The sequence below is a fragment of the Gymnogyps californianus genome, chromosome 18, assembly GCF_018139145.2.
Source record: "Gymnogyps californianus isolate 813 chromosome 18, ASM1813914v2, whole genome shotgun sequence".
NCBI classification, from domain to species: domain Eukaryota; kingdom Metazoa; phylum Chordata; class Aves; order Accipitriformes; family Cathartidae; genus Gymnogyps; species Gymnogyps californianus.
The window spans coordinates 5,791,577-6,906,208 of NC_059488.1; the positions used below are offsets into that span (position 1 = coordinate 5,791,577).

A 1,114,632-nucleotide genomic window follows, 5' to 3' on the forward strand; every position below is an offset into this window, starting at 1 on the left:
TGAAGACGCTGGCCAAACACATCACCAAAGTGGACTGCCTGGTACGGCTGGGGCCGGGTGGGAGGGACCGGCACCACTGCCCTCCGATCGCTCCGGGTTGGCAGGGGATCGGAGCACCCCCAAGCATTGGAGCATCCCTGCGGGGCTCTGCCATGCTGTATCAGCTGGGGCAGGCAGAGGCTGGGCTGGGCAAGAGGCTGCCCGAGGACGCTTCAGCTTCTCCTCAATTAACAAAGGTCTAATCAGCTCTCACCTTTCTTGCCAGGTCGCCCGGATATTGGGTGTGACGGTGGAGATGCAGCGGCTCATGGGGGTGAGCTCCGGCATGGAGCTGCTCACCCTGCCCCACGGCCACCAGCTCCGCCTTGACCTGCTGGAACGGTACGGCACACCACGGCAGAGGCGAGCCCGCCGGGCTCCCCTGCACGGCACAGCCCGGCTCCCCTGGGGTGTCCCCAGCTTGGCACGGGGGGGTGGGTCCACTGCACCTCCCGGGGTGGAGGAGCCCCGGGAGCATCCCCAGCCCCCCTCGCTGACCCCGCTTTGCATCTCGCCCCGCGGCAGGTTCCACACCATGTCTATCATGATCGCCGTGGACATCCTGGGCTGCACGGGCAGCACGGAGGAGCGGGCAGCCCTGCTCCACAAAACCATCCAGCTGGCCGCCGAGCTGAAGAGCACCATGGGGAACATGTTCAGTTTTGCGGCTGTGATGAACGCCCTGGAAATGACACAGGTACAGGGACGCTCCCTTTGTCCTCGTGGCCTGGGCTCAGCCCCCTCGCCCAAAACACATCCCTCCCGCTGTGTCCTGCGGGCTCCGACACCCATTGGGGTGGGAGAAGGGGAAAAATGCCCAGGGTAGGAGGCGTGGGGCCACATCCGCTGGGGTGTAAGCAGGGAAGGGGAAGAGCCGTCCCCTCCGCGGAGCAGACAGCCCAGTCCCGCCGGGATCCGATTGTTTTTCAGTGGTTGGGCTTTTTGTTTTGTGCTGGGCTGTGTTCCTGGGAGGAAATGAATCTGCCCTCCAGTACAATACAAATCAGTCTCAAGGCTGTGGCAGCAGCATCTCCGGGCCACACTGCTCCCTTTGGAAGATGAAAGGAGATTAAAATTCAATTTTAAATCGAGCCCAGCTGGGAAGTCTTGCTTCCTGCCTGCACAAAGGAGGTGGAATGGCTGCCTCCTCCCTGCGTCTCATCTTCAAGGCTGCTGCAACGCAGGGAAGCTGCTGTCCTGGGGCACAGGGAGGGGGGAGAAATCCTGAACCCAGCCTGGGTGCCAGGGCTGTGCCATCTCTGGCCGTGAGCGCTGGTGGAGGAGGCTGTTTTGGGGAACAGCAGGCACTGCTGTGTGCAAGGCTGGGGGCCATGGCTCCGGGACCAGGCTGTGCCCCCCTAGGAGCACCCTGCGAGCCCAGAGCTCGGTCCCCCGGGGGCTGTGCTGCCCCCAGCACCCTCCATCTGCCCCATCTACTTTCAGATCGCCCGGCTGGAGCAGACCTGGATGGTGCTGCGGCAGCGGCACACGGAGGGCGCGATCCTCTATGAGAAGAAGCTCAAACCGTTCCTGAAGAGCCTGAACGAAGGGAAAGGTAACGGGAGCAGCTCCCCTTCTCTCGCCTGCCTGCTCCTTCCCGCTTCATCTGGGGACAGCCTTGTTGGAGGGGGACGCATTTGAGAGCTCTGACCCTCTCCCAGCCAGTGCCAGACGGTTCCCCTCTGGCTGCTGAACTGCCGCAGCACCCAAGGAAGCATTTCATAACTAAATAAAACCAGCGTCTGGGCACAAACACAACTCAGCTGAGCCAAACCCTCGCGCTCGCATGGCGGCGCGTGCCAAGCTGAGGGGACAGGGCAGCCAGTCGGCAAAGATGAAAAGCCACGTCTCCCCAACACCCAGCGCTCTGGGCTCTGCAAACCTGCTCCCCATCGCAGCCCTGGGAAATGCAGACGCAGCCCGAGCAGGGACAGCAGCGTTCCCCTCCCGGCACAACCAGAAAGCCTGGCTGGGAGGAGCTGGTGTTGAACAAGGCGATGGCCCCAGGCACAGCGATCACAGAGCCACGGCCACTGCTGTGCTACAGCTGAGCCTAAAAGCCTCTCCCGGGAGTGCGGTGGCAGCCCAGCTTCGCGGGGCTGTGGCCATGCAAGCACTCCATGGGACCGGGGCAGATGGGGAGGGGGACGCAGGGGCACGAGGCCGCGCGGGGTCCTCAGGGTGCCTCTCTCCGCAGAAGGGCCGCCGCTGACCAACACCACCTTTCCCCACATCGTGCCCCTTGTGACGCTCCTGGAGCGGGATGAGGCTCTCACGGACAGCCCCGAGCCCTGGGAGACCACCGACAACGGCGTGGAGGTGGTGATGGCCCACCTGGAGGCGGCGCGCATGGTGGCCCACCACGGCGGGCTCTACCACACCAACGCTGAGGTGAAGCTGCAGGGTAAGCGATGGGGACGGCAGAGCCCCTTTCCTCTGCCGCATTCCCAGCGTGCGGCTCCAGCCCAGCACCAGACGGAGCATCCCACGGGCGCAGGGTCCCCATCCCATCCCATCCCATCCCATCCCATCCCATCCCATCCCATCCCATCCCGGGGAACTGACTCTCCCTCTCTGCAGGTTTCCAGGGCAGAGCAGAGCTGCTGGAGGTCTTCAGCACCGAGTTCCAGCTGCGGCTGCTCTGGGGCAGCCGCGGGGCCGAGAGCAGCCAGGCCGAGCGCTACGAGAAGTTCGACAAGGTCCTCACCGCCCTGTCCCACAAGCTGGAGCCGGCGGTGCGCTTCAGCGAGCTGTAACCCCGCCGGGCGCTGGGAGACCCCCCAGCTCGCCCCCCCAGCGGCTGTGGGGTAAGGGATGGGGCCAGGCACCCAGCACCAGGAGGAGGACAGATGGCCCAGAAAGGCGCTGGGGCACAGATCAGCGATTTTGAGACAAAGAGGAGGAAAAGCAGCCACCTCCCATCTACCATTGCCCCTCCTCGGGACATGACAGGCCAGGGGGTCCGCACCGCTGCCCCGAGAGCAGCGTGTCTGGGCAGGCCAGCACCGGTGTCCACCATCCAGCCCCACTGAGGTCCATGGCTACACAGTGCCCCTCACCTCACCCTTCGGTTTCGTTTCTTTTCCATCTCCGTCTTGCCCACGGCTGTGGGATCCCGCTTGTAAATACATTTTCACCATCACTTCTCGATGTACAGACTTGTGAAGGACGGTTCTTGTTGTAAATAATTAGGCTCATTCGTTTTGTCTTGTAAATACGTGTACAGATCTCATGGGTTTGGTTCGTACATACAATAAACTTTTATGCTGTTCCTCAAGGGGATCCCCTCTCCCGTGGGTGTCATTTAAACGAGGCCCTGGCCCCCCCGGGAGAGCAGAGCCGGGGAAGGGCTGGTGACGGGGACCACTGTGCTGAACCCAGCCCTGCCTGGCCCCCGGACCTCCACGGTGGCCCAGTGACAGCCCTTCGCTGGAAGTGCTGTGTGGTTGCCCTGACCCCCCCTCTTCAAGGGGGGGGGGGCCGGGGGTCCCCAAAGCACCAGCCGTGCCCCAGCCCCGCTGCAGGACCGGCCCGGAGCGGGGCACGCAGCCCCTGCCCACGGCGGGAGGCGGGGCAATATGGGCCCGGCCCCGCCCCCGCGTCCCCTGACCGCGCCCCTTTCCTCGTAGCTCCGCCCTGCGCTCTGGCACCACCTCTCCTCGCCCCGCCTCCGCGCGGGGCACGCCGGGAGCGGTAGTGCGGGCGGTGCCGGAGCGGGCGGCCGCCATGGCCCCCGGAGCGGCGGCGGCGGCGGCGTCGCTGGCCCTGGCGCTGCTGCTGGCGGCCGCCGCCCGCCCGCCGCCGCCTGGGACCTGCGGGCGCTGAGCTGCGGCTTCTCGGCGGACTGCGAGTGCGGCTTCGGGCCCGACCTGCGCGGTCAGCGGGGGCGGCGGGCCGGGGCGGGGCGGGGCGCGGGGGTCAGAGGGGGCGCCCCTGAGGTGAGGGGCCGTGAGGCCGGGGCCTGAGGTCCGGGGGGGGGGGGGGTGTGTCTCTGAGGACGGGGACTCCGAGGCCGGGGAGGCGGCAGGCAAGGGGGTCCCGGCAGCCAGGGCATCCCCAGGAGACCCTTCCCCGGGGGCCGCCCCTGGAGCGGGGCACAGAGGGGGCTGCCGGCCTCCCCACCCCGCCGAGGGGCACGACTGGGCGGCAGGGCCGTTCTGCAGCCTGGGCTGGCTGACCGAGAGGGGCCCGAGGAAGCTGCGCTCGGAGACGGGACAGCCGCAGCGCAGGACAAGAGCTCTTTCAACCTGCATATTCTAAGCCTTGATTTGATTTTGCTTCAGGTCTGGAGTGCGAGTTGGCCATCAGTCTGGTGGGGCAGCCCCTGGTGAGGCAGCAGGTGATGAAGGGAGTGAAGGAGTTCCTGGAGAACCAGAATCCAGTGAAACCCCTCGTGATGTCCTTCCATGGCTCGACTGGAACAGGCAAAACCTACGTGAGCTCCATGCTCATCCGCTACCTCTTCCAGGGTGGCCTCCAGAGCCCCTATGTTCACCAGTTCTCTCCGATAGTGCACTTCCCCCACGCTGAGCAGATAGAGCAGTACAAGGTAAGGGACGCCTCTCAGCACAGTACCGCTTGATTAGGGGTTTGGTTACATCCATCTTGATCATCAGTACTACATATGCATTCAGGCTGTTTCCTGAAGTGCAGTAGGAATAACAGCTCTTTGTTTTACCCTCTCAGACAAACACAGCTGAGTGGCTCCACACACTGACTGAAGGATCCACTAGTAACTGTGATATACTCTGGCACTCAGTTATCACTTTCGTCTTCCCCACAGCAGTCCTTGCTGTGATCATGTTCTCATTCCTTAAATATTTACACAGCCCTTTGAACGCACAAACAAAAGTGCTTTGCTTAGATGAAAGGCACTAAAATTCTCCCATTGCTTTCCAAACAGCTTGATGGCTGTGAAAACCTGCGTATCGCTAGACTTGTAATCCCCTCCTCACAGAGCAAGCAGCTCCTGAACAGCAGCTCTAGACTCTTAACCGTGCCGCTCTGTCTCTTAAAGCTGAGAAAGGGAAGAAATCAAAATGTGAAGGTTAGCTGCCAAATCCTCAGCAGAACCGGGAATCAGTGCACCTGGACGTTTGCTTTCTGGGTGTTTGGAGAAGTTATTTGTTGTATTGCGTCCTTAGAAGAAATACCCTCAGGAAGGTAGAACCCATACTGGGTGAAGTTCTTCAATTAAGAGTTATCCATGCACCCAGGCAATGCGAGTTGTTCTGTGTGGACTGGCATCTACACTGAAGTAACTTCAGCTGTGGTAAAGAGCCAGAGCTGTTCTGGGTCAGTGCAGGCACTTGTTTTTGCACCAGGACAGGAGCTGGCAAAAAGCACTCAGTAGCTGGGAACTGTTTAGATACACAGTGAAAGAAGAACATGGGGAACTGTAGGAGTCTGAATCCCCAGCTTTAGTTTGCTGCCTCCGTCTTTAGATCTGTAATAAAAGATCTACAATGGGCTAATAAAGCCAGTAACAGCCACTGTGCGAAGCCCAGAATAAAGGGGACCTCCCCAGTGCTGGCTGTTCCTGCTCCGAGTAGGTGGTGCTGTGCAGGGACAAGCCGCTTTCAGCACCTTCAGCTCTGCTTGAGCCCAGGCCTCAGCCTCTGCTCTGGGGTAGCTCGAGCCTCCCTCGCCGCCCTCGGTTTCTCACTGCCTTACGGCTCGGTGGGTATTTTTCCTAGGAAAGCCTGAAGCGCTGGATCCAAGGGAACTTGACAAACTGTGGACGGTCGGCCTTTCTCTTTGACGAGATGGACAAGATGCACCCGGGCCTGATCGATGTAATCATACCATTCCTGGGACCCTCGTGGGTTGTGTATGGGACCAACTACCGCAAAGCGATCTTCATCTTCATAAGGTAAGAGAGGCCCCTCGGTGGCATCGCGGGGCCTTCCAGCACACTGCTTCTCGTTTGGGCAGAGGTCATACCTACTTCAGAACACACACTTGTTTTGCTTTTCCTTCTCCAAGCCTTGAGCCTCTACAAATACCGAGACACTATTTTATTGTGAATAGATAGACCTGGAGAGTCTGAAAAAGCTCTCCTGTCCCTGTTATTTGGCTGCCTTTACAGGAGTCATTTTAGGCCAGGCAGCTGGGAGATCCTGGCTTGCACTCGTGCAGGCTGGAGGGTGTCAGGTGCCACCTCTGTCCTGCAACACCATTTTCCCGGATACATGCCCAATAAGCATCTCATTCTTATGCAGCAACGCAGGAGGGGAGCAGATCAACGAGATGACGCTGGATCTCTGGCGTGCCCGCAAGGACCGGGAGGAGATCAGCCTGCAGGACCTGGAGCCAGCCATCTCCAAAGCCGTGTTTGAAAACCCTCAGAGTGAGTCCATGGAGCAGAGCCCTTCCTGCAGGGTCAGAGCCCGGCAGAGGGAGCCAGGCCCATTCCAGGCAGCCACCGACACCGCCTGCCACCTTCCAGGCAGCCAGAAAGGGACGAGGGGGTTTTGAGGGAAGGGAACTGCGATCCCCTCGAGGTTTCCTGGTGAAGAGAAGCAGACCTGTTGCCATGTTTAGCGAAGTTCTTTGGAGACAAGGTGTATTCACAGTTGGGGGATGGCAGACAGCACAGCATGCTCGCTGGAAAGGCACCGAGACGTACCGATCCCCACTGCCTGCCTGGTTCTCCTTGCTTTGCCCTTGTTACAGGGAGCAGAGCTTAAGTTCTGACTAGTCAAGCTAAATCCCCCCATTCCTGGAGAACAAGTCTATTGGGGGGGGAAGGGGGGTGACAACTGATGGGTTCAACTCTCTCCTTGTACAAAACTGGAGCAGATCTGTCTTCAGCTGAGTATTTTGGCTTTGCACAAAGCAGCTCTTTGAATTCCAGGGACCGCAGAGACTCTCTGAAGGTAAAACTGGTCTTTTGCTTTGCTTTTGCAGGTGGATTCTGGAAATCTGGGATCATTAACGAACATCTCATTGATTTTGTTGTGCCCTTCCTCCCATTGAAGCGCCACCACGTAAAGCAGTGCGTCGTCAGCGAACTTGTCCAGCAAGGCCTCGAAGTCCGTCCCAGTGTTGTCCAGGAGGTGGCTGACAGCATCCCCTACTTCCCAGAAGAGGAGAAAATATTCTCATCAACAGGCTGCAAAACAGTAGCCTCTCGGATCAGTTTTTTCTTCTAGTCACTGGCAAGGGCCTTGCTCAGATCCATAGGGGATGTATATGGAGCTGTAAAGCGGCAGAGCCCAGGGCTGGCAGGATGAGCAGTGGGAGCTGTGTGTTCCCTCTCGGCAGCAGAAGCGCTCTCCTGCTGAACTCCTCGCTCCAGCCCCACGGAGGCCGCTGCAGGATGCGGCTGCGGGACCAAGTGCAAGGGATGGGATTTAAAGCACTTTACTGATTTACCCTTGGCCAGGTGAGGGTGGATACGACCAGCCCGGCGTACCACCCAAGACATCTGTGATGACAAGGGGGAGATGCCAAGAGGGCTTGCTGTGTCAGGGAGGTTTCTCACCCTGTCAGCAGCACCCACCTGCAGCTCTCCCCTCGCTTGGCAGCTATTGATAGCCAACATATCAAGATTCTGAGCCCACAGAAGAATATTTCTTTCCTACAACATTTTAACAGTTTTTTAAAACCTTTTTAAGCGTGGCTGTGCCTCAGCTCCTTGGTACAACGTGACAGCGCTGGCGCTGACTCCTGCAGCGCTGGCCTGCGAACACCTTCAACATTGCAGCAAAGTTATCTTTTCAAGGAAGTTTTAGAGCCAACTTCTTTCCAGCTTCCTTTCACTGTGAATAGGTGCTGGTGGGGACCAGCTTCACCGCCAACAAGTGTGGGGGGGTAATGTGGGGGATGGCAACACCTGATCTGCCAAGAGCCAGGTTCTTCCTACCACCTCCTTGTCCATCTTTCCCCTAAAGTCGAAAGGGTTTCCCTGCAGCAAACCAGGAAAACAACAACAAAAAGACTTCTTGCTTGTTTTACCAGCTACGAAAAATGTCAGTCCTACCTCCAGAGGAGCCTGTGGTGCCACTAACAGTTTTGAAAATTCCTTTTATTCAGTGATGATTTCTACAGCAGGCTGAGAGTTGGTGCTATGAGCTGTTGAGCCTCTTGTACATCCTTCTGCTGGTCAGACCTTCCAGGCTGTGGCTGGGCCAGCGTCCGTTCAGCTTCTGGGTGGTGTCACGACAGGGGACCTGGGGACAACTTAGAGAAGATGAGTACTCCACGCTGCCAAGCGTGGGGTGCACAGCACCACTGGCCTTTCCCCAGGTTTTGATTTCCTCTGTGCAGTCAGTTATGGGAGAACAGCTCAGAGGAACCAGAATCATTGACTCTCTAGGAACAGACTGCCCGAGGGATGCGTGCAGGGACGCTTCCCAAAGCTCCCGATGTTCCGCTCGGGCCCTATGCTGAAATGAGCTGCCAGCACTTGGGACCATTCCAGCTCCAGGGCCAGAGCTTTGGGGATAGCTATTTTAGACACCACCCAAATGCTACCCGGGAGCTAGCCCACAGACAGACCCAAAAATTCTGCCTCTTCCAGAAATGTTATGCATTTCTAATTTTAAAATAAATCTTTTATGAAAGAAACGGTTGGGGAACAGTCTTTTACTTGGATGCCTGACTGCAGCTAGTGCGGAAGGACTTAGAAGATTTGCAGTTGCATGGGAACAGCTGCCTGATGCAATGGGACTTCGGGGATTTAGCAGCACAGAGCTGATGCTCTCCAATTAGGTAACTGGAAACAAGACAGCAGCCTTTCCCTGGGGAGGAGGCGAAACGGCAGTCGCTGGGCCAGACGTCCTCCGCCAAGGAGCCAGCGTAGGCCCAGGAAGGTCACTGGGTCTCTCTGCCCCAGTGGCACTTTTCCCCCACCGCAGAGCACATCTCTGGGTCCCAAGGCCACGTTCGCAGGGCTAGTGCCAGCGCAGCAGGAGGTGGGAGCCACGTCACCTCCTTCCCGGGGAGAGTCGCTTTGCGGAAGCCTGCCTGGTGGCCCCGTGCGCGGGGAGCCGAGGGCCGAGGCGAGGTGCTGGGCGGGCGCAGTGGCAGACCAGCAGTTTCTGCACCAGCTATCGCTGCCGCTCCGCGCGCTGGCTGGGGGCGAGATCTGAGCCTGCAGCCCCTGCCGCCGCACCCTGGGCTTGCTCACCCCGGTCGCTGGCCCTCGCACAGCTCCTACTCCTGTGTGCAGCCCTGCGCCCTCAGGCACTGCTTCCATCCGATCATCCTCTAGTGCCATCGGCGGCCTGGGGACAAGTGCCAGTGCAAAGGCAATGCTGCAGGCCTGCAGCAAGCCCCCAAAGCGATCCTTTATCTGGGAGGGCTGAGAAGGAGTGAGACACCTGCTTAGAACAAGGTTCCCAGGCCAAGTGCAGACATCCAGCAACCCGCCGTCACCTTTTAGGAGCAGAAAGGGGCAAAACCTGTCTTTGCCAGCACGAGTACTTCATCGGTGAGCTCTGAAACATGCCACTGCGCTCCAGAGCAAACAAAACCCTCGCACTCAGGATTTGAGCAACGCCTCTTTGGAGTGGGCAGCACTAGTGGACTTAACACCCAAGACAAACTACCCCCCTGCACATACCTGTTGCTGCTGTCACACCAGGTGACGTCAGCCGAAATAGTGAGTTCTGGGGGGGCCCTGAAGCATTTTCTCCAAGGTTTCTTGGGCAATGCATCCAGTCTCGCTCCTCAGGACAGCACAGACAGTCTTAGAGAGAGGTAGCATATGAGGGAAAGGATCTGCAGTGGCGACAAGGTGAGACCTGGATCTCCTCCACGGAAAAACTCCTCCCCGCAGTGAGCTCCGAGCACTGAGCCACAGGGTTTCCACCACCACAGCCAAACACCCACCTCGTGCCACCAGCAAAGGCCCCGCCAGCCCCACCGGGACCTGCCCCAACGGGGAGCCTGGGTTTCACCTCAAACAAAACCCAGATCGATCGAGCCATGCCGCTGCCCTGAGTGGTACCATGCTGGGCAATGGCGTGTGGAGACACGTTCCCCTTATCGCAGCCAGACACAGGAGGGCTTTTGCCCTGAATTAGGGTCAAAGAAACAGGAAAATTAAAATAAGGAGGAAAGAGACCTGCCCAGTGGCTCTGGCACAAGGCTGTTGTTCCTCCTTTTTTTAAATTTTTTAATTAGAGCCAGGCTATAACCCTCGCTGCTTGGCTTGGACCCGCATGCTGGCAGGACCCCTGACCCCAGTCCCTGCTCCTTGATCAGCTGCTGACCCCCCATACAGAGCAGAAAGACCAGGGTTGCCTCAAACTGCATGAGGGGTAGGCACAGAGACTGCAGTCGAGGCAACAGGCTGAGAACATCACCCACGGCCTGAGGAGGGCATCGGGGAGCCGTGCAGGGCTATACACTGCCATCCGTGGGGTCAAGCCACAGACTTAAGGCAGCATCCTCCCTCGCACTCTCCACCCTCCTCAGGCACAGGGGGGCCCTGGCCTGGCACAGGTAGTACAGCGGTTTCTGGGGGTCGTGCTCAATGGTCGCAGAGAAGCAAGCTTCCGCCTGCCGGTACTGCCTGCGAGGGGACAGGAGCGAGCACGTTCAGCAGCCTGGCTCGCCACCGGCCCTGGGGCAGACCGCACCAGCCCACCCGCTCACCTCACCACCAAATCCTGCCAGCCCTGCTCGTGCAGTGCCGCCGCAACCCAGCTCTGCACAACGTGGTCCCCCCGGGCTCAGCTCCAGCGCCTGCTGGTAATCTGCTAGCACATAGGCCAGCTCCCCCAGGCGAAGGAAGCAGTCTGCAGCGATGCAGCGTCAGCATCTGGGTTAAATGAGAGCGGCTGGGGGCTGGCTGCCACCCTCGGGCTTTGTCTGGAGCTCTCTGTGCCAGTGGGAAATACGCACGGCGCGTGTCCAGCCCACCCCAGCCACAAAGATTTCACTGTCATTAGCCAAAAGCTCTGAGCTCCGCCAGGCAGGAGACGCAGCCCGGTCTGGAAGAGAGCAGCCATTCCCAGCCATGCCCCCAGGACAAGCCATGCGGGGAGGGAGCCGAACCACCAGTTGTAAATCCCGGCTCCTGGTACCTCTCCCCGCTGCTGAAATGGTCCAGGCAGGCACAGCTCTGAATCAGGGTCAGGACCAAGGGAGAACCCAGGGGTCCTACCACCCATTTCAGTCACCGCTCCCTAACACAGGACACCAGCACAGGGCCTTCCCCTGCACACGCTCAATGCCCAAGTGCGGACACTGCTGTTTGACACCCCAGCCCTCACCCTGGGGACCCCACTGCGATCCCCAGCCTGGCTGCTTACCTCCTCTGTTGAGATAAAGCCCCTTCTCCCTCCTCTCATCCTGCAGAGCCTCGCCAAGGAGCATCACAGCCTCATCAAATCAGCCAGGGGTGTAGCAGTGCACAGCACAGTCGTCATAGGTGAGCACCAGCTGCCGCCGAGCCTCCTGGGCCTCCAGGGCACCCAGCTCCCTCGCCTTGGCTAAGTCCTTGTGGGCTGCACTGAAGTCCTTGAGCCATCGGAAGGAGGGTTCCCCTGCGACACAGGGACAGAGACAGGAGAGCTCGGAAGCCGATGGGGCCGACCGGCCGCAGTGACACGCTCACTACCTGAGGGTGAAGAATTCGGTGGCCAAGGGGTCACCCCTGATCGCGAAGCTGATCTTGAGCAGGGCCCCACGCAGATCCCCGCACAGGGTGTTGGACACCGCCTCGGCCTTGGCCTCCTGGCCTCGTCTCAGCAGCCTCCACCTCAGGGCCTGGGCAGCTCTGTGCTGTGGCTCCAGCTCCAGGGCCCATCAGATGTCCTGGTGACACAGGGCCAGCTGCCCAGTGAGACCAGACACCCTCAGAGCCTGGCGCTTCCCAGCACATCCCCAGCCTCCAGAAGGGACAGCAGGGCCCCTGAGGGACCAGAGTAGCCATACCTGCCCAAAGCATCTGTAGAAGGAGGCACAGAGCACTGAGAGGTTCCTCGCATCCTCCTCCAGGTCTCTGTTGAGCATCCGGAGACACTCTGGGAACTTGTTGAGAGCCGCAAGACACGCAATGCTGCAAGAGGAGACGGGCAAGGCTGGAGGCAGCCCACAGCAAGGCCAGCCCAGCTGGACAGTCTAGCGCTGCCCTGGCTTTACCTCCTCCGGCAAAACACCCTGTGGTGAGGCTGCAGCTCGGCTACCTGTGTGAAGGCCTCCAGGGCCTAGCAGCAGAGCTCCTGGTTGAGCAGGCATTGGCCCTGCAGGGAAGCCCTGTCAGCCTGGCCACAGGCCGAGGCTGCAAACAGGGGGAGAGGAGCAGTGGCTGACCTGCAGGTCAAGGACAAGGGCCAGGCGAGCCAGGCAGGGCTGCTCCCATGCAGGCACCAGCATGAGCACCTTCCTGAAGTTCAGCATGGCCGACTGGAAGCCACAGAGCTGGAGGAAGGCCTCTGCCCGCTGCTCGTACAGCTCTGCCTGCACCACGGACAACCCTCAGCCCACACTGACCCAGTCCAGCCCTGCTCAAACTACCCAGGATCAGCCTGGCGAGAGGTTAACAGCATCCTGAAGCCAGATACCAGCGTGAGAGCCAGCCTTAACGATGCTGCCTCCCTTCTCTGGCTCCCAGCCTGGTGTATCCCTAGCCCTCTGGGGACCCTTTACCCTCTGTGGATCCAGGTCAATGGCTTTCGAATAGCAGGTGATATCTTCCTCCCACTGGCCACAGGAGAAGAAATCCAGCCCTTTCTGCCAGCTGTGGAAAGGAAAAGAGCCATGAGCGAAGCCCAGTGACATGCTGCTAGACTGGGGGACTGTCACACAGCTTTGGAAGAAAGCTCTGCTCCACTGGCAGGGCCAAGAGCCACCCAGGGCTGGAGGGTGGCTGGGGGAAGGTGAGGGATCATGCATCCCCCCCATCCAGCTGTACCCCAAAGGCTGCTGCTAAGGACGGTATGACTGGGAACGTAACAGGCATGAACACATAAAACATGGGGCACAGCCCTGTGCACCTACTGCTCCTGCACCCTGCCCCACACAACTGCGGGCAGGGACCCCGCTTCCCTCAGGGACCCGATGCTGCGCAGATGCTGACCGGGCCCGAAGACCCTCCGCAGGGGCCTCTCCCGGCCTCTCCAGCAGTGCCGTGGCAAACAGCCCCCCGGCCTCCATCCCCCTCCCGCCTGAGGGACCGTTCCCAGGCCGCGGCCCCCAGTAACCCCACGCTTCACCCCCAGGCCCTACCGCAGCCGCCCCGCCGGGCTGGCCCTCCGTGCAGGGCCCATAGCCGGCCGGCCCGCGGGGCTTTACCACAGCGGCGGGCACGGCCCCTGCGTGGGCGGAGCGCGGCCCGCCCCACGCCACCGCCCCGGGCCCGCCCTGCCGCCCGCAAGCAAGATGGCGGCGCTGCCCGTAAGCAAGATGGCGGCGCGGGGGGGGTGGGGGGATATGTGTGTGTGTGAAGCGGCACCGGGCCATTGGCGGCGCGCGGGCGTGACGTCACGGAGGAAAGGAGGACGCGGCGCGATGCTGGCGGCGGAGCTGGCGGGGCGCGCGCGACCGCTCGTCAGCCGGGCGGGGCCGCGCGTCATGGTGGGGCCGGGCGTCAGGGGAGGAGGGGGGAGCGGGGCTGAGGGGACCGGGGCTGAGGGGACCGGGGCTGTGAGCGGGAGCACCGGGGAGACCGGGGCTGAGGGGAGCGCGAGGGGGGATCGGGTCTGTGAGGAGCGGGGCTGAGGGGTGCTGGGTGGTGGTGGGGGGGATCAGGGGCGTCATGGCGGCCCGGCAGAGCCCTGTTGACACCCAGCGGGCAGGTGACCGGCCTGGGCAACTACGGGCTGCGGGGGACGCGGCACAGCGTGGGTATGGCGGTGCTGGACCGGCTGGCCCGGCAGCTGGCGGTGGCCGAGGGTTGGCGAGTGGACAGGCGGTGCTGCGCCGATGTGGCCCTGGCTGCGGCCCACGGCCTGGAGCTGGTGCTGCTCAAGCCGCGGAGGCTCATGAACCTCAACGGGCTCAGCGTCGCCAGCGCCGGTGAGCGGCTCGGTCATCCCCGAAGCCTGCTGCGGCAGCGGGCCCTGTCACAGCCCTGCTGTCCTCCTGCCCAGCACGGGTCCCTGCGGCCCCGCTCTGCAGGGTCAGGGCCTGGTGAGTCTGTCTCCCCCTCATTCCTTGGGCTGTGTTTCTGTTTCCAAAGCTGAGATCTACAACCTCCATCCAGAAGACATTTACCTGGTTCACGACGACCTGGACAAGGCCCTGGGCAAGGTGGCGATCAAGCTGGGAGGCAGTGCAAGGTATGGGGTGGCCCCAGCTCCCTGGTTGTGTGAGCTGGTTTGAGGCCTTGCCATGCCCTTCCAGGCACATCAGCCGTTCCTCGCCCCGTCCTACCAGCCTGGCGGTGTTTTCAGCCCAGCACCAGCCCTGGGCTCGATCCCAGTTGCAGAGGCAACAGCTGGCTGTTTGGGCAGCCTCCCAGTTCCTGCCCTGGGAGGAAGGGCAGGGAGCCTCCTGGAAGCGGCTGTGGGCTGGATCCAGCCCATCGGCTGTACCACATGGGCTTTTTATAGCACTCTGCCTTCACTCTGCCTGCCCCAGCGCCAGCTCCTGGGTCAGCCTCGAGACATTTAACCTAGGAAATCTTCCACTGTGGGACGGGGCAGGGATGGTACTGGGCCACAGCGCTCAGCCACACATGCACCAGCTGCAGCGAGAGCTGAGACGCGCAGAACGCGCTGTCCCAGCCCTGCTCCCCTTGTGCCCCCCAGCCAGCTGCTCTCAGCCCCAGGGGCTGGATGTTCCTGCAGAGCCAGGGCATGGGGGCTGCAGCCCCTGGCTGGGACCACATCCCCAAGTCCCTGCAGCAAGAGACCCCAAGACGGGTCTGTGGTGGTGGGGGGGGGGATGTCTCTTACAGACTAATGATGGTTTTTCTCCTTCTCTCCCAAGGGGACACAACGGGGTCCGATCCTGCATCAGTGCTTTGCACTCCAACGTGAGTGGGTCTTGGTGGAAGGGGATCAGTCCTGCCCCCACCTCAGTGCATGGCTTGTCGTCCCCCACTCCCATTCTTCTGACTCCCCTCAGACAAGCCCCTGCTCCCTTTCCTCTCCCCTCTTTTCTCCTTCCCCTCCTTCCCTCTGCTTCCCCGAGGGCTGATGTCGGTTTGGCCGCCATAGAGGACATGGAAACAATTAGCTCGAGCGGCTCTGCCAGGCCTGGCAGGAGCCCGGGATCTCAGCACAGCCCAGCAAAAGCCTCTTCCAAAATCATGTTTCTTGGAGCAAGCACTCAAAACCACCTGGAAAACATGAGAGGCTGCTCCCTCGCTGCCCAGCTCCACTCCCAGCACTGTCCCCTTGCCCCAGCTCTGTCTCAGATGGGCCCTTGGGGTGGAGATCCCCCAGCTCTCCTTCTTCCTCCCCAGGAGATGACCCGGCTCAGAGTCGGCATCGGGCGGCCAGAGGGTGAAGTGACAGTGTCCAGCTATGTCCTGGCTCCGTTCAGCGCTGGGGAGCGGGAGAGGCTGGAGCAGGTCCTGGCCCAGGCAGCGACGTTCCTGCTGGAGCACATCCTGCGGAGGAGAGCACCCACGGGGGAGCCGGGGGACAGGGGCTGACGCGAACCCCTGGGGACCTGCGTGGCCGATGGACAGGGCACTGCGGACTCTCCGGGGTGACTGTGGTGCGGAGCAGAGCTGGCCCTGCCGGGCAGCCTGGCCGGGCGCTGGGGTAGCCCCCATCCATCCCCACATGGATGCAGGCAGCTTGTGTCCCACTCAAACCCCCGCAGTGGTTTCATACGGCAGTTTGGCACAGAAATGAAATAAACGCTTGCCCCTGGCTCTGCCCTGCTCCTGCCCCTCTCTCCTGCGCCGCCTGCTGAACTCAGGCAGTCCCTGGCTCTCTGCAGCTCAAGTCTGTGTTCCCATCCCTCTTCCACCAGCCCAGGCTGGAGGGAAGCTTCCAGTGGGAAGTGGAGAGCGATGGGAGCGACTTCCACAGGGTCCAAAACCACTTCAGCTTTGTTGAGAAAGCACGGCAAGCGCAAGTCGCCTGGAATCTCGTAGCTCAGCAGCGCACGAGGGCTGCTCCCACTGCGCTGCAGCAAGTTTTAGGGCTGGCCTCATACTTTTTGAGTTAGGTGGTTTTAAGCCAAAACCCTGGAGCTTCCAACAGCTGGAGGAGTTTCGGCTCCTCCTCGCAGACCCATTACAGGTCTCATGGTGGAGAGGGCAGCTCGAGAAGTGGTGTCTCCCCACCACCACCACCGCAGTTTCCCAAAGCCCTGGGCTCTGCCAGCAGGTCCTGTCCAGCTGCGTACCCTGCGAGTGCGGCTGCACCGAGAGCCCCAGCACGGGCAGCTCCTCGCCCACGTCCCAGCGGGCGCTGGAACAAGCACTGGGACCCTTGCTGGGTCATGTGTACCGCAGCACTGCTGCTGCTTCCTTCCTCCGCTCCGTCCCCAGCTCCTGAGCTCCTCCTGTAGCATTGAGGCTACCTGCGACCAGGGGACAGGCAGGGAAGCAAAGGTGTCCCCAACCTGCCATCACCTCTCCACCCTGCTGTGTCGCCTGCGCCTGTACTGGCTGGGACCTTGCAGTTGCAGACCATGCAGTTGGCCATCTCCTTCTCCCTGTTCTCCGGTAGATCCACTCGGATCTTCAGGTCCCGCGTGATCTCCTGGAGCTGGTTGTTTTCCTTCAGGAAGTCCCTGCTGTAGCTGTTCAACCTGCCCTGAACGATGCGCTCCTGGATCATCTCTTTGGTGGTCTCAGACATCCCGCTGTGGGTCTCAGCTACCAAGGCTTCCACCCGCTGCTCCATCGCCTTCATCAAGCTGTGGGGAGAAGAGGGGTGCAGCCCCCCAAACCCTCGGTGAAGGCAGCAACCCACCGTCCCGGGGCTAACCCCAGCAGCTGCTCCAGGGCCAAAAGGGGCAGCCAGCTGCCAGGCAGGGGTGGAGAGAGGCGGCAGCTCTGGGGGCCGGGCAGGGAGCTCACATCTCCCCACCTCACCCAGACTAGGGCTAGTTGCAGTGTTTTTAAGGAAATTGCTCCTCCGCCCCAGAAAACCCTGACTTTTCAACCGAATGTCGCCCTGCCGAGGAGCTGAGATTTAGCACCAAACAAGCCTGGGCTCTTGGAAAGCGAACGCCCTCCTCCAGAGCTGGCCACAAAGGTGACAGATGCCGGAGCCCAGCAGGACTCGGCTGCACATCTCGGTGCTCAAGCTGGTGTCAGGTTTTCAGTCCCAAGGCCAAACCTAGCGCCAATGAGGCCATCAGCATTCCCAGGGGAGAGCTGAGCTCCACGGAAATGCCACCCACATTTTCACCCCCGGACCCTAAGGGAGAGCTCCAGTCTCCCTCTCCCACCCCACCTTCCTCCTTCCCTCCCTTTCCCCATTACAGATTTCATTCCCAAAGCAATCCCTGGCCGGGGGAACTGCCAGACCCTTGCCACCGCAGCTCCGCAGTGACCCCGGTGGGGTATGCCCTGGGGACATTACGTGGGGCAGTGCTACCCGGCAGAGCCAGCACCCGGCACGTCAGCGCAAACACAGTCTGCTTTAATCCTCCCTGGGCTTCAGCCCAGACACGGCACAGGCGAGGGACAAGCCCCGTCGGTGGCAGGAGGCCACGTGTGCCACCGCGGGAGCCAGCCCCCGGCCTGAAAAACACTCCCCAAAGTCCAAGCCAGTGGGAGACGGCAGAGTTGGCATCGCTCAGGGCGGTCCTGGAGACGTGTCCTCAGCAGAGACGGAGCACAGCGCTCCCCCGGTCCCTCCACCTGGCAGGGAAAGGGCTCTCCGGGAGCCCTGGGCCAAATCCTGCCTTGGGTGGATTCGCCGCATGCAGATTCGAAGGACCCTGCGGGGATCTGTCCAGGGCAGCTGCATCTCTCAAGTGGGAGCGAGCAGGATCAGGCCACTGGCCCGTGGTGCTCCCAGCTGGGTCACAGTCCCTCGTCCCTAGGAGGCAAGGATGCAAACGTTAGCGGTCAAGGCAGGAGCAGCCCCGACGCGTTCACGCCTGCAGTAGAGGCGGTGGGAAGGTTGTTTTCCAGCCTCCCCCGGTCTGGCTGCTCCCGGGGCGGCTCTGCTGCCAGCACAAGCAACCTCAGACAGGGAAAGTCTGACCCGGCGTTAACCGTGGCAGTGCTGCCTTGGGGCCGAGCGAGTGCGGGTGCTCGCCTGCCTGCACGGCTGCCCCGCGGAGACACGGCCCCAGGGAGAACTGCTTTTGGGGGAGAGCAAGCAGTGCCGGGGTGAAACTTTCCCCTGCGAGATGCCCCCAGCTCTCTCCAAACTAGGGTGACTTTGGCAGGAGGTGAAGGAGCATTGTCCCTTCCTCGCTTGAGGGGCTGGGGAGCAGCACGGACTTGGGGAGGAGCAGGACCTGGTCCCCTGGTCCCCTCCAGCCCAGTGCAGCCCCACATGGGATATCTGCATCCCCATCCCTTTCCCCGCCTGGAAGAGAAGGTCTCGTCTCTGTTTCCCAATGCTTTGAGTCTGATGGGGAGAGCTGCTGCCACATGGCAAAAAGAAACGAGGCATTGGGACACATCCAAACACGGTTCTTGCAGGGAGATGCTTCCCAGCCGCTCTGTCCCCCATCCCCGGCACCACGTGCCCGGGTCCCACAGCCTCGCTCACCGTCAGAGCTCGTCACGGGCAGTGGAGCGGAGGTGGCCGGCACTGCCCCGTGAGTCCCTCAGGGTCTTCTGCGAGCCAGCCCATTCGGTCTTCTTGGCATCGTCATCCCAGATGGTGGAGGTCTCCGTGTCGCTCAGCCAGTTGCTGTCCCCAGCGTAGTGGGTTGGATAAACCAGGAGGGGGTGAGCCGAAAACACCAGCAGGTCCCGGGGGGCGAAGTGCCGCTTGTAATCCTCGCTGGGGAAAGCGGAGCGGACCCGAGAGGAGAAATTGGCTTACAGAGCATGACCCGGTGGAGAAAAAAGGGGCTGGGAAAACCGTACCGACCACCCGGGGAAAGAACCGCGCAGGGCAGGTGATGGGGAGGGACACAGGGTACTGGGGAGGGGGTCTGGGGAAGGCAGCCGAGCTGGGGGACTGCCCCATGCCGCTGCTGCCTGCAGAGCCCGGCTGGGGAGGGACCCATCTCTCCCCACCAACCTCGGTGGCACGGGGCCAGCCCTGGCACAGAGGGGGTCTCCAGCACAGCATCCCGCTGGCCTGGCCCCGGGCCAGGGCTGTCTGGTGCCGTTATCCCGGTGAGCATGGGACTCCCGGCTGCTCCTGGTTCACATCCAGAGCACTAATCCGCCCCTCCGTCCACCTCCAGCCTCCCTTTTACATGCCTAATCCCTCTGGTTTGCCATCCTGCTCACTGGCTTTCCCACCCCCTCTCCCCCAGGACACCTGGCCACCGGCACTCGCCCACCCCTTAAATTGCCTCCCCTCCCCAGACACAGCCTTGCCGCTGACCCCCGCCCAGGAAGAGGGGCACGGAGGTGCCCCAAGATGGGGCTGAAACCCACAACCAGGGGTGAGGGACCACACAGCCCCCCAGCGCTGGGGTACAGGGGACTGCTCCCCTCTCGCCATGGGGCCAAGACCCCCGTGTGGGGCCAGCATCGAGCCCCAGCTCCGTCCCCGTCCCCGTCCCCCCACCCTGCACTGGCAGAGGGCCATTTTCCAGCGGCCGGCAGCCAGGCAGCGGCCGGGGGGAATGAGCTCATGCTACAGATGTTTTCCTCCAGCATGAGTAACACCGGGGGGGGGGAACCCAGTGCAACGGTGATGGCAGAGAAGAAACACATGCTCCCTCCCCGGCACAGCCATGCCTCTCCACCAGCGCCCCTCCTGCACCCCCCGCTCCTTACTTGGGGTGCTTGTCATACATGATGGGCAGGAACTCATCCACTGGCAGCATTTTGGAGAGGGGCTCGGCGGCCAGCAGCTTCTGCGCCCCACGGCAGGAGATGGCGTAGGCCAGCGTCCAGTACGAGTACCCGGCCACCACCAGGTTTCGCACACCCTCCACGGGCGCCTCGTCCTCCACATTCACCTGCTTCCTCCCCAGGTAGCTGTAGGGCAGCCGGCGAGCCATGAGAGCCAGCCCAGGGGACCCCCACCCCGTGTCCCCCCGGCCCCAGCACCTACATGAGGTCCCAGTCCCGCTGCGCCCCCTCCAGCTCCTCCATCAGCCGCCGCAGCCGTGCAGGGAAGGCGGCCTCGAAGCGTACGTCATCCTCGAAGACCACCGACCGCTCCAGCCCCCGGGATACGATCTGCAGGGAGTGGGCAGAGGTGCAAACCCATCCCAGCACCGCGCTGGGCCATACTGGGTCCACTCACCCTGCAGGACACCCCTCTCCCCAGGTCCTCCAGAGACCTGGTGATGCTCAGAGTCCCTGCCCCATGCTGGTGGCCCTTAGGGACCCCGTGGCCCCATACCTCCTTCCAGACGTTGTAGTGGCTGAGGAAGCAGCCGACCTCACCCTTGGTGAGCGTGCGGCCGGAGAAGGGGTCGTAGTACCCGGGGAGCAGGTCCACCCCCAGCACCTTGATGTCGCTGCTGTTGAGGGTGCTGCAAGGCGAGGGGCTGCATCAGCGAGGCGTCCCCCCCCAGCCACCCCCCATCCCCTCCCCAGGGTGACGTCGGGGGGCTGGCAGAGTGGGGACGTGTCCCCCTGCGGTCACCTCCCATCCACGGCGTCCACCACCCGCGGGGCAATCTCCAGCTCCCGCAGGGACGCCAGCATCCGCTGGCGCCGGTCTGGCCTCCGCACCAGGTTGATGAGGAAGATCTGGGGAGGAAGGGGAGAGCCCCACCAAGGGGGAACGTTGTCATGGGGGGGGGACACAGCCTGCCCGGCCACCGCAGGATGGGGGACAGGGGGCTTGGCAAAAGCCCATGGCGGGCTTTGCCATGGACGGATACAGCCAGAGGGACGGACAGGGGGACACGGGGGGGATCCATTGGGCACTTACTTCATCAAAGCCCATTTTTGTGAGCGGCTTGGGGAGGAGGGAAATGTGCCTGGAGCGCTGCATGGGGGGGCCATCCACTGTGGAGAGAGGGGACACCCCTTCAGTGGAGCCCAGACCCTCCTGGCTGGGAACCGGGGCCCGACAGCCCTGCCCCGGGGACCAGCACCGGGTTCCTGTCACCCCTGGGGTGGGGGACACCTCCGGGACCCCGCCGCCCATGGGCACTCACCCATGGCCTCCAGCGTGAGATGCACAAAGTTGGCGCGTTCGTCCTCCAGCGTCTGGTGGGCCTTCACGGGGACGTTGATGTAGCCGAAGCGCTGCTGGTTGCACACATAGACCTCTGCGCCTGCCGGGTGGGATGGGTGAGCACCGCAGCCCCCCCAAACCCCCTGCTCTGTGCTCCCCCAGCCCCCCACCACCCTCACCGGCCGCTTGGCAGGAGTAGGCGAAGACGATGATATCATCGAAGGCCCAGGTGTAGTTGGGATGGGGCGGGTAGAAAGCCAACCGCGACGTCTCCTCCTTCCGCAGGTCGATCAGGAAGGTGGCGTAGACCATGGGGACGGAGAAGCAGCCCACCCGCTGCCGGTTCTTGGTGGGGAAGTAGTCGGCCGTCCGGCGGTAGTACCCCTGCGGCACACCGGCATGATGCCTCCATGGTGGGGGGCTCTTCCGCCATGGGGGGGGTCCCCTTCCCCAGGGCTTTCCAGGGACATACCTGGGGCGTGATGCCACACCAGAAGTTGGAGTAGAAGGTCTGCGAGTCCAGCATGGGGGCCACCACCGACTTGTTCTGCGCCATGAGGAACTTGAGCGTCTGGTTGTTGGTCAGGATGCTGTCGGTGTCCATGAACTGGGGGGACGGCACAGGTCCTGGAGGTGCGGGGACGCCCACCTCAGCCCCCACCCCACCGGTGCCCCATGTCCCTTACCAGGATGTAGTCTGCCCGCTGCTCCCGGGCATAGGTGAGAGCCTCCTGCTTCAGCCTCATCAGGTTTTCATAGCGTTTGTCACTCCAGTGCTTGGGCCCGAGCTCGTCAGGGTAGGAGCTGGGCCGGGGGGAGGCAGGGGTTAACCCCGCTCGCTGGGAACGCACAAACTCGGTGCACGCCGCTTCATGCCAACCGGCTGAGTCAGCCCAGCTCTGCCTTGCTGACGGCTCCTCCTGGCAGCGTCCCCAGCCGGGGAGTGGGGTGCTGCTCCGGGAGCCCCTCGCAGCCCACATCCACCCCCCCGGTGCTCCCCCAGCCTCACCTGGGCTCCTCCTGCACCTTCCAGGCCACCGAGTGATAGTCCTTCCCCACCGCCCCCAGCCACTCCTGCAGCATTGCCGTCGTGTTGTCCGAGTTGTGGTCCGTCGCGCACCTGGGGTGAGGGGACGTCAGCCTCTGGGGGTACCCCCCAAGGGACAACCGCAGCCCCCTCTCCACACTAGAAACACTCCTGGGGCCAAGAGGCTGAGCCAGCGACGGACTCGCTTGGGAACGTAACATGTAATTTCAAGGAACCGAGGCTGCGCTGGCAGGAGGGGGAACGCAAACGGGTAATTTCTTCCCCGGTGCCGCCGCTGGCCAGGCTGTTCCGTGGCTCTTACCCCCCATTCCTGCAGCCCGGCGGCAGCCCCGGCTGTGCTCTCCCCATCCTAGCCCTGTGGCTGCCCATCACGAACAGCACCGGAGCACAGCGGCTTCGTCCCCCCGCCCGCGCACCCTGCTGCACCTCCCAGCACCCCTGTGCACCCCACTGCGCCCCGCAGCTCCGACAGCCAGAGGAAAGGCCCCGACAGGCAGCAAAAATCCCCCTCCCCAAACCTTCCCTTGCCACGCACAGCCGCTGTCCCCAGCTCTCCCACCCGACCTCGCGACGATGTTCACGGGGACCCCAGCACAGACGGGGCTGAGCCCCACGTTGCGCTGGGGCAACCCCCAAGTCCCCACACTCCCCAGCACTCTCGACCTGTCAAAGAGCCCCGAGCTGTCCCCTAGGCACTGCTGTCATGGGGACCCCCTGGGACGCAGGGGACAAGGCAGGACCTGTGCCCCCCCAGCTCCGCAGGCAGCTGCTCTTGAAACACCCCGCAGAGCCCTGCAGCCAGGGGCTCCTGGGGGCTGCAGAGGGCAAAGGCGAGGACCCCCCACTCCTCCACTGCCAGCAGCCGCCCCCCGCCCCAGCCTGGCCACCCTTGCCAGGACCCCCCCGCCAGCCCCCGCCTCGGCCCCCTGCAAAAGCAGCTGCAGAAAAGTTTCCGACCAGCTCAGGCAAGAGACGGCGGCGGCGGAGGAGCGAGGAAAAGGAGGGACGGGGGGCACCCTCCCCAGCACAGTAAAAGGGGGTTTGGGGGGGCTGGGGCCGAGCCCTGCAGGGAGGGGGAAGGCAGCATCTATCCCTGATGATGCAGAATCCCCCCGAGCCCAGGGGTCCCCTCCCTCGCCAGCCCCACAGCTTCAGGAGGAGAAAAATGGGGGTCCTGCCCCCTCGCCGTGGGGCAGCGCCCAGCCCCTCCCAGGTCCCTGCTGGGTCCCACACCCGGGGCAGAGCCACCCCTCACCCTTTGGGGCCAGGGCGGCTGTTACCACCAGGGTCCCTGTTCCTCCCGGGGGTCCCTGTCCCCCCAGGGTCCCCATTCCACCCCAGGCCCCCATTTCCCCGGATCTCTGCTCCCTCCACCCAGGCCCCCATTACTCCAAGATCACCCCAAGTCCCCAGTCTGCCCACTCTCCCCAGCTCCCCATTCCCCTCCCCTCATTGTCCCTTGGGTCCCCACTACCCCCAGCTCCCCATTCCCCCCATAGTCCTCCCTATCCCCCAGGACTCCCGTTCCCCCCCTAGCATCCCCATTCCCCCGGGGCTCCCCGTTACCCTCGGGTCCCTGTGACCAAAGCATCCCAGCTCCACCCAGGGTCCCCATTCCCCCACAGCCCCCTCCTCCCCCGGATCCCTGCTACTCCCCGCACCCCGGGGATCCCGGCTCCCCCCAGGGTCCCCTCTCCCCTCGGGGGTCCCCGCTCCCTCACCACAGGGCGATGCTCCCCGCGGGATAATCCATGCTCTCCAGGGCTCCCAGGCAGTGCGGCAGGGAGTGCTGCGCGTTACGGGCCAGGAGGGCGACCACCACCCGCCGGGGGGCCGGCCCGGTGCCGGTGCCGGTGCCGGTGCCCAGCAGCAGCAGGAGCAGGGCGCAGAGCGGCCCCGCGGCGCCCATGGCGGCGGCGGCGGCGGGCGGGGAAGGGGCGGGCTGAGACCCGCCGCGCTCAGCGCACCCCTGCCCCCGCCCCCGGCCCGGCCCCGCCGCCGCTGCGAGCCCCGGGGGCGGGTTTGGGTTGGGTTTCTTTAAATAAAGTCGATATCGGTAAACAGCACCGCACAGCCCACGGCCCGGGGGGCGAGAGGCCGGGGGACATCCCCGGTACCCCCTCCCCGAGGATGCTTCTGGGCATCCCCGTGTGCCCCCTGCCAGCCCGGGGTCGGGTCCCCGCGGTGCCCGGCACGGCGTGGGTGGGTGGTGGGCAAGCAGATGGGTGGGCAAGCGGATGGGGGGGCATCATGGCCAGGGGGGGCTGGTGGCCGGGGTGGGGGTCATGGCCGGGGGGGGTGTTGTGGCTGAGGGAGGCTTGTGTCCAGGGTGAGTCGTGGCTGGGTGGGCTCATGGCTCTCCCCCATCACAGGCCAAGGCAGCCCACCCCACCAAGCCCTGTCCCACCCAGGCTGCCCCCCATGCCTGACCATTTGCAGCCCCCCCAGGCGTGTCTGCAACGTGTCCGAGCTGCAGGCAGACCCCGGGGCCTTTGGGACATTTGGCCAAAACCACTGGTTAACCACCCAATCCCTAAATACAGCCGTCAGCTCCCGGAGCAAGCGCAGGCTGGGAGGAGGCCGCGTCCTGGGGAGCAACAACTCCGGGCACCCCACCAGCGGTGCCGGGCACCCCTTGCTGTGGTGGCACCGAAGCCCTGGCGAGGGGCCATGGCCACACGTGGCCAAACCTGCACCCACCCACAGTGGGGCGAGGGCCCGGCCGGGTGGCTGCTCTCGCTGGCTCCCCACGTCCCCCTGCTCCCAGGGGACCCTCGGGAAGGCTCCGGCAGGGTGCAGCAAGGGGGTCGGGGGGTGAACAATCCAGCAGCACCTGAAAGAAGCAACAGAGAGGGCGGGGGGACACGGGGAGCAGCAGGGAGCCCTGCGGTGGCTGTCAGGAGAGAAAAATTCTGTTCACAGCCCGAGCTCAGACAAATATTTCAGGGAAGGGCTACGTGCCAGCCCGGCTGGGCACTCCCCGGCGATGCAGAAGAGCTGCGGGAGGGGGCAGGACCCCCGGAGCCGAGCACAGCCGGACCCCACCCGTGTCCGGACCCCACCCACGTGTGTGCCCCCCCCCCCGGGAGGGCTGGGAGGGGGGCAGCCCCTCTCCCCTCCGCGGGAGCCTCCGAGCGCGGCCCCGCGGCCCGGGAAGGGATTAAGCCGGAGGAAAGGCCGCAGAGCGGCGGGGATGCCCGCGGAGCCCACGGCTGGCCCCGTCCCGCGGGGACACCCACCCGCCGGCACCGCCCCCCCGCAGCCCGGCCCCGCGATCGGCCGCTGCTGCCACCTCCCGGCACCGCGGCACGGCGCGGCCCGGCCGGGAGCAGCCGGGAGCAGCCGGGTACGGGCGCTCGGTGGGGAGTCGGGGGCTCCGGGGTCCGTCAGAGCCGGGTGTGATCCCCTCGTTGTATGTGCAGCCTGCTCCCTGTGTCCCCACATCCCTGCATCCCTGCCCTTCTTCGTCCCTGCATGCCTGTGCCCCTGCATCCCCACATCCCTTCCTCTCTCCATCCCTGCATCCCTTTGTCCCTGCATCCCTATGTCCCCACATCCCTCCATCCCTGCATCCTCTCCTAAGGCTCTCCGGCAGCCCTGCCCTGCCCTCAGCACCTGGGAAGGGCAGACAGGGATTTCAGTGCTGGATATAAAAGGATTTCGAGCGGCCTGGATCCCACAGAGGCCAAGCAGGGCAGTTCCCAGTCTGCAGACTGGTATGAAACCCCACAGAGCCCTGACACCCCACACCACACTGGGGCTGGGGGGGCCTGAGCCTGGATGTGCCCTGGCCTGGGCTGGGGCCAGCCCTGGGATGCTGCTCTGTGAGCAGGAGCAACGCCTGGCCGCTGCCACCAATTTTTTCCGAGCAAAACCCCCTCCGTGTGCTCAGCCCCCGCTGTCCCCTGCCCCAGGGACGCAGCATCCCTGGCCTGGCACGATTCAGCCACCCATGCACAGCCACGGCCCCGCTGCCCCGGCCACAGCCCACACCGATGCCCCCCGGCCATGGGCTTGGGGACTGGAGAGGGAGAGGGTGCCCCATCCGCAGTTCCACCACCCCTGGAGCAGGCAGAGGGTGCTGTCACTGCGCCCTGACATGGGGAAACTGAGGCACGGACCGATGCAACATGCAGCATGCAGATGGGCCGGGACTGGCAGAGGGACAAAGCATCCTGTGCCCACCCTTGCAAGGTGAGGGCAGAATTATCCCTGGCTTTGCAGCCGGCTTTGCAGCCTGCCTTCCCCCCGCAGCCCGGGTGGCACAGGGCTCACGACGGACCCTCGGAGCCCGCTGTGGGACAGCCGACACCTTGCAAGCAGTTTTGGCCATGCAATGATAAAAAAACCCGCAAGCGAGCTCAGGGAGAAGGGGGAAACGGAGGTTACCTGCCAGGGCACCCACTGCGTGGTCCTCAGGGTGACGACCCACCCAGCTCTGCGCTGCGGCTCAGCACCTTCATCCCCGCCACTCCGCTAGCACAGGGCTATGACAGCCCCTGCGCCCCAGGAGCAGGACTGGCAGGCGGGTGGCAGGTCCCCACGGGGCTCAGGGCATCCCCACGGCTCCACGCACCCATGGTGATACCTGCAGCACAGAGCCGACATCAGGCCGGAAAGCATCCTGCCCGGAAAAGCGCCTTCCCATCCCCGCGCTGGCAGCACTGCGCAATGTTTCCGGCAGTACGTTTTCTTTTTTTACAGGAAAAAGTTGCTTTTGGACCCAGGGCTGAGGTTTTTGGCCACCTCCCGCCTCTCTTTGAAAAGCTCCAGGTTCCTCGAATGTCACATTTTTCTGCTTTAAAAGGCTCAGATCTGGTTGCAGAAAACAAATATATAAAAAGAGAGAGAGAGATGTATATATAAATGCAAAGATTCTGTGTGTATGTGCATGGCCGGGGGGTCGGTACAAGTCCCCCGTCCACCAACAATTTTTATTAAACTTACTTCACAAGAAAAAAAATCCCGGGGGTCCAGCTGGCTGCCCAGGTCCGTGGTGCCCCTGGGTGCCCCTGCGTGCCCCCAAGGGTCCCCGCTCCCATGCCGTGACGCTGCCCGAGTGACGCCGTCCCCTCCAGACCACTGCCCCGGCTCGTCCAGCCTCACAACCCCAGCCCAGTTCCCAGGTGGGGAAACTGAGGCACGGAGCCCACACAACCTCCCAGCGGCTGCCTGGCCAGCGGGGACCCAAGGGAGTACCCATGACCCCGCCATGCTCCCTGCCCTGCCAGCCCCTCATCCCGAGCCGTTCCAGCTGTTCCAGCTGTTTTCGCTGCCCTCCAGCTGTTGGGTAGCTCAGGAGGCCGGCGCTCCCCTCCCAGCCGGGTTTTCCTTCCAGGTTTCTGCTAAACCCATTGCATCCGCGGGCGCCGCTCTGCTTTCCTCCTCAGCAGGCTGCTTCCGCAGCGGGCAAAAACTACGGATCTTCCCAACCGGAAAAATCCAGGGGGATTTTGGCCATCTTGGGGGGATTTTGGCCACCCAGGGGGATTTTGGCCCACCCAAGAGATGCTCTGCCAGAGGAGCTGGAGGCCAGCAGGAGCAGCATCCCCATCCCGGCTGGTAGAGACAGGGAGATCCGTGCCACCGTAAATGGGGCAGAGACGCGTCGCCGGCCCCGGCACCCGCTGGGCTACGTCTCCCCGACACCTCGGCCCGTCGGGAGACAGCCTGGGGTGTTCCTGGTGGGCTGTGAACACCAGGGAGGGAGAAGCCTCCCCAGGGGCCCCTCTTTGTGCCCCGCTGGGAGCAGGGAGCCAGGGGTGTGCGGGATGCTCTGCTCCACCTGCAAGGCACCGCCGCGCTTGGAGTCACGTTCGAGTCATGCAGCGGCCAAATCCTGACCCTCCCGGGTGGTGCAGCCAGCTCGGCCCCAGAATGGTCCCTTTTCTCCCCAGGCTGGACCACCTCTGTCGGCATCAGAGCCAGCGGTGCCCAGAGCTGGTGTCCCCTGGCTCTGGGTGTCAAAGGGGACCCCAGGCATCCGTCAGCCCTGGGAGCGGGCAGAGGGATGCCTGCCTCAGCAAGGGGAAACTGAGGCAGGAGGCTGACCCCAGGCCGCCCAAGCCCCACTGGGCAGGGAGTGGCCGCGCATCCTGGCGGGGCTTCACCCCAGGGACAACGGGGAGCCGCTCTCTGTCGTCCCCCCCCCGCTGCGCCCTCTCAGAGGGACGGCGACGGAGGGGTACCCCGATGGGATGGGTCCCCCCTCTGCGACGCGCTGACCCGTGCGTTCCCGTCCCCTCCGTCCCCTCCCTTCTCTCACCCCCGGCGGGGCTGGCGGTCGGTCCCCGTCCCAACCCGGGGCAGCTGTGACCGAAAACAAAGCTGTCCCCTTCGGCACAATACCCTTCTGTCCCCCCCCCAGATGCTGACCGCTGGGGTGGGCAGCGGCCGGGCTGGAGGCGTCGAGGGGCCGTGCCAGGCCCCCGCTGGCAGGGGACAATGTTGGCAGTGATGGAGAGTAGGTATTTCAAAAGGTTTTGTTTTCAGGTTGACCCGCCGAGCCGGCATGACCCCGCAGCCCCCCACCCAGCCCTGCTCCTCCGTCCCAATAGAAACCGGCCACATTCCTGACCTCGGGAGGGGGGGGAAGTTTCAAACCTCCCCGGGAAGGAGACAATGGGGGTGTCAGGGCCGTGATTTAGGAGGGGGGGCTCTTTCCATCACAAAGGCGAGACAAAGGCGCTTGGCGCTGGGAAAGGGGCTTCGGCGGCAGCTCAAGAGCGGGGCCATGGTATTGTCCCTGGCCAGCCGGCCTCGGCAGCAGGGCAGCCAGGCCCCACCGGGTCCCACCGGGTCCCATTGGGTGCCACCGGATCCCACCAGGTCCCGTGGGGTCCCACCAGACTCTCCATCCCAGCCCCTACCGCAGCCCTCCCTGTGGCCACCCTGGGGACCAGGGACTGGTGGCTTCTTGGGTGTCACCGTCACCCATGGTGGGAGGGAGCGAGTCCCCCAGACCTACATGGGACGTCTGGGGCACCCCAGCTCCCCACAGCACCCCACACCAGCGGGGCTGGCCAGGGACTAGCCCGTCCCGGGGGGCTGTGGACACCCCATGTGTTGGGGCTCAGACTGGGGCCAGGCCCCTCCTGGGCAGCTGTCCCCAACCCGGGGGGACATGCAACCCCAGAGCCCTGACCCCCCCGTCCCCCCATCAGCCCTCCCCGGGTATTCAGGGCCGGGGTCCCAACCTCCTCTCCCAGGGCCAGTCCCAGGGCCGAGGGCCGGGCGAGGGATGAGCAGCTCCTCTGTGAGCTGCTCAAAGGGGCTTTGTGCACCCCGGGGCCGCCGGCGCCCAGCACCACCCGCCACCGCCGGCACGGGCACTGCGCCGGTGCCCACCCTGCCCACACCTCGCAGCCTGCGCCCACCCCAAGCCCCCCTCTTTCCAACTGCCCCCTGCCCCAACACTCCTCCTCCAGCCATGGGGGGGTTCAGCCCCCAACCGTGGCACTCCCCCCCCCAAAAAAAAGCCAGGAAACTGCTTAAGCAGACGCTCCACTTACAGTATCCTCTGCCGCCGAGCTGAGCCCACGTCTCCGGCCAGTGTCCTGGTGCCGAAGGGCTCGGAGCCTGCATGGAGAGGGGATTTTTTTACAGGAGAAATATTTTTCTCCCAGTGCTGGACGGCTGATCCGAAGGAAAAGCTGGAAACAAGTTCATTGGCTTTTCTCTCGCTCCCTCTGCTTGCCCTAATTTTTATTTTCCTGGCAGCTGGTGGGAGGAAGGGAGCTGGCAAGGTGATGCTTTTTTGGGAAGAGGGGAACGGCTGGTGAAAGAGGCATTCACCACGCCGGGAGCCTGGGAAAGCCGAGAGCCGGGGGGCCGGCGGGAGGGCGGGAGCCTGATCACCGACCGCCGTGCCGAGGCTGACCGCCGTGCCGAGGCTGACCACCGTGCCGAGGCTCACGGCCGTGCCGAGGCTGACCGCTGTGCCGAGGCTGACCACCGTGCCGAGGCTCACGGCCGTGCCGAGGCTGACCGCCGTGCTGAGGCTCATGGCCGTGCCGAGGCTGGCCGAGCGGAGGCCGGCGGCAGGTGGAGGGGCGCCGGCGGGATGCACCAGAAAGCCAATGACATCATGTTGTGGGGTTTTTTTTCCAGGATGAAATGTAATTTGCAGACGACTTCCCCGGCCGCCCGCAAGTGCTGGGGCTCCGCGGCAAAGAGCAGGACGGGTCCCCTCAGGACACACAGGCACCCGCCAAGGGAGTGCAGGGCTGGGCCAGGGCTTTATTTTTTCCCCCTTTTGTGTCAGAAAAACTACATTTTAGTTCCTAACCCACCGGTGCCGTGCAAGGGGCTCCCCAGCACACAGAGAGCAGGTCCGGCCGGCGGCTGAGCAGACCACAGCCCGGCACAGCCGGCGCCAGCGCCCCGTCGGGGACCCCCCATCCCCATGGCAGGGCAGGATCCGTCCCCGGCCGCCCAACCCGGGATGGCTCCTTTCGCCTCTTCCCTCTTAATTTTGTTTAGAAACTTGTCAGGTTGGTACATAAAGGAGGTGGAAAGATCAATCCCGGCTTTTCATCAGTGTGGGAAAAAGTATTTCACTAATCCATATTTATTGGTGTAAGGAGCCGGGGGGGGAGGGCGAGAGACCCTAATGGTCAGGAGCAAAGGACAGAAGGGACAGTTTAAGGCTGCCCTTTTCGGAGAGGTCACATGTCACCAAAATCTTTCGGTTGTCTCGGGATTGGTTACATTCTGTTCTCTTTTTTTCTATTGAGGTTGCCAAGCAACTGGCTAAGACCAGCCAAGATATTTTCTTTATTACAAGTGGAGCAGAAAGCAGCAAGGAGGAGAGAGATAAAAAAAAAAAAAAAAAAAAAAGGGAGAGGAGAGAAGAAGTTTAGACAATTAACATTTATAGGATCACATAACTTCATTAACTCGGCCGAGATTTGGGAAAGAGACTTCAAAAAAAAAGGTAGTGGTGGGGGAGCGTTAGGAATTAAAGTGAGTTAAAAGGCTGGCAGGTCTGGGGCTAAAACAATGCCAGAGTGCCCAGGAGCGGCGACGGGGGCTTCCCTCCGATCGTTCCTGCTTCCCAAAGAGCCGGCCGGTCCCGGGCAATGGCTGCAACCCAGCGCAGGGGCCTTCAGCTGCTGCTGCTGCTCTTTTTTTTTTTTTAAATGCCGGCTTTCTTTTGATTTTCACACTCCTAGGAAGTGGGTTTATTGCTAATAGCGCTGGCAGGGAGGTGTGGGGAGGCAGGGGAGCCCTTCAGAGGGAGGCGCGTGGCCATGACAGGAGCTGGGCATCCCCCTGGCCCCAGCCATGGCATGGGGCAGGAGCTGTGGGGACATGGCTGTCCCCAGGCCCTGGGACACCTTCATGCCTCGGCGGGGTGGGCAAAACCTCCCAGGGCCAGGAAGGAGCCTCCGTGGGAGAGCAGCCCCTGGTCACAGATCCCTGCCCAGTTGGTCCCTGCTCAGGGCTCAGGCCTAACCCCAGCCCCCGGGCTGTCCCCTGCCCCAGGCCTGGCCCCGATGCAGGCAGGGGACATTGCTGCGGGCTGGGGACAGGGACTGGGGTCACCCTGCAGCTCTGCGGGGCTGGGCTGCTCCGAGCATCCTTGGGGCCGCGGGAGTTTCTCTCCCAGCACCAACCGATCCCTCTCCCCACGCAGCCAGACCCTGTGCGAGGACATGGGGGGGAGATGAGGAGGGGCAGGGACCCCCACAGCGACCTCCCCCAATCCCCCCCACCACCTCTCAGCCCCCCCTTGGTTCTGCCCAGGGACCCCAACTCCACGGTGACACCCAAGGCGGTGGCAGGCAGCGATGGGGTGAAGGCAGGGGCCAGCCCCATGCTCTTCCCCACGGCTGCGGGGACCCCCGGCAGGTCGGGGCCGGAGGGGGGGGCCCCGGGCACGGAGAGGCAGGCGATGCCCCCGCTCCCCCGGCCGGAGCCCGCAGCTGCGGGCCTGGCGAGTCGGTAATATTCATTAGGGGAAAACAATGAGCATTATTTATCCCCAGCACTTTCCCTGCCGTGGGGGGCCGGGGTGGGGTGCAGGTGACCCCATACCCCACGGGGGACCCGGGTAGTGCCACCCCCGCGGCAGCAGGCCCGAGGGGGTCCCCAAGGGGGATCGGGGGGGGGTGGGAGCCCCCCAGCCCCAGCCCTGCCCGGCGGCTCGGGGGGGAACCCCCACAACCCCGAGTGGGGCCAACCCCGGCCGTCCCCGGGGCCGGGTGCCGAGACCCCGAGCCAGGGCGCACCCCAGGCCCCCGAGCACCGGGCCCGGGAGGGTGCGGGGGCTCCGGGCCGGGCCGGGCCGGGCCGAGCCGGGCCGGGGGCTGGGGTTTGGGAGCTGTGTCTTTAAGAGATGGCTGGCTCCAGGTTGCAGCTGCTGTTTCTGTGCTATAGAGACAGTGGAGATTCATTACTCCTAAAACACAATGGGCATTTATCACCCCGTGGTGTTATTCAAATCCAGTACCAATTGAAGGTCATCCCCATTCTTTTCTCGCCGGCTCTGCAACACATTTATTGTTGTGCCGTTCAACTAAAAGCCCTGCCCGGCCCCGGCGCAGCCCGCAGAGCCCCGGTGTGCGCATCCCTCCCGGGCGGATTTGGGACCCTCCCGGGTGGATACGGCGTGGAGGAAGAGGGGCAGAGCCGGGGCGGCTGGGCTCGGCTCGGGGCCGGCGGCAGGTGCAAGCCCTAGCCCCGCCGTTGTGCCCCGCCGAGCCGCGGGGGCCGCCCGCTCCGCCCCCGCGGGACGCACTTTCCGCGCCCCGTGGAAACTCGGAGCCCCGCGGGCCGCCGGGGCGGAGGGGCGGCTCGGGCAAGCCGGGGGTCCGCCGCTCGCCCGTCCTCGGCCCTCGGCCCTCAGCCCTCCCCCGGGGGGGACCTGCCCGGCCCCGCCGCGGAGCGGCCACGGCCACCGGCACCGGCGCCGGCGCCGGCGGGGGGAAGCGCCGGCAGCGGGCCGGGATTTTCCCTGGCTGGAGAGGGGGGATTTGTTCCCAACTTCGCGGGAGCCGGTCGGTGAGAAGGGGCTGGAGGAGAAGCCTGGATTTTTCCTCTTTTTCTTTCATTTTTATTATTATTATTAATATTTTTTCCCCCCAGTTGGGCATTTATAAATTTCGGCGATTTTTCAAAGTGCCCGAATTTTGAGGGCGATCCGCTTGGAATTGGTTAATTCTCCGAGGCAGGAGCGGCGGCGGCCGCAGCGCGGGGCCGGGGGTCCGTGCCCGCAGCCCCGCGGCATCACCCCCCCGGAGCCCCCGGGGCTGCCGGAGGCACCGATCCCCGCCGGCGGCGGCCAGCCCCGGCGCACCGAGCCCCCGCTCCACCGGGGCTGCTCCGGCGGGGGTGGATCGCTGGTTTTCGTTTTCTGGGTTTTCTTCTTTTTCTTTTTTTTTTTTTTTTTTCCCTTGATGTTGGTTTAATTTTTTTCTTTCTCTCTCTTTTTTTTTTTTTTAATAAGGGCTGATTTTTTTTTTTTTTTTTTTTTTCCGGAGGGGTAAGAAACGAGTTGATAAAATTAAACCCCTCGCGGTGCCATTAAATCGAAACCGGGATGCGAAGCGCGGCGGCTGCGCTAGAAACTTGTTGGGGCCGGAGAAGCGGCTCCGCAGGGCCGGGGAGCGGGGAGCGGGGAGCGGGCGGCGGCGGGCAGCCGGCTCGGTGCCCGTGTCTCCTTGTTTTCCAGGCTCCAGCCAGATTCCCCCTGGAAGATCCCGCGAGCCCGGGACGGGAATCTCCGCTCCTGATTGTCCAAACGCAATTCTTGTGCGATGGAGCCGTACGAACCAAGAATTGTGTCTGGACATCTGTAGCAGAGATTTCAACTCCACCGGCTGGGCTCCAGGAAGGTGCTTTGGGGCGGAGGAAGAAGGACGGACCTTCCCCGGGCTCGGGGCACGGCAAGGTAACCGTTCCCGGCTGCAGCCCGGGGAAGCCTTAGCGAGGATTTCAAGGAAACTACATACACACCGGCGGCGGCTCCGCACCGCTCAGCGCTGCCGAGGGGTTCAGTCCCAATGCGTCAAATATCGGCCGGGTCCCCACCGGGACGGGCAGGGACCGGGCAGGGATGGAGGAGCCGAGCCGGGGGCTCCGGCGCTTCGCCGGGGGCAGCGGGGACGGAGCCGAGCGCGGCGGGCGGGCGCCCCGGCCCTGCGACTCCATCCCGGTTTATCCTTCTCGTATTTTTTTTTTTTAATTGCGTTTTAATTTAATTTAATTTATTTCGGCGTGCTCCCGGCCCTGGGGCGCGGCGGGGACCCCTCTGCACCGGGGGCCGAGGTCCCCGCCGGCCGGGACACCCTCCTCCTCCTCCTCCTCCTCCTGCCGCAGCCCCCCGGCTCGCCCCGGGCACACGGAGGCCGCTTCGGCTGTGCTGGGTCTCCGCCGAGCCGGGAACCGTCCCCGCCGCTCGGGCACCGGGCAGGCTCGGCGGAGAGCGGCCCGGCCTCGGGCTGCCCCCGGCCTCGGGCTGCGGGGACGGGGTCTCCCCGCCGCGGCGGGGCTCGGAGGGACGAGGCGGGAGCGGAGCCGAGGGCTGCGGCGGTCCCGCGTCCTCCCGGAGCAGCTCCCACGAAAGCACGAGCGGGAGGAAGGCTTTTAACAGAGAGGCTTTATGACTCCACAAGCCGAGCGACTCAGCCGGGGCTGCCAAGGAAACCCAGGAGGAAGAGGGAAGCATTACAGGATCCGAGCAAAATTTCACCAAGAGCCTATCTAGGACAAAGCTGGAGGCTGAGAATGTTTTAAAAGGCGTTTATTTCAGAAACTTGTTGTTGTTGTTGTTACAGGATTTTGCTGTACTCCTCTTCTCCCCTCCCCTGGCTTCCCTCATCTTCCCATTTCTAGCTTTTTTTAGCAATGATTGGCAGCTTTTACTACAGCAGGAGCTAAGCCATCTGGGTCTACCTGCGCTAGCGAGGGGAATAACACCTCCCAGGGAAGGAACTCATCCTATCGTGAGCAAACAGCTGGGGGGGATAAGAACAGACAAGCCCAGCCTAAGGCAAAAACGCAGTGTAGAGGCAGGGCCGGCAGCAGCGCTGAAGACGAACCTGCCTTTTCCCACTTCGGTTTAAGTTTGTTTCAAGCTGCACGCCACGCAGGTTCATTGTTTTTCAGCCAGCTCCGTCACCTGGAATCCCCTCTCCGCTCCCCCGGCCCAGCAAAGCTTACGGCTGTGAACTCAGGACAGAGAAGAGCCTTTGGCCCGTCCGTGTCATTTATGAACGGCGCAAGCTGGACTCGAGTCGCGGCGGCTGGATTTGGAAAAGGCTGAATATCGGTTCGTTACCAGCAGTGGGCTTGAAGTCAGGGTTTCTCAGATGCAGCAGCATCGTAGTCCATGGGTGCTTTTAGCTACGCAGGTTGTGGTGGGGTAAACCTGAGAGAGGAGTCACCGGAGAAGTCAGACGGGAGAATTACTCTTTGGCACTCCCTCCGCGTCAGACAGAGTAACTCCTCTGTCAGGCGCCGGATGGGAAAGGCTCCTTGTACGGAGCACTCGGGGTGTCAGGCCAGGCTGCCCGAGCAGGGGCTGGTGCACTGCGCTGCTCACCACCTCCCAGCTCCTCCTCGGCAGCTCCCGGAGATCGAGGACAGGGCGAGCCGTACGTGGTGCAGATCAGCTCTGAGATGTGCACCGATTGAGCTTACGGCACCGGCGAGCCCTCTGCCCCGGGAGAGCCGCTGCTCGGGCAGGAGTGCTGCCGCCGGGGACCACCGCGTGCTGCCAGAGCTCTGCCGAAACGGAGGTGAGCAGGGCAGGGGGGAGCGCAGGAAGGGCAATCCTGGTCGGACGCTCCTAGAAGCTCACGCAGCATGTTTCAGACCTGTTGGCGCCAACGCTATCCTCTCTGACCCCTTCCCTCTGCTCTGGCTGTGGCCTCCCGGCTGGCAGGCCGGCCAGTCCGTCTGTCCGAGGAAACTTCTGGAAAGCGAACGGCATCTGTGCCCTAGCAGAGCCGCGCACACCCACTTCCGCTGCGCTCACAGGACTTCCTCAGGGCACGCAGTAAGAAGCCTCCCCCTCCCACTGACGGAAAGGGTTAAAAGCCACTGACTTTCTTTCCCAGGTCTCTGCGCTTTAACTCCAGCCCCAGCCCTTCCCCGGCCAGGCTGCAGCAACGCAGCTCCCCACCGCTCCCCACCTGCACAGAACGCAACGCAGGCTGATCAATTCTGTCCATCACGGTGACAGAAAGATAATTTGCTGCCCTTATCACTCCGTGCTGTCTCAGGCCGGGCATGGGTCTGTTTCCCCTCCAACCAAATGGTTATAAATTGACATTGTTCGTGGGCCAGTACTTCACCCTGCCTCAGCTCAGGTATGAAAGAGGCATAAGGCATCAGAAAAACAAAACCAAAAAAGCCTATTTCTCTCCTACTTCCCGTAAATAAATATCACAAGTGGAAAGTCACTACAGAGGGCTCTGAAGCTGTAATGTCCGCTACCTCACAGAAAAGCTAGTAAAGTAACCTTTTGTTTCCTTGCACTTCATGTCTCGCCCTTCGCGTAGCTGCGGCACAGACTGTACCAACACTAAGTATTGTGTTAAAAGAATCCCAGTTCCAGCACCAAGGCAGAGGCACCCCAGCCTTGCCCCAAAGCAGGCACATCTCCCCCAGAACGCCTCATTGCCTGCAAAGACACATCATTCTACTTGAGGTTCAGCACCCCTCTTCCTCCCGTCATGGAAAAACAAAGTCCCACATGCTGCAGGTGCTCTCTGCTCATTAGGGTACCTGGAGGTGCAGTCAGGAGAGGTGAAATGAGGACCAAAAGATGGATGCTGTTGTGGTGGACAGCAGGCCGCGTGCTGGCAGGGCTTTATTTGGATGTCTAGTAACAAGTGAACGCGGTGGGAAGATGCAGAGACCGGGCACAGGCAGTTCAAGAGAGGTTTGGGTGGGTTTAGGTTTTTGTTTGGTTTTTTTGCCCAGGGATTTGGATTTACATCCTCTTGTTTTTCCAGGAGTTCACCCGCCGTGCAATGTCGAGATGAAAAGCACATTATCCTGGTCCTGGAGTTTATAATCCAGCTCACCCTGCAGGCCAAGAAAAAAAATGAAAAATGGTTTAAATGTCATTTCCAAATACTAGCTGCAAAGAGAAAACAGCTCATAAAAAAGATGGTGAGTGTTAGGGAGAGCAGAAGGGGATAGGACTGATGTTTTCATCGTAACGGAAGCAAAGGTGAGAGATCAGACAAGGAGCTGACGTTCATTATCCCACACCGCTTTCTGGACCTGGGTTCTGACAGAACAGGTGGGTGCCCGAGGCAGGAAAATAGTTCGGGGCTGCCTGTTGTCTGAGCACAACAGTGGGCTGAAAAGGGAAGATATTTACCAGTTGCCTGTTGGGGTAGAAATCTCCCCAGGGCTGCCTTCACCTGCTACGGCACCACCGTACTCCAGCGAAGGCGGTCTGCTTGGGGCTGTGAAGCTGCCTGGTACCCACTAAGTTGTTACCCCACGCATGGGGGAGACTTGCGAGCAGCCAGAGGCGCGAAGCCCGTTGCCAGAGGCCAGGGAATACGGGTGATCTCTCTTCAGACACTGGCTGACTGATGAGACTCAGCAGGTTAGAGAAAGGCTCCAGGCTTCTGAACAGCCACAGTACAATGCAGGGAGAGAGATCCCAGCCTGCCCCTTCCCCCTCAACTACGAGATGCTTCGCTTGGGGCAGGAATCAGAAATAGCTTCCCTGAGAGCAACCACAGAACAGACAGAGCAATATTTTCAACAAAGAAAGTCAAACTGAAGGAGTACAGACCATTAGTTCCCAGTCTGCATCGTTGATGAGCACCAAAATTCCTGGCCTCCTGCAGAACAGAGATAAATAATTAGGATACAGGGCTGCTGAAAAGCTTCACAAATAGTTAAGAACAAGGGATGTTACAGCACAGATCACAAGCTGACTGCCTATAAAGCCAAAGAGAAAAAGGAATCCTAGCACGGAGGTGGAAACAGGTACAGTCTGTGCCCTTTCTAGATCAAATAAAGGGGAGGCAGGAGCAATCCCAAAGCTCATTTGAATCAAAATGCACCATTCCTGAGGATGCTCCGAGATGACTACATTTCCGTACGATGTACAAAAGCCAGGTAATTAAAACCCATGCACTACAGTCAAGTGCAGAGAGCTCGATGCGAAGGTAGGGAAAGCTATTCCGGTGCCCCTACCAAAGGCACTAAACACCCGGGATCCACTCCGAGCCCCTGATTACAGGCAAAGGGATTCCCCCTCTTTGATCTTCAGTGTCCTGCAATTGTCTCTCCTGTTACCAGGGGACCTGGCACACGCTTCAGCTCACAAAGATCCGTGACGAATGTTAAACACCCCCAGCGCCACCCCACAGTCAGGGATGGCTTGCACAGCTCACTCTGCTCCATTTCTCTTGGCTTTTTTTTTCCCCTCCACGAGGTTGGCCCCATTTTGACAATAAAAATACATTTCCCAGAAGAAATATTTGTTGGCGTTTCTCCAAGTGACTGCTTCAGTCCCAGTGATGTCAGCAGGGAACGGACAGACCTGCTAAAACTCCTGGAATTGAGGATACATGCGCTACGCTGCTCCAGGTGACAACGGAGAGGAAGTATACATGGCCCTGCTTCACATTTCAGGTGTAAAGATTTGAAGTGAGGGCTGCAAAAGACGCTCTCTGTGGAACGGGGTCAGGTGTAGTGTGGGACACCTCCCATTATCACTTTAGCAAATCCCATGTTTTCATGGTCACTAACTTGCTTCTTGCAACCAACAGGAAAAACGTATCCCAAACCATGGGGATCAACAGAGAAACACAAGGAGGATTCATAACAGCTGTACTTACACAGATTCCCCTTGCATAAATAATTCGGGTCGTTCTTTCAACAGATTCTGTTTGATCCACTTTAGCAGGTTTCTGATATCCCCTGAAAGGAGAAAGGACAGCAGTTTACAAACTAGCTGATGGCTCCTAGCTGATGCCAGAACAAAGTGATTGTTTATCCACAAAAGAGTAGATGAGGAACTTGCAAGATGGATGGGGATAGCTGCAAACCTCCAGTCAAAGAAACCACCTAACAGGACTGTCCCTTACCAGCATCTAACAGGCAGTCCTGCCTCAAGAGAGCTCAGGGCTCTGCCCCAAAACCCACGGTTTGGCAGAGGAGGTTTCCCGCAGAAAACGCATCCCACAAAGAATGAATGCAGTTCATGCTGAAGTGCCAATCCAGCAGGAGACTGCCGATGTTAAGTTTTCTTTAACACATCCCATACCCTGCGTGTTCCGTTACCACCTAACAAATTGATGTTTAACTCTCTGTGTGTATAATTAGGTTTAAAAAGTCCAAACAAGCAAGCCTAAGAACCTGAAAGGAGTAAAGGTAGATACTATCGGTACCAAAACCAGCACGAACTCTTGGAGTTCTGGGGCAGAAACGTGTACATAACCATGCATTAAACACACACACACAGGCACTGGCTACAGTAGTTGTATTGTGGACACTTGCAACATCCCTCGGCATCACACCTGCTGCCATGGTGTGTTCCCCACGTCGTGCCTGCTCCCTCCCTCTACACTTTGTGCTTATAGCTTCTTTATTAAAGCTCAGCCTTTATCTTTCCATTTCAGTAGGTGACAGGAAGGATTTGTCTTCATGTAAAAGGAGGAGGAGACACTGCTGGCGGGTTTTTATAGTATCAATTTTACTTTGTGAGGCAAAAACAATTTCTTTAGTGATAGCATCAGTTAATTTCCTATTGGAGAGGTGAGAAGCGACAGAGGGGGGGAATAATCCGTTACAGGGTTTAGAGAAGCTGACAAATTGCAATGTGGAGTTCTCCTGCATTTGCCTCTATATTTCACCGTTCCACAAACCGCTTCATCATTCTGAATCCACAATCAGTTATTCTCCCGGGGCTCCTTTAAACAGCCCTTTGAAAGCCCCGAAAGAGTTTTGTTTGTTTTCGAGGTGCAAGGAAGCTTTTCGAAGGGACAAATCCACCAGTGAGGGCTGGAGCCCTGCTCACAGGACAAGTGGGGACGGCGGGATGGGTCTCCACGTCTGTCTCACGTGTGGTAAGCTCAGTGTAGTCATGGGGAACCTTTCCGCACGCACCTCTCCGAGCTGAAATCAAACTCTGCATACGATTCCCCATGTGTTTGCTTCATGACCAGCAAAAATAAATGCGCGTGTAGCAGCTCGACGCAGTCCTTGCCTTACCCCAGGATTTTATGGGATCGCGGATGCTACCCAGAGCAGAGCTGGGGTTCTTCCGAATAACGTTACCCCCATCACTTCTGTCACACCAAGGATGAACAGCCCTGGCGTAGGCAGGTGCACATCAACTAGGCAATGGGGACATGTCCATCTGTAGCAGATGGGGGCCTCTTTTCCCAGGGAAAGGGGGAGGGGGATGCTCTGAGATTCCCGCTGTTCTCCCCCAGTCTCCAGGGCATCGGTGCCTCCGGATGACAGCCTGACCCCCGGCACACCGGTCCCACTGTGGGGCTGCCCGGAGCACGACAGGTATTGCTGCCTCCGAGCACTGGATCACTCCGATCAGGGCAAAAAGAGCTGCTTTGTGCCTTAAAACTGCCCGGTGAGCTGGACCACCTGCCTGGGGGCCAACCCACGACTCCCTTGTGATGATACGTAGTTAGGAGCACAAAATAGACCATTTCCTGCTGCTTTCCTAGCAACATGCACCGCGGACGGCGAGCGCCGCTCAGAAGGTATCTATATACCATGCCAGTCGGTCAGCTGCCAGAACAAGAGTTAACTATATTTGCCTTCCTCTGAGAAATGCTGCTGCAACTTAAAGCCCTCAGGATCTCACACCCAAACGGCTCCTGCTCTCCATCACCAAGAAATAAAAGCTGGAGAGGAAGAAAGATGGAAAGGAGCCTTCAGGAGAAGGAGGGGGGGGCGCAAAGGGGACACCAGCCCCACCGCAGCAACGCCCGTGAGCTGTTTCATATTTATGCACTTGCAGCAGGGCACACAACAATGAACTGTGCCATATACCATTCTCCTTGCGTGGAATAAGCAGCCCTTTCCTCTGGGACCTTTCAGGAGAGATCATTTAAACAGAAACACGCTGCACCAGCTGGATAAAAGACAGCCACCTAGAAGCAGCCTGGATGAAGGGGCGAGAGGACTGATTTATTCGAGGCTGAGCTGGAAGACTCCCTCACCCCTACTCCTTCCATAATAAATGTTATTTTCAGCCCCACCTGAGCCTACATTCATTTACTCCTCCCCAGAAGTCACGTACACACGTACTGAAGAATTTAGACAGTAGGAAAAAAACCTGATACCCCTGTGCATGCCTGGAGCTTCCCCGCTCCAAACAACAATGAAAATTAAGACCCCCTTCTCTGCAGCCAACCTTGAGACATAATACTTTCAGCTGCTTTCTCAGCATTGAATTTTCTCCCCCACCTTCATGTCTCTACATTCTGTACACCAATATTACTAGAATAAATCAATTATAAAGGATGAAAAATGACCAGAGCCACACCAAAACCATCTCCCACAAGTAAGATATTGAAAAGGAACAAGATTACTTCCATTGCAAGTGGTCTGGGGAGAAGCCATCTTGCAGCTCAGTGCCTCAAATAGCAGTCTTCATCAACAGCTCAGGACTCTGTATGTTATCATGATGGAAATAATAAGAGGTAAATTATAGCACAACCGCTTATCTCTTACAGTTGACATACGTAGCGTTCCTAAGACATTTTCTTTCTAATACTATGCTATGGGTCTAAGAGCTTTCCAGCTCCCTGGGCTGAGGATTTGCTATGCAAACAGCAGGTCCTCTACAAATGACACATAAGGAAGAAAAAAAATCTCAACCTGGTCAGGCACCACATCCGCTGACAAGTTGAAGTGTCACTACGACGCAGCAATTTTACACTCGTGTTGGATCTGAAGCTGGCCCCCATCACAGAACAGAGGCATTTGCTATTTGTAGGAGCACAGTTGTACTACTCATTATGCCATTTGCTGCAAAAGCAACCGTGCATTTTGGCCCAGGAGTGAGGTTCACGTGAGAGCTGAGACGATACAGCATTTCGCTCCCGCATCACCAACTCAAGTCCAGCTCACCCCAGTAATGATATATTTTTATCGTTGCTGCATGGTCGCAATGAAATCCTTTTGGTAGCCTACTCCATTGCATTCACAGTAAACAAATATCCAAACAAAAAAATCCACTCTAATTATCGGTAACTGTCCTCGCCATTGTCCAGCATCAGCAGAGAAGCGAGAGTGAACCAACCAAGGAATCTGAAATATTCTCAAACTGCAAAGGAGGGACTGAAGCACATGGTAGGAAATCCCTGTCTTATTTGTATACAGAGACAGCTTCTGTTGCCTGTGCTAACAGTACATCAAACCTCTCCAAATTCTCAGGAAAAATAATCTAAAGTTAATTAAAAAAAGAAAAACCGGCAAACGTTTGAGAAAACTGCTTAGTTCAAGTGCACAGATGGGAGCTCAAATCCACAATACATGCATAAAACAAATCACCCAGCGAAACACACAGCTCAGGAAAACGAAGTGTGTGCTTGCAGTGACACAAAGTCATTGGCTTGTCACGCAAGCAGACAGGATGCAAAAACTGCAGCGAGCATGCATACAAAAACCCAACAGCGTCGGCTCATTTTCAGCCCAGCTGCATCATAAACACTCCTGGTTGTGGCAGACAGAACTGCAGTCTGCTCCGTCCTCTTGCGTACCCTCCAAGGCCTGATCTTCTGCATTACCCCAACTGTTCCTTGATGAAGAATCTGCTGAGCTTCCTCTGCAAGAGAAATGCATCTAAGACTCCATTTTAGCACTGCCTGGACCAAGAGCCCAGGTTCATTCGCCCTCAAAACCAGGGCTGAAATCCATAGATCTTTCCTAGCTCAATAAAACCTCCTGGGCCTGACAGATTCATCAGTGATAACTGAGCAAAGAGGACACTCGCTGTGCACAGAGAGAAACCAGGTGCCTTGAATAAGAAACACCAAGCTGGGTGTTGCACTAGAAGGATCTCACACTAAACTGATAAACGTGCAGAAACGCAGAAGGATTTTGCGCAACCGTAATACCAGTTGACAGAGACACGCAGCTCTCGGCTCCCAGGGAGCTGCACAGGTCGCTGGCAGATTCACACACACACACACACGCAACAACCAGACACCTCCGTGTCCCCTGCCTTAAAATCCACATACAAACCCGCACAAAGCACACAGTGCCTCGAAGGGTACCCAGAGGGTGTAATTACACCCATACTCTTGCCTTGGCTGCAGAACTGGGAGCTTATTTCAGGGAAATAGGGGAACCCTATAAAGGCCGAACCATGGAAAATTCCCTTCTGGTCCGTAATAAATAAGATATATGCAGCACTGGTCACTAAGGGGTCAGTGCCGCAAGAGCACAGCGCTTTCCCGGGCCGCCTTGCGGATACCTCCCTGTGGGGTACCATTTCTTTGACCCAGAATAAGATCATTTATCATACTGACCATGGCTGAGCTCCAATTTGCTGAGGTCACTAACTCTGGACGAGCGCCGCTCCACCCACATTCTCAGCCACCGGCCTGTAACCATGACAAAGCCCCTTCCCTGCCGCTCCTCTGCCATTATTCCCCCTGCCTGCATGGAAATGTATGGAAAGACAATTTGTATGCCCCTTTCCCTGCTTAAGCAGCTTGTTTTTAAAATAGACGAACCAGCTCCCAATACCTGCTGCCCCTCCAGGTGCATGCCTTCTCTCAGCTTTTGAATCTGACGGCCCTCCAGGAATCTGCACTCTAAAAGAGCTTGTTACAAAACCTGACCTAAGGGATCCTTCAGACTCCTCCAGCCTCCCATCTGATATGCAAATCATGCGCTGAAGCAGATGATGGTGTGCCATAAACCGTAGAAGAAGACCTGGAATAGCTGATATAAATGGAGTCACAGGCAAATGGGTTCGGTACTATGCAGAGTGAGCAGCAAGGCAAAATTTTGCAGCAAGAGCAAAATCCATTTTCTCTGACAAGTGCACAAGCCAATCCTGCCACGCTCTGGAGTGGGCAGTGATTTAAGTACTAGGGAAAAAATTAGGGGGTAACTACAGCCAGACATAAGAGAATCCCAATCGTTGCTCTCATCTGTTCTTGTGTGCTACGAGCGAACACCAAGGTCTTGGTTTCTGTAATTTTTAATTGCGTTATGACATCTTTTTCTCACTTCTCAGCTAGAAGAGCAATCCTCTTCTCCATTTTCTTGTGTCCACAAAATGGGAAGGGATCACAGGGATGTTTCATAGCCCTCCTGTTAGCAGTGAAGACTCAGATCCCAGCCATCACCCAGCAATTCTCAGCCCTGAGATTTTAATCACAACGGTCATGAACTGGAGAGGAGCTGCTTGGGATCTTCCACTCCCCGCAGGCTGCTGGTAGGAGAACACAAGTTCAAGGGATCTCCAATCCCACTCGCTAGCCAGCAGCAAGCCTCCAGATCCATCAGCTCCTGTGACAAAAAAAAGCAGCTCCAAGCTGATTCTTAGGGTAAACCTAATCCCTACTCATTTCCAAAGTCAGAGCATCTAATTCCGTAACACCCAACGCTATTGTCACTTCAGGCTCCCAAATAAATGCCAGTGCACCAAACTGTCTCTTTTAATTAGGATCACAGATCACTAGCGCTGGCCCAGGGTCTTGCCTCTCGTTCAAAATTGTCAAAGGAAGGAACTGAGAGAGCCTCAAAGACTATTGCACCGGCAGCAAAGTGCCAGATTGGGAATGGCAGACATTAAAAATAACATCTCGTTAACAGGTCCTGTGATTTTATCCCTCTGCCAGTGCAGAATTATTATCAACAAAAGACCATCCCAAGCCTTGCCCGGTCTGATTTTAAGATGCTTGAGCAATGTAGACCCGCTACCAAACCACAAGGAGACTGTGCCATGGTCTAATAGTTTTTGCAGTCAGGAATCTTCTGCTAATGCACCAAACTCCCATTTCTTCATTCCTCCCTATCCATCTATGCTAGATGATATTGCGTCACCCTGGCTATAATCTGTCCTTCCCAATGATAAAGGAGATATCCCACCTCATCACTTTTCCATTCATTTATCCTGCTTAACCTTGAATGTTGCTGGTTAATTTTTTTTAAGCTGCTCAGGAAGACAATTCAGAGAATGCATTACTAACCGCAGGCGTAAAGCTTAGCTGAAACCCATCAAACTGAAATTTCCCCTCTCCCCTATTTTCCCGGCTTCTCGGTTTTGTGTGCATGCACGCACACCAAGGGTTAAAAAGGAAAACATTATCACTATTACAAAAGACTACACAGAGCTGATGTGAGACCCCAGACCACAGAGAAAGGTGGCTGCTCCTACCAGCATGCAGAGGGATTCCCCGGCAGCCTGGCACTGCCCTGCACGCAGCCAGCCTGGCCCAGGGAATCCCCTGGGCTGGGCTCTCCCTGGCACTGCCAGCTGGATCAGAAAGAGCCTTGAAGTCAACTCCTTGCCCCCTCCCAGCCTGGCTGGTGGCTGGTGTCCCCTCTGGCTGCTGGATGAGTCAGTGTCTCAGCTCGGCTCAGGAACTGCCATGATTTTATTCCTCTAAATACAGAAATCGCGCAGCGTCCAGCCCTCGCCTCTCACTTTCGGGCTCAGATCTGCTTTGCTATTATTAGACTTTCATATACGGCAAGCACCATTAAACCGATTCCTGTCCACCCAACCCAGCCACCCCCACAGATACTCCAAGCCCCTCAGTCTTACTTGAAAGGGGAAAAGAAAGGGCCAGTGAGATGATCAGGGTGGAGGAGAGGGGGGGTAAGATTTACAAGTGAATGGAGGTAAGAATGGAGCAGTTTGTGGGATAAAGGGGCTGCAGAGGGAGCTTTACAGATGTGCAGAGGGACGGCGGCTCATTGTTTAATTAAGCAGAAAGTGGCTCTTTTGAAAAGCAATTTTGCACAGGAGCTCTGAGCTCAGCAAACAACTCCTGCGAGTGAGGGCAGGAGGAGAAAGGAACAGCTGGCCCGGAGCCGTGTGAACCGCATGCTAAGCGGTTTAAAGGGCCCAGATCCTCCTCCCCAGCCCTGCTCCGCTGCCACCCTCTGAACAGTGCTGTCAGCACAGCAAATCCCACCAAGAGAAAAGAGAGAGCGGAGGGGGGGGGGCTGGCACAGAAAGGTTATCCTTCTAGGTGTCCACACTGCAATACAGCGGCTGGGAAGGAGGGTGGAACAGCCAGGCTTTGTTATCCCAGGGATTTGGTCACACACAAGAGCTGGTTTCTCGGTGCCTGGGAAGCTCCTTCCACAATGAGTTGGGATGAGCTGATCCAGTAACGCAGCTCCGCGGCCTCCCGGGAGAGTGCTGGGACTGCTCCTGCGAGGGCATGCGTTTGTTTCCCCATTCCCTCTGAAGGACTCATTCCTTGCGCAGAAGTGATGCATGGCCTCGCTGGGACGGTGACCCGAAGCTGTGCATGCAACCTCTGAGCCCCGCACCAGGGCTGCAAACACGGCAGGGACCGCTTGCTCGCGGCGGCAGCCCTGCAGCATCACACCAGGCTCCAGGGCTGCTCGCACCAATTGCTGGAAAGAGCAGCCGGGATCCAGGGCTGAGCTAGTCCAGCCTGAGGTCCCATCCTGTGTAACCCGCTGAGCCCCCTTTCCTTGCCAGCAAATATATAATTACCTGCCTAAGAGAGATGCACAAGTAAGGGAATAACCCCAGAGTCCTTTGAGACCTGCGAGTACCATACACTGGGGTTAAAGAGATTCGACTGCACGAAGTTCCATAGAGCTATGGGTTTTTTTCATCGTTCTTCTAATAAGCCTCAGCATTACCAAATATATTTTCATTCTTTCTTTGGAGCTAGTTTTAAAATGTTAGGAATAATAAACAGAGCAATAAAAGCATTCCAGAATATTAACAACTTAACTACAACGTACTAGCTAGCTATAGCACTGGGCATTTGCAGACAACCGACGCCAACTGCCACTCTTGATTTTACACGTTGTTTTGGCATAGCACCCCAGTCAACTCTGAACACATGCCATGCTGTATTTTTTAAGCCACTCTGCCTGTAACACAGGTCTGATCTCTTGAGATCCCCAGGCTCTTCTCCGAGAAGATGAATGCTCCCAACTCCCCAGCAGTCCTCCATGCTGTGCAGAACAAGGCCCCTGGAAAGCAAAGCTCTCGAGGAGCAGATCAGGCTCTTCTCTACGGGGATTTAACATAAGCAGCACTTGGCAGATTATTTTAATTTTCCCTCTAAAAAAAAGTCTGATTAGCAACAGGCTTTTTCCCTGGGGTTTTGGTAAAGGGAAACCACAAACAATTACCAAAATACACTGATTAAAAATTTATCCTTCCAGACTTTTAAGTGCCAAAACACACGGTGAATTCTTGAGTACCCGAGAAGGTCCAAGTGATGACTGCTGAAACTGGTCACTGCTGCTCCAAAAACACAAGTCCCATCACTGGAACTACGGGAGAAGTTGGAATTCGAAGGCCTGGACCTGCAGCTGAGCAGCCTGCAGCACAACTGCCAGAGACTTTACAAACAGCCCCAACCTCCAGATACAACATCCAGTAGACAGCACAGCAGAGAGGTTTTGTAAACACTCTTCACCAGCATGACGCTGCTGAGCTAAACCTGAAATGACTACAAGGGTTAAACAATGCCAGTGACTTCCTACCCTTCCAACAGCGTCCATGCAACTCGCATGGCCATAGACAAATCCACCACTGTGAGTCCCAGCGAGATGGAGGAAGGAGCTCCGGCATCACTTGCAGAGCAGTCATACAATGATCTATTTGATTACTGAAGCACTTGGTTAAATTACTGTGGCTTGTTTCAGGAGGAGGCTGCCAAATACATTTTCAGTTTTTAATTTAGGTTTTCTCTCTTTTATGCTCCATTGTCTCTAATAGCCTCTTAGATGCTTGAAAATAAAGTTGATTTCCCTGCCAATTTAATCCTCTCTCCATGTGACAAATATTGTTATTCCCCCAGCTGCTTTCTCCCCCACACACCGTTTTTATGCAGAATAAGCCAACAGGGCATTAATGCCTTTAGATCCTCTAACAGCATTATCAATGAGATCATCAAAATAGCCAGCAATTTGGGACAAGATTCTTGTTTAACTTGAGGTCTTCTTTCCGCAACAGCTCTAAAAGATTACACAGTCCTGCACAAAGTGTGGCTTATGTAAATCTATCTGTCTATGCAGATAGATCACACCTTTTTAAGTTCCTACTTGGCAGCAACTTCAACACGCAGGCTAAGACAGCTCCGCTTTGGAAATAAAGAACTGCTGTTTTATTGACATTAGGATACAAAAAAACCCTTGGATAACAAAAATAGGCCCCGCCATACGGCTGTACCCCTCGTGGCTTGCTCTTGTCCCATTTGCAGCTTCCTTCCTCCTGCCTTTCCTAATCTCTCCAGGAGCCCATCTCCAGGCGTCAGAAAAGGCCAGAGAATCAAATCTTCTTGAAAAAGTTAACTGGATCTGGAACCCACCTACTTTCCACCTAGTGCCTGTTACCAGGAAAAAGGAAATGACCACAGAAGAATTTGTTCAAACAACATTATTATCATTCAGAGAACATTGCCCTTGTCAACTATGGAGCAGAGGCTGTTTTATTCACCTAAGTATTTGTAGGTATTTCTTCATATAATTTTCCACCTGCCCTCACCTCTGGGATATATATAAAAATGCCTAAACAATTAAAATATAGCTGGGCCCAATGTCCCAGAGAGAAGCAGCTGCTCTGCAAAAAGGAGGACAAAGACAAAAATAACCTAGAAAGAAAGGAAGAGTCAGTAAGAGAGGCCAAAATGGCCAAAAATAAGCTTGATGGCTAATGAAATCAGTTAAAATGGGGTCAGAAGTGCAGGTCTTCAAGCAGTGTTCATACTACAGATCTTTCCCCAGAGTATTAACTGACAGACATGTGGGGTAAGGTAAGCAACAGGATGCACTGAGTAGAACTGAGCTGTTTTATTTCTCTAATCATTGTAATTCTGGCTGCACGAGGGCAGCAGGGAACATACTACATATATCTTTATTTACCCAGAGGTAAGTGAATTAAACTTTCTTAATGTGAATGAGGAAAATACAAAGCATTAGGAATAACGTAAAATTACAAGAATTTACCAAATTTCTTATTCACGTTTCTGATCAGTTTCTTCTGACTCCTCACTTCTACGACATAATTCTCATTCAGAAATATTATGAGGGCTATCTCCAGCGATCCCTTACTGTCAGACATGAACTGCACATCTGCCTACCCCATCCCTGTGCTGGCTGTAAATGTCACTATAGCAGAAGCCTCGCAATTCTGTGTCTGCTCCTCAGCCGCTACAATCCACAACCTGCCCAAAAACTGAAACCTCCCTGTCACTCAATGCACATGAAAATAGCAGGCTGCAAACCAGGGGAGCTGGTAAGTGGGCACACTGTCCATTCTGCCACTCTTGTTACAGGGATAGCAGCATCTGAAAAACAAGGCAGCGTGAAAAGCTGGGAGCAATAATGTCTTAGATGAATCTGGAATTAATCACTGGAGATTGTGAGTTTGAACCCTGAGACTGAGCCAGACCTTCAGGGAAAGATTTATCCTTTAGGATAAATCCAGCTCCTAGTGAAGTCTATAGAAGTCTTCCCAGCAACTTCAAGCGGGAATGGATTAGGCCACATACAACTGCACCGCTGACAACCATCGGGCCAGAAGAATCATTCTTTGATATTAATCCCTCCCTTCCCCTGGCAGAAATAAACACCTCATGTAATAACCCCTTCTTCTTGAGCATCTGATCATGGTTTGAACACCACCAATGCGGTGGATATCAGTGGGTATTTTAAATTTACAGAACACTGAAGAAAATTATGCTCTAGCCCCCAAGTTTATAAACCAACTAAATGAGTGTTTTGGCATTTCTTTACTATCTTCCATTTAAGGATCTTAAGTGCTTTAACAGTGCTGGAATTTAATGCTGAACTCTCTTGTGACACATGAAAGTATCACTACTACTTCACTAGCAACAGGGGAAAGTTAAGCAACACGACTAAACTCACAAAGCAAATCAGCGTCAGGTCATGTTTCTGGATCCCCAGTCCCTGTCCTTAACCACAAGATAACACGCTATTCCAGTGCTCCTATTATATTTGAATTACACGTACTTATGTCCAAGCATCAAAAGCGCTTCTACCAATCTCTAATTACTTCCAGGCACGGCAAGAAGATTTCAGGCCTGAACGTTCACAGCACATAGATTATGGTATTAGCCATTCATGAGATATTAGTTGTTAACATTCCCTGATGCTTTGTATTATTTCGGTTTATAATCCCACTCTCAAATAGCATAAAGCATTGCTATCTAGCTGGAAGAATTCAAAACATACCTGCGGCAAAATTACGTTGCAACTGAAGTATGCACACACATAAGGAGAAACAAGAGAGTTAGTACAGCACTTCTCAGTATTGATATTCCAAATCACAAACCAGAGATTATGACTGTTTATCACTGGGACACTCAAGTCTTTACCTTAACAGCATCTTATTTTTTACTGTAGGGAAGGCTATATGCAGGATGTCCAGCATCACATTTGAGCATTAGCTTTGCCATTTTCAACTGCATAGTTAATATAAAACGATTACATATACTTGAAAATCAAATTCGCAGATAAAATACATTAATGTTACATTGCTATACACACATCCACATATCTATACACTACATATATACACACACATATATACATATATGCCTCTTGGAAACTTCAGAACAGGCAAGGCAAAACAAGGGAGAGAGGAGGTTATCGGTGGTTTCAAGTATCAAGCAAGACAAACGTAGACTTGATGGAAACATTCAGAGGCCGTTGTCTATCCAGGAGGAGGGAGGCAAAAGCCTTAAGGAAGAACTCGATTCACAAGTGCTTAGAGGACAGGAAAGATGCTCAGACTATTTCTGCTTGGTATTTACTTTGAGGACTAACCATTGCCAAGCTATCTGATCCACAGTATGTCTGAAAGTGCTTTTAAAATACATTGATTCTTGTTGCCAACTAATGAAACTGCTGTACAAACCAGCTTTGTTTCATTTGTTGTCATTCCTTCAAGTTATCCAACAAGTTCTGATACTCACAAGGCTCTGGCTGACAGGGCAAAGTCACTTGATGCTTTTTGACACCATCGAACAAGAGTTCTGCACCACCTCTGAAACAAAAACAATGAACCACTGAGATTTTGCTTTATTGTCAAAAGGAAGACAGTACAAAAGAGGCAATTTACATAGATGCCACAACAGAGAAAACAAATGACACAGACTATATTTAGCACAGGATTCTCTTTGTCTTTTTTTCCTCTCGCAAACCACAAGTCCGTAGGGGAAGTTGCCATCTCCCATCGCCAACACATACAGCAGGCTCCGTTGCAGGCCAGAACCCCACGGTGCCAGGCATCGTCCCAACAGAACAGGAAGATGGCTCCCATCCCAACGCGCTTACAAACCGCCGTGCAGCGCCTAGCCTAACGCCTTCCCTCTCCCTTCAACTATGGGCATTGCTTCAATTCAAACAATATTACAGCCACTACGCTACATCCAACATCGCTCGTCCCTAACGCCTTTTAGCCAGAAGTCTCAAGGCGTTTCACAAAACGTGAAAAATCGTAGCATCCTTCTGGAATAAATATTCCCCCAGTTTCCACTTGTGAACAGAGAGAGGAAATGACTCACACGAGGTTACATAGCAAGTCAGCTGCAGAGCCAGCAGTCCTTGAGTCTTGGCAACCCTTTCTTCATCTACTTACTACAAAGCGTTCCCTCTCGGGAGGGACTTGACTGGGAGAAGCAAGCAGAACAAGCAACAAGGATGACAAGATAAAGTAAAAATAAATAAATAAATACACAATCTTTCTCCACTGAACAACCTGATGAACATCCCCCTTCTGCTATTCAGAATGTACTGGGGGACTAGCCTCAGATAACTAAGTGGTGGCCTCTGCAAGCACAAGAGATCGAGCGCGAGCAAAATATGCAGAGGCTGGCAAGTACAGGAGCTGGTCCTCACACCTGAAAAAAATGGGATTTAAATTGGGTCTAGGTACCTAATCTCCTTAGGCTCTTAGAAAAAATAATTAATTTTTGTAACTGCAACTTATAAGCCTCGGCAAGCTCCTCACCTATATTCCTTTTCTGGAAAAAGAACAATTGTGAAAATCTTGAGCTTTACAAACATAAATCAGTTTTCCTGATGTTGTGAGGCCACAGGCCAAACTCAGTCTTAGAAGATTATAAAACTTTATCATGTGAATAGAGACATGGATAATAAACAGGAATGCTACTTTAAGATACGGGACACAGAAGCAGATAGTGTGAGCTCTTGACTCTAGGCTGAACAGGATGACCAAAGTTTTAACAATTAGGAAACTCTTAAAAAACTCAACTCACTTGATACTCAACTGAGGTAGAAAAACGACCAACCCGTTTTCAAAGGGCATATAATTGTGGCAAAATGTTCTTCCAACTTAAACGTAATTACTTTAGAAAAATTGTCTTACAAAGTTACTTTCTGGAAACTTATTGGTGCCTCGCATCCCTTGGAAACCAACACAATAAAGAGAAGTATTTAAAATAAATAATCCCCACCTAAATATCAACAAAGGCACGTCCAGACGTTACTAAGTTCTTTTAAATTCAATATCTAAAAATGCCACACTAGGTTTTCTTGGCTCTGCAATGGAAGAGCACAACAGAACCCTTGTTATGCCCTCGGCAGCATTACTTATATGCAGCAACTCTCCTAAAGAGCACTCTGTTGGTGTTCTTCCACCAGCTCACAAAAAATAGCTATCTGAAAATTGAAGCAGCGATTATTAACATGAGCCGAGATTCATGCGAGAGAACAAGTCCCAGCAATTATATGAAAAACATTTTTTTATGTAATGAAAACAAGGTCACGCTTTGTTACAGCGGGAAATGTAGATTGCAAGATAAGGTCCTTCTGTAATGCGCTAGCTGTGGGGAACTCAGCTGTGATTTGTACATAGAGAGCTCATTTATGCATTTCCAAGGGAAGCAAAAATGCATCTCACTCTTCTGGGAAACTTAGGAGAGTTACTGCAGCTGGAAGTGGGAAAGACTGAGGAAAGGATTCTTAAGGAGAAGAGTATTTCAAGGGTTATGGCATTTCTGTGTTCATGAAAGGGTGGGAAAAAGCAAATAAATAGCGGCCTTTTAGCTTCTGCTAAAAGAAGGCTTTAACAAAATAACACAAGTATTTCCACAAATATGCACAGACTTCCACTGCAACACTTTAACTTCCCAGTGCCAGAGCGCTGGCAATGCAGATACTACAGCAACAAAGACCTGAAAACCTAAATGCTACAAAGCGAGAACCCGGCTATTTTACACTGAACTGAAAGAACTGAAACACAAAGCAAAGCGAGTGCGCATGTACACACACATAAACACACACACACACATATATATATGTACAGAGAAAGAAAGCCGAAAAACGAGTGGAAGGTTTTTATAAATAATTTTAATAATTAAAAAAAAAAAAAGGTTAAAAGGGGAGAAAGGCAAGGACTTGTACAAGGCGCTCACACACAGACGTAAGCGAGGCCACGCCGCCGCCTCGGCGCGGAGGGGCAGGGCAGGGCGGCGGCAGCCCGGCCCCAGCTCCGCGCTACCTGGGCAGCACTGAGGGGCTCAGGGCCGCACCGCAGCGCTGCGGGAAACCGCCCCGGCGGAGCCCGGCCCCTCCCGGCGGTGCCCGACATCCCGGCCTGGTTCCCCGGGGGCGGCTGCACCCGCCACCCCGGGCCGCAGCCCCGAAGCCCCGTGACGGTGGCGGCACCCGGGCCCAGACGAGCTCGTAGCGGCCCCCCAGGCCGCGCGCAACAGCCGCTCCGCCTCAGGGCCGCGGCCGCCTCACCGACGGGCCCAGCCCGGCCCTACCCTCCGCCCGGGTCCCCGGCCCCCGCTGCGGCCCCCAGGCCCCGCCGCCGCCGCCGCCCGCGCTCACCCGAACTCCACCTGCAGCGACACGGGCGCCGCCATCTTGGCGGCGGCGGCGGGCGGGAGGGGAAGGCGCGCCCGGGCCGCGCCGGAAGTGCAGCGCCGGCTTCCGGCCGCGCCGCGTTGCCCGGCGACGGCGGGAAGGAGGGGCGGCCCTGGGCCCGGCGGCCGCGGCCTCGCAGGGCCCCGCTGGGCCCCGCTGGGCTCCCCGGGGCCCGGCCGTAGCCGGCGGCGGCTGCGGGCCGAGCGCGGCCGGGTGGGTTGGCCTGGCCTAGGGAGAGCCCTCAGCAGAGCTTCCTCAGTGCCGGGGCCCAACGGCCGGGCACACGCTCTCCTCAGGGCTGCCGGAAGGGAGGCCCGTTCCTCCGGAGGTGTGCCCTAGGCTCTTACACCAGGCGATGTTATTTTTGAATACCTATTTCTGCATTAAATTTACATGTTGCTATACACAGAGCCCTTTTTCACATGTTGAGAATGCTTCGGCTGCACAAAGGCAAGGAGCTGCAGCAGACATTTCCCAGCGGCGAAGCCAACCTGCAGCCTTGCAGTTCATTTGAATTTTTAGTGGCGAAGCAGAAATAGCCAGGCCGGGTGAGACTAACGACCGCTCCTGTCGCCACCACGGAAGATGTGCTTCTGCGCGTCAGAGAAGGCGGCAGTTCAGCATCCCCTTCTGCTCAGGGCCGCCTCTCCTAGCAAGCACATCCCCGCGGCACCGGGCACCTTCCAGCACGACGTTAAACAACGCGGCTCACATCTGTCGCCTGTTTGTTTTCTCCTCCTGTCCCCAGAGGGAGAAGCGTGTACACAGGCGGGATGCAGCCATGGCAGTGACAGCTGGGCTGTGCAACGGCGCAGGCTCTTCTCCCCCACAGCATGGAGCTGTACTGGGCAGCACTGGTGGAAAAACTGCAGCCCCGTAACCCTCCCTCCACTCAGGGGAGGGTTTGGATTTGAAAAATACATGTATGCGTGCACACATGCACATAGAAATGTAATATATACGCATATACATGGTGCATTATGTGTAAGGGGCATAAATTTACACAGACAGATTGCTCTTCGTTTATGCTAACGGGGGTCAGAGTATGCCTAACCCCGAGAGCAGAAGGTGGTGGTGTTTGTAATGGCCTTTTGTTCTCGGAGGAGATCATTCTTCGGGCTGGGCCCCAGGAAAGGCCGGTCCCCAGCGCAGATGAACGCTGCCGTCGCTGCCGGGGTTACGTGATGGCAGAGGCATGAAGCTGTTGACCGTGGTCTTCATCCAAAAATTCCAGCTGGATTTTAAATATCTCTAAATCCTGAGGCTTTTGAGTATCTCAGAGATATGGCCCAGGATGTTGAACTGATTGTATGGGAAACCAGCTGAGAGAAGAAGCCTTAGTCAAAAATCTTACTTCTATACACTTCAGAAATGACTGAAGCACTCTGTATACAGAGGATCTGGTAATCTGGACTCCAGATCAGTGTTTGCAGTTATGGTTTTATATGAGCTATTCTTCTTGCTTCCAGAAATCATTTATGAGGCCAAATAATAGGAGAACTGGCTCCTAAAAGAATCTTGATTCCCAAGTTATAGAAATACAACAAAATATTACAGATTTAGTGTTAGTACTTCCCTGGAAAAGCAAAAAGAAATTAAAAAGAAAGAGAACAGTAATCATAAATACCAATTTGGCTCATTCAAGCATTCAAAGCTGGTTACTGTTAACAATTGCCCTGGAAATACAGCCAGCGAGCACATGAGATATGGCGGACGTTTTTATGGACATCATGTGCTTGGGAGAGGAGCGAGTCCCGTCTCCATGCTGGGTGCTGAAATCAGAGCATCACAAATTCTCCGGCATATGCTTGGGGATGGGGAAAGCAAGCACGTAATCTCCTCAAGAAAGTGTAATGCTGACATTGTTATTTCTAAAGTGCTGTAAACATTGATGGTATTTGATAAACAGGTACGTAAAGCAAAACTAGATAAAGAGAAGGCTCCTGCCTTGAACGTGTACCCTGGGTTCAGTTCACTGTAACACGCCGTCTTCTCGTTCAAACCCAGGGATGTGTCACTATGCTTTACTTAAGCTAAACTTCTCTTTTTATACCCAATTTTCCATGACAGATCCCTCACTTGGTCCTAAGCGTGGGATGGCACTGGGCAGGACCAGGCGTCCCCAGGTAGCTGTGGTGCTCACCCCAGTTACGCGGGGCAAGAGGCAGCCGACCAGGGTGCTCCGGCTGCACCCGCCTTTCCCCTCCCACAAAGTCAACTGCGCCAAACAAAAGAACAGGTTGGAAATTGAGCCTGGCAATAAAGAGGGTTTAATTTCTTTTGTCTCAGTCCTGGCTTTTTTTTTTTTCCCCTGCCGTTTGCACGCTTTTTCTCTCCCCTTGAGTGCAAAAGGGGCATGCTTCCATCCCTCCGCCGAGGGTTTATTCTGGAGGAAACGGTTTAGGTCACCATCACGTTTTACAGCGAAACGTAGTTTATAAATACAGCGGGGCCCTGCGCTACGAGGAAACATTTTATCAGAGAGCCCCGAACTGACGATTCAATTATTTTTCAATAAAACATCAGGGGAATGCGCAAACAGCTGCTCGCATCCTTCCCCACAGCAAGTCAAACTTCAAGGGGAACAATAGCTGGCGAAAGGGGAGCCATCGCGGAGGCGGCGACAATGGGTTTCCTTACTCGGGGCTTTGTTTGATTTCCCCGTCTCAGTTTTGAACTCCCTCCGCCGGAGAAAGGCGAGGGGGTAGGACGGGGAGAGGGGGAAGCAGGCAGAGGGGAAGGAGGGTCAGTGGGAGTTAAAGCCTTTTGCAGCCTTTCTCTCCCATTCATGTGGTAATTGGGTGTCAAGCAGAGATCAGTAAGATGGAGCCCGGCCTCTGTGCCCGGGTTAAACTGCAGCAGAAAGAAAGCGGGAGCTGAACCGACGGAGGCCTGAATGTCATTAGGGCGGGAGGAAGCGCCTCTCCCCCAGGAGCCCTTCTGCCGGGGTGCTGGGCTGGGGGGGCCGCTTCCCATTCAGGGCATCCCTGAAAGCGGCCAGACAAAGCGGGAGGGCGTCCGAACAATGCCGCACCCCCGGCTCTACCTTCAATAGGGAGCTCTAAACAGGCGTTTAACCTTCAGAATAGCTGAAAGTGATACTCAAAGCTGAGGAGGTGGCTCACCCGCCGCTGTTAGCCTCTTCCTGCGGCCAAGCCGGAGGCCACTTGGATGGCCGGAGGCAAGGAGGGAGGCTCTCGCCGCCCTTGCTTCCTCGGCCCCGTTGGCACAGCGCTGGGGGTGTGCAGGGCCCCGTGCGGGTCCTGGGAGATGTCACCTCCAGGGCAGGATCAGACCCCGACTCCTGCTCAGGCTGGCAGGATGCTGGCATCCCTGGGGAGGGCTGCTCGGCACCCTCAAGGATGGGGCTAGAGGAAGGCAGGGCCATACCGACGAGGGGGATGTAGCATAGTAGGGGTCGTATCCCACTTCACAAGCCTGGGATCATTTGGCAAGGGATCTGGGGAGATCTGGGCAATGACCCCGCTCCCAAGCAGGGGGATGTCCCGGCCTTGGACAGAGTCGCCATCGCCTGCGATTCCTGGGGTTGCCAGCCTGTACTGCATGACCCCAACTGCCCAAAGCTCTCCCAGAGCCTGGCCTGGCATCATTTGTGCCTATGGGTGGGATTTTTAATTAACCAGGAGAAAAGAGGGTCAAACCCTGGGTTATTTTGGAAGGTGGGATTTACCACTGAAACGGTCCAGGCTCGAAAAGAGCAGAGCAGGACCCATCCCCTGCTCCCCGAGCCTCACGCTGCTACACAGCCCAGCCATCCTGTGCTGCTCAAGAGCTAAGCAGCAAACAGCCCTAAAGATATTTGCTTCCCTAGCGAGGCCTTTCTGCTTTAAGGAGGAAAGCTGCCGTCCCTTCCCTCTGCAGGCAGGATGACAAGACGCAGGCGCTTTCCGCAGACCATCATTTTGATGGAATCCCCTGCAACACAGCCCCTTCAAACTGGAGGGGGAAAAGCTGTCCCTGGCCCTGCTCCTGGTTATACTGGAACCACTCAGGGGAATCGCGTATTTCCATTTCTAAAGAGCGCACCAAAGGACAGTCCCTTCTTTAGTCCAGAATATTTCCCTCTCGCCGCTTAAAGGCAAAGCTAGCTCGTCAGTGTGCGGAGGAGCAGGCAACTGTCATTGTTTGGGAAGACTCCAGCATGCCGAGAGTGGCAGGAGGAGGCTGGAGAGATGTGGCGTTAAAGATTGTCACAGACTTTCTCAGCAGCAGAAATTAATTTCACCCAGAAAGGTCCTGAGCAGCTTGCAAAGCCCCCACCAGCATTTAGGCTAAAATATGCTCCAGTTTTGCACACTAAGCATGGCCTGGCTGAGCTGGACCTCGGGCTGGAAAGAGATGGTGATCAGAGAGAAAGTTGCAGCATTATTTTTCTTAATATTATTGTCACTGTCCAGGATGCAGGGTCTGGGAGAAGCAGTCATCTCCATGGTGAAAAGTACATTTGGTTTGTAAAGCTCTTTGGCTTTGCTTAAATTAATAGGCTAATAATAACCCAGGAAAGGATTTTAATGTTTTCTTAACCTCATGCAAACAGCTTTTTAAGTATTTTAATAAAAAAAGAATAATACCTCATACTTTACATATAGTACTTTTATCTATATGCAGCTGTTGAGCCAGACTAGCGTATTGATCAAAGGAGAGAGAGAAGTCTCGCAGGTTGTCTCTAATCATAGAAAGAGGATTCAATTAGCTTCTTCCTTAAAATCGCACAAAAAGAAATTAAAAAAAAAAATCAGACTATGATTAAGCACTGGCTGCTTCTTTCTAAACACCTCTCTGCTGGAAGCGTTTTGTCCCAGCATTGATCCCGGGCTCAGTACCGCACTTGCAGTTGTATTCCTGGACTGAGAGCTTCAGGGACGCTTGCACCTAGGCTTCATTTTTCCAGAGGAGCTGGGACTTTAAAAAGGCCCTGGGATTTCAACCCAAAGCTGACAGCCAACGGAAAAACTCTTAATTGGTGTAGCTGGGTTTTGCAGGGAGCCTCAAAGCATTGCCAAGTGCGACACAACCCTCCTCAGTAAGGACAAACACAGCGCAAATGGTGAATTGTCCCCAGCCACCAGATCTCCAGCGGGGACCAGAGCTGCTACTTTTAACCCCCCCCAATGCCGCAGTGCCGTCAGCATCGCCAGGCAGGGTGGCTCCTTACAGCATAACTCACAGCTATGAACACAGCTTCACAGGGCTCCCCTCTCCCTGGGAGATCCAGCACAGAGGTGTGTGTACGTGCTACATGCACGCCCCAGCCCTCCGGCACAGCACCGCGCTCCATCGGTACTGCCGAGCTCTGCAGGTCTCCTCTATCAAAGGCCTGTGTATCAGACCCCCTGTGCAGTTTGCTGAGCTGTTTCCCAGTCATTCAGCACCCCCCGTCTCCCCAGAACAGGAGCTCTCACCCTGGGGGGGCTGGGGGAGGCCCATCCTGCTCTCTTGCCTGCACTCTGCAACTACAACCTTCCTCCCCCTCGCAGGCGGCCGGGAACGCACGGCTCGGGCTGAGCTCCCCGCTATGCTCCAGTCCCAGGTCCCAGCCCCTCGGTTGTGTCGGCACCAGTAAGGGCTAAATCCTGCTCCTTGCACGGGCCTCGGCTGTGCCTATAATCCCCATCCATCACCAAAACCCAACAATACAAGCTGGTCTCCACTCGGATGGGTTTACTTGCAAATAAATAACAGCCATACTTCCATAAGCTTCCAAAGCTGCTATTTGCATCTGCGTTTTGCAGGCAGTGCCCTGAATGCAGAATTTGCTTGGCTTTTTTAACCTAACCTGCTCTCAGACAGACGGAAACACAGCGCTGAGCCTTGCCCCATGGCCCCTCTTCCTTCAGAGCAGCTTTGTGTGCAGGGCAGCACGGCCATCTCTTCCAGGAAGGGAGAGCAGCGCTCCTGTATCCTCCTGTATCACTTCAAACCATCCATCTCCAGACAACAACCCCCGGGGCCGACTTCAGGGAGGCCAAGTTTTCACCCATTCCCTTTCGCAGAGGGCTGGGTGAGGCCGGGCGGTTCGGGTCACTGCCCGCCGCCCGCCTGGCACAACGAGGTGACCTCGGTGCTGCCCAAGTCTCGGCCAGGCACAGGCTCTGGTCAGGAGCCCGAGCGGAGGGGAACGCCAGTGCCTGGGATTGCCGCTGGCCTCACGCTGGTCTGTACCCGAAACTTTCTCTCCACCTCAGACAAGGTCTGACCTGTCCCCTGCGTGGGTTAACCCCCCTGCTCCCACCGCACTGTGCCCCCCTGCTTCCCAGGGCTCTGAACCCCCTGGGGGGGGGCTGTGAGACCCCAGGGGAGCCCCTAAAGAGGTCCCCCTGGAGGTGAGACATTTGCTGAGCCCAGCCCGCCCTCCACCGGCGGCTCCAAGAGGAAAAGCATCCAAAAGTGGGACTGGAGCATCTGCAGAGGCAGCAGCCATCGCTGCACACCCTGCACCAGTCCCCTGAGGCCAGGGGACACCCCCAGGCCCCTAAATATGACCCCCCCGCAGGCAAAGCCACCTCGTTTGAAGGCTGAACCCCACGGGCACTGCAGGGCTGTGGGGATAAGGCCTGTTTTCCACCGAGCTGGGGGGCTGCTTTGGGACAGAGGCTGTCCCAGGAGCTGCGCGCCCTTCCAGGAGCAGTGTCGGACCACGCTGCTCTGCCACCCCGTGCTCCTCCCGTCCTCCCCCGGCCCCACCGGGAGCTGGCTGCAGAGGCGGCCAGATGCAGCTCCGAGCTGGGTTTTGCCCAGAGTCACTGTGTCCAGAGGATGGAAAAAATAAAATTAAAGCTTTTAGCTTAGAGATGCTGGAGAAGCCATCAATTTGAACATGCCCGAAGGTGCATCTGGTATATAATGGATGCAAATTTCCAGCACTTTTCCCATGGTGTGTCTCACCAGGCAACACACTTCACCGAGGCTCATGCAAGACATTTCTCCCTGGTACCTGTGTACCATGACGGAGCCGGTTTCTCCTGTCCCCAGGGTTGGATGCAGAGGGTCTAAAAGATGGTTCTGGCATCAAGGAAAGGGGAATGGGTACCAAAAAACTTGTCTGCAAGGGCAGAAATCAGCTGGGAGCTTAAGCGTGGCCAAATATGGAGAGAAGCAGCAGGAAGAGGAAAGAGGGAACAGGAGAGGGGCAGAGGAGCCAGACGTGCCAGGGTAAACAGGGAGAACCGGACCAGGACAAACTGAGATGGCAACGCTGAGAACAGGACCAGGAGAAAGGGAGAGTGGGGAGTCGGTGGAGGGGTCTGGGGAGGGTCTCATCAATAAGCCGTTTTCACACAGGCTTCAAACCCAGCAGCAAGGGGCTTGCTTCCCCCTGCTCCAAGATGAACCAAAGTCCGCACAGGGAGGTCGTGCCCTGGAGTGGCAGTTCCCAGTTCCCAAACTGGCACAGTCCCTCGCCTCCCCACACACAGCAGGACTGCGCAAGGAAGAGGTAGGAAACTCCAGCGTAGCCCATACTCGCATTTAATCGTGAGGACAGGACAGACTGGGGCAGGCAGGTACGTTGGTGCGGAAGCACAGCTAGAAGAGCAGACACACCCTGCCCTCAGAAAAGGCAGACGTCATTTTAAGGAGTAACCCTGCTAAAAGCACAAAAACAAATCATTGAAGAAAAAAAAAAAAAAAGAGAATAAACCCCAACCCAGAGTTTTCTCTGGAACAGACGTTTCTGCATGGTCTCTGAGGACTGGAATTGGACATCGCTGCTAAGGCTGTTTCACGTCAGACACAACGCGGGGAATTCACATAGCGCAAGTCAGGTGTTTAACGTGGACATTCCAGTTCTTGGCCCGTCTCCTGCGGTGGAGACAGGGAGGGCTCTTGCAGGAAGGGATGCAGAGCACGTGAAGTCAGGCTCTCACAGAGACCACCCTCTGGAGGACTTTCTCTCCCCTAGGCAAGTTGCCTCCAGCATTCAGGGCACAAACATCACAGCAGAAAAGCCCCGAGAGCTGCTCCGTGGTGCTGAGTACATCTAAGCAAAGGCAAACCAGGCCCTCCATTCCCACTCTCCCACCTGCCTTCTGCAAGGAAGAAGGTGCACGAAACAAGGCTGCATCCACGAAAGGTGGAAGTAAGAGACCCAGAGAAGTGTCCACAAGATAGTGGGGTTCGCTCATGTCCTTCACCATGGAGCAAGGCCACAAGGACATACACAGCTGCACCCACACTGGAAGAGGAGAATCAGTCCCAGATGAGGATCCCGTCTCCTTGCGAGAGAAAAGGGCTCTCCAAGAGAGGACAGGTCTGGGCTATCCCTCCACCTACTGCACAAACCCAGGACACATTCAAAAGTACAGACAATAAATTAAGATTGGGAAAAAAAAAAAAGGTCAGCGTGTATAATATATATATATATATATAATATAATATATAATGTGCGTGTGATTGTGAAAAATAGAAATGTCATCCCCAGGAGAGAGCAAGGCATGGCAGAAACACATCCCTGTCCCTCTCCTGAGCCCAGCACTACCCTGCTCCCCTGATTCACAGCAGAAACACGACACCAGTGGGGCCACGCAGCGGGCAGGGGTTGCGCCTGGCACCCAGCTTCCCTCTGCCAGCGGGGGCCCTGTGCCAAGGAGGAGCTGGCTGCTTGGTGGAGGAGTGGGGAAAGAGCCCAGCACTGGTCCCTTCATGGCCTTCACAAGGAAGGGTTGCTGCAGGCAGAAAAAGGGAGGGAAAGACAGGAAAAGCAAAAGTGGAATGGCAGGGGCTCCCCACCCCTCCGCAACTGGCTAGGGCCCTGCCGCTCTGTGGCACGGGACCTCCACTGCTGTACCAAGTAGAAAATAAAGCCATAATGAGTCTATGCTTTGGTATGTAATCATCCCCCGTCCCTCGGTCCCTCTTCATTCCCCCCAAACCATTATCTGTAAAACTCATCAAATAAAATCTCTAGTGTGCCTTTATATCGCTCCTTGAACCTTTTCCTCCCCAGTGCCTGCCTTGCCCCCCTTTCCCCAGCAGGATTCGGAGAGGTGCCTTGCTTGACCCCCACCAGTTACAGCTTCTGCTGTCCCGATTGGATCCTGCTGAACGCTGCCTGGTCCAGCGGCAGGTAGCAGCCTTGCCTGGAGTCCAGGAAATACAACCTGTCCTTCACCAGCGTGGGGTCGAAGCCCTGCTTCCGCAGCTCCATCTTCTGGAACTTGTAAGTGCCTGGAGCGGGGAGAGAAGGAGGAATGAGGAGTCACCGGCCGCACACACTCCCATCCCCACCGCACCTGTGCTGCCCCAGACCCAGCCTTGCACCCCCACGGCTCCAAACCACCAGGGGAACTGGCTAGGGGCTCTACGGGGCAGAGGGGCTCCAGCCCGACCCTACCACAGATTGGGCTCCATAACCATGTTTCCCTCCCTCAGCTCCCCCCAAGCTCCATGTCCAGCGTGAGTGCGCACGCCACGGCTCACTTGTCTTGGAGACTTCGTCCAGGAACCGCAGGAAGACGGGACGTGCATACAGCGGCAGGGCCTTTTTCAGCTCGCTAGCAAAGCTTTCTAGGTCACAGGAGTTCTCTGGGTCAGCGATGGCTGCCATTCCTGCCTTCCCTTCAATCCCTAAGAAGCAGAGAAGGGAGAGCACTCAGACACACTGTCCCTCTAGCATCATCTCCCTCTGCCCCGCACCAGGAAGGCCTCTGGCACAGACCCTGCTTTGTACCGAAACACTGGCACATCCAGCTGTGTCACCGGCTGTGTCACCACCCTGCAGCTAAGGCTACCAGCGACACCCTGCGGTCACAGTCACCTTCTCCCGGAGGAGGCATTTGCAGCCTGTCCAGAAAGGACACAGGGTCCTTCCAAACCAGCCAGAATCAGACCAAAGCTTGAGAGAGGGAGGGAACCCTCTGGTTCCTGCTAGGCACATCCGCAGTGGCCTCCTCCCAGCTCACTCACAGGGAGCCTCGGTCCAGCCTCTTGCAAAAGGACATTGATCTGGACGTGCAGGACATGCTCACATTCAAGTGCCAGAGGCCTGCCTGCCTCCCCTGATCATCCTCTTCCCTCTCAGCTACCTGGGATCTCCACCCCATAAACCACCACGTCCATCAGGTTGAGGATGCGGCTCAGCGTCCCTTCCACCTCTGTGGTGGAGACATTCTCCCCCTTCCAGCGGAACGTGTCCCCGGTGCGGTCCCGGAAGTACATGTAGCCATATTTGTCCATCACCAGGACATCCCCTACAGGAAAGTGAGAAATAGGCAAAAAATGAGGTCTCAGAAGGGCTAGGAGCAACCCTGGAGCATCTCAGGGCAGTGCCACTAGCCTGGGATAGCCCCCATGCCCATCCAGGTACCCTTCTCCTCTGCTTTCAGCGGATGGAAGGGTCCTGCTTGCCTCACCTGTGAGATAGGCACTGTCCCCTTTTGTAAACACATCCCTGGCGATTTTCTTGTTGGTGGCTGATTGATTCAGGTAGCCGTCAAAGTGCTGCAAGGGGTTGCTCTTGACAATGCGGCCCACCAGCTGCCCTGGCTCCCCTGCAGGGAGAAAAGAGGGGATGAAGGGGGGAAGCAACCACCTGCACCCAAGCAAAAAGGGTGTCTAATGGGGCTGGTGGGTTTAACTGAGCAGAGACTCAAACCTAGGTAAATTATCTTGAAGTATCGGGAAAGACTTGTACAGGGCTGAGGACACTTATCCCTGTGGTTGCCCTCACCTGGTTTGCAGCAGATACAGACACCATCCGGCCCCCGGATCAGCTCCATGGTGTCTTCATCCACCTTCACCAAGCCGATGGGGTACACACCTGGTAGGATCCTGCTGTTGAAGCCGCACGACCCAACCTAGAACAGAAAGAGCTCGGAGCTGTGGGTAGCAGGGGCATCTCTCCCGCCCACGCCCACGCACATCCAGGATACCACAGAGCTGGCACCGCACAACAGCAGCCAAAACCCCTCCGAGTGGGTGGCAACCCACGCCAAGCCTCTTGGAGCAAGAAACCAGGAGCAAACAGCCCAGGGTTTCCAACCCTGCCCAGGCCAGCAGGCACCCTCTGGGACATGGGGAGGGTGGTGGGGCCTTACGTTGTTATCAAAGTTTCCCAGGCTGCAGTTGCACTCGGTGGCCCCGTAGAACTCGGCCACCTGGGCGATGCTGAAGCGGGCCATGAACTCCCGCCAGATGGAGGCACGCAGCCCGTTGCCCAGCGCCATGCGCACCCGGTGCTGCCGCTCCACCTCCTGGTACGGCTGGTTCAGCAAATAGCGGCAGATCTCCCCGATGTACTGCACAATCTGGGAGGGACGGAGAGAAAAGACTCACTAGGACCCCTCTGCCAGGCCCCAGGTTGTTTGGGGTTTCTTCAGGGCAGGTAGGAATGGCACAACACACCCAAAGTCCCCTAAAGACGCTGCAGTAAAGCCCAGGAGTCCTGCTAGCTCATCCAGTGCCTGCCCTTCCCTGGTTAACCCACCCCTCCTGGCCGTGAAACCTATCCAAGACCTCCTGGCTAATGCTGGAGCACAGGAAGGGCTTGGACACGTGGAGTTACCACCCCAGCTGGGAAGGACACAGCCCCACCACCTTGGAAAGCAGCTTGGGATGGACAGGCAGAACCGGTCCAGGCCTCCCCCTCTTCCAGCAGCTAGGCTCTCCCCAGCACAGCACAGATCCCCAGGCTCCGCTCCCCACTCCCAGCTAGCCCCTTGCCTCACGGCCTCACCGTGCAGTTGTATTTCACGCAGTCCTCCCAAAAGTGCGAGGCCGAGAACTTCTTGCGGATGACAATCGTCATGCCCTGCAGCAGGCACTGCCCGACCCCCACGATGTTCCCTGTGGAGAGGCAGCCAGGGCAGCCCTCAGTCCCCAGACCCCTCCAGCCCAGCCTGCTCGGGGAGAGGCCTGGCAGGGCAAGGCGGACGCCATGCGCTGGCTCACAGCAGATGGGTGTTCACCTAGCCAAAGCCCCCAGGACCACAGGCACCGGGGAGGAGACGCGTGGCAGTGAGATCTGGGGCAGCGCTTTGCACCTAGACATCCCAGCACGTCTCAGCCAGCCAGGTGGGCAAAATGTCCCCTTCCCCCCCGACTTTCCATGGGGAGCAGCAATAAGGTGCAGCTATTCCGAAGCCAGGCTAAGAGCTGGGATAACCCCCCCTACACACACTCCCCACTCCAAAGGTCAGCCAGATCGATTCCTGGCTCTCACGGAAAGAGGAAAGGCTCGGTCAGACAACGCTAGCAGCAGCCAGCTCCTCCTCAACACAGAGATCGCTGCTGCACCAGCCTCCGGCCTGAGCCCTGGGCTTGGCTGAGGGAAGAGACAGTCCGGGCACGCAGGGCTCCGTACGGCACACGTTACCTGCAGCATGGTAGAGCGGGAGGCAGTTGTACATCACATCGTCAGGCCTCATGCGAAAACCGTAAAAAACTAAGCTGGACATGCGGAAGTACCTGGGGCGGGAGGGTGAAGAGGCATGTCAGCAGCAGAGCCAGAGGCGCTGTGCTAGGACAGGGCAGAGCTCAGCCCCGTCCTCCCCCGAGCCCCTGCCCACGGCCTTACCGGCAGTTCACCACAATGGCAGCCTTGGGCAGCCCCGTCGTGCCAGAGGTGTAGATGTAGAAGAGTTTATCTGGAGAGCAATGAGAAGACAAGGTCACATACCCAATCTAGGAGCTGGCTGAACCAGGAGAGGGGGACAAGTCAAATTTATACACTCTGCTTGTGCCAGTTGAGCCAAAACTTTGTTATGTGACAGCACCAAGAACATGCTGGGTCCACCCCGGGCAGATCAGGTCTGTTGGACGCATGGAGGGCATGACAGGATACTGCTCCACACAGGGCTGGGCTTCAGACACCGGAGTAACACCCATCCCAAACACCCCAGGCCCTGCTGCAGACATCTGCCATCAGCATCTTGAGCAGATGTTCTTGCCGGTGTTGTAACCGGCTGATCCATAAAAATACCACCGTGAGTTTGGCCCCGAAGAGCTGACCACGTACCAAGAAAGCCCTTATCAGGGGGGGCTGGCTGGTGCCGCTGGGCCATCTGCAGGAGGGGGTCCAGGTGTTTTGCACCAGGAAGCACGGACTCGGGGCTTCCTTCCCCGGACCAGAAGAGATGGATAGATTTCTCCAGGGAGGGCTGCACTTCCTGCATTGCTGAGAAAGTAAAGAGGGGAGATGGAAAAAGATTGCAGGGTGGTTACAGCACAGAGACCCCCCTGCCCTCCCAAACAGTCTCAGGGAGACACTGCCCCACGTAGCAGTACCCTCGCTGTGCTTGGCAGAGTCCCCAAAGGGCTGACAACCATCCCAGGAGGATGTCGTTCCCATGATTAACAGATGCTGGGGCCACAGCCCAGGCCTCTTCAGGGACCAGAAGATCCTGTTCTCCACCTCTCCCCAGCCAAAACCTCTTTGGTGCCAAGAGGTCTGTTGACACCATCAATCTCAGAGGCGTGAGCTGAAACACGAGGAGCCGGAGCCAAGGTGCTGCAGGGATGTGGCTAACAGCCACAGAGAGCAAGGGGAGGCTCGCTATGTAGCGGGGCAGGCCCAGCCCAGCCCAGGGCTCCACGCAGGGGATGGACCCGAGAGGCACACAGAAGGATCCTCACACCCAGGCTGGCCTGCTTGGGAGCCAGACAGCACTGAACTCCAGATCCTGCCCAGCTCCAAATCCTGCCCAGTAGCCAAAGGGACCAACAAGAAGAAAACCAGATCCAATTCCACCTGTCCACTCTCTGCCAGATCCCTGCTCTGTGGTGGGCAGGAAAGGAGCACTAAATCCATTGACACGCCCCACCGAGTTCAGAGCACCCCTGACGCATCTGCCTGCCCCTCACCTTCCATCATCTCCACCCCAAAAACCACAGCCTTGGAGTTGGAGATGGTGATGCAGTGCAGCAAGGCCTCCATGCGCAGGTGGGAATTCACGAGGGCGGTCTCCACCCCAATCTTGGCCAAGCCGAGCCACAGCCCCACGTACTGATTGCGGGACTCCATGAAAAGAGCCACCACGTCACCAGAGCGGAAGCCTTGGCCGTGGAAAAAATTGGCCACCCGGTTGGAGTACTCATCCAGCTGCTGGAAGGTCCAGCTCTCGCCCGTGCCTTGGAAGATCAGCGCTGTCTTCTCTGGATACTTGCTCGCGGTCTTCTGGAAGATCTTGGCGATTGTGTTCTTCTCCCTCACGTGCCTCCATACCTGGCACTTCACCCGCAACAGGACCAGCCCCGTGCTGCCAAAGGAAGGGGAGCAAGAGGGCAGCTGCTCAGTGACCACTGCAAAACCACTTCCTCCAGCAAAGCCACCACAGCACGAGGACTATGCCAGGAGCCGCAATAGCCCAGCACTGCTCCAGGCCCTACTACGTCAGCAGCAGCTCTGGGTGCTCCCCTGAGCCACATGGACATAGGCAGAGCTCATGGGCAAATATGCATATAGTCAGGAGTTGATGGAGGCCAGGGAGAGATGTGTTTCGGAAGGCTGCAGACAGGGATGTCCCCGATCAAAGGGGCATCTTTGAGCCTCAGGTGCTCTCCAAGAGGTGCCACCGCTCCCTCCCCACAAATCCTTGTCAGGAGCTGGCACAGCCTGGTACCAACTCAAACCCGACCCTGCAAAGGCACCTGGTGCCACACCAGCAGCTTTAGGGACAGGGTGAAGTACAAGGACAGTCACTAGATTTCAGAGCTCAGCTGAAATCTATCTTTCCTGTGAAAACTTTGCCCGAGAGTTTGGAGCCGCCTGGGCGCGGCAGAGGGAGATGTCCTTCCAGCCGGGCTGGGTGCCAGCAGAAACCCAGGGCTGTGCAAGGAGCTGGGGGCTGCACTCACACATAAACTGGAGCAGAGCAGTGGGCCAGGGGGAGGGTGGATGGTCGGGCCATCCCAGCCAGGACACCTACGTGACATCCCTTCGTATTGTCTTGATGAATATGAGGAAGAAGTCCCATCCGCCGGATCCCAGGTAGAAGATGAAGAGAGCGGGGATGGCCTGGGCCCAGGACAGCTCCAGACTGACCCTGAAGAACAGCAGCAGCGCTGCAAAAGCAGCCAGACGCAGCATCATGGCCTGCGGAGAGAGAGAAACCACGGCCATCAACTCACGCACACTGGACTTGGCAATAACGAACCCATGGGTGGGGGATGTGTTAGCAGCCCCAATTTCCTGGATGAGGTCCCTGAGTCATCACTCCTCCTGGCAGCGAGGAGGTAACCCAGCAGCCCAGAGCTCCCACAGATGTAACTTTATCAGACTTTGGAGATGGCCTCCAATTAAGCCGCCAGCACGGCACTGCTTAGTGCTAGCCGAGAGCCCGGCCATTCCCATCTGGGGAGCCACATCCTGCACACCAGCCAGGGGCACAGCCGCGCCCCAGCAATGTAAGATGCAGGATAAAGTCACTTCATGAATATGGGAGCAGAGTCATGGCAGGAGACCTTGTACAGATGTTTGGCAGGCACCAGGGTGATGCCAAGCAGGGCTGGCTCAGCCCCTCACTCCCAGCCTGGCAAAGCCCCGCTCCAAATTCCTCCCTACCCCAGGGATCCCTCTGTCCCCACAACCCAGGTGTCCCAGGCCCCCAGCACCAGCTCTCCTGCACGCCTGGCTCCAGGACAGCCAGCACGGCTGGTGGGAGAGCGCAGCTTCACATGCTCCCCGACACAGCTCAGACAGGAACAGGGACAGGAAACTCAGTCCTTTGAGCTCTGCTCGTGTTTGCAAACCCTCGTGTTGGCGGGCGGTTTCCTGGCCTGGCTCTGCTGGAGACATTGCCAGAGCAGATCAGGGACGAGGCCAGGCGCAGGCATGCCCTAGCCAGGCTGGAGCGGGCAGAACAAGGGCCATCGCTGCTGCCAGGAGTGCCCAGACCCCCGCCCCATGCCCTGTGAACAGCGACTCAGTCTCTGGTACTTATCCCCCCAAAACAGCACCTGTGTCCCCATCTCAAACACACCCCAGATGTGGCTCTGAGACTCACAGGAGACCACAATCTAGCAAAGGCTCTTTTTGGGCATCGGGCAGAGGAAAGTGACAGCGATGTGACCCTTACAGCTCGAGGGCTCCTAGATAAAACTGGTCCTTCCTGGCATGGATACAGGCCGAAGAGGAAGGAAACACTCACATCATTTCCCTTTCCCTCTTAAAGGTGGATTCACTGCTCCAAAGCTGGCAGCCCTGAGTGGGCTCTGCCACAACCGGCGGGGACAGGAGCCACGCTTGTGGCTTTCCCTCTGCTCCACGCAGTTCCCCCAGGTCCAGGGAGCCTCTGTGTATTTGGTACAAGATGTTGGCGTGGTGGGAGCCAAGGCAGCACCACATGGTCACTGTGCCCTGCCATGTTACGCAGGCTGTCTCACCTCCGAGCCGTGCCACTGGCAGCAGGCAGGGATGCACCAGAGCGCAAGATGCCACTCTTGGATGGGGGCCTAGGGACATCCTTCTGTCCGCAGCCCCTGCCCAGAGATCTCCCCCTCAAGCCAGCGGACTCTGAACTCTCTCCACCAAACACCTCCCAGGCCCGAGGTCCCACAACACAGTCCCTCAGCCTTTTAGCAGGGCAGGACGCACTGCATTTTTGCCTAGGAGCCTCTCTCTGCAGTTAAACAGGGCAACTCTCAGATCACCATCGAACTACGATGCCTTGGCCAAGACCTGGGCCCTTCGTTACACTCTCATATCAAATAGACAGACGTGGAGAGCCAGCGGTGGGGAAGCCACACTCTGTGTGGGCAGCAAGGTGCTTAATCTCCCACTTGAAGGCGAGACAGGCCCAGACAGGCCCCTGTTATCCTCTGCTCGCATCTCTGCCTCACACCAGCACGCCCGGTGCCTCCCACCGAGAGATAACCGGTGCATTACTGAGAGATAACCGGTGAGAGATTACTGAGAGAGAACCGGTGCATTACTGCCAGAGATCTCCAGCCCTGCCGTTAAGGATTCAGGTCTTGTCTAGCTGCATCAGCACAGAGAAAATTAAAACCTGCCTGTAGCTCCACAGCCAGCGGGCACAAAGGCCAACCACAGGGATCCATCACCCGGGGGCACAGAGACCGGAGGAGAGCCTGGGGAGCAGGTCGCAGGGGGGACAACAGGCAGGCAACCGGGCTTCAAGAAGCCTCAGTGCTGATGGTCAAGCTCCAGGGCCCGGGAGATCCCCAGAGGCACCTCTCCAGCATGAGCAGCTGGGGAGGCACCTGTCCTCCCACTTAGCCCTGGGCAGGGTGATGGGGATGAGCCTGCCGGCCCTGGGGAAGGACAGGGAGGGTGAAACGGGGTCCCCTGTTTCACCCTCCCTGTCCTTCCCCAGGGCCGGTGGGCTCACCCCCAGCAGGGATGGTGAGCAGCGCAGCCCCAGCCCCTTCTGATGGGGGCAGAAGGACCGGGAGGCCCACGAGGGCCTCACACCGGGGCTGCAGCCGGGACCCTCCTCCACCAACCCCGGCCAGGCCTCAGAACCGCCCGGGCAGAGCCGCTATCCGCGGGGAGAGCCCCGCAGCCCGCCGAGGAGAAGGGCCGCGGCGCCTCATGAGGAGACCGGGGGGCTGAGGGGCCCCGGTACCGCCCACAGGGCCCCAGCGCCTCATGAAGAGGCCAGGGGATTGAGGGGCCCCGGTGCCGCCCGCGGTGCCTCATGAGGAGGCCGGGAGGCTGAGGAGCCCCGGTGCCTCATGAGGAGACCGGGGGCTGAGGGACCCCGGTACCGCCCGCAGGGCCGCGGCGCCTCATAAGGAGACCGTGGGCCGCGGCGGCCCCGCCCGGCCGCCCGCGGGAAGGCAGCGTGGCCGCCGCGGCGAAGCAGAGCGACGCCGAGAGGTCACGGAGGGGGAAGAACGGTGCCGCGCTCTTACCGGGCTCCGGGGCGTCCGCTGCGGCCCGGCCACCTGCACCGGGAGCGGGGCCGGGAGCGGGAGCAGGAGCGGGGCCCGCCCGCCGCTGCGGCACGGGGCGGGGCGCGCAGCGCGGCCCGCCGGGAGTTGTAGTCCCGCCCGGCGCGCCACCGGTCCGGCCCCGCGGCGGCGGCGGCGGCGGCGGGTGCGGTCCCGGGTAACGGCGGGGCGCGGGGCGGCGCGGCGGGAAGAGGCGGTGAAGGCGGCGCGGCAGAGCGAGGGCTCTGTGGCGCAATGGATAGCGCATTGGACTTCTAGCGCGTGGTTGACGGGAGTCATTCAAAGGTTGTGGGTTCGAGTCCCACCAGAGTCGCATTTTGCCGCCGGGGCGCGGCGATCGCTCTCGGGGTTCCGCGACCGCCACGGGCCGGGGGGAGCCGCCACCCCCGGCCGCTGCCGCCGCGCAGGAGCCCGCCCGCCCTCGGCAGACCGCGGCCGGGGGTGGGGGGAGCCCCGTTTTCGGAGCGGGGCCAGGTGAGGCCTGGATACCGGGGACGCGGAGACGGGCCAACGCGGGGAGAGGAGCTCCGGGACGCGGCCCTCCGGGGCATTAATAAACGTGCATCGATCCCAGCGGCTCTGCGTGCAGTTCAAGCAGCGGCATCACCTCCTTCAGTAGTTATTGTTATTGCATCCCCAAAACGGCCCCGGTAGCACAAGCACAGACCACTGCTGGTGGCAGTGGTGGAGCTGCCACTTGTCCACAGCGAACACATCCCCCCCCAAAAAATGTATTTTCGCATGGCTTGTGTCTGACCTGCCAAAATCACCCCCCCTCTGTTGCGCCGGCAGCCTGCCTTCCTTCTCGGAGACTCGACAAGCGACAGCCATGGTGAACAGGACCCGCGGTGGCTGTTAAGTGATCCGGCTGAGCAGATGCAGTTTAAAATTACATTACGTGCCATTTCTGTAGTGCTGGCACCAACCCGCCAAGGAACACGTGGCTGCGCGAAGGCGGCACAACCGCCGCCGGCAGCCTGAGCGCTGCATGGCCATGCTAAATAACCCAAAGTGCGGCGAAACCCTCTCTCACGACCATCATTTCCCGTGTTTCCTTGACTGCTGCTCACAGCTTCTGGAAGCAGCAAATCTTTGCTGCCCTTTGATTTAACCACCCCAAAGCTCCAACACATTTCCGATGCAGAAAAGCACATTTCCGGGTCATTTTAGGGCCAGATGCTTCTTTCATCTCGACCAGTGCAATAGGACAACCCCCACTCTGTGCGTTTTACTGGCAGCTGAAGGATGTGTTTATATGATATCCTTTATTATCTGCTTGAAATAACTCCGGAGGCCAAGGGGAGGCACAAGCCCAGTTTTGGAGAAAAACCCAAAGTCTGGCTCCAGGGGGGAATGGAGGGAGAAGTTGAAAATGGGGAGTCAGGGGGTGCAGGGAGCAAGCCAGTCCCTCTGTCCCAGTGCCTGCTCTTAAATGTAGCCCAAAACCCAAGAGTTTTGCCCTGGCTCAGCCTCCTAGGATGGAGCAACTCCGACCCCCAGTTGCACCGTCAGCTGCTGTTCCTGCCAGTCTGCTCCAGCATCCCACGGGAGACTGGGATGGGGCTGGCGAAGCTCACAGCGGGGCAATGCCATGTCCCCCGGCTGCCACCAAAGGACCCCAGTCAGAGCACCCCCTCCCTCCCCTGGGAACCAGGATCACTTTAGGAAGCCCCCAGCCTTGCCCCCCCTCCTACTTCACACCCTGATCTTCCCCTCTCCGGGCCTTTCTGCATTGACCACCGCAAGGAGCCACTCAACAGCCCAGCACCTCCAAATCCCAGCTGGAAAGATGTGGCTCCGCAGCCCATTTTGTGCCCCCGTCCCCAGGGATGTGCGGCCATGCACGTGCCCTGCCATCACCTACCACCGCAGACAAAGAACAGCAGACCCCGCTGGAGCCGAAAAGGGGTGAGGTTTCACATCAGGTCTCCCCCTCAGAGGGGGAGATGGGGTGGAAGGAGACGGGTAACAAACCACAAGCTCCACCATGGATTTTATTAAGCAAGAAGGAATTTCAACAGCAAACCCGTATGTACAAAGAGCCCCCGGCCTCGTGGCTCTCTGCCCTTGCATCTGACAGCTCTGCTCTCTGGCTGCTGGCAGTCTGGAGCCCTGTTTAATTAACCCAGACAGCAATCAGCTCCCAGACACAGCGCAAGCGGACGCCGTTTCTGTGCTCCCAGGATCCAGCCCCTGATTCCCGATCACGTCATTTTGTTGCCCAAGGAGGGGACGATTCTTATGGAAAACCCAGCGCAATCACACGGATTTCAGCAGTTTTGATGGGGAGGGACTACAGGGAGACGCGGCAGCCTGGGATCGGCTCTTCAACAGCCAATCCAGCCAGGATAATATCCAAAGGTATTTCCCTGCCTGCTCCCATGGGCATGCAATCGTGCACCGGCTGGTCTCCAAGGCATGAGACATGTCCCATATGACACATCAGGAGACCAGTTAGGCACCAGTACAAGATGGGATTTCACTCTTGCACACACCAAACCTGGGCTGTTCTGTAAATCACTGGTTTAGCTCCGGTCCAGGGCAGCCCTAAGACTTTAAGCCTCGATCTTCCCTGCGAGGGTAGGAGGAGAGATTTACCTATACAGCCCTAGAGCTGCAGAAGGCCAAGTTTGCTCCGCTGTGTTGTAAACCAGCTCTGCTCCCTCCCCATCCCAGCACTTCGGAGCAACAGCACTGGAGCCAGCAGCCAGACCCAGCTGGCAAAGGCACGGCAGGCCTCGCCATCCCTCCACTGAACCACAAACAGCAAAAAGGGTCAAGTTTTGTCACAGCACAGGGAGGTGCCACTTGGCCTCTACCAACAGGAGGGTGCCAGCTCTTGGCAGGAGAAAACTCAGCCCTCGGGTCCGTGGCGGCTGGTAGCAGAGCCACGCTGCGCTCCCGGGCAGGAGGAGATGGAACGCGGCAGGGGACGGCTGCTGTCTGCCAGCCGGGGATCCCCTGTTCCCTCCCCGTACTTGAGCTCTCACACTCGAACGGCCGGGGGAGGGAAGATGCCGATCTCCTCCCGCAAGGACTCCACTGACTGCTCCCAGCGCTGCTCGTAGTAGACGTTCAGGATACAGCTGGCGTTGCGCCCGCTCCGAATTGCCCAGGGAACCAGCTCGGTGGCCAGGACCTGCAGCTTTCTGGAACAAATGATACAGGAGGTGACAGTTTTGATTTCCATGTTTTGTTTTTCATTTCCTTCTCCAAGTCCCCATTGCAGGCAGATGCCAAACCCATGTGTCCCATGTACCGCTACACCCTTCTAGCATCCTCCTGCTTAACTCACAGGGGAAACTGAGGCACAGAAGACGACGGTGTGCCGGGAAGATTACAGTCAGCAGCAAACCCAAGACCAGAACTCAGGTTCTGCAATCCCCAAACTGTGCTGGGCCACCAAACCAGATGTGCTGGGGCAGGGAACGGCCGTCAGCGAGGGTCCTGCTGGCCCTCAACACATGCCCAGCCGAGGGCAGCCAGGCCTGCACATTGCTCCTCCGGCCTGGCATAGGAGATTCAGTGCTGGAAGTAGATGAAGCATCAGATTCTGCTCCAGTGACCAGGCAAAGCTGTGCCTCCTGCTGTCACCGCTTCCCTGGGCCATGGGGACAGAGCAGCAGGTTCACACGAGGGATCCCTGACTGACTCCTCCCTGCAAACTAGCAGTGTCCCCTCCTTGTCCCCAGGGGACACCGGAAAGCATCACCCAGGCTGGCGGGTCCCCAGGGCAGAGGCTCCCTCCTCATCGGCCGGTGCCGGTGCCTACCGTGCGCTGAGGCGGACGGGGCCGAACGCTGCTCCCAGGACACACATGGGCAGCCCCGTCTGGACGGCTTCGAACCACTTCACCACGACCTCGCCTGGGAGGGAGCAGGGAGGCCATGAGCGGGCAGGGCGCCCGGGTCAAGGGCCAGCCAGGGCCGCACGGTCCCGCAACGCAGGCTGCACGATCTGCCCCTTCCCGAGGATGGCTACGCACCCGTCCCCTCCGCGTCCATGGCAGGACTCAGGAATGCTTCCCAAGTCTGGCCGTGGCCTCATCCTGTGCCAGGACGAGCCTCGTTGTGCACCACCCACCCAACACGGACGGCCCAGGGCCCCCCGGGGAGCAGCACCCTGCAGTCGATGCCCCGCAAGCTTGGGAAACACCTCCTGGGCAGGCCAGCTCCCTGCGGATCTTTAGCAATGCAATTGCCGAAGCCTGATCCCCCGCGCGGCTCTCCTTGTCCCTCGGCATGGGACAGACCTTTTACAAATGCTGCCAGGGCTCAGCCAAAGCCTGCGTAGGAGACCTGACATGCCGGTTCCCCCAGCCTCACCAGCAAGGCTCAACTTGCGACTTGCTATTGAGTCAGATACAAAACGAGGGCAAAGGACACGGAGACGCGCAGATAAGGAGCAACCAGGAACCCCCCCGCTTCTGCCTTCGCTCAGAGCTTGTGAAACATCCCTCCCTCCATGCCACCCTCCCTGCCAGGCAGCAAACACCCACCCACCCACCTGCCCACCCAGCGGCTGCCTGCACCCGGGGCTCAGGCAGAGCATCTCCCAGCAGGGGAAAGATGACATCCCATGGGCTCTCGGTCACCACAGAGCCGGTGATGCAGGACAGTGACGATGCAAATCTGCCCGCACACCAACTTGGGCTGAGGATCGAGGAGTCCGACTGGCCCAGCCTGCCTCATTCCTGGGAGAGGCAGCCGAGCACCATCAGTGGGGTTTGGCAGCGCAGCCCTCTGAGCCCGCTGCTGCTCACCTAGCATGTTGGTTGGCATGCCCAGGAGGGTGTGCATCAGGTCGTGGACTTCCCGGTACCGCTGGATCACATACGCCAGCTCTTCATCATCAACAAACTTGGGCGGCATGCGGGTGTCTGGAGAAACCTTCTGCAAATCCAAAGACGTCCAATTCAGCCCCTTCCAAACCTCAAGTTTCTGGCCTAGTTCTTTAATGCACAGCAATATGTGGTCCCCTCCATCAGCGCATCTCCCAGCCCCCAATGATGGGGGTCAGTGTCATTTACATAGACCAAAACCAAGGACTGTGCAGCACTGGTGACAAATCCAGCATTGTCCAACACCCAGCATCTCATCCCGTCTCCCTGACTCCTTCTCATTCCCAGAGGGTTCCCCACAGGTTCCTCCATGGCTCCGATCTCCCTCTAAAGTGCATCCATGCTCCCGGCACGGGGATCAACTACAGCCATTTGCACCCTACGAAACCCCACACTCACGTTGTCCTCCAAGAACCGGACGTACTCTCGGCCCAGCGAGCCATCTGGCAGCCCCCGCAGCCTGGCCATGTCCAGGGTGGAGAGACGGATGCGAGGCCGTTCCCTGAAAGTAAAACACAGGTCAGTGAGCCTCCCAGTGAAACCCACAGCAGGGGGTCCTGGAGAAAAGGAGCTCCTGGAAACCCCCATCCCCTGCCTCTGCCCTTCCTTGGGCATTTTCCTTGCGTGGATCCTGACTGCTTGCTGCAGGGATTGCACCGTCCTTATTTCTGTTGCTGAGGCTGGGACACAAATTGCTTAAAGGATCTACCTGAAGCCTTGGCAATAAAAGAACTCTCATCTTGCACCCCTGTAGCAACTCTGGTTGGAAAAACACTGGTGTCCTCTGCACTGAAATGCTGCTGCTGTGTGGGCTGCTGGCCAGGCACAGCCCCCAGCAACAGCCACCCCTGGGGGAGCAGAGTTCTTTAGAGTCCCTGCAAAGCACCCAGAGCTTCAAAGGAACAACCCTAAAAAGGGGAGGGAATTTGTTCTAAACACAGGTTTAATTTCTCTCCTGCTCAGGCTTTCACCACCAGCCATGTGGCAGCCATGCATGGAAAGGTCTCCTCTCCAGGCTGTTGGCAAACGAGTGCCCCACAGCCCTGTAACTAAACAGAAGCCCTTTTATTTCCATGCACAGGATAAATTCTTCCCATGATAAAAGCCCTGCAGTGGATCCAGGAGCTCCTCAGCTCGTGGAGCGGAGGTGCCAGGCAGATAAGCAGGACTAGCACCAGCTTCACCCTGGCTGCAGACACTTCCTTGTGTTTTTGGTGTCAAAGGGACCTCAGCAGCTTGGGGGATTAAAAAAAAGACTTGTGTGCACAAATTGGACCACTGCAAATCCCTGCAATACCACGGGGCAAGGAGCAGGTGGGGACGTCTCTCCCCAGCCCTCGGTGCCTTTGCTGTCCCCTCTCCCTGGGCAGTTCCTCTGGGTCTCAGCCCCATCCTGGTGCTCCGTGTGCTTTGCCAGGTCAGTGTCCAGAGCCAGGATCAGGCTGCTCTGCACAAACGTACGGCAAAAGGCAGCTTTTCCCCAGCCCCTACATGGTACAACTCAAACAATACACAAGCGGCAGGTGTGACACACAACGAGGAGCACGGAGAAGGCAAGCAAATAAGCAATAAGAGCTTGGTTAATAAGAGACTCATGAAGTCCCTCCTGGTCCTCAGCCTTGCTGCGCTCGACAAGTCCCTGCAGACATGGAAGCAAAAGTGATCAAGTCTTAACAAGGAAGACAAGAGAAGTGGCCTCATTTCACAGCTTGGGGAGATGCTGCGGGTGCTGGGAAAGAAAATATGGAGGTGCCTAAGGAGGAGGCAGACCAGCGGAGATGAAGTCTCCAACGCAAGGAGATGCATCAGCAGGCACAGGGAGAAATCTATGGACGTGGTGGGGTTTCATCCATTGCTGAGCAGTGATGAAAACCCACTGTGTCCATGGATTTCTCCCCTGCGCCTGCTGATGCATCTCCTTGCGTTGGCACCTGCCAGTTCCAGCAGTGAAGTAGAACAGACAGACAGCAGCGCTTGAAATAGGGCTGGGCCCAGCAGCTACTGCACTCTTGCCCTTAGGCTTGCCACAGGGCTCTTGTGATCGTTAAAAATAAAGTAAAATAAACAACTTGGAGGGTTAGAGCTAAAAAAACGCCTGTGCCATTTTCAAGCTGGGGAGCACAGGGCTCTCCATAGGGCCGAAGGAACATGCTTGGCCTTGTGTCTCCCTCCCCACCATGAACCACGCAGTGAGGGAGGGACGGATGTGGAGGGACGCACTGGAGGATGCGGTAACCTTCAGGGTGGTGTTTCATCTTGTCTCGCAGGTTGGGCAGGGCAAGGCAGCCTGTGGTCTCCCCGAGGACTGCCACCATGTCTGAAAGAGAGACCAGAGAGTGACCCAAGAGTGGTTTTCACAACACCCAGGTGCCCTTGGTTGGCAGGTGAGGAAACGGGGCAACAAACCCCTTGGCCAGGACCGTGCAGGAAGCCTGCAGCAAACCAGGGAGCCCCACAAACCATGGATCTTCAGCCTCAGGGCTGCTCTGCCCTGGTGTCACCCGCAGGAAGGGATGTAGGAGCCGGCGTGAGGCCTGGGAGACCAAGGAGGAATGAGATGGGGCCAGATGGCATCACAGGGGGTCAGGATGAATCACTGGGGGGTGTTTGGGGTTCCTCACCCCCTCTCTTCCACAGCTTCCTGCCCTGGGCCAGGTCTCAGCCCTGCACTTGCCCCATTACTAAATGTCTCACGCAATGGGAGGAGAAATAAAGTCCCCTGAGAAACTCCCAGGAGACACGAGGCAGGATTTGCTGGACGTTAATAAGGACCCTGGGTGGAACGAGCCCCCGCGGCTCGGCTTACCGTGTCTGTAGGGGTCATAGAGAGCCATAAACGCCGAGCCGGCAGCCAGCAGCACCTTCTGCAGCGGGCTGGTGGGGATGTGCCCGGGGTACAGCTGGTAGCACCCTTCCTCCTCCTCCTCCTCCTCCTCCTCCTGCTCCCCGCTGCGTCCATCCCGGGCCCGCGGCTCGCTGTGGCTCAGACAGGCTCTGCCTGCGGGGAGCAGGGGTGAGGAACCCGCCCGGCGAGTCCCCAGCGCCCGCGGGGCACGGAAACGGGGCGGGCACCGCCCGGACGCCCTTGGGGCTGCCCGCGGAGGACGGGGACAGCGGGGGCCGGGACCGGGGCAGGGGAAAAAGGCACTTGCCTGGGGAACCGGGACCCACCCGTAGCAGCGGGACCCTCGCCCGCGCCGCCGCCGCCGCCGCCCGCCGCAGCAGCAGCAGCAGCATCCCCTCGCCGCCGCCGCCGCCGCCTGCCCCGGAAGCGCCCGGCGGGGCGGAGCGGAGCGGGCAGCGCGGCATGGCGGCGGCGGCGGTACCGGGCGGGCTCTTCGCCGTGTACAAGCCGGCGGGGGTGGCGTGGGGCCGCGTCCGTGAGGCGGTGGAGACGCGGCTGCTGCGCGGTGAGCGCGGCGGGGGTTGGTGGCGGGACCCCCCCCCCCCCCGGGGCCTACCGGCCGCCCCTGACCGCCCCCCGCTTCTCTTGCAGAGCTGAACGCGGCGTCGGGGCGCGCCCCGCGGCAGCATGTCCGCTTCCTGCCGGCACCGGCCGGGGGCGACGGCGGGGCGACGGGGCTGGTGGCCGCGAGGGTGCCGGTGCTGGCCGACCACCCCCTCGGTAAGAGCCGCCGCGGGGTCTCGGCCTGGGGCGGGGGGCGCCGGGACGAGGCGGTGGGAGCCCCGGGATGGCGGAGCCCCGGGCGGGCACTGCGGACCGGCCCCGACGCTGTCTCCGTTGCAGTCCGAGGCCCGCGGTTCAGGCGGCTGAAGATCGGAGCGGGTCACCGGCTGGACGTGAAGGCCTCGGGAGTCTTCGGTGGGTCTCGTCCCGCAGTGGCACCGCGTCCCGCTGGCTGCGAGGTGATGGGTTTCCACGTGGGGAAGAAGCGGTGAACGCTCAGCCATTACGCGGCAGTGCCCCTGGGTCTCACAACCCAGCTGGGAGTATAAATGCTAAAACACAGAATAAACAATCCAACGAGACACTGGCGATGCCAGCAGACAGGAGTGACCCCTTACCCCAGCACACAGGGCTTTGCTGTGAGAGACCAAGCTCCTGCCTGTGACACCGTCGGTGATCTGCCACGTAACCCCCCATCTCCGCTCCACCACTTGAATTGGCTTCACTGCGGCTGGCGCTGCTAAGCAGGTTGCCCTGAAGCACCCAGGTGGAAAGTTCTGGGCAAATCCAAGAGCCTTAGTTACAGCCTTCTAGTTTTAATGACAGGCAATAATTTGGGGGTCTAGTTGCACTGCTCAGACATGAATTCTAAGGAGATACGGCCATGTCTAGGGGGGAAGAAAAGTAGCTTGAGCGTGCAGTGCTGTGTAAATGCACGTCAGTAACTTTCTGTGTGGCTGAGTAACGAGTTCCCCATCTTCTGTGTTTCAGTACTTGGCATAGGCCACGGGAACAAGCTGCTCGCTGATCTGTACAGCTGCCACCTGACCAAGGTAGGTGTTGGCTCTGAACGGCCTCAGAATATCCGAGTGCAATCACACACTTGATTCCTGCCCCAGTGTCCCGGACTGGCCTTGTGACGGTGATTCTGCTTTTGAGTCTCAAACCCACCAACGCTTTTGAGAGCTTTTCAGGGTCCAGAATTTCATCCTTCACGTGAGCATCCACACCTGGCCATATGAGCAGAGGACGCTGCTGTCTTTGTGCAACATCGTTATAGCCTGCACTTCCTAGCAGCTACATGGCAGAGTATTGCTACTCAATTGCTTGGAGTATTTCTTTGATAAATTGCACTTTTTGTACTTCTTCAAGGTTTACACTGTTGGTGGGCTGTTTGGTAAAGCCACTGATGACTTCTCAGACACAGGGAAGCTAGTAGAGAAGACAACATTTGGTAAGAAACTGATTTGTTTTTTAAAAAAAAAAACAAAAACAGAACACCAAACAAACAGCATGCTAACTGTAGAGCATTTAACCAGGTAAATTGCACAATGGTAAAAGATACAGGCTAAGATAAAAAGCTTTACAGGCTTTCTAGTCATTATTTTTACATGCAGCCCATGTGCAATCCTGATGTTCTAGGGCACCTGTTTTAAATATAACCACAACATACACAAAGCCAGTATGAGTCCTGATCACAGTGGTTGCTACTGGATTGGGTGGGACCCAGATCTCTCTGTGAATACTTAGAGATAGTGGTTAGAAGCCTTCATTGAATGAAACTCTTCAAACACCCGATAAGGGAAACTAGAAGTAACATCTTGAAATCAATTAAGCAAAATAATTCTTCCCTTTGTAGTCCAGCGCTGTGCTGCTCTGTGCATTACCACGGTACAGCCAGGAGAAGTGACTCTGCCAAAGCCACCTCTCGGCGGTTCTCGTCAGCCCATTTTGATGTGACTGCCTGCCAAAGGGACAGTAATACCCTGATGGCACATTTCAGACTGCTGTCTCTTTCCAGTTTCTGGATGGATAATTGAGGCTTTGTTTCTACCTTAATATTTGCAGATCATATCACAAGGGAGAAGCTGGAACGGATTCTTGCCATCATTCAAGGAACAAATCATAAGGCCCTGCTGATGTACGTATCCAATGGGGAAATGCAGTTGACCTGATCTGACTGCCATTTGCTGGTCTTCAAAACAAATGAGATGATTTTCTTTGCATAATCAAAGTCTTTAAAGGTTGGAGTGCTAGACAGGAACAGAGAGAAGTTACTCTGAGTGCTCTGTGCTCTGGTTAGAGGTTGCAGTTAAGTGTCCTTGTATCCTGAAATCTCCAGCTATTTTAGGACCTACTAGCTACATTAGGACCTACAAAAACATCTTGTAGACATGACCAAGTACCTCCCTCCCAAACTGTGCTATGCTACTGACAGTACACATATGCAAAGACTCAACACATAGGCAGTTTTAAGAATAAAAATTGCAGCTCTGCTTTATTGGGGGTGGAGATATTTTGAATCCCATTGAAGAGAAGTACTAAGTGTCTGCTCCCTTTTTTCGTTTTCCAGGCATTCTAACATTGACATGAAAACACAAAAGGCATACGAGCTGGCTGTCAAAGGGTTGATTCGCCCCATGGGAAAAAGCCCTCCGATAATCACAGCAATTCAATGCCTCCAGTTTGCACTTCCAGAATTCCAGCTAGGTAGGACTGGTACAAAAATACTGGGGAAGTCTGAATCTATATGCACATAAGTTGGTAAACTTCAGTTTCTTATTCATGATTTAATGCAAAATGAGATGGTGGGAACTTTGTATCAACATGTAACTGGTAATCTCTGCAGAAAATTTAATGTTTTGTAGTTTCCAGAGTCACAAAAGCACCTCCTCGTTAGATGAACTCTTTAGCTCGGTGGAAAGATTTTTTTGGTAGGGCAAGATCTGGAACCCTCACAATACCAAAGCTGCTTTATAAATCAAGCTGTGCACTTAGCTCACCGTTTTTTCCCTGCTAGTTCCAGGTCTTAGACTGAAGCAAGAAAAATTGCATAGTGAATACCTACAGGGCAAAATTCTTCCTTATCGCAATGTTTCAGTGTAATGCAGTTCAGTGTGTGTTTTTTTTTTTAAAGCATGCTTTGCTTTCCTGCAGCCAGTCTCCTCACAAATTGTCTTATTAAAAAGGTACCTTTTCTTACCCACTTTGAAATACCTAAATTCCTACATTACTCTCCTGCATCTGTGAGTTTGTTGTCTAAAACATTCACTTTGGGAGAGGCTAAGACACCCTGCAGTATTCCAGAAAATCATAATCCACCCGTGCTGTATCTTAAATAGTCTCGTCTAACAAACCAGTTCTTTCAGCGTAACTGTGAGTGATGTCTGGATTTACAGACAAAGTCTGAGTTTGTGTCAATGCTTTGCTGCTTCTGAACGAATCTCTCTGTCCTTCTAGAAATCCATTGCTTGCATGAGACTCAGCAGTACCTCCGAAAAATAGTTCATGAGATCGGTCTGGAGCTGAAATCATCTGCTGTGTGCACACAAGTGCGAAGAATACGCGATGGTGTTTTCACACTGGATGATGCTCTCCTGAGAACCCAGTGGAACCTGCAGAGTATACAGAATGCAATTTGGGACTGTCAGCTTAAAGTGAAAACAGAGTTAGAGAAAACACTAGGCCATCAGGATAAAAGTGGTCTTCATAAGATGGATGCGGAGACGGCCCACGCTGCAGACAGCTGAGTGTGTGCTACGGAGGGAACGTCCACAAGCAATCTCTGTAGCACAATAACGCAGCTACATGCTGACAGCATGATGGACAGCAGAAGGACAGAGGTTAATTGCAGTTCACTTCCACCCTTTCCTTGAGATGACTTTAATCAGAGAGGCATTTTTTTCAGTGACAGGCTGCATAATTTTTTTTAAAGCATCGCAAACAGTTCATTAACAGGAGTTAGCTGTGCCAAAATTCCTGTTGACTTCGGGAACATTAGGTTGCTAAGGGATATAAAAACCCATCCCCAAATTGTTTAGCCGCAGGAAATAGACAGCGTCTTAGAGAGCTGTATTCCCTTGATTGCACAGATTTGTTTGTTCCTTGCAACTGGCAGCATAACTTATCTCCTATACAGATTTTATTTTCCCTCTGTTGTCCTAGAGTATTTTCTTTCCATTAGCCCTGCTTTCAGACACGTAAGAGCTCAAAAGAGGGATGTGCAGAAGAAAACCCGGCTTAACAAAACAATGCAGGGAAGTGGTTATATCCAGAGTAGGCGTGTGTGAGGAGGAAAGTGGCTTGTAATAGGGATTGGTGCATAAGATACACAAGAAATAAAACTGAAAGTGACCTAAAGGGGAAGAGGCTGGTTCTTGGCTCAGTACTCATCCACGAGTACACTGACTCATAAAAAAAAAAAGCATGCTGCCTTTTTTTTTTTTCTTCCCCCCCCGAGGAACCAAGGGTGTTCGGGGGTCTCTGGTATCGTGCTCTGCAGCAGCTCCATGCAGACAGCACGTGCTGCCCTTCAGTGAGACTCTGTAAGCTCTGTAATACCATTTGTTCCCTGTTAGCTCATTATAGCTGGGTCTGACTTAACAGAAATATACTTTCTAAATTTAAATTAAATGTCTGAAGTTACACTTACCATTATTGCACTCAATATTTTTCCAGCTATACACTTAGCTAGCAAGTTTGGAGAATTATTTATAGAAAGAAGATCTGTTCTATTCCTCTTCTGGATTTGGACAAAGGCCAGCATATCTCATCTTCCACATGACAGCCATTAAGGTACAAGAAGTAACGCTGGGAGGAGCAGTAAGAGGGGCCATGATGAAGTACCTAAGTGGCAGAGTACAGTCCTGTCCTGAAGCACCCCAGGAGTCATTAACTTAGACCCTGGAATCTTTCAGTTCTGGGTTTCCCTGCTCTGCACAGAGCAGCCAGAACAGCAGCAGAGCGTAGCTGCCACCGTGTGGCACGTTACCCTGCCAGCTCCAGAGCCGCAGGGACTCCCCAAGGGCAGTTTGCTCTTACCTCAGCTGGTTGGTTCTGTGTGCGGTCATCCTCCCTGGACGAGGAACTGGGGTCAGGGCACCTTCCACGGACAACTGTCTTGTGCTAACTGAAGTGTAAACCCATCACTGCAAAAGCGTGAGTTCTGGAGCCGGGCAGAACACTTGCACAGCTACAGCTTCAAGTTTTAATCCTAGTGCTCCTATAAGGAGGGGAAGAAAACACAGACTTCTCTGTCCTTAAATAACCTTCAGTAACTTTGGTAATGGAGTATACTTCTTCCCCCATGACTCACACCTAACACAAACTGAAGGAATTTCTGTACATCCCATTGCAAAAACCATTTCCAGTTGTGTGTGCCATTGGCAGACTAACGTTTTGGTTGGAACACTCCAGGCTAAACCAGTTCTTCCACACAGAAAACACCAGCCGAAACAGCAACGTGGGTTTTGAGAACAAAGTTAGCATTTCCCAATTCTAGCCTTCTTGTGACTTTTTTCCTCCCCTTAAAACTACTCCAAACCACAGTTTTCTACACTTGGCTAGAGGTGTTTATGGTGGGGAGGATATACCTGTAACCATACCCATGCGAGTCCACTTATATGGCCGCAGTAAATACCCTCCGGAGAAGCACAGCTGCACGTTAGCAGAGACTTGCTTGAATGAATCACAGAATACACAGGCTTTGTCTGTCCCCTTGCTTTAGACCCCTCCCCACAGCTTTTGTGGCAAAACAAGATACTTACTAGTGATGCTTCTGTGCCAGGTCCAGAACCAAGAGCACAGAAACAATTATCTGTTCTCAGCAGCAGCCTTGTGACCGTTTTCTGGTTTCCAAGCACTATGAAGACAGACTCATTTGATTCAAATTTGGAAATAACGAGCAGACTGCAGCATGGGCCTGACTGGAGACCAGGGGGCAAACTTACTGGCAAGAAGGTCTTAGAAGTAGAAATGGGCAGAAGGACATCAAGCTTGAGCGAAAAAGGGACAATGGATCTGCAGTCAGCAGAGCACTTTATCACTTAGAACTGCCCAAAGCAGCCAAATTTAGTCTGTGCAGTCACCCTCAATCCTGACACCTGACATTGAAACACTCATGCTCTCAACATAATTTTGTGTTTAGGACACGGCTCACTTTCACAGTGACTCTGCATTTAGAGGAGAGTAAAGGTAATTCTGCACTTACCCATTACTGGGTAGTGCTGCCACACTGTCTCCATTAAGAATCCTCAGAAAACATGTGAATAATAGATGTTATAGTTGTCTCAGAATATAGTTTAAAAATTTGTTCCAGGATCATGCAATGTTTTATAGGCTCTTAAAGTGAATTACTGAGAAATGTGATAGCTGCTTTATTCAGACTGGACAGTTCAACACAACTTCACATTTTGCCATTTACTACAGAAATGATACAAAACCTCTAGATACCAGAGCAGTTAAGTACAAAAATGCAGAACACCCAGACTTATCCAGATTTGATCATAAAACAAAACAAACCCCCCAAACCACCACAACTTCAGCCTTCTTCCCTCCCTACTTCTGAGGGCTTTTTCTTTTCTTTCAAAGCAGCTATTACATTGCACATTTGTATGCGCTCACTTCCTCTATCCATTCAGTATCCAAAGAGCCCCTGGATGTTATAGAGAAGCAAAGGCTCCATGGGACGAGTCTTAACATCAACCTGAATAACAACCTTTCCAATAAAAAAAAAAAAACCAAACAAAAAACCTGTTGATCAGGTAGTAGATGAAGTTATCCAAAGTCCTACATCCCTTTCTCACAAGCAGGAAACAGTTGATAGATTCAACAACTTTCATGTTCCAAAGCTTCTTAGAAATAAGGCTGTTAACCCATACTCTGTTGCAATTCTAAATACATACTTCCAAGGCCACTTTATGTCAGTTCTAAACCCATATGACACCAAAACATAATGGCCCAGTAACAGTCATTTTTGCAGGACATGGCAGTCTTCAGGTTCAATGCTAGTCGCTAAGCTCCAGATCGTATTCAGGGTAGAGCTCCTTTGTAGTAACCCCTCGGATAACAGCTAGAAAAGAAAGAAATACCATTGCTTTCATTAAACAAAGATCAGATCAGTCAGAAAAGTTGTGTTTTCCCCCCAGTAGCCCCTAACTATCCCATAGAACCTCCCATAGCTAAGAAACCAGTCTAAGGTTTTGCAGCTATGCTCCCCGCTTGTCTCAACGCTTTTCTTTTTTTAAGCTTATGAAGAACAAGACTGACAAAAATTTGTAAGACTTATCAAATTTTGGTAATCCATAACAGACTAAAATACCGGTAAATGACAATTATTTCACATGTTCTGGTCTAAAAACATCCCAAGAAAATAACGACAGAAGCGTTTGTGCTTGCACAAGTGATTGGGTCACGTAAGCCTAGAATTGAAGAATCTTTAGAACAAGCTCTACCTTCGTGGCGTAGCAGCTTCTCTCTCTCTGTGTCTGTATGAAAACATTGACTAAGTTCTTCAACAGCTTTCCCCTTCCTTACCCAGCTTGCCCAGCAGCATCTGTCCAGCATCTTTAATATCATTATACTCATGGAGCAGAGAGATGTGCTTCTCCAATTCCTCCAGGCTGTAGCCTCTGTAACAACAAAGCCAGAAAAGGTCAAAAATGGCACAGAGGGATTGCTGCTGCTGCATAGCAAGCGCTGCCACTACCGACCACGCACAGCAAGGATATCTGAGATACCCAAGCCTGGCACGTCAAAAGCAGAATCTGAAGGCAGCAAGTACAGTTGCTGCAAGTCATAAACGTGGAAGCTACAAATGAGCAGATCCTCATTTTGAGGTTTTTTGCCACATCAAGACTTATAAAAAAAAAAACCAAAACAATCCACCCGAATTCTCAGAACAAAGTAGAAACAGGAATAGGCTGTGGTGAATTCAATTTATACTCTGATCTGTAGCTAGGGAAAAAAAATTAAGGTGGTCTGTTTATCCTTGAGGATAAAACAAAAAAGCTTTTGGAACAGCCTTTGTTGTTCCACGATTTCCATTCTATGCACTACACATTATCTTAGAAAGTATCACTCCTTCGCAACGAATAACCCACAGAGATTCCCTCTCTTTAAAAATCAAGCAGCAATTTTATCTCAAAACAGTTGCTAATATGCAGCTGCCACAGTGTGTCATAAGAAACCACAATAAAACAGTTGCACTACCCTGTATGTGCCAAAGTGTTCTACAGGCCACTTGCTTGCCTGGAAAAAAACTCTGCTTCTTGAACACAAAGGTTAACTCACTCGCCTCACACACAAAACAAGTGAACGCTTGATCAAGATGGAACAAAAAAGGAAACAGTTTTATCTGGGACTAAATTTGGCAGGTCATACAAGTCATGATCTCAATTTTAATTCTCACATGAACAAGCTCTTGTGGTAGCATGACGTTGTAGTATCACGATGGTTAAAATTATTTGTTCCCAGTTTACACGTAATTACCTCAGCAACATCTGGGGTAAAGTTAAAATCCTCTTATCCAAGCTCCTTGTAAAACTTGTTTTGCTTTACCAAATAAACCGGAAAGAATTCCCTCTTGTCTTTAACAGGTCCCATAACTCAAAACAACACTGTAATCAACATTCTACAGCACCATGATAAAAATGGCATCATAAGAGGTCAGTTTTTACCTCTAATTCCTGGACCATATTTTGTTTTAAAAACAAGAATAATTGAGGCATGACAGTGAACACTGAGCTTGCCAAGGACATACTCAGACAATAATTGTGCAATTTCCTGGTCTAGAGCAAGGTCTTTCTGCTTCAGCTCTTTGATTTCATACCACAGGGCTTCTTTGTTGGCTCCATTAGGTTGGCAGGACCTTGGAGATGGGATCTGTAGAGCACAGAAGACATTTAACAATAACTCAGCCCTGGATAAGATGCTACAGTACTAGAGGGCACTAATCAGAAAATACGCCATGTGTCACTGGATGAAAAAGAAGAAAAAAAGAAAAGGAAAAAAATATCTCCTGGGCAGGGAGGGGGGGAAGTGCAGGTAAAATTTTTATCAGTTCATGTAACGTTTGCCTGCTCCATATCGCGTTCTACAGCATTTTGTAGATTTACAGCGTACAGTGAAAATAAAAAATAAAAATCACAATTTGGCTTTTAAGAGAAGCTCCCAGGACGACGCACTGCTAAACCGCGGGGCCGGCACTTACTCAGGCAACGAGCAACTTGCCGGCCAGGAAAAACACTTCCCTGCTGTGCCGGGCCGAGACATCGCAAACGTGCGAGCGGCTGCCGGGGGGCACCGCCCGCCGCCGGCCCCCTCCGCCGCCGGAGCAGGCCCCGGCCCCGCGCCGGGAGAGGGCAGAGGCCGCTCCCGGGGGTAGCCACCGAGCAGGGCCCACCTCCCTCCGCGGCCCAGGCGGGGACTCACCGGTGACTTGAAGCCGGCAGTGCCGCTCCGCCGGCCGCCACCGGAGGTCCTGGCAAAGCAGAGGGGTGCCACGTCAGAGGCCGGACACCCCCGCGGCGGGGCCGGGCCGCGCCGCCTCAGCGGGGGCACGGCCCGCGGGGAGGGAGGGGAGGGGGCAGCGGGGAACCGGCTCCTACCTCCTCGGCAGAGCCCGCAGCGGTGGGGGCGGGTGGCGGGGCGGGCTGCGGCCCGCGCTCGGCGGGACCCCCTCGGCCAGGGCTGCCGCCTCACCGCCGGACCGGCGCGGACTGCACCGCGGGGCACGCCGGGAGGTGTAGTCGCTCCGCCGCCGCGGGGCACGCCGGGAGGTGTAGTCGCCCCGCCGCCGCGGGGCACGCCGGGAGGTGTAGTTTCCCCCTGACAGGGCCCGGCGGTGGTTGTCCGCGGCGGGCAGCGCCGGCGAGCAAACTTCTCCGTGTGAAGCTGCAGGTGACGTTTAGGTGGGGCAGGACATAATTATCCCAATTACCGCAGCCAAGGTGATTACACTCAGTGCCTTCAAAAAATGCCTCAGAGCCACCTCAGCCCCGGCGCTCCAGCCGGGATGGGGTCTCAGGGAGAGCTCCGGGGGCCCGCCGTGTCTCTCATGCCATTGTTATTTTTGTAGGGGAAAAGCTGCCACCTCCCGAGCCGCCGGCTGCCCCACACGTCCTGCCTGGCTGGAGGAGGTGCTCGCTGACAGACCAGCGCAGCTCCTGGCTGTGCGGCCATACCCTTCGAAGGCCCCAGCCCTGCTACCAAAACCTTGCCACGCAAACCCAATACAGCTGCTTGGACCGGCGCAGAAGGAGCCTCCTTCCCGCAGCTCTCCTGGCGCGGCTGCCAAAGGTAAACGTGTCCCTGTGCAGCGCCAGGTGCTGGCAGCAGCCGTATCCCGTTCCCTGGGCTGACCACGCGAGGCAAACTCTGCTGTTGGCACACTTGGAAGGTCAAAGGACATAATGGGATCGCACACCAGCAAAAACCAACCGCCTGCGCTAGCGGTGACTTCAAAGGCAGAGCTCAGACATCAAAGCGACGCACACAAAATAGCAAGCTATGTAGATTTGTAGGACGTGCCCCACAAAGGATGAGGGAAGCCTTGCCCAGCTCCCCAGGCTGGTTTCTAGCCAGTGTTTACTCTGGGCAATTGAGTCAGTACAGGAACGTGGAGCAGGGCAGCACGGGCTGTCACACAGGAGGAGCGGGGCAGGGTGTCGCACAGGAGGAGCGGGGCAGGGTGGGGTGTCACCCAGGAGGAGCGGGGCAGGGTGGGGTGTCACCCAGGAGGAGCGGGGCAGTACAGGGTGTCACCCAGGAGGAGCGGGGCAGCGCAGGGTGTCGCACAGGAGGAGCGGGGCAGCGCGGGGTGTCACCGCTGGCCGCGCGGCCGGCACCGAAGGAGAGCTGCGGTGAGAGGAGCTGCCGTTGGGCTCGGCGAGGGGCCGGGCCGCCCCGGCGGGAGCGCAGGCCGGGGCGGGGCGGAGCCTGGCGGCCGCCTCCGCCGCTCCCCGCCGCGGCTGACGTGGCCCGGGCGCGGGGCGGACATGGCGGACGGCAGCAGGCAGAGCAGGCTGGCGGCGGCCAAGAAGAAGGTGAGGGGCCGGCGGGGGACGGGATGGGATGGGACGGACAGGCGGCGGCCGGGTTCCACGGGCCCCGCGCGGATCGGAGCCGCCGGGTCGGGCCGAGCTGGGCCGAGCTCGGTCTCCCCCGAGCGGCGCGGGCCAGGCCCGCCCGCCGCCGCCTGGTTCGGGCCGGGCCGGGCCGGGCTGCGGTGGGGGCCGCCGGGAGCCCCCGGGTGTCCGGCGCTGCGGCCGAGCCTTCCCGGCTGGCGGCCGCCCCCAGCCCGGGGGAGGCGGCCGGGGAGAGGCCGGGCCTGGGCTGCTGCGGTGCTGTGCGGTCTGCCTGGTTTGGTTTGGTGGTTGTCCCTTCCCCCGCACCCCCCCCCCCTTTTTTTTTCTTTTTCCTTTTTTTTCCCCCCCCTTAATTTTTCCCCCGGGGCGGCTCGGCTCCGTCCGTCCCGGCGGGACGCGCCTGTGTGTCAAAGTCATACGAATGGGAAAGTGTCCTGGAGCAGTTCAGGCTTCCATTTTGAAATGCTCCGAATAATGGGATCCTTCTTCTTACTTATTTTTTTTCCCCACCTTGACTCCGAAGCGCGGCCGCAGCCATACCCTGCCCGCCCGGTGTCTGGCGCAGCGGGTGGGACGGGGGTGTTTTGTCTGAGATGGCGTGGCGGGGGGCTGATGGAAGCGGATAATTTACATAACTGCCTGGGACTCACTTGGTTTGGGGCTTAGGTGTTCAATAACATACACAAAAATGCCGGAAAACCTAGCAGCATTCAAGTTACAGCTTATCAGACTAGCTTTTCCTGGGCGAAGTGGGTGTGATTTAAAAATCAACTGTAGATTGCTTCTCCCCTTAGTTCACAGTTATTACAGTATCTGTATTAATGTGTTATCTGTGGGGATTGTAATTTTCCTTCTTACAATCTTTCACAGAGTGGAAGATCATACTATCAGGCACTGCTTCTTCACTTTGCATTCAGGATTAATTGCCCTTTATTAATTTTTTCTTATTGCTCTTAGTTGTAACCCTAAAAAAACCCCCAAATTATTCTTTTAATCTCCTTTTAGTTGCAGTATGCAGTATCAAATTGTTTCCCAAGAACATCATTAGCTGTATATAAAAGTTTAATGTTTACAACTCTGAGCCTCTTGTCATAAACCCATCACATTAGTTCTTACTTTAGGCTTTTCTGGACTTGTTTTGATTTTTATTTTTTTCCCCAGAGGGACAGACTCATTGAAGAGCATTTCTCTTGTCGTTACACTTGATCTGTCTTTTTACTCAGTGAAGTTTGGGTATTTTTTTGACATTATACTCACAGAAGGCATATTCTGTTTGGACTTCAGATTATTCTTTTTTCACAGCTGAAGGAATATCAGCAGAAGAATAACCCTGGAGCAACTGCAGGAACTAAGAAAAAACGCAAAACTAAAGAAGGAAGTAGACCCGAGACTCCCACCAACGATGACCAGCAGCCTCCAGAGAACGTGAGTGTCTCATTCTTTCTCCCAGATCCTTCGCCACCTCCTTGTTCCTTGGGTTCCCGGAGAACATGACTAGAGCTGGGAAATGGTTGTGCTGGTGTAACAGATGAATGGCGTAGATGCCTGTATCGCCAGTGTACGAAGCGTGCCGAAGCGGTGTCTGATCATACAATGCTGTCGCGCAACCCTGGGTGTGTCCAGAGCTGCTGTTTTGAGGTGCATGCTCCTAACGAGCTGGAGGATGCCGGTTTCTTTGGCTACCTTTGATTGACATTTTCTCTCTGTCCTTTTCTGAGCCATTTCTCTTTCCCCTTTTCTTTCGCCTCCTTTAGATTCAGAACATTCTGAAGGTGCTGGTGTCAGACCTTAACCGCTCCAATGGGGTAGCCATACCCTCATTGGACAAGAGGAAGGTGAGGCAGTGCTCGTGTCCCTCGCAGTGACTCGCTCTCCCTACTGCATGCTTCGGGTTCTGTTTACACTGACCTCGATTTTTCGGATGGAGCCTTGTCCTGACATATCCACTGTCAGTTGCTTGAGTTTTGTTGCTGTTTTTATTAACATGGAGCTATTTGTTACCATGCGTTTCCGTTGCTCGTAAGTGCTTGTTTCCTTCTGGTTTGTGTCAAACTTAACATGTGAAAAAGTGAACCTTGTCAAAAACTCTTCCTTGAGACAGCTGAGCTTTGAGGAAAACCAGGAATTTGTGGTGAGGCAATAAACTAACTTAACCGCTGAGGAAAACTGCACTAGGAAGAGGTAGTGTTTTCTTAGTCTGTATTTCTCCGGTTCTGCACGTCATTGCTTTATTTCCTAGAACCTTGTTTCTGAAGGGCATGTTTCTGCTCATCTCCAGGCAAGCAGCTGCCCTGAGTAAGCTGTGTAGTTATTCCAGCCAACCTGTTTTATGACAGGCGATGAAACTTGCACAGGTGATGTACAGTTTGGCAAGTACCAAGGTTTAGGCAGGAAGTCAGATACTTGAAGCATTTACAGGCTTCAGCGTCTTCATGTTCCCAAGCTTCTTAAGAGGAAAGGGCAGGAAGTACACCAATAAGCAACAGAAATGTGTTCAGGAGCAAACATAAACAACCTTTTTTAAAAATTTATTTTCAGACAGTTTATTTAAATAAGGCTCAAATTGTGATGGAAACTCGGGAAAGTCAAATTTTGTAGCCTGGAATTTTAATCCGATTTTGTTGTACCAGAGCTCTGCTTTTCATTTTCACTTGCATCATTTTGGTAGCTTATTTCCCTACCATTGTTTCAATTTAGTTGTCATGAAGTAACTCATTATTATATTTACTGCATATCCATGTGTCTCCAGCAATAAATATAACTATAGTAATCACCAGGGGTACCAGTTAGATGCAGTGAAACTTGCAAGATGGAATGGAGTTCACTCTGAATTGCCTTTGTATCCCTTTTCTCCCTTTTTTGTGTAATAGTACAGTAGCTGTTCTGTCCACACACAGAGCGAACAGCAGAAAGTTCCTCCAACTGGACCTTGTATGTGTAGGTTGCGTATCAGTAGAACTTGAGTGACGTGAAGACATAATGCCAGCTTTGAGGGTGCTGGATGTGCCTGTCCAGCATCAGAAAGCATGTATTTTGATTGAAGTTTCACTCTTGTCATGGGGACTATTTTCAGTTAATACTCGTAAGCTCAGTGTAAGTTAGATCTCAGAGAACAAGACTCGTTTCACATTGGAGGGTGAGATGAAGATGGGCGGTCCAGTGCTGTTGCTGAGATGGCATTTGGTCTTGCAGTGAAGGCCTACCTGTGTCTACAGTTTTAGTCCTGTTCTGAAAATGGAGAATTTATTACTTCATTCTTGTTTTCCCAATCTTGTTTTTTCTCGGTTTCCTTAGCATGGAGAGATACATTTTGATCTGATTGGCTGTTATGGAATTTCTGGATTATTGTGTCTGGGGTTTTAGGAATAATTTGAAAACTAATCTTTAATTGCAATATGTAATGAAAGAAAGATTTCTCTTTCCAGTTGCTGTCTTGTAAAAATCCTGAGTCAGGAAAATGCTGTTCAGAAACTCACTTGACGCTAATAGGGCAGAAAAGCTGATCGTTAGCATCTGAGCTACTGCTGCCATTGGTGTCTTAATGTGAGCCAGACCCCTCCCCATCTCACCCACTTCAGCTTTCTTGGCTGTGAAACACAGAAAACCCAGCAAAAGAGGAGCCTTTGTGTGAAAGCAAATGGATCCTACTATATGCTAAGCTGAGCAGAATTACTAACTTTTAATTCTACAAAACCTCACAATGCATAATTTCCAGATAAGTGTCTTGCTCCTAACTCCTCCTGTTTCCAACAAATTCAGCTGTTCAAATAGTTGTTTTGTTTTTTTTTTTAATTTATTTCAAAACTGCTTATTGTGGAGGAAGAAGGAAGGAGTTCTTGTGGTTAAGGCACCTTACTGGTTTTTGCATCTTGAAGCATTAAGCAAAAAGAATGTCCTGATCAGAAGAAATTAAGGAGACATTTTTGAGACGTACTGGGGAAGGTATTCCTCCTGTCCATCTGATGTTCTCTACTGATGAGTGTCTGAACCAACAAAGGTGAAGTAACCTGTAGCTGGAAGAAGTAAGGGAATGCCCGATCTTCCTATAAGCACCTAACATATATTACTCCTTGAGTGCACAAGTATCTGTCCTGCTAAAAAGAAATTGAGAAAATTCTATTTGTTTCCCTCTGTAGTCTTCCAGCTTAATGCTTTCATTAAACCTGTCTTCGCTGTTACAGTATTCTCCTTGCTGCTTGATTCATGAGTGAAGTGCTGAGCAGGTAAACAGGGAATGCCAAGAGAGAGATTTCTTGTTTTCTGTGAAGTGCCAGGAAGGAAGTGACTGAAGTAAGAGGGAGCTCTTTCAGATGGAATAGCAGAGAGCTGCCATATATTGGTGGAGTTGAATGTTGCAGATGATCTCATTTGCTTCGTAGTGTTGTTAAATGATGACTTACTGGAGCTGGATGATGAAATAAAACAAATTCCCATAAAACGCTAGAACACTGCTCTGGACCTTTATGGCGCTCTGATGCTGTACAAGATGAAATTGTCCAGTTCACTGTGGCTTGGTAGAGGTGTCATCAGATGCTATTCATCCTCCCACGAAGGCTGGATGAGAACTTGCATCGCTGTCCAGAAATAGTTTTTTGGCCCTTGTCTTTTCTATTTAGATTCTTCTAGTCATGGGATTCATAGCTCCAGCAGGGCCACAGGCACCTGCTCCCAGCCACGCTGAGTTTAGCCTGTTCATAAATGTCCTGTTTCTAAACTTGTGGTTCATGGCATGCCACAAATTTCACTGAGTTTTAGACGGAGCATTTGAGTTTGACTAACCCAGTTTTCAAGTAGTCACTAACCTGTTCTTTGCCATCTTTATTTGCATACAGTGATCCGTGTTTTCCCCAGACACATCTTGAAGGTAGTGCTTTTCAAAGCAGAGTGACTACCATCTGGCTTTGCCCTCTCTCGCTTTTTGGCAAGTCCTTTGCAGTAAATCTGGCGTGTGAACTTAGAGTTGGGTGACATTATTGCCCTGTGCTAAAGAAGTGAGTTTGATTATGGGACACGGGTTCTTCAGACTGGCTCTGAGAGGGCACAGGCCTGGGACAGTGTTTGTTTGTGTGGGTTGATGCAGTCACCTGTTTGCTCTGGGGAGAACACAGATTCCCTTCCACATGTTTCTAAATGATTGATTGTTTATATCTGTCTAGTGTTCACAGGCAGATCACAAGGTGATGTGTTCATGTGCGTTTTCACTCATTTTGTGTGTTTTCATTCATTTTGCATGAAGGCTGTAATTCCTGTGATGTGTTTTGTGACAGGCATACTTTGACAGTGATGTTGCCACTCGTAATGCTGAACAGCTTGCTACCGATGTCCCTGTGCTATCTAACAGCAACAGTCTACCTAGTTGTGGTTCTGTTCTGCCTGCTCCTGGGAGCATGCAGCTGATGCAGGTTTGTGAATTATGAATATTGCCATTGAACCATTGAATATTGGTTAGCGATGCCACATTTTTTTTTGAGAAAGACGATCTTCATAAATATGTGAAAACTACTACATTCTCCACTCTCCATCTAGTCATCATCTGTCTGTGAGAGCAGGGAGAGTACTAGCATGCACATGCCCCTATGTCTTCCAAAGCTGTTTTCCTTCCCCTTCTCTCCTATTTCATTAGCAGAAAGTACCCTTACTAAGACAGAAGATGTCCAGTCAGATCAATCTGTGTTTCCTTTCACTACTTAAAGATTCAGTTGAAGTTTTTTTTCCAGCAAAGCAAAGTGTTGATGATACTGATAAATAGTAACAGCAAACATAAAGCCTGTAACGCTTAAGTTTCTCCATTCCAAGAAACCCAGGCTCACACCACTCAGAAATTATGTGTAAGCCAGGACTGAGTTGGTGGTTTTAAGTTTATCTTTCTTTGGGAAGCAGTAATTAGAGATACTGTGGAACCTGAGCCCAGATGTAATCAAGTCTTAGTGACACATTCACAAATGTGACTCCCATCTTCTTTTACAGGCTTGTAAGTTTTTGTGTTTCAATCCACAGATTCATGAAGCTGAGGATCATAAAAATGTTTTGGATGAGAACAGGTGAGTGTCTGTGTTTATCAAACAGCTTTGCAACAGGATCCCAACAAATTAGGGTTTTATTTCTCCCCAGTGCTGTTCTGATTTGGGCAGTTCTCTGGGAGAAATTTTCATCGCAAGGTCTTTCTTTGTTCCCAGGTCTTTCTCGTCAACAGAAAGTCTCCGCCAGTTGTCTGAACAACTCAATGGCCTGGTTTCTCAGGTATGGCCTCGTTTTGATCCATTTGTCCTATTAATTCTCTTGATGTTTGATGTGGAGCTTTAAGCAGTCAGCTCAAGAAAACACTCTTCAATCTCAGAGGTGTCTGCAGTCATCCTACTAAACAATACAATATTTAAGCGTTGAGAAGCAAAAAATCCTGTTTTAGGAATGTAAAATTTCAGCAGTAGGAAGGAAAGCAGAGTGGGATGAATGAACAGCATGTATTCATGGAAGGATGTATTCTTGATTTAGTGGAAAAGAATCTGAAGTCAATCTGCATAATTCACATCAGCTTGTCACAGGGGGAGTCTGCATCTATCCTTAGCCAGAAAAGTATGTTTTCTGTGTCTGTGTGTGGTAATTTGAAGTGAAAAGTGCTATAAGAAGTATTATTGTGATAGTCCGTTCTTACTTAATAGTGATTTGTTTCCTTGGGGAATAAAACTGACTTACTTGACTGGTTTACTTCTAGTCTACGTCGTATGTGAATGGGGAAAGTGCCGTTTCTTCCACAAATATTAAGGAAATGGAAGTAAGTTGTTCTCAGTCTATCATTTTTTTTTTTCTTCTTTCTTATTTGCTACTGTTGATCACTTATTGGGACTCTGCGCCTACAGCAGTGTTAATGAGACCTAATTGAATGCACAGTTCACATACAGCGCAGTCTAGTGTCGTCTTGTGCTGTAATCGGATAGTTGTGATCAACAGTAGGAGGCAGGTATCGGAGGTGTTTCCAGTTTGGGGACTGGGGATAATCCGGCTTCCATGCAACTGCAGTTCTTACGTCTGATTCACTTTTATGTCAAAATGAAGCCTCAGCAGAAATGGATAAAATATGTTGACATCCCAGCTGCTTTTGTTGAAACCATAGATTTTGTTCTGTTTGGAGAATCTGATATATCAAACTGTGATAATGATTTATTTTTCTGTCCTTTTTAATTATTGCTTTTTTCCTCCCCTCCTCCTCTTCTGCTCCTTCCTTTTTCTCCTGTCTGCATGTGCCCATCAGACACGTTACCAGGAGCTGGCAGTAGCCCTGGATTCCAGCAATCTAACTAACAAACAGCTCGTTACAAAGATAGAGGAATTGGTAAGAAACAATCCAACCAACCAGTTTGACATTGTCTTTGCTGCTCCTCCATGCTCTCTGGGTGTCTGCAAGGATATGGGTTCTCTCATAGTGCCACAAGGAAGGCTGCTTACACAGCACTTTGTAAGGAACAAAATGGGCTGTATGGAAAACCTGTTAAGAGGATCAAAGTCTAAGGCCATTTGTGAATGTATTGGCTCATCTGAGGAACAAGAAACAGAGTTTTGTTGTTTCCATTAAGTGTGCTCTGTTGATCTCATCATGCTTTCCCTGGATGATAAGCATCCTGATAAAACAGCTATTTCTGGTCCTGGTCTGAATCCTTGAAATACAGAATTCTGGTGCTGGCAGCAGTGTGAAAACCTGTTTCTGCAGGTGGTGATGCTGTTCTAAATATATCAGCAGAGTGGGAGCAATAGGTCTAAGAGAGAGCCTGGGGCTGGTTTCTGATCATATCCTCAGCTTCTCTTGGCACGATGAATGAACTGCTTTGTCCTGTGGCCTGCATGGATTCCCGCTGCTGCTTTTCAGCCTTCAGCTTTAACACTGCAAGAAATGCAGCTAAGTGGACTTGTTTCAGTCTGAAAAGAGCCTTTCTTGTGTGAAATACTTTTCCCCATTTTGTTCCTCTCTAAAACTACACTTTTCGCAAAGTTTAGCATTTCCCAGTGTACCCCATGACCCCTCTTGTTGTTTTATTTTTGGTTTTGGGTTATTTTTGTTCCATTCTGTTTCTTTTTGTCTTTTAGCTGGGCTGCAGAGGTACCTGGTATAGTGCATTGCCCACCCAAGATTCTCCTTGTTTGCCTGCTTCTCTCTTTGCCTGGAACTGTGTAGGGCCTTTGCTGCATTTGTGGTCTTGCCTTTGCTTTTCCTGGTTTTGTTGTGCACTGGCATTGCTAGAATCAAAACCTCCAACTCATCACCCTTCCATCTGTAGTCATGTTTCAAAATGCATTGAAGTAGCAGTAGGAGTCAAGAAACAGCTTGGCCAATGTCCACTCTTTGGGAAGGGAAAAAAGTACTAATTATGTAGTTACTTATGAGGCATCTGTGAGAAAACTGCCAGGGGGACAACAGCAAATGGCAAACACAGCAGCACAGTTTGTGTGGCAGCCTGGATAGACAGCTGCCACTTTTGTCTCCTTCACTTCATATCTAAAGATGCACTATGTACAGTATCTCAAGTTGGAAGGGACACTTCACCCATAAGATTGAAATTGGCTAGGACAGAATTATCCCTTTTCTTTGCATTTGGCTTCAGCGCTCTCTCATACCACCTTCTGCAGAAGCCTGCCCACATGAGTGCGGCTCTGCTTGACTTAAAGGCCAGTTGTTAAGCGGGATAAGGGTCTAAGGTCTCAGTTAAATGAAGAGACTATGGTTTTTGTTTGGTTTTTTGGGGTTTTTTGTGGTTGTTTTTTTTTTTTAAAACCATTTTGGTAATTATCCTAATGCACCAGGATTACTACAATTAATTGCATAGATGTGGGATGCAAGTTTAACTGAAGTTGGTGGATGCTCAGATATAAACATACAGGGGTTTCAGTAGTATTGGGTATTGGGGAAGAACTGTGGTAATGTACTGAGCAATGAAAAACTTATCTGGCATATAAAGTTTATTAGTGAAGGGAGCCCCAAACCTATTATTTTTAATAGCTGAGATGAACTTCCTAGTCTTCTACAGAAGGATAATGGAAATTCTGTTTGAATTAATTGGGCATGTATCCTACTTCATTAAAGTGAAAATGTGTTTCAGCAGTATGAGAGTATTTTCTCTTAATACTGGCACATCAATTTTCTTCCATAGAAACAGCAGAACCAAGAAGCAGTGAATCAGCTGGAGAAGGTAAAGTGTGTCCTATTTTTGGATAGATACAGAAATCGGTGTCTGTTTCTCTGAGGAGTAGAAGACATAGTGGACTGTGGCACAGGCATGTGTGATCTTGTCCTACGTTAGATTCAGTTTCATTTGTAGCATAAGGTTGCATATTGACTTCATGAGTTAGGCCTGGCAGGTAGCGTTCTTATTTTGACAAAAGCTAATATTTAAATGCTCGAGTATTGGAGGAGTGCAGTGGAGGCAGGAGATTACAGTTTAAGTCCTTGCCAGTAGCTTGCATTCCAAACACCGCCACATTTATGCTAGCAGTGATTGCGCTATGCTGTCATTGCCATTCTAGGGTGGACAAATAATGAAGTAGTTCAAATAATGGAAGACTGAAGTATGTCTTTAAAAATACTGATATCATTTAGATGCTGGAAGTACTACCAATGAATCACTGCTTTTTTAGTTTGACATAAATCAACAAGGGTTAACTATTTACATTTTTGTGCTGAATAGGCATCATTTGTTTATACAGGAAAAGAAGGAGTTTGAACAGAAATTTTCTAAAGAGCAAGCAGCACTGAGGGAACAGCTACAGGTAAGGCAGAGCCTCCATTACAGTAATATCACCTGGCTTCTGCTGTTTTCTGGATTACTGACTGCTCATGGTCTTTATCCTGGAAGCCATGAGTCCATTCCTTCAGGAAAACTGGGAGAGTCAGTCAGCCAGACTGTACTTAACTGCAAGAGCTCTTTCCTGAGTTATCCTTTTGTGGCAACAGTGATGTTGCAGTTACAAGCAAAGAAGTTTTGCGCTGAGCTGAGTCTCCTTTCCCAAAGGTTCATATCCAGACTATTGGAATTCTAGTTTCTGAGAAGTCTGAGTTGCAGACAGCCCTTGGACATACTCAGCAAGCTGCACGGCAGAAATCAGGTAATTGACTGTGAGCACTCCAGCTCAAGCTGTTGGTTAAACTGTGGATTTCAAGTCGCAGGCATGATAGTTGCTGGCAGCCAGCTCACAACACTCACTGACTCCTTAATGAGCAGTACTTGGCACCGTCACTGCTTCTGTCATCATAGCTGCCCCGAAATGGGAGCATGTTGATCCCATGGCAGTTGAGGTTCTTTTGTGCATCACTAAAGCCTTGTCAGCCCTGTTTGGGCCTGGTGACTGCCCCAGACTGTTCCTTTCTGACTTTCTTCTGATTCTTTTAAAACTTTGTTCCCTTTTCTCTGCCCTCCCTCCCACACAGCCGTCATGTTAATGTAGGTTCCACCCGAACCTTTCATTCTGAACCAAATTTGAGCAATTTATTCTATTAGGAAAAAAACCCAAACAACATATTGTCTGTTGTTCTGCAAAGGGAGTTTCATCATCTCCCTGTAAAAGTCAGGAAGGTAGTTACAGAGAGCTTTACTGCCCAGAGTTGCTAGTGATTCACCTGTAGAGTCAGGAGTGGAACCAGGTCTACTGATTTACAAAGCTCTGTGCTGCCTGAAGAGCTTGTTGACAAAGTAGAAAGTGCTGTTCAGCCAGTTCCAAAAGGGCCTTTGTGGTCTAGCCTCAACTGACTCTGCTCTGACTTGTTCAGGAGAAGCTGAAAACCTTGCTGCTCGTTTACATTCATCTCGCCAGAGGGTATCAGAGCTAGAACGTACTTTGTCCTCCATCTCTATGCAGCAAAAACAGTCAGAGAAGGTAAGAGTCACCTCTGTTTATGCTTAACCAGCAGCTCTGCCTTTGGCTATTTGCTTGTCACTACACCACTGCAAAGTCTGTAGTCCCTGCTTAGAGAAGAGGCAGAAATTAACCTTGTTAATTGTTAATTAACCTTGTAAAGCCCTGTATTCTCCATGATCAAGGCAAACTTCATTCAGGTTTCTGTGACCACTAATGATATGACCCAGTTGCTGTCTTCAGATCTGGCACCTTACTTCATTAGTCTTGCCAGCTCCACACAACAGAAGCCTCACTGAGACCTTGTCCCAGGAGGGTCTCCATCAAACAGATGCTTTAGTATTGATGTTAATCCAGAAGTTTGCAGAAATAACCTCATGTTCAGTTAGTAGCATCACATTTGAAAAGATTGAGCAGACTTATTCCTGGCAAATTCAGGAGGTTCTAAGCAAACCTGTCCTGAGGATTTTGCCGAAGTTATTACCTTTTCCACTTTACCTGATCTGCTAAAGGTGAAATGAAGTATTTTTTTAAGATCTTACTTGTTTGGCTAAAGTCTGTAGATGAATCAATAATTTCCTTTTTCTCCAGCATAATAAAGAGTTAGTGAAGGAGCGAGACAACCTGAAACTGGAACTGTACAAAAGAAGGTAAGTCCATTCTGCTTGTTACTGCAGAGTAACACTACCCTTCTCAGTAGAACCACAAAACATAACAAGGGGCACGGACCGCAGGTGGTGACTTGGGAGGTTGGATATTCAATTTAAAAAAAAAAAAAAAGTCACTAGATGTGATGTTTCTGTGATTCTAGCTGCTGTGAAGAACTGGACTGTAAATGCATGACACGGACTTCAGCAGACCCATAATACCTGTAGTGATGCCACTTTGGTTGTTTGTTTCAGCAAAAGCAGCGAGGAAATAAAGCAGCAGAATTCGGAGCTGTCAGAGAAAGTTCACTCTCTGGTTGCCAAGAACTCAGCTATGAAGTTGGATATGGAGGATTTGCATAAGAAACTGGAAATGGCTGAACTGATGATTCAACAGGTAACCATAATACTTCTGGGATGTGAGGGTAGATCACACCGATCATTGTAAGACTGTGCTTCTGACAGTGGGGGCAAGACTTAACTCTTGTTTTTAAAGGCACAAAATCTCATCAAGACATCCTCTTAGTAAAGGGCTTCCAGTGAGGCCTCTGAGGAACAGAAAGACTATATTCTAAGGAGTTGGAGCAGTAGACTGAAAGACATTGTGACATTGGTCTGCTAAAAGAATGTTATACAATATGAGAGGGTGACTGAACATACCAAGCGTGAAAATACAGTGACTTTTCCCGCTTGTGTCTGTTCAGCATTTTGGTTACTCAGTTGTTGTGCAGTCTCATTGAGAAACCAGTTGAGTAGGGGTGGTGGTTGTACTCACCCTAGCAGAAGGTGGTCAGCTGGACAATGGCAACTTGAAGGTCAGCTGGGAAAAGCTACGAGAAGCAGCCAGTTAGAAAGGGAATGCGTGAAACCAGCTGTTAGCAGTTCAGAGAGCAAGCTTGGTGTTAGGGTGAGCCTGCAAGGGAAGAAATTGCTCTTTTCCTTTTTTCTTTCTTCTTCTTCCCTTTCTTCCTCTTTTTCTTCTTCTTCTCTTTTTAATTCCCAGACAGTGGCTAAAGTTACCCTTGAAATAAAGCCAACTGCTACTCCTCTGAGAAAAGTACTGTGTGTCAACTGAACCAGCCTTGCTACTTAGGCCACTGACATGTTCCAGAGATTGGCTTTAAATTCCTGACATGTTTGACAACTTTTAAGGTCACAAGCTTTTATACCATCTGATCTGGCTGTATAATACAGACTCTGGAAATGCACAAAGTTTCCGAGCTAAACTGTTTGATCAAAGCCTATTTTCTTAATTAAAAAAATAGTAAATATAAAATTGGTAGGGAGGAGCTGCCCAGTTCAGCCTGTTTTACAGGGCTGAAATCTAAGCTTTTTGATTTTAATCACACACCCCCCCTTTTTTTTTTTTCATTGAACTTCACTGTGAGTTGGAGCACTTTAAAGAACTACAGAAGGTTACAACATGGATCATGTGGCAGGTTACTATCAGGGGAAAGGCTATGCAGAAATTGAGTATTAACATTTTGCCATAACTTTTTGATTTTTGTTGGCAGTTCTCAAATCAGGCAGGGAGTCTGGATGCAAACCAGCAGTTTCAGATGGCGCTGGAGGAGAAGGCGAGCCTGGAAACCCAGGTTGCTCAGGTAAGAGGTGGTATGAAATATGATCCAAATCTTGACATCTGTAAAGAAACTTGTGTGGCAGAAGAATGCAGCCTGAGCTTTGCATTAACACTGGTTTCTTCAGGCTTTATACCTTAAGCAGTCACTGCCAAATTTATTTAGCCAATACGATTTTCTTTGTGTTTTATTTTGTTTTGAACAGCTCTCAGAGTCACTTCACCAGCTCCAGGCAGAAAGAGATCAGTATGTAGAGAAACTGAAGGAGGAACGGAGCATTTGGCAGCAGCGGGTACAGCAGCTCTCTGAGCAGGTAACATAGGGGCAGTATCACAGCTGCTTTTGACAAACACAGGCAGGAGTAAATGCATCGTGAACGTTGTTTTAACTTTCACTTGTGTGGCCTTGCAGGTCCACACAATGGCAGAGGAGAAGGAGAAGCATATGGCCCAAATTCGGGAGCTGGAAGCCAATGTTACAGAGCTGTTGAGCAAATCAGGTAGGGCTTCCAAAGGGGGACTTCACATTGCAGAGTACCAGCTGGTTAACTCTGTCCCCGCTGGGCAGGAACTTCTGTACACGAGGTGCAGTAGGTCTGATGCTCTGAAGGTGCGAAAGCAGCTGAAAGCCTGGTGACCCTAAGAAGCCTTTCATCCTAGCACACAGCAAATGAACTACTTCAAATAATTGACCAGCAGACTCTTTTATGTCTTCAGTATCTGCCTGACTGTACGGTCAGCCTCTCTGGCACAGGAGTTTGGGAAGGCAGGATGCTCTTGCTAGGGCTGTGAGGGAGTTAGCAGCACGTGGCAGGATGCTGTGCTTGGTTTCGGGGTAGTTTTGCTCCTTCGTTCCTCTCAGTGCCCTGCGGCGAGGATTGGATGCTGCAGCTGGTGATACCTTCTGGGTCATAGAGCCCTACGGGTTGGAGTACGCTTTGTGTATGTAATAGTGATGTGTATTACACAGCGATTTAGCCCTTCAACTGAGCTGCTTTTGATTCCATTTCTTCAGCAGTTAAGCCCATGGATATTGAGCCTTCCTCACCAGCAGGGCCCACAGCAGCTGAGCTGAGTCTGCAGGAAGAGATCCAGCGGCTGCAGCAAGAGAAGGAAGAACTGCATGGGCAGTACCGGGCCCAGGTCCGGGACAATGAGCAGCTCAGCCACCTCAACCGGGAGCAGGAGGAGCGGCTGCTGGAGCTCGAGAAGGCTGTGCAGCGCTACAACGAGGAGTCTGTGGACAGACAGCAGATCCTGGAGGACATGCAGAGTGACAAGGCCACAATCAGTAGGGCACTGAGCCAGAATCGGGAGCTGAAGGAGCAGCTGGCTGAGCTGCAGAATGGGTTTGTCAAACTGGTATGTCTCTTTCGTGCATCTTTTCCCACTGCTTCCCTCACTGGCGCAATCCTTTTGTAGCACAGATATAAAAAACTGGCAGAAGCATTATCTATCTCTTGTCCTCTGAGGCTAGGGATGCTCCATCTTCTGTGATACATACTGCCATGCCAGGAGGTTCCCTGTCATTCCTTACTCAGGTGCTCTGGCAGATGAACCAATATCTTTGTACAGAGCAGTTTCCTTTTCCCTCTCATCCCCTGGCAGTCGGGCTGTTTCTTTCCCTGAGTATTCCTCCTGCCCTTTTACCCTTGAAGATACCCGTTTTCTGTTCCCTGTATTTGCCCGTGAGGAAGAAGTTCTCAGCAGTCTTCTCTCCTGCTGCTGTCATTCTTATCCGTCCTGGAGCTGAATCCTTACTCTTGCTTGCTTCTTCCAATGTAACAGCTTCCCCTTTGGGGCCCTGGCAAACTGACACATGGTCTAACCACTGATTTTTCTTTAGTCCTTTCTGAACTCCTCTTCTTGTTTTTGAATGTCTGTGGCTCTGTTTGGGATATCCATACCACCCATCTGCTTTGGAGCTGACAGGCTGTGTGATGTGCCAGGCCTCCTCTTGGCACTGTCCCAGCACTGATTCCCCTGGCTCTTTCCTTGCTCTTCTCCCATCTTCTGAACCTTTTTGTAAGTTATTTAGTGCCCTGAACAGTCACTTTATAGCCCTTGGTTACACCCCGGAGTAACACAAGGGATGGCATCCTGTTGTATCGGGAATTAACATGGTTTATTGAGAGTATACGTTGATGTTGGTTGGGGCAATTTCCTTATACAGTGGTATTTGTCTTGCAGACAAATGAAAACATGGAGGTTACAAGTGCCCTCCAGTCAGAGCAACATGTAAAGAAGGAGCTGGCCAAGAAGCTTGGGCAGCTGCAGGAGAACCTGGGGGAGCTCAAAGAGACGGTAAGCAACAGCCGGTGGGGTGGCAGGGCAGGTATGTGGTAGTTTATGCAGACTGCTGGCAACTGTCCAAACTTTGATGGAAGGATGGAAATGGGTATTGTAATGATCAAGCTGGGAGCCTTCCCCCATCGTCGGCTGTCTGATGTGGGGAACCAGCATGTGGGACCAGATGGTGGCTGCCTGCCTAGCTGGTGGCTGTGGGGCAATGTTGTCAGTTTGGATCATGTCGCACGGATCAGCTTTTCTGGCAGAAATGGTTTGATGTGATGGTTCGATCTTGTTATGTTAGCTGGAACTGAAAACACAGGAGGCTCGGGGTCTGCAGGAGCAGCGGGACCAGTACTACAGCCACTTACAACAGTACACCGTGGCGTACCAGCAGCTGTCTGCCGAGAAGGAGGAACTGCACAAACAGTACTTGCTTCAGACACAGCTTATGGATCGGCTACAGCATGAGGAGGTTCAGGGGAAGGTGACAGTGGAAATGCACCTGAAAGAGCTGCAGCAGACCAAGGTAACAGTAAAAGGGGCAAGTGGAAAGACGGGAGGAAAAGTGCTTAACTACATTTAAGTATTAATTAAGCAAAAGGTTGGACCAGATGATCTTTCGCAGTCCCTTCCAGCCTGGGCTGTTCTGTGATTCTATGAGTACATCCTGTGCAATACAGGTGAATGACACTTGTTTGGAGCAGAAGCACTGCTTTTTTGTGTGTGTGTGTGGTGCTACTGCCTGAAGATGTAGTGAGTGTTTGCAGTCTGGCTTGTGCAAGTTTCAGTGATGATCTGCTGCTCTCTTGCAGGAAAGTCTGGAAGCTGTAGCTAAGGAAAACAAAGAGCTGCAGGCCCAGATCAGTCAGTTAGCAGCAGACCTGGATGGCAGGATTTTGCACCGACTGGAGGGTGAGTAGCTGCAGCTGGTCCCCAGGGAGGCGGTAGACCTGGGCTCTCTGGGGTATTTCCTCCTTGTTCACCTTCCTCCTTTTACAGGAGACGGAGTTGAAAGTGAAGCAATGACTGAAGAAATCCAAAAATCTTCATTTGTGATCCCAGAGAAGTTTGAAAGCCATGAAGAAACGGTGAGTCTTAATGGGTAGAAAAGCCTTTGGGTTTAGTTCTAAACAAACGTCTAGAAAAGGAGACAGGTTAAATTGCAGAGCGGTTCCACTGGGTGCATGGAGTACGCTGTTCATCAGCTGTGATCTCTACCAGCTGAGTCACAGTAACGAGGGAAGTGTAACAGTTCCTTGTGCATAGCAACAAAAAACCAAGACTTCTGCGGCATCCTTGCAAGATAGGCTGGAAGTCTGGCAGCGGCTTTAATTACGAAGACAACTCAGCTGGCAGAGTAGCTCTCTAATTACAGTGATGATGTTCTTCTCTTTAGTTTGGAAGGCAGTTTGGAAATGGTGTCGAGTATGTACTAGATTTTTCTGTAAGTACAGTCATAATTGGAAAATACTGCGATCAAACAGATATCATGGGAGCTAGTATTTAAGCTGCATATTTGCACTACTTGGGAATGAGAAAAGATGCAGTAGTTGCTGCCCGGTTTAGTTCCAGGGCAGTCACTTAGTACTTCGGTTTCATACCCATAAATAAAATGGGGTAAACTGTTACTCTCTTTGTCCTGAGATGCACCATTGATCATGCTTCACACAGGAGAAGCACTAATGTGCATACTCTGGAATTCTTCCTAGGTCGCTTTCTTGACATCCGCCATGTCCCAAGTGGAGAAGGAGCGAGAAGACATGAGGCAGCAGCTGGCTGCTCAGAAACAGCAGTGCAGAAGCCTCCTGCAACAAATAGCAGCTCTTAGGCAGGAGCAGCAACATAACGTCACGCTGGGTGGAGGTAAAAATTCGGTGCAGTTTGAGGACAGTGTGAATATGGAGGCACGCCTCGGCCAGCTGTGCTGGCCTCTGTGAAACAGATCTACAGGTTTTGTGAGTGCATCGTGTCCAAGGAGGAACTGTAAATTACACATGTCCCTTCCAGGTTCCACTATGGATACTGTTCCAGTGGAGGTTCACGAGGCTTTGAAAACTGCCATGGAGAAACTACAGGTAAGCAAAGGATCTCATCTTCTTTCAGCCCCGCTACACTGCTCAGCTAGACTTTGATCCAGTGTCAGACTCTGACAGCACACACAGACAAATTGTAGGGGAATAAGTAGCAGATGTTCCATAACAATAAGCTACTTCCTAAAAAGCTTACCACTGCTTGTCTCAGCACAGGAAAGCTTGCAGCAGTAACTCCCTCCCACCCCCAACAACTGAGAGTGTAAGGGCCTAACACTGACCTGTGGTCTTTTTCTAAAGAAACAGCTGAAAAACTGACTATCTATCTCCACCCTGCTGGGATGAAGCAGGTGGTCTGCCATCCTGGAGCCGAGTATGACCAGAGCTGTGCTGTCCCAGCAATGAGAAGGTTAAAAGGCACTTTGTTTCATCAGCCCTTCTGCTTCCCAAAATGCAGAGGTGCTCTTTTACACCTTCTCTAGCTCTCTCCTCTCTGCTCCTTTTTAGCATCAGATCAGAGACAAGTTGTAAAGGCAGCAAGATTTGTTCCCTAGGCTCAGACCAATGTGAATGGAGGGTGTTGTCTTTAACACAGGTGTTCTCCATACGTGAGCAGTTCAGACGATTGATAACAATTTTTGTGTTCAGTCCCGTTTCACAGACCTGATGCGTGAGAAAGCTGATCTGAAGGAACGGCTAGAAGAGTTAGAACATCGCTGCATACAGCTGTCTGGGGAAACAGACACCATTGGTATGTTTAGGCAACACCAGCACAAGCTGAAGCTTGCTCAATGCGTTGTTTATGTGGGGAATAGAAGGTCCCCAACAGCTCTTGGAGCTGGAGCCCTCCAACTGCCAAGCAGTTCATGTCTCCTACTGCTGCCTAACTAGGCTAGATCTCCAATCCAGGGTTGGATTTGCTGGGTCCTCATGCCACGTAGTTCTATGCTCGCCGTAAGGCTTGTACCCGAGTCTTGCTAACACTTACTCCTTACGCTTCTCTTGTATTCCAGGGGAGTATATTGCATTATACCAGAGTCAAAGGGCTATCCTCAAACAGCGACACCAGGAGAAAGAGGAGTACATCAGCAGATTGGCTCAGGATAAGGAAGAGATGAAGGCAAGGAATCTTTTCTGTAGTACTCCTCCAAGCAGGGCAGGCCTGGGGAGCACTTGCACAGTCTAAACCTTCGCATGTTGTTCTTCAGCTAGCTTTAACTTTGAAGTCGCTAATTTTGTGACAGAGGCAGGACTGCAAACTGTAGTGCAGTGTTTGTGCACACGTTTCATAGGCTTTCCTTTACTTTGGTGCAGATGAAACTACTGGAACTGCAGGATTTAGTGATGCGTCTGGTCAGGGAAAGAAACGAATGGTACAGCAAGTATGTAGCAGCTGCTCAAAACCCAGAGCTGTTAGCAAGCCAGAATGAAAGTGTACTTCCAGTGGAGAGGCGCATGGAACTGAATGCTACTGATGGAGAAGGTAAGCTGCAGCCAGGACAGGTTCTGTAAAGTGGAATAACCCGAGGTCTCAGTGTTGTGCATGGATGGGAAGAGTCACCTGCCTGTCTTGTCTGTGTTCCTTACAGGGTTACGAGAAGTGAATTTATCTGATGAAGCAGAACAAGAGGCTGCTGTTCTTCATCAATCCGGTTTCTCCCCTATTGACAATAAAGCTGCTCAGCCAAGCCAAGAGGACCCCACAGCAAAGCAAATAATGCAGCTTCTCAGAGAAATCCAGAACCCTCAGGAGAGGCTGGGCTCCCTGCTGGAAAACCCTTGCATTCCCTTCTTCTACCGTGCTGATGAGAACGATGAGGTCAAAATCATGGTAGTTTAAGTGGCGCTAAATCTTACTTACAGCAATTTTCTATGAGCCTGAAAGGACTTAACTGACCTGTACGTGCCCATACCTCTGCTCAGTGCCCTTGGTCAGAACAGATTCTTAAAGACATCAGGAAAGAGGGATTGCATCAGATGGAACTTGAGCATCAGACCTCATCTTCCCCTTTCTCTTTCTTCTGTTACTTGGTGTGCTTGGAGTACAGGCAGACTCAAACTAATCCTGGGAGGCAGCTGGGGCTGGCACTTCACCTGGGCCAGGTGCAGGCCGGGGCAAAGGGGATGCCATGACTTCAGGCAAAATGACTTAATCCCTTGTCCGAGACTGCTGCCCGCAGCCAGCTTCACAGCAGCGACTGAGCAGTGGTTCTGATGCATCACTCATGACTCTAATCGGCCTAGTTCCTTCCAGGGCTCCCAAAGTAACTAACTTATTCTGGTAACGAACTCTTTGGACTCTTAAACCGGTTGTTTTTGTTTCATACTATGTATCTTAAACTTCCCACTTTCTTCTGCAGCCTGCCTCTTGCAACTGTATCTGAAACCGGCCTTGTCAGTCTTGAACAGCCAAAAGATAAGGCTCCTGACTAGCCGGGCAGCACTACAGACTCATTTATTCTCATGGCTAGGGGAAGGGACCGAGGGTTGCCTTTTGAGTCTTTTTGGTTACTTGACAAAGCTTTATGTGATTCTTGGGAGTGGGGTGGAAATGTAACTGCACTTTGAAGGATGATGTGTTTCACTTGTATGTGTCTGAAGGTTTTATTTATTTTAAAAAATGGGAGAAATAAGTAAAAGGAAACCACTTAATAAACATGCTTTGTTTTGAATTTCTGGCCTCTAGGGGTTCTAGTTCTCCATCACTTAGCTTTCTTCTTCTCCCAGTTTGGTAAGGAGTGCATTAGATAGGTGGAATCCAAGATCCTGTGCCCCCTGTTTTAAGTTCCTGGGACACATCAGCCACAGAGGTATCACCTGGCACTGCCTTGAAGCTGTAGCCCTCATTCTAAGGAGAAAACAAAACATGGTGGCAGGAGAGAGTCCCCTGAAGCAGCAGCAAAGCAAATCCCTTGGGTGTGCAATTGGTGACGTGAACTGCATGGGATATCCTGCCACTAAATTTGCCTTTCAGGCAAGAACTGCCTGTTCTCAGGATGGTTAGTTTCAGCAATGGAGTTTTAAGGAAAACCGCAGGGGAGGTTTAAGGGACCTGGCCCTCGCAGCTGTGTGATCCAAACACACAAGCCTGGGCTGTGCCTGAAGCAGCATGCACCACCCCCATTAACCTGTCAAGAGAGATGCAAGCACAGGAACACAGTATCAATTTTGGGGTTTGTCAACAACAAAAAGACTCTTCATTTCTTCTGTCAAGCTTTACACCAGCATGGTAGAGAGCGCTTTTCTTCTAATGCCAGAAGCAGATTAAGTGTGGGTTATTTTTTAAATGGTTCATCTTGATGTTTCCATATACAACTGAAAAAAGTGTACACAGAGCAATTAGTGCTTTCCTGCAAACCACCAGGGGAAGATGGAAGCTGTTTTTTTGAACTCCTTTCATTTGAACAGTGCTAGTGTTGTCTGTTACTGGCAGAACACAAGTGACACGGGCTCCCAAGCTCCTGGCTGCATGGGTTTGTGTACATAGTGTATCTCTGTAAAATGCTGTATATTCCTTGAAGAGAGACTAAGCCTTGTCCAGTGTTTATGCCTGCTCAGGCTATTCATAAATCTGTATCATAACTAATGAGGGCAGGGCTGTGATTTAATACAGAGCATTATTATAAATGGAATAAATATTTATTGGGTGTTCCACTCTAGTACTGTGAAGGAGACAAGACCAGTGAAGAAGGTCTGCGGTCTGTTGCAGAGGTGACTTAATCCTGTTACAAATTTGCTTTCTGAATAAACTTATTCAGATGGGTACTGACTAGATGTATTTCTTCTGCCTAGATCACCTTGAAATTTAGCCAGAAAAATGTGAAGAATGAATTCCTTATTAAGAACACCTGCCCTGGCACAGTGCCCTGTTTCTCTTCACTTTCATCAATGTTTTCCTGTAGACAGACTGAGACATTTCTCTTGGCTAGCATTTCACATCCAGAGCTTAGGTTCAGATTAATTTTTTACCCTGTTCCCTTTAGGAGTGTTTCCCTGACCCCACCTTTACTTGGAGTGAACTAAGAGCAGGAACTACTGTTCAGCCGACACACAATAGCTTTAAATTGGAGCAACTGAACCTCCTCTGCACCTCTGATTTGAGGAAAAGTAGAAAAATGCTTCTGAAAGGCCATAAGCACCAAACAACAGGAAACAGCTGTTGCAACTGGAAAGAGGACACTGTGGATCAGTGGATTGGGGTTTACCAGCTACCCTGCCCAGGCAAGATGTTCTCATCAGAATGTACTTAACCTTTGACAACCAGCAGATCAGAGGTTTCTAGTTTTACAAAATAAGGCTCTAATATTTACTTGAATAAATACATAGTTCTGCCTTCAAAAATGTAATATTCTTTAAGAGCAACCCTATATATAACACCAGGGATAGATGGAACAGTTCCAGTGAGGGGGGGAGAAAAAAAAAAAAAGGACAGGGTAGGGGAAGCAATGGTTATTGCCTCAGTTGCATAGAAGCTGAAGTTACAGCCCATAAAAACATGCAAGAGAGAGCTAGAACACTCTAGCTAGGAAGGAATCACTAGAGAGCTCGTCTAGCCACTCAACCCGCACCAGTATCTATTATGAATAAAATCTTCAAGGAGATTTTTAGCTTAGTGAAGTCTTACTAGGGTACCAGGGAGATTCCACAAGTACCACAGCCAGCTGTAGCCAAGAGCACTCAGGGCTAAGTCAGGCATCAATATTACAGTGATTTAAGTCAGCGACCCCAATGCTCCTAGTTTCTTCCTGCAGAAGTAGTGCTGGAGCCCCATTATGCAGGGGCTTAAGGAATCCGTTGCAATCGTTGGGATGACAGTGCTAAATTCAGGAATTATGGAGAAACATGGTTATTGCTGGGAGAAGCGGCGACCATGATCAGAGACCCATAGCGCTCACTGTTTTGGCATGGAGACAGTAGGAACAAGTTTACCCAGTTTGTACCAGGGGAGAAATCCCACTTCAGCCTAAAAGCAACTTCCAAGTAGGAGCTGGCCATGTGTGTGAGATTCTGGTTAGACTGCACTTCAGATATGGGCCCAAAAGACACTGCTTGACAGAGAAACTACAACTCAACACCCACTTGCTGTGTTCCACAAACAGCCTAGGCAAAAATACCTTTTAAAGAACCAAGCAATTTTGTGTGCAAAACTCCCACCTTCTGTCTCTCCAGTCACTGAAGCACCTCCATGCATTTTCCTTTACAACGGAGAAAGGGAGTTAACTTCCGCATCTGACGAGCTGTTTCACTCTACTGCAGCTCCTGGACACCACTGTTGATGCCGATCTGTTCCACCTTCCCTAGCAGTGATAGCACCTGCTTGCATGTATAGCTTTTTAAGCTCTATGGGATGAAAAGATTAGGTTATAATTAAACACAGTTTGAAAATCACCCAGAGAAAGAACAAGAGAAAGAGAGATGGTTTTATTCTAGTCACGGAGACCTTCATTATACAGAAATGATAGTTTATTTCATCCAATAAACAAGAGTGACAGGTAGATCACAAACTGCATCACAGCTACTACCAGCACTGAGACAGTTCACCCACAAGTCTGGGGTAATACAATAACCCAACTGCACACAGCAGAGAATTTAACAATCAGCTCAAAAACTCAACATTGGGATTTGGTTAACTTTTTGGATGTGTGTGTGTATATATATATGTATATAGATATTCTTTCCCTACTTCAGTATTTCCTAAAATCCACATGGAAGCACAAATGGCTTTAAACACCTGGACATATATAGATTTTTCATCTTATATATATATTTATAGATATTTATAACAGTAAAGATATGTTTCTCATTACTACAATATACTTGTTTAACTCCTTTAAGCAGCTGGGAAGAAAAAAAAAAAACCAGTTTCACTACAGTCACATCTGATACATGTGCATCACAAAATACAAACAAAACAAGCCATGTGTGAGATTCGAGTCAGACCATTCCAGGACAGAACAGCTAAGAGGCAGGCAAAGAGTCTCAGAGGGAGCAGGCCTACATGTCAAATGGTGGTTTTGGGCTCTCCGGGCGGGAGGGACTGGCCTTACCCGGCCGGCTGGAGTTTAAAGACAAGAAAAAGAAAGAAAAAAGGGGAAGGGAAGGAAAAGGGGGAAAGTAGTAAAACAATAGTTAAAATACAGAAAGGAACTGGCATCAGAACAATAGAGGATCCACAACAGAAATTAAGAGCAATAGCACTGAAATAAGGTAACTTAAGTCTGAATCGGGCCTGGTTGAAAGCCTGCAACACAGGTGGCTCATTTAGCTCTGGTAGAGACATGACATGAGATGTACAGGGTTGATATATTTTTAATTCTCAAGTCTTTTTTTTTAATAAATGTAGCATGAAAAGTAAAAACCAAACCTTAAGAAGATGAGTTGCGATCAACAACGGTTACAAGTTTCCCCAAACACGTACCATCCACATGCAAGAAGAAAAGGCTACAGAAGAAGTCACCACAGTACCCAAAAAACACTGAAAGATGTGCTTATTCAAAGCAGAAGTATTTTCAACAAAACATTGCACAGCAAACTCCCTGAAAACATTTGGTTGTCCATTTGCAAGGGGGGAGCAGCGTATCTATTCCCCTCTCCCTGCTGGGTTCAGGAAAGTCAGCTAAAAGTGATGATGCCAGACAACTGCTGGCAGGAGCCAGTGAGTCACCAGCAGGATTTCCCCAGCTCTTTTGGGGAGCCGAGCACGAGCAGGTCCATGTGCTCCCTGCATGCTGAGGTGTGTGCGTGCTATCTCAGACTTCACTCTAGCAGGACTATGCCAATCCGTTGAGTTCCCCCCTTTCTTGATCTCCCTGCCTCACTTTGATATAAAGTTGATTGCACTGTTCCCAACATGAATTTTTGCACCTTAGAAGTCAAACTAATACACAGGACATTTAATCTGTTCCTAACGGTGTCACATGTTTTGACAGTATTTTTCTTCTAAGTCACACTTTTGTTGTCTTAACTACAAGGAAAGAAGATAGCTACAGATCAGTCCTAGGTGCTACAGCTAACTGATGCAGGCAGGACACTTATCCAGGCTAGACCAGGCAGATGAAATTACTGGACAGACAGCCACCACTTGGGCTTAAGGATGCCCCTGGGGCTGATCTCTCCAAGGAGCCTGTGTACTTCAGGGATCCATGCCACTGAATGAAGGCTACTCTATGCTCACAAAGCAATACAGGACGCACGAGTGAAGACGAAGAGCTCGATCACTAGGCTAGTGTTTTACGACACACCAGGAAGGGGTGGTGGGAGGCAGAGATGTGGGATGGATGAGAGGAGTGACTGTGGCTGTGGAAGGGAGGGTGGAATGGGGAAGCCGCCAGCACGGCATTCGTCGCCAGCTGTCTACAGCCTCGAGTTATAAATCTAAGAGGGACGGTTCAGCCGGTCGGATTATGGTAGGTCGAGTAGGTGAGGCGGGGCCCCTTCTGCTGTGAAAAAGCAGAAAACAAAAACAAGAGAACACACACTGTGGTTAGCACAGCAATTGCAGTCACAATCACACATGCTTCTCCACCTCGCCTGAGCCAGCAAGAGAGTAAAACTTGAGGCACAAGCTACCAGAGTGCAACGCCACGAAGGAGACTTATAGGTTTCTATCAGGCCTCGCACTGGCCTTTCTGCACAGTATGGGTCACCAGTAAAGCAATCGGCTGGACAACCAGTTTCGCTTTCCCTCTGAAATTTGGAAGTGCAGAGATTTATTGCCAGTGAGTGCACTGGCTCTGGAATGAGAGTTGAGAAGCATGGACAACAGTGAGCTCCTGTATCAAGCACATGACAGTCACACAGCATGGATGGGGTCCTCCGAGACGCACTGCTATCAGAGGTTCTTGGCTGGTTTGGAGGGGCACCTTCTTCCCCTGCCCTGGAGGGTACTGCAAGCCTGAGATTCCCTGTTCCAATACATAATACTGATCTTTGACGTTAGGGGCAAGCTTGCTGCTTTCAGTTCTCTAGTTCTGGTGCTCAGCAAATGCAGCTTCTACTCCAATAAAAGGAACTTTGGCCATTGCTACTCCATTCTGTTCCAGCTCTTCTGCTGGTACTTTAGCTAGGTAAGTGGGCAGCAACTGAAATGTTTGCCCTCTGCATGGATTAAGTGTTCTAGAATCTCCTTCCTGTAAGGGACTGGGGAAAAACAAAACCCCAGAAAATAGAAGACAACACCCCTGCCATGTCTTCAACTCATTACTTGAAAGATCACTTCAGACTCAGACTACAGGCTTTCAGAATTCTACAAATAAAAAAAGTGTTCTGTAAGTCAGTGAGTCCAACCTATGTTTTTCCTTTAAAGGATGCTCCCTGCAGTGTCTGCAACCTAAACAGCATCATGATGGTGTATCATGATGATAATTAAATTGTCAGTACCAAGCCAGCGTAGTTTTACAGTCCAAACTGCCTGAAATGCAAAGAGCAAACCCAACAGGATGTAGACCAAATAGAGGGGAAGTGTTTGCACTGATCATACAGAACCAGGTGTTACAGAATTAATGCCTGAACAATTCCACACTGACAAGCTTTAATTTAGATTACAGAGAATCAACTGACTGCTGGAAAGGAAGGCCCTCCCCTAACACAGGGGCTGAGGGAAGGGAGGGGAGGAAGGGAAGAGGGGCAGGAGGGTATCTGTACCAGTACAGTTTTCTGAGGTAGAGAAGTCTTGTTTTGGACTGATTGCAAGTCTATCATCATGCTGGTACCAGAGGAGCTATACTCCTATAAACTGGGGCAAGCTCCCTCATCTTAACAAGTGAACCAGAGCAACTCTACAGTCCTCTTTATTAGACCTCAGCAGAATTTATTGCTCCGTATCTATTAAGCCCCAGATCTCAAAACAATTACAACCACTTGTTCCTTGCCTTGGGAAATGATACATAAAAATGCTTCAGACAGTAAAACATTTCTAAATGTTATTTCCTTGACTGAAAATGTCAACGGGGACTGCAAGACCCCACTGTCAGCATGCAAACCAAGTTACTGATCCTGTACAGCAGATGATGGGATTGAGCTAACCTGGAAATTACAACGACCTCAGAAAGATGCTGAAATAATACTATCTCCCAGAAGCAAAACTTGCAATGAGATGTTACAGCTGGGGAATCTATGACCCTGAGCTTCATGACATGTGGGATCTGTGCATTATCTCTAAAGGATGCTCATGGTGTAAATGCAGCCATACCAACCATTCGATGGCTACTACCATCATTGGAACAGTAATGGCATTTGAATTAAAACCTTACAAAACTTTAGCTCGGCCTTTAGTGAGATGCTGTTGCGCTGTCACATCTGTTAAAAAGCATTTTTTGGGAAGCTTGAAGGACTTTTTGCATTTCAGGAGTTTGGACAGGTTGTCCTAACAGCCTCTGTGGATTTACATGAAAAGGATGCTTGAAGTCACTGGACTATGTAATGTGTTCTGGCATGAGAGGCCGCTTGACTCTACCAGAATAAATAGGGCTGAAAGGGGCACAAATAATTTGAAGGTAGATGGGCTGCTTTTTTGTAGTGTACTATGATTGATTTTTGCAGACACTTACTTCTCTCAGCACTCAGAGCATTTTAGAGGGAGGGGCTGTCACTTTTTAAAGTTACAGGTTTTGTCTCTGCTCAGGTTTTCTGGAGACACTTGCAGAATCTGCCTGGTAAGGTTACAGAAGGCTGAAAACTGTTTCCCAGCACAAAAAGGGACAGAGAAGTCTCTCAAGCAACACTGACCCCTGAAATGCTGCTTCAGTTTGTCTCACTACATTGCTAGCCAAGCCACTGAAAAGTCACTTTCCTCTATCAGGACAGCAAGGAACAAAGTTTTGCTCACGGGGAAGCCTGTGGCAGTCTCCAGTTCAAGGGAAGTAAGACCTGAATCCTGGCAGGAGCCCAAGGAGACCTGTTACACTGACTTATGTCCCTTGAAGTCAGTCTTTCAAGCCATATCCAGACTAGAACACTGAGCTAATCATATCTAGGAACCAACAGACTAATAGAGAGCTCTGCTGATAAGGCCCTAACAGAGATGATAAAACATTACATTTATTCCCTTGGGCTGCAAAAGGTTTGGGGTGGGGTTTTTTGGGTTGTTTGGTTTTTTGGTGTTGTTTTGGTTTTTAATTTTTATTTCCTTGGTGCTCTTTATGCCAGATTAAGAACAGAACACCCCATAACAGCAAGTCCCAGAACGAGGTACAGACAACAGCAAGCCTCTTTCCTGAGGTTGTTCACCAAGATGCATGTTTCTAGGGCTGCCAGGGATGTCTGCAGCAGGCAGAGTATTGGAGGAAACTGCTGATTGCTCCAACACCTCTGCAGTATGTCATCACTGAGGAGGGCTGATGGATGACATCCTCAAACAACATGTCAATCACTGAACAATCACTGCATTGGTTTGATGTGATGTGGCACCTCTCAGCTCTAAACTGCAGTTACATGCAGCAGTAACAGACACCATCTGCTGCAAGAGGGGGGCTAGCTGTGAACCCCCCTGCCCTGGAACAGCAGCTTGAACTTCTGCTATTCCTATTAAGACAGGACTTCAGCACACACTCCCCACCCCAATAAGCAGCAAGGGAATCTACAGGAGCTGCTGCTGCTGCTCTGCTCCTCTCAGTCAGACCTTTCACTTCAAGAAACAACATCCACAGAGAAAGGGAGAAGGGACCCAAAAAACCCATACCTGCCCTGTTCTGCCCTCTCTGCCCCTTTGTGAATACAGGCTGGAGGTTCCCAGGAAAAAGACCCAGGAGAATTTGCTAGATCTCCCTCTTCACACCCTGCTCTCAGCATTAACAGGACAAGGAAGAGTTGTTGGGCCAGCACAGCACACATGAGCCTGCCCCAATACCCTGCTACATCACTGAACAAGTACAATGCTGCAAAATGCAGGAGGAGATAGGAAAGGGAAACAGGCAGGAGCTCAGGGCAGAGTGTTTGGGGGATACAGATCACTAAACCCTTCCTCTCGCAGGGGCAGAAGGCAGAGGAGAAGGCAGTTTGAATGGAAGCAGAAGAGTAACCTAGAAGGTAAAGGGTCAAGTGGAGAACAAGCAAAGGGAGTTCGCTTCTAACTGTGATGATGGGACACAAGGATAGCAGGGAACATTCAATGTCAGAGTTACCCTGCACTCAGACATGGAAGTCCTGACATTAATGACCCAAACTCCTCCTGCCTTCCACGAGCACTAGGGACACAGTGAGGATGGGAGCACTTCTCCAGCCAGACATTAGAATATAAGAAGAGGAGTCTGAACTAACAGCTCCCCAAGTCTCTATCTTGATCCTAACAGAGCTGACAAACCAAATCAAAACAGAGTTCATTCAGCTCATCTCCCAGTCAGTGTGGATATAAGCCAAATGAAAGACACACACAGTTTAGACCCTGTTGCCAGAGCTCATTCTCCCATCCCCCCTCCTCTATCTAGAAGCAGAGAAAAGGTCCTCTAGTGACCTTAAGTCAGGTACTGAGGCTTTCCCAGCTCCTGCAGCTCAAGCAGCTGCTCTGCCTCTGATCAGCCAGTTTTTCTGTTCAAGACTCCTCCCTTTATAAGATCCTGGCAGAGGTGCTTCATTAGACAAGGGACTCTGTTACTAATACAAGAACTAGGCAGCAGAGGTGAGCTGCAGAGCAAAGTAATGGAGGATGGAGACACAATGACTCATGCATTGCAGGGAGAGTGCAAAACGTACCGTGGCTGCCAGTCCTCAGGGGTCACTGATAGTGATTCTGAAAGACAACATGAAATCAACATGGCAGTTCAGACAGTTCAAGGCAGAGGCCACACAGACTGTCAGGAAAGTGGAACAGAGACACATGCACTTGCACAGACACACATCCGCACGTCCCCCTCCAGAACACGGCATGAGTGTGCACTGCTGCGTAGGACTGCACTCCGCCATGCAGGACTTCACACACACAATCACAGCCTCATCTTTGCACACATCCAGAACCCCGTTGCACACAGGGGTGCGTCGAAAGCCGTCTGTCTGTTCACACACCTACTGGCCATTGCTCACTCACCCACCAAGTCTGCTCACACATCCAGGCTGAGGTTCATACCTGCTGAACCAGTGGTATACCTAGGTCTCAGCACCCACCAGCTGGGCACAGGTAACTTGACTTGTCTCTCACTGAGGATTCCTATCTTCTGACCATATTAAATGCTAGAGTTGAAACAAACAGCTCAGGAAAGAGGGAGATAACAGGCAGTCCTGAGCACTACCCAAAAAGGGAAGAAGCAGGTGAAGGCTTATATTTTGAAGGTCACAAATCATGAGATCAGCTACTCCAACGTCCTGAATAATTCAAGTCAAAAAGCTGTGTTAAGTTATGCTTACAGTGATGCAGATCACTTGCATCTTTTTCCTTAGATGTACCAAATAATGGAGCACCCATTAATGCCTTCAACAGATTTTTCCAATGGTTAAGTCATTCTCACTTAAACTTTCTTATTTCTCCTTCAAGCTTGCCTAAGCTCTTTCACCTATAGTTTCTATCAAACTATTTTAAACTGAAGAGCCTAAATACCTGGAGGAATATCTTCATATTTTTCTTTCCCAGAGCAAATCCTCCTGCATAGCTCCAATAGACATACAGTCCAAATGCAGTCCTTCATTGCACACAGACAGGACCTTATATTGTTTGTAACCTTCAGCTCCCAAAGGTATGTACTTGGCCATGCAGACTTCCATAGTAGACTGAATAAAGAGGCAGGATGGCAAGTCTTGTTTTAAGTGTCCTTAATTATATGCAGGAAAACCTTTCTGTGCAAGAAAATGGACCATGTGGTGTTTATATGTGAAAGCATCTGTCTATACAATTACGTTTATGAGAAAGAAGTACAGTGACACTTGTCTAAGTTCATCATTCATAAAATCAGATGCTCACACAAACTGGAGGCTCAAAAACTGCCAAACTTCTATACAGGCATCAGTGTGCAAACACACGCAAAGCACATCCAGCCACCACCATGCACTTCCAGTTCACTACGTAACACCAACTCCTATAGCAAAGCCCACTCATACCACATACAAGAGCTTTGTTCCTCTCACACACACACTAGTGTAGCCCGGTTAGCAAGGGAAAAGATGGATATTAAAAAAGCAACAATGGAGATGGCATTCGTTCACCCATGGCAGAAGGACCCGAGTCCAAGTGCTAGCAGGGAACATTCTTATTCTATATACAGGAGAGGAAGAGAAAGAGTCCCTTGTCATTGGAAATTCTCCATTCATCAGTGAACTCAAATGACAAGCTGGTATCAGGATCCGGAGGAGTCTATGAACAACTGGAAGAATCAGAGAGGGGGATCAGAGAATGAGCATCACTTCACAGCTTCTGGAATTACATTCTCAACTCCAGATCAGGGCAGTCAGTAGCATGCAATCCAACCTACCATCTCTCCTTCTAAAGCAAGGGATTGCTCGGTCAAGTATGAAACACTTTCTTCCTCTGCTCCAGTGCTGTTCCCGACCTTCCCCTAAACCCTTCTACCTCATGCAAAAAGCAGAAAAGCCATTAAGATAGGGTATGACCTATTTCTTCAAAAAAGTCCAATTCATTTCAGCCCATTTGGGGAATCCTATCATGACAATCAGGTATATAGAATATTTTTCATGAGTGAAGAAATGAAACTGAGTGAAAGATGGAGACAGAAAGAAGCATAAGTATACTAAAAACAAAACCACAAAGTAACAGTATATGGAAAAGCAGGGTCACAAGAAGGAAGAGCCAAAATACACAGTAGAAGCATGCTGACATCCATAGGTGCCACCAGCAGGACTGCAGTCCCTGGGGCAACACAGGCATGTGGGGACAAGTTACTGTAGGAGCTGCATCAAGGTGCACAGGGAGGACTGAGGCAGAGGCACCAAGAAAGTAAAACCATTTGGACACACCAGAGTCAAACTAGTCTATAATCTCTTTGGACTCATCCACCTCTGGGCTGGATACAGCCTGGCAGGGAACACTTCCCCTCCAAACAGGCAGCACCAAGTATGAGCTGGGGCACTATCACAGGAGGAAGGCTGAACCGCCTCTGCCATATACCATCCCCACCCATTGACTATCTGGGTGTTTTCACAAAAAATGACAAAGCTTTAGACATGTGCCACCAGCATCCACTGGAGGGGAGGTATTTTCCACAAGGGAAGTGTTCCCTCTGGCATGTAATTGGGGAGTTTCTGGTTGTGTTCATTCTTTACTCTGTAATTATCTTCTCTTCCTCACAGGGAGACCAAGTGCCCAACATAAAAGCATTCCTGGTTCCAGACTGCCTCCTAAGTTCTGTTCAGGGACACGTGCTTAGCTGCACAGGGGATAATCCCTTATTACTATGTTGAAGTGTGTTTGAAGTGACTGAACAGGAAAGGAATTAAGTCTCCTAATGGAAAAGCAAAGCCATGTGATTCGAACCCCCTAGACTGGAAAATGTTCAAGTTCATTACAGAAGCAACAAAAATAGCTAAAAAATCCATTTCCCTGCCAGTGATATTGCAATATTCTCCTAGCCAAAAAGCATCTGAACAGCTTAGATGAAGGTTTCTCCAACTCACCTTGAAGAACTCTGAGCCAGGAGAAAAGGGGCAACTTCAGACTTTGGGGAGCCCTACACAGAGGGGAACTGCCTTGAAAGGTGTACTGTCACTCTAGTCCTGTGATTTTTCTGGTGACCACCTCCTCCTTGTGAGCAGGAGCATTGGTACGATTGCTTTAATAAAGCCCTCGGGTACACAGTCTTCTTCCCCCAAGCTTTACACAGAGGTTTGTGCAAAGAGGCTGCCCCTCTGTTCCTCAGAGCTGCCTTGGCATTGCCTCATCTGTACAATGAAATCTCAGTGGACAACGATGCTCCTGCCTATGGACCCAATTCAAATAGCCAAAGACTGTACCCACACCATGCACTCCATTCTCCTCCTATGGCCCAGGCAGGCTAAGTACTGTCAAGACTGCTACCCAAAAATCGGACATATCCCACCTGCGTGGAGCAGCATTTCAGGACTTACCTGGGAACACCAGGAGGAGCACGATTAGGCCGAGAAGGAACCTGAGGTGGGGGCCCAAAGGGATCAGGAGAGGCACCTGGCCTGGAGGGCACAGGGGGGGCACCACCCAGCGTGGACCCACCAGCAGGAGGTGGTCCAGGAGCTGGGCCTCGAGACCCAGGTCTGGCGGGTGGAACAGCGGGAGCTCTCCTCTGTGGCGTGGGGCTGGATGTAGGAGACCTGGCAAACAAACGGAGAAATTCAACTGCAACAACAGGCCTGGGATCCCTCTGTGTCACCATCAGGTCCCCATACGCTGCCTTCAGTGCTCCTTCTTTAGTTTCATGTCACTTCACACACCACCCTTTGGCTTTCAAGGGCCATGCCAGGCTTCACGTTGCCTTCAAAGCTACTTCAGGCCCCATCTAACCTAAGGGTTTAGAAGCCTCCACATCCTCTGTACAGATGTAGCAGCCCTACATAGCTTTCAAGGCCTAGGAGCCTTCCAACACAAATACCCAGAACTCTTCATCCACAGGGAGAAGAGAGGAAGAGGAGGACTCCCTGTCTCAGTAGGAGGCCCCAGCTAGCCACTAAAGAGGCATCAGGCAGGTCTGTGGGGCTCTCCCCCTGAGCCTCTGGTACCTGCGTCCAGATGGTACGCTCTGCACCTGCAGCCAAGAGTCGTCCACCGGTGGGGGCATAGGGGTGCTGATAGTGCTGGTGTTGATGTCCCCGATGATGTTGAGGGCCTCTTTCAGGGCATGGTACATGCGCAGCATTTCGTCACGTCGCTGGGCCTGCTCTGCCGATTCCTCCATCAGCGTATTTTGGTCACCACAGGAATACAGGTTTGCCAGCAACTCCGAATGGATAAAGTCCTTGGTCTGTAAATGAGCACAAAGAGGGAATCAATTTCCACTCTCTTCCCCAAAACACTCCATTCTGTCCCCACCTCTTCCTCCCTCCAAGCTGCCTTCAGTTTTTCTTCATTCTTTCTCTCCCTCCCTATTTTTCCCCTTCTCTGTGTCTCCCCATTGACCACAGTGCGATAAGTACATTGTTTATCATGAGGTGCATGATTGTCTTCGGCATGAGGTCTCTGATGGTTTTGTTGACAATTGCCATGTAGGAATCCACCAGGTTCCTGATAGTTTCCACTTGTCTCTCCAGCTGAGGGTCCATGGAGTGCATGAAACTGTCTGATCCATTCTCCTCCGCTTCACTGGCCTGCAGAGAAAAGGAGAAACGGACTGGTTCTTCAAATGTAACAAAATTAGTTTTTCATGACAGAGCTAAGAGAAGAAAGTAAGGGAACATGCAGGAAGCGCATGCAATAAATAAAACTTAAACTTACATTTTGAGCTGTGATTGCCAATGCACAGCTCAGCTTGTATAGACTTCTCCAGCTCAGATCTGAGGAGCTTTAACAATAAAGCTGCTCTCTTAGTAGAAAGTTATTACACAGAGGTGAAAGGCAACAGAGACTCGTGACCAATGTTCACAGGTTATGGCTCTAGTGAATACTCAAAGCTGTAATTTTTACTTTTAATGTTTATAGCTTCCTGAAAGGTTCTTCATCTGAGCTGGGTTTTCCATGCCCAGATTCAGTTTAGATGTGAGAATCACTCACCATAAATTAAGCCTTACAGGCTCTCTAACACACTGCATCTTTATCCTCATTATACAAATGAGAAAACAGATACAGAGAGGTGAAATAACTGCTCAGTCAGACCACAAGTAGATGGAATAAAATAACCTAAAAAACCTTCCTGATGACTTTAACTGCAAATCCTGCATCATAAGTCGTATCACACCAAGCAGATTAATCTCTTCCTGTCTGCCTGACATGCATTGTTTAGCTTTCTGTAAGGTAAAACCTGGGCTGTGCTGTTTGACAGCAAGCAATCACCAAGGCTCATCCATTTCAAAGCAGCAAAGCATGAAAGACTGCTGCCTTTCCCAATGCTTATTTAAAAAAAACTTGATTTTATAAAGAAAAAAAAATCTTTCTTTTAAACCATCCCAGTCTGAAGGATTTGCAGCAGTATAGGAAATTGCTTATCTTTTGTTTTGGGGAACAAAATAAACGAGAAAGGGCAAATTCTTTTGTTCATTTGAGCTTTTCCTGGGAAGATCTTACATAATGAAGGAATGCAACGTCTCAGTGAGAAACGAAGTAAAGGAAGTGGACGTCAAACAGGACAACTTAAAAAAAACCCATGAGAGTCAAAAAAACCCAAAAATAAGTTTGCACCAAGATTCAGAAGTCATACAAAAAGAAAGAAATAAAGAAAAAAGGAAAACTCAAACCAAGAACAGAAACAAACAGCAGCAATCCAACAGAAGGTACAAAGAGGAAGAATAAGCAAATGCCTCTCAGGAAACTGTGACAAAAGGAAAAAACAAAAGAGAACTATCCAGTGAAAGCCCCCGGGGGCAACACAGGCAGAGAGGGTCAGACTTACTTTGTCCTTGTCCTGGCAGGCCAGTTTGAGCATATGTAGAAAAAATTAAAACAAAAAGGGACAAAAAAATAAAAGACTACTTTTAGTTGGTCTCAGAATTTGGAGAAGATCCCATAATAGCACTGAACAAGCAAAAGACCAATCCCACTAAAAATACATAAATACCTAGATTATGCTGGAAGAAAAACAAGCGAATTGTTTAGCTAAACTGAAAATCAAAATGGGATGCTCTGCAAAGGGAATGGTATTGTTAGCAACAAAGGGCAATTTACTTACCTACAATGGCTACTTGTTATTCATTACATAGGGTTTTGAGACGGTCAACCTAGTGATCAGTGTTCCTATGTCAGACCACTCCATTTGCACACCAATAGGTGGCACATGTCCTTCATGAGTATGTGGTTTAAGAGGCCCAGTCAGGTCCAAAGCCAATTTGAAGTCTGTCACTGTTAAGGTCCAAGTCCCTAATCCTTTTTTTTTTTTTTTTTATCATCACATCAGTTTCTCAAGAAATGCTTTAAGGCAAAAAACACAATCTTCAAGTGTAACAGGAAAGATGAATGCAAGAAGTCTATTAGAAGCAACAAATACTAACAGATAAGCAATTATCACTTTTCTAATGGGAAAACTATTTATAGCAGCTTCCTCTCAGAGGAACAGGAAGGCTTTGAATAGGAACATATTCCACAATTCTCTAGAACATACTTTTAAAGCAGAGCATAATGCTGACAGCAAGTGGTGTGGGACAAGGCTAAGGGAAGAGATAAGAGGTCTTGCTAGAGTAGCATATTAAGGTATCTACCAAGCAAAAGAAAAATTCAAAGAACATCCCTTTCTAATTGGGTGGGGGAAGGAATGGGAGAACTAAGCCAGGAAGCTCCTAACAAGGCTGTACAGTAAGTGTTACTGAAAAAGGAATGGTACCTTCACTCAGCGGACACATACCACTTTGTAGTCAGGTAGTGAAACATCCTCCTCATACTGGGAATTTAATGCCCACAAAACAAGAGACCTAGAAGGGTTTACCAAGGCACTCTTTGCCTACTTTATCTCTCCTTTGAAGCTGCCAGTTACTTTATCCCAAGCTTCCTTAAAGGAAGCACCAGGACATACCGGAAACTTAAGTTTTTGTTCCAAAATATCCTCAGCTCAGGAAAGAGACAAAACCTTCAAGGACTTATTTTTAACATAAGAGGATGCAGCTATCCTTAAGATACATGCTGTGTTCCTTCTCATCCCATTATTATGGCTGTAACTTACCCCAACACGCTCTGGGTAGACTCCTGCACGAAGGAAGGAAGCCTTCCAGCTATCCACCTCCTCCTGGGTCTCACAGGCCAGCTCCAGCTGCCGGTAGTCCTTGTAAACATTCCTGAGAAGACAAACATTTTATTCTTTTCTATTGCAAAACAGATTTGCCCATGTTTGACAAAGATGGCAATGACCAGGGAATCTTCCTGTTTTAACAGAGATACATTTAGTCCCTTGCCTCATGATGTCCCTGCACAGGGGAAAAGAAATGAATTTTTCATGAGCAAGTTTGATTGCCCCCAAATCACTTGTGTCCTCCCCACCCTGAGCCTCTAGCCCTGCCCTAAAAGCTCCAATTTCAACAGGGCCTGAAAGAGATTCCCTTTTCAATTCTGCTCACAGGAGACCCAGGTTGGCTGGAGAAGTCCAGAAATCTCCTATGGTTTTCCCTATTCACTCACTGAGAACATTATAAATATATACTCCACCCACAGCCAGGCCCAGGTAACCACACCAAATAGCTGAAGACTAAGGTCACACTGTAGACCATGCACTGGTGAAGAAAGAAAATGGTACACATCTGGAAGACCAGAAGGAATGAAGCCAGACTTCTTTTAAAAAAGTCCCCCATCTCCTCCAAAAATTACTATCCTTAAAGGATATGTACATCTTTCCTGGACAGCTATCCCAACACACTCATCTCTACTCTCTCCTATCTAATATTACATAAAGCCTGTCCCTAGCTTCAACAGCTTGGCATGTTGAGATGTGAGCATACCTCTGTTCAGTGTTGAAGAGAGCAAAGATGTGCTTGCTGGACATGAACCCCTTCTCAACATCTCGCAGTTTCAGGTTATCCACTGGTAACATATACTTCTTCTCCTTCTCCTGAAAAGGGGATCAGTAAGAAGTCACTCACTGCTCCAAAGAAGCCTCTACTCTGCCAGCACAGAGGAGTCGGTCAGCAATACAGCCCCCACATCACCAAGGAGGCAGTCTCAACACAGGTCCTCTGGTCCGTTAAGTCTGTGAGAAAAGGGGATCTCTAGAAACAAGAGTTTGTCCTTCCTGTTTTTGTTGTGTGGCCCAACAACCCTGCCCCATTAACTCCTCCAGGAGCAGGCAGCAGCATGACACTGTCCCAATTCCCCAGGCTGTGATCAACATCAAGGTCCTCACTCTTCCCAGCAAGGGGTCAGTCAGCACCGAGACCCTCACCAGCCGCTTGACACCCACAGCGGGTCTGCCTGGGAAAGGCTCCTCATACCTCCCTCCTCAGGACAGCATTAATGGGGTGAAACACTGCTGCTCGTCAGAGAGGGGACACAGCAGCCCTCACAGCCCCACTGTCACCACCTCAGTGTTTTATTTTTAATCACTACAAGCCTATTATATCCAGGTTCAAGAAAAGCCAGGCATGTGATAGAGAAGCTGGTTTGACACAGAAGTTATGGACTACATCAACTTAAATTCACATCTTCAGAAAAGCTTTCTCACTTCATCCTATCACTGTCCTACACTCTATTGGTGAACCCTTTTAAAGTATTAAGCAAGCAATAATAAATATGCCTCAGAAGATCAAAGAGCAGGTCTGGCTACAATAACATAGGTCACTGTAAGGTTACCTGAAGGCCTCCTATGTTAAAAAAATCAAGTAACTATGCTCATTAATGAAAATCTCATGCTCTGAATGATTAGAAGCTCAAGCAATATGTGCAGTTTACTGCTTAGTGAGTGTTAAAACCAGAGTCTGAAATTTCAGTGACCAGACTCAGAGCTTTAAGGGATCTGTTTCAGAATAACTGTACCCACAACCCTCCGGTCTGGTTCTTATGAGACATCTCCAGCTAAACACAGAACAAGGCATCCAAAAACCAGCCTCAACATTTTTGACCCTAGGTATCATCTTTTAACAAACTTGATCTTAATTTTTACATTTACATTCAGAAACTAAGTCAGAAATCATTCTCCCTGCTTAGTCTCAAATCTGGATCTACAGCAATTAACAGAAGTGAGTTTGGTTTAAGGTCCTCACTTGAAACATCCTGTTCCAACTGGTTATTATACCCCAACATAACAAGAGAGGGAGCCATCACACTGGTCTCCAAAAGGCAAAATGAAGCTATCCAAGAGTGAAATAGAAACAGAGCATACTTTTGTGTGCAAGCATGCATGTGTGACTGTCCCCTTGTGAGCATCTTGTGTGTTTGTAGACCCTTCTTGGCTGGAAACAACAAAACATGATTGCTCTTAGGGGAAACAAGAACGGAAAACAAAGATGGTCAGCGAGTAGAGATCCTGAAGAGCTAGCTAGAAAAGAGGGGCAGGGCAGAGCAGCAGATAAGGATGACAAAGCTGCTGAGCTCAAACACCCAGAGGATGGCAAGTCCAGCCTAACATCCTCTTAAGTTTCAGTTAGGTTGAGCTGAGTTTGCTAAGGATACCAGACACTACACAGTTCAGACATACCCCAAAGATCAAACTATACCAGTCCATTACAAAATTTATGCAACAAGAACATCCCACAAGCCAACATCTAGAAAATAGAAGAGATCACTTGGGTAGCTGCCAAACTCTCCACTCTCTCTTAAAGGTGCCAGGCTATGAAAGCAGGAGAGCTCTTCCAAGCAAATTTCCCCAGATTTTTTAATATTGTTGATCAGTCTAGATTAGAGGTGGGCAAGCATTTTTGTGATGGGACATCTGTCAGCCAGGTACTGGTCTCAGAGGCACACAGACCACTTCAGGTTCTGTAAGCCACAAACAGCTTCCAGCTTTCTATTACTTTGAGTTATTATTATGCGTTTTAGGTTGAACTAGTGACCTAGAAGTGAAGTACGCCAACTGCTAAGTCCCTAGGCAAGACAGACCATCCCCCACTGCATTCTCACTTAACTGGAACTCCCTGCATCCACCCCACAGTGTCTGGGCTAGTAAAAAAATCACATAATTCCATAGAAATTTAGCAATGGAGTCATTCTTCAAGAAAAAAGTCAAAAGGTAAGGGAATCCCATGTCCCAGATATGGAAACATGTGCTCTTTGCCAGAGTTTCAACTTTCACCCCTTCCAAGCTCTTGCATAAATGCTGCCGCATGATCAAGACAGCACTATCTCTGCATGCTGATCTTTCCATACACCAGAGGAAAAAGGCATATATCTGTCTACCAGCATAAAATATCAGTTCTCTGACTCCAAGGTAGCAAGAGCAATCAAATAGAGGACACCGGCGCAAGGCAAGAAACCGCCAACCCACACATGCTGCAGGGCAATACACACTGCAACAAGCCCCTGCTGCTCTCCATCTCCCCACACCTCCTCCCTCCCAGTCCCCCACTTCAGTCTTTCCAGCTTCTCAGTTTTCAACCCAGCCTGTTTTATATCAGCACTCTGACTTCATTTCCTGAATGTAGAGACAGGAAAGCGTGGCACAAGCTGCCAAGGGCTGAGCCTCTCAAAACTTTGGCTGAGCCCTCTGCCCATATGTTAGCAATCTGGCAGTATGTGCTATGGCTGAATAGCATCCTGGCCAAGAGGGGAAAAGGGCTTCTCTCTCTAGCTTTCCAGACTTGGAGGGGGGGAGAAGAGAAGGAAGAGCCAGCACACATCGAAATGAGAAAGTAGTTTGTGAAATACTATATTCAAAGCCCTCAGTCTGATCCCAAGAGGCTTATGTTGCTCATAAGCTATCTCCCCTCGTCTATAAGAAAAAAAAAAAAAAAAAATCAGGCAAAACTCCCTCTCAGCAGAGTATGTTATGTAAAATGTGCACATTGGCTGCGAGTTAATCTTGTAGAGCCATGAGGCCAAGGAGAGGTCGTGAAGTGGCAGAAGCACTCAGACTGGCTGTACAAAAGAGAACATGGATGCTCAGTGTTGGCTAGGGAATGTTGTAGGCACAGGGCTAGCTACCCCTAATCAGGGCTGCTGCTCCCAACAGGAGTCACACTGTTTGCACGGAGAACTGCATAAAGAGATGACTGCAAGCTATGTGCACAGGCAGGATAAGTGCCAGAGGATTACTCCCCCGCCCCCAACATAGTGCAGATACAGCCATCTGGCTCTGTACTTCACATCCACCAAAGAAAGAAAATACACATGGCCAGAAAGGAGACCAGTATCCATTAGCCATCCCAATTGTGGGGTGTGAAGCACAATAGCTGGAGGAAAAAAGGGATGCTGCAGTTGCAGCCTGATGTTGCAACATCCTTATGGTGGCTAAATTCTAGAGATGAGTTTTGGCCAGAGACAGCAATGGTTTGCACTATCATCTGAATTATTTGTTGCTATCCTGTAGGTAATAACCTACAAGAAGTTCACACAATTCAGCAGGCAGCAAGCCAGCCTGACTCAAAGCATTTCCTTCATTCAACTGGACTGCCTCAACAGCAAGTTAAATTTTCCTACTCTTGGATACATGTGAAATGAAGCTGACAGATGCATGTGTGGGCTCCCCTAAGGTTGGAAATTGGCACTCACAGTACAAGAAAGTAATTGGCAGAATTGTTAGGTCTCAGTTTGCATTTGGAGCACAAATAAACTAATTAAAGGTTTCCCTGTAGCTGTTATGACAAACACCTCCTTTTGCACAAGAGACAAGGGTCTGTGGATATGGCAGAAAGAGCATTGCCATTGTTTTAATTGGTGGCTGTGTGAAATTAGGAGAAATTCATCTTGCTTAAACCTCTGAATCTCCTTTCCTTCTTGTAAGACATAAAGCACTATGGGTAAACAAACCTGCCCCAGAGATGACGAGAGCTTCAGTCAAATCATTTGTGTTAAACACATGCTTGGCATTTTGGGAACTCCTGTAATAAAACTCTACTCAAATGGAACAACGTTAACATCATAACTGATAATAAACACACTGCATTAATACATGCACACCACAAGATTATTAGGAAGAAGTCTCTGAAAAAGTCTGGAGTATCTGAAAGCAAGTTAGCTGAGCATTTTAAGTTGAACCACCACCCCACCCCCCAAACAAGACGTTACCAACCACTTTCTGCTTCTTGTCTTTGCAAAGAAAATGCACATTAGAAGAGCTGCATTTCTGAGCTGTGATTCTTCCAGGAAGCCCTAGTCATCCCACAACATACATGCATCTTGAGACCATCTTTCCAAAACACAGCCCACCTGTGTCACTTAACTGTTACCCTCAGAGCATAATTTACCAGACACTGTGATCACTGCTCCAAGCTGCAAAGCAGCTGTAATGGCTGGTTTACCTCAGAAAGCTGCATTGGTTTAACTTAAACAACACATCCTAAGATTTTAAGCTGATTTAGTTCAAAAGCTCTGTAGACACTAGGCCTGGACTCGTGATTAATCACAACCATTACCATTGCTGTGCTTACTAAGCCAATGGTAATCAACTCACCTGCACAAAAGTAAATATTTTTATTTACATCAGCTGAAATAACATGCAGATTTAAATATGCAGCTAAGTGCAACCCTAGGAAGCCATCAGAAGGTATATGAGAAAGCACAGGCAGAAACTGAGTAGCTTAAGTGAGGCTACGGTGCCCAAAACTCCACTGTCGTGACCCCTCTAAGGTCACAGCAACGTCCACCAGCCTTTGCAAAGGACAAGCAGGCTTTTCTTCCTAGACCTGTCCCTGTGCCAGGGCAGGGATGAACCGTCCCCAGATATTTGACTTGCTTTGATAAGGTAAAGTGCAGCACGTGCAAAGTGTTGCACACCTCCAGGAAAAGGAGACCGTTAGTTACCCTTCCGCAGTGCATGGTTAGAGCCAAAGTGGGAGTTCTAGGTGTTCATATTTTTGGCCACAAATCTTAACCATCCACCAGCAGCATGCACACAAGAGAAGGGGATCCTGGAAGGGAGACGTGTGGCATACATAAAGCCCTCTTTATCCCTGCAGCACCAGGGAGAGAGGGAGCAAACCGCACCAGCGAGGGCTAACATCTGGAATCGTTACATGGGAGCCAAGCGCCACAGAAAGCAACAGCATTCCTCAAGTTTCCACGCAGGGTAGGCAACCTTCCTTTCCCCCGCACAACCCCATCCGTCAGCCGGCTCACTTCCTGCCAACCTCCGGCCTTCCCAGCAGCCAGCAAGCTCCTCCCTCGAGTCTAGTTAGCTTTCCACTGCCACGTCAATTGAGGCAGAAGGACAGAAGGGAAGCAAGAAGGGAGGGAGCAAAAACCAGAAGAGGGAGGGAGGGAGGCTCAGCAATGCCAGACATAGTGGGGGGAGAAAAAGAGGGGATGCGGATTGCTCCTGCAGTAGCCGGAGGTGAGCTGCAAAGGCAACTGGCCAAGGTGGGTCAAAGGACCCTTTTGAGGACTTGGAAGCAAAGGCTGGTCCTGTTTGAGCTTTGCTCCGGACCCCAGGCAAAGGGCTGATCTACAGGACAGAACTGGGCAGAAGGAGATGAGGGTGCATGGGGCCTGGGAATCCTCCCACACAGCTCCACAGGGAAGAGAAGGAGTTGAATGAAGCAACAAGTTCTGCGCACCTGAGTGACAGCCAAAACTTCACAGCATCTCCTCCCCAAACAGCAGTAATTGATTTTTTTTTTCCCCCCTCTTTCTAAAAAGGTGCAGCATACCCCAGATGGAAACCAGGTACCAGCCCGATAGCAGCACTGGAAGAGGAAGGAGCTTGGAAGCTTGCTCCAAATTGGAAACATGCAGAGAGCAACATTTCTTCTTCCCAGCTGCCAGAGGAGGATGTTTCTTCAATCAGGACTTGGACTTTCTTTCACCCCTTCTCTGCCCCCAAAACCCCATCCCAAAAGCAGGGAGGGGAAAGGACTAATGAGCTGCTGATAGCCGGAGAGCAGATCACAGAGGCTCCACTCCGTCTGCCCAGTGTTCAGACTACCTGTTCAGGACTACGAGATTGTACAGTAGTCTGCACATTGGTTAGGCTGTGCTGGGATACACCACACACTGCCAGTGCTGCACGGGGACGGCAACACCTGCACGGCAGAGGGATATGCTTGGAGAGGGTGGGCTGCGGGGATAGCTGCATGCAAGGTTCACTCATCCCTCACCCTGGGAGGATATAACCCTTTGGAGCCATGCTTGATGATCGCTTTTATCTGCCTGTTCACCAGCCTACTCACAACCCTCTTTTTCCTCCTCCATCTCTCATCCCCTTCTTATTTCTTTCAGATTCATGCACTTGTCCCAGGGGTAGCTGCATTCAGGATGGCTTGTGTTTTACATGCTAAACTTTGCCATAAAATGCAGAGATAGACACACGGGCCTGGCGGAGTTACAGCTGCACTGTGCTTTGCGACCTGAGGAGGCAGGATCAAGCGCAGAAAGGTGACTGGAGAAAGGGGATTTCACATCGTAAAGAATGCTGGTCATTAATATAAAGACAAAATCCACAAAGGATTGAAAGTTGGAGGTTTGGATGCTCTGAAAGTTGTGTTTGCTTTGATGTTTGTCTGGAAGAGAAAGAAGAGAAACAGTGAGTGAAAGCATAAATGAGGACTGATTAAGACTGAGTAAGATATCCATGAGAAAACATGCACTTGTGAAAAAAGATGAGTGAATGAATGAAAGAGCTCCACAGAAGATGTAAAGAGAAGGAACATGTTCCAGGAGAGCACCTGAGAGCACCGTGAAAGCAGGAGAGGAAGAACCTCAGAGCAGGCCTGCTCCTATGGTCTTAAACAAGCTGGATGCAAAAACCTGGCTGCAGCCGGACCCATCACAGCACATTTCTGATGACTTGTGGGCAGAGCAAAGACAAAAGGATTTTTACTAGCTGAGCTGGGCCTCAAGGACATGGACTGTTGGCAGGAGGGAAACAGGGGAGAGTGCATGTGTGCGCAGTGGGGGAACAATCTCGGTATTGATCAATGTATTTATTTTTAAACTAGAATTGGGTACAAAGCATTGACAGGTACAGAATAAGCAGCTATCTAGTGACTGTCAATAAGGTCATATCTTCCCCAGGACAGGAGAGAATACCTTTGTACTTCAAGCACAAGAGAAGGCATGAAGACAGAGAAAGAGCTCAAGCACAACTGATGCAGCAGGAATCAACATGGTGCACAAAGAATATGAAGCACCCCCCACGCACCTGGAAGTACCTAAAACTCAGCACCTTCCTGTACACACATAGGACTCAAATGCACTGACATTACATGCAACACATGAATACTTTCACACAAGCAAATAAGGCCATATTCTTCTCATGTATTCACCTGTTCTTACAAGCCCCAAATTTCTAGTACATCATTTACCTGAGTAAGGACAGAAGTCCCATCTGTATTGTACATTCACACAAATTCCCAAAGGAAACAGCAGATATATCCATCTACCCAGCTGTGCAAACACTCTGGCACACACTGGCACACAGTCACAGGCACTCCAGCAGAAACAGTCACCCTTGCAGAGCAGAGAGCACAGGGGTCCCCTCCAGCAGGCAGTAAGCTTTACTAATAGGAACCACTGAGCACAGTGCTCATTGCGTCTTGCCTACAAGGTACCCATCACCAGCAGCTCTAGTCCAGCTCAAAGACGCTCTTTTCCAGCAGGCAGCAAAGCCCTGCAGAGAAGTGGGCACTGTGCATATCATAAGGGATTCAGGCAGAAGGACTATTTGAATCAATTTCTTGTGTCATGTCCACTATGGTGCTTGCTGAGCAGCTAGCCAGTGTGCTGAGCAGCTAGCCATTGTGCTGTGCTGCTGCTCCAGCCCTGGGGACACTGTGGCATCCCTGAGCAAGGAAATCTCACTCTATATTTCCAGCAGCCAGAGCAGGCTCCTCCTCACCTCTCCCTCCCACTGCTGGTCTGTGGCATAATCCCACAGGGTTCAGGTGCAGGTACCTCAGGAGGGTCTCCAGGTCTTGGGAGGCCAGCTTTCTGTGGGGCCGCTCTCCATAGGGCCAGTGTTTGACTCATTGAAAGGAGACAGGAAGAAAAATAGAGAGCCCAGGAGCGCACACACACATGCTCTTGGCAGCAAGGCAGAGTGGGGAGCCAACTTTCCACCCCCGCCTGGCCTGCTCTTTCCTTCCCCTCCCATTCCCCAGCACACTCCTTCAGGCCCCTCCAGAGCATCAACAGCCATATATCCCTGCTAACATGTAATGCTGGGCCCTTTAAGACATTTTAAGTTTCAGTTCCTTTCTTCAGAGGCAGAGGAAAAACAAGCCAGTACTGCGGAAAGACCGGTATTTCACTAATGGGGTCCAGATGTCTTCATTCCGCAGCCTCTGGGTCCTGGCTTGCAAAACAGGGCAGGGAGAGGCTGTGCCCCCACTCCTCCCAGCTCCAGAGGTGCTAGCTTCATCCTCACCCCGCTGCACACCTTCTCACCCTGCTCCTTCCCCCATCATCACCCACAGCTCTGCCACCAGCACTTCCATCCACACAAGACAGATTCAGCTCCCTCCTCGTTCCCTCTGGAAAGCTGCCAGAGCACAGGGGAACTGGGACAAGAGAGCCCACAGAAGTGCAGGGTGGGGGAGACAAAGCCTCCCCCTTCCTCCCAGAGCTTAAGTGAAGAAAGATCATGGTGTACAGCCTTTAAAAAACACATGAGAACATTTCAGGAGCTGTAGAGGACACGAGTCCTCCTGAATTGGTGGAGGAGGAGAGCTCTGAGACAGACATGCAAAGATAACCCTGTCTGGCAGAGGACCATGCACTGCAGACAGCTCTTTGGGATGGAGCCAGCTCCATGCAGGACTGAGGTTTGGAATGGGAATCCCCATGCTCAAGGCTCTCCAAGCTGCCCCTCAAATGCAAAAACTTTTAGCCTGATTCAAGCATGGAGTCCAGGTGGACATTGCTTCCTTTCTCTCTCACAACAGCCAGTGATCAAGGAGTTGAACTTGGGGAGGAAGCAAATAAAAACATGCTTCCCTTTCCCCCTTGCTCCCACTCAGTTGAAGACAAAGGCTCCTTTCTCAGAGGCAGCTCAGACCTCATCAGCACTGGTTCTTCTGTGTTTAAGGCACCAAGGCTGGCAGGGAACTCTCTTCATTAGGCAGCTCTACCTCTTGCTATGCAGAAGGGAAACGATGCAGACCTCCAGTTGCTATTGACCCCCAAGGCTGCCCTCCCTCAGGAAAGGAGGGAGGTCCAATCCCCATCCCAGGCAACTGGAATCTATCAACAATTTACACATCCCCACTGCAGCCCTCCCTCCCACTCCCTGGGGAAGAACAGGGAGTTCTGATCATCTCTGTAATACAGATGTAGCAGCTGGCTTTGATTAAACTACATGATGTTTATAACCACTCAACCTGCATGTGCAACCTAGAGGAAAGTGAAGCCTCCCCAAGCAATTCTGAATACAAAGAGCAGGGGTCTTATAGCAGAGACACACTGATTTAAGCGAATGACATTTCAATGCCTGGTTCTTTAATTACGAAATTGCTGCCTGCTCATCCATAGCAGCACAGCAGCAGCCTCTATGCAGAAAGCAATATTTAGAGACTGATTCATCACCATATTTGTCATCATTTCCACCTGCCGAGAATGAAACAGGCCCACTGATATGAACTAGACAAGAAGCCAGGCCTAGCTGCAGCTCCCAGGCACACTACTGTGTGCCTCGGAACACCTGAGGGACACAAACCACAATAAGAGGCAGAGCAGTTTGTTTATTTACAATCAGAAACCCTGATCAACTTAGAATGTATGACTACATCATACCAGGCATTCTTCATCCCCCAGCACACTTAGTGGGGCTAACCCTTTCGATCATGTCCTTACCAAAATCATCCAGCTATTCTTTCTCTTTTCAAAGTAATCAGAAAAGACAATTATCTACCTTTGTCTTGCACAGGAAGCAACACACTGTTGACAATGATAATTTCAGCTGGGACAATTCTGTCCGCTTATATAATTTCCCACTGAAGCAGAAAGACACCACAGCACATTGCCAGAATTCCTAATCTTCAAGATTTTCAAGCAACTCTACAGAGTAGGTCCATGTTCCTATCAGTGATATTCCGCACATCACTGTACTTTTGATCAGCAGTAGTCTAACCATTCATAATTCAAACAATTTTACCAATAGTGTGTTAACTGGCATGTTCAATACAGATACATTAAAAAAGACAGGCATTCCTGCTTTGTAGGTTTAACAACTGAATCCTGGAGAGGTTAAGTAATTTACTCAAAGTCAGAAGGAGCCAGCACCTGAGCTGCAGCTTCAGGTCCACAGCTCCTGTTGCTGTGCTCAGAAAGGAGATAGCTTTTTTTCTTGTGACTAGGAGAGATGCATGAAAAGCTCTGCCATACTCCCTCAGGAAACTCATCATGTCTGCCCCACAAATACCAAAAAGTCCAAATCTTGGAACTAACCCATCACACCCTTGATCACAGCTGCCACAGCAAGACAAATAAAGGTCAAATTCATTCCAAGTGTTCGTCAACTTTCTGCTGAGCCAGGGCTTCAAGCATAGATGTTACTCCTTGTGCGTCAAAAAAAGCCACGTTCACATCAATTCGGAAATGCTCAGCAGTGCTGACACCACAGGGAACCCGGCCCAAGGAGAGCTTCAGCTTGTGTCACAAGCTGCAGACAGTACTCAGAAGATACATCTGTAACACCCAGTGAACTGAAGGCCTTATCCTCATCAGATGCCTGAGACTCAAGTTGCAGAGTTGAGCTACTCACCTCATCATCCTTGTACCAGGAGAGGTTCTCCGCTGTCAGGACAAACCAATACTCCTTGGAGCCACCCTTCATGATCCCAATGTTGTTGATGGTGAGCCAGCCCTTTCGGATGACCTAATGGGGTGGAAGCAGGAAGCATTAACAATGGCCCTAAAAGCCTGGCCTTAGGCGACAGAGGAAAGATCAGAGGGTATCCCTACACACAGAGTAGTATGGAAAGACAAGGAACACCGTGCTCTCTGCTGCTGCAAGAAGAGCCCCCCACTCAACTGGCCAGTGAAAGTCTTTGCCTCGAAAGGGCCAGGAATAGTATAAAAAGGTCACAGGAAGGAACCCGCAGTGCTGTGCATTATACCCTCTGCCAAGAGGAAAGAGATGCAGGAAGAACTGCATCAAGAGTGCCTTGGACACTGGCACAACCTACAAGCACCAGATTACAGCAACACACCCAGAAAAGGCCATGCCTAGAGAAAACCAGCACACCTTTTGGCACACTGCATGTGTGGAGTGCTTCACCCAACTCAGGGGTGGGGGGAACCAGCTCAAGACAGGCAAGCAACCCAGGAAGAATTGAGTTTAGTAAGAAGGAGACACTAAGTATAACAGAACAAAATGGTGCATCTGGAATTAGCACTCTGGACTTCAGCATACCCAGGTATTTGAGTAGTCATATTAATTTAGGGCAAAACAAGTTCTTTTAAGTTTAGTCTGTAAGGAAGCCAGGCTATTACTCTCTAGGGAACTCCAATTCACCAAGTGCTGGTTTAGAGCCTCACACATGCAGTAATCAAATGCAAGTATGCATCAGCTTAAATGCATTCGCTTTTATATGTATTACTGCACTGTTAACACCCAAAAACATCTGCATGCATTATGTGTGTGTACCTTGTTGTATGGATGTGCTTGCTGAAAACGACCTGGCATTGAAAAACCATGTGACTGCACTGCATACTAGCAAGTTGCACTGTGTGAGCAGCCTACCATAGAGGTACACAATCCTTTTAATTGTCAATTTACCCTACAAAGGTAAACACAGGAGCATTGGATCTTCATCTCATGCCTACTGTTAAGCTCGAGATAGTCCTATTCTCTCTGTGGACAGGAGGGGGCAGTGAAACAGAACCACACATCCTTGGATTACTGCTTTTTATCTCCACCCACTCACAAGATGTACCAGCAGTTCTGAATTTTTTCCTCAACATGCTACCTTTTCACCTCATTTCTGCTTCACCTGCGTCTAGTGCCAGCTGCCCTCTCTCCCCATTCAGCAGCAGGGGGAATAATTTGTCTATGCACTGTTCTTGCCTTCCCAGATGCAACATTAATGTTCATTAGCACACCCTGCTGAGTGGCCTTCTACTCACCAGGATCTCATCCTGCAAAGGGGAACCATAGCAACAGCAGCAGAGCAGAGAGCAGGAGAGGAGCAAAGAGAGGAGAGATTGTTACTAGGAAAGCTGGAGCAGGAGAAGAGAGGCTCAAAAATAAAATAAATTGGAAGCTGGTACCAAGTCTTTTACCCCAGGTGTTAACAAAAGCAACTCCCATCCCAAAATAAAGTCTGCTAACGGGAAAGCCAAAGCGCTTTACAGGTAGATCCAAGAGTTTGCCCTTTGCACTCTTTTACACTCAGCTCTTCTGTAAGGTAATACTGCACAGGATGGGATTCCCTACAGCTGCTCTGAGATCCCATGAAATGGATGGCTGGCCAGCCCAAGCTGCTGACCTACCTGGCTGCCAAGTGTACTGAAACAGTCTGCATGTTTATGTGCAGGGAAAGGTGGTCAAACATGTTATAAAGAGGATGGATGTCAGGAGTGAATGTCTCTAAAAAGACTAAGCAAAAGCATTTGCTTCCATTCTCTATGAAGCTGCTTATAAGGCTTTGTTTCTACAAGATCTTCTAGCCTAGATAGCCTTGTCATGTCCCCAGCAAATCTGGGAGAAAGTGTCATTAGCCCCTTTTTAATTGTATGTACACTCCTTACAGTTCCTGAAGGAATAAGGGAACTCCTCCCCTCCACTACTGTCTTCTCCCACGGGTGTGTTCTCATACATACTCAGTGCAACCATGGCTATAATCACCTTTTGTCTCCCTGTACAGAGGTTTAAGTATTTCCAGTGAAGGTTTCCAGAAGAGAGTTCATGAACTCTCTTGAAATCCCTTTCCAGAAAGTAGATACAACTGATGGAAAAGACAATAGAAAAGACAATTCTATACTCTAACAGTTCAGACCTAGTGTTCTGTACCCCTCACCTCAGCAGAAGAGTTAGCACAGCTAGTAAAGGGGCTGAAGAAACAGGGATTTACACAACATTAATAGGGATTTCTACCAGAAAAGCAAGACCAGATCTTGATTATCAAGCATCCATTTCCCTCTACAACACTCTGCCTCCATTGCTGCTACATGCTCAGTTCTTCCTGACTGCAGTGAGCCTAAAACACTATCCTGCAGGTACAGAGTTTGATGAGTTAAAAAAAAACCAACACAAAAACAAAAACCCAAAAAACTAAGAGCACTGCTGCATCCAGCCCAACACTTGTCCACCTGGTAGCTTCCAGGTAGCAAACATGTCCTTCTTGCAGCAGTAAGGGAGATAGAACTTGGCCTACCTGGTTGCCAGCTGCCTTCTTCTTGCTCATCTGGCTGCTCCTCTGCTGAGCACTGCAAACAACAGCAGAGACATTCAAAACCCCCCAGGCTCTTCTTGATCACCTGAATACTGCTCCCATCAGACAGCTGCTACAGTGAGCTCATGCCCCTCACCACTGGCTTCCAAGCCTTGATAACCCAATCTATTTTCATCTGCTCTCTCAGCCTGGTCTACTCATCTTCTCACTCCCACCTGAGCCACTCTTGGGTCACTAACCCTCCACAGCATCTGCTTTTTCCCCCAACACACTCCTCCTACACATCCCTATTCTCCTCCCCAGCCTTGCAATACAGAGCCACTGAAAAACAAACGATACTGAGAGCTGAACCACACTTTGAGACCACAACATCTGCACCAGGGCCTTCGCAACCCATTTACTGGAGCAGCTATAGGACAGAGCCACAGGAAACACATGCAGAGAAGAGGAGGCAATAGGATGTGGGTGCTTACTTGGCAAAGCCAATGAAATCCTCGTGGTTTGTGTTCATGTAAGCCAGCTCGATGTCTATTAGAAGCATGACCTGCCAAACAGAGGCACAGACAGAGCAAGACAGACGTTAGTGATTGACACTGCTAATAGTCAGGGGCAGACAGAGCTCTGTACATTGTTCATCTGATCAGCCCTCTGGAGCCAGACACCCCTTGGCTCAGACCCCTCTAGCCTAGACTGTCCTTTCAAAGGTGTCCCCCACCCAATCTCCCCTCTTACACACTCCTGATCCCCTACCTGATCTTTGGTCCTGCCTTCTCTCTCACGGATGTGAGTAGTAACAATCCTCTCCATCTCCTCACGCAGATGAGGGTACTGGCTGAGCTGCAGGAGAGAGAAAACACGTGCACATGGGAAAGGGAGGTATAAAGGGGGGAGCAGCCCCCCACATGTATGCATGCATTCATACACTCTGCAATCAGATATTTTCAAAGGAAGTTCTAGAAAGCTGGACTTGCAGACAGATTTTTCCAAGTTCCTGGAGGTCTGCTGGGGGCAAAGTTCATTCCCTCTTACTGTGGGCTTCAGAGAAAAGCCCTTTTCACTCTTGCAGCAACCTTTCTGCCTCACCAGAGACTGCTTCAAACCCACCACATTCTTCCTGGGATGAGGCTCTTGACAAACCCCAGATGTAAATGCACTGCTTATTGCTTGTTGGGTTTTTCCCATTAAAGTGAACAATTTCTTTAGATGTTCAGCATCTCATTGTAGTAGGCTAAGTAGGTGACTGGCCTGTTGCTACAGCCTGCTACATCCTATGGGAAGTCTCCCTGGGAAATGAAGTGGATTTCAATCCCCATTTGCTGAGGCACTAAGTGAGAGCATCTGGCCCTCTCCAACATCTGCAGGCAGAGACAGAGGATCTGACCAACTCAAGGGTACATATCTTCAAGAAACACTGTGCTCTGGGCATCCAGTTGCTTCTACCTGCTCTCCATCTGTGCTGGGGCAGGATCACAGAGCTGAGGTCTATATTCACATCGCACCTACACCACACTTTTGCCACATTACTGAGGAGGGAATCCTTTCCTGCCCAGACAGAGAAGTAGGATCTTACTAGCTATGGTTCAAAAGAAGAATATCTACAGAGATCATACATGAGAAACACTTCCAAAATCAGCACCCTTAAAGCCCTCTGGGTTTCACACAGCACCTACCTACTTGCCTAAATTCATAAGCCTCTAGTGATTTCAATGGCAGTAACCGTATGCTTCTCAGGTCAGGCCCAGCACAGTCAAACGAAATTAAACCTCCAGACCCAGGATCTAGCCCTTTCTTCCCCACTTTGCCTATTCCCTGTGAAATAATTTCCCCCATTTTTTTTTTTAGTATTACCTCCAATTTGACTATAATATCAAACAGCATTTCCTAATATCAGTCTTTTATATGCCCTCAAGGGGGTGTATAAAAGACATCTCATGTGCCTATGATCTGTACTGCATTTGTTTTGTTCCTCCAATTTACATGAGAGCTTCTTCTTAAACTGGTTTGGCCTTTTATTCTGTATACATAAGCAATTATAACATGTAGAAGGAATTGGCTCAAAGCGTGCAGCATCACTACTGGAAGCCATATCCCACACTAACCAGCAACAATATTCCTAACATCTGACTACAAATACTCTCAAACCCTTTCAGCATCCTTGCAGTCAACCAAGTTGCAATAGCCTGGAACTGAAATTGGGGACTAGCTTTGACACTGCCTGTTTTCAAATGCATGGTTTGTTTTGAACGCCAATGACCCTACAGAGGCAGGAAAAAACAAGTGGAATTAGTGTTCCCCACCACCACCTTCTTTGAAAGCACAACCTGGGTGTTCTCCATGATCTTTATGGTTCAGGCAGCTGGTTGCTTCAGAGACACACAGGCAAAGCTTCCTGTTTCCTTTGGGGGGTTGGCAAAGGATAGATGGGCAAGTTATGTCAAACAGAAAAGCAGGAAGTTGGAAAACCTCTAAGCAAGTCTCAGCTTCTTTGCTTCAAATTAAAAAAAAAAGTCAAACAAAAAAACCACATCAAACCTCCCCTCACCACCCCACTCCCAACCAGTACAAATGCACACAAAGTGCAAAACAAGTTGTGGTTTATTCAGAACCCAGGTCATCCAGCAACATTCATGTGCAAAAATAAATTGACAGCATCAGTCCCCATGCAGGAGCTTCCAATCCCAAGCATGCACAGGAGAAGCAAAAGTGGGCAAGGAAAGAGGACTTAGACAAGCCATAGGATGTCACACCCACCAGGGAACATGCAGTAGGGCATAGAGGGGCAAGGAGTTATCACCAGCAGTACAAACAGCACCCAGAAATGCCATGACTCTGAAAGACAGGAGAGCAGGCGACCCTTCAAGGGGTTAAGTCTGTCAGCCTGGGATCATGTCCCAGCTCAAGTGGGTTTTCAATCCTGTTTTAGCTGCATTTGCCTGTTTAATCAAAATACAAGCTTACAGCCCTCTTTGAAAACCAATTTGTCCCAATGTTCCTTAGTTCTCCTCTTTGCAGATTCCAGGAGTCCTTGCCAGCACACCAGAGATCAACGTTTAGCTGAAGGGTTGCTGACTTGCAAGACCTTTCTGCACTTGTGAGATGCTGCAGTGCAGCCTGGCACAGGAGGTTCCTGCTTTTGGAAAAACACTGGAAAAACACTAGCTAGAACATTATCCTCCTAAAGGTAAGGGCTTACATGCTTACACCAGCTTTCTGTTGATTTTGGAGCTACTCTCCATTTAACCAACTGGAAGGAGCTCAGAATCAGGACAGTCAGAGAACAGCTGTTAATGGCTACCTTCTCTTCAGCCCTCAACTTTGTCTAATAGTCAAGAGATAGTCAACTGCAAATCTCTTTTCATAGAGGAAAGCTGTACTTCTGTACAGATGGGTTTGCCGCCTTCTGTGTTCTTTATTGATGGTCTCATATTATTCCATCTATGCAGCTTTATCAACTGCACATACAAAGATTTCTTCACCATCTGGGGTGAAATGAAATAATTGTGACAGCACACAAACGACACCACACAATAGTTCAGGACAGCAACAAACCAAGGCTACAGGACTGTTAAGCTAATTCAAGAGGTGTTAGCCCAAGCGGTCTTCCTTTCAAGAAGCCTTGCAGGACTTCTAGTAAGTTTAAGGTTTGTTTTTGTCATCTGAAAGGCAGCATCAGTCCACAACACAGTGGGCTGTTTATTACCTTACAATTAGCATCAGTCCTAAAGTAGCCTTTTCCAGATGCCTCCCCTATTAGCACATGCTCTTGTCCACATCAAGCAGTTAGGGCTATAACATGCAAGATAAATATTACAAATTAACTAATGCCCCTGTGCTGTTACTACCTTATGCCATCAGAAACCATGTCAGGCTGGCTGCTATCCTAAAGTGATCTATGGCAGTTACCTTCTACTCTTTCGGAGGGAGATACAGGCAAGATTAAGCTTCTCACTACATGTAGGCATTTGGCTTTAAGCATTACTAAAACCTTCCTTTTATTTTCCAGTACTATTGCTAGATATCTTCATTCAGGCAGTTATTTCTCATCTCTATTTAACATCTGCCTCCCTGGCCTTCCCAGCTTTTATTACAGCCTTTAGTCTCATACAATGTCACTGCTACTATCACCTTCCTTACAGGATGTATCTTGGTTCCATCACCTTGGAACATCCTCACTGAGTCCTCCACTGTGTCATAGATTAAAATCCACAGAGCAAGTGGGTATCCAGCCACTCTAATGATGTTGTCCAATAGAGAAACTGGAATTCAACACCCTTGAGGTTTTCATGATCCTTCTCCCTCCCCACCCAGAACAGACATCTCCAGCCAGATACAGAAAACAGTGTAAGCAATCAAACCCATCAAAGTAAAAAATCCACAAGAGAAACAGGCTGGAAAGGAGTTACTCTGTCTTGCAACATCAGCCCCCACAATCTGGCAACAGCAGAACTCTACAAGAAATAGATTGAGCAGAGCTCAGGGCATGTCAAAGATGTCTCCTTAACAGAGGCAGTGGTGAGCTCTGTATTCCTAAGTACAACCAGACCTTATTAGCTCAGCTCTCGCCTTCACTCTGAATTCCTATCCGTTCTTATCTTCCCTTCCTTCCCAATTTAGGGGTATACATTGGTGAGTCCAGCTGTAACCCTGGAAGAAGGGAATTGCAATTTTCAAGTCCTAAAATAACTCACAAAACAGCCCTTCCCAACTCAGTTTCCAGAACATATTTCTGTTGTGCCACAGACATGTTTCTGGCCTCTCACTGTAAGTTTAACACTAATTGCCACATCTGCCTTTTTTTTTTTAAGGAGGCATGTGGTGCCCCCTCCTGGAGGAAACCAGCCTGGGAAACCAACCCACTCCTGCCCCAGCCTCTAAGCAGTATTTGACAGCCTCATGTCACTCAGGGCAGTTTCCCTCTCCACCTGCTGCTGCCCTCTGCTAGCCTAAGGCTTCACCTCCTGTGCTTCACAGCACACAAGGAAAAGTATCCACGCTACCTCCCACTGAGTACAGTCCATGGAGCGAGAGATCAGCAGGAGAATGATGCAGAGGGTGTAATGCCTGGAAAAGGTTTTCCCCAAGCCTTTTGGGACAGTAATCTTCTGTTGACTCTGAATCTCTCTTGCAGAACATCTTGCACCTCAAACTTTTAAATCGACTGTTGTTTTGTATATGCTACTGCTCAACATAGTTCTGCAGTTAAGAAGAAACCTGCAGACCACTCATGCTGTGGGAATGCGAGGTCTTTTTCTGGCTTTTTATCTTCTCCTAGGGTATCTGGATTTTTTTTAAGGGGACCCCAGAAAAAAAAAGAAGTCCCAAATGCACAGGAAACAGGGCTTGCAAAGGGTTTGATCCACACTGAGGTGAATGCCATTGAGCCAGACAGAGGAAAAGAGTATGCTAGAATAATCCACTGGATCCCAGCTCACTTCTTGGCTAAAGAGCCCATCAGCTGATGCCCACTTCTCTTGGCCTGCTTTTAAACTGCTCTTACACCTGCAGGTTGCTGCTCTCCTTTAGATGCATCTTTATACCCATTTCCTCTCACTAGGTTTGCTGGAGTTCCTGGGGTCTGTGTGGAGAAATAGCATGGAAGTGTGTGGGAAGGGGGTGGGCATTGACCTTTCTTTGCATTTTTTGTTTCTTTACCTTTTCGCTACACTTTCTGATGGTGGATGTGAGCTCACTCACTACCATATCCACACACTTCAGACTCGGCTCCTTCAACTTCTGCACCTGCTTTTTCACTATGGCTTCAAAAGCGAGGTCAGGCGTGAAGAGACCCGTTCTGCATGGCAGGGGCAGGGTGGGAGGAAGCAACGAGGAAGAAGAAAGCGAAGCAGAGAAAGAGTAGGAAGGAGGAGGAAAGAGAAGGAAGGGAAAAGAGAGAAAACACAAGGCAAAATGAGAAGTGAGATTTTGGTTCATTCCATTAGTTTATTGAACCAGGTGAGCATTGCTATGGGGCCTGTGCACTGCCAAGTATCAGGAGAGTCTACAGGCAAATGGAAGTGGCAAAGGGGAATGAGGTAGGAGCAGCTGGGCCAGTGAAATGGTGAGCTGTCAAGAGCAAGATGAATGGATGGAACCCCCCAGGGATCAAGTGATCTCTTCCTGAAGGAAAGCTTCTTTGGATTTTAAGACAAAGCTGCTTGCCACAGTGAGCCACTGCCTCTCTTCCTAGAGGCTCACCATGTCTCAGGCATTCCCCTTTCCTTCCCACCACAGTTATCTCCCCTTCATGTTTTCCTTATTCCAGCTGCAGGAAGCCTGAACAGGAGCCAAGCTAAGACTTGCAAAGGTCTGTCACTTCATCTTGTTTTGGCAGAACTGAACTGAATTGATGTCTCTCAGTTTCAGGGATTCAGACAAACTGCTCCACTTATGGAGCGTATTTCATCTCACTCGCCTTCCCTGCAACATTAACTTCCTCAGTAAGAACAGATGTACCTAGTATTTAGGAAAATGCAAACATGCTACAGAGCATCCATAGCTATACAAAGCATCCGTTCTGCCCCAGCTAACCTGTAGCACCAGACCCAATACAGGCCTGTTGAGGTTTATAAGGAAGTATTAATTTCCACTGATACTATCTTAGTGGCCTGTATTCTCAGTGGCTCCACCATGAAACAGCAGAAAGTCCACAGAAACTAAAGTTACTGAAATATGGCCAAGATTAATCCAATTCAAGACTACTGCACCCAAAGAAGTTTTTCAGCACATCTTTAACACTTTAGAGCTTCCACCAGGATGCTCTTTCTTACACAGAGTTACTTGTTTTAGCATGGGGCATTACTGCTTTGCAAGTGCTTTCAAGGGGACAACATCCCCTTGACATGGGAAGGACATACTGCCTTTCTAAAGATACAGTTGATAGTCAAACCTGGGGTGCCTACACCTAACAACCAGTCCAAGGCTAGCTATAACCAACCACCACCTCATTGAAATCAGGTATTTCTCCCTTCACATCATCTTTCACATCTCTGTGGATAACACCTGCAAGACCCCAAGCAACACCAGTATTAAAACACTCTTCAGCACATATTACAGGACCTACAAGTAGTCTGCCTTTTAAGTAGCAGAGAGTTGGAATACATTAAAGGATTCAGCTTCACCCAAGGGTCTCTCAAGGTGCCAACAATGCCCCTTTTGAGCAAACCAAGGGCATTTCCAGAGTTAAGTTCACATCCTCTGACTCAGTAGCAGTTTCCTACTAATCCAGTTGCTCTGCTAAGCTCAATATACACTATTTCCCCAACCAGACTTGGGGGGCCCTGCACAAAAATATTTGAAAAAAATCAGTCCTTTCCAGTATCTGAGTATCACCTGAATGACAATATTTTGTTTCTTCTGATACAAAATTGTAACCAAGGCTACTAGAGCATGCACAGAGCAACTAGCACTGAAGTCAAACATCAAATTCTTAGCAGTAGGATCTAAGCTAAAATGGAATGCTTTAATGCTGAATCTGTGACATTTCTCCCCATCCCTGTGGTGTCTTCTCCTCCCTTATTTCCCACTTCGCTGTACCCACCACCTGATCGCTTGAGGAACCTGCCACTGTCAGAACAAATGGTCTATTCTGAAATTGTCAGTAAGAGAGGAAATGAAAAAAAAAAAAAAAACAATGAAGAAAGAAGTGGGTAATGGAGAAAAGGATGCAAAGAGAAAGAATGAATGGGAGATTTTGAATGGTAACTGATGGATGGAAAACAAATCAAGAGAAGCTTCAGAGGGCATGGAAAAAGGAGGGCCCTTCTGATCCAGCTAGCAGGCGACTCTGGATACTTGGCAGCCCGAGGGCCTGTGCTTACCTGTCGCCAGGCTCTAATGGCAATTTTCTGGGTGCTCCCCACAGTCACACACCCCAAGAGAGGACAGCAGGACAGAAAAAGGAAGCTCCTCCAGCACTCTAGAAACCTGAGCAAACTCTCACTGCATCCACTTTGCTTTCCCAGTCTGTTCTGGGGGGCAAAGCATGTGCCTGCATGCCTGAGCCCTTCTATAGAGGCTCTTGGCCCTAAGGACTAGGCATTTCTGCAAGCGATGGCAAGTATCACCACTTGGGCACCTTTCCCCACCCTTGCAGAGACAGGGTGTCAGACTCTCCAGACACCTCCTGCAACGCCCGTTTACCTGCACCTCAATAGCCAGTGGCGATTCCAGTCTCCAGTGCCCACACCACCATCCTAACTGAGGTGCCTTTTCACCAGCACCTAGCCCTGCCTGAAACAGCAAGCCATGGCTGAGAGGAATGGCACAAGTGTTCTTATCTTGCTGCCTTTCAACCCCAACCTCAGAAACAAAGGCTGCCATATCCAGAGGGCAGCATCAAGGCAGGTTCCCTCCCTCAGCCCTAAATACCAGAATGGATCCCAAAGGGCAAAACCTGAAGCCCTCTCTCTCTCAGAGAGAGCAGAAGGACCTCAGAGGTTGATGGACATTTCTAACTTGCTTCTTCTCAGCCATGTGCTGCTCTTCCAGAACAGGATATGGACCAAGCCAACCAGAAACCAAGCCAACACCTCAGGAACGTTTCCCTGCGATACAGCCCACAGCTGTAACTGCTGCAGCCTCTGAAGTTCAGCCCCATACACGCTCCCAGCAGCACTCAAAAGCTAGTTTGGCATGAACCCTTTCACTTCTACAAGAACAGCGGGGACAAAATTTAAATTCCAGTTTCTGGCTTGGAAAATAAACCCAGATACTAAATTTAAAGTCAAATGTGGCCACATAAGAAATACCCTTAGTTTTAGAAGGAATCAGGAGTTATGCTACAGAGGGGTGGCGGGGACACCTCCAGCACCCCTCAGCTCTAAAACATTCAGGGAGCAGGGTTATGTCCCATGTCCCACAGCACTTCTCTTCCTGTTTGGCTTGTTGGCTGGATCACCCCAGGCTGGTACCGCTCAGGTCTAGTCATGCTGAGGAGGTGGTTAGAAACACCGAGTGTGGCTGCAGGCAAGTCCCTGCCCAGGTCACAATGCTGCGCCGCAGCCAGCGAGCGGGTGGAAGGTGCCAGCTCCATGCTGCCTCTGGTTACCTTCTTGGTGCACTGTCTAACAGTATTGATTAACTCCGAAATGACCATGTCCACGCATTTCAGGCAAGGTTCTTTAATCTTCTTCACCTGCTTTTTCACAATGGTCTCAAAGGCCATGTCGGGTGTGAAGAGACCGGTTCTAAACACCCAGGGTGGGAACAAGACAAGGCAGGAGGGGGAGAAGGGGCAAGGAGAATGTCACAGCATTACATACACATCTTGGAGCAGGCACCGCCATCACTGAAACCCGGCACGCGGGGCTGGGGAGTGTCATATCCCCTGGACAAGCCCTGACTGGAGTCCATGGAAAATGGGGGATGCTTGGCACCTCCCAGGAAGGAGGTGCTGATGGCAAAATGGATCCCTGCTGGACAGTCATGGCCAGGCCACCATTTCACCTCAGCCGCCAGGCCTAAGGGTGGCAGGGGCTGACCCCTCTGCAGCATATTTGACCTCAGAGTTGTGCAGCAGATGGGAGGCCTTTTCTGAAAGATTTTTGTTAATGATTAGGACACTAACACGTTTGATACCCTTTATCAAGCTCAGCTAGTGACCGAGCAAAAGAAAGGAATGAAAATAAATTGAGGTCAGTATTTGTTCACACCCCAGCATGCAGGAAGGGCTCTGACAGGCACCCGGCCCTGCTCACCTTCCCAGGAACAGCACAACTCAGGGTCTCATGGCTGTGCTTTCTGACAGCTAACCTCTGCTGAGGGGAACACAAGCGTGTTTGCAAACTATGTCCTGGGGCCATTGCAATGCTCATGATGGGCACCCCAAATGCTCCCTCAGATCTCTAGGGGAGGAGGTGCTCAGTACCAACAACTGTTTTGAACAACTAACTGTTGGTTAGTATGGAGGCAGAAAGTGAAAACCAACATTTTAGTTTTAACTAAATGGAGTAGTATGAGCTTGCATTCCTCTTTCTATCCTTTCTTATGCCAAGACACAAGAAGGAGGGAGAAAATGTCTAGTCACCAAAGCAGTTTTACCTTTTAGGCTTCTGCAACTCTCACACGGGAAGAGAAAGCAAACTGACTTGGATGATTGTCCCTACTCCCAGATTCAAGCCACCAGGGTGGTCCAAGGAGGTTATCCCTCCCCTTTGGCTAACCTACCGTACCTCTGAAGTCTTCAACTCCATTCGGAAGGTCTAGAGGTATTTACAAGGCTACGCAGCCAATGGTCTGCCTAGTGCGTGATACGTGCCTGATACCGTGGATGTTCTTGATGGCATAGCTAATCTCCCGACGCAGCTCCTTCTCATCAAACTCCATCTGCACCAAGAGAGAATTTTATCAGAAACTGTCTGACACTTATTTGCACAACCCCAAGATACACAACAGCATGCTTTACAGAAAAGAGGTCCCATGCCAGGACTATCACACAACAGATGAGATATTAGCCCAAGTGTTGGATATAGACTCCAGCCATGAAGCTTCTATTGCCAATGCAGACATCCTGGACAAATACGAATAGCTGAGGGCCAACATTTACAGACGCCAAGCCCCAGCAGCTCCCAAGGAGCTTCTCTGAGATAAAGCAATAGGACTGAAGTGCTAGGTTGCTTTCTAAAACAAACTGTTTTGTCTCTCAGGATTTAGCATGAGGTCTTGGCAGCTGTTTTTTCAGTGAACACCACAAATATTTACAGTTCACATACAAAAATGTATTATCCAATACAAGGCAGGCTCTTGTATTTCACTAAAAAGGCCTCATCTTATTCAAATGCAAAATAAGGAAGCAAAATGCAGAAAATCTACGAGTGGAATGATCTGGCTCTCAAGTCTGTTCCAACTGACATGGGAAAAAGCTTTTCCTGTACCACTTCTGAGCAGGTTAGTGTACTTCGCCATCTAAGAAAACTATCATTCAATAAAAATCCTCTTCAACTGTTATGACAGTAGAACAGTTTCTACACTGTTCCCACCACTAGGCCATTGGTAGGGGACAGACAGAAGTAATCCCAGGTATATCTACATCCTCTTTCCTGCTTCTTGCATATCTATTAGGGCAGCTTTAGGTCTAGTCTGGTGCTCAGGATCAAGGAAGTACAAGTTTCAGCACCATTCGTACTATGTGAAATTCAGTTAAAGTAGCTTTGACACAACATATCTGCAAGGACATTCAGTCATTGATTTACTATTGTTTCTGTTAAAGGAAGTTTTTTCGCACATTTAATTTAGCATTTAGGAATTAAGCCAAAGAAATATTGTCATTTAACTAAGAGAAAGTTAAGTTCTGTCACAAGGACAGGGACTGAGGGAAAGGTCAGTACTATGGGAAGGCTCCAATAAAGGAGACAAAATAAGTAAAAAAGGTGGTAAAAGGAAAAACATGAAACAAAGTAGTCAAAAGAGACAGACAGATGATGAAAGATACCAAGAGGAGTAAGGAGACAAGACAGAAGAGGTAACAGACAACAGGCAAGAAGACAAAGTGGATCTCAGCAGCACAAGGAAGCGGTACCTTCACCAGTTCAAAGGGGAAACGCTCATGGAAGATGCGGTTAATCCTAGCTCCTCCTGACAGCTCATAGGTATCAATTTGGTCTCCAGAGCCTTCAATGCGTTTCTCAAAGTCCACAGCAAACTGCTGGACCATCCTGAAAGAAAACAAAAAGCATGAAGTAGAAGTCATGGCTGAGCAGTCATCTCTAGGGAGGGACATGCAGCCAAGGCCACTTACTGAAGCAGAGCTTTGGTCTTGCGAGCAGGGTCATCAGGGCGAAAGTTCTTGTACTCCTCCACCTCCTTTTCAATGGAGAGGAGCTGGCTTTGGAGCTTGTTCCGCAGCCCTGGCAGAGTGTCACGGATGTGGTTGGTCAATTGCTGCACAAGAAGGTTTAAAATGATAATAAACCTCTAGGTGGTTACTGGGAAGAGTTTGCTACCTCCACACCACAAAATAGAAGGAAATGCTCCTCTCTTCTGTGTTTAACCCTTCTGAGTGGTCCTAATAAGTCTATCCCAGGACAGTTACCAGTTATGAGCTGGGTGTATATTGCCTCCCCAGCTCCTACCTATTACACCCCTCTATTCTTGACCTTCATTTTACCTTCTAGTCTGGTACAAAACTCCCATTCACACAAGCCTGCTGTCTCCAACCCAAGAATAAGCCTCACATACAAGTATCAGCATTTGCTATTTACACCAGGGTAAAGGCTATTCTGTCTTCAGATTAGCACACCACTGACATCCAAAGTGGTGGTTAAGCCCTTTTTCAATAAGGGTGACAAGGCAAGGTGGAAAGAGCCAAAACCACTGATGAGGCTCTAATAAGAGGGTTTCCACAGAGCACAGCTGTGGAAGACTCCAGTTTAAAGATGACTGTAAATAAGGAAGAAAAAGGACAAATTAATTCTTCACTTAAGGGAGTATTTCAAGGGAGCAGAGAGGGAAGCAACAATAAGTTGCCACTGTATGAGACAGGAGATAAGACAGCCTTAATAGATGGGAAGATGACTACCAGTATCACATTTAAATCAATCTTTGCAGCTTACTGTTAGGTACAGAGCCCACTAGAAATTCAGAAGGTATCTTTTAACTTAACCAGAAAGACCCTGCATTCTGATAGTGTAAATGCCATGAACCAACTATTGATTTTGCACCAGTGTCACTGAGACAATAAAGCAGTGCTCTGCCTGTGGTGTGTAAGCAATAAAGATTGGCCTTAATGTGTTTCACTGTATCAGCATTATACAATTCAGGCACACTTCATAGGACTTGGCACCAAAATGCCTTTTATGATGCAGAGGAGGAAGAGTTAACCAAATCTTCACAAGTCTCACTGCAGCAAAACAATTTAAAAGTATTTATCAGTTTGTTGACCACAAGTTTTAGCTTTTCCTGTATTCTTCCATCTCAGAAGACCCTGATGGCCAGCCTAGCCATTCCTGTGACATAGTGGGCAGCAGTTCTTAACTGTTGACAGTACCTGGTTCAATACTTTCTGCAGGTAGGGGGTTCCCATGCGGTCAGCCATGTGTCTGTAGGCCGGGTGGGAGAGAAAAAATTTTCTCTCTGCAGCCAGAGCTGCCTGAATGTCCTTCTTGCCATCAATGTCCTTCTGACTTCTGTTGACTACACCAATGTACCCTGTAAGAGTGGGGTTAGAGATTAGATGGTTGCAAGGATGAGAATGTAAACGGGACTCAGACTGAAGTCTGAGAAAGAAGTTACCCAGCTGGCAGCACTGCAAAAGGGGAATTCTAGTGGCAACACATTTTTAGGAACCAATTGGAAGAGTTTAAATCTAGAATTTCCTCTGAATGGCCTAGGTTCTGATATTTTGGTATGCAGGACAAAAATGACTATGCAACTGAGAATTAGCTTATTTATTACTGTTCCCCCAATCACAAAACATACCCTAGTCTCATTCATTTGAGACACTTCTGTGAAAGTCCTTAGGATAGATACTTCACTATGGCTATACACAGCACATATCACAGTCCAAAATTATTTCATCTGATATACTATGGCAATTTCATCTAGATAAAGGATAAGGGGAGTCTTCTAGACAGGAGTTCCATTTTTGCAGCTTGCCTTATTAAAAGAAGTAAGGAAAGAGAAAGTAAGATAAGAGCATAAGGCTATGCTTCTGCTAGGACTACATATCAAGGTACAAATACCTAAGAAGTTCCTATTAACAGCATGACTGATCACTGTTCCCCAACTTTTCTCAGTTCCAGCTTGGAACAGAGATGGTTTAATCACAAGTTGTAACAGTTGTTGCAGGAAGGGGATGCACTGGAGGAAAGGGATGCAGGCAGGACACCTCACACAGGGAAAATAGAGGAAGGAGATCATGGACAAAGCATGAGGAAACATACCTCTACGAAGAGGAAGTAATTTATTTTCTAATACATCTCGTGCATCAGTTCCTTCATCCATAAGATCCAGCTTAGTGATGACTCCAATAGTGCGTTGCCCTATGGAAAAAACAAACACACTTGATCAAGCAAACAACTCATGTAATATTTTCCTCTGTTCACAGACCTTACAGATTGCCCAACTTGGCTACTCAAGGGCTCTTGGACTCAAACATTACAGTTCTGATCATGTCCAAGAGGCCATGAGAGCAAACCAGCCAATAATCGAGCTCAGTTCTCAGTTATATCCTGCTAAAACACACACATGCTATGTCACAGCAGAGAGGGATTTTAGTGCAGATATTCCTACTTTTCTCCAGGCAGAATGCAGATGACTAAAGGAAAGGAAATCCTTCACCTCTTCAGAAATGGGGCTTGGACAAAGGAAGAAAAAAGGGGAATATCAAAAATTCTATTACAGTAACTGTTAACACTCACTACCACCTCTCAGAAGAATGTGTGGTGGTGAAGATACAACCCAAGACAACAGACAGGAGCCCACAGCTACTGGGCTAATCACAACCAAGAAGTAAAAGGAAAATCAGGCAACTGTCTAGTAATGTCATGCTAAATTAAGAGATATTTACCTTGAGGATCCACCTCCTTTGCAATCTTCAGGGCATCAGAATTGGCCAAATCGGAGTTGGCTGGGGATACGGCCAGGATGAGGCAATTCTCTTTGGTGACAAACTGCATGAGCATATCTCGGATCTGAAACTCAATGTCAGGGGGCTGGTCCCCTACTGGGACTTTTGTCATACCCGGTAGATCCACCAAGGTCAGGTTCAGGACTAGACATAGGAAACAAGAGATAGCACAAGGGAGTGTTGAGGTAGAAATGTTCTGGTCTATAAGTACCAGCTGTAGCTTTAGTGTCTCCAATATATAATAGGCATAACAGATGCACACACAGAAGCACACAGAGCCTTCTAGTTCCTTTTCGTTACTGCTTAGTAAGAACTAGTTGCTAATCGTTACTAGTCATGATTGTCAATGATCTCATCACCCTTCCCTTTAAATCACTTGTTTTCACATTGATCACGGAAACTGTGCCTTCAAAGTCCTTCCACATATGCTACACTGAAAGGGAAGGGATGACAGTACATTTTTTTCACTTCGTAACAAAGACTGGAGAGTCAGAAGAGTTGGTTCCACTCATTAAGAGTTGTCCCCGGTATTGAAGAGCTCAGTCCTGCCACCCCTATTCAAGGGAGGCTCTGCAAACAGAAGACAAGTGCTCTTCAAGAAAGCCACTCTCCTCATTAATTTTTTTTTTTGTTCCATTTATTTGCCCAATAAAGCAGTATCAGAAAGCAGGGAGAGACAGCAGCTCTTCACTGTAATGCCCATACTAATGGAAAGGAACAGCCTCAGGAACAAGTTTCTGCACAGACATCAGTTGTCTCAAGAAGTTCTGCTAGCAGTCAGATACTTCAGCTGGCAGACAAACCCGTTTTAGCAGTATGGCTAAGGCTGGCAGTTTGAGACAGCATGGCCCAAGCACATGGAGATTAATGTCAAAACCAAGCACGCTCCCCATTTCATCTCTGTTCTTTCTGTCTTTACTTCATGACAAAGCAGCAACTTGCTTCATCTATCTCCTGACTCAGATGCTGCATTAGGACTCACCATGGGGAGAGTAGACTCGAAGATTGATGGGCACAGGGGAAATCCCTTTGTTGGAGCCAGTAACACGATCTGTTTCAGCCTCAATTTCCAAACGGACCTCCTCAAAATCAGTGAATTTCTTTCCTTTGCAGTGTAGGAACTCACCATATTCTATTTAAACAGAAGCAGAGAGTCAGAAGTAGCCACTGAAATCAGAGAAACACTCAAAGTGTAATGAAAACATCATGTCCTGAAGCAAAACAAAACAAAAAACAGTTGAAGGGATGAAGTCTGGCAAGGGCCTTTCCCACTAGGACCTGGCAGGCTGGCATAGAAGTTACTACAGTCACATTATCTGATCAATGTCTGAGAGAATTCAGTTGAGCCCAACATCTTCACAATCCAGCTTTTGTCTCAGCAGAGGTGGCATCCTCACTTGTCTTCATTCAAGTAATAATCCAGGACCTTCTCTGTTGATACTAAGCAAACTTAGCATGCACCTGCCTGCAGCAGCGGTGACTTCTACAGCTACACCAGGATATACCTTTGTACTCAGGACAACTTGGACTAGCTCTTTATTAAAGTGCTGGGGGTAAATAACAGTCTCATTACGTAATGAGAACAGACTCAAGAGAGCAAGAAATGCCCTTCTCTTGACATGGTTTTGAATGGGCTGGTGGTTGGGGTTTTCTGTGTGTCAGTCCTTGACTAGGCTAACCAATCCAAGAACCCTCTGTTTCAATTTTAAAAGCCTCATAGAAGTCAAATTGTCTCCTTACTGTAGACGAGAGGACTGCCGTGGATAGATCAAGTTCACCTGACGAGCGGAAAAGTACCTTGAAACATTCACTTGCCAACTCCTGGATGAGATCTTAACTTATGTTAAGGGGAATGGTAACGAAAATATCCTGCAAGTAGCAAAACCAGTGAATTGCCCAAAAGACCAGCCACAGAACTCTGTAGTCTTTCTTCCCCAGATCTCAGTGTTCTCACACTGGGTTTTCAGTACATTAAATCATCTCGCCCCCTTAGTTCAGTAGATTATCAGCAGGGTCATCTGGCTTTTAGGTCTTACCCACTCATAAGAGTCACAGCTGCATAGGCAAAGGAAAATTTGTGATAAGTGTATGCATGGAGCCTTGCCTAATAAATTAAAACAAAAAACCTAAGAAGCATTTTGCTTCTGAACACTTAATACCTCAGATGTTAAACAGGTAGAACTGACAACCAGCTGCAGGTCATTTTTACTGGGAAAAATTCTTATTTATTTTTTCCACACTGAGCAGTGCCACTGATGAAATAAGACCTTTCTTCACTAAGACAGCGATCCAGCTGGACACACAGGGAAGGTAGCTCACATACCTGTGCTGGAGTTCACCAGCTGCAGGACCAGAGGGCGTCTGGTTACGATGCCAGATCCACGTGGCAGAAAGTCCCTGAAATGAAACAGGAAGTTTCAGATGAGTGAATGATTGTTTCCTTCCCTTTTCACAGCTTTTCTGCTTCTATAAGCATACATGGATTCTAACAGGGAGTCTCAGCCATGGGCACAAAAAAGTTTAAGGCACTAAAAACCAAGTGCTCCTCCTCAAGGAGGATAAGAGCTTGTTGTTCTGAAGAAGCCTATACTCACAGCACATCCCGTCTAATCCTGTCTGTAACAGCTACAGCTCCTTCAGCTGAAGCTCCGAGCTAACTAACAAGCCCATTTCATACAGCTGTCTGTACTGTGGAAAAAATTAATCTTTCATCAGAAAGAAAAGAGAAGTTGAAGCAGAGCCCGAAAACTAGCGTGCCTCCTTTTGACAAAATACAATTACCCGAACTACAACAAAATCACTCACATCCTGCACTTCGGGGCTTGAGAAGACACCACATTGTTCCAGTGTACAAACACCATGTGATACATCTGAAAGAATAAACAGCAGCCAAAGGCTTGCCTCCACCCAGGGTTTCTCCTGGCTAACTACTCAAGACATAAGTAGTGCCAAGGCAAAAGTAGCAGCAGCTTCCTTCTATAGTCACAAGAGTCCTGAATTTTTGTGTACTTCAAATCACTTCAAAGGAAGGAAGCCTTTCACTATCCTTCTCTAAATGCTGACTTGGCAGCCACAGCCCACAAGTTCTCCTTTGCTTTTTCTTTTTCCAAATCCAAGTGCTTTGAGCAAAGCTAGGCATGCTCACTGCATCTGCCGATGACCTTGCTGGTTTGTGGCCTGGTTTTCAAGTACTCAGCTGTTCACGTGGCTCTTCAAGAGCCACTGAGCATTTCCGAAAAATATGATTGATTGCTTCCTTGCCTAGTGGGAGAAGCATCACTTCAAAACATGGCTCCTACAGCATGAATATAGTTTTCTTTGTTAAAAGAAGTCCTACCTACATTGCTTGGATTCTGGCACACAATCCTCCCTCCCTTGATAGCTATGGCAATGAGTAATTTTGCTAATTCAGGAGTGACTAACTACTCTGGTGAATGAGAAACCCAGGGCTCTCCATTTTGAGCATCTCGCTCTTAGTCCTGCATGAGCTTAATACTGACAAAGGAAGTGAAGATGAGGAATGAGCTTTTGTTTTAACACATCAGACAAGGACTTGAGCAGTTTTGTTTCAGCTCCTGGTTTGGCCACTGATTTCCTAAGTAATCCTATGCAACTTCTACTTCTCTGTATTTCCCTTTCCTCAGCTACAAAGGCAATTCCATCTGTGGGGCTGTCAGAATAACCTGATAATATCAAAAACTGCAGAGTAGTTTCAAGTGAAGGGAGGGCAAGGAGGCATCCTACAATCTCTAACACCTCAAATAAAAATATCTCCTGTAAGTTACTAAGTCTGGAGTAATGGGACCTCTGATACAACTCTACCAGTTAAAATAAGACCGTAATGCATTCTCATTACTTCAGACTTTTCAGAAGTATAAAGAGTTAACTGGGGTTTGTCTTTCATTTGTTTTTCAAATACAGCTCTAGTTTTTCCATTCCAGTGGGATTAACCCTGGAATCTTTGAGGCATTGCATCATTCTAGCAGCTTTCTGCTGTCTCAGCTCCATTCCTATAGATGTCTGTGGTCAATATGTGACAAAGTCCTACCCTAGCATCAGTTTTTAGCATAACAAATCCATCTGAGCTGCACTGACTTCTTTTGAAGTTACTGTACCTGAGAAAAAGGTATCCTATTACTATAGATTCCCTTTCTAGCACACTGAGACAATACTCTAGCTATTGATCTCCAACTTGCAGTATCAAATCCTGCTTTACTGTAGGAAAAGCACCACTTGCATTTACAAGAATGAGCCCTCTAGGAATTAAGATTCCACTCATGTTGTGTTCCATGTTTTCCTGAAGCTTTCTACTTTGGCCGAGATCCTGATTTCTCTACTGTCACTATCACAGCTACAAAGGCAAAAACTCGGGACAAAGGTAGATGGAAAACCTATGTGGCATCTGGGTTCCAGCATTACTAAAAAAATGATCCAATGTATTGTGTTAACAGAGTAGCTCCTAGGCTATTCCAAGGACAAAAACACCAAGTCCTCATAGAAGACAAGACAACAAATCCATTAGCCAAATCTAGTCACCTAAATCAAATATCTTAGTGCCGCTTTAATTCTGAGTGAAAATATGTACAATCTGATCCCTAATATCAGAAAATGAATGTGTGTTCTTATCCACAAACTATTGAGGGGTACATGCAGTTCAACTTTTACGTTTTCTCCATGCTTGTTTCCTATCAGGAGTTACAGCCAAAAAGCTTTAAAAAGAATTCATGCAGTATCACCCCATTGTATCTATATTATTTCCTATTCTTTTATTCACCTCCTTTCTTCTCTACAGTCTCTGGGACAAATCCCATCCTCCTCCTATTCCAGCTAAGCCTTTCAAATCATAGACACTAAAAAGTATGGATTAGTAACTTCTGCAGCAAGCTGGGTGCCAAGGAGAAGGCAGCGTACAGGAGTCTTGCCTGCCCTCTTGCAGTAGGCATAATAAATTGCTTCTGTAAATAAGCTACAATAACAGAGCATGCGTGGCATGGACAACATGCCCAGCCCAGGTTTTGAGGTGCCAGAGGAAAGATCTACACACACACACACCTATTGCTCCAGAAAGAGCAGCAAAGTGATGAAATTAAGTCAGAATCAGGTATACAATACATGAGTAAGAATAACCACATGCCAGATAACTTGGGCAGACAAGAGCAGAAGGGTTACATAAACTGGCTTATTCAATTCCAGCACAGGAGATGTACAGTGGCAAGGCTGGAGGGGGGAAAATAGATGGAATAAGTCTTCAGAGATAACATGCTATAAAGGCTCCGAGTGCTGGAACAACAAGGGCAGCAGGGATTCCACTTGTAAGACAAGGCAGCCTCTAGCATGACATCAAAAGCAGCCTCATTACATACATCACTATACAAGACTTTGTGCCTGAAATATGTTATTCAGTTAGGTTGAGGGCACCAACCCTGTTTTCCTCCTTCACTTTGTATCTTAAGAACTGAAAATTACTTTTTTGTTGCTTTGTAACATGCAGAAGTGGCATGACAACATTTTATTTCCTATGCTTTTAAGCAGCAATACCACACTGCCACTTCTTCAGGCTAGGCTTCATCCAGAAAACACAGCAAAGTAGCAGCTAAAACAGAGAAGCTGTATTCAGGGAATATAAATACTTAATTTGCTTGTATCTTTTTTGCCTAGCTATTGACTCAAAATTCCTTACCAAGATATTGAGGTATCAGTTTTAGCAATGCAATTCCAAGCATTTCAGAGTTGGAAAACTAAGCTCAGATCAGCTACATTCCCCAAACTGTCAGTTATTGGAAGACTTATTTATACATGTGTCACACTCATGTTTTCTTAACTACTGTTAGAGAGAGGCTATTGAGCTAGGTAAGTTTTTGGTCTGACCAGTGATAGATCTCCTCTTCTAAACCAAGACAACAAAAAGAACCAAGGATGCAAACCCTGATGGGTCTCAGGCTGAAAAAGTTCAGGCAGGGAAGTGACCTGAAAAGGCATATTATATTTTGTATTGCTTACTTCTGAAATGCTTACACATGTTCTCAACTAGCTTCACAGCTACCTCAGGGCAAACCCAATCACATCATCCCTTCCAGTCTTATATATGCAGAGCTGCATTAAAGTACAGATTTGGGCTGAAAGCTGCATTAGTAACGCAATAGTAAAAAACAACATGAGGGATGGAAAACAATCTAGCAGTTACTGTACAGCAACATTCAAACAAAATCCAAACACATCAGAAACATATTAAGGCAATATTGATGTCATGCAACAATACATTTATAATCAGGGTACTGGAGACTTGGGGTTTCCCTACTAGTTTTAAGTTAAAGCCAGACACTCTATATGAAAAACCTCCATGCATTACGGATCTTGGAATCCTACAGAACAAAAAGGTGCTATTAATGACAGAAAAAGCATGTTTGCTCTATAAACAAGTTTCAGAGTTCATTTAATGACTTGCACAGTGCAGAGGATTAGAAGTTAAAGGTAACATAGACCAAAGACATTTCCCCCAGACTATTTATAAGACATAGGAGATTCACAAACTGGTTGTATAATTCAACATATATTGTATGGAAAGGGAAGAAAACGTTGATAGATGCAATCAAAAAAAAGTAGGACAGATACCCATATGAAAAGTTTGAGACTTCCTGAAGAGGCACACATTGAAACTTTCAGACACATTTCTTGTGCTTATTCATTGCTACTAGATTGAAGAAAATGTGACTGTCTCCACTAAAAGAAGAGACTTGCATGAGCTGGTTTGCTGCAGTAGGGGCACATTTGTTTCTAAAGAACACACACAATTTGCTAGTAAAAAAAATTACTTGTTTACTCCTTTGGTCAAACACTTCAATCTTGATCTCATGTTTTCTTGTTAAACAAAAGATAACCAGATCTTTGGAGGAGGAACTAGTCTTCCAGCATCTCAGTGATCGTTATGGGCATACTGTGCCTGGTTCATCTGCTTTGTTAGAATAAATGCTCTCAAACCTGATAAACACAAGAAAAAAGTGATTGTATGAGCAAGCCTGTCCCTCCATACTTTGCTAGAAGTGGTCAGCTCACTGTTTTAGGTTTGTGCTCTAAGGCTTAGAGATTCCCCGTAACAGTTACAGTGGCATTTAATTCCAGGAATATAGCATTTGCAGGTAACCTGCCTATGATCTTGTAGCCATGACATTCAGTAGTGGCAACCACAACTTCCTAACAGTGGAGGCAGGTAACATACTAATGGCATCCCTACATATCAGCTCAGACTGCAACTGCTTCTCAATAGACACTCTTCCGCTACAACCATGAGCATTGCGCATTCCCTCCTTCCATCAAATTCAAGCGGAAAAGCACCTCTGCTGGCCATCTCCTTTGCATTGCATATAGACACTGTCTACTTTTTTGCAGCTCATCGCTTTAATAAGAGGCCCCCTGAGGCTTGTCAAAAGATCACTACGTAGTACTGACCAAGAAATTTAATTTCAGCTGTAAACACACCCATGAGAGGAGACTGCATTAATGCAGATCTTCAGAGAGACCCAACAGAAACACTTTCTTTTTGCTTGTATGTTCCAGAAACCTTACTATGGCCAGACAAGAAGGCTTACTGCAATCCTTTATGTGGCACTACAAATGCATTTTTACAAGCCCAGCTCTCAACCCAGCAAGAACTCAATTTCAGAACAGAAAGATACATGGAAAATACACACACAGGGAAACCCAAGAACATTTGTCAGTTCACAGGACAGGCAGCTAGGACTCCTGTACTATAACATTAATTTTGCCCCTGGTTTATTGAGCCTCGTGAACAAGTTACTCTTTGTACTGCAGAATTAAAGTGGGTTTGCACCTTCTCCATCCACTGGTAACCTGTATTTCTGAAAGGACTTTGAGTCACAGCTTTTTCATGCATGATTTTAGTCTTCAGTGCAGTTGCAACAGAAGTCATTGGCTGTCAACAACAGAACCAAGTCCATGGTACTGCCTCTTGTTCTAAATGGAAGACAGACCAAATGCTTCTACCACCACTTACTTTCCCTCCCTCCAGGGAAGCTGGAAGGCTTGCAAAGCTGTTTGTAGAGGGCTTTGAAATACAAATCTAGGCCTAGTCTAGATATACCAATACAGCATCCTTGCAGTTTATTGTTTGTCAGTCCTTTGAGATTCTTGGATTAGAATGCACTAGAGAAGGTAAAGCCTCAATTAAAGAGCCAAAACAGCAGCTTATGAAGACATAAAAGTAGTTCCAAAGAACAGAAGAGTGAACATCACCATCTGATCATTTAATTTCAATTTGATTTCTTATTAAACATCTATAGACAAATAGGGTATTAAGGGATGTGATTAATCCCCAGTTTGGATTATATTAGTTTCAGAAAACTAAGATCCACACAGCCTCCAATTTCACATGGCTGTTTCTGTTTTCTAAATCCAGTATTTGTTATTTCCTGTGTTCTGGTGGTGCCCAGGGGCAGCAATTCAATCAGAACTGCACTGCACAAAGCACTATGCCAATACACAACAAGAAATACAGTTCCTGCCCCTATGGGTTTTATTATCTGGTTACACAGTTTGGACCTGCTCCTGCTTAAGCTTAGAACTATCTTCATCTCCTCTGTCAAGTCTTATAGTTGATCATTCATCATTCACACACATCCAGATCAAGAGTTCTTCATTAGCTCATTATAGCACAATGCATTACAAGAATCCCAAGCCAATCTAAGGGTATCAGTGCCTTTGATGTATGACTCTTCCAGTCATTGCCCTGATTGGCAACATTCACATCATCTTCATACAGGCTGCATTCTATGAACAGCTTATAAATCTCTCTGAACAGCACAGCAGCTATGTTTTCAAACATATTCTTACTCCAGCATGTCTCAAATGAATACTTGAAATACAGGCTGACACCTATGCAACACATTAGCCACAGAGTATCTGCAAGGCTAGCTAGAAATATTTACTATTAATCTTATTGACTTCTAAAACAAACACCTCAGAAATGGTAGTAGCTTTCCACTTCTTAGACACTACCTCAAGCCTGGTGCTCCTTCATAACAGACATCGTCTAGTTCTACCAGAAGGTAGAAGCCTGATGCAGGAACTGCCCTTGAGAGCACCTTCCTGGTCTGATCCTTCAAGTGACATGCAAGTACATTCATAAGCAATTCCGTAACTCAGACATGGGGCAAGAACAAGGACAAATTTGTTCTTTCCTCTGCCACCCAGTAGGTTAACAAGTGTGCTGCATTACAGATTTAGACTTTCCTTTCCTGCTGACTTTGTGGCCTCTATGAGCTCTTATCTTCCCTGAACCAAAGTGCTTCTCAAACAAAAAAGCCAGACAGGCCAACATGAACAGCAAGCATTTAAAAATGGTGCATTATGAACAAAAGCACCCATCAACCTGCTATTCTAACTGTTTTTCCCTGCCCTTAGCTTTCATCTTCCTTCATGCTGCATCACGTGAACTTGGACACCAGTCCTACAGACTCATAATCACATGGTAAGTCTCATTCCTAGGTGGCCACATTTTTTTCCATTAAGGTTAGCACTTTTAGACTAGAGAAGTTTAAGCCAGGGGTTGCGTGTTATTTATCTGCCAATCTCCACAGCACAACAGTGTGCCTAGCCTTGACCCACAGTGAAAGAGCAATTCCGTAAGCACTTGGTATACTATCATTTCTTAGGGTGTAATTGGTACTGGTCACACAATGGATACATATAGAAATAAAGATCTATTGTAAGTACACCACATTCCAGCATACTGGCAATATTATTGTGCACAATGATTCATTATTCAAGTATACAATTGTGAAAAATAAAGACAGGCAATAGTTCATGAGTGTCATCATAATATACATGTTAGCAGAAACAAAAAAAATTAAAGAGAAGGCTTCCTGCTGCCTTGTACCTTGAGTTCCTATTTACAGTAGCACAATGGGAGGTTAACACTATTGTGCTGACTTGGAACACTTACAATTGCTTTGTTAAGTAGTTCTGGCACTCAAACAGCATCTCCAACACCTAGCCATTTCTCCCCAATACAGCTCTCCAGATCAGTAACCAAGAAGGGCCAAACAGACCTCTTTTCAAGGTCTGGGAATCTGATGTACATAAGGCGAGTTCCCAGAGACGGTCTTACAAACGTCACAGGTGCTGCCCGAGCAGGGTGAAGCACAAATGCTAGTATAAGCTAGACCCATTTATAGCATACTACTGGATAATTTGCAAACAAGAGTCAGAGAGGATAGATAATGAACTAGAAAGTAACTTCTGAAGTTTGCATCTTCTCCTATTCCCCTGTCTGCCTTGAGTTCTTCTATTCCTTTGCACAGCACTGCAGTTGATACCAGCACAGGTCCCCAGCAAGTGTGAGTGCTATTCTGTCTGAGATGCCTTTACTAAGGTTTTATGCAGAGACTGAGGCACTGTGGTCTTCAAACATGAGAGGACAGCAACTATGCTAATCCACTCTAAGAAAAAAAGTAAGTGTAGAAATAGGTTTATTACATGTTCACACACACATCCTGCTCCAGAATTGACATTATGATTCTCACTGCAAGAATCACCTTTCTGTTTTGTGTCCTCTGCCCCTTTTACAACTGACCAGGATGTGTGGTATTCTGGAGCTCTCCTGCATCTTTTTCCCATGCTGTGCTCTCACTTTATTCAAAGTAAGAAAAAAAGTAGTCTATTCAATAGAGTTAACATATCAAGTAAATAAAGCCACATAAGAAACCTACATTTACTGCAAAAGGTGACATTTCAAAAACCATAATGATCCCACATCACAGGCTTTGCCAAAAAGACAGGAAACCTTTCAGGAGACTGCCACCCTCCAAGAGAATCCACCTCCATAGAAAACTGCATGGCTGGCTGTTTGAAAGCCTACATACAGTATGTTTGGCAAGTCAAATCCAGTTCCTCATGAGCAAGCATAATGGTGGGGTTTGTTTCACTGACATTTGGGACTAAACGATGTGCCATGGAGAGACAGCAGCTGACTGAGCTTCCATCTCAGCCATAGGGCTTGTCTTCTCTTCATGGGACACAGCACAACTACTTGGCCACTGATCTAGATATACAGAGGTGACAGTCTCCAGTCCTGTTCCCTGTGTCACCGTCTTTGTAATTTTTGGTAGATCGTAGGTCTTCTCTCTCCTACAGAAGAAGAGAAAGCCTTTTGTTACTGAAATACTTAGTTATATTTATGTGCTCTTGTGGGTCTCTAGGAGGACCCACATGCCTTGAACATCAAAAGTGCTAATCAAAAGTGTGTTTCCCCCACTCCGAACACATTTGTTGAGTCAGTGTGGGCAGAGGGGGCTCAGACAACTAGAGAGGGGACAGGCCCTCTGCAATGTTCTCTTGCATCCCTGATACTTCAGCTGCAGTGGCCATGTTCAGACTTCAGCCTGCAGCACCTTTATAAACACTGCTAAAGCAAAGAAGAAAGTGCATAGCAATTTTTACATGAATACTTGCTTAGCAACAGCGCTCTCCTCTACCCCTCCCAGAGTGCACTAAATCTCTTCCAGAGTGCACTAAATTCTGCCTTTCTGGCTTATCTCTGACTGCACAGACTGGTTCCCAGGAGTCACTGCAGTCAGTGCCTCTCTCATTCACTCTTTTCATATCTCCCTTCTTTGTATCTCACTCAGCCCCTCTCCTGAACATGCCTCTATGCAGGTCTCTGGAAGCAGTGGGAGAAGAGAAAAAGTTTTCCTGTTGTTATTTTGATTTGAATCCTTTGGGCTGATTTTTCTGTTTCATACTCCACTAGCTTCAGGGTACATCAAAATCTGGAAGACAGCTGTATGCATTATGCCAAGTCACGGCTGCCCTAGAGCCTCTGTGCACAAGTCAATCTGATGCAGAACTACAGAGCTTCATGGCTGTACTGCTTCCACAGGGCAAGAGACATCCAAGGAGGTCAGAAGCATTCCTATACTTTACGTATTACACACTTATTCAATGTCCTGGGGGCCTGCCAGCCCAGAGTAAACTGCCATAGCCAACAGTTTGCCCCAGGGATTTCTGCTGCTGTATGTCTACAGTAATTCCAAGGAGGCCAGCACACCCTAGCTTTATGCTTGGTAGACCTTACAGCAGGATCTGGCCTGACTTTTGAGGTGTACTATATATATATTTTTTAGATGACCTGAAAGTAAGGCAGAGATGTTGCTACATTCTTCTGATGTACCCCTGCAAACCCATAACCAAGGGTTACCACATCCCATCAACTCACTGGCTGCATTACAAAGCATAAAGCAAGAATTTCTGATTGAGCTGCACTCCATCTATAGCTCAGTTTACATAACATGTACTAAAGTCCCTATATACAGTGAGAGGAGACAGAAGCCGAGTAAATGGAATTTCTCTCCATCAGAGAGGGTTACACAGCTCCTGCACTACATTTGTAGGAGGGAAGAAGAGAACAGACAAGGGAATACCTTGGGAAGAGGCTCAAACACACACAGGCATTACCATTTTTGCCAGTTTTCCATGGTCTGCTTTCCTTCTATCTAGAAATCTAAGCTTTCCCTCTCAGAGTCATTGCTGGGGCCTAGATAGACAAGTACCTTTAGGACATGAGTCTGCAATACAGAGGTGCTGGTCAGCCCCTTTTGAAAGATCAGCACTAGGATCTTGCACAAGGGCACAGGGTCCATTCAAACAGACTCAGTACTACAGACCACTAGGAATATATGGGGTTTAGTAAGTACTGTTCTTATTTGAAGATGTTGATCAAGGTTTATATTTATGCTTTGATTCCTTCTCTGGTTTCATGAGATTAACTTTAATTTTAGAAAAAAGGTTTCAAAATCATCCTCCCCAGCCACAGGACTTCAGGTGCTGGGACTTTCTGAAAGCAGTACACCAAATATAACAGGATATACAATAATTTCTTCAGCAACACTTGAAGCCTGTCTGAAAGAGCCCAGCTTCCCCCAGTCCTTGCAGACACCACAAATAGTTCTCAGCTCTTGCCTAGAAGAATGTGTGCTAAAGTATGAGCACAGTCCATCACCTTAGCCATCCTGATTGAAAAGTCTGGGCAGGATACAGTCACAGCTGCCTGTACTGTAATGCAGGCCTCCTTTCTGGCTACGAGTGACAGATTAAATTCTTTGCTTTTAAGTGCCATGGAGGGCTGTGACCCTGGGAATCCTGGCACACAATGACAGTGCCTTGTGTCATCCCTGCTGAGGAAGCCTGCAATGGGAGCAGATTGGATCCACGTACTTCTCTCCCTAGTTGTGATCACTGACTAGATAGATAATCCCTTCATGGGCTGCTGCTCTACAATTGCAGTGCAGCAACCAATCCAATTTGAGAGCCACAGCCAGGCCCAGGGGGATAATTCCCCTCCTACTTCCCTACAACATGGAGAAATCTACTTGTTTCCATAGAAACAAATCAGTTTGATGTCCACACAGCTCCTGCATCCCTCACTGCTGTGCATCAGCCCCAAGCTGCTGAGGCTGAGAGATTTTAAGCAAGTGTCTACAGCTATAGGTCAAGAGTTTGCAAGAGAAACAAGAGGTACTCCTGGCATACAAACCCAACCATCTCACCCGAGATGTCATTTGCTTCAGTTGTTCTCTGCTGCGAGAGAACTAATCAGGAATATCCTTCCCCTCCTCCATTTTGAGGGTTGACTTATCTGCCAGATCCCTCCCTGCTATCTTCCTGCAGATGGGTTCACCCAGAATACATGAGGACATAGAACACAGGTGGGAAAGGAAAACAGAGCACTCCAACACCTCAAATGCACTTGTGAGCCAATTTCCTCTTTGTATTTTTGCAAGTAAAAAACTGTAAAGGGATTTTCTTGTTTGGAACTCTGCATTTTTACTGTGGAGGATTATTTTGAGAGTGGTACAGCCTACAGTGCATTGCCTGATCTCAAAAAGTCACTGCCCATTATAGCAAATGCCGCATTGACTCTAGGCTGCAGCGCTGGGGAAGGAAGGAGTCTTGAGAGAGCAGAAAATTGCAGCACTGCTGCTGTGCAGCTTCCTCTGGGATCTTTTGGGTAATAGAAAATGAAGTCCTGGATCTTACTTGCTGCCTTGGGATATTCAAGGTAAAGAATAATAGAGCACTGATTCTACATGACAATATCAGGAACTCAAGGGAATAAGCAGCCTGGTGTATTCTGAATGGATGTGGCAGTAAGGATTACACATTTGTGGAAAATACAGCTTTGACTTCAAGAATTACAATCCCAGGAGAAAGAAAACAAGGCTGGTTTCACTCATTCAAAAAAAACAAACATAACACCAGATCTGGGTAGAGATACCAGGATTCAGGGGAAAAGCAACTACAGCACTTGCTGGGTCCAGAGGCCTCCAGAGCCACAGGTACAAGAAATATTGCACTAGCGTGATGTATTCTCCACCCCAGAAGCTGTAAACCAGACCCTTCTGTCTGCCTTGCTGACTTTTCACCATCATAGCATGAAAGCAAGTTTTCCTTTTGCTCCCTCCGAAGCATGTATACCCTGGCAAAAAAATGTCATGTAGATTTTATTTCCAGAATCTCCCTGCAACTTCCAGTCTCAAAGAGGACGATATCAGGCATCAACAACACCCTAGAGCATCAAATTAGTCCAGTCCTAATGGCAGTAGTGAAAAAACCACATTTTTTATGACCATAAAGGTAAACCCATGACCCAGCATCTTTGCTTGTCTGTTTCTGAAGCTGCACTGATCTGTCATAATACTGCAGTAACACTGCTCTGCTTTGGCACAAACAAATCTACTCACAAATCCTGGCTTTGCCATAACAGAAGGGTGGCAGCCCTGAAAAACATGACCCGTACAGCACCTGCAACTTGAGCTGGGAGAAAACAAAAGCACAAGCTGTACACTAAAACTCTGGGACAGGAATGACTGATGGGAAAGCATAGCCACAATAACACCCTGGGATTAATGTATGCTAAGACCGATGAGCAGCAGGCTGACCTTGCTATTTCCCACCACCAGTGTCTTAATCTGTCCTAGCTCTCTGGAGTCAGGCTGCAGCTAAGTCTAGACTAAAGGTTGTCCAGCAGTAAAGGCTCTCCTGTATTCAGGGACACCACTAGACTGTGCAGCAGTAACTACTATTCAAGGTACTCGTCACATGGAGACTCTGGATAAAAAGGAGTTTATCCCCCTTTTTGCCCTTCTCTCCTTCAGAGAAGGAAACCAGATACAATGGCAGACTCAAAGATACCAAACACTCATGCTAAGTGTCATCTTAGATTTCCTGTCAAAAACTCCACCACCTCTGGAGTCCTGGTATTTGCTGCAAGACCTAAGAGAAGGACAAACATAGCTCAAGGCACATTTCATCACTGCAGTATGACACTTCCTCCACTCCCAGACAGCACTGTGTGCTAGAAAAGGAGACAATCTCCCTAGAGCCTGAATGCCATAAAGGGTACAGACAACTGAAAGAGTTCATTGGAAAAGGCAAAAATCACTTTGATAAGCCCACTAATACAAAACCCAAACAGAAGCTGTATGAGGAAAGGAGGTGGTACCTCAAGCCATGATGTGCTACTACTGGCCAGACATGGGTGGTGGGTTTATAAAATTGAATGCACATACCCTGATAATTTCTCTTGGGTCAGCGGTAAGAGGCAGTGGGTGTTGTGGACAGGGAGGCAGGCTGCTTCCCTTCCAACAGGCCAGATAGAAAGAACAGTTATGTGGGGTAACAGAGTTACGCTGCACTCGGGCATCCTGACCAAACTGTCCAAGGTGCATGGTCGTCCTGCAGAGGGAATTTAAGATGCCAATTTACATCTCTGCTTTGCCTGGACAAGTATGCAGGAACAGTGCCAAGCTCCTTGCTATGCACTGCACCTCTGCAGTTTCAGATATAATTAGGATCACCCTGGCTGGAAACATGGTGCAGAGGCACTGCTTCTTAAGCCCTTGACGAAAAGCCAGCAGACTGACTGCTAACACCTCTAGTGCAGAGCAAAGTCAGAGGCATTAAACTCTACTTCAAAAACCACACAAAACATCTTCATTCCAGGCTATACCAGAATGAAAGTTGAATCAATAGTCCCAGAAAGATGAGCTTTTGACGTCCTGGCTGATTCCAGTGTGTCTGCCAGAGTCCTTTTGACCAGCCAGTGGGACAGCACATCCACAGAATTTCTGAAGGAGTCCAAGTCTTCATGGAAAACTTAGGGCTTAAATTCAAAAAGCAGAGGAGGGTCAAAATTGGTATTGCCTATTAACAGGCACTCTGAATCTATAGCAAAATTGTGGCATAGTGACCTGGACAAACAGACTAGAGTCTTCCAGTCTTCCATTCCTTTCCCTGTTTTCCACAAGTAAAGGGTTTATCTAAATTCCTTCCCCTGGTATCTTCCCCCCACACACCTTCAAACCAATACACTGATTTCTAGTAACGTTTGCTTTTGCCTTTCCAGGTGTCCAGTTTGAATTCAACTTTGTCCAAACAGAAGATGGCAAAATATCAAGGGTTAATGCAGTGCCTCACTTGTTCTTTTGCAGTAAGTATTCTTTCAACACCATTCTTTCAATAGTCTATACAAATTCATTCAGGAAATGGACCTCTTTCTCCAAGATGAGTTTGGGGTGCCAGGTAGTTTGCAGGCCTAGCATAACAAACACATCTTGTGTGAACAGACATAAGCAGAGAATAATGCCTAGGAACATCAAAATCAAAGTAGCACAGCCCAGAGGGAAGTAGTACATTGCTGGGATCTCTGCTGAGAGCTGCACTGATGTAGAAGAGGTGACCTGAGTTTCAGCACTGGAGCTGCAGCATCAGCTCTGCAGTGTGACAAATGTCATGCACCAATCCGTGAGGGTATTCTGCATTTTGGTATGTACCAATCTCCTCCTTACCTCTAGCTATAACCCCACTGCGACTGATCTCCTCTCAAGGGCCCCACCATGCTCAGGCAATTCCCAGCTATTCATAGAGGAGCTTCTATTAAAAGTAAAAACACAATCAGCTTAAGAAATAGCCAGAGATTACTCAAGAGATCACAGCAGCCAGAAAGAGAGAAAACCTAACGTGTATTAGAATCAAGGGGCCCCATCCTGACCCAGAGCAGTGTAAATTCAGAGTAAATCATAAACAAGTCAATGGAGCTAAACATCAGCATAAAAACTGTGAGGGTTAGAGCTTTGTTTTTTACTGGCTTAATTCTGAACTAACAGGTCATCAGGTGTATTCCCTTGCTGACAGAGAATTGTTCCTGTGCTGGCACGCAGGTGGCAAATGGACAGTTACTTTCATTATAAGCCCCTGTTTGTAGAGGTTTATAATTACTTGGATGAGGAAGAGCTCTCGGAGCTGAAACAGCCTGTTAATTTGTTGTCAGAGCCCTGAGCCAGATCCTACATAACTTACTCTGCCTTTAGATGTGCAAGAGTGGCAGGAAGGCAAAGAGGAGAAACTGAACAAAGACTTCAAGATTTTTGCCTTTAGGTACCACTTTCATTGTTCTAAGAAATTCAGCACAGCCTCCCCTGTCCCCGAATCTCCATTCTCAAAAACAAAAGCAAAAATAATAGTTTTTCCTAGTGCTCTCCAGGGTAAGTTAGCTCTGCTGTGAAAACATTTGCAGATGTTGAGAACCGACTACTCAGCATCTCTGTAGACTTCTGCCTATTGATGCTTTGAGAAAGGGTCTAAAAGCAGCTGAAAAACTACTCTGAAATATGGCTGCAGTTTATGCTCAGCTTTAATACAGCATTACAGCAACACTGCCTGGCTCTTCAGCCAAAATCCACAGCAGTATCCATTTAGTATGAGCTATGTCCTCTCTCAGGCATCCCATATACTACACTGGCCACTCTTACATCAAGACTGTTTCACAGCCACAAAATGACAGTCCTAGCATAGTCAGGCAGGATCCCAGCAATTCTCATGTTTGTTATGGTAGCATTAACTCTTCACCCCTCAACACAGCTGCAACAATGCAACCTAAAGCCATAAGAAACAGGAAAGGGAGTGTTAAAGGGGACTGTTGAGGCAATGCACTATTAAAATAGTATTTTCACCCCCCGAGACTCGAGTTCAATTCCCATTTCAGTCACAAGTGAGGAACTGGGTTTATTCCAAACCTCATTGTGTATAATTTATTGTTCATTGTGACTGCAACACAAGTATTTTAGCAGAGCTTATAGTTTTGGGACTAAGCCCTGATTTTTAGGAAGGGAAGAGTTGACAATGCAGGTCTTAGAAGTTTTGGGATTCTTTATACTTGTCTCCAGGAGCACTTAGGGAAACAGCATCTTTTAAAGAAAAAGTACCTTCCATGTACCTTTCTAACATCCATGTTAGAAATTGCTGTTTTCAATACAAAAGCTACACTGCTCTTCTGTTAGCTTAATTGCTGTGGCCAGGGCTCTAAGAAAAGCCACACAAGTCACAAGACTTGCAGAAAAGTGGCAGAAGTTGGCAAGTTTGCTTCCAGTCAGCAAGACACAGCTTGAGGAGCTTGCATAACGTCTGCTTCCAAGATACTTCCAAAAGCATGTTATGCTGAACTGCAAGAAGCTACTGAGCAGGGATTGAAACACCATCTCACTTCCATTTGGTCATGGCTGGGTCTGCCAAAGCTTTCAGAGCATCTAACGTGGCAGAGAACAATCAGAGACACTGTTAGATTTCAGACTCAGGGCTCATTCTGCCTCTACTGTGTCTTGAAGGAAAGAAGAGCAGTTATCTATTATAGTCAGCACCAGCCTAGGAGTTGTGACAAGCTTGAAGGTCACACAAGAAGCAACCGTCAGCAAATTAATTGTCCTGTCTGCCCATCTATATAAGACCAGTTTAGGTAAATTACTGAGCCGCTTTACATTAAATTGTTATTAAAGTATTCACTAATAGGACTTTGAAAACAAACAGCTGGACATAAGTACAAAGTATCAACAAGTCACCTGGAATAATTGTTTAAACATCTAATAATAAATTGTGCTCTCAGTTGCCCGCCACAATGTTTTGATGCACACTCTTGGCTGCTCCTCAGCAAACACTGAAGTGTTGTCTCAGTCCCCTCTTCATAGCCACCCCAATATTTATAGTAGTTAGTCCTGAGCAAGACATCCAGTTCTCATGACTAAACTCCATCAAGCCACTCAAAATTAAGCACGATGCATGCTTTAGAAGGATCACAGATAAATGTAAATAAAGAGAAATAGCTTTTTGGAGCTTTTCTGAACCTGTCCTGCTTGCAGTCTGACCATACCACCTGAGTGTTTAAAGTCACTAGGGACAAAAACCTGGGCTCTTTCCTCTATAAGGCTGCCCATCCCTACTCTGAAAGGCTATGCTCAAAAATTTAAGTGCTACCAGCTCATTTAGCGCAGCCTCTCATCTCCCAATGCTTTCTAAGAATACTCTGACTCCTTAAATCCAGTATCTGATCTCTGCCAGCAGCCAAAGGTGGCTGCATCAGTCCCAACCTCTCTGCAGAGGAGACCTAAGTAACCAGCAACATTGGGCAAACGAGGCTGCATGAACAGCTAAAGCTCTTGGCACACCACTTCTGGAGAGAAGGCAGGTCTTTCAAAGGGCTCAGGCAGACATTGCTGTACCACCCTTACAGGGTTTTAATTTATTGTTAGGAAAAATAGTTTCCTACTTTATGGTTAACCTTTTCTAGTGTTATTTCAAGTGTCCATTAATGATATACACCTACATGACATGAGAGCAACAGCCTCTCCTTTCTACAGATGGAGAAAAAGGTATAAAAAATTAGTCACACAAGAATTTAGTTTCAGAGCTGAGAACAGAACTCTATCTCAAGGCTGAACATGCCCATCTGCCTGTTGTCAGAGACAATATTCCTTTACCTTGAGCTTTCACTCTATCAGAATGTGCAAAACTCGGTCTGAGATCAGGAAAAGAAAATTTCAAGTAGAATAAGAAACTGTCCCACTAGTGAGCTATTTTCCCACCATGCATGACTAGATTTCTTTTTTTTTTGGACCAGATTTAGTTTTAGCTCTCCTCCCAGCTAGCAGTATTCTGACTCATATGGTTACAGATCTGCGAGTCCGAGAAGGAAAGTATTACACCCAAAGTTTTTTGGGTGTTTTTTTTAGCGGTATATCAAGGAACTAGGTTTACCCTGCATATTACCAGTAAATTTCCTTTCACAGATGCCACCTCAAAACCAATTTTACATTGGGCATATAGGCTGAACACCATATGCTTCTAGGTGACTGCCTGCCACCCCTTCAATAAATCTTCTGGTTTTGCCACTCAAATGCACTGCCTGAAACAAAAATCTGAGTGTTGGCTCACATGGGTGGAGCACACATGGGTTTGCTCTTGTCTACTAAGTTTGCTGCTCAAGGCATCATAAGTTTCACCCAAGCAGCTAGAACACAGCAAGAATTGTTTTCTTGATTAACTTATGCTAAGTTGTCAACTTTTTCCATTTCTCCTCAAAAAGGTTCATCTTAAAGATGCTAAGAAATCCTTACTCAGAAGAACTTTTACTCACACTTGTACAGACAGGCTCAAATTTGAAGTTAAGTACAAAGTAGGGACATTCAGTAATTCACCAGATCAGGAAGGGGATTAGCTTCCTGCCTTAGAATAACATTTTCAGAAGCTGCCTCAGATAGGAGGTGCTGCAGACTCCCACACCTTCTATTTAAGTCTAGCGGAGTTCTGCCTGCTCAGAGCATCTGGAGAAGTCAGGTTCAAGGACTTGACTTGGCATCCCCAGCTAAGTATTGAACTATGGCTTCTGAAAACAATCAGTAGCCTTTAAAAATAGAAGTTTGTCTTTGCTTTGCCTTTTTTTTTTTGACTGTGTGAAAAGTTATAAGCACGTGGAGTTTTGAAAAACAGTAACAGCTGACAGTTTTAGCATAGGGAATGCTTTTGAGAACTTCTGACTTCTTTCCCCCACTGGTTTTGCAGCTCTTTACAGCCCTGTATCACAGCATACTGTTTATAAAGCAAACACAGAAAAAAACCCATAACACTTACCTATCTCAAAGTACAGTAAGGACTAATCGAAGCTCAGGATGCTCTAAGATTCCCAACATGAGGATTATCATGGTAACAAGGAAGAGTCCACACTAGCAAAGAAGGCATCCTCCTGATCTGCCAGCTATCAGGTGATGAATTCCAGCAGTGACAAGGCAACCTGTCATTTTCACACACCAGTACATCCAGGCAAGCCCCAACTTGCACAATACTGAGCATCAGCTTCCAAACTGGAGATACAGCTGGTTTCCTTTCCCTGGGTAAATTCTGATATGATCCGAGACACACCATAAGGATCTCTTTTCCTAGTGGATATAAGGCTAGTGGACAGTTACCAGAAGTATGAGATCATCACTAAAGAGTTAAGCTGAAGAATACAGTCAGACAGTGAGATCTGCAGAGAACATCTAACTGCTGCAGGAAGTAGAAAAGATTAGACTTGTATTTGAGCCAACCCCTATAACATTAAAGCAAGTAGTCAGAGGACAAATACAGGCAGACACTGCTGCTGCATCTACAGACATTGAGATTCATGCTTTTTTCCCCCCCTTGTTATGTTATCCATGTTATGTTATAACTTAATTATGTATCTCCTCCTAGCGTTCCTCCTCCCACAAGTGTTTGCTCAGAGCTGTACAGATTTCTCTTATTTTATCTTGTAGTCTGCTGTAACACATTATCCATTTCCCCCAGTGCTCCATATTTTCTTCCTTCCCCAATTAATCTGAGATGAAAATAGGTATTTTCTTCACTGAAGACCAAAGGCTTGCTGCCATTTGAAGGACTATTATTTGACCACGATTTATTTCTCTAAACAGCAGAATCCTACTCCTGGCTCTTACACCATCCTCTGCAACCCTAAGTCAGCTTCCAAGCAATGCCTATGTCTTTAACCTGCAAATACACAACAGCATTTGATCAGCTCACAGATGTATTTATCATACAACAATTAAGGGTCCATGATTTCCAATTACTCTCTCTGCCAGCACTCTGGGCATATATCTCAAAGCACAACAAAAAAAATAGAAGAATCTTATTTAAGGACCCCTTTTGTGATCAGAGCACAGCAAGTTAGTGAGTGTTATCTTCTTGTTTAAATTTGAATCTGCTGCTGAAGTATTGCATTGATTCTCAGCATTACCCAGTACAACGGACATCCTCAGTCTATACATAACATAGCTATGATTTTTAGAAGATTTAAACCCTCAGTTCTCTTCATAGCACTCAAGCTTACAAAGCATGTACTACAGCAGAAGCTGGAGCAACTTAAAAGCACAAAGATAGTTGACAAAACAGTTTTCCTGCAGTATCACAACAGGCCAAATATCTGCATCTCTGTATGCATCCCTATAGCATCTTTCACTTCTACGTAGTTGCTAAATACTGCTGTTGGCCCCTGAAGGTATTTTGCTGGAGAAGCTTCCCATAACAAACCAAAGTATGTGTTACCAAAGAAGGCATTCCCTCATCATATCTTGAGGGTGTAAGTATTTATCTCTAAATGGCTGAGGAAGGTTGAGATACGAAGATATTAAGTTGCTCCTCAAAGTTATACCTGAAGCCAAACTAAATCCTGTGGCTTCAAGATCTCGCTTTGCATTTTCAGTACGTGACATTGCAAAGCAAAGACACAGTTGCAGCACATGCTGCCTGGCCCTTGCCTGGTTTTGTCAAGGCAATTAATGTAGCACAAGTACCAAGCTTAATAGGTACTTATCCTTTCCACTGCCACAGGCATTGCAATGCTGCATTTTCCCTGCTCTTTTACCCATGCTGAAATTTCAGTTTGCCAGGAGATGCAAGGTTAGCCCAACACAGTTGAGTTAAGGTCCACGCCTGCCTCCAATTTCCTTCCAGGCAACATACAAATATCAACGAATTCACCATGTACCATTGGAGCCTGGTGACAGACTTCTAAGTGCCCCTATTTGGTTTGATCCATAAAAGCTTCCAAGAGAGGATACTTTTGGGGTAATGCTCAGGTCTGGGGTCAAGTAAATCCTGATTCACTTCCCACAACTTTGGCATTGCTTAGCTCCCTCGATCATGAACGAGATGGCTTCACCTCCATTCAAGTCCTTCCACCTACTGTTCCCAGTCCTTAGCCACTGCCTCCTCAGCAGCCCCCTTAAACCATCTGTTCTCCAGAAGTCAGAGGTGCCTTGTTTTCTCTATGAAGAGCAATGCAGCTGTCCTAGCGGGGCTGAGCAGCAGGCTGCCTTGGATCAGACAACAAGAACACAAGGCACAGACCATTTATGCAGCCATCTGAACACAGCCCAGTGCTTTCCGTTTTTCCTGTTTGTAAAGCAGAGATAACAGTAATACTCCCACAAATCCAAAGATTTGTGTAACAGTGCTCTAAGATCTTAGGATTTAAAAAACCACACTTATATTTGGTATTTTCACATGGCAAAATAAGAGCGGCATGAACATGGATGATTTCACAAACAGCTTTGTGGGCCATCTTGTATATCCCCCCTTCTTGGTCCTTTGGGCTCTCTCAAGTCGAATTAGCACATACCACATGCTTTGTTTTTTTTAATTGGACCAATTTTGCTGGTACTGATGCCTGCTCTAAGACCTTCTAATTTAAGAAAGGTGTCAGCAGAGAAGTAACAACACCATAAGAATGGACTAAATGACCCCTGAGGTCCCTTCCAACCGGAGTTATCCTACAAGCCTATAACCACACCAACAGGAAATGCCTGGAGCAGACCCGATTAACCTTCCTTCCAGTTCTGGGGCCCAGGATAAAGCAGTCTACGAAGAGATGTGTCACCTGTCTGGCTTCTACATGGCTTCTCTCATCTCTTCGGTGATTCTAAACACCATCAGCCAGTATCCTAGTCACCATGCTGAGTCTCCGGCAGCAAAAGCACACATAGCAGCCACACTGACATCTGGTATTATAAATACAGGCTCTGCACTGTTGGATAATCTGTTAACAGCAGAGTAAGTGACACTGGAAGAGTAATTAGCAGCAACTAGTAAGCCATTGCATTCAGGAGGAAAAAAAAATATATTTGTTTGGTAAGACATGTAACTAAACATTGATTGCAGTCAGCATCGCTCCTCTGTGCTTTGAGGTTTCCAGCGTGCATGGGATTCGGTGCTACTGCAAGGTGTCAGCAACAGCCCTAGACTGAAGTCCTGCATAGCCACAGGCTAGGTCTGGCAGTGGGGGCACGTGTGCTGCCCCGCTATGTGAACATGCCTTGATGACAATTTGAAAGGAGCCCTGCAAGTACTGAGTGGGGAAACCAGCCCTGGGAGGGCCTCCAGCCCCTCTGCTGGAGTGTCCCCATCAAGCACATCAGTCAGTACCAACTGCATCAGCATTTGTTCTTGCCCCAATTTCCATCCACTCAGAGAAACTCATCAGCACTCACATTCACTCTGCAGTGAGCAGCTGCTGAGCAATAGCTGCACCACCATCCTGGTATCAAGCTAAAGCAGTGACGTATGTCATGTCCACACTACAGCAATAATTGTATTTGTACACAAAAGTCTACACACAATTTCTTCTTACGCCTATTCAGACAAGAAAACAGCCCCATCACGATTACATTGAGGATCCATGCTTATTCTGGATACTATTTCCATAGCTTCTTATCGTGGTTTCCAATACCCACACAAAACGAAAAGAGACTACACATTACAGCAGGGCCCCCAACATTATTTTAACAGGATTGGGTTTTGCAGCATATACACATACATTGTGTGGCAAGATGTCTCATGTTACCAGTCTCTAAACTAGCCAGCACTCAAGGGTATCAAATGGAGAAAGACCTCTTCGCTTTGACATATTTTCCATTTCCACTCCAATTATTTCCTCTAAATGCTTTTCTACAGACAGGTGTCTCAGCTTCTGCTCAGGGGATCCTTCATTATTTCATTTTCTAAAAGCCATGGCACTATAACTTGCTGCTAGAGAGACGACTGATGGGACACAGTGAGGTCACAAGCTCTCCTGGGACAGGGGTCACCAGAAAGAGACATAAAACAATTTAATTCATTTGCTCTCGACCAGGCAGATAAAATCCCCAGTTCTCAACTGGTGCCAGTGGATACACACCAAGGATTAATATATCCTCTTCTGTTTGCTCAGTCTAAAAGAGGGGCAGCATATCCCGATATGCTGACTGTCCTTCGACAAACACTCCTCTGGCCCCACAGCTTTACATTATATATTATGCCACTGCAGCGCTGACTGCATATATCCTCTAAAAAGGATTTACGAGGTTAGGCTGCCGGTACTTAGAAAGCATGAAAACACCAGAGCCAACAGGTGAACCTGTTCTGCTCACATATTTCAGGAGACCTATTTTCCCCTTCTTAGAAAGCTACAGCACAGCAAGTTTTTCACTTTGGTGGTAGGAATCATTATTTTCTTCCCGTGTCTACAGACAAATAAGATCCCAGTCTATGACCTGAGGCTCAGTAAAATGTGTTCCTGCAATGTCCTTCCCTTGGCATGATTCCCAGCATCCCTGGGGGATGCTGCATGGACTGTTGGAAGTTAGCTAGAAAGGACCCCAAACTCTTTGAAGGTGTACCTATAGCAAAGAAAAAAAAAAAATCTTGCTGCAACTGTGCTTTCTTTGTACCAGATACAATCCCTGTGCCTTCTTCCTAGTATACACAGCACACCCTGCACTTGCTGCTCAAGGCTACCCTTTCACAAGTCCAGAATTTGGGGCTACTTGCAGCCAAACAAGCAATTCATACACACCGCAGACCCTTCCAACAGTAGAAAGGGTTTAGAAGCCATCCAGCAGCAAACAGCTTAAGAGAAAAAGTAGGGGTGAGCAAATGGCATTCAGTGGATGTCACAAATGCAGTTTGCTGAAAGAGAAAAACCCACACAAGCATCTGACCAGGTATCACAGTAGTCACTGCTTTTAAGACAAGTCACCAGCAACCTGCATGCCCCTCATAGCATAAAAAAATACCCTGATAACTAAAACCTGTGTATCACTGAATACAATTAATTAACAAGGCCAGAAACAAGCTGAGGAACAACTCCCCTCCCCAGGTGTTGTGTGCCTACGCTGGAGCAGATAACCAGGCAGCGTGTTCTGCAATTTACTCAAGTTGCAGATGATGAATGCGAAGGTCACATGAAGGGAAGGCATCAGTACATTGCCTGTCACAAAATGGTAGCACCCGGGGATTTGAGCATATAGGAGAGAGATAACCCCGTCCTTCCTATAGCCTCCCCGCAGCTCCTGACATGGCATCCGCTATGGAGGACAGCGAGGCAGCGCTGGGGGAGGGGGACGGAGCAGATTAAACTTAAACACCCCCCCGCACCCCTCCTCCCTTCCCAGCGACAACATCCATCTCTCGGAGCCCGGCGGAGGGGGCACCTCGGCCCGGCGGCCCCGCACCGAGCAGGGGAGGGGATGGGGCTGCTCCCCACTGACATTTCAATCCCCCCCCCGTTATCTAACAGCCGGGGCGCACCTCCCGGCGAGGGTGGGGGGGGGACGGGACGGGGACGGACTGCCACCGGCCCCGAAGGTGCGGCAAAGGCGGGCACCCCGCTGCGGAGATCTCCCCCCCCCAGGCGGGGAGACCTCCTCCACCCCTCCCTACCCCTGCACCGCAGCGCCCGGGCGTCCTGCAGCGCTGCCCCGCTACTGCGCTGCCGGCGCACCGCACATGCATCCAGCGGCTCTGCTGGTGAGCTGCACTGCCAGTGCATCCAGCCGCTGTGCCCCTGCACCGGGCTGGCCGTGCACCCCGCTGCCCGTCCGCCCAGCAGCGCTGCCCGTGCACCCCGCAGCCCTGCCTGCGGCGGGGCTCCCCAGGGACCCCCTTACCTCCCGACGAAATTCTCCAACACGGAGCTCTTGCCGGCGCTCTGCCCCCCCACCACGGCGATCTGCGGCAGGTCGAGGTTGGCGTTCTGCCCGATGGCGGCGAAGGCGTCCTGCAGCCGGTTGACCAGCGGGATGAGGTCCTCCATCCCGCGGTTCCCCATGGCTGCGGCGCGGCACCGGCTCCTCACACAGGCGAGCTCACACTACCCCTTCCCGCGCCCTCACCGGCGGGTAGCCCGGCTCTCACCGTCCCGGCCGGTGGGCACCAGCACCGGCACCAGCCCGCGCCCCTCGCCCCGCTCGACACCGCCCGCTCCCGCCCGGGCTCAGCTCGCCTCAGCCCGCCCCGCCGTGCCTGCAGACAGCCGCCTGCCGCCGCCAGGGGGCCTTAAGGGCGCCGGCGCCGCGCTGCATCCTGGGAGATGTAGTCCGGGCGGGCTGTGAGGGGGGCCCGCTGAGGAGAGGTGGCCCGGCGGCAAAGCCCTCTTGCACCCGCTCCTCTGAGGCCTGGGATGGCGCCAGGGTCTGCGCCCAGGGAACGGGCCGGCTCACTCCCCCGAAACCAGAGCAGCACAGGCTGTCCCCAGGCCTCAGGGGCTGTGTGGTGCCATGGCCTGTGTGTGGCAGGTTGACACACCGGTATGGCCCAGCCGGTGTATGTGTGTGGCCCAGTCAGCGTGCCCCATGGTTCAGTCAGTCGGTGTACCTGCCTGGTTCAGTCGCTATACCTGTCCGTGAGCCTGTACAGCTCAGTCGCTATCCCTGTAGGGTTCAGTCACTATCTATGCAGTGCAGTCAACGTACAGGTATGATTTGGTCAACGTACCCGTGTGGTTTGGCTACTATACCCACACAGTTTGGTCTTTACACCCATACAGTTCAGTCGATACGCCTGTGCAGTTTGGTCAGAGTACCCATGAAGCTGGTTGACCCACCCGCATGGGAGGGCTTTGTGCAAGGACAGCACTTGTAGAATTGCCAGAAGACAAGAAATACTTGGTATGATTAAACTGGAGGCTTGCAAAAACACTACTGCGCTTGTGCCGCTTCATCTTCATTCAAACATGGATGAAAAATGCATCAATTTCTGTTTATAGCTGCAAAACAGCAGATGTTGCTACGTTTGTTTTACAGAAACACTAACAAGTGCTTCATTTTATGTATTTAGATTTTGTTTTTAAAAATCACTTGTCTACAATAAAGAGGAAACTGTTCGATTTTAGGTTTTTAAAAGGGTTGGGTTTTTAATAAGAATATAATGTGAGGCCATATTTGATTTGAAAGTATAGCAGTGAAAACAAGTGTTCAGAAAAGAAGCCGATGGCTAGCAGTGACTCAGGATGGAGAATGCTGCATTTCAAACACCTCTCACTTTGTGCTACCCAGTACTCTTTCTTGTTCACAGCTCAGAGAGTGCTGGGGGTGGTGAGGGAAAGGAATAACAAAAAACTGCAACAGATTTTGAGCTGTATGTTTTGTTTCAAACAGCAACTTTTCAGTTATAATGATTCTAAGGAAGATTTCACAGATGTCCATCAAATGTAATCCATGCAAAAATACCTACCTGGGTGTACAGAGAAACTGGAACAACCACGCTGAGGGGTGAATTTGCCTCACTGTGTCAGTGAAGATGCCCAAGGAAAATGCTCTGAAAACATCACCAGAGTGCAGGTAAGAACACTGAAAGAAGGGAAGGGAGCTGCTCCATCTGTATGGGTAACACCATTGCAGGGCATATGTGGGTTGTTTTGGGGGCTGTTGATGCTATTTTTTCCTCTCAGCAAATTGCCCAATAAATCTCAAGAAACAAGCCTAAGAAACTCAATATAGACTGTGGACAAAAGTCTTTGAGCATCTGTGCAGCCATTCTGATCATTTATATTGAAGGAACCTGGAGAAAAAACACTGTTTTTTCCTTCAGAAGTTGATAGCAGCTCCTTGTTAGAGGTCACCACAAAAAGAACAGTGAAGAGTATCAAAGACTTAAAGAATGGTGTCACCTTCCTCCCTGGATCAGAGCTGATGCTCAGGGAACTTCAGACCATGAGGATCTTTGAAGCTTTATTTGAGGAACCATAAGAAGAAAATTGTCCCTTTTCCTAGAGGTTGCTGTAACCTTAAGTTCACACACACAGCTCTAATTTCAATGCAGAGAAAGATTGCCCAGCTACCTCACTGCAATCGTCTCACATAATTTAACAGCTGTACTAATAAGCCTTAATGGCCATGACCAGCCCCACCTGGGGCTTCTCCCCACATCTGTGGGGCCAGGAGCTCTATTTAAGCTCAGCCCAGGGCCATCAATCTGTGATGAATTATGGAGGAATGCTTGTTCTCTGGCTCAGTTGCAGCTCTACATGCCTATGGAACCTTTGATTCTGACTTCTTAGCTCTGTCTTATTGCTATAGATGTGCCTGGAGGTCACTAGACATGATCTTAATCCTGACCTGCAGGTTGGTATCTCTGCTTGACCTTGAACCTGCCTCATTGCCACATTGTTGCCTTATGACTTGGACTTTTTGTTGGACCTAGCCATTATCTTTGGTCTGTCCTGCTTGCCTCCCTTGGGTGCTGTGGGATTTGGCCCTGGTTGGCAATACCCCTGCTAGCTGTGGGATTTACCCCTTGGCTTCTGCCTCTTCTTCCCCTGGGGAGCAGTCCTGCTCTTGCTCTTCCCTGACAACAGCATTAGCTGCTTAGCTAGTACATAAAGTGACTTGACTTTGCTTCCCTTCTTGCCCCCCTACCCCACTCCATGAATCCATACTTGCCTTTAATACTGCCACAAAATCAACTATATTTCATTGTGGCTATTAGTATCTTTCTAACAGTAGAAACATCAACCTGTAAGTATTGTATTCTACTCCCTGCTTAGCAATCTAAGCAGGTATTTTGTTCTGGGTGAGCCCACTCCAGTCCAGAAATAATCACTTGGTTTATACCATTTTCTGGAAAAGCTAAAATTAAACTAATCCATTTGTTTTGGGAAAGGTTTGTGAAAGAATATTGAAAGTACAGTATGTCAACAGCTGATATTGAAGACTATGGGGGGAAAAAACAGGGTTCATGTTGCCAATTAAGGAGCTGGTACAGCAGAAAAGCTCATGCATGACTACTTTGCAGGTATACTTTCATATGCTCTCTGGTTTTATTTTTCTGTGAAACTTGTACTTAGTTCTTGGGAAATGTGGTCATTGGGGGGGTGGGTCTAAGGGGATCCTTGGTCTAACTTACTATGGTCTGAAAGGGCAAAAGTGCACTGGAGGGACAGGGGGAGCTAATCGGGTGCTCTCCAGGTAGACAAGAAAGGAAGAGAAGGAGTGGTGGAAGTGGTAAAAACCTGCAGAAATATTGGCAAACTTTACCTAGATTTCTCAGCAGATCAATGTTAGTGTAAAGCTGTAAGATACACAAAATGTGCTCCTGCTTCCCCTGTCTTGCAGACACTTGTAAGCAAATGAGACCACAGTGTATACCTGCAGCGTTACCCCTACAAGAACCCACTAATATTGCGGAGTATATCTAAACACTTCTGCAGCAATTGTAATCACTCAGCCCAGAGAGACCCAAACTCGCGTATCCTGCACAGGGAGGCTTGGTTTTTAAGAAGCTTTAGAAACTTACACCTCCCACTGATGAAAAAGAGAACTGCAAGCACTCAGAATCACTCCTAAAGCCTTCCATTTTCTCTCCCACAAGAAACTGAGTTGCAAGGATGTTAGCAGCAAACAGGCCTTTTGGTTCTATAATACTTCCCACCTGTGACTTATGCAGCAGCATGTAGCAGTTATAGGAGGAAAAACAACTATGTGATCCTCCTTCATGGGAAATACTGAAAAACTGCAATGTCTGTGAAATAAAAAGGAATCTTATAAACTGGAGTGGACAGGAAAAATCTATTTTTTTCTACCTTGGTAGAAAAACTTAAGACATGAGCAAAGAAAAACAAGGAGGATGAGAGAATCTCTGCCCCCTTCCCCCCCAAGGTGCTATAAATATTCCTGGATGTATTTTAATGTGAATCCCTAAAAATACATGTGGGCATAACTATGTGTGTTTCTATGTATGGCTATCAACATAACGACAGTTTTGTACACTGATTTTGTCACCTCATGCAAATAGAACTCCCAGTTTAGTTAGCATAATTAGAAATAGACACTTGAGTGCTGGATTCTGTCCCTCATTCCTTGCCCTTGCAAAAATAACACATCTAGTCCTCAGAGAAAAAAAGAGGCAAAAACGTGGAATACAATTAGCTTACGATTCTCCTAGTTATCTGCAAACTGTTTCCATTGACTCCAGGTAGAGCCGTGAATGTTCAGAACACTTCGCAGCGGGTCATGAAGTGGACAGTCCTGGTCCTTTGGGTTCCTAAAAAATGTTTATAAACACAGGTAAGAATTTAAATTGATTGTTTACAAGCAGAGGCTAGAATATAAGTTCCACAAAGAATCAGGGCTAGGATTGTAGAATACGTTATAAAATACATTATACAGCTGATAAACAGTTAAAAAAATTAAAATTAGCCTCTTAAATTTACATGATGATGTAAAGCTGCCTGTAGAAATAGAAACAATTTAAGTGTCTATTTTATAGGTACTTAAATGCTACTATAGTAGCAATGATACCATAGTAACATCATTGATCTCTTGTGGTATCAGTTGCTTGGAAAGAAAAAGTTTCTCTCTAATGTTCCTATGGGTTGGAAAAGCTATCTGAAAGAAAAGCAGCCTTTAGTTTTTGGTTTTCGAATATAGAGCTTTTATTTGTAGAATAACATAGTGAAATGCTTCCTCCTCTTCTGTTCTGAAACAGGAAATTTGCTGAACTGGTCTGCAAATCCCTCAAAAAGAGGTAAAAGAAGGTGAATGTAGCGTATGAGACACTGGGTCAGGTTTATCTTTAGTGTGACTCCACAGAAGCAAGAATATACATAAGGAAAGAAATAAACTGAATCTTATAGTCCATTAGGAAAGGGATCTGGACATGGATGTGAGTTTAAATTAATATTTTAAGAGCAACAAAGCTGAGTTCTCTGTGCTTTCCACATCCAGTGAAATGATACAAAATAGCTCCTGGAATATATTTTACCTTGTGAGACTGAAAATCACTGACACAAGCTGACTGGCCATGTGGCAAAATGGATATAAACCTGGTATCTTAGTTTATATCCTGTGGGCCTGTCCTGCCAATCAAGAAATATCGGGAATAGGTTTCTAGAGCAATAGAACAAAGAGTGGGTGCGAATATCCCTTAATGCACGGATCATTTTGCTTTGAAATGTTGTGTGCTACTGCTTTCATGTGTGGGAATACAGTCTTCCTCCAGATAAAACAGACATGGAAAATGGTGTAATTCCAGTAATTAATATCAGCTGTTGAGAGCAGGGCTGGTGAAACTTGACCCATTCTTTCAACAGATAGGCCCCAAAAGCAGGAAGAAAAAGTACTTTAAAGCTCCATACGCCTTTTTCTCCAAGGAGTTTGGGAGGTTTAAAGACATTACGGTGAGAACTAGTTATATCCCAGTGAAATGGATGAGTAATAACACCATCCTTGCAGATTGCAGAGGAAATTGTGGGCACCACAGTATCTTGGTGCTGTCACAGGCAGTGAGAAACATTTGGATTTTCAAAAGCTATGTGGCTTCACCAAGGGTTGCATACCAAGTCTCTTCCAAAGCCAAAATTAAAACATAGAACTGCACAGCCCAGTCATGTGCTGGAAACTAGAAATCTCTGGTTATCTGCACACCTGAACTGGTCCCTGGAACCAATTCATATAGCCCAGCAAAAACTTGGCTATATAATGCAATCCAGCTCCTGAATAAAAAGGATTCATATGGTCTGTCCTCTTATCTGCCAAGAAATTTCATAACCCTGATCTAATCATATAGAGATGTAATGCGGGTTGCCTTACAGTGATGATCCAACAACTCAGCTGACGTTAGTCTCTGTACTGCAGGGTACTTTCTGGCTCACTTTCTTACCTTGAACTTCTAATTCTTATTCTGTTGCACTCACTCCTGTTGTCAATGAGGCACAATCTTTGTGTAACCACTCCCTGAGCCTGGTGGATACCTAGGTTATTGAGTGATAATGTTGTAGTCTGTATTGTAGCACTATGTTTTTAAGGTTCCACGTATTCTCACATTATGACACATATTTACCACAGCATACTGCATAGCAAGTTGCTTAATAATTGTAAGGGAGATGTTCCTTGCAGGAAAAAACAACTGTCAATAGATGGGAGGCCAAGGTCTGTGTACCAATGCTCAGTGGGTACCGACAGTAAGTACCCTTTGGCTGTCAGCTCAAGACATGTTGTTTTATTGCCTGCAATGAAAGAAAGGATCCTAGCCCAATTTTCTGCGCTGTTACCTTACATCTCTATATGACTTTCAAAATGAATGGTGTGATTAGCTGAATCTGGAACCTTCTCTTCTGGATTCAGTTAAACCACCTCTGGTAGGTGTGATGTTTACGTCTGGCACATAAAGGCATCTCTGAAGATCAGCCTTTGGATTGTAGGTTGATAAAGCAGCATGTGTCTTCACTTCCTACAGCCCTAATCATGGCTTGCGTTGTGCATGCACGAGACTAAATCCATGTCCAGATTTGTGTTCAATGCAGTACTATATCTATGCATTGAACTGTAGGCTTATTGTTCATAAACTCAAAAAGGCTGTTTGTTTAATAATTTGCATATACGATCTCGCAAAAGAAAGCCCAGTCTTTGAGGGGAGCCTCTAGACTATGTCAGAATATAATATCTAACGGTAAAAAAACTGTAGACTTAGTTACTTATCTCATTAACATGGTGCTTTGTAGATTTCCAAATGTTAAATACAAAGAATACTTACAAGAACTTTTAGTTGTAGGATTAAGAACAGAAGACATCAATTTCAGATTTACATTTATATGTAGAACCTGAATTCTGTCTTTTGCATATCTGGCTAATATTCAGACTAGCTGGACATTTGTAGGATCATAAGATTAATACTCTCCCCCACCACTGCAAACTAGCCCGGCTGGTAGCTGCTGTAATAGCATGATTACAGGAGCAGAGGATCAATTATGCAAAATGATTTGAAAAAGACTCCACGTGTGTTTTCTGCTCCATGTATGTATTCCCTGGGATGATACTTAAGCTTTCATGCTTAACAGGAGAGCATTTTCTCTGTGTGCAGACAGCTGTGACTGAATAAAGGACTCTGGGCATTAACATGGCCAGTCATTGATTAATATGGATGGTCATCTCGAAATTGATTATTGTAAAATCAGGATGGTATAAAAAGGCCCAAAGGAAAAATCAACATATGCTGCTGCATTGAAAATTATTAATGCTAACTGTATATCACCAGTAACTGTGTTCAGTTTACAATACTTTCAGCTAAAAATCAATTCCGAGGCCTTTAATGAATCAAGTAGTCTTTATTGGCGTGAATAATAGGACTATAAAGTAAATTATTTCAGGATGGATTCTCTGGAATGGCAAAAAGCAGAAATGCATCTTTACCCTTGCCAGATTTAGTGTAAGAAGAAATGATAGTCACAGTGTATTTTCATACAGAAGCTCTGTGTACCGAATACCCTTAAAATTAATTCACTTACAGAAAACAGGTGCTGCGGGAAAGGTTTTGCTGCAAACTCGCCAAAAAAAAAAAAGGATGGACCTGCTAGAAAAGTCATCTCGGTCTACAGCACAGAGTAATATTGCAGAAGTGCCCGTTTTTCTTCCAGGTTCTCATGGCAGGCTTGCCAAGATGTGACCACAGCGAATGGCCAGAGGCTGTGTTGGGTTTTTTCCATCTCCTCGGCGAGATGGTTACCAAAGATTCCCCTGGACTATTTAAAAAAACCCAAAAAAACAAAGAGCGGAAAACCCACGCTGTTGGATGCCATCTGCTCCCCCTCTTCAGCCGTTTATTCCATTCTCCCTGCCCAGCCCCGGACAGATGGTGTCCATCCCCTCCCAGCCCTCTCGAGGGACAGGGGACCTCACTCCTGCTTCTGTGCGGGGGATGAGAAATGGAGGTATTGCAAGCTGGGGCGACCTGAGAGGAGGCTCCGGGGGTGATCCCGAGCCTTGCGGGGGCGGCCAGGTCCTCCAGCCCTGCCGAAGGAGCTACCTCCTGCCTGGGCTCGGCTGGGGAGCGGGGCCGGGCAGGTGGTTATTGTCCCCGGCGGGAAGATGGAGGCGGCTGGCGGCGAGCGGTGAACGCCGCGGGCTGCGCCGTGAGCGCCGGCGGGGCGGGGAAGGAAGGGAAGGGAAGGGGGCCGCGGCGCCCGGCCCGGTCCGGCCCTGCCGCGGGGAGCGGGGCGGGCTGCGGGCTCCGCTGGCAGGGGAGGGTGGGAGCGGGTTTTGGGAGGTGGGGTTTGGAAACCTCCTCCACAGGCTGCTGCTTGCGATGACCCCGGGGGGAAGGAGGAGGAGGAGGCAGGGGGGGATCGGCTCAGTGAATGAATGGGCGGCAGCGGCGGCGGCTCCCCTGCTCAATGGCTGCTGGGCTGATACGCGCCAGCCCCGCAGCCGGTGCCTCCCTCGCCCTCCCGTGTTTTGTCTCAGGCTCGCCCCGCTCGGGGCTCCCCAGACATGTTCAACCAGCAGCAGTTCCAGCAGCAGCTGCTGCAGCTCCAGCACCTCCTCCAGCAACAGCAGCAGCAGCAGCACCACCACCCCCCGGCGCAGCAGGGAGGCCGGTAAGCGCCGCTACGCGAGGCCGGGGATCTCGGGCCTGTCCCGGGGGACCGCTGCCCTCCGCCTCTCTCCCCTCCGTCCCTCCTCGCCCCGCGAAAGCCGCGGCGGGGCTGGCTGCGGGCCTGCCCTCCCCCGGCGGGGAAGGCGACAAAGGGAGGCGGGGGCCGGCGGGCGGGGGCTTGGGGGGCGCAGGCCTCGATCGGGGCAGAGCCGGGGGGGGGCTGGAGGCCTCGAGGGGCGGCTGGGGGGGGGGGGCGGTGGCGGCGGGGAGGCGGTGGTGTGTTGGGGGGGCGCGATGCCTGAGGGAGGGCGGAGGGGTGTGGGGCGGGAGGGGCCGGGCTGTGGGCGGCGGCCTGTGTGGGGCGGCACACCCCGCTGTGGGGACGGCGGGTGGGTCCTACCGTAGCCGTTCAACTCTTCCTCCGGCGCTCCGGGGATGCCTCTCGGCTCGCAGGGTCGCTCCCGCCGCGGAGTCCCCGAGGGCGCGTAGGGTGACCCCGGGCAGAGCGTGTAGGAGGGGATGCTCCGGCGCCGAGCGTCTCCCCTCACCGCGGGCGAGGGCCCCGGCGGCCGCCGGGCTGAGGCAGCGAGGAGGGGGCTCGGGGGAAAACGCCTTCTCCCGCAGAAATACTCGTACGCACCTAGCTGAGCCACCCTCAATAGGCACGCACGCTTTATTGTTTTATTATTGAACTTAAGCTCTTTATTTATTTCCTTTCTCTGGCTGGGTCTCCTGGGCTGGGTGAGATTATTGAACTTACTTCTGCAGTGGCACCAGCGCTGAGGATGTGACTGAGCACTGTGGGGCAGGGAGGGGATGGAGAAAATCATGTTTTGTTTGTTAAAAGACAAATGACAGCTGCCAGAAATAGAAAGGCAAATAACAGGGGTTTTCCTAAAAAATGCAAGAGATAAAACAACTGTCTTAGATAGGAGCAGTTGTCCCTGATGAGCTGAGATTTGTAGAACTAACACAAATTCTCTGAAATTATGCATTTATTTGCAGTTACTGTTATCTGTAAAGCCTTATGTTCTGCAAATTCAAAGCAATGGGATGTGAATTTAAGAAGAAAGTTACTTTGTTATTTAATAAATTATAATAATTACTTTATCCTTATAAGAAGGCACATGTTGCTGAGGTAAATGTGGGAATCTTTCTGTTCTACTAGAAATATGAACCTCTAAATCTTTTTACCATTATTATATGTCTTATACTATTAAAAAAAGCTGCCCTTAAAATGCCAGTATGGGGCTGACTGCTAGATAGCATAGATACATCTTACACCTTTAAAAGTATGATTTTTCTGGTATAAATATCTCAGCTCTGAGACTGGAACAATCTAGAGCAGCAAATGTGAAGATGAGCTGCTGTAAATTCTGTGAAGAGGGTTGGGTTTTTTTGTCAGCGTGGATATTTTGATCCATGTTTGTACCTCTTTACAGCCCTGATAGATTTAGCTGTGTCAGCAGTCGTGCTTAGAGGTGGGCCTGAGCTTGCAATCGCCTGAAGAAGTGCCTGCCAGTTTCTTCAGACTTTTCTCTCATGTCTGCTCCACCCTCCTTAGGACTGGAGAGTCCTTCTCTGCTCGCTTCTTCCTCCTCGTGTTTTAAATATGAAGGCTGTGCTTTATTTTTCCATCTGGTTATTGCAGTTAGGGGGCACCATTTACAGTTATGACCTGTCTGGTCCGTGTGGGAGGCGTCGATTTTGGAAAAATGTGCTTTAAGCTACTGAGAAAACTCCCTGGTTTTTAGAACTACTTTTTTGTTGTTGTGTTAAATGTAGCTGCTGATCTAGACCGCTCATTTCTACTGACGAGCTGCTGCATAATTCTGTAGAACTGCAGTCAGCTCCTGGGCTTTTTTTATGCTGCTTGACAGGCTTTATGTGGGCTCAGTGCTAAGGAGTTCTCTCTGACCTCAAATTCCTTGATAGACAATCTGTCAGCTTTGGAAATTCCAGGAGAGTGGAAAGAGGATACAGTGCCAGTGTATGGTATCTTTTCATGCATATATATCAGCATTTCAGCTGTTCTTTGCTCCTCCGTTTTATACTTGTTTGGTGCCTGGAATTGAAGGGTACAGTTTTTATTGGGTTCTTATGATTAATCCTTCTTTTCCAGGGGTTTGCCACCACCGCAACAGCAACAGATGCTGAGCTTGCGGGCAACAAATCAACCATCACTGCTCAATGCCAATCCTATGCTTCAGCGGGCCTTACTCATGCAGCAGATGCAAGGTACTGTCGTTATGGGAGATGCTTACTTATTGGAGTTATTTAGTCATCCTTCATGGACTGAAACCATAGTATGGCTATTTCTTGCTGAACCATTGCAGTCCTTGTATTTGGCAGTTCTGTTTGTTGTCTTTTTTTTTTTTTTTTTTTCCCCTCTTCAAATTTGTCCGTAGTCCACATCACAGAGGTTCTTCAGTTGTTGAAAATCCCATGTGCCCAACTGTTCACAACCGGGAATAGCACTAGAAGGTATCAGGTTAGATACTAAATATGTGCCTTCCCTCTTAGACTTGGTGGAACGAGTATTTTTTTTCATCAATACATTTAGATAAAATACTTAGATTTTTATTATTTGTTCGTCTTTCTTGGTTGGGAGGTTAAAACAATTATTTCGTTGTCTGTTACATACACGCTAACCTTGTTTGCAGTAAATGCTTGTCTTTGTCCAAACTTAGTGCAGTACAAAGTATATTGTGGTGGAAAATGGTTTGGGTTTCAATTGTCTTGTGAAATTTTGATTCCTTGAAATGACTGTCATTTGTGTAGTGGATAATATCACTGTTCTTCCATCACTGTGTTTCCACAAGTGGATTTTTTTTGCCAGATGTGATGTTTTCAAAATAAATTTATGAAGCTGCCTTAATAATAGCATTGCTAACATAAAGATATTGGGAATAAAGCTATGTTTTAATTTTTGCTCATGTCTTAACCTGACAGCTCTTTTCAACACAGAATATCAGTACCTGGGGTAGTTTTAAAGTGCCTAGTTTAGATTAATGTCTGCAATTTTTATCTTGCCTGTGAATCATGCCCAGATGTGAAGACAATAGATTTATTCTGCATGTCGTTAACTCTCCTTTTGTTCTCTCTTGCCCATTTAACGAGAGGGCTCTCTAGTGACTCCAGTGGCTCTCTACAGATCTCTCTCAGGTTGTAGGGAAGCTGGCAGTGAAAAAGGACAAGCCACGCTCTGAAGATTGGTGTGTTAGGAAAAAAGTCTGACTCCACTTTAGTCAGCCGTACTCCTTTCAGATACATTTGATGTTAGCGTGGGCTGACCTTTTCCCTAAAGCAAAATCTCTTATAGAGAAGTTGTATTTAAATGATATGCCAAGGACCTGAGGCACATTAGAGAGCGGGATAAGGTATGTTAATGAACACTCTACATGCGCTTTGTCTTAGCGTTGTTGCTCTTCTTTTCACCTCTACATGCTGAGTTGAGTTGTGACTTCTGTTTCAATAATCTACACCAGTTAGCCACTGGTAACATGTGATATGGTTGCAACGTCCAGTGTGGCCCTTCTTAGGAATCTGAAATTTTTTGGTCATTCAGGTTTGGGTTACATGTAAGAATATCTGATGCTGTAGTATTTCTGTACCTGGGAAACATCAGCATAAATAATTCATTGACTGTATGTGGCTTCAGCAATGGGAATAGGAAAAAATAAATACTTCAAGTTGAAATGGATGTGTGGTTCTTTAAAAGTACTAAACCAAGAGTAGGAGATGATTTCTTGCTTTATAGACTTTTTTTAATACAGCTATGTCTTTTCACAGTAAGAGATTATTTATGATAAGTAATAAGAGATTAGATTACTTTTGAAGACAAACATGGGGGAGTACTTCCTATTGTGTTGCAGGCTTTAAACAGTGTAGCTTGTTTTTTCAGATTTTGGGTACCTGTCTCCAAACTTCTCTGCCCTGTTTTAACAGCTTCTAAAAAGCCAGAGTATGCACTAATTCAAGTGAGAAATAAAAAATTGTAATATAAGGCCAGGTTCCCAGAATGGTGGACAGCTTCTGAGGGTGTAGCTGAGGCATCTGTGCACTTCCATTCCTTCACCTCTGAAATGGGGATAGTAAGGACTCCCTTCGTAAGAAATTGTTGAGACTTAGTTAATAGTCTGTGGATGCTGAAAAGAACTGTTCAGAAAGCAGAGCATTATAATTGGAAATGGCAGAGTCTCAAGTGTCGGAGTTTAGGTTGACATGTTGAGCTTGCATGATAACCAGGTGGCAGAGAGGACTGTGGAATCTCTTGTTTGAAAAGTCCAGTGTTGTTTTAAATGAAACACTGTTACTGGCTTGTGTTAAACAGCATCCATACTATGGTGTGAGCTGCCAGCTGCACAAATGTGGGATGAATTTTCCTTTTTTACAGAGAATTTTTGTAAAACGAGACCTTGTTTGTTGCAAACACAAGCACTAGTGTGCTCAGATCAAATAATTGCTCTAATGATCTTAGCCTGCAGTGACAAATATAATTAAAGAGCCTAATACATAGTAATAGTTGCTATCACATCAAATTGTTCTGTGGGGCTGAAGAGGGTAGAGCATAGAGCACACATACAGTGCCCAGTAAAGTACAGGGTGTTGCATGGAGGAGCCCTTCCCCTCTCTACCTGCTGCTTGTACAGGTGGAAGATTTTCTCTCTCCTTTGCACACTGCAGGGTGGTGATATGCTGTGCGTTTGCATTTATAGGAAACCTGCGTGGATTTAACATGACAGCTCCAGCACTGCAGCAGTTTTTCCCTCAGGCTACAAGACATTCCCTCCTGGGGCCACCACCGGTTGGGGTCTCCTTAAAGCCGACTCGGCTGGGCTTCCCCAGCCTTCCCTTCCAGCGGCAGAACCGGACCTTTCGCAAGGTGGGCTTGTAGTTTCCAACTGTTTGGGAGCTTTGTGCTCTTTTTGCACTTGCAGCAGTTGACTGTATTGTAGGTGGAGAACAAAAGAGAAGGGAGAGAGCCTTACAATGAAAACTACGTTTTGCACCATGCTGCTGACACAGAAATGCAGAAATAAGTCCATCCCTAAGGCTCTTGTGCTCCAATATTTACATTTATGATGCAAAGGTTTCTTGTCACTTCTTGCCTGAGAGAGAGAATTCCTCATAGCAGAACTGTTTAAACCTAAGATATAAAAGGAGCCTTTAGAAGTAGCAGCTTCAAAGTAATTACAATAGAAGAAGTCCTGGCTGAGTGCTTTGCTTTTCACAGAGGCCAGAGTTCTGCCCCATTAGCCTTCCAAAGCAGTTTGTTGTTCCCAAACGACTTGCTCCTACCATGGACTTGTCACTCTGCCTCTTTGGGCTGTTTTCCCGTTTTCTAAGATCAGGATCATATTTGTTCTTGTAGATTTTGTAAAATCTACTTTTTTTTTTTTTGTAAAAACCTTTCTCACTTTCCACTATTAAGACCTCTTTTGTATCCTGGAAATGGTTCTTGGATTAATTGACCAGTACTTCCCTCCTCTTAGATTAGCTTTTGCATATTTGGTCCCATTCTGTCAAAAAGATGTGGTGGATAAGGTAGACTTCCACTCTTGGACTGTCCTTTCTCCAGAGTCGAAAGGAAGGGGGATTATTTTGGACTATTCTTTTTCCCTGCCCATGCAACTCTTGCCAGAGTCCCTCTAAAGTGACCCTACTCTCTGCAAGCAGCTGGGTCTCCTACAGCTGCTACTTAAAGCAGTGGAGAAATGTCATGGGCTGCCTGTGGAATTAAAGTGCTGTGCTCTGTTTAACCATGTAAACTTGCCTGAAGCAAGGCAGTCCATTGTAAACCATCTACCGTGTGCTGGAATTCCTGTTCCTGCCCCACAGTAAAACTCTGGTGCTTTGGGCAGTGTGTTGGGTTTGAGGAAGGACCAAAAGCTGGCAGTGACTCTCTGCCCATTGCAGGACTTCCAGAGGGTCCCTGACAGGAAGCGGGAACTAGATCCTGGTTCTTCATCTCAGACACAAGGTGATGAGAAAATGGAAATCCCAGAGGGAGTGCAAGCAGGGTCAGAGCAGAACAACTCCTTGCCATCCACAGGTAAGGGGGAGCCTGTAGTGAAACAAATGCTCCTAGACATTACAAAATTCTCTTGGCTATTCCTGCAGCAAAGATGGGAGATTACTTTAGTCTTATTCAGCTACATTTCTTTCTAATTGTAAATACTTAAAGTGCTGTGATAGCCCTCTGCTATGTGCTTCATATATCCTTTTTACCTGGATGTTTTTGGTTTTTATAAGCTAGCTCCATATGTCTTGCATGGAAGCCTCTCAGAAGTCACTTTGCCAGTGAGCCCCATTTAAGATGGGGGAAAAAACAGAAAACTGGTTTGAAATTAAAGCTTCCACATTGCCTTACCTGTGCTGAACTCAACATCTCAGGGAGTCAAACACATGAAGCAGAACCAGTTGCAATCAACATGCTAAGGAACAGATGAGTTGAAAGAGTACTTGTACTCCAGTTGTCAGAACAGAAACTGCTGGCACTGAATCTCTTACAGTGTTGGATACAATACAGATGTGGGAATGTTATTTCTGACTGAAGAGTGCCTAATCTAAAAATGCAGGCATATCATGAGGTTGTGACCAGTGTATATGCAGTGGCGAAAATTACCTGATTAAATGGTTGCTGTCAGATAGATATACCACCTTGGCTTATATTAATGTGCCTATGATCTGGGCTCTTGTCACCTGGGTATAGGACTAAGACCCACTTAGTAGACATAAACACAGATTTCTTTCTGGATGACACCTCATACAGTGACAACTGCAATAAAACCCAAATCTTTTAGGACATTATCTAACCTTGTCACTGCAATTCTCAAATTCAGAATAAGCAAGTGTATAGTATTATTTGCTCTAACAGAGCTTTATTGGCATTGGCCATTCAGTTAGGGAACATGTTCAAGGTGGCATGGTCTGCTTTGCTAAGGATATCGCCTTCTGTGTTCCTGCAGAGCCAAGAACTCCAACAGAATCTGTGTTGAACACTGAGCCTGCAGCAAAAAGACTGAAGAGGTATTTATTGAATGGGGTATTGAAATAGTTACTGGGTTTAGAATTATTGTCTAATTTTATTTTCTGATAATTAGGGCTGTACTGTACTGGCCTGATGTCTAGCATGTAGGAGGTATTTCAGATGCTCGTGGACAATTCAGAAAATCTCATGATACTTGCTGAGATCCAGGGTGTTGTAGGGTCTCTGCTATGGGTGATTCAACTATGGGAATGAAAAATAAGAGATGCAGCTCATGTAAATGCAACAAAGCAGAGTTTGCTCATGTGTTCTTCTGCCAGGATTCTTCTAAGAAGCAGAGAGGTTCTTTTCTATTTTGATACATTTATCTAATTTTCCTCCCAAAATTCAGAAAGGGAAATGAGCAGCCACATATCAGCAGAGAGGAAAAGCCTTGGAATATGTTAGGTTACAGTAAGTGTAGGAGAGGGTAGTTTATTTTGAGGAATGAGAAAGGGAAGGGAATCCATAGTCCCTAGTATCCAAGCCTGTATCCATGAGTGTTGAGTTCTGTATCCCTTCTGCAAAGATTGTCTTGCCAGTACCCTTGTCTGTTGGGTAAAAATAGACAAAGGCAATCCTATTATCCGCAAGGGATGCGCAGCGCACAGGCACGCTGGCCATGGCAGGCCCATCTTGGCACCCCCTGCCTCCCCGACGGGTGCAGGAAGGAACAGGCAAGGCTGTATTGCCATCTAGTGGGAAGGCACGTCACGGAGCTCCTGCTGCCGTCTGCACGGTGCTGTACCTCTCCCAGAACTGTCGCTGTTAGCTGGTGCGGAGGGAGAAGAGGAGGGAGCGAATACAGATTTCTGGAGGCATTGATCTGAGAATTCTCCAACATATGTTAATGACTGTGACTCAGGACTCCTGGGTCTCCTTATCTTCCCTGTTAACAATTCACCGTGTGGTTTCGGACAAGTTTCTTCACCTCTCTGTTTCCCATCTGTAGATTAGAGATTAATGGCTAGCTTTAGGGAGTATATTCCAGGATTACTTTGATGTTCAGATATCACCTTGATCATGTAAAACATTAAAGAGTGATAAATATTATGTGAGTGGGGACCATCGTGAATTATGGACTCTGATTAGCAAGAAAGTGAATAAATTCAATTAAAGCTAAGTTGAATGCATTTGAGCATATGCTTTGTTAATCTGTTTGCCAAAGCTAATTTAATTTTAATTACATTAATATTTAGTAGGGTATTAATCAAAGTCCTGTTACATACACTGAAAAAAGAATCAAGTGTGAGGAATGACAGATCTCACTGCAGCAAGCCTGCTATTAGGAAAATCCTTTCCTAAGCAGTAGTTAGGGACTGCCATATTTGATGCATATATTATGGCTGATATTTACTTAGACTAGATCATTCCTTAGCTTTTTTTTGAAGTGTTTCTGTTTATTTCCAATGAACAGATGATGGATCTCTGAAAAAAATAGTTTACTGTTCTCATATTGCCCTTCACAGATGATAAGGGCATTCCCCCCCATCCACGTCACAAACTTTTGTTTTGTGCTTCATTGTTCCATTTCCCTTTGGCCAGGAATATGAGCGTCCTCCTTCATTTCAGGTTTTTCCCACTTCTGCCTTTTCTCCTATGTACCATCTGTATGCCTGGAACAACATCCTCATTCCAGTGCAGAAAGCACTCATCATCTTCAAATCCTCCTTGAACACCCACTTCTTCTAGCATGGCCTGACAAGTATTCATATAATACCATTTTCTCCTTAGATCATGCTCGTGATGGCTTTTGCTCCCCTAGATTGCTCCTTAGATTTGCAGTTTAGACTGAAAACCCTTGCCCTGGAGTGCTGTCACCATCTGTGTGTGGTATAGTGTTGAGCCTGCTGGCAGCACTTGACAAATAATGTTAATGCCAGCCACTCTTGTTTTCTTTGTGTTTGCACTGCCCAAACCCTGCTGCATATTTATAGCCATGTAACCCAGTTACATTATCACTTATCAATCTGATAAATTATGCAGTGCGTGTGTGTTTGGATCACTGGATGCAGTACCTGCACAGTCTGCATTCTTGCTTGTGTAGAACGCGCTGCTCCCTGTTGGCAGAAGGACACCAGCGGGTGGGATATCGAGCCAGCCTGAGAGAGAAGACATTCAAGCCACGGTGAAAAGTGTTAGCCCTGATGGAAAAATGGGGGATGGAGAAAGATATTGTGAAGTACACTGTGCCCTCTGGAAGTCAACTATTTATTCTCAGCAGTCCCCTCGGGATCTTTTTTTCTCCTTAGCAGATCACCAGTACCAAATAAAACAAAGCAAAGTCCTTTTGATTTGCATCTTGTACAGTTCCACTTCCCCCGCAAGCAGAACTGTAGGGACTCTGGAATGAAACATGACTGATACAAATAGAACAGGCAGTTATGATGAAATCCCTGTAAGACACCATTGAGAACTCGTTCAGTTCTGACACGTCTCTGTTCGCTCGTGCACAGAGCAGCCTGGAGTACTGTCCGGGTATTGCAGTTTCCCTGCAGGTCACCAATCAAGACAGGAGTGAGCTCTCGGAGCTCTTATTAAGAATATTTCCTGTATGAACTTATTTCCCTGCAGGCCTCTTGCAGGAGAGGGCAGTGATCCAAAAAATCAGTTGTAAACCTGTCCAGATTATCTGGCTGCTGTTTCTGAATCTGTTCTAGAATGCCCACTCTTCATTCTTTTTATTTATTTCTGCCGAATCCTTGCCTGAAATACCACTTCCAGTAGCTTATTGATTTGGGAGTTCAGTGAAGAGTGTGATAGCTTAGACCCCAGCCTGTGCCTTGGTGTGTCTTCTTTGGTGTCTCTTTGTCTGTAACATAGCCAATAAGGTTATTTTCTTGATATCCTTGAAGTGTGACTGAGGAGTCTGCATTAGAGGATGCCACAGACAGCAAGGAAGCAGGAGAGTCAAGCACCCATGTCCAAGCTGATGGTGAGTTGCTGAGCACTGTGACTTGCACTTTTAGGGCACTCCTTGCTGGAACTGCACCTGTAGATCAGCATCTGTAGATCCTGTGGGTCTCATCAGAAATGTCCTTTCTCCAGTCATATAGGATGGGGAAAAGAGGAGAAAATCTAGGAACGAAATCCAAACATAGTCCCCTAAAACCTGTTGCCTACCAAACGCAAATGATGGGAAGTTTCCCTCTTTAATAAGGATTTCTTTGGAGAGAGGTTTGTGAACTGGGCTTATGGCCAACAGCACTGTGAGGAAAGCTCCCTGACTTCATTCACCTGCTGCTTTGTTTTTTCTGTCATTGCTATTTTGATTTAAGGCAGCTAAAAGGACTCTCTCTTTCTAGGTACAGACAATGCAAAGAAGTACACAGCTGAAGATCTCTCTAAAGAGAGGAAATTCTCTGAGGAACCAAAGGCTCCTGAGGTGAGTAGACACCACTCCATGCAGGGGTGGTGCAGAACATACAACCTCCCCCTCCATCCCAGAGAAGCCCGTTGCCACTGGGAACCAGATGGCACCCACGTCTGGAGCTCTGTCTCCTGCTGTAAGCTGTTGTCCCTGGCAATAAGGCATAATATGTCTGCAATTAGTGCGCAGTCTGCTCTGACTTGCTGCTTTTGTACCTCTGCTAGCCTGCACCTTACCTACTGCTGGCTGTTTGTGGATGTTGGTGTTCATTAAGATTTCACTATTCATCTGGAAAGACGGAAAGTTGAATTGAAAGAGCCACTGAAAAATATATGTATTGAAGACCATAGCTAAATACATCCTTTATGTTGCTGAAGAGCAGATGTAAAAAAAAAATTCAGGTGATGGTGGTAAAGATGCAGCTGCTGTGGCACTTGCCATCACAGCAGGCATGAGCAGATAGTGGGAGTCTGTGCTTTTGAAAGGCAGCTTGGAAAAATGAGACACAGGTGAAGCCAGCAACCTGAGAGTCTTTTGCCTGAAATACCTTGCCCACGTGCTAGATGTTAAACCAGGACCTGATGCTGTGTAAATCTGTAAGCAGACAAAGATTTAACCCATGGTGTGAATCAGACTTGATAGTCTTCCATAACTGGAGACATTTGTTGATGTGATCAAATGTATCATCCTGCCCTTGTTCGGGTTCCTTAATCTATCATGTGTGGTGCTGAGTTGCCTTTAGTTCTGCAGTGGAGAAACGTGAGCTGATCATGTCCCTTACCAATGCATTGTTTGTTGCTCCAGTCTCCAGAGACTGGATGATACAGTGTCTACAGAGGCTGTAGAAACAACCATCTGTACTAATAGGCCTGGTACTATGACACAGGGATCGCTGATTTAGCAGTGTTGGGAGGAGGAGTGCGTATGAGAGTCTTTCTGATCAGCCTCCTGTGGATTTAAGCTTAAATGCATTTTCTTAAGGGGTAGAGAGCTTAGGTCGCATACAAAAGGCAGGTGTAATTTTTAGTGTCTTCTACTTAGAGATTGGACTTAATCCTGACTCCTTCTTTTGGCAGGTATTGAGCTCTGGAGGTTCACTGAAAGTGACTATCCAGCAGAGCAGTGAGAGCAGAGCTATCAGTACAACAGCTCTGAAACCAGGGCACTGGACCTGTGAGGTGGGCACAGCTGATCCCAACCCTGAGTCGGTCCTTAAATTCTACTGTTACATCTGCAAGACCAACTGCTGCAGTCAGCAGGTAAAAATCCACAGGTCTGACTGGGATATGGGTGGTCAAGAGAAGTGAATTAGATGGCTGGCTGCTGTGGGGAAGTGCAGCAGGAGACTTGTTAGCAAGGGCTCATGCTTCAGGAACAAGGAACATAAAAAATGATTACAAGCATGCAGATAAAATAAACCTCTCCTGAAGAGCTGGCAATCAACCTGCTAGAGAGTGAATGTGGGTGGATCCACAGGCAGCCATGCTCTTAAGCTTTTATACCATTTCATTGTTAAACAGCAGCCAAGAGAATGGAAGGCATAGCTCATACATATTATTTTCTGTATTTTGAATACATTTAAATGGCTTTTTCTCCTAACCTCTCTCTCAGAATTTCCAATCCCACATGGCTGGAATTCAGCACCAGCAGCGACTTGGGGAAATTCAGCACATGAGCAATGTTTGTTTTGTTTCACTACTGCCCATGGTGAAGGAGCAGAAGGTGCTAGCAGAAAAAGATGGGTAAGTGTTGGTCTGCGCTAGAAAACTCAATCTGAATGTGGTCCTACATGGGTTCTAAAATTCCTCAGTGCACCAGGGTACCCCTGTGTTCTAGGTAAGGTACAAAATCCCTCTGGTTTCAGGGGCCTTAATCTCCTTCAGGCAACTTTCTTCCTGCTGAAGGATACCGGTGTTGACTTTGACCTGCTGTGTAGTTTTTAATACAGTAGATCGGGTCGGAGACTTGTTTTAACTGCTGCCTTTCTGTCAGCATGAGCTAAAGCAACCTACATAAATGGCTGGGAAGGGGAGAAGATAAATCCGAGCCTGTAGATAGGAATGCTGGGGAAAACGATGCCGAGAACAGATTGCAAACTGCAGTATTCCATGGAGAATGTAAAAAGGTGTGACTTACAGATATATCCATTGTCACTTCAGAGAGACACAGCAGCGATGGTGTAACACTTGTCAGATACACTTCACAGGGGATCTAATCAAACATCGCAGGACCCAAGAACACAAGGTAACAACCATAGCATGGATTTCATCTTTGCACTGACCTTTTGTGGGGATTGAGTGGAAGTGTCTAGCATCTCCTGCTCCCCAAGCAGCAAAGGAAAGGTAGAGTGGAGAGATGCACATAAAGTTCTGCCAGTAACATCCTCACTGTCTGAGGGCACTGCCATGCTACCTCCTGCCTCTGAACACTGGCATTGTTGGAGCTTCCAGTTGTCATGCCGCATCAGTATGGCCTGAAGCACCTCTAGTTTATAATTCTTGACTTAATAAATATGGCCTATCATACTCACCTAATCAATTGAATGGAGGAATTGGTGGGCAGCCTGTAAATTTTCAAGCTAAAATTTAGGCAGGCCATCATATTTATTGGCTTCTAGGGGAGAAGTGCCAGAACACCTTTTATAAGCCACATTTGTTTTGCTCTGCATGTTTTCCATCTTTTTGACAGATAAGAGCTAGGGAGTCCTTTCTGCTGAAAAGAAGACTCTCTTTGTGGTTTCCCTGTTTTAGATGAAGGGCTGTGACTTTGTTTCACTCAAGATTTATCTGCATTCCTCCAAAGTGGTGCCTCTTGTGACTTTCTGAATTGTCCCTCTTTCCTTAGCTGGCCAAACGCTCACTTCGTCCTTTCTGCACTGTCTGTAGCCGCCACTTCAAGACTCCTCGCAAGTTCGTGGAGCATATGAAGTCCCCTGAGCACAAACAGAAGGCCAAAGAGGTAATACTGCCTGAGCGGAGAGCTGCGCAGGACTGGAGGCAGCTACACTGTGGCGCAGGTTAACTTTCTGCTTCCCTGACTATTGCAGGGATGAAAGGAAGACATGCAGTTCTTCCAACCCTGTTTTAATTTTCATCTTTTGCTGGACTTCAATTGTTAGAGCTTAAAGAAATTGAGTGAAAAAGGGACAAGGAGTTAGATGTGTCTCGAAGCGAGATAGCTTTGTGCCTCTCTTGCAGTCCTTTCTACTTGTCAAATGTAGTCTGTTCAGAGTCTGGGGTCTTCCTTGGTTAAATGGAGAGTGCAAAGTTGATCTGATGTTTCTTTTCTGTACCTGACAGGTGAGGCTAGGAGAGAAGGAGTTGGGCAGCCCAGAAGATTCGGAGGAGTTGATCACAGTGGATGCTGTTGGCTGTTTTGAAGATGATGATGATGAAGAGGAGGAGGAGGAGGGGGGAGCTGGTGAGGAGGAAGACCTTGATGTAGTGCTGATAGAGAATGAGGATTCTGCTGCCAAGCAGGTATGCCATGCAAAAGGAGAAGGAATGACCTATCTGAGAATCTGCTGTGGGATCCTGTGACTTAGTTGGTCTTGGCTGGTTGAGCTCAGGGTTTCAAGACTCCAGTCAACCTTGCACCCTGCAGCAGGATGGTGAGGGCTCTGGGGTTCTTTCAGAGCACAGGACGATGCAAAAGAGAATCAGGCACTATGGGTGGGATGCAGGAGGGTGTTTCTGCTGTGCTGTACAGCTCCTACTGGTGTCTTCAAACATTACCTTGTCGTTGAGGAGCATAAGCAATGTTTTTTCAAGGGAAAGAATTTCTGACAAAGACATTGACATAGTTTCTTTGAATAGCCCAGCAGTAGCTTGGTCTCATAGCAAATGTACGTGTGGAAGTTTATCTTGATAAATATTTTCCCGGAAGAGAGCAGTTACCAAGAAGGAGGTACGTGGCTAAGCTACCTCAGGCTTGGAGTGCAAGGGGTGTTTTAACCCTTGTAATGAAGTGGCCTGCTGATACCGGGTTTTGTATCTGGCCCTAACCAGATGCTGTGCAACTTAGTCTCTGGTATGTGAATCCTCTGTTTTGCTCACAAGCTTACCAGAAAAATGTAAGAGCCCAGGAAGGGAATTGGCATAGATGCTGTAGGCACTAATATTCTTTTGGTTTCCAGACTGGGCTGAAGGAAGTGTCTTTGGAGGATTACGAAGGAAACGAGAAGTATTGTCCAGACACAGCCTATGGTAAGCAAGCAGAGTTAAGCATAAAGGCCCACAGAGCCTTCTCTGGCCACATGCTGTATCTGTAAGAGAGGATGGTCTCTACCTACTGCTGTAACGACCTCTTGGGCCATGGTGCTCCAGCATCTGCATTGGACTGGTGCAGGTCACTGCTGCCTGGAGAAAGAGCCAAATGTTGCTTTATTACTGTGTGATAAAACATAAGGATGTGATTGATGTTTGTCAGCTGCCTCTTGCTTTGAAGAAGAAAGGATGAGAGCCAGATACCTTACTAAGGTAGGAAATGGAACAAGTAGGGCAGGAATCCTGAAGAAAGTAGGTAGCAAATGAGGGATGCTCTGGAAAGATGGAGCCTGAAAGCATATTGATTGGAATGCTTTCCAACAGAAATGCAGCTTGTATAGAGATACTGAGCAGTACTGACAGTATCGAACTCTCTGCCAGAGCCCAAACTGTGCATGTTTCCTCTGCTTTGGAACACCCACGCCCTACCTAGTGGTTATTCAGACGTGTGCTGGACTGGTGGGCAGTGTTGCCTCCAGATGGCTGTCTCTGGTCCCCACCCTGTAAGCGATTCTGACTTCAAACCTCTAATGGCCACTCGTGTTGTGAGGAGGGCAGCTCTGCAGAGGCTGTTTTGTGCCCAAGGAGAGCTCTGTTTACACCAATCTTCCATATCGCTGTAACCTTCCACTATCGTGTGGCAGATGGAATAATGATTCATGCTGTGAATGTTCTCTGCGTGTTCCTCTTGCGCGCCTGCTGTCTTCTGCTTGGTTTGATCCCATTACATTAGATCACATGTTCTCTGTAGTTTTCCATTGTATTCTTTTTTCCTTCTTTTCCCCCTTAATGCTTTGTGTAGTTTCTTTGCTCTGGCAGCCAGATTTCTCTCTGAATATCAACCACACAGCCATTCCATGGTAAGATGAGATATTCAGCAAGTCATCTTGCAAATCCCTGATTAACAGAAGCAAAGCTTTCCACTTTTCTTTTTCTCCCTCCCCTCCCCTCCCCTTTTAACATGCTTTCATTATTTGAGTTCCATTCAATGTGATCTGTGATTTCCCTTCCCCTCCCGTTTCGCAGGCCTGGATTTTCTGGTCCCCGTCGCAGGTTACCTCTGCAGGCTGTGTCACAAATTCTACCATAGCGACTCTGCTGCCCGGCTCGCACACTGCAAGTCCCTGATGCATTTTGAGAACTTTCAGGTTAGACCCTTTGGCGATTGCATGGCCTGGCATTTGTTACCCCCATGCGTGTCTCTTCAGCAAATCCACCACGTTAGCTGTCTTGTCTTCAGTTCATTTCCATCATCCTTGGTGTCCATTGTGCCATAGCTTTCTCCTGGTGTGCTCTGTGTTTGTCTCCCATCACCCCTGTAGATCTAAAACCAGTCCAGTCCTGCTTCCCAGCTACTGCTGCTGTCATCTTGTTGCCCATTTCTGGCTGGAAATCTTCCTCAGAGTGTCTGCTCTGTTTGCTGAACCTGTGGAGTCCGTCGTTCAGTCTAGGCCTCTTCTCTGTTAGATAGATTACAGGTGGGTCAAGATGGGGAAAGAACAAGAGACAGAGGCTGTTCCTTTTAAAGAAAGCTGGTACATACGCATCTTTTCATGCGATATTGCAGGAACAGCTCCGTTAGCCAAAATTGTGGGTGTGATTCATCCATGAAGGGGCCTGGTAAAATCAGATACTCACCTTAGAAATCTGGAAATTTAACATTACAGACTCTTTATGTGATGGAAGCTACAAGCTGGTGAGAGTCCATTTGGTCCCCAGGGTCAGCCTGCAACAGGAAGTCAGTCTGTCTGTCTGTCTGCTACCCTTTCCTAGAAACTCCTTAGCACAAAGCTCTGCCAACTGATGCTGTTCCTTTGCTTTACTGGCTCCACCTAAAGAAGCCCTATTGCCCCTTGCTGCTTTCGTATCTAGAAGCTTTTCCTACTGGGCTGGCCTGGAATCTGCCTCCATCGTTCTGTCCTTGTTGACTTGCCCAGGGGGTGAGGGGCCTGGATTAGTACCTTGTGGTGCATACGCAGGGCTTGCACTGTCTCTGCCCTCTCCCGTGACCACTGCCTGGGCCCTGCCCGTGCAGGAGAGCGGTATTCCCTGACCCTGGTGAGGAGGGAGGCTCCCACACTGACTTTGTCCTCTTGCCTGCACCCAAAACCTGCTCCAACAAAAGCCGCTGTGCTTCCCTACCAGCTTTTGATAGTGTTTAAAAAAAACCCAAACAAATACATCCCCCCCCAAACCCAAAACTTTCTTCTAGTCTTCAGACAGGTTAACTATTCCTAGTCAACTGTCACTGCGTCCAGCAAGGGGTGGGGTGCTGCAGAAGCCAGCACTTAGAGCAGTGGGTTTGGAATGGCAAGTAGCTGGAGAGGACCACAGCTGTTCCTTCATGGTTGCTCATCCTCTCCCACTCCTGCAGCTAGTCATTTCAGGAACGAAGGAATCAGCCTTGCAGTCTTCCTGGCTTATTTTAGATCAGCTTAGAGTGAAACTGCAGCAGCAGTGTGTATGCCTCCCTTTTGGCCCACTTAGAGCTGAAATCAGACGCTCTTCAAATGGATGCCAGAGTGACCTGGGGGGATTATTTATGACAAGAGTCCAACCTTAAATATCTGCGGGCAGATAACTATTATTCTTGGCTGCCTAGGTGCCTTGGGGTTGTGACAGTCTGAGTTAAATCATTGCCAGTTGCTGGGGTACTCTCATCAGAGTAGCTCAGCAGAGGGTTTCAAAGCAGAGAATTGTCTGCTGGTGAGGCAGTTCACAGCATCGCTCTGAAAACAAATTGGCATGCTTGCACCTGGTTTAGTTTGGGTACAACATTATGACTCGACTGATCTAGTTCCAATGCATTATGATATTGTGCATATCCCACTATTTGAGGACAGAGAAAGAACAAGCCTGCAATGATAAACTGAATTACAATGTAAAGCTGCCCGTCTCATGTGCTGTAATTCCACATTGCAGGCTACAGTAGCACTGCTTAAGGCGGTGGTGAAAGCCAGTGCACTCAAAATAGTTTCCTTAAATTGTTGGGTCTAATGCTAGTGCCAGTTCAAGGGACCTTTAGCAGAAAGCTGAAAGTGAGTTGATTGTGGAGGGAACTGCTGCGGAAAAGAGGGAGCTTTGTTTTGTTCCTTTAGCTCATGCTCTGTCTGGGTCTTGAAGACCAGATTCCTACTGCATGTTAGATAGCTATACAGAGTTGCTGTTTTTCTGAAATCCAGTCTTGAAAATGGCTAGTAGCCATTTTAATCTCTTTACAGACCTCTACTGGTTCATCATGATAACAAGTGCAAATGAGTCATTTTATTGACGATACGTTTACCTTTATTCTGTAGAGAACCTCAGTACCTCGTAACAAGAAGATATGCTCGATATCTTAGTGTTCCTGTCAACAGTTTCACTGACTGCAGATTGTATCAACAGAGTGAAAAAAATCTTAAGCTTTCAACTTGAGTCTTGCTTTGGCTGATAAACATTAAATCACACCTCTGTAGCTGAGGGCAGTGCATAGCCTCATGTATCCAGGGTACATGTCCAGAGTTATGTCCTGGCAGTGGCTGAAGCAAGAGCTGTCACTTGCACTGTTACATCTACAAAGTCCTGAGTCTGACTGAGATTAACAGTTGCCAAAACATTATTTTTGTCTCAGGAGCCACAGGTCTGCCATGCACTCGCTCAGCATTAAATAATGCGAGAGGGACTTCAATTTTTAATATCGCCACTTTTCCTCACAGGAGCTGATCCTTCTCTGCTTGAAAGCCTCAGCAGCCAGGCCAGGAGAGCTGCCGAGACAAGTCGTGCCCCTGCAGATTCTAGCTGCCACTCACCACTGTTTTTGTACAGGTTTTCCTGGACCAGCTGCTACTTGCTGCAGTGACAGTAGCTGAGCTGGGCTTGTCTCTCATGTTGGTTTGTTTGTATTTGCAGAGATACAAGGCAGCGAGGCATCGTGCCACAGCTGCCTACCCCGAGGCTCCTTTGCATTCCCAGGGCTCCAGCTCCCAATTGCTGGATGATCAGAAACAGTCTCCTGCTACAACAGCAGATACCAGCAAGAAGATGTATGATGATCATGGGATAGACAAGGAGGGTACAGAGCTGTCAGCCCTGCAAGAAGAAGCTTCGAGGTCTCCGGAGGGTAAGGGTGAGCTGGCCACCTCTGTAGCAGAGGGCAAAAGCCTAGCCAGCGTGACTGATGATGTATGTGGAATCATGGTTGTAGAAGAAGAAAATCTACAGGAGGAGAGCAAGTCTGCTACCACTAGTGCCGATTGCCCACTCCCTGAAGAGAACCGCACCGGAGGGGAGTTGTTGGGACACGCTGTGTATAAGGAGGAGGAAGCCAATGCAGCCAGGCAAAGGGAAGGCACAGACGACCACCAGGATCCAGGGAGTGGAGGGGGTTTAGGACAGAATGAGGCAGCAAACACAGGCCAGGAGGCAGCAGCAGAGCCTTCCTCCCTAGCCAAAGGTGAGACAGCCAGTCTTACCTCTGCTGGGTGCAGACGCTCTACTAGGCGCAAACCCAGATAGAGTGGCCTTAAAGGGAGAGCCCTTTACATATGATATTTGCTGGAAATGTTTATTTTCTGAGTCTTTTAATAGAGCAAAAACCTTCAACTTTACTGCTGTTTTTATTTTAAGAATAAAATAAGCCTGGCTTTAGCGTGTCTAATACAGGATGGTGTTGGTTATTACTTGTACAGTTGGGATACAGGAATTACGTGGAAAGACTGAGGCTTGGATTGTTGAACCTGAAAGATGGTGGTAATGTGATTTCCATAGGGGACAAAGTTCATGAAGTAGATGGATGCAGACTTATTTTTCACTAAGAATTCTTCGTAGTTCCTCTCGTTTCCTTTCCAGGCAGAGGAAAAGTTTATCTCTTGGGAGACTGTGTGCCCAATTCTGCTCCTAAGAACAGTTTCCTTTCAAAGATGCACACTCCTGGACAAGCACTGTGTCCTAAGCTAGGCAAGAATATGCATCTTGGTCCTTTGTTAATACTACAAGGCTTAATACAGTCTGTTCTCATAGTGGAGACTCTCAGGAAGAAATTTTGTTTCAAACTGATTTTAATAAAACAGATTTCTTATAGATAACTTTAACTTTCCAAAAAACTCCTTTAACTCTACAGAAGTAGAACAGTAAGACTTGCTTCACAGTACTGGCCCCAGACCATCCTGACAAGATCACAAAGTTTCAGACCAGAATGCTCATGCGTACTCTTGTCAAAATGTACAGGGAGGACTCTGCTCACAGCCCATGGCAGGCAGGCCCCCGTCTCTTTGCTCTGTATAGCTAATGCTGTGGTGGGGGCTAACCAGGCTGCTCTGCCTCTCTCTAACGCCTGAGTCCTTAATGGCAGCTTAAGGAGTTAGGCAGCTTCCAATTGTAACAGTCAAAAATGTCACCTTGGTAGCTTGTCTTATCTGCTTGGAAGGGGATAGAAGCGTCCAGTGATCTGGGACCATCTGCCAATATTTCGTACATCACAGTTAATGTGAATAATGGGGAAGCTGTAGTTTCAAGGCAGGAGCTGGCCTAGGGCCTCCCTCTCCAAGTCTGTCACCAGAGCTACACTTGGGGACAAGCCTGGAGTCAGGACAGCCCCTGCCTACTGTGCTTTTTGAGGGAAGAGGCTAGAGCTGTAACACTCCTTGCTTGGATTTAACAGTGCAAAAGAGCAGAGATAATTTTTCCTCTTTGTGAAGAGGGCCTGCTGGCAAACAACCTGCATGGCATCAGGTTTCCTACAACCAGCTTTAACCTAGTGTCAGTGCCAGGCTCGTGTCGAGGAGCAAAAAGAACCAGCTTTCTTACATCCACCTGTGTGCTTCTGCACCTATCGGACAGCTAAAGAAAAACAGAACATGGAGGTGAATGGCAGGACACAACCACAGGAAGGAACAAGTAACAGGCACGAGGTACCTCTTCTATTCAAGTCTTACGTTAAATCGGTGACCAGTAAATGCCCCCTTAGCAATAGCAACTGAGAGTTTGTGGCCAGCACACTAGACGGGAGGCTGTGATCCCTGCACATCAGCTTCCATACTCTGCTGCTCGCTCTGCTGCTGGAACTCCAGACGGGTCTGGCGGTTGGACTCCAGCAGTTCTTTCAAGCAGGCGTGTAGATAATCATTCTTCTCCTCCAGGTGGTCCAAGCAGGAGTTGATCTGGTCCAGCATGGAGTTTATTGCTGCATATTCTAAAAGGAAGGGAAACGAGAGACTGAACAATGTAAGTATATTGTCACTGCAGTCAGTGAAGGCGGCGAGAGCTCTTGGAAAACACGCCCACAGCATTTTGGCTGTGTCTTATCTGCCACTGGGTGGGTGAAGTAAAATGCAACTGAATCCTGCATGTGTTGTGTTCCCCAATCAAACGAGACCAATGGGAAGCTGGAGGACTGGTAACAAGATCTAAGGCAAGTTACCTGGGCAGTCCAAACCCATTGTCGGTGTTACCTGACAGCCTTTGATCTCATACATAAATAGCTGACCAGGCTGAGCGCTAGCGCACAGTGATCCGCATTGCAACAGTACCAAATAAATCCCAAGGACAAGTTAGCCTTTTTAGCTGCCCGAGGGATCATCTTTCCTGACGAGGGTGCAGGCATTTTGGCAGCGTGCCGAAGTGTTTACATTCTGTGAATTATTTGTGTAAGGCTCCCAGGCTGGAATGTGCTTCTCAAGGGCTTGGCTGGCGTCAGACTGCCAAGACAGCACAGCCACTGCTGTAGCAAGAGCAGGGTGAGCCCAAAGGTGCTGGTAGTGGCACTGTTATTTCCAAAGGGAGGCGAGTGTGGGGCACCAAGTTCAACCACAGGATTTTCATGCACCATTAAGGCTTTGGGTACTTCAGATTAAAACCAAACTCATTCAGGATGATCCTGGCAGTTGGTTCCCTAGGTACAGTTTCTTATTTACAGCATTTGTTTCAAGTGCAGAAGTGTTAGCCTCAGTACAATGGCATTTCACAGCGATGCGTATTAGCACTGTTAATCAGATGGAGATAGCTGTGCTACTGTGATGAAACACTTGCTTTTGGATTGCTCCAAGCAATATTCACACAATCCTAAAGAATAACAAAAAACAACACTGAAAAACCAGACAAGATAAACCTCTGCTGACAAGTTACTCAGGAACCCTGGGGGTTACAGAAGACCCCAGGCAGAGCCAGTCCCATGTTCCTTTCTGAAGCTGCATGGACTGAGCGAGTACAGGGAGGCAGGCATCCAGCTGTGACCCGAGCTGACATTTGTGAGGATCATGGGCTGCAGGACAGGGAAAGATGCCTGCGTGGGTGAGCCAGGCCCACACCTCACCAGCTGGGGCTGGCTCCTCTCTACCCAGCTCCTCCGAGCAGCTGGGGGAGCATCACAGCCAAGCGTGACACACGCAGTGCCTGGCTGGAGCACTGCTCTGAGCTCATGGAGAATATAGAGAAAGCGAGGAGGATGAGGGTTGAGCTGTGCTGAAATCCCCCAGCCTCACAAGCCTAACTTTGCCCCTCTCGGCTGCCCCCTTGACACTTCCGTAGGCAGGGTGCCCCGTGCCCCAGCACGCCAGGCCCAGGCACTGCCATTACCGGCAGCTTTAAAAGAACTGTGAATATTTAAATATTGCAGCCATTTCATTGCTAATAGCTAAGGAGAAGTTTCATTATAAAAAAAGTTGTCCTCCTTTTCTTATACTACTTTGGAGCTATTCACAGCAGTGTTGCAGCCTTTAATTCTTTGGAGGACTGCGTATGTTGCGTTTTAAGCTTGTTTATAAAAGTTTGGCCTCGCAGGTATATGCAGAGGTAGTGTTATGAGCAGGAGCACTGCTGATGTCCTTGCATTTAAAAATCAATCCCACAGACACGTTATTTTCAAAAAGGTGGCAGTTATCAGTATTTTGCAAATGCTGTTTCAAGGTATGTGATACCTGAAGGTCCATGAGTTAGAGCTCTTTACTTCAACCTCGTACTTGATGCACCACATTCCAATTAAACGGTGAGCAGATCCCAAGCAGATATGGTACCTACTTCTGATAAGTAACATTATTCATCAACTTGGCAAGAAGTCTGTAATCACAGCAGGAGCCTAATTGTTCTCAGTGCCTAGAGCTCAAGCGAAGGCTATATGAGTTGTGCAGCTTTGGGAAGTGAGAAAAAGAATTAACGATTTTAAAATAATCTGTGAAAACATTTTATTTGATTGTCTTCTGTTGGGTGCAAGCTTGGTGTATTTTTGTGGAAACGTAACCACATCCCCTAATGAAAATGTTGACCAGGAGTATGGCAATCACATTTTTTACTCCTCTGCATTCTTACAAAAACAGTTGCCAAAAATAAGGTTTCCTATTTGAGATCAAGGAAGTGATCCGCAGCTTCAGCTCCATGAGACCAGGAAATAGCTACAGACCTTTGTGACCAGCTACTGCACACAAAGTCCCAGCTAATTACAGGTGGAACAACTTAATGCTGTGATCTACTCAATGTAGATCAGATTTAGTGACCTTCTCCGCCACATCCAATGTGTCTCTTAGCTCTTCAAAAAGTTTGAGACACAAATCGCCGTGATGATGCAAAGCAGTGAACATTCTTGGGGTGTTTCAGGGCAGAAATGATCCTCCTGTCACTGCAGGTGGATCACGGCCACAACTACGAGATTCACCTACACGGGTCACATCTGGAAACTGAATGGTGTTTTGGGAAACAGCACAACCCAACTCTTCACCATTTTCAAGAGAAGTGTAGCAAAGTGCTTACTCTTTGAAAGATTTCCAATTTTAAGAGTAACCTGTACATACACATTACAGCTCTGCTGTTGTCTCACTTCCTCCATCAGCTTCTTCTAACTGGACAGGACAGTATCAGAAATTTCATAGGTGCTGTCAAAATGCCCAAAAGCGGAATTTGCCAAGCTAATTGCATTAAATCCACTTTTTCCACTCATGACTGCTACTCCCAGATCTGCCCACATGATCTGTCCTGCGGTTTCAAAATCTGAACGTCCTCTTTCTCCTTGGTCATCTGCACCCCGTACACCAGCAAAAGCACGGAATAATCTTTTCACAAGGGGGAAAAGGAAAAAAAAAAATCCCCCAAGGCAGCATGCAGGAGCTCAGTGCCCCATCGCTGGGCAGGAATCATCCCAGCCCCGCTTGGTTTCAAAACCCACCCGCCCCGCAGCCCCTCACCCTTGGCGTCGGGGGCACCGCTCCCAGCAGAAGCAGCAAAACATCTGGGAACACCTGGGCCTCGCCACCCGCGCCGAGCAGGCCCAGGCCACGCCACCCAGCCCCACCGGGGGCGGCGGCCAGGCAGGCGGCACTGCCCCGGGCCGCCCCCACGCACCTTCCTCCCCGAAGCTGTCTCCGTCCTCCTCCTCCTCCTCCTCGTCGTTGCCGCCGGCGCCGCCCACCGGCACGTGCGGCTCCCCGTTCGGCCCCGACATCCCGCCGCTCCGCGCGACGCCGCGGCCGCGCGTCGGAAGCCCCCGGACGGCGCGTCGGTGCGCCCGCGGGGCCGCTAGCCAATGGGAAAGCTCGGCGCCGCTCGCGTCACGCAGGCCGGCCGGCCGGCCGGCGCTGGGGTAAAGCCTGTGGTTGGCGCGCAGGGCAGGGGGCGGGCGGCGCAGCGGGCGGGAGCGGCGAGCGGCGCTCGGCAGCGGGGCGGCCCCCGAGGGCAGCGCGCAGGGCGGGGGGCAGCTCCGCGCTCCCGGTTTCTTGGGCGTTTTCCCCAAATGCGTTCCCAACGCGAAGCTGTCTCCTTGCCCCGCGGTCTCCTCAGCCCCCCTCCAAGCTTCCTTGTCCCCAGGGCTGTCCCAGCCACGGCACACACCGGCACAAGTGAGTGCATTTGGACACGAAGTGAAGTTGTCCTCAGGGGCCGCCATCGGCGCCCAGTGCTTCTTTCCCAAGACAACTCATGATCTATACGAATAGGGCTGCACCTCTGCCCGTGAGGAGCCCCCCCCCCCGGGCCATCCCGCGGGTGCTGAGGCCGCAGTAGGGAGGGCTTTGCTGCTGAACTCCAAACTGCAGCCGTGTCACCGGCCCCGCTTCGTCCACTGAGCGGCTCGAACCACCCTCAGGTCACCTTCAAACCTCCTCCTCCCCGAAGGAACGAGCGCAATTCACTTTGCCTTTCCTTGTCTTTGGCCCGGTATCGGTCGTACCTCACGCACCCTGAGGAGATCTAATCGCTGCATAGTTTTTTCATCCCTGGGGGAGATGTCACTGGGATGAAAATAACTTGCAATTAGAGCAATAATTCAAGCAGCGCTCCTGAGAGAAACCCGGTTTGAGGGTTATTAAGTGGGTATTTGGGGCAAGGAAGAAAGAAAACGTTATGTCCTCATTTAACATCGCAGCCAGCTCTCCTCCTTTCTGTGGGATAACCCCGCTGCGTGCTGCTGAGTTGGGCCCATGTTGTGCCCCAAGTAGGGCAATTGAACGTTAGTGTAATTAATGGACGTAACCACGGTTTAATGAAAAAGATGACGACTTTAAGTGCGAAGGTTTGCACTCGCACTGTGGGTACGTGCCGGTCAGAAGCAGCAGCCCCTGCCGGGCAGGAGAAAAATAATCTGTTCTCTCAGAGAACAGATTATTTTATTTCCACTTTGGGCTTTGGCGTCTTCTCAGCGAACCCGGATTTTATAGTTACGGCGAGAGAGAGGGGCCGCGCTCGCTGCGGCTCTCTGCAGCCAGACGGCCTCGCCGCGCCCGCCTCGTGTGGTGTTTAACACCGTTGTGGGTTTTTTACCTCAGCGAAGCGCCGGTGCCGCCATTTCGGGGGCGGGGGAGGCGCAGAGGGGCGGGGCGGTCCCTTTAAGCCTCACCCCCCCCCCCCCCCGGGCGCCCGCCCGCCCGCGCTGAGCCGGGAAGATGGCCGCTGCCGGCAGGGCCTGGCGGGCCGCCGCGCTGCTGCCGCCCTGGCGGCTGCGGGCCCGCGCCGAGCCTACGGCGCCGCGGCAGCAGGAGGAGGTGGCGGCAGCGGCAGCGGCGGGGGCCGCCTGCTGCTGGGCGCTGCCTTCGCGCTGGGCGGCGGCGCCGGCCTCTACCTGGCGGCGCGGCACCGCCTGCGGGAGCACTCGGCCGCTGAGGTAACGCGCCGCCGGGCCCCGCTTGTCGCCTGAGGCGGCTCCCCCCGCCTCCGGGCTGCGGTCTCCTTCCGTCCCGGCCGCCCCCCGCGGCTCCGGCCGCTTCCATCCCCGCGTACTTCCCCGGGCACCTGCCCGCCCTTCCCTTGCCCCTGAGCCCTGGCGAGGCCCGGGCCCGGCCGCGGCGGTGAGCCTCTGGAGACAGAGCTTCAGGGAGGGCGCGGAGCGGTTTCTTCCGGCTCTGCGGAGCAAGCGACTGCTTTTGCTCCGGTTTCAGTGAGGAAACCGCGTAAAATTGCGTAAAGGAGGCCCCGGCGGCATTCTCCTTGAGGAGCTGTAAGGAATGCCTGTCAGAAAGCGAGTGCTTGCTGGGGGTGTGAAGCAGCATTGTCTGTTGTTGGTTTTTCCCAGCACCCACGGAGAGTTGTGTAACCCAATAAATTGCAAATGAGAAGCGAAGTGAGATGACTGCATTTGTTTTATAATATATGACTAATGATTGACATGGCCTGTCAGATCGCTGAAGTATAGCAGTGTTGGGAAACATCCCTCACCTGATGCATCACTGTCTGTGCTGCCCTGGGTTCTCCCTGCCTTGTCTCAGTTGTGCACAGGTTGGTTAATCCCAGGAATCTGAACTTCAGTAGATGCATGGCTAAAATCAACAGCAAACTCTGTTTCTGCTCTCCCCACCCTGTGGCCTCAACAGAGGTTATGGGGGTGGGTGGAGGGAATTGGATTTAAAAAGCTGTTTTGGTTTTGATTTAAAGATTATTAAAATACAGTTGTGTTTTTCTTTAGTTTCAGAATTGTGTATAGGGGGGTAAGCTGTCTGGATTTAACTTATTTTTTGTGGCTGTGAGTAGGAGTTTCCAGCAGATTAAATAGATGTTTAGAAAAACAGGTATTTGGCCCCAATGGAAGGTATTTGTGATGCCATTTGAAGAAACCATCTGTTAGCCAGGATATTTTGATGATCAGATGTTGAAAGTGAATGTCAATGGCTATGACTTCATGAGAAAAATAAGGGTGGAAGGAAGGTAATATTTATATTTTTTAGTAGAAAATGGAAGCTTCTGGTCTCTTTCTTCCCCAGCTGCCTGCAGGGAGCCTGCAGCTCACTCTCTACCAGTATAAAACGTGTCCTTTCTGCAGCAAAGTCCGAGCTTTTCTTGATTATCATGGACTGCCCTATGAAATTGTAGAAGTGAACCCGATAATGAGGAAAGAGATCAAATTCTCTTCCTACAGAAAGGTGCCTATCCTGCTAGCCAATGCTGGAAGCCCTCTGGTAAGTCTTACTATGTTGAAAGCTTGATTCCCCACAAGCAGTGGTTTGGAGGCTTTGTCTCTGTCATGTCTCTGTGGTTTATCACATGCAGTGTAATCTTTAGATCATCTTATATTCTCTCAAGAGCCTAAGATTTGTTTCTTGCTTCATGGTTTCCTGTGCCTTAGCCTTATTAGAGTTTTTTGTTGGCCTTACTTACAAGGCATGTTGTTTGTGTAGTGACTCTAATGCAGTCATCATCTAGCTTCTATCAACCCTTATGCAGGACATATCATTTGTACCAGTGGTAACAGGAGCTGCTTATATCTTGTGGGAAAAGAATGAGATCTCAAGAATGCTGAAGATTCAACTTGGCTTTCTTTTTTATGTTAGTGTTGCTTTCCTCCTTTGCTGTCAGAGCCTAAATCCAAAACTTACTAGTATGGTATGTGTACCTGACCCTCAGGTCCGCTGCTGTCAGAATGAAAGACAAATTTGAAGTGATACTCTGAAACAGTCACAGAAGAGATCTGACTGTAGGGCTGTCCTTAGATGTGCAGGGACTCCTGTGGAAATGCGTGGGGGGAAAAGGGACTGCAGTACTAACTTGGAGCCTCAGCATTTCCTTTTCCATTTCACCAACTTCTTTTAAAAGTTTGTTTTAATTCTGTTTTTCAGCAATTGAATGACTCTTCGGTGATCATCAGTGCAATAAAGACCTATCTCATTTCCAAGTAAGAAAACGGGATGATGGGAGAAGAGTTAAATGTGAATGGCCCTAGCAAACTAGAGATTGAGAAGACTTTCAGAGTCAGTCATAAGTATCTTGCTGACCTTGGTCTCTGAAGCTCTGGGTGTTTGGCTCAGCAGACCTGACCGTGGCTGTGATAAAGTGGATGGTACCTGTATATGTTGTGATGTATGTGCAGTAAAGCAAAGCTTTTACCCTTCAGAACTACTTTTTCACCTGTGAGATTCTCTCTGCACAAGACCTACTTAAACATGGACTGGTGTTGGTCCTGGAACTAAACTTATAATTAGCCAGTTATAAAATATAGAATGAAATGAAATTGCTGTGCCTGTGGCCTGTCCTTTAGGTCAACTTGAGCCCTTGAGAATGGTAGGAAGTTTTATGCCTACAAAAATTTCTGTTCTGACACAGACAAAGATATGTACACTAATAATAGTTATTTGCAAGTAGCTGTTCCAGTCTCTTCTCAAAACTTATTTCAAATCAAATTCGGAACCTTGTGCACTTATTTTTAGAATAATGCATTTTAAAGTGTGTATCTTGCAATCTGTCCTTTGCTCTTGCTCATTTTTGTAGTAGCCAGATCAGTGCTAACTGTTTCTGTCCACAGGAGGAATAGCTTAGAAGAGATCGTGTCCTTTTATCCTCCTATGAAAACTGTGACCGAGCAAGGCAAGGAGGTATTTGAGTATGGGAATAAATACTGGCTCATGCTGGATGAGAAGGAGACAAAGCGAGTCTATCCTGTCAAAGAAGTGAGAGTGTAAGTGCTCTTAAGTTTCTGGCTCTCCAAGTAGGGTCACAGCCGCCTCCATATGTACTCAGGGATGATGTAGATATAAAATCCCGCTGGTGCTGACAAATCCTGTCACACCCCCATTAGTGTTTAAAACCTCAGTAGTTAGAGTGGTTTTGCTGTGTTTCTTACATAATTTGAATCAATGCTGTTAGACGGCCTAGTTACCACCATCATGGTCATGCTAGCCTTCAGTTGCCTCCAGTTTCCTTCTTGGCCTTTCCTTTATGTCACAGGGGAATGCTATGGAGTGCTAGTTTCCCCTTCTGCTTTCATTCTCTAATTGGGAGGAGAAGCTAGTGCTCTATCTTAGTCTTAATTTGAGTTTGAGATTGGAGGAGCCTTGCCAAAGATAATGATCCTGAGTGCATTTCAGAGAGGTCACCAGAGCATAAGGCTGGGCAGGAGTTTTTGACACATTTGTCCTTGGCAGAGCCTCTGGCTAATGCCACTGTGATTCTGTCGGCCTTCTGTAGCCCTGCAATCTGTACCTCATTCACTGAAATGTTTTTCTTTCTTTTGAATGCTTGCAGGGAAGAAATGAAATGGAGAAAATGGGCAGACGATTGGCTTGTTCACCTCATCTCCCCCAATGTTTACCGTACCCCGAGAGAAGCCTTGGCATCTTTTGATTACATTGTCCGTGAGGGGAAGTTTGGCACCGTGGAAGGTTTCTTTGCCAAGTACATGGGGGCTGTTGCCATGTTCTTCATTAGCAAGAGGCTGAAGAAAAGGTTGGTACCACCGAGCACCAAGTACACAAGAGGAATAGCTCCTTAACCTCCTTAGCTGTGAACGCCAGATGTCAAAGGGCAGAACCTCAGTGTTTTAAACCAAACCATTTAATGCAATGTGAGTAACAGCTGTACTTCTTTAGCTGGAGGTACTGAACCCCTCTATTATCTATTATTTAATCACGAACTGCCCCCTTCACTCTCAAACACCTTCCTAACTCCCACGCAAAGACCAGCCCATAAGATTAGAGGTGATAAAAGGTTAAAGAAACAAACAAACTAGTGTCTTCAAACTAGTTCTTCTCTTTATCCAGACATCACCTTCAAGATAATGTCCGAGAAGACTTGTATGAAGCAGTTAATGAATGGGTAAAAGCTGTTGGCAAGCATCGACTGTTCATGGGTGGAAACCAGCCGAACCTTGCTGACTTGGTAAGGAGTTAATTCCTGCATTTGTTGTTAGGTGTATTACAAATCATCCAGTTGCTCATCTGTGTGAAATGGTTAATAGAAATACAGGCAGAGAAGGTGAGTTACATGAGGTACATTGTCAGTGGCCTTTGTGCAGTAATACAATTCCCACATGAAGGGGACTTACATTCCATAGGACCCTGTTTGTTGTTTTCCTCCAGGGAAGTGTTTCCTAAGATGGAACCTGCAGTTCCCATCTGCAGGTGGATGTTACTGATCATGTGGAAGCATGATAAAAGCAGGTTACAAGCCAGGACGCTGCTCTGGCTCATGAATGCTGGTGAATAAAGCCTCACACCCACACAGGCTTTATTACATTCAGTGCTGCTGGGATTTCCTTTGCAGGCATCAGTACAGAGTGGAGCAGGATTCATCCCCTGCACCAGCAGTTCTCCTTGGAATGCAAGTGAAGCATTTCATACCAGGGCTTGATGCAAAGATGGGATTAACTTTTGCCCCATAACTGCACGTAGATCCTGATCTTTCCTTACTGTTTCCTTATGGAAAAACATGCGTATTCTTAACTACCTTTCTGCCATTCAGTCTTGCTTGCTAATCAGAGTGGTGGAGTAGATGGCAGGACAGGGAAAGAGCTTACTGGCTAGGCTATTGAGACTCATTGGTACCCTAAGCTGTTCTCCACTGCTGACTCTTTCAGTGCTGTTCTAATCTTTATCCTCTGGCACAGGCAGTGTATGGGGTCCTCCGAGTCATGGAAGGGCTGGAAGCCTTTGACGACATGATGGTTCACACCAAGATTCAGCCTTGGTACAAGCGCATGGAAGAAGTCATTCAAAAAGCTGAAGTTGCAGTCTGATGCCAGTTGCAGCTGCCTTCCTGAAGTACTTGCATGGTAAAAAAACTTCAGAAGGAATGGCATTTATTTTCTAAGAGTTGAATGGACTGGTCACATCTAATGGACTGACATGCAGGCACAGAGACTGTCCCGTATAGAATATCAAGTTGCGGTGAGCAGAAGGGATCCAGCTGGGTGTATGTTTGAACATAGTATTTAGAAGGACGGGGACAGGTAAAAGGAGGGGATCTTGGACGCTGCTGGAAAGGAGAAGCTCTGAACTGAAGAATGCAGCAAATAGGCTTCTTCCAGGCGAGAGCCATTCTTGGAGCAGGTTACTGTAAAAGCAAGGTGCTCCTGGCTAGTGTGTGTTACAGCCATATCGGATATGGTGGGTCTGAGCAGCTTTTGCTTCAGGCTGTCTTCCGCTACTCATCCATGTCATCTGAAGTGTTTTCCTGACTGAGACCTTGGATACTAGTCTTTAAATGACAATTTTTCCTGCAATAGAATCCTGTAAGCCCAGTGCTGAGGGAACTGGAGGAATCCACGGTACTGGGAAAGGCATCCTTCCTATGACAGAAACGATGCTGCACTCGGCAGATTGTATGCTTTTACTCTTCCATGTAAACGGTTCTTTCAGTACACAATTCTGTACGGTCTGCAAGGATAAAGGCTTGCTTCTTTCTGTGCCCTTTGAGAAATGTGAATTCTTACCTTACCTGTTATGCTTGGAAAGCACACCCCACACAGAAATCACTAATGCAGAGCAGTTATTTGAAAGATTTATCTTGCATGAAATCTCTCTGGAATACCCTTGAAAATTAGTTTGGTTTTGTTTTGGAAAAGAAGGATTAAGAGGAATCTGTATGCCTGGGGATCTCTGGGTGTTTCTGCTGTGCAAGAGTAACAAAGGATTTGCTGTTGTAGCAATTGGAGTAGGAGCTGTCTCTGCAGGTAACGTTGTGACATACGAAGTCTGCTGAGCTGTGCTGGCTAGAAATGCCTGATGTTTGTCGTAGTGAGAGACCATGCAGGCGTGAATGGGAGTGATCCTCTGTGCAGCCCAAGGCTTAAGTTTCCTTAATTGTCACCCTGATAAAGTTCTGTTTCCCCAGAAGAAAGGGCAGGTTTCAGGGAAGCTGTTTTGTTGAGATATTTCAGGTGCAGCTGAAGTCGGTCTGCAGTGCAGCTGCTTGCATGGTGTGGGTTTTTTTGGGGGGAGGTGGGTGGGCACCTTTTTTGGGTATAACAACAAAGGTTGTGATAGAGTTTGGGTTTTTTTCTTCCCAAATGTAAGACTAGTTAGAAATTCAGATATGATCTGACATAGAGGGGAGAAAGAAAACGTTTACAGTAAAAACAGCTGGGTTGCTGGTCTGTGACTTGCTGTATTTGTTTGTTAAAGCTGTTCTGTACTGAAACTTGTGTTCCACGGCATCAAAAGAACAAAGTTCAAGCAGGTAATGTTTTAAAAAAAATTATATTGAACATGCATAGACAGGAGCTTGAAGAAACCCTTTATGATCGCTTAAAATATCCATCTATGTAAACCCTAGGTGGAGGGAAGAGCGTTTCACAGCCTCCTGCGCCAGACGGCATTAAATGAGGATCTGAAACGCCAGCAGCTCAGCGGCGCGACGTCTCTCGGCGAATCTCTTCTCTTCTCCTGACGCGAGTGCAGCCCCGACGCGGCACCGCTCGGTCCCCCAGCCCCCGGCGGGGCGGGCGGCGGGCGGAAGGAGCGCGGCCGGGGGCCGCTCGCCGCCGGCGACCGGGCTTCCCGGGGAGCGCGGCGCCGGGCCCGGCCCCTCCGGGCGGCTTCGCGTCACTATGGCGACGGGGCCCGTTGCGGGCGGGGCCTTGTGACGCGAAGGCGGCGGCGGGCCGGATCACGAGGAAGGTTTGAATCGCCCAATGGGGGAGCCGCGGGCGGCGGCGCGGCGGCGGCCCCGGAAGTGCGGCGGCGCCTCCTGCCCCTGGTGCAGCCTCCCGCCGCCCCCCTCGCCCCGGCTGCGGGGTCTCCATAGCAGCGGCAGCGCCTTCCCGCCGCCTCCCCGCCGCCGCCGAAGACCTCCTGAGGCGGCAGTGGCTGCGGACCCCGCGCGGCCCTTCATGGTGAGGGGGCTGGGGCGCGCCGGGGTCGCTGGGCCCTGGGGGGGGGGGCCCGACCGGGGAGGGCGGGGGTCCCCTCGCCGTGTGGCCGCGGGGATGTCCGAACCCCCGGGAATAATTCCTTCGGCGGCTTCCCCGCCGTGTCAGTAATGAGAAGTACCTCCTGCCTTGGGGTGGTTCTTCCCGCTGCGAGGGAAAGCGGGAACTATCGACCGACTTTAAATACATAACGGAACGCGTGCTTGGTACCGGGGCAGGCGTTGGGACGGGCTGCTCGGGGAGTGGTGCCACCCTTGGGGGTTTTCCAGCCCCACCTGGGTAAAGCCCTGCTCTGACCTCAGAGCTGATCCTGTTTTGAGCAGGAGACTGACCCCGGACTAGGTCCCTGCCAGCCTGAGGTAGCCAGAGATTCTTTGGAAAGCCTCCAGAGATGGCAGGAGAAGTTACTGAAACTTCTGAAATAAACCTTGTTGCTAGGGCAAGCTGGGTGACAGCATTTGAGTTTCACTTGTGGTGATTCAAGAGCTGTGTATGTTCTCAGTCGGCGCTGTAGCCGATGTGCACGTTTAGTCCTGAGGAGAGTTTAACCCCTCCTCAGGAAGGAGAGGATTAAAACACCCAGCGGTGTTTGGAGTTGTTCATAGCTAGAAGCTGTGGAATCCTGTTCCTTCAGAAAACAGTCGCTTCCTGTTCTTGATCAAGGGAAGTACGGCTGTGTCTTCCCCTCTGTAATTTTCATAAATCTGACATGATATACAAGTGTGTTTTGTCTTAAAACACATACTGCTTAAAAACAGACACAGTATTATTAGTTTTATTTAGAGTAGGTTATTACATGAACCTTGGCAAGCTGACAAATTAATCAATGAGCTGTAATGAGTGATCTAAATTCTAGTCTAGCAGAAGTATTGTACAAAATCCTGCTTTACTGCATTGCAAGTAACGCTTTACTTGTAACACTTGTTCTTACATAGCAAATTGTGAAGGAGTGTTACCATAAGGTTAGCTAACTAAGCCTGATATACCACCGCTTCATCAGTCCCTGATAGATATTAGTCCTTTGGGGATCCCTCCTTCCCCATTCTCATTTCTTCAAGTCCCGTAAGTACCACCAGGCAAGAAGCTGCTCGTGCTGTAGCTGACTCCCAGTTCTGTGTGCGCTACTGGTTAGCCAACCAGTACACATGTATCTGCCGGGCAGGCAGTGACCACATTGCAACATGTGTCTGCGTGGTGCTGGATTTCCTTCAGCACAAGCACTAATTTGGATGCATCTCTCCAGCCTGCAAAACTGTATAAACCTAGAACCTCAACATTTCTGTCAAGTTCTAAAGAATTTGTTGATGGCAGAATTTAGGGAGGGTGTGGGGTTTGGGAGGGAATGTACGGCTACCCTGGAACTGTTCAAACCTTGTTTCCTTATGAAACTGGTTAAAAATTGCCGTTAGAATTTGAAGGTTTGCAACTGTTTGGGTAAAGCTAATGTGTAATTGTACAAAACTTTTTCCATTGTTTAATCCAACTTTCATCATCAATATGTAAGGAATTATAATGTCGGTCCTTCCCTCATCCCACGCTTGTCAGAGGAAGCCAGGACACACATCAACTTTTGTTGTTTGGGTTCATACCTTTGATGTGTTTGAGCCTGCATGTTGCCTTAAATTGAAAGGAAGAGGATGTTCAGAAATTGGCACCTTTTCCTATTAGTGGTCATTTTATTATTTCTGTATCAGGTGTCCCTCATCTGTCAACAATGAAGTGATATCAGTCTCTGCACAGAGCACACTGTCAAGAAGAGCTAAAAGCTTCAGAATAACTGTGAGTAATTTTACCTAGGCTGACAAAAACCTTTCTGCCAGAATCAGAGTAGTGCTGCTGGTGGATTTTTGTAAGATTTGTGATTGCATTATACCATTACCTCAACCGAAGCATCAAGCTCAAAGGTGATGACTTTAACCTTGTGTCTCTAGGCTTTTCCATGTTGTGTTAGACATTGGTTAAGGTTATGCTTTTTTCTGAAGATTAAAGAAATGCTGTGATCCAAAAGCTTTTAAGCATTTGTTTAACTGCGAAAAGACACTTAGCGTTAAGCACATATGAAAGAGTTTACAGGTTCGGGGTTCTAGGATGGAAGGATCTGATGGTTTCCTGTTGATTTTTCTTAACTAAACTGTTAAATCAATGCTGCTCATCTCCCCCATTCAAATTTCAATTCATAATCAGATTGTGTTGGTTACTGGAACCCTTGATTTGCTCACTTGCTCTAAGACTTTGAACGCCAATGACTCTCACAGACGCCTGCTATCAATCCAACTGTATTTGGTCTTTAATAACCATGTTAAAAGCAGAAAATACCAGAAGCAGAGAAATTATTTGTACTAATCCTACCTTTACAGCAAAATAGTGTGCAATTCAAAATGGCAGACGCTACTGAGAGAAAGCTCAAACTTTAACCAAAGCTGGCCATTGTTGCTCTCTGGCACAGAGGGAAATGTTGTTATTTCCAGTTTCCTTATTCACAGGTTTCCTTTCATTGTATTGCCCTTTCCCGTTTGTGGGAGAAGAGCCATGAAGAACCGTTCCTCATCTCCCCCTTTGCACGTCCATGTGGATGAAAACACCCCTGTTCATGTCCATATTAAAAAGGGTCAGAAAGCCACACCTGCAAAATCCCAGGTAGGAGTGTGTAGCTGGGTCTTTGTAAGGGCTACAAAGAGGAAGGTGGACGGTCCTAGAAGCACCACAAAATCTTCAAGGTCTGTTTTACCGTTGTATTAGAACTGTAAGACTTGAATTCGTATTTGATGGTGAATTTTCAGTAACACACCTTCTGTGTTTAAGACGATTTAAGTATGATATAGAATATATAGTTACTTTTCATGTTCAAGCGTGTGATTGTGAGGAGTGTTGCTTCCAATGTGATGTGGTTTGGGTTTTTTTTTTTTTTTTATTTCCTGGATTTGGGTTGTGATAATGGTTTTTCTTTGGCTTCATCCCTATTTTTGTAGGAAAGGTTTGGGGAAAGGTAATGTCTAGGCATTTCAAATTCCATCTTGATTGTATTAAAATAAATGTGTTTAGAAAAAAAAGAATCTGGATTCAAACCATCTTCTGGCATTAAGCACCTTCTCATTCCGCTTAGCTATGCAGCAAAGAGGATCTCTTCATAGCCTTATCCACAGTAGGCAGAAGGCCATACTCATATCCTCTTTTCTGGTTGGATGTTTATGTAAAGTTGTTCTCAAAAGGTGATGGAATTTGCTAGCTCCTTCTTCCTTATGTGCCGTCATCCTGTTCTAAGTCCTCTATTAATTTTGTGTTTGTTGCTAATGGCAAATATCATAATGGGGTAGGGCCTGACAGTGAAATCAATGACTCCTATTAATTAATTGCCTGTAGGGAATATTTAGAACATCTGATTTTTCTCTGAGGTTAGAATTGTGCAAAAACACTTTAACTTTCCTTCAGTTAGAGCACCTTGAGTTCAATACAAATAAATGTGGATCTATTAGTTGACTGCAAAGCAGGGAAAACACTTCAGGGGCTTTTCATAACCAATCACACTGCGCTGTTCTTTTTTCTGTGGTAGTGCTGTTGTCAAATGATATAGCTGCTCTTTTGTGAGATGAATGTGGAATGGAGAAGGGATCTCCCAGATTGTTCCTTCTTCATGTGCATGGGTTGTATTGCAGTATTTTTTTGTGTGTCTCCATACAGAGGAGACTTCCTTCCCCCCGCCCCAATCTCCCTGGCCTGCTGGGTAAGGCTCTCATCACATCACAAGTGCAGGTATCCCGGTGATATAACAGAGGTGCTATGTGGTAGACAAGAATGTACTACATCTAGCCATACTGTCAACTGAACGTGCAATAACCTTTCCTTCTGGCTGGTGTTAGCCTCCTCTGATGGCTGCTGGCTCATCTTGTCTGATGTATCATGTGAAAAACACAATGTGATATTTTTGTATGAATGAACTTTCATTTGGTTTTGCAGCACTAAAAATTGTAAATGGTTCTTTAAAAGTCTGTGATTTATTTTATTTTCTCTTTCTTTAGCAAAAGCACAAACAGAAAATGAAAGGGATACCATGAACACGTGCCGAGCTGTCCGGGTGAAAACTAAGGCCCCCTGGATGCCCCCAGGCAAAACATCTGTCCGGGAGTCCACCTGCAAATGGGAGGTATGGCTGATTTTGCTCTTTAAAACAAACTTTCAGGTTTATCTGAGGTTGATGAGAGCAGTTGTGTAGTGAGGGAGCTGGGCTGATCTGAAAGAAGGCTACTGTCACCTACCGTCCATTTTAAGTCTCTTCTATAAATCTTTTTCACTTTTTAATACAGAAAAATTGGAAATTAATTAGCAGCCTATGGCCATGTCATGTCTTTCTGCCTCTAGAAGCCAGACAAATTTCTTTGTTTATTGTAGTTTTACTAGTCCCCTTCAAGATCTCATCTGGAGGCACAGCGAGGAGCTTCTGCTCTTAGTCTCTTCCAAAGCATGGAGCGTTTATGTAGTATGGTGTAATATTTTCTTTCTCATGGGTTGATAGTTTTGCCTTTTGTATTCCTGGCTCTTCCTAGAAGAGAATTTGAACTTTCATTATTTTTTTTCTTCTTTTCTGTTCTAGTCTTTCTGCATTCTTGACCTTTCCCTGACGGAAAAGAAAGAGCTGTTTACAAATTTTTTTTTTTTTTTTACTAGCCTTATTGCAGTGATGCAACCTGGTCGCTGGTTTTGGCAGAGTTAGGGTTACAATACTACTCATAACTTCATACTAAAAAAAATGATGCCCTTTATTTTCTACCAGGGACCAACCCACCGCCTAGAAATTACACCTCCAGATTCAGAAAAAATGCTGTCAGTATTGCGCCTGAGTGACCTCTCTACAGATGAGGAGGATGCTGTTTACTGCAAAATGAACGAATATGAAAAGAAGATAGATAGCCTGATGAATGCGGTGGGAACGCTGAAGAATGAGGTGAGGAGACAGTGTAAAGACCTGCTGACTCAGGCTTTGTAGCTGATTGTTTGGCAAGAGGAGGCTGGAGTCAAGTCTTGGTGCAATGGAAGACTACCCAGGCTGTTGGTAGCTTGCTTAAAAAAAAAAAAAAAATGCAATCTGAGTTGTTTAGAAGAGCTGAACTATCCTAGTGAGAAATTCACTAAGCCCTACTATGAAATATTTTAAAACATTATCCATTTAATAAGGTATTGCTGTGCTTCAGTTTCCAAATAATCTCTCTTCTGCCCAAGCCCAAAATCTGAAAACTAGTCATTCCAGAAGGTGAAAAATACAGTATGTTGACATTTTATTGTCAAAGAATCCACTTACTGAACAAGATTGTTTCTTCTGATTCTGTTTCAAAATGTGCAACCCAGTGATGTTGTATTTTCCAGATAAATAGCCTCTTATGTACTTGACACCACTTGAAAAATGGGTAGATGTTCCCGGATTTCATAAGATGCATTATGGTGGGGGCAAACTGCATTTTTAACTTTGAGTTAACACTGAGGGTAGCAAATCTTGTATTATTATTATTTTACTCAAAACTATGTGAAGTTCAAATCAGTGAACAAGAATAGGATTTGAGTCAAGTAGGTTCTTATATTGAGCGTTTTCCATTTTATTTATGCTACAAAATTTAATGGAATTACTTGCATGATTGTAAAACAAAAATCCGTTTTGATACTTTTAATAAGTTAATTGAATCTAAATGTTTGGTGGCGTCACTTAAATAAATCCATGGTTTAAGATCACATTAATTTTGTTAGCTTTGATTGTGTACAAGCCAGGGAATCTCCAGTGACTTTTTTGCTGGAAAAAGAAACAAGTCTGGTACAGTAGTTCAGCCCCCCTCTATGTTCTCTCTTCTTTCACATCTTCAACTGTTTGTAGTGCTCTTAACTGCCAAATGGGATGCACGTGTCAGTCGTAAGGAGCAGTAGTCAACTTCTGAGCCCCATTCAGCTCTTGAGTAGTCTGTGCACAGCTCCAATCGCACTACCAGCAGTGACACTGAGCTGACACAGAACATCCCGGGTAATCCAAAATGGGTAGATGGAAACAAAATGCCAGGGACTATTTAGGTTGATTTCACCCAGTTCCCTGGATCTCACAAAGCGATAGTGGAGTAATAGGAACCATCTCCAGCATGTGAACTGCTACCAGAGCTCCTTTCCTGCCATGTTTGAGGTCTGTCACATCTCTGATGGCTGATGACAATTTTTGGTGTGTGACTTAGAGCCAGGATGCTTGTGTCTTCTTGTGTTTGGGGGATGGGAGGTGTTTCCAGGCAGCAAGTGAATTATGCCCTTTGTGCACAGGAACAGCCTGGAAGTATCTAGGCAAGGGGGGGGGGGGGTGGGGGAAAGCACAGTCCTTTGTTGTTTGGTGCAGTTGAATAGCTGTTTCACTGGTTTGAGATGTGGATTCTGTGTATCACTTTAAAAGCACCTGGTTTGCCTTAAGTTCTATTTAAATATCTTCATCAGGCCAAGCTGCAGAAAAAGGAGGAACAGCAGCAAATGACAAAGCGTCTCCTTGAGGAGCAGAAAGAAGAACTGAATGAGGTCACACAAGAGCTGGTAGAAACAGAACATGAGAATACACTGCTCAGGCGCAATATTGAGCGCATAAAGGAAGAGAAAGATCTGACTGTGTAAGAAAGCTCCAGTTCTCCATTGTTACTGCAAGTAGTGGCGTTTACAGGGCACCTACCTCCTTTATTGCTAACATTATTTGAGGTTGTAGTTTGTACCCTGGGTTGCAGTGGTGCTGAAGAACTGATGTTCTTGAGGTTTTTTTGTCACCTTTTAGAAGGGGGACTTCAGATGGCAATAGCTGCAGAGAAGGGCTCTAGCATGATTCTTGGAATGGAAAAAACTACTCTGAGAGGAACCTGAGAGCAGTTGGCTTGTGTGGCCTACTGGAGGGTCATCCTAGCTCTGCAATTAATATCTTGAAGGTTAAGAGGTGCTGTTTGAATTGGGATGATATTGGTAGAACAATGAATGAATAAACGTGGAGCTGAAAACTAGAGGAGAATTTTTGGCCTTTTTGAAAATCATACTGAGACAAGAGTGACAGCCCTGAGAGGACTGAATCATGATTTTTTTCTTAGTGACCCTGAAGGTCTCCAAGCCTGACATTTTTGCATCTGCTTTGTATCTAAGGAGTTAGGAAAGCTTGTGTCTCCAGGGGGACACTGGTGTTTTAAGAGAGTTAGTTTTATTTTTTCCTTAAGAAAGATCACTTGGAAGTTAATACCGTATATTCCTTTTTCAGAAAACTTTGTGAATACTTCTGAGACTAAAAGCCCTGGCTAAAAACTTTTAGCTGTATATCTTAGTGTGCTTTCCTGTTTCGTGTTCAGCCATTTGAAGTCTTATTTCTGGTGTGGCTTAAGTGTCCAGGAAAAGCACAGCATTGTGTTTTGGATTTAATAGTGTGTGCAGGCTTTGGTATAAGCCCAGTTTGTTCCCTCTAAATTCCTGTTTCATAGCAGTGGTCCTAGCAAGCTCCTGGTGTCTACTTACTGGCTTTCTATCAGAACAACTTCCACACTGAAAGATGGTAAATCTTAAGTAGTGTTTGTTTAGAGCTTTTATCTTCTGATTCAAGGGTTTCTATGAGTTTTAACCCAATTAACTCTATATCAATAGTGGCTGGTACAGCTGTCAAAGCTTCTTTTTTCTCTGATGGCTGAATTCTCATTACAGGCTACAGAAAAAGTACTTGCAGCATGAGAAAGAGTGTTTGATGTCCAAGCTGAGCGAGGCAGAAAGGGATGGAGCAGCAGCAGCCAGGCAGATCCATGCCCTGAAAAATACAATTGGGAGACTCAACATTGTAGGTGTTGTCCTTTTTTGTTCTTGCCTTTACTGTGTTGTCCTAAAATGGCTGTCTTAAAAATATAATGTGACAGTTGCTGATCCAGAAAAATGTAAGGAAAAGTGGAGGGCTTTAACATGCCTAAGGTGTTTGCTTTTTTTTGTTTGGAAGTGGGGTATATACTTGCAGCATCCAGTCACTTCTGCACACATGGTGCTGACTATTGCACTGCTTATGCTTGTATCAGCTTCATATATTAATTCCAGGTGAACAATTTTCTTCTCTTCTTTTTTTTTGGTTTGTTTGTTTTTCCTCTAGGAGAAACACATGAGCAGCTCAGACATTAACACATTGACAAGACAAAAAGAGCTTCTGCTCCAGAAATTGAGCACCTTTGAAGAAACCAACCGGACACTACGAGAACTTCTCAGAGAGCAGCACAACCGGGAGGTGAGCGGTGCCGTGTGCTTGAACTTGGATGATTACAGGAGTCTGTGGTGTCCTGTAGACTGAAATGGAGTTTGAGAGCTTTTAACTCCTCTTTTTCTTTTTTTCCCCAACCCTGCTCTTGACCCTGTGTCATAAAAGATGGATAGGGTTTTTTTTTATCCCTGCCTACGTCATAGAGTAAGACTGATTTACCTGCTGTGAGGATGTTTGAGCATCTAAGTCTTTGACTGTATTAAAAGGTATAGGCGCTACTGTGTTGCCAACTCTTTCTCATCTGGAAACAGCTGTATCTGCTGTTCATGCTAATCTGAAGTGTTAGTGCTACAGTTGCATTGACTAAAGTCAGGACTAGATGTGACCTTAGCTAATGGGAGCCTAAGCATGTTCAGAACTTTATTTTTGTAGACTGTAAGAGCAATAACAGAGAAATTGTAAACAATTTTGTACCACTTGTACAGAACAATTCTATACTGCTTGTAAGAGCAATACAGAAATGAAATTGCTATTCCTCCTGTAGTTTATATTCCGTTTGAGCAAAAGCAGGCTGATGGTAACAGTTCTTTCAGCCACCAGTGAGACTGGATAAAAGGACTGAGTTCTTCCACATGACTTTCACTGAGTAGCAGGAGAATTCAGAAAGATCTTAAATTGCCATCATGCTTTTTATTATAATCTTTGACTGAGAAGTGGAAAAACTTTCCGAGATGGGTGATGATATGTGAAATATTTAGCAAATTTGATGCTTCTGGGTATCTTATGAGAATTGCTGCTGTAGCTGGGAGGAAATGGTAGATTTGCCCAGTTCCATTTAAAGAATCTGTATAAAATTGACTTTTTAGTTAACAATTTTTTTCATGTATTTCTTTTGTAGAAGGATGCTCAGAAGATACTGGAGCGGCAAGGAGTACTGCTGAAAAGGCTGGCTGACTCAGATGCAGAGAAAGTGGTAAGCAAACCACAGTTGCGCTCTCTTTTTTTTCTTCTTTTTTTAATGATAAAGCAGAGAGATCTAAAATGACAAGCTCTTCTTTGTCTTGTATTCAGCCATCAAGTCTTACACTAGTGCCTTTTAGACAAATAAAAAATATTTTGGCTTTTGTGGTAATCGGAGGCACTACATTGCTCCTCTGGTTAACAACCTGCGTTTCAAAGTGGATAGATTTTCATAGCCTTTGAAATATAGGGGCTTAGAATGGGGATAGCACGACTGAGACCTACATGTAAGAGCACCATTAGGATTTACAGGTTTCAGCTATAAAGGAGAACTTAAGCCTGTTCTTATTGTGTTTTAAGCACAAATGATTCTGCTTACCTTTTCCTATGGTACTGAATGTACAAAGCAAGAATTGTACTACATGCTTCTTTAAAAAGAAAACTGAGGGTGGGAGAGAAAAAATATCTACGACCAAAATACCCCTGACGGTCAGGATAGAATTCTTCAGTTTGGAAATAATCTTATTGTTTCTGTATGTTTATCATGTTATCTCTAGAGATAAAAAAGCACAAAGAAGGTAAGCTTTCTGTATCTGCTTCTGTCACTAAATGAGTGAGTGACCTGGTGCCAGTTTTTGTTCATTTCCTTATCAGTAAACTGAGAAAAAGTTCTTACATTGCCAGAAGTTACAAAACTTGCTGTGAGACATGGGTAATGCCCTTTTTTGTCTGTGGAGTATATAGTCCTGTCAGGTCCTTGTTCTTGGCTGGGTATCCTAGGCCCTGTTACACAACTGTATGTGCATCCCTTTTGCTTTCTGCTTGAGGAGAATGCAGCCTGGTTTTCCAGGGCTGAGGATGCTGTTGCTGTGGATACCAGACAGAGAGTGCCATGGATCAGAGGGCCTCGGGAGGGAGGCAGTTACACCTCTTTCCCTCCACCTGCCAACCTAAATGTGTTTATTACTTAACATCTGAGTGGTGTTTGTTTTCCCAGCAACTTCAGATGAGGCTTCAGGAGAAAGAAAAAGAAGTGGATGATCTTACCATTCAGATACAGGCAGAAAAGGTAGTTTCCTTTTTCCCTTTTCCCCTCCCTGCTCCACCTTCCAGTTCTGTAGAACCACAGATAGTCCAAAATATGGGTTTGTATTTGCAGACAATTACTTTTTAAGGGATCAGATGACTGGCTTGCTTATAAGACTAGACAGACAACTACCAATTCCCACACAGTTGTGGATTCCATATTCTGCTAATAAGACATCCGTCACAAGGATGAATAGGTAGTATTCTCTTTGCTTGGGTTTATCACTGAATTGCCTTTCTGCTTAAGGTCCTATTGGTTCCTGATGTCAAATTCCAGTCTGTGCCTCTGTTTAGGAAGTAAAAGGGGAATGTAGTGGAAGAGATCAGATATGAGGGATGTTTTGCCCTAGAACAAATCTTTCAGGCCAGTCATTCACATCTGATGTAAAATAAATGGCTACTCATTTGTTCCCCATTTTGTTGGAGTAGAAGAGCTGTGAGGGTCCATCTGAGGGAAGCGGAGGTCGCTGGAGATCATTCAGTGAAGAAATCTGAGACTGTCACATATTGTAACACATTCCTTCTATTAGCTTGTTGAGGAAAAAGATGTGTGTCTTGTTGCTTCTTATTTAGGACCAGGCAAAGACAGCATGCGAACTCTCCAAATCTATGGAGGCTGTGAGAGGCCACTTACAAGCGCAGCTGCGAAACAAAGAAGCTGAGAACAACCGTCTGACTATACAGATACGGGTATGTTTTCAGTGGTCCCTGGGGATTGTCTCTTCATTTGCTCTCATGAACTGAATTGACTGACAAGGGAAGTGGCACCAACTATTCTTCTCCTGTGTCTGGTAGACTGAAATACTGGCTGGTGATGTTTATGCCACTAACACACAGCATACTTTTCAAATGAAGTAGGAAAAGGAAAATCTTTTTACTTTTGATGCTTGAGGCAAAGTCATAGCCTTAAGGTCTATGTGCATTAATTAGATTTTTTTTTTTTTCTTTTCCTACATTAATTACTACATAATTATTTAAAAGATGGCTTTGGTTTAGTCAAGCATCAAGACAGATTGTAAACTATTTAATTTGCTTTCTGGGAAAAAATGCTGTGCCATGAGTTCCTTTATTTGATCACACTCATGCATGCTTTCTACAGTATTAATGAGGAGGAGAAAGTTCCCCTGGTTTATCTTGTTCAAAGTCTTATGTTTAATGTATCTGATGTTGTGATGATGTTTTGATGAACATATGTGCGTTAGTGGTTTAGAGGAGCTTTAATTCTGTTAAGGTATATAGCTGCATAAAGCAACATTATTCAGTTAATAAAGAGAATGTTCTCGGGTAGATCAAAAGACTTGTAGACCAGTATTTATCTTGGTCAGGAGAGGAAATCAGTGTTCTAGAGAGCAGCTTATAAAAGAAGAAAGGAAGACTCTTGGAAGGAAAGGAAAACATGTCATACTGACATGTCTTTGAGCATTAGGACAGGATTGTGTAGGTGAAACCTGATTGCAAGTACCTCCTCCAGGCTGAAGGTTGGAGATTTATGCCCAGCGCTCTCCACCATTTCTAGGAAATTAGTTGCTGCTTTGGGTATGCAGGTATAAGGGCATTATTCCATATGGTGTGTTTTCTTCCCCCCTGCAGAATTTGGAGCGCAGTGAAGCTCAGCATAAGGCAGAGGTGGAACATGTCATGGAACAGCTGAAAGAACTAAGGCAGAAGTCAGATCGTGATAAAGAGGCCCTGAAGAAAGCCATCCGTGCACAGAAAGAGCGGGCAGAGCGGAGTGAACAGTATGCAGAGCAATTGACTGTCCAGCTAGCAGAAAAGGTACCTGATAATACAGGAGGAGAGACATAATTTCAGATCATGCATCTAAATATTTGATTTCTGGTAGCAGCCCTGGGGAGAGTCTCTGCTTTCAACTAATGAGGTTTATTTCTGTCTTGATGCCTTGGCCCATTTATGCTAAGTTTAGAACAAATCCAGTTTTCTCAGCTGTCGCTATATTTGCTGCATGTCCTTAACTTAGGACATGCACTAACTTAGATCATACTAAACTAGCAGATCTGGTTTTTCGCCTGGTTCTTTAGAACCGTCTGAGGGTTGACAAAAGCCAATAAAATAAAGCTGTGTGATTTTGGCTGAAAACTCTGAATGGAGTTGGTTGCTAATCGAGAAACTAGTCAGAGCAGAAAAGTACAAAGACTTAGAGGCGTACTGGCATTTCCTGTTGAAAAACTGAAGGATATCAAGAAAATGCAGAAAAATTAGGACTAAGGCAAATCAGAAGGGAACATGGATTTTACACTACTTGATTTTTTTTTTTTTTTTTCTCTCTCCCTTGTTTTTAGAATTCCAGGGACCGGAGCCACTAGTAGAATCTTAGCCATGCTTTGTATTTCTGATAGCTCACCTGCCTTCAAAGAGGATTCTTCTTTTGCTGCTGTTATGTCTGTTGGCTGACAGTAGTGTTGGAGAACACCTCTTTCTGAAGGATCAGGAAGAATAAAAATAAATACTTGCCCTCAATATTTTAAAAGTCTTAGTGAAGTCTCTGCACACATCATGCTTACCCATATCAGCATCTCTGCATATTGTCTGCATATCCCATATCCAGTGACATTTTTGTCTCCCTTGCTCTTTTCCTCATGTATTTCTTTTGTTTGATAGGACAGTTATGTTGCTGAGGCACTGTCTACTTTGGAGTCCTGGAGGAGTCGCTACAACAAAGTAGTAAAGGACAAGAGTGACCTCGAACTGGAAATTGTTACGCTGAACAGGTTAAAATAAAATTAGTGTGGGGAAATAAGCATGAGTGGGGATGAGTTCTAAGTTCAAGCATAATTTAATTGAATTTAATTGAGTAATAGCATTAAATGGAATAATTTAATTGGATTGCCTGTAAATATCCAAGCAAAACCAGCACTGCCTAAGGGCTAGAGCAGAGTTTGGAGAGAGAGAGAGAGAGAGATGTGGCTTCTGCTGCTGGCTTGCCATAGCAAAAGCAGACTTTTTAAGGGTTCGCTGACCCTTAAAACTCTGTTCCTTTGCCATTTGGTAATGCTTTGAAAGAATTAAGGTTATTTTTCTTTTGAGATCTGTTTGAGAAACTTCAATGGAAGGGATTAGAAGAGGTAGGCAGCATAGTTCATGCCGATTTTGTTGTGAAGGTAAGTAAGTGTGTTGGTATCACTGCATTACAGTTGTTGCTGCAGGAAAAAATGGGTAGGTATGAGATGAGAGAGGTACCTCTTTATCCTGTGTATCTTGGAGGCAATGCATTTGAGCTCCAGGGGGACAACTCCAGTTAATTTCCAGCAGGCTAAGAAGATTGAGGTAGTAGAACAGTGTAACAGATAGGTGTGCATACATGACTGGAGGAGGAAGATGAAAGGATAGGGAAAAGCCACATTTCTGAAGCTAATTTTCAAGGGTTAGGAGTCTTATTCTTTCTTGTCGCTTGAGGATTAATTTTCTTTCTTTATGGCAGCCGTGTTGCAGACTTGCTGGAACAGCAGACAACCCTGGAGGACAAGATGCGGGAGGACAGAGAAGCTTTGGTGGATAAATTGCATCGACAGACTACAGAGACCACTTCTTTTAAAATGGAGAATGAAAGACTAAAGGTCAGTGATTCTAGGGGTTTGAAGCTGAAATGCTAGGAAAAAAGAGACATTATAAAAAGTTGCTTGGCCTCTGAGGACAAAGCTGAATTGCACCCATTGCTTCCATTTAGTTTCTAACCAGTTTCACCATAACCTGAGTATGATAGGGCAAGGGTGCTGGGAAGAGACATAAAGTAAGTGTACATTCTGGGAGGACTGGGTTTCTTCCACATTTTGGCTAGGAGTATCTCCAATCCAAGTACTGTTTCTTCCAACTGGGATCTTACATCTCGTCCTTACATCTTTGTGCTGCTGGCCAGAGAACAAACAACTGTAGCTCATGCAGAGAGAATGGTAATCTCCAGAATAAAAAAAATGGCTGGCATATTTCTCCTGTAATCTCTTACCACTGGTGATCTTGTAGGTGACCTACATAATTTTCTTCTTGGAAAGCTAGGCATTGATCCAAATCAGGAGTGGCCCTAATCCAAGCAGCACAGCTCATTCAGGCAAATGGAAAGATTGCACATCCATCCCAAACCTCTGTGCTCTGCTGGTGTAAATTTGGCAATCCGCTGAAGTCTGGAAAGTTTTGCCAACTGACACTGACAAAAGCCTTTTTTCTTAGTCTAGACAATGTTAGACAGCTAACGTGGCAGTTACTTCCAAGCCCTCAATGGAAGATGTTTTCTTTTTTCAGGCTAGTGTGGTCCCAATGGAGGAAAAGCTGAACCAAGCGCAGGTGGAAGTACAGCAGCTCAAGAGCTCTGTCAGGAACTACGAAGGGTTGATTGAAACCTACAAGTCACAGGTAGGCATCTCATCAAAACCTTCAGCCCTTGCACAAACACGTTTTCTTCCTTCACTGTTGTGGCTTATTCTGTAATGCCTTAACCCTTTGTTTGCTCTTGGAGGATGTTGCAGTTTCATATGGTTTTGGTCCTTTTGTCTCTGTTAGCCTGACTTTTTCTCAAATGGCAGCATCCAGACTGCCATGTGCTGTATGCCAAAGTGTGGAAGACTTGCCTTCCTCACTGTGTGCTGATAACTTGGTCGTTAGGAAGAGCTGACTCCCACAGCAGAAATCTTGATTGATGGAAAACAAAAGACTGGTTTTAATTATTTCACTTTTTCTTCTGCCTTTTAGTGTGGCAAGTACTGTTCCTTGGCTGCTTTTGGGGGGGGATTTTGGATATTGTGGTAGTAGGAAGATAAGACAAAAGGGGAGAACATTTGGTGGAAAGCCCAAATTATCCAGGTGGCTGAAGCAGAAAGTGAACTTCCAAATATAGTTCTGGGGCGGTGGTTAGTGTGGCAAGAAACTCGTTGCTGATCCTTGAGCAGTTTTAGTTACTCCAAAGCATTGCGCATTTGTTGAAAACTATATATAACAGATAAAGTATGTGGTGTTTTTTTGAATGTTCAGGTGTTGAAGACCCGAATGGAAGCAGATGATGTGGCAGCAAAACTGGAGAAGTGTGATAGAGAGAACAAGACACTAAAGGATGAAATGAACAAGGAGATTGAACTGGTAACTATTCCTCTAAAGACTGATATGTTGTAGACATTCATGGATCTTAATGTTCTGAATGTAGTGAAAAATGGTTGTGAATAGGAAATAAAAGGCTTATCTGAGTTTGCCTTTTCCAATAGTTTTTCTCAGGACTTGTTCACTCTGCAAAATTTATTGAACGTTTAGCAGCTTTTTTTTTTTTTACTATATGGCATTCTTCAGAGGTGTTTAAATTGCTTAGTGTGTCCTTTGCTGCAGAAATAGTGGTTTAGAACAGTGGACTATGCAGGTTACACCATTGTCTGATGTGGAACAGCTGTCCTCAAAAAAGAGCTTGTACTTCTAGTAAAATTGAAGCCCAGGATCCAAAATACTCACTCATTCTCGCTCCATCCATAGGGAATGCCAAATGCTAAGGGAAAGCCTTTTGGAGTAGGAGAAGACCTTGGGCTTTGAACTCCAACACTGGCCAGATATCCACATGGTGTCATCGTGGTTGCAGACTAACAAAGCTTCATTGAAGTTGAGAAATTTTTTAGTCTTGACCTTATGAACATTTGAAAGTTCCTCGTGTTCTCTTCTTTGACTGTAGGCGCGTAAGCAGTTCCAGAGCCAACTTGCTGAACTGGAAAAGCTGCCTGAGATCCTAAAGATCACAGAGACACAGCTAGCAGAATGTCAGGAACAGCTTCAGAGTTATGAGAAGAAGAACGTGGACCTGTCTGTCATGATTGCAGATCTTCGTCAGCGGGTAAGGGACTGGCAGAAAGTACCTGCAGCACTGCAATCCGCAAGTCTGAGACCAAGATGAATTTCTAATCACAGGAAGGTTCAAACTTCGTCTCTGTTCTCATCTCTTTTTGAAAAGATTAAACGTGCACTGCAAAATAAAGGTGTGTGCTATGTCTTTGTGCAAGAAGTTAGCGGCGTAGCTAGTAGCATTCCTTACTGTTTGAAAGGTTTCTCATCCCTTGGTGCAGAACCTTATTGGGACTTGAATAGCAGCAGTGACAACACTTGCTAATGCCAACACTCACTTCTGTTACTTCCATCGTCTTGTCAGCTTTCCCTCCTGTGGACATTCTACTGATAGTGCTGTCCCAACCTTGTTTTCTCACCCTGATTTCAGGTTGTTTTCCCAGTCCCTGTTTTTTGTCCCCAGAAGGACTGCGTAGGTATTGCAGGACAATTATAGACAGGCATGACTTCTACAACCATGCCTCAAGACACAGCAGATGATCTTGCAGTCTGACTGCTTTACTCTGACTGGCTTGGAATTCTAAACCTTCCTGGTATTTCAGGCTCGAATGCCTCTGTGGGCTGCTGTCATGTATATGGCTGCTTTTAATGTGTGTGCTTTGCTGTGCTTACAGGTGGCTGCTCTGCATGCAAGCATTTACGGACCTGGCTTTTCATTTGCAATATGGAAGAATTTTCTCGTACCTTTTCAAACATTAACTGGAAGCACCAGCAAAATAGATGTTTAGTACTTTGCTTTTCTATCCACTGTTCCTTTTCTGGGGCTCTCCAGAAACTATAATTTGAGCATGTTTCCTTCTGGAGAGCTGCATACATTTTAGGTGGTTGGTCATGTGTGTAGTGACTACTCTGTAAAGTAATTACTTACTGTAATTTTTAGATTGAGCTCCAGGGGGACAAAATGGAGATGACAAGAGAGAGGTATCAGTCTGCCCAGGAGGAGAAAAAGCAGCTCACCTTGAAGGTGGAGGAGCTGGAAAGGTTAGAAATATTAGGCTCTCTTGCCCTCTTAACCTTCCATTTCCATCCTCTTCCCATTGTTTTTTCAGGGGATTGAAACAGCTTCAGTCTTGTTCCAGTCCCCCAAGTGCCTCCAGGATTCTGTGCATTTGCTTATCCCATCAGGATCTCTAATCAGTAGCTGTCCACTGGAGAGAGAGTTATGTTTTTGCAGCACCTGTTATGAATGTTGTTAGAAAGGATGACGGCTTACACAGCAGATAAACCAGCTCCTTGTCCAATCTAGCCTGACAATTTTGAGGTTACTACATATTAGAGTATTTTTACTCATGTTTATAAATTCCTTTTAGTGACAAGGTCTGGGAAAATGCAGGTATGTGGGTACTCTGTATGTCCTTCAATCTGTGAAATTTTGATTTGAGAAATGGAGAAGTGTTTCTTGGGGCTCTCACCTTTCAAGGGGGAATAGAATCTATTCCCAGACTAGTCAGGACCTGACAAAAAGGCAGAGTGAAACACACTCCATTTAAAATGAATAGGTTTCCTTCCCTTATTGTCTTAACCTAGAAAACTAGAGACAACGAGCGCCCAGAACATAGAATTCCTTCAGGTCATAGCAAAACGTGAGGAGTCGATCCACCAGTGTCAGCTGCGGTTAGAGGAGAAGACCCGTGAATGTAGCTCCTTGGCACGTCAGCTGGAGATGGCCATTGAGGATGCCAAAAGACAAGTAAGTAATTTCTTGTGCTTGTGAATTTTCCCAAAACTACCCAGACTGTAAAAGCGGAACAGCGAGAATGCTGGAAATACTTCCTCAGCCTATGACCAAATTCATGAAAATCATCATGTTCAGTGAAATACAAATATTAAAATGTGCTGGTACTGTTTGTCAGCACTTAAACCATTGAAAAACTGAACCCCGCGCTCCAGTTTGCAACAGAAGAGAGGAAAGCACAAGACTGAGCTGCTGCTTATGTATGAGAATGTGTCCAGTTAAACTTTATAGGGCTTTTGTGGGCAATGGAGTAGGGAAAAATCGTTCTTCCATAGACAACCCTTTAACAAAGTTGTTGTTCTGTTGTTACATGTAGGTGGAACAAACTCGAGAACGAGCAACGTCTAGAGAGAGGGCAGCCCAGTCCAAGATGTTGGATTTGGAGACCCAGCTGAGCAGGAATAAAACAGAGCTGAACCAATTGCGTCGGAGCAAAGACGATGTGAGTGACTTGCAAGGGATACGCTTGCTGTACTGGTGGCAACTGGAGTCCATAAACCAAGGTCCTATGGATATGCTGCAAAAGTCATGCAGAGCTGTCTGAATGTGACATGCTGTTGTATGTGTCCATGACAGATGTGTGATATCACATGTCTGTTATGTCACTAATTCCGGAATGCGGACTCTCATTTGCTTGTTATTTACAGCAATGATCTGAATTAACTTGCTCTAAACTTATGTGTGTGTAAGAAAAGAATCAGACCTTTCTTATGTTCAAATGAGATTTGCACCAGATATCGTGGACAGATTTCAACTTCATTTACTGTGCTTGGTTATCTGAGAGAGAATGCAATTTCTCTTCTAGAGGAAAGGATTTATTCTAGAAGAAAGAAGGGGAATCTTTCATCATGTCCTATTTACCCTGCTTGTTTACTTGAGTTTTACTTGGAATTGGGTTGGCACATGGATCAGGTCAAGTTGCTTTTTAGAAAAGAGTGTGTTTAATTCCCCATAACTATAGTTAATTAGTTTTAAAAGCCCAACTGATTAGCCGCGTTGTCTCCTGTTTTTATCAGCGTGTTGCTGAATGGAGTTGGAAATGAGCAGAACAAATTATAAATATCATAGCACCATCTATGGTAATGTCATCTGCTGCTGTGCTGATTCTTGCTGTCCTCAGTGCTTTTGGGGAACAGCTTAAGCTTAACGTGAATAGGATGAACGTTGCTGTCTTTCAGCCTGTGTTTTGTGCTTCTTTATGTAGGCAGAGCGCCGGTATGAGAGCCGCCTACAGGATTTAAAGGATCGGTTGGAGCAGTCGGAGAGCACCAACCGCAGCATGCAAAACTATGTCCAGTTCCTCAAGTCTTCCTATGCCAACGTTTTTGGAGAAAGTGCCTTGCTGGGCTCCCCCAGCCGCTCTCGTTCTTCTCCATGAGGACAATGCTCTCCTTGCACCTCTGGTTTTAAGCACAAAAGGAGCCCTATTCAAAGCCATATGTTATTTAGAAAATAGGTTGGCATTTCAGGGTCACTTTCAGGAGACATTTTCCTGTTTTCCTTACAGCATGAGATGATAAAATGATGGTGGCATATGTCCCAAGTGTCAGGTGTCAGCAATACCGGATTGATGTTGGAGGTTGGCGTTACACTATAAACTGTGCCCCAAAACTAGATGGTTTTGCATATGATGGAAAAGGTCCTTTTCATCGTGCAAGGTCCTGATGGTTTCAGCTCCTAAAATCTCTCAGCGGTTGTTTGAGCATGTTAATGTTTATAAGAGCTCTTTTCCTCTTCATGCTTCCTTTTTCATTCTGTTTCTGTGTTGGGGAGGTCGTTGGGGTTTTTTGTTTGTGGGTTTTTTTATATTTTTTTTTAAACTGTTGAACATTGTATTAATACATTGGATGATAGGATGGTGGGAGAGGGTCCACTCACCAGAATTGTGAAGCTGAAAGTAACTTAAGTGCCTGGGCTCTACACTTACAAGAGATGTTTGCAGACCACGGTGTTTGTAAACAGTTTTATACCAGCAATAATGATTTTGGGTTTTTTTTACTTGATTCTTGTATACTCTCTGATCCTCACCTTTTTTCCGAGTGTGATGCTAATGTTGCTTTACTGCTCTCACCCTGATTTCCTGATCCTGAATATCCCCAGGACTGAGCCAAAACCATCTGAATTCAAAGGAAAGATTGCGGTTTAATCTCAGTGGCACTTCAGTTGGGGTCTTGGTGTGAATGCCACGCGAGTTCAGGGTGTGCATGAAATACTGACTTGGTCTTAAGCCAATTAAAGAGCAGCTACAGATACTCAACTTCATCAAACTAGCCTGTACCTTCTCCTGGAAAATCAGGTCTTGAATGTGTTGAGTCCCTAAACCTCATGTGCTCTCTAGTGCCCTATTCTTTCCGGTAAATGGTTCTTATGGGGGCAAAAATAAAAACAATGTTTTTATCTCTTTTGTATCTTATTTATGTGCAATGTGGTCATTGGGCTGTATTTGTCGTAGAGGTTTTCTAAGTTAATCATTTTTGAGAGTTCTGTAATTGTGTGTGTGTGTGTGTGTGTGTGTGTGTAACACTTTAAAAATCCTAAAGGTGCTATGGTAAAACAAACAATAAACTACTTCTTAATTGGTTATGGTGGGGATTTCCTTTTCATTGTGCTGTATCTAGGGTCTTCTGGCCCTTATTTGGGAAAAAACAAACACACACCAGGGGTGTTTGTGCAGGCAACTACGCCCCACACCCTTTCCATGTTTCATGGGTGGTGGCCTCTCCCTGCCCCTGCGAGGCAGGTTAAATGCTGCAGTGCAGGCTGCCCTCCAGCCCTCCCTCCCGCGGCTCCTCCGCGAGAATACACAAAATAAGGGGAAAAGCGGCGAAGCTGCCGCTGTTTCACGGCCCTGCCCCTTTCCTCGCCGCCGCTCCCCGCCCCGGGAGCCTCCCCCGGCGGGACTCGAACCCGCGGTCCTGGCGCTCGGCGGGGAGGGGCAGAGCCCCGCCTGCCCGCCAGGGGGCAGCCGGCAGGAAGGGCAGGAAGCGGCTGGCGGCGCTCCGGAAGCGGAAGGGTGGGGTCAGTCCGTTTGCCGGGCGCGTCGGAGCGGGTCGCCATGCAGCCGCGGCAGCTCCGTTGGGAGACTCTGGCGGCTCTGCGCACCTCCAGCAAGGGCCGGCTGAGCTACTGCCGCCACTGGCTCCAGGATGAGGTGAGGGCTCCCTCCCCGCGGGCGGCTGGGAGCCCCCGGGCTGCCGCGGCTCCCGCTTTGCTCACGGGGGGTCTGTGCGTCCTGTGGGCGGCTGAGGCGGGGGGTCTGTGACTCGTCCCTCCAAGCGCTGGCCCGGCGGTGATACATCGACTCCTTGTCTCGTTAAGAGCCGGGGTTTGAGAGATATAAATCGCCCTTGGGGTATCTCTGCTGCCCTCTCCGCCTCGCGTGTCAGCGGCTGGGCCCCTCTGCTCCCCTTCCAGCAGGTCGGGTCCTGGCTCCTTCGTACTGGCTAAGTAGTGCGGGGTTTAGGGAGGAGGTGTTACAGCAGAAGGTTCAAGCGTGGCAGTCCTCCTGTCCTGCAAAAGTAGGAGAGCCCGGAAAGAGTGTTGAAAGGCACAGAAGTAGGTAAATGGGGTACTGAGCTGCAGTTATAAAGCACCTGCTGACCTGTGCAAATGTTTTCAATGTGTGTTCATTAACGTTTCATTGCTTTCTTGATATGTTTCATGTTTACAGAAAACGTTTTCTTTCTAGGATATCTTGGAAGGATGCATGTCTCCTCTTGTGCTGTCCCCTTATTCTGGCTGGGTCCTAGACAGAGTGATTGGGCAATCAGCCCAAGAAATTGCACCCTCCAGAAGTTCAACACCTAAAGAATCCACTCCCCTCACAAACGAGTCATCTTCTCTGGAGAAGATCACGTCTGCTAGCCACCAGGGCTCTTCACCAGTTTCATCTACAGAGCCAAGTGAAACAAAGGTAGCTCTCTGATTATAATCCATATGTGAGCAGCTGTGAGAAAAAATATACTAACTTGCTGCCATAAATTGTCTGATAAAGGTTGGTTTGTGCTCTGTTAATTTGTGGGGAAAAATGTGCCTAGTTTCAACTTTTTGTAGGATAAACAGGTGATGATAAAAGTGGTATTAACAAGATTTTCATAGAATAATGTTTCATAGTAGGCCAAAAGCAAACTCCCTTTTTCACCATAACTAAGGAAAACTTAGTTGGAGCTTTATAGTTATATGGATTAGCAGCATGGGATTCATCCGTTTGGAGGGATAAGGTCACAGAGTAGGGTCAGGCCTGTTGTAAGAGTCCGTGAGTAACCCCCTTGGGTTCTCTGGAGTCTTTGAATGACTTAGATGTGTTGTGGCTCTCTTTTACAAGGCGAAAGGGTAGGAAGCTAGGCAATGAGCCGTTGAGTTGTGGAGGCAATGAAGTTGATCTTCATCAACTGAAGAGAAAACAAATGTCCATTGCTATACATTAAACGATGACTTCACCACATAACAATGATACCGAACAGCAAAGTTTTGCATCATCTTGGCCCCATTGAGACTTAAGAAATATATTGTGAGGAAAACATCTTAATGAAGCAGCAAGATCTGATAAAAGTTATAAGAGAGAGCCTAAAGACTCCTCCTGAAGAATGATTCAAAGTATAAACCTGTCTTGACTTCTTCACTGAATGTTAAGAGAACATGGGGAGTCTGACAGTTAGCCTTCGCGGATGTCCTATAGGCTCTTGGTATCTCCCAATTGTAGTGACTGGGAAGAGTAATTATCCCAACCTCATATACATGCTGGAGGATACTCAAAATGGTGAGGCTACACTACTGGGGTATATAACTACTCTAAAAAGTTGTACATTGGTTGGCTCCTTTGTCTGTTTCTCTACAAATCATATGCAGTTTAGGAGACTTGATTTACCTGGTTTCCTCCATGAGTTGCTGGTACTATACTCAGTCACTGATTTTGCTTATATGCTGCCCACGCAGGGAAATGATGATCTTAGTCTGCTGGAAATGAATCAAGAAGTCTTTCCAGCAGCTCTGCCATCTAAAGTTACAGAAGTTGAAGGCTGCATTCGGATGTATGAAGAGATGCACAGGTTGAAAGGAAAGGTAAAAAAAAAAACCAAACAAACCCAAAAAACTTGAGGGTGTATGTGAATCACAGGAGAGCTACACAACCAGATGTAACAATGCTCTGGTAAAAGTAGCACGACAGTAAGTTATCCTAAACTTTAGAGAGTAAAGTGTAGGATAACCCCAAGTAGACCATGTTGGCCCACTTTGGGCAATTTAGTTTGTATTGTCTTTTGTCCAAATTCTGATGATTACTACATTGTGGTGCTTCTGGCACCTCTGCAATCTGCAGGAGGGGCTAAGGCAACGGCAGGAGCAGCAAGAGCAGATGGTGAGGGCAGTGTACGACCTGGCAAGTGAACAACTGAAGCGCTTTGATGAACTGAAGGAGCTAAAGCAGCATCAGGAATTCCAAGATTTGCAAGAAGTAATGGAGAAGAGGTGAGATTAGCTCTGGTATCCTTAAAATATTAAAGCATTTAATCAAAGTGAGGATTAATTCTTGTGCCTGACAATTCTATGCTAGTCACTTGTGCTTGAAAATCTCACCTGCTGCTTTTCTTCCATTAACTATCCTGTTATTGTTCATCTTTCAGAGTAAATCTCTGGCTACTGTTGAGGTTTCAATGGTTAGAAAAAGACTATATTTGTGACAGTTACAGTTCCTTTAGCTTGGCTTATTTTAAAAGTAACTTGCTGTGTGTTTGTTTGTATTTTGTCTTGTGCACGTCTTGAATACGGTTCTTCTGTCTTTATGTGTATTATAGCTCAAAGGAGGCTCAGGGACAGCAAGAGAAGTTGAAGGAAGAACACCGACACAGAGCAAAGGTCTGAGACGTGTAAGAGTTGTCTTTCATAAAAGACCGTGACTACTCGGTGGGAACTGGAAAGACCAATTGATATATTTGTATTTACGTGGCACCCCTGGAGGGAGAATGTATTTTCTGGTGCTGTCCTAGACACCTGCTGCGTTGTTGTGGAAATGCAGTAAAGGCACATATGTTGTAGGAGCAGGAAAGACCTGTAAAGCTAGAGTCGTCAGACCAGGAAGGACCTGTAAAGCTGGAGTTATTTAAGTATTTTGTGTCTCTTGTGTCTTTTTCTCCCCAGGTATTAAACCTAAAACTGCGTGAGGCAGAGCAGCAGAGGCAGCGTCAGGAAGAGCTGGAGCGTTTGCGTAAGGAAGAGGGCCAGGAAAGATTGCGTCGCCTTTATTCCATCCAGGAGGAAGTGCTGCAGCTTAACCAGCAGATTGATCCCAATTATAGACACAAGGACTTGCCAAGAATCGATCTGTCTGCGTACAGTAATCGTGGCAACCAGATCTGTGGGCTGGTGTCCGGACTCATCCGCACCACAAGTGAGGTAGGGGCTCTAGAGTTGTTCTTAACTTTGGTTGTCATTCCTTCAGAAAGCTTCCTGTACTTGTCTTCAAAGGCAGCTTGTTATGAGGCCGTTAAATAAGATGTCACAGAAATGTTTTTAGGTAGTCATCCTATAAAGCATCTAATTTAAAAGGAGAATTCTTTTCTATGGCACTTCAGCTGTTCTCTTGAAAATGGCTTCTAAAAATGCATGAGGATTTCTACAGGAGAAATTTTCAATATCAAAATACCGTAAACTCTTGATGCTGTAAAGCTCCTTTTTGAGACAACCATGGAAGCAGAGTGGTTCATAAATTGTTAAATACTGAACACATTATGGTTCTCCTATACTCGTAAGCCTTTTTGCAGTAACTAGGTTTCCTTGAAATTTTTTTTTCTCTATGTAAAGGTGGGATACAAACCTTGAAAAATAAAACACTATAATAAGGCTAATTCTCTGTTTCAGCTTGTCACAGCTGGCTTTTTGCAGAGGAAACTGTCTAGGCTTTGCACTGGGGTGTGTTACTAATTTTTGTTGTCCAAGATCTTGTGAGATCTAGTCATGGACTAACATTATTTACAAATGTTACGACCAATGTTATGTACAAATAAAGGAGAAAAAGATATTTTCACCAGAGAGGATAAAATGCGTAGTTGGCTCCCAGATTATGTGAAGGCTAATGCTTCAAAGGCTCCTTGCTCTTGCCGTTGGTCTACAAGGAGTGGAACAAAAGATTCATGCTATATTACCTCCTTTCTTTCTTGATAGAGAGGTTTCCCTACTCAAGTAGATGTGGCCAATACTGAACGAGCACTGCAGGAGATGCGAGGGTTGATATCCAGCATGCAGCAAGAAATCGCTGCAGCTGTGGAAGAAAAAAGGAGGAGAGATGAAGAGGAAGAGAGACAAAAGCAGAAAGAGTTACTGAAAAAAGAGCAGATGAAGGCTCAGACTCCTGCCCCTGCACAGCAGTCAGGGGGAAAGCAGCGGAAGGAAGGTTGGTTACCACCCGCTGACAGATGCGCGAGCAGCAATCCGCCCCTCCCAGCCAACTCCCCCCAGTTTATATACTGAGCATGACGTTCTATGGTATGGAATAGCCCTTTGGCTAGTTCAGGTCAGCTGTCCTGGCCATGCTCCCTCCCATGTTCTTGTACACCTGCTTGCTAGCAGAGCATGGGAAACTGAAAAATCCTTAAGATAAGCACTACTTAGCAACAACTAAAACATCAGCGTGTTATCAACATTATTCTCACACCAAATCTGAAACACAGCAGTGTACCAGCTACTAAGAAGAAAATTAACTCTATCCCAGCTGAAACCAGGACAGGTTGTTTTTTTTTTCTTTCTTTTTGTTTTTTTTCCTTTCCTTTCCCTCCTTACACACTCTTTTACTGTTAGGCTAAATACTACTTTGGAATCTCATTGTTGTGACAACATACCTTCTCGTAGCCTTTCTTAGTCTTCTGCTATTTTTTTTTTAATATCAGGACTTCAAGTTAAGGCAGAAGAAAGTACCATGCAGTGGTACCAGCAGCTTCAAGATGCTGCTGAGCAGTGCGTTGCTTCTTTCAGTGGAATCAGCAACTGCAAAGACAACAATGAGGTATGAACAAATAATTAACACTGCTGAAGAGTGATTATCTCAATTTCTAGGGGAAATAGGACAGCTTTCATTTAAAAAAAAAAAAAATTCGAACTTAGCAGCCTCTGTTAACAGTCTGCTCGTCCAAACTGTCATAGTAGTTTACTTGTCTGTAAAGGTTTTTAAAGTTGTTTGTTTTTTCTGCAGGTTAAGAAGATAAAAACAGATCTGCAGAAAGCAGCTACGATCCCTGTGAGCCAGATCTCTAGAATAGCAGGTCAGGAAAACGCCAAGAACCCAATGCAACTGAAATGCCTTTTGCTGTAAAGATTTTAGTAGGACACAACATATCCAATGTTTCTGTAATTATCCCTACAGCAGAAAGCTGGTATGCATACAGTCCAAGTCTTTGCAGCACAGTGTGTGCTTATGTTTTGAAGGTCTGTTGCTTCCCTCAGAGGCATCTTGCTTCATCATGGTTAAGTTTCTTTAATCAGATGTAGCAAACATGCAGTTTGAGGTGCCTTGCCCTTCAGGATGTAGGTCTAGTTTTTGTGAAGCTGATGTGGTCTGGTTAAGACTTGTCTGCTGTTTCCTCATCTTCTGTCTCTGTACATTCCTTGTATATTTGCAGGCTCTCAGCTGAGAGAGATATTTGACAAGATCAATAACCTGCTCTCTGGAAAGTCTGTTCAGAGTGGAGGGCGAACTGTATCAGTGACTCAGCATCCACAGGGTCTCGATTTTGTTTATTACAAACTTGCAGAGAAATTTGTGGTGAGGAAATGTTCTCTTTATTGGGGTGGCAAAGGTAGCTAGTGTTTTAAGAAGTTCTTTTGGACATTGTCTTCTGTCTTCAACTACTAAGAACAAAATTACTAGGTGTTTAGCTTGCATGTATTAATGTTCATATTGATTAGAGAAAGTGCTTTTTGGATTAAAAAAAAGTGAACTTAGTTTCTCGTTCCCTCCCATCCCCTATTTTGTCTCTTCTAGGAGGAAGAACTATTTTAAATTCCAGGCTTACATGTTACATATTCTGAACTAGTTAGGTACAGTGTTAGTGGAAAACAGGTTGATAGTTAATTTATGATCTATCACAAAACTGTATATATACTCAAAACCTTACATCTTGGCAGAATTGGGGGGCGGGGAGGAAGCTAAGGCCCAAGAGGCAAACTTCTGTCTCTGCTGTGTAGTTAGCACCTCCCAAGAAATGAAGTGGTGTTGTTTAAGTTGCTTTTTGAAGTTGGCAGTATTTTTGTCTATTCTTTATTTGCTAAACCTGGGCTGTTTGAAACTTTCTTTTGTCCCTGCAGTGACAAATATATGCAAAAATTAGCCCATGGAGTAAAACTGTGACTGATTTGTAAACATTTGGAAATGATTGATTGGAGTGAAAATATCTGTGCAGCCTTGCACTTTGTGTCTGTATTTGCTAACCTCTTTTTTCTGTCCTGAGCCAAAGTTTATTGTCATCCTCTGTGGGAGCTGAGGACATAGGGCTTTATCAGCTTTTCTGTGGTTGGCTACGTAGCCGTGAAAACATTAGGATACTTTAGTAGAGGCTAATTACACAAAAAAGAGGAATTTTTTTGTCTTGAGAAATGGCTTGAAGGGGTGGGGACTGACTTTCCTTTTCCCCCTGCAGAATCAAGGAGAAGAAGAAGTAGCTTCTCACCGTGATGCAGCTTTCCCAATTGCTGTGGTGGCCTCAGGAATCTGGGAAATACACCCTCGAGTTGGAGACCTCTTTTTAGCTCATCTGCACAAAAAGTGCCCCTATTCTGTGCCATTTTACCCTGCGTTGAAAGAGGGGACTTCTATGGAAGAGTATCAGAGGTAAATTTATTACTGGACTTCTTCAGGATGAACCTTGCAAGGGTGAAGACTGTATTCTTCTGAGTGAACTCCACTTTTCCTCAGCTCTGATTACGTAGGCACTGTGACGTGCTGGCATAGACTCTGGAGATTCACTCACAAGTGTGCACCTCCCCTGACCCTGTTTCCCTGGAGAATAATGTGTCCTTCAGCTTTGGAAGTGCTCTTTTGCTTCTTCTTCCTCGTCCTTCTCAAAGAACAGTTGATAGCCGTAGCTTGATTCAAGTTGAAATATCCAGTACAGAACCTAAATATTCTACATGGTATAAAATAGCAGAACATATGATCCAGAGGGTAATGATCAGGCTCTGCAATAACTCTTGTATGGTTTTGGAGTATCCCTATTCTCAGTACAGTTGACTTAAAGTAAGCTGAGAACTGCAGGGACTCAAGTGAATGTGTTTTGCTGTACTAATACTGGAATGGCTTCTCATACTTAGGATGCTTGGATATCAAGTTAAGGATTCTAAGACGGAAGAGCAAGATCATTTTCTTAAACGGATGTCAGGAATGATTCGTCTTTATGCTGCTATCATTCAACTGCGGTGGCCTTATGGAAACAAACAAGGGGTATGCGTGTATGGCATTATAATTAGAACCTTGTTATTATCCCAAGAGTCTATTAAATGTATTGTAAACTTGATTTGTAGTTAAGGTGTCCTGAACTTAAACCAGCTCATAATATATTTGAAGGGAGCTGGTCATAACCTTAATCAACAAAGCAATGCAAAGTGATTTGTAGTGTAGACCTTTACTTCCTTTCTTTATATTTTCATAATGATCAAGTTTTATGTTAGGCTGTTGTAAAATAACTTTACAAAGAAGAAAGTGAATCAGAAAACTGCCTGTTTTTATAATAGCATTTTGGAAGTCATAAAACAAGTGGTGGGTAGCTTTTTTGTTGCTTTATAGACACATCCACATGGGCTGAACTATGGATGGCGCTGGCTTGCTCAGATGTTGAATATGGAGCCTCTGGCAGATGTGACAGCTACACTTCTTTTTGATTTTCTGGAGGTAAGTGATGTGGATTACTGATGATTAAAGAGATCTAAATTGGTGACATTTTAGTTTCTGAAGGGATTGCTGAGGTAAGGTTAATTGTGATTTTTAACAGCAGGGGTTTTTTAACTTGTCCTTATTCCTTCAGAAAGGAACGTGAATATTTCCACGTTCTTGCAAATACAGCTTTGGGGCTGAATGATTTAAAAACAAGTTTTTATACATGCAAGTTCTGTTGTTGTATTTGGTGCCGTTTAAGGTTCCTGGTATTTTAAAGATAGTTGCATGGTCCTATAAGAATAAGGTCTGCTAAGCACTTGGCATCAGTTCGTACAATGCAGGAAGGTCCTGTGGCCTTTCCAGCTGAATTACTTCATAAAACAGGATGGGTTTTTCAGGTTGAGAAGGACAGAGCCTGATGTATATGAATCCTATATGCTTGGATATAGGGCTGTGCTAAATAAGAGCCAGAGTTAAAGGCTGAAGTCAGGGGAGACAAACACTGTTGAACACAAGCAGCTTCTATGCTTATCAAATGCCTTCTAAAAAACTTAAGAAGTAGAAATGAGGAAGTACAAAGTGAAGTACACTGTGAGGATTCTGTTAGTAGTGGTGGAAGTCTGAGGAATGTTTGTCCTGGAAACTGACTGCATGAAGAAAGCTGATGAATCCACGCTGCAGTAGTCAAGGTGGGGAAATGACCACAATATGCCCTTAGCAACTGGTATTAGGGAAGGGTGTTATTTTTGGAGGGAGACTGGAGTGAGAGGAAGAATAACGTAAAATTGGTATCAGTGGCCACCACACAGTCAACAAGAAAAAAAGGTCTTTGTGCTAGCAGTAATGGCATTTAGAGGATTTGCTTGTTCTATTGTAGGTATATTTCTTTAAATGTCTGGATAAAATATTAAGTGGTTGATATTGAACAGGTTCATTGAAGTTGTCATGCTAGTCTGAAACCCAGTTCTGGAACCTCATCTTTGTGGATTTCTGTACCATAGGTGTGTGGCAACGCTCTCATGAAACAGTATCAGGTTCAGTTCTGGAAAATGATGTTGCTTATCCGAGAAGACTATTTCCCAAGGTATGATATCTGTGGTTAGGAATGTAAAATAATCCTTGTTTTTTACTTCGTGAGTGTTTGCTATTAAAAGACTCGTCCATCTTTTCCAGTCTCTGCCATTCACCCGCACACCCACTTGTAAATCAAACCCAACTTTCTAAGTAGATTTTGAAACATGCTGTTATTTCTGCAGAATTGAAGCAATTACCAGCTCTGGACAGATGGGCTCTTTAATGCGTTTCAAGCAATTCTTGGAGGTAAAGCAGGTTTTTTTTAGTTTTCAAGTGTTTTGGTTTTGGGTTTTTTTCCCTTCGTTCGATACAGGCATCATTTTGATACTGAGGCTGGTGCTGCTTGCAGCATACCTGATAGTCCAGACCCGTCACTATGATGTAACCCGTCTTCTGTAACTCCTCAGTTACTGAATTACCTTAATGATAGTTACGATGTCAAACATCTCGCTTGTTTCTTACCTCACATCTACTTTTTCTCAGTGAAAATGTATTTTGATTATAAATGAAGTTCAGTGAGACTAGTTGCAGTGAGAGGAGATGTACAGGTTGAGGAGGATTCTGCTGAGTCATTTCTGTAACAGCTATTTTTTTATCAGTGGTTTGCTTATTTTTATCTGTTGTCCTGATTAGATACATGAGGAAGTAGACACTTTGAACCGCTCTGTAGCATTTGTTTAGCATTGTATTCTGCATTTTTTTTAAGAAAGCTTGTAAAACTGTAAAATACTTGATTATTTAAATTGTTTTGTGAATGTTGACTTAAATTATGATATTAAAATATGATAGCTTCAGAATTTGTACGTTCATTTCAAAATTAATTTTGGTACTTTTTATTAGCAATGCTTTGAATGTGTGCAGTAAGAGCCATCAAAATTCCTGAGAAGAGATGGCAAATTAAGATACACATTTCTTTTTCCTTTGTTCTTTGTCTTTCTCTCTCCACTAGGAATGTCTACAGCAGAAGGAAATTCCATTACCAAAGGGTGCTCTGCAGTCTTCCTTTTGGAGATCATAAATCAGTTTATACTTTTCCCCCTGGATGTCAGTGCTTTCAGACCTGGCTTCCTGTTTACATGTAAAGGCAAAATAAATATATTTTGTATGTAGAGGAATAAGGAGAAAATATTCCATCAACCTGTTAATGTTTAATTCATCAAGATTTATGTTGGGCAGAACAAAGTCATGTTTAATTTGTTGCAAATAATTGGAAGTTATTCCTTGCTTTGGATTTTTATAAGTTTTTTGTATAGTAAATTGTGGAAAATTGAAGACACTTCCTTTGTATGTTTAAACATGCGGAAGATGTTTTAAATATAGTACCCTGATGACCTCTGAGCTTCAGAGATTAAAGGCTCTTGGACTGAAAATTTGCACAGTGCTGTTCTGTTCATGGAAGTGAAAATACCTCACAGCTTTATGAAGTCTTAACAGAGTAATCAATCTCAGAAATTTACCGCTAGAACTTTATTTTTGTATTTATTACATCTGTCTTTTATAATTCAGTTTTAATTATGCTGACGTACTTGCATCCTGTTTGTCTCAACAACATCTTAAAACTACAGTGAGATTGGTAAAGGCATTTGGCCTAGCAGTGTTGATGCTTAACTCTGTTGAATGTAACTTTGCTCCAAGAGGCAGTACTTTCTATTTAAGAGAGGTAGACTCACTGTTGTAAAAGGTTTGCATGGATAATAGTAATGTCATGAGGGAAGAGCAGAGTTCCTCAAACTACAGAAATTCTTTTCCGTTATCCATCAGATAGATGGAAGCTAATAATCCATTTTCTTATGTAAAAAAGAAAAGAAAATGGCCAAGTGGTGCATTCATTCTAGCACTTTTGCTGATGTTCTGCCATCATTTGAGGGGGAAATGGTATGCTTGGATTACCTGAGGTGCATTTCATAAGGGCTCTTGTTATGTGAATGGATTTCTTCCTTATCAATGTTATGGTATTTTGTGTATCAAGTACTGTAATACTTTTTTACCAATGGTGGATTATTCTGAGAATAGTTCATTCTAGAAATCTGTTTAAATTAATATTAAAGTTTGATTTTTTTCTTTTTTAATCTGAAGCTGATGCAGTTTGGTTTTTCTATAGAAGAAGGATGGTCAAGAAAATCTGCAGCTCCTTGGTGAATTCAGGAGATCAGAGTGATGGGAGATTTTTCTGATTTATGGTGCACTGTCCTTGAACTATTTTGGTGGCCTCTAAGACGAGAAAATTTGCTTCTGAGTTCTAGACAGTAGTGCATTATTTTTGCAATACACTGTTGCAAGTTAAAATTATTATTATTTTTACCAGATCAGTTTTTGTTATTTCTAGAGGCACTGCAATTTGAAGCTATAGAAAGCAGAGTTGAGGCCATGTGAGAATCTGAATTTGATTTTTATGTAGCTCTTGAGATTTCTGAGAAAAGGCTGTAACATGTACTTTGGAATTCAGGCCTTTAAAACCTTTAACCTTGGCTTTAAAATTGACTGGTAAATAAGTTAAATTTGTATTTGGTTTATATATTTTGTAAACTGACTCCGGAATTCTTTAGACTAGTGTTACCGGTGATTTTTCTGGGGTCCTGGAAATCTCCTTCTAGTATCCTTTTATCAGATAACATTGAAGCAATACAACTTTCATTAGTATACTTGAAAACGTTTGCATTTTTTTATACTGAGTGAAGATGTTTTGATTACATCTTGCATATCTACAATTATGTTGGAGACTCACTTTGCCAAGATAGTAATTGGTACTGTCTGTTAGAAACAATTGTCTGCCTGTGCCAAAACACAAGGAGTGATTTGATGATGTATATATGAGATACAATAGCTTTCTTCTTTTTTGCTGACAGGTACGAGGGTTTTCTAACATTTGTGGGGGGAATCTAAGTATCTATTTTTATAAATAACAAACATGGTATCCTATTCTGCCTCAGTAAAGGGCATCCAGATACTTACATACTGTTTCAGAAACACTCATAAGAATTTCTAATTGAATAATGAGTGCACTTCAAAAGAATCATAATAAATCAATATTTGTTTTTAGATGTAGCTTAAGGTTGCATCTACTGCTTGAACTGATGGTTGACTTGTATTACACTATTCTGTTTTTTGTCAGTTTAGCAGTTTTGAATGATAGCCATTTGGTGCTGTGAAGATGCAGCGCAAATAAGGTCTTATGCGCGTATTCATGGTATTTTCATGTGCATATTTGTATCAAATATGACAAGAGAGAGCATCTCAGATGTGAGAATACTGTGCATTCAGAACGAGATGCATTAAAATTGCCGTGAGTCATACTCTTCCTTGGAGACAATAGTTCCAGGCAGTCCTACGGGTTGGGGCGATGCAATGTCACTGCAAGTGTGCTTTTTCCATTGAAGTACTTTAATAAAGTGTTATTAACTCAAAAATCACTCAAACCCACTCACCACTTTGATCCCATAAAGTTCTTGCTGCCTTACCAGGCCTCTTAAAAAAAAAAAATTAAAAAAAACCTTAGATATTAGAGTAGAACGCCTTTGCCATGTCTATTTTAAACATCTAGTTTATACTAAAGGCTCATTTTCTTTTGAATTTATGCATCGGCTTTTCAAAAATAGATTTCTCTTGTCAAGTGTTTGCAGCCTTTTGATGCTCTGTCCTTGCCAGGCTTCTTTGTGATTGTGACACTGCATGCTGCTTCAAAAGGACAGCCTTACCCATATATATTTTTAATAATGTAAAACTAATGAGCCTGCTGCTTTGAGTCTGGCCTGTTGATTTAAATTGTAAAACCTGTCACCCATCCTCCGCGCTCTGCAGCCACAGCAGCTCGGGCCTTCAAGAGCCCAAACTGACCCTGGCTGAGGAGAAGGGGGCAGAAAACCCAGCTGCACGGACATTTTAACTGATTCCCAATAGAATCTTGTATTTTTTTCGTGTCCGAGGCTGGTCACCGTAGGGCGGTGAGGCAACGGCCAAAGGCCCAACGCCGCGCCACTACTGAGGGGGAACAAGCGCCCTGCGCCCACCCCGGCTTCACCCCTGCCCCGCCTCTCGGCTCTTTCCGGAATCGCTCGGCATTTTCCGGAACCCCTCGGCTCGCTCCGGCCCTGCTCGCATGCGCCGCTCCCGCAGTTCTGCTGAGCTCGGGTGGGTGGGGTCCTTCCCGCCCCCGGCTCCCGATTCTTTCCGAAGCCCTTCGGCCCTTTCCGCCGGTTGGGAGACCGTTCTGCGGCGCTGACGTCATCTCCGGGCTGCCTTATAAAAAGGCGGGCGCAGGCGGCGCACGGTGTCCGTGGCGAAGGGCGCGGAGCCGGCGGGGGAGATCTGCGCACCGACACCCGGTGAGGCGGCGGGCGGGAGGGCGCTGAGCTCGCTGCGGGGGACGCGCTCGCCTTCATCCGCCCCCACACACACCCGCTCCGCCTTCTGCCGCTGCGGAGACAGGTGTACGGGTGCGCGCTCCCCTCAGCCGCGGGGGAGGCTGAGGCCGGCCCTGCCTCTGGGGGCTCCCCGCGGCGCCTCGGCTACCGCTCGCTCTTGCCCTCCCCGGCGGCCGCGGCTGCTGCTGTGGGTTTTTTTATCGCGGGCAGCCGCGGCCGCAGAGCCGGGCCGCGGCGGCGCCCGGGGTCTCTCCGCGGCCCTCGGGGGAGGGGAGGAGAGGAGAGGGCGGGGGAGCAGCCCCGGGCGCGGCGCGGATTAAAGGGCAGGCGGGCAAGGAGCGGCGGGATCCGCCCTGGGCAGCCTCGACCCGCGGCAGGAATTTCATTCAGAGCTCTGGGGAGGGGATAAACAGGCGGGTAAATAACAGTGACAGCGAATCTCCGTCGCTGCGGGCAGAGCGAGAGGCCCCCGCCTTGCCCGCCCTTCTGTTCGCCCCTGTCCCGTAAGGTTTGCGGTAAAACCGTGCCTCCCGCCCTGAGGAGAAATCCCGGGGGGGAGATGGAGAACCTGGCGCTCTGCGGTAACCCGGCGGAGGGGATTCATTGTGCAGCAATGGCTTCCCTCAGCTCTCACCAGCCCAGCCCTGTCCAAGGTCAGGAGATGCAGCGAAGAGTGTGTGTGAGGGGAGAGAAGAAAAGAGAGCGATCGAGGGGCTGGGTATGCAGTGATGGCTGGAGAACCATTTCCTCAAGGAGCTAGATATCTCTGTGAAATGACGAACGCGTCAATAGCATGCACAACAGAGTTGTCCAGCCAAGCAGGAAGACATTTAAAAGAAATCCTCCCAACCTGTGTTCCTTTCATATATGTGTCATTTTGGTACATAGGTCAAGCACTACGGTTTCCTTTGTAAAAGAATCAGGATTTTTTCCTCCCCGATTAAATTTTTTTTTTTTTTTTAATTTAACATAAAGTAATGACAGTCAAGTTTTTCTCAGTGCGTTGCCTGCATACACCTTATCTGGTCACAGTGATATAAATCTATGTTGCTAGATCATAAATATGTACCGATAGGGTAATCATTTGCCCTGATATTTAAGGAAAAGCATAAGCAATTATCGCTGTATGTTTTTTCAGCAGGTCAGTGTTGACTGCTTAGGATTTTTAGTAGCTATTTTGTCATAAAACAGCTACGTGTTCCAGTCTAAAATGTACGTGACTATTGAGCAGTCTTTCATACATATTTAAACAGATTCTGAAGAGCAGTTGTCTGGAGATGGCAAATGAACACGTTAGGGGGAAAAAAAAAAAACCCAACAAAAAATCCAACTCAGCCTGAAATGGTTCTGTATCTTTCTGGAAAAAAAATAATCCATTTTCTTTTGGCATTTTGTTTTCAGCAAAGTGCCAGAAGATTCCAATGACTGTATTCACTGAAAGGCCTTGGTCAGGGATTCAGATTTGTTCAAAACAAATATTAAATCCCACTGCGGGATTTTTATGCATTTAAATGCAACTAGCAGTGAGTTCTTCCATGAAATCTTCATTTGTCCTTACTTACAAATTGTGCAGAGAAAATAATGAACAAAAGATTGAAAATGGGATGCTTTCTGCTGCATTACGTGCAGGATCTGTAACTGTAGTAATGGAATCGTTAAGCTGTGGAAAATACTTGAACCAAGATAGCAGGTTACATTGTTCACAAGAATTAATTTATTTCCATTCCTGTTGGAAAAAAAAATACATCTGTACTGGTTGCATTGAAATAGACATTTTATTTTAAAATCAGATTTAGATGTTATGCTTCTATGAGATCTGTAGTTGATGAAGTTAGCAAATATATTTGTGGGTTGGTTTTTTTTTTTTTTTTAAATAACAAAAGGTGGCAACAATAACAAAAATGTTGAATGTCAAAGACTGTCTTTTAAGTGTTTTTTACACATTTTTCTCCTGCACGGAAGAAAGGTAGGAGAAGCCTTAAATCTCTTGAGACAGGGTGGTATGTCTTGGTGTGAAATTCCTATTTCTCAACTATTACATTTATAGCTAACCTTAGTAATTTAATGCAAATAACTTAGTATCTTTGCTGCCTTATTTTTGTCTACTTAATGTATTTATGGGGTTGTAATTGTTTTATTCATAAATACATTGCTTTTTGGGGGAAACTAATTGCTTCCCCTGTATTGGAGGAAATAATATGAATTCCTCCTCCCTTTTCTCCGCTGCATGTTAGTATAGTGTGGGAGTTTGTTTTTTCCATTTGTCCCTGGAGTGTAGGCAGCAGAAAAATGGGGTGGAGCAGACTGCAGATGCTGTGGATGGAGATTGCCAAGCGTAGTCCAGTATTGTGCTCCCATAGCTGACCATGGATCGAATGGAGTGGCAAGCTGCCTTCTCGCTGCTGCAACTGATACACATTAAGCTATGCAAATGCCACAAGAGATATGCGCTGGCTTCAGCAGGCACAAAGGCACATAACTGCGGTTGTCCATGAACTGCTTCAGGGATTGCAGCATACTCATGGGGAAAATGTAGGATTAGGGGAGGCAAGGAAATTTTCAGCTAAAAATTCAGTGGGTTAGATACGCTTAACAGCTACATAATTAGCCACCTCAAAAAATACCTTCTGTTGCAACTGCTACTTGTCCATTTTTTTACTGCGGTAATTGAAAGTAAACATCTTTGTAGATATGTATAGTCAAAATGTTCTTATTGAGTTTGTGTCTTTAAATTAAGCCACCACACTTGATTATGCTGTAGCAAGAAGTGTCATTTGCCAAGTCCAGATAACTTACTTTACTTTCCATTTTGACCTTCAGATTATGGTAGGGTGTTTTTCGTTTTTTTTTTTTTAACTAACTGGAAAGGTTGGTACATACCAAATTAAGTTTTCCTGATGATATTTGTAACCTTTTTTGCATGGGGAGGTCTGTCGCTCGCAATAGCTTGCATAACAATAACGCCAAATTGTTGTATGTGGCAAGGAACCAAAAGGAAAGTATGAAACATGTACTGTGACAGAATATGTATGGGGGGGGGGGGGAAGGGAAGAAAAAGAATTAAGCCATGTCCTTATGTTAGTCATTAGATGAATGTTATCTTGATTTCCCCCTCCCTTTTAGACTCTACATTCCTCCATCATGTTGTCATCGTTTCGTAAAGTCAAAGTCCAGGTATTTTTACATAATGCATGAAGTGTCATCGCCATACTTGCCTGCCTTTATTGCAGTGACCTATTTGTAACAAAAAGCCACTCGTTTGAGAGTTTTTTATATATAGCAGGTGCTTTATTTGTACTTCAGTGTTGAGTCTGATCTGCCTTTCATTTAATACTTCGAATTTCCTAATTTCTGTCTGTGATGCATGATGTGTGAACATTTTATAGTTGTTATAGTTCAGTACGATCGAGTTTTGATGTGGATTAATTTTCTAAGAGATTTTTGTTTTAAAAAGTACTTGAGCATTATCTTTTTACTTACAGCGTCTAAAAATCAATCGTGATAAGATTTACACTGTAGAACATTATGCATTTGAAGTTGGCTTTGGTTCCTGTTCCATCCACTTGCACAAATTTATAATCCTTGTATTGTTGTGGTGTAACTGTTTATACATCTGTGTTGCTTTCTGTTCAGTGATGGTAAAATAAATAGAATGTATGGACCAAACTTCAGCTGGGTAAGACAAGCAACTAGATTTTATTTGGAAATGATAGTAATGTAAATGTTTATACTGCAATTAAAATTACAATGAAAAGATAACAAATGGGAATGGAAAATGCTGAGGTTAATTATATAATATCACGTTACCTGTAAACTCTGCATTTCTGCAATGCAGTCAAGGTAATTTGCTTTCTCAGGAGTCTCGGCAGAGTGCGGTCCTTGCCAGCACTGCATAGTTGTATCAAAGGTCTGTGGTGATAATAAAAAAAAACAAAGCCAAAAAACCCCTTGTACATAAAGGCACCGAATTCAGATGGGCAATTCAGCTGCTCTTATTTGAATAGTGGAGTTAAAATTCTAAGACTCAATGCCTAAAAATGAACAGGTCTTTAATTGTAATCCATATTTCAAAAGTGCATAGTTAAGGCTGTGCCCAAAGCCTCTAATCAGCCTAAATCACTGGCTTTGCAGCCTGCTTTAATTCAAACAATTTACCTTTCTTTTTTCTTTTAATGCTACAGTTTCTTGTGTCCCTGTAATACCTACTTAAATTTGGGGGCTTGTTTAATTTTACCTGCGCTGTGGTTAGTCTGCATGAGTCTATGGCATTAAGACATCTATGTCTTAATCTAAGTCTATCATGGCATTCATCACATCTTGGTTTTTTGTACTGCAGCACTTGACTTATTTTTCTGGCTTGGAATTTGTAGAGGTTTGAGGCTGTAGGTGACCTTCCTTAACAGCAACCAGGAGTATTTGGATGCAGGGTTCTGCTGCACATAGTCCACCCTTAAAATTTCTTTATTTTGTAGATTTAAATTCATAACAAACTGAATGACCGGGCATTAATTTTGTGTCAATAGTGTTTTAAATCTCTAGTATAGGGTATATGATATGACATCCTTCAGTTACTTCTTTGTAACACAATATGCTCATGCAGTTCCTTTCACAGGAGCAGGAGCCAGTGCTGTGCATACTTTTCAGGATTCTCTTTTATTTACCTGCAGTACTAATACATACTAACTTAGCACTAAACTAGGCAGTCGTGGTGTTTTTGTGTTTGAGACCTACATAGTGGCTTACTACTTCCCTAGCGTTTTGAGGAAGCTGTGAATGGGAGAAATGAAAGTTGTAAAAAACGTACGGGTTTTTTTTTTTTCCTCTGTCCTTTCCTTTTGAAGGTTATTTTCACATCCAATATTAGAATTCAATTTTTTTTTCTTAAAGAAGAAAGATCAGCAATCCATTCCCGTCCCCCAAGAGGGAGGCAGGAGGGAGTAGCCAATATCAGTTAAATGTTCTTTTGACAAGATTTAGGATGCGTAATATTGATGAATGCAAAAAAATGCATCAAGCTGCTCATGTGTGCATACTTGGGAACCAGGGAGTGTTTTGGTAGGGAAAGTACTCGTATTACAGGCTACTACTAGGGTCATGTATGCTGAATATATGTAACTCACATCAGGACTTGTCTTAAGAGAAAGTAATTATTTTACTACATCTTAAGATAGTGATCTTTATATACTGATATCTGATTGCTTTTCAGGCAAAGGAGCTTAATTCTTTAAGCTTCATGTAATTGTTTTTAAAAACACGCTAAAATCTTCTGTATAGCACTGAATGTATTTTACATTCGAGTTTTTAAATCCCTGAAAACATGTTTTGGTAAGGGAAATGCTGACAGCTCTTATGTGTGTCAGCCCCGGTGGCACCACTGTAATTCCTGTTTAACCCACCTCGTTACCGCTGTTTCCCGAACTTGAATGATGTTGCTGACATTGTTGTTGCACTGCGGTGTCTGTAAATGTCTGCAGCTGTATATTCCCATGCAAATTTTAGTGTACCCTTTGTATAATTTGTATCATCTGGGAAGGCTAATCATTTTAGATTGAAGGATGAGAGTAATAAGTTTGTTTTGGTTTTTTTTTGTCTTAAATTTACTACTTCTTTTTGTTGGCTTTTTTTTTTTTTTAAATACCACCGCAATGGTACTGTGCGAAGAAGCATTTCTGATTACTTTTTTAGTTAGACATAAGCTGACAAGTGACTCTCTAAAATTAGTCTTACAGCGTAACAGTACAGTGGCAAATGCCTTCAGGATGGTTAAGATCCGCTGGTTGGGGACATCTTTGCGATGACGCCTGCCTTGGCTGTCTGGAAGGCTGAGGCTCTAAGCAGGAGCCGGCTGGTGCCATTCCTCCTGCCTGCACCGCCTGGAAGGTTCTCTCTGCCTGACCTTATCAGCCGGCGCAGGCAGTGCCGGGAGGGGCCGAAGGCAGCAGCGATGTGGGGAATGTTGTCTCTGTATACAGTGCCGGGGTCGAGGACGGTTATCGGGGGTCAGGCTGGGCATTTGTGTGCATCCCAATATAAGCTATGTTTTTCACATTAAAAGCATAAAGAGCAACTTCTTGTTGGCGGTTCTCTTGCTAAGGGTGCAGAGGAGTATCCTAGATGCCTTTGAATGATGTAGTTGAACCAAGAAGGTTTAGAAACACCTTGGAGAACTGCTTCGTATTCAAGGGGGGTACTGCAGTTCGAGCGTGAAAACATCGGAGGTAGACTGCATCATTCTGCAGCATCGATGACTTTTGAGTTCAGAGCTCCCCAGTGACTGCTGATCGCGCTCTGGCAGAGCACAGACTTGCTGACGTCAGCTGCAGGAAAGAACAGTCTATTATTGCTAGACCAAAGCACTTCTTTTACAATTGACTAGCTCGACTTACTGTAGTTATAAAAGGAGCCTTTCTTTTAACGAATTCCAGCAAAAAGATGAGCCAGATTGCATGACTTGTGTGGTGAGAGGCAAACCAGCTATGAGGCTAAATTACAGGAGGTCTCATATTTGGTTTTTAAAAATGTAAAAGTAATTTACATAATTTAGTTATTTGCATAATTTAATAATTTAAATAATTTAAAGTGATCTAAAATCACTTGGGCTGTGGAGGTTATTTCTAATACTGAAATACAAGTTGACGGCAAAAGACTGTACAGTGTTCCAAAGATTAACTAGGATTTCATTTTCTCCTGGTAATGCCCGTAACCAGAATCAGCAGAGAGACAGGCTACAGTGGTGCAGTACATTTAGACTAACTGCAACTTTGTTATTCCTGAACACAAGTGAGTTTAAAAGAAGCATTGTCAGAATTGAAACACAGTGTGACAGCACAGGAAAAGAAGTTTTTAGCAATAACTTGCTCTCCTGGAGGGAAAAGGCTGTTTGAAACAGGGCTTGAAAAAACAACTGCTTTCTTGGGAAAACAGGTCTGTAGTTAAGCTCAAGTTATGTTCAGGGTTTTGATCTTTTAATACTCAGATACAATAATCAAGTGGAGCCTTTGGTACCACTGCCAGGTGAAACCTGGACTTCATTTATATAATACAGTCTACACAGACTGGTGGGTTGTGGTTTTTTTTTCCTTGCCCTCTTTTGACAGTAATGAGTGAAATGCCCAGGCCTGGAAGAAAAAGCAAAGCTGAATTTTCTTTCCTTCCTTAAACTGCCGCAATGCAGTTGGGGCTCAGAGTTCACGGGAATAACAACTGCTGCTGAAATGGCTGTCCTCTTGCAGGGTGGGACTGTTGGAAGAGAGCTCGGGAATGTGTGAATTCGCCCCCATATGTTGCTTTCTGTCAGATGGTCCCTTTACAAGTGCTTGGAAACCAAACAGAAAACATGGCCATATAGATCACTTTCCAACCTGTGGAGTTTTTCATACAATTATGCAAGATACTTGTCTAATTAAAGCATGCAGCTAACTAATGACTAAATAACAATTTAATATTTAACAACGTATTTTAAGAGATTGCCTGTGTCTTTTAGTATGCAGTGGTAGATTGGGTTTCTTCCCTATCTTTGATAGGATTGATGAGAAGTACATTTAGCTTGATGCTTACAGAATTTATAATAAAATTAAGTGAGCTATACATGTAAACACTTGTACATCAAGACATTAATTGCATAATTGTTCAAGCACAGAATGTTTGTTGCAACAGCTTCTTGATATGCAGAGTGAGTTGTCAAATAAGTGGGTAAATATCCAAACTCTGATGACAATAATGATACTGCTTTTTTAATATGTGTTACAGTTCTGTTCTAATGCACAGATTTCTTACTGAAAATCAAATTGCTTTTTGAAAGTTTAGGAAATGAGAATTAAAAGTTATCCCAACTTTAATAGAAAGATAAAGCAGAACAGTAGTCAGTTCTTTGCTGTCTGTGGTAACAATAACAGGTTTTAGTATATAAAGTAGTGTACAAGGATTTTCAGTCCAAGCAGTCAGAGCAAGATCACTAGTTATACCAAATGCTCCTTGACTTACTTGTCTACGGTCAGATCTATGAAGCACTGTGAGCCTCTGTATTGGCTTTTGAAAGGTGATATAGGGAGTGGCAGCGTGGGTTTGTAACTTTTTTTAGTTGTCTGAGAGAACAGAGAGGAGATGCATCACACACAGAGATGTGTGTGTATATATATGTATGTATAATAAATATAGATATATGTGGACCAGTTAGCTGTTGTTTAAAGAACAGTAATATTCTTACTTTAGTTTATCTATATTGAGTATTTTAAAGAAAATGTTTCCAGATTTTATATGTTGTACAAGAAACATTTTATGTCTATATATCTACATATATATGTGCACAGAAGCACATTTTTAACATTTGTATTAGACACTTGCATGCTACAGGTCGAGATGACATGGCCTTTATGTGACTGCAGCCATATTTTTCCAAAACAAGTAGATGTTAAATGTCTTTGTAAATATTCCTTTCCCATTATTTTCTGCTAGAAGTATGCTTTTATTTATTTATATGTATAATATTTGTATTTTATATGCATACCTGCACACACAGAGTAAGACTGTAAATAAACCACATGCGAGTTTAAAAAAGCAGGCTTTTCTTTCATGCATCTCTTCCTACCCTACCATTGTTTTACAATACAAACAAAATGTATTTTTTTTGGCTTTCAGAAAATGGATCCAAGTGGTGTAAAAGTGTTGGAAACAGCAGAAGATATCCAAGAAAGGCGTCAACAAGTTTTGGACCGTTACCACAGGTTCAAGGAACTATCTTCTCTAAGGCGCCAAAAACTTGAAGATTCCTATCGATTCCAGTTTTTCCAGCGTGATGCAGATGAGCTTGAAAAATGGATCCAAGAGAAACTGCAGATAGCATCTGATGAAAATTACAAAGACCCAAGCAATTTACAGGCAAGTCCTACTGCCATTTTATGTTTCCTGTACTATTAATTTTAGGGCTTACCAGGTCAACTGGGATAGACAGAACAAATGCATAAATGTAACTTGATCTGAGAGTGGTGAAGAAAGATGGATGCAAATACCCGCGGCCTTGCAAAGTGTTCTTCAAAAGCCTGGTTTCTTTGCTGATATAATTGGAATATTTCTAATAATGGATTAGATGCTAAATCAGCATAGAAAAAGTTACTCAATGTAATGTAGTGTAAACCCAGCTTTGTTTAATCCTAGCATTTGTTGGACGCCTTGGCTCTGTAAATAAACGTGAATTAACTCTTAGTGTTTCCACAAAAAAAGATACTTGTAGAAAATAAACTTCTGTGGGTGGAACTAGCTGATGGGTTCTCAGATATTTGAACACTCGGGTGTACAAGAGCAAACACAGTAATGAAATAACTAAAATTGGGATGTTTGAATCCACCCGTGAAACATATGATACAGCTGTGATTTCAACTGTGCTATTTTATTGTTTGTTTGTCGGTACTGAATATGCATAAAATACACTAAAAATCTTGATGCTGGGAAATGTGGAGGAGGGCTGTGCACCAAATCTTAGTCACGTTCTTTGATGTTTTACTTGTAGGGGAAGCTGCAGAAGCACCAAGCCTTTGAAGCTGAAGTGCAGGCCAATTCAGGGGCTATCATTAAACTGGATGAAACTGGAAATCAGATGATTAATGAAGGCCATTTTGCATCTGAAACCATAAGAGTGAGTTTTAAAACTTTTTTTTTGCCTCTTACAGGCTCTTCCTTAAACACTTTGTACAGATTGCACAGATAACTCTATATTCTAAAACACTTTTTAAAATTCTACAGGTATTTGATTAGTGAAATCACAAGAGAATTTGTATTTGTAAAGTTTATGGATATTTTTCTCTTTCATGAGCACCCAGCTCATATCTTTTCTTGGATCCAGTTCTGAGGTGTGAACTATCTGCCGGTGGAGTCCAGGAGCTTGGACTGGAAAATCATCAGTAATTAAAAGATGTCACAAGGCAAATGATTATTTATACTTGTGGTTCTTCCCAAAATGGCACAATATCAAGAAGCAGCAAATTCACAAGGCCTGGTGTCGGGGATGTTGACCACTCATTTTTTGCTTATATATAACATTTTAATTTTCTGCAATAATAATTATAAGTAACACAAGCAACCATACCAGTAAACTTCAGACATCTGAGTTCTGTGTGCTCTGGCTCAGATCAGGTCTCTAGCGATCTTTACTTTCTGGTTAAGTTGTAGTGGCCGTACGTTCGAATCTCTTTGAATTTGCGTTCCACGGCTTTTTCTGTGAGCCCCAAATACAGTGCTCTGTCTGCTCTGTTTATCTGGCAGCAAACATCTCTTAGGACAGCTGCTTCCTCAATAACAAGCAGTAAGCTTTCTCCAGATCCTTTTCTGAGATCTACTGTTGTTTTTTTTCCTTTCTCTCTACATCTCCCAACCTATGTAATGCAATGACAAATGTATTTTTAAAATCTTTGCTGCTGCACTAGATAGGTTTACATTTGACAGTATTTAAGTGATTATCAATGTTTTTAAAAGTCTGAGCAAACTGTAAATTTTACGTAATGACTTGATAGTTGTCTTTTACTCCTTCTCATATGTATTCTCATTTTTCTCTGATTATGTTAGTGTTTTCTCTCTTACTCCCACACACATGTGCACACACATAATATGCACATAACCCACCAGTAAACACTTATTTTTGTTCTACATACCAGCTTCTTCTCTAGGACTCCTTTTGTTAAATCTGCTGTTTCTGGGCCTCACTTGTTTCAGTGCTGGTTATGGCTGCATTTTTCTTTAATGCAAAGAAGTTGTTTAAAGCTTTTTCCTTTATAAAATTTGGATGTGAGTTGTTACAACTTTTCAAAAGGAGAACTCTTGTGATGTTTTTGTAGTGATTATCAAACTTAACTGGTATGTTCATTATTTCATTGTAACTAAGAAAAGATGATGACTAAGAAAAGCAGAATTTTTTTTATACATTATATAATAACAAAAACCTAAGGTAATGATTATTTTAGAAATCTCGTTGTGATTGTATAATCTTTACCGCACATAGGAAAAAAAAAATGCTTTGCAGTTGGGTGATCTTAAGTAATACTGTGTCTTAGCTGCTCAGTATAAGTTGTTATTTGTGTTCTGTTTGGAGTGGTAATTTGCCTTTTAATGGTTCAGTCTTTCACGCCATACCGGACTGCACAGCGCCCAATAGTAACGGCTACCCAAGTTGGGTTCCACATACGAGTAGGTGAAACTTTTGGCTGTGCACTGCAACTTCTTTTTGCAATGTCTTCTTTCTTCCTTGGTTGACAATTTGCGCTATCCTTTTGGGCAGTGCTGGGAAATAGAGTAGTGTGAGCTCTTTCCTCACTTGAAACCTACCTAACTGAACTGTCTAAATGGATTAAATGGGTATCCACCCATGCTAGATGTTCAAAAGCTTCTCTAGCGTGTCTTTCAAGTTTCAGATCTCCATGAGCAAAGCGTTATAGATGATGGGTGGAGCAGATACTTTCCTGTTTTGCAAGTTGTGTGCCTGTGTGGGAGTGTGGTTTTTCTTTTAGTTGTCTACAAAATTTGTGGTTGCTCCCAACAGTTTTGAAAGGCAGAGTGCAGCCAGAGAGAGACTCAGTATTAAAACTCATAATTGCTCCTAGTATTTCAGTATTATGTTACTTGACTATGTTGGCTAAATATATTAACTGATTAGTGCTAAGAGAAATGGTTAAAATACTGTAAAGTGGCGCAAGTTTAACTTGAAACAAAATGTGTTTGTTGTCTTAAATAAAAATAAATCCCAAAATGAAGACAAGATTCACTTATTGGGAGTTGACTTCCATGTAAAAGACGGAACATTTGAAGAGGACAGCAGCAAATTTTTGGTCTGACTTGACACTAGCATAGAATTTAAATCAAATTTTATATCAAAATGTTTACCTCATAGTTATGTAAACATAACTATTTTATAGCTTCATTAATTAATAACAAGTGTGTAAATACTCACTTCAGTAATTTCTAATTTTGTGTTGTTACATCACTTTACATCATTTGAAAACTAGTAACTGGAGATGAAATTGTTATGAGGTTTGTCCACCCTTTCTCTAAAGTAAGGTTTAGGATGTACAATTTTGGGAAAAAAAAAATCTGTTAAGGTCAGGAAGGGAATAAATCTAATCTTCTCTGATACAGGTTTTTAATAACAACATCCTATTGTTCTAGACTCGGCTGCAGGAGCTGCACCGACTATGGGAATTGCTGTTGGAAAAGATGAGAGAGAAGGGAGTCAAATTGTTGCAAGCACAGAAGCTGGTGCAATACTTACGGGAATGTGAAGATGTCTTGGACTGGATCAATGACAAGGTATGTTATTACCTGCCTTTACTGTGTTCTTGATGGGAAATTTGATGTGTGTGCATGGAAATTTTCCATCAACGTATAGTTGCTGGAGTTCGGGTAGTCACAGAGAGCTTTTAAAGGCACCTATACATTTTATTTAGGTTATTCATATTGTATAAGCAGTAGGTATGCAAACTACTATTCCTTCTTTTGCAGCCACAAAAAAAAGGTACTAGACTAAGGGAGGAAGCCTGCATGTTGGAGAGCATAGTTAAACATAATCAATTCTTTCTTTGCTTTGAGGAGACCTTTGTATTTCTCATACTAATCAAATTCAAGTTTCCTGTAAAGGAAATCTACAACATGTAAAAGCAGATGTTTTTTATAAATGTTCTAAATTATCTGTTTATAGAAAGTAGCCAGCCTAACCAGCAAGCAATGTGTACATAATTACTTAATGATTGGAATATCTTTAGATATACGTTGTAAGGACGTTAGCTGCAGGAGAACTGTTGGCTCTTGATTCTTTGAACTCTGAGGAAACAAACCACAAACCACACTATCAAGAAAAAAAGCCACAAAATGATCATATAGGTTTTCTTAATGATGGCTTGCTATTTTGTGTTGCTGTGGGTTCAAACTGTAAACCCTGCATAACTGTTACTGAATATGACGGTGCACTTTTCATAACGAAATCTTGCATCAGAGGCCTACAGCAAATGCCCATAAACAATCTAAAAATGTAAATGAATTCTAGTCACTGTGTGTACTCCGAAATAGCATGGGCAATTATTTTGTAGTTTTAAAAGTATGGTTTTTCTGTGCATATTTTCTTTCAGTAATTTAGGTTGTTCTAATAGTGATCGTTGTGCACAGAACAGAAAACTTATGATAGAAGAATTGGTTATATTCAATAACTTGAAAAATTAATAAGAGCAAGCAAGATGAAAAAATAATACCCTTAGTGATCTTGCATGTTTTCTGCAATAATGGCGGGGAGTGGAGTTTAATGGAGGAAAATCTGTAGTTTTAAATCTGACTTTAAACACAGTGATTGTAACTGTCTTTGACCTATTCAAAATTAGGACAGTTTGCTTCCTGATTTTTAGTAGTGATTTCCCATAGGGTATACCGAAATTTACTTTTTTTTCTCGATGTGCTAGGAAGCAATAGTGACCTCAGAAGAGCTTGGGCAGGACTTAGAGCATGTTGAGGTTTTGCAGAAGAAGTTTGAAGAGTTCCAGACAGACCTTGCAGCTCATGAGGAAAGAGTAAATGAAGTGAACCAATTTGCTGGCAAACTTATCCAGGTAAACATTCATGTGTGTTGAAAATCTCTCTTTGCAAGTCCAGTATAACACAGCAAGCTTTTGTCTGCAACTCCCTCTTTTTCCCCCCTGGTTTGGTAGCAGATCTTTAAGGTTTACTCTACATGTGCCTAGATACTTGGCTATCTTAATCTTAAATGGTCATCGTTTGAGTCACTTGTTCTGCTGCTGAACAGCTTGAGTAACTGCCCCAGCTGAGAACGTTCCTGAAAATGTGGAGAGTAGTGATTAGTAAGAGAAACTGTCATATTTGGGATTAAATGTATTTCCCTTGGACAAACAGGATTAATATCTCTTCTCTTCTGGTATGTCATCTGGGGCTTGATCAAGGATGGAGGCAGGGCAGGAAGTATTGCATTCCAGGGAAAAAAGATGCTGTTTACAGCCCTGTTCCCATTGACTAATTAGTACATAGGGAAGCTTAAACTACAACAAGAGTATTGAGTGTTTACGCACTGAGGTTTCAGGGAAGCTATTGAATTGAGTGATCATCTGGAAAGTACAGTAATTATAAACTGATCTCTTGGAAAAACAGTGATGTTTCAAGGTTTTGTCAATGGATGTAAAACCACAGAACATATGAAAATAGCGGGGTTTTTTTGCTCGCTAGGAACAACACCCTGAAGAGGAACTGATAAAGTCCAAACAGGATGAAGTAAATGCAAGCTGGCAGCGTCTTAAGGGGCTTGCCCTTCAGAGGCAAGGAAAACTCTTTGGGGCAGCTGAAGTTCAGCGCTTCAACAGGTATGATCTTGGCTGGATCTGCTGAAGTGATGTAATATTTGTGTGGATGTTTAATGATGCATTCAGCTGCATACAGTGGTATGAGAAGAGCTACTGTCATCTGTTATGTTTTTGCTTTACTCTTCCTCATGACTTGTTGAATGAGGACCTTGTTGTTCTAGAATTACCTTAGAATAGTCATTCTGATTTAGCTTTTCAACACTTGGCAGTTTTGTTCATTCCTGCTAGTGGCAGTTTTGCTTCCCTTTCCTCTGAGGGCTTTTTTCCTCAATTCTGTCCTAGATGAGCCCTAAAAGGAGTATTGTTTGGTTCTCAGATGGATGTCAGTCCAATTGTTCTGGGGGTCTTTGGGTAGTGTCTTCCTATCCTCATCTCCATCTACAGCATTTTGAGATCTGCTGTAATTAAGTTGGAGAAGGGTCCAGAGTGGGAAATGGACCTACTAGGTGATGGTGCTCAGTGGTGCTGTAATTCCTTGTTTGCATCTGGTGACACCATCTGAAGAATGGCCTGCCAATACGCTTCAAAGATTTTTGAGATTTAAAAAAATAAGTCTAATTTTTTAGGTTTTGCTGGTTTGGGGTTTTTTTTTGTTGTTTTTTTAAAAGGATGATTGTAGTTGGATGCAGTGTCTATATACATGGGTTTGTATGCCAGTATGTCTGGCATACATACAGGAAAACATCCTGCTTTCTTCCTTTTTCCATACAAGATAGACAGCTTTCAATTTGTGCTTTGTTTTGAAGGGATGTGGATGAAACAATCAGCTGGATTAAGGAGAAAGGGCAGTTGATGGCCTCGGACGATTTTGGCAGAGATTTAGCCAGTGTGCAGGCTTTATTGCGTAAGCATGAAGGCCTGGAAAGAGATCTTGCAGCTCTGGAAGATAAGGTACCCATACGAGATGCATTTTACCTACAATTTAAACGAGGTAACCTGCTTGTAAAAGGCTAGAAGCTTACTGACTGTTTGTGACTGGGTTTAGGTTAAGGCCCTTTGTGCAGAAGCTGACCGTTTGCAGCAGTCTCACCCAATAAATGCTTCTCAAATTCAAGTGAAACGGGAGGAGCTGATTGCCAACTGGGAACAGATCCGAACTCTGGCAGCAGAGAGGCATGCTCGCCTTAATGATTCCTACAGGTAGGAATACTATCATGCTGAAATGACCTTTCTTCCTTATTCAAGTTTGACAGAGGGTTTTTGGGAGAAGAAGAAAGGGATGCTGTTTCCAAAATTTTCTGGTGTTTTCAGAAACAGTCTTGTTCACCAAATTATATTTTACAATAACTTCTTGTAGTAAAAGAAATATTTATATGATTAATAAATACTTACAGCTTTTGGTCATTCTCTGGATGTGGATTAATTATGAAAATAGACACCTTGATGTTTTAGGACATTTGCTTTTTTTCCCATCTGAGTTGATATCTGCATTTTGAAGTACATTATCTGACTATATTTTAGTTTTGGAGGGTTCTTTTAATACACATATTACAAATCTGTTCACTATGGAGTCCTTACGATTCTCTGTGAAGACTGAAGTATGGTATATTGCTTGGTGTCTTGTCCTAGATTAAATGAAGTACCTGTTTCTGTGATAGTTGCTTTGTTGCTGTGGGATTTGTCTTCATCCAATCTTGTTTCTATACTAGCCTGGTTGTCTGTGAAACATAATCTGTTAGATCACTATTGAGAAGCCATACTAAAAAGAAACTTATCCTAATATGGTGGTTAGTTTACATCCTTCCTGGTTTTGTTTTTCTGCTGTTTGTTCCTTCCCATGATGCAAGATTTATGGTGGTGGAGACCCACACAAGTAATCATTTTTCCTTTGCCTTCCCTGTCATAATCTCTTCAGATCAATTAACAGCAAATTTAAAAGGGAAACAGAAACTGATCACTTCTGCTGATAAGCGTTAAGCACATGCCAAAGGCAATAACTGTAAAAGTATGCTGAAAGGAACCTGTGAATTTGCTTGTTGTTTTAAGGCTCAGGCATGTGCAGTTGAAACTTTCTGTCAGTTCCCCCCGCCACACACACTGTGTTACGGTTGTGACAGAAGCAGTCCCGTGGGCTATCTTGAAACACTCTGCTTCAGACCTGTCTTTTGATTTCTGTTGTCTTCAACGTACAGGCTTGTAGTTAGGAATATTCCTTTTACTTTCAATATAAGTTATATGCAAAACATGTCTTTGAAAAATTGATTTTGAACCTAGCATTTCCTAACTTTAAAAGGCTTCTTTTTTTGATTGAGAGCATATTTAGGTATTTAATACCCTGATTGCATTTTGGTATTGTCTTGTTTTGTTTCTGTCTGAGGAACAGCTTTTATGTTTGTAACCCTTTTTTTGGGGTAAGGATGGAGAAACTATGCAAACAAATTATTCCCAACCATTTTTCCCTTTGGCTTTCCGAAGGCTGCAGCGCTTTCTTGCGGACTTCCGAGACCTCACCAGCTGGGTGACTGAGATGAAGGCTCTGATAAATGCTGATGAACTTGCCAATGACGTGGCTGGAGCAGAAGCCCTTCTAGATAGACATCAGGAACATAAGGTATACAGGTTATACAGCCAAGTCCAGTCAGCAACCCTCAACAACTGATTTGTATGTCTAACACAGCCTCTGAGTCAGAACTGCTGATGTTGTATCGCTAGAATCCTTTGGTCATGCAGCTAACACAGTACTAGATTGCTGTCCTGATTTAATATTTTTGCTTTGTTTCTTGATAGTAGATATACGGTAATAAATAAGTATTTAAGAATGCTTGTGATAATATTTCATAAAAAATAATTAGGCCTGACAGCAGTCAGTTGGACTGACTTTTAGTTCTCCGTCATGAGGAGTTGTTATAAGTCAGCAGAAAGAGTGCAGCTTAAAACCAACCTTTAGTTTCACTTTAACATATGAATTTATACTTACCGTATCTGCATTGTAAGGTAATACATTTAATTCTCGTTTTCATGTTAAGTGTAATGTATTTAAAGATAGTTGAATGTTTATCATTCACATGTCCAGACTGTTGTCTCTGTGTTATTTTCAATAGCAGTTTTCATACTCTGACACTCTATTCTAAAATAAATTTTGGTAACGGCTTATTCACGTCCCCTTTCATAGGGAGAAATTGATGCCCATGAAGATAGCTTCAAATCTGCTGACGAGTCTGGCCAGGCTTTGCTTGCTGCTGGGCACTATGCTTCTGATGAAGTTAAAGAAAAGGTAAGTTGAGAGCAAGAGCTGCTAGAAGAATTTTTATCTCTTTCTTCTGTGTCCCTTAATTTTAAAAGTTCATTTCTTGATAAGATCGTAAGCTGCAAAGTATCATCCCTCTAGGTTACAGGGCTTTTTTCATGTATTTAAGTAATGTGTGCTTTTCATTCTCAAATTGACTGCTTCTGCCTATCTATTAGTAGGAACTCTTAGGACTGTAAGTACTATCTGTTAGGAACTATTAGTATGTTTCCTCCAAAAGAAAAATGGGTTATCTGTTTATCTAAGTTTAGGCTTGCTATCAGAAGTGTCAGTAAATATGTAGTATTTCTAAATTTTTGGTTTTCAAACTAATGGGACCTCTCATGAAGTCTGCATGTTGAAACATTGGTCAGACAGTTCAAGTGCCATAAGTGAGAATGGGCCAAAGAGATTTCAGAGGCTGAGAGCGCAGGATGGTTTGCTGAAGAGCTTCTCTTATGAATAGGTCTGCAGTCAAAAAGAGCAGTTGTCCGTTAAATGTCTCTGTGTATATCTGTAAGATATCTTTTAATTTGGAAAAGGGGAGTTTTCTGACTGAAGTCAGAAGGTTGTAGCCACTACTCAAGCTTGATAAGCTGAGAAAAGGCTTGCCCTATATGAGGATGATGATGTCAGTAACAGGAGAATGATTCTTTACACAGGAGGTCATTTTCAGTTCAGTGTTAACCACTTTTTTAGAGTCACAACTTGATTTTACATTGAGATGGAAATGAACCAGACTGTTAAATAAAATTGTTATATATTCCTCTTCCCAATCCATTAGCTGACCATCCTCTCAGGTGAAAGATCTGCCTTGCTAGCGCTATGGGAGCTTCGCAGACAACAGTACGAACAGTGCATGGACCTGCAGCTTTTCTACAGAGATACTGAACAAGTGGACAACTGGATGAGCAAACAAGAAGTGAGTGCATATCTTTGAACTCTCCAGATATGGTTGATTTTCATTTCAGGCTAGTCTTCTGTAGACTTAAGCAATTGGTATTTACTAGTGGCTGCCACTAAGTGTGCACTAGTGAGCAGGGTGCTGTGTAGAGTTATTTATCTGACTGCCCAAGCTGCTACAATGACTGTTTCCATCTAATGCTGAAACGATTAGTTGTGACACGTTGGCTTGAGATTGCTTTTATGTGTGTTAACTCTTGTAAAAATGCTGTTTGAATAAGAAGCTAAAAAGAATTATTCAGAACCTTTGACTGTTAGAGGCATACAGGGAACACCATCCCAGTATATCATGCTTTACTTTTCAATAATATCATACAATAGGAAACATCACTGACCATGCTTGAGTTGACTTAGAGCAGCTGAGCACAGAAACATAAAAATGTGTTTGTTTCCTTACTTTAGGCGTTTCTGCTGAATGAAGACCTTGGTGATTCTCTGGATAGTGTGGAGGCTCTTCTAAAGAAGCATGAAGACTTTGAGAAATCCCTAAGTGCCCAAGAGGAGAAAATCACAGTAAGACATTTACATTAGGTGATCATTAAATGGGCAAGAAATAAAACAAGTGAATTTGACTGGGGAGGAGACGCTGCTGGAGGATGACAGAGAAGGATAGGGTTTGCTCTGCAGAATGATCCACTGTTATGTGGGATGTAGTATCTCTAAATTATATGTATTGTCTCTAAAATGGAAAATAGTAGAAAAGATAGGATAGGGCTTGATTGCTGCCTCAGAGAGCTGAGTAACCCAGTGCTTGCATATCATGCCAGCACACGTGTGGATGAAGATTTGTCAAAAATCTGCACCCTTCCACGTGTAAGATGATGGTACAGATAAAAAAGGGTGTAGCAATAGCTGTCTTAATGGCTTTCTGTTAGTTTTACTGTGATAAACTTTTGAGAATTAATCTACTAAGTAAACTCGCACAAACAATTTCTATTACACCAAGTAAACGGAAACCTGTTTTCTCTTTAGGCATTAGATGAGTTTGCTACTAAATTGATTCAGAATAACCATTATGCCATGGATGATGTTGCTACACGCAGAGATGCTGTAAGTATCTAAAATAGATTTGGACTGTAGACTTTAAATCGTTTTCTGCTTTATTATTTTAAATGGTATGACTGCAATATAGGATAAGTCAGCGGAGCTCTCCCAAAAGTACGGATACACAGTGGTGGTTCTTACAAGCTTGAAGAGTTTAAAAACCTTTACTTTTTTTCAGCTGCTGAGCCGACGAAATGCCCTTCATGAAAGAGCTATGTACCGCCGTGCTCAACTGGCAGATTCTTTCCATCTGCAGCAGTTTTTCCGAGACTCTGATGAGCTAAAGAGTTGGGTTAATGAAAAAATGAAAACTGCAACAGATGAGGCGTACAAGGTAAACACAAAGACGAATGTTAGAGTAATTTTAAGGCAATACCAGACTTAATGTAATCAGTCTAATGATGTGAAGCGGTGTCAGCCAAGATGTTGCTGATAGTAGGCACTATTAATGGCAACAGGAGGAATTGTAACTTCTCCCTCACTGCAAGGGGGATTTTCCCATCATACTGTAATCATGCTTATTCAATAGCTTAAGTGTTCTGATTTAAGGCATATTTTTGGCACCAAATCCTCTGGTGACATCTTGGCATGTATATGAATGTAGTCTAATTTAGAAATTCTTCAGAGACCTATAGATACTAATTTTGGATTGAAAGGTTCTTTTTCTTTCTTCCATCTGTAGGATCCATCAAACTTGCAAGGTAAAGTTCAGAAACATCAGGCTTTTGAAGCAGAGCTTTCTGCTAATCAGAGTCGTATTGATGCACTGGAGAAAGCTGGCCAGAAGTTGATTGATGTCAATCACTATGCATCTGATGAAGTGGCAGCTCGCATGAATGAAGTTATCAGCTTATGGAAAAAACTTCTGGAGGCCACTGAGCTCAAAGGTACGACTTGCTCAGAAGAATATGGGCAATTCTTTTTCTAGAGAGCTTAGCTGGGAGAAGACAGGAAGTGAGTTAAATGAAGTGGAAAACTTAAGTCATCTTTTCCTCTTTTTCTCTTGCCACTCTGTCTCGGTCAGGTATAAAACTGCGTGAAGCCAATCAACAGCAGCAGTTTAATCGCAATGTGGAAGACATTGAGCTGTGGCTGTATGAAGTAGAAGGACACTTGGCTTCTGATGATTATGGAAAAGATCTTACTAATGTTCAGAATCTTCAGAAGAAGCATGCCCTGCTAGAGGCAGATGTTGCTGCCCATCAGGTAAGGGAAATAATTTTTCTTCCTGCCCTTTTAGATTTGCCCACTCAAAAGTATTCACTCCAGAGACCTTAGCAGGTCTGTATTTTCATAATTTTTGTAGCTTTGGGCTTTACAGTTTATTTATCAGAAGTAATTTTGAGCTGAAACATAAATTGCATGTCTCTGAGAACAGTATCTTCATGACTTTGACAGAAGAAAGCTTTTTGAAAAGGTAAAATGATTCCATACTGTGACCTGCTGACAGCACAGCATTGTTTTGTGCTGTGAATACCACCTTAAAAAGATATGCTGGGCTTTGCATAGGAAATTATTCCCCCTTAGACTCTCCATTTGCAAACAGCTTATTCTTGTTCAGTTTGTTTTCATATAGCTCTAAGAAATGAGAGGGGAGGGAGAACAGATCAGTTTTTAAATGTAGAACTTCACAGCAAATGGTTCCTTTGTTTGCAAATGCTCTTTAGGGGAATTAAATCCACAGCAAGAAAATCAACCAAATCTGGATTCCCACAACTGGAATTATCAGTTGTTAACAATTGAAAAATGGTTCGTCTAGAGTAGCACATCTGTAAAGTTAATGTAATTTCAAGAATCTTTTGTTTATTTTATGAAATTGACAGATTAAAAACAATTACATTTACATAATGTGTTGAATATTATCCAGGATATAATTATTACCAAAATTATTGCACTGGCAGTGTGCAGCTGAGGTTCTCTTCTTCTGTCACAATATAACTAGTTAAAACCTGAAAATGTTTTCAGTCACTGCAGCCATCTTACAGAAATTCTGACATAATGCTATTGCTGAATTAATTTTAGGATCGTATAGATGGCATTACCATCCAGGCATGCCAGTTCCAAGATGCTGGGCACTTTGATGCTGACAATATCAAGAAGAAACAAGAAGCTTTAGTAGCTCGTTATGAAGCTCTGAAGGACCCTATGGTAGCTCGCAAGCAGAAACTTGCAGATTCTCTTCGCCTGCAGCAGCTTTTCCGTGACATTGAGGATGAAGAGACCTGGATTAGGGAAAAAGAACCTATTGCAGCTTCAACAAACAGAGGTTGGTCCATCCCGATATCTCCAGGATTTAGATGTCAGAATTACTCTGTTATAACTTGTCTCTTTATGGAACATTCCCTGGAAATTTCTGAAATGTTTGTTGTAATTAACATTGCCTGGAGTTACATATTTGCCATCACCCACGGTTCTTCAACTTTTAATTACTTCTGCGATTCCAATGGGTAACTTAGTTTTCATAGTGCTCTGTCTTCATTGTGATAGTACTTATTCTGCAAGTTTGTCTAGCACTGGTTGCAGCTTCCTTGAAATTTTTGTTTAGTCTGATGACTCTGAATTAGCTGATTAACTATTTTATACCTTTCAGGCAAGGACTTAATTGGTGTCCAAAATCTGCTAAAGAAGCACCAGGCTTTGCAGGCAGAAATTGCAGGCCATGAGCCTCGCATTAAAGCAGTCACACAGAAGGAAATGCTATGGTGGAAGAGGGTATGTCTCAATGTTTTTTAATTATTTCTCTTTCAGAAATCCAAAAGTCTTTGTGCTGGACTTTGTCCTCTGGCCCTGTACAATTAAGAATTACTGCCTGTTTTTATCCAAGCAATAGACAGGTACCTGCTAGCAGGATGAAATTCTGGTCATTCTTTCACCTGAAAATAAAAACAGATTCCTTGATGGGAACCTGTCACGATTTTCGCAGATCACCATCTGGTCTTGACAAACACATAAGAGCCCTGTATTCAGCAGCTTTGTGCCTATGATATTTTGTCTCCATTTTTAAATCTATTAAAGGCTTGTATCTGAGATACACGATCATGATGTGAGAGATGATCCTCCACAAAGACAGTAAGAGTCACTCTTGCTTTTAAATAAGTATGTATCTTTATTTCTGACTGGGTGTTCTTAACACCAGAATACTAAAAAAAAATTTCCCTGATTTCAGGATTCAGAGTGCATGTCTGAAATAAAATTTGTCTGTTGCCAAAACTCTGCCACTGGAAAGAGATGACCTCTTCTGTTTCATCATTGAGAAGAAATGTTATGATGTGGCTTGTTTTGTTCTTAACCATTCAAATATTCCTAGTACAGTTTGATTGACAGGTACAGTGTTTTCCAGTCTGTGGCAAAAGGACAAGCTGAGTTGTACTTTCATTATTCTAGTCAGAATAGGCTACATAGGTTTAAACGGGTCTAATTTCTGTGACTTTCAGGAAGTACAAGTAATCTTTTAGTGTATGTTATTTATGTCTCCTTAAGTCCTTCAGTTCCCTCTCTTTCTGTTACGTAGGACATTTTGCAGCTGAGGATGTGAAAATCAAATTGAATGAGCTAAACCAAAAATGGGACTCTCTGAAAGCTAAAGCATCTCAGCGCCGACAAGACCTAGAGGATTCCCTGCAAGCTCAGCAGTACTTTGCTGATGCTAATGAGGCAGAATCCTGGATGAGGGAAAAGGAGCCCATTGTAGGCAGTACAGACTATGGAAAAGATGAAGACTCCGCTGAGGTATTTGAGATTGTTTGAATCGGTTTTGCATAAACACAGCAAGGATTTGTTCAGTGGTAAAAAAAAAAGGAGCTCTGCTAATTTCAAGATTCTTAAGAAAAAAAGCAGAAGATTCTTGCATCAAGCTGAATTTTGGCTCAGGGTCAAAAGGTGACAGTTTTTCCTGTGTCTTATTGCACATGAAATTTTGCTCTTCAGTATATTAAACCAATTGTGAGGAAACTTTACATTTGTATTCACTTTTTAATAGGGTTTTTGTAAAGTATAATGAGACTAATATCAGCACATTCCTCATTTAATGTTGCATTTCAGTGCGAGTCTGATTTTCAGCAGTTCATTGGTCTGGAAGTAATTTTTTGTCTAGGATTATTTTACTAGTATCATTCTGCGGCCAAACACCATGTCCCAGGCACTGCTGACTGACATTTCATCAAAATGAAGTGCAGTTTATAGGTATACTTTCAAACTTGACACTACTTCCAGAGTGATACATGGTATTCCTGGTCACAACAAAAGAATGTTTCTGAGATAAGGTAGAGGAAAAGCACCAGAAGCATTTGGGCTACTATCTAGCCTGTGAATAAATAGAAGTAGTTATGAGAGTCACAAGACTGGCAGCTCTGAAAAACCCACATTCCCTGTGTATGGAGCCAAAGTATAATATTTTAAGCAGACTAGTATTTGTAAAATGGCTAGGTGTACATGTTGTTTTTTATCTTTCGCTTTCAGGCTCTTCTGAAGAAACATGAAGCTTTGATGTCTGATCTTTCCGCTTACGGCAGTAGCATACAGGCGTTAAGGGAACAGGCCCAGTCATGCAGGGTAAGGAAAGATGCTAATCATGTTGCTAAAATTCTTGGGTCAGCAGAAGGTAAAGACAAAGCTTAATACAGTTGTTGTTTTTGAGAACTTATTGCAGACTGTACTTGATTTTCTCAAAAAAATTTTAGTGGTCTGTTTTTATAATCATAACAGGCAGCTATGTTGCAGTGGAAGAAAGCAGTACAATGTGCTGGTTTTCAAAGTTTGAGCCCAGACAGCACCTAAAATAAGTCTATCTGCCTTACATATATTTCAACAAGAATCGTTTTAAGGCACTACAGTAGCTTTACTAAGGCTGAAGTATTTTTTAGGACAACTACATTGATTGTAATAAACATGGAACAACTCATTTTTCTTGTGCTCCTTCTTTGTTAGCAACAAGTTGCTCCCACGGATGATGAAACTGGAAAAGAGCTTGTTCTGGCACTCTATGATTACCAAGAGAAGAGTCCCCGGGAGGTGACTATGAAAAAGGGAGATATCCTCACCTTACTCAACAGCACCAACAAGGTACGCTCTTGCCTTTTGGTTTGCTGAGCTGCTTGGCTCGCTTGCTTTTATGTCTTCTGCGGAGCTTTGCCTTTTTTTTTTTTTTTTTTTTTTTTTTTAAATAAGAGCATTCAAAGAAGTTAAAGAATTTGCACGTTTAATCCATGTTCCCATTCAGCACTTTAGCATACCTCTTCAGCTCACTCTCATGACTCCTCTATGGCTGCCAACTTTTCTAAGTCAGATAAACAACATACGCTATAGGGCATGTGTCTGTGAGAAAACTATTTCCCTACTGTTGAGGAATTTTTGACCAAACACAAAGGGAGACATGGAAGTAAGACCTAGATGTCTTCAAGAGACAGTTTGTTTGAAATGATCTCCATAAAAAGAGCAAACTGTTGTGAGCATCACTGGTTTTCTTGTGTTACTAGAAGCCTCTAATTTGCAGCTTTCAGTTGCTCAGCATACTTTATGCTTGGTGCTTGCCTCACAGTGGTTGCTTTTTTTTTTTTTTTTTTTTTCCTTTCCAGGACTGGTGGAAGGTTGAAGTTAATGACCGTCAGGGATTTGTACCAGCTGCCTATGTGAAAAAATTAGATCCTGCCCAGTCTGCATCCCGAGAGAATCTCCTGGAAGAGCAAGGCAGCATAGCATTGCGACAGGAGCAAATTGACAACCAGTAAGATCTGACTGATGAGATATGACAGCCATCCAGCATTTGCTGGCTTGGCCTTTGCCTCACATATGCCAGAAGTTTAGGTTGATGTCTCTTACACTAGGGAGTAATTATTTGGAGCAAAACAAGGGGCTCCTTTACCAGGGGCACCATATTCAGTTGTTTTATTCTTATTCTAGATTTTCTTGTTGCTTTTCCCATTTTTAACTGTAAAACTCATGACACTAGAGCTCAACTTGCTGTCTGACTTCAGTATTTTATGTGTTCCTTTTGTTGTTGTACCTAACAACTTAAACTTGTTTGTGAGTTATATCTGTCCTAAGCAGCTCTTGTATTTGTAGTTGTCAGTGCTTAATGTGTGATCTGTTTTGAAAAGCTTTCTTAAAATTTGTTTACATAAAGTACAGTACCCTCCCTATATAGGGCTGCCTCTGGAGGGGACCTCCTTAGGAGCTGTAACTACTTTGGTGCTAGCTCATTACTTTTTTTTCCTGAAATGTGGTGCTATTGTTTGTTGCCATGACATAGGCTAAAATGTGCCCCCCCTCTTTTTTTCTTTTTTCTTTTTTCTTTTCTTTTAAAAGAGGCACATGCCATTGCAAACAGAGAAAACTGCATGGCTGCTTGGTAATGACCTCCTAAAGCACATGGTAGTTGTAGATTAGTTCAGGCAAGGGCTGTGGGTGATAGCTGTGAGCTACTGGCTCATCTTATCAAGCCACTTGGAAGTCAAAGCTGAAAGTTTTATGCATACTCCCATCTGTTTGCACAGCTATGCTGTCATTCTACATGAGAATTTCTTCCCACTCAGTTGTTTTGAGTCACCAGTTATTAGTGACATACAATAATTAGTAGCTTTAGCTCTAGAATTTAAAAAAAAAAAAAACAAACCAACAAGCAACCACCCAGAAAACAAAACAAAATAATAAAAAGCTTGTACCAGTGAGAAGAAAGGATGCTGGAAAATTGTGACGCATTGTTCAGGATTTTAATAATGTGTAACTTTCTCTATGGGTTTGCAAGCTGCTTTTAAGAACTAGAACAGGGGTGCCTTATTTTAGAGCCACAGAAAGGGGACCACCCTTTAGTTTACAATCACATGGCACAACGATCAGGAAATGAGGAGACCTTATAGAGAGAGTTCAACTGTACTGCTGAGGTTTCCTATGTGAATTGTACTCCTGGTCTGATTTGCTTTGTTTGCTTCTGGGTGACATCTAATTTTCTCCATTTAAATGTGAACTCTTAACCATCTCCTACCACAGACGACCCATGGATGGAGCTGCTGCTTTCATTATTTTTGTTAATCTGACTAATTTTTTGCATGCATTTGCTGTGCTCCCTCTGTCTGTGCAGGACTCTCATAACTAAGGAAGTCGGCAGTGTATCTCTGCGTATGAAACAGGTCGAAGAACTGTGAGTAGGATTAGCCCTTTCTAAACCATGCTGTGTCCATACTGTCACTGTTCATTCTCCCTCTGTTTGTTTCTTTCTTTGGGAAAGCTGCTCCAAAGAGACATGAAGGAAGCAATTTCTGCAATGTGAATTATTTCAGTTTAGATGAGTGTCGTAGTGTGTGTTTCGTGTTCTTTATAGCCAGCCAGCCAGCTGCTTATCTTGTTGGCCACCTCTGCGCTGCTAAATTGGTTGATGATGTTATTTTCCATTATGCTGATTTTGCTTACCAAATGAGGCTTTAGTGATATCTAGACTGTTTTTTTTAAAAAGCATCTCTTGCATTTCCTGAGATGCAGATAGAAATATTAGTTTGTTTATATAAATATGTATATCAAGTATTACGTCACATATGAATGTCTTAGAGTTTGGGAAGGGTGGGATTATCATAGTTTATCATATAAAGTAACATTCATGCTGGGTAGTCAAAAAGCATTAGTTTATTTATATAGGATGATTGTTTTTTATTATAACATTAACTTAATTTTCAAACTTGCGTTCATGTCTCCTGGAAAAAATACCAAGTTTGCATTATAGTCTTGGAAGTTGCTGGGAAATCCAAAGCAATAGTGTTCATTGGCTGTGCCTGACTGTCTTTTCGTAGAGAACATATTTCTTGAGAATCAAAAGTGAAAGTATTATGTTAATCTCTGAAGTGTTGCAAAGCCACTTTGAGGTAAGGTCTGCTTCTAAAGGAATTTTGCCCCAGATCCTCTATGAGCTTCACAAGTATTTAATACCTACAATTGTATGCTGAGGCAAACATCTGCAGTTGGGGCAGGCTTCAAAACAGTGTTTTCCTCAAGTCAGGGTAGAATGTTTCTATACAAACCTAATATGAAAGATTCTTAGTTCCTTTCTATCCAGTCTTAAACCAGGATAGACAGGAAACCACAAAGTCTCTGCTTCCATGGAAAGACAGAGTTGATTATCAGTTTGTTGTATAGACATTACAGCCCCGAGTATCGAGGATTTTCTTCAACAGACTTTGTTATCTCTGAGTTATTGGTTAGGAAAATGCTACATCATTGAACTCTTCAAGCTGGGAGGTGTAATTGCTCAGTGTTTGCCTGTGTGCTCCGAGGTGGGAAATGAAAACATTGTAAGGCTGCCCTTTCCCCATTTGAGGCCCCTACAGGTATCTCAGCAGTGTCTTATATTAGTTGATTTAATAACATCAAAATGGATATCTTCATGGCTTAATAATGAGAATCAGTTGCTGCTGTTGATCACTGTAGTAGACCAATGTGCAATCTGATTCAGGATATAAAAAACCCCATCCAGATGCAGCTAGAATAGCTCATCTTCTGGAAGACTTAGAATAGGGTAACAGTAAGAATGGGTGTTAAGAGTGTGGCTTTTCTGAATGCAGGTTATTTAAAAACAGGCATTATGCATTGCTAAAGAGATCTGTAATTCAGTATCGATGACTGTAAAACTTCTGTTGGCTTTTTTCAGCAATATCTTGGGAAAGGTCTTGTAGGATCGTCTGTGTCTAGTTGGGCACCAGGAATCAAATAGGAGACATCAGTTTTCTTGTGGTTTTAAATAAATGGCTGGTCTTTTGAGGTTTATTTGCCTGTTCAAACCAATGTAAACATTTTAGAGGTTTTACTTTGCATTTATTCTAACGTAGATGAGGATTAATTTCACTGATTTTGTTGGGAATTCCACAGATACAAAAACAGTGTATGTGAAATGAGTTTCATGGATTTCCCAGTTGAATATAGTTGTATTATCAAAGAAACAACACCTTTTTTTAAATATTCAGCAGATTTTTGCACTGAATAATGGCTAGGTAAGACATTTATGTCCAAAAGCTGGGAGGCTAGTGGATTTTAAGAATCTGATGGCAAACTTGATGTACTACAGGAAAATACCACTCGGAAAGTAAGACCCTGCGGAGTCATTCCGACACTGCAATGCTGCTGTAGCGTAAGAGCTTACCCTGACCTAAGCTGTGATTTGGGTTTGCTTTTGCCCAGTGAAGTGTTGCATGTGGGAGATCTCATTTTGGTGTGCATATCCATGTAGAGGAGAAACATGTACAGTTTACGTTTACCTAATTATGTACAAGTAGGTCATTCTGTAGAAGAACAGTGTGTAGACTCCAGGGATTTCCCACATCTTTGGTGATACCAGTACTTGGTAAATCACTGTGATGCTGCTCAGTTCAATCTGACTGCCCCCTGCTTTCCTTTTCTGCTTGTTCCAGGTATCACTCTCTTCTTGAGCTGGGGGAAAAACGTAAAGGCATGCTAGAAAAAAGCTGCAAAAAATTTATGCTTTTCCGTGAAGCTAATGAGCTTCAACAGTGGATCAATGAGAAGGAAGCTGCACTCACAAATGAGGAAGTGGGTGCTGATCTGGAGCAGGTGGAGGTGCTACAGAAGAAATTTGATGATTTTCAGAAGGTATGTTGTAATGCTGCATAATGTGTGTCTTAGTCTTCGCCTTTCCCTTCAGGCTTTCTGATCATATATCCGTGATAATTTTTCATAGCTGAGCATAGTTGAGAAGGAACCATAGCTTTGATTGGAAATAAAAAGGTATATAAGCGGTTTTTTTTTTTTTATTCTGTTTTGTGAGGATAGAGAGAACCCCACATTCAAAAGTCTTCAGTTTAGTTAGTCTCCAGGTTGCTACATGCTTCCGAGCCCCCAGAGAACTGAAACTCTCTTTCAACACATCAAATATAGAATCTGCCAAGCTTTGGAGGAATTTCATTTTGTGTAGAGCATAATCTTCAGTTAAGCTCTTCCTCTTCCTTTTTGTTGAAAGGAAAGATGCATTTTAGTTTCCATCTGTAGAGTTTTTCCCAAGATATGAAAAAAATAATTCTCTGCTTCAAAATGCTGGCAGGCTTTCAGTTTTATTTTTTCTCCCAATGTTTGCAGTACTAGTTAATTACTGGGTTTTTTTCTTTGCATGAGATGTGAAAGAATTGCTTGGGCAGATACATTTATTCTGTCCACTTTGGTAAGATACTGAGCACTGAAATGCAAAGATGCCTGACCTTATACATTGGAAAAGACAGTGATTTGACACTTCTGTGGACGTTATCATGTTTACAGCTTGAAAGCTGGCTAACAAACAATTTGAGCCAACCTAGTATTGTAGGTGCGAAGATGATAGCAGTTACTGGATTTAGGTTCTTTTAAAATAAGCTAATGGTTGAAATTAAAATGTGTCGCCTATTAAAATTTAAATGCAGGTTCTCCACTACTTATTTAACCAAGTTCCCTTTCTACTTTATAGAAAGCTCCCTGTCAATCTGTTTGGCTGGAAGCATTTAAGCGTCATAGTAAAATTACTTTTAAGTTGGCCTTTTAGCTAATTCATGCAGTAATATGGATGATAGCTTTTGATCTTCATGTTGGTAATGTTGTATACCTGACCTTTTAAAAATGTATTCCGTTCCTGATTGTTAATTAACTTTGTGTATGGAAAACTCTGATAGTGCATTTCTTTAATCCATTGATGCTTGGCGCTGGCAGCCGTGGTTTCTTGGCACAGTCTCTCATGCATTGTATCTTCACTGGTAACTGTAAAGGTCAAGCGTGCTGAATTCCTGCTGTTTACGAACTGTGTCCTTTTTGGCTCCACCGGTGCACCAACTTGTTCCACATATTTTGCTTGTGTGAATGTTAATGCTGTGATATATTACTGTTCCGTGCAGGATTTAAAAGCTAACGAGTCACGTCTGAAGGACATAAACAAGGTTGCGAATGACCTGGAGTCAGAAGGGTTGATGGCAGATGAAGTGCAAGCAGTACAGCAACAGGTCTGCTTTTTCTCTGACTTAGTCTGATCCTCTTGAGAAGCAAAAGACTTTCTTCCTTTCTTTTGTCTGTTGTCTTCTGCTTTGCTTGTCATTGCAAGATTCTAGCTGTTCATTTTTGCTCTCTGGTCTGATAATACTGGTATTCTAACCAGAGATGCTTAATGCCTGTTCTGTAGTGTGGCCATCACAAGGGTACCCTTTGAATTGTTTCTTTTTAAATAGTGCTATAGTAAATTGCACTATCTAGAGCTTTTTGCTTTTTTTAGGAATGGAAAGTCTTTAAAATAGTATTAAAAGTCATGGAGAATCCATGCATTAACTTTGCTTCATATAAATTTGAAATTTCAGCCTTTATTTCTTTGCAGGAAAAATGGTGAGCAATGCTAGGGGAAAAGAGAAATAAAATAGAGCTCACCTTACAGTGGAGGGGTTTTGTGGGTTTTCTGTTTTGGTTTTTTAGTAACATACTTTTTTTTTTTTTTGCCAGCTTTTCACGTACTTGTGCTATTTCTGTAAATAATTCTATCCAGTGCCAACAGAGTATTGAAGCAGCTTGTTTATTTTCTGAGCTCTAAGATGGTGTGTTGCAGTAGATGGTTGAGTAGTCAGACTCCCATTTCTGCTACACGTTTAGGTTGTGCGAGCACTGTTTGGCTTAATGACATACTGGTAACCAATTTGTAGAAGAAGGATGGAAGCATATCTCCTGCTACCTTCCCTTTCTCAGTGAAAACTTTCTTTCTGTTAGAAAATAACAAGTTGTTTCTGTTTGTCCTTTTTCCTTTGCAGGAAGTCTATGGTATGATGCCCAGGGTAAGTGTTAATTTCTGAGACAGTGTGGCAATTATAACAGGTTTGGGATGTACAAGTAGATGTTCAGCCATAATTGTAGTTCATTTCCATGAAGGAACTCAATAATGACTTTGAATGGACATAAAAAGATTATCTTATCTTTGATCCCTTTATTTCCCGAGTGTCTTACCCCACATCACAAATCCATGCAGAGCAGGATGACCCAAAATGACGCAAATACTTACTTGTAAAAATTGATTTATTCTGTTAAGGATTGAACATGGAGAACTTTCAAAGATTTTTAGTATATTCTGATAGTTTTAGATTTTGCTTCCTATTTAAAGCTGTTTCTTCACATTTTCAAACAGGATGAAACAGATTCTAAGACAGCCTCTCCTTGGAAGGTAGGTGTCATTACTTAATAGCACACAACAGGAAAGTAAAACAAGAACTACAGCACATCATCTTTTTTAGACCATACACCTTCTCATATGTCCTTTTTTTTTTTTTTTTTTAACCCCCACCCCCACCCCCCCTACCCCCGTTTTCTTAAAAAAACTGTTGACAAAGTGATTTTAATGGTGTCCTAGTCTCAGCAAGTGTTTGAATTGGTATTGATTTAGGGTTAGTGACTTTCATTTCACTTTGCTTGTTTACTTCAGCAAGCATGTTACAAAAATCTGTTGAGCATTCAGCAGGAATTTATATACTTGCATGCAGATTCTCTCAATATATAAAGTTGTCATATAGGTACTACTCTTTGTTTTAAAAATAAAAGCCATCTAGGCAAAGTCAAGTGACTATGTCAGCTTTCTATTTGCAGGTATGATTATGAGAATAACGGAGATAGTTTTCCAACGGAATTGCTCTAGGCATAGAAATTGTCAACAGTCCGTTTTTGACCTCTCTGCTGCAAAACTCCATTTTGTTTTGAGCTTGTACTATAAGACTGATTACAGTTTTTATACCGACATTTTTAGGTATTATATGGCCACTAGATGCGAAATAGTCCCTGTTCACTTAGCGTGAGTTCTTTTTTTATGTAGCAAGCAGAAAGAAATGTTTTTATTCCTGCAAGTCAAAGCCATTTATGTCAATATTCCTTTAGTAAGGAATATGTTGTATGTGTATAGCAGCATCTTTGTCTTCCATTATTCATCTCTAGCTCATTTTCTACAATAGTTAGAAGAAGCCCTTCTCCATTCATTAGTGGCTTTCAGTGGAATAGCTGTCACCTGCTGATGCACAAAAATGTCTTAAATGTTTTTGACATTATCCACCACTGTGCTTTTCTCTTACTATTTCATTCCCGTGTTTCATAGTTTACATCCACCCTCTTAGACTTAAAGCTGCTTGTACATCTTTTAAGCTGTGTGAATGTGGGAAAATGAGATCGGTATGCAATATTTTGACAGCGTTGTAGAAAATGCAGCCATGTCAACAAGAATTGGTGGAGTTTTTTAATTTTTTTTTTTTTGCACAGATTATACACATGTACGTTGAATCCTAAGAGTCTGATAGTAACTTAGCAAACCATAAGTTCTTCTCTGTGTATATCTGTGGAGGGATGAATTTTTCAAGTAATCCATCATTGTCAGAAAAGTAGATTGCATGTTGGAGGGAATTGGCCATCATTTTTCTAATTAGCCTTCACCAATTTTGATGATGTTCTAGAAGTATCTGAATTAACTGCTAAGCTGATTTTTGCCAAAAACTCAGCCAAGAGTTAAACCATTTTGGTGATTTCCCCCACACCCCCCACCCTGTCCCTGTGACTATGAGTTTGGGGGGTTTTAATTCACTTATTGAATGTTGCCTCTAAATTTTCTTCTTCTTTGTCCTTGTTAAGACTATTGTTGTTTGTTTCAATTTATGCTAACAAGATAGTACTCACTTGTAAATTTCTAACTATTCTTACTCTGATCTATAATACCTTAGGTATTGCAACTGATTATTCTTAGTTGCTTTTGTAATTTACTTGCATTGATTTTCTTATTGTTTGCTTCTCTCTTTCATCTTAAACAACAGTGTATTCAAAACACTGTTCTAAAGAAGTATATAAAATTAAACTCAAAAGTTTTCATTGAAACCTTTAAAATCTAGGGTGTTTCTTTCTTCCTGCATTTTGTAGAGTTGTATTTTACAAAGTCTGTGTTTTTGACCTAGGCCAAGTCATTATGGATTTTTAAGGAGTTTTCTTTCAGTCTGATTTTGGCTCTGATCAGTTAGAGTTGACTTTAATGCTACATTTTTTTTATTTCTGCCTTTTCACACAGTCTGCACGTTTGATGGTACACACAGTGGCAACCTTTAACTCAATCAAGGTAATAATACAACTTTTTCTGAGCTGATTTAAAAGCTGAGAATGTTGTGTTTTTTTTTTTTTTTTTTACTCTCCCTTTCCATAGTCTTTGTCTTTCATTACTCTTTATAAACCCTTTTGAATCAACTTATTGAACTAAGTATTGACGTATACAGCATTTTCTTCTCAGGTTACATCAATATCTTATTATATACATAAAATCATTTGGTTTTACCTCTCAGGAGAAACCCTTAAAATTATTTTATTTAACTCAGCTACTTGAATTTGTGCATTCTTCCTGAATTAAGCAGAATATCGTAACCTTCACCTGTAGTGAAAGGCCAGTCTTGACTTTTCATTTATTTTACTGACTGCTTGATGAAGTTTATACACTGTAAAAGAAAGAAGAGTAGCTATTTTAGGAAATCTTGCAGCACTGCTATCAGTATTCTCAGTAGACTCCTGAAATAAAGCCTCTAAGAATGGAGGTGAAGAAGGGGTGGTTGGCATGTTTGCAAATGTCATCAGAATGAAGAAGGTGCGGATAAGCATAGCAAATGAAATGTTACTGGTTACTGAAGTTTTCTGTTTGACATCATAAAGCTTAATGAGTCCCGCACAAGAGTTTCTTGTGTAAACAGTAATGCTGTAAAACTGTGGTCTGCAATATCAGTGGGGTTTTTTTGTTTGGTTTGGAGGAACTGAATGAACGCTGGAGAGCTCTGCAGCAGTTAGCAGAGGAGCGAAGCCAGCTGTTGGGCAGTGCGCATGAAGTCCAGAGATTCCACAGGTGAGGTGTTTGTATTATAGTTGGTCTTAATTCAGTAAAATGCTTTGTCTATTAAGAGTTCTAAAACATAGTGGGACCTATTCTGAACAAATCATATTTCCACTCCCAGCTTGGTCAGTGGAAGTTAGACCAGCACTGGTCCAACAAGAATTCTTTATATTCTTCCTAGAAAAAGAAAGACTTGTTAACATGAAAGCGTGGAATCACTGCCAGCTTGGGAGGTCCATCTGGGCTACTGTCCTATTTTGCCAAAGTTCACTTGTGTCATCTTGGGAAGTAATTTAATAGAACCATCAACTACATGAGCTTCTCTGGAAATCGGTGACCTGCTAGGTATCAGAGATCCTAGTATGACCTTCATTTTAATACTCTTTTTGCCTTCCTTTCACTCAAATCAGAGATGCTGATGAAACAAAAGAATGGATAGAGGAGAAGAATCAAGCATTAAATACAGACAACTATGGACATGACTTGGCCAGTGTGCAGGCTCTGCAGCGCAAACATGAAGGCTTTGAGAGAGACTTGGCAGCTCTTGGAGACAAGGTGAGATTGTGAAGAGGACAAAACCGAAAGCTTTCTTTTTATCTAGCAGAAATGATTGAACTATAGAAATTATTCTTTTTGTCTTCGTTGTGTTTATTTCCCTTTCTCTAATTCTAGGTGAATTCTCTTGGTGAAACTGCCCAGCGTCTGATCCAGTCACATCCAGAGTCTGCTGAAGATCTCCAAGAAAAATGTACTGAGTTGAATCAGGCTTGGAATAGTCTGGGAAAACGCGCTGACCAGCGCAAAGAGAAGCTTGGAGATTCTCATGACCTGCAACGTTTCCTCAGTGACTTCAGGTAAAGGTGCTATTCCCCTCCCACCCCAATTTGTCTGTCTGGTATATTATTAGTGAAGTATATATGGCTTATTGTTCCACAGGAATATTTCTGGGGAGGGTTCAAAAAAGGACTGTTTTTACTGTTCTGACTTATTTCAATGGAGGGAGGGAAAAATTCTCTCTTAATGTGTGTTCACAGGGACCTTATGTCTTGGATCAATGGAATCCGGGGCCTGGTCTCCTCAGATGAACTTGCAAAGGATGTGACTGGAGCTGAAGCTTTATTGGAAAGGCACCAGGTATGTGAAAGATGATAAGTGTGTATCATAAACATCAACAAATGTTTCTTTTTCTGACACTTTCCATCTAGAGTTCCAAAAATAGATCAGTTCCAGGTCTGCCGTCTATTTATTTAATAACGTGTTTCTGTACCTTGCAGGAACACCGCACTGAAATAGATGCAAGGGCTGGCACTTTCCAGGCGTTTGAACAGTTTGGACAACAACTTCTGGCTCATGGACACTATGCCAGCCCAGAGATCAAGGAGAAACTGGATATTCTAGATCAAGAACGGACAGACCTAGAGAAGGCTTGGGTCCAGCGCAGAATGATGCTAGACCAGTGCCTAGAACTACAGGTACTCTGCTGCATTTTTTTAAAAGAAAAATAATTCCTCCTTTCATAAGAAAGTTTATTCTTTCATAGTGATGAGCAGTGCTCTTGGTCTGTCTTTCTCATGCTTTGGAGTTTTTTCTCCCTAGCTGTTTCATCGGGACTGTGAACAAGCTGAAAACTGGATGGCTGCCCGAGAGGCTTTCCTAAATACAGAAGATAAAGGAGACTCCTTAGATAGTGTGGAGGCACTCATCAAGAAACATGAAGATTTTGATAAGGCAATCAATGTCCAGGTGAGGAGTGTAGCTGATGTAAGGGGAAGAGAGTTTGATTTTTCTTATGCAGATTATTAGCAAAAGAACTTGCTACCATGTGTGGCTTCTGAAGTTCAGTTCTAAATATTCAGCCATTTAGGATCTGTGGCAGAAGTTTAGAAGTGGCTAATGCAGATAGGGATGTATTTCATTGCCTACAAACAGTGTAGGAATAGTGGCAAGTATTTGTGTAAATCTCTTGCTGATTGGAAATGGATTTTTTTTTTTCTTTTTTTGCAACAGAAAAAGGTATATTTTCAGTTTCTTGTAAAAGAACACTGCCTGCTTTTCTTGAGAGATTGTACTGCTGTAGCTCAAAGTCTGAAAGATACTTTTTTCCCAAATGCCACATGTGAAAGATGTTCTGAAGTTGAAATCTCCAGTCCTGTAGAAGATAGTCTTTCTTCATAGAGTCACATTTACAATAATGTATATTTAAAGAAGAAAAAAAGTCTTGTTCCCTTCCAGACCCTGCTCATCACTTGACTTTAAGGAATCACACTTCTAATTTATAGCTTCTGTTCTTGATAGGAGGAGAAAATTGCTGTCTTACAGTCTTTTGCCGACCAGTTGATCTCTGCTGATCATTATGCAAAAGGAGTCATTGCTAACAGACGCAATGAGGTTTTGGACAGGTCAGTATTGCCCTGTTAGGTGGGATGCAGATACTAACCGAAAGAAAATGCTCTTTGGCAACATTTTGTAGCTGTTAAACGTGATGCCATGTGCAGTCCTAGTTTTTCATTCAACATACATATTTAATTGCATACAGGTGGCTTCGTCTGAAAGCTCAAATGATTGAAAAGAGATCGAAGCTAGGAGAATCTCAGACACTCCAGCAGTTCAGTCGTGATGTGGATGAAATAGAAGCCTGGATCAGCGAAAAGCTCCAAACTGCAAGTGATGAGTCCTATAAGGATCCCACAAATATCCAGGTGAGTATGATTCTCAGCTCAAAAATCAAAATTTAATTTTTAACTTTGCAAAGCATACTCTGGTTTGCAAAAATATGCTCAGGAATTCTTGTTCAGTGGTAACAGAATAATACACCATGTTGGACTTGGTCTCCCTTTAACAAGGAGGAAATGGAAGTTAAATTATGCATGAATGGAGACCCAAAATAGAACTCGCTTGGTAATTATTGATGCATATAATTAATAAGATATGTGGTATCTGCAGCAGCAAGTTTCCTGAAGAAACCCCTGAGTAGCTATTCTGTCTTTCTCCCAGCATCTAGATAATAAAATAAGGAAATGGAGTTCTTGGGTCTCATCTCTGTCTTACGTTCTGAAATGTGAAGTTTCATTTCTTTTCCAGTATTAAGGAATAATTAATTAAAGTTACCTCTTATGTTTTAATACTGGTTTATGGAGTAGTATGAATGCACTGAACTACTTCTCTCAATCTGTTTTATAGCTTTCCAAACTGCTGGTAAGTAGTTTGGACTAGCCCTGGTATGTGAATTTGTTTTCTTTGTATAGCTTATGTGTGAGCACAAGGTCTGGTTGCAGTCTGTTGCTCCATCCATCAGTTCATGCAATCTCTTTGTTTTCTATTAGTTCTTGACCTACATCCAGGTACAGCTATTGATCTTCATGTTATGGGTGTGGCGCTTTTGTTAATGCCTATTCAGCATCATTTATTTATGTATTTGTTTTGCAGGTGTTCTGCATGATCTGTTTAATTTGTGGTGCATTAGTGATGTAGTTTCGTGGGGGTTTTTAGGAGTTAGCCCATAGAAAAATGGGTTTCTATCCTCCTTTTTCAGAAATTTGGCTATTGGGCCTGCACATGACACATAATGCCAACTCTGTTAGCTTGCATTTGTAGAATCAAATGCTGAAGATGGAGGATTCAAGGAAATGATAGACCTAGATGACTTAGTTGTTGCAGCAGTAGTATAGAAGGGAATAATATAGAAGGAAAACTCCAGAAAGATATGTACCAGATGGAAAGCTGACAGGACTTCTAACAGTCCCAGAAGTGGAGTAAAATGAGGATATATGGAAGGAGAAGACAGAACAAAGAAAGGGGAAGCTGACTAGAGTAAGAAAGGAAAGAATCGTTGTTTGTTGCTTTAGGCTGTGGTACATTAACTTTTTTTTTTTTAAAGTTGAAAAAAAATTAGAATTTTATATTAAACAAAAAAGGCTTGTCTTGGATTTGTTGTCATGGTAATTATATGGAGATATGCAATTGGCAGCTTTTTAATTGAATTTCACATGTTGGTAAATCTAGCTTTGAAGGATATGTTTTTATAATCTCAGCATTCAGGATTAACAGTTCCCAAAATGAAGCAGTTCATGCAGAATTTCTCATGCCAGCGCTATAGTATTTTCCATCTTTTATTTTTAATCTAACATTTCCTTTCATTCCATTCTCTCAGGGCATTGTATACCCATGTCCAATGTTACTAGCATTTCCAGTTAATACTTGTAAATTCTGTCTTGTCATTTTTGTGCTATTGTTACCTTCCTGGTGGGTGGATGGATCACGTATATATGAGAGAGAACTGCATACTTCCTCCCACACCAAGGCTCCTATTGTTCTCATGGTGCTCTCAACTCAGCAGAGAATTTTTTTTAACAAATAATTCACAGTTATTTTTATAGAGTTTATGGTTGTTAATTCACGATTTTAGTATATAACGTGGTCACGTATGACTTTGACTATTATCAAAACTGCAGAAAGCAGCTGCAGCAGTGATTTCTCTTAATTACCTATAGATTAGGAAGGGAAATAGAAATTGGTGAAATTACTATAGGATTAGAAAGGATGATCTACTGCGCTTCTGCTTAGGGTATGTGTAATTGCTGCTTTTCAAAGATGATGGCACTGAAAATGAGAAAGCTTTACTTGAGTAACAGCTAAGCTTAATGCAAGGAATGTTGCATGGGCATCTGTAAAATGCAGAAGATGTTGCCTGAGTTGTATGTATCAGCTCGTGGACAGTTTTGCTAGGTCAAAGCTTGATGGTTACTGAGATTAATGAGAGTTACTATTCGAGTAAGCAATAAGTATTCGTACTGAGAGAGAGAACTTCTTTAGATCAGGCTACATACAAACCTCTTTTATGTATGTAGATAACTCTTGTGCTTTCCTCTCAGCCCATGAGAACAATTTAGGAGCCCTTTGTCCAGTCTCTAACAGTTTTGCTTTTGTCTTACTCAGAGCAAACACCAGAAACATCAAGCCTTTGAAGCCGAGCTCCATGCCAATGCAGATCGGATCCGCGGGGTCATTGATATGGGCAACTCGCTGATTGAAAGAGGAGCGTGCGCTGGCAGTGAGGATGCTGTGAAGGTAGATACAACAAGTCTTAGAGGATTTGCTTAGTTTTTGCTTTGAGAAGTGTTTGGATAATTGGGGGAGGAGAGTGTCCCTCAAAAACAAATCTTGTTTTATAGAAGCTTTTCTGTTTCAACTATGCAGTAGAAATTGGGGTAATCATTCTGCTTTGTTCTCAAGGGTGAGAAGCTTTCCGATGTAAAAGTTAAACTGAATTATAGCTAGGCAGCATGAAATAGTGATTGTGTAATTTGCATATGTGGAATCAGCAGCCAAACTTGTGCCTTATTCTGGTTTTGCATTTATCAGAACTTCTGTTTGTAGCATTTATCTTTTCCATTTTATAACAGGCACGCCTAGCTGCCCTGGCTGACCAATGGCAATTCCTGGTACAGAAGTCGGCAGAGAAGAGTCAGAAACTGAAAGAAGCTAATAAGCAACAGAATTTCAATACTGGAATCAAGGACTTTGATTTCTGGCTTTCAGAGGTAACTGAGATTGGGATTATTTACTTGCAAGACATGTTTTTTCTAATTTTTGATTCACTTTGCTGATCCCTTAGATTTTGTGGAGCACAGTCCACCTTTGAGCAAGTCTAGACTTATTTTGAAAAACATCTTTATTACAACTAAAAATCTTGTGGATGTTTTTATGTTATTATTTATAAACAATAAGGTGAGAAGAAGTATATCTGCATAGAATCTGTTAGGAATTAAACAGGTGATGAGGCAAAGGTTTATCCACACTGTAGAAAATTGAGAAGACAATTAATTTGCACAGTTTTAAAGATATTATCATTTCAAGGGTTTTGTGAAAACACAACTTGTTCTCTATCCCCTTTTTCCTTCCCCACCCCCAGGTGGAGGCTTTGTTGGCATCTGAAGACTATGGGAAGGACTTGGCATCAGTTAACAACCTTCTGAAGAAACACCAATTACTGGAAGCTGATATATCTGCTCATGAGGTATTGCTTTCTCTTTTAGTTTTGGAAGATAAATCATAGTAATCAGCAAATTCTACAGATACCACTTCAATACTGCAGTCATATACTTGTTGAAACATGTTTTCTTAATAAAAACTGTGACTCTGCACAGCAGTCAGATTATGATTTTTATAGTGACGTAACAAACACAGAAATGAGATCCAAGCAATTCACATGGTTTTTCACCCACGTTTCCAGGATCGTCTGAAGGACCTGAACAGTCAGGCTGACAGTCTGATGACCAGCAGTGCTTTCGATACATCCCAAGTAAAGGATAAACGTGAGACCATTAATGGACGCTTTCAGAGGATTAAGAGTATGGCAGCTGCCCGCCGTGCAAAGCTGAACGAGTCCCACCGTTTGCATCAGTTTTTCCGTGATATGGATGATGAGGAGTCCTGGATCAAGTGTGTATTTTGGAAGTTCTAGGCTCTGGCATGGGGGCATGTGCTTACTGCCAGCTTGCTAAGAACATTCATAGTCTGTAGTATGGTCTTACAGCTTGCCTTTTCCACAAGTATGTGTCTCTACAAGAAATCACCTTTGCCCCCCAGTCAAGGAAAACTATATTCAAAATGGCTTCAGCCTAGTTTGGGTGTGGCTTCTTATCTACAGTTTCCTTTGGTCAAACCCCAAGAAGGAAAGCTCTGTACTGGAAAAAGAAATGGTCTTTAGACCTGGACCAGATAACTGAAATTTTACTCTATTCTTTTCGGGGAAAGCTCCTAGCAAAAATTTAAACCTTACTTTTTCAGTTTGAAGTACTTTTTTTGTTCTGGCCAGTTGCAATAATTAACACCAATATGGAAAGAGCATTTGATTAGTATCTTGGGAGGAGAGAAAGAAGTGAGCTTGATAGAAATCATTCAAATTCGAGCACTTTTTTTGTCATGCTTGTAAAATAAATAAAATTGGACAACAACAGTTAAACTTCACAAAAGGTATCTATCTTCTTAGAAAGAAAACAGTGCAGAGAAACTCTGTCCTTCAGAGAGAAATGATAGGCCCTCTGTCGCCTTCTTTCTTTCTCCTACACGTTACCCCTGAAGGTGCTGCTACAAGCCAGCTGCTGTTTGCTGATAACTCATGTACGCAGTTTTTTACATCCAAGATTTTTGTGCTATGTGGAGCATTTCCTTACTTGCAGTGGTTTTGATTTTTTTTTTTCTTTTGTCAGGTTTGACCTATAGAAGTAATTTTCAAATTTTATCTTTCTCTCTTCTGTCTTGAATTTAGAGAGAAGAAACTGTTGGTTAGCTCAGAGGACTATGGCAGAGACCTAACCGGTGTGCAGAACCTTAGGAAAAAACACAAGCGCTTAGAAGCAGAATTAGCTGCCCATGAACCTGCTATCCAGGTAAATGCCTCTCTCCTTGACAGATTTCTCTATAAGCAGCGTCTTTCTTGCTTGTGGCAAATACGAAAGCCAGTAATAGGTTTGTTGGAATCCAAATAGAATGCATAAGAAGAGAGCAAGTGATGTTCCATTAACTGTGTGTTCCTCTGCTTTGCAGGGTGTTCTAGACACTGGTAAGAAGCTTTCAGATGATAACACAATCGGAAAGGAGGAGATACAGCAGAGACTGGCTCAGTTTGTGGATCACTGGAAAGAGCTGAAACAGTTGGCAGCTGCTAGGTGTGTGAGACATGTTTTTGTAAAATTCAATATTAATTAAACAGTAACAGGGACTTGTAATGACCAGATTTACTGGGGTTTAGGGTATGGGTCATTAGTCAGTGATATGATGTAATAGCACATATCACTGATGACAGGCTCTAGGAGACTATTGAAAAGAGTTTTAGTGATAGCGTTCCTCAGTAGAAACACGAGTTGTTTTTTTGAGGTATGCTGTTTTAGCCTTTTCTTGCACCAGTTGGAAACCATAGACTTGAAATTAACTGGTCTTAATCCACTACCAGGATGGTTTTCTGAATAGAAGCTGTTGGGAGAAAATGTTTCATTTTAGTCCTTCAGTAGCTGCAGGCTCTGCGGCCTAGTGAATTTCTAGAGCTGCAGACATTGCAGTCTGCTGCTGGAGAAGTGAAGTATGAATGATTGTGTGTTTAGGGTTCAGTCTCTATACATTCGTAGGTTTTCTGCTGCTGTAATTTGTTTTTACATCTTATATCTAAAAGCCATAAAGCAACACTGTGACTAATTTTACCTTTCTTTTCCCATACAGGGGTCAGCGTCTAGAGGAGTCTCTGGAGTACCAGCAGTTTGTAGCAAACGTTGAGGAAGAAGAAGCCTGGATCAATGAGAAAATGACATTGGTAGCCAGCGAGGATTATGGGGACACCCTTGCTGCTATCCAGGTATGGAGAAAGTTGTCAGCTCTTTGTTGTTCTTGTTGCATTATTGTTGGTTAAAGCTTAACGAACCTTTTTAACTGTCTTTCCAATTTAGAGGTTATTGTTGGTTACTTTTGAAGGCCTACATTGTAAAAAAACATGGATTCATTTTATAAAAGCATCCCAAGTATGTTATTTCCTGTAGAAATGACTTGCAATTTGGTGTAGCTTTGCATCTCTTGACCTCTGATGGGCAGTCCTGGTTAAATCAAATGGCTGAAGTTTTATACTGGAAGTCAGTATCAGTCTCCTTTTGTCCACAGAAAAACAGCAAGTTGTGCTAACCAGCTAAGATTAATAGTTTTTGTCAGAAAAAGTTTACGCTAGCTGATTTATAACAATAAATTCTTTTCCTTTTTTTTTAATTTTTAATAAGTGGTGAGAAATTATTTTTAAAAGTGACTGTCTCGTATTTGCAGGGCTTGCTGAAAAAGCATGAAGCGTTCGAGACTGATTTTACTGTCCACAAAGACAGAGTGAACGATGTTTGTGCTAACGGAGAGGATCTCATTAAAAAGGTGAGCATAACCCAAAAACTTCAAAGGCTGCCCAGGACATTTTCATGTCAAAGTATACTTACTCTTCTCCGAGGATTGGTTTGTCATCTCTTTGAAAAGAGCTCTTACTCATTTTTTGCGGCTGAATAAGCTGTTGGTGTTAACTGCTTTCAAAGCTATTTCTTGAACGGTGGTTGTACATTGAGAACAAAATCTCTCAGTTGAAGCCCTTGCTCTGTCACCAACTTATGGGATGCCTTGGAAGACCTTAAGATCATATGGTAAGCTTTTTTTTTTTTTTTTTTTTTTTCCTTTTCCTGTCATGTAGAACAATCACCACGAGGAGAACATTACTGCCAAGATGAAGGGCCTCAGAGGCAAAGTGTCAGATCTGGAGAAAGCAGCAGCTCAGAGGAAAGCCAAATTGGATGAGAACTCTGCCTTCCTCCAGTTCAACTGGAAAGCAGACGTAGTAGAGTCATGGATAGGTATGTTTTATATTGGGGCACAGTACCCTGTCACAAAGAAACTGAAATGCTCCGTCATTTCAGATGATCTCAAATAGCTTCTCGGTGTTGTAACGAGCAGACCTAAGCCCACAGTAATCAGCAGTGCTATACCTGATTTATGCTTTTGGGGTAACCTAATTTGGAATAGAGGGGACGTTTGAGAGAGAGGTTGACGTTTTTACTGAATTTGTTTCATCTTCCAGGTGAGAAGGAAAACAGTCTGAAGACAGATGATTATGGACGCGACCTCTCGTCTGTGCAAACACTACTCACCAAACAGGTTAGTGCTAATGCTGCTTCCACCCCGTAAGTGGTGGAGAGAACAGGTGAATTCTTCTGGAATACACGAGAATCTAGTATTTATGTTTGAAATATATGCAGGATATTGGAATGGTTAAATAAAAATACAGCCTAAAATATTTTGTTCTTCTTTTAATGCTTCAGGAAACTTTTGATGCTGGACTTCAGGCTTTCCAGCAGGAGGGAATTGCAAACATCACTGCTCTGAAAGACCAGCTACTAGCAGCCAAACATATCCAGTCAAAGGCCATTGAGGCTCGGCATGCTTCCTTGATGAAACGCTGGAATCAGCTACTTGCTAATTCTGCTGCCAGGAAAAAGAAACTGTTGGAGGCTCAGGAGCATTTCAGAAAGGTAAGTGGCCAAACCATGAGGCTACAAAAATCTAATTGTGCTCTTTGAAAAAAACATACAATACTTGCAACTTCTGTAGCTTTTTCATTTGCAGCTAATGATTATGGAGATCCTGGACACTTGTCATAAGAATTTTTGAGATGCTTGCAAGAAATAAGTAATGAAGGCAAACTATCACTGATGTGTGTTAAGTCCAGATGAACTCATACAGAATGTTTGCATTACTGCATAACTGAACAACTGGATTGTTTTCTCTTTTCAAGGTTGAGGATCTGTTCCTGACTTTCGCAAAGAAGGCGTCTGCCTTCAACAGCTGGTTTGAGAATGCTGAAGAGGACCTGACAGATCCTGTGCGCTGTAACTCGCTGGAAGAAATCAAAGCACTAAGAGAAGCTCATGATGCTTTCCGTTCTTCACTTAGTTCTGCCCAAGCTGACTTCAACCAGCTGGCAGAGCTTGATCGCCAGATCAAGAGCTTCCGTGTAGCCTCTAACCCGTATACTTGGTTTACTATGGAGGCTCTTGAAGAAACCTGGAGGAATCTGCAGAAAATTATCAAGGCAAGTCAGAGAGAGAAAGACTCTTTTCACAGTTTACGACCTTTTGAGTCTTCCCTGGAAGTTATCCTCCAGCATAATCAGTACAAGAGTTTGTCACTATACTACAGATGGAAATAGCTCACAATCTGTGAGCAAAGAAAAATTTCCATTAGCTATAAACTTGTGCTATTGTCAGTTGTTTTCACGGTCTTCCATTTGTGGTCTTTCAAAAGACAAAGCACATGTGCGTCACTTCCTAACTATAAAGTAAGTTTAATGTCCATGCTATGCAGTAAAGTAACTGCTGGTTCAATTCCAGCTCTCAAGACTTCAGGAGGAATGTTCTGTGTTGTCATCTTAAATGATTTTGTCTGGATATCCAGGACACTCTTTGAGCACTCGGTCTTGTTTTGAGCTTCAGAACTGTGCTGCTATGCAGCTCTTAGTTTTTGGTTTTTATTACAGGATGAGGGCAATCGCATTATTTCTCTGTTTGAAATTATTTTTGTTCGTTTCTCAGGAACGTGAATTGGAGCTGCAGAAGGAACAGCGAAGGCAGGAAGAAAATGACAAATTGCGCCAGGAATTTGCTCAGCATGCTAATGCTTTCCATCAGTGGATTCAGGAGACCAGGTATAGTTTGTCTTCCCAGGAGCTGCCCTTAGAGAATTCCTCAGCTAATATTTGTATCCATCCTGCATCTCTTTGGTCTAAGTTGTAAGTGTCTCCTGCTGAAAAACGGCTATTCAGGACTTGTTCATTTCCTGCAGTTGGGGTTTGAGGGAGGCCCTGTTAGCCACAGGGAAGAGGAAAGCCCTGAAACACCAGACTTTAAAAATGTTTCTGCTTCTGAATTCATTTTCCTGCAGTAATTCCAGTTATCCAGGACTTCACTCTTCTTCAGTTACTCCTGAACTAGTCTGCAGCACAGCTCGGGGGGTGGGGAACAGATAGCTCAAAGCAGACTGTGTGAAGTGCCAGTGGCGTTTCTGTTAATGCTCCTTTTATATTGAATGGTATATTAGAAATCTCACTAAATTTTCAATAGAGAAAGAAGCTGTGAAAAAAGCTTAAGACGACTTTGTAATCACTTACCAGGGGTGCTGTCTAATAATATCCTTGCCTAGGGAGAGGGAGTAAAGATTTAACAACTGTGTTAGAAATAAAAAATCTCAAGGTCGAGAATTGCAGTGAACTGAAGAGCACGTTTCTAGAGAACAGAGGTAACCGTGCTCAGACAGTGCTGTTAGCCAATTCTGACACGCTCTGGTTGTGGTTCAGAGGAGGTGAGTTCTGTTTTCATGTAATCCTGTGATTCTCTGTCTCTCTGTGTTTACAAATAGTTCTGTATGTGTCTTCATGAAATAATGAAATATAAATACGATTTTTAACTTTTTGATGTTTGCTTCCCACCCAAATCTGTGTCCCTCTCTTACTGTCTTGTCTCTGTCCTGCTGCCTGATGTTTGGATCTTCACATTCTACAGGACTTACCTGCTAGATGGGTTAGTATCGAATTTTATATCTTTAAAAATTTGGTGATGTGTTCTGCTCTGTCTGTGTGTTTTCTTCTGTCATTACATTGCTTGTGAAAGCTGCGCTGAAACCCCTTTTATTTGAAAAGAGCGATCTTTGGCTGAGGTACACAGACACAGGAAATGAGATTTTTGGAGTAGATGAAGTATAAACCAGTAGAAACATAACAATTTCCTAGTCCAAAGCAGAAGAAATTACTCATGGGCAGCCACTGGCATACCATGGAAGTCCTAACTTTTGTTCTTGCTTTCTCTGAGGACTTGCACAAGAAAGGGCTCTTAATCTGATGAGATACCTGAGATCATAGAATAGTCTGCCTTTGGAAAACAGCTGACATTCCTAGTTTTCCAGCATTCAGAGACTTGCTTAGTGAAATAGATTTTTATTTTATATATATTATTTATATATAATATATAAACATTTATATATAACATAAACATATATAATGTTTATGTAATATTATAAACATTATAACTGTTCTCAGAACAATTAAAGCTCCGAAGTATTGACTGGTTTTGGTAAGGAGGAGGGAAGGTTCCTATAAAGAGACTTTACAGAAATTACGTATCTTAAAACTCCGTAGTATGCAAATATGAACTGCCCGGTTTTTAATCTGCTGCATAACCATGCCCCGCAAAGATTATATTCTTGATAGGAGAAAACAAAACCTTCCAACATGAACACACGAACTTGCCTGGCTTTGCCGGCAGTTTGATGCCTGCAGCTTTAAGTCCACTTTGTGTCCATGGGAATAGTTCCTGATGAGGATGCATGCCGGTCGTTTGTCAAGAAGTGGAAAGGAAATAATAAAATCTTTTGAATGTCTTCAGACTGCCAAACCCTCTGAGAGTGTGTCTGTCCATTTAAATTTCTTCAGTATTAAAAATCTGCAGCACAATGGAAGCTTTGTAGTAAGACATAATGTAAAATGCTAACAAATAGTGTATGGGGCTGGCGCAGAGGCCTGTGTGTCAGCCCTGTGTAAAGTGCGGGAGAGGAGGCAGGGGCCTTTCTCATAAAGAGAGGCTTTTCATAATAAAAGGGTGGAATCTTCGCAGATAACTGTGCTTCTCATTTGCTCTGTAATGATCACAATGTCTTCTGTTCTGCTGTTTCTGCCAGATAAAAATAATTTGCCCCATTTTTGTTGTACAGTTTAATGGAACCGAGCAGATTTTCCTGGAACGGATGCTGAATTCTCTGCTCCTTTGTAAAGTAGTGTTGTAGATTAGTTCTGGTATCCAAGAACGAGCGAACAGAAAGGAGCCATTTACTAAAAGACGTAGGGTCAGAGTTGGAGATCACCATGCCAAGCTCTTTTGTTGAACAAATTACCAGAAGGCTGCTGATATGCCAGGCAGAGTTTGTCCTTAATTCTGCATGAATAGATTAAAAACGCAGATTTCGCTCAAAGAGGCATTGGCTGCGCTTAGTCTTCCTTGGCAAGAGGGCAGGCAGAGCTTCAGAGAAGTTTCAAGATAAGAGTTGTCACGCGTACACCTTGCTTTTCGGTGTGCCGTAGCTGCTTGTGTGCGCCTGGTGCTGCCTGGAGGAGGTTTTCTTTGGGGAGGGGAGAAAGAACAATTTGGAGTTTAGGAAGAAGAATGCCTTTAAAGAATCTGCAGATGAGTTAACTGCAAGACTTCAATTCATCTCTTAGTGAGACTCACTTTTTTGTGACTTACACGAAAATAAAAAAAAAAAAAAATAATCTGTTATTATTTTCGTGTATGTGCAACCAGCATTTGAATAATTTTCTTTCATTAAGTACTTGCTTGTGTTTGCTGCAAGGTGGTGCTGGCTTGGAGTGTGGCTCCACTGCAGTGGCTGTATTTCGGTGTGTTCTTTCCTCTGTTCTTTCTTTCTTCCTTTTTGGAATTTACTTGGTTTCTTTTCTTTGACTAGCATAGCATATCGTCGTGTCATTCGTGTCTATCAGTATGAAGTTGGGGATGATCTATCTGGAAGGTTTTTTCCTCTTATTTTCTTACCTCACTTTGGTTTTCAAATGCACTTTTTAATTCCAAGGCTCGCTTTCCTTCCAACTAACTTTCACGGCTTAAGAGATGCTTGGAGGTTTGTTTCCCCGTTGACTCTTTCCGTGGTTGGTTCCCAGCTTCCTGCTCAGGGTCCTGGGCGTGCGCTTCATCTCTTTAGACGTGCATTGAATCTGAGCCTTAACCCTGTGGTGAGAAACACCCAGATGTTTGGTGCATTTTCATTGCTACAGAGTGATTCAGCACTTGAAATCCCCTTCTCGAGAAGCTCAAAAGCATGTAGGAGGATAGATTTCAGTGGGGATGAAAACCTGGTTTTAGTGACTTAAATACCAGCGACTTAAGTTTTAGGAACTTAAATACCACAGAGTCAAAGGAGAGGACAGCCCACCTGCACAGCGCCCAGACGGGCTGTCCGTGCACAGGTCCTCCAGTATGAACGCTCACCATACATGTTGGAAGGACAGAGATTCTTAAACGCTGCAGCTTAAAGGCTCCTTAGGATCTTGGGGGGAAGAAGCATCCAGAGACTTTCCATAGCTAGTCCATATGAAGTAGATCTTGGAGACCATGGCCACAGTTGTGATCTTTATATGCTGGCGTGGGGGCTGCAGTGTGCCGAGCAGCTCAGTGTGGAAATCGGACTGAGAGGAGTGGCCGTGCCTCAGTTTTTCTGGGCACAGGATGGGAGAGGTCGGGCGCAGGAGGGAACGGCAACTGTCCACCAACCGCTGCTGTGTAGGAGAAGTCTATAGTTTTCTGCAGAGATTATGCCATATTAAGATTACTTTTAAACCAAACCAGCAGTTTTCAAGGTCTTTCCCCCATTTTATCCCCATGCAACACACCTCTGTAGAGCTCCTGTACCTTACTGGCAAATACAGCCCATCTCCAGTGAATCACCTGTAGTTCGTGTGTGCGTGCGTGTGCTGGGCACGGTGGAGTGGGGTGGGACCGCACTAAGTTTCTAATTTCATTAGGTCCAGTAAAGCGGGCGCTTTGGATCTGGCATGAAGTGTGGCTGCTGATCATGTTGCCTTTCAAATGGGGCTAGAAATTAACTATATAAAGAAATAAGAATCAAACAAGATGTACACGTCAGTCTGAAATAGGATGAGTAAGAACAAACAAAACGCAAAAACAGTGTTTAAATATCTACAGGAGAATAATACTGCTGTAAGCATCTTTAATTTCAAGGAAGGACTGTTAATTTCAAGCCCCACCTGCCATATTTATGGGATAAGTGCGTTCTCTCACTGTGATTCTGTGTTTAGGTCGTGTATGGTGGAGGAATCGGGAACACTGGAATCGCAGTTGGAAGCTACTAAAGTAAGCAATGCTCACCTATTGCTGAAACACCTTTTCCAACTGATGCCTTGGGAACACAGGGTGGGAATGGAAATGTATGTAATTATATGGCAAAATCTTAATTGATTTTACACATTTTGAGTACTGAAGAGACCTTTGGGATTATCTATTTACGTATCTGATGTCTACTTATATCACAAGCTATTAAACAACACTGATGGTTTTCCTTTTTGTTCTTTTTTTCTAAATGAGCGGGGCAGGGCAGAGAGCATACAGTATTTTCAGCACGTTTCCTAATAAGAGGGGGTGTTTTGTCTCAAGAACTGGTTTGCAAGCCCTGTTGGTTTCCAACAGTGTGCATGAAGAGGAACATTGCTTTGAGTACTATTTTACAAATCCCAGTGTATGTATATATAGTCCCACCAGAAAAAGAAGAATATAACCTTTCCTCCCCTGCCAGCCTGTGTTCTAACTTTTTAAGGGTTTTTTCTGCGCTCCTTGATTTTCTCCTCTTTGCTCCCTCCTAACAGCGCAAGCACCAGGAGATCCGAGCAATGAGGAGCCAGCTGAAGAAGATTGAGGACCTTGGAGCAGCCATGGAAGAGGCGCTTATCTTGGACAACAAATACACGGAACACAGCACCGTGGGGCTGGCACAGCAGTGGGACCAGCTTGACCAGCTGGGGATGAGAATGCAGCACAACCTGGAACAGCAGATTCAAGCTCGGTATTGCCTGCCCCAGTGTAAAGCGTGTCTGACTTGGGGGGGGGGGGGAGGTAAAAGAGACGCATCTGCCTGTGTCTGAAAACAAACCTTGCTCGGTCTGTGCTAATGAGTCTCTCCTGTGCTCTGACTAATGGGTGTAGTGAGCTTGTAAATCCCCACCGCCTCCTGGCTCTCTTCAGAGGGATGAAGTTCGCAGTTTTGGAAATAGTTCCTATTGGCTGCTAGCAATGACGACATCTTGGGGGAATTGATTTGTTCTGTTGAGCTGTGGTGATGTAATGTACTGCTTGCTCATTTGTCCTCGCCTTCTGATGCAGGCGCTGGCTTGGGGCAGAGGGACTCCAGCAGAGTGCTGCAGTTTAGGAACTGTTGACAAGCTTTGCTTCTTCCTTTTCAGAAACACGACTGGAGTCACCGAGGAGGCCCTGAAGGAGTTCAGCATGATGTTCAAGTGAGTCGCAGGGAAAGCATGCCAGAGGAATGCTTGTGAGATATTTCTGGCACGGGGATGGCTCCTGTTCACAGGATTCTCTGACCGATCTGTTTGTGGCTCCTTTGTTATCTGCCCAATTTTGTGCCGAGCTGCTCTCATCTCTGCCAGATGGCAAGAGCCTCCAGAGACACCCGCTGCTGGCCGGTGCAGCCACAGCCGCATGAGAGCCTCTTGTGGGCACAGCGGTGTAGGAACTGGGAGTGCCAGTGAATGCCAGCTGGGAATATAGCCTTTTTTTGGATGCTTTTGAAGAAAAGTAAAGAATTTGCGCTTACTTCTTATGTATGTTAGAACTATTTATTGATTCAAGCTTTGTCCAAAATAGCGGGCTAGTTATCATCTGTTCTACTTTTCAGCCCACTTTATAGCTTTCAGTACTCAACAACTGACACTTAAAAATGCGGGCTTTGTTTTGATGTTTTTAGGCACTTTGACAAGGACAAATCTGGACGACTTAATCACCAGGAGTTTAAGTCTTGCTTGCGCTCTCTCGGCTACGACCTGCCTATGGTTGAGGAAGGAGAACCAGACCCAGAGTTTGAGTCTATTCTTGACACTGTAGATCCCAATAGGTACGTGGGTTGGAGCTTTTTATATTGCAAAATATTCTATCAGTATCCCGTGGGGAGTTGGCTGGAAGGTGTCTCACAGGCTGAGAGCTGTGCTTGCTTCTGTTGCGGAGAGGCTATGGTTGTTTTCACAACAATTCATGTGAAAGTCTTTCTGAAGGTAAGACTGACATTCGTGAGGAAGAAATTCACTTTAGAAAATGATCTGGTGTTGACAGCCTCCTGCGTTAAGACTTTCACTCCTCCCAGAAAAGTTAAAGCCCCTGTCAGGAGGGTATGGAAGTGCTGCGCTCGGGTATTAACGGACAGCAGTGTTCACACGCTGTGTTTCACCGGCAGGGATGGACACGTCTCGCTGCAGGAGTATATGGCGTTTATGATCAGCAGGGAAACGGAGAATGTGAAATCCAGCGAGGAGATCGAGAGCGCTTTCCGCGCCCTCAGCTCAGAGGGGAAGCCCTACGTGACCAAGGAGGAGCTCTACCAAGTAAGTACTGGTTGTGGCCCACCGGGGAGGAACAGACGGAGGCTTTTTGTTCATAGATAGTTAACAAAGACCTTGGAGGTTCAGGCCGCTGTGGTTGAGTCAGTTCTGAACCTGCCAGGGTATCCTCTGCAGCAAACGCAGAAGTGATGGTAACAGCCCTACCCAGCTGCTTTCTTGGCTCTGTGGAGGACAAGCTTTAACTGCCAAAGAACTACTCAACCTGAGTAAAACAAGAGCTACTCAAAGGCCTGGGAAGGGGGTGCATTCACTGCGTCTGTCCTCAGAAACTGATGCTTTCCTTGCATCATGTGGGAGACTAGAGGGAGATGTTTCTCCAGACAGAGATTCAAAGGAGAAACTTAAGGCTAAGCTTAGACAGCACGAACATCTCCCTCTCACGGCCCTGCCCAGACAGCAAGTTTTTCCTGTCTGAATCCCACCAGCTGGCAGAGAAAGAAAGAGGTTTCGCTTCTTCTTTGTATCAGTTACCTGTTCTGTCTTCTCTTTGGGGGGAAGACGCAGGTCAGACCTTCCAACCCTTAACCAAATAGCGCGAACAGCCCGGGCATTTCCATGCCGGGCGTAGTTCTGCTGCTCTGGCTTCTGCCCCGCGCTGTGTGCCCCTGGGACGGGGAGGGCTGCTTGTAAACGCCCCATCCGCAGCCTCCAAGTGCCCGTCTCCACCTCCGCGCTGTCTTTGTCTTTCAGAACCTGACCCGGGAACAAGCCGATTACTGCATTTCTCACATGAAGCCCTACATGGACGGCAAGGGCAGAGAACTTCCTTCTGCCTACGACTACATAGAATTTACACGTTCACTCTTTGTGAATTGATCTAAAACACTAGTACCAAAAGATGCAAAGAACATGCTCACGTTTGCTGACTATAGCTCTGCATGTGTGTCTCTCTCTCTCTTTGTGCTCTACAATAATCAGTGTTACTTTATGATGTAACCTTAAACTGCTTAGCTTAAAACTCTTAGGGGAAAAAAACATATTGCAGTGTGCTTCAATAAAAGTTACTGGTCGAACCACATCGTCTTGTGTTTAATGGCTAAATGCAAATTTAACTGTTACGCGGATGAAAGCCCAGCTGTCAGCGCTACGTGTGTTTTTCAGGCCCACGCTGTGGAAGAGGTGAGCGGGCAGCTTTTCCTGGAATCAGAGCAGTAACAAGCTTCACGCAGCTGGTTGTGTTGCTGCCTTAGTCCGTGATCTCGCTTGCCAGCTGCTCCAGGTGATTCATTTCCCTGGGTCCCTGCTCAGTGAGGTCAGAACTCAGCTGCCAGACTTTGACTGTACCGGTAGCATCCCCTGCTGCCAAGAGCCGAGTCTGCTTGATGTTAAATTCTAAACAGTACACGGGGCGTTCACCCGCGGCCTGCTTTATGGAAACGGCAGGCTTCTGCGAGCTCTTCTCAAAGTCAAACAGGTGCACATCTCCTATAAAACAGAAACATTTATTGCAGCTTTGTGGCAACGGACTCTGTGTTTAACAGCAGATGAGTATCTGCTTAGGCTGGAACTTAGAGTTCTTTTTAACCTGTTTCCCCTTCCCTCTGATGGTGTCTAGGCTGTGACTGATAGCTGACATCACCGCAAGACAGCGCGGATGTATTCTGCTGTCAGAGACCTGAAATCAGCTTGCCAAATTCTGTGAAATCTCAATTCCTTAACTCAAAAAACGTTTGGGCAATTTTCTAAGGAAAAAGTTCCTGGTTTAAACCATTAGCTCTAGAAGTAAACATCAAAAGCAAGGAATCTGGAACTCAGTTTTGGCCACAGTAACGTTGCCACGTTACAGCCCTGTGCATGGCCGTGGCAACAGAAGTAAAGGTATCATCAAAAGTGAAAAATAACTGTGACTGAAGTCGTCTTGCTAGAGTTAGAAATTACTCCGTTATACTAATTACACAGCACAAACAACGGTCACTGCTCTCTGCTTGTGGGAGGTGCTAGTCAGTACAATTGACTTGTACGAATTAATACCCAGCACAATCTTAATTTTATGTCTAAGAATAGGCACCTGCCGTTACTTGCCTTCCCCAGAGGCAGCTGCGAAGACCAGCGGCCGAACTGGAGACCAGCGTACGCAGAAGAGGTATTTCTTCGATAACTGAAGAGAAATGAGGGGTTGCGTCTGCAACATGGAGTGCAAGTGAACTTGTCCATCAGTCCCACAGCTCAGAAAGAGGTTCCTGGGGGAGGGAGGAAGCACGAAACAACTTTTTTGGCTTTATTGCTAAAGATACAGAACAAAAATCAGTCAAGGAGCGTGACCTTGGACAACATTACTGCTCTGCAAAGGTCTCAATGCATTTCCTAAAGCAGCAATTTCCAAGCCATGCCCTGGGATGTGGCCTGTAGAGACACGGCTTTGTTACTGCCCTCAATTAAGTTTAATGAGGGCTTGTGTTGTCCACCGAGTATTGCTGGTGGGTTGTGGGCCAGGGATGCCTGAGAACTGCTGATCTAGAGACAGGCTTTGTTAGAGCTGTGGTTGTCTCATGCAAATTAAACGCAAACCTGGGCTGTCAGCATGTTTCGTAGAAACGTGGCTTGGGGCCTCTTCCATGGCTGGTGGGTAAATGCAGGCAGAGATGTGAGCTTCTAATTTAAATTCAGGCAGCTGCAATTTTTGGGCAGATAAATGACTTTTTCAGCTCCTCCCCTTGTCTTTAAATTGATCTTTAACGTTAACATCTAGGATGATGACCTAAGGAAGGTGCTAATGTTCTGTGCTGGCCTGAGTGCAGATGCTATTCTGTGTTACTCATGTTGTGCCCACACACAGCATACTCGAGCGGGCAGCTGCACCCGAGCCAATGGACATTGTTTCTCCCACGACAGGAAGTTACTTGATCAAGTTCCCAAAGGCAGGTGACCCTTTTTTGGAACTTGTGTACACACACCCCACCCACCCCAGGGGCTATTTGAAAAATACCCGTTCAGAGCCAGGCAATCATTGTGTCCAACACGCAGCACGAGTGTTAATTCACAGCACTTGCCTGTGGAAGGGCGAGCAGCTCACGGAGTACACCGGCCCGCCGTGCGGGAGAAGGCGAGCTCCGCTGGTGCCCTGAGGGGAACAGAACTGCCGGTCCGACGGAGAGCCAGCGTCTCTGCCGCAGTGGAGCACTTCAGGGAATAGCCGCCTTCCACACCAACAACGAACACACAGGGATCGAAGTGTGAAAAAGAGAGCGAGGTCACACCCACGGCTGCCTCTCCCCAGGTGAACTGGGAGGAAGAGAGACAAGGCTGTTGGGAGAGCTGGGTGCTCCAGTGAAACGCACGTGCGGTTAGAGCAGCACGAACCAGTCTGCCCTGGACCCGACGAGCCATTCACTGCACAACTTGCCCCAGCTATGAGGTTTGTAGCACTGCTCAGCCTTTAACCTCTGCAACATCCTCCTACAAGGGGATTCATGTGAATTAATATTTTTACAAGCAAGTTCTCTTCTCCATCCCAGCAGCTTCTCTTTAGAGCAGGGCAAAACCTCGGCTGTTGCCAGTCTTCCAAGGAGTGATTTCAGTATGGGAAAGGAGATGGGGATCAAGGGTTAGCGTGTATGTTCCAAAGGGGTTTTTCCTGGCCCTTCTCACCTGGAAGGCGAGCTCTGCCACAGGAGCTCCAGAGTTAAGAGTGTTTTTTGTCAAATCAGCCCTCTTTGAACTGCTGAACTCACCTTCTTCAGCTGAGTGCTGCGAGGGATCTGCTGAGCCACCATAGCAAATCCTTCGGCCAAGGCCAGCCGACCATCTCGCTCCTCCCTCCACACCAGGATCTTTCCGTCCGTCGACACGCTCAACAGCCGGGAGTGGTTTCTGTGCTTGGCGTCAGGTAACCAGTTAACCTGTTCCAAATGCCATGAGCTCATGACGAGGGGGACCGTCACAACTGCCAAGCCCATGCTCGGCAGCCCGCAGTCCCCTGACCCGCCAAGATGGCACGGGAGCAGAGCCGGGCGGCAGCCAGTGATCTCGGTACCAAACCAGCTTCTGCCGGGAGCTGGCACAGACGGAGATGCCAGGAGAGAAAGGCGTTTAGGTGTTCAGGGCTGAATTCTGTCTTGCAGTTTCTGTGGTTCACCTGCCATCGCTTTTGAGACACGGTATTTATAGCACTCTCACCCAGCTACAAACAGCAGCGTTCTCCTGACTTTCAGCTGAGAAAATACGGATTGCCCAGAGTCACAGGACCCCAGAAGGACAAAAAACGTTAAGAAGCCAGACTGTATGACATGCTTAAAGCATGTAGCTTCAAGCTTCCGACTAAGGATCACTGATAGGTTGCTATTTACATGTTTAAACCACTTGTTAGCTGCATCTGCATCAATAAACAGTTACAGCATGGGAACAGGCCTACTCTTCATTTATCCTGAACAACGAGAAGTTATTTTTTACAGGGTGAGTGTCAAGTTCAGCAAATGCCTGTTCAGTAGCTAGATTTGGGGAAAAACAGCCAACCGAAAGAGAACATAACTGCTGAAATGTAGCAGCCTGTCTGTGGATAGGAACTGAAGCGATGAAACAGAGCAATGGCAACTCCCGCCTCCCCCAGCCGTGTCTGCTGTAGATGTTCTGTTACCTGATAGACCGGATCAGTGTGAGTGTCATCTGTCATCCCCGTCCTCCAGATCACAGGGTCTTCTGTTCTGCCGGTATCCCACACCACCAGCTCCCCACTGAAAAGGCCACCTGAAAGGACAAAGATAAAACATCTAAGGTCTGATAGCTCAGAGCAAATGCACAAATGAAGCTACGGTGGAACCGGGCCCGCCAGCTTCAAAGGACTGGCAGCTACATACAGGGCACAGTCAGCTCTGGTGTAAGAGAAGACAGCTCTACCAAAGTAAGTACGCTCTTCCCACTTACACCCAGGGCTGAATTTCCTTCTATCATCTCTCTCTGAGGAGATGATATAAAGGCAGATGTCACTGAAAACGCAGCAAGTCCCAGTTCAGGAGCAACAGTGCACTTGACGATGTCGGTGAGTATTAGTTCCTCAGTTTGAGGAGCTGCAACACCATTACTTCTGCAAGAAATCTCAGGCTGAGCTCAGAGAAAAAAAATGATCCAAGCTGAAGGAAATAAGGGTACGTTTCTGATAGGATCTGAGGTAAGAGCAACCTACCAGCTAGCAGGGAAGGCTGGGAGGGGTGGAAAGCCAGGCACATGACAGAACTGGGAACATCCACCACTAGGTCAGGGCGCTGAGGATTCAACCCTCTTCTGTCCAGATTCCAGGTACAAATGTAGGATTTTTCTGTGCTCCAGTCCCCACCGTCCAACCTGAAGAAGAGAAAGCTATGTCTTGCCTTGTCTGTTCTGCAGAGAATCCCGCAGAGCTCTGGTAGGCCCCATCGGTCATTTAAATGTGCTGCTTTGTGGCTTGAAGGAAAACTGAGGTGAAGGGATCGTGAAGTGATGAAACTTCTCTGCGGGCTAGTATATATACAGTACATGTCAGTACTTACAGAACAAAGTGCCAGCAAGTAAATCTCAGATATGATTCGCTATTCCAAGACCTGCTAATCATTGAAATAATGGGAACAATCTAAAGGGCGCATACAGAAAGTTGCTATGAGTATTTGGGAATGAAAATCCAGAGAGACCAAATTGCTGCTGATTTGCAAACTGGCTGAGTTGCAAACCACGTTTCCTCTAAACAAGCACTCAAAGATCCAGGGTCTGAGAATACACAGCGAGGAAATATCTTACCTGGAGGACTGATAGGGGCTGAAAAGACTTACTGAGTCTTGCTTGGCCTGAGATAAGCAGCATGATTTGAAGTCCAGGTGCCTCCACGGGAACAGAGAACATTCTTCACAACCACCAAATGGTGTTGATGACCCCGCACAAATCACGCCACGCACCCCAGCTCTAGAGATGTCAATCCAGTCCTATGCCCACCATACTTGTTTGCCACAAGTAGATCACGAACTATTACTCTGGGATGCTAACAGACACCTGCCACTCTACTTCCTTTGTTATTTCTACCTGTTCCGTTCATCGCACGCTTACCAAAATGTTACACGGACTCTGCCACTAGCACCACACTGACCAACATGACGTCCTGTCTTGCTACAAGGAGACGATACGGAGGACAGAGATCTACAGAACAGTCAGGGGTCAGGACAGAAAGCAACGATTTTGAGCCTGACTTCTACTGCCTTTATTTGATGCTCTTAATTCTTTTATTGGAAGAGATATGATCAAATAAAATGAGCAATTTTTCATCCAGTGGGTAGTTGATCTGTGAAACTCCTTATTAAAGGATGTTGTAGATGCTAAAAGTTCACACAGATTCACAGAGACTGTGTAAGTTTGTGGAAGGGAATTCTACTGAGGCTAACCACAGACATAGAAACCACATTCTAATCTGAAAACAGCCGTAGACTGGGAGAGCAGAAGGAGCAAGTAACATACAGGTTCGCCCTGTTTTACTCCTCCCTACGCGTTCACTCATGGATACCCTTTTCGCTGGGGCTTTTAATCTAAGGAAAAGGTAGTGGAACGAAAAAGGAATAAGGGCAGCAGTAGGGCACAGAAAGGAGAGGCTGCTATAGACACTCATTGGATTAGATGAATGTTTTGTCCAACCCTCATTTCAGAAATCCTTAAATGTTTGTTAGCACATGTCCGTGGCATCAGGCGCACGCGTGAATGGGTGCCAGGTTCATCTGAGGTGCTAAGAGACCACATTAAAACAACACGATCTTCAGTGAAGATAAGCACATACTTCCGAACCTCACCTACATGTATTTGCAAGTGTATCTGCTCTTTATATTTTCTTTCCAAACAGAATCTATCTAGAAACAAATCAGTAAGAGTACATGTATCCATTTTCGGGGCAGGGGGGAAGGTAGAAGAAATAAAAACCATAATTTAAGACTGCCCTGAGATTTTGTTTCTTTGAATATGAGTTATTTAACTTGCATAAGGTGCTTATATATGTCTAGTTTATTACTGCAGAGAAAGCAAACATATCTAAAACTCAGGTCAGCCTGAGACACCACATCAGCCTCAGTTGTGCCCTCAATCCATTCAGATACTCACCGGCCATACGAACATGCAACAACGGATCCGGTTGCATTCCATGAGACGCTGGTAACCTGTAGGTTTTGATCCTGAGCCTCTGGGTATGACAACGTATGCAAACACAACACCTGGAAGAGATTAAATTGAAGCACTGAAGCAATAATCTCCAAACACAGAGAAATGAGATCTGTGCACGCCCCTGCATATGATCGTACGGTTACAGCGCTGGCTTCCCCTCTGTCCAAGTAGCACATAGATACATGTGAAAAAGTTGTTGAATTCCTACCGGGGAAAAAAAAACCACAACACATGACCCTACCAAACCAACTGCTGCCTCATAATTACCTCTCACAGACCGCACACTTCAGGGGCTGCACGACAACTCTGGGAGGCTGTGCCGTAAGGATTTATGACAGCCCCCCAGGTACGAGTCTAGCACTCGCTAAGCTTCACAAGCAATGGTTTAAAAGCAACTGTACCAACATGTACTGACTGATACAAATTGCTTCCACTCTTGAGCACTGTACACGAAACAAATATAAATAGGAAGAGCTGCCAAATCACTGACTTCAACTGTTCCTAGATAACTGCTAGGCTGGCATGCTCTAAAGGGGCTACTGGAAGCTGAAGATAAGCCTACACCAACTGCAGGTTTCCTTCTCACAAAGCTGCTGCAACACAGTCACTAGCAGGAAGAACAGTTTTACCAAGCAAGGCCAGGCCACAAGCAAGGGAGAAAGCTGGAGAAAAAAATCAACTAGTAACGTCTAATTATTAGAATCTGGCAAGAACAATCACAGCAGTAAGAAATAGAACTAACGAGTCAGAGCCACTGCAACCAGCTCTGCTTGGGTAATGACAAGGATCTGAATTCTGTCAACTTACTGTTTCATTCTGATCTGTCCAGTTCACTGCAAAGCCATCAAAGGCACGGCTTTTCCAGTTTTTATTTAGCTCTTTGATAACAGCATCCTCCACTCTCTGAAGGAATGACAGAAGGCTAGCGTAATCTACTTGGACTTCTCGCTGGAAGTCTTGGACAGCATCTTTACTTTGATCCGTCTGTACACTGGCATCTCGGCTAGTGTAAGATTGTGCTGCAGTTTCTACTGTTGAAATTTTCCCAGTCTGGCAGCTTTTCTAGTAAAAGAAGACAGACAGTCTATAATCCAAACAGAAAAAAAGAGCGCTGCACAAAACATTCAAACCATCTTCCCCTTTTTGGCATTTCATAGAGACATTCAAGCACATTTGCACACCTGTGATTCATGGATGCACCCGTAAGCAGGGTGCCTCCATAACTGTCTGGGTGTCGGTGATGTATTTGTGACCTTCACATAATCTGATACGAGACAGAGATGCCTGAATGCCAGTCAAATTCAGGCCACGTGCTCTGCCGTACGGAATGGGGAGGATGAGAGAAAGCAAAAAGGCAGCGAGCCTCCAGAGGGAATAGCAAACACCAAACACGATGACAAGCGCAGTATTATCAGCTCTCAAACTACTAGCTTTGTGGCAGCTGCACGTGTGTTTCTTTGCCAATTTATATAAAAGGCCTAAATTAGTAAAATGCTGCCAAGGGGCAGAGCCAGCAGGCAGACACTGGCACCACGGGCCCACCCGCCGCTGCCTCTGCCCTGGGCACCGGCAGGGATGCAAACTCCCTGCGGGGAAGGTCTCCGTCCCGGGCCGAGCTGGAGCAGCAGGACCTGCGGGGAGGTTCACCGACGGGCACGGAGGGGACGAGCCGGGGCCCGGCCGCCCCTTCAGCAGGACCAGGCGGGAGGGAAGGAGCAGGCCGCCGCGGCTCTGACAGCCGCCTCCAGCCCAGCCGGCCCGGCCCGGCCCCTCCCGGCGGTATAAGAGCGCGGAGCGAGGCCAAGGCCGCCCCGAGGGCCGCCCGGGGTCTCTCACCGCCTCGCAGCGTGTGCTCCGGGCGCTCCTCCACAGCGACTCCACGTCGGCGCCGGGCGCCGTCCCGTCTGCGAACATGGCGGCGAGCGAGGGTCCCGGCACAAGGAGCTAACACCGCCCGCTCTGCGGGCTCCCATGGCAACCGGCGAGGCGCTGCGGGATGACGTCACCCCGAGCGACGGGGCCGCCGGCCTGCGGGTGGTAAACTGACCCGGGCGGGTGCCATGTTGGGGAAGGGCATGGAGAGTCCGTGCTGGGCGGGCGGCGGCTCCATGTGGGAGAGGGGTACGGGCTGGCCCCGGCACAGGCGGGTGCCTCGGCCGGCACCTTTGTTAATGCCGTAGGTCCGGCGGGGGCTTCTCCTTCCCCTTCGGCCGCCCCGGCTGGTCCCCGCCGCGCCACCGGGGGCACAACTGGCAGCACGGGCGGGAGGGCGCAGGGGCTGCCAGGAGTTAAGATGGCGCCGGGAGGATAGGTGGGGGCGACAAAGCCGAGCGCGGGGGGAGGCTGCGGCGGGGAGGGGAGGGCCGCATTGTGAGAAAAACGATGTTTGAGGAGAAATCCGATATTCGGCGACTGGCGGCGCAAAAATCCCGCGGCGCTCGGCGGGACAACTTGCGTCCTCTGTGGCTGCTCCGGAGCCGCGGGCGTCCGTCGCGGAGTGCCGCTGAGAGATGCCGTAGTGCAGCTGGGAAACAGGCCTGGGGCTCCGCTGCGGAGCCCTCCGCCCTCCGGAGGAGGAATTATTTGTAATGCTGGAAATATGGTTTTAAGTATGCCGCTTTGGTTAGCGTATATGGCGTGCACTTGCCGAGGAAATGGGGTACGGGAGTCAACTTAAACTGCGCGTGTAAAGCCTGGTGTGCCTTTTGACTTCCTCGCTTTTTACGTCCGTTGGTTTTGATGAGGGAATGACGGTAACTTGTACTGTGGGTGAATTACTATTTAACCTCGCTGCGAGCTCGCTGCACGCCAGCTGGGTTGCCGGAGCTGGGCAGCTCTCCTCCTGGGAGCCGTGAGCACCGGAGAGCTGTAGTTGACCTGGTACAACACCTGCGGGTCGGTGCGGGTACAGCTGGGCAACGGTTGTACTGCTGGTGTCTGCAGAAACGTTTACTGGTGTCACAGCTTCCTTAAGTAAGTATTCCTAACAGGAATGACTGTGCTTATAGGGTTTTTTTCCTAAGTGTAACTCCATTGGAACAACTTAATGATGAACGCACAGGCTAAATTTAGCCCTGGCATAAGCAGGCACAGATGCACTAACTTCAGCGGAGTTATTCCTGCTGTTGCTGGGAAGGAGTTTGGCCTGTATGTAAAAATCAAGATTACAGGATACAGAGTAGGCGCTCGTGAGAACGGACGTAGCGCCGCTTTAGCACATGTGAATCCATTTATGTCAGAGCCGAGCGCAATGGTTCTTCTGAGCAATTTAAAGTACTTTACAAATAATAGTGAAATAGGAGTCCCTAAAACTCATGATAAAGACTATTATAGCCATTTTACAGGCAGTGAAACTGAAGCAGAAAAAGGTTAAGTGGCACCTCCTTCAAAAGCAAGGAAAAAAAGTCCCAACGGAACTGAAGCCTCCAGATTTAAATTCCTGTACTGTGTATCTGCTGTGAGTCTTCCCCTGCTTTGCGTGGACCTTCATGATACTCCACAGTACAGCTAAGAACCTGAATGCATTCTTGGGTTGGACTGATGGTCCTTTTATCCCAGTAGTCTCTCTCTGATTAGCACAGGAGTGAATCTGATTTCCAGAGTTCCAGTTCGGCATCTCCTGCAGCGGGAGGTAGCAGGTACGTGTGGAAGCTCTAACAGTGGCAGTAGCAGGCTGCTCTTTAGTGACAGGATGCCAGTCTGACCACTTCCATAGCCCACTTCTCTTGTAGGGAGGCCGCTGGCACCTTGCTTTTGGTCACAGCCATATGGCAGTGAATAACGGACTAGATGGACCGTTGGCTTGACCAAGAAAGGTATTTTGTTGTGTCCTTTTTTGTGGTAGGGCTTATTTTTTATCGGGTCAAATGTCAGGACATGAACTACAATACTTAATGACAAAGTATACTCTGCTGTCCTTTTCTACCAATTTTAACACAAATGAAATATCTCAAAAGCCACAGCTCTAGAACTCTTCTTTAGATTTTCAACCAGGTGTCTGTAGCCATGGGTTTGAGACTACTTTACCATCTTTATTTCTCATTCAGCTTTCTGTTTCCACCTTGTTTTAAACATCCATTTACAAAGCAGCTTTAAAAGACGTAAGAGTATTGGAAACAATGTACTGGTTTTGTCACAGCAGGATTCCAGTCCCTTCTCTGGAGAAAATACTTGATGTTCTGCCTCAGTGTATTCATTCAAGAACTCGACTGCTGTATCATAAAACAGTGCTCTGCTGCTATTATTGGTGAAATCCTAGTACAGCACTTACTGAGAAATGCTTATTTTTTAAGAGATCAGCTTGAAGATGCAAAACAGTGACAAGATAATCTGTCCCTTAACGAGTGAAACAAATGTATTTTCTATTCAAATTCAACAACCCTATTAAAAGTACATAAAGCGAGCATTGTTGGATGAGTTTTTCTACTGCAAATAGTTAAATGCAGGCAGTAGGGGGATTTTTTTCTCTCAGTTTACTTTGTGTTGAATAACTGATACTAAATATTTGAACCCAATAGCAGAGTGGTTTTTTTAAGAGGTTCTTAATGTTTAAGATTTATCATCTCTAAATAGATCATCTTAAGTCATCACTAAATTATCTTTAATTGGTATGATTAGAACTGCCAAGGAATATTACTGTTTGGTAGTAGAGTAAATATTACAAGTGTGAATTTATATACAGTCTGCATCATAAAAAAAAATGCTAAGTGCGCAAACTGCAATTTAAAAACTTGAACTTCTCGGAGGGAATTTAAGGAGAAAAGTTTGTGGTTTTTTGAGATGGCGAAGTGAGATAAGAAAACTGGAATTTGAATATGTGAAACAGACCAAAAATAAATCAACAATTTTTTTCAGCAAGTAACATGCAAAGTTACTGCAAATGTAGTACATGTTCCCCACAACGTGGTGCATGTCTGGACTTTTTCTTCCCTGAGGATGAGAAAGGAGCAAACAGCTCAGAAGATGACTGTTCTAAGTAATTGCAGTTTAATCCTTTATTCCAATATCTCTGATTTGCTGGGGTTTCAATATATCAACAGTATTTCAATAAATCATATCTTGCTTTTTCTTTCTGGCATGGCAGTATCAGATACATAGATATTTTTGTTTTGACATAGTAACACTACATTGGAAATAAGGTAAAATCGGGGATAATTGGGGGAGGGTTGTTACTAGCCTGAGGCTACTAAGGCTCTCTAAAGTGGCTGTTATTACTACAGTGCTGATCTGTGCTTTTTCTTCTTTGTGTTTCATGAGACAAAGTATTAATAAGTTTTCACTTTCACATAATGGAGCAAATCAGCATCAGAAAACGAACATGAGAAGATTGAGGTAAAGAGAAAGCAGTGTGGGAAGAAGCACTGGGAGAGAAGGTATCAGAAAAAAGAATGAGATATAACAATAAGTGTGCACACTGGGGGTATGATTTCTATGACTTGGAGCAAAACAAATATCCTAAGCTACATCTCAGTAAAAATTCACCCACTAGTGGGTGCAGTAGCTGCCCTCTATTTGTGATAAATGAAACAATTGAGTTCTGCTGAGGCTCCTGACAACCAAAACAGCAGTCTCTACCCAAAAATAGAGAGACATAACTGAGCCTTCCCCTCCATTCCCTCCACCCCAAAGAGATGCAAGTAAGGATGAAGAAAACAACATGCATAGTTCAAACAAGAATGGAGTGTCTGGCCATGAGAAAGAGCTCTTGGGGCTTAGATTGGCAGTGAGAGGCTTGAAATGGGATCAAAGGCATTGCCTTCTACTGATTGATGGTTCTGTTCAGAGGAACAGAACTTTTTACATAGTCTCATTTATTAAAAAAAAAAACCAACCAAAACAGCCAAACAACAAAACTCTTCAAACAATAAAAAGGGTTTGTATCAAAGAATCGTCACTCCAGAACCTACTTGTCTCCCCAACTAGTATAACCGGCAAGACGTAATTCTTTTCCCCTGATTGTTCATACTGTATTGCCTAGCATGACAAATTTGGTTTGGCTGAGGTCTGGGTACTTAACTGTATTGCCTTTGAATTAACCGAAGTATGCAATATAGAGCTTGAACTGGCTTTATGCTGACATTTTGTGCTTGTTATTTGGGTAGAGACAATACCTGATCAGTTACTCCCATACTGTTTAGTTTTGAACTACATCTTGAGTGTCATTTGCTTGAGAGTGAGGTTTTTTGCTCTACTGATCTAGAAGTTAGTCTCACTGAGGCTCGGAGGTTGGCGTTAAATGGAAATATGCCTAGAGAAAAATAATCGAGATACTACCCAAAAGGTAAACTACTGGAAAGCCCCTTACATCTGCAGCATTATTTAAAAGGATACCTCTTTAGTTCAATCAATAGTCTGGTGTAGCTCATTCCCAAAAGTTTTTAGCAACAGCAGCATCCTATCGCTCTACTGTAGGTGGTGATTTTGGAGTTCAAATGCAAGCCTGAGAAGTAATGAGTTGACTGAAGTCTGTTTATTTGCAGTGTTACTTGTGATGCTCCTCATCTCATACTCAGAATATACCACAAGCATTTATTTTACCCTTGCCAAAGCTCTGCAAGGTAGAGAACTGCTGGTGCCATTTTTTGACAGGGGAAATTTCAAGTGTAAGGGTTAGATGACTTGCCAAATCATGCTGGGAATTTATGGCAGAAGAAAGAACAGGACCCAAGTTCCTAAATTGCAGAGCGATGCTTCAACCATGTCCGATAGGTATTTTGCAGAAGCGTTGCTAATGTACACATCTTGTTTCTTTTTGTTAGAGATTTTGTGATTTTAAAACATCAGGTATTCACACATTCACTAAACCTGAAGGAAAGAAAGGTCACCACAACTGTTTAGTGTTGAGAACACAGCGCCCATGTAGCCAACCAGATGCTCAGTAGCTTAATGAGAGTTCATGTCCTTGCGTGGACTCGGTGTGTTACCACAAGCTGCGTGAATCCTCCAGCTATTTCTTCTCCAGTGCCATTTGTAAAGGGCTCATGAGTTTTCTCTAATTTCTGACCTCCTTTTCCCTGTTCCCCCTCCCAAACGTCCCTGCAAATGCTGTGCCCTTTTTGCTTTGAAAACTGTACTTTCAATTTAGGCAGAAAACATGTTGCCTCATTTCTGAAGTTCTGTTACACCTAGAGACGTGATACGTTATAAAAAGAATCCATCTCCATTAAAATCATAGCTCTGTTATGCTTTGTAGAATTAGAGTTGGGGGGTCCTTATTAAATATTATGGGTATGATTTCTTGCACTGTACAGGTATTGCCTATCCCATATTCATTCCTTCATTGATAATAATAAGACAAAGATTTTAGTCAAGTGTAACCACAATGGGAAGGAGCACAGGGAGAGCTTGCTTTGTGGCAGGTGTCAGCAAGCCACCACCACAGGGGCGCAAAGACACCATGCCGGCGGGTTTTGAATGGCAAGCGAGAGCTGGCACAGGGCCAAGAGCCATGGCATATCGAAAGAGGCATCTGTGAAAGGCTCAGGATCCCAGTTCCTGGCTGTCATGGTGCTCCAAACTCAGTGGCAGCTGGGAGCCTCTGCCTTGGACAGAGGCTTGATGCTGTCGACAAGGTGATTGGCAGTGTCTCTCTCCTTTTAGACTCAGCAGCCTCTAGTTCCTGCTGAGTTTGTACCAGCATGCTCACCATCTAATCTCAGAAATAAAAGTACAATCTGGCATGCCACTCTTAAAAGATAGCTGACCCTTTGCAGTGCTGACAACATGGAAGAAAACACTGAGATCCCTTAAATTAATTCCATATTCAGTAACCATGCATGACTAAAAATTATTTATCTGTTCTGTACATCACTTCATCAACTCATACTATGCCTATAGTATCTCAAACAGTTGTTGGAATTTTAATTGATATGTATAAAGCAGCTGGCTATCTCAAAAAGCACTGCGGACAGGTATTACTCATCTGAATAGAATTGGCTATCCTTTCAGAAGCGTTGTTTCAAAGAAGGATATTCAGAAATAAGTGGTTACATTCCACTCAGTACCAACAGTTTTGTACTTACGTAAAACAAGCAAGCAGAATTTGCATGATAGTCCTTGATCGCTCTTCAGAAATCTATATATTTATTTAATTTCAAGCATGCTACTTTCATTTCTTATACATGATTTCTATGAACACTGAATGATCAATAAATACATCATAGCTTTGCTGGGGTATGGATATGAAAATTAAGAGTGGAGAATAAAATAATGTTGCTACCATGACGTCAGCTAATACAGTAGGAAAGACAGATTTGCAAGGACTCCTTTTATTGATATAAATTTCACCTCCATTTAGAGAGTTTGCATATTGTCAGTTTAGCTAGACCAGCAAAATCATCTTATACTTAGTGCGAAAGCCACTTCTGAAATGGCAAATAAAAATATCCCATTTTGATTGGTCTGTTATCCCAAGTATAACAAGGATCCCAAAGGATCCTGGAGCATATTATACAAACACACACAGAGATAACTTTACAAAATTATGCACTGCAGAAAGATTATCATCTTCTGAAAAGCACATGGAAGATTAAGGGAAGCAGAATATCTTGTACAGACAAATTGGATATGTCAGTGTGAGTGTTTCGACTGCTGCAGAAAATGCCAGGTGATTTGTAATGATCACTTTCTTTTTATTGCCTCTGTAAGATGGTACCTTTATCTTTTAGGAGAATGACAGGATAGTAGTCTGGTACTCAGAAATAACAGAATGAACCACCAATATAGCCAGTTTGTGTAACTTTTTTCTTTAGTGTGTATGTAGGGTTCCCAACACAAGTACTGATGCCAGTCTAACTTAAAAAAAAAAAAAAGAGTGAAAACATGACAAAACAGGGCTTAAGAAGGCATGAATGTGGCTCTCTGTGGAGAAGCGTAAAAGACAATTGCACCAGTTACATGCTGGTTTTGGAACTCCATGTAGCCTAAGTCTATTGAAATATATATTTGTAAGCGGGAGTGGTGGGGAGGGAGGATGCACTGGAATGAGGCCTGGAGCTGAAATGCTGTCGTAAAGGCAGTAGGAGGAGGGAGAGCTATGAACTGGCTGCGATCCTCAAATTTAAAAAAAGGTCTGGAAACATTTTAATGCCAAATTATGTGGCACCTTTCATTCCTGTTTTTCTTTTGTCCTTAGTTTTCCATTTAATTGATTGAAACTTTTCCTATTTATGCTACCAATTGTGGCAGCTGGGTTGACTAAAGGCATTTTTATTTTGCTCTATTCTAGCCTTACAAAATCCTGCTTATGCAACAGCTTATACCTTTAATAACACCAGTATAACTGCATCAGTACTAAAAAAAACCCCATATTTCTTAGCATCAACAAGGCCTGAGAGAACTTGCTGCAGTGCTGGGATGTGACAGGAGGCAATTTATAAGGAATTAACTCTGACAGTCACTTTATACAGCTGATTTTCAAAGATCTAGGCACTAAAGATGTGTTAATGAGGGTACTGAGGCTTCATAATTAATTATATTAGCATCTCTTTGTTACTCTCCACAACAGTACTGCCTGGTTGACATTTCAATAGGAGTCTGGTAGTATTCTTTGTTATTATTATCCAGGAGTACAGTTATACCTTAGCTCCCAGAGGGCAACGTTGCATGTAAATGCCTCTGTGAATTGCAAGGGCCTTTGGATCTCAGTAAAAGCCCTTGAAGGAGACCCTGCTGGAAACTGAATGGATGTCAGTAAAATTTCTCTAGTCTGGAGTCTCTCTTCAGATATGGACTCTCCTCCCCTTTCATTTCTCCCTTCCCTTCCCTTCCCTCCCCCCTTCCTTTCCACTGTGCTGGTCCTTCTCACAAGGCTTAAGAACAGCAATATCCAGCACTTACTGAATGTTGAGTTCCAAACCTCTAAAGGAAGGAATACTGACCTGACCGAAACAGTGAACAAAGTAACCTGAAAATAGGGAATATTTTCACGTGCTTGAATTTTCAGTGCAATAAAACCAGTGCTGCCAAGGAGTCCCAGAAGTGGTGAGTCAGATAATAGATGTACGACTGTGGTGGGAGGGAAATGGTCTCTACTTTGTTTTACACCACACCCCCCCTTGCAAAGGCAGATGAAATTATTTTCCAGTCATACCACTGCAAAACCAAACATGGAGTTTAAAGGTTATTTCCTTTGTGTGTTTGAGAGATGTTATTTTTGAATCCGAAAGAGGAAGGATGACTTTTTGTCAATGATCTCAAATTCTACTCTGAAAACTTTTACAGTGTCACCTGAGGTGGCAGAGCTGCTATTTTGTTTATTGATATATTCCACTTGCTTGTGTTTAATTTAAACAAAACTTACAAAAAAAATATTGCTGTTTTTTCACACCAGTTACCATTGCAACCTTCTCATGGTTAGGCTAAGTTAAGGGCACAGTTTGACAAACACCTCTTCTAAGTAAGCAAGACTTATGCAACGTGTTCCTTACCCTTCCCTTGTTCATTCCTGCCTTCATGAGACCCTCTTTCTTGTAACATTGTTCATGCATCTGCACCAGGGAACCAGATCAGAGTACTAGTCAGACTTAGAAATAAATGGTTTTTATGGGGACTATTTCTAATTGAAATCAGTTTCCTGATTCAATTTAACATGGGGCTACACAAAAAAACCGGCACTGGCACAATTCCGGGACAGTGTGAAGGGGAAGAGGGGAGGAATGTGTGGTGGGGAATGCGTAAGTAGGAACTTCTACCAAAAAATAGTTTGTCAAACTATGTCCTGAAAGACTTTATATTCTTCCAAGCCACAACCACCTCTTTGCTTTGTGTTCAGATAGCACCTTGCGCAAAGGGATCACAGTCACAGAACTCTCAGGACTCTCAGAGCTATTGTAATACCAAAAAATAATAAGCGTTCCTACAGACTGACACAATTAACCAAATTCCACTTGCAGATCTTCATTGTTGGCAACTCGTGCAGCATTTTATGTAGCCGAAGTTGGAGACTAGTTCTATTCCCGAGTTCTGTCTCCAGCTCTAATGAGGAATAACTCTGAATAACTCTGGCATTCAGTTAACCTACCAATAAAAGAATTACTTTCCTCACAGAGCTTTTTATATTTAACTAGATTTTTTTAATGAGCTTTGACATTCTCAGGTGAAAGGAATAATGTGTACAATGTATTATTATAGCAAAAACTGTATATGACAGATCCCTGCCTATTTTCCTCTTTTTTGTTTCACCTCTTCTGTCACTATACTCCTACACAAGACTCAAGACACACTGCAAATGTTTGAATAATGCCAACTTGAAACCACAGAACTGTAAATACCGTACTTGCTCTTCAGTGAGCAATGTTGCGTGTGTTTATTTTAATCTGATATTTTCTGGATAGAAACAGAGGTTACTCCCCCTGAGAGTTCAAATATCGATATTGCTCTGTATAACAAGGGAAGTTTCTGCTGATTTGCACAAAAACAGCTGCCGCTTGGTAACAAGACAATGCATGGAATACACATAGTGTAAAATTTTAGTCTCTACTGCTATTCCTGAGGGACCAAATCTTAAAGTGTTACTCAACTTTGTTTAGGATTCAGCAAGAGTTTTCCTGCTGTAGGACTGAGGAGATGATAAATAAGAGTTTCAGGAATTGGCCAGAGTTAAAATCCTGAAAAGCAAACGTTTATAAATTGTCTTTGTAGAAATGTTGGCTCCCTCTTAATTTTCCCATGAGTGGAGAAGAGGGAGAGGATCATCTGAAAGTCTCCTTGCAGGAGAACCCACAGAAGCACAAAGTATAGTTTTTCCTAGTCCTCAACAGTGCTCTACCCCTACTGCTTAGTTATCCTAAAACTTCAGCATTCATTTAAATTTACAATACTGTAACTTCCATGAATCTTTATCCATATCTATTGTGTCTCATTAGAAAGACTCTATCTAGCACTAGAGCTTTCTGCCCTAGCTGTGAGGAAATTATAGCCTTTCTTCAAACAGAGCACCACTGAAGGAAATGGAAGACTAGCAGCTACTTCCCCTGTGAATTACTTCAGGGCCTTCTACATAAAAATCTGGTTGGCACAGCTATTCCAGAATAATTCCCAATATAAATACTGCGGTATTCCAGTCTGAAAGTGTCTTTATTTGTGACTGATCATTCTACCTAGGAATACTTCTTGTAAGTGGTGAGTTTTTCCAACAACTTCCTGTTTAGAGCTTTCATTACGCAGGAGTGTATGTAGTAAAATAAAGCCTCAAACATAAACAGAAAGCCAACCACAACATATATCATTTAATCACCAGATGATTTCAAATAAACATTTTTCAGACATTTTCTGTGAAACTGTAGCTGTATTAAGCTTGGCTGAGGTCTTCCATTGCCTCAGTGCAGGATGGCTTGGCTCTAATACTGTCCTGCAAAACTAATAATTTTGTATCCCTACGGATAGCTTTTGAACAGCCACTGGTGTGAATGCACCAATGAAATCGAAGTATCTGCCCTTCTAACACCCTGCAAGTGTTGCAGATAGTGAAGAGACAGGTTTGCATATGCCAATACATCTTTTCAAATAAAACTTTTGTACATTTCAGATCCTATCTTGGACTGTGAACTCCTCCGGCAAGAGGAGATGGATATTCACATCTGGAAGTGGTAGTAGCACATCCGGACAAGTTGATATTTAAACATTTTTGCTTTTAGGAACTGCAATTCAGTAGTTCTGGATTTATAACAGCATCTATATATGTGTCTGTTGGCATAGTCGATCAGTAGTTAACAGCCACAGGGCTCCATCTAAGCCAAGGAACAGGACAACATCAATGTCTGAGATATAAAATCTTAATGAAAGTCAAGAAGGGCAGGAAACTCCTCCAATCAAATGTCTCTTTGGGCAGGGACTCTTAATTTCACAATGCAGAATGTAGCTTCAAGAGAATTTTCCAATAAACAACTTCCCCTGATATTCTAGAAGGCACAGATCACTTCAGTTCGCTACAAAATTCACAACTGTACACCTTACGTGAAAAATATGAGCAAAACATTCTTAAGCACCCACATATCTGAAAAGCTTATGTCTCATGTTCAGAAGTGTCCTAGGTTTCATTGACTTTGAATTTAATTTAAGATTTTCAAGAATATTTTGACTGCCTCTTTGTCTCCAGTATCTGGGAACGAGCACAAGTGTTACATGACCATCCAGCTCTTCACAGATTACAAGCAAGTGCTCTAGTAAGTTAAAAACGTTGGTATAGGAAAAAATAAAAATCAGGTTTAGCAACTATGTCTAATGGGAACTTTACCAAAAATTTAAAAAAAAAAATCCAAATAGAATCACTGGATTTATTCAACTACATACTATTAGTCACTCCCTGTCGTCTGTGTTACTGAACCACCATTCTGCTTCAAAGGCAGTTATCAGCCCAGAAATATTTTCATCCGAGGGTTTAAACTGCAACAACTGTGAGGACACGTGGAAGATTCTTCCGTCATTATCTAACCATTCAGTTCTAATGTGAGTGCTTGACTGGGAAGGTCTGTGACTAGTGGAGATGGATAAACAGTTGGAGGGGAGGTATTTGACTGTTTAATATATGCGCCAAACTGTCTTTCTAGGGTCATGGAGACTCGGCAGTTCCTGGGGGCTGTCAAACTGATTACACGCAGCAAACCAGCCGGTGTGTCTCTGCCTGCTGCTTAGAGTAAGCACTGATACGCCAGTCAGACTTTACTATCAAGTACAAGCTTATGTGTGCTTGAGATGTTGTGCAGCCTCAAACTCAATGGTGTACTCAGTAATTTAAAAGCTTTCATATACTCTAAAAAATTTTGTCTTGCACTCCAAGGGTGAATCTTTGTTCCTAATACAGAGCCCAAGTCTGCAAGTTCTTTGTGGAAGACCAGGCTCACAGAATAGATGTATAATTGTTAGGCAGTTGGTTGCATTTCAGCAGTGGTAAAATGATCCTTGTTTTATATTTCTCTACAATAATTTCTGTAAAGGCTGTGAGATTCTTTGGGATGGAAGGCTATAAAAACGTAAGTTGCTATTAATTATATTGATTTGCATGATTTCATGTATGCCCATTTTGCATTGCAGAAATACTTAGAAGGAAATGTACTCTTCTTTTTCACACATCACTGCATTGTATTCGAGAGGATTTAGCACATTTTCTGATTTCACTTGCCAAATCGGGGGTTCATGTTTAAAATTTACAGCTGACTTGACATTCCAGAAACTAAGCATGATTACTGATTATGTCTCTGTCTTGTAGTAACATACCTAACTAAGGAAAGAAATATTGGGACATCTGAACTTTTACATCAAGGAGCAAATATGAGATTATCTTTACAAAGAAGCTCTGTTTATTCAATTCTTGAGAAAAATGTGCAGTTACTGCTACACTCTCTGTAAATTGTAAGGCCGTTAATCATTATCAGCTGCTGCCAAATCCCCCATATATCCCAAATATACATAAAGGAAAACTAAATTTTCTTCATTTGTCTGACAAAGTCGTTGCCATCCAGCAGGCTGCAAAGATCTAACTCCCTTATTTATCAACACCAGAGTACTCGTGCACTGAGTTTGAAAGATGCCACATACAGTATAGTTTTGCAACTTGAACTGTGCAACCTGAAGTTCAAACAAAAGCATGAATACTAACTGTGTAATACAGAGGGAAAAGAGCTATTTGTGATATAGGCAGCATAGCTACTTGGACAGTATAGTTCAGGAAAAAATGTTACTGTTCTATTATATTTGATGTAATCAGAGCTGAGAACGGTCTTACAAGAAGATGAGAGAAGGAGGACATCATCTTCTCTAAATACATTCACACACCCCCTGTATCATAGGATTATAACTGTACATTTTAACCCCTCAACAGTTATTCAAGGACTAAAACTGCCTTAGAGGTTAGTTACAGATAATGAAAAACATTAGAAAGAAGTGAAGGGAGGTAACTGAATGTTTATCAATTAAACCTCTAAGTATTTATTATTTTTTGTTATAGGACCAGGGATATTAAACACAATTACATATTAGGTCTAAGTATCACATGTCATTTTTTTAAATCTTGTGTAAAGGCAGGTAACTCACGTAACAACAAGGCTTTATACCACCTAGATACCATTTTCCTTCCTTTGTAATGAAACTACACAGGTACCCCAAACCCCACACAGAGGAACAGTTTCAGACTGAGTTCAGAGTTGTGCTACTACTTGCTTCTTCACAAATATTTGAGTCATGTTCCTCCTGAGCGTACATGTTAACAATGCAGCAAGAACAAACAGTAAATCAATTCAGCTGCAAAAGCCGCTGGGTGCTCTCCTCTCATCCTTGCTAGGGCTCAAAAACTACGCTAACTCAGTGGCTTAGTTTTACTTCTTCATTTTTCTATAAAGCAAGGAGGAGAGCGCAGAGAGGACATAATTCTGTGAACTGTTGTAAAATTCTTTGAGCCAAGCCCCAGAAGCATGTAAGCACCTGTTGTTTTGAGACCTTTTATGAAATGTACCCAGAAGTCAGACCGCAGTTGAACTGTATAAGCAAGGTGCTCTTTTGAAAAGCAGAAAATACAGGCTGTTAAAGCAATAGTACCTTGTCAGTTGGAGTGAAAGGATGTATAATTGGAGAAGTAGTATTGATGTTAACATAACTTTTCTAACAGGAAGAGAACTGAGGAAGAGTTAGAACAAAAAGTTTATTAGGAAGCTGGGAACAGCACACCACCAGCACTAAATTGAAGAAATCAAGCAAAAAAGGAAAGTAACTATGTGAAAGAACACTACTTCCTCCCCCCAAAATTGAACTCTCTGCTTTCTCTTTTCGCATGAAAGCATAGATTTGTATTTTGTGTCAAAATTAAATATATTTTAAAAGTGTTTCTTTTAATATTTACTCTTTTCTTGATAATAGCTAGTTTTAGGGTAGGATAAACAGATCATGGAAATGTTTTTAACAGTACAGCAGTTAAAATTAATGATTACTTGACTTTAGATACATCAGTGGATCACCTTAATCATGTACTTCAGGAATACCTAGTAATTTATAGACTAAACAAGGGATTCTAGTAGGAAGCAGGCAGATGCCACTTCGATCATCATGTTCCTGCTTGGAACTAGCTTTCAAACATACGGCCCATATTTTCAAATTATAGACCTTCAAAGGCTAATCTAGAGAAAGACAATATAATAGTAAATTACAGGTGAGAAAAGAGGAAAAAAAAAATCAAGCAGGTACAACTGCATAGTAAAGAGACTCAAGGGAAACAGAAGGAAGAAATCCAAGCCACACACATGAGCTTACCTTGCCTGAATGTGAAGATATCCATATTAATCGATCTTGGGAGATGCAGACAGAGTATGAGAGAAGTTATCTCACTGTGGTGGGCTTCAGGAAGGCCTTGAGACACCCCTCTTGGGAAGGATATGATAATCTTGCATTTTTATAAAGTTGCGATGCTTTGCTTACCTTTTGTGCCCAGCAGTTAAGGGAGCTCATTGCTGTACGTGAAAGTAGAGGACTAACGGATGGCAGCTCCCCTCTCCTGCTGTTTGCACGGGAAAGCACAATACAAATTGTGGACATGCGGCAGCAGTTGTGGGTGGCAATGGAAGCAAGGACATAGCTGGTGGGAAGTGACAGCTGGGAATACAAAAGAAAAAGCAATTGGGATTTGGAAGCAACAGGTGGGAGCAGGAATCAGAAAACTATAGTTAAGACCTCTGAGGAGGCAGGAACTAATCCAGGCCTTGTTGAATAAGTCCATTGGAAGGGCAACTTGAAGAGACAAAAAAGGAAACAAGCAGGGAGAATATGGTAATATTGTGTGACTGGAAAGCAAACACAAAAGGCAAGTTCCTACTTCATCAAAGCTGTACTTGTTCCTTAGCCTGATCTGCATTGTAATATTCATCTGTGAATGATACGCTGCGTATTCTGATAGAGTGGCTCAGCTGTTACTTTAAGAGCAAAACAGAGCTAGCTGTAGCTGTGAAGCTGCAATGAGCTCTTCCATGACAGGTGGACAGGAAAGGGACAAAAAGGGTTATTTAAAGTCTGCTTGCCCTTGGTGCAGTGGCAGGTGTGCTGGCAGACGGCAGGGCTCAATGACCTTCTAGAGTTGTGCTCCCACATTAACCGAGAGCGCTGGATGTGACTGACAGGGCCTCTGTGCCCTTAAAACGTAACGTCTGCAGTTATTGCTTTGGGTCATGTTCCAGCTAAGGGAGGCAGTGCAGTGAGATGGGGGTCACCATGTCCCCAGAGCAAGGCAGGGTGGAAACGCGACCTCACCTCACGCAGCCTCTCCAGGCACAGGAGGCGCTGGGGCTGGTCCAGAGAGGCCACCTCAGGCAGCGGGGCTGTGTGGGACAGCAGCCATTTCGGGGCCATTTGGGGATCGGTGGTCCCCAGTGCCACCCTCCCGCCCATTTCCGCTGGAGGACCCTGGCCACCCCCACGCGAGGAGAGGGACCGACCCTGTCACTGACCGCGTCTCCACGCAGGGCGGGGGCGGCCGTGAGGGGACGCGCGAGCCTCGAGCGCGGCGCCCACAGGCAGGGCGCGCGGCCACGTGCGCCAGGCAAGGGCCGCGGCGCGCGCGCACGCATGCGCGCTCTCCCCCCCCACATGCACACCTGCGCGCGCCGCCGCCCTACTCTTCCCCCCCCCCCCCCCCGCCCTTCTCCCGCCTCTCGCGCCGTCCTCTGTGTCTCCGCGCCGAGGCCCGCCCCCCGCTCCCACCGAGGGCGCAAGGCGCGGCCAATGGGCGCCCAGCGTGGGGTGGTCGGCGGGGGCGGGGCTGGCGAGCGGCCTCTCTGCGGCTGCGCGCGGGCCGCCCGCGGCGAGGAGGCGGTGTCCGCGCCTGCGCAGAGCCGTGCGCTCGTCCTCTCTCGGGGAGGGAAGCGGAGCGCGCCTGCGCGTTCCGCCGCCCGCTGCCCAGAGCCCTGGAGGGGGGCTTGGTGCGCCTGCGCGCTGCGGCCGCCGTCCCCCCCGTGCCCCGGAGGGGGGGTTGCTGCGCATGCGCGCCGCGCTGCCCGCCCCTCGCCAGCAGCAGCAGGAGGAGGCGGCGGTGGTGGTGATTCTGGCTGTGGAGAGCGTGAGGCAGTGCGAGCGCCGCTGCCGCCCCCTGTTATCCGGGAGCCCCAGGTCCGGGCGGAGGAGGCCGGAGCGCCCCGGCGGCGGAGGGAGCCAGAGCGGCGGTGGCAGCAGCAGCAGCAGCAGGAGGAGTCTGTGCCCGGCCCCCCCCTCCGCTCAGTCCCGTTACAGCCCCCCTCCCTCCGCGCTCCGCTCCGCAGCCACCAACATGTCGGCGCCGGCGGCCAAAGTCAGTAAGAAGGAGCTGAACTCCAACCACGATGGGGCCGACGAGACCTCAGGTGAGGCCGCGCCGGGGGCGGGAAGGGAATGGCGGCAGCCGCCGCGGCCTCCGCCTCGCACCGCGCCGCACCGACCGCCATTTTCCCCAGCCACACGGGCCGCGGCCGGGCCGGAGGCGGGAAGAGCGCGGGGTCGGCCGGGCGGATGTGCAGGCCCCAGCAGCAGCAGGAGGAGGCCATGTTAGCGCCCTTTTGTCTCCGCTCCCCGGCCCGGCCTCCTTCCCCACGGGCGCAGGCGGGGCCGGGCGGGGGGCGCTGCGGCCTTGGCGGAGCAGCGGGACCCCCCCCGCCCCCCCTCCCGGAGCAGCATCCGCGGAGCCTCATTGTGCTCCGCCGCCGCCATGATGCTTCGCCGCCTCCTGGTCTCGGCGCCGCCGCGGCCGCGTGGTGCTGCCCCGCCGCGCGGGGATGGAGCGGCGCCGGCTGCGCCGCCGCTGCCGGGGCCTGCCCGCCCGGGGAGCCACGCGGTGCTCGGGCGGCGCGGCGATGGAGCCGCCCGCGCCGTCCCCACGTGCGATCGCGGCAGCTCCGGGATTTTTTAAAGGTCGCCGCGCCGTGGGTTTCCTCCCGGCCGCCGCCGCGGGAAGGGCGCAGCGCTCTTCCTCCTTCCATCAAGTCCGCCGTCGCGCCCCGCGGTGCTGCGCCCGCTGCGAGCTCCGGTCACACACGTGCTTTCCGTACCCGGCCGCCCCTCCGGCGTGGGGAGGGGGGCAGCGCATCCACCCGCGCAGCTGGGGAGCGGGGAGAGCTGTCCCCTAACGCGGGCTGAGCCGTGCGGGAAACTTACCGGGGGAGGAGTGAGCGTGCTGCACTGCTCCAGCGACTTCCCGCTGCCGTTCATTCATCTCCCAGCGCGATAGGTAAACAGTCCTCCTGTAACCCAGACCTTTGCCAGACTTCGTCGAGGGGGAGTTCTGGTTAGAAAATACCTGCCAAACGGCGACTTGGAAGTCTTTTTTGCTTGTAACCGTCCTTTCGAATGTTCTTTTCGGTTTTTAGAAGGTGGCATGTTCCCAGTTATCCTATTTCTATTGATATTTCTGTCCTCTCTAAATTATTTAACGTTCCTTCAAATGTGTTGGTCTTAGCAGATACGGCTTACAATTTCTTAATTAAATTGCTATTGATCTGTCATGATTGACTTATCATTTAAGTTGACTTGTAAAACTGTGTAGGGGAATGTGAGCCCTGACTACTAGGGGTAAACTCGCTTTGAGTGCCGTTCCGTCAAACTTTTCTGCACTTCAGCCATAATACACCCTGGAAGTAGCTGAAGCTTTAAGGCCTAGTAACACTTATGACACTTCGTAGAAATAGCTGTGTACTTCTAAAGTAAATGACTGGAAAAGGTCTTAGGCAAAAACCCCAGGTGATTTGTCAGACTTGAGAATGAAGGGATTTTGATGCATTTTCATTTGTTTTTCAGAAAAAGAGCAACAGGAAGCAATTGAACACATTGATGAAGTACAGAATGAAATAGACAGGTAAACAAACTTTTAAAATGTTTTAGCAGAAATTAAAATGTAACCTGCAGAAATAAAAATATTTAGTAAAGTAAGCACTCAGTAGTAGTTCTCACTCTCTTTAAACTCTGCCAAGATATACTTGTGTTCTGACTTGATTAGATGTAAGAAGTATTTGTGTATGATAAAAAATTTTGAAGTAGCATCCTGGTTTCTTGTTTAAATGTGTATAATTAAAAAGGTAGAACTTGAGTTTAAAATTTTAAATTAATTGTGATAGTTTTGATAATAGAAATTTATTTTGTATTGGTTTTTCAAGTTAATGTGTATGCTGTTTTGCAAAAGTATTTTCATGTTTGTAAGCAGAACCAAAAACTTGGCTGAAAAGTTAGCTTTTATTATACTTTTTTTTTAATTATATATTCATGTGCTTGTAGAATAATATGTAGAAAGTGTCACTGAAACATTAGTTTCATATGCCAAAACTCTCTGTGGGTTCTATGTCAGTATGTGCCTGGATCTTATCTCCATGCACACTGTCCTACAAAGACTGCAGGTGACTATTGAGGCCCTGGCCATGTGAAGCTGTTGCAGTATCAGGGCTCTGCCTTTTTACAAAACCAATTAAATGTTATGTCTTCAGATTTTACTTGTGTGGGGTGCAAAATTGCTTGCTGTAGCTTGCTTGCCTGCCCAAAAGTTATAAAGAGCAGATAGTAGGGTTACCTGTTATCCATCTTGAGGTCTTTTGCAAACAAAATGTTTAAGAGGTAAAATACTACTTTGTTTTGCATAAATAAGGGTCCGTCCGTCGTGTTAATGCTGCAAAACATACAATGTGTTCAGAACGTTTCATTAAGATCAGTGAGATTGCTTCTGGTAGTGTGTTTCTTAATAGTTGTTACAGGCTTGGGCCTCAGTTTTTTGTTTGAGATACCTCATTTGTTGAATGTGGCAGACTATTCTAATCCAACGCATTCAGTTTTTAGCTAACTACTGATGATGTGTCTTTAAATTTCAGTTCTCTCCCCTGCGGTTAACGTGGCTCTTTCTATTACAGACTGAATGAACAAGCCAGTGAGGAAATTTTGAAAGTAGAACAGAAATACAACAAACTCCGCCAACCATTCTTCCAGAAGAGGTCAGAATTGATCGCCAAAATCCCAAATTTCTGGGTAACAACATTTGTCAACCACCCACAAGGTATATTCTTAATAGCCCTCTTTTTTTGTTGTAAATTCAGTGTTTGCTTGCTTGTTGTGTGAGTGTCTTGCAGCTCTGAGGGTTTTCTAGAGTTGTTGCTGGGCATATGTTTAAACAGAAGCCTGTTTCATATGCAAACACTTCCTTTTTGTCCTGGAGTCATTTTATAAGCTTTCTATTTCTTGCACTTGTTGACTAAAGGAACATCTTGTTCACTAAAATCCCATGGTGGTTTTCTTTCTGCATTTTAAATGACAAGTTTCCCACTTTTTTCAGTTATTTGGGCCCTTTAAAGAAAAAAAAAAGGATTCTAGTTTGTTTGGGTTTTTTTTTTAATTGAAGGTGATCTCCTTAGGACTCTCAACAATAAACTGTTCCTACAAAACAAGTTTGTAGGCTGCTTAGATTGGGCAAACTACGTGTGTGAAAATCTGTTTCAGAGAGAAGGGTAGATGCTACATGTAGCTTTTGCTGCTTTTTAATATTGAACTACAACAAGCAAACATAATGTTTTCACCTCAGCAAGTGCAAATCACACAAATGCTAATAGTCTGTTGGCTGGTGACTTGAAAAAAATGCGTCTCAAGAAATTGGCTTGGACAGATGTGTTACTTTTCAAATCTTACTTACCATCAATTTCCTGTATTTTGCCTGCATGATACACGTTTTGTAGCTTTGTTAATGTGGGATTCCTAATTCTGTCTTAGTATCTGCACTGCTGGGAGAAGAAGATGAGGAAGCACTGCATTATTTGACCAGAGTTGAGGTGACAGAATTTGAAGACATCAAATCAGGTTACAGAATAGATTTTGTAAGTACTTTAAATAATTCCTTCATGTGTGATTTTTCTGGGTTTTTTTTCATGTAATCATATATTGGGTTGTAGTTTATAACTTAATCTCTTCAGTTATCCATTTAATCCAGGTTTGACTTGGCATGTGTCTTTACATTATGTGGGTTCTAACTCTTTGCTTTAAACTCTGCAGTATTTTGATGAGAATCCATACTTTGAAAATAAAGTTCTCTCCAAAGAGTTTCACCTCAATGAAAGTGGAGACCCGTCTTCAAAATCAACTGAGATCAAATGGAAATCTGGGAAGGTATGTATCTGTGCATCTGGGAAAGATGATTGCTGCTCTATGAGATACCATCACTTTATGATGTTCCTTTTACTTTTTTTTATTGAAACTGCCTTGTCCTCCCTTCCCCTCTCAACCCTCTTTCCACTTCTCTACATACATAGCTCATGCCTATCTTCCAGGGTTTGGAATAGCCCGTTTACATGGAAATCTGTAGTGAATTCTCTTGCTCAGTTGAGCACCACCACTAAAACAGTGAAAGTACAAGTATGACCAGATGGAGTGATTAACAAGTGCATTAGCTTGTCTGTCTTTATAGTGGATCTAGACTCTGTGTTTTGTTGTTTTCTTAAGATAACTGTTAAATTAGGAATTCCGAGGACAGCAGGGTTTTGGGGTGTGTGTGGTTATTTTATAATTTTTTTTTGTTGGTTGGTTGGTTTTTTCCTCTTTTTTCCTCTCAACTTCATTTCCAAACACCACATTTTTGGAGAAGTTGCAACCACACAATAATGTGGGCATGTCTTTCATCCAGACAGTATTCAAACATAATTAATTTGCTGTACTTAGCTTCTGTAAAAGTTGGGAGCACTTTCACGTTATCCTGAAGATTTTGAAATGAGTATTTAAAAGTAGAACTGAGGGTTGCAGTTAAGTTGCTGCTTGTTTTGTCACCCTCAGGCCAAGAAGAAAACATAATCTTTTTTCATTGAGAAGTAGAACTTTTCCTCTTGTACAAGAAGTTACAGTCCAGTACAAACTAGCTGATCGATCTTTACAACATACCACAAAATCAATGTGAATTCTGGTATTGTACTTCATTAAACAGTCTAAACCTATAAATGTTGTGATTCTATCAAGAAAACAAATACTCGAAGTTTGGAATTACCATATGATCAGAGAAAGAATGGATTTAAATACCAGATAGTAATTTTCTTTTCAGACTTAGCAAACAGATTGTTGCAAACTTACTAAACTTCTGGGGTAAAGTGGTAAATACAGGACTCGTATATGTTCTTGTGACCATATGATTTAGCGGTTTGTGTGGTTTGGTTTTTTTCGCTTACTACAAAGAATGGCCTGGAGACTTCAAAGCAGGAAATCTTAGGATAAGAAGGCTAGGCAGTTCTTTATCTCAAGTTAAATAAAGACAGAGCTTAGAGGTGTGGAGACGAGTGTTTCTTAAATTGTGTGTATGTAGTAGTCGTAGCATTTAGCTACAATTACAGCTACTCTGAGTAGCATTTAGCCATCGTAAGATCTTTTAAGTTCAGTATATCATTAAACACTTGCCATACTTGTGCTTCCCTGTGATAGGGAAGCATAAATCAAATGCAAGATCCTGTGAATTTTCAGTATTTCAGTGGAGGTCATTAAAAGAAACAGGCAGTTTTACTGTTTTCTCATGTTCATGAGAAATGCAGTGTCTTTTCCTGTGAGTGTTTGGGTTCCAAATGTTTCTTAAAGACTTGTCCCTGAAAGAGGGAGCAAGTAGTAAGTGACTTCTTGTGGTTGTTTAGACAAGTACGTTTCTAAATGGTGCTTATTTAAAAAAAAAAAAAAAAAAAAAAAAAAAAAAAGGCCATGTAAAGACCATTTCTTTAAGGAACTTCTTAACTTTCTTTGCAGGATCTGACAAAACGTTCAAGCCAGACACAGAACAAAGCCAGTAGGAAGAGGCAGCATGAAGAGCCAGAAAGTTTCTTTACCTGGTTCACTGACCACTCTGATGCAGGGGCTGATGAACTAGGAGAAGTCATCAAGGATGACATCTGGCCAAATCCGTTACAGTACTACTTGGTAAGTATAGCACTGAGTTGTTGATCCATACCCATAATAGCACTGTGCAAGTGAAAGTGAATTTGATCACTGTAGTTCATGTTGCGTATGTGTCTTTAAGGTTCCTGATATGGATGACGAAGAAGGGGAGGGAGAGGAGGATGATGATGATGATGAAGAGGAAGAAGGATTGGAGGATATTGACGAAGAAGGAGATGAAGATGAGGGGGAGGAAGATGAAGATGATGATGAGGGAGAGGAAGGAGAGGTGAGTAATCTTACCCCTTATGCCTTCCATCTCTGGTGTATGAGAATTGAAAGAAATTTATAAGAGGGATCTGGTAAGAATACTGAGCCATTGTTACAAAGGTAAAATAGTTCTTTTCTGTACAATCACTGACAAGGTGTTTGGAGGGGAGAAGCAGAACTGTTACTACTTTACTTGTGGAGTGGTTTCAAGTGTAGTAATAAGTATGTTTGTACATATGAGAGACACTGCAAATAAGTAGTTTTAGTAAATTTGTAAGGGAGGTGCTCTAGAAGAACTATGATACTAGTGTAACAAAATTCTTATGTAATTAGTGAGCATTCTAGCAAGGCTTTACTTGTAAATAGCTTTTGTTGATGCACCCAGTTCTGTCATCCTCCCACCTGTTGGTTTATTTCTGCTTACAGCCGGCTTAGCCAAGACTCTCTGTTGGGTTCAGGAATTAGAAATTTCCTTTAGTAGCAAGTGGGATTCCAGGGAGAGCATTCAGGGTGTTGGTAACAAAGTTTAGAATGTCTTTCTCGTCACTGGGCGTGGTGTGTCTGAATTTCAGCAGCAAAAACCTACTTGTATTGAGATAGGAGGGCTGTTGTGGGCACCAGAATACTGGGCTCTATTACGTAACCTAGAATTTAGCATCTGAAAGTTGAAGCATTTTGCTCTTCAGAGTTTAAAACGAGGGGAAAAAAGATGACCCCTTCACTTTCTAAATGTTAAACTTATGTCAAGGTTTGTAGTGATTCTAAGTCACAGTAGTTTTTCAAACCTGATGTTTTTTCATTGGGACATCCAGTTATTAACTGATTTCTGTGTAGACAGGTACTCGCAGCAAGCGTTACTACTCCTTAGTGAAGAGGGAAAGAGAGATCATCATACAGTATGCTATGAGTAACACTGTAGGGCTGTAGTCTATAGGGTAGTAAAACAATTCTGGTTATTGCATTTGAAAGTTCGTGCTACTGAAGTTTAGTGATTAGATTTTTTTAATTGTTGCTTATCTTTCAACAGGAGGATGAAGGAGAAGATGACTAATTGAACACTGATGGATTCCAAACCCCCTTTTTACCTTTTTAATTTTTCTCCAGTCCCTGGGAGCAAGTTGCTGTCTTTTTTTTCTTGTGCTCAGTCGCCTTGTTCTCTTGAGGTCTCTTTTTCTCTCCTCTACACCATGGTTCACAATTTATTTTGGGGGAAATACCTTGAGCAGAATACAGTGGAAAAGAATCTACCAGTTTCTGTTTCAAGTTCGTTTTTATCCCTTTCTGTCTCAAAACAAAAACTGTTTATGGAATCAACACACCATGTTCTGTGGGAAAAAAGAAAACCTTCTGCTCCCTTCACTCTGCTGGAAGCTGAAGAGTGCTAGGCCCCTGTGTAGTAGTGCATAGAATCTAGCTTTTTTCCTTCTTTCTCTGTATATTGGGCTCAGAGATTACACTGTGTCTCTATGTGAATATGGACAGTTAGCATTTACCAACATGTATCTGTCTACTTTCTCTTGTTTAAAAAAAAGAAAAAACAAAAAAAAAAATGGGGTTATAGAAGGTCAGCCGGGGTGGGTTTCAGATGTTTGGGTGGGTTAAGTGGGCATTTTGACAACATGGCTTCTTCTCCTTTGGCATGTTTAATTGTGATGTTTAACAAACATCCTTGCAGTTTAAGATGACACTTTTAAAATAAAATCTTCTCCTAATGATGACTTTGAGCCCTGCCACTTGATGGAGAATCAGCAGAACCTGTAGGATCTTATTTGGAATTGACATTCTCTATTGTAATTTTGTTCTTGTTTATTTTTAAATTCTTTTTTTTTTTTTGTTTCACTGGAAAGGAAAGAAAGATGCTCAGTTTTAAACGTTAAAGTGTACAAGTTGCTTTGTTACAATAAAACTAAATGTGTACACAAAGGGACTGGTTGGTCTTCACTGAAAGAAACAGTTTTAATATCCTGTTTTGAACTTGCTTGTAGTTTCTTGGCATTTTTGGGGGCATTTGGTCAGTATTTATGTAGTGCAATGCAACCTTGTGGTTGCGTGGACTGATAATCAGTTCTTTTAGTTTCCACTATTTCAGTACTTGTAAAATGTTTCATTTGGTAGTTACTGCACACTCCATTTCTTGAATTACCTAACTCTGTAAGACAGGGCTGTAGGTGCATATGCCTTGTGTGAAGACAGAGGTTTATATTCATGTTTTGCAAAAAGAAAAATCACTTGATTCTTAGATTTTTTTTTTAAGTAGTAACTTGCAGTACTGTATCTCCAGTAAATCAGTTTGCATGAAAATATCATGCAAGCTCAGAATAAAAAGACCGAGGGGTCTTATAATAAGATTTGAGTGTTTTTGTAAGTCTTTTCAGTTGAAAATAAATCTTAATTGCAAGCTAATTTTTGGGCTATTTCAAAGAGCAAGATTCTTAGCGAAGCTTGTGTATAAAAAGTTGCTACTTCCCTGCTTTCTTTCCTTGGTAGCAGCATGTATATATGCTTTAGATATACTGTACTCTTTTTCATTTTAAGAGACTGCATTTGAGTAGCTTGTAACAATTTCACATAGAGGTTGTTGGTACTGGTACTCCACAAAGTGTAATGAAAGTTGTTTTAACATGCTGTGCTTTTGAAATATTTAAAAAAATGTTGTATCAGCTAATCTAAAATTCAAACAGCTAGTTCTCTTTGGATGTGTAGAAAAGACTGTCTTCTGGGAAGACTTGCTGTTATATTCTCTGATTCCTTTTCCTCACAGAATTTGCTGTAGTCAAATTCAGCTTTTTTTGATGCTTAAGAATACACTTAGCAGAACAAGATTAATCTCTATTTGAGACATGCCCAAATAACGTGTGTGGGGGAAACATTCTGTGTCTGGTCCGGCTTGGATTCAATCCAGTTATCAGAGACAATACAACATCCAGTCTGCATGTGATCAATGCAAAAATAAGGCAACCATTTACTTCATTCCATCTCAACAAAAGCTTCTGCCCTGATCCTGCTTGCAGAGCAAAGTAAAATGTTAATTAGTAATGGTTTCTTACCATCTAGAGAGAGAAGGAACAAAACCTATGAAGTCTATAAATTTTAGATTCTTTTTCATTTGATTCCTTTTTGTTGTAAGATTGAAAATCGCTTCCTGTTGTGGTAGAGGGTTGATGTGCTATTACTTGCCATGATGCCTTGTTACTTAATTTTTATGTAGTCCTAATTGATTGTAGTTCTTCAAGGAAAATAATCTTTTCCTAGTCTTTAATGCTTTAGGAAAAATATTGTGCCATTGTTGTTACACCCCTGTTGGTTACTAGCAGAAAACCTATAAAAACTGTTTTGAAAGTAATCAAAGCTTCAGGTTCTATAAAGTAAAAGACCATGAACAAGAAATGAGAAGTCTGGATAATTAAATGCTACTTCTGAGATTTTTCTTGCACATTCCTTAGGATTTTACAGGGTGCCAAAACACTCTTGCTACTGTACTGATAATACTGAATTTCCTGTGAAACTTAAGGGTTTACTCCTGGCAATGGCTAAAGAGTAAACTAACGTGCTAAAAGAATAAACCATATTTGTTAAGTGTAATCTTAATTTTTTTCTAGCAATGGAAACGAGTAGGGATTAACACATTTCTCTGCAACGCGGAAGAAATACTACAGATGGCCATCATGTGCTCTGACTGTTCACTTAATGTCTAATTTGGCTGAATATATGTAATGGGTGTCCATTTTTACTTGATTTAATTTGTATATGCATATAAAGAGCATTTAAAGGTAGACATCCACCTTGGATAAGAATGGGAGATTCATTCTTACTAAGTATCTGTCTGTATCTCCCATTAATTCCCCACTGCTGCTTGAGTTCCTCACATCCAGTTAATCCTGCTGAGTAAAATTTGTCACAGGTGGAAGCTGAATTCAGGCTTTGTGGCCTGAATTTCCAGGGTTAGACTACAGAGTTGGTGGCAATTTAATGAAGGTGAAGCTACTATGCTGGGGCTGTATGACTTAAATGACTCAAAGGTTATTTTTATTTTAAGTTTGAAGTTTAATTGCTATAAAATGGAATCTTTTGTCTGTAATTTCTAGTGCCAAAGGAAAGCAAAATACATCCGTGTGTGTAAATAGTTAGAAAGGTTTGGTTTTTTTAAACATATTATCTGTGTGCTTATTCATACTTGTCAACATAGTTTTTGTCCCTGTAAACAAGCATTATCTGAATCTATTTCTCAGTCATTTATGCCATTCATTTGAATCTGTAAGCTTCTTTGTACCACACTTAAAACAGGTGCATAACAATAGTACTTTGTTTATTGGATACTGTTCCTGAATTTTGAAGCCATGCTTTTTTTTTTTTTAAAGAGACTGAAATCAATGAAATAATTTCTCTGATGTACCTACAAGATATCCTTCTGTTTGAAGGAATTAAAGTACATTTAACTGTTACTTGATGTTACCATTTCTAAGAGTCTTTTTCAAAAGAATCAGTTATTAGTCCCAAACTAATAACTTTCACGGGTGAGGTTGATAGTGCTCGCTTCTCTTTTTATGGATATCAGGTGCCCAGTGCGATAAGAGTGACAGGAGGAGGTGACTCTGGAACAAGATGCTTGCTTCCTACGGGGCCCAGATTTATGCTTAATCTCTTGCCCTCCCTCTCCTGGATTAAAAATGGAAAATTCTAAGACTTTTCTCTTGATCATCACCTTCTCTAAGTGAATGTGCTCTAGCGGAGGGAGTCCTCTAAGACATAACTCCCGGTGCCTGCTAAGTAGCCTTAGCAGAGCCAGCGGGACTCCTAACGTCCCCAGGCACAGCCGTGCCCGCTGGGGCCGGCTCTTCGAGGCACCGTGCCGCCCGAGAGCTGCGCCAGCCCCGCTGCTACCGGGAGGATTTCTGCAGCACCCGACACGGGCTGTAGCAGCGCTCCCTCCGGGTGCTCCTGCGTGCTGACCCGGGAGGGGTATTCCCTGGCCGGGAAGGAGCGTAAAACGGGAGAGCTGGCCAAGGTGAAAGCCGGAGGGGTCCGGGAAGCGAGGGCATCCTTCCCCTGCGCTTCCCCCCCGCCCCCTTTAGCGCTCGCATAACAGCAGGCAAAACGGCGAGAGGCTTTCCTGGAGCCGTAATTCGTCTACAAGCCGGTGCCGCACACGTCCCTTCTCCTCGGGTTTAGCAGAGGACAGGAGCTGCCGGTTCAGCGGCAGGGCATGCCTTAACCCCCAGCACCTGCTCCGGGAGGCGCCCGAAAGAGACCCCACAGCTCGATCCCGGGACCGCCCCGACCCGCGGTTCGGAAACCGCGGCCCGCCCGCCCCCCGGGCGGGTCACACGCTCCCTCTTCCCGGTTACACGCTCCCCCTTCCCGGCGATGACACTACCTAGGCAGGAGCCGCACCTGGAGGGCTCGCCCGGGCCCGGGAGTGTCGCCAGCACCCGGAGGAGTCGTGCCCTGCGGGATCCTGGAAGGGCTGGACAGGCACGTCGTGCTCCCAGCTGTGACACTCGTCTTCCCGTGGGACAGAGGTTGCCGAGTGGGCAGGAACTGCTGATCCCACGCACCGGCCCCCTCTATCCGCAGGATTTGCAAGGCACAGCTGAACCATGCCCGTGGGATGGGCTGAGGCCCCAGCTGGGATGCTGGGTAGCCAGGGACATCTCTGACCAGGGGGGAGGCGGAGGGCTGCAAAGCCAGAGCACGCATCCTCCTCGCCTCCGGGATCACCCGTGCTCTGAGGGCCAGCCATTGACCAGCCCCATCCCTCCAGGCTGGGGAGCTCGTTCAGCCAGATGGTCCTCAGCCAACTGCTCCAGCTCCCCAGGCTCCCTGAACTGCCCCCCCCCCCCAGCCTTCCCCCTGCCTCACCTGGAGGGTATGAGACCTGAAGGAAAAAGAGGGGAGACCCATGTGAACCCCGAGGGCAGCAGTGGGCAAATTGACCTCCGCCGCCACCGAGGGCTCCCACCAAACCTCACTCCGGCTGACCGAGCCAAACGCAGCCCTGATCCCTGTCTGCTGGGACAGGCTTTGCCCGCTGAAGGTATGGTAGTGTCCCTGCTCCTCTGAAACTCAATCCACACCTACTAGTTTAACTTTCCCCTTTCCAGTATTTCCACTGAATGAACAGTCTAATTAAAATTGCTTAAACGCTAAACAGAGCCTGGACCATGTTACAAATAGCAACAGGTTCCAGAAGGGTTTATATTAATCTAATGCACTTGCTTTATTAACAACAGGAGCATGTTCAAAGGTTTTATAGAAGTTTAAGGCTTTATTAAAATCTAGTTAAGCTAGATTTAAATTTTACATTTTCTGGTGATTTCCTTTTACTAATTATTCAGTTGCAGATCATTTACAAAATGCTTATGCCAGAAAAACTGTTCTAATTAAATAAAAGGAAAAAATTCTGTTTATTAGTATATTTCTAAATTTGTATGTGAGAATACTATCACCTCCGGATGCCTTCTGACTTAAAGTTGTGCATCGCTCCAGGACTGAAAAAGCATATTAGTGCAATAATAATACTATGTAATACTGCTGAGGAGGGACCTTACAAGTGGTGGTCTTTACCACCTGAAAGCACTAAGTATCTTTTTCACTTGTTTTAAACACTGGGCCTATGACATACTGCCTATCAGTTCTGCATGACACGATGGCAGTACAGCAGCATGGTGTTTTTTCACTCATGATAACTGGGGGATTACTGCCAGCTTTGCCGATGCATTTGGGTTATTTTTTCACTCAAATATTCAGCTGAAACCCCAGATGTAGAGGGGCAGTTGGGCAGAGCAAAAGTTAGTCAAAAACCAGCACTGGAGACAGGCATCACCCCCTTCCCAGGGAAGCATCCCGTCTAAAGGAGAGTTGCAGTTTGCTTGTTCCCCTACAAACAAACGCCAGTTACAAGTCAATCTGGAGAACTAAAATTGGAAACCACCTGATCGACTCAGCACAGCAAATTGGGCCCAGGCTGGGGCCAGCCGCAGGGATTGTTCCTCACAGCACCCAGCTCCCAAAGGAGGTTGTCAGGAACCGAGCGGTACCCGAGTTAAGGAGATCTGTCACTGTGTATGTCCCCGCACCGTCCCTTTGGCACAAACCCACAATTTTTGTGCCTACAAAGGACACCGACCCCCTAAAGCCTCTCCTTCCCCAGCAGCCCGACGCGGAGGGCGATGTCCACGCTGGGAAGCGGGAGGTACCTCAGTCTCCTCAGCGTCCGGCCTGTCGCGCCTCTCTCCTTCCCGCCGCCATCCCGGGCGCGCTGAGGGACCTCGCCGCCAGGTCTCGGCTGCGCATTTCCCCTCAGGGCGGGCGAAGGCAGCGGGACGACCTCCTGACAGGGGCGGGAGCCGCGGCTGGCCGAGGACCCCGCGGGGCAGGGCCGGGGGGCGTGTGGGGAAGGGAGGCTCCCCCGCTCCCTGAGGGACTCCCGCCGGCAGCTCTCCCGGGCCCGCACCCCGCGAGAGGGCGCTGGCGGCGGCACGCCGCTTCCCGGGAAGGCTGAAGTTTGAAAAAGTGCCGGTTGCTGGCGGTGCCGTACGGAGCAATGGCGTCGGGGACCCCGCAGGTGAGCGCCGCGCCGAGGGCTCGGAAGGGCGCCAAGCATGGCGGGCGCGGCGCGCCTCGTCTCAGGCGAGCGAGCTCCCCCTTCCTGGGCGGCCCCCTCCTCCCTTTGGGGGCTCCCTCCATCCTCCCTCCGGGAAACCGCAGCTCGCTGCTCCGCCGGAAGCCCCCGGCCCCGGGGAGGTGGCGGCGGTGAGGGGAGCGGGGCTTCCCGCTGTCTCCTCCGCCTCTCGCGGTGGCCGCGCCCCGGGGAGGTGAGAGAGGCTGTGCAAAGCAGGTGGGATCCCCTAAAAATGTCCCTCCTCGCCTCAGGGAAATGGGGTTCGGACCAAGTTGGTGCCCGCTGAGGAAATCCCCTCTCGGCATCCAGGAGGTGTGGGAGGCGAGGCGGCTGCTGGGGCTGGCACACGGGAGCCGGGGGAGGGCAGCCAGCCTCCGTGCTGGGAAAAACATTCGTTTCTGGAATAGGCTCCCCGCAGTCGGGGAGATGCCCTGCCCTCTTTCCTTGAGGCGTTTCAAGCCTAATCTGGGAAAGAAGGGATGGAGAGACCGGCACAAAAGAGCGCTCGCTGCCAGCGCTGCCACCCGACCGGGCTCTCGCCATCTCGGTGCCTCCTGGGCTCGCTGCTTTCCACCCTTACCAGCCCTTGCGCAACTCGGAGTTGGAAAGGGGACTGGCTCCAGACAGGATTGCAATTGCCTTTTTCCAAACCTTGCAGTGGCTTTTTCTCATAAAGAGTGAGTGTGGTTAGTGTGAGCCTGTCTGACGCAGGCCTCATCCCTACAGCGCAAAGTTGCTGTGAAAGATGTGATTTAAAATGTCCTGGTGAACACTTCTGGTCTGCAGGGGGGGATGGCCTCCTCATTGCTAGCTCATTAAATTGAATTGTAAATCAATTTCTGTGTCAGTGGTGAAACTGTAAGGGCCAGGTCTACTCTGGGCTTTGTGCAGGTGAAGCTTATCGCCAGGCTGGGCATAACAACTGAGGGGATGCGATCTCCCTGGGCTGCAATCCAAAGGACTAAGTGCAACTTTGATACTGCTGAAATTTTTGCTAGTTAGGAAGCAGTCTAGACACTTTGGTATGACATGAGTCTAGCGGAAGCCCTGGGTGAGTTCTGGCAGCCCCACTACAAGTACCAAAAGCAAGCTAATTTAAGCTAGCTTGGGTATTTCTTTGCAAGCTGTAAACGCGTTTTGGGATTGCGTTGGAGACAGACCCTGAAAGACTGACCTTCCCTGGGAACACAAGAACAGCTGCAGCACGGGCTGTGGCAGTATCCTGACACCCCACCAAAATTCCTGAGTCAGAACGCAAAATGGATCAACCCAAATGCAAATTCAGCTTTCCCATCCTCCTCAATAACAGGATATTCTATCTTCCTGGGGCAAACAGTGTCAATGTTGTGGCACACTCTGATCCATAGAGGGGAAGAAGGATCCAGTAAAACATACCGTGCTTACATTCTAAATATATTTAGAAAATTAGCACGGTGCATTAACGGGTATTCAGACTAGCTGTTGGCAGAGAGTGATGTGGAGGAAAATTGATCTGAGAGCTGCCCAGACCGTACCTGTTCTCTGAATCAATAGCCAGGTCTCCGTCTTCAGTACCCTGTGTCGGCATTACTCTTGCACCGCTACTCATTCGATTGCTCTGAGCAGATCTACGGGGTGGATTGCTTACACGCATTTGCATAGCTTGGACAGAAAATAAATCTGTATGCTTTTTCTAATTATTTAAATGAGAATTGCAACCAGCGAACTCCTTTTAGTCACTTGCTACATACTGGATAAAGAGCTTTCTGATTTTCCAACTCACAGCTGGTAAAGGTTGCCTGTGACTCAGGAACTCCATGATTCAAGTTCTTCCTCACAAAACTTTGGGCTTTTTCCAAAGCTCTGGCTTAGTTCCTGGCTTCACTAATTGGGCGAGAACTTCCTGGAATCAGGATGTTAATCTGAACCTTTTTGTTTTGTTACCAATCTGAACAACTCCTATTTTGGCTATTGTGTATCTGTTGCAGACCCAACCTGGTTTTAGGCCAACTTTAAAACAGATTTTTTTTCCCTTCTTCTTCTTTAATGATTTTGCTATTAGGCTGAAATTACAGCAAAAACTGATCAAGGATGTTTGCTTGGGTCTTTGAGGTGCATAACAAAATATACTAATATAATTAACTAATTGTTTCTGTGTGAGTGACATAGGCTTTGGACGCGCAGCACACTCTTAAAGTGCAGTAATGTACACAAGTAACACAAAACCAGTGTGGTTTATTGTTGGAAATGTGGTCAGCTGATTAAAGAGTGTGAAAGCAAGTCAGGATTCCTGAGTTCTGTCTTTAGTCACTGATGTGCTGTGTGACGTTAAGTTGATTAGTATAGCGGAACTTGACTGTGCAACCGTTTCTTTTGCATTTAAGCAGGTAGTATGATGAGTCATTAATGTTAGGTTATTAAGATACTAATTGCTCTGAATGCCATAAAGCCACGCTTCCTGTTGAGAAGCATAACCTCTTGCTAGGATCTGTTTGTTATGGTGTTGGGTAGCATCCTCATGGATAAAGCTTTTGCAGCTCCTGTTTGAGTTCAGTCCTTATTTGGTCAGTGAGATATACCTGTGCTGCTAGTGCCTATACTATGTATGTCCAGAGTCTGTAAACAGAGCATCTCTATCCAGAGCTGTTGATGAGGCATGTATCACTAGGACAAGTAGTACTGAAAATGATGTAAATCAAAGCCCAGAACAAGCTTGAATGCTACTAATGCAACTCAAAATAATCAATGTTGTAAAGCGGCCTTACTGCCTGTAAATCCAAGCAGAACAGAGATTGAAACAACAGTCTGGTTCCCTTTTCAGATACAGCAGAAAGTTAAGCTTACTCTTTTGCTTGCTCATTTGTAGAAACAGCTGTAGGTTTTACATTTTTCTTCTTCAGGGGTAACAGCTGAGAGTTAATGCATGCTTGTGACATTCCTAAAAAGCTCTAACAGGTTAGTTGAGATGTGTCTTTGAACAGTCGGCATCAAGACATATTCAGATAAAAATCTGTATCTACTACATCATACTAGTAAAAGTTAATGTTGATCAGAACAAGGGCAAATATTGGCTGGGCTTTGATACTCGGAGAACAAAGATGTGTGTAGACATTAAATAACAAGGAGACAAGTAAGATGAAGGTTTTTCTCCATTATGGTTTAAAACCAAATTAAGGCATGTTAAGATCAAAGTTGTGTTCTGTCCTCTGCAATTTCAATGTAGGTCTGGTGGTCTTGAAAATCTGGTGAAAAGGTTGGCTTCAGAATTTGTGTGAACCGGTTTCTAAATTAAATGAAGGAGTGGAATCTTATGAGGGTATTGCTATATCACAAAAATGGTTGAACTGTGTTATCTCTGAAATCTTCTTGCCCAATGCTGCTTGAATGCAGGGCAGCTGTCTCTTGCAGCTGGGTGATGGTGTGAACTTAATGGATCCAAGCTTCCAGCAAAAACTGGAGGGTGAGAAGGAACTACTTCGCCGCACTATACAGAAAGAACTGAAGATTAAAGAGGGAGCAGAAAACCTGCGCAAAGCAACAACAGACAGAAAGAATCTTGTTCATATAGAGCACGTGCTGAAATCTTCCAACCGAAAACTGGAGCAACTGCATTGGGAACTTCAGGAGCTTAATGCAAGGATTGTAATAACAGACAAAGAGGAGAGTAAGACAGGTAGGTCTTGGGTCATGATTGACTGGAAAATTCTGTTATAGTGCTTCAATATTTATATATATTGAATTGATATATTTTTCTGTTGAGGGCTCACAAGTAGTGGGAGTTTCTTCTGTTGGTATTTAGCTGATAAAATGATCTGTGCAGTAAAAAGTTGAGAATGGGGCAATAAAGGTGAAAGGAGGCAACATGAGAGATCAGTGTAGGGAGAAGACCAGCTGAGAGTGCTGGGTGTGGGCAATATTCAGGAGTAGGCTGTAGGTGGAATTGAAGAGATTTGAATAGAGTTTCTGGGCAGTTGAACATCCAAGTATCTCACACGATGAATGAGTATAAAATTGGAAGAGTGCTTTTTAGGACGGGTTCATTGATAAACTAAGAAATATTAATGGATATGAGCTTGAGCTTCATTTGAAACAGTGTTTTGCAGTCAGTTTTGTAGACAAGACCTTTTTGTACCTTATTTTATAGGCTAACCTTCTTTTATAGGGTCACCCATCTATAACCCACTGAAATGACACAAGAAAAGATGACTAATGGTATTGCTTGTATTGTTTGTGCAGATGGATCTGTATCTCCAGGTCCTTGTCTCTGGGAAAGAAACCCGGACCCCATGGCAAGGAAGGTTGAAGCTCTGAAAAAGCAGCTGCATGTTGAAATGAAAGTGAAACAAGGAGCTGAGAACATGATCCAAATGTATTCAACATCCAAGGTAAGCAGGAATAAGCAACCATTTGAGAACATGGATACCGGGATTAAAATTTGTATTTAAAGTCCATACACAAAAACTCTCTCTGATAATTGGTGTGTGAAAGAAATTCATTTGCGAGGATTGCTTGACTGAATCCTAGCTGTGCGTTTTGGTTCTCAGCATAGTGACAGCATGTCATGTTACTGCACAGGACAACCAATACTGCGATTGTGCATTAGACTTACTACAACGTGTTACAGATTTCAAGAATTTAGCAGGAATCAAAAAGGAATTGGATGGCACATGTTTCATTTGCCAAGAACTTAATCCAATCTATAATTACTGGATGTTAGGAAAAGGCTTTTCTGAAAGTGTAGTTTATTCCACTTTGGCCCATGATGTGGTTGCCTATGTCTTTTTCTGAAGCATCTGGTGGTGATCACTGTGAGAGGGGAGTTATTAGACCGGACAGACGGGCATAGTCTGGCAGTTTTGATCCTTTTGGCAGTTCTTACATGGCAGATGCTGATTGTGCTTCTGCTCTTGAATGTTGCTTAGTGGTATTAATGATAGAGTTGGGAATCATCTTGTTTTAACTTAGCCATGTAAATCCTTCTGTAGTCTCAGTGGAAAGTGCTAGATACCTAGAGAGTAGCTTGTGTTATCATTCTCAAACAGATGAATGGCCCTCTAGAAAGACCTACCTCTCCCTACCAGCTACAGACTCTACATTACTTCTTCGGTCTAGATGCTTAACTTAGCTGGCTGAATGCCAACATAGAGGTGTTACGGCACCTAACCTCAGTCCTCATAGTGACTCTAGGTTAGAGGCAGATTTGAGCCAGAGAAAAGTATCTCATAGGAAGTGGTGTGGTAGAAGTGCTATCTCTAGAAAAACTGTTGCAAGCCTGGGGAGGTGGTAAGGGCGGTATAAGAGGTACATTCAGGTACTGACTTGAGGAAAGAAAGTTAAAAAAGCATTGGTATTGTACACTGAGTTGGTGTGATGTTTTGCTATCACTAGGTTGTTTAGGATAGAGCACAGCATGTGGTATCTCTTTATGTGAGAAAAATTTTCCAAGGTTTACTGGTTTCATATTCATCCCACTTTTTGAGTTTGGCATAATCATATTTAAAAGTCAAAGGATAATTTAAAAAAAAAATTCCAAGCTTATTATGAAGCTTAATTCAGTAAGACCAGCAGTGTAGACGGTTGTGATATTTTTATTTCTTCAAAACCTCTGCTCACAAAACACTGTAAGCACAATTAACCAGTGAACCACAAGTCTTGGTGACTGCAAGGTTTGGTATTAACTGGACATGTCCTTGACCTGTCCTCTCCCTCTACAAATGGAGACAGCGATCTCAAAGTCCTTGATCCTCAGCAGTGTCTCCTTTGCATAACTGCTTATGTATGCCATTTCAGAATCATTTATGACCCTTCTTGCAGGTACCACCTCATCCTCATATGTGAACACATCATCATAATCCATTTTTAATGAGCATGGTTCTCTCTCTGCATATGCTTTCTTTTTGGCAGGAGCGGAAGCTGCTGGCTACAGCTCAGCAGATGCTTCAGGATAGCAAGACAAAGATTGAAATAATCCGCATGCACATTGTGAAAGTATCTCAGTCAGCAGGAGGGATGGAAGATACAGTGGATCCAGCAGGTAAGGTGTTTTAAGTAACTGATACAGCCCTGAACAGATGTGGCCAAAGCCCTGAGATCCACAATACTCAGTCAATTTTCGTCCTCGCCATATTTTATCTCCCAAATGGCCAGTGAGGATGGGGACCACCATCAGTGCTTTGGAGCTGCGTATTGAGGAGCTGAGACATCACCTGCGCATTGAAGCTGCTGTAGCTGAGGGGGCAAAAAATGTGCTGAAGATCCTAGGAGGGAGTCGGGTACAGGATCGCAAGTTTTTGGCTGAGGTAAGCGCTTATTCAGGCCTTCTTGAGAGGGTGGTTTCATGGCTCAACATTAATGATATAGCATGAATGAGTAGAGATAACCAGGAGTTATTAATTTGGGAAGTTCCTGTCTCTCTGCGAGGACAAACTGATTGGGATCACTTTCCCTTCAAGGGATAACGTTCCTTGCTTTGGTGAAATTTCTCAGGAGCATCAGAAGTGACACTGATGGGGTGGTCAGGATCTATGGGAAAATATTTCATCTTGTTCCTTTATTAGTAAGATGTTACCTGGTCTTTTTTTGAAGCTTATTCCAGTAGTTCATAAAGGATTCATAGCACCTGGACTGGGGCTGTACATTGAAAATTTCTGCCTGCTTTCTGTTCTACTTCATATTGGTAGGCTCAGGGTCGTTTGCAAGAGTCCTCTCAGAAGATTGACCTGCTGCGCTTGTCCTTGGAACATCAGCTTAGTGAGCTTTCTCCTGATCACCCCAAAAGAGCACTCATCAAGCAGGAACTAGTAAATACTTCCTCCCTGGGAGCTCAGCATGGCAGCATCCAACACACTTCAGTCATCAAACCTACAGCCCTTACAGGTACATAAATCCTGCATGGCATGTTGTGAGGAGGACAGAGGGAAAAACGAGTTGCATTTCTTCTTATTGTTGTAATGCTTCTTGTTATACGGACATTGGATTTTCTAGGAACTGGACTTATGTCTTCTATGCCAGCCAGAGCTTTCTGATCATGTAGATTTGCAGTCTATTAATCTGGGGTAGATTTGAGCTATTAACCAAGAAATCATGAATCTAAGAAATTCTTGGACCCCTGTGAGGACAGGCTGACTGGAATCACTTTATCTTTTACTTAATAATATTCTTTACTCTCCTAAAATTTCTCAGGAACATTGGAAGTGAGACTGATGGGGTGTCAGGATCTATTGGAAAATGTTCCAGGACGTTCCCGAATGACTAGTTCTTCTCCCATCTGTGGCAGCCCAAGTGATTTGAGGTCCCTTTCCCGAACACGAGTTGGCCTGGGTATCCATGGCCATAGTGTTGCAGGAAAGTACCTGCGGAATGAAGAGCCGTGTAGTGAGTATGGGGTTCCGTGTTGAATTGAGTGGCATATGGGGGCTTCTCATTATGGTACGAGGTTAGCCTGGTATAAGTGTAATTATAAGAAACCTGGTTTCTGCAGAACTAAGAGAGAGAATGAATTGCATTATACCTGGTCCTCCTAGTACTGTCCTGGAAATTACTTTTGATTGGGATAGTCACCTTCAGCATGAGAGATTTTCTTTGGTAAACAATTATAATCCATGTGTTCCCCTCTGTCCAGATGAGGTCCTTGCTGTGCTCAAAGTGGACAATAAAGTGGTTGGCCAAACAAACTGGGGACCAGTTAATAATCAGGCATGGGACCAGAGCTTTGTCATTGAGCTGGACCGGGTAAGTCTGCCCCAGATTCACTGTGTTGTATTTATTTTTCCATTTCACCTTACCTGATTTGCTCGTTTAGCTGCCATTCCACTTCATTCAACTCTGTATTGCTGCTGTCCCCATGTCCTTTTTTGTGCCGGTTATCTTAGTCGTCCCCTGAAGGCAGTGCATCTCTGGCAGAGATTCAGCCTGAACAGCATCTGTTGTCCTTCTCCCCTTATCTGAGCAGTTTTATTTCATCTTACCAGCAAAGTGGCGCTCTCAGGGATTTCTGAAATGGGGAGCTAAGACATCCATCTCCAAGAGGGTCTGTAGCTAAGATGATCTGAAAACATCAGAGAAAGCAGGGAACAGAAGGATTGAAGAAGTTTCTTATGCATACTGTTTAGTTTACTGATTTTTCTACAACAGCATGTGTGTGACTCTTCTGCTTTTTTTTTTTTCCTCCCCTACCACTCACCCATCCTACCAGTCTCGTGAGCTAGAAATTGCAATTTATTGGAGAGACTGGAGAGAACTATGTGCAGTGAAGTTTTTACGTTTGGATGATTTCCTTGATAATGAACGTCATGGGATGTGCCTCTCACTCGAACCCCAAGGAATGCTTTTTGCAGAGGTATAAATGTAAGCTTTGTTTCTTTTTCAGAGAACTCTGTCTGTTTAGGGTGCCTGCCCTGAAAGCAGTTGTTCAACCCAGGATACAAGGAATGGAAGGAGCAATAATCTAGAAGGGTAGAATGACACCTGAAATCCTTTTGCATCAATATCACATATAAGAATAAGGAACAACATGATATAATAGATGTACACATGCCATAGCCTGGAGTGACTCTTCAGCAGCTCCACTGTAATTATATGTGTGTGTGCTGTGAAATCCGTTGTTTTTTATTTGCTTTCATTATGAGTCATCAGTGACACTTTAATTAAACATACAGCTTAATGGTCAGAATTGAATCACAGAGACCGTAGAATCAGAGATCCAAATTCCCTCTGGGTATGCTTATTTTATCATCTTTCTGAGGCTAACAATAGTTTGAAGTACCATCAATGAAGAGATCATCCAGATAATCCCATAAAAGCCACAGTACTTTCTCCTTTGTGTTGTGATGAAAGTTCCTGTGGTTATCTTTCCAAAAGTAGGATCTTGACCTCATGTACCAAAATTTGCCTCCTCTCCCTGCCTTCTTGTTTTTTGTGGTTTTGTTTTTGGTTTTTACTTCTGTGCCACGGACTACTACTTTTTTTACCCTACAAATGGCTGTGTTCTTTATGCATGACTTTACAAATTAGACTAATTTTGTTTGAGATATGAATTGGTCTTAGTTCTGGGGGTTTTCTACGTGTCAGGTAGCAGAAAATTCCAACATCTAAAACCACAGTTGAAGTAACAGACGTTTAGAGGGTGAAGCTAGAATAATGCAGTCTGGAGTCTATGGGAGTGACTGCTAACTTACCAAACAGATATGAATGGAGAATTTGATGAGAGAGCAGGCATGTGTGAAAGTTTGTGTTCACAGTGTAAATGAAGAATCCTGACAAATCCCCTTTGCTTCTCTGACAGGTGATGTTCTGTAATCCTGTCATTGAGAGAAAGCCAAAACTGCAGCGACAGAAACGCATTTTCCCCAAACAGAAAGGTAAGCTGCTAGAGAACAGACTGCTTACTATCTAGGGTGTGTAGGTGAGGGCAGGTCTTTGCACAAGCAGGCTGGCATGCACTCCTATCCCATTAAATTTGTGAGACATTAAAATGCTTGCTAATTACTGTGTGTAAGTAGGTGGGCTTTATTAGAATGTGAAAGTTTGTTCAATCACAAAAAGTGCAGGCAGCCTGGCTGCAGCATAGTGTGTAATGTGATATTGTTGCAGTGTTTCTATTCACAATTAACATTGTTAGGAAGATATAATTGCTAGTTATTTAACAGACTTCTTAGCAAGATCCAGGACTCAAGCTGTACTAATTTAACCAGTAATGCTGTTACTGATGAACACATATTGGAAGGTTTTCTGGAAGACTCTGAATTATAGAAGACTGTAGCATGAACAGGCTACTGATTGTCTGTCAAGTCTTTAAAGCTGGCGTCTTGGATTAATAGTTTAGGGACTGGAATAACTTGCATACTTTCTTTTTTGTCTGCAAATTCTTTCTTGTGAAGCTGAATAAGGTAAGACTTTACATGCTGAGAACTCCTAGCAGTGGGCATAAATGAGATTTTATATTTATATTCTTCAGGAAGTAGTAAAAATAATGAAAACATCCCAAATGTTTTACTCTTTTTAAGACATTTTCAAAAACTTTCTGTTAACAGGCTGCATGCTTAAAATGCAGTGTTGAAACAGAAGAAAACCTGACTTAAAATAAATTTTTAATGTTTTATGCAATTTCTACTTGAGGATTGTTATGATATTATATGGAGCTGAACTTAGGTGAAATGGTAGGTCTGTTTCATCATCATCATTATTAAACTTTCTTCTCTGAAAAAAAGCCCATTCTCCATAGGGTAGCTTTTTGAGTAACCCATGGGTGTTTGGGTGAAAACGATAATTTAACAGTATGTGAGATTGTAATCTGTGTGTTGCAGTCTCACTGGTGTTTTGACTCTGACTCCTCCAGGGAAGGAATTTCTCCGAGCTCCTCAAATGAACATAAATGTTGCTGCCTGGGGTCGCCTGATGATGAGTTTTCTCCCTCCATGTAGTTCCATGAGCACTCTGAGTCCCCCACTTCATGATCCCATTCACACAGACTTCTCTCCAGTTCCCCCGCAAAGTCATGTTGATTCAGTGTCCAAATCGAGTAGGTAAGTCATGGGGTGTTCAGTACGCTGTGGCTAGCTCTGATTTATTGTTAGCAGTTGGACCGATTTCCAGAATTGCTGTCCTAACAAGCAGTGTGTTCCAGAGCCAGGGGAACTTCAGCAGCTTTCTTTTCCTCTGCAGTAAGATCTGTGGGCATAAAAGTGGTGATAAGTAAACACTGTGATACAAAAAAACCCTACAAAAGCAGATTTTTCAAAAGTTATTTTATATACACAAAAAGATGTACTGTTTCTGCGCTGTAAAGGAAAGAAAATTCCACTCGTTAAACATCTTCAGCAGTGTAGTAACTGAACTCTATGGAAGGTCACAATTTGATTGTTGTGGTAAAAATGCACCCTTCTTTCATGAGGTTACATGTACCCCAACCACTAGCATAATGCAGCACTCAGAAGGTACATAGCTAAGCTTTTAAATATGCTGTAGAAGAAAATTCCCCCAAAAATAATTTTTAAAAATTGTTTGAATTAATTTTTAAAGAATTAGTCATTCTCTAAAAGAGACTGTTCCCACTGATTCACAAGACCTAGAAAAGAAAAAAAAAATCAAGTCAACTACTGTGTTGCTATTAAAATCATAGCAATTTTAAATTATTTGAATTCTTGATCATAGTGACTTATTTCTACCTATGTTTCATTAATTTTATAGCATCAGAGAGCTAGTGTTGGAACGCGAGTCTAACCATCACCAATTTAATAGCTCATTTTCTTTTCATTCATTTAGGAGAGCATATGTCTTGTTGATACTTCACAGACTTGTAGTGTGAATCGGGGAGCCCTGTTGTCCAGTGTGTTGGACTGAATGTAGCAAAGGTGATACAAAGGTGTCTGTGTACAGTGTTCTGCCCTAAGGCAATCTCCTTCAATTTTGTCTTACAAATACAGTGACTTTCCTGTGGCTAAGCTTACATTTGCTGATGAAGCCCCACCCAAGCCTCCACGCCTTTTTCTGATGGCCAACTCCAAACAATCAACACCATCTCCTGCAGATTCTCCGGTAATCATCTGGGCTAATAGGGAGACTTTTCTTTGTTGGTTGGTATTCTTTCAAGGCCCGGTTCTTCTTATTTGTTTATTACTGGAGAAATTAACTATACTTTAGGCAGGTGCCTCCTCATTAGCTGGCTAATCTCCAGGGATTCAGAATCCAGTGAGCTATTTTGGCATGGAGTCTTCACGAAAGTGTGGCACCTTTTTTTTTTCTTTTTTTTTCTTGTTTTCTTTTTTTCTTCCCCCCCCCCCCCCCCCCTTTTTCCTTTTTTTTTTTCTTTTCCTTTTTTTAAATTATAAGTTGCTTTTCTTGGAGAAGCAAAATGGGAGGTAGGTCAGCATTGGGAGTTCAGGGCAAGAGTACGGAACAGATGACTGCACAGAGAAAGCAGGGAAGGAGGGTCGGCAGGCTTTCAGGACTAGATGAAGTTCTTTGTCATTAAAGAAACTGGGCAAAACCAAGAAGAGCTCTACTTTTCTGACGGGAAGGAGCAGGAACATCGTTTTGAGTAGTATAATGGTTAATGACCTGTGTTCTACCACATCTTACCCTTTCTCATTTGGCTTTGGTGATAGAGGAAACTGCATTCTTTGAATATTGTGACTCTTTTTGGGACACGAGATGCCTTTTTTATAAAAAGGACATGTTTTATCCTAGACTTTTAAAAGCATTTATTTTAAAGGGTTTGACCCTATCAAAAAAATATTGTACATGAGAATAGTTTTGTGTGACCATAGACAATCTGTTTTCATGCTGCTTCCCTCCAAGCAGAGGCGATGACTGACTGCAAGAACTTGTCTATGGTTATGCTGGATCATGACAGAGGAGAAAATTTGGATGTGGGTGTTCACGTCTGACTTGGTGAATCCAGAGGATGACACATTGTAATTTTCTTTCTGTTCCTAGTGTCTGAAGAGGCTGCATGTTGAGGAAAAGTCTTGCAGCTCTGCTATAACAGAATTTCCAATCCCGGCATCTCCAAGGTAACTATGAACAGCATGGGCTGTCTTGGGTCACAGACTAAAGAGGCACTGGCTGAAATTTTTAAGCTTGCAGTCTAAAATTCTGCTCAAGGTATGCTTTGGTTTCTCAGCAGCAGACTGTTAGTGCTGAGTGTAGACATTACCATGAAAAGTCTGCTCTGAACTTTACTTGTCCAAATGTCTGCTGCGCCTTACCTGCTTATTAACCCCAGTACTTAGCCTACTGATAGACAGTACACTACAATGTAATAGATGACTTTAGTAGAAGGTAAAGTCACTTAACTATCTTCAAGTGCTTCCTTGTGTTTGAAGTTTTATGGTGTAGCATATTTAGACGTGTCTGCATTCTAAGTAATACATTTCAGAAACACTCTTGGCATCCCTCACACTCTTCTGTTTCTGTTGATATGCAAGATACACTGTCTTTCATTACGTAGGGAGGCATAAAACAGTAAGTTGTTTATAGTCTATGGCAGTTATATATACACAATTTGTATGCAACAAGGATACACAGCAGTAAATATACCAAAAACAGGACAAGTAAAAAAAATTTACTATTGTTGAACAAATACTGACCAAAAAAGCACAAATAGCAAAACCTATCTAAGCTGATCTTGCAGTTCAGATCATAGAATTATGTTCATAATTTCATCACCACTTTTGAGGGGTCCCGTCTTCAAAACCATGTAGTCAGGATACAGTCAGGCAGCTACCTACCTTCTCTCTGAGAAGGCTGAGGAGGGAGTTGAGTCCTTCATGGGTAGATACTTAGCCCTTCATTTCACTTACTGGAGGAGTATGGAGTGTCTGCTGCCTTTTAAAGATGATCCTGGACTAAAGCATTTAGGGTGTGGGTTGTTGCTTTTTTTCTTTTTTTTTAATTCTTTCCAAGCAATTCTGCAGCCTGAGTTTCCTTGGTAACATCTTGCGGCTGACATCACATTCTATAGCATCTCTTTATTCAGCTACTTTTTTTCCAGCAACATCTGATGTCTGTTGTCTCACTGTGTTTCGTTTCCAATTCCTCTTTGAGAACTTCTCTTCTCCTTATGCCCTTGTCCTACTAGCACTTGATATACATGTTCATGTCTGATTAACACAATTGCTGTTGAGCCTGCTGAAAGCAGTGTAGGTGAAATTGAATTTTACTACCCCAAGGATGGGGATGGAGGCGAACTAATCCTGTTATGGGAAGTAACAGAGAGAGCAAGCCTTGGAGAGTCAGAATTGTTGTTCCTGTTGCCAGTACATGTGGAAGTCAGACTGCTGCCACTGGGGGCAGTTTCCTCACCTTATGGTTACCTGCTCCTTTCTTCCGTGGCAGAACAGCAGCTGCAAGCCTAAGTTTTCAGGATTTCAGCTTAGGCGAGGAGTGGTTGACACAGCTATTTTGCTTTCCCTTTTGCTATACAGAGCTTCTTCCCCTAACACAAATGCACACTCCTTTGTTATCTGTTTATGCATCTTTTGGATATTGTCTCAGCAATTCTTCTTTTTTTGTCTGCAGGAAAAGGACAGTTCAGCTTGAGGATTTTCACTGCATTGCTATGTTGGGACGTGGCCACTTTGGGAAGGTAGTATAAAAGTGTGCACTTTGTGGAGGAGGGCATTAAGGCTGTGGTTCTGAAGATGGGCCTCTGCCTCAGAGTCTCAGTAGAAACGTTGCAGTACAGAAGAGATTTGTTGCAATGCAGATATACAAAACAAACTCAGCCCAACCACACAAGCAGCTGATAACTGTTGTTAACAGTGAAAACTCCTGAAGATTTGTGGCTTCATAGCGTGGAAAAAAACATCCTGGGAGTGTTAAGTCATTTCATAAAGCGCACCATTACCATTCTTTTCATTATCATGGTGATCACTAGTGGAATAGCTCCATTCCCAAAACCTGTGTGCATAGTTGCTTGCAGTGAGAGCTCTGAGGTGCTCCTAAAGCACTGGGCCAGCTGTGATACTGCTGTTTGTGAAAAGAATACAACTTACGCTGACATCCTTCTGGACTGCTGCAGCACAAGGAGCAGAAAAAAACTGCTCCATTTTTGGAGTTGCTTGAGCTTGGTTTTGAGAATGACTGTCTGGAGTGGATGGATGGAAACAGTTCGTGTCAATGGGAGTCCAAGTAATCCAATAAGAAAATAACAGATTTGTTTGAAGTGCAGCTTTTCTGTTGTCTTTCAGGTACTGCTGGCCCAATACAAGGCAACTGGGAAGCTGTATGCTATCAAAGCCTTGAAGAAAAAAGATATTATTAGGAGAGATGAAATTGATAGGTGAGCTTTGTTTAAAGATGGTACTATTGCCAGAGGCTACATTAACACACCTGTAATCAAATGTTAGTAGGTATGATGCGTACTGGTCATGGTACTATTAAGGTTAAATGTGACCTTAAGGCTTGGGTAACTAAAATCAGAAATAAGGAAACTTGTAACAGTGCTGCTTTCTAGCTTCTGGTGGAATAACACCTGAAGAACACTCTAAAACTCAAGGTTTGGAAGTATGTAAGATAAATATTGTATTAGCCCTCACTTTTTTATTTCTCTAACTTAAAATGTAAAGATTTTCTTGTTCATCCTGTCTTTCTCAAAACAGGCTTTTCTGCCAAGTTTTAACATTGACTTTTTCATTCTTTGAATCCTGGCAGCTTGAACTGTGAGAAGCGAATATTTGAAGTGGTCAATTCTTCTGATCATCCATTCCTTGTGAACATGTTTGCATGTTTCCAGACACCTCATCATGCTTGTTTTGTGATGGAATATACTCCGGGTGGTGATCTTATGATGCGCATACATGAAGATGTCTTTCCGGAGCATATGGCACAGTGAGTTAGAATTAGTCTAGTTTCCAGGCACTACAAATTTTTAACTTGATTCTCATACATATTTCCTGATAACTATTTCTCTCTTTTAGGTTTTATACAGCCTGCGTAGTCTTGGGGCTCCAGTTCTTGCATGAGAAGAAAATTGTTTATAGGTAATGCAGCAAAGAATCAAGTATAAGACAGTTCAGCAACTTGAAAGTTTATTTTTCCTGTAGCTGTATGTCTGGAGTTCGCTATCGTGCTGGGGTTTCTAATCTTTCTGTCTGTCTTTATTTTCCCCATCGCCTGTTGCTATCAGCATGTTCATCATGCTTACAGTAACGAAAGTCATCTAGAAGCTATTCGTCTGACATGTTGCAGGTGATTAATCCTCTGTGACATGTCAATACATTCTGGGGGGCACCTGTAAGTCACTGCTTTCTTTTTTACTGGGATGGTCAAGTAATTTGCCATGCTGTTGCGGGATGCTCTTTTTCAGATGAATAAGCCCCACCCAGCTCCAAGGTGCTTTGTGAGCCTTTCATTAAGAGGAAAATACCAATAAATTAAGGGGAATCTTCCAAATAATACATTATTTAAACCAAATGTAGACTTTACTCAATTTAGATTTTATTCTCTTTATTAACGTCTAGCTTCTCCCTCTTGCAAAAAAAGATGTTGGATGGCAATCCTCAGACTTCATCCACCGTTTTCTTTCCTCTCCTTTGCCTGCAGGGACCTGAAATTGGATAATCTCCTTTTAGATGCTGAAGGATTTGTGAAGATAGCAGATTTTGGATTGTGTAAGGAAGGTGAGTGACTTTGGTGAAGCTGAAATTGAACCATCAGAACCAGTTTAGGATCTGGGCTTTACTAATGTGTTCACAAATACAGGTACTGAGGTGGTTGTGTGTAACTTGTATTCGTCCCCATCTTAAAAATAAAACAAAACCCACCAAAACCAAAAAACCCCAACAAACCAAACAACAAAAAACCCTCACCTGACTGGCCATGATGAACTTGGAAAGAGTACTTTGTCCTTTAATCTTCGGGAAACTTATGAAGGAGTTTACAATGTGCTTGTTTGTTCAAAGGAGCCAGAATACAGGATACTACAAAATGCATACTTGAGTAAATGAGCAATGGAATCTGCAGGAAGTTTCCTTGGTTTTGCTGTTTATTTAAGCATGGTCTGTGTATTTCTTATTTGGAGTTGTTAGGGGCCTCAGGTTTCATACTTCCTTATTGGCATTTACAAGCATTGATGAGAACCCTCGCCCAGTTAACAACATTAGATTATCAAGCGATAAACTATGGCTTTCAGAAGGTGAGGCTGCATGTGATCCATTTAGTAATATGTGCTGGATTTTACAAAAGTGTTCTTTTCCTACAGGAATAGGTTTTGGAGACCGCACAAACACGTTCTGTGGCACCCCTGAATTTCTGGCTCCAGAAGTCCTGACGGACGTCTCATACACTCGGGCAGTAGACTGGTGGGGACTGGGTGTACTCATTTATGAGATGCTTGTTGGTGAGGTAAGGCCACCTTTCTCTAAGAGGATCTTGCTAAGCAGTCTTGGGGACAGTAGTACCCGACCACCTGAGATAAAATTTTGCTGAAGGTAGCCAACTATTTATTAGTACTTAAATTACATTTTTCTCATTCATAGTGCTTGCCAAACACTAATTAATCCATACAGCTCCCTGCTATTCTCATCCCTATTTAATAGTGAGGAATGAGTGCTATGTGGATTAAATAATAAAATGTCACAATTGCAGTCACCATTCCCTGGAGATGATGAGGAAGAAGTCTTTGACAGTATTGTCAACGATGAAGTCCGATATCCACGATTCCTTTCATCTGAGGCACTTTCTATAATCCGTAAGGTAATGGGCTTGGTGGGTCCCTGGGAGCCTGAGGAATTTGCATTTACTGTGTAAGTGGATCCAGAGGGACTCTGTTAGGACCGCATAGCATTTGTGTGTGTAATCTGGAGCTGCCTACACAGACTATGGAAACATTTAAGATTTACACATATTTTTCCCTTCCTTCTTTTTACATAAATGCTATTCTTCTGTGTAAGGATGACTAAGCAGGCTTCTTACTGAGGTCTGTTGCTGCTAGCTCTGAAATGGAGAAGTGTTGATTCAAGGCCTGGAATGTCAGAGTCATTCGGTGGAGATGGCTTGATTCAGTTTTTGAATGTGACCCAGTAGTCACAGGTGCACAATTAAGATGAGATACTTCATGCAGTTTATAGCAGGTATCTTATTGATGTTGGGAAGTTGTTTACAAGGAACTAGGTCTGAGCTATTACTAGCAGATTATGACCTTGCTGCAAAGTGAGAATGAGAAGATACTGAGGGATCAGTCGATCTCCTTTCGTTTATTTTTCTCTCTGGAACATTATTTCTGTCCATCCTTGTTCCAGTTGTTTAATTTTGAACTGTTATTTCCTGCAGCTTCTTCGGAAGTGTCCAGAGCGTAGACTAGGAGCAGGGGAAAGAGATGCAGAAGAGATTAAAATCCAGGCCTTTTTTAAGGTAGGAACTCACTTTATCCCTCCCCCTCATCTCTTGTGTTTGAGCTGGGAGTGATTTGCTTTGTGTTGGTATTGAGGCTTATTTCCATTAGTTATCAGTGAGATCTTAGTGGTAGCTTCTGTTGCACCTCATTGCTGTATTCAGGAATATGTGTTTCAATTCATGTTTGAAATTACATCCCTCAAGTGTGTTTTCTGGGATCTGTAAGCTTCCAGAGCCAGTTTGTTATTTCTGATTGTGCTGCTTCTGTGTACAAATAGACCTACCTTTTGAGCCATCAACAAACCCCCCTTTTTAAATCAAACTGCAGCAGTCAAAGATGCTGTCTAGTGATGACAGTCATTTCCAGTCTATTTGATGGCACCTGCATTTGCAGGATATACATGAATCCTAGGAGAAATTGAGGTTAAAGACACATTTGCTTTGGGTCAAGGGTATACCTCTGTTCCAGGCAAAGGTGTTACCATTCCTCCTCGTCATTACCCGTCTGACAGACGTTATTAGCCTTATAGCCCCTGGCTGGCCTTGCACTGGAGTAAGAAAAGAACTTGGATGTCAGCAGAAATTGCTGGGAAGTCCACAGATCCACCTGGCCACAGCTGCGCTTTAGTTTTGTCCCTCCTAAATATAGTTTGAGCTGTAACTTTGTTTCTCGGTGTTCTGAAGAACAGCCTTAGACTGTATGGAATCTCTGTGCTACCTGGCCTGCACCGACTATGCTGTTTGTTTCGGACCTTTTTTCAGTTCTCTCTCTCTCTCTCTCTCTCTCTCTGTCATGTTGCAAATGATCTGGAAGGGAGGCTGCAATCCTCCCTCTTACTTTCACATTTCATAAATAATCTTAATGTCAATCTGGCCTGTTCACTTCCTTCTCTTACAGGAAATTGATTGGGATGCCTTGTTTGCCAGGACTCTGAAGCCCCCTTTTGTGCCCACTTTAAGAGATCCAACCGACATTAGCAACTTTGATGAAGAGTTTACATCCCAAAAGCCAATCCTTACTCCTCCAGAGGAGGCTGCTCTCCTAACCCGTAAGGAGCAGACTGTCTTCAAGGACTTTGACTTTGTCTCCAGACACCTTTTAGATGTTTGATTCCTGTGCCATAAGAAACATGAACGGATTGTTACCACCTTGAGAGAGTGTAGAGAGGACTTGGCATGGGCAATGGAAAAGTCAACAGAATTCGTAGAACTGGTAGTGCTGATGACCCCAGGATGAGCATGCCCTGCAAGCTGAGTTAACCTACTGTGTTTTTTTCAGCCTTATTTGTTGGAGGGATACTGGATGTCAATTATCTTTAAGGAGTAATTAAAGTTTGACTGGATATATCTTCTGCTGCCATTGAATATAGATGGAAATTTGGAATTTAAGCTGGACTTAATTTAATGAAATCAAATCGTCTCTGCAACCCAGGTTACTCTTTGCAAAAAGCCTAAGTAAGTAGCACAGCTTTTTAAAGTCGCATAGTAGCAGGGGGAATGGCCACTTTTCACCTATTTTCTAGAAAAGATATGCAGCATTCCCTCTTTGTAATGATTTTATGCCTATTCCCACTCATAACTGTGTATGCCAGAGAAGGAATGGATTTTAACACAACCGAGACAATGATCTTTGGGTTTGATAACGATCCAAGTGATCTATCTTAAGGAAAAGGAGTCTCCTTCTACTTCTTTGAGGATGCTAAATCTTAGCTATTGTTTTTAATGATATAAAAAAGCCACAGCTTTGCACATGCTATTTTTTTTTGAAAATAAAGATACCTTTCCTTATAATGAAATTTCAGCTTTTCATCTCCTTTGTGTTAGCTGAATGTTTCAGATCAGGGCTAGCCATATTCTGCTCAACAAGCAGGATTTTATTTTTCTCAGTAAATGTCAATAGTAATATTTTCTTTCTTCCTTCCTTCTCACTCACATTGCCTGTGTACATATTGCATGGTGTCATCAGCTGTCACATACAGATGATTGCAGTCAAGTTGTCTCTCCACAGATTTTATCAATGTGTATATCCTGTATCTTTTTTGAGATAGCTGAATAATGACAGTGTTAATATTGGAAAATCAGTAAGTTAAAGGTGATTTCATTTGCCTGGTAACATACCTTGTAATTATACCTGATAAGATACATTTTCTTCTCTTAAACTCATAATGTTAGCTTGTTGGGCAAAATAAGGAAGGGTATCTAGAAATGAAGCATCACACTGACGACAAATAGGGACGCACAGCTATTACTCTTTCAGTTTGTCTTCAACAGAGGTAGACAGAAGGTGAACTAACGCAATTGTGCTATATCTGGAGATAAGGTTCGGGTGCAGCTAGTGAGTCGTCGTCGTTAAATCAAGGCTGGTCTAAGTGCTTCAGAACTCAGAGGGGTAAGAGCTATGTTTGTGCAAAACAGAAATAATTCGCACTGAACCTAGATTTCCTATTTTCAGAGCCAAGTACAACTGCTTCTGAAAATTCCCACGTACAAATATCCTTTCAGCCTCCTGCTCTGCCTTGCAGTGTAATGGCCCATTTAAAGCAGGATACACTTTTTCATCACTCTTGTTTGAATAGTAATGGTTGGCTTGCTGTTGGCCCCTATAGTGTGTTTTGTGACTTTTCTTAAAGTCAGGGCCTCTGTAAAGTGGTAAGTAGCACAGCGGATTGTTAGCACAGGTGAAACCTAGAACTTGGGTTCAAAGAGAGAGGCATAAAGAACCAAAAGAGGCATATTTAATCTTTTAATTTATAGTTTATAGTAGAGTAAAAAAGACTATAAATTACCATCGCGGTGCATTTTAAAAAGAATTACCAAACAGAGCAAAACTGTGTGTTTTGAGCTGTAGTACCTGCTGACAAATTTTTATTTGACTGATACCTGAAGAACCAGAAATTGCTATGTGGCAGATGAGCCATGCTTTAGCAGGCACCACACTGACACAAACAAACTGCAGAATCCTTTTCTGGATGGTATACCGCTGTTATGAAAACCATTTGTAGTGTTCTGATATCCCTCTGATAAGAGTTTCTACCCTAAACAAACCAGACTGGATACAAATTACAAACTCTGGAGCTGGTCAAAAAAGGGATCCTTCTGCTGTTTTTAAACTGCTTTTGGACTGTTGTGCTGTATTAGTGACTACACTGTCCTTTCATGAGTGCTCATGAACTTTAAACCCTGAGTGCATCCTACCAGCTTGCCAGATGTGCTCTTGAGCTGGTGTTAATTCCTGAGCCAAGGCAATTAAGGCACAAAATAATTTTAGCTAAAGTTTTGTCGTGGTGCTGGTTTTTTTTTTTAAACAGAAAAGGGTAAGGACTAAAATTCGCACCACAGCCTTTTCTGGTTTTAAAGCTAAAATTGGTTATCTCAAACTTCCTTTTAGTTCCTCACAGAAACTTGAAGTATGACCTTTTATTACAATGGACAACAAGTAAGCTTGCTGCTATCCTAGAAAGCTATCAGCACCCCCTCATCTCAATGAAACAAACAAGACCTAGAATCTTTCCTCTTGCATTGAAACTTCGTATTCTTTTAATAAAATGTTACTAGTATTTTGAGGTAGTAGTATTACCAACAGTGTTACTTGAGCTAGGCAAGAAGTACCCACCTCTGCTAATGGTTCTCTCCCCACAAGCTACAGTAAAGGCCGGAGCGGGAAGTTATCTGCAGAAATAATTCAGTAGGCAAGTATTACTTTTCTGTCCAAAGAAAAGTGGATGGTATCATTCTTTGCTGACTTGATGCAAAAGAGTCTGTGAATTGTTAACAGCACCATCAACTTAAAGAAAAAACTGTTAGGAAGCTGGTCAGGGCATCACAAAGTGCAGGCTAATTATCTCATAAGCTGAATTTGGTGCCTTACAACTGTTTCTCATGCACATTAACACTATTAAGCCTCAAATACTTGTGAAAAGCATTGAGGCATGTGGTCAAAATGAAATTTGCTTTTGACTGTCCAAATATTTACTCAAATATTCCTATTACGTGCCCAACACTACTGACAAAAGGCACTGCGGTTCTTACAGTGAGAACTATGTTGAAGGAAAGGCCACAGGAATTATATTGATTCTGGCTGGTTTTGTGTGTAATAGCTGCTGTTCCCTAGCAGCAAAAGAAGAGGGGAAACTTTGGGGAAGAGAAGTGAACGTGGATGCTCCCACTGTTCTTGCATCTCTTCTGGAGAGATGTGGACGCAGTTAACAAAAGGAAGTAAATTTAGAGAGACACCTTTGCTCAGTCCAGAAATCAGCTCTGCTGGCCTTCCCAGAACCAGTGTCTCCCCTTTAACAGTGTTATTCATATATAAAAAATAACCCTGACTATCCTTGAAATGTAATTTGCAGGATGAACAGGTTGCATAGTTCATGATGTACTAAAGTTTCGTGCAAGGAAACGGCGGCAATCGCATTAGCAAAGCTTTACCCAGCAACCTGCAGATGTGTTGGCACTCTACCAGGTAGGTATTGCTGTGACTAGACAGGCTCATTGTTCCTGTGAAAGTAGATTTTCTCCCATGCAGTGAGGTGGCATGAACAGAAGAATCTCCAGAGATTGAGGACTACCCCTTGGTCAAAGGGGTTCTCCAACTCAGAGTGTCGCAGGTAGGAGATGCGGTGATGTGACATGAATTCCCAGGTGGTGGTGTTGCATGAGATCAGATAGAGGTGTGAAATCAGCAGCAGCAGGACAACAATGGTGAATATGACTATCAGGAAGAAGGACATGAGGAGGAAAACGTTGTGCTGCAGCCAGTCCCAGGACTGTTCGAAGTAGAGGCCTGACCTTTCAATTCAAAGAGAAATAAATTCATGGTTAAAGATGTAGAACTAGTTACATAAGCCAAGCAAACTTGATGGCACATTTAAGTTTGATTAGTAACTAGTGAGCTTCTGATAATCATGTACTACAGAAAGTTAATATACTATAAACTCTTAAGAGACTGCACCAGTATTGACTTAGAATCCAAGAAGTTTAGAAGATGCGGGTTCCCCTGACAGCTGAGAGACAATCCTCTTCAGTTAACTCCTCTCCTGAACAGGCGTACAGCTGGAACCTTGTTGGAGTTTCCAGCACTTTGATTTGTAAACAAAGATCGTATTACAGTAACTGAAGCAAAATTAGTTAGCTTTTGTAATGTTGCTAATTCTGTTAATTTAAGCTTAAAACAAAGACGAACAATGAAACCCAAATTATCAGATTCTGCTCAACTATTGATCAGCTATGTTGTCCCTCAGCAGATTAGGGGGCTGAGAAGAGCTGATCTCCAGAATGCAAAAGAGGGTGAAGATACAAAGCCAATCCAAAGCCAGTCCAGTCACTGCTACGTTCTACATAAACCCTTCAGTAGGGCTCTAGGAGCACCAAAACTTTTAGCAATCTCAGAGGTCAAAGTGCTGACTCCAGGGCTTACCAAGCAACGTGACCTCCCCACAGCAGAACTATAAGCTGCACGCTCAAGTAGACTATGAAGAGGGGGTGATTCTTCTCTCCTACGCAGTTCTCAATCCAGGGACAGTGATGGTCGTAACGCCGTACGCAGTGTTGGCACAGCTGGCAGTGCTTGGCTCGCATTGGTTGCTGCAAAACAAAACCAAACACACACACACTAGCAATAGTCCACTGCTTCAACTCCCTGTTTGGTAGAAGAGAACATCATGCAATATCGTCTTCCTCCACAGCAGTACTGTCCCAAAAGCACTCCATTTTGAGATAACAGCACAACATAAACATTGGTAAGACGACTAAAGGGGATCATGATTCCCCTGGTACAGATCCAAATGAGTGAGATTCAAATTAAATGACTCTCCCACACTACTTCAATCTATACATTTTCCTTATTATCTACCTATTTATAGGAAGTCTAGTGTGCAAAGGAGGGAGATAGAGCCAATCAGTCTATTCAGGAAAGCATGAGCAGAGGATTGAGGTGAAAAACTAGGACCACTGCTATTGGATAAAGTGGGCAGGGATGGGATGTTTTTACAGGACTGCGTAGAGGAGGGAAGTGTCTCTACTTCTGTGTGAATACAAGACACTTGCACAGGAAAGCAGCTCAAGTACCAGGAATACAGAAGACTAAAGATCTGGCTGAGAAAAGTAGGGCCTCCTAGGATTTGTTCCCTGAAGCATATGTATGTTTTGCCAGCTTTTCCCCTTGTGATAAGCTCATTTCTCCTGGTAGATATTCTTCAGGAATTTATGGAAGCTTGGATAATGCTTGATTTTATCAAACTGATAAGGATCACTCTGAAAACAGGCCTTTCCTGGCTTTAGGCAAACTGTTTTAAGAGCTAATTTAATTGCTCTAATTTTTCGTTCATGCTATCTTTTACAATTCAGGCTACTGTTTTGTTGGGTTTAGGCCTCCAAACAAGCTCACAGCTACCACCAGTTCTTATATGTCATGCTTGACTGTCTTTCTGACTCTCTGTCAAGATATCTTGAAAATAACCTTTTTGACAATACTGTAAGGTCTGACTGACATAGCAGTAAGAATGTAGAACACAATTTTCCCATGACAAAAGGAGATCCTTGTTTCTATAAGCCAGCAGGGACTTGTTTCAGCCTTGGAAAACTAGCATACATACCAATGTCCCTCACTACTACATCTTTAGCTACACAATTCGTTTGGATCGCTTTTCAATTCAGGACTGTATCGGAATTCAATTTGCTGGTTGTATTTACTTTTTCTGTGAGTTTTTCAGCAGGAGGGTGACCCTGTGACAGAATTAATCAGATCTGCCATGCCTCCAAACCACTGAGCAGTGAGCAGCAACGATAGAGCAGAAAAACATCGGCAACAGCAGCTGAACAAAGATGTTGCCAAAAAATGTAAGCTTGCAAATCGCTCATCCCATTCTCTTCTAGCATGTATGAATGCCTACCTTCACCATGCAGTAACCACAACGCCGCATCTTAATATTACTTGGAACTTGGTCTATCACCATGCTTTGTTCTTCATTCTTGCCTGCCTACAAAAAAAGAGAAAGGGAGTGACTAGGGAGGTTTTGTGTGCTGCTGTCTTGGCATGACTGAGCTGTCAGGATCCTTTTACTTAACAGTTACACAGTACTGGCTAACTCTGTTGTTAGGAAGGTTAAACAAAATAATTCCTTAGAATTCCTACAGAAGCTGCAGACAGTTAAGGTACAGTGAGAGAGAACAGGCTACTGTAACCATCAAAAGAATGTTTGCACAGAGGCAGAAATAATTGTGGACAAGATACCACACCGATCCCAACACTATGCTTTGGGACAAAAATAAACAAGGTTAGATTTCACTTCCAAAGAGAGTAATGATGTCTTTTCAGTATAAGCAGTGCTACTTATTCGTAACACAGACAATGTTTACACTAATGATGGATCATTAAAATTGATAATGCTTTTTTCCTACACAATCTGTAAGGCAGTGAACCTGGAGTAGACTATCTCTCAGTTACTGAAACTTTGCATTTCCATTTACTTCACTGTAACTTGTTTGTGTACATGTCCTCTGAGAGGGCAACAAATCTATAAACAGTTCGATAAATACAGCTGCAGAGAGCACTTTCTTCCAAGCTTGCCATTCAATTTGTGTTTTTTGCACTTGTACCACTTAGCGGTGGTTAGCATAAAATAGGTCATGTATACATTCCATAGGGTACTGCAGCCTCTGATGCAAGAGAGGACTTATGCTCAAATGGCACAGTGCACTTACAATGGGAGTGTGGTGTAAAAGACACGCTTACAGTCTGTGAACCCTATTGCTGTTACAGAATATGAATCCAAGACTGTCTGGCCTAATCTCCAGTGGTCTGTGTATGTTTCCTTTGTGCCAAGTGCAACAGAAACTGTTTCAGATTGTTCTTATCTAGCGGAGTGGGAAAAAGAAAAAAATCCTATAGATTTTATAGCCTCACCACTTTCTTCCATTCATGAAGTGATATACCTTCTCTTCCTCTTCAGACTTAACAAAACCCGGATCCATGAGAGACACCTTAAAGTACAGCAGGACAGAGCACAAAACCAGCAAGACGAAGATCAGTGGCTGCAGCAGCTCTCCACGCTCCTCTTGCTTTTGCAGATCTGAAAGGTACCCCAAAAAAAGGGAGCAGTAGTTCCTTGCGAAGTGTTTAGGATTTTTATCTCTGGCCTTAACAAAGGGCTCTCGCACCTACGGGAAGGGGGACGGGGAGCAAATCAGGCGGCGAGAGGGGCTGGGGTGAGGAGGGGAGAAGCTGGTAACGGAAGGGGTTCCCGAGCGCCCCACAGCCCCCCCTCCGCCCTCAGGGCGCCCCCGGAGGGCCCAGAGGCCGAGGCCGGGCGGAGAACACCTCCGTTTTCCCCCGCCGCCCGGGCGCAAGGAGCCGGCACAGCCCCAGCCGAGGCCGTTGCCGCCTCTCCTCAGGGGCGGGCCCGGCCCTCGGCCGCCCCCTCCCCGGGGCGGGCAGCCCCCCCACGGCTGGGGGTGAGGGAAGGGCGCGGCGGCCCCGCCTCACCTGTGCGGTGCAGGAAGAGCCCCAGCGTTAAGCCCCCGCTGAGGGCTGTGTGCGCCGCCCGTACCCACAGCCCGCCGGCTCCCATGGCGCCGGCCGGCCCGGAAGGGCGGGCAGCACCGGCCCGGCCGCGGGCAGCGCCCGAAGGCGGGGCCTGGCCTGGCCGGCTCGGCCCGGCGGGTGGGGGCTACGCCGGGGAGCGGGACTCGTTTCCCGCCTCAGCGCGGCCCGGGGCTGTCCCCTGAGGTGGCCCGGCCCGCCGAGGGGGGCTGAGGGCCCGCAGCAGGGCCGGGCCGGGCGCTGACACCTCAGGCTCGGCTCCCCCCCGAGTGGGAACCGGGGTCTCCTTCCTTCTCCCCCCCGCGTTTGTAGGGAGAAGCCTAGCTGCAGCCCGCGGGCCTCCTTTCTTCCCCTCGCACCGCCTGCCGGTGTTTTGCCCTGCATGCTGGCCCTCCACCTCGGGGGCCTTTCCCAGGAGAAAGGTGCTTTCCTTCAGCCCCCTTTCCCGCTTGTCCTCCCACCCTGACCCCCGGGCTCTGCACGGCCCCTCGGCTGTCAGCCAGGTTTCATTTCAGCAGGTATTGTGAAGAGCGCAGGGCTGGGGCCCTTGAGGGCAGTGTCGCTGGTAAGACTCCTCTGCGTCTGAGGCAAATAATGCTAAATGTACATGTGAGCAATGGAAGGGGTCTCGCAGAGGTGTGCTGTTCCAGAGGTGTACCATTCCAGAGGTGTGCTGTTCGAAGGCAAGGGCTCAAGGTGCTGTCTGGGTGAGACGCTGCACTGTGCTGCATTAACTCTGGTCTCACCGATTTGATTATTTCATCTGTTGCTTTCCATCCCCTAGGGAGAAATGCAGAGGTTGTGCCTGGCTGAACGCATTTAGACAGCCCTGTTAACGCAAACGGAGCTTGTAAAACGTCTGACATAACTTTGGTAGGAGGCTGCTGGGCTGGGATTTGATCTAACTTCAGATGTCTGCAGTGAAGATATTCGTATCTGAGTGAGGTCGTTAGACTCCCCCGACAGCAGCAGAGGGAAGCAGGCATGTCTAGAGAATGGTCCTTCTCATCTGAAAGCAGACATCTAAAAGCAGTTGAATTGCACCCTAGATGTGTTTTTATCCCTTGCTAACAATAAAAAAAGCCACGACAACTAGCTTATATGTATACATTTACACTTTGAGTGTCTGTCTATTTAGGGGAGATGAATATTACCACAGGCCTGTAAAAGTTCTGACATCAGTGTTTTCTCTTTAAACTCTTTTCAGTTTTAACATAGATGTATCTTGCTGCTTTTGTTACCTTCTTTCCCAGTAAAAATTCAGAAAGAAAAATCATGTTCTTTGCAAATTTATCCTCCAGCACCTGAAAAGTAGCTGATTCCTTGGTATTGTTTAACCACAAATGGTGTGTTCTTGATTATTTTAGTCTCTTCTAAGTAAGTCAGTGGCCACCTGCTGATTCCAGGAAAGCAGCTGGCTGCACAAGTCACTTAAACGGTTCACCCGAGACAGCTGTGTTGAAATGTTAATAAAAATTGTAGTTTAAATTTCCAACAGTCATTCAAATACTTTTGCTTTTTTTTTTTTATTCTAGGTAAATGCAAAACCTACAGAAATCCTCCCTCAGACACCTCATAGACTGCATCAGTGCTTGTCAAACCTCACATACAGTTTGTATGCGAGATGGCCCTGCTATTCTTTGCCTGCTTTAAATATCCTGAAAGTCTTTCTGTTCCTTGAGTTGCAAAGGAAGCCTTTCAGAACAGTAGGAAGCTCAGAACAGTAACATCAGGCTGTCTACAAACAGAAAGAAAAGGTGGGTAGTGTCTTTCCGTTCTTTGCAGAGAGGTGTAAATGTTAAAGCTTAATGAAGGCAATTTGAGTAGTAACAGTATTACCCAGTTGAAAGTAGAAACATGTTGATATTCTAGAATAATCTGTCCTAAGGAATGTATTCTCGCTCTCTTTGTGATTAGAATAATTTGGTGCATGTTACGCTTTTTATCTTTTCTTACAGCTTTGAAACCTGTCTTACAGAGATCAGAGTTTATCTCTGTCTCAAGGGTTTCAACCTAAATCACTGGTTGAAATTAGGCTTAGTTCCAGAAAGCCTCTACTAGCAAGCTTCTGAGCGGAGAATCTAGATTCTTATGGCATTCCAGCTAGGAATTTCATGCTGCTGGAAGCCTAAGGTATCTCTCTGTACTATTACAACATGGTACGTTTTCAGCTTCCTAGAAGCAGTTCAGTTTCACGTGATTCCGCCTCCTACTTCAGCCACCTAGAGTCTGATCCTTTAGAGAGTTTACAGTGACCATTGAATTAACTGGCAGTTGATTGCAGGACCAGGGTCTTAAGAAGAAAGTCACGCTGGCCTTAAAGCAGATTGACTGTTTTAAGCTAGAGTCTTTTCTTAAGTACTCAGCTTCTGCCCACTTACAAAGCTTAGGCTGTGGAATGCAAGCCACAGATCTGTTACAGAGTTCATAGGCAATCTGTACAGTCAAATATTGTTCTGATTTTTTTTTCTCCTCTCATGTAGTTTCATAACAATACTCTCTTCCTCCACGCCTCTTTTCTATTGACAAACAGTATTGTATCCCTTGGAGTGATGAAAGGAAAAGCCACTGAACTGCATCATCAACACATGGCATTTCCTTTCATTTTTAATGAAATATATGACAGCAAATAGACCAGTAACGTACCTAAATAAACCACATTCATAGACCAAAGGAAGAAGACATTGTTAAGCACTAGGTTTAATACACAGCGGGTATCCAATGGATACAACAGAAAAGTTAATTCATTCAGAATTGTAAGGAAGCAACAGTTGTGCATTATTATTTTTTTGCTTGGTTTCACCATGTACAAACATTTGAACCAGGCCTCTCAACATCAGGCAGGTCAACGGACAGAGTAAAAGCAGACGCTTGCTCATTATAACTGAGGTTATGTTCGTTAAGCAAAACAAGGAAATACATGTTTGGTTAGCTTAAAAACTTTTTTTAAACAAGAAAAGAATTACAGAGAGAAGCAGTGACAACTATATGAAATCAAAATATAGTCTGCTAAAGCAGAAGTGCTTCAGTTCAGCAGGAAATCTCCCTCATTCCTTTTTTAAGTGCTGTCTTCTCATCCAGCCCCCATGTTGCTTTTCATCCATTCCTGATGACCATTACCCTCTGTGCTTCATACACATGGTTGTCGTGGAGACCAGCTGTTTCCCTACTTTTAATTCTCTTTTTTTCCAGCACAAGCTACCCTCTAACACCTGAGCTGTGGCAGGCTCCTCCCTAAACAGTCTCAAGAAAATGTCTTTTCTGTGGAGTAGTGCCTGAATGCAGTGCCTCTATAGCTCTTGCTCCACTGGTAATTAATTGCCTTCTTCAAGTGATGAGAGGGGAATAGGCTCACAGCTCCAGGACTTTTCTTCCCACTCATCTTTTGCACAGACCAGAGTGACTGCGGCAAAAGCCCAACCCAGGTGACAAGCTGGGTAGGATTCAGTGCTGAACAGATATCATTTCAGCCAGTAGGTAGGTGCAGAGTAATAACAGCCATGATGCAGATGGGGCAGATGAATTACCTGCAATGTTACTAATTGTCACAAATATCAGTGCTAAACTTTCTTGGCTTGGTCTAGATGAGAAAGTCTGGCACTGCTGGGTGTTAAGCATCATATGATGCCAATCTGTATAAGCAAGTCCTCCCACAGATCTTGTAAAATGGAAGCACTTGTGGAAAGTTGCCCACCAATTTGCTCTCTTATCTATTCCAGAGAAAATGGCAGACACCTGATGCCCTGCATGCTGAGGACTGCTGTGTCATTGACTTGGGCCACTGAATGATGAGGCATCCTCCAGCCAGGAAGGAAACTATATACAGTCAAGGTAGAGGGTTCCTTTGTTTGCACAGTCTCTGCAGAGAACTACTGAGTTGTGTTTGTGCTCTGCCTGCCAAGCTTTTGAATATTAAAGGAAATGTAGTAGTGAAAACACGAATAAGAATCTGAATGGGACAACAACAACAGAGCATGAGGAGCCCCTCTGCCAGATCTTTACACACTATGAACTTCTCTTCAGCTGGATTTTCATTTGACAGATAGAGCAGTTATAGTTTTTTGGGCAGGGTTGGTCATTGGCTCTATAATTCTGTGTGGAGTTGAAGTCTCCTGGTTCATTCCTTTGATCCAGCAAAGCTGGAAGGCCTGAGAGGCTTTTCTGTAACAGTCCAGCATTTCAGGGTATCCAACTTCCCATTTTACATTAGACCTTAAAAAAATCAGCCACTTTGCCCTCCCCTCCTTTGCAGAATATTGGTATGATGGCTGCAGACAACTATCCTGTTCTGTCCTGAGCATTGGATCTACGGCAGCAATTCATTAACTCCTCTTTGCCTCCAAAAAGTGCTTTCAGGTCATGGTACATGCATTATGCCTAAGGTGCAACAACTCCTATTGTTTCAGTTAGGGAAACTGAGGTACAAACTACTTTCAGACTTCCAATTACAGGAATTCCTGGATTATGCTCAGGTGTTCAGAGGATACCTTTCTCTCTTTTGCTCTTTACTGAAAGGAAAATGTTATTTTTTAGCTCACAAAGTCTGTTGGCTTGAAGACATTGAAGCTTGCAGCCACAGCTCATGTTACTCTAACAGGGATGCTATTTCTTTAAAAATGCTGTCTCAGGAATTTACCTTGCTGGTGGCCTGACCCAAAATCTTATGTGTAGCTAGCTGTAACAGACCAGTCATAGTTCCTCCTTCCCCCAGGATCAGTGACAGGAAAGCTAAGCTTTTCTGGCAGACTGGCCTGACTTCATTCATCTCCATGTTGCTGGGAATTTGAAATCTTTTTATCCTGGTTCAGGCTCAGGTACAGCTTGATGAGGGTATGTGAGCAGTGAGGACAGAGGTTATCTTTACAGTGTGAAACAAAGGTTTGATGCAGCTTGGATCTTGTTAGTTTGGGTTACCACGGTCCACCTTGCAGCAGGTGAGACTTCAGTAACAGCTGAACTTACAGGGGCACTGGTTTGAAAAACCCAAACCTTTGGGGTCTTGAGGCAGATGGAACCAAGCCATCGGTTGTTCGTTAACCTTGATGTAGTCGTGCCAAAATCTCAGCATAAAGCCCGATTGTTTGGCTCTGATTACAACGCAAGGCTGAGGTCTGCTCTGGCTGAGATCTGCTCTAGCTGAGATGGGAGTCCCTGAGCTCCAGCTGTCTCCTCAACATGGCAGCTGCATTCTGGGGATGTGGGTTTCTGATACCTCTCACATCTGTGATGTGTCCCCTTCTGCTCCGCTCCCACCTTGCCAACATAGTCAGAATCTTGAGTGCTCTTTGTCATGTGACGCAAGATTTTAGTGGTAGGAGCTTTCACTATATGGGCATTAGAAAGGAAGAAAGCCTAGTGGGTGGCACTGTCACGGGAAACAACTTCAAAAGGACAGTAGCACTAAATGGAGAATTAAATGAGCAAAGCCTGACTCCCCTAATGCACTGAGGCTGGTTGGCAGTATTTGCAGCCTCTCGTAGTTTTGCATCTAGAAGGAAGATTAGCAAATGTTATACAGAAAACAGATCTTGAAATAAGCTTCCCTGTCTCAAAGCTCATAGGGACACAAACTCTTGGGGAACAGGAATAAGAGAGAGAAAAATACATTTCAATCAAACGACTGCAAAAAACTATAATTCGTCAAGTTTTGCAAACCATATGAAAACAATTCAAAAGTGACACAAAAATATATATAAGTTTGAAAAATACTTAAAAGAAAAAAGTACAGATCTCACAATATCAAAACAAATGACGTATGGTTAAAAAGGAAAAAAAAAAGACATTGAGTAACACCATATTGGCAGAAAAAGTAAACCTCTCCAGGGCAGCTGTGTTCTGTCATTTAAAGTGTCAGTTTGTGTATCTAGGATCTGTCTATAATGTGCTCAGCAATGAGAACATTAACTCTGAGCATTAGAAGAACCTCATAGCAGCGAGTCAAATCTGAGAGCAATGTATACAAGGGAAGAGAGCAGCGAGGCTGTGCTCAGAGGCCTGAAATGTCCCAACTCACATGGCCGTGGTCTCCTCTTATGGCTACCAGACATAAAATCTTTTCTAAATCCCTTCGAGGGAAGATTTGTGAATTGTAAAAGAACTATGGCAACCAGAGGGCTCTAAGCATGGACTGCACGCTGTGTTGTTGAGTGCCTGGCTGGGAGGCAAACCTTGGCCTTTGGCTTCTTGAGCCTTTGTAGGTCTGGAGTCTTACAGGTGAAGACCACCTCAGTGGGACTCTCGTCCCACCTACATCATATCAATTGGCGTGATGCTGCTGATGTGAGCAGGACTGCACTGGTTAGTGCTGGTGGGAGTCAGGTAAGAATAGGGCCTTCTGCCTCCCAGGAGAGGGGGAAGATGTTGGGGTGGAACAAGAGGTGCTATTTCCTGGGATCGCCCTCCAAAGGGTGCCTGGAGCCTCCCCAGTCTCAGGAGAGGACTTTAACACCTCCAGTTACAGTATTTGTGCTGCAGTGAGCTTCCTATAAAGGGGGATTACTTTGCCGCTGAGCACAGCTTGCACTGATGCATACTGAAAAAGAGCAGAACAGCTCCAGTCCATTACTGGGACTTGCACAAGTGGTACAGGCCGCTCTGGACTGGGGCCTAGTAGAGCTTATTATGCAGAGGGGAAATACGCTCTCTGGCATTTGTAGCCCTTCCCCATAAAACAGAACACAACTAAAAAGGTGGTGAAGGACTGGAATGAAGATGCGTAGCCCTTTGTGAACAAACCTTGTTCCTTGTTGCAGAGGCTCCCTTAGAGAGAAAAGCTCTGTGTTGCCAAGGATGTGTAACTGGTTTTACTGGTCATCCCTGACCTTACGAGGCTGGGTGGGCTGGCAGATCCTACTGTACCGCCAAAGGGGACAAAACAGATGTCTCGACTTCAATGGGAATGTCTTACTTCCAAATGACCCACATACAGTTAGCAATGCTTCCACTAATGTGAGTCTTCTATAAAAAGCCCTTAAGGGAGTGAATTGACTTGAAAGATCTTTCTTCCCCATCTCCTCCATTTACAAATATCACTAAAAAGGTCAGTCCTTTTGGTCTAACTCTCTGGTATTGTGTCCCCCAACCTCTCTAACCAAATAAATAACTCATCGCTGCCTGTAACCCCATTGAGCAGCCAATACCGATTTAGGACTGGTGTTCTTGCAGATATTACAGGACCTCATGCAATACAGCAAAAGGGAATTTTCTAAAAAGTGGGAAATAAAAATGTCACACTAGCGATCACACAACTAGGTCTTCAAGCTCATGATCATTTGAGGCTCTCTGTGTGGTCTAAAATAAAAAGGTTAAAAGATACATAATGTAGTTGTCTTTGTTTTTTGTTTTCTTTTTATACAGAAATCATACACACAGAACTTCAACCTGAAACTTCATAACAAAAAAAAGTCCACTAATTTAAGGAAAGCATTTTGTTGTGCAAAAAGTCCCTCCCCCCTCCCCTGTTCACCTTCATCTACTGAGGGTCTCACACACACATAAAGTTTCCTTCCAACAGGCGAGTTGGTAAGAAAGAGTCCTCCCTATATACAGTGAATTAGAGAGAAGCTGGATACAGTGCTGGCAAGAGGCATGAGATGATTGCCTCTATCTGGAAGTGTCCATGTTCTCCTCCTTAAAGTTACTGCAGTGCTCTATAACTTTCCTATGGATAAAACAAGGACAAGGAGAGAGGGTTTAGTTTAAAGCTTATTGCATGACAGTTGTGGGACAGTAACATAAGAACTGTCCAACAGCTTGATCTCTAAGCAAATGTATACGATTTGCAGCAGGCAGTCTCTTCTGAGATACGCATCAACCGCTATTTGTGTCAAAACCAGTATACTCCACAAAAGCAGCTCAGAGCTCACAGTTCATCCCCGCTGAATTTCAAGTCATGTTAGTATACATCCAGATCCACATGTAACCGTTCATTCATCACCCCCATATCCAAATCGTCAGATAACTTTGAATCACATCAGGAAACACATGCATACAGATGTTTGTCATTCACCCTGCTGTCATCTGTCCCTGCTTTTCCTGTTCTTTTCATTACCATTCTTGCACTGTCCCATCACCATACACAACCTGCCTAACTGTGAGAGTCTTCCGCAGGCTTCAGTCACCTCCAGCGTTTAGCAGCCCTTCAGCTACGGGGAATGCCTGCTGCCCACCCACCAGCTACGTATTCCCAGCCGATCTCTGCCTCTCTTTTATAGTCATCCTAGAGGTAGGAAATTCTAGCTCTCAGTTTGCCAATGATTAGAAACTGCAGCTGGCTTTTAAAACTCTGAAAGAATGACTCCAAAGGAAGGTCACGTAACAAAGTTGGGGAAGCTCACAAAGGTGATGGACTCTCTCCACCTTTTGAAAAATCCTCTCATTTTAACTGTGCAGTCAGCAATTTTACTGACAGGACAGTATGACTGGAGACACGGAGCCCACACGAGTATGGAGAATAGCGATGACTGGAGACTATCGGCGTAAGAGCTGCAATTAGCCATGTGGCTCCCCTGTCCAACAAGCCACTTCTATAACCAGTTTGCCCAGCATCCATCAACCCTGAATGATCTGTGTGTATTGTCCACCTATAAACACCTCCCTAGTCTTCTGTTTTCTTCCTCTTTTTCCTACTCTTCTCCTGCGTTTGCTTCTTACCCCTCGTACACATCAGTACAGGCCTTTCTTTGATGTAGAAGCCTTACTTGATGTAGAAGAAAAAAAAAACTAAACTAAAGCTAAATTGAATGTTTGATGATAGTGCATTGGTTTCCTACCGGGCCATTTCCTTGGTCTCTTGCCGTGCTGAGGCCATTTTAATCATGTCCTTCAGAAGGGGAATCCCACCTTCTTTGATCAGCAGTGGGCAGTACTTGTCAGCTGCAGAGAAAAGAATAAAACAGGTCCTTGTGAACCTTCACAGGAGTGGTATAAAGGGTGGCAGGAGGGGAAGGAGAAGCCTGTGGCCTGAGAAGCCAAAACCTTTTCTTTTTTATGGAGCCAGCCTGCTAGGGGTGCCCTGGCTGTGAAAACAACAGACACAAAATGGCTGAGAACATAAGAGCATGGCCAGAAGGATCAAAACACTGAAGGAATTTCCTACGCACTCAGTCTCATTGGTTTTTTGTTTGGCTGCGCCGCCTGGACATTCCTGCATCATTCAAAGAAGGTTCTCTCTACCTACAGAGCTAAGCTGGGAAGACTTCTTCAGCTAACGAGCTCAGACCCACACCCTCAGCTTCTACAATGCAGTGGATGTGATTTCGAAAAGGGAACTTACGGTAGACAGAGACCAGGTTATACAGTGCCCAGGTAGCCCAGTGCTGGCTGACTGGGGAGATCCCTTGTGGAAGAAGTCGAAGGATTGGTTCAAATGACCTGCACAGAAATATTGCAGAAGTTGTTAAAAATCCAAGAGCTGCTTCTTTCAGCACCTTTGCCACTCAAAGCAATACAAACTATGTGCTCATAGATACCATAGCAGTAAATCCCTCGGCATGTCAAAGATTCTGGCATCAAAGACTAAGTCCGTGTCACACGGCAATACTGGCAGGCTTACAGGCCCTACCACTTTAGCATAAACATGCTGCCCAGATAAATAGCTGCAACGAACGCAACTGAGTCCAAGAACTGATTTCCATCCTCTGTCAGTTATTTCCTCACAACAGCTGAAACCCAGCAGCACTGATCTTTCTGTAGAGGGGCCAAAGCAAAATTATACCCAGCCAAAGCCGGCTGCTCACGTGCAATGGTTGCTGTGTTTCTTCTGACAACAATAATGTGTCTATACCGTAGCTCAGGCATTGGAATGCCATTCGTTCTGGATGCCTGCCAAGCACTAAGGGAATACAGAGTACCTGATACCCTCTTACAGGAAGGGCTTTGGAGGATTCCACCAGTTGTATTAACCCTTGAAGGGATTTCTTGGAACTGTGTCTAAATATCCCCCAGAGAAGAGTGAAAGCTACAGCAATCCATGTGACTTTCAGAAGCAAACAGACTTAAGGAGGTGCACAGGACAGCAGTCTCAGAGGAAAATGCTTAGGCAGTCCCAGATCATGGGTTTCCTGAACTATGCAATTTCACCAGAAACATGCAGGAGAAATTCCCACACTTCTCCCACCGGAATTGCCAGGCAAGGTGTCTAATTTCAGCAGCCTGTGTGACATGTTTCAAAGGAAGATGTAAAATCCTCACTAAAGAATGTGTCCCTGAGGATGTTTCTCCTTCACTCTAAACAGAGCCTCCATGCTGCTATACCTCTTCCCTTCTCCCTGTTAGTGCTTGCTTCCTGTGACAATCCTGGCTCCTAGGTGAGTGGGCCAAACTTTTCTATTCCTCACCTGTAATTGATATTTCTCCTGGAGTTGATATCCCAGCTCTGGATGGCTGCCCACATCCTCTTTACAACTTCCTCTCGGTGGGGCTCACATATACCCCAAGCCTCTGGACCATCAAACATGATATGGGAGAGCACACCGCAGGCATTATAGGATACCTCAATCCCATCTGCTTTGCTCTCCAGCAGGTTGCTGACAGGAGAGAAGAGATCATTTAGAGGTGCTGAGGCACCAAAGGTTTAAAAGTCTCCAGGTGACTCAGGAGCAGAGCTCCAGAGCATTCACGCTGCCCCAGCCCGGCTGTTCATTAGCCAGGCACTCACCTGAACACACTGATGAACTGGGAGGTCATGAGCTGCGGGCGGAGCTCCTTCACCTCTGCTACATTGCCCAGGAGGCCCAGCATGTTGCGATGCAGCTCCTGTTTCTCTGGGAACTCCTAAGCAAGCAAAGAAAAGGATTATACAAAAGCAGGGCTATGGCGATGCTGAGAACAAGCAACCCTGGACAAAAATTGTACAGCACATCTAGGAAGGCTGAGTATTTTTGGGTAGTCAGCAATGGCTCTTCAGCAGATGCCAAATGGGACTGCCAGTGTTAAAGATATATGTGCAATGAGAGAATCGAGGCCAGGGCCCACTACTCAATGCTGCTCTACTTAAGGGGGACTGTGTACAAGATGGGGAAAGAGGAAGATGTGTTGAGTGTAAGTTTTTCTGTTCTTCTACTGGTTGGGTGGATGGATGTGAGAAAGAAGAAAATCTGCAAGCTTTTTCTTTCCTGTTTGTGCAACATAGGAAGTACTGCTTATAGATTAGCATAGCCAAGGATCCCGCCCAGGCACCTGCATCTCCACTGCTAATGTCAGCATTCCTCTAGAGGAAACCAGACATACTTACTTTCAAGCACTCCAAGAACAGTTTCATGCCGCTGTAGTTAAGGAACATCTCACAGTTATCAGGGGTCTCATCAGTGATGTTCCAGAGGGCACTCCAGGAGAACTCCATCACCTGATCGCACTACAGAGCCGAAGAGAAAGGCACAGAAACAGAGCTTTGCTAATGTGGGAGCCCAGTGCAAACCAACCACTTGTTTTTCCTCTCTGGTATCACCCTAGATGGCTCCAGAGGTAAGAAAACCTTGTTATTCACTTTCAACTTGTCAGCAAGTGGGTTTTTTGTTTAATATTTTTGCCTCTCTCACATTCCCCTGCCCTCACCCTGGGACAGGAAATTCTGCAGCATCAGCTGAGATGTCTTGTGTTTGTTAGAGAAGCTGAGCTGGCACTCTGGACTGATCTCCATGTCTAAGTCAAACTGAAGAGAAAATACTCTATGTATATGTTTTTGGGGGAAACACTCACCGTTTTGTCAGCCAGCTTCTTCTGAATCAACTTTAGCATTGTCTGTGGGCAGAGGAAGGGGAAGAGTGAGAAACAGTTCAGGAATCGGAGAGCTAAAACTAACTGCTGTAGTACTGCAGGGCTGGCTACAGCCAATTTGCAGGCATATGCAATTTTGATCCTTTGTACAGAGCCTACTTGGTATCTCTTTCTCTAAACCAGTGGGACTGGGTTATGTTCAATGTTACAAGTATTCACAGAGCTGAATTACGTCACGGTTCCCGAGCTGTAGAGTTTGCAGTCAAGTCAGTTTTGATCTGTATGACAAAGTCTGGAATGTGGTATAACTGCAGCAAAGCATTGGCCTCTGCAGTTCTTTAAAAAGGTGAGGGATGTGGGTTGACATGAGTTGGAAAGCTGATGCAAACTCAGGGAGATGCAGAAGGAGCTAGTCAGAAGGTGGTACCCGTTCTGGAAATAATACGATGTGGTGAAGAGGTAAGGTATAAGGTTACACTGCTTCCCTGCTCTCACAGACAGCCTGTCTCTGAGATCATGACTTCCAGTGCTGCTAAGCAAGTAAAAGATGGCACACAGAGGGGTAGTTTCCAGGAAAGGTTAGCATTGCTAGGACACTAGTTCCCTCCCGTGATACTGCAAGGTTGGATCACTGGCTGGATGCATTTGGTGGACTGCTGCAAGGGAATTGTGCTAGCCTGGGTTAAGGATAAGTAGACACCTTGGGACCATACCAACCATGACAAACCCCATCTTGCCCACAGCTTCTTTATGATCGTTGTCCACCTGGCAGACCAGAGCGTTACAGAGGTGCACAGCGATGCGCTGGATAGACTCATCCTGCCGGCTCTGGTTGAGGATGTTCAGCAGCAGCTCGTTGACTCGGCGGTACTGGAACTCCAGCTCCTCAGGAATGCTGAAGTTACACAGTGTCAGGCAGCAGTTTCGCTGTACCTGGGTCAAAAGGAAGCAAGTGCTGGGCCAAGTGGCTATGAAAACATGGACCCCATCACCTCATGTTTCCTTGCTGCTTGGTACTGAAACTATCTTCTTGCTTGACTACAAGCACTAAAATTTCTGTTACCTTCCTATCTAGCACTGTGCTTTAGCTGTGCTCTATCGGTACCCTCTTCTCCCTCCCTGTCACTCTAGTCTCACAGGGCCACACAATCACCCAATGCCCATCCCTTTCCAAGCCAGTTCCTCACTGCCTCTAAGCTCTCTATGCAGAAGTCGCCATTCTGCAACCCAGTGGCATCATAATGTCAGCTAGCTTCCAGTACAGTGTATTGGGATAGCGTTTCTTTCTGTTGACTCAACACCCTCAACGCCCACACCCTTTTCACCCCACACTCAGTGCTGGACATCTATGCTGTGTGTCGTATACACCCTTTGACCACTACCATCAGATAAAAAGGAGCCTTGCTATCATCACGTTCTTCCCCTTCTTCTCGAGAACATCACGTGGATAAGGAGCACCCTGCATGTAATCCTCCTTACTGAGTGAAGGCAAGGAGCAGATCTGGGCAATAGCTTCTCTGGTGTCTGCCTCGGCTCACATCCTGGAGGCTTAGAAGACCCAGATGCTAACACCAGGCTAAAGACTTAATGCAGAGAAGGACTATGGGAGCCAAAGGAGACTGGGCTGCTCTTACTGTGACTTCCTGGTAGGACTCCATGCCATTCAGCACCACCTGGATGACCTGGCGCCGCAGCTTTACGCTCTGCTCCATGCGGTACTCGGAGTTGGTCAAGTAGAACAGTGCCGCGCTGCCTGTCACCTGGATGTTTTTGTCGTCCTTGTGGCACTTGAGGGCTGTGATCACCAGCTGCAGAGAAGCAACATGAAGCTTCAGTGCCACTGACTTGCTGTTGAGTCTTAGAGTGACTGTTACAAGCCTGCAAGGAATGCGTGGCCCAGGCATTCCAGGAACATGCTTATGAAATGAAGGTACCCAGTTCCACTGCACTGCTGAAAGTTTCTCCAGAATGGCCTGATCTGGTGTCCCAGGGTGACGAAGAGACTGGGACTGCAAAATTTCCCTTGTCAGAATGAGGTAAATGCTAGCACGGGGCTTACCTGAAGAGCTCGCAGCAGCTGGCTGCAGCGTTCGATACGGGCAATGTCAAAAAGGAGGTTGATGGCCCGGGAAGTGATTTCTGGCCGGTGTTCAGTGTAAGCCTCAATAGCATTCAGGACTTGCTCTTCGTTCTTGTCTCCACTCACCTGGCATGGAGGAACAAAAAGAGTCAAGGAAGAAATGAGGAAGGAGGAAAACCAACATGAGAAGGGAACTCTGAAGGGTCGAAGGGTACAACTTCCCTCTGCCCTGCTAGTAGGATTAGGCCCAGGATGAGAGCAAAGAGGTTAAGTCACTTAGCCCAGAGGGATGAGAAATGGCACCTTCGGGGCAGGAGGATGCTATTCACAGGTAAGACTCCTGTTGTCTTAAATCCTTTTCCTGTAGTCACAGACATCCTGGTCCTTCAGGCAGGATGACTTTTCCATGCCCTTCTCCAAGAGGCATGTTTTTTAACCCTTGTAAAAACCATGTGGGGTACAGGTCTTACCTTCTGGCAGTTTTCCTGCATTATCAAGTAGCTATTGAAAGGTCAGAGCTCGGTTGTCATACCCAAGACCCTAAGAACTCCACTCTACTGGCAGCCAGTAATTTTCATGTTCTTTCAACTTCTACCAAGTACCTACTGGTGATATTCTTGTGGCCTCATTACCTTGTAGGCTGGAATATGCGTCAGGCGGCAGAGAGATGTTTCAAAAAGGCCCAAGAACTGGAGTGGTCGTTTCAGACCCCGGAACGGAGCAATGCTGCTCTTTGCTGGCTCAATGCTGAGGGGGGTGGGGAAAAAAAAAAAAAGAGATCACTCACGTTGGTACTGTTTCTTCAAGTGTCTCCTGCCACAGAGACAGCTACCAGCTCTCCATTCACTCTGACTGTACTGCCTCATAACTAGAGTGATAATAGCTACAATTCAGTTGTACACCAGCCAGCTTCTCCTAAACGTAATGCTAGACATTCATCCCAGGGGATCCTGAGTGAAGGGCTAAATGTGTTGAACAAAAACAGCAGTAAGAATTCACACAGACAGAATGCAGCTTTCCCAGGTGGAATTTATCCTGGGAATTCACTAGGTGGGGTGAACGTTTCCTCTTAGAAAAGGGCTGTGGATTTCACTGATCCAAAGTATTTGCAAACTGGACTGCATGTCATCTGGTAGACATGCTAGTCTGCTGCTGTGATCATGCAAGAACACTAGTTTTGCTGCCATGTTCCTTATTGACGAAGAGCCAGTATTTTTTCACCAGCTCTGGTGGAAAGGAGCCAGTACTGTCCCACTTGTTTGCTTTTGTTCAGTAAGTGCTTGGGGAATAGGAGGGCAGAGTTCTTGGCTGATCTGGAAAACCAGACCTCTAGGTACGCCCCTACTGAGGTGCACCAGGACTTTCAAAAGTTTATCTGCCCAGTGTCCAGGTCAAATCTGAAAATATGCCTTTAGATTCTAAGTTCCTAAAACTCTCAGCCCTTGTATGAACATTGATGTATTGACTCAGTGTAGAAATGTCCTGTGTCGGAAGAGCCTGGATTTCAGTGAGGGTAAGAATGTTTCGTGTAGAAAATGTGTAAAGGGCTTTGGAGTCCTTTCAGAAAAAATATAAACCACTGCAAGAGATCCCTGGAAGAATGTGTGTGGAAAAGAACTGAAATACTTCTTCAGATATGTATGGCAGGCAGATAGGATGAATTCTTTATTACTCTTAAAAGTCCTTACATGTGTCACATACAGGAACCACAGCTGATTTCCATACCAGTCTTTAGTGTCAGGAGAAACTAGCAACAGTTGTATCCTGCTCTTTAGCATTAATTAGACCTACAGAATTTGGAAACTTAGGAGAGGGAACTGTTCTTAATTCATCTTTGACTGATCTATCCATCCAAGCAGACCTCAGTAATTGCTGTTTCCTTACCTTGTCTGGCCCATCTTCTCCTCCATGCTTGAGATAGTGCAGTTCTCCAGCATGGTGTGCCCTGAGATATCGAGCGAAGTGAGGTTTACCAAGTTTTCCACAAACAGGTTTAGAACCCACCGGGTCAGCTTGAATTTGTAATAACTGGACAGATGGTCTCGGGAGATATCCAAGTGCCTGCAAATGACAGAGAGCATCTCAGAGCCTGGAAAGCATTAGCTGGGGCTTCTGCCTCTCTACCAGAGGAAGATGACAAGCCAAGTGTGACTATATTTTTTACTTATTTTTTATTATTATTTCCTTCACAAGATACAGGAATGTGGTTCTGTAAGATCTGGCAGCAGGATCTGGCCCTGTGTCTAACCAAAGCACACAGATATCTGGTAGAGGTCTGCTTAGAATGGAACACAATGAATCACTTGGCCACGTATCACAAGGAAGTTGCTCCAGGCTCAGGAACTGCCTTTGCCAAGCTCCATCACAGCAGCCACCTGAGCATTTCTGCCTGGTGATTAAGATGCACTAGAGGATCTTTGCATCCCCAGAAACATATGTTGCCTCATCCCACAAATTACGTTACACAAATTTTTGTCTGCTTCCCCAATCTAGTATTTTTTCCACCCCAGGCTATTACGCTGCCCTGATTTCATTCAGGTATTTAAATGCTTAAGCTTTGGGGAAACCCTGATGCTAAGGGAGTGGTGAGACAAACGGACCAGCCATCATGTGCAGGTGGGGTCCCTTACAGGACAGGGGCTGCTCTTGCCTGCCAAGCAGTAGCTAAGACCCTTGAGAGAGACTTTTCTCAACTGCCTAAGACAGGAGCCAACATCCCAATCACAAAAATGTCTTCTACCTGTTGTAGACCAAGTTTCATTGCAAGTCATTGGGAGTTAAAGTACTTGGATTTAGAAAATGTTATCCAGGATGTTCCATGAGACTCCTAGGTCATATGTTAACATGGTACCCCCTAGTGTCTGCAGTCAGTAGAGGCGATACTAAAGCCATTGCAAAGCGTCCTCCGTGTGAACAGTAAGGCCCTTTTCTTTGGCTTGGGAAGTCCTGGATCCCTTTCCTGATACCACTGTGCAGTTTGAATAGCGATTGTCTCAACTCTGTTTCAGGAAGTCATTTCACTGTCAACACTGTTAGGTCAGGAGTGCCTATTTATTTACACTGCTTGTTCCCTTGGTTGCACCATCCATGCACAGTGCACTTCCACAGAGCACAGCCAGTAGGCAGTCTGAGGTCAGAGTTTTTCCTAGTTTTCTCTCAGAGCCAGGCTTAAACTTTGGACATTCTTGTTTGACAAGTGGTTTGGAGGATTGAGTTTCACAGTGTGATTATCGCTATATTAGTTTATGTACACATCTGTAGTAATTTTTTTGCCATCTCTCAGGTATTCAGCTGTTCTGTTTTTGTTTGGCTGGGGGGGTGGTTGGTTTGGTTTTGTTTTCTTTTTTTGGGGTGTGTGTGGTGTTTTTTGTTTTTCCAAGAGGGAGTTTCTGCTAAGTGGTGCCCTTTTGCAGGCAAAATGCAGGCTGGCTTTAGACATGTCAGATATGTACAGTGAGTTAATGAGTGAGCCTGTTCCTGGGAAGGTTTATAACTTAAGGCCAGCAGTGGGTGGCGCTCTGTTAGCAGGCAAGTACACCATTCCTAAAAGACCTTTCCCTATCGGTGGGAAAAGGATAAACAAGGAAGAACAGATCTGCTGACCTGAGCTTGCGAAGCTGTGCGATCACTTGGATGTGCTCCTCTGAAAGGTCCATGTTGTAAAGCACTAAGGAAACCAGACTGTCCTTCCACTGGGTCAGAAATCCCACATCATTCAGCTGGATCCCAGAGAGATCAAGAGCTGCAAGGGAGGCCAAAGGCCGAAGCAACGTCTCCACATTTACCCCTTCGATCAAGCGGCCCAGGTTCAGGAAGCGCAAGCGGCTAAAGCCTTCAAAAGTAAAGTCCTTGACCAAGACCTGGCGAGTGGGGTTCACCAAACAGTCATCTTCACAGCCTCCAGGGTTCTCCTCCTCATAGAAGATATTACAGCAGCCAAAGAGGCTAAGGGAGATAAGCGTGTGGCTGAAGCTCACCAAGGTTTGCAGACTCTTGGCTGTCAGCTTCTCACAGTTAGTCAGGTAGAGCTCAACAAGATCCTGGAAGATGGGAAATCAAAGTTAGAAATATCTCACAGGTAGAGTGCCCACCCTGTTTGCTACAACACCTCCCACTGGGAGAACCTGAGACCTTATATCACCAGACTTGACCAGTGTCCCCATCCCTACAGTGGCTCTGGGAGCTGACAAGGAAGAGGCTGAGGTTCTCCCAAAGAAAATTTGGACAGTGAAGGATGGAGTCTTGGGAATCTCTGGGTGCCTGGGATTCTAGCCAGTGCCCGTGCAGCAATGCTGCTATATGAAGTGGCAGCTGGAGGCTGTCAGTGCAATACCACCTGCTTCCTGATGGCCTCCAGGTCCTGGTCCTGCACAATCTGCTCCCGTAAGTGGATCCGAGCTAGCCTGGTGCTCCGGGGATCTGAGAACAGGGTGAAGAAGCTTTCATGGGGTTCAAAGATGCTGTCCGTCTTCACCAACTCCACGTACCTGTATTGGGGCAATGGCGTTAGCACAGCATGACACAAAGGCTCAGCTACAGCTCTAGCACCTTCACTGGTTACAAGAAAATGTGACCAAGTGTGTAAGCACAAGCAGACTCCCTCCTGATCACCCAGAATAGCCTTTGGGGTAACGGGAGCTGGCCTATTACCATTTCTTGCACAGAACTGATGATCCTTAGGAAAATCTCAGGCAAAGATTTGTGCAAGGTCATGTGTGTGTGTGAGCAAACTGGAATCTGGCAAGCACAGACTCCAGGATCTTTTTTCCCTAGCTGTTTAAAGCTAGTAATTTGATTTTTTTTCATTTTTCAGAAAATTAGCTGGCCAAAGTTCTCTGCCAGACTTTGTGGGCAGGCGTTCAGCCAAGAAAGACTGTGATAGCCAAATGATATAAATCCCTGGAAACAGGTTGCTTTGTAAAGCTATGGGAGCAGCAGCCTTAAAATTTAACATCTGTTAGCACTTTGCACTCTTATTTTTCTGGTTTGAGAGTTGTAATGCTTCAGTGGTGGGAAATGGGAAGGCTCCTTTGTGGCTTACTGATGTTCTTGGAAGAACCAGTGACTGTTTCACTCTGGGTTTACCTATGTGGAAATGGTGATTTCCACAGAAACTAGGATGATATAGCAGTACAATAGCCCCTGGGGGCATTTCCTTCTGAAGTTAATGCAAATCCTTATTTCCAATATGAGGACCAATTGGAAAAAAAACAGCCCTATGAATTCTTCCCCATTTTTTTTCCCCTTTCCCATCACTCTTCTTAGAGAACTATACTCCTCCTTCCCTGAGCTCCCGGCTCCTTCCCAAACCAGACAACAGCTTCTCCACAGGCCTGAAACGTACTCATTGACAAGTTCGTCACAAATCTCGCTTGGCAAGAAGATGTCAGGATGGAGCCGGAGAGTTTCGTTGTCCAGTAGGTAGCAGAGAGTCCCCTCCAAGTTGCGAAGGCAGTAATCTGTGCACAAGGTCATTAGTGACTCGGGGCTATCGGATGCCATCTTGAGGGAAGTTATGGGAAGGGGAAGAGCAGAAGGAAGCTTTTGATTCAGTAGATCCTTTCCTCAAATGAAGTTCCAGGATGAATTTACAGGGACATCAGGACAGCTATAAGCAGAGGGGAAAAAAAGATGCATTGAGAAAGGCACATTGGCAAGTGTCCTGCAAAGCTGTTGTACCAGCAGGATGTTGATAGTTGCATTTACAGCCCATCACTTGCTGACCTCAAAAGAACCTGCAGCATTTTTGCCTCTCTGGCAGTATGCCCTTAATTCCTTGGTATCCTCACCCCCAGGGGACACTGCGGGAATGAGTTAACATGAAACATGTCTGGAAATGAGGCTACACAGCAAGAAAAAGTTTCCTCATTGCAGGGGTTATCTGGCTGACAAAGGCCCTCTGAAAGGGAAGTGGCAGAAACCACATTGCATGGTTTCCTTCAGAGTGGGTTGGATAAACCACCAGAAAGTTTACTGTTGGGACTATCCTTTGTATGGCCCCAGTGGGATCTGGTGGCCCCACATCTTGTGCCTGTAATTCTGTTTGCCACCATTCCAAGTGAATTTCATGTTCAAGCTGAATGTTTCCCTGTAGTGCCAAGCCAGAAGCTTCATCAAAGTCCTTGAACTAGACCATGAAGCGGATCAGAAGCCAGAGGGAAACATACGGACTGGTTTGGCTTCCCTTTGAGTGCAGTATAAAGCAAGGTTTATGCATGTGCAGGACTTCTATACATCCAGCTCCCTGGGACACACTCACCCAAACCGTTCCAAATCTGTCACAAAAAGTATGAGTGACTAATCTGGAAAAAGGCAAGATACTTTTGCCCTTCTTCATTTTTAGTACAGGGTAAAGAAGGATGGGCGAGGCAGACAATTGGGGAAAGCTATTCCTGTCTCTCTTCTTATTTGAAAAAATCTCATGGCTTTAGTATTAAGACTTGCTCGCTGGCACTGAAGGAGGGCTTGCTGGAGCCTTGGAGGTGTTTAGCAGAAGACCAACAACACCATTTCACTCTCAAAGAGTCAAATCACATTAGAAGCAACCCTAATGTGAACTCTTCTATATATTTCCATGGACACACAAAAATTGTGTTGAAATGTTTATTTTTGATGTAAACCCTGTGTCTTATCAATAAGTATGTCCCTGCTGGCAGTGAAAACACCAGTGCTATGGAGTCAGTTGTTATTCTCTGCACCACAGCTGAGCAGCCATTGCTGGGGAAGTTGTTGCAAAATGTCCTTAGCTATATTCTGTTTCTGATCTTTATCCTGCAGCTGCGAAGATCAGGACACTTGTCTGTCTCTCCAGCTTTCTGCTTCTCTAAAGCCTCCAGTGCTCTCTCTTTCCTTCACTCCTGCAGTATCAGTACAAGATGGAAGAGTTTAACTCCCTTTCCTCACCTTAATCACTACCCCCAAAGGAAGCCGGGGTGGATCAGGCACCTTCCCTCCTCCCCCTTCAGACGCTCTGTTCAGCCACTGCCTGGGCCATGACACCCATACGAAGGATCAGTTAAGGCTGTGGATGAGGTAACTTCTCAAATTCAGGCACCAAATGGTCTCTGTGGGTGACTGGAGCACAGCTGTGACTGAGCCTGCCCAGCAGCCCGGGCTCCTGGCCTTCTGATCCTTCCCTGTGCTGGAGAATGGATTCCCATGCAAACATGAAGGGAGCACAAGTTGGAAATCAAAGCTCTTTTCTTTCTTCCTTCCTTCTGTGTTTTGCTAATTCTTTTTCTGAGGGCGTGCTTCAGTGCCAGGGACAAAGAGTTGGCCAAGGAATTAACCCAACACAGAAAGGAGCCTCTCAAAAAGCAAGCGGAGATCAGCAGAACTGCTCCTCGCTCAGCAACAGAGGAACGGCCGCGCTGGATCACTCCTGCGGTACGCCCACCCCAGGCCTGGGCCAAATCTTGTTCTAGTGTAAGTGGACAAAACCTTACTGGCAGAAGCAGGCACTGGTGCTGAACTTGACTTGTTTTTTGGCTTTACTTGAATTTGATCGATAGTTTCTCCTTCCTATAAGCATCTTTGGGAACTATATCTGCAGGCAACTGGCAGGATCATGTTGCAATCAAACTCCTTCTGACCCATTGTGTTCTGACCTACAACTTTCAACAGCCTTTCCAGTGGGGATCTCAGGTTCTCTGCTGGTTTTGGTTCAAGAGGCTAAAGGTCTCCAAGCAAAAGCAGATACTGAGGAAAAAAACAAACCCAAAAACTCAGCAATCACAAAAATTGTACTTAACATCCTGATCAGAGATAGTTTAAAAGGTGTAACCTGCTCTTCTGGGTCACTGAGTCCTGAGCTGGGGCCACAATAACATGTGACTTCTCAAGGGTGCCATGATAGCTCAGAGACCTTTGAGATGCATGTGGTACAAACAACGAAAACGAGTAAAATGGTGGGTCTTCAATTTTGAAAAAGAAGGAAATCCATGATCCACAGCCCTCTCCTTTGTAGTTAAGTCAGGAGAGAAGACAAGGATGAAATGGGCCACTGAGCGCAGAGTATCATCTCACTGGCTGTGAGGTCCTGGCTATGGGAGTGCAGGTGGGAGGAAGCTGTCCTGTGCTCTGCACTGTGTCTGCTTTGGAGACGAATCTGCTTCACCTCCAGAACGAGTCCCTCTCGCAGATTTTGCCTGAAGCTTGCTTGAGAGAATCTTTCCAGAAACGCAAGATCAACAGGAAGATCTGAACCAGCCGGGAAACGTGTTCTGCTATCCCTACCAGTTCCCCTGCGCCACCAGACAGTAGGTCCCGGCAGCCAGTGTTCTTCCACTGTTTACTACTGATGGCCAGAGAACTCGAAAACAATTTCCCATTGACAATCTATTATCACGTGCAGCTGGAAACGGCCAGTGCTTGGGACTTGTCCAAGCAGCTTAGAGCGCTAAAGGGCAAGGACTGCCTTCCTGTGGCTCTGACAATCCTCTATTCCCCCTCTGCTGAGACCAGCACAATGTAGCCGGTTGATCCTAACCCTGGAGAAATCAGCTGCCCTTTAACTTCTGAGCTCCCCGTGATCCGCCAACAAAATCCCATGCAGCAGGTTAATATAGAGAAAAGTGGTTAAACTGTCCCACTAAAATAACACCAAAGCAAAGCATTCGTCCTCATGATTTATTAGAGATATCTGAGTAGCACCCAGAGCTGCTGCTGTGACCTTTTGCACAGGACACGGTACAAGCTAGTCTCTCCCTCCTCAGTTAGACTCAAGACATGTGGGCAGGGGGAGATGGAAGTAAGTGTGTCAATAGCTGCACCGATCAATATTTTCTCTAGTTATAAGCTCAGTATGTTGATAAAAATAAATGAACTAGAGATGCTGACAAATCATTAACATTTGCCTAATCATTATCCTCAGGCAGCTTTCAACAGCAAGTTGCCTGCCTAGCAGACTGTCACCAGTGCTTTCCAATGATGGGCAGTGAGCTGTCTAGCGCATGTGTGTTTTTGAAGGGTCAAAGAGAGACATATGAAACACGCCAAAAATTCAAGTGCAAGAATCGAAAAGCGACTAGAACTACAGCTGCCAATATTTTTTCCAATTTATTTCACTAATAGATTTGCCTCCATCTTAATGCACGAAGGAATCAAGTCCCTTGGAGACACAGAAGCAGGCATGTAAAAGCCTGTATACCCAACTACCCCTAGAAGCAGCCCTCTCTGTGGAGTAACAGCACCCTCCCACCCCCCACGGACCCAAGGGAAGCCGCAGTACAGGCAGCTTTGCTCTCCCCCATCGCCAGCCTTCCAGGTCCTGCCAGCCTCTTTGACAAATACTGCTTATTCGTAGGCTACATCCGTATTGTTACGGCACTTCGGGCTGCACTGGCACGCGAGGCTTGGGACCGCTCTTGGCACTCCTGGGGCTGCCCGTGCCAATATTCTCTACCTTGGAGTTCAGATCGATCTTCTCTCCCAGTCTCTCTCTCCAGGCGGCTGCCCAAAGCCAAGCCTGACTCACCGTGGCTCCGCGCCAACAACATAACGTTTACGCTGTTGCTACAAAAATGATTGGCAAAGCTGACTTTTCCAGCATCAGGGACTTGTCCAAGGAGAGGGCAAACAATACGCGCTGACGTGAACTGATTACGACGACTTTAGAATAACAAATTTAATGTAAATGCAGAGTTTGGCACGGGTTACATTTTGAAGGAAAACTGCACTGTCATTTTAGCTGGCATCTTGCAGCTTCAAATCACTGTGTTTTTATTAATTGATGGATCATCGCAGCTTGTGCGGGGAAATACCATCCCTGCCTTACAGCAGGGAGACTGAAGTAGTAAATTGAACTATTCTGTGGCCCAGCAAAGCCTGCCATTTCCAAACTTGTCAGCCTGCCGAGACCGACATCGCAAATGAAACAAATGACTCGTGCTAGCCGGGAAACATGTTGATCTTTGCACCTGCCTGCAGTAAAAATGCTCCTTCGGATCACTGAATTATATCACGGATTTTCTTTCCAAAAGGTCACCTGCCCAAGAGGACACCCGCGGGAGCCCCCGGGTTACCGCTCCCTGGGCACTGGGGATCCGCCACCGCCAGACCGCGATGGTCTCTGACAGCCTTGCGAGCCCTTTCACCAGCCTGCAGGCAGGTCTGGTCCCAAACCCTCCCTCGCTCCCCTGACACGGGGCGCCGGCCCCGCTCCGTGGGGCGAGTTTCCATTCCCGAGGCACTCAGAGGTCACCTCGCCCGGCAGCACCGGGGATCCTCCCGGCCGGGCTGCCGCGGCCCAGGGCCCTGCCTGGCGGGGCCCGGCTGCTCCCGGTAGTCCCGGGGAGGGGACGGGGGCTTCGCCGGGGGGGCACCGGGCGGCGCTGCTGGGGGCGGCGGTTCCGCGTGGGGCGGCGCTGCCTCCCCACCCCTCGGCGGGCAGGCCCGGTGCCGCCGGGCAGGGCGAGCCCCGCGGGTCGGATTGAGGAGGGGGACGCCGGCACTCACCTGGCGCCAGGCCCCCGCCCGGCGCGGCGGAATGGGGGGCGGCGGGAGTCCCGGCTCGTCCCGGCGCCGCTCCCCGGGGCGGGCAGGGGGTCCGCGTCCTCCTCGGGCCCGCTCCCCCCGCCGCGGCCTCCGCTGTCAACAAACCCCGCCGTCACTTCCGCCAGCCGGGCCGCCCGCACCGGAAGCGCCGCCGCTTTCCCCCCCCGGAAACACCGTCCAGCCCGGAACGCTCGGGCCGTGCCCGCCGGTCCCCCCTCCCCGGCACCCGCCGGAGCCGGAAGGCAGCGTGGGGTCGTCGGGGCCCCGCCGGCCCCGGCTCTCCCTCACACACCGTGACCTCACGGTGACGTGACGTCACGAGGTGCGGTGATGGTGACGTCACGGCACTGGCGCTCATCGCTGTGCTGCTGCATGATGTCACGGCGCGGGTCGGAGTGCGAGGCCGTCACTACGCAAGGGCTTGTTTGGCGGCGTCGTCCCGGCAGGGCCTCCCCGGGGCTCCTTGCGCCGCCCGGCCGGGCCGGGCCCCGCCGCCCCCAGTCCCCACAGCCCCGCGTCTCCCTCTCCGAGGGCCGCGGCCGCCGCCACCACCCGGAGGTTTCCACGAGCGCGAACCCCAGGCAAGGCCCCACGTCTGCACACCCCTCAGTGACGGACGCCATTCCCGCAGGCCTCCCTGACGGCTGCCATTTGCACGGGCCGTAGGCACCAGACCTTGCCTGGGAGAGCGCGACCGCCTCTGGGCTTCCCTCAGTGCCGTGAGCGCCAGCGGGGCCTGCCTGCACCGGGCGACTGGGGGAGCCCCGGCGGGGGGCTGGCTCCTGCCTGCGGGGTCTTTTCTAAGGCGGGCAATGCAGGCAGCTGCGAGCGCTGTTGGCCCTTGGTGCCTGCGGAGGGGACCCCAGCCTTGTCCCGCCAGGCCGCGGGTGGGAGTGTGGTGCCGTGACAGGGCACAACCCGCGGCAGAACCACTGCCTGGCGGGGGAAGCCGGGGCCGAGCCCCCCCAGCCGCTCAGCGCACCGGGACGGCGCTCCGAGGCCGCCGCGGCGGCAGAAGGCCGGCGGGCAGGAACGCGCCGGCGGCCTGAGGCGGCCGCGGGGGCGGGGCCACTGCCGCGGGGTGGGCGGGGTTAGGGGGCGTGGTCTATCGAACCCCCCGCCCACCCCCCGCGGGCAGGGTTTCCAGCCGGAGTGCTTATGCGGCGCGCGGGGAAGGGGCGCGGGGGCCGCCATGTCGCGGTTGCACCAGAGCAGGTCGGTGTTGGGGCCCTTCCCCTCCTCTCCCCTGCCGGGGCTGCGGGGGGGGGGGAGGGCTCTGTGGGGTCGGGGGGTGCCAGTAACAAACGGTATAACGGCTGCGGCTCCGCTCCCCTCAGGATCGCGGACTTCCAGGAGGTGCTCGGCGAACCCACGGTGGCTCTGGCCAAGCTCCGCGACCTCTGCTTCAGTGGTGAGCGGCCCGGGGAGGTGGGGGGACCGGTCCCGGCCTCGGGAGGAGGGCGCTGGGCACGGCCCGAGCCCCGGGGGGGCTCCCGCCGGCGGTGGCCCGGGGCTGGTGCTGTCCCCGCGGGGCTCGGGACGCCTGAAGGCGCAGGCACGGGGTGTCAGGCCCAAGGGTGTCCGACAAGGCCGCCTCGGCTACCGCGAAGTAATCCAGTCGTAGAGCTGTTGTGAAGTGGCGAATGTTGGAAACCCGAGGCTGGCGGGTGTGTTTTCAAGCTCAAGCTCCATCAGGCCGCACCCGGCCTTTGAGCACAGCCACAAACTTCCAGGCAAACCCTTCTTTCCCCCTCTCTGAGATGCTTGTGGGTTTCATTGCTTCTGCTGTGCCCTGTCCATTACCTGCACGGTCCCCAGCTTTCTGCTTCCAACGCCTGCCGGAGCCACCGGCAGGTTTGGCACTGGGTATAACCCCTATAGTGTCCCTGTGAAAACTTCTTGCCCCCTGGGGAGGAAAAGTGCTGCCTTGCCTGTTTGTGTGGTGACGTTAGCAAACCGCGGTGAGGAGACCGGGGCTAATGTAGTTATTTCTCTGCCTGATGTTCCACAGGAATTCCCTTTGATGGTGGGCTGCGCTGCCTGTGCTGGAAGGTGGGTTTTGCTTGGGGTGCTTTTGTTTCTTGCAAGTGATGCTTTGGGTTGCTTAAGTATACGCTATTTTTGGGTACTTAAAATTGTAAACAACAAAAATCCAGAGCTCAAAAGCCACTCAAAATCGACAGCAATTTGTGGAGATCAGCACTGGCACAATTGCAATAGCATTTACTGACACAGGACAGCCATCACTTCAGATGACAGAAAGTGGCTGTCTGCTCTTTGCATGAGAACAGCGCTCAGTATTGAGCTAGGAGTGCATTTCGGTCAGGTTAGCTATTGATCAACCCTACAAATAGGTCCGAGTTGAAAAGCAGTCACCGAAATATTCCTGACTGTTGCTTGGCAAAGTACTAGGCTTTCTGGAGGAAGCTCCCAGTATTTTCAGAGAGCCAGTTCTAGCCACTGTGTTTGGTTTGCTCATCTTACAGGTATAACAACTCATTCTCCAAATACTAATTTGTGTGCATCTGTCTTCTCTACAGATACTCCTGAACTACCTCCCTTTAGAGAAAGCCTTATGGAGCTCTTTGCTGAAGAAACAGAGGTGAGGACATCGGTACTTGCCCTTTTATTTCTAATGATATCTGCGGGAAAGGAGAATAGTTCCTTAAATAATTAAGTATCTTCATAAAATGAATTGTTCTTGTGTGGAATGCACTGTTCTGTAGACTGTCTGGTGGATTGACCTCTTCAGCTAAACTCAACTGAAGAGAAAATCAAATGGCTTCTGGCTGAGCAGGGTGGTACAGAGAGATCTATTTGAACTCAATCTGGGTGCTTACGTTGACTTAATCTTCTGCTTCATTGCAAATTCCTCTTTTCTTCCTTAAGGGATCTGTATTCCCAGTTCCTAAAGGAAATGATAATCCAGCCTGGGATCGCCAAAGCCAACCTGGGTGTTTCAAGGGAAGATGTCACCTTAGAAGATCATGTAAGTGCTGTTAAGCCTTTGTGTTGGAGAAAATTCCCCAGAGCTATAAACTGTTGTTCTGGAGTCTGGACCCCTGGGCTGCTCTTGGCTCTGTTCTCAGCTGTTTTGCCCTGCTAGCAGGAGGGACGGTTCCTAGGTACCGGCCTGGCACTTGTGTCTTAGTAGCCTTCAGTGTGAATTATTGGCAAAGCACCAATAGTTCTCAAGAGAGCTGTTTTCAGCTATGCATATTCCTTCTCCCCTCCTTTGGGGCTACCTGCCCAGGCTATGGGTCTCCTAGGGAAAGGGAGAGGCTCACAAGAGATACCTCTAGCAAAGAGACGCTCTCCTGGGAAGTCAGCTCCATGGGTGGACTCAGAGCGGGCTGATCTGAACAGAGGATATAAAAGAGGCAGGAGAGCCAAGTTGGACTATGGCATGGAAAGCAGGAGACTCACTTATTTCTAGTTCTGCTGCTGGCTTTGTTTTTTTTAATTGACTACTTCCTGCATCCCTTGGCTTTTTCCTTCTCTGAAAGCACTGTTAAGAGTGTATGTGTTGGGGGAGGGAATAAAGTAACTGATCAGAAGAGACTGTAAAATGATACAACTGCTTCCATGACTGGTCTTGAACGTTAACTTCTCTGCTAGCGTACAGTCGTCTGTGCTGCTGTGATCTCTGGAGGCCTTGGTGCTGTAAAACTAGCACGTTTGTAAAACTCCACACGTTGGCAGGTTACAGTGATCTTTGAATCTCTTGGAACATTGCTGCTTTTTTTTTTCTTTTTTTCCTTGGTTAGTTGTTAACTTTGCGTGGATCTTGATGTGGAGAGAGGAAAGTGTGTGTGTGCAGAGGGGGAGTTAAGTTTGTCATATTGGAAAACTGGTCAGATACAGGATAGGTTGTTCATAGTAATATGTATTTCCTTTTTCCTGGGCACAGTGGTGGTGCTTAATCAGCCTTCTCAGAGCTGAGATAGAGGGGGATACTTGTAACTAATAACCACAATGCCTAAGTGCTGTGTGGGTGGGTAACTCTTACCCTAAGTACAAAGACCGTCTCCGTTGTCTAGGTTGGAGCTGCAATCAGGAATCTTGTTGACACAGGACAGGATACCTGATTTGGGAACAAAGTCATTAAGAGGCAGGTGAAAAGGGATTGGAAATGTTGGCTTCTGCCTCTCTAAGTGAGGCAGTGAACCTGCCTAACCTTCTCTAAGTGAACCTGCATGCTCGCTGGTTTCACAAGCTCTAATCTTGTGAATCAGTTTTGTGAATCTAATCAATCACACTGTGTGAAGAAGCAACACCAAATGTAGCTAGTGAGAGAAAAAATTAAACCTGATGTGCTAGGAGCATGCTGGTACTAGATGACAGAGGGACAGCAGAAATGTTAAATCAGTGTGTATTTACTGAGGATTTTGATACATGTGAAACATGCTTGTTCTGTTTCTGTTGTTGATTTCTTTAGCCCCTCAATCCAAACCCAGACAGTCGATGGAATACTTACTTCAAGGATAATGAAGTGCTTCTCCAGATAGACAAAGATGTCAGGTGTGTGAGGCATAATGACTCAGGTTTCTGAACCCGAGTGGTTTGGTTAACACGTTGTACTTTGAAAACGAGGTTTAATATTAAACCGAGCCTCCCATTCAACATGGGGCATGTACTTCCTTTTTCTTATGCCTAATTTCCATCTGTATCCATCCTAGGAGGCTGTACCCTGACATGGCGTTCTTCCAGCGCCCAACAGACTACCCCTGCCTTTTAATCCTGGACCCCCAAAATGAGTTTGAGACGCTGCGCAAGCGGGTGGAGCAGACCACACTCAAGTCACAGACGGTGGCGCGAAACCGCAGTGGGGTTACAAATGTGAGATCCAGGTGGGGGCTGTCCATGGGGCAAGGCATCTTAGCTGATAAGGGGAAGGGCGTTTCTCAGGCTTTTTTCTGTTTCTCTCTCTGCTTGTGCGGTGGAATTAAGCAAATACCCCAGTAGGTACTGTGTATTCTGGTGGCTAGACAGCTTTGTAGAACCAGTTGATGTGCCTAACAGTTAGTAGGGAATTATAGGTGTATTTAATTTTAAGGAGTATTTTTTCCTGACTTCTGGTGGAAAGGTTTATGTTTGACATGTGCCTTTCTCTGTGGGAACAAAACACTGAAGGGTTGATTTATTGAAGTTGAATTTACATAGTCTTCCAGAACTGGATCTCAGAAACCTGCAATTAGGAAAAGAGCTGGGTATCTGCTGAAATGTGTGTTGTGTCTCCTCTTCCATGAGCATTACAGTACAAGTGCCACATGCTGTTGGGGAAGGTGGCTTGCTACCACAACAGATCTATACTTTTCCTCATACTACTAACAAAGAAGTGGAACTGCTGTGGTTTCTTACTGCATGGGATCAGGTGGTGCAATGATTCAGGGGAACTGTCTGTTGCTGCACAGACTGCTTTGTTCTTCAGGGACAGCCAGCACTAGGACTTCAGTGCCTTTGTGCTTACCAAGTTACTTGTCTTGGTTTATGTGAATACCTGCCTGCTTGGTATAAGCTGCCCAAATCTTTTGGGGGGCTGTGTGTATTAAAAGCCAAGCTTGTCACACGTACAAAACTATCTGTGCCAGTTGGTTATCCTGAATCAGCCCTAGTCTTGCCTTGCGCTTCAGGTGAGCTCCCCTCTTAAAACAACTCCTAATTCTCTGAGCGAGTATGAAGTTCTGCCCAACGGCTGTGAAGCTCACTGGGAAGTAGTGGAGCGAATCCTGTTCATCTACGCCAAGCTGAACCCCGGGATAGCATATGTTCAGGGGATGAATGAAATCGTGGGGCCTCTTTACTACACCTTTGCTACAGATCCTAACAGTGAATGGAAAGGTGAGAGACTCTTTTGGCTGCTCAGTAATGGCTGTTGTACTGCATGCTCTCTGCGTAAAGAACTGTTTTGGGAACCAGACTTTCTTTAAACAACTCTGTTTTGACTAATCGGGGCCAAAAAGCAAGTACAGCAAGAGATGAGGAGTTTTGGGGACCATAGCAAATTGATAGAAACTGAATGGGCTGAGTGATGAGGACATGGGAAGTGAGGATTTTTGAGGGGTTTTTGTTTTGCATGGAACTAAGTTGCACTTTGTGAAACTTAAAATCCCTTTAGAAGCTCTTGTTTGCTCATACTATATATACCTGGTAAGAAGCGAATGGAACGGGAGTACTTTGCCTGTTGCTTCTACTTCACGGGAGCTCCGAGGGTGTGTGCTGATGGCAGGGAGAGCGGATGATGTTCTTGGGCATAGATAACTGGTTTGTGACCTGATGTTGTGAAGACCTTGTGTTGGACACAGGGGCTGTATCTGCAGTGGCTCTGTAGACATTTCTAGTTTAAAAAAAAAAAAAGTGTCTGGTCTTGTCCCAGACCAAGCAAGCCAAGATCTTGTGGGATCTGCTACTTGAATCCAGTACAGCAACCAGATTATGGAGCAAGAACAGTTCTAAGTCTGTGTGCCTCTGTCAGTGATGCTTCCTCTATTCCCCCATCATTTTTTAAAATTATTTTTTTTTCCAGAACATGCTGAAGCAGACACGTTTTTCTGCTTTACCAATCTAATGGCCGAAATTCGGGACAACTTCATTAAGAGCCTGGATGATTCTCAGTGTGGCATTACCTACAAAATGGAGAAGGTCTACTCCACCCTGAAGGAAAAAGATGTGGAGCTGTATTTGAAACTGGTGAGGAGCTAGGTGTTTCTCTGAGTCTCGGTTGGAATGTGAGGAGTGGAGCTTAATAGTGCATTTAAATGTCAACCAATTTTGTTAAACTGTTACTGTGCTTGAATAGAAAGGTTGAAAGAGTGTATGAAGGGCTTTGCCTATAGAGCATAGAGGCTGTCTTATCTTTCAGCTGAAACAACCTGTCCTTGGAGTAAGCCTAGAGCGAGCTGACACAGCAAGGCTTTCCTCCCCTGCCTGACTGTGAAAGCAAACAATAGTTGTTGCAAAGCTGCCAGCTGTGAGTCTGAAGTGACTTGGCCACGATCCCTGGTTACCTGGGTTGAGGCGTAGTTGGAGCTGGAGTCTTTACTCTCTTCTAGTCATCAGGCAAAACAGGAGTTTAGTGTAGAGTTCCTTGGAATTTGAGGTCACAGGAATTGTGTCTCTGTCTTTAAGAACAAAAAACAAAAAACAGCCCCCCCTCCACGCACACACTTCTATTGCCACTGGCTGCCCTGACAGCACTGACTTAAACTGCATGGAGATCATTCCAGAAGTAAAGTGAAATCCAGCAAGCTGGACCATCGCACCCACCTAATTCTATCATTCTCCTTCATCCAAGGGTCTCCGAATGCCTTGGGTTGGTGTGAGTTTTGTAGAACATGTAGAAGGCAGCTTTTGCTGAAAACATCTTCAGGTCTTGTAGTCCGTTTGGTGTGAAAGTCCAAGGGGAACTTGGAAGGGAAAGCTGTTCTTGTTACTCCAGCCTTCACCAAATCACATTGAGATTTTTTTGCATTTAGAAAAATCAGAATATATTTCTTTTGTAATCCAAAAGATGGTTTGTCAGCACAGTGACGCAACCCACAGTGTTGGCTGGTGGCTGATTCAGTGGGGAGAAAATAAACTGCTTACAGTTTAGTTGGCAGGAAATGGTCTTGGCCATGCAGCAGCTGATCCTCAAGAGTATCAGCAGCATCCTGAACTCATTTGACCTTAATTAAAGTTATGGTTCCTTGGATTTAACAGCAGAAAACAAGAAAGCTTCAGGCTAGAAGTGCTTACAGTATGTTTTAGTGACCATCAGTGTGAACTCTGTTCCATCTTTGTTTCTTTTTGTGAATAGTAAACCTTTTGATAAATACAGGGCTTCTGGAAAGGAGAGGAAATACTGACAAAACAGTGCCTCTGCTAGAGGGGGAGGGCTGCGGCTTTGCAGATAAAATGCTGTTCAAATGGGAACATTAAAATTACTTGGCAAGTTTAACGGAAATAACACAAATAGTGCCTTTAGGAAGAAAAGCTTCTTTTACTCCATGTTGTGGACAGAGGAGCATTTTCTGGCTTGTCTGTAGACATGGAGCATGGCTGCATTTAAAATCTGTCTCAGTCTAGCTTGAATGTGAGAGCCTTCAAAGGAGGCAGTGGGTTTGCTGATGTTGCAGTATGAGTTGGCATCTTAGAGCAGTATCAGGGTGGAGATGGGGATGGAAACATGGGGTGCATCTCTTACTTGTAGGGAACTGGCCGAGAGCACGTATTCATTCTTTGCCTGGTGCATGTCTGACAGCAAGAACAGAACATCAAACCCCAGTTCTTTGCCTTCCGCTGGCTGACGCTGCTCTTGTCCCAAGAGTTCCTGCTGCCAGATGTCATCCGTATCTGGGACTCCCTCTTTGCTGATGATAAGCGCTTTGATTTTCTTCTGCTCGTCTGTTGTGCCATGTTGACGTAAGTACAGAGGTAGCCTTCCTGCTCTTTTCTTTCCCTCCTTTATCTAAGTCCATGGATCCACAAGTCTTCTGTAGGCATGTGTTAAGGCATCTGGTGAATAGGTTATAGTCGCTTGTTACAACGGTAGCAAAAGTGTTTTCAAAAGCCTCTGTAAGGGCACAGTGTAGTCTCTTTTTAAAGTTCCTCTGTAAAGAGTCAAAAGTAGCTGGAATAATTTCCATCTTTCAGACTAATCCGGGATCAGTTGCTGGAAGGAGACTTCACTCTGAACATGAGGCTGCTGCAGGTAAGGATTAAATATAGTTGGCATAGGGAGTAATTTGAAGAGTCTTGAAATAGTACTGCCAGAGAGGATGATAGTAGGGGTATGCCTGGCTGAAGAGAACTACCAGATTTCTGATGGTTGCATGCAGAAAAATCTTCAGGTGGATCTTACAGCATGCTCATTAGTGGAAGTATGAATCTCTGCATGCTGTGGTCCCTACCACCCACTGGGAAACTGAACTCATGACAAATGACTACTTTAACTTCCTTGGTGGTGGTGTCTCTGCTCCCTGTGCTGCTAACTGGGTTTTCACTTCCACATGCAGGAGGTGGCTGTACACTCTCTGTTTTGTCGTCCTAGCTCTGTATGGATCTCTTCTCCTTCCTCCCCCTTTTTAGTGCTACAGTAGCAATGGGCCCAATTTCAGAGAGTAATATTCCTTCTCTGATCACCTGTTGATGGGGCACAGGGCTGCTGTCTGGAGCCCAGCATTGCCATTAAAATAAAGCCTTCTTTTGCATGTGCACCCATTCTAGCCTACAGAGAAATTGTCATAGACTAGAGGTTTTTAATGTCTTTTGGTTTGCAAAAAAATTAATATTTTCCAGCAAAGATGTGAAACCCTATGTAACAGTGTTAAGTTTATTGGCTGGAGGCTTTTGTTTAGTTCTGAGATCTGCGAGAGCCCAAGGCTGAAAACACCTGCACTGCACAGTAAGATATCTCTGATTCCGCCAGTTCCTGTGTTGGGCTGTGCAAGATACTGGCTTTGATAGGCTTTCTGGCATGAAGATAGCCCTTGTAGCAGGCCAGCTTACTGTACCCTTGGAGGACAAATTAAAAACAAAAAAAACTTCTTGAAGGGTATTGAGGCTCGATCAGTTACAAAACAGGAAACTGTTAGCTGTTAAGGGAGTAACTGAACGTGGCTGTATGTTATAATAGGCCAAGAATGCTGCTGTCGAGGTTTGCCCTGCTTAAGCGAAACAACGTGCACAAGAAACGCTAGGTAGTCACTTGTATCACTTCGTTTCTTTAACGTAGGATTATCCTATCTCGGATGTTCATCTGATTTTGAAGAAGGCAAAGGAACTTCAAGATTCCAAATAGTCCACGAGCCTAACAAAAGGTGTCAGAGAAACTGTATGGTGGCGGATCCTAGGAGATGCCCCCATGCGGTGTGGTGCGTTAAAGCTCCTAGTGGTCTCTGCAGGACTTCAGGTTTTGTGTTTGGGCTACTGGCCACCTTGAAGACTTCCTTCTACTCTATTTATTAGGTCAAGGACTGATTACTTCCACATCTTCTTGGGTCCTGCGCTCCAGATTTTTTCAAATCTCAAATGCCTCTGTGCTGCCAAAAGCAGTTCTTTGTATCTTTTTTAAATGACACTAAGTTTGGGGAGAAAGAAACCATCTGTCTGCGTATCCCTGAAAGGATGGACTCCTGTATCATGGAAGTAACACATGGAGTAACTTCTGATTGGGAAGGGACAGGCTGAGTCCAACGGATTTTGGTGGGTGAGTATAGAAGGATCTTCCTCCTGTGAACAGAATGTATTCCAGTGAAGTCACGCATCCTGCCATTCAAGTAGCTTCTGGATTCTTCTCCCTCGTGTCTGCACTTGGCCATCCCTGGGGTGTGCAAAGAAGATTGCATCAGTTTCTGGTGATTGTCATCTGACATCCGGCAGTTTGGACCCCTTTGCCTGGGAAAGAGACCTTGAAAAGCTGAGATGGGAGGACACGATTACAGCTGGTGGCTTTGTGCACTGAAACTGCCTGAATCCAGAATCGCCTTATCAACAAGGTCTCCCTGAGAGCAAGACTGTGGTGGTTTTAATCAATGAGTAAAGTATAGTTTGAAGTCAAGCCTTATTACGCACAGCCTTAGAGCAGGAGCTTGTTGCTGCAGGGAGGCCTCACGCTGCTTTCCTGGCTCTCAACTGGAGCATATCCAGCTACAATCAGGATTCTGAAATAGAAGAAATGGGCATCTAGTCACGTGCAATGAAGACAGCTGTATTTAGGGGCTTATACAGGCATGGCACTGGGGTTTTCTGCCTCGGTGGCTTGCATAATATTACCCTGCGTAAGCTCTGGTCACAGTAACCTTGATATTGTCTCATAGTACTTCTTGCCAGGAAGAGACATGGTACAGGTCTGACCTACAAGTAAGAGTCCTTTTCTGGTGTAATCCAGTGGGCACACAAGCATTTGTCATTAGCTGACTGCGGGGGCTGATCCACTTTTCTGTGTACTGGTCCTGTTGGAGTCACAGACCTGAGTTGGACACTTGTCCCTCCTGAGAGGAAAACTGCTGCATTTCAAATATGGTTGGAGCAGGCTCAGGTGAACATCGACTAAGACAAACTACGGAGAGAACTGCTAACCTGCTGGCAGTGTCAAGCTGATCAGAAACCGTAATCCTCAGAGGGAGAAACTGCCAGCACCCAGGTGCTTGGGTGGTGCAGAAGCTCTTGAGTGAACACTAATCCAGCGTGCTTTTCCCTTTCTTGCTGTGCTGTGCTGGCTCACCTCTGCATAGCTGTTTGACACTGCAGTTTTTGGTATTTATGGGTATTGATTTGTTAAAGGTCAGTCGTCTTTGTAAGATCTGCTTAAGCTGCTGATGGCCTAGAATCGCCCTAGCAGGAGGGATGTTGTCAGCCTTCAGCTTTTTTACTAGTGTTATTTCCTTCACTGAAGGCCAGTTCTTTACAGGCTACTGTAATTCTCAAAGGTGGGTGGGGAGACCGGAGAACAGGTTGATGCATGTACCTATGTTCTTATTGGCAATCCCAAGCAATCTCTGCCTCTTCAGAAGGTGCTCGAGTACACTGGTGCAGCCAGGTGTTGCTGCTGTGGTGGAGCAAGAGCAACTGAAGACTTAAAACAATGTGTAACTAATACCTGTGGCTAACAGTATCCCTCTTTGCTGCAATTCTTTCTAGAGGGTAGAGTTTTCTTCCAAAAAATAGGGAACCGATAGACCAGGACAGCTGTGTGATGAAGCATCCTGTCTGCTCTAACCGCTGGATGGGTGTTCTTCCTGCCTTGTATCGCTGAGCTATTGCAGGTGGTCTCATGGTCTCAGCTCTTGGGTACCCTGCGCTAGGGAGGCCAGTAGTCAGACCTCGTATGGCCAAATGGCTAGCTGGTAGGCACAAATGTAGAACCAGAGGGTCAAACTCTTGGGCAGAATTGGACCTCCTCTGAACATTTCTGCCTCAGAACTGCTCTAAATACTGCTGTAGCTCTCTTACATTCCATGTACAAGCTCTGCTCTCACCTCCCCGAATACCTGGGCTGTCCATTTCGGGTCCCCCTGGCAAACGCAGGGTTCCCTTACACTGTATTTTCTCACTCGTAACAGGAGCGTCCATGAGGGTTCCTGCTCTGAACAGCTAGAAGTCTCCTTAAAATAACATGAGAAGGCAGCAGGCAAATCGGGATTAAAGCATTACTTGGAGATGAACTTCTGCTTGTTTTCAGAGGAGCGTTTGGGCCCTGAGGTTGACCTCCTGCAGTGGCGTTGCGCAGCTCTGAGTCAGGTGTCGGTCTGTAGCATTACAAACACTCAAGGAAGACACCGGGGAGGTGGCTGCTCAAGTAGCAGTGCAGGTCGCTGGTTGGGTATGGGTGTCATGCTGTCTTCTCCCTTCCTAGGTGTTGAAAGACTTACATTGTGCCATCTTACTTCTCTTTAGGGGGTGATGGTAAATGCTTTTAAAAGGAGTCTGCAGTGGTTTAATGGGATGCGATGAGAGCTTTGGCTGCTGGAAAGGTTCTCTGGGATAAATTCTCTAGCCTTATCCAGACTATAGCTGCTAAACTGATTGAGTTCTTCTTTGAGGAGAACTTGTAACAACTTTGATACACCTAGACAGGCTGGTTCCTACATGAAAAGCTGTTTTATATTCCTCCTTATCCCCTTCTGTGTGGTAGGACTTCTGTCCTGCTGTTGAAAAGGGCTGTTGAAAGGAGTTGTACTTTTCAATGACTTGGGACATCCATTTCTTTATTCCAAGACTTTCTCCTTTAAGAGCAAAACCAGATTTTCTGAGGAGAGAAAAGAAAGTCTTGCTACCAGCTTTTGAATCTTCTCATGAGTTTCCTTGGCTTCATTCCTCAAAGGCTTTTGGTGATTTTTTTGTTGTTGTTGAGGTCAGATGGTATTTAACTAGTGGTTCCTTGGTTGTGTGGCCAAGTAACAACTGCTCCACCCTTGAGATGTTTCCACTTCTGATTTCTTTCAATCCTAATCTGCTGCAGGAGCAGCACGGTTGGCTGAAACAGCAGTTCTTTGGGTTGAGAGGTGTTAGTCTGGGGTGCCTTGGGGACCCCTGGTTTCATAGGGGCTTAAACAGAGGATGTTTTAAGTAGCTCTTACAACACATTCCTCACAGGCAGGACTACTGCCAGGCGGGGGAAGAAGGACCCATCTTCAGCTGGGAGGAAAAACCAGGACACTATGCTGGATGCGGGGAGAGATGAGCCTTCCCTGAGAGGAAGAGGTCTGCTCTACCTGCACCTTGCTGTAATTCAGGCTTTGGGAAGCTTTGTGGCTTTGCCAATGAAGTAGAAGCAACAGGATAGTAGAGATCAAGTCGTTGATGGTGGTCACTCAGAACACTGATTTTGAGTTTGAGTTTTGTGACCTAACCTAGAATTATTCACGCTTTGGCAGTGAGTGGAATGAAGGCCAGAAGTTGCTTTGGGGGAGTCTGGGGTGTTTGGGAAAGCAGAGGCTGTTTTCCCTTAATGAGTGTCAGTGACTTTGTTTTAGCCATTTGGAACGCTCGTCTAAAATGCCCTTTCCCCAAAAGAGAGGAACAAATAACACTTTTTTTTTTTTTTTTTAACCTTGTCTGGAAAGAATTGCCAGAACAGGGTACAGAGAACACTTCATCACTCTAAAACTCCTTCTTTTATGCTTCTTTTTAAACACTATTTTTATAATGCTTCCTTTAACTAAACAGGTGGCTTTGTGCAAACGTGTCCTGTTGGTGACGTGACTCTCACCGTGTTGAGCTTGGAGTTAATGCTGCTACAGGTGATGACTACAGTATTTCTAAATGCCCTCTGTGATAGCGGCTGGGGGGAACCAAGCGACCTGGCAGTAGCAGTAAGCCGTGGCAAGCAGAGCCCTGGAGCGTGCTGTGGGTTTGTGTGTCTAAGCTAGGCTGTCTCCATCGCCGTCTCCTTGGCAAGATGGTTTTGCTTTGCCTTCACCGGCCCCGCCGCTCCGCCGTGCCGGCTGGAGCGGGGGCCAGCCGGGGGAGCGGTGGCTTTTCTCGAGGAAAACACTGTAGAGGTAACGGCTGCAACTGTGGATGCTCTCCGGGTGGGAGAGGGGCACCCGCGGGTGGGCTGGCGGGGCTGGGGCCGGGCAGAGGCCAGGGCAGGCCGTGCCGGCAGGTCGCCGTCGTGTCCCCCCCCTTGCCCGCGCCGCCTCGCTGAGCGCTCCGCTCTTTATTTTTGTACTTTCTCTTTCGAGCCCCTCTCGTGGCCTCTGGGACTCTCGTTTAATGCTGTTCTCTCATTTGTCCTAATAAAATGGTTTCTTTGCACGCCGGTGCCGCAGCCGCTTCTGTCGCCGCCGGCGGGTCCCGGGGGGGGGATGGCGGCGTCCCCGCAGCCTGCCCGGGCAGCGTTGCGCGCCCCGGCGCCCTCTCGCCCTTAAAAGGGGCGACGCTCCCGCAGGTGGCTGCCTATAAGGAGGGAGAGGCCCGCTCCGGGAAAGCCGCGGCCCGTTTAAGCGGCGGCCGCTCCTACGGCGCAGCGCACGGCCATGCTGCGGGGCCGGTGGCTGCTGCCCGGCGCCTCGCTGGCGCTGGGCGCGGGGCTGGGGGCGGCCATTACCGCCCGCCGCCGGGCCGAGGGCGATGCGGCGGAGGGGCTGCTGGGCCGCCTGCCCGTGGTGCCCGCCGTGGCGGCGGCCGGTCCGCCGGCGCTGCCGGGTTCGGGGCGGACCGAGCTGACCAAGTACGGGTTGCCCGGGCTGGCGCAACTGCGGAGCCGCGAGTCCTACGTGCTGTGCTACGACCCGCGGAGCCGCAGCGCGCTTTGGGTTATCGAGCAGCTCAACCGGGAGACGCTCAGCGGCACCTCCGACCGCGCCGCCTGCGACTTCCAGGAGGACGACTCGGTACACGAGTACCATCGCGCCACCAACGCCGACTACCGCGGCAGCGGCTTCGACCGCGGGCACCTGGCCGCCGCCGCCAACCACAAATGGAGCCAGAAAGCCATGCGGGACACCTTCTACCTCAGCAACGTCGCCCCGCAGGTAGGACCCGCCGCGGGCACCGGCTCCCCGCAGCCCCGGAGGCCCGCAGGGAGACTCGCCCCGCCCGGGGCGGGTGGAGGGGGGAAGCCCGAGCTGCCCGTGTTCAAGGGCAGACGCTGCTTCCTGCTGGAAACCACCTCGGAGCGTCTCTGGCTCTTCCGTGTCCCTGTCCCTACAGCGGTTCAGGCAGAGAGGGTTCAAAGTGGCCGGAGTCACTCAGGGGTGCCGTGTGTCCTGCTAAACTCAACAGCAGCGATCCTGCAAACGCACCGGCCTGCGTGCTTCTCTCGAGCCGTGAGAGACACCGTTCAGTGCAGCTCGTTGCAGGAGCAAAGTTAAACAGGCGGACAGATGCTTGCAAAAATTGTGGGCTGAGGCGAGTGGGTTGTGTTCGTGGGTGTACAAACCAGGACCTTGCCATACACAGCTTCCAGAGCAGAGGTCATAGTGGAGATCTCTTCTGGAAAGTGCTTGGGGCGCTGTGAGATGTGTTACAGAAAAGACGGGCGTTATTACAAGGAAAACTGAACAATGAGGAAATTGCCCAGTGACTGACTTTGCTCTCTGTGTTGCCCTGGTTGTGTTTCTAGGTTCCTCATTTAAACCAGAATGCCTGGAATAACCTTGAGAAGTACAGCAGAAGCTTGGCAAGGAACAACAAGAACGTCTATGTCTGCACAGGACCCCTTTACCTGCCCAGGTAAACACGAGGGCCAAGCTGGGACCACGCTTGAAAGACACGTTGTGCTGGGAAAGGAAGGCAGGCTGAGGGGGTGCAGCCTCCCAGCTGCTCCCAAACGGGAGTGATCTGCTAAGGCCCCGCTCAGTAGGTGAGACCAGCAGTGCGGAGAGGTTCTGTGGAAAGGTACTTTCTTAGGATTAGTTTGTGTATTTCCCATTCAGTTGATTATTTTGTGAGTAACGGTGGGTTTCTTGAGCTACAACGTAACCAAGTTGCTTTTGTTTGCAGTCTTTAACAATCTAGTAGTAGTAGGTTACTAGATTATTAGATTAACAGATTAGACTGCAGACCCTTTCCCTGCAGAGTAAAGGTTCTAGGTTTTATTTCATGGGCTATTTCTCCACTTAAGAGCACGACTTCATTTGCAAAGATCTTCACGTAGCGCTAAAGAGCAGCTCTCTCAGGTTGAGATCTCTTCAGCAGCAGGAAATAGCTTGGAAAGGCTGTTAAAGAGACAGCAGGGAAGGGATTTTGGGGGAGCAGACCCAATACACAGCTCAACCTCACCGTGTCACGTAGCCTCCGTTTCAGCAATGTTTTTACACCCCTACCGCAGAAGTAGGGCTGCTCCCTGCCACGCCGTGGGGTCGGGGCTCACTTAGGGGTGGCGGTGGAGGGCTGAGGGGGCGGATGTCGCACCAGACTAAGCGGTAACATGGGATGTTGCTGTTGGTGCAGGATGGAGGCCGATGGGAAGATGTACGTCAAGTACCAGGTGATCGGGAAGAACAATGTGGCCGTCCCCACCCATTTCTTCAAGGTGCTCATCTTGGAAAAGGAGAGCGGGGAGATTGAGTTGCGCTCATATGTGATGCCCAACAGCCCTGTGGATGAGAAAATCCCCTTGGAACGGTTCCTGGTTCCCATCGAGAGCATTGAGCGAGCCTCAGGGCTCCTCTTTGTCCCAAACATCTTGAAGAGAACAAGTAACTTGAAAGCTATCACAGCTGGAAACAAGCGTTGAACCCCGACTAAACAAATCCAGGTATCCCCTGGGAAGGGACTGAGAGTAGTCGCCTGCAGAATAATAGTTCCTTGTACAATTTTTTATGTGGGAAATAAGATTCAAACCAATGCTTCTCTTTACCCTTCCCCTTGTTACATGTAATCATGAAACACGCACACGTGGCAGGTCTCGAGGGCAGGTCTTGCAGAAGGCTCCTGGGCACTTGACACCATTGCTGGTCTGTAGAATTTGCCCCTAATGTGCAGTATGGAGCGTACCCCTGTAATTGTTCCCTTTGAGTCGTGTGTGGCTCATTAAGACACAAAGGGAAATTACTTAGTTTCTGCTATTTAGCAGGGAAGGACGGGAGCAGGATGGGTGCAGGGGGAGGAAAGGAGAGGTTCCTGCCTTTCTGTGGCCAAAGGATTGTATGATTGTTTTCTTTCAGAAGATGGTTTTAGCAGTAAAGCTTTGAACACCCACTGTATTGGTTGTTTCTTATCTGCTCTTACCAAAGCTCTGAATATCTCAGCAGGAGGGGGGAGGACAGAGCCAACTTTTCCAGCTGCTTTCCTGTTTGAACTCACTGTAGGCAGAGCTTAAGGCATCATAGATGGAGACAAACTGCAATAAGCTATGCTGATGTGCTTTAGCGCTGAGGCCCAACTGAAGCTCCAGCCCTTGCTGCTGTTGGGAAGGATGAAGCCTTGAAGCGGGGTCTGGGGGAAGTCAGGCTGAGACAGGAGCAGCTTCTGGGCATAAGGATTAAGTTTTGACTTCCTTTTAAGTCTGAAGGCCACATGGCTCCAGAGGCACTGAGCTGCAGGATCTCTGGACGTGAGCGCCCATCCTCTACACCAAGACACTCACACATGGACTTCAAGGCAGCTGAGGTTCCATACCGCTTTATTCCCCACCCCAGACATCTGAATTGCTGAGACCCAGTCTGCTGCCAGGCTGGTCCCAGCTGCTGAGAGGCAGCGACCAGCCCTTGGCTGGACCATACAGGCAGGAGGGCGCAGACTTGCTGCTCCCAACAGCAGCCAGACGCTCGGTCGAGGAGCGCTGCCAGCTTTAGTCACGCTGTGTCTTGGCCCTGCCAGGCTCTTGGAGTGATTTGCTCAGCACCCTGCATTTGAACAGCCGCTTCCCCGAGGCAGTCCTCAGCTGATGGCAAGGTCGGTGGTTTTCCTTCCCTCAGCTGTCGCTGGGTGTCTTCACAGCCTCATCGATGTGGGGTCTCAGCGCAGACAGAGAGATCAACAGTGCTTCCTGGAACAGACCCAGGCGGCAGTCAGAACCGCTGCTCTCTGAGGAGCACCAGGCAAGCCAGCCGCTCTTTGCTGAGGCGTCACCGTGGGGAACGACACGTGAGCCGTATGTGTCACTGCCAGAGGCAGAAACACAGCACTGCTCTGTGCACGCAGGCATCGCGCCCCACCGCACCATTAGCCACCTGCCCTACCTCTGTCCGGATGGTTCTGCTGCCTTGGCTGGGACAAGTATTCAGGTAGAAGTCAAACAAGACGCTTGGGTCAGTGACCTCCAGGTTTGGGTCCACGTCAACCCCAGCTTCCAAGCCCTCAAGACCTCCAAACACGACAAGGGCATGCCTAGGGGAGAGCACAGGGACAGGGTGAGAAGGGAGACTGGCTCTTACCCCTGTACCAAGGCAGATGCTACAAGCTTTACATAGGAGAGCTGTTCATGTGCCTTAAACCTTCAAGTGGATAAGAGAACTGTTTATGTGAAGCCAATTCTTAACTTTATCTGCAGGAAGCAGACTCATTTCTTTTGTTCAGGTATCTGGGTCTGTGTTCAAGCTCCTCTGTGCCGCTGAAGCCCTTGCTGACAATGCCCAATGCAGCTGCCTCCCTAACAAAGCCCCGCAGCACTTGGCCAATGCAACAGTCCCTGCTACCAACTCCAGAGAAACAGGAAAGGAATTGGAGTTGTCATGGGGTACTTCCCCCAGCTTCTGTCATGCAGAGGAATGTGCATTGGTGCAAAAGGGAGCAGCAAAGCACAGGAGGGAGCCTGCAGGCAAATCTTGCACTTGTATCTAGGAGCGTTCCTGCCTGGGAGAACACCAAGGCCACAGTGCGGCTCTGCTGCCTGCACCAGGCCTCCCTGGGGGCTCTGAGTGGGGCCAAGCAGGCAGGACACGAACTTGAAGGAGGGGAGAGTGGCCTGGTCCACGGAGCTGCCCCGCTCTGAGGTCCCAATAGAGAGATCGTAGCCTTCCTTGAACGGGCACTCTGAAAAGACAGCACCTGGGAAACAAAACACAATATGGAGTTACTCATGTGGTGCCCTCGCCCATGCTGCGTGCCTTCTGGACAGGCTGAAACACTCCACAGGTGAGTGGCAGCAGCAAAAGGAATTGCTTTTCAGTGCCACTAGTGCATCAGGAGACAGAAGAATGATTCCTCTTTCCTACGTAATTCTCTTGCTGCAGGAGTCTCTGGCACCCTTCTCAACTGCAGTACCTTTTCCTCAAAGCTCAAACACGTGCCAGGAACCATTCCTTGACTAATGGCTTATGATTTTCCTAGGAGGTCCAATTAATCAGAAGACAGGAAAAGCATTTTGCAGGGCTCTTCAGCTCAAATGTCACTGCTGGCTTTGATGTGAATGAGCGGGAGGTAGTTACCATGGAAATGGAGATGCACTGGCTGGAGATGGAGAGCACCAACTCCTGTCTCCTGCTACAACATGGACGTTTGGCACAATGGTGAGTGGAAGTACAGGGCAGAGTACTGGTGGATGACTGGGGTGATTCACGCCCCTAGCTTTAGCCCTTAAGTTTGCCACATGGCTGCTAGCTGCAGGTATAAGCTGCCTTTGAGACAAGAGATTTCTAAGAAAGAGATGTTAATGTATGCTGCAGATGTGCAGCCAGTAGGCCTGAAATTGGTGTGGAAGCCCAGGCAGAGTGGAGAATCCCTGCAAATACTTACTCAAGCAGGAGGCAAGGCGGACGCTGTAACCCCAGTACAAGCCTGACACCGTCCGAGGGTGGTGTGAGGACACCACGGTGCCTTTCTGCACTTTAGCTTCTGAAAGGGAAGCAAATAGATTAACAACCCCTGTGATAGCCTAGTGAGAGCTGGATTTGACCAGTCACATGCAGCAGTTTCTCCTGGGGCAGGGCACTGACTTGGTGTATGACCAAGAACCGCCCTTTTGAGCGCATTCTGGAAAGCGTGCAACTATGTTTGGGCTGTTTATTATTGGCCAAAGAGCTGGTAGTTCTTTCCAGTTAACTAGGGAGGTATGGTAAGGGTGTTATTAAAATTGTGTGTGGAGCGAAGGGAACATGCAGAGCTGTTGGGTACCTTCAAATATTAGTAATCTGAAGGCTGTCATATGGAAGGACCAACTTCTGCAGGACTGAAGTTTACAGATGCTAACAGAGCAGCGGATTACCTGGCTTTTGGGGTTCCTCCAGGCGCACAGTGACTCGCAGACCGGGGTTCAGCTGTCTGTCGATCTGCACCTCCTGCAGTGACAGTCATCATCAGCGTCAGACATTCTGGAAGTACTGGAGAAGGTGGGGAAGGGAGGGAACCCTCTGAGGAAGTGGGGGTCTGTTCTGGCCTGGAGCTGGAATGAGGAGCTCTGTGATCAGGGGCTGTGTGGTGCATGCAGTGCAGAGCAGGCTCAGGGTGGCTGGGTCAGCAGTCTGAGACTTATTTTGCTGCTCAAAGGTTCAACTCCAGCAGTGAAGCAATGACGTGCTGGAATGGGCAGGCCCACCAGGACTTGGGAAGCTACAAACATTGACGAGCCGGAAGGGACAAGATAGCCAACAGCATAAGACCCCATGCCAGCCCACTATGGCCTTCAGAAACCCAGCAGTACCCACCCTGCCTGCTTCAAATCTGCCAGAGAGACAGGGGGAATTGTTTTGGGATCTGTGGGTAACAGACATACCTTCCTCATCCCACAGTTAACAAAAGAGCCTCTGCCCGGCTTAGTTGGCCGGTCCAACACTACACCTTCTCGGTACTCTGAATCCTCATCCACCCGCATGTGGTGGGGGCTGTCCAGGGGGTTGAGGAGCCCTAGAACAGCACAGACGAAAGCAACTGCTAAGGAGAGGACACAGACTGTGGGAACACAGGTGTAAGTACAACTGCTCTGCTGCCACCTCCCTCTCTGGTCCAGCATACCACGGCACAGCACCTCGCCTGCACTCTGAAGTGGAGAAAAGTTACTCAATTCTGTGCGTCGCATGCAAAACAAGAGCCAGAGCTCAGGCAGGGGGAGCCAACAGCTTGGGACAGAGACAACTGAATCATTACCTGCAAACTGCAGATCCTCATGTTTTGGAAAAAAGGATTTCCTCAAGTACCTGTTATCAGAGAAGGTTCAAGTGTGAAAACAGTTGTTTCTAAGGAATCCAAGCCTCAATTCTAGCCCTGTATTGACCCAAAGGCTCTCAAAGGAGCTCCTCCAAGTCCCTGATCTACCTCTAATGTAGCATGCAGGTTGTATCCTGTATTCACTGCTGTTCTTTCAGTTAAACTCCTGAACCAGACATGAAAAAATCAGACTTGCATAATCGGGCAACATAAACGGAGTTTGGCTCCTGCTCCCATAGCATGCGATACCCATGGTCGTCAGTTCTGATGCAAATGTGATGCACAGTCTGACCGTGGTGGACTTACTGAGGGCACTCCAAGTACTGCAGGACCCGAGCCAGCTGCACGCAAGCCTTGCCTCTCCTCCCAATTCCCTCAAAGTCCCCCTCCACACTCCTGAAAAAGAAAGCAAGCAGCTTGTGAACACAGCATGAGACTACACAGCCCCAAATGGTCAAGTCTCCAGAAGACCAAGCCTTGCTCCTTAATCTGAAAAGAGCAGCACGCCCTCCCTCCACCCCCAAGAAATAAATGGACCACCTTGTAAAAGGGCTACTCCAGAGGTAGAGACTTAACAAGTCGTATTTGGAACTCTCTGTAAGCCAAATAATACCTTTTTCAGTTTTGTTTTTTTAATCTGTGTGCCTGTATATTGACACAACCTGGCAGTTGGATGCTACTGAGCTGGATGCTACAGGATCGCATGGCTTGGCCAGTTAACGCAGACACAGGTCCAGGTGAAAAGCTGAAGGAACTTCAGCTTCCATAAGGATATAGGCATGCCCTGTCCCTCCACAGCAAGGTTTAAGAGCATAGGACTTGACCTCCTGCTGCTCTGTCATCCCCATGCTGGGATAAATGATCCTAGTTGCCAGGGCAGTTAAGTCAACAGCTCTGCCCAGTGGCTTAGAGGTCCCTGTAATCCCGGCATTTGAGAGAGGTTCAAGCATTTGCTTGAGAACACACAGTTCTTTCCTGGTCTCAGCTTAAAAGATTGAAGAAACAGAAAGCAGAGAGGAAACTCCTTCTGCAGAACAAGATGACTCCTCCTTACTTTACATCTTCTCCATGCTCGTCAAACACCACAATCTCATCCACGCAGAAGATGGCACAGGCCCGAGCAATCTGTCCAGCAAGGTATGTCCGCAGCTCCAGCGACTGGGCATTGTTCAAGATAGAGCCTGGCAGGGCTACGCTCAGCGTGTAGTGGCGCCCTGCGGAACAGAGTGCGATCAGAAGAGAGCCACAGCGTGACAGCTGCATGTACAGCATTTTATTTACTACTTCAACTGCAGTTGTGGTGGGAGAAAAAAAGCAACTTCTATTTCTTAGATTTTAATCACGGGTTTTCTCTTAAGAAAAGTCTCTCATGCAGTGCTTGCTGCATCGTGTTCCTGCCTGTTTATGCATGTGGATTGATCTACAGCAGATCTATGAAGCTGAACATCACCTTTCCTATCGATACATAAAATTGACTGACTTTTACGACCAAGTTCTCCCAGCTTTTTCACCCAGGCCTCCCCATCGGTTCGCAGCGGCATCACCTTTGTCTTCCTTCTGCTCCTCCTGCTTCTTGGCTTGTTTTTCTGCCAGCTCCTGCATCCGCTGTTTTTCCAGTTTCTTCAGTAGCTTCATCTCCTTCCATTTTTTCTTCTCTGCTTTCCCTGGAACGGAGAACAGCACCTCGCTTTAAACGAGCAGTGAGCGCTCAGACCAGGCCGGCTGCGGGGGCGGGCGGGGGAACGGGGACACGGCACGAGGGCCGGCGGGCCTGGGCGCCGCGGTGAGGGCCGCGCCGGGGCACGGAGCGCTCAGGGACGGTTCCTCCCGGTCCGAGGACCCCGCCGGGGACCCCCGCGGCTGGCGCTCCGGTTTGCCTGCCCGCCCCCAGCCCCCCGTGGGGGGCCCGGCCTTACTCTCCTGCTTCCAGCGCCGCCAGTCCACCTTCCTCTCCTCAGCCTGCGGGAGACAGCGACCGTTACTGCTGGGCTCCCCTCAGGAGCCGCCCGCGGTAACCGGGGAACTGCCGCTCCCCCCCCCCCCCGCACCCCACCTGCACCCCTTTCGGCCGCTTCGCCTCGCCGCCGTCCGCCATCTTCTGCCCACGCTCTCCGGCCACGCCCCTCCGCGGTGGTGATTGGCCGGAGGGCGCCAGTGCCCGCCCACGGTGGGGCGGAGGCTGGTGTCAAGTAGACCAATGGCTAGGCAGGGGGCGGGGTCGGCGGCAGTGTTTAAGTCGCCTGCGCGGGCTGTGAAGCTAAGCAGGGGCTGCCTCGTTCTGCGGAAGAATGGGTGACCTGCCGGGAGCAGCTCCGCCTCTCCGGGGAGGCTGGGGGCGGCCGTGGGGCGGGTAAAATCCGGACACCCGCATCTGGGTGTCTTTGCACAAGCACTGCGTGCGTGTTGGAGGATGCGGGGGATACACCCTGCCCCTTTGCGGGGTGCGTCATGGCCTAGAGCAAGAGCCCACACGTGGGGATGTTGCAATTAATCTTAATAATCTAATCTCACGGTTGTTTATCTGTGTCGGTGATTGCAGCTCTCCCAGCATTTGGCATGTATATGTGTGCAAAAGGGCCTTCAGCAGCACCCTCGCCCACCCAGGCTGTGCAGGCAGGTGAGACGGGACGCATCTCCCATGGCGAAGGCAGGAGGTGGGTGTTTGCCTGCCTGCCTGCCTCCCTCCCGCGGGTCGGTGCAGCTCTGGCTCCAAGGGGATTGGTACCCCAGCTGCAGCCCGACACAGAAAACCTGCGGAGCCGCTACCCACCGGCCTGGGTGGGACGAGCAGCCACCACCGCGGGATGGAACGCAGGTGTTGCATGGGTGACGGCAGCTCTCCAGGAGATCTGCATCAGCCCTGTAATCGTTACAGAGACATTTACTCTTCAAGAATTGCAGTAATTCATCTTTAATAATTTAACCACCACAAATACGTATTGCACAGTCTGTTGCACATAACTCCTGTGTGATTGATGATGCTGGTTTACATTCTTATCCAGGTTGAAATCAAGAATGATGCAAGAATCACCTTTCAAAACACTGCTGATGTTACCCCACCAGCCCGGTGGGTGGGAGGTTGTGGGAGCCACCAGCAGCAGGAGCAGCCTGAGGCCACTGTGCCCGTCCTCCCTGGCCACTGCGTGTGCTTGTCAAAGGCCTGAAGGTTTTGCTTTGCAGTCTGGACGATGCTGCCAAGCCCTGACAAAGTGCCAGGGGTAGTTTGGGGGGTGCACAGGGAAGGTTTGGCAATAGCCGGGCTATTTATGAAAGCCTGTTTCCTGGGGGAAACCAGTTACCAATTCTGTGGTCACCTTCCCCAGAGATGCACAGAAAAAAATAATGGGAAAATTGTTAATTATAGGAAACAGCATTTCACTGGGTTTATAATTTTCGGGATCATAGGAATCAACCTACTGATGGGTGGTGATACTGCACAATCCTATGGGAACGTGGGTGCTGGTGGAAATGCTGTCCTGCGCCCTGGGGTACGTGAGTGGGGATGTGGAGCGAGACAAGCCACAGTAACCTCTCAGCATGGCCTTAAAGGTAGGTCCTGAAACACCTTTTCAGAATTTGGTGGTGGAAAAGACCCCCGGAGCCATCCTTACCTTGTGTCTTGCCGGACGCATCCCAGAATTGATTATCAAAGTCTTTAAACATAAGAGGAAGAAATGTCAAATACTGACAGCACACCTGAAGACTCACTTCTTGCAAGGAACAGTGCAATCACTTCACAGTGACAGAAAGTGTCCCCCAGACCCTGGGCATGGCAAACCTCATACCCATTTGTCTGACAGAAAATGTGGTTGAAAGCACAAAAATAAGGACGGATCAAAGTTTGTAGCCAAGCAAAGGAAGAGGAGGAAGAGCGGTCATGGCAGGTGAGGACCAAGGAGAGCCTGGTTTTCTCTCCAGTGCGCTCAGGGACTAGTTTTCTCCCGTTTCCATTTTTGCAATATGTCGTTTGCTGCCTTCAGTGTGGCTTCCTCCTAAACAAACACCACGGGTTTGGTCAGTGGCTTCCAGCCAAATCCCCTTTCCCCTCATTGCAGTCATAATTCGTATAAAAATCCCATTCTCATTCTGGAACATCGCAAATGCCCCGTGTTCAGTATGACACAGGCACAGCCGTCTCTGGGGCAGGCATAGCCACTGGGCAGCTAAATGTACACCCAGAAGACTCCCTGCCTTGACCAAGAAATGTGGGATGCTGATGGGGCAAAGCTTAGGATGGCACCGGCACACCTCCTGCCCCCGGCTCGGCTCGCATGTCCGCAGGAGGGGGTTGGACCGGCTGTGATGCCATGCTCAGGCTCTAACACCCAAGGCATTCTGCATTTCTTCTTGGCATTTATCTCATTAAACCAGACCTGATTATTACTCCCAAGCTCGCCTTCCTTCGTGCTGCCACGTATCTCACCTTTGCGAAGCAGAACCGGATGAAATGGTTGTAGTTGTTCTTGTGGGCCCCACAGTAGAAAGCGGAGAGCGGGATGGCAGCAAGTCCCTGGGAACAGCAAACGTGGAGCTGAGATTACTCTTTCTGGGCTGGCGTGAAGCCATCCACTTATTGCTCGCAAGTGTCATGGATGGGCTTGTAGATGCCCTCGGTGTCCTGTCTGCTCACTCTGCTTGAGCTCAGGCTGCCAGGGTTGAGGCCAGCTGCTGACAGACACCCCCGGCTCCCCCCTGGATGAGCTGCCGGAGCCAGCAGTGGTGGTGTGCTGCTGGCTCCCGTGAGGGCAGCCAGGAGGGAGGGCACAAACCCACGCAGGGCAAACGCAGCAGAAAGGGCCAGATGCATTTACCTTGTTCCTGACCATCCACTTGGCAAATTTGGAGTCGTAGGGCTCGTCAGAGTCGGGGACATCAGGGACGTCAGATTCTGCAGGAGAAGCACAGCAGCGCAGAGGTGAGGGCTGCTGCCGGGTGCCTCAGCCGAGCCCCAAACCCACGACCTCTGGGAGCTTAGATGGGGAACACGCTATTGTCCCTCCCTGCTGTGGTGGTGGTTTATGCAGATTCTTGTCCCTGCTAGTGGTACCACTCCAAGCTGCCCGCCCTGTACTCAGCCCTGCCTGAGCAAAACCGCAGCCACGTGACTCACTGAACTCGGAGATGTCTGCCACCAAGAAGTACGTGCCCTCGGGGACGATGGGTTTCATCCCCACAGCATCCAGGCTCTGGACCAGCCAGTCTCTCTTCTGCTGCAGCTCCTTGGGCAGTTGGACGAAGTAGCTGTCTGGTTTCCCGTAGAGCTCGAGCTCCCTCTGGAAACCCTGAGCCACGACCTCCTGCAAGGAGAGTGGTAATCCGGTGGGGAGATGGTCAAGGCTTGCTCGAGAACCAGAGTCTTTGCTCCAATGCAATTCACAGGTGACTAGGGAGCAGGGCGTGATTTCTCACTGCACCAAGCTGAGCTCTCTGCCTCCAGCCCCTCCAAATGGCCTCTTAGATTTGTCAATGCAAAATAAGGAATATACCCCGGGGAGGCTGGACTCTCCCCTTCCTCTCCGGCATGGGGCGACTGCAGGGAGAAGGGAAGGAGGCTCTCCAGGGCACCACACGTCACCCTGTCTGTGCCTGTCTGTGCCTTTCAGGTCAGGCGTGGGCAGAAGGACCATTTCTTGCCCCTGCTTCAGGGGTTGGGAATTGCAGGGCCAGTTACAGGGAGCTGCCTTACCTGGGCAACTGTGGCACAGTGGTACGCTGAGTTTTGGTGCACGGTACGGAGGTGCTGCAGCAGCCGGTTGGGTCCCACAGTCCAGCCCACCTGCGGCCAGGAGAGGAGGAGGAAGGTGGTAAGTCTCTGGGTACCTACTCGGGCTCCCCTTTATTTGCCTGTGCTGGCTTCATTGTATTTTCCAGACAGGGCTATCGTAAAGCAGCTGTGGTACTTTCAGACCCTGAGGCTCAAAGCTGAGTGTGCAGCAGCAGTGTCCCCAGTGCCGTGCTATGGCAATCGGACCCATGCCTTGGAGCAAAGGGACGGGGATGGGGACACAATGAGGAGCCGCATGGGGGAATTCACCTTCCATCCAGTGGCACTGAAGCTCTTCCCAGCACTCCCAATCATCACCGTGCGGTCCCACATCCCTCGCAAGCTGGCTGGCAATGAAACAAGAGAGAAACACCGATGGCAGAGCTCAGCACGCTTGCTTCTGGGCTGCATTAATGACATGGTGGGAGCTCTTTGCCCACTGTAACCCGTGGTGGCCTCTTGTGTTCACAGAACGTCTTTCACCTGGATGAGCCTCAAAGAACATCCCAAGTAGGCAGCCAGGTTTCTCAAGAGCATCTCTTTGTAATTAAGTGTTTTCATACGCGTGTACCCAGCCCCAGGGCTTCCCAGAGATGCCAAGCACCATCACCCTGCAACAAGGTGATTGCATGTTACTGCAACAGGAAGAACAGGCCTCTGAAATCATGTTGAAATGGATGTCCCAAAACTAGAGACACTCAGAAAACTGTGGTTTTACAAAGTATGGGAAAAAATTCAGTTTCACTGGAGCTAAAGGGCTCTTTGCTCTAAATCTCAGGCTGTGAAGCTAGCTCTCTGTTTCCTCTGACTGGCTTTGGAAGCCAGGGTTCCAGTTTAAGACCTGGTTTGGAGGCTGAGACTGAAGTACAGCAAAGTAGCTCTAATGGGGATATATGCCTAGTAGAGCTGTGCATGCAAGCAGCCCATGTAATTTTCAGGGAACACCCGTTAAATCACCATTTCCTTCCCAGAAGATGCTGTACCCAGAGAAGACAGCTAAGCTCAGCCAAGCCATTCTCCGTACCGATGCGGATGTGCTCCTTCCCATCGTAGACCAGCCACTCGTACACTTCATCGCTGATGCACAGGATGTCATGCTTCACACACAGGTCTGCGATGAGCTCCAGCTCCCCTCGGCTGAATACCTGCAGCAGGCAGGGAGTGGAGCAGAGATGCAGCAGGAGGATTTCTGAGCCCCTGCCTGTCCCTGCCTTTCTGTGAAGGCTGTGCATGCTGCCTGCACCATCTCCCAAGCCAGGGTGGGCAGGAGCTGGGCTGCAATGGTCTAACAGGGCAAAGCCACTGCTGGCACAAAAGACCAGGCTTAAAAACACCAGAAGAGTGAGCGCAGCATGTGGTGCTCCCCCAACACCCGTTCCCCTTGTGTGCAAGGAAGGTCGAGTCACTGCTACACTGCAAATGTGGCTGGGTGAGCTGTAGCACCCCAGCAGCTTTCAGGGCCAGCCACAGCAAGGCCAGAGGCGTTACCTTGCCCAGAGGGTTGTTGGGTGAGTTCAGGACGATGGCTTTTGTCTGTTCACTGAATTTAGAAGCCAGTTCAGCTGGATCCAGCTGCCAGTCTGCACTAGACATCAATTTTCCATCTTTTGGAGCTTTCTAGAGAGAACAGAGGGGAATCTTGTCTTGCTTTGCTACCTCTGCGCTTTGCTTACCACTCACCTCTTCGCTCACTTCGCTACGACTCTCCCTCCTCGACAGCTTTGCTCTGACCCACTCACCGGTCTCAGTGGGACAAACACAGGCGTCCCACCAGCCATTTTCACCATCGGCTCGTAGCAGTCGAAGAAGGGCTCAATGATTATCACCTGGAAGAAAGGGACATGTCGGCGCCCTCCTGGCCCTGCTCAGACCTTCCCTGATGGGTGCAGAGAGCAATGGGAGGGACAGGAAATTTTAATCCCTGAATTACTGTAATGGAGAATCTGCATTGCCTGTGGGCAGTGTCAGGGAAGAACACCACCACTCAGGGCAAAAGGGTTATTTTGCCTTATGCAGAAATGAGACAGTGCCCTGCAGCAGATAATTTTTTCCTTTGGAAGCTCAGATACTGGAGAATGGGAATAAAACCGTTTCCGCTTCGGAAAAGGACAATGAAAACCAGCCTGCAGCCGCTAGCAGACCCACAGCCTTCTGGGGGAAGGCTGCCTGGGCAACGAGCCCAAATCTTGGGTTACCTCATCGCCTTCATCAACGAAAGCCTGGAAGCAGCAGAAAAGGGCCTGGTATGCCCCCACAGTCACCATCACATTGGTCATAGGATCCAGGTCTCGTCCAAGCAGCTTCCCAAAAAACTGGGCTAGGATCTTCACCAGAGGCGGGTGGCCCTGTGGGGTGAGAGGAGGGGTGGGAATTGGGTTGCAGAAGCCTCCTAAAACATGGATGAGCCCTTGGAAGGGGTCTGGGCAGCCAAGTGCCCTGTGACTGAGCGTGCGGGGCATCTTCCAGCCCGGCTGCTTCAAATGCCCTGGTAAAGCAGGGTGTTACAGCCCTCGGCGCAGGGGGCCTGGGCTGAGGCTGGATGCGTGTTTTGCCTCACGTGGTTTGCCCTGTTTATTGCTGCCTGGTGAGCCCTGAAGTGGCCAAGGCTAACGGGGAGTGAGGGGGGTATTGCCGAGGAGGGGGCTCTGTCCACGCACGAAGCCACGGGTGTACTGGTGCAGCATGTGGTTCTCCTCGCTGAGGGCTCTCACGAACGCCTCCTTCAGAAAGTCTGGTGGGGGGAAGTCAGGGAAGCCCTGGCCCAGATTCACCGTGGAGTAGGTGGCAGCCAGTTTTACAAACTCCACCCTGGAGAGAAGAAAGGGAGAGAAAGACAAGCATTTACAGAGGGTCCAGGCAGCATGCTGGCACCGGCTCTGCTTGCCAGCATCCCTTTGGGAAGTGAGTGAGGTTGGTGTCCTTCCTGCGGAGCCATCCTGCTGCTCGCAGGCGGACAGGACCAAGCACAGGTCATTTCAGATCCCTTTCAATTAAAACAAGGGTGAGACACTATTGCACTAGGGGGTGGTTTTAATTTGTTCTCGAAGGAAACAGCCGGGGTGCTGTCTGGGTGTGCAGTCACAGCTGAAGCCATGCACCGCTGCTGATCAGACCAGACTGAGCAGGAGAGGTCTCGGAAGTTTTCAAGCTCATACCAGTTCTGTAAAATTTAGCAACTAGACACCATGAAGGCCCGTGCAGAAGGAAAGGCAGGCTGAACTCAGCGCTTGTCTCAAACAAGAGCCAGCTCATCGGCAGTTTGTAGCTTGAAACCAGGCACAGCAGGGCTTTGGGGAAAGCCCATTTAAATCTCTTCTTCGAGCATGCAGTTTTCCCAATGCCTGTGCCTGGCAGACTGGGAACAGCATTTGCAGCATCCCTTTGCCTGCCTCTCTGCTTGCAGTGCCCTAGGTTGGGCTTGAAGCAGATGCCACACTGAAGCCAGTGTGCTGCAATGACTTGGCTCGGATTTGGGTGCTGCTAGGATCATTTGGGTGGATGGGTCGGATGGAGTACAATGCATTACAAGGTGCTCCCGCCTGCCTTCCCGCAGGATGGTGCGGAACACCTGATAGGGCATAAAGTGTGAGCAGCAGGTACAGAGCTGAGCCAGGGTAAAGTCTCCCTGGGACAAACCTGCCCTCATGTGCTTCCTAAACAAATGCAAAGTAGCCGAGGGAGACTGTGCTGCTCTGTGCTGTGTGGCTGTGATGGTTTCTATCTGGTGTTAGGCTGCCTAAAACCACATCTACCACCAGGGTAAACCAGATATTGTCTTAACTCACCAGATATTCTTATCTATTCCCTCCAGCCTCCGAGCTTGCACCGGCCTTGACATTTTTGCCTGCAAAGAGAGAGACAGAAAGTGAGTTTGAAGCTTTTACTAATGGTGATGGGGCCACGTGTGAAGGGGACGTGGCCTCTCCAGGTATGTTTTTCCCAATAGAAGGTGTGTCCTTTAGTATTGCTTCATGGGTTGTTGGTGACCAACCCTAGAGCAGTAATGCTGATGCAGTGGCTTCTGGAAGAGGTTTCACACACTTTTTATGAAAGCTCAAACAGACAAGAGCTGGCAGAGGAGAATGTTTCATTTACAAGTTTCAACAAGAATTGAGAAAACAGATGAACAAAAGAAGCATGTGTACACTCACTGGGGAGCTGGCAATGCCTTAAACCTCATTTTCAGTTGGAATAAATCATGGGGTCAAATGAGCTCAGCCAAGCTGTAACAGCCAGGCCAATGACCCCAGACCTCAGGCTTTTGCCTTCCATAGCCTCTCTTGTCCTCCATCGGAAGGACCTCCTTGTTCTCTACAGGCCACAAAATATCCCCTTTTCCTAGAAGAACAAACTTTTTTATTGCACGCTGCTCTACGGAGTAGCCGAAGTAGAAGTATTTACTCCTTTGTCCTGCTGGAGCACTTGGTGAAGGGAGTTCCTCTAGATCCTAAACAATATGCTGGTTTTTGCACCTAAAATTCATGGCAAAACCAGGCAGCAACTGGGTACAGGCAAGAGGGGAGCACAGCACACAGGTCAGTCTGACATACAGAGACACCAAGGTACCGTTCACCTCACTGGTATCTAATTTCCACCTGCATCATGGCTGGGGGGGTGGGAAGAAGGACAGTAGGAAACATTGAGAACAAAATCCTCCTTCCAGTTGGATAAGCACAGTGGGAGAAAGTCAGATATGCTTGATGGGGAATTTATTATGAGGATGATGAAAAGCAGCAGAGGCAGAATTTAGTAACTCAACAGTGCAGGGAAAAGGTAACCAGACAGCAAAGGGACTGGAAACCAGAGACAAATGATGTTCAAAGCACCAAGAAAAGCCAGCGTGGGGATGCGAGGAGGGCGTCTCTGAAGCAACGAGCCAAGAAAACGATCATCACCACAGCAAATAAAATAAATTTGAACAGGGATGAGGAGGGCATGTGAAAGCAGCTGAGACGTGAGATGCAGAGCTGGGACGTGAGGGGAGAGGGTCTGTGCTCTGTCGTGCCAGGATGGTCAGGGGGGATACCAGGTCAGCCCCCCCTCCCCAGGCTCGGCTCCAGTGGTAACTCCCCACTTACCTGCTCACCTCTGCCGTTCCCATTGGGCTGCACCAGAATTTGAAAAGTGCCCCAACAATATTTTGTGTTGAGGTCTTTAGATTTTTATACAGCTTCAGCCCTCGCTAGGGATCTTTGCAAATACCTTGCCGAGGAGCCCTGTGTTTCAGAGGGCACCGGGTGGACTCTGCGCTCCCCCGTGGTGCTGGGCAGGCAGCCAAGGGCGAGCAGAAGTCGCTGCCTCCCCGGGTCTAGGGGAGCCCCACTCCTCTCCCCCAGCCCCCTGCTTTGCTCTTTCTGCACAAGCTCATGGATGTTACGGTCAGCAAGACCCAGTGCCTGAGCTGATTTTGGTGGGAGTAGAAGGATTCATGGCTTGGGAAGTGAAAGATAGCTGGGGGTGAAATATTAACAGCTCCAGCACTGTCCTCTTGCGGTGGGGCTGCTGCTGGCCACAGTTCAGAGAATTTAACAGCATCAGCAAGTGTGAAGGGGGTCAGTGGGAAGAAGGTGCGTTAAGCCTAGAAATTCCAAGTTCTGAGGAAAGGCCTTGTCTGCTCCAGCCCTTTCAGGAAGGGAAATGACAAATACTTTCTTCTTTTGCTGTCCCCTCCATCCCACCCCCGGACTGCATGATGTTGCCATGGGTGGCTGCCAATCCAGCTGGAGAGCAACACAGGCTCGGGGCCACGCAGCCCCCAAATCTGTTTCAGCGTGTTCTGCTCCCCAAACTGAATGATGTGTTTCTCCAGTTGCAATTTGCCTGGCAGCCAGACAGGATAGTTGAGTGCAAATGTAGAAGACTTAGTGGCCACAACCTTCCACCACTGACTCCCTGCCACATGTGATTTCCTTGCTCTGCATGTTTGTATCTCCAAGAGGGATGCTGATATTTCCCAAGTACTTTGCAACCCAAGAGGCTTTAGTAGAAGAGACCATCAGATGAGGCAACCCCACAAACAATGAGCTTTCTTCTGTATGAAGGATATTCTCTTGCTTATGAGATGTTCCCTTTAAACAGGCTACCTGGAAATAAGTGGGTACAGAGGAGATTGCACCAGTGTGGCTTCTCCTGACGTGCCCTATCTGTCATCGCTGCCAAGGCTAGCTCCTCGGCAGTGAGCTCCCTTGGGCTCCACACCGCTGCAGCCTGAGCCAGGGACCAGGCTGCTGGCCAGAAACAGTCACGCTGGGCATTCAATACCTCGCTGGAGTATGAGCTATATCCAGCGCTGCTCTTCCTCTCCAGCAAGAAGTGACGCAGAGATGGTCCCGCTCTCCTGAGCATGCCACAGCTCCTGCTGTCTCACTCCTATGGGCACGGACCTGCATTTCCCCCGGACACAAAGCAAAGTGAGACAATCGCTCAATGGCTGCAGGGGTAAAGCAAACGCTCTGTGTACCTGGGGACGAGACAGGTCCAGACCCAAAGCTGTGGTTATTCTGCCACAGAAAGGAAAAGGAGAAACGAGCTGCTTTGTGTGTTGTCGCTGCAACGTCAAACAGTGCTGGGACTGTACTTTGTGCTCGTGACACACACAAAGCCAGGATCACAAGGGCAACCATGGCTTCTGCCTCCTCTCTCCCGAATTCCAGGCTCCCCCCACTTTCCTCTGCACTGGGGGGAGCGGTACGGACACCAGTGAGAGGGCATCCTCTGGGAATTTGGTATTCAACATCAGCTTCCCGTCCAGTTCCATTGATCTCGGTTATCTCTTGCCTCTGCCCATCCTCCCCTGCAGCACCTCCACCTTCCTCGCTGATGGGGCTGTGCCTTGGCAGGGCTGTTCGGACACCCTGCCTCTTGGGGCTGGCAAGTGAAACAAGGGACCTTAGGGATGTACACTGGGCAAACTTACTCCACATGAACCCATCTCTTCCTCTTCCTTCATGTTCTTAAGATTACCAAAAAAAAAAATCAAAGCAAGAGTGCTGCTGTTTTTGAGAATCTCTGACCTCTCAGCTGCTGCAACTCCAGGCTGTTTACTCACAAGTTTTATTCTGATTAACAAGATGTCAGCTTCCATCTCCAAAGTGATTTTGGTGTTTACCTTTCCTTCAAGGCCCCAAACAAATTAATTTCTGTGCCTGATGCAGCCTGTTCCTTCACCTCGGGTCCCCTCGACTATTCTACAGCATTGCTTAAACATGCGGCATTTAAGCTAAAGTAAGTTAATGTTTTGTTAGGTACTTGAGATAAAAGCAGTGAATCTGGAGGATGCATGCGCCTTTATTTTGACCAGCCATGGATTAATTTACCCAGCTGCCAAAAAATAAGTTAAAACAGGTTTGAAGCTGGCTAGCCCACAGGTACGTTCTCAGTACTGCTAGGTGCACTTTCCATCCTTTCATGCAGGAGGTGAGTCCCCACTGTTTGCATTTTGTGTTATTTCTAACACAAGTGCAAAGTGGCTGCCAGCTGAGACCAGTGGGATTTTACATCTGTTTGCCCAGGTAGGAAAAAACAGCACAATTTATGGAAAAATTGGAAGCCACAGCATAATATTGCTCAGGACTGCAAAATATCCACCTTGTCCCTGTGCGCGGGGCAGCTGCTTGTCAGGGACGAGCGCTGAGATGTGGGGGGACACTGCTTTGGGATGCAAAGCAAATGAGTACTGGAATGAGGGGACTAACCCTGCAGGTGAGAAAACGAAAGTGTGGCAGTAAAAAGGGCTTCACTGGATTACAGAAAACTACAGAGCTGGTGTAAGAGCTGTACACAAGGCTCCTGCAAAGAGCTAGAGGCAGCACTGGGGTCAGGCAGCCCCTGACCGGGGCTAGCGCAGAGGGCTCTGCCTCACCTCCCCAGCCCTGGGCAACGTTTTGGAGCGGGGTCAGCCACCAGCGAGTCAAAAAGCCTGGGAAAGGCTCAGGGAGCCTCTCACCTGGTCGGGCATTTCAGGCTGTGCCGTACGTACGCTCCCTGCAAGGGAGCCGGGGCACCTCTCGCCCTGGCAGGGTGCACAGGATGGAGCACACCAAGGATTTCGGAGGTGACAGCTGAAAGGTCACCGTGGGGACCGGCCACTCACCACCTCCTGCCCTCCAGCCCGCGGGCACCAGCCGTCTCCTCCGTCCCAGCGCTCCCCAAGCACCTCCGTGGTGCTGGCCAGCCTGGCCGCTCGCAGGTGCACCCAAAAAGCTTTGGGGACAAGGGTGCCCCTGAACCCGTCACACCGTGGGGGTGCAACGCCACAGCAGGAGCACGGGCGAACGCAGCAGCAACAGCCAGCAAGCGCGCACACGTAGGCACAAGGCAGCTCCCAAAAGGGATGGTGGGGGGTAAAACTGACTTACATCAAGCTGGGCCACGCTGCCTTACGCTGCAAAAGTCTGGCACAACCGCCCGGGCTGCCTTTGCACACATGCTGCCCTCTCCCTGTCTCCAAAATGCTTCATCTGCAGCTGGGACTTCCTGGGAGGAGTCGGAGAGGCTGCAGGAAGGCAGCAGTCGAGCTACAACACTCTGATGAGGAAAATCGTACCGGGGAACGGGAGATCTCGGGTCGCTCTCTAAAGCACCAGGGTGAGGGAGGAGAGGGCTTTTGGGTGCAGGTCCCTTCCTCCCGGAGGCTTGGAGCCAGAGCTGCCAGAGGATTTTGGCTGCCTGGGAACATATCCCAGCATATTGTTCAGGTGGAGGTTCATACCGGCATAATTATAGCGGGATAATTTTTGTGGTATGACTATAATTACTTTGGCATGGCAATGGCAGGGAATTTCCCTTTGAGTGAAGCCTTCAGTCATTTTGAAAAACGAATTTTTAAGTTGGTTAGACACTCTCAAAAATTTCACCCTGCAGGCTTAATATTATTAGTGAAGAGAATGGATCACAGGTACAGAAGGTGAAGGCATCAGCGTTAGGTTCATCAGAGGATAATGACCAACTGCCCACGAGACAACCTAAAGCAGGATCCTGCCGCATTGTCTGACCCCTGGGCTGTGGATGGGCAGGGAGACAGAGAGCAGCCTCAGAGGGGGATTTCAGTGCATGGATGCAGGAGCCGAACTCTTCACCAGTCGTTTGAGAGGTGACAATTGCTGCAGTGAGGTGTAGAGAGCAAATTGTCCTCTCTTGGCTTCCTTCTTCCTTTTGTGACAAGGCTTTACATGCACCGATGAATCAGGTCATGTAGGTCTCCTGAGTGAGTAATTACTGTCTCCCTTTCACAGTAGGAAAAAGTGAGCCACAGGGAGAGGAAGCGGCTGACGTCCACTGTGCCAAAGGTTCCCGAATCCTAACCCAACGTCCGGCCGCTGGGTTTACAGCATCCCTGCCGTGACTAAGCAGGAGGGAATGCCTGCGCAGGCAGATGCAAACTCTTTGTTTTCTAAACTTCTGTTTAACTCAAACACTGAAACAAACAGATGGAAGGAAAACTTGTGTTTGCTTCTGTAAGAATGTACAAGGCACATCCTGAGCCATCTAATAGCTCAATGCCATTTTATCCTCTCCCTCCTGCTGCCCTCGCTATGCTTTCTTTGCCCCCTCCTCTGCCAGCCTTGCACCTTCCCTGGTTGTTGTTTGCCCCTGAGCTGAGCTCACTTGACTTGCTCAATTAGCTAAAAGCCAGCCTGGCAGAAAGGACCTTCTGCAAGGTCCTTTAAACCTTCTGTAAGGTCCATGAGTTGAACTGGCTCAGGGCAGGGTGGATGTGAGTGCTAAAGGCACTGCAAGAGAATAGAGATGTGGGTAGGGACCAGAGCAGAGAGGAGTGGGGAGAAGAAGGGATGGGCAGGAGCACGAACCCCCACCTTCTTTGGCACGATTTGGCCTTTATATTGGTTCAACAGTAACATGTAACTTCATCTTAATGTCATCTTGAAATTCAGCAGAAATTGCTGGATAAAATGCATGCGGCCAGCAAGGAAAAGGACACATCTGACCTTTGTTTGTACTGTAAAACTCAAGGAAAATCAGGACCCTCTCTTTCTTCAGGTCATTTTAATTTAACAAGTGCATCTAGACACGAACAATTCTTCTTAAGGATGTTTTTTTTTAAAAATCTAGCTATTGCACTGGGCTGATGAATGTCTACAACACTGTCTCTGGCAGGTGGGATCATAGGTCCTCTGGTACAGGTCCTGTGCGTATGGCTACAGGAGGATGCTAAGACCTATGATGTTCCTAGAAAGCCACAGATATGCTTATTTTACTATAACAGTGATCACTGGTGTATACAAGTTAAAATTGGCTGCACTTAACCACTCAGAACTGCCTCTTCTACACTAATGAAATTATAATGAATGCCTTTGAACCATCCTTCATGAATTTTTTAAAAAATGATGCTGCCCATTGTCCTCCAATGAGTCAGCCAAATGAAAATACCCATTAGTGAATCAGCCTGCTTTTTTCAGGTACCACAAAATTACTGTTGGATATATCCTCGTAACACACTGGTGTTACTATTCCTGCTGCGAGGAAACATATGCTGTATTTTTCAGTGGCCTTAGTTTGGTGAGCTATTGTTAGAGAAATGGAATGGGGTTTTCAAAATATTCCATTTTAGAAATGTCACATAGGTTGGGTCTTAACGAAAAAGTAGTAAAAGCTGCAATTTAAATGATTTTCATTCTCTTATTGTTAACTAGCCTTAATATTGATACTAGTCATATCCACTATTTTTTATTTGAGGCATCCAGCAAGATGTTCACCAGATTTTCTCCACTGATCTGGACCATGTGCCCCTGGTCCCTAAATACGGATGGTGTCTGCAGCCTTGGTTATTGCTCGGTGATTTGAAGGATGGGAACCAGGCGTGCACGAGAGTTTTGCTGGTGTGGGTGTGTGAGAGGAGGACCGGGTGGTCTACAGTCCCTCCTCCTGCACAGGGCACAGGCACAGAGTGAGGCAGATGAAGCTGATTTTAACCATTTAGGAGCTAAGGAAAGGGTTTAATGTCACCTGAGAGGAGGTAGGGCCCCGCCAAGGAAAGACGCAGCCTCCTTTTTGTCTGTGAGCCTGGAGGTAATGCACACCAGGTCCAGAGAGATGAGCGGCTGCTCCTCTCAGGGCTCTGCACGGCTTGAACCACGACGAGGGGCTAAAACTAAAACAACGTGATGTCAGGGCATGGCAGCTATAATTTTTTACCCTTCTGTGTTTTCACAGCAGTGACACCAGCCTGAATCAGGGCCTGAGGCTGTCCTTGGCAGGCCTGGCTTTCCTCCCTTCTTCCTGAGGGACAGAAGCTGCCATCCCTCAGCGCCACAAGCTGTGGGACAGCGTTGCTGTACATGGCATTGAATTAAATGAAATCATGACAGAAGGCTTGATCATGATTGCGTCATAAACTTTAATAAAGAGGTAATTTTTTTTGTTTTTTACAAAAAGAATAAATTCTGGACTCCAAAGTCACTCACAGCAGGTGAAGGCACTCAGCTCCCCACCTTCCGCTTCTCCTGCCCAGCGCTGAGGCTGGAATTGCGACGGCCCCTTTAAGACTGTCACCATTTTGCGCGTTGCCCTGCACCAAGATGGCGCTCCCGCCTTCACTTTCCCCTCCCCGCCTCTCCCTCGCCTCATTGTCGTGTCCCCCCCCCCCCCTAAATGTCGCCCACCCACCCCGGTCGACTGCGCCCTGCACAAAGATGGCGGCGCGCCTTTCTCGTCATACCCGTTCCCAAGATGGCGGCGCCCTCCTTCGCTCCTCGCTAGCGGCGGCGACAGGACGGACTGATGGCCGCCATGCCGGGCGGGTGAGGTCAGTTCCGGGGTGGGGCCGCCGCGGTGCGGTTAGGGGCGAACAAAAGGAGCCGGAGCCGGCGTGAGGGAGGGCGGGGGCCGAGGCGGCCAGGTGGGTGCCGGCGGGGTGCTGCGGCCCGGCTCACGCCGCGCTCCCCTCAGCAGCCCAGGTGCGGACGCGGGGGGTTGCGGGGACGTGTCCCCCGGATGGGGCGGCCGTGAGGAGAACGGGACCGGAGCCCGCGGTAGGCAGGGCTGGGGCCGGGGTCGGACGGCGGCGGGGGGCGCCTGAGGGGGCTCAGCCCTGAGGGGACGGCAGCGGCCAGGTGGGGCCTGAACGCCGAGCTGCTCCCCTCGCACCGCCCGGGCGGGCGGGGAGGATTTGCTGACTAATTCGGCAGTAATTCGTTTCCTCCGTGTCCCCGCCGTCCGTGCCCTGTCAGGCGGCGCGGCAGCCCGCGGGGGGCTGGGGGCAGGTGCGTGTCCGTCCCCCCCCGCCACGTCCGTGGGGCGAGGCAGGGCCGTCCCGTGTGTGTGTGTGTGTGTGTGTGTGCTGGGTGTCCCCTGCGGCGGGACCTCGCTTCTCCGGCAAGGAGAAGTCCTGAATTTGTTACCTGGCAGTGGTGCTGGGGTCGGCAGCTGGTTGGTATTTTATTTATATCTTATAAAGGATATCTTTTCTGTTTCTGGAAACCTGGGGTGGTGTGACAGGCTTGTGGGCAGATGGGGCTGCTGTGCAGTCTGCGTGTGTGGGAGCGCGGAGCCGGTACCGAGGTGTTCTGGCTTTGGGCTGGTGCTGAGGCCGTTGCCTGAGAGGAGGTGGAGGGAGAAGGTCAGAGAGTCCTCTCCTTTAAACGTTTCCTTTGCAGCAGTCTGTCACAGCTAAAATAGAATAGCTTTGATTACGAGGGTGTTGCTTCAAAATCTGTCAGCCCTAATGGTAACTTTGGGATCAGGAGGAATGTATTCTTGAACATCTTCACCAGTATGGGGTTGGGTTTTTTTCCAGTGATGTGTCTTCCTTTTAATTTTTCCCTGTTGTTGACAAAATGCTTTCTAATGTTCTGCAGTCCTCTCCTACATAGCTAGGAGGCTGGATGCTTGAGAGATCTCAAAGCTTAGGTCTGCTCCCTTGTCTGTTTTCCCATGCCCCATGCTGACATGCAGGAAGCAAGAAAAAAAGCTGTTGTAGTTCTTGTTGATGGTGCTAAACTGCTGCCACTTTAAAAAGATACATGTTGGTAGATATGTGTTGAGAGGAAAAGGGACAGTTGCTTGAACCCAGAGTGGTTAGGAACTTGAGCTACGTTTTCAGATACTCCTGATGGTAACATTTAACAAAAATTCAGGCTTTTCAGACTAGAAGGTAGGTAGTAAAGCCATTAATCCTTTTTCCCATCTAAAAAAAATTGTTCTTCCAGGAGGTTAATCTGTCTCTACCAGTTTAGGCTTAGTTATAATATTAATATTCAGCATCTCCTTTGGCTGGATCTGCAACACCTGCTTTTTGGTAACTTCTGTTGGAATAACAGATGTTGGAGATTCCTTCCTCCTAAGAGTTTTATTTAGCTCTTAGGACTCTTTCTATCTTTCTAGGTATCAGGATGTCTCTGGTTCCCAGTGACCCTCTGAGTTGTTCCTTGCTTCTTAGATATCCTTTACTAAGCTTTACATGACATGGTCCCTCTGTGAACTTGATCCCCTCTTCTTTGCTGATAATCTCTGTTTCATTTCAGGGAAGCTGTTCCCATGGCGTGTGGGGAATGCAACGCTTCGGCACCCGCTCAGGATCCAGCACGCACGAACATCATCCACTTCCAGCACAGAGAACTGAAGTGCAGATAGCAGAACCCAGCTGCAGGGTAAGGGCTACAGGCCAGCTCTTGAGTGGTAAAGTAAAGCCAAAAAAATGACCAGGGTACTACTTAAACATAGTTGCAAAGCACAGAGCAGTGATGAGATGACTGATAAGGAGCAAGGAGGAAAGGTGGTTGATCAGAGGGTGATATGGGGAGAGTGGTGGTATGCTAATTAAATTCTGTGAGCCCTTAGTCAGCTTGAAGATGAAAAAAAGAGTAAAGGAACTGAGCATTGTCCAAAGTAGAGTATAACTGTTATATATTCACCCATACATCTAACTCCTGGCCACATAAACCCCAACTTCTCAATGCGCTACACGGTAAATACTTCAAGGCTGTCCAGTAAATGGTTTGATGACTACTGCCTAAAAGGAATGCAGCTGAGAAGTAGCAAGAACTGTTCAGTTTGGTAGGTGCTCTTCCTTTTCCTGTGGGGTGATGTTTGTATTGCTGGATAGGCATCTCCTAGGCAATTGTTCACAGTGAACTCTTAGGACTCCACTGTAGTCACCCATGTGGGTGTCAATTAGGCAATGACAGAAACTAGTTCCAAGAAACTCCCTGCTTCCTTGGTTCTTCGCTAGGATAGTAATGAAAGGTATTGCAGAATTCTGTGCTTATCTTCAAGATGAGAAACGCTGTCCAGATTGGCTGTGTTCTGAGCAGCGAGATGTGCAGTATGTTGCTTCCAGAGTACAAGTATCCCTAAGACTTGTCTGATGTTCTGGTTAGTGTTCTGGCAGTTCACTGATTTGTTTTTTCATACTGATCCTCTGATGGTATTTGGAAACCCTAACTTTATTCATGTAGGTCAAAGACAAGGTGCATAAATATTTCCTTAAAGTATGCCAGAAACCATGTGTTAAAAGCTAATATTTCCGTGTTTGAAATGTGGAGTGCCTGAAGCCTTCCAGTGATGACTTACTGAATGCTTAAAGTTGATTACGTTCTAGTAAATGCTGCAGGCATTCAGAAAGGTGGTCTGTGGTTTGGGGTTCTCTGATACTTTTTTTTTTTTTAAATAAGCAGTGAAGGTCAAATGTATAAGTTATTGTGTTATTGCTGTGTGATTGGAGCAGGCTTATTAGAGGCCTTCATGTAATTCTTCCACATTCTAAAGAAGGATTTTGTCCAGTAGAGTACTTAAAAAGGAAGTGAAACTCGCTTCTGGTGTTAAATTGAGCCTAACTGGTGTCTAGGAAAATGGAGGTGCAATGTCAGGTGAGTGGTGGTGGAGCACAGAGGAGAAGGGTTTAGGAGTTTTGTGTGGGGCTCCTTAATGGGGGGGGGAGGGGGATGTATAGCTATTGTTTTGGTAATGACTAAAAATTAACGTATTTGGCTGCAGTATGGTGAGCCTCCTTTGTGCATTTTTTCAAGTGTTTTCAAAAATAGCCTCAGTTTAGAATATGCACACTAACACTGAACAGGTGTTTAACAGTCTACATGCTTTGAAGAGTGTATCTTGAATGCTTCCAAGCAGCTCTTCCCTTAAACTGTTGATGTGGTGCATGTATTTTGTATTGCAACTTGAAATCCAGTTCATATAGCTGGATTATACATGCCCCTCCTGCTGCTATGAAAATGCATTTGAAACCAAAAGCTATTCAGTCATGACCTCCCTGCTGAAATAATAGTGCTTCCTTCTCCTTGTGTACTAAGCATTGTTAACATTTGCTATAAAATTACCTTGGCAATTCACACAGCTCCTCTTGTGACAAATTTGCAAGCTGCTTCTCTAGCTACAGCCTACCTCTGTGCACAGTGAAGGTGTGTACTGGACTAGTTAACAGGTTCTCCTTTAGAGTCTTGGTTTTATCAGATCTTGGTGATGAAAGGTTCGATGGCCTGTCCCTTATTAATCAACTAATGCAGTCAGAAAATGTTCTGAGCTGGAAGTCATAGTCACTATTTTGGAGCTCCTGATCCTGAAGGCAAGGCTTACAGGGTATGGTGAATATGTGAGTAGGTGAATATGTACTTATTCCTCTTCTTTCCTCAGACCAAGGCTAAATATTATTGTGCTGATAGCTGATGTCTTACTTATCTTGCTTTTGCTCTTGTCTGCATCTTCTTTCATCTTAACTGGCTCATCTCTTTGAGCTTGAAAACAGCTGTGGCAACACCCATGGATTTGTGCATGTTGTGACAGTCTGTCAACAATCAATTAAGATTATCCTTGCTTAAAAGTTTTTACTCACTTTGAATCTAGTGTCTTGATTTCTTAATCTGTTGTTAAATATGTCAAAGCTCTCCTCTGTCCACCATTTCTGTCTTTAGCTGAAAACAGTTGGTTACCTTTTCTTGTATGACTCTTCTCAATGCTGGAATTAAATGCTGAAGAGCCTTCTCCTGCAGCTGATGAGGTGCTTGAAGCTGTTCTGGCTGTTACAAGTTAATGCTGTTGCTCTCTGTTTATCTTAAGTAGTTACTAACAGAATTCATTCAATCACTTGCAGTAGCGAGTACAAGGGAGTGTTTCATAGTATCTTGTTGGAACAAGGCAGTCGTACTTTTCCAAGACAAGCTCCAAAGCTCTGTCCTTGAAGCATCTTTTTTATGGCAAAGAGAAAATTAATTTTGGATAGGAAGCCTGTGACCAGGTACATTCATAATTTATAAGCTGACACAGACATTTTTCTCTGGTTTGCATCACTGTTGCGAGTCATCTGATAGCACTTAAATTTACATAGCTGTATGACACCAACATACAGTCCCTGCTCCAAGTGTCAGTAATGCTGATAACTTCAGACTGTGTTCAACTCTGTGCAGCTGGGGCAAAATGCTGTCAGAAGTCAGAAAATGTGACAGGCCAAGCCAGGTCTCTGGCATGGATTGTTCTGATAGTGCAGATGTTCTTCCCTGTACTTGTTAGGAACAGGCTTGCTTGTGTGACAGTAAACAGGAGCTGTTGCACTAGACTATTAAGAAAAGAATGTCAGTCTTGCATCTGACAGGAAGAGTCAACTAAGAGGTAGCTGTAAAGATGATAAAGTGCTATCCATAGTGTAGGTGGATTATTCTTTTTCGTGAGCTTCAGTAAAGATGTTGTGACCCAGTTGGTTCACTTCATCCTGCTGCATCTTGTGGCTTGGGTGGGGCTGAATGTTGCATACAGCTGCTGGATGGTTGTGTGAAAACCAACTTACCTTTCTCTCAGCATTGAGTTCACTGGCTGTTCCGCTGAGTGAAGAGTGGAAGTTCTGGCAGCTGCTGTTCCACTACTCTATCTGCTAGTCTAAATGATAAATGACCCTTTAAACTTCATGTGTTCACTTCTCTATCTCAGAAGACATTTTGTCCCACAGGAGGGATTTATTTTTTTAAAGCAGGAAGGGCCTGATGTAGGGATAAGTAGGTTGGTCAGGGCTCTGGCATCTGGTTTCACTGCTGTTTATTTCTGAACAGCAAAGGACAAAATCACTTGAGTTGTTTCATCTCATGTCTTGGACTTTTCCAGTTGATCACGTGGCTGTCCTTGTGCTTGGAAGGTTTTCTGAGGGGTGCCTGAAAGCAGCTCTGTTTCAGCCTCCTTTTCTTCCTTTTAGTTCTGGGCCTAATAAACATGGAGGAGGAGACATGTAAATTCCCAGTCCCATTTCTGACCAGCAAAGCTCTTACATTTCCTGGTTTTTGAACAAAGAGCTCTGTGTCATACCCTTCTTCAGGATTTCAGGTGGCAGCATGCTGGGGAAGGAAGCTCTTCTCTGTTGAAAACTTATTGTAACATGGTAACATGTTGTAGCTCGTCAATAATCAGGTCTGTAGTCTTAACAGCATCAAGGTTTTTCTTTCCCTCATCTACCTCTGATGCTGCCAGCACATGAACAACTCCCTCTTTCTCTGGGCTTCTGAGAGGTAAGAAATTCTGTCAGCAGTGCTTGGCTTCTGCTTTGCAGTCCATAAGCTTAGAAGGAAATCCACTGAGAATTAAGAATATATATAGTGGAAATTAAAGAGTTGCAAGATCCAACATATAATACATCCATGTCTACTTATCTAAAACTGTATTATGAGACTGCCTCACTTGAAAGCTGCACGCCACTAAAGGTGAGGAGGACTTCCCTGATTTCAGGCAGGTCCTGGAAGTAAGGGGTGGAAACTTAAATTCTTGTGCATGTCATGAGATCTTGTGTGTAGTCCTATTTTGCCAGTAGCTCCATTAGTAACAGAATGGCCAACAGAAAGGAGGAAAGAGGAGGCTGGATAAAGTAATCAGCAAATGATGAGTCAAGCTGACAAACTAGCCAGTGAAACAGAACAGTGATGTTATTTCTGTTCACTTTGTCCCTAGCTGGATATGCTGGCCAGCAGTTGCAGGCTGGAATTCAAGCACTGGTCAGCCAGGTGCCTGTCAACAATAAGTCAATCTTCACTTGTTTAGGTTAGATGGTTTTGGATAGAGGAGTTGTCCAAATCAGAGGATGTTTGCTCCTGCAGCAGTTGCTCTGTTAATACCTTGAACTTGTTAAATATCATGGGGGTCCTGGGGTTTGTGGAAGGCATTCGTGCTCTCAGCTCTGTCAGCCTTTATCTAGTAAGGTACATGCTGCTTTATGATGTCTCTGTCAGCCAGATATGTTTAATCTTGTTTCTGACTGGTTTTACTATTTAGGTGTGGTGTGCTCAGAATGTCCCTGTTCTTCTAATATGAGTGATTATCTTTCTCTTCCAGGTGTGTCTAGTAAAACATAGGATTAGTCCTTGGTGATGCTTATGGTTGGCTGAAGTCTGGGTAGGTTTGGCAGGCTGGTTACGTAAGTCTGAAACTGCTGTTTCTTCTGTTGTACCAGCCTGCTCAGCATTAATGGTGAGGCTGGGCTGCAGATAGTAGGTAGGCGCCCAGCAGGCGGAGGCAGGGATGGTTGTTTGGCAAAAGGAGCCCACGGTGGGATGCAGACTTGGATCCAGGTGAATCTGCAGGCACTGAAGAGGTATGTAGTATCTAAATGTGGAATGTGCAAAGATTTCAGGAGCATATTTATTTAGGCTGGATTGATCCTGCTGTATGATAATGAAGCTTTAGCATACAGATCTTTCCCTGTACAATCTCAGATGTTGCTGCTATAAACTGTCCTGGTGTTTTTCTATATTGGATATGAACTGTAGTGCTCAAAGTAGTGCTGCTTTGGTGTAGCGGAAACCCTCAAGGGTAAAGTCATTTCTTGGGGGGTGGGGGATGAGGGACTGCTCAGGGACTGTGTGGTAGCTAGGAAAGCACTGTGGAATGCAAAAGCTGAAACACCTCTGAGACACTTGTGAGACTTTTTTTTTTTTCTCAGTGTGCAATACCTAAAGCCTGCCTGTTTAATTATACCCTTGGAAAACTTACTTCCTTATGCTTCTGATAAGCTGACAGGAGTTTAGGCAGAGATGTTCCGACCTATCAGCTTACGCAAGTTTAGTGAAATCAACTTGCCTTTAAACTTGAATAAAGCACTCTTTCAAAATCTCAGTATTGATGCCTTCCATGCGGCAGAGTTAACTATACTGTAAGCAAATCACCTGTTTGTGAGCTCTAACTGGAAGATTCTGCAACTTGAGGTATATATGAAGGAGCTCGGATCCTTCTTCACCAAGACTGCTCTGACACAGTACTTGCTTTCCAGTTATGACTGTTCCTGTCTATGAACTCCTTCACTCAGTTCATGCATTCTGTGCTCAGCCTTCAGTGAGGCTACATGACAGAAGTGACTTAGCAAATGAAACTTCTTCACAGTAAACACTTTCCTGCTGACCAAGCACACTGGAATTCAACTTCTGAGAAGAGCAGAAGCTTGAAATCTCTGCAGTCTGCCTGCTGGTCCTGTGAAACTTGGTCTGGTCTTGGTCACAAGGGAGGTAACTTTTTTTTTTGGCCAGCTGTCTTCATGCAAGGATTGTTCCTAGTGTTATGCCAGAATAATATCCTCCATGTAAATCATTCTGTTCTGCTGCCCCTGTACTTGTTGGGAGAGTCTGTGTGCCAGCTACCTGCTTGGTTTCTATATAATGGTTGGAATTACAGTCCCTATGGGAAGAATCCTACGGTGCAGGGGAGCGTCAAGTGACAGAGATGGCCCCTGAGAATCTGACTTCTCGGAGTTAGTCTGCTGTTGTCATCAACCCCAGCAGCGAAACTGCTTGCCCTAATCCAGAAGGGAGAATGTTGCAACAAGAATCACATTCTAAAATGATTACAAAATGGAGTCCACAAAATAAAGATGACATTTGCATCTTGATGCGGAACTGTCTTTCAGGAAATAGAAATGGATTACAGGCATGGGAAATCTGGGTGAGGAGGCATGCAACTTTCCCACCTACTTTCTCAAGTTTTTGGTGGGCAATTTTCCCTTTTACTGTAGATGCTGGGAGTAAGATTAGATAAGACATGGCAAATTCCAGCTTCTGTAAAGGTGGCCCCTAGTTTTATTGTTCTTCTTCTGGGGCTTGAACGGGGTCTGCACTGCTGCCAAGAGGAGTAGGGACTTGCTATGAACGTCCTTTTCTTCCTCCAGTGACCCTGTCATTGTTACTGGAAGGCAGGAGATTTCCTGCTCCACCCTACCGGGGTTTAATTGCTGACACTGAGCTGTAATCGACTATCATGGGACACTCAGATGTTTGTGGTTGTTTGGTGTTTTTTTTTTTTTTGTCTTGTAGGTGCACAATGTAAAGGGAGATTTCCTACCCCATGTAACTGGTAAATAGAATTAGGGAGCCTGCTGTGCTAATATCTTGTTGGTTTCCTTCCTAGCTATCTTGAGATACAAATCAAAGTGAGCACAAGGTTAATTTCTTGTGAGAAGAAATTAGGCATTTCCTGGATTGGGCAAAACTAGCAACCCAGCGCTACAACTCAAGTCTGAAAATGCCTTAGCCATGAGACCCCAATTCCTGAAAAGAGATCTTCCGTATTTCGTAAGCCTACTGGGGTAACTATGAAGGGCCTGACAATTCCTGGAAAAGTTTCCCTACCAAGAGTGGTGAAGCACTGGAGGGAGGAGGAAGGATCTTTGGGGAGAAGCGGTATCTAGGCAAGAGAAGGAAATATATATTTATTTTTTTCCTCAGTGTGGGGTAGGAGGAGTAAAGAGTTGTTTAAATAGGGAGCAGTTCTTTTATGAACAATATCAGTGTTTTCACTGCATTTTCCTGAAAAGAAAAGAGGAATAGGATCTGACACAGCATTTAGGGAGAGCTATGAATGGTATGGCAGCATTTGTGTTACCTCTTAGATGTAGTTTAGAAGGAGTCACTACAAAAGCTTTCCATCACATCTGGCAAGAGTGTTTAAGAAAGATGTGTACTTGCTGGGAGACTGCCGTGAGACTCTAATGGAGCCTTAGGGTGGTGTGTAGTGAGACACTCTGGCTGTCAAAGCCAACCTTGGGTTATGAGTCCGGTAGAACTGAAGCTGTGCTCACCTGCAAGCGTAGTTGGATTTCAGAAGCTAAGCCATGTCAAAGTTAACTGTTCCAGCAGATAACTGCAGTAGCTTTTGATGTTCCCTTTTCACAAAGCTTTCCAGACTTTCTCTTATTTGGACTGTAGAAGTGCAGGACTCTGTTCTCTCAGTCTGATTACGGTGGGAGGGATGCAGAGGGTGACAGAGAAGGGCATGTGTGTTCTTGTCCTGTTTGTTTTTCCTTGTGGTCCGGCTGTCAGTGGTCCTGCCCCGGCTCACAAACCTTTCAGTAGCTGAACTTCCTGGTTTCTCTATGAATTGTCTTGCTTTCCTAGCCTGGTGTAGTAGGGGTCCTAACAAAAACCAAAAACCAAAAAACAAACAAACAAAAAATCAGGTATATATCCTGTTTTGGTGCTTCTGAAGAGGGAGGGAATGGATGGGTAAGGAGCCTGGGATAGTACAAGGCTTCTGTCAGTAGTGATTAAAGGCCTCTGTCAGAGCTATAGATTCTCCTTCAGAAAATACAGATATGAAACGGATTTTGACTTTGAATTTTCTTGTCTACGTAGACAAACTGAGGAGACATACAACACCAGGAACTGTGATTCAGGGAGCTGTTTAACTGCTGGCTTCATTTGAGGTGTTCTGGAGTGTGGGGGGTGTAAAGAAAACTTCTGTACCCTGGTTTATCCTGGAATTAGTATTTCTGTAGTGTGCACAGACAGCTCTTCTCAAATGTATCTTGCAAATGGGCTCTTCTCTCCTGGAGGTGGATGTATTCAGAGAAGGAAGCTGAGGCATGGCTGAAATGCCTTGCCTAGGGCCTTGCAGCAAGCTAGCAACAGGACTGGGAAGGGGGCTCTGAACACCTTGTCACTCCTCTTATTCGAGCTGCTCAGGTGCTGTTCAGAAGATGTTCAGTTTTGCCTGTTCTTCCCTCTCCCTGTGAATGTGTAATCCGCTTGCCCTAATCTGTTCTATGCAGTCCATTCTGCAGAGGCATGCTAGCCACTTCGCTAGTGCTGTGCAGTCTAACAGGACAGTAGCTTCTTCTGACCCTGCTGTATATGGCTATTTTCATACCTTGTTTCTGCATCCTGTGCCAGGATTGCATGAGTTTACTGGTTGATAAATTAATAGATTTGCTCCTCTGCCTTGTTTTACTGAACTTCTAGAACAGATATTGCCATTTTGTCTCTCAAAATTCCCCACTACAAAAAAATAAAAATAATAATTAAAAAAAAATTTGCATGTAGTTACCCCAGTCTGTCTCTTGTGATGGACTAATGTAGTATTGGAACTGGATGGGCAGAAGGGCAAATACTTCTTTCAGGGATGGCTGTCATCTTTCAGTCTACCACCTCTAGTTGCTTGCAGCCTTCCCAAGTAGCACTAAGTCAAAGCTGGCATTTTACCACTTATTGTTGTAAGCAGCAAACCAGGGAATAGAGTTCTGTATTTAGTGTCTCTAGGGAATGTGGTGCTTTTTGAGTTCATGTTAGGAAGGGCTTCCTTTGCAGTTCTGTGCTGGAAGTTCATTTTAAATACAAACTTGAATTCTGCCAAAGCAGGTGGTGTGGGCATTCCACTTGTCAAAGAAAGCTTTCTCCCAGCCAGTGGTACATAGAAACCTGCTATCGACCTTGCAGTCCCCCAGGACTTGTTGGGACTGTCCGTACAAATGGTATCTTACGGGTTAGGGAAACATGATTGAATTTTTGCTCTTCCTCCTTTACAATTGAATTCATGCAAGTTTCAAAATGACTGAAGGGCTAGTGCTCGTACTACTCTTGAGCTTGGCTAGCAAGTACGACGTGATATTACTGCTTTTTCACTGTCATTAGAACAAGTTACAATGACTTCATGTTCTTTGCTTGCGTTGCATGTCAGATAGGGGAATTTTGTGAGCTCACAGTTACCCAGTCAGGCTTCCGGCCTTTCTGTGGCTCTTTGAAGAATGTGCTTTAAGTTTCATCTGGAAGTCTGAAGGACAGAACAAGCACTGCCATAAGGCCTCTGCTTCCCAGAACCTTTTGATTTCCTTTGTGACTCTTAAATCCCAGCTGAGATGAACTCTAGGTGGGAGCGGTTGGTCAGGGAAGTGAATTCTTCTTTTAAGTATGCCTCCCCCTTCCGCTGCTTCTGAAGTAAGTAAGGCAAAGAGCAACTGTTACAGGATTTCAGTACTGAATCTATCAGAGAGCAAGTAACTAATCTTTCCTTGGAGAATTAATGCGAAGGGAGGAAGCCAAAACTACTTACATGCAAGGAAAAGTCATGATATCGGGCAACTTTGTTCTCTTTTCCAGCTTGCTTTATCAATGTGATGTTGAGTTGCATCAATGAAGTGGTTCTAGGAAATATAACTGTATTGTATGTAAATCCTCTTCCTTGCCCCTGCAGTTTGAGAATCACACAAATGCAGAATTATCTGCTAGCTCTGTAAGAACAGTAACAAACTCGTGGCAACTATGCTCTGCGTGGATTTTATCACTTCTAACAGTGCTGGCAAACTCCATGCCTGAAATAAAATCCCTAGATAAAACAGTAAACTTCCAAATGCTGGTCTGGCCAGGGTAGTTTAAGTCTGTCCTGCGGGCTTTCTTTTAAGTGTGAATGTCTTGCCCCACAGACTGCTAATGGTAAGTACCGGTTCTGATGTTTTGTGACAATTCATCTGTCAGGAAAGACAGCAAGAAACTAACTTCACAGCCTCAGCTGTAGCAAATTACTCACAGGAAGCCTCATTCATTTGTCTCCAAGTGACTTGAAATTGGGTCTCAGCTAATTCCAGTCTTGCTGTGCCAGCACTTAACATGAGTTTCCTGATGCCCTCTTGAAAAGCAGAACAAAACAGTTTAAGCTAGTAATGCCTGCTTCTGGTTTCCTTTCAGGTGAATCATGATTCCAGTCACTGAATTGCGCTACTTTGCTGACACTCAGCCAGCATACCGCATCCTGAAGCCATGGTGGGATGTCTTCACAGACTACATTTCCATAGTGATGCTGATGATTGCAGTGTTCGGAGGGACGCTTCAGGTCACCCAGGACAAAATGATTTGTTTGCCCTGTAAATGGGTTACCAAAGACTCTTGCAATGACTCAGTCAGAGGTTGGACAGCTGCAACCTCAGAGCGTACCTACTATAACTCTAGTCTTGTTCCCTCTACTGATACAGGGCCTACGGGGATTCGATATGATTTGGACCGGCACCAGTATAACTATGTGGATGCGGTGTGTTATGAGAACCGTCTTCACTGGTTTGCCAAGTATTTTCCTTATCTGGTGCTGCTGCATACTCTCATCTTCCTGGCTTGTAGCAACTTCTGGTTCAAATTCCCAAGGACCAGCTCCAAGCTGGAGCATTTTGTGTCTATTTTGCTTAAGTGTTTTGACTCTCCGTGGACAACGAGGGCATTATCTGAGACAGTGGTGGAAGAGAGTGATACCAAGCCAGCATTTGGGAAAATGAATGGCTCCATGGACAAGAAATCCTCCACGGTCAGTGAGGATGTGGAAGCCACTGTTCCCATGCTGCAGAGAACAAAGTCTCGAATTGAGCAAGGGATTGTGGACCGGTCTGAGACTGGTGTCTTGGACAAAAAGGAAGGTGAACAGGCCAAAGCACTCTTTGAGAAAGTGAAAAAGTTCCGCACGCATGTGGAAGAGGGAGATATAGTTTATCGCCTGTACATGAGACAGACCATCATCAAAGTGATCAAGTTCATTCTGATCATCTGCTACACTGTTTACTATGTCAACAACATAACGTTTGATGTTGACTGTAAAGTGGACATTGAGAGCTTGACTGGCTACAGGATGTACCGCTGTGCTCATCCTTTGGCCACTCTCTTCAAAATCCTGGCATCTTTCTACATCAGTTTGGTGATATTCTATGGCTTGATCTGCATGTACACACTCTGGTGGATGTTGAGGCGTTCACTCAAGAAATACTCCTTTGAGTCCATCCGGGAGGAGAGCAGTTACAGTGACATTCCTGACGTGAAAAATGACTTTGCTTTTATGCTCCATCTGATCGATCAGTATGACCCCCTCTACTCCAAGCGCTTTGCTGTCTTTCTGTCGGAGGTGAGTGAGAACAAACTGCGGCAGCTGAACCTCAACAATGAGTGGACTTTGGAGAAGCTGCGCCAGAGGATCACCAAGAACTCCCAGGATAAGCTGGAATTGCATCTTTTCATGTTGAGTGGCATTCCTGACACGGTCTTTGACCTCATTGAGCTGGAGGTCTTGAAGCTGGAGCTTATCCCTGATGTCACTATTCCCCCAAGCATTGCTCAGCTCACCAGCCTTAAGGAACTGTGGCTCTACCACACAGCTGCCAAAATTGAGGCTCCAGCCCTTGCCTTCTTGAGGGAGAATTTGAAATCTCTCCACATCAAGTTCACAGACATCAAGGAGATTCCTCTTTGGATTTATAGCCTGAAGACACTAGAGGAGCTTCATCTGACAGGGAATTTGAGTGCTGAAAACAACCGGTACATTGTGATAGATGGATTGAGGGAGCTGAAGAGGCTGAAAGTGTTGAGGTTGAAGAGTAACCTCACCAAGCTGCCACAGGTGGTGACAGATGTTGGTGTGCATCTTCAGAAGCTTTCCATCAACAACGAGGGCACCAAGCTCATTGTTCTCAACAGCCTTAAGAAAATGGTCAACTTGACAGAACTTGAGCTGATCCGTTGTGACTTGGAACGCATTCCTCACTCTATCTTTAGCCTCCACAATCTGCAGGAGATAGACCTGAAGGACAATAACTTAAAGACCATTGAGGAAATCATCAGCTTCCAGCACTTACATCGTCTCACTTGCCTTAAATTGTGGTACAACCACATTGCCTACATCCCCATGCAAATAGGCAACCTAACCAATTTAGAACGCCTTTACCTGAATCGTAACAAGATAGAAAAGATCCCTACCCAGCTGTTCTATTGCCGAAAACTTCGGTATTTGGATCTCAGCCACAACAACTTGACTTCCATACCGCCAGACGTTGGACTTCTTCAAAACCTGCAGAATCTAGCTGTGACAGCCAACAGGGTAAGTGAGCAAGGAGCTGAGCGTTCCTGTGTGAGTAAAAGTAACTCTGGCACTTTTGTTATCTGTGTGATTAAACATGCTACAGTGGTGTGTGAAGTACTCCTGGCACTGCTGTTCTATTTAAATTCTCAAGCTTTTGTTTCTCTCTGGGGGGTTTATCTAAGGCAAAGCATTGCAAATAACTCCAGGGGCAAGCCTTTCTTCGAACAGCCCTTGTTCTGTAGCATTTCCTTTCTTAACAGTGAAACTGCTTCTGAGTGCCAGTTGGAGGCTGTTAGAAATCCTGCCTGTCAGTTGTTTCTCTGCAGTTGGAAGCTTGTAGTCTCTAGATTGACATCAGTTTTGGGCTTAAAATGGAGATCTGAGAAACTGTAGTCTTAATCTAGAACTATGCACTTAAGCCTATGTACTTCAGACATGTACATACACTATGGCAGCAGCCATCTAAGGCATGTATGTGTGGGGCTTACAGCTTTGCTTATAGTACTCTGCATTTCCAGGGAACGCTCCATAGTTTGGTCTTGTAAGCATGCACTTTTTGTGAGAAGTTGGGTATGGACAGACTTACAAAAAACAGTTCTTAAGCTCTAACTTTTAAAATGCATTGTCTCATTCCACAAAGGTGACTTTGGAGAGAGCAAAGCAATCTTCTGCAGTGTCCTTACTCAGGGCAGAGTGAACTAAACCAGGTTTATCAGTTGGCAGTCAGTTAGATGTGAAAGTGTGAACTGTGGCAATTCCTTGACTTTCAGAGGGGAGGAAATATGATGGCACCTTGCTATGCCTCAGCATGATGGCTGTGGGTTTTCTTGTGTAATCCCGGATAGGTTAAGTCCAAGCCTTAACTGTTTAAGTCTGTCTAAGCACACGGCAGGTTAGAGGGGATGACCAAGTGTGCTATGCTGCCTGATTACCACAAGTTGTTTCTTGGCTTGTGATGGGGGGCATTTACTTGCTTAAAGCAAACTGTACCCATGTTTTTTCCTGAATCCTTGTTCCTGTGTTTGGGATTAAGGAGACTTCATTTGCCATGTATCACAAAGATCAGTCTGTGACTGCACAGACTGATGTGCTGAGCGGAATGGCTTGTTGAAGTTTTCATTCATTCTGTTTGCAAATTCCTGGGAGGCTCTTTTTCTCTTGGAGTTTATTACCACCTAAAGTTGCAAAAGGCTCTAACATAACTACAAATTGCAGACAGATCTAATTAGTGGCTTCTGGGTTCTTCTGGGAACATGCAGTAGAATTGTCCTGGAGCAGTTCTAGTTTTCACTGTCATATATTAAGATCCTTACTGCTATTGGCAAGATGTATTCATAACTGAACACTCAAATTCTCTGTGAGAGGCAGACAAAGCAACTCTAGTATGGTTTGGCTTTTCACAGGGGAAGCGCACTCAGATCAAGTATTTAATTGCTAATGCAGTTCATTATTACACAGAGTTCCTAAAACTCCAGCCAGCATTTTGAAGTTAGTGTCTGAAAGTTCTGGTCTGTGTTGTGCCACTGAAGAGTAACAGCAGACAAGCAGCAGCCATTCAGCTATCCCAGTTTAATAGCTGCTCACTCAGTTTTCCCAGCACTAACGGACTGGATGGCTGTGCATCTGTTTGTATTGGTGGTTTAAGCTCTGGTAAACTTTATGGTATGTGCACATCATTTCATATTAAGTTAGAAACCAAAATATTTTCTTGGGGCAAGTGGGGCTGGTATGGGCAGTTTCTGAGGATGGCATTAACCAAAGACGAGGGAGTCTTAAAGATTCTTAAACTACTGTTCGGAACTCGGATAATTCTGTACCATTTGTCTTCTGGCAACCTTCCTAGCACAGCTTCCCGAGGGTTAATCTGCAGTGTATCCTCTGCAGTCTTGGGGTGGAGCATCTCTTGGATGAAAAGGAGTTACAGGCAGCTCCATTTTCTGCAGCACAGTGTGGCACCACCCATTTCTCTCTGAAAAAAACCGCTAATGCTACAGGAAGGCTGGAGCAGCCTTTGCTCCAGTGTGTTCTGAAACAAAAGGTGATGAGGACCTAGTGAAACAGCTAAGCTGTTTGTGTCCTCTGCAGGTGCCTGGGCAAGGCCACAATTGCCCTGGGGCTCTGACAGCCTGGTTGGTTACAGTAAACAGTGACAGCAAGAAACACAAGGGCTGGTAGGCTGGCATTTCCCAAGGCCAGGAATTATCTCAAATGGCCTCTCCTAGCTCAGCAGTCTTAGCAAATAGAGACTTCTGGAGTTGGCTGGTACTAGTGTACCATTCTGGGAAGCAGGCTGTATTATAGCACATTGCTTCCTTCCTAAACCAATACTTGTCCCTTAAATAACACTATTATTTTCAAGAGTCTGTGATCATTTGATTGCATGTTGCTGTTTGCAAAACACTCAACAGTACCAGTAACAATGACTGAATTGAACTGTCTTTAATTGGTCTGGTCTCATCTTGGCTTTTCCTTGGACTCCATCTCATTCAGAACTGATTACAGCCTAATTTAGCCATGAATGATATAATGCATAATTTAAGTTTTAAAAAGGTCATGGTTCCATTTAAAGGCAAATGATAGCCTCCAAGATGAGACTTTGAATTAAGGCGAGAATACTGAATTGCTACATTTAGTTCATAGCCTAGTGTTTGTTAAACCTTAGCCATATTGTTTTCCTAGAAATTCTTTGGGAGGATTGGACTATTAAAAGGCTTTAATAGAAATAAGCCTATTAAATTAGTGACTCATGGATACATGAAGATGGTGGTGGGAAAGCTAGCAGCTGGTGGCTTCATTTTTTTGTTGCATTTTTGGCACTGTCAAAAAAACCTGTGCTTTGGAGCCTAGAAAGTCTGCAACATTTCAAAGCCCTACAGAAATGATGGAAGAATAGTCCCAGTTCTCAGCGCCTGGAGATCATACCCACGTAGCCTCTGCTCTTATTACAGCAAAACTAGGAGTCTTGACTAAATCTGGTCTTTATGGTGTTAAGTATAATACCAATTGTACAATGGCTACTTAAAGCAAAGGAGCTATGATCCAATGATGGTATAAAGGGGTTGGGATAGAAAGAAGCTAATATAGATGGGAGCATGTGACAGCATAGGCCAGCTGTGAGCAGGTTTCTGGTCGTCTAATTCTGTTCTTGGTGATGTCTTCTGCTTTAGCCACCGTCATTGGTGATCTTTTGTAACTAATGTGATAGAGTGTCTGAAAGAGGAATCCATACAATCATGGGGTAGTGACTTTTACGTTGGGAACAGTCCTTATGGTGGAAAGTAAGAGCTCACTCAAGGGAAGTGGATGATCGAAAACAAGTGCTCTGTAAACCTTGAAGCATTCTGTGGGCTTGTTGGTCTCTTATGAGCATGTGTCCATGTTTGCTGGTGACTTTGCCTATGATTGATTTCCTTTTTTTTTTCAGATTGAGAGTCTCCCACCAGAGCTGTTCCAGTGCAGGAAGCTGAGAACCTTGAACCTGGGAAACAACGTGCTGCAGTCACTTCCGTCCCGGGTTGGAGAGCTGACAAATCTGTCGCAGATAGAGCTACGAGGGAACCGCTTGGAGTGCCTGCCTGTGGAGCTGGGAGAATGTCCTCTGCTGAAACGCAGTGGGCTTGTGGTAGAGGAGGACCTGTTCAACACACTGCCCTTGGAAGTCAAAGAGCGGCTGTGGAGGGCAGACAAAGAGCAAGCTTGAACCCCTGAAAAAAGGGGAAAGCCTCTGACCAACTAGAAGGAAACAAAAGGCCATTCCAGTCCCCTTTTCCCCAGATCCTCCCCTTTCTCCCCTCCGATCTCTACCAGACTAGCCAAGGAGTCCCTGAAAAAACATGACTCTGAGGCAGCTTCTTGCCTCAGATGCCAGATGGGGGAAGCTTGGGATCAGGATGAGGATCAAGACAGATTAGTCGGCCTCTGAGCAAGGGCCAGTGGGAGTAAGAGGTGTTCCTGTTCTTCTGGACAGGAAGCGGGGTGAGAAGAAATGACCTTTCAATGGAAGAGAAAATGAAATGTGGGGATTGCTGCATTGCTCCAAATGGGGCTTATACGTGTCGGGGACTGAGAGTGTCTAGTGTCCTGCAAGCAAAGATCAAGAGACTAGGAAACCTCTTGAACCTGCGTCTCTGACACCTGGTACTGTTCCCCTCTGACTCAGAGATTCAGGCAGTGAGGCCCCACAGTGGGGTGGGATAGGATACAGACAGCTGGTTTTATCTAGATGCTGGCATTAGGATTTGGGGGATAAACTTATCTCAGACATCAGCTTGAATGCAGGATCTTTTTTTTTTACCAATTGTCTTTCCCCTTTGCACTCCACACCTTCTCCTCTGCCCCTGGAGAAGGAATCAAACCCCCCAAACTCTATCTGCTCATTTAAGATTGCACTATTTTAACTGTTTCAAGTCACTTGTGGTGATGAGTAGATCACATAGCATCCTTCTCCAGCTGATGTGCTGGAGGCACTAACTGACATAATTCCAGAGCTTTAGGCTGTTCTGAAATGAATGGTTATAGTGCAAGTGGGAGAAAGATCTGGATAAAAAGCAGTCGGACTGTCTAATCTACTCTCCCAGAAGCATCAAGTTGCTTCAGGATCTGGCTTTTAAAGTTTTTAAGCTACTTTTAAATTCCTGCTATTTTGTCCCATATCAAGTATGAACATACAACTGGTCAGTGTGTTGAGGTGTCTCCTGGGGTTGGTGGTGTTAGTAAGGAGGAACACTCAGGTTTCCTCTGCACCTCTTGCCCCCCCATTAAGTTATTAGATGCTTTGCCAGTGTTTTTCATGAAAGCAGTCTACAGAGCCGTTTGATTGTTCTTTTCTGTTGTCCTCCTCACTTTAACAGCTGTCCGTTCCTGTTACACCTCTTGACCTAAATAAGAGGCTAATGCTGATTGAACTTGGTGCTGGAAAAGAAACCTGTCCTCCTATTTCTTCCCCTTTTCATTCCCTCAGCATTAAGGAGCAGTATGAGAATCCTCCATGGACTGAGCTCCTCTAGATCCCTGGGACAGAGCAGCCTTTATTGAAACAAGTCTGACCTGTTTGGTATTGTTTGACAAAAAAAACAACCTTCTGCACTGACAGAGGTAGATAACTTGTAATAGCTACTGATAATCATGTCCTTAAGGTGGAGTGGTTAAGGTGTGCCTACAATACACCCTAAGTCTGCTCTTTTCCATCAGAAGGAAGAGGTGGCTCAAGGATCTGCAGGTCCTGGTTGTAATACTCTCCATCAGACCGACAGGTTGGCTCCAAGGTGGAGTGCTGCAAGCTGAGGCATGAGAAGTTTGGAGGCCTCCCATGTGTACCAAAGGGGGAAGCTGCAGCCATCTCCAGAGTGGTTGCTGGCAAGCTGCCAGTGAGTGCCCTGGCTTAGCAAATCGTGGTGATCCCTTGGATGTCGGGGCAATAAGGCACGCTGTGGCTTTCTTCATCAGATGTAAGAGATGAAGTATATACACTAAACATGCTGAAACCATGAACAATGTTAACTGGGCTCTGGATTTGTTGATGTTCAGATGCTTAAATAAAGCTACATTAAAATCCAGGAGATCTGTTTATAAAACTGCTTTTAAGAAAGACATAAATTCTGCCTCCCTTAGTCCATTCATTGTGAAAAGTTTAAACAGTCCAGGGAAGAATATAATTAAATCTCTTTATCTGGAAGGCAAGGTACTGTAAGAGCTCTTCTTCTTTCTAACAGGGTTAGCGTCTTGAAATTGTGTTAGAGTTGGGGCCACTGCTGAAAGGATGGGGAAGTATTGATGCTGATGCTTCTTGGATTGTACTCATTCTATTTGCACAAGTATTTTGGCTTAACAGAGAGGGCAGAAATTGCTAGGTGGGCTTAATGCTGCTTAAGTAAAGCAGGAATGGCTTCAGGCTTAGCTACAGTAATACTGTTTTCTGGTCAGTTCCTTGTGGTCGGTGTGGGGGCTGTTTGGATTGTGAAGGAAAGTTTTTGGTTTTGTTTTTTTTCCCCTTACTCTGTGCCAAAAGATAGTGCTGGAGAGTAATAGCTACTGAATAGAGGCTTGAACTCTGTTTTGTATTCAAGGCCACTGGGGAACTGGTTTACAACACATGTATTTTAGACTAGGCAGGACTGAAAGGGCAAAGCACCTCACACGATTTTCACCTAGCTTACAGGAGCAGAGAGATTTCTTCTGTATGTCTAGATCATTGTAGACGAGCGCTTTGACTCTTGATTCTAGTTGTGGTCTTAGTTATACAAACTGAACTTTACACAGCTATGTTAGAAGTTTCTATAAGCAGCTCCTGAAAGTATGCTGCAGCGCTTTTAGAAGCTTGCAAGCCTCCTGAACTGCCGTGTATCTCAGTGCTGAGTCCATAGGACAAGTGGACAATAGGCTGTTCTGCTAGAAGTGAGAGACTGTCTCTAATTTCTGATCAAATAACTGAGCTATGCTCCTGCTGCTTGCTGAGTAGAGACTGCCCTATGCCTGAGGTCTACAAAGCAATTATAAGACAGGTCAATATTGATCATGCATGAAAACACTAGCTTTCTGCTGCTCTTACAATATTCCAAGCTCATTTTTTTTCGGTCATTGCTGCTAGGGCTTGAGATAGCTTCCTGTGTGGCAAAATTGGGATGAGCAGTCTGATAACTTCTTGTACCAGAAACACAGGTGGCACAAAAATACATTGCCACTCTGGAAGACAGCAATATGTGTTATTTACTCCTGATACGTGCTTCTTGGTCTTCCCTCAAATAGATACTGATTCCAGAGTATCAGTCTTGTATGATGAGATGGAAGAAGCTTTAAAACTTCAAGGATAGGGTCTAAACCATGAGGTCCTGAACATGTTTACTGCTCAGGACTCCTGCAAAACTCAACCCACAGCAGAGTGAGTCATCCACTTCCCATACTTGTCTGGATTGCTCAGTCTTTGAGGGATGAGCTTACATCAACAATCCTTCCTCATTTGCAAGTATTCAATCAGTATACATTTTTTTCCTTTAAGTTTCCATCAAACTGAAGTTTAGGGGTTTTATTTCTGACACTGATCTGTGCGTTCGGAAAAAAAGTTCAACTTAAGCAGACAATCAACAGTCTGTTCAGTGTCTTGTTCTCCTGACAGGCTTTTCAAAGCACTCTAGTAGTAGCAAGCCAGATTAGCTGCTAAACCATATGACAACTTGAGTTCAAACCGGCTGTTTCCTTAATAGCACTTCTGAGCTGAATGAGTTCTTGGAGCCCCTGCAGATCACAAGCACGCTCATCCCATGTTAGGACCGAAGGTTAGTAAAATGGAATTCTACCTTTCCTGCTAAATACCCCCAAAAGTAAGAAGTTGCAACTAATTATTTTGAACCAGCTGAAAGGCGAGGAATACCAAACCTATTAAATGTGTTAAATCTTGCTGTATCTCTGAAACTATGCACTGGAATGTTAGCTGAAGTTGTTTGTTGTTTAAGATTGTTTTCTGATTTTATTATTTGGTCCCCAGTTAATTCAGCAGCTGGAATTAATTTGCTCTGCCAGTCTGAATGGATAAATAGCTGTTACAGGTATCTTTCATGATGTGGTGTTCTTTGGTATTAATTGTCACTTCCTGATAATATCCTACCTCATTTTTTATTTTTTCTTATCACCATTTATACACTCCATTTAGCTCACTTCATTTTAATTAAAGTTCGTGGTGTTCATTACCATAAATAGTATTAAGTGGCTTTCTGTTGCTGAACCACACTGAGGTCCTTCCCCCCCCCTAACAAATAATTCTAGGAATTTTGAGAACAATAACACATCCTTTAGAGAGGATGAGGTGTATGGAAAAAAGTTTCAAATATTATTGATTCAACAGCTGTGACATTGTTTCCTTACCTTTTTTCTGCTTTGGAAAGGGACTCTGCATGGTTTGAGTGCTTTGGATTTTTTTTAGTCCTCCTTCAGGGGAGGAGTAACTTTTTCCCTCATTAATAGTTGTACCTTCTCTAGAGAAGATACATTAATGTAACTTCTCCACAGAGGCACTTGCTCCTTCAAGTGTGTGTGTTATAATCTCTGCCTGAAGCCAGCTGTTCGCTCTGATTCTTTTTCTTTCAACCATGGAGAGATTTCTTAACTTTTGGTGTGACTTCTCACTGACAAACAATACTGTCATACCTTAAACAGTAGTCATCTACTCTGAAATGTTACCTAAGGTAAGGCTGTGTGAATGCTAACTAGTAAAGCTATTGCTTAAACTTCACTTTTTATTTTCCTTGTTGCATTTTAAAAGGAAAATTTTTTCCCCACTGTTTGGCCGCACAGTGGATCCCGTAGTTTTACTAAGCATGTGTCAAAACAGAGTGAGTTTTCTGCCCTGCCTGCATTCTAACAGTGCATGAAGCAGAACTGGCACTGGACAAGAGTATTGTTTGACTCGGACCTTTCTCCCTCCATCCCTCCAGCTGCAGTGGTAGGTTAATATTCAACTGCTTTGGCAGTAAGAAATCCTCCAGGAATCTCATCTCTGAAATCCCTTTTCAAAAGTAGCTGTACTTGAATTGCTGGACCCCAATAGCAAAGGTGAACTTTGTGTGAATACACACAAAGAAAGGCTTAATTTAGGATTTCTGGAATTACCTTTCCCTTCCTCCCTCTCGGTCTCCTCTAGAAAAATTTCCCACATTGTTCAATAAAATTCCTTTAGAGAAGACTTAATGAGAAGGGGGCTGATGAGCCTGAGTCATTTTTTACAGCTGACAAATGTGTCCATTTAAGACACTACTCATGGCTTAAACATTGTTCACTCCCATTTTGTAAATGCATGAGCAGGGTTGTGGTTTGGCATCCGAGACCTGCAACTTGATGTAACATTTCAGAATCATGACATTCACTTTGTATGTGGGATTGTTTGGGCAGCTGATCAACAGCACCTCCACCTTAAGCACTGAAGGCTGCTATTGTTTTCTCTGAAAGACTTGTAAGACTGGACACTTTAACAGAATAAAAGTTTTAATTTTTAATTTGCATTTTCCTTTTTTGTCTGCTTTCTTTTAAGTTTTCTGTATGCAAAGGCACTTAGCCTTTCACGATCTTGCTTTTCAGAAGACTTGTTAATAATTCCAGCTATTGTGTAGGATTATTGGGCTTTTTTACTCATCACATGAGTCCTTGTGGATTATGACATTCCTTTATGAATAAGCAAAAAGTAGATGTACAGCGAAAGAGGTCCTGCTCAGTGACAAGCCTGGACTGCCTTATGTATTTCACCATCACTTAACAAATGGCTGAAACAGTTTACGTTGCCTAATACTAAGACTGTTGGGATTGTTGTCTACATAGACCTAAAGAAACTCAGTTGGGTTTTCAAAATGCATATTGTGCTCCCCTTCCCTACGAAAGAGATAGGGACTGAAGTCAATGGAGAAAACTGCCTGTTGCCATAGAAATAGTGTCTTCAGCCAACTGCTGGTAACAAATTATTTAAGTGTGTTTCCCAGCTGCCTGCCTCATGCACTAATTTTTCAACTGAAAATGCTGGCAGATAGCGTCTTTCGTAATTGAGCATGTTCATGATGTGTTACAGAGAATCAGCCTGTAACTTTCAAAGACAGTTTGAGTTTGTGCAGCTCATTTATTGTATCGAAAGGTATTTCTCTTGTGTTTTGCCTTCCCTTGCTTCCTTTGTCCCAGACTACTTGACCGCAGTGACATTGGCCCCACTTCAGTGACAGAAAATGTGAGCAGGCTGTGAAACAGGTGAAAGGTGGTTTTCTCAAATGCTGCTTATTGGCATTGATGACTTTTAATGAAATACTTAGCAGGACTGAACCAAGAAAGGAGAGGACAAAATGCCCCTTGTCATCTCAGGCTCGCTTGGGCTGCAGCTACTTTTGGCAAGGATTTACCAGCTCTTTGAATAGCTGAGCAAAAGGAAAGAATGAAAGGTACCATCAAAGAAAACCGGTGCTTGCTGGATTCCTGCAGGACTTTAATACAGTGATGGGGAAAGAGCCCAAGGGTAAAGAACTGATCTGTCTTTGTTGGAAAAAGACTTTTAATCCTGATAATTCCAAATTTTCTATGTAGCTCACTGAAAAGCATAGAGTAAAGATGCAGTAGAGGCAGCTGGAACTATATTGGGTTTATTCCAGTAAAGTCCTCTAGTCCTGCTGCACCATAAGCTTTTTACCTTGCTGATTTCGGAAGAAAGTAACCGTCTTGGTTTTACCTGTTGATGACAATGAGAATTCTCTTGATGGAAAATTACTGCATTTCTGAGGCTTCTGATAACTTGAAAGAAAGGACTGCCAATATGGGAAAAACAAAATAATACTAATATACTATTTAATACAATTTAAATACTCACTATGGTTATCATCGTTCCTGTGCTCCTTGTTTCTCATTAAATATTCTGTCACTTGTTGCCGATCATATCAAAGACTTCAGGAGAGGTGATAAGAGATCTAGCTGAAATTTTTGCTTGCCTAATAACCCTGGCAGCTCCAACAGCAGCAATTTTGGCGAGAGTGCTGAGCTGCTTGAACTGGCTCTGGAGAACTGGCAAGCTGGCTTGGCTCCAGATGGTTTCAATAGGAACTCTTATTGAGGAGGAAATTAGGATAATCGTGCCAGTCAAAAAGGCATTTGAAACACTTGTGCTTTGTCTGCTGCAGGGTTGTCCATGTTCCAGATGTCACTCACTCCTGTACCTTTCACGCAGACATGGGACTGGCTTTGGCAGCCTCCAATGGAGTTTCCCAGAAGTGCAGTTTTCTTGCGGAGCTGGCAGGAGAAAATGTTTAATAGTCTGCAAAAAAGCTCTCAGAGGGGGAGGAAGGGAAGGAAAAGGGGGTCATTTCCCAGTTTTGTCTGAGTACTTTCTACCTTCCTTACTTAAACTTACTGGAAGAGAAGGTATTTACAAAGATCTTTCTCTTTGATATTTTTTTTTTGCGCATTATGTGGCGGGGGTGGTTTTCCTCTTGCTGAAAAGGTCTTTCTAAGCCTCAAAATAGGAGCATGTCTGGAGTGGCAAAGATCTGGAGGACTCCTAAGGACAAACACTGATGAATGCTCCTGTAAGCAAGATGGGTTGCCTCTCCTAGTTTATGCAATCAGTTATCTTCTGGTACTTAGTGTTGTGTGCTGCGGTCTGCTGTTTATATTGTTCAAAACAATCCGTACAACAAGAAAGCTGTGGTTTGCTGTCATGCGTATGAACTAAAACAGCTTCTGAAGTCATCATGTGTGCGTAAGGTGCAGAGTGGAGAAGATGACGTGCTAAATTGCTGGGGAAAAAAAAAAAAAGACTGGGAATGAGACGTACATGACATTAGGAATGGTGGAGGTAACACAGAGCGGGACTGAGGAGTGGCATGGGAGGGTGTGTAGAAGGCATGCTTCTCCAGGACTGCTGCCTCCCGCTGAGGGGTGAGGTGAGTCCTCACGAGATCGACTTACAGGCCGTAGCTACAGCAGGGTTTTTTTCCACTGGTTACACATCTTCTTTAAAAACATTTCAGCTCCATCAGTTGGTGAGAGTCCATTAACAGGAAGGAGGAACTAGTTGATTTTTTTTTTTTTTGAGTTTTGCAGCATTTGAGGCTCACTGTTTCCCCTCCACTTTTGTGGAGTAAAGTCTCTGGCAAAACTTAGCTTTTTAAACTACCAAATTCATATCCTTTTGTGTGCAGAGAAAAGCTTGAAAACAAGCTGTAAACACTCAAAAAGAGATGTTTTCCAGTGAAAACACTGAATTCCCTTTTTATTTGAAAAAAAAAAAAGGGAAAAAGACTTGAACAAGATGGGGAGGGATTTTTATCCAGCATTGATTCCCTTACAGAATAGAGGACTTTATTTTTTTTCAAACATCTTTTTGAGATGTATTTTCAGTTGTTAGCAAATATATTTGGAAGTAAACACCTTCCCATGAGCATTTTGCACTCCTTCATCTTGTTGGGTTTTCTTTTGGCTAGGTGAGTGATGCATAAAACCGCCCCCATGATATTTCTTTGTGGAGTGCTGCTGAAAGGATGTTTTCAGTGTTTCCTGCAAGAGCAAAGCACTCTTTTTCCTCTGGAGAGAAACATCTTCCCCAGGGATTCCTGTGCGATGGGGAGGATGTGTTGCCGGGGAGCGCCACCGCTGGGCTGGCATCTGTTCTTCGCTCTCTTCTGCCTTTTAGATCTAGTTTCTGCATTTTCTCTCTCTGGCTTGAACTGTGGCTTTGGATTTATCTATTTACACACACATTTGGAGCTGCAGGAGAGCGAACGGTGCAAGTGAAGGTGTAAATTGCCAAAGAGCAGCTGTGAATGAAAATAGCAGATATATTCTCTATGAATTTTACCAAGCCCTTAGTGAAAGCTCTTTAGCTTTATCGCCCTTTAGTCTGACGTTTGCCATCTCCTGGGTCGCTGAAGTCCCTTTCTGGTGAGTGTGCTGAAGCGCCGGCAGGACTCGCTGACTGAGCAAAAAGGGCTCTGTAGGAGCCCGAATCGCCACTTTAAATTTGTTTCAGAACTTTTAGATCTTTTCATCCCACTTGAATCTTATTTTGCCTCCCTTATCTTGTTTTACCACTGTGTTGACCAGCTTAACTGCTCTATTTTTTAATCTGGGTTATTAATTAAAACAGTGATTCTTCCTTGGAGTTACGAAGTGAATCAAGTTTGTGATTGCACTTGAGCAGAACACTTTTGTGCACTTTAAGTAGCACCAAGAGCCAACCAAAGCAAAACTCTGCAGCCCCGAATGTCCCCGCCAGGAACAAATGGCTAGAGATGAGGACAAAATTCCTTGAGAGGCAGCTCCGCCGGCTGCGCAACAGTCCGGCTGCCCAGCGCTTGCTGTTATCACGTGCTGGGAAAAGGATCACGTGAAGAGGCGGGGAGTCAGCCTTGCAGAGCCTGGGTGGCATCGTGGTGTTGCTGGTGGGATCCTGGGAGCTTCTGCCCCTGATGGCGTTTGTAACCCAGCATCAAATCCAAAAGGTAAGGAACTGCACCCCGGGAAGGGACGTGTCTGTAGTGCGGGCAGGTGATGCTACTTGTAAGATACGGTCACTACTAGTTAACCCATGATCAGGTCTAGCAAAGATCTGCTTTACAAACACTTTAAATTCTTTTCAGCTACTTGTATTACATTCGTTTTGAGTATGTGAGGACCCTGTCATGGCTACAAACTCCTCCAGAGGGCAATTTGTCCCACAGAGCTCCTGGAGGAATTTCTCTCGTGCCCTTTTGTCTTTGCTCAGCTCTCATCTGTGAACTCAATCTGCCTGTCAAAGGATAATCTCCAGGGTATTCTATGTAAAGAAACAGTAGTGTCAACAGAGTTCACTTCATTTTGTAAGGGATTGTGTAGTCAACCGTGAGAAATCACCCAGAGATTTTTCCCTTAGAGAAAACAACGCTTTCCAGCTTGTAAAGGAATCTCATTCTTATTTGGCATACAGGTATGACTGCTCTGTTCGTGTTAGCAGGCTTTGTAATTTAATAGCTGCTGGTTGCACATCTTAGATAAGATATCCTTAAACCACAACGGCTCTAGCGATGGTATCTTCTCTGCTTTGTGGACGGAGGGGTTGAGATATGTTGTTCTTAACTGTATGGAATCTGAGCCTGTTAACAAACTATCTTTTTTACAATAGAAACCCCTCCTGAAATTAAAAATTAGGAGCATGTTGTCCAGCTGCAGAGCTGAGGTTGGGATGCTTTTCACACTGAGCTGAGGCACAGCGAAGGGCCAGAACTGTTTTCTCTTGCTTTGTGCTGCTTCCCCCAAGGACTCTGGAGGAGAGCAGCCACCCCGTCTCTTCCAGTTCCGCGAGGATGGCTTCCTTGTCCTAGAGCATTTTTTCACCGCAGAGGAGTGTGACAGCATGAGGAATCAGATTTGGAGAATCATAGCGGAGATGGAAGTGCCACCGCACTGCCGCACCGAGTTCTCCACCAAGGAAGAGGAGCAGCTCCAGGCGCAGGTACTGAGAAGGGCAGGGCTGTCCCTGTCGGAGTGCTGGACGGAGAAAGGGAAAAGGCAAATAGCTGCTCAGGATTCACGCTGGGGGAACACGACTCTTTCTTCTAACCGAGCATAACACTGTGAGAGGCATTGGCTCTCCAGCCTTCTGCAAATGTTTGGTGGTGGCCTTACCAGAGGGCAAAGGAGGAGAGGATGCGTGTGGCTCTGCTGTGCTTTCAGCCCCCACAACTATTGCCCCTGGTAGCCACAAGCAGCTCTCACAGATCACTCGTACTTGTTCTGCAGACAGAAACCAGGTTATTTTCCAGGCAGCCAGCAAAAGAAAAGCAAGGGTAGCCTCTATGTGAGAGGTTCTTGTAAAGTCCTAATCAACACCAAGGTATTTAGCATTGTGGAAAGCCTTTTTATAAGTGATTTCTATTGACTGTGTTTTGTTTACACTGCGGCTGGATGGGAAAAAGATGCAGGTGAGTACTAACGCTTTGACCGAAGGTTCATTTATGTTTTCACAAGGATACTATCTTTACTGGGCTCTTATCCCTGGCAGGGTAGCTCGGATTATTTCCTAACCAGTGGAGACAAGATTAGATTCTTCTTTGAGAAAGGTGTTTTGGACGAGAGAGGTAAGCCCTGGCCTGAGTTAGCCACGGGGAGGGGACAGGAGAAGGCTGAGTGAGGGGTCAGGGGCCAGTTTCCAGCTGTAGGGATGATTCCTGCTTTGCAAACAATGTTAAATTCTGGTTTTGTTTCATAGGTAACTTTCTAATTCCAAAGGAGAAATCCATCAGCAAGATTGGCCACGGTATGTTTAAAGGATGGGGTTTTGAGACGGATGGACAAAAGGAATGTGGTTTTCAGACATGAGGATTTCTCCAGACCTACTTGCTATAAATAACCTTGGCCATCTGAGTTGAAACCTTTCTGAGCAGAGAAGCGACTTCTTCCCTCTTCTGTTGCTTCTCTGTTCCTCCGGGGGATGACTGCATCAAATATCGCAAACCTCAGCCCTCTTGCCATTGTGGCCACGCAGCTCCTGTCTTTGCAGCCCCGGGCTGTTTTACTCTGGGTTTCTGCATTAAATTCTTCAACTTGGTTTCTACATGTCAGTCTGCTTTTCCCCACATTGGTCTGTCGCTGTCTCTGCAATTCTCTCTGTGCTGCCCCTCACTCTCTGCTGTCAAAGGACTTAAAAATCTTCCATTACGATCCTTTTCAAAAAACCCTTCTAGGAGGTTTTTCAGCTATGCATAGCGTGGAGTCACTGACGTGTGAAAGTTTGGACTTCAGCCCTTGTCTCTTTTATGTAAGAGATTGCTCCAACAAATTTATCACCTAAGACTGGTCATGCTCAGTGCAGGTCAAACTGTGTCTTCTGTGTCCCGTGCACTGGTGGGTTGCCAATGCCGAAGCTGTCCTCCCTCCTTTGGTGTCACCAGCACTTTTTCTTTACCCTTACTGGTTTCAGTTTGACCTATTTCCTCTCTCCCACCTACTGGACTTGCGTTTTGATCCCCTTTGTTTTCAAACAATACATGGAAAACAAGAGCAGGATTCACTGCATCTCCAAACACATGAACTTTGTTCAGATTAAACTTCACTAAACTTGGAAATTCAGTACTGAGAGTTCTCAGTTCTTTGGTTTTCTCAGAAAAACACTCTCCCCCTCCCAGCCCTCCTGCCATTCTGTTATACTGCAGCTTTTCCCCAGGGGAAGTGAAAACAACTGTAGATGCCTGCTGACTCAGCAACTTAACAATTCAAAAGGCTTCTCTAGACTGATTTTTTTTGTACTTACTCTTTTTGGTCGAGTCTTGCTTCATCCCTGGCTCGGGAGCAGCCCCTGCTGGACCTGGTTGTGTGTCCTCGTGGCACATTTGATCACGATGAGATGGAGGCATGATTCCGAGTCTTCGTTTTACGGCTTTGCCAGAGCTGGGCTGTAGCAAGTGTCTGTGCGCAAACAGCTCTGACCTGCAGGCTGTGGCTCTCTGCAAAGGGCACCAAAGATAAGCCCTAGCTCGTTTTTGCAGTAATTACTTTTTTGGTAGGTCTTAAGAACTGTGTTTTTAAAAGGGTGAATTCACCTATGTGCCTCAGGGTCACGTATAGTGGTTGTCACGTTAGCATTTGCATAATATAATGCTTAATCACATAATACTCAATTTTTGTTCACTCTGTTATACACTATTTTTTATATAGCTGCAGTTTGTGGCCAGTGAGTGATTATCTTTTTGGTCTCTAAAGAAGATTGTACAAATCTACAAGTGTCATATCACCTTAGGCGTGATAAGCTGTGTGTATCCACTCTTGGGAGGGCTGAACGTTTCTGGCTGCAATTTATCTTGCTTGGCTGTTGTCTCTGCAGCTCATTGAGAGTTGCCAAGTTCCCTTCTGCTAATGAAATCTTCAGCCTGAACCTTTTCTTCCCCCTTAGCTTTACATGCTTATGATCCTGTCTTCAAGCAAATCACCCACTCCTCCAAGGTGCAGGTGAGCTGTTACCGTTTCCTAGAATGGTCTGGGGAAAAAAATAAATTATGGAGTAGTTCATCTTAATTTTCTAGACTCCTAAGGATAGTCATTTTGTCTGCAAAAGGAAATTTAAATATCTTCAAAGAATAATGCTTTATAGTGTGCAGAAAACAGCAAACATAGATCTTGGAAAGTTTTCTTGCAGGAATTGGGAAGAAAACTAGGCCTTGAGAGACCCGTAGTTGTGCAAAGCATGTATATCTTCAAGGTACAGTAATTCAAGTCATCTTGTCACTGAAGAAATACGACCCTGTTAGGTGGGAAGCTGTGAAACTCTTCTCTTCACATGTCACCCTTCTTTCCTTGCAGCAACCTGGCATTGGTGGTGAAGGTGAGATTTGTATTATCTCTATATCACACTGCAGTTAATACTTCTTTAGGAAAGGAATATTACCAGGAAAAAGGCTCAGAATCAGACTTAAGCCTATGAGTTTTGTGGTCCAAACCTTCTTAAAATTATTAAAAAGCATCCACGTTCTCCAAGGAATGTTTCTACGTCATATGCAACTTGAACAAAGAGCTACTTTTGCAGCAGGCTGAAAGGTGGTGTTTTTATGTAAGATTTAATGTGTATGACAGATGGGTGGGCAGGGTAGGTCAGGTCAAGAAGTCAGGGAGATGCAAGCCTGCTGTCCTTCTAGCTGTACTGAATTCCTCAGGCATTAGAAGACCCTCATGACTGTGTCTCATTGCAGTGACCCCGCACCAGGATGCCACCTTCCTGCACACAGAGCCTCTGGGCAGAATCCTGGGGTTCTGGATTGCCCTGGAGGATGCCACGCAGGAGAACGGCTGCTTGTGGTTCATTCCTGGCTCTCACACCAGTAAGAGTTGTGGTGTTTGGTGTGTGCTGTGAAATGCATGCCATCTTCTTGCTTAAGGGTGGAGGGTAACACGGACTGTGTTACGTTCTCTGCATTGCACAGTGCCTGCAGAAGCACACTACTGTCCTTGCTTGTTGAAAGGACAACTTTATTTACTACAAAGATCTCCTCCTATGCTGTTGTCAAATCCACAACCACATTTTTCAGCAGGTTAACTGCTTCACTTTGCTCTTAGCCACTAGTCCATCAGATGAGTCTAATAAAACAATATTTTTTAATTTAAAAAAAAGGTGGTATACATGACTGACACTATGTTTAGTTTTAAATTGATATCTAGCCTAGAAACAAATAATCCAGGGCACTGGGGAAAGAAAGGACAGTCCTCCTGAATTTTTATTTACTCCAGAATCTGTTAAGGTGAGGCCCATTAAAACTGCTCCTGAATCTTTTCTTTTCACTTCAGTATTATTTCAGAAGATTCCCCTGGAAGATTCAGAGTCTTCCTTGCCAGGCCACTGAGATTTAAGACTTTAACGTAAAGAAGGTCTTAAACCACTGGGTCCTTTCTTCCTGTAGTGAAACAGGTCATTGCTACATGTTGGCGCTCCTTCCACAGTTTTGACTGTAGCCTTGAAAATGTTCATCAAGTCTGACCTGGACTGCAAAGAGTAATAATCCTCCTTTTGCCTTCCAGAGTAGGAATACGCTGAGAAATCACTCTTTCTTTTCTCCCCCCTCGCCCCTCCACTCACAAAACTGTTTCCTTTCCAGGTTGCATGCCCTTTTTTGCCCTGGCCAAGAAAATTTTTAATCCCGACAGCCCTATGCAAGGGGAATAAAAATCCTCTTCCACACACAGAGAGCTGTCAAATATTGGTCTGAATTTCGGTAAACAAGGGAAGCCTCCAAGTCTATGCAAGGATCACTTGGACGCCATCCAAGCCATCGGAGAACAGTCAGCGTCCCAGGGGAACACACAGACAAAACCAGATCAGAGCAGACTCCTGTAATGGCTGTTGTGACCGATGGTAGTTGCTGCGTGTGTGTGTAACCACTATTGGATTACCAGCACAGTTTCCTGTTTTTCACTGCCTCGAGGGCCCGCTAATCAGCTTTAAACTGTTGCTCACCTAAGCATTCACTCAGCGAGCGTAATCATAGTGCTCTTAAGATTTTTAAGGCACTCATCCCTCATAAATTTTGGAGTCAGCTGCGCTCTGATTGCAATTTATGCTCTTATAGAAAGGAGAAATGGACCAAAGGTTGGCTTTTGCATAAGTGTATGACTATCTGTATTCCTAAAGGGCTATGTTGCAATGCGCAGAAAGAGCCAGAAAGGCAAACAAAAGGCAGTTGTTTATCAGTTTCTGTCACAGCTGGAAAATCCTAAATCTTTGCTTAATGGAAAAACCCCACGCAAATTACTCAGGAAAAAATTGAATATACTATAATAATAAAGTTCCTATCATTGCCAAGAGAAATCACAGATATCGTTCCTCTGCTGTGCAGAATGTAGCTAGCTGTTTAATTTTTATGTGTGTTTGCTTATTCTGTGGATTTGCAGGTGGAATTACCCGGAGAATGGTCCGTGCAGCTTCAGGTACCTCAACGTGCGTAGAGTTTGTAGGGTCAGAGCCAGCCTACGATGACAGCCAGTTCATACCTCTGCCGATACGGAAAGGTAAAAACAACCCCCAAACAAGTCTGCTTTACAACTCAAGAAAAACAAGAGAGCTAAAATTGTATTTTAACACTTTCAACTTCCCTTATATTTTAAAACTAGCACTCACAATTTGAAAAAGCAGCACAGATGCTTCTTTCAAACAGGTGGACTCATTCTCATTCATGGTGAAGTTGTCCATAAGAGTGAACTGAACAGCTCAGAGTCTTCTCGCCACGTGTTCACCTTCCATGTGATGGAAGCCAAAGACACCAGCTGGAGTAAAGAGAACTGGTAAGGTCGCCATCCTAACAAGCAGCTGAGGAAACCAGAGACTTTTCAGTGCAATAGCCAGGATAAACTTTTATTTGTGGTCTTGCGTGTCACACAGTTTCTGTTGGTAGTACCTCAGTCAGCGTTGATTTCATACCCGTAGAACTGGAATAGCCTCTGAAGTTCTGTTTTTACCTCTTCCTCACTTCCTAGGCTCCAGCCAACTCCCGAACTGCCTTTTCCATCGCTCTACACTTGAAGTTAGTGATTGGCTTCTGGAGTCAATAGCTGATCGATATTCCTTTCTGATCGTTTGTTCATGTTCCCTTTAAATACAACTTTCACTAGATCAGCTCTCAAGATTCACTTATCCTCTTCTCAGAACGAGGACCCTTGACACAGCCGAATACACCCGCATTAGACAGAAGCTTCTGCTACAGCATGAGCCCTACTAGTATGAGAATAGTCACCCAGTCCTTTTGGTAAGGAAACTTCTTCAGTCTTGAGAGTAGACCATTAAAGACCATTACACCTTACTGGGACCAGTGAAGAAGTATTTCTTCTTGCAGATACTCAGTATTTTCTTCTGTTTAAGTCAAGAGCTTGCCTAGTGCATTTCTTGGCTGTGTCGATCCCAGCAATGGAGGTGAACGTCTCATGTGAAGATGGCTGACGTTTACCCTTAGGTCTCTGTCCTATTGTTTAAATAATAGTGATTAAAAATAATCCTATTGTGGGCCAAATGAAGCAGGAAGTCTACTTTTATAATCAATCTTCTAAGTATTTCTAGCAAACTGTAGCTGAGTGTTTGATCTCTATGTTGATTAAAAATATTACAGTTCTTAAAGATTCATGTTGAAATTATGACAACAAAAAGCCCCCATCAAACTCCTAACATTTAAATAAAAAACCCCAGAAATTCTCCTTTTCATCTCCCTTCTCTTTTCTTTGAGGAAGACACAATGTGACCTTCTCCCAACAAATGGGGCCAGCACTAAGTTGTCTGATGACCGGTTTGAACCCTCAATGTGCACAAGAACAGTTACTAGCCCCAAAACCCCAACAAAACCAAACCAACTTACAGCAAGGTGAAGCTGAAGGAATGTTAAGAAATGTAAGTTACACCCGAGGCAAGCTCAAGCCTGTATCCTAAACTGAACAGAAGCCGTGTAGGTGCAATTTCACTGGCACTGGTGCAGTGGCAACCCTGAGATGTGAGCCCGGTATCATCAATGCACTAATTACATAGTAGTAACCTCGAGACTGCTCGGAGTCCTGGCAGAGGGAGCCCCAGTTCTTACTGACTCATCCCTTTCAAAAGTATATTGCCTGTCTCTGGCATTTGTTTGATGTGAAATAGTCAAATTTGGTTTCTTTATGGGAAGAAGTTTCCTTTCAGCCCTTTGGACTTTGCTGGGCAATGCAGAATAGGTTCAGTACAGCAAAGAACTCATCAGAGAGGAATGATCGGGTGGCTGTAGTAGGAATTAGGAAGCTGGGTAATGGCAACAGCAGTAACGCTGAACTTCAAAGTTTCTGCAGGTACAGCTGCTGCCCTCCCCTACCTTTTCTACAGTTTGTTTGAAAGCTGCGAGCAGGGCAGGAGAGCGACTTCCTTTAACTCTGGTGCTATTTTATAACGTTAGTGGTGAAGGCTGTGGCTCGTGATGGAAGCAGCTAAAGCTTTTTCGGTATCTTTCCATTAGAAGAGTTAATAATCTAGAATAGCACCTTTCTGCTGAGGAGTGATAAGTTTGTCCTCTGATTATATGCACCACTACCTGCAATGTACAAAACCGTCTAGTTCAAGTGCATAAATAAAAGCAAGAAACTGAATTGGATTTGCAGGATTTCCTGTTCAACGTGAAGGAAACTCAGTCTAGCACAATTACTGAGTTTGGTTTCCTACAAAGAGTATCTGACAATTTATTGTGTTGTTAACCAAAACCAACTCTGGACAATTTTGCCATCCTCAGCGGCAGCAGTATCAAATCTCAGGAGCCCTGCCCGGGCAGGGGGGTAAATTGGGCAACGCTGCCTCTCAGCTATTCGAGTCCTGGCTCGTCGCAGGGACAAACACAGTATTAGATTCTGGGGCCAATTCTGCTGGCTCGATCTGCTGTCCCAGAGCACTAGTTTCACTCCACCCCCGGTCTTATTCTCACTCCTAAGGCACAGTCTCAGGGCTAGGAGTGCAGGACAGTATTGTGCAAGGTATCTTGGACTCGCACAAAACTGTTCCCAAAAGTGAATAAAAGAAGGGTCAGAAGTTAACTTCATCCTGCAAACAAGAACCCTGGAATGCAAATCTTCTGCTTGGACACTTCTCAGGGGAAGGGAAGAAGCAGGGAGGATGTGTGCTGATGTGTTTTGTTCTAATGGACACTTGGCAAACTGGTGAGAAGAGATTGTCAATACAGACGGGTTCAATACATAAAAATTAGGTGGGTTTTTTGGCCACAAAATGGTAGTTGTAATTTTAATTAAATGGACAGAATTAAATGGCTTTACTCAATTTGATAGCAGCATTTTTATAAATTGATTAAACATCTAGCTGAAAAAATGTGAAAAGTAGAAAACTGCAATAGCATTAGAAAAGTTTATTGACTTTAACAGATTTTTCTGCTTTTGTGATTGTATAATTAGTTTTATCTGTGACTTTGCTTAGGTTTTTTTTCCCCCTATATTGAATATTATTCCAAATGAATTTAGATTAAAATATCGAAAAAGATAAAACATTCTTCTTGTTGCATAAAACTCCAGGGCTAAAACTGCACCCCTCTTGTTAGTACTATTTGGAATAAACAGGCTCTCACATTCTCAAACCTCCCCCACCCACCCTGGATATACTTAGCTACTATAGCTACTGAGTTTGAAGTTGTGTTCGTTCATCGCAGTGCATCAGTATGGCTCTTGTTGATGGTGACTGGATACATTTGGACAGTTGCACTCATGCTGTGTGGCCACCCTCGTTATAAAACATGCTTTAAATGGTGCTTATACAGAAACAAAGAGTTCACATACTCAGTAATACAAGACGGCAGGACTCAGTACAGCAAAACAAGTTTTGGCTGTGATACAATACAGAGGTGGCAACATCTGAGAGGTTTGCTTATTTATTTTTTTTTTTTCCCCCCTCTAATTGACTTACCTCTTCTTCCTCTACTTCCTTTGCCTCTGGGCACCCAGAAGAAACTTAAATTGGATTATCAAACACAAATGCTATTTTTATCAGTCATGTTTGTGTTCCTGCGAGAACATAAAGCAACTCATGCTGTTTTAAACAGGGTGAAAAAACAAGACCAAACCAAAACCTTTATTTTAAATAGGTCTTTTTCATTTCTAACAATTTTATCTTCTGTACCAAAAGCAGTGTTTAGATCAGCTTTGAGCTCTCATTACAGTGCATATTCTATTACCACTTTTCTCTAAAAAGGGAGAAAACTGTTCCTGGAAGTGCTTCTATGCCATAAACATTATCTGGAGGTAGAGAGGCAACAGCAGATTATCGATTTGGGTAGTATAAGCTTCCAAAAGAGAAACTAAACTCACAGATGCCAGAATCCAGGCATAGCTGGCGTTCAGATTGACACTGCTGTCGAAGATCAAAATAAGAGCCACAGCAATGATCTGAGCAAAAATAGCTGTCATCGTCCCTTCAAAGGTCTTCTTTGTTCCTGGCCATTTGATTTCCCCCATTGTACTGCCAAAAACGGAGGCAATAGTGTCTCCTACGCCTACTGCCAGTACCCCAGAGTAGGGGACCAGTGCTCCTGCCCCAGACAAGGTACCTTTAGGAGCACAAGATCTGGGGAACAACCACACCGGGAGGGACATGCCAAGGAGGAGATAAATATGAGTTAAGATTAGAGGTCCACTGTCTCTTTCATCCAAGAAGAGAGAGAGCAAATGCCTAAGGGTTTGGCCAAATGGTTTGATCCTGAAGTACCGAATATACTCTAAGAAGATAAACACTGCCAGACACAGTACTGCAGCAACGTAGAGAAGCTGGCGGTCATAAATTAGTCCAGGAACATAAGTAGCTACAACAATGAAATGGAAGTATTTCCTGGTTATAGTCGAGGCCTGGTGTTTTTTAGATTCAGATGATCTCTTAGCATTCTGGTAGAAAACTACGCCACATGCTGAAGCAGCCAAAAAGGTCCAATAGACAAGAAGGTAAACTCTCGTCTGTGTCTGAAACAGAAACTGGAGTAGCCAGAACAAAGGGTTCCTCTGGATCAGTCGGTACAGCCAAGGCATGATGACCCCTAAGCCTAGCACTGCTGTCATCATGTGGAAAAACATGGAGGAGATCCATGTACCTGAATCCATGAAAATGAAGAGCACAGTGAAAAAAAGCCCAAGAAGAACAATTCCAACAACTGCTACCAGAAGGAAAAAGTCTATGGGATCACCTCTGCCCTCGATTACATTCAGTGAGCGTTTAATGAGCTGATTGAGAACAAAACTTATACCTCCGAGAACTAGCAATGCTTCTCCAGGAGTAAAACATCGAGGCAACAAGTACAGCAAGATCATACTGAGGTAGACAAAAATTAGCAGCACTTCTAGGACCTCTATCACTTCTGAAACAGTCAAAGAGTGCTTCATGGTATAGATAATTATACTGCCAGCAACACCAGTAAGTATGCAAGTGTTGGTTGGCACAGGTTTTGTGATGCCAACCGCTATTACAGACAGAAAGAGAGCGACCAGCATGCCGGTGGAAGCTACGACTATGCCAAAACGTTCAAAGTACACAATGCCAGCAGACTTGCACCTCTCCTTCATCACTATCCCCAACAAGGGGATGACCATGCTAGCTGGCAGGAGGCCACTGTTCGCTGCGGTACGGAACTGGAACACAGCCCCACCCAGCTGGAGCAGGCGGTCCCATTTGAACTGGACATAAAAAGCCTGGACAGCAAGAGCGACAGCGCACCAGGAATATCTGTCCCACACCACTGCGTGCACAAAGAGAACGATGATGAACACGATCAGGGATTCTGCCAGCACTGGCTTGTTTAACATGATTCCAGTTCGACGTGGCTCAGGCTTTCAAAATCTTTCTCAGGAGTCCTGGTGCGCTCAAGAGTTGTCCATTAGGAACAATTCCTTTTCATGCTACTGCAATTCCTATAAAAAAAAAAAAGAGCAAACAACTAAAGCCAACTACTAGAAAAGCTAAAGCTTCCACACCGCTGTTTTGTTCTTAAGCTCAATTTGAACTGATAATTATGTGCCAATTGTTAATGTCAACACACAGGTGAATAAAAAAAATAAAACCGTGAAGTAATGGATCAGCCAAAACTGTTATCCCCCTCTGAGAATCAGAGAAGTCAGCCTGCAGTGACAGAAATGAACCACTGAATACCAGGGTATTCAGATACAGTTTTAAATATTTCTGTTGCAGTGTCTTTGAATTGAAATATGAAGCAAACAAGCCACAAGTATTCCCAGAAGGCTTCATTGTGATGGTGTGAATTTGAAATATAGTCAATTTAAAAGTTTAAAGATAGCTTTAGAACCTAATTTTGTATGCGGTTTTCACTGGTTTTATGGAATGTTCCTCTTTTTATTAAATATTTCTCCTCCCACCGCTGTGCAAACCCCCCTACGTACCTCGCTCTCCTCCTGTTACTGGTGTTCTGATTGAATATTTCCACTACTGCAGCAGGTGTTTTATAATGCTACGTGGTATTTACAATAGAAGTAGGAAAGAAAACATCACAATCATGAAAAAAAAATGTCAAATGGCATACTTTATTTAATTTTGATCTATTACCAGAACTGTCGAGATAAGCTAAGTTGGAAATCTGAGCACAGAAAAAGCAAATGAACAGAAATCATTTTGCCTGCAGCCATGACAGGATGTTCACCACATCCTTAGTATGAAGCAGCTTAATTTCTTTTGCTCCTACAGCACTGCTGGGTCATATTTGTTACAAAGATATCTATTCTAAAATATGCTTCTAGTCCATCTTGACATATTGGCAATATTCTGTTTAACTCTAGGATGTGTTGTAGCCATATGATTTAACTATTATACAGCTTTGTATGTGAGTAAATGACTCTGGTTTATTCTTCCTTATTTTTAAAGAAAGGTATTGGCTTCATTTCTCTTTAAGCCATGGCACAGCCTCTTCCCCCCGTCAGCTATCCTGATTCCCATCTTCTGAGTGAGAACCCTGCACTCCTACTTTACACAGACTCTAGATCACTTATCGATAAGTGAAATATTTTAATGTTAGTCAGTCATTAATGACACTAGACAAAAACTAAGAAGTCTCATCCCAAAAATGCATCACTACTTTATAAGTGATTTGTTTAACTAACCTCTGGTATGCACTATTTTCCTCAAATTCTTCAAAAGTTAAGTAAACCTTGTAAGACATTTTTGATCATGATCTAAAGCTGTCATTGTTTTCTATATCCCCTCACTCCCTTGTCTTACTAACACTTACTGCATTTATAGTACCTCACCTTCTCTGAATCAAGGCTCACAGCCAATGAAAGCTGCATTGCAAACTAAACTTTCCTTTAAACTTTTGGACTCTAAGATAAATAGTTGAGATAATCAGCCATGCACACAACGACTATTAGGTTAAATCATATCTTATCTTCTTCGAAGTATTGTGGGCATTCACAACATTGTGAAATTCTCACCAGCATTTATTGCTTTCTAGCAACCTTTATTTCTCCTTATCCATAATGTGATATTATGTCTTGGCCATACGTAAGCCAATGCCATTATACTGGCAGCTCTTTTGGGTTCTTTGAAGGTATCAGTTTCTGTATTTCTGTTGGCAATAGAATGGCTGATCCAGTTGTGTGTATCCCTGCTGGATAAGATATCTCCAGCTGAAACTTTGGATCGCCTCATCCTTTCTGGCCCACCCTTAAGCTGATTAGTAGTAAACTCTTATTAAATTCTGCTCCCCCAGCCTCATTACTAATATCTACATTAGCTCCCTCGTGGAAGGCTAGAAGTTTATTTAAAGTTCTGGTTTGGATTTTCATCCGGTGTTGAATGGTGTCACCAGATTATAAAGCTGATAGAGATCTTAGTAGTAATATTACTGGGTAACTACTGAAGTTTGTACTGTCAAACTCCCTTACACTGTGGGTCTGGAGCATTTAGTTATTTATGACTGTACTGAAAACTCTTAATTATTAATAGATTGCTTTTTCACATCCTTATTCATATGGCCTGAAATACTTGATTGCCAAACAACTTCATCACATTTACTGTTGCTATACAGCTAGATCGGGCCAAGTGTAATCTTTTTGCCATCACAATTCATTTTTAAACAGAACAAGAGAAGAATTAATCATATAGTCAATAAAACAGAACTGGCATGGGCAATATTTACCTACAACCAATAATGGTTTTGGGGTCCTACTCCTTGCTGTTTCTGAGCACAGGGGAGGGGGAAGCTTAAGGCTTATTTGAGAAGAAGCAGGGTAAATACCACATGCTAGCCAACGATTGTAAAAGACCTCCCCCTCAGTCTGGCAACTTTAAGGTTGCAGCCCAGCTCTTGCATCAATAATGACACATGACAGCTTCCCCCGGCAGGCAGCCTGCCAGCTGGGCTATAAGACAAGGAAGAATTTCACCATATGAAATGCAGGTCTCCTATTCTAATGCAGCAGCTTTGAAAGCCGCCGAGCTGTGAATTTGCAACACGATGTAATTCGCTGCTGAATTATTTAATTTTCTTGTGCCTGCTGCAGTTCCCTCCTCCACACCTTCTTTCAGGTAACGTGAAACTCCTCAGCACTCCTGTTCTCTCACACATCGAACGGGACCCATCGCCCCCAGTTTCAAGCCGGACTAAGCATTTTCTGCCCGTTTCGTGATCCGCGTCCCGGCTGCTCTGGGTAGGGAAGCTTCCCACTGTCGTGCTCCCAAGCGCCCGGTAACCCTCGCCTCGCTGCAGCACCTGCCTCCTCCCTCTCTTCCCTGTGTCCTTCACAGCACTGCGGGCCCCCCTTGCCCTGTCCTTCCGCGCCGCCCTCCGCCTCTTCTCCCCCTCAGCCGCGACGCCCCGCAGCCCAGCCTTCGCTACTAGGAAGCTGCGACGGGGCACGGGGCGCAGCGGGGATCGCGGCCCGCAGTAGCCCCCGGAAGGTCTCGGAACCGCTCAGGAAGCTCTGCCCGGGGAAGCCCCGGGTCCCGCCAAGGAGCTGCGGCCTTCCCCGACCGTCCCCCCCCCCCCCCCCCCCCCCCCCCCCGCAGCCCGGGAGCCGAGCGCTCACCCACCTCACTGGACGCCGCCATCTTGAGGCTGCCGCCTGTCACATGACCCAACCCGCCGAGGTAGGGACCGGAGGCGGAGCGGAGGCCCCACCACGTGACGCCGGCGCTGGGGAGAAGGGCGGGGACGACTCCGCGCGGCGGGTCACGTGAGAGGGGAGCGAAGATGGCGGCGGGCGGGCTGTGCGCGAGGTGCGGGGACATCGGCGGCGGCTGCTCCGGCGGGGGGTGTGGGGGGGCCGGGGGGGGGGGGGGGGAAGGCGGGGGCGGCCCCGTCCCTCGCTGCGCGCGGACCCCCCCTCCGCGGGGCGGGGGGGGGTGGAGAGGGGCCCCGCGGGGAGGGGGGGGGGCAGCGCCGGCGGGGGGAGCGAGGCGGGGAGGGTTAACGGCAGCGGGGCCCGCGCCGGCCTGGCCCCGCCCCCCTCCCCCCCCCGCGCGCGCAGTGAGGCCCCGCCCCGTCCCTCGCTGAGGGGCCCCTCGGGGACCCCCCGGGCGGCTAAATTTTGGTGTTAGTAGTGACTTTTTAGTGATTTTGCGTTTCTGTTATTCTGCCGTGTTGTAAAAGATGAAATGTTAAATAGGGCCCTTTAAAAGCTTCTGCGAAGCTGAAGTCTCGGTTTACGCTGCCGTCTGGGAGGTGTCTGTCAGACCTCCGCCTCCCGAGTCCCGGAGTGGCTCTCGTGAAGAGCAGAGCATTCAAGGGTTGATTTTTCACCTTTTGGACAACTCTTTGCGAATATAAAAATCAAAATAGAGATGTGGAAGATGTATAAAGGAAGCTATTCAATGAATCCCAGGTTCAGTGATCACTTTAGATCGGTGCCTTCATTTGTCCTGAGGACGTTTTTTTACATTTATTCTAAGGTTTTTATGCTCTGAAGTGTCCCTCGATGTCTAATTTTTATTAAATGAATGTCTGTAAGCCGTAATGAGGACAACACCACCACTGTTAGATGTGATCGCATAAAGAGAGCTTTCCTTCCTTAGCTGTCTTGGAGTCTAATTAATGAGCTGGCAACAAACCATGGTCTGTTTTATTCACAGAAGAGGTTAGGAGGGAATGAAAAGTAGAAGGGTTGGCTCTGCTAGGCTGGCGCTCAGTTCTACAAAGTGATTCTTTTATTGGTAAAATTCTGTGGCCTTTTGGTGCTCTGGGCTGGAGAGGTTGCACCCGCAGCTGGTTGGTGACCAAGTCAGGAGAGGTTCGTTAGCAGGGAGGTGCGCCTAACTATCGAGGAATGAGCAGGTAGAAATTATGTTGATAGGTGTACTGGAAATAATAGGTCTTGTCATTCATTTAAGTGGCACCATGTGTCAGAAGTTGCAGATGACTTTCACTGTCACAGTGAATTATTTTGATGATGCTATTCTGAAAATAAGTTAATGAGTGTTCTTGCTCTTGTAGACAGTCTTTGTGTGGGGAGCTGTGGTGTTTAACTCCTGATGTGTATTACGTTGCTAACAAATCATCATTTGTCTAAGTTCCTGAAACTCTTTTTGGCAGACATCTTTTTTCAGAGCTGTTGTAGGGAGACTCGTTTTTCTGGATGAATATGCTAGGGTCAGGATTTGATCTGTAATACCTTAATAGTGCTTTTCTGCAGAGCTCTCAGGAAGAAACAAGAAGCCGAGGTAAATGTTCTGAAGACCTGCAGCAAATCATTCTACCTTATGTAAAGGTGTTGCAATTTTTCACTTCACCCAGTTTTATGTTGCACTTAGAGTGAAGGATGAAACTGTTATGGAAGAATTTGTTTGGAGGAGAGCATCGAATGTAACTGAATAAAATATTGCTCTACACTTTCATTAGGTTTCTTTTTACTAACCTCAAACTTCCAAGTAGCAAAACCAAATTGAGTTAGTAAACTGATATAAATGTGATGCTTCTTTGATAAGAGTTTGCAACTCTTGCTATATCAGTTGTCACCCTCTTTGGGTCTTTCCTGGGTTCTTCCAGGACATCTGAAACTGGTCAGCTAAAAACTAACGTTCCTTAAATCATTTTTCTTATATCTTATATCTTACATTGCAGTGTGATCTGCTCTGAGTTAATTGCAGGTTTGAAAAGGTGTAAGCTAAATGGAAGCCTGAAATAGTGTTCATCATTCAAATACTCTCCACCTTTTCCCTTTGTTTACAGGAGCAGCAGAGAATTATGGACAATACTTCTGGGCAGATCAGCTTTAAGAGAACCAGTAAGTCCGTGTCTTGCTAAGCAGGTTTGCCCATCACTGAATGGACTCCATGGCCAAATATATCATTTGTACATCTCTTTGAATATTAGTGAAAATATCTTTTGCTGCTTTTCCCTCTTCCTCAGTGCGATTTTTGTTCCTCTGTCTCCACTACTTGTTCATTCTTCCGCTCCTTGTTTATAGCTGCTTTATGAACTACCTGGAAGGGTGTATGTGAAAAGGTGGTTCCCTTTCTGGAGTGGACACAAGTGTGACTTTCTAGACTGGCTGGCCTGGGGTATTCATGAGTGGTACAGCCTGCTTCGTTGTTTTCAGGGACGGAGCCTGTGCTTTCAAGAATTTGCCCAGAGATTGGAAATCCAAATGTTTCTGAACCCAGTCCATTGCCTCCTATTTCCTCTCCCTTCCCGTGATTAGGCAAGGCAGCGAGCTGTCTCATACAGTAATGCACCTTGAATCAGTCTGAATCATAGATGCTTGTCTTGTGTTGTTCCTGCCTCTTTGTGGTGGTGGAATTTCTTTGCTTTGCTTAAATTTAACAAATCTGATACTCAGCAGTGTACGTTGAGGAATCTGTTCAGCAGTATTTGGTTCTTTTTTAGGCACAGGTTGCGGCAGAATTGAACAAGCACTGGCAGAGATTGTTAGAGGGACTTTCATACTATAAACCGCCAAGGTATAGTAATTGCGTAATTTTAGAAATTAACCTCTAAAATGGAGTCTCCTAATAAGTAGAGGAGCATGTTGAATGCTTCTCTCTGATTATGTAAAAATAGATTTTTACTCTCTTGCATGACTTGAGATTTCAGGAGAGGAGTAGCAAGAGAAAGTACTTAATCCGTATAACATTTTTGGGCATGAAATACAGACCAGAAAGAAATAACAGCGGTTTCTGCTGTCATTACTAATGTTAGGTAGCTCTTAACCCTTGACTCTGCTGAGCTGCAGCAATCATGTGCAAGTATGCAGCCTGTGGAGAAGTGACTCCTCTTGACACTTGGTCATAACAGAAAGATATCCAGGTTCCCTCATTGGAAAAGGTGGAATGAATGTAGCCTGCGTTTATTATAGTACTAAGATTGTGAACAATGTTGAGTTTTATCTGGTGGGAAGGTTACAGAATATTGTTGTATGAAATATTGAAAGGCCATTGAGGAAAAAGCAAATGTTCAGTTTAAACTGACAAAACTGAGAACTTTGAAATTAAGCCTATTTAGTTCATTCCTTGGGATTGTTGCATTTTTAATGACTAAAATTTCTTTTTTCTTTAGTACGACTTCAGCAGAAAAAATAAAAGCTGATAAAGATGTAGCTGCTCCACTAAAAGAGTTGGGTCTGAGGGTCAGCAAGTTTTTGGTGAGTGAAGGTGCTATCTGATTATTTTTTATCCCTGCACTTAGAATGCATTGTTATTGGGATTCTGGTATTTATGTAAACTTCTTGATGTTGAATAGGGGCTAACTTAAGTTCCTTTCAGTTCAAAATAATCTAAAGGTTGTTAGAAGTACACGTTGAGGCTGTAGGTCAAAATTTTCAAAAGCGATTAGTGACCTCGAAGTGCTTTGGTTTTTCTGGTTAGCATCCCTTTCTGCTGCAAAGGGCCCTGCTTTTCAGAAGCAGTCACCTGCTTTTCGTCTTTCTTGGGTTCTTTCAGGACATCTGAAACTGCTCAGCTAAAAATTGATGTCCCTTAAATCAGTTGCCATGTTTGCAAATAGTGTCTGTTTACCTGCAAGGTTATGTTACTTCAAGCCAGAAGTTTAGAATTCAGTGACTGGTGGCGGTACCTTTATTTAAATGACTGTTATGTTCCTTTTGCTGAAGTTAAATTACTTACATCTAAGGCTACATCTAAGTGACATCAAAGCTTATGTATTTTGCTTTAAACAGAAGTGCTGACTAAAGCAAGCATTTGCCTGATGCAAAATTTTTCTTTTGGCATATTTTGGAAATTACCTGTTTTGAAGAGAAGAGCTGCCTGAATATTTGGAGAGAATCCTCATCTTTAATGAATTCGGTTGCCTTTTATTCGTTTTAGAGCATCTCTTTTTTTTTTTTTTTTTTTTTTTTTCTTTTAGGGTCTGGATGAAGAGCAGAGTGTGCAGTTGTTACAGTGTTATCTTCAAGAGGATTACAGAGGAACAAGGGACTCTCTGAAGGTCTGTAGCTCCCATTTATGTTCTGTTTACTCCACATCTTTCCTTAATACCAGTAGTTTGTTGATGCATATGGTCACATGTGAGTCTGAGTTCTGATTTGGAAATGGCTTTGTAGCTTTTCTTCTCTGAACCTACAATGCTCAAGTGCCGGTTTAAGGAAATGTGACAGTAGATATCCACGCCTGACTTCCTAGTACCTCTTCCTGCTTGAATCTCTCTGCAGGAACTCAGCTCCTCTCTCTATCGCAAGAATAGAGGAAAGCTGCAGATTTGTGAAGGAGAGTGAGTGGAGATGAAGAACAAATATGTAGTTAAAAAAGAGTGGTTTGGTTTTGTGCTTTTGGAATCTGTCTTTCCAAAAGAAATGGAAAGAAAAATTGTCTTCTGTTTATTTCAGGGTTTTTTTGTGAATATGTATTTTGTCAGTAGGTATTTCTGCAGTAGATATTTATTTTGTTGTGTTTTGCTTACAGACGGTTCTTCAGGATGAAAGGCAGAGTCAGGCTTTGATGCTGAAGGTTAGTCATTTCCATTTGTATTTTCTGTCGAAAAGATCTGTTGACAGAGAACCAACTTTATGGATCCAGAAAATCTTGGAATAATTGAAGCATTCCTTCGTATAAAGAACAAATTTTAGAAGATGCTTCTGAAATAGAGGGATGTGCATATAGATTTGAGCAGTGTTAATAGTTGCTACAGAAAGGAAATTTTAGGCTTAATATAGGGAGTTTAGCTGGGCAGACATACGCTCCCTTGTTTTCCAAAGCTTGTAGGTTTATATGTTATTGTCTGAAGTGACAACTCTGAAATGGAGACTGATGATCATATCTGACAGAGGATAATAGAGATGAGGAATGAGAGATCATCTCTCTCTGTCTTTTTGTCTTTCTTTTCCAAGTTTTCTCACTTAGCAGTGTAATTATAGACATGTCCCTGTGGGCATGTTTTATTGAGTTCTGTAAAGTTAATTAATTTTTTTTCAGATAACTTAAAAACTGCTTAGTTGAAACTCCATCTGTAGTAATGTTTGGGCACTATGTATTCCTGTGATGAAGGCCTTGGCAGCGTATGGGACAGGAAAGTGTATGGGAGTTGGACACAATACCAAATTGATATTGATGACACTATATTTTCACAGCTTGCTGACTATTACTATGAAGAGAGGATCTGCATTCTGCGCTGTGTCCTCCATCTACTCACTTATTTTCAGGATGAGAGGCACCCTTACACAGTGAGTACAGGAACCTTTTCCTGGCTGTGATGTCATTGAAATAGGCTAAATATCTAAGTTGTGTAGTAATTGTCCACTTGTGATTGTAAAATGTGAGAAGTAAATTTATTTATTTGTTTATTTAAGGCACAATACTTCCAGTGTGTTGAAAAGTTGGACAAGGAACTAGTTCCTAATTACCGGAAACAGTTTGAAGCGCTGTACAAAGCAGAAGCTCCTACATGGGAAACACATGGAAATCTCATGGTATTTTGTTTCTTGCTATTATTTATCAAACTTATAAAGTCTTTCCTTATATGTAGTGTATTGGAAAATGCCTATGTGCAGATGCAGTTAAAAAGGATGTTTCTCCTGGTCCAAGAAACCTAAAATTTGTTTTCTCTCTAACAGAACACACTTTTGCTCAGAAACAGAGTGTGTTGCATGGAACGTATTGTTCCTTGTAATAAATCCATTGATAGCCCTAGGCTAACAGATCTATTTATGTGTAGTTGTTCATAATCTCTCTGCATCAGCACACTCTGTATTTATAGTGGCTTTCCTTGCCATTGATACAAACCACTGGCTACACAAGCTGCTGAAATGCTTCAATGCTTCTCAGTTTCTAACTGCTTTGACTGACCTGTGAGCTTTGACATATGATGGTAGAACTCTTCCTTGTGCAGACAGAACGTCAGGTTTCCCGTTGGTTTGTGCAATGCCTCCGTGAACAGTCCATGCTCCTGGAAGTCATCTTCCTCTACTATGCATACTTTGAAATGGCACCTGATGAGCTTCTGGCATTTGCAAAGATGTTCAAAGAACAGGGATTTGGCACTAGACAAACCAACAGACATTTGGTAGACGAGAGCATGGATCACCTGGTGGATCGTATTGGGTAAGTATCATGTATATTTGTGAAGTGAGTACAGAGCAAAACAATTGTTTTCCTCAGGAAAAAAGCATTTATAATTCTAGCTGCTGCCTCTTAAAATCACCGCTATTTCAAGCTAAGCTTATTGTGATGAAGGCAAAATAGCTTTTTCTGGTCACATTGGAGGTTTGTGGCAAAATGAAGGTGTGATTGCAAAGTAGAAACGTATCCATATACTAGCTTTAATCTAGTATATAATCTTGCCTCTGGTAAGAATGGCAATGAAGACACAGTGCCACTCCTTCTTAGATGGTCTAGTGGTAAAGTGAAATTGCATCTTCACAGTCCTGTGCTGGTAGTCTGGCTGCTACCTACATGGAGGCTAGCGCTCTCCGATCTGTGGTGTTAACTTTGTTGCCTCAGTTCAAGCTATTGTGGGTCTGCTTACAAATGGCAGTAACGTTTTCATTTTGCTGCCTGGAACATAACTCAAGCTGCAGCTGGGGGAATGAAAATCCTGCCAGGTGGCAGTTACAAAGGTGGAAAAGCTATCTTCAAATTTCAATGACCTTTTTTTGTCTGGTCAACCAGAAATGGTAGTTCTGAAGATTGTAATCTGCCATATACTAGCATTTCATGACAAAATTTGGATTACCTGCTGTTAATTTCATGTAAGTTCTTATTGCTTCAAAGAATAGCTGAACAAAAGCAAACTAAAGGTTGGGTTTTGACCACTCAGAATTACCCGCCCCCCCCCCCCCGAATTCTTAAATAAAGTTTCTGACCTACTTATTTTTGTTCTTTTCGTGCTTGTAGCTACTTTAGTGCTCTTATTCTGGTGGAAGGCATGGAAATTGACTCCCTCCATGAGCGTGCTTTGGATGACAGGACGGAGGAGCACAAGTTAGCTAATAATGAGCGCATCCACCAGGTAAAGCACTGGCAGAGTAACTCCTCGTCAGGCCTAACAATACAGAACTTGCTGTGATTACCCAAGCAGCGCTGTTTAAAGATTATGTCTGTAAGTTTCTGATCCTTGAGTTTGTTGACAAGTGTAGGAACTAGCATCCACATAACATTCTGGAGCAAATAAGAATGAAATTAATGCCTCTCCCCCTTATATTTCCTTGGTTATCCTGGGCCTTTCTCTAAAGAAAGATGTGTGCAAAGAAATAGGGATTGTGAAGTTTCCAGAAGGGAATGAAACAAAAGATTTGTAGTGTCAGTGCTTTTAGGACAGAGAACATCTGAGGTTAGACCAACTGTAAGTCAGTAAACCATGCAGAAAAACAGACTGAGGCTGCAAGTATGTAATTTGGTCAGTTGCATGTTTGAAATAATTATCTGCAAGGGAAAGGTGACTGTTAGCAAGAAGATGCAATCAGCTATATGCTTGCCGAGTAGGAACTTGTTTCAGAAGATCTTAATTATTTTGCTTTTTGTCTTGTCTCTGCGCAGGAGATGGACAATCAGCTGCTGCAGTTAGGGGATGTCTCACATCATGCTCCGGTGCTTTTGGCCTGGGCTCTACTCCGTCACACTGTAAACCCGGAGGAGTCAACAAACATTATCAGGAGAATGGGCAGCACTGCTATCCAGCTGAATGTTTTCCAGTATCTGACAAAGCTGCTGCGATCGCTGAGCAGTGGGGGGAAGAATGTGAGTTTCTTATAATCATATATGTAAGCTCTTGAATGTTTTAACTGCTACTGATGTAAAGGTATGATGGGAAGCAGATGATTTTGAACCAATGTTCTTTCAAACTAAATCTGGTTTTAAGCAGAGTATGCAGTTAAGCATGTTTTATCATCTTACCTTCTTTCAGTGAAGATCAGAAATCAAGTTGAAATGAAACAGATTTTTTATGCCCAAAGAATAAAAAAAAAAGCTTTTGTAAGTTGAGGAGCTACATCTCTTTTGAGCAGAATAGACTGCATTTAATCACGTTTGTTGATTTGCCTCCATAAGTGTACTTGCAATTGTGGATCTTGTGTATTAGATGATTTAACTCTGCACTATTCTCTGTATAGTTTCATTAGACAATACCGTGTACGAGAGTAAACTACTTTGTAGGCAGAAACCAGCGAAAGCAAATCCTTTTGATTTCTGTGAACACTGAGTGCTGCTTTTTTTGATGTTTGGAAGGCATTTCTAATGATAATGGTAGTGGCAAGACTTCTCATTTTGGTGAAATATTTCGTGTTAATGTGGAGCTTAACTAATGACTGCTTCCTGTTTTGCTGCCCCTCTGCTGACTGCAGCAAGGATGTATGAAAAAGGCAATTACTCAGTTTGTAAAGCAGACTGGGTACAGTTACAGTGTGTTCTGTAATTCATAGTCTTTCCTATAATGGCCTTGTGTATTCTTTCTTTCCAGTGTACTGCCAGCACAGCTTGTATGTGTATTTATGGACTTCTTTCCTTTGTCCTGACGTCACTGGAATTACATACATTGGGCAATCAGCAGGTAAGCATCCAAGGCTTGTTGCGTCTGTTACCTGATTTAAAATAACCTGTCATAACTGATGCTAATTACTTTTGTTAACCTGTAATGCTGCATTTGATACTGCAAACTTTATGTGACTTAGATCTAAAAGAGTGATTTGCTGTTTTTCCTACTGCATTTACACAATGCAAACTTAGTAAACAGCTCTGCAGACTGGCTGATTAATAATGAAAGAGCATATCTTGCACTTGAAGTCCTATGGATTTGAAACTAGTTGTGTTATTTCCAAAGCAATGGAAATAATACATACTCCATTTCCAAGTTTGAGAAGACATCATATAGCCCTTTGCAGATAAAGTGGACATATTTGTCCTGGCCAGTCCATTCATGATAAGGAGCATGCCTTTAGGCTCGGTCTGTGTTCTGGGTTTGGGTGTGTTCGGTGTTTCTTTCTGTTTTGACTAGAGGAAGTAGTTACATCTTGGCTGGTAAACATGGAAATTTAAATTCCAAAGATGTGGCAGAACTTGGTTGGGATGAAATCCCCCTGTGTAAAGTAACTTATTTTCTCCATCCTCTCTTCCTTTGAAGGATATAATTGATGCTGCATGTGAAGTTCTGGCAGCTTCCAGCATTCCTCAGCTCTTCTGGAAGACGGTGAGTGTTTTGGCAACTTCTTTGACCTACCGTGCTTATAACTAAAACCTGATAAAGATCCCCTTTTAAGAAAGGAACAGACTGATTGTATTTAGTTAGTTAGTTTCTAGGAGGGCCTGAGGAGCTAGTGTTCGTTTGTATCTATCTTTGATTTACTTTTGCCCTTTCCTGCTTTTTAGGTACAGCCTTGGCTTTACTCTTGAAGGATACTGGAACAAGTTTTAATATAGGTGATAGTTTAAACCAGGGCTGGGGTTGCAAGGATTGAACTAACTGCTGGCAAAAGCATCATGCTTATTTTTTTGTTGTCACAGAATTAGGATGATATGTAATGCATTAGAGTCTTACTTCCTGCCTTATACTTGCACACTGCCTCATGCTTTACTCTGTGCAAGGACTGGAGTGATGCCTTTGTGCATGATTAATATTAAATGTACAACTTAAAAAGGAACTGTATCCTTGTGCTATACTGAGGCCATTTTAGCATTTCTTTTTAGTAACAAGACATTTGTTTTCTGTTTCCACCACCAGGAACCTACTGCAGGTCTGGGTATTATCCTGGACAGTGTGTGTGGGATGTTCCCCCATCTTCTTACTCCTCTCCTTCAACTGCTCCAAGCCCTTGTGTCTGATAAATCTACTGCAAAAAAGGTACAGGATCTCTCTTGGTGTTTGGGCGACGATTTATTTCAAGACAGGGATAACATGCTGTGTGATAATGCTGTGTGATTCTTTCTTTCCATTACATGTGCTTATCTCAATTGCAGTCTTAGATAACAGACATTGAGCTTTTGTCAAAAGAACAGTGGACAGGGCTCCTTTTTAGTCCTGTGCTGTTGCAGGACACTGTTTTATGGCCTTTAGAAAACTTTTCAACTCTCCTGGCTGAAGATTAAGATACTGCCTAATTTTTCAGGTTGTACTTTACTCATAAGAAGTTTCTGATTCATTAGATGAGACTTGTCTGGACTTGTGGGCTGTCTAATAATGTTTTGGTAGGGTTGATGTATTGGAAGGATATTGTACATGTCAAGAAAACTTTCCTATTCCTGGAAATGACCTGGTTGATTAATTTTTAAGAAGGTCTGGCTCTTTGGCTGTATTGTTTAAGCTCTCTCTGTATGCAGGTATACAGTTTCCTGGATAAAATGTCCTTCTATATCGAACTGTACAAGCATAAACCTCCTGATGTGATCTCTCATGAAGATGGCACACTTTGGCGAAGACAAGCTCCAAAGCTCCTCTATCCTCTTGGTAAGGAAACTGCACTTAACCTTTTCTTATTGAAATGCTTTGGGGAATTCAGTTCTTTATCTGGCTTCTAACTCATGGGTAAATTTGTGACTTTATTTCACCTGCTTCTTCAATCTTTAGGACTAGGTCAAACAAATCTGCGGATACCTCAGGGAACAGTGGGCCAAGTGATGCTGGATGATCGGGCTTATTTGGTACGATGGGAGTATTCCTACAGCAGCTGGACACTGTTTACCTGTGAGATTGAGATGCTGCTCCATGTTGTATCGACAGCAGGTGAGATAGGCTGGGAGTATAAAAGAGTATAAATGATTGTTAATCGGTATCAATTTAAGGTTAATAGTAGGATTGAACAGCTCTGAATACTTTTGAAAGAGCATGGAATACTTTCCCAGAAACCTGGTTTTTTAATTATTACTATAATTCTGTAAAATTCACTGCGAAAGGCCAAGAGCGTGTAGTGAGATGGGATAAATTTTAGATGAGGGAAAAATTGAGGTAGATAAAATAAATGTGTTTTGGTATGGGGAATGATCATGGGGAAGTGTGGTAAGATTAATGTGCATTGTTCCAGATTTGATTACTGCTCAAGTATGATTTCGCATTCTAGCGTTAGTTTTCTTTACCCAGATGTGATTCAGCATTGCCAGAGGGTCAAGCCAATAATTGATCTGGTTCATAAAGTCATCAGCACTGATGTATCGATAGCAGATTGCCTTCTGCCAATCACGTCACGAATCTACATGCTCCTGCAGAGGTAAGTCACTGACCGGCATGAAGTCACTAACAGCGGAGGTACCTGAGAAGATATAATGAGCTGGAAGAATGGCTAATTGCTAATTTTGCCAAGAGCTTTGCAAGAAGTGTGTCTCAGTGCTTGAACTCCCCAAGACTGATGTTCAGTTCTTAAGACTGTTCTGGCTACACTAATGCTTTGATGCAGCAGAATGGCCCCTCTTCCACTTCTTTCCTGAATGTTGTGCAATTTTTTTCCATTTAAAGGCATTTTTTATTGGTAGTTATATTTACATGAAAGGGGAATAAAACATATAATTAGAGCAGTAATTTCCAGGTGTTAAAACAGTTGTACTTATTAACTCTCCTCTCAGTGTTAACTGCCTGGGAATTGATGTTCTGCTGCATAATTATTGTTTGCTGTGACAGTCTGCTGTCTTGCCAGCCTTGCCTCTTGCAGTAAATTGATCTGACTCAGGTGTGAGGGGGAGGTGGCAAGTCTAGACTGAGAGTGCAGACTCTGGTGTCTGTATTTACCTGCTTAGATTTTATACTTGTGTACTTCAGTGAAAGAGAAGCTTTTTTGCTTAAAAAAAACAGTCTATAGGCTAGACCGCAGGTGGCAGTGCGTTTTATGCATACTACTTCTCTTTTGTAGGCTAACAACTGTAATCTCTCCCCCTGTGGATGTTATTGCTTCTTGTGTCAATTGTTTGACAGTACTGGCTGCTCGGATGCCAGCCAAGGTGAGGAAATGACCTTCTGGGTTTGCTGCGTTTGAGAACTATATGTGAATGAGAGGGAATATCTGTACTTTTTCTTTTGCAGGTTTGGACTGACCTTCACCATACAGGGTTCTTACCATTTGTTGCCAATCCAGTGTCCAGTATGAATCACGTGATTAGGTATTCATGATCCCCTTCCCCCCCCGCCCTTTTTTTTTTTTGGCCTAACCTATTTGTAACGTCGTAAGAACTTTCTGCCAGTGTGAAATCTATGCATCTGACATCTCTCACTCATGTGAGAATCCTGCTATTCATGTAATAAACCCTCTTGCTCGTTTCACAGTGCAGAGGGAATGAATGCTGGGGGCTATGGAAACCTATTGATGAGCATAGAACAGCCTCAAGGCGAGTACAGCGTTACCATCTCCTTCCTGAACCTGATAACAACTCTTGTCCGGGTGAGTGCTTCTGGAATGGTCTGCGTGTGAAACCAGCTGTAAGCTGTTATGATAGGAGAGTGAAATACAGCCGTGTCTGAGATTGATCTCCTGAGCAGTGGGTCTCTATGAGTAATCATTGGTTGGCACTCCCTTCCGCGCTACTGTTTGTGCTTTCTCTGTAGTCTGATTCTTTCAAAAAATTGGTTTGATTCCTCTGATCTACAGAAGAATAGAAGTCACTTGTAAATCTGTGTCCCCATGCTCGATAGTTTTTTCACACTTTAAAGACGTATGTCATATCTTCCTGCAAAAGGTTTCTTGTCCTTTTAACCAGAAGGGGGACAATAATATTTCTGTTTCTCCTAGGGACAACTTGGTAGCACCCAGAGCCAAGGACTTGTGCCCTGCATTGTGTTTGTCCTGAAGGAGATGTTACCAAATTACCACAAATGGCGTTATAACTCTCATGGAGTGAGAGAGAAAATTGGTAAGGATGTTGAGGGAGGGAGAAGGAGGAGGAGGGGATAAAAAGGATCACCTGTATCTCAGAGAGAATGTGTGAATTTTTCCTCCTTTTTTTATCATACCTTTTCTAGCAGCCATTTGGGATTTGCTTTGTACGTCTACCAGTATTGCTAGATGCTGTGATTTGTTTGAAAATATTAGGAACTAGGCAACAGATCTTCGTGAAAACTGAGTAGTCCATTTCATCTCTGTTTTAGGATGCCTAATTCTGCAGTTGATCCATGCTATACTGAATTTATGCCCCGAAATGGATCCTCGCAGCAGGTAAGACAGGTGGTGGATTTCAGATCTGCACTAGCCTGGCTTACAGTGCAGGAGTCACTATCGTTTTGTTTCAGTTTTTGAATGCAAATGACTAGGAGTGAACTGGCATAGTTGTGTAGTGCTGGTTTTAGGTCTTTTCTGCATTACTGAGTACAGGAAGGGTAGAAAAAGATTAGGGACAGAGCAAACCACGTTGGTTTCTAGAATACTTGGTGAAGAAAGAGAAAACAGTAAATAGATTTCCTGGGACAGACTGCCATCCACTTTCCTATTTGGTGTATCCACTCTGAAGAAAGTAGAAGGGAGAATAAAGTAGGGGTCAGTGGGGGTGTAGAAATTTAGAGGTTACTTTGTGGTAGTTTTCTAAGTCCTACGTGGCAAAATACTGCAAGTGCTCCTGGTGGTGATGTCCTGTGTTGTTTGTGTCTCTCAGCAATGCCCCCAGCCTTCAGTCCTTGTGCATCTTCAGCCTGGCCAACACCGAAGCAGGGCAAGCTGTCATTAACATCATGGGAATTGGTGTGGACACTATTGATATGGTAATGGCCTCCCAGTCTAGTAGGTGAGTGGTGTGTTTCATTCCAGTAGTGTGAGGAAAGAAGCAAATTATATTAAAAATGTAGCTTTGACTTTATTGCATTTAATGGGGGATCAGCGTAGCAGCTAGCCATGGCAGCCTGCCTTGTATGGTCTGGAGGAACAAGCCTTGTTTGTTCCAGGTCTGTATATAGTCTTTGCTGTACACTCTCCATTTCATGCAGTTGTTTTAGTTTTCTATTTGTAAATTACATTTGGAGCATGCTGGTGGGTGTAAATGTGCTCAATTGTTTAATGTTTGCTAGCAGTTACATTTTTTAATAAAGAATTTAACTCAATTTGTAAGATGGAATGACTGAATTAGAAGCGAGAGGATTAGAGCCAATGTTAGAAGTTCTGTGTCTTCAGGTAACACCAGAGTTCAAGTCAAGCTATGCTCATGAATAAATCATAATAAAGCTTGAACTGTAATTTTGAATGTGCTAGGGATGACCAGTCTGTTCAGGATGGTTCTGAAGGCAGCTTGAAGTACTCTGGAAGTACTAAATATGTCTTCAGTGTTGAGCGCCTTAACTTCCTTATGTGGCTCTCTGAAGGCTTGAATCTTTTGCTTTAGCTATGGTTGAATCTCCCTCCTTTCCTCTGTTCTCTTTTCCTGGCCAACTTTACTTGACACATAGCCAGCCAAACTTGCTAGCAGGTTGTTTCTGATAAAGTCCGCCGTTTTTTAATTTCAAAACAAGTCTGGAAGGAAATCCAGACTTGTTGAGGAGGAAGTAAGACCTATTTGAGAAGCCTTTTTGGCTTTAATGAATCTCCACAATGTTTATCTGATAAGGAAAATCTTAGGAAAAAAACAGACTTAGAGCCAGTTTTATCTCTTCATCCACTTTTGGTTCACTATAATTTCTGTGAGATTGGTTCTGTGAATGTTTCTCCCTCTGTCTTAAAACATTTTAAATCTCTGTATCCCAAAGAGGAAAAAAAAGTGACAACAGGTTGTCAGGCTTTTTTTCTTTTTTGTTTGATGCCGAAAACTCGGGGCTGGGTAGACAATATTTTTTATGGATATGTGAGAGTTTGTATTCCAGCAGCTGTTATGTGGTGACATGACAGTCTGAGTAAAAATGTCTTATAACCCCCAGTTGACAGAGTATAGAATTTCCTCTTGAATGTTGTGCAAATAGTATATGTCAGTTGTCAACACAGTTTCTTACTTTGGTTTCTTTTTGGAAACACAGTGATGAGTCACAAGGCCAAGGTCAACTGCTGATCCAAACAGTTAAGCTGGCATTCTCGGTTACCAATAATGTCATCCGGTTGAAACCCCCCTCTAGCGTGGTATCTCCACTAGAACAGGCACTTACTCAGCACGGTATGTATGTCTCCATGGGGTAGCCTGGGCAGCTGTGCTTTTTTGTTATTTGCAAATAGTCAGTGTGTGTCTTATTACAAACTAGTTAAGATTTCAAGGTTCCAAAAAGTGGTTTCTAGTGATGGCAGAAGGCCTATTCTCCATCCTCTAAGGCATTCTTCTCTGGGACAGCTTCTAAAGTATTAAGCAAACGTGGCTTGTTGTTTGCTGCTTTGTAATGAGATGGGTATAATTACAGAATGTAGTAAATCAGGTGCCATTAGTACCTCTGGCTGGGGCCATGCCTTATTCTTTTGGAAAACTGACCTAGTTCTCGCCTTCTGCTATGGAAATCATTATTTGGTAAATAGTTACATCTTGTTGCAGTTTCTTCTCTTTGATTTTAACGGTGTTCTCTCCAGGTGCTCATGGAAACAATCTTATTGCGGTCTTGGCCAAATACATCTACCACAAGCATGACCCTGCACTTCCACGCCTGGCCATCCAATTGCTCAAACGACTGGCTACGGTAAGATGAGACTCACACAAGTACTCCTGTGCTTCTCCCCTTGTGACTGATTCCACTGCTGAAATTCTTTAAAGATAATTTCTTCAGGTTTTTTTTGTATCAGGGAGCTTAATGCAAGTCAGTTGAAGGCAGTGTGGACTGAAAACTGTAAGGTAGAGCACATTAAAAATCACATAAAGGGCCCTTTAGTTTTTTAACATAATCTGCTGTTTCAGAAGTCACTTAGTATCTCACTGAGAGGCTTCACGTGAGTGGGGTGTTTTCTGCAAAGTATTTGCATCTCCCGTGGATCTCTTTCCACTTTTTTGAGCAACTTTCTCAAGTCACGCTCTTAAATACAATTCCTACACCATTCTTAACTGGAACTTTAACATCTTACTGAGAAGAGGATCCTATTTAAGTTTTTGTCGGGAGCTTTCAACTTTGCCTTTTAGACTTACTCTTTTTGGCTACTAAACTTCTGAGAATGTATTTGCAGTTTTATTAAAGCATATAAATCCATCTCTGGATTTATTAATTTCAAGAAACAGTATTCCAAAACTGTTTTTCTCTTTGTCTTTTCCAGTTTTGTCATAACCCTTGTGAAATAAGTGAGGGATAGAGCAGAATTGCCAAAGAGGAAAATTTGGATCACTTTGCAGGTTTCTTCCCACTTAATGACAACAACTTACTTTTGAGTTCCCTCACATATGTTCATAGATTCAATATCAAATATTTTGGAGTTTCAATTTGAAATGCAAATCACCTTTTATATAGACAAGAAGCATTCTGTAGAGTTTGGTTATTTTTGCTTCTGATGTTTCTTTCCTTTTGCAGGTTGCTCCCATGTCTGTTTATGCCTGCCTTGGTAGTGATGCTGCTGCCATCCGTGATGCCTTTCTCACCCGCCTGCAGAGCAAGATTGAGGACATGCGTATTAAGGTCATGATACTGGAGTTCCTCACAGTTGCGGTGGAGACACAACCTGGGCTCATCGAGCTGTTCCTGAACTTGGAAGTGAAGGATGGCAGTGATGGGTCAAAGGTAGAATAGCAGATACTTGCCCGAGGACTCATTAGTCTTTTATTGTAGCATTCATAGCAGTCTTATGGCACTGGTCTCTAAAATCTGATAGTTCTTACATGTAACCTAATGTGCTTAATGTAAAGATAGATGCAGCTTGTGCTTGCAATCAATGGATGTGCTGCTATCCCAGTCTCACTTTTCCCTATAACCAAAGAGAAACTTGCCCCAATATTTCAAGGCAGATACTGCGCTAACATAAGAACATCTAGTGGGTGAGACCAAAGATCCCTGTGGCCCACTCTCTTGACTCTGACAGTGGCCAGTCAGTGAGAAAGCTGAAGATTGAGGTACAATGGACAGTATCAGTTTTCCAGAGTACCCACTCTCGTGCTTTGCAGTTCAAGGTCCTCTTGGGTTGGGACCTTTTGAAGGCACTTGGTCTTACTAAGTCTTAGCTTAGCTCATTTTTTTATTCCCCTAAAAATATTTTTTTTTTTCTCTCCTGTGTTATGACTACATTCCTTGTAGTCATATACAGAATATCCTGTACGCAAGATTTATTTCTCTGTGTGTTGTTCAAGTGGAATCAAGCACATTCTGCTTTAATAGGTGCCTACATGGTGGTTCTGTGGCGATGTAACCTCTCTCATTTCCTTTTGCTGTAGGAATTCAGCTTAGGGGAGTGGAGTTGCCTCCAAGTGGTCTTAGAGCTGATAGACTCCAAACAACAGGAGAGGTACTGGTGCCCTCCCCTCTTGCACCGTGCTGCCATTGCCTTCCTGCATGCTCTGTGGCAGGACCGTCGAGATAGTGCCATGCTAGTTCTGAGGACAAAGTGAGTTGTTGTTTTTCTGCAATGCATTTTCCTTCCTTTTTTCCAAAACACTTTTTCTTTGGTTCATCAGACTTTTCAGGGACATTTGCATCTTAGTCTTTGTGTGCCCTGGTAAGGGTATGCAGTGTGTGGGCTTTGAACTTAGTCTCTCGGGAAAGAAGATGAGAAGCCCCTATGTGAATGTTCAGAAGCAAATATATTTCTTTCTGTTCCTTTTATACAAAGCTATATAAGCTTGTATTTACCAAAGCATATTTTCTATGAAGTTTGGAACAGTCAAAATGCTTCTAGGCGTATGGCATGGGGGAGATACTGATATTACTTCCGTGTGTATCTTTTAGGCCAAAGTTTTGGGAAAATTTAACCAACCCCCTCTTTGGGACCCTTCCTCCGCCTTCAGAATCATCAGAGGTGAGTTACATCCAAACAAAAAGAAGGTAGTTACATACTTCTCAGAAGAGGTTTCTAAGTGATGTATGTGGCTCTTCCCTCTGCTTGCAGTTTTCTGAAAGGAAGTATGATCAAGTGGTTTAAACACAGGCAGGAGATTAAATGAATGCTTTCTGGCTTTGCAGAGACTGTACAGCCATGAACTGTCTTTTGAAATCCTCTGCTCTTTATTCACATATGAAACAAAAATAGATGTTACCTAGCATCTGTGGTAACACTTACTCTTTGGAAGGTATGCTGTCTGTAGTGTATCCATACTATACCTTGTGTGCTGTTTGGCAAAAGAAACTCCTCTTTTTTTTTTTTTTTTTTTAGGCACAGCTCAGGCTGACTAGTATCGCAGAGGAATTGGTTAGGTTCTTGTTATTCTTCCTTTCCGTGGGAGTTTTCCCCTTCATTATGAAACTCCTGTGTTTTCACTCAGAGTGCCGCTTTGAACACAGCATTCTTTCCTTATTATCACCAGTCCATGGTCAAATGACATAGCTATTGCTATTGTGGGAGAAACAAATCTCCTGCAAAACTGGAGTTATCAGTCACCGCAAGTGGATGGGTAGGGATAAAACAGAATTCTACTTACCCTTCCGAGCTAGGTGCTCAGATTTTGCTTTTTTTTTTTTTTGTCTTTATAGCTCAGTGTCTTGGATACCTGTGCCTTAATCATGAAAATCATCTGTTTGGAGATCTACTATGTTGTCAAGTGAGTCTTTGGTAGTCTCTCCTTGTCCCTGTACTTTTTAATTATCTAAACTGTGTGTATTAAACCCTGATAGACCATGCAGGCTTTGAGGGACAAAGTACATGTAATCGTGTGAAAATGTGGGAGGAACAGTGATTTATAAACAAATCAAACATGCATTTGAGATTCTTGTAATCACCAATTGCAGAAAGAGATGTTACAGTCTTTCTGCAGCCTGTAGGTGAGAATGTTAGTATTTTCCATGTATCCTGGAATGAGAATATGTAGTATTTATTAAAACTAATTGTAAACTAAGCTAAGTACACCTACTATAGTGATTGCTGAATAACATTTTAGTAGTTTTCTCCCACTCATTTTGTTTTCCTGAACCTAACTGCCCTTTAATATGTTGAAAAGTCAGGATTAACTAAAATCTCTGCTTTAAAAAAAAAAAAAAAAAAAATCGTAGATTTTCTTCAGGGATCATGTTTTTCCTTCACATTTGATGCAAAAAGTGGGATTCCCTGCACAGGTCTAATATGTGGAATAACCTTCACTTGCAAGCTGTGTCCTTGGCTTTCCTACCTGAATCTCAGAAGAAGTATATTTTCTGACCAAAGAATAAATGAAGATAACTTCTCCTCTTGATTTGGTCAGGGGCTCACTGGATCAGTCCCTGAAAGACACGCTGAAGAATTTCTCCACCAAAAAGCGCTTTGCCTATTGGTCAGAGTATGTGAAGTTACTGGCATATCATGTGGCAGAGACAGAGGGTAGCAGCTGTGCTTCCATGACAGAGTATCAAATGCTCATCTCAGCCTGGCGGATGCTGCTGATAATCTCTACTGGCCATGTAAGAGCTACCTCTTATCTTTCGTGATAATCTGAAATTAACGTTTTCAATAATACAATGTCAACTTCTTAGGGCCAGCTAAGTCGTAATGAAGAATTCACTGTTTTTTCTTTCAATTTTGTTGTATATGTGCTTACGACACAAGTTGGCACGAGCATGGTACAAGAGGTTAGAGCAGGTGGTGTTTTGCTGTTTGATCAAAATGAGCATATTGTCTGTCTGAGCAGAGGAGGGAGGTAGCAAATAATTTTTATAGCAATTCTAAGTAATTCTATAATCCTGAAGAGATTTTGCTGAGTCCAGTGAGGCAGGGATGCACCATTAGGGAAGTTAGTCGTTCCCGACTTCTTGTCAACTGTTAATGTAATACTTCAGTGATTTCTGTAAAACTGCATCATTCAGCAGCTATAAAATTTGGTGAATTCTTAAGTAACAAATTAAAACAGTAGACTGATGTTAGACTACTAAGAAGGTGCATCTTTTGTTGTGCTTGATTAATCTCCGTCTTTGTGGATCTAGGCGGATATAATGCATCTGACTGATTCTGCAGTTCATCAGCAGTTGTTTCTGGATGTGCTAAATGGGACCAAGGTTTTGGTAGGTGGTGCTTCCTGTCAGTTCTTTAATTTCTCTTGCTCATCATCTTTGTCCTATGAGGACTTCTATTTCTGCAGCTGCTTGCCACCATAGGTTTTTTAGATCCTGTGAAACTGGGCTGAAACAAAGTCTCTCTCTCCCTGAATTGATGAGCTGCTTATAAGTCTTTCTTTTGTGTGTGTCATTCTTGTCATCACTGAGTGACCCTGCAGAGGGTCCTGACTCTGGTTCCCTTAATGCTGCTAGCTGCTGAAGAACAAAGCTGGTCATTTGGTGGCGGTGCTTGGGCTGAGGATTTCTTAAGTGTTCTTACATGTGAGTATTGCAACTGTAACTCTTGCAGTATTTCTTCTTAGCTTCTAGTTCCCATGTCAGTATCCTGTCTGCAGCTGGGGTCTATGCTATGTACCCTTCTTCTGATCCTGCTCAAACAGTGGAAGAGGTAGGTATTTTGTTTGGATAATTATTAGTCACTGCTAAATGTAAAAACTTGGGAGATTATGTTTAAGTGTTTTGCTCTAGTGAGATTCCCTTAGTGATTTGGGGAGGAAACTGAAGCCTTATCATAGAATTCTCTTTTGGGATGGCAAATGTCTGTAGGTTGTTGTTGAAATCTCTTGTAGCAATACATTTCTGGTTTGGCTTCCTGCTTGCTGGTGAAAAGTGTATCAAAAAAGCTTTTGTGATAGTCAGTCCTGCATTCTCACTGTACTGTGGAATGTCTTTCGTGAGATCCAGGTGGTGACTTAAACTTTACTTGAAAGAACTGCTTTTATTTGTGTGGATCATAAGTTATATGATCCACACAGCTCAGTCAAGCCAATATATTTATTGAGGGATCTTGTCTAATCTGAAGAGCTCTCCCTTTTTGTTGTCAGCGAGTTGGGTTCTGTGGATAAAATCATAAACTCCTTGACGCAGATTCTGGAGGGAGTACTACAGGCAGATCAGCAGATGATGGAGAAAACCAAAGCCAAAGTGTTCTCAGCTCTTATCACTGTTCTGCAAATGAAGGAGATGAAAGGTGAGGTGGTGTATGTACAAGTGTCAAGAGCAGGGCTGCCATGCCTGAATACATCCTAACACTCTAGCATTTCCAAGATAAAAATGCGCATGGTGTTAGTAGTAGGACAGGATGCTGAATATAGTCACCAACCTGTGGGACTTCTCTACTTTTTTCTTAGTTGTGTTAGCTACTTTTAGAAAGAGATGAGGTTTATCATTCACAGTATGTGTATGTCTTCCCTTCTCTTGTCTTTCCCCAACAACAACCTCTGTGTTTGGTCAGTTTGATAGAGACAAGATAGGGTTCCCATGTGTTTCTGAAAATAGGTCAGCAGGTGTGGGAGGGACGCCCTAGTAATGCCATCTCGCAGAGTGAGTGTAGAGCTTAGATTCTGACATGAATTTCTAGTTAGAGATAACAAAAGACCCAAACACAAGAAAGTCTTCTGAGGGCACATTTTGTTACAAACCAGAGAAACTAGTCTGGTCCTTACCTCTGTCACTTGTGGGGCATCTTACACTGCAGTAGCACTTGAAGACCCTCAGTGGAATCTGGACAGTATTTCTCTGTACAACACATACAAGGGCAACTGTGGCGGCGCGAAGTGTATCAACTTACCTTTCTGTGTATTCCTTGTCCCACTGCTTGGGCTCTGCAAGCCCATATATTTTGGAAAATAAATGGAAGGTGGAGGGTTGGGTTGTTTTTAAATGTTTTTCTTTGCTGTTGAATTTGAGTTTCCAGTCATGCTGGTAAAAGGTGGTGCAATTTATTATAATGGTTTTGATAAGAATGTATTATTTATATGGACTCACAGAACATGGACTGCACCCAATCTGCATGGGCCAGTACCAGCAGTCTGGAGGAATGGGTAGGAAATGCTGCAGTGAGCGTATGGAATAATCTGTCCATAGGAGTGCTTGATTTGTGCTTTGAGATGTCATGAGTTTATATGACTTCTTGGTAAAACTACATGTTTTTGTTACCAGATGACTATCTAATCCCTTATTACATCTTCCTAGACTTAATCATCTAACTTAGACACAGTTCCTCACATTCTATTTTGTAGGTTTTGAAATGAAAACAGAATAAATACTAACTCCAAGAAATGTGGCCCAGTGATGTTATCAGTTAAGCTGGAATCCTCAGTACAAGGATTGTGTGTTAACTGTTGTCTATTCTGTGTGTGTCACAGTGAATGAGATCCCACAGTACTCCCAGCTGGTGTTGAGCGTGTGTGAAACACTCCAAGATGAGGTCATTGCGCTCTTTGATCAGACTCGACACAGCCTGACCTTGGGAGATGCTACAGATGACAAGGACAGCATGGAAACAGATGATGCCTCCCGAGTTAAACACAAAGACCAGCGAGATGGGGTAAGGGACCTATTCATCATCTGCTTTGCAGCCATGTTTCTTCTCTCTAGACAAAAGTTCCATGTATGTTTGGAACAGCTTTCCCTTGCAGCCTGCTGCCTTCAAAGGAAGTCTCGGCAGTTTCTATTTCAGAATTATTCCATGTCTTTTTGGCACACATCAGTCTGGGAAATCGGCTGTTGCTGCCTCTTTTTCAGATCTGTCCTAAAAAACATTGTCACGATTGCTAAGACAGCCAGGAAGTGTGCAGAGCGTAATGTGAGGGATACTAGGTGCCTTAATTTATGGTTCTGAGAATGGCTGAACTTTAGGTTGTGTTAGTAAGTGCTTTCAAGATTTTCTTGGTACCCATGTCAAGCCTATACCTTGTTCTTTCCTTGTCCCTGCAGGTGTGTGTTCTGGGTCTGCATCTGGCTAAAGAGCTCTGTGAAGTTGATGAAGATGGAGACTACTGGCTACAGATTACTAGGAAAGTCCCTGTGCTTCCTACTATCTTTGCCGCATTGGAGATCAGCCTGAGAGTTAAACAAAACCTTCACTTCACAGAGGCCTCATTACATTTACTGCTGACCTTAGCAAGGACTCAACAGGTGAGAGATGCAGAGAAATGAGAGCGTATAGCTATACATTTTTAGTAGGAACCATATATCTCATTATTCTGTCTGCGATGCAGCTGAACCTTGATCTGTAGATAAAGGGGTTTTTAGAGGCTGGTGAGCAGTAGGTCCTGTATGTATGCCTGCTTAGTTTGCCGTGTTCTCCTCGATAATGGGATGTCTCGGATGGAAGAGCTGAGCCAGCCAGAGCAGAGCTGTAATTTAGAGCAGGCACTTCCACTGAATGTATTCTTCTGCAAGGCAAATTATTCCCCTCTAGTTAAAACAGCATTAAGTGTTAGAACCTGCTTTCTCATTAATTGCAATAAAGCATTATTTATCTATTACAAATTCAACTTGTGTGGGGCTTTAGGTGAAAGCAAGGTCGTTCCAAAAGCAGCCCTTTTCAAAGATTCTCTGTGTACCAAACCAGGTGATATCAAAATGGAATTCATAGTACAGTTATGCAGGTTAGATTTTACGGGAAGAACAGTGTTGCTTTTCTTGATACGGAATTTTTAACAACGTAGAAGTGTGTGTAGATGAAAGTTCTCTAAAAGGGTGGTGACAGTGCAAAGGACAGAAATATCTAATGCAAAATAAGTCTTTAGTGTCAGAGAGCAGACACACATGCAAATTTTAAGAGTGGTTTGTTCTGTGTCTTGCAGGGAGCAGCAGCAGTGGCTGGAGCTGGTGTCACACAGAGTGTCTGCCTGCCCCTCTTGAGCGTGTACCAGCTCAGCACTAATGGAGCCATTCAGGTGGGTGCTGCTTCCTTTTGGGTGGGAATGCGCCAGGAGAGCTTGCCGTGCCCTGCCTTGCGGGCTGTGGTGGGAGCAGAGCCCTCCCAGGCTGGGAGGACAGCAGCCACCCCTAGAGACTGGAGACTTCCAAAATGGTGTGGAGGCTTTGTGGCATCTGCCACACTGGGCAGCAGCATAAATAAGTAATTTATTTTTGTATCTGATTTGTTTAGACATCTGCTTCATCTCGAAAGTCTCTGGATGCCCCGTCTTGGCCTGGGGTCTATCGTCTCTCCATGTCACTGATGGAACGCCTTCTTAAAACACTTAGATACAACTTCCTGACGGAAGCACTGGACTTTGTTGGTGTCCATCAAGAGAGGATTCTTCAGGTATGTTGCATACTTCCTCCGTGATGGTTTGCTTGGCTTCTGTGTTGCAATAGCAGAACGTTGCAACGTCAGAAAGTGCAGAAGCATTGAAAAGAGGCTCCTGCCTCAGAAAGATTTACAGTGGAAATAATTCAATAGTGGGAGAAGGAGGATAGAATATACAAGCCATGCGGTCAGGCAGGGATGACTGTTATGTTACTTGTTAGAGCTGGGCAGTCACCATCTGTTCATCCTGTTCACTCTTGGGGTTATAACTTTGCTACAGGTGTTTAATATGCCTGCTCAACACAGTAGCAGAAGTGAGAGTTTGATGGGAACTCACTTTGTGGCTGTCTGCTCTGGAAAGAAAAGTATGAGAGCTGTTCTTGGAGGTGGCTTCCGCTCAGCCTTGCTCAAATAATGAAAATGTTGTGGTCAGGGTTCAATCACCATTTGGGTCAGCAAGCTCTCATGTCCTGCCATACTGAAGTACCTGTACTGGATGGATTGTGTCAGTGCAGACGTGCTGAAGAGTCCTGTTTGTACATAGGTGCTGAATTACTTGTTTATAAGCGTGCTCCCTAGGCAAATAGCCGTCGTCTTGTATAGCAGCACAGTTCGTGAAATGCATTGACCTCTGACTAAGAATATAAAGTTCTCTGAGTCTCTCATGAGTCTCTGAGCCACACCCATGCGCTGTGCGGCTACTTTCACGAATGCATTTTCTGTCCCTAAGGGCAGATCCTCTGCATCTTCAGCTTTTTCTTCTAGAGGAGGGAACGGGATTTTTGTGATTTAACTGTCGTTGCCCTGATTTACTTCTCTCTCCCTTCCAGTGCCTGAATGCAGTACGGACAGTACAGAGCTTGGCCTGTCTGGAAGAGGCCGATCACACTGTTGGCTTCATTCTGCAGCTCTCAAATTTCACAAAGGAGTGGCATTTCCACCTGCCACAGCTTATGAGGGACATGCAGGTAGGAATCAGGATATTGCTGTGAATAATACATTACCTTGGAGTGCAGGGCTTTGGATGTGTTAAGAGCAAATGGCACTATATCACCTTTCTATTACTGCTCTTTTAATAGGAACTACTGCTGAGGTCATTTAAATGTCTGTTCTGTCAGTACCTTGTCTGAATTGAGTGAGGAAAGATAACTGTTGGGGACAGAGAGATGGTAGCTTGGAAAGATAACTTGGGGAATTCAATGTCTTACTCTCAGTTCTCAGTGCCAGGTGACTCTGAGAAAATACTGGGAAATCAAGAGACTGCACTGATCCTTTATGATCACAGTGTTCTGTTTAACTGGATTTTCTAGCTTCCACCAATGGTAGTGAATAGATGGGTTTTGAGCTTTTAAGAGATTTCTCCCTCACCTTCTTTATTTCAGGTGAATCTGTGTTACCTGTGTCAGGCCTGTACCTCCCTCCTGCACAGCCGCAAAATGCTCCAGCACTACCTGCAGGTGAGGATGGGGACTGTAAGCCAAACTGTAAGTTAGCAGTGTTGCATGCCCATGCTCCCTGTTAAAATATTGTTCAATATCCAGGCTCTTGGATATTGAATTGATTGTCGGTAATCCTAGTGGTGATTATTGACAGTCATCAATGGTTAGGACTTGCATTTCTCCACAGCAAAAACATGTGCAAAGAGTAGTTGGGACTCTAAAAACTCTGGACTGTGTAAAGCCAGTCCTAGAGAAACAGCAGCCTGTGTTTGAACGGTGCTGTTATCATTTTATAGCTGCCTACACTGCAGCAAGAAGGCTGCATTGCTGTAGTATTCTGTAGTGCCATTAATTAAGCCACTGTTGACCTGGTGTCCTTGATCCAATTTAATTTGTTCAATAGAGATAGCTCTTGTTCTTGGAGAATCCTTAGATTCATGAGGTGGAGACGACGCATTGCTACTGATGTGTGATTTCAGCATGGCTAAGGCTTGGTGTGTTGATTAGAGATTCTTTTTCCGGAATGTGGAATCTAAATAGCCTCTGCAGCTGCCTCCCTGCAATGCAGTGCCTCCCCTGATGCACACTGAGTGCAGATTCTCATGCTTCTAGCAGGTGACAGGCTTTGGGTGCCTTATTTCCTCATTCCTTTTGTTCATAGCATTTTTTTTTTCCCCCCTCAAAGTATTTGTCTTAGTGCAAAATAATCATACCTGTATTCAAGACTTTCTTTTTTCTTTCTCCACAGACAAAAAATGGTGATTCCCTTCCATCAAGTGTGACTCCACGAGTGCAGCGTAATCCCCAAGCCTCCTCCAAGCATCCCAGTCCTGAGTCAGAGGCAGCAGAGCAGAAAGCACTGCTTACAGTGCAGTACAGCCTCTTGAAAATCCTCAGCAAATCTCTTGCCGCCCTGCGCCATTTCACCCCTGATGTCTGCCAGATCCTCCTTGATCAGGTAGAGAAAGAGAAGAGATGCTGCTCCCTGAAGGGGCAAGTTTCCAGCATTTCAAGTGATGTTCTGGGTCTGTGTAGGCATACCGTCTGTCCTGCTTGAGACGGTGACCCCACCATACATCTGTCTGCTGTTCTGCTGCACAAAGCAGGAAGGCGGGACTCAAGGAATTCCCCTTAGGAATCAGGCACCGATCAGTGTGAAAGGAAGGCTTGGCTGAGCTTGTGTGTGATCTGCACAACGCTGTGTATGTGTAACCTCACTAGAGCAGACTGATAACCCAGCCAGGTTTGTATCCTCAGCATGCCACTCTTCAGAAAAGACGTCCTCTTGTTATCCTCCTGTGGCGGTGGGACTTAGTGGCTGGTCTGCCAGTTCAGACAAGGAAGGTTTAATCCTTAATTCTGGCAGTGTCCTGCTGCTAACTTTTGGATAGTTAACTTCCTTTTCCTGCGCCTCTAGGTACATATGCCTTGGCGTTTGAAAACAATCTGGAAACAGTCATTACTTTAGCTTGCCACTTGGTGGCAAGCTGTACGGCTTGGGAGTTGGAGAAGGTTCATTCATGCGAGGAGAGCCATATAGTCCGATTGTGCAGTACTGTACAGAACCCTCTCTACTGCTCCATCTGTATACTTGAGAGTTGGGAAATGATCTCGGCGCTTCTAGTTCTCTGTACAAAAAGCGTGATACAGGGCCTAGGTATTCCTGTTGCTATGACAATAGCATACTCATGGCCTCAGGGGTCACTCACTCCTCTTTCTCTTTCTCCGCAGTCACTGGACCTTGCTGAGTACAACGTGCTCTTCGTTTTGAGTTTTACCACACCAGCCTTTGATTCAGATGTCGCACCTTCCTTTGGGACCCTCCTTGCCACAGTCAACGTGGCCCTTAACATGTTGGGAGAGGTACTAGCCGTTTCTCTGTGTGGGAAAGCACAGCAGTTGCAGTGATCTCAGAGCGCTCATTGAACTGATATTTTGGAGAGTAGGAGTATTTCCTCTCTTGCATCTCCTGTCTCTAATGCCTGTCTTTTTTTCCCCTCTCAGCTGGATAAGAAGAAGGAACCTTTCCCTCAGGCTGCAGGGCTGAATATGCAAGAGGGAACCAAAACCCTCAAGTAAGTTCCTAGCTATTTTAGTCATGGCCAAGGAGCAGAATCTAATGCTCCTCAGATCACAACTGAGGTTTACAGGCATTCATGTAGCTTCAGAGCTGCTCGCTCTGAATCCAAGGAGTTCAGATAGCCTGTCAGAAGCTCTCCAAAGCAAGCAGGGATTTTTTTGGGAGGGTGTATGAAGCCATTGCACCCTAAGATGCAGTGCAGAGAGTTGTTTGATGCTTATTTATCAGTACATTTAAATCAGACTTCCCTGATGGCCAACAGGAGTTTCTACCCGGCAGACCATAGCTTTTGGGTATCACTGCTTGAGCAGAAATTGAACAGTAACAGTGTTCCCTCGTATGTACTCTGCATGTGAAGTCTTTCTTAGAGTTTGACCTTGAAACTAGAGTGTGCTGACCTTTTTGGCTCCTGCTGATGTGCGTTTCTTTGCACAGGTCTCTGCTCATGTTTACAATGGAAAACTGTTTCTACCTGCTCATCTCCCAGGCTGTTCGGTACTTGAGAGACCCAGCCGTGCATCCACGTGATAAGCAGCGGATGAAACAGGAGCTCAGCTCTGAGCTGGTGAGCAGCGTGTACCATCCTTTCTCGCTGTTCAGTGTAAATGTGTCTTGTGGGAGAAGGTCATTTGTCTGTGGCTGCCCAGTAGAGCCCGTTCCCCAGCATGAGTCAACAGCCTTGGGCATCTTGGGCTGCACGTACTGGTGCCTGTTCCTCTGCCACCAGCACCTTGTTTGGGGAGGGAGAGGGGCATGTGTTTGAAAGAAGCTAACTTGTTACATGCTTCTGATTTCAGAGTACGCTGCTCTCCAGCCTGTCTCGTTACTTCCGCCGCGGTGGTCCCTCTTCACCTGCCAGCGGGGTTCTTCCCTCTCCCCAAGGAAAGTCTGCCTCCAAGCTGGGTCCTGAGGGGCAGGAGCCTTTGTTTCAGCTCGTGCAGGCCTTTGTCCGGCACGTGCAGAGATAGATTCTGTCCTGCCCCTGCCTCCCTTTTCAGGACGTGCACCAGAACGATTCATGTCCACCGCAGAAGGCATCACCTTTGGCGGGGCTCCTAACAAGGACTGGGAAAGGGAGGGAGGCCTGGTGCGGGCAGTGGTGTAAACCGAGCTGTAACATCAGCCGCGAGATCCCGTTGAACTCTTGCAACCCAGTAGCAGAGTGAATGTAAGGAAAGCCGAGAGCGGCTCTTCAGCTATCAGCCCACGTGCACAGCCCGCTCGCTCCATCTGCTAGAGCCCCCCGGCTGGGTACAAGTGCTGAACAGTCAAAACCTTTATTTTTATAGCTTGTACCTCAGCTGGGGAAGCTGTGGCGGGACGGAGAGAGGGGACGGACTTTCCGCTGGGCATTAACTCTGCTCTTAACACAAGGTGCAATCTGCCTCTCCCTCGCAGTCAGAGTCCAGTTAAGGCACAACCAAGGGATCAGCCAGCAATTCAGAGACCATCTTTCTACTGCTATTTTTGTACTGAATGGTTCAAGGCAAGATGGTGTATGTGTGCTCACGCCTTCCCTTCACCCTGCAGTCTGTGTGTTGTGTGTGTTTCTGAAGAGCAAGGCCTCACTCAAGGTTTTTAAGTCAAAATTCCATTGCTCCAGTCTTGCAGTTTTTTGTAACTGTGCCCTATTTATACTGATATTAAAACCTTTATAGGCAGCAGCTGGGTTCATGGTTTTGCATCGGGCATAGCAGCCTGCGGCACCAGTTCTGCATCTTCGGTGCAGTAGTTCTGCTGCGTCAACTGGGCTGAAGTCCCAGCTAACAGGGATGCGAGTTGTGGCTTGTGAGTGACAATCCAGATACCGTTTGAAGCGATTCTAATCAAAGGTTGATTCCCTTGGCTTTCCCACACCCACTCCCTTTCTCTTACTCTCATGTTGGGGAACTCGTAGGAGGTTTTAAACGAGCATCACTATAAAATACTCCTCAGGAATGATTCTTCTGCACACGATGGTGTGGACCGTGCGCACGGATTACTCTCTGCACGGGTCCAAGCTGCTGCTCTGCCTGCTGCAGCAGCAGGGGAGGGCGCAGGTTCAAGCTAGAAGAAAGACACTGTCTACAGTGAAGTTGCGTCGTGCTGTTGTAGCTCTCAAGTAGATGAACAAACTCTCTAAGATTCTAAGGCTCAATGTGTGATGGAGACAGTAAGAGAAGGTCAGTGATTATTGCTTAAAATAAAGCCTGAAATCTAGACAGACTTTTCTAAGGTAAGAAATCAAATTTCAGTGAGGCTGTGAGCTAGTAACCTACCACTGGGTAGACACTTGATTACTTTACCAGTCAGAACCTTTTTAATCTCAATGGTTTTAAGAGACTAGAGCAAGAAAATTAGATTATCTTGCTCTGAGGGTTTTTTTTTTTTCCTTGTAAGCTTAAGCGATGGTGATATTCTAGCACACTTGTTTGATCTAGTTTTACTTGCTCTGGAGCCTTTGGAGAGATCTGAACTAGCTGGCTGGAGCAAAGTGGTCTTCAAGTAGAAGGGAGAGGGGCTTCATTACCTTCCAAAAACTGAGGTGAGCCGCTCTGACAGCGCAGGAGGTGGCGTGACAGTCCTCGGCGTGACCGCGTTTAGATGGGGTTACCTGAACCGTTAATGCTCTCTGCCACAGGGGAACTACGAGCGTGAGCATGGAGATTTGAAGGTGAAGAACTGTGCAGAGAAGGTAGCAAATGGGTGACAGGTAGCTATGGGGAGTGGAAGTGAAGCCAGAATCCAGTCCATCTAAGCAAGTTCAGTAGTGCTTAGGGCTGTTACTTGATAGCTCTGGTAGGTATCTTTCCTTTTGTTACAGCTTTTGAAGTTACACACAGTGTGCTAATCATTTTTACTGTTCAACAAGAATGGACAGAATGAGAACTTAGGGAGAAGTAATACATTCTTTTAGAGACTTACTCGAGCACTAGAGTGAGAGTTTATGGTGCTAGGCAGGAGTCCTTGGTGCCAGATAGCAAAGAATAGCGGATGCTGTTGGTTACATCTGTGTTTTAGAGCTACAGCTTCACTTAGACAGCAGCATTTCAGCCCTGAATTGTACCTTTACCTGCCCCTCAGCCGCAAAAGGGCACGGAGCAGCCTTCAGCCAAGGGTGGCTCACCCAGACATCTGCAAATAAGCAGCATGAGAGTGTAATCTTTCTGTAGAGAGCCAGGTAGAAGTAGCAATAGATTTTTGCCTGTGCTCTTTTCTAATGCAGAGGGAAGGGAGCGCTGGTGCCAGGAACAGACTTCCTTCTGGCTGTTCTGAGGGAAGAGACACCATTTTCTGCATCATTAAGCTGCTGCTGTTTTTGCTGAAGCTGTTCGTCCTCTTTAATGCACCAGGGAGAGGAATAACAGGGAAACAGGGATGTCACTGGCCTGAGGGAAAGGTATACATACTGGAAGCTGGGAGGGAAATAGGCAGGGGTAGATCTATAAAAAGGTTGAACCGTGGTAGTGGTAATCATGGCAACTGTAAAACTAACCAAAACAGTAACACAATTTGGTTTCCCCATTCCCTTTCATTTGACTTGAACTAGAAAAACTGAGCGCTTTTGCTACGCTACAGAGCATTTCAACAGCTGCTTTCCCCAGGAGTTCTTTCCAAGCTGGGTGCTAGGGACAAGGCTTTAGGATTTTAGAGTGGCAGCAGATCTAGTTTCCATAACAACAAAAAAAGGCTGTTAGATCTAGAATAGCATTTCCAGTCTCTCAGCAGCTAAAGTCATACTGCTGCTCTGGTTTTGCTTCAGGTTAAGGAGGAGCTGATGTTTCTTAGAGTTCCTGAATCTGTAGTACAACTGAGATGTGTCATCTGGGAAAGGAACTGCAAGACATCAACAACCGTAAGGCATGTTGAGAGTTTCAGCTGGGACAGGAAGGATTAGCAGCTTTGTTTTGCTTTTACACCCAGCTTCCAAGCCTGGGATAGCAGAGCGGCACAGCTCCCACCCGAGCTGCCTGCCTTTGCCTCCCTGCCAGCTCTGCTTGTCCCTACAGCCTGCAGAGAGCAAGGGCAGCCCTGAACCCACACAGGACGCTGAGGCAGGAGGTCAGGCAGTTTGTTTATTGGCAAATAAGTGCTGAAAACCATGAGCCCTACATACACAGGTGCTCAGTGCCCTGTTACATTAGAGTGGTCACGATACCATTGGGGAAAGTGCAAAAGATCAATAAACAAGCAAAGTTAGTTCTGACATACCGAGGGGAAGGTTGTGAACAGGGAGCTTGGTGCAGGTGAGTTTCTCTTCCATCCAGCTTGAGTGGAAAACTAGTTACACAGCAGCGGAAGTCCTTTAGGCGAGCTCTAGCTAAAAAGCTCATGATAGGATTAAAAGGCATACACACCTGAGCACTCCCTTTGAGCTAAACCACCACACACATCAAGGGCAGCCTGGATTGTTTAGTGTGTGTATGGCCAAGAACAGCTGCTTGTTGGAGATTCCAGCACGTGGGACCATCCCTTACTGTACTAGGATGCACCAAGTCTGTTCACTGCTGAGATGGGAGGGGAAGTATTAGTTAAATCAGTGACCTAGGGTGAAAATAAAGTCAGGCTAAAACATGCCTGGAACAGACGCACTGAAAGAAAAGCCTGGACAATTAACACAAGGAGCAAAGCTTGTAAAAAAGGCTTGTAAACTCTGCAGTCCAAGAGCAGTTTCTCAGAGGAAATGCAAGCAAGATGCATGGTCCCTTGCACTGAGGTTTGACTTTTGACGTACAGGCCCTATGTTGTTAGGTTGGTCTTCACAAAGAAATTTCCTTCCAGCTTCAGAGGACAGTTCTAGACTGAAGCCATCAGGCACCACGACAGTAAGCATGGCTCTTAGAGAGCCTCGCATTCCTGTTCTCCCACAGGTGAGCAAGGTGGGGGGGTTTAACAGGCTCTTAATTCTTAAATTCAGCTTCCTTGCCTTAAGAGCTAGGTACATGTCAGAGGGTTTGTGTGGGACACTTCCTCACTGGAATGCTTGATGGTGTGACTTAGGCAATTCTACTGCTGAAGAAGGGAGAGGACGGGAGGGGCAGACGGGCACTAACCCACACCAGACACAAGGGAAGTGTAACTTAAACGCCGTGAGCAGCTGCCGAGGGAGACAGCTTGCTGGCCCTGGGAAAGCCACTGCGATAAACAAGACTAGGGTAGGAAAAAAAGTAATCAAGGAATCTTGCGCCATCAAGACTAACCTCAAAGCAGGCTGCACTGGTAGTTAACAAATTTAGTCCTGGGTGCCATCAGCCCTTTCCCACAACCTTTCTGTAACAGTTTTACCACTTCTTTCCCACAATTCCCATATTAGCAATGGAGTGTCAACCCTGAAGAGAGCAATGGTCTCGGATGAAGAAATCCGCATTAGAAGTGCCAGGAGATGAGGGGTGCATTCTGCTTGTACATTCTTCTTCCTGGAGACATTTAACTTAAGAGTTCCAAGTAAGTGACAGGAACTTTCCCTTTCTGGTTCCCTCTTTCCCCTATGAGCCAGTCTGGGTCCATGCCTGGCAGGCTGTACACAGTGATCATCTGGGGAGAGAAGACAACATTAGACAGGACCTTACTTTGCAGACAGAGCCAAGAAGTTCAGTCAGATGGGTACTGAAAGAAGAATTATTCCTGAAGTTCATTTAGCAGGCATCTGTGCCCTTTCCCCGGAGCCATCTGCAGCTTTACTAGAAGATCTACAGAAATCTGCCCAGTGATGTCCCTGTTGCCTTTTCATTCTCCAAATTGACTTAAGGTATTTTTGCATACAGGGTGGCATGATATCGCTATGTCATCCTTTCTGAATACAAAAGTTCAGGCTAGTGAACAAGAGAGTTTGCAACTTGCTGAATTTCCTTTTTTCTCAACACGATTAGACCAGGCTTCCAGCCAGCAGCTTATCCCATTGCTCTCAGGTAAGGTAGTTATAGTTGAGGGTCACAGTGAAGATACTAAGTATTGGGGTATTTTGTTAGCTGGGTACAGCTAGACTCCAGTAGGAACAGAACAGTATTGGGGTGATGTTCTCCAACAGCAAATGGCCATGAGCACAAGCTCACTGCAACTCAGTGGATACTAGTGTCAAAGAAAAGACTCTATTAGCATGTCCATAAAACAGGGTTTTCAGGGGCAGGAAAAGTAACCGAGACCTTGCAGAGCATGCAACAGTGAGGATTATGCCTAGCATAACTGCATGCTAGGCAGTTATAGCAAAATTCAGCGCAAAGGAAAGCTACCAACCTCATCTGCAAGAAGTGCCAGCTCAGTGCTGTCAGCTGCTTCATAATCATAGAGGACTCTGGCCTTCCGTGTCCCACTGGCGGGAGGCTTGACTTCATTTGGGTTCAGTACACTCTCTGCCACAGTATTAGGCACCCCAACAATCGTGGGCACAACTGGAATAGTAGGCACAGCAGGGAGTGTGGCAGCAGCAACTGCTGGAGGAGAGGTAGCAGCTGGGGGAGGAGATGTGGATTCTGCGTTGCCTACAAATGTGCCTGAAAATCTTACACAGGAGAAAAAAGCAGAGTTCAGTGAGGCTCTAGTATGAGGAACCAAGAAAGAGCTCTTTCTTTCAGTAGTTACACTGCAGAGATGATGCTCAAGAGTTCCAGCTAACAGCTGCAACATCTGCACTGCCCTTCAAGTGGGGAAATGCACTCAGTTCTCAGGTGCTGAGACTATGCAGCAGGTAATAGCTGCCTGCTTATTTTGATTCCAATGTCCTATTACAGGACTGGCACCTAACTCGCAGAGTACGAGCCTGAAGCGTGGCACTGGAGAGGGGTCGGGGCAGGTGCTGTTCTTGGCTCTGCAGCTGTTTTACTGGGTCCATTGTACTGGGTCCTTGCTCTGCTCTCACGCGGTCTGTGTTACCTGTTTAGTCTGCTAGTTCTTCGGGAAAGGGACAGTCATTGTTGCTGTTAAACTGGATGCCACAACTGGAGGCTCCCAGGCTTTCTGGGCTCTCTAGAGAGAGTAATGGAGCTCCGCCTCATTTATCTGTAGATACCCGCCTCTGCACTAAGGGAGTGCAGCTCTGGCCCTTGCTCGCCTTTGTAGTGAGTCTGCAGAGACTCCAGAGTTTGGCTGAGGTGGAGAGCTCTTAGAGCTAATCGTGTGCAACATCTTACTTACATTTCTCCTTTGGAGCTGTGAGCATGGAAAAGAATGGAACAGGAGTAGTGAGTGATCACGTAGAGGCAACAGCCCCTCCTGGGTCAGGCCACCACGCTGATGTGACAGGTAACAGACAAAACAGCCCTGCCCGCGCCCACGGGATGTGCAGCCGGCAGCACAGAATTAGGTACTGCTGGAGCTGAGCGCGCTCAGGCTTGCTGCTTGGCAACAGGAATTTGTCTCCCATGTGATTTAACTAATTTAGAGGAAGAATGTTTGAATTCTCATGGCCATCATGCTTTGAGATGAATGTATAAAGCCCAGATGAATCCAATGGCAAAGCCTGCTCTAAATGCACTACCACCAGGATTGGTCACCATTCCGTAAGCTCAGCAGCTCTGTCAGAGCTTGGAGGGGGCTTTATAACTTCTACCCAACAGTATGACGTGGGATGGGGAAGGCGGCCTGAGCTGGGGGTAATGAGATGAGTAACCCTCAGAGAAGTAAAGGCAGTCTCTCTTCTCACCTGCCCAGTTGCTTCTGCAGGTCCAGCATGTATTGGTAACACTGAGCATAGTAGTTGGTCTGAGACTCCACAAACTCGTGCAGACAGCGAAGATGATTCACCTGGAGGGAGAAGGACCATAAGCTGGTCTGTGAGTTTGGTTGCCAGGCACAGGAACTCTCTTCCTGCAGCTACTGCCTACCCCCAAGGGAAGCAGACTTGTGCAGGCCAGTATTTAAGAGTTACTTGGTTTGCTTGAATACACTAACTTGTTAAGTTTGGGAATGCTGCATAGGCCCAAGGGGGATCTCAGAGAGGAGGCTGCTCCTGGCACTCTAGCCAGGCCCACGTGGCTAGCCCACAGCTCTAGTGAGAGAGCAACAAGGTTTTTCTGGCTCAGAAGCATTTCGAGGACTGCAGAACTGGCAGTGGCACTGCCTGTGCAGGCTTCATTATGTTTTTAGTTTGAGCATTCCAGATCTTACGAGGAGGTTGCTGTAGCATCCAAATTTATGACCTCTTCTACCTCTACTCCCAATGCAGGGCTCCATCATCCTCTTGGCATTCTTCCAGAAAGGAGCCAAGAGTCTCTGTGGTCCCTGTAGCCCCCCCAGTTACCTAGGAAGACTCACATGTGTGCTGCTGATCCCCTCCAGCAGGAGACGTGTCACCTCCGCCTGTCGATCGAACTCAGTCTGTGTGAGCCGCAGCTCGTGTTCTGCCTGCAAAACAGGACAGGGTGTTCAAGACAGCACAAGGCAAGGACCCCTGTTCTGCCTCTTCCAGGGAGAAGCAACACCCACCTCCTCTACCAACCCCCCCTTTTGGCACGGAAACAAGTGTGCTGCTGGCTCAGTAGGATCCACGTGCGCCTGTGACACTGAGCATCAGGCACAAGACACCCTGGGTTAGGATCCCAGAGGCCTCTGGCTGTATTTCAGCTTGATCCTACACTGGATCATTGCAGGTCATGGAATGGCAGCTCAAGACTGATGCATCAAGCTAGGAAGCTCCTACTCCCACAAGACTAGAACATGAAGATGGAGAGGCTTTGTTAATCCCGAGGTATGTGGAAAGCCAGTCCCATGCCAGCACCTGTCCTTTTAACCCCCTCTTTTGAAGCCTATCGGCATAGGAATGTGACAACCTCCCTAAGTTTCTCTCCAGAAGTACAACTTTTGCCAGTATCCTTTTTATCACCACAGAACAAAGGCTGAGGCCAGGGAGCATTTACCAAATTGCTATTACTAACTAAATCTCTCTGCAGTGGAGATGAACATCCCAATCCAACTTCTACCCAAGGCTCTCCTTTGAAGCTAGTTACTTATTTTGAGCTAGGAGGAATTAAACAACAGTTAATAGAAGGCAGCTATGCAGCAGACATTGGGAATTCAAAGACAGACTGCTACTGGAGACCCTCTTTACCAAACAGACAGAACATCTCTTCCCCCACCAGCAAACAGCATATTTACACTAGTGCAGTTTTGCAGTACCAGAATACCCAGGGGGATCCTTGCAAAGAGAAGAGCCCCAGAAGTGTTGGAGCAGTCAGGTGCTCTGGTGCCTGCTCTCCCCTCCCGCTGCCAGAGGGAAAGGGGTGCACAAACAGGCACATTTGTTCTCTCTAGCGTGCGTTACTCCTTAACACCAAGTGGAATGTGCCAGTTCCCTCTTAGGATGTGCTGTGACCGACAGCACAGAAGAGTGATGTCCACTCAGCTACAGCTTACTGGAAGGAGAGGAGTACGGGTTCTGTGTCCTTCTCCAGGAGGGTGCAGCAGTCGGAGGGCTGCCTGCCTTGGTGCAGCGGTTCCTGCACAGCACCAGTTCTGGGAGAGAGCTCCTTTTGCTGCTTTAGAAATGCCCTGATCATTCTGGCACAGGAGCGACTTGTCTGGAATTGACCCCAGAGGGCTAATCCAGACAGGCTGATGGAGCAGAGGCCACATCACTGGTGTTCCTGAGCAGGGTCACCCCAGAGGAGACGCAGCTTTCTCACCACGGCAAGCTGGAGGAGCTGCTGCAGGCCATTACATCTCTCCTCTGGTAACAGCGTTACCAGTACTGTTGTACAGCTAGGCTAGAACAAAGAAATGCTTTGACTGTCTTTTAATCAGATTTGTCTATTTTAAGCTACAACTGATCTATTTTCTTGCATCCTCTCTATGAGAGGGATTATTTAAAGGAGAAGGGGGAATGTAACAGGAAATACCAGTGCAATGCCTTACTAAGCACCAAGAGATTCTTGCTCCAGTGAGCTGAGCAAAGACTTCAGTAGCAGCAGAGCTATTTGAAACTTGTGACAGGCAGACCCAGCTCCATTTGCCACTGCCTGGGATTTGACCCATTGCCTCTCCCTGCTGGCTCCGAGCAGTTGCAGGATGTAGTTTCTTATAAAGCCAGCACCGGACTGTGACCTGGGAGGTCCCTTCCAGTCTTGTGCTTCTCCAAGACACAGAGAACTTTGAAGTTTACTGACATACTTTGGTCTATCCAACCAGGATAGACCAAAGATAGAGGATAGAGGAACAGAGCCTTGCATGCTTATAGCTGACTGCAGTCAGCTTATTTGTTTGAGGGACTGAAGGATTTAAAGTACAGGATGAGCTGGTTCAAAAACAGCCAGTCTGCTCTGATGATGCATTTAGAGTAAGGCAGTAATAGGTTGCTATCATGCGCAGCATGCAGGAACGTGCCATTCTACCACCTTGCAGTTCAGGCTTCAGGCTAACGTCTGCTGGGGGTGTTTGAGGTATGAAAGGCAATGGGATCCCAGAAGGTGTCTGTGGAAGCTCCATACCATGCTGGAGCTCCACACAGAGCTCACCCTGGTCTCTAGTCCACTAGCAGCCCTCCATCCATCTTCATGGACAAGTCACACTCCCCTTGCGGAGCCCAGAAAATAAACAAGATCTGGGACTTTGCCTCCAGGGATCCACTCAGAAGGGTAAGTGCAGCTCACCCAGACAGAATCAACTCCACGACAGGCTCCAAACCTCCCACCCTGCCCTCCTGACAGGGCTGTTCCCTCCAGCAGCTGGGGCTGTTGATGGGGAAACCCTCTGTCCTTGCTTCAGCTCCGCTTAGAGCTCCTGCTCGGACCCCAGAACAAGCAGGCAAGGGACTACTAGAGGCTAATGCACGGCACATGCAAAATTGGAGCAGGCAGGGCCTTCGCCACAGGAGCAGAGCTGAATCACACCACAGCGCATCACCTCTGCTCCCGCGACACCGGCGCAGAGTTGTCTTTTATCGCATACAAACGCACGCCTGGTTTGCCTAGGAAGTCTCTCACATTAGGTACAGCCAACTGGCCCACGGGGCAGGCTCTTCCCAAGCCACTGTCAGAGTCACCCTGAACCCCACAGCTGCGGGATCAGAACTGAGGCTGACGACAGCAACATCCCGCTGATCCTCCCCTGCACGTGTGCAGGCACACAAGCAGGAAGGAGTCCACAGCACCCCCGCCCCCTGAACACCACCAGCATGCCCAGAAGGTTTGAGCACCATTTCAGCTGGGTACTTACTTTTTCCACCTCGTCGCTCCAAAGCTGTAGGGGCCACAGAGCAACAGGAAAGGAGATCAGTGTTGGAGACGTCGAGAAGCACTTGGCATTAACACCAATTGGCAAGGACACTCCGTGGACACAGCAGGCCAACTCCGGGGACAAGCTAGCCCTTCACCCAGCAGCAGCGGCCAGATCGATGCCCCTTCCCCTCATTCCTGCACCCTCGAGCTCAGTTTCACAACAGGAGGGCAAGTCCACACCACCAGAGCCAGCAGCTCTCCAGCTCTGCTCCCTGCCAGGGCTGTTACAGCAACTGCATTCAGTGGGCTCCAGAAAGAAAAGGATTAAGCAGCAGAGTCCTCTGAACAGCAAGAGTTGCTCTACTGAAGCCTGCAGAGGTTGGTGTTGAAGGACAGCCCTTCTTTTAGGATTGTGGAGAGGCAAGTGAGCTGCTTGAGCCCATGAACAGGGCCTGGGAACTGCTGTGAGCTCAAGCCAGAGACCAGTGTTCCTCACCCACTGGTCTAGAGAGCTCAGGTTAATGGGATCATAATCCAGCCAGTCTGCGCTACCAACAGGCATGTTTAGTTATGGCAAGGAGGAAGCAATGGCTGGATGCTGCCTTTGAGCCAGGCAAAATATCATGCTACTCCTTCCTCCTCTCCTCACCCACAGGGGCACATTCGGGGCAGCAAAACATGGCCAGCTGCTTGCTGGGATCTGGCTCCAGGACATGAAAAAATTGACAACAAAAGTCATGCACAGCGACGGGAAAGGGAGAGAAGAGGTAGAAAAACACATTGATCCTTCCCAGAGGTCCTCGGCTTGGCCTTTCCTCGGCCGACAACTACTCCCTCAGCCCTGGCAACATGAAGAGAAATCACCCTGGATCAACTGGGAGCACACCAGCGTGCCAGCAACACCCCACATCAATGGGGCCAGGGGAGATGGCCTCTGAGGACCTCAGCTTCACCCTCTGATGTCACCTTTGCAGATCAGGGAAGTTCACCACAGCATGGCTGAATTTGCCCTGCAGGCACCTGGGAGCCCTGTGCTGGATGCTGCGGTGTCAGCAAGAGAACACGCTCTGGTCAGACCCAGGGTCTCCCAACTGAACCTTGCTGAGGTTTGCTCACCAGCAGCTGCCCTCAGGTGGGCTGTGGTAGCCCCAGGTGCGGAGACAACTCCACCAGCCAATATAAGGAGCACCTGCAGGAGCTGCCTGCACTGGTGAAGGGCCAAAGCAGGAAGGTGTTATGCCAGGCTGCTTGGCTTGCTGCCTGCTCCTGTTCTGGCTTCTGCCCCCTGGCCTGCAGCTCAGCTCCTGCTCCATGGTACGTAGCCTGACTGGCATCTCTTCTTACTTGAGCAGAGTTATTGTAGCTGGTTCCCTTATGATCGCAGGCTGTCCCTGCGCAGCGCTCAGTGCACTGAGGCTGGGTGTTTTCTCTGACTTTTAGGTGGATGTTTTGTTACTGTAAGTCAGAAACTGGTTCAAATAAGGCCTGGGCAATTTCAACCATGTGTGGGGACACAAGCCCCTTCTTCTCAGTCTAAGAGCTCCTACTCTGGAAGGCAGGTGGTGGAAGATCCTCATAGGCAACTGAGAAGTAGGCACTAGCCTGAACTGCTGCTCTGGCACAAGACCTCTGTCAGCACACCCTCGTGTTTTTGGAGCAAGGTTTACTACAGGGGCAATGGGAAGCTTTCACTCTGGCCACAGGTCTTCCTACTTGGATGCTGCAGGCAGTACTTAAGGCATTTCAGGCCCATTTGATCACTGCAGTACCCATTGAATTTGTAGCCAATTTGTCTCTCTTCTGTTGGCCTTGCTCTGGGGCAGTCCAGCTTTGCCCAGATCTGTCCCTGGGCTAAGGCACTATGCGGCTCTAGTCAGAAGTGTTTCAGACAGCTCAGGGAGCAGAAAAGGCCATGATCTGCACTTGACTTCCTCCACCCCAGCTCAAGCCAGAGGAACCCTCTTTAAGGTACTCAGTATGTTTTTCTTGGAATCATTCCTAGGAGTACAGCGCATGGCAAGTGGCAGGGTCTGAGAGAAAGGGATATTTAGGCTTACACAGCCCACGTACACCTTCTTACACAAAAAGAAAAGGTCAGTGTGGGAGAGAGGAGAAATGGCTCCTCAGCCTCCAAGTCATACAAAACAAGGGAGGTGCTTGTATCCAGGTGGATCTAATTCCATCTAAGCCCTCCTGTTATGGAAGGGGAAAAAATAAAAGCACCATGTTATCCACCTCTCCAAAAAACAACAACATAAATTTAGAATCCAAATCGGAGCCCTGCTGAGGGCGTATGGTCCAGGAGAGAGCTGACCTGTTTGCTCACCTGTAAGACAAAGTTGTTACCTGGGCATAAGCAATCCCTCCCTCCAGAAAGGAGCAGAGCTCAACAGCAAGGTAAGCAGCAACCACTGCTCTATACCGTCAGTACGCAGTAAGACTAAAGTAGCACAAGGACTCTGGCCTGGAAGAAAAGCAGAGCAACCGTATGAAGAGCTCCTACCTTGCAGCAGTGCCTGACCCCTTGGGATGAATGCTGGGATTAGAGAGCTTGTTGCAAAGCAGTCCTGCCGGCACAGAGCTGGGGAGCAGTCTGGGCTCAGCCCATGTTCTGCTCATTAGAGATGCCAATTGTTATTCAAGTCACCCCTGCTAGTGCAGCTGGACTTCAGGTGGCACTTCAACCACCGCTTGCAACCTCTGAAGTAGACAGTTTTGGAAGCCACAAGGACCACCGCTGGCTAGGCCAGCAGGTTTCCTACAGGCACTCCTGGCAGGAGGCCCTGCTGTGCAACCATCAAACATGATGAAGTGATCAAGGTCAGTGCTGGCTGCTTACCTAGAGCAAGCCTGTCTCCTAGAGCCCTGCTCTAACTGTCCGATATCATCATCACTGCTGTCAGAGCTTCTCCAGCAGAGCTCTGGAGAGGGCCCACTGAACTAGACAGAGATGTGCCAGGGTAGACACCTGTGGGCTAAAAACACCCCAAAATCTATTTCTCCTGTCATGTTACAGTACTTGGTATCTGCTCCCCAGAACAGCTTTGCAATACAGCAAAAGCAGATCAGCTTGCAGTTTGGTGATGACTACACATGTTCTACTGAGCATCCAGGCACTCTGCAAGATGCTAATGCATATTATACAAATGCTTGCCTTCAGATCTGCTTTAGAAAGCCTCAGGGAATAATCAGGATACCCTGGTCTAATCAGAGCTATTCAGAGGCAGGGAAAGCCCAGTTTCTCTCCTCTGATTCTCCTAGAACTCAGTTTTAGTCCATTATTGAGCTGTCCTTGGAACAGACCTTTCCAAGGGAGAAGCCAGAGCCACAGGCTTGCTGCTAGTTGCTGCACTAGGAGAGATGGAAACTGAGCAATTGCTACAGCATCACCAGTATCAGCTTCTTCCTAAGGAGTCTTATCACCAGGCCTGTTACCTATGGAAATAGTTTTCTAGCTATTGTGCAAAGCTATCTCTGATCCCAGCATCACTCTCCAAAAAGGTCAGGACAGATCCCCCTGGGAACTAACACTGATGCTATCAGCTCAGACATACCTCTTTCTCCAAATGGGATGGGTTGCCCATTAACCAAATCCAACTTGTTTCCATGATGTTTTGTTTGCTAGAAGGCTGGGCTGTCCTTTTTCGTATCTACAGATCCCACTCCCCAGCCTTTCCACTCCCAGATTATTCTATTAACAGGCATCAGTGTTGTTCTGAATGCTATTTAGGAAGCAAGATGATCAGTTTTCAACATTTTAACGAGAAATGTGACATTGTGCAATGGGGAGCCATGAACACAGCACGGAAAGTCAACTGCTTGACCACAGCCACTCAGTGCAACACAGTAGAGATGCAATGGGCTATTCACCCACCCCCAGCGCATCTGACTGCATAACAGCCGCCAGCAGACAGGCCCCAAGATGAAAGGAAAAAAAAGTGACATCTATTTGCAGACTAGACAAGCCTGCACTGTCAGCCTACTGCGCTACTGACACGATGGGTGGCAGGGAGATTCCTCCACCTTTGCTTCTCTTGACCAGCTACAAAGCCTCTGAGCACTGACACCACAGTACTGATCAGGCAGTCATGCATGTGACGTTGCCAGTGTACAGCTCAAATCATCCAGAAAGGCTAACCTTTAAGGTGTTTTCCTTTCAATTGCTCCACTAGCAATAAAAAAGTCAGAAGATTCCCACTAGAAATGTGGAAAAGGATTGGCAGAGAAACTGGAAAGCAAACCAAGCAACAAAAGTACCAGACCCTGACCACGCACCCCTACAGGGGTGATCTGCATCCTTCAGGTTGAGTCAGAGGAACCCTGGGCAGCCCATGTCACATTAAAATGTTGAAAACAGCAGAGCACTAGGTCTGAGTTTAAGTCAGGTGGAGAGAGGGGCGGGAAGAGGTTGGAGAGGCAATATCTGGGAGTAGGCAATCTTACCGCTGATGCGCTGGCGGAGAGAACGTAATTACGAGGTCTAGTCTCCTGAAAGTCAGGCACAGCCTAGTGGGGGGAACAGAGTTTCATGTACAAGTCACGCAGAAGAGTCGATAGGAGTCAGTCGGGCAACGGATGGAAGAAGGGAGTAGTGGTTTTCTCCTGTCTGGGCTGGGAGCTTAGTTCAAATTCTCATTGGATGGCAGGAGGGAGGTCTCCCAGTCTGGGCAGTGGTGTGTGGAAGCTCTCCCCAGGTGGAAGCCAGGCTTGTGCAAGAGGAGGTGGACTGGCTCATACAGTCCCACCCGGTACCTGAACAGCAGATATTTCTGCTGTTAGAAACTCTGCCTGTACTTACAGCTATCTGCTCATACAGCGGCCAGTTGGAGTGGAGATGAGACAGCACAATCTCAAATTCATTTCCCATTCCCTTGCAGCCAGCAGGTTGCTCATGTCATGTTGGCTCAGTCCCGTGGGCAGGACCTCCTTTCCCCTTGCTTCCCGCCTACAGTCCTTGAAGTGTCCCTGTACAGGGCCTTGTCCTTAAAGTGAGCATGTTTATGAGCATCAGAGCATCCTTTCCACAGTGCCTTTTAAAGAAACACATCTACTTGTTCTTACTCTCACCAAGCCTCTGGGCATGTTTCCTCCTAACAGACTCAGATCTGCTATTTTCAGTAAGGGGCATGGCTTCGCCAAAGCAGATCTAGTCCAAAGCCTTGCTGTTGCCAAAGGTAGTGTATGAGTTTTCATCCCAGAGGTCAGAAAACCTCCAAGCCACCTTCTCCATAGCTAAACCTCTGCCCTGGGGCAGGAAGACTTAAGCACTCTGGAGGTTTTGCTCATTGGGAATGCAAGGGATCCAGTCCATCCCCACACAGGTGTGGGCTCACTAACCATCACATAACATGGTCTCTCTGTCCAGCTAAGCTAAGACTAGGCCTCCTCCTAGGATGACCTTTGGCTGTAGCATCACCCAAAGAGATAAGCCAACGAGCTAGCTTACATCAGGACCATCACTGGTGCGATGGATCAGGGCATCCTCCTGGTCAGCCTTTACTGCGCAGTGGGTTGGTGTGCAAGGCTGGCACACGATCCAGCTGTAACCCAGCTACGTTGTTAATCCTCTCAGGCCCCACATTTCCTCTCCCAGGTTAATCTCTTTGCAGGTCACCCAGACCTACTTATACATGCTGACCCGATTTGCTGGGCCCCGATCAGCCTGCTGGAATGAGTGACCGGTGTGTGGAAGAGCGGTCAGGCAGTCCCAACAAGAAAAGTTTTTTTTTCAAACCATGTAGGAGTTTTGGGGATGGCTGGAGGAAGGAATAAGGAGGAGCAATTCCTATTACAAGTCAAAGCTGAATATAGGGAGAAAAATGCACCGGTGAGATTTGAGGCCAGCACAGCAACTAGGCTTGACTCCTCCCTGTGGGGAGAAGAGATGTTTCACAGAAATAGCTTCTTATGGGTTTTGTGGTTTTTTTTTTTTTTTTTTAAAAAGATCAAGAGCAACTGAAGAAACCTCTCCTCCCATTCCCTGGTCTCCAGGGAGTCCCAAAACTAGTCATAGCACATGGGATGAAGGAGGCAAGCTGCTCTTGCACTCCTGTGCATGGAGAAGTTGTATTTGCAAGCAGTGGTCAAAAAGGACCCACCTCCCTCCCCCTTCCACTCTTGTAATGGGCAAAAACAGGCAGAGCCCTGGAGCCTGGAGGACAGAACAGCACCACAACCAGCTCAACCTGCCTGTCATTGTCTCTGGGCTACCTCCTTTCCAGGAGAGGGACTTGCCACCCAACCCGACCTCCTCCTGCCTGCAGCTGGAGAAGCCTGAGTGGGTCTTTACAGGAGCCCCTGCTTGCAAGCAGCGTTGATGGAACCGCGTGCATGCTCCAGAGGGGCTGCAGGCAGCCGACAGACGCTCCCATCTTTCTGGAGCACCTTCCCCAGGCAGCCACAGCCCTGATCACGCTCAGCACATGCTCCAGGGCCAGTCCCAATGGGACAAGGGAGATATGAATTTTCATTTAAAATGGGAAAGAGACAATGAGAGGTGTTAAAGAAAAAAAATCACAGCACTTAGCACAGTCAATACTCACATCTCCCTCACACTGAGCAAATTACAAAGAAACAAAACAAAAAGGTTAGTAAACAAAACAGCATCAACAGGAAGGACAAAGCACAGAGTCCGAGGGAAATGCACAAGCCCAGATACTCGAACAGCAGCTCACAGGTCTGGGCAGCAGCACACTTGGAGAGTCAGTCACGAGACAGAAGCTGTGGGAACAGAAGTTTGCACTACAGAGGGGAAGAGCAGCAAGAGAGTGGTGAGCTGGGAGAGGTGCAATACTTTAGGCCAGCTTGGATGGAGAGGTGTGACACAGGACTCCAGGCATGTTACATGTGGTCTAATGATGAGTTAACATGCCTAGAGCAGAGGCAGCAGTTCTCCCCCTCCACCCCGTGCTGGGAGCTTCTGCCTGTGCCTTGTCCTCTAGTATTCAGTGAGGCACCCAGAGCCCTGAGGCCAGGGACCCCACCTTTAAGCTAAGCTGGGTAAGAGATGGGTGCCCACAACAGCACCTGAGGTTGCTCTTCTGTTGTGTGATCTCTGTTTCAAAGAAGCAGAATGGCTGAAACGTGGCTTGGGGCGAACACCCTGGAAAGCCTGGACTGGCTCTGCATCCTGCCTGGGGCACCCCAGCCCTGCAGTTCCAGTGGGAAACCAAGTTTTTCTTTTCCAGCTACAGGGAAGTCCCTCACCCAAGGGTCTGTGTGCAGGTGAGAGGCCTTGGGATCACTTCATGTAGGAAGCAAGGTAAAGAGGGTGGAAAGGGAGGAAGCACAGGAGGTATCTGAATTCCTGCTCTGATTTGAGCTTAAGATAAAGCAATGGCCACCACTTCCCACTGAGACTGGGGACACTGTCCCCTTCAGAAGGGGATTTGGGGATCCCTGAAGTTACCTTCAGTGGATCTGGGTGACCCGACTGATGAGAGGAGGCTTTCTTAAAAGGGCAGTTATCACTTTTGTTCATCCATAGCTTTGTTCAGAGCTTTCCCACACAGGCCTGAGCACTCTAGTAGACCTGCTGATGGAGGCTGCTGAGCTTAGCACAGCTTCCCCATATGGCATGTATGCAGTTAGAGCTGGAGAAAAGGGAAAATACCCAGGAACTGGCCACCCAGGGAGCTGCAAGGCCAGAGGCCCAGCTGAGAGATGGCTAGAAAATGGGCTCATGGCAGGGCTCCTAGGCTGGTATCCCAGTGCATCCGAGAGACCAACTGACAAGGATTCCTGCCTATTCTGATTGCACACATTTGCTAGTTAAGCTCCTGGCCCCAGGCTAGAAGCAGAACTTGGCAAGTCCTTGTGCCAACAGCCAGAGTGCTACAGGATGGCAATCTGCTTCAACGAGGCCCTCCAGGGAACCCACCAGTGCCCAGCTACATCCTCTCTGCCTCCTGCTACACCGCCTCTGCCCAGGGAGAGCCCAGCTCCAGGAGATGCCTCAGGTCCAGGGAGCACCCTGAGCTGACAGCTCTTGTCAGCCTCAGACAAGCACTTTGAAGTGCTTGTCCCCATTGCTCAGGCCTGCGGACAGTGACACTGGCTGACTTACCAGTCCCTTTGCACTGCTCTGACCTGGGACCTTTGCTAGTTTACTTGCCATGATTTCCCCAAAGCCAGAGGGCAAGACTAGCTTGTAACTAGACAGCACCATGAATTAAATGAATAGAGAGGCTGAAGGAAGGACCTCTTGGTAGCCAGTCTGACCCCAGCCACCCCTTACAGGCTCCCACGGCACTCCTGCCTGGGGAAGACGAGTTGGCAGAATCCTAACTAGTCTGAAAGCCTGGGACTGCTGCAGAGCCCCAGCATGCTTTTCCCTTGCGCACCTCCCAGCTCAGCCGTCTCTTGGCTTGGTTTGAGATCCCCAGGGAAACTTAGCAAGTCCTCAGAAGATGCAGCCTTTTAGTTACTAGCACAAATCATCCAGCAACCACTATCAGTCAGGAGGCAGGAGCCTGGGTCAAGCAGAAGTTTCCAGACTCTGGAAGCTCAGAACTATTTGTTTCAGCAACTCCCCCAAGGGAGGACATCTCAGGAACAGGCACATGGCTCCTGCTCCCTCTTCCCTTGCATACCAGACGAGGAATTCCCCCACCCATGCCTGCCAGAGCCAGGACATAGTAGGGCAGCCTAATTTTTGTCCATGTGAGCCAAGTCCTGGGGCCAGAAGGACAGAGAGGTGAATGAGGGAAAAAGTTACCGTTGCTTTTGCCTCGGCAGCTTTGGCTTTCTTCAACCTGGCTTTGCAGGCGTCCAGATCCAGGCGGCGGTTCTGCAGGATCCTCCGCTCTTTCTGGAAGGGATAGAAAATGGGTAAGAGCAGACTGCTTAGGAGCTGTTGGGGAGGGAAGGGGACAAGGTATCATCTAGGAATCAAATCTATTTCCATATCAAAAAATGCTAGTGAGAAAGAAGCAGTTGCTATGTTCATCTCATTAGCAAGACTTTTGGGCCTGGCTGCCAGGGATACAAGCTAACCTGGAATCAGAGCAGCCCATGGGTGGGTGGTGTCCACTAAGCTGCAGGAGTCAGGAAAGGAGTTACCTTCCTCATGCCCATCAATTGGCAATCCTTCCCTGCCACAGAGGAAACCCTGAGCAGACCTAGGATTGGTCCTTGCATTCTTTGAGGGGAGAGGTATGGAGTCCTCCTTTCTCATAGGGAAGGAAAATGAGTTCTTCCAGGACTGTTTCCCTGTACCCCTGCCCTCCTCGTCTCTGGTGACGTGACAAGCTTCCCCTTCCCTGCTACCATACTTACAGATATGGTTCGCCAGTCCCCTTCCAGGAAGTTGCGCAGTGGGGTCAGGAAGTTGATGGAGGCGGAGTGGATGAAGTCCCGTTCTGCTGCACCTAAGCGCCTTTGAGTCTCTCCAACTTTTATCAAGGTCTTCCCTGCAATAACAGGAGCCTTCAACTCCAGGAGAAATCAATTAACATTATGTTGGCCTCAGCCATCTCACCCAGAGCTACCAGGCTCCAGTGTTGGGGGACAAAGGCACAGTGTACCCTGCCTGGGCAAGGTGACCATGCCCGTACCACACCAGCTTCAGTCCTGACTATGGTCTGCTTTTAGCTTGAGGCCTCTTCTCAGCTGCTCCCAGTGCAGCTTTGATCTTATCTATCTGCTGAGGCACTTATTCCGCTGACGTCCTTTTACTGCTATACCTGCTTGCGCAGAATGATCTTTGTCTCATAAAACAGAGGCACAGGAACAGAGCAGCAAATTAAAAAGCACCAGAGCAGAAAAAAATGAGTTGATTAGGCAGCGCTGGCTCTAGATGCAGTTAACAGCTGTTCTGCCTGTAACAGGACTCGCTGTTGAACAACTATTGATTTGGAGAGCAGTAACAATGCTCATGGCAGAGGCAAGGACAGCTGGAAGTTAAAGCTGTGCTTCTGTGCAGGTCTGCTGCTTAAAGAAGCCAAAAATTCCCCCAGGAAGGGGCAACTGTTAGGATTTAAGAGCAGAAAGATGCTCTGTGTGGTGAGGAAGGGGCCTGTTGAGGCTTGTAGCCAAGCACCAACCTTCCCAAGTCTGTTTTCCTGTTCTCTTTCTGCTGGAGAAAGATTTCCACCCTCCGCTTGCAGGACACAGTTAAAGGATGGTTCTCCTGTTCACAGTCTAGAGAAACTGTGTGCAACTACATACCACCTTAGACTAAAAATATGCTCAAACTGGACAGAGCTAAAGCCATTCACTGCAACTCCCTGTTCAGGCTAGTTTAGAAAGCCACAGAAATAGCACAGAACAGTTTCTGTGTCCTGTACCAGTTCCACTAGCTACCCTGGATCTGCGCGTCTTTGTTTCTTCTCTAGCTCTGCCAGACTTGAGGACTGCATTAGGAATGGGGAGACCCCTGCTCCTTTTCCCCCACAGCACGGAGCATGCTTTGCTGTGGAGTAAGACTTGACTTCCTACTCCAGATGGGCTGTTTGCTTCTGTGCTAGAGAAGACCCTGCTCTGGCATCAGCTTTGACACGCTAATAGGCAGGTTGCCACAGGGGGAGCAGGCCACCCTGCCCCCTTCAAGAGGCACACTGTGGAAGCCTTAACCCAAAACAGTAGTGGGGATACTCTCTCAGGAGGGGATGGATTCCCAGGGCTTTTTAATTAGCCAGGCTGACTTACCATAAGGTGTCCCTGGCCCAAAGTCATTAGCTGCTTCTGTCATGTACTGTGCCAGCAGCTCCCCGTTGGTGACCCGGGAAGGCACCTTCCGGTCAAGCTTCTCATAGAGGAATTCTTCTACTCTGGCACCTGGAATGAGGATGCCACGGTGGTTACAGGATGGAGGAAGAACGAGGGGCCCCTGGAACTGGCATTCAGGGGAGCCCACCCCATGCGGTCCTCAATAACGCACTGGAGAGCAAGCACCAGCACCAGGAGAAGGTGTCCCTTCCCCAGTCCTCGGGAGCACTGCCAGGCTGTGTAGGGCAGCGCCAGTCATCTCAGCTACGTAGGGAAGGAAGGACAGGTCTGCAAAGACACGTTTCTTCCAACCCCCACAAACTCAGTGCTCTCTGCCGAAGGGCATGTCTTCTAACACTGAGCTGCAAGTGATATTTGTCCTTCATGCATTAGAAGCTGGACTTACTAGGGTTTGGCTGTAGCAGAACTTCAGTCTGACGCAAGATCTTCTCTGTCCAGTTCTTTGTGCAGTCTGCCCTGGCCAGAAGGTTTTCAAAGTGGGCGTCTAGTTCAGTCTTCTCAGCCTGGCCCAACTTTTCTTCAGTGAACTGCAGGAAGGAGGCAGTCATTAGAAGGTCTGTTCTACTAAAGCAAAATTACAGTGTGCTACAGGGCTATTAAGAGACACTGAGGCTTCTTCTGTCTCATGCATTTATGTCAGAGTAGAGCTACAAAGCCTTCAAGGTGTCATTCTTTGTCCCCAGGCATCTTTCAGGGGAAGAGGGCAAATTTTTGCCCAAGAGTGGAACAAGCATTGAGCTAAAAATAGAGTCCAGATTTGAGAGGTGTTCCAGAATAAGTAACTTTTAATAAGGTCTGGTACAAAAATATTCTAGTTGTGAGGAATCTATTTAAATGTGCACGTGGCTTGCAGTACTTCATGCAGGAGAGCAACAGACATCCTTCAGGTGAAGCAAGGTGCCAACTCCCTTCACCTCCTCCTAACCAACTCTACGTCCTGCAAACCCAATGGGATCAGGAATGCCACTACCACCTCACAAGTCAGGCTTTCTTCTCATCTTATTAGACAAGCATGTACACAGTATCGGTTTTGCTACAGGGCTTGTGAGTGCCCTCCAACAGCTGTCAGACTGACAGTGTCTGAGCGCTGCCTCCCAGCTCACCTCCTGCCTTGCTGGCAGTGAGCTGCCAACTGAGCATCTGAGGTTTAAGGAGGCTCAAACTCAGGATTTAGATAAAAATGCTTCCGACAAGTGACTCTTCCTGTAGGAAATGCTCTGAGGCAGAGTATTGAGAGAAATATAATGGTGTCTGACTTCTCTCAGCACTCAGATTCATACTGGCAACAGACTCTGCCTCCGTGATTCCTTTTAAGTTTAAAGTTAGCAGCAGGGAAGAGCAGGCTGTGCAAGTCTTCAGTGTTTTCATACTGGGCAGTGACATCTGACGAGCAAGGTTTGTCAGTTTGGAGGTGCAGCGTCAGATGGCTTGGACACCCCCCATTGCTTCCTTTGGGGATTTCTGAGAGAAGAGCCCGTTCCCTCTCATCCCATCCCCATTTTCCACTTGCTCCTCTCAGTGAAGCTGGCCAACTTCAATGTATTTTTAAGCACAATTTCCTGCTCTTGATGGAACCAGCATCTTGTTGGATCATACTAAAAGACCCCTTTAGACAGCTATGCCACTTGGGATCCTACAGAGGTTGCAGTTGTCCTTTTAGCCCTTGTTGCTGACCTCTGGTGCCACCATTGAGTCATCAGGACCTGGTACTGTACAATACCTGGTACAGTCAGGTGCCAAGAGATTAAAGCCTGGCTAAAACTCTTAGATGAAATACAACTCCTGTCTGATCTGCCACTTGTACCTTTTCCTCTCCCCTCCCCTGTCCCATAGCTCAGCTCTAGATGGGCCAAGATGGGGTCTTAGTCTGCTGTCTGCTGCCCCTCCTGAAAGGCTTTCTGGCAAGCCCTGTTCCTGTGGCTGCCCAACAGCCCCAGCTACATTCGCATCCAGTACAATGCTGGGAACAAAGTGAGATAAGGAGCAAGCCCAGAACCAGCATGCGAAGCAGGCAAACAGCCTTTAGGAGTCTTGTTACCAGCCCTGTGCAAATGTTACTAGATGTCTGAGATATGCAAGCCCTTCAGGTATGTTTACCCAGTGACGTGTTTGGGCAAGATTCGAGCTAGAGCCAGTGAACTGCTTTGCCAGATGTTGGTGGTGACAGATACTCAACTGCAAGGACAGTCACACTCCCTCCTGCAGCTCGGTGGGGACAGAGGAGTCGCAGCCATGCATGACCAGGGATCGCTTCACCAGTCTCTTCCTCAGCACCAGTAGCCCCTGGTTACTGGCACTTATTTTCAGCTCAGTCTTGCCATGGCCCCCTGGCTATTGCTGGACATGGCTAAAAGCAGATTCAAGGTGAGAGAGTGTTTGTATTGCTTTGTACCTAATGTCTATGATTGTCTTTGGGGGACACACATGACTATCAGACATGCGTGAGCAGCTGAGGCTCTCTTCCTCTGTCACTGTTGGAAGCCCAGAGCTGTTTTCAAATTCTGCCAGGCTGGGCTGAGTCACTGCCATGCAGCAAACTGGGGCTTCCCAGGTATTTGGCACCAATTCTTGAGTCATCTGCTTAAGAGCTTTCTTAAACAAGCCAAGAGTCTTTGATGCAAGCGTAACGGTCTCTCTCACCCCCCCCTTCCCAGACAGCTTTTTGAGATCTCATCTCACTTTCAAGTCCAGCTCTTCTTCCTGCAGTTTAGACTCATCCTGCACCAGCATGTGCCCTGGTGCTGTCAAGCCTAAAGCCAGTTTATCAGCTGAATTTCTCCACAGTGCTACTGCCAGCCTCTTGAATCACTCCAGCCCTGGGGTCCTTTGCTATATTCACAAGCAGCATCTCCAAGCATCACTGTCCTTTGCAGCTGTTTTCTGTATTCCACCCCTTCGCCTGATGCGGTGGAATAACATGGGTCATTTGCACAGCACTTTGCCAGGGAGCAGCCAGGACTCAGAAACTCAGTTCTTATCTCAAATCAGGCACTAAAGCTGTTTGTCTTGCAAGAGGGCTGAGGACACGCACCATGATCACTGCCAGCCTGGGGGCTATGCCAGAAGAGGAGGATGGGCAGGAATCTCAGTCACAGCCTGTGGCTCTAAAGGGTCAGGCCAGAAAACAATCTCTTATTTAGGCTTTCTTTCAGCGTTGGAAAGCAGGGCATGAACATCACGAAGTGGGTGCAAGGGCATGGGAGGTTGTAGCTCACATGCTGGGAGGCTGTTACTCCATTTACACTTAATGCCCTTAGTGTCTCCCTCAGCCCTGCCCAGAAGTCAGCTATGCTGCAAAGTCCAGACCCAGGCACGGCCTGGGGGCAGTGGGTACCATCTCATTGCAGGTTGCTGCAGAGGGTGCTCTTTTCCTCCCCTGCAGCACACTTCTACCTCCTTGTCTGTGCATGGGGAGTCACTGATCCAGCTCAACTTGACCTCTAACATGACTTTTTAGACAGATCAGAGAACTCACCCGACTTCACAGCACTACTGGGCATGTGCCATCAGGTGCAGGGGAGAGCAGGACCACCTCTTGCAGGAGCAGCTTGCAGTGAGATCAGATGAAGCTTCTCATGAAATCACAGCCAGCAAAGGAGATTAGAGGTGAGTTACAGTGCCTTATCCTATGAACTGGTTCTTTTTCTTGTCTGGTGCAAGTGGAGATCTGAGCTTTCAGGTGGCAACAGGTCTCAGCTGCTGATGCCCTCTTAACTGACTGCCCAAGCCAGTGTCCCCACCAAAAAGCAGGGCAGAAGAACAGCAGTTTATGAAGTCTGGCTACTCAAGCACTTCAAGCAGAACTCCCCCATAAAGGATTTCTGTTCCTAGGAATTTGTTTTCATAACACTTACAGAAATGTCATTATTTTTCCTTCCCATTGAACATACATAAGATTTCACTGTGAGGCCCGGAGATGCAGGAGAACAGACGAGCTAATCATACACTCATGCCCCCTGACTGTAAAAAGACAGATGAAAAATATTTTGTGTCTTGCTGCTCCTGGACTAGAGGCATTGCTGTCTTTTGCAGCACCAAATACTCCAGACTGCCACAAATGGGAGTGTTACTTGGTTTTATCAAGTCGACCTACAGGCTTGGTGCTATCCACCTGGGAGAGAGTCAGGGCAGGCAGAGCACATGCAATTGCAATGTCTGGGGAGAACCTTAAGCTCCTCCATCCTGCTGTGGCAGAACTACTCCCACTTGTTTTCTAGAACCTGACAGTTGGGTCAACAGTCCTGCCCTGAACCAATTCCAGAATCTGCATCCTGGGATCACGTGCCAGGTCGCAGTGCTGAGAGGCTCCACTGATCCTGCCCTGCAGGAAGCATCCCTGCAGCTGATCCAGCTGAGCACCCGTCCCGTCTTTGTGCAGGGAAGCTGATGAGGTGATTAATAATGCAGGGCAGCCTTTTGTCGAGTGCCACTCTCTCACTCCAGGAAGAGGAGAGTCGTGCTGCGTTCCAGGGCATCAATAATTCAGCCAAAGGTTGGGTTTCCTCTGGGAGGCTTGGCTGGCCAGCAGGAACACTAGATGCATTATCGGGGCCCATGTGGGCAAGCAGGCTGACAGATCGGGAGAGCAGCACTTGGGCAACAGGCCCAAAAGAAGCAAGACCGTGCTGGACTGCAGTTAGGGCAGCTGCCTGCGTTCACAGCTTGGGAGAAAAATCCCCTTTTCCCCAAGACAGTTGGTAGAGACACTATGGGATGTCAGCAGGGTCAGCAAGTAGTGCTGAGCTGGATGGGTCCCTCTGCACTACAGCATCAGAAAGGCTGTGCCTATAGCCCTAGGGACTTAAGGCCATCAAGGTTAGGCTTTAAAATAGCACATGCATTGTTTTCTTTGCTGAAAGCATTAGCACCTTTCTCCCCTTAAAAGTGAGGGGAATAAAATCCCAGTGCTCTCACTGAGTTATGCCAACACCACAGCTGTTTTGCACAACGCAGCACGAGTTGACTTGTGTCTCTTCCAGGCTTGTGTGATTTTTCCATCCCTCTCCCCTCCAGTTGGCCCAGGCCTGTATGCTGTGAGTTCAGACAGGGTAGCTGCAGCCCCCTTGCAGAGGATCTGGTGGCAGAGTTCAGGCCCTTGTACCACTTGCAGGGTCCCCAGTTTTTCCAGCTGATCCAAAGATCAAACCAGGGCCAGGAGTCTTAAACCAGGAATAGCCTCCTGCACCTGCCAGTAGGTTTGGGCCATTGGATTTTCTGAAGCCTCTGAACAGCTCAAAATACCCAGACTATGGTAACATTTGCTTTTTCGGTGATCAGAGGCATGACAGAATCAGTTGAGGCAAATCTACCTCCCACCTTGTACAGGGTTCCATTAGGCAAGAAGCCATAGTCACTCAGTCAGCATCTAAAAACTACCTGAATTTCAACGGCTCTGGACCAGAGTATGCTTCAAATATTTGGTCACCAGGAGTCAGGAAAGCTAGGCTGCGAGCCAAGTGAAACTGTGCTAGAGGACAGAAGGAAGCCATTAACAGGACAGCTTGGTTAACTCATGAGCAAGGCATTTAGGAGAGGAAAAAATACTGCCCTCGTGGATTCATAGGTGTGTTTCAAATGCAAACATGCTCTGGCCCATACCTCTTGCCTTCAAAACCCTTTTCTTAAGTCACCTCCTGTTCTCTTGACTTTTAAGGTGTCCAGCAACCAAGGTATATCAACCCCAGTGAGGTCAGCAAGCAGAGGGTCCATTTTCTCTATTAAAGATATTAAAGATAAAAGTCTATTTTATCACCAGAGTTCAGGGAGATGGGGGAGTCTGTCTTTCTTCAGGAGCTTCAAGATAGAATAAGTCAACCTCTAGCTGCTAGTAGTAATTACATTAGCAGTGGGATAAGCACCCAAAAGCTGTACTCACGCTTGGGCAATTTCACCCAGAGCCAGTTTACATCAGAACTGACAAAAGACAGACACCTACAATTATTTCCAGACATCCCTGAGAGAGCCTGGCTTGCAGCCTGTCTAGAACAGAGACATCCAATGTGTTACCTTTGGAAGGAGAGATGCCAGTTCTGTAGGGAAGCTGGAGCTGTTAGCATAGCTTCCTCTGCAGAGGTTTGGGATCAAACCCACTTACTGATAACTGGAAGGTGCAGCTGATCAAAGAGAAAGGCCTTATTCTTCTTCAGTGAAGATGAAGAGAATGACCTGTTTGAAGTGTGTCTGCAGGTGTTAGGGGCTATGTGCCACATCCCCTCTGAGGATACTAACTCGATGGCTGCAACTGGTGGTGCAAGTGTCAATACAGTACATCCTCAAGTGAGATGCTGAATCCTACAAAAGCTCTATATCCTTGCAGCCGCCCAAGCCTAGAAGCTTGTTCCCCACTCCCTGGGTAGCAGAGCTGACCACCACCTTCCTACCCCAACTTCTACTATCTGCTTTGCTTTTCTGAAGGAGATCGTAAGAGATGCCATGAAGCCCACAGGACACTGCCTGGTCAGGGAGCCACATACACAAGCCTGGTAAGATAGTTAGTGTTTATACAGCTTTGGGGAGATACTACACAGCTTCTTTGTCATGGCCACCTCTGTCCTGCTCCTGCTGGAGATGGGTACAGGATTGCCCACCCAGGAGCACATAAGCCCTTCAATCTGCCTGGCTGCTTCTCAGGTAGGAGTCGTGCTAACTGGTGCCTGAGCTAGGAAGAGCCATGTAAAGGCAGCAGTGGGGTTTTGAGTTGGTTTTTTTTGTCATGCAGGAGGTCAAGCCTAGTCCAAAATCTTTCATCCAGCACCTACATTAGGTTGTATTTGACAGGTTTCAAACCAGGATTGCTCCTGCCCTAAGCCTCAGGGAAGCCACCCCAGAGGTGATGTGCTGACCACGCTGTCTCCTTTCCCCTCACTGAGCAATGCTACAGCCCTTCTTCCAGTTCGGGTTAAGCTCTTGTGTGTTGGCCAGACAGCAATAGCTAATGCTGTCTGAGTGGCACAGCACATAATGGCCAGTCCATTTATCTCCCAGTTGCTGCAGTTCCAGTAAAACATCACTTTATTAAATGCCTGGAGCCAAAGAAAGCATCTCCAATGCTATAGAAAACTGAGTTTATTCTAGGCAGGTCTTATTCCCCTCGTAGAGATCTGCTGTGCTAGAGTGCTACAAATCCAATCCTTACTGCCAACAGCAGACCTCAATTGTCATTTGTGGCTCTTGGTGGCGATAGGGCAGTGCTTACCCACACTAGCAGCAGGACTCTATGGGGACAGCCCAAATAGGCCTAATTCCCCCAGCAATGACATTTCAGAAAGTGGTTTTCAGCCTCAGCAATGCATTTCCTTCTAGTCTCCCCTCCTTCCACAAACACCTGCATGCTGTCCACAAGTACCAGGGCCCATTTTGTTTCAAGAAATTACTACTGTAATTAGGCATACGAATATTCATATACAAGATTATGTGGAGTAGGTGTAGTAGGCAGAAGCCACTATTTATAAACGCCTCCTTGCTCTAGAATCACTGTGTGCAGACACTGTTCCCATGCCTGTCTCCTTCCTACGCCTTCAAGCTAAAAACCACTTATCAGAGACTTACAATAAGGCTTCTAAACATAAGATTTCTTTACAGCATTTCTTCCGTTCTTCTGCTACCAAGGTCATTTGCATGAGAACAGCATCTTTAAGCTTTCCATCTGCTCCTTATTTTGCACCTGTAGTTAATATCTCTCTTTTTCATAACATATGACTCATTGGCGCGGTTACAGGAGGTGATATCTGTTTACAGGAGACCAGTTCCTAAAAGAGCCAGAATTACTCCACTGCACAGAAGGTTTGGAACAAGACAGCACTGCTCTGTTTGTTTATCAACCCCCACACAAAAGACAGAACAAGTAGCCCAGTCCCAGAGTCACCAAGTGGACTTCACTTTTCAGGCAGAATCCCAACCAGCTCTGACTTGCCTCTCTCCTCTTCTGCCTAACCAAGAGCAGTTTTCTAGTTATTATGCCAAAGAAGCAGAGGGACTCAGCAGCCACATCTCACCACCTGCGGCACACTTTGCTCCTCATGGGTAGCCAAATTTCTTCACTCCACAGCTCCAGGGGGTCACTGCATCCCCAAGCAGCTCCTGATCTCAAGTTTGTGAAGGATGGTCCTGATGCCACATGAGCCTACCGAGACACTACTTGCTCGGTCTCAGCAGCTCCTTCCCATCACTTTAACAGTACTGTGTTTTGCCAGGGCCTGGGAGCTGCTGCTACCTGACCTCCTGAGGGACTGAAGTGCAGACCACCTGCAAGGCCACCTCTACCACATCTCCCTAGCAAAAGGGAAGAGTTCCCCGATGGGTCTGGGCACAGCTAACTGAACAGCTGTTCGCAAGATAAGCTTTTCTTTAAGAACAACAACCACTAGGCAAGCAATGTCCTCTCCACACTCCTCTCCCCCCTGCCCCAATCAGTGTATTGGTTAGAAGCACCTCCGGGGCTGTTTGCCTTATTAACCTCTACCAGACCATCTCACCGCAGCAGCACCATGGTTTAAGCTTAACTCCTGCTCGGGGTCATTCAGCACCGCCCGGAGCCTCCAGTGCCCAGAGGTGGCCGCTCCTGGGGCTGTGGCTCAGTCACGCAGACCCATCCAGCTCCAAGCTCATTCTCCAGCCTCCCTCGGGCTGGGAAAAACCGCCCTGGCTCTGCTGTGCCCTCGACCCGCGGGTCCCAGGGTGCGGCGCAGGACGCTCCGTGTCCGTGCGACGGGAGGGAGGGAGGCAAGGCAACGGGAAAGACGCTGCCGGGGGAAGGCCCGGCAGCCGCAGGGGAGCCCCGGCCGCAGGCAGGCCCGAGCCTCCCCCTTCAGGCGGGCGCCGTTGCCATGGCGACGCGCTGCGGCCCAGCCCGCCTCACCTGCATGGCGCGGGAGAAGAAGACCCCCGCGTCCGACGCCAGCTTCTTCACGTTGAAGTCCATGGCGGCACCGGGAGCCTCCGCCGCGCCGCGCCCCCGCTGTCACCGCGGCCGCCGCGAGCCCGCCCTTTATAGCGCCGATCGATGCCCTCCTCGAGCCGCGCCGCGGCCTCTTAAAAGGGCTATGTGTCATCGGCGGGGCCTCCCAGCGCCGAGCCGGCCGGACGGGCGGCACGGCGGCGGGAGGGGGGTAGCCAGACGTAGAAGCAGCGTGCGAGGGTCCGGCCTCCCCGGGGAGCGCCTCAGGGGGCGGGGGCACGGGCGGCGGGCGCGGCCCCTTTAAGCAGGGCGGCCGCGGCGGGGGGAGCTGTCAGCCGCCGCCGAATGGGCGCTCGCACCGCCCCCCCGCCCCTTCCCCTCGCTGCTCAGCCGCACTCGCCGCCGCATCCTCGAGCCAGACCCGAGAATGCGTTCCGATTGGTGCGCCGGCAGGCAGCTCGCCGCTCTTATTGGCTGGAGGGGCGCCGGGGGGCGGTGGCTCTGCACAGCCGCGGTCGGCTCCGCCCCCGCCCAGGGTAGGCTGCGGCGCGGGGGAAGGAGACGCTGCCCTTCCGCGGCCATGGCGCGCGGCGGGGGGAGAGGGTGCCGAGCGGGGCCGCGCGCCCCCCCCGCCACGGTGAGTGGTGCCGCCCGCGCTCACTGGCGGGGCCAGGCCGGGCGGGCCGTACCACCGCTGGGGGGAGGGGGGGGGAGACGGGGACCCCCGGGTGGAACCGGGCCTGGGGTGTTGGGGGACGCGTCGGGGTGCAGAGGGTGCGGGGCCCCCCCGGGATGCACGGGTGCGGGAGGCTTGGGGATGCCTGGGGTGCGGGTGGTGCCCCGGGGTGCATGAGTGCCGGGCGCCCGGGGGATGCCCGAGGGGTGCGAGGGGCCTGAGGGATCTTAGGGCGCAGAGGTATGGGGAGTGCCCATGGGTGCAGGGGGTGTGGGGATGCTGCAGGGGTGCAGAGGGCCCGGGAGCTCCGTTTGCAGGGCCCCGGCTTGCTGCAGTGCTGGTACGGGGTGTCCCGTGGGGAGCTCCCTGCCTGGGGCCTGCCTGGCCGGTGGGTTTAACACCCCCGTGCCCTGGGGTGCCTTCCCTGCTTCGCCAGGGCAGGCAGGGCTGTGGCAAGATGCCGCGGACGGAAGGATTTCACTGGTGCCTTGCTGTGTGTACTCCCCAGCCAAGTGTAGTAACCCCCAGGCTGTTTTCTGTGCCCAAAATTTCTTGCACTTTGCTCTCTTCATCTCTGCTCTGGCCAAAACATTGCATTTAACCTTGTGGGGAGAGCCTGTCGCCCGTGTCTGGTCCCTGCGGGCTGCAGCCACCTTGAAACCACTTCCAAATGCAGCTCCCAGACGGGGTTACACCAACCCATGGGCCGTGGGGTGTGAGGTCGCTGTCAGTCCTGGGCTCAGGCAGGAACCGGGGGTTGTCATGCGGCTCTAACACCCAGGGTGGGTTTAGGTGGTTGATGTGGGGAGATGCCGGAGCCCGGTGTGGCTGGAGCGCGGCTGCACGCAGGGTAAGAGCAGCATCTCGCTGCAGTGAAGGTGGCTTGCTGCAAAGGTTGGCCTGGTAGAGAGTGGAGCCAAAGGGTTTATAACTTTGTGGTGTTTAAAAGACCACCCCCTCCGGTTTCAATACGTTCTTCTGTAGCTCTGTCCTTGACATGAAGCATGTCCCTCCTCCCCAGCTCCCAGCATGGCCAGCAAAGCTCTGTGTAAACTCAAGCAGCGTTGAAACCTCTTGCGCAAACACCCTTTGGTTGGTGGCTCTTGAGCAGGTCTTTGATGCACGGAAAACTGTATGAAAGCAGAGTTTTGACAATGAAAGTGTACATATGGTTATTTGTAATAATTTTTTTTTTTATATGGGGACTGCAAACAAAGTCCCAACCATGTGCAGCCAATTCTGGTGCATGTAGAAATCTCTGGCAGCTCTGGAGTCCAAGGATACTGCTGCTGTAGAGCAGTTTGGGAATCCCCGTGGTTGGGAAGACAAGCAAAAAAATTGCTGCTGTTGGTGAGAAGATGCTTTAGATCTCCTGCTTGGCTTTAGCAGCATTGCTGCTCCAAGTGACCTGGTGTGTGGTTTGTGAAGTGCAGTACAAGGAGGTGCAGGTTGTGTGTTCCTTTCACTCACCTGATTTTTCTCCTCTTTCTGCAGGAGGAGGATTGCTGGATGAAGGCCGACCCCAGGACTCTGAGCCAGATGTCCGAGAAAAGTTGGATTTCTTTGTGAGCAGCTCACACAGCACCCGCAAGTGCCCTTCCCCTTTGTGGCTCCTGGAGGTGTCGAGATCCTCATGCAGACATGGCATTTAGAAGGACAGAGGGAATGTCCATCATCCAGGCCTTGGCAATGACCGTGGCAGAGATCCCCGTGTTTGTTTACACGACGTTCGGGCAGGTACAACGAGCGGGAAAGGCTTTTCTGTTGCGTTCTTTGGGGGTTGTCTGTAGAGAGAGAAGAGTCTATGTTAGTTGTGAGGGACAGAGGCATGACGGGGGGATGCTGGGGGACCTGGGCAGTTTGAGGGTTTGTAAGAATTGCATGGGGAGTTTGGGGTGGTGGGAGAGAGCTGCTCAGGGTGAGCTTGGAGAGAGGAGAGAAGGGCTTCCCACATCCCTCCCTGGGAGAATGCCTGGGTTCAACCTTTCTCTTTGTCAAAGGCACTAAAAAAATACTTTTGTTTTAAAGAAGAGTAATATATTTCCTACTTTTAGTAATGCAACACTTGGGGCAATAAAGCTCAGCTACATACCAGGGTTTCAGAGCTGAAATGGGTAACCTGGATTGCATTTGTGTCGTGGTTTAACCCCAGTCAGCACCAAATCCAAAACACAGCACTATACCAGCTACTAAAAAGAAAGTTAACTCTGTCCCAGCCGAAACCAGGACAATTTGTTACAGGCTGTGTGCAAATTTTGCAGTGTGTTTTGGTAAGAGGATTACCAAGTTCTCCAGCTTCTGTCAAAATGATGCTCCACAGTTTCTCTGCTGCTAAGTCTTAGCTGTGTAGCAGGGGCTGTGTTTTGTGGGTGGGAGGGGGAATGCCAAAGTTTAAGACTGCTTTTAAAAAAAAAAAAAAAAAGAGTAGTGGAATTGTTTTTTCATTGTTGTTCTTTCATATCTTTTGTGTTTAAAGTCTGTCTTCTCTCAGCTGCGGCTCTCTCCAGGCCTGCGTAAGGTGCTGTTTGCTACAGCTCTCGGGACAGTTGCATTGGCTCTTGCAGCTCATCAGCTGAAGCGTCGTCGTCGTCGAAAGAAGCAGATTGCTCCGGAGAAGTGTGGCTTTAAGCCTGGAGGGATCACAGTGCCCATCTTGCCAACCAGAAGAGTCTCCTCCGTGAAGAAAGGTTGGTCTTGCAGAAAGGGACAATCTCCAAAAGCCTTCCATGAGGGAGCAAAGAGGGTGTACAGGGAGCCATGGGAAGTTCCTGACAGCTGGGGGAAGAGGAAAGCAAAGCCATTCGTGTAGTGCATTGATGCAGAATGAAATTAGAAGCCTGAAGCGCAGTGCTGTGAACGCAGGGTTAGCGGAGGAAAGGGAGAGACCCTGACCTCAAAGCCCTTGCGAGAAAAACATGGCACTGAGGTTTTCACCAAGGTTTGCAGGTCCCATCCCCCTTCCTACAGAAAGACTGTGGACCCATTACGCCATGCTTCCCCCGCTAATAACGACCCCGGGCACGCGGTGACCTGGTTGTGTATTGATCTCGGTTATGCCAGTATGAGGGCTGACCCAGGGGTCCCACGTGCAGCCATGTCGGCGAGGTTGGGCGGCGGAGGGGAGGGTGGCCTGGGCCAGGCTGGGGAGTCGGGAGTGTCTGTCCAGCTCTGCGGCGGCTCCCCGACCGTGGGCAGCTTCTTCACCTGATTGTATTGATTTTTGGGGTAAGACTGACCCAGGTCCTCAGCAAAGCACTTTAGAGATTAAGCATTTGTTTTGTGAAACGTGAAAATCTTTAAGCGTTTTTAATAATAACCAAGGGAGCGATGTCCATGCTCTGCCTGGCCTGAGGGAAGCTGGAAGAGTTCTTCCTTGATGCTTTCCACTTGTGCTCGCCTCCTACCATCCATAAGCGGTGAATAAATACTCGTTCCTCAGCCTCACATCCCCACTGATACTACCTTTCTTAGTGTCTCAGAGCAAAATAGAGCATACAGGAGATCCGTGACTCATTTCTAGGTATTGGATGCTGCTTTGCCCATCCACAGTCACACTTGACAGGGCGATGTTCCCCTCCCTATTCACAGCTGCAGCGAACCTGGCCTAAAATTCTGGTTTTGTGTGACCTTCCCAACTGCAGGGTACTCCAGCAAGAGAGTCCAGAGTCCTGGCAGCAAGAGCAATGACACGCTCAGTGGGATTTCCTCCATCGAGCCCAGCAAACATTCCAGTTCCTCCCACAGCCTCGCCTCGGTAAGGACCTTCTCAGCTGGGCTAGGAGAAGCAGGGCTGGGAGATGTGAGTGCACCTACCTGTAACAAAATCACAGAGTCCTTGGCTTTGTGCTGGCCGACGAGTAATGCCAAAGCTTTTGGAGCAGAACAGGTTATGGTGTAATTGTAGGGTGGGTTCTGATATTAACCTTGCAGTGACTGTCTGGAGTTGCCTGCATGAAATCAGAGCAGCATTTTCTTGTGGCCGAGAGCCCCAGGGTACATCCCACTTCTTTGGCCAACGAGGGGCTGCAGGAGGGACTTGCGTGTGGGACATGGCTGTGATTCCTCGGGGCTCTCCATGACCCCCTCAAGGAGCGAGGCTGGATTGTTGCTGGGTCTCACAGCAAAGGGGAGCTTGTTTGCTTCCCTCTGTGGTGGGGGTTTGGGTGGCCCAGCAGCTCCTGTGCCAGCACAGCCCTCCTGTGCTGGGGCTGCTCACAGGTTGCTTGGTTGTTAAAACCAAGTTAACTACCAAAATCTGATAGCTCTGTTTGGGAAACAGTGCAGGTTGAGAACACAGCCTAGTCGTTCTACCTCTTCCAAAGCCAAAAGCAGCCTATAAATGTGGGTAATTCAGGCTTAACCAGGCAGGAGAAGCCATCACTGCTTATACCCACCTCTTGTGAGACCAAACGCAGAAGCGCTGGGGAGCGTTTGTGGCTTCAAGACCTGTTTTACATCCCCATTGCTCAAAGCCTCACGTGCTGCTGTTGGAGCAGCAGGCGGCACAAGTGAACCTCTGCAGCTTCATGCACTGTGACTTACTGCGAAACACCCCCTCGGCGTCACCCGCTTGGGCTCAGTGGCTGGTTAGCAATGCTGGGGCAAGAAGAGGGAAAAATCACCCCTTTGAAGGGAGCTGTTGGCCAGCGGCACCCTACAATATGTGCAGGCATTGCTGAATTTTAGCTTGTCTTGTACGGTTAAAGCACCAGAAAGTTGCCAAAAATCTGTGCCGGCCAAAGTGTGTCTCCAGCAGGCGGCAGTGCCAGCACGGCGCTGGGTGTGCAGCCCTGCACCAGTGTGTTCCCCTGGGGTAACTGGGATATGATGGGACGTGTCAGTGAGGACCAAGCTGTGTCCAGCTCTGGCCTCCCTCCCCCAGCAGGGACTCTCACGTCCATTTAATTCCCCCGCGGCTTCTCCCTTCCCACAGATACCGTCCGGGTTTTGTATCGCTGAAGTCTGTTTCTGTTTAGATAAAAAACTATCTAAATTCCTTTTTCCACTGCTGGTACATGGGTGGGGATATCCACACGGAGAAGGATCTGTTCCTGTACCCCCTTCATTGTGTGGGAGCTGAGCGTCTGTGACACTGTACTCACTGCTTTCATGTTACTTGATGGAAAAACAGCTCATCCTTCGTGCAGCTGCAGTTTCTGCCTGCTCTCTTGTCTGCTTCCTGGGGCTCTTCTTTGCCATCTAGTAAATAAGTCAGCAGCAGTGAACTGATGATTTGGAGTTCCGGATCTCAAGGTGATTTATTAACACTCCACAGAGATTAATGAGTGGAGGCAGGGCAAGAACTCATCTGTCAGATGGTTATTGTAGCTTTTTTCCTAGCATCAGGTTCACATTTGGACATCTTTCTCTAAGCCATATGAAAACACTGGTCATTGTTAGCATTTGAACCCAGCACTTTATTGGGTCAGACTTTAAAAGACATTTATGTGCTAGTGTGAAATTGGAGAAAGCTGACAATTTGCTGTGTGGATCTTAGTGCTCAGCCCTCCCAGGAGAAGGTTTGGTTACAAAGAGAAGAGCGAAGATCCCCCTGGCCAAAGTCCTCAGCTGTATTTTTGCTGGTAATCTGTTCCTTTGTTTGGACTGTGGTTGCTTCCCCCCCACTTCCAGTGTTTTTTGTACAGACAGCTGGGACTAACATGAACTTTCGATCAAAGTCATTGCGCCTTTGTCGTGATTGCTTTGGAGCTTTCTCGGGCTGTCGCCTCCATCAGTGCTCTCCTGCTAGTGCTTGCCATTGTACAGCTCGCCATTTCCTAATGAAGCTTCACTGTAAATTGGTTGGGAAGGTATTTCCCACACAACTTTCTGTGCTTTCAAAGGCACTGCTGTGGTGCTGGGTGGAGAAGGGGAGGACTTCTCACCTTGCCTCCCCTCTCAGCACTGTGTGGCTCTCGGCAGTTGACAGCATACCGTGAACCCAAGCGGGAGGGGGCTGGTAACCCTTGATACCTTCCCCTTCCCAGGCAAGGGAGTACCGATACGGGGAAGGGAAATGGCTTATTGTTGAAATTTAACTGGTGGTGGTGTTTGTGTGGTCTTAACATTCCTACCCTTGGAGAGAATTCAAAAGGCATTTGCTGCTCTCTGCTCCCTTCCTGCAGATGGTAGTGGTCAATTCTTCAAGTCCAACACCAGCATCAGCAGGGATGTGGGAGGCCCAGGCAATGGGAGATGCTGGAGCCATTGGTGATTCCAGTGCAGAAAGCCTTTACGTTCAAGGTAAACAAGCACAAGGGTAACATCGCCCTGGGGGGGTTGTTTATCACTGTGAGAGCAAAAAGAGAGCGTAAACTGACATAGAGCATCAGCAGCTCAATGTAGAGCTCTAATAGGAAGCTCTCTCCCATTCTCAACTTTTAAACTCAGTCACTTGTTAGTTATAAATCCCATCTTCTCCGAAAGAAACGTTTCTCTGTTTTCTCAGTGAATAATTTACTTCCAAAAGACTGTTGTTTGAGCAACAGGCTCACCTTGTGGAGAGAACAGTATTTTGGAAGTAACATGGCTGGTGTTTTAACCAGTTTGGGGATGTTCTCCTTAACTTCTAATCCAAATTAAACCATATTTAAAAGGGAAGGAAATAGAATACATTTCTTCTTTCTTATCAGTTGGGGAGAGGCTTCCCTCTTCGCTGGATTGTCTGAGTGAGCAAAGACTCCTGCTGTATCGCTTTGTTCCTAAGTGGCCTGGGACTCTCACAGCTTGTATTTGGTTGCATTGCCAGGCATGGAGCTGTTCGAGGAGGCCCTGCAGAAGTGGGAGCAGGCGCTGACCATCAGGCAGAGGGACAGTGCTAGTACCAGCACCCCTGTGCCCTGGGACAGCAAGAAACAGCAAGAGAGCATGTCTGAGAACATCCCAGAGGTAGGTCCCCACTTTTCCGTTGCATTTACCAGCTGGGCAACATGCTGAAAGACCAGCCTGGGTGCTGGAAGCAGTAATTAGGAGGTTAAAAGAAGAGCAAATTAAGGGCAGAGTTGGGCCAGACTCTGTTTAAGAGCTGTCTATATCTGCGGCTTCCTTATGTAATGTGAGTGGGTGTTTTTAATTTCTTTGTCTTTTTAATAAGTCTCGCCCCCTCGTTCCCCAGCTTTTCTACCCACCTTCCAGCATCATGTCAGTCACTGTCATGCAAGTCCTCCAGCAGCAGAGGCTGTGGTAGGAAAAGGCTGTAACAAATACAGCACTGGAGAGAAAGAAATAGCTTTTTGCCTGGCAGTGTTGTGTCTGTAACTTTTTAACGCATTTGAAAGTGGAGATCTTGATGGTCACTATCACTTCCTAGGAAGCTGAGTGGAGAAGCAGAGGCCAGCTGCCTGCGTGTATTAATGAGTAAAGCAAAGTGGTAACTCGGTAGGAGCTAAGTATGCCCCTGCTCGCTGAGCAAGTGGGTCAGGGAGATGCGTAACTTGTTCTGCCTACAGCTACAGAAACAAGTATTTTGTTGTCTTGGACTTGAGGACTATGCAGGGAAGACCGCTGATAAGAGGAGATCCAAACTAGAAAGGCTCAGTGACAATCATGAAGCTAAAGAGAGCAGCTGTAGCTCAGGACTGTGAAAGGAGCGAAACTCCCAACTCTCCAGGAGTTCTCACTGGCAAAAAGTGTTCCCAGCCTCTTATAAGCAGGGCCTGGTGTAGTAAGTATGTGGGATATTTGTCTTTTGTGGTGGTTAATATTTATCCAAGTCAAATCTGGATTCTCTTGTTGTTGTTTCTCCTTGAAGCGTCCTATAGTATTTCTAAAACTGACGTAAAACCAGTTGATTCATTATCAAAATAGATTTCGTGCTTCTTGTTAATGCTTCTGTCTTCTGGGTGAGATACTCATGCAGACACAAGGGCATGAAGGCAAGATGCTGTGTAAGTCTTATTTTTCTCCCCCTTTTTTTTCTATCCTCCTGTGCTGCTTACAGCAAACTTTGCTTATGCCCAGCACCTTAATCCAAGGACTCTCACTCTGTTATCCAGTTCCAATACTCTGTTGTATTCAACACAGGTTTTCTGATGTGATTCCCTCTTGAAATTAGGCTACAGTCACAAGTCAGGAGAATTAAGTGATCTGTAACTCATTAAAATACCTGTTTATCTGGATGGCAGGTTAAACTTCTTAAGTTCTTTCTTCCTTTTTTAACAGGAAAACAAAATTGTGAAGCTAAAAAGCCAGAGGGTTTGAATAGGCTGTGTAGAAGCTTCCCTCCCCTTGCATTATTAGCTGCATTGTAGGATTAATGAGTCCTCTCTCTCTCTCTCTCTCTCTTTTTTTTTTTTTTTGAATCATTTAATCTGCAAACTGTAAATCCCACTTTACTGAAAATTTCCTTCCATATTTGTGCTGTCAATCTGTCTCTGCCCAGCTGGCTAACTAAGGGTGGCATTTATGTATGTTCAAGGAGGAGTCCCAGAAAAGGGAGTTCGCTGAGAAGCTGGAGTCCCTCTTGCACCGAGCCTACCACCTCCAGGAAGAGTTCGGGTCTTCACTTCCATCAGACAGCATGCTGCTGGATCTGGGTATGGGAGCTGGGTTAGAAATGCATTAGAAGGCCAGTTTCTTTTCTGATTTTGTGTCTTTTCTGTAAGCTAGGCAATGAAGTGGTGACAAAGTGCTGTTTGTGGGGATGGGAGGGAGAGCACAGTGGCTAAGAGGAGTGGTAGTCCATAAACTCCAACACATGTAGCTTCTTCCTCTCCTCCAGAGAAGACTTTAATGCTTCCATTGACGGATGGGTCATTACGGCTCCGGACAGATGACGAAGACAGCTCAGTTTCTGAGGACTCCTTCTTCTCTGCAGCAGAGGTGACTTAAGTTTCATCTGTGTGTCACAGTCCAGCTGCTTGGAGGGGAGCCACAAAGGCAGTGGAGCCAAACACATCTTGGTAGAGGAAGATGATAAAACATGGAGCAACAGCCCCAGGCTGGGAGGTTCATGATGGATGTTAGGAAAAGCTTTTTAATTATGGGCATGGTGCAGCCCTTTCCAACCAGCCTTTCCACGTCATCTTCCTGTCTACTGTAGAAAACATGCCATAACAGCTAGGAAAGTACTGTAAAGCTAATGTAATGCGGTTTGGTTGTGTAAATTTTAGGGGATATTGAGCTGTGTCAGAGCTGAGACAGCTTTGAAACTGGTGGGAAAAGAAATATCTTTGCATGAAATAATTGGCACTGACAAAAGTTTGCTAGCTGAAGAAGGCACATCTTGCTCATGTGCAGTCTCTGAGTATTTGCAAATATTTAACGAGATCACTTTATTCTTCCCATGTCTCTTGCTACCTCTACAGCTCTTTGACTCTCTCCACTTTGAGGAAATACCATTCCACCTCTCTAAGCCAGTAGCAGCATATGAAGAAGCTCTGCAGTTAGTGAAAGAAGGGAAAGTTGCGTGCCGGACGCTGAGGTGAAGTGCCAGCTGGAGTTGTGGGTCCTTGTGTCGAGGCTCCTTTGAGCAGTGTGAACACATCATTTGCCTTTGAGCAGCCCTATAACCAGAATAACCCTTTGGGGTTGGAAACTCTTAGCATCCTTCCTGCTGGTTTGGACTTCCTGGGGAACTAGCCCTAGATTTTAGGACACATGTTAAGAAAGGGTAATTATCCCAGGAAATTAGTAATGGGAAATGTGACTGTTCTGTAAGGCTGGCTGGCATAGTCCTGTGCCATAACAACCTTTGCAGAGGTGCTCTAGTCCCCCAGGGAGCTGTACAAAGGGAATGCAGTTGTTACTTTCTCCTAGGCACAGACTGAGAATTTATTCGTGTTTTTAGGGGACCATAGTTGGTAGGAACACAGACATCAGGAGAGCTGAAATTTATGCAGTCCTTCCCCTTTCCCTCTAGGACAGAGCTCCTTGGCTGCTACAGCGACCAGGATTTCCTCGCGAAGCTGCATTGCGTCAGGCAGGCCTTCCAGGTGAGAACGGCTGGAGGCTTCCAGGTTCCCGCGGGGCGTTGCTGCCAGCAGCACGTTCTCCTCTGCCAGCACAGGAGTGAAATCTGTGCCTCTCTAGAGCAAGTAAAAACAGAAGCAGCAGCAGCCCAAGCTCCCGTTGCTTAACTCTCTAATCCCATCCTGATCAATTTGATTTGGAGCGGGAGAGGATCCCCTGGTCCCTGTGCCCAGCTTGAGCGGTGGTTACATGGCCACTGACGCTGGTTTAGTTCTGGGAAGTTAAAGTTTGGGAATTTCAGAGCTGCCCAGAAGCTGGTACTCCCACTTAAGAGCTTTTCACTGGGCTGGAGTCAAACCTCTGAGGTGGGGGAGCAAGGTTTCCTTCTCCTTACCGCAATCCTCTTCCTGGCAATGTATGTCTAGAGCCTGAACAGCAGCTTTTGTGCCCTGGCCCGACTGCCGCCCTGTGGCTCCTGTGCCTCCATTCTTGCTGCTTCCAGTCTTTCTGCCTAATTTTAAACTCACTTCCTGGAGAGAGCAGTTTTGTCTTCTAGACTCCAGCTTATTAAAGGCTAATGATACTGGTGTATGCAGCATTGCACTGCTTTGTGTCCTGTCCTTTTTTCCTCCCAGCTCAGAATTTGTGTGGGCATAGGTGCTCACAGGAGACTTGTGTTCCCTTTGCAGGAGCTGCTGGAGGATGAAAGCAATCAACTGTTTTTTGGAGAGGTTGGGAAGCAAATGGTGATAGGACTGATGACAAAAGCTGAAAAGGTAGGAAGTTTGTATCACAACTAAGCTGTGTCTTGAGCACAGGGACACTTGTTCCTCCATCCCAACCCAGAGTTTGTCCAGTGTATTGGAAGAAGAAAACTTCATCTGTATGCTGGTGACTATTGTGAGAAATAAAGCACCTGTGCTTTTAATCTTGTTTAACCAAATTCTCTTGAAAGAGCCTCTCTGTGCATCTCCTGTCCACAGTTGATACTGTGCCCCACTGGAGCGAACAGAGGGTACAGGCTGTGCATCAGCGATGGCATCATCTCAAGGAATATAGGAAAGGGAAAAGATAATCAAACCTTTGCATCAATGATGTACCAGTTCTCAGATCACTGGCTTAGTCACTGGTCATCACCTGAACAGGGATATCGTTGCTTGCGCAGCGTTAGTCCCTTAGTGGCTCAGTTTGTGTACGGGTGTGTCTAGCTACTTTCTTGAAGGAAGTGGAGCAACATAGGTGCTTTGAGTCACAGCTGAGCCTGGGGCCATCCATGCCTCCCAGGAATAAATTCTCTCTTTCTGCACAAAGAGTGTTTTGGCTAAAAACTTCACCCAGTCACATGCATTGATGTTGATGTTAGCTCAAAATAGAGTAGTCAAACTTTGGTGAAATGTGCCCACAGCTGTTGTACCTTATGAAGTGTTTTGTTTCTCTGCTCTCCCAGAATCCCAAAGCTTTTCTGGAAAGCTACGAGGAGATGCTGCATTATGCACTGAAGCAAGAGACCTGGCCGACAACTCAGCAGGAGCTGGAAGGAAGAGGGGTTGGTAAAAACATTATCTCTACAAAGTTGCAGAGGAGTTGGAAGATAATGGATATGTAGGAACGGCCCAGGAGTGAAAGAACCGCTGCTGAAATACGATTACATTGCGTACTTCAGCTCGTTACATTTTGTTGCTTCAAACCAAAAGAGTAAAGTCCATGTCTTTTTTTTTTTTTTTTTTTTTTTTTTTTAAACCTGTTCCCTTTACAGACTGTTCTGCTCTCTGACAGGTGGTGTGCATGAGTTTCTTTGATATTGTGCTGGACTTCATCCTCATGGATGCTTTTGAGGATCTGGAGAACCCGCCCTCCTCTGTGCTGGCTGTGCTGCGCAACCGCTGGCTCTCCGACAGCTTCAAGGAGACGGTGCGTTAAATGGGGAGTCCTTGCGCTGAGCATGATATCGCAGTGCCAAGGCTAGAAAAGAGTATAACCTCAGCTGTCCTGGCTGAGCTGAATTTTCTCTTTAGACATACCATGCTTTCCTGAAGCTCTAAACAACAATCTTCTGGTACATGTAAATTGTTTACAGGAAAGCTTTCCTTATTTTGAAAGCATCTGGTTAGCTCCAATAGACTTATTTCTCTGGCGGCCTTTATCAGTGATGCCATGGAGATGTTAAAAGATGACAGTGCATCTTTTCATGACTGAGAATAAGAGGATCAAAATGTAGGGAAAAACATGTGGGTTTTTTGCACCTGGCCATTCATTCTGGTGGTACCTCAGCAAACACTAAGGCTCAAATAGCAGCGCTTTCCTCTAGTCCTGGCCCCCAGCTGCATATTTAAGACTGATTAGTTTCATGGACTGAGAAGAAGATGGTTGGGAGGCACCTTTTAACAGCTGTCTGCTTACAGTCTGCATTCTGGGATGTTTGGCAACTATGTCAGATCATATTAGCAGTCTTCAAAAACACTTTGGCTTTTCTGGAATGGATCTGGAGTGGCTAAATCTGCTTCCAGTTCACTTTGATTTTGTCACTAATTTTAGAGTTGTTGGCACAAAAGGGCCACTGCTTTGATATTTTGATGGCAATGTGTTGGTAAACTGTTTGGGGTTTTTTGGGTGTTTTTTTTTTGTTGTTGTTGTTGAAAAGTCATCCCAGTAACTGATGATCTGTCTCTGTTAATCGTAGGCTCTAGCAACTGCCTGCTGGTCAGTTCTGAAAGCAAAAAGGAGGCTTCTGATGGTAAGCAAAATTAATTAAAAGGAAAAGAACCTAATGTTTTTGAAGGTGAAAAGATAACACCTAGATCTTGACAAAATACAAAATCCAAGTGGTATAAGACTGAACTGAATCGCATTCTTTGTGATGCTTTAGAGTGCTGGGGTCCTGCCATCATTGCTCCAGTGCCATGCCAGTACTTTACTGAATCAGTCTGAGTTTATTGTCCCTTTTTCTTAATGTGAGGATTCAAAAGACAACGTTGCCTGTCTGGTATTCCCTCTCCCCTCTCACAATACCGTAGGAATGGTCACAGACACCAAACAACAAGGGGCTGCTCCTGAATTGTAGTTTCCCTGCTGGCAGTGCAATGAATGGCTCATGCGCTTCTCCGCTTCCCAGCGCTGATTGCTGACTAGCTATTACTTGATGCGTTTCCCTTAAATCTGTAGCTTTCTAAAGTATCACAGCAGATGAGTTCATGGACCTGGGGAACAGGAAGCCGCACCTTCACAACCCCAGTTCTGCCACAGGGTCTGTCGCCTCTGACAAGTTTTCAACTCCTATCCCACAACCAGCTGGTACGACTGGGTTTGCCTTGTGAGATGGTACAAAGAGAAATGAGAGCGTTGGAAGCTGTATTGGTGCTGTCATGCAGTAGCTCTGTCTTGGATATTTGCATGCCCTTTCCTGGCTTGGTCCGGAGATTATAAATAGAGTCTATAAAGACTGTCTGATGGTTGCCTTTCATTTTCTTCTATTTATTTTCCTCCTGAAATAGTAGTTTAGAAACATGAAGATAGAAAGCTCTAGTCATCCTTCAAGGGATCTGAAAGATAAATGTAATTCTACAGGAAGATATGTTCTTAAGTAGCTTAACTTCAGTTACTGAAGCACGGTGTTTTCTGGCAGGGAATTTGGTATCTGATATGGAATAAGCTGCTAATTCTGTCTGAGAACCAAGACCAACCAATTCTTCCCTTCCCTGTGGCAGGTACCAGATGGCTTTATCTCTCATTTCTACTCCGTATCGGAGCATGTCAGTCCTGTTCTAGCCTTTGGTTTTCTGGGGCCCAAGCAGCAGCTATCTGAAGTCTGCAGTTTCTTCAAGGTAAGATGGCTTTTCTGTACCTAATCTGTGTGGGACTGCTGCTGTTGTCTGGCTTAAAGCTGCAGATGTGTGCTATTGGTGACTGACTTGGCATTAAGAAACTTGGCTCTCTACAAAAGCCTTCTAAAAATCACTCGGTTTTGAGATGCAGATTGCTGAATTCAGGTTGATAAGAATTCCCAGCACAATTTACCATAGCTGATAGCAAAAATGTGTGATGAGATCAATTTATACCATTAGTATTGGAAAAGATTATGGGTGCATATGCTGAAAGAATATCTTGTCTAAGAGTAGATGATCTTACAGGTTACGTATTTGATCTTAAAGCCTAAATCCTCTTGTTCTTGTAGATAATATTATGAGGGGCTGTGTTCCATTCATTAAATATTTGCATGGATATTGCCATGGACATCAGCATTGCTTTCCTGACTTCAGGAGCTCTGCTGTCCTGTTTCAGAGGCATGAGGGGATCTAGCCACAAAAGTAGTACCCAGCCTGAAGCAGATCTTTGCTTGGATGGCAGACGTGCAAAATTCCTTATGGGGTTCTCTGCTTGCTGCAGTCCAGGCAGCTGGTATTGGCCGGTGAGAGAAGGTCTCCTTACTGTAAACCTTCCTTTTGTCTTTGCAGCACCAGATAGTACAATATCTAAAGGACATGTTTGATTTGGACAACGTGAGATACACAACAGTGCAGTCGCTGGCAGAAGACATTTTGCAGCTCTCGCGGCGGCGCAGTGAGATCCTCTTGGGATATCTGGGCACCGAGACTTCCCCTGAGATGAATGGCATGCTTCCTGGTGAAAATGAGACACTGAAGGAGCTCATCTGATGTCAGTCAGGGGAGGAAAACAGTTTTGTACAAGGACCTTTTTCCTCCCAGAGATGGATAAAACTACCTGCAATGTGCAGTGGTGGCAGCAAGACTATCTCAACACACAGCAACCTGGTGGGACCTTCTGCTTTTTGTAGCCAGTAGTGTTTGCTGGGATGGATCCAGGACCGCTTGCCAGCTTATGGTTTGAATTTCTTCTTTGTTCCACCTTCCTGTTCTTTTTATCATTATTATTATTTTTAACGTGTCATATAAACCATGAACTGCCTGGGCCCAGATTTTTGCCCAATTCTCTTGAATAGGGCAACATACGTACCTGTTTTGCCTGTGCGTTTTCTGGGAGATAATCCCTGACGTTTACGATTGTGTGTGGGAGCAGGAACATCACTGGTAAATTCTCCACTTGACCCTTAGCTTCTCAAGAAGGCTTTGTTTCCTTTGGGATTTTTATTATCGTTCTTCTCTGCTGTGTTTCTACAGACATTACTGCTGATTTTTACCTTACGTGTTTTAACACATGCAATGTGACTAGCAAAGATTTCTTTCCCAGAGAGGAAGAAATACTTCTGTAAAGCACTGAAGTAAAATGCAGACTTTTGTAACCGGTCTGAAGCTCTAAGGAACTTGGTCTGTTCCCTCTGTCTCACTGCTCTTTGCAGGTGAGATAACTGGCTCTGTGCCGTGGTCATCCTTGCTTAGGAGATGGCTGAAGTCTACGTTTGCCCCTAAGGCAAGCTAGTGTGAGGAGGGGGTGGATTTGCATCCTGCCTGTGCATGCACAAAGTCTTCAACATCCATCAAAGTGCCTTGCTGTACTTCAGAATGAGCCAGCAGCAGTTTTTGCTGGGTAGGAGGTGTGGGGTGTACACAAGCAGAGGGAACCGGTGTAGCGTGGTGCCTATTCCTGTTATGCACAAGGTAGTAAGAGGTGTAGATGTTGGATGTGATGTACGAAAGGGGTTATGTGTGCAGGTAGCTGGAGAGCTGGGATCAAGCTGCTAGAGAGGAAATGACTTTCTAGTCTGTCAATCCTAAGAAACATAGCGTAGTTTTGGGTATAGATCAAATGCCTGTGTATGTATGACCTTGTAGTGCTGGGACGGCTCTTCTCAAATGATGTGATCCTGACTGCACAGCCGGCACTTGAAATCGGGCTGCTTTGGGACACGTGCTGAGTTGGATACTAGCGCAGGATAGCGGCAGTGGAGTGCGCTGGACTTGAGGCAGTCCTGGCTTTTGTGTGAGGTTTGCAGTGATTTGCTGAGTCCTCTGAGTGCAATGCCACAGATGAAGGTTGAGGGTCCAGCCTGTGCTTTCTCCAGTTTCAGTCCACATACAGCTCCAAGTCCCAGCCTCAGAATGAGGAGGTCTTCAGGGAGAAGAAAGTGAGGACTTCCACAAAAACAGACTTCACTGTTTTTTCTCCCGAGTGATTAGTTATCCCTTGTGTCTGTTCCAGGTAAAAGGCATAAGTCTTACCTAGCCATATCTTTGCAAGGGAAGAAAAAATATGTAAGAATCTGGAGTTTCCATATGAGTGGAAAGTCAGTGCATGGGCTTGGAGAATACAAATGTCTTCTTTCTTCCTCTTCAGATATCTAATGTGGATCCTGCTGGTAAAAGCAGGAAGGAAGTAAGCAGGCAAAAAGTAAACAGGAGGATGTAAAAGGAGTAGACAAATGCTCCTGAGATGCTTGCAAGAGGGTAAGCATAGAGCACGTAACATCTGTTGCTCTATAAGCACATCAGACTGATGTGGCTTATCCTGAAGACCAGATTAATGCAATAAACAAGACAGTGCTGAGGCAGAAGTGAGGAGCAGCTGACCCAGGTGAGGCTGCATGAAATAAACTGTTATGAGAAGCATTTAAGAGACAGCAGTTGAAACTAGGAAAGGTCTCGGAGGTGTCTTGCTCCTGGCAGCATGCAGTGAGAGAAGAAACAGAGGATGTTGTATTAGCACAACACACCTGCTATATGTAAACTGTGATTCAAAAGTACATTATATTCTGAAAGCAAGTTACTTTGCCAAAAAAAGTTTATAGTGCTTTGTGCTCTTGTATGGCTGGTTTAGAAGAAAGAGGAACTTCAGCAGCTTTGTATAGTGGTTAAAAAGATGCTAAAATGTGAAGATTAATGTAATAAGATGGATTGTAATTCTAAACAATCAGTGCTGTTAATTTCTCATTTTTAGAGTTGTTTTATGTGTATTTATTTACTACTTTGAGTGTCTTTTGGCCTCAGTGCTTGGGGCAGCCTGCCTGCTTTGTGTACAGGCAAGAACACTGGCCGCTGACTTTGGTCTTTTCGTGTCCTTGCAGGAGAGGATACTGAAACAGGGTGGCCATGAAGCAAACACTAACTTGCACTGCGGCTTTTTAAGCTAAGAAATTGTGAATTCCTAATCAATCCAATGGAAGAAAGACAGTTTTATTACAGCTTTATGCTTTTCCTTAGCCCTTATTGCAAATAGGGTACACTGCCCTCCCAGTCAAGGTAAAGAGGAATCTTCCTCAAACATCCGCAGCTTCTTGAACGTTGAGTTCTCCCCCTCTGCCCACCAACACTAACTTGCTCCTGCACAAGCCAAGGATGTTGTCTGAGACAAACTGATTTTCTCTTTACTGGGGAGGATGTTAAACTTCTCTACACCCGCCCTGCGATTTCATTGCTGCTCTTTCTCCTTCCCCAATGCCAGTGTAGCTTGAGAGGAAAGGCAGAAGAAAGGTGTTTGCAGCCTCTGAAGGGTACTGTTCAGATCAGCGGGTTCAGAGGAGCTGTTCCTGTGGAAGAAGCTCTCCCTGACCTGAGGGGTGGTGGTCAGTGACCTGCTGCGTTCAGCTCCTTCGGATGCAACCCCGAGCAGGGGCTCAGGCTGCTCCCACTGATCCCATCCAGAGCAGGGCTTGGCCCAAATGGCAACCACCTCATACTCATCTGTTTTGCAGGGTAGAGTAAAAGGTTATGACCGAACAACTGTCTGCCCTCTGGCTTCGTAAGAGATCACTAGAAAATCCTGTTTTCCCCAGCATATTGTATTTTAGCAAAGGAAATCATTCAGTATTAGTAGCAGACGAGATACGTATTCGGGTAGAATCTCTAGAGATAAGATATTTGCCTTTTTTATAATGAACCCTTATTCTCAAGGGGTTAAATCATTCTGGGCTGACACTTGCAAGATTTTAACACTGATGGGGATTTAAAGTGGCTTAGCAGCTATGAAATAAAATCCTTCAATAGTTTCTGATGCTTAAACAGAATTTCAAATATGCATGACTTTCAGTTTTTATGTGGTAGTTGTAACAAGCTTCACCAGTGGTTGAAGTACGTACTCAGTACTTCAGTATGTATGTAGAGACTGCACCAAATGGCTCTAGGAGGGTCTTTATGATCTTTAAAGCACAAATACATTAATTAAAAAAAAAAAAAAAGAGGAAAAATCTGCCTTGTATCTATGAGATCAGCATGGCTTTGAAGAGCATGACTTGTGCTGTCTCATACAAGGAGGTGGGAAAGCAGGATTTTATTTACCCCTCTTCAGTAGAACATTCCTCTGCCATATGTGAAACTAATGAATGTAAACTTGTGCCTATTTTTTCTTGATTTCCTAAAGGTGTAAAAATCTGTTCTTGTTCTGCTTCTTTTTCTTTGCAGCTAATTTTTTTTTTTTTAATACCTTTAATCTTAGGATGTGGGCATTACAAGTCAAATAAAACTTTCCTTCATGATTGTGTTTTTTGTTTCTAAATTTCCTGGTGAAACTTGCTAGAAACTCAGTCTTTGGTTTCTGATTTAGGTGACAGTTGTGGTGACACCTCTGGTGCTAGAGTGATGGTATAAAATGAGGCTCTTTCCTCCTAGAGCCAAAATGCTAAACTTACAGCAAGTAAACTTAAGGGTTTTGTTTGCATGGGGAGTCTTCCTGGTTCTACGGAAGACAAGTCCTTTGGTTAAGCAGGCTATAAAATAAACAAGACAACTCATTGTACTTTGAGCAGCAGTTGAAAACTGTGGGGTTTCATTTTTCAGATTTTTCTTTTTCCGTGGTGGTTTGATTGTGTTTGGGTGTGGTGTGGGTAGGCTAGCAGACTGTGATAAAGTGATAACAGAAATCCCAGTAACTAGCAGAATCTCTTAAACATTGTCCAAGTTCTTGTAGCATACTTATCAGCCTCCCAAACTATGTGAAAGAAACCCAGAGTAAAGACTGTGGGTTGATATCGGAGATGCCCATCTGCTGAGCAATGCAGGAAACTCATCTTCTCACTCTTCTGAAGCAATTACAGTATGTTTAAATACTTTCCTTTTCAAATGATACAGAAACCAGATTGAATCAGATAGGCTGTTTGCTTCCACACTGATTAAGATTTCATCCATACACTTTAAAATGAAAAAAATAAGCCTCGGTTAGCATTAATGCAAGCCTGTCATGAACTATGATATATGCAAATAAAATGTTCATGAATAGGAAAATTTTTGTCTCATGCCACACCCTGAACGTTAGTTGAAAGAGTTAAAAGGAGTTTATCTTAGTTTCCATGGTGTCAGACTGTATACTCATTACATCTCCAGAGCAGCTTTGTGCTTTCTTATGCTGAAGGAACAGAGCAAAGGCTGCTCTGTGTATTGACACTTTCTTCTTATGTTCAGGAAGGAGTGGGTGAATATAGCAATGAAGCCCACAATTTTCAGTACTTGTCATGGTACATAGATCAAATGTAATCCACTCTGCCAGCATAACTCTATATTCAATAGCTTGGAAAGGAGGAGATTTATTTAACTTGAATAATGAAAGCAGTAAATCACTCATGCTACCTTGTAGCAGTCTTCTGCAATGAACTGAACTTCTGCAGTAAATATGTGCTCTTTCTTTCCAAATAAGATGACTTTAATGCTATTTTTCTTGCAACGCCAGGAAAAGTATCAACTTTGAAGAGGCTGTTGAAATTAATTGGACATAGTCATAACTGCTATCTGAAAACAGGTGTATTACAACTGCAGGAAAAGGAGCATTCTCCCTGTTCTGAAATCTTTCTTTATTCTGAACGTGTTAAGGGATAGAAATCCTAGTCCGTGTGCTTTCCTGACATATAAAAATTAAAGGCAACCCCTTGCCTATGTTTATCACTTCTTGTGCTGCTCTTGCATAGTTATTTTTCTGGAAGTTTTATTTTTTTAAGTTGAATTAACTTTGGTGGTTTGGTCTAAAGGTGTATTTGCCTCCTACAAGCTTTTCTGTGTAATGCTGCTCATTTATCTCACTTTTGAAGTGCTGCACTGTTTGTGTTCTGCTTTTTCCTCAGGCTCCCCAGGTAAGTATTATTCTCTGGGCTCACATATGGGAACATTCATTTCAGTTTGGTCTTCAAAATGGGTGTTTTCAGGGGCCAAAGTTATTTTGGGGGAAGAAGGAAGGAAAAAAAAAAAAAAAGGTATTGCCTGGAGCAGGTGTTGCCTGGCCTTTGCAGTACCTTTTAAAGGAAGGGCAGAGTATCAGCAGCAGCATCCTGCTTTCTCTTGAGATTTGGGAAGGACTTTATTTCATGCTTTGTTTTTGCATGTCTATGTTCACACAGGAGCTGCTGGTCCTTTACAGAGCTATAAAGGAGATGTGGCTATCAACATTCATCTTCTTCCTAGTGTTATTTTAAAAAAAAAAAAAAAAAAAAAAGGCATTTTCAACAGAGCTTAGGCTTTGTCAGTTAATCACTCCTGTGCAGGGGCAAGTAGAGATGTTATGCTTAGGCTAGTGAAATAATCCTGTTATGTAGTAGTATCTGTAGTAGTATCATTCATAAAATGAAAGATCCCCTCTTTAAAAACACGTACTTTTCACCTTTGAAAAGGGTGACATGACAGAAGGATGGTTTGGGTTTTATTCATTGACAATGGGGTCAGACGAGGAAGCAGCTCCTCAGCATGTCAGCCCAACTTTCCCTCTCCAGGCCCCGCACCTTCCTTGGCAGCAGGGAATACCAGCACCGCGGGAGGAGGCCGTGAGGCGCTGGGGTGGCAGCAGGGAGGTTGTGAGGGGGAGTCCTCCCGTGGGCACTGCTCCCCCTCAGCCAGGCCCGGCTCCGAAGTGGGGCACCCGAGGGCTGTCCCGGCCGCGGCACCCCAGGCCCGTGGCGGGCAAGAGAAGCCATCTTAACCGCCAAGTCGCCAACAAGCCCCTTCCTCAGCCCCCCGTGCCAGCCACCACAGCACCGCAGCCGATTGGCTAAGAGCTGGAGGCAATGGAAGCTGGTGATTGGCTAATCTGCATCGCTCCTTTCGCCAATGACGAAGGGCAATGACGCCCGCCTTTCTTTCGATTGGCTTTCCCGCTACCTGCGTCCCCCTCCTATTGGGCACCGATGCTAGTTGGCTATTGGCTCTGCCGGTCCCCGGGTTGGATTTTTAATTGGGTGGCTGTGGGTTGGCCGGCGCCTCACCTGCCGCGCAGCGTTATTGGGCCGCCGCTCTCCGCGTCCCCGCCCATTGGTCGCACCGCCCCTTAAGTGCGTTCCGATTGGCCGTGGTGGCCCGGCCCGGTATCCGGGTAAGATGGCCGCAGTCGGAGAGTGCTCGCTCCCCGCTCCGTGGCGGCCGGTCTCCCTCACTCACGTCGAGTATCCCGCAGGTAAAGCTCCGCTTCGCCCCCGCCCGGCCTCCCCGGTGGCCGCCGCGCCGCTCCCCGCGGCGGACTCCGCCCGCCGCTCCACAGCACCCCTCAGGGCCGGGCTGGCAGCTGCGAAATAGTGAGCCATTGAGCGGTCGCTCTGAGGCGGCGAGGCGCGCGTGCGCGCTGGGGGCGGTGGGACTCGCTGCCGGATAGTGAGCCGCGGGGGGACTCGGCGTTGCGCATGCGCCCTGACGAGGCGCCGTGCTCCAGGGGCTGCTGAGCCCCAGGCAGTGAAGGGGGCCGGGAGGGGGGGCCCGGGGCGCGGCCCTGTCCCGCCGCCGTGGGGCCAGGGGGCCAGGCCTGCCCTCCCTTGTCACTCTCCCACCTCCACACCACTGCCTCGCCCCTCTCTGCAGCCCCCAGGCACGCCTGGCCATGTGTGGCTGTCCCTGGGCCTCGAGGTGTGGGCCCCACCCAGGGCGTGCCTGCTCCCCCACAGCGGCATGGTGGGGCTGGGTGTCCTCTCCCTGCCCTGTCGTTGGGTGTCTGGGTTGATGCTGGAGGTCTGACTTGGTATGTCAGAGAGCCAGCTGGCCCTGGTGTTCCCTCATGGCATCCCGGGGAGCTGTGCCGTGGCAGGGCGGCCCTGCTCCTGAGGTGGGCTTGGCTGCCAGGTGGCTTTTGTGGCTGTGCTGGGAGTGAGCCCCGCGGTTGTGCTTTGGTCAAGCAGCGCTGTGGGAAATGCCCAGAGGACGACAGGCGCAGAGCTTCCTGTAGGTCAGCACTTGGCAAGGTGGGTTTGGGTGCAGTCAGTGGTGAGAAGCGACGGGTGCCTGCCTGCAGGATGGGCTGTTCCAGCTGGGGCAGTGGTATAATCTGCAAAGGTCCTGTGCCATGTCACTGTGGCACTGCGTGCCGGCAGCCTGGCCCATGTTCTGGTAGGATGAATCCCTGATCTACCAGTGTGCAAACGCAAATAGGTCTGTATTCAGATAGCGGCTGTCTAAGCAGTGTCTCATTAGTAACTGTGGTCTTTAGGAGCTTCTTTTCAGGTGCTTTGTGCTGTGCTGTTTTTGGGTGAGATAGAAAAACTTTTTTTTTAGCTGCTTGTTGTAATCAAAGGTAATAGAAAAAGCAAGGTGTGAAGTGTCAGAGTTAGTACTGACAATCTGATCAAAATCCAAATTTTGTATTAACACTGTTCTCAGTATTGCTAGTTCTCCTAGCAAGTCCCTAACTTGCCATAAAGTGTTGCTGTGTGTCCTATTTCAATAGCTGGATTTTCGTTCCTGATGAAAGCTCCTCTCAGTAGTGCAATACCTAAAGCTTCTAAAGTGCTTAGGGATCTTCTGGGTTGAAAGTACCCATTTAGCCAGAAGACTTGAAATGTGACAACACTGGAAAGATCTGGTGCTGGAAATACATTATTTCTTGGTGTGAAACACCCCCATCACCCCCACCCCCCCCCCCCCCCCCATGGCTGCTTTGTGGTTTTCTGTGATATTTTATGTGAAAGATTGGCATTTCCTTTTCTGTCTTGCATTTTCCTTCACCCTGTACGTTCTTCTGCCATCCCCCTTCTCAAATATATTAATGTGGCAGTTTGGGGGAGACGGGAATAATCTTTCCAGTAGTACTGATATATTCATCTTTGTATTTTATCTCCTTATCTGAACCTGGCAGTATACACAGAGCATCCTGTGCACTATTTGTTGGATTGGTTTGGGAAATGAAGGTGGTTGAAATTGCTGCACAAGGGTTATCTGTCAGATCTTAAAGAATGTGACATAACATGATTATTTTCTCTCTGCATTGAGTGCTTTCATACAGGCAAATGGAGAAGATGATTGCGTGGAGGGGGTAAATCACCACCGAGATTAGGGTTATGTATTGAGGGGTTGAACACTGCATTTGTCTTGGATAAAACATGTAATTATGGAAGCCTATAAAGTGGAGACAAAGGACTAAAACATTAAAACAGCTGGAGGTACAAAAGTTTCTTTATTTTCGTCTAGAAAAATGAGTTGCAGTAAGATGGTAGGTCTGATACTTTTACCTGGATTTGGGGAGGTGCTCTAACTTTATTTAGAAAGCTGCTTACATTCTGTCTGTGTACAGCTTAAGTTCAGGTCTGTAAAGCTGCTAGATAATGCATATTTATAAAATAGTGATGTTGGCAGTACGCTCAGCACAGTGGAGTTAATGTAGCCTTGTGCTGATAGAGAGGGGTCAGAATGAGAAATAGATCCTGCTTTTACCAGCGTAAGTTATTAAGCTGTCTTGGCATGTCATACACTGTTGTGTGGCAAACATCTTTTGCTCTTGGCTGATCCCAGAGGCTGCGGGCCTGGAGTGCAGCGTGCTGAGCCACTGGGGCAGCTGGCTCTTAAAATCTCATGTCTTTAAAGACTTCCAGTGCAGAACTGCTGTCATCCCAGCTTTCATCTGCCAAGAGTGATGGTCCTTCTCGCGGTGACCAGGTGAAAAGCAGTCACTGCTGATTTCTGTCTGGCAGATGAAGCCCATTATTGGGCTTCTGCTTCTAATTGTGAAGGGGAGAGGTGTCTCCAGAAGGGTGCTTGTCCTCCCTATCTTTATCTAATGTTTCCATATCGATAGCGATATAGTGCAAAACGCCAGACACCCATCCTTACTGCTTGTGTGGCTGGCTGCTCAGTTCTCCAGGGCTTTCTGCGATGTCAACTTTGAGCAAGATCAAATGAGAAACAGCGGATGAATGCTGTGTTAGTCAACTGCAAACTGGTCTGAGTAACGGGATCTTGGAGACCTAACTGAAATATTACCCGTAGTAAATGTCAAGATCAAACATAGGGAAAAGAAACCAACAATGGCAGTGTTACTTGACAGTGTGTTAAAGCATGCTGCTGAGGAGGACAGTCTTTAAAAATATCGTCCTGATAATCGCTTTCAGAAATGTTTGGTCCTGGAGCTTTTCACATCAGCAACTGTACTTTGGTGAGACCACGGAATGATCTGGCATAGTGTCGGGTTGCTGGCAGGTAGGCAGGAATAATCCTCCTTCTGTATGTCTTTCCAGTAATCGACTGGTGATTGCATCAAGATTGTTAAGCCCTTTGATGGATATATAAAAGCTATACTCTGAATATGTCTGATTGCTCTCTGAACCCATTTCCGCTGTGGATCTCACAGTATCTTTGGCACTGAGCTTTGTAACTTAATGTGGTGGTTGTTTCTTTTCTGCTTTTGAGTCCACTACTCAGTAATTTCATCAAACACTCTCTATCTCACGTGCAGTGAGAGGAAATAAATGTTTGCTGTCCATTTCTCCATATCATTCATGACTTTATAGAACAGTTGTATCTTCTGTTTACCTTTTTCAGCTGAAAGTCTGAGTTATTTGATATTTTTGGAGTGGCTACTGTTCCATTCGTGTTATCTTTGTCCCCTTTCTATTTGCCTTTTCTGTGTTTACCATCCCTTTTTAGACAGTGACACCAGAATCACATAATAAATTTTTGTAGTGCTCTAACGGTAACTTGTTTTGCTCTTAAAAATGTTCTTGCCTTTTTGACTGCTGCAGAGCATCAGATACTACTCTGAAGGTATTGGCTCACACTAAGCCTGAGGGTTTCTTGTTTGATAACAACTAAACTAAATCCTGTCATGTTGTGTGTATAATTAGGGTTGTTTTTTCCCGTATGCATTGCTTTGCTTGGGATGACTTTGTGTTGCAGACTTAAAACTCATCTTCAGGGACTTCCTGTCTGTAGGGTGAGTTTCACTGGAGAAACATTGAGTTCCTGGTTTGTTTGGGTTTTTATTATTATTTGGAGAAAAGAAAAAAAAAAACTTCCTCTCTTCAGTGCCGCTGGGATTCTTAAAGCTTTGGGACTTTCTGGACCTCCTCTTCTCACGTTGGACAAATTCTTTAAGGAGAGGAATGTGGCGTGCCAAACCCTTTCTTTGCAGAATGACAGAGAATCTTCCTGTTTTCTCAGTTGTGAAGGGTGTTTACTACAGTCAGGCAGAGTTGCAGAGGCAAGCGTGCAGAATCAACCCATTGGTGAAAAGGTGCATCGGAGCAAAGGTGCTCATGCTGTGTATGTACTTTGGCTCAGCAGTTCTCATTGCTATTCAGTATCAGCACGTGTTGCTCCTATAGGAATGTTTGTTCTGATAACCCTTGCTGTGATTTCTGTTTAGGGTGGTAGCTCACCAGTCAGGGCTCATTTCGTAGCTAAGTAGTATTTGTTGTTGAAAGAAGCAGATACCACTCAGTTGTTTGGCTTCTTTAATGCGGGGTTTTATGTTTAATCTTCCTGCAGAAGTTTCATGTCTGATGTGTGCTTTTTATGCTGTAATTTAAAGCCTCCTGAAGATATTTTTACTTTCTCACAGCTTGTGATATCAGGATATGCACAAGTAGAGGAAATGACGATCCATCATGAATATTTACTGGTGTAAATGCATGTGACACACATATGCTGCATGTTGTCTGTGCAACTTGCACACATGCATTTAGTCAAGAGCATACGACCAGCAGCAGTGCCACAAATAGACGCTTCAATAGGAAGCGGTGGTGGTGGTGGTAAAGCTAGGTCTTGTGGTATGTTGTGGTTAGAGTGTTGTTGATTCACATTTTTACATTATATACAGGTTAACCTAATGTGGTGAAGTTTGGATATTTCCACTGAAAGAATGCTGGGTAAAATGTTGAATTGGAGCAGAAGTAGATGCTGAATGAAGGCTGAAAAAAATGGCGTGCTTCTGAGCTATTTATACTGTTTCACCTATTTATTTCTTGGGTGCCTAAAAATGAGGTAGCTGGGTTCTTTATTTTTGCATCTTAAGCCCCAAATGATGTCTGGGGAAGGCTGGACTTTAAAAAAAGCAGAATTTAAAACAAAACCCAGGCTATATATTAAATAGATTTTCCTTTGCATTTTTTCAGAGGTTTTGTCTCTGTTCTTACTGGTTGGAGGAATTGCTTTAAAATTCCCAAGTTTAGTAAAATGAAGAAAAATTAGTTTTTAATAAAAGGGGGGGGGAAATCTGCTTGCTAGATCTGACTGGACTTCAAACTGTTGGCTCTCCTGCAAGTCCCCTTTCTCTGGGAATAAGTCTCTGAGCGCACTGGAGCGTGAGAGTAGATAGGAGTGACACAAGTAATCACGCTCTGAGGCCCCGGGAGTGCTGTGCAGTGATCAGCGCTGGCCTTTCTCTCAGAGCTTGCTTTGCTTTCTTCACTGGCGATTTCCAATCATTTAAGAGCTGGTTTAGTTAGTGCAGCTCTGCCTTGAACTGCTAATCTAGCGAGTACATTTTTGATGGCATTAGTGAGTTCCTGGTGTAGCTCCCAGGGCATAGCAAAAGTGCTGCGTTCAGTTAGTGCACAGCTATTTGCCTCCTCCCCTAGGAAGAAGTGGCTTCAGAATGTGATTCTGATTGATTGCTGTTAGCCACAGTAATATGAAATATTATTAATGCTATCTCTGTTCTATTCTAAATGGACAGTTGAAATGTTTGGGGAGCTATTGTGTTAAGATTGTCTGAGTAAAGGACTTGGTACTCTGCCTGCAGGCAGCATCTAGGAGTGATGGTTTCTGGTTCTCTGCCTCGGGTTCAAGTGTGGGTTGTGCGCCGGTGAAGTCTGGGTGGCTTGATTTATTGGGTATGTTATCATGTAACGTAGTGAAGGATCTTGAGTTTGGTACTGCTGATGCTATTTAAATTAAAAGACTACTTCCTTAAGTATTCTTCCACCATCTGCACAAGAAATAGAACCCCCCGAGAAGATAAATAATCTAGTTTGGTTTCTACTTGACACAATTACGGCTTTTAGTCATGAAGTGCTAAGCCTTTATGTACCGTGGATTAACAGAGTGAATGATCTGAAACATGGTGATTCCTCAATGATGAGCTATTTTCAGTTGGTAACACTGGAATTGAGACTATCGGAAAGTATTCCAAAGGCTTTCAGGGTAATTTTGAATGTCTGGTGGCTTGTCTCATGAATTCTCTCATCATATAAGAGAGGATGCATTTTGTTGAGAGTTTGTGATTTATGTAAAACCATAAGGGGCTTGATTCTCTATTGCCAGGTAACTGATCTGTCACTTACATCCACGTTGCATTACCATAATACATGGCTGTTCTGCTTTGGGAGCATTTGGAACCCAACTGATGCAAGGCAAACCTGCCATGTGGTGCAAGAGAAGTTTCAAATTCAGTGTCTTCTAAGACTTTTCAGGTTAAAACCAAAATAGAACCTCACTTCAGTGAAAACCCAGTATTCTTGGGGGTTTTGTCCTCCAACTCTTCCTAATTTCACTGGTGTTGCAAACTAAAACTCCTGCAAGTAATCCTTGCTGATGATGTTGCTGGTTCCCAAATCTAACCCAGAGTCTGGAATTCAAGAGGGATCTATGTGCTGTACCTGATGTAACCACAACTATGTGGCAATAACATCAGCAGAGTGAACTTTGTAGCAGTGCAATAACTTTTTTTTATCAGTTCCAGTATTCAGAGGCTGAGGTTAAAGTCCATTTTGCCAAGTGCTGTTTTAAAATGTGGGTGCGTGGGCTGGGGAGATTCAGTGTCTTGCAGTGGAATTGATCTAGGAATGAGTCCAATGCTCAGCCTTGCAGAGGCATCCTGTTTCCTTTTGAGAGGAGGGAGGAAGGATAAATTTATGTGGAGGCTGATCCTTTTGTGTTCAGTGATGGGATGGAGAAGATCTAGTCTCTGAGAACCAATATAGAAAGTACCCCGTCTCAAGTTGCTCACTGGCTTCATACCGCATTTTTGTAGTGACTACTGTCTTTAAAGATTCTCTGGTAGAGAGTTCTCGCTCTCCTGATACAAATTGCTGATCTTGGAACAAAATTACTCTGATAATTTTTTGTTTACTTGGAATTTATGCTGACATCTTCTCTCCAAATACTTTTGTATGTGTCCTTTTTCAGGGAACAGAGGCAAGAGAAACTTAGATCAAAATACATAGCTGCTCTTTACTGTTGTTTGCCTACTTCTGTGTCTGTAATAGTTCAGGATAAAGGTTTTGAGGTACCTTATGACCTCTTGTGAGGTCCCATTGCTGCTCCCTGATTCTCCCTGGGGGATAACTAGACTGTTAGCTATTTGGGGTGGAGGCCCAAAGTCACTTCTGTGTGATACAAGTGGGCTACTGCTTAAAAAGCAGTCTCCTTTTTTTTCCCCTTTATCTCCTGCTATGTTTAGCTATTTATTTCCACCCCATTTTGCTAATGCTAGTGTTCATGCAGACACATGGTGAGACAGATTAGGGAGCTGATCCAGCTGAAAACTAACCCATTTTAGTAAGGGAGCGGGAAAGGATTTGTTTGGGGAGTGTTTGCTGGTAATTGCTGGCACAGGGAGGCAATATGAATGAGGGGGAGGGAAAGACGCTGCCTCTTTTGCAGCAGCCTGTGCTTATGTTGGATTAAAGTGACTCTGGGCCCACACCCATGGTCATTGTTGTAAATTGGCTGGCAGTAATCTGTGCTGAACGATGCCAAGCTCCTCTCATCCCTGCTTTTGAACCTGCATGTAAGCACTGCTGTCTTCCTTGCCTTGGCTTCTCTTCGGCTGGAGCAGCAGTAGTCAGTCTGCAAAATGGAGACTTGCTGCAGTGCTGAGTTTGCCCCTCTGCTGTCAGTGATTCAGGGCACCAACTGACCCACGCTCTGGTGGCAGGCCAGTACCTGTGAAGTTCAAACTGATTTGTTTCTCTTGTTTGTTTCCCTAGGTGATTTCTCTGGTCAGCTTTTAGCTTATTTGAGTCTTGGTCCAATATTCATTATTGTTGGCTTTGTAACACTCATCATATTCAAGAGAGAGCTTCACACGGTGAGTCCTTCTCTCCCTTCCCAGCTTCTCCTTATGACAAAAGTCTTTTCCTTTGTCACCTGGTGCTCCTGTATTCACACTTCTTTTTCTCTCTTTAAAGAGCAAGCTTAGGTAAGGTGATCTTCCTGTCAAAGAACAGCAGGAGACACTTATCACCTGTATCAGGTTAAAAGACTGCTTAGCCTTTGCTGACTTTTCTGTTACTCTGTGGTATGTTTTGGGCATTATCTGTCCAAAAACATTGAGGGAGATGTCTGAGGAACTAAAGAATGCTGTTGCAGAGTGGGAACACTCCCAAGATCCGGTAGGATCATAGCACTTGTAGGTTCCTGCAAGATGGGCAGCATATGCAGGAGATGGTGTCTGTAACTCAGTAGGATGTGCTTTCTTTGAACTACTGAGGCAGAAAAGGGGATACAAAGTAAAACCTACAGATTCCCAAGGGAGTGGATCTGTCTATAATGGCTGCTTCCCAGCTGTGAATGGAATACCAGAGACAGAAGAGACTTGCTTCTGTCCAAATGACCAAGAAGGGACTCTTTTGTAATATATAATGCTTTCTGTCTGCTCTGACAGGTAGTTGGGAATCAGTGTCATGGATAAATTCCCTTTAGGAGGTATAAACCTCTTGTAACATTTGCCCTCAGTAAACAGATAAAATAGGGGCCAGTGAAAGGATTTTGGGAGCAGATTTCTAATATAGGGCCATGGTGTCATGGGAACCAGTGGCTCAAGGGACCTGGGAATGGGACTTCTAGGTTATTAAGCTGATGCTAGCTAGGAGAGGCAGCTGTTAAGTTTTTGCAACCCAAAAGAGAGAATAAGCTAGAGTAACTATTGCACAAATTCGTAGGTTTTTGAATACAGGGGCTTGTTAGGCGTTGGTAACGAGACAAATGTTGAGGTTGATTCCCGGTTCTTTACGTGGGAAGTCCCCGTTGAGCTGGAGAGAGATGCTAGCAGACTTGCAGCAGCCTGACCCGTAGCTCAGGACATAGAGTGAAAAATTGCTTCATCATCTGGAATGGGACTGAGTGTTAAGGAGGCAGAGTATCATCACCAGCTGCAAATTTGATCATAGCAGCAGGATTAATTTAGGGGAAGTGTATGGACTATGGAATTAAAGAGTAAAAATAAATGCTACCAGTCTAGCTCAGTTCAGAGTGTGACTTCATTTTAGACTAAAGACAGCAACTTCAAGATGAAAATACTCATAGAGGGAAAAGCCAGAAAGCCTAAAAAGTCACCTTTTTTAAGCTATTTACCCAAACAACAGTGTGTGCACTCCCCCTGTTGGTGGTTGGGGAAAGACAATCCCTTAAAACCAGCCCTGGTAAAAAATGTCACTTTCTATACTTGCTGGTGGAAGTATGATAACAGAATTGCTATACAGTGTCATTTTTGTCTTTTTGTCTATCATCTGCTGAAAACCTGCATATACACAATGTGTTGCCAAATACATGAAGTGGGCTGAAAAAGAAATGCTTTTCTTCCTCAGGTAGAGAATTTTGAAGCCATTGGTCTTAACTCTAGTAGTCAAAGAAAATTAGAAACATAGTTTGGGGTTTTGTCAACAGAGAGTGCCTGGTAAGTAGATGGATCTTTTAGATAGGATGACACAGTTGTCTTGCCTTCGCAGATCTCTTTCTTGGGAGGGCTGGCATTCAACGAGGGAGTGAACTGGTTAATAAAAAATGTAATCCGGGAGCCTCGGCCCTGCGAAGGTATGGTATGGCCCATTGGTGTCATGGTGTCGGTTGAGTTTTGAGTGGAATGCTAACTGTGGGGGGTTAGAGGGTATTTTCCCCTTTGCCTCATGTTGGCTTTGGATGTTTGGGTGTAAGAAGGCTGGCAGAGCCATCTGAGCAGAGACGTGTCCTGTGAACTCATGTGCACATACTCCAGCAGAGTGGTCTGGCTTCACATCTGGAACGTTCCAGCTGCTATGTACAGAGTAGACCTTGACCATACTCTTTCTTCTTCTCTTCCCAGAAGCCCATTCAACAGTGACCACAAAATATGGGATGCCGTCCAGCCACTCCCAATTCATGTGGTTTTTCTCTGTCTATTCCTTTCTGTTCCTTTATTTAAGGTAAAAATTCAATGTCAGGTTTTGGCTGTTAATATGTTGAAACACCTGAAATAGATGGCTCCCTTGCTGTGTGCCACTTCAGTGGCATAACGGAATTAAATCTGAGGAACTGCACAATTTACTGTGGCTAGGGTGGATGAAGCATGTCTGTCTCAATCTGAATGTAGGACTGTAGTTACCGTTGCTGAAAACTGAAGGGTACGGGTGGGCCTCCTGTGCCTATCTGGGTACAGGTCTCCTGATTTGCTGCTTCTAAGCTGTGATGATCCACCAGTGTGAGGGAAGAGGGAGGGAATAGGGAGGAGGAAAGAAAAGCTGCTTTCTCATGTGTCTACTCAGTTTTGTCAGTGGGGTTGTCTGCAATCTTTTAGGTAATACCTGTTGCCCACTTGCATGACCTTTTAGTTCATCTCCTTTACCGAGTACTGGTTTTACATGCTGTGCTGTGCTTTTCTGAAATTCTCGCTGGGGCATGGCTCTGTCTTGTGGCTCCACGTGTGGAGGAAGACAAAACTCGCAGTTCCTCCTAGCTTTGTGGATGATGGAGGGACTCTGATGTCTTGGCTCCCTGTTGCATATGCTCAGCATGTGCCTTTCATATCAGTTGCAGTAATTGTGAGCATTCTGCCTTCCATCACAGCAATCCCTGTTATCAGTTGGAGAGAGAAGTGTGGCTTTCTGGCTTCTCTTTAACTGCTGCCAGTGGGACAGATTGCTGCTGGGATGGTATCGAGCTGCCCATGACCCCACTGGAGTAGAGCTTTCCTAGGGTTTCAGAGATAGTGAGAACAGAGATAAGGACTGCTCAGCTCCCTGCCACTGTGCTAATGGCTCTCCATCTCTTTCAGAATGCACCAAACAAACAATGCGAGGTTTCTGGATTTACTATGGCGACATGTGCTCTCCATCTGCCTCGTCACAGTGGCTTTGCTAGTCTCATATAGTAGGTATGGAGCAATTGTTTGTCTTATGCTCTCATACAGTCCTGTGGCCTTTAACAGCCAGCAGACCTGTCATTCCTTATCCTGCATTTCTGATCTAATTCTCAACGACTGCATTGTACAAGTCAGAGCTTTGCAGAAGTTGCTGTGTTGCCATGAGACCCTTCAAATAAGCAAAGGTGCTACATGTGTGGTGCTTCACAGAAGCATTTATAAAACCCAAGATCAGCTGAGTTTGTACCAGTTCCTCATCGGCTCCATTGCCATGCTCTAGCCTCACTGCCTTGCCCTCTTTCCAGCACTAATCATGAAAGCATTGCACCATGCCTTGGCACACCAGCATCTGCAGCATGTGGATTGCTACAGTTGATCAGTCTGATTGTTTTGCTTGAGCATTAGTTAATAAAAACACTTATAGCTGTTTGACTTGCAAGATTTAGTTGTATTAAGATGAATAAAGAAAATGAAACTTTGATAATGATTTTTTCCCCTTAGTAGATTTAAAAAAAAATATATACACACACACATATAAAATGAGCTCCAGTAACTGGAAACCAGACTAACTCAGGCTAGAAATAAGGCCATGTTTTCAACAGGAAAGTAATTACCTGTTGGCACAGTTGACTGTACACTAGAGCTGATTCCTTATTACTGGTTATTTTTTGAATTTCTGACAGGACAATTTCATAACACATATATGGTCTAATTCAAATAAAAATTAACTTGAGGAAATCCAGTGGTCTGTGCTAGGCAGAGGGTCAGATAAGGTGATCTTAATGGCTTTATGATATATGGGTGAAAAGAATTTTGAATGTGACTCGTAGCTCATGTGCATGGATAACTTAACAGACTATTAATACAGCTTTCTGAATGGCTGCAATCACAGTAAGCACGCTGTGGTAGTGCAGCCTTCATGCTGTCACATTTGAGAGCAGCAAATCGTAACAAAAATGCTGTCTATGTTCTTGAAAGCCTTTAAGCCCCAGCTTTGGTGGCTTGGAGGGGGCTTGTCCTGTTACTGGCTTTGGAAAAGTCTCTCGTGGGAACCAACAGTAATAGTTCCTCAGCTAATCCAAAGACACATGAAGAAGAATGTGGAGGGTTATTGAGTTAAGCTCAGACTAGAAGTGTTCTAAGCTGAAACTGCTGTAGCAGGGAAGACATTTTTTGCCAGTTTTTTCCCAACTTTTTTTGCCAGCTTTTTAATGAAAAAAGTAAGATATCCACTTTTAACATCTGGAGGATAACTTGCTCAGAACGTCTGAGGGTCCAGTGAAACATCAGCCCTTGAGGCATGCCTCCTCTTGTTTTAAAGCCTGTCTAGTGACTCTTCTCTTCCACTGCAGGGTTTATTTGCTTTACCACACCTGGAGCCAAGTCTTATATGGAGGTGTGGCAGGAAGCATTATGGCCATAGCCTGGTTTGCCTTCACACAAGAGATACTAACTCCTCTCTTCCCAAGGATAGCTGCATGGTAAGTCTCTCTATTCTGTGGAGGTTTTATTCCTGCAAGTCTGCATTCTGTGGATTGCTGTTTTGCTCATTAAATGAGTCCCTTGCAATGAGTTGGTAACACAGGTGTAGTAGAATTGCCTGGCAAAAGAAAATTTTCCTAATCAATCGGTGTAAAAATTGTCCCTTGCATCTGAAGCAAAACAAACATAAAGATACTTCAGTCTCTAAAATTTTAGTTGTAGCTGTGCAAGCCCTGACTGTAAATGGGCTGCTCAAACTTCTATGAACCACCTAAGTTACAGATGTTAGATAGAAATGAGAATTCCTGGGTTCTGTTCCAGTTTTGCATACTGACTGTTGTGTAACCTACTTGTTCCTCCATGTTTTCTTGTGCATGCATATACAAAGGATGGTATATCCTTGCCTGATGTGGGTGGGGGAGAGAGGAAGTTTAAGCAACTGTTACATTTGTAAAGCCCTACTGAAGCTGTGAGGTGTGGCAGAGTGCTGGAGAAGCTTTTCAAGCAGAACAGACCTTTCTTAATGAACGTCTGATGACCTAGTGAAATTTCAAAGCCATTTAAGTATAATATAATCTGGAAACATTGTATAAGGAAAGAAAAAAAACAAGAGGTTTTTTTGATTAGATTTAACAAGGAGCTCCTTTCCCACCCTGAAGGGTAATAGAATAGTAATGTTAAGTCTGGAGCAGTTTTTGTGCTATTTTTTTTTTTATTTTGATCAAAATTGTGGTGGAGGAAAAAGTCTAATTATTTCTCCCTTTCCACCACCTTGTCCATTTCCAGGCCAATTTCAGAGTTCTTTCTAATCCGAGATACCAGCCTCATTCCTAACATCCTGTGGTTTGAATACACAGTCACGAGAGCAGAGGCAAGGTAAGTGATCTTGGGGGGTGGAGGAGCTGTAGCTGGTTTGACTTGTCAGATGTAGTTATTAATTTATTTTCTAATATGTAGATAGCTGCTGTGGGTAGAATAGTGCAGAGTAAAGATATACCAAGTTGTGGGTTAACTACTGCGTCTGGAAGGTGAGTCTGTTGGGGAGTGTTTGGGATTAAAGAATGTTTCATTTAAATAGTCAGTATTTCAGCTCCCTAGCCCATGTTCTTTGCAAGCAATTGTTTATCATCTTGCATCCACATATGAGCTTGTGCACACGTAAGACACGGTGGATGTTCTAGGACTGTAAGGAGTAGGAAGGGGTGATCTCCCTGTAGAGTATGGTGGGGGCAGCTTTATTTTTGTGTGGAGCTAAGCAGAGCCTTACTTTAATCCTCCTATCTTTTGCCCACTGGTTTGCTGCAATACGCTGCGATAGGGTTGGGGCCACCTCTCTCATCCCGCCCTCTGTGTTGCTATTGCAGAAACAGACAGCGCAAGCTGGGTACGAAGCTCCAGTGACTCGGGAAGTGTGGGGACCAGAGTGCACGTTTTAACGCAGACGGACAAGAGCGGAGACCTGGGAGCAGCAAGGAGCCTTTTAACAGACGGACCAAAGGAACAGGCAGGGACCATACCCAAAACCTGAAAGCCTTTGCTCTGCTTTAGCAGCTAGCTGGATGCTCCCTGATGCATGTGGGACCGTGCAGGAGTAGAAACTCATTTTCAACACAGATGCACATTGCCGGTTGGAATGTACCATCATGTCTACGTCAGGGGAGGGGGGAGAAAATGCCTGGTGTCATGTTCGGGGGAGGGAAAACCAAAAATGAATCCTTTCTGTGACTTTTCTTTTTTTTTCAGCATGAAATATACACACTATTTATTTATTTTTTTAAATGGAACTATTGTTTTTGGGGTGGGTGAGGCATTGTGTGTTTTGTTTTTCCTTTTCGTTTGGGTTTTCCTTTTTGGAAGAAGATGACAAAACTAATTGCAAGTTGATCGTGCTTAATTAGGGCTTTTAACTTTTAAAAATTTCTTAGGGGGGAGGGGAACTAGGATGGGGTGACCTAGGCAGAAGGGAGAGGAAGACTTTCTGTCCTTTCTGCATCCAGTTTGGGAGATCACAATCAATTCCAACTGCACTTTGTACAGATAGAAAGACAGACTAAAGATCTGATTTTTAACACTAGTGACGGTTCTGCAGGGAAGCCTGCACGGATACCATTAAGGGGAGTGTGTGTGTAAAACAAAGGAAAAACTGAAATATACTGACTTATTTTTTTTTTCCACTGCTGCTCCTGTTGTGTAATTAGCAAGAGTGTCTTTCTCAGAATCTTTTCTAGGTGGCAAGATTATCGTACATATCTCACATTTATTCCATCTCTTCCTTTATACTTTTATTACCTCAGGGTTGCTGTGATCTGTACAGCTTCTGTTTGTTGTACTGACTATGCTACCAATGGCACTAGAAAGCCCATTGGTTATAAGCAGTGCTGTGCTACAGTAAGAGTCAGCCTAAAGCCTTACAAAATTCAGTTGCTAGTCTCTGTCTTAAGCACTGGATTTTTTTTTTTCCCTGTTAAAGCTTAAGGGAGGGATTTTTAAGAATGGACAAAGTAACAACCATAAATGAATAACAAGGCGAATGACTAATAACTAGCTCAGCTGCTGTCTGAATTATTTCTTAAAGAGTCCTGTTAGAATCCAACCGTGAACTCAAGTAGTGAGCTTGTCCTAGCAGAGACTCCTACCAGTTATTACAGTGCTTGGTTGGGGTTCTGCAGTAGTAACCTTGAATGCCGAACTCCTACAAGCAAGTTTTGCTTTCCATCCTTCTTCCATTCTGATTCTTCGTTTGGCCAGTCAGCTCTTTGGATGCTGTGGCTCTGTGGGAGTTTGCCTGCCATCTGTGTGTGCTGGTGATGCCTACAACTTCTGTGATCCATGAGTTATCCTGGCAAGGGCTATTCTCAAAGTGCTTCAGGGCTGTGCATGGACACTTTCTGTATTTCTAGTATATAATGCAGCAGTTTAAGTGTAACTACGGAGAAGTATTTATTCAAAGCACAATTGACTTGAACTTTCAAAGATAAAGGACAGCTTCTGAATTGGCTCAAAGGTCATCCAGCGTGCCTTCAATGCAGTCATGTGAGCAGAGGTAAAATGACTGTCACATCTTGGTCTTGCTGCCTGTTTTACTCCTGCCTCTCCACTTTAATCAGACTCTTGCATTATAAAGCTGCTTGAAGTGAGATGTGTTTCTGTTCATCTTGATTATTTTTATTTTTTAAGTTTTCATCTGTGCCTGTTGCCATAGGAGCTTGTGTGTTCGTATGGAGTGGGAGCTGCTGTTGTCTGTTGGACAACCAGAATGTTAACTGTAGAAAGCAGTGATCCTGATCTAGGAGATCAGGAATGAAGGCTGTTTAAATTTCTGTGTTTAAGTAGTTATGGGTAGTAAACTAACTGTTTTCAGTTGTTACAGCAAAGATTTTTTTTTTTTTTAAAAACTGTTTACTATTTGCGTAACGTGAGCAATATCTGAAGGACCTGAGCACTGGATCCGCTTTGAAGGTGTGTCAGAATAAAGAGGCATCTTGCAGCTTTCACAAGGACATTTGATCTGACTTAGAACAGCTCTATTAAAATGACACAGGACATCAGATAGGCCACATGACATAGTGGTACTGTATGTTTCAGTTTGAAAGCTGGTACTAATCACTTATGTCTTGCAAAACCATTTATTTTCTCTTTATATCTCTTGTAAGTTAACTTACAAAGCCAAAAGGGAGATCACAACTCTCTTCCCTAAGGACAAGGCTGAGAGTGGATTGTTTTAAGAGTGGCTAGCACTTCCCTAGCCTCTCAAGCTGTTATGACAGACTGCTGGAAAAACTGTATGTGGAAGCACCTATTGAGAACTAGAGCATAGGGAAGAGGTTTCATCTCCTCATGGAGAGCAGTGTAGTGTAAAAAGCTGTTCTACTTCATGTTGCCTTCAAACCCAAGCTTCCTACAGTAATTCTTAGGAGTAAGGGAGAGGAAGAAAAGCTCTTGTAAGACACTGTAATAAACTCTCCTGTCTTCTCAGAGTTGTTTGTAATCTGCATCTTCTGCCTACTTTTGCTGTACCTTTCCAGAAATCTTTGCAATACTTGATATAGTAGAAATTCCTTAGTGATCCCGTGGATTTTCTTAACTAAATGGTGCTGTGCAGGAAAAAGATTGGAGCTCTGCCTTATTATCCTACACTTGTGTGAAGTCTCCTGCCACTAGTTTTCTGAAATGGAATATTTTCTTTGGAATATGTGGCTTTGCAAGCAGATGCTTTCTCTTCCTCCCCTGTACTCAAGGGGGCTGGATGGAGATACTAAGACAATAAAAGGAAGGTGACAGAACGCTGTGGTTCACTGTTCTTGCTGTCCCCATGCAAACATCTTCCCCGTAAGGGTAGTTACATAACTTTGGCAGTGTCTAAGGAGATTTAAGCCTTTTTGTAGAACTTTGTTTATTGTGTTTCAGTTTATTCAAAGAACATTTCAAAACTTTGCATGACATGGATTACACTACCGAAACAGTATTTAACACAGCCAAACAGCAAAGCATGCAACACTACCAGGCTGTGTCATAAATTGCACTCATACCCCAAGAGTTATCTGAATATTTTCAGTCTATGCATTTCTTAAATTATTTGTTCCAAATTGGTAGTTTTTCTGGAACTTAAATTTCTTGTACTCAATGTGCCTTTAAGACAATAGACATCTCTTGGTAAAACAATCAAACAATCAGAAACAGGGAGGAGAACAGTATTCAGTAAGTCGACACCAAAAAAATCAAGACGGTATGAATCAAAGGACATCACATTTTAGAACTTGTACAATAAGAAAAGAGTTTTTAAAGGAAAAACCTTGTAATGATTTTAGTGTCCTTTCAAGCACTTAAAAAATCAGCTTAATTCATCTGAATTTCAGCTCTGTATATCATTAAGGATGCATTAAGTGGTTTATGAATCTTGTATCTCTTTCAGTGTGATACTCTGCTTCTTGCAGCTGTATTCTGCTGAAGCTAGTGGGATATCCAGATTTAGATCCAGAATAGATCAATCCCATCTTCTGAGATACAGTCACAGCAGTGCGTACTTCTGCTTAATCTTTAATAGGCACTTTCCTTTGAGAGCCTTCCCCTTTGAGACAGAAGTAGAAAAGGGCCCGTCTCAAATACTTAAGTGGCAATACTGTAGCATCAGTGGTTGAAGGCATTGCAGACAGGGAAAAATAACTCATCCCCTAGCAACAGAGGTTGATTCAGTACGGGGGGAGGATTGCTTTGGCAAAAGGAGTATTTTTTCAATGTGAAAGGCTCCATAAACCCAGATGTTATTCCAGCAAGGTTTGGTCTTTTATGTAATATTTACACAATCAGTTACACTTTGATAATACTGAGTATCCTCTTGCAGTTTTCAGTCTAATTCATACAGAGGAGTCAACAGAGCAGGGATGCGTGCTTGCAGGTTTGTAGTGCTCCTATTGGTTTTTTTAGACTATCTCACTCCATTCAGGCTTTTTCTAAAAGATCAACTAAATTCATGTAGATGATGTGAAAGTGGCAGTTCATACAATCACTGGCTGTGCAGGTGAGTTTCAGTTAAATTTTCCTTTTTAAGGTTTATTTAGGTATAAGATAGAAGCTTTGAAATAACATCCTTTTAGGAAAAAATGCAGTAGTGTTGGCTTGTGTCTTTCAAGAAGCAGATTAGAATGATTTTTTCTTTAAACAGGTTTAGTGCAAATTTCATATATGTTCACCAAGGCACTCTGATCGTGTCCCTTGCTGTTCTATGATCAGAAAAGTAGCAATTATGATCAAATATTTCCCTGTTAACAAATCAGGCCATCAGACTCGTAATGCTTCTTGTTTATGGTGATGTCCCAGCAACCACATCTTGAAGGGTGTGCAATTTAAATATTAAATTCCTGTTGCAGAAATAGCACTAGAATTCTTCATTACCATACAGTTTTACTAAATAAAAGTATAGTCAGGAGCTTGGATTCTGGCAGATTAATTGGAAGTAGTGCTTACAAAATTCCTATGCTACAATCGTATGTTAATGTTTATATGTAATCTTTGACTGTTTCAAGTTTGTCAACTGAACATGAAAACACTATCATGAGATCATTCTCTCACAGAATAGAGCTGGTACAAATCTGAGTAACATTGCAGTAAGGAAAAACTCAGAGTGGCCGAAAAGGTGCTGTACTGTTACTGCAGGAACAATGGCTGCCACAGTGCACAAACATCTACAGTGCCCACGTGTTCTCAGCTTTCTTCCTGCTTTTCAAAATTTTCTGCCTTGTTAAAGCACAGTGATGTGAAAGAAGGGTGATTCTGCAGTTGTTCTTCCTTTGGCTCAAACAGATTTGAACTCTGTGGGCCAGAAACAGAAGTGTGTTCTGGAGTTCCTGATCAGAAACATTCTTATTTGTCCACAACTTAGGCATAACACATTATGCACAAATATGTTGTTTCTGAAAGCAAGGTATAGAACCGCATTGGGTTCACATGTGTGCCCTGAAGGAGACTAGGCATGTGGCCTTCTGGCTAGTAACCAGAATGTCAGCATCTTTTTCTTTTCCTCAATTCCAAAGAAAGGTACAATGAAGCAAATGTCTTGCTAAATGCATAGGCAATGCCTTCTCATCTCCACAAATGTTAAGGTACATAAAGCCAAAGCTAGCAAAACCTGTGTAAGAGAGAAGTTTTGTAGAAGCTTTGTGGGGAAAAAGCTTTATGCTGAGCCTGAAGATCAATGGCTAGGACCACAACAGCAAGCTTAACAAAAAGCCCAGAACAACAACAAAAAACCCACCTTAGTTTGTAGCGAATGATACTCTGTTGTTAATAGGCTTAGTGCAACAGAAAGGAGATCCCAGCATCCTAAAACGAGGGGAAGGGAACATTCCCTGGCCTGTAAAGCATGTAATGGTCGGAGTGCCTGGGATAAGTAGTGCAGTGCACTCTAACAAGACTGGATCTGCTCTGACTTAAGAACTTCTTTCTCCCCTTGCCAAAGTTCAATGGTGAAGTTTTGCTGGAGCAGCAGAAAAATCTTCAGTCAAGTTTGAAAGATGCTGCGCTCTTCAGAAGACTAAACCAGCAAAAAGCCTTGGTCTTGCAGTAGTTCCATCATATAATAAACATTCCCTGCTTTTCCTGGAGAAGAACTACCTTCCTCACCAAATGGATTTAGATACTGGTAAGGACTGTGCTTTTTGTATTCCTTTATAGTAAGTTCCATAAAAATCATATTTCAGTCCTCTTTGAGGACAGGAACGTGCACTTTGCATTGATGGGAGAGGACCAGTCAGGTCTACTTCAGCCTAAGACAGTGTTTCGTCTCACCACAGAGTCTAATATCTGCGGATGACTATTCTGTAACCTCTTGCTGAAAACAAATGGTAGATGCCCTCCTAGGTTCCAGGGCAAGCTGTCCCCTCAATCATTTTCTGAGGAACTGGGAACTTCAGTGCATGAGGAATAGCCCCTTTAGCTGGGGGTTTTGCATCATGTTTGCCTCTTACAGTTTGGATTTGGGAGTGGACTGGAGCAAGATCCTCATGTCTAGCAGTGCTTTCTCAAGATAATGTGCCATGCGGGCTGCATTTGTGTCAGCACAGCTGTTGAATGCTGAAATTGCAAAGTTGATATGTTCATCCATAGGGTTGTAACAGATTCCATAGCCATCTGGAACCACGGGACCAAAACACATCACACAGTCGGTCTTTGCTGGGACCTGTGGAGACAATGTGATTAAAAACTTCTAACCAGTCAGAGAGAAATGTAGCTATCAAATGCTAACAGCTCTGTCAACAGTAGAAGAAACTGCCGTCTCATTAAAATGCTCTAGAAAAGGGTCTTTTTGGTCAGACCCACCTACCACCACACGTATGCTGGATTCTACCATTTAGTAGCAATGTGTTTTCCTATGCATTTGCAAAGGAGTACTTCTCCCCAAGATGAGCTTGTAATAAGTCACAAGCAGAACTATATCAGTAAGAATCACAGCACAGCAGATGAACATAAAGCTATCCTGGCAGCTAACTTCAATTGATCTCACTTGTACTTAGACACCAAACACTTCTGCTGATCTTGGCTTTGGTTGTGCTAGTTTTCTTACAGGGTTGAGAGGGACTGTGGGAGCTGTAAGACCAGATCTGCAGCTGTATGGGATTGGTAGCAGGCTTAAAAATTTCTGTCCCCAAATGAAGATGAGTTTCTAACAGAAGGGAGTGAAGGAGAAATGTGGAGAAGAAAGGCAATGAAAAGAAACAGAGGGAGCACTTCTGTCTTTGCTCAGATGAATCCTACCTGGCTGGTTGAGAGATTGAAGTGCATTGCAACAGCATACGCTGTGTCCATGAACAGTTCAGGCATGCTCACTAGGTCTCAATAGCTTGAAGCTTCAAGCCTAAGAGGTGGCGGTCTATTGCATTGCCCCTTATTGCCTGTAAGGAAGGAAGACTAGATGAAAGCCTGTCTAGCAGGCAAGCGAGCAAAACTATCCATTTCTTTGGGTTAAAGAAAAGAACACTCCTAAAAATCTCTAAATGGTTAAAGTTAGAAGGAAACTAGATCTTGCCTTTAGGACCAAGAGTTAGTCTTGTTTGTAAGGACTGTGAAATTAAACACACCAGTGGAACCAACCGTACAGTTCCTGCCTGTGGGCTCCCTCTGGTTTAAGGGGTCCTCATGCAACTTTGGCATTTATCAGCAACAATGACAGTGAGAACTGAAGCTATTTCCATATTTGATTCTCTCCTCTAGGTCAGTCACAAGGGACACGTAAACTACTAGTTAGAGAGAAAGGATTCAGTTTGTGGCCTAGAGCACTGTCAGATCAGAGTTAGACCTATGCAACAGCACTACTAGCCACACTGCTATGTCAGCAGAGAAAGCTCTTAAGGTCTCGTCTTTCACCAGAACCCTCATTTGCTAAGTAAAACCCTAAGTCTGGCTGCATAGAGGACACTCACCATATCAGTGTATTCCCTGTGGGCCTGGGTAGCTCTCCTCAGCAAGTCTGCTTTCTCCTGGTCCTGAGAACACACAGATCTGTCTGTAAGTTTTTCTGCAGAACGGAAAACCTCATTTTGGCTGTTCCTCTAGGATGGAGGGCATTTCTGCCTTGTGTGTTTATACTAGACTAATTTTTAGATTTACTAGATTTAAATTTTAAATCATTTTGTTTGGCTGCGTTACTTCATTCCGAATGGAGTTCTCCATCCATCAGTAGCAGAACTTAGTTTGAGTAGCTAAACAGACTTTTAGAAGGGACATACTTCTTTTTGGTGGGATTAGAGATGTCCATGGTTTTTTTTCCCAGGTGTTCAATACATGTGAAAGGAAAGCCAAATGAAACCCAAGGTGTTCAACTATATACTCCAAGCTATGTTTTAGCTCAACTTCATATTGGGTGCAGTTCTGCTTAGCTGAAACCAGCTGACACAGGCTTAGCCAAACAAGCAGCTTTCCTCTTTTTCTGGAGTGGAGTCCTCTTACTCCACTTCTTTGAGGTCCTCACCGATTTGTCAGGGCTGTCCATTGATTGCACAAACTTAAGAGAGTCTACAGAAGTGGAGCGGATGGTGTCTGTGCGGCCCAGGCGGAACATCCTTAGCGATGCACTCTCATATGTGGCACAGGCGTGGCCGTACATCCTGGAAGATGGAGAAGAAAGTCACAGAAGTGAGTTTGCCCTGGGAGAAATGGCCTCTTGTAAAGCAGAAGAACTGCGGGGAAGGGGAAGACTTTATGTGAGTCCCATTGACAGCTGACCTCTGATGCTTCCTTACTAGGATTGTACACACACAGAGGGGTAAATCTCGCCTGTTTCTTGGCAGCTGCCACAAGTGAGATCTGCTGTTCAGTCCCAGTGCATGGGGAAAACATGGGACTTAGAAAGCAGGCCATAGCAGCCTGTGAGAGACTTGTCTGTGCCACCTGTATCAAGCTTACATATTTGAGTCTGATGGCGAAGAGGTTGAGAAACTACCTATTGGTGGTCTTACCTGTAATATGCTAGCTGCAAGGCCAGCTGGATAAAAGCATCAGGACTTATCTTCTCTGACTTGGGAAAGGTTTTCCCAAACTGATGAAAGACCATGACTTTGACATCCAGGTCTTCGACCATTCTGCAAGTAAAGAAAGAGGAAGTGTTCCTTTGCCTGTTGCTTGTTCTTGTAACATAAAGGTATGGATTTGCTTTCACAAGGTGCGGAGAGAACAGGCTAACTGGATCTGACCTACGCAGGGACAGAGAGAGCTCCATCACACATGGATTTGTTTGGGCAGCACCACAGAGATGAGCTGCTTTTGGCCACTGCTGAAAATCTTCACCAGGTTAGATGGGCTTGCGTGTATGTGTTTATGCTCCAGTATCCCTAGTTAGATCCAGTAAAGCCTTGCTCTTTCTCAGTAAATGGGATGGATCAGTAATTACCCCTTTCCAGCACCTTTGACTTTATTCTTGGCAGGTGGCTTTAGTGTGCTTTTCAGCTAGGTTCAATGCTGTTGACCCAAGAAGTCACTGGGAAAACTCCCTGGCTGCACTGGGGGAAGCTTCATTTAAACCAGTGACTTGTTCCAAAGTGGGACATGAGTTACTCCCTCACTCACTCACCAGACCTCTCCACTGCTTCATACTTACATGTTGAGGTTCTGCTTTGCCTTCTCTATGTCATTCTTTATTTCTGGGGTGATATTAAACCGCAGCTTTTTGGGCATAGGCAAAGGAATCATGGGTGATCTTACCAGCTCAGGTTTCTTCCTGCATAGAGAAATGATTATGTTTAACCAGACCTTTAACATGAGGCTCAGCTAAGCACACCAGAACCTGGGTAGAAATGCACAGGAGATCTTCCCTAACACCTTGTGACACTAGTCACAGGCTGAAAAATTCTTCACAGTGCCATTACAGTGTTTTTTGAAGGGTATGAATGAAGTGTCTTCTGTGCGTTCTGCCCAAAAGAAACACCTCTCCCAGGCAAAAGTCCTGTTAACTCTGAACAGTGCAATTCCCTGAGAATGGAAGCAGTAGCAAAACTTATCAGAGTAGCTTGGCCACTCAGTTCTCAGCACGAATACAGGAACTGCAATACCTAATTAGCATACCACTGCCCTTCCCCCAGAACAAATTCCTAGGGGGTGAGCTGTGAAGAGGCATGTTCTTGGGGAGCAGGTGGTTTAAAACCTATCTCCAACGCTGAGGAAAAGTAGAGCAGGCAGGACTCACGTGTACTCCACGATGTGATCCAGAAGAGCGACAATGGGTGGGCCCTCTGAGGGAGCATGCTCGTATACAAGACCACAGGAGCCATCTTCAGCAATGATGAACTATGAGAGAAGCATGAGAGGACAGTGTGGAAGACAGACATCCAGTGTGTGAAGCAGGAGCTATCCAGAGAGATCTTAGTATCTCACTGCTCTGTATCAGAATGGACAGTGATCCTATCCTTGCACACTGGAAAGGTAACACAAAGGTCTCATTTAGCAGAACAGCAATGGAAGCCTTTCAGCAGGCCTAGAAGATCTGATAGCACTGTTACAGTTTTGCAAAATTAACTGGGTAAGAGTATGCTTGATAGATATATTGGTGTGCTCAGTGTCCTGGCAATACAGAGTGCTTCAATGGTTTTGATTTACTTAGATGCACACATAATACAGGTATAATATCACCATGGGCTGGCTTACCCTTTTCAATTAGCTGGAACATCTAAGCTTTATCCTATCGATGAGGAGTTCCAAATAGGAACAAAATAGCTGAAAACATTATGAAGACTTCAGCAGATATCAGAAGAATCTTTTAAAGCACCACTGCTACTATCCACAAGCCAGGATATACCAACTAATGAAGGAGAAGCTCGAATAGCAGTTGCTGTTGAAGGCTCTTGACAAGATTGAATGGAAAAAAGATCAGAGGGATGCTGTGGGATGGCAGCTTATGTTTGAAAAAACAAAACAAAAAAGCCATTGGGCAGCTTCTGGCAGAAACAGGAAAAGTGACAAGCCTAGAGGAGATACATGGAACAGACCTCCCTGCGTTTGGGCTGCCTCCAAGCAGACAAGGCATTATTCACCGCAGGCAGAAAATTGATTTACAAGGAACACAAAGAACTGCTGCACTGAATAAGCATGGGCAGAGGCAGTAAAAGAAACAAAAGTCCCTGAGGCAGGAATGAGTGCTTGTGGTGACTGCAAGGGAAACCATAGGATCTCATACTGTCAGCCACCACACCTTGTCTCCCCTATTTCTCCACTCTCTTGATATGAGGAAAACTTTCCTGTAAAAGGTTTCTGGGATTTCTTGGACCTTTGTAGTCTCAGTAAAAAGCATCTCCTCCAGACCCATGTCTTCAGCATCTTTAGAGCATCAGCACTTACTTGAAGGGTTTTGTCGAACCATCGGTTCCCACTGTTCCAGCGACTGCCTCCGCCGTGCAGCATCTGAGCGGCCACACGGCTCTTGTAGATGTCCTCAGACACCCGTGGCATAGGCGCATCAAGGCAGACAGTGCAAATGCTCTTCTCAATCGTACGCACAGATTCCTTGTTGGTCTTATCTGGGAAAGAAAGGGACAGCAAATAAGGAAGGGGAGTTGAAAAATTTGCATTTTAATTGGAGGGAGACTGAAATTTGAAAGAGCAGGTTTGAAGGACCCAGTGTTGGATCCCCATTGTACCTCAATGCAATACTGGTCATTTAGGGGTGTATACAGTTATTAAAATTGTAGCCAGCTGGGTCATTACAGATGTGAGCATGCTGCACTCACCCTCCTTTTTTCATGTTTCTTACACATCCCACCCACTTGCAAGGCAACAAATTACGATTTCAGGTCTAACAAACCAGGCTTCAGACTTCACCTGTGTACCTTCCAAACCAAAAATAGCAATACTTTGCAATGAAATCAGGTTGCTTCTTTGAGGTGGAAAGCTCATGTTATCTGTCCAGAACAAGCTTCCAAAGGAAAGAACTGAGCAGAGCACAGCGGTGAGGTTGGTAGTTCAAGCATTCGTGGTGTTTGTTAGCACTTGCATATGCTGTACAGACCTTTCAGAAGGTTGTTGTAGGCTTTTGCCCAGCTGTTTCGGTGGTTGGTGGTGAGGATCCCGATAGGCTCTTTGTTTGTTTGGAGGGAGGTGTTCCATATCTTCTCCAGCTGAATGAAGAGCTGGTCAGTGGTAAGGGGACTTCCATCACTGTTGTAAACATCCAGCTCAAAGAACTGAAGGTGGGAAGAGAAGACAAGGACAGAGACAGAACATGAGAGAAGATCTTTATTGTGCAGCCCCAGAAACAGGGAACAGCCACTTTGAGAAGGTAAGACCTGACCTAAGAAGTCAGCTTGTAAGCAGACCTTTGAAGGATGCTCAGAATTGAGAGACCCAAGTCCAACTTCCCTTGCAGGGCATAAATACAGTCCAGGTTTTAAGAAGCTCAGCAACCACGGTAATGATGGCCAAAACATGAGGAATTCCTATTTCTGAGACTCAGCTGTGGTGGTAGGGTTTGTTATCCAATTTCCACTTGCAATTTCCAATTCTAGACATGATCTCTGGGCTTTGAGAGACAGGAATTGCAGGGACAAGAAACAGAGGAAGAGAGCATTTTTCTGCCTCGTAGTCCGTTGCTCACACACGGCAAGCTCAGCTGTTGGCCAGCTAAGGCCAAAGGGGATGAAGGGAGCAGGAATGAATCCCTGGTGAGGCAAACCTTGTGGGCAGAGACACTCTTGTTCCCTTTCCTCTGGACCACAACTAGCTGAAAGGGACATCTGCATCTAAACAAACCTCGAAAGCTCAGCAGCTGCCATACCTGGAAGTTGTGAACCACTGTGATGTGTCTGGACTGCTTTTTGCCTTTGGCATAGTTGACAACAGAGTCCCGCTTGGGCCCAGGAATGCGGCAGGATGAGAGGATCTGGTAGTACTGGTTCATGCAGAGGGGCTTCCCACCCAAGTACTCCACTGGAAGGGTCTCACTGGAGACACAGCAAGGTAAGAAGGAAGCGGGAGAGAAAACAGATCAGTGGGAAGGCCTGCACTCCCCACACAAGACAGGCACAGGCTCATGCAGCTGCTGTCACTCACTCCAGCAAGATCTAAATGTGTTGGTGCTGGGGGAATAAAAAAGGGGCTGTCCTTCCCTGTTCCTACCAGCTTTCTTAGTAGAGGCTACAAAAAATGTCTGTTTGCTGGCCTTTCATTTGGGAAGGGGGAAAAACACTATCCTCTCTGTAACACCAGAGATAGGTTTCTGGACCTACTACATAGCTTAGCATACACCATGCTGTCTGCAGAGAAGAATCCAGGGCACAATATACTGGGAGATGTATTGTTTCCTGTGAAATAGCAGAAAGAGGTTTTCAGCTATAATTTTGAGTTGTGAGTGTCTGATGTGCTATCTGTGACTTATGAACTAGACTGGGACTCAGTCGGTCACTTGAGCAGTCATATTCCAACTGCCCTTCTCACAGCTGGCCCTGAGCCTTGTCTGAATTTGGATGTAAAGGTGTGATGTTGGTAATGTGTTGGTAAACATATTTTTGGAACATAAATAAGGCATGTTCAGCAGAGATTTTTTGGTGATCAGAAAAAAAAAGGGTAGGGAGGAACAAGGCCCATCTAGCTGGGAGATGAGAAACACCAGAAACTCAAAACGAGAGAAACAAATTCCTGCGCCCTGAGCTGTAACTTGTTCTGTGCACAAACAAAAGTACGTAGCTCCACAGGACTGTCAGTCAGGCTCACTCCCTCTAAGCGCATACACGTGCCAAAGTAAGTATTAAGGTAAACAAAGAACATGAAGAAAGAAAAGTAAATTTGCTTTTTTCCAGTGGTGGTGACCTTGGCAGTGAGCAGTGATGTTGATTACAATATCTCTTTTCAAATATGTGCTGTCTTCTCTTGCCTTTCTATTTGGAAGGGAGATTTATTGACTAGGCTCAGCCTCTCTAGGACAGTAAGGAACACGTGAGAAGTCAGGAGGGTCACTAACTCACTTGTCAATCATGGTCTTGAAATCCAGGATGCCCTCGATCAGTTTGGCAGCAAATCTGGAAAAGCATCAAATGTAACAAGTTGAGATTCAAACACAGAACATCTGGAGCTGAGGAGGACTAGCAGGGCTTCTCTCTGCTCCTTAGAAAGTTCAGCTTTTCTGCCAAGCCCCTATTGTGCCCATCTCTGGTTAGCTGATACAGCCACTCTGGGGTTGTGATTTGAGATTGCTGGATAGTCCTACCATGTAGCACTTTCTTTTTTTATGTATCTTACCGTATAACCAAGGAACTCTGGACAACTTTCAAGAAAGCAAGGTTCAGTCCAGATGCATAAATGACCCTCTAACAGCAGCATTTTTTACTGACGTGTTGTGATTTTATCACATCCTAGTTCTGAGTCTTAGCATTAAAACAGCACCAAGAAAAGGGGATTTCTGCCCTTCCCTGGCCAGGGGCCACCTCCGAGTTTCAAGCCAAGACGCAGCTGTATCTCCCTGCATCCAAGACTCACCACTGCTCACTTCTAGTTCCTACCCAATGAGTGTTCTGCTGCTAATGCAGCTCTTAAGAGCATTCCTCTGGCATTGAGGGATCTGAAACAAATGCAGACATGCTGCATGCTGACGCTGAGGTGTTGTGTTTACCAGGATCAACACAAACACTGCCAGTGCCAACTCCCAGCAGGGAGGGAGGCTGTGACAAGCCACATCAAACTGCTTAGCTGGGAGTGACAGGTTGGCCTACTCTGACCTGGGAGCTCCCACCCACACGTGGGAGGAAGGAGGCAGGAGGTCACTGTGACAAGAGGTTGCAGTCAGCTGAGCTTCAAAGGCTTTAAAGTGGTGCGAGCATTTGGCATTTGCAGGCAGTGTCATCTAGATTTGCTCAGCCGACCCGTTCCTAGTAAAGATCAAAGGACATAACTGCAAGAACCTAAGGGCTGTTAAACAAATAAGACATCCTGCAAAGTAGTTTTCAGTGAAAATTTCCCAGCCTTATTGCAAAACCTGGGGAAGTAAAACAGCTGGGAAACAACAGTGAGAGAGCCTATGTTCCTTTCCAGAGAGCAAACAGCCTGGGAGCAGAGTTACGGCTTGAGGGGAGAGGTTAGTTGACTTGTTTTCAGCCAGCCATGTTGCCAGATTAAGGAATGGAGAAATCCACTTTCTAAACTTGCGTTCTCGTTTCTGAAGCTTTAGTCTCAAGCCACGCTGTCAAACTTCCTTCTGCAGCCACAAACTAACACGCGTTTAGGTTGTATTTTACGTGGGAGCCCAGATTCCTATGCAGCTGCTCAATTCCACCAGTTGGGGCACTGGTAGTGCTCCAGATCTTATCTTCTATTTGGATAACTTAAGAGGGAGTAATATGAGAGAGAGCTTTCAAAGACGTTTGTCTAGTCTTGCACTGTCCCTGTACGGCTCACCCTCTGCACCCCTGCTCAGGTGTATCCAAGGGAGTGGAAGGGAGGATTTGTTCTCAGCCTCACTGCTCCCCTGGCTGGTACTTTTCATCTGCCAGAGCAGCGATGACTGGTAACTCTGTATAAAGGTCAACGCTAAAGTTTTGCAGGTGGATTTAACACACTCGTAGTGATGGTTAAAAATCAAAGGGAGACCACAAGGAAGAGAGGACATGGCAGGGTTTGATTGCAAGGAAAAACTCGGAGTGGAGAGGCTGGTCAATGTTAAGTTTCCCAAACCATAAATCACAAGTGAAATGACACAATAGGGGACAGTCCCCTGCAGGAACAGCCTGAATGACAGTCCCAGCAGCAGGCTCCCCTATCCCTATAAACTAGCAAACTCCAGAGGCATGTCTGGTTGGTCTCCCTTACATGCCTGGGCTACTTTTTATGCTTCCTTTAACTGCACACACAATCTTAGTGCCTCTTAGTCTTTAGTGCATCAGATATATCCTCACAATGTCTCCAGCCAGTGATCTGGCCATCTTGCAACAAAGATCTGTGCTAGAGCAAAGACCGAAATGTAGGTTTTTGGTCCCTGTTTAGTACCTGAACCACTGGCCTCTTTGGTTTTCCCTCTTGATGAAATATTTAGCCTGGTGCAACCAGGAGTTTCCTTACAGCCTGGCAGCCTTTCCTTATCTGTACGGCCCTCTTGTACAGCACAGACAGCTATCAAACTTGGGAACCACATGACAATTACTGTCTTTCCCAGTCAGCCTAAGCACCCTCCTCCCTGTCCAGCAGAGATAGCTCATCCCATCTGAAACCTTGGGGAAGGTAGAAAAGGACTTTACCTGAGCTGCCCTTGTCGATCCAGAAAATCCTGCTTAGGTAAAACCACACCTGGGCTGGAGTGGACCACAACTGGCAGGCGATACTCCAGGTAAGCTGTCTTCAGCCACCAGTCTGAGAGCTGGGATGGAGAAAGGCAACATGCAGGCATGGCATCTGCTGCTGTTTGACCCAAGCCCGGCTGAATGATCGCAGCATCCTGCCCCATTTCTGTCCCACACTTTGCAAACAAACTGTTTGGGTTTTATGCTTTGCACGTGGAAGGGTAGAGGGGGATTTGAGCAAGGCAGTGGGGGCTCTTGGTGCAGGGCTTGAGCAGAGGGCTTCCTTCAACTTCTTGGGGCAGCTGTGTGATGCTAACGGGCTACAGGCTTCAGCAGCCACAGACAGGGTCAGCGACTCCCTGTTCTGCCATAAATGTCTCTGCTCACCCAAGTCCTGGTGAGGAGCTTGCACAGCTCAGGGAGGTCAGCAGCAGACTGGTCATGAAGGTGATGCCATAAAAACACAGGTGCCAGTGGATGCAGCCAGGACATTGGAGAGGTGTGCATCAGACCTCCACCCTCCCTAACCAGAGCCTGGGGCCAGAGTCCCGACCTACCCAGTTCTCTGTTTTCTTGGCTCTTCTCTCCAGGCCTTTCTGCAGCCTCTCCCCGACGCCTCCCGGCTTGCGGAACTCAGCCACCAGCTCCTGCGTGTGGTTCAGCTCCTCCTCGCTGATGATGGGCTGCAGAGCCAGCAGGTAGCGGTCCAGCGTTTGCTGGAGTGGCGGCACGGGGAGATGGGGCAACGCTTCCTGATGAAGTTGGAATCTGCCTGGGATCTTGCCTAAAGCTGTCGGCTTCAGCAGGCCATAGGGCCTGGCCTGCAAAGCACAGAGCAAATGTCGAGACAACTTCCCCTCGATGTGCATGAGGTAGCAAATAACCTGGATCTGGGAGTCTCCATCCCAACCTCTCTGGGGGTACACAGATGTCTCGGCACGGGAGCAGAGCACACAAAGCGCAAACACAAGGCGCAGGTCTACTGACTGCATGCTAGAGATGGCTGTAAGACATCCAGAAAAGCTGCAAAAGAGAAACTTGATCTCCCAAGATACTGATTCTCAGCTCATCAGAGGAAATGCTGCCAGGATAACAGTAAGTCTCCCACTTTCTGGGCACTTTCCAGCTGAGAGTCTCCATGCGTTTGACAAAGTCAAACCCTTCCATCCCATGGTAAGTGGGAAGAAAGTCGTGAAAGAAATATTCATCTTATGTACTGTCAGAAACTGTTTCGTTACTTCTTACAACAGCGTAAGGCTAGAAAGTTAGGCAGAACCCTTGTGCCACATCAAACTTCCCTTTGGGCTTTGAGGAGGCAGAGTTTAGATGAGTTTGGGGCAGGATTAAAATGCCTCTTCTCTGACTGGGCAGGGATCGTACATCACCAGCGATGGTCAGGGAAGGACTGGCCATGATTTGTAGGCCTTGGGGCAATCCTCCTTTATGCTGGTGAACCTCCCAGTTACTGGAGGACCCAGCTATATTAAGAGAACCTCTATCCAGTTGTACCAGTATGGGACTGGCCAAATTACAGGAGCCTTCAGAGAGGGAACAGGGAGAGCTGTTCAGGAAATTGTGGGTGATGCCAACAGGCTCCTGGGATCCGATGGGGTCATGTGGGAGTGAAAGCCTTAGAAAACACCATACCATTTCCCTGAGCAGAGATATGAACTTGCCGGTTTTCCCCCAAAAAGAGTAACAACATCCTCTTGCGTGAATAGGGTTAGGCATCCTTCAGCCTGAAGATGTTTAAATTGTACTCTAAAGGTTTTCAGTTCCCTCTGCTCCTCCTCTGGAGCTACTGAATCAGACACAGACTACAGGACTCTGGACTCTGCATCATCAGTGTACTGAGGATGCAAAGCCAGTGAGAACATTCCCTTTGATTTCCAAGGCAATGAGAAAACAGCTGTCCCCCCACCTCCTCCCAGCAGTTAAGCACAGAAAAGAAGAAAGAGCGAGCTAAATCTGCAAGGTGACAAAGCCTCTGCATGGTGCTGAGCCCCCAGAGAAATGCCCTATGCTCTTTGTAGGACCTGGCAAGAACTATGAGATCGAGGTTTGGAGAAGGAATGTTAAAAACAAGAGAAGGGGGAATTACTGAAGCATGAAAGAAGAGTGGGGCTGGGAAGAAATGAAGGGTGTTAATCATGGCAGTGTGGGCATACTGTACCTTCTCTGCTTGCTTCTGCTTCCTATCCATGGCTGGTAGGACAGAAAAGATCGTAAATCTCTCCCTCGGCCTGTCTCGGTTTCCTCTTCCACCTGACAACGTGCTGCCCGTGCAGGGCGTCACCTCATTAGCAAACTGCCACCTGACTGCTCTGATCAGAGGGGTCAAGGCCAGACACAGGCCCGGGAGAGGACGGGGGTAATCAGACCGTCAGGTTGTGTCAACTGCCACGAAGGCACCTTTCTGGGAAGCCCTCCGGCAGCCACCGACCATCAGCCCCGCATTGGCCAGTCGGTGCTTGCTGATCAATACCGTGTGGGCAGAGTCTCTCTCCAATCAATAGCTCTGGGCCTCCAGCCATGGCAGAAGTGAAGGTGCTGGGGACGTTGTTCCCTCAGCCTTTGCCTGGACCGTGAAACTACAGCGGCCGTTGTGAGAGAAGCCTGAACATCAGGCAGGAGAGACCCCAATTTACGTCCTGGAAGCAGGTGACACCGTGGGCTGTCACCAGATGGGACAAGCTGCAGGGAGGACTTATGCGGGCAATGGGGAATTTAGTCCCTTTGCTCAGGCAAAGGTGGCTAGAGGGTGTCAGAGGAGGACAGCTCTCCAGCAGGAACCGGACAGTGACCCAGCATCGCTGTAGGTGATGGTAGGATTAATTAGAGATGGGAGGAAATTGTTTGGGGCTAAAGGTGGTATCTTAACTGCCCTCATGCCCCGCACATGTGTGGTCATTATTGCAAGCTGAGACTTTGAGGAGTTCTGGGTTGTTAACCCTTAAAAAAAAAAAAAAGGTATCTCCAAAGCAGGGCAACAGAACTGTGCAGTCACAAGGAATATCCCCCCCTCCTTCATGTCTGTCTAATCGACTGAGGGGCAGACAAGCACAGTCTTTTACATAGCTAAGATTAAGTATGATGATTCCAAACAAGCAGTTTCAGATTTTCCCTGGGGTAACAGTGAAAATCCCAAACCAAATTAATTGAAAACGCTGCATGTTAAAACGTGGAGTGGATTTGTATCTTTCCTCTTTTATGTCCTCTGCTTGTTTGGTTTGAGGTCACATTCAAGTGTTTGGTGGGAGGACAAATAGTGATCACAGCTGAACAGAGGAGGCAGCTGGCAGCAAATAGAGCAAACAGTCCACCTTGCCCCACGAGCAACAGGGAAAACGAACACCAGCGGAGAGCGGGGCGTGCAGACATGGCCAGCTCGTGCGCTGGCATTGCTCCCGAGCCACGTTCCATTGCGGCAGATGACCTTTTCCAGAGCCTGCAAAGCTGGTGGGAAATCCACCTGCAGCTTAGGGCTGGGGGGCAGGAGGAATTTCAGAGCAGTGTCTGATTCCCAGCACGGCCGCAACTTAGTGTCAGATGACAGAGGTTTGTCTTTTTCTTTTATTTTTAAATTAGAAGCTAGAGACCCCCTCAAGCCCAGAGTCAACCAGCCCTGCCTGGCCCCTCAGAAAGTGTCTCTGGGAGTGAATCCATCATGTAGCTGCTGTCATCCCGCTCTGCCTCCTCCTCCCCTGGATCTGTCAGTGTTTGCAATAAACAGTTGCTAAGACCAGGCGCAGGGCTGACAGCTCCGCCGTGTGTGTAGCCTTCCCCCTGCTTGCAGGGAAAGGTGTGTTTTAAAGGCGAAGCCTGCAGCCACAGATAGCTGCTTCTTGGGCTTCCCTTGCCCCTGACCAGCCATGGCCAGCATCCTGCTGTCGTCCAGCCCCAAGGCCTCCATCTCTGACAGCTCTGGTGAACGCTCTACCACGCAGTGCTGCCTCAACGCACGTGAAGAAACCAAGCCGGCTTCGAGGATTAACTTCAGCAGCATCCCTCCCCGCTGCCCGGGATAAGCAGCCTGCTCATGGCTCCCCACTGGTGGCCAAGCCCCTTCCACCCCTCCTCACGACCGGGATCCTCGTCCCAGAGAAACGCACGCCTGCAGGGTGCCTTAATCACCCTCCTTATGGCCCTAACCAAGGAAGCCCTGTTTCTCCTCCAGGTTTAGGGAGCGGCACCGGACCCTGACAGCAGCAACGCCACGGATCGGGCCAGGGTGGGCCTTCGTGCCAGAGCCTTGCGGAGCCATTTGCTCTCCTGCCCCTTCTAAACGCCTCCAGGCAGCTCGAAGCGGTAGACCCAGCCCGTGACACCCGTGCGGCGGGGCCGTGGCGCAGGGCCGTGCCCTGGCCGCTGCTGACCGCCGGCGGCTCCTGCCCGTTGTCGAGGCCCGGGGCTGGCCTGGTGCCCTGTGCCACCTGCCCGGCACGGGGCCACCCGGCCGCCGCCAGCCCCTTCCCTCCCGGCCCGCTGTCGCCTTTCCGGCGGGTGGCGCGGCCCGGCCGCCATCTCACGCCACCTCCCCTCCTCCCCCGGACCGGCTGGAGGCCCCCCCCCCGGTGTCCCCGCGGCGCCCCCGCCCTCGGAGCGCGGCTGGCACTTACCGCAGCCCTCGCCACGAAGGCCAGCATGGCTCCGCTCCTGCCCGCGGCCCCGGCCGCCGCCCGCCGCAAGGACACCGGCGACACCGGGCGCCGTCGCCCTGCCGCCCCGCTCGGCCGCCAGGGGGCGGGGCCGCTCCGCCGCCATGTTGGAGCGGGCCGAAGCCCGTGCCGCCATCTTGGAGAAGGGCAGGGTCCCGCTGCGAGGGGAGGGAGCGCCGCGGCCGGTGTCGGAGCGGGGATGCGGCTCCTCTGTCAGCTGCCTTCCACGGGAGTTAGTGAGAAGAGTCCTCCTGCTCGCCGAGCCGCGCCTCCTCTCCCCTCCGCGCACACCCACACCCACTCCTCGCGGCGCCGCAGCGCCCCGCACAAACATGGCCGCCCCACGGTCCTGTGTGGGCAAGGGAGGCCGTGCCCCGTACAAACATGGCGGCATGGGCCACGACGGTGGCCGGGAGGAGCCATGCCGCCAGCTGACAGCCCCGGGAGCGACAGGGCCGGGCGGCGTGCCCTGCTCAAAGATGGCCGCCGGCGGCTTTGGCGTGTCCGGAGGTGAGAGGTGAGGGGTGGCAGCGGCGGTGGCCGGGCTCCGGGAAGATGGCAGAGAGCGAGCGGCGGGCAGGTGAGGGGCGGCCGGGGCGGGGCGGGGGCGGCTCCGGGGCCTTCTGGGCTGGGGGCCGCGCTCGGCGGCCTTGAGGGATGTCTTCGGGGCCGGGGTGCCGGGCCCAGGGTATAAGGGGGGGGGTGGGGTTGCTGCGCCTCATGCCGCATGGGGGTCCGTGGGCCGGGGGCGCCGGGCCCCGGGCTGCGGCGGGGAGACGGCAGCGAGCGCCCGGGCCTGTGGTGGGGTGAGGTGGGAAGAAGCTTTGCTGAGGTTACGAAGGGGCCCTGGAACCCCCTGACCCTCGGCCGGGTGGGGTGGGGAGCCCCGGCACCAGCGGCCGCCCGGCCCCGCTCCGGGCTGAGGCCTGCTGGGCCGTAAGCTGCCGGCACGGCCTTAGGGCCTGGTCCCCCCCAAGATGGTGCGGGCTGGGCTGCCGCTCCCTGAGGGATCTGCACCCCATAGCAGGGATCGGGGACGGGGTGGGGGGGAACGTCTGTCCTGTGAGGGCTGACAGGGTGTGCGGGTCTGTCTGCGCATCCTGGGGGCAAGGTGGTCGGGATTTAGGCTGCTGGAGCAGCTGGAGTCGGGGCTCCCTGTCGTCTGTAGCCCATTTTTTGTGACTCCGTTTCCCGTTGCTGAGATGGGTGGTGTTTGCCGGTGTAGAAGGTCCATCTCGCGGCTGAGTTTGATTCCCCCTCCCCACACCATGAGAGTAAGACTTAAAGTTCCTCCTTTGTCCAAATTGCTTCTCATCGTAAAACTAACCCATTCTGCTCCTGTCTCCATCACATCATTGGGTTTGGACTTTTGCTTATGTATTTGTTTTATAATACTGTAACCCCTGCCGCCCTCACTGAGTTTCCTTCTTTGAGTGTCTATGGTCTCCTCCCCAAGAGGAAATGCACAAAGTGCGTCAGAAGAAGTGACGGTTGAGAAACAAATGCAAAGTTCTGTGATGAGACAGAGGTTGGGCTAACACCTGGATCCCCGCGGTCCAGGACACTGCCCTGGCTGCATCTCTGGTCTTTATGTATCATCTGTATTAATGGACAAGTCAGTGTTTGCCTTTTTACACCACTGCTCTGGAGTTTTTAATTGTTTTCATGTTATAAGTTCTTTTAAAATAAGAGCTCCATCATTATGATGCTAGTCATTGTGAGTTGTGTGCTGAATTTTCAGAAAAGGCACGCGTGTCTTTCATTTGAATTCCTCGCGTGTTGTTCCTCTCATCCTTGTACCTGGAAGTTTTACTGTAACTTATGCGCAGGAATGAACCAAATGTCGTAACACCCTAGGCAGGTGATGAGACTGCATTTGTTCTGTAGATGGGGAACTTGAAAGGCAGAGAAGTTAAACGACTTCCTAAGGTTATGTGGCAAGTCTATAGCAGACTCTGCGTGGTTCCTGGGACTTTGGATTCCTTTTCCCTGATCTGCCTGCTAGACAGCGCTGCTCTGCTGCAGAAAAGGCTGCTGATGCTTCTGGGTAGTATTTTCTATTTAAATGCAGCTACCAATATTTTAAGGATTTGGAGTTTGGTGGTGTGTGTTAGGGAGCCAGTGCCTGAACTTGCCGTAGTGTGGAGAGCAGTCGCTGAAGTGTTGCCAGGGTGACTGGTGCTGAACAAATGCCTTCAGATTTTCTAGGATTAAAAAGATGTACTGGGTGACTCTAATGGAATTCATAAATTCACATTAGAACCTGGTTTCCTTAACAGTGGTCTGCTGCACTGCCTCTTGCTACTAAAAGTTGCACTTATAGGAGCGTAATGCAAATTACCTCTAACCTCATGGAGCATTTCTGGCTCTGCGGTGTCCTGTTGTGGGACTGCTGGCTGAGACAGAGCTTTGGAGAGCGTGGGGTAGAGGTCACCCTTACAGCAGGGCTGGGTCCTTGGTTTGGATGCTGGGGAAAAGAGCCCCTCTAATGCGTTAACAACTTGCATTTGCATTAAATATTACATCCTGGGCTCTGAGAGAGCTTTAAAATTAAATGATCTGCAGAGATTCCACCTGGAAGAGGCTGTGTCCCTCCAAGCCCCTGCGCTGCCTGGACTGGGGGCTGCGGCTCTGGACTGCCATCTATTGAATTGCTCCAGCTTTGCCTTTGCAGGAGTTGTCCTTTTTAGAGGAACGCAGTTCAGACGTAACACCCTAAAAACAAGGCGCAGTTAGTTTGTTAGGAGAACTCAGTGCTTCAGCACAACCTGAGGCTTGTCTTCACCAGACAGAAATAATTAAACTAGCTGGATGTTGTCTTTGTTATCTCCTGCACCAGCCTCCCTGTCCGGACGGGAAATGCATCTTTAGTGGTGAAAACAAACATAATGCCACTTTCTGAAGCTTGCAGTGTCCTTAGGAGTATATTATCCGGGGATCGGGAGGGTATTGTTTGGTGAGGAGGACTTGGTGAGATAACGGTGCAAGCTGGGATGGATTTGTTTGCTTTCTGTCTCCTGAGAAATGAATGTTGATATCTAAGAAAGGAAGATAGAGGATTTCTTATTCTCCACTGCCTCTATTTTACCTCTTTTTTTGCATCTCCCAGGCGCCTCTGAGGAGGTGGCTCCTCCCCTCCAGCAGAGCTTCATGATCCCCAAAAAGGAGATAAACATGGTTTCTGACATGGCCAAGTGGAAGCGCTCTCAGGTATGGCTCTGGGGTCAGGGAAAACTGGTAAGTGCTTATCATGTTTCAGTGGCAGCCAGGTCTGGTCTGGGAACAGCCATGAGGTAAAGCAGGTTTGGGCAAGTAATGGGAAGTTAATTGATTTGTGTTTTAAAGCAGAAGAATCACTGCCTGTTTGTAGGAAAATTACTTGGCAGTGAGGTGTGGAGTCTGGCAGCCAAATGCTCCGACAAAGGAGTGAGCCAGGGAGAGCTCAGAGGTTGAGGGAGACCAGAGATGCTTAAAAATTATTACTGCTCCCTCCCAACAAGCTAGACGAGAAGCTGGTAACTATTTCATCCTACCTAGCCTGTACATTATATGAAAACTGGATTTACCCAGTGCTGTTTGAACTCAGCTTGAACATGGTCCTGCTGCCTGGCCCTCTAATAGCACCCGGCTGGGTTGGTTCCTGGGGCCTTCCCAGCTTGCTGTACTGGAAAGGGCTCTAGAGCTGAGGCCTTCAATTTCCTGGGTAATTTTTGTTTACAGTGTGTGTGGAGCTGGTGGAACAGGCAGGTTCTCCCCTCTCTGCCTTTGAGGGATTGGTGTGTTAGCCCAGACTTGTCTCACCTCTTAGGAGCAAGTTCTTGCTTGATGACTGATCTGTGATGTCTTAAGAGAAGCTTAAGTTATAGCCAGGTCTCAAGCAAACCTCTGAGTGCAGCTTCCTTTGTTAAATCTCCTGGGTTTAAGGACTTGCTCCTGGTCAGGATTTCAGTGCAAGAGGGGCCCAAGGAGGGAGAGGTGGCAGTATGCTAGTCCGGTGTTCTCAAAGACTTAGAGCTGTGGAGCTGCACTGGATATGATGCTTCAAAAGCAGTGAATTTAAAGAGAAGAGCGGTGAGGAGCCTGGGCTGTCTCCCACTTCTCCATCATGCATGAGCATGGGAGAAGAATAGAAGGAGGAAAGGGGAGATAATGGCGCAGGCCTGGGAGAAGCAGTGCAGAACAGGATGTCTAGGCACAGCTGAGACTCTGCAGAGCCGAGGAGTTTAAATTTGACCTGATAGGAGGCAGGGAGCTGAGAGGATGATTTTAGAGGCAGTGCGAGCTTTTTTAGGATTCTCCTCTCTGTAATTTTTACAGCGATGCAGAGTTCTTAGTGCAATCGCCATCTGCCTCTGAGGTCTGCCAAAAATAGCAGTAACCTCTCGGCAAGCCCTGCACCCTGGGTGTCTCCAAGAAAGCAGCATTGTGTGTTGGGAAAGGTTCCCTGGTGTGCAGGAGTGCTCCCATGCCGCGTTGCTTGTTCAAACAGACTGTGGGTATTCGCTAACACCCTGCTCTCTCGGGTGTGTTTGCAGGCATATGCAGATTACATGGGCTTCATCCTCACTCTGAATGAAGGTGTCAGGGGCAAGAAGCTGACCTGCGAATACAAAGTTTCAGAGGTAGGAGAAGAGTTTGGATCCCCTTGTTTCTCTTTTTCTGCCTTTTTTTTCTTTTTTTTTTTTTTTGGCTCTACAGTGAATATTTCCTAGGCGAGGAATGAGCTGGCAGCTTATCTGGGAGCCAGGGAGAATGAGTGCGGTTGGGTTATGCTTGGGATGCAAATGTCAGCCTGCAGTCCTCCCCCTAGGATGCAGAGGCTCTGCGTGTGCTTGCTGGATGGGAAATCAAGCAAGTTACAAGTGGACAGAAGCTGGTGGTGAAAAGGAGGGTGCAGAAAGGACATGTTTTGACCCTGTTTTCACAGTCTGGCTTCAACCAGTGATGTTTTGAAGATGTGGTATTCCCTCCTGGTTGCAGGTGAAAGGCTGAGATGCCTGTACTGTTCCTGTTCTCCCACTGGCCTTTCTGTGGGACCTTGGGCAAGTCACTTGTCTCCCTGTCCCTGAGCTTCCTTGTTGCTCAGACTGTGTTAACAGCACCGATCTCCTTGGCCCGCGCTGTAGCTGAGCTGTGTGAGGTCTGGTTTGACAGCGTGTGAGCTCAAGGCATGTCATTGAGTGGACCTGCCTCACCAGGGGTTGTGCTGAGGGCTACGGGGGGTGGCAGAGCACGCAGGAGGGCTGGGCTGGGGTGGTAGCCTGTGGGACAGGATCGCCCCTTCAGAGGTGTTAAGCAGAAAGGACCTATTTTTCCCTTTGCATTAATGTGACTATCACCTGGTTCTGCCTGCTGCCATGGCTGGTTTTAATGCCTGTTCACCTTATCAGGGCACAGCGAGATCGTTTGGAGCCAGAGAGGAAGGGCAGGCACCCTCACGGGTGTTACAGCCTGGCCTCAGCCATGCTCAGTGCTGGCCTGAGGTCTCTCTGGGTGCTGCCATGATCTGCAGAGCATATGTTGGCCACCAGCTTCGCTTCTGTGTTGCATGCTGGATCCCCCTCCCTTGATCTGCATTGCAATGAGGACATTCTTGGGTGCGTTTTTACTGTTCAAACTTATCACGGCTGTGCAAGAAAGCTGGGAGTAGTCTAAAAAGATCTAGGCAGAACGGGAAGCAGACTGGGCCCTGTGTGTTTATAGCTTCATTCTGGGGGGGAAGGCAGCCTACGATGATCTTTAACCTAGTCATTTATGTTTGAAGCAGGCATGTTAAGGCTAGCCTTCCCTTCTAGGAGCCAGTGTGTGAATGAGAAACTTGCTTGTAGTTCATGGAGGGGATCAGGGATAATGAGTCCCTCCCTAACAGGCTTTGTGTCCACCTTTTGTTCCTTCAATTCAGTAGAAACTGCTGTCAGCTGCTGCTCTTGCTTTCACTGTTTGCATTTCACCTTTGAGTTTTGTCTTTGTCGTGATCTCGCTCATTCCCAACTATTCACAGAGCAGTTCTAGGGAAACAAAGCATTAAAAATGAGCAAAACAAAGGGGAAAAAACCAAAAAACCGCTCTTCTGCCAACCCCTTTGAGCTGTCAGCTATCTAGGAAAAGCTGTATCAGGGCTGCATCCGTGCAGCAGATCCCTCTTGGAGTGAATGTTTTCCATCCACGGTCCCAGTCCAGGTGACAAACAAGAGACACGATCTCGAGTGCTTGGGAAATGGCAGGGAACATGTCTCATTCCCCTCGCGCTGAGGAGAGCAGAAGCCTGTGACTTGAGGCACAGGTGGAGCATCCCCAGGGTTGCCTTGTTGATGAGGTTGCCTGTTCGTGTGGGTTCGTTTGTAGATCAAACTGCTTATCTGTGCTTTTAAAGGCTCAGCCTCTGGTGGCCTCTGCTTGCATCTCTGCTCTGCTTTCTTCTCTTTTGCCGTACCTGCTGCTGATGTGCTTTTGTGCCGTCCCATCTTCTTCCCTGATCAAATGCTGGGGACACCTTCCTTTAGCAAATGACCTCCTGGAATCCTTTCTGCTGAACGCGTATCCTCTCTGCGACTTACTGGTATTGCTTTGCTGCGGGAAAAAAAAGAAAGTATGGTCTGCTCTACTTTGAAAGAGACAGCTTAATGGTTTCCAGAGTAGCGTGTGTCGATATCAAACTGTCTGCTGGAGCGAGAGCTGGATCCTTTGGGGGCTGAGCCCCTTCTGAGACTTGCTGAGCTTGCTCTGCTCGGTCTGGGGTTTTGCCAGAGGCATCTGACATGTAGTGATAGCTGAGCTGTTGTTTAAGACTCCGTCGTAGACATTATGTCTGGCACAAGGTTGTATGACTGATAGGCTGTGACCTGCCTTCTCCTCCTGGAGGGAGTGCTTTTCACGTGGGGATCTGTGCAGCGACTGCTGGGGCTGCAGCCTGGAGCAGTTTTTCAAAGCTGTGACTTTGATCAGAGGAGCAGTGCAGCAAGGAGGAGGTTAATTTTGGCCATGTGAGGAGCAGACCTTCCCTTTAAACAGTTTGCAGCACTGAGAGAAATTGCCCGGCCTTGTGGCTTGCTCTGATTCCAGGAGGAAAGTGGGGGAAGCAGCAAATGCCCCGATTTTAGCAGCTCCCCGCTCCAACAGGGCCAGAGGAGCCCACAGGGACAGGCTTGGTCCCCATGGGCAGCTCTGGCTGCCGTGATGCCTTCTCAGCACCTCCTTCTGCCTGGCCCCTGCTCTTGAGAGGTGCTGACAGGTCTCTGCTCTGCAGGAGGCTCTGTGGTTTGCCTTTGGGACCAGTGGCAGACTCAGGGTCAAGGGGATGCAAAATCAGCACAACGAGAAGAGCAAGGAGAGCTGGGGGGAGGCTGCCCTTGCTTTGATCATTGGAAAGGTAAAGCAAAAATAGAGCTTAAAAACCCAGCCAAGCAAAACAAGGCTGCAGTGATGCTGATGGTTGTGTTCCCGTAAGCTCTGCTCTTCCCCTCCTTCTCCCCTGCTGGGGTCAGCCCTGGATGCACAAGTTTGCTGGACAATGGGAAGCTGCTTCCTTTAGTAACCCCCTTTTCAAAGGGCCTTGAGCCCAAAATGAGCCGCATCTCTTTAATTATTTATTGGCATGGCTGAGCCAGCAGCTGGGTCCTGCTCACCCGTGTTCAGTGGGGCTGGGCTTTTTAATCCTTTAAAAGCAAGTGAGTGGGGAAGGGGAGGTTCGACTCTCGTGCTCCCCAAGGCCTGCGGGCAGATCTGGGGAGGGGGAAGGAGCCGGTCCTTGCCAGCCATTTATCCAGGCAGCACTGAGTGCTCGCTGAGAGGGGTTTGAAATACGGTGGCTGCTCGTAATGAGCTGCTGGTGCCGGCGGATAAATCACGAGCACGATTTAATTATTTAATGCAACCCAGTGCTGGGGATGCTGTTGCTTAATTGGAGGGGAATGCAGTAGCCAGGAAGAAGTAAAGCTGAGTCCAAACCTGGCCCGGTGCAGTGGGGAGACGCTGGGTTTCTGCGGTGTTTCGGGCAGCAGGGAGCTGAAGCAGAGGGGGTCGTGCTGCCTCGGTCCACTTGAATCTGGGGCACTGGTCTGTCAGTGGCTCCAGCTTGCAGCCTCACCCAGGCACCCAGAGCTTCTGGCCCCCCGTGTCCCTTGGCACTTGGGTCTTTTGTGTTCCTGGTGTGCTCAGGTCTTGTCCTCCATCCCAGCCTCTAGCCTGGCTCACTGGCCAAGTGTCAAGGTACTGTGGGGTGGGTGGATCCCTCCTCTGCCTGATCCCGCTTCCCGCTGGCTGATTCCACCGTGTCCTTGGTTTGGCACCTCAGGAGCCGCTGTCTGTGGGAGGCTGTGTGTGCCCCGAGACCCTTCCTCCTGCGAGCGGAGGGCATGGGGAGCGATCCGCAACTGGTTGAGCGGTAGCATGGCTCTGCCATGCCTATCTCTCCACCCGCCCCCTTCAAGTGGCACTTCAAGGGCTAGAAACTTGCTGGGCTCGGCTGTTTCCTTGTCCTCCCGGCAGGCAGCGTGAAGAATTGAACCACAGCCCAGGAGACCAGCCGGCTTCACATGGTCGATGCCTCCAGCAAAGTCAAACCAGCCGCCGCTTCTGCTGTCCTCTTTGTCCCCTTGAAGGAGGAATCCCCTCTCGAGACAGAGGAGCCTACATTGCCCGGGGCCTGGCCAGCTGCTGTGGCGGCTGACGGCTCTCCGGCTGCTTGGAGTCAGGCGAGGAGAATGCCAGAGCCTCTGGCAGGCTTGACCGCTTGTCGGCAGAGCCTCCTAAAACTGTTTGGAGCTGCGTAAAGTGCTGCCTGTGGTGTTGTCTCTTGGTGCGTGGGGTGTAGCCGTTCCCCAGCTGTATGGGCAAGGCAGGGAGGAGGCTGTGTGCATTGGCCAGCCCTGGTCCTAACAGTACAGCTTGAGACATCATGCTGTATCGCCTGTTGCACCTCTCTTCTCTTCCTTCATGGCCACAGCAGTGCCACCTCCAGTCACTCTCATACATCCTATGCAGGTTCTTCACTTTCTCCTTCCAGCACTAGGTGTAAGAAAGATGGCTCTGTTGTCTTGCTGTTGCTGTTGTCTTCCCATCAGCTTTGTGTTTGTATTGAGACGTTTCTCTGAGAGCCAAGAGCTTCTCTGGCTTGCTGTGATGAGACCACTGGCGGGCAAACCAGGCTGCCTCTTCCCCTGGGTAGGTTGTATTTTGCCACGTGCACTGGGTATCCCTGGGTTGGAGCTGTCGTGGCAGTCTGGCTGGTATGAGTTTGAAGCAACAGGAATCATGCTGAGAAGGTTGACTTGCGATTAGGCCCTTCTGTGCTGGGTGCTGTACAAACGCTAACACCATCACTGCTAATCCTGGTTCCTAAGAGACACTTCAGGACAAAGATTAGAGGCCTTGAGAAGGGCCTTTAGATCACATCATCAGCCACTGGTAAGGACATTACAGTAAGTGCTGTGCTGTATCCCGTGGGGGACGCAGGACCCTCAAGATGCAGAGCCTGAGTTTTGTGTTGGAGATCCGTGAATTGTGTAGCACTTCCCTGCTTCTCAGTCCTGTACCTACAGCTAGGAGCTTGCTGTAGCTCTTCTCCCAGAGGTTTTAGAGCATAGTGCTGTTACAGCTCATGAAAGACTGTGTGGGCAACTGGAGAGCTTGCCTCAGTCTGGGGTTTGTACTGGACTGATCTTCTAAGGGGAAGGACAGTTTCCCCAGCCCCTCTGCATTTCAGGGAGGGTTGGCACATCGTGTTTCCGCTTGCCACCCTTGGGAAGGAAGGTGTGGGCTTTAACGACTCCAATCCAGGGCAGAGATGTCGGAGCCTGAGGGACTGCTCTGTTTTATGTCACCGTGACCCCTCATCTTCTTTGTCTCTGTAGCCCGTTGAAAAGCTGGTGGCTCTTCTGAACACCCTTGACAGATGGATCGATGAAACCCCACCAGTGGATCAACCTTCTAGATTTGGGAACAAAGCCTTCAGGACCTGGTACGCCAAACTAGACCAGGTGAGCATGTCTTTCACGTGTAGTGTTACATGTGCTGCTCCTACAGAAGGGCAGCATGCTCAGCAGGGGTAGCAGAATGGCTCCGTCATTGTGTGGCAGCCAAGCAGCCTACAGAGGAATTGCTCAGATAAGCTGTGAAGGATCCACCTCTTGATATGCATCACTTACCCCTCATCTGGTGGCGTCTTCTCTTATGAGAGCATATGGTCCATGTAAATGCTCTTGGCTGTGTCTCCAACTCCTGGATGAGCCAAGAGGGCCCTCCAAGCCCAAGGACCTCCTTTGCTTTGTAACTGCCCACTGTGTCTGCTAGCTGATGGCTAATGCACAAAATCAGAGGAAGGTTGTGAAACTGCTCAACTTCCTTCAGCTCAGAGCACTTGACCTGCACCGAGCTCTGGAGGTGGCACAGGCACAGTCCCAGCGGCAATGAGCTTGCAGGCGGTCTGCTGCTCTAGTAATGCTTTTGTCCTGGAGATGACTCGGTGGGTAACTAGGTTGATGTACTTCGATGGCGAAGCTTTTTTTTCCTGCAGGATGTGTGTGGCCTGGATAAGTGTCAGGACAAGCTCTTCCTGAATTGCTCCATCTCTGGAGATGACTTCTTCAACAGAAGATTCGCTCCTCTGTCATGCTGGCTCTGGCTGTTGTAGGAGTGCACCATTGCAGCTCCCACTCTGCAACAGTGTCTGAGCAGAGGGTGACTTGCTCCTGGGGACTGTAACAGATTTGCACTCACTTGAGGGAGTCTTTTGTGTCTTTCAGGAAGCAGAAAAGTTGGTGGCAACAGTGATTCCCAAGCATTTGGCTGATGCTGCACCAGAAGTGGCCGTGTACTTGAAGGAATCTGTGGGGAACTCCACCCGCATTGACTATGGCACAGGTACCTGGGCATGTATGCTGGCTGAGGCTGGGCTCCCTCGAGTAGTGACCCTTTGGAGCCTGGTGCTGCATGTATTTAAATACGTTATTGCCACTATTTTTAGTGCCAGCTTGAAACAAACACCTTCCTTCTATAGGGCCTCCTCGCCCCTATGTCCAGTGTGGGCTATGGCTGAGAGAGCTGGGGCCGGGAGCAGGGCTGTGCCAGAGCTATGACACCCTTTTCACGTCTCATCCGAGGAAATGTGAACCAAGCTGTGCAAGCCGTTCTGGGATAAGCTGTAGGAGCTGCTTTACCGCATACAGCAGTCCTGCACCGGCTGATCTGCAATGACAGTTTAGAGGGATAGAATATAATTGCTTGAATTGGAACTGGAGTGGGAACCAAATTCATGTTCAGTGGGAGGTGTCTTGAAGTCTGGTGCTCCCTAGAAGTGACATCACTGCTTACAGAGGGACTTTCAAATCTGAAGGTAGAAGCATTTTGCACCTAAGGAGATACTGAATTGCAGGTTGAAGTAACCACACTGGCTTCGGTTCGACCTAAATCCAAAATCATCTACATGCTCTGCTCCCCTGTCTGGAGGACAAGTGTGTCCTCACCAAAAGGCAGGAGAGCAGGACGCTGTGGGTGCAAGGAAACACCACTTTGGACCTGGGCAGGGAGAGGAAGAGGAGGACGTGGGTAAAAGGATGAAGAGCTGGAGGCTGTGCAGTGCTTGCCAGGAGAGCTGCGGCTCGCCGGCACCAGGGGGAGATGTTGTCTTTGGAAAGGGACCCACTGGCTGGGGTTTTGTCAGCTCAGGGAAGGAAATTCAGCCTTTCCTCCCCTCCTGTGTGTCCCAAGCCAGAGGTCCATGTCCTAGCTTGCAGTGGCTAGACCATAGGTGCCCTTTGTTCCTACACTGGGAGCTGCACTTCTTCGTAGCGTGGAGCTGCTGATCTTGTACTCTCCCTTCTTCTGTGGTCCCTTCCACTAAAAGACATTTCTGGGTTTGCTGGTTGTTTCTTTTCCTTGCTGTTCACGGGAGGACCAAGCTGCAGAGGCTCAGCCTGAGATCCCAGTACCTTCTGGGACGGACTGTTCCCGGCAGCGTCATGGGATCTGCATCCTTCCGACACGGAGATATTTTTGAAGCAGGAGGAAATCTGTTTACTTGCAGATGTGAGGTTCTCTCGCGTCCCCCGAGCAGATGATTCTGTGGTGCTCCACTTCCCCTGCTGTGCCAAGCTCCTGGGAAAGGCCCTGCCTTGCTCCTGGCATGCCTGGTGTTCGAGCTGTTTTTCCTCAAGAACTTCTTCTTTTCTCAAAGTTAATAATCACCTTATGAATGTCTAGAAGGTATACTTTGGGTGGGTGCTGTATGGGGATGAAATATTGTCAGCTCATGGCATTAATAGGGACAATAGGGTTGGGGCTCTTGAGACGGGACTGTGACTGCTGTGATTTCTGAAGAGCCATTGTGGTGCCCACAGAAAGGTTGTCCTGGGGACTAGAGACACCAGTGTCATGTGTCTTCATGTCTTTTAACTCTAGGGCACGAAGCTGCATTTGCAGCCTTTCTCTGCTGCCTCTGCAAAATCGGTGTGCTCAGAGTGGATGACCAGATGGCCATCGTCTTCAAAGTATTTAACAGGTGAGGTAATGGAAGGCGAAGGGCTGGAAGCATTGGGCTGTTTGGGGGCAGGTCTCTGACAGTGTCCCCTTCCAGCTGTCTGAGATGTGTGAGGTGTTACTGCCTGTTCTGTATGCCAGACTCCTGTAGTCTGGGCTGATTGTGCCCCCTTTCTTTGACTCATCCGCACCCATTTGGGAGTAAGAAATTGTAAGAAGAGCCTCCTCCTGGGGTGTGAGCGGGGCAAATCAAGGGCCTTCTACAAAGATGTGTACGTAATTAGAGAACATGAGTGCTGAAGGGCTTGCTGGCCTAGGGAAAAAGGGCAGAAGGGGAAAACTGAAGACAAATTTAGACAAAATTAGGAGGCAGATGTACTTTTTAATGGACTGTGTGGTGATCCATTATAATTATCTTCAAAAGATAGCACCTTGTCTGTTAGAGGCTGAGTGTCTTTCTGGAAAGTTACTTTAGTTGAGCACGAGTTATTGAGCTCCGCAGAGGTATGTGGGTGAAGCTCTGTGCTTTGTGATAGACAGAAATATCTGATCAGAGGATCTAACATCTCTTCAGGCATTTAAAAAAAAAAAAAAAAAAAAAATCTATGAAACTGGCAGGCCTCCACTGCTCTTCTAGATGTGTTTCTAGCCCAGGAGGTAGAGTTGGTAGTCATGAAACTGGTGGAATGGGTGTTTGGATTCCAGAGATCTAATCCCAGCTGTATCACTGTTTGGTGGCCTGGAAACAATTTCCTTCAATAGTACTTCCAGCTTTAATTTTCCACCTGAAAAGTGGAAGTAGCGATTGCCGTAAGGTGGAAAGCTTTCTGAGCTCTTTTGGAAGTTGCTGAAGGAGAGCAAAGTGTCAATGTTTTCAAATAACAGTGGGGGTGGGGAAAGATCTGCACCAACATAAGACACTGCAGATAAAATAAACCCCTGCCACTTGATTGCTTAGTGAATTTGGTGTAAAGAAAACCCCGATTTTTAAAAGGTGCTGGTATTTCCTACTATACGTACCATCAGGCTGTTTTCTGTGGCAAAGGAGCTGAATATATATTCTATGTACTGTGCTGTATGTGGGGGTCCTGCTTGCAAGTGATAACGTTGTGTCCTTCTCCAGACTGGTTGTTCTTGTCCTCATGTAAGTCAATGAAGACAGAAGAAGGCCTTATATTAATCTTTCCTTCTCTTTTGGGTCTCAGGTACCTAGAAGTGATGCGAAAACTTCAGAAGACCTACAGGATGGAACCTGCTGGCAGCCAGGGCGTGTGGGGCTTGGATGACTTCCAGTTTCTACCTTTCATATGGGGCAGTTCCCAGCTGATAGGTACTAATAAAAATCTTCTCGTGTCCTAGCCTGCCCCCTGCCCCGTCTGTCTAGGTTGCAAAGATGATGGGGCTTGGGACTGACTTTTAAATTTAAATATGTCAAATTTGTGTATAATACAGCAGAAGAGTTTACTTGGGGCTTGGATTTTTTTTTTTTCTCAGCTTTCCAAATAAAGCTAGTTGCTTAGATTGGGAGATGGAAGGCATCCTTGTACAGTACATCTGCCTTTATTGCAATGACTACAAGCTTTTTAAAAGGAGAGTCTTGTTTTTGGTGCTAGAAAACACATTTTCTGCCCTGGGGAGTTTACCAGGTGCTCTCACTGCTGAGGCATGGGAGTGGGAGATGAGACAGAAGGGAGCAGCTCTGTGCTGACTTCTGAAGAGCTCTGATGGGAGGATTGTGTTTCTTCTGGACGAGGGGCAGGACAAGAGCTGATTGAACTTGATCTCAGAAGGGGGGTGCCATACAGGTTACTTCCTATTGTCCCTTACTCTTTTTAGACCATCCAAATCTGGAGCCTCGACACTTTGTTGATGAGAAGGTGGTAAACGAAAACCATAAGGACTTCATGTTCCTGGAGTGCATCCTCTTCATTACAGAGGTGAGGACTGGAAGGTTTGTCCCACAGGGAGGTTCTCTTGATGTTAGATACTTGGCTCTGGCTGTGGTTTTCTCTTCCTCCTTTGCTTGTTTGCCCTCATGGAACGGTGTGGATGAACCATTGTTGCGTGTCTGAGGTGCTCTCCTTGAATGACTTGAGACAGGGATGTTGAGAGGAAAGTATAATTAAGCTAGATGGGCTGTGGATTGCAGTTGAAGGGAGCTGTAACAAGAGCAAACAAATAACCTTGGATCCTCACTTGGATCAGTCAGTGGGAACTTGGATGAAGAAGACTGGTGCCTGCAAGTATGCTAGGAAGATGAAGTAGGAGCTGCAAAACGACTGGGCTTGCCAAGATAACCTCCCTTCCCTCCAGCCGTTGGGTGCTGCCTGGCAGGCCCTGGGCCTCCCTTGCTTAGGGCAGGCTCCCAAACCTCCATGCAGCTTGGTCTCCTCCAGATTCTACCAAAAGAGTTGCCCATTAAATGCGCTTTATTTGCAAACGATCTAGAGCAGAGATGGTGCTGAGACTCACCCAGCTGGCAGCGCTATCAGGACCATGTTTCTGCTCAAGCACTGTAGGGCCCTTGGGTGAGGAACTGGTGATACTCAGCTTGTTGCCAACCGTGGGCAGTGTTTCTCAGAGGGAGCTCACGGCTCTCTGCCCTTAGCTGCAGTGGATGATCTGGCCGTGTTTCTACCGTCCCCCTTGCTGCACAATCTGGGCAGGGAGAGCAAGAACCGCACGCTCTGTTGTGGTGAGGGATTTCTTGTCTCTGGCAAGAGAGAGTTGATAGGATTAATTTTGAAGGACAGAGTGCAGTTCTTCCCCTTTGTTCTGTTCGCTTTTCCCCCCCTCCTCGCCATTCTAATTTAGTGATTAGATGAGAAGAGACATTATAGAATATGAACTTAGCCTTTCATGTAGGAAATTTTCATAGGGGCCTTTGGCCCAAACCCCAGGAGATGCCGTGTCAAGTCCTGCTGAATCTAGTAGGGTTTGTTGGTACTCAGCACCTCACAGGATTTAACCCTTAATGCAGAGGTAAATCTTGCCACAGGTAGTAAAGAGGTGCTGGCAGAAGAGATCAAGCTGAGGACAGGAAAGCAGGAGCCAAGATGGTCTAAGATTTATTTTCATTTGGGGCTCTAATATCCAGACAGTGCACTAACCTGTTAAAAACATAAAAACATACATCTCTTGACATGTGTGCAGAAAACTCTGCACTGCACAGATGACACGTGAAGTTTAAAATACACAGCACCATACTGCTTCTTCAGGTCACTCTGCTTTTGCCTGCAGAAAGTTAGATTTTTAGTAGGCTTTTAAAATAAGTGCTTTCACTTTTTCTGCACATTGGTTGAGAATCATGGAATTCAGTGTTTCTGCTGAGTTCCTCAGTGCCACCTGGTGGCAAGGAGCCCTCCTCTCGGGCCCTCCTGGCATGAGCCGCTAAGGGATGGCAACGACCTGGATTATCAAATGCATGGTATTTTCAGTCCATCTTCATGCAGGCACTGTTTCCTTTTTGTAAAGATTTTGCTTTTAAAATTTGTTTTTTCTCTCCCAAATGCCTGGGAAGGCTGTTACTGCCACTAGAGGGGGCTGAGACAGCCTCGAGTGCCCTCCAAATGCTTTCTCTCCAAAATCAACAACAAAACAAAATAGCAGGGAAAAAGATAGAAGGGATTAAAGACTTTAATAAATGAGCGATATTATTTTCTTCTGAGCTTGTCAGCTGGAAACAGCTCTCCTTTAAAGGTGTTAAACACGTAGCAGACACCACAACGGTTCCCATAGTGGGTCTGGTACGTCTTACTGACATGAGAGCAGGTTTTGTTCCAGCAAGCTACAACCGAGGTAGGTTGTTTTCTTTCAACTGAGAGAATATTCTCTTGAGCAGATATTTTTCTCAGCCCCTGGGTGACATTTTAGGGATATGAATATACACTGTCGTGGTGTTTGCCACGTGTATATTTAAACCTTAGGCTCTTAAAGTAGCAGTGAGATGATGTCCAGGCTGAACCCACCGAGGCATCCTACTTACAGCAGCATCACCCTGCATGGCGCACAGGCACGGCAGCGAGCCTTGCATAAGCTGGCCTGCTGTTGGGAAATCTGCGGGGTGGTTTTGGACCTGTACACGTGGTTCTTGAATAGGGTGAGATTTAGGGAGCAGGCTGGGACTCGAGCTATCCCCCTGCTGCCACCTTGCCTGCCAAAGTGTGCTGCGGGGTGCTTGTGGTACCCGTAGGTGCGAAGATGAGGAGGGTTTGGGAGCATCTCTGTGGTGCCTGCCGCACTAGGGGCTGTGGACGGCAGCAATGGCAGGGCTGTGTGTGTTTGTGCAGAAGAGGGATGCCGGGTACGCCGCGGCTGTTGCGGTGGATCAGTGCGATCGCCCAGATGCTCCTCCGAGGGCCCAGGGCAGGCAGCAGGAATTTCAGCTTCAATCCGGCTTCTAAATTTGGAGGTTTGGGAAGGGAGGGCTCGGGTTTCTGCTGGAAGGGAAGGAGCTGACAGGAAAGCACGGCCTCAGCCGTCCCCCTCCCCCCGGCACTGACAGAGGAACCATTTACAAAAGGCCGATTCTCTTGGGAACTGAGAGGCAGGAACGCCGCGTCTGTGAGTAATTTCCTGCTCAATATGGCTGCTCTGACTCACTCCGTTCCCCTGGGGTCACTGCGGGACTGCAGCGCACTCGCTGCCTCTCGCTCTCCACCCCCCCGGCTCTCCCTCTTCGCCCTTTGTGGCTGGAAGGAGATTTTTTTTTTTTTTTTTTTTTGTTCCCCCCCCTCGTCCCCCTTATTTTTCCCTCCCCAGTTTGAAACCGTAGCCAAGCCGTCCCTCGCCGGGCGCCCTGGGTGAGGAGGGCCACGGTGGTGGCTGTGCCAGGCGCTCGCACAGCCCCAGGCGTGAGCGTGGGGCCGGCCAGCTGCGCTCGCCTCCTCTGCGCTCTCCGGCACGTTCGCTCTGGCTTGGGAAGGGGGGAAAAGCAAAGCACGGTGGTGGTGGCTGATGCAAGCTGTGCCCCTGCGAAGGGCGGTGATACTGGAGGAAGGTTTGGCGTTGAAACGCATGCAGCCAAATCTCCCGTACGGGGAGGAGGGATGCTTCAAGCGAACCGCCTGGTGCTGAGCTCCCCGGCAGCCTTTAACTTGGGTGCCTGCCGGTGCCAAATCCTTGCGCTTAATAACGCACCGGCTCTGTCGGGTAGCGTCGTGCTTTGTGTAGCTGCGCGTTTCATCTTGTATCTGGAAGGAAAGTGTGCACGGCAGAGGGGAGCAGGAATGGCTGAGCCGCTCATCCGTCATCTCCCGGCTTACGAGAACCGCCGAGGGGAAGCAGGGATGCATCTGCGCTCTCCCGGCAGCGGGCAAAACTACAGACCCGCTTCCCCCGGTGCTCCAGCCCTGAGGTCAGCGCGTTTGAAACACGTTGTCCTCCAAGCAGTGGGGTTTTTTGGGTTTCCCCCTCCCTGCCCTTTCCCTCTCTATTTCTCTGCTGCAGACTGGTGCCACACAGACCTTGCAAAAGGGCAGCAGCAATTTCCCAAAGCAGATTGATCAGCCTTGCTTGCTTTTACAGTAGGCAGAGAGGTGGTTCTGGAGGCTCTTTTCCCACCCTCGCTCCAGGCATGTGCATGCATGGAGGGAAGGGGTTAGTTGTTTGAGCCTCGAGTCGAGAATGAGAGTCCAAGAGATTCCTCTCTCCCCACGCTCCTTTTTAGCGTGAGCTTCGGCCTTGTGGTTTCTGATGTCATGGGAACTTCACTCAGTCAGAGTGGCTGCGTTGTATTTCTTTTTCTCCCTGAGGGTCTGTTTTTGTTCATGGAGGAGAAGGAGAGACAGCTACCCAGGGAATCTACATGCAAGTGTCCCTGACTGCAGCTTCCCCCCTGCCCTCCCTCCTCCAAACCCCTTGCCCTGGGAGGAGAAACACTGGAGTATAAAAAAAAAAAAATAAAAAATAAAAAAAAACGTAAAGCATCTGCTGCAAGCTAGTAACTCGCAGCTCTGGAGCCGGTTTGGAGAGCGGGACTGGAGCGTGTCCGCTCTGCTCCTGCCTCCCCACAGAGCCCTCCTCTGCTAGAGCCAGGTGTGGAGTGGGCTGCGGACACTGGAGCTGCTGCCAACCTGCGCTGCCCTCTGTATTCAGGGAAGGCAGCGGCGGTTGTCGCTGCTGCTTGTTGTTGATCTGAATGGGGAATGAGTCATTTTCTTGGAAAGCCCAGCAGTGCTGCACTGGGAGGTTTCTGGGTAGAATAGGAACAGCATTGAGCCAAGCTCTACTCGGGGGGGAGAACGGGACTTACGTGGGGCTTTTTTAATGCAGTCATTTAAAGGGAGGTGTGCAGAGGGAGATCTGATTAGGAAAGCGTGGCAGGAAAAGGCTTAATTTTATCGGGGAAGGGGGGGAGCTGGATTGCCATGGCTTCATGTGATGTGGCCACAGCGGGAGGGAGCGTGGAGGGAGGGAGGGAAGGCGCAGTGAGGTGGCTGGTGCGTGGGTCACAGGGCTTGGTGGGAATGTTTGCTTGCAGAGAGTGTGAGTGTGAGTCACTGCTGGTGCACGAGCTTCCTGGCTGGCCTGGCTCCCTCAGCCCTGCTCTTGGGTCTCTTTTAGATGAAGACGGGCCCCTTTGCCGAGCACTCCAACCAGCTCTGGAACATCAGCGCCGTGCCCTCCTGGTCCAAGGTCAACCAGGGCCTCATCCGCATGTACAAGGCAGAGGTGAGCGCCTTGGGCAGGGGGAGGCTGCTTGGCCACGTGCCTGCTCCTTTCCACTTCACTGTGGGTCAGCTCTTCTCTTCTGCTGCTCCTTGGCGTGGGGGCCCTGTCACAGCCAGTGGCTACCCCATGCTGAATGTGGCTTGGGAGCCCTTGGCAGTTCAGGTGCTGCTGGCTAGAAGGAGGCTCCTGCCTGCCTAGTGTTTGCCCCCAAACCAATCCCAAAATGGCCATTCCTTGCAGACATGATTTTTGCCATTTCTTGTCTTCCCATAGTGCAAGTTGGAGGTCTCCCAAATTAGGGCTGATGTCTTGACCTGCTAGTCCTTCTGGTCCCCACACTGCTATTTTACCAGCTGGAGGAGACTTAGTTTAAATTATCATCCCATGTTTCAAGAGCCTCAGAGCAGGCTGAACACTTTCTACTGATCTCCCCTTGCTACAAGTCCTGTCCGTGCAGTGTGCCGGACTGGCGAAGCCACAGCTACCTCCCCGGCTTGGCAGCCCTTCACCCGCCGGGGCTCTGCTGGCGCTGCCCCAGCAGGCTTTCCTGGCGAACCCTGACCTGGGGAATCGGGCAGGTTTGGCTCTCCCTTATCTCTCCTTCCTGCTCGAGCTAACCCTGAGCTTGAGGAAGCGGGACAGGAACCGCCACATCTGGGCCTCCGGAGGGAACGGCCGACAGGCGGCATCTCTTGCTGGGAAGGATGGGACCATGCTGGCTCTGCAGGGAGGCACTGGCTATGCTAAAGACACTGGAGGAGCAGGGATGGCGCAGCTCCGTGGTGCACCCGGGGAGACTGGTGGTGCTTGAAGGAGTTAATCCTATAGCCTGTGGGTCTCTGCTCAAGTCAGCCATGCTCCTGTTGCTGGGACATATGGCAGAGGCTTGGCAGGGCAGCTCTGCTCAGGCCCAGCGCACAAAGGGGTTAACTGTGCCGAACTCGGAGTGCTCCCTCCCCCAGCCCTTCCTCTGCACTGCACATCCTGTGTTTAGGTTCCAGGCCACATACCTCTCTAATCTGCGAGGTGTCACTCCCAGGCCCGCTGGCTCCTTCCGCCCCCAGCTCAGCTTTCCTCCCGGGCCTCCAAAGAGAAGAAGCGGGGCTGGGGGTCGACCCCCTCCGCTGGCTGCTCCTCAGAGGGGTGCCCCTGGGCTGCCCCTCCGGGACTGCCTCCACTCACAGCTCCGTCACAGGGGCTGGAGATGCTGCCTGCTGGGAAACTCTGAGCTGGAGGCTCTGGTGTAAGAGCTGGGGGGTCTGAAGGGAAGATTCCAGCCCTGGGAGTGCTGTTGAAGTGAAACATGGGTCCCCTAAAACCTAGAGCCTGAGCGTGGTCTGCTGCTGCCTCGACAGCTCTGCCTTGGTCCTTCCTTTCCTTTGGACCGGTTCCTTCACGCACTGTTTGGGTACTCCCCTGGCACCCCATGTGCCCCATGCTGTTTGGGTGCTCCTGCCTGGTGCCCTACATGCCCTGTGCCATATGGTTGCTCCCACCTTGTGCACCACGTACATGGCTGGAGGAGCACGGCAGTGATGAGCCCATGGTACAGTCTGCATTTCCACTGATGTCTTAGATTTGCCAGCACACGGTGGCCCCATCTGGCCTGCTGGGGACAGTACAGCTTGGGGTTCCTCTAGAGACTGGGATATTCTTTGGCTCTTCTAGGTGCACCCAAGACATGGTCTTTTCTGGAGGCTTTGGTCTGTTTTGAATAGCAGATGACATTCTGTGTGGAAATGCTGAATCCAGTACCGGTGGGTTTCTAGAAATATCTAGAGATGTAGCTGTGTCAAGGGGAGAATGCAAAAACTGCTAGGAAGAGTAACAACAGAAATTTAGGCTAAGGTGTAGAAAACGTCGAGTCAACCAAAGCGCTTTAAATTTAGTTTTTTCCTCAAAGAACATTTGTAGATCTCAAAGGACTATTCCTAAAGACATGATCCTCATGCAGCAATGTCCTCTCCTGGCACTGCATGGTGCCTGTGTTCTCCTGGATGGGCAGAGGAGAGGGGGGACTCCTGCTGAGTCCTCCTCACTGTTTCTTTATATCTGCTCTGGGGAGTCTCCCACCCCGCTGCTGGATCAGCCGGTTCCTGCCTGGCTTGGGAGATGAGAGGAGCACGGACATGGCAGTGTGGTTGGGCAGAGCTTTCAGTTATGGTGTACCTGTGCAGGTTTTACCAACATTTGCAACTAGACGATCTCTTTGACTGATTTTCTGGGAATGGCACAATGTTCAGGAGTCGCTGAGGCTTCATCCTTTGAAAACTGAATCCTTCTGGGTGTTTCAGGCTAGGCACCCACAGTCACTGCTGAAGATCTTGTCTGTTTGCTGCTGGCTCCTGGAGCAAGTTTCTGCTCGATGTACCCAGCTGTGTAGCCTTCACCATTGCAGTTTTTCTCCAATTAACCACTGCCAACGTTAGCAGAAGATAAGTGAGCCAACAGCCCCCAAGTGCTGACATGGGTCTTTGTCCAGCTCAAGGCAGGCAGCTTCTGTGGCAGAGCTCAGAGCGTGTGATAGTAGAGAGAGGGAAGGTTTGGGGTTGTAGTGTTGCTTTTTGTCTGACTGGCTAAGGTAAGAGCAAGATTTCCTCCCCCCCCTTCTCCCTGCCCCTCTGATCACCCGTTGCAATTGGATCAGGTGAAATCAGACACTCGGATGGAGGCTCCAGCTCCTTAACACATCTGGGGTGGCTGAGAAGTGCTCGGTGCCGGGCGGCACTGACCGTGACCGGGTTTTGAGTGGAGGCAGCAGCAGGGCGAAGGGGTCACTTGCTAGGAGCAGACAGGGAGAAATCAAATGCTCACTCACGACTTGCTCTCACTTGGTAGGAGTGGGGCAGTCCCCAGACCTGGCTCATTTAAAAAGCACTCTGGACGCTTTATCTCTTCTCTGTCCCCTCTATGGGCTGACTTCAAACAGCCGACAGAAAGCTCAGGTGCGTCCATGTGCCTGGGAGCTCTAGTCTGGATCCAGGCACGCCAGGGTGCTTGCTGCAGGGTCTGTGGATGGGCAGTAGACTGAAGACAATGTATCTTCAGCTCTGTGTGTTTATGAAATCTCAGATGTGTCTATTTATAATATAAATATAATGGGTGAGGACGTGTTTGCTTGGAAGTGCAAGGGCTTTTCTTATTCTCTCCGTCAAAGGCGAGTGAAGAAGTCGACAGAATAGAGTGTGGTTAAAGCAGCAGCCTTGATGTTTTTTCCCCTGAGTCTGCTTTTGAGTCTCCTGACCTTTCCTTCTCTGCTGCAGTCAGTCAGGAAATACTTTCCATTGTAACTAATCCAGTCCCAGTTCCATCTTTAAAGGTTGGACTTAATGCATGAGCCTACTTCCCAGTTGAGTCCCAAGCAGACCTTCAGCATGATCAAGATGGTGGCAAGAAGAAAATAAGCCTGTCCCCTCCATTGAGCTAGTGTTGGCTACATCAGTTTCACCCACAAGTGATGCAAGGAGGGTCCTGTTCTTGGCACCTCTAATCATCCAGTAAATTTCTGCTAGTTCTGCTGGATAGAGGCGGAAAAGTTTCTCTGCTTGTCTCTTCTTGGGCTGGCGATGTGTTAAGTGGAATGGATACCCATTCTTCCCACTGGTGGTAAAATCTCTTCATCCAGAGCCCAAACCAGTCTGGTCTTCCATGGGACTCCTTGGAGCTAGTTGGGCTGACATTTCTAGCTGTCAACATCTCCAGTATTCATTTCTCCCTGTTCTTCCCTCACGTCACTGTTACCCAGCACTGCTTCCTCTGAGGGTTTGTCTAAGTGGTTGTGCTGGGAGATGGCAGCAGCTCTGAGCATTAGGAAGCTTTGAAGGTGATGTGCCCTGATGGTTGCAGGACTTAGTTCTCCTTGGTGCCTTGCCATGGAGGCTTGCGGTTTTCTGCATGGCTATTATTCCACAGGAGTGGATACAGCCGTGCTGTACTTTCACCACCTCCAAACTTGTTTTGGCTCCAGTGTGCTTGCGAGCAGTTCAGTTGTGCTGGAACCAGTTGTCTGACCTCTGGCTCCAAAAGGATTGCCATAGGCCTGGGCTTCTGAGCACAAATCCTCCTGTTTGCCCATGAGGACAGCATGAGGGCAGGCTGCCTGCCTCTGCCTGTGCCCTGCCTTGGGGTGAAGAGCTGTCTGCAGCACACTGCTTCCTCCCCATCCCCAGAGCTGGGATCTCCCCTGCTGCAGCGGGTTCAGCTCGGCCCCATGGAGGGCACAAGGCTCCTACCTATGGAAAGGAGAGTTGTAACTACGACATGGCTCTTGCCTCCCTTTGGTAGGAAGGAACTGTGCTTCAAAGAAGTGCCTGGAGGAATGAGTCGTGCATCTTGTCCCCAGGATCTGCCTGGGAGGCTGCTGGTTTCAGGCAGGAGCTGGTGTGGCCTTGACACCCTCCTGCTGCTGGGTCTGCAGGTTGTGGGGAGCTGAGCGCCTGCCTGGTGCAGCATCCCTTCCACCCTGGCTCTGAGCAGATGCTGTTTGTGCCAAGGAATTGCTGGGACTAGATGGACTGCTGTTGGTTGACAGCTGCTGTGCTTTGGTTGTATGTACTTCACATCTCCTGTAGAATAAGACTCCCATCAGTAGACCCATGCCTCAGCTGGGTACCGGGGAAAGGCCCTCCTCCCAAGACACAAGGCACTTGGGTTTCTTTTCTCCTCTTCGTATCGTGCTGTCTAGGGAGGGAAGAACTTGCCCTCTACCTGCAGTGAGGAGGTGGCCACCATCTCACTAGCCATGCCCCCAAGCACCCTGGTAGGTAAGTCCCCATTGCAGCACAGCGAGGTGGTCTGCGGCCCTTGTTTAGCACAACTGCTCACAACTAACAGGGGTGACGTTAGTGTAGACGCAGCTGCTGGGTTGGTGTACACGTAGTGCTGAGGTTTGTCTGTCTGGAGGTGAGTCTGCTCTGTGCTCTCTGCGAGTTTTGGGCAGTCTGCATCTGCAATGACTCAAGAAAACAGAGCTCTGAGTGGCTCTGCCAGGCGAGCGCTGGCAAACTTTGACGTGGTTATTGACCACAGTCACTGACCTTCCTGCCCTGGCAGGATGGTGAGCAGAAGGGGCTGTGCCCTCGCAGCCTGGCTCTCCCTGCGCAGAGCCCGGGCTTAGCTGGAGGAAGCAGCTCTGAGCTAAGCTGCCTTGTAGTGGACGTATATGACTGAACTGTGATCCACACTCCCTCTATCATTACTCTGCAATGGGGGGTGGGAATTTCAGGGGTGAGGGGTTTTTGGGAATAGGATCACGTCTTAAACTATGGCAGCAGAATCACTGGTGCTTGTCTGTCAAAGACCTGAGAATCTGGAATGCAGTTTGGGCAGTGCCTTGCGGCTGCAGGATGGTCCCTTGAACCCAGAGTGTGGGCACTGTCCTGGGGAGGGAGAGTCTCTTCCCCGGGGGGTTTCTGCAGTTCTCAAAGTGTTTGTAGGGTGAAGCTCTTCCAAGAGATCAGCTCGAGCGAGGAGAAGTGGTGAGAGAGAAAGCTGCTGACATAAACATACCTCTTCTGCTTATGCTCCAGGCCTGAATTTCAGCAAGCAAAAGGCTCTGGCTGAAGGGAAAGGGATGGGGTTATGAAGTGTTACTGGCCTGAGGAGCCTGACGGGAATGTGGGGGGGAGACATGGGACTGATCCCTCTGCCTGCAGCTGAGCTGAGCGGCCCCAAGCTCGCTGCCTCCTGACCCCGGAGGCAGGATGTAGCTCTGGCTGTGTGCGTAAGGTGGAAATGTCTCCTGAACTCACCCCTCTTTATCTCCCCTCCTGCAGTGCCTGGAGAAGTTTCCTGTGATCCAGCACTTTAAGTTCGGCAGCCTGCTCCCTATCCAGCCTGTGACGTCCTAAGGAGGCCGTGGGAGGAGTTGAGGCAGCGGAGGCATAGCGCGGCGCTCTTCCTCCTCCCCTCACCCCCTCCTCATCACCTTGCCCGTTACACACAGCCCATTCATTCCTGCACATCCTCATCGGCAATCACAGATCCAAAGCACTCGCCGGCCTTGCACGGGAGACGGGACCTGGAGCGGCTCCTCCTGCACGTCCCCAGCACGGGGATGTCTCGCCAGCGACCAAGCCGGGGCTGTGCTTCTCCGCTCTGCTGCGTCCATGGGCAGCGTGACTGCCGTGTACGGCTCTGGGCATGTGAATGGGGTTTGAGTAGGGGCTGCCTTGCAGCAGAGGCCCTCTGCTTCCCTTCCCGGGAGGAAGGGGGTGTGGAGGGGAGGAAGGCACGTGTGTATGTGTTGGGCAGTGGTAACTGCAATTTCCCTTTTGAATTTCATTGAAGTTTCCTGTTGCTGTTTGGTTTGGGAAACCGCTGCGAGGGGTGAGGTGTGAGCCTGCACGTGTCTGTAGGCAGCCACCTCTGCTTGCACGGGGAGGTCTGAAATGGGTAAAGGAAGTTGTAAGGAATGTCTGTGGGTTGCTGGAAGCCCAGGGTGCCATCTTTCCCTTTTCTGGGTAAGGAAAGCCCCCTCCCTCCATCTCTTCTGCAAGATTCCCTGGGTCTTCCTTTCCCACTACCGCCTCTTCTCTCGGGTGAAGCTGGGAACCTTCTGGGCTGCGGGGGTCTGAGCTGACTCTGGAGCCAGAGACAAGGTCCCTGGAGGGACCCGGCTCTGTGGGAACAGCTATGCAAAGACACTGCTTGAGCAGTGCCTGCTCAGGTTCCCTCTTAACGGGCACAAAACCTCACATGTTCGCACATGTTCATCGCTGGGTCCAACCTCCCCTCTGCGCTCCCTGTTTCCTCCTCCGTGCTTTGCTGCCCTGGGGCTGGGCTGGCCTCAGCGGCACAAGGTGACCATGGTTGCTACTGCTTCGTCATAAATTGTAGTGACAGCCCCATAGCAAAGGGATTTCCCCACGAAGCAGCATGTTCCCCAGCTCTTTTAGGGAGGCATCCCCAGAGCAAAGGCAGCATGGGGAGGCAAGCATGCAGCTTTACATGCATTTATATACTTGCGCTGGAAACAAAAAGCATAAATAGCCCAGGACAGCAGGTTATACCTGGAGAAAGCTCATTCCCTTTGTCATTCCCTGCTGGCGTTGCTGTGCTGGACCTCGGGCAGAGGGACCACGCTTCCAGTGCCACCAGCAGCGGCGTTTTGAAGGCAGGTGAATGAACGGAGACGTGGTCCAGATCATACCAGCAGCATCACTAGGAGGGCAGAAACGGCTGGTGCTGGGTTTGAGATGAGCTGTCGTGTTCACAGGTCTTGACCAAGGTGGACCACAGTTTTGCAGCTGGAGAGGGGATGTTTCTTTTTGGGGTTCCCAGGCTGGGTATGAGGGGGACAGGACTCTGGTCTGGTGTTTGCTGGGGGTCAGGGGCAGCAGGGATCCTTTCTCTGGCACTCCCGCAGACCACGGAGGGGGCGGTGGGGCTGCCCCCAGCCAGGCTGCTCGGCTTTCGCTGCTGCACTGCTTTATGGGGGGGGGGGGGGGGAGCCTGCTTGTGAAATTGTTTGGGTTTTTTTTTTTTTTTTCACAATTTTCTTTTTGCCAGACCTACTCGCTCCCTCTTGTTCTCACAGGCGCTCAGGGGAGGGAGAGCAAGAAAAGAGTCTAAATTAAGAGGCAGTGAAATGCAGGTGTCCGCAGAGCTAAAGCAGAGCTTTCTAGTGCTGCTACTGTCCTGTCTGCTCCTGGCTCGGCCCTGGGCCTGGGGTGGGGAGGCAAGGATCTTTTGACCTGCCTGAAACAACTCTATAAACTTGCTTTTGAAATGAAAATGGAAGACTGGGGTTAAGTCTTGCTTTACTCGTAAATGGGACTTGTGTTTTGTCTTGGCTTTCCAAACGGATCCACTCCTGGAGCGGTGCTGGAGATCTGTGTGCTTGCTGGGACTTGGTGAGTCCATCTCCAGTGGAGCGGTTCAGCAGCCAGTGCCTGGAGCGGAGACCCCAGGCGTCTCCACCCGTGCTCCCTCGCGTTGCTGCATGGCTTTTGGCAAGCGTCACCATGCTTTAAATGGCTGTGCAGCATCTGGCCGGCAACGGCTGAGCTAAAGCCCGTGGTTTCCCAAAGCTGCGCAAGGGTCGGGAACGCATCTCTCCTGGTCGCCTTATGGAAATGGGGCTTCCGTGCAAAAGGATGGGTGGAAATGTTGACATCCATGGGAGGGACAGCAAGAATGTGAAATACAGCACCAAAAAAGGGTGGGAAGGGGCTTCCTTCACCTGCAGCTGCAGCCACTGCTCCCTGGGGACAGTGTCCCTGGGCTTGGGACCTGCTGAGGAGGTGGGAGGAGGCTCACATAGAGCTCTGTGTTTCTTGCTTGCCTGAGTCTGCACATCTGTCCTGCTAGGGATTTTTGGACTTCAAGCAGCAAATTCTCGTTTGAGTCTTACCAGCCTGCTTGGGATGTGCCCCCGTTGTGTGGCAGTCGGCTGCTTGCCTTCCTCTGACTCCCACCGACATCCATCACTGGTTGTCGGGGCTCTGCTCCTCTCCTGGTGGGTCCACACACGTAGCAGCACCCAGGGCCGCTCGATGTCCGAAGCAGCACTCCCCCACCTCCTCCTGCATTGTGGTTTTAATTAAAGTCTCTGTGTTTTGCACCGGTGACTGTGTTGGTCTCTCTCGGACTGGGGCTTGCTCCAGCTTTGGAAGCAGAGCCAGCGAAGCTGATGGCTGGAGCCTTCGGCACCGGGAAGAGGCTTTGTGGAGGCACTTGCCGTGTCAGTGGTTGATCTCTTGCTTGCACCAAAATTGACTCGTTATTTAACTGCATGAAGCAAGTATATCCAGTCTGTCTTTGTATCCTTCCTAGGTGTCTTTCTGTCATATAGGAGGTTTTATTTATTTATTTAACTTTTTTGCTGTGTCCACCCCCCTCTCTCCCAGCTTGGATTTGGCAGGTAGGTGATGTGCAAAGCCTGTTCCCAGGCCAGCAAATACCTCTTGAAGATCGGAGACTCTCATAACCAAAGGACGTTTGAGCCTTGTTTCTGAGGCAGGGTGAGAACTGGAACCTTTTTCTTCAGATGCTTTTCCTGCCCTGCTGTAGGGGCTGACTCGGGACTTCCAGTATCAGTTTAGCTCAGCAGCTTTGCTGGATTTATATAGAAAATTATACCTGGACCTTCTCACAAGTGGTTGGAGCTAGTGTAGATGTGCTTAGCAAGTGCTAGTTTTCTTGTCACTGGGTTGTATCTTCTCCATCAACACAGGCCAACTGTGTGAGTGCATGTTGCTAAAAGTGGCAGCAGCGTGGAGGGATGGATGGTGAGCAGAAATGTCATCTTGGATCACAGATGTTTTCTTTGAAGGCACTTGAATTCGTCTTGAACGTGTCCCTTGGTGAACATGACGTGCAGTGAAGGGGAAGCAGACGTAGTGTGGGTTTCTCACCATCTTCTTGCTCAGCCCACTGACCAAGCCAGTTTTTTTAAATTCAGTTTTCAGAACTGGATCCTTTGGGGTTGCAATCTGTAGGCTGGTTCGTGTTTCTGTTTAACAGCTGTTGCCTTTACCCGGGGCGCATTTCGCAAATCGCCGTCAACCTTCCCCCGTCTCTTTCTTCGCAGCCCTCCTTTATAAATGATTGTTCACGGCAGCCAGTAATAAATGAAGTAAGAGTTAAGAGAAGAAGCCTCGTGCGGTGATAGTAGTAAAAGAATAAAAAATAGAACTGTTTCATGCCATTGTTGCTGTATTAACTTGTCCCTGGTGTGCGGCTCAGTTCCATTACGTAGTGCTGGGTTCCTGCTATTAAATGAACAAAGAAGTCCCCACTGCAGGACCAGCATTTGTTGAGCAGCAAAATCTGAGCTGGCAGTTTCCAGGACGAAGACGTACTTTGTACCCCAAGGAACTGATGTTGAACCACACAAGAGCCCTGGACGCTGCGCTGTGTCCCTGCAACTCCGTTGACTTCCTTCCTGAGAGAGGGAAGGAGGCAGAAATGGGTGGGAGAAGGTGGAATTGGTGGTTAACGATAACTGCTAACGTAACCTGAACTCTCCTGCTGCCAGTGTGCTGGTGGGAACCTTCTATGGTTGAGAAGCTCACGGGGAGCTCATTGCTGCTTCAACAAGGACTCTCCTGGCTCAGATGTAGAATTTAACAGGGCTTTTGGAGGTCATTTCGTGCTCTAATAGCCAAGAGGAGAGATCATCTTCTTTTAATGTTGCGTCCCCTTCGGTGGATGAGCACTCTTCCCATTGACATCAGAACAAACTGCTTGAGCGTCCTGGGGACAGACAAGTCTTTCCCTGGACTGATCTTGTAAAAATTGTGCCAAAAACTAGGATGAGCCAAATTGAAAAAGGGCTGCCTCCCCATCAGATTTAGCAAGGGCTGAACCATGGCGGGCATCTTCAGCTTGGAGACACGCTCGTTCTGAAGAGCACAAGGCTGTGAGCAGGCTTTGGAGGTTAGAAAAGGCTTTTGAGGGAGTGGAGTGGGTGCTTCTGCTTGCTATAAAAACCCTGGGCTTGGGAATGTCAACATTGGCCGGCTCTACGCAGGGCGTAAATACAGTTGTCGCTAAAATTGGAACGAGTCACCCCCCATGTTCCCAGTTGCAACTGTAACACAGATAATAAATAACATCGGAATCCCTCATCAGAATTTGGGCTCCTTAATGCTCGGTGCGTGCAAACGCATGGAAACAGGAGTGGGGTCTTGTGGGAACGGCGCTGCAGGGCCCTGATCCAGCGGGCACCGAGGTGTGTCTTTAAGTCCTCCTGAGCACACACTCGCTTCCTTTTATAAAAACAGATTAAGGATGTGCTCAAGGATTTGCTGAGCCTATAAATGGAGGAAGGAGAGAAAGCAGAGGAGCAGTTCCTTATCAGTTCTTTTGTTTCTAAGACACCTGGGAGAGAGAAACCCAAGCAGACTGCACTGCACAAGTCAAGGTACCCGAATTATCTATTTTGACATGAATTCCTCCCAGTTTTATGTGTGGAAACAGTTTTTTTGGAGATGGCGAGGTCTACAGTTCTGGACCCCAGCCTGGTGAATAGTTGTGTAGCTGTAGAGCACTTCGTGTATGCAGGGTTAATGAGGTACACCAGCACTGCGCTTCTACAGCCTTCGTGTGGACACAACACTTTGGGTTTCAAGTGGTAATGCTGCTAAAGGAAATATATGTTGTACAATTGCTAAAAGAGCAAAGCATACCAATATTCCTAAGAGTCGATATGTCCTCTAATGGCTACAAACTGTATAAAATTGACTGGTGTGGTGGTTAGAGAGAAATTCCAGCTAGATTGTAAGATACTGGAGCATATTCTTTTATTGGGTACTAGCTGATCACTGAAAGTGACTGCTCTGCAAAGGGTCTTACTTTTCCATGTTCGGAGCATATACCTTTAAAAATATTAGTTTAGGTATTACATATCCCCTTTGAAAAAATTCCCTTGTAGGCAAGAATAAAACTTACAAAAAGGCTGTTACAGAGATCATCAGCTCTCTATTAGATAGCTTGGAATATGCTCCACTAGCACCAGAGTTTAGTCTTCTCCAAATTACTGTAGAGGATTTGACTGTATCTTGCTGATCCATCCACATTTTAATTTCCTCTGCACGGATACATATTGCAGGATGCTGGAAATCCCCAAGCCCACTGGAGCTGCAAGACTGGATGTTTCATCCTGTAACACCAATAAAATGTTAATGCATACTAATAGCAACAGCAAAGGGGTTTATGGAGCGAGCTTGGAAGTATTTTATAATTGCCAGGGTATCGGTGTCACAGAGAATTTGGGGTTAGAGTCATCAAGTATTGCGCTTTGTCAACACAGGAAAAGAAAACCCCTCAGATATACCTCAAACCTACTAATTTTTATAATTAAAGGGGGAAGATGGGAGATGAGTCCCGGGGGAGAGAGTCAAACATAAATTGCATATACATGAGAGAGCTGCCCACTGGTTTGGATGGATTCAGGAGATGTGGGTTCAGTTGCCTACTCTACTGCAGACCCCCGCTGTAACCTTAACTAAGGGCACCGCCTCGGTTTCCCACCTGGAGACCAAGAATAAAAGCACTGTCCTGCTTTATAAACCCAGTAAATCTGGGCATGAGGTGACATAAATACATCAGTAACATGAAATACAGGGAGCTGGGGCATGGGTTGGCTTCTCTGCACATTGCGCTGCCCAGCTGGAGCATCTCACGACTTCTAGCAGCTCCTCACATTTCCACTCAGCCCAGCCTGGTGGTGTGGTCATGTTTACTGCAACCTAAGATACAAAAAAGAAAGAAGATAAATTTGAAATTGGGGTCAGAGGGACCAGGTTTCCTCCATCTTGCAGCGTTTCCACGTGCTGCTCTTGCTGGAGCTGCCAGCCTTCGGTTGCACCCCTCATCCTGCCTTGTCCTAAACATGCATCTCTGAGATGCTCCAGTTGGTGTTGGAGGACCGTGGGACAAATAAAGTAGCAGCGAGGCTGTGGAGATTGTCCCCCGTTAGAAGCACCATGCCAGGAACCGCTGATGCGCCCCGGCTGGCAGTCGGCTCTGCCGTTTCTCACGCCGGCCCGGAGCACGTGGTCTCCGTGGTCCATGGGCAGAAGGGGAAGAGCCTGGATGACCACAGCGCTGCTTGTTTTAATAGATGTGCTCCAAAACCTGGGGATTTTCCAGAGTCAACAGATCCCAAGCCAAGGTATAAGCCAGAGGCATTGCCTAACCCGGCAGGCACCGGAGGGCCAAGCTGAAGAAGCTCTGCATGTAAATGCTCCTTAAACAATGTTAGGCTGAGTTAATCCAGCAGTAGCTCCGGGGGGACAAACTGAAGGCTCAAGCCTCCCCCTTATCTCTCCTTGTCACCGAGCCGGAGGACTGAGCCCAGCACACAGCTCCGCAGAGCCTGGAATGTTCGTGTCCTGGCTTTTGGGGCTTTTTAACCATGTTCTTGCCTTCTGGTTCCTATGGGAGTGGAAGAGCCAGGATGTTCGTGGTGCTGCGGGGACCACAAGCATGGCTTTTGCTGGGGGGAGACGGGTGATGGAGGAGAGCAGCCGTGGAGCCTGGACGTGGGGGTTGTCCTCTGGCCCTGAGAGTCCTCCAGGCTTTTGTGGCATCTGTAGGACCACACCCAGGGTGCTGCTTTGCCCCTGCACGGAGTCATCCCGCATCCGGACCTGAGTCCTGCTGGAAGCTGTCTGCAAAGCTTTCCCTTGCCTTACACCAGCATGGGGCTGATGAGGGCAAAGCCCGTCCCTTCACACACGGATTTTGGGCTGGTGTTTGCTCTCCAGCACCAAAGCAAATGAAACGCCGGGTTTCTGAAACGCTGTTCCCTGAGCTGTGAGTCCGACAAGCCCTGGCTCTCTGCTAGGGGGGAGTTCATAGGAATATCCCTGAATCCTGAGCACCCTGGCACCCCATTTGCAAATGGTTTAGGAGCAGGAGCAAGTTCCTCTTTGGGGTGTGCAGCCCCAAATGCTGCTGAGCATGTGTGCTAAAGCTGGCAGCGCCACGCGGAGTGCGGGCAGCACCGGGCTGTGTGCGGCAGCCGCTGCAGGCAGCCGCGGCGAGGAGGAGAAGTGGGCACGGGCACGGCACGGCGTGGTGGTGTTTTGTTCATCCTCGCTAGGGAGCAGAGGAGAAACAAAAGCTGGAGCAGTGCAGGGCACTGGGCTGGCTGGGCGAGGAGGAGAAAAAAAATAATTGTGCAGAATTTCATCGGGGAGCTTGAAAAGAGGCGATTTTGTGAGCAAATAGTCGCCTCCCGGAGCAGAATGTCCCCGTCTCCAATTTCAAAATTCCGTTCACATCAACATCCACTTTCATGTTGTAAAACCTGGGGAAAATGGGAAAAAAAACAGCTTCACACATTTCAATGCAAAAGCCTCATTTTGGCAAGGAAAAGGGGGGGAAAGCGCTGCTTTGGTGGTAGTTTATAAAAAAACAAGCCCCCAAAATGAAAGTGTGGAAATATTCAGGGACCCGAGGCAGGCGTGGCTGCCCCGAAGCCTGGGGCTGCTCCTGCCTGCGCGGGGCCATGAAGTGGCCGCTGGAGTCCAGCCCCGACCTTAAAAGACGCGACTTTTCGCTTTATCCCGCTTGGGGAGGATGAAAAGCAGATTTGGTCGGGACCAACTTCAGAAGTGCCTCTGGCTTCACACTGCAGCCGCCGTCCCCACTTCCCACATCAGAAAGGCGGGAGCAGGGGGCACGGTGCAGATGCTGAGCTCCGATAGCTATGAGTCCCCATGTGTTTGGCACAACAGGAGCAGGGGGAAAACGCTGCCCTCCCGGCTATGGGTCCGGCCTGAGGGGGACCTGCCAGCCAGGCAAGAAGGGGCAGCTTCGATCCCATAAAAGCAGCCGGAGGAGGGTAGCAAGGAGCAGGGATGGTCCACAGCAGCATCCTGGGCAGCTCGTGGGGGTTTCATAACTCCAGGGAAAGCCCTTTCCCCTCCTCTGGGCAGCAGCTCATACGGGGTTAATGCTCTGCCTCGTCCCCTGCAGGTGTGGGGCAGATGCCTCTGCTCAGCTGGCCCAGTCATGGGGCCAGAAGTGAGGATAAGAGCAGGGTTTGGTGGGGTTTCTCTCATTTCCTTGCTCCTCTCCTTCTTCTATAGGACCTGGAGTCAGTTGGCTCCTTCCCTGAGGAAGAGAGCCAGAGCATCTCTGCCTGCCCTCTGCCTTTGGGCTTGGCTGGCTCCTTCTCTCCATGCCAGCCTCCACGTGCTGTTTGGCATTGGGCAAGATCCTGGACAAAGTTTGTGGCCCTCTTTTGCCTGCCTGGCATAGAAACCCCAGAGAGCAGCTCAGCTGGAAATGCCTTTTGCCCCGAGGAGGAGCTGGAAAAGCATTCAGCCTCCGAGGGTCTTGGCCAGTGATGCTGCAAACCTGCCCCACGTCCCTCTGCGGGGGGACCAGGACGGTCACGGGCAGCGCAGCCTTCTTGCCTGGGGCCAGCAGTGACGCCAGGGGAGCCGGTGCCCAGGAGAGCAGGTGAGACCACTGCTGGCTTATGGATTTTGCTTGGCTGAGCTGTACTAGTCCCAGTGTGGGGATGTTAGCAGCTGGGTTTCCCCATTTCCCAGCTTGTGGGGGTAGCAGGTCCTTCTCTGGAGACCTGTCATTGGGTTTATGTGGTGGAAAGGTGGCTGAGGGGGTCTGTACACCCCTGCTTTGGTGCAGGGATCTGCCCAGCTTGTGTCTCCGTGGTGCCAGCAGACCCCCAAAGCATCCGGCGTCGGCACCTTCCGAATGCTGGGGGAGGTTTTTGCTTCTCCTATTATACAACCGAGATACTTGTGCGTCGACGGTGGCAGCGGTGTGTTGCTGAGATGGCTGCTTTGTGCTTAGCGTCTGCTGCTTCTGTGCAAAGCGCTTTTTACTCTAATTTTTCTATCGTATTGTTTTTGCTGTTAGATATGAGGACAGCATCTTCTGTCACACACAGCCTCCTCTTAACTTTCCCAACGCGTGCTGGTAAATCCAGGGTAGGCTTAACTCAAGGAGCAACATTAATCATCAAATCTATAAGCAGGATATAGAAAGGCCAAGTGTGAATAATTACCGCTCAGATGCTAATTACTCAGGCCCAGACCAAACCCAACATATTAAACACACCACTAACGGGAGCGGCCTCTCGACCACGTTGCTGTGTCCTCCATAGCTCTCCTACTGTTCTCTCTGCAGGAGACTCCTCCAAACATCTGCTAACACGTGCAGATCCCAAAATATACTTCTGCTCATTCGTATTTGAGCCGGGGAGGTGAGATGGGAGGGATCTGACTCACAGCCGACAGATTGAAGGATGGCCAGATCGGCAGAGCACAAAGTTGCTCTTCTGGGGATGTGATGCTGGGACTGGGTGCAGTCTCGTTCTTGGCCCTCGTGGTTTAGGAGGACACGGAGCAGCTCCATCCACAGGTCAGCATCCAGGAACCAGTGCCTGGCTCGTGGTGCAAGGATGAGTTTTCCTTGGGTGGGTGCCCAACCCCTCCCGGGGGAGCTGGGTGCTGGGGGCAGAGCTGGGCTGGCAGCCCGGGAGGTGAGAGGGGTCAGTTCTCCATCACCGTGTCCATCCTTGTCCCTCCTGGTGCGGAGGGACCTGTTGGGTGTGCAGTGATGTCCTCTCGCAGGCTGAGCCACTCCAGCGGCGCAAGGACCTGGCCGGGCTGTTGGCTTTGGCACTGGATTTGATGCACGACTTCCTAATGCCAAATCTGAGCCCTCCAAGTGCCTGTGGGGTGTTGCTGGTGCTGGGCAGAGCCCCGTGACTGGTGGGTGCTGGGGACTGCGCCGACCCTCTGCTGTCGGTGAGCCCAGCCCGGCCCTGCAGCCACCTCTGCGATCGCCTCCGGGTCGGGGAAATAAAGGCAAGAGCTGTGCCGGACCCTCCTGGGCTCTGCAGGCAGCTGCCAGCTGCTTTCTGCCCCTCCTGCCCGCTCTGCTGAGGGCAGCTCCTGGGGAAAGCGGGGTGGGCTCAGGCGCTGCACCGGCTTCAGGTTGAATTTCTGCTTCTGTTACCGGAGGCAGCATCTCTCCCCGGGGCAGGGTGACTCTTCCGCCAAACCAAGGGGGTTCAGCGGAGTGACACTGAGGACACCCCAAGAACAGGATCTGCCAGCGGAGAGCGTTTTGCGCGGTGAAGGGAAGGCCACAGCTGTCTCACAGCTGGCGGAGCAAGCGGGGTGTGCACGGAGGCGGTTCCCTCTGCCATGGCATGGTGCAGGACCCCCCTGCCTCCCCTCGCTCTCTCCCACCTCCCACAGCTCTGTGCCAGCCAAACTCCACCTGCCCCCTCCGCAGGACCCCTCTCTGCCTTGCTCCCGCTCTGGGGCTGCCGGGCACAAAACCCTGGCGATGCCCGTTCACCCCCAGCCGAGGGGGCACTGACAGGAGAGAGGACACGGAAGGATTTTTAGGGTCAAACTCTTCGGCATCAGCAATGCCGGCACTAAGATTGGGCAGCGCTGGGGCACGTTGAACCGTGCTGGGGGGCAGATCTGGGATGGGGACAGGCACTGACATGGGTGCAGAGCTCACGGCTGGGGGGGGGGGGTCTGGCGGTGGCAGCTGAGCTCCCCCAGACTTTGGGACCTCTGCCCTGCTCCAGCCCATCTGTTCAGCATCTCTCACCGGAGATAGGAACCGGAGGGGCGGGGGGCCGAGGCGGTGGGTGCCTACCGGGGGAGGGGGGGGCACAGGCCCTTCCCTGCGAGCACCCGGAGGGTTCAGCCGAGTTGCGAAGGGATCAAAACATTTTGTGCCTGGAAGACGAGGAGCATGTGCGCGAGTGAGGATGGGCTTGTGATGGGGGGGTGCAACCTTCCCCTGTCACCTCCCTTCTAGCCTGAATGCTTCTGCCATCATGATTAATTTATCAGGTACTTATGAATATGCAGATGAGACTCTGGTTTCCAGGCTCTGCTTTCAGGAGAGAGGCTGTGTGATGGGCTTTCTGCTGCTGCCGCCGCCTTCGTAAGAAGAGAAATGTCATGTACCAGGGTTTAAAATAAATAAATAACTGCGCCGCGAGAGCGTCTGAGTCTTAGCAGCTCCGTGGAGCTGTGGGATCTCGTTCCTCAGTGTCAGGGATTTTTGAGTGTCCCTGTGGCATATGCACCCCGTCTCCCCCCACCCCGCGCGGTTACCGGTGATGCAGAGGCGTCTCTGCCAATTCCAGCCTTTGAAACCTTGGCTGAAGCCCCAGAAACTTCCACCGTGAGTGGGGGCGAGGGCTGGCTCCCCCCGGGAGAGGGGAGGTTCGGAGGGATGTGCGCACCTGGGGCGGTCGAGTCCTGCAGGAAGCGGAGGTTGTCCTGGTGATGGTCTCTTTACCACTGGAAACCCCAAGGTCTGGGAGATGGGGAGCGGTTTGGGAGGCTGATGAGTGCATGCATGTGGCTGTTTGGCTAAAGCAAGCTCTGCCCCTCTCTGGCTGGGCTGCCTGGAGCGGAGGCTGTGGGGCAGGGGCTCTTTGGGGTTTGGGATTCAGCGCCCGGCTGTGCTGACCTGTGGGCATCGGCAGAAGTACCTGGTTTTTAAAACTTCCCCCAAATACTGTGTGCAGCAGCCAGGGCTGTGCATGCAGGAGCTCCTGCTTCTGCTAATCCCACTGCCGGGGCCTCTCTCCAGCCGCCTCCGTGCTGGGGAGCCGTGACTCCCGGGGCAGGGGAGCAGGACGGGGCCGGGTGAGGCCTCGGGGGTGTCCCAGGGCCTGGAGCAAGGAGAGGGTTTCTCCCTGGCTCCACGGGTGAATCTCTCCTGGTCAAAGTGTCCAACTCCTGGGCTTCGCCGAGCGCTTGTGCGCTCAGCAGTGCTCCCGCCGGGACAGGGGTTTTATAGGTTTTATATTTTTAATTTTAATTTATTTTCTGGGGCTCTTTGGAAGAGCAGCAGGAGAGGGGAGCGTGGCTCAGCCCCCCAGCCGGGTCCTGCTTCCTGAGCCGGACAGGGCTGCCCGGGGGCAGCAGCACCGGGGCCGGGGCGGGTGTGTGTGGGGTGCCCCCCCGCAGTGGGGTCGGGGCAACCCCAGCCCCGGCGGGGCGCTGCAGCTCCCGCGGCGGGCGCCAGGGGGCGCTGTGGGCGCGGAGCGGTGCGCGGAGCGGTGCGCGGTGCGCGGAGCGCAGCCGGGGCGGGGGGAGCGCTCCGCGCTTCGGCGCGTCTGCAGCTGTAACACGCTGGCGGAGCCCCCCCCCTCGCTCCGCAATCCCGTTTTTTTGGGCCCCCCTCTCTCTTTTTCTGTGGGAGAGGGGAAGGTTGCGCTCCCGCGGTGATGCGCGGGGCTGGGGAGGGGGTTTTGTCCGTGTGTTGGTCTGGGCGGAGGGGTCCCGGGGATGCTGGGGGGTGCGGGAGGCAGAGGAGCGGCTCCAGCTGCGGGATTTGCGCTGGATGCTGGAAACTGCGCGTTTTGCACAGGATTTAAAAAAAAAAAAAAAATTTTAAAAAAATTCTCCCCTCCTGAGGTCAGCCGGGGGGTGCGTGAGGAGCGCCCCCGGCTTCGTCATTTGGTGTAAAGGAGGGGAGGGGGGAAAAAAAAAATACACAAAAAGGGGGGTGAGGGGGGGAAGGAAAAACCCGCACGCACCACCACCAAGCGGCCCCGCGCGGTGATAACAAACTCCAACTTAAAAAAACTTCCCGAGCGCATCGGGGGACGCGGAGGAGCGCGCAGGCGGCGGCGCTGCCCAGGTGCCGGGGGCGGCCGGGCCGCGCAGCCCCGCGCAGGTAGGGGCAGGGCCGGGGGGTGCTGCCGGCTCCCCCCGCCGAGGGGAGCGGGGAGGGGACACAAGCCCCGGCCCCTTCCCCACCTGGGACTCGCTGTGCGTGGCACCTCCGGAGCCAAGGGGGGGGCTTTTGTTGCCTCCTGCCAGCCGGGGGGCTGCGGGGGGGGGGGGGGGGAAGAGGGTGAAGCTGGATGGTGCTGGGGAGGGGACAAAGGGGGGGTTTTGCCGGGGTCGGGGGGGGTCGGAGCCTCCGCAAAGGCTCCCCGGTGCAGAGGGGAAGCGGCGGCTCAGGAGAGGGGCTTCCGCGGGCTGCGGTGTGAAGGAAAGCGAGGGCACAGCAACTTTATAATCGACTTTTTATTAAGATTATAAATTTAAACAAATCTGAACAGTTTTACCCGGTGATATACAATTCCATATGCACAAAAATACAGGCTTACAAACAAAGAAAAAGGAGGAAAAAAAAATAAAAAAGACCCCAACAGACCGTTTGGCAAAGCATCCTCAGTTACACACAGTGCTGATACCGTGAAGTTGGGAGTGGGCAGGCTGCAAAAAAAATAAGGGGGGGGGGACACGACCAGAAAACCCACCTTTTTACAACAAAAGGTTTTTCTTTTTTTAAAAAAAAAAAAAGAAATCAAGAGACTCTACAGGAGACAGATCTCTTCACAAGACCAAACAATGCTGGTTTTATGATTTGGAAGGCTGAAACCAGAACAGTTGAACTTAAGGAGAAAAAAAAAAAAGGTTAAAAAGAAAAAAAAAAAAAAGAGTAAGAGACCCGACACAGCACACCGGAGACGTGAGTAGTGTTACACGGTTACCTGCGGCATCACAAACACACACCCAGGCGGAGGCTCCGGGCTGCCGGGGGCGGCTCGCCCCCTCCCCGGCGCGGCGGGGAGCAGCCCGGAGGGACCCCCGACCCCTGCTTTACCCCCTCCCACCCCCCCCCTACCCCCCCAATTCAGCTCTCGTAACCCTCCAGCGTTACCCTGGCACAAGCGGTGGGAAGGAGAAGTCACATCGCACACGTTTCTTCTGGAGGAAAGTTGAAATGTTTTCATTTCTGCCCTTTTTTTTTTTCTTTTTTTTTCCCCTTCTTTTAAATATATAAAGAAACGCACAAAAGCGAACCGGCAGCGGCTGCTTTTCCCCTCCCCGCACCCCAAAACCAACCGAGCCGGGGGCGGAGGGACCCCGCTGGGGCGGCCCGGGGGCGCTCCCCGCCGCGGGGTCCCGGGGCCGGGGCGGCGGGGCCCGGCTCTCACGTGGCGCTTCCCCGCCGCCAGCACCGGCCCCGGGAAACCCGCCGCAAAGAGAACCCGAGCGGACACAAAGAGGATTATTTAAATAGGTGCTTCGTTGTTGGTTTTTTGTTTTGTTTTCGTTTGTTTGCTTATTTTTTTTGTTGTTTTTTTTCTCTCATCTCTGCAAAAATAAAGTCCCAAGATCTTAGATTTTTTTTTCTTTATTGTACAATTTATAAAACACTAGCGTGGCTCTGCCCTCCCACCTCCCCTGCGCACCCCTCGGCACCCCCACCCCCCCCCCCGCCCCAACCCCCCCTTCCCCGCCTTTGTTTCAGGGTCCCCCCCTCCGGAGCCGCTGTCCCTCGGATCGCACCCCCGTTTTGCAAACACCACCCCCCACCACCCCCCTTTCCCTTTTGCTCCCCGCTCCTCTCTAAAACGCGACGATGGCCCGAGTCCAGGCTCCCAGGCTCGCCAGCGCCTGCTTGCTGCACAGCTGCCCGTTGAGGGGCTGCTCCGAGTCCGCCTGCTGCCGGCTCACCAGCCCCGTGAAACCGGAGCCGAAGATGGAGATCAAGTTGGAGATGTTGGAAGAGTCCTGGGGGTGCTCGGCGCTGTACTCCTCGAAACGGGCGCGTTTGGTGCACGGGGCGAAGGGGGGGCCGCCCGCCACCCCGCCTCCCCCCGGCTCCCCTTCCTCCACCCCCTCCTCTTCCTCCTCCTGCCCCGGGTAATACTTGCGCTTGGTGCCCGGCGTGGGCGGCGGGGAGGCGAGCCCCGGTGCCGGTTGGCAGCAGCAGGGGCACTGCGAGCAGCAGTCCTGGTGCAAGTACCCGTTCTCCACCGTGGTCACGACGTGAGTGTCCAAATCCAGCACCGTGGTGCGGCTGCTACAGTGCGGCGCCCCGCCGCTCCCGAAGTCACAGCCGGCGGCGTAGAGCAGCCCTGGGGGCGCGCTGCCGCCGCCGCCGCCGGGACCGGCGCTGCCGGCGGCCCGGTAGAAGCCCGGGGACGAGTCTCTGCAAGGCGCTCGCTGCAGCTCCGGGGGCGCCGCGCACACCGGCACCTCCAGCAGCTCCGCACCGCCCCGCACCGCCGCGCAGCTCCGCGCCTCGCGGTCCTGCGTGTCGGCGGGCAGCGGGAGCGCCGCCAGCTCCGGCGGGGCGGCGGCGGCGGCGGGCGGCGGGCAGGCGGGCATGGCGAGGAGCGGGGCGCCGTCGGGGTAGTGCTGCTGGCGGCGGTAGAGCTCGGCGTAGCGCTCGCTCAGGTAGAGCTGCCGGGCGTTGCGGAGCACATAGGAGACGAGCAGGTTCTTGTGGAGCTTGATGCCGCCTCGCTGCGTGCGGGAGCTGTGGATCTTCCGCAGGGAAATACTGATCAAACTCTGCGCATCGAGGGTGCACTCCATCCTCCTCCGGCCCCTCAGCATCTGCTCTCGCCACCCGCGCAGCCAGGCACCCCGGGCCGCATCCACACGGCAACCGGGAGGGTGCGGAGGGTCGCAAAAAAGGAGGATAAAGAGGCGGGGGGGGGGGGGGGGGGGAGGGAAATAGAAGGGGGGGGGGGAAGGGAAGGGGGAGAAGAGCCTGAGGTCACTGGAGAGGGGGGGAAATAGAGAGGGGTGTCTTCAGGGGGCGGCCAGCGGCGGGAGCAGAGCGGGCATCGCCGTGCGCGCCGGTGGCTCCCGCTGCTGCTGCTGCTGCTGCTGCTCGCCGCTGCCGCCGCCGCCGCGCTCCGTGCAGGCACGGCGCGTGCAGGCAAGCGCCACCAGCGCCGCGCGCGCCCCCGCCCTCCCGCGCGCCGCCCCCGCCCGCCCTCCGCGCGCGCGCGCCTGCCCCGCCCCCTCTCTCTCTCTCTCTCTCGCTCTCTCCCTCCACGCCGCCCCGCCCTCCCGCGCCGGCCGGTACCTGTCGCGCAGCGGCACTGAGCGCCCGCCTGCCCAGCCCCCGCCTTTTATAGCACCGCGCCGGCCACGCCCCTCCCCCCCGGCGCGCACGGCCAACGGGGCGGCGGCGGACGGCCTGACAGGCGGGCGCGGCGGCCAATAGGGGCGAGGCGGGCCCCTCGCGCCGTTCAAATACTGACAGGCGCGGCGCAGCCCGGGAGGGCGGCGGGGACCCGGCGGGGGCTCGGCCGGGCAGCACCGGGCTGTGCCGGGCAGCGGGCACCCCGCCGGAGCGGTGGTGGGGCCGGGGCACCGCCTCCCTGCGCCGCTCCCCTCACACAGGTGAGCGGGAGGCGGCTCCCGCCCCAGTGGGCGGCCCCGAGCAGCCGCGAGGGCGGGGGCGCCCCCCGGGGACGCGGCAAGGGCTGCCCCGCTCCGCTCTCTGGGGGCACCGGGCTCCCTGCACCCCTCTCTCTGTGACACCCCCGGAGGCACTGCCTATCCCCAGCACCCTTGGTGGTACCGGCACCCCCCCCCCCAGCACCCTCTGGGAGTCCCCTTCCCAGGCACGCTGGGGGCTGCCCACCTCCCGGCTGAACGCAGCCCCTTGCCCCCCCCTGCAGACCCCGGTGCACCCTCCTCCGCTTTGGGCTGCCCCAGCCCTCCGGCGTTAAAGGTTAAGAAGGGCTGGCGGCACCCCAGCACTGCTGGTTCCCCCCATGCCCCGACAGTGAGCAGCCCCCGGCAAGAACACCCCCTTCTGCCTTGCAAGCGCTCACCTTCACCCCACACTTGGCAGAGAGGATTCAGATGTTTCCCCCCCGTGTGGGAGCAAGACTGCGCATCAGTCACTGCTCAGAAAGTGCCCCAATCACACCTGTTTTTCCCCCAAAGTAGGAGCAGGACCGTGCACGGGTTGTTGCTAATTAAGGGCTCCCATCCCACCTTGTTGCACACAGCAGTCTTGAATCTGCAGGGCAGGGGGGCTCCCTGCTCCAACGGGTGCCCCCTCACAGGGTGCATGCGATGGGAGGGGTCTGGGCAGACCCTTCTGGCATGTGATGGGGTTAGGGGGGTGCAGGGGCTCAGGGCTGCCCCTGTGCTTGTTGCTTAAAGGACCTGGCCACTGAGGTATCAGCCATCTGCCCCGGCGAGCAGCAGTACTCAGGGAAGCCGGTGCCACTGCAGAGGAGCAGCCCCTGGCCAGCAGGTAAGAGCTGGGGTGGGCATGGAGCTGGGGGGAGTCAGGGCAGGGGGCTGCAGTGTCCTGGTGGGTGAAGGGGCCATGAGCTGGGGAGCCCGGGAGGGACCGCAGTGCTGGGGCAATGGGAGCTGCAGAGCTGCTTCTGAAACGGCATCTCCTGTAGAAAGCAGAAGGTAGGGGAGAGAGGAGGGGGTTTCCCCATTGACTATGGAGGTTCCCCATGCTGGGTGCCTGCTTTGGGGGACGCGCTGGCGTGCATACCTTAGCGGTGACTACAGGCAGCCTCGTGTCTGCAGGTGGTGGAGAGCCCACCGGATAGCAAACCTCCGAAGCCCTCGCTCCCACCAGTGCAGCCCAACCTCCAAACTGCAGGGGCAGTTGCACAAGGTGGTCACTGGGCTTGTCAGCTTTGGGGGCACCGTGCAAAACCTGGGGCTGTGGGGTTATTGCTTGCTTCCCGGCCTGGCTGGGCTCCGCTGGCTCAGCTCACCCGTGTCCTCCACCCAAGGGAATGGGAGCGGCCCCAGCGCCATGGAGGATCTTCTCCCTGTGGAAGGGCGCTTGGGACAGCAGTGGGGCTGGGGCAGCTTATTGCCCCTTGAGTGGCAGCTGGCTAAGTCCTCCTTGCTTGTGCAACCTTGCTTGTGGAGCAACCTTTTCCACAATCTGCTCTCAGTCATGCAAACCGGGGTGAATGACGCTCTGCGCATTCCCAAGCTCTTGTAGGGTGCTCTTGACCCGCTTTCCTTGTTCGTAACGTGGAAAATAATCACAACCCTGTCCAGAGGGTGGCTGTAGCTCAAGGCAGTGGGTATGGGCAACACTGGAGATGGGAAATTGTGCTGTGTCCTTCCTCTCCTCCACCAGTCCCTCTCCCTTGCAATCCTGCAAGGTTGGCTTTTCCAAGGCTGTGGCTGCGCTACAGCTGGATCCGGGAGGTGATACCCAGAGCTGGTCTGCGCAGATAATATGGGGTGCAGCAGGGCTAGAGTTTGGGGCACGTAGCATAGACCAGTGCTGAGCTTTGGGTGCTTTGGGAGCTGGAGCCAGGCCTTGCTCCTGCTCAGCGAGATCAAAGGCTCTGCCCTCGTGGTGTGTTGGCGATGGTGCTCGTGGACTGAGCCCCAGCTGTGGCTTCCTGGGCACTGGGGAATGAGGGCAGCGAGTGCTGCTGCTGCTGCCAGCCCGTGCCACATCTTCCACCCAGCCAGTGCAGGCAGCGATTGCCTCTCTTGCTCAGCTGGCATTTGCTGCTCACTGGCCCATCTCCAGCTGTAAAACTCCAGCCTAGGTGGTCCAGGCTAAGAGCCTGAATTGCCCGTCGGCCGGCTGCTACCGGGTGGCTTGGGCAGCATGGATGGTGCCAGCTGCAAAGCATTGCACTGGCGGACATCCTCCGCCTTGAGCTCCTGCTCACCATCCTGCCTCGGCTCGGACTTGCAGCATGGCCTCGGGATGCTGCCCAGCGCCGGCCCTCTGCTCTTTAATCATCGCGTGGCCCCGCTGGCCTCGGGTTGTGGCTTTAAGTGAAGGATCAGGTGGACTTTGCAGGGCCCTGCCTGCAGCAGTGCCAGGTTTATGGAGGTGCAGAGGGCCTTGCAGAGGGTGGTGCATCCTCGGGGCCGTCTGGGCATCGTGGGGCAACCCTGATACAGGAGATGCTGCTGCCTCTGGCTGTCAGAGAAGTGCCCTCTGCTGTAGCTGCCTGAGAAGCTTCATGGCACCAGGAAAACCCAAGAGCACAGCAGGAGCCTCTAGGAGATGAAGACGGAATTAAAACTTTAATCTTATTTAGACTCTGGGTAATTAATATAAAGGCTATAAAACATGGGCCTGATCCTCACGCTGACTGCCGGGCACCGTGCTGCAGCTGGCGAGGCCGGCGGCGGCTGCAGGCTGCCTCTCCGCCCCAGCTGGCTCTCCTGGCGGGTGCAAGTGTTTTGTTTGCAGACACGGTGGCTTTAATCCTGGAGCCGGGACGGACTGCGTGCTGCGAAAGCTGCGCTGCTTCAGTTTGGCCTGTGGACTCCGAAATCTCCCAGAGACGGGAATCTGGCTGATACCTGTCTTGGCACATGACTGTAAGCTCTGCTTTTCTAAAAGAGGATAACGAGTCCTGTCCATTTTCTGGCTCTGCAGCGGCAAGCTGGGGCAGGATGGGTTTGTTTGGTGCTTGCCTTTCCCAGGAAAATCTCTGTGTCCTGTCCAGTATCCCTATTCTCTGGTCTCCGCTGGGGTTTGTGTGCCCTTCCCATGGGAAAGGGCCCTAAGGACCCTACTGCTGTAGGGGACGGTTGGTCTAAAACCATCTCAGTTAAATGTAATTGCAGCTTTTAACTGGCCATTAAATGGCAAGTACCATTACTTCCCCAAAGGAAAGGAGGATAGGCCCAGGATTTGCTGTCTGGAGGGTTGTAGCTGCACGTTTCCTGGTGTGCATGCTGCTGGTCCTGGGGGCCAGGCTGCGGTGCGGGTGCCGTGGGGCCGGCCCCGGGCTGGGGACGGTGCAGCTGTACCGCAGTCAGTCCAGCCCTGCTGATGTCCTGGTGCCAGGGCCGGTTTCGCAGCCGTCGATCCTGCAGCAGGCTCCAGCAGCAAAACCTGGCGGTCCGCTGCTCTCAGCTGCAGAGTAAACAAGCTGGCAAGAGAAACCATTTTGCTTCAGCTAGTAGGAGAAACCCTTTTTAGGTAGCACTTCCAACTGGCAATGCTCTCCTTCATTAACCCCCTCCTTCCCTTTCCAATGAAACGTGAAGTTGCAGCAATCAGAGATCAGGCACTTGCTGGTGCAGCTTTGCCACCCAGAGCAACGAACACAGACGTGAATTTACTGCTTGATCTCATAATTTCAGTGCAATTAGACTGGCTGCTATAGAGCAATTTCCCCTTGAGCCTCAGAGTTCTGGGCCTGGGCATTGCCCAGCTTTTCTCAGACAAGGAAGCGGAGGCATTTGGGTATTGGCTGAAACATGAGGTTTTTTGGGTGCACCTGGAACTTGACTCCCTGGAGACGCGTCTATGAGTTGGAGCTGTGGGTGCCTGGCATGTCTAAAAAGGAGCCTGCTTTTCAGGCTTACTTATTACAAGCCAGGCACTGAAAGCTAGTGGGAAAACAAGCCAGAACAAGGTTTTCAGGCTGAGCTCTGGGAGCAGGGCTGGCCTCTGCCACCCCCTCCTCTGTGCTGGGCAGGCGCACTGTTGCCTGGCCCCCCAAGCTGCTCCCCAACTTGGGGGGACCTGTAGCACGGACCCACAGGGTCTGCTGCAGCGCGTCAGGGACGGGGCACGTCGGCTGCGGAAGCTGGCAGCCCTCGGAGCAGTGTATCAATCCGTATTGATTGAGCGGGCTGTGGGTAAGGCTGTCACGCCACTGTTGTAGCTGTTAGCTCTTTCTCACAGCTCTGGTACCACGGTCAAATACTTTGTATAAAATCCTGGAGAAAAAAGGAATGAAACCGTATCGAAAAATCATCCATTTAATTATTGTTCCTCTGTGCTTTTAGCTGGGGAGCTGTATAATGCCTCCCAAGCACCACTGTAGCACGGGGCATGGATGAAGTGCTCAGTACTTTGATCTAGTCTGTTCTACCTAACTTCACTGGCTCATTTCCTACGTTTTTTGTACCCGGGGCACTGCTGTGCAGGGTAAGGGTGCAATCCGTAAGCTTTGATGCCATTGCTTCACGGCCTCTCACTGCTGTGTGGCCAAGCACAGCCTAACCCATCCCTGTGCTCAAGGTGGTGCTTACAAACTCTCCTGGTGCTTTCTGTGCTCCTGCCGAAGTGTTGGGAGGTCCCTTCGGATGGGAATTGCATGACTCTTGCTTTGATTAATCCTGGGAGGGTGGAATTGAGGAGGTGATTGCTACCAGGATCTTATTGTTTACCCTCTCTGCAATGGGCTCTGCTTATCCTGCCGTGAGCAGGCAAATGCTGGCTGTGTCAGCCAGCTGGTGACGTGACCCAAAGGAGAAGGGAGCCTCTGCCTGCGCCAATGTTTTTTAGCCCATGCATACTTTTGCTGCTGGCTTGCTGTGCCCAGAGGTCGGTCTGCAGTAGCAGATCTGTTCCTTGCTAGAGCTGGGGGAGAATGAGCTGCCGATGGTGTGAGCAGAGCTGTGGGTGTTCATGGGGAGGCTGCAGCATCCCAGTTGGTCTTGGTGTGATTTGCTCGGCTCGCCCAGCACCCAGGGCCGCTGGTGTGATGCTCTGCAGCGGCAGCATTGTAAAGCTTCTGGCACAGGTGCTTCCCCAGGTCTCTAGCAAGCCTGTCCTACTGTGCTGGTCTCTGCTGGTGCCTTGTCTCCTTGTTTCTGGCATTTGGAGGACATGGATTTCCTGCAAAACCATTGCAGGATGCTAAAGCTGCAAGATAAACTGGGTGCGGCAAGCTTAGGAGCCGCCCTTTTGGGAAGAGGTGATGAAGTTGGCCTCCGCTCCCTCCAGTGAGCTAGTGTTTCACACCTTGGACTGGGTGCTCCCTTGGATCCTGCCACCCAGGGAGCTCGTTACAGCTCCCTGATGGACATGGTGCTCGCCCTCCTGGGGACGTGAGGGATCCTGGGATCTCCTCTGCTTCCTGCACAGGGCAGGCACGGCCACTGTGGTGGCTGCCTGGGGGCTTGCATGGGAGCCTTGCGTCAGCGGCATCCCTACGGCTCCCCTGAGCGTTTCTGAGCTGCTACAGTGGTCAAAGTACCCACAGCTTCTGCCCTGCTCGGTAGCGACTTGCAAGTGATCAGAGTCCTGCAGCTTGTAGTGGTGATGGCACCAAAGCTCAGCCTGGCCGCAGGGCTACGTGGCTCCGGGCTGGATTCAGCTGCCTGGGTGCTTTCCTGGCTGACGTGTGGGAGCTGTGCCAAAGGGCTAGAAAATTTGGGGTGCTTCTGTCCATGAAACCCGGCTGCGTTCAGTACCGGCTCTCATCTAGGCAGAGCTGGAGATTGGGGCTGCAGGGGGGTCAGGGAAGGTACCTCACCAGGGGACTTGTGACCATGGCTTGTGGAGTCACTCCTGAGAGGATGCTTTGACCTGTGGTGGCTCTTGGGTTAGGGATGGGAACAAATATCACTTAGAGCCCATGAAGAGGTGAACACCAAGCCAAAGGACAGCTTTGAGCTCTGTCCCTGCCTGGGAAATGCACTTTTGTCCCCATGGTCTGGCTGCGTGCTGAGCAGTCAGGCTGCCTCTCCGTGCCAAACACGCACGTTGGTGGATTGTCCTGGGGAGGAACCAAGAGAAAGGCCCCCAAGTTGTTTGCTGCATTGGGCGCCAGGTCCCCGGAGTGAGTTTTGTTGGAGGCTGTGGACGTGACCACCACCTCCTTGGAGAAAGCAGGTCTGTGCCGGGGGCTGCCCTGGCAGCTGGTGGCTCTCTAGAGCTGCTTTGGAGTCTCGCTGCTGCCACCCCAGAGCATCACTTCCAGGAGGGATGAGGTGCCCTAGGCAGCCAGGGCTGTTTGCTGGGCTGTGGTATCTGATAGTGACCCTATTTAATTGCTAGGTCGAATATCCTGAAGTCTTTAGTGCTGCATCGCCAAGGGTTGATCCCTGGGCTTGGTCTGACCCCGTGTTATAGTTGTAAACTTACCCTAACTGGAAAGCCTGCCTCTAGCACCAGTGTGAATGAGGGATGTTACCTGCAGATCCCTTTCCCGTCTGTCCCAGGTGGAGCAGGATGGGACTTGCTAAGGACTGAGCGGGATTTGTAGCCGTGCTCCCTACCGGCGATGGGACCAGCAGGCTCTCGGAGGAGCCTGGGCAGCAAGATGTTATGTGGTGATGGGAGGACATGGAGACCAGGCGCCTGTGATCTAGGGCTAATCGTGTCTCTCCGCCTCTGTTTCCCCTCCCACTTACCCTGTCCTGTGGTTTCTAGATGCTAATCTGTGCAGAGCAGAGCCTGTCTTACTGCGCAGGCAGCCTCTGGCGCGGGGAGCCCTTGGGCAACTCCTGCGATAGGAACTGCCCATCTCCAGTGAGACCCCCTTCCCAGGGCTCACCATGCCAGGCGGTGATGCTTGGCATTGAGAGCAACCAAAGCGGTAGATCCTTCCCTATTCCCTGTGCTTGCCAGTTCTGTAGGGAGGGCAGTCGGGGCAAAAATTGTATTAAAGTTGGAGCTGTGGCTGGGGTGGGGAACGAACGCCGGGATGGTGTGTGGGACCTGCCTGGGCTCCTGGCCCCAGGCACCGTGGGCGTCCCCTTCCTCGCTAAAAGTGACCCAAGGCGTGTGCAATTAGTGCTGCCAGCTGACGCGGGGCTCCAAAATGGTTAATCGCTGCCTGCCTGCGATGGAAACTGCAGCCTTCCCTGAGCAGAGCCCTTCCAGCCGGGGAGGAGCGTGGCCTTGCGATGCCCGTGGATGGATGGACAGATGGATGGATGGATGGACGGCGGCGGGAGGACTACAAACCCCGGCAGGGAGCAAACCCCTGGGGGGGTATCTGGGGGATGCCGGGACTGGTAGTCCGGGGCCTGGCGTGGGGGTCCCTGCTGCCACTCGTGGCTGGGGCGGGGGGACCCGGAGGGAATGTGCAGTCTCGGGGAGGAGCCAGCGTGTTCACCCACTTTGTTGTTAAATACCTTAAAGGAGCAGTGGCTGTGCCCGAGCGAGCTCCCTAGCGGAGCCGTGCAACCTGGGCTGTGGGCTTTTTAAAGATAAAAATCACTCGCGTGGCCTTCGTTATTAACGACATCTCCCGCGCTCAGTAACTCCTTCGGCGCCTGGGCATCGCCAGCCCGGCACGGCGATGGGCCTGCCTCGCCGCGGGGCTGCGTGCGCGACGCTGGACCACCTCTGGTCCTGCATCCCCTCCAGAGCATCCTCCTCCTGGCGCTCTGTGGCCCGGAGCCTGGTGCTGCCGGGACGTGGGTGCTGAACTGTCCGGAGTTCTCTGTGCCATGGAAAAATCAGCGCCGTGGCTATTTACTCGCAGGGGAGACATCCCCACCCGTGAGCCCTGCAGATAAAGAGCTCTGGAGCGAAGTGCGGAGCAGCGATGGCGCGGGCAGCGAGGCTGATTTCTCATGCCGCTGTGGCACAGCCGTGACCTGGAGATTTCTTCCCCCCGGGGCGTAATTCAGTCTGGCACCCGGTGCCTCCAGCCAAACACCGTGGCCTGGCCCTGGCATGTGCCCAGCAGACACCCACATCAAAGCCACCGCGGGCTTGCCTGGCCCCTTACCAGCAGCTACCTCTAGACAGCTTGTGCAAACCTGGAGGGAAATGACAGTGAAGCATCCAGCCCCCGGCACCTCCTGCGTGCTGTGGGGCAGCCGGGGCTGGCTGGGGTGCATGGTGCGAGCCACAGCTGGGTGGGCGACCCTGTGCTGGGGTTGTGATGGGGGTGTCCGTGAAACATCTGCCCCAGCGGAGCTGGCTGACTGCGGGCAGGCACCTGGCTACCTCGAATTGCTTCATCCCTGCTGCCCTGTCCTGGCAATCCTTGTCTCCGTGCCCCTCTGAGCCTCGGCGGAGGGGGATGAAATCCCTCTGGCAGGCAAATGTGCTGGAGAGGGGCTGCTGGAGTGCAGCACGGGAACCTCACTGACTGGAAAAGCAGGAATAACCACCAAATCACAACTGGTGGGGAGGGCTGTGATGGTGCAGGGAGCCGGCAGCTGAGCTGGCTGGCGCTGGGTGATGCTCCAGGGCAGATGGCCCAGGCCTGCCTGTGCTGCCCAGGGTCGCCCGCTGCGGCTCCCCCATGGGCAGTCATCGGCGTGAAGGCAAGGGGAGGGCTTGGGTGGCAGGGCTGAGCCCCGTGCTCTCAGCCAAGCCTTTCTCTCCTGGGCTGTTGGGTACAGCTCAGCCTCCTCGCAGCCCAGGGGTTGTGTGCTTGCCTGCCAAGGGGCTGCACTTGATCTTTTTTCCCTCCTGGGTGCAGGTGTTGGAGAGAGTATCGGGCACGCCTGATCCCGCCTGGAACTGGGCTCCAGCTGGTCCATGCTGCGAGTTCAGGCTCGTGTCCATACTGCTTCCAGCCTGGTGCCTGGCCTGGCACGGCTGGCAGCGGGCAGAGCTGCTGGTCTTGCTTGGATTTGGGGTTGTCTGGGTGAAATTCATACCCAGAGCAGAGGAACTCTTCCCGGTGTGCAGAAAACTCCTGGTGCATGAGTGGCACGGTGGGAGCAGAAGGGCTGAAGCCCATCAGAGCTTGCGGCTGTGGAGGGACCTGCAGTGCCAGGACCTGGCTGCCCTGCGTGCAGGGACTCGTGTCGTTGGATGCTGGATCACAACCCGTGCAGCTGTGACCTCCTGGGCGCATCGAGGGCAGCAGAAAGACCCTTCTGGGCTGCAGCAGAGTCTGCACTGGGTCCTTTTCTGTGCAGAAGGAAGCAGTGGAGTGGGAGAGGCTGCCTGCAGCGAGCTGCCAGCTGCTGCATCCAGTGAGGAGCCCAGGGTGCAGGGAGCCCATGCTGCTTCTGTGCTGCGGGTGCAGCCAGCCTGCTGCCTCATGGATGCTGAAATAAGCAGCCCTGGGGGGTCCTTTCCCGGCTGTGGCCAGCCCACAGCAGTGTGTGGGAGCAGAGAGTGACCAGTGCATCCTTTATAGCGAGGTGTGAACGGAGACAATTGTGTAGGAGGAAACAAATTCGTCTTGCCTGGATGCAGGGGAGAGGGTGGGGGCTCAGTCCAACACCTCCTGCTTGCTGTACCTGGCTGTTCTCCGGGGGGCTGTTCAGGGGCTGGGTGAGGTGGTGCGTGATGTGCACTGGGCTGCACAGCTCAGCCCGCAGCCACGCTGCCTGACCTTGGTCCAGTCGTTTGCTCTCTGCGCTCCTTGGTGCTGCGACGCTGACACTCGCTGTCTCACAAACAGCTCCTGGATGTGTGCTGGTGCCTGGCCCAGCGGGGACCCATCAGTGAGGCTGTGTGAGCCCTGCTACAGCATTTGAGGGGGGGTTCATGGGCTGCCTGGGGACCTGGTGAAGCTGTCTGGTGGAGGAGGGCACAGGAAAGCTCCCCTGCAGGCCTGTTTAGCTCCATTGCCTGTTCCTTTTTGCTTTTTCATCCATTGCCTGCCATTCGGGAGCCTTGTACCAGCCACCTCACGGCTACCTACCATGTTATGATGGTTGTGTTGCAGCAGGTGCCTTGGAGGAGCCCTGCACCGAGGCTGCTGAGGTGCATACCCCTCTGCGTCCCCCGAGCTGATCGCTTCTGTCACAGTCCTGCTCGGACCCGGACCGAGCCCGGATCCTTCCTGCTCTGATGTTGGAGCAGGACCCCAAAGGGTGAAATGCAGCTGCTGGAGGAGGCAGCAGGAGCTGTGGGTTGGGGGTCCTGGAGGTGAAGCTGTTTGCAAACAGCTCCTGAGTGCCGCTTTGCATGCTGCGTGACTTTCCCATGCGCACAGGCGCTCCCAAGACTGAAGGGAACTTTTCCTGCTCTTGAAAGGGTAGAAATGAAACGTGGGTAACGTCGCTAGGCTAGGATTGCTAGAGGAATTAAGAGCCAAGCAACTGAATCCACAGGAACCTCAGTTCTTCCCTTATCCCCTTGCACACCAAAGTTAATTGCATTTCCAACTGACACATCAAGCTGTCCTGCCACGGTCGTCTGCAGCAAAGTCAGCGCGTAGTGGTTGCTCCGGGATATAAACCTCACCTCTGGTGTCTTGCTGTCTTGGGGGGATAACGTCTTTCCCAGGGCTGTTTGTGCTATGGTCAGGTCTTAGGAGCTCAGGGCTCAAGCTGAGTGTCTTGCCAGGTCTTTACGGGTATCTCTCGAAGGTGAGACTTGTCAGGCTTAAGCAATGGATGAAATTTTTTTAATGGGTGTTCAGCAGCCACTGTGGAGATGCTTAAGGGCATAAATTTTTTAAGAGCATAATGGATGTTAAGCTCTCAAAAATAAATCCTAAGTCTCTCTAGCCTGTGTTTCCCAAGGTATTGGCGGCTAGCTTAAAATGAGAGAGCAAGTGAAATGAAATAAAAGGCTTTTAGATGGTGCAGAGCACCAATGTGGAGCTTCTGCTTTCTTTGTGTGTCTGAGTTAGCACTCAATCCTTTGGGATGCTGAGGGTCAGGACAGCAAGGTCTTAATCCTTGGTGGGTGCTTTGAGGACCCACATTGGAGAGCAGAGTTAAGGGTTTTTCCCCACGCCAGTAAGATTGGTTGGGCAGAGTGAGCAGCGCCAGGCTCTAAAACCTCCTGCCCAGAAGACTTATTGATGGCAGCTGGGGACTCTGTTGCAAAACTGCACGGAGGCTTTCCTGATGAAGCACAGCGAGCAGAGTCTGGATGTGGGAGGTGGGCCAGTGCCATCCACTTCCCCCCTCCAGCAATGGGCAGGAAGACCTGGACAGAGCAGCTCTGCCCAAACCATCACAGGGAGCTGACGATGGAGCTGGGAAGCACCAGGGCCTCCTCTTCCACCCTGTGCGGATGAGCTTTTCCTGGGGAAGTGACAGCTCCGTGCAGGAGTTTCCTCCATGGCTCTTGTTGCACCAGGAGCTGGGGCAGCAGGAAGGAGACGCTCCCCTCTGGCTGGTGCAGCGCCCTGGGGCTGGGAAATGGGGACGAATTGGCTCCATCCTTCCCCAGCTGCTGTTACCCCGGGCTGGGAAGCAGAGCCGCTCCTTCTCTCTGTGCAGACACAGCGATGCCAAGGAGGGAAGGAGGTGGAGGAGCGCCGTGCTGGCATGGGCAGCACTGCCAAGGGTGCTGGGAAGCCGACAGCCCAAGACTTGTTCGATGCTGCTTTCTTCTCCCGCCGCCGGAGCAGGGAGGACAGCGGCTCCGAGAGCACTGAGCTCCCGCTTGTATCCTCCTGCCCAGGGAGGCTGGCTTGGGGAAAGCGGGAGCAGCCCCGATCCCGTGCACAACCCCGGGAGGCAGCGGGTGAATGCGAGCGCTGGCATCCTGCAACGCTGCGCCCTCTCGTTGCTCTTCCCAGCTTTCCTCCCAAGTCTGGCTGGAAACGCTCCTGCCTTCCCCTTGAGGTCAGCTCTGCTGCGGCTCTGCTCTCTGAGGTCGGCTTGTACCTGCTGAGGGCTCGGCCCTGTTTTATAGAGCTTTTCCATGAGGTGTGCCCTGCGACAGCCCTCCCTTGGGCTGTGGTAACAGTGCTTGGAGATGAGCAATGCCGGTGCCTTCAGGGGGCTGATGAAGTTGGGGCACTGAGTGACTTCCACGAGGTCTTTCTGCTCCTTGCTTGGGTTTTGGGGCAGGTGTTGACCTGCTCTGAGGTGACAGGTCCTGAAACACATCAAGTTGTGAGTGCCTTGCTGGCAGGAAGAAGTAAGAAAAGTGGAAATTTGGGAATGATCAGGGAAAAATGACTCCTTCAAGTACGGGTTGATGCAGAAATGTTACCTGCTGCTTCTCTAGTTCAGCCTACCCCTATGCCCCGGTCCTGGTAGTGACTGGTGTGTAGTTATGGAAATTGGAAAAACATGTTTTTCTCATATGGACGAGGTCTGCTCAAAGGGCTGTTGTTTATGGAGTCTGACTGCCTGCATTCACCCCAAAGGCAGCTCTGGATTCTGCGCCCCCATCGCTCCCGAGCCCTGGGTGGCCATCACGGCTAACCCAAGGGACAAAAAGCTCTATCTTATCTTCCTCCCCGAAAGCTGTGAGGATCAGGGCTCTTGCTGCTCCTCAAAAACACAAGGTGTGGCTGCATCAAGAGACTCTGGCAGGAGGCTGGCATGAGATGTGAACAAGACCCTGGTGCCTCCTTACTCTGGTTTGCACATCTAGATTTTCTTTCCTGCTTCTCCAGCCTGCTCCGAGCACCGCTCACCCCTGCTCGGGCTGGGAGAGCATTTCTGGGTGATTGCTGCTGGAGCGACCAGCGGTGGGAGAACACCCTCTCACCCGGCACGAGTTTGCAAGTTCTCTGGGCTCCCAGCTGCTCTGGCTGCTGCTGCTGCTGCCTCTTGGGGGAGGAGAGGAGGGACTGAGCAGGGGTCTCCGCTCCTCGGCACAGCTGCACCGGAGCTCTCTGTGGCTCCCAGGCATGGCAGCTCTTCCCCAGATGGAGCATGGGGCCCTGGGGGTATTGGCTGTCTGCTGCTTTGCTGCCCAAAAAAGCCTGGAGGCTGTTTTGTGCTGCTGCTCTGCTGTTATCCATTGAATTACACCAAAAACCATGCTCCCCCCCGTTATCCCTGAAGATGGATGCAGATAACTCCCCTCCTGACATGTGCGTGATCTATGCACGCTTGGCTCTTCTCTCTTCCTGGGCAGCTGGCAGGTTATTTTTGGTTCTGGAGCGGCCCAGATCTGGTTTCTGCTGGGGCAAGTCCCTGCCCAGTGCAGCTCTTGCATCCCCTGGGCTTGCAGGAGGTGAGACGTGCTCGCTTCCCTCGCCGACGTGTTGGCCAGAGGCGGCGGGGATGCTCCGGTGCTCTTCTGCTGAAGGGCTGGTCTGGCATCTTTGTGGAACGGCTGCAGAGAAGGGGACATCGGCCAGGTCTGCGGGGGACTCACCTGGATGTAGCGGCCTGGGAAACCTGATCTGTGGGCCTCTTTGGGGGGAGAGGGACGGGCAGGAGCAGCTGGTGCTGTCGCAGGGCTTGGAAATCCAAGCCAACACCTAGTCACGTGCGTCCCTCTTGGCTCGCCGGCTGGAGGAACGGCAGCCCCCTTCCCTCGGCTCCTGGCCTCCTGCCTGGGTCCTGCAGTGGAAACCCCTTTGGAGGGGCATTGGGGGGGCTGAAGGGTTTGCTGCGGGCAACCCTGGGGAGATACCGGGGACATCTTGCCCTGCCTCTGCTCAGGAAGGGCTCACGGTGGGAAATGTGGGTGCTGCTATTTGGCTACCTCGCTGCAAGGACGTCCCTCCTCTCAAGCCCCCCTGCAACTCCAGGATGTTTGAGCCCTTTCTTAAAATCAAGGTTCGTCCCAGCAATCCTGGAGCAGCGGCTTATTCCATTGCATCAGGGTGCTGCTCAAAGCATGCTTCCCACCTCTGCATGTTGGGGTGCTCCAGGGTACCTGCTTACCTGGAGGGGGAGCAGAGGGCAAATGCAATCAAAAAGGGCTTTTCACCAGGTTAGACACAGGCTGAATATTTGCTGGGCACCGCGGGCTGCATGGAAAAGCGTGACCGCTTGTTTCTCAGCGGCCGGCTGGCTCTGTGAGCTGGTGGAGGTGAGTACCTTGCTGGTGCCAAGCCCGCAGGAGGTATTTTGAGAGCAGGCGTCTGCAGTCGGAGTGTGTCCCCAACCACATTGTCTCCGCTTTATTCAGGAATCGTTATTTGAGGCTTTTAGTAGACTGGTGTCCTGTATATCCCAGTGTCTGGTCCTACGCTCCTTATGGATGCTCAAGAGCCCATGTACCTGGCGGTGCAGGTGGGCTAAGAGCCTGTTCCCAGGCACGCTTGCTGCCATGCCTCAGGACACTGCATCCGAACACGCCAGGTGTCCAACAGGGAGAGCAGGACTAAAATCATGGCGTGCGTACTTGCAAGGCAAGGGCTGGTGGAGGTGAGCTGCCAGAGACGCTGCGGGTTGACCTGGGTGTCAGAGCTGCCCTGACGTATCCGTGAGCATCAAGGGAGGCTGCAGTGCTGCCTGTCCAGTGCTCCCAATCCTCCCTGGCACAGCTACTGAGCCAGGACAGCTTTTTCTCACTGAAAACTGTGCCCTTTCCTCCGGGGAGGGAGCATCAACACATCCTCTTACGCTCCTGCTCATCCCCTTTCAACAAAATGCCACCCTGATGTTTCTCTCTGCTTCTGGCAGGGAGCAAAGCTGTTTCCAGTCTCTAACTGTGGAGCTCCTGGTGTAGGCTCACAGGTCTGGGCTCTCCTGCTCTGAGCATCCCCCTTTTCCTCTCTGTGTGGGGTTTCTGACTCACCTCCCAGGAGTGACCTGGCTCCTAACTCTGCAAGGCTGGCTCCTGCCAGCTCTTCTGTGGGAAAGTGCATCTCCCCATGAAGCCTGAGGGTCTCAAATGCCACCGAAAACAGAACCAAATCAGCTGTGAATAGGCTTTAACTTACTATTCAGGAGTACAATAGAAAATCAAATAGATGCTGCATCTCCTTCGACTGTCTGTGTGCTTGGTTTTCTTTGTTGCAGATGACTGGGGGAAAGAAAACAGGTTTGTTATGAAAGCACCAGGTCCAAACTGCCCTGCTCTGTTAATCTGGAAACCAGGAGATGTGAAGGAGGTGGCTTGTGCGGACCAGGGCTGCTGTAGGTGGGAGCAACGCGAGGCTGAGGTTGGTGGCTCTGCAGTGTGCAGAGAGCACCTGAGCTCTGCACAGCACAGCGGGTTTGGTGCGGTTGGCTTCATCCAGCCGTTCATCCCCACCGAAGCCCTTGCAGAGGACATGCTGCCTCCTGGTGCCTCCTGGTTTTTGGCTGTACAGCACAGAGCACATGTTGTGCCGCTGTGCCGGTCTGTGCTCTGCTTCTTTCTTGGCCTGGCCCCGCTGTTCGGCTGGGCACAGTCTTTGGCAAAAATCACCCGGACCAAGAGTGAAATTCAAATGCACAAAGCAAAATATTTGGTGTGAAGCATCCTAGGGCTGCACTGTGCCACCAAGACGTCTCATGGGGCGGGTAGCAGGGCTACGTTGTGCTACAAACCTGCTGTCAGGGATGTGGTGCTGAGCAGGGAGGAGAAGGCAAGGGGTTCTCTCTCCTTCTTGCAGAGCTGATTTCCAGGAGCTCTGCTTTTGGGATGGGCTTGTTGGCAGGGGGCTGAATCCTGGCCCTGCAACCCTCCTGAGTAGGGCTTCACATCCAAACCCTCCTTTTATCTCTAGCTCACCCGGTGCACCAAGGCATGGACGGACAAATGGACGTCCCCAGCTGAACCGGGCTGCAGGGAGGGGAGGCAGCAGCGTTGGTGCATCCTTTGCGAGTGCCCGACTCGTCGGGCCCCACGCGAGCTCCTGCCAGCCCCGGGTGTGGGTGCGGGCAGGAGCCTGTGGTTAGGCAGCGCGTCGGACATGAATGCGATGTGAACTCAGGCTTCCCTTTTGAAGTCTGACACCCGGGATTTTCCCCACCCACTAGGAGGACTGAAGACAAAAAAGAGCAGAGAAGAAAAAGGGGGGGGGGGGAAAGCCCTCTTTAAACTGCTGGTGAGGGCATGTCAAGGAGGCAGAAGTTAAAAGGGGCTGTGGGGGAGGGCTTGGCGTGTGTCTATCTGGCTGGCCAGCTCTGACTCACCAACATGTGCAGGTAGAACCCTGCTGCAGCCCGGTTTCAGGTTGAGCCTTGCTCGCCAGGCGAAGCCGAGAAGGGTTTGCAGAGGCAGGAGGGAAGCAGAGAAAAGGGAAGAGCTATCGTGGCTTGCGCTCGGCTGCTTGGCGTGTGATGGCCCTGAATCGTGTCCCCTCGCTTGCCCCTTGCAGTCGTGCCCCCCCTTCCCAGCTGCATCCCAACCTTGGGTGAATCAAGAGAGCCAGGATCTGGCCCCACTGATGTAAGGGTTGCAGGATTAGGCTGCCTTAAACAACAAAGCTTTGCTCCGCCTGTCAGACGGATACCCCAGGGGCAGACTGGAAGGGTGTGGAGTGGAGGCTCCTCTTTGCAGAGGTAGGATGGGAACATTTTCTGGTCTTGCCTGTCTGGTTTAGCACTCCCAGCTGGGCTTGGATGATCCAAAAGGGAGCTTGATCTGAGATGCGAGGCTATGACTTATTATTATTTAAAACTTCTAAAGCTTGAAGCTGCAAAGCTGTAGCTTGGGCCCAGATTCACCTGATAGACCCGATCTGCCAGGGATGGAGCGGTGGACATGAGGTTGGATGTGATGCCTGTTTGTGGAGGGTTGTGCTGGTGCAGCTCCAAACGGACCTGCAAAGGCAGCGATGGGATCCCACCCTGTCCTCGCCTCCACCCAGCTGTAAGCCTCAACTTTAGGTTTGAAGTCAAAGCTTTAGCGGGTTGAAGCTGGCTGCCTTTGGCATCCCAAAACCCAGGCTTGACTCACACCTAGGGTATGGCGTGTCCTCATCTCTCTGGAGAGAAATAGATGTTTTGTGTGGCTGAGTGTGACCAGACGGGTCCTGCCAGCAATGGAGGATCTGCTGGACCCCGTCAGAGCCCGGAGCAATGCCTGCACCTGGGCAAAGCAACGCTTGGTCCAGCTTGTCCTTCAGCGCCATAAAAAGAGTCAAAAAGTGAAATCCCAGTCCCCAATACCATCCTTTACCCCGTCCTGGGGGGCGGGAGGGGAAGGTACTCTTGCCAGAGCTGCACTCGCCACGAGTGACCCTATCAGGAGAAGGGGCTGAATGCCAGCAGCACGTGGAGGAGGAGAGGATCTGTGACCAGATGGTATGAGATGTCCCAGTGGGAACTCACAGCAGCTCAAAAAGCCACCCATTCTGTGATTGCCCCATAAGGTTAAGCTCTGTGGGGCATCGCGGGGAATGTTTGCAGCTCGCAGGGAGCTACAAGGAGCTGCTGATGTCTTCTGTTCCTCAGGAGGACAAATGGCTGGGCTGTCACCCATTGCAGTGGTGTCAAGACCATGCCAAGCTTTGTATCTAGGTGGTCTCCACTTGGTGAGGTGAGCCCACCCATCCATGGCAAGAGGAGAGTGCTTTGTGGTCTAGAGGTGGCTGGGGCTTGGCTGTACTGTCACCCCAAAAGCTTGGGTCCCTTCATCTTCTCTCCTTCCTTGGCCGTACATGGCCATCATAAGACCATGCCCTCTTGTTGCAGGCAGTGGGGTTCAGCCTCATGATTTTGGCCCTCTGAATGTCACGGTCCACTTCTCCTTTGGGAACTTGCAACCTGCTGCAGAACAGAGCAACCGCCTGGCTCTGTCTGAAGGCGTCCTGCCCTTGGCGCGGCAGCCGTGCCAGATGCTGAGGTCTGGAGAGCAGCACTGAAATCACTATTTCAGCTGGAGCTGCTTGCTCCTACCCTCATGGGAGGGATGCCACGTACCAGTTGCTGGCTGCAAGAGCCGTGTGAGCGCACAGCTGAAGGAGAGAGCTGCTGGGACACCTACCAGAGGGGAATGGCAAGCTTTGCCCCTGCTCTCAATCCTGGGGCTGTGAACCACAGAATAACGGAGGAAGGGAGGCGGCTGTTCCACCAACAGAGTACAATAAATGTGCTGGGATCCTCCTGTTAAACACTCATGCTTTGCACGTTTCCATGCGAGGGGAGGCTGCTTTGCAGGTGGTATGTAGGCAACTGCTGTCTCTGTGCCATGGGTGCATTGCTTTAGGTGGAGAGGAGCCCGGTCCGTGCTGCTGGCACACTGCAGAAGAGGGGAGCTGATTTGGGGAAGGCTGCCTGCACTTGGCAGATGGGTTGAAATGGAAAGAGTCTCTTCCAAGACAGCCCTTGATGGAAATTAGCCTTGCACAGCTCTGGGGGTGGGCTGTGGGGGTGAAGAGTTGGGAGATGATATGCATGGTGTCTGCTAAATTTAGGAGGACACCATTTTGTTGGTTATCTCCTTGCCTGGTGTGCTAGATCATGTCCACGGCTCATAGCCTGGTCCTGACTGTACCTACGAGCTCTGTGGTGCCTGTCTGTGTCCATGCATGGGAGGAGATTCTTCCCCTCCACCTCCCCTTGCATCCTTGAGACCTTTAATCTTTCATGCTGTCTAAACCAATCCCCTTGGGGATGAAGATGGTTAATTAGCCCCTTCTTCTCCCGCTCCTCACTGCCCGTGTTTCCCGGACCCCACTGGCTGGTGACCCCCTCTGCAACGTGTCTGTGAAGCTTGTTATCTGCCCTGTACAGATTTCCCTGGCGGGAAGGGGAGGTGATGCTGCAAAGGCTCCAGTTCCCGTTACGAGTGTCTGCCAAGGCGTGGGGAGCTCTTCCCAGCCTGGCCTGGCTTGTGAAGGTGTTGGGGCTGTTCCCTGGGCCCAGATCCCTGACAAGGTGGGAGGACATTGTCCCTGAGCAGCGTTAGTCCTGAGATGGTGTGGGACCTGGAGGGGACGGCTGCTGCTGCGCTTCTCCTCATAGTAGGAGGGAGGAAGGCATCCGTCACTATGGTGGCACTGGCACTTGGAGATGAAGCAGCATCCTTAAGAGCCGGGCTGCTTTAGGGCCTTCCCTCCATTTCTCTGGGGCACGCTGGTTCTTCTCTGTCCTTGCCTAATGTCCCGAGAAGGCTCAGCTTATTGCAGTTGGGCCCTACCTGAAGCTAATCCCAACATGGGTAAAAAAACCCCTCACCTAGAGCTCCCAGCTGGCCTCGTGCCTGGGGGATGGTGATGGGATGCTGCTTGCCTTGCCGAGGCTGTAAAAGGAGAGAGGGAAGGAAGAGGGGACTGGATCCGCAGGCAAGGGAGCACAGGAGCTCGCCAGCGAGCTGCTACTTGTGCAGGAACTGCTGATCCTGCAAACGGGCCGTCGCCATCTCCCGCACGTGTTCCTTCCAGTGGCGTGGGGCTGCGTGCATGTAGCGAGGCACCCATGCCTCTCCGTGTGTGATGTGAAGGGAAAACAGCTCTGCTTTCCCCAGGAGAGGCTGTGCTTTGGGCTCCGGTGTGGAGGATTGCGTGCCCGGGAGAGGGGTGCTGCCAGTGGGCTGCTCCCCCTCCACGCTGGGGTTAACCTCCTCCAGCGCTGTCTCACGTGGCTGGGACAGATCTGCCTTCTGCAGCTGGGGTAGGGGAGGGAAGGAGGAAGCCAGTTGTGCAATAGAAATAAAATGTGAAAGGAGTGGGAATGCAGTGGCGCAGAGGAGGCCATCTTCGAAGGGAACGTGTGTGCTACCTGTGCTGGGTCCATCAGCCTTCTCCTGGTTCAGACGCTGAGCTCAGCGCTGCTGAGACATGGGGAATGGTGTACCTTGAACCCCCCCCTGCCTCTCCCCACGCAGCGTGGCTGAGGGTTTGCAGTAAAACCGAAAAATGCCTCGTCCTAGAACTGAGCCTTCTGCCAACTTCTCTTATCAGACCCCATGCGTTTGCCTAAAGCCAGTAGCTGTAAGGATGGAGACGGGGGGAACAGACTGCTGTTACGCTGCTCTCTCGCCTGCAGCCTGTTTGCATTCATGATTGCATCCGTGCATTAAAGTGCTTTGAGCTCCTTGTTACCAAAGTGCAGACTCTGACTTTTAACGAGCCACCCGTGGGAGCTGGGACTGGAAGAGACGAACCGCCGTCCTGCTGAACCGAGGCAGAGCTTGACAACAGGCACCGCTGCCTGGAAACGGTGGGCAAAGGCTTTATTGACCACTGGAGGTCACTTTTTCAATAATGCAGTACAATCCAACTTTATTTTGTCAGTACCTTTCATGCAGGCTGCTTCCGAGCTGCTCAGCAGACCCAATGCAAAGGGAGGGAGAGGAAAGACCTCTCCTCGAGCTGGAGAGGTGAAGGCTGCTCAGCAGCGTGGGGTGCAGAGGAGAAGGCTCTCGTGCTTCAGCGAAGAGCTAGAGGAGGAGAAGAGCAGAAAATGAAGCAGCCTGGATGCTGCTCCCCTGTGCTGCAGATGCACCTTCAGGCTCTTCATAAGCAAATGAGCATGTTTGGCCCTGGGGGGGCTGGAGGAAGGGTGCAGGAGGCAGGAGGGTGCTGGGGAGGGAAGGCAGCTCGGCACAGGCGAGGCTGGGTGCCGCGTGGGGAAGGTCAGCCTGCATTTCTCAGCCGGAGACAGGCAGTTGTTGGGAAACGAAGGCCCTACAGCAGCGTGGTCAGAAATCCAGCTTGCTGCAGCTGTTCGCTTCTCCCAGAGCGAAGGAGCTTCAGAAACCCTGTGATTTGAGCTTGCAAAAGAGCTCGGACGTGGGCAGGCTCAGGCCATTTCTGAGCCAGAAATTGCACCTGAATCGTGCTCCTTTGCTCTCTGCCTGGTGCCGAGCCGTTCCTGGGAGGGGACTGTGACCCTCCTGCCTGCACTGCCTGCCTGCTCCAGGCATCGGGGCAAGGTTTCTGCCCGGGCTGATGCTGCACAAGGGCTTGGTCAGGTGCCTCCTCCCAGCCCCATGCAGGCAAAATCCTGAATGCTGTCCTTGGACAAAAGGAGCTGTGGGGGACTGTGGAGAGAGTGTCTTTGGTCCCCCCAAAATCCCATGCAGGAGTGAGAAGGGACATCCTGGGACTCTCTGATGCCGGCAGCTGCTGCTTTTGTGAAAGAACTGGGGGAGTTTCTGCGCTGGGGAGGAGCAGAGTCCCTGAGCATGGGAAGGGATGGAGGTCGGAGGTGGAAAACTCAGCAAAAAGCCTTTGCTAAGGAGTCAGCAGCAATGGCTGGTGCATGAGCTCTTCTGTCGGGCTGCATGCTTCCCTTGCCTGGTGACGCATGGTTTCCAGACCTGCTGCTTGTGCTGAGTGGCTTGGGGTGCTGGATGTGCCTGCCATGGATGTGACCTGCGGGAAAGGCACCACTCATGGCAAACCTTTCTGAAAGTTTTCTGGCTCCTCTTGAGTTCACAGCCCACAGCCTTGCTGCGCCACAGGCAGCGCTGAGTCCCGTTTGCAGGGAGAAGGTCCCCTTGTCCTTCAGCCGGGGGATGGAGCTGTGGCAGTGGATGGTCACCAGGGAGAAATGGGGCTCTTCTGCCCCATAGCAGCCTGGGGACAAGGTGCAAGCGACCCCCTCCCCCTGCTTTCAAGAAGCACTAGGGCCATGAATACAGGATATTTGCACATGGGTGCCTGGACACATAGGGGTCCCAGGAAGGGGACAGACTGGTGGGCTTGGACAGAGCATCGAGGGTCTGATCCAGGGCCTTGAGGCCTCACTGGTTCAGAGGCATGCAGGGGACAGGCTTGCTTGGTTTGCACGTCCCTCTGCCCCACTTCCCCTTGCCTCCTGTTGCTCCCGTGCTGCCTGTCCTCTCCTGCCCGAATCCTTGCTCTTTGCCCTTTCTCCGGCAGGAATGCAAACGCTGACCTGCGTCCACTGTGTTTTGGGGTCTCCTTGCTCTGTGCCTCCAGCATCTTCTGGGTGCCCAGGCTTAAATTCTCCCCTCCTGCCCGGGGAAGCAGAAGTCTCCTCCTGCCTTGTCTGAGCTTGTCGGAGCTGTTTGAAAGGATTGCGGGGTTTCAGCAGGACTCTGTGAAGCCCAGAGGCATCCGGCCTGGCACTGGGAGGAATTCAGTCTTCTCACATTTCTTTTTGCCGTGCTGGAAGTTGGTTGGGAGGCTGGTTGTGCCAGATCCGCCATGCAGGAACCGCTCTTCCCTGCTGCCTTTGGGGACCTGGTGTTCAGGCTTGCCCAGGGCCACGAGTGGCCGTAGGTGGTCTGGAGGGTCCTTGTGTCCAGGCTGCAGACCCCCAAGGCAGACGACAGCGTTGGCTCTTGTGATGTTGCTTGTTCAATTCGCCATCCCCCAATTCTTAATACAGGAGTAACTGGTTCAGACAGTGATGCTTCCATCATCACCAAAATGAGCAGATCTGGGTTTTTTGGCTAACTTGATATTATCATTCCTTTTTGAGAGGTGGGAAAGGAATAACTGGTTTTCACATCTGTTTCTTCTACAGCTCAGGGAGGAAGGGGCTGGGTTTGTATGGAAATGTCAGCGTTGTGCTTGGAGACCCTGGGTCTGGGCAGGGGCAGGGAATCGCTGCTGTGCCGCAGCCGCTCTCCCCAAATTGGTGTGGGAGCCGGATGCATGTGAGGACCGTGAGCGTTTAACCACCACAGCAGATGAGACTCAAGACATGTCAGAGCAAATATTTAAAGATCCAGTTTTATAAAGCCACTTTTTGTCCTATAAACCACCCGCCCCGCAGCTCCCAGTGCCCCATTGCTGTGAACTCCACTGTTTGCTGCTCCTGCTGCTCAGCCACGCTGCTGACTGGCAGGACTCAGCCAACGTGCTGCCTTGGTTTAGTGCTGGATTTTCCTCCTTTCCCCCAACTCTGGGGTTTTGTTTTATTGCATTTATTTGTTTGTTTTATTTATGGAAGGGATTTTCCTGCTCTCGGCAGAGTGGAACGGGAAGTGATTGCTCTAGCAAGGGAGGCTGTATCCCGCTCACTGCCCAGCCCCGTCCCTCTCTCCTTCCTGCTCATGCAACAGTTTTTACCATCTCAGCTGCTGTTGTTGGAGCAGCAAATGGTGAATCTCTTGTGCTGGAGGCAGGAGCACTCCCTCCCTGTGCTGCCTCCCAGCCTCTGCTCTAGGACAGCCTGGCAGATGGGGATGAGGGGATGTTGTTGGAAGGGAGCTCTGAGTCTCCCTTTTATCCCCTGTTGCCACCCTGTGGGGTTCCCGGGATCACACAGACTCCAAGGCTCAGTGATATGTGGCCAGATCCTGGTGGATGTCTTCCCACTGCCTCAAATTCATTTTGCAAAAGGCTGAACTGAGGAACGTGTCTCTAGGACGTGGAAAGGCTGGGATCTCGTGTCCCCTTTCATTCCAGAATATGTCAGGCACAAGTGTCGGCTTCACAGAAACAATCCTTGACTCGTTTACACAGCGTGGAGTGGTCTCCGGTTTGCTCTTCCCTTTGCTGCTTCATCTTTCAGCCTGGGTCCTGTGGAGCCAAGAACTGACGTGGCTGCTAACGCGGGCAGCTCTGCTCCTGAATGAGCAAAAGAAAAATAAATAGCATCTCAAATTGCAGCTTGCGTGCAATGGGCCAGATTTCTGCTCCCTTTCCAGCTCTGTGACTCGGGGTAGTTACTTCTTACTTGCATCTGCAGTGAAAGGAAGATGGTAATTGGGCCCAGGGACATTTTGGGATAGACCCAATTTAATTTCCCGGTGCTTCCATTTCTACCTTGTATTAAACCCTGCTCAAACTCTCCTAGGAGAGTTGCTAACGTAACTCACTGGTGTCTCTGCAGTGCTTTGAGATCCTCAGATGCGAGTGGTTACAGAAGCTTTTAATAGCACTTAATTCCTCTGGAACGGAAGTCCAAAGCAAGGGGAAATTCACAACTGATAAGAAAAGCCATGTTGGTGCACTGGGTTAAACCCAGCATTATGCCCTCTAATTATGTAGCGGTGGCCTAGGCTGCTAGAGTAACCGGTGAAGACGGGATGGTTGTGCTCGGCTGGAGGGAACCAGGGCTTGATTTAGTGCCTGTTGAGATCAAGGGGCCTTTGATTTCAATGGGTATTGAATCAGGCACTGCAATATCAAATAGGCTAATCAGATAACTTCAGATCGTCTGACATAGATTCGTGTCCCTGAGTTGGGGCAGGCGGAGAAAATTGGGCAGCCAGCTGGGTGAGGCTGTGTGAGCCGGCAGGCTGACGACTCGTCCCTAATGAAACGGGATGTCCAGTAACAGACTGGTGGCAAAGATGGTCTGGTAGCTGGCATGGGATATGGGCCAGGCAACCTCCCTCCGGGTGAGGAGATCCAGCACGGGCCTGTGCCCCTCTCCCGCCTTGTTCCTGGGTGGGAGCTAATGCAGGGGCTGGTGTGCCGGGTAGTGGCTAGGGGAGCTAGAGAGGGAGAGGAATTTGGGGTGATCTTGCATTGTTAAGCCCATGCTTCCAGGCTTCTACAGGCTTCCTGCAAGAAAGGATTTTTTTTCTTTGCAGCCCTTGATGTATCAAGCCAGCACCTGAAATTGTTTCTGCTGTCTTCTAAATGGGGAGATTGGGCACAGCAAGAGGCATGCTATAAAGGGAAGGATGTGCTGGTGCTCCTCAGGGATGTTAAATCTCCAGGATGCCTGTTTGTGGGGCGGTTGTCCTGAGGCTTGAGCTTTCTGATCCTGAATCTGCCTATGCTGGCAGGAAACCTATTCTGTAACATGGGGCATGATCCCTTTCCCAGGATCTCCAGGGAATTTTACCCTGCTCTTACAGGAACATGAGATGTTTGCAACGTCCTTGATCTCTCCTGCTCTGTACCTGTGGCTCATTCACTGGGCTTCTTGGTTGTTTTTCATTTGGCAGCGCCTGGGAAAGCATGTGGTGGTGAGCAGGGGGGAGGTATTCTGGGGTGCGGTATGCATCCACAGCGATTGTAGCATCAGCCACCTCTCTGCTACTAAATCTATCTAGTGCCGTGGCCGCTCTGCTGGGAGAGCGGTGGCTGCTGCAACGTGGTCAGCTCTGAAACAGCTCCTCCAGCAAATGGCTGAAGCCCAGGATCTCACCTCACTTCTGGCCTTGTAGATGAAAGGCTTTGGATGTGCTGCTTTGCAGGGGTTGGAGCCTGCAAAGCCCGATTCCTCTGGCTTTGCCTAGCAGTTGGGTTTTAAACCACGAGCTCTAATTCTGAAGCTTGTTCTGTTTCCCTGTGGTTAGGGAAAAAAAATCGTAGTGTCTTGCTCTGTGTGCATTGTACGATGTCTAACCAGAGTTTGCACCCCAGCCCGTCCCATGATCGCTCTCTGTGGCTGCAGGAATGTTATCTCTGAGGTCTCCACCTGCCCCAATAAACTTGGCTGGAAGTGGGTCAATAGGTTTAAAAGTTCTGGGGAGATATGTTGTGATCGTATCAGCATCATACCATAAAAGAAGCAGGCTGAAGTCAAATTCAAGGCAACAATGAAAACTTGGAGAGGAACGGAGAGAAGAGGCAGCGGATCAGCAAATGCAGAAATCCCTCTGGGTCCTATCAAGTGTTTTGCCAGTGTTAAATGCTGAGTAAAATACAGTGTCTGAGAGATCAGATCACTGGGTATTCCCTCTGGACGGGGAATCCCTGGGTTGAATATTTCTTCGGTGAATCATCTTCTGGAGCTGTCAGAGCAGAGATCTGGCATGGGGTTATCGCTGTGTCTGACTGACTGCTGGAGGTGACATTGCTTCCAGGCTATTTGGGCAAAACTACTTGAAGAAGACACATAAATAGCATCATCCAGCTCTCTGCTACTACAGCTCTGTTTCCTGGATGCTTGGATTCAGCAACAGCAAACAAAACCCTTCTGGGATGGCCTGAGCATCCAGAGCTGGGGTTTACAGGGGAAGGGGTAACCAGAGGGGTTTTGGCAGGAGCGTGCTCTGCTGCTGTTGTCTCCAGCAGGGCTTGGGGGAGACCAGCTCACAAAACTTGCTTCACAAAAGCGTCTCCTGAATTTGCAAGCCCTATTGAAAGGCTCTTCCAGGTCTTCAGCAGCATGTGGCTGTTTTGCTAGATCCTTCTCTGTGAGCTAAGAGGTGAGTCAGTGGCAGCCAAAAATATAAGAGGTCAATACAGGGGAAAGAACCAATTGCTAAATGACCTTCATGAAAGATGCTGAAAAGCCTGTGTGGCACAGGGAGGTGTCAGGCCCACATGAGAGAAATCCTACGAGGAAAGCCTGCAAAGGAGATGGTCCAGTTAGATTTTTTTTTTTTTTTTTTTTTTTTTTTTTTGCTTGGCTTTTTCCTTTAATCCGTTACGAAGACTCTTCCAAGGTGGGGTACAGACATGAAAAGACTGTCTTATGTTGCAAGAGGAGCACGGTGGGAGGGGAGAGGACTGTGCAGCCTTCATGATGCTGTGGTGATGGGTTGTCTTCTCCCAAGTCTGATCTGGGGACATGCTGTGAGGAAGAAGTACCTGCTGCCCCTCTCCCTTGTTTTGGGGAGCCATGTGTCAGCTGTAGCTGGCCTTGGGGACTGCTTGGCTGCATTCTTCATTTGGGATCGTTTGAGACAGTCCGTGTGGAAAGCATGAGAGTTGCAGATGCTCCATTTGAAAAGCTGTAGAATTACTGGGAGGGGGACTGCGTTTAAATCGTATCTCCTCCAATAAATCAGCACAGGCTGTGCCACCTTGCCCCCATGGGGGCACGTGTTTGAGGGAAAATCCAAACCACCCTTTGCTTTACTGGTCCCTGCTCAGGTCTGCCCAGCCTTGTGCCAGGACAACAGTTACTTAAACACCAATAATGTTGTCTCAAGCAGTAAGTAAAGCAGGGCTTGCCTGCGCTGGGCTGCTCTGCGACTTCACTGCTTTGAGTACAAACAGCAAGCTGTTCCTGCGCGTGGGCTACCGTCGCTGCCAGGAAAGCTATTCTCATTCAGCAGAGAGAAATGAGCTGTGCAAAAAGAAGGCACGTCTCGTATCGATAGGCATCGCCTGCCAGTTCAACCAGTACATGGTGGTACTGCTGCACGGGGCTGGCTCGGTAGGTTTGATACGGGGATGTTTGATGTGGGTGACCCTTTGGACTGTGCCGGTATCGATAGAGAATCACCCTGGCTGCTGTGGCTAAATTGGTATGACCGGTCCTGGGTGGGATGCTGCAGCTATTACTTGCAACAGGAACAGAGCAAGATACTGCGATGTGACACAGTAGAGGACACAGTCCCTTGTGTGTCATGTTGGTATTAAAAGCGATGTCCCACTGCTGCTCTCAAGGCATTTTCACCCCTTCTGGCCCAGAAAGAACAATGGCATAGAGATGCCTTGGGCTGCTTTTTGGGCTTCTTTAGTTTCTTTAACGTTTTTCCTTGGGTTGTGTTTGAAGCTTGCTGAGGATGCTGCCCTTGCGCTGCACAAGGAAGGCATTTTTTTCAGCCCTTCACTTGCATCTTTCAGGAGGAAACTCCTGAGAGTTTAAAAAGAAATGTTGACACCGACCTTCCTTTCGGAAAATTTCAGCTCCTGGTGGAGGTGTCTGTGTGTCGAGCAGAGCCCTTGAAGCTGCCGGCTGGGCGGAGGGTGATGGAGCCTGCGCTGTAGCTCGAGGGCTCTGATTTTCGGCAGCGCCGGGCTGGCAGGGAGCCGAGCTGCGGGAAGGCTCCATGGGTGCTGGTATCTCCCGCAGATCTGGGATCCGCCGAAGTGTGTCCGCCCTGACGCCAGCCCGTGCTCGGGTCTGCTCTTGGCTGCTCGGAGGGTTTGTGTGCATGCCTGCCCTGCGATCCCTTAGCCCTGCGATCCTTGGTTTCGGAGGTGGGAGCTGCCTGTGGCATTGCTTTCACACACAGTTCGGCATGGGGGAGCAAGACAAGGGGAACCGGCTGGGGAAGCAGGGAGATTTTAAGCCATGTCTCTGGGGTGGGAGAGGAAAGCTTGACTCCTATGTGTCTCATTTTGCCATGTTCCCCCCTTCTCCCCCAAAAAGCTCCCAAAAGCCATGCAAGGAAGTGGGAGCCATGTCTCGCCCTGCACGCTCCCTGCAACAGCCCCGGGGAGGGAGAAGACCCCGACCCAGCTCTGCCTCGCTGGGATGCAGCCCCCCTCCTCTCCCTCCCCTTCGGGGGGCTGCGGGGCACGTCGAGCCAGGGGCTGGCGTCCCCCCCCCACCATGGCGGAGGCCCCCAGCCCACTGCGGGCCTCGTACCCTGCCGGATGTCAGGGAGCCAGACGGGCTGCCCCGGCCGTCGCAGCTGAGCTCCCGGCCCCGAACAATGGGGCCATTGAGGGGCTGGAGCCGGGGGTGAGGCCCGGGCGGCCCGGCTGCGGACGGGGAGGACAGCTGAGCCTGCTTGTTCCACCCTGGCCGAGTTACAGCCCAAAATAGGTGCCTGGTGGCCATTCGGAGGCTGGGCCTCTTTGTCCGGAGGCCACGGCTTGTTTGCGTGTGGGGATTTTGTGGAGTATTTATGGCTTGGAGGGGGGGAAGGAAGGAGGGAGCCTGGCAGTTGTGCGAACTTATTTTTATTTGTGTTTTGGTGTTAAAAAGGCAGGACTGCTGGTATTTTTATCCCCGCCCCACACCTTCCCGTAGGTGCTTATGCTTCCTCGCAAGCCGGGCACTTCTGTCCCGGTGCAAGAGCGAGAGGCTTGCTCCGCCGGCTGCCACGATGGCTGGGCCACGGGGATGAGGGGCAGAGAGGAGGAAAGCCCCACGGTAGGGTCGTGGCGTTCCCAAAAGCCCTCGACCGCGGCAGGTGAGAGGGACGGAGAGATGCTGTCAACAGCTGGTGAAGCCACTAAGCTGTCCCCATCGTATGTGTTTGCCCAACTCCATGTGCTGTCCCGGGTTCCTCTGTGGCTGCCAGAGCCACCTCCTGCCCCGTGGGGTGCGCGTGGGTGTCTGCAGATAGTGCTTCCCCATCCTCCCTCGCCAGACCCCCTTCGATCCGCTTTCCTGGCGCTGAAATGGATGCTGTCTGGCTCTTGTAGACACCGAGCATCTGCTGCGCCCAGTGACTCTGAAAATCGCGCCTCTTCCGTAGCTGTGCATGGATTTAAGGGCTTGACGTGAGGTGTCTGAAGAGGTGGTCGTGGTTCGAGCCCCCTCTAAGACGTGCTGCTGAAAGCGGGGGTTATGTCTGCATTGGGAGGGGTGTAAAATTAATGCAATGTTTGGATCAGCTCATTAACTAACTGTGCCGGTCCAAATCTTGCCCTTGGAGGCATGTGTGTTGCTGCCAGAGCCATCAACATAAAGACTCTCCCCAGCACAGCCGGGGATAGGATTTGGCCTGTTTATATTCACGGTGCAAAAAGGACCGAAGGATTAATGACTGATTACTTCTTGGGCCAGCGGGAGCCCTGGGTACCCATCTAGTCTGCAGATAAAATGCAGGGCAGACCAAGACAAAGCTTTGCAACAGAATCCTCCCAATTACCTCACCGATCTCCCTGCGCGCCGTAAAATGCACCGTCAGCTCTGCAACCGGCTAGCCACCGCTCAGCCCGAGACGATACACCTCCTGACGCTGCTCTGAGCTGCCGAGCCACTCTGCGAGGTTTTGGGGAGAAAAGCCTCGATCATCCCCCCCTCCACCTTGCCCCTCTCCCCGACCTGGGCATCGTTTGGAGGTGGTTTGGCAGAGCCTTGGCTGGTCCCTACCTGCCTGTGCATGTGTCTGAGCATCCTGTCGGCCCCCCCAGCGGAGCCTGCGCGTTGGATGCAGTTTCTATGGTTACTGCAGCTCCCGGGCCTGGGAAGAGTAGTTGGATGCTGGAGCTGGCAGGACCGTCGTCTCCCTCTGGATCAGCCAGAAACTTGACAGGGAGTCGGTGTGTGCGGGAGCGACAGAGCGCAGGACAAAGAGAGGAGGAGAGCGGGAGAGAGGGAACCCAGGAGAAAAATCTGGCGTCTGCTGGGTACCGGGGTTGCCCCCAACAGGTTATCCTCTGAACAAGCTTCAAACGGGAACAAAAAGGGTGGGGGGGAAAAAAAAAGGGATGATGAGAAAATTGCAGTTCTGGTGCTCACATGAAGGTGACATTTGTTGTAGCATCTCTAACCGTCGATTCAGGGATCTAAACACATGGAAGTTTTAACTGCTGCCAGAGCCTGACTGTTCTACCCGCATTTGTTTTCTCCCTGCCCTTTCCTCTTATTTAATTCTTTTAGGGTTTTTTTTATCCTGTTATTTCCCTCTCTACACACACACAGGTTTCCTCCTCATATCTATATATTCCCCTCCTGTTGGTTAGGCTAAAAGTTTAAGGCATGTTTAGCCCTCACCACATGCAGTGTTGGTGCCACTTGGGAATCAACGGGACTTTTTTTGGCAGAGTTTTTTCCTCGTCACAGCCTTGCTGCTGCGGCCGCGCTGGCGTCCTGCCAGTGGGCGCGAGCACCAAGCCGTCTGCCCAGTACGCCGGCGTGCATGGGTGCAAACCCAGTTGGGTGTTTGCATCTGCAGTCAGGGACCCCCCTGCCCCATCCTCCCGTCTGCTCTGCCCCAAATGGTGCCTACCAAATTGGATTCAACCTCGTAGGCTGGACTTGCAAAGCGCTTTCTTTCCGGCTTGGCCACTTCGCCTTCTCTAAACTGCTGGCAGACAGGGCAGCGCCTCCGAAATGCGTGTGCTGTAATAGGCATCTTGATCCCTGCTGTTATGGGCAGGGTGTGGGGACAGGAATGAAAATAATTAGGCCAAAGGCTCGGGCAATGAAGGGCCCTCGTCCTGACCTGCTTGGGAGGTAACTGGGAGCACAGGTCTCCCTGTGCTTCCCAGGTGAGGAAGGCTGCTCGCCCAGGGAGCTCTCAGCAAGCCCCGAGCCAGTCAGACTGGCTCTCCCGTCTCCCCGGGGCAGCTCCGAGCGCTGCGGCTCTGTCAGGCGAGGGGTTGCAATGGGTTATGGCTGTCCCTGACTCAGAGAGGGCAGGCAGGCAGGCAGGCAGGCAGGGGAAGGATTTGCAGGGTTCTGGCTGTTTCCAGGGCTGGCAAGCTGCAAAAAAATCCCTGTAATGCCAGGAAACTGTACCCTGCCTTGTGTACCAGGGTGTCTGTAACCCTGAGCCTCTGGGTTGGAGAAAGGATGGAGCACAAGGATGAGCTGAGCGGCTCTCCCGGGTTTGCACCACGGGCTCTTGCTCCCCAAAGCAGTGCTGCCTGGCCCTGCCTGCATCGTGTGTGGGGCCAGCAGCTCCTGGGACTGCAGGGGTGGCAAGTCTCTTCCTCATGCAGGGCCAGCCCGGCTCCTTGCCCTCCCTGTGGAGTGCCTGGGGAGACGTCGCATGACTTCTCCCGAGCTGTGGCCTAGTTTTGACAGAGTTGCTGCCCTTCCCTGCCCGTCTGGCCCTTTCCCCTCACCTGCCCCACGCGTTCTTGTCGCCACTCGCATTCCTGCCCTACGCTGGGGCGCCTCGCTGGGCAGAGACCTGATTCACCCAGGCAGAATATCCCTGACTGGTTGGCTGGGTGGGTTCCCAGGTCTTGGGCAAGGTTGGGGATGCTTCTTCAGTGGTGCGGTTGCTGTTGGAAAGGCTCCCTCCTCTCAAAAGCATCTGTCTCTGCAGCTGGATGAGGACCAAACGCCCGTGGTCCTGAGCCTTTCTGCCCGGAGCCTGTGCAAACCCCAGGCTGGATGCAGTGGGGCTCAGCTCCATCTTGGGGGTTCCTACATCCCAGCAGAAGATCTGGAGGTGATGTCTGTGACAGCGCCCAGGCACTGTGTAAGAACCCCATGTCAAAAGTCATCAGCTCACGTACCAAAAGCCTTCAGACACCTTTTGGGGCAAAATGGTCTTTTTTTCTTCATTCACCAGGATTTTTTGGGGGTTGTGGAAAGGCTGATAGAAGCAAAGGCAGAAATGAGCTTCCACCTGATTGAGCCTCATCTCTTTTTTTTCTGCCAAGGGTGAGGAACCTGTTGACGCTGGGATATGTTAGTGGCAAAGGCTGTTGAGCAGAGAGGCTCACAGAGGTAGTGTGGTCCCACGGAGCAGAGTAATGCCAAGGAAGCCAGAGCTGTGGCTGGGGCGATAGGACAGCCGTGTTTCTATAGGGGCAACGCCATGGAGGTGTCTGAGGGGAGGTCGCAGCGTCTGCAGCAGTGCTGGACGCTTTGCTGGTACAGGACCTGCCAATGCTCTGCCTCGCTCGTCTTGGGTCCTGCGTCCTTTGGGTGGGATCAGTCTTTGCAGGGAGGCAGTGAAGTAGAGCAAGAGGCAGGAATTTACCCCAGGCCCTACAGCGCAGACTCCCCGTCCTGCCTTTGCTGGGCTAGTGATGGACGCTGTGGCCCTGGCAGCCAGCACGTTCCCCTCAGCAATTCCCGGGCCGCTGCCATCACCGGAGATGTTGGCGGGAGGCAGAGGACAGGCTGTCTGCAGGCCCCCAGCTCTCTGAATCACCTGCTCAGCCCTTTGGTTGCCGAGACTTGCAGCTGCCTAAGCTGTGTTTACCCTTCCCCGATCCCTTTTCTCCCTTTTCCCCAGGCAGATTAAAGCCAGACAAGAAAGGGCAGATGCGGCTCCCCCTCGACAAGTCGCTGCAGGTGAGACGGGAGCTGCTTGGCACGCACACCTGAGCCACCTGGCCCGCCTGCCGTATTAACCATTTTGTGCAGGCAGGCAGGAGCAGCGCTGCAGCGGCGCTGGGCAGCTCGCCAGGGGATGCGTGGGAGCAGGGGCCGGGGGATGCTTCGGGGAGAGGGAACGGCCCCAGCGCGGATCCTCTTCTTCCTCCGGCTGCAGGCGTCAAGTCGGGCCACTCCCAGTCTGGATCGGTGGCTCACGGTGGCCTTTGGAAATGGAGCATCGGGCCCATCGTTTTTATATTTCCCTCCTCCTCCCTTACACCTTGCAGAAGGGAGCCCCTGGAGAACTGAGTCCGTCTGGGAGTGGGGGACAGCAGGCAGACCTGCCTGCGCCAGGCAGCGAGCAAAGCCTTTTGCATCACTGGGGCTGGGTGAGAAGTGCCAGGTCTGCTCCTGGCCCAGAGCGTCAAATGGCTCATGTCTCCTCCGCTGAGCTGGACCCAGACTGGTCCCGTAAGAGGTGTGTCCTGGCTTGACGTCGAAACTGGCCTCCCCAGAGGGCATCACGTTCCCCGAACAGGATCACGCCTGCAACGCCGTCCACATGCTTTCCTTGGGTTTCAGCGTGCCTGCGTGGGCGGCAGCAGGAGCAACCTCTCAGAGCTCGGTGCAGGTCTTCTGTCTGCAGGAAAGTTGCCTGGAAAGCAGCCTGCTTTTCTGAAAGAACAAAACTTTAACTGAAAATAAGACTTTCCCCTCCAATCTATTTTCCTTGTCATGAAGGAGCCATGGTGACTTCTGTTGAAGGAAACGAAACCTAGTTTTAGTTCCATGTTCTGAGAAATGTTTGAAATACCGTGGAGAATGTCTCTGGATTGGTTTTGAGCCCAGCCAAAGGGCAAAAGCTCTTGATTGATTTGTATTTCAAACCTCTCTCACCCCACTCGTCTGCCTGGAGCTCCAAACCCCCAAAGTGCCTAGCTCCGAGGAAGGGAATATTTTGCACGTGGGCTAATTTGGGTTAAATTCAAGGCTGTTTTTATTTGCTTCAGGCAAATGTCATTGGGCTCCTTTTGGTGTCACTTTGCTGTTCCCAAGTAGGTTCCTGGAGAAACAGTAGGAAGCTGAACATGTACATACATCTCCGAAGCACTCGGGTATTTCCAAGTGATGCAACTTCAGATTCCTTCCCCACCTCCCCCCCTTCCCCTTTGCTTCAAAACCCTTTTTTGGCCTCAAAGATCAGCTTTTTTTTTTTTTTTTTTTTTTTTTGGTTTTGTTTTGTTACTGTTGTAGACTTCTTGAGGCAGAGCCTTGCCTGGCGGGAGGAGGTGGGCAGCCCTGGAGCGAGGGCGGTGCAGGCAGGGTGGCTGGGAAGGGAGATGCTGACCCTTCGGGGAGTCCTTGTTCCAGCCTGTAGGTGCGTCTGTGACTCTGGGACTGTGTAATCCTCCCACGGTCAGGACCCATCAGCAGGTGAGAAATAATATCAGATATTTGCATGCTAGCTAAAACCCATGGATCAGGCTGGGGAACATGCTGTTTCATGTGCGAGACCTGTTGCCTTTCCCCGACGAGACCTCCTGATCTGTGTGTTAAAACAACAGTTTAAGTCATCCCCTGCTTGGATGCTCCATAAAACTTGGCCATTTCTTGCTGGAAGATCCTGGCTTTCTACCTGGCCATCACTTCAAATTGTGTGTGTCAGCGTGACACTGCTACCTGCCTTCTATCTGGCCGCTGTGCAGATGCTCTGGTGTAAGGTTTTGCTTGCTGAGGCTTTCACGCAGGCTGTTCTCCCCAAAACCTGCCCTGTTGCTGAACGTGTGCCAATAAACCAGCCGGGGGGGACACGGACTGTTCAGGTTTTGCTCATCCTCCAGCCCTGTAACCAGGTAGCAGTGATGTCAAACATGACTTGTCCCTGTAGATGAAGTCATGCTCGACATCGCTGTAATTAATCCGATTCCTCGAGGTCGTGGTTCGAACACAACCTAATTGTCTTGGGGAGGCAACACCCTCTGGATCACGCGGCGTCTCCTTGTAGGTGTAGGTACTGTGTGAAACCTGGGAAGCAGCTGAGCTCAGAGAGAGCTCCTGACCCTGCACGCTCCCCGCAGTGCAGGGGACTCCGGGCGAGTGGTTGGGGGCTGCAGTGGAGCCACGGTTTCATGTGGGGACCTGCCTTTCTGCTGCCCACCTTCCTATGCAGCTCAGTCTCCCCAGGAAGGAAAAATGGAGTAAAAACTTGTTTGCTGCTGGGAAAAGAGGCGAGTGGGAAGGCTGCGTCCTGTCGTTTACTCTAGCGGGATGTGAGACTAGAATGGTGAGCTCAGAGAGGGGAAGGAGAGATGTTTTCCTGTCCACAAAAATCTTAAAAGAAAAAAAAAAGAAAAATCTTGCCCTCCTACTGCACAGGACAAACCCTTCTGAAATAACCTGTCAGAAATTTCCAGTGGGGCTCAGGCTTTTGGAGCCCTGTTCTGGAATAACTGGTGACAGTGTCTCTAGCCTTTGTGTGGGCTGAAGGGACCCAAGTTTCTCCCCCTTGATGCTCCATGTGGGACTGACATGGCTTGCTTGCCCTGAAGGTTCCATCCTCCACCGGGCAGACCTCGGTGGACGTTTCCCGGGGTCCCGCCGTTTCCCACGAAAGCTCCTGTTTTCATTGTGATGAAACAAGGCAGATGGGGTCATGTTGTCCCCACCAGCTCTGCCCCTTGCGGAGAGGCGTGTGTGGTGGAAGAGACGGGGAACTCCAGTGTCTTGGTTCTCTATTTCCTTTGCTTGGAGACAGCCGGGGTTTTATTTCCTGAGCGTCTGCAGCTCGTTGCACGGGCAATACCCTGCGCTTTGAGCCCTTGGACTGATTTTGTACATGAGTGTAGGTGTAGAGCCCTGATCTCACCGTTCCTCCTGCTCCCACACTCCTAAAGCCCCCAGGGGAAGGAGTTTGGGCTCCCTGTTTGCAGCGAACAAGAATCCTGGTGCCGAGGCCGGGATGCGAAACAAGCCGAGCGTTTTGTTTTGTAGTTCCGTACATGGCAGCGTGGCTAAACGCAGAGGCAGATTTCAAGGCACGGTCGTTTAACTACACTGGGAATGTCTGATTCCAGGCATGCTTATTTCACAGATTTTAGTTGCACATTTCCCGGGCAACAGTTTTGCAAATGTAATTCTGCAGGTAGGCTTTGGGGGGGCCGAGGGCAGCGGGTGCAGCTGGGACGGCGCTGGGTGAACGCTTGCTAGCGAAGGAACACGAAAGCCGCTTCCCCCTGCGCCTTGTGGGTTTGGTGTTGCTTTGTTTTCCCTCTTCAAATGAAGAGTCAGAAAACATCTGAGACCAATACTGGGATAGAGTGGGAGGAAAGGGAGACTTTAAAGTCCTGGTCAAGTTAATGGGAGCCTTTTCCTTTATGGATTATGAATTTGCTTTTGTAGCTTGGCTCTGGTTTGTTTGCAGGGAGCATGGTTTGACTCCCACTTTCTTCAGCAGAAGCAAAGCTGGACCAAAGTGGCCCTCGGTGCAAGACAGACTCAGGATTCAGCTTTATCTCTTGATGGGCCCGTTCTGTTGCCTGTTAGTGGGTCAAATTTTGGAGCTCTGACTCAGCCTGAACTTTCAGTGGCTTTTGCACCTGGAGATTTAAATATCTGTCTGCAGGGGAGGTGAACACCAAACGGCATCCCTAGCTGCAACTCCTTAAGATGTTACCTCCCCCTTTACCCCCTCCAGCTGTTTTTTATTTCCCTCCCGCTGCTGCCTACCACCTCCACGGTGAGTCAGAAGAATGGGACATGAATGCTCCCACCTCAGCTGCTTCAGTACAAAGTCTGGCAGCGGCTTCCTTCCAGCTGCTGGGGAAAGGGGGTTTAGGCAAAGCTGCCAGTCTTTGCCCAGGAGCCATGGAGGAGAGCGTGAGAGCTGTTCCACCGACGCCGCGCCGGCAGCGGGAGCCTCCAGCACAAGGGAGCAGATGAACAAGCTGCCGGGGGTGGCAGCGGTGGTGATAACATCTGGACCCACCCGAGGAGAGCGCATCTCCTGATGCTGTAAGTGCAGGGCTGGGACCTTTCGCTGCTGAGCCGCCTCTGCTCCCACTGAGTTCAGCAAGAGTTCAGGGTGCTCAGCCTCTTGCAGGAGCAGGGACGTGCAAGCCGCCAGTGTTGGGTTTGATAGGAGCTGCACCCGAGGGAGCGCGCTGGGACTGCTGCCTGCCGGGCTGGGCGAGTCCCTTTGGGATGGCTCCTGCCAAGTTTGCAGATACAGCCTATTCCAATGCAAGAGGGAGTCCACTGGAGCCAGCTGTTGAGCTGCAAAGCTCTTCCTGGGATGGAGGGGGTGGCTAAAAAGCCACAAATAACCTTTAAAAAAGAGTAGCTGTAAAAGCCGGAGAGTCCCAGGGGAGCTGGAGCCTCCCCCCGCCTCCCTTTGCTGGCTGGTGGGGGGCTGCAAGCGAAGTACCCCCATCGCTCCACGTAGGGCTCCGTGGTGGAGACAGCATCATTGCCTTGCCGCAGCCAGGCAGGCACTGCTGCTCTGCCAGCTCCCTCTTCCCTCCCTTTCATCCATCGTTCTTTCCTCCTCCTGTGGCCCCCCGCGTTTCCCCCCCCAGCCTCAATCCAGCTTGAAAATCTCAAGGCAAATCCTGCTAAATAGGGAGATTTCGCCCGGCTGCTTCCCTGCCCTCCCCGGTCTCTCGCTCCCTTCGCCGTTTCTGGCCTGCTGGGTTTTGTGTTTCAGTTGTTATAAATAAAGCTCCAGGCACTGATTTGGGTATACAATGACACCTTGTGTTATTAGGCAGCACAGGACAGACTTTGCAAGGGGAGCCTGCTCGCCCGCCCTCCCTCTCCTCCGCTGCCTGCGGTCTGCGGGCAGCCTCGCGCGCGGCTCTGGGGCAGCTGGCAGCAGGTGCTTCTGCCTCCCTGCCGCTGCCTAAAATCACAGCCCCCAGGAAAAAAAAGAAAAAAAAAAACCCAAAAACCCAGAAAAGAGAATCTCAGCCCCTGCTTGGACTGGGCTGGGTTTAAAAATAGGTGGTGGGGGGAAGTTTTGCACTTAAAGAAGGGAGCGTGGCGGAGGGTGATGGGGAAAGTCTGGGCTCCCCTGCTTTTGTGCCCCCAAAAGTGGGTGCGAAGTGTTTGCAGAGGTGAAGCCAGGGACGGTGTTGTCACCTCAGCCCTGCTGGGGGTGACCTGAGCTCGCCCCAAATCACCCATCGCCATGGTGCTGGGAAGGATTTCACCCTGCAGCCGTGTCGCCTGGTTCCTTCCCTGCCCGGCCATTGTGCACCTGGCAGAGGTGGGGTCCGAGCATCCTTCCTCCCCTGGCTCATCCCATCGCCACACGCATCCTCAGCCCCCGTGAAGGGCTTTTTCTGGCGAAGGCCACCTCGTGCCAGCCACCCTCTTGTCTCTTGGTCCCCCTGGGGACTAGCGCTGGCTGGAGCAGGGGAAAGATGTGTGCCCCGCATGCCCGTTTTTGGCTTCTCCCTTGGCGTTTTCTCCCTCGCTTCAGCAGCAGCGGTGTGTGGGAGGGCAGTGTCCGCCGAGAAAGGAGGGGAAGGCAGCAAATAAATAGGGTGACGGCTCGCAGGAGGTGAGGGCGGCAGGCGCTTGGGATGTGGGCTCAGCCTTGCCTTGCCAAAGCTCTAGTGCTGCTCTGTTTTCTGGGATAAATCCCTTTTTAAAATTTTTATTTCCCCACCCCAGCTTTAAATCGGAAAGGCAAATGCTGTGAATTTCTGCTTGGGGCCTCTAGCACAGACGTCCCACAGCTCCAAAACACACTCGCTGGTCTTACCCAGCCCCATTGCTGCTCCCATGGGACCCCCTTTGCACCGGGGCCTGAGGGAGCTGTAACACTGAGGTTTAGGGACAGGATCCTGGAGCAGCTTTTTCGAGTGATCTGTGTTTCACCAGTCACCTCTCTGGAGGGAACTGGAGCCGATCTCTGGGTGCCCAGGTTGTGGAGTCTTTGAGGCAGCGATTTAAAGGCAGATAAATAAAAGTCCAGCCTGCAGAGTTAGGAAGCTGGCCTCTCATCAGGGCTGACTTGACTTATGCAGATTATTTTAATTCTCTTAAAGACTTTTAGAAGTGGTTTTTTTGGTCACTTTGCTAAGTGGTTCTGATTATTACAGTTTTACTGACAGTGTAGGGCATCATTTGAATCATGTTTGAGAAGTCAATGAAAATATCGAAGATGGAAAATTCCCTTTGGAAACTGCTTCTGTGTTTTTTGGTTTTAGTTGTTTTTTTTTAATTTCCCCTCTTTCCTGTCACCTCTGGTTTTGGGCTGTGAGGAATGGGCACCCCAAAACCTCTTTCTATCCAGATGAGTGGTGCTTCGCACTTGCTGGCCATCGTTGTAGCCGTAAAAGCAGGCTGGGATTGCTGTTTCCAAATTGCCCATCCAAATTCCTCCTGAGTAAAAACATGTGATGGGGTTGATGCCAGGATAACTGCTGGTCTCCCCTCTCCCCCTTCCTCCCCACCTCTTGTAAAAGAAAGAACATGTAGCACATGGGGTTTTGGTTTTGTGGTCTTGTGTTCACTTGGTTTGTGGAGATGCAGACTTAAGGAGAAGGTACTAAATACCCTCTTTTCATGGTTTGTGATGCCCATGTTACTTTATAAGGTAAATAATCCAAACTATCCAACAAAATTCCAACGCTGCACGTTAATAAAGTAATGGAGATATTTAACGTATGCAGTAAAGCTGCTATTCAATGATATTGAAGTGACTAAGTTACTGAGCTGCTTTTTAAATCAGTCTCTGGTAAAATCAGTGGAGACAATTAGGAGACCCTGTCAGATACAATCATGGGCTCCCAAATAGAAAAGCAGCCCATGAGGGAATAGAGAGACCAAGAGGAATAGGGGAATGAAGCCAGCGGCTGTTGAAGTCAGTGGAAAGGCTCTTGTTGACTCCACATATCTGGTGCTGGGATGCTGTGCTGGCAGATTGGAGACGTCCCTGCTGCGGGGTGGGAGCTCGCATCTCACCTGGGACAGAGCAGAAATGTGGATTGGGGTGGGAAAGCCTGGGGCAAGGGGGCATGGAGGGAGAAAAATAGGGGGCAATTTCCATCTGGTGACGCTGTAGGAGTCTCTAATGAAGGAACGGGGCTGGCACTGGGAGAGAGGTGGTGTTTAATGGCTCCCAGCAATGCACCTGAAGGTAAACGTTTGCTCCTGTGGTGTCCGAGCTGGTGCTGTAGGAGGTGGCAGGGCCGTGGGAAGGAGCGCGGCACGGCACGTGGGAGGGCTCATCAGGGGTCGGAGCAGCCCAAGGGAACTCAATGGACACCATGCTCTGTGGCCAGTTCTACCCAGTGCCTCCGGACGTCTCGCTGGAGATATATGCAGCCATGGGTCAAAACGCTGCGGTGAGATGCTGTAAACGAAAGATGTAGGTGTGCAGGCATAGACTGAGTGATGGGGAGCACCCAGCACCCGTCCAAGGGTCTGACTGCAGGCCCAGCTTCATTTGGCAGGTCACATCCTCCATTGTGGGATTGTGCTCAGTGTGGTCCATGTTGCTGTTTACAGCTCTCTCCCAGATCATGGTGAGCGTGTTCATTAGGTGCAGAAAGACAGAGAAACCAAAAATACCAAGGAGGGAAGAAATACAGAGAAGGCCTGGGAAGGTCAGCTGTAAGAGGGCAAAAATAACCATGCGACCTGGAAAATGGCAAGTGGATGTAACTCAACAGACATCCAGAGGGAAAGAGCTTCTTGCAGAACAGCTGAAGAGCTGGAAGACTTGGAATAAATGTCACCACAGGACTGGAGAGTGCAATGTAAGCACTGGTCAAAATGGCGTTGGTGAGGACCCAGCTCTGAAGCTGGCTGTGGTCACAGAAAGGCTAAAACCTTCTGTTGTGCATGTCTTGTCTAAGTGCAAGATCTGCCTTTTGATATTTTTTGGGCAACAGATGCTGAGGCCACGTGTCAGACAGCCCTGGAGACACTACCCTGGTTCTTTCTCTCTTGCTTGCGCTCACAGCACTGTTTTCCAGTGCCCAAGTCTGGGCACTGCAATGACATTCAAGTGTAAACCCACTGGGAAGGGATTTGGAGAAAAGCACCGCAATGACATGGAGCCTGAGGGATCAGTGTGGGAGAAGAGGTTAAAAGAGTTAAGGCCCTGGATTCTGCTGGTTGCTTTGCAGGGGTGTCCAGGATGCGAGAGAACAACTGCAGCCCTGGGTGCAGTCCTCGGTTAAATGATGTGTGGCAGAGATTGTTGTCGTTCTCTAGAAAAGAAGGGTGTAAACGCAAGGAAAGAGGCTTGGGGGTACCCAGCCTTTAAAATTTCAAGCTAAGGTGGGAACAATATGATTGAATTGCACAAAGGAGAATGGAGACTGAATAGTGGTTAAAAAAAAAAAAACCGAGCCAGCAGCAAGAAAGCGACTCTCAAACGAACGGCTGGCAGTGCCAGGTTTGAATTGTTTAAAACACAATTATGCGAAGCTCTCAGATTTGAAGATGTTTTGCAGGAATGTGGTGAAGGGGTAGGTTTGCACCAGCCTTTTCTCATTGCTTGCCTTGAATTCCTTTGGCTAAACTTGTTGGCATTGGAGGAATTGGTTCTCGCGGAGCTCAGCCAGGGCTTGCGTCTGTGCGCAGGGTGGAAAAGCTCCCTTGGAGTTCCCCAACTCCTCCTCGATGGGAGGCAGGTTGCTTGGTTTATTTATTTATTTTGGTGCGGAAGGATGGGGTTTTGGGATCTGAGCTTGATTCCTAGCTTGTGGGCTGTTAAGTAAATAGCGAAATCTCTGTTCCTCGTCTCTCCCAGCGATAATTACCTTCTCCTCCGCGCTCTCTGCTCTGTCATCCCGTGGTCTCATCCAGTGCCCGCTCCAGTTGCTGGGATGGCTCCAGCTCCCCGGTCATGTGTTAGAGTGACCTTCAGGTTAGGAGCCGTGGGAGGGGAAAACTGGGACAGTGGAGCCCAGATCTCTGTAAAATCCTTGTTCCTACTAACTGCCTGAACCCACCTGTTGAAAATGTTTGAAGGCTGCTGGATAAGCTGCTTCTGAGTGTTGTGTGCTTTATTTGCTACAAAATTTCAAGGAGAGGAATCGCTGGTGAGGTTTGAAGAGATTCCCCTGGAAATGTAAAACCATGCAGGGATAATTTCTTGGTTTTTTTTTTTAATGCCCTTGTGACTAGGAGGATCCTTAGAAGTATAACAAGACAAGCAATCCTTTCTCTGCAGGTATGATTCCCACGTGGCCGGGGCTGGGGCTGGGGTAGCTGATGCAGGGGTGAGCACTAGAGAAGTGTCCGTAGTGTTGGGGAGATGCATCAGCCCCAGCTCTGCCGGCTTTTACTGGAGTCTCAGAGAGGTTGCAACTGCCACACTCAACCCTTCCCTCTGCTTTATCCCATCCCTGCTCCTCTTTCTTCCTTCTCTTCAGCTTTTTATTTAATGCATTTTAGTAGGTGGCTTCCCTGCATGCAGGTTTCCTTTCTCTGCTCCGTGCAAACACTTTTCATCCCCTTAATGTCCTCGAGCTGCACCCGGTGGCCTACAGTCGGCCTTGGCCGTGGTGAGTTTGGCCTCCGTGCTGTAATGCTGACAGCCAGCCCTTTTTCTCACGTCGCTCCTGAGGCTCAGTGTCTTTTTTTCCCCATCACGTGAATAAAGTTTGTGCGAATCTGTTCTGGTTTAAATTTAAAATATGCGTTTGAGAGACAGAGAAGGGGAGAGAGGCATGCAGACCTCACCCCTCAAAGCCCAACCCATCCCCACTCCCAGACTCCTTCCAAAAGGAGAGGCAAAGAAGAAGAACCAGATCCCTGTTTCTTCCAAGTCCCATGATTTACAATCAGCCTTTTGGGCTGCTCTTTGGTGGTGGGCTGCCCCATGGGGCTAATCTTCTGGAGGACACAAATTTCTAGTGATCTGCCCACCTTGCCTCCTCCCTGCAGCCACCAGAGCAGCTCATAGAGGAGGACAGCATGTTGGCCTCAGTGGTACCAGACACACTTAGTCTCATGTGTGCCCATTTTAGGGGTTGGAAACATCAACCAGGCTTTGTCTTTGCATGGCTGACCTGCCTCCGCTGCCCGCCCTCCCGGCATTGCCTCCTCTTTCTGGGTGGCCCCGCGTGGCTAACTGGGGAAGCCACCCACCTCTGCGAGATGACAAATCCTGGACTTGCAGAGCCACTAGCACGTGGCTGAATTTTGCCAGATTTGGCCCCTTTTCGCTCAGCTGGGACGTGGCTGGATGTGTGCGACCTGGAGATGTCCCCAGGAGAAAGTGTCCAGCTCCCCTGCAAAGGGGTGCGTCGCTCTTTATGTCTCACTTGAGTTTCCCATTTCAACACCCTTCTCTGCCAGAGGAGACAAATTCCCGCGGTGGACCCCAAAGGAGCCGGCTGCCCGCTGTCACCGTGGTGGGGACCTGTGCAGGACTCCCAGCAGGAGCCCAGCGCCTGCCCAGCCTGCCGCCCCGCGCTGCTCCCAGCTCCAGCCTGGGTGAGATGGGAGCTGGCTGGTGAGCCGGGGAAAAAAGAGGCTGCAGCAAAAGATGGAACAAACAGAATTTTTTTTTGCATCTAGAGGGGGAAGCACAGAGCTAAAAATAAAACGGGAAGATCAGTATCTGTCAGGCTGACGGCGGATTGGCTCTTTGGAAATGCATGTAATTACCAGGCTGTAGGTAGACATTTGCATGGAGCGAATAGCAAGCTACTGAGACAAGGTTACGCTTTAACCTTTAAGTCCTGAATCTGCTGGAAAACTAAGACAGAACTGCAGGAAATTAACTTAAATTAATAGAGTTGCTGTGACTGTGCCACATGTTACTTTGGTGTGTGTCACTTCACGGCACAGAGTGTCTTGCTGCCCCTGTGCCCTGGCTCCTGGAGGAGGGAGATGCTTTGGAAGCAAGTTTGGCATGCGTGGATCTCCTCCCTCGTTTGGGGATTCAACTTGACTGGGGAGAGGAGCTGTGGCTTTTTGTGGTCCATGCGCCTTCTTTCTTAGCATCCTTTGAGTTGGCAGGCTCCAAAGGGGTTGAAGGAATTCGGGGAAAGGGACCTGTCCTAGGGGATGCTGCGAGGTTGAGTGGTGGGTGCAGGTGAAATCCAGCTGTGCTGCTCCATGGTTCCCGGCTGGGAGGGCCAGGGAGGGGATGTGGTTGGGGGAATGGATATTTTGTTGAGTGCCTAGAGCCTGAGCTCTGTGTGCAGAACTCTGCAGGCACTATTCAGTGCTGAAATTGTACGGATTAGAGCAAAGATGGTCCCTTTGTGCGTGTTTGTGGCTGTGCAGCGCCTAACACTATGAGTGCAGAACTGGTCCAGTGCAAAACACACAGAGGAACCGAAACCATGCCTGTACACTCCCACTCTGGGCTCCCGTCAATGTTCCTGATGCGCTTGGCTTCCGTGCTACCTGCCTACCCCCAGAAGACCTTGTTCTTGCTGCTGCCCATCATCCCCAGGTCAGGCAGCACTGCAGGGCAGGGGCAGTCTGGAGATGTGTGGTGATGGGAGGAGAGGGACTCCCCACCAGGAGGGGAGATGGAGATGCCATGGGCACGTTTCTTATTCCCAGCTGGCACAACCACTAGAGCTGCTGCTGCTGTGGGATGCAGGTATGAGCAGATGAGTCAAGCTGAGGATGGAGAGGAAGCAGGTTGGAAAACATGAGGCTTTGAAGCCTGCGGTGATATCTTGCCTTCTGTTGTCACCATGCTGCCTCGAACTGTGGGTGTGGTTTGGAGAATCCCAATTTTTCCAGCCTCTTTGCTAGCTGTGATGACCAGGCAATGCTTGTTTCCAAAAATGCTGCCTTCTTCCCTCCAGCTTGGGGACAATTTTGACCACTGTATTGATGCCATGGCTTGGCTCAAGCTGGCTGCGCTTCTGTGCCTTGTAGCAGAAGCTGAAAGTGGAAACAGTGTGGTGGGGCCAGCTGGTGCAGAGCACGACCGCTCACCTCCCCAAAGGGCTAGGCCACCGGGAGCTCAAGCTGCTCCATTGGCTTCCCATCAGCTTCTGAATCCATTTAAGGCTCTGGTCCTAATCTTCAAAGCAACTTATGGAGGAAGTGCCAATGGCATCAAAGGCTGAATTTTGTTCTGTAAGCAGCACAAGCGGCTCCTCTGAGACAGTCCAGAGCATGAAGGCTGGGATGAAACCCAGGAGAGCAATCTCAGCTGGCCGCGACGTGGCAAGGGTGGCCAGTGGTCAGGGCTCTTGGCCCAGATTCTGGGATTTTGGGGTTGGTTCTTTGCTCTGGGTGATGCTGGACCCAGGTTCAGGTGCCTGAACACCATGAAATCCTCAAACCTGGTGCTTTGAGGAGTTTATGCAGAGGGAAGCTGGGGCTTTGTCTCTCTGCCTCTAGTGACCCATCTGTGAAACACAGATAAGTGCTGCCATGTTTCTTGGGGCACTCAGAGGACAAGCACATTGGAGACTGCGAGACCTGTGAATTTGGTGACATCCTAGGACGTACTTTAGGCATGAGAGGGAGCAGTCTTCTGGGTGAGGCTGGGCAAATCTACATGGTGCTTGTCGTTAGGGAACAACCCATCCTCTTTTGCGTGCTCTTTTATCAACGAGGGGACCTTTATCCTTCCGACCAGGCATCAAACCCAGCAGGTATCTGACCCCCAAAGGCAGCACTGCTAGAGACTCTGCAAAGCCTGGGGGATGTTGTTACATCAGATTTGGAAGGTGCTTGCATGCTCCAGCAATGACCTGGGATAAAGCCCACAGTCTTTCTGCCTGGCTGTTGGGAGGTGGAGGATCAAATTGTGGTGATCGAGGTGCAAGGCTTGACTCTCCATGTGTTGAGTCCCTTTCATGCCTCTATCTGCTGAAAAAAAGAGTTAAAATAGATGCACATTAGCTTAGGGGAAGTTTTGCTTTACAACTTCTTCACAATGAGAGTGTTGTGTAAAAGGAACATGAGGTTCAGATCTGCCATTATGCTTTGTTCTTAAATCCAGCTGAGTCTCCTGCCTATCTGGACCCGTGTTGGAGGAGTGGGGACTGAGGCAGTTTCACACATTGACGATATCATTGTCTTGAAGTTGTCCTGGAGTCAGATCTTGGAAAACTTCCCCTGCCCAAAGAGCACCAAGCTCTTTGGAAATCTTGCTTTGATGGTTTCTTCCCCACCTTTTTGGAAATCCCCCTCTTAGATGCCTTCCTGTTTGAACTCATTGTTTTTTTCAGCCCTTCAGCCAGTGGTGTTTTTAACTCAGGGTGCAGCGTAGGAAAAAAACCTGGAACACCCTGTCTTAACTACAGGCTTCTCCTGCATGCAACGTAGACAGACCTTGAAGAAAGCCAGTTGTGCCCAAAATTCAGCCTGTTGTTTTTCTGGCTCTGTCAGTTGGCCTGATAAAAGGTATGGCCTCTCCCTGCAAACTCTGTTTGCTTCTGATCCGTGCTCTTTTTTTTCGACGTTGGTTCCTCATCAGTAAGCAGAAAGCAAGAGCTCTTCCCTCGTTACAGCAGTGCAAGGCAGAATTTAAGGCGGCCGGATCTTTTGGAGGAGAAGGGAAGTCTGAAACAGTTTTTGGAGAGGGAGGTGCTGACAGCAGGAATGGCCACCAGGTTTCCAGCATGCCTTTGTCAGGCATGCACGAGGAAAGGTTTGTTTGTCACTGTCACTTGTCCCTCTGTCGTAACAGGCTGCTTGCTCCCACAGGCTTTACCGTCATTTTGTCACCTCCTTCCGGGGTTCCTGCTTTTGTCGACTGTTTGTGAAATCCCAGTGGAACTGAATTGTCCCTGGAGCCCCAGCCACAAGATAGTACCCCAGGGCGTGGGGGGACAGCGGAGGAGGCTCCTGCTGTGCTCTCTCCATGGCTGCTCGCAGGCAGAAGGCTGAACTGCTCACGAAGCAGCTCTGGAAACACTGCTGTTCATGGTGCGCTGGTTGGAAGCATCTTCCAGTTGACTTTCAAATGCCACGCTGTCAACCTGATGTGGACAATCCTTGTGGTCTGGTGTGCCCATATCTACCTGAACTAGCTTTAAATTAGTCTTGGTAGCAGGGCGTAAAGGACTGGCTGTGTTGGTTAAGACCAGGTCTGCCTAGCTCTGTGCCAGGCCTGCTGAGCTCTGTCCCTCTTAGAGGGATTACACGTAAGCAACGTGCTGAGGATCTTCCCTTCGCGATTGCCCACCTGCAGCAACATCCACCGAGAAACCTTCAGAGCAAGGTGCCATAGCTGCAACTTTGTGTTTAAATAGCTATGACGGTTTTATTCTTGGTGGCTGTGGCACTTGCTTCCCATAACCGCCGGGCACCTGCGGTGCGGTGCAGTGCACCCCTCATCGTCCCATGCAGCATGTCCCCAGCTTCTTGCCTGGGCTTTGCATTTCCGCACCGTGCTCTACCCATGGCCTTACTGCAGCTGCACCAGGCTGTGCTCTAGATCTGCCCATCGTTAGATCAAGCTAGTTACCAGGATCAAATGCCACCGCTTTAAACTCATGCCTCGACAAGCCTGGGAAAGCTGAGAGTGCTGTGAAAGCGCAGCTGGCTTGGTCTGAAGCACCAAGCGCTTGATCCGGTCTCGTGTTGGGCGTCCTTGCAACTTTGACGCAATGCTACATTTTTGTTTTTGTGGAAATGACCAAAAGAATGAGGGGAAGTGCTTACAAACTCATTTTTAATGAAGATCCTGACGTGCGGACAGATCCTTTGTCCAGATACGAATGTATTTATGCCGGTGGCACCTTGCCATTCATACAGCGACTTACACATTTTGTAACGTGACAGCAGTGTATACAAGTGAGGCTGGAGTACAAAAGACTGAGAGATCAGGGTTTGGCCTTTCCTTCCCCTGTTCTTCGTGGGGTTGCACTGGCTGATACCAGCTGGGGAGAGGGTGCCTTTATTTTTCCTTGACTTTTTTTAGAGGAACACTAAGCTCCAGTAGTCGGTATTGGTTTTACACCCACGGGACCTTTGCATTAGGGGTGCGTGGTGCACAGCGCCTGGCGCGTTGAAACCCTGAGCTTCTCTGCAGTCGAGATGCTGGAAAGAGGATGAAAATCCCAGCTTTCATCTTTTGTCACAAATAGTATCTGAAGGAATTTGTACTATTTTTACTGTTTGTTTTTGTTTCTCCCCTCCCCTTTTAACTATGCACCTTAGCATTTTCTGTGGGCCCTGTCACTGGGATATCTCCACTTGGACTTTGAAACAGATGACTCAGCTTCATGGTTGTTTAGAATAGTTTTAAGTTATTTTTGCTATCCAGCCCCATTTTCTATCATCATGCTGCAATTACTGGAGTGCTGGCTCTGCAGGGGAACACTTGCTTCTTTTAAACAAATGGTTTCCTTTGGAATTAAAAAAAATAGTTTATGGAGACATTTCTGTGGGCCTTTGATTATTAATTTATTATGAAGGGTCTAATTCTATTTTATTAAAAATACAAAATCTTAATTTTAGAAAACCTAAATTTGGAAGCAACTTTTGAACCGAGGCAGTTCCTTTAACACAGACTTTGGTGTGTGTGTGTTTCTTTTTAAACGGCAAATCTGCCTTCCCCTGGTGCTGCGTTATGTGGTTGATCCTGTTGGGCCTGATCTGATCGGACTGGCGCTGGAGCTAACCGAGCAGAGCTGAATATCGGTGTGGGAGATCCGATCTCTGCTGGGAGGGCAGCGTGGCCCCGGGGCTGGCTGACACCCCCTGCTCCAGAGCCTGCTGCTCTCTCTGCCTGCCAAAGCCACAGGCTCAGCCCTGGGTTTCAGTGATCCTACCTGCACTGGGAAAGGCTTTGTCTGTTTTTTCCACTTAATCCCCAAAAAAACCCCACCCCAAACCCAGGAAAAGTGTTTGCTGTCATGTTGGATCTATAAATGTGATTTTTAAGCTGTTGCAACTGTGGCTGGAGACTGCTCAGACCAAGCTGATTTCCAAGTGGGGTGGCACAGCCCTGCTCAGGGCATTTTTAGTCCATTCACATGGGCTGAAGTAACACCTGGTTGCTGTTTTTTCAGAGGTGAGGTGTGCTGGTACCTGCTCTGGAGGTGATGTGCCACCTCCTCCTGCCCGGCTCTTGGAGACCAATGTGCCAGCTGTGCCTTGTGTGGGAGAGCAGAGCCCAGATCTCTCTGGGGGAGGAGATCAAGAGAAACCAGGCTGAGAAAGGCGCTGGGGAGAGCTGGGACAGGCATGCTTTCCCTGGGCACCTAAGGCTGTCAACTGGCTCTTGATGGGTGCAAGCACCCATGTGCAAAGTCCTGCCTTTGAGTCGCAGGGAGATTCACACTGACGGACCTGAAAGCAAAACCTCACCCTGAGGGATTTCTCCTCCGCCGATGTTGATGAGAAGCCCTCCTTGCCACCACGATTTTAAGTGCTGTGAACAGAGGGGCTCAAAGGGTCCGCTCCCTGGGGTGCAGAATAACCCTTGCCAGGCTGTGGTTGTCCCTGGGTCCCTCACAGGACCCTGCTGAGACCATCTTCCAGGGCATGGGTCTCCAAGTGGAGGGGTACCTCAGGCGCTGGGGAGGGCTCTGCGTCGCCTGGGGCTGTGCTGGCTGCTGGGAGCGTTGATGGCTTTTGGCCAGGGGTGAGGATTGTCCCCTGCCTCCCTGTCAGGCCATGGGAAGGGGAAGAGGAGGGCTGCGTTCCCAGGGATTTTTTAGGGTATTGCTGGGATTTTTTTTTAGGGAGGAAGGGATGCAGCATTTGGATACTTGGCCTTAGGGTGGATTCCTCTCTCCCACTGCCTCCAGGCTCTTGAGGAGCCTCTTGGCTGCAGTGGGGAAGGGGTTAAGTCTTCCTCGCTGGCCTGGGAGCTGCTGCTGGCTGCCGCGTTCCCCTTCCGGGGCTGCCTGGGCTGAGGTTTGCTGGTATGTGTGCAATGCGGCGCCGGCCGAGAGCACCCAGCCCTCGCTGGAGCTCTTCGAGAGCCTTCCCAGCATGGCCTCCCCTCCCCTGGCTCATTCCTTCAGCGCTGAGCGATGGGGCCGGGGATCAGGGACCTGCTGGGAGAGCAAAACCAGGGCCTGGAGGAGATCGGTCGGAAAAGAGTCGAACTGCAAAGCAACAGCCTGAGCTCCACTGAGACGCTCGCCCGAGACGCTCTTGCACAGGGGAGCGTCTCTGGGCACGTCCTTGTGCCGGCCCAAGGTTTTGTAGCTCGTCTGTGCTCACGTCTTTGCCTTCACCATGCCACGGGCTGGGGATGGGAGGGTGGCAAAGGGCTTTGGCCACTCCTCTGGGGTTAGACCTGACGGGGAGCTGTGTTTCGGGCAGGCTCTTGCTTCCCAGGGCAAGGGAGAGGGTTTAGTGCAGACGCAGGCAGGAGCTGGAAAATTGCAGCAACAGCAGTAGTATTCAAGCCGAAACATAGTGAGAAGCCTTGGAGGGAGATGCAGATTGCCTGGAGTTCTCTCTGCAACAAAAAATTATGTCCCTTATATAACTGGGGAAAAGCAAACAAAGAAACTTGTCTCCCAGTGGGAACATGGTGTCAATGGGAGAAATCCCGCAGCAAGAGCAAGGCCCCCGATTCACTCTCAGGGCTGTTAACTCTTCGGCAGAAGGGCAATGCTTTTATTGCTAAGTTTTCAGATAAATGACTCGTGAATGTTCCTGAAGAATTGTGCATGTGGGTTGCCTAATTTAGGCAAATGGCAGGAATAATTTTTTGCTCTGGAGCTTTCTGGTGTTCAGTGGGGCTTCTTCTGACCAGGGCAGGGGTCGCTGCTGGCTTTGCCGTGCTCCCCTCACGCTCTCCCACCAGCCAAAACGTTTGCTGTTGCTGAAGGACTGTGCTTTGCCTTTGATCTTCTACAGCACCGCCATTGACATTGGCAGGAACCGTCTTGCAGACCAAGGCTGTTATATGGTGCTAATTTTGTAGTCTCAGATAACGGGAGCCTCTCTAAAAATGTCATTTGGGGCCATTTGCGGGGTGAGCTTGACATCGCTGACTACTGCTGGGATGCGTGTCCTGTGGGAGGTGGCACGCTGGGGAAGCTCGTGGACAAGTTTCTCAGCAAAAGAATTTCCATTTTTCTACCGTCTCTTAAACTACCCCAAACTGACAAATAAAGTCCTTGGCCCTTGGTTGCTCCAAGCTGTCAGGCCGATGCCAAAACAAGATCAGTCAAAAAGGGAATAAATGTGTGGGGGGGTGTTTTTGGATTATGGCTACACCATAACTTTCTTATTAACTCAAATGAAGTTAAAAAAGGAAATTGATTTAACCAAGGGAGGTGTTTTGGATGCCAGTGGCAATAGACTTGACTGTGGTTTTTTTTCTTTCTCTGCACAGGCAATTATCAAATTAATCTCCTTTGATATGAGCCTAATATCAACACAATCACTAATATATTTATACTTGCCCAATGACAGCTATTCAGTAAGTTGTTTTTCTGTTGTTTTGTCGAACTCCACTTTCTTTTGCCTTCACGTTTCCCTGGCAAGGCAGGGGGTCGGTTTCTGGGTGGAAGTCCCCAGGTTCCCTCTTTGAGATTCTCACCACTGCCCTTTCGCAGGGGCATTGCTAATGCAAAAAAATTCAATCAGAATATAATTAACAGCCCAAAATGTTTCCAAATTGTCACTTGCTACTGGGAACGGGGCCACTCTTGTGCAGGGCGCTGTAGAAACACTCGTGTGCGGATGAACCAACCCTCCCCAGATTATTTGTGCCTGTAAATCCCCAGCAGCTGAGGCAGAGGGGTGGGATTGCGCATACAAGCAAGCCAACAGCTCAGCTGGTGCACGTTGCCACTGTAGTCTTTATTTTCCCTTTCTTTAAGGGAATAGGGCATGTGTGTGTGCGTGTCTCTCTTTCTTTCTCTCTCCATTTGTTCCCGCCTCCCCCTGTTTTTTACCCAGCGACGAGTTTCAATTACGTTTGGCTGAAGGACAGAGCTCTCGTATGGCTCCCGCAAGTCTTGTGAAAATGGGTGGGTGGGTAAGGAGGAGAGAGTCAAGTGCTCGATAGCTGCATGGGAACTCAACCCTTATGAGACACCAGAGAACCCACATTGGAAAGGCTACTGGGAAGCCCATTTCGTTTGCCTTCCCACCCCGAGACTGCCTTGTTTGGAAGCGCTGGAGGGTGGTAGAGGAGCAGAAGACAGTTAAATGCTGCCTCGCTACCCCGGGCTTGGTGGACCTGGAAGAAGCGATGTTTCTGGGGGTCAGTGGGGAAGGTCTGCCGAAAGCCAGGCAGAGGCTGGCAGCATGTTCCCCCTTCGTGTCCTGTGGGCTATAGGTGCAAAGGCAGGCAGGGGTGAGTCAGCCATGTAGAAGCAGACGGTTAGATTAGATCTGGCCATAGCAGGGGATAGCTGGAGAGGGGAGGAGAAGGGAGGCTCCAGACAGTGTTTCCCACAGGAGCAGAGGGGCCAAACCCTGCTGGGCAGCGAGGCTCGGTCAGCAGGAGGTGGTGCCTGCGCTAACAGGATACAACGCTTGAGGAGGTATGTCCAGTTGTCTGTCTGCAGCCTTGGGACCTTCAGGGATGGACAGCTGAGCCTGGCAAGCTCCTGGCTTTCCAGAAGGGACCATTGCAGGGAGAAGCTGGGAGGACGCTGATGCAAAGCAGCAGCTGCTGATGCATCCTGGCGTCCCTCCCTGCAGGACCTTTACGCTTTGCTGGCTTGGAGCGTACCAAGGTGTCCACACTGGACCCCATCCTCACCATTCCTGCCTGGTCCTGGACCTATCCGCTGCCCACCTTTGCTCTCCACATGCACCTGGTGGTTCACTTCCCAACCCGGCTGTGGTTGGGAAGTGAAACCTGACACAAGTAAATATGTTGACAGCCTGTTTTCAGCCGGCAGGGAATGTAAATTATCTCATTTGAACAAGGCTAACGCAGAATCAAGCTGTTGGTCCCAAATATCCCTTATAAGTGCAGATGAGAAATATTCATGGCATCTTCACTCCCAGAATATTGCTTTTATCTTTGTGGTTCCTTGAGTGGCAATATAAAAGTTACTGATTTTGCACTTTTTATGCATCTGAACCTGCAGACTTTGAAATCAGTAGGTTTGCCTGCGTGATTTGCCTTGTTAGATCTGTACCCTTGCAGGCACCTAGAAATGATCTACTCCATAAGCTCCACTGTACTTACTTGTTGTCTTGGGCGTAACATCCTATCTTGGGAATGTCCTTAACCAGAGCATTGGGACAAGTGGAGGTGAGGTTAGGTTGGGCCTTTCCAGGGCAAGGTAGATTCTGACCATGGGAGATGCTTGTGTGTGCAATGCTGTTGTTGTGGCCCGTGCGGCACAGGCAGCTGGCGTGTGGTAGGGTGGATGCGAAGCTCCATGAGGCCAGCAAAGGGATTCCCAAAAACTTTGGACCAAAGCCATTTTGGGGAGTCACGCTCTCCAGGCTCATTGCCTTGCTTTCTGGAGCTCGCCGTAACTGCGATCACACCCAGGGCCAAAGCGGGACGTGACACTTAATACTCCCTGTTCCGTCGGTGAAGGTGCTGGGATGCAGAGTTTGGGCTTCTTCAGCACGTCCAGGTGTCAATTATTTCTTCCATGGAGCCCAGCTCAGGCTATTTCAGAGAGGTGTCTGTGCTGCCCTCACCTGAGGGCTTGGTCGATGTGAGAATATCTTGCTCCAGCTCAAGCAGGGAGCCACGAGGTTGGCTGGGGATGGGGGCCCCACCAGCTCTCCTCCCCTTGGTGATGGTGGGAAGAGGACCAAAGGCACCAGCCCGCCCTGCTGAAACCAGGGCAGGGGCAGCAGCTGGAGGTGGAAACTCCCACTGGGGTCTCACCCTCCTACACGACAGCCTTTGCACGGCAGGTCTTTGCGAGCGAAGGCAGAAGGTCAGATTGTCTCAAAACCTTGACTGTGTTTGCAAGCGATCGTCTCTCTGGCTTTGCTTTTCGCTCCGTAACAGGTTTTTCCCTTTAAGAACGCAGAAGATTGATTCCCTTGCAGGGCGCATCGCCGAGGCGAGCCATGTCCAAATGGTTTGCACGTCTGCATTTTTTACTGCTCTCGTTTAATATGTATGCAAATGCAGTCTCTCCTGTCCTCACTCTCTGTGTGGGTTTGCACAGTCAGGAGCACATTCCCATTACCGCTGCCCATCTCCTGCTCCGCTCTGCATTCGAGGAGACTGCCTTTGAAACGCTGATAGATGGAGGTGCAAGGGAAAAAGAGAGAAATGACGGATTTTCGTAATTTCTTTGCTGGGGAGGGTGGAGGAGTTGAGAAATCAGAGGAAGGAGGTTTAAATATATGCAAAATTGTTTATTGGGAGAAAAGGGGGGCCTCCAACTCTGAGAGTCAGGGAGCGTATTTCGTATGCCGTTCCATTTTCAGAGCGTCAGCTCAGAGGATTTTAGCTGGAGGTTAGGGAAAAATCCAAGCACTGGCAATAATCTTGTGATAGCGGAAATATTCAGCTTTTCTCCTGATAAATAGACACGTATCATAACTGAAGTCAGGGTTTCAGGCCTGGAAAGCAATGTTGGCTTTTTTTTTTTTAATAAATAATGAGCAAGATGTCCAGAGTTGTTCCCTGCAAAGGGGCAGTATATGCCTGCTGCTACTTTCTTTTCCTTCTTTTTTTAATAGCTGTATTTTTCCAAAGCACTTCAAAATCAGCACCTGGGAAACTTGGACACTCGTATACCCAGAGCTACGTTTGTATAAGTAAAATGGGAAACTGTGTGCTCCAGCTAAGGCCAAAATGTGGGAACCACCTTTGGAAATGTGGCCAAAAGTAGGGGAGATTTTCCTATCCCCAAGTGATGGTACTTTTTTAAGTTATGCTGTTTGAAGTTGCAGCTCTCCAGTTTTGCATCTGCTTGGAGGTAACCGTGAAGGCTGAGGAGGTCCTTGCTCTTGGTGTGGGAAGCAGGGGATGACATATCCCTTCATCGCCCAGATAATTCTAGAGGAGAAACGGAGGCTCGTGCTGCATCCCACCCCCTTCGGTGAAATTTAGGTCCTTTAAATGCCAAAGGGCCAGATTTTCAGGGGTATTTTAGGCACTTCAAGTTGTTCGCTATTTTAATCTTTAAACACAAAGCACCTTTAAAACCTGGCTGGTTTTGAACCCCATTATAGAGTGCCAAAGCCTTAATTACTGAGCTGCCATGGCTGGTGGGGGGTGCGGGGTGGGAGGGCTGCGGGCAGCCGGGGGCCATGTGCCCCAGGGCGGGGGGTGGCTGCGGGCAGCATCCTGCTGCTTGTGCCCCCCAGAGCCTGGGGCTCTGCGTGGAGCGCAGGTAATATGGCCAAAGCCAAATCTTTTCCAAACTCCTCCAGGAGTTCATAGACAAAAGCCCTCTGATAGGTTCCTTACTTTCCTTGCTAGAAACCAAAGGGCTTTGCGTGCTTGGAAACCCCCTCTGCTGTGGTACAGACTTGTCAGATGTGTTTACTTTTGCATCTCCAAGTTTTGCAAGAGTGTTTTGTGTGTCTCTAGTGCTGGATGTTGTGAAACCCCTTCCCACGCGGTAGCACGGCTATGCCCCCGCCTCTGTGGGGGGACAGGCAGGAGCCACGGCAGCGCACAGACCTTGTGCTGGGGCTCTGCTCCGTGAAACTCAGACCTTGTCTCTGCTTTTGGCACAGAGTTAGAGGGACCAAGGGGTGATGTTCAAGAGGCGACCCGGTGTTTGGAGGTGCTCAGCTCCTGCGGTGATGTGCAAGAGCTGGTTTCAGTCATGCAAAAGGCATGGAAAGCCTCACTGCTCAGGAGATGAGCTCTTACGGGCTGCCGGCTCCTGCCTTTACCTCCCCCGTGCTCTGGGCAAAAGCCTGCCTTTGGCAATCTTGAGACATCCTGTAGCTGCTAGCCAAGGTGGGATCACGGGCTGCCCCGCTCGCTGGACCCACAGCCCACATTTAGGACTGTCTCTGAGGCAAAGGGCTGTTCTTTCTGCTCCTTTTCTTTCCGTCACATTTGGGAGGCTTATCCGTCCCTTATCAACAGCCATGTTGTTGGAGGGGGCAAGTGCAGAGCTGCCGCAAGCAGCTCCAGCTCTGCTGCTCTTGCTTGTCCCTTAGTTCCCCTTGCAATGTGTTTGCTGCGAAGTAAATATCTTGTGCCGCTGTGTCCTCACTCCAGTGGGTTTGTGTTGCTTGTGATCACAGGCTCCAAACTTCCCCTATTACGGCTGCTTTTTTAACAGTGTCTTTTTATTGGCGAGTAGATTCGTGGAGCCTTTCTACTTCCTTCATCTGTAAATTGTCCTCTACATAACGAAGAAACCGTTCTGACTACGTTTTGATGTGTTTGTCGCCCAACAGATGTCTGGGTGGTTAAAGTGCCCCCTGAGTACAAGTATCCTGTGTTTGCGAGCTCTTTGATAGTTTGTTCAGGAATCTTTTTGTTCTTTCTTTCTCTCCTCGAGTCCTGGGGGTTTGTAGCAGATGCCTGCTGCAGTCTGTCCTTTGTTTTCTGCTCCTGATATCCGTGCCCACACTGTTATTCCTCTACCCTCTCCCTTATCAAATTAGATTATCTCCTTCTTGTAAGTACTTTTGACGCGTCCGGCCGTGCAAAGACACAATAAGCATATTGGATTGCGCTGTTGTGTGCCTGTGTTCATGTCTCTGGCTCTCTGTTGGACCTTTCCAGGACCTTAGGACCGAGTTGGCACATTACCTGCCGTACATAATGGTACCAGCAAAAGCAAGGCCAGCTAGCTCCTCTTCCCGCTTGTGGCCAAGTCCCAACGCCTCTTTCGGGCACTGCCACATCACTCTGCGTGGGAGCCCCGGGCCCATTTTGTCCCGGTGCTCTGCCATGTCGCTACAACCCTCGTGTCGTCACTTTTCCTCCCTGCTGATCTGTGTCTCCAGCATCTCCTCTTGTGTCCTGAACTTGGCTGGTGGCACTTAAGCTTCTTCTCGGTGTTACAGGCTGCTCCTTGCCCGTTCCTTGGCTCCCTGCCTTTCCACTGGCTTTCCTGGTTTCCACATGTGATCCAGAAAAACCTCTTTGTTATTCTGTCCTTCCTCCCCATCACAAACCTGTGTTTCTATTCCATCTTTCATGAAAAGGTCTAAGACTGAAGGTGAAATGTGATAACAGCCTTCAAAAATATGTCAGTGGCTGCTGCAAACAGGATAGGAATAAACGATTCTCTGTGTCCTATGGTGGGTAGGACAAGAAATTATGGGCTTAAACTATAGCACAAGGGAGATTTAGGTTTGATGTTCAGATATCCTGGGGGTGAAGCACTGGAGGAGGCTGACGGGGAGGCACTGGAGGGGCAGGTCAGACGAGCAGCTGTCAGGAGAGGCTGAAGGGGAGTCGAGGGGATAGCGGGGTGATCCAGAAGATCATTTTTCATCCTCTCCAGCCCGTTTACCTCCCCTTGCATATGCTGGAAGCCTGCAGCTAGGCAAGGGGCTTTTTGTGGCTTGCTCAGCCAGGCTCGTGCCTTTCTCTCTCCTTGCTTTTTGTCTCTCTTGCAGCAGTTCTGGCAAGTGCAATTGCAGCGAGCCTGGAAATAGCCACGGCAAGTCTCTCCTCCCAAAACCTTCCTTTGTGCTTGGTGGCTCTTTTCAAACCTTATATGCTGGTAGAGGTGATTGCAGTGGCAATCAGACCACCAGGACGTGCAATAGTAACCAAAACAAATGTTTTGCTACACCCAGAAGGGTCAAGACTGAGTCTGGGGGCAGCCTTGGAGATGCTGCTCAAGGCCCTCGATGGGAAGCGGCTGCCAGCTTTGCGGAGGGCTGTGTCGTGTGCGTGTCAGCGTGTGGGTGGAAATGCGAGGGTGAGGACGGCTCCTGGAAGCGCTGTCCCAGCCAGTGGCGTGGGGCTCCCCGTTGGCTTGGCTCTTCGGCTGGCTGTGTGAGTGCAGGAGTGTGGGCAGGAGGGATGGGAGCTATATCGCTGCCTGCATGTGTGTGCCTGCCCTCGGCGGGTGCACCAGAACACCCAAGGAGCCAGGGGAGCGGGGGTCCTTGTTGAGGTCCCCATCCCCACCTCCTCAGAAGGACACTGCAGGGCATCAGTCAGCCCGGTGGAAACTGCTGTCTTTGCCAAAACAAAAATTTGGGGGCCTGGAAGTCACAGAGGGCTCCATCCAAAACCAGTGTACAGCACAAGAGCAGCAGCGTTGTTTCTAACACTGCTGGCTGGGAGGTCGCCGAGTCCCCTGGGCCCCTTCAGCCGCCTGCTCCCGACACCCACCTCTCCCAACCCTTCCCCATCTGGCACCGCTGTGGTCGTGTCGGGGTCCGGTTTCATCTGTGCTGTGTCCCTGCTTCCCTCCCCAAACCTCCCTGCCTCCTCTCCCTGGGGCACTGCGGGGGGGTCCTGGGTCCTGGTCAGCCGTGACCCCCTTCACCCACCCTGCAGCATCATCCCCTTCGCAGCTCCCTACCAGGAGAGGTGGGCAGGGAGAAACAGGCGGATGAATAATTTATTATAACGATGCAAAACAGGGTTTTAAAACTCTCCCCATATAAATATTTATTTTTGACTCGTTAGCACTGCGGCCGCCTCCGCCCCCCCCAACTCTTCCCCTTCTCCTTTCTGAAGACCCCCCCAGCCTTGCGGCTATCATGGCTGGTCCGCCCGGTTCTTGTGTGCTCTGTCCGTCCGTCTGTCTCTCCTGCGCTCGCTTTTCACATGATCCGAGCCCCGGTGCCAAATGCTTCCCGGGGAAGAGGAAAAAAACCCCCCTCTTTCTCGTGCACACACACACACACAAAAACCAACAACGGGAAGGGGGGGAGATGGAGCAGCACACACAGGCACACGCACAAAACCCTTTGAAGCCTGTGCAGGGTAAGGGTTGTTTCTGTGGTAACGGCGCGGGGATTGGCGGCGGTCGGCGAGGGCCTCCATCCCGCGGCGGTGCCGAGTGATTAATGAGCCGTTGCTGGGCTGTACAGGAGCGCTTGGGCCGGGTTGCGCGCCGCCGGGCTGCTCTGACACCTCCGGACCTCAGACGCCTCTTCATCCTCCTCCGCTCGCTCCAGCGGCGCCCCACGCCTCCTCGGCACATGTGGGCTGTCGTGGGACATTGGCCCTTCAAGGGAAGGGGCAGCCAGTCTTGGGACATCCTTCTGTCCCCTGCCCCGATGGTGCTGGAGCATCCTTGGGGCTGTGGCCTTCGTCCCGCCGCCTGGCCTTGCTCCTCTGCACCAAGGTCGGTCCTGGGGGGGGGCGGTCCGGCATCTCCTCCGGTGCAGGAATGGGCCAGAGCCATGGGAGGACGTGGTGGCATCGGTGGGGGGACGAGGCAGTCCCATCTGGTGGGCGCAGATGAGCCCATGTCATTATGGGGAGCATCACTCATAGCCTTGTCTCGACGCCTGCCCTTGGCCTCATTGCTGCCTGCAGCTGCCTGTCTCCCTCCCACGCCCCCAGCTTCCCAAGGCTGTAGGGTGGCTCGTGGCTGAGCAGAGACAGGGGCTGTGCTGTTCCCGTCCCATGGCCAACCTTGTTTAGTGCCACCGCCCATTGATCCAGGTGTCACCAGGGTGCTCGTACCATCTCCCAGCGAGAGCTGCAGCTCCCAGGGAACCATACACCACAGTGCGCTTTGAAACTCACCTCGTTTTGCTTTCTGTTGTGAAAAGGCAAAGGAGAAACAGGCATCATTCACATCTCTTGGGCGAACAATAATAATGAGTGAGTTTCAAATCTCTTTCCCCCAAAATAGCCAAACCAGAACACGCACAGCCTTCCCGAGCCGCTGCCTGAAACAGATGTGCTGCCAGTGAGGCAGCTATTTATAATGTGCAGCATTCCCTTTTCAGCCGCAGCGACTCCAGCCCTCGGCTCTCGCGCTCGGCAGCTCCTTTTGAAGCCTGTAGCTCTAATCTGGGGACTGTTCCTGGTGCTGCTAAAAATCTCCTCGTAAACCCGCTGGGATGCCAGCGAGCCAGAACCCTGCCTGCTCTCTGCCTTCAAAGGGGGTTTATCATCCCCAGAGGCTGCCGGGATGGGACTGTCCCACCCCTGGATGTCCCAACCAGGATGGGACTGTCCCACCCCTGGATGTCCCAACCGGGATGGGACAGCAATGGGATCTTGTCTGGCGGCGTGTCCCTGACATCCCCATGGCTGCAGGCTCTGCAGAGCACTGACCCCGCTCCGCTGCAGGGCTGGGGGCTCAGACCCTTTCCCAGCCCTAATTTGAGAGGTTTTGTCATACAGAGGACAAGGGGGGGTCAGGACACTGTCGCTGGGGGGGGAAAAGGCTGATGTGGGTTTGAGCCCAGTGGGTTTGATCTGGTCCTCACCAAAGGAAAGGCACAGCACGATGGCCTGGGGGGATGCAGGCAGCGTGGGATAAGGAGGAAAACTGGGATCCATTTAAAAGGAGATTCAAGGGGGTTTGCCAGCACTGGTGTCCACACTTAGGGTGGGTGTTTGCTAGCCTGGGGGTCCCGCAGCGGCCCTGGAGCTGTGGCACAGCTGCGGGATAGATACCTCGGGCTACCTGCACCCCCAGGCACTGTGGGGGGCTCGTGGGACCCCGTCCCAGGAGGGGCTGCAGCTCGCAGGCACCGGAGCACCCGGGGCCAAGCGCCCTCGATGCTGCTTCGGCCCCCCGCATGCCGATGAATAAGTGTGCTGGTATGTCAGGGCGGGGAGCGGGCGGTTAGGCAAGGCGGCGTGCATGTGGAAGCTGTTTATTGCCAGGGCTGTTGCAGGCCCCGCTCTGCCTCCCGCAGCGCCGCGGCCGCCCCAACCAGCCGGGCCGGTGTGGCTGCTCCGCGTGGGGCCGGGCGGGAGATCGGGGCCCCAGCCCAGCGGGGGCAAAGAAATTACTGGGAGACGGAGCTGGTTGGACTGAGGGCTTTGTTTCTGTCTCATCCCCTGTTTTCTGTTTGTTTTTCTCCCAAGTAGGGTGTTTGGAGGTGCGGAGATCGCTTGATCCAAATCCCAGGCTTTGGGGATGGCTCGAACCCTGCTCTCCCTTTCCAGGTGGCCCAGAGCATCGTCCCCAGCCTGGCACAGCACGGTCGGCCGGGCAAAACATCCCCCAGAGCGACCTGCAATGGGCTGCTCTGGCTTTGCTCCCTCGCCGTTCTGCAGATGCCAGGGGACAGGGTTGCGTGTTGGTGGGCAGCGACCACCTCCTATCCCCAAACTCTGCCCTTTAGCCTCCAAATCCCATGTCAAGGGGGAGCATGAGCTTGTCCTCCTGCCCAGAAAGCTCACACCCAGGTCAGCCTGGAGGAGAAGAGGGTGGTGATTTTAAAATGCCCCAATGAACTGTCTCTAACCAAGGGTGGGATTTTGGGAAGGGGCTGAGCATGGGCTGCCTTGGCAGGGCTCCGTCGCCTCGGCTCCGGCAGCACGATGGGTCGGCTCAGCCCAGTGGGGACACAGAGGCAGGTTCCCATGAGGATGGCATCCCTGGCCGAGACTGGAGCCTTCCCGGTTTCCAGTGGTAAGCAACAAACCTTTGCTCCGGGAAGAGGGACTGTAATGCAGCCCATGGCAGTGAAGCCTCTTAAAAGCTGGTCTTGTTGCAGTTGTGTTAATTATTAATAGGATGTGGGGAAGAAAACACTGAAAAACCCAACTGTTTGAGGTAAGCTGCCACTTAATCTGCATCCAGGAGCGTGGGCCTGGCTTTCCCTTGACCCAAGCGGAGATTCGTGGGTTCTTTTCCAGTGGCTGGTGTTGGCGAGTACAAATGGAGAGGCTCTACCATCTCTCTGAAAACCACAGCAGTCCGAAACTGAGGAGCTAAATGAATTGTGTGGGTCTTAACTTGGTCTTTAGCAAAGATTTCCCCCCCCCAAAGGGATGAAGTCCCTTTCAGCAGCGTCTCTGCCCAGCAGGACTGGCAAGATGCTGGAATTGCAGGGTCCGCTGGCACAGAGGCACTGGGGATCCCTGTCCCAGCCTGAGGCACCCCGCAGAGCTGCGGGGGCAGGATGGGACCCCAAGATGGTGCTTGGACTGCACCCACCTAGTGAGTCAGAGCTGCGGGATCTGAGCAGGGCAATTTTCATCAAAAACAAGGTAATGGGGGATTTTCACCCAAAAGCTTTGTGGACCTTGAGAGTTTCTTCCCCCATATCTGACCGTGGGTACCAAGGATGTCTCCATGGCGGAACTGGGAGGTGTTTCCAAGGAAACCAGCAGTGTCACTGCGGGAGGGACCCCACAGCACAGATTTGGGGCCTCCATCGGTGCTGCAGAAGCGGTGCTCAGCGTGGGGAGGCACCAGCCCAGCGGAGGCTCTCGGAGCGGCAGTGCCCTGGCTCCACGGCACGCAGCTGGGAGAAGCCTTGCTCTGCCCTTGGTCCTCCATGCGGGGAGGAGATCCCAAACCTCGGGGGCAGGCGATGGCCGTAGGTGCCGCCAGCCCACCCGCCTTCCCACCACCCCCACCAGGAGCCCCTGCCTCCCCCAGCGTGCTCCTCTCTCCCTCTCCCTTTGCCTCCTTTCCATTCCCCATTCCCTTTCTCTCCCTTTCTTCCCCTTGCTCCACCCTCCTCCAGACTCCTCTGTGGGGCATTGATTTTTCCATCCGTCAGCGAAACGCTTGAGGAAAATGAAAGAGCATCTTCGTGATTGATCAGGAGAACTCTTCAGCCTGGGGTCAGGAAGGGTTTGAATCAGCTACTCCCCTGGCATATAATTACCCCCTCTCTCCCAAGCCAGGGCTTTTCACACGCCTGTGGGAGCAGCCATCCCACTGTGGGGCCAGGGCATCGCTTGGGAGAATACCTCTGTGCGGTGCATCAACGCTGGGAGAAACTGCCCGTGGATATGTTGGGTTTCGCTATTGCCAGAGCTCAGCTTTGGGCTGGGGTCTGTGTGCTTGCGCTCGCTTTGTGCTGAGCAGCGTGTGCCGAGTGGGTGCGAGTGTGCGCACGCTTCTCCCTTGCCGGCATTGATCACTCCGCATGTAGCTAATTCTGTGCTTGGCGAGGGTGGGGAGCTTTGAGGCTGCGAGTTTAAAGAAGCTGAAAGAAAACTAAATCCAATAGGAGTTGGGTGCCCAACTCCCTTCGCTCTTTTGAACATCTCATTTGCAGGGAGCATCATCTGGGGTGTGCTGCACATACAGACCGCGTTGGTAGCAGCCTGGAGCTGCCTGTGGAAATGCCAGAGTTTGCCATCTGGTACCATGCTGGCCCTTGAGGTCTCACCGCTCGCTGCCCTCCCCCAGAGAATCGGCAAATAGCTGAGGGAGCTTCTCATTCCACCATGGGGTAGCTGCATGCAAATGTTGACTTCTTCATGGCAACCGGCGTGAGTCATGCTGGGAGCCGGAGGGGAACGTTGGCGCCTGTAGCTCTCGCTCTGCTTGTGGACTGTTGCCTGGATGCGATGGGTTGCTTGCACGGCGGTGTAGGCACAGTCCTCCCTGCAGCTCTTGCTGGAGCTCCGTCTCTACTTGGTGGGACGTGCTCACCGCTTTGCATGCGCGAGGTTTCCGGTGCTCGCGTGTGCGGTGGTGGGGTTCAGGGTCGAAGCGTGTCGTTGCATTGGGTCTTGTGACATGGCGGGGAAAATTTATCCTTTGGACTTGTCTAAAGGAGAGAGCCCCTGAGCTTGCTTCCCCACCAACGCGGGGGGATGCCAGCCCCAGAGCCAACACCGGGCATCCCAGCACATCACAGAGCTGGTAGGTTCGGTGTCGCCCATGTCCAGTGACCCTTTGGCTCCCAACTCCCAAATTCCCCTTATTTCCTATAGATGTTGGTCAACCTGTTTCCTGAGCTAGATGCAGGGGTTTCAGACCTGGGGGTGCACAACACACGGCTGGCTGGAGCTTGTTGGATCATGTGGAGGCCCCAGCAGCTTCCCGTGGTGGGTTGTGCATCTCAGCTAACACCTCTCCCTGGGCAGATGCAGCATGAAAGCATCCCCTTGAGAGCGATGAGGAACAGTAAGAAAGCGAGGGGAAAATGCAAGCCAACACTCTGCTCCCTCATCCCTCCTGGCTTCTGGCCCTGGAGAGCCTGGCTGTGGGTGCACCTTCACCCAACTGCCTCCACCAGCGTTTGCAGCCCTTCATCCCATGGCCTGCAGAAGACCTGGGGGCTGGTTGTTGCCCCATGTTGTGCCACTGTGACATGGGAGCTCACAGCCATTCGATTCCCCTTGTGTTTCCACGCTGGCCTGGGAACAATTACACATGGAAAGAGATGAGGACAGAAAAGCAGTGGCAGGGTGAGAAACCGGAGCGACGCGTTCCTGCTCCCACCACAGCCAGTTAAGACCAGCCAGACCAGAGCGCTGCAGGAGAAGGACAATGCAAAGGCTCTGGCTTTCTCCCTCCAAACCAGCAGGCATAAGTTTCCTCCGGCATGGATGCATTGCAGATGTGCTGATAGCAGCTAGCTGAGTGCTGACGCTGCTGTGGAGGAGCTGGCTGTGGAACCGTAGGTAAGGCTGAACTGAGTTTATCTGCTCCACAGATAATGTCTTCTGCTGAAAGCAGCTGAAACAGCTGCATCCTGGGTTTGTTGGAAAGTTTCTTTTACAACATGTAATGAGAGCTTGTCCCATGTCCCTGGTAGAGCCTTGACATAAAGCCCCATCTGGGCAGGGTCTTTCCCCTGGTGGGATTTGGCATCAATCTGACAGTCGGGGGAACTTTGCTTAACCTGTGAGTGTTGCATCCCAATATAAATGTAGATCTAACCCAGTTTCCTTGAATCTGTGTCGCTCTGTTGATAGCAAGGGAGAGAGGCTGATTTATGCAAGTGGGTAATATGGGATCTTACCGTTATTCCTTGCAAACAGAATGCTTTGGTGAGCTGTCACCAGGTAATGTCACTGCTGGGTTCAGTGCAGGTAATGGAGACAGGGAGGACTCCTGGCATCTCTCCATTGCTCTGCCACCTTCTTGCTGACCACCCTTGGTCATGTCCCTTGGTCTTCCTGCTGCCTCCTCACTCCCAGGTCTGTAAAATGAAGATAAAATACTCTCTGACTTGCTGGGGAGCTTGCAGCCCAATTAAGAAGTGCATGCTAATTAAAGCAAGCTCCTCTGTTCCTGTTGATATCCCCTACCCATTGGTGGGGCACTGGAAAGCGCTGGGACGCGGGAGCGTGAGGTTGCAACAGAGACAAAACAATACGCTCTCAAACTGCTGAACAGAAAGTGGATCCATGTGTTAATCTGGGAAAAGGAGTGTGAAAACAACTGCAAATCCTTCACGACTTTGTTATAATTTCTCCCAGATAGGATGCAGGCAGGAAAAATGCCTGCTCCACGCTCCAGCCTCCTTGGCTCCCAGGTTGTCACTGAGCTAAACCTGAGGCTGATGCAAGAGGAAACTCTGTCCCATCGCTGGGCTTCACACACGGCTGCTGGAAATTTGGGGGGAAGGGTTAAAGACTGCATTGCGTGGGTTCGGCTGGGGTCCCAATGGCTCGAGGGTCAGCCAGGTCTGCTCCCTGGTGCATCTCGGCTGGTTCCCGGCTGGCTCAGCCTGGCTGCTGGAGGAGCCGGGAGGATGCCCCGACGGGTACGGTTGAGCAGTACCTCCAACAGCAGCACGCTCCTGTCGAGCGGGCGACCGCAGGGTGCAGAAAGCCGGGCCCCTCCCAGCTGCCCAGCTGCCTTTCAGCTAATGCTCATCTAATTAAACAGCAGCCTGGAGTGGCTGAAACCAGGGCAGAGGGAGAGCTAAGGCTTTCATTCAATACATTCCCAACTCCGGCTCAGGAACCAGAAGAAAAACCCTTTTCATATCACCAGATCAATACGCAGGTGGTGTTCCCCCTCCCGATCCCTTCACCCTTCTCCAGCTCTCCTTTCCCCTCCTGGGCCAGGGATGCTTTTCAAAGCCAGAGCAGGGCTGGGATCTCTACCCGGTGGATTTTGCACCTCATCCCTCATCCTGGCTGCTGTGTGTGCCACACACATGCTGAATGGCTGAGAGGTGCTGGGAAGAGCGACTGCTGGGACCATGATCTCAGCAGGTATCTATCTGACAGAGCAAGTCTTGGCTTCAAACGGGGGCACGGTCCCTTCTTCAGGGTTTTCAATCAGTAATGTCTCTGAAGAGTCATTGTCTCTTTGCTGAGACAATCGGCAAAGCTACAGGACTGTGAACGTGGGCAGGATTTGACCAGCAACTTTTGTACTGCTTGCTTAGGTACAGGCAAGGGTTAACAAGAAGCGATATTTTATTTTGCCGCGCATCTTTGGTTCTCTGGAAGGAGATGCTCTTCCTGGTGCTTCAGCTGTTGTAAATGCATTCTTCTTCCCAAGGTGTCTTCTGAAAATTAGCTCCAGCATGTCGTCAGTGGTGGAGAGATGATTATGGAGAAGCAGCTGTCCGTCCCCTCCTGCCAGCTCCCAGTGAGGCAGCAGGAGGGGTGACGGCTCCTCTGGGTGCTTGCTGCTGGCAGCAGATTTCGTAGTGCCTTATCCAGGCTCTAGTGTAAGTAGGCAGCTTCAAGCTCCAGCCTTTTCCACCTCATCTCAATGCACTGGGGCAAGAAACCATCATGCAGTGCCCAGCTCAGTGCAATCTCCACCGCGGTGGGGTTTTTTCACAATAAGAAAGTTGTACAAATCTTCCCCCAAACGTCAGCCTGCTCAGGCAGCCTGGAAGGGGTCGGCTTCAGCTCCTGCATTGTTTCTCCCTGCAGGAGAGAAATTACTGTCCTATTTCTTCATGCAAAAATGAGGGATTGGAAACAGGCTGAAGGGGAGAGGAGCTGGATGGGTGCCCCAGAGACCTCACCATCTCAGAGGACGGCAGCCCGGTCTTAGGTTACCGTCTCTCTGTCCCTTCCCTGGTCCCTCTGTCATTAATACGGAGCTGGGTTTACCGGGTTTATTATCCGTGCTCCTGCACCAGGCTTCAAACACTGCCCAGCAGCGTCTGAGCCCACTGCTGGATCACAAACCATCTCGGGATGCTCCAGCCAAGAGGGAGGTGAGCTCCACACCTGCTAGCAGGGGAGGGCTGTCGCAGCCAGATGCAAGTTGTTCCCCGGTGTTTCCCCCCCTTCCCCTTGCCCTAGCCTCAGGCCAAGCAGGGAAAATCCTTCAGCAGGACCCCAGCTGGGGCTGCTGGCTTTCCATGGCAACAGTCCATCAGGGGGTCAGAGTCGGCAGCGAAAAATTCTGCCCCCTCCTTCCCTTGCCTGGGCTGCTGGTCGCTATTTTGATTGCATTCCTGGGGAGCTGGGCTGCAGATGTGGTTGCCTTATCTTGGGAAGGTCTGAGTCAGTTTTTCCCTGTGTGACAGAGCAGGCAGCTGAGGGCTGGAGGGAGGAATAAATAGCTCCTGAGGTATGCTGGGGACGTCCGTCCCTGGGGACGGAGTGATGGGCCAGGAGCCTTCCACCACCCACGATCCTGAACTCGTGGTGCCCACGTGGCACAGCACATATGTAGGAGATGAGGGAGACGTCTCTGCTGAGCAACCTTCATACATCCTTGACATCTTGGCCCAGGGAAAAGGGGGTTGGCCCAGGAGCACCGGTGCTGTGGGCTGGATCCTGCTCCCGGGGAGACCTGAGGAACACGTCCATGGGGGAGGAAGCACATTCACCCCACCAGCATGTATCCGGGACGTGTGTGCTTGCCAGTCCTCGACACACCGGCTGATGTGTCAGTTCAAGAACTGATTCCCTCCAGCTTTACATGGGTGTAACTGAGAGCAGGATCCAGCCCCAGGGACCAGATACATGTATTCACTGACTGTCCCTCATGCGCTGCCATGAGCAGATCTGCATCCAGGTGCTGCTAGCAGAGCTCAGGGTCCAGCACCCTTGATGGTGCAACCAGCTGGCTCCAGCATGAAGCCTGGAGGTGGGACAATCGCTCTGGGTCCACTGGTTGCTTTACTGAAAGGGGAGCTGCTTTCTTCCCTTCCTCACGGAGATGATGTCCTCTGATTGCTTTTCTGCTCAAGAAGCTCACTCCTGAATCCTTCACCATGGAGATGTGATGTCTCCATGCCCAGCAAAGCTGTCGGGGAATGGTGAAGCCCTGCTGTAAGCTGAGCTCCCTCAGTAAGCCAGGACTCAGCCTACTTGGAGCCAAGGGAAGGTCTTGTGTAAGGTACTGTTATCAATCCAAAACATTGACCCCCCCAGAGGTCGTGCACTGAATAATCGTCAGTCCAACTTAAGAAAAAAAATAACCACATTAAATGTTAAACACATTGCAAGTTTTCCTTCTGTCGATGGGATCCTCAGCTCTGGTTTTCCAGTGTTTTCCCGAAGTCTGGCAGCTCGGTGAGCAATTCTGCTTTGTTGTCCTTTTTATTTTGCTTTCACCAAATGAAAGCAGGGTTTTGTCATGCAGATCCCTGGCTCCAGGAGATTAAAGGCTTTTGGGGAAGGGTGGCAGGCAGGGAAGACCCTTTAGTGATGGAGGGTGCAAAAGGCAGGGCCTGGAGGAAGACAGGACACCTGGGGCTGGCTGGGGGTGCTAGTGGCCACTGCATCCTCCGTGCACCCCTGCTGCAGCGGGACCTCGGGCAGCAGCACCGGGTTCAGCCTGTGCGGGGCCGGCCAGGCACCACGGGACGTCCCAATGCTATCGGGGCTGGGGTCTGAGCTGGCTTCCAGTCTCTCATCTCAGAGCTGCAGCCAGGAGCCAGGGCTCTGGAGAGGGTTTCTATAGCAACAGCTGCCACTCACTCCCCATCTTGGATGTAAATTAGTTAGGATTTTATTAGTGTGCAGAATTTCAAGAGGCCAGAGCTGGCAAAGAGGCCTGATGAATTCGGGACAGGAGTGTGCGAGGGGAGCCTGCCCTGGCACCATCAGGCAGTGCCGGTTTAAGAGCATCTTTAGGAGTTTGGACCAAGGCAGGGTTTGGGGTTTTCTGAATTGCCTGAATGCCTGGCTTCTCATCCCGATGACAGCATGCACCTCTGAAATGGCTCTGTGTTTTCCATGTCTGGGGCAGGAGGCTGGAGATGGGGCGCGGAGGCAGAGAGGGCTGCACCAACCCTGGGAGAAGTGGATGGGGTGGGCTGACTTGCCCCAAAGCCTGGGAAAGGGAGTGCTGTGGGGTGACTGCTCTGTGCTGGTTGGTGGATATGACCCTGATGGAGACAACACCGTGAGGCGTGAAAACCCAAAGCCCCTCTCTTTCTTGGAAACTCCATTGGGAAGACCAACAAGGACACGTTGGTGGTGATGAGTCTGATAATATTTATTAGAAACTCGTCTAGCTGCACTTTACATTTGCTGGAGCAGCACTTTGTGACTGGAGGCAGCTGGACCAATACATAAGATGCTCCTTGTCTCATAGAACTTGCAATCCAAATTGAAGCATCAGGTAAGGAAGGAGTACAGCCTCAAGGGGTCCAACATGGGGTCACTTGGGGTATCAGCCTGCCAGAAGCGGAGAGCTGCTTTCAGCCCCTGGGCTAGGCAGCTCTGTGTCTCCAGGTAGGAGTTTCCATACCCCTTTACCGCCCTTTTGCAAAGTGGTTCCTTAAGAGTGAACAGCGTTAAGACCATCCTGAGTGACCACAGCTGGTGCAGCACTGCCTCTAGAGGGTTTTCAATTAAAAGCTTGATGACGAAGCTATATGGTGGTTCAGCAGAAATGTTGGTGGCTACCAGTGATCTTCTGAGCCAAAGAGGTGAGGAGCTGGGGCTGCTTTTTGAGAGCTGTGGGTAGGACTGCAGCAGGGGTTCTTGCTTGGTCAAGGGGTCTGCTGGGTGTCTGATCTCCCTGAGCTGTGGGGCTCCTTGTTAGTGGGATCATGGCTGGTTGTTAGATGGGATCAGCTCCTGCTTAGGCTTCTCTGTGGGCATCCAGATTTTTTGAAGGAGCTGGAGCTGACTCTATTTGGAAAAGTGGTCCTGGTTGTGAGTGCTGCTCTGTTGGGAACCATCCTCTTTGCGTCCTCAAATGTAAGCAAATAAGGAGAATGATTGTAATGCCAGTTGCTGCCCCCAGACCAAAAGTCTGGTGTAAAACTCATGTGAAAAAATCTGGATTTCTATGTGCTTTCTGGCTTCTGTGTGGCTAGGAGCCATATTTTCAGAACTCATATTTTCAACTCTTTGCCTCTAACCATGAGGGCTGTGAATTTTCCTTTTTAATGAAAGAAAAGGTTTGGTTTTTTCCTTTTATTTTTTTTTTTTTTCTTCCATAGCTTCATGGCTCTGGGATCAGGGGCTTTGTGGAAGTCAAAAGGTTTCACAACACCTTGTGATGGTGCTGTGATATTTGCCAACACTGGGTTATAGTTGGATGGTGATGTGTAAAGTTTATATATCTAGTGTAGATATAATATGAATGTGTTTGCGTGCAGCAAAAAAGAGTCCTTAAAATACTAGAAGTATGGGGCTGGGCTGGCTGGTTGGCAAGTGTCTACTTGATTTGGAAGGGGAAAAAAAAAAAAGCCAGAGTTTTGATGCTTTGGGAGTTTGTCGTGCTGCAAAACAAATTACAGAGGAGTGACTGATACTCAGCTTGGATGGGTTGTGCTGGGATCAGAGAAGGAGTTTTCCTGCCTGATCCTGTGCAAGTGAGGCTGGTTGCAGATCAACCTAGCTGCAGTCAGTGCTTGGGGGGACACTCTTGGCCTAATCCATAAATACTGATCTTGTAATTACTATAAAAACCTGCTCTTCTCTTCCTTCATGGTGTTCATCCTCTGGGCTTAGGTAGCACTTTTTTTGTTGATTTGCCCTCTCCTTCACTCTCCCCCTCCTTTTAATTCCTCAACACACTGTGGAAGCATCAATTAATTAATCTGAATAGTAGTTATTATTCAGGAACTGATCTGCTATCGTGGCTTGCACTGGTATGGTGAAAATAACCAGTTCTGGTGCTGAGAAATTTGGGTTATTGGTGGAGGTGGGGCTGTTGTTCCTCCCCTGGCCGCATGCCCCGGCACAGGGCATGGTCGATGCTGTTGGGTTTAGCAGTACTCTCCGCCCTGCCCAAAGGCTGTGTTGGCACAACTGCTGCCTGCTGGAAAGTGCAGCCTCTAAGGCAGGGGTTTGCTTTCAAGATAAATTGGCCTTTTGCAGGGGACCCTGTCCTAAGCATGATGAAAATGCCAAATGTGCTGATAATGCAACTTGAAACAGATCCACGGGGACTTTGCGCTGGTGTCTTGAATGTTATTGTGAGTAGAAAAGGAATTGGGTGATGCATGGGGTAATTGGACTGTGAACCCTGCCAGTGGGTCAGAGCTGATGCGGGAGGCGTGATGCAGGGCTGATGTGGGGGTGCTGACTGGGGAGGGTGAGCCTCTCCCCTGATTTTGATGAACAGCCAAGGATTTGATCCCTATGAGGTATAGGAAGGCAGCGCAGGCTGTGTTAGCCAGGACACCGGGGCTCTGGAGACTCTATTTTTGGTGCCCCCATGTAGAGTTTGGGCTCCAGGTCTTGGGGTGAAGTGACCCCGAGGTGGTTGTGTCGGTCCCACAAGTGGGACGGAGCAGGAGCATGCACAGCACACGAGAGATGCAGTCTGGCCGTGAGCTGAGGGAGACCATCCAAGTCTTCACCATCCTGATAGTTTCCAAAATTAGACTGAGACCTTCCTGGGCTGTAGAGCTGGGGGCTTTGGGCAGGCGGCTGCTCCGCTTGGTGTCTGACGGGGACAAACCTGCTGCGGGAAGCGTGGCGACTGCTCGATGCCTGGTGTTAATCAGTGTTTTGGAGGACGGTCGTCCCCAGGAGCAGTGGGCTTTGTCTGAATTTGCAGGAGGGCATGTAACAGCTTGGGGACACCCGGGTGCCCTCCCCGGGTTTGGGAGAAGGGGGCCCTGAGTGAGCCCCGGTTCAGAGAACCAACTTTTGCTGAAAGCAGCTAATCATATGCTAACGCTTGAACATGTCCTTCAGCTCCATTGAAGAAAATAGACTTTAAGTGCATGCTTGAATTTAAGTGCATGGTTAAGTATGTTCCCATTCCCGGGCCTCAGATAGGGTAACGATTGCTGTAGAGAAGATGGCTGGATAAATCGGGAGATAACGTGGCAACACGGCCACGAGCTCGTTCCCATCTCACACGAGGCTGACTTCGGGGATTAGCACCGGGCCGCTTGTTTTGCAGCCCCAGGGATGGGGCTCTGGATCTGTCCTGCCTCTTCGCCATCTCACAAAGCCTTGCTGCATCCTCCTCCTCATTGTGGGCTCCATTCTCCCCTTTCTCTGCGCATCGGCCCCTCTCCCCAAGGCTGCTCCGTCCCTCCACTGCCATCCCGCTCTGCCTGCAGAGCAGAAAGCGCGTGGCCCAGATATTTTACTTCACATCAGCACAAACCCAACGCAGCCCTTTCCATGAGATGGCTTGGCTGGGCACGGCATGGGCAGAGCCAGCCCCGTGGCCAGGCAGCGGGGGAGACCCCCAGGGTGCCCCTGCCGCTCTCCAGGGTTGCAATTCCCCCTCTGTGGCCATGCATCTGGCTGCTTTGGGCTGGCCGGGAAGCTGGAGCCTGCGATGAGCTCAAAAGGCAGCAACAGCAGCCTCTGCTTTTCCACACGTTGGTATTTTTAGCTCTGCTGTGCATTAGCGTGCAGGAGCTCAAACTGCGAAGCCTGGCTGAGGTTTTATCTGTTGTGACAGCCCTTAGGGCTGTAGTCAGACACTCTCTCACTTGCTCGCTCCCTCTCTCCTTTTTTCTTTTCCTTTCCCTTTTTTTTTTTTTTAAGTTTGCAGCTCGGATCTGCTCTCTCCCTGTGGATACACAATGCAGCTGTCAAGACAAGGGACCAAGGGTGGGAAATAGGGTCCAAAATGTGGTCTGAGCCCCTTTACGAGGGAGCTTTCTTCAGGTCTTTTCTGTATTTTTCCATTCCTCCTTGCTGCTGCTGTCAGGGCTGGAGTGGTTGGAGCTGATGTTGCAGGATTAGGTGCTGGCTTGCCCCTGCTGCCCTGCCCCAAAGGGTCTCCAAAAAGCTGCGCTGGGTGACAGCTACACAGCTACTGGGGACAGCAAAACAGAGAGCAAAGGCCAGCCCAGTCCAGTGTGCGCCTGCTGGGGCTCGGCAGATCTAGTGCTCTCACTGCTGCTGCTTTTTCCAAACTCTTTGCATCCTCACCAGCAGTTTAGAGCACAAAAGTTGCCCCTCTTTGGGTTCCAGGTGCCCCAGAGCATCAGGGAAACATCAAAGTCCCTTGCAAGCCTTGCTGGGTTTCAACCCAGATTTTTATTGTGCCTAAATGGCATGTCTGACCCTCCTTGAGAGAATGGGACTCGTGAATCCACCCTCTGCCCTGGCTCTGTACAAACACCCAACACTTTGGTTTGGTTTCTAAGGGGGGGTTTCTTTATCGCTTCTCTTCCTGGACACCCCCCAAGCCATTCTGGAGGAGAGGGACTTTCCTCCAGCTCCCAGAGAGCTGCACAAATGTGAAGCATCTCCTTCTCACCCCAGTACTTCTGAAAAATTGGCTGGAAATGGGGTGGCAGAAAGGCAGCCTTGGTGATGCCCTTCAGAAGGGTGAGGAACCGAGGTGCTGACAAGGCTTTGGCTTTCCAGCCTGCTCAGCATCCTGCCAGCCGCGCCAGGCTCTGCTCGGGTAACTCTGGGCCCAAAAGGGAGCAGAAGTTGCCTGAAAATCTGGTGCCCCTGGAATTTGTCCAAGGTCATGGGGGAAGTCAGGGACAGAGGCAGGAATGGGATTTGGTTTCCTGTCCCACGTGTCCAGCCTTCCTCTTTAACCCTTAGCACACGCCTGCTTCACGTCCTTCCAGCTGGAGCTTCCTGAAATCCTGCACCCAGGTCTTGGGATGTCCATGCCAACCCTGATGTGTCCTGAATGGGAGCACAGACCCCACGAAGGGAGGGCTGGGTCCTCCTGCTTTTCTTTCATGGGAAGGGCTTCTTTTGGGTGCTCAACCAGAGGGTGTTGAGGAAAATCCATATTTAGGCAGAAAATAATGATTTGGCATCTTTGAGGCATTTAGTGCCTGAGGAGACCACAGCGGCACTGCAGCAGTCCCAAGGTGGACCAGGGCTGTGTGTCCCCAGAAGGAGACTGGTGTGTGTGGATGCTGAGGGGGCTGGAGGGAAGCAGAGAGGGGAGAGATGTTTGTGGTGCGTCCTGGGCTCCTTTATGTAAGTCTGTCCACACCACGTTTCTTTCTGGAGTCGCATCCTTTACAAGCACAGCAGGTTCGGCGTGCGGCAGCTCCCAAGTCTTTGCCCAAGCCGGTGCTGGTGGAGACTAAAAGGCTGCAGCTATGGGTCAGAGGATGCTGTGGGCACTGAGGGCTGCCAGGAGCCAGCCTTGTCATCCAGTTATCTGAGTATAAATGATGTCTCCCTGGGTCCTCCCGCTTCATTTGCATTGATGAGGCATGGAGGGACATCCCAAAGTTTGTCTGGCAAGCCCACGTCTCGGGCAGCTTTTCTAATTAACCATCCCCTCACTGTGCTTGCTCTGTTCTCCCCCCGCAATTCCTCCTTTTCTTTGCTGGCAGCAGCCGATGCCGTGAACCACAGAGACTAACTGCACAGTGCTCCCGGCTCAACCTGCAGCAGGAATCTCTGGAAATATCTGGTGTCTTTGCCCTTTTGCAGAGAGCACCCAGGGATGAGGATTTTGCAGCTCAGCTTGTGGTACAGAGCAGGGCGTGTGGGGCTTCGCTCTGGTGGCATTTTCTTTGTGCAGGTTGTTTGTGTGATGTGCAAGTCCTTGGTAGCAGCCAGAGCGTGGCAGGTACCTTTGCACGGAGCTTTGGCATCCCCCGAACAGCCTCTGAGCAGCTCCATGGGGTTGGGCTGCCATCCTCCTCCTCCTCTCCCCCAGCCTCCTGGGGAAACCCTGCTCATGGCTCCAGGGGATGGATGCAGATACTCTGCATCAGCAAAGAAACCCCGTGCAGTCCAAGAGCCCAGGCTTGGAGCTGCTTAATCTTCTCTGTGCTCTTGCCCTTGCCGAGGGAAGCTGCTAACGGCAGCTGGAGCTGGCTCCTGGTGTGCATAGGGGCTACCCACACCCTCTGCCATTGCAACGTGGGGCCAGAAGCCATCCTTCTTCCAGGGGCTTTGACACCTGAGTAGCTAGATGAGGTCTAGGAGAAATTAAACATTGCTGGTTTAATCTCCCAGATTAACATCTGGAAATAAAGGACTTTTTTAGGGGGATAGAGGAAGGTGGTACTTTAGGAGCTTTTAAACTTTAAAAACACCCTGTGGCACCCTTGTTAACGCATCTTCCTGCATTAATAGGAGTCCTTACAGACTTCCGAACATCCTAAAAACTGAGCTCTAAAATGCTGTCTGATGTCCCTGTGGAAGGCAACAGAGAAGCAAGGGATGCCACAAGGGATGCCCGCTGCCACATGGCGCTTCCCTCCTCGAGCCAGCCGAGCTGTTCCCGTGCCATCAGACCAGTCACTCAGGCATGCTGGCTCTCCCTGCCCTGCGTCCTGGCAGGGGGCTGGATACAGGCAGGTCTGTGTGGGGACAAAGCCCAGCAACTCCGTGTGTGCTTGGTGCTATAAAGCAGACTCTCTCCCCTGCCACCTTATATCCTTGAGCTTCTCAGGCTGCAAGCGGTTCCTCTGCTTGCACCCAAAACCACCTGCTTTTCGCTCATCCCACTCCTTTGCCTCCTTGCTCCAGAGCTGTCTCGGGCTCTCAGCACGGCCGATGCTTCAGCACTGCCAGGAGTTTGATCTCCAACTGCTTCCCGGCCCCTTCGTGCATGTGGGCACCGGGAGAGGGGCTGAGAAAGTGGGGAAGAGATGAACAGTAGGAGAAAAAGTCTTCAGGGCGGGTATGGGGGAAGGATGAGGGAAGCAAGGAGTGGGGAGAAAAAGTGAGAACAGGGAGGAGGAGGAGGGAGGAAGGATGCTGCCTTCTCTTCTCGGATTTATATTGGTTGAGTTGCACTGGATTAGCTGAAAGTGGTGCAGAGCTGCCTTCCCCTCCCCTTTTCTCCAGGCAGGCGCTTCTATTCGGGGTTGAATGCCTTAATTCACTTCAGCTTCAACCTGCTCCTAATTGACTTAAACCACATGGAAAGAAACTCGGCTTCCCCAGCAAGCGGCTGCAAAATTGCACCTTCAGTTAAGTCAGCGTGATTCTGCCTATAAAGAAACCTGGAGCCTGGCGTGGACGTGTGCAGGGATAACTGTGTGCCGGGGGTTGTGCCGAGCTGCTCGGAGCCCCACCGGGCTGCTCCTCTCTGGCGGGGTTTTGGTCTGACCCAGAGCAAGTTGGGATTTAGGGGTGATGGGGGACTTTGAGTCAGTGGGATTTGGCTGTTGGAAGAATTGCTGTTTCTTCTCATTCCTCTCTTCTCTCGCTGCAGATGTCTGCTATAAAAAAGAGAAGAAGGGGAAAAAAAAAAAAAAACCCAACCCTCCCCAAATGTCGTGGTAACGCTTACTGGAGGGCTGTTTCTGCTGCACATCTGATATGTATGACAGGGTCAGATTAACCCAGCCTCTGATTTCCAACCACAGCTATTCTGAAGGCACCAAAACCAATGCAAAACACCCCAAAGGGACTCCTCTGTCCTGGCGAGGAGCTGGGCAGGCAGGATGAGCTCATGGTGCTCTGGGGATGTGCCAGCCCGGTGCTCGCCAGGGCCAAACATTAGGCAAGAAAGAAGAGATCGTACTTTGGAGATGAATCTGGTCTCCTCAAAGTTGGGCTTTCAAGGGGCCAGAGACTTTCCTTTGTATTTAAGGTGGGGGCTTTTAAAGGGCAAAAGGAGAGCAGTGATGTTAAGTGGAAGAAGGTATCTAATGCCAGGGGATGCTCTCAAAACCCCTCTTCCTTGTGGAGGGCTCTCTTGTCACACCTGGACACGCTGTCTGAACTGAGGGTAGGAAAGGCTTTTTTCTTTCCTTCTTCCCATTCCCTCCTCTTCCAGCTCCTCTGCATCTTCCATCACCATTTTGGCCTTGCTACATTTCTCTCCCTCTGTTTAATTCTAAAACCACTGAGTTACCCGTGGTTCTGGCTCAGCTAGTTTTTTGATGAGACATTTAGCCATCTTAGGCCCTAGAAAACGGGCTGGAAGGGACCTCTGGAGGCTGCCATACCCTGATGGCAGGAGGAGTTACACCCAGATGGTGTTTAACTTCTCCCCAGCAGTGAGAGTCCATCACCCTGCACGGGGCTTCTCCCCGGGTTTCTCTGGGTGAGGTCTGCGTCCCAGGGCAGCACCGTTCCTGTGGGGTGGCTGCCAAAAAACTCAATGCCTGCTCTGTCGCAATGGGAGGTGTGTGGAGGCATCGGGGCTGAAGATGCTGAAGGGGAGAATGTTTCCCAGGGCAGGACAGGGAAAGTGAGAGGTGTGCGGGGACCCTCTTGGTGCAGGGCTCTGCTCCCAAAGCCGGTGCCGTGCCCCACCAGGCAGGGTACCATCACCCCTCCCTGGGGCTGCAGGAGCTGTCAGTGATCCCCCAGCCGTGCTGCACAAGGGGGACCTTATGAGCACCCCTTGTAAGTCTCTGGTCAGCACTGCCAGGCCAGAAGCCTCCCTGGGATGGGGCCTGAGCAGGAAATCGGGGTGAGAAGAAGGGGTGGGGAAAAAAAAAAAACCCAAATCCCCATGGAGCGGGAAGCGGAGCTGCTCAGCTGATGGGTTGCCATGGCGACGTGGCAGCGAGGAAAAGGAAAAGGCAGAAAATAGCCCGATGCCGGGCTGAGACCTGTGGGAGCCCTGGCCCGGCAGCCCCCTGCATCCCCGGCCTTATTTCTGTCCTCCTTTCTTTCTCTTTTTGCTTTCCTCCCCTCATATTATTTGATTTTTCTCAAGCCAGAACCCCCCTCTCTGAGGAGCCATCGAGGTGGCCGGGGGGTTATTTCTCTGCAATATTGGGGTGGGGGGCTGAAGGGAACACGTGAAGGATGCTCTTCTGTAGGGCTGGATGCGGCCAGGTCTGTTCCCTTTGGGGCTGAAGGTTTGGAGGCAGCTACATCGCCCACAGAGGTCCGAAACGGGTCCAGGGTTAGGGTCACATCAATGGTGGAGGACCTGGGATGGTACCTGGAAATCCCAGGGGCTGGCACAGGTTTGGTGGAAATACTCTTCTACCCATGCAAGCCAGGTTTTGTTTCCCAGACTGTGTGTGGGTCAGGTTGGGTCATCTGTTGTCTCCTGAAAGGTGATGCCCAGTTTTAAGGAAGGAAAGAGGTTTTGTTTCACGTGCCGGATTGTTTTCCTCTTTGGGAAAGTGATGCTTTGTAACCACAGTGAGTCATTTCCCCTCCATGAGTCAGACTGGGGCCTCTTGCAGGGTATATATTGGGACTAACCGTTGAGCTCAAGCTCGCTGCAAAGGAACAGAAACCCGGGCTGGCTATGAGAAGAGAGAGGGTGTCTTTGTGCCAGGTCCTGGGGGGTTTGTCCTACAACACGGTGCCACCCACCCATGCTCTTTGCTTTATTAATGACAAATACTTACTTTAAAGGTCCAGATCACAGAGTCTGGTGGCCATGAGAAGATCTCGGCTTTCAGTAAAAAAGTAAAGCTAGTCTTTCCAACTCTTGGGGCCACAGCAAAAAGCTATAAAGGAAAATGTGACCTCCTAAAGCATCAAAAAGCAGAAGATACACCATAACCACCCCCACCTGAACACTCTTTAGACACAAACTCTTTTAGACCCTCCTCATAATTTTGTTTAGGGCTTGGCAATGACAGGTGAATGCCTGAAGCTGGCAGTGCTGCGGATGGGGAGCTCATCCTGCTTCCTCCTCCTCCTTCATCCACCTCTCCCCTTTCTCGCCTCTGCAGCAGATGCCAGTGCTGCGCCCAGGCGTGAGCACCCATGAGTGCAGATGCACTCCATGCACACCAGTGTGTTTGTGCTGGTATCCGTGAGTGCCTGCACAGCATCTGAGTGTGCATTTTCCTTTCTCCTTCCCCTTGCTGGAGTCTTGCCCTAGCAGAAACCTTCCCAGAGCTCCCACCTTCTTCCTGCATGGGAAGAAACTATTGCAGCATCTCCCGCTTCTCCCTGCCTTTGTGCCCGTACGACATCAGGCTGTGGTCTCTAATAACTCGTGCTGACGCTTGGTATCCAGATGGCCCAGCTAATAGGGCTCGGAGCAGTAAATCTCCATTTCTGTGGCCAGTCTCGCTGTCCCTCGTTGTGGCCCTGACCCTCACTTCGCCCAGGCACTCCTCCCTGGGAGGTCGGAGGGGAACAGGCATCCCTGCCGATGCCGGTGATGCTCCTGGCACAAAGGAAAGCGTTGGGTCCTCCTGGCCTCGTCAGCTGTTATTGTGGAGGCTGGTTCCTCTCGCAAGCGGCTAGGGCCGTTCCTCCCTTCCCTGTAATTCCCAAGGGCTTTTTTCAGACAACTTGGCTCTTCCTCCCAAAGGAGGTGCCTGGATAGCTTTATCTGGAGATCTCGCACCTCTGCGTGAACCACCCCATATAAACTGTCCCTTCACTCCCTTCTCCCTAAGCTAAGGACAGGGGTAGGAGGAAGCACGCGCAGGGAGGTTTCCAGGTGTTGAGGTTTTTAATGGGAAAACAGCACATCGAGGAAGCAGAAAGCTGCCGGGGATTGAAAAATAGCCTCGGAGCTGTGGCAAATGGTGCAGGATCAGCCCTTTCTATCAACTTCCTCACCACAGCCTGGAAGTATTTTGAACACAAGTGTTTCTCTGTGCAGTCTAAATATTAAGCATAGCTTGGCTAAGAGTTCACTTAAACCAGGGATGGACAAATATCTGAAGGTCATAAACACCCGGCTGAGTAATTATTTAGAGTGGTCTAAGGGATATAACTATGGGTAATGGGATGAAAGGAGGAGAGGAAAATGCAGCATGGTTATCAGAAAATTCTCCCCAGTACCCTGCTTAGTGCTGCAGAGTGAAACATATAGGTCCTTGATAAACCCGGAGGGGTGATTTATGGATTGATACATGAAATGATGGCGAAGTCCCCAAGGAGAAGCGGTGAATGGCCCATCTCCCGAGACTCTGCAAACTCAGCTTTGCAAATCTGGTAGACCAGGGGACACGGAGCACCAGGGAGGGAGAGGAGCTGTTTCACTGACAGATATTGTTGGCTGATGACCAAATGACTAGAAACTGCCCACAAATAAGTTTAGGCTGAAAACTCAGGAGCTGGTTTCTGGTGAAGGGAGGGATGAGGCTCTGGGCCAGCCCTGCTGGAGCAGGTGAAAAAGCCGGTGGGTCTGGAGATGGAGCAGCTCACGCGTGGGGCAGAGCCGGCTGCATGACCCAGCTGCTCACAGGCGATGAACGTGGCAGCCTCTAGGCAGTCCTAAATTCCTGTATGGCGTGCTCTGTGAGGCCAGGTCCATCCTCATGTCTCCGCTATTATGCTACTACTAATAATCAGAGCTCAGGGAGAGCAGCAATCTTCCTTGGCAAACATCTAGACATTCCCCAGTGCATCTGGAGAGCTGCTTCTAACTTTAGTGGATGATGCATCTTGTAACACTAGGGCTTATGTCTGTATTTTGTGAAAATATACCTCAAAAAATTACTGGTATTGGTTTGAGGGATGGGCTGAGTTATCTTTGTGGTCACTTCTACCTGGGCATCTGTTGTCTTGGAGCTGGCTGCATCCTCTCCCTGGGTGAGGTGGGTACCAGGCACCAAGACAGAGTCTTCTCATCTGATCTCCCTTTCTTCAAAAACTAACTACAAGAAAAATTAAAACATAGTGCTGTTTTTAGAAAGCTCTTTGTGCAGCTGAGAGTGGTGTTTCCGGAGGATCCTCCCTCCCCCGGCATGTCCCACTCCTAACGCGGGATGGGAGATTGCTCTCCTTGGGCTCCCTCCTCTCCAGATGGACAGTTGAAAGACATCTTGAAAGGACACAGGGAGATCAAGGGCTGCGAGTGTGAGGAGCGAGGCCAGAGGCTGACATGGTCCTTTTTGGTGTCATGTTCAGCTTATCTTCCCTCAAGTAGGTGTGAGGGAGGGAGGGGGGCCTGCTCGCGGCCCTGTACCCCTGCCCGCACGGGAGGAGGACAAGCAGCCTGAGACAGACAGACTGTGGGAAGCGAGGAAGGAGGAGCGAGGGACTTTGGGGGCTGTTTTGTGAAGGTTTTGGTGTGCCCCGAGCATCTGCAGCGTTGCCTTCCTGGGGCTCTCGGTTCCCACCTCCTCACTCCCGATGCCGGCAGGAGCTGGGCTCGGAGCACGGCCACGCTCCGGCTTCTCCAACCTCCGTCCCGGCAGGGCATTAACCGCCTCCTCCCGCGCTGGTTTGTGTCACTTTACTGCTTCCTGCTCCCCGGCAATATTTTACATCTTGCCCAGTAATGCTTGGTTTCCTTAATAGCGTCTCATGTGGGATTTTATCAAAGGCTTTAGGACAATCCCAATAAATTATATCTACTGATTTCCCTTTATCCATTGTTTTGTTGATTCCATCAGAAATCCTCTCCCAGAGCAGACATGCAGGCTTTGCCTTTGAGAAGCCACCCCAGCTTGTTCCATTTCTATCTTAGCTGTTTTGTGTTTCAATTAATTTTGAAATACTGAATTATTGTTCTCAATAGCCCTTGGAAGGGACAATCCGAGGAGCAACGCTGGCTTGCATTGCACCTAGGATCTGCACGTAGCAATCATAGTTTCTGGTCTTGGGCACCAAGAGGGGATGCTTTTGGTGGAATGTTTGCAGAAGTGGTGCTCATGTTGAGACACCGTCCCTGCTTCCAGGAGCTGGGAATCTCCCAGCAGCAAAGGGATGCATCTGAAATAATCCACACTCCAAAAAAGCCTGGCTCGCCTCAGAGCACAAACGCAGGAGGCTGCTCATTCCCTGCGACGTTGGCTGAGCGCTAACTTGCTCCGGCTTTGTCCTTGAAACCCAAAGAGTGGGAGTTTGCCGCCAGGCTGGCTGCGGAGGTACGGAGCGGGCAGGAGGTGGCGAAACCAGCCCATGAAGGGTTAATCATTTCCATTGCAATTGTGTCATCTCTTTGGGGACCTCTCGCTCATTTTGCGAGCAGGCACTGAAAGCCGAGGCGCGGGGGCTCGTTCTTATTCAGCTGCACGCAGCTTCAGAAGCACCGGACGGCCGCGCAGCTGGGCTCGGCCACCTCGGCCTTGCAGATGGATGGAGAAAAAGGATTTGTGTGCCTGCGTGTGCTTGCGTGTGTTCGTGCGCACGCGTGCGTGTGTGTGTGTGTGTGTGTCTGAAACCTAATTGTCTGCTGTCTAATCCGTCAGCCGCGGGGACAGCTTGCACAAGCCCCTTCTAGGCAGGCTGATGAATGCAGCGCTGCCAGGCCCCTCTGCGATGTAGTTTGGTTTAATTGGGATTGCTACGCGCACGGACTCTGCGTGCGTGGAAGGGATGCTGCGCATGGGGAAGCGTGTGGCCAGGCTCCCGAGGGACGGACCCCTGTGTCCAGCCGGGCTCCCGGCAGAGTCCGGGGTCCTGGCAAACAGCGTTTGGCAAAGTGACGTGAGGGTAAGCCAGTGCTGGACTGGGTGAGGTTAAGGGTGACTCCATGTCACATTAAACCGGTGACATTAATAGTGGCACTGCGTGGTCCTGCTTCTTATGGACTTTGTATCTTGGAGGAGTTCAGCATCCCCCAAGACTGGGCTGTACATACACCCGGCTGTTGGGATTTTGGGATATCCCGGGGTGTGACACAGAACGTATTGACATCAGTGTGCTGGCTCGGAGACATCATCTGCCATCTTCAGCGCAGCGTAAGGAGCTGTGCAGGGCTGTCCCCTGCCCCGGCTGTCCCCTGCCCGTCCCCGCCAATGACCGGCACCGATGCATCTATCGAGCATCTCCCAGCCCCGAGCACATGGCAGCTCAGGGACTCCCCAAGCCAGAGTGGCATTTTGTCTTTAATACCCCTCAATGGATTTCCCATGACTTTGTCTAGTTGATTTTTGTAAACATGTAAGCTTTAATCATCCCCGGAGAGCTGTGGCAAGGACTTCCACTGCTTAACCACGCACCACATGAGGAACCATCTCCTCTTGTTTCTTTTGAACCTGCTGCCTCTTAATGTTATTGGATATCTCCTAATTCTTTTATTGGGAGACGCAGTGAGCAATCAATCTCGGCTCACCTTCTTGAGGCCACAAATGTGCCTCTAGCTGCTTCTTTTCCAGGCTGAGATCTTCCTCCTTTGGACTAATTTTTTTGATCATCCTACTCCAGACCTTTTTCCAGCTCTGCTGGTGATGTCAGGACTCTGCATGTGGCGACATCCTCATTCATTATGTAATTAAAGGTGATGTCACGATTACAGCAGATGGTATTTGCATCAGCATTGGTTGCTTAGTGTGTATTGATGTCAGGAGATCTTTGTGTCCTGCCCAGTCACGAGAACTTCTCATGAAGCTGCTGATCCTCAACCTTGGGGTTTCCTCAGCCTAGGAGTTTAATAATAATATTTTGCCTTTGAGTTCCCTGGCTGAAAGAGACAGGGCCCAGCTATTATTTATCAGGAATCACTCGCTGTGCTTTGCAAGATATTCCTGACTTAGAAGAGTGACGTGTCTGTGTTGTTTCATCCCCTAGATGCAGTCACCTCCAGCTTGGTACCCACCAACTCTTCCATCATAAATTTATATCAGGTTTCAGGACAAGTGATTTGAGGGAATCACGGTTGCAGGTGAGGGATGACAGGATGGCAGACTCCAGCTACTTGTGTGGCCATTAGACATCTCCCTCATGGCTGGAAAATCAACTGTGTGGCGCTGCTTTATCCCAGACCCCAGCGGGGTCCCGGCGGTGCTGCAGGGTTTGGAAGCTGAGGGGCAGGAGCAGGGTGCCCAAGCCCAGGGTCACCGCGGCCCAGGCTGGGTAGTGGTCTGGCACCTCCACCCCGCTCACCCCGTGCTCCCCACCCGGGGCAGTGGGAGCCCCTGCCCGTGGCTGCCCGCCGCCTGGCACGTGCTCAGGCAGGACTGTGGTGCACCAACCGACCCCAGCGCCTCGCCCTGCCCTCCTGCTACTCTCTGCTTCCCCATCCCTCCTCCTCCTCCCTCTCCCTTTTTCCCTTTGCCCTCTCTTTGCTTCTCTTTCTCTCCACACCTGCTCCTCTCCTTCCCTCCCCTTTTCTCCTTCCTCCTCCTCCTCCCCTCGCCTCTCTCTCTATCCTCTTATCTCATCCCCCTTGTTTTTCTCCTCTCTGCCTGTCCGGCTGATTTACATGCACGCTGCGTTGAAGCAGCTCAGCTGGATCTAATGCCTCCTGCCGCGAGGAGCAGAGCAGTCTCCGGACTCGGTGTGGCACTTCCCAGGGCAGGGGCAGGGAGGTGCTCTGTGCACCCCACCACCTTGGCCCATGCTTTGGCCCCTTTCTGCATTGCCTTTTGCTCTTCATCCCCTCTCCTTCCCTTCTCCATCCTTTATCCAATCCTGCTGCCCTCGCTGCTGTCTTCTCCATCTCTCCTGCCAGGTCCCTGACCCGTGTGCCCACGCTGCCCAGACCTCCTACAGCCTCCCTCCTGGGCGGGTGCAAGAGGATGAACCAAAACCCTGCAGCCAGCCCAAAAGCTGGGGGCTGGTTTGCTGTAACTGGTGCTGTTCCCGTGGCCTTGGTGCTAGCATTGACCTGAAAACCCGATGCTGAATATTCCCAGGTAGAGCCCATGGGTCCCCCATGCTTCCGCCTGGGTCCTGGGGCTGGTGCAGGAGCCCAGGGCATCTCTCCTGCACTCTTGTGGCCCTTGCTGCTTGCGGAGCTGGGATCGAAGTGCCCGCGTTATTCCCTGATTCTAATCACTCCCGTTTCCATTCTGCTGATTTGCATTTCCGCGAGAGGAAGATGCCCTGATTAATATCCCCTCAGAAGAGCTTTATTGCGATGGCTCCTGCCTCTCTAATTGGAAAGTGGTCTTAACCTTTCATGCAAGTGGCTGGGACATTCCCTGCTTGCCAGAAACCTGGGAAGGGTCTCGCTCGTCCTGAATTTCAGGGGAGTGGGAGGTTTGGAGGATCCAACTCTGCCTCTGAAGTGGGGCAGGAATCCCTCTGCCCAAAGAAAGCACTCCTGGGCATCATATCCCTGATACCAGGGGATGGGACGATCCCCAGCACAGTGGGTTGTCTGGACAGAAGTCGAGGCGGGGATCGCAGCAGGGGGATGTGCTGCGGCGATCCAAAACCAGTGAGCACCCAGCCAGCCCCGAACGAGCAGCTTGGTGCTCCCCAGCTCACACCCATGTGCTAATTAAGGGCCCATCAAGGAGCATGCTGATGCGGTGTTGACAGAGCTGTTCCCGTTTACCTTCCTGTGGCCAGGAGGCAGGATCCGACCCGGCGGCCAGGATCCTAGAGCTCTTGCTCCTCAGGGAGTCCTAGGCCCACCACTAACCCGCACTGGCAGCTTGAAAGCCTGCCTTGCACTTAGCTGCTTTCTGATCTTCAAAGGCTCTGAATGCCCAAGGAAATCAGACCTCATGCCTTTTCTTCCCGTGCAGTCCCCAGATCCGGACTCTCATGCAATTTATTATCCCCAACACATGCTGCTCCCTCCCTGGCCGTGCGTGGGGAGGGAGCCTTGCTCTGCCGCTCTTCCTCAGGTACTGGAGCTGGGCCGCCCCGGCCGTGGTGTGAAGCTGCTGCTCCTCGCACGCTCCCGATGGCTCCCCACCCCGTGATGCTGAAGGCAGGGCCAGGGAGACGTGCCAGCGTAGGCACTGCCGACTTTGTCCTGGCTTCCCAGCAATGCGCCCGCCGGCCGATGCTGGCAGCTGCCTGCTCCAGGCGGGTCCCTTGGTCCCCTGCCAGCGGGTTTTGCTGCTCCATCCCTCCAGCCAGGGATGTCGGTCCCCGCAGTGGTGGCTGCAGAGCCTGTTTTGCCTGTGCCCATGGCTGTTTTACTAAGACCCCGACTTGCCTCCTGGGTGCTTTTACCTCCCCTTCCCCAATCCCTCTCCTTCCGAGGTTACAGAAAAGATTATTTTATTTTTTTTTTAAATTATTTTTTAATTTTGGTATTTAAGCTGGTTTAGCAGCTGCAGCAGTGAGTGTTCCTGATAAACAGCCTGGGAGATCCAGAGAATAATCTCTCTGCTTGGTGACGGCAGAGGCGCCTATCGCAGCTGCTGGCAGCACGCAAAAAAGCCGTCCTCATCCGCTGCCTGGTCTATCAGCCCAGGGAGGGGAGAAATTGCCTCCGTCCTTAATCACAGAATTTGAAATCCCAGCTAGTCTGCACCTTTTATTCTTCAGGTTCGCAGGGTTTTGCAGTGTGAGCAGGGGGAGAAATAAGCAGCTCTCAGATGGGAGCAGGAGTTGGAGAAGGGACCGGGAAGAGGTCAGGCAAGCAGCAGCTCCTCTCCCTTTGCCAGGTATCTCCTAGACTCGCCACCCCATGACACTTTCATGGCACCTCTCTCTTCAGGGAGGTGGGTTAAGGCTGTGTTTTTTAATATAGAGTCACAAAACGCTGTCATCACGGGCTGTTGCGTGCTCCGAAGGTTTGTGTAACACTGCTGTGGTTGGAGAGAGTATGTGCACCGACAGACACGCTTGCCAGAGCCCCGGTGCCAGGGCAGCTCCCCGAGAGGTGTCAGGGAAATATGGTAAAAAGGGTGGATGAAAGGATAGAAAAACAGAGGGAAGAGCCAGAGATGCTTCGTTCTTGCCTCAAATAAACACCAATGAGAAAGATGCTCAAACTTGTCCCTGTATTATAGACCAGGTCAAGTAAAGGAACTGGGTTTGTGGCATAGGAATGGCCCAGTTTTATATACATTGTCAGGGAAGCCGATACGCTGGTGCTGGACTGCAAGATACTGCAGCCAAGCAGGTAATGAACCTCTGTCTAGAGGATGTGTGATGCCGAAGCCATAATATCTGTCAGGGGGTAGTTCTGGGGTGCAGGACAGGGCTGGACATACCCCAATAACACCACAGTGACTGCAAAGCAGCGTGCAGATGGAAGGTGCCTCTGCTCCGTGCTCAGCGCCGCTAAATGACAGCATGGCACCCGTGCACGTGGGCTGTCACTGCTGACAGCCTGCTCAACCCAACGGTGGAAACACAAGCGCCCGCCATGCTAGAGACTGGCGTCGGAGTCGCTGGAGATTGCCTTTAATGAGACAGAGAAAGCAAAATGAAAAGCAAATTAAGATGCAGGGCTGTGGGAGCTGTCTTGAATGCAGCGCTGTGACTTTCTTGGGGGGAAGCTGAGGTTGCAAATGGTGACAGAGGCACTGGAGAGGCGATCATAGGAGATGGTCATCTTGCATGGACTCAAACCAGAAAGCAGTTGAGTCCTTTCCAGTGCCTTTTGCAGATATCCTACTCTTCTGCACCCCACTGTGAGATATGAAGCAGACCCCCATATCGCACCTTTGGTCTCAAGGTGCATGAAGAACAGTGTTGGTATTGTCCCTTCTCTGTCCCCTGTCCTCTCCCCCCATCTCCAGTGCCTGGGGTGGGTTTTGAAAGCCCTGCAGTCACAGGAGGCAACTTTCCAACTGCATCCCAATGATGCTGATGGAAATCGCCGGCTGCCTGAAGCAGGGCTGCTGTGGTCCAGGGCTGCCCAGGACATTGGCCGTCCATCCCAAACTTTCCATTGAGCTCAGAGCATCTGAGCTATTTCTGTAAAAATCCTGCACTGAGTCAGGAGGCAGGAAAGGGGCTTTTGCCCCAGCCAGGTCTGTTCTTGAGCAGAGAGTGTTTAACACAAAATCCTGCCCTGTTTCTGAGCAAAAAACGCTCAGGCATTGACTATCAACGTGAGCAGCATTGCTCAGGCAAATGGTGTTTACACCCCGAAGCCTTCAGACTTTCTAGATTTCACCTGCTTCTCTGCAGAAACCCCTTGAGAAAATGTTACCGAACAAGGCAATACTTGGGTGGATAAATTGCCTGGAACAAACGAGCTGGAATTCATACGATCCCATTCTTCATGTAAGAAAGATGTCACTCCTTAAGCAGTCCCCGGGGAAAGTGCCCACCCTGGGGAGTATCACCCCAGGCTGCCCGTGTTGGCCGTCCCCAGCTTTGGACCGAGCTGCCTGGGTTTCCATGCACTGCAGTGCTTTTTGCCGTCCCTTCCTGGGAATCGCGGTGGGGAATCGCAAACAGCAGCAAAGCGAGTTTTTTCCTTTTTTTTTTTTTTTGTTTTTTTCCACCCCCAGCCCTGGGCTGGAGGGAAGGGGGATCTGGGGAGTGCTTTAACACCAGCTGCTGAACCAGGGTGTCGAAAGGGAGGTTTGGTGCTGTATTTTGCTGGTGCTGCGGGAGCCAATCCTGCTGCCAAAGGCATTTTGGGACACGTACCCTCCAGTTGTCATTGCTTGTCCCTCTCATGGTGCAGCTATTTCTGCCTCGACTTTCCAGCAAGCTGCCTCCAACGCTTCCCAGTCTAAAACCACGCTGGTTTAGAGAGCCAGTTTCATTCCCCCTTCCATGTCTCATTTGCATATATTTGCATAGCACACAGGTTTCTGGGAGGGGAGGAGGCACTGGAGAGGCACATCCTTTATTCTTTTCTTTTTTTTTCTTTTCCCTTTTCAGCAGAATTGTATTTATTTATTTAAACCCAGCGTTGTTGCTCCAAAGGGCTCGCTCCTCGCCAGGTCCCATGGGTGACTCAATGGGGGACAGAGGTGCCGGGCTGGTGGCCCCAGGCCCCATCCTGGCACCTTTGCTCTTCCCTCAGCCCCATTTCCAAAAGCTCCTGCCTACCACAGAGCCACCGTCAAGTGTCCAAATGTCCCCAGCCTCCTGCCGCAGAGCACGGGTCCCCACCGGTGCCGGTCCAGCATCTTTCTGGGTTGGACACTGGTGAATTTTGGGGGAGGTGATGGGCTGGGAGGAATTGGCTTCTCAGGTCTGTATTTTTCCAGTTTTCCAGCCAAATTGGAAATGCAAACAAACCCGCCTTCCCCTCCAAAATCCGGGCAGGCGGAGCTCTCGGTTTTTTGGCAGTGAATCTTCCCTTCCAGGGATGCTCTCAATGTGAAACGGCTCTAGGACCAAACGCAAGCCGGTGTAAACTTACTGGAATTGCCACTCGCTATAGGCAATTGCACGGGGCCCGGTGCTCGCCCATCTTCCCACAGCATCTCCTTTGGTGGGCTCGGCTGCTGCCTGGCCCGGGCAGGGGGGTAAAGGCTTCCTCACCCCAGCTCCTGCCTTGCGAAGGGAAAGAAAACTCCATTTTCCCCAGTGTTTGCTGCGTTTTCCCTCTCCTGTCTGGTCCCTTTCTAGGTTTGGTTGCCTCTCTGGCACTCCTGAAGGGCTGGTCCAGCTCCCCCTCCCTTGGGATTTGCCACTTCTCTTGGGAAACAGCAAACCCTTTCGCTTGGGAGGGGTTTCCTCAACCCCAGCAACGGTCCTTCCCATCCTGAGAAGAGAACCTCTCATTTCCCTCCTGCTGCAGCCCCCCTCACCTCGGGGTGCCGGGGAGGTGGGCAGCTGGGATAACACATGTTCAGGGGGATGTGGTGACCCCCAAACCGCTCCATCCCTGCGGGCAACCACTGGTATGAACCTCCAGGAACCAGGCAATCGAGCTGATGCATCTCAGTGTCTTGGTTCTCATTTGCTGGTGGACCCAGAGAGATTCGAGACTGGGTGTGGGGTTTGCCTTATTGGGTCATCGTTTCTGATCTTCCTCTGAGTTACGGTAATGTGAACCCCTCTAGGGATATTCCACACACGCCCTGTGCTGGGCGAATTCAAGGTGTGGTTTTAACAGAAATTAAACTGATGCATGCCCCCAACCTTATGCGTTCACTCCTTTCCACGTAAGCCATGTTTCTTCCTGGGTCCTTGCGCCGTGTGGGCTGACTGTGTTGCATGGTGGGAGGGTTACAAGCTGGGTGGGATCCCGAGCTGGCCGGCCAGGAAGATGCACGGTGCCTGCATCCCTGGTGATGTGCGGGGACAGCCCTGCCTGAGGGCTGGGCAGGCTCTTTGCACTGTGGGGTCATCCTGAACTGATCGGTCGCAGTCGTCTGACCATCCCTCACGGGCAGTGACACTGCTGGGGTACAGCTAATATTGCTCATCATAAAGAAATTTAAACAAGTGGATCCAACCAACTCCTCTGCCTGGTTCTCTGTCCTCCTTGGCCTCGGGCACGTCCCTTCATGTCTCTGCTACAATGTCCTTTGCTGTAAGAGGGATGAGATCAAGGTGCCTCCTTACTGGCCTACTGAGGTGGAAGGGCAAATCAGCAGGAGAATATCACATTGGGGTCTTGGTCTGTTACCAACGGGGCTGTGCAGATGCTGGGCTCCCTTCAGCTGGATTTCTTCCTCCCCCAGGGCAAGACGAGGAGGAGAGACCAGCCTGTGTGCATGGCTGCGGACAGCAGGACAGGGAAGGTGACAGCAGCCATCAGCACGTAGGGCGAGGGGAGGTAAGGCGCGCAGTTCCTGGAGCAGCGAGGTGCAGGGCGTTGGGACGTTGGGATGAGAGAGGACCAGCCCCGGGCACGTGGAGCCGCCTGGAATATCTCGCACCTGGCTGGGGTTTAATTTTTTATGCGAACTCCTGTTTGCAGCGAATGTGGTGTTGCGGTTCCTGGTATTGCAGAGTGCGGAGGCGAGCTGCTGAGCTGCCAACTGTGCTGAAAGCCGGCTCTAACCGAGTAAGCGGGAGAGCTGGCTGGCTGCGGCTGGCACGGCACGGCTCTGCCCGCCGAGGGCTCCGCCATCCCCGTGCACCGCAGATGCACCCGGGCAGGGCAGGGCAGCGGGTGGGTAGCTTGACTGTCGCCAGTGAGATCTGGGCTGGCAATGCAGCAGGGCTTGGCAGATCTCCATGCCGGAGACCATCTCCTTTAAGACCTGGACTCAGGTTATCAAAACCCTGAGCATCCTCCGGGGTGAGGGCCACAGAGCCCCCCAGCCCGGATGGGAACAGGGGCTCCGGCGCAGGACACAGCCTGCTCTTTGCTCCTATGCCCTCTCGCTCGCGAAGCTTTCCAAGCTGCCCGGCTCAGAGGCTGTTTGTCTTCAGCTTGACCGTTCCTCCGCCTCCCCCGCCTGTCTCCTCCGCTTCCTCATTCTCGGTGTCGGGTTGAGCAAGAGCAGAGCGGAGCCTCCTCGGGATCAGGGTGAGGCCGGGGGGGCCTCCAGTTCCAAGTTCCTTTTTCCGCCCCCCCCCCTTTCCCCCCCCCTCTCCTTCTTCACTCTGCACACAAAGCTGGGCTGTGATGAAACTCCAGCTCTGTCTTGCTCGCAGCATTCATGCACGGCACATGCTGGAAATAATTGTCCTTGGTGGAGCTCTGCAAACTGCAGAGCGATTTAACCAAAAAGAGGTGGAAAGGAGTTTTATTTCTACATGCTGTGTTTCAGACTCACTGCAGCCCCGGGTTCATCTACAAGGTGGATCGGAGGCAGGCGTGAGCTCGGGCTGGATCTGCAAGCCCTGTGACCATGGCCATGTAGTGCCAAGCCTCAGTTAGCGTATCTTGCCATTCAGCAGCACTTATTACGTTGGGCTTGACGTGGCTTTGATCTGCTCAAGCAGAGCAAGCTGTGGCTGCCTGCAATGCCCCGCGTAGCGTAGGCACTGCTACGGGCTCGATGCGAACCCTCCTGTTGGTTTCTCCAAGTTTGGGATCAGATGCTGCAGTGGGAATTTCTGTAGGTGCCAAGTCGTGCTGATAAGGGAAATATGTTGGGTGCACACTGCGTGTAGAGTATTCCTCACAACCTGGCCTCCCCTTTATGTGCCTTAAATAAATCGCAGATGATTTTGCGAGTCTTGCTTTACATTTTCTAGCTGTACAAACTAGCTGGGGAATGCCTGCTAGGAATGTCCTGTCCTTTGCATTATTTTGATGGGCAGAGGGAAGCGTGGTAAGCTGAAAGAGGAGGGTTGGCTCCAGGACCTTTTGGAGGTGTTTGGAGCAAGGATTTTGTCTGAGCTGCCTTAAGAAAAGGGCTGGTCTTCAGTGCAGAAAGACAGGGCAAGGACGGAGCAGCCAAGGCCACCATCTCTTTGAATAAGATTTTGTCTTACCCAACGAGAGCTCCCTGTCCTGAGCTCCAGCATGTGTCAGCATGGAGTTGCATGTGGGGAGCGTGCGCTCAGCACCATTAAGGATATAGCTCGTTCTTCTTTGGTTTGCTCATTAGTCGTACCAAGTCCTCCTTCTCCTTCTCCTCCAATTCACACAACAGTCCTGCAGTTTGCCAGGCTCTGTTGTGGAATATCTGTCCACAAAAACATTTTGTTTTCTTCAAACTTCCTTTTCTTTCCAAATGGCCAACCCATTCTTCTGTGACTCTCCATAGATTTCTGCTCTTGGTCACCAGGGATCTCCGTTATTGTCCATCTCAGCTGGCTTAGTACTTTGCGGTTGGTCAAGGTCAGATGTGACTGTTTTCTGATCCAATTGGAGAAAAGCCCAAATCCTTTTGCCGTGAAAACTTGGGACTGACAGCGCAACCATCCACCCCTTGGTGAGGTGGACCTCCTTGCCACTGCTTTTTTGGTTTCACCAGCTTCTGTTTTCTAAGTGCCAACTGGAGTGAGGAGCAATGTGCAACCTCTAAACTCTTTTCTCCTCAGTAAGATGCAATCTCACGTGTGCTCCTCAGAGCTGTGCAGAAAGAGGCTTTTGCATTATTTACTCTGTTTTGGAGCTGGAGCCAGACCTGACCCTGGTCTTGCTCAGCTGAAGGCAGTAGAGGTGGGAGCGAAGCCCTCCCAGTAACACCATCGGAGCCACTGGAGCTGGCTCAGGTTTCCTCCCGGGCTGGTTCTCGTGGCTCAGCAGAGTCCGGCTGTGCCCCCCCTTGGTGTAACGCTGACGTGGGGTTTTTTAGCTCAGCTCAGCCTTGGTGTAGCTTCCCCAAACACCACCCGCCGGTGAGGTTTTGTGCTTGGGGCGCTCCAGCTAGGCTGACCCGGGGCTGGCCAGCCCTTTGCAGGCGCTCGGTGGTGAGGCAGAGCCAAATTCTTGACTTCTGGCCCTTCGGTGGTGGCCGGGGTCGGCGTGGGGTGGGGAGGAGGAGGAGGAGGAGGAGGAGGAGGAGGAGGAGGGCTGCGGTGTCAGCCCTGTTTGGAGTCCCCCCACCCCCTCGCCCATGGAAACGGTCCCAGTGAGGCTCTTTGCCTGCTGGCAGCTGGCTTTGCCCCCATCCATCCTTTCTCAAGCACAGAGCCGGGAGGGGGGGGGACCCCTTCAACACCCGCTTTCCTCTCCCCCTCCCGCCACCTGCATCCCCCAATTCCTCCCCCCCCCCCAAATCTTGCATCGTCTAAAAAAACCCACATTCGCCCTGGCTGCTTTTTCTTGCTAACCTCCGCTTGCTTTGCCTCTCCTCCTCTCCCTCCCTCCCTCCTCTCCATCTCCCTCCCTCCCTCTCTCTGGGGGGAAAAAAGGTCATTGCGCAAATGATTAGTCAGAGCTCAGTTGCTGTAGCAACCGGCTGCTGGAACTGGGACAGGCGTGCAGCGAGGACAACGGAGAGGTCGAGCATCAGCCAGGGCTGGGGGAGCCCAGCCTTTGTATTTGCTTTCAAGAGCCGGGGAGCCAGGCGGTGCGAAGCCCCCAGCTCCACGCCACGCGTGGGGCCCTTTCACCGGCAGCCCCCAACCGCTCGGCTGCGGTTTATTAAATTGCCGGCATCTCTCTGGCACCGTGAAGTCGGTACGGCCTCGATGTTTCTCTGGTGTCTGCTGGCGTGGTGGCACCATCCTTTGCTGGTGGTGCCCTCTGCGCCGGGAAGGAGGTTCCTGCCCTCGGCAGAGTGGCCGTGGAGCTGGGGCACATTGTGGTTTCCTCCCCACGGCCGAGCCTGGGAGGAACGCATGCTGCTGGGGTTCAGGGCTCCTTGTCCTCTTGCAACATCCCACACGTGAAATATGAAGCCAAGTTCCTCCTGATCCTGCACAAGGAACCAGGCGTTAACTGTGTCCTGCCCATTTCCAGTTCCAGAGCGCTGCAGTCCCTCTGCCTTCATCCCCCCAGCAGCTTCAAACAGAGACGTTTCCAAATCCTCCTTCTTTCCTCCCTGCCCTGAACTCGAGAACAGCAGCTCAGCGTGCAACGTCCATGGGCTGCTTGGCCTTGGAGTACAGGGCAAGGGCTCTTCTGGGGATGGTCGGGCCACATGCACGGTGGTTTTCACCACCATGGTCATGGTCTTCAAGTGGTTTTGTTGCTGAGGCTGCTGGATGCAGGCTGGGGACCGTGCTGTGCGTGCTCAGCCTGTCCCAGCCAAGTCCCAGCCTAGATGATGTGGCTGAGGAAGGCTGGCAGCAGAGCCAGCAGCGGTGCAGGCAGGCACCCCTCCAGCTGTCTGTTGGCTGGTGGGACCCGGTCCTGGGCTGCAGAACTGGGGAGGGTGGAGGGGAGACCCTGTTTCAGTCCTTGCCCTGGGCAGTGCTGGCTCTACAGCACCACAGCTCTCCCCTGCAGCCCCCAAAGTGCTGCTGCACGGGCCCTTCAGGGGACCTTCACGTCCTTCTGGTGTGAACAGGGACCCGTCTCCATCACCAGCTCCCTGCTCTGGAGCAGATATCGGCCCTACGTTGGTGCGGGGTGGGAGAGCCCTGCCACTTGACTGTCTCCATCTCTGCTGTGTCCCTTGCACACCAGACCTTCGGGGCCCGAAGACCGGTTTATCTGCCAGCGTGCACTGCCTGGGTCTTTGAGCAAGCTGCTCCTCGCTCGTTGTGTGCTGAGCCGTGATTTGGGGTCATGCTTGCTTCTGGGGCGCGTGTGGAGAGCGAATTGGCCTGAGGTTGCAGAGGGCTTTGAGACCCCCAGAGGAAAGCGCTGGGGAGGAGTAATGCGTTGAAGTGGTTGGAAGTTGGTACAAGTGCTGCTGGGGAGGGGATGTAAAACCTCTGCTTTGGGAGGGCTGGGTGGGCTCTGGGCAGGATTTCAGGGATGTCTTTGGTCTCTTGCTCAAGGTTGAGCTCTGCGCATCCATCTAGGAAGCTGTGGGTTGGCATCCTCAAGCCTAGGAAATTATTTTAGTCTGAGTTTGTGGGAAACAGCAGGAAAGGGCTATTTATGCAGAAAATGGCTTCCAATAAACATGCTTCCTTTGGGAGCAGAGAGAAATTGCTGAGATGTGCTGGAAGTCTTTTCACTTTCCTGGGACCATCCTTGATTGCCAAGAGCGAGCCAGCCACGCACCACGGCCATGCCAGTGCTCAGCGATGTTCGCAGCCCTGCTCCAAAAACCCATGTCCCCAGCTGTCCATCACTCCGTGGGTGGAGAGGGGCTTTCGAGGGCGCCACTCGCTCTGCGTTGCCCACTGATGCTCCTTTCGGACCTATGAGAGGTCCTTCAAACCTCTTGAGATTTCCCTCGGCTCCCAGCATTTCCTTCTTTCCTTCTTTTTTTTTGAAGCCGTGTGACTGCAGAACACTGGCAGGGGGGTTTGCTGGTTTAAGGGTTTCTTACCTCATTGTTGCAGAGAGGAGCTTAGCAGCATGACGTCAGAGTGGCCTACAGGCTCAAAAACCAACAGGGCAATAAAAGCAAGCCAACTGGTCTCCTTTCTTTTTTTTTTTTTCCTTGCAAATCTCACTACTTTAAAGGCTGTTCCCTGATTTTTCCAAGGTCTGGAAATCTTTAGGAGCTCTGAATGCTCGGAGTTGGCCATGCTGTTTCGGTGTATTTTTCAGTCGTATTTTCCTTTGGAGGTGGTGAGTAAAACCTGCAGATTCAGTCCAGCTGACTAATATTTCAGGTTATCAAAAATGACAAAAGAAAGGAAGAATGAATGAATGTAAGGCCTCCAGGAGAGGGCCAAAAATCCCTGTGACTCACTTGAACACTCTCTTTTCGAGCCTGAAAACACAAAATGGTGCCTGTTCCCTGCTGCCCCTTGCAATGGGCTAGGAGACGGTCACCATCCAGAGTTGGGTTTGGGTTACGGGGCTGCCAAGTCCACAAGTTATTGTGGACTCCCATTGTGGACTATTTTCTTCTACATCTCTCATCTCTCAACCCCTCCTCAGTCCAGAAGGACCCCCAAGGTCCAGGCTGAGAGATGGTTGTGCCGGTGTTTGAAGGCATCAACCCTGTTCCAAGCATCCGTGAGCTAAAAGAAGGGTGGAGAGGGCATTGAGGGTTTTTTCCCCTATGGATGATATCCAATAGAGACTTCAAGCGATGAGTGCTGTGTGGGGGGGTGTGGCTGGGGGGGGGGATTGAGGTTTTTTTATGATATCCAATAGAGACTTCAAGCGATGAGTGCTGTCTATGATGGTTTGGGAGCACATCCATGACCATGTGAGAGCTTACTGCTTGGAAAGGATGTAGGAGGGGAGAGCTTGGGGACATCCTAGTCCCTCTCTGGGCAGTGGCAGAGGTGATGCAGTCTGAGGGGATGGGGAAGCTTTAAAGCCATTTGGCAAAGCAAGCGCTCGAGGTCTCACCCATATCCCCGTGGCACCGCTCTTCATTGGGAACCACCTGCAGAGCAGGATGGGACTGTTTGTGATCCCTGGCTGCAGAGCACCCCTGGAGTGGGGTGGGATGCGACCTGGGCTTGCCGAGCCTCTGCTTGAAAGGAGCAGCTGGGCAGGGGAGCAGAGGGGAGAAGGCATGCAGCCCTTCCCTCAGCTCTCTCGTCTCAAGAAGCTTGTGCTGCTCCAAAGAAATTGTACTCGTGAGCATTTGTCAGCGATTGCCACCGAAACAGGCAAAAATCTATAACCTGGGGTCAGGCCCCTCTTCCAGGCTCTCATGTCATGAGATTCCCCCCACCTCCTCCCTAAAACCGCAGGGAGCAGCCCCGCATGCGGTGTCTCATCTTGCTGACACGACTCGGCTGTAGCCCATGTCCGGGAGGTCGCCAGCAGACGTCGGCTGTCGGTGGCAAAGAGCTGGAGTGGTGTCCTGGGAATGCCGTGGGTCTGGGCATCTCGAAGTGACCCCGTCACTGTGGCTGCCCTGATGGGTGAGTGCCGCGTGCTGCCGGCACTGCCGGCCCCGGCTCTGCCGTGGCGGGGTGGACGATGCTCCTCGCTGCGGTCCATTGAGGGAAATCCACCACGGAGTTAATGCGTGCTCTCCTTTCAGTCGTCTTTTGTTAACGGGTTTGGCCGGGTGCCACGGCAGGCAGTGCTGGAGGCCAGCGGGGACGTTTTTTGTTCAACATTGTGGCTCCTCGGTGGAAAGGACGGTTTGCCGAAACGGGGCGCGTACGAGCGCGGCCGTCACTCCGCCTGGGGAGGAGCCCAGCTGCTCTCTTCGGCATTGAATTCCCTGGGGCTTTGTGGGAGCACGAGGAAGCTGCTTGCTCCCAAACCTCGCTGGGGATTTTGTTTGTGCTGCGGCAGATTGCTGCTCCCCGTGTCAGCTGAGTGGGTGCTCGGGTGTCCCATCTGTAACACCCAGGAGAGATCTGCCCCCACGCGAGATGGGGTTTCCCTTGATTCAGCAGCATTGGGGCAGTGGGTGGCCAACACGAGACAGCTCCTCTGCCTGACCCCGGCCAGGTCCAGCTCCTGCTCAGCTTTGGTTAAGCCCAGCACTGTGAGCAGACCGTCGGATTTGGCCACCTCCATCTGCTGGAAACGCTCCCTGTTTTGCCCAGCCTTTGTTTCCTCCCAGCTCCTCATTATTTTTCATGGTGTTTCTCCCTCTTAGTCTTGTGCTGCTTGAGGCTGTTGGTGCAAGCTCAGCTTTTGGGCTCATGCTTGTTCAGCTGAATGCTTATCTGTGCGAGCTGGCTTATTTCGTGTGCTCCCCGGCACAAGCGGTCCCCAACGGTGAGGCTCAGCCCTGGCTCGGCTCTTTAACAACAGCGAGGAACAGCACATCCACGTGAACCCAAGCCCCAAAACGGCTCACGGGCAATGACGCAGCGAAGGTGAAATATCAAAGGGAGATGGGAAGTGCATGGCAGGAGCAGGGGAAACGGAGGAGAGAATAGCCGGAGCTGACCTCAGCGGGGCGGGGAGCCCGGCTGCACGCATGGAAGGGAAATAGGAAAAGGATACAGCTGGGACCAGCCATGGCACCCGTGTGCTCTGCCCCAACGGTGTTGCTGCTTCCCACTTTTCCCCGGGATGGGCTGGGGGGATGGGCCAGGTCAGGGCTAGCCCCCAGCAGACCGGGGCTCCCAGAGGTGCCCGTTGGGGATTGCAGCAAACGCACCCAGCGGGGCAGCTCGGGAGCTTGGCCAGGAGCCACCAAGCAGCCACATGTGACCAGGGATGCTCTCGGGCATCCGCATCCCCTTGTGCCAGGAGCTGGCTGCAAGGAAACGGCCCCAGCCTGGTGATCGTCAGCTCCGGCTTGCTGCAGATCCGCCATGGTGCTCTGCCAACTCAGCTCCCCGGGTTTGTTTAAAGGCGTCACAGGGCAGATCGTGTCCTTCCAACCTTCCCCGGCACGTAGCGAGAGCCAGTGGTGTCACCACGATCAGGGCCGCCTGTCGAGAAGCGGCACAAGCCGTCCCAGGGTAGCTGCTGTCCCTTCAAGCGCTCTCGGCTGTGCCCAGGGATGACTGACTTTTTTTTTTTTGCATGTGGAGTTTTATTTTTAGCTGGGAAAAAACCCAGCCTTTAAAAAACAAATGCACGCAAAGTTTTCGTGAAAAATTCTCAACATAATGGGATTTTTCTCTTCTTCGCAAAACTGCCTGTGACATTTCTAAATGAAGGGTTCCTCCTGTCCTTCTGCTTTTCCCCCCTCAATTTTCAGTGACATTTCTCCCTTCCCTAAGCCGCCCTGTTTTCCTCCCCAAGATATGCTCTTTCAGGAGGAGGAACAGCAACTGTAAGGACTGTTTTTTCTGGAATGTTGTTTTTCAAAATAAAAAAAAAGGAAAATGTAGTAGAAAATTTACAAAAACATCCCTTTTGAACCCATTAAAATGGAATGGGATTCATAATTTCAGTTGTTTCCCCCTTCTTCCAACTAGCTCTCATCTGTCCTTAGCCTTTGGTGTGGGAGAACTGGGACAGTAAATGGCAGAAAGCAGCTCCTACTCTTTCTTTACTCAAGGGAAAGTTTTTTCCATCCCAGTTGAGGTCTTCCTTTGGGGCTGGAGAGGAGCTTGTAAAGCTGTTGGCACCCAAAAGCCAACATCTGGAGGGGTTCGTGCTCCCGACCTTCTCCTCTCTCCACTGGAGGGACGTTCAGAAGTCATCGGGGTTCTGTGGGGTCTGTGGGGCTGTGGGAGGGCTGGGGTTAACCCAGGGGTTGACCCAGGGGTAGGTCAGGGTGGATGTGAGGACTTGGGAGCTGGACAACAGAAACCTCAGGTCCTGGGGTCTGTTCCCAGCTCTGCAGCAACATTTCCCAGGTGACCTTGGGGAAGTCCCTTTGTCCCTTCACCTTCATTTCCCTACCTGGGAAGGAGGAGAGCACTTTCTTTGCACCCATGGGCTTAGGCAGGTAGTTAATACGTTTTGATCGCTCTGAGTTGCTGCAGTGATTTGGCCAGCCACCACTGAGTTGGTTGGAGCAGAGGACTGTAGTTTTCCTTCCAGGTTAGAAATACATTGGTTGCTTTTCAAGAGCAGCTACTGAGTTTCTCAGAGTTGAAGGCACCGGAGGTGGGGACGCTTCTGTCCTCAGGCAATACGGCTCTCTGCACCCTCTTGGCACCCAGAAGCATCCAAACCAGCAGCCGCATTGCAGAAATTTATCCTCCGTGGTGCATCTGAGGGTCTTGCCTGACCCAGCCCAGGAGCCTTCACGCCGCTTGGCTGGGGATGTGGCACCACGGGGCAGAACTCTTGGTCCTTAGAAGAAAACACTTGAGGCCATGGCAGGCTGAGGTCGCACCTTCCACTGCCAAAGTCTGGGCTTGGCGGGCCTGATTCAGCCACCCAAACTAAAGTTGTTTCCCAGAGATCCCGTTGGAGCGGACGATGCTGCTCTGCCTCAGGTACTCGACCCATCGGCTGGGAAGGGGACCCGCTGGGGGACATCTTGGGAAGGGGCTGGTGCTTGTGTGCGCGTCTGGTGGGAGCCGCTGCCCATCTCTCTTCCCAAACCACAGGGCAAATATCAGGGCTTGTAGGCAGCGGCTGCCTGCAGCCCCCGTGGGAGCCTCGCAGCCCCCGGCTGTGCAAAGCCGGAGCGGGGAAGGGGAGCAAAGCAAACACGCTTTGTCCAGGCTATTTATTTTGTGCTGGGGTAAGGGATTTTTTTTTTGTTTCAGACATGCAATGAGTGTGTTACTCAGCCATGACTCGAGAACTTGTGAGCAATAAAGTCATCCCGAAGTCTGCCAAAAAAAATCTTCTTAGCACACCCACCTCATCACACGTTCCCACTGTAGCTACTTTAGTGCGATCTGCCACTGAAAGGCGGCTACGTCGCAGGGAGGCTGCAGTAGCCATCTGCGAGCTTGCGGCAGTGGCCCATGGACAAAGCCGTGCCCATCGGTGTCACGTGCCTGGTGACTGGGACCCTCTGCCAGTGGCATCAGAAAGATAGTGGGCTGGGGTTTGCTCCAAAATCCGAGAGAAAACAGAGCTGGAATGGGCTGTGTAGTCTGGTGTAGTCTTCTCCCTGCAGCCTGGGCTGGGTCTTGGGTTTGGGATGTTGGTTTTGACTTTTTGGGATCAAGGCCTGACCTGAAACCCCGGTGAGGTGGAGAGCCATGGACACTTTCCTCCTCCTGCCCTGCACTGACAGAGCTCCATCAGGGCTGGCGGGATGTGGGGTGACTTGGGGCTCCAGAGCCCTGCACCAGCCACCACTGCAGTTTGGGGTGGTGATGAGCAGTGTGGTGCATCCTCCAGGCTGCGGGGAGAGGTGGGATGGAGGCATGCACCACTGAACGGGGACAGCGCTGTTGGAAGTGCCTGAGAAAGTGCATATTGATGCCAAAATTCACATTATTGGGGGCTGACCAGTTCCCTGGGTGAGGAGGCAGGGTGCTGGGTCCCCAGGTTCTGGGGCGGCCGCTCTGCATGTGGGGTGGTGCAGCCCTCGCTGGGGCACTGGGTCCGATGCCTCCAGAACTGGGATGCTCCTGGAGCTGGATATCGGGGCTCGCTGCGAGGGGAAGCCCTGCTCTGTCGAAGGCAGGAAGGATTGGGGTAAGAAACAACCCCATATTGGTGGGGTGGGAGGCAAGGGACGGTGTCGGAGACACCCCGTCATCCCACTGGCGGGCAGGAGCCAGGGGCAGCGGGGAGGTGGGTCCAGGCAGAAGCCCCTCGCCTGAATTGCCGGGGTAAAAGCTGCCTCTACCAAGGCCTCCTCTCCCCACCCCTTCCCCGCGCCGGGGCTCTAAATAATTGATAACGCTGATAAATAATAGATCTTGTATTTGCTCCTTTGCTTTTCTCTGCCGGGGCGTGTGTGCTTGCAGCCTGGCAGTGCTGCATTAGGGTTACGGGGATGGGGAGCGCGCATCTGTTGGGCCGGGGTAGGGAGCTCTGCAGCGGGGAGAGCATTCCGGGGAGATAAAGGGCTGGTTTGATGTGTGTTCATGTGGCGGGGCTGTTTTGCCTTGCATGCCTTTCTCTTTTGCTTTATTTTTTTCCTGGAGTGAAGCCTGGCGCCAGCAGTCTGGAACCAGCCTGACAAGCTTTTGAGTTATGGAAAGGGGGAGGAAGGGGGGAGGAGAGAGAAAGAGGGAGCGAGAGAGGCAGGGAGGAGGAGGGTGAAGGCAGAGGGAGGCAGCTGGGATGTGGATTATTAGGGGAGAACAAGAATACACACAAGAGGCTGGTGGGGTGAGGGCTGGGGGCTACTGGGGCTGGCAGGGAGGGGACGGAGCTGGCTTCTAGCAAACCTTTCAAAGGAGATTTTTTTTTTTTTTTTTTTTTTTTGCATGGGGGGGGAGAGGGGGAATTGAGTCATTTTGGGCATGAAACGCAAACCTCGCCGCGTCAAGGAACAAGGAAGTTTTTTAAAGCGCCAATTAAAGGGCTTGGAGAGGTCCGGGGCTTTTAAACAGCCTTGGGAAGGGGGGGGTCCTGGCCGGCGTTCAGGCTGCCGTCCCATCAGGACATTCCTTTCTGCTGAACGCTGCTGCTCCCGGCCCTCTCCTCCTCCTTTTCCAAGCTGCCGTCGAATCCTTTCCAACTCCCGCGTCCGAACCCGGAGAACTTTGCTCTGTTTCATCTCATGCCGCCTGCCTCCCCCCAGCCCCGGGCTGTGCTCTGCGCTTTGATCACGAGCTGCCTGCACAGAGAGCCCCCGGACCCCCATGCTTCGCACGCCCGGGACGCGGGAGTCAGCAGCCCCTCCAGCGGCTGGCATTGCCAAAAATCCCCCCCCCAGTTGATGGAGATCCCCATCTGCCATCACCTCCCTGCTCAGGGAAGGCAGCTGCTTCAGCAAATTGGTAGCTGTGATGCTGGGGGAAGGAGGGCTTGGTGCCCAGTGATGGGGACCTGTCCCCAAAAATGGGAGAGGGTAAAATGTGCCTTGGGGGGGCTGCAAGGGGGTGGGTCAGGCAGCGTGTTTGGAAAGGTTCCGTCGGGGTCCCCACGCCTGGGAAAGCCACGTGGCGCCCACGAGGGCTGCTCCTGAGCTACTCCGGAGGGGTTCGTGGCACCGGCAGCAGCGTGGCCGGAGTCCCGAGCAAATCTGCCAGAGCAGGGGTATTGCAGGCAGAGGCAGGAGCAGCTCCGTGGCACGTTTTCCCCCCCAGACACCCCCTCATCACCTCCCACGGACACCCAGCGGGAAGAAGCATAGGAGCGAACGCAACCTCGCTGCTTCAGCCCATCGTGCCCGCCTTTCGGAGCAGGGAGTGAGCCATAGCGTGCTGGGGAGCGCCGTGCCCGGGCTCGGGGGGAAATCCAGAGCGCTGGCGAGGGGATGGGGATTTGGAGCCGCCTTGCAGAGGCTTTGTTTGGTTTGGTTTCAGCACAGCCTATTTAACTCCAACGACTGGCAAAGGCTGGGGAGAAAGGCGCTCTTTGTTAAAGGCTGAACAGCCCCAGGTCTTTAAGTCAGCCTGTGCAAGGAGCTCTGAGAAGTTGAGATAGCCCAGGGAAGGGCAGATTTTGGGATGGGCAGATTTCACATTGCTTGTACCTCTGAAGTGAAGCATGAGAGTGAGGGTTCGTGCACCCAGCTCCCAAAGAAAAGCCTAGCACAAGCCCTGCGAAGCACCACCACCATCTGCCAAGTCTTTGTCTTCGCAGAGGAGGTGGAAGGGGGAACACCCAGTTTTCTGAAATCTCCATTACAGGTTGCCTATGAGCTGCAGCTCTTCAGAAAAAATACTTCTTTCTCTGGGTTTCCAGGAAGCAAAATGTTGCCCTCCACTGTTTGCAGCGTAGCTGGAACAGAGAGCTCGCTGCGTCCAAGCCCGGCCGACGCTTTGCTCCGGTGTCACGTCCCCGGCAGTGGCCAGGGCTGGGGGGGTTGGAGAGAGACAGCTCCTACCCAGCCCATAGATGCTGCAAAGACCTACGAGAGGTCCGGTCATCCTCCATGAGCCACCGCGAATGAATGCCTCCCACTCTCGGGGTGACCTGCTCCCAGCCTGGCACCTCAGCGCAGGCCTGAGGTGTGGTGGTTGCCCATGGGTTCGGTTGGGTTGGGTTTGGACTGAGGTGGGTCCATGAAGACCAGCCTCCTCGCACCTCGTGTTTCACAAAATAACGCCAGGCAGCTCAGTTGTGCATCCTGGGTCCAAATTCCTCATTTTCTCCCTTTTCTTCTCTTTCTCCTTGGCGATTCTTTGAGCTCTTTCTGGTAACTATAGAGCTACGCTGGCAAACTTGTCCTCCAGCTCCTCCTTGCTGGAGATGCAACACAGATGGATCCATAATGCCAGTTGTCTTTTATAGACCTCCAGCATCTAAGTGTTGGGGGTCTTAAACTAGTAAATGGAGGGAGTGACTACTCTTTTCTGTAGATGTGGAAACTGAGGCACAGGCTACTTATCCAGGTGAAAAGAAGTCAGTTTTCAGGGCCAGGTGACATGGTTTCACTTGGAAACCTTTGCTGCATCGGCTTCCTTGGCATCTCTTGAGATGCTGCCAAGAGGGAGGGGACCCTTTTCCCCTTCTTCTTGCCCAGAAGGGAGCAGGAGCCGGGGACAGAGCCAGGGACACAGCCCCATGGCCCGTCCCCAACCCATCACCTCCCTGCTCGCACAAGAGGCAGCAGGCGGAAATAAAACACAATTTGGGGCTGGCGGAGCCGGGGAAGAGCGAGATGAGTCTTGGTGGGGAGACCAGCCTCACCTTTCATATTCTAATGCCTTGCCTTTGCCTGATTTGTGAGCTCTCGGGAGTCCTGCTGGGAATTCGCTCGAACGGAGGCACACGCCGCCGTCCCTCGGTAAATTACACAGAGATATAATGAAGGAGGAGAAATCAGTTACTCTGTGACTGCAGCTCCCCAGGGGACCTTAATTCAAATATTTGTGGAGCTGAGCAAGTGGGGCGTTGGGGAGCTGCTGAGTTGGAGTGTCTCTCGACAGGTTGCTCGCAGGTGGTTGGTGATGGGGAGGCAGTGCTCTGGGCTGCAGGATCCATCCCCAAAGGGGCTTCGGGCTCTTGATGGTGCTTTGGGTGTCATTAGCCAAGAGGAAGGTGCTGGGGGAAGGTGGGACTGTGGTCTGGCTGCAGCTGCCTGGAAAATGGAGGTGGGCTCCAGCCTGCAACTGGTGGCTGTTGGGATGGGGCAGCTCCGTGCACCCCTTTGCCAACGGCTTTGAGCAGCATGGGGTGATGGGGGCACCTGCCCACCGTCTGCGGCAGGGTTCTGCATCGCCCAGCACCGTCCCTTGGGGAGGGACAGGGACAGGGACCTGGGAGGGGACAGCCTGGCCCTCCTGTGGTTTCCTCCAGCAAGGGAAGAGCAGGGTTTGCAAAGCCAGGCAAGCTTTCTGCTGCCCACATGGCCACTGTTTTCAGTAATGAATATAGAAAGGGTTAAACGCTGCATGGCAGCGAGGAGCGGGCAAACCCCACCTTGCTCAACTTAGGAATGAGAAAATCGATTTACCTCCAGCTCCATTGCCAGCCCATTCCCTCTGTGTGCCCTCAAGTCAGGCTTTCTGCCCTCTCTCCTCCCAGGGCACGCCAGCACTGTGGACCTGAGAAAACAAATGGGATCCAATTTGCCCAGCCAGCAAGCTGCACCAGCAAACGGGGCACAGCGGGGGGGGGTCACCCCTTTGCTGGATGCATGCAAGACCCGTTAGGTCCACTTCACCCTGATGGCCAAGGCTGTGGCTCCATCAAGGACACAGTGGCCCCTTGGCCGTGCCGTGGTGCTCTCGCCCACTTCAGCAGTGGCTGCTTTTGCCCGAGCATGGAGAGCTGGGGTGCAGCGTGAACTGGGGTGCAGGGCGCTCGATCCCCAAGGAGGGGTGTTGGGGTGGGGGCTGAGGGCAGCTGTGTTCACTCACTGCCATTCTGCACGGCCACCGTCTTCTCGTGCAGGTCCTACACCATCACCCCAGCACTCAGAAGTGATGCTGTTGCCAGGACTTATGCACGCAAGCGTGAGCACACGCAGACGTGTGTGTCCGTCCCCCCCCCGCACCTGCTCCTTGCACGCCCGCTCGCACGTGCGCCAGCTCTCCCGCTCCCCAACGGGCCGCTCTGCTCATGTGCCAGCATCACGCCCCGTGTACGTGGCAGTCACATATGCACGCACACATGCTCGCTCCAAGCCGGAGCGCCGCTCGGCATCCCTAAGTTTTGTCTCCGGATGCCAGGGCTGCCACGCGCGGCGGGGGCAATCCCACACCCACCCACCCACCCACCTGCACCCCGAGTCGTGCCGCCCGCCACCGGCAAGCACAGGCACCCTCCCGCGCCGTGGCCCCTTGCACACTCGGAGCCTTCGGGGCTGCGTGCACACGCGGCCACGTACGGATCTGCAGCACACCAACTGTTGGGAAGGGGAAGGAAAAAAAACCCCACAGATTCAGCTGAGAGAGGTGGGGGGGGAGAGAGAGAAAGAGAGAGAGAATGACAGACTGCAATCCCCCTTGAGTGCCTAGCCTCATGAATATTAATAAGATGGTAATTAAAATGCAGGGACACAGCAGGACGGATGCAGGCGCTGCCTTCGGAGCGCTGGGAACGGGGGGAGCACGTCTTTCCAGGCAGGTTTTGATTCCGTTCTCTGATGAAAAGAAGAAAACGGAGCCTTCAACTTTAATCAGTTTAGAGTTTTTTTGACACGACATATCTTTAATTGCTGATATTTCTGCTCTTCTCAAACCCGGTTCCACCGACTCCAGTCTAAGCGGAGATAACGAACCACACTGAAGTGCCGTGGATTCGTGCCGTATTTACGCCTCGACTTGTTTGCTACTTTCCTGGGATTCACCTCTTTGCCTGGGGTCAGAGGGCACAGCCCTGCTGCCGATTGCCTCTGCAGCCAGGCGCGGGGGCTGGAAATGCAGCCCAGCATCTCTTTGTCTAACCCACCCCCCTCAACCTCCCCCACAGCAGCCTTAGGGAAACCTGCCTTTTTTGGGTGGTAAATCCCTCTTCTTGGCCATAGCTGTATGGTGAGCTTGGAGTTGGACATGATGCACCTGGTCTGGGTGGCGGGGGATGGAGGCTGGGGCCGTGGGTTGTGGCAAGGAGAAGGTTGGGTTGGGTTGGGTTGGGTCAGGCTGGGTTGAGTCGGGTTGGGTTGAGTCGAGTTGAGTTGAGTTGGGTTGGATTGGATTGAGTTGGGTGTGGTTGGGTTGAGTTGAGTTGGGTTGGGTCGAGTTGGGTTGGCTTGGGTTGGAAAGCAGGTCTCTTGAGAAGAGACTGTTTCCCCTCCCCAGAGGACGTTCCTCCAGTGTAAGAGTAGAGGTGGCTGTTGGGTTGTTGAGTTATTATTAAGGAGGCTTAAGTCTCCTTCAATAACCAGGTTTGAGGTTGGGTGAGTGTCCTGTGAAGGATGCACAGGGCAGGCTCAGAGGTCTGTGAGCAAGGTGAACCTAAGTGTTCATCCTTCTTGGAGAAGATAGTTACTCCAGTGGGTCTGGTCCATTGATGGAGTACCATGTTGCTGGGAAAATGAATGGAGAGTGTTGGTTGGTGCCCAAAGGGAACGTTTTGGGTGTGGGAATTGGACCATGTCATCTCAGAACAGGGATTTAGGAGGCGATTTCTGACAAAATGGAAAAAAAAAAAAAAAGAACCCACAAAATACCCCATACCGGTGCAAATAGTTCTTTTAGGTAAAGCCAGAATGTTTGGTTTGGCCTGAAAGGTTTTTGTTTTGTTATGTTCGGGGGTTGCCTAATTTTAATTAGATCTGTTCTTTTACATCAAGATCATTTTTTGAACTGAAAAAAATAGATTTGTTGGAATGAAAAAGTCAAAAAGATTCTTTTAGAAAATGCCCAAATACAATTCATCATGTGAGTGATGGAAGAAAATGGTTTGACATCTTCAAAGCCTTCTCCCTGCCTAACACAGGTGTTTCTTTTTTTCATTCTAAACAATTTTTCAACTTCACCATGAGTTTCAGGATGATTCAGCCTTTTTGAATCTTCCAGTTTTTGGTAAATCTACTAGTCCTCCAAAACCAAGCAAACAAAATCCCCCTCAGCTCTTAGAAAGATGAGAGTGACCAAGTGAGCAGAGCACAGCGCAAGTCCCCTTACAGCCCCACAGCTGGTGCCTCCATGCCAGGGTTGGAGCTGGCCATGGAAAGACACCCCATGTTTTCTGGGCAATGGAGGCACTCCTGGATCACGGATGGAGGATGAAGGTTTTGCCCCACCTTGGCGATATTGCGTTACACAGAGAGTGACTGTGATGTTTCAGGGAGTTGCTGTGATGTGGTTGTTTGCTCCTGCATCCTCCTGGGTCCAGAGATACATCCCAGGAGGATCTCCTGGCCTTCAGGCTAAACTGCACTCCTGCACTCCCATTTCTCCCTCCCAAGCTTTGGAGCTTTCTCTCCCCTGGGAGCATGTCCTTGTGCTTTGCTGACCTGCCTGCATGGAGAGATGGAAAAGGAGAGCTGCAGCATCTTGGAGCCCTTGAGATTTTGTTGCCTGGTGGGCCAGGGTCGGAGCTGTTTGTGTAACAGGGTCTTTTCCATTATGTGTCTTTCTGTAGGGATGTGGGATGCCCTTACCTACCAGGGGGTGCAGCGGGCTGGGTGTCCTGGGCTCTGCCCCCCCAGCAGGCTGACATCTCCCTGTTGTCCTGCCCCATGGCAGGGAAGCAGCTGATCCAGCTTTGGGCTTTACTGGATTCAACTGCTGGATCAATCTCCTTGTTGCTCTGGTTTTCCTCATCTGGGGCAAATAATTCCCTGTGTGGAGGGACGGCTGGTGAGCCCGGGTGTGGGTAGGGGTTGGGAACTGAGCTGAACTCCTTGGCTGGAAGGGCGCTAACCCAGCTGAAGCCCTTTGCTGAGCACTGGCTTTTTGTGACATTTGTGTGAGCCATTCCCCTGCAAAGGAGAGGGGGGGTGACACCTCCCACCCCCTCCCTGGGGACATACCCCTTCTGCAAAGCTGTCCCATGCCCTGCAGCAGCACGAGGTGACCCCAGGAACCCCCAGAACCTTGGCTGGACCCTGACCCCTCACTGGAGGGAGTAAAATGGGTCCCCTTGCTCGAGGGATCAGCGCAATGCCGACTCCTCCGCACTCATACCAGGGTGTGTCGAAGCCGGGGTTGATTTGAGGTGAACGGCCACAAAGCCAGTGAGTCTGTGTCCAGTGTTGCCCATTGGGGTCTTTGGGTTTTAATGGTGTTAATGCATTTTGGGGTGGCAGGGGGCTTCTTCACTCATCCCTTCTTGCCTTTTAATAGATTGGGTACTATGGCTTGTGCCTGGGGTTGGATCTCCCCTCCCACGCAGGTGATTTTGCAGGAGCGGCTGTTGAGTTGGCTTTCCTTAGCCATGCTGGAGCTATGAAATGTGAGGATGTGCTGGAGTCCCCATCAGGGACCACGGCACGCAGAGGGCACAGACAGGTGAGGGACAAGGAGACCGGAGCTGCAGGGAAGACGGCACCCATGGAAGGGGCCACCTTGGGATCAGTCGGCCTCAGCCAGGGGAGCTGGCGCAAAAACAAAGCAAAGCTGCTTTGGGTGTTTAGTGGGGGAAAAAATTATTTCTCCTCCTGTTTTTTTTTTTTCTTCTCTGCTTCTCCTCCTTCATCCTCTCCTTTCTCCTTTTCCTGCAGTGCTACAACAGCTGGTTTGAGGCAGGACAAGGGGAAGGTCTAACCAGTGTCTGATCCCCCCTTCGCCCCAAACCTCCCACCGCTGCCATCCAGTCTGTGCTGAAAAAACCTTTGGAAATATCAGGTTTGCCTTGCAGATGGGGCGCTGGGGCTGGGGCACCGCGGTGGCAGGGACAGCCCTGGGTGGAGCGGACAGCCCTGGGTGACAGCCCCAGGAAGGGCAGGAGTGCAAAACCCTGTGGTGGATGGAGGGAGAAGACATTGCTGTGCTGTTAACAGAGAATTTAGGTGGCGAAACACAAACGGGACCTGGTGGCTTGTGTGGGGAGCAGAGGCTGAGCTGGGGCTCAGCCGTGTCAGAGGGAGGGTACAGGATGGGCCCCCAGGTACCACTTCCTGGTGACACCCGGCCGGCGGTCCCCGTCACCCCCGAGTCACATCCTGCTTGTGCTGGCTCATGTCTCATCCTGCAGTTTCTCAATCCCTTTCGCTCCTGCCAGCGTTTCCTGGCTGCTGAGGTTGCTGCAGGGCCCGCGGGGCAGGCAAGGCTGGGGGGACCTCCCAAGGCACTGGGGAATTTACGATGGGGGAGCAAACGGGAGTGTCCTTGCTCACCTAGGGATGGTCAGAGCCTGGCCCCGCTCCATCTCCTGCCTGTGTTCTGCCATCACTTGCTTCATCCCCTGACCATCGGCTGTGTGGGGCCGCAGGGGCTCTGGCTGTGCATCTCCTGGTGCACAGCGAGGGCTCGCAGGTCCCCCACGCATCCGTCCTGCTGCCTCAAGCCCCAGCAGCCGGGGCAGAAAGCCGATGTGGGAATGAGCTGGATGCTTATTCTCCTCCTCTCTCGTGCCCCGGGTCCCTGCACTGGGCAATGGCTCTGCAGGGATGTTTGCAAGAACCAAGCTGGGGCTGCAGAAAGCACTGCTCCTGCGGGGCTGTGTCAGTGAGGAGCCCAGCCTGACTCTGCAGTCCCAGGCTGAGCCGTGCTCAGATCCTGCAGAGAAAACAAACACTGAGCTCCATCCTACCCTATTTTACAGCAGAACTGCCATTTAAGGGAGGATTTGGAGAGGAGACATCTTCGTCTTTCAGATTCCTTCTTGCCAGCGCAGCCCCCCTCCCCTGGCATATGCTGGACCCTGCTCTACGAAGCATCCCAGCAGCTAAAGGGTCATCCTCTAGCTGCAGCTTTCCTGCGCTCTCTGGGTCACTGCTTTGTGCCCGGTGCCCTTTCCTCCTCCCCAGCCCCATCTCTGGAGGGGCCGTGCTTGCAGCTCGCCCGGCAGCGGGCTTCAGGAAAGGTAGGTTAGGACAGTTTGTGCCCTGGCACTGGAGCAGCTGGGCTGAGCCAGCCAGCACCGGGAGTTAGCGGCGGCCGAGCCGGTGCCTCTTGGCTCAGCTCAGCGCTGGGGTGCTGGGCTTAGGATTTCTGGCCTTGAAGTCCTTCTGCAATGGCCAGGAGATTTCAAGGGGAGTTTTTGGCGGAGCAGGGAAATACTGCAATACACCAGTGAGCTGGAGCTTTGGGGAGGGGGGGGTCAGCTCTTACCTCTGCCACAGACTTTCTGGGATAACCTTGGTCAAGGCTTTGTGCTTTGCTTGTCCTGCTGTAAAGCAGAGCCACAGCTCCCACTCCTTCTGTGCTGCTAAATCTGCTTGTGCTCCAAGCCTGGCTGGCAAGGGGGGAGAGCAGAGGGGGTCTGCACAAGCACCAGCATTTTTAGCACCGGGGTTTAGCCTCGGGGGACAGGGGAGCTTTCTCCCCACGTGGTTTTTACCCAGGCGTGACATTGCCTTTGCTCGCCGCTTCCTACCCACTGTGTTGAAGGAGAGGCTGAGTCCCAGCACTCGGCAGAGGGCTGCCGGCTCCTGCCAGAGCTGCACTGCAGCAGGGCTGAGCCGCGGCTCCCCGTGTCCAGGGCTCTCCCCCCCCAACAGACCTCGAGGCCGTGGGGCTGGAGCTGCTGGTCCCACTGCAACCCCCGAGCAACATCGCGTGGGACCCCGGCTCCCACCCTTGCCCGGCGCTGAGGCCTGTGGTGAGTTGCAGGCTGGGGGTGCGGGTGCCCAGGGAGCATCTGTGCCTGGATGAAGAGCTCCCACGAGCCGAGCCACGGGGACCACGGCACCTTGGGTGCTGCATTTCGCCTTGCCTGGCCTATGGGAAGGCAGGGCACCTCCGAGGGAGTCCACGAGGGTTATTGCACCCGCGTGGGGCTGAGGGCCAGGACCGCCGCTTGCCATGGGGTGCTGGCACCGTGCATCCCTCCTCTCCATCACCCTCTGGTCAGCACCCAAGGGAGCGTGGCCGGGCAGGGACCCAGTCCAGGGGTCCTGGGTGATGGAGGAAAGGTTGCTCCTCTGCGGGGGGAGGTCTGGGCTCTCCGCTCCTTCCCTCCAGGCCAGGCAATGGTTAAATTCCTTTCCAGCTGAGCTGGCAAGCAGAGCCCAAGCATATTAGTCAGATCCCTGTAGGGGGTGGGGAGGAGGAAGGAGAGAGCAGCGAGGAGGGGCCGGAGCGAGAGCCGAGAGCTGAGCTATTCTCCGGGGCGCGAGTGCAGGGAGGCAGGCGCAGCAGGAGTTGCTGCTTCCCAGAAACTTGATTATTTTTAACCCAGGAAGAAGAAAGGAAGGAAAGGGGGGGTCAAAAAAAAAAAAAAAAAAAAGAAAAAAAGGAGGAGGTAAATCTGGAGGAACTGGAAAACAGGCAGTTGGCATTTGCAGACAGCTTTGCAGAGGGGAGGGAAGGCGGGCGAGGGTCGTGGCATGGCGCAGGGCTGCCCGGGCTGCCCCGTGTGCCTCCCCGCACGGCCCGGACCCTGGCCTGATGGCGGGGACAGGACGCAGAGCGGGGACAGGCCTGGCTGGCGGTGGCCCCACCATGGCCAGAGAGCCCAGGCTGCCCCACGCCTTCGCCGCCTTCCCCACCTCCGGCCTCTCCCGGCGCATGTCGGTGCCCCCCGGGCTGTGTGCCGGGGCAGCAGGATGCGGCCGGTTTCCCTTCCACCCACCCACTCACACACAAGGAGGGCACGTACACCGGCGGTTGTGGCTTCCTAGATCCCTCCTCTCCCCCCCTGCTTGGGACTGTGGCTGTTTTAGAGAGCTGGGGGGAAGCAGGGGACTCCAGGGGGGGCCTGACAATGAGCACACGTTGGCAGCTTCGGGGGCTGCTGGTGGGACCCCGCATCTCTGCAGGACTGGGTCTCGCAGGGGCATTATGGGGAGCTGGGGCTCCCCAAATTGCTCTGGAAAGCAGGCCAGGCTGCCCAAGGGAGCGACACTGGAGGTATCATGGAGGAGAAGGCAAGGTCTTTCTTCTTGCATTGCCTCACCATGCTTTGGTGGGAGTCCGGCATCAGAGAGACTGCAGTGGCAGTCCCGCTGCATTGTGTGGCTGTATTTGGTCTGTGGTACAAAGCCCTGGGGCGGTAGTTTCAAAGCCCTGCAGTTGGCAGATCTTCGGGGAAACACTTCCGCAAGCCCACGAGTCATGTCACAGGTCTGGGCTCCTCATGGTCCAGGCCTGGGTCGGGGCAGGCTGGCCAAAAGTTCCCTCTGAAGGTCAAACACTTTCTGGCCCAAGCTCACAAGGTGAAGACTTTCCACTGCTCATATCAGGTATTTATTTCACTGCAGCACCCACACTTGTTGGAAGCTCAGTGTCCTCCACGGCTGGAGCGTTACAAGCCCTGGGTGCGGGGCCTTGCAGGAGCTAGAGACCCCGTCCCCGAGATGCAGAAGCGATGCCAGCTGCAACAGCGCGCGAGGGACCTTGGCACCATGACGTTGGGAGCCGAGGGCACCGCTGCAATGGGATGGTGATGGGAGATGTGAGCAATGGGCAGAGCTGGCACTTCCTCCTCTGACCCTCGCCCAGGGAACCCTGCACTGGGAAACGACATCCTCTCCGCCGACACACCATGGCCAGCCAAGGTGAACCGAGGGGACGAGTCCCTCCCCAGGCAGGTTTTGCCATCGTGGTCCTTCGTGGGACTTCTGCTGTCCTCCTCCTCTGCCACAGCGGCCAGACCCTGAGTGGGGCTGATTTTATCCACACAGCAACACCAGCGCCATGTACCCAAGGGAGAAGAAGTCCTTGATTTAGCAGACATGACCGGACCTGGCCAGAAAATGGATGTTGTTCCCCAAAGGCAGAGAGGCAACAAGGACAACAGCTCAGCTGAGCTAGTGTTGGGTCGGGCACCTCTCAAACTGCATCCCATGCTGGCAGAGCATGCTGACTGTTTGGGTTTTCTACAAAAACCTCTTTTGACAGAGGTGCCCCTGCTCTGAGGGGTCCAAGTGGGGCTCGCCAAGGGTATTTGCCATGTTTTAGACCCCAGGGCAATGTCACCCCATCTCAGCCAAGCAAGCTGGAGCTAGGGAACTTCCCTGTCGCCAGCCCAGATCGCTAGTGAGGAAAACATGTCCAACCTGCTGGGTATTCCCTCGCGCCTCCTTTCCAAGCATTAAAAGTGCTAATTAAACCGGAGCTGCACTCCAGCATCTGGAGGGATTGGCCGCCTTTCCCAGCAGACCGGCCATGGGTCTCCACAGGGACGGTCCCTGGTGCCACCCAGCAGCGGAGAAGGTCGTTTGGCCATGCTGCTCTTTGCACCCAAATTTTGAAGATGGGTGGCACAGCTCTGGAGCTGGGGATGCTCCCAAAGGCGCTCATCTGCAGGGCAGCCCCACGGATCACCCCCACCCCCAAAACCACAGGCATGGTGGAGACAGGGCATACAAGCTCTCCTCCTGACCTCTTCCCCTCCGAGGTATTCGGAGCTGGCTCTCACCGGAGAGCCGGGGTGGGCACGGGGCGGGTGTTTCCAGCGGATGGCAGGAATTCCTGACTCTCGGCCAGTTCTGGGCGTTAATTCCCTCCTGGGAGGCTCGGCCACATCCCAGACCTCCAAAGGCACAAAAGCCCCTCAGAGGGCAAAGGGCCCAAGAGGGGAAAGGGTAACTCCGCTGATGGTGGTGGGGAGACGGGATGGAGGAGAGGAGGGATGATTTTTATTCCCGTAATTTTGCACGAGTGAACTCCCATCATTTCCTTAAACCCAAGCGAGCTAAAGAGCTGCTGGAGCAGCGTGCATCAGGGTCCCCAAGTAGGGAGAAGGGGCCCAGCTCTATGGTTCACATCCCCGCTGCTCAGAGGAGGCGTGTGCATCCCCCGGGCTCCGCGGTGAGGCTGAAGTGTCCGTCTGACCATCCACCGTTGGCCCGGGGAGCAGCTCCATGGGTCCTTACAGCTGAATACTGCCCGCTGGGGAAGCTGCCCCTCCGCCGGGCCACCTCCGACCTTCCTGGGGGGCCCTTTCCCCCCAGCCCTGCACCCCTTGCTCTGAGCCCCATAACCTGGGCTTGTAGGGAGAGCTGAGCCCAGCGGCTGCACCCCAAAACCAGCCAAGGACCCCGAGGCCTGGCCAGGAATCGCTCATACCCCGTGGCCACCTCGCTCCACTGCAAAGTCTTTGCTCCCCCTGCTGCGAGGGCACCTGGGGCTGGGGCTCGCCGGGGGCTCGGGGCGATGGAGGGCCCTCCGAAGAGCCCCTTGTGCTGGAGGGAGACCAGCTCTCTGCTGGCAGGGTATTTTTTTTTTCTTCCTCGCTCTTTGTTAAGCTCCCTTTCAGCTGAAATGGCAATGCCTGGGTGTTCTGAGCTGACAATAATTGCTGCAGTCTAGACACTGTCTGGTATGAGGCACGGGGAATCAAAGAGGCCCCTTCTCTCACTGCGACTTTCACACATGCTCCCTCGCTCCGGCTCCTTCCTTCTCCCTCTCCCATGTTCCCTTGGTCTTTGCCTTCCCCCCCCCCCCCCCCCCCCCCCCCCCCCCCCCCCCTTGCTCCCCTCTATCAGCCTCTCGCCGAGATGGAGGAGAAGCGTCAGCATCTTCCCCCCCACGCTCTCCCTCTCTGCCGTCTGTTCCTCTCTCCCGCTCCCCCTCTCCCTCGCTCTCTCCTTCTCTCATCTGTCTCCTCTCTCCTTCCTCCACTCTTACCTTTATGCTATTCCCTTCCTCCCAAAGTTAGCAGAGAAGCAGGAGGGGAGGCTGTCAGTGCTGGGGATTTAACTCCTTCCTCACCCTCTCGCAGGCTCTCCTCCCCATCCCAGCCCCTCGCCGGGGGTCCAGGGTGCCTGGCTGCTTTGGGGCACTGGGCTCCTCTCTGCCACCTGAGCCCACGCTGGGGCCGTGGCATCAGTCCTGCGAGAGGTTGAGGAGGTGTCTGTCGGAGTTGGTCTGGGTCTGATGCAGCCTGGTTGGGGTGAAGGGGACCGATGCACCCTCCTTCCCGGCACTGGGAGCCAAGGGGAGCCACCAGCATCCCAGGGCTCATCTTGGGTTGTCCCCTCCGGCAGACTCAGCACAAGATGGGAGCTTGATCTCGGGCACAGGCCAGGCTGGGGATGTACCAGCCACATTCACCCTTGTACCACGGGCAGGAGGAGGGTGGTTGCCTCTCCCACCTCCCACGGAGATCGCCTTTGCTCTCCCCTTGCCTTCCCCGCCAGGACAGCCACACCACGGATGCCTCCCAGCCACGAGGGAACCCATCCTTGGGGACGTAGGTTGCTCCTTCCAGCACTGTAGCAAACCAAAAGGAGATGGTTTTTCTACCCACCCACCCCAGACCTCAGCGGAGCTTGCCGTGCTGCTAGAAGGGAAGACTCATCCGAGCTCACACGTGGCTTGCAGCAATGCTGCTGCCTCGCACTCAGCTCAGCCGCCCCGGCACTGCTCCGTGCCCGCTGCGGGCTCCCGCCGGGCCGTGTCCCGCTGGCATTTCAATGGGATGCCATGCGGCCAGTTCCAGTCATGCTCAGGAATTAGACTTTTCCGCTATAATGCTATTACAGATCATTTCTAGCTCAACCCTGGACTTCTTTTAACCTCTGATCCCTGTGCGAAAGACCCTTTTTCTGTAATGCCCAACAAAGAATGCCAGGTTTTGGTTAATGTGAGATCTCATCACAGAGGATGGACCATAAATGCTTTTACAAGTAGGGAAACTGGGGCAAGAGGCAGTGAGTCCATTGGGTCAGTCTTCTGGGGCCAAAGCTGCTGTGGGGCCATGCGATTCCCCTTTGTGGGACCCAAATTTGGGGCCAGGCATTTGGAAGCTGGCAGAGCCGCTAGCTTGGCTGGCTGTGGGCACAGCAAGCAGCTCTCCCTGTGACCTCCAGCATCTCGGTGGCAGCCGTGCTGCTTGCTTACCACGGAAAAGTCACATTAGGAAAGTATGCGATGTATTTTTAACTGTCTATAATGCAATTTAACAGCTGGAAAGGAGGAAGAAAGCCAACCCCATGCAATCAGGCAGATCTCTGCTGTCCACAAGCGAGGGCTCATTGGACTCGAGGTTTTTTGGTATGGTTGGGGACCTTGTTTGGGAAGAGGGCAGGAAACAACCTCATCCTCGAGACAGGCTCTGGCTCAAGGAAGGCAGCGAGTGCAGGATGGAGGCCAGAGGACCCAGCAGCTCCCGGCATGACACACTTGTCCCCAAAAGTCACCATGCTGTCCATATCTGTAGATGCTAAGCGCTGTGGCCAGGTCTGATTCCCCAAAGAGCTGGGTGTCTTGACCGTGCTTTGGCATTGGGATTCTTTGCATGCTCTGGCAACAGGGCTTGCAGCGGAGGTTTCTGGGAGCTAGGATCTTCAAAACATCTGCTCTGCACTGGAGGCACTTAACATGGGACACGTTTGCCCCTGCCGCCCCCAGTCCCAGGTTCCTGTGACGCTCCCGGGGCTGGATTTGCTGGGGAGGTAGGTGCTGCCAGGCTGCACCACCACCCTCCTCCCCCGGGACGGGAAGGGGTACGTGCCCCCCAACGCTGCCCTCCCAGCCAACTCCCCAGCACCTTCCACTGTGTGCAGGGAGGGAGCTCAGCGGGGCTGCAGTGAGCGGGACGCTGCGCCCAGGGTCTGATGCATCGCCTCCTGCCTTCCCTGCCCGCATCCTGGGGCAGTGCCTGCCTCCTGTGCACCGAGATCCTGCCTGCAAGGGGCAGAAACGGCTGCTGTTTGTGTTCCTTTCCATGCCATCCAGGTCAAAGTGCTCCTCCACCACCAGTAACGGGTCTCTAATGGGACTGAACCCTAACAGGGACCCTCTGCAGGGTGGGGGCTCTTTGGGCAACAGTAGTAGGGCTTACCTAGGGCATTTGGGTTGGTTTGCTGCCTCCAAGCAGCTGGATGTTGAGGGGGGCAAGTTTGCTGTCATCATTGGTGTTACTCCCCCATGCTTCTCCTTGGAGGACTTCTTCCCCCCACCGTGGTCCCCAAGACTTAGAGGAAAAGAGCAAGACTGACTCCAGCCCTGTCCCAGGGGACACCCCTGTGGCGAGGCTCATGCGAGGAGTTGATTTTCCCCAGAGCAGCTTGGGGGCTGGAAGCCGCCGGCAGCTGGTTCGTATATTCAGGGCTTTGCACACACGCTGTAAAAAGGAGCCACAGGACAGCCCGGCGGGGAGGGGGCTCAGCGGCGGGGGGCTCTGGCGAGCACTCGGAGGACGTAGGACCCGCCGATGCTCAGAGCTGCTGCCGTTTGCACGCCTTTTGGGAGGGGTGATGTGAAGTCGGATGGAGTCTCCTCGGGCTGGGGGGTATCTCGCCGGGCAGAGCATCGTTGGGCTTAGAAAGGGCTGATAGTGGGAGAGCAAGCGGAAACACAGGCACGGGGAAGGGAAACAACTTGCCGAAGGTCATCCCTGGGCCAGCGGCAGAACCAGGAATACAATCCAGGTGTGCCAAGCTGGTCCTTGGGTTGTATTCACGCACGTGGTTGCATTAACACTGCTGTCCCCGGGCAGGGGCCATTAACGGTAGAAATAGTTTCCCAAAGTCCCCGGTGCCCTGCGAGCCATGCTGCAGGCTGTGGGGCTGGTTTGCATCTTAGAGAAGGAGAGGTCTGGATATTTGGGGTCCCCTTTTCCCTCGGAGCATCTTCCAAGCCTCGCTGCTGAGTGGATGGCGAATGCCGTTGGATGCTGGCTGATAAGGCCAAGTGGTTAAAAACACTGCCTTTATTTGGAAGCTTATCTCCAAATCCTAAAGAAAACAGACACAGAGGGAAGCCGGGGACAGCAGAGGGGGAGGACTCGCACCCCAGCGCAGCGGGGACCAGGGCTGGGCGATGCTGAGCTGGGGGACCTGGTGGGGTTTGGAGTCTGGCTGGCTCTGGCACAGGGGGAGGGTGAGATTTAAAAGTTTTGGGCAAAATCAAGGAACCAGGGCAAGACTGTTGGGTCCCGCACCCGGGGAGGGAGAGCCTGCAGGGGCAGCTGCGGTCCCCCTCCGAGCGCCCCGAATCTGGGAATCCTCCCTCGTTTTTTTTAATTAGGGGCTTAATGAGGAAGAAAAACCTTGAAACCAAGGAAACGAGGGAGACAAAAAGGAAAATGTTGGCTCCTGGAAGGCAGAGCAAGCTGGCTCCAGCACCCTGGGGTGACGGTGGGTGCTGCCCCTGCTGCCCTGACCCCTCCTCTGTGGCTGGGGGGCAAAAAGGTCACCAGGTTGAAATGCAAACAAAAAATGAGAAGGTGGAAGGAAGGGTCTTGTGCAGGGAGGGACGAAGGGCTTCGCCCTGGAGGGTGCCGAGCCGCTCAGAAGGAGATTGCTTTGGTGCGAGAGCGATGATGGAGGAGGTGAGCAGAGGTTTTTAGGGGATGCTGTGGGGCAGAGAGCAGCTATGGTGGGCTCAGCAGTCCCACAAGGAGCTGGACTTCGCGGACAGCAAAATAATATTCCCAGACCAGAAGTTATGGGGTAGTGGGGCTGGGAAAACTGGGGATGAGACGTGTGCGTGTGTGTGGATGTAGTTGTGGCTGTGCCAAGCCCCATAAATCACAGTGGTGTGGACTGAAGCTCCATCGAAGGAAATTCTTCCTTGCCAGATTTGAAAATTTCCCCTCAACAACCTCAATTTTCCCCACCAAGCGGCAGAGACGCGGGATCCTGATTACGACAAGTGCAAAACCTTACCGGGGAGCCCGGCATCGCGAAGGAGCGGTTCGCTGCCCTGCAGCCCATGGTGATGGGGGTACGTGGGCAGAGCCCTATTCTTCCCCGCATTGGGGCTGATCCGGAGCAGTGCTAAGGATCTGGGGGGCGTGCACCGCCATCGCCCCATCCCTTGCTCTCATTCTCCCCATCCACGGCCGGCCGGGCCCAGCTCTGCTGTGCTGGGGGAACGTAACTTGATATTTTCCTGCGCGTTCCCCCAGAGGGTTTTTTCCATTACACAGGCAGAGCGGAGCAGAGCGGAGCTGCCTGCTCGCCCGCTCGCCCGGCTCCCCCGCCTGCAACCTCTGGCACCGCTTTTCCAGCGGCACATTGTGCAAATGTAACCTTTCAGCGAGCCACTCCTACGGCAGGAAGCCGGGGGGCTCCGCTCCTGCCAGGAACGCAGCCGGCGCGGAGCTGGAAGGCAGCCCGTTAATCAGAGCCGGCTGACAGCGAAGCACACATCCTGGGCAACAGATTTCTGCTCCCTCTCCCTCGCTCGCTCAGCCTCGCCTTCCCGCTCCTGCTCGCTGCGGCTCAGCTACGCGGTCTGCCCTGCCATCCCGCCTGCCTTCCCATCCTCATCCTCCTCTTCTTCCCCATCCTCATTCCTTCTCTTCCTCCCCGTCCTCATCCTTCTCTTCCTCCCCATCCTCATCCTTCTCTTCCTCAGGCCGCCGACCGAGCTCGTGCTCCCCAGGCACTCGTTTTCCCTCACCGTGCCAAGTGAGAGCTGCCCGTGCCGCTTGGCATGAAGCCGGTTGGGGTCCCGGCGGGGACCCGGCACCCCCGGCATCCCCTGTGAGGAGGGGACCAGCTGCAGGGAGCAATGGCAGCCACACCAAGGTGAAGCGCGTGCCGGAGCATCGTGCCGGTTTCTAGCTGGCAGCACCGTGCTTGGGGATGCTGTGCCGGCGGACGGGACCCATGTGTGGCTATGGTGGGGGCTCACTGCTGAGCCCCCAGCCCTCCCCAGGACCTTGTACGGGGTCCCCCCAGCAGTGTCACCCAGCCGGGGGGCTCCCCGTGATGCCGCGGTCAGGGCTGGCACCCAGTGCCGGGTTGCAGTAATTTTCCTCTCTCTTTGACCATGACAGCAGCGCTTTGAGGCAGTGCCTTGCCCACCTCCTGCCTGCTGTAAAAACCGAACAGGAGCTTTTATCTCCCATGTGGGCAGCAAACACGTCGGAGGGGCTCTCCTCCGCTCGCGCCTGGCTTTGTCCGGGCACAACGGTGCATCCACACCAGTGCCAGCAGCCACTGCCCCTCGGGGAGGATTTAGCCCTGGCTCATCTCCGTGGGGCCGCAGCAGCTCGCGGCAGCACGCCGAGGCCCTGCGCCGTATCTCGGGGGTGCTGGCCCTGCCAGTCTCTCCTTGGGGAGAGGGGCCGGCTGGGTGGGAGCTGGGCTGGCTGAGCTGGGGGCTGTGTCCCCAGCAGGGAGGGCTGGGGTGGGACGATGTGGCCACGTTGGCCAAGGCGATGGCCAGTGGTGCCAGCTTGAATGGTGTTCTCCAGGTGCCAAACACACCCTCATGCCCAGGTAAAGTCCAGCGAGGAGGAAAAGACGAGTGAAGAAACCCCGTCGTCGCCTTCACCCGTGCAACAGGCTCCCTTCGGTGCAGGAGGAGTGCAGGGCAGCGCCGGTGTCAGGCACCTCTGCACCCTCGCTTTGGGCTTGCCAGGGGCAAAAGGCCACCGAAAATGGTCACATTCAGCTCGGTTCCTCCCCAGCTCCTCCTGCCTCTGCAAGACCGAGTGCTGAGGCTTTTTCTCCCCCAGCAAAGTCCCCTCGGAGGCACCGGGCCCCTCCAGCCAGGGACTGCCACATGGTGCCACAACTTTGGGCGCAGGATTTATCCCCTTCCTAATTGCAAGTGCATAAAAATCAGCTAAGCCGTGTGGGGTTTCTGGGCTCACAGGCATGGCCGAGCAGAGATGCAGGGGGCACTTTTATCCCCTCCTGAGATGGGTTTGCTTTGCTGAGGACGAGGGGTTTGATTTTTGGAGCTGCTGAGCCTGCCATGGGCTGGGCTGCGGGTGCGAGGGCTCTTCCAGCCGCCCTCAGACTCATCCCCAGCCCGGCTGGTGGGGCTGGCACTGCAAACCCCCTGCATTTATTTTTCATGTCTGATTTCTTCCCGGGTTCGAAGCACTAAATGTGCTGCATTGTAGCATCTGTTTTTGTGGTATTTCCAGCCCAGCTGGAAGCAGGAGGCACTCAAAATTCAGAGATGGAAAAAAATAACGGATCTGGTGAGATTTCGGCTTCCTGCCAAACTCACCAAAGCTGGGATGCTGGGAGGGCCCTGCTGTGGGTGCAGCATCCCGGGGCCTCACCTCTTCCACCCTCTTCCCGCTTTCTGGTCTTTGCTCATCCCAAACCATCCTCTCATTCCCAAGTCGCTTTCAGGACGCTGCACATAGACTGACCCTGCTGTCAGAGCCGGGGATGGGCAGATAATACAGTCGCTGAATTTATTTCACCTTTTCCTCTGGTTGCGAATTGTCCGGGAGCAGATGGCGATTTTCTCAAGTGTATCCGTTATTCGAAGTCACTCACTGAGACAGCGATGGCTCAAACAAATCCCAGGCCCCCTGCAAAGCCATCATTTGGTCTTTCCATCTGCCCAGCCGCTGCCGTCGGCGCGGGCTTGGCTTCCGCCAGCGTGCCGGAGGGAAGTGGGGAGGCAGGAGAGCCGGCGGATGGGGTCAGCCCCGTCGCCTGTGCCTTTCTCCCCCTTCATCTCTGCGCAGCGCCCGCGGAGTGCAAAGCTCCGGAGGCTGTCAGGAGCTGTTGGGATCCACATCCCAGCTTTGCTGGGGTTTGGGGGGGGTTTGGGGCTGCTCTGGCTGACTCACACAGTGCTTTCCCATGCCAACGACGGGGTGAGGCTAACTTACTGGGAGAGCACCCAGTTGCAAACTGGGACGTTGCTTCTCGAGAGAAGATGCCAGTGGCTGTTTCTGCTGCGCCTCCCTGCCCAGCCAGGGGGGAAATGGGTGCTTTTATGGTGGTGAAACACTGAAACAGCCCGAGGAGACCTCATGTGTCCAGCAGTCCCTGGGGCACAGGCTGGTGTCGCAGCTGGGGCTGAAGGCACCGGGGGTTTGTCTGTGCAGGGACGTGCCCAGCTTTGGGTGATGGATGTGACAAGGGGACCTGCAAAAGCAGCTTGGGGATGACTGCAGGCGGCCGTCGTGTTGGTGGCATCTTGCCGGGGGAGCCTGGGCAGGTCTGCGAGGGATGGGCTTTGCCTGGCCGGCTTCTGCCAACCTCCAACGGTGCCTCTGAGGGGACCTGTGTGCCCGCGGCTCTGCTCTGGGTGCTGCCAGATTGGGAAGGGGCCAGGTGCTTGTTTTGATCCAGCCCCAGGATAACACCCCCCTCACCCCCCCAAAAAAACCCCCCAGTGTAATTGTGAGAATGGAGAGAAATGGGGCGAAACACATGAATTCCCAACTCACTCTCAGCCCAGCAGTCAGTCCCTGGGGCTGGGGCATCCTCGACTTTCCCACCCAGAGAGGGGCCAAGCCGGGGAAACGCTCCCACAGGGATCTGCTCCCTCTTCCTGGCTGGATTTGCCTTTTTTTCCCTTCCCCATCTTCTCTCTTTTTCCCTCCCCAGCGGAGACCCGCGGGGAAGGGGCCAGGCTGGCCAGAGGGGACCCAGGGGACATGTGGTGACCCTGCTGTAACTGGAGCCATGCGGGGGGCACTGGGGGGGCTTCGAAGGGTTCACAAAGGGTGAAACACTTTGAAATGCAGTTTCCTTTCCCCCCTCCACCTCCCCCCGGGCTAAACAAATACCCCTGGCAGGAGATGCTTCCCCATCCCACAGGCTTTTGTTCCCAGGCCTTTGTCCAGGGCTGGGGAAGGGGCCGGGACCCCCCAGCCTCCCCGGGGACCCCCATGCCGACAGGGTCCTGCGCTGCCTGGGATGCTGAGAGGGAGGCAGGAGGTGAGAGCTGGCTGTGCCCCTCGCCGCAGGGCTTGGGGACACCCCATGAGCCACCTTGGTGGCCCTTGGTGGCCTCCGGCCGCTGCCCCCTCATCTGCCACCCCGCTGCCGCTTTTTGCCCATCCCTGGGAGCTACTCATAGGACAGGTCCTGGTCCATCCTGTCCCCACCATGTCCACTCCTGGCACCCTGCCACCAGCACAGCCTGCGGGCTCTGCGCATGGGCAGTGCCACCAGCTCGTGCCCCCCTGCCGGGGACACCCCCAGATGCTAATCTACACCCAGCACCCATGGGACCCTCCAGGCAGAGGGGCACCGGCCGCATCCCCATCGCAGGGACCCCACAGAAGAAGCCCAAGCAAAAATAATGTGGGTTTTGCAGAGACCTCTGGCCCCCAGGAACCCATCACCTGGCTTTTCATTTACATCCCAAAAGCCACTTTAATTACACCCTGAGGAGGGATCACTTCAGGGAGTTGCTTTCTGGGGCAAAAAGTTGGTGGAAAAAACCTCTATGAACAGCCAAACAACCCCGATGTGACCGAGGAGATGCCAGTGCCAGCCTCAAACCACCGTCCCTGCTAGAGACACCCTTGCTCTGTGCAAAAGAAACACCTCAATTAACTCAAAGCAAAGGTGAGACTCCAAACGAACCCACTGGAAACCAAACCCCGACTTTGCCCTGGAGCAAAGCATTTCTCTGGTGACCACATTTGGAGGAAAACAGGATTGTTTGAAATGTCCCCTGTTGTTCCTGCCTCGCTCCAGGAATTGCAACAAGAAAATAAATACCTTTTTTTTTTTTGTTAAAACTGTGAAAGTGTCCCTAGGATGGGCAGAAACTATTTGCCCCAGCCTCACAGCTCCCTTCGTGTCCCTGTCCCCGCAGGGCCAGGCAGCTGATGCTGGTCCAGCCTCTCCGGCCGGCTGCAGCCAGGGATGTGCAGAGCCTTTCCAGACAACAAAAGCTCTCTGGCTGCCTGATTTCCCTGCCTTATCTCCCTCCATGATGATCAGGTTATCAGGAGGTGGAAAAGGCCTCAGGACATCCTGACCCCAATCCCTGGGGGCCAGGAGCCCCGGCAGGGGTGGGAGATGGCTGTGGGTGGGGGCCAAAGCTTTGCAAAGGGCGAAAGCGGGGGCTGTCAGCACTCGGGGGTCCCATCCTGCGTGGGGCAGAGCTCTTTTTCTTCTGCTGACGTCTTCATTGCACGCAGCGGGGTGGGTGAAACCTCCTTGGGGAGCAGCTTTGGAGCCAGGGCTAGCACCGAGACCTCCGGTCGCCTCCTCGTCACCTCCACCCGCAGGACAGCCCCGGGGATGCTGAGCCCCGCGGGGCGAGCGGAGGAGGCTGCGGGGCCGGCTGGTGGGGAGAGCAGCCCCGCAGCCGAGCACCACGCTTGTCACCCAGACAAGAGATCAATAACTAATTTCACTGCAGCAGCAGCGCCGGTTTTTTTCCAATAATTGTGAGCCGGCGGTGGGGAATGAGGCTCTCAGCACCGCTCCACACCAGCCTGCACCCGATCAATCGCCACACTGCTGGGGCAGCAGGAAAACTCATTTTTCTCCTTTTCTTCCCTCTCTCCCGCCTCCTCCTGCTCCATCCCTCCTCCTCCTGGCGTGGCGCTGGACTGTGTCCCCATGCCATGTGGGACGCAAGCTCGGGCTTTCCCGAGCCGTCCCCGTGGTGGTGGAGGCAATGGCTGAGCCTCCCGTGCTGCCTCAACAGCCCTGAGCCCTTCAGTCCCCGTCACCTGCGGGCCGGACCCAGCTCCTTGTGCGGAGCATCGGTCCCAGCAGCTCGGATGAAGGCAGCAAAGGAGTGGTTTCAGCCCCCTGATCAGGCGCTCCCGAGGGTGCCGTGGCCACCGGGCTGGGACCTTTGGTGGCCTCTTGGTGCCTTTGTGTGGTCCAAATGTGGCCCTTATTTTTATAGCGATACAGAGGGAAATCTCTAGGTTTTCATCCCCTGAGCGGCTGGTCTGCTCTGGGGCATAAGCCCTACTGAGTTTCTCCCATAACTATCCTTTATCCCTTCCACTTCTGTAACCCCACCATGCCTCAGTTTCCCCCATATGTATCTATAATAGATGGGGCTGAAAACATCCCCTCCTGCTCCATCCCATGCTATTACGAGCCACCATGGGCTCCACGTTCGGGGCAGAAGGTGTTACTGGTTCCCAGTTCACAGGGTAGCACTTGGTTTTGGGGTCCCCAGGCTGATCTGTGGGGTCCCATGATCCATGCCCCCACAAGGCAGCAGGGAGTGATGCTTCATGCTCAGCATCTCCCCGGGATCAAGATGCTCAGACAAGGGTGGAGACTGGGGCACCTTTAGAATCTCCGATACCTCCAGTGGGTTTTGGACGAGGTGCTGCACGTGGGCACTGCAGCGAGGAAGGCTCAGCACTGGGTTTGTCACTGCAGCATCTGCCAAGCCCGTCCAAGCACCGTACACCCCGTGCAGAGGGCAGCAGTGCAGCCCCTTGTCCTTTCTCCCTAATTTAAGACCCCCCTCCCTGGCTCCCCGAGACCATCTCCATGAATTAAACACCGCCTTCGCTGCGGAGCGCCAAGCGCTGCCTGCATAATTTCAAAGTTTTATTACATGCCTTGAAGGCATTTATTGATTGGGGTCGTCTCCAGCTGATGGAGCTTTTAGTATGGCTTGGGCTGGCCAAGCAAGGCTGAACTCTCAGCCTGTCCAGCTTAGCTAAGCTGTGGCTTAAAACCTCTGTGGCACGGGCACCGGACATCTCTGCTCCTGGGAGCAGGGTGTCCATGTGCACGTCCACACTGAAGCTGTTTGCACTTGGAGATGTTTTTCGGCTTCTCAGTCTCAGCCCAAGAGCTGGTTCCCCCCAGGCCGTGCCACATCCCACGCGGGGTTTAACCCAGAGAAGGATTTTCCTGGGAGGGTTTGAGCTGCCTTTAGGAATCGGGGTGAGGGCAGTTTGGGGGGTTTCTGCCCTGCTGAGACTCCAGGCACCGCTCACCTTCGCCCTGGGGCATGGGGATGCTCGTGGGATGTTTGCACACGCATGCACACACATGTGCATACACACACACGTGTGCTCCAGCAAGGAAACCAGGGGCCTGCCTGCAGGCTTTACCCTGCAGGTCTCCATGGCGGGCGGGCTGTCGTCTGCCCCTTGGCTTGGCTTTGGAGAGGAGCTGGGAGCAGCCGGCATCACCTTTGCTTTCAAGCTCTCCCTGCCACTGCTGGAGGCTGTGTGGCTTCGAGGGCCACCGCACTGCCAGCGAGGGCCACCGACCCGCCTTTGTGCTGGGAGGTGGGTGCACCGCACTAGCCCAAGCACCGCCGCACCTCCTGATGCCGGCACCGGGCTCCCCCTCCCCATGCCGCCACCGGCACTGGGTACCATGTGCAAGTGGGGGGCTTTGCCCACTCCACCCCTTGCACAGCGCTGGGTCTGGTGGCCAGGAACCCCCTTCCAGTGGGTGTTTGGCCCCAGAGAAAACGCAGCAGTTGGTGGTGAGCGTGGCTGAGCCGTGGCTCTGTGGCCACAGAATTGGCCACTTTCACCCTCTCCCAATTTTTGTGCCCTCGGGGGCCCCCTTGCTCTCGCTCCCAGTTTTCCCTGTCCCAGGGGGTCCCAGTGCATGGCTGGGCTGGGGTTTAGGGGAGCAGGAGGGGGTGAGGGGAGCCCTCATGGCTCCTTTAAGAAACCCACAACCGGCTCCAGAAACCAGCTCAAGGTCACAGCGGGAACCTGCGGACTTGGCAGCAACGAGCAAGGGAGGAGGGATAGAGGGAGGGAGGAAAGCAGCCCAAGATCAAAATGAAATCACAGCCAGGGAGAGGGGACGGCTGGCGGCGCAGCGGAGGGGAGCGGGAAGGTGGGGTGCAGCAGAGTGGGGCATGCAAAGGGTCCCACCCATGGGTGCCTTCCTGGGATCGCTGCGGCCCCGACCCCAGCACGGATCCTCGAGGCTTTGCCGTGTCCCCCGGTGCAGAGCCCTGCACCCTCCTTGGTGCCGTCCAATGTGCCCACGGTGATCCAAGCCAAGGAAAGTCCCTTTGTGCCCCCAGAGCCGCCCTGGGAATGCTGGAGTCACGTCCCTCCCTCGGGACTTCCCGGGCTCCGCAGGAGGTTTTCCAGCTCTGACAGGAGCAGAGCAGCAAGGAGCCGCCGGCCAGAGGGTCGGATCCTGCAGCTCATGGCACAGCCCACTCCCAAACTCTTACCTTATTTTCTTTTTAAAACTGTTTTTTTTTTTTTTTAAAGCAGCAGCTCCTGGAGTCCCATGATCACTGCTGAGCCTCTGCCTTCGTTTCAGGCCAGGAGGACCTTTGGAACCATCCTCGCCGGAGAGCACAGGGGGGAAAAATAAGTCTTTAAAGGCTCAAAACCCAGGAAGTTAATAAAAAATAAATAAAAAGCCCTCAACACTTTTTTAAATCTTTGGCATTGAAACAAATCTCACAATTCTGGGTGCTCCGACTTGCCCTCCGGGCAGGTAAAGCTGGGTGAAGCCAAAGCACGAGAGATGCAGATAAGCCCTCTTTGAGGCAGGATGCTCACAGCGGGTCACCTCATCCCCTCCGGCCCCGGGGCCTGATCCTGCCCCATAGGCTGCAGCACACTTACCCGTGCAGGGAGCTGCCGGCTTGACACATCTGGGGGCTTTTGGGGGCCAAGCAGGGGCAAAGCTCGGGCAGACCCGACCCTGGAGGGCCTGTGGCCAGGCTGGGGCTGAGCTGCAGCTCTGAAGCAGCTCGTTCTGGGGTTGGTTTGGCAATGCCCAATTTTAATTTTCATCAGCAGAATTAATCTGTGGCATTATTTTCCCTTCCTTCTCCTCCCCTTCCTCTCCTCCCCGCTTTATACAGAGAACTTGATCATTTCTCCCAGGAGCTCGGCACCATTAACATTCACTCTCAATGCGTGCGAGCCACGCTGCATCACCAAGCACTGCCGGTGCTGCCGGATCCGGTACCCGAACCTGACTCAGAGGGGACCTGGGCATCAGCTTCTCCCTCCCACAGCCTGGGCTGGGAGAGCCCCTCCGCCCCCCAACTCCACACTGGGCTGCCCCAGCACAGCAAAGGAGGGTGGGATCCTGGCCTCCGGCTTTGCTCCACTGGAGCTTGGACTTTTCCAGAGAATGAAAGCCGCCGTGCTCTGGAAAAAGCACCCAAGCCGAGGGCATGGCCAAGTCTTGCAAGATTTGGTGTTTTAAGTCATGCAGATTGGTAACCTGGGGCTTTCCTGGAGTCGTGTAAATTTGCAAGCTTTGGTTTTTCATTAATAGGGGTTAACTAACAAATTATTATTATTATTATTTAGTATTAGTATTTGATGTTATTAAATATTGCAGACCAGGCTGCCTTCCTCAGCAATAGCACCAGGGACCCGCAGTTGGCACAGCCTCACCCGGCCGACGCCGTGCCAGCCATGCGCCCCGGCTCTGTATGCACTATAGGTCTGTGTGCTATAGATCCATGTGCAATGTATGTAATCTATATGGGAAGCAGCCGGTGCTGAGACTTTGCTTTCTTTGCTTAGCTGAGGTCTGAAGGGGGCCAAGAGCTCAGACAATTGGGAAGGGAGGAAACACAGAGCGTGGTGGGTGTAAAGCTTGGCTGGAGCGTGGTGGGGAGCACCATCGCCTGTGCCCAAACCCGGCTGGGTTTCACCGCTGGGGTTCCCCAAAAGCCTTTTTGACCCCCGTTTCAGGCCCTTCTCTCCTCCGCAGCTCCCCCAGCAGCAGCACTAACCCACACGTGCAGCCACCGGCTTTGCATCCAAAGGGATGCTGATGGGCAGCAGCAGCCCCGCGGAGGGAAAAGGGACTTTTCTGTTGCCCTTCGGATTTCATTGAAGGCAGCGGTGGCAGCGCCTGCCGGTGTGCAGGCACAAAAGCCCACCTGTGCCCACCGCACATAACCATTTCCTTCCTGGACACGAGCCCTCCTGGGGTGGCCCGCCTGGGAAATGAAATCAGCTCTCAATGGGAAGTACAACTCAGCTGGCCCAGCCCAGGAAGAAAAAAAGTAGCAAAAGAAAAACAAGTTCAGAAGCTGGAACGGAAAAGAAAGGTTAAACCCTCCGTGCGCTGCCATTCCCGTCGCCCCACAGGTCGTCCCAGGCAGGAGCAGAGGCGAGGGCGAGCCTCACACTGCCACACGCCCTTAGCAATAGCTGAGACGGTCGCTTTGTCCCACCAAGGCTGTGCAGAACGGGGTGAATTTTGCTTTAACAGGATTCCTGCTTCAACACAGCCCTTTTTTTTCCTCCTTTCTGGCTATGGAGAAGGGAGCAGCCGGGTGCTGAGCCTGCCACAGCCCAGCCGTGCTGCCGGGCGAGGGCAAAGAGGCGTTAGCTGAGACAAGGAGCCGAGCGCTTTATTTTTAGTCTCAGTTTAACAAGTATTAATTAATAAGAGTGTAAATGCTAATGCTGAGATGACACAAACTGCGTTGCCTGAAACGAATGTTTGGGACCTGTCTGTGCCAGGATTTACAAGCCGGGTGGGTTCATAGGGGCTAAATCATTGCTCAAGGATTGCTGCAAGGATAAGCCAGCTTGCTACCGCTGAGCCCAGCATTGGCTGTGCCGCAATGGGATGTGCTGGGGGCTCAGGGCCGTGCTGGGAGCTGGGGGCTGGGCTCGGGGCTGGGTCCCCAGCAGCACCTCGCCGTGCCACACCGGCTCATCCCTCCCTGGCAAAAACTCTCAGGAGGTTTTGCAAAGTGTGGGTCGTTTTAGTCTCTCCCCGTCGGGGCTGAGTGGGTGTGGGGTCCCGCCTTGCAGAAGGATTTATTGGCCCAGTGAAGACTAACTTTGGGGAAAAAACATCTTTTTCCCCTGGTCAAGTCCCTCTGTCCTGCCTGTCCCCTGCCGTGTCTTCTTGCCCCAAGAGCTCATCTTGGACAAAGAGTAGGGAGGAGGCTCGGGAGAATGAGGAGGTGAAGAAATACCCCTGGGCAGCGAGACACAGTGAGTTTTGGCCCATCAGCTCCAACACGCTGGCTGGGTTTGTTGGCGTCACAAAAATGACAAACTTGAAGCTCCATCAGTGTTTAGGCTGTAGAGTTATTAGGATGCGAAGGTCCGGTGCCTGCGGCGCTCGCCCAGGGCACACGGGGCTGGAGACCTCCTGCCCACGGGGGGAGCGGGGGGTCCGGTGCTGGGAGCACAGGGCAGCGGGCGGGAGAAGGAGGGAGCGGGGCTGCGCGCGGGGGCTTATCCTGCCTGCAAGGCAGTTTGGTAATCGGAGGTTTCCAGTGGGCTGTGGCCCCTGTGCTGTGAGCCAGGGTGAGGGTGGCTTGGGGTTCTCTGGGACCCAATGGGCTGCCCAGGGACTTAGGGGGCAGCTCTGGGGCCAAGCTTAAACCACTCGAGTGGGGCTCTTAAATCTTTCCAGAGAGGCAGGAGCTCAGTCAGGCCGGATCCAGGCCAGGTTTTCCTCCTTCTTTCTCCTCTCAAATGTAGGCAGGAGGGAGCTGCTACCTGCCTGACACACACTGCTGCTGCTGCTGCTTCTGCTTAAAGCTGCCTCCAGCAAGCACTGCTCACCTGGGACGGTGGCAGAGCACTGGAGGCCGAGGAGCATGGCCAGTGCAAGCCGGGCACATGCCATGCGCTGGGAGCTGGGGAAACTCCTCAGTGTGCACACTGCATCCTCCCAGTGCTCATGCTGCATCCTCCCACCGCACACATTGCATCCTCCCACTGCACATACTGCATCCTCCCAGTGCGCACACTGCATCCTCCCAGTGCGCACACTGCGTCTTCCCAGTGCACGCTGCATCCTCCCAGTGCGCACACTGCGTCCTCCCAGTGCACACTGCATCCTCCCAGTGCACACACTGCATCCTCCCCAGAGTGCTCGCTGCATCCCCCAGCCCATGAGCTGGGGCAGAGGTGGGAGCTGGCAGGACTGCAGACACCCCATGGGTGGGAGCGGGTCCCCCATCCTTCCCATGCTGAAGGGGTCCCCTTCACCCGAGAGTGCTCGGCTGCCATTTCAGGAAAGATGGAAAGAGCTGAGTTGGTTTCTTCAAAGGTCTGGAAGAATACAGCGCTGTGAGTGTGCAGGGAGTGTGTCACACTCGCCGGGGTGTGATGGGAGACACGGTGGTTCAAGGCAAGGGGCTCACAGGGTGGGATGCTGGGGTGCTGCATCGGGGCTCAGCAGTGCCAGAAAACTCCTGCTCGGGGTTTGGGTGACCCACTGGAGCCACCCTGGTCCCTGGAGCTGGGTGCTTGGTTGCTGCCACCCGCCATGGTGGGAGCTTGGGAATTAGAGCAAATTATTCAGCCCCGCCACCATCCAAGCCAGCAGGCAGCCCTGCACCAGGGTCACCCCTGCCTGCACAGCATGGTCCCGGGCAGGCAGCGCCGCAGAGCCGAGTCACGGGGGGAGGATGCTCCGGGCTGGCCCCTCGCAGCCCCTCGCCACCCCGCAGGGACCTAGCCAGGGCGCTGGAGGCCACACGAGAAACCCTTGCCCACGGCCTCGCCAAAACCACCCGCTGCAGCCGGGCCCAAGGCGCCTTCCCGTGGGCTGGGTGCTGCCGTGCTGGGGCCGGCGTGGTTCTGCTCGCCGGGGAAGGATGTGTGGGTGGGCTGCGTGACCGTGGCGCAGGCTCCCTGCTCGGGCTGGCTCCCCGAACAGTGCGCTGCCATGCTGCTCTTCAGCGGCTCCGTTCGTATCATCGAATTTTAATTTAGTTAGTTGAGTTCTTTAAACAGTGTGAACTTGCTAAGTGCTTTGCATATTTTATACTCATGAGCAACATTTATCAACCAGAAAGTACAATTAATCAAAGAGGGGAGCTTTTGTAACTCGGAGCAGTTTGTATTCTCCTTCTTTCTCCCCGCCATGCACTTTCCTCTGTGTCTTCCTCCTCTTCTTCCTCTTCCTCCCCACTGCCCTGCACTGGCCACAGAGCCAGGGCAGCTCCCCTGTGCACTACACACACATATACACACACACATACACACACACACATACATACTCTCTCTCCCTCTTCCCCCCCCCACCCATGTACACCATACATACATATATAAAAATGTTTTATATATGTGTATATATATTTGCGTGTGTGCATATATCTGTATGCATATATCCATGTGCATATATCTATATGCATATACCTGTATCTATCTGGTGTGTAAATATGTCTATATATGTATGATGTATATGGTATGCTGTATACATATACGTATGTATATACATATAGGCATAAACGGTCCATTTACACTATATATGTGTATATACACACATATACACAGTCATTATACTCACAATATTATACACACAGTGCATTGAATTTTTATATATATATATACACACTATATTATCTACTATCTAGTGTATGCATACAGTTTATAGTATATCACATATATTACACTATATATAATAAACACATTTTATATATTTCGGGCTGCTGGGGGGTTTCAGTGTCGATGGCGATGCTTCAGCCTCCCGGTGAGAGCCAGCAGCCGAGGGAGCGAGGTGGGATGGATGGTCCCAGCCCCGAGCCGCGCTGGGCGGCCACCTGGCCAGCAGAAGCGCCTGACCGGCTCCGTTTGGGGACAGCAAACGGTGGCCGGTGCCCGGGAAGCCCTGACAAGCCTCCTGGGCATGAGTGTGGCCGCAGCCTCCCAGCCCGCATCCCCTCCCCTTGCCGGGCGCTGGGATGAGGTACGGACCAGGGGTTGCTTTTGGGACAAACAGGAAAGGGACGATGACCTCTGTCCCCAGGACATCTGTATTTATTTTAAGGGCAGGATCACCCAAACCATGTCGGGTTTTGGCTCCGAAGGCCCCAGGGCGACGCAGAGGTGAAGCCTGCGCCGGTACCCAGGGAAGGGCTGGTACCGGTGCTGGAAGACGAGAGGTGACGGAGCATGGCTGGTGCAAAGGGACCCACGTCTCTGCCACCCCTCTGAGCGCCTTGGCGGCTCTCGGTGAGGAGCCCTGACCTAATTTATTCCGACTTCCCAAGCCTTGGCCACGGCGTGGCGGAGGCGGCTGAAGGAGCCGGGCAAACATGGGTGCAGGGGCAGGTTTGGCCAGGATCAAACCCCGCTGCCTCAGCAGAGCAAAGGAGGTGGGAGCATCCTGCGTGGGTCCCAGCAAAGTACCTCGGGGCTCTTCGCAGGGCCTCAGAGGGCTTCGTTGCTCTATTAATTGCCATTAATGGCAGCAAACGGGGCAGCAGGCGCCCGCCCGGACCCGGTTAAACTCCACCGAGGGAAGGGCTGTGCCAACGCTGCAGGACCTGCCTTGCAAATCACCTGCAACAACATGTGCTGTCCTGGTCACCTCTTCTCAAAAATGATAGTGCAAAATTAATTAGAATTAATTAATCAGAAAAGGGTAATAAGGGTGATTAAGCACCTGGGGAAAAGGAAAAAAAAAATATTCCTGAAGAGCAATTGCAGCGCCGGTGATTACCTTGAAAGGCAGCGAGTTAGCGGGAGCAGGAGGAGAGTGTGCAGGGAACAAATGGGCTGGAGAAGGGGGTCTGGGGGGTGTTTTCTGTCTCGTTGCACAAGGAATTACCGAGTGACAAGATTGAAACTGGTCAGAGGAAAAGCATTTCCCGGCAGCAGCGACCGGAGGCAGCTGAGCCGAGGAGGGGAGCGGGCGGCTCTGCGGCGTGGCTGGAGCTGTTGCTGCTGCCACGTTTTTGCAGACTTGGCTTTGCACAAACTGGCCTCAAGGTTGGACCCGTCTCCAGCGAAGAGTGGGACTCAATAGAGCGTCCTCGATGGGGGGACCCTTGTCCCCAGCCCCAGCCTTTTGCCGGGCTCAGGAGCGTGGCGAGCCGAGGACATTCAACCGATTTCTTTTTCCTCTCTTAATTTTCAGCCACACTCTGTTGCCTTAATAATAATAATAATCTAAAAGCAGAGGGAACATTTGCAAGCGAGATTGGCCCCTGGTTCAAGGCAACTGCTGCAGGTTTCATTGTAACCTGAGGGGCCAGTGTGGAGCCCCAGCCCGGGGGAGGACGGGAGCACCGTCCCCTCCCTACCCACCACGAAGGGCTTCAGTGGTGGGGAAGGATGGAGGGGGTGGCTAGGGCTTAATGGAAAAGGTCTGCAGAAGCCCCAGTGCAGCACAGTGAAAAAAAGGAGAAAAAACGTCTTTTTTGGGGAAGCAGGGGAAACAAATACTGCAGGCTCCTGTGGGAAATAGGTGGCATGGATGGGATGTGGGTGCCCATGGCCTGCTTGCAAACGCAGGTGACAACCAGAGCGATGCAATGGCTGCTGGTGGCTTCAGCGAGGGGAAAACTGGTGGGTTTTGGTCACTCAGGTGCCTGTGCATGGGGGATGCTCACCCCCATATGCTGCCCCAAACACCACCCCACCCTGGGAACAGCCAGGCGCTGCTGCCCTGTGCTCAGTGTCCCCTCCCTGGTGACAAAAAGAGCCTCATTTCTTTAAAATCTGGAAAGCAAAACAGGGTGCAAGCAGTGCTTTCTGTGCTTAGAGATGCTCTCGCCGTATCCCCAACTCCGCAGCCAACTAAACACGCGCTCCCGGCCCCTGCCATCAACCCCCACCTCGGGTCGCTGCTGCCCCCGGCGTGCTTGGGTCCTTTCACAGGGACTCGGGGGACCTGGGGTGCCCAAAAGCTGTCCCGGGGTGACAGCTGCTTGCCCAAAGGTGGGGTTTCCCTTCGCTTTCTGCAGAGGCACCGCGGAAGGACAGCAAGGGGCTCTGCCACCGAGGCCACATCCTGGTTGTGCCATGGATTTTTGGATGGCTGTGGGTGAGCAGCTCTGTTTTGGGGACAGCAAATCCTTGCTGGGGCCATTAGGGCATTTTGGGGTGTAAATGGGTGCTGGCTGGGTGGGAACAGGCACTGCTCCCCCTGCACCCATGCAGTGTTGTCCCCGTTGCCGCTACCTTCTGACCGCTTTGGGTGATTTCAAGCGGATTTTGTTTCTACAGGTTTTGTGCAAGTCTGTGTCTGGGGGAAGGTGAGGGAGGGGCCGGTGCCCTGCTGAGGGAAGGACGCACCCCATGTTAGACACCAGAGAATCCACACCAGCCTCCTTTCCCCAGGGACACGGCTGCACCCAACACCGTTTTGTCACTGTCCCCACAGCAATCCCCTTCCGAAGGCCTCGGGCACCGCAGGTCCCCATCCATGGGAGCGGGGGGGGTCAACCCTGTCCTGCTGGGATGGGGGTACAGATGGGTGACGATGGGGTGGGTTGTTGCCCCTCGACCAGAGACCGTCACAGGGGAGGGTGGGAGGAAGGCAGCTTCCCCAAAGGGGACGGTCTCAGCTGCATCCCGGGCTGCGAGGGTGCAATGCGGAAGGGGGCCACAGCTGTGATGAGCCTGTCAGGCCTCAGCTCCCCATGTTGGCCCGGCAGGATGAGCCAGGGCAGGGCAGGGCACGGGAGAGTCGGGGCCATCACCTGGGAGCGGCGGGACCGGTGTCCCCGCCGGGGCGCAGGGCGGGCGCAGGGTGGGGGGTGGATAAGTGAGGGGTGAAAGTGCCGGGTGGGTGGAGGGCAGGTGCCCGGTGCGGGGTGCAAGGCAGGTGGGGTGTCAGTGCCGGGGTGGGTGCCGGTATGGGTGCGGGTCCGGCTCTCCCCCCCCCCCCCCGCCGGCAGGACACAGCGAAGTTCCCGCGGCCGCGGCGCAACGGCGGGGCAACAGCGCCCCCGCGCGGCCGCGACGGGACACGGCGGGAGGGGACGGGACGGGACCGGGACCGGGACAAGGACAACGGCGGGATAGGGACGGGGCAGCAGCAGGGCCGGGACGGGGACAAGCGGGCAGCCCGACCCCGACACCCCTTCGTCTGCCTTGTCCTGGTCACCCCGACCCCACCGCCCCTGCCCCGGGCCCCGCCATCCCCGGTGTCACCCCGCCGTGCCACCGCCGACGGGCTCCTGCGCCCATCTGCCCCCCCTCTCAGCCCCCCGGTGCCAGGCTGAGGGCCGTGGCAGGGAGCCCGGGGCACGAAGCCCCGCTGGAGCCCGCGGGCAGCCCCGGGGCCGCTCGTGACACGGTGCGGGCACACTTCGGGGGCGCCGGGACCCGCACCGGGGCGGGACGGGGCCCTCCTGCCACCCTGGACCGCGCCGCGGCTTCCCCCTGCCGCCCCAGTCTGTCCCAGTCCGCCCCAGTCCGTCCCACAGCGGACCCCCCTCGCGGGGCGCCCCCCCGCGGACAGCCGGTAGGAGAGCGGGGGAGAGCCCACCCCCCGATGTGACCTCACCCTGACGTCACCGCGAGCGCCGCCGCCTGGTTGGTGCCCGCGGCCGCCCGTCACGGCGGGGGTCGAGGGGACAGAGCGCGGCCGCCGCCTGAGGTAACCGGGGGAAGCCGGGGGTGGCGGCCGCCCGGCCGGAGGGAGCGGGCGGGACCGGGCACCCCCCCCCGCCCCCGGGGCCGCTCCTCCGCCCCGTTCCCCCAGCGGCGGAGGTGGGGGGGGGGGGGGCCGGGGGAGCTGCCGGGGCCGGATCCGGCCCCGCGGTGGGCAAGGCTGCAGCCCGGAGGCCTGCGGGGCTCCCCATGCCGCAGCCCTGGAGCGCGGGGGGGTCCTCAGCCCCAAGCTGGGGGTACCGGGGAAAATGGGTGGTTTAGGCCTTGAACCAGGAACCGCCCCCTCACACCCCCACGGGCAGGGCTGCTGTAACACCCCAACACCCCCCCCCCTCCCCGGGATGGGACCCCAGTGCCCCCCGTGGCAGTGCATAACACCCCCCCGCTCGTCCTGGGGACCCCTCCGCCCGCGCACCCCCCTTTTCCCTGCCACCCCCCAGCCTGCAAACGGCCCCAGGGGTCGGGGAATAGGCCCCACACTGAGGTGACCCCCCCACCCTGAAAGTGGGGAGGGCCGGTGTGACCTTCTCCCAGCCGTGGGGCTGCGGGGCGAGTACCTGCCTTCACCTGCCCGCACGTCAGCTGGGGAGCTGCCGCGTTTCGGAGGTTTTCAGGGCAGCGGGGAGATGCCGGCACCGGGGTCCACGCTGGTGGGTAGGGTCGTCCCGCTGGGTGCTCTCAACCTGTGCCAGTGACCCGTGACACCCTGAAAAACATCACCAGGGGGTCACCCAGCCGAACCCAGGGGCAAGAAAGGGGTGACACTGATGGGAGGGCGAACCGGGGTCCCAACCCATGAGAGGAGACAGCAGCGCTGCTTAGAAGCAGGGCCAAACCCCTCCACGCACCGGCTGCCTCCGTGGCTCAGCCTCCTGACACCTCTGAGCTATGGGGCAGCACCAGCTCCTCCCAGCCGCCCTGGGAGAGTGCCTGCAGGGTCGGGGCAGCTCTTACCTCTGGCTCCCTGGGGCTGGGGTCGGCCTCGCTCATGCTTGCAGGACCAGACGGGTGATTTGGGACTAAAATTCCATCTTTTCTTCCCTTAGATCACAGCGCAGACTGGCTCTCGGCCTCACCGGGCCAAACTGGATTTCAACCGGTGACCTGTAAGGTGAGATGCTGTGTCCTCCTGCTCTGTCCTTGGGCTGTTCAAAACCACGCGGGGCCACCGAAACTGCCTAAGCTGCCATAGAAAAGGTTTTGTGTCTAATGGGATATTTGCCAGCAAATTCAAGCCACGAACACTATATATTTCTTTATTTGTAAAGATGTTTGAAGTCCTTGAATTTACCCTTCGGCCACCTTAAATCTGGTTTCTAATCCCCGGCGCAGTTAATCAAATCCACAGTCGTTTGAATTATGAGATGTCTGGGGGGAATTTATAGCTTGTATTGCTGATTATACCTTGACTTTATTATATTGCAAATATCTAACTTATGGTCATGGCTGAGATTTACAATCCTCAGGTAGGTGCTTAGGATAACTTTTAGCAACTCCAGATGTAATTGGAGGTGACTGATAGGGCTGTCGCCACAGATAAACATGTAATCTGTAAAATGTTAAGACAGGGAACGAAGAGGTAGAGTAGGTGAAAAGGGTGGGTCAGCCTTAAAAAAAATAGTAATATACTTGGGTGTATTGCTGAGCAAGGCTTGGGGATGTCTGGTCTGGCTGAGGCATCCCTGCCTGGGAAGGGGTTTTGGGCTTGTTGGTCTCCAGAAAATACCAGGATTTAGATCTTTGTCCTTTCTTGCTCTCAGCTGAAGGTTTTTAGGGTTTGAAATAGCCCTGGGGAGGGGGAAGGGGTGATAAATAGAAACTGGGGTACTCACAGAGCTGACGCCTGCCTCCCCGGTTTGGGGGGCGCTTTGCGCCTGCGGCTCTTTTGGACCTGACCGGCAGTTTCTTCCGTCTCGGAGGAGCAGCGAGTCCCACGTGGGCGCGTGCCCCTCAGCCAGAATGACGAGCGAGGTGGTGGAGAACGAGTTTGAGTTTTACTCCAAGGCAGAGAAGTACTGGAAGGACGTGCCTGCCACGGTGGACGGCATGCTGGGGGGCTACGGCCACATCTCCAGCATCGACATCAACAGCTCCAGGAAGTTCCTGCAGAGGTTTCTGCGGGTAGGTGGCACGGTCCGTCACGCTCCCAAAGCCCCATCCTTCTCCCAGCACGGAGCTGGGCTCTTCCCTCTGAGTTGCTCCGTGGGATCCTCCGTTGCGTGTGTGCTGGGAGAGCTTTGCCCTGCAATGGGTCCCCCATACTCCAGCCCCATCCCGCGTGGTTGCCCCATTTCTTCTCTGTGGGTACCTCGCGGTGGGATTAAGCCCCTCACGGTTGTTGTTCCAGGATGGCCCCAATCGGACGGGGACAACCTGTGCTCTGGACTGCGGAGCGGGCATCGGCCGGATCACCAAGCGGCTGCTGCTGCCCCTCTTCAAGACAGTGGACATGGTGGACGTGACGGAGGACTTCCTCACCAAGGCCAAGAGCTACCTGGGAGAGGAGGGCAGGCGGGTGCGCAACTACTTCTGCTGCGGCCTCCAGGACTTCAGCCCCGAGCCAAACTCCTACGACGTCATCTGGATCCAGTGGGTCATCGGTGAGGGTCGCTTTGCTTGCGGGGTCTCGCCAGCCTGTCCTGTGTCCAGCTTCCCCTGAGGGGCAAGTGCCCCACGCACTGGGGAGAGCTTTGGGGAGAGCAGCGTGAGGTCTGCATGAAGGACGAGCATCACAGCATGGGTGGGGGGCTGGGTTGAGGACCAGCCCCCCCATCCCTGCCCCACGAAGGGGCACTCCGAGGGCACTGTACTGGGGGGTCTTTTCCCCCAAGCCCTCGGAGGCCAGGGCAGAGGCGTGGGTGGGATGGGGTTGGATAGAGCCTGTGGGACACAAGTTGGACACCCCCAAGCTAAAGCTTTCACCTGCAAACGGCTCAAGTATTTGGCTGCCTGGATCACGAGGGATCCCAACCACAGCCTCCCGGTCCCCTCCCCTCCTCCTGCCCTGGTCACCCTGTGCCCTCTAACCCCCGCTCTGCCCCTCCAGGACATCTCACCGACAACCACCTCGCCGACTTCCTGAAGCGGTGCCGTGCCGGCCTGCGGCCCAACGGCATCGTGGTCATCAAGGACAACATGGCTCAGGAGGGTGTGATCATGGACGATGTGGACAGCAGCGTCTGCCGGGACCTGGACGTGGTCCGTAAGATCATCCGCCGAGCTGGGCTGCACCTCCTGGCCGAGGAACGCCAGGAGAACTTCCCCGATGAGATCTACCACGTCTACACCTTTGCCATGAGATGAGAGTGGCCAGCGGTGGGAGAAGGTCTCTCCGGGGCCAGCTCGGAGCACAGGCCAGCACGGTGGTTCCTGCCGGGGCCTGGAGGGGTGAGGACCGTGCCTTCACCGCAGGGTGGCAGACAGCGGCGAGGGTGTCGCGACTCCCTCTCTCCGGGGCTGGTGGCAAGGACGGGGCTTTGTCTTCCAAGTTGCTGCTGTTTGTGAAAAGAAGTGTTTGCCAAATACACTTTCCTGCTGTTGCACTTCTGCACATGGGCTTTGTCGGACGCAGTGTTGGCTTGATGTCACCTTTGGGGGCTCTGTACAGGAGCAAGAGGGTCTTCTCCTGCAGGAGGTGTGCTCCGTGGGCACCAGCAGGTTGCTGACCGCAGTCGCACAGGGCTCCTGTTAGTGAACGGGAGCTCGGAGCACCTCTGTGAGGGTCTGGGCTCCCTTCCTTGCTTGGGTGTTTGACCCTTTCCCGCTCTTGAACTTGCTGCTGCTCACAGCAACAAGCTGGGTAAGAAAATGGGAGAAAATGGGTAAGCAAATGGGAGAAATCTCTGCCATTTCCCTGTGGGGGTTGGGGAGGCAACACCAGGTTCTGGGGCTTTGCGGAGGCCTCTCCTTTAAACCCATGAGCAGGTCTCCGACATGTGCAGCTAAAAGGGAGGTGGATGTAATCCTGGGTTCCCCACGTCCTCCTCCAGGGACAGGGGTAACCCAGATAAAGCCCTGCAACCCTGGGGGAGAGCTGTTGTGCTCTGGGCGTTAACAGGGAACCCACTCTGAGCTGCCTCCGGACCCCCAGCCCGTTACCGCAGGCTCACAGTGATGCCCAGCACCTCCAGCACGAACACTGTGACACTACAGCTGCTCCCCCAACGCCCCACACCATCACCCGGCTTTGAACGCTCCCATCTCCTCCTTGGCCACATCCACATCATTTTGCCCAAGTCTGGCCACTGGCTTGCGCCAACCTAACCCAACACAACTTGGCCAACACAGGCACGACTGCTTGCCAGGTGGGTGAGCCCACGCACAGACCCCAGTTTCAGCCCGTCCCTCCAGCCCGGTTCACACGCGATTCCACCCAGAGCCCTCTCCTCCACCCCATCTCTCCTGCAGAAGAAACAAGCCCCTTGCCATTATTATAAAAGGCCTTGTTTAATTGCTCATTTCCCATTCCAGACACCAGGGGAGTATTTGATCACATTATTATTTTTTTTTTTTTTTAAACATCAATTCATCAAGATGCACAGCTCCAGTTCCGCGGGGTGGGAAAAGGTAAAATGCAGATGCTGCCAGGAGGGCAATGGGGGGAGACAACCCCTCTGCAGCCAAACTGCCGGTGGATCCCAGATCCACCTGCTATAAACTGTACCTACTCAGAGTAGATTTTTCCTCTTTTCATCCTCTTCTGCATCTGTCCCCCATGACAAACAAAAAACAAAACAACAAAAATGTGGAGGCTCAGCTCTGCGGCCAGTCTTCAGCACGTCACGAGGAAGCAGATGCCTAGAAGGGGCAGCCAGACGGCTGTGGCAAGGTTGGGACGCGGGACCTCCATGGGCAGCCCCAGGGTTTGGAGCTTCCAGTAGCAGCTTGGAAAGAAAACCCCGAGTCCTGCTGCAACTTCTTGTTCCTGGGAAGGAGGCACTGGAGACCAGGGTCCTGGGAGCAGTCAGCAAGGGAAAGAGCCAAGGAACGGGGAGGGAGGCACAAGGCACTCAGCAGAGTTAGCCGCCTGTTCCTTGTCCTTGCACAGGGAATGCACCACAAAGCCGAGAAACATCCATTTGTCTGTTTGTTTTGGAGCCCAGCACCTCTGAGATGTCCTTGGTGGACGGTCCTCCGTGCCAGGAGGATGGGGTGTTCTCAGCAGAAACTCAGAGGGTGCGGAGCAGCCGGCCACTGCTGCCAGCCCCGCTTCCCCTCACCCCTGCCCTGCTCCTGGTTTCAGAAGCCTGTGTGAGCGAGGAAGGCATCCACATCCACAGGGAGATGCCGGGTCTGCCTCCGCCACGGCTGCTCCCACCACCAGGACCGGAGGCAGGAAACTAAGACACCGATGCCAGCACTCTCCTGGCACAAGGAATGCCTCTTCTCCCAGCACCCCGAGGCATCTCACAACTCCGTCGCTCGCCTAAGGCACTGCTTCACCCACCCGACCCGGCAGGGCTGGAAAGAGAGGGGACAGGCTGCCTGTCCAGTCACACTACCCCAACCCCCCACTGAGTCCTGCCCGCCAGGCCTTGTCTTAAAATCCACACAAACCAGCCCTCAGCCCCAGTACCCGGCTCCCTGATGCCCAGGGGCTCTCTTCACCCCCAGGGAGCCACAGAGCTCTGTCCGCCTCCCCACAACGCACCCCAGAGCAACAAGGCCTCCACAGACATGCGTGCAGCGTCATGCTCAAAAAAGCACCCCCCCCAAAAACACAGCAGAGTGGGACACCGTGTGCAGCCCTGGCCAAGCCGTGGGCACGTGGACAGCCTGTGCAGAGTCCACCTCTTGTGCAGAAAACTGGCCCAGAGCAGAGCTTTGGTGGCTGCAGGCACACCACGACCGTGGAGGGGGGAGACGGAGAGGCATTAGTCAGGCTCAGAGGTCCTCGTGCTCAGCAGCAGCGTGGTCAATGAGGAGGTACCACTTCAGCCTGTCTGGAAGAGGTAGAGCCTTGATTTTGACATCTACTGGCCATGGTTTAAGGTGCTGTCGGATAAACACCCTGCAGAGATGTTTCAATGCCTGAGGGGAATGCTCCAGCTGCTTCAGAGAGCAGAAGAGAGTCCTGATCTTCTCCCCATGGTACCTACAGCTGCTGGTGTTGACCTCAAAGTTGCTGGGTAGCTGGATGGCTTGTGAACTGGCCATCATGAGCTCCAGCAGAGTCTGACCCTTCTGGATGAGGTCTGTAGAGAAGCTGTCATCTTCGGAGACGCTGAGGTGCGAGCAGAGGCACTCGAAGACGATGTGGAAGCCTGACCAGCACGAGGGACCGTGGAGGGAGCAGTTGTAGGCAGCACCTGACTCCAGCAAGAAACGCAGCAGTGGGAAGTGGCGTTTGAAGCTTTTGAAGCAGAGGTGGGTGAGGGACTCGGGGGCCGGGCACTCGCTGGGGTTGGCACCGTGAGCCAGCAGCAGCTGTGTGACACGAAAGCAGAAGCGACTGATCACCTGTGCCTCCTCGGTGTTGCTGCACACCATTTCTCCCAGCAGGAAGATAACATAGGTGAAGACAGTGTCACCGTCTTTGGTAGTAGCCCTGACGTCCGCGCCTGGAGGAAGGGACAGAGAACGTAACTGGCATTGCAGACAGCGAGGCCAGGACAGCACTAACTCTGGCACTGCTGGGCTTTACTCTTGCTCAAGTGGGAGTTGGGAGGGCAGTGCCTGGTGCTGTACAACGAATCAGCCAGCGCTAGGCCTGGAGAGGTTGTGTGCGGGGAGGGGAGAAGATTGCCCTCACCTCCTTCCAACAGGAGACGGATGCTCTCGGTGTTGTGGATCTGGACACCGTCACTGCTGGCCAGGGCATGCAACAGCGCTGTCTTGCCTGTAATGGAGCAATCGGTCAGTCAGATGAAAATAGGGTGACACCCCAAAAGGCAGGAAGGAAAACAATCCGCCCCACCAACCAGATGGCCAAACATGAGGGGAGACAACCCTTCTCCTGGCAGGCTTCCGCTGTCCCCATGATGGCGCACAGCTGCAGGGACAAGGTTACAGGCTACACATGCAGGGCTGGTGGTAGCCCCAGAGGGCACGCGTGCCACCGTAGCGTGAGTGTTAGAGCGTGTGGGCACCACAGGGCTATGGAGGCACGGCCCCGTCCCATCTCCCATAGACTGCGCGGCGCTGGTTTCGGCCCCCTTCTGCACCTGACACAGGCAGCACACAAGGAGAAAACGCAGAGCACCAGGGAGGTTCTGCAGCCTGCACCCAACTTCCAAACCAGTTTGTAACCAGAGAGCACTTGCAGCAGCAAGAGAGAAGGACCAGCCCGGGCCCTGCTCTAGCCCAGGCCCATGAGGGCCGACTGCTGGGAGCACTGGGGCTGGGGAGCTGGACGGGGCACACGGACCGTTTTTGTCAGCTGCGTTGACATCGGCCCCCAGCTGAAGCAGCCGCTGGAGGCACGGCAACCGCTCGGGCTCCTCGCTGGCCAGATCGAGGGGACTGCTCTCATGGATCTGCACAGAGCAAGAGGAAAAAAGACACTAGTAAGTATCAAAGACTATTTGTGAGTGCCTCCGGAGAGTCACTGCTGGGGCTTCACCATGGCCAACATAAGAGCCTATCTGAACCCATCCTCAAAAATCAAAGTGAACCTTCCCTGGTGTGTCCACAGGTTTGTCTACCCCAGCCTGCTCCCACCCATCGCTCCACCGCAGAGGCAGGTTTGCTCAGGCAAAGGCAGCTTGAACTTCTGCCACAGCAACGGAGCACTACGGACAACGAGCCGCACAACGGGCAGAGGAGGTTGCCAAGGGGAAGCGGCATGCAGTGAGGCCCGGGAGGTGGGGAGCAGGGAGGGCTGTCCCCACTCGCCAGTCCCTTGCAGCTAAGTCTCAAGGAGGCTCAGCTAGGCCGTGCCCAGGCAGCTAAGCCCATACCCGGTCTCTCCGGTTGATGTCGGCCCCGTGGTGCACCAGGAGCTCCACCATATCTGGCTGGTTGCGGAGCACTGCGATGTGCAGGGGGGTGTAGTAGGTGACTGGATCTGAGGACAAAAACACAGAGTCAGAGAGAATGAAGGGCTTCCCCAGAGCAGCCCCGATACCCACCAAAAGTGGAAGGGGGCAGCTGGGGAGGGCCCTGAGAACACGGCGATGCCCATGAAAACAGGGCTGCGACAGACACCCCAGGTCCTGCTTTTGCAACGGCTCCATCTCTGGCAAAAGCCCTCAAAGCTGCAAACTGGCCCCCAAGCCCCCGGCCATCCCCCCCATCCTCGTGGCTGGGTCTGGACAAGGGCTGCCACAAGGCATATCCACGCTATCCCAGCAAGGAGTGGGGGTCCGAGCTGGCAGCATCCCCTCTTTCTGCCCCAGCTATCACTGCCTCCCAGGGCAGCTTCTCACCAGCTGGTTCCTCCTGGCCAGGCCCAGGCCCCTTCCCACCAGCCTTACCTTCAAAGCTGAGGTCAGCTCCGAACTCCAGGAGGATTTCCGCGGCGGGGACAAGCCCCAGCTCAGTGACCTTCAGCAGGGCATAGCTCACACCTTCCTGGTAAAACGGGGAGTGGGTCTCCCTCTCCAAGACTCGTCTCACAGCCGAGAGCTGGCTCCTGTCGCTGCCCAGACAGGCAGGGCTTGAGACACACAAAATCAACCAGTTACTCAGCTGCACGGCACACATCTCAGGGGTGTGCAAGGGTCAAAGTAGCACCAGGGAAGAAGAAAAGTCCCTCGTCTCCCCTCTTGTCTTGTAACCACCGGGTCTCTAACCTGTTGGCTGTGGGGTTATGCAGCAGCATCAGGGTCACAGCTGAACCCCAGTTTAGGTTTTATTGCCATGGGTCAGGCAGAAAGGGCTGTTCCTGGGGAGCAGACATAGTCCCTGTGCTTGCTCTGCTCCACCCCCACGTTCCCAAAGAACAGCAGCAAGAGAAGGGTCCCTGGGACGAGCTGCTCACCGGGACTGGGTTTTTTCCCAGCCAGTGCTGTGTCTGACCTCAGCCGCATCACTGAGCTCCAGCCATCACCCCCTAAAACACCAAGTGGGTGTTTAGCCCCAGAGCTCTGCGCACAGCCCCGTCTAGTTACCTCTCAAGGGCGCTCTGCCTTTCCGCATCCTGTATCGACAGCAACCCCAAGATCTCGTCTACCAGGGGCTGATACTCGAAGATGATCCTGCGGAAGCCATGCAGGAAAGGCATCGTGCTCTGCTCTGCGCACAGACTGTCCAGGGGCCTCCAGCATGGCAGTGGTGTCTTCCCCCACAGAGGTCTCTGGTGGTCAGACCCTGGTGCTGCCTGGTTTCCAAAGGACTTTTCCCTCCTTTTAAAACAAATGAGCCTTTCTAGCAGGTTTGCATTTAGAAAAAACCACAGCCTTCCTCCCTCCCTCTTTATGCGTTTCTAAAAGGCAACGAAGACCAGTGCAGGGATCTCCTCCCACACACCACGGAGATGCATTCAAATTATCTCCTGCACGCAGAGCCACAAATTAGAGTTATCTGGGCACAGGAAGAAAACACACCAGGCAGAGCCCAGGCTCAGGGCGAACCCCATTTGCAGAGGCTCTGCCACAAGCCCCCACATGCTGGGGGTGCCAGGGGGAGGGCGGTCAGAGCAGAGAGGAGCCCCGAGCGCTCCAGGGTGCCTGTGACCAGCAGACCCCTGCCTGGGGGAAGAGCAGGGCTGGAGCAGCCCCCGCAAGGCCGCGGGCCCCGTAACCCGCTGCGACCCACAGGAGCCGGCGCCGGGGCCACCGACCCCCCCAGCACACAGGGCGGCAATCCCGGGGAGGGGGGCCGAGAGGCCCCTAAATCTCACTGCGCCCCAGGGGGGCAAGCGCAGAGGCCCACAAACACCCCCCCTCCAGCACCCCGGAGGGGGCCAACGCCAGGGGCCCCCGGGACCCCACCGGCCCCTAACCCCGCCGCACCCCACGGGGCGAGTCCCCGGAGGCACGGGGCGAGCGCGGGAGTGCCCGCAGGGCCCCCAGGCTCCACGGGAGGGGGAACCGGAGACCCCAGCAACCCCCCTCCCCTCACAGGGATCACCCCGGGGCTGAGACCCGACTCCCGCCCCGCAACCCGCCGCCCCTCACCTACCCCGGCCCGGCCGCCGGAAGCGGAAGCCGCCGGTTGTACCCGGAGGGGCGTGGCCTCACATGGGGCGGGGCGTCACCGGGGCGTGGCCTCACCGGGGCGGAGTCTTCGGCGCGGCCGGCAGGGGGCAGCACGCAGCCGGGAGCGGCGCGCCGGGAGCGCGCGGGGGCGGGGGCGCGCGCGGCAGGTGGGCGGGGACGATGGCAGCGGGCGGTGGGTGCGGGCACGGCCGGGGCACCCCCGGTGCACACACACCCCCCCCCCCCCCCCCGGTGCGGCCCCCCCAACCCCCGTGCGCCCCCCCCCGCGCTGCCCCCAGGGTGCGGGCACACCCTCGCGCGCACCCGCGGCGCGCGCCCATCCGCGCGCGCAAGTTGCACGCTCCCCCCCCCCCCCCTCCGTGTGCGCATACCGGGCGCAGGTGTGCGCGGGGCCTTTGCGCACCCACGGAGGCGCACCCGCACGTGCGCACCCAACGTGCACGCGCACCCGCGAGTGCGCGAGCCCCCCCCCCCCCCCGTGCACCCTCCCGTGCACAGACACAACCGCCCAAGACGCAGCAGCACAACCCCTCCGAACGCCCCAGATGTGCACAGCTGCTTGCACGCACGCGGTGCACACCTGCCAACACAGATGCACACACACAAGTGCACAAGCTAGTGCACGGGCAAGGTGTGCACGTGCACACACACACACACACGCACACACATAGCTGCATCCCCTCCCAGGGCCTGTGCTGGCTTCAGCTCCAGCTCTGCCACCCGTGGGAGTGTGGGGGTGTGGGGGGGTGTGTGATGTGGTCGCGCAACCCCATGCACCAGCTCAGTTCCCCAACCAGCACCCTGCCCTCCCAGTAGCACCCACCACTGGAGCCACTCACACCCACCCAGGATGGGCTGGGGGTGCTGGGGAGGAGGCACCGAGTGGCTGCCGCCTCCCCGGGGTTCGGGGGGGGCTCGGGGGCTGCTGCCCGCAGCACACCCGGACCCTCTCCTGCTGAAAGAGCTGCTGGGGGAAGCGTTAGCCCAGGATTCATTGGCATGATTATCATCATCATTATTTTTATTATTATTCTGGTGGAATTTCCAGACGCGAGGCGCTCCGGAGCGCCGGCAATAACTGAAGCCGCCTTGGGTTTCCTATTTACGTATTTATTTTATTCTGGTGGAGCGCTTCCAGATTTCAGCAGGCAGCCGTGGCCCGGGGCAGAGGGGGCGAGGAGGCCGCGCCGGTTGGGCATTTTTCTGACATGCTGTCACGCTCTCCCTTGTTTCCCACCCTTCCCTTCCCCACACAGAGTGGGGTGTCAGGGTGGGGCACCCCGGTGCCCGCAGCCCCCCAGCCCCGAGCCCGCCTTCACGGCAGGGCAGGGGGTCCCAAGCCCTTTGCAGAGCGGCTGCTGGCTCTGGTGCCACAGAGAATTGGTGCGATGTGGTGGCACCTTGCTGGGCAGCTGGCGTGGACCCCCCCCTTGCAGCCCAGTAGCCCCTGTGGGTAGGGTTTGGGGGGCACCGTCCTGAGTGGGGGTGGAAATAACCCCATCCAAGCGCCCTGGGCAGGGACCGGAGGGGAAAAGCAGCAGGAGGAGTAACGGACAGTGAGGATTTCTCCCTCTGCATGGAGGATGCTTTATGCCCGTATGAGCTGGCTTCAAACCAGCGCAGCCCGGCCGGCGGGACCCCACGTCGGGTGGGCTGGGCAGCTGAGACACTCGCTCTGGTCCTGAGTGCCTCCTCGCTGCTGCCGGCGGCTGGGCAAACCCTGGACCCTCCTGGTCTGAGTAAAGCCCAAACGCTCCATGGTCCAGCAAAACCCTGGACCTTCCACGGTCAAGGTGGCAGCGCAGAGTGCAGTCACTGTCCCCAGCTGTGTGGCGCTGGTGGGGACTGTGCAGGGTCCAGCCCTCCATCAGACACCGTTTTGGGGGGAACCCCCCCTGCATTCCCCACCGTTGGCTGGGAAAGGAGGGTTGGTGAGTGTGGGTCACCCCATTGCCACCTCGGACCCCAGCCGTGTTGGCCCTGGGGATGAGAGGTGACCCCAGGGTGCCCTAAAGGGCCCTGCCAGCCCGGCCGTGCCCCCACGAGCCCCACATAGGCTTTGCCTCCACCCCAATAACCCCCCCAACGGAAAGGAGGCTTTGGGGGTACAGTGTGGGGCCAAATCCAGCTCAAAACCAGTCCTGGGAGGTGTCAAGCCCAGAGACCCAAGGGCTGAAGCCCTTCCCTGGCCATCAGCACAGCAAGGCTGGTGAGGGGCCGGGCACATAGGAGCCCTTCCCCAGAGCATCCCTGCCCTCGTCCTGCCATGACCATGCCATGAGCCATGGCCTCTGGGGAGGTGAATCCCCATCCCCACATTTCTTGGGCAAAAAAATCCGTTTTGCAAATAGGGACGTTGCTGGCACGGGCGGCTGGGGCGTTCGAGTGCCCGCTAAAATAACAGCTTTGGGATCTGCCCCCTTCCTCCCCATCGCCTTGGCGGGGCGGACTAGGAAGAATGCAAGTTGGCTATCCATCAGGGAGACAGAGCAACAGCCAGCCGAAGAAAGAGGGGCATTTTAGGAGGAAAGCCAGGGAAATTTGATCATTAAGAAATCCTCCTGGCTGTCTGGGGGAATTTAATTAAATTGCTGGAAAGGGCTGTAAGCACATCTGGATCCAATATGTGCAGCTTTGATTTTTTTCTTTCTTTCTTTCTTTCTTTTTTTTTTTTAGTTCACTCTTTTCCCATCTCGCTGTTGAAGGAGGGGGGAATAAAAGGGAAATAGCAGAGCCACGGAGTATTGGTTCATCTGGGACTGGGATTCCTGGCAGGGAAAGAAAGAGAGGGAGAGAAAGAAAGAGCAAAAGAAAGAGGCAGAAACAGAGGGAATAAGAAAGCTGGGAGAAAAACCTTCACCAAGGGCCTGGCCGGGGTGTTTTATAATGCCACCAACTGCAGAGACAAGGAGCTAGGAGGGAACGGGGGGAGTTGTGAGAGCTGGAGGGGAGAGGAGGAGGAGAGGAGCTCGCCCAGGGCACGCTGTGCTTTCAGGGTCTGGCAGGGATGGAGGGAGAAAGAGGAATTGCTCAGCAGATAGAGAAATACCATTCCTGCTAGGAGCGGCAGGGCCGGGCATGGGGGGCACTCCTCCAGCAAGTGCCCCCGGCCATCACCCCTGTGGGCAGCGCTGCCCTGACCCCTGCCCGGCCCGATGCCCTCGGTGCCGGGGGCAGGACGGGGATGCTCTGGTCCCCAGCCCCGGGGCGGGATGCAGGGCTGGGCACGGCTCTGAGTGAAGCAGATGGAGCAGGCAGCCCTGCTTCCCCAGCGCCAGGGAAGGGACTGACCCCCAGCCACCCCCCCTCAGAGCCGGTCACTGGGTCCCGGCTGGGCACCATTAAGCCCCCACCATCTCCCATACTCTACTCCTTACTATCTTCTTACTCCGTACATCCTCTTTAAGGTGGAGCAGAGGTGCATCTCCATAGTGAGAAAACCCCTTCCACTCATGGGGGATGTGGGCAAGGCAGACTGGTTTCTCTGCACGATAATATGCATAGGGCAAGATTTGGGGAATATTAAGGAGAAGGAGTACCTGGGTACCGAAGGGAGCAGCACCAGCCCTAGCAGTGCTCCGAGGATGCTGCACCGGCCCACCCCAGCCACCGCTGCCGTTCGGGGGTGAGGAGGAGGGCTGGGGCTGGCAGAGCACGGCCGGATCCGTGCCGTGGCGAGCACTGTGGAAGTGCAAGATGTTATCACAGCATGAGAGAAACATCAGGAAACCCCTAGGAGGACACAAAGTCAGATTACTAAAAAATACCTTTTTTTTTTTTTTTTTTTTAAGAGAGGAAGATGAAGGACCGGCAAACAGAAACACTTCATCCCAACGGCTGCAAACTGCAAACCTGGCAGGCTCTGGCTGGCCAGATCCTCACCCGAAGGAGCCTGGCACGGCCCTGCCAATTCCGTGCCGCTCTGGTTCATCAGCCCAACAGCTCCGGCTCAGCAAAGCCAGACTCTGAGCTCACACCCCACTCAGCAAAACCTAGGCACTCAGTGTCAGGCAAAGCAAACCTGCTTGACTTTGTCTCCAAACCACCCGTGCTTTGCCCTGAGCATGGCCGAGAGCCACCTTGCCGGCTCCAAGGTCCAGTTTTAATCACTTAAAACACATTTTTTACCAAAAAAAAAGAAGAGCTTGCACAAGAGAGTTAGGAAATGCCAGGCGGGTGGGTTTCAAAAAACTGGGTCTCGCTTCAGATGCCTTGTGTGGCTGGCGGAGTTAAAAAAAATGATGCTGGGGGAAAAAAAAAAAAAGGCAAATCCTACAGCTAAAAAGGAAATTGCATTAATACAGATTGTTTTATTTAAAAAAAGCAAACCCTGACCTCTACTTCAAAAAAGTCATTAGACATTCTCCTTCTGAAAGGCCGACAGGGGATATTACTGAAAGGCCAGTTAATTTCTCAATGACTTACTGTTCTTGCTCTGCTCATGGAAATGTGTAAAGAGTCGGAGGGTAATTTAAGGCACCCTGCAGAAAGGTGTGTAAATCTTTGCATGTCTAAAGAAACTTTACCAGACCGCTAGGATTGGGAAAAAAGAAAATGCTTGCCCTCTTTTTTTTTTTTTTACTTTTTTTTACTTTTTTTTTTTTTTTACTTTCCTTTGGAACTCTGATCCCCTTTGATCATAAAAAAGGTCATATTTCACCCAAAAAAATATCAGCAATCACAGGGCCCGAGGAAGTGCGAACCCAAGGGGGTTTCACTGACGATTATTCCCTCCATTTAATTATTTAATGCCGTGAACTGAGGGAAAGCCGTCTCCCCTGGAAAAACCAGACAGTTCAAGAATAAGGTCTGGCCCCGAACAAGGAGGAGGAAGAGGGTTATAAATGGGGCTGGGGCTGCTCCGTCCCCGCTCCCGCCCTCGCCCCTTCATGAGCCAAGACCAGCCGCCCTGCAGCCCCCCCAAAATAATCACAGCAAGATGTTCCCAGCCTCCGGGGCCAAGGAGGAAAAGCTGGGGGAAGGACGGGGGTCCTCGCTGCCTCGGCCCCCCCCGCCAGCCCTGACCGCCCGCTGCGCATCGCCGATGGGTCACTGTCCTCCAAGGGGGGGTCACTGTCCTCCAAGGGGGTGTCTGTGTCCCCCAGGTTGGTCCTCAAGCAGTTTCTCCTGGACATGGTGTCATCCCCATCCTGGGAAGGGTCTGTCCCTGCAACCACGGTGGAAAAAAGCAGGATCAAGCGCGTACTTGGCCGAGGAGGGGTGGCACAAGGCTGCACTGGGTCCCCCAGGGCCTGGTGGTCCCAGGGGTGATGCAGGCATCTCCCCCTCAAGAGCATGGAGCAGCCAGGAGGGCTGATGGCAATATATGCAATCTATATTCTAATATATGCATTGAGTGCATAACCGCAGTGCACAGCATCACCCGGCACCGTGTGCCACCAGGACCCATCCAGCTGGGTGCTGGGCAGAGGTAAAACATCCGTCCATGGGGAGCAGCCCCTGGGGAAGCAGGAGCAGAAAGCGGTGTGACACCAGCCCGTGATTTACACAGCCAAGGGGGGCAGGACCAGACGCTGGAGCTGACTCCTAAAGTAGCCCTAGGGCCAATAAATTGGGCCAATAGGGCCAATAAATGGACCCCCCAAAAAAGGAGGGGGGAAGGGAGGTTGGGCTGGCTTGTTTGCACACTCGAGGAGCCCCCCGCGGAGTCGGAGAGAGCCAAAATCTGCTTTCAGCTGCACCCTTTCCAAGCTGGAGAGCTCTGGGAAGCTGCTTCCCTGTCAGGAAGATCAGATTTGGCAGCACTGGCTGGCTTAAAAATCTGCACGCCTCCGACTTGAAGGGGAAGAAAGCGCAAGAAAAGCTTTCGACAAATGTTAAAATAACTCAGTCAGGGGTTTGCCTCCCTCGGCCGCGCTGGAGCAGGGATGGTTATGAGCTCAGAGCTGGGCTGCAGCGGCCGATCTCGCTCGGAGATTTCGCGTCGAACCCTGCGCGCGCGCAGCCCCGTCCATATGTGCCTGCAGCAGCGGGCTGGAGAGCATGCTAGAATCAAGGGAAGAAATAATAACCGTTAACCTCTTCGATTTCTGCTCATCGCCCCGAGCCCAGCCCTTGCCGGACACCAGCAACCAGCCCCAGCCGCTGGCTCTGCCCCTCTCCCTCCCACCGCCTGCTCCGTGTATATATGTGTGTATATATAAATATATATATAATTTTTAAAGAGGAAAAACTCCTTTTTCCTCTCCCAGTGGCTGGTTTTCATTAGGGAGGTTTCTTTCTGACCCCAAGGGAAGCAGCCTATGAGTTTTTAACTGTGGTGCAGGACGTAATTATCTCATTAAGGCGAGAGAGCCAGGCTTCTCCCAGGAGAGGTGACCTTGCTCCGGGGTTGATGGGGACCGGGGAGGTGGGGGGGGGGGGCTGGAGGTGGAGGGGGGCCGTGTCCCCCGCTAACCTGCGGGTCACCTCTCCCTCCAGCCCCATTTGGGGCTGGGGAAACCCGGCCCCTCTCCCCCCCCCCCACATCCCTCCCCACGGAGCGCAGCCACTTACACTTGTTGATAGAAGCACTTAAAGCAGGGGTTGGGGGGGGGGGGGGATGATGTGGATGGGGTAAGAGGGGGGGAAAAGCGGGTCTCCCTCCCTCTCTGCCCCCCCCCCCCCCCCCTTTTCCGCGGCTTGGCTGCCGGCGGTGCTCGGCCCCTGGCAGGGGGCAGGTCGCCGTGCCGGGGGGGGGCGAGGGGCCGCCCCGCTCGGCTCGGAGCAGGGGCGTTTGTTTGAACAGCTCCAGAGCAAAGAGCAGGGGAAGAAAGTTTGGGCTGGGAGCGTGGTTTTTTCCCCAGACGTCAGCACAAGGCGGAACAGGGGCTGGGGAGGGAGCCGGACTCACAGGGCAGCTGTGATTTTTTTTTTTTCTCCCCCATTTTTAAAAAAATTATTATTATAATTTTTTTCTCTCTTTTTTTTTTTTTTTGGGGGGGGGGTGGGGAAGGGGAAGGGGGCCGGGGAGCGGCCCGGCACCTCGGGGTGGGCTGCGGGCTGGGGGTGGGAGCCATGGACTCGGCGCCAGCCTTCGCCATGGACAAGCCGTTCGCCCCCAGCGCCGTGCGCGGCCCGGAGCCGCCCGAAAATCCTCAAAGCCGGAAAAACTTCAGCGTGAGCCACCTCCTCGACCTGGAGGAGGTAGCGGCCGGTATGAACGGGACCCCCCCGGCCGGTCCCCCACCCGCCGGTGGCGGCAAGGCCATGCCGGAGCCGTCGGGAGGCAGCAGCGGCAGCGAGGCAGCGCCCCAGGACGGTGAGTCCCGCCGCCCCGGGATGGGGTGTCCCCCCCCCGCCCGGTTTGGGGCAGCTTTGGGAACGGGGTGTCCCCGCCGTCCCCTCCTGCCCCGGGCCGGGATGCGGAGCCGGTGTCCCGTGCGCAGCGCCGGGCACCGTGGACAAAGGGGGTCGGTGTCCCCCCGCCGCGGGGGGGTGGGGGGGGACCGAGGGGGCGGGTGGAGGCGAGGGGTGACCCCCGTCGGGGCGAGCTGCGGGGGTGCCGACACCCCGACGGCTGGGCAGAGGGAGCCCGCACCGGGGGACAGGGACATCGCACCGGGGTGGTGGGGGCTCAGGGACACCGCACCGGCGGAGAGGGACGGTGCACCGAGGGGAGGGAACCCGCACCGGGGACAGGGAGCACAGGGACCCCGCACCGAGGGGAGGGACCCCGCACCGGGGACAGGGGGCACAGGGACCCCGCACCGAGGGGAGGGACCCCGCACCGGCTGCCTCCCGGAGGTGCCGGGTACGGAACGGTCCCGGGCAACCGGTGCGTCCCGGGGCTGCGCGGCCTGCGGGGTCCCCCCTTCCCCCGGGGTCCCCGCCTCGGTTTCCGGGCCCGGGGAGCGGAGGCGGCCCGGCGGGGCCATGGGGACCGGGACGCAGCGGGTCTTCTCCCGGCGCCCGCCGCAGCGCGTCTCCGGGCCGGTAGCACCGGCAGCAACGGGCCGGCGGGGACAGAGCTGGGAGAGGGGACGGGGACCGACCGGGGACCCGGCTTCGTGGCGCTCGGTCCTGGCAGGAGGCACGTTTTTAACGGGACAACCCCGCCTGCCCGGGGGCTCCGCGGCTGCCGCCCGCTCCGGGCTGCGCGCATCCCTCCGCGCCGCTCCGCCGGCCCCGGCGCATCCCGGCTCCGGTGCCCGGGGCACGGGTGAGGAGGATTCGACCCGTCCCTGCGGCAAAGCCCCGCTTCGGGGGCACCCGACAGCCCCCAGAGTCCCCCCCCCCCCCCGCGGAGTCGGGGGTCCCCTCGGGGCACAGAGGCGGCGGAGGGGAGGTGGGGATGGAGAAGGAGAGGGGAGGCAGAGCGTGGGGTGGAGGTGCAGCCCCGCCACCTCCCCACGGCCCGGGCTGTGGTGCCCACCCCGAGGGGACCCTGGGGGTGGTATCCCCCAAAACTGCCCTCCGGCTGGGCTTTGGTACCCTGGGCTTGTTTTCTGCGGCCCCTGGAGCGCAGCCCTGGGGTGCTGACGGCCCTGCCGAGGGCCTGACCCGCGCCTGGCCAGGGGTGCACAGCCCACCCGGGAAGCTGTGCCAGTGAAGGGGGCTCAGCCCACCCCAGAGGCTGCCCAGAGCTGCAGTGAGGGGCTCCCGGTGGGAACCCCTCCTCCCGTGCAGGGTGCTCTCTCTGTACCCTCCCGCGGCTCCCACATTGCATGCAGGTCTGAAGCATCTTTCTCCCAACTATATCTCACTCCCTGCACAACCTCATTCCTCCACGGAGAAGCCCCCCTGAGCCCCCAGCCTGCCTCTGCTTGGGATGCTGAGGGCTGGGTGCGGCTGGGCGCCGCTTTCTGGGATGGTATCTGGTATTTTTGGCATTATTGTCCATCCTCCCTCCCCTTCCCTTGGGTTTTGTTTGTACTTCTCGGATTGCCTTTGGGACTGCGGGGAGGTTTTCGCCCGCTGACGGGACCGTAAGGGGAGACAGTATGCTGTGTGGGATCAGCACAGCTTTCGGAAACCCAGCCCAGCCCGCTGCAGCCGGCTCATCTCACAGGGCTGTTTGCAAAACAGCAGAGAAACTACCACCCTGCTGAGCTCCTAACGCACCCCAAAGAGGCTCAGTGGGGACCAGGGGTGATGCAAATACCAGAGAGAGAGAGGCAAGGGGGCTGGCTGATCCCGCAAGCCCATTTTTCACCCTAAAAGCCCATTCGTCCTGGGGCAGAGGCCCTGTGGTGTTTGGCCTGCTGATCCCAGCACCACTGGACCACGGGGGATACTTCCCATTAGCACCTGTTTCGGCAAGGTTGCAGTGATGAAGACACCGTCAGCATCTGGGATGCTCCAACAACCCATCCAGGAGTGGAAGCATTTCTCTCCCTGATCCCTGGAGAAATACCTGAGCGATGGGAGCTGAGAGCGGTGAGCAAGAAGAGAACAAGGAAACAGAGAAGAAAACCTGCGTGCATGCAAACATCGACTTGTGAGAGCCGTTACCCACTGCCACTGCCTAAGCTGGGATGCAATTTCCTAAATCGAGATGGGGAGACTTGAAATACCAGGCGAATGCCCTGCCTTTGCGAGCATCAGCCTTTTGCTACACATCTGCGATGCTTTCGGCATCAGCGTGATGACAGCAGAGAAACTTTTACTGGTAACGTTATCTTTTATTGGCATCCTAAAGTAAAACAGCCTCTCAGCATTTTCTCTCGTCTTCTTCTTCACCATTGTGGGTTTTTTCCACCAAATGCAAGTTTGGAGCCCCACAGGTCAGTGGCAGCGGGTTTATTATCAATGCAACAGAACCCCCGTACCCGAGTGTGTCTCTGCAGGATCTGGCTCTGCACTCCGGCTGGGCAGCCCTTATCAGGGTCATCATGCCAGTGGGTTGGAGGAAGAGCAGCCCCGAGCCTGCTGCGAAGCTGCTGGCACCCCCTCCGCTGGCAGGGCTCGCCGTGGTCCGGGGGGCCACGCTGGCAGAGCTGGCGCAGGGATGCTTTCGGCAGCCCCAGGCTGTGCTCAGCAGACTGTGACCTCCACAAAACCCTCTCCCCTTCCCCAGGCGGCCGCAGCAGGAGGAGGCTTCTATTCCCGAGCCTGGCAGAGCCGGAGAAGCTCGGGGCAGGGTTTTATTCTTTGCAGAGAGGGATTCAACTCCTCCCCGCCCTCACCTACCACCCCTGGTCCCACAGCCCTCCCAGCTGGGGAGGGTGGCTGGGGGCAGCCCCGTGTCCGGGGCCCTGGGCACATCTCTCCTCCAGGAGCAGCCCCTCCGTTAGTCCCTTGCAGGGCTGGCACATCCCTTCCCACTGGCACCGAGGACCAGAGCCGTCCCCACCTCCCTCTCCAGCCAAGGGAGCTGCTCAGCCCCTGCCTTGGCCCCAGGCCCAAACTGGCCCTGAGGGCACCCAGCGCATCCTCGTGGGAGGACAAGTACAAATATCATCTCTGCAACACGTTGCTCTCGTGGCACCCACAAATTAAGAAGCAGAAATCCCACAAGCTAGGCAAGAGTGAGGAAACACCAACAGGGTGGCAAGGGCTCGTCCCCATCCTCATCTTCATCTTCATCCTCCCCTGGAGCGGTGCAGCAGTCTCCCATCGAAAACCTTCCGCACAACTTCTGAGGTCTTGAAAGCTTGTTCACCTCCTTTCATTAGACTAACAAATAATGTGTAACGCGAAACATCTGTTAACAACAGCCCTTAATGTTCTCAAGATGATAAAGCGGGAGGGTAATTTTAGCCAGCAGGCCTTGACTGATGGCTTTTCAAACAATGAACTTACTTTTGGTGCCGCCTGAGGATGGGAGAGGGAGTCAGGCACTGGCTCCGGCGGCCGCTTTGGGGCTGAAAACTCAGAAAGAGCCACTTTTGTCGCGGCCGGGCTCAGAGGAAGGACTGCGGCCCCTCCGAGGGGATCCTCCGGCATGGGGCAGGCACACATTGCCCGTTCAGCTATGGCCAGTGGGACCGGGCGATGGGATGGGGAGATGTGGTGGCCGCCGGGCATCCCATTTGCAGAACAGCTCCTGGGGCCCCTTCCTCACCCCTGGGGCAGCCAGGACCCTCCGACTCGTGCTGGGGCTGTGAGGATGCTGAGCAGAGCAGCGATGAAGTGAGAGGAGAGGCTGCATCCGAGGGGGCAGAGGGGATTAAGATGATATTACAGCAAATTGGTTTTAATTACGTAAACGAGGGCAGTTGAAAAGGGAGAAGCGAGGCAGGGAGGGGCAGGGACCTGGTAACAGAGTCGAAAAGGGGAAGGGGCTTGCTTTTGGGGCCAAGCGGTGGCTGATTGCCCCAAGCAGCCCTGAGCTGCTCCCAGGGCTCAGACACCTTCCCTGAGGCAGAGCAATCCCAGCCGATGTCCCCATAGTGGCTCAGCCCCGGGGCTGTGCTGGTCCTGGCTCACAGGACACAGTTTGGCTGTGCTTCTCTGCCTTCCCAAATGCCGCTCGTCCCCACCGGACAGGGGGTACAGCTCGGGGACACCTCGGCCCCTCTGGCTGCGTGGGCAGGAGGCAGCCCTGTAACATAACGCTGCTGAAAAAGGGCCGGGATGTACCCGTGGCGATCTGCCTTCCCTGGGACATCCGTGCACGTACGTGGCTTGGCTGCAATTAAAACCAGCATCATTAACTCGTGGCCGACCCCCTGTGCCTGGCTCAGGGCAATACAGACCCCTGGGGCCAGCGAGGTTGGGCCACAGGCATGGGGAGCCAAACGAGGCCCCCTGCCCCGTAACCCCAGACCCGTCAGACCCTTCTCTCCAGCACCCATCTGCTTTCCACAGCCCCAAAAGTGCTGGAAATCCCCCAAGCCCCTCTGCTGGGAGGCTTTCCATGGTTTCTGGATGACTGCTCAGGGAGGGACGGGGCTGTCGGGACTCCAGCTCAGCCCCTGTGGGGGGAAGAGGCTTTGAGAAGTGTCTGATGGACGTGGCTGCAGCTCTCCAAGGAGAGGCTCTCGTGCTTTTGTCCCCCAAAGGAGGGGACAGCAGGGGTCCCTGCTGCTCGGGGTGGCACCACGACCTGCTCGCCCCGGCCTGGGGGATGAGGTTGGGATGCACTGGGGTGGGACATGACCCGCCGGTGAGCAGCAAGGCTGGGGTGCAGGGTTTACAGCACCCATGGTCCCTCACTGCTCCCCAAAACAGCATCAGTTGAGGGTGCCTGGGCACAGGAGCCCCTGTCTGTGGCATCCTCCCAGGCTGGCAGACCTCCTGCAGGGCCCTTGGCGGGGACAGTCCCTGCGTGGCAGAGCCAGGAACGGTGGCATTCGAAGCAGGGCGGGGAGGCGAGCTGTTTCGGTCCTTGTAAGGCCAGCGCAGCCGGGCTGGGTGGCACCGGGACAGGAGCCATCCTTGCACGGCCATGACTCTCGGAGACTGGATGTCAACTTCACTGTCCCCAGTGCCTGCTTGGGGACACCTCCCTGCCTGGAGGGCTTTGAGGGCTGCAGACCCCAAGACAAGGGGTTTTTCTCCACGCAGGGATGGTGCCCACGGGGCTGCTGGGGCGGGATGGTCTCCAGGGGAGGGAACAGCACAGCCGGGCCTTGTGCCCAAGACCAGCACTTGTCTAGTGCCCGATGCTGGCAGGTCCCCGGTGCAGCATCCATCAGCGTGTATTGAGTAAGCGCCAATTAATCCGGGCGGGAGCTCCCCGCCCCGGCCCGCCTCCCAGCCCTCCACATTTGTTTGCGCTTAGTGCGAGGCTGGCGACAGGCGAGGGAGGGATGGGGAGCCTGACGTGTCCCGGCTCGCCCAGACGGTTTCCAGCCGCTTGCAGGGAGCCCAGCGTATCCCAGTCAGGAAAAAAAGGGGCTATGGGGAGGGACCCACCCTGCACCCTCCCGGGCTGCTGCAGGGGACAGCCCAAACCTGCAGCATGAGCCCTGCAGCCAGGCTTCCCCCTCCCTAATTGGGGACGTGCCCCCCCACGGCTCTCACCCTATGTCACTGCCATGGGACCCACTGTCCTGCATGTGGTCCCCTTCCCATGGATGAGGGGAAACTGGTTCCCCAGGTCTCATCTATCCAAAAACCACAGCAGGGGGTGGGAGCGATGCTTTTCCCATGGCGCAGGCGGGACAAGAGGCTGAGTTAGGTCACAGCCCTGCCAAAACCAGCCAGAGCAGCACAAACCTGCTGCCAGGCGCAGGCAGGGGAGGGTCACGGCTGGGAGACCCCAGGTCTGATGGGGCTTCTGGCATGAGGCCCACCCTGGTACCACTGCTCTGTGCTTCCCTGTCCCCTCCAGCCCCGAAGGGTGACACCCGCTCACCATCCCATTCCTCCCGCGGTGACACCCCCTCACCATCCCGCTCCTCCTGCGGTGTCACCCCCTCACTGTCCCACTCCTCCCCGTGCGCTGGGAGGATGCTCTGTGCCCTGGGGTGCAGCCAGGCTCTTACTGACTGGTGGCACCTGGGCTCCAATTTGGGGAAAATCTGTCCCCAAATGGGCTGAACACCCCCACCTGGGCTCCAGGCTCCCCCCACCCCAGCTCGGGGGGCTCTGGGTTGGAGCGGGGGCTTTTGCAGCCCCGGGAAGCAGCCCTGCTCGCTCACAGCCCTCCTCAGGGACGCAGGGAAATACATACCAGCATGTTTTGTGCAGCTTTTGCAGGGCTCTGCGGGCTCCCCACACACGCTTGCATCTGTGCTGGGAGAGTGGCTGCCAGAGGGTAAAGAGAAAAAAAACCCAAAACCAGGGCCTGGGGAGATGGGTCCCCTCTTGCTGGGGAGCCCGAGAGCCAGAGCAGCCTTGGCTGGGCCAGGAGGGCAAGAAACTCACTTTTCCCCCCCACTTCTCATTGCTGGGATTTTTCTCCCCTCAGCACCCCCAGCGAGCCGGGTTTTCGGCAGGCATTGCTGTGGGGGATGCTCATTCCCACCCTCCTTTCCAGCAGAGAAAGGGCTCAGGAGCATGGGGCAGAGCTGCAAAAGCCACTGCTCAACAGGGTCCAGAGGGGACAGCGGCAGGGTCCCACGTGCGGTGGGGACACAGGGCTTTGCCCCACTCCCTTGGGAGCCCCGGCAGCACCCACTGATGCGCTTTAAGCCCCAGCAGCAGCTCAAACGCCCCGTGGCACAGTCATGCCCAGCCCAGGAGTGTGCCGGGGCGTGGGGACACCTTGCCCGTCCCCCCCGGGCTGTTATGTCTAGCTCAACCAGGAACAGCTCAGTACAAGACTATTTCCCCTCTCCTTTTGGGCTGTTATTTCAGGGAACGGGGCTGATTCACAGGAAAAATATGAAATTTTGACTCTGCGCAGCCAAGATGGGTGAATTTCAACGAATCAGCATTTTAAGAGAGCCTGGGCGTGTGTCTGTAGCTGGGAGGCTGATGAAATGATTTGGGGCTTTGAGGCTGCCTCGTTAGAAACCCTCCTCTCTCCCAGGGAGCGGGGCCGATCACCCCTTCTCCCCGGGGCTGATTTTCTCCGGCCGCGGGGAATTATCCCCACAGAGCTGCAAAATCATTGAGCCGAAGAGATGAGGATTGAAGCAGGATGGGACCCGGGTGCTTTGGGGCTGGCAGAGGCTTGGTGTCCCCAGGCTGGCACCTCATCCCCTCCCTGCAGCGTGAGCAGCAGCTGGAAGGAGTTATCCTCCCAGGATGGGATCCCTGAGCCACGGAGCAGGCTCAGAGCATCCTTTAAAATGCCGGGGCAGTGGGTTGTGGCCAGGCTGAGCTGGGACTGGGCAAGGATTTAGACTAGGGTTAATGCAGATCAGGTTTTTTTCCTGGCTGGAAAAAGAGACTGGGAAGAGGGTGAAAGCACGGTGGGCAGAGGCAGCCACCCCCTGCCCGGTACCGGTGCCTGCGCGGGGCCGGCGATGCCCGGCCGGGTCAGGGAGGATGGGGAAAGCAAACCCTCTTGGGGAGGAAGGACTGATCTGGGGTTTCAATGCGGTTTTCCAATGCCTGTTGGCCAGCACGGCCCCAGCACTGCAGAACCAGGTTGTTTCTCATTGGACGCCCCCAAATTTCCGAGAATTAAAAGAAAAAATCCCACCCTCACCCTTGAGGCATTCCCAACATTCGCGTTCACCCGAGGGGGACATGGCTGCGGGCAATGGTTTCCAGCCTTCTCATGGCGTAACAAAATGCCCTGTCCGTGCTCCGCATCCCTCGCTGGATGCTTCCCTGCCCTGTGCTTCCCCTGGGAAAACCAGCCCCAGCAATGGGACCTGCTGGGGGCATCACTGGGGGTGTGTGGGGGGGTCCGGCGCCTGCCCGTGAGGCAGCCCCTCGCCCACGGGCAGCCCGTGCCAGCAGCTCTGGCTGTGGATCCCCTAGCAGGGAGCTGGGGGGTAAAGGATGCCGATGTTGGAGGGGTTGGGGGAAATTGTCCCAGCTTTGGGGGGGGAGTGACACCCCTCTGGGGACATTAGGGGGACAGACGGAGTCCCCTTTGCCACCCCCTCCCCTGCAGCTCTGCTGGGGACTGCTCCATCCGTGCACGCTGCCAGGGTGCAAACGGCAGCTCGGGGGGCCGCAGGCGTTAATTGAACAGGAGACATAACGAGGCCGCAGCGCTGCTCCTTCACCCTGGGGCTGGGGGGGGGCGAATGGCCCCCAGGAGCCAGGGCAGGGCTGGGGTGGGGTGGGGGGGACAGCTCAGGTCCCGGGGGGACGCCGGGTGGGCTGGGAGCCTTCAGAGAGCGGCAGCGCCAGCCGCTGGCCCCCTCCCCTTCCCTCCTCATCCCCCTTTGGAGTGCATATAATAAAGCAGCTTTTCAGCTGCGGCTGCAGTGATAGATCAGGAAGAATTGTATGAGTCTATTAAAGTCTGTGTGTCTCTGAATGGAGACTGTGGCTAAGCCAGGCGCCAGGCTCGCGCATTGAACCAGATGTGGAGAGGCGCCATCCTTTCCAGCCACTGAATCTGAGAGGCTGCAGGCTTCACACGCAAGGAAACTGGAGTGCACATGGCAGGGGAGCCGGGGGAGCGCCGGGGAGCACATGGCAGCGCTGGGGCGAGCGGGGCGCCGGGGAGGGGGCAGAGCCCCGGCGCTTCTTGCAGGCATGGGAGCCGAGCCTGGGGCTGCGGGGAGCGCCCAGGTACAGAGCTGGAGCAGAGGGGTGGGTGCAGCAGGTCGTGCCGCCCCGGGTTGTGGGCTGCACCCCGACTTGTGCAGGGCATTGGCGGGGGGGTTGTGTTGCGCCTTGAGCTGTACAGGGCATTGCAGTGTGTGTGTGTTTGGGGGGGGGTGTTGCATTGCACCCCAAGCTGTACAGGGCATTGCAGTGTGTGTGTGTTTGGGGGGGATGTTGCATTGCACCCCAGGCTGTACAGGGCATTGCAGTGTGTGTGTGTGTTTGGGGGGGTGTTGCATTGCACCCCGAGCTGTACAGGGCATTGCAGTGTGTGTGTGTTTGGGGGGGTGTTGCATTGCACCCCGAGCTGTACAGGGCATTGCAGTGGGTGTGTTTGGCAGGGTGTTGCATTGCACCCCAAGCTGTACAGGGCATTGCAGTGTCTGTGTGTTTGGGGGGGTGTTGCATTGCACCCCGAGCTGTACAGGGCATTGCAGTGTGTGTGTGTTTGGGGGGGATGTTGCATTGCACCCCGAGCTGTACAGGGCATTGCAGTGTCTGTGTGTTGGGGGGGGTGTTGCATTGCACCCCAAGCTGTACAGGGCATTGCAGTGTGTGTGGGGGAGTTGCACTGTACCCCAAGTCATGCTGGGGGACTGCGTTGTACCACAGGCCATGCAGCACATTGCTTGGGTGGGGTGGGGATTGCATTGCACCCCAAGTTGTACAGGGCAATGCAATGTGCGTGTGTCGGGGGTTGCACTGCACCCCAGGGTGTACAGGGCATTGCAGGGGGAGGGAGTGTTGCATTGCACCCTGAGTCATGCAGGGGAATTGCGTTGTACCCCAGGTCATGCAGGGCATTGCTTAGGTGGGGGGGGATTGCATTGCACCCCAAGCTGTACAGTGCACTGCGGTGTGTGTGTGTGTGGGGGGGTCGTGTTGCACCCTGAGCCATGCAGGGCATTGCGGGGCTGGGGGGGGGGTTGCATTGCTGCAGGGCTGTGTTGGGGGTAGGAGTAGCAGTGATGCTGCAGGGGAGCACAGAGGGGACCCCGCACACAGCGCTGGGTGGGTGGTGGGGAGCAAAGAGCCTGGTCTGGCAGCAGCACGGCCGAGCAGGGCGCAGGACGGGGTATCGGGCAGGGGCAGCTCCTATCTCCGAACCCACCGGTGCTGCGGGGCTGCTCCTGCCTCTGCCCGCAGCAGCCTGATGTGGTTCAGGAGAGGGAAAGAGAGAAGGAAGGGAGAGGGGGGAGAGGGAAGGACAAAAAAGGAAGGACAGAAGGAAGGCAGGAAAGACAGAAGGATGCCATCCCGCCGGGGACAGCCACGGCAGCAGTTTGCGGGGCTGGTTGCCTGCTGAACTGGGATCCTGTGTCCCCAGCAAAGGTGTGAAGCAGAGTCTGTCCATGGGGTGCTGTGGATGGGACATGGGTGACATGGGGACAGCCACTGGTGTGGTGCTGCTCGGGGCTGTGCTGGGCTTGGCTTGGGCCGGGGCAGCCGCCACGCTCCTTCCACTCACCGATTTCACTTTCTCGCTGGGCCGGCCACATGGCTGTAATTTAGGGGTTGTAAATACCTCAGGGGAATTTTTAAATTAAAAAAATAACTGTTTTCATTTAAATTAAAAGACACTGAAGCATTTCTATTAGTATTAGAGGTTTATAAAACTTAAAACAAATGTCGAAACTAAACTACCAGGCACCGTCCACTTCACAAAGCCCTTCACATGTTCAACACGACCTGGGTACCCATTGGGGGTTAAGTTTTAATGGGATTTGTATAAGAGTGCCCAGAGGTCCCTGACCCGCACCCTGGGACCCCAACCACTAGTGCCAGCGTGTCCCCCGCTTTGCTTCTGGCTGAATTTTGGGGACTTGGCCAGCTGGGTGCTGCGGTCAGGGTCCCCAGTGTGGCAAGATGGTGCTTGGGCTTCCTGGGGGCTCGGAGGGGACAAAGGCTTGGGGTGACAAGGGTGAGGGTCTCAGCTCCGCTGGGCTTTGCAGAAGCGGGACCCCGATGTAGCTGCCTCCACGCTGGCATCTCCGAGGTGTCCCCTGGTGACCTCCCCGTGGCTGGCACCTGCCCCCAGCAACCGGCCTGCCGTCCTCTCCTTGCCGTCCCCACTGTCCCCGCCATCTCTGCCATCCCTTCCATCCCCGCCGTCCCTGCCATCCCCACCATCCCCACCACGCACAGCTCTGCTTTAACCTGGAAACAGTTAACCGGGCTGGGTTTGGGGGAAAAAAAAAAAAAAAAAAGATACGAGCCACTTATTAAAATGAATGTTTTACAATAAATTTGGCGAGAGGCCACCGACCTCAAATGAAAACCAGACCGGAGGACAGCAATGCTGCTCGCTGGCGAGGGTTTCCGGGATGTCTGTGCGTGCAGGCACCCACGAGGGTCCTCCTTGGAGCGGTGGTGGGATGGGGTCCCGGCTGGGGGCTTGCACCCATCCCATGCCCTGGCCAAATGTGCTGGTGTCCCTGGTCCAGGGATGCTGGCCAGCGGCCATGGGACGGGCTCTCAGCAGGTGCTGGCGCTCGCTGATAAAATGGGTGCTCGGTGGCATCTTGGCCTGGGTGTGAAAAACACCCAGTTGGCCTCAAAAAAGAGAGGGGAGTTGAGTCGGTAGCAGGAGGTGGCAGGAGGGGACACCGGGGGGTTCCCACCGTTCCCCCCGGTCCCTGCCCGTCCTCTTCCCTCCCTCTTGGCAATGACCCTGACGCAGTGGGGTCTGTGCTTTAACCTGGTGGGCTGGTGTTGGGTTTCAGTGCCAGATGCCATTGGGGCTGGCTTGCCATGGGCTTTCGCTTATTAAATTTCAAGAAACCACCTTTTTTGGGGGGCGGGGGAGGGAGAGGAAGGCTGGGATCACCATGCCAGGGGTCCCTGGCTGGGAGCCAGCCCTCTACACAGCGTTCCTGCTATGCAGCCCTGGCTGATTAGTTTTATTTTTTAAACACCAGGCAAAAGTCCCAGCAAGCTCTCGACACCGTGATGGTCCGAGGCACCCGCCATCCCGTCCCCTTCCCAGCCCCCGGGGAAACCCACTTTGCAGTTAAAGCTGAGTTTTTGGTGGAGCTTTGCAAGTGCAGGCGGGTGCTGCTCTCAGGGCCGGCGCTTGCACAAGTCTCATTAGCGTTAATTAATTACACATGCCCCGTGCCCTGCTGGGAAACCGTGTAACCTGTTGTGTCAGGCGGCTGCATGCGAGCGATGTTGGCGCCTCCGCGGCTGCATCATGGATGCACCAAATGGTGCCTAAAAGGTTTGCAGGATGGGGAGAGAAGCAGCATCTGCCATGCTCGGCCCTGACGCAGAACAGTGGGGTCTGTCTGTCCTGGCATCGTCCGTCCTGGCATCATCCGTCCCAGCATCCCACTCGCCGATGGCTGTGGGAAGCCACCGTGGCCGTTCCCTCTGCCCGGACCTCCTCGCTGCGGTGCCCGGGGCTGACCCAAACCCCAGCCTTTTGGCAGTGGGGCCCGGGCCGGCCGTTTCCCCGCGCCGCAGAACCCCGTTCACACATCTGTTAACCATCACCGGCGCTGCCACTCTCTGCGCTCAGCTATTTTAATGCACGGCATAACCGGCGCTGGCAAAGCGGGGAGGCTGCGTCCCGGGTGGGTACCTGGGGGTTTCGTCCCCAGGGGCATCCCGGGGTGCTACGGTGGTGTGAGGTGCAGGACAGCCCGAGTGCTGGTCTCGTCCCACCCCAAGAAGGTCTCCTGGCCGGGAGATGAAAGCAAACCCCCCCGGTGAATGCCTCCTCGCCGGGGAGGCTCCCGGCCGCCGGCAGCTGGGGGAGAGCCAGCGCCTTTTGTTGGTCCCCGGGCCTCCACCACGGGGGCTGGCAGATTCGTGGGAGAAGAAAATTAAAATTCCTGCTCCCCCGTTGGTCGGTGCTGCTCTGTACTTGGCCCGGCTCGGTGCTTCAAACCCACCGCGGTGCCTTTTCCTGAGGCGCTTGGCTGTGCCATGAGGGCATCGGCTCACCCGGCCAAGCAGCTCCTGCCACCCCCAGCCCCGCGTCCCCAAGCATCCGCCCGAGGAGGCCTTTGGTCTGACACAGCCTCTCTGAGCATCCCTGGGCGAAGTCGGGAGCCGTGGCACAACACGCACCACATCTCTATATCTATCCTGTCTCCCCCTCTCCCTCTTTGGCATTTGCAGGGACATCCCAGACCGGCACCATCGCGGATGAGTTTTCGGAGGCTCTGTGTGACCCCAGCCCCATCTAGGCAAAGGGGAACCCCAGAGGGAGTGAACCCCCTTGAGCTGCATGTTCCCCTGCCACGAGCAGGGGAGATGCCAGACCCTGGCCAGACCCTGACCACACAAAGCTGACCGGGGCGCCCAGCAGTGACTGCCGCAGTGCCACCGTCCCTGGCAAACTCACGCAGACGATGGACCTTTCCCGGGAGGCTTTTCTCCTCACCCTGCCATCCCTTGGGGGGAAAATTGGGGTACCTGGCGGGGAGCAGCACCCTGACTCGTCCCCCGCTCGGCTCCTCTGCGGCTCCATCCCTGCGGAGACCTGACACAATGGAGGCGATGGCGGCGCTGGAGCCGGGACAGCCCATTGTGTCAGGCTGCGGTTGCAGCCTCCTCCGAGCGCACAGGATGCTCTTGGCAGCTCCTGAAAGCCCTTCGCCAGGCTGAGGTCACCCGCCGCACGGGCACGGCCCTGGGAGGGAATTTTTCACTTGCAGATCACCGAGCCCAAGGGATGTGCTCGGCGCCCGGGGTCCCAGGCTGGATGCCCTGGGCCGTTGCCACCCGTCAGCGGGTGCAGCCAGGCAGTCTGAGCCCTGCGGCCCTGCACAATGGCCTCGGCCCCGGCTCCCGGGGTGTGCGGGAGCCAGGCGGCTGGGAAAGCACAGCAAGAGGCTTCGCCGAGCCCCGTGCCAGGCGCCAACACCGTTGCACGGCTTTAACGGCTGTTTCTGGAGCCGTTGTTTCAGGGGATGCTGATGGTGCCAGGCTCTGTGGTCTGGATCCCGCCTCAGGGTCCAGGCTGGGGCCAGGATGCATCCTGGAGCTGGTCAGCCCAGCAGCAGGGTCTGTCCATGTCCCCTTTTCCAAAAGTCTGCCCACGGGCAGGCGGTTCCCACCCCAGGTAAAAGGCGGGAGACGGCACCGTCTCCCCCAGCCACCTGGGAGAGTAGGGGGGGATTTCTTGTGCTGCTCAGCCCTCTCCCACCGGAGCTTCATAGCCAAAGGTGTTCCCCAGCCCCTTGCCGAGGCTTGACAGCATCCCACCGACTCTGCCTCCTCCTTCGGGGAACGCGGCTGCAATTAATTCATTAAACGCTTCCGCTGACGCAGGAGCTGGCCGTGCCAAAACACCGTTCCTGGGGCCTGGCCTCAGCTGGGCAAGCACTGTGCTGGGCTGTGCATGAGCCTCCAGCCGGGGCAGGAGGCTCTGGCATGGTGGGAAGGGCTGTGAAGTGTTCGGGGAGTGCTGGGCACGTCAAAGCCTTGGGGCTTTACCTGGAGCAGACGACTGCAGCCCCGTGGATTTCACCAGCTTTCAACTTTCAGGGCATCCTCTCTAAATCACAGCACACGACTCAGCTGGCCGGGTCCTCGTCTGGCTTCTCCAGCACCTGGTTCCTCTCTCTTCATCCCCTTCTTCCTTCATGCCCTCTCTTCCTCCCCTCCTCACTGTGACCTCCTGATCTTGTCCCTCTTGTGTGCTTGGGTTTTGCAGTAGATAAATCACCGCCGCCCTTGCTGGAGAGCTGGCTTTGAATCCGCTCACAGCTTTCGCCAATGAATTTGGTGGCTGCTCCTGGGCTGGGACCGTCCCTAAGAGAGGCAGCGTCCCACGACATGGGGCTCCTCCTTTCCAGGTTCTTTCTGGTCCCAAAAGCTAGCTAAGCATCATGTTCTCACCGTGTTTGCTGCACTAAAGATGGGGATGAGCCGAAAAAAGGCTTCAGTGCCTCCATCAGGTTGCAAGCACAGGTTGGACACATCCCCGCTGGGATGCAGGGATGCTGCTGGCTCAGCTGGCTCTCCAGGACCTTCCCAGCTTGCTCAGGCTTTCAGTTGGACATGCTGCGATGGGTGCTCAGACACCACAGCATTCCCCAGCATCTCTGCCGAGCAGCAAGTTTGGCTTCTGGGGGTGCAAGGGGAAAAGTCTCCTGGGCTCAGGGGGTGCAGGCTGTGCACGGAGCATCCCCGGGGTCGCAGCACCGTCAGGCAGGATCCTCCCAAAAACTGGGTGTCCACACAGCCGGGGGCAGCGAACCGCGGCACTGGGTGGTTTCTGGCTGGTGCGGCGGCAGCTCGATAACCATAAAACAGTCTGCTGCTGCCTGTCAGTGAGAGCAGGCTAAGGCCCTCCCGGGACAGCCTTGGCCTCTTTCTTGGTCCCAGGCTTTTGCTGCTCCTTTTTAACAGAGACACTTTTCCCCCAGCAAAACTGGCAGCCTGTAAAAACGTGTCAGCGTTTCAGTTTTTTCACAATTAATGAGGTGAAACATCCTCGGAAACATTTCGCTGTAATGTTTCTCCAGTAGCTGAGACTTGCCCCTCTCTTAAATTTTTCATGTACGCCACTTGAGCCGAGAAAGTTTCCTTCGGACTCAGCACATTTGGACCCCCCGGCTTCAATCCCCCCCCAGAGCCTCCGGCATTCCCGGGGTCTTCGCGAGGCTGGGGCTGGGCTGGAGGGGGAGCAGGGAGCAGCGGTGGGTCGGGACGAGGAGGTTGGAGCCCACTCCCGGCAGCGGGAGAGCCCGGGGAGGAGCTGGCAGCCCCCGTTCCCCAGGGATACCCCATCCCCCATGCCTGCGGGTTGTTGCCGGGATGGGTTTGGACCTTGTAGCATCGTGCTGAGCAAAGCTGGGACCAGCACCCTGTGGGCAGGGGCTGGTGGCCCCAAGGGGCTTCTCCCCCGGGTAGTGGGGTGAAAGCACCCAAAAAATGGAGTTACACCGATACGGTTTTGCCCCCGAGCTGTGACACCGTGTTGGTCCCATGCACCCAAGCTGGGCTCACTGGTGGGTACAGGAAAGGCACCGCAATTGGGCGACCCAGCACACATGGAGGGGCAGCTTCCCGGCTGCTGCTCAGCCCCCCAGGCTTCCTGAGATGATGTGGGGAGATGAAAGACCTGTAGCAGCGTAGGCAGCTCCCACCATCACTTCTGCGACAAACCCTGTGCCGCCTGCGCCCGCGAGCAGGGACAAGCCCTCAGCTCCCCTGTGGCCTGTAGAGCATCCCTCCTGCCATCCCTCCTCGCTGCAAAGCCCCAGTGTGGGCAGGCGAACCCCCCGGGGGCTCCCAGGCTGTTCCCAACCACGTCCCAAGACAGGGCAGTGCTGGCAGTAGCCTCTGGAAAGGGGGTTCAGCCGTGCTCGGCTGCCCGCGCACCCCCAAATCACCCCTGGGCTCTGGGTGTCTCAGCTGAAGGTTAGGGGATAAAAAGGAGCCAGAGTGGGCAGACACCGCGGAGGGGCAATTCCCAAACCCGAGAGCTTTGCTCCGGCGCTGCTCGCCGCGATCTGAAGGGAAACGCTTCCTCCCCATCGCATGATTTAGAGGAACAAGTTAAACAATTGCACATGAAACTTTGGCGGACGTCATCGCCGGAGCTCTCCTCGCTTCCCCCGAGTATATAAAGGGATGAAGGGAGTCCACATGTTTACCGAGAGAGACCATGGGAGAAACGAAAGACATTGTTTTTCCAAAGGATTTCTTGGCTGTAAAAGGCCTCCACCACCCTGCGGCTTCCCTGATGAAGGCCCAGCGTTAATTTGTTAAATCCACATCAAGTGCCCGGAGAACCCGTTGTTTATTTTTGCTAATTCAGCCGGCCGAGATCAAGTTGGGGTTTTATTTGTTAAGGATAAACCTTAATTAATAAAAGCTATTTATTTGGTTAAAGGCGGCCGCAGCCTGAGGGTCAGATATGCCACGATCATTATTTCAAGTAAAACAAACCCAAAACGTCTCTCAACAGTTTGAAAAACGTAGAAACTTAGAGGGCTGAATTTATTTGTCTTAGGAAGAATTTACAGCTAATTCCCTCCAGGCTATTTCAACCCTTAAATTATATCCAAGAAGAAAAAAGGGGGAAAAAAATGCCATTCCAGGCAGAGAAGGGAAGTAAATGTTACGGCAGATTTGATCATTTGGCTGGGGGGGTGAAAAATTTAAAGCTTAAAAGGTCTTTGGCAAACTGCTTGCAAATAAACGGAACGCGTGAAATAATTTAACGGCAGAAAACTGTTCGGGGCTCCGGGGTCTGCAGCGCAATGGAAAATGAAACACATTGGAGGAGATGTAGCCTGGGGTTTTTGCTGGAGAGGGTTGAACTCGCTCCCTCCTGGCACAGCCCCCGAAAAAGGGGGGTATTTGCACCCCAAAGCCAAGTGGCAGAGCTGGAGCCAGCAAAACCCATCCCGGGATGTGGCGGCGCACGCGGGGGGTTTTGCAGCATCATCCCGGGGAGAGACAAGCTTGCAGTCAGCCGAGGTGACCATCCCGCGTCGCAGGGACGGTGCTGAGCGAACACTGCGCTCTGGGATGAGCATTTTGCAAAGAAACCCCCCAAACTGGCTGCCCAGAGGGGAGCTGCCCCGCAGCAGGAGACTGAGCACGGTTGGCAATGGAGCCCACCACCGAAAGCCATCCTGAGGGATGAGCTGCCCGCTCGGAGCATCCCTGCCCAGGGACGTCGCGGTCCCCGGGGCTCAGGCGTGCAAGTGGCTTGGATTTTAAATGCTGGTTAGGTCTGGATCACAGCTGCACGGAGGTCGTTTATCGTTCGCTAATGGAGGTCGTAAGTCAAAGCCAAAGCCTCGGTGGAAATCTAGTGAAAATTACCTCTTTACAGCACTCGGCGGCTGCTGCACGGGAGGCTGGGGGCCCTGCCAGCGTGGGGCCCCCCTTGGCAAGCCCAGCGCCCAGGCTTCGGCAGCTGAAACCCGCCGAGTCCTTGCCATGGAAAACTAATGGAAGCACAGAGGAAAAAGGCAAGAGCTGGAAAAGCGGGTTTGGTCGGCGCTCAGCTGAACCAGCACGGCTCTGACCCGGCGGCGCTGGGGCCGTTGCCTTTGCAAATGGGGCAGGACCAGTCGCTTCCCAGTTCCTGGCAGCAGGGTGGCTCGCCGGCATGGCGCGGTCCAGGCTTGCCAGCGTCGGTGCTCCCGCACGGAGAAGGGTTTTGGGGTGACTCCCAGCACCCCATGGCATTCATAGGGCGGAGTGCTGCCTCCCGGGCTGCCTGCAGCTCTTGGGCAGGCAGCATTGCCTGAGGTTGGGCATCACGGAGAGGAGGCTGGAGGTTACCCAGGCCACATCCAGCACCCCAAAACTCATCCACATCATGGGCGAAAAGACTCGTGTCTTTTCTAACACACTGGGGCAATTTAAGGCTTTTTTTGTGAAGCACACCAGGCCATCCTGCTCTGTGCAAAACCCCTGCGCCTCCCTCTCCCCATCCTCCCTCCCATGTCATCTTTCGTTATTCGGTAACGTTATCCCCCCCCGTTTTCCCCCTTCCCTTGCATTTTTTTCCCTTTAGCGGAAATTGTAATCAGTGGAAGATAAATACACCAAAGGCGAAGGTGGCTGGGGGGATGGCTCAGGAGTCTCCTCTGACCTCAGGGTTGGACAATCAAGCCAAAGCCTCCAGCCGTGCCCCAAACGAACCCCCAAATTATAACTGACAAAGGCAAGGGTTCGCCTTTCTCCGTAATCTCCCCGAGCACTGCTTTGGGGCAAAGGAAAGACGGCGGTGAGCTGGTTTTTAACGTCGTGCAATTACAAACTCTTATTCCTGGAAGCCCATTGGGGCGGGGAGCCGGTTTCCAATTCTTCCATCAAGGTGTCAGCGAATCTGGTTAAATCCGATTCCCGCAGATGGGTGGCAGAGAGATGGCAGGGGGTCTTCAGGGGACCTGACCCATCCCCTTCCCCGTTCCTTCTCCAACGCTGCAGAGCCCTTAGCGATGCTCATTTTTGGAAAGCTGATTTGGGGTTATTAAAGCATCTTTGATAGAAGTGATCCGGCCTGACTTTGCACGCTGTAAACCTGTCAGATGCACGCCACCAGCAATTAGGGTGGCATTTATCTGGTCCCACAAGCCTATGATGCCTGAGCTAATGGGGAAAAGATGTTGATCCATTACCAAGGCTCATCCTTGAGCGGAGCAGAGGACCCAGGCAGGCGCCCCGGGCGCGGAGCTGCCTCCCTGCAGTACAGAGATGGGGTGGAAAAAGCCGGGGGAAACGAACACAGCAGAGGATTGAGCTGGAAAGCAAAGATTTCTGTGGGGGATTGGGGAGCTCTGAGCTACACTGGGGTGCAGCGTGTTTTAGGGGAGGTGTGAGTAGGTGGGGAAGGGGTTTTGGCCACTAGCACCTCCAAGAAGCTCCCTGGAGCATCCCATGGGATTTCGTGGTGCAGGAGAAGGTCCCTCCATTAAAACCAGCAATAGGGGCTGAACAAAATGCCTCAACCCAGGCATGGCCCAGGGCTTGCAGCTCTCCAACCACCCAGGAACCACTGGCACCCAGACACATCCTGACCCAATTCCGATCTTAAATCTCCATCCCAGCACGCCTGCCAGCCCCATATGGGAATCACTCGGCACCGCCCGGCTCCTGTGGCCATTTAGCTCTTGCCTCCGTGGGTTTGGGGAGATAGAAACCAGCCAGAAATGGGGCCAGATCCTACGGAGCTGGTCTGAGAGTTAATTTAAGAAACCTTTCCTCCTCTTCCTTGCTTTTAGCCAAATTAGAGTGGGTGAGAGAAGTCATCACTTACGGAAAAGTCCTATAGCCAGATTTTAAATTGGGGACGGAACGAAAGGGGGTTTATAAATTTTATTTATACATTTACTAGGGTTCTGTTGAAATCATTGCCGGTTCGGTGGGGGGGCAGCGGGTGCCCTTGGTGACGGCACTTTTTGAACCAAGCCCTGGTCTATAATTTCCCCAGAAGCCCTACGGGGTGGCTATAAACCCGCAAGGAAACGTCTCTCGCCCTGTTACATCCTGTAGCTCCTTCCCAGCCTGATGGTTCCCGTTTTGGTCCCAGGCTCCCGGAAAACTCAGGGACAACCATGGCTGGACTTTATGTATTTTAATCCAGCAGCTCGTTAGCTTGCTGAAGGAAAACAGGACCAAAAAAGGAGTTTAACTAAAAGGGGCAACTGGAAAGCAGAGACTGGCAGAACATTTGAAGCTGCAGGAACAAGGGCTGGAGGGAATCTGGAGAATTTTATTTGTGAGCCTTTAAACACGAACGGCAGCGAAGGACAGCCTGCGGTTTCCTGGCCAGGCAAAGGGCCTCAAACCTGCACGTATTTCAGGCACGGCGCCGTCCATCATGTCTTTACCCAACCAAGAAGGCCATGTCCCAAATACAAGAGCCCAGGCTGTTTCCAGCCCAAGCGATGGTCAACCAAAGTTCAAATGCACCTAGAACACAATAAAAGACCCAGAGAAATGCCGCTGGCTGCAGCGAGGCCCTAGGAGGTGGACGGAGCTCCTTTTCCTCACCTTCCCATCCAGGGATACTCTCCTCTCCCCATGGTCTCAGCAGTTTGGCCCCGTCATGGTCAAAATGATGCAGCATCCCTGCATGTGCCTGGGAGACAGGGAACGGGGTCAGTGGTGGTGCCCAGGTCCCACCTCCGCATCCCTGCATCTCCTCCCAGCCCAACGCTTCAACCCTTTATGGGTCAGGGTGTTGGAGGCACCCAGCGCTCCCAGGCCCTGGCACTGGTCCTCACTATAGCAAAGCACCAGAGAAGCCATCTGCTCTTTCCAGGAGGCCACTGCCAGCAATGGAAATAAATTTAACCCTTCCTCCTCTGCCGCATCCCCTGGCATGGCTCGTGTTTGGGACCGGGATGGTGTTGGTGGCATCAGCCAGCAGCATGGTTTTCAGAGAAGGGTGCAAGGAAACTCTGCAGTAGCTCTAAGTTTGGACCCTGCTTTGGGCAGAAGGTGATTAGTCCCAGGGACAACCTGCCAGCAGATACTGGGGTTTCTCTGGTCCTCATGGCTCATCTCAGGATGGGACAGCCCTTGAGAGTGGTATACTCAGGCACAAAGGGACCTTAGGGACTTGATGGAGAACTTGTTGGTGGAGGTTTCATGGCTTGGATTATTCAGAATTAAAGTCCAAGAAGGTTTTTATGGCCTTAAAGATCTTGGAACCCGTAGTTTCCTCCTGCTCAACAGCTTGGTGGTATCTTGAAGCAGGAGAGTTAATATCCCTTCCAGTAGATTTTGTTACTTGCTCAAGTATCTGAAAACATTGCACATCTATTTAATAAGTATCAAGATAGCTTATTAGCAAGTATTTATTTCTTGAGCGTATTCAGGGAGCGGTAATTCCTGCCATCATGGCCTCTGCAATGATATAGAGCAGAAAACCCCAGTATAACCCTGCTATGAATCAGAATGTCATAAAACTATTAACATTTCAAGTAATTCCAAAATACTTTCCCACCAGTAGGTACAGATTGGATCCAGATGCTTTATTAACAGAAAGAATAATTAACCAGTACCTCCATAAGGAAGAACGACAGCGAGACGTGTTCCCCATGAAGCCTTTGCAGGCAGCTGACTGGGTATCTCAGAAAAAGACTTCATAAACTTGCCTAAACCTGATGATATTAGTGACAAAGAGGAGATTAATCTCAGCCTGGCTGAAAGCCCAAGATCAATACTGAGAAACCAAACTACACCCTCAGCTTCATGTTTCCATGAGCCAGCAAAGCCAGAAATAAACACTGCGGAGGCTGAGCTCTGCAAGACGCGGTGGCATTCATTCCTAGCTCTGAAGACCAGGGTTTGACGAGCAGATGCTCGGCTGCAGTGCTGTGTCACCTTGGGGACATGCCACAGCTGGGGCTTCAGGGAGTGCTGGAGGTGGGAGCTGAGACCCACATCTCAGAGATGTTTTAGTGCTGAATTTCCATCACCATCCATGAAAGTTTGATCTAAACCCTTAGCAAGAGCGAAGCCCAAGACAACCTGTGGGCATGTCCCCATTGTGGGGGGGCTGTGAGATGCAGTCCCAGCAGTTTGGGTCAAGTGCTGCCCCAGAATCTGCTGAGGCTGGTATTCAAAATCAGGTCCGGGTGGTTTTAGCCAGACGTGAAACCACCACAGGTCTTTGCAAATGTTGGGTTTAACCCTAAGCTCCAGCAGGTCCTGAAATAGGTTTTGATTCTCATGGAGACCACAGGGTTGCACGCATGCTGCTCCCCGCAGAGTCCCAGGTGCCTGCAGGGAGCACGGCTGGTATGGAGCAGGGCAGTGCAGACCCCCAGGAGGGCTCAAGCCTGGCCGGGTGCCCGTGTGGGGTCTGTGGGGTCTTGCATGGGTCTGGCTCTCATGTGGCCTCTTTTGTGCTTTCCCCACAGGCGAGAGCCTGAGCCCGAGCCGTGGGGCAGCCAAGAGGAAGAAGAAGCAGAGGAGGAACCGCACCACCTTCAACAGCAGCCAGCTGCAGGCTCTGGAGAGGGTCTTTGAGAGGACGCACTACCCCGACGCCTTTGTGCGGGAGGAGCTGGCGAGAAGGGTCAACCTCAGCGAGGCGAGAGTCCAGGTGAGCAAAGGTTTGTGTGGGAGAAAACAGCACCCTCTGCCTTGTCCGCAGGCGGGAGCAGGGACTGTCCCCTCTCTCGTTTCATCCTGCACATGACCACGATCAGTAGGACGGATGCTTCGGACATCCCTGCTCGCACTGGGTCCCCGCTGACCGCCTTCCCTCCCCGTGCAGGTCTGGTTCCAGAACCGAAGGGCCAAGTTTCGCCGTAATGAGAGGGCGATGCTGGCCAACAGATCAGCATCGCTCCTGAAATCCTACAGCCAAGAAGCAGCCATTGAGCAGCCCATGGCACCGCGGCCCACTGCGCTGACCCCGGAGTATCTCTCCTGGACCAGCACCTCCCCATACAGGTAGGTGCAGGCACTGGAGGAGCTGGGGAGGAGGTGGCCATGGGACAGGCTGCCTAGGGACCACCCCACCGCTGCAGGAGTGCAGCCCTGTGCCGCTGCTGAGGACACAGGGATTTTTACTGGGCCAAAAGGAGCTCGTCTGGCTTTGCTTTGGGAACCCGTTTCAGCCCCATCTGAGCATCCCCTGCCTGCCGCTGAGCAGGCTTCCCTGCCTCCATGTATTTTGGGGCCGGAGCGGGGATTCGCAAAGGATTTGCTTGGCCTTGTGTTGACCCTTCCCACATCTCGGCATGGGAGGTGGCATGGGTCCCTTCTGGTTCCCAGCTCTCCACGTCCAGCCATGTCGTCCAAAAGCTCAAGGCAGGGCTTCCTGGTGCATAGTTTGAGGGGTTCCCACATGCATCCCGCCACATAAAAATGCTGAAGCCTTGACTGCTCTTGTGGGAGATGTCTAAGAGGGAACGGCCAGTCTGGCCTGGGAAGCCAGCAGGACTGCACGGGGCATGGGGACTCCTCCGTGGGCCGTGCCTCATTCCTCCCCTGCTCCCTCCTCGCAGCACTGTGCCCTCCTACAGCTCCAGCGGGACCGCGACGCCCACCCAAGGGGTGAACATGGCCAACAGCATCGCCAGCCTGCGCCTCAAAGCCAAAGAGTTCAGCCTCCATCAGAACCAGGTGCCGACCGTGAACTGACCAGGGCAAAGCCCACCCCGTGGCCTCATCCAGGATACAGCGTGGAGCTCCTGTGCCGCTCCAGGACAAACCCGCCGCCCGCCCAACCCACATGCCACTCATCCAACGTCTCAGCACCTCTCCTCTCCTCTTCCCTTCTGAAGGTAGAGTCAGTCCCAGGCCGAAGTGGCACATAATTATAGCCACATATGGAGCAAACTTGGTTAGAAACTTGCTTTTCCGCACACCCTTATAATAAAGGCTATATATACACACACATACCCCCCACACACTCTTCGAGGACAAACAGACTTGCCAAGGGAACAAGAATTTGCTTCCAAACATGGAAGGATCTTGGACTATTGAATTTGACCAATTTGGGTATCTCACCCAGAAAGCCAAAGAGTTATTGGGTCTTCTCCTCCCGCAGGGACAGCATGCAGCAGTGGGAGAATCGCGAGCCCCCCTTTCTGCTGGGCTGCAACTCGCGGCACTCAACCGCGCGTGCCGAAGCTGATCCGCGTGTTCGCCTCTTTGTGCATCCCCAGCCACGGTGCTTGGGAGAGACTTTGGGAAGCTGACGGCTCGCCCCTCCCGCGGCCGGTCCCGGCCAGCCCCCTGCACCATGCTGCCTGCATTTAGGAGCTGCCTATGTCGATAGCATCAGGCTTTGTCCCTTCCCAGAGGGGCAAGGAGGGCTGAAGCATCTTGACAGACTCGCTCGGAGCCTGTGAGCTCTCTCGCGAGCTGGGGGGAGCATCGCCTGTCCCCAAGCAGGCACCGCTGCCCTGCCTCGGTGGGTTTGCCAGCAATTCTGCAGAGCCCCAGGTCATTGAACCATCCCAGGGAAAGAGAAAATTGGAAAAAGCTGTTGGGTTTCAGCTGAGTAGGCGGCTCCCAGCACTTCGTGCCAACGGCAAAGCAGGCTTCGCCTTCCGGAGGCACAGCCTCCCCGTCGGCAGCTCCGCAGATGTGTGCGGGGGTCTGGGGCTGGCGACTCCATGGGGGTGGGCTTTTTTGGTTTTGCAGAAAGGAAATCGTTTCCCCCTCGTCCCACCCTGCCGCGCAGCCTAATGAGGTTGCAAGGTGGGATGTGCAGGGGGAGGGACACAGGGTGGGCAACCTTGCCCCAGGCTTACACCACCCCAGTCCTTTGCCTGTGGGACTGAGCCACAGAGAGACGCACCCTCCACCTTCCCCTGCCTATACCGCAGCAATGGGGGACGAGCCAGAGTGATGAAGGTTTTACCGTGTGGACAAAGCCCTCTGGAAACCAGACCACCCTTTCCTCACCCACTGCAAAGAGCCACCAGCCAAGCGTGGGGACACCACCAGCTCAGACGAGTGGCCTGGACAGAGAATGCACCAGCCCTACTTGCCTAGAAGGGCTTAGCCCCGCTGGGGACTGTAGCAGTAGATCTGAGGAGGAATACAGCAATTGCTAAGGTGCTTCCTCCAGATAAACATCCTCTGGTGTGTGACACCAAGGCTGAAGGTGTCCCAACTACACATGTGCCCACCCGAGTCCCCACCGCTCCCAGGAGCATCCTCTCCCTTTCCCACTGCGGCTCTCACTGCAGCCGCACGTTGTACCCAGCGGCTGCGACACCAGGACCCTCAGCTTCACCCCAGGCAGCGCCTGCCCGAGGGGACTCACCCAGCACCCGGAGCTGGAGACCTGATGGGAGAACCAGGAGAGGAGCACATCTCCTCTGGTTGGAGGTGAACTGGCCCCTCCATCCTGCCCCCAGCCCCGACTTTCTCTGCTCCACCCAATGCAGCCCCCCAGTTGGGAACAGCCGCCGCCTCCTCCTCCTCCTCAAGCATGGCAGGCAGGGAGGGGGCACAGCCTGACCGACACTGCCCACCTCATCCAGGGAGCAAAGTCACCCTAAAGACCCACCACCCTCTGCCCCCCACCCCTATTTCCAGGGCTGGTATCCCCCCCCACTTGCCATGTCAGAAGGGGAGCACACAGCTCCCCAGACCACAGCGAGACACCGCACAGAGACCTGACAAAAGTCGAGACATGCCAGGCCAGGGGGGGAGATGGATCCACTGCGGATCAAATCATCCGCCATGAGACATGCCGCTTGGGGCAGGAGGAGGGGGCCGGGGGGGTCCTATTCCCATGGAAAGCACAGGGCTCTTTTTTCGGTTATACAAGATGAAACCACAGGGATATAAATGTCGCTGCCTCTTTGAGAGCATTAATGAAAATAAACCCATTTAATAGTTTGCAGATGCCGTTTCTGTAAACCTAAAAAAAGCAGGGAATAAATATTTCTTCACTAAATATCTATATGTATATATATATTTGAAAACATTCGCTCCTAATCTTAGGGCCCCTCCTTTGCTGTGCTCTTGGCAGCTTATCGCAGCTTGTCAGTCAATGCTGAAGCCTCACCGAGACGAGATACAAATTGCACCCACGGAGGGGTAGCAGGACGGAGGGATTATTGTAATCTAAGCTCCCTCTCACCCTTTCTATTTGTACATTTCCATTACTTGTAACAAGATCCACAGTGGATTATTTTTTTTTTCTTCTGCATGTTTGTGTTTTGGAAATTTTTGTAAGGTTTTTGTAAAAACAACTCTTGTGAAATAATGGAGGAATAAATATTTTACTGACTAGAGATGTGTCCGCGCACACAACGGGGACGTGGCTTTTTCCTCGCCTGCCACTGCGGTTTTCCCACCTGCCCTGGACAAGCAGCATGGGCAGGGGACCGACAGCCACGATCCGGCCACCTTCACCTTGCGTGATGGTGGCATCTCACAGCTTCTCCCCGAGACCTGGATTTCATCTGAGGCTCCCAAACAGCAAGTGGTCCACATGCCCCGGGAGAGGGGCAGGAGCAAGGGGGGAGCGTGTCGAGGCCCCGTGGAGCTGGGATAGGGCAGAGGGACCACGCTCCCGCAGCAGAGCTGCTGCGCTTCCCTCTGGCTTGGGGCCTCTGGAGCTGATGCCTGGAGATGGTAGAAACTCAAGGGGCACAGAAAACAGCCTAACAAAGGTCTCTGCATAACAGCTAATTGCAGGGCCTCGCCAGATCCATCTTATTTCATTCCAGGATAATGAGTGCGGGCTATTGAGGAAGGGGTGTACAGGAAAGAGGGCTCGGTTTGCTTTTCCCCTTCAAAATCCCACTGGGAGTGGCAGAGCTTATAGGGTCTGCCCTGGGCAGCTCATAAATTCCCCACAGAGCAGCAGCTCATGTTAATGCTGGTGCCAGTTCACACCCACGGCCTTGGGAGCAGCACCCACATTTCCCCCCCAGCAGCAAGGGAATGGGCTGAGATGGGATGTGGCCAGGAAGAGGCAGCAGAGCCCCTTGCTGCTAGGTTATCAGGTCAAATCCAGCATTGTAAATGGGGGTGGAAACCTATAAACACTAATTGATGCTCTACAGACGTCAGGGATGAGCATCTGTTACAGACGTCCCATCCTCCTGGGACAAGCGCTCATCAATGGTCCCAGCAGAGACCACCAGAAAGTTATTGCACAGCCCGGGGAGCCGGAAACAGGCAACACGGAGGTCTGGACCTGCTCAGAGAACTGGAGGCAGTGGAGAAATAAGGAGATTGTCTCCTACATCATCACTGCAGGCACATCCAGGCACTCGGATAGGTGCTGCTCTGTCAAGCGCACAGACTCGGTAAGGGCTGGGCAGCACAAGCACTGGCAGCCCAAATCAGCAGCAAATCCAGCTCTTCCAGGCTCCATCCTGTGCACCAAGGAGGGCATTAACCTGGTGAGCTGCAGGCTAGGCACTGATGGGGTGCACGGGCAGAGAGCCAGGCTGAGGGGGTGAGAAGATGTGGGACCTGAAGCTCGGCAGAGCCTCACAGGTGAGCGGATTTGCAAGGAGCCGGATCGGTATGGGATGCTATGAGCAGGATGGTTCCTGGGGAGAACCCCTGACCAGCCTGCTGCTGGGGAGCAGGGGAGCACGCATACAGGGACCAGAGCAGCACGTGGCTCCCTGGGGCTTTCCTCCTCCAGGTCTACAGGAATTGAGCTAAGAGGCAGCAAGGAGAAGTGTCAGATTCTGTACAGACAACTAGCCAAAAGATAAGAAACAAGGGTAGGAATAAACCACCAGCTCTCAGCTTGCAGAGTGCTTCCCAGGGAGCAAAGGCCCACAGGTTCAGAGTAGGAACAGAGCACCCAAAAGCAGGGGGAAGCGGTGGTCGGGCAAAGGCAATACCAAATAGTCCGGGGCTGCCAAAGCTAAAAAGAGCTCCAGGAGCTCACGGTGCTGAGCTATAAAGCAGCAGAGGTAATGCAATGCCGAGAGGTGTAAAGATGTGCCCAGGGGAAACGGCCGCAGCACACACTCAGACTGAAAAGCAGCAAGTCAAGTGGCAGGAATTGCTAGGAAAGGATTAGAAAACAAGGCAGAAAGTGTCCTCATGGCTGTTGTAGAAACCTGCAGCACTACTAAAGCCTGAAATCCATCGCCCCATGATATTATGGAGATCAAAGGTATAAAGTGTATTCAGAGAGGGTTAGAAAGTTAATGGCGGGTGGGTCCGTGTCAGTGCAACATGGCAGAGATTCAACTGCCTGTGCAGAAAACTGCTGCCCTCCTGACTTCCAGAAGTGGGGAGGGCTGGGTGGAGAAGGGACACCCTGGGTTTGCCTTGTTTCTTTTACCTGCCTTAATCTGCTGAATTGCAGCAGACTCCTCTCAAGCCAGCTCCCGTGGTACTGCTTACAGGATGCCTGTGTCACCTCCTCCTCCCCAAGCCATCCCTGATCCCCCCTACACAGCCAGGGGGATCGCAGCTCTCTCCCACGCACCCAGAGGAGCTCAGCTCCATGAGAGCCCACACGATCAGCTCCCTCCCAGCAGCAACCCTTGTGTCCCCCATCACCAGTTGCCTTTGTGACACATGGACCCTGTGGGACTGCAAGGTTGAGGAAGGACAGCAACAGACCCCAGCTTTCCCCAGAGGGGAACAAGGCTCATCCCATTTCATCCCAGCACTTCACTGCAGCACCCAGTAGAAGGGGAGCAAGTCCCTGTGTTGGACATCACCCCACGCCCATGAACTGCCTGAGCTTTCGTGTCTTCCCACCCTGTTTTCTGTTCTAGGAGAGGAAAACCAGGGGGTGGCCACAAAATGAAAGGCTTGAAAGGAGTATGAGTCCTCCACAGTGCAGCCACAGAGCTCCTTGTGCCATCCCGGGGGCAGTGGGCAACTCCACAGACAGACGCAGAGATCTTATCTCAGCACCTGGAGCTGTGCTGGTGCCCAGAACCACAACTGGCCGCTGGGACTCAGCGCACCCCACCCACACGATTGACAGATCTGATCTGTGGGATGTGCAGCCCACAAGGCCATACCAGCCCACTCCAGCAGCCACAGTCCCACATACCAGCAGCGTAACCGTCCCTATCATACTGCTCCGCTACTACTTTGTAACCACTTATTTATTCATTCAATAAGTGACTTCTAGATCATTAAGGTCGTTTGTCCAACCTCCTGCCTAGCCCCAGGCAGAGAATATCACCCAAGTAGCATCCTCATGTCCTCAGCATGTAGTCAATGCAGAGCATCCCTTTGGAGGGCATCCAGCCCCAAGTCAAAAGACCGTTGGAAGTGAAGAGCTTGCAGATCCCAGGGCAGATTCTTCCAGTGACTCATTACTGTTAACTGCTGGAAATATGTCACTTATTTCCTGCCTGAACTGTCCCAGCTTCAGTTCAGCTCCCACTAGAGCAGAAGGTCTCAACCCATGGTCCGCCGGCTCCCAGGAGCTGATGGACTACTTCTGAGGGGACTGCAAACCAGGAGACAGAGAAGCATGGAGAGCTGCAGCTCACCTGGCAAGGTCTGCACTCCACAGGGGAGGGACGTGCCAGGGGGAAGGCTGCCAACAAAGAGGAGCTCAAAGGCATTGTGCTACCTCTCCTCCTCTTCCAGCACAGGGGGATTTTTCCTCCTAGGAAGCAGTCTGTCACAGACACATCCATCACCAGAACTGATTTCTGCAGGAGAGCTGGCATCACTCTGTATACCACAACTTCAGGTGGGGGCGAAGGTTGCAAGAACATTGTGTGCAAATTGTGTCCCCTTCCTTGAAGCAGTTGGTTTTCGACCAGCTGACTCCCAAAGGGCAAGTCTCAGCTGAAGGGGGGACCTCCCTGTACCCCCTTTCCTTGTTTCTGACCCCACAGCCTGACAATTGTGCATGGCTTTCCGACTGATGAAAAGTTGAAGTTTGCCCCTGCAATATTTTAATGAGAACAATTTTGTATTGTCATCAGCATCGGCTGCCACGGCAGCGAGACAAAACAGAGCTCACATTTTCCAGCTCGCAGGGATGCCAGCCTGGTTATCCCCGTCCAGAATGAATTACACAGACATCTAGCGGTTACAGCATCCTCCTCTCCCGCTCCCTTGCGCCGAGCCCTTCTCCCTCTGGTGGCAACGAGAAGGTCCGGAGACCCTCCAAGTCCTGCTGACACCACCTACGAGCTACAGAAACATATGCACATATGACAGCAACGTGTCATCTCCCAGCAGCTGAGCCCCTCCTGTCCTGGGGGACGCGATGGTCACCCCAAACTCTGCGTGCCATTTGGAAGAAGCATCTCCTCCCTGCAGCTGATATTTTGCTCACTGCTGCTTCTTTCCAAACCCCAAAAGGAAGCAACCTAAGGCAGCAGAGGAGCTTTCGAGAAGTGGGATGGTAGCTCTCCGCTGGGGGTGTAACGCTCTGTAACAATTTGGGAAGGAGGGAGGAAGCGAAGGTTCCCTTTGTAGTGGGTGTTACAAAGCCAAGGAAGAGTTATTGCATGCAAGGAAGAATTATTGCATGCAGACGCACAGCGTGGCCGGCAGCGAGGCAGAGCATCACGTCTGCCTGCTCCAGAGAGGCTGATGGGCACAGGAGCAGACATGAGCCTCCTCCTCAACCCGCTCCCCAAGGAATGGCACCCAGCATCCCTCCCTCCCTCCCTCCCACCGCCCCAAACACCTCACGCCCCCGCTCGGGGCCTGCCCACAGCTCCCTGGCCAGCCAGCACCCGGGCTGGGGTCTCCGTGGGCGAGGGTCTCCGTGGCACCACGGCAGAGGGCGGCTCTGGGGGCGGGGGGAGCAGGGTCCCCCCCGCAGCGGGTGCTCGCAGCCACACGAGGGTGCTGCAGCCCCGCGCAGGGGAGCGCAGCGCAGCGCAGCCCGCGGTAGCTCAGCGGGGTCGGGGGGTGCGGAGCGAAGCCCCCCATCGTGCCGCTCTGCTCCACACCTCTCCCCACACGGGACCAGGGACACCCCCACCCCCCCGTCCGGCTCCCTCTTCCCTGCCTGGAGCTGGGGCTGGCACCTGCTATGGCACCCACGTCGCAAACAGGGGACATCTCGCAGCTCAGCTCCGAAGGCGGGTAGGAAAAAACGCGGTGGATAAAGTTTTCCTTGTGCCAACTTCACCCTCGTGTACGCCAGAGAGGAGCAGGGAAACACCGTTATCTTTTCCAGGGGACTAACGTCTGGGATGTCCATACCTGTAGAGCTGGCTCTTCTCGCTCTCCCTACGAGTCACGGGAATCCCAGTTGTGTAAGAGGAATAAGGGGATTTGCGTGGCGAAACCCTACAGCACGAGATGGAAAAGCCCCACGTCTGCTAGAGGAAATGGGAGATTTTGGGAAGGCAGAGAAGGCAGAGCAACCTGTGTCACAGGAGAGATGCCCAAAGGGGGATCTTGGTCCCAGATCCCACCAGGAGGAAGGCCTGGATGAACAGGAGAGACGCGGGAAGCGGCACGGGCAGGTAAGGAAGGGATAAGCAGGATCCTGGGGCTGAACTGGCTGGAAGTGTGAGGGAGGGGAAGTGGCTTGTGCTGGGTCTCCGCTTGCTTTTCTGCCACCTCAAGACACCTTGGGCTCAGCAGGGCGGAGGGAAGACATGTACTGGCAGTGTGAATCATATTCAAATATTTAAAGCATCAAACTCTGTTGTTCTGCAGTCCCAGGTGGTTTCGCAGTGTTACCATCTCTGGTTTGAGCCAGGTGTGAAAACCAAATTCTTGGCACACACAACGCACACACCAAAGCCCAGAGACTGGTAGATGCAACCACCATCCCCGCTCTCCTGGAGCTGCAGGAGACCTTGGGCACATCCTTCCCCCACACCGATGCCGGAGCAGGAATCTAGGAGCTTTAGCTCTGGGATTTAGGATATTATTTGGGAAAAGGCAGGGGATGCTTTAGCTCATCGCTTGCCCCGCACACAGAGAACACCACTGGCTGTGCCCAGGGTAGAGCCAGTGGCTCCAACCACCTCAGTCCTGGGAGAGCCCTGATGGGGCTCGGGCTGACCAGGCAGCCGAGAGCCGACCAGGCTCTGTCCTGCCTCCCACAAACCTCCGCAGCATTTCAAAATAAGCACAATGGTGGGGCCTCTCTGAAGTTTGCCTTGTGGGCTTTTTCTGTTTGTTTTTTTGGAGCCAGGAGAGTTCACGTTCCCAAGCTTTTCCCTGCAGCCAGTACAGCAGGGTTTATTTTTTTTTAATAAAAAAGAAGAAAGCAGAGCTCTGCATGTAGCCTCGGCTTCCCTGCACAGGGCATCAGCCCCAGGCACCGAACAGGCAGTTTAGAAGAGGCTGAAGGAGCTGGCAGCTCTGGGGGCTGGGGAGGTTCTGCAGCCCCATTTCTTCCTTTCCATGCCAAAATCTCAGTCCCAGCTACGTCTCTAACCACAGCAACATGTACTGGAGAGAGTCCATTTTATAAAGCCACTGCCTTTCTTATTTGAAAGCACAAAGCATGAGGGAAAGAAAAAACTACCAAGTGGAGCCATTTTGTCCATCTCAACCAGCTAACACAGACACCGATGGGGCAGCACCTCCCAAACACCAACAGTTTAAGAAAATAGGGGAAAACCAGGGAAATGAGGCATTTGCTTCCCAGCAACCTACCTGCCAAAGGGAGGCTTGAAAAATACAGGCAGCTCCTTTCCAAGTCATAAGCACAGAAATGAGAGCAACCACATCTTACCTGAACTTCTCCAGCTCTCCAGGATTTAAGCACCAGCTTGGCTCCGCAGGCAAGAAGGACCCGGCTGAGCGCAGGCAGGGTGGGAAGAAAGCTTGCTGGGACAAAGCATCTCATACCGCTAGCCTGCTTTGGGGGAGCTGGGATGGAGGAGGTTTGGGTGAACACCAAGCTTTGTAGCAACCTGCTGCTCTGGGAAGAAAAACTGAGCAGGGCTGCTTTGCAAGACCCAGCTCTGCTGAATTTAAAGGATCAGCACAAATAATGCACACTTGGAAAAGAGCTTCCTCTGCAGGGCGGGTGAGTCCAGAGGAAAGGGACATCTCTTAAGAGTCCCAGGGCACTCCAGGCTCTGCAGCGGGGCTTAGCAAAGCGCCTTGCAGCTGGGGAGCCATCCTGCTGGGGCTGGACCCAGCTGCTACCCAGCTGCATCTGCTGCTCCCGAAGGAAGGATGTATCAGAGCACAATGATTTGTTTTTATTGGGAATATTTGCTTCCTGCCACCAGGATGCATGTGCAGCAGCAGAGAAATGTACAGGGGTTCGAGACCTTGTGCACCATATGAGGCCGAAAAGGCTTGTTAAGAGGGGTACGTATTACCCAGACATCTGTTGAGGCTGCGTAAATGAGAAGCGGCCAAGAGCAAACTGCTGAACCTGCAGTCCTGCCCACCTTCCACACGTGGCGGGCCCTGCGTCCCCCCCACGGGAGAGCAGAGCACTCCGCTCCAAACCTCACCAAACAGCTTAGCCTAAGGCCACATCTGCACTGGGGTGAGGAGTTCCTGGCACAGAAGCTGCTACCCAAGCTGGGCAAGGGCTCAGAGCATCAGTCTGAGCTGGTGTTTCACCCCGTGCTTTGTGCACGGAGACCTCAGTGAGGTCTCAGTAAGAGCATCTCCGAGGACAGCGGGGTTAAGGGAACAGCTTTAGTGCTTAGGACAGGTGGAAGGGGAATTTATTTTCTGCTCGTTCTGGTTTCCCCTTGTGATCTTAGTAAAACTCTGTGTTGCCCTCACAGGAGGGAGGAGGCACTGAACAGCAGAGGCTTCCTCCTGCCTTGTCCTCCGTAGGGGTGCTCCGTTGCATGCTGCTGTTGTCTGGACGAGCCCTTGGCCCTTTGGGACAGCTGCATGGCAGAGGAGCTCACGAGGGTTCGTCATCTTGAGATACCCCGGTCCCAGCCTCTCCTCTCCAACATGACGGCTTTCAGGCGACACCGCAGAGCAGCGGTATTCTCCTGCGGGGAGGTTCAAAGCCGCTCTGCTCATTTCCAGAGCTTTCTGCAAACACCAGCTAATCCAGGCTGCGCACGGCTCGGCAGCAGTGGACAGCAGGAAACAGCTGAAAGAAAACACCCCCAAAGCGGTCACGGCACATTCCCCAAATAGCAACGGCCATTCTGCGGCCAGAGAAAGGCTACAAACAAAGAGGGAGAAATTCGGTCTGCTGCCCTGGGAGCATTCCCAGGCATCAGCGGCATGTGAACGCAGATACCGCCCTTGGGAGAAAGCTCTCTCTGCAAACTGTAAACCCCCTGTTTTGTGTGAGCATCTCAGTCTTTCCAGAAGTCCCAGAGCTTTGTGTCCGGCTCTCTACGGGGTAAGCGATTCCTGCCGGCTGCTCCAGGCACGTCCCTCTGCGTCTTGCCACGGCGAGATTGAGATGGAAAAGCCACAGCTGCTGCTGACCGGGAGCTGCCGAACGCCGGCTGCAGGGTGTCCTTGCTGGGACAAGCAGGCTTCTGCCTGCAGCGAGGCTCCCCGGCAGGGAGCTGCCTCCCGTGGCGTGAGACGAGGCGGCGCTGGGAGCACTGAACGCTTCGGTGGCTTCACAACATCACCCCTGAGATTTTGACTTCCATGTTAAGCTGCCTGGCAGGCACCTGCCTCCTGTCCTCCTCGCACAAGGGGGAACCTAAGGGACTCCCTCTCCCCACAGACCCCCACGGCTGGGCAGGAGGAGGGCTGCTGATTTATAACCCCCCTCTGCTACCACCCACGTCTGCTGACCAAGAGACTTCGTGGGACCCTCATGATTTTTCCTTCCTGATTCACAGGGTATTTGTGACCAAGGGGAAAGGGCACATCTTCCCCTTCCCAGTTCCAAATGCAGTTGCGCCAGAAAACCTTCTTTCCTTCAATGAACCCCTTCCTCGAGGGGTAGTCCGGGTGCTTTCCCCCTTCCACCCTTAGCAGGAGCGAGAGAAACCTGCCTCTGCATCCCCTTCCCGCTTTACAGGGAGACGTGCCCCTTCTCTCTGGTGACTTTCCTGCCCAATTTCAATAGCACAGGGACTTTATCAAGGCTGCACTGAGCATCCTTGGGGTGCAGGTGGCCTCCCTGGCAACATAGCATGTGCCCACACACACACACACACACGTGCACACTCGCACACGCACCACCCAGTCCAGCCGGGGAAACCAGCAGAGCGCAGGACGAGGGGGTTTGGATGGTCGGTCTCGCTGGGCGTTACCAGTACGGGGTGGTAGCGAGGAGGATCTGCAGAGCCATGGAGAAGCAGGGCAGCTGTGCCACGCTGTAGGCCACGGAGCGTGTGGGCGCCTTCAGCTGCAGGAGGTAGGCGATGGTGTGGACGATGCGCCCCACGCAGAAGATGAAGAAGTGGATCCTGGCCACTGCGGGACTGGGATCCAACAGGGAGTAGATGGCTCCGAGGAAGAGGAAGGGAAAGATGTTCTCCATGTCATTACGGTGGGCCCTGAAAAGGGAGATAAGGTTGCTCCTTCCCATCAGGCTTCCCTGCTGTCTCCCATCCCTTCTAGCCAGAGTGCCCATCCCTGGGTGCTGCTGGCCCTCTCCTCCGTTGGATGAGGCAGACACAGCCCCCAAAACAGTCAGATCTCCCCTACACACACAGGCAGCAGGATTTCGCACCCGGTGTCTCTCCCTTGGGATGCTGCGCTCCCAAAGCTTGCCCTCCATGACTGAGATGCCTTTGCCGCGACAGATGACAGCTCGAGGGTTAGAGCTTTTAAATAAACAAGGCAAAACAAAGACCCCGTGAAGCTGCGAAAAGCTCAAAGCTGGTGCGGCGCCAGCACGGCACGGCCCCAGATGTGGCCACGTTACACAATAATGAGGCGGTTTCTAGACCGTGGTTTCTCCAGAGGAGAAACTCCCAGAATGGGAGGGTTCGTGGCTTCGCCCCTTCTCGCATCCAAAGGGGACTGGGGAGGAGCGCCCCGAGCACCCCCTGCACCCCCGCGCTGTGCCAGCAGCACCTGCTTAATTGCACCATAGTTAGGCTGGAGGGACCGCTCCAGCCAAGGGAGATGACACATTGGCACTGATGGGACCAAACCCTGTGCTTCATCTAAACGTGCGCCTGCCTGGGTGTCACAACATCACCTGCCACCACCCACACCGCTACCGAAACAGGATCTGATCATGCCGTGAGTGTAGGCTGCGTCCCTCCTCCTCCAGGTACCATCCTTGAAAGGACGGAAACCGGTCCCCAAAGCAGCAGGCTGTTCTCGCCCTCCCACCGCCTTTGCCTCTCCTTCTTCTGTTCCCTTGTGATGCAAGAGCTGCTTTCTGCAGCACAGAGCCCCGTCCCCGTGCTTCGATGGGGGGACTCTCAGGTCGTGCTCTGGTTAGTGGGAATGGATCTGGGCTGGAGGGTGACCCAGGCACAAGGCTCAGTTGCCTTTTCCTGTTATCTCTGAAGGTTTGAGAGGCAGAGATGAAGCCTTGATAAGAACCACCCTTGCCTCCCCATTCCTGTGCCCCGGGACGTTTAAATGTTCACAAAGCCCAGAGAAAATTGTAAGCAATTTTTTCCCCTGAAACAAAGGCCAAGATGCCTGTGCTGCTCTTCTGTGCAAGCTGAGAAGTGGCCAGGAAGTTTTAGGACGCTCAGTCACAGCTCATTAGCACAGAGACCTGGCTGAAAACTGACTTTGGAAAAGAAAGAGGGCTGTGTTTTAAGCCCCCTTTCCTGCCCCTGGAATCAGGTCTATGGTGCAGGAGGTGTGCCGGTATCTGCCTCGGCAACTGCCCCACCAAACATTGGTTTCTTCAGGCCAAGGTTTGCCAAAAGCTTCTCCATCAGAAATTTTCAACACCAAGTGCCCTGGTTTTTTGGAAGGTGACTGTCCCCAGGCAGGATCGGTCTCTGAGCGATGGAGCAGGAGCTGCAGAAAAAGGCTCCAGTCACCCAGCTTGCCCCGACCTACTCCCCCTCTCTGGAATGCCTGGGGATGGGGACACGAGCAGAGGCTCTGGGTCCAGCAGCTAGTTCCCATCACCACATCACACGAAATGACCCATGCTGTGAATGCCAGCCGCCACCAACGTCCCTCACTGCCCCCTCCCCATGCCAGAGCCCAGGCCAGGGACTGGCTCAGCAGTGCCAGGGCATCTGCCGGTAAATGTTACGCCTGAGCCATTTCCAGGCCCAGCTTTGCTGAAGCATGAAGGGGATGCACACCCTGTTGTACCCAGAAAAGAGCTACCCTGAGGGCTTTCAGCACCCCATTATCCCCATAACAGACAGGAGAGCAAGGGGCTTTCTCCTACCTGCTCTTTCCACCTCCATGGGGAGCAGTCCCTACTTTAAGGGCCACATCCCCAAGCAAGGGGGAGATGAACGTGGCAAGGAGCCTGCTGGAAACCCTATTTCAGCTGATCTCTGGGTGTGATTTTGGGACAGCATGAAGGAATTGGCCTAGAAGAGACACTAAAATGAGTCCTGCTGTTGTAGCAGCAATGCCAGGAGGACTCGGTGAGGATGAGCTGATCAGAGCCTGGACACGGAGGAGACTTATTCCCTGCCAAACCCAGGAGCGTGGAGGGGAGCTGCGGGAAGCCCTCTGCTCCTCCTGGCCAGATGGTCCCTGGGCAGAGCCAGCCTCTTCCCAGACACAAGGACAGGCTTGCCCACTCACAGCCCCTTCCATTCCTAGCCCAGGGCCCTGCTTGCCTTCCCAAGCCAGCGTCACCTCTGCGGGTACTGCCACAAAACCCTCCCACAGCCCAGCCAGGACCACGGTGATGAGCATGGTTTGCTTTGGTGTCAGCCATGCCAGGAGAGGGCAGCTGCCAGACACCCACCGCCTCGCCTCGTGGCTGCCCCGTCCGAACAAGCCCCGAGAACTTGGAGGTTCAGCAGGGCTGGAAGGACAAATGGAAGAATGGGGAGGAGAAAGGAAAGAAAAGAGCTGAGACGCAGCCGGGGGCCTCTCTAAGAGGCAAGGGGGAAACCTCCCTCCCGGCTGCCGCTTGCTCTCCCCTGCTCTGCACCTGCCCTGCAGAGACGCCATCAGCCCGGCCATGGCTCTGCTCCCCTCTCGATAACGCCTGAGAAGAAAATCTGACATCACCCTTGCTCAGGGAAAGCACCTTGGGTTTGATCTGTCTTCCCCAGGGCTGTGAACAGATCAGCAAGGACTGACTCTGAGTGCTTTAACTGCACAAGTCAGATCTCAGACTTCCCCGGGTCTTTGCTGCAGCTTCGGTTATTTATTTTTATGGAAATTTGTCTTTTCTGACTAATCAAAAGAGGATTATTATTATTATTACTACTATTATTTTCTTTTTCCTAGCAAGGAAACAGCTCGTTTGCCATCCTCCTCCCTCTGGAGGCCCAAGGATTAGGTGGCACTGGATGTTTTTTAAAGCAAATCTTGCAGGCAGCGAGAGGTGAGCGGCATGGTCCCCCACCTGCAGCAGAGCTGGCAGCCGAGGGCTCAGTGACAGCAGGGCACGGCTCCAGGCCCTTTCCTGCAGGTCACCAGTGATCCAGCCCAACACTTCTTCTGGGTAAAGGGGATGGCAAACCAAGCCCAGGGCTGAATAACCCTGTGTTTTACCTCCGAGGAACTGTAAGCTCCACGGAAGAGGGGGAAGATGCAGAGTTTGCCCAGCTAGGGAGGCAGAAGTTACTGCAATCATGTCCAGCCTCTTCCCAAATCCCCCAAAAAGGGCAGCCACATACAGCACTGGGACCAGTCACACAGTTCCCTGTCCAAGCTGTGCAGGGATCTGGGGGGATTCGGGGTCCTGTCAGAGCAGGGCACGAGGAGCCTTTGGGTGTGGGTATGGGACAAGCCCTCGGGGCCTTGCAGGACTTTGAGCATCTAGGAACGAGTTTAACTGTGTCAGAGCTGGCTGTTGGACCCAAACCTGGGTCCTTCCACGTGTCCTTGCTCCAGTGCACACCATGCTCCCATTAAAGATTAAACTGCTCTAGTGTGCAGGGTCCCACAGCTGAGCTCCAGGCATTCAACCCGTCTCGGTAATTACTTAATTAATGAGCCCTTTAGCTTCCCACTCCTCCTTTGCCAGCAGCTGCCAGGGATCGCCCTGTGGCGCAGGGGGAATGCCAGCACCGCCGCGTACTTGCCTGCGGCACCGCTCCACGTCAGGGTCCTCGCGGTAGTATTGCAGCCCCCCGTTGCGCAGCGCGTCCTCCGGGTTTGCAAATGCCTGTAAGAGAGAGTCCCCATAATATATACGCTTATAATGTTTTCAGGAACTTCACAGGTAGAAGCTTTACCCCTAATCTTTAAGACCTGTGGAGGTTTCTTCCTGCCCCAGTTTCTCACCACCCTTCACAAACACAAGAGCAACTGCACATCCATGTGCACGGTCCTGGGGGTTAAACCCTGTACCTCCCGAGGGGTTTTCCTTATCCTCTGAAAAACCCAACTCTGCTCGCCGAGCAGGTCCCAACCCGGGGGCTTCAAGGGAGCTCCGGCCTGATCCCAGTCCACTTCTCCCCATGAAACCCATTTAAAGGAGACTTTGCCAGCCATCAAATGAGATCACTGCTGGCACAGAGCTTGCAGACACTGAATGCAGCATCCAAAAGATAACCGGGACTGACAGATTAGTTCACCCTACCGAGAAAGAATATTCCCTGGCTGGCTTTTTGGCAGTGATACTGTGTGACTGAAACCAGCCCCGGGGAAATCAGATCCTACACTAAGAAACTTACAAATAAAAATTATTTATACGAGCTCCCCGCCTATGCTCAGAAGCTGTTCCTCAGGGACCTGGTTACACGCGACAGCTTCACTTTGCAGCCTGGAAAGTACCCTGGCACTTTCTTTAATCATGTTACAAGCCCAGAGGCTTTAATCATGTTACTGTCACAGGGCTGGAGCATCATTTAGAAACACAAGGGGGAAGCCAAATTATCAGTTACAATGATGCTACAGCACAGGGATATCTCTTTGTATTTTATCTGAGAGCAGAAATCTCTCCCTCCTGCTCCACTGATGCCGTCGGAAACTCCTCAAATATTTTAAAACAGATTTTACAGACAGCTGAGTTTTGCCACAAGTTCAATTTGGGTTGTGGGCAATAAAGAGCCCAGTTAAGCCTGTCTCCTGAGGCAGCTAGAGCTCCCGGTCCTCCCTGTATTTTCCCCTGTGTCCAAGAACCATTTCCTCCAGCTATTGTTTTTACTCCCCACGACTTTCTGCTCTCCTGGAGCATTCACATAGCCATTCAGCCTCCGAAAGCTCAAAAGCTTTCTGCTACATTGCAAGAAAAAAGACCATCGCAATGATTTCTTCTTAAACCTTTTTCCCCCACCTCCTTTTCTTCCAGACACGGCAAATTAGCTGTAAACAGTCTCTTTCCAGAAGCAGCTCACCTGCATGGCATTTTAGATCTGAAATTACTATTTAGATTAGGATTCAGAAATTATAAACATCAAGCTACAGATGGTAGAAACAAACAAAAGGAGCCAAAGAGAAGCGAGATATTTATCTGCCGCAGCTATGAAACATGTTTTGCTTTCAACTTAAGTCAAAGAAAACTCAGCTTGCTTCAGGAAAACTTTGTTGGCCTTTACAGGAATAAAAGAAGAAAAAGAAACCACAGAAACCCAAGGAAAAAGCCAGAAAGGGAGAAGAAGGAAAAGGAAACTGGATTTTACCTTCTTTCTGAGTCTCACTTGTCCTGTAATGATGGCAACGACATACATTTTTAAAATCAAGATTGTGCTGTAGAACGTAAATGACATAAACACTTTGTTTTCCATCATTTTGGGGGAAGGTGCCACTCGGTTGCCTGCAGCACTCACAGCCAGTGGAGATCTTGCTTGTGTTGCGAGAGGGCTCTGTGGGAGAAGGGGCAGGAACAGCCACATTTAAACATAACACAAGTCACCACTGTTTCTTCGGCGAAAGCCCACAGCCCCTGTACAGCCCTTCAGGCTGATGCGGCAGAGCTGCCGGTGAGCGAACCCCAGACGGGGACGCAGCGCAGGCTGCTTCTGCTCCTCACACCCTGCCGCCACCAGCTCCATGGGGATGCGATGCCCCAAGCTGGGATACAGCCCCCTCGCCTGTGTGGGCCACAGCAAGGCTCAGCCTGGCCACAGCTCGACCTCTTGCCTCCCTAAAACAGCCCACCACGATCCCCCCGTCCCCATCCCCTCCTGTTTGTGCCCAGAGGGACGGAGCTGCACAGAGCATCCCTCGCCCAGCCGGGCACTGCTCACCCACGGACACGAGCTGATCAGCCCTGGGAAGAAGGAAGAGTTTGGAAGAAGGTAGGCACCTACCTCAGCCACATCCAGCCCTGTGCTCCTGCGCTCCCTCCGTCCCCGATCCCACAGCCCACCCCTCCGTGGCAGCGCTCCCAGTACTCCCCAGTCCCGCCCAGTGCGGGCTGAGCGCTCCCGTGGCAGAGGCAGCCAGCCCTCCCCTACACAGCCACCTGCCAAGGGATGCGGCGCAGGGCACAGAGCCATCCCTTGCCCCACCAGCGCCCATCACCCGGGGGCCTGGACTGCCCCTGCACCCCCCGGCTGGGAGGGGAGCCCCCGGAATGACCAGCCTGGAAGCACAACCAGGCAGGTCGCGGACCGCAAAGCCCCAAATCTGCAAACAGAAATAAAGAGCAGCCTGCCCAGCCCCAGAGACGGCTCGTCCCGGTTTTCTCCGAGAGGCTGAATCAGGGCAGTCGGCTGTAATTTTGTCCTTGGTCTAGAAAGTGGCATTTGAATTTGGAGCTGGCTTTTCCCCAGCCATCAAACACTGGTGAAGAAAGAGTGGGATCTAAGCCTCTGCAGGCAGCTGGGCTGCTCTTCCAATGCAAACCTTTAACTCCTTCTTCCCCAGCTCTGGCCCCAGCGCTGGCAGCAGCAAACCTCCAGCGAGCCGGTAGTGTGAGGGCTGATAGCTCTCCAAGTTTTTTAGTGTTGAAGGGCTGGATTTGGGGTTCCGTCCTTTACACTGGGGGGGGGGATGGGGAGACTTCTTTCAGAAAATGGAAACCATCAGAGATTGAGTGGAAAATGAACACTTTCAGGATGCGAGCAGTTTTTAAATTAACTGACATGTTAGAATAAAAAAAATTGTTTCAAGCCACAAAAAAGCCTCAAAAAACGATGAAAGGAGTAGGATGGTTTGTCACTTACAAAACCATCTGTCGAAGCATTAGTGCCTCTAGGACTGGTTTTGTTCTTCAGGGCTTTTTAACTTTTTAACTGCCACTGAGCAAAACTAATCCTGTCCTTTCCAAGAGGGTCCAGAGTAACCCAAGAGGAGCATCGCACTCAGCCCAGGACCAGGCTCCGGTCCCGTCGCTACAGACCCTGTTGCACAAGGACAGGTTTGTCCCCAGCAATGGGACGCTGGTGGCACTCCACTCCCCGGGGAGAACGGGCTACAGGAGCCTTTTTCCTGGGTTGCTGGTGTGAATTTAAGGCAGCTTCGTGCTCTGGGCACAGCGGCCCTGGGCCCAGGTGATATAGAAGTACCATCGATATGAGCATGAGTCAGGTTATATGGGCAGATCCGGAAGGTTGGCTCCTGCTCTGGGAGCAAGCTAAGAAGGAAAGCAGTCACCTCTCCGTCTGGGCAGCATTATCCCACCAGCCCTGACCAGCGGCCAAGGGATGCCACAGGCCAGCCCCCGCCTCTGCCCCTGCAGAAGGAAGGGTTACACCATTTCTTGTATTCCCAGCAAACGGTCAGCGCCGAGTCTCACCAGGGCAGCTTTCCTGCCAGGATCAGCGCTGCGGAAGAGGTTTTGCTCCTGCCACGCTCAGCTCAGACGTGAGCTGCGTGCTCCGGCCATCCCAGCCAAGGGCTGAGCTCTTTCTGTGCCCATCCAGAGCAGTCATCCTTCCTTCCACCCCAGCCTGCCCGGCTCCAGACCCCTGCACTGCTCCCAGCCGGGCAGGGCAGGGCTCACAGCCAGAAAGACCCTTCAAGCACACGATCTCCCTCCCGGCACGCAGGTCTGCAAATTCTTTGCGTTTGCCTCTGAATCTCCCTCACCACGGCTCTTCTGCCCTGATGCTGCAAACCCAAAGATGCCGCACTGCTCATTGCGAGGCGCTGGCTCAGCCCCATGACATCTGAGTGTGCAGAGAGCCTTTGAAAACGCCAAAAACTTGGTTTCAAGGGAGAGGTACTTGCAGCTGGTCACCACCACCCTGGCGTCAGGGCGGCTGCAGAACAAGTCCTGGCACAGCCCGGCATGGAGCTCTGCAGCCCAGCAGTGAATGCCTCCGTCGGGCTGCTTCCCCAAGGGTGGGAATGGGGACACCAGGACACACAACAGCCATGTGGATTCAAACACTGCGGTAAGGGCTGGGGTGTTCACCCGGGACCCCAGCCCTGTGCTGCCACCCAACTGCATCCAACCCCACTCATGTCTCCCTGGAGCTCGGCAGAGTATTATAAACACCATAATGCCAAGCGTAAGCAGTTGATGGCAAAGCCACATCCCAAACACTGCTCCCTCCCATCTCCCCTCTCCATAGCTGATAGGGAACAAACCCGTAGCAGAGAAGGCCTTGGTGCCCAAGGACTGGGGTGATGCAAGGGCCAGACCAACCCTGCAGCAGGGATGAGACTTTCTCCAGCAGCCCCTTCCCCAGCTCTCCCGAGAGCCTGGGCCTAGGGCAGGCAGCCAGACCCTTCACCAACACATCATGCCCTCCATGGAGCCACTCCAGTTTTTACCAGCTGAGGATCCAGCCCACGGGCTCTTCGGCAGCGAGACCTTTTTCCTTCGTGCACCTTCTTCCCCTCCCAAGGCAGCCAGCACACCTCACTGAGCAGCAGGAATATGCACAAGCTTGGTACCACCTGCAGACAAGCCAGAACTTCTCCTGCTAGCCAGACAGACTTTCTCCTCCTTAGCATTATTCAGGCACTGGCAGGAAGCCCTGGACAATTTGCACCAGCAACTGGCACAAATTTAAATTGAATGGAGTGATCAAGAAGCACGGTTTGTTTAGGCGTAGGCCCCTGGGGCAGACCCAGCCATGGGTGTTGTATGTGCTGGGCAGGCTCCATGGTGTATAAAAACCATGTGGGCAAACAAAGTTGTTTTTTTTTGATGTGTTTATGCATTTCAGACCCTTTCACCATTACACAGAGCTGAGCCCCAGTGAGGAGGGCTGGTGTCTGTCGGCACAGCACCTACGTGGATGGGGATGAGGGGCAGAAGCTGCCTGTAAAGGCACATGTAATGCTTCTGGGATCCCAGCTCCTGCTTGGTTTCTCAAGTCTAGGGGTCTCACACTAGGTAGGACACATCCACAGTCGCACCTTCCTGGCTTTCCTGACCCAAGGCAACGCAGCTGCCAGGAGCATGTTCAACCATTCCATTAATCTGGGCGGAAGCAGGCTGTTAATATTAACGGTTTGTTCCTCCTCCACAGATCACATCCTGCGAGGACAGAGCCATTGCTTGAACAAGACCAGGTCCTAAGGGCAGCGTGTCTGTAAACTACAAGCCATGCCTTAAAGCCTTTAGCACAAGACATCTCAACCCAGGACAAGACCTACCCAAAACGAACATCGCTAGCAAAAAACAATACATTTTTTGGAGAAATTATTAATAAGAGTCAGGATCAGGCTTTGAAAGATTTAGTCATCAGGTTAGGCTGACGCCAGGAGCTGTGGGGAAAAGATGGAGGGTTTTGCTGGAGGAGGAACGGAACTGGAGTAGGCAGAAGGAATGAAAAATTCATGGGAGGTGCTTGAGAAAAGTACTTAAAAATAGAAGCCTCTAATAACAATTCTGCTTTGGAAAGATTATGGAATAAAATCACCCTCAGTTCCCACACGCGTTGTTATTTATTTGACCAGCTGAATTACACTACAGTGTTATAACTACAAATTTTTCCACTATTGCTATGCTGGGGAATTTCCTGGTGGCAGCTACATGAGAGGGTTGGTTGTGTAATAAATCCTTGTCAATGGAGCACAGGCACATATGCCGGGGTGACATGGCATGGGCTCCAACCTGATCTCAAAGGGCAGCAGATGCTTTGGGCAATTACAGCTCAGATTCCCCCAAATTTTCCCAAACAAGCAATTACATCCCACAGCCCGGGCTGGGCAAAGAGCCCGAGGTGACCGCTCCAGCCTGGAGGAGACAGGCAGGCGGGTGGCACTTCTCCAGCGTGCTCCCACATGCTGGTGGAGAAGGTGCAGAACCCAGCTGGGATTTTGCCTGCCCTGGGCCCACAGCTCAGCCCACGGCTCCAAGCAGTGCTGAGCCACATTCCCAGCTTGTTCTGACGCTGCCGCGGGTGCCGGTGCCCTCCTTTCCTGCCATTTCTTCCTGCTTCTCCCAGCACAAAGCCTCGGAGCCTGCAGACATGCCCTGCCCCATTGATCACTTGCCCTTGGCTGCACCCAGCCCTGGGAAATCCGGCTGCCCACGCGACGTTGCACTGCACTGGCTCATCAAACACAGCTACGTTTTCAAGTAAAGGCATGAGCGGTTTAGCTATTTATTAAAGAGAAAGGTGCTCCACCTGCGTTCACTCCTTAGCCTGCATGAAAAGTCACATCACCATGACGCACCTTCTCCTCCAGATGAATGAAATCCTGTTGCTTCACCTGCAGCTCCCCATCCCCCAGCTCCTGGGCTCCTCACTGCTCTTTGCAGCGTGCAGGGCAGCAGAAGGTACTGCGAAGTCCCTCAGCAGCGAAACCACCAGCATTAGCATCTCCTAAAACAAACTGGATGCTTCAGCCTTCGACAAACTCAGGCAGATTTTATCTGGTTTGCATTTTAAAGTGACTGTACTGGCTGCAGCTATCTGAGAGGCCTCAGGCATGAGGAATGTAGGATCAGACTCTCGCAAATAGTCCTTCACACTCAGAAGACCAGATGCCTGCAGCAGGAGAAAGCCAGCAGGAGAGGCCCGGGGAAGGGGCAGGGGTGCGGTGGCTCGGGGTCTCAGGCAGAGAAGAAGAGCGGAGGAAGCTGCTGTTCCTCAGCCAGCCCCGGGACAGGGACCAGGCGCAGGGCCAAGTGAGAGGCAGTGGCACGTCCTCCTGCCTTCTCCCTCCAGCTCCATCCACCGTCCCTTCCTGCCTGCTCCCAGGCTGCTGCCCAGCTCTCAACCCCGCTCCTGTCTCAAACTGTCATACCCACCCTGGCTGCAGGGGAGTCACCATGTCCCCTGCTGCTGTGACAGCAAGGAGACGCTGGAAGAGAGGCCATCAGGCTGTGAGCATGTGGGAGGCAGATTATTTTCTCTTATTCTGAGCCTCACATGGATTCACGCCTGGGCTTTCTCTTAGAGGAAAGAATTCCTTGGCTATGCTGCTCTGTGCCTCCAGGGATGCAACCCAGCTGGCAGAGGGGCTGAGGGAAGTTACTTCTCCTCCCCTCTGCTTTCTCCCTCTGACCCAGCTGGTTCAAAAGCCGGCTTTCGGCAGAGCTGCACCTGCCACTGCTGCCACGGGCAAAGCTGGGAGACAGGGGTCAGGGCTTGGGGTGTGCGGGAAGCCAGCATCTCTCTCACTTAGCCATACCACAGCAACTCGTGATGTGTTTCTCTTCCCAAGAACAAGATCCCATCAGCTGTAAACAACAGGCAAAACCCACTTATGTTATTGCCCAAAAAGAGGGAGTTCCCCCGCCAGACTGGGAGAGAAGAGAAACAAATCCTGCTGCCAAAAATTTCAGAATTGGGAAACATTTCCTAGGCTTCAAGCACTTGCAAAACTACAAAGTAAATACAGATTCCCTGGTGGGATGCTCTTGAGCAAGAGCAAAGGTAAAGGATGCTGCGTGGTCCTGCCTCCACATGCTGTGTTATGGAGAAATGGCACGGTTTACAGCATTAAGAGCACTGGCTCACTAACAGGGCTGGGAGAGAAAGCAGATGTTGTCCCAGATTTCAGCCTTATGGAGACCTGACGTTCAACAGCAGATGAGCAGCTTCAAGGAGAAAAGCAGAAAACAAACCCAGGCGGCCTTTCTCTTCTTCAGTGCCTGACCAAGGACTGTGATCTCTTGCTGTGTTGATCCACAGGGCTCTGCTTGCCCTCAGAAGTGCAATGGGGTGCCCAGCTTAAGAACAGGGACCTTTTTTGGCAGGTGGGTACGTCTCAGCTCCTGGGCTGTTAACCCTGCCCTGAAACCCAGGAAGAACAGCAGGCTTCAGAGCTCACCATTTTAAAGACTTGTAAGTCCTGTTTTCAACAGAAAGGCATTTTCAAGCTGTTACAGAGACATGGAAATGCAGCACAAGAGGGAATGGAAAGGTCAGCACTTCATTGCCTGTTCCTGACCCCAGCTGAGAGTGGCTACACCATCCTGGCGAGACCAACTCTAAGGAGAGCTGGCCTTCATGGCCTTGCTGTAGAGCTTCACCCACCACAGAGCTTTCCAAAACACAGAGCTTATTTTTAAAACCCCAAGTTCTCTGCGTCCCCTCCATCACCCCTAGACTAAACAGCAGCAATTCCTCCCACCCTTCCATATAGTTCAAGTTTTCTAAATCTCTTTATCACACATGCTGATCTCCTAAATGCTCTCACTTCTCAGAGCAAGGTCCTTGGCAGGAGGAGGCTGGGCTTCCTAGAGCAGCAGACCAAGGCCTCCTTCTCACGAGACCTGACTCAGACAGAAGTCAGAGCTTCTCGGCAGTTTGAGGTATTTTGACTTGAGTCACTTGTCAGCCCATAGCTATGCTCCAAATGCATGTTAAAACTTTCCCTTTCTTTTCCCTGCACTGGGTGATGCACAACGCGTCTTTTGGGCTTGCTTCAGTATCTCAGCAGCCAGGAGAAAGGTGGTCCATGTCTCAACTCTGACGTTATTAATAAACACCACCCACATGTAATGCTAAAAACACCCTTCCCATAATCAGCCTGGAAAGCAAGGAGTAATGGAGCTGCATTATTTACATCCCCCATTGCCTGGAAGCTTTTTATTGCATCATTGTCTCAGCTGCCCTCTTGCTCACAGCGCTGGGAGCGCTCACAGAGCATGACCCAGGCTGGAGTCACGTCCTAAGGCAGCAGAGCAGGAGATAAGGAGAAGGGAATGAAGCTCACAGGCCCCTGCCTGGACGTCAGAGCAGGGATTACATACCCTATGCAATGCAACATCTACTGCACTTGAAAGTTAAAAACAGTCACTGCATATTTCCCAAACCCACAGTGAGGAAAGGGAAAGGGATGTAGGACCATACAACCTCCCAGAGTGATCCTCCAACTTTATCAAGACCAGAATTTGGCCCAAATGATGCAAGGAAGTAGAGAAACCTCTCCATGCTACTCCACAGGCAGTGATGTTTAGGCTAACCATCCTAAGATTTCTTCCCTGCCTGAATGATCCATCAGCAGGACTCCAGGAACCTGCGTGGGTCCCATGCTTTGATTACTCTCCTGATTTGCAGGCTATGTCCTCACGTCCATGATGTGTGCCCAGAAATCTGCTCCACCCTGTGTTTATCCAACCCTGACTCCTCTACGCAGCCCTCGATGAGAAGATACGTGCTCATTACAAATATTTACAAAGCAGCAGAATGCATCTCTCTAGCACAGCATGTTTCTGTTAACAGTGCCACCAACTCCGCCAAAACCGAACAAGAAGTGCTCTCCCATTAGCAGAAGAGAAGCTGGATCCAGGTGGGAAGGCAGCTGTGGAAAGGGCGTAGGGACAGGAGGCTACAGGGTGCTATGGCCACATTAGCAGGGCTAGAGCCGTCCCACAAGGAGAGTTAGGCAACAGAAAGGGGTAGGGAGCTGCGCTGCACCGTACCACACTGGGGGAAGTTTGTGTGCGTGTTCGCTGGTGGAAGGGAGCTGCTGCTCTTCCACAGGAGCAGGGAGCCTGCCGGGTTGTACCAGCCGTGGGGCGCACCGTGGTTTCAAGGTAGTACCTGCCCCTGTGGTAGCTAGCAATGGACTGAGTCTCTCTGGCCCCATACACCCTGGTTCATCCAGTCTTCAGAAGTCAGAGATTAACTTAAGCTCTGAATCACAAGGTTTAATTCTCTTTCTTGCAAATTTGTTGTCATACATGAGGTAATGCTTGATAATTACATGCGTCAAGTCACTGTCCAAACTGTTAAAATTAAATTACTTCCTGGGACAATAAGTTCCATAATGAAACACAATTTAAATTAAGATGATAATAATAATCTTTTTATGGGATCTCCTTCCCCTCTTGTTCACAGAGGGGCGTTAGGAAGAACAGCAGTTCTTGCTCAGCTTTGTCTAGCATACTCCTTCTTCAATACATGTCTGTGAAATCACCTCTTACTCAGCTTTACCACAGTCCCATTTGCTTTCATCTCTCTTCAAAGGGGATTCCTCCATGCTTTTGATTATCCTAGTCATACTTTCTTATTTCCCCTCAACGCTGCAGCAAGCAGATGACCAGCACATGACTACCAACTCCTTTCACCCCTTGCACTCCAACCATCCTTCGGCCTCCTAATAGCTCATTTTTCTTTTAAATGCCACGAGTCCTCGCTGAGGGGTCTAGGATGACTCCACACCGAGTTATTTAGTACTCTGGAGGGGCTACTCCCAAACTGAAGGAATTCTAGCTATGTTCTTACAGAATACAGCCCTGGGACACTCAGTCCGCAGCTATCCAGCAATAGATCTGGCTTGCTCACCTCTGTTCCTTTGGGGCCTTCTGTACCCTCCAGCACGGTCTCCTCTCTCGCTATGCTATTAGCATGGACTTAACATTGCTCTTTGTAGAGCACATCCATTCTCCTGTTTTCAACTCATTCCAGCTCACTGCTGGCCACAGGGTTCCCAGCTCTTAAACACATATTTTAACAATAGCTGGAAACTAAACTCCTGCACGCAATCTTTTATTTTCGCAGAGTACATTTTTCTTCCTGTTAGATAACGTATCTCCTGGAAAAAGAACCTAACATTTTCAGATCCCTTCCTGACCCTCCATCCTTATTTAACATTGATGAATCTGTACAGGAATGATACTTTCCAGGTTGTTCAGACTAAAATGCGAGGTATAAATTAACAGGTCCTCATAGAGCACTTTATCTGGACATTGCAGAAGTGAAAGAATCAAATACCTCTCAGCCAGTCCTGCTTAAATAGAGGGACACATTTCTGAACACTGAGACCTAGTGACAACTGTTCATTGATCTGTTTTCAATAAGTGTGTCACTTGTCCCTCCGCAGAAACAAATACAGACATACCTCCTCCAGTGTACAGGAGGAACAACCTGTATGTGGCCAGACAAGCCTAGGAGCTGGAGCGAGAGGACTGGCCATCAGCCACCCAGCATGCTTGATGGTGCTCACCATGAAGGGATGAGAGCAGAGCTGGTGGCTACAGCCTTTCTGTGAGATTTCCCTCCCCAAGAGCTCTTTCATGTCCGACCTACAGAACCACCAAAACGAGCTCCTGTACGGTGTGATGCTTTTCCCCTCACACGGCAGCACTCAAGTCAGTTGAGTAAGTGGACTTTGCTAAGCGTCTGTTTGCATGGTCACTCAAGCTCATGCTCCTCAGCTACAAGATCCTCCCCAAACTCTCAGTACCTGTAGATAATTTTAAAATTTGCTCCTGGATTTTATTTTTTCTCTTTCAGTAACACAAACCAACCAATCCAGAAAGAACCTAGAAGAAACCAAGACGACATTTTTTCTGTATCAGCTGAACGGAGTGGTTGAGTGAATTCATTTTGCATCAAGCTAGTGCAGAGTCAAGATTACACCCGCAGTATGGGAATGACCAGCATGGGCAGGGCAGAGCTCTACTCTGGGTGCAAAGGACAAACACAGGCAGGCTGTAGAGAACACAGTCCTCCCTGGAAAATGGGCCCGAGACTGTCAACTCCAAAAGGCCACATGCGACAGGACCACCTCAGGCCCTACAACGCCATTTTTCTCCAGCTGGCTGCTTAAGTCCACTATTGTTTAGCGGAAACAGCTGCACAATAGCTTGTCATTTCAGGGTTTTACTCTGCATTAGAGTCCTGGTCTAAGAGATGCTACCCTGGGTGACTTCTTCACAGTTGTTGTCAGCACCAGAGGCAGAAGAGACAGCGCACAGGTCAGAGATGGACTCGAAAGCTCCCGACAGCAGGTCACCAAACAGGAGAGATGCCTTGGCTATCCCGCAACAACAGCTTGATGTCCAAACCATAGGGATGGACAGACCTGGTGCAATTTCCAGGAAGCCTCCTCACTGCGGTCTCCAGAGAAATCACCACATCCCTCCCTGCTCAGGAGACCTCACTGCTGGTGTCAAGGTTTGCTGGCTGCTGGTGCCTGTTGTTCGCTGGTTGCAGATCCCCCCTGAGGCTCTCTGACAAACCAGGAGCCTGAAGAGGCACTGCTGTCCTTTAGCCTTCACTGGCAAACCGCTTGGTGCTCTTCTCTTGCCTTGCAACCAGCTGGTAAGTACCGAGCCCAGCTCCATAACCTCCACAACCCTCCAAGGGCAGCCAGACCTGGCCTGTCTGAACAAATGGGGAAACTATTACAGCAGCAAATAGTTGCTTTCTCTTGGTGAACCTACTTGTTCCTCAACGCCAACTGCTAAAGCTGATTAAAACCAGGCGGAGGTCTTTATTCAAGCATGAGTTGGAGACAGATGAGCAGGAATAACAGAGGCGCCAGTCAGAATAGCTGCTTTGCAAGACTAATTTTAGTGACCTGTATTTACGGCTCTTCCACAGGAGATGGGTGAAAGAGCAGGGTGTTTAGTTTTGCAAACCCCAAGCCAAACACAGCCTCTCATTCTAGTCCAACCCAAAATCTATCGAGCACTTTTAAATCCTCTTTCACCTAAGGGTCCCAAAGCGTTGGATGGGGATGTCTGCTTAATAACACCACCACCTTATGTACTTTGGATGAAATACAAGCCACTCGCCACATCAGAGCCCATGACTGGAGTGAGGGCACAGCGTTACTCATGCCCTATAATCCTCTTCCTGTAGCAATCCTCCCCTGCCATGTAAGCATAGTGGTTTTTTATTTCATCAAGTTCAAGTTTCATCCCTTTCACACAGTTTTTATCCCGAAATTATTATTTGCAACAGAATTCAAGTTTTAAGATAGAATATGGGCTAAAGTTTTCCTATTATTTCTTGTTCTCTCAATGAGAGCTATTGCTATACACAGCAGACAGGCTCACGTGAGAGCTACTCCACTCCGGCTGCTTCCAAGCCAGCCTGGAAAACAAAATCAGAAAGCAGGTCCCAGACCCAGACTGGAGCCCAGTCAAAGCCAAACAGGAACAGTCTCCAGTTTCAGATTCTGTGCTCAATTTTAAAAAGAAGGGAAAAAACCAAAGGCAGGACTGAGGTGGGTGAAATCCAACTCCCACAGCATCCCCATCTTACCTATGAGGAACCTACAGCACAAGGTCTAATTCTCTTTCTTGCAAATCTGTTGTCATACATGATGGTAATGCTTGATAATTACACGTGTCAAGTCCACTGTCCAAACTGTTAAAATTAAATTACTTCCTGGGACAATAAGTTCCATAATGAAATACAATTTAAATTAAGATTATAATAATAATCATTTTACGGGATCTCCTTCCCCTCTTGTTTATGTCACGGAAAGCCATGCGGGGGATTAGGAAGCACAGATGATGTGACTTACCCAGTGTTGCTCAGACCTGGGTGACAGCACCTTGGCTTGACCCCTGGAGTCCAAATGCAGTCCCCAGATCTAATCACTAAACCACAGAGGATGTCTGCACCAGGAGTGTTTAGTTTACAAGTCAAAACAGAGCCTAACTGCCAGCATGGAAGTGCAACCCGATAGCTTGTCCACTGGGTCTATCACTACCACTTCATACATTATTCATCTCGATCTTGCACAACACAGGCCTTGAAATCAGAACCCAGAAGCAATTAGGAGCAGAGCCAGCTCTGCAGCAGCGAGGGGTGAAAAGGCGAGGCTGCTAAAACACCAGTCCCGCACCCTGCTTTGCTTTCCTCAGTTCCTGCCCCGAGGGTGCCTCTCTCAGCTGCCAGCCCAGGTGGATTTGCATGGTCCATAGGTGGCTGCTGCTTATTTGCACCTGGCTTTGGGTGGTACCATTAGACCCTGAGCTGCTGTATCCTCTTGCCCTGCAACAGCAGACACCCAAGCCAGCACATAAAACACCCACCTGAGCCCCAGTGTCCTTGCAGCACTGGTATTTAAACTCTTAACAGCGATCTCCTCCAAGCTATACCTTAACCTCTTCACTCCTGGCACCAAAACCTACATAAGCTTCGAGTGTGTCTGTGCTGTGAAAGTCCATTTTAGACATGGACACCTGTTAAGATCACCCAGCTACAGATTAAAAAACTATTCTCCTCAAAGCCTGTTACTATGGCAGTCTTGGCATCTCCTGTTCAGATGAGCAGAAACCTCTCATTTTCTCCAAAGCCAAAGGGCTGCCTCCCTCCATCCCTTCTCCCTCTGGACCACGCTGCGGTCTGTGGAGGCGCAGAGCCAGTTTGGCTGCCAGGCACTTAAAGCACTCCCTGTGTTTTCTCTGAGAAAGACCTTCTCCATCCATCATTGCTTGATGGAGTTGGTATGACTAAAAGATCAAATGGGTTTCAGCACCAGGTCTCACCCTATAAGGAGCAGAGAAGTGCCCTGCCAGCTTGTCACCTTGCACTTATCTATAAAACATTACCTTTCAAGGAAGTTCCCACGGGAGGCAAGAAATGTGAGATGGCAGCTTCCCTCACCCACACCAATGCTGTAGATCAAGCATGACTTTAAACACCTCCTCTCCCCTACCTTTCACTCCTGTCCCTACCAGGTAACATGACCTGTGTAGCTCCACCTGCTAAAAACCACTTGATATCAGCTTAAAAATCACATTTGTCTCCCTCTGCAGAGACCATCAGCATTCACCACGGCCAAAGGGCATCAGCAGCATTGATAAACCTTGCTTGATCCCCAGCTGCTGTACGTTGCTCTGGGTAGGCGCTGTACCAGTGTAGACCAGGTAAAGCTCTGGTCTGGACCACCATCACATCCAAACACTGTAAGGTCCTTAGGGCTGGTTATTCATTCTGCTTGTACAGCACAGTGAGACTCTGGTCTCTGCCTGCAATACAGGCTCAGGCAAAAGGGCTTTAAGATTGGGCATCCGGATGGGAAATCCTTTTCTCTTGTTGTAGGGAAGAACCTCTCAATTGCATTTTCTAGAGACAGCAACCAGAACAAAAAAAATCCTACTGGTACATCAGAATTTTACAAGGGTTCAGACATGATCAAAGGCATTATTTCACACGGGCAGATTTATTTGGACAGATATATGATGTTCCACTTCACCCAAATCCCAAGCTCATCCATACCTTTCCTTGTTGGACTGTGCCTCTTCACACAGCACAGCAGCACACACTGACCCAAGGGACTCCGTGACTTTGTACCCTAGACAAGGATTTTTAAGCCTGCCCAAGGCAAATCATGGCTCAAGCTCTTGAGTAAAAATTTCAAAGACAGAACAGAATTGCTAAACCTGTTGCTATGAACTACCATGTTAAAAAGAACTTTCATCATCTGCAAACCTCAATTTTCCTACCTGCAAGAGAAGGATGACAGTCTCTTGACTCCCTGGATGTTGCTAGGATTAGACAATGTTTGCTCAACATTAATGTAGATTTTGGTGTCTTGTGTTATTGCTACTGTCACATTATAGAAAGGTCAATGAACACATTCCAGTGAGTCAGAGCCTTTCCACAGCGTTAGCATAGCCCTCAGAGCTTAGCCAGGCTCTGTATTTGGATAAAGCCCACCACAGTCCCACCCTTAAAAGATCCCAATGTACGTCAGAGTGGCAGCCCTTTCCTGTCACTGCCTCATCTCTATGTTTAGGACAAGCAGCACTTGGAAGATGATGCTGAAATTGAAGCAGGGAAAGAAAAGAAACCCAAACCACACATGGCGGGGGGGGGGGGGGTGGTGGTGTGAAGTAAAAATAAACCAAACTCCCCTCAGAAAAACTCTGAGCATTAGAGAGCGTCTAGCCAGAGTCAGAAGGCAGGGAGAGAAGATACATGTTTAGGTAAAAATTAAACTGAACGTAGGGAAAAATGAGTCTCCCACTTCTTGTTCCCCAATTAGAAACCTTCAGTGAGAACCTCTTGCCAGCCCAGCACCTCATGTAAAACAGCAGTCATGTTACCAAACCTCTTTCATAAAGCCCTTGGAAATATTGAGGACCTTATACATTCTCCAACAAAAATACAGACTTTTTCTGGGAAAAGCATTGATTCATTGACCCTAGAATTCTTACCTGGAAACCTCTTGCACTCCATGAACTCAAGGCAGGGCTGCAAGACCGATTCCTAGTACCCTGTCCCCTGGCTGGAGACATTATGTTTCTTGGCTCACCATCCAACTGTGAGGTATGCTGCCTCGTGATCAGACAGCCACGCTAACCAGCCATATCCCAAACTCTCTGGGCTCTCTGCCATGGAGCTGCGAGCCCGAAGTCCTGAGAATGCTGACTTTAAACCAACAACGTACAAATCAAACTGTGGTGGGTGACAGAAAATTTCAACACACCGAAAGCAGAGTAAGGCCAGGCAAAGCTCTCATCTGGGACTTTCTTCTCTCCTCATCCTTGGCCTTAAGTACTCCATCTCTGCATCCCTTATCTCTCCCTTTGCAACACACCCATCCCATCTCCACTACCTCCCCTATCACAATAGCTTTAGCACTCCGAATTACTCACCCCATATCCTCCAGCTCATACCACTGCTCCCCAAATCCCTACCTTCCCTCTTCCTGCAATCCCCGCGATGTCCTTACCTCTCCCACACCTTCCCAGCACACCACTTCCACTGCGGATCAACACCGCAAATCACAGATACCCCAAGCCACCTATTGCACACCGAACACTTTTTGAAAGTTCTTCTCTGCTACAAATTTTCAGTACCTTCAGCTTGTGGCCGCTGATTCAAGATGACTCACTGCTGGCTGACCACCCCCCCCCCCATGCTGGTCAGGAGGGCGGTGTGAATACATGACAGGATGCCAATTCTGTGCCCAGGAGGGCGTTGAGACGGAAGAAGAACGTGGTCATCAGCACAACACAACAGGCAACAAGACGTTGCACTGTGGACTGTGTGTTGCATGGTCTGTGCTCCACTTGGAGCTTCCAGACAGCTGTTCAAGGAAATTGCCATCAATGTCAGCCTCACCACAGCTATTAGACATCTCATCCATGTCTGGGCCCAGCTTGAACCCATTTAACTTGTAAGGGATAATGAGATAACAGCATGACATGTTGCAGCTGAAGGTTATTTAAACACCCATCTGGTACCTGTTATGCAGCATACATCCTATTGTTGTATAGGAAATATATGCCACCTCCCTCCCACATGGAAAGGAGAAGATGTATAGATGTATCTCATGCTATGTCTTCTTTTTGCATAGATGAGGTAATTCTCCTTCTCTGTGTTGTTTCTAGCATATCACTTTGCATTTCCTATCTGCATTTTGGGGCATGCAGTCCCTTCCAGGCCAGTGAGACCTTGTGAAATGACACAAGATCACAATGAAAAATTTACTACGGGTATCTCATTGCCCCCTTCACACATCGGTCAGAAGAGGCTCCACACCATCCAGGTTTGAAAGGGTGGACCATAAACCATGAAACTGATTCACCCTTTGCAAGACACAACTTGGCACTACACTTTATCCCAGAATGATTCGGGGGTGACAGTCTATTTCAGTGTTCATGGGACCACACTCTGTTTCTACAGAGAAATGGTGAAATATCTGCTGAAGCCTGTGAGGTGAGCAACGCAACCTGCTTGCACCTTTAATTCAGATGTACAGACAAGAGAATCTGCAGATCCCAGCTAAACAGCCTCATTTCTTTATTCAAACTCTCCATCTTCCTTTGCAGGATGACTTTGGCTGTTCTCGGTCCCCTGCTGAAATTGCCTATGAGGCTCTTGCTCTCCATGAACCCCCAGCAGCCATGAGGGCCGGGTTGTGTGGTATCCCAAGAAACCACGTTTCAGAACACGAGTGGTCAGCTCTGCAGATGTGTACTCCTCTCTCTTCTGTTTTTCTCAGGCATGACTCAGTTTTCTGTAAAAGTTTTCTACGCTGTAAATCCTGGACTAAAACCTTTGTCTGACACCCCATCTAGTGTTCAGCACAGACAAATGCAGAGGACCGGTGCATCAAGGAAACGGAGTTGACTGGAAAATTCCCAGCATTTTTTCAGCAGTATTAAACCACCTTTGTAAACCTAGCATTTGATTTGTATCCAGGAGAGCTCTGAGAGAGTGCAGGCAACACAGAAACCTGCATATGCCACTGCCAATTCCTTCCTCTGGCCTCTATGCAGCCTCCGGGTCTCCTAACAGAGAGATTGCAGCTGGAAAGCCCAGCAAGCCCCACTCCTCAGGTGTTAGCTCCTCTGCAGCCCAAACCTTGGGGCTTTGAGGACGCCCCTGTGTAGGTGAGTCATCTGGGCAAACCACCTTGGAACAACGAGCCAAGAGCCTAAGCTGTGCGCACTTCAAAACTCGACGGCAGCTGACAGCAAGGACTCTCAAAACAGGGAACAACAGGGCTTCCCGGGTGCTCGGCAGTTGGCAGCACAGGGCACTCGTTTCAAGAGAGACATCAAATCTTGAGCATGTATTTTGAATACTAAATAATGCTGCTCAGTGTTTTTCCAATGAGATTTAAAAAATAAAATGAGAATTACTTAAAAGTGCTTTTCACATTTTTTTCATTTGAAAAAAAAGTGTTTGCTGAGAAAACGAAAGCTGTCCTTCCCCTTTGCAAACACACTTTTTTGGCCGTGGGGGGATCATGAAGTTGTCAGGACAAAATATCTGCTCTGAGAATGTGGTTTTAATAAAGCAGCTTTCTGGCATGCTCAGTCCTGTGAGTTGCAGAGCTCTAGCCACTGCTGTGGAAATCTTTGGGCTCTCCGATGCTAAGTGCACAACCCACTCAGAACTCTGAACTAAGCCCAAAACAAGCATCGCTATGTTCTTGGTTAATCACCAGACCAATTAGCACCTTGGTTAAGATGCAGTGAGGTTCCAGTCCTGCTCCCCTCAGAGCTGGGATTGTTCTAATGAAACTCTCACTCTACGCATGCAGCAATACCCTGTTCACAACACTTTCAGTTCTCAAGTAGTGTGATAAGTCTGTTAACTCATTAACACCTCCAGCTTACAGGAGACTTGGCTTCCATCCTCTTGAACAGCCTCAGGCCCCACGCTCCAGGAAGTTATTCTGCAATTTCCGTTTCGCTTTCCTTTCCTGCTGACTCAGGCTGGCCTTCAGTTCCTGCCATGAAGCTTCTGAATGCTGCCGTATTCTTTATTCTTGTGCCCACTTTGACGCCAGCTTTGGACCCTCTCAGCACTTCAGTGTTCATGGGGAGTGCTGCTGTCGCTTGGCAGCTCCTCTCCCCTCACTCCTGGCTCAAGTGCAGTCTCCTGGAGTGCTGCAATATGAAGGACACACTGAACTTCTCAGGTAAGGCAGTGGCAAGGGCATCTTGAGCCAAGTTGTCGGTGGGACCAGCTGATGGTCCTTCCCAGGGTGGTGAGGGCTTCCTTTTTAATGCCCGCGTCCTTTGGGGTGGTTGTGGAAAGATAAGAGTTACCGCCCACAGTGGCTCTAGAAGGCAAAGGCTGTAGTAACCTAATATCGCTTATCCCGTAAGTGGTCATGTACCCTGCTTCTCATGGCAGTATTGCAGCATTTTCCTTGCTGGTGTCTTGGTTTATATTGGCAGAAGCAGGCAAAATTCTGGAGGTGAATTCAAGGCTAAGAGCCAACGAAATAATCCCACATCTTCTTGAGACGGACACCCCAGTGGTATCCCACACCCCAGCTGGTGGTTGCCTGTAATACATGTCAAATGAGTAGCAATTAGTGGTAGGTCTAGATTCAAAACATGCTGCTTCACTTCCCTGAGACAAGCAGGCTGGCAGCCCTCAGCGTTTGGGGAAGAAAGAGTTGTTTCATCCTGCCTGCGGGGAACTAGTGCATGGTCTGAAAAAGAGCTTACGCAACCTTTTAACCATAAACTCCTGATCCTGCCACCTGGAAATCCCCCTTCCCTTTGTCACGGGATTACAAATATTGCTTCATTTCAGTGCTGGGCCACAGATTTCAAAACAAATCCTCAACTGTTGGAGACCTGTGTGCCTCCAGGTACTTCAATATGTCACTTCCTACCAGCTCTGGATCTGGTTGCTTACGAACAGGCTGTTTGCTAGTACTTCAGCCACTGAAACACCAGTTGTGGTACTTTTTTAAGAGAACTTGATATAGCAACAGAAGCACATTTTTCTAGAAATGCGAGGTATGCTAGATGCCACAAAAGCAATTAACAAGAATTTAGCACATGCAGTGAACAAGTCTCTGCAAATACATTAGATCCCATCCCAGGACTTTAGAGGAGGCAGTAGCCACAATACTGCTAGAGCTCCTGCTTATCTCATACAAACTGCTTGGTTCCCATAAATGCCATCAAGAGTCTGATTCATGAGTCTGCTCCTCAGCTGGATTCTCTGCTGATTTACAATCTTGTCATGGCTGGAGGGCAGCAAACACTTGTTCTCCCTGAGGGTCATTCAGCTGCAACCAAAAAAAAAAAGGGAGAAATAATATGGCATTTTCTGACTCTTCTCTCCCCTTATTCCTTCAGTTATAAAAATGGATTTGGAGCGAAAAGTCTTTGGCCAGCATCTTGCTATCCAGACAGTTCTGAGAGCTCTGAGTGCAAATATGTACTCCAGACGGCCCAGGAAGCCCCTGGTGATGTCCTTCCACGGCTGGACTGGAACAGGCAAATCATTTGTCAGCAGTATCATTGCAGAGAACCTCTATCAGCTTAATATACCAAGAAGGAGGTTTGTGCACCACTTCAGCACAGTACTGCATTTCCCACACCTTTCACATGTCCGTCTCTATGAGGTACTTCCACCTTTATCTCACTTTCTCCAATTTATCTGCAATTTTGAGTGCAAATCCCAGATAATTTTGCCTCTTCTCACAGGAGCAGCTGCAGAACTGGATTCGGGGCAATGTCAGTGCCTGTCCAAGGTCCCTTTTTATCTTCTCTGAAATGGATCAGATGCCACATGGCCTGATAGACTCTATCGTGCCATTCCTTGGCTACCATGAAGAGATTGAAGGTGTTTATTATGGCAAGGCGATCTTCATCTTTCTGAAGTAAGGAAAGCCAAAGGCCAAAAGGGAATTACAGTCCCACAGAATCAGCAGGGACAAAGGGATTAGCAGCTGCTGATAGGTTTGTAGCTGACTGCAGCGTGGCTGAGCAGCTCAAGGTCCCTTGCTGTCTGGCTATACAGCATGTTGTCAATGAACATGCCCAGCTATCATGTCAGCCAGAAGATCTGAGCTATTCAACACTCTGAAGAGAAGTGAGCTGTCCCAGGGCTGGAAGGGCTCCCATTCCTCAAGTGAATGGGAAATGGACCAGTATCTATGGTGGCTTCCAAAAGCACTGGAGATGCCACCTCCACAGTGGTCAGTAAATATGTTTTCTCCAGCTCTATAACACCACTGTTAGGCAGAAAGGTCTTTGTAGGATGGATGGGACTCCCCTAGGGAGCTCTTCAGATGCAGAGAGGGGAAAACTCACCTAGTGAAGACCACTTGCATACACAGATCAAGGGAGCACAATTCCTCCAGGTATTATTCCTGGGAAATCCCTTTGCTGAGGGTGACCCCAGCTCTGTTCAAATCACATGACTGAAGCAAACCCAAACGCCAAGCTTTGGGCTGGTGTACCTCTCAGCTTGCCTTTACATTCAAACACATGGCCAACTACTTATTTCAGCTTGAGGCAGCAATTACCACAGTGAGTACAGCTTGTTAGAGAGCTTCTCCATAATGCTTGGCTGTATGACCAACACCCCTGCTCTGCGGCAATGACAAACGCACTTGTTCAAGCCACTGTGCCAGAGGAGTGCTCATACCATCAGACGCTGCTGTCACTTGGGAGATAGTGTGGTCCTTCTCACTTCCCATCTCTGGGCAACACCCACGTGTAGGGACATGTCACCTCCACTCCAGTGCAGAATCACACAAAGTGACTTAAACCACTGCTGAGATCTGAGCAATAAAGATGGCAAAGATACAGCTCTAATAAGCCAGTGAATCTCTTTCCTAACAGCAATGCAGGTGGAGATAAGATAACAGAGATTGCCCTTGATTATTGGAGAAGGCTGAAGAGAAGAGAAGACATTCCTGTGAAGGAGCTCCAGTCTCAGCTCTCAGAGGAAATTTTCAGGAACAGAAACAGTGAGTATCTCTGGGCTCAGGGCTCAGTCCCAGGACTGCTGATGTCTGCTGCAAAATGATCCATGAAGCGTACAGCAACACACTGGCCTCCACAGCACTCCGATGGTAAAGCTCCCTATTCTCTCTTCCAGGCGGTTTCTTTCACAGTCAACTGATCAAGAAGAACCTGATTGACTATTTCATCCCTTTCCTTCCTCTCGAATATAAACATGTGAAAGAGTGTGTCCGGGAGGAGCTGCGCGTGCAAGGGCATCCCGAGGATGAAGACCTCATAGCAGAGATTGCCTTGGCAATGATCGACTATCCCAGTGAAGAAAGACTCTACTCCAGCAAAGGCTGCAAGACTGTAGCCTCCAGAGTGACTCTGAGCATCTAGGCATTACCAGGCTGAATGCCTCATCTTCTGGTTACAAGACCACAGCAGATGGAAGAACCAGTAACACCCTTTCCCCTCCCTGGAGCTCAGTCTACACACTCTTCCTCGAAGGGATTCAGGCTGTCCTATACCAGAGGCGCCTTCTGTATGGCCCTTGAATAAACACACAGGACACGACAACAAATGTGGTATAGAGTAAGCAGAAGAGGGACATACGTGGGTGATGAGGTGTGCTCTCCTTGCCACAGAAACACTCTCAAACAAAAGTATTTTGAAGAGGAAAATCTCCACTTTTGTGGCAAGAGTGTTGGCACCTTAAGCCCCAGCATTGCCCTAATTGATAAAATCTGTTAATAAATAACATTCTCAGTAATAGTCGGTTTTATACTGGCTGTCACGTGCATATCTCGCAGAAATCACACTGGAGATCAGCACCACTGTTCCTGCTTTACAGGTGTGGAAACCCAAGCACAAAGGATAAGTCTTCCCAGTTGTCCAGCAGGCCCCGGTCAGCGGCAGTGTCCTGGTTCAGCAGCCCCTCTGCGCGGCGCCGCCGCCGCCTCACGCCGATGTGGTTACCCCATCCTGGCTGAGCTGTCTGCGTTGGGGAACGCCGTGCCGCAGATCGTTAAATGAAAAGGATGCAGAAAAGCCCTCGTAATCTCCACACCATGTCCCCACACCCTTTCTCCTGCAGGCTGCGGGCAGCTCCCCCGTGGTTTGCTTGGTCCGACGCAACCACCCATGCCCGGTGGTGTGCTCCTGACCGTGGTGTTGGCGTGTCAACCCCAGACACCAGCGGGGAAAGAGGGAGAGCAGGCTCATGCTTGTGGCATGGGACAGGGAGCGGCATTCGCACCAGAGTCTTGCAGGAGAACCCGGTGGGGTGGACGGGAGGGACAGGGGCAGAAGATGGGGCCTGGGTCACCCTGAGGGGTGACAGCAGGGACGGGGCCTGGCTCACTCTGAGGGGAGCGAGGGCGCTCAGCTCGCCTCGAGGCGATGGAGGCGGTGAGGACGCGGTGACGACGCCCTGAACCTCCCCTACGCCTCTCCACCTCGCTGCTCGAAGCTCCTAATGCCGTCACGCAGCGCCCCGGCGTCATCCCCTCCACCGGCCCGCCGACGTCATCAGCAGGGCAGCGAATGGCGTCCGTGCCCTTCACAAAGATGGCGGCGGCGGCGGCTACGGGCGGGGCGGGCGTTTGCCCGCCCGCAGCCGGCGGCGGGCGGAAGCGGGTCCGGGTGCGGAGCCGCCATGCCGCGGGCGGTCGGGCTGCTGTGGCTGCTGCTGCCGGGGCTGGCGGCGCTGGAGCCGCTCAGCGTGGGCCTGGCCATCGGGGTCGCCTCGGCCCTCACCGGCTACCTGTCCCACCCCAGCTTCTACTGCAGCTACGTGGAGTGCTGCCCCAGCGCCGGGCAACGCCTCAACGCCACCGGTACGGCGGGGGCCGGGGGGCGCCGGGCCGCGCTGGACTCCCCAGCCCTGCCCCGGAGCTCGGCCGGTAACCGGTCACTGCTCGGGGCAGCCCCCGGTGTGTCTGGCAGTGGCCGCGCCATGCTGAACCCTGTGCCCGGCAGCGGCCATGCCGAGCTCGCCAAGTACTTGGCTGGTGACCGATACCCATTGGTGGCCATGCCGAGCTCGCCCGGTGCGTGGCCGGTAACCGGCACCCGTTGGTGGCCATGCCACGCTGAGCTCTCCCTCTCCCCGCAGCACTGAAGGTGCAGCTGGACAGCAAGCTCTTTGGGCAGCACCTGGCCAAGGACGTGGTGCTGAAGGCGGTGATGGGCTTCAGCAACAACCCCAGCCCCAAGAAGCCGCTGACGCTCTCGCTCCACGGCTGGGCCGGCACCGGCAAGAACTTCCTCAGCCAGATCCTGGCAGAGCACGTCCACCGCGCCGGCCTGCGCAGCAAGTTCGTCCATCTCTTCCTGGCCACCCTGCACTTCCCCCACCACGAACAACTCAAGGTCTACAAGGTGAGGAGGGACACGAGGTAATCCAGTTACCCTGAGTCCCTAAACCCCTTAGCAGGGGGGTTTGGCTGTTTGTGCTGCACATGTCCTCCAGGTACCTGACAACTGGAGGTGTACAGCTGGGTATTTCCAAAGTTGGTGCTTAGGAGAGATGAAGGGGGAAATGCATACAGAAAGTGAAAGGCACCAAAATGGCAAGAAATCCAAAGCGAGAGTAATTTCCTAGTGCTGCCCTCTCACTGATGCCATCTGCTGATTTCTGCGGTGCCTGCTGTTAGGAAAGAATCCCGTCATTAAAACTGCGAGTACTGGTTGGCTGGGATGGAGGTAACTTTTTCCATAGCAGCCCCTGCAGTGCTGTGTTTTGCATCTGTCGCTAAAACAATGTGGATAACACAGAAGTGTTGTGGCTGTCAGAGAATAGTGCTTGCACAGCCTCAAAGCTTGCTTTTTCCCTCACTCATAGCGAGCAGGCTGGGGTGGGAAAGAGACTGGGAGGGGACACAACCAGGACAGCTGACCCCAGTCGCCCAAAGGGATATTCCGTACCATATGCTGTCATGCTCAGCAATAAAAACTGGGGTAGAAGAAGGAAAAAGTGGGAGGCATTGGCTTCCAAGGTGGTCGTTGCTCTAACACTGGCTGGGCATTGGTCTGCATGTGTTGGGGAGGTGAGTGATTCCATCACCTATCAAACTGTCCTTATCTTGACCCATTTATTTTGTCACTTTTATTCTTTGTCCTCTGTCCCCCATCCTGCTGGGGGGGTGCTCGGCTGCTGGCTGGGTCAGCCCACCGTGCACTGTGCAATGAGAAAGTGTAGCCTGCATGAGAGATTTTTCAAGTGACTTCATTCCTTGACATTGGAGAATTCTGATCTTCATGTTTTAATGTCTGAAGGTGCCCAAAACTGAGGTACTGATAGATGTGGTTTCTGTATGAAAGACGAAACACTGATTTTTTTAAACAAAAAGAAGCTTTTCCTTCTCCAAGACTTCCCATCTCAGCCTGGCTTTTGTGTCTTATCCATACACTAAGCACAAAGAATTAGAAAGCCTTTCCTCTGTGAGCAGGAAAAGAATTCACATTTAAATTCAGTGTCACATGTCAAAGGGATCAGTCACAGAGTTTATGGTCCTCTCTTCAGGAAGAAGTATAACCAGTGAGTGTGGGATGCTGACATTTGAAAGGGTGACCCTAGAGTCTGTCACATAAAAGCATCTTGCAGTACATCTGGAAGAGACCTAGTTTTTCAGTGGTTTTCAACTTCTTGTTCCAGGAGCAACTGCAGAACTGGATTCGGGGCAACGTCAGTGCCTGTCCCCACTCCGTCTTCATTTTTGATGAGATGGACAAAATGCATCCAGGTCTCATTGATGCCATCAAGCCATTCTTAGACTATTACGAGCAGGTTGATGGGGTGTCCTACAGGAAAGCCATCTTCATCTTCCTCAGGTCTGTAGCACCTATTTCAGTCATTTTGAGATATTGAGATAAATCTGTGTTTATGATGATAATGATGTTCCTATGGGATCTCATTCAAAGAACAGCAAAAGAACCGCTCTGGAGTGAAGACCCTCTCTGTAAAGACAGAGGGGAATGCTATGAGCTCTTGCATGGCCTGTGGCTGTAGTGGAGCAGGTCTGATGCCGTGCAGCAGACCGCTGCAGCGTGCTGAGCTCATGAGCCGGGCCCAGAGCACAGATCGTATGAGAGTTCACATTTTGGGGAAGTTCTCTGGGATGGGTGCACCGCGTACTGGGTCTGGCTGGCATGGAGTTCACTGTCTTCACAGCAGCCGGTTTGGGGCTGTGTTTTGGATTTGTGGCTAAAACAGTGTTGATTGATAACACATCGATGTTTTGGCTGTTTCGGGATGATGCTTGCAAAGTCTCAAGGCTTTCTCTTTTTCCCACGCTGCCCCCACTGTGTACGATGGGGTGGGCAAGAGGATGGGAGGGGACAGAGCTGGGACAGCTGACCCGAACTGGTCAGGGGAATATTCAATACCACATAATGTCATGCTCAGCAATAAAAACTGGGGTAGAGAAAGAAGGGGGGGTTCAGCTTCCAAGGTGATGGTTCTTCGGAGACTGCCTGGGCGTTGGTCTGACTGTGGGGGTGGTAAGTGATTTCCTTAGCCTTCCTTGGGGTTTTTTCCTCCTCTTTTCATAACCTATTAAACTGTCTTTATCTTGATCCAGAAGTCTTCTCACTTTTGTTCTTCCTATTTTTTCCTTCCATCCTGCTGAGGTGGGAGGGAGTAAGCAAGCGGCTGTGTACGTGCTTGGCTGCTGGCCAGGGTCAACCCACTACACGCTGATGGCTATTTAAAGAACTGGAGACTTTCCCTAAATTTTGGCTTACAGGTTTCTGTTTTGGTGATTTGTTTGACATCAGGAAGATTAGCAATACATGTAACTGGCTAAAAAAGAAATTCTGGTTCAGTTGTGTCTGTCTTCACTGCTGTACATTTTTCTTTTATGAATAGCAATGCAGGTGGTGACTTAATTAACAAAGCAGCTCTTGACTTCTGGACAAGCGGAAAGGGCAGGGAAGAGATTCAGCTGAAAGACCTGGAGCCCATGCTATCTGTAGGAGTCTTCAATAACAAGAACAGTAAGTCACTTTCCCCAGAAAATGGGAAATTCATTTTATTTTGTAACACAGGGTTCATCTCTGCAAACTGTACTGCAGCCTACCTTGACCCTGCCCTGCTTCCCGTGACCCCACCTTCCTACGGTGCCCTGGCCCCCTGCCCTTCTGTCCCTTCACACCAGCGTCATGCCCTCACAAGAGAATTTTCAGCACAGAAGTTGCTCTGCATGCACACTGCAGGGTAGCAGTGACAACTGCGAGGTACCATCAGTCTGATCCATCCAGCTGACTGGCACACTTTTCTTCCTTGGGCAGACAAGACAGTTGAGACAAACTGCTTTGTGAATTCAGTCTGGCCTGCGGATCCTACCTTACGCAGGCTCAAGTTTAGAGAAACTCCTTCCTATGATTATATTTTTTCTCCCCAACTCCTCCAGGTGGACTGTGGCACAGCAGCCTCATTGACAGGAACCTCATTGACTACTTTGTCCCCTTCCTGCCCCTGGAGCACAAGCATGTGAAGATGTGCGTCAGGGCTGAAATGATAGCCCGTGGCTACGCTGTCGACGAGAAGGTTGTTCAAGCAGTGGCTGATGAGATGACGTTCTTCCCAAAAGAGCAGAAAATCTACTCTGATAAAGGCTGCAAGACTGTACAGGCCAAGCTGGATATTCACGAAGACACTGTGAAGAGATATACGAAAGCCAAGGGTTGATTACCCTTCAGGTCTCCAAAGCACTTTCAGAGCTTTTGGAAGTCTGTGTATTTGCACTTAAGGTTTTTACTGTTGCAGGGATTGACTGTTGCAGCTTGTCAGGTTAATCTGCATGCAGGCTCCTGGGCCTGAAGTCTGCAAGATCTTTGGTAGTCCCTCCCAGCTGCACCCAATAGTCTAGGACTGGGTAATGGTACTCTCACCTTGCTTAGAAGACACTTTCATGGCAGAAGTTATTTTTAATAGTGTATTTTTATACTGAAGTGTAAGCAACAGCAATACAGAGCTCTTCCTAGAAAGCCACAGAGAAGGAAGTATGGGAAATGGGAGCCATCAACAATCCCATAGCTGACTAGATAAGTGTGTTTTATAGTAGCTTTTAACATTAAAGAATGTCTGTGTGGAAGGGCGAGTGACGAGTTAGGAAGCTGGGAAAGATTGATTTAACCTTCACCCACTGGTAAGGCTGGGGTTTAAAACTCTGTTGCAAGCTTTAACTCTTTCATCATCCATCACTTGCGGATCAAATATTGTAGTGCAAGACAGAAGTGCCTGTGACTTGGTTGACTGTAGTGTGTTTTTTCAACTGGTACGAGGGATTGAGCTATTTTTGTGCTGCAGCATCTACTCCCTCACTTGTACTTAAACGTGCTTTAAAATGCGATGCAAAACTTATAGGTCTCAACACTATTATGTTAGTTCAAATTACAACAGAGACCTTAGCATTCACGTTAAGCTCTAAATTAAAAGTGTCAATTGCCTTTTACAACCCCATGTGGAGTTTGCCAACATTTGACAAACTGTTCACACTGATGCAATCTCCAGAGCCAAATGCTAGCTAGCCATTAACCTTGGGACATTGCACTGTTGCTTTTCATGTATAATGTTTTGCCTATTAACTGACTTATTCATAGGTGAATATGGTGCATCCAGTGCAATTTCAAAACACTAAATATTACTACTGTACTACAGTTGGAATAAATCTTAAGTCACTTTTCTCTCCTGGTTTAATCGTTTTCAGCTGTAGGAAAGTACTAGTTTATGCAGTTTTCAACCAGCTGCACTGCAGCTTTCTGTTAAGCTTCCTTTATTCTTAAATTTGTTTATAACAATAGATAAGCAGATTAAACAGCCTGTTGATATTAAAACATGTTGAGTCATCCAACAGCATAGTAAGGAATTCAGCGGTTAAATACAGCTCAGTAGAAACAACCATCTATGAAAAAGCCTTAAAGTCTCTGCCTGCTCTGCTTCATAGTTATTAACAGGTATCTCCTACCATACTGCCAGGCACTGCAAGACAAATATGCCTCAGGTAGCTTGTTCAACCATTCCTGCTCTCTGCGCTGTGTCTGGAAAGTTGTCATTCAAGGCGGCTCTTCACCTCTCCTCTGGCTGGCAAAGGCATGATAGGACTATAGGCTTTTATCATATCTCTGTGGGCCACAGCATCTGCAGCCTCTCTAGCACTGAAAAAAAGCCAGTGTGTAAATAACGGCCTAATTCAAGTGAGGTACAGCTGTTGGCAACAACTCGCACCTCAGTGAACAGTCAGTTGTTCATGCTGTTGTGAACCATGTGTTGTGCTGTAACGATGCACAAGGAGGCTCGTTGCGGAGCACGTACGGGAAGCGTAAGCTGTCTGGTTCATCAGGACTTTGCACTATGCCTGCGCCACTGCACACGCGACAGCTTGGCTGTTTGGCCCAGGGTGTCAGGCAGCCAAATCTCTAGGGTCAGGCTGCCTCTTTCTGTCAAGAGAGCAGCACTTACTTACTACATCACTGTATTTTAACCATAGCCTCTAATTTTATGAGCACAGCATGAGATCTTGGAACATTCCCTGCAGAAGAAGGTTGAATTAAAGCAGCAGTTGCTTGTACTGGACTTTGGTAAGAACAAAATTCAGTCTCGGCGACTGCTCAGCTACTCTCACCTGGCCAATGGACTGTTTCTCTAGGGATCAGACCTTTCCCCCCACTTGACATTTTCCTTTAAGTTGTCTGATCCAGTTTCAAGTGGCCTATTAAAAAGAATAATGGCCAAAGTTATCCAGTCACAGCAAGACAGACAGAGCGAGGACCTCAGCTTTGAAACCATACAGTCTAAAAGGGAGGAATAACAACAGGATTGGAAGGATCAAATCTGGGAATGATTTGAGGCACAAATATTTTTTACCCAGATGGAGATGCTCCTAGCCAGGTCGTCTGTTTTCAAGAACAGAAGAGAGATTAAGCAGAGGCAGTCTCCACCCTTTGAACATAATTTCTACACCCTCTAGAGGAAGCTTCCATCTACCCTAAGCCATCTAGGGCTATGATATAATGAAATACATGCTACCAACTGTCCTGGTTTCGGCTAGGACAGAGTTAATTTTCTTCCTAGTAGCTGGTATAGTGCTGTGTTTTGGATTTAGTAGGAAAAGAATGTTGATAACACACTGATGTTTTCAGTTGCTGCTAAGTAGTGTTTATACTAAGTCAAGGATTTCTCAGCTTCTCGTGCCCAGCCAGCAAGAAGGCTGGAGGGGCACAAGAAGCTGGGAGGGGACACCATCAGGACAGCTGACCCAAACTGGCTGAAGAGCTATTCCATACCATATGACATCATGCCCAGTATGTTAACTGGGAGGGCGGATCGTGGCTCAGGAATTAACTGGGCATCGGTCAGCGGGTGGTGAGCAATTGCATTGTGCATTGTGCATCACTGGTGGGTTTTTTTTGTTGTTGTTTGTTTGTTTTTTCCCTTCCTCCCCCTCCTTTTTGTTATATTCCTTTTCATTACTATTATTATTATTATTGTATTTCATTATTACTATTGTTAGTATTATATTTTACTTTAGTTATTAAACTGTTCTTATCTCAACCCACGAGTTTTACTTTTTTTTTCCCCTCTTTCCTCCTCCTCACCCCACTGGGAAGGGGAAGGGGGAAGCGGCTGCGTGGTGCTTAGTTGCTGGCTGGGGTTAAACCACGACACCAACGTATGTCAAATGCTAGTATTGATGCTGCAATAGCACACAAAGCAGAACTAAGAGTATTTAATGCTGGAAGAGCCACAATACTGTTTGGTTGAACCGTTCTTTTGATGAGGAGGTACCAGACAATAGTAAAAGTTTATCATTTTCACATCTGCTCTTTTCCATTAGCCAGTCATTTGCTATAATCAGGAGGTCAAAGAAACAGATAAATACCCGAGTTCAAAGCACTTATTTGCTGACAAATACTAGGACTGATAATTTGCATATTACACAACTTCAGAGCAGAACTGGGCAGTTGGAGTCTCACTGGCCCTTTTTTTCCCCTTGCAGAGAAAACTTCAAGATGATGCCACTGAAAACATGGGTGGCTTCAATCGGAGCCTGCAGTGTGTTCAGTCAGTGGTACCACAGCGGGAGGAGGAGACGAGAAGTAGGGTTTTAACTAGAAGACAAGTTCATCCTTAACGATACTGTTGAACACATACACATGTAGAAAGTCTGCCTCTACAAAAACTGTGCGAGTGTAATTAGTACCGATGGTCTAGAAGTGTAGTTTCCGCTCCAAACTTCATTTGTTTCCCTTTCACCAGGTAGCAAAGAGTCACATCTCCTCCTCATATCTATTCCCTTTGAACTCCAGAAGGGAGATACCTGTATTCAAGGACAGCTGAACACTTCAGCCAGAAATGTAGTATGCTCTTCCTCAACAAGTAGTAAGTTTGTGCAAAATTAACATCACTCAATCCAAAGAACGCCAGAAGGTAGCTAAGAAATACATTTCTGATGAGAAAAGTTTATTTTGAACAGAAACTGGAGTGAAAAAAAGCCCCTGCAGTGCTGACATTCAGAAACAAGTCTCACACTTCACGGTCAGTTGACACATTTCACATTTTTTTTCAAATGCCTTTGGATCTGTCTTCATCCCTGCCTCAAAGGCATACAGTATTGTAAGAAAAAGGGAAAACCCTGCAAGCTGACCCCTGAATTCTACATGTAGGCGAAGAGGAGAAACTTCTTTTCCATTTCCTTGGTGTAAAATTTAACCTGTACATGTTTCCCATTAAGTTACACCCTTTCCATGAAGCTGACTCAACCAGTCAGAAAGCACACTTTTCTTCCTCCTGAGATCACTCCTGGAAGAGCATGCTGTGGGAAACTTTATACATAAAAAAATAACCAAAAATAGGAACCAAATACACTGATGTGGCAGTCAAGGACTTTAACTCACTGCCTTGTAATATTAAGTCCGCCCTCTGAACACTGTTCACACCAAAGAGTTTCATATTCTTGGTTTGACATGCAGGAGACCAAATTATACCACTGTTTTGAGAAAGACAATGGTACTGCATGATGTTGGATAGAAGACTCTGGATTTTTTTAATTACAGAATCCCCCCTTATCTTTACCGGAGCCAAGCTGTTCAAGGAGAAAAGACACATAACCTACTTTTAATGCAGTTACAGGAATATTCCCACACAAGCCCAGTGAAGGCTTTCGCAGACATAGGAACTTTGATTAAAATTCTCAATATTGTCTAGAGATCACCCACATCAAACCAAAATCCAATTAAAATTAGGTCATAGTCTCAGTCCTTCTATACGTGCCAATAGTCTGCCAAACGGTTCTGACCATCGACACATGATCCCAGAGGAGTCTTCGGCACTGTCAGACACAGACCCCCACATTCACAACGCAGTTCGTTCTTACCTTCACAACACAAGGCTGAAGTACTTGGGAGCCGTGACTAGTGATGGAATAAAAATGCAGAGGCACTGCCGCTTATTTACACACCAGTTAAAAAATACTGTTCCTTTCTTTAAAAAGTGCTTAAAAATGAAATGTCGTGGGTTCTCCACTTTGTGATTAAGTTAAATTTGCTTCTTTGCAGGTTGTAGCAATAAAGCGTTAGAAGTCATAGTAATAGTCCAGCTTTGCATCCACAGTTTTACATCCTTTATCTGAATAAATTCTCTCCTCTCTGGGGAAGTAGGTCATCTCGTCGGCTATTCTGGTTAAAATGTCTTCATCCACAGCATAGCCACGTGATTCAATCTCAACCCTGACACACATTTTCACATGTTTGTATTCCAGAGGCAGGAAGGGAACAAAGTAGTCAATGAGATTTCTATCAATCAAGGTGCTGTGCCAAAATCCACCTACAAAGAGAAAGAGAAGGGGTTTGTTACTACTCCTCTAGTTAAACACTACCATGGGTTGAATGGGAGCAAGAGGCATATCATAGCCCTCTGCTACATACCAGTAAGAATTCACCTGTTTTTAGGGCCCTATAATGCACAAGTAAATCCAAATACAAGCCCCTTCTCATGGTACTTTGTGCATAAAGCTTTGGACCAACACATAAATGTGGTCCACTGGAGCTGAATGAATGAATTCTGACTGAATGCATTTAAGCCTTGCTCCTGAGGTGCTAGTCTCATACTTTCCCCTCTCTCACCTAGAGAAGAACAGATTTTCTATCTCTTATCAGCTCTCCCAGACCAGCTTTCTTGCTCCTTTTTTTGGAGCTTGCATCTAACCTTTTTAAAAGAGTACAGTAAGTTTGCTTCCAGTGCTAATTTTAGAGCATAATTATGTTAAACCCCCTTTTCATCAGAAGTCCTGTGCGAGGAAACCTAGGAAGCACTGGACTGCCCACAGCAGGGCTGGCACGTCAGCTTGTTGCTCCTAAATAGCTGCCTGAAAGCTTTTAACAGACTGAGCAAGACAGGCTAAGTGGGTTTGGGGCCAAGGAAGTGGCTTCCCCATAATAAAACATTTTATTGGTTAAAAATTTTTCAGCTACTGCAATATCTAGCCTTACTGTCAGGATTTCTGTTTGCTTTCCCTTTAGCCCATTAGTATGTCAATAAATGCACAGCGTAGACTTCCCCAACATATGCAATCCAACGGACAGTAAACATGCTGGTAGCCAAGGTGAACACAGAGCTCCTTAACCTTCATTTCATCTCAAGAGCTGACTGTAGGCCCCAAAACTGCATCGTGCCTCCTTGCTAGCTGAAAACTGGAGGCCACATCAAGTAGAAACCATAGCTGTAAAAATGCAGCCCATCCCTTTTGTGGAACTTTTACCACCTCAAAAGCAATCAGAGTTTTACTCACTATTTTTGTTATTGAAGACGGACACAGACAGTGCATTTTGGATATCTGTAAGCTGTATATCTTCCCTTGTCCTTCCGTCTCGCCAAAAATCTAGTGCCACCTCTGTTATCTTTTCAGCTCCTGCATTGCTAAGTAAAGAGAAAACAAAGACTGTAACTGGAGGTAGTTTTAAAAGGCATCGAGCGTACAGAACAGCAAACCTGAGAAGCCACTTCTTACCTGAGGAATATGAAGATGGCTTGTCGGTAAGACACCCCATCCAGAAGCTCATAGTAGTCCAGGAATGGCTTGATGGAGTCAATGAGTCCTGCATGCATTTTATCCATTTCATCAAATATGAAGAGTGATCTAGGACAGATGCTCACATTTCCCCGAATCCACGACTGCAACTGGTCCTGAGTGGCATAAAAATAAAAGATGCTGAAAGAGTTTGTGTTGAAAAGACAGAAAATAGCACTTCTGCTTATTGACCTTTGTCCTGAAAGAGTCATTTCAATTGTGTCATTTTAATAGCGTTGGCTTCTTGACTAAAACATGGTTAAAAGCTGTAAATAAAACTTTAACAAAATGTCATGCTGGTTCTGAAAAATTTTAAGACACCAAGAGACAGGATGGGACAAGCAGGAAATCTCCTTGTGAGAAAGATACTCCTGTAAACATAGCAAAAATGAAAGTGCACAGTAGGACAAAGGATGGGTACCACTGAGGAACAAGCAACACAAAGCAAAGACCTGACAAGTAAGATGATTACTTTTGGCAGCACTTTGGTCTAAACATCCTTAGGTGTCAAAGCTACGAACAATATTAAATTTGCCACCTGAACAGCACCAGTGAGAAATTGCACCTGCAGTCACTGGCAGAAGTAGAAACAGAATTCAATTCTCAGCCCTGTATTTTAATCATTCAGAAGTTAAATGAAGACAATTACAAGCCCTTCTTAAAACACAATATCGTTCCGAAGGGCTAATGCTTTATTGTATTTAAAGATTCTGTCACTTAAGTGTTGCATTTTTCTCTCACTTCAGTGTTACATTTAGGATCAATAATGAAGTAATTGGGAAAAAAAGGGCTGATCTGCTGGCAGATGAGTGAGAAGTAAGTGTTCTGACTATTTTCAGTGATTCATCATTTTTTTCATATTCACTGTTTACTCAGCCCCTGAACTGCAGAGGCAGCATTGAGTGCAGAAGGTGGCATTGAGTGTATTGTGGATAAGAAGCAGTAGTTCCTCCTACTGCCTTGGGCAGCACATTTCCCAAGTGTATTTACCTCGAAACAAAAGCAGAAAAGGATCCATTTTATTTTAAAACAGCTCAGTTGCAAGAAGGGGAAAAGTAAGCTGTAAAAGAGGAAACAGATATTTCCTCCATTTAGAAATCAGGTTTGTAGACCATCCCATTCCCATTTTTAACATATACAAACTGAATATAAACATTGAGTACTACAAAAGACAGTGGAACTCATTCAAACTGTGCTGTTAACAAAATTAGTTGGAACAAAAAAACCCACAGAACATGCATCTGAGCTATGGCTCCACATGATATCCACCTGCCTACAGAACTGCGCTGACACTCAGCAAACTGGCAGAACAATTCCAAATACATTTATCTGTACCTTTCTAACAACAGAATATTTTGTGATTTTGCTTTACAGCTGGGAAATAAATGCATATAAAAACTAAATAACCTGCTCAGTCTGCACTAAAACTGAAAAGTACACCCACACTTCAGAGAGCAAGCTTCAGCTTGCCATGGTACCTGACACACTTGGAGGTCACTGGGTCGTTCCCCAGAGTCATGAACTGTTAGTTTTTTGCAGTGCCCACCAGCATATCACCTAACCATGGAAACCTGCTGAATCATGCTTATCCTTAAGTCAGTCACATCGCTAAGCAAAGTGTAGAACAAAAATGAGCCACACCATTCTTCCCCAAAGAGAGTCTCAAAACACATGCAAAAAACTTTACATTCACGGGAAAACCAGTCTTGATGGACGTTAGGATTTACCCAGTTCTGTACAGAAGATTCCAAAACTGGCACCAGCTACATTTTACTGCATAAAATAACATCTACGTTTCTAGTACTGATCATGCCATAACATTTATAATTCAATACAGCAGTCACTGCAGCAGAGCTGCGCCCCACGGCCGCCGGTTCCACAGCACGCTCTTACCTTGTAGAGATTGATGCTGTGAGCGTGAGGAAAGTGTAAAGTTGCCACGAACTGATGGACATATTTACTCTGCAGACCTCTTTTATAAATGCTTTCGGCAACTATCTTACTGACAAAGTTTTTGCCTGTTCCAGTCCACCCGTGCAAGGAAAGGGCAAGAGGCTTTTTGGCGTTGCTGTTGTTCAAGAAGCCTTTCACGGCCTTTACAACCGCCTTGTTCACCAGGTGCTGCCCGAACAGCTTCCTGTCCAAATTCTCCTGCAGAGCTGGACGGAGAGACCACACCATCAACAGCGAGGAGGGACAGGGGCACGGGGTCCCACCGGCTTCTGCCTCCGAAGAGGAGGGTCCAGCCCCGACCCGGGAATGAAGGCTGCCGGCCCCAGGCCAGGGGACAAAGGGCCGGCCGAGCTGGAGCTGCGCCCCGCGGCCCACGCAGGCCCCACGGGCCCTGCCCGGCTCCCGGGGCCTCTGTACACCCCCCAACGCCCTCCTGCCACCGCCGCAATGTCCTCTCAGCCCGCCCCGGCCCCCAGCACCCCCTCAGCCCACCCCGACCCCGCACCGGCGGCGGCGCGCTGGTCGTGCCGCTGGAGGCAGCACTCCCTGAAGTAGCAGTAGAGCCGCGGGTAGGAGATGAAGCCGGTAAGGGCCGAGGCGGCGGCGCCCGCGATCGCCAGCCCCAGGCTGATGGGCTCCACGGCGCTCGCCGGCCTGAGGAGCGGCAGGAGCGGCAGCAGCGCCAGCCCCAGGGCCGCCCGCAGCGCGCCCCGCCGCAGCTTCATGGCCCGCCCGGCCCCGCCGCCGGCCCCCGCCGCTTCCGCTCCGCAACGCCACTTCCGCCGCCGCCATCTTGGGTGCGGGCAGAGGCGGGGCTGGCTCTGAGGGCGGCCGCCATGTTGGACCGGAACCCGTGGGGTCGCCCGCGGCTGCAATTAGCTAAATGGCGGCCTCGCGTGGTACACTTGATTAACTACTGCGCTCACGCTCGAACGGTAGATTAGCAGTGCCGTGTTTGCAGGTATTCAGGGGGGATGCCACCGCAGACCTGCACGGGGGTACAGGCTCAGACACAAACTCGCACATTTACCTGGCTCAGAGATTTTTCCGCTTTTCTGAAAAAAAGTAAAATCTGGGGCTATCCCACCCCTCCCTGGAGTCTCCACTCCTGAGTGATAGGACATAGACACCCGCACAGGCACAGGACACCCTGGCCATCATTACCACCAGCACCCGGAAACCATCGGCATCTATCCCAGTAGGAAAAATGTCATTTACGATCACTTAAAAACACGTTTACTATTTTCAAGTTCCCAATCTTGCCGCACATCATACCTCCTGGGAAGACGTGGCTGACACCGGCTGCAGGGCCTCTGGCTTCTTCACCAGCTGCCACATTGATCCTGTGCTGAGCGGAAAATGAGATTTTCCTCCAATTCAACAGTTACAACCTGATCCAATTTTCTTCTTCTTCTTCGCAGCTAAAGTAAAAAGCAGTGAACTGCTACAGAAATAAGTCTACGGGGGGAAAAAAAAAGATACAAACCAACACAACAAGCCACATGATACAAAATCCCTGGCGCTGGGTATCTGCTGTCGTTTCCTGCGCTGATGACAGACCCAGCGAGGCAGCACCAGGCACAGCCAACACTGCGGTTTCTCCCAGAGCACTTACAAGCCAGGCTGAAGAGCAGCGGCACTGAACACACTGCTGCAGCATCTCAGCCTTACGCACTCTGCACAGCAAAGGCCCTTGGGAACAAACGAGAAGTCTCTTACAAAGTGACATTCAAGCAAACCGGCTTTAAACCTTCCTTTTATATTTACAAGGCAAACAGCACTGCTACTTTTAAAGGATCTCTTTTTTTTTTTTGTATTTTTTAAGAGGGTGAAAGAATCTGTAAAAGCAAGTTTGTTTTCTCACTAAAAAATGCCAACCGTGAAAGCTCATGTTCTTATAAAAGAAGTTTTATAACTGAAAGCAAGTTATAGACAAGATTTTACCGACCAAAGAGTTCACAATCACCTGCAAACCGATTCACTACAAGATCACAAGAAAAGCTTTGTAGGTAACACCAGCATGTGAAGGTAGTGACTCTCCCCAACTCCATTTCGGGTCATTGACACAAAATCCTTTATTAGTGGAAAATAAGAACAACTGCAAAGACTTCGGTCTCCGTTCATCAGTATCGCCTATTCATCTTCTTGAATTTCTCATAGTGATAATCATCTGTTGCTTTTTCATTGAGTGGACGTTTGCGATTTGGAGGAGACCCTTCAAAAGAAAGAGAAGGAAATATTATTTCCTGTCCTTTCATCTTCTTGAATTTTTCATAGTGATAATCATCTGTTGCTTTTTCATTGGCTGGACGTTTGCGATTTGGAGGAGACCCTTAAAAGAAAGAGAAGGAAATATTATTTCCCTGTCCTTTCATGGTAGACATTTCTGTAACTCCACCACTTCCCTTATACAGCCCCTTGCTATGTGAAAGGTTATTGCTTTAGCTGTCAATGCTCCTCAACCTGGCACCCCTTGCTGTTTCAGCTTTCATCAAACCCTGTCAGCCAGCTTTGGCAACATGTTTCAGTTGTGACCTTTGCTACTCCATCCTTGGGCATCTCTGAAGACATCCTCCATCCAGAGGGCTTCACGTGTGACCTAGCAGGGGTACATCAAGTGCAATAGCCTCTCATGGACTCAGATTGCTTTGTTTCCCCGCTATCTCAGGGCACCCAGAGAAGAGGAGCTAAGAAGAGCTAGATCATTCCTCTGTGCAAGACCCCTGAAGAGTTTCAGTGTCTCTCCTGATGACATTTCAGATTAGGAACTTACGCTCAGGTTCTGGCCTCTCTGTATCCCCCACTCTCAGTGGACGGGGCTTTGGCTCTTCTTTGTTCCTTCGCACTGGTGCATTTAGCTCCTCATGATAAACTGAAAGAAGGAACACATCAGATAAGGAATATTATCTGGAACAGTGTTATTCAGACGGACACGTTTCTATGGCATTTGTTACAACTGATCTTTAGCAGAAACAACAGAACCTCAGAACAAGCATTCCTGTAATTGGTTTCTATGGATAATCAATACACACAAGATGGAAGACAGCAAATTTCGGTAGCACTATTTCATCAGAAGTGGCCCAAAGACTCTTCATTTCCTTCAGAACACACAAATCTGACTCCAAATCACCCCTGTAAGGTTAGACACAGCAGAAGGCTGCCTTTCCTCCAGATGGCTGCGGTATGAGAGGCTCTCCCGGAAATTAATTCCCATCTCCTGTCTAGTAAGGTCTACGTTTGCTTGACCACCTGTCTGCTTTGGCAGCCTACAAAATGGATTCTCTCCATTACAAACCATCATTTAGAATTGCAGACGAGGCAGGCATTTCCAGCACATGCTCAAGACACAACTTAAAGAAAACATCTTGAAATTTATGAGGCAGTGTCAGCTGGGAGTTCAAGAGCAGAAAGTCAAGCCATGAGTAATATGTCCCTCTCCTTGCTGACGGATGGAAGAAAAAGACCAAGCCAGGTGGGGTCTATATGAGCATCCCAGAGAAAGGAATCAGACAGCTGCTTGTGCTCATACATGAACTAATTTCTCCTGCATCAGACGCCGTCCCAACTGACTGCTTTTCTTCAGCAGAGAAGAGGGTCACACCTGGGTCAGGAGAGCTACGTGAGACTTACATCTGTTGTGCTGGACATAGTTAACAGCCATGTTGGTGGGAACAAAGGAAGTTTCGCTGTCTTTCTTTTTGTTCTGCTGCTCTGCCAGCAGCTTGGCCTTGGCCTCTTCAGTTGAGATTATGTTTTTTATTTTCGCGCTAGAAGAAAAAGGAAAAAAAATACTCATTCATATTTAAAAAGGGTAGTAGGCATAGAAGTGCTAAGTGGATGGATTTGGGGGATAGTAATAGCACTGCTATGGTATCTGATGTATTTTTTGAGAGGAGGCAGTGCTATAGAAACAGATGCTTTGTTTCAAAGGCAAAAGGGAAGCTCGCATCTTTAGTGCATCCCCTTTCAGTGCAGGGCATAAACTGATCCTCCAGAAAGCTGCTAGATTCAAGCCACAAAAATTAAGAGCCTTTTCCCAGAAGTCATACGATGGAGCTGCACTAAAGCCCTATCCCTGTGTAGAACATACTGCATTAGATACCGCGCTAATCCAGAACAAGGCTCAATCCCATCACAGAGCCAAACTGGGGCTGTGTAATCCAGCCATACCGCTGCTCTGCCAATCAACAGTTGCTCATCCTGGCAATTCAGGCCATAACCAACAGATGTATGAACCACGTACTCAATTCCCAGGTCCACTTCAGGAATGCCGCTCAGCATCTGGTTGGACAGCATCTCCTCAGTCTTTTTGGCAGAGGAGACACGGATGTTCTCTGGCAGCTCGTACAGAGAGTCCTCGGCATTCTTAAGCTTCACCTTCTGCTCCTCGTTCTCCACAATCCCCTTTCTCTTCTTCAGCTCAGTCTCAATGTACTTCATCCTAAACAGCAGCACACGAGGGACACACAGGATTTAGTTCTGTTTTCTGTACTCTGTTGCAGCCCTGCTGGGCACAACTGCATCACTGTCCCGATAGCTAGGAGAAAGGAAAGAATAATCTCTCCAAAACAACTCAGCTAACGTCAATTGCAAGAAGCAATTGTCCAAGAAATGATCAGATCCTCCAAGCTCTTTCACAACCAGCAGGGAAGGCTCCCACTGGTATTTAATGCCAAGCTAGCTGGTTGGCACCTCCCAGCTTTGTCCATGAAAAAGCCTTCTCAAGTCTGGCAGCCAGGAGGTGAAAGGGCAAGTGAAAGTTTCAGTGAGAACTGAAAGATGTTCTGGGACTACTCAGAATCCAAGACAGAAAAAAAATAAATTGTGAGGGGAGACCGAAGCCCGAATTCAACATCACAGACACAGCGCAGCCCAACTTACATGTCAGCATCTTCATCCCGCCTGTTGGTTTCAGCTGAGAAGGAAGTTCCCAAGTTTAGATCCTCCTCTTCATTAATCCTAAATGGAAACCACAATGTTTACAGTTTTTTGGGGTTTTTTTTGTTTTGTTTTGGGTTTTTTTGGGTGTGGTTGTCTTTTTTTTTTTTTTAAAACTAATTGGACAAGTTAGGGTAACAGTAACTGGCCAAACTGCATGATGTTAAACTCTTCAGACCTCATATGCACCCACCTGTCCTTGCCTCTTTCTTTCAGCTTCTTCATGTCCACCATTCCCCCAGATTTTATCTTAAATGGGTCATCCTGTAAAATAAGAAATAATGAGAAACCCTGAAGCTTCCCTCTAGTTTAATGCTAGTCTTCGAAATCTGGATAAAACCACAGAGAACATCTAAGTATTGAGCTGTGACATCAATCCTACCCCAGGCCACATTTGCTCCGTGATCGGCTGGACCACACTGATGTTTTCACATCATTACATCTTAGCGCCGAGGTGATGAAAGCATCTAGCACTTACCACAAGTGTTGCTTCTTCTTGCAACTTCTCTCCCACAAGCAGAGCTACAGCGCTAGTCAAGCAGAAAAAGAAAGTAAATAAAATTCAGTGGAAGGAAAACGTATTACCAACAATACTGCGTTTCTTTATCCTTCTCTAAATCTAGCAGATGGTCTCACACACTGTATTAACACTAAACTGTCAATCTTCCTAATCCCTCCACATGGATAGAGGAACCGTTACTGTTTTGAGGAGATGAGAAGTTAAGGCAGATTTTTGTGCCTTACAGCGAGTCACCAAAATAAGGAACAAAGTTCATTTCTGGTGCACATTTCAACTAGCCCATCAGCTAATCAACGGCACTAGATCAGAGGGAAGAGGGAAATTAGGATGGAGGAGGTGTGAAAGTGTCCAATTTAAACCATGTGTGCACTACAAAAGTAATTTGTTGAAAATACATTTCATGGTAAATCCCAATCTTAATCTTTTTCTTCATGGCTGGGATACAGAACAGACTTTGCTCACTGCGTGCCTGTACCAAACTCCCCCTCTTTTCCATCCCCAGGCTTTAATGTAGAAACTCCTTTATCAAGAACATGTTTTTGGCATTATCCGACACGTAACGGTTTCTACTGAAAGGAGGCACATGCCAAGAGAGAAATTTACTGTTACGTTACACCATCGGACAAAACACAACTTCACATCCTTGGTGCTCCATCCCTTACCTCACCCCATTGGGTCGCTTTCTCAGGCTCTGAACTTCTTTCGCTTCCTCAACTTTTAATCTGAAGAAAAAACATCTGACTTAGTACTTGATGCTTTGGTTTTAATTAATTAACTTATTTACATTTTCTGCAGTTAACATGGAATCTTCTAGACAGACTTTGCCCTAAACTTCTGCATATCAGTGTCCACTCTTCTGATTACAGATTAGGTAAATATTTTCTATTTTACTTTATTTAAGCAGCTCCATTACTTTAAGCAATCAGAAAAAACCGCATGGCATCTGCTGGATATGTCCCTTCAAGATGTCTTCCCTCAGCTGAGGAAAGAAGCACCCAAATGTTGAAAGGCTTTAATAAGAACCAATATGGGAAGAACGAGCCAAGGATCACTGGTTTTAGTCCGTTAAGATCTCCAGACGATATTCTCCTCACAGTAAGAGAGGGTCACTAAGTAAGATGAAATAACGCGGGCACCTTTACTCCTTCAACAATTGACACTAGCTAATAAAATAATACAGTCACTGTGCAGGAGAAGGGGGAACTAACGAAGCACTCCATTTACAGCAAAATTAGCAGCAGCTGTCAAGATACGTCAGTGCGTGAGTGACTCCGAAGAAAGTTTATGGTAAATGTAAATGTCAAGTCTCTCTGTATTGACTGACACGCACTCTTAATTTCTTCAGATATGCAGGCTATTCCTAACCATGCACGTCTTTCATATCTGCCATGAACTACGCATCGTAAAATAACTTCCAGAGATAAAACAGTAACAAGGACGATCTTGCTTGGAATGCAAGGATCCGAAAACAAAAGGGACCATCTGCGAGTGCCAATTTCCGAAAGGCAGAAGTGGAAGAGCAATAAACGTTAGAAATGGCGTGCAACGCCAGCAAGAGGGCAGGGGCCCAGCGGAAAGAGAGGGTCCGTGTCGGCCCGCTGTGGCCGAGCGCTGCTCTTGCTGGCTCCCGGTCTTTCAAGGCTCGGCTCCTCGGGCTGCCCCGTCCCATCTGGCCGGCGACAAACGCTCTCCTCTCCTGGCCGGCACATCCCGGAGGAAGGGAGGAGGCAGGCGAGGGGTCTCTGCGGAACAGACCCCCCCATCTCCCAGCGCGGCCGGAGCTGCCGGCAGGGTCAGACACCCCGGCTACCCCCGCGGGGACAGCCAACTTCCCAACCGCCCCCCGCCCGACCCCGTACCCGGGTGGCGATCCCCCCATGGCCGCGGGAAAGGGCTATGCCACGGGCGGCTGTGCCACGGTCCTGCGTGCGGCTGCGGCCGGACACCACGGCGCGACGCGGAGGTGCAGGGTATGACGGTGGGACGTCACAATGGCAGACAAAGTGACGCAGCAACGTGACGGTGCGATGCTGTGACCTAACGGTGCGCACTCGACGATGTGATGTGACGTGACGCAACGCTGTGACACAACAAGCGGTACGTGACGACATGACACTACGGCACGACACGAGGGCGTGACACGACCGGACGCAGCACTGCTGGACTAACGCAGACCCGGGGTCCCGTCCCCGTCCCCCACCGCCGCAGGGCCGGGCGCGCCCGTACGCCCCGGAACCGGTGAGCCCAGCCGGGCTCTCCGCCGGCTCCCGACCCACCTGACCTCCTCAGCGACCTGCTCGTCCTCCTCCTCCTCCTCGGAGTCCTCCCTCCGCCGGCGGAAGGACTTCTTGGCCGGCATGGCGCCGGCTGCTGCGCTGCGGCACGACCGCGACACTGCAGCCCCCCCTCACCAGCTCCGCGCCGGGCGCGTCGCGCGGCGATGACGCCACAGCCCCGCGACGAAGCCGGGCGGCGCCGCCCGTCCGCCAGCACCGCGGGTGGGCAGGAGCCGCCGGCTCCGCTCCCGCTTGTCCTGGCGAACGGCGTCTCCGCCCGCCGCTCCAGCAGCGCGGCCTTCGCTCCGCCGGTTGGGCTGAGACCCCCTCCGTGCCCTCCCGGACCACGAACTATCTTTTCCGATGAGATCCCGTGTAAGTCACGAGGGTCGCTTTGTTTATCGCAGTCGCGCCAGAGCGACCTCCGCCGTGCGCGGCTGTCTGTCAGGGATGCCGAAGAGAAAAGGTGCCTTCGGAAGCGCTGGTCGCACGCCCGTGTTTTAAACCCCGTCCCTTCCAGCGGGACGTGGCTCCTCCACGGCTCCACGTCCAGCTGGTGCCAGACCCCGGCGTGGCCGGAGCGCGAGGCGCCGTGTCCCCGCCGTGCCGTGCCGTGCCGTGCCGCTGGGGTCTCCCGGTTGAGGAGAGCCGGGGTTCCCCCCTCCAGAAGCACCAGCCGCAGCGGACGCCCCGCCACGGGCTGGGCCGGGGGCCGAGCTCCGACCGCTCGGGTAACGCGGGCTCCGGGCGGGCCCTCTGCGTGGGGAGCCCTGGGGAACGGCCTCCCCGGGGCGCGCAGGGCCAGCGCCGCCGCCGCCGCCCGCCTCCTCCCCTCCCCGCCCCGCCGCGGCCCGGCCCCCGCCCCGCCCCCGGCCTGCGCGGCGCCCGCCGCCGCTGCTCCGCCGCCGCCGCCTCCCCGCGCTGCTCGGGGCGCCGCGGCCCTTCCCCGCGCCGGGCCGCAGGGCGCGGCCTACCCGGCGGCCCGGCCTGAGGCGCAGCCCCGCGGCGGGGCGGTGGGCGGCGGCGCCCCGAGCATCCCGCAGGTGAGAGAGGGCTGGGGGCGGCGGCGGCGGGGCCGGGGGACGGTTGGGCCTTCGGCCGGGGGCCCGTCCCGGCCGCTCCGCCTCGGATGTGGTGGTGTGGGGAGGGCGGCCGCGCCGGGGAAGAGGATGATGCAGCAGCAGCAGTAGTAGCAGCGGCCGGAGAGGCTCCGGTCCGGCCTCCCCCCCCCCCCCCCCCCCCCCCGAGGTCCCGCGGTGCCCGGGCAGCGGGGCGGCCCTGCAGCCCACAGGGCCTGGTGCTTTCCCCGGGGCGACGGCGGCCTCTGTGCCCCCGCGACCCTCGGAGTGGGACCCTGCGGGGTGGCCGGTGGCTCTGCTGGTGGCTCATCCTGCCCGAATCCGGCGGCGTGCAGGCATATTGATGTTCAACTTCACTCACGGTTGACAGCTGTAGCGTCTGTTAGGAGAGGACTTGTATTTTGGGGGTCTGCTGCGCTTGAGGAGCGACGTAGCGGGGTGAGGGGGCAGTTCCCGAAGATGTTTTTTTCTTGAAAGCTAAATCTCTAGGTGTGCCGTCGCGTTGTGACCTCCAGTAATAAATCTGTGTTAAAACCTGGTCTCCTTTGCCTGTTCTACATAAAACGCCTGGCTTTCCAATATGTGATGCGGTGCAAACGTCGAGGTAAGAGTCAGAGGCGCCTGGTTCTTCCTTGTCAGCAGGGCAGTTCAGTAAATACTGCTTTCCTCAGTATCTCAAGTATAAAATGTCGCTCAGAACAGCTGCAGATACTCCTTTATCTTGGTAGGTTATGCAAGATGAGCGAGCAGACCTGGTAGTTGTTTTGCAGATGAACAGTGCTGAGATTTCTTTTATTCGTACAAACAGTTACGCCGCAGACCGTGAATGTGCATGTATCTGAAATTCTTGACAGCTGGCTCTAGTTTTGGTACAAAACCACACAGTTGTTTTAAGCAAAAAAAAAACCAACCCAAACCCGAGAAATGTGTTACTGTAGAAGGCAGAGACACTGGGTTTGGCAGCGATTTAAGCAACTGAAAGTAGGTTGCAGTTACTGTGGAATTGTTCTGACACGTTCGTGTACTGTTCTTGCACAGTGGTGCTTGAGAAAGACAGGCTGAAGGACTTGTTTTAAGGTAACTTCTTTTCCCATCATACACAGTACATTTTGACAAGCACAGTGAAGCTTTCTGACAGTGCTTTTATTCAATTCCTAGTTTCCTGAGCAGCATTAGAGAGCTGCGTGCGCCAGCCAAAGCTCTTAGGGCAGAGTTGTGGGCAGGTAGGGATTGAATACTTCTGAACAGTTACGGCTCAAACCTTTTCTGATGCGTTCAGTCAGGGCTGAGAGGTGAAAATGAGGTTTTCCCTGTTTTGTTCAAAAAGGGAAGCCCTAGGTGGGAAGATCAGCCATCCCAGCGCCAGAAAGTTTAAAGGCATGGTTTTTTTGAGTAGAGGGGTGGTCCCGCAGAATGCGGTAAAACCATCCACATCCACAAGGCTGTACTTGACATAGTGTGCTCCAAAACCGGTTCCCAGTTAGCTTAAGCTGGTGAAGACGAAGGGGTCTGGAGTTAATTTTAAAACAATATTTTGTTCATTAGGTTTTCTCGGAAACTTCTTGTGGGAAAGGGACAAGAAATCAAGGAAGGTGAACTAGCAAACGTGGCATTGATACTTTTTTTTATTGGACCAGCTGATGCATTTGGGCTAAGTGGTCAGTTTTGATGAAGGGACTTGGAGCCTGAAAGTGTCCCAGTTTTATGTGTTAGTCAAAGATACTGCGGTCTTGTCACTTGTCTTTTAAGTCAACATATGTTACATGATACTATTTTGCTTCTCTGTGAAGCGGCATGAAATTGCTCAGTTGTTTGTTAAGCATCTCTTCACATGTTACTGAGATCCTGGTTGCAACCACTGTTGTGTTTTCTGGCATGCAAATATGATTTCCTTTCCCTCCAGTTTTGCTTTGCTCCTCCAGTTCAGTTTATTCAGTTCCAAAGAGTGCTGGAAAAACATTTTTATAAAATTATCCGTGAGGTTTGCCTTCTGCCAAGGCAAGGTGCTAGGCCAGCTTTTCAGCTCCCAAGATAAGTGTGCTGATACGGCTTATTGGTTTATCCTTTTTTTTTTTTCCTTTTCTCCCCACTGTCAGTGATTCAGACCAGATAACGCTGGGAATTCTTTCAAATGTCCTCAAAATGTGAAAACAACAGAGAGGAGCAACCATGCTGCTGGAAGTCGTTAACTTCATCAGAACTTTCCACTTCTTCTTTATAATGATGTGGGCTTTTCATATCTGCTTCATTTCCAGCCAATAGTAATATTTTGGGTCCTGATCTGTGTTGTTAATATCGCTTGTCTTCTTTTTTCTTTAACAGCCACAAGTGAGGTTACTTAAACTATGCTTAAGAAACACAAACTCTTCTCATCTCTCTTTTTATAGCTGCATGTTACTGAGACATGTTTAAAGTCTTTTACATACCCATGGACCACCATGAAAGTGTTTATTGTACTCATAAGCATGCAGCTATGAAATCCTCTGTACTTGCGGTGCCTGGATGTAGGAGCCTGGTGGAACAGTGTTGTTACATTTTGTACAGTCTTTGAGAGTTATGTGGCTCATATTGTTAAAAATCTATCTATGAAACGGTAAATTCCTCAGAGACCGAAGACTGGTTATCAGTGTTACAGATCATTTAAGTCTAATTCCCTCTTGCCCAGCTTCATTTACAACAGTAATCATATTTTTCATGATTAGATACATTTTAATTTAGATAAAGTAGTATAATAACTAAACATTAGATTCAGATCAGCACAGGATGGGTGGCATGAAGCCCCTAGACACCATATACTAAATATTTGTGTCTTGGGCTGCAGCGCCCTTTCACTTTTAGTCTAAGTTTCATGCAAACAAGCTAATTAGATGTGTATCTCCTCACGCTGCCTGTGTGTGTTTGGCCAGAGGAAGTCAGTTCAGATCACCACGTTTGTTTTCCCACCCAACCTGCTGAGCTAGCACAGAACACCCAGTTTCTAGGGAGGAAAGCGTAGCTTATCAGTCTAGTCAGGTTCATGAAGTATTCATGGTATAAAAGACCAGTTAAGTTATGTATGTAAAGCATGTAGGAGTTAATGGCAGTTTTTATTTATTGCCATAGGACTCTGCATCATTCAGAGATGCTACGTGATCCAGACAGTCTGGGAGTTTAAGATGAAGAAGAGGGTGGTCTGTGGGTCACTGTAGCACTGTTTTCATTTTGAGGCTACAGCAAATCCATCCCCATCCCTGAAACGCCGTCAGCAGCTGTGCTGCTGAAGCTATGCCTGTGTACTGAGCACCTCCCTACGTTTCTGAACGCACGTTCCACATTGTACAGATTATTAGCTTTATTCGTGTGTTTCCTTCTCCTCCCCATTGCCTTGCTTGCTTACCTACGCTAGCACAATGCAGCCACTCGACAACGGGTGAGAACTGTGCTAGCTAATATGACTGACTCCAGATTTAGATTTGTTTTGATCTCTGAACCTTAAAGATGGGTATTGTAATCTCTAATATACAAAGCATGCTAATTTACCTTCTTACAATCTGTGAGAGCAAATCTGACATGTAGCTGAAAGGAACTGCCCTTTCTTGTCCTAGGAGAACACCCCCCGGCAGGTGAGCGTTGGTGAAAATGGGGGATACGAGAGACATCTGTCCTCACCTGGATTCCATAGGAGAGGTGACCAGGGATGATCTGCTGCTCAAATCCAAGGTAGAGGGTGTTCTGGTTGTCAGTCCTTTCCCTTTTAGCTATTGTGCATGGGTTTGCATGTTTGCTTTTTGAAGAAAATGCTGCCTGTCTCCATAGAGGAGCGGCGGAAGCTCTTCTCCAATGCTGATGTACCCTGCACATGTCCCATAAAGTAAGCCTTTGTCGACTCCATCTGAGCTATTTCTGTCATTTTATCCTGCTCAGATGTGTCACTTAGCTGAAACACTGCAAAATGTATATTTAGTTGAAAGTGTGATATTAAGAAATGAACTACTGTGAGCTGCAGGTTGGTGAGGCCTGTGTTATAGAGAAGTTTCCCACTCTTGAAGGACTAGGTTGCTTAAAAACCAAACAAGCAAACAAACCTTCTTTTATCATGAATATGCAGGGAACTTGCCAGTCTTGTGGAGCTGTGGGACCAAATCTCTGGGCTTGTCTTCAGGTAAAAATGGCTTGCTATTTGTGTGCATGATATGGTGGGACTTCTTTAATATCATTAAAAAAAAAAAGAAAGTATTGTACTGAAGAAAAAAAAAAAAGAGCTGGAAGCAAAGAGAGGGTTCACAGTAGAACTATCCACTGTTTTTTGATGGATTCCAAGGAAAAGACTCCCTAGATTAAAGGCTAATGCTGTCAGAATATGCCAAGATCTAACAGTTCCCTCCTCATAGGTGATTGCCCCCTGGTAGTCCCAATAGGAATGAATAAAATGCCCAGCGTTGACTGTTGGCTTGGGTCCTGCCTCTGCTGGCAACTGTGAAGGGAGGCTGCAAGTGTGAGACCTCAGAAGACATTGCTCAGGGCAGCGAGGCAGAAAGGAATGACACGGGGCATGCGGGCGGGCAGGGGCAGTTTATTTTTACACTGGAATGCCCAGACATTTTGAGACTGCTCAGATGAGCTGCCCATTGGAGCAATTGCCTTGGAATGGAGCCTTTACGTGGGTGCAACCCTGGTTCCAGGCTTTCTTCCTTAAATCAAGCGATTCCAATTTTCCATCTTATTCTGGGCCCTGAATAAAAAGCAGGTTAGAAAACTGGCGAGATCAATTCTGAAGTTGCAGCTGCTGGTGGGACTGGAGTTGCAGATTATTTTGTGAAGGGTCTAATTTGTTGTGTGTGCCCATTGTGCTTTTGCTCTTTTCTCTCACTAGATTGGTTGTCCTTATGTTGGTTGTGGGGAGTCCTTTGCTGACCACAGCACACTTCATGCACAGGTGAGCTTTTCTCTGTTGTTCATCTTAAGACAGACAGAGTTGGATTTTTCCCGTTACCTAATCCTCCTCTACCCTATTCTGGTAGCCCAGTGCTTCAACTTGAGTCAGCTGTCAAATGAGATTCGTTATTTCACCTTTTAATTTTTAGGCCAAAAAGCACAACCTGACGGTGAATCTGACCACTTTCCGCGTCTGGTGTTACGCTTGCGAAAAGGAGGTGTTCTTGGACCAGCGGCTGGCAACGCACACGCAGTCGCCGCCAGTAACGTTCACTGAACCGGTGGGTCTGTGTCACAACGTGGCAGGGTTGAACGTTTGGCAGGGTTTTTGTTTACCTGTTGCAAAATGAGCCAAGTGGTTTCCACTATTGTCCCGGCTTTTGTTGTGATAGGAACTCTTTTACTGGAAGTGGCTACCTGTAGCCAGAGGACCAATAGCCTTGCCTTATAGGATCTCACAGCAAGAAGACTTCCAGACGACTTGAATGTCTGTTCTGACTTTTTTTTTTAACCTTTCCTAGCCTCTTCCATGGGGCGTCTGTTTCTGGGAGGAACCACAACAGCCATCACATCTTCATTTTCAATGCATGGCCCATGGAAATTTTAGCTGTCAGATCAGAAACACATGTACTTGTGACACTGCTGCATATTCCTGATGCCTCTCTTACCATGTGTACTGGAAACAGTAATGGTACTATTTCCACTCCCTCCCTGCATTAGTGAGAAGGGTAGGCAGTGCAACTGGTTCTTCTCTCTCCAGTGTGCTTTTTTTAAAGGCTGGCTTGATTTATGTGTAAGATAATATCTCTCACAACTCATCTTTTAAAGCAGGCCTCTCACTGATGCTTATTTCTCTGTCTTTAATCTAGGATTCTCCGTTGCCTGCTCACCCTTTGAAAGCTGTTCCAATTGCAGTGGCTGATGAAGGCGAATCTGAATCAGAGGATGACGATTTGAAACCAAGAGGTAACTGCACTGAGTTGATGAAAGGGCTGTGAGGGTAACTCTGCAATCTGTAGGACCTGCACTGAGAGGTTCCTAGGAGCAGAGTGTGGAGACTGCCTAGAAAGGGCTCAATTCCCTCTCCTTTGGGGAGGAATGTAGAAAGCAGCACATCTGGAAAGTGTTTCACGCCTCTCTTGTTTGTGCTTTAGGCCTTACTGGAATGAAAAATCTTGGGAACTCCTGCTACATGAATGCAGCACTTCAGGCTCTCTCTAACTGGTAGGCATTAGGGCCCTTCAGTAGAGTCTTCACTAGACTTCACGAAATATCAAAAGTGACGCCTCTGATCTGAGACCTTCATGAGTCTTGCAAAGAGCAATCAGCCAGGCTAGGTGCAGATAAATTTAGCGTTTGCTCAGGGCAACAGAAGTTTTACAGTAGGAAACTGAGCGAATAGCCAACTTGTGGCTACATACAAGACTCATGTTTAGATGAGTGCTTGAAGTAAAACTTCATCATTTCAATTGTGACAGAAATGTATTTATCGTGTGGGAAGGCACATCACATCTCTTTATTCTCCCCAGTGATATCATTCTAATAACCCATATCCTAAAATATTCTCTAGCCATCCTGCTGAGAACTAATTCCAGGATCTCTTCTCTGTGCAGGGAATAGATTCAGATCAGCCTTTTTCATTTGTTTCAAGTTAGGAGTCAGGTCTGCATCTGGAATCACTTCTTCCCTCGATTTAAAAACAGTATCTTAAGCATGCTTTTGAAAGGGTGTGCATTTAAGTTTTGATAAACCCTTAAACAGAAGCAAAGGAGAAATTTCTGTGCACTGAATTCTCTTTTTTTTCTTGTAGCCCACCTCTCACACAGTTTTTTCTGGAATGTGGTGGACTGGTCCGTACAGATAAGAAACCAGCCCTGTGCAAAAGTTACCAGAAGTTGGTGTCTGAGGTTTGGCATAAGAAACGGTGAGTGGTCACTCCCTAATCTAATGTGGACGGGTTCCATAGTTATGTTAGTTCTGAAGTCTGGCATCAGCCAAGAGGAAATTTGATCTTCAGGGATAAGCGCGTTGTCTAAGGCAGTCAGTTCAAACGCAAGTATGCGAGGATTCCCCGTTATCTAGGAGATCCCATATCCTGCTACTGGTGATAAAATGGCCATATTGATGTCAGTGAAAAGAATACATTCGTAATGTTAGAACTTTAAAAAGGAAGAGATTTTTTTTTATATAGCTTCCCTGTTGGCAATGAAGAAAAAACGATGGAGTAAGGGAATACTCTTGGCCATTTCTCAGTATTTTGCATGGACTGACCAGCACTTAATTGCACTGCTCTTGATTAGCAGAGGGATTGATGATTTGGATGGAAAAAACAATACAGAGATTTTTACCAGAGACAGTGGAAAATGCAAGTGACGTCTTGGGAAATATTCGCTGTTGGTTCAAATTCTAGACCAGTTCAAAGGACAGTGTAAAATAATGCAGCTCTGTTTAAATCGGAATATGTCTGCTCTGTGCAATCAGTTGGAAAAAATCAAACTAGGAATTTAAATGGCATTGCGTTTTTGTTTCATGTTAGTTGTTAACAAGGCATAAGTAAGATACAGAGCAAAAGTGAACTGTTTCTTTCTGGAAGAGAAGGCTGTAGACTTTGAAGCAATATAATGTCATTTTAATATTGGTTTTGATTTACTTCATTTACTGGGTGGTCAGTCCACCCAGATTTTGAGACAGACATGGCGCTGCACAATCAAACCAAGTAACGCATTGCAAAACCCTGCTCTGGAAAGAATCACTTGAGACAATTCAAAGTGTGGACAGAGCTTTAAGTTAAATGTGCTCTAGGGAAGAGTCCCTCTGGAAGGACAGACTGAAATGACTGCGAGATGTTTTCTGTCTCTTAATTTGTATGTCATCCAGCTAATAGAGAAATATATGCCCAGGCTTTGCAGGTGCCTAATTATCTTTTGTCCTCTTTAACTAGTTACCACACCCTGTTCTATGGCTTATTAGACAAACTGGCTCCAGGCCTGATAAGCAAACTAATTTCTTTTTCTTTTTTTTTTTTCCTTCCCATATCTAAACAGCCCGAGTTATGTTGTTCCAAGCAGTCTATCCCATGGAATTAAACTCGTCAACCCCATGTTCCGAGGCTATGCGCAGCAGGTGGGGCCTCAACAAAAACATGCCATTATTCCAAAGATGGTGGGATTTTTTCTTCCTGCAGCAGTAGTGCTTGTGCTCAGAAGGACGAGCTTGAGCTCAGGGGTCATGCCCATTTTGTGTCAGTATTAGTGATCTGATAGAACACTTGGGTGGGATTTAGGAGACCTGGGTACTCTTCTGGGCTCTGCCTCTGGCTTGCTGGTACCAAATCAGTGCATTTTCCTGTGTCAGCTTTCTCACCTCTGAAATTATGATGGTCATCTCCTTTATAAAGGGCTTTGAGATCTATTGATACGTGCTATATGAGAGTTAGGTATTATTTATTCACATCAGAGCTGAGGAACCTGGATAAATCTGTACTAAAAAGTTAAAGATATGAATGTTCTATATTCTTTTTCTGGGGAATTACAGCAAACAATCTTATTTAAAGATAGTATCCTTTTTTTCCTTTGAAGTTTTCATCGGCGTCTTGTGTTTATTCTTTAGAATAAAATGTAAACATCAAACTATGATTAGAAAATTTACAAGAGAAGTGACAGTACATCTAAACTGTGATACTGACAGGAAATCAAAACAGAGGATAAAAATAGTGATTAATGAAAGAACTTCTATATTTATCTTTGATGTGAAGTACGTCGGATTGGAAAACTCTCAGCTGTAAAGAGATAAAGTTGAAAGGAAGAGTGGGCAGGCTAAAAGCCAAACTTCCATAAAATAACAAACATCATAAATAACTTCATGGAGTTGTCAAAATACCAAGTTGCTTTCCAGCAGGTCCTTTGAAGCCAATGTACCAGCTCTTTTACTATGTATTATGAATGTAGGAGCTTGCACCTAGACTGTATAGTCTTTGGTTTCTGGTTCCATTCCCTATTTATGAAAGATTTTAGTCTGCCCTCTCTAAGAGAGGGATTGCCATGAGCAGAAGTCAGTGTTCATGAAATTTGTTTTGTGGGTAAGAGTCTATTCTTTACGGCCTGCTGTCTTCATGAGGTTTCTCATTGTCTCTCTCTTATCAGTGGTAAACCCCTGATAAAGAAGCTCATGGTTTGCATGCTACAGCTGCTCTCTGGCTTTTTGTTGTCTTTCAGCTGAAGGTGTTCAGATAAAAATTGGGCCTTTTATCATTTAGGAGTTAAAAACATTTATGTAGCAGACAGGCTTCTTGGTACGTCGCCACAGTACCCTCTGTGCTTTAGTAGGGTCTCCTTGTGTTGCAGAGGTGGCCAGCCTTTGTGGGCAGCATTGAAAGAGGCTGTGAATGCAGCCATCTCCTCTTTTGCCCCTCTCATTTGCCCCATTTCTGGATGGATACTAACATGGAATTACTCCTTGTTTTCAGGACACTCAGGAGTTCCTGCGGTGCCTGATGGATCAGCTTCACGAAGAACTGAAGGAACCAATAGTTGCAGAGACGAGGGATTTGGATACCAGTGACCAGGACGACAAGCGAGAGGGTGACCGAAGTCCTTCGGAGGATGAGTTCCTCTCCTGTGACTCAAGCAGTGACAGGGGTGAAGGAGATGGTCAAAGTCGGACCACAGCGGGCACAGGCAGCAGCTCCCTGGCAGAGACAGAGCTGTTGATCCAGGATGAAGCAGGGAGAGGGATTTCCGAGAAAGAGAGGATGAAGGACAGAAAGTTCTCCTGTGGCCATCGGCGCAGCAACTCGGAGCAGGTGGATGAGGATGCAGATGTTGATACTACTATGATGCCAGTTGATGGTAGAGCCTCACCTGAGATGCTGCCAGCTCCCCGTCCTGCCAGCCCATGTAGGACACCAGGTATACAGCTCTTCCAGTCATGTTATTTGTGATCAGACTTGTTATCATCCTACACAGGGACAGTGTTGCAGTGCAGTGGCAAACAACACATAATGTGACAGTTCCTTCTATGGGTTTCCAGAGATTTTGCATCCAGGATTTTCCTCAGTGTCCCTGGCAGTAGTCCTGCCTTTGTGCACAATTGCTTCCGTAAGAAAATGTAATACGTGAGCCAGAGAGGTGCTTAGCCAGGCTAAAGTGCTATGGAGCTGAGTAAGGACTACGTCCTGAAGGCAGTGATAGCTGCCTCTGCCAAACCTCCAAACACTGTATTTATGCCTTTTCCTAATTTAAGAAAAAGGTTTTGTATGCGTACATTGCTTTATCTGATAGGCTGGCCTGGGGAAATATTAGCTGTGGAAAAGGTGTGGAAGAAGGTATTTGTTACTGTTGGACTGTGGGCCTTTTGGAGAGAAAAGGGAGAGGCACAGTTTGTGCATTTCTGTGTCTTAGGGAAAAGAAAAGAGCAGCAGTTAAGACGTAGGTGTGGAGTCACCTCAAACTGAACATATCCGGTCTTTCAACACTTCTTTATAGAAGAGTCTTATTCTGCCAACTGGCACTGAAGACAGCAATGCTGTTTATGTGGATTAGGGATACAGGAGCAAGCTGTAAAACCTAATTAGTCATAAGTGTGAAAAAATGGCGGGTTGGGGGTTTTTTTATATGTAATTATTAGCTGTTCAGTATAGCTCTGTATGCACTCTTACTCATGCACTGAGGGAGCTGTATCTGCCAACCTGTGCAAGCAGCACAGTTAACAGACACTGAACTGTGCGTTTTGGGAAAGATTCTTTGCTGGAACGCAGAGCTGGGCTGACACTGACTACAATAGGGTTGCCTTTCATAACTGGGGTTTCCACCAGTGCTCTTCTCCCTCTCCATTTTCCCCAACAGAACCTGACAATGATGCCTACGTGCGCTGCTCCTCACGCCCCTGCAGTCCAGTCCATCATGAAATGCACTCCAAGCTCTCTAGCAGTCCTCCTCGCTCCAGTCCTGCCAGGCTTGGACCTTCCTACGTACTCAAGAAAGGTAGTGCAAAGAGTGTATGCTGGGAGGCAAAATGGGGAGCATGTAGAGGAGGAGGGGTTCATTTACAGAAGAGAGAAGGAATCCATCATGATTCTTGGTTAACAGTTGTAAGAAGTGCTGATTCCCCTGGACATCAGTGCTTTCTAAAATACTACTAGGCAAAGACTACAGTAAACCTGCAGGTAAAGTCAAGCTCTGGGCACAACAGATGTTCTAGTATGCTCTTATAGTGGAGCCTGAAATGATTTCCATGTCTGCATCCGCATGCTGTGTTTGTTATTAATAAAATGGCTATGAAGTCCCAGGCACAAGCTCTGTCCCTTTAGGGGAGTGTGGAGATGTGTAAACATTTGTCTGCCAGACTTGAATTTCATGGCATGTGGGCCAAAGAACTGGAAGGTGATGTTACCAAGAGAGAGCTTCCTGCCTCTTAGACATCTTGGGCTCACAATAATAGAATTAAGGCTGCAGATGCAAATCCAGTGCTGGGAGCATTGTTAGGCTTCAGAGTGGAGCCTGGCTTCTGTTGTTATCAAACTGGTCTCTTCATCCCAAGCAAATTGCAAATCGAATTCCCTCAGCATTGCATAGGCTGCAAACACAATGGCATGTGCTTATACCACTGTCCCTACAGCTGTTCAATAATGGCATTCTTTCCTCAACTCTGTCCCAGCCCCTTGGCTGAGGTCAGCACAGCCACAGATGTTCTGGCCGGATAAAAAGCACTCTGTCTCCAGGCACATGTGCATGGGGAAGAGGGTTTGTTATTAAACAAAACTGCGTGTTTGGCCAGTGCCTGCTGCGGAGAGTCCTCTCCAGTGCAAGACACCTGGGGAACATGTGGTAAATGTCAGAGGGGAAAAAAAAAAAGGACAAAGTACACAGGCAGGTGAGGGGGGAGAGGAATTAAAGCGTAAAGCTTAGAGCAAAATGTTGCAAGACCTCAGAAAAGCAGGGACACTTTGTGGAAGGGCCAGGCTTCTAAACATGTACTAAGAGGATGGAAACAGGATTTCCAGTAAGACAATTCCTGCCTGCTGAGAGCTGGCACGTTTGTGTTGGTTCAGTTGGCTACCTCCCCCTTTCTTGTACCACGCGAAGCAGCAGTGTTCTTCACGTCAATTTACAACGGGCTCCACTGTCTCACTGGCACGCAAGTGGTGTCTGAACACGCAGGACAGCACTTGTCCTGTGTTCTTGTGCGGCTGCATGACTCTCCTGAGACAGGAGACCGGGAAGGAGTTGCTACATGATGGGGCTTCCTTGTCTGTCTTTCAGCCCAGATGCAGGCTTCTGGGAAAAAGAAGAAAGAACTTCGTTATCGCAGTGTGATTTCTGACATCTTCGATGGCTCCATTCTCAGCCTGGTGCAGTGCCTCACCTGCGACAGAGTGAGTCTCCTGGCGGCTGTCAGTCAAAGAGCACACAGTCTTCTAGCTTGTAGATCTCTTCTTAGGAAACGGTGCTCCTGTTTCCAAACACTGTGGGATGCAGTAGGCCTGCTAAAATGATGATAGGTGGATGGCAGGGGAGGTGTGAGAAACCTGCCATGCCAAGAAGTTGTATTTCTCTGCAGGGGTCTGTTTGCTTATCCGTGTTACGGAGTTGGCCTGGCAATATCACATTCACATTAGAAAACTGATTCCAGTGCTACAAAAACCATGACAAAAGTCATCCTGCTGACAGCAGTGAAGAATAATTAGCCAGAGCGAGTTGCTCTTACTGCCAGCTCGGGTTTCTAGCCTAGACAAAATCCAAGCAGTGATAAAAGGTGATGAAGGTCAGGTCCCAGCTCCATTACACACAGAGGAAACCCAGACCTCTTCCTCTTGGATATTTCCAGGTTTCTACGACAGTGGAGACATTCCAGGACCTGTCACTCCCAATCCCAGGGAAGGAGGACTTGGCCAAGCTGCACTCCGCCATCTACCAAAACGTGCCAGCTAAGACAGGGGCATGTGGGGACAACTACGCCTCACAAGGCTGGATTGCTTTCATCATGGAGTATATCCGGAGGTGTGTTCCCTGTGCAGCACCTCTTTTTTTCTGGGGTTTGCCCTGCAGCGCTGGAAGGCAGCTATCCCTAACCAGTGGTGTTTACAGCAGAATGTCAGTTGTAACCGTTCCTTGGACGACAGTATGTGGTACCTCACAGGTCTTTGAGCCTTTTCGTGTAAATCAGTTGCTACTGTTCCTCTAGTTCTGTCATACAGCTTGAGATCTCTTGTGCAGCTGATAAACCCTCACTTACTTCTGCCTTTAGCTCAGTCTTGCCCTCCAGAGCAAATTAATTCCTGGTGTAGTTTTCCATATCATTGCCAGTTTGAGCAATCACAGTAGGAACATCAGCTGAGAGAAATCATGCTTTCCCTGCTCCTCTGGGATGTGTGATAAGCTTAGGACCTACAGCTAGACGGAAACCCATCAACCATTTGGAGTTTGGTACGCCAAAGCGTCCAGCTGTTTTATGTATAACTCTTTCTCTTAATCCCCTCTTTTCTGCAGATTTGTGGTGTCCTGTATCCCTAGCTGGTTTTGGGGTCCTGTTGTGACGCTGGAGGATTGTCTTGCTGCCTTTTTTGCAGCGGATGAGTTGAAGGGTGAGTTTTTTTCAGTGGGGTCTTGACAGCACGAAACAAGGAAAACCGCATGGAGGAGTATTTCACGTGCGTTTGGGAGGCGGATTAAATCTCCTGGAAAGCCTGCCTCAGTATTTCACTTAGAGACTGGCGGTACCAAAATTTGGCAGTTCAGCGTCTCTGAGCAGAAGTGAGTTTTCCCCCCTGCTCAGGGGTGGGAAATCCGGGTGAGAGTGTCCTCAGCGAGGCGCAGACATAGCTGTGGGTTGGTTGTGAGTGCTGTGGCTCCTTAGCCTTCTTAGTTTCTTCGCTTTCTCCATCGACTCCTTAAGCTCTAGAGGACTCAATTTGCTGTGTTCACTTGTGTTGGTGGGCAATCGCATACTTTTCTGCTAGCTGACTGCATTCTCTTCTTGCCTATGCTTATTGGGAGAGGTGTTTGTTTGATCTCTTCTCACCCTGGCTTCCCCAAGAGGTTGCTTAACTTGGTTTCTCTGCACTGGATGGAAATGTAGCTGTATCGGCATTGTGTGCTCTGAGTAACTGCATAATGGCTTTCTTCTCTTCATCTACAGGGGACAACATGTACAGTTGTGAACGGTGTAAAAAGTAAGTTTGCATTATCTCTATTGTGTTGTATTTCTGGAACTTTATTTCTCTGTACTGCTGTCAACATTTTGCTATGCCCTCTGCGTGGACATTTCTTCTGCTGAGTGGCATGGAAAATCTGCCACTGAGGTCACTGATCGCAGGTAGGAAAAGTGCTGGCTATGCGGGGGAAAGAAAGGAAGAAGGAGATGAACGGGGATGCGGCTTGGCAGTAATGGAGCTATTGTATTAGAGAGAAGAGGCATGACGAACTGCTCATGCCATGCTTCATTTGGGAAGGATGCTGCAAAGAGCCTGAATTTGTTGCTGGTGGAATTCAGGATTTGTCTTGGACTTCAAAGCGAGCGAGACCCAGCCAGAGCAAGACCCAGCCTTGCCTTTTGGCATCCCTTTGCTTTGGAGATTTCTCACAGCTAGTTTCTTTTTCTCCCTCAGACTGCGGAATGGAGTAAAGTACTGCAAAGTCCTCCGGCTACCAGAGGTGAGTAAAAGCACCTTGTTTCCTAGTTTTCTTTTAGCAGCCACTGAGGAGGTAAGGAGGCTAGAGGTAGAACAGAAATAGCAGTTTGTTTTGGTGGCAAGGCCCTGTATCTAGACCAGAAGAGACTTCCCCATTCTAAGCTGATGAGCCAGCAGCATTCATGACTAACAGGCAAAGAACTCTTGCAAAGATCAGACGCACAGAGATGTGCTGTTTTATCAGAATACCCACAGCAAAACTGCGCTTTGGCGTTCTCTGTCCTTGGTCTTTTAGATTCTTTGCATCCACTTGAAACGGTTCCGGCATGAGGTGATGTATTCCTTCAAGATCAACAGTCATGTCTCCTTCCCCTTGGAAGGGCTGGATCTGCGACCTTTCCTAGCCAAAGAGTGCGTCTCCCAGATCACCACCTATGATCTCCTGTCAGTCATCTGTCACCATGGCACAGCAGGCAGTAAGTCCTTCATCTGCGAGTACAGGCAGAGGTGAACAGGAACGAGATGAGCATGAGCAGAGCAGAAGTGTGCTCCAGGACTAGCCAACACCGCTTCTGGGCTGCAGTGCAGTGTAAGGCCTGCCCCCTCCATTCCCAGGCTTGCTCAGCCTCTGCCCTTTGAAAAATGAACCGAGCAGCTTGTGACAGATCCCCTGCAGCTATTTCAGCCTCACCACTGGCTTGGCTCAAGCCCTTCCCGATGTTCGGTCTCACTGAGAGGCCCTTTCCAAGGAAGGCAAATCAGGGTGGCAGTGCCAGGCTCCCCTGCTCCTGCAAAGTTTGCCTGAACAGGAATTATGCCCTCTTTTTTTGGCGCTCTCTGCGTTCTCTGCCAGCAGCTAATCCTGTTTGTGCTGCTGACGTTATCCCAGGCCTGACTTCTGTCTGCACTCCGAAGCCCAGCAGCGTCGTGTTTTCTCTGTTACAGGTGGGCATTACATAGCCTACTGCCAGAACGTGATCAATGGCCAGTGGTACGAGTTCGATGACCAGTATGTCACTGAAGTCCACGAGACCGTGGTACAGAACGCAGAAGCCTATGTCTTGTTCTACAGGTGAGCTGTGCCCTGCATGCAGCAGTCCCTTGCTGCTTACAGAATACCTAGAAATGCATTTCACAAACTTAAGTTTTCAGGAATTGCTTAATTTTCTTTTCCTTTCCCTCCTTAAGGAAGAGCAGTGAAGAAGCTGTGCGAGAGCGTCAGAAAGTTGTGTCCCTTGCCAGCATGAAGGAGCACAGTTTACTGCAGTTCTACATCTCTCGAGAGTGGCTCAATAAATTCAACACCTTTGCTGAGCCTGGTCCCATCACCAATCACACCTTTCTGTGCTCTCATGGAGGTAGGGCGGTGCTGCTGGACCCGGGAATAGCAGCTCTCAGCTTTGTGCTTCCTGGTGCAGTAAGAAATGCAGAAAAAAAGCTCCAGCTGTCATCCTGATACAGCGTATGCTGCAGGAGGATCCGCTGCTTTGGCAGAAACTCCAGCCCGCTCAGGGAGAGATGAGACAATTACCCCATTGTCCTGCTGATCCGAGGCCCGGAGGGATGTGTAGTGCTGGGAAACAACAGTTTTCAGTTCTCCGTTTGTTTTTAAAAACAAACCTGTAGAAAGCAGATAAGACAGCATTTATCCGTGTCAGCCTATCAGCAAGGTTGGCCTTCAGTGTTTGTTTGGAGAATGGAGCACGCGCTACTGAAGAGAGCTGATACCGCGTTTTACTGCTCTGCTTCTTCATCTGTCATGCTGGGGAGCCCTCGTGTTTATAAATCTCCAATTGGAAACGAAGCGGTTCATTAGAAATTGAGGCCGTGAATTGAGAAACCTCCACAATTAATGAACTCTTGACTGTCTTCCATTAGCAGAGGAAGCAGATTCTGGAATCAGGGAGTTTTCAGCAAGGGAGATGTGACATTTTTGTGTCTTTACCCAGCAATAATGAGTTCCCTGGTTAACTCTTCCTCTTGCTTTTCCTCCACAGGAATCCCTCCTAATAAATACCACTACATCGATGACCTGGTTGTGATTCTGCCCCAGAACGTGTGGGAATATCTCTACAACAGGTGAATACGGCCATTTCAGTCTTCCTTCCAATGAGTTTTGTTTTTTGTTTCACACCTTGGGCAGCGCCCAAGACATAATCCCTTCCCAGCGCACCTTAAAGCTATGCAGTACTTGGTGCGGACTGGAAAAGACTTGTATTTGTAGAGCCTCCTAATTTAAACCAAAATGAGCTACATCACTTGTCCCAGAGCAATATTGTGACCCTCACTGTGTTGAGTAAAGGCAGTACTCTCCATTCAGAAAACGGCTGCAGATGCACCCCTCCTTCACCAGCATCTGTAGTAGTATAAAAATCCATCTCTGCAGGATGCAGGGCTGGGAAGCATTTCCAGTCTCCTGCAGTTCTCCGTTGCCCTCCCTCTCTTCTTGTGCTCAGGTTCGGGGGCGGCCCTGCCGTGAACCATCTGTACGTGTGCTCGATTTGCCAAGTGGAGATTGAAGCACTTGCCAAACGCAGGAGAATTGAAATCGACACCTTCATCAAGGTTTGTATGGGAAGCATCTGGAAGCAACAGCAAAGGGCAGAGGTGGGAAATGCAGACCTCTCACAGACCGTTAGTGGAAAACTCTTGCCCCTGTTTTCCAGAACATGATCTACAGCATGGCCAGGAGATTGACCTTGGGGTTCCCCAGTGCTAGCAGCACGGGGAGGGACAGCTGGAACACGATAATGCTGTGCGTGGCTGCATGCAGACACGAAGTTTGAAACCATCCTAGTCTCTTGCCTGCTCTAGTGAGCGGGAACAGGTTGTGAGGAAGGTGGTGGAATTACATGGGGTTCTTCTGAAGGATGGCAAGGCTGCCTTACAGTTAACGGAAGGGGCTCCCCCAGACCTCAGGAGTGACTAAATCCTCCCTGCATGTCTCTGTTCTCCTCTGCTCTCCCAGCTGAACAAGGCTTTCCAGGCAGAGGAGTCTCCAAGCGTCATCTACTGTATCAGCATGCAGTGGTTCCGTGAGTGGGAAGCCTTTGTCAAGGGGAAGGATAACGGTAAGAAGCCAGAGACCTCTGGAGTCTGTCAGGGGTGAGAGGCAGAACGGAAACAAGTCCAAAAAATGCTAGGTACTCGGTGAGCACTGCACCGGACTGGTACGGCTTGAGGCTGAATGGAGTTCAGACACCAGCCGCTCACACTGCGGGCAGGTCCCCAAGGGCAGGGCAGAAATAACAAGAGAAATAGCTCGGGAAATAAGCTGAATTTGGTGGCAATGTGGAAAGCGGAGTGGGTTTTGACATGTTTGTTCTCCTTTTACAGAGCCTCCCGGACCAATTGACAACAGCAAGATTGCACTCACGAAAGCAGGTGGCCACGTGCAAGTTAAGCAGGGTAAGGCTTGTGCTTGCTGTCTCGTGGTGTTCCTAAAAGGTGAAGGAGAACGTTCCGCCGGATCTAGCTGTCCGTAGTGAAGCGGTCACAGAGCAAGATGGTGTTGCAGAGGATGACAGTTCTCTGCACAACCCGATGCTGACTGCCCTGAGTGAGCCACCTCAGTTCTCCTGCATGACCAGCTTGCTGATGTGACTGGTTACAGTGAAGCCTGCAGTCCCCCATCTCCTGCTGTTGCTGTTCCCCAGGCCCCTTCCACCGTTCCCCTTTGCCCCGCTTTGCGTTGGAGCGTTGATCTTGTGTTGCTCTTGACTTGGTCTTTCCTCAGCACCTGCTGTGGTCCAGCTTGTGAAATAACATTGCTTGTGCTGGGCTCTCCTGCCAAGCAGATCAAGATTGCGTTTGCGTCTTGGTTACCTCGCAAAGCAACCCTTTCTGCTTTTCTCCTCCTCTGTAACCTCTGTGGCAAAGTTCTCTGCTTTCCCTGCTTTGTGCTTTGACCACCTTAAGCTGTCCCTCCTGGGACAGCCTGGAGGGGGGGGTTCAGTCTCTCCCAGGCAGCGCAGCCCCCCCCTGCCTGGGACTGCTGTGCCGGAGCGCACGTTTGTAGCCCCCCTGGGCTCTCGGAGCTCATTTACTGCTGCGCACGAGAGAGGGGTCAGGCAGGCCCTGCTGTCGTGGGCTGTTGCTGCTCAGTTCCTCTCAGGGAAGGGAAGAAGTGACGGCAGCAGGACCCACCGGCGGTCGGTGACACGGCCGTGGAGCCCCGGTGGCTGCCAGCAGCAGGAGGCACTGGGGAGGGGGAGGCGTGGGGGCCGCTGTGGCTACAGCTGTGGCTACTGCTGTGCAGCGCGGAGTTGCCAGCGGGGCCGGGGCTTCGCTGGGTCTGGACCTTGCGGCCGTAGGAAGCACTGGTGCCTCGCTTTTCCTGGGGGTGGTGGGCCTGTGCAGGGGGAGGTGGTTGGAGAGGACATCCTCGTGTCGGGGTGCACCAGCCTTTCCCGCCGACACCTGCACAGAGCCAGGGCCTGCTGGCTGCGCGTCTGATGGCTGCTCTTGTCCCTTCCAGGTGCTGACTATGGGCAGATTTCCGAGGAGACGTGGATTTATTTAAGCACACTGTACGGAGGGGGCCCAGAGATTGCTATCAGGCAGAATGTGGCCCAGGTCCAAGAACTGGAAAACCTACACGGGGAGCAGAAGATTGAAGCAGAGACGCGGGCTGTGTGATCTGTGCGGGATGGGGCAGGGAAGGTACGGCACAGATAGGTCCGTGTGGGGATGGAAGGCTGGGGAATCCTGAGGAGTCAAACCTCTTCCGTTGTCTGGCACTCGAGGGTGTGTGCAGCTCCCACCACCGCGTCTGGGGCAGGCAGGTTTCCTCCGCCAGCCTTTCACGTGGCTTTGAATATAGGGGTGGTGCTGGGCAAGACTGGGAGAAAATCAGCTTCTCTGTAATTCATCTCTGGATAAAGCTGTGGTACGAGACCGCAGCCAGACTTCAGTAGGATACGTCTTGACCCGCGCCCTCTCCCTTTTGTTTGCTTACAAGAAACCAGCACTCCCAGCTTGCCCCAAGTGAACGGAGTCTCTCTGCTCCTTTGCAGGTTTTGCTTTTGGCACTTTTCTTTATACATTTGAGTTAAAGATAATGAAACATTATTTATGTTTCCAGCGGGCAGTGTTGCAACTAGAGAAACCTGTCATTTGAAGCTGGCTGAAGCCACAGGGTCTCCCGGTAGTTTTGTGCTGGTGGTGCACAGCTGTCACAACTTCCTAGTTTTGCTCTTTATCCAATTCTTGCAAATTCACTTGCAATCAACTCAGAAATTTTAAGAGAGGCCCTTTCTTTCTCCCCTAGCTCCTAACGCCACACCTTCACGGTCCTGCGGAATTTTTTTCTCCTTGTTGTATCTGATTTCATGTGTTCAGCACGTTTTCAGAGAACAAAGCTGGAAGATGAGTCCTCCTTCCCAATGGCTTCCCACTGTACAATTTCTGCTAAAGCTCCTGGCAGCTTTGTAGCTACGGGCTGCAGCCTTCCGGGGGGGTTAGCTCACAGGGGTGGTGCACGAGCAGCTTAAACTCAGAGCTGTTAATGGGCAGGCTTCGTTGTGCAGGACACGGGACAGCTCTGATGCAGACTTTGGGACTCTTGGTTCGTAACCCCGTTCTCGGACTGACCCTGCTGCAAGCCTAGATCTGTCCCCACGTCTGTCATGAGAAGCAAAGGGGGTGTGAAGGATGAGGAGGAGCCCGGTTGCTCGCACAGAGCCTGTTCAGATGGGTCACCCTTGGGCAGGGCGGTAATTCAGCGCTGGGGAAGGGGCCCGGCTGAGCAGGCCCCAGGCCGTTGAAGCAGCTTTTTAGGAATGAGCTGCTTTCTGCAGCCAAGCCCCCACCTGCGGGCTGAGGTCATGCCAGCTTCTCAACACAGATGTCGTTTGCGTACACAGCGGCTCATTTAATGAACAGAAATAACTGGCTCCCCAGTCTACTGCCACGAACGCAGCCGAGGAGCATCCGATAGCAGGCAGCGGAGAGAGGCATGAAGACAAAAAAGGCTAAACACTACTTTTCTCAGCAGGGCTATTCTTAAAAGTTCTTCATTCATCTCGTAAGCCAGAAAGGCAATAGTTAAATCTTTGCAAGCGTTTGAGTGCAATCTAATGGAAGCCAAGCAAGGCAGGCAGAGGTGGCCTCTCGTGGGCTGAGGAACCAAACTGTGTGGTCATGGTGCTGGAACCGGAACGCTTTCACAGCATCAAGTCTGGCCTTGGTGGTACCAGGCTCAGCATGGGGCTGGGACCTCCGAGCGCCTCATGTAAAAGTGGGAGGGAGGGGGGAGGGAAAGGCAGCTCTTTGACTTAGAGATAGAAAGTGGGGAAGGGTGTAGGACAGGGGAATTTGAAAAGAAAAACGTGGCCTTCAGATTTTTTTTTTTTTTTTAGACCAAATGTTTGCTGCAAACAGCAACTTCTTCTTTAAAAACGTGTCTGTAAATGGTTCAGCATGTTAATTTTACTATCCTGTTTATTGGATGCTTGTATATACCCAGCCAGGCCCGAGGGGAGGTCAGAGAATGAGCCACTGTTGGGATTTCTCATTGTTTTAAGCTGTCTTTGTTAGCCACTGCAGCCGCCTTCGAATCTGCTGCAGAGCCTGTAGGGCTGCATGTCGGTGTTGTCCGTGCCGTTCAGAGGATGCTGTACAGATTGTAACAACGCTCCTGTGCTTAAGTGTTCTACTTTGTGCTGAAAATGTGTTACAATAAATACATGTGCATTCAACGTGCTGCTGCCTGCTGCCTGCCTTGCGTGGTGAGAGGGTCTGACAGCTTCCGGGGAGCTTATGGGGTTAATGAAGAAAAAAAATTTAAAAGTGTAAAAAATAAAAAAATCCAAACTTCCTGCTGCCAAGAGGCCATGCAGTAACAGATCCTTCTGAGCAGCAGTGAGCTTCGGTAGCCCAAGTCCACTAAACCATACTGCGCTCGCTCAGAGGAGGGCGCCTGCTCCTTTCGGTCCCCGCTTACAAAGACTTCCTCTTCATGTTTCATTTACCCAATTTCAGCTGAGTTTGTCTCAGAAAGCCCGTGTTGTCTGGAAGCCCGTGCTATTCTTGACCATCATTGCTACGAAAGTAACTTGCAAGGGAAGCAGCTGAGGTTTCATTGAGCTGTTCCACGTTTCCAGAGGAGCGTTTTCTGTCAGTTTGTTGCGTGGCCAAAATGTCCTCACTGATATCATCCACTTCCCTGGTAACGCTTACGTGAGAGCGGCTTGGCTACCGAGGCCCCAGCAGACACTCTGCTCTTGCCAGGCTGTTACCCTGCGCTGCCGCTGAGAGTTAGCAGAGTTGCTAAAGCCGGCAGGTGACTGAGCCTGAGGGGCTGGAGGACAAGAACAGTTCTCTGCCAGAGCGGTGAATGACACCGCATGAGCTGAAGCCCGCAATACCTGAAGAAATAGAGCTCGAGTTGGGTTAAGGAGAACGTGCAGCTTGTTCTTTAGCGACTTGAAGTCAACCGTCAAAACTTGCATCTCGCAAACAAACCCCGTCACCTCAGCAACTGCAGAACAGCTCGTAATGTCCCGGAGACGTTAACGCACGCCCTCCCCGAGGGAGGGGATTATTCAGTGTCTGGACAAACAGCTCTAGTGCTGCTCTGGCAAAACCGTAACTGTACTTTTTGTTACCCTCTGTCCATTAAAACACTCAACGCTCAGTTCCGCATCTGTATTTCATTTGAAATCTGACTGCAGCATTGCTTTTCTCTGACTCCCGCAGCAGGCAGCTACGGTATTCCTGAGCACGCCTCAGACCCAGCCAGCTTTGGGACCCCTTGCCAACGTACGCTAAATTTTATGGCTGACCTCTTACCAGTTCTTTTTGCAAATCACTTCATTTCCCCCTTAGTTTATCAAGTCCCTTGCCGATTGCAAAAAAAGGGGAGATGAAAGAACTGTTCACGCATTGGCCTGACGGAGCTAACCTCAGCGTTTAGATTATCTGCTCCCTCCCCCCAGCCTTGCGGGAGTACTGGGGAGTCCAGTCCGCACGCGCTGCTCCTCCGCCATCGACTCCTCTCACGGACAGACAGACAGACAATTTGGACACAGCCGAGCTGTGCTACGCAGATGACAAGTACTCTGCCCGTCTGCCCCATGCTGTCACCTTATGATGCATGCGGCCCGTCCCAGCCCATGGGAAGGGGAATCGCTTCTTCCTCCGGTGGCGCGGGGCCCGCAGCCTGCACTGTCCCCACAGCTTCACTGTCCCCAGCACCCGCTGACGTGGCCGCAGCCTTGCTCTGCAGCCCACTGCTGCTGGGGGCACATCTCCACCCTCCTGCAGGGCCCAGTGCACGGCGTCCCCGACGCTCCGACGCGTTCGGTGACGCAGCTGGCATATCTAATGCTCGTTTTATTTTCTTCCCAGTTATTACTCAGCTTGGCTTCAGTTTCCAGCCTTCAATCACTCATTTGGTTGTGCTGTTTCTATTTAAAGTTAGCAATGCTAATACTGTGTAAGATAAACCAAAGTTAGAGCCAGGCTGACACCCCCTCCTATTCGTTATTTCCCCAAAATGCAAAGACTAGCAGACTGTTTCATAAACAGTACTGATTTGTCCTGAATTGACAGGGATGTTAATTAGCGCTGGCAAAGAACAACTGAAATTCTGTTAAAAAAAATAGCAATCTGACCTTAGGAAAAAAGAAAACTCTCTCTATAGCTGCTTCAAATGAAATCCTCAGCCAGGTGTCACCTACTACGAGCTGTACAACTGCAAATCCTCGTGGCTCCCAGATGAGGCTATTTCCAATGAACTGGACTAACAGGCGATGGAGCAGCAGTCCAGAAGCTAGTCAGGGTTTTGTCTCAGCTACAGAGACGCACCCCAGTCACCAAGCCTGCGTATTAAAATGGAATTGTAAACGTCCTCACCCAGACTTACAGAAATGCATCTGGTTTTCAGATTATTCGGTGAAGGGAACCATTATTGTATTTCATACATCTGCATGTTGACGCATGCATGCACAAATGCATTATTTGCTAGGCTTGCAACAGGTTTAGTTTCAATATATAAACAGTCGGTATCAAAACCATCTGCCAAGACTTCCAGTTAAACCAAAGCGTTCACTATGGGCATTACAAGGTGCAACTCTGTTAGAGGAAATGTTTTCCCCAAGCTTCCCCTTCTCATGGCCTCCTACTGACATGGGAAAAAGCAAGATCCACCTGTCTTTCCCAAGGACACCGACAACTCCAACCAGAACAGCGCATTCTTCTTTCTCCTCCGATGACCAAATAAAAAAAAAAAAAAAAAACCACCCAGCCACTTCAGTTTCTCTTCAGTGCCAGCTGGAAAGGTAAAAAATTTGATAAAATTGTGCCTCAAAGTGACCTGATGGGAACTAGCTGTGTGGGGCACTCACTCAAAGGTACAGGCAGAGCCAAACAAATACTTCAAATACCTGAAAATTCCAGTATGAAATAAAAAAACCAAAAACCCAAGTGCCATGAGTAAGACTATGTCATCATACGGCAGCAGCAGCTAGACACAAGCACCCCACTGGAACAGGCTGTTCCTGCTTATTGGTTGTAAATTTTACAGCTGGAAGTGAAACCCAAATCCATCCCATAGGCATGGAGAATAATGAGGAGTAAGAGAGCAGCTTAGGGGAGTTTCGGGCTATAAAATTTTATCTGGCTGAAACAGAAAGTCACAGCAACATTCCCGTTCTCACCTGGAAATGTCTGTGGTAAGGCGGAAAGCTCACTGGAGAGCAACGGCGAGAATACCTCCGCAAATCAGAGAAGCCCCAGCAAAGAGGCATAGCCTTTTTTATTGGGAAAGAGAAGCGACAAACCCATTTTTCTTCTTCTCTGGATGATCAAAAGGGCCCAGCGAAACTGTATTTCTGGAATTAAATGTTTATTTAAATATGTGGATGACTTTCCTTCCATTGTTACAAGGTCAATATTCGCTTTCAAATGGAAGCACTTTATTTGGTTGAATTCTGTCTCCAGAAATGAATGGGCAACACCAGAACCTTTTACATTGGCAATGAAATCACAACACTGAGATGCCACCAAAATCTAGAGATCAGTGCTCAAACACACACATATACAAATAAAAAAGTGCTCGACATCATGTTAAAATAGAATTTGGCTTCTTTTAGGTCTTTTGACACTTCAGGCAGGAAAAACAAAAAACAAAGAACAATATGCATCAAACTAAATGAACTTCTGAAAAATACTCAGCATTAAACACAACTTTCAGTATCAGTAAATATGTTTCTTCTCTATTTACAGGTGTTACGAAAGGGCATTAGTGACTTTTGCTGGGGATAATGAGATCTCGTAGGATGTACAGTCCACACTTCTGGCAAGATTAGTAAATTCAAGCAGAGTTTTTATAAACCAGTCACATATTTAGTCCTTCAGATTTTGCAAAAGATAAATTCTACAAAAATTACTCATTCATTACCCTGAATAAAGGCAGCAGAATAAACACGTGTAGGCTCCAATACATGACTGTCGCTGTTTTTTTTCTTGCAGTAAGTTTTAAGATCCGGGCTTTTGGGAACTAGTTGCCAAGTTTATAAAAACTCCATACATGGCGTTTTAATAAAACTTCTGAAGATCAGTCAGCTAAAGTTAATGCTCCTTCTAAAGCGCTATTTAGCAACACAGACATTGCAATTGTTCAAATGTTCCACAGAGGCTGACAATAATATACTGTCCACCTAGATTAAATATACAAAAGCAAACTTTTATCTAATTTTTACATAGATGGCACAACAATAGGTGAAAATGAACTCGTCTAGCTGCTGATTCAACAGTGCATTGGACACGAGAATAAAAATACTGCAGCTAAAAATATTCTGAAGATATTTTTGCACACCTGTTAACTGCTTAACCATTTAGATCCCCCGATAGATGGATGCAACAAAGCCTTTGCAGAAATCTTTGTACAAAGCCACGGGTGCCAACCGTGTGGATCACATTCTGGTATCAGAGGTTCATGGATCTAAACAGTTAAGCGACCACAGTAGCAGCAATGATAAGGATGGTAATTTAATTGATTATGACCCTTCCGACGCCGCTAACACTAGCTGAACGGCCTCACCGTTGGTATCGCCTGCTTCTCAATGCAGGCTCCTGAGCCACTTGAATTAGATTAAAAAAACCATAAACTTTTGCTGGTTGATGCTTGCAGATATTAAGCACCATAATACAACAGCTACAGTACTAACTGTAGGACTGAGGGACTTTGTGCTATTAAAAATAAAAGTTGGTATCTTGAATGGAGAGAAAGGGACAGAGTTATGAACACAACATGTAACCCAACGCAAAAATTACTTCATCCTGAGTGGGGACGACCTAGGCAATCCCCGACATGGAGAGTACACAGTTCTTGGACACGTTTCTATATGCTGACCCTGCACAAAAGCACAGCAGGCAGCAAAACACCACACACACGTTTGTCTGCAAACTAAACCTGAGAGGTTTCACTTTAGGGTCACTGCCCGTAGTGGCTTCCATATCAATTTTCTCAAATTCTGGGGATTTTACATCCCCAGATGTAAAATAAATTAGGTCCTGAATAAATTAGGCCCTCAGGAGCTATTAAGTAGCAACTGACTCTTACGGGGCTCAGACATGTACAAGATGACTGTAAAATCCTAGCAATGGTGAAGATTCAGGGGAAACTAACAGTTATAATATAGAAATTTAGAAAGCAATTGACCCTTTCTTAGGCAGTTGAGGTCCAGATCATGTGATATGTGGAGATATTATAGCCCTCTCTCCACTGCATGACATGATAAAGTGCAGCATCACTTATCATGCTACTTCTGCTTCAAATAAAACCATGTGAGAACAGGACGGTCACAATTCCTGTCTGGCTTCTGAGTCGAGGTCCAGTCCATGACAAGGTGGGAGAACGAAATAGAGTGCGGTTTCTTTTTTTCTTTTCTCTTTTATTTTTTCTAAAAAATTCTGTTATTCAAACATTAACTGATGAGAACGCACAAGAGGTCATGCAAGAGGAGAAGGCAGGTCTGAAATGCTGAAAAACAAACCAACAAAAGAAAACCGCAGAGAGATTTAACAACGAGCCACAAAATAACGTGACCCTCAGGAAGGTGGGTGCAGGCAAGGCAACAGGGCGAGCATGCAGACTGAAACGAGAGCAAAACGGAGGTCTTTGTGACGAGCAAAATGGGGCTTCAAACCAAAATGCCAGTGTCTCTGTGTGTGTCTGTGTGTGTGTGAGAAAGAGGAGGGAGAGAGGAAGGGGGAATAAAGAGGAAGGGGCAGAGAGAACAAGCAGGGAAACAAACGTACATACGTGAGCTTGAAGGCTTTCAGGAAACAGCAAGGTCAAAGGGATTTAATACTTGCAATGAACATCAGCCTAGATTTAAAAAAAAAAAAAAAAAAAGGCTGACAAGTATTAGTGACCTTTTGGGGACAGCAGAGTATTGAATAATGCATGTGGATCAAATTTAATATCCGTAAATTCAGAGCCCAGTCCAGCTGCTGTAATCACTGTTCCCAGGGGAGGCTTTCCATGCACCTCCCTTCCGAGCTATCTGATGGGACTACCTGCAGGATTAGCACTAAAGGCACCGTGTGAAATGCTGATGGACCAGTGCGTACATTCAGATGGACTGAGGGACAGGGAAGGGCAGAAGACAGACCAGTACATGCTTGGGACTCTCTGGTTACCCTTTGCATCAAAGGGCAGCCAGCAGTTCTTTGACCGGTGTTGGGAGGAATTGGGTGGGGGGGAAAGTGTTGGTTATGTTTTACGGAGGGGCTGTGCCAAGCTGGCAGAAGAGTGGGAAAGGCTGGTAAGTTAATCTGAGCCACAAGTAGCATGCCGTGAAAAAGAGCAAGCATCTGAATGATACTGGGATGGAATTAAGGTCTGAATTTTTCAAGTGGGAACTCCAGACAAGACTGGGAGTCTGGCTTTCCATGGGTGTGTTTTAACTGCCTGCAGGGTAAACAGACCATTTTGTTTCTCCTTCTGTGACAAGCTCGCCCCGAGGTTCTTGCACCAGCACAAACACCTTTAGGAATCTAAAACATAAGAAAGACAAAAAGAAAGAGACTGGATTAGAAAGAGGCTGGGGAAAACGGGATCCCTTAAGAGTAGCATTGCCTGCAGGAGGTTAAAGGAAATACAGCATCGAAGCATCTACCCGGTGACAAGGGGTTAAGGAAAGCTCCTGAACTCAGGCATACATTGCCAGCACTCCAACAGTCATCATTCACCCTCAGCCCTTCCCTCCAGCCTGGGGATGAGCTTCACTGGGACACTGCTCTCCTCGGGGAGGAGGACGTCAGACTCAGGAGCAGGACTCTGCCAGCACTTTCTTAGTGCAACAGAGAAAACAAACGGCTTTTTAATTTTCAATCTGCAAAGGAGTACTGTTGCTGTTTAAGTGACAGCTCCAGAGACCATGAATGGTACTGAAGAATAACAACAGGAACAGAAAACAAAGAATTTTGCAGACGAATCCAGGCTAGCTATCCTTTCCACAATAGGCTGCAAAGACCTTTAATTCTTAAAGGAAGCCCAGAAACAAACAGGTAAGTGAACGCAGTCTTAGCCTCTAAACCCACCCTTTGTCACATTCCTGTACCCACAGACTTCTGGCCGAGGGTAAGTTTGCTCTGTGGCAAAGTGAAGCTACAATCCAGAAGTGTGATTTGGCCAAAGAGACTGCTGCATCCAAGGGAATACAGGATGAGTCAAACCTCCCTCGCGTTCAAGAGAGCAGGGGAACCTTCCAATCTCCTTTGCACCTACTTCCATAAAAGAAAAAACTCCAAGTGACAGCATGAAAAAGTTTTCATAGAGCCACAACAAAATATTTTTCCTGAAAAGGAATTGCATTTGTACTTAGTGTGGGAAGCAGGTGAAAAGCAGCTCTGGGCCATTTGCTTTCCCTTAGTAAAGTTAAACTTAAATGAATTGCCATTAAAAAAACCAAACCTCACAGGAATGAGAAAATATAATGTTTATTAGAAGAAGACACCATGGTACATCAAGCTATAAAGAGATTCCTGACAGATGATGATTCTTTAAAAAATAAGAATAGAAATGAAACAACCACACTGGCTGGATTTAACAAACCTTAACACAAAACAAAAGTTTCTATCCAAGTCCAACCAGATGCAGGCAGTTGAGTAACCAAAAACGCTTATCAACATAAAGGGGACCGAGTAGTTATCAAAACAACAGCTAAGTTAAGCAGAAGAACAGCCTATAAAACCATTTATATTTATACATATATAAAAGGATAAAAACAATTCAAATTCAAGTAACTTTAGTTTTTAAGTTATGTTATATACAATATTTTTTTTTTTTATACTGGGAGAACTAAGGGCAAGTATTTAACAAAAGGATTTTAAAAAGCCACAGTCCAGTTTATAATTACTGTTTCCTAAATAATTTGGCAAGCATTAAATAATCAGATATATCCTAGATAAAAAGTGCATCAGCATGGTTAACTTTTACCTATTTATTTATATAAGTCAAGGCTCTGCATAATGGTTACAGCAAACAAACAGCAGAGCTGCAGCGCTGAGAATCACAGGGCTGTCTATAAGGATTTATTTATATAACTGGAGGTGAGGAGGAACAGACCCACAGCGGCAAAGGAGCTGAAATGCTAATCAGCCCATGGCTCCAAAATTTTCTTATCAGGAAGTTTAACTTCACAAGACAGCCTCTGTTACTCGCATGTCACCCAAACAGCCAGGCTTTCTGGTAGAAGCAAACATGGCATTTTTGCTGGGTGCAATGGAGAGTTTATATAAAGCCGGTTACTTCATGCAAGTTCTTTTGTGTATCACGCTATTTCACAACACCCCTCAGTGAAAGGCAGTTTTGTTCCCAAGCAGATTTTGAGGTACCATGTTCAGTGACACAGTATGGTCAGTCTTGAGCAAAAAGGCCCAACTAGTTCCTGTATTTGACAGCCGTCAGCACCAGACACCTGCAGAAAAGCCCTGCAAGAAGCTACACCCATGTGTGCACAGAGGAGTTTTCTTCCTCATCCCCTAGCAGTCAGAGGTTGCCATAAGCCCCAAAACATAAGTTTACATCCACTACATCCAATTCGTAGCCTGCCTGTTTTTTAGCATTTATAATAGTTTCCTGCATGCATCACGAAGAGAATGAACTGTGTTGGCTCTCATTTCTATTAGGAAGGACAATAATGCTGTTTACAACTAAAATCATACAGTCGGGCCAGTACTTTCATTGGTAGTGATGCACATTTAAATTTCAAGAGGTGAACTTATACACGCATCAGCTGAGTGAACAGTACCTAACAGAGTCTTTCATTGCTGGAGATATGACATGTGCATTCATCTCTTCTAAAGAAAACCTTCTGAAACAGAGCTCTTAAAACAACCGTAGCAGCAAACCAGTAGAATAAAAGGTGAACAGGCCTATGCAAACCTACTCAGAGATTTTCTGAAGTGATTTGTACACATCTGGAAAAAAAAAAAAAGGCAAAACAAGATAGACATTACTGTTCTTTTTTGTGATAGGGTTTGCTAACACCCTCTGACCGGAGGTACCATTGTAAACTTTACAAACAGCCCTCACACTGTATTTGCAGGAGTATGCAGACCCAGCTTGGCTCCCATGAAGACTACAATCAGGAGGGCAACTGCAGCGCACGACTTACCTGTCCTATTCATCTCAGGTTCGGCAGCAGAGCCCTGACAACACAGGCTTCAGCTGACCGAAAAAGCTCGCCAGCTGCCCAGCGGCTTTTCACAAAGCATTTAGCAGTTGCATTTCTCAGGCAGAGCTGCCTCCGGCTCGCGGCACTGGCACAGCCTGGTCAGGCAGGTACGCCCAAACCAGAATTGATTCTGCTGGCTAGAAGTCACAGATGTACTCGGAGCTGCTGCGAATGCTCCCACCCTTCATGCAACTAAGCTTTAGAGGTACCACCTGCTCAAGCTTCTTTCCAAGAAGAGGAAAGAGCTCCAAAAGTTTGTAAATGCTTTGGTATTTACAGTGTCATTTTCAGGAACGTCATAGCCTCCATTTTAAGGACTGAATGAAGTCACTTCTACTAATATATTAAAAATCAAATGAGAAATTTGCAGCTTGCAACAAAGTTTGTCTTTTAAACACAGTAGCACTTCCCCCAAATCTTCATACTGCTCCTGGGACATTTTATGGAAAGTTCTCTTTTAGCTTTTCTTTTTAACCAGAGAATTGAGAAATAAAAGAGGTAAACATTATAGTGCCTTTACATTAGATATTCACAGATACATTTGATTTTGTTCCTGAAGTCCAGCAAAATTAATGGAAAAACATAAATGATCTGAAAAACCTCCATCACTGCTATAAAAGTGGCTGCAACTGTATCAGCCTTCACTCCCAGCACAGACTGCATTTTTACCATCATTCAGCATCACCCTGTAACTTACATAATACCATTAACGTACTGATACGACTTTCTGGCTGGTATTGCACTACTCCTGCAATAGTCTCTCCGGAAGGGTAAATTAAAGACAAACTTTGGCTAGTTCAGTAAGCAGGACTGTGTCAGGGTTTCTCACCCCACCCAGAGCGCGCTTTGCTTCACTTCCCACCCAACCTGCTGCTCTGCTCTAAATAGGTGATTTGCTGTAACGTTCCACTGATGTGAACCACGCTGCGTATCTGAGGGCAGGAGAGCCATGCTTGTTACTTAAGACAGATTTAGATGCCACACTAGCTTAGCTGTTTCAAGCAGCCTACACTGCTGAACCACAAATTTTCCAGCAGAATAGTAACGTTGCTTTCAACTATTGGCACACACAAAGCAGTCGATCTCCATAGGAGAGAACACAGGGATAAGAGATGGGATCTCCCGTTCTGTGCTTTCTGCCTTGTTCTGAATATGAAGCAAGGAGAATGTACAATCCACGTTCCTCTTTCAAAGGTTAATAAAAACCGACCGAGGGGCTGAGCTTTTTGCACTCTTTTTGCATCTCAACTGACCCTGTATTTGCCACCACAAACATAAAACTACCGTATTATGGAACAATAAAACGACCCCAGACTTCTGTCTGCAGCAGACAAGGCACTGCACTGTTTAATACTGAATGCAAGACAGTGAACTGATCAAGTTACAGTGTTTGTTTACAGAGACAGTCCTACTCCTCTCTTCCTACTGTCCATAAATCCCAATGAGAATGGCTCAGTTTTCTTTTGAATTGGATGAGGCAGCTTGTTTCACACCAAGAACTCAAGGTCTAGGAAACACAACAATAATCTGAAGGATTAAGTGACTGAAAAATCACCAATTATTTAACAGTGGACTTCAAACACATCCTGACTTGAAACAGGACTAAAATCTTTTGATTTCTCAGTGTATTACATCACCAGGTGTTCATGGTGCTAGCATATGTTCTAGCCACGATTCTCCTCTAGCACTGCTTGCTTACACAATACACCTATTTGTGACGAGTTAAAAGCAACAAAGAAACAGAAGATTGTGGAGTCTAAACTCTGAATGTCTCTACTGATCGTGTGTGAGCAAAAGATTAAACCATCAGTTATGGTCATCTGAAATAACTGTATTTCATCTGAAACAGCAAATACACCCAAAAGACCATTTTCTGAAATGTATCAAGGTGGGAAAGAACAGAGGATCTTTCTTAATGTCAATGTTTTACCGATTTATCAAGGTAGACAGGTTTTGGCAAAATCTCTCCTTCCCCTTCCAAACACACTAACTAAACGACGACCAGGTTTCAATTCAAAAGGTCCACAGAACACATTAGGTTCTGAAAAGCTACCACACTGAGACACAAAACAGCAGTCTAAATATTTCCTATGTAACATTCCACTGAATCAGTTTGGGACAAAGAGCTGACTTGTGAATGTGTCTGAGACTTGTGAACGTGAATATACACTTGTGAATGTGTCTGAGATGCCACCTAGATATCTGAGGAGAGCCCATATTATCCCAAATGGCTTTGTGTTTCCTGCACTAAGGTGGGCGTGCAATGGCAGTGACAGTTGAACAAGCACTGTCTAGGAAAGGCTGCATTTCCCCTCTAGTTTTACAGTCTACCACACTACCCTTCTCTGATCAATAAAAAGCACGTTTTGCAGTACAGCAAGCCATATTAGTCCATGTACGAAATAATGCACTTTGTGGCACTGTACAGACTTCTAAAAGGCTCTATCTGCAACACAGAGCAGTTTCAGGGTTGGATATCTCTGTGAAAGCAAATAAAGTAATAATAATAGTATTAAATATAAGTCATAGCACCTTTGGCATTTTTGTCCAAATAGACTTCAACATACGACGTAGGGACATAGCCCTCCTCATCTTCGTTCCTTCGGATTCGTGTCCACCCATCACCTTTGTCTTCTTCTATTACATAGAGCATTTCGCCTTCTGCTACAGAAATTGTTCCTTCATTCTGACCTGAAAGACACAGTAACACGGAGTTTAGGCTGTCCTGCACAATGGGAACCACAGATGCAGTGGGGGGTGCTCAGGGCACACTCGGACCACGTGCTGACGCAACCTTCGTTGCACCACTAGCAGCAAGAACAAGAGCCCGTGATTCTGGAGACAACAGTGTGTGCACAAAGAACCAGATGAATGTGATCCTGACACCAGAGTTTTGGTTCTTTTTCTTGCAGAGTCCCTGCGTAACACGAGACAAATCACTGTCTTAGCGCCTCTCTACAAAACAGAATCATGCCAGAGCCTCACTCACCCTTTCTTTGTCTAAGCACTGCAGGGGTTAAATGAAGGTTTCCCACTTGTCCTTGGCATATGAACTAAACAAAACAGTAAGTGAAATGAGAGTAAAGTTTGAGTGATACCTTCAAATGTATAGAGCGCTTTACATGTTCCTATGGTGGGTAGTGGTTCTTCATCATCAAATTCATCGTCAAAATCCGTTGCAGGTACTTTCATCTCAGTCTCCTGACTTTGCTCTTCTGTGTAACTGCCATCTGGGCTGCTCAAGAGAGGAAAATACACAGCAACTATAGCGACCAATCTCAGGAGCAAAGAGAATGACTTGGTTACCAGACATGTGAGCAACTGTAGCTGGAGCAGCTCAGCAATTCCAAAGCATGCTCAGACCTGGCTGTTACCACTAGCAGCTGTCACAACGCGATGGGTGAGACCAGTCACTCTTCCCATCAACAGCTGTAAAAAATGCACCTACCTCACTCACCTTCACAGCAGTGAGCGCAGGGGCTATTACACATTTCATCATATTCAGAAAAGTGGCTCAAAGTTGGGATCTTCTATATGCTAAAATCAGGCACTTCATGGAGTGCTGCCTTTAGTCTGGTTACAGAATAAGTCTCTGAACGCTGCAGAGCTACCGCTTTCGTGATTAATAAGCTAAGGAAAGCGGGTCCAGTTATCAGTCTGAGCAGGACAGCTCTGTACAGATACTGTACCTCTCCCGGTCCTGCGCGCAGCTGTTTACTGCTGAAGTGTTCTGGGCTTCATACAGTCCGCTCTGCCGCCGGGCCTGTTCAGTCCGCATGGGTAACCTGCCCTCCACCTCAGCCAGCCAGCCCTGCAAGGGGAAAGCAGTCTCATGCTTCAACTTCCAAGGGGATACATGTTGCTTTTTCTTTGCTGTGTTATATTTGACATTCAGACTATGGAACTAAAACCAGACTGCAAACTCCTTTGAGTTGCAGTTGTCAGGGCGTACAGATTCTGTACTTCAAGTGTATATTAAATCTACTGGTCTTGCCAAAAACCACACTTACTGAAAACTCAATTCTTTTTTGACACTGGATGCTGAAAACACTGTGACCCAAGAGAAGCAGTTAACAATAGCTGTTGGGAGATGCTGCTGCTCTAGTCACAATAAAGTAGAAAGACGTGTGGCAGCTTATAGTCGTCTCAATAACACCAGAAACACAGCAATCTCAGTGACTGCTGAATGCAGAAGGACTAAAGCTGGGGAGAATGAAAGACCCAGTCATTTTCAAACGGATAAGAAAGCAATGGATAGTAAAGCCAACAACTGTAAGAAACATCTAAAATTAACGGGCTGTATCTATTTATGTACATAGCATAACTTACAGAGTGAAGCCTTTTCTCAGCCCTATAATCCTTCTCATGTAATTATAACGGCTTCATATATTCCAAATAACCTTATGCTCTTGAGATTTTGTATCTCTAAGAAGCTTCCTGTTAACAGCAGACTATTCCTTAAAACATATTTCATCTGATGGCTTCTGTCTTGCTGTTAGACTATAAATGGTGCTTTGCATTTATGTTCCTCTGATTTTCCACAGACATCTGTAACATGATGCTTCAAATTATTTAATTAATTAAATAAGCATCTGAACCCCTCTGGGCAGTCCAGAGAGCACTACATTTTCTCTCATCCTCCACTTAGCAAAATTGGTTTTCTGTGGCAAATTAAACAGCAGGACTGTTGGCTGACAGTCACAAGAGATGGTGCATATTTATGTTACACAAATAGGCTCAAAGATCTCAATTAATGTGAGTGCTTAAGTAGCACTTACCCATACATAGTAAGAAAACGCATCAATACATCTGGAAAAGCAATGAAGCATCTGCTTAGAACTGAGCATACGCTGAGCTACTTTTTACTGAAATGTCTCGTCCCATACCTCAAACTTCTGAACTTCTAATCGTAACTTTTCAATGTTCTGTCCAAGTTCTGCTAATCTGTGGTCCACACTCGCTGCATCTCCCATCTGTGGGTTCTTGATATACACATCTTTCATTTTCGTTAAGGCATCTCTGAGAGACAGAACAAAAATAAAACGTGTTAGTGTGGCTGGGGACAAATGCCTTTCTCTAAATGAGGGCAAATGAAAGGATGATAAACTGCCTCTTCTTTATCTCTGGTTCAAGCCTAATCTGTTACAAAGGTAACTGAGAACATCCAGACAGGGGCTTTTGCCCTGTATAGAACCAGCCATTAAAAAATAACAGCAAAACCACTTGCAGAGGAGAATTTACACTGTCAGAGATGGAAAAAAGTGATGCCTTTACCTACAATGTGACACAACAGAGACATTGTACGCAAGCCAAACTCTTCAAGCTCCTACATTAAAAGGAGCTCCTCACTCTACAGGCAGCTGAGAGTTCTCCATGTGAGCAAGGCTGGCAGGAGGAGCCTCACCAGTGGATCGTGAGGCTACACAGATGTGCTGTGTCGGTACAAGCACACAACACATTTAGACCAAATGATTCAAGCTCCGTGTGCCCCGCTTGAAGAATCCTAGCAGAAAAATGACTGAATTCTTGGACAGTGGCCTTTTGCAAGGCAAAAGGAGAAATTTGGTATTGACTTTCAGCCTGACACATTCTTTTACTTAGTACTACATAATCCACTTGCTAACCCTGGGGAAAAAAATAACTAACAACCATTGCAACGAATGATAGCTTCAACTTTCTAGATGAATATCATCCCAGTTTTTGGGGCACAGATGAACAGTTGCATCATTATTATCCATCATGGGCTGAAATCCAGTTGAGAAACTGGGACAAAGAGCTGGATGTGGACATATTAATAATAAAAATGGAGTGCTAACCAGAAATTCTCACCCTGCCTGTTGCAGTTTGTCTTTTGCAACCCAAATCATTTGTGAGATATTTATTTCACACTGCTTAAAACTAAGCTAAATCCAGATGGTTTGCATTTGTCACAGCGCAGCGACAGATGGACCTTAGGCCACATAATGCGACCCTGCATCCTGTTAAGTTATACAGCATTTTTACTAGACTCTTTCTGGGGGCTGTGTTTCGTATCAACCCAGATGTCAAATGCCTAGGGTTTCAGAGATGTTAATTTTAAGGCCTGCTATGATGAATGTGGTACCGTAAGGCCAAGATTAACATAGTACATGCCTTCATGAGCTCCCTTAGGAAAGCCTGCGGAGCTCTCACTGACAGCAGCGTGCTGCCTTTGACCCAAGCCAAGCTGAGGCTGAACTTACAGAAAAAAGTTATCTGCATGATGATGAACATTTCAGAGCTTAGAGAAGGGTGGACTTACGAGCTGATTTCCTGTATTGCTGGCACAGCTATTCAGCTTTTCTCTAGGCATTAGTTGTGGGGAGAAAGGTTAATGTGAGTCCCACGACTCAAGTTAACACTCTTTATATTTTAGAGTTTCCCACCAAACTCTTGACAATTGCAATCCTGTGCCTGCCTTTGCTTTGTGCGTATAGAAAATGGGAAAAAGTGTGGGTGGCAAGGAAGTGGGACTGCTCTGTGGCTGAAGCCCTGAGGGACAATACTGCAAACATATGAGTCACGATTATTACTATTTTTTTAACTCTTATTTAACTGCTGGTGCTACTTCTTCAATCATACACTACCTTTATTTAAAATAACTTCATTCTGCTCTGATTTCATATCTGGTTTTAATGTTGGGTTACCTCAGAATCAATACAGAGCAGAAAGGAAAATATGTACAGAGACAAATATAAGTTACCACAGAGGAAAAAACCAAAGCAATGAGAAATCATATAACCATATGCAGTTTTCCTTTCATATTCATGATATAAAGCATAAAGAAGAAAGTTTGGGTTACTAGGCAAAATAAACAGGTTCTTCAAAGCAAGCTAGCAGAAAATGTAGCAGATCTGTACAAATGCAAAGCAGTACTTAGGGATAGACTAGTACCGGAGAGGCTAAGTCTTGAAATCATTCAGGGAAGAAAAGTTCTGTCTCTTGCAAATGTAACATGCTGAATCTTTAATGCAACTGCAGAATGTGAACAAACACAAAGCAACAAATACAGGCTGCCAGAATCAATAAGAAGTGCGTAACGAAAATAGCCTTATTCTCAATCAGAATGATAAATGCAGCCTTGTAGAAAAAGTATCCACAAAAGCACAGGTCATTATCTTTCTGCTTCCAGGAAATGTAAGCTACAGATCAGAGTCTTAAGATACACACCAATCCATCAGCACTTTTGACGATGCTCGTAATAGCCCCTCTTGTTGGGATCTACCCATGCCCATCATACAGTAATAGGCGCTCTGCTTAGTGCTGAGAGATCTATGATTATACCTTTGACTGAAGCTGTATTTACATCCTGTTCTTTCCTAAAAAACACCCTCAGGAACAGCTCACATCAAGAAACAAACTTAGCGTATCTAACAGTAACCTTTGTCTGGCTCACAACTAAACTGCTGCTCTCCTGCGAAAGCCCAAGCAAGCAGCTCCAGAAAGAAGGAAAAACTGTCTCCAATTGTTACACTTATATCATTCCATCCTTATACTGAGATCTTCTCTTCTCACAATTCCAAAGGCAGGATAGGCATTATGCTGAGGTGGGAGAATGGAATAAACAGAAAGGCAGCTTTTGCCCCAGCTCTGACCTACATCAGCCAAAATTAAATAACTGATTTCAGAATCTGAGTTGTGGAGAGCCTTGCATCTCTCAGGTGTTTTTAGCCATATTTAAACTCTGGTTCTTCTTTTCTTGGAACAGCACATAAAACAAGTTCTAGGTTTGTTTAATTTGCTCTTTCTTACATTTTAGTTGTTTCTGTTCTATATGAGACTACCTATTTCATTTTTCATTGGAGAGGTTTGACATACCTTTGATCCATCTCCTTCTGAATGTCTTTGTTTAGTTCATCGACTTTTTGCTGAAGTTTCTTTCTTCTTTGCTCAGGTGGGAGATTGCTGAAGTCTTCTGGCCCTGCTCCCTGCACAGAGTGGAATGAAGGGGGGGAGGAAAAAAAAAAGAAAAAAAAAATAAGAGCCTGAAAGAATCCTTCAGGATTGCATTTTGAAAACAGCTCACAAAAATCTGTGCAAAATCACAATGGTCTGAAGCATTGTCATCTTTTGTACTGAGAGTTATCAGTCCCTGAACGGTTAGGAATCTGGATACCTTAGAAATAATCCTAGGACCACATCTCACTTCCATACCAAATGGCTAATGGGAAGTCACCAACTAAAGAATGCCAGAATTCAACAGCAAAGCTGGGAAACTATTTTTATCCATAGTTATCATCAGATTTTATTTAACAGAGTTCCATTCTCATGGAAAGCTGATCTTTCCTGCCTTCCTCTACTCTGCTACAGACAGAATCCCCATAAAATCAGTTGCTAGCTTTTACTCCTGTGTCACAGTCGCACTTCTCATGTGCACTACTAATTGCTGGCTTGCTCTGCATAGTCTGAGTGTTGGTCCAATACAGCTGATTTATGTCAGGGCTCTCCTGAACACACTAAGGTAACAGAAGTGCTTCCTCTGAGATTCTGCAATATGAAAACATGCTGCATGCTTTCCAGGATCCACATTCCATGTCAAAGTCTCTCAATTTTTCCTCTCTCACTTGTACTAGCATAAAAATCAGGAGTTATAGCAAAGCCATAGAATCAATCAATTTGAAATCATAACCGAAGAAAACATTCGAAGACCACAGTGGTTACCTTTGTGTGATTCTGCTTGAAAGCCCCTTTTCTGCCTTCAAACTGCTATGCCTCTTCATGATTGCTTCAATTTGATACAGCAGATAGATGACACATAAAATACATCCATACTGTTTTCTTCAAAGTACCACCTATTTTTGTCTTGCAAGAGGGCAACGGGGACAGTTTGGGTGGGCTATACTGAACACACATCAATACTAACTAGTTGCACCATAAAGGAATGAAGTTCTTGTACATAATCTTGAATTTGTACAGGTTTTTCTTGTTTTGGTTTCTGCTCACTCCACGTCCCATTTCTAAAGGGGAATACCAGAGTATGGGAGAAAGAAGGGTAAACACACAAAGCTGAGTAACCAAATTCAATGGCCCATCAGCTTACCGAAAGCTCGTGAGCAGAGTTGCGACATTAGTCTTACTAAAATGCCAAATCTCTCTCTCAGAGGAGTGTGATTTAGTGGACGCTGCCACAAAAGCTGCCCATTACACCCTTTCAACTCTGCACTGAATGTGCTCTGAGACAGTGCACTCTTTCTTCTGCAACTGCAGAACAAGCTGCTTAGAAAGAAAGCGTGTGGGTGTCAGTGGGATGAAGGACAACTACAGACAGGTCATCTTCTCCTCTGGTCTAGCCATTGCAAAGTAACAGCACAGGCAAACCTAATGAAATTGCCATATTGATTTTCAGTGAAAGATGGCATATGCGTCTAGTAAAGCCTTGATCATCTGTGTAATAATACACTTAAAATTCCATTTCATGAGACAATGAGACAGCAAATTTAAAAGAAATGAAGGAAACAACTAAGTTACACTGATTCTGAAACTTTAACCACATGAAGTCCTAGCAGTGCTTACATTACTTGTTGTGCATGGTACAGGAGAGATCTATTTTAATTCATTCTTTAATGATAGTATTTTGCTTGATAGTAACTCCCACATCACATTAAACATGAGAGTGATTCAACATATTTTACGGATAATCTACACACTAAAGCCATACATATCTTTAAGGCAAAGCATCTGGAGGTAGCTTTGTAAATAAACAAGCAGTTACAAGAAAGGCTATATAACATGTTCTTCTCAATTCTAAGCAGAAGAGACAGATATGCTTGAAAATATCCCCAGTTATACATAAGGAGAATGTAACAGATGTAGTCAAACAAATTTGGAAAAGCATCTTCTTTTTGATTCTTCAACTTCATTTAAAAGCTCTAGGCTGGACTAAATTCAGTATCTTTGTTCACAATGCTTCAGACCAAAGCATTAGTGTTGCATAGAAATGCATGCCTGAGACTAGGAGGTGATCTCACTCAGACTTTATTCCATGCTCAATAATTCCTCATCATAACAGAAGCTACAGTTCCTCCTCCAAAAGGAAGAGTCAAGGAGCAATTTTTGCACATGCTGGGCACGTTTCATGCTCTTAAGCAAAACCACACCTGGGCTATCTCTCAAGTAGTGAAGATTGCCTACATTTTTAGAAATGCTTCAACAGTGACATGGGGGGGAATCTGTGCTATTTTTGATGTGCTATCATAGGACCAGCAGAGCCAGTGCTCACTAGATTTCCTTGCATAAAGATACTGGAATTTAGGATGGAAATTGTCCCAAGGTGAAGGACTGTGAAAAAAGAGGCCGCGTTAGGACCCGTTTCTGGGCTGAAGCTACATATGGGGAGAGCACGAGGCTTATCAGCCCCAGTTTGGGCTCTTGTACAGCTAGGATCCGAGTGGAAATCACAAACAAGCCAATTTCCTCCGCTTGAGGTGCACGTGGGTCTCAGCCCTCTCTGCACATCTTTCTGATTCATGCAATTCTTGGGGAAAGGCCAGGTCAGCCATTTATTTTGGGAGGATTTATTCCTACATACAAAGGCTTAGCTCAGCTACACAACACACTAGCACTGTGACCAGGAAAACAACAAATGGAAATCCCTGGTATAAATGCGTTGGACTACCAGGACAGTGGCTTGGCAACAGCCAAAAGAACAAGGTTTGCAAGTAAGCTAGACACTTCCATCATTCCTCAGACCTACCACAGGTCTTCAGTGAGAAGCGATATTGCTAATGGAGCCCAAGCAAGTCACTGGGTTGACAGAGCAGCAGCAGGACCTGAAACCTCCAGAGCTAGATCAGGTAGCTTTCATGGCCTACGCATTTCCTCCGAATAAGCTGCTATGAACAGAACAGGTCCACGATGACATATCCAAGAACAATATATGTGTAGGGGAAACAGAGCACTTAAAGGCACTAACTGGTGAGGAATAAGAAAACTTTCAAACTAATGCAGATAAGGCGCCACTGCAGATCCTCTGAAGCTCTCCAAAACTGCAATCAGTCGTTTGCGGCTCTTGCATGCTGGCATGAAGTGGGTCAGCAAACCAGTCACATTCTCCTGTGACTGGACTCTCACAGGGCAAAGGAATGTAGACAAGCTGTCAGGAACATATCAAGGTGTGGAGTATCTCAAGCAATACAGTACCTTGTGTATGAAGTTCAGCACATAATTTGCTTTCCCAAATATGTTCACCCCTTCCCTTTCCAACTCACTAAGATTATCTTACCGTAGTTCAAGAAACCTTCCCAGCTGCATCCAAGATAGAATTTAGGATTCATATATATGTATATCTCTCCATTTGTGAACTCAAATCAGACTGAGTTAACCTTGTTGGTTAAGGTTTACAGAACTTTAATTAATATCATTATTAGTTATTCTGAAGGACTACATAGGGCTGTAAAATGTAGGTGATAATGATGCAGATTTCCAGTAATATCTGGACATGGAAAGCAAACTTTGCAGCTATGTTACACAGAGACATGCATTTCTCTCTGGAAAAAGTCCAGCAAGCACAGAGACCTTTATTTTTTTTCTTTAGATGTTTTACTGTATACTTAGAGTAGCAGAATTACTCGATATGTTTTTCTACATTTTCATAGCCCTAGATTATAAAAGTGAAAACTAAACTATATATTAGAGTTAATTTTTAGCAGCTTATTAGAAAGACTGAATTCTGATCACCTCTATTAGACTCCAGACCTGTGTATTCAGTGTTATCTGATAAATATCAAAAAAAGCAAACACAAAGAAGAAACAAATTTAACAGTTAATTTCAGTGTCATGTCATATGTGGCACAGTGCACATTAAAACACACACAGAAAATTGTGATTAAAACACAGGACAGGCATGCTGTAAATGTGCTTACCAGCTTGAGAGAAAGCTTCATGTAAAAATTGGAGAGATACAGGGTGGGGGGAGAAAGAGAAAAAACAACAGTGCATCAGTAGAAGAGGAACTTTTTCAGACTGATGTTACAATAAAATGACATATAATCCCCTTGCTGTTGGAAGGCAAAATGGGTAACACTAACAAATCTGTGCAAAAGTTCACAAGATGGGCCCAGCGTTATCAGTCAGCTGCGATTTCCTCACCAGAAACAGAAATGGAAAAGTGTTGTACCTCTATACATGTGCTTTAGCACTGCAGGTGAAAATCTGGCCTGGATTGCCTTACTTACAGCAGCTACAGCAACAACAGTGATCTCTTCTCATTACAGTAACATCTCTGAAGTAGAAAAAACTCACAACTTGCAAATGTATGCAAGTCACTTTAGATCAAAAATGTGCTGAAATGCAGTCACAAGCATCAGCCACTTTATGCAAGGGCTTAAGAGAAGGGGGGATAACACCTAGCCAAAACTCAGTGAAGAGGTAAGGTACAGCACTTGGCCTCCAGCGGCAAAAAGCACAACGGGATCTCCAGTGATTTCCTAGCTCTCAGGCCTATGTCCAAAGGACAACACCCCTGAAATATCCCTGTTGATTGCGTACAGTGCTGTCCGGGCAGTCACATAAAGTCATTCCATGTTCTTGAACAAGTCAAAAACAAATACTCAGCCTCAAACGTACTTTGGCTGTACAGTCAGATAAGGTCAGGACCAAGAAGGAGGGGGGGAAAAAAAAAAAAAAAAATCTCTTCTCTTTACACCAAATTGATTCTATGACAGCATGGTAAGACATTATTCAAGCTCCTTAAGCGATATACATGATCTAATTCTTCAAAAGTTACCACATTTCCTGGTACAGAGCCAAAACATTATCTTTCAGTTACTCTGGGAAAGTAAGACTAAAAAGAAGAGCGTATGCTTAAAGAGCCGACACAGCAGCATGCTGTGCCTCTGCCCTGCATCACTTGCACGTACAGCTCTCAGCAGCGCTGGAGGGCCTCAGAAACTGCCAGGTGAACAAATGTGCCCGGGCAGCCGACTACCAAAATTACCAAAGCCACTTCCAGTGTTGCAGGACGTTATGACAGCTGCAATTCAGAAGGTTTTCCAAGAGCTAGGGAGACTAACAGTGCTACAGCGCTTTTCTGTTCTGTGCCAAGGAGCACAAGTTAGCTGCTGTTCAAGGCACAAAATCAGATTTTAAAGGGAGAATCAAAACTGCACCCAGCCTCCTCCAGCAATCTGCACTGTGCCTGTCCTACCAGCTCTTTGGGGACAGTTGTGAAATGCTCAAACTACACAACAAACTTGTAAGTGCATAAATGCACGTGCTCGCTGTTAAAGACAGCTGAAATGTGAAAGTTGGAAAATGCCTCTCACTTCAGGCAATGAGCTGTACTGTGAGACTGCGGAACCTCTTTCCATTCTCCCTTATTTTACTACCAACAACTCCCAGGTATGGTGCTCTCAAACAGATGCTGCATTTTTAGCAAAAGCACAGTTCTTTAGGATTGGATTTAAAATAAAGGTGGCTCCACACCTGTGATGTTTTTGACAGCATGATTTAAGAAATACTCATTTTTCAAAAATAACAATTACCTTTAGTTACCAGAATTTGTACAGTAATACATGCCAACCATTCAAGGAAAATATATGGCCTTGAAATAAACAGTGAAATGTTCCATTTGAACTGATGCTTTCAGTGACAATGCAGCAGTTAAACTTCCCTCTGAAGTTCAGTCCATTAGGAAGTAAACAGATGATAATAATCACAGTGCAATGAAGAAATTCACTCAGCTAAGAGGCCATTAAAAAAAGCAAACCAAACCAATTCATTTGAGAGAATAATCATACAGGAAGGAGAAAGAATGAGCTAAAATATGCTGCTGAAGAAATTCAGTGTAGGCAGCTTTTGTTTGTGTAATTGCTTCAGCGCTCCTGTGAACTTTAGCATAGACATGATCAGCACAAATTGAGATCCTTGTACATATATACAGACAAGACTCATGGTGCAGAATAAATATTTACCTATGAAGCACTCTATAAAAGGCACAAATGTATGCTACATGCGCTAGTTTCTAAACACTACTCACTCTAAAGGCACTACACTACTGCAAAGAATCATCTGCATCAAGACTATTCTTTTGCTGTAAATTCAGCAAATTTGAAAGGGATTATAGACACTGTATGCCGAATTCTTATGCTGTTAAGTATGACAAAAATAGAAAACTTATTAATAGCATTTCCAAATAATACATCAGGGATTGTTATAACCAGTACAAATAACAAAGCAGATCATAGACTGGAAACAATGAAATGCTGAAATAAGTCATATTCACAGTTTTCCACTTCTGAAATGTATTGATAATTTTACATGACAGCGATTCAGTTTCTATACACAAATATAAGCAGACTGAAAATAAATCTGCATTAAACACTAAGTAACTACTTTTGTCCATTCTGTTGGGTTTTCACAGCTAGAAACTTGCTCACAGCTCCTGGGAGAACAGGGTCATTTTTCCCCCCAATGATCCAATAAATTACATTTCTTCAAAACGAGCAAATCTGTTTCAAGCTGTCAATTTAAAACAAGTCTAGCTTAGTCTTGCAGGGAAAAAATGAAGAGCCTAAGAGCCACAAGCTTCAATAACACATGAGAGAGCATGAAAGCCAGCAAGTCCATGTGTTATTAGACAGTCACGGACACTAACCTCACTTACAGAAAACAAGGTTGAAATACATCACTGGACTTCCATATAACCAAGAGGTAATTTTCTTTCTTAGTGGTCCTGTAACAATCTCCCCATGCTCTGCTTTATCCGAGTATCAGATTTAGAGGTCATATATCTTGATTCCATGAACTATCATCATCACAGAGAGTTCAGGGAAGCGTCAGAAAGCTGTAGGGAGTGCTCCACAGCCAAGGCACAGAACGTGTCGCTGCACTGCTGTAAATCAGGGGCTAACTCATGATGCTCAAGACTGCATTCATAAAATGTTTTAGAATAAGTGCATGGAACCTGTTTGTAGTACTTACTCTGAATTTCACAGGTCCAGCTACTTTAATTGCGCCAATTTCAGCATTTCCAGGACTAGCAGACATATCTTTCCTGCACATAATACGGTAAGCTGCAACTTGCCTCCCACCAAATTTTCCTTTTATCTTTTACAAAGCACATTTCCACAGCACACTCTTAACGGCGTTGTAAGTGGGGTTAGCGACTGTGTAGCAACGGTATGGGCTGATCACACCATACACGGACTTACAACGTATTCCCTAGCCTCAATGGCACACGTGGGTGTCCCTAAAGTCCTCTTCATGAGTTCTTTGTGAATATACAAAGACTGTGTCTGCTGGTGAGTCAGCAAGAGAAAACACATCCGTTACAGTGGAGACGAGCACGGCACCTCTGTGTTTACTGCTTCTACAGCAAAAGACAGCTTGGCATTTAACTAGCCTTTAAGTGCAAAGTGGAAGCTTCCTAGAAACTAGGCGAATATTAAGAGTTTAGCATTCTCACAAAAATCAGAAAATACCATATTTTTAAATGCTAGCTTAAACACGCAAGGTCAGAAAACATCTCTCTCTCTGTGCTAGAATAAACCATGGCTTTAATGACCCCACCCACCAAAAAATCCTGGTCTTGGCACAGATTTATACACTTACGTTACAATAACAAGTATTCCCAGGGGCAGAGAACAGAGCAGGTACGAGAGAGGGTGGTTTGTTTTGTTTGCTGTTTCTGCATGCTCACAGAACAACAAAGTACTGATCACCCAGGCAGACCAACAGCTAAGTGTCAAGGGAGAAGACTACACAGTATGTAACAGAGGCAAGACGGGAGGGTAAGGGAAAACATTAACTGGTGCAATGGAAATAAAATCACATTGTAATGAAGTCAACAACTTCCACTAAAAAGGAAACCACAAAAGTCCCTCCGTGTGCCTTATGGAACCATCCAGAGGGTGGAACTTGGGTAATGATAGTAATATCTGCGTCCCAGCTCCAGACCCGTCCTCTCTGCTTAATCACAACCCAGTCTCCGAGGTAAGCGAGAAAAGGCAAGTCCACGTAATGCCACACAGAGTAATTCAAAGGTGTAAGTTCTACCCCTGGATTTTGTTAGTTCAGAAATATTGCTCTTTAAATAAAGGTGCTGATGTTACTGCTGCTATAGCAATAAAACAAAAGAACACAAAATTAATATCAACTAGCTGAATACCGAGTTTTCTTTGTCCTCAAAATGGAATTAGAAAAAGCAGAGCAAGCATAAATGAAATTATGACTTATGTAAGTGGTTCCTCATTTTTTGTACTCTTCTGGCTTTAACTTCCCTAAAGAGACAGAGTTGATTTCAAGTGTTACACTACTTTTATACTGCCTTTTAAAAGAGATATTAGAAACAGCACTCAAAAACTGTGTAAAAGAGACTTTTTTCCCCTCCTCTTCTAGTTCTGATCCGTGATAAGTGCTGTAACAGTTTTACGGTATTCTCTATAATGGACATTTCTGCTGTTGGGGTTAGAAGAAAGAAACTTTGAGGAAAATACAAAAATGTGATTAGAAAGCCATTGACACTGACGAGCCAGCACCTAAATTTTTTTTTTTTTTTTTAAAAACAGACTAGGATTTCATATTGGCAGTGACCACTGATACTGGTGTTGGCACCTCTACATTAACCTTGCATCTGTTCTGAATTGTTCAGGCACCTGCTTCCTCCCATGAAAACAAGATTCATTGGACTTTTGGTTTGGAAGCAAAATTAAGACCAGACTGGACACAGGACATATCACTACTAATTATATAATTCATTTTAACAGTCACCAGTGATTTTTCCACTTTAGTTTTGCAATTTCTCTCTCCAAATGCAACTTCGGATGCTAAACCAAAACTTTATAAGGAAATTACTAAAACATACTGCCTCTCCAGACAGGTTCTGATATCAAAGATTTCATGGAGGAATTGTATGGGAATCCATTCACTCACTTATGTTTCAAGGATCAATTACAATGTGCAGTTCTGCTGGTGGTATTTATCCTGTTAAGGTCTTAGTATCTACTGGACTTGTTCATATTAAGTAGTTCCTTTTCATGCACTTCTTCCTTAAGCCAGTGCAAAAAAGGAGCATGATCCAGTTTGCTCTGAAATAAACAAACTGTTACCCTGGCTTCTGTAGGAGTTAACAGCTCAGTTTATCAACAAAGCCAGGAAGGACCCCCTTGACAATTTGGTTAAATTCCCTAAAATAATACTTAAAATCCCTTGTGGTCACCTTTACTGCAAAGTGTCTGGCTGGAGTAGAGTTTTGCCTCTGAACAAAACCAGCAGTGCGGAGACAATATTCAGAGCAAATGAAATTATTCAGTGTCCAAAGCCAAACACCCGTTACACTGTGCTGTCCTGCTGGCTCCCCGCACGACCTTTCCGAAAGTTGCTTCACTGATGTACTCCTGGACAGATCAAATGTTCTTCTGTGTAGGGGAGAGCTGCCCTCTACATCCTCCTAATTTCCTTGGTAACATCACAATCCATTTGCTCCTGAGCAAAATTCAGATGCTTTTGGATTTGAGAGGGGGATGGAAAAGAATTGAGAAAAGGAAATCTTAGAAAACTTAATATGGTAAAAGCAGAATTAACAGTATTATCTGGCTGTACTGAATATAAATGGGGTCATATCAACTACATCAGCTAAAGCAAATGCCAACCACTCATTTTTCATCTGACAAATTAACAGGATTTGGGGGTGGTTCTTGATTTATTTTTTGCCTGGTTAGAATTTTTTTATTTTTGAAGGTCGTATGGCACTTTCATGATCTTTTAGTCTGACCATTTGTATAACACAAATCACCAAGGACCTATGAAATGTGAACTTGACAAATTTTCAAATCAGACGGAGCAAGCTGCCAGAGCTTTGCAGCCCCTCCTACTCCATATTTCTAGATGAACCAAGTGGCCTGAATTCGCCCCTCTGGAAAAAGAGACGATGATCTGAATACTGGCCTCCAACTCTGTGGGCGAGTCAGGCAGGAAAAGTATTTACATACAAACATCCTGGTAGCTAACAGGGGAAGGAAATGAAATAGAAAGAGAACACAGTGAAAGGTTTAAATGAAGATTTAGCAATAGCCTTTCCTTGCACATTTTTAATGAACTTGTCAGCAGAAATTTGAAGGATTCCAGAGAAGACTATAGGAAATTGTTCTCATTATCTCACCTTTCACACAAACCACTTAAAACCAATACGGTACGCAGAATTCTTAAGACTTGCTTGGACTTCTCAGTTAATACATAAAATAATGGCCTTTCTTCAGGAAATATTAAAAGCAATTAGTCATAATTGCTTATACGGCCAAATACTCACTAAATAAGAATTTGTACATTTGAAATACAAACTTGTGAAGTGCCCAGGGAACTATAAACTATTATTTTAAAATCAATTTAGAAATATTCAGCACTATTTTCAGTATTCTGTTCCGTGAACGGCACTATTGGAGCACTAGATTGCAACACAAACCCTCACCTTCAGCAGTGCCGTACTGTCAGAAGTGTCTCGGTGCTACCCCGTATGAAGACGACTGCCAGATGCCCCCCCGCCGTAGCGGCTGTCACCAAGACAGCCACTACCTAGCACATCCTCTGGGTCTGCTGCTGCAGAAGTCAAATTGAAAGACTGTCTCCCCCCACAAAAGCCATGGAGAAAAGATGCTCTGAGCCAAACGGCAACTGAGGGAAGGAGGTACATTTAGAGAACCTGCCTTTGGACAACTTAGAAACTTCCCGCTTCCCCAGTGAAATGTGATTTTTTGGGTTCTGAATGTCCCATTAAATGGCAATTCCCTAGCAAAGAACTGAAAACCACTCAGTATAAAACATCTTTTTTAAAAATGTACTGTCTGTAACCAGATGAGACAACGTATTGTTTACAGCACTGTTCTCAATTCTCTGTAACTAACCACTGAAGTTCCCCACTGAAATCATCTCTACTTTTATACAACTCCAGCCCTCAGCCCTAAATGTCAGTGCAGTCCCTGGAGCAGAATTTGGACTTTTTCAAGTAGTCACTTCCTTGCTGTTACAGTGTGCTCTAAAAAAACGTTTTAAAATACTGAACACTTGTGTCTCCTTCCTGTCATTTTTATAGGAGGAAATAATTCTAAGGATCTTAACCTAGGAGCCAAAGCCATGCTATGCCAGCAATTCTTCAGCACGACTGTGCCACGTGCAAGCTTCTCGGAAGATAAAGTTGTCTTTTTGTTTGAAAAATGGAAAATTTTATCTCAGGGACCTGTCATTTTACTTACTGCTTATGAAGACCACCAATGAGAGCATTTAATTCAACACAAACTCTTCAACATCAGTTTACCAATATAGCCACAGCTGCTGTCAGCAACAGGAACAGAGCAGCTGACCTGGGAAAACTCAGGCCATGTTTCCTACCCTATCAGCAGCAAAGGAGACAGGGACACTGAACTTGTAACAGCGGTGATGTGTCACAAAATGTTGATCCAGTTTGATCTAGACCCAGGTGAATCCCCAAGGTCAGCCATGGAGGCTTTCAGCTGCTTTGCACCATACAATGCATAAACTGGCATCTAACACACTGCACTTTGGCTGCTGGCAGGGGAAAAACCCAAACCCTAATCCTGCAGAACCTCTCGTCTATGTTTTGGAGCTTACATACTAGACTGATAAAGCTTTTGCACAGAGAATATAATTTTAAACTGTGCATCATAGCACTGGGAAGTGAAAGTCAGTTCAGAAACCAACAAAGTCTGTGGACTTAATGGGAAACACCCAGAAAAAGACGTTCTGGCCTACAATTCTGCATGCTAATGTATGTAGAGAAGGCTGCAAGGACCAAGCATGGAACTTGAAATTTTTTTTCCTAGCTTTGCTACGGTTCATCACAAAGTTTAGCAAACTCTCAGTTAATGTCTTTCCTCCATAGTTTGCAAGAATGGCAGCTATTACTGGCTATTACAAATAGTTTTTCAACTTGGTATTTTTGCAAAGATTTCATTGACATTTAAAGTGTCAAGAATAAAAACTGTGAAAAAAAATTTAAAATTAATTAGAAAAAAGTTAAAGAGCACGGCAGAATTTTAATTTTTCTATGGACACTTGAAAAACTGTTAAACCCACATCCTCTGCTCAAGGAGGCCCAAAGGCAGACATGATAAACAAACTTGTTGGGAAGCAGGATTTCTTAGGCTCTCTACAGGAATCAATTCAAACCTTCCTATCGTATTGAAACTTCATGTTGCAGGGTGCAGCTAAGGTCCTTGAGAAGTGTCAGCCCCAAATATTTAGAGCCAACTGTAATCGAGGTAGCTGCAGGGAACATTAAATTCAGTCCCCTGTCCCCCCCCAGTCTCCACCCACATGGCAGTCCTGGTTTAAAGCACACATGTATCATATAAACAACTTTATTACCACCTAGAATCAGTTCACCTTTCACATCTCACCTGTTTTCTTAAGACTCAGACTTACTAAGCAAGCTAACATTGCAGCACTTGAAACATGAGCTGAGGCTGAGTCTCTGGAACAGAACTTGCACACAGAAGCACGCTTGGCCATAAAATACAGGGAAATCATCCTCCCACTACTACAGCAAGAGGCGTCAGATCATTTCAGGGAAATGCCTGAACTTGCACCAACTGAAATCAGGAGAATTATTTTCTAGAATCTCCCCCAATTTAGTCTCCTCCTTCTGACACAGACATTGAGCTGAATCCACCCTGCAGAGAGGAAAACTTCTCACATTAAGGTAGACAACGTGCAGCATCAGGATCAGAGTAAACCTCTGCGTGGTGCTCCTCCAAACCTACTCTGCCACAGACATACCCAGGGCTACTAAATTAATGACTTCGACTTCTACGTGAGTATTACTTAATGTTCAGCTCTTCCTTCCATACTTTGGACAATCCCTCCTCCCCAGAAAACCTGAATGGGTAATTCCATCAGCAACTGTACTTTTTGTGGTTTCGTTGTGGGGTTTTTGACTACAAATGGCTTTATAGGTTGGGATTCCTTGGATTTGTCTGCATGTTATGATAAAACACAATGGATTCATTCACAAAACAAAACAAGTTTTACATAACAGAACGTGCAATAAAAGCGCAAGAAAGAAAGAAAAGAGAAAGACAGAGAGAGAGGTATCCAGAGGAGAACTTACCCCGCGCTTTAGGCTCCTGAAGCAGTGGATTTTGGGTTTGGAGGTCATGAACTCGTTGAAGCGATGGGAGAGGGGTTCCTTTTGCTGCTTGGGAGACTGGGGGCCGTTGGGAACAGCAGAGGGTGAGGCAGAGGCAGGGGGAGGAGGAGGGGGCTGATGGGGGGATGTTAAAAGGGACATAAGCTACGTATAAGAGATGGAGAAGTGACAGAATAAAAACCAAAATAAAAAGATAAAACACAAAACGAAAGTAAGCATCAAAACCAATATTTGAAATCCAGAGAAAAAAACAATTAAATAATTAAATATTAAAGGCCATGGTTCAAAAGAGGGGGGAAAGCGGTATTTAAGAGTTGTGTTAAATGAAGAATGTGGTAAATGGAAGTTTTAGTAAGTGATACAACAGAAGAGTAACACAAAAGTATTTTGACAGGAAGCTCATGCAGACTCTTCCATGCAGCGCTATCCCCATAAATTGCCCTGTTCTTGCTCTGTGGACAGCTCGGAATAATGCATATGGATAGAGCTTTCAAATACCTGAATTTAAATGGATCAGATAAGGAAGGTACCTTAGTGCCCAGTAGCGTTTCTATTATCTGGAAAACAACAAACCACATTCCTTCCTGCTTTCAAATCATACCTCAGTAATGTGCATCACACTTCACTTTTACAAATTATTCTATGAATTTGCTCAGGAGTTAGTCCTGGGTTTTGTTTCTGGCTACACTGATGTAAGCACCAGACAGCCGAGTTCTCTCTCATACCAGCACAACAGGAATGACCCATTTTGAACCGGTAGATTTTTTGACTCTGTAATTAAAAGAAGTGGTTTGGTAAGCGTCAGAGCAAGGGTGACATCAAAACAACAAAGCTACTCTGGGCTTCCATCAGTGTTAGTGAAAACCGATTCAGTCCAGTCACCCTGACACATTCTGGTAACCCCAGATAAATGCTGCCATGCATTATGGTGTAAAATATGACAGTGAAATGAAAAAGGTTTAATGGATACATAAGTTAATATGGTCTTTTAAAAAGTCAACTGCTCAGTTAGTTATGCTCCGTTAGTTGTGCTTAAGAAGAATGAATCGCAGCAATTCCTTGTTCCCAGCCACCCAACTGCTGAACCCAGTGCACAGACTGAAAAGATAACGCAAATGAAAAGCCAAGGAGAGTTTTAGAAGTGTCAAAACAGTAATGCCACATTAAAGCTTCCCAAAAGTAACAATGTTAGTTCGCACACATGGCACTAGGTAAGTGGTACACAATTCCTTCTCTGAGTTAGGAACAGAAGTGGACCATGGCAGAGACGTGACAACTAAAGTTAAATTAATATAAAAACTGCAACATAATTAAAGAAATTATACAAGAAAAAAATTAAAGATATAAAGAAACTTAAGTAACCAAAGACTACAACAAAACACAACATTAAGACATCAGTTATTAACTTTCTGAATCTAAAATTCTCTTTAAAAAATTGTAATTGCCAGGATTACTAGACAAGACAGAGGTTATTGACTATAAACATACCAGCACCAAGCTCAAGTTTGCAAATCAGTACCTTATTTTTCTTGATGAATGGCCACAACTTGCCCTTGGATTTGCCACCAAACTTCGGCTCAGATTTCCCATCCCCTCTGGAGTTGGAAAGGCTGGATTCTGAGACAGTCCGCTTCATCGGCTGCGTGAAATCCTCAAAGTCGACATCTCCCGGAGGCTCGAACCCTGATTTAAAGGCTTCTATTACCAGCTGCGAATCCTGGAATGGGACAGATCCAGTACAAGTATAAACATCTCAGGTGAAGGCTGTCATCAAGTTGGTGGCACAGAAAAACAGTACAAGGACAAGAAAGCTCGTCTGTGCAGGAACCAACCCTTACAATGACCACTCTCATTCCTGGGAACGAATACCCTTCCAGAGCCCAGGACCAATAGTAGTCTCTCTACCTTCTGCTCCAAGATCAGGGCACTTTTCTTAGACCTATTTTCACTATCATGATGTGCTTTAAAAAAAAAAAAAGGTACCTAGGCACAACATAGTATCCTACCAAAACAAGGCACTCTGATGTGTAAAATTTAATACTCCCAGATACTCATGTGATAAATACAGTTAAGAACACAACAGCCACCCCACACAGAACAAAAGTTGCCAACCTATATCAGTCAGAATGTATTACAACTGGGAACATAAATGGCTACAATCTCAGTTTCATAATAGACGTCTAAATAAACAATCAATCTATGGAAATAAAGCAGGTGAGCTTTAGTCTCAAATAGTCCATTATTCCTGTTCTGAAACTCTAGCCCATTTTGCAAAGGTATCACTGAGACCAGTCATTACTCAAAATACCAACAGATAAAAGCAGAGGACTACGGTCTATTTAGGAAAATAAAAAATATATAACTATCATTAAAGCATAGGTCATTGTAGTTAACTAAAGATGATGCTTAGGAAGAGTACACTCAGGTCTCCTCACTCCGACCTTCTACTGAGCTGCACAACCCCTGAGTCTGACCACAACCTAGTTTCGTTTCCAACACAAAAAAAATCAAAATTTTGATACAAACATCTTTTAAAAGCTTTTTCATGTTTACTGGTGAAAATGACTAAGAGCTTATTATTAACTTTACTGACTAGAAAAGCAATCATACTTCAGTAACTGAAGAGATAAGTGACTCATAACAAAGATTTAAGGTATAGAATTGCTGGGCATGCAGCTGTAAGCAAACTAGTGGAAAATCCCAATAAATACTCCTATATAAAGGAGCTCTTGAGTGATCATACTGCCACAAGTTGACAAGTTGGTGCTTGTGAACTCAGCTACAGTAAATGGCAGGAGTTTCTCTTATGAGCTTTACCTAACAACTGAGCAGTCCAAGATCATGCAAGTAGCCCGTCACCTTGGTGCAGGCAGTGGCTGGGAACTCCACGTGCTGTCATTAAAGCCACATTCCCTTTTGGCACTACTAGCAGTGCTAGATGCAAGTCAGCCACACACTGGCTGTATGCTGTGTACAATGGTTTTGCTCTTTTTTTTTTTTTTGACAGAGGGAAAAGAAAAAAAAAAATCAAAGCAAGACCAATATATAGCATTTTTCCTAGTCAGGTCTACAAACACAATTAACTATACATAAGCTCAAATTCAGACTTCAGCTTGCCAAATGCATTTAAATCTAATGGACTCAGAAAAAATATATTTTAATACACTTCTCATCTACTTGACTTCTTGGGAAGAGAGCTTTTTATGTTATACTGTTCTAAGAGTTTTCTTCTAAGATCATTAGAGAAACTGTGCCACAGCACACAAATATCTTATTAGTCTCTAGAGAAGAGCATCACCATCCTGTTCAGATAAAAAAGATGAACTTGTTGCTTTGAAGGCATTTAACAGATTCTGCTTATGTCCGTAGGTAAAACGCTACTCATGAGAAATCCAGTGGGATATAAACATACCCAGAGGCTAGGCTCAATTGAGCAAAACACAGATATAGGAAAAGCTTTGTAAAAGTCTTCATGGGATTGTGAAGAAAATTAAGATTTAAGATCCTCAACCTATCAGGTGCACTGTGAAATTCCTACACAACTTTTAGGGAGCCAGAACAACACTTCCCATTATCTCATCCTATAGTTGGACATTAAAACTTCCTGAGATCTAAACATTTGAAGAGATTTTTAGTAATAGTCGTGAAAGCAAGCTGAAGAAAGAAGAGAGAAGACACTATAAACATACACAAGGTTACATTAAATACTCTATTGGTATTTTATCCTATGCATGGAGCTTTTCATTCTTCCCCTCTTAATTTTACAGTGTTCCTTCCATTTAGTCAAAACATCCTTCCACTACAATGGAACTAAAAATAACCAGCATGCTCCATATATCACAGAGATAATGTCGTAACAGGAACTCCAAAGTCCATAACAAATTAATTTTATCTGCTGCTAGAGCCTTCTGAAGCAGATTCTGCATAGGTTCACCTAGCAGTCGTTACAGCTTACCCTTGCAAGATGATCTCTGTGTTGTCTGAGTTGTTAGAAAGAGGTCATGAAAAAGCAGCATATTTACAATTGCATTAGAAACACAGGGCTATCAGTATTCCCAGCTAAATCCAGACAGTTTCTATTGCTATTAGCGGGAATTCTGTACACTTCAGTGAGGGCATAAAGCAATCCTATTTACACAGTTGCAAATTTAGTAACTAAGCCTGAAAGACTGGCCATTTTGCAAGCTGGCATGAGGCAGAACTTTAATATTTAAGCTGCAGAGAATATAGAAAGTATTAAATCTGTCCCATATGTCATTCTGGTTCTTAACACTACCCAACGAAATAGGGGCCCTGGAAGAAAAGTGATCTTCCAGAATCCTGCTAGCATCCACAGGGGGAGGGAACACGGAGCTGGCTGTGGAAGGGAAGCCTGTTAGCAGTTTGCACTTCCACAGTTTCAAAGTCACTACAGAAATACATCCTTCCTTACTATTGTGCTACACAATTCTGATGCTAGAAATCATAGCGGTTCACAGATACCATAGGAACCCCACCTTCATAAACCAATCTTCGTAATAAGCCTACCCGAAGCTGAAAATTGATTATCAAAAAGCTCTGAGATATCTACGTGAAGTGCAAAGTTCTGCTGCTTTTATTTTGTTTTTCCATTTTAAACAGTAATGCCTTACCATCAGCTGGTAATATTTTACTGACAGCAAAAAAAGCTGCAGAACTTGCAGGTTCTTACATCCTTTCAGCTAGAGTTGACACAGAGTTTGGTACACAAGGTAAATTACTAGAATTGGTGTTTTCTCTATCTATTTATTTATCCTTCTTTCTTTCTGACCAATGCATCTTCTATATTAGTTGTGGTTGCTCCATTTAAAGCCCTGGTTTCTGAACTGAAGTTACTGCACAAAGAGCGGAGCTTTCATTTAACCTCTCCCCTTCTTCAGTAACACTGTATGTGATAGCTGGGTAGAAAAAGTGAAAATAAAACCAAAGGATACCAAGAGCTAAATAAGAACTCCAAATGCATCACTGCCTTTTGTCAGTGTCATAGTGTCTGACCTTATACATTTCAAGTTTGGTGACACCGTACTTTTGTTTATGATTACCAGATCCTGGAGATCTCCTCCCAGCTGGGAAACACATGTCTCTGTGGGCCCCGAGTTTCACACAAAGCTTTTCCTGCTCAGCAGGCTCTTGGTTTTGCTCACCATCGTACTAGCTATATTATCACCAGCTGTCCTTGCATTCAACTTTCCTGGAATCTGACCTCATTTTCAAAGTTGACTACAGCACAGATCTGGTTGACTTTCCTATCCAGAGTTTTTCAAGCTTGAAAAAGATGAGTAAAGGAGACAAAGTTCAATTTGAATCTTTCGAGGAAAAGGAGAAACTCTCCTGATGGTAGCCTAAGAGAGCCCAAACTTGCTTCTTAGAACGTTAAGCGATGAGACAGGAAAGGTCTGCTGTAACACTCTGCATTAGTGGCAAAAGCAGTACATTATCTGGAAATAAAGAAAGTACAGCTCTAAAATTGCTACTGTGTACACCTATGGCCATCCTTATAAAGTGGCAGGACCTGCATGCTCCAGAAGGGCAGGAACAAGCGTATCACTTTTATCAGAATCAAGAAAGTTAGCAACTACTGTTCCAGAGACAAAAAAAATCCTTGATGATATTTAAGAAAAAAGAACCCCTTATGGACATAACTGTTTTCCAGATAGAACACGCTAAACCCTTTGTAATTGTTCAGATATAATGGATTTGGTTAAATACATTTTTGTTAGCATGGTGTTTACAGGAGATCCCTTAGTTATCAATGCTCAAAGCCACCATCTTCTAATGTCATACTTCTGCACATGAGCCATCAATCTGAGTTATCTGTGTGCAAGAAAGACTAACTCGAACATAAAATTCACAGTGATTCAAACACCTAGCTTAAGCCTTGTATGTGTTTTGCTAAGACCTCACTTGAAGATTCAAGCAGAGTGCAGGCTTAGATACAAATCTCCCCACACGATTTCACCATGCAGCACCAAAAGCCGTACCTCCGGAAGGGGACGTTGTTCTAACATGGGAATCTGTGCCCCAACTCCCCCTTCTCCCACCCTGAAAGAGTAATTTTCAGATTCCTTGGTTTCCTATGCTGCTCTCTGTGAGAGCAATTGCCGAGCAGGAAGTAGTGGATTCATTTCAAAACTTCAGCCTCAGGCTTATGCTGCCAATTAATGGCAGTCTCCAGGCTCTGGGCACTGAATAGCTCAGAAAAGATTCCAGTGAAAAAGACGTATGGGAAATTCAAACAGCCAGCAAGACACATGCTGTTTGTATTTGAAGCACTAACGTGATCCATGAGAAGGGCTGAAAGAGCAAGCAGAAACTTCATTTACAAACGGAGCAGATCATTCTCAAAACAAAATAGAAAACACAGCTGCCCTTCTGCTAACTGTACATCAGGAAGCTCAACCGAACTCTTTATCAGCCTTTTTATCAGGAAGGCTTCTTTTTACTCCTACAGTGATGTTCAGAAATAAAGATTTGCGAGAGCTCATTTACAGATTGCTAGCAAACCTCAAATCTGCAAAGAAAGATTTTACAGTAAAGCAGAAATTTTGCCAGAGTTGTTTGCAATAATTTATGTAGCCAATACTTTAAATACTTCCATTATTATAAAACTAACTGGAATGAAGACATTTCTGTAACACTCAGTTTTCTGACTATTAGACATAGAAGCCATCCGAATAATAATCACCAATTCTTAGGTATCTGGAATTATGTCCACCATCTTCCTTATTCTACACAGAAGCCTAGTTTTCAATTACAGTATTTCAAAAAGTAAATATCCTAGTAAAAGGAGAGAATACTCTTAAAAGAAAAAAAAGAAAAATAGAAAGTATGGCAGTACAGGCATTTCTGGGTGTTAAGTAGATTTGGGAAATAATCTAGGCACATCCTGCCTCAAACAAAGTATCCTGGCACAAGAAGCTATTCTTTCTTTTAGTTCTATGATTATAAAGCTCTGGTGCTGCAGCCTGGACCCAGGATTTAAGTCTCCACATATAAGTGATCAATACTAAAGATGACAGTCAACAATCCAAACAATGCAACACTTACGTTCTTGTGATCAATTGATTCTGCAGCCTTTGTTATTTCATCCAGACACTTTCCAATGATAGGGATCACTTTGCGGTCAACCTCTGCAAAAGTTTTCATGGATTCACCTATCCTCACGATTCTTCTTTCCTCCATCTCTTGTATTTTCTAAAACATTACATTTAATTCACATCAAATATCAAGATTAACTTCACGGTTTCAACCAATTTTTCTCCCCAGCATACATCAGCTGCTTTAAAATTTATATATATAAAAATATATTTTTAAGAACAAACTAGGACAGCTGTTCTCATGAAGGCACCAAGTGATACTGTCCCCTCAAACATCAAAATGCCATTCTAAAAGTAATCTCTGTTACTATTACTGAGAATTTTTCAATTAACATTTTATGTTTAAAAAATGCTGATTTGGCAGATCCCCAGCTTTAGACTTTTGTACGGATGACTGCTAAGGCTTTTAAGAGAATTTCTGCAACAATATATTCTTTCATTTTCTGCACATGTTCTGAAAGGTCTTATTTTCATTCCACTGCAGAATCCAAGCAAACAAAAATCTTGATGTCTCCCCTTCTCCTTAGAAGGTAATTTTTGGTTTACAGGCAGTCCTATACATCATGTATTGTTCACACCAGGGCTTCTCAACATATGCTCCCCGTTGTTCAATGGATTCAGTGCCACGATCTCCAGCATCTACTCCATGGGCCTTGTTTACAACAGAGGGAAACTGGATGTGGCATAACGCTATTATGACAGATTATAACAGGATACAGAAAGGCACGAGCAGGAACGGCCTGTTTCACATTGGACTGCAGGAATCCTATGGAGCATTCTCAATTTAAAAATCCCCATTGCCTTGACTGACCCACAAGCAACATAAATCCTTTACAAAGCAACTTATTTCAACATCTAAAAGAAAGCACTAGAGCTTACCGGTGCCCTGGTAGTGAAAAGGATACATCTGCAGTACTTTAAGCATGCTCACCTACAAACCAGAGCACTTACCAGATCTAGCTTTAAATATAAAATTTTTGCAATATGTTTGTATCTGATGTGAGAGATAATTTATCTCAAGACATTGGTTTGAAATACCATGAAGCAAAAGAGGAGGTGTCCATTTAGCTAAGAAGTTCCAGCTATGGATAAGAAAATGCATATTTGCTATGTAAATATCAGTTCTTTCTCATCAGATGATAAGCATGTGACATTTTCTCCCTTAAAGAGATTGTATTTTCCACTTCTGATGCTTATGACCCATTACAATGGAACATTCATTTAGAACTTCCGTTCTACTACATTAATTTCTCTTCATTCAGTCAAGCACAAACTCAGATCTTCAGTCAGTATAAATCTGATGGCTTTTTTGTTCTTTCTCTACAGCCTTCCTTTAGGCACCCTAAGACATAATCAGCAAGCTTGCTTAAACCCTTTGACATTCACTACTGCAGAATTATTGTGGTTTAAATTTAAACATCTGTGAAGTCTGATTTGAAGACAGGTTATAAAGGGCTGTGAGGCTTTACAGATGTAATGATGCCCAGTTGACTCCTGCCCCAACAATGCAAATAATGCTCTCATTCCCCAGCTGCATGGACACGAGAGTTTAACAGAGAAAGACTGTGAGGATTCCAAAGACTATCGTAATCTGTCATGACAATTCAATGTCACCTTTCTCATATATTATTGATCACTTGATATCTAGTCTAAGAGAAAGGGACAATTTATCCTACCAAGCTTTCCATCTCTTGGGTTCGCAGACTGCATATAAAATTTGCTAACAGCGACAAAAATCACCAAAAAGTAAAAGACAGGGTCATAGAATTGAGGTGATGTGCAATACGCCCCTCTGTTCTTATCACAAGATTATGAGCTACTCTAGATCAGTGCTAGTGACTCTTACCTGGAAGATGTTTGGTACGTGTGTGTAGTAATGATCATGCTGCTCACTGTTGAACTTCTGTAGAGTAGAAGAATATTCTGCTTTGCTGTCTTCTGCCATTTGATGTCGTAGCTGGGCTTGCTGTCTTGCCTAAAGAAATGCCAAAAGAAATTTATAATTTATACTACATGGAAAGTAATTGCATTGTGTTACTCCTCATCTCACTGTCCTTACCAGTAGGCAGCACAGGAACATTAGCATATGGGTCTCTCAACACTTCAGCTTTTGGTTTACTCGTATTTTGTAAAACAGTTCATCTACGTCAAGCATAAGCCTGCAGTGTGCACACTGCTGCTGTTCTTTTCTTGTGTTACAACATGCTATTTCCATGAACCATTTTGCATTCCATGAACAACCTCTCTTCGTACTGCATGTAAAACACCGAAACAAGTTTGCCCCTCTACTAGCCCACTTAACAGGCATGCACGTTTTCTGTATGTGTGTGGACGCTTCTTGCTCTGCCGTATGCCCTGTCGGATGGCACTTGCTTTTCTCTAATGAACTACTTACCTGTTGGCTAGCAGTATTTTGGGGGGAAAAGAGAAGTGACAAAAAAAAAAACCAAAATGGTTTTGTCTCATTTCACATGCCTTAGCCAATATAATCATGACAAAACATCTTAACTCATGCTCCCACTGTGCTCTCTGCAAAGTCCGTTATCTACACCTCCTTGAATAGCGCTGGCATGAAGTACACAAGGAAAGGGGAGCCTGAGTAGCAGCTGAGACACAACTCCCTATTTTTACCCACACAGATGATTTGCTTTGCTACCCAGCATAGCAGAGCTCTGGGCAATTAACCTCACTTCTTCCCCTAGAACAATCTGTCCCTGAGTGACCCTTTTATACTTTCAGATTCCTCCCCTTACAATTCAGCTTCCCAAGGCCTTCTGTCATCTGTTTCACTGCCCAATATTATTCCCTTACTGTCTGTCCCATCTGTTTACTTCAGTTGCCTTTTCCTCCCTTGCTGTTGGCCTTCGTACAGCAACTCTTCCTTCTCTTCCCTTCCTACCCAGCTCCCTGCACCCATATGCCTTCACTCCCTGTCCTGCACCCACTTGTAGAAACTACCCCTCCCTCCCACTTCGCATTCACCCGGCCGGAGCTCTGCTGCTCACCCTGCTCCCACGCGGCCCCTCTCCACCCTGCCCGCTCCCACCAGCTCCAGCAGAGCCTGCTCCACAGCTGTGGACCAAATGTTTGCTCCAGTGAGAGCTTTGCCATTGATCGGAGGGAGCCCAGGACTTGGCTTTGTACATCTAAACTATCCTGAGTTTGCACTCATTTTTTTGGCGCTCACGGAGCCTCCTCACCCTCTGCTGCCGACCTAGCCCTGAACAGTGCTGCGAGCGTCCAGAAAGTGTTATGTTCCAATCACCCCCCTCAATTTCAGAATAACCCCTTTAAGAAAAGAGAGAGAAAGACTGCTTTAAAAATTATTTAAAGCATTTTGGGGTGTTTCAGGGAAAACAGCACAACAAATAATTTTAGCATATTCTAAGTGGGCTCCCATTAAAAACAGTTCAGGACAGGGTTATTCTTTGAACTGTTCCAAGCAGACAATAGTTTCCCGACAATAAATCCATGAAATACCAAATCATGGAACATTTTAGTAATCATAACTGGAAGGTAACAAATTCTGCCAGAAGGTTTCAAATCTCAATTTGCAAAGAAATAGGCTTCCCTCCCATTTGTCCAGCTCGCACATCTCACCTAATAATTTATTTCACCTCAATTCAGCTATTTCTTTTGTAAGCACAGTCAATTGTAGGAATTTCCTAGATCCCCTTCACATTCTTTCTACAAAAATAACTCAAGCACAATGAGAAAATGCTGGGCACTGAGTGCATAACAGGAGATGAAACAGCAGCATCAAATGGAAAAGACTGCAACTATAACCAAATAAATAAATCCAATAAAAGACAGACTTTCAACTTTGCTTGTTCCCCGGGAGTTTTAACTGTCCACTAACTCCTGTAAAGGATGCATATATAACTTCAGAAAATTTACCTGCTGCAATGAAACTCCAAGAAGCCATATCAATCATTTTTCTGCCCAAGTGCTATATAGCTTATTAAACTTTATCATCCACACACTCATATATAGCTACATTAAATATGAGTGGAAAACAATATAGCCTTGTACTACAAACACAAATTTACCAGCAAAACAAAGTCAGCCATGGAAAGGCAGACAGCTGTAAGAGTAATGTACGCTTCTCTCCCAACCCCTTCCTCAAGTCCCAGCTGCTACAGATCAATATCCATTTGTGAGGCCCATTCTCTTCATCTACCTAAGAGCAACCCATTGTTCGAGCCGACTTCTACAACAGCCCCAGTCCCACTCATACAGCTGTGTCTTTTTTTTTTTAATTTTAAATAGTGCAACTCAGGAATTTGTCCCTTGACTCTATTGTTGAAGCAGAAAAACAAGTAATCCATTATTACACATTTCCAGGCAGATCCAGCAAACATTAAGCCATCAGAGATCATTTTCATGAGCAAGCTCATTGGTGGGATATGAGCAAAGTAACTTTGAGCTAAATGTATACAGGAGTAGATGCTCGGTTTCCAAAACGATCTCAACTGGCCCCAAATAAGAGGCGGCAGCCGATGAGTAAGTAAAATTGGGTACATTCCAAAACCAAGAATTTTGGTATGAGAGCCCCAGTGATGTTTTGTTTCTCCTGGACATTTAATGCATTTGGCAAGCTTCAAACAGTTTAAATATTTTTCCAATGAGGTATTTGGATCTTAAAATAAAAATATTAAAAAAGTCTAGAATTTTTTTATTACTTCATTTGAGTATGTCACTTACTCTAACATCATCACTTCTAGTATTAACAGAATTATATTTTATAGCTAGGTTCCTGCACTCTGCTGAAGCACAGAATGATAAAAACGAGTTGATGACATTAAGTTTCACATTCAGAGTAATGGATGCAGTAGCCTGGAGCCGCACAGAGTCACAGGAGCTGCTTCAGGAGTAATTTACAGTTGAGCTTTACAGAAAATAATTTTTGCCTTCTTTACTGCTCACTTGTGCATGCAAACAGCTTCAGAGAAGGTATTTTCTTGGCTTCTTAGAGTTAATGTTAAAATATTTGCTCTGAACAGTATTTTCAGGAGGAAAGGCTTTGGAATAATTGGTCTCTGGAAAACCAGACCATGACTTCAGATATAAGAGGATGATACTGTGATGCAGCTTTCAGTCAACATACTCCCTCCTTCAACTGGGCAGGGATGACTGAGCAAGAGCTCACGTTTTCCAGCACCACATGTGAAACCACGATCCAGATCTTCTACAGACTGCCAGATTACTCAATTGTAAGAGATGTCAATGCTAGGTACTCGTAATGCAACAAAAAATCCTCTCCCCTCTTGAAAGGAAGAAAGAATGAGGTCACCTTTCAGCATCATGAAAAAGCAGAAAAGAATATATACATTTGAGGGATTTGGGGGGAGAAGAAGAAAAGCAGTTTGCTTTCAAATGCGTGCTTCTGCACACATTTGCAAAAGATACACAGATTTTGCATACTCCCCCCCAGAACATAGCTTTGTAACATCTTTTTGTCCCCAAATAAATGTGCACAGTGTATATACATATCACCTCCTCTCCAAAGTCTGTTTTTGTTAAGGCAGTTCTTCTCTGAACTCATATGGCAGCAACAAAACCAAAAGGTCACATATGCCAATGCATGTCTCATCAAGAAAAGCACTCCCAAGAACGAACGACAGCTCAGTATCTGCAGCACCATCAACCTTCCAACGAGCATATAGGTAAACTTCAGGTTTCCACATCCATGGCAATCAGACTTAAACACAATCACACCAGAGGAGTGTTTTCTATAGCTAACTCTGAAAGAAAACTTTAAGTAAAGGAAATGTAGCTCTGATATACTGAGCTAGTTAAAAGCACACTAGCAGCAGGTAAGGCTTATTATGTATGACCTCTTCTCTCACAGAACCTATACAGAATTGCCATTAAACATAATCAAAACCAATCTTTTTGCCTTCCTTTAGACAGCCTTGCTAGTTGATGGGGGAGAACGCAGGGCAGCAGCTAATTGCAGGGCAGTAATAACTTTCAAAGTGTTGATTTAAAAAAAAAAAAAAAAAAAATATCGGTAGAACTGTGGCTGTCTTCAGCACTTTTAAAAAACTAAACAAATCAGGCCTCAACAGCACTTACCTTATGTGAAAAACAACACTAAACTCAATACCCATATGAACTGGCAACACACACTATGGCTTCTATCTCTTCAACAAGGTAGTAGGAAAAAACCAAACATTATTCTCTCAAGATTATTTTAACCACATTTCCTGCAGATTTTCTACCTAACCACTGAGTTGCAAAAACCAGACTTTCAAACAGCATCAAAAGTTAGTTCCAGATGTTTAAATGACTCCACCAGGAGTCCAGAGATGGCAGGTTCGAGCTAAGTGACAGATGCCAGGGTGGGACACTGATGCTCTGAAATCTTTCATGACTGAAGTACTTATGGAAGTATTTCTTTCCCCTTTAAAATAAGAAATTAGAAGAAAGTTAACCCTGCAACCCTTTTACTCTGAAGTAACTCGCGTTAGGGAGATATATTTAGTCTGAACCTAACTCTTCAGCTGCTTGAAAAATCCTGCAGTTTAGCAACATGATGCAGTTTAAATAATCACTGCATATCAGAATGAGACAAAAGAATTACAGACAAGGAAAGTTCTCTATAGTGCTTGCAAACATGCAGTACTAGTAAAGCTTTATATACTGATCTGAAATCAATCCTAGTACTTTATGCCTTTGACCAGCAATCAGAAAAGGAAAATTTAACAGAGAAAGGGGATATGGACATCTTTATGATGGGCACTGTCGATCCTGAAGGTGTGAGAAAATGTTAGCAAGCTGCTATGCATTACATGCTGCCTCTTAGAGAATTCAAAAAATAAGTCCCAGTATAGTGTTACTTGCATACATCTTTTCCCCCAAAAATCCGGTTCGATATGAAAGGCAACTGGTGATTAAGTGTAGGAGAAATTTCTACAAAACAAGTACACTTTCTGCCATTTCGGTCTCCAATACAGAAAAGAATGAAGGATATTTTGCTGAGGACAATTTTCTAAGACACATTCCAGAAACAGCAAGAGGGTCAATAGACACACTGTCTTCTGGGTTTACACAGACAAAAAATGCAGCTCCTCAAGGCTGTTATGGTGGGAGTGATATGAATAACTGAAAAGGGCAGAAAAAAGCCTTGGCTGCTATTCAGCTGATCCACACTAAGTGGAACAGTTCAACTTCTCAGCAGTCGCTCTTGTCCAGAATGGCAGAGTTTCCAGTCAAAACTTTGGTGTAGTTTTCTTTCTTCTTTCTTTTCTCCCATTCCCCCCCCCCCCCCCTTTTTTTTTTAAACCCAGACAGCATGTGAGAGGCATCACTGCCAGGCCACTGCCTGCCAAAATAGATCCATCTTTGGTAAATCCAAGATCAGACTAAAATGCAAACACAAAAAAAATCACCCCTGCCCCCCCTCAACTACCCAATCCCTTCAAAATAACTTAATGATAAAGGCAGACTCAGAAACACTTCACCAATTTCAGGAATGCTTTCAATTGCTCACAGATTTTTCAGCTGCAGGCTCTGGTCCTCCCTCCACAGACAACCTCACATAGCCGCTCTCTGTTACGAGCGGGCACCATCACAAACAGCAGCGGGGCGCCTCTTGGTAGCAACAACACTGGCAGCGTTTGCAGAATCATTAATAACAGTGGGAATTCTGCCATGGACTTCAAAACAGGGCCAGGATTTCAGGCTTTGATTTACATAGCCTCCAAATCAAGCTCCATTGTTTACTATTCTACAATAACCACTTTGGTCCCTCTGAACTGCAAGCAGAAAAAGGTTTTGAAATTTGCTTTCCTGCAAGCAAGAAGGTAGAATGGGGAGTGCAAAATAACAGACATGAAAAAAAAAGAGAAAAATCCTTACTTTTAACATTAGAAGAGGTGGGAATAAATCTGAGAATCTGTGGATCCCCAAAATCCTTTGGCTGAATATAATATACAAATGAGCAAACTGTTGACAGGGATGGAAAATCTTCATCACCAGATCTCAGGAACTGTTATCTAGTGCAGTCGCATTGCACATAATTCTGCCAGACTATGGAAGTGCACACTAACAGGAGATATACCAAAGCAACAAAACACCACTAAAACTCTTAACAAGAAAGACAGACCAAATTAATGGAGTTGGGACAGTAACACAGTAAGCATGCTGCACAAGGCTCTAGCACAGCTCTTTAATCGCTCTGGTCACATCTGCACTACTAAAGAAAAAATCATATTGCAACAAGGACTCAACAAACTGTGTCAGTCCTATACTCATATGACCAGTCCTGCAGCATGACTAAAGGCACGGTTGCTTGCTGATTAATGGAGTCTGACAGCTAAAGGTTACTTGAAATTTTACTTAAGTGAACAAGCCCAAGACTTCAGTTGCCTGGCTTTAGACCTCAGTTCTGCCACAGACTCCCTTGCACAAATTTGAGTGCTGCATTTTCCACATATAAAACAAGTGTATCGCTATTTCTTTTTTATCACGTCCAATCAATCACCTCAATTTAGTCTGCAAAGTGTTCAGAGCATTCTAAACATTGTGTAAGAGAAGGACCATTACATAAGAATTAAGAACGGCAGCACGTGCCACCGTGACATGCGCCAGAGAAGCACCTCTCAGCACACTGCTCCAGGGCCCTAGTGAAATAACTGTGCCTTGAATCCAAAAGTTTGCCTGCTTGCACTGCCATTCTCATGCATACTAAGTATCCAAACTCTCTGGGTCACCAAACTGCAAATCCCTGCTAACATCCAGTAGCTTGCCACACAGCTCGGAGAAACGCAGTTCCACGACGATACCTAACAAAAGTCCAGTTCATTACAAAAGAAGGTGTTCACAGGGGGTGGAAGGCTATGCGGACTTGAGGGAGGAAGTAACAAGAAAAGATGTATTTGGAGCAGTGGCTGACAATGTTTAAATGATTTCTGGAGATTTGTTTAGTTGTACTACATAAGCAATTAAATTCTGTGGTGTATAACTGTAAGTATTGACTATAAATAATGGAAATTTTTTCTTGAATATAAATAATGGAAATTATTTCAGGACTGTGTAATAGATTGCTTAGCTCATACTTTGAATAGTAGGCATGGCTCTAGCCATCTCTCTCCAAGAAAGAATTTACAAACACAGCCAATGCAGAATGGATAGTCAGGGTTGAAGAAAAAGTTACCAGTATGAATTTGCCAGCCTTAAAACCCAACCTCATGGGTACAACACATTCACTTAAACTGAACAACTTAATAAGCTAAACTCTGAGGTGTCTGTTTTATTTTCCCTTAGTTCTTAAACAGGTGAAGATATCTGTTCTAATATTTTGACAGAATGACTATAAACAAGCTTTCCAACTGTATAGCATAAACTAATTGCTTTGCATTAGCTAAGAACGCTGGTTATATTACACTTCTGATTCAAATTGCAGTTGATCCTTAATTCAGAAGTTGCTCTTAAGCCTCCCCCCTTCACACCCCCTTTTCCTCCCTAACTTGTTTGCTCCTTTAGCAATCTACCTCCCAATAGAGTTGTATTGTTATGAAACTCCGTCAAATTGCTATGTAGAGCATTACTGCAGAGGAGTACTGCTAAGAGGAAATGTAAGTTCAGATGGATTTCCTTATCTTACGCTAAAACTCACTGGTGCTTCTGTTCGTTGATCTCTTAACACCAAACACAGTGTATGGATGGGATACATATGGATATTCATTAAGTTTTCCAGACACTTCTGCTGCAGTCATTAACTCTTTATTGACTAGAAATCAAAACTCCTAAATTAGTCACAATTCCAAAAGGGAAACAGCTGCTATACGCAGTGTCACAGACGGCAGGTTGTAAACAAGGCTTACTCTTCCAGAAATGCAAATGACTGTCCTGAGGGACTCCCTACGTTCACACACTACATCATCCATTAGGAAGGAAGCAGTTCAGGAAGGAGATTGGGGTCTGCATAACCCAGAGAAATAACGTTAGTGTGAATCTAATGGCCTTAAATCACATTACCAAGAAAAGACTGCACTTGAATTGATAGGAAATTTGACCCACGTCACAAGCAAAGACACAGAAGGGTTTAGCCAGCTCCATCTGTGGAGCAAAAGAAAAGCAGCTGCCTAATAGAAGTATGTAAAACTCACCACCACGCAGAGAACATGACAAAATCTTATGTAATATCTAACTGTCAAGTAAGAAATGCACAGGCCAGGCTCTTTTGCACTATGTTCAGGACTAAGCCTTACGCACCTGCCTGAAGATTTCACTGAGACACTGCTGCTGCACTTTTATAAGTTCACAGCAGAGTACAGGAAAAGCAAAGCCTCTGGAACTATTCACTGCGATAAGTATTTGCCATATTAATGACACAAACACTGTAGAGCTTGTCCACCTTCTAACATTATCTTTGCATGGCACTACATTTTCCAAAATACTGAGAAGTTCATTATGCCAGTAGGTGCCTCATGGTGGGCAGGAGAAGGAGGGGATACAAGCCCCACTGTCACAGGGCAAGTGACTCAGCATCTCCTGAAAAATTAGGCCCATTAAGTAGTTATGGTCTGCAGAAGGCAGGCACCCACAATCTTGGGTTATGCTGCAGAGTTTACTGCTGACAGTCTTAATTGACTAAAACCTCAGTGACGCACGATGCAACAACACAGCACTGAGCTGGAGATGTTCCTCTATGGTTTGTCTGCGGGGTTTGTGATGCACGCTGCATCTGGCCCCGTTGTGATTTGACTGCTGTTCCGACAAAGCATGCTGTAAACGGTGTACGCAAGATAGTGCTAAAACACAGATTGGAGATTTCTCCAGAGCCTGTGTGAAAGTACCTTAGCGCACCCTTCATTGTAGGGATGTATAAATTCTTAATTAAGAGATTTGCATCCCGCAGCGCAGTACCCTACAGGCCAGAAAAGCAGTTTACCACTTCACAGCGTAACTGCGTTTGCACAGGCAGGAAGATCAGCTTATTCCAAGAATCCTAAGCAGCAGTATTTCTACATCTACTTTCAGTAAGACTTTGCCAGTGATTCAGCTCATGACTTCCCAAGGCAATGTAAGTGGACATGTCTCCTATGGGTAAGGAGGGAGATACAGACTCTTTACATTGCATTGAAATTGATGGTGAGCACCCAGGGAATGTGGCGTAAGAAAAGAGAAAATGAAACTTCAAGCGTGAAACATCAGTATCTCTCTGTAGTTATATTTACAGACTAGAAAATTAATGTCATGGTGATGATGTATTATGAGGTTTTATGCCTTTATGCAAATCTTAAGCTATTCTGGAACTCAAAAAATCTTGGATATGGCAGACATAACCTCATCTGAAAGTCGCAGAGCAATGGGGAAAGCTCCTAGAGATTTCAATAAACTTGAGATTACTTCTATTTCCCTCAGTTTCTCCACTTCAAAAACAAAACAAAACCAACCAAACAAAAAAAGGCCAGTACATCTAAAACTCATAAGTATCTTGGAGTCAGCACAGGACTAGAACCATCAACTTTTTCATTTCTTTTGTTTTTAGATATGACATAGGATTGGGCAGAGAAGAGAGGAACGAATGGAATGATAATTCTGTAATAATAAATTTGGATAATTTTGGAGTCATTTTGATTTCAAACTGACAGCTGACTTGCAACAAGCTCAAGCAGCTGTAAGCACCTAAGAAAGCAAATTCAGTAGGAAAACCCCACTGCCCCAGAAAAGATGTCTGAATGTCACAGGATACAAATAAAATCTTAATACAAGCTCGTCCTTTCTGAGCACAGGTTGAAGACTTACTAAAGATGAGTCAGTCAAAAACCCACAGCAAAACAGAATACCCACCCCATGTTTTCAGCAGTGTCAGAAGCTTCTTGACTTACGAGAGTTAAGGTCAAATTTGCACTTTATGTCTTTCTAAATCTACTACTACTAAACTACTTTTAAAATCCACAACACATTTACATTAATCTCAAAACCACTCCTAACATAACAGGAACAAAAATCAGAACAAGGTTATGAACCCTGACTTCAGGACAGCAGTTCTGGGAACTCATGCACAGCTCATTTTTTACTGCTCAAAGCTGAAGTCGCTTTCTGGCAAAATTATTACCTAGGTCGCCAACATATGACCGTGCTACTCTTCAGCAAAGGGATAGATCCTGCCTGACACTGAGTACCTCAAACCACTGTCCTCCCCTCAACTGCTGTGCAAATCAAGAGGCAAAGCATTCACCCCTTCCACGGCTGGCCTCAGCCACTTCCTCTTTAAAAACAGATTCTGAAAAGTCTACTTTGAAAATAAACCTTTAGAAAAGCCAGCTGACTTTTTTTTTTTTTATTGCAAGAAGTCTGCAAAGGGTACCACACTATCCCATACAGATGTCAGCTTTTTAGTGATTGCAGCTCTAAAGAGAAGGAACAAACAATAGAGCGCTTCCTTATATGTACACTGGCTCTGTGCTGGTGACAGAGACCATTTCCCCAAATGGTCAAAAAATTGAAGCAGCTCCACTGTGGTTTTTAAAAGAGAACTGCTGTAAAGCACACATGCCACTGCAATCCAAATGAAGCTGAAACTTACAGTGATACCTACGAGGCTTCCCGGTATTAGCATCAGCACGTTGCACTAGTTACTTAGTTTGTAAGGATATCTTCACAGTACAGCTTTCTGCAACACAGTAAGCTTCCTACCCTGACTTTGCTAAACTGAACTGACAAAACCTTTGTGCCAAACTGCACTTCGTGTTGACACCTAAACATCTCTCTGCAAATGTCGGCTGCTGGTAATTTAGAGGCTCAGTGCAAACGCAGGAAGGGAGCTCAGGGGCCCTAATCCACTCTCCTTTGATTCCTGCATAAAGACCGTGACCACTAACGAGACAGAACACAGCCTTTTGCTCCATGTTCCTACCACCAAAAAAGGAGACTGGAGGCAACAAAGCTAAACACCCTGCACTCTCTGAGATCAACTCCCAGACTGGCCGGCTGCAAAGATGACCAAGCCCATACTGGCCACAAAAGTGGCACAGAAGGCACGTGCCCTCTGCATATAGAACCTGAGCTGGTCCTACAGAAGGAGTTTGGACCTAGATGCAAGATATCTATACTGCAGATCCAGCCCTGCCCCTAAGCACACACCTGAGGCCCTTCACAAAACAGTCCTGGAGAAATAAGGGGGAAGTAACTCTTAATTTGCTTCTCTGCCACTATTCTGGTTACTTAATCCTAGCAAACTGTAATACCAAGAGTTATCCCTTAGGCAAGGCCATGTTAAGTGCTTGTAGGTGGCAGCTCTGTCACAGAATTTCCTGCTGCAGTTGTCAAAGGCTACAATGACTGAAAGACTGAGAAATGCGAGCATTTCAGAGCCTCATACAGCTTAGCATTAGGTGCATTAGGGAATTGCAGCTATATATTCTTTTGATTGCATGTGTCATTGTGATCACTGCAGAATTTTAATTCCATTACTTTATAACGCATGATGCAAAAAATAGCTCTAGCGTCTGCTCATATTTGCAGGTACAAGCTAAAGTAGCCAAGGTGTCAATCTCAAGCCGAAGAAATGAGGGCAACCGATCCCATTGCTTGAAGAGCATCTTGTTCCGCCAAAGTGAATAGCATTGGCTCTGAACACAGCCAAATTGTCTGCTTTCCTGGCCAGACAGATTTTTGGGAGCTTTTGGGAGTAGGAGTGCAGCAGCCAAGCCATAAGGGGCAAGAGAAATCAGAACCGCTGCAATAGAAGGAGGAGGTAAAAGTCATCATATTGCTTCATTTGAAGCTGAGCTGTTTCTGCATCTCCCTGGAGCGAGTCGGCGAGAGCTGCCCCAACAGCAGCGCTTGGTTAAACAATATCCTATTTTGCACTTGGGAGTTATGTAAGAGCAGTCCCAGTCACACGGGCAGAGGGAAGCAAAGAAAGGGCATTATTCACAGCCTGACATGGATGAACCCAGTTTAACACATGCACTTAGAAAACACTGTTCTCTCTGTTCAGTAATATTATTTCACATTCCACTCGTTTTGATAACCTTTTCCTTCTCCATCTACCCCGCTGACTGACTGGAAAGTCGACTAATGCCTTCTCCTGAGATTAGCCAACACACATAACTGCAACAGATTTTTTTTTTTTTTTTTTCCTTCTTTCAAGATACCACTAAGCCTCATTTTGCAATAAATAATTTACAAATACATACAATAAAAAGCTAGAGAAATTTAGATGGGAAGCCCCTCTGCTTCACTTTACAGGGAAAGAGCACCAGGGTAGGAATTGCTTCCCAGAATTTACCTAACACTGTCAGATTGATATACCACCAATATGCAGCCTTTCACTCTGACCAGAAAAGGCCAGCCTTAGAAAGGGATGTAGAAGTAAGGAGTTTCAGCCCTCTATTTCAAATATTAAGTCATGTCTCTGTATCCCTTTGACATGGCCTCAGCTTTGAAAAAAATCTAGGGCAAGTCCTAATTTTATCTAGGAAAAAAATGTATTCTAAAATCACTTTATACAGATAAAGCAGAGATGATCCTCTACTGTCAGAAAACCCCACATGTGATGTTACATCTTTAACAATCCTGTACATGCATACATCTGTAAAGTGCCCTGGCAAATCCAGAAGGCAACAAAGGATCAAATCTGCATGGTGAATTTGCAACTAATAACCAAGCAAATTACAAGACCAGAGAGGTATTTTTCCCTTTGATATGCAACAGCACTTTCAGGAAATTTTCTGAGCTTCTTTTTCATTTACTGTCCTCATTTCTAATGGCATTCTTGATGCTATCTGCTACACAACCTCCATGATGCTCAGCATACTAGAAACATCTTAAGATCCCACAGATGTAAAGAAAAATTTGTACTTGATAGCTTCCCAGGATTGAATTAACTGAGAATAGAATGAAGCAGACCTCTTGAGGAGCAAGAGCTACATTTTACAAGGGCTATCTTGGACTAGAAAAGATTCCTTACCTATAATTCAGTTTTGTTTCCTGTCCCTGCAACAAAATGTTTGGTATATTTTGAGCTTCAGGGTTTTTTTTTCCCCTTGCTTTATTTTGTTGCCTTCTTTTTTTTTAAAGAAACAAACCTTTTCAAATGTCCTGGCTATTTTCTACCTATATGAATTAAACCCAGGGAAGACAAAACTGCCCTTACACATTGTAATATGGTGTTTCTGATCGACATTACTGCATCTTCTGAGCATATGTGTAACACCAAAAAGAGAAGCAATTTAAACATGCTTTCTCCCTCTCCATTGCTTCCTTAAGTTACAGGTACATCATTGGAATTGGACATTTAAACTTCAAGCATCCTTCTGCACATGCAATTCTGAATCAAACTAAAGAGAGAAAATATTTCAAGACGGATATGCTGAAACAGAAATGTATGTTTAAAATTAAGCATCAGTTCAAAAGCTTCACTGAATGGGGATCAATGTATAAAAGCCACAAATGACTCTGCAACCAGACAGCAACTGAGAAATAAAAACAAAAGCTATGTGCCATCTGTGACAAGCATGGATTCCAGGATTCTGCGTAACATGAAAAGCTGTCCTGCTGTAAACCTAGGACCATGAACAACAATCCTGGCAATACTTCATTGCAACCAATGGCATCGGGACATCTTCGAAGTGTTGCTCAAAAGGCAAGAAGTTTAGTTCTACCTGGATCACAGAGCCACCAACAATGTGTGCTAACTGCAGGCACCCCTCAGGGAGCCCTCACAAGCTTGATTGTCACAGAATCTGGGGTGTTAAAACTGATTTTGCATAAGCTCATTTAGAGCCATATCAGCTATGTTAAACTCAGATATTACCTTACTGAAGAAAATTGACTGTATCAGTTTAGAATTTTTATGCCAATATAGGTCTCTGCAGAGATCTCCCTATTTTTAATTAACCTACAGACTGACTTAAGTGAGGCATTAAGCCTCAGAGGGTTTATCCTACCAGCGGGATTGAGGAACTAAACCTATCACACCCATGTTTACAAACAGTCTCTCCACCCTCTGGCTTACCTTTTCAACATCTGCTTTTGTAACATTAATGTCAGCATCCATTTTCTCAAAATACTGCTGTGCTCGATCGGCTTCTTTGCAATCACGTTCAAACCGCCTTTTACTCTGAAAAGGAAAAATAGAAGCCTTCATTATGGGAAAGAAACATGATACCAAAATCTATGTAAAAATCAGTACCTGCCCCTAAACTGATCTGCTGTAACAGCCTTCAGATTTTAGGACTCGCTTGTTTACATTGGAATACATTTCCATATTAAAGAACTTCAAAAAACAAAGTTACCAGAAACACATTTTTTGTTCTGTTCTTCAGGCTGCTTGATTCTACCAACATCACTAGTATTTCAGGTTTTTCCTGTCAGCATCTCTTCTGCTCTTGTAGACCAAATCACTCCCTTCCAACACTTAACTCCCTCATTTTTATGATGTACAAGGGAGTTACTAAGATTCATACATTTGCAAGTAGGACTTTCGGTTACTCATGTCCCCTTTCTTTATCCTCTCCTCTACTTACAGTCTCACTTTTCATTCATCACATGAACGACAATTCCAATGTATTTACTTTTGAGAAACAGCACCTCACTCAAGAGATGGTCCCACTCAATTTATTCACGCAGTATGAAGCTATTCAGCTTACAGTGGAATATCTGAATAGGACCCTTAGGGACTCTGCATTTCCAGCAACGCTTACCACACTTTTCAAGTCCTATCAAATGAAGTGCTACTCATGATAGACACAGATCCCGCAGAAAGCCAAATGTACTATTAAAACAGGCTTTTTTGTGTGTACCAGTGTATTTAAGACAGCGGAGTTTTAAAAATCCCATTTCTACAGCTTTTAGCCATACATCCTTCTTTTTCCAAATATAATGTTTGGAACCATCTCTATGAAAACAGTATAAAAACTACTTAAATGCTACATCTGAGGAAGTTTCCACTTACTGCTTCAAGTTGTTTCCAGCAAGTTTCAATATGTTGTTGTGCCTTTCTGCCATCATGGAAGTGCTGTTTAGAAAAAGAAAAGAGAAAAAGAAAACATTTTGAACAACAAAAGAACAAGCAGTCAATTATGCTCAAGGAGTTCCAGGAAAAAAAAAACCAGAAATGATTCTGACAGCTGTGTTCTGCAATGCTGGTAAATTGAGCAGGTGTACGATGACTATTTAATGTCTCAGCAGGCTGCAGATGTGTATTTGCATCAGTTATAGTGGTTGGTTAGACTAAGGCTAATTAATCCCTTTAGCAATTCTACCTTGTATTGTTCACTGTATCTCATAATTATTGGTTTCCCATACCACGAAATCTGAAGCACTTTTATCTGAAGAGTATTTCTTTGGTTACTGACTGAACACTAGCTCCAAATTAAAATTTCCCCCTACATGGAATTTACCAAGATGCCCTTGATTGGCACATTCTAACAACTGATGGTTGTCCTGATTTTCATTCAGACTCAACATAAAACCCTCTTCTTCCTAGTTACTGGCCGCGTGTGCGAGGCCAGCTGTTCATTTCTCTTGAGAGGTATTCAGTTCTTTGGGTCCCTCCAGAAACCCTCCTCTCCCACACGCTGGGGGTGTGCATGCGTATGTGCACACACTAAGGTGTTACAGAAGTTTTAAATATGAGATGTCAGCTACACACTAAGTGACGAGGAACTTCTCCTGACATGCCTTTTGGAGCAAGACTCTTAATTGCAGTTGGTTTAAATAACTGTTCTTAGCCCTTAACACAATGCTCTTTGTCAGAGAATCTAATATGCTTTAGATATTACCCCCTCTATCTTCCATACACCTCACTTTTCCTCAGGATAAGCAATTCGTTCGAGATCATTGCGTAAGTCAATGACCCAGCTCTAAATAGGAATGTTAACGCAGCCCCCAATTGACTGCAAGAACAGGTTGCTCCCCTTACAACTCACCTTGTAAAATAAGTAATACAGCAAACTACAAGTAGGAAGAGAGATGCCTTTCTGCTGTATTATTTACTGGCAATTAGGATGTTTTACTCAAATACAGGTATGGTTTCATGCAGTAAACTTGAAAAATAAAGGTCTGATATTGCCAGATAATCCCATTGCAACTCACTAGAATTCATGCAGTCTCAGGCCTGTGCATAATCAGACATTAGATATATCTTAAGCAACATGATATCAACAGTCTGTTAGGTTAGAAAAGCTCCAACTTCAGAACAGTAGCCTGCCACAAACCGCCAAAGTTAGAAAAATGTGCCTGCAAGCACTTCATAATTGGCAGCTACTTGGTTTCCTGCATCTTCCACTAAAGCAACTGGTATTTTCCTCTGTCAGAGAGGCAGGTTTCTGGAGCAAACGTGCTAGGGACATTTCCTAGCTGCCTTTCTGGCTCCACCAGACATGCCAGTAAAAAGCCCCAAAACTGCAATTCTCTGTCACACCACGCCCAATAGACTTGTATTGCCTTAAAAATCACAACAACCTTCAACTTGTCTAAGAGAACAGAAGAACACCACACTGTCCTGAGTGCTCTGGATACTATTACCTGTAGTCCCAAACACCGGCTGTTAAGGAGGGATGCTCACCTATAGTTGAGCATAGGGGCACTCTAGAGCTTTAACTTTCTGGATAGTGTTTACCTCTGCAAAAATTCTCAAAGCAAAGAAGAGAGGCACAATGTCAGTAATGTTTTTAATCCTGGGCATGTGCCGTGCTCAGCTCTGGCTCTACTCCTGCCTACCAAGGAGGGAGAGCGTGCAGCAGCCGGGCCATCGAAGGGAGCGCAGCTGAGAGCCTGGCACTGCTGCGGATGGGGAGAGACATCTTTTGCCATGAACCCTGATGCTACTTGCGCAGTTCAGACCCCTGCCTACCATGCTAGGCTTCTCCAAAAACTCAGTCACCACATTATGACATTAAAAAAAACCCAGACATAACTGTAAAACTGCTGGAGCGGTGGGGAAAGGCTCCAAGTTGATCTCGGTTCCTTTTGTAGGTCCCCATTTCCTTTCAAGTCTGCATGTGACAGATACTGCATCTTCCTTGCCAGGGGGCTCTGAAACGCTCCTCATTTCAGGCTTGCTTTTGTAATTAGAGTTTAGGAAAACAGTCCCAAGGAGCAATAAAAACAGTCCCAAGGAAGAACTGTAATTTAACACTACATTTTTCAACATTTTGCTAATGAGCATGGAATTCATGAAAATCTTTTAACAGTGAAGCTGCAAGTAGAATTACTTGGCTGTCTTCATACTCTGTTTCCTGCCTCCACCAGCCTTTGCTTGTGGGCTCCCCTCTTCGCTGGCTCCAACTTTGCTGGAGTGTAGGAAGGGACTTGATTTGGGAACAGCTGGCCTGCGTGAAACCTAGTATTTTCAATGACCCATAAACCTTAGGAAAACAACATGCCAGGTTAATTTAACAGAACACAATTGTATATAGGGGCTGAAGGATGAACTTGGAATCAAAAGCATATCAGATAACAGGTCTACCCTGAGCTTAAATTTTTAAACCACTATGGTTAATCAATAATGCAATTTTAATTTTGCACAAGTCATCCCTGTTATTTCCAAATTTGCCTTCTCTGTAAAATAAACTCTACAAGCTGCTGGAAGTACATACGAGAGAACCAGTAAGCCTGAGCAGTATGGCTGCATCTTGTTCAGATTTTGCTACATTTTGCCCCCCCCCCCTTTTTTTTTTTTTGAGAAGCTCTTCTACAGAAATGGAACATTAAGATGTAAAACGGGCATTACTGAGGTTTATTAAATAGTGAAACTGAGGAACCAATGTCGAGTGACAGTGATAAATACAGGTGCATCACATTTTGGAGATTTCAGTGCAATATTGCCTTTTTTAGTTCAACCATTTTCTAAATATATTTATAATGCTCAATTCTTGTTGTGTTATTCCACATATATCCTTGTTATCAGAGATAAAGCCACACATGACAACAGATGTAATATGTATTGAGAGCACTTCTGCTTTTGCAAATCTTTTGCCCTCAAAGGATGATTTCTGCCTTCCAAAAATTAATTTTTATATAAAGTGACTAAGTGGGACCTTCCAACTATCTGTATTTCTTCACTGCCCCCATTTTATGGGTAAGAAAATTGAGACAATACAGTTAAGTGATCTGCTCAAAGTCATACAGGAAGCCTTCAGTTTCCTCAAACCCTGTACTATCTTCAACTTCCGCAAACTCATTTCCTTTACTTTACAATCTTCTTAAACAGCAAATGTCTTTTAGCTTCCCTCCCCCCCAAAATTAGCAAAAATAACTTTCAGATCAACTCTTCCTTGATAAGGTTTCAAGATTCAAGTTCTAATTTAAAGAAAATTTTTTTAATCAAATGAAATAATTGGTCATTCTACACCTGATGATTCAGCAAATGGGAACATGACAAATGATTTAGCAAATCATACGGAAAACTACCATTCTTAATTAGTCACACACAGCAGCACACAGTGATGAATTTAGAGTAGTTGATACAATATAGATTACTACTTTTTTTTTTTCTTCCTCCAAACTGAATGTCCAAAGTAATGCACCCTAATCAGGCCTTCTATTTAAAAAACTCAGATTACGAGCAAGATACCGAATTAATGAATCACACTTCAAGCGTGCCAGTAAGACATTTGCAGCAGCGGTGTTGGTTGTTCACATGCCATGATTTCCCCCAGGCTTTTCAGCCATATCCACAGCATTTGAAGCACACATTAAAAACACAGTAAAGTGAAAGTTTTGTTTTTATTAGTGTTCATTACTCGACCTCCGTAAATCACCTTTTAATCTATACTTTGGAGTCTTAGGCTAGCAATCACCATGTCAACTTTAACATTTCCCTGAAAAATATTTTATCCAAGCATTAGACCTACTAAATAGCTTAAAACATAGCAGCATTACCCAAACTCAAACCATACTGGCTACATGACCACGACTGTCCTTTTTTCCTGTGTGTTAAAGCACAATGCAGTTAGGAAGTCACAGGGTGCTCTGAACAATCCATGACGGGCCAGGTTTTGACTGGACGTCTCCATCCATTCTACGCTCACAGGATAAGACCCAATAATCTAGGTTTTAGGTGATCTCATGAGAGTTGTTATGACTTGAGAGATTTTCAGCACAGTATTAAGTTGCTTATATGAAGACTGTGGATTGGATCAACTTTTTAAAAAGCATTCATTATATTCTAAGAGCTCCCAGCTCAAGGAATACTCAGCTACAGTAAAGGAAGAAGAGTTTTAGGAAGAGCAGGAAATCCACATAAAGACACACTGTATGTGTGAGTTTTTTCCTTTTTAAATCAAGTCATACCAATCGGTGTGCTCTCCTCATTACCGTGCTGGCTGTGTTTGTAACAGCTGGGGAGAAATCCTGGCTGCTGCGCAATCAAAGACAAAACTCTCATTGACTTTTGTTAGGCTCAGATTTCACCCATGTTGATCAAAACACTGGGAGCAGTGAGGGAGCTACCTAGACTATAGCGCCTGTTACTGCCAACACTATTACAATAAGTAGCAGTGGGATATTTTTGCAGAACTTTCTTGGTATGCAAGAGGGTTTACATAGCCACACAGCTCACAGAGCAGACAACAAAAGCTTGTTAGAAGATGCCTCTTATCTTCTGATCTTTTGAGAGAAGTAGAAAAGCAAGATGTAGTTAAAAGCATCTTAGGAAGGATACTACAGTCCAATAATTTTGCTGAGGAATTCGTGGGCAGTTTTAAATGAAAGACTTGCCTGAAACATGTAGACTACCAGCATGACAACAGGGCTGCTTATGCTGTATCAAAAACTGACCATGTGAAACATTTTAAGAAAGGCTGTAACAAGACAGCCTTGTTTTTCTTAGGGAAGTAAACAGCAATTGATTACATGGTTAAACTTAAGATTTGCACATCTACAGTCTGTTTATATTAGAAATAGTCAGAAACATAATCTTAGTTAATTTCTATGCATAGCATATGGCTCATTTCACAACATCCTATTGAAGAATTTTCAAAAAAAGAGATATATGACAAGGCTGCTTCATTCTCTTTTCTGTTTTCAAACTAGATAATATAACACACTGAAAAAACAGTTACCTTTGACTTCTGTAACTGGCACTCTCAGCTCATATTGATAGTCAATATAAACACAGTCCTAGCAATGTAGTACTTCCTCCTCCAATTCAAACTCTATCTCCATTTTTGTTACAAGCGATTCCTAAAATAACGGCAGATGATTAAAGCATACTAGAGACGGACATTAAAGAACATTATTTTTTCCTCAATTTTCTCAGCTCAATTTGCAAAAAGCCTTGTCTAATGTTTTTCTTTTCCTGGCTGCAAAGACAGGAAACAGTCTCCTCCGAAGAAATCTTTGTTTGCAAGAATAGCAACATGCTCGAGGTCTTATCGCTCTCATTTGTAATAAGAGTAGCATAAGACAGTCCTGTGAATGTTGACATGAAACACATTCCTACCTTCACACACGTTCATCAGTCCTACTTAATATTGCGGCATAACCCTGTTCTCCTTTGCAATCTTCCATGCGAACATTCTTCTTAACAGGTACCTATCAACTAGGTCAAACCTGACACAGGTTATACAAATATTTGTTCAAGGTTGATGTTAATTCGACTTGAACTGTCTCCTCCTGAAGTGGTGCATTCCAAAGGAATTCCAGTTACAGACCACTAAGACCAAAGTTTCTCAGGCTTCAGACAAAGACCAGATCGGTTGCACAAGACAACCAGAACTAGCTGCTCATGCCTACCGGGAGATGTGACAACAGAATGATGGTGATTAGCATAAACCTAAAAGACACTGTGGCAGTAATATTTATGGTAACTTGCTGTTTCATGCTACGTATGACAGATTAAGTCCTTATACTGGGAATCATAACTCAGAACCCAGTAACTTTGGCACAGAGACAACCGTGCATTGTGCTCCCCACTCAGCAGGGCAGCACTGCACTCCTACAGCTCAGCAGGACAACTCCACGGGAGCAAAGCTACAGGGAACCTCGAGAGCACTCTGCTACACTGGCCAACTCTTCAAGCGTCCTGCTGAACCATCTGGCTTCACGGCAGCAGGCCAGAATGCCCTGGATTCAGCGAGCGCAAACACCAGTATGACAGATTGTCTGGAGATCACGTATCCCAGTCTCAAATCCAATCTTGGGGGCTCATCATGTCTTTACAAGCCCAGCTGTGCCAAAGTGCTCTATGAGAGCAAACCTATAAGCTTTTCAAAGGGAGATCCAGAATTACTACTAAAAACTAAGGTATAAAGAACAGATGTTTGTGTTTTTAAATCCTTCAATGAGAATAAAGGAGCATGCTACTCTAATTTCCACCTCTTCTAGTTCCCAGTCTTGTCACAAAGCTTCTCTTCCACTGATCCACAACCAAGAGATGCCATCTCAACAGAACGTCTCCTCCCTCCACAGAAAAGGTCTGTGACAGTCCCAAACAACTCTTGCAGTGAGAAGAAAACTAGAAGATGTACAAGTTAATGCCTCAAAGGCAAATACATACTTCTTATTTCTTTAAATAGCTGCAACCTTTTAGCTGTTTTCATATAGCCTTCACGTATGCATATACCCACACACGAGTATTAAGACCTGTATCAGATATATAAAATATTGAATGTTAACTAAAATGCCAGCTAAATATGCCTACACGTATCACGTACCTCAGGCCTTGGATAAACAGCATTTGCACACAGTTAAGGTATGCTCTACTAGTATGGCTTTATTGTTGCTCTTTCATCTTAGGCCGATCTCTGCAGCTGTCTGGATAGAGCAAAGGGAAAAATACATACATGGCCGATGCTCAAGCTCCCTCACCCTCAGGCGTTTCACAGTCATGCACTGAGCAGGAAATGTTACTGTCAAGAGAAGACATCTCCCATCTCGTCCCTCTAACAGGCTGCTGCTCTGCAGTGCCATATTCAGGCTAATTCACAGAAAATGTAACTACATTTGTTTGTAACCATATTTTGTTTCCCAATCAGAAGCCTTCATGTAGTAAACAGAAGCCAATTCATTTATTTGAACTATTATTTCATAGTTCAATGTACCCATTCAAAACTGGGAAGAGTGGGATATTAAGTCCAGTGGTCTCAACTTCAACCCTGCTAAATCCAAAGTTCACATTATACCTTTCAGCTGGATGGGATATTATTATTAGTTTCTCACACAGAAATGTTTTTGGAAACTTTCATAATAAGCACTTGCTTCTTCCATCCCAGAACAGTCCTTCACAGCAAGATTAGATGATACGTACAAATATTTAACACATTTTCATTAAATTTGTGCCATAGTTTGGGGAAAACCAACAAACACTCAATAAGAATATAGAAAATTTATTATGATCTTTCCCAAACAATTTTCTGCATTCTTGTATTTCTTATAGCTACTACTTAACACTCTACTGGTACAATTTAACTTCATGAAATACAGCTGAAATATCTTGCAAGAAAAAGAGGATGAATATGTAGAGTTGGATCATTGTGCAGTATATTTATCAAGCACAACAAAATCTCCCATAAATGCCCAGAGTTTTCTTTCTGTTCATAAATAGCTCCTGCAAAGCTTCTACCTGGCAACATAACTATTGATTAACATTTAATTTTTATACCCTTATACTTAGATTAAAACTAAATACTTCTAACTCCATTCATGGGGCAGTAAGCTGGAAGTAGGTTAGTCACAGAACAAGAGCTGGGGAAAGCTCAGTTTGAATCTCATCAACCTGAAGTTTGAAGTTTGGCAAATCACTTCCTTTCTCTCTCTCTCTTTTCCTACTACCCGCTTTGCCATTAGTTTGTCACTTCTGGAAGGCAGCAATGCCTCTTTGTACCTCTGCAGCACAAAGCACAGCTGTGCTCCAAACACATGGAGACCTTGAGGCACATCCAAAATGCAACACGGAAAAATCCATTGTGCACTTGACAGGGTTGTATTCTGCCATCCTGTCTCACACTTGCACGGTGCATTACGCCGTGAGAAATCCTGTTGAAAACCACAGGACTATTTGCAGAACAAGGCACTATTCAGAATGAATGAACGTGGCAGAATTCCTCCAATTATTTACTTTTCATCAACACCTGAGAGTCTACAAGAAACAGAAAGTTCTCTGACATGTACACCCCTTGTATGAATACACACAGGGAGGGTGCACACACTCCACCATAAAGAACCAGACCATTTTTGCCCTCACGGTACCCATAAGGATGCATTCATTCCCTGTTCCCCTTCTATCCTGACACAAAATGGAACGTATTGACATCAGGTAAATTCTCTCCCAACCACAGAATCCCAGTGCTGCACCAGTTCAGTCTGCAGCAAAGCTCTTGGCTTGTAGTTGACTTTCATGCTTGATTGTATGGAGCCAGCCTACCCCCAAGGGGAGGTGGAGGTAGAGGTGAAAGCAGCAGCAGTAATAAGAGGGATAGTTCATGACTCCCAAATACATTTTTAGCAAAGCTGACATGAGCAACGGCTACACAGAGCAGCTGCTGCCAGAGGAGACCGTGAGTCAGAGCTAGTTTGTGACCACAGATCTAAATCAGAATTGTCCCAGGGATTAATCCTTGAATTTCTAATCAGACAAACTACAGTATTGAGCGTTTTCCTCAGCCATAGTTGAGAGAATACCTAAACCAAGCTATCTCCTGTGAAGCTTTAAGAAAAAAAGGAAATTCTCAATGCTTGAGCCGCACTGGCTACATGTTTGCTCAGAAGTCCTCTTACGTATCACCCAAAAAGAAGGTAGCAAAAAACCCTCAGTGTCTAGATTTTTTTTTTTTTTTTTTTAAATAGAACAAAGCATGCTGAGTAACTTGGCAGGTGCAGCAATGTGGAGACGCAGATTCCCTCACCTAAGCAATCAAAATGCTGGTGATCTTTCTCTCATATGGAGAATAACGGGTCTGCTTAGGAGCTACTATCACAACCAGCAACAGTTGCAATGAGTGGGAGTAGAACTCTTGAGTACATTTCCAACCTGGAAATGTGTTACCTGTTAATGCTCGTGAAGTAAAGTCCAAACACCCCTCTTGACATTACTGGGATCATCTCCTTTTCTTTTGTCACAGACAAGCAAGATTAAGACCCAGTTTTGTAACACTGCAGGGCCCCCAGCTCAAACTCGACACCTTCCACAGCTACCCCAAAGTAAGGTTTTGGTGAAATTGGAGTGGCACAAAGAATGACCACAGAAGCAACTTCTTTCCCTGAAACACTCTGAGAGACAATCCCCAACTCAGTGATGGAGGTCTTTGTACAGTGAAGGGGAATTCAGCTGCATGTATCTGGCCTCAATAACCTCAGAAAGAAGGTGGATGGGGCATGACCTTCACATGTAGCGTAGAACTGAAATTTCAGCTTTGAAGCAGCTAGGAAGATCATGGCTGAAAATGAGAATTACTCATATGAGAGGATGGACACACTAAGATCAAGAGAATACAAGAAGAAGTTGAAGTGAGGAACTGTACTATAAAGAGTTTCACTTCACTAGGCAGCTGGGAAGAACTGAAACAGCACGAGGAGTTCTCCCTCTCACATGGACACACACACTGTGTGAAAAGCAGGCAGGGTGTACACCTAACTTCAGTGACTGTGAGGGCAAAACAACTCATCTCGTACGGTGACAACATCAACAAGGGCTATCCTATGGAAGAGGAATGCATAATATGATAAAGTTTAAACCCACTGACTGACCTTTGTTGCTAAAGATATTCGAGTTTCACAAAAACAGCCTTTGCCTGATTTTTCTTACCGCCTTCTGATGATCAAAAACCATCATGCAACAAAGCATATGATCTGTAAAAACGTAAATGTAACCCAGAACTCTCCCGAGCTCCACACCAGGCCAGAGGAAAGAAGAGGTATCTGTCTTTTGAACAACAGCACCAAAACACTGTGAATTTGCAAGTCATCCCACTTGTCCAACATCCAGACTGTCCTGCCTGGTTTTGATTAGCCACTTCTTCCCTTATTTTCACCATTAGCAACTATCTTCTATGGAAAAACATGACATAGGCAGCCATCATGTACACCTTTCACAGTAGTCAAACAAATCTGACATACATAAAAATTGCACGTCAAATGATTTTTATCCAGCATATAACCAATGTAAGGCTTTATATACTATCAGGTTCTGCACTGCAAATAGGCTACGGGCTTGTACTTGTCAAGAAAAAACAAAGAAGTGTGATTTATTACTGTGTGACCCCAATCATCTGGTGTAATTCCACTTTAATCAACAGAGCTAAATAAGCATGAAAACAGAGCAATGCAGGCATGCATCAGACCTCACCTGTTTAAAGATCACCACCCTCATCCCCCGCGACTATTAAATGCACAATGCCTATGGCATATCAAAGGGGTTTCCTTTGGACACAGAAGCTCTTAAGTCTGATATATTTGCCTGACCACTTTCTGCTGTACTTGAGTTCATCTTTCACACATTTATACTTAGGACACCTCTGTGTATCATTTCCATCTTCCAGGTGGGAAATTACAACAAAAAGAGCAAGGGTGCTTATCTATCTCAGTCATACTGAAATCACTGGAAATCTGTACCATTTTACAGGTATTTGGACACCTGAATGACTTAATTCAAATCATACAAGACACTGTGGACAAGAATGTGGGTCTCCCAGTTCCCATGTGTGGCCCTAGCCCCAGAAGTGATCATCCTTTCTTACAGCTTATAGCAACTTGGTGGGCTTGGTAATGTTAGGTTAATGGTTGGACTCGATGATCTTAAGGGTCTTTTCCAACCTAAATGATTCTATGAACTCGTAGCATAACAGCTGATAACATATCAAACAGTGAGCATGAGAAGTCTGCCAGCAAAATTTCTGGAAATACCAAGCCATTCATCAATTCATATCCTAAAAGGTTTTGCCAAAGCATCAGCCCTCTGTGATATTTCCACAACAACCACCTTCCCCTCCTGCAGATCCCAGCATGACTGATGCATTTGTGTTTTACGGTATGAAGCAAGAGAGGCTACGTCTGAAAAATGCCTGAAGGCAGAAGCAGTTTCCTTTTCAACACCATTTGCTCATAAATGAGAAATCTACAAGAATCAGACAAGGATTCATATAGCTTACATTCATGTTACGAACAAAACAACTAACCATGACTGACAACTGTTTTCTGTTAAAGTCTAAGAATTATCAGCAACAGCAGGTAAATACAGTCAGTTGGTTTTTTGCTGTTCCCATGCTGTTATCACTCCACCAATATTAAAATAATTTTCCTGTCATTCACCCATTACTTACATGAGCCATATTTACTACAAAAGTCTACAAACAAAACAAAAAAGCAATACAGTTACTGCTCATATCCTTTACAAGAAGGATAGCAAGTCCTCTGTCATTGTACTTAAAATGTCTAATAGATATTCCAATCACCTTATACGCCCATATAATTGAGAAATTAAGTAAAACATTAGAAGTGACAGAAATATGCCATACTAGAATGGTTCTTTTTTTGCTTTGCTTATTGTACAGAGTCCATGCTGAATAAAAGGTCACAGAAGTGGCTGAGAAAACATTCTCATCACAGCTGTACATATAAAATGTCCTTCCATGTTGCTGCCAAAATATTATGTCCCTGAAAGACTACATACCATTCTGCAAATTAAAGGTATGTCTATATATTCTATTCCTCTATTGACAGACTTACCACCCTAATACTATACTTAGGAAAAGATGGTAATTTCCAGGACTCTGGCACTGCACAGCACTTCAACACATGCTTAGCATTTAGTGGGACTATTTATAAATGCATAAGTTTTGCTGGACTGAGCAAGAGTACTTTTGCACTTTTCATAATGGACCAACAGTTTGGAAATGAAATATAGTGCCCTGCTGCTCCCTTGCCTTGTTGCACTTTGCTTAGTCATTTTATACCTGTGTTATGAGTATTTGTAACAATAATGCTTAGAATCACTATTTTATGCCCACTCATCCCAGGGATAAAAGGGTTCAAGGCAAGGAAGAAAAATCACATCTCAACTATATGCCTTTCAGGGATGGTGACATGCAAATTAGTCAGCTTTGAACATTTACTGTAGCAGGCACATAGGTTCCTAAACTACTAGCTAAAATAGAGTACTAACATAAAGCTCCTAATTCTACCAGTCTTGAAGGATAACAGGTTGAACCAGATTCCCCACCATCACAGAACAAGACAGACCCCATATTTCTCATTAGAATCATTTTTTAGAAAGTTCTGTTGACCAGATCTGGCTGAGAAGCAGGAAAATGTGAACCAAGATCCTAATAATTCTTTCAATCAGTCTCAGTAATACAGCTTCTCTGTTTATTTCAGGCTTTACACAGTGCTGCTGGACTCCTCCCTAAGCAAGCTTTTGGCTAACAGAGCCTTAAGCACAGATGGGTCTCTGAACTTATTTAGCAGGGATTCTCCTGAAGGCATTGCTGTCTGATTTTGTAACATTTGATTCAAATGGTTCAGTGACTTGGCCAGGGCACGTAACCCACTTTTTTAATGCTTGGTTCATTAGCAAAGTTCATGTTTATTAACTACAAATAAATTTTGCTTAACATTGAACTCCCCTACCACTAATTATCTGTCTTAAATAGCAATTAATTGTGAATAATAAAAAATTATCAATTACCGATTTCCTCTCTTGTTTCAGCTCCTGCACATAGCGTGTTAACTCTCCAGTGATAAGAGAGGTCATGTTCTCTGAAATGACCTCATGCTGTCCGGCATAGTCATTCATTTCATTTAAAGTGGCTAGGAAGGCTCTAGTTGATGTGTACCTGCAGAGGACAAAAATGCATTTTGCTTTTAGTCCCTTTCTTTTCAGAAAGACACACTGCAAAGGGAGGCTGTAACCTTCTTAAGCATTTAGTATTGCTATGTGAGACTGAATATGGATTAGCACAGATTCACTTGAAGGAATTTCTCAAAAGGAGGCCTATCCCACCCACTGACAGTGTCTGATAAATTTATCTCCATTCAGACGGTTTGACATTGGCTCTTAAAATACCACAGTTTCAGACTGCCAGGTTTTTTATCAGCACAGCTCTGGGACTTCACTATTCTAATCTCTATTCACCAAACATTTTCTAGTAATACTCTTTCAAGTCCTACAATGCAATGCATAGAGTCATCAGTATACCCGACCTGGCAAAATCCTGTCTAAGCAACCAACATTTTGGCTAGCATAGTGAAGAAAAGAAAACTTTTCATAGTGTAAATTGGATTTAAATCAGCTATAGTTTATAAAGTTTTCAAAAAAGGTAGTGAGTTTACTAACCAGGTGTTCATTGTCAACCCATATTTTTTAGTATCTTCCATCGCAAGATTTATTTTTCGTAATACAACATTCCATGTATTATTAAAAGGAAGAAACAAACATCTGTGCACACAATTTGAAAACAGCAGATTATGTCACTAGCATATTCAGCACAGAGCCAATAGAGCTGCATTTAAATACCCCAGCTGGCTGTGCTGGTCAGCTGGAAAACAGCAGCTTTGAAGCACTGCACTTGTACATACTAGAAAAACTACTAATATTAAATGGTAGCGGTCTGCACTGATAACACCACCTAAAGGTGAAAAAGCAAAGCAAAGAGGAAGAGATTTAGAGGAAATAGAGGGGAGTGGTACAAGTAGGGATGAAAAAGGCAGAGAAAAAACAGAAAAAAGAAACTAAAAAAAGAGACTAAAAATATAGTCCAGTACAAGCAGCCACATTCACAGTCAAGCTGCGGTGCCCTGAGAGAAATCCCAGTTGCAAAAGATGGGATCAAAGCCACAGAACTACGGACTGACAATAAGCTTGAAAACAGATCATTTTTAGACAGGCTGTCTCAAAGCAGTGTCCAAGGCACCCAAAGGTCACATGACAAATCCCCAGACATTGTTTAGAGACATGAGGAAACTATACTGAGGTGAATGCTATATTTAAAAGGGCAAAGGATACACAGGATCTTCTGTGCCACATCACATGAATCATTTAACTCCGATATCCTTTTCCAGCAATGAAAGATGTGTCAAAAAAGGTTGTAGTAAACTCAAAATACCCATTTATGGTATAGCTACCCAAAGGCAGATTTATTCCTAATCCTGGGCACAGACCTTTGGCTGATGTGCTGGTAACATAAGCTTCCTTGTGTAAATATCAATATCTCAGGAAACAATGGCATAAATAACTGATTCCCAAACAATGTTACTAAAAATAAATTAAAAAGAAAATGAAAAGGCTGTTATCTCTGTTAATATGAGCCACTACAGTAGCTGTATACAGCAGCTTGGGGGTCTGACCCAAAAATCTTAATTAATATAATCATACAGTTGGACCCGTATCCAAACTCATTTGAAATGTTTCAAATTTCAAGGTCAAGGGTTTGAGTCTGCTGCTGGGCTCTCCAGAGGCAGAGCAGCCTCCTGCAATACAAGGCTGCAGGGTCAGACTCTGCGATGCCTTCGTTCAAAGCTGATGCATTACAAAACACTGACGTTGGGAAACTTCAGAGTGCTCTAAGGAAAAAGGTTCTCACTCTGGCTTATAGCCTGTCTGTTGGAAAGCTCCTCCTCTAGAAAGTTCTCTTTAAAGAATATCTTTAATCTCATCAAGGGCAGGAATGTTCTTAATGACACGTGGTCTATCATCACCTGTATCCATGTCCGCAGTGTCACTCAGTGAAGGAGCTGTGCTTTGACGCTGCAGTCGCTATCTGTGAGCACTACATTAGTCCCCTGCCACCAGGGAGATACAGTCTGAATACGTGAATCAACAGCAGACAGCTGAGGCCATGCATCATCCTTCAACAGCAGCAAGTCATGCGTCGATCCATCCCAGGATACTGGGAGTACAAACTACATCCTTCACCTTACTCTTCAAGAACCACTGGTTTCTCTGTGGTGTTATAACATTATCCCTTTAGTAAGTTACTAATCTGTGTTGTCAGTCCACTTGAGTAATTTAATACTTACGCAGACTGCTTAAGTTTCATGCTAAAATTAGCAACTGTTTCTGTTCCTGCTGAAAGTAGTTAAGAATTTAGTCATTGACTTCAAAGAGCCAGGATCATACAGCATGGCTTACAGTTTTTAAGGCACATGAAGAAAACAAGACAAAACCCCCGAAACCAGGCATTCAGAAACCATAACATATAAAGGGAACTGCGTAGTTACAGACCAAATCCAAACTTTGAAAATCCACTCCTTAGTATCTTCCATATAAGCCTGTTTCTGCATCTATGATTTCTATACTCTTATACTTGACTTTAAAATCTTTGGTTTACAAACCAAATCCTAGTTGGTAACCCAAACTTTTCCCCTTCCTCCATTAATGCATGCTCACCCAGCAGTGGATCATGAACATACCTGTATTCTTCCTCCTCTTTGGAGTTCTTTTTGGGTTGGTATTTCTTTGAAAGATTCCTAAAATTAAAAATACATGTATAGAAAATTAAATTTAAAATCTCCTTTAAATTAACTGGATAATCTTTGCATGCACACACATTTTGTGAGGCTTCAGTTTTTATTTGCAGTGACTAGACACCTTTTCAGAAGTACGACTGTAATTAGGCTTTGATTGCATTGCAGTAGCACTCAAAGAATGGGCTGCACAGTGCTTCAGTCTCTATAACCGCAATAAAGTAGCAGATTCTGAACCCAAGAAGTTCATAAATTAAGGTCATGAAGTCAATTCACCTGAGTTCTGGTCCTGCTGATGCACAAGTCTCCTCTACCTGATCTAAAGGAGAGACCCTTTTACAGTAAAAACACTGGTCCTTAGATACACAGACATGCTTTACAAACTCCACCCAGTAGAAGGTGCTACTCCATATCCAAAGGTCTGCCAGGCCATTAAAGTGTGATTTGCTGCAGCAGATGACACCCATGGCCAGGCAAATTTGCCTGCCTTTAGCAGGATGATTCCAAGGAAGAGAAAAATCTTCACAAAGCTGTGGGAAGCTGGACTGAGATGACAAAAGGGGGATCATTTTATGATTATCAACTGATACTGGGAGAAATGTGAAATTTCATTATCTCAATTAGCACAGATGATTGCATCTCTCATTACCCCACATCCAACTACTGATTTAATTTGAAAATATTGATATGCTTTTCAAGTCATCGTATCTTGAATAAGAAATCTGAACATAACAGTTAGCACATTTGACAGTTAGCATAGTGCTTTCATCGTCCTGAAAGCACTGACTGCAAGCCCCGAGCCAGCGGTACATCAAGGGTTTAATGCGTGCGTGCTGTCCACCTGACACTCTGCACCTTGCTGATACTTAAAGCTCAGCATTACGATGCATATTGCACTGTAGCACAATGCAACACCATGCATCCTTTAAACAATGCAAACCAGAGAGCTGACAGATCTTACTTAGCAATTTTAAGACCTTTTCAGTGCTGCAGTACTGGGATCTCCTCTGTTCTAAACTCAGCCCTATTACTATATGCCTTCCTGCAGCCTCTGTTACCCTACTGTGAAATGGAAGCCATTTGTTTTAGCTTTACAAGGTTGTTTCAGCAATTAAGAATAACGTACAAGTGGTATTGATGGAATCGTTGTCTGAAGGACTACCAAGTTTCATTGACCTATCCGTGCCAAACTCTTTGGAGGATTCCCAGAATGCATCCAGTTGAAAAGAAACTGCTTTTTCAGAGGTGTAACCCACTCCCTGTTGCATGCTGTTTTTACTGCTAACTGGGAGACAGCAGGGCCTCTTGTCTCACATTTCTTATTCCTTTTGTTCTCCTTAAGGAATTAAGGAGCATCTGCACAAAGAGATTAGTAGCCAGAACCCTGGCAGATTTGCACAGACAAACATGTGTTTCTCAAAATTTACGTATCCCTACTGGAAGGGATCCAAATGAGCATCTCCTTTCCAGTCTCTGCCTTCTCTGAAAAGAGCATGCTCTGAAACAATGAACTTTTCTCTAGTTTTGCATACAGCAGCTTCAACCAAAGAATACCAGCATGGGAAGAATCCTGCAAACTGTTCTGCATGATTATAGTAAGCACTCTTCGTATCCCATGGGAATACCTCCCTCCACATACCTGCTTAAAGAGGAAAGGAAAAACCACAAGAAAACATGCACAGAAGACTACGCTAATAAGGCATTTTCACACACACTCAAAACGCACATCCCCCTGCACTGTCATGCTGCCCAATTAATTCTGACATTAATTCTGACATACACAGCTACTGTCTTCTTGTGAATCTTTAAAGGTGTAGAAATGCTATGGAGCTGGGGCAAAAAAATCCAGATAGTATGCTTTCACAGAAAAAAAGATTCTGAAAGCATGCAACGAGGATTAGCATCTGGGTTAAACATTTATATACTTTATAAAACACATAAAATATAGAGTCTATATATTTGAGTCCTTTGATTTTTTTCCCCATTTTTTTTAAATCAAAAACATATGTAAGGTTTTAACCAGGACACACACAAAAAACCCAGAAGTGATACTGAATCCAGAAGTATTACTGAAGTTCAGCATGCAATCATGCAGTGTCATGACCAGAACACCAGCAGTTCCCAGGTTCAAGCTCATGAAGCAATGACACCTTCAGAGCTAACAGTGATTAAAGAGGGAACTAACACATAAGAACAAAGACCAGCAATAAAATAGCAATTCGGGAAAGACACTGTGCTAGCCTGTGCACCTGTCTCCGATTCATGTTTCTATTTGCCTTTCACTCCGCATCATTTTGTCTGCCTTTCCATCTTGTTTCTCTGCTCCCTTATTTCTACTTCTTTGACATCTTGCTCTTTCTCTCACATTTATCATCCATCAGAGGTTCCTGATTCTCAGGTTATCCTGATATCTTAAGCATTTTTTTCCCAATACATCTTCCTCAAGGCTATCTATCCATCATCACATTAGGCAAGGCTTTTGACACACTTTGTGATGCTCAGAGTGTGTGCCCTGTAAGATAAGTAGTGACTACGGAAGGAGGACAACGAAACACCCTTCAGCATTCAGAGCACAGCATCCAGCATGTCCACATCCAACAGAAGTGCAAAACAAAATGCAGGAACAAGTGAACACTCTGCCATAGTTTCTGCATCCTTCCTTCCCAGCCTAGTTTAATGACTCAACAACTATAAAGAAAAAAATCATGTCAAATCTGAAATGGACTCTCAAACCAGGACTGATGGTAAATAGTGCAAGCAGGACTTGAATAGTGCAGGCACAATGTAGAAGGTATGTGACATTGGGGAGTTTCTTCCACTGGTGTAACCAGATAAATTTGATGCATCCTGCAAGTATGTAGATGTAACTTAACACTTTTAAAACAAAATATTACATATATATCTGCAGAATTATAAAGAGGAATGAAAGAAACATTTTTAAATAGAAGCCAATTAAACTTCAACAGATGACCAGCTGAGATATAGATAGTCAAGAAGAATAGCTCACCAGGGAGCCTAGAGACCAAGCAGAAAACACAAGTTTCACAAAAAAACATAAAGTTCAGCAGCTTTACTTACACTATAAATAAAACTTTGAGTTAAATCCACAGGAATATCTTGTGTTAACTTGTCCCTTTTTAATAGTATGTCTGCATGTTATGACAGGCAGTGATGTGCTGCAGCCCTTTTACACCAAATGGATGTGATAGAAGAAAGGTTTGCACCAGGCTTGAGGAGACTTATTAAGAGCAGATGCATGATTTTTTTTTTTTTTTAATGTCCAGCACTGTTTTAGCTCAACATTTGACAAGTCTACATTTTTCTTTTATACCTCTAACTTCTTAGATGACTCCAAACAGCATTGTGTTTAAGAGCTCCTCAGGGATGAATGTATTTGTCCTCAAATCATACCTGGGAGGAAGGGGACACACAAATGCAGCTATGCGTGGGGAACTAAAATACAGAGAGAAGAACAAATTGACCAAGTTTGTTTTGGAAGTCTAGGACAGAATAAGAAATAAAATTCAGGAGTTCAGAGTTTCTAGATAGTGACAGGTAAAACTATCTCCCACTTCCCTTAAACATTTTGTTTGTGTGTTTATTTTCATAATTACACTCTTTACACCTGAAATTTGTCATCCTAAGAAATTCAGTGAGTCTAGTGTGTGATTCTTCATAAGACAGGCCTGCTCACACAGATACTTTACTGGGGTTTCCCAGTCCAGTCATACTCTCCTTCTTCCAGCTCATTGTGCCTCTGTAATTCAATCTCTTCTCATCTCCATAGGATATGAGCAATTTGTTCCTGCACAAGTCATTTTCTATTTCCTGCTTGTCTGTAGCAGAAACCCTGGGGAATCCTCGTGGCATTCCCCTGAGAAAGCACATAACCATAAAGGCAGGGTTTTATCAACTACCAGCTCCTCAAAGAACAGGCCATTGTGCATCTCAAATCCATTCTAACACAAGCATCAAAAATTCTGGGTGAATTTTTTTGTTTTTTAAAATAGACATTGTGCTTTAGATATATACAGATCAACTAGAACCTCAGATCTCAATCTCTATAAATACTGAGAAGATGGAAGGAGTTCTAATACATATTATAGTGATGAAAAAAAAAAAAAAGGTATGAATTTACTGGAGGGGTTAGGAAGATTAGTCCTGCACTCCCCTCCCCAGTTAGCTCCACCCCCTCCAGTTTATCACCCTGGACACCAGCGACTGCCAACAATATCACACCGCAGCCTCTCTCAGCAGCAGCAGGACTGTCTGTGTGTTGTACTCCCTTCTAACCCCTGTTCACCCCTCATTTTTTTCTACCCTACTGGGAAAAGCAGGGTAAGAGCTACTCATTGTGGGAGGGTTCTTAGTACCCCTTCCCTTCCCCCTTCCCCAGCTACACTGGATCTGACCTCAAGGAATATGTTTCCTGGGTCTGGTTCACATACACTCTTCTCTCTACCTACAATCTGATGGTCAAACCAGATACGTGGAACATACATAGCAGGAATTTCCAGTAATCTACCTACTTGAGATAAACTCACAGGATCTCTGCTCTGTTCAGGAGACAATCACAAGAACAATGGTAAGACTACAAAACTGTCAAAATTCAAATCTCAGACTGCAACCTGGCTAACTACACAGACGAAATTTCCAAGGGCTGAGACTGACTTTCTGACCTGCAGTTTCTTCAACACGCGTTCATAAAGGGCCTGTCTTATGAAAAGAAACCCTAAACTTTGCCTTACAACAAATGAACATTATTCTCCTGAATTCTTAAACCCTTCAGCTTTTACACGCAGCAGTCCTAATTTCATGGAAAACATTACAATGCTATCCTCAAAGCCTGAGCCATTAATCATGCATAAATCGTGAGTAAGCCCTAGTATGCTAGTCAGTCACCTAAACAACCTTTCCTTTTGCAAAGCATATGATTTTTAGCAGAGATAATAAAACAGTATCTTAAATTAACTTTAGCTTTCCATTCTCTAAATTAAAGCTATTCTCTAAAAGCCATTATTATAAACAAAACAAATTACCACCACTGAAACAGTAAACTTACAGATGATTAAAGGCTCTGAACAGATGCAGCTCAAAGTCCAGAACTTTACATATCAACTTACCTAAGCTGCTTTGCATAGCTGAGTTCAATCTCTGTTCTTTCTTTTACAAACTTGATGTACTTTTCCAGAACATCAATACCCCATTGCGTGTGTTTTTCTAAGTTGTCAAACTGGTCCTGCAATGAATCAAAAAAATAGTTTCATCTCGTTGAACATAGAGATAACTAAAAATAATTTCCAAAGTGCATATAACCATAAAGAAAGTGTTATTAATATTTTCCATTACCACAGTTAGACATTTTTGTAGCAACATAGGTTTTAATCAATGGAAATCTGTCTTTTAACATGAGACCAATTCAGTAACATTCTTCATTCCTCATTTCTGAATCAGTTTCATCTCAGAAATCCTGGCAATTCTACTGAATGCAATCTTCTAATATAAAGATATACTTAGACAAAGGATAAGAAATAGATACTCTTGCCAGTATTCTATTTTACTCTGAAGAGTTAATAGAAGTTCTATGAATTTGGGGTCTACTCCTAATTAATAATTCTGATTTTCATCTGAAAAATACAGATTTAGACTCCAGCTTTGTCAGTGTTATGAATTTAAAATATCATTTAGAACAGCTAACAATTTTTTACAGAACAGAATTTACTTCCCCTATAGCCTGTTTTGTTCTAAAACAGAAGACATGCTAACAAATGATGCCACAAAAAATGACAATAGCTATATTTACAGTAAGTTTTCTTGTCTACCTCCATTTATATACAGATGCTACTTTGTTCTTCTAATATTGTTGCCCTCAAAACCACAGTCACACATGTTTTCAATAAAATCTTTTTCAATCAAGAACATTCCACAAGTCAGTTTGGGATTTGCAAATGCCAAGAGAAATTAAGCAACTCTAAATCCAAATTAATTATCCAAGCCAGCTTATTACTATCTGCAGATTTAACCTAAAATTACCTTATTTTTAAAAATTTGGTTACTTCAACAACATTCAAATTCCATAATCATTCATTCCACACAGCATTTCAAAAATTAATGTTTCTACAAGACTTGAAATGTATTTTTTAAACTGTGATACACTGAATACTTATCCTGACAGAAACGCAGTGTAAACAAGGTCTTTAATATCAGCCTGACTTATTTGGCATCAGGTTCCATTATGGTTTACATGGAAAATAGAGAATAAGTTTGGACATCTGCAGTATAAAGGTTAGATTTACAACATTTTCCAAAAAATTGTACACAGCAATAGATTTGGGTCAGATGCTTAGTTGCCACAATTAAAGCTTCTGATAGAAGCGATGCTTCCTTCTATCTGCTGAAGATTTGGCCTTGTGACTTTCAGTTTGTAGAGCTATCATCAAATGTTATCAAAGCAATACAAGCCCACTTCCTTAGATGCAGAGAGTAGAAAAATAACAGAAAACTACTACAAAGCCTAGTTTATGAACATGTTGCTTTTTAAGCAAATACCACTTTCTGCTTTGTAGCATATCTGGCTCTGACAGTAAATTAGATTGGCATCAGGAGAGATTCTTCCAGCATTGAACAAAAAGTCATGTACACAGAAGCTGCTACTTGCCAACGAAACTCTTTTAAGTGTATTTTGAAGGGAAGAAATAGGAACCATGTCAGAGGTGGAAAATTTGCAAAACTCTAGCAAGAAGCTAGTTAAGACAGCAGGCAATATGCACGCGATAGAACACACAGGGTTTGTGTATCTGCGTATTTGCTCTTGTTTAGCATAAGGTACTATTGTAAACCAGTTCAGTCAAACCAGACTAGGCTTCAGTTGAAATTATGTCACTATTAGTCAATTAAAGAGGCACTGGGGGGAGAACAGCAAAAGGGCAATAGTATAAAGTTACAAAAATAGTAAAGAACTTCTAAGGCTGGTGCTCCAGGAACTAAGAGAAAGTGGTTAAGGGCAACTGAAAAAAAAAAAAAAAATTCAAACTACACAGAATAAAAGCCTCACTTTCAGCAATATGAATCAGCCTTAAACCAATGTAACATCACTCACTCAAAAAGAGGATGTATGTATTCTGCAGAAAGGGAAGATGTGGACTAAGCCAGTACGTATTTGCATATAGACAAATCCGTATTTCAGACAATTTCACAGCTGGGGAGAATACAAAGACGACATGGGTAACATCACAGACCTCTCCTCCTCCCAGAGGGCTCAGATCAGGAAGGAACATGGTGTGCTGTCTGGACTACGATGCCAGCACAACGAGGCACCTTCTGCTCTGCTTCAAATATACAACCTCTCCATCTCTCAGATTATGCTGGCGTCTGTAGTGCAAACACGGCCTTTTTAAGGTTCTGATAAAGAGGTCTTAGAGCTATCCCACATCCTACTCTTCCACAATTTACATTATTTAACATAAACACATGCATATAAAATAAATACCCCACGAGGCAGTCCATTACTCACAAGTTTACATTCATTCACACACACTCCCAACTTTGAGAAAGGAAATCTCAGGGAGGGAAATCCACCGTCTAATCCCTGTAAGCAAATTAAACCACCCTTATCAGACATACCATACTAGTAGCAAGAAACTAACTTAGCATCCTACTGTAACCCCATCCAAAGAGGAAGGGTCATGGTTTCCCATAGGAAAGAACGCCTTTCAAGGAGATCCTGCCCTTCAAGATAATTCAGGCTGCTGACTGCACAGAAGGATAGAACAGGTTCACCTTGGAAAGGCAATCTTGGTGGTGGCTCGTCCAAACCTCTTCCACCACCATCACACCACCCTGACTCAATTCTCAGAGCATCATTTAGATCAGAATATTAATAAAAACCTGAAAACGGCTCCACATAGCTGCCTCCGTTTGGTCTGTTATCCCATGGATGGATCTGCTGGCCTGTTTCAGCGGCCTCACTATGTCAAGTTTGGCAAAAGAAAACTCCATGATGTGCAGTGCAAAGGCAAATACACCGCGGCGCAGCTGTCAGACCAACTGTGAAGATGCTAACTTTCTATTTATACAGTGAGCAGAGACACTTGTCCTGCGCCGAGCTGTAACCAGAAGAACCTCAACCAGATAAACTACAAGCACTGACCTCCGCTATCAAGAAGCAAGGCAAGGTGAAATTTAGCTTTCTGCAGACTTTGCTAAAGAGAATAATTTCTGTCCTTTTCCGGGCATGGAACAGTTTTGGCCCAAGTGCCATTTCACTAAGCAGCCAACGCCCCACAACAGCATGTTACACTGGGGTTATGTATTCCATTATCCGTTCTTTTTTCTGTGTTCCTTAAGGATGAGAAAAGTCAGTAAAATTGGCAACACCATCACTTGCTGAGCATGAGATTCCAAAGGAAAGGCAGTGCAGCCAGAGGGACCCAATACAGATAGTCCTCCTTGTTTCATGGATCTGCTCAGCAAGCTGAAGACAGGCAAAGGCTCTGTGTTAAAGCTAATGAATCGTATGGGTGACAGAGTACACAGAATGCTTTGATCATAAAGCATAACCTTTAATTCATGGAATCCCCAAGTCCAGGGATACATGCAATCAATGCAAAACCAGAACTTCTAAAAAGGAGATTTTTGAGAGTAGTTAACAATAACATCATGCCTTCAAACAATCAATACTGAAAAGATTTTTTAAAAAAATTAATTTAGTATTTCCAAAGTTCATTACAAAAATGCATTATCACATGGAATCTGAAGAGTGAAAAAAAAAATCTCAACTATTCTGTAGCAAATTTGGTCTAGTTCTAGTATCCTTAACAATGAGATTTTCACCCTTCTCCATAATAGACTGCCTTCCACAAAAATTTCCCAGAAGCAGACTGCTAGAAAAGTTCTTCAAAAGATTTCCAAACTCCAGTACTACGTTTCATTTCTGTTTTCACTGAACTCCAGAATCATTTTATACCTTAAAAAAACCCTCTTCATAATAATTAATCCCAGCAAAAAAAGATCTCATGAAGGGGCAATGTCATCAGTAAATTAACTAGTACTTTGGTTAACTTAAGCACCTGTAGCATCGGGTGTAAGAAGCTTCTCATACTCAAACAGTAAAACTTAATGAGGATTTTCAAACACAGAGATCAGTAAAGGTATCGGTGTCCCGCTGAAGCCAGGAAGAAGTTGGTGACTGGGGAAGCATCTACCTTACAAAAAGAAGCAAGAGCGCAGCTTGTGAGGATTTATCTGTCTTGGCTCTGAAGGAACTTGGCTCTACAACCAGGAGCAGTCTAGTAAGAGCAGCACATGGTTTCAGCACAAAGTGCACCATCCCTGCCAGCGATGGATACAGGTTTAGCAGGTGAAGTGTGCCACTACAGCTGTGCAGGTTTGGTCATCAGCTGGAAGATGGCTCTGGTACCTCCATGAGCTACTGCTTCAGCTTTCAATTTCAATATACATATTGTCTGTTCCTTTTTGCAGCCTCCTCACCCTTCCAGTTAGGGATAACATTAGAAAACAATAAATTCCACAAGGCTTTAGCATTCTTCAAGAAAAGCAAGAAAACAAGACAAGAAGCATGACATAGTGTTCAGTGAGAATGCTCCCACCAGACCACAGTGAAGGGGGAAACAAAAGGTCACTTTGCACCTGTTTTCTCTGAAAAAGAAATACCAAAACATTTTCTAGAAGCATTCACTACTTTCCTCTGACTCAGAGACCAGTTTACATCTAAGAACACTCTTGAACAAAATACTGCACTGACAACGAGTCGTGTATCACAGCAGGCTCCCACCACAGCCTTCATGTTATTGCCTATGTCCTTCGGCCTTCCAACCTGCCAAATCTCATGTTCTCCCATTTTCAAGTCTCTATATTTATTGTGATATCAACAGCTTATTAAGAAGAATAGACTTCTTATTGACAATCAAGATGTGCACATGAGTAAACTACTCATATAGCTGTAACTTATTTCTCTTCATCAGATTCCACCGGCTTCCCAATGACAGCAACACGTGCCAGTACAAACACTTCATGCCTTCCCCCTGTGATGGAGGAGTTTGAATACACGAGCTGACCCACCTGACTTCATGTGGGTGGGAAAGCAGAGCCTCTGCTGCAAGCTGCTTGAAACAAACAGTGTCTTCGTATTTGTTAGAGCTTAACACATTCTTGAGCATGCACACAAAAATAAAAGTTCAAAAGAGGAAAGAACAACTTTAGTCATTAACTTGAATGGGAATTGGACATCCAAGTACCCAGAATGCTTTGAAAATTTTATCCCTAAGGCAAAGTGTGTTTCTAACTTAATTTCTGTTTCCATTAATTCTCTCCTGGTATTTTTACCGCTGCCCAAATAACCTCACATTCATGCATTCTTTCTGAAACTCAGCTGCATGCTTGTTACACTGACAACACTTAAAATGGAAATAGTGCTGCTTATTTGCTTTTCCTCATTTTAACGGCTACTTTAAGCTGTCAAATCCCCTCACTTCTCAACTGTTCTCCTGAAGTCACATTCCCCAGCTATGCAAAGTATTTTGGGAAGAAGAAAGTTAGCCATGAAAAAAACAAAAGAAAGAAAAGCTTTCTTCCCATTTCTAAGCCACATAACATGGAGTACAACCAATTATTGAGCAATAAAGAAAGTGTTATTCATGTGGTCTTTGAAGATCAGCTCAGTAAGATATTCCTTCCTCTTTCAAGAGTGCTTCCATCTATTGCAAAATAGTTCAACACAAGGCTCATTCAGATCCAATGACGGATGGGACCTTAATTTGCCACCAAGGGGCTTCAGCATTAACATCTACTGAAGCAAAGGCGGGGTCATCACTCTTCTCTTGAGTTAGTCTCAGTCTCTCTGCAGCCAGACTACACTCACTCAGGTTCCTGTACTCCCCGGGTCTAGTAAGTGCTTTTCACAAACAGAAAGGCTGATGATGTGGAGTCCAGCTCCACCATACAGCTGGGCCAGAAGTCCTGGGATTTCTGTCTGGTTTCAAGTGTGAGCAAAACATTAGATTCTGGGAGACTTTACCAATTAATTCTGCAATTTTAATCATCGTGTCAAACCTGCTCAGATTAGACTTAAGTGGCAGCATTTACTATCCCAGTAACCATGCTGAACTGTCACTCTGTCACTCTTTCTGCTATTTTCACAGGTAGTGGTGCAGGAGTGCGAAATTAAGAAGAATGCTAATACAGAGACAAGTAGTGAAGAAAGAGTATGCTGAAAATTCAGATGCTAAGAACAGAAAAACAAAGCCTTTATATTTAGCATATACCTCCTACAATTCTAATCCAGCAACATAATAGAAGACCCATGATTCTTAAATGTTAAGAATATTTGAAGACTTTCTACTGCCTCATTCTCCAGGGATTTCGATTCCATTTCCTCTGAAAATTACTTGTTTATCCACTGTCCTAAAAACGTAAGTAGGAATAGGGAAATTCAACATTAATTTTCACCTCTGGTTTATACCTTCTCCTCCCACATCCCTCTTTTTTTTTTTTTTAAACACTCTCACCCATTTCCATAGGCAAAGAGGAATTAAAGTGAAGATCAAGAATACATTACAGTGTTCAAATTCTAAATTACTTTTTTAGATTCCATGGTTTAACAACTTCAAATTATAAAAATAATTAACAAGATTATGAGACCTTCATAGGCTTGGTTAAGTCCCATATGGCACTGTAGTGCTAGCAGAATACAACAGAATTCAGATCACAGATCCTCGGAGACCTACAATAAAGCTATATGCAAATGTTAACAGTCTTCAGGCAAATTAATAATGAAAGAAAAACCATAAAGTGCAGGCTACCAGTGCAAGAGCCTTCCAGAAAACAGAGATGAGCAGAAAATACAAAAGCACTTCAGCATCTGTTGACTCAGCCACTACTGATGAGAGACAACTTCCCACACAAAACTTGTCAGCTAGTCAGTGAAATCCTCAGTTAATGACAACTAAACAAACATCCGTGTTTATACATGTGAAGTATGTTAAGTATGAAATGGAGTACAGGACACTAACCTTTTGCTTCACGCAGCACAGACAAGGAGGACTAATAGCACCATGGAAAACGTACTGATGGGACAGGGAGACCATCTCTTTTTGGTTTACAGTCAAATGATGCTGTGGCTTTATTGGTTGTTTTATGAATCGACTCTTCCATTACCCCTGTATATCCGGTTCTTGTTCACAAAACTATTTATGATCACATGCATTTTTCATGCAGGTCTCCTGTTCATCCATGTCTTTAATTTCACTTTACCCTTTAAGTATTAAATAAATTCTTCGTGACCTTTCCTCTTAAACAGGCATACTTCCGCTCGAGTTGAATAACAAATACCCCAGAAAAAAAAATCCATCTTACTTTCCCACCTCCATTTCCCTCATCGCCATCCCTTAAACTTATTTTTCCATAAAGCCCAAAAGATTTTTAACTATTCTTTTATCTGTTCTGATTCACCTCAGAACTTGATCTAGTCAGGAGAAAACAGAAACAAAAACAAGATTCTCTGTTGCATCATTAGGCAACTGAGTGCATTTCAAACTGCGGGGGGGGGGGGGGGGGGGGGGGGGGGGGCCGGAATCCCAGAAATCCAGAGTGGAAACAGACTATGTTTTATGTTGAAATATTTTTATGTTGCTAGATAAACTCACCTCTAATTGTCCTACTTGTTCCAATAAACATTATGAATTAAGCAGTTTCTGGTCTATATTTCAGCCTTGAAATGCTTACTCTCGTCAGCATTTTGCTGAAGCTGTAAAGCAAACTAAGTTCTAATATTTATGCCAATTTTAATTTGGATTTAAAATAAAGTTGCCCCAGTATAATAGCAAGGCCCTCTGCACAGCAAAGGGCAGCAACAGGGAGTAACCCTCTTAATTGTTCCGGAGACCAACCACACTCATCCCCACCCAGAAAACCACCTTCCACAAACTCAAGAGTGACCCCTCCTGCTAATTAAACAGAAGTGCTGTCTCACAGGCAGGTTTCGGCCATACCCTAACCCTACCTTGATGGAAACCTGACTGAAGTTGAACAAGAAGTGTTTCTGAAAAAGCCACCTGAGCATATGGCGCAGAGGCCAGCACCTGGAGAGCAAAATGAGTATTACAGCCACGCTGAGGCAAGGCCAGTTCTGGGAGCACAACCAGATCGTCAGGGTTGGCAGGGAACAAATTAACTTGCAACATCTAACAAAAAGACCCATCTACAGTGAAGCTGCATAGGTACATCCCCCACTAACGAAAACGCTGAGCTTGTCTTCATATTAGTGTAGCTTACGATCTCATAGTAGAGAATGATGCACAACACCAGACTCTAAAACACATTAGCAGGTTACAGAGAGTACGACAACAAACAGCAGTGCAAAGCCAACTAGCGCGCTTTGAAAGTAGGGAAGGGTGGGAGCGCGACTCCCTCAGCAGCAGCACGGAGCATCGGGTCAGCAACAAGACACCTCCGCCTGCCTGACAGGCACTGGGAGCACAGCCCCAGCACTCGCGTTGCTGACCCACTTTAACACCCAGTATGGAAGCCTTGCAAAACCTGACACATGCTTCACGGGAGGACGCTTCCCTGTGTGAGTACAACCAGTGTCATCAACTGCCAAGACGTTCACACACACACACTCTCAATGTCTAGTTCTCTCTGCTGACAGCTTAAACCGTGAACTGAAACTGCTCCTTCCTGCCACAGCCAAAAGCCTCTGAGTCACTGCTGCCGCCTGGCCACGGGTGCAGGAGCGGTGGAGCTCCAGGAGGAGCAGGTGCTCCTGCAAGAAACCTCCTGGTCTTGGCTCCAGGGGCTGCTCTTACCACTACAGCAAACAGCCTTCCTCACCGGAGCCCAAACCAACTGGAGCCCAAACTTATACACCCAAACCCTCCACCTCTGCCATCCTGGTATCAAACCAAGCCTTCTCCTCCCCCTTAGCCTGTTGTATCCTAACAAAGGATGTGGTAAAGCAGAACTTGTGGTCCTTCTACAGCAACAAGGCAAGTAACAGTGCTAACACAGCAGCCAGGAAGGAAGGTGAGAGAGGATGTGCCATACAAGACAGGATGTGGTTGCTAGTACCACAGCAGCTTGAAAAGATGCTGCGAGAGGTAAGACAACAAAGAGGAATGATTAATTCTGGGGAGTGGGAAGGCAGGAGGATGCGAACAGCTCAACTGGAACAGGACAGAGCTGATGAGCAATAGGTGATTAAAAGAAACAGCAACTGAATCAAAGGATACTGGATAGTTAGGGACAATAAGATGGTCCTTTTGCAGGCAAAAGGCTAACAGGAAGCCTGGTTTTCTTGGAACAAGGGAGATTTTGATGTGAAATTATGTAGGTTACATGGCTGGGATGACACATCTAGAAGAACATAAGTCCATCTCGTATAGACCATTATATAGGTGCCGTTTCATTTTTATTCAAACAATTACCTGAAAAGGCCATACAGAGGCGTTAGAGACTTGACACAAGTCATCTGCTGTTATCAGTGGGAAACACTTCTAAGAAAGTTGTGTTACATCTCTTGAAACAGGAAATGTGCATCTTAGAGGTCTCAAAATTTCATGCTCTTGAAAATGAATATTATAGTTTTCTTCTAATAAGGAAAAGGTAAGGCTCAAAAAATGTTGTTTGCAGTGTCCAAGGATACTCTTCATAGATGGCCATGCTGCAGCAGCAATTAATTTCCTTCAAATAAGTTTATACATTTTGAGGTTTGAGGCACTGCATGACTTCGCCACAATGAGAACCATCTGTCATAAGCAGACCATTCAAAAATGAACACTTCTTTTCAAGCATACAATTCTGCTTATAAAATACACACAAGAAACCCCAGAATGGGACACAGTTTTGTTTCAAAATACTTTATAATGTGCAAATTACAACCCAGGATATAAGAAAGCTCTTAAAGAGCAAGATAATAAGAGAGAAACCTCAACTAATGCCAGATGTAAGGTCAGAAATACCAACTATTTTTACTGAAGGACTGAGCGCATTTCAACATTTTTCTGTACATGTTCAGTTATTTAAACTGAAGACAAACATGCACATGCTGCTTCTCCTTTTGGTGATACTAGTGCAATTCAACCGATTTAAGTGAACTTATTCCTACTAGGTATGGGGATAAGCAGCAGAATCTAGACCTTAAAATCCAGACTCATTAGCTAAGCAAAAGCTAATCAAAGGCTCATAACTACTAAGATCTACTGGGGCCCAGAGAGATGATGCATCTCTACCCTTAGCATTAATGACACCCACGAAACTCATTTAAAAAACAAAGAAACAAAACAAAGCAATGCTAACCTCTTCCTTCTGCTCATCCTGGGGGAACAGGAACGGGACAAGGATTTGTTTTTTGCTGACAGTATCCAGAGCTGCAGACTGAAAGCTGCAATGACCCAGAGGGATTCACTGTTCTGTGCGTTATAAACAAGAGCTTTGAAAATGAGCAGATTCTGGTGTGTATCGCTCTGCTGCTGGGATGGTATAAATCATGAGCTGCAGCAGAGCTCCAGATCTGAGCTGTCTCCCTCAGGAGTTGCAGCATGGTAACAATGCTAAATATATGTTGTTGTTGTTGTTCCAGTAAGGTTTTTCAGTTGACAATGTTGCAACTTTTCACTGTTCCCCAGCACCATCCCACTTCCCTGATTTAATACACACCCATTCTTTTATTCTGAAATAATTTGAACAAATGCAATTTTAGAACTAATTCCCAGTAAATCTTTTGGTGCCTGGCTACATCTTTGGATTAACTGTTGACTGATTTTCATCCTCTTTTTTTCCATTCTGCAAAGCTCTCCCTTAATAATACCAGCTGTTAAAACAAAGATCAAGATCTCTTGCCCACACAGTTTCCCCTCTGGGGAGCTGTGCACTAATTATTAAAAATGAACCATACAGTGTTCCTGCTTATTGCATGGATAACTACAATAGAAAAACAAACAAGCCGGCTGATCCATTTAAAAGAAGACACATACACACACAAAAGGCAATTCTGCCCTCTTATCCAAAACCGTACTGAATTACAATAGTAGAGTCTTATCCACAAGAACAATACTTCAAACTGTAGTAGTCTGTGGGAATGCATTTTGGGGAAACTAGCTTTTTGCCCAACTTCTTCGTAAACCTACGCCATGCTGGATTCATCACGTAGACTATCCAAGCTGTTCTATGCATCCTCAAAGTGCACAATTCTGTTGTATCAAACCTTTTCAAATACGATATTGCTCTAAGCACGCAGCTGGAGTTTAGGAACTCCTGAATTTCACTCCCATTCTGTTGAATTCTTTGGAGGAATAATATTTGGGTGAGGGTTTTTTTGTTTGGTTTTGGGGGGATTTGATTATTTTTATATAACCACTTTTAAAAAAAAAAATCAGTGACATTGTTAAACTTTGCAAAATAAGAGTCCTTGATCTCCCTCTATCTAAACATAGCCCATATGGGCTACATTTTAAAAAAAAAAAGTAAAGGCCTCACCAGGTATGCCTGGTATTCTCAATAGCAACACTTCTGATCTTCTAATCTCCGTTAAATAAATCACCTGTCAGGTGTAGAATTGAGCACGTGTGCGAATCTCTTTTCTACACAGATGCTAATGCAAAGATGCATTTATTTATTAAACAGAAGAGAACAGCCTGTACTCCACTGACTCATTTTTGCCTCCTCCTCTGGCTGTGAAGCACTCTGAGAATTGACTACCAAACTCCACTGCAGGCATGGTGTCCTTATGGGATGTTTATGCAGACGCTTGGAAAAGAAAAATGTTGTAAAAGTCACTGTAATTCTGCTTAGCTGGAGGCTGCCTCCTGGAATCACTGGAGCAATGGCAATACCCAGGGTCAAAAAATAAGGCCCCCCCCCCCAAGCATGTCCAAAGCCCTTCCCTAAAGTTCAAACAAAAAGTGTAAACTGACTGTTCCCTCCTCTCTTTTCCAAATTAAATGGAACTAACAGCTGAAAAAGACTAAAGTACTCCTTTGCAGATGGTGTTCAAAAAGCATTTAATATCTTAAATACCATGACATTACAAATACAGTCCTAGATTTTTCAAGGGCCACTTCACACTCAGGACCAAGTAAGATTACTGCTATGCCTTAAGTATTTCTATCTGCCATTGCATTCCATTTTTAACCCAGAAATTAGATTTGGTGCTTCTGCTCTGACCCAAGAAATAGTTAAGTTTCCGAAACAGGAGACTTCTCAGAGAGAGATACACGATTCAGGAAGTCTAATGCAATAGACAGAACAACACTGTCGTTCTGAGTATGTAGCAGTTTAAATGTCTGCAAACCTAGGCATAAATTCAACTTAAGTTTTAAACACAAAGTTGATCACTTCAAAATTTGTTAAGAAACTCTGTTCAAAGTGCATTTCATAATTCAGTACTATCCACTCATACACTCCACTCTGTGGAGTCAAGCAACACTGGTAAAAAAATAGATTAATTCTGGAACTAGGCCAGAAATAGAAAATAAGCAAAGAGCTGACGAAAAGCTGAAGAGACACTATTCCTTAAATCCATCTATTGGGGTTTGTCACACAGCTTTTGTATTACAGTAAGACCCAACTCTTCCTACAGCTATGAAAATGGCAACTAAGACAATCAGCTAACATCCTGTCAAATATCTTCCTATTACCTTTCTCATCTCAGTTTTTCAGCTGATAAACGCTTCAGAAAAGGGACTAACCCCTGCTGCATTTGCACACACTCTGCAGTACTTCACAGTCAGGCCCTTTGTCTTGATTTTGACAACAACATTGTTTCAGACTGATCCCACTTGCATAATAAAATACTCAAACTTTACACTGAATCTTGCCATGCCTCTTCTCCTCTGCAAAAGACGAGATCACCTGTATGGCCACATAATTAATCTATGATTAACAAACTAAAATATGGTCAAACCAAAACTAATGTGGCAACTGTACCGCTGACACGTCTTGCTAGGGATCAGATACATCCCCCTGTGCATCAAAGCGTAAACAAGGATTCTCTGATAAGTTTCTTTTCCTTTGGAGGGAGAGAGCATATACTTCTATTCTCACGTGCTCAGTTCTATTCCATTTCTATAAAGTTTATCCTCAGGTAACAGCTCCCATTAATTATAGCGTGAACTCGTGTTAAATCAAAGTTTAAATCTGAGGAAAAGTAATCGCATTTCCCTTAACCAAATAATCACTGTATAAAGCCTCTCTGAAACTCCACTGGGTCTCCCCCCTCCTCCCAACAGAAGCCTCTCTCAGTTCTCAGTAATAAGATCACAGCAAAAATAAATGAATGCACCAAAGTAGGTGGAATAAAGAAGGGGAAATATTGTGCAAAATGCTGACCCACCAAAAGCACACAAAGCATTTGTTCAGTAGTGACAACGAATAATTTAATGTGAGGCAAATTACCAAACAAACATCATTAAATTACGTGCTAGAATACAAGAGAAAGTTCTCCCACACACATTTCAGGTTTGCAGAGTCAATAGAGAGGCACGCACACAGCCAAGCACAATGCTCTGTGGATTGTGATGGAGTCATCCAAGCTACTTACTCAAGGATACTTGAGATTCTCCACAGGACACGAGACAATTACAAGCATCTAAAGAGAAAGAGGTAAATTCAACTCCATCACACTAAAAAAACATTCATACGAGAAGAATAGAGAGATCACGTGTCACTGAGCTTTGTAAAATGGGAAGAAATCAGTGTTTCCTACCCTATAAACATGACATTCATGAAACATACAGAACCAGAGTTTTATAACACAATTATCTCTAGCATCCATAAATTTTAAGTGCCCAACCACATGATCAGAGAGCATTTGAAGCAAGTTGTAGCAGCGGCGAAGATCCTCCAGCTCTAACAGCAGCTCCGTTGTGCTAAGTGCTGCCTATACACCTAACAGATCTGAAATAGGGACCAGTTCACAGAGAAACTGGAGACAAGCAGGGAACCACAGCGCAGCGAGCAAGAGACAGTGGTTTGCTGACTGTCCCACAAAGATGCTGTAGTAAAGCCACACTCTAAGGCCCAATAGACAAAGCTCAAGTTCAGTGTGCTAACCATACTGTGCTAACCAAGACAACCTAAAATTACAGTTTCTAGGAAGTAGGGCATCTACTGACTGTACAAACCTTCTAGCCTGGCTCCCTACAAAGCCTCCAGCCTCTCGAAGTAAAATAGTCAGAACATTTTATGGAAATAAATCAACAATTACACTCTCTTTTCACTAGTATGACTTGGAAACCTAAGCATCAGGAATAAATAATGTTTCACCATCCTGAGCAAGAAAAGCAACATCCTTTGATCCTTTAAGTAAGGACTGCTTCCCTCAGCAAGGATATTCTGCTCATAAGCTGGACAGGCAAGTCTAGCTGAGCAAAAGGGGTAATTCAGTTTTCTTGTGACAACAATGTCATATCCTTGGGTTTCAAAAAAACCACGTGAGTATTTTATAACTCATGCTATAACAACGATGATGGTACCATGATATAGACTTCAAGCCTTCACAACACTTCAATAAACATGCATCTTCACAACCCTAATGGGAATTACATCAGTAAACAATCTTCTTCTGTTAATCTAGTTTTTGACACAATCATGAAGAAAAGCACTACCCAATTTAAAACAGTGCTTATTGGAGCTAAGATTAAAAGCCACACTTACGTCACACCAGTCTAGACCACTTCCTTCCACCCATCCCATCTTCTAGTACTACATATTTGCCTAAATCCAGTATCAGGGAAACAAGGGATAGCACTAAATGTTTGGGTTTTTTTTTTTTAATTCCATTCCTAAACATGCAGCTGTGATAGCTTTATATTCAATTCCCAGTTCCGAACAGTGAATCGGTACCAGTTCAGAAGCCTTAGATGGAAGTTCTGCTGCAGCAGGTAATAACATTACACTTCACTCATCTAGGCAGCTGTCACTAAAATGTTTGGGTTCAATCTCTGAATAAAAGCATCCATTTTAAGACCTTAAAAATAGACTTCTAAAGTTTGAAACTTTTTGTATTTTTAAAAATCCATTCATATCCGTCTTCTCCAAGAACTGCCAGACAGAATACTCTTTTTGGAGGAGGAGGAGGGCGTTGGTTTACTACACAAAGATAAAAAAGAAAAATGGTTTAGTGTCATATCAGTTCTACTCTGGCATTTAAATACCAACTTACGAACTTAAGATGGAATGGAAAACACCCATGAAAAAATCAGGTTGACTGCATCCAGCCTCATTAAAACCACATTATGTTAGTTTACCTAACTGTAAAGGCAACTATTTTTTCAGCTTAAATCCTAGACTGTCCATTGAGATTAAACGCCTATCAAAACATGCAATAAATGTATCCACTGGCATCTAGATAAAAGCACTAATAGGAGCCTCATATAATAATGAGCTCTACAGTAAAACCTACAGCACAATGAAACTCCAAGACAATTAATACTACTAGGAAAAGATTCTTACTAACTTTGCTAAGCCCAGGACTCACAACATTTTTCAAATACAGATCTCGAAATTCTTTATAAAGCTGGTAAGGCTACAGCAAGCAGACAAGAATTTAAAACTCTCTTTTAAGGAGTTTAGAACCAACAAAGCTCCTGGTATTTTAGTGACATTGCAGGCTCTTGTAACACTGCAGGCATTTAGAAGAGCTAGCAAATTAATATGCTGCACCAACTCATTTGGTGAACAATCTCATTCAGATCTTAAGCTGCTTGTCCTGTGTTCTGAATGTGTTAGCAGGCTGAAAAAATCTGAGGCGCCAAAGATATTTTCTGAAAGGGTGCTACAGTTTTTCCAAGTGTAAAGCAGCTTGCTGTACTTTAGACTGATTACCGGGACAGCGATAAAAAGCATTCTGTCTTGAAGACAAACAAAAACAAGACCACCACACCACCTAAGTTGTCACATTATTAGTTAAAAGACTAACACAAACTACGGTTCAATGTTATTAAAATCTTCATAATAGAAGCAATGGAGAGCTGCTGGTTAAGTTTTGAGTCAGTATTATAGCACAGCTTGTTTTACAGGATATTTCTTAATGAATTGCCTTACTAAGACTATGTCATAGAAGTGTGCTGTGCACAGAGCACATGCGGTGAAATTTTGTGAATAAAACTACACAGCTACACGATCCTGATTTCCACTCTTCTCACGTTCTTGGAAGATCAGGTAGAAGGCTACTACAACAAAAAAATAACCAGAGGGAATGCTTACTTTATAATGTGCTACTTGTGTTTTCCTATCACAGCAATAACAAACCATGAAGTATCAAAAGAGGATGGCAAGGACAGTGGTGCTCTTTTCTCCCACTATTGTGGGAGGAAATCTAACAAATGTTCACTTCGTTTCCAGAAACTAATGGATTCCCCAACTCTACAGGTCTATTTGGAATAAACAGTGCTCACAAATTATACGCAAATCTGTTACAAATTCACTTCTCCATAAGCGTGCCATTCAAAATAAGCAGCTGATATCATAGCAATAACAATGAACACAGCCAGTTCACGTATAAAAATACTGCCAGTCTGCTGCTGAAAAGTAGACTGGCATCTTGCAAGAGAACCATAAATTTAGGTCAGCTTGTAGTTGCGCTGTTCAGCAGCGGAACAGGAAACAATGTGGTGTGCAGAATAAGATGTCGGTCACTCGGGCTCACCTTCCTGAAGCAAGAGAAAAATTACAGCCCACTTTCAGCATTACTTCTGCACACTTGCTTCAACTGGAAGAGCTTGCATGCTGAAAGGTGGAGACCAGCTCATCCCATTTGGGAAACATAAACTCTCTTTCTGGTAACATCCAAACGTGTATTCACGGTGCAACGGCCTACAAAGAGAGATGAAGCTGTTTCCTACAATCCATTATTTTTCAGCAGGGCCACGTAGGGCATCTCACAATTACATCTTTAAGGAGTAAGTAATTAACTCCTTAAATGAAAAGAAAACACAGATGCACACACATTCCATCCTCTCTTTATCAGGGATGTGTGAGTATCACCCCTGCACAACTTCAACAGTCTAGACCGGGAGGGTTTTAAGCAGATGCCATTAATTATTGATGATGTTGTATTTCATTTTTTGCATGACTATTTATTTGAAGGGAATTAATTAGTACATTGGAAAAATAATTCTTTGAAATGTGGTTGTCAGACATACAGACTTTTTATAGCATCCAGTGAACTGAATTGCAGTCAATTCTAGTATAGAGAATCTATTTTGGGTATCTATCAGCATACTATATTGATTTTCAATGTAAGAAGACACAATAAAATAGATACCCTCTATTTTACTTTTTAACTTTGTCTCAGACTACAGTAACTATTCAGTAGTTTACAATTTCACAGCACATAAGAACTTTTGTAACAAATGTGGGTGCAAGAGAAATTACTATCTTATTCCCCAGCCCGGAAGAGTCATGAGATGGGAGAGCTTTGAGACCCGTGTACAATTTCCACGTCCTTGAGCGACATACACTCCATCCTTCCAATCTTGCTTGTCTTTAATTCGTATCACACAATTTGCAAGACAGGGCTCACTAATGCCTGGATTGCACAATGCTTACCTAGCACAATGAGGATGGGATCTCCAGCAACAACTGCTTTGACAACTCCTCCCAGGTTCATAAAATAAAAAAAAAATTTAAAAGTGGGACTTCTGGAACAGCACAACACTTTAAGCAATGCACTTATTAAAACAGCAGATATTTAAGTGCTACAAGAGTTGACATCCTTTTTATTCACACTGAGAGGCACTCCTCAAACGTCTTGCTAGATGCACTTCTAACTCATTTATTACTGGAATGAGGTGGTATTAGAGCATTTAGTTTCAAAGGAGAAGACAGTAAAGGCAAAGTTCTCATTTTTTGTGTAAGAGATGTTGGCTTTGGATATTACAGTTTATCAGAGCAAATGTAACCTGGGAAAACTCCCCACCTCAAAACACTTTTTAAAAAACAAACAAACAAACACCCCTCTTGCCATTATATTAAAATACCAAGTTCCTACCAGCAAGCCTCCTTCAGTACTCTGGAGTCTTATAATCAAAGTAAGTTATTTGCTGCTTCTATGACACTTGGTATATTCAATTGATCTATAAGACACCTTCCCTCATTAAACATGACACTTCCCGAGTTGGCACTCAAGCCTGCAAGACATTATCACACTGCGCTTTAGCTGACATTTTTGGAAACATACGTTGCAAATTCTAAAGTACGTGGTGAGACGAGTTAAACTTACAAGTAATGCAAGAGAGAGACAAAAAAGAACAGCGTCTTTGAGAATAAATAATCTACTCATGGAAAGTAAGATGCATGGGGGGACAGCAGAAGATAATGGGATACTAACAAAACAACTGGTCCTGCTGCAGAACATCAGAAAAGAGAAAATTTACTGTACCAGAGCTCAAGACTAAAGTGTAAGCCATCTGCATGTATTGGAGAAAAATATCTTAGTCGGGATACTAGAGACACAAATACTTTAGAAGAACACGTGCCTGAAATGAGACCGAAGGTCCTGAACATTGCCCTGCCTTGCACAGACACTGATGCAAACAGTGACAGATGTTCAGAAAGCAGAGTCAGCATTACTAAATTAGGCACAATGATCTAAATTTCTTATTAACCTCAAAAAAAGCTGAAGACCTATAATGCAGACAGACATAAGGGGTGCATAAACAAAAAACCCAGGGCTTCAGCTCTTATCTGCACTGAAATAATTGAAATTACTCATAAGGTTAAGGGCTGAAGAATAAAGTTCAGTCTTTTATAAAATGTGATTTAGTTAAACAATGGTACAAAATACAAGCAATTTCTAAAATAACAGATACACTAATAAAGATAAATAGCCTAAGCAACATTTTACACCAGTGCAAGTGCTTTGCGAGACGAAGCTTATCATAAGGGCTTCATATTAGAAGTGATAGTGGTGGCAAGGTAAAAATAAATCTCATGAGTTTATCCTCTCTCTAAAATTAAAAGGCTGTAATTTAAGCAAAAATAATAAATTTCACTACAGACAAAATCCCCAAAATTATATAAACTTTTCATATCTTTGCTTTCTTGTCACCTTTATAATTCCTATTCCATTGTACTTTTCTGTCTAGGCTGAAGAAAATCACATAGTTTACAAACTTTAAATCAAATATTTCAGAACACAGATGTTAAGTTAACATATATTGTCTCATTTATACAACAGTAATTAACATTTTATCTTGGGACAAGATCATAAAAAAAATACTCCTTGATTTATTTTCTTTTTAATGTGAATGCAAAATAGAGGATCAATATCATCCTCCAAATTTGGACTTAAATACAATTCTTAGGTAAACTGACCTGCCTCAGAAAAAAAAAGACAAAAAAAACCAAAAATAAATCTTCCAAATGCTCATGCTTAGAAATGCTTACCCAGAAAGCAATTTCAAGAAATAAGAGCATCTATTGTATCCATATGATATGCAGATAAAGCATCTGCAAACAGGGAAAGCAAGCTTGGCCTCTGAACGAGACCGATACAGAGGAGGGGCAAAGAGGAAAACAAATGTGTGCTTACCTATGTACACAGAGGGTGAGGGAAAGAAAGGGATTTGACAAGAACATCCCCTCCCACAGCAAGGACAACGAGGTCGTTCAGTGCTCTTCAGTTGTCATAATGACAATACCTTCCACTTAAAATAGTCTTTGGAAGCTACAACTCTGGTACAAAGGTTGACTGAAACTGCTATTGCCCTCAGCCAAGAAAGTGAAAGTAAAGACTTCATTTTTCACAAACCCTGAAGTTTAAAACCATCTCCCCATATAATGAAGTTTTGGCTGCTAACACAAACTGGTGGGCCATGAACCAGCAGGACCAATGACGTTTATATTATGGTAGAATAGTCTGGCAGAGCATCTCTGAAGTCAGAGGTCTTTACGATGAGAGCATCTGCCAACTTCTAGCAGGGACATTCAGTATGTCTTCACAGACATTATTAACAAAGAGTCACCCAAAAACACTCCAGCTTTTACAAACTCCTCAGGCCTTCTGGATATATTTGTTCTCTTATGGGAAGGATCCCAATATTCTGTAAAAGGAAAATTACTGCTTACCTGACTTGGTGTGCAGACTGAGGTGGAACGAGACAAAGTGGCTAAGAACTAAGAGCAAGACTGAAGAAACGTCATGGGGTCTACTCCACTTTTTTTTTTTTTTTTTTGAGTACTCCTATATATGAATGACATTCATAATGATCAGTAAGCTTATCCAACAAGGTTACTGACGCATTATAGTTAATTCTTGTTTATGAGCACTTAATATACAGACTAAAGCTCAGTCATAATGTTTCATTCCTCATCCAAGTTAATGAAAGGATTTCCAGAAAAGCTGAATGCAACCATGACATTTTTATCCCCAAGAAATGCATGCGTAATTGTAGACTCTGTAAATGCACACAAGTAAACACAATGTTAAAATTTTGCAAAATTAAGACATAATACAATATGCATAGGAACCGATGTTTCCTCAGTAGTGACTATTGTTAAAAAATGGTGTATTTCCTGGCTTTAAAATGCTTAATTCTACTAATTTAATATTTGTGACCATATTTATTTTTGGAACGGCTATGGAACACATACACAAAGGGGAGAAAACAAGTTATAAATGCAATGCCATGAATAGAGCTATATAGTTCATGCATTTTTTCTTTTCTTCCCTAAGAGAATCTGAGCATTAAGCACTGCACCACACAAAGAAAATGTATTATATTCGTCTTTTTTAAGGGCGATTTGTGCCTGCAGCTTTTTTCTTTTAGTTTTGGGTTTATCTTCTGATTATTTTCAAAATTCTCCTTATCCAAGAAAGCCTCTTGAAGTGCATTAGGGCTTACACATTAGTCCCAGACTGTTTAATTTAGCCCTAATACCTTGAGGAAGCTTCAGGATGGATTGTTGCTATTCTGATTAAGGAATCAATCTCACCCCCTGCTGAGGAGGTTAGACAAATGCTTTGCCCCCAGAGGGAAATCAGTATTGCTCCACTGACCAGCAACTTCCAAACACTGCATGCGCTGATGTATCACGAAGAAAGAAAAAAGCACTTAATTCTTGCATTCTAATTATAAAACAGGTTCTCAATTTCTGCTATGTTGACACTGGTTTACTTGTTCAACTCTTCAAGAAGTATGGATTCTAGCTTTTTACTACTCTGTCAATATTCCAGATTTTTTTTTGTTCCTAGGGATTAACCCACAAGCAAACCACAAAAGATAACTACACCAAGCCAACGACAGATTCAACATTCAAGTCAATACAAATTGCTGTAATCGTATGCATGAAAACCATACATATCATATGAAAGAAAAGATCCTCTGACCTTTGTGGGAATGGAGTGCACTACTTTGTCATGCTGTTCCTAACCATCAAGTACTTCAACTCAACTGCTAAAAATCAAGTGAAATACTTAGCTGAGCTAAAAAATACAAATATAAGGCTTTTGTTAGCTGAAACAATTCAACACGCTCCCACAAACATTATATGTTGGCACTATGATATGCAAGCTTTCTGTTCAAGACTAAGTATTTTCAAAGAACATCAACAACTATGCAGATCCAGTCTCCAAAGATGCCTAAATTAGGTGCATGTGTTTCACAACAGCACATTTCTTGCAAAAATTGTCATCTTCAACAATTACAGCTTTCCTATTTCAAGATAGTTTCATGTCAATCATACTGAACCTCTGGAAAAGGAGCTTTCAACAATTTTCTACATAATACAAGTATAAGGATGATGCAGACAAGAACCAGAGCAAAAGCCACAATGCAAAAAGAAAAAAACAGCCCACAATTATCCAGAAGAGGAGGTGTAGAGGTGCTCACAGTTCATGTTGTGCTTTACCAGGAACGGATGCATGCTTCCACCCTTCCATGGTTGCTTCCTGGGCTACTTCATTGCATCTCAGAAGGCTGCATGCAGCCACACAGACACAGAAACATTATTTTGTCTTTATAAATAGAGTTGGAACCTAGCTATCCCCCCCCTTTCCAAAAATAAGGCTGTAAATCCCCAGGGCACTGATTTAAATAGGAACAGAGTCACACATGTCATGTGATATGCATTCTCATTACCTAAAGGATAGGCTGGTGCATTTGCCTAGCTTACAATTTTGTTTTTCAGGTAAAGCATGCAACAATAATCTTTAAGCGTTGAATGCCTTGATGACCGTGGGTAGGCTGTCTGTCCTTCAGGAGGATGTAGCATTTCTGATCAGCTGATGACAGCATCTTTGAGCAAAGTAGCAAAGAAGCTACTAACCAATATATACATTAGTGAAATGTTTGCTTAAGAGTTTTTTTGCACACTGAAAACTGAAGTAAAGCTGTGCTACACAGTTTTTCAGCTTTCACATGTTAAGTTACGAACACATGCCAAAAAGCATCCTCTATGAAACACAGATGTCTCACAACTCCAAAAAGTTGTAAGGAAATAAAGGCTCTTGACCAGCACATACAACCCTTTCCTCTCACCCTTTATTTTTAGGCTTTTCCAGTGACAACGCACAAGCAAAAGTATCTCAGACTGTTATACTTGGGAGAGAGAGGCAGCATAGGTGAAAAAAGTATTTATGTTGCACCCTATCACAGCTCTCACGGTTCATCCACTGCCAGTTTTTCTTTTACTACAGCAAAACCTTAGTTACTCATTCTTAATGAATGCCACTCCTGTAAGACCCACATTTGACAGATCAACAGCCCTCAAGAGAGCAAGAAATACTTCCCTTCCCCATTTAACTTTTGTTTGAGAAAACACACTTCCATTCACTCACTGCTGCATGCCAATCATTTTTTTCCCTTTGTAAATACAACATAAACGTGTTAAAGCATTTATCTCTGCATAAGAGACAGCATAATGCAGAGTGAAAAATATTATCTAAATGCATTTTAAACCTATTTGCTAAACAATTCCTCAAAGCTTTCTGCACAGAATGAGTGGCTGAAAAAACAGCAGTGCACATGCTTCTGGATAAAGCTCTCATTTGGGGATGTGGTCAAATATTCTTCCACAGTGAGTAAAGATGCAAAATGCAACCACAGAAATCAATGTACATACATTCAAACCAGTAAGTCAACTCTACTTAAATACTACATAGAAAAAGCCACATAAAAATAGCAGTGCTACAAAGCCAAGCATGCAAAAGAGGACTGCTAGGTCCCTTCACTACTTTTCTGTTTTATTTCTTATCTAATCTTCATCCTTTGCTCCATGCTTCTTCCTTCCCCTTGTGCACCCACTACACTTTCTCCTGATCCCATCAAACTCTTGACTTGCCGTTCCTAATGCACTAATCCCATTGCACGTCCTGTCAGACAGCAAGTCACAATCCCACCTGCCCTACCCAGAGTCCAACCCTGCTCTCCCCACCTACTCTTTATCCAAGCTGTTTCCTTGTTACTGGTTCCTTGTCTTTTTTGTTTAAACTCCCCTTCTCCTCCTGAGCTCCTTTCTGCTGTTTCCTTTGCCCAGTTAGTGCCCGTTCTCTCATCCTCCCGAAGTTCACCATCAGAACTGCCAATTCGAGATGTCTCTCCTCAAACTACCCCATTCCCATCATTCTTGGCACTCCAATCACAGGAACAGTTCCTAGACAAGCAGCTCCAAGTTTCTGTAACTAGATCCTAGTCTGATCTCTACTGCTCCTTCCCAACCACATTTGGTCTCAAGTCAGCTAGTTTCCTCTCTGACCAGAGCATCTCTTCCCCCATTCCTCGCCCTCGGGTGAGCATAACAAGAGAAGAACCAGTTTGCTACCATCAAGGAAGCATAAGTGGTCAGATGGACATTTAGCATGACTCGGTGCAGCCATGCCTTTCATCCCTTTTCCCTCCTAGCTGTAGTCCACTTTCTCCCAACTCACTGACCCACATTAGCCTCCCTTAATACAGCCCAGACCCCACTCGTGCAGGGCTGTGTTCCAGCCAGCTTTCTCCTCCGCAGTGCTGGGTGCTAATAAAGGAGTCTGAGAGCAGAAGAGGCTGCCTGACTCCACCCTGGCCTCGAGCAGCCATGACATGGAAGGTCTGGCTGCACTCTTGCAAGGACCGGACTGAGGCATGTTCAATTATTCTGTGGGTGACTGCATCATCTTGTGCCACAAAAACCCCTCCAAGGCCAAAACGTACTCAGCACACACTGGAACTTCTGAAGACTTTGGCACTGGTATCTTCACTGAGTACTTGCAAAGTGGTATTTTTCCAAAGACTTACCAGTTTAACTAATTTGGGGAGATTTTCTCAAGAACAGCAGAAAGCATATCCCTGTTCAACAGCTATAGTCTGCCAAATTTCACAACCTTGCTCCAATGAATGGGAGCACTACAGCTTTCCAAATCCAAAGAGGCATCGTGTTTAGCATGTGCAAGACACTAGCCCTGGTAACAACTGAATAACCCTGACTAATCTGAAATACAAGAAATGTGAGGCAGGCGCAGAAAAAAGAAAACTGCAGTCAGAGCACACTAACTTGAAAAAAAAATTAAGCACCAGAAAACAGATGAGTTCAACAGAAAATGTTAAATAACCTTCATAATAAGAAGAGCTACCAGCTCAGTCTACAGTACAGGCTGAGGCACAGAAAACTGTCCAAGGCACCCAACAGCCACTTCTCAGAGTTAATCGGAGATGAGCTGACCTGACTCCAAGGGTCCAGTTAGTAAAAAGCAGTATTCTCAATATCTCTGCAAGATGATCATTCTCCCGTCACATAGGTAATACTACTTTATCTGCATATCCATAGACTCAGTACAATGAAAGTAAAATTTTTGAACTATAAAATGAGTAATTTATGAGATAAATTGTACCTGCTGTTCACAGAGGAGTAAGTCTAAACACTACAAACTACACTTCCTCTTCAGATACATAAACGCTCCTAGCAGCACTGATACCAGCCTCACTAAAATGGTAGAATTCAAGGATTTGCTTTAAAACCTTTTCAGATACCAAGCAGAAGCACTTGAAAAATACTGAACAGGAGACAAGCAGGTGACACATATTTAACATAAGAAACCTATGTTATTTCAGCTACAACAAGAAGAATGATAATCCACTATAGCATTTCCTCAGGATTAAGGACTATCTGGATGACTTGGTAGCTCATTGGGGACCATCTTTCTAAACCTGAGACACACTTGTTTCAAGTTTTATTGCTTTACTGGGTTTCTGAGGGTGTCTGGGGGACTGCTGTTGTTCTTCTGGTTGTTTTTCCAATTAGGTTGACTCTTCCCCAAATAAATTAAGGACAACATTGCAACAGAACTGCTTCTTTACGTGCTTTACAACATGCACGTCTGCTTCAGCGACCAGGAACGAACAATAGGCAATCAACTTTTCATTCTTGCACTTTAACTCTGCTGCTCTGTGCTGTAAGTAATCTAGAAACTCCATCTACAGTTTTTCCATTTTTAGCTGCAAAAAGAAACATTTTATTTAATAATGCCAACAAACTATTCTTAATAAACTGAGCCAAAAAAAAATATTGACCAGGTTAATAAGGTTATCCAGACAAAACGGAGACAAAGCAATCATATAAAAATTCCAAAGGGATCCAAATCACCCCTACCACACCTGCTTGAGAAGAAAGACTAAAACCATCATACCCCGTACATACACATGTGCATACATACAACATACATACTACTTTTTCCCCTGCTTTGTATTTTAGAGCCAAAGCCATTGATTGAAAAGAAGGACAAAGACTGCAATATGCCAAGAGACAACAGTGTTTTTCCTCTCATCAATTTAACCAGCTTATTGTTTAAAAAAAAAGTGAAATAGAAAAGCAGAGTTTCTAGGCGTAGAAGGAGGAAGAGAAGTTTCATCTGAAAAGCATACAATTATATTGAAGGGGGAAGTTCTTTTAAAATATTTATATGAACACCAAGGAAACTCAACAGAGCACTGGATTTTGACAGCTGGATTGGATTCAATGTATAACCAATCTCAGAAGCATTATTTCAAACAGGATGAAAGTGAATTTCCAAAAATTCATTAGCAGGTTACCTTTCCAGCAATCCACAAAGGCAATAATGTGAAGCATGTTATTAAGTTACAGTGCAGCAGTGGCTCCTACTCTTCATGTGGAGTACAGCTTTTGAAATTCTGCTTTAAAAGAATGTTTCACAACATGAGTAACACTAATGAGCTGCAAAGAGTCCAGAAAAACATCGTCTCATGTTTGACTGCCTTCCCATATGGTTCAAGAACGCGGGGGATCTTGAGCAGCCACAATACAAATGGGAAGAGTCTGTGACTGAAAGGAAAAAAAGATACTCTGCACTCTTGACTCACACTGAAAGACTGTAAATCCCCCATTCTTTAACGAATAGGTAGGAAATACAAGAATAGGTTGGTGACAATATTATAGAAACCCTCCTTCTTAAAGCAAAGCAGAATTGTAAACGAAATTACTCAGACATTCATACACTAAAGACCCAGCAACTCCTTCAGGTACCAAAAGGGAGTCTTTCTACTCCTAGTGCCTGGAAGTACCAAGGGGTGTATGCAGGGACCTCACACATAACCGCATTCTCCTACCGACCAGCTCCTGCGAGCAGTAGGGGAGTTCCCACACAACACATCATCTTGAAAGTTTAAAAATCATCTACTTTTAAGCTAATGAAAAGGACTATGATAGCACTAATTTTAAAATGCACATACTTAAAGGCTGCAGCAGCCTGAAATACCATCCTGTCCTGGGCAAATGCACAAAGGTGTGTGCTGCAGAATTAAGATACTGTGTAATGATTCAACTTCTGTAAACAATTTCTCACTCAGTAATCTGCATATACAGGCTGACCACTTAAAACAGTGAGTGATCCACTGTGAAATAAGAAGGAGATATTAATGTCAGACAATTTTGCTACCTCAAAACTGTCCAAATAACTAAGCAGAATACTTAGCTAATGAAAAGTATATTTTGCTTTGAAGTGCCCATCTCCAGCACTCTGTATACAACTTTTACTAAGAGCCTTAGAATAACCAAGCCAAAATTATAAATATGATGCATTTATTCCTGACCTCAGCTTTTTTTTTCCCCAACCTCTCACTGCATTTGCTTTTAGGGTGCCTGACTCTGGGAGTATATTTTTGTGGGTGAAATCCCAGCCTCTTTGAAATATAGAGAAGTTTTAATATGTTACTAAATAGAAACCAAGATTCTACTAGATACAAAGAGAAAGGGGTCAGGAATACATAGCTCTGCCTCTAGGAGTTGTCTGAATGATGCCAAATATGTTGCAACAATTCACAGCAAATTTACAATAAAACACTTTTCAGAAGAGCATTTGCCATCACTACAGAAGAAGATTTTCTAAGCTGCAAACAATTCATCCACCCACCTTTGAAGGCTAGGCCCATTACCTTATGTAATGGAAACTCTCAACTCAGAATCAGAGTTAACTTGTGATTTAGCATGCAAGACTAAATACTTCTAATCTGTGTCCTTGTCCCATCAGAAACCAGCTGCTTTTCCTTTCAGTCTTGGAGAGTAACAGTTAACACCCAAAACCAAAGAATTGGCAGGTGGTAGGGGGTGTGAGAATGGGATGGGTGGGATGACACACACACAGATTTCTATTGTATGCAATCAACTATAGTGGTGCATACAATAAAACTACATGTTGGCTTAAGAAAAGAATCAATACATCAAACCTAGATCCAGCTCTGCAGATCCTCTTACAGGGAACAAGCTGACAAGAACAGAGCCTTCATTTAAGATCACATTTGACTGCTGTGCCCAGATAACACCACTACGCAATGCCACCAAGGTCAAAAGCACCTAGGTACTCCAGACAGTTTCCAAATGTGAGTCACCACTATATGCAACACTCATACATTAGAAATACTATTGAAGAACAATACTACATTCAAGCAAATTTAAGAAATGCAAGGTTACAGCTGTTTAAACACGAATCCTGCTGATGAAATAGACATGCAAGTACTGAAAGAAGAAACGATTTATCAATTACAGACGGCAAGTTGGGCCTTCACGTTCTGAGTTGCACCTATGTTTCATCGTCTCACAATGAGGATGTAGTTAAGAGAACACGGTCTACGAGAATCCCACTTGTTTTAATACTACGAATTAAGTTACTATTACTGAAAATAATAATTTTCTAAACCATAAAAAGTGTAGAGACAATTCACATTTGTAAGTGGAATGAACTCTATATGGCAAAAATAACCATATCCACAAACTGTATTTTTTCACACTAAAGCATACTGGAACACCCTGCAAACAAAAGGTGCAGTCCCCAAAGTATCAGTCACGTGAGGAGTTGGCCAACAGAGGCCCTTGCGTAAGGACAGCAAATTAAGTCCTTTGCACATACAGAACATTCACCTTCTCACAAGTTGAAAGGACAGTGACAGCTGTTAGCAGACACCCAGCTTTTCACAAAGGTCAAACAAAAAATTTGATGAAATCACCTTCCTCCCCAGTCTTTTTTTAAACTTTACACTGAATGTGGAAAAAAACCCATTAACAAACCCATGGCATCTGCGCCTCTGAAACATTCATAACAAAAAGATGAATCTTCCCACATTTAATCACTTTACCGCTTGCACTTGCCATGCTGTGTAACAGTGCTCTGAAGACACAGTTTTTCCTGGACCACTTAACCACAAATTTACACATAGCTCCCCCAAACTACATACTGTACCAAAACACATCATCAAGAAAGGTCATTCCCTTCAATACACCAACCATGCAGCCACAGCCTTTTCCACTCAAAAAACAAGGACCAAAGTGCTGAGGTTAGTTGTAGCTCAGTTTGCTATGTAATTCCTACCACTTGCTTCAAGGGCTTCGTACCACACAAAAGGACACTGGTGGGAAGTGTAGCACACAGTAGCATTTCACTAGCTAAAGCACCCTTCAGAACAGCTGTACGTGCCATGCTGTATGTTCTTCCCCATTACCCAAGAGACGAAAAGGGTGAAAGAGATCCAAGTATGCCTTTACAGCCTATTATCCCCAAAGTGTAGGTGACTGAAGGTACAAGTTGGGTCTGTACACCGGTACACATAATCTTTACTTACCACTTACATTAGCTAATTATTTAGAAAATACCGCCAATTTCAAGAATCAGACATGAAATAAGTATCTACTATACCCTTCTACCTGTTAGCCCTTAATGCTACTCTTGCACTGGGGTGCAAAACAAAATGGTTCGGTCCTATGACTGTACTTTGTCCTTCACCCACCGCTTCTTCCTCCAGCTCCTAAATGTTTCACGTATAACGGGCAGAAAGACTTCTGCAGGGATTGGGTAGACTGACAAACTGCACAGCACACAGAGCAGCCGCTGCCGCCCTGTACAGCGTGCTTACACACAGGAAACTCACAGACGGTTACATGAGACCTTCAGGTTTTCCTCTGTAACGCTGGATTGCTTGGAGGCCCCAGATGATCTCATTATCCCGAGCATTTAGCCTCATACATGATATAAATGCTGCATTAGTACCTCTAATAATTCTGCTGGTTATGGGTCCATTTACACTCCCAGGGCCAACCTTAAGATGAAACTCAGAAATCTAGATTCAAGTGAAATATCAATAGGAACTTTGCAATAGGATTTGCACGCCAGAGGCACAGAATACACTCACATCACAGCACAGGGCTAAAAGCCTGTCTTGGGAATAACTTACATGTTGCCGAAGGGATTTTATTGCTTCTGAAGTATGAGGCTTTCTGCAGCCAGCTTTTTTTTTTTTTTCCAGGAATGAACAGAAATTCTACATAAATCCATGCACATTAACATTCTACATGCTCTAAAGAGCAAGCTCGATTTTACTTCTCCTTTGCTACATTTAAAGAGGTGAATCATGAACACGCATCCAGTCTGGTAGATCAGCACATCAGAGATACCAGGTGCAAGTCAAGCCTGATCAAACAACGCTAATCTTTCTAGCAAATTTCAAATTTCTAAACTATGGTTGGAAACACTTGTTACTGCCTCAACTTTCAGTCCATCAAATGGTTGCATCAAATCATATACATCGTAAAACAGGCATTTGTTGCTTACACCACCTGCTCCTAAATACCCATTCCCTGACTACTTAAAACAAAGTTCTAAGGTAAATGGAAATTTAATTTTGTTTAAAAAAAAGCATGTCATGATCAACAAAAGAAGGCAGCATATATTAAATATAGGTTGTTTGTGTGGTTTCCTTTCCCCGTGAAACGAAGAACATGGAGAGATAAATCAGTGTTTTGGCCTGAATACCCAGAGCACTGGAAACCGATGTGTTTTCAAAGCTCTGCTCAATTTAAAATAAAGCAACTCCTGCCCATTTTGTATCTAGAATCATTTAATCTGTTGGTCCAACCCTTTTCCTCAGAAACCTGCTACACTTCTCAAAGTACTACATTAAAGACATGAAAAATAATACTTTGATGCTGCTGGAGACAATCTCACCAACAAAATTTTCAGGGGAAAAAAATGTTATAGAAGGAGTTTGTAACTGTTACAGAAGACAAATACATGACTGCACACACACCTGCAAAGATTACATAAAACAGAAACAACTATAAGCACTACACTACTACTACTGTTCTTGTGCAGAAACATCTCAGTATCACTTACACGCTTTTAAGAATGCAAAAATAACTAAGTCCATCTTGAGAATTCAGAATTTATTTTCCTGTGTCAAAATTGCTATGCTGACTCTTACGCTAATTCCACTCAAACTATTTCATCTCCCCCCAAAGCATCCAAGATGCAGAAAACCAAGACAACTGCAGATCTTCCCAGAAACATTCCTATGCAGCAGAGCTGTTTATATACTGATGAATCAATATAGCATCACTACAATATTTCATCAGTATGTACCACCTTTTTTCCTCTGGAATACACAAACATACCACAATAACCTCTCAGTAAGCATTTGCTCCCTAATTTACTGTCTAGTTCAAACCAGATCTAGCTATAACGTGACTACAATGTCACAGCAGAATGGGATGCTTACTTAACTGTCTGCCAGAACAGGCCATTAATGCATCCAGAAAGGACAGCAATTAGCACATCTAAAATAACCATTTCTATACAGAGACAGTTTAAAACCTTAGATATGTTTACATCTTAACTCGCACTGGTTACTAGCTACAAACAGATGAATACAGGAGTGAAATCCTGCAGTGCTTTGCAATCCAGATGACCCTCTGCCACTCATTCTTGACTTCTCCATTCAAATCACTATTTCCGTCTTCCTCTTCCCCTGCTCCCGAGCACAGATTTGTCCAAAGATTTGTAATGTCTCACCATTAAATTAACAACCGCTTGCACAGTCTCCTGTCCACTATTACAAGCCCTCAATAACAGGTTTTGCTCCATGCTCCACCATCACGCTGCCAAACATGGCTGCATCATGTCCTCTTTGTGATTGAATATGTATATCTCTTTTGCCTTTCAAGACTTCTTTTATCTGCCTACCCTTACTTTCTCAGATTAGCAAGGGACCATTTGAAATCGCTATTATCCACTTTTCATTCCTTTTAACAGTTTGATATTTTCCAGTAATGTTCCATCGTAAACCAAATGCATTTATACTTTCTAGGTTCACTTCCAAAACAATCAAGGAGCTTTATACATTGAAGCCCTCCCCACCATTAAAACATACTTATTTACACACAACAGAAAACTCTTCTAATAAAAACCTCCGTCCGTCAAAACAAGCGTGGAGAGAAACCCCTTAACAACAGCGAAAGGCAATTTTATCATCTGGCTTTTCTTCCCTGCAGCTCCCTCTCCTGAAATTGGACCCCCTTGTATATCAATCCACCTCGGAGCCTCCCCTCCAGCCTCTTGCAGAAGCCACACACAAAACCCACCCCAGCCTTTGCTTGCAAGCCTCCCTCCGCTCTAGAAGCACGGTCGCTTTTCCTGCTGTTGAGCATTTTTTTTTTATTATTTTACTGAAGAAAATAAATAAAACTACTGAGTCTCCGCTGGGATTTCCCTGCGGAGGCTACACGTAAAAGTTTCTAGAAAGGGGGGACCCCCCCGGAGAGAGCAGCCCCCCGGCCAGACCTCTCCCGCGAGCCCCGCACAACGCAGCCCCGGCCGCCCCGCACCGGCCCCTCCGCACGGACCGTTATGACACGGCACGGGCGCGGCGCTCCGCGGTAACCGCCGCAACGGCGGCCCCGCTCCCTCCCTCGTTCCCCTCCTCACTCACCCACAGCTCCGTGCCCCAGCTCATGGCTCCGCCGCGCCGCCGAGGGCCGGCGCTGAGGGGCGGGCGGGGGGGCGCTCGGGGTCTCTCTGTCCCCTTGGCTGGGCTTCCTTCACCCTATCGCTCCCCACGCACGGAGGGCCGGGGGGAGGCGGGGAGGGTACGGAGAGGAGCGGGACGGGGCCGGGGACGGGCGCTGCTCACCGCCGCTCCCGCCTCATCGCGCCGCAAAATGGCCCGAGCGGCGCCGCGCGGGGAGGCGGTGGCAGAGCGCGGGGGGGGGGGGGGGGGGGGGGGGCGATTGACAGCTCCGGCGCACTGCGCAGGCGCGGCCCGCGGCGCGGGAGGGAGGGGGGAAGAAGGGCGAGGCCGCCACCGCGCAGGCGCGGCGTCCAGTCAGCGCGGTAGCGGTCCCCGGTGGCGGGGTCCCGGCGCTGCCCGGCCCCTGGCCCGGTCCGAGCCCCCGGGGTCCCGGCCCGGGAAGGCGAGCGCGGCAAGCAGCTCTCAGCCCGCCCCGGTTTGAAGTGCGGAGCGGGCCGGTGCGCTGGCCGGCGAGAGCACCCGGCTGGGCGGAGTGGGCGCTCCCCGCCCGCAGGGCAGCCCTGGCAGTGATCCCCGCCCGCCCGGCCTCAGGTGTCGGTACCCCATTTCTTACCGCCCTCTCCCCGAGCGAGGTGGGGCTTTTTTTTTTTTTTTTTTAAGCAAACGTTCCTGTTTTGACCATTTGGAAGGAGGGCAACCGCCCCAGAGAAGAAGGAAACCCACACCCTTAGAACTGACTGCAAGGGTGACTTCTCTGAACTCAGCTACCCAAATATATATATACACACATACACCCCAAAATAACCCAAATCCGGGAATATTAAGTCTACCGTCTGTCACCAACACACTCAGCGAGCAAGCAGAAAAATAACCAAATTACATGCCTTTGTATAAATGTGGGTTATTGTAGCAATTATGCAGGCCTTGCAGAAAATGGCTCATTTCCTTGCCAGAGAAATAAGATTTTGTGCTTGTCTTCCTCTGTAACAGCATTTATTTGAGCTGTGTCACTTAATCTGATTTTACATTTCTGTTTTTCAGCTACAAGAAATGTAAAAAGAGCTTTAGACTGATGTTTCATATTTATTGCTGCATCTGTTCATGAAAGATTGACATGGGGGGAAAAAAAAGGGAAGCACATTTCATTCACCTGAGGAAAAAGGTATCTGCTTATAGAGGGTGGGGATCCTTTTGATGTCAGAAGATAAAAATTGACCAGCTGCTACATGCGTTATCTTCTTTAGATTGATGCACTTCTTTCACTGATGCTTGGCTATTACCCTACATGAGAAAGGACAAGAAAAGAATAATTTATTAAGCAATTCCAACATTTAGAACAACAATGAAGACAAGTGTTATGTTAATAACTGAATTGCATTTATTTTTATCCTAGTTCAATTGATTTGAACGTAAGAGTAGAATGCTGCTCCTCACAGAGCTGTCTTTGAAGAGAGAGAACAGGCAACGCTTTTGTTCATCATTAAAAGTTATTACTTTTAAGGACTGACTTCATAACAACTGAGACATGCTGTTCAACTCATTTTACAGAGTACTTCTTCCTGCTCCTGCCAACATATTTAAATACCTGAGCCTGCCATGCTGCCTAAAGCACAACCAAAATCTTCCAAGGGCCTGTACTGCCACAGACTCTCAGGGAAGGAGGACCAAAGCCCATTGTCCTTAGACCTACGTCCATCCAGAACGCATTGCAAAACCAGAAAACACTGTTGCATCGCGACTTTTTGAGAGCTTAATCCATAAATACTTGAATAAAAAGAATGTACGAAGACCAAACACAAAGCAGCACTAGTATCATCGGAGGTAAATTTGCTGTGGAATTTCCTTTTGCACAAAGAGCTGGGAGGGGAACAAGGCAAACCTGTTACACCAGCACGGGCAGGGAAACCTGTCCACACTGAAAGATAGAAATAGCTTAACCAGTTCCAGAAAGATAAAGGCCAGAAAGGCAAGTTTTGTATTATGATGGTACATTAGAATCAACCATGCCAAAACCTATGAAAAGTTATAAAAAATTTGTGTGGACAGAGGTTCAAGACAAACACTAAGTAAAATTAATTCCAGATATTTCTGGAAAAGGACTTTTTCCTTTCTTTGATTGTCTTTATTATTTACCCTGAAACTCTCCAAGACAGGGACTGCCACTTACATTATTACTTTCAGTTGTACAGTGCCCAAAACAGCAGGGCCTGCAGCTTGGTTGGTCCCTAATTACTAATGTAATTAACAATTAAGCATTAAGAGCCCTTGATGCTGAAGTACGATGCTAGAAAGATCAGTAGGTCCCAGCCTCAAAAGAATAATTCAAAATGACACTTAGGAATTATATTATCTAGCACTTCTTTACTTAATTTGCACAATCCAAATCTGAGCAACACAGAAGCTAGTGGGAGTTTTCCCTCAGCCGCACTAAGAACAGGACCATGCAGATCTGTTATCTAGATATGGGCCTATTCCTGTAAGTTCTCTGTGTTTACCTCTCCTGTTGTTATGATTCAGAACACTCCCAGAGGTAGATCCTAAACCCAAGTAGAAGCAATTCTCTTTTTAGAAGGCCAGGACTTTGTTTAGGAAACCCCAATCCCACTTGAAAACAGCCAGATTAGCTGCTGAATGATTCAGAAGGTATTTAAAGAAGATAAAAGAAATCCCTAAACTACAGTTCAATCTACACCCTTTTCTCTGGGTTTGTTTACTCATGCAAAGCAAGAAAAAACACAACTTTCAGAACACATACAAGCATTTCTAGCTTCCAGAATACAAGAGGAAGAGGACCCACCTTTCCCCCCTGGAATTATCACCCTTGCAGCTGCTTCCCTTTTAGCTTTAGAATTCTACCCGCATCGTCCACATCCAAGACAAGGAACGTAGATGTTGCTTGTAACCTCTCATACACTGGGACCGAAACAGCACCAGGAAAGGAAGAGGACACACCTTTCCCTAAGGCCATCACCATCACAGCTGTTTCCTTTCTGCTGTTACAACACTACACGGATCATTCAGACACACAGTAGGGGACCTTGGTGCTCTTTAAATGCCTTATCAGGGCCCAGAGGGGCCTAATTAAGGCCTGATTAAGACCTGATAAACCTTCATGGCCCTGACCAGCCTCACCTGTGGCCTCCACCCACACCCTCTGCCCATGGACTCAGGAGCCTCATTTAAGCTTTGGCCTGAGGGTTCACTCTCTGTTGGGAGTGATGTTGTAGGTGTACTGGTCTCTGGATCAGCTATGCCTGGCTATAAACCCTTGTGATATAGAGCCTGGCTTACATCTGGCCTTTTCTCAGACCTGCCTTGTCCCTGTGGACCTGTCCAGCCATCGCTAGACTGTGTCTGACCTTGGTTACCATCACCTGAACTGCAGATTGACTTCTCAACTTAGCCTTGCCCATGTCTTGTTGCTACAAGCTCGTCTGATGACCTGGACTCTCGGCTGCTCCCAGCTGCCATCCCTGGGCCTGCTCTACTCGCCTTGCTTGGGGACTGTGAGACTGGACCCTGAATGGTGAGGCTCCTCCCCTGTTGTTATTGTGCTCATCTCGCAACTCCGTGTCCCTCAGGCAACAGCCAGCCCTTGCTACTCCACCACATGCCCATACCTCCACTCATGGAGTATGTTAACAAACTGACAATCTGCTTCACTCTGTACTGAGGGGTACCTGTAGGCTGTCCCTATGCCAAGATTTTTCTGACACTGCTGATACCTTCCATCCAATCTCAATAGTTGCCCATGACACACTTAAAAAAAAAAAAAAAAGGCAAAAATCTGTGAAGGGTTCTAATTAGATTTTTAGCTACAATGAAGGAGTAAAGGAAAAAGATATCCAGGCTAAATATGTTTAACCACAGCTGAGAATAACTGTACTTGCTAGGAATAGCACATTTAGAGCAAGGCAAATCTTGTCTGGAAGCTACAGTAAAACATATCAATGTAATGATGTGAGTTGCTGTTATAGCATATTCATTACAGACAGCAGCCAGTTTGCATATTGATAGGAGTGTAAATTTAAGTATAGACATCTTTTAACATACAAGTTCTCAGAAAAATCCATAGCCAAAGTAAACATGTTATAAATTCTAACTTTGAGATTATTTAGTCTAGGTAAGTGGGAAACTTACAGTTACTACAGAATCCTAATAGTTGGTGGAGAGTCACATGAAAAAAAAAATCTTCAGTTAGTTTCTAGTCTGTGGCATAGAAATCCCTGATTGCTATTAGGAAGCATCTTCAGACTAAGAGAGGCTCTTCAGCCGAACTGGTCTCCAGAATTACAGGGGAAAGCCTCATGCTATTTGATCACTGAAGTAGTCAAAGTGTGCCTGATACTTGGTAGTGGAGCAAGGCATGAAAGCCTGCACTGCAGCTGTGGTTGCAAGCAACTATTTCTTGGGAGTCAAAAGTCTCTAGGTTTCCCAGGTGGTCCGTGCACAGGAATTACAATAATTACAACATTAAAATATTAATTCCAAGAAAATATCTGGATCAGAGTTATCTTTTCAGAATAAATTATCTCATGTTTGTAGTTACGTGGGCTTCTTACAGTCTGCGGGGTGTAGCTACGTGCACTACCAGGCCTGATGCTGACAGGACATCTAGCGGCATGCACAAGCTACTGCCCAGGGAAAGAATCCTACTAGAAAAACAGACTGATTTTTTTTTTTCATGCTTCCAGATATTTTCTGGTATCAGTCCAGGTTTCTTTGGCTGATGGTGCGATTCCTGTGTTTATTTTATTACCTAAGAGTATAAAAGAAAAAGGGAGAAATGAAACTGTAAGAGGTAACATACAGTAACATCTGAATCACCTCTGTACAAAGATGGGACATTCTACATAATCTTGCTAATATAAAGGTCAAGACTATTGATTTTTCTCTGCCTATTCACCCTCTCTTGCATTTTGCTACTCGCCTGTTCCATCCAGTTGTTTATCTGGCTCTAGATGCAGAAACTTGCACAGCTGTTACTCTGTACACTGAAAGGGAAAATCAGAGTATTTGAGTTCCAAGAGCTGACAGCACAGGACTCCCCAGTGAAGAATTACATTTATTTATATTAATGGTTTCTCATAAGGAAGACACAGTGCATAGTCTTTCAAATTTTTTTTAGCAGTATGTTAGCCTAAAAGCCATTTTAATTGCTGCTATTCAGGTTCAGTTTTCTGCTTGTGTTACTCTCAGTTTTAGCAACAAAGAAGTCACGGAAGCCAGGCCCAATCTGTTTGTCGTTTCATTTTCAAGTGGGACTACAGCTACCAGTTTCAAATAGTTCGACAGCTTCAACACTATTCCAGTAAGGAAGCAGAAAGCCCTTTGTTTTGTTACATATTTTTTGGTGATATTTAAAACTAATACTCTAAACCCAGCTTTAAACAGAAAGGCAGTTTTTCAGTTGTTTGGACTACCTGATGCTCAGACATCTGCTCTCACCATAGCTCCCAGGAAGAAGCTGAAACCTGCTGGCCGATCCACAGCTGAGCTGGAAACAACAACCCCAAACCTATGAACTATGCTGCATGCCTGAGGGCTAAGGCAGGAAGAGCTCCGGCCTTTCCCCAGGGGCAGAGCAGCTCTGCATTGCCCACCCCAAACCAGGGCCTCGCTAAGCACCACTACAAAGGCTGGTCTGGGGAAGGCTCAGGGGGTTCCCTTTGGCCAGCGTCCCCCCTGTGAGAGCAGCGAGGGCCACCAGCGAGGAGAGAGCCCACCACAGGGCCTCGGCCACTGTCATGGCCCTCACTGAGGAGCCCGGGATGACCCGGGGGGCACCGTGGGAAGCAGCCTCCGGGCGGGGGGCAGCCCGGCAGAGCCCAGAAGGGCCCTAGAGGAAGAGAAAAGGGCTGGGAAGCCACAAAACCCCGGTGGCAGGGCACAGACCCCGGTGGCAGGGTACAAAACCCCGGTGAGGAGACGAGCGTCTGTGACAGGGCGGACCCGGCGGTGACAAGAGTGAGGAACAGCCCCGCCCCGCCGCCGTCACGTGCCCACCCCCGCCCCTTGACCCCGGAAGTGGCGCGGGAAGAGGATGCTGATGTTGGAATAAACATGGCGGCCCGCGGCGATGGGGCTGCGCTGTCGCGGGCCGCGGTTGTGCTGGGGCTGGTGCTGCTTTGGGTGGGCCCGGCCGGCGCCCGCGTCCATCACCTCACCCTCAAAGTAAGGTCTGCGCCGCCCCCGTCCCTGCTGGTTCGGCCCCCGGCCGCGATGGGCTTCCTCAGGGTTGCCTTAGGGGAGCAGTGGGGCCGGCCTGGCCCTGCCTGCAGGCCGGGGCTCTCCTTGCCAGGCCTCCAGCTTCGTCCCGCTGCCTGCCCCTGGCCCTTCTTCTTCTTCGCTTCTCTCTGGACTCTCCTCTTGCGCCTCAGGCTGCCCGGGCCCCGCTGTGTTCTGCTTTTCCTGTTATTCTCTCTCCCCTCTCCCCAGCATCCCCTTAGCCCCCATCCCTGCTTTTTTGGCCGTCTGATTCTTAGTTGTGGGTAAACCGTGTGAAGGGGCCTCGGAACTGTAGCGGTTTGAAGGTGCAAATGCTTCACATCCTGTTAAAAGCGAGGCAGAAAGCTGTGTGTGATAAGAGAGGGCAGAACGTGAGCTGGGGGGAGCTTTCTGAAGGGGGTTTGGCTTTTAATCTATGCTCTGGAGTAGTTTTCCTGTCCTGATCACTGGTTCCTTGACTCTAGAGGGCTGCGTGGCTGTCTTACTGGCCTTCCAGATGTAGTTTCTTTGCACTAATCAAGCGATCAGTAGAGGCAGAAGAAGATATTGAGGCTGACAGCTCTCTATTTCAGTTTGATAGACTTCTGGTTGTGCTTTGAGAGCGTGTTGTGTCATCTTGTGACTGTATTTGAGGAAAAACTAGTTATTCAGGGTTGTTGATGGGAAGTGGTGCAGGTCGTAGTGAAGATCTGCAGCTCCAAAGCGCTGCTGTCTGTTGTGTTTTAAATGAAAAGCTGCACAGTTGTTATGTGATAGAGGAACTGTGCGTTTGGGGTGATGTTTTTTAAGGGCTTCTATATAGTTCATGAAGCACTCTGTAAATCTTCAGAATTAGGTTGTTAATTTTGTTCTTGTTGTCAACAACATGCAACATTCTGCCAATAGAAACATTGGAAGAAGTTAATAAAGTGGTGTATGAGTGGGACCAGCACTACTGTTTTCTTGTAGCAGCTTAGGGAGAGTGGCAAAACTTTGCAGAAGCTCCCCTTCAGCCTTTGGGATACAGTGAATGCCAGGGGACATTCATGACTTACTCGTAGGGAATTTTCCAGACTATGTAGTTGTCTAATGTGCAACCACATGAATATTGTTCTGCTTCAGGAAAAGTAAACTTTTCTCTGAAGCAATAAATTAGAAGGTTTGTGCTGGTTACATTATTGTTTTGAGGAATTTGTGACCAACAGTTGAGTGCCGGAAGAATTTCTCCTGGGGTGATACTTTTCCCTTACATAGTTTGAAAGTTTTCTGGCCTCAAGCAAATGTTCTCAGCAGCAAACATTATGACTTCTAGTTCCTATTAGCGTGTCTCTTAACCGCCTGGATCAATTACTGAACTGTGTTGGCTGATTTTTACGATCGAAGTGGGTTATGGTTTTAGTTTTGTAGGTATTTTGTGTGAGTTGCAACACTGACCTATCAAGGACTGTGGAAAGTAGAAGTGCAGTAATGCCTTTGTCCACCTCCTGTGTAAACATGAGCTTTATTGTTAGAGCACAGTCTCTCCCTTTCTACTTCATCCGCTGCTTTACTGCGTTTATGTAAACATCAGCTCCGACAACTGTACCCTTTCACAATGAAATCTCCCTTCTAGTGTTTTTGCCATTGGCTCCTTGCTTGTAAGTGTGCTTTGACGCTGTGCCAAGCTAAAGGCCGCAGCTTTGTGTGAGTGTTTGATATTAGGTTTCCTCAAATAAGCTGTTATTGCTTAAGTTAGAATAGCCTCATTCTTGTATCTTTGTAATTAGCATGCTAAGGTGAAACGTTTTTTGTTGTCAGAAAAGCAAGCCACAGTCTGAGCAGTTTCCTGTTCTGAAAATAACTTCTTTTATCTTTATAAAAGCATACAAAATGATTTATTTCTTCTGAGTTAGAAAAATTATTTGTTTGAATCTTGCTGTTAGACTAACCTTGTCAAAGGAGACTCTTTTCCTTAGTAGCAATTGTTATCAGCTTCATTAGTTTAATGAGATATCTTTTAAAAAAAACCAACCAAAACCCCAAAAAACCTACAATAATGGGAATTATAGAAGACTGATGGAAACAATTTTCAGAGGTTTCCAGAAGTAGCTGGCAGTTGGAATGTTTCTCTTGACTGAAAATAAGATTTCTGTTGTCTTAACAGTTGAATGCTATAATATTGAAGCCTTATGTTTTGCGTAATGCAATGGCAAACTGTCTCAGAGAATGAGAAACTTGGTCTGAACGAGGCCTTTGTCAGGCAGCAGTTAAGTTTAATGCTAGCGAATAGCCAAACGTACCGGTTTCAAGAGGAACCATCCAACTGACAACAGCGTGTAGCAGCTGTGGTGTTAGTTTCTGATTAAAGTGAGTTATCTTTCCAATTAACTGGCTTCCAAAAGGGGAGTAAGACCTCCTATTTTAGCATACTGTCAAGATTGCAGTTTCATGTTAAATTATTATTTGGAAGATGTTATTTTTCAGTGATTGTTTGTAAATACTTGTGGCCTTTTAATGTTGGTAGGTCTCAGCCTTCAATTGCTCAAGTTGAAAATACCTTTCACAATAATTCATTCAGTCTTACACAAATTAGAAGTCTTGCTATTAGTCTCACACAAATAATAAAATTCCTCCCATGTGAGTGTAAGCGCTCTCTGATGAAACCTTCACTGTACTGATAGTGTGATCCCAATTAGATTTTGGGTAAAATGTTAAAGAATATTTTTCTGCCCATTCTGGGCTGCAGGATCTTGGATACCACTTTCCTGTAATCTTATTCAAATACTGCTGGATCAATTTTTATCCTAAAGGAGTGGGGAAGATTTTTATGGAAATAAGCTGAGAACTTACTGTATTGGTTTGACTGTAACCTGTTAGTGATGAGTCCCAGATCATCTCTTCTCAAAGGGGCAGGCTTAACCGTTAAATGCATCCTATGTAAATTAAAATAATGCGTATGCTGACAACTCAGATGCTTAAGTATTCACTTGTATGGGTTCACACCTTTGTTGTAAACTTACAATTGAATATTTCTGAAGTCAGCAGTTGAGTGGTTATAAATAAAAGCTGGATTCTTCCAACCTGTTAAACCTCCTGTGAGAGGTGAGACAATTATTAGTAAGCCAGTATCTCTAAGCTGTCAATATGTGGAGCAGTAGATGCTCTTGGAGAGCGTGCTGTTGCTTGGTGGCAACTGTGTGGGATCACGTAAAGCTGAAGGATTTGTGAACTAAATCTGTAAACTCTAAGCACTCAAAGCTGAGATAAAACCAGGGAGGAAAGTGTGTGTGTGTTGTATATTAGTTATCTTTTGTTGGTGGGGAGCATATTAGTAAACTGGCAGAGTAAATAAACTTAAATTGAACTGAATAGCTTTTGCAAGTACTCTAAATTAAGCAGCTGTCTCTGGTCATGTTTACAAGGTGCAAAACACCTTGAGGCTGGATGACACTGTGTGACCCCCTCATATTCCCCTCTACCCAATCACCCAAATGCTTATCTGTCCAGATGTGGTTAAATACATATGATGTGCTATGTAAAGAGCTAGTATTAATCTTGTCTTCTGACTGGGAAGTTATATTGAAAGCAGTGTTAAAGGAACCAGATGGGCTCTTGTTTCAAGCACATTAAGTGACCTAGTACCCGAAGACAGCACAGCTATAATACTCTGTTGAACAGAGCATCTGCTGTGAGCCATGTGTCACTAACTTTTTTTTTCCCCTCTTCTGAGCATTAAGGGAACCATCTGGTTATTTGCCAGGTTAACTTGATTCTATTAGGGAGATCTTATTACAGCTAGATTACAGGTTAGCTGTGTCAGGATTAGTGTCCTGCTATTACAGTAAGTAATATTTATGTGTCAAGAATGTTTTATGCAGAGATGTCAAAATTAATACTGGGCGTAAAGGAAGAGAGAGATCTTACTGTACTTCTATAGTTCTTAGCTCAGTCTTCCAGTACCTTGTCCAGAACAGTTTGTTTGCCTTTAGCAGCTGACTTCTCTGCTTAGTGTTCTGCAATCTGATTATCTTTTCCTAGAAGAAATAGGAAGAATAAACAATTTTCTTATTTTTAGTAACAACTTGTAAAAGTGCTTTAAATCACATTTGAAACTTGCTTTTTAATTTTTGTTGCTCTGTTTCTGCTTTTCTTCCAATTAATGATCCAGTAGGTTTGAGGGTCCAGCTGCATACCTGTTTATTGATTTATGAATGCGAAAGTAACAGGGATATGACCTTTCCTCATCTGATGTGGCAACTGTGTGTAATGTTTACTACTTTTCATGTGAGGTCCTTCATGACCTTCTTATTTAAAAAATAAAAAAGCTCACTGTACTTGAACCTTTATCAGCTGAGCAAGGCATGGAAAGGGATCAATTTCTACAGTTTCCTTACCAGACAGAGGAACTAAATCATTCTGAACTAAGACTGGGAGCAGAGGAGGGGACTGGAATTTTCCTGTTAGAGAAACTAACCCAAGTGATTCTGTTTGAACCCGCGTATCCAGTTTTTAGTATTTATCCTGCTTTGAGACGCAAGGCCTTGCTAAAAATCATTTGGAGGAGTGAGACTACATAAGAAATTTTCTTGTCTACACCATACCCATAGTTTTGCAGTGTGTTAGGTGTTTGGCTGTCCAAACATTGACATTAACATAGATGATCTGATGGGATGGCAATATACCGTGATACTTGTTAAACACTTGGCCAAAACCCACGTCTCAGTTAGGTAAGATCGCTATAGTCAACTAATTCTTCTTCAGTCTGTTGCAATGACAGTAGCTAGTATTTAAACAATAGTTGTCTTGATTTGTCTACAGTCTCTGGTTTTTTTTTGGGTAGCAATATTTTGTTTAATCAGTGAGCCAGATATTTAATTTCTTCCAGACTTTTTTCTTGCATATTTCTCAGTAGCATAGCCAGGTAATTAGCAAAGACACATTTATTTAAAGTTCTTGCTGTTCAAGTTATTGGAAGAGTTAGTCGATTCCAGTGAAATAATTGGTTATATCTGAAGGTATCCTAAAGAAATTTGCTCTTGGTATGATCAGATAGATGTTTTGCGTGAATACTTAAGTAAGTGTCGATCTCTGTCACCCTGCTTCCTCTTTGACTGCTGCTGCAGGTGACTCTGTATGCGATTTGTAAACTTACTTTCCTTTCTTACAGGATGATGTGAGGCAGAAAGTGCACCTGAATACCTTTGGCTTCTTCAAGGATGGCTTCATGAAAGTCAATGTCAGCAACCTTTCGTTGAAGCCACCTGTGGGCTCTGATGACAAGAATAGCTTATCAGTAAGTTACTTTGAGTGCAGTGACTGTATTAAGCTTCCTGTGAAATTACCTTTGCACTGGATGCCTTAACTTGTTTGAGGTGTCAGATCCTAACTGGTGGTGCTGTTGGCTTTGCTCCCCACTGTGAGCCATTTATGAGGATATGTATATTGTGAGATTTATCCTTAAGCACTACCCATTCTGCTTTAAGGATAAACTTTAACTTATCGGATCCTCTACTGAACTCGCTGCACACATCTATAATCTATATTGAACATAGGTTTCCTAAGCAGTCCTCTGATGTGAGATTTTCACATTGTTGTCTTGTTGCGTTGCAGTGCACCTTGTAATTGTTATATCAGTAGGTTTCCAGAACAGTGCCTGTCTTATTTTTAGAGGACTCTAATGTTACATGTTGTATAGCACATTATATTAGTGATTTTAATAGAGAGACTGAAATACTAGGGTAGAAAACAAACCTGTGCTCTTACTCTTCTGCCCAGTTCACCCTCCTTATTACTAAAAGTATTAAATGTTTTCCTCAAGTGAAAACATCTGGAAAAACACTGAAATAAGTTAAAAGCTTCAGGGACAGAAGGTACTCTAGTTTGGGTTTGAATCAATATATATATTTCATTCTTGGTGGATATGGATGAAGCAGCAAGTTTATTATATTTGGATAACTTTTTTCTGTCTAATTAGGTAATGAGAAAAATACCTGGATTCTGTCTTAAATGTCAGCTAATTTATTTAGAGAGCAGTAGCTTTGACTCTTTCAGTGGTGGTTTGGCTTCTGATATTAGGGGAACCTGAGCTGTTTTAATTTGACAGATTCTTCTCAATTGTCTCATAGGTGGGGTTCAGTTTGGATCGAACAAGGAATGATGGGTTCTCCACTTACCTGGTAAGAGATGTGAACTTACATTTCTAAACTGGGGACATCTCATAGTCTACCTTACTCCCAGAATGGTTGGAAGAAATAAAAAAAAAAGGGGGGGGGGGGGGTAGGGAGGGGCCTTTAGACATGGGCAGGTTGTCAAGGGTAATTCAGTTTTACAACTTGCTGGCCTAGGAATGGTAATCTCTACCTGGAGGGGAACATGTCCCATTTCTTATAAACAGGAGGGCACTTCAAAGATGTTTTGCTTATATTACCAGGATGAAGAAGTGGATTACTGTATCTTGAAAAAGAAACCAGAGCAAGATGTCTCTGTTGTAATCTTACTTCTGGATTTCAAAACTGAAGTGTGAGTAAATAGTGTACACTACATGTTAAAGTTATTTCTCTAGTTGAAGCTAACGTAACACTTGTGAAATTTCTTTAAAGGCTTGGAAAGCTGCTGTGTATGTAGCTTATTTTTTAATGGGTTACATGAGAATTGAGGGGAGGTGAAAGAAAAAAAATCTGCAGTATAAAATGGCCCAAGAATTCTTGCTGTATGTTGGAGGGATAAGGGGACATAGGGCAAAAGAATCATACTTTAATTGTGCTGAAGGCATGAACTTGAAGTCCTGGGTCACTTTTGCAGCTCTTGCACTGAATAGGCTGTTTTATTGTTTGTCTTGAATTATCTGTTTTATGGAAGTACCTTCGCAGCTGCATTGCTTTCTTTTGCAAGAACAACTGTAACTGTTTGTTTGTGTGGAAACATAATTTCTAATGAGACTCTGGTTACCAAAAGTGAATAAACTTATCTTTTCTTTCGCTGCTCTTGTGTTTGATGTAAACGTATAGTTTGACTTCTCCCACAGTGATCAGTTCAATGCCAGGCTGCTGTAAGTCATGATCTGGTGGTTGCCTGTTCTCTGTGGTAAAAAAAACAAGTCAAGACAAGTTGATTTTCCTTTATTGGGTATACATAGGCTATGACAGATAGCCTCTTTATGAATGTTGATTTGCTTTCATTTTGTATAAAAATCTCTTTGTTCATTTAGTGTGAAAGTACGGTTCTCTGCAGAAGCTGCTTCTTTGTTACCTAAAATTTCATTCATGTCTGAGGAAAATGTTACTGCCTTAAGTACCAAGCTGCTAAAAACTTCCGAACAGAGCAGTGATTCTGGTAAAAGTCCTGCAAAGAGCAACGAAAATACAGACAGCAAAGGTAAGCCTGCTAAACCTGACCTATGTGTGCTCTCACTGCTAGTTTCTTGTTGATGTGCACCCAGCAGTGCGTTGTGGTCACGTTCTGGGGTCCCCTTGGGTAGAACTTGACGCACAGTCTTGTGTAAACCTGTGCTTAGAGCTGCCTTTTGGGCTGGAGTCTCTCCTGCTCAGTGATTTGTGTTAACGAGTTCTGTTGATCCAGCAGAGACCTAACGTGACTGTTGGAGACCTACAATACCCGTGAGGAGGGGTTGAGGTGCTTGGTCTGGCAAAAAGAAAGCTAAGGGGGAATTTGGTAGCCAGCAACGACTAGTTGAAGGAAGGTTAGAAGGACAATGATGCCAAGCTATTTTTAGTAGTGGCACACAGTGCAACCTGTGGCTGTTCCCCCTTATTAGGTCTTGGGTGTCTCACATTGGATGTTAGGAGGGAAAATAAGACTTTCCTAGGTAGGTATTCCAGCATTGTAGCAGATCATTTGTGGAAGTTGTAGAACCTCCGTCCTTTGAGGTTTTAAACACTTGACTAAACAGAACCAGGGCCAATGTGACACTAGGCATGCTTTGAGTCAGAAGTTGGATTAAATACCTCCACAGGTCCTTTCCTAATGTTTGTATGAATTTGTATGTATGTATCTAAAGAGTTGAAATCTAGTCTGTCACTTAGAAGCTATGGGGATGGAGAAGTAACTATACTAGTAACCTGTCTTGGAGGCACAAATCTTTGCCTGGCTTCCAGACCAGCAGACGAAACAATTTTATAATCTCAGCTCTGATGGGATTAGCTCTAAACAGTTCATGTTATCCCTTCCTGAAAGAGTTTAGACTTCAGATCAGACTGCTGAGCGGTCTGATCTGAAGTAGTCTGAGACTGTCTTGGCCTGTCATGTTCACAAGCTTTGATATTGTTGAAAATTTTGCACAGCTGTTCTAACAAGTCAAGAGCTAAAGCTGGATGGCACTGATGATAATTGATCTGACAGCTCTAGTTTTGCTTTTTCTTGCATTAAAAAGTCTAACGTGCACATTGACAGTGCACTGAGGTGTGGGAGCCAAAAGCAAAGCTTAAGTCTTGAACTTTTTGCTTCCTGGTAGAATGGGATGATCTTATGTTTGAAAAGCTTCTTACAGGAGTGGTGTGAAACTAAGCTTGACATGCTGCTCTATTGAAGTCTCCTGTCAATTTAAGTTTCTCAAGTTCAGAACAGATATTGACTTGGCAGGTCACCTATGCTTTTGGGTTTTGTTTGTCTTTTGGTTGGCTGGTTTTTTACTGGGGCCTTGCTTAGTAGAGAGCTGAGAACTTTTCCTTCCCCAGGGCTAATTAGGACTTCCATATGTTTGTCAGGCCACGTATTAATGTCCAGATTAAGATTAGTCAGTGAGATTAACAGTACTCAGTCGTAATGTTAAAAGTCATAGCTGTAGACTGTATGAAACAAGGCTGTAGCCTGTATCTGGTATAGGTCATCTGCCTCCTGCATCACTGTAATTGGAAGGGTTGGAAAGATTTCTTGGGTAGGCTTTTGTAGAAGGTGTAATAGTAGAGAAGCCTATCCTAGCATTTGAGGATGCATTCAGAATGACTGCTAGTTGTGGGAAGAGTCCTGGGAGAGTAAGGAGAGACTGGGAAAGAATCTCTGTTAATGATTATCTAGGAAACTGCCACGCAGACAAGTATAGAAGATTTGAGTAAGGTATTGGCAATGTGTAAAAGGTGGTAGTTTATGAGGACGTCTAAATGCAAACACTCTAAATGTACCATTATACTTTTATCTCTAGATAAGAAGTCCAAACGAAGTACAACATCATCCTCCCAGGTAAGAAACTATCTGCTGTTCTCTTTCAGAAAGAACCTGGGGGAATATTCCAGTATAAGCATAGCCAGAAAGTTGAGAGTATTATTTTCTATTACTTTCAGCCTCCACTGTAAACATACAGAATGCAGTTGTGATTGTCTGGATGATGTAGCCAAATGTGGTAGTTACCTGCTTAAAAAAATCTAAAAGTCTCTTTTCCTTTTCCCAGAGCGTAGTAGAACAAGAACATCCTGTTCGCAATGACAGAGGAACTTTTTCGTTTCAGGTAGAGTGTCTCTCCGTGTGTAGGCTTAATGTGTGCAGACAGTTCCTTCACTGTACTACTTTGTGAAAAGTAAAACTCTGGTATAGGTGCCTCTGATAGCTCAGTAAGTTTTTGAGTGGACTCTTGTTAAGAATAAGTGCTGGAAATCTCTTTCTTCATAAGGTGTGGGAGCCGTTTTAAACTGTCTTTGGTATGATGCAGTTCTAAATCTTAGTCTGTGAGCCTCAGCGTATTGAAGTTTACTGTGGTGCAACTAGTGCATACAGATTTCTAACAACAAATAGCTGTGACCTGACTGATGACTCACTTAAGAGGAAGATATTCTGTATGAAACCAGATTAACGCTTTGTTTCAGCACCCTGGTTCATTTGTGATTGTTGATTACTATAAAACAAACACATTTTAAGTTCTGTTATGTGACACAAACCTCATTTCCATAGCTATCACAATTTGTATAGTTGGGGGAGGAACAGAATAGCTGCTTATGCTTTAGGGCAAGTACGATCAAAATTTTATGCTTCACCATGTTAAATATACGACACTTCTTGTTATCTTTTCTCTGTTGTGAAGTAAGTTAAACACTGATACCTAAAGGTCTTCGATAAAGGTCTTGGATTACCAGGGTGCGTAATCATAGATAGGTGCAATGATTTTGCATCTGGAATTCTGCTGAAACTTGCAGATATGCTGGTATCCTCAGAACAGTATGCTTGCTGAAAGGAACCAACTGACCCTAAATGACTGACTTTTTTCATGTTTCAGTAGAGATGGCTTCTTACCAGGGCAACCCTGTTGTGGATGAGAAGAATGCTGACTTTCCTATTCCTTATTTTCAGTTTTTTTTTAACATCAGCTCTGATGACCAAGAAGGTCTCTACAGCCTATATTTCCATAAATGTGTTGGCAGTGAGAGGCCGACTAATGATCAGCGGGTATTTAGTCTCGATGTGAGTATAGCTTCTAAAGTATAATTAACTCATTCACTTAGACTGAAATATACAGCTTTCAATTCTAGCTTGTATACCAAGCACACACTGTACATGAGTGTATATATGGGGTGGGAAGTGACTCAGAGTTGTGCATTTAATCTATGTAGTGGCATTTCTGAAGGAAGCAACTACAGTAAGAAGAATTAAAATACTAGTTTTGGAGAAATGTCTGGAAATCTGAAGACTGTGTGTGGGCTGGGTTCAGTCTACACAGTTGTGACTAGATGCTGTAATGACACGGGAGCTAAACCAGCTGTTCGTGTTTTGCTGTGCTCAAAAATCACTTTTTTCTTTACACAGTTGCAGATGTTAAGGCTGTTGCTGCAATCTAAATTATTGGTATTTGTGAATTCAGTGGTTTTGCTTTTTCTGGCCTAGTTAAAGATGCATTTTTACAGTGTTAGATGCACATCTTAAAGGCAATATGTTACAGCAAATGTCTTATCTCTTTTAATATCCAAGGGTTCGGTCCTATGCTCTTTTGAGCCAGAATGCATTATCACAGCTCAGGCGTTCCCTTTTTTGTCTTTCTTGTACTCATGCTGGCATCCATGCGGATGTATAGTGAGCTATTCTGTAATGAATCCTCTCATTGACCGAGATAACTCTCAGCCAGGTCAAACCCCTGAACTGCTTTTTATGTGGCTGTGCTGACACTACTGCAAGGGACAAGCAAGGGAACATGTAGGTGATAAAACTTAGCAGCCCTAACTTAATGCAGACTAGACTACTTTAGATCTGCTTCTGAAGTTGTATGTTTAGAAGACCAAGTTTTTGAATTGCTGTTTGTTGCTTTGACCCACTGAAGAAATTGGGAAGAGAAGAAAACCTAGATAACTAACCTGCTTGGCTGCATTTAGAGACGCAGGACAGTTTCAGTACTGCAAACTAGTCATGATGCATTATTTTAATGAAGTCCTAGCACATATAACCAAGCCGTTTAGGGGCATAAAGAGGATGTTAAATAAAGCTTCTGTTTTCTCAGTCACAGGGTAATAGGCTTGCAGCAGAGTGCTTCCTTTCTCTTGACAGGTGAAGAAATCCACCGTAGTAAACCTAAGAGTGAGGGTTTCAGCTATGTATGACTCTCTCCACACCTAAAATCAGGATTGTGCTAAAAAACCTGCTTGTTTATGCAAGGTTGTAGATACTGTTTCTGAATCAAAGGTGGGCAAACTCTGTGCAGTTTGGTATAGAGAACAACTATTCTTTGGGAAAATTACTTTGCCTTTCTGAATTATGTTGCATAACTGAAGCACTGGAAGGAACCTCTGTCCTCTTCTGCTTTTCAAGGAAATTATTGTTGTGGGTGTAATTTTGCAAAATGTTTTGAGATTCTTGAGGATGAAGAGTTGCTTTCATTTTTTTTCTTTAAGAGTCTCGTAACAGTCACCGCTTCAGAAAAGCTAATTTTAAATGAGCAAATTTGATTGTGACCTGTAATTGTTAACTCAGTGCTTTAACAAAATATTTTTTGAACTGTACACATAACACACCTTTAATATTCAGATAGAAATTACGGAAAAGAATCCTGAAAGCTACCTCTCAGCGGGTGAGATCCCACTGCCAAAACTTTACATTTCCATGGCTATCTTCTTCTTCCTGTCTGGGACTGTATGGATCCACATACTTCGTAAACGCAGGTAAACGGACTAGTTCAGTGTCAGTGACAAGTATGGGCCTACCTGGTTTGATTTTTTTTTTTTTTTTTAATTCCTCCTCTTATAATGCCCACAGATTCACAGTCAGATTTAATCACTTAAAACTCCAAATCTGGCTCAATATTGTATGCCTAATACATACAGTTTATAGTTGAAAACAGCTACTTCCATCAGTATCATTGTTGCAAGCCATTGTTCTAAAGTTATCAAGTCTTACGTTAAGAAATTCTTCATGTAGTGTACATATTAAAATATATTGTGGCATCAAATAAACAGGAAATTCCTGTAGTTGATGACAGAAGGAGAACACTGTTTAAAAATAACTCTAAATAACAAGAAAAACTGGATCAAATTTTTTTCATATGGGGAATGGCAGCTTATGGCAGTGGAGAGCCATAAACATTTTGATTATAGTTGAAAGTGGTAGGAATTCCTAGTTGAAAACCATGCTTCTTAATAGTTAAAGCATAGCAACAGAAGCCAGGAGCACCTATGATTCCATTTTGGCTTTACCTCTGACTTAGTCTGAAGTTCACTTGGTGATCAGATTATTTGGTAGTCTGGAGTTCACTTGGTGGTGTGGTATAGTGACTTGGGGGTGGAGGGTGGAGTAGTCCGTGTTTGAGTTATATTTAGCAAATTTTGTAACAGTTATGATCTATATATGCTAGATGTTGCTATGAACTTCTATTTTTAATTAACCCAAGTATTAAAAATCAGAGTTGTACAACATGTAGTTGAAATGTTGTTCAGGATATTGCAAAAACTTGGACCGTAGCATTAAAGGGAATCCTTTTACACTAATAGCTCAGCCTGGGAGTTACTGTTTGACATTTATAGGTTTTGAAGAAATACCCTTGGGAACTGGAATTTTTACTGCTTGCTTTTAATTTATGCTCTTCCTTTTTTTTTTTTCTTCCTAGAAATGATGTGTTTAAGATTCACTGGCTAATGGCAGCTCTCCCTTTCACAAAATCTCTGTCCTTAGTCTTCCATGCGGTACGTACAATGTCTCTGCCTTAAGTTGTTCAGCTAGGAAGTAGAAACGAGGAATCCAGGGCATGCTGTTAGAGAATCTGCTATGGGAGGGAGAGAGAAGTGTCTCTCATATTGAAGCATTGGAACTGAACTGCAGCTGTTTTGTGGAAGTGATTCAGTCTTCATCAGCAAATTCTGACTTTAAATACAATTGACGTCATGGCCTGAAGTGGCGAAGCAGCAAGCATATATGAGGGTTGAATGAGTTCCATGAATTCTAATGTTTTGGCCATCTGAGGCTGGCCTGAAAGCTTGAGCTATGGTGCTGCTTCAGCTACATGGCTTGCAATAAATGTTAGTAAGTGGATACCTTGATGAATGTTTGTAAAATTCAAGGGCACTACTTTAGATGAAGTATTATGGTGTACTGTAACAGACCTCACATTATAAGCTTTAACACTTTCAATACCTAAAGTCTCTGTTGAATTGTATTGACTTTGCCTTTCCACTGGAAAGATCTCATAAACAAAGGTAATGGCAAGCATTTAATCCTTCCATTTAATCCTTCAACGTTTGTGCCAGCCATGGTCTTCACCTTTGTGTTCATGATAGGATAACTGCTACAAACATTTTTGGAGTCTAGTGAATTTTATCTGGTTTCCAGTCAAAGTGAAACTAGAAAGCCTCTAGTCACCTAATGCAACTGAGCTTGAACAATGAATGAATAAATAGGTTACAAATGCGGTTGTTTAACTATAGTTAAGTGTGGGAGCTGTGTAGGAAGGATGTAGATTGTATGAGATATATCCACTAACATTTAGGAAATACAGCAAATGGAAATGACCTCATTGTTGCTAAACAAAACTAGAACATGTTGGGAGGAAGTATTCTCTAAGATGTAACAGAGCTGAGTTTGTACTCACTGATTGGAAAATGAAACTTGAAGTGGCTGTCAAGCAGACCTATTTTATAGACATGGGTGAGGTGCTGATGAGCAGCTTGTAAAGTAACGTACTGTATTTTCTGCTTCCAGATCGACTATCACTACATTTCTTCTCAGGGATTTCCTATTGAAGGCTGGGCTGTTGTTTATTACATCACTCACCTGTAAGTATGTCAGAAGATTGATGTGATAGATTCAAACAACGGAATTTGAATTCCCTGTGGCCTGCCCCGCTCCCGAGCAAACTGGAAAATTGCTGATTCTTTGGTACTACAGTCTGAATGACAAGACAACAATCAGCCCTGTGTGAAGGGGAAAGCTCTACTTATAGAGGGCAGCTGCAGAGAATTGGCACTTATCTGGGTGGAGGAGTAAAAGGAGAAGAAACGCTTTGCTTGTCTTTGTTCATACTAATATTCAAGTATCTAATTTGCTCTTGGTGTGAATGGTAAGAGGGTACAGCTGCCAGTGTTTTTGCCTGTTCACAATGGTGAATGGATGACTCCCCCAGGAAAAGATTGCATATATTGACAATTGTGAATGAAGCGTAATATTGCTATGTGATACACAGTTGTAAGCAAGTACATCTGCTTCACTGTTGTAGGATAAGCACTTGCCAAAATTATGAATAACAAGGCATTTGTTTGGGTTTGTGGCTTTACTGACTGTCGGAGAGAACCTGGGCAGAAGAGGGGGTGTGATAAAACAAAGTCTCTCATGGCAGTGTCTGTTTCTCTTTCAGACTGAAGGGTGCTCTTCTGTTCATCACTATCGCCCTTATTGGCACAGGCTGGGCTTTCATTAAACACATCCTGTCAGATAAAGACAAAAAAATTTTCATGATTGTCATCCCGCTTCAGGTGAGGACTGAGCTGTGTCAATACTTACTATCTTGTGGGAGAGCTGCTTGTGCAAACTGTAAAAGGCTGTGAATCGTTCACAAAATACCACATAGTTATTGCTTGTATAAGCCTATTGGTTACAATAGAAGTTGAGCTGGAATTTCCTGGGCCAGAAGTTACTTCTGTAACTTTCCCCACTTTTCTCCCTATATTGAATATGAAATAACGGTGATAAATAGTGTCAGCAAACGAACAACTAGCTATAAGGGAGGTATATTCATGCTGGGGCAAAACTTGGGCTGCAAAACAGTACTGAACTACTAAGCAGAGAAATTAAATGAAAGTTGTCACTTCTGAAATGCTTGCTGAATGGGCTTAAGAAAAAAAAGGAGAAAACCAAGACTTGTAGGCCCTTTGGGTCTGAGGGAAACTTGCCCAGTGTGTTCAAAGTGATCAGGGCTTGTCTGCTACTCCAGGAACTGAAGTAAATAGGAGGGCAGCACTTCTATGTGTTGTAGATAGAACAGCTTTTCTGCCTTTCCAGATGGAACCCCTTACCCAGCTGCAAAACCAGAAGTATATAATTAGTGTTTGAGGCTCTTCTAGAGCTCAGGTATGGAGTCCAAAACATGGTCAATGACCAGTTTGAATTATTGGCTTAATGTGGAATAATGTGTTTAAACTGTTTGCTATATGTGCGTACGCAGAGTCCTGTTTCTGTGTTTTAATAAATGGATTTTGCTCTTTTTATCTCTACTGATACAGTAGATTCAGCATAGTATATAACAAAAAGGACTACTTTCTAAATGTCAGCAGAAATAAGTTCCAATCAGTTTTATTTCTGTAAATCCTGTGAAGATGCTGCTGAACGTGTGACTTTTTTGACATAGAGCTGCAGAAGAATTATTGATGTTGCTGAATGGGCTCTTTCTGCAACTGTGGGACAGCTTTTGCTGAATTGGCAGCCCACATCTAGTATCTCCTTGGAAAGCTTCTGAAACCATTAAGCGTGTTTTGTCCTGTAGGTACTGGCAAATGTGGCATACATTATCATAGAGTCAACAGAAGAGGGGACAACTGAATATGGACTGTGGAAAGAAATCCTCTTCCTGGTAGACTTGCTATGTTGTGGAGCCATCCTGTTTCCAGTAGTATGGTGAGTCACTGTGTGTTCTGTGGTTTCTGAGCCCTGATGGCTTGAGCTGTGCCTGAACTAACGGGTATTGACTGCTAGTTAGAGCTAAAGATACTGCCAAAGCAAAGCAGTGTTGGTCGTTGGAGTCAAGTGTTCTGTTAACTTTTTTGAAACTGTATCAGTCTTAACACTTCAATCTTACCTTGTGGGAGATACTTGTTTTGGGGATGTTAAAGCAGGGATAAGGTAAGGTGGGTGGCGATTTAACTGTGGCCAGCACAGTGCAGACTGTAGGTGCTTTTGAAACTTGGAATTTTGCTGAAGTGCTGACTCTCTTACATTGAGAAACGGGGGTTTGCTTTACTGACTTAGGTTGGAAACTAGGCTGCTAAATTGTAAAACAGTAGTGCTGTCTCAGATCAGTGCTGCTTTCAAGCAGAGTAGCTGCACTTTCACTTGACTGTTTAGGCGACATAATCCCGCAGGGAGCATTTCCCTGCCCTTCCTTCCACTCTACTTGGGAAGGAGTAATGTTGGTTATATAAAACTCAACCAAAACACCGATAATTCACATAAACACTATTGTTGCTTCTTACCAGTTAGAACATTTATCTTCTAAGTTCATTTTAGTCTTAATTGGATAAACAGCTGGATTTAAAGGAGGATATGAAGGAGCTTCTGGCTCCTTGGTTAGTAAACACAGAATATTCTTATTTTTCTCCAGTATCTCCAGTATTTTTTTCTGAAACGCAGAGTGAATATAAATGTCTGTCTAGTAAACATACACTCTCTAGAGTGATGATAACTTGAGTTTCAGAGAACTGTTTCATAATGCATATATATGTGTGTGTAAAGACACACATACATGTTGCTCAGTAGATGGGAGTAAGCTTCAGCTTGGCTTGTGAGCGTGGGTTTCAGCTGCCCTTACCTTCCCAATTGTCCTCTGTGTAAGGGCAAAACCCTACACTGTCTTAGTGGCCTTCTGCCAAAGCTGGGAAATGTCTTCCAAGAAATTTGCACTACCCACTTGTTGCTTCCCCTACTCCTGTCAAAATGCTGCAGCTCTTCTGAGGTTGAGAGCATTTGGGTATGGCAAATAAAACTGCAGGAATATTAACTTTAATTGTAGAGAGACTCTGATTTCTTATGATAAAGGTGACTTTTACAGTCGCAGCTCTTACTACCTAATGCCAGAATCCATATGTTCTACCTAGTGATATGCTGGTACAAAACTTGCTTTCCATAAAGGAACTGTATCTGAAGAATAAATGCATTTGGGTGAACTGCGCTGTAACTGCTTACAGTATGCAACCAGTGTTCCTGCATTGTCATGGTACCAACATAAACTGGCAGTGAAGCCCAGGGCATAAACTCCTGCCCCTTTTTTTGTCTGGAGAGTGTCACTGCAGCTGGTGGGATGACTCATGTAAGCAAGGTGACTAAGACTTGGCCCTTGAATTTACATTCCTGCAGGGTAGCTTCTGTTACGTAAGTTGCCTATGTAGACATGTCCGCTGTAATCAACTATTTAAATGAAAAGAGCTTAAAAGAGCAGTAAGATGCCAAATGCTTGGCAGTACTCTGAATAGTAGCTCAGCTTAATTGTACAAGTGGAAAGCATTGTGCTGAAAAACGCCCCAGTTTCTCACTCTGCTCCCTCCCTCCCACAAAGTTTTCTGTAGGCTGAAGTAGGCTTTAGCAATCGGCTTTCTTAATCACAAGGAGATACAGATACTTGAACTAACTGCCTGAGCTGGGGAGATGGGGGTGAAATATATGCAGTGCCAAGCATGCTAAGCACAGTTAATTACGAGCGTAGCCCAGCCATAAAGAGCTTACAAAACTTGTCAGAGTTCTAGAGGGCTGCAGTGAAAAGGGAGTGCAAAAATTATAGCTAATGTACTTTTTTTTTAAATTATTTTTCAGGTCAATAAGACATTTACAGGAGGCTTCAGCAACAGATGGGAAAGGCAAGTACTCTGTAATTTTTTTCTGTTTTATGCTACGTACCATAAGATAATGCCAGGATTTCAAACGCATGATGCTGATTTAAAGTATGTAAATTAAAACTATAAATGTACACTATGTTATTGTCACACTGCTGCTTTTCCTCAGTGGGTTCGTGGGAATAACTTTTGGAAAATTACCTTTTTCGTGTATTGCTTTGACTATCAGAACTCATATGTGGAATTCGTTCTCTGGTACTTGCACAGCTCTGTGCTTGAGCTAGACACGACATCTAGAGCAAATCACCTTGACGATTTGCATTCTGTTCTCAGGCTTGAGTGTTCAGAAGCAGAACTGGAAATGAATTCCAGAATTGCTGACTATTAATCAAAATAGCCCCCCTTATTTCAATTTCTGCAGAAATCTGTTCGTCAGAATAGAGACAAACAAACCTCATTATGAAACAAAACATAAATTGGCATTCAATGTAACACAGTTCTTGACTTGTCCATGTTTGTACAGCAACTTAAAGGAGTGCTTGTGTAAAGTCGAGTTATGTTTATTTTAGCAGTGAAAATGAGATGATGGATGGAAAGCCAACCCAAACATGGCTTCTGTAGTGTGTGCTTTTCCTGGCTTATCTGCTCACTTCTTCTGAATTAGTTCGTCAGTTGGCTGCAGATGCAAGCCACGGAGCATAGCACTGGCTTCCTTGGAAGCAGGCAGCCATTGCAATATTCTGTCATTTGATGGCTTACTCTTCTTGAAAGCTTTATTTGTAGAAGGTCCTTTGTTGGCAACATCCTTTCAACCCAGTCTTATCCTTAACTCTTGTCTCTCCTTTCTGGAGATAACCTCCTAGGTCTGGATACTTCTTCGAGCCATTTCCTTGGCTTCCACTGAGACACTTGCATTTCAGTGCAGATTGCCTCTGTAGTCTGGTAGGTGAAGTATAAGGCTGGGTACTGAACTCAGCTCTGTGCAGATCACAGATTAGATCTTTTCTTGCCATCTGTTAAATTGCAACAATACTTAAGATGTGCCTGCCATTTTTTTTTAGATTCCAAGCTGTTAAAAAAACAACCACCATACACACACAAAAAAACCCCCAAACCTAAAGGGGGAAAATATTAATTTCTAATAGAAACCAATGTGAAAGAGGTTAGTGTCGATAATTATGTAACATTTATCAGTAGCTTTCTCATCAGTGTGTTCGCATGGGTTCAGTGACATTCACTGATGAATTTGTTTTACATTGTCCACTGAGCGTATGTTCTGGAGTATTTATGCTCTTACTGTTAAAAAGTCTTCTTAAATTTAGACACTCCTTGAAGCAGTCTCTTTCCTCTGAACTGAGGACTTCACATATGTAAGGCCTGCTTCTTAGCTGAAGCCACCGTGTGTGACTGCAAATAGAGGTCAGCTTTCCTGTAACTAAGGCAGAACTGCTGGGTGGCAATGGAGTCTGTGACTATTCCCACACTGAGCACTCAGGAACTGAGCCACAAAACCTCTAGATCTGCGTGGCCTCAGGTGATCACCCCGTGCCTACCTTGCACTTGATGATCCTTATCACAAGATGGTGCTATGGAGTTTGCTTAACTTCAAAACATCCTGAGTGAAGGAGAAAAGTAAGGTGGCCAACATCAAGGATGTTCAGCATAAAGACTGGACCTGTCCGCTGTTCATCGTAATGGGTGGAATCCAGATCTGAGTAAAACCAAGCAGTTCTGAAGGATGCGTTGTAGTGTATAACGGAGGTAAAAGAAAATAGTGATCTGAGAAGAACTGGTGGTGTCTTTATAGCTAGTCAGTGCTATGCACAGTAGCCCCTAAGGACTGTTCTTAGTCCTCTGTTTTATGTTGTTCTCCACGGGTAATGGCACTCTCTATCATGAATGTTGCTTGTGGATCACCTGCTGCTGTTACCATGCTTTACCTACTGATGTTACCGTTTGGTTGTGCAGATCCTGCAAGTTCAATAATTGTGTGTTGAGAGGGACTCAGCGGCTGTGTTATGCTACAATACTAATAAGAGAAGCTAAGGAAAAAAATTTCAGGGAAAACATAGGCACCAGATTGTGGCCAGGACAGCCACAGTGCTGGGACTCACTTGTGAAGTACAATGTGGTTAGAGTATTTAGAGGCTGTTGGTAGGAGCCCATGGGGAGCAAAAGAATGGCAATGTGATGCCAGAAGCAGAATGTTACCTAATGATGTCATGCTGCTAGTGTGCCTGGTTGAGAGAACCAAAAGTGATATGGTTGCACTGTAATAAGGTAAAATCATTCATGTAAGGCTTATAAATGAATAGTCTTGACTCGAACCACACGCCTTAACTCTGTAGGCTTCCCTTGGAGGCCCTGTTCTGCAGAGGTGCTGCACAGTGTCTTAGCTTCTCACAAGAAAAATAGGACCAGCGCTAACTCTAAAATCACCAACATTCCTTTTTTCCACAGATGAAGATAGTTTTCTCCTGAAGTGGTGGAAACTACTGGGTCCTTTCATGTGCACTTTAATTGCTCCACTGCCTGTCCTGTGGTTAGAGCTGACTGAACCTTGTGCAGAGAGTTCTGATTGGACTGCCTATTGCTTGCTAGGATTTATTGTTTAGTATTACCTCGAAGGCTTCTTTCCCTGTTCTCTCATGCAGACTTCATTAACTTATAGGGCGTCTTGGGGAATTATATACTATAAATTCAATAGCTGTTTTTCCTGGTGCTGAGTCTTCTGGTGACCTTCTCGCTGGTTAGAAAGACCCAGGGTAAACTATTTTTGCATCCTTGTGTCTATTAGAACTAACAACTCTAGGACTTCACGGCTCAGTATCCTGGTGGTGTTTCCTGACTGTCTGTCTGTCTTGTCCTCTTCCAGCTACTTCACAACCTGTTTATTAGATAGCGCTCCCTTGGGTCAAGTGGAGCCATGACTGCAGCGTGACTAGACTAGCAAGGAAGCAGAAGGCTGGTTGGACTACTAGTCTTTTAGTCCGTTACAGCTGTGCTTGCCATAGGCTTTTGTATTAGCAATGTACAATTATTAAAAAGGCTTGCTATAAGTAGTAATGATTTGGAGTCACTAGCTAATGGTCATTTGAACGTGATTTTTTTTAAAGTTGACTTTCTAAAGTGGGAAAGCTAGAGGAATGGGTCTAAAGCCATAATTATCCAGGGAGACCTTACGTGCACAGATGCTGTGGATTGCTAGTGAAGAGTAGGCATGGCACAGTGATACAGCTGAGCTTGAGCTGCTTGGTTGTTTGCTTTTTTCCCCTTGAAAGTGATCTTTAAAGCAAAATATCTGACCTACACAGGCTTCTTACCTTGTGCAGCAGTGGGCATAAACATCCAATTTTTAAAAGCTTTTTTCTTCCCCTTTTAAAATCGCCACCTTCAGACTTAAGCAAGTGCCTAGCTGCAGCTCTTTGGTCTGTCACTGTATCTTCTTTCAGATGGGAGCCCATGCTCTCTGTCCGTTTCTAGATTTGCGTTATAAATATCTGCAGGTTTAAGGAAATCAGCCTTGCAAACTGAACTAGAATTGTTTGGGCTGGAAAGCTGCTCAACTACCACTACCTTGTTTACAGGCATCGTGAGAAAAGGAAGAGAGGGAGTATGTTGTAGTAAACTTGCTTATTTTCGTTTGAAACTCAAAGTTCTTGGTCACTGGACCTCTCAAGTCTCATAACCCACTCTTGTGTATCATGTCATCTGTTGTTTGAGGGAGAAATGGAGGGCTAGAAACACCACTGCAGTTTTTCTTCTGCTTGTACCTCTGTATGTGACGAGAGATGTGAAACTCGGTGCAGTCTGATCACGAACAGTTAGCTATTTTCCTGAAGCACTGCAGCATGTCATAGTTGGCAACAGAATTAGGGGAAATACATTGCAGTGTGTAGCTCCCAGGCAACATTCCCTGTGTGCTGTGCAGTGGGCAAATGATGATTAATGCTTTCATGCTTGCCCCCATGTCAGGAAGAACCATTTGCCATATTCAGTGTCTTCCTGCTTCTGTACCATGAAAATGCTGTGAACAAAGAGCCCGGTCCTGCGTGGTGCAGAACACCCTCTGCTTAGCTGAGCTCAGCAGATGCTGGAGGCAATGGCTCCGTGGAGACCCATGCTAAAACACCTCCGCAGCTCTCCAGCGAGGAGGAGGCGGTAGCGCAGGGGTGAACATGCTCTAGGCAGTACATGGGCATCTCAAACCTTGAGATAAAGCTTAGTGATTTAAGTGTCAAGACCTCAATGGATAGCACTGGAGAGTTGGGAAATGCTGAGAAATACAAGTTGAGAAATGAAATAGGCCTGTTATGTTCCAGTGTACCACTTCCAGGCACCCTAGATAGCTGTCCAGGGTTGATGTAGCAATTACTTGTTGGAGATACATTTCTTATCCTGTACTTTGGACTTCTGACCCCGGTGGGGAACTCTTGTGCCAGATGGCTAATGTGTTTCAGAATATTCAAGATTAACTAGTTTGTGCCACCTTCTCATGCATGACACTGAGAGTTACTGTATCTGTTTGCTTGACCTCTTCTTTCTAGTATAGGAATGCTTTTAAGTAGAGTGCTGTAGAGATTATAGAGCCACGCTTCTCTGAGTTACTCCTGGAGTTGCTTTTTGAGGTCTAGGTCTACATGTGTGCCTTCATTCTTGGGGAGAATAGAAAGCTTCCATTTACTATTTGGTAATGGCACAGATTACATCTCAAATGCACCAGAGTTAGTATAGCAAGCAAAGCATTGTAGAAATATTCTTAGCTGTACTTCAGTGTGTTCACTCAAGATGCATTATGGTTTGCCGTTGCGTACTGTATTGTCTGCACTTTGAGCTCCCTATGCCCTCAGCTGCAGTCCTCTTATTGGTATTACGTAAATATTCTAAAAAGGTCAGATTTATTCATCAGAAAGCTATTGCCTGATGGTGTGCAAGGCTGTAGTGGATGGTCTGACTTCCCTTTTCCCCATCTTATAGGCTGTCTCAGCATTTGAAATTAGCATGGGGGCAATCTGAAAAAGGGGCTGATTATCAAAATACTGTGGTATGCTATGTTTTGATCTGTTGCAGGTACAAGCTGTTAAAGTAAATGGTGATAGAGAGGGGAAACTGAGGGAAGCAAGGTATAGATGTTGTTATAAACCTTTCTTGGAGGATGGCTTTTATCTTTTTAATTACTCTGTGAAAGAGGTGGACACAAGTATGAATTCATTTGTAAAACCTTTGGTAGAAAGTCTCTACTTTTTTTTTTTTTTTTTTTTTTCTCCTTTTTTCCTTCTCTGCGGTTAAGTACTTTTCCTTGAAGAATGGTTATCATACTCAAAACATAAATTTACCCAACCTTTATTGCATGCTGTGATTGCTGCTGTGTTATCACAGCTTTACAGGTTGGGGCTGCAAGTGATTGAAGTTGTAAGTGACAGCTGCTGGCCTAGCCTTTCTCCTTGCAAGTGTTGTTGTCAGTGTCTGGACTGCCAGGCTAAGGTGAATCGAAGTCTTAAGTGTCCAGCATAGCAAGACGCAAGTGTTACTGCTTGGAGCACATTCAGCTTCTGAAAAAGCAATTCACAGGCTGCTGATGCCAAGCAATGATGATTTTAGACTTTCTCCAGAACAGTGTGTGCTGTAACTTTGAGCTGTTTAAAAAAAACTGGCAGAATTTTGTAGACGTGCATTAATACTGATTTTAGTATCTGATAGTGGAGAGAAGTATTCCTGAAGTTGAGGCAGCTAGAGGAGAGCACCTAGTTGTGATAAATAAGCAAGCCAGCTTCCAGAGGTGGCTCTTCAGTCTTTCTGCTCGGTGGTGGTCGTCTTTTTTCCTCCCCTCACCCTTCTTTTGCATGCTTAGCCATTCTAGATATCTGGATGTACCAACCTATGACTCTTCGGTATTGATTATCATGATGAGTAGGTGAGATCTTGAGCTGTGCTCTGTCAGTTGGAAGAGGTGGCATTCTGACACTTCAGTTGGCAGCCAGATCTCTGGCTTCACTATCCTTTCCTCCCATGCACTGCGTGAATCCAACACAAATGACTCCCCAGCTCACTCAGTTGTTGACTGTAAAGCACTGATGGACTGGCAGTTTGAATCACAGCTGTTGAGTTGGTGTTCCTTTAACTATAAAGCCTGGTAATTTTCATGGCCTGTCATTGCACCAGTTGGTGGCGGTTCTTGAAGATCAATGTGTTGAGTTCAAAATAGATCCTTCTGTGTACAAACTGGTATGTGGTAAATCACAAGATCTTCATGGTCACACTTAATGTAGCTCCCCTTTAAATAAGACAATATTGCTTCCCTGCTTCACGATTTAATGAGCTTGTCCTGCATATTTACATGCTTTAATCTTTCTCCAACTCTACTATGAAAAGCTTTTAACATTAGGTTATCTGGAAGAGCACTAGGCCCATGAAAATTCCTAAGTTTTTGCTATTAAATGTGGGGAAACTAACTTTTGAGAGGGACAGAAATGAGGAGAAGTAGCTCAGCCAATGTCTCAGGGCTGATTTAGCTACCAAGGATTTAGTTAGATTCTTGTTCTAACAGTTCCAAGTCTTGCCATCTGTTGCCCAGTGAAGTGCTCTGTGCTTCACTGCCGGTACTCTACAGATGCAAGTCTAGAGCTTGGACATTGCTTTCTGGAGCCCAGAACTGTATATTGCAAAGTAGATGCTATTCTGTGTTCAGTGTTTCATATTGCAGTCCAGAAGGGAGCATCCTCCCAAAACTGAGAGCTAGTGTTCCTCTGACATACAGTGCTGTAAGGTTGCCCCCACAAGCACAGTCTTGCCCGAAGCCAACGCAGTCTGACTGGTGTTCAGATGAGTGTTGCACAGTACAGGCTTTAGCTGCACGGAAACAAACTTGGTGTTCCTTCACAAATAAGGTTTGTTTTTTCCCTCTTGAGCTCTGGCTCTGCTTTGTCTTACTGACATGCCCTGTGCTCTGTCAAAAGTTAAACATACTGTTTGGAAATGTGTAGAAGCCACTAGCCAGCACTAAATCAAAACTACTCTTAGCTTAGTTTTTATCTACCTGTCATTCGGTTTATGCCTTGTGTAAGTCAGGTGCTGTTGTCACATGTCTGCTGGAGGAGGGTTTGTATCTGTCTCAAGGTGTCCGTAGCTTTCAGCGGTTCTCCTGGAACACTAAAGGTAAGTATTGGAAAGTGACTCTTGATCTCTAGATTATACAAAGTAGGTTTATAACAGAATGTTATCTGTCTTCACTGGAGCTTATGTAGTGGGAACCTGGAACAGTTTACTTTGAGTGGTGAGTTTGACATTTACCTTTCCATAAGAAAAGCTTCATTGTTTTTGTCAAAGGAAGTAAAACATTTTTTTAGTAGCTATTAGCCCTTCTCTTCCTGATGTATAATACTATATTTTGCACTGTTGTGAACCTAAAAAATCTTATGTGCAAATACATGCAACCTTATTTATAAATTTGCTTTTTGTAGTGGATCATTTCTGTGAGGGAGTGCAGGTGAAGTTAAGCACAATGTGTTGCGCTTCCGCATCTGATAAAAAAAATTGCAAGGAGGGCTTGGAGGGAATACCAGTATATGTGTGGCAGTACTTTTCTAACTGGCAACTTGTGTTCATTGGCTCTAAATTGCATCTCTGTATGCTGTCAACATATCTTGGACTCTGCCTTTCCTGTTGTCACAAAAGCACCAGGAGTCTGTATTTGTAATCCTGCTGCACCTATAAAACCTGACTCTCAAACCGGAGTTGACAGCTGTTCCATCTGTTGACCTCTGCTCGTTCCCATGAATATCTGCTCTGTTCCTCAAGAGCTGATGTAATCTGTCCAATAAGCACAGGTTAGTCTGGGGCCTTAGCTTACACGGTTTGTGACTGAAACATGCATTTGTGATGAGAACTATTTAGTATGACTTCTCATTTCACTTGTAAGTTGTGACTGAGCCATGAATGATAGAGGATACTACTTAGACGTTAAAATACTTCCACTGCTATTCAGCAAGATGCAGTGATAACATCAAAGTCGCTCAGGTCAGCTGAAGGCACGGAGCAGGTCAGGAAGTACTCTAGAAAAGATATGAATTTTCTAGGAGGCATTGTCAAGTGGCACGTGGCCCTTCTGGCAGGATTGAGGTGACAGTGTGTCGTTGCCTATATACGGATAAGCATTAGAGGAAGCTTCTATATTGCAGAGTGCGTGCGTATAACATTTAGTGTAAAAGTGATCTCACTGAGTTCCCTTTTTAAGAAGGAATTCGCCCCAGCCTAGGAGTTGTTCAGTATGTAGACAAGCCAGACTGGCGCTCCTTAGAGCGCCCAGTGGGCTGTGGGACAAACCCTTCTAGTCTGGGATTACCTGAGCCGTGGTTTTGACTGCTTGCCTACCTTGTGGTCAAGCATCAAAAGAAACTCTGTCTCATTTTTAACAATTTTCTGATGGACTTTTGTGTTCTCTTGATAGCTGCCATTAACCTAGCAAAGCTGAAGCTTTTCCGACATTACTATGTTATGGTAAGTAGAACACCTGTATGCATGCATGCAGAGCACTTAGAAGCCGTTCAAGCCTTTTGATGGATTACTTGTTGGAAGCTACTATAGCTGGTGGATGTGGTGGAGATGTTCCTAGTGCTGTGCTTTGGCATCTTGGTCAACTGGGTTACAATCCTCAAAGCAACTTCCCTTCTTTTCCTAGTGGTTGCCTCCTTCTGTCTATCTTTAAATTGCTTCCAGCTATTTGTAATGCTTACTGATTTCCTCTGGAGACAGCTTGAGCTGCCAGTTGAATTGATGGACTTGAATAACGTACTGTAAACTTGCTAAAAATTAAACTTGGGACCAAATGGTGCCTTGAGATGCATGTGTGCAGTTTCTGATTAAGTCAGTGGAAGCCATGAGCATACCTCCTAAGAGAGGATAGGCTTCTTAATCATTTCAGCGGCCTCATTTCAGACTCTTGTAAGTGGTAAGAGTAATAAATTACAATTGTGATTCTTCAAGTTCTACAAAATGCTAGTACTTAAAGCATTTCCTGCTGTAACTTAAACATGTTAGCAACAGCTTTAGTCATTTGGACATTCAACAAGCAGTAGAGCCCTCAGCCTATATCGTCTGTGTTTATTGAGGAGCATAATAAGGCTAGTCTGACATGAGTTGTCTGGGAATTGCTTGAGCTATTTCTCTGGAAAAAGAGGTTCTATAAGGATGGTGCTATTGTTCTTATCATGCTTTCTCCTTTTCCTTCCCAGATTGTGTGTTACATTTACTTCACACGGATCATTGCAATTCTCATAAAGATTGCTGTTCCATTCCAGTGGAAATGGCTGTACCAGGTATTTGCCAGCAAAGGACAATATATCCATTCCTTGATATTTTTTCTTTTTCCTATTTCTTTAAATGTAACTGCGGCAAAAAGAAATAAATCCATAAATTGTTCCTCATGTTGTAGTAGAACATCTCAAAGCACAGTGCTGCACCCTGTCTCCTCCTGATTTTTTTTCACTGATGTGCCTAAGGTGGCAGGAATATATTTTTAGTTTTATGTTTGTCCAGCAAGGCTGCTGGATTATACATGAGATGTCTGAAAGTAATTGCATTATTGATTTTTAGTCTTTCAATTTAAAAATGTCTGAAGGAAATTAATCAAGAACATACAAAAGAGAAAAAAATTGGTCAGGTTTGCCCTGTGTAATTGAGGCCCCAGGGAGCCAGTGAAATAGGCTTTTGCTCTTCCATCTACAGGCTTTATTTGCCTAGTGACTTTTAAATACTTGGTTTCTTAACATATAATCCAAGTAACTGTGCAGGGAGTCTTTGGAATACATTAACTGTTGAAAATATCAAACAACGTAGGGATGATTCCCCCCCATTTAAAAGCCAAGTCTTGCCATAGTTATTTAAAAGCACTGGAGTGATGGCTAGAACTGTAACTATTTAAAGTGACAGGGAAAGCTGAAAGAACAAAGGGCTTGACAGCCTTTAGCCTGGGATTAATGATAACAGGACAGGAATTGCTTTGTTATTTCTGCTATGGCACAGGCTTCTTGGTCATTAAACCTTGAACCTTATGAATGAGGAGAAATGTTTCATGACCATGAAGGATTACAGGACTGAACTTCAATCTTGTGTTTTTACTTGCAGCTGCTGGATGAAATGGCCACGCTTGTGTTCTTTGTCCTCACTGGGTACAAGTTCCGTCCAGCATCAGACAACCCTTATCTACAGCTTTCTCAAGACGATGAGGATGACTTGGAGATGGAAGCTGTGTAAGAACCCCTCCCCCCACTTTTTTTACCTCTTCACTTGATTTGAGAAAAGTAATGTTTAGAAACAGTTTACTTTAATCTCTCTAAATCCTTCTTTGGAAAAGATTAAGATCTGCCTGCATGTTTAAAGATGAGGTGTCTGTTTGGTGTGTGAAACTAACAAAGAGATTTGTGATATGCATAGGAGCCTCTGAGCTGGATATTGGAGTAGTGTGGAATAAGCTGGTAAAGCTTTTCATGGGGCAAAAAGATGCCCATGAAAATATCGCGTAAAAAAGCTTTTGTGTTTAATCTATGTTGCTGAACACCAACAAGCCTTACAGATTGTCATTAATGCTTCATATTTAAAAAAAACAATCAAACAAACAAACCAACAACAGAAACGAACTACCAATCTACAGAATATAAATGAGCATGGTGTGAGGTCCCTTCTACCTTGACGTTCAGCCTGTAGCTTTGCAGAAATTTATCTTAAGTAACACTGAGCTGAGGAGATGGATTTTTACCAATACTCTTCCCTGTTCTATTCCTTGCTGCTAAACCATGAGGCGCCACAAATGCAATAGGACCTGAGTTAGTCTGGAGAAATTATAAAGTAGGGCTGTGGTGGGTTGACCCTGGCTGGATGCCACGTACCCACCAAAGCTGCTCTATCACTCCCCCTCCTCGACTGGACGGGGGAGAGAAAATATAACAAAAGGCTCATGGGTTGAGATAAGGCCAGGGAGAGATCATTCACCAATTACCATCATGGGCAAAACAGACTCAACTTGGGGAAAAATTAATTTAATTTATTACCAATCAAATCAGAGTAGGATAATGAGAAATAAAACCAAATCTTAAAAACACCTTCCCCTCACCCGTCCCTTCTTCCCAGGCTTAACTTCACTCTGGATTTTCTCTACTCCTCCCCTGTCCCCAGGGGCACAGGGGGACGGGGAATGGGGGTTGCAGTCAGTTCATCACACGTTGTTTCTACTGCTCCTTCCTCCTCAGGGGCAGGACTCCTCACACTCTTCCCCTGCTCCAGCATGGGGTCCCTCCCATGGCAGACAGTTCTCCACGAACTTCTCCAACGTGAGTCCTTCCCACGGGCTGCAGTTCTTCACGAACTGCTCCAGCGTGGGTCCCTGCCACGGGGTGCAGTCCTGCAGGAGCAGACTGCTCCAGCGTGGGTCCCCCGCGGGGTCACAAGCCCTGCCAGCAAACCTGCTCCAGCCTGGGCTCCTCTCTCCATGGGTCCACAGGTCCTGACAGGAGCCTGCTCCAGCGCGGGCTTCCCATGGGGTCACAGCCTCCTTCAGGCCTCCTCCTGCTCCGGCGTGGGGTCCTCCACGGGCTGCAGGTGGATATCTGCTCCCCCGTGGACCTCCATGGGCTGCAGGGGGACAGCCTGCCTCACCATGGTCTTTACCACCAGCTGCAGGGGAATCTCTGCTCTGGCACCTGGGGCACCTCCTCCCCTCCTTCTTCCCTGACCTTGGTGTCTGCAGAGTTGTTCCTCTCACATATTCTCACTCCTCTATCCCGGCTGCAATTGCTCAGGTTTTTTTTTTCCCTCTTCTTAGATATGCTATCCCAGAGGCGCTCCCACCGTCGCTGATGGGCTCAGCCTTGGCCAGCAGCAGGCCCATCTGGGAGCTGGCTGGCATTGGCTCTGTCGGACATAGGGGAAGCTTCTAGCAGCTTCTCACAGAAGCCACCCCTGTAGCCCCCCTGCTACCAAAACCTTGCCATGCAAACAAGGGCTCAGCCTAAGTCCCTGTCATTTTCTTTGCAGTGGTTTTCTGAGGACTTAAAAAGAGTGGCATTTCTGAATCTGTAATAGAAACTGCCCTAAGAAATTCACCATGCTAGAAGTGTCGAATACAGCTATAACTGCCACAGACTCTGTTGCCTTAATAGGAGCAGAGCTGACCTAATCTCTTTAGTTAGTTACACATTTCATGCATAATTGCAATTCATGTACAGGCTCAGGAGCCTGTTCCGAAGAGTTTTTCCAGTTTGGCAAATCTCCTTTACCTCATCTTGGGTGAAACAAATCAACACTCCAGTTTTTATTGCAGGGTCAAAAAATGTCAGAATGTGTTTGCCCTCATTGTTAGCTCAGAAAGAAATGGATCTTATTGGCAAATTGCTACAAGGAGGTTTAAGGTAGAATCCAGCCTGAAATGTCATGCAAGGAGTTTAATTTCTCAGAAATATCTCTAGTAACGAAGATCTTCTTTCCAAATGCTTAGCTACTTTTGCTTTGGGTCCATAAAATCTGTCATTGTTGCAAGCGGAATCCAACTAGTGGGCAGTGACCTTAAAATCACTATCACTTAATGGTGTCTAAATGGTTTATGTAAGAAACTGGTTTCAGTTTGGAAGCTGGTAAATAAACATCCACATCAGAAAGGCACTGTCTGAACTGGAAGATGTGGCAGGATTTGTGATTGTACAGAAATGAGCTTTTTTCCTTTTTGCTTGTTCGAGTGAATTTCAACTTTGCGTTACATGCTTAATGAATTTTTACTTGGGTTTTTTTTACGACTAATAGTATGGCACCTTTCATTTTTAGTGATTTCAGTAAATGGAGAAGCTGCTAAATTTAGGACAAGCTGCCAGAAACAAGCTGGAAAAAATTTAATGAACTAATTAAGTGATTAACATCTTGCCATAGTGAAATAGACATTACTAGAAACTCAAGGATCAGAATTCCTTGAGTCTTTTCCTAGTAAGGTATTTTGCTCTTTGCCTTAGGAGTTTCCATTGTTGTGCCTTGTGGGTTGTTCCCCTTAGCCTTGCTTGAATTTTTCTCATCTGATTCACTGGAAGTTTTACTCCGTTTGGGCACTTGGCAGGGTATAATATGTAAGTGTCTTGTTCGCCCTTCCCCAGCTGCATCAGGGAGGTTAAGTTTGCATGTATTTGAAAAGCATAGTGTATACACATTCTGTGACAGGTGAAGCACTGCAATGGAAATGTATTAAATTCCTTGTTGACTTGGTCTTGCTGGTCCTATTTTTGCTTTTATAAATATTAAATGTTGTTTCTGTGGGAGAAAAATACCAAGGCTTATTTGAGCAAGTGACTAAGTGCCTGACAGCATCCTGACTAACCGTTGCATGAGTGTGTTTTGTCTTTCATGTGATAAATACCCACTTGTCTTCAGAGGCTGTGGCAGAAGTTAAAAGCCTGCAAACTTCAAACTTCATGGTGTTCTGCCATGTCTTATTGCCAGGTTTTATGGTTCTTTTCCTCTCCCAGAGGGTTTTTGTTAAAATCAGGCTCTTTAAAACATTTGCTGCAGAAGCATTCAGTTTCTTTAGACTCAACATTCCTATGAGCCAACAGAGGGGAGAGCCGTGAGGTCATCAAGCCCATTTTCCAGGCTTGCTTGTCTTCCAGCAAAAAATAGGACATTTTAAGTGCAGCACTCTAGTTTATGCCTGTTTTCATGCAGTGCAAACTATACAAAGCTCAGTCTGGCAGTAAACGTAAATATTGTTAAGGACAGTGTGGAAATCTGCAAAGTTTCAAGAAAAATGCAAAGACTAGGTGTCTGTGACAGAAGCAACGTAAGGCACAAATCCTCCCTCTGTAAATTCTTCTAACTCTCAAAAATAAAATATAAATCAAGAACAGCAAAGGTAACTTGTAATAAGTCTTTTCAACTAACATGCCTCTATCTTGGGAGAAAGCATCCACAAATGTTATAGGACTTTTGTTTCAGTTATACCAGGCTCAATAGACATTGCCCTGGTGGAGAGGAGAGTATGACTAAACCTGAACTAAGGACCAGTCTGTTCTTTTTCAAGTAGGGTCAATAGCCGTTCATCATCAACAAAGTGGCTTTCTGTGTATTCTGTGCTGGGCAGCCTCTTGAGCCCGTTCTGTCAGTATGTGGGCTTGTTGCTGACAGTTTGTTAGATTAAAGTACTCTGTTTGAAAAGGTGCAGCCACACTTGGCAAAAAGAGTTGTCAGGCTTCCAGTCGTAATGCCATTTCTGGGACATGAACACAAAAATATAAACAGTACAGTAGATGAGGTGGGGTGAGGAAGGGGAAAGGAAGCAGTGTTGTTTTGGTGTGGGTTTTTTTTTTTTTTACTCTTGCAGTCAGTTATTTCATTAGCTCAGTAAGTTTGCTTTAAATGTTAGGTACCAACGTGCTCTTCTACAGATCTTGGTTGAGAATTATGTTCATGCATGCATGTGGGGTTAAGATCTTTCCACTGGAGGAGGAATTGCAGGAAAAGCCACTAACGGTTTTGTTCTCAATTCAGTAAATCCATCTTGCTGAGTGTGTGGAGACTAACTTTGTTTTTCCTTAACACCCAAAACAGCCTCAACATAGTGAACTCTTGTGGTAACACTGACCTACCTTTGCTTATGCCTGGGATCTGGAGTTTCTCACTGTATCATGAGGCAACCTATTCTGTGCTGAGACTTGAAGTCCTGGTTGGTTGCTTTTCTCTGCTTTCTATCAGGCTGTGCTTCATGGCAGACTGATTCATGATGCTCTCCATTAGAAGTGATTTTTTTCTTCACCTAACACATCTTTCCCATGCAGAGATCAGCTTTTTTGCTCAATGGCTGATCAGTTTTCACTCCAGTTTGCAATAGCTTGTAAAGGCTGGCTGCTGCCAGTATTGCAGTGTTTCTTGTTGGACTATAAAACAAAAAAAAACAGGAGAAAAAACAGCTAAGATCCACCACTGTAAGGGCTGAAGATGCTTCTGAATGTTTAGCCATTCCTTGGTACCTTGGATACAATGCAGAGGGGAAAAAAAAAAAACTTATGAAACTTCCGCAGCACGTACCACTGTGCAATGGAGTGTTCAAGGAACTCCTTTTGTGCCTCATTTGTGACAGATATCTCTCTGACAGCCACAAAAATTCTCTATGGAGAGAGATGGTTTAGTGAGAAGGATTTGTTGCATTTTAACTACTGCTAGTTTGTGGGCTAGAAATGCAATTCAGCAAACTGCAGGTGAGGAACATTTACCTGCAGTATTGCAGGTCAGAACTGAAGTCCTGAAACTGCTTAGAGGACTAGAATGAGAATTGTAGTGTGCTTGGTCTTAAGTGCTGATACCCTTATTTTACTGGGCACTAAAACGTGTTGGCTGAACTGATTTTGAGAGGGAGAGGGAACTGCCCATGGTACACGAACAACCTGAGAAAATGAGGACTCAAGAGCTATGCCATACACTTGTCATGAGACAAGAACAGTGCTCGTCAGATGGTCTTTAACCTTCACTGTTGAGGAATCCACCCCAAAATCTCTCCCAGTTCTTTGCTATCGTTGCGGGGAGCGGGGGCGACAGTACATGGCCTCTCTGGTAACAAATGACATGACTTGACCTAGCTGCAATTTCAGTATGTAGCTGTTTGTCCTGTCCCTCCATGAATATGGGAAGTGGATAATTCCCTCAAAGCCATAACCTCTCATCACTTTTGTCATCGTCTTGGTGTGCACTGAGTTTGTAATTGTATTAGAGCGCAGTGCTAAAATCTAGGCTGTGTGCCAGGTGGGATCTTACTAGCGGTGAGTCAAGTGTTAGGACTACTTTGGTGTCATGTATGTGTAAAACACCTATTTATATAGCCCAATATGTCTGCTGTTGCATTGCTATGTTAGCTGCTCATTTTCGGTTTGTAGTCCATTGTAATCTTCAGCTCCTCCCTGAAGAAGTGATACTTAGTCCTTTATTCTGTAATTAAGAAGTTTATTATTTCTGAAGAGTAAACTTTGTAGCTGTCTCGCTGCGTTGTCCCATATTTTTCAGACCATTACTTTGATTTGCCAGAATCTTTCTGCATTCTAGTCGTGTTCTCAAATATGTAGCTCTTAGTGTCTTCTGCAGATTTAATAAGCGAGTTCTCTATTCCATTACCCAGGCAATTACTGAAAATACTGAATAGAAGTGAACCCAGGACTCTCTGGAACCACACTCAATGTTCTTTCATTTTTGACAGGAAGCCATTGAGTACATCTCAATGCATGCTTTTCCAATTAGTTATGCATCTACTCTGGTTTTGTCTAGCTCATGTTTCCCCAGATTTCTTCCTGTGTAACTGTGGGGAAAACCTTTGTCAACATGGAGAACTTAGGAGATCTACATGTTCTCTGTCCTGATAAGCTTGATGTGATCTCTTCCAGGCAAATGTTTACTGTTTACTAATTCCATCTTTCTTCTTTAAGCAACCTGCTTAATTTTCTCCCCCCCCCCCCCCCCCGCTTTTTTTTATTTCAATAGGGAATGAAGTTGCTATTTGATCTGTATTCTTCTGACCCTTTCCCTATTCTCCTAAACACAAGCTCATCTAGGTCCGCTCTAAAGTGTCTGAACCACTGATGATCCCAGTACTGCCACCTCTAGAGAGTCACTGAACACACCCGTTTGAGTAAATTATTTTTCCAGTACATGAACAGAAGCTGATATCTGACATGGAACTAAGGGCATTATCAGAAGAGTGTATCTGAAGATTACTTCTCCTCTTGAGTGATACTGTGAAAATGTTTTTAGCTAGTCTGATCAAATAAAGTATTCTTGCATGGTAAACAGCAGGTGAAAGCACACAAAGACTGACAGCGGCATCTTTGAACAGGACAGTTTTATGTATGCTTCCAGGCATCCCTCGTGAATGCATTCAGCTATTGGCACTCTTACTTTCAGCATCCAAAATAAACTTTGTAGCACATTTGTGGGGAAAAAATACCTGCATGGAATGAGAATCATATTGTGCAAATAAAGCAGATGTCTTGTGCATGCGAATAGCCTGTTTTGTGTAGCGACAGAGAAAGCTACTGGGCTGAAGAGCTTGTTGAGTAGCCAAGGTAGTTCTGAGAGGAGTGGTGCTGTTCTGGCTGGATAAACAGTTCAGTCTGCCTAATGTTTGAACGGTATTATGAGGCTTTATAGTTCAATGGTCAGATTGCCATGACAAATCCAGACTTGGATGGTGTAAAAAGGATGACCTCTCTCTCCTGTTTTGTTGCTGTTCATTGAGTAATTTTGCTATTAAAAGGAGTTGGTGTGCATTAAGCTAATAAGGTTCGTTTTGGGGCACTGTCCACTGTGTGTGCATTTGTATAATACGTTGTACCTATTTTAATAGGTTGAATAGCATTTAATAGGTTAATAGCATTGCAAATGCGGAAGAAAGTCTTTAATGCACAGAATTAAGGGTGTTCAGCTGTATAGCAGGATGGTTTTTTTAAGCAAGCTGCTGAAACTTTAGCAAATAAACACCTGGTTTAACTGTTTAACCACCCCTGCTATCTTCTTTCAAGTACAAGCAAATATTTTTTTGCTGTTTTAGTTTAATGATAGACGGGGAGGACCTTGAGGCTCTCAAGGACAGTGGCCTTGCTCCCAACGCCCATCAGTGTTGTGTCCAAGATGATACCTGGCCTGCAAAATGGTAGCAATAGGAGAGACCCAACATCGAGACTGCTAGGTCTTGGTAAAGAGATGCTTGAGAAGTGTTATTTGATATGCACAGGAAGACAAGCATGGGCTACTGGTGAAGTGGATGTTACAGTTCAAGTTCTGTTCTCTGATGTTTCTCCCTTCTCTTCCAGGGTGACGACTTCTGGAGTAATGGAGGGCATGAAGAAGGTCAAGAAAGTGGTGAATGGTTCAGCAGAGCCACAGGGCGAGTGGGAAAGCACGGCATGATGGACTGGACTAAGGCAGCACTTTCAGAGAAACTTTTTTAATTTATTAATATTACTCTCAGTGGAAAGGGAGCAACTAGCACTTCCCAACACTGAAACTGCAGAGTGGGGTGTGTCTAGGGAGAGCAAAGCAGTGCAGAAATATAACTATTCCTCTGATCATAACAAAATGGGATCTCTTGGTACCTGCAAGAAGTGTGAAGCTTTCCTAGGGATTTTGGGTAGCTTATTCTTTTTTCCCCTTTCTGGATCAGTTAGGTATTCTGAATTGTTTGCAGTTGCGTTCTTCAGAATGTGTAATACTAATGTGAAGAGAGACTTTTAGTGTGTATGTAAAGTATATATTTTATATAATGCGCATATATATACACACTTGCTATGTAACATGTATGCTGGGAATTACAAAGCGTGTCAGAAGGTGGGAAAAGAAGATAACAGATGTAAGTATTCTTTTTGCTTTTTATAAACTCTCCTTTTGGCTTGGACAAAACATTGCAAAATGAATAGAAACAACTGCAGTTATTTGAGAGACTAAATGGGATATTGGATCAGATGACTTCGGCCGCTACTCGCATCAGTGGGAAAGTTGATAAGTATCTTCTTGTCTTATCCATGCAGGTATCCACTTGAATGTGTCAGGTTTTCAAACGTATTGCTATACAGGAAGCAAGTGACTGTTCTCTATTAAAAGCACTAGCTCATAGTGCAATAAGCATCAATGTAAATTCTCCACTGTTCATGGAGTTGCTCTTGATTCACACCCACCTGACAAGAAGTACACAAGAGGTGTAAGACTGATGCTTGCTTTTTAGGGGTCTGCCATGCTATCTTAAACATTTAATTTCAAGCTGTGACCCAGAGCACTTTGATCTGCTTTAGAAAATATTTTCAAGGTATTTCAAAAGACACTCCTTTCTGGCACAGTATAAACAGTACCAGAATCTAGTGGAAATGTGCCTAGCAAATGTACTGCAGCGTAAATCTCTGGTTCACCATTATCCTGAGTTACTTTTAGCCTCTTTGGATGGCTACTTGTACCTCTCTGGCTATGTAGGATTAATGATACTGCTGTTTGAGATGAGCTGAACTGGTCAAAATGGTATTGCTGCCAAAACCAGGCAACTGCAGCTCCCAGTCTTAAATGGTTTTTGTCAGGAAAGGGGAAGGTTATGACCAGAACCTCGACGCAGGGGAATGTGGAAATCTTGACTATTAGCTGCAAACTTGCAGTGGAGTCTTTGTAGACATGTTACAAATGCCATGTGTGTTTTATCTGTATTGTTAGTAAGGCAAGCTGGTGCCCATAGCTGTAGTAGTAAGGCATAGCAAATGATTGTTAATTTGGGGGAGGATGGAAGTGGTTCACTGATGTAATGAGGATAGCTTTAAGAAAAATAAATCAAGTGTAACTCACTGACCCACTGAAGCCTTAATATTCATGTAGAGACATTGATGTATGGTGCTGTTGAGCAAGTGCTTCTGTCAGGGTGACAGGGATAGGCATCATCACAGAGCTTCGGATGTGCCAGCATCTTTTACAAGCTTATTTAGGAATTGCTTTTTTGACTGAAGGGACTACATCTCTGGGGCACAACTGATTAGAGGACTATTAGCCACTAGGGTTTTTTTATTCTTTAAGTTTAGAAGAGAGATTTTCTTTGGAACCTTGAACCACTTCTTCCTCAGTCTTGAACAGGGATTGTAGAGCTCTTAAATGAGCAGTCTGTACCAAGACTTGCTGTTTGAAGAGCAGCATTGTTTTCTCTGGTTGCCACTTCTTTTCCCAGGTGGTGGTTCCATGCATCATGGAAATGGTAAAAATGAATCTACCTGCTTTGATACCTGGAAGTGGTTTCTCTTCAGCTAAAGCAAGAGAATAGCCCTCTTCTCTGGGTACAGGGTCCTTTTCTATGTTTTCCTCCTGAGCTGTAACTGCATAGTAATCACAGCAGTGATTGTTTGACTTTTGCTGTCATTGTCTTGCAATGGTACAGTTTTAGTGGAAACAGAGAGCCTACACCACTAGAAAGGCTGTTAGGTGACCTGTGAGCCTTTTAGACCTTCTGTGTGAAGAAATCTTCTGCATATTAAGTAGCTGAGGTGTGAGAAATTGGGCTATAAACAAATATAGGCAGTCCCAGTTCATCATACAGTTAAATACAATACCTGAAAAACTCATCCTCTCACTCTGCAGTTACTCTGTCCCTGTGGAAATGTCACTGTCTGCATCCAAAGGGCTACTCAAACAGGCTGTAAACTTTGTTCAGAGTAGACCACTGGAGACTTGAAGTCTTTTGGCACTGAAGTATGTAAGGGATAAGGATTTGCTGTCAGGAACAGAAACGCAATAACAGTGTTAATCTGGACATGATGCTGTCTTAGAACCCGTTAATACCTTTTGTGAATGAGATGTGAAATTCTGGTGGGTGTGGCATTTCATCCAAAAAACATGAGGGGCTGTGCCAGGATCCCAGCATGTGCTGAGCTGGTTCCAAACAGCTGCCTATTCCATACCTCAGCATCAGTGGAGCTGCTGATTTGGCAAGCGCTTTTACCTTAGTCTCAGGTTTCTTTTTTTTATATGCATTTTTTGCTAAAGTTGTGTATGGTGTAGGTTTATCTGCCAAGTCCCTGGCTCACTAGTCAAAGGCCAAAAAATGGGTGATTTCTTTTTGTCTCGGCATGAAAAGCCACGGCAGTACTCTGAAAGTGTTTTTAGAAGAGCTTTTTCCAAGTTCAGACCTGAGCTTCCGCAGTCAGCTATACGACCAACTTCAGCTGGCACTTAATGCAGGATGCTAACCAGCAGTACAACAGTAACTAGTCAGACCTAAGCATTAGTAAAGAAAATGAATGTGGATGTACAAGTCAAAAAACAGTGACAGAAGGTTCTTCCTGCAGCCATTTCCAAAGTGAATTTCCACTTTCTGTGGTGGAATTCCTCGGAGCAGGTCAAAAAATTTGTCTTGCAGGATTGTGTGATGGATTGGACAGTGGCTGGGACGTTGGAGGATGGAGAGGATGGCTGCAGTTGTGCTTCTCTCGCAGCACAGTGTGTGCTGTACCACAAAGCATCAAAGGGAGGGCTACTCCCTCCCCCTTCCTCCCAAGGCGAACCCACATCTGCATGACTGGCAAGTGCATGACTCTATTGCTAGTGAAATGCAGCAGCTTAGAGCTCACCAGGCAGGATAATCGCAGTGCTTGCCTTTCAAATGCTGATGGCTGTCTATCTTGTAGGAAGCTCTGTCTTTCTCAGGGAGGGAAGATAGAAGAGCTGCTTGTGGCTTACAGATCGTTTTGGGATAGAGCCTTACTTTCCTGTCTCTGCCTTTTACTGAAGTGATCAACTAAAACGATCACCCTGCGAGCACACAGCAGTATAATGACAGGAGTCCTGGGAAAGCAGGTCTGGTGCAATTCAGAATAAATGGTTTTGAATGCATTCACGTATGTTGCTGCAGTGGAGGTACTCTGCACCCTCTGCAGACAAAAATGAGATTGGTTCAGTCTTCAGCTGTAATGCAGGTTATGCCCCAGTAAATCCCTGTTGATGATGACATGCAAATGCCACTGATGCACTCCTTCCTGCTGTAACTGTTCAGCAAGCTGTCTTCCAGAGGAAACCTCCTTGCAGTGCGACTGCCAGATTCTTGCATTCTTCAGGCTTGAAAATGTTTTCCTTGATGGTTCATCAAGAGACGTACTAAAAGAAAGCAAGACATAATGGGGTCATCTGGAACACTGCTGCTGCTTGCTCACAATGTAGCAGTTGGAGTTGAAGAAGCCACATGCTGTCCTATTAAGATGCTCTTTCATGTTGTCATCTAACTCAGCATGTCATGATCTGTGCAGTGCATTGTTCAGTGTTTCTCTCCAGCTGAGTACCCTGTTCCTGGATTTCCATGCTGGCATACCCTGGGAGCATGTTGTAAAAATTTGCTGCATTGCAGTATTTTGTCTTGGAGCTAGTAATGTGGAAGATGTATTTTTCTAAGCTAAGTTGACTCTCTCTAGCATGAGTGTGCATCCACCATGGGTCCTTAAGCACTGTAACATTCCTTCTGGCCATGAAAGGGCATGTCCTAATCACTCCAGTGTGCACATTTGGTGCAAGTCCAATGGAGGATTTTTAGTGTGTTAAGTCTTTTTTTCCTTACAGTATGCTCCTCTTAGAGAAGAGAAATGCAGTCTGGCCAGTGACAATCAAACTGACAAGAAAGGGGGTTTTTTTGTTCTTTGTTGAAAATTGCCCGGCTGCATTTGAAGCAAGTATTGGGTATTTGTATGTTCTGTTGAGCTCTGAGAACTGAAGTTGCTTAGCTATTAAAAAAATAATCGGGTAGTAGCACAGGTATTGAAGGGAAGGAAATCCTTCCTCCTTCAGTCTGTCTGGTTTGTCTCCTTCAGTTTGACCTGTCATGATAGCTAACAACCTACTGTTACTTTAAAGCAAATGTGTTTTATTGATTCTGTGTTATGACCTCCAATCATAAAATGTTTCCCCATTTTTCACCTTTGTAAAAAGAGCATGGAGCTGCGGCCTGCAGTAGATGGAAGGTACAGTGATATTTGAAACATAATGGGACTTACACTGTCTAAAACCTATGACCTTGTGTGCAACTTCAGTAACCTGAATGTTTCATGAAAACTGAGGTGGTGCTGCCCAGAGGCATTTGATCAATGTTTCTGTGTGTTCCCTGGGGTTGATTTGTTGGAAAACGTCATTCTAAATTGGATTAATCTGGCTTTTCTTGTAGCCGCTGGGTATGATGCTGTTTTGGGCTTATTAATCACTTTTACTTAGCAATATTGGGAAGCTGTGTATTTTCCCCCTTGTAGTTTCTCGCTTGGATATAGCAATGATCCTGTAAGAACTGCGCATGATATGTACTTGTGAATGGCTGGAACAGGATTTAAGGAAAATACTGAGATACTCACTCACATGTAAAGTGATGGTACTGGACGAAAGCGGCTGAGAAAAAGAGTCACTCCCTGTAGGTTGACTGTCTCAAGAACCCATTTATGTTTTGACTGCAGCAATCCTGTAGAAAGGACAATTCTTAATAAATATTTCCCTGTGGGATTTCACTCAGTGTTCTGCTCTCTGTGTAATAAAGTAGAGCTGACCTCCACGTTATCAGAAGCACTTTGTCTTGTAGCTAGGATACTGGAGCATTGGGCTGGTACCTGTTCTGTCAAAACAGAGTATGGGTCTAAATAGCTTCCCTTTCCCTTTAGTAACTATTAATAATTAATTCTAGATCCTCTTGTGTCATTAAGCAGCTTTAGGGCACCTTGTACAATGTAGCTTTGAATTCATCTAGTAAATGACCTCCAAAAGAACTCAAAAAGACTTCCCTGTGTACAGCAAGGTCCGGTTCCAGGATTTTTGGTGACCTGTAAATATCCTATTCCTCAGTTCATGTTCAGATGTACAAATGGATTTTTTCAGTATTTTTTTAAACTTTATTAAAAGAACAACAGTATTTGAAGAGAAGCAAGGTAGATACAAATCAGGATGGTCTGTGTAACTTGTTTTCCCTGCTGTGATGCAAACCTGTAAAATAAAGATTGACCAGAAAGAAGTTTAATGCATCTCATTTTCTGCTTCTGAACTGCTGGCAACCAAGCTGACCTGTTGATTCCAAAGTCTGCATTTCCCCATGCCTGACTTCCATTCGCAGCTATTAACACCTGCATCGTGGCTACAGGGCCAAATCACAAAAATCTGGTGTGGAAAAAACTTTTCTAGGGCAAAAGCTTTCCTGTCAGTGACCCACAGTGGGCTTCACTGAGGTGCCTTGCCTTGAGCTGAAAGACCTCCAGGTACTAGGTATGTGCCTAGCTCCTCTTTTGGTTTTGTAAGCTGAACTTATGCAGTAGTTTGTGGACTGAGTCTCAAATGAATGGAAGCGTTTCTCATAGCCCTCTTTCTCACAGCCTGGCAGTCTTGGCGGGCGCATCCAGGGCTTGTTGCCGCTCGCCAGCGTTGTGGTCTCCTCGTTCCACAGGGCTTGGTGTCACCTTGCCATGCAAGGGAGGACAAGGAGCTGGTGCTTTGAACCTTGGTGACCAGATACAAATTAAGGGTAGAAACCTGTATTTTGAGTAATATCCTTTGTGGATCTGGGCACATGATCTCAAAGGGGCAAGTCCTTGACCTGTTTGTTTTAGGCTAGACTGAGGGTGGTTTGGGACTTCTGTCGTTCTCTTCCTGAGATGTCAGGATCTAACCATGTGTTTCAGTTCTGCAAACTGGTTGGGTTGGCAGGGATGAGGAGGGCAAGGTATTTCTGTGAAGTGCTCTTCCTGATAATCCCCCGCCCCTCAAAAGCATATGTCCTTCATCACAAAATGTAAGTCTTCAAGATGTTTCTTACAGTTTAGCCTATAGCTCTCATCCTACCACAGAGGGGTAATGCCAGAAATAGCCTGTGTTCTCTACCCTGCAAATCCCAAGCAGCCAGTTCTGCGTTGCCTCAAGCCTTTGGGTGGGTGGTGTTTTACCAGGGAACTAAACTATAAAAAGTACATGGGTTTTGGACTTAGTAATACCCAACTGTAGAATAAAACAAACTTTGTGTGATGAAGGTGGTGGCTGGTTGTTGCCCTGGGATAGCCTACATCTATTTCATGCAGGTAGTGCTTGGATGTTAGGTTTCTCCAAACTGAACATCCTCTGCATTTTCTGTCTGTTGTATATTTGGCCTTAAAACATTCCCCCTTTAAGTGACAGCAGCCAAACTCATCCCTGCTTTAAGTGCACAGCGCTCCAGTGGAGCTGCACTGGGCCAAAAAATCACTCAGCTGTAAAGAAAGGTGAAATGTTAGGGGTGGGGTGTGTAAAGTGGGACTAAATTGTGGGAAGACTCACTTGAGACTGAGACCAAGTGTAGGTTATGTGGGAAAAAATCTTGATTTCTGACTATCAAGGAGAGACAAAAAGAAAAAGCCCTAACTGCAACAGAGCTCCTAGTACTTAAGGTCTATTGCAAGTAGAGATTGTCTGGTAGACTTACATAGGGATGGGAATAAACAAAACCAGAGCCCTAACAAAGCTTTCCTCAATGTGCTGTGTTTGGATGCAAGTTTGTAGGTGTTTTCCTGTCCAGGGGAGGTAAAGCGTTCTACCTGCTTTAAGGATTTTCGTCTAGGGTCTGAAATTCTGAGCTGTCTTGATCATTTGCTGCTCCTTGTTGCAGTCCAAGCTGCCTGCTGTCAATGCTCTTGCTCTAGCAAGATTATCTTCATGGCTGCAAAGAGCTGCCTTCTCTTTAAATCTTGCTTTTACCTTCCTTTGCCTTCTGACTGACAGGCTCTAATGAGCAGGAGCATGTTGTAGTGCCCTGTGTAGTGAATGGTCAATAAAAACAAATTGCTTTGTACAGAAGAGGTAATAACACAGCTTGTATTGGCACAGCTGATCCTGATATTGGGGTCCTCAGTTAGGAGATAAGGGCTTTCATGTGTCTTAAGGAATAACAAATGCATGTCGTCCCTTTCTTCTCTCTTTTCTCATCCATGGAAAATAACGTAACTTGGGGTGACACTGCTTTCTCGTGACTCTTCCCCTGTGGAATATTTTTAGTGGGGTGGCTGAGATAGAATGCATGAGATGGCTTTTGTATTACTGAAAAAAAATACAGACATGCAAGGTGAGGCTGTTACAGTGGTGGTAGGTGGCATAGGGAGGATCAAAATGGAGGGGATGGCTTAAAACTCCTTTTACTGCTCCCTCTTGGGATGATTGTGCTGAGCTTGGCAAGAGACTTCCAGCATCCTCAATGAGAGGAGCTGTTAACAACCTGGGTTTCCTACGGCAAGGGTAAATATATTAATAAGGGTTTTTTTTGTCCCTGAGGACACTGTTCTGGGTGCTGATCTTCTGTGCCGTCTTCAGTCCTGAGTCATTTTTGCAGGGTGGCACAATATCCCGTTGGCAGCCTGTCGCCCTAAGAATGCGTATGCACCCACTGCTTGCTGTGGGGCGTGGAAGAGCAATTGTTAGTGCCTCAGCTGCCTCTGCCCCTGCGCTGCTCGGGCTGCTTTGTGCTGCAGGAGCTCCGTGAAGTTGGAAGGAATCCCACACCCGGCACAGCTGCGAAGGAGATGTAGATCAATACCTGGGAGAAGCCAAACTTGTTCGTTTTGGGATGGATCTCATACCGGGAGGCGGTAGCCAAATTGAAGGGGCTACAAAGAACAGCTGCAGTGACCGAGACGAAAGGATTGGGCAATGAGAGAAGATTATAAGAATTAAAGCTGTAAGCTTGACTAAGTGATGATTAAAAAGAGCCAAGAAGATGTAGTGTGCTACAAAATGGCTGCATGGGGGGAAACTGCAGAAACGGGTGGGGAATTGATTAGTGTGGCTCAAGGCCTGAGCTGTGGAGAGGTGAGATGAAATGAAAGCGGAGGAAAACAAGATGTTAGGAGAAACCTTTTGCCAATGAGATGGGTTTGGCTGCAAACCATCTCCCTGGAGAAATGGAGGCAGTTCTGTGTTGTTTTAGATAATCAACACTAGACTGGACAAATCACTGCTAAATACACTGTAGGGAACGACCCCTTGTTGGCTGTGAGCTGGACTAAATGCCTGACTCAGTCTTTTTCTATTTGCTTGTCTCTGCGTGAAGTATATTGCGTGCATAATTTCTGGTTTGGGGTTCACTTTTTGTTTTACTGTTAAACCTTGTAGATGCCTTGAGTGAGCTTGGCTGCTCCATAAGAGGAACATAGAAGTACTACATTACAATGAAGCTGGTACATGTGCGCCCTAATCTGTATTCATGGTAAGTCAGGGTTTTAACTGTTGCTGCAAAAACTGAGCAGAAATATCTGCTGGGATTTACCAAGCACACAATGCCTGTGTATTGCCATGAATCAGAGCAGCCTTGTGGGAGGCAACGGTTCAACCTCGTATGGCAACGGAAGTTGAAAACTAGGTACAGGACAATTTTGTACGTTTGAATGTTTTTTGGGTTTTGTGGTTTTTTAATTTAACGATTGCAGGGTGGGGTTTGGGTGGACAGACATCAGTGCTGACGGCGCAGTTTGCTTACGAAGCTTGCTCAAGAGGCTCGTGTCTCGTCTTAAAACCAGAGCAGGGCAGCAGTGACCAGCCCCGGCCGCTGCTCCTCAGGCTGCTCCCCGGCAGCGTCTGTGGCGGGGTGGTGTGTGCAGCAGCCAGGCTCCACGCACCGAGAGGCTGACGATCTAATATGACTCATGAGTAATCTTTGAAAGAGCCTGAATTCTGTCTGGCTCGTAGCATGAAAACCACCACTGCAACTGTTCCCCTGTGCCACTCTGAGTGCTCGCAGCTCAGCATTGAATGGACAAAGACACCGAGCTACCTTCAGAGCGAAGATTTGGGCCGGAAAGCTGGCAGCTGGCATACCTGCCCTTTATTTTGAAGGTTCTTACATATATTTTTTTTTAAAAAAGCTTTGTTCTGCTCCAAACCCCGGTCTTGCAGTTTTAGGGACACTTCTCTCAAAGAGGGTTTTTTTTTTTTTTGAGTAAAAACATCTGCTGAAGCTGGGCAGCAGAATTGGTGAACGGTGCTCAAGTAACCTTGTACAGTGCATTTCTCACAGCGTGGAGAACCACCTCTCCAACCCCTCTTTCAGCCCTGACTGCGCTGGTGGATGCTGCGAGGCGTCTTTGCTGCGAAAAGCCGCTGCTACCTCTGTGACTGTGATCTTGCCTCACGCAACTGTGCAGCCCTTGCTTGGTTGTCGTTACGAGGAGCCTTTTTATTTTCTGCCCCTAAACAAAGGCGCTGCCTGCTTCTAGTATCGAGCCTTGTTTGAAGGCTCAGGGCGGCTGGGCTGAGCTCTGCGGTTCCTGTACTGCAGGATGAGTGTGGCAGGAGCAGAAAAAGAAGGTGGTTTCCCAGTTGCCAGCTGTGATTTGTGATGTGCCACAAAGGATAGATCGCAACACCTCCTCCTGCTTGGCTTTGTCTCAGCCAACTGCTGGCTGCACGCAGCAGGCAACCGGGAGAACAGCTGATTTCACCACAGCCACCCTTTCCAGGTTCCCACATTAGCATAACAATTACAGCCCCAGAGGCTGTAAAGAGAATACAGTCTTTAAAAAAAATATACTAGAATTTAACAGAGAAATTAATAGCGTAGCAAATTGCAACGCTCAGCGCGTCGGATGCATGTCAGTCTTGAAAGACAGCTGTACGTGCGGCCTTGGCACAGTTGTGCTGATTTCCAGACCTTCCCCTGCATTTGGCCATCATTTTAACATCTGCAATTCTGTTCCCTGGGGAAAGAGCCTGCAGGGCACCATTCCCGCTGCCGTTTACCCAAAAACCTGGTACGTTTTGTTTCCATTGTGTTTTCTCTAAAGCCATGCTATGTATTGGCACTAAAATGCCGTGCTATTTGAAATCAATTTATAATGGTGATAGCCAGTAGGGCTGCTAGAGTTTGAGTCTCAGTGTTTTGGGTCATAAATCTTGATTTCTGAGGGCTTCCTTATTGAGTTGTATGTAGCTCAGCTATCAAAACAGTGACAACAGTAACTGCCAGCGCTTGGTGCTTGCTGTGGCCCGCAGTGAAACCAGGGGCGAAGCAAGAGCAGCACCCCTCGCATCTTGTCAAGCTTAAAAGAGCTTCAGGAACGCCCTGGCTGATGAGCTCGAAGCTGTGGAGTCCCATTTAAAGCTGCCCACGGTCTTGAAATCATACACGTATGTAAAATTGTTGTGATCTGAGATTAGGGTGATGCCTGGGAAGCTGAGGCACAGGCGAGGATGTCCCCAGGACTAGCTGGTGCATTCCTGCGTGTTCCCCGTTTGTGGCTGCTGCACCAGGATGTTGAACTCTCTCTACTGGCATTTTTTTTTTTTTCCCAAAACCCCATGAAAAGCAACTATTTTGGTGGCTCTCCATGCCAGCGGTGACCACAGCTTGTCTGGTGGAGCAGTCAGCGCTGATGCCAATAATTTCTTTGGCTCTTTTTCTGACTGAGTCAGATCACTTAAGCATTAACCTTAAAATAGTCACTATTTTTGTAGTTGATATAATTAATCTCGTGTGCGTGTATGTTCCTTCCCCATCCTAGGCTTTGAGGCTTCACCACTCCCCTGCTGACCGACTCCCTGCTTTGGCACAAGAAAGCTCTTAGCAAAACTTGGCTTTTTCACAAAAAAGCACGAAGTACGGCCTGTGTGCGCTCTGCTCGGCGAGTTCACTGCCGGGCAAGAAGGCTGTTTGCCTTTGCCACTGCTGTTTCCAGTACCAGATTCCTTGCTCGCGTGGTCGGTTGCTTTTGGAGCGCCTTCTCGATCTGCTTTTGCATGGGTGGATGGGGAAGGGGGATGTTCACAAGCCGACGGGTCTGGGGGTAACGCTGGCCACAAAGACGGCAGTAACAGACGGATGGATGGGTGGGTTTAGCGATGCGCTAGGAAGAAAGGAGTTGGTGAAGCCTGAAGCATGACTGGACCCTGTGTAGGGCCTCATCCAGCCCCGGGAAGGGGAGGAGAGAGGCAGGGGATGGGCTGAGCTGAGCCGGGCGGCGGATCCGCCGCCCGGCTCAGCTCAGCCCATCCCCTGCCTCTCTCCTCCCCTTCCCAAGGCAGCTCTTGCATCAAGGCACATCCAAGAGTGCAAGTGTGGGATACTGGATACTACCCCAGCCCCAATTTCCAGCCCTACTCATGGCTCCAGCTATGCCTGAGGTTGAGGGGTCCAGAGGGTGCTGTGCTTGGGCTGTGTTATACCACTGATTTTTCAGGTCTGAGCACATCGGCAGCGGGGAGGAAGGGCGGAAAGAAAAGACCTTTTGCGATGAAGCAAAGCGAACGACTGCTCTAGAGCTGGGCGGGGGGGGACACCGAACCTCGCTGCTTGCGTGCAGCTCTATTCCCATGAGGTGACTGTAATCCTGACAATTAAATCAACAAGGACGCAGTGGGGAAAACCCCCGTGATGGCGTCTGAGGATGCTTTATTAAATGCACGCAGCGTGGCGAGCCCACGTGGAACAAAAGACTGCGTGGCTGAGCCTGACAGACTTGCTGTGTCCTGGGGAAAAAGAGCTCAGTGGTTTTATTAAGTACTTTTCAGTAAATACCCGAGGAAGGGAAAGCTTTCTGCAGGCATAGACTCGGCTGCGCAGCCCACACAGCTCCCAGCTTTTGCAGTCAGAGCGTGGAGCACCCTCGGATCCCATCCCGACCTCCGGTGCTGGCGTGGCAGGAGAGGTAGCGGCTTCCCTATAAGCAAAACCTCGCTCTGACCGCGGCGGAGACAGCAAATATCACCCAGGGAATGATCATTTCCATGGCAGCGCGTTGCAATATGGTGAACAGACGGCAGATGCACCGCGAGCAGCACACGCAGTCGCTTAATAAAAAAAGCCAGCCCGGGCCGGGGCTGGGCAGGCTGCAAGCTCGTGCTGCAGTCGCTGGCGGTGGGGAGATGTGAACGCTGCCGAGGTCTGCCTTGGAAGAGAGATGCAGGGGGATTTGCAAAGCAAAACTGCTCTCAAGGGCTGGCCCTGCATTGGATTTTCCTCTCTGAGCAAACAACCCGGCTCCTTCCCTGGCGCACTGACCACATTCAGCTGGACAGGATTGTTTTGTGCCATAGTTGCTGTTTGGATTTCAATCCCGCCAGCCCCAGGAGTCTTTCCGGGCTGGGGCTATGTTTTTCTGGCTATAGAAATGTCACTGCATCCCAGAAAATGCCACTAGTGTTGTTATTTAAGCAATAATAGGGTTAAAGCTAATAATTAGGAAGAGAAAGTGACTGGCTTGCACAGTTTCCGATTACTTTTCTCCTCTCGTCTGTGTGATCTGAGCTCTCTCTTCAGTGTTCCCTGTGGAGGAACGGGCAGGGTGGAGGCAGGGTAAAGTTTTAAATAGAATTAAATCCCTTTAACATCAGTTTTGCATCAGCAGAGCTTGTGCTAAAATGCCTGTGCTGCACAGGGAAGGTTTGGGATGTTAGCCTTGCTTATCACCCCAGCCGGGCATGGGACAGGTCGTGTTCTGCACGCAGCAGGACACCCCTGCTGCAACGCGGTTACAGCCCGGTGACCACACATGAAGGGAAATACTGCCAAAATTGGTATTTTGCTGATGGGCAGCAAAGGAAGGGGCTGCACAGGGTATTTTGCAACAGATTTGGGGACCAAACCGAAATCCAGTGGGGCCTGTGCCTGAGTCTTGGGTGGGCCTTTGTCCCTAAAAGCCGTGCAAATATTGGTAGCGGCTGCGAGGGATGCTGGAGGGAAGACACGAGCCTTGCTGAGTTCTCGCAGCCGTGCACTGCAAATCCCCCGTCGCTCAGTGCCATTCCTCCTGTTCGTCCCCTGGGTGTGCCGCTGCTGGGTGCCCGAGCTGGGACCTGGTGATGGTGTTTTTATACTCTTCTGCCTTAATGAGCTCGTTTGTGGAAAGCTGGGTAATAGAGGACTATGCATTTTAGAAGTGTCTACCTGGGGAACGTATCCCCGAGAAGTGAGTGTCAGGCAACCCTTCACTGGTAAAAAAAAAAAAAAAGAAAGGTGCAGAGCCCAGGGTGTATCAGCTGTGCTCCTTTGTCCCCTTTGCAGATACCCCATGTGTTTTGTGTTGGGCTCTCCGCAGCCTCGCAGACAGGTTTTGCTGTACCCAAGCAGTTTTTTTCCCTCCTTGGCTGCTACCACAGAAGTCCAGGCATGCCTGGGCAGCTCCAGCGGGGCCTTCATTGCAACATAGGCGGGAAGAAAACTATTTATCGTGTGCATCGGTACAGCTAATGAATGTGTGCACACATACACAGAGAGCTTTTGTAGAGGCATAAAGCCCTGCATGGTTTTGAGGTGGAAAAGAGCTGAGTGCCACTGCTTTTAGCACTTGTACGGTTTCCTGGCTGTGCCGCAAACCCGCCGTAGGTTGAATCCGTGGGGTTTTTGAAGGGATTGAACTTGGTCTCTGCATGCACATTGCAGAGAGTGAAGGCTCACAAGAGCTCTGAGGATCCTGGGGTGAGAGGCCCAGACCTGCCTTCAGCTGGGGGCAGCCAGGAGTTGGAAGATGCTCCTACAACTGAAGGTGTTGGTGTCCCACCAAGGTCACCCCCATCCCCCAGGCCCTGAGCTCAGCCTTGCTCCATGCTGCGTGTTCCCACCGCGAGCTCCCCTCTCTCCCCATCCTCCTGCTGCCCATCGGCCCTCCAGGCAGGACCACCACCTCCAGCGACCGGAGGGGCTTGGCAGGACCCCCGCTGAGCATCTCCCCCTTTCCGCCTCCCGACATTTTGCTCCGGCTTTTCCCCGCTGATCCCTGCGGAGCTGCTCGGGGGGGGGGGGGGGGGGGGAGGAGAGCATCCCCGTGGCGGAGACCGCTCTGGGATCCCCCTCCCGCCGGGGGCCCCCGCCATTTGGGGCGGTGGGGCCGTGCTGGAGCCCTCCCACCCTCATCATCCCCCCCCCCGCCTCCATCCCGCAGCGCGGGGCGGGGCGCGCCGCCCGTCCGCGCCTCCGCAGCGCCCCGCGCCCCAGCAGCGCGGCCGCGGCCGCTCCGCGCCTGGCGGCGGAGGGCGGGGAGGGTGCGTGTAACCAGGGACACGCACACACACACACGCACACGCAGGGCGGCCCTGCAGCGCCGCGCCGCTCGCCTTTGCGGCCAAGCCCCGGCAACAAAGACATCCCCCCCCCCCCCCCCCAAACCTCCCCCACCCCCCCGGCTTTGCTGCTCGGCGCTGCCCGTCCCCTCCGCGGGATGTAGCCCGGCCGGGAGCTGCCACCGAGGCACCGTGGCCCCCCCCCCCCGCCCCGTCCCCGTCCCTCCATGCCCCCGCAGTGAGGCCGGGAGGCGGCGGGCGAGCCGGCGCTGCGCTCTCTGCCGGGGCTGACGGCGCTGCCGGCCACCATGGGGAAATCCAACAGCAAGTTGAAGCCTGAAGTTGTGGAGGAGCTGACCAGGAAAACGTACTGTGAGTAAGCGGGCCTGCCGCCGGGGCGGGGGGGCCGGCAGGGCTGGGGGCCGGGGGGCTGCGCGGCGAGGATGCTGCTGGGGCGGCCCCGGGTGCCGGGGAAGGCGATGGGGCCGTTGGGGGGGGGGGGGGGGGTCGCTGGGGTCCGCGGCCATCCCTGAGGCGCGGTGCCGGCCTCGGCCTCCTCCCCCGGTTCGTCCCTGCGTTTGCGGCGGGGAGCTGTGATTTCTCCGGGCACCGGCGCTGCCGGGGCCGTTCCCCAGGGGAGGGCGCAGGCTCCGCCGGGCTTTGTTGCAAGAATTCAGAGATTAGCCTGGGAGGATAAAAAAACCCGACAAGGCAGCAGAGACAAGGAGAGGCGTAGGGAGCCAGAGAAACACTCTGTTTTCTTATAAAAACGATTCTCCGTGGCCTATTTCTAAGCCTCCAGTAACTGTGGGACAAGGGCCGCATCCTGCCCGCCGGCTGTGCCCACCCGGAGCGATGCGCCTTCCTTTACTGACCCCCCCCCGCCCCTGCTCGGAGCATCCTTTCTCCCGGGGCTGCCTGGCCCTGGGGCTTTGCTGCCAGGCGGGTACCCAGGGACTGGCCGCGGTGGTTGTCCTCCCCTCGCTGCCTCCCTGGAGCCAGGCAGCTTCTTCCTAAATGGGGAGCCAAACCGTCTGGGTGGCTTTCAAAGTTTGGGTGTGTTAGTTGGAGGGGTTTCCTTTGTTATTATGTTCTGAAGCGGAGAGAAGAGCCTGACACCAGAGAGTTCGGTATTTTTCTATGAGTATCTCAGTATCAGTTTAATAACCTGATTTTCTAAGTGAGTGGCTTTCCCGTCTGAACCTCCGCTGTAATCTTATTAACGTGGCTAGCGCCTGAGCCATCCAGTTTTAGCAAAATCAGGTTGTTTTTTTTTCTGAAGGATGCACAAAGGAAACAAAGGCTTTGGTGGTTCAAGTTTGCGTCTCCGCTTGCAGATCCGAGATATTCCCCTAACGTGTAGCAGACCTGCGAGCTCTCCCCGCTGTCATTGCTGCAGTCCCACGGCAGCGCTTACCCAAAAAGGCAATAGATTAGGATGCAGCAAGTTCTCCCATATGGAGAAGAGGCAATACTGGTGCATTGCACAACCCTACACGCGGGGTTGCTCTCTCGTCGTGGCACAGCCAGGAGGAGGGCAGGTTATGGGGGGCATGTCCGCATAGCCAAACCGTGAGTGATGGCAGGAGAGGTTGGGGTACCCCGACTGGGCTTCCTTGAAGTGCTTAGGGAGAAGAAATAGTGAGAACGTGGCAGTGCCGGCTGGGCACAGACCCCGGCTGGAGCTGGAGCTGAGCCCTGGGTTTTGGCGTCCTCGCTGCAGCTGTGACCCACGGCGGGTGCAGCCGCACTGGGCCAGGTACAGTTCTTGCCGTGCTGCAATCGCCGCTCGGTTTGTAGCCGCCGTGACGATCCGATCTGCAACGGAGAGGGATCTGGGAAGAGCCGGCCCCCGCGCAGCCTCGTCTGCTGGTGATCTCCTGCGTGCTGGGCTTTCTGCACCCCTGGGGTGGCTCCTCTCTGCGCGGGGAAGGTGCCGACTGCAGCGGGGCCGACAGCGGGGCACACGGGCAGCAATGCCAAACGCCGCGCTGGTGAAACCGTCGTCTGCGGGCACGGGGATGTGTCTTTTGCTGGATGAGGCCAGCAGAGGGTCATTGCCTTTTAAATCACTTTATTCCCAACTTTCTGCTCCTCTCTCTTGGGTGCCCTCCCCTTTCCACTGCACCCCTTCCAAAAAAGACTCCGGTCCTCTGATTGCTCCCTCGATGGGTTCCCGGCCTGCCTGGGGTTTTGCCTGCCCGCTCCGGGCCTCTTGCTGCCTCTTTTTCGAGGTGCACCAGACTCATGTACCTGTGCAGGTGAGGCAGCAGCACCCGGGCAGCCGTGCCACGAGGCAGCGTGTGGCCGGAGCCTGGTGCAGCATCCCAACATGCCCCAGCAGCGTGCGGCCAGCGGTGCCATGCCTGTCAGGGATAGCCGTCGCTAATACCAGGCTCTGTTTGTTGAGCTCTGTTCGTTCCCCCTTTCATCTCTGGGATTAATTACTTTTGCTGAGTGTTTCTGCCCCTTTTCTGCAGCTGTCAAGGCGAGCGTGCATCCTCTTGTCTGGCGAAGCACTTCACAGGGCCCTCCCAGGCACCTCTGAGAGCCTCTGGTTTACCTTCAGACCCTGGGAGATTGGAAAGATATTAATTTCCTTCTGCATTTTGGGGAATCCAGGCAGAGGAGATGCAGGTAGGAGTGCAGGGCTGCACAGAGTACAGTGGGAGGGACTGAACCAGACCCCTGTGCCATGGCTAGTGGACCAGCTCGAGCAGGGGATAGTCGTACCCACAAATCCATGGCATACTCAAGAATTTCTGGGGGTCTGCTTGGAAAGGTTTTACTCCACAGCACTGTGGTATTCTGGCACCTTTCTGGCAGACCGGCGATGACCATCCTTCTAAGAGCATCCCTGGCACGTGGTGCCCATCCCGCGTGCTGGCTGCCACGTTACAGTGGGTGCTGGCCCTGTCTCGTGCGTGGTGCTGTTTCTGCTGCTGTTACAGCACATCTGGACAGATGTCTCCGGGAGCCCGTAATTGGCAGCTAACGACAGGGATCCACTTTTGTCCCGGGGAGGTTCCCGTGGCAGCGTAAGCCGTGGCTGCGGCACGTGAAGAGTTTCTCCCAAGATGAGATTGCCTTCCATTGCATCATTTTCTGTTTGTGCGATCTCCAAACAAAACGAAGCAAATAACAAAAAGCCCCTTCTCGGTTACTGCAGGATCAGAAGGACGGGGAGACGTCACCCCCTCTCTTCTCCCCACGCAGCTTTTCTGCAGATCTATCTCATCTGTGGGACACAGAGGACACGCAGCCCGTGCCGTGTCCCCTCGGTGCTCTTCCAATGCCTGGTGGCTTCTTGCGTCCCCCGGCCACTGTCCCCTGTCCCCTCTGGTCTCTCCATCTCCTATTTGTGGCATTTCTCTGGCCGTGCCTCGGTCGCAGCAATCTTGGGGCCAGCAGGCGGTGGGAGCAGCTGGGAGAGGAGCGTGGGACTGCTCACGTGCCAGGGCAGCCGCGAGCACAGTGGTCGCGCCGAGGATGCTGCAGGGTTGCCGTCAGCGGCCTCGATGAGACACGAGAATTATTTTACTGCGGGTATTCAGAGCAGGTTGTCCTGGGCCCTGCTGGGAAACGGACACGGAAGGGCAGGAGCCTGGAAACCTCGTCTCTTGGCTCCCCTCCCCACTCCGCTCCTGACTTAACGGTGCTGGCGGCCAGATTTTAATGGCACTTGGACACCTAAAGGCGCAGAAGGACATCCGAGGGCTTCTTCGAAGTGCTGGCTGCCCAAGTCCTCTTGATTTGGACCCATCACCCTGTGCCTTTCAGCATCTCCGGGCACCTGAGCGCCCAGGAATATCTGGCAGTGCCAAGCTCACCCGTCTGCCAGGCGCTGGAGCGGCGCTGGTGGGGAGAGCCCGGCTGCGGGGCAAGAGTTTAACCTTCCTCAGAGGCCAGGCTGGTGCCATATAGGAGCGTGCGGGAGAAGCCAACGCTGAGTGATAATAATAATGAATAATAAATTATGTAATTCTTTGTACTTTGATAGAGCCTTTCATCCAAAAGCTCTTAAAGTGCTTTATAATCATTAATTTATTAATCTTCCTGATGCCTCGTTGAGGTAGCTCAGAGACGCAGTTTTGGCCGCTGTGTGTTTTGTCCCAGGAGGTGATAACACCCAAGACTTGAAGGAACCACCGTCCTCCCCGGGTCGTGTCTGCTGGCCCCTGTTCAGTGGGGACTTAAGCCTGGCTTAACTTGGGCCAGGCGGTTGCGGCTCAGGGCCGTGGTGGGATTTGGGATTGTGCTTAAGAGCCTTGCGAGGCCGCGGGCAAAGAGTTCTGCTAAGCTGGAGATTTATGAAGGTCCTGGGGTATCGCTGCTCCCTGCAGCCTGCATAAAGTTGTGTGAAGTGCACATGCGCAGTTGTGGGTGCAGAATATGTGTCGGGGGTGGAAATGGCTTGACGTGGACTCCTGGTAGAGAAATAGGGAGAGAAATGCAGTGCTGAGTATCCCTACTTCCAGCAGCGCTCCCAGGCCAACCCAGCCACAGCATTGGCAACCCTTAAAATCATGAAACAGGCTTAAAAATATGAGGTTGTTTCAGAAGAGCACATTTGAGCTCTTTTTTTTTTTAGTCATTTTGGGGGGGATTGGATTTCAGGGTTCACTTTCCACAGCTATTGCCCATGTCCAGAACTACTAACACTGTATTTTTTTTAACGCCAGCTGCAATAGCCGTGCAATCCGGCGCGCTCGGAGCCATGTAGGTGCAGCGGCATCGCTGCTGGGACCGGGCGCAGGATCAGGACGATGGTCCCGGTGCTCCAGAGGCCGCAGCGAGGCTCCGGTGAAGGCGTGGGAGCCGCGGCGAGGGTGCCAAAACGACGCCCGCAGCGCTGGGAGGCCTGGGCTGCAGAGTGGGCGCGGGGAGAGGAAGATTCTCTTTTCCCAAGAACCGCGTCCCACCCACTGTGATCTATTTTGTGGATTTTAAACTCACTCTGGCATCATCGTTTTCTGCTCTTTTACAATAAGCCGCAAAATTGGCTCTGTTGCTCGACAGTAATGCATTGAATTAATGGGCATTAGTTTAAGAGCAAACTACAAACATATTGATTTGTAGTTACAGGGGTGCGTAGTGCGGGTTGAATTCTGCGGGAAAGGAAAGAAAATTCTGCAGTTGCAGCAGTTTTCAGCCAGGAAAATGGGTCGGTTCCTTGCTGGGGGCACTGGGTTGGGGCTTTGCTCCGTCGTGCCACCCTGGTGCCGGGGAAATGTGCCGGCCGGGGCGGTGGGCAGGAGCAGAGGGGCAGGCGGAGCAGAGGAGGGACCTCGGTGGCTCTCCGCTGCCGGTTTCTTTTTAGCCTCCAAAGTGTTTGGTCCCGGGCGCTGGGTTTCTCTGCCAGGTTGGTTCGTGTTGAAATCCCTCCTGTGGCTCATCGGGCAGAAAGCGGGGCAAGCTGGCTGGGTGGTTACACACCCAGTATCCCTCGGCAGCAAATGCTGGGTGAAATACCTAAAGCATGGAGCCCTGAAGCCAGGCTGAAACTCAGCTCCCTGCCTGTGTCTGGCAGCTGCCTGCGCTCACCTCAGCAGCACCAGCCCCATACCCCTTGGCTCCGCTCGGCCCTACCAGCACCTGTTTCGGGGCTGTCTGCACAGCCGTGGGCAGGATCCCACTCCGGGGTGGGAGCTGCCGTGGGACCTGCTGCTGGGAGAGGGGCACGGGGATGCCGGGGCGGGCGCCCACCCAGTGTGTAAAGCTGAGGCTGGGCTGCTGCTGGCTGGTTGACCCGGCGAGCGTGCCTGCCTGCTCCGAGCGCTCTCAGCGTGTGAGAGGGTTTGCAGGAGCCCAAAAGGGAATTTTTGGAGGGAGGAGGAGAGCACCTGCCCAAGCACCCTGGAGATGCGCTGGGGAGAGGGGAGCAGAGTGGGTCTGCTGTCCCATGCCAGCCAGGGAGCCCTGAGGGAGGGCAATGGGCAGGACGTGCTGGAGGGATGCCCAGGGGCTGGCTTTTGTTTCCGGGCCTGTTTTTACTACAGCCATGCGTAACCCAGAGCTGCTGTGGTGCAGGTTCACTGCGAGCTCGATGGGGACCTGGTGTGCTGCCTCTGGAGGGCTGTGGCGGTCTGGAGGCATCGCCAGCCCCTTCCCCAAGGAGACCCCAACCTGCTCCCAGTGAATCTCATGACTGGGCATCCCATGTGCGCGTGGACCTGGGGCTCCGCAGGCAGACGCAAGCGAAGCGTAAGGGTGTCGTAATCAAGTTTTTGAGGTGTCCCTGTGGTCCCTGGGAAGTGCTTGCAGTGCCAGGGTGGGAAGGAGAAGACGTGACCGAGGGCCCTCGGGCTCCCTCTGCGGCAGAGCGGAGCAGCCGTCCCTGCCGGCTGCGCTCGCACCGCTGCCTGCTGCTGCTCAGGCATCAGAGGAATCACATTTCATTTATCCCCTGACATGTTAATGGATCTGCTTAACCACTCTCCTGACCTTTTCTGCTGCCGCTATAATTAAGGTTGTGAAACAAGAAGCTCTGAAGGCATCAAAGGAAGCGGCTGCTTCAGGGAGGAGCCCACAGACGTGCTCGCTCCGTTATCGGGGTGACATTTGTGGGGTCGCTTTGTTCCTCCCTCCCCTCCTTGTCCTCCCGGGTCTTCTAGGGAGCTGGATGGGCAAGGGAGCCAGGGTCTCTGCCCTGCACCTCTGTGCTCAGCCCCAGGGCATCACCACTGCTGCTGTGGGTTCCCAAGCCCAGCGGTGCCGGCACAGAGCTCACTCCCCACACTTCCTGCACGTTGTTCTCCCTTCAAGGCACGTTTTTGGTTTCTACGTGGAAGGAGGGCTGCCTGTGTTTCGTCCACCCGTGTTTCTCCAGCGTCTCCTGATCGATGGCCGGACCCCGTGGAGATGCCCTGGGTGTCCGTGTTACCACCCGCGGAGGAGCGGGTGTTCAGTGCCTCCAGCACCCTCTGCTTTGGCAGCCCTTGGCGTGGCCCCATCCCTGTGGGCGAGACGGGGAGGGGGCAGAGGCAACCCTGCTGCCAGCGAGGCTTTGCCCTGCAGCGTCCTCCTGACCTTCCCTTGGCTCCAGGGTCCGATGGCTGAGCTGGAGAGACTTCCCTTCCCCTGCCCGCGCTGGGTCCGGAGGGGAGTTTTCTCCTCTCGCCGGGGCAGAAATCGCTCCGTGGGTAGGGGACAGCACCTTGGAGCGCCAGGCCATGCCAAATCCCCGTAGCCAAGGGGAGGATTGAGCAGGGGGCAGGACACACGGCCAGGGCAGGGGGGCTGCTCCATCCCTGTTCCCGGCAACGCTGGGGGTACTCTGCCCTGCCGTGGGGCATCGCTGCGTCGGCTCGTGGGGAAGCCGGGATTAAATCCAGCCCGGGATAGACCTGCCGCAGTCACCGGCTCCTGCTGTGGGTGTGTTTCAGTCTGATTCATTAATTTCCAAACGAAGGCACTGTCCTTTGCCCTTCTTCTGCTGCCTTCGCTGCAAAGAGCGACTGCTGCTTTTTCCCCAAACCCAGTTTCCAAAGCCTAATGTCGGGCCCTTAAATATTTAATAAAGTCTAAAAAGGATTTTAACTGCATATTGGCTTTCCTGTTGGTACCAGCCCCGGGGGAGATGAGAACAGAACTGTTCATGGACCTGTTTATCCAGTCTGGGAGCAAGACAGACCACTAATGGCAACCGCCGGCGAGGAGAGTGCCAAACGCACATGCAGTTCTCTCCGCATATTGCTTTGTATCTCAGCAGTAACAAATGACACCAATAACACTGTTGGGCTTGTGTTCTGAACGTCTCGGAGGCTCCTGGACCCCCGTGATGCTGACGATGTCTGCGTCTGATGGGGAGAGAAGCCAAATTGGGCAAGTGCACAGGGGGATGGGCAAGCTGGGATGGGGATGTCCTGCTCCGACAGGTAGGCAGCTCCGGCTGTGTTGGTGCCCGTGCGGTGAGGCTGCTCTGACATCCCTTTGTGATGGGATGTTGCGGGGATGGGTACCCGCACAGGGACGACCCCGGCATGGGGACACCCCGGGTGCGTGGGCGATGGAACTGGGAGCAGGGACTGGGCACTGCCGGGGTGCGCGGGGCTGAGATGGGGGCACGGTGGTTTGGGCAAGCTGCTGCTGGTCATCTCCGGGAGCAAAAGAAAATGTCGTTGGGCAGGCTCTTGCCGCGGTTGTTTCCATGGGGGGTGACCCCAGTGCTGCAGCTGGGTTTTGCTGGGGTTGTGTTTTACCGCTGCTTCCCCAAAGCTAGCCCTGCGCCAGCCCGGGAGCAGGAGCGAAGCCGAGCCCCGGGGCGGTCTGGTAGCCCCGGAGCTGGGGCTGAGCCCTGACGGTGGGCAGAGGGACGGTGCGCTCTGTAATGTTTAACCAGGATATTGGTTATGTAGTTAAACCTGAATTTTAATGATACCAAGTCGTCAGGGCCAAACCACCAAATTTCCAAAGTGCTGACGTGCGGCGTATCTTAAAAGTTACCGTCATTGAATGGGGACCCGGGTGAGCTCTGAGGTGCCCCAAGGCGGGGTGATGGACGGTCCCGGGGGAGGACTGAGCCCGCGGCAGCAGCCTGGGGAGTGTTTTCACCCCTTCCTCCCCCCGCAGTGCAGCTCCCATGGGCGCTGGGCTCCGTGCCGGGGGTTCGGTGCCGGAGCCGGGGGAGTGCATTGCTGGGGGACTCTCATGCCCACACTCCAGCCGTCCCCGGGGGCCAGCGGGCACTTCCCCCCCCGCAAGCCTGCACAAAGCCACCCAACAGCCCAGCCTGCCGGAGATCGTCCTGGACAGCCCTGGCACGCAGTGGGTCCTGCCCGCAGGGCACCCTTCCTCTCCCCGTGGGGAGATGCCCGTGCTGCACCAAGCGGATGCTGCTCAGCGCCTGTTTGGGGTCTGGATGAAGCCCCACAGCTACTGCACTCGTCGGTACCTCCAGCAGCTTGAGCTGCTGCCGTGCTCTTGGCTACATGTTTTGTAGGGATGGGGCCTGAAATTGGTCCCAGGGGCAAGGAGTGAAATCCGAGCGAGCGCATGCACGCGCTGCTGAGCCCCATCACCCGCTCGGCGGGGAAGGGGGGGGAGCTCGTAATTGGTGAATATTAACGTGGAAATGATGTTGAAAGTAGAGTTTGTAACAGATTTTGTGTTCAGGCAATTCTTAAATACGTGTTTCGCAGAGGCGAGGGGTAAAGTGTGTTGGGCATAAGTTGCAGAGCGTGCGATGTTCACCCTGGAGCACCGTGGTATTTTATGCATGAGGGGCTGATTAGCTCATGCATGAGCATCCCAGTCATTTCCACATCAGCACCCGATAAGTGCACGCATGAGCACCCAATTAATACACGCATGAGCGCACAATTAATTTGAGCACCCGGCTGATTTGTGCATGGGTGCCCAGTTGATTTGCACTGGATCGCACACTGGTCTGCGCATGAGCACTCTGTTAGTTGATGCATGGGTGCCCAATTACTTGGTGCATGTGCCTCCACTCAGTTCATGCCTGAGTGTCCAATTAATTTATGCATGAGCCCCTGATCTATTCACACCTGAGTGCCCAATTAGTACATGCACAAGTGTGTTATCTACTAATTACACTAATTTACACATGAGTGCCCAATTAGTTCACGCAGGAGTGCCCAGTGAATTTATGCGTGAGTGCTCAATTAGTCCATGCATGAGCGCCCCATAAATTCATGAGTGCCCAAAAAATTTATGCATGAGCACCCAGCTGGTTCATGCATGAGCACCCCTTTCATTCGTGCCTGAGCACCTGGGTAGTTCATGCATAAGCACCCGATGAAATCATGCATGAGCACCCAATTGGTTCACCTAGAAGCACCCAAATGATTTATGCACGAGTGCCCAATTAGTCCACGCATGATCACCCGATTTATTTTTGCATGAGTGCCCATCTAGCTCAGGCATGGGTGCCCAGTTAGTGCATGCATGAGTGCCCCGTTAATTCACGCCTGAGCACCCACTTTGCTCACGCAGGAGCACCCACTCTGCACAGCATGGGTGCCCAATTTGCCCTCGTCTGGGCGCTGTGCTGAGCATCCGCAGCAGGTTTAGGCAGCCCCAAACCCGCAGGGAGCCCCGGCGCGGGGTGATGTGCTGATCCCCCAGACCAGCATGCGCGGGGACCGGTGGGGACCCCGGAAGGAGCCACAGCGGGTCCCTGGGGGAAAGAAATGCCACAGGACCGGCACTGCCACGCCTCGGCGGGTGATGCCAGACCAGTCACCCGTGGGTTGGCGGTGGAGCCAAGGACCTGGCAGAGCTGGAGTGCCGTGCAGTGACGGGGGGAGCCGCTTTGTGCCTGGAAATAATTAACCCTGGTTTCCCTGATAAGGCGGTGGTGCCCGTGGCCCCACGGGATCCAGGTGCTGTCGTAGCAGCTGGAGCGAAGGGGGACGCGCCGGGGCTCCGTGGAGACTCCCCGCTGGCTGCTGCGCGGGGACGGTGCTTGCTGGGCCTTTGGGAGCCAGAGCTCGCATGAGGACAGACCTGTGCCATGGCCGTGGCACACGGAGGCCAGGCTGAGTGTGCATGCTCCCGCTCAGGATCCGGCCCTGTGGCTGTGGCTAAACCCCTGCCCTTGGGCAGACAGGGGAGGGGACGGCTGCGGGATGGGACGGCAGCACAAAAAAAGCCCTGTGGGGCTGCAGCATCATGTCACCTCCTGCATCCCACCGTGGCCAGGGGTCCCCAAACCACTCCGAATCCGGCCACCTCTCCTGCACTCCTTACTGCCGCCCTGTCCCCGCTGCGGTTCAGTGAGCAACGAGGTCCCCGTGGGCAAGGCAACGGATGGGGATTCGCAGTCCCGGGTCCCTCCTCGCTGCCTGGCAAACACAAATTAACGGGCTTGAGCACTGATTAACCAGAGCTGTTTCTTGCTGCAGTGGCAGCTGGGTGGTGGGAAGAGAGGGGGCACGCGAAGGGCGGGTGGTGACGGAGCTGTCAGTCCTCGCCTGTGCTGTTGGGGATTGATGGAAAGGTGGGGGTAGAGGGTTGGGGTTTTTTGGGGGTACCAGTAACTGGGAGGAGGGGGCTGGGGGCTGGTTGCAGTGCAGCCCCATCGGGCAGTCTCTTCCCCTCTGTGCTACATGAGATGTATAGCTGAAACCCTCCTCCCAGCTGAGAAGGGAGTGGGGATGGACCGACCAGCGCTGCGAAGGGGCAGCGAGGGCCCATGGTCGCGGCTTGGCCGTGCGGGGCAGCTCCTGTGCTGCTCTGGGGTGACTGCCCCTGCTGCCTGCACCTGCTGCCTGCTCCTGCCTGCGGCGCGAGCCCTGCGCTCGGCGTTTCCCCACGCTTTGCTAAGAGCAGTGGAAACAAAGATGCTGCTGGCACGAGCTGCCGTGCGGCGTTGTACATACAGGAGGGCGTCTGCGGCGCGTAGCCGGGGCTCCCAGCTCGGTGATGCCTCTTACAGCGTTGCGGTTCATAACGAATGCTAATACCCTGCCTTTATTTAGCGCCTTTCATCCCCAAGGATCCCGGGGCACGCTGCATCCGCTAACAAGCTGCTACGTGTGCTATTTATAGCCATCCCCTTAGCGGCTGCGGGAACGGCGGTCCCTGGGGAGCACGGCACGGTAGCTCAGCCCAGCTGCAGCCCCGGCTCAGCAGGGGCACGGTGAGGGAGCCAGCCCTGCTCCGGTGGGATGCTGCAATGGGGCTGCTGCGGGTCGTCCCCTTGTCCTTGAGTGCTCGGGGTCAAACCAGGCTGAGGTTTATATCGCTGCAAATTGATCTGCATCGGCTCAGCATCGCGCCGTAATCGATGCTGGGGGAGGGAAATGCAGCAGCCGCTGCGCACAGGTACTTTCTGTGAGCTCGGCTGGGCTCTGCAGGCTGGGGAGCTGCAGAGGATGGATCCGGGAGAGCGATGGGACAGCCCTGCCTCTGCGTGTGTCCCCTGTCCCCAGCCCCAGGATGGGTGGCTCAGCCGGGCCAGGAGAGTGGCATGTCCCCAAGGCCTCCTCCCTGCTGCGCGGACAGGCATTAGCATCCTTAATCGGTGCCAATCGGAGTGTCTACACCCAGCGAGGCTGGAGTGGCTGGGAAGTGGCAGCCGCGAAGTCGTCATCTGTCTCGGATCCAGAACTGCAGATACAGGGAGGCAGGTACCTGCTCAGCCCCAGCTTGCCCGGCCGCAGCGACGCTGGGCTCAGGGCCGTGGTGTTTCCCTGCACTGGGAACACTCTGCCCCGGGGAGAGAGAAGATTTGGTGGCAGCAGAGGGATGCACGCAGAGGTGGGTGGTTTTCCAAGGGCTGGGAGATGGGACCGCGTTCCCACCCCAGGGCAAACCCCGCAGCTTCCCCTTGCACCCGAGGCGGGAGGAAGGGCACCAGTGCCAGCACGCTGGAGGAGGGATGGGGCTTTGTGTGGCCCCGTTCCAGGGATGCACATTAACAAATTCCACCTCGGGAGCCCCGTGCTGGTTTTCAGGCTGGCACCTGAACAGTCCCCTCTGTTGGAAAAGCCTCTCCCGGGAGCATCATGCGTCGCTCCTGCGGGCACGAGGGGAGCTGGCTCCGTCCCTCCCCTCCCGCCCCAGCCCAAGCGTGTCATTACCAGCGTTTCTCCTGTACTAAAAAAAGCACAAATGTCTTAATTGTTTCCTGCTGGAGTTGAAAGGCAGCTCCCAGGCCCAAAATAGCACGTTGGGGGAAACACAGCCGAACGAGAGAGAGCAGAAGGCGATTTGCCCAGAGCGGGCTGAGCTGAGCCCCGACCACAGCCCCGGCTGCTCCCGTTGCCCCTTTCGCCTGCTCCGAGGGCTGCCCGAAGTCCTGCTGCTCACCCTCCTCCTCCTCCTCCTCCCACCCGCCTTCATCAGCGCCTGCGGGCAATTGGGGCTGCAGAGCTGGTGCCTGGGGCATCCCCCAGGCATCCTCGGGGTGGGGGTTGTGGCTGGTGTCTCGATGCTTGTGGGGAACGTGGGCAGGGAAGCCTGTTTCTGTTAGAGACGTTGCTCAGCATCTCTCTTTTGGAAAGATGCTTCCATGCAACCGTTTTTTCTGGGATGGGGAATCCTTTGGGACCGGAACGACTGTTGTTTTTGCCCGCCCCAGCTCAGCCGCTGGATGCGGCATGTCCTTCCCGGATCCCTCCTGCCAGGAGACCTCTCTCCTTTCCCCTGTCTGCTCTTCTCCTGCCAGACAGCCTTGCCAAAACAGCCCTGCCAAAACAACCCTCCAAATCCCTCCTGCGGCGCGGCGGAAGCCCTCGGTGTCCTTCAGCCCAAGTGCCGAGCATCCCCACGCCTGCCTCCCCTCTCCGGGGGTGCTGCCGTCCAGACACCCCACGGCAGTACGGCAGGTACTGCTGCCCTCCTGGCACGGCTGGTCCCCGCACTCCCGGCACAGCCGCTGCAGCCTTTGCCGGCTCCCCGGGGAGGCAGCGGGAGAGGCTGCCCTGTGCTGAGCCCTTCCTGGGGAGTTTGCAGGCTCTGTCCCTCCAGCAGTCCCCGAGCTGGGATGGAGGGACCCCCCGTACACACAGGGACAGCCTCGGGTGCAGCGATTCCTGCCCACGGGGATGCGGGAGCCAGCACCCGGCCGGCTGCGAGGTGGGGGCCGGCGTGTGCCCTCCTGGCTGCCCCGCTGCTGCCGCCTGCCAGCCCTCGCCTTCTGCGGTCTGCGCCTTCTGCCGGGCATGTTATAAATCTTTCTGATGGAAAATTGCTTTCTTTTTTTTTGCCATCCAAGGTAATTGGCATCTGTTGATGTGTCTTGGGTCTCTATTTTTATCAGCCGTTTGCACATTGACACATCTCCACTCCGCCTCATTATCCCAGCACGTTTCAGACCTATTGCTTTTTTATTATTATTTAGATGCACGATGCAAAGGAAATGACTAATGAGGCCATTCCCCCCCGCGCCCGCCTGCTGGCACCGGGCTCCCCGCTGGTGTGCCGGCCAGGCACCGCTCCTGCCGTGGGACGTGTGGGGATGGGTGCCAGCCCCCCCCCCGTCGGGCTCCCTGGCATCCCGCATCCCATCGGAGCCTTTCGTCTGCTGGGGACATTTGCGATCTCAGCAGCTGTCCCCGGGCTGGGGACACTCAGGGTTGCCAACGCTCGCCGCTTTCTAGCTTGTCACATTTTTGGGGTTTCTCTGGAGCTCGCTAAAGCTTCCCAGGGCCCTGGGATGGGTTTGACGATGTCTCTCCGTGTGGTTCAGAGGCAGCTGGTACCTGGGGGGATGCCGGCCCCGGGGCTGTGCCCATGCCCACGTTCAGTGTGTCAATGTTGGGGCCAGGCAGGTGCTTCCCTGAGCTGCCTCCAGGCAGATGTTTTGGCAGATGTTTCCAGGGATGTTTTGGCTCTGGGGAGGTGGGAGGGCAGGGCCAGATCCCCCCCAGGCGTGAACCTGCCTGGCCCCTGCACGGTCCGTAGCATCTTGCAGCGATGGTGCTGCACTCCCCTGGCAAAACGTCTTGGTGGGCTCCCTGGTTTTGGAGCCGGAGGGACTCCAGTGCCTGCAGCCCCGGCGCCATCGACCTCCCCGGGCTGTGCCTCGAAGGCAGCCGCTTGCATGCGGGTAACACACGGCAGCGTGTGGAGCGAGTGAGCGAGCCCTGTGGCATCCCCCGCAGGGAAGTCACTTATGTGAAGTGCAAAACACCAGCCGTTGCTGGGGAAGCGCTAAATTCCTTTTTCTTTTCTTTTTCTCTTTTCTCTTGTTTTCTCTTGCAGTTACCGAGAAGGAGGTGCAGCAGTGGTGAGTGTCTGGCGCGGGGGTGAGCTGCCGGGGCGCGGGGCTGGCAGGCGAGGGGGTGGGAGCCAGCGGCCCTCAGCAGCCCCACCGGCCGTGCAGAGCAAGGGGCTGCAGGAGGGTGTGCCTGGTTTGGGGTGCAGATGTTAGCTCATAGAGGGGAGACCAGAAAACAGAGGTTTTTTTCTTGCACACCTCGTGCACGGTGCACGGTGGGGCTTGGCTCCGTCTGCTCTCAGCCGCCCGTGGGGGACGGTGCACGCTCCCTCTTGCCTCTTCCCTCCCAATATGGGCACCTGAGGGGAGCGGAGGCATGGGGACTGTCCAGCTGGTGGCCGTGGCCCTGGCTGCGGTAGGCTGGTGCTGTCCCAGTATGTCCCCATTTGCAGCAGGGCCCGCAGGGGCCAAGGCCATGGTGCCTTGCTGGCAGCACGCTCTTTCCCCATCCCCTCTCCCCCACCGAACACAACGCCCTAGAAAAGCCACCGCTTCCCTTTCATCTTCCTATCCCACCAGTCAAGGTTTGCTTTCTTTATCTCTTTCTCTCATCCTTCCCTGCCCCCCCGATGAGTCATAGCTGCAGCAGCGATGAAAAACGATGTCACCGGCACTTCGGTTTCCCACCTCGCCACCCCCTTCCCCTCCTCCTCCAGCCCTCGGCCCGCTGCAGCGGGCGCCTGACAGATCTGGGCGACGTGTTGCATAATGCTCACGCACCCTGCGTGGTCCCTGCCTGGTCCCCACGTCGTCCCTGCACCCACGGAGCCGGCAAGCCCCTTCCCCTGCGCCCTCTGGGGTGGCACTTTGCAGCATCCAGGTTCAGCCTGGAGCTGGGACCGAGGGCTTTGGGGGTGTTTAAGCACCGATGCGTTTTGGGAGATGCCCTGGGCTGTGCCACCCCGAGGATGCAGTAACCCCGCTGTGCCCCCCAGCTCCTCTGAGCAGCTTTCACTTGGGGTCATGCAAAAAATGCTGTCATGGAGCCTCGGCTGCCCCGGGTGCTTTGGGCCACCGTGCTGTTGGTTTTTACCAGGGCATGGCTGCAGGACGTGCATGCCGAGCGGTGGGTTGCAGATTGCCTGTGGGGTTGCTGCCGATTGCGAGTCCCTCCCCCGTAGTGGTGCAGGGGCTCAGGGGGAGCTTTCCTGGCTGCCTCCGTACCGGAGAGCCGGTCAGATGTGCCTGATGTAAGGGGGCCGTGCCGGAGCGGTGGAGGGGAAGCGGAGCTCTGGCCCTTGGGTGAAGCTTTCTGTTTGCAGCTTCTTGCTCAGGAACCACGTGCATCTGAAGATCTGAGCAAGGGATATAAACACTCTCCTGCGCGCCCCACGATGGCTTCAGGGCCGAGCCAGGCATCGCCTGCCCTGGCACCTCTGCCTGCAGCGTGGCTGTGCTGGTGGGAGGTGACTCTGTGCAGAGGGCTTTTTATTTTAAAGGAGGTTTAAAAGACTCTCCCGGGTGCTCCTGGCCAGGCAGTGGGTCCCTGTCCCCTCCCGGGTCCTGGACAATATTCAACAGGAGCCTGGTTGTGGCTCGGTTGCCACTTCTGAGCTGACAGCAGGGTTGGAGCAGTGCGGTGGGCACTGCTCGGTGTCACTGGTGCTGCTCGCTGTTTCTCCAGGCTCTCCCCGCTGCCACCCTTGCCGCGGTGCCTACAGGGACCTCATCCCACGGGGCTGGGAGGTTGCGGGTGGGCGATGGGAGCAACACAGGGAGCACCCAGGGACCTTCCCAGCTCCAGCCCACTGCAGCACTGGGGAGAGCCCTATTCTGGCTCCCCAGGGCTTGGGGACTGCGTTCAGCAGGGAGACCTGCCTGGTGCCCATCCTCTCCTCTTCCTTCGCAGGTACAAGGGCTTTATCAAGGACTGCCCCAGCGGGCAGCTCGATGCCGCCGGCTTTCAGAAGATCTATAAGCAGTTCTTCCCCTTTGGTGACCCAACCAAATTCGCCACCTTTGTTTTCAATGTCTTCGACGAGAACAAAGTAAGTCTGCGAGCCGGGGGCACGGTCTGGGGGCGTCAGGGCTGGGCCCGTGGCGATGGTGGGACGGGTTCAGTACGCAGCTGCACGGCACCAGAGGAGCAAAATATTCCAGCGCTTCCTGGGGCGTGAAATTAAAGCGGCGCAGCTGTAGCGAGCGAGCCCCCACGCTTATTTTAGTCGATGAGAGTCACGTGGGAAAAGGCGATGAAGTGGCAAGCGAGAGAGGAGAAACGTGATGTTTCGGTGCCGCTGACAAAAGCCCACCCGCGCTGTGTCCCCTGCGCTCCGGAGTCGCTCCCGCCGGGATGCTCGCTGTCGGGCTGGGCACCAGCGGCCGGATCACGCTGCTGGAGATAAATGTGCATCACTCCTCCCTCCCCATTGCCTTTTCGGATGTGCCCCCTAAGAGGGCACGCATGGGCAGGGGGGACTTTGCAAGGCGAGGATGGCAGCGGCACCCTCACCCCCTCCTTCCCTCCCCCAGGACGGGAGGATCGAGTTTTCGGAGTTCATCCAGGCGCTGTCGGTCACCTCCCGGGGGACGCTGGACGAGAAGCTGAGGTGTAAGTGCTCCCCGCGGGACGCCGGTGGGCTCGGCCCTGCGAGGGGGCCGGGGGGTGGCACGGGGGCGGCGATGGGGTGCGTGTCGTGGTCCCAAGCACCTCGGCGTCGCTCTGGCTTGCAGGGGCGTTTAAGCTGTACGACTTGGACAACGACGGGTACATCACGAGGAATGAGATGCTGGACATTGTGGATGCGATTTATCAGATGGTGGTAAGCGGCGGGGGGGGGGGGGGGGGGGGCATGGGGCGAGCAGCCCTTGGGGGTCCCCGCTGGGCTGGAGCCTGGCTCTGTGGGCAAGGCGGGCTGCAGGGAGGATGCTGAAACACCCCCGATTCCCTCCCTGGGCTTTTTTGGTAGGGGGTTGTGGCCATCGTGGCTGGGGCAGGGTCTGGATCTGGCTGCTGAGGATGGCTCTGGTGGCAATGCTGGCCCTTTGTGCCCTGTCCTGATGTGGGGGATGTTTTGGGGGGCAAAATGTGTGTCCTCGCTCGAGGACACCATCCAGGCAGGGCACAGACAGGTGCGTGACTGGGTTCCGTCCTGCTGCCACAGGGAAACACAGTGGAGCTTCCTGAGGAGGAGAACACACCGGAGAAGAGGGTGGATCGGATTTTTGCCATGATGGACAAGGTGAGGATGCTCAAGTGGTTTTTTCCCTGGGGCCAAGAGATTTAGGAGGCAGTTGTGGGCCCCCTTGCCACGTCTCGGCTCTTGCAGGTGCCTCCTTTCCCCGCCAATACAAGGTCTCAGCTGCCACTGGGCTCGCTGCAGACCCCCGCATCCCTCCGGGATCCCCGTATCCATTTCAGGGTCCCTGAGATGTCATTGCACCCTCTGTGACACCCCTCCCCGGCTGCAGGCATGGGTGGTTTGATGGGGAAACCAAGGCTGTGGCAGCGGGGGGGACTCGGGCGGCTGTGCGGGATGGCATGGGTGCTGCCAGGGCCCCGGGGTGCTCGGTCCCGGGGTGCTCGGCATCTCCCTTGCCGGGGTGAAGCGGAGCTGCAACGGGAGTGTTTTGCAGAATGCGGACGGGAAGCTGACGCTGCAGGAGTTTCAGGAGGGCTCCAAGGCCGACCCCTCCATTGTGCAGGCGCTCTCCCTCTACGACGGGCTCGTATAGTCCCGGGGCCGAGCGGCGGTGAGTGCAGCACGGGGGGGACCCGGGGGTGCCCCATCTCCCACCCACCTGATGCCATTCCCACCTTCCCCTGGGGTGGGTGGCTGGTTCTCCTCTGCTGAAGCATCAAAGCATGGGCATCCTCCCCAAATCCAGCTGGGGGGGGGCACGTTGCCCCCATACCGATGGGTTTCTCCCAGTCTCCCCGTCCCACAGAGCACCCCAGGACCGCAGCCCACGAGGATGCAGCACAAGCCGCCCAGCTGGCAGGCGTTTGCCTGCGGCACAGCTCACGCTCTCACCGGCAGATGCGGCTGCAGAGGAGGCAGGGAGGCAGCTGGCGTGCTGGGGGCATGGGGAAGCTCTGGAGAGTTATTATATTAAATGTTTTATTTATATTATATCTTATTATATTATGCCCTGGAGCTGGCAGGGTTTGGCATGGTAGTGTCAGGGACGCTGTGGTTTGCAGCGTCCCAGGGGTGCTGGGCTGAGCACCCCGTGGTCCTCGCCATGCCCCGGGCGGCCATGCAGAGATGTCTCTTGGGATGATTTTGGTCATTGCAGTCCAGGCAGTGTCCAACCATGGGTGGTGGGTTGTTTTTTTTTTAACCCTGATGGAGTTTTGAGCTTTTCAAAATCTTTATTGTGTTTCCAGCTTTGCCCTTCCAGCTGCGCTGGTGTCGTGCGAGATGGCCGCAGGGCTTTCTGCCCGTCCTTCTCACCCGGTTTTCCTTCTCCCCACCCCACCCTCTCCTGCAGATGCCTGGGGGAAGACGCTCTCCGTGCCATCCGACCACCGCCGCGCGAAGCTTGCCTGTCCCTCTCGGCCTTCCTTTCTGTTCCGCGAGCAAAGGATGCCCTCGAAGCGCGAGCTCACTCCCCCTCTCTGCACTCTGAACCAGCCGCTGCCATTTGCCAACTTCTGCTTTTTCCAAAAAAAAAAAACCCGCGACAGACCCCGGTCTGAGCGGCAGCGAACGCCCGAGACTTCAGGGCCGGGGGAACGGGTTGAGCATCGCTGAAGGCAGAGCCCTGCCCTGGCCTCCTCGCCCTCTTTGCTCCCCTCTCCTATGTTTTCGGATGGGACTGCGGATGCGCTGGCACCGGCGTGGTCCTCTCCCGGGAACCGGCCGGCTGGAGATGGAGCCCAAAGGTACCGGGGGGCCGTGCACCCCAGGGTGCTGCCTGCACGGGGCGGCCGGGGAGCCGAGGCACCGATGGTGATTGGGAACACAGTCCTGGCGTCACCTGCGATGCTGCTGGCAGCCCGGCCCGGCTCACTAGGGATATATATTATTATATTATTATTTTATTTTTTTTGGTGAGACAGTATTGTGCTTTTCTTTTTTTTTTTTTTTTCCTTTGGTGGAAAAAAGTGAGGCTTTTTTTTATATGCCTATCTCGACGATCGATATCCTTATTTATTTGTTGTAAATGTTGCTGCCGTGTTTAGTCTCTCGTGTGTGTGTCCGACCGCCTAGGTGATGATATGTAAGGTTTACATGCTCGTACACTATTGCGGGGCACCGGGAGCCTGCAATAACGATGAAGCCAAAAATCTGCCTTCCCCCCTCCCCTCCCACCCTCCGTATCCCGAGCTCCGTGGGCTGGCTGCTGTTTTAAGGGGATGCTGTAGCTTCTTTTCCTCTTCCCATTCCCCTGTTTCCTGCATTTTTCTGTTCACCCTTCCCTTTGCGAATTCAGCCAAGGCTCACTCAGCCCAGGTTCCAAGCAGACCGAGCCCACTCCATCCCTCAGTTGGGCAGGGCGAGGAAACCGCTGGCCACCAGAACGTCCTTATTTCCATTTTTTTTTTCATTTTCTCACTGCATGAAGAAGTGTTAATGGAGCCGAGAGTTGGACTTTGCTTTCAAGCAAATATTCCTTTAATATTTTCTGTTTTGCAAACGGTGGGAAGGTCTGTTTGCACCCCAGGGAGGTGGCTGGGAATTAGCCAGTGTGCCGGCGGGGCTGGGGGAGCGGAGGGGATGCCCGTGGGGATGGCTCGCTCTGTCCCCCCGATCCCGGCTGGGGCGATGCCGTAGCTCCTGCCTCGGGGGTGCCGGGCTGGGAGATGCGCAGCTCGGTGTGTCTCCTTATTCCCTTGCTCCTCGTTTAGGACGTGGGAGGTTTTGCTGTAAACTGAGAGCACGGCCCCAAAGCGGAGCCGCTTTCGCCCGCGCCACAGTGCTCCTCCTGCCTTGGGAGAGGGCTGGGGAAACACGCCTGGAGACACCTGAGTGTGGGGTTTGGAAATGGCCCCCCGGCCACGAGTGGTGCCCGCACGGCCTCTCCATCACCCACCGCTGCTGCGGGATGTGCCCAAGCAGGGCTCAGCCCCGCCGGGACGCACGCCGTGGGACACAGTTGGCATCTCTGCTGGAGGACGAGCGTTAGGTGGATGCTGCCGCAGCTCCGTTTCCATCTGCCTTGGCCCCTGCCCTGGAGAAGGAGAGATTTGCACCTCCTCGGGAGCAAAGTGCAAGATTCCCATGGGACCCCTAATGCCAGCTGGGGTGCAGACCCCTCCTGCTCCGGTGTGGTTTGTTCCTGGCCCAGTAACACTGGTGCCGCTCTCCCACCGCCCTGGGGGCTCACCCCTCCATCCCCGGTACGGCTGACGCGGCATCACCTTTCCACCCCGCTCTCCACCGGGATGCCTGCAGCTCCCGCGGCCGAGCCCAGCCAGTCCCCACAGCCCTTGGCCACGGGGACCGTCCCCATGGCGGCAGGAGGTGACGGCTGGACACGGAGGACGTTCTCACAGGTGTCCCACGATGCAGGAGACAAGATGGTGCCCCAGCGGGGTCCGAATCATCCCCGCGTGGCAGGTACAGACTCTCCAGCCAAGCGATGCTGGTCCTTTGCCGTGCAGCCCCACTCCCCAGTTTCGGGGCCGTGTGCTGGTGGCGCTTTCTGATGCCCATAAAAAACTACCCTTCCTCATCCCCAAGGAGATCGACCTCATGTCCACGTGCAATATTTCTGCCTCTTCTGTGGTTCCTGCCCCCGAGGGTGCCCATGTTTCGTTGGCGGGGGCTCCTGGAGGGTGTCACCTCGCTCCCTCCCATGGAAACTCCTTTTTCTTGATGCTTTGTGGCCAAAACGCAACTCTCTTGGGTAGGTCTTTGCAGTGCCTCCAACTTCTCTAACGCTCGTCTGCCAGACTGGTCCCTTCCGGTGCCAGTCGATGTTCCCAATGAATGTGACACTGCTGTAATCGCCTCCACTGATAAATGATGGACCCCGCGACGTTTGACATAATTCCCAGGCAAAGGCAAACCTCATTTGCTCTGACACTTTCCCCTGAAAGGCTTTTAATTTTCAGAGGACCTGCCGTGCTTTGAGCTCCATCAGTGCTTGCCGACGTCTCACCGGGGAGGCAGCCCTGCAAGGGCAGCGGGGTGTGCGGCCCCCGTCACGGGTGGGGTGAGGGACCAGCATCGGCTTGGGAGAGCTTCAGACCCCAGAAATCCCAAAATTCAGCATCCGGTGCTGCTGTCATTGCCAGCAACCTCCTGCTGCCGCTGATGCTGGTGGGCTCAGGGATGGAGCCTAATGCCTCATCTTCCTTCGCCCCTCGTTCAATATTTGCACATTAAAAAAAAGAAAAAGGAGCAAAAAGGAAAAAAGGTTTTGGCCTGTATTCAAAAGCTCTGTGCTGGCTGACGAGGACCCTGTTGGTTTGGTGGCGACGATGAGTTTTCCTGGGCAGAGGCCCCTCCGGCAGGATCAGGGCTCGCTCTTGTCCTGCGTCCTGGCTCCAGCCCCATGGTGGGTCCCGGTGTGGGGTCTGTCCTGCCCCACTCTTGGCATGCTGAGTGTCCCCGAGCAAATCATTTTGGCCCCAGTATTCCCCCCCGGCTGCGGATTTGGGACCCTGGCTTGGATGCTTCTAGCCTCCTTTTGGGGAGCACCGAGAGCCCCCGACTCCTCCTGAACATCACCAGGATCTGCAGCTTCTCGGTACCGCTGAAAATAAGGCTTGAAGCATCTCACGCTTGGAAACGTTGGCCTTAACCTCCTTGTGCCTCAGTTTCCCCATCAGTGAAATGGCCTGGGTGCGCCATCCCCTCTCTGAAGAGCGATTTAATGCCTGTGCCCAGGGGAGCACGAGTGCTGGATACAGCTCACGGCTGCGACCACGAGGGTTTAGCAGGACCCACCGAACATCAGGCACGTGCGGAGTGCCGGGAGCAGTGCGTGAACCGCTGGGTCAGAGTTTACATCAGCGAATAATTAATTTCGGTCTTTTTGCACCTGCTCATTATTAAAAGCGAACAGCCGACAAGACCTGATTTGTTTCTGTTTATACTCGGGTTCCTGATGCCTGTCTGAAATAAAGCCGCTGCAGCCCTGGCGATGGGAAGGGGACCCGAAGCACAGGCAGGCAGAGGCGAGGGTCCGGCCCCGGCGACTGCAGCGTGTCATGTCCCCCCCATTTGTCCCCGTCGGTGTTGCCCCATTAAAATGCCGTGTCTGTACTTTCCTTTCTTTTCATTTTTCTGTTCGTGTGCTGACTGTTGCTGCTTTGTAACTGTCTTTCCTTGAGCTCTGGGGCTGGGCTGGGCTGAGCTGTTTCCCCCCAAGAGCAAGGACATGGGAGAAGGCTCTGGGGGCAGATTCCCCCCCACCCTCTCATCACGGCACAAACCAGGACCCAAGAGAGAGAGCAGCGAAGTGGGTTTTTCCTCCAGAGCAGCCCTTTAATTGCTGTGATTTGTAACGAGACCGGGCGGCCCCCGGGAGCGCTCCCCGCCGGCTTCATGGCGGGGGGTGTTTGCTTATGGGGGACCCCAGACCCTGTTTGTGCCGGGTACCAGCTGCATCTCACCTGACCGCGCAGAAGCGGGTGCCTGTCGGTGCCTGCCTCCCATGCCGTCAGAACGCTGCATCCCAGTTGGATGGGGAGGGCTAAGGCTGTGGGACCCCCATCCCAGAGCCACCGCTCCCCCCGAGCGGGCAGGGATGCAAGTAAGCGTCTGCCACTGGCTGCTGTGGGGCTGCGCTGTCCCGGGGGGTGGAAGGGTCTCGGGGTCTGGGGCTGAGCCCCACTTGGAGCAGGGCTGGCTTCGAAGCAGGGCCAGGCACGGCATGGGGGCAGCCGAAATCGCTGGCAGAGCGATTCCCTCTTTCCATATATTTAGGGTTAGGGGGGTCTGGACTGGCTGGGTGGGTGACCTGCAGCCAGCTCGCTGTCCCATTGTCCCCAGCCCCAGGGTAAAGGCGGGGATCTGGGGCATTTTGAGAGGGCATCAGCCACCCCTCCTTCATGGGGGTACTGGAGGGGAGGGGACCGCCTGGGGCGGTGGCCGGCGAGGCAGGAGCGAGGGCTGGGGGCAAAGGAGGGAGCTGATGGTCCCGGTCTCGGTGCACAGGTTGGGGGGTCTCCTTGCAGAGCAGTTTTGGGATCTCAGTCACACGTGCCAGCCCCGACTGTTCCAGCGGTGCTGCAGGAAAGCCATCCTTCCTTTCTCTCTGCTCCTGCAGCCACCAGCCCCAGGTTGGGTGCCATGTCCCATGGGACCCCTGCCCCGGGGGGTGGCCAAGCCCCGGGCTGAGAAACAGCAGCTCCAGCAAAGAGCCTTGTTTGTAAAGATGAAGCCTGTTTGTGCGTCCGTGCCGGTGTCTCGGCTTGCATGCCCTGCTGCCTTGTCTTGAGATGAATTCAAGAGCAAACCAAGCAAACGAAACAGTTCAAAAACAAAAGAAAACAAAACAAAACCCAGGAACTTTGTGACAGTGGAAATAAAAGCGTAATGACAGTAACGAAGCAGCCGTGGTCTGTGATGTGATCTGCGGGGAAGGCAGGCAGGCTCGGCGGGGGCACGGGTCAGGCTCACTGCCTCCTGTAGCCCCCAAAGCTGCCCCCATGCTCAGTGGGGCCTGGAGCTGGGCTGGGGGCTGGGGGGTGCGACCGTCCGGTGCTGCGTGCCCCGAGCGCGGGGCTGCAGTGGCACCAGCAGCGAGCGGTGCCCGGGCTACGCCGGCACGCCTGCGAACAGGGATACACACTCAGCTGTGTCAGCAGGCAGATGGTGGGACACTGTGCCCACACGCTGTGATGAGCTGTCAGGTCTCAGCTCCAGGCTGGGGGCACATCAGGGACCATTCACCCCCGTAACAGGACTCCTTCCACCTCCCTTTACCCAGACACAGCTTTTCTTCTGCCAGGTCCTATCCCCCCCCAGCGCCCGCATAGCTTTCTCCTACTTCTCTTCTGCAGCAAAGCCACTTGCAGCTGTGCCGTGCCCACCTGCGCCATCACCGTCTCCTCTGAGCCCCCTTGTCCATGCAGCGGGCTGAGAGCCGTCAGGTTGCTTTTGGCATGCAACGGCTACCGAAGAAGCTTGATATTAATATCTCATAATTGTGCCTCACAGCCCGTAATGGAGGTGCCCCTCAGTGGCCCCCCCGCGCTGGCTGGGCGAGCAGGGGGGCATGCAGCCTGGATTAGGTTTTTCACGTGCAGCGGGATCGCGTTTGCCATTCTGCCGTGCCAAGTTTTTCAGAAACGAGCACTGCAAGGCCTCCCTGCCAGCCCGTCTTTATTTGTTTGCTCTCCTAACGAGGCTGACTAATTATTTTCGGGAGGCCAGAGGAGATGCCCTAACAGTCTAAACAAGGAGGCTGTGTTTGCACAGGGGGTTTTGTTCGGTGGTGCCTTGTGCCAGCACATGGTGGGGGGCACCCGGGGATTTATCCCCCATGCTGGGGAGCGGGCGAGGACGGGCGCAGGCTGCGAACAGCGGCAGTTACCCAGAGGCTGTGTCTGGCTTTGCTGTGCTTTAACCCCCAGCAAGGAAGGGGTTAAAGCCCAGCTAGTGCAGGTGCTCCTGGGACTGGGAGCACTGGTGGGTGTGGGAAGGGCTGACTGGGATTAATTTGGTGATGGGGAGAAGCTGTTGGGGTTTCTTGGTGCCAGCAGTGTTGGAGAGAGGTGCTCCCTGCCGGGGTGCAGGATGGAGTTGGGGTGCAGGGGTAGTGGCTGGGGATGCTCTGCGGTAGGTTTTGTGGCACTGTGGGGTGGGGGGACCCCCCTGAGCTTGCAGTGAGCGTGGGGCTGGGGGTGCAAAGCCTGGGGGAGACAAGAGGCTGCAGGTGAGTGGCTGCATGCAAGCCTACAGCCCTGGCTGTAGCTGAGCCACTGGCACAGCTCATGGCTCTGCTCCGTGGGGCAGAGGTGCCATCTGGCTGCCCCCTCTGCCCTGCTGCGAGGGGGGGGGTCCTTGCCCACTCTGGGACTGTGCTGGGCTGAGCCCAGGCTTGCAGAGACATGTGGGGCAGAGGGATGCACAAGAGGGTCCCACTGTCCCGTGTGTGGGGATGTGGGATGGGTGGTCCCTGATCTCCCCCAGCCCCTGTGCCTGGGAGGAGCGGGGCTGATGCCAGTGAGGTGCTGGGGGCTGGAGGAGGTGCTCAGCCCGGGGCAGGATTTGGCCCTTGGTGCACAGCTTCACCTGGAGCCAGCCCTTGGCCGTGGCGCTCCCTGGGTCCCGCTGGGGGGGGAGTTGAGCAAGAGCAGAACATCCCTCCGGAGCGGCCATGAGCTCAGCGATCTGTTTCGAGGGGAGCCAGGAAAAGCTCCGCTGCCCCCGGCCAGCGCTCCCGGCCAAGGGCTGCCTTTCCCGGCCAAGGGCTGCCTTTCCAAGCCCTTGTCCTGGCTCTGGCTTTGTCCGCGCTTTGCGTGGCTGTTTGCTCCCCGTTCCTAGGGCAGCTGCGCTGGGGACCCCGCCAGGGTCCCCCCGAGCCCCTTGGCCCACCCAGCCCCATTGTGGTCCCCTATTCCAGGGAGGGCCCTTTGCCTCGCAGAGGGGGGGTTGCTTCCTCGGGGTCCCTCTTGCAGCTGGCTCTCCTCCCCCCGCTGTGGGTTTGGCAGGGTTTCCCTGCCCGCGCTCAGCTGCGAGCCCCCGTGTCCTCCCCTAACCCCCGGCTCACCCCAGCAGAGCGGGGGGCTCTCTGAAGCGGGGGGGGGGCGGGCGGATCAGGGCCAGGGAGGGGGCCTGGGCAGTGTTTCTGACAATCCTGTGGGCTGCAGGACCCGCTTCCCACTCCCTGGATCCCCATCCCGGCTTCCTCCAGCTCCCACCCACCTCCCTGCCGCGCCGCTAGCTCCAAAAGTCCTGTTTTTCCCTCCCTCCCAGAAGTTGAATGCTGGAGGAGCAGGTCCACAGCTGCGGGCAGCTGGGTGTCCCCTGGCCGGGGTCCCTGCTCTGTCCCCACTGCGTGTGGCCCCTTGCACCCCGTGTCCCTCCTTGCTGCGGGGACGGTGCCCAGGGGGTCTGGGGAAAGGAGCAGGGCAAGGACAGAAGGGGTGTCCCCGGCACCTGAGAGTCTCCCCCACGATGCCACCCCACGGAGGGGTGTTTGTGGGTCTCTGGCTGCTGCTGGCCCCCAGTCTCGCTGAGCCCCCCCTGCCACGGGGGGGCCACCCTCGCCTTCGTCTTTGATGTCACCGGCTCCATGTACGACGACCTGGTGCAGGTGATGGATGGGGCCTCGCGCATCCTGGAGCGGACACTCAGCAGGAGCACGAAGCCCATCAGCAACTACGCGCTGGTCCCCTTCCACGATCCAGGTACGGCTGGGACAAGGGCGAGGGCACGCATCCCGCCGGGGGACGGGGCTGCGGGGAGCTGGGGTGCGGTTCTGGCCGGGTTTGGGGCTGAAGCATGCACTTCCCAAGTGCCTGCGCTGTCCCTTCTCCCTGTTTTTAATGCCCTGGTGACCGCTGCAATGGGGATGGCAGCGCGGGATGAGCCGCAGCTTGAGGGCATGGTGCTGGGCAGGGGCTCCCATCCCCAAGCCACCCTGCAAGCACGCGGCAAACCATTTCTCACCAGATTAATCCCAGTGATGCTGGCACCCGCTTGTGGGTGGCTCTTCTACTTCTAGCCTGTTCTGATCTCCCTGGTCTAATCGTAGGGGGGTATTTCTGTACAAGTCCACAATGTACTTCCAGGTCGCCTCAATAAAAGCACCACTCGCTACGAGGTTTTGCTAATTTACTGCAATACCAGAATCATTTCTTTGTCCCAGTCTTTGCCTTGGGATTTTTGTGCACACCCATAAATAGCAGCTGCTCTCCAAAAGAGCCCCGACCCCCTAGAAGGAGAGCGGGACCGAGGCTTTATTTTCAGGAGAAACACAGAGTTTGAATGAAAATCGCTGGAGCCGGACAGGGAGGGAGGCAGAGGCAGTAAATGGGTTTCTGCATCGCTTTGCTGGGAGCCTCCCCCAGCAGAAAAGGGTGCTGGGTTTGCAGAAAAGGGTGCTGGGTTTGCAGCTCACCCTGGCTGGGACCACCTGGTGTATGTCGGGGAGAGCTTTCCGGGGGCAGGTTGTGCCCCTGGGCACGGGGCCGGTCTGCCCAAATCCACGTCTCGCTCGGTGCCAAGCCAGGGTAGATGCTTAACCCTGAGTCTCGCAGGTCCCGTAAGGGTGTTTAAGCCGGGGCGGGTGCTTGGGAGCGCCGGCAGCGTGGCACCGGAGGAGGCTGGTGCCAGCGGTCGGGGAGGCTGAGGCGGTGGTGTTGGTGTGCTTGCAGAGGTGGGACCCGCCACCCTCACTGCGGACCCCCGGCTCTTCCAGAGGCGCTTGCGGGAGCTCCAGGTCCAGGTAGGTGTCCTCAGCCCGGCGGCACGGCTCCATGGCTGGCTTGCTGCGTGGCCCTTGGCACTTGGTGGGAAGCCCGGCCCTGCATTCCTGCATGGTGGTGGGTCCTGGGAGCAATCCCTGCTCCCCTCCAGGCCTGGCATGCCCCGGGAGTGTGGTGGGGGCTCAGGGCTGAGCTGGGCTTGCGGGGGGGCTGACAACACCGGGGTGGGAGCAGAGAAGGTGGGTAACGCTGGCGCTGTGTCCCAGGCTCCTGCAACGGGGCAGAGCGCTCGCAGTTCACAGCTCTTGTGCCAAAGTGGGAATGTTTTACCCGGGAGAGTTTGCACAAACTCTCCATGGAACAAAAAATCTCTTCTTCTAGAACTGCAGTTTGAAAATTGTTTGAATTTTTTAAATTTTTTTTTTTTTTAAACTATTGCAGCTGCATTCTGCCAGCTGAAACGCTCTCTGGGAGTTTAATCATGCTTTATCCATCCCCACTCCTGCCCTGCCTCCCATGCATTGCTAAATCCCTGTGACGTTTCCCTTTGGGTGCAGCTGTGTTTTGGCGGGAGGTGTAAAGCTGCGGCTGCAAATCGTTTCACAGCCCTTCGGGGTGCAAAGCCCCGTGGAAGCGGGAGCTGGTCCTCGCTGTGCCTCTGCGCTTGCCTGGGGTGGCCGGTTCTGTTGCTATGTGGGGGGTGACGGGCTGGAGTGGGCACAAACGTGCCGGCTAAAGGCGTTCGTGGGAAGCCAGCGGCTTCTGTGAGTCTGGATCCCCAAATAGGTGATTTAATCATCATTAGTGGTGAGACAGGGACGGGTCCTTGTGATCCTGCATGTCCCTGTGGTACCATCACGCTGCTCTGGCTGTGCTTGGGCTGACTTGAGGAAACTGGTGCAATTTCTCCCCGTGAGTGGAGATCCCTGGGTGGGATCCTGCCGGGAGCCCAGCAGGGAAGGGCTGAGCACTGGGTGGCCCGGTGCCTGGGCCACGTCCCTCCCTGTGTGCTGCAGGGCGGAGGGGACTGCCCGGAGATGAGTGTGGGAGCCATCAGGCTGGCTGTGGAGGTCTCGCACCCCGGCTCCTTCGTCTACGTCTTCTCGGATGCTCGGGCCAAGGACTACGAGCAGCAGGAGGAGCTGCTGCGGCTGCTGCAGCACAAGCAGACCCAGGTGAGCGGCGCTGCCCACCAGCCTCCTGCAAGAGCCGGCTTGGGTGGACGCTGCCGCAGCACAACAGCAGCTCCTGGCAATGACCCGCAGCAACAAACCTCCCTACGCTGCCCATTAGTGGGGGTGAATTTTGCATCCCCCGGGCTGTGCTGGCTGCATCCCCTCCCTGGGATGGACAGACACCCCGCGGCTGTGTGTGATGCTACGGGGACTGTTGCTGTGGCAGGTGGTGTTTGTGCTGACGGGGGACTGCGGGGACAGGAGCCACCCCGGGTACCGCGTGTACGAGCGCATCGCTGCCACCAGCTCCGGGCAGATCTTCCACCTGGACAAGCAGCAGGTGACAGAGGTGAGCAGGGAGACCTGTGGGAGCAGGGACAGGGTGGCCGAGATGCGTGTGGTCCAGCTCGGCTCGGCTGCTCTTATATTCTCCCCGGGGTTAATCCAGATTGCTCTGGGAGCCCCGCTTTAGCCTGAAGCTGAAGCGAGGGCTGGAGAAGGCTCGTTGCTCTCGAGCTTGCTGCTGGGCTGCTTGCGTGATCCTTGGGGTGAGCTGACTCGCCTGCCCCCATGGAGGGGAGGTGTCTGCTTGGGGCTGAGGCTGAAGCTGGGGTGCTCCTGTTGCTCTCAGCACCCCGGGAATTGGGTGGGTGGCCTGGCCGCAGGGAGACGAGCCTCTCCGCCTGTCCCTGTCCTCGAAGCTCTTGACTGGCATGAAATCTCAGAGACCTGAGGAAGATCGAAGTGATTTTCTGCTCGTTACTGGGCAGCATCTCCCAGCAGACCCCCAGCAACAGCCCCCACCCCTGCCCAGCCTCCAACAGTTGTGTGTTTTAATGGTTTATATTCCCATGAGCGAGCTGGGGGCAATAACATGCCTGCTCTGAGCAAGAGCCACCTGGCAATAACAACTACACCAAATTACTCAATTCCTTTTGCACCTGCTTGTAGCAAGGGGGGCTCAGCCAGGGCTGTCACCTCCTGCCCACCCGTCCCCATGCCACCCTCGTGCTGGCACCCACCAGACCCAGCTGGGGCTGGTCCCTTGCCCGAGCACCGTTTTGCAGCCGTGCCTGAGATTTTGACCCAGTGCAATACAGCCCTGCTCCCAAAATGGCCGTGCCTGGTGGTGAGGGGGGATCCAGGTTAATCCTCCCCCGTGTGCCCCCAGGTGCTGAAGTGGGTGGAAGAGGCCATCCAGGCCTCCAAGGTCCACTTGCTGTCCACGGACCACGAGGATGGCGGAGAGCACATGTGGCCTGTCCCCTTTGACCCTAGCCTGAAGGAGGTCACCATCTCCCTGAGTGGCCCTGCCCCAGAGATCGAGGTCCGGGATCCAGCAGGTAGGAGCCCAGGCGAGGGGAATGGGTGGGGGGTGATGCTTTGTCTCCTGGAGAGCCCTCGTGTCAGGACAAACAGGAGGCTGCAGGCATGGGGATCGCCAAACCCCGTGCTAAAAACTTAAATAAAAAAGCAATGAGCTGCAAAGCCCTCATTAAGCACCAAGTGCATCTGCTCTGCTCCCCTCCCGGGTTGGCTTTGCCTCTGGTTTTAGGAGGGTATTCTCTGTGCCCAGGCTGTGAGAGCTGTGTGATGGGCTCCGCACCATGGTGAGCCACGAGGGAGGGGGCTCCTGGCTGGCTGCTGGGACCAGGGGACGGACTGGGGTTGCCCATCCCAGAGGTTCACTTGCTGTTGCAGGAAAGGTCCTTGAGAAAGGCCAAGGTCTGAAGGAACTGCTCAGCATCCCCAACTCAGCCATGGTGGTGGCTGTGGAGCCCCATGAGCCAGGGACATGGTCGGTCACGGTAGGCTGGTGGCAGACCCTGCATGTTGTCCTCTACCTGTCCCCTGATGGATATTTAGCCGGCCAGGCTTTGCCAGGCGTGGGCTTTCCCCCATCCACCTCCAGCCGGGCAGAGGACGTGTGAGCAGGCTGGAAGGGGCCGGCTGCCGCCTCCTCCCTTCCCCATCAGCTCTCCCTTCCCCTGCCCTCGGCATGCACCTCTCGCTCCGCTTCCAGACCCAGAGCAGTGGCCGCCACTCGCTGAGGATCACAGGCATCAGCAACATTAATTTTCAAGCCAGCTTCTCCACCCAGCCAGACTTTGACGCTAGCCAGCCCGGACAGCGGCCGGTGCAGGGTGAGGCTGGTGCTGCCTGGGGGCATGGATGCTGCGTCTGGGCTTCTTGCAGTGGGGAACGTGGCTGGGTTGTTTTTTCCCTTCCCTCTCTCCAGGTCTGCCCATCTCCGTGGTGGTGAACTGCACTGGTCTGAAGCCGCCTGGGCACTTGCAGGAGATTGAGCTCTTCAACACCTCTGGCCATGCCCTCCTCTCGCTGCCCGCACGGCCCCTCTCCAACACCTCCTTGGGGAGGCTCTGGGTGGGCTCGCCGCTCCGCGTCCCCCCAGGCGACTTTCTGCTGAAGGTGAAGGGCAAAGATGCCCAGGGCCACCCCCTGCACCGCCTCTCCGGCGTCACCTACACCAGTGTGGTCGCCGGTGAGTGGTCTCCATGCTCCCCAAGGGTGCTGAGAAGGGACCAGAGGCTCCAGCACTGCCTCTGCTTTGGTTTCTGCTTGGCTATTTTTTTTTTTTATCCTGCTTCCCAGTGCAGCCCTTGGTGAGCTCCCGAGGAGTGTTATATGTGTGCGTGTCCCCAACTACTTCCAGGTCTACCCAAAGTGAACATCTCCAGCAAGATCCAGGCTTACAACCGTGAGCCACAGCTGATCTCCTGCTCTGCACGGAGCGAGGTCCCTTTCCGCCTGCAGCTCAGCCGTGGTAGGATGAAGCTTGGGGAGGAGCGGCTCTTCAGGTGAGCCTCTGGTTTGGCCCAGTGGGCTCCATGATGGACCCATGTGGGCAGCAACAGCCCCCTGAGCTCTGCTGGCTGGGGGGATGCTGCGTGCTGGCTGGGTGCCTGCAAGTTCTGAGCATCCCAAGGCAGCAGAGGAAAATCCCAAGGGACGTGTCTGTGGGGGGTGGGCGCGCATCCCTTTGCCTGACTCAGATGCAAAAAAGGCCCAGGGATTTGGAGCAGGGTGGTGGCATGGCAGCCCCGGGGTGGGGGTGACCCAATAGTCTCTCTCTTTCCATAGGAGTTCGGGGAACATCAGCTGGTTGATCCCTGTGGTGTCCAAGAGTGACGAAGGGTTTTACGAGTGCACAGCCACGAGCAAGGTTGGGGTGACGCGGGCTCGTGCCTACGTCTCTGTCTCAGGTGGGGACTGCTCATGCCAAGCCTTGGTGCCCACAAGTCTCTGGGTCTGTGGCTGGGCACAGGCTCACTTCACCCCGGCGTGCTGTGTTTGCAGAGCCACCGCCGCGTCTCATAGCCCCAGGCAACATCACAGCTTCACCGGGCCAAGATGTGGTCATGTCCTGCCTGGTTCTGGGCGATGTGCCCTACAACCTGACATGGAGCTGGGACGGGAAGGCGGCACAGCCGGGGGATGGCCGGACCAGGCTGCTGCAGAACCGCTCACTGGAGATCAGCCGCGTGCAGCCGGCGGATGGGGGCCTGTACGAGTGCGTGGCACGCAGCGCCCACGGCACTGCCACTGCCTCCCTCTGGCTCTTTGTCCAGGGTAGGCTCTGCCCCGCATGGGACCCTGGCCTGAGTGATGCTTTGCCTCGTGGGCGGGCACTCGGGGGCTGAACCCTTCTCCAACCCCGTGCAGAGGTGCCGTGGGTGAAGGTCGACGCCAGCCCCCAGCGTTTCAGCAGGGGCCAGGAGCTGCGGCTGAACTGCACGGCTGGGGGCCACCCCCGGCCCCACACCGCCTGGAAGCGCTGGGGCTGGGCCCTGGAGCAGGACAAGAGGTAACCCTTGGGGACCTGGGAGCCCTCATCCTCCCTGTCCCACTGGGGATGGTGCTGCCTTTCCAGGGATGCACGGGCTGTGCGTTGCCCATAGCTCTGGAAAGAGGAAGGCATTGCAATATCCCCAACCCGTGCACCTGAGATGGTTGGCATGCTGCTAGCCTTGATTTCATATATTTATTTTTAAGCCATCCTGCCTTATCCAGGTCACCATCCCCACTGAGGGGGACTCGAGGTTCTTTGCACACCCGGTGTGCACTCAAGTCTCAAAATACTCCTTGTGCTTCCCCTTAATTTCTTCTGCTTTTTGACTTCCACCTCCCTGCCCGTGTCAAGCTGTGAGTGCTGGAGTGGACTTTGGGGAAGGTTTTTTTACTTTGGAGATGAAAAAGCCCAATTCTCAATGCTTTTCCCTGGTTCAAAGCAACATCCTTCCCTGCAGCAGCTGATGGAGCTGGCTTTAAGTGCTAACCCACATCTATCAAATGCCCAGCACTTACCACGTGTGCAGGATGGCCTTAAGCCCGCTCACTTATTTCAACACATTTTTCATCGGCTGTTTTTACAGGGCTCGTTTCTCCCTCTCTCCCCGTTTGCCGCAGGGTTTTCACGGATGCTCAGGGTACCCTGCACATCAGGGCCGCTGTCCCAGAGGATGCGGGGAATTACAGCTGCTACGCTGGCAGCGCACTGGGCTGGGACGAGCAAGTCATCACCCTGGAGTTCACCGGTACCCGCTCAGGGCTCAGAGCTGCCACAGGAGGGATTTATTATCCCACCTTGCTGTCCCTTGGCCGCTGGCTGGGACCTTGTGGCATGCAAGCTATGGGATGGGACTGTCTGTGATGGAGGGTGTTGGGGGGCAGCTCCCAGGGCTTCGGGGAGTCACCAAAGCCGTCTCTCCCCGTGGCACAGAGCCTCCTGCCATCCTGGCGGTGACACCCAGCCTGAAGGCACTGGTGGGAGAAGATGTGACCCTGGAGTGCTGGGTTTTGGGGGTGCCCCCACCCCACATCGTGTGGTACAAAGGTGAGACTGGGACGGAGCTGGGGAGCGAACCCCCTCTGTGCACCAGGGGCCCTCCAGCACCCTGCAGGGACATCGCACACAGGGTCCCCTGGACCGACGGCAGGAGGGACCCCCAGAGGCACGCGGGGCACTGATGCGGGGGGGTCTCGGGGCAGGCGAGCAGGCGGTGGCGGCGTTCCCACCCGGCACCCAGCGTGCCGCCCTGCGGCTGCAGGCAGTGCGGGAGGAGGACGCGGGGCGGTACGTCTGCGAGGCTCTCGGTGAGGCTGGCGTCACCTTCGATGGCACCATGCTGGACGTGGGGTGTAAGTCTCTGCCTCTCCTTTTGGGTGCCACCGAGCACTCAAGCCTATCTCCACTGCTCTCCCTCCCGGCTCAGCTCCTGCTTGCTGCTTCCCAAGGCTCCTCATGCCCCCAGCTCCTGGGTTTCCCAACATGGGGTCTCAGTGCTCAGTACAAGCAGGCTGAAGCCTGGTGGGATTTCCAAGGGTCAGGAGGAGGGAAGAGGCTCAAGAAGTGGCCGAAGACTGGTGCAGATGCTATTGCATGGGACACGACGGCTTGCAGCAAGACTAGGGGTGCAAAGTGCAATTAATGGGATTAGGTGGAGGTGGGGGCTGGCTTCTGTGTGTCTGAAAATCCAGGTACCCCAACCGATGTTCAGGGCTTCCCACCAGCGGCAGAAGGGATGGAAGAGCCTGGGGAGGAGGAGGAGAGGAAGTTCTGAGGTGGGGGTAGTAAGGCTTGAAGCAGTTAAAGGTGGAAAAGTGCAAGAGGTTTTGCTGAGCCAGGGGGGTGCTGAGTGTAACTGGAAGGGACAGAAACTGCAACAGCTATAACAGCTTTGGAAAAACACCACACGCTTTAAGTCAATCTCGTAACTTGTCAGGGCACCTGGCTCGTGGGTTTTGCAGCCCCATCTCTTCTCCGGGCTCAGCTGTGCGCAGAGCCTGCTATGGAGAAGCCGGGGTGTCGGACCTGCCTGAGATCCTTCTCCGCTGCTTTCTCCTCCAGCTGCCCCTCACTTTCCTGAGCCCCTGGGGGACATGGCGGTCGAGGTCGGGGAGCGAGTGAGCCTGCTGTGCCGCGTCGAGGGCTCTCCCCCACCACAGGTCACCTGGTCCCGGCAGGACGGGAAGCCCGTAACGGGCTGGCATGGGCCGCGTGGTGTTTCCAGCCAGCTGGAGGCTGCTGAGCTCCTCATCAACAGTAAGAGAGCTGAGCGTGCAAGCGTGCGTTGGGGTGGCAGAGAGCGCATGCGGGCATCCTGCCCGGGTGCATGCTTACAGCGTCACCCTTGGGTGCTCTCCCCCTGCCCGCTGCAGGCTGGTGTCCCAGCAGTGGGATTAGCCCCCGTGCCCAGTCTTTTTGCAGTAGTAAAGCATTGACCTAGTGGGTTTATTTGCACTTCTTACTTGTGCAAGCTTAGCTGTGCTGTAACAGCCTGCAAGCTTCCAGCCCTGCAGGGTCTCTCCCCTGTTGGAGGTGGTGGTGGGGCAGGGGATGGTGGTGTCGCCCCATCCTGGAGCTTGCTCGGGGCTCTCCAGCCCCACCAGGCTCAGGCTTCTCCCCACTATGCTCCAGGCGCCTCGCTGGATGACCAAGCCATCTACATCTGCGAAGCCCGGAATGAGTTTGGGAAAATCCAAGCGGAGGTCAAGCTCATGGTCACCGGACACGGTTTGCTTTTACGTGCTTTTGTTGGTGTATTGATCCTGGCTGCTACCAGCACCGGCTGTGCCGGTGGTGAGCAAGCGGCAGACTCGTGCAGTGATGTATGCTCCTGAGCCAGCCGCGGTGAATGCTCGGCAAACCTCCCCCAGCGCAGGGTTTGGATAATGCCCTTCCACTTCTTTGGCTTAATGCACTGACACGCGCTTGAACCCAAACTGTAGATGAATATCCCCCAAATTCTTGGGGGAGCTGAATGTTGGAGTCGGCTTGTGCCGAGCCAAGGTCTGGACCTTGGAAGAAAGGCGATCCAGATCTGTTAAACTGGCCAGGAATGCTCAGGAGATCTCCCATTAATATTGTTTCCCTTCCCCTCTTTCAAGCAGCCCCAGAAATAGCTCTTGCATCTCCTGTGGTCCGTGCGCTCCCAGGCCAGCCCGTGTCACTGCCCTGTGTGATCCTGGCCGGGAGGCCATTCCCAGCCCGCCGCTGGCTGAAGGATGGGCAGCCGGTGAGGCTTCCGCGCCTGCCGGGATGGTGGGTGGGTGGCTGGGCGGGCAGCTGCGAGCACGGCCCTGTGGCAGGGGCTTTGTTGCTGGATGGGTGCCCCAACCTCCTAGGGCCAAAGCTGCTGGTGAAAGATGCCAGGGGAGCATTTGGGTTGGGAGGGTAGTGTGGGTTTATCACCACATCAGGATGGTCCTACTGCTCAAGGATCAGTTTCTAGATATGCCCCAAAGACAGAGCGATAAGGTAATGTTTGACCCCTTGTCTGTCTCACTTTCTGCTCTCTGCCCGTGCCCAGGTAGCCCCAAGTGGCCGCTACTCTGTCCGGGCTGATGGGAGCCTGCATGTCGACCAGGCGTCACAGGGGGACGCAGGGAGGTACACCTGTGAGGTGACCAACCCCCTTGGCTCGCACAGGCAGGACGTGTCCCTGGTCATCCATGGTGAGTGGCAGGGCACCGAGCATCCCCGCTCTGTGGTGAACAGGGGCGGGTGCCCTCTGCACTTCTTAAGCAGCAAAGCACCACTCTCTTTGGTGGACATGGCCCTGGCCACGCAGGATGAGGTGCTTGTCTTCCTTCCCAGTTCCTCCCAGCATTGAGCTTGGCCCTGTCCTTGTCACCGCCACCGAGGGAGCGGCCATCACCCTGCGGTGCAATGCCACCGGCGTGCCTCCCCCTACTGTCACCTGGGCAAAGGTAGGTGACAGGGACAGGCAGGCTGCCATCCCACTGCCAGCCAGGCTGCAGGTCACCCTGGGGTGCGGGGTAACGTGTTTGGAGGGGACGTAGCTTGCCAGTGTGGCTGTGGCTGCCTGGGGAGGTGGCACCAAGTGCCCTGAAAAGCTGGGACTGGGAGGTAGCTTGCTCTGATGGGTCCAGAGCCCTCTTCTTGCCCTTGGGATGCTAAGCTCATGGGAGAGTCTCTGCTGTCTTCCTTCTTCCTTTCCCTTTCCTCTGCAGGGCACAGAGCCCATCTCCCTGAGCCCACGCTACCACCTCGACCCTGATGGGACCCTCCTGATCCCTTCACCCTCCCCTGGGGACGCTGGGACCTACTTCTGCACAGCTACCAACGTGGCAGGCTTCTCCAGCCAGGAGATGCAGCTCTCCGTCAGCAGTGAGTGCCCGGGACTGGCCCTGGCACAGCTCCTAGTAAAGCGGCTCTGGAGGGTGGCTGGCAGGGAGAGCATGACCTGGGGACTCCCCTAGCTTCCTTGGGCCACCTAGCCAGGTGCCAGATGGGTTTGCGGGATGGGAAGAGCAGCAATGAGGGCTGTGGGGTACCTGAAGTGTTCCTGCACCAGCCGGGCTCCCTCTCCACCCAGCGAAGCCCAGGATCAGCGTGAACGGATCGCAGGCGTCGGAACCCGTAACCATCCTGGCTGTGCTTGGGCAGGAGACCACCCTGCCCTGCGAGGTTCAAGGCTATCCCCCTCCCTTGGTGGTGTGGACCCAGGAGTCCCAGCCGCTGCCTCTTGCCACCGCAAGGTAAGGAGGGCTGTGGGTGCTGGGGACGTGCTCTTGGTGTTGTGTCTCCCCGGAGGGATGTCGGGTCTGTGAAGCATGGCAGCAGTGAGGAGATATGGAGGACATCCCTGGTGCTGAGCAGCCGATGCTCAATGCTCTGGCAGGAGCAGAGGCAGCCGAGCGGTACAGTATTAGTGCTGCTCCTCAAAGAGAGCAGAGCAAGAATCACCAGGCCTTTTTTCCATCATACAAACATCTGCTGGGGTGGAGCAGCTGCTCCCGACCCTTTGCACGCTCACCCTGGACACAGGTTGGGGTTGGGAAGGGAAGGCAGCTCCAGCACAGCTCCCCAGCCCTGCTCGACCATCTGCCTTCATGCGCATTCCTGCCTCGTGCTGTCACGGTGCCGGAGGCGGCGAGGCCAAGGACGTGCCTGGGGACGGCGGATCTCTGCAGGAGGTGTTGGACCAGGGCTTGACGCTGATCCACACCCAGGTGGCTGCAGGGCACCAAGGAGGAGTTTTGAGGTCTGCAGGAGGAGGAGAGCAGTGTGAAGAGGAGGATGGGCAGCTGGGGAGGTTGGGGGTGCTGCAGCCTCCCCTGCCCCTCGCAGCCCAAGTGTCGGGGTGACTTCATGGTCTTTAGGCATTGAAATGCTCCTGGGCCAAGGTTTGGCAGAAACACAGTTGGGAGCCCGGCAGTGGCTTTGTCTGCGTTGGAACATGGGTTTAAAGGCCATTTCTGTTCCAGTGGGTGACTTCTGGAGGGCCAAATTCATTTGCCGGTGGCATTGAGGCTGATGGCAGCGATGGGACAGTAATTTAATGCCATTTGATGAGAGAAGATAACCTGAAGAGTGGTTGGATATGTGTTTATTGAGTGCCTTGGTCTTCCCCCTTGGAAGCAGGACCTGCTTTTTCAGCATGTTAACACCAGGCTGGAAGGGGCTCCCTAAAATCATGGGCCCTGATCTTGGGGTTAATCAGTTCTTTCCCTGCACCCGAGGATTGCTGTGGCCTGGGGAAGCAGGAAGGCATCTTGGTTTTGCTCTTCTTGAGGGACTGTGTTGCCTTGTCGTTCTTGTCTGGTTTCCCATGGCTGCTCCTGGTTGACCTGTGCTGCTCCCCACATCTCAGCTGGCTTGTCCTCATGTGCCCGGGTGATTTATGGGAGCACACGGGGAAGAATCTGCGGCCGTGGGCTGAGATGACGTTATGTCTGTGGAGCACAGAGAGCTGGGAGCGAGAGCACGGCCAGCTCCAGCTGCAGGGGCCATGCTCCGCAGGGAGCCCCGTCCCCCCGGGTGGGTGGCTCACACTGCTGCCTCAAGCTGAGCTCACGCAGGAGCTGAGCAAAGGGATTTTGCACCCGTGGATGGCTCTGCTGCCCTCCTTGTGCAGGAGGTGGCCCTGGGGACTTTCTCTTGGCTGTCTCAAGGTGATGGTGAGCTCTCAGCCCTTAGCTCCCGCCCAGGGGTAGGTGACGGAGGACATGGCTGTTCCTCCCATCCAGCTCTTCTGTTCCCTCTCCCCCAAGGTACAGCGTCCTCCCTTCGGGGTCCCTCCGGCTGGCTGAGCCCCAAGTGACGGACACCGGCCTCTACACCTGCACGGCCACGAACGCCGTGGGGAACACCTCGCTCACCTACAGCCTGCATGTCCAAGGTTCACATCCACTGGTTAAAATGCTCCTCCCGTTGGCTGTGGGTCTTAATGTACCACCGGGGTCCTGCACCCTCCAAGCCCTTGGCTGCTCCCACATCCCTGTGCCAGGGTCCGAGGGTGGTCCCAGCCTGAGGTCCCCTTTCCCTCCAGCTCCCCCCCAGCTGCTGATCGGTGATGGGGAAAGCCACCTGACGGCTGTTGCCAACGACTCCCTGAGGATTCACTGTCGTGCCATGGGCATCCCCACACCCCAGATCCAGTGAGTACCCCAGAGTGGGGGGATCCTGCCCATGTCCCCCTGAGTTCCCTTAGGGGCCGTGTAGCTCCCTGGGGGTGCTCTGCAGCCCAGTGTGCAAAGCTGTGGCAGAGATCGGGATGGGGGCTCAGGATGGGGGATGGAGACCCCAGCTTGGGGTGTCCCTTAGGATGGGAGGTGTCAGTCCTGCTTCTTGCTCCTGGGATCCCACTCTTCCTAGCGGTCTGGGCACTGCCAGCCCCTTTCCAGGTAGACAAGGGGACAGTCCTTGCTGCCAGCACCCCGCTGTTCACTCCTTCAGTGGGCAGAAATGGGGGCCAGGGGGTGGTGGGACAGACAAAGGACTTGCTGCCTGCCCCCCCTCCTCACAGGTGGCTGAAGGACGGGCACCCGCTGGGCGAACAGGACGGTGTGGTGGTGTCTGAGGATGGTGGGACCCTGCTGATCACTCGCGTGGGGCTCAGCCACGAAGGGCTCTACATCTGCCAGGGCAGCAGCCGGGCAGGGGTGGCCCAGGCAGAGGTGCAGGTTTCGGTGCAGGGTGAGTGCAGCATCTAGGGCGAGACTTGCTATCCATCCTACGTGTCAGGGAGGACACGGCTAGCCAAAGGAGTGGGCGTTCTTGGCCCTGCTTTTTGGGAGGTGTAGGGTCACTACCTCGATCTGTTGGGATCTTGCCCTTGGCCAGTCTCAACCTGAGGCTGAGAGCTGATGGCCACTGACACTGTGGTCATCTGGATGGGTGCTTGCCGGTGGAGGGTCTACTCCCAGCCCCTCTGGCCAGAGCACCCCTCGGTCAGCATCGCAGGATGTGACGCTGAAGGTGCCAGGTAAGAAACCAGGCAGGGAGCAGAGACCCCCGCCCTGGGAAGGATGAATATCTCATCCCAGGCGGCAACAAATCTACTAGATGACTTGAGGAGCAGCAGTGGCACTCTGTGGTGATGTGGTCCCCTCCCAGAGTAGGGAGCCTGGGCCACTGCTCTCCCAGGACCTGGCGCATGCCAAGAGCCCCCGGTGCACCCAGCCATGCCCCTTGGCACTGCACTGTGTGGCTGCAGCCGGCTCGGGCTGCGCGGAGCTGATGACCATGCATGCTGGGTTGCAGTGCCTCCAAACATCGAACCCAGCGCGACGGACCTGGCTGTCCTGGAGAACAGCACGGTGTCCCTGGAGTGCCTGGCCTCGGGGCTGCCTGCTCCGGGTGAGTTGGTCCTCTCCCTTGGCTCTTGCTCATGTGCCCCTGCGGCTTTCCCTGGGTCCCCTCAGTGAGGGAAGCGGCAGCATCGCTCCTTACAGCTCGGCTCCCTGCTTCCCTCCAGATATTGCTTGGTACAAGGGGTATGAGAAGCTCTCAGCTGGGCCGAGCCGGACCCTGTCCAGGGATGGGAAGCGCCTGGAGATCCAGCATGCCCGGCTCTCCGATGCAGGCAGCTACCGCTGCGTGGCCTCCAACGTGGCCGGTGTCACTGAGCTGTGGTACAGCCTGCAGGTGATCGGTGAGTCTGCGGCGGGACGGACTGCAGCTGCCTGAGAGCTGAGTGCTCCCCCCAGGACCTCTCGTGCTTGTGTGGGGTCAACGGGGCCGTCCCAGCCCTTGGGGCACATCCCTGGAAGATGGCTTTAGCAGACCCCCTGTCCTCTGCCCCGTTTGCAATTCCAGCCATGCAATCCCCCGTGTCCGTCCCAAATAATGTCCCAGAAAGCCACGGCCCCGTGGATGGGTATTGCCTAGTCCATACCATGGTGTCTCCCACCCACCCCGTCCCTTTTGCACCCTGGTGCTCCTGGTGATGTTTCTCTGCCCCCCGCCCCCCCCAGTGCCTCCGCAGATCACAGCTGGCCCCAGCCCCATCACAGTGGTGATGAATGAGGCAGTGACGCTGGAGTGCAACGCCACGGGGACCCCAGCTCCAGTGCTGCTGTGGCTGAAGGACGGCAATCCGGTGTCCAGTATGGTGGTGGGTGGCCCGCAGGTGGGTGAGATGGCCCCTAAGGGAGTGGGGGGGCTTACTGGGGACGTCCCTCCAGGAAGATGCTCCTTTTCCTTCTTCTGGCTTTAAAAAAAAAAAAAAAAAAAAAGATTGCTGGAGCTGAGCAGATGCAATGTTGCCCAGACCTGCCCCAGCATCTGGTCCATGGGAACGTGGGCCTGCTCATCCCTGTACTGGGCTTTCCTGCCATGAGGGGCATGGATGGGCAGAGGGTCCCTGGGATATGACAAGGACGGGCCCAAGGCAGGCTTATGTCCACCCATCCCTGTTCCTGCGTGCCGGCTTGCAGCCCAGCTGCCTACGAGTTTCTCTGGTTTTGTGCTCATCTGGGCTCTTTCTGGGGGGAGCACAGATCCTCTCCGGTGGGCGCGTGCTGTCCCTGCCCACCGCTCACCTCTGGGACTCGGGGACATACACGTGTGTAGCCAGCAGCGCCGTGGGGGAGGACAGACGTGAGGCCGCCCTCGAGGTGCGGTGTAAGTACCCCCGTGCATCCCCAGCCCCTTCCCACCAGTGTGGCTGTGGGGTTGGAGGTGATGCTCGGGACTATGGGGCTGCTCCGCTGTCCCCTTGCAAGCACACAGGGCTGTGGGGGACCAGCCCTGAGGAGGGGTACTGAAGCGGGTGGCTCGGGAAAGGTGTTGCCCTGTCGATCTGTTTTCCAGTGCCCTCCACCGCCCTGGGCAAGGAGGAGAACATCTCTGTCATCATCAACCAGCCAGTAACCCTGGAGTGCCCGGCCCCCGGGGTCCCCCCTCAGGGGTCCCGCTGGCTGAAGGATGGGAACTTGCTCACAACAAAGCCGGGCGTGCAGCTGTCTGCGGAGGGGACTGTGCTCCAGGTGACATTTCAGAGTATTGCAGAGGATGGGAGGGGAAACGGGGCTGTGAAGACCCCCTGTCTCCCCCTTCCTACCTTTGGGAGAGAGTGGGTGCAGAGGGAGGGGGTGTCCCTCCCTGCTGCCCATGGCTCGGCACCGTTCCCACCCCTCAGGCTGATCCCATCCCCATGGGTTCTGCTGGCACAAAATCCCCCCGTGGAGGGGCTGCGTGGATCCAGCTCTGCTGCAGAGCATCTTAGTGTCTCTGCTTGCTCCGGCAGATTGAGCGAGCCACTGTGCAGGATGTGGGCAGGTACATGTGCCAGGCGCCCGGCCGCCCGGAGAAACACTACAACCTCGACGTGTGGGGTAAGGGCCGCTGTGATTGAAATAGCCCACCAGGGGCAAATACAGTGTGTGTGTGTGTACACGCACATACACGCTATACTATATATCATTCGTTTATATGTATAATACGTACCTGGGGTAGTTGACTGGCTTGGAAAACACGAAGCCCAAAATACTAAAGCTCTGCAAAACGATGGAGGTGGAGGTGGTAGGGAATCCCCGCCAGAACAGGGGTCAGAGGGGAAAAAGCCAATGTTTGCATGAGTCTTGGGGGGAGATTTCAGTGACGATGCAAAAGAGGTGTCTTTCCAAAATTTGGGCAGGAGAGTGAAGGGATTTCTCTGCCATTGCCAGGACTTCTCTGTCCTTTCTTTGCACTTAGTCAGTGTGGCGGTCGCTGCAGGTATCGTCCCCCTTATCTCCTCCTGCCTGAGCTGGGAGGATGTCAGCAGTCGTTCCCCGGCCACTGCCAGGACGGGCACCGGCTGCTTTCGCTCACTCGATTTGAGCATCCTTGCAGCCTCCCGGCCCGTTCAGCACGTCCGCAGCGCTGGGGGCTGAGCCAGGGTCTGGCTTTTCTCCGGGATGCTCTCGGCCAGTTGGTGGAAGTCCTGCAGGCAGGTAGCCAGGGAGTGGAGAAAATCCAGTTCTCCTGATCCGGGCTTGTTCCTTGTTCCCTTCCCAGGGAAACGTTTGCACGTCTGGCGTCCTGGCTTGGGTGGATTGTTTGGGTTCTGCTGTTTTTGTTTTTCAGGGGTTTCTGGGTGTTGGGGTTTTTCTTCTACAAATTTATATCCCTCATGGGAAGGAGTTACCGTTTTCCAGCCAGCTGTATTTATGAGCAACTGAGAACAGCATCCAATAATGGAAAGAGTTAGGTAACCTTCCCAGCGAGCAGTGCTACCTAATAAGGCTGTGTCTGGCCAACCTGGGCTTGGCCTGCCTGTGTGGCTGGCGCAGGATGCGCGGTCATCCTCTGCTGTAGGCCACGTGCAATTAAAAGCATCACTTGCTTAATAGCTGGAGAGTCAAGATTATTATTTCCACATGGAGCCAGTGCAGGGGAGGCTTGCTGGTTCTTTGTGTGGAGCCCAGCGGAGCTGCGGGTGGTGTGTAGCCAGCAGGATGGAGCTCCAGTGGGGAGCTGCCCCTCTCCTCTCGTTCGGTGCCATCGGTAAGCTGCTCCTCTCCTCTCGTCCCCTGCAGTGCCCCCGTCCTTCTCCTCAGCAGAGCCTGCCACCGTGTCCGTGCTGGAGGGGCAGTCCGTCAGGCTGGCCTGCAAGTGCCATGGGATTCCCTTCCCCACCCTGAGCTGGTGGAAGGACGGTAGGGTCCTGCTGCTCAGCCTCATCCCTCCCCACACGTGCTGACCCACCAGAAAGATGTTGGTCTCCTTGGAGAAAGATGTGCTTTATGTTGAGCAGTATCCAGCTTCTGGGTGGGAGCTGGTCCTGCTGGGAACCTGAGAGGAGGCTGCTGTCCCCTTCCCCGGGCAGGCGAGCCCCTCTCCACCCAGCCTGGGAGCCCAAAGCTGGTGTCCACGGGAGGGAGCACGCTGTACATTGAGAAGGTACGGCTGGTGGACGAGGGGACGTACACCTGTGAGTGCAGGAATGCCGCCGGCAGCAGCAGCAAGGAGCATTGCCTGGAGGTGCACGGTGAGCCGGGGGGGCCCAGAGACACAGAGGACCTGTGGGGGTGTCTGAAGGTGCCATGATCTCTCTCAATGCAAGGTCCAGCTGGACCCAAAAGCTCACAGCCATTGCCTGCTGCGTTAGGTGTTTTGGAAAGGATGCTGCTAGCTGGGCTAGCTTTGCCCCTCCAGCTTTCCTCTTGACTCCAAGCTGGTTGCAGCTGACTTTCACTCCAGCAGCCCAATTGCACTAGTTGCACCCGCTCACATTTGCTTCGCCCTCCTGCTGCCACCATCCAGACCGATGGCGTTTGTATATCCACTTGCATACGGCCAAGGGAGTTGCTACAGCGTCACCTCCACCCTGTGTCCCTCTGCCCGCAGCGCTGCCGAGGATCCAGGGCAGCAGCAAAGCCCTGAGGAAGGTTTCTGTCATCAAGGCCGGCGAGACGGTTTTGGAGTGCGAGGCCGTGGGGACGCCACCGCCCACGGTGACGTGGATGAAGGATGGGCAGCCCGTGGCCGGCGGGGACGGGATCCTGCTTATGGAGCAGGGGAGGCGGCTGCGCATCCCCAAGGCAGAGGTGGCCCACGCAGGACGCTACGCTTGCCTGGTGGCAAACGCAGTGGGGCAGGAGCAGAGGGAGTTTGATGTTGCGGTGCATGGTAAGGATGTGGGACAAGGGCTGGTGGCTGGGGGCTATGGATGCAGGCAGGCTCAGGAGGGCGGTGATGTCCCACTGCACGTTTGATGCAGCACAAGCGCAGAGAGCAACCTGATGTGGAGTAGATCTTGGACAACCCAGCGCATAGAAGGTCTTGGGTCAGAAGGGGTATGCTCCAGGCATAGCTGTAGAACTGGCTCCATTAGGCAGGAGTTTCTTTCCAGGGTCATCAGAACAACCATCTCACACTTTACAAAGTCATCTACTTCCCAAGGAGCTGGGGAAACTTTATGGGTCAAGGTACCAAGCACTTGAGCTGAAAAAGGCCTGAGGTGGCTCAGGGCATGTGGCCAGCAGGGTGTCACACCTGTAAGCATGGGCTTTGGGGTGCAGGTAAGTGGCACATACTTGCTGTGGGTCACCTGTCCCATGATGCTAATGGTCCTTCTAGGCTTGTGTCCTCAAACTGTACAAAGCAGGAGGGTGGGAACAAGCTGGGTTTACCCAGTTTACCCCTTTGTCTTCTTCCTTTGCTGTCTTGGCTGCTTTGCAAACGGGTGTCCACCCTTTTCTGTGTCCCCAGTTCCTCCTGAGTTCATTCAAGGATCAGGATCGACAACTAACGTCAGCGTCTCTCTGCAAGGATCCCTGACACTGACCTGTGAGGCCACTGGCATTCCCCTGCCCACAGTCACCTGGTCCTGGAACGGCTCTCCTGTCACCCCCAGCGAGCGCACGCGTGTGCTTTCAGGTCAGGGACGAGGCATGGATGCTGTGGGAGACGACGGCTTCGGGAACACATTTTGCCCTGATGCTGATGGGTTTAAACACGGTGGAGCTCCAGCCCCACAGGAGCACTGCCGGGATGGGCTGGTGCCTGGATCAGGGCCCTGAGACCTCTCTGCTCCATGCTTCCAGGGGGCTGGCTGCTGAGGCTCACCCGTGCACAAGCCCAGGATGGTGGCCACTATTCCTGCCTGGCCAGCAACATAGCTGGGGAGGCCAGGAAGCATTTCTACGTGGAGGTCCTAGGTAAGGAGGGGTCCTCTGTCTGCTGCAGGACTCCTACTGGGATTTCAGAGCTTTACCCTTGCAGGAACAGGCACAAGTTAAGACTGGGCATGGTGGGAGATGCAGTGCTGGAGTCCTTCATGCCTTAGTATGTGAGCTCAGAGGCTCAGCGAAGCTGGCCAGCTGCTGAGGTCCCCGGTGGCTTGTGTTCCTAGTTCCTCCCCACATCGAGAACGCGGGTGAAGAAGAGACCATCAAAGTGCCCGAGGGTCACCCTGTCACCTGGTCCTGCCTGGCTGCGGGTGAGCATCACGCAGGGAGCGGAGGTGGCGTGAGCAGGTGGGAGATGGGGCCTGGGGACAGCCAACCTGAGTCTCCCTTTGGGGCTTGGAGCAAATGGACGGCTTCAGTCGATGACATGAGAATAGCTGAAATCGGCTGAAGACCTTTTTTGGGATAGTTCCTGGCTTTGCAGTTGGGCTGTCCGGGAAGTGCTGGGGAGGGGGCGCCCACGCAGGGAGTTTGTTCCACAACGTAAGCTCTGATCTTTCCCAAATGGAGCTAAAATTCCTCTAATCTGGTTTCTCCTTCAGTGATGGGAATAATTAATCATCTCCTACTCAGGACAGTTTTCTTTCGTCTTGCTGGCTCGTCCAGCAGCCTCTAAAAACCTGATCCAGATCATGATAATTTTGGATTTGGGCTGATGTCCCTGCTTCCCAGAAAAGCTCCGGCGCAGTGACCCTGGTCAGACTGTGCTCACGCATGGAAAAACTTTGCATGAAGGCCAAAACCTGCTTTCCACCCCACACAGGCAACCCCCAACCTAAGATCACCTGGCTGAAAGATGGCCACCCTCTGCCCAGTGGAGACACCTTCTCCATCTCTCCTGATGGCTCCATGCTCCACATCCCCCGAGCCTCCCCGTCTGATGCTGGCCGCTACTCCTGCACGGCCTCCAGCTCTGTGGCAAATCAAACCAAGCACTACCTGCTAGATGTTTTGGGTATGAGATGCCTTCGGATGGAGGCAGAGTCTCAGGTGTGAGCAGGGGACATGAACTTAGAGGGTTTTCTAACTGCCTGCCCCAGGTAGGTGGTGAGGATCCCTTAGTCCTACAGCCAGCAGCATGGCATGAGGCCCTGGACCTGCCCCAAAGCCCTTGTGAGACCTGTTGGAGGAACATAAAGGGTCCATCTAGTGCAGGATCCATCTCTGATGATGGCTTGTGGGAAGGGGGAGTGTGCCTTCTGTGTCCCCTGTGGTTTTGGAGGGCAGCAAGACAGGGCAGCATCTGAAGCTGGGCTTGTGTTGTACGTGCTGTGCATTTCACATGCTGTGGTCAAGTCCAACTCCCTGAACTCTGATCATGCTCTCTGGTGGGGGAACAAAGAATTGGGAAGCCTAAGTGGGTGCTAATGCTGATCTGCCACACAAACACATCTCTGCAGCCAGTCCTACCTTTGCTGGAGATGCCCATGATGCTGCTGCAGAAGAAGTCATAGTGATCATCAACAACCCCATCTCCTTGGTCTGCGAGGCTCTGGCATACCCATCTCCCAACATCACCTGGCTCAAGGATGAGGTTCCCCTCAAAGCGTCTAGAAATGTCCTCCTGCTCCCTGGTACTGTGCTGGTGTCCACTGGCTCTGCATGACTGTGGTGGCCCCTTGCTGCATGCCTGGGGGAGTGGGAGCAAGGCCTTTTCTTGGTCTGGCTATGGTCCAGGGCAGTGGGATGGTGAGAAGTCATCATCCTGCAGGACCTGAGGGGCTCAGGCCATCAGGTGGATGCTGCTCTTCCATGTGCTGCATCATCTGATAATAGCTAGAGCCTCCTCAGCAGCATCAGTGAGACAGCACTAGCTTTTATAAGCCTGGAAACTGGGCTCTAGAAGAGCGTTAGACCCCCTCAAGTCAGGCTTGCAGGTGATCAGCAGGTCTCTTAAGATGCCGCCTTCTGCTGCATGGGGATAGACAGCTGTGGCTGTGAGCAGTGACCCTCTCAGGAGACTCCTTTTGCCCAGGTGGCCACGGGCTGCAGATCCTGAATGCCCAGGAAGAGGATGCGGGCACGTACAGCTGCATTGTGGCCAGCAAAGCCGGGGAGGCCGTGAAGAACTACTCCGTGAAGGTCCTAGGTGCGGGAGCTCTCCATGTCCTTCCTAATTCCTGCAGCGACCCCACCACTGTAACCGGGCCAGTGCTCCTTCCTTCCCTTCCCATGCCTTCATCCCGAGGAGCTGCACCTCATGCAGCTGGTGCTCAGTCACACACGTATCGGCACATGGCCCCAAAAAGCCTCTGGTCTACCCTAGGGAGGGCAAAGGGGTCATAGACTCATAGAATGGTTTGGGTTGGAAGGGACCTTTAAAGGCCATCTAGTCCAACCCCTCTGCAATGAGCAGGGACATCTTCAACTAGATCAGGTTGCTCAGAGCCTCGTCCAACCTGGCCTTGAATGTTTCCAGGGATGGGGCATCTACAACCTCTTTGGGCAACCTGTTCCAGTGTTTCACCACCCTCATTCTAAAAAATTTCTTCCTTATATCTAGTCTAAATCTACCCTCTTTTAGTTTAAAACCATTACCCCATTTCCTATTGCAAGAGGCCCTGCTAAAAGGTCTGTCCCCATCTTTCTTATAAGCCCCCTTTAAGTACTGAAAGGCCACTATAAGGTCTCCCCAGAGCCTTCTCTTCTCCAGGCTGACCAACCCCAACTCTCTCAGCCTTTCCTCACAGGAGAGGTGTTCCATCCCTCTGATCATTTGTGTGGCCTCCTCTGGACCCGCTCCAACAGGTCCATGCCTTTCCTGTGCTGGGGGCCCCAGAGCTGGACGCAGTACTGCAGGTGGGGTCTCACCAGAGCGGAGTAGAGGGGCAGAATCTGCTCCCTCGACCTGCTGGCCACGCTGCTTTTGATGCAGCCCAGGATACGGTTGGCCTTCTGGGCTGCGAGCGCACATTGCCGGCTCATGTCCAGTTTTTCATCCACCAGTACCCCCAAGTCCTTCTCTGCAGGGCTGCTCTCAATCCCTTCATCCCCCAGCCTCTATTGCGCCTGGGTCGGGGCAATCCCCAGTATCAGGACCTTGCACTTGGCCTTGTTGAACCTCATGAGATTCACATGGGCCCACTTCTCGAGCTTGTCCAGGTCCCTCTGGATGGCATCCCATCTCTCAGACCTGTCAACCGCACCACTCAGCTTGGAGTTGTCTGCAGCCTTGCTGAGGGTGCACTTTATCCCACTGTCTATGTCACTGATGAAGATATGAAACAGTACTGGTCCCAATATGGACCCCTGAGGGACACCACTTGTCAAGGGTCCATCTGGGGGTGTTAGCAGCATCATGAGGTGCTGCCTGTTGCTGATTAGGGCACAGTAAGGATGTTGGGGACTCTTCTTTTATCTCAGCTGTGTCATCTCTCCCCACTAGTTCCTCCTTGGATTGCCAGAGATGACTCTCTGGGGGAATTTGCCGTGAAAGAGGTGAAAACCAGGGTCAACAGCACGGTGATGCTGGAGTGCGAGACCTGGGCTGTGCCCGAGCCGACCATCCGGTGGTACAAGGACAAGCAGGTGAGGTTATAACTGCGTCCAGGGGGGAGCTGCTGGGTTTGGGAAACCTCCCAGGTGGATGGAGTAGGAGGATTTTATCAACCCTTTATATGGCTGGCTGGGCTCTGTCCCATTCCCACGTGTGTAATCCTCTTCCTGCCCTTCTGTTTCTTCTGTGCCTTGGGGCTGGGGTCCCTGTGCAGCTCCTGGCAAGCACCGGCCACCTCCAGATCCTCAGTGAGGGGCAGGTCCTTCAGATCAAACCAGCCAGTGTCTCGGATTCGGGGCACTACACCTGCGTGGCCACCAATGCTGTGGGCGAAGATGACAGGGACTTCATCGTGCATGTCCAAGGTGAGCCCTGGGCAGGCAGCCAGCGCCCAGAGCAGCGGGTGTCTCAGTAAGAGGAGGGGTCCTTAGTGGGGTCCCTTGTGGGAGCAGAGCAGGGTGAGCAGGAAGAGAGCTTGTATCCGCTGGAAAACAAGCATCTCTTTGGCCCTGGTCAGGCCTGGGCAGATGCTCTGGTTGCACCTGGGGGTGTGAGTCCCCGTTCCCCAAAGCTGACCACAGCCTGTCCCCGCAGTGCCACCCCTCTTCCAGCAGCAGACAAGCCCTAACGAAGCCCTCGAGATCTTCTACCGGGAGGAGGACCAGGACGGGGAGGTGACGGAGCACCGGCAGGCTGTCCTCGACCAGCCCACCGCACTCTACTGTGATACCAATGCCATCCCACCCCCCGGATCACCTGGTACAAGGATGGGGAGCCCCTCTCCCCCAGCCCGGGGGTGCTGATCCTGCTAGGTAATGGGCATGGACCCTTACTGTGGGGTTTGGGGGGGTTTTCTGCAGCAGCTTTGTGGGTTGAGAGCATCCTTAGCATGGAGGAGGTTGGATCCTGTCCCCTTGCTCCTGCCAGCATGCACAGCACCCGTGGGAGCTGCAGGGTCACTGGGGCTGCGTAGGGGTCTGTGCACAGCGAGGTTGGAGGGAACCCTCCCTGTCCCCTGCTCCAACCCTGTCCCGCGCCGCAGGGGGCCGGGTGCTGCAGCTGCCCACGGTGCAGGAGGAGGACGCAGGCAGGTACACCTGCGAGGCGGCCAACGCGGCGGGACAGGACCGCCTGCACTACGAGCTGGAGGTGCTGAGTGAGTACGGGGCCGGGGCGGGGAGTGGACGGAGGTGTGTGGCAGCCCTGTAACCGCCTGCTTCCAGCTGCCCCGGCCATCCACGGTGGCACGGAGGACCTGGCTGAGGAGGTGACGGCCACCATCAATAGCACCGTTCGCTTCAACTGCGAAGCCACTGGGCACCCAGCGCCTGCGGTGTCCTGGCTCTGGAACGATGTCCCCATCATGGTCGGCCCACGGCACCAGCTCCTGGAAGGCGGCACGGTCCTGCAGGTCGGTGTTCGCCTGGGCAGGGTGGCTGTGCCGGCAGCAGCGGGGGGGGGCACGGGAGACACTGGGTGGAGGGGATGGGGCACTCTTCCCTCCCCAAGGAGGAGGCTGCCCTGGTCTTGCCAGGTGCCGAGGTCACTGTGGGACCCCCAGCAGCTCCCCAGCTTGGGGCAGCCCTCAGCGGGGCTCTGCTCCCCCTTTGCAGGTGGCTGCAGTGGAGGTGGGTGACACCGGCAGCTACACGTGTGTGGCTGAGAACCTGGCCGGGTCAGCTGAGAAGCACTTTGCCCTCACCGTGCAGGGTAAGGCATCCCCAGTGACCCTTCCCTAGGTTGCTGATTTACCCCTCCTCCTCCTCCTCCTCCTCCTCCTCCTCCTCCTCCTCTTCCTCCTCTTCCTCCTCTTCCTCCTCTTCCTCCTCTTCCTCCTCTTCCTCCTCTTCCTCCTCTTCCTCCTCTTCCTCCTCTTCCTCCTCTTCCTCCTCTTCCTCCTCTTCCTCCTCTTCCTCCTCTTCCTCCTCTTCCTCCTCTTCCTCCTCCTCCTCCTCCTCCTCCTCCTCCTCCTCCTCCTCCTCCTCCTCTTCCTCCTCCTCCTCCTCCTCTTCCTCCTCCTCCTCCTCCTCTTCCTCCTCTTCCTCCTCTTCCTCCTCCTCCTCCTCTTCCTCCTCCTCCTCCTGCTCTACCAGCTGGAGTCTCCCGTGGCTCCTGAACTGCATGGCTGCCTCCATCCCCTCGTGCTTGTCACACTTGCCTGTGCGAGGAGGTCGAGGTGCCGGCATGCTCTGAGCAGGCGAGATGCTCGGTGTGCGTTTCCTCCTGGGGAGAGCTTGGCCTCCACGGTGATGGTTCCCCTTTGGCACTGTCTTTTGGGGTGTGCTGGAGCAGAAGCTCCCTGGATTGTGGGCACAAACCCTGAAAGGGTCCATGGCATCGTCAACGGCAGCGTCTCGCTGGTGTGCGACGTCCAATCCCACCCTGCTGCGGAGATTGCCTGGTACAAGGACGGCCGCATCCTGCAGCTCAGTGAGGAGGTGGCCATCACCCCAGGTATGTCAGGATGAGCAAGGATGACAGCCTGTCCCCTGGGGCTTGGCACAGCCACTGGCTCTCAATGGTGGGCTCTAACTCTCCTAATCTGCCCTTCTGGATGCTGTACATGGGACTCGAGCTCAGACTTTTGGCTGTACCACGCGCTAACAACTTGCTGCCAAGTGATCCCCTCTGGAGATGACCAAAGGTTGCATCCTGCAAACTCTGTGCTGCCGCTCCCAAGGAGCTCAGCACCCTTTTCTGCTGTGCCCAGTCAGGCCTGGGACCTCAAAGAGAGACTTTGATGGCCAGGCACCTCTTGCATGGAGCTTGGCCAGCTGCTGGGGAACGGGTCAGCTTGCCAGCGTGGTGGCCCAGACCTGGTCCTGCTCCAGCCTGTCCTGACTCCCTGCTCTCTGCTTCGTCCAGGCTCACGGGTGCTGCAGCTCCCTCGCCTGCAGCTTTCCAGCTCAGGCACATACACCTGCGTGGCGGTGAACGTGGCCGGCCGGGATGAGAAGCGCTTCATCCTCACCATCCACGGTAAGCGGCGAGGGCTCGGCCGGGAGCTCTGCCCCCTGAGTGCACACCGAGGAGCTGATGGCAAACACCGGTCTGCGTGTTCCTGCTCACACACCCCATCCCTGCTCCTCCTCCTCAGAGCCCCCGGGCATCGAGGACCCACAACAGGAGACGCTGGACGCCGACATGGGGAGCCCCCTCATCCTGACCTGCCGAGTCACCAGCGTGCCCGCGCCTGCCGTCACCTGGCTGAAGGACGGGAGCCCGCTGGGTATGTGCGCAGGGGGGTGCCGTGCCGGGCTGCCTGAAGCAGTCCTGCCTCACTTTCCCCATTTCTAATCCTGCTGCAAGAGACCCGCAGGGCCTCACAGGGGAGGTGGCAGAGCACGAAGGGGCTGGCATTTTCCCTGCATGTTTTTGAGGCATCAAATTTGTTCCTGAGGCTGAAGCAACAGGATGTGATGGAGGGATGTGGGGGTGAGCTCTCTGGGTACCAGCCCTTGGGGTACCTGCTGGGACAGGGGTTTGCCCCCAAACTAGTGGCTCTTTTCTCCTGCAAAGCTCCAGTAACGCACAGTGCAAACACCCTGCTCTGCAGAGCCCCGACCTCCGCTTTAACAATGTCCGCGAAGTTGTGTCCTGGGGGTGGGATGCGGGGAGCACGACAACATGGCTGGGGAGGGCTTGGCGGAGGAGCGCTGCTGCAGCCCCCTTTGCCCCATCTCCTTGCAGAGAGCAGCCCAGAGTGGGGCCTGGTGTCGGGGGGGGGCCAGCTCCAGCTCAGCCCCCTGCAGCCCTTCCACCAGGGCCGGTACACTTGCCTGGTGCGGGGCCCAGGCACAGAGATGCGCAAGGACTTCATGGTGCTGGTGCGAGGTAGGGCTTCCCTGGGGCAGCGGGGGTCCCTGCGGGCCCTCCCTCGGAGGGGAGCCTTCTTCCCCCTCCTCTTCCTCAGCCTCCCTCTCTTCTTGGTGCAGTGGCACCCCAGATCACCAGTGCGGGGGTCCCCAGTGAGCACACCGTGCTGGAAGGCAGAGGGGTGAGGCTGGAGTGCCGGGCGGAGGGGCAGCCCACCCCCCAGATCTCCTGGCTGAAGGACGGGCAGCCCCTGGGGCTGCAGCCCCCTTCACACGCCCGGTGAGTCTGGGGTGAGGGGGACCACCCCGTGGGCTAGCCGTGGCACAGCCCCATCTGTGCCTCAGTTTCCCCGTGTGCGAAGGAGCGGTGCAAGGCAGGCTGAGCTCTGCTGCTTCTCCCCCCGCTCCCTGCTTGGGCTGGGACATGCTTGTCCTAGCTGTTTGCTGAGGAACGTCACCCTGGGTTAAGCCCTGGTGTCCTGGATGGTCCCTGTCACCCTGCCAGGGTCCCAGTCACCCTGGCAGCGTCCCAGCTGCTGCCCTGGCCTTGCAGAGTGCTCCAAAACCTGCAGCCTGGGTTGCAAATGAGCACAGAGCATCTCTGCTCCATGGGCATGTTAGGGATGGACATGCGGGTCACTGCCCTGTCCTCCCTGTGCAGGATGTCCCCGGACGGCAGCTCCCTGCTCCTCGAGGGGCTCCAAGCCGCCGACTCGGGGGCGTACACCTGCCTGGCCCGAAACAGCGTGGGTGAAGACGCACGGCTGCACACACTGAGCGTGCTAGGTGAGCGGGGCCGGGGCCCACGGGGCAGCACCAGGGCCACCCACCCCCGACAGCCCCGTCAGCCCCTCTGTCCCCTTGCCCAGTCCCCCCCACCATCGAGAGAGGCGCCGATGACTCGGAGGTGGTCCGTGGCGTCCTGTCCGCAGCGGTGACACTGGAGTGCCGGGCACAGGGGTCCCCTCCCCTGCACGTGAGCTGGCTGAAGGACGGGCTGCCCCTGCGCCTGTCCCCTCGTGTCACCCTGCTCTCAGCTGGGCACGTCCTCCAGTAAGAAGCAACCCTGGAGTGATGCTCGGCCACAGGCTTTGGGGCTGGTACCCAGGTTTGTGTGCCGGGATGGCCACGGCTGCACCCCAAGGTGGCTGTGTGTCATCATGGAGACCTTGGGGGCAGGGGGGGACCCAGAGCTGATGTCTCTTCCCCATCCCTATGCCCTGCTCCATGGGGTAGGATCTCCCAGGCACAGGTCTCTGACACCGGGCTCTACACCTGCATCGCCTCCAGCCTGGCAGGGGTGGCCGATCGCAGCTTCGTCCTGCAGATACGGGGTACGGGGCAGCCGGGGATCTGGGGAGAGCAGAGCGGGGGGGACCTGACCGCCAATTTTGCTGGCAGAGCACATGTTGCGCTTTGCAGCCCCATTTCCAAGCAGGCTCCTGAGCCATCCCTTGGCTGCCAGAGTGGGCTCGGCGAGGATGGAGCAAGGCAGGATCAGCCTGAAAGCAGTCCCAGAGCACCCTGCAGGGAGCCACCTCTGGGTGCTCGCAGGACACCAGGGAACTGCCAAACCCATCCCTAGTGCCTGGGGACGCAATTTTGCTCCCACAGTCCCCCTAAAGGGAATCCTTCCCTCCCCAGTGCCCCCCGTCCTGGAGAGCTCCGAGAGCAGCGAGGAGCAGATGGTGGCCGAGGGCTCCGATGTCACTTTCACCTGCGAAGCCACCGGGTCCCCAGCACCGGTGGTGACCTGGCTGAAGGACGGCGAGCCCCTGGGGTGGCAGAGCAACCAGGTGCCTGGCAGCCCGCGGCTGAGCCTGACGGCCGTGGGGCTGGCCGACGCAGGGGTGTACTCCTGCCTGGCAACGAACGAGGTGGGGGAGACCAGCAAAGCCTTCCACCTCCTGGTGATGGGTGCGTGTCTTCCCCCGGGGATTTGGGAAGGGCAGCTTAGTGAATTTTTTGGGAGCAACGAGGGGATGAGCCCACCTGCCTCACCGTGCGCCTTGCAGAGCCACCCCGAGTCGAGGCTGCATCCCATCCCACTGAGATGTCCATCACCGCAGGCACCCCGCTAGAGCTGACGTGTGTGGTGATGGGCAACCCCATGCCCACTGTCACCTGGGAGAAGGACGGACGGCTGCTGGCAGGGCCCTGGCTCGTGTCAGGGAATGAGAGCACCCTCCACATCGAGACCACTAAGGTAGGGGCTCCTGTTTCTTCTCCCCACCTGCATTTTCTTTTTGTGCCTCAATTTTTCCCTCTTCTGGCTTTGTGTAGGTGGCCGATGCTGGCTTGTACACCTGCCTGGCTGCTAGCCCCGCTGGGGAGGACAGCAGGAGCTTCCACGTCAGCATCCAAGGTAGCGTGGCCCTAGCAGTGCAGCGAGGAGGGTGCTAGCAGGGGGTGCTGTGGGGTGCTCTGGGGGAGCACAGAGCCAGAGCATCCCCTGCATCCCTCCTTGGGATTGCTGGGGGGTGGATGGGGAGAGCGGTGGGGGCTGCAAGTCTCCAAAGAGGGGTCTGGAGCACAGCGTAATGGTCCTGCAGAGCGGGGGCCTACACATGACTTATGGGGACAGGTATGGGGGTGCCCAACCCATGTAGCACCCCCTGACTCACCTGGCGCGTGTCCCACAGCACCTCTCAGCATGGCGAGCGTTGGAGACACCCCCAGCATCACCACTGTGGCAGGGGGGCAGCTCATCCTGGAGTGCCCTGAGGATGCCATGCCGCCCCCCCACATCGAGTGGCACCGGGAGGGCTCCCCGCTGCGGGTACGTGTGATGGGACCTGGGACGGTGCACGGGCAGGGGCTGAGATGCACCTTCACCGGCCCCGTTAGGCTCGCGGTGGGGGCGATGCAGGGAGGGAAATCTGCTGACGGGGGCTCC

At 48.8% G+C, this 1,114,632-nt stretch overlaps 49 protein-coding genes, 2 long non-coding RNA genes and 1 other non-coding gene across 92 annotated transcripts in view; 30 read left to right on the plus strand and 22 right to left on the minus strand.

The window, feature by feature from the left end:
* SH2D3C (SH2 domain containing 3C) overlaps positions 1 to 3,319 on the plus strand; it is a 4,465-nt gene extending 1,146 nt beyond the window's left edge. Inside the window, 6 exon segments of the mRNA XM_050908150.1 lie at positions 1 to 41; positions 266 to 381; positions 565 to 736; positions 1,483 to 1,594; positions 2,237 to 2,443; positions 2,620 to 3,319. The exon segment at positions 1 to 41 is cut by the window's left edge and continues 259 nt beyond it. Coding sequence (XP_050764107.1) covers positions 1 to 41; positions 266 to 381; positions 565 to 736; positions 1,483 to 1,594; positions 2,237 to 2,443; positions 2,620 to 2,795 — 824 coding nt within the window. The 3' untranslated portion in view covers positions 2,796 to 3,319.
* On the plus strand, positions 2,985 to 7,846 carry TOR2A (torsin family 2 member A). Its single transcript, XM_050908151.1, is given in 8 exon segments — positions 2,985 to 2,999; positions 3,669 to 3,752; positions 3,754 to 3,825; positions 3,828 to 3,915; positions 4,323 to 4,588; positions 5,736 to 5,911; positions 6,261 to 6,388; positions 6,949 to 7,846. Coding segments are annotated over 8 exon segments (1,074 nt in total). The 3' UTR covers positions 7,194 to 7,846.
* Positions 7,847 to 7,904: 58 nt separating this feature from the next.
* Positions 7,905 to 11,624, minus strand: LOC127023742 (uncharacterized). Its single transcript, XR_007767467.1, has 3 exons — positions 11,304 to 11,624; positions 9,608 to 9,733; positions 7,905 to 8,213 (listed from the first exon to the last, which is right to left on the minus strand). It is a non-coding gene; the product is annotated as an uncharacterized LOC127023742 (long non-coding RNA).
* A 1,750-nt stretch (positions 11,625 to 13,374) lies between these two features.
* On the plus strand, positions 13,375 to 15,839 carry PTRH1 (peptidyl-tRNA hydrolase 1 homolog). The gene is made up of 5 exons (XM_050908152.1): positions 13,375 to 13,393; positions 13,705 to 14,010; positions 14,174 to 14,273; positions 14,926 to 14,971; positions 15,404 to 15,839. Exons 1-5 carry the CDS (start codon positions 13,375 to 13,377, stop codon positions 15,593 to 15,595), a joined length of 663 nt encoding a protein of 220 aa, XP_050764109.1. The 3' UTR covers positions 15,596 to 15,839.
* Positions 15,840 to 17,525: 1,686 nt separating this feature from the next.
* On the minus strand, positions 17,526 to 24,084 carry CERCAM (cerebral endothelial cell adhesion molecule). 2 transcript variants are annotated; one of them, XM_050907839.1, is made up of 13 exons: positions 23,952 to 24,084; positions 22,192 to 22,302; positions 21,869 to 21,986; positions 21,655 to 21,789; positions 21,362 to 21,566; positions 21,163 to 21,282; positions 20,934 to 21,010; positions 20,643 to 20,749; positions 20,397 to 20,529; positions 20,103 to 20,230; positions 19,823 to 20,026; positions 18,633 to 18,869; positions 17,526 to 17,948 (listed from the first exon to the last, which is right to left on the minus strand). In XM_050907839.1, the coding sequence occupies exons 1-12, from the start codon at positions 23,981 to 23,983 to the stop codon at positions 18,635 to 18,637; spliced, it is 1,605 nt and encodes a 534-aa protein (XP_050763796.1). In that variant the 5' UTR covers positions 23,984 to 24,084; the 3' UTR covers positions 17,526 to 17,948; positions 18,633 to 18,634. The 2 variants fall into 2 exon arrangements, with proteins under 2 accessions (XP_050763796.1, XP_050763797.1); XM_050907840.1 differs by having other exon boundaries at positions 21,163 to 21,276; positions 23,952 to 24,025.
* A 10,892-nt stretch (positions 24,085 to 34,976) lies between these two features.
* Positions 34,977 to 54,281, minus strand: URM1 (ubiquitin related modifier 1). The gene is made up of 5 exons (XM_050907844.1): positions 54,241 to 54,281; positions 51,357 to 51,427; positions 39,048 to 39,129; positions 37,994 to 38,042; positions 34,977 to 37,266 (listed from the first exon to the last, which is right to left on the minus strand). The coding sequence occupies exons 1-5, from the start codon at positions 54,273 to 54,275 to the stop codon at positions 37,198 to 37,200; spliced, it is 306 nt and encodes a 101-aa protein (XP_050763801.1). The 5' UTR covers positions 54,276 to 54,281; the 3' UTR covers positions 34,977 to 37,197.
* An 8,881-nt stretch (positions 54,282 to 63,162) lies between these two features.
* Positions 63,163 to 72,125, minus strand: SLC27A4 (solute carrier family 27 member 4). The gene is made up of 13 exons (XM_050907838.1): positions 72,106 to 72,125; positions 69,159 to 69,325; positions 68,095 to 68,489; positions 67,250 to 67,408; positions 66,809 to 66,878; positions 66,608 to 66,699; positions 65,969 to 66,078; positions 65,331 to 65,540; positions 64,964 to 65,090; positions 64,647 to 64,784; positions 64,320 to 64,484; positions 63,715 to 63,861; positions 63,163 to 63,462 (listed from the first exon to the last, which is right to left on the minus strand). The coding sequence occupies exons 2-13, from the start codon at positions 69,320 to 69,322 to the stop codon at positions 63,305 to 63,307; spliced, it is 1,935 nt and encodes a 644-aa protein (XP_050763795.1). The 5' UTR covers positions 69,323 to 69,325; positions 72,106 to 72,125; the 3' UTR covers positions 63,163 to 63,304.
* Positions 72,126 to 72,364: 239 nt separating this feature from the next.
* Positions 72,365 to 72,457, plus strand: TRNAR-UCU (transfer RNA arginine (anticodon UCU)). The gene is made up of 2 exons: positions 72,365 to 72,401; positions 72,422 to 72,457. It is a non-coding gene; the product is annotated as a tRNA-Arg (tRNA).
* A 1,675-nt stretch (positions 72,458 to 74,132) lies between these two features.
* Positions 74,133 to 80,221, minus strand: COQ4 (coenzyme Q4). The gene is made up of 7 exons (XM_050907843.1): positions 80,133 to 80,221; positions 79,791 to 79,978; positions 79,205 to 79,301; positions 77,384 to 77,486; positions 76,907 to 77,036; positions 75,917 to 76,010; positions 74,133 to 75,293 (listed from the first exon to the last, which is right to left on the minus strand). Exons 1-7 carry the CDS (start codon positions 80,219 to 80,221, stop codon positions 75,131 to 75,133), a joined length of 864 nt encoding a protein of 287 aa, XP_050763800.1. The 3' UTR covers positions 74,133 to 75,130.
* A 70-nt stretch (positions 80,222 to 80,291) lies between these two features.
* On the plus strand, positions 80,292 to 84,772 carry TRUB2 (TruB pseudouridine synthase family member 2). The gene is made up of 8 exons (XM_050907842.1): positions 80,292 to 80,394; positions 80,481 to 80,609; positions 80,733 to 80,807; positions 81,384 to 81,445; positions 81,765 to 81,846; positions 82,461 to 82,533; positions 82,966 to 83,102; positions 83,853 to 84,772. Exons 1-8 carry the CDS (start codon positions 80,292 to 80,294, stop codon positions 84,140 to 84,142), a joined length of 951 nt encoding a protein of 316 aa, XP_050763799.1. The 3' UTR covers positions 84,143 to 84,772.
* Positions 84,773 to 86,743: 1,971 nt separating this feature from the next.
* On the minus strand, positions 86,744 to 91,389 carry SWI5 (SWI5 homologous recombination repair protein). The gene is made up of 6 exons (XM_050908153.1): positions 91,329 to 91,389; positions 89,999 to 90,284; positions 89,823 to 89,871; positions 89,152 to 89,273; positions 87,927 to 88,021; positions 86,744 to 87,462 (listed from the first exon to the last, which is right to left on the minus strand). The coding sequence occupies exons 1-6, from the start codon at positions 91,387 to 91,389 to the stop codon at positions 87,398 to 87,400; spliced, it is 678 nt and encodes a 225-aa protein (XP_050764110.1). The 3' UTR covers positions 86,744 to 87,397.
* GOLGA2 (golgin A2) lies at positions 91,388 to 112,660 on the plus strand. 2 transcript variants are annotated; one of them, XM_050907836.1, is made up of 28 exons: positions 91,388 to 91,435; positions 92,780 to 92,902; positions 93,232 to 93,312; positions 96,745 to 96,879; positions 97,475 to 97,518; positions 97,654 to 97,717; positions 98,190 to 98,249; positions 98,727 to 98,807; positions 100,618 to 100,656; positions 101,171 to 101,233; positions 101,476 to 101,569; positions 102,231 to 102,337; positions 102,908 to 102,966; positions 103,219 to 103,360; positions 104,478 to 104,567; positions 104,749 to 104,856; positions 104,955 to 105,042; positions 105,561 to 105,904; positions 106,733 to 106,846; positions 107,136 to 107,360; positions 107,647 to 107,746; positions 107,834 to 107,922; positions 108,544 to 108,697; positions 108,842 to 108,909; positions 109,513 to 109,615; positions 109,878 to 109,984; positions 110,179 to 110,347; positions 110,454 to 112,660. In XM_050907836.1, exons 1-28 carry the CDS (start codon positions 91,388 to 91,390, stop codon positions 110,702 to 110,704), a joined length of 3,150 nt encoding a protein of 1,049 aa, XP_050763793.1. In that variant the 3' UTR covers positions 110,705 to 112,660. The 2 variants fall into 2 exon arrangements, with proteins under 2 accessions (XP_050763793.1, XP_050763794.1); XM_050907837.1 differs by lacking the exon at positions 93,232 to 93,312 and having other exon boundaries at positions 105,558 to 105,904.
* A 1,641-nt stretch (positions 112,661 to 114,301) lies between these two features.
* On the minus strand, positions 114,302 to 183,433 carry DNM1 (dynamin 1). Of its 14 annotated transcripts, XM_050907790.1 has the most exons (23): positions 183,181 to 183,433; positions 158,706 to 158,779; positions 157,365 to 157,514; positions 156,323 to 156,526; positions 155,697 to 155,795; positions 154,802 to 154,962; positions 153,554 to 153,696; positions 153,335 to 153,470; positions 152,075 to 152,142; positions 150,866 to 151,004; positions 142,570 to 142,656; positions 142,293 to 142,363; positions 141,802 to 141,853; positions 140,552 to 140,563; positions 139,188 to 139,301; positions 128,344 to 128,453; positions 127,575 to 127,686; positions 126,315 to 126,326; positions 124,906 to 125,076; positions 124,492 to 124,733; positions 123,868 to 124,086; positions 120,553 to 120,589; positions 116,245 to 116,300 (listed from the first exon to the last, which is right to left on the minus strand). In XM_050907790.1, exons 1-22 carry the CDS (start codon positions 183,339 to 183,341, stop codon positions 120,568 to 120,570), a joined length of 2,559 nt encoding a protein of 852 aa, XP_050763747.1. In that variant the 5' UTR covers positions 183,342 to 183,433; the 3' UTR covers positions 116,245 to 116,300; positions 120,553 to 120,567. The 14 variants fall into 14 exon arrangements, with proteins under 14 accessions (XP_050763748.1, XP_050763745.1, XP_050763740.1 ...); XM_050907791.1 differs by lacking the exons at positions 116,245 to 116,300; positions 120,553 to 120,589; positions 150,866 to 151,004 and adding exons at positions 114,302 to 114,919; positions 147,472 to 147,610; XM_050907788.1 differs by lacking the exons at positions 116,245 to 116,300; positions 120,553 to 120,589 and adding an exon at positions 114,302 to 114,919.
* Positions 183,434 to 191,687: 8,254 nt separating this feature from the next.
* On the plus strand, positions 191,688 to 211,184 carry CIZ1 (CDKN1A interacting zinc finger protein 1). Its single transcript, XM_050907998.1, has 15 exons — positions 191,688 to 191,882; positions 194,004 to 194,119; positions 196,600 to 196,766; positions 197,801 to 197,936; positions 198,853 to 198,913; positions 201,767 to 201,846; positions 202,217 to 202,296; positions 203,358 to 203,540; positions 203,893 to 204,023; positions 204,441 to 204,525; positions 205,126 to 205,239; positions 205,581 to 205,760; positions 206,417 to 206,486; positions 207,573 to 207,694; positions 210,435 to 211,184. Exons 1-15 carry the CDS (start codon positions 191,776 to 191,778, stop codon positions 211,038 to 211,040), a joined length of 2,238 nt encoding a protein of 745 aa, XP_050763955.1. The 5' UTR covers positions 191,688 to 191,775; the 3' UTR covers positions 211,041 to 211,184.
* On the minus strand, positions 211,089 to 215,957 carry BBLN (bublin coiled coil protein). Its single transcript, XM_050908000.1, has 2 exons — positions 215,853 to 215,957; positions 211,089 to 212,715 (listed from the first exon to the last, which is right to left on the minus strand). The coding sequence occupies exons 1-2, from the start codon at positions 215,950 to 215,952 to the stop codon at positions 212,522 to 212,524; spliced, it is 294 nt and encodes a 97-aa protein (XP_050763957.1). The 5' UTR covers positions 215,953 to 215,957; the 3' UTR covers positions 211,089 to 212,521.
* Positions 215,958 to 217,387: 1,430 nt separating this feature from the next.
* Positions 217,388 to 223,112, plus strand: PTGES2 (prostaglandin E synthase 2). Its single transcript, XM_050907880.1, is given in 8 exon segments — positions 217,388 to 217,442; positions 217,445 to 217,605; positions 218,699 to 218,893; positions 219,551 to 219,606; positions 220,234 to 220,386; positions 220,953 to 221,153; positions 221,468 to 221,585; positions 222,313 to 223,112. Coding segments are annotated over 8 exon segments (1,068 nt in total). The 3' UTR covers positions 222,442 to 223,112.
* A 3,192-nt stretch (positions 223,113 to 226,304) lies between these two features.
* On the plus strand, positions 226,305 to 244,830 carry ODF2 (outer dense fiber of sperm tails 2). Its single transcript, XM_050908001.1, is given in 21 exon segments — positions 226,305 to 226,353; positions 227,058 to 227,211; positions 228,591 to 228,612; positions 228,615 to 228,715; positions 229,343 to 229,513; positions 231,028 to 231,194; positions 232,255 to 232,384; positions 232,685 to 232,816; positions 233,691 to 233,762; positions 234,747 to 234,818; positions 235,409 to 235,525; positions 236,426 to 236,611; positions 237,455 to 237,564; positions 238,275 to 238,410; positions 239,090 to 239,200; positions 239,816 to 239,920; positions 240,495 to 240,653; positions 241,542 to 241,642; positions 242,189 to 242,351; positions 242,713 to 242,838; positions 243,601 to 244,830. Coding segments are annotated over 20 exon segments (2,463 nt in total). The 5' UTR covers positions 226,305 to 226,353; positions 227,058 to 227,103; the 3' UTR covers positions 243,775 to 244,830.
* Positions 244,831 to 245,478: 648 nt separating this feature from the next.
* Positions 245,479 to 256,475, plus strand: GLE1 (GLE1 RNA export mediator). Its single transcript, XM_050908074.1, has 16 exons — positions 245,479 to 245,547; positions 246,085 to 246,309; positions 247,332 to 247,457; positions 247,714 to 247,862; positions 248,189 to 248,249; positions 248,532 to 248,786; positions 249,555 to 249,783; positions 250,277 to 250,392; positions 250,579 to 250,648; positions 251,006 to 251,148; positions 252,023 to 252,213; positions 252,693 to 252,822; positions 253,165 to 253,269; positions 254,256 to 254,338; positions 254,511 to 254,574; positions 255,278 to 256,475. Exons 2-16 carry the CDS (start codon positions 246,103 to 246,105, stop codon positions 255,344 to 255,346), a joined length of 1,998 nt encoding a protein of 665 aa, XP_050764031.1. The 5' UTR covers positions 245,479 to 245,547; positions 246,085 to 246,102; the 3' UTR covers positions 255,347 to 256,475.
* Positions 256,476 to 258,611: 2,136 nt separating this feature from the next.
* On the plus strand, positions 258,612 to 311,748 carry SPTAN1 (spectrin alpha, non-erythrocytic 1). The gene is given in 57 exon segments (XM_050907819.1): positions 258,612 to 258,650; positions 267,327 to 267,566; positions 268,195 to 268,320; positions 270,840 to 270,980; positions 272,120 to 272,266; positions 272,895 to 273,028; positions 273,775 to 273,919; positions 274,014 to 274,168; positions 275,444 to 275,579; positions 276,141 to 276,242; positions 277,039 to 277,176; positions 277,620 to 277,730; positions 278,190 to 278,267; positions 278,440 to 278,595; positions 278,944 to 279,148; positions 279,286 to 279,467; positions 280,284 to 280,527; positions 280,852 to 280,947; positions 280,950 to 280,973; positions 281,773 to 281,990; positions 282,720 to 282,812; positions 283,188 to 283,322; positions 283,835 to 283,983; positions 285,337 to 285,396; positions 287,651 to 287,849; positions 289,115 to 289,219; positions 290,009 to 290,032; positions 290,380 to 290,415; positions 292,288 to 292,335; positions 293,012 to 293,103; positions 293,502 to 293,646; positions 293,764 to 293,945; positions 294,126 to 294,225; positions 294,366 to 294,563; positions 294,688 to 294,834; positions 295,387 to 295,490; positions 295,628 to 295,790; positions 298,027 to 298,158; positions 298,494 to 298,631; positions 299,003 to 299,107; positions 299,324 to 299,532; positions 300,362 to 300,482; positions 300,640 to 300,761; positions 301,309 to 301,441; positions 301,897 to 301,995; positions 302,303 to 302,462; positions 302,687 to 302,763; positions 302,928 to 303,137; positions 303,401 to 303,697; positions 304,197 to 304,309; positions 305,163 to 305,180; positions 308,483 to 308,537; positions 309,047 to 309,243; positions 309,641 to 309,694; positions 310,162 to 310,308; positions 310,645 to 310,792; positions 311,501 to 311,748. Coding segments are annotated over 56 exon segments (7,416 nt in total). The 5' UTR covers positions 258,612 to 258,650; positions 267,327 to 267,329; the 3' UTR covers positions 311,627 to 311,748.
* A 73-nt stretch (positions 311,749 to 311,821) lies between these two features.
* On the minus strand, positions 311,822 to 320,024 carry DYNC2I2 (dynein 2 intermediate chain 2). Its single transcript, XM_050907821.1, is given in 11 exon segments — positions 311,822 to 312,235; positions 312,833 to 312,990; positions 313,801 to 313,849; positions 313,852 to 314,032; positions 314,482 to 314,649; positions 315,384 to 315,493; positions 315,930 to 316,087; positions 317,855 to 317,964; positions 318,722 to 318,976; positions 319,751 to 319,969; positions 319,971 to 320,024. Coding segments are annotated over 11 exon segments (1,701 nt in total). The 3' UTR covers positions 311,822 to 311,996.
* Positions 320,025 to 335,912: 15,888 nt separating this feature from the next.
* Positions 335,913 to 346,443, plus strand: SET (SET nuclear proto-oncogene). Of its 2 annotated transcripts, XM_050907924.1 has the most exons (8): positions 335,913 to 336,228; positions 337,655 to 337,712; positions 338,752 to 338,894; positions 339,602 to 339,705; positions 339,881 to 339,994; positions 341,603 to 341,773; positions 341,874 to 342,020; positions 343,029 to 346,443. In XM_050907924.1, exons 1-8 carry the CDS (start codon positions 336,156 to 336,158, stop codon positions 343,050 to 343,052), a joined length of 834 nt encoding a protein of 277 aa, XP_050763881.1. In that variant the 5' UTR covers positions 335,913 to 336,155; the 3' UTR covers positions 343,053 to 346,443. The 2 variants fall into 2 exon arrangements, with proteins under 2 accessions (XP_050763881.1, XP_050763882.1); XM_050907925.1 differs by lacking the exon at positions 343,029 to 346,443 and having other exon boundaries at positions 335,914 to 336,228; positions 341,849 to 341,903.
* A 3,075-nt stretch (positions 346,444 to 349,518) lies between these two features.
* On the plus strand, positions 349,519 to 369,226 carry PKN3 (protein kinase N3). Of its 2 annotated transcripts, none has more exons than XM_050907768.1 (22): positions 349,519 to 349,565; positions 352,992 to 353,274; positions 353,838 to 353,986; positions 355,506 to 355,635; positions 355,749 to 355,900; positions 356,282 to 356,477; positions 356,784 to 356,975; positions 357,223 to 357,332; positions 357,796 to 357,939; positions 358,885 to 358,960; positions 359,938 to 360,124; positions 361,025 to 361,136; positions 362,037 to 362,113; positions 363,621 to 363,687; positions 364,292 to 364,383; positions 364,755 to 364,931; positions 365,021 to 365,083; positions 365,646 to 365,722; positions 366,304 to 366,446; positions 366,690 to 366,797; positions 367,374 to 367,454; positions 368,335 to 369,226. In XM_050907768.1, the coding sequence occupies exons 1-22, from the start codon at positions 349,545 to 349,547 to the stop codon at positions 368,545 to 368,547; spliced, it is 2,850 nt and encodes a 949-aa protein (XP_050763725.1). In that variant the 5' UTR covers positions 349,519 to 349,544; the 3' UTR covers positions 368,548 to 369,226. The 2 variants fall into 2 exon arrangements, with proteins under 2 accessions (XP_050763725.1, XP_050763726.1); XM_050907769.1 differs by having other exon boundaries at positions 352,992 to 353,272; positions 353,827 to 353,986.
* Positions 369,227 to 371,635: 2,409 nt separating this feature from the next.
* On the minus strand, positions 371,636 to 376,003 carry ZDHHC12 (zinc finger DHHC-type palmitoyltransferase 12). Its single transcript, XM_050907973.1, has 5 exons — positions 375,919 to 376,003; positions 375,369 to 375,505; positions 374,327 to 374,413; positions 372,853 to 373,019; positions 371,636 to 372,224 (listed from the first exon to the last, which is right to left on the minus strand). Exons 1-5 carry the CDS (start codon positions 376,001 to 376,003, stop codon positions 371,915 to 371,917), a joined length of 786 nt encoding a protein of 261 aa, XP_050763930.1. The 3' UTR covers positions 371,636 to 371,914.
* Positions 376,004 to 383,437: 7,434 nt separating this feature from the next.
* On the minus strand, positions 383,438 to 400,283 carry ZER1 (zyg-11 related cell cycle regulator). The gene is made up of 16 exons (XM_050908136.1): positions 400,226 to 400,283; positions 395,115 to 395,378; positions 394,107 to 394,257; positions 393,374 to 393,810; positions 391,655 to 391,831; positions 390,403 to 390,517; positions 389,750 to 389,896; positions 389,325 to 389,498; positions 388,408 to 388,623; positions 387,673 to 387,714; positions 387,209 to 387,328; positions 386,633 to 386,748; positions 386,313 to 386,501; positions 385,250 to 385,347; positions 384,747 to 384,849; positions 383,438 to 383,635 (listed from the first exon to the last, which is right to left on the minus strand). Exons 2-16 carry the CDS (start codon positions 395,270 to 395,272, stop codon positions 383,578 to 383,580), a joined length of 2,301 nt encoding a protein of 766 aa, XP_050764093.1. The 5' UTR covers positions 395,273 to 395,378; positions 400,226 to 400,283; the 3' UTR covers positions 383,438 to 383,577.
* A 1,149-nt stretch (positions 400,284 to 401,432) lies between these two features.
* Positions 401,433 to 414,505, plus strand: TBC1D13 (TBC1 domain family member 13). 2 transcript variants are annotated; one of them, XM_050907887.1, is made up of 12 exons: positions 401,433 to 401,479; positions 401,602 to 401,675; positions 402,276 to 402,316; positions 402,805 to 402,866; positions 403,154 to 403,253; positions 404,703 to 404,785; positions 404,944 to 405,103; positions 405,898 to 406,105; positions 406,791 to 406,954; positions 408,507 to 408,667; positions 408,899 to 408,956; positions 409,980 to 414,505. In XM_050907887.1, the coding sequence occupies exons 1-12, from the start codon at positions 401,457 to 401,459 to the stop codon at positions 410,043 to 410,045; spliced, it is 1,200 nt and encodes a 399-aa protein (XP_050763844.1). In that variant the 5' UTR covers positions 401,433 to 401,456; the 3' UTR covers positions 410,046 to 414,505. The 2 variants fall into 2 exon arrangements, with proteins under 2 accessions (XP_050763844.1, XP_050763845.1); XM_050907888.1 differs by lacking the exons at positions 405,898 to 406,105; positions 406,791 to 406,954.
* A 221-nt stretch (positions 414,506 to 414,726) lies between these two features.
* On the plus strand, positions 414,727 to 417,395 carry ENDOG (endonuclease G). The gene is made up of 3 exons (XM_050907979.1): positions 414,727 to 415,224; positions 415,815 to 415,924; positions 416,645 to 417,395. Exons 1-3 carry the CDS (start codon positions 414,727 to 414,729, stop codon positions 416,928 to 416,930), a joined length of 894 nt encoding a protein of 297 aa, XP_050763936.1. The 3' UTR covers positions 416,931 to 417,395.
* A 413-nt stretch (positions 417,396 to 417,808) lies between these two features.
* On the minus strand, positions 417,809 to 423,374 carry SPOUT1 (SPOUT domain containing methyltransferase 1). Its single transcript, XM_050907894.1, has 12 exons — positions 423,333 to 423,374; positions 423,196 to 423,238; positions 422,824 to 422,943; positions 422,334 to 422,493; positions 421,586 to 421,675; positions 421,220 to 421,269; positions 420,849 to 420,979; positions 420,342 to 420,414; positions 419,873 to 419,971; positions 419,083 to 419,185; positions 418,378 to 418,525; positions 417,809 to 418,184 (listed from the first exon to the last, which is right to left on the minus strand). Exons 1-12 carry the CDS (start codon positions 423,372 to 423,374, stop codon positions 418,110 to 418,112), a joined length of 1,134 nt encoding a protein of 377 aa, XP_050763851.1. The 3' UTR covers positions 417,809 to 418,109.
* An 800-nt stretch (positions 423,375 to 424,174) lies between these two features.
* Positions 424,175 to 435,445, minus strand: KYAT1 (kynurenine aminotransferase 1). 2 transcript variants are annotated; one of them, XM_050907810.1, is made up of 13 exons: positions 435,401 to 435,445; positions 430,829 to 430,887; positions 429,701 to 429,851; positions 429,239 to 429,388; positions 428,783 to 428,869; positions 428,532 to 428,660; positions 428,068 to 428,188; positions 427,314 to 427,390; positions 426,966 to 427,055; positions 426,390 to 426,576; positions 426,091 to 426,167; positions 425,703 to 425,789; positions 424,175 to 425,271 (listed from the first exon to the last, which is right to left on the minus strand). In XM_050907810.1, the coding sequence occupies exons 2-13, from the start codon at positions 430,879 to 430,881 to the stop codon at positions 425,203 to 425,205; spliced, it is 1,278 nt and encodes a 425-aa protein (XP_050763767.1). In that variant the 5' UTR covers positions 430,882 to 430,887; positions 435,401 to 435,445; the 3' UTR covers positions 424,175 to 425,202. The 2 variants fall into 2 exon arrangements, with proteins under 2 accessions (XP_050763767.1, XP_050763766.1); XM_050907809.1 differs by lacking the exon at positions 435,401 to 435,445 and adding an exon at positions 433,305 to 433,403.
* A 5,089-nt stretch (positions 435,446 to 440,534) lies between these two features.
* Positions 440,535 to 462,067, plus strand: LRRC8A (leucine rich repeat containing 8 VRAC subunit A). Of its 4 annotated transcripts, none has more exons than XR_007767461.1 (4): positions 440,535 to 440,650; positions 450,932 to 453,095; positions 456,502 to 458,171; positions 458,268 to 462,067. XR_007767461.1 is itself a non-coding variant. In XM_050907733.1 (4 exons), the coding sequence occupies exons 2-4, from the start codon at positions 450,939 to 450,941 to the stop codon at positions 456,775 to 456,777; spliced, it is 2,382 nt and encodes a 793-aa protein (XP_050763690.1). In that variant the 5' UTR covers positions 440,535 to 440,650; positions 450,932 to 450,938; the 3' UTR covers positions 456,778 to 462,067. The 4 variants fall into 4 exon arrangements, 3 of the variants coding, with proteins under 3 accessions (XP_050763690.1, XP_050763689.1, XP_050763691.1); XM_050907733.1 differs by having other exon boundaries at positions 450,932 to 451,107; positions 451,159 to 453,095; positions 456,502 to 462,067; XM_050907732.1 differs by having other exon boundaries at positions 456,502 to 462,067.
* A 3,906-nt stretch (positions 462,068 to 465,973) lies between these two features.
* Positions 465,974 to 475,161, plus strand: PHYHD1 (phytanoyl-CoA dioxygenase domain containing 1). 2 transcript variants are annotated; one of them, XM_050907687.1, is made up of 11 exons: positions 465,974 to 466,033; positions 466,864 to 467,022; positions 467,572 to 467,647; positions 467,779 to 467,826; positions 469,459 to 469,514; positions 469,702 to 469,764; positions 469,866 to 469,887; positions 470,252 to 470,380; positions 471,945 to 472,061; positions 472,208 to 472,334; positions 472,527 to 475,161. In XM_050907687.1, exons 1-11 carry the CDS (start codon positions 466,001 to 466,003, stop codon positions 472,570 to 472,572), a joined length of 876 nt encoding a protein of 291 aa, XP_050763644.1. In that variant the 5' UTR covers positions 465,974 to 466,000; the 3' UTR covers positions 472,573 to 475,161. The 2 variants fall into 2 exon arrangements, with proteins under 2 accessions (XP_050763644.1, XP_050763646.1); XM_050907689.1 differs by lacking the exon at positions 469,702 to 469,764.
* Positions 475,162 to 475,550: 389 nt separating this feature from the next.
* On the minus strand, positions 475,551 to 480,626 carry DOLK (dolichol kinase). The gene is made up of 3 exons (XM_050907686.1): positions 480,583 to 480,626; positions 477,939 to 478,006; positions 475,551 to 477,452 (listed from the first exon to the last, which is right to left on the minus strand). The coding sequence occupies exon 3, from the start codon at positions 477,345 to 477,347 to the stop codon at positions 475,776 to 475,778; it is 1,572 nt and encodes a 523-aa protein (XP_050763643.1). The 5' UTR covers positions 477,348 to 477,452; positions 477,939 to 478,006; positions 480,583 to 480,626; the 3' UTR covers positions 475,551 to 475,775.
* A 116-nt stretch (positions 480,627 to 480,742) lies between these two features.
* On the plus strand, positions 480,743 to 510,178 carry NUP188 (nucleoporin 188). The gene is made up of 44 exons (XM_050907825.1): positions 480,743 to 480,768; positions 482,717 to 482,771; positions 483,374 to 483,447; positions 484,043 to 484,127; positions 484,850 to 484,930; positions 485,404 to 485,448; positions 486,069 to 486,161; positions 486,288 to 486,407; positions 486,827 to 487,038; positions 487,831 to 487,945; positions 488,473 to 488,673; positions 489,392 to 489,481; positions 490,052 to 490,117; positions 490,649 to 490,768; positions 491,245 to 491,371; positions 491,492 to 491,647; positions 492,002 to 492,128; positions 492,765 to 492,852; positions 492,935 to 493,011; positions 493,175 to 493,289; positions 493,638 to 493,758; positions 493,994 to 494,060; positions 494,494 to 494,622; positions 495,839 to 495,972; positions 496,374 to 496,480; positions 497,297 to 497,503; positions 498,151 to 498,320; positions 498,662 to 498,731; positions 499,403 to 499,470; positions 500,107 to 500,302; positions 500,822 to 500,899; positions 501,256 to 501,341; positions 501,778 to 501,923; positions 503,101 to 503,282; positions 503,672 to 503,872; positions 504,547 to 504,639; positions 504,855 to 505,013; positions 505,829 to 505,966; positions 506,381 to 506,455; positions 507,186 to 507,395; positions 508,169 to 508,300; positions 508,442 to 508,512; positions 508,953 to 509,082; positions 509,315 to 510,178. The coding sequence occupies exons 1-44, from the start codon at positions 480,743 to 480,745 to the stop codon at positions 509,483 to 509,485; spliced, it is 5,214 nt and encodes a 1,737-aa protein (XP_050763782.1). The 3' UTR covers positions 509,486 to 510,178.
* Positions 510,179 to 512,554: 2,376 nt separating this feature from the next.
* Positions 512,555 to 539,378, minus strand: SH3GLB2 (SH3 domain containing GRB2 like, endophilin B2). Of its 4 annotated transcripts, XM_050907774.1 has the most exons (13): positions 539,229 to 539,378; positions 530,757 to 530,898; positions 530,291 to 530,419; positions 528,920 to 529,053; positions 528,360 to 528,452; positions 526,186 to 526,197; positions 524,087 to 524,149; positions 519,642 to 519,665; positions 516,747 to 516,836; positions 516,136 to 516,236; positions 515,628 to 515,642; positions 514,731 to 514,995; positions 512,555 to 514,031 (listed from the first exon to the last, which is right to left on the minus strand). In XM_050907774.1, exons 1-13 carry the CDS (start codon positions 539,289 to 539,291, stop codon positions 513,924 to 513,926), a joined length of 1,239 nt encoding a protein of 412 aa, XP_050763731.1. In that variant the 5' UTR covers positions 539,292 to 539,378; the 3' UTR covers positions 512,555 to 513,923. The 4 variants fall into 4 exon arrangements, with proteins under 4 accessions (XP_050763731.1, XP_050763734.1, XP_050763730.1 ...); XM_050907777.1 differs by lacking the exons at positions 524,087 to 524,149; positions 526,186 to 526,197 and having other exon boundaries at positions 539,229 to 539,377; XM_050907773.1 differs by lacking the exons at positions 515,628 to 515,642; positions 526,186 to 526,197 and having other exon boundaries at positions 539,229 to 539,374.
* On the plus strand, positions 520,897 to 538,850 carry LOC127023593 (uncharacterized). The gene is made up of 3 exons (XR_007767462.1): positions 520,897 to 520,957; positions 533,829 to 533,977; positions 538,109 to 538,850. It is a non-coding gene; the product is annotated as an uncharacterized LOC127023593 (long non-coding RNA).
* Positions 539,379 to 539,859: 481 nt separating the features above from the next.
* Positions 539,860 to 558,240, plus strand: MIGA2 (mitoguardin 2). Its single transcript, XM_050907772.1, has 16 exons — positions 539,860 to 539,904; positions 541,438 to 541,680; positions 542,420 to 542,630; positions 543,585 to 543,697; positions 546,069 to 546,186; positions 546,692 to 546,831; positions 548,360 to 548,477; positions 548,663 to 548,763; positions 549,249 to 549,364; positions 549,803 to 549,875; positions 550,542 to 550,628; positions 551,300 to 551,398; positions 551,629 to 551,763; positions 552,533 to 552,586; positions 553,557 to 553,673; positions 554,304 to 558,240. Exons 2-16 carry the CDS (start codon positions 541,585 to 541,587, stop codon positions 554,502 to 554,504), a joined length of 1,779 nt encoding a protein of 592 aa, XP_050763729.1. The 5' UTR covers positions 539,860 to 539,904; positions 541,438 to 541,584; the 3' UTR covers positions 554,505 to 558,240.
* Positions 558,241 to 561,053: 2,813 nt separating this feature from the next.
* DOLPP1 (dolichyldiphosphatase 1) lies at positions 561,054 to 575,146 on the plus strand. Of its 2 annotated transcripts, XM_050907780.1 has the most exons (8): positions 561,054 to 561,129; positions 568,862 to 568,962; positions 570,602 to 570,686; positions 570,955 to 571,054; positions 571,903 to 572,001; positions 573,342 to 573,470; positions 574,258 to 574,347; positions 574,836 to 575,146. In XM_050907780.1, exons 1-8 carry the CDS (start codon positions 561,054 to 561,056, stop codon positions 574,870 to 574,872), a joined length of 717 nt encoding a protein of 238 aa, XP_050763737.1. In that variant the 3' UTR covers positions 574,873 to 575,146. The 2 variants fall into 2 exon arrangements, with proteins under 2 accessions (XP_050763737.1, XP_050763738.1); XM_050907781.1 differs by lacking the exon at positions 573,342 to 573,470.
* A 2,704-nt stretch (positions 575,147 to 577,850) lies between these two features.
* Positions 577,851 to 592,988, minus strand: CRAT (carnitine O-acetyltransferase). The gene is given in 15 exon segments (XM_050907770.1): positions 577,851 to 581,146; positions 581,722 to 581,795; positions 581,798 to 581,858; positions 582,387 to 582,449; positions 582,935 to 583,070; positions 583,422 to 583,544; positions 584,060 to 584,179; positions 584,645 to 584,745; positions 585,793 to 585,971; positions 586,460 to 586,634; positions 587,225 to 587,390; positions 588,411 to 588,464; positions 590,673 to 590,791; positions 591,272 to 591,535; positions 592,888 to 592,988. Coding segments are annotated over 15 exon segments (1,881 nt in total). The 5' UTR covers positions 592,918 to 592,988; the 3' UTR covers positions 577,851 to 580,930.
* Positions 592,989 to 595,883: 2,895 nt separating this feature from the next.
* Positions 595,884 to 621,839, plus strand: PTPA (protein phosphatase 2 phosphatase activator). Its single transcript, XM_050907779.1, has 10 exons — positions 595,884 to 595,952; positions 598,482 to 598,582; positions 599,908 to 599,994; positions 605,224 to 605,349; positions 606,115 to 606,232; positions 607,769 to 607,868; positions 609,052 to 609,176; positions 609,683 to 609,783; positions 614,411 to 614,518; positions 620,293 to 621,839. Exons 1-10 carry the CDS (start codon positions 595,928 to 595,930, stop codon positions 620,365 to 620,367), a joined length of 966 nt encoding a protein of 321 aa, XP_050763736.1. The 5' UTR covers positions 595,884 to 595,927; the 3' UTR covers positions 620,368 to 621,839.
* A 13,493-nt stretch (positions 621,840 to 635,332) lies between these two features.
* Positions 635,333 to 636,416, minus strand: IER5L (immediate early response 5 like). The gene has a single exon (XM_050907778.1). The coding sequence runs from the start codon at positions 636,349 to 636,351 to the stop codon at positions 635,356 to 635,358; it is 996 nt and encodes a 331-aa protein (XP_050763735.1). The 5' UTR covers positions 636,352 to 636,416; the 3' UTR covers positions 635,333 to 635,355.
* A 136,131-nt stretch (positions 636,417 to 772,547) lies between these two features.
* Positions 772,548 to 776,125, plus strand: NTMT1 (N-terminal Xaa-Pro-Lys N-methyltransferase 1). 4 transcript variants are annotated; one of them, XM_050907884.1, is made up of 5 exons: positions 772,548 to 772,569; positions 773,630 to 773,694; positions 774,486 to 774,704; positions 774,931 to 775,183; positions 775,630 to 776,125. In XM_050907884.1, exons 3-5 carry the CDS (start codon positions 774,543 to 774,545, stop codon positions 775,884 to 775,886), a joined length of 672 nt encoding a protein of 223 aa, XP_050763841.1. In that variant the 5' UTR covers positions 772,548 to 772,569; positions 773,630 to 773,694; positions 774,486 to 774,542; the 3' UTR covers positions 775,887 to 776,125. The 4 variants fall into 4 exon arrangements, with proteins under 4 accessions (XP_050763841.1, XP_050763842.1, XP_050763839.1 ...); XM_050907885.1 differs by having other exon boundaries at positions 774,503 to 774,704; XM_050907882.1 differs by having other exon boundaries at positions 774,509 to 774,704.
* Positions 776,126 to 777,004: 879 nt separating this feature from the next.
* Positions 777,005 to 781,955, minus strand: ASB6 (ankyrin repeat and SOCS box containing 6). 2 transcript variants are annotated; one of them, XM_050907834.1, is made up of 6 exons: positions 781,634 to 781,955; positions 780,998 to 781,179; positions 780,482 to 780,588; positions 779,950 to 780,058; positions 779,335 to 779,421; positions 777,005 to 779,143 (listed from the first exon to the last, which is right to left on the minus strand). In XM_050907834.1, the coding sequence occupies exons 1-6, from the start codon at positions 781,744 to 781,746 to the stop codon at positions 778,467 to 778,469; spliced, it is 1,275 nt and encodes a 424-aa protein (XP_050763791.1). In that variant the 5' UTR covers positions 781,747 to 781,955; the 3' UTR covers positions 777,005 to 778,466. The 2 variants fall into 2 exon arrangements, with proteins under 2 accessions (XP_050763791.1, XP_050763792.1); XM_050907835.1 differs by lacking the exon at positions 779,335 to 779,421.
* A 7,745-nt stretch (positions 781,956 to 789,700) lies between these two features.
* On the plus strand, positions 789,701 to 815,402 carry PRRX2 (paired related homeobox 2). The gene is made up of 4 exons (XM_050907959.1): positions 789,701 to 789,944; positions 812,101 to 812,285; positions 812,460 to 812,638; positions 813,196 to 815,402. The coding sequence occupies exons 1-4, from the start codon at positions 789,701 to 789,703 to the stop codon at positions 813,329 to 813,331; spliced, it is 744 nt and encodes a 247-aa protein (XP_050763916.1). The 3' UTR covers positions 813,332 to 815,402.
* Positions 815,403 to 822,575: 7,173 nt separating this feature from the next.
* On the minus strand, positions 822,576 to 842,221 carry PTGES (prostaglandin E synthase). Its single transcript, XM_050907876.1, has 4 exons — positions 842,162 to 842,221; positions 830,224 to 830,406; positions 828,682 to 828,764; positions 822,576 to 825,036 (listed from the first exon to the last, which is right to left on the minus strand). Exons 2-4 carry the CDS (start codon positions 830,329 to 830,331, stop codon positions 824,787 to 824,789), a joined length of 441 nt encoding a protein of 146 aa, XP_050763833.1. The 5' UTR covers positions 830,332 to 830,406; positions 842,162 to 842,221; the 3' UTR covers positions 822,576 to 824,786.
* A 5,618-nt stretch (positions 842,222 to 847,839) lies between these two features.
* LOC127023701 (torsin-1A-like) lies at positions 847,840 to 851,618 on the plus strand. Its single transcript, XM_050907970.1, has 5 exons — positions 847,840 to 848,026; positions 849,207 to 849,475; positions 849,558 to 849,733; positions 850,701 to 850,828; positions 850,960 to 851,618. The coding sequence occupies exons 1-5, from the start codon at positions 847,840 to 847,842 to the stop codon at positions 851,202 to 851,204; spliced, it is 1,005 nt and encodes a 334-aa protein (XP_050763927.1). The 3' UTR covers positions 851,205 to 851,618.
* Positions 851,619 to 852,462: 844 nt separating this feature from the next.
* On the plus strand, positions 852,463 to 859,011 carry TOR1B (torsin family 1 member B). The gene is made up of 5 exons (XM_050907996.1): positions 852,463 to 852,643; positions 852,922 to 853,187; positions 854,464 to 854,639; positions 855,676 to 855,803; positions 856,220 to 859,011. Exons 1-5 carry the CDS (start codon positions 852,463 to 852,465, stop codon positions 856,495 to 856,497), a joined length of 1,029 nt encoding a protein of 342 aa, XP_050763953.1. The 3' UTR covers positions 856,498 to 859,011.
* A 1,239-nt stretch (positions 859,012 to 860,250) lies between these two features.
* Positions 860,251 to 865,554, minus strand: LOC127023784 (torsin-1A-like). Its single transcript, XM_050908084.1, has 5 exons — positions 865,335 to 865,554; positions 864,770 to 865,035; positions 862,817 to 862,992; positions 862,598 to 862,725; positions 860,251 to 861,633 (listed from the first exon to the last, which is right to left on the minus strand). Exons 1-5 carry the CDS (start codon positions 865,552 to 865,554, stop codon positions 861,383 to 861,385), a joined length of 1,041 nt encoding a protein of 346 aa, XP_050764041.1. The 3' UTR covers positions 860,251 to 861,382.
* Positions 865,555 to 866,879: 1,325 nt separating this feature from the next.
* C18H9orf78 (chromosome 18 C9orf78 homolog) lies at positions 866,880 to 872,753 on the minus strand. The gene is made up of 9 exons (XM_050908095.1): positions 872,564 to 872,753; positions 870,950 to 871,009; positions 870,246 to 870,297; positions 869,961 to 870,031; positions 869,711 to 869,788; positions 869,073 to 869,270; positions 868,460 to 868,596; positions 867,603 to 867,701; positions 866,880 to 867,044 (listed from the first exon to the last, which is right to left on the minus strand). Exons 1-9 carry the CDS (start codon positions 872,644 to 872,646, stop codon positions 866,953 to 866,955), a joined length of 870 nt encoding a protein of 289 aa, XP_050764052.1. The 5' UTR covers positions 872,647 to 872,753; the 3' UTR covers positions 866,880 to 866,952.
* A 4,477-nt stretch (positions 872,754 to 877,230) lies between these two features.
* On the plus strand, positions 877,231 to 894,422 carry USP20 (ubiquitin specific peptidase 20). Of its 5 annotated transcripts, none has more exons than XM_050907746.1 (23): positions 877,231 to 877,341; positions 877,730 to 877,783; positions 878,495 to 878,557; positions 878,706 to 878,855; positions 879,426 to 879,522; positions 879,711 to 879,780; positions 880,367 to 880,480; positions 881,601 to 881,679; positions 883,022 to 883,403; positions 884,400 to 884,537; positions 885,816 to 885,928; positions 886,381 to 886,553; positions 887,043 to 887,137; positions 887,692 to 887,725; positions 888,161 to 888,206; positions 888,480 to 888,660; positions 889,130 to 889,256; positions 889,373 to 889,542; positions 890,182 to 890,263; positions 890,641 to 890,749; positions 891,153 to 891,255; positions 891,521 to 891,592; positions 892,662 to 894,422. In XM_050907746.1, exons 1-23 carry the CDS (start codon positions 877,261 to 877,263, stop codon positions 892,820 to 892,822), a joined length of 2,694 nt encoding a protein of 897 aa, XP_050763703.1. In that variant the 5' UTR covers positions 877,231 to 877,260; the 3' UTR covers positions 892,823 to 894,422. The 5 variants fall into 5 exon arrangements, with proteins under 5 accessions (XP_050763703.1, XP_050763701.1, XP_050763699.1 ...); XM_050907744.1 differs by having other exon boundaries at positions 878,706 to 878,837; positions 883,022 to 883,463; positions 884,400 to 884,551; positions 885,827 to 885,928; XM_050907742.1 differs by having other exon boundaries at positions 878,706 to 878,837; positions 883,022 to 883,463.
* Positions 894,423 to 902,118: 7,696 nt separating this feature from the next.
* FNBP1 (formin binding protein 1) lies at positions 902,119 to 1,001,711 on the minus strand. Of its 6 annotated transcripts, none has more exons than XM_050907749.1 (17): positions 1,001,667 to 1,001,711; positions 969,591 to 969,706; positions 964,414 to 964,470; positions 961,691 to 961,838; positions 949,019 to 949,081; positions 948,080 to 948,184; positions 933,950 to 934,078; positions 932,054 to 932,200; positions 926,508 to 926,705; positions 924,950 to 925,132; positions 915,753 to 915,767; positions 911,710 to 911,819; positions 908,760 to 908,892; positions 907,563 to 907,684; positions 906,972 to 907,108; positions 906,406 to 906,564; positions 902,119 to 903,616 (listed from the first exon to the last, which is right to left on the minus strand). In XM_050907749.1, the coding sequence occupies exons 1-17, from the start codon at positions 1,001,688 to 1,001,690 to the stop codon at positions 903,582 to 903,584; spliced, it is 1,881 nt and encodes a 626-aa protein (XP_050763706.1). In that variant the 5' UTR covers positions 1,001,691 to 1,001,711; the 3' UTR covers positions 902,119 to 903,581. The 6 variants fall into 6 exon arrangements, with proteins under 6 accessions (XP_050763706.1, XP_050763705.1, XP_050763708.1 ...); XM_050907748.1 differs by having other exon boundaries at positions 906,972 to 907,111; XM_050907751.1 differs by lacking the exon at positions 915,753 to 915,767.
* A 6,057-nt stretch (positions 1,001,712 to 1,007,768) lies between these two features.
* On the plus strand, positions 1,007,769 to 1,049,354 carry GPR107 (G protein-coupled receptor 107). The gene is made up of 18 exons (XM_050907754.1): positions 1,007,769 to 1,007,879; positions 1,013,059 to 1,013,184; positions 1,014,017 to 1,014,067; positions 1,014,322 to 1,014,410; positions 1,015,099 to 1,015,265; positions 1,017,049 to 1,017,086; positions 1,017,295 to 1,017,351; positions 1,018,188 to 1,018,298; positions 1,019,850 to 1,019,983; positions 1,020,925 to 1,021,000; positions 1,022,013 to 1,022,086; positions 1,022,665 to 1,022,782; positions 1,023,790 to 1,023,920; positions 1,025,829 to 1,025,872; positions 1,034,295 to 1,034,344; positions 1,035,079 to 1,035,162; positions 1,035,971 to 1,036,095; positions 1,043,671 to 1,049,354. The coding sequence occupies exons 1-18, from the start codon at positions 1,007,769 to 1,007,771 to the stop codon at positions 1,043,765 to 1,043,767; spliced, it is 1,683 nt and encodes a 560-aa protein (XP_050763711.1). The 3' UTR covers positions 1,043,768 to 1,049,354.
* A 9,283-nt stretch (positions 1,049,355 to 1,058,637) lies between these two features.
* NCS1 (neuronal calcium sensor 1) lies at positions 1,058,638 to 1,077,619 on the plus strand. Its single transcript, XM_050907958.1, has 8 exons — positions 1,058,638 to 1,058,716; positions 1,073,018 to 1,073,042; positions 1,074,883 to 1,075,021; positions 1,075,506 to 1,075,584; positions 1,075,707 to 1,075,795; positions 1,076,138 to 1,076,215; positions 1,076,610 to 1,076,726; positions 1,077,468 to 1,077,619. Exons 1-7 carry the CDS (start codon positions 1,058,653 to 1,058,655, stop codon positions 1,076,706 to 1,076,708), a joined length of 573 nt encoding a protein of 190 aa, XP_050763915.1. The 5' UTR covers positions 1,058,638 to 1,058,652; the 3' UTR covers positions 1,076,709 to 1,076,726; positions 1,077,468 to 1,077,619.
* Positions 1,077,620 to 1,085,053: 7,434 nt separating this feature from the next.
* HMCN2 (hemicentin 2) overlaps positions 1,085,054 to 1,114,632 on the plus strand; it is a 38,892-nt gene continuing 9,313 nt past the window's right edge. Inside the window, 56 exon segments of the mRNA XM_050907859.1 lie at positions 1,085,054 to 1,085,122; positions 1,085,124 to 1,085,286; positions 1,086,256 to 1,086,326; positions 1,087,323 to 1,087,481; positions 1,087,708 to 1,087,830; positions 1,088,653 to 1,088,824; positions 1,089,183 to 1,089,289; positions 1,089,505 to 1,089,625; positions 1,089,721 to 1,089,984; positions 1,090,156 to 1,090,300; positions 1,090,584 to 1,090,705; positions 1,090,800 to 1,091,072; positions 1,091,166 to 1,091,307; positions 1,091,910 to 1,092,037; positions 1,092,223 to 1,092,336; positions 1,092,492 to 1,092,641; positions 1,093,351 to 1,093,545; positions 1,093,921 to 1,094,016; positions 1,094,394 to 1,094,518; positions 1,094,813 to 1,094,957; positions 1,095,100 to 1,095,212; positions 1,095,477 to 1,095,633; positions 1,095,842 to 1,096,004; positions 1,097,520 to 1,097,647; positions 1,097,798 to 1,097,906; positions 1,098,275 to 1,098,444; positions 1,099,012 to 1,099,107; positions 1,099,226 to 1,099,402; positions 1,102,272 to 1,102,391; positions 1,102,562 to 1,102,723; positions 1,103,083 to 1,103,364; positions 1,103,947 to 1,104,114; positions 1,104,282 to 1,104,395; positions 1,104,590 to 1,104,676; positions 1,105,189 to 1,105,380; positions 1,105,826 to 1,105,999; positions 1,106,401 to 1,106,514; positions 1,107,811 to 1,107,953; positions 1,108,136 to 1,108,286; positions 1,108,516 to 1,108,668; positions 1,108,671 to 1,108,733; positions 1,108,964 to 1,109,077; positions 1,109,145 to 1,109,332; positions 1,109,535 to 1,109,631; positions 1,110,214 to 1,110,375; positions 1,110,787 to 1,110,900; positions 1,111,019 to 1,111,150; positions 1,111,612 to 1,111,755; positions 1,111,857 to 1,112,016; positions 1,112,398 to 1,112,522; positions 1,112,606 to 1,112,789; positions 1,112,973 to 1,113,070; positions 1,113,381 to 1,113,653; positions 1,113,752 to 1,113,942; positions 1,114,020 to 1,114,101; positions 1,114,379 to 1,114,515. Coding sequence (XP_050763816.1) covers positions 1,085,054 to 1,085,122; positions 1,085,124 to 1,085,286; positions 1,086,256 to 1,086,326; positions 1,087,323 to 1,087,481; positions 1,087,708 to 1,087,830; positions 1,088,653 to 1,088,824; positions 1,089,183 to 1,089,289; positions 1,089,505 to 1,089,625; positions 1,089,721 to 1,089,984; positions 1,090,156 to 1,090,300; positions 1,090,584 to 1,090,705; positions 1,090,800 to 1,091,072; positions 1,091,166 to 1,091,307; positions 1,091,910 to 1,092,037; positions 1,092,223 to 1,092,336; positions 1,092,492 to 1,092,641; positions 1,093,351 to 1,093,545; positions 1,093,921 to 1,094,016; positions 1,094,394 to 1,094,518; positions 1,094,813 to 1,094,957; positions 1,095,100 to 1,095,212; positions 1,095,477 to 1,095,633; positions 1,095,842 to 1,096,004; positions 1,097,520 to 1,097,647; positions 1,097,798 to 1,097,906; positions 1,098,275 to 1,098,444; positions 1,099,012 to 1,099,107; positions 1,099,226 to 1,099,402; positions 1,102,272 to 1,102,391; positions 1,102,562 to 1,102,723; positions 1,103,083 to 1,103,364; positions 1,103,947 to 1,104,114; positions 1,104,282 to 1,104,395; positions 1,104,590 to 1,104,676; positions 1,105,189 to 1,105,380; positions 1,105,826 to 1,105,999; positions 1,106,401 to 1,106,514; positions 1,107,811 to 1,107,953; positions 1,108,136 to 1,108,286; positions 1,108,516 to 1,108,668; positions 1,108,671 to 1,108,733; positions 1,108,964 to 1,109,077; positions 1,109,145 to 1,109,332; positions 1,109,535 to 1,109,631; positions 1,110,214 to 1,110,375; positions 1,110,787 to 1,110,900; positions 1,111,019 to 1,111,150; positions 1,111,612 to 1,111,755; positions 1,111,857 to 1,112,016; positions 1,112,398 to 1,112,522; positions 1,112,606 to 1,112,789; positions 1,112,973 to 1,113,070; positions 1,113,381 to 1,113,653; positions 1,113,752 to 1,113,942; positions 1,114,020 to 1,114,101; positions 1,114,379 to 1,114,515 — 8,121 coding nt within the window.

Coding starts and splice junctions, on each gene's coding strand:
- CIZ1 (XM_050907998.1), top strand. CDS start 191,776: ATGTTCAACCAGCAGCAGTTCCAGCAGCAGCTGCTGCAGCTCCAGCAC. Junction 202,297..203,357: donor AGGAACCAAAGGCTCCTGAG/GTGAGTAGACAC, acceptor TTCTTTTGGCAG/GTATTGAGCTCTGGAGGTTC. Junction 205,240..205,580: donor ACAAACAGAAGGCCAAAGAG/GTAATACTGCCT, acceptor TGTACCTGACAG/GTGAGGCTAGGAGAGAAGGA.
- PTGES (XM_050907876.1), bottom strand. CDS start 830,331: ATGATGGAAAACAAAGTGTTTATGTCATTTACGTTCTACAGCACAATC. Junction 828,765..830,223: donor AAGTGAGACTCAGAAAGAAG/GTAAAATCCAGT, acceptor TCTCTCTTACAG/GCATTTGCAAACCCGGAGGA. Junction 825,037..828,681: donor GACGTGGAGCGGTGCCGCAG/GCAAGTACGCGG, acceptor CTCCCTTTTCAG/GGCCCACCGTAATGACATGG.
- IER5L (XM_050907778.1), bottom strand. CDS start 636,351: ATGCTGAGGGGCCGGAGGAGGATGGAGTGCACCCTCGATGCGCAGAGT.
- USP20 (XM_050907744.1), top strand. CDS start 877,261: ATGGGGGATACGAGAGACATCTGTCCTCACCTGGATTCCATAGGAGAG. Junction 888,207..888,479: donor AAGTCCTCCGGCTACCAGAG/GTGAGTAAAAGC, acceptor TTGGTCTTTTAG/ATTCTTTGCATCCACTTGAA. Junction 889,543..890,181: donor CTTTCTGTGCTCTCATGGAG/GTAGGGCGGTGC, acceptor TTTCCTCCACAG/GAATCCCTCCTAATAAATAC.
- TOR1B (XM_050907996.1), top strand. CDS start 852,463: ATGCCGCGGGCGGTCGGGCTGCTGTGGCTGCTGCTGCCGGGGCTGGCG. Junction 852,644..852,921: donor GCAACGCCTCAACGCCACCG/GTACGGCGGGGG, acceptor CTCTCCCCGCAG/CACTGAAGGTGCAGCTGGAC. Junction 855,804..856,219: donor AGTCTTCAATAACAAGAACA/GTAAGTCACTTT, acceptor CAACTCCTCCAG/GTGGACTGTGGCACAGCAGC.
- TBC1D13 (XM_050907887.1), top strand. CDS start 401,457: ATGTCGCGGTTGCACCAGAGCAG. Junction 403,254..404,702: donor ATGTCACCTTAGAAGATCAT/GTAAGTGCTGTT, acceptor TGATTTCTTTAG/CCCCTCAATCCAAACCCAGA. Junction 408,668..408,898: donor GTCTGTTGTGCCATGTTGAC/GTAAGTACAGAG, acceptor TCCATCTTTCAG/ACTAATCCGGGATCAGTTGC.
- GPR107 (XM_050907754.1), top strand. CDS start 1,007,769: ATGGCGGCCCGCGGCGATGGGGCTGCGCTGTCGCGGGCCGCGGTTGTG. Junction 1,013,185..1,014,016: donor ATGACAAGAATAGCTTATCA/GTAAGTTACTTT, acceptor ATTGTCTCATAG/GTGGGGTTCAGTTTGGATCG. Junction 1,015,266..1,017,048: donor CGAAAATACAGACAGCAAAG/GTAAGCCTGCTA, acceptor TTTTATCTCTAG/ATAAGAAGTCCAAACGAAGT.
- BBLN (XM_050908000.1), bottom strand. CDS start 215,952: ATGTCGGGGCCGAACGGGGAGCCGCACGTGCCGGTGGGCGGCGCCGGC. Junction 212,716..215,852: donor AGACAGCTTCGGGGAGGAAG/GTGCGTGGGGGC, acceptor CCTTCCTTTTAG/AATATGCAGCAATAAACTCC.
- DOLPP1 (XM_050907780.1), top strand. CDS start 561,054: ATGGCCGCAGTCGGAGAGTGCTCGCTCCCCGCTCCGTGGCGGCCGGTC. Junction 570,687..570,954: donor GGAGCCTCGGCCCTGCGAAG/GTATGGTATGGC, acceptor TTCTCTTCCCAG/AAGCCCATTCAACAGTGACC. Junction 574,348..574,835: donor GTCACGAGAGCAGAGGCAAG/GTAAGTGATCTT, acceptor TTGCTATTGCAG/AAACAGACAGCGCAAGCTGG.
- NUP188 (XM_050907825.1), top strand. CDS start 480,743: ATGGCGGCGGGCGGGCTGTGCGCGAG. Junction 500,900..501,255: donor TAAATGGGACCAAGGTTTTG/GTAGGTGGTGCT, acceptor ATTTCTTCTTAG/CTTCTAGTTCCCATGTCAGT. Junction 507,396..508,168: donor GCCAGATCCTCCTTGATCAG/GTAGAGAAAGAG, acceptor CTTTCTCCGCAG/TCACTGGACCTTGCTGAGTA.
- ZDHHC12 (XM_050907973.1), bottom strand. CDS start 376,003: ATGGGAGCCGGCGGGCTGTGGGTACGGGCGGCGCACACAGCCCTCAGC. Junction 374,414..375,368: donor AGTCTGAAGAGGAAGAGAAG/GTATATCACTTC, acceptor CTTTTTTTGTAG/GCAGGCAAGAATGAAGAACA. Junction 373,020..374,326: donor GTGGTTACTGCATGGTGAAG/GTAGGCATTCAT, acceptor TTTGTTTTGCAG/CAACCAATGCGAGCCAAGCA.
- SWI5 (XM_050908153.1), bottom strand. CDS start 91,389: ATGTCCGCCCCGCGCCCGGGCCACGTCAGCCGCGGCGGGGAGCGGCGG. Junction 88,022..89,151: donor ATTGCACAATTATTGTCTGA/GTATGTCCTTGG, acceptor TTGTTGTTACAG/AGGCTACAGCCTGGAGGAAT. Junction 87,463..87,926: donor GATGCTGCTGGGCAAGCTGG/GTAAGGAAGGGG, acceptor TTTCTTTTCTAG/CTGTTATCCGAGGGGTTACT.
- MIGA2 (XM_050907772.1), top strand. CDS start 541,585: ATGGCATTTAGAAGGACAGAGGGAATGTCCATCATCCAGGCCTTGGCA. Junction 543,698..546,068: donor CCTCCCACAGCCTCGCCTCG/GTAAGGACCTTC, acceptor CCCTTCCTGCAG/ATGGTAGTGGTCAATTCTTC. Junction 551,764..552,532: donor CCGACAGCTTCAAGGAGACG/GTGCGTTAAATG, acceptor TGTTAATCGTAG/GCTCTAGCAACTGCCTGCTG.
- ZER1 (XM_050908136.1), bottom strand. CDS start 395,272: ATGGCATCCGATAGCCCCGAGTCACTAATGACCTTGTGCACAGATTAC. Junction 389,499..389,749: donor AGCTGCTGCGAGCTCTTCAG/GTAAGCCCCGTG, acceptor GCTTCTCTGCAG/CTGGTGATCACAGCCCTCAA. Junction 383,636..384,746: donor GAGACCAAGGAAATGGCCCG/GTAGGAAACCAA, acceptor TTTTATCCATAG/GAAAGTTATAGAGCACTGCA.
- SET (XM_050907924.1), top strand. CDS start 336,156: ATGTCGGCGCCGGCGGCCAAAGTCAGTAAGAAGGAGCTGAACTCCAAC. Junction 336,229..337,654: donor TGGGGCCGACGAGACCTCAG/GTGAGGCCGCGC, acceptor TTTGTTTTTCAG/AAAAAGAGCAACAGGAAGCA. Junction 339,995..341,602: donor TCAAATGGAAATCTGGGAAG/GTATGTATCTGT, acceptor CTTTCTTTGCAG/GATCTGACAAAACGTTCAAG.
- COQ4 (XM_050907843.1), bottom strand. CDS start 80,221: ATGCTGCTGCTGCTGCTGCGGCGGGCGGCGGCGGCGGCGGCGCGGGCG. Junction 79,979..80,132: donor GGTCCCGGTTCCCCAGGCAA/GTGCCTTTTTCC, acceptor CCCCGCAGGCAG/AGCCTGTCTGAGCCACAGCG. Junction 79,302..79,790: donor CTATGACCCCTACAGACACG/GTAAGCCGAGCC, acceptor TCTCTCTTTCAG/ACATGGTGGCAGTCCTCGGG.
- FNBP1 (XM_050907748.1), bottom strand. CDS start 1,001,690: ATGAGCTGGGGCACGGAGCTGTGG. Junction 906,565..906,971: donor AGCGCTCTATACATTTGAAG/GTATCACTCAAA, acceptor TGTGTCTTTCAG/GTCAGAATGAAGGAACAATT. Junction 903,617..906,405: donor TTTGGACAAAAATGCCAAAG/GTGCTATGACTT, acceptor TTTTTTTTCCAG/ATGTGTACAAATCACTTCAG.
- DNM1 (XM_050907782.1), bottom strand. CDS start 183,341: ATGGGGAACCGCGGGATGGAGGACCTCATCCCGCTGGTCAACCGGCTG. Junction 157,515..158,705: donor GCTGGTGAACTCCAGCACAG/GTATGTGAGCTA, acceptor CTGTTTAAATAG/AATATGGTGAGTTCCTACAC. Junction 153,697..154,801: donor TGCAGAAAGTATTGAACCAG/GTACTGTCAACA, acceptor CTTCTTGTGCAG/CAATTGACCAACCACATCCG.
- DOLK (XM_050907686.1), bottom strand. CDS start 477,347: ATGTTAAACAAGCCAGTGCTGGCAGAATCCCTGATCGTGTTCATCATC.
- ENDOG (XM_050907979.1), top strand. CDS start 414,727: ATGCTGCGGGGCCGGTGGCTGCTGCCCGGCGCCTCGCTGGCGCTGGGC. Junction 415,225..415,814: donor TCAGCAACGTCGCCCCGCAG/GTAGGACCCGCC, acceptor TTGTGTTTCTAG/GTTCCTCATTTAAACCAGAA. Junction 415,925..416,644: donor GGACCCCTTTACCTGCCCAG/GTAAACACGAGG, acceptor CTGTTGGTGCAG/GATGGAGGCCGATGGGAAGA.
- LRRC8A (XM_050907732.1), top strand. CDS start 450,939: ATGATTCCAGTCACTGAATTGCGCTACTTTGCTGACACTCAGCCAGCA. Junction 453,096..456,501: donor TAGCTGTGACAGCCAACAGG/GTAAGTGAGCAA, acceptor TTTTTTTTTCAG/ATTGAGAGTCTCCCACCAGA.
- GLE1 (XM_050908074.1), top strand. CDS start 246,103: ATGTCTCCTCTTGTGCTGTCCCCTTATTCTGGCTGGGTCCTAGACAGA. Junction 249,784..250,276: donor GGGAAAGCAGCGGAAGGAAG/GTTGGTTACCAC, acceptor TTTTAATATCAG/GACTTCAAGTTAAGGCAGAA. Junction 253,270..254,255: donor TTCTTTTTGATTTTCTGGAG/GTAAGTGATGTG, acceptor TCTGTACCATAG/GTGTGTGGCAACGCTCTCAT.
- PHYHD1 (XM_050907687.1), top strand. CDS start 466,001: ATGGCGTTTGTAACCCAGCATCAAATCCAAAAG. Junction 467,648..467,778: donor AGGTGTTTTGGACGAGAGAG/GTAAGCCCTGGC, acceptor TTTGTTTCATAG/GTAACTTTCTAATTCCAAAG. Junction 469,515..469,701: donor CCCACTCCTCCAAGGTGCAG/GTGAGCTGTTAC, acceptor GTTTTCTTGCAG/GAATTGGGAAGAAAACTAGG.
- PTPA (XM_050907779.1), top strand. CDS start 595,928: ATGGCAGAGAGCGAGCGGCGGGCAG. Junction 598,583..599,907: donor CCAAGTGGAAGCGCTCTCAG/GTATGGCTCTGG, acceptor GTGTGTTTGCAG/GCATATGCAGATTACATGGG. Junction 614,519..620,292: donor TCCGCATGTACAAGGCAGAG/GTGAGCGCCTTG, acceptor CCCCTCCTGCAG/TGCCTGGAGAAGTTTCCTGT.
- NTMT1 (XM_050907884.1), top strand. CDS start 774,543: ATGACGAGCGAGGTGGTGGAGAACGAGTTTGAGTTTTACTCCAAGGCA. Junction 774,705..774,930: donor TCCTGCAGAGGTTTCTGCGG/GTAGGTGGCACG, acceptor TTGTTGTTCCAG/GATGGCCCCAATCGGACGGG. Junction 775,184..775,629: donor CTGGATCCAGTGGGTCATCG/GTGAGGGTCGCT, acceptor CTGCCCCTCCAG/GACATCTCACCGACAACCAC.
- LOC127023784 (XM_050908084.1), bottom strand. CDS start 865,554: ATGAAGCTGCGGCGGGGCGCGCTGCGGGCGGCCCTGGGGCTGGCGCTG. Junction 865,036..865,334: donor CGACCAGCGCGCCGCCGCCG/GTGCGGGGTCGG, acceptor CTCTCCGTCCAG/CTCTGCAGGAGAATTTGGAC. Junction 862,993..864,769: donor ACAGCATCAATCTCTACAAG/GTAAGAGCGTGC, acceptor TATGCCACTCAG/GACCAGTTGCAGTCGTGGAT.
- SH3GLB2 (XM_050907774.1), bottom strand. CDS start 539,291: ATGGACTTCAACGTGAAGAAGCTGGCGTCGGACGCGGGGGTCTTCTTC. Junction 530,420..530,756: donor TCTGCTACAGCCAAACCCTA/GTAAGTCCAGCT, acceptor TCCTCATTCCAG/GTGCCAGAGTAGAAGAATTC. Junction 516,237..516,746: donor AGGGGATCAGCAGCACACAT/GTGAGTCTTCCT, acceptor TTCTCCCTCCAG/GTGAATCATCTTCGCTGTCT.
- GOLGA2 (XM_050907836.1), top strand. CDS start 91,388: ATGGCGGACGGCAGCAGGCAGAGCAGGCTGGCGGCGGCCAAGAAGAAG. Junction 105,043..105,560: donor AGAGCTGTTGAGCAAATCAG/GTAGGGCTTCCA, acceptor TTTCTTCAGCAG/TTAAGCCCATGGATATTGAG. Junction 107,361..107,646: donor AAGAGCTGCAGCAGACCAAG/GTAACAGTAAAA, acceptor GCTCTCTTGCAG/GAAAGTCTGGAAGCTGTAGC.
- TRUB2 (XM_050907842.1), top strand. CDS start 80,292: ATGGCGGCGGCGGCGGTACCGGGCGGGCTCTTCGCCGTGTACAAGCCG. Junction 80,610..80,732: donor GCTGGCCGACCACCCCCTCG/GTAAGAGCCGCC, acceptor TCTCCGTTGCAG/TCCGAGGCCCGCGGTTCAGG. Junction 82,534..82,965: donor AATCATAAGGCCCTGCTGAT/GTACGTATCCAA, acceptor TTCGTTTTCCAG/GCATTCTAACATTGACATGA.
- PRRX2 (XM_050907959.1), top strand. CDS start 789,701: ATGGACTCGGCGCCAGCCTTCGCCATGGACAAGCCGTTCGCCCCCAGC. Junction 789,945..812,100: donor CGAGGCAGCGCCCCAGGACG/GTGAGTCCCGCC, acceptor CTTTCCCCACAG/GCGAGAGCCTGAGCCCGAGC. Junction 812,639..813,195: donor ACCAGCACCTCCCCATACAG/GTAGGTGCAGGC, acceptor CCCTCCTCGCAG/CACTGTGCCCTCCTACAGCT.
- KYAT1 (XM_050907809.1), bottom strand. CDS start 433,388: ATGCTCAGGAGAGCGGGACCATCTCTGCGTCACTTCTTGCTGGAGAGG. Junction 428,661..428,782: donor TGTTTGTCCCACTGAGACCG/GTGAGTGGGTCA, acceptor TGTTCTCTCTAG/AAAGCTCCAAAAGATGGAAA. Junction 425,272..425,702: donor TCCGGTTCTGCTTCGCAAAG/GTGAGATACGTG, acceptor GTGTTTGTTTAG/GAGGAAGCCACACTGAAGGC.
- LOC127023701 (XM_050907970.1), top strand. CDS start 847,840: ATGAAGCTTCTGAATGCTGCCGTATTCTTTATTCTTGTGCCCACTTTG. Junction 848,027..849,206: donor GGACACACTGAACTTCTCAG/GTAAGGCAGTGG, acceptor TTATTCCTTCAG/TTATAAAAATGGATTTGGAG. Junction 849,476..849,557: donor CACATGTCCGTCTCTATGAG/GTACTTCCACCT, acceptor CTCTTCTCACAG/GAGCAGCTGCAGAACTGGAT.
- NCS1 (XM_050907958.1), top strand. CDS start 1,058,653: ATGGGGAAATCCAACAGCAAGTTGAAGCCTGAAGTTGTGGAGGAGCTG. Junction 1,075,022..1,075,505: donor ATGTCTTCGACGAGAACAAA/GTAAGTCTGCGA, acceptor TCCCTCCCCCAG/GACGGGAGGATCGAGTTTTC. Junction 1,076,216..1,076,609: donor TTTTTGCCATGATGGACAAG/GTGAGGATGCTC, acceptor AGTGTTTTGCAG/AATGCGGACGGGAAGCTGAC.
- ASB6 (XM_050907834.1), bottom strand. CDS start 781,746: ATGCCTTTCCTGCATGGCTTCCGCAGGATCATCTTCGAGTATCAGCCC. Junction 779,422..779,949: donor CAACGCAGCTGACAAAAACG/GTCCGTGTGCCC, acceptor GCTCCATTACAG/GCAAGACAGCGCTGTTGCAT. Junction 779,144..779,334: donor CCGTCTCCTGTTGGAAGGAG/GTGAGGGCAATC, acceptor CCCTTCCTCCAG/GCGCGGACGTCAGGGCTACT.
- PTRH1 (XM_050908152.1), top strand. Junction 14,274..14,925: donor AAGCTGGGAGGCAGTGCAAG/GTATGGGGTGGC, acceptor TTCTCTCCCAAG/GGGACACAACGGGGTCCGAT. Junction 14,972..15,403: donor TCAGTGCTTTGCACTCCAAC/GTGAGTGGGTCT, acceptor CTTCCTCCCCAG/GAGATGACCCGGCTCAGAGT.
- URM1 (XM_050907844.1), bottom strand. CDS start 54,275: ATGGCGGCGCCCGTGTCGCTGCAGGTGGAGTTCGG. Junction 51,428..54,240: donor TCGCTGCAGGTGGAGTTCGG/GTGAGCGCGGGC, acceptor TTTTTGTTTCAG/AGGTGGTGCAGAACTCTTGT. Junction 37,267..37,993: donor ATGCAGACTGGGAACTAATG/GTCTGTACTCCT, acceptor CTTGGCCTGCAG/GGTGAGCTGGATTATAAACT.
- C18H9orf78 (XM_050908095.1), bottom strand. CDS start 872,646: ATGCCGGCCAAGAAGTCCTTCCGCCGGCGGAGGGAGGACTCCGAGGAG. Junction 870,032..870,245: donor AAGAAGAAGCAACACTTGTG/GTAAGTGCTAGA, acceptor CTTATTTTACAG/GATGACCCATTTAAGATAAA. Junction 869,271..869,710: donor CGGGATGAAGATGCTGACAT/GTAAGTTGGGCT, acceptor GCTGCTGTTTAG/GATGAAGTACATTGAGACTG.
- SPOUT1 (XM_050907894.1), bottom strand. CDS start 423,374: ATGGCGGACGGCGGCGAGGCGAAGCGGCCGAAAGGGGTGCAG. Junction 422,494..422,823: donor GGAGCAGAAGGAAGACAAAG/GTGATGCCGCTG, acceptor TCTGTTCCGCAG/GGCGCCACTACACGCTGAGC. Junction 420,980..421,219: donor TGAGGATCTGCAGTTTGCAG/GTAATGATTCAG, acceptor GTGCTGTTCTAG/GGCTCCTCAACCCCCTGGAC.
- CERCAM (XM_050907839.1), bottom strand. CDS start 23,983: ATGGATTATCCCGCGGGGAGCATCGCCCTGTG. Junction 21,011..21,162: donor TCTCACGCTGGAGGCCATGG/GTGAGTGCCCAT, acceptor CTCTCTCCACAG/TGGATGGCCCCCCCATGCAG. Junction 18,870..19,822: donor ATGTATGACAAGCACCCCAA/GTAAGGAGCGGG, acceptor CGCTTTCCCCAG/CGAGGATTACAAGCGGCACT.
- PKN3 (XM_050907769.1), top strand. CDS start 349,545: ATGGCGTCGGGGACCCCGCAG. Junction 355,636..355,748: donor AGATACAGTGGATCCAGCAG/GTAAGGTGTTTT, acceptor CCAAATGGCCAG/TGAGGATGGGGACCACCATC. Junction 367,455..368,334: donor AAATCCAGGCCTTTTTTAAG/GTAGGAACTCAC, acceptor CTTCTCTTACAG/GAAATTGATTGGGATGCCTT.
- SLC27A4 (XM_050907838.1), bottom strand. CDS start 69,322: ATGATGCTGCGTCTGGCTGCTTTTGCAGCGCTGCTGCTGTTCTTCAGG. Junction 65,091..65,330: donor TGGGAAACTTTGATAACAAC/GTAAGGCCCCAC, acceptor TTTCTGTTCTAG/GTTGGGTCGTGCGGCTTCAA. Junction 63,463..63,714: donor GGACGAAGTCTCCAAGACAA/GTGAGCCGTGGC, acceptor TCCCCGCTCCAG/GCACTTACAAGTTCCAGAAG.